The 1,153,433-nt window shown below is 50.0% G+C and overlaps 1 protein-coding gene and 1 non-coding gene across 2 annotated transcripts; one reads left to right on the forward strand and one right to left on the reverse strand.

Moving 5' to 3' along the window:
* Window positions 1-17,105: 17,105 nt before the first annotated feature.
* On the reverse strand, window positions 17,106-781,059 carry LOC147729472 (unconventional myosin-X-like). Its single transcript, XM_086954339.1, has 41 exons — window positions 780,955-781,059; window positions 548,338-548,436; window positions 463,666-463,824; window positions 443,056-443,243; window positions 442,425-442,559; window positions 426,521-426,645; window positions 413,755-413,768; window positions 413,342-413,426; window positions 396,854-396,957; window positions 392,773-392,902; window positions 388,286-388,404; window positions 365,215-365,361; window positions 361,850-361,950; window positions 335,268-335,334; window positions 333,552-333,644; window positions 298,245-298,313; window positions 280,782-280,864; window positions 274,432-274,540; window positions 269,882-269,962; window positions 266,240-266,364; window positions 256,302-256,416; window positions 196,725-196,831; window positions 191,468-191,812; window positions 174,587-174,626; window positions 159,503-160,327; window positions 155,244-155,367; window positions 138,344-138,587; window positions 110,927-111,022; window positions 83,000-83,093; window positions 78,105-78,160; window positions 76,664-76,806; window positions 64,826-65,020; window positions 54,954-55,111; window positions 54,205-54,328; window positions 40,797-41,094; window positions 36,080-36,287; window positions 35,063-35,199; window positions 33,074-33,197; window positions 26,085-26,540; window positions 25,595-25,786; window positions 17,106-19,772 (listed from the first exon to the last, which is right to left on the reverse strand). The coding sequence occupies exons 1-41, from the start codon at window positions 780,970-780,972 to the stop codon at window positions 19,659-19,661; spliced, it is 6,246 nt and encodes a 2,081-aa protein (XP_086810465.1). The 5' UTR covers window positions 780,973-781,059; the 3' UTR covers window positions 17,106-19,658.
* On the forward strand, window positions 131,676-131,782 carry LOC147729473 (U6 spliceosomal RNA). Its single transcript, XR_015308856.1, has one exon. It is a non-coding gene; the product is annotated as a U6 spliceosomal RNA (small nuclear RNA).
* Window positions 781,060-1,153,433: the final 372,374 nt, after the last annotated feature.

A 1,153,433-nucleotide genomic window follows, 5' to 3' on the forward strand; every position in this document is an offset into this window, starting at 1 on the left:
ATATTTTATGCTAGAGGGGCGTGATATTTCAATCACCCTCTGAAGTCATAAAAGTTTCAAAGAAATTTGAAAAACATGGAATCTAAATTCAGATTGTTCCTCACGTAGAGAACACAAGGTTGAAATTCCACTTGCGAAATATATAGGACGTGAGCGAGCTGATAATATCTGACAATATAATTTCTCAACCTCTGTAAACAACAGTATACAGGTAGATCTAGAATGAGGCAGCAGAGAGGCCCGCGGCCAGGATGATTAATTATACACTCATGCTCAGCCGTTCCCTTGGTATCCGGTTTTCTGCTTACAGTAGATAACACAGGTGTCATTTCCATGAAATGTTCTCTTATTTACTTCAAGCACAAGAATAAAAAAAAAATCACAACGCGCCTCAAATGAGGCGTCACAGATATGCACACATTAAACAGGTTTGCATCATTCAAAAATCTAACTCTTGCATACAACCCTCTTCAAACCCTAGGGTGGTGAACGAGATCCCCTGCTAACCTAAACCAGTCAGAAATCTGGCTGCTTTTATTTTTGGAAAAATTCTCATTCACTAAAGTGCGAAGAAGGCAGTGGGAAGGGGAAAAGCATCATGGCGGTCGCAGGCTGTAAACATGGGCACGGTGGACACAAAACATTCCAGAGCCTGGCGGGCGCACTCGCTTTTGTAAAATGCTTACCGGATTAGGAGAAAGTTTGGGATAAGCGCTGCTGAGGAGGGGCATACCCAATTGCAGTTCACCCACCAAAAGGTGTTTAACTTCAGGCGAGTTCTTCTGAATTGGGTGGAGATGTTATTCCAAATTGTTGAATATAGGGAACACGTCAGAACGTGGCAAGATATTTCTGAATGTGCCTGTAGTGGAAGTTCTTTTTCCTCCAAGTCCCAGTCCATGGTGGAATGTGGTTGAAAAAAAGCGAAAGAGAAAGCAGGGTAACCTGACCCAGGAGGGGGGAGGAGGGAGGAGAAATGCGTCTCGGCCGGAGCAGGGGGCGGAGCAGGGAGAGCGGGCTTTAGCACGGCGTCAGTGTTGGCATTGATGGGGGATAGGGGGGAAGTGGGGATTTAAAAAAAAATAAACAAACAAGACGGAGGGAAGAGAGGGGAGGGGGGAGGAGAAATGCGACACGGCGGGAAGGGGAGGGGGCGGAGCGGGTGAAATAAACAACCAAACAAGACGGAGGGAAGAGTGGGGAGGGGGGAGGAGAAATGCGACACGGCGGGAAGGGGAGGGGGCGGAGCGGGTAAAACAAGATGGACGTGCACGCGCTTTTAAGCTCAATGCGCATGCGCATTGAGCTTAAAAGTCACGGGCACTGCAAGGAATCGCCACGATTCCTTGCAGTGGATAAAGAGTGGATAAGCCCCCATAGTATCGCTTGCTCGATGCGCATGCGCATCGACAGGCGAGACCTAAAAATGGAATGAAAATCACATTGGCTTCTTCCTCTTTGGTTCCTGGTTAACATTCTGACTATATTCTTGCTTTCTTCCTGTTCATAAGGCACCTGGGGAAATTTCACGCGTGCTATTTCGATCCATTTCTCTTTACTCTTTAAATGAATCCTGTGACTTAACTTGTACTTGGAAAATTCATCCTGTTTGTCCTTCTACACAATTGAAGGCTTTATGTCTCTGATCATGGTTTTCTTTCTGAACTATCTCCTGTATGGTTCAAGGTGACCTGAATATGAGGGTTAAAAAACATTTGTTAGTCCAGAATCTTCAAGATCAACTCTAATGTTTGGTGTATTGGAAATCTGATCAGTCTGGAGAAGACTTGTGGGAAAAGCTTCCGTAGTTCATGCCATCTTGTTGGTTCTTTGTTTTTTTAAGCGTATCCTGATAAACCTGGAGCATTTGAAGAAGGGTACACAGATGGAACTCACTGGCATGCTGTCTTGGTTTGGCAGAGGTGGGGCACTTGGCATGCGGGAAGGCTCCCACACCTGCATTACCCTGGAGCATGGGCCAGCGTTGGTGAGCCTGTGGCTTGAGCTTCCGTTGGCTGTGGGCTGCTTTGTGCCTAGCCCAGGATGTCAGGCTAAGAGTTTAGTGGAAAGAGCACAGTGGTATGGAGGGTCAGAGATGCCAGATGGGGCAAAGAATAGGTGTTAGGTGCACAATCTTGCTTATTACACTTGATATGCAAGAAGATTGCATTTTTTTTCTGTGCAGATGGAGGTGGTTAGAGTTAAATTACCAGTTTTGTTGTGCAACAGCTTCTGTGTCCAAGATTTTGTTAGACCATTTTCCTGAGAAGTCATTTCCTTTTCTACTCAAATAAGAGAGCCTGGATCACAATGCTTTCGATTCTCCTATTTTTCATAACATTCATCACCCACCTTACTTTTTGTCTGTGATTTTTTTTCTCACCTTTTTTTTCTTTTTAGATTTTTCAGCCTGAAAGTTTTGGTGTCTAGCTTCCCCACTCTGGTAAAATGTTTCACCTTCAATCAAAAACTATCTATATTGGCAGTGAGACTGTTTCTGCCTCCTTTAACTGTTTTCTATTAACTTGAACCCCCTTAAGGAGGTCCACACTTGTTAAGTGTAAGGTGGCACCATGGCTGATGGACGGCACCGTGGCTGATGGACGGCACCATGGCTGATGGACGGCACCGTGGCTGATGGACGGCACCGTGGCTGATGGAAGGCACCGTGGCTGATGGACGGCACCGTGGCTGATGGACGGCACCGTGGCTGATGGACGGCACCGTGGCTGATGGACGGCACCGTGGCTGATGGACGGCACCGTGGCTGATGGACGGCACCGTGGCTGATGGAAGGCACCGTGGCTGATGGAAGGCACCGTGGCTGATGGAAGGCACCGTGGCTGATGGAAGGCACCGTGGCTGATGGAAGGCACCGTGGCTGAGGGAAGGCACCGTGGCTGAGGGAAGGCACCGTGGCTGAGGGAAGGCGCCGTGGCTGAGGGAAGGCGCCGTGGCTGAGGGAAGGCACCGTGGCTGAGGGAAGGCACCGTGGCTGAGGGAAGGCGCCGTGGCTGATGGAAGGCACCGTGGCTGAGGGAAGGCGCCGTGGCTGAGGGAAGGCGCCGTGGCTGATGGAAGGCGCCATGGCTGATGGAAGGAGTCGCCCTTTCTTCAGAAAAGTACAAAGTAAAGGAGAGGTTCACGGTGTCCTTGACACACGGTCACCATCAAACGCCAAATGAAAATTATCCGAGGCAGCCAGGAGACTGGACTCCATGCTATGTCCAGGACGAAAAACAACACGCTTATTATCGAGCAAACACGCCTTTCCCAGACCAAGGTAGGCCAGCTCTATGGCTTTCTAAACATTTTTGCAGCTGCTGTGAACAGAGGCCTAGTGTTGTGTCCTTAGTACATAGAGCCATGCATAACAGCGATAGAACATGTAGCGTCCTAGAATCCTTTTCGTACACACCTTCATACTGGAAGATTCTAGGCTGGGTTCCCCAAGACTATCAGTCAAGCAGCCCCTCCTGTGTTCTGTATGAGGTGTAAGGCACTAGGGGATCCGAGGTCAGATCCTCATCAGCTGCCACCAAGAACATACTCGGGGACACATCTCATGCTGGTGTAATGGTCGCAAGAGGTCAACCTGCCCTGCATTTTGGAATGGACGACAAGCACCCGGGCAACTTACAGTGCGTTGTCAACTGCTTGAGATGAGGTCTTGTCTGTCTCATTTCTCTCATCGTCAACAGTGACATTGCATGGGCAATTGATGATACCACTTTCCGGTCAGCAGACTTGCAGAATGTGATGTGGATGGGCATCTTTCCTACCCCGGTGTCCCATGCTCGAAATCTGGGCTTTGTACTGGACAATGCCTTATCCATGGACAAGCAGGCCAGTAAAGTTACTGGCTTGTGTCTCACCATAGCTAAATGGTTGAGGAAAATCCTGTGGATGTTGCCTATGTCAACACAAAAGACCGTAGTCAATGCCCTCATCACATCAAGGCTTGACTACGGCAACATCCTATATTTGGGCGCAAATAAATCTGTCATTGGACGACTGCAAGTAGCGCAAAACGCTGCGGTCAGACTCCTATGTAAGATTCCTAAGAACGCTGGAGTCTCGAACCATCGTCGGGATCTTCATTGGCTCAGGATAGAGAGCAGAGTTCGCTTCAAGGCCTTGAACTACATGTTCAAAATAAAAACAGGAGTAGCACCAAAATACCTCCAATCCCTTGCCTGCCTCTACACGCCAAAGAGAAACCTCCGGTCTCAGACAGCAGCTTGCTTCTGCATACCAAGGTTTAAACGTGCAAAATCAGGGGGCAGATCTTTTGCCTATCTTGGACCCTCCCTGTGGAACACGCTTCCCCCAGGCATCCGGAAGGAAGAAAACTACTGTAGATTCAGAAAGCTTGTAAAGACCTGGCTGTACGAACAATAACCACCCCAACAGTTCCTCCTTTCTGTCCTTATTTCTAGCTGTGTCTAGGCGCCGGGAAACCCTTCTTGGGTAGCTGTTGCGCCCTATAAATTGATAAAATAAATAAAAATAAATAAATAAATAAATGGTGGCCAGCATCAGGCTCAGGTGGCACACTGCGGGTTTATTGAAGCGGGCATGCAGGAGCATGTTCAAGTGTCAGCCAGGTCAATTTACAACCAGGCGCTTTCCTGCAAAATAGATGCATGGTGTCATTAGGTGTACATTGAGATACTGCATATGGGATCACAACCGGTTAACTAAAACAAAAAGATGCTGTTCATTAGGTTATGATTCGACACGGGGAATGAAAGTACTTTTTAAGTTGTTCCATGCTATTCCATTTGTTGGTATACATTTACAAACCACAGTGGATGTTAATATATTGTATGAAAGGCGGACTTTTTTTTTGGCTGCAAGAAAACTGCCACACAGTTAAGGAGATGGCAGCAAGTCGTCCACCAGTATGCCGCCATGATCAGGAATTCTACATACACCATGGGAACAAAGGAACGATACTGCACAGCACCGCAAGTTGAAGAATATAGAGAGGATTGTACATTTTCATAGTTGTATAACTTTTTGGCAGCAGGAGGGTTAAGGTGGTGAAAAATTTAGCCAAATACCCACTTACAGAAAATGGTGCAGAACGCGGGCACAGGAGTCCGGGTGTATTAAGGCATTGCGACTACTCAGACGTTTGGAAAGAAAGAGATTGCAATATTTTGAAAGGTTTCGAAAGGTTTAAGGTTTTTTATCCCAGAAACGGAGAGCCAGTGAAGCAGTTAAGTATATAGCAGTATTAAGAGGTTCCTTATTGAAATGCATATTCACAGGATATTTTATAATTTATTTTTTTTGTAGATCGTGACTGTCACCATACTGGTATCCTGGCGTTAAGCTTATAAATGGGTATTGTACTGGTGAACACGATGCACATGAATGGGAACTGGCTACCTAGGAAAAAGTCTGGTCTTCAAGGCCTCCCTAAATTGCAACAGTTCAGTTGAGGCCCTCAATAAGGGTGCCAACTCATTCCACAGCCGGGGCGCTTTCACTGTGAAGGACCCACCAACTTGTCTTGACTTATGAAATTTGTTTATGCAACCAAAATTTGCCGAGTTGAGTGAAGATATCTCCCAAGAGTATATCCTTTCAGTCTGCGTGGTCGATGCACCAGGCCTTTTCCCAGCAGTGCCTTTGACACAAGGCTCATGGCTTTGAAGATGATCCTTTGCTTCAGAGGAAGCCAGTGAAGCTCCTTTAGGGCATCGGATGCAGAGGATCTACGGGCTCTGTCCAACACAGGTTTACCCGCTGCCACTGTGCTCGAGACAGACTCTTAATCTAGTAAATATGTAATTTAATGGGGATATATTATGAATAATTTATATGACTATATTAGGGATTAATGGAGTATGAAAATGCGCAATCCTTAAATTAGGTAAATTTAATGATTGTGAAGATCCTAAATCAAGAATGTTGATAATCATTGCTTAAAGCACTGATGGGGGCTGAATGTTTTAGACCATTGTATGCAAAAATATGGAATTGCATATGGTTACTAAAGGGGATGTAAACACAAAGGATAAAGCAAATGGTAAAACAATAGTGAAAAAGACGGTAGGAGCAAAGGCATTGGAGGATCGTCTAGTGGAAACTTTAAAGGAGGTTTTTACAAGTTTGGGAATTCGGCCATATGGCTAATGATAAAGATGGTCTGGAATGGAATAGTGAGTGTCGAAGTGTGGATGGAAGGCAGGTTAACCCAAAATATGTTGGAATAGACTGAAATAAGGTGTGTTAGTCAATATGATATCCAATAGAAGGAAGAGAAGAGTATGAGAGATCTAATATTCTGTGTTTATGTTGGAACAAGAGGAAACAAAAATAGGTTGAACACTTGCAGGTTACACTGTCATGATATAGTGCTGGTGAAGGCTAGAATAAAAGACAGTGCTCTATCCAGCAATGAGATTAATGTGACACAGGAAGGACTTTCTCTTAATCTTTCAGCAGGTGTGTTTGGTGTTGCCTTATCAGATGATGAGATAAAGGAGATACAGTGTTTAGACTTATGATGAGGTACAGATAGAGGCTGTGGTAAAAAATTGCAGCAGATGGGGATGATGAACGTCCTTATTGCTATGAGTAATAATAATAAATTCTTTATTGTGTAGTTAATAAAAACCATTACAATATAGCAATAAGTAAAAAAAAACTTTCATATGGGGACTGTTATTCAAAGGAGTGTAACATTTAAAAACAACCATTGATAAAAATACTAAAAACACAATTGTTTTTGAGATCCTAGTAGTTTCGCAAATTTATTCTAAATTAGCCAGTGCAATTTGGAGTTCAAAAGTTCAGGCTTGTATTGGCTTTTCGAGTTTTTTTTTCCAAAATTAATTACGTATTTAATTATTTGACAAATGAATTGTGGATCCGCTGATTCCAATGTGTGAAGTATCACAGAGCAACATGTGCAAATTCCTTTTTCGTTGAACTTTACCCTAAGTAGACTCCGGCGTTCACAATTCATTACTGGACAAATAAAAATCAAGTGGAATAGTGGATGATGTCTTGTACTGGAGCACCACAACGATTACAGTCCCTCGGGCCTGGTATCTTCCAGCCCGGTTGGTCAGCGCTTGTTAGCAGTTTACCCATGCGTAGCAGTAAATACTTTAGTTTTAAATGCGATGGAAATGCAATGCCTAAATAGGCGGCTGGTACCAGTCTTTTGTAAGATTGTATTATCATCCAGGTGTGTTCACGGCGTCTAAGGGTTATTTTGTCTTCGATCAATAGTGCATGTTGACTGCCTCTTTTACAGTCTGTTTAAAAGATGTCACTGGTAACTTCCTTGTCCACATTTAAGCCATCTCAGTCCTTTTCAGGGAGGAATTTAAGTACTTTGCATACTGGGATTTGGAGTTGCTTTGCAGAGCTTCCCAAATAGCAGCGTTGATTTTTATATCACGTTGATTTTTATATCGCTATTGAGCCAGATGTTATACCAACATTTAATTGTCTCGTATTTTTTGTGCAATATTTGGGACTGTAAACCAAATTTGAGGCGTACCTGTGCAGGTGAAGCATCACTTGGTAAGTTGAATACAAGTTTGTAAACTCTTGTTTGGATTTTGTCTAGTAGCGGTGCACTTCTTCCACCATGTACCACACTACCATAGGCTATAGTTGGGAGAAGTTTGGCTTTAATAACTGTAAGGAGGGGCGTGAACAGAGGGCCTTTTCGGTGCTTAGACAAGGTGCAAAATGGGTACAATAAGGCTTTTCCTTTCTTTTCAATAGCGTCAAAGTGAGTAGAGAAGGTGAACCTTCTGTCCAAATATATCCCCAGGTATTTGTAGCTATCCACTACTTCCAAGTTCTTATTGTAGATTGTGAAGTTCAGCTGTTTTATAAGACGGTGTGTTATTATCATGACCTTTGTTTTTTTGCAGTTTATTTCCATTAGATTCTGTTTAGTATATTCTGCCAATTCAGACATCAGACGTTGTAGTCCTATTTTGGTTTGGCTAAGAAGGACGAAATCGTCTGCGTATGATAGATGCGTGAGGGGCAAAGTTCCTAGCCGTGGAGGATGCGCTTTGATCCCATCTAACCTTGGTGTCAAATCGGCCATGAATAAATTAAACAAATAGGGAGCCAAGACGCAGCCTTGTTTTAGTCCATCACTGGTTGGGATCTTCCGTGTTAGCCTTCGGCCATTGTCGACCTCAACCTGCATCCAAGTGTTGGTATTAAGGTCAATGATTGGGTTCAGGATTGTATCCGGCAGACCCTGTTGCTTTAGGTTGGCCCATAATTTTTTCGACTGACACGATCAAAGGCCACCTTGAAGTCCACAAAACATAGGTGTAATGTATGGCGCTCTTGTAGGCTTTTTTCAGCTATAAGGCTTATTGCTATGGCGTTTGCCATGGTGCCTATTCCGCGGCGGAACCCTGATTGATTTATGGGGATTTTGTGGTTATCATTAGACCATTTTGCAAGGTCGTTTAGCACCAGTGACGCGAAATATTTAGCCTCCGCATCTATCAGCACAATCAGGCGATAATTGCTGGATTTTTACGGTCCCTGCTCTTATATATTGAGTTGATGATCGCTCCTCTCCAGCTTTCTGGAATCCGACTGGTGACATTGATCGTCCGGATCAAATTGTTAAAGTTACTAGCCCAATAATGGGGGTCTTGCTTATAAATTGCCTGCGGGACGCTGTTCGGTCCTGGTGCACTATCTTGCCTGCTTTTCTTTATTATTTGCAGTGTTTCTGCCTCTATGTAAACTCGAGATATTTGGTCTGAGCCTGCCTGCTTCTTGTACGGAATGTTTATCAAATCGGACGCAGTTTTAGGCTGAATCTCTGTATTTGAACATTTGTGTGTGTGGGATTACGGTTGTTGAAGACTGCGTCCTGGGATTTATTGAGAAAGTATTGATTATATACTGTACCCATGCCGATTCCGAGACACAGGTTGTACTTATGGGATTTGTGGTTCTGTTTAATGAGTTTACCTGCAACCAGAATGCTCTGGAGTCAGATTTTTTAGCATTCTACAACACTTTTGTCAAAAAATTGCTGTCAAAACGCCTTTTCAAAGCGCGTGATTTCTGACTGAGGTGGCTGTTGTTGTTGTCATTATACCTCTTTTTGGCATTGACTCCTACCTTCGGTAATTTATTCACGAAGGTGGTCCATATTTCAACGTTCGGTTGATTTTCTGGGGAAAGCGATTGCATTAGATTTTTTGCATCCAGGGCTATTTGTGGTAGTGCGACACTTGTCCACCTTAATCGTTTCAAATTTATTGTTGTCGTTTCCCCTGCTAATGTCACGGCCTCTGAATGTTTGGGAGGCGTTATTTTGATTTCAATGTCACTATCAGGAGAGCATATGATTTGGTACTTCTTGGTTAGCTCTAAGAGGGGAAGGGAGACTATTGTGTAGTCCAGAATTGAGCTTGAGCTAGGACCAATATAGGTGCAATATGCGGGTCAATCCTGTTTTATTCTCCCATTTAACACGCGCATACCTAGCTATTCGAGATCCCACATCAGTTGCCGACCCACTTTGTCCATTCTTTTCCCCAATGGGATCTCCTGCATTTCTACTACCCAAAGTTCATTGGCTGTGATGATATTGTCTTCGTCTTCATGAGGGTGCAATAGGTTGGCATTAAAGTCTCCTGTGAGAATTATCTCCCAAGTTGGTTGATCAAGACAACATTTTGCTATTATATCCCTGATTTTTTTGAAAAGCTCTTGTTTTGTTTTCGTTTTTGGATGAGCATATATGTTAATGAGTATAATGTTTCCTATACTGACGGATTGGCCCATTTCCAATTTCATTAATTGTAGGTCAGCGGAAGTTGCGGATAATTGAAAAGACTTGATTTTTAATGCCATAGAAATGTAAACAGACAGATCCCCCTTAGCTCGTCCATAATGCTGAGTACGAGTGGCGCTAACATGATGACCTATTCTACCTGCGACATCAACTGGGGCTGTTAGCCATGTTTTCTGTAATACAATTATTTCATAATTGTCCCAGGACTCCGTTTTTCCTTTGTCACTTAAAATGTCTTTTGCTCCAGCGATGTTCCATGACAGAATTTTTATCGGGGTTTGGTCGATGTTACCACCCTGATTATAGTTTCAATCTTCTTTTGTTCCAGTTTTAATTCATAAGCACAGGTGCACCATAAGTAAGAAATGTGAAAACCGGGAGGGTGTATCCACCACAGACCAAATATTTAGGTTACAACTGCTCTACTGGAGAACAGCGATAATCGAAGGCGGCAGTCTCTATACCATCTTTGTAGACCTACGTGCCGCCTTCGATTTGGTGCCTAGAGCTAGGCTGTGGAATGTTATGAAAGAGCTCAATGTCCCCGCCGATATCCTGGCAATTCTGATAAGACTTCATTCTAATAACTATGCCCGCGTTAGGTGTTGCAAAGGTGGAAAACTAACCGAGCGGTTCCCCGTTCGCAGAGGTGTAAGACAGGGTTGTGTACTTGCACCCACCCTGTTTTGCATCTTTGTGAACGGGGTAATTGCCCACCTTAGCAGGATTGCCAACTCGGACGCCCCCAAGTTGACTGGCAACAGGGTGCCTGCAATTATGTTTGCAGACGACACCCTGTTGCTGTCTAAATCCCCCATGGGGATTCAACGCATTTTGGATGGCTTCCTTGACTTCTGCTCTGACCGGGGACTGGAAGTCAATCCTCAAAAAACAAAATTCATGATTTTAAATCCCAACTCCCGAAATAGAACCCCTCCCAAGCTAGGCATGGTTCAATTAGAACGGGTGCATAATATCGAATACCTGGGGATCACCATAAACGAACACTTAACTTGGTCAACCCACCAGGCCAAAGTGACCATCAAACTGGCACAGTTGGCGGGTGGCACTTTGCGTCTGGCAAATAAATCTAGCTATCGACCACTCTCCCCAATTATTCATATATATAAAACACAAGCTAGGGCAGGGGTCACTTACGGGGGAGAGTTGTGGGGTTACACCCAGCATCCCAAGTTACAGTCCACGGAGAACAAGTTTTTGAGACAGGTAGCTGCCCTCCCCCAGAGCACCCCACTACTACCACTCAGGTTAGATTTGGGAATCAGACCCATTACAGAGGAGCTAGGACTAAAACCCCTAAAATTCTGGAGGCGTTTGTGGTCTAGCCCAGATCTCGCAAGCTATAGAGAGGAACTACATGAATTCCTGGAACTACGGAACACAAAGAGGATTCCTTGGTTGACTTACGTCAAGGGAAGGTTCGAGGAAATGGGATTCCCGGAACTATGGACAGATCCTCTTAATTCCTGTACCAAGATCCCAAAAAAGGCACTCGCGAATACCTACTACGCCATGATGCTCACCAGAGCCTCTAATGGCACTCGTGAGGGGTCTCTGACAAATTTATTCTTGAAAATAAAAGATACCTATTCCCTTGAAAAAACTCTAGACGAGATTTCCCCTGCATTAACCAGGAAACTGTTTCTACAATGGCGTTATGGATGCCTTCCTCTAGCTTCGTTTACAGCATCTTGGTCAGCCTGCTCCACTACATCAACTTGCCCAATGTGTGCACACCCGAAGGAGGACGACATGCATGCGGTCCTTTTCTGCAAGGGTTACGAGCGGAGCAGGAAATATTGGCTAGTTCCGATGCTCAGGAACTTGGGATTTAGATCTCACCAAACCGCTTACAGAGTCCTAAAATCTGATCTCTCACCTCCTATTGTTTTTGCACTGTCAAAATTCTTAACTTCACTGTGGTTCACCCGAAGCCGAATGATGAAAAGTCTGGTATAAATGGACATGACCAGCGGCTTTCCACAAATGTCTTATCTACATTTTAACTATTTCTTATCAATTTGGATCACACCATGTTTAATAAGTTTTTAATTGTATGTATTGTTTTGCATCTTTTATGATCTGTGATCGAAATAAAGATTAAGGAAATGAAATGAAAACTAAATCACAAGCTTGTTATAAAGACACTGGAAATGATGTCCAAGTTTTAAGAAAAATCATTTTTATTGTTCCAATTGCAAGAAAGAACAGCCGACGCGTTTCGTCCCAGATGGGACTTCTTCAGGGCGAGATGGAAATAGAACCTCATGGGAGGTTCGGCAGGTCATGTAGTGTTGAGCAAACGTCGTTATCACCGCTGCAGTAAGCACTTTTTTATACAAATATGAATAAATAAATAGTCAAAGTCTTCCCATTCACATCGTCTTCAAAAGAGAGAGAATCCCGGATCAGGATGTAATTGCACCTTATAAGTCCAAGCAAGTTTGAACTTTGTATGGTATCCAAAAGTGCACCATTAACAAGATGTGCACTTTAACCTATCTCCAAAATTCTGGCCAGATCTGCGTTTTAGGATATGTATAAAACCCTTCTTCATTCCACGGCCGACTCGCGGGATGATGGCTGAAAACGACCCGATCTGTCTCCTGTGAAGCCTATCTGCACTCCCCCAGTCCGAATAGCATCTGGTGGTCCACTTTTGGATACCATACAAAGTTCAACCTTGCTTGGACTTATAAGGTGCAATTGCATCCTGATCCGGGATTCTCTCTCTTTTGAAGACAATGTGAATGGGAAGACTTAGACTATTTATTTATTCATGTTTGTATACAAAGTGCTTACAGCAGCAGTGATAAGGACGTTTGCTCAACACTACATGACCTGCCGAACCTCCAAAGAGGTTCTATTTCCATCTCGCCCTGAAGAAGTCCCATCTGGGACGAAACGCGTTGGCTGTTCTTTCTTGCAATTGGAACAATAAAAAGTATTTTTCTTAAAACTTGGGCATCATTTCCAGTGTCTTTATAACAAGCTTGTGATTTAGTTTTCACATTTCTTACTTATGGTGCACCTGTGCTTATGAATTAAATCAATGTTGAGTTCTGTTAGGAACTATCACTGTGATGGTGGGTGGTTATCGGTGTGCACATAAACCCCAGTGTAGTATCTAAAGGGGAAATTACTGTTGGGGTCATTTTGGTTAGGTGCATTTGTAATGAAGGTTCCACCATCTGCCTTGTTCTAGCACTTCTTTTGCTCCAGTGTATAGCCTCATAGGAGCGTCGAACGTTCAGCGCCCAGTGCTGAACGTTCGAAGAACGAATGCTGGCCCGTCGGCCAATGGTCGTGCGCAGCACTGGCAAGGTAGTGCTCGCGACGACCGTTGGCCGACGGCAGCACTTAAGGAGTTAATCTGTGTTAATGTTCGGGTTTTGGGTTTTCCGCTCCCTTGGCACTTAGTAGTACTGAATATGTGATGCTTTTTTCTGTTGAAGTATTTTCTCTTGCAATTAGGAGAGGGATCGGATAACCTGGTGTTACCTCTTCTTTGAGAGTGATACCCCACTCCTCGAATTTAATGGCTTCATGTAGAATCTCTTTAACAATTTCTACATTCCTCCAGGTTGCTAAAGTACTTTCCTTTTCCAGGATGTTTCCAGAGTTTACAAATTCTATTGCTATTAAGTTAGCAGATATAATGTGTTGTAAGCTGGGGATTTCAGCCATCAGGCGAAGGATATATCCTCTATTCAGTTAGTCTTGTGGGCCTTGTGATTGATAATTAGGGATGAGTATTATTCTCCCTTTTGTATTCAGTGTTTTGTCGTGTATTTGTACGGAAGGAGCCAATACCTGAGCGTTCGTCCATCGTTTCCTCAAGGCATTTTTTTCTTTGGCGTTTGTATCATTGGATTGAGTTTTTGAGGAGTTATTATTATTATCCTTCCTTGTAGCCTCTCGAGACTCATTTACTTTTGTAAGTGCGATTGGATTATCTTTCTTGAGACTGCTCGATCCAATGGTTGTGGCATGTTCATCGACGATTATTGCTATGAGTAGGTGACTGATAGGGTTTCTGAGAATGATATGGCCGATTCAGGATTAACATATATAATTTTGTCACCAGAAGTATTTACTAATTTTATAAAAGCGTGCCTGAAAGACCGGAGTCCATCAGATTTGCATCTTGGGGTTTATGGGTATGTTCCCATATAAATGTGGGGTTAAAGATAGACAAAAATAAGATTAAAAAACAGGACATGCAACAGAGTATGTTGCTGGAGCGTCATCAAGCAAGATTAAGAATTGTATGAAGACCAAGCATCATGGCGCTGATACTGCAAATTGTTGATTGTACCATAGCAGAATCATTGGGAGAATTATATCTGGAAGCATTCAGTGAAATTCTTGGGAAACTGAAGGAGTTTCAAAGACAAGCTTGTTTTGTGTAGAGGATTGAGACTGAACAGAAAGAAGCATTTGAATGGTTGAGGCCAGTAGTAATAGCTCATAAAGCAGACAACTCATTGAGAATGCGTGTGGATTTCCGACAAGCAAATTCAGGGTTCTGGGTAGATAGGGATCCTTTGTCCAATATTGGAGTAAGGGTGATAATGATTGAAATGGTCCATACAACACGTGTGTCAGCATGTCAGCAAATAAAATTGAAGAGGAATTTTAATAAATAACATGTGGGATTTAAGGTTTTCTCATAATACATGCAGATTGGCAGCAGCTGCATCTGTTATTTCACAACTTAAGGATAATTTGCGTGGAAATGTTAAAGAGATATTAAGCTCCCAAAATAATATATTAGCATTTGCCACGACAAAGTGCATGTTGAGCTGCTTCATCATGTCAACGCCACGCAAAGAGAAAGATCATATGTGAAGAAATACAAATACAAAATCTAAGTAAACATAGTAATGTATTTGGTGCACAAAATTTCAAAGAAAGGAAAGTGACCAAAGGATGAGTTGGTCTTGGCCATAGTAAACTGTCCTGCTCCAAGAAAGAAAGACAATTTGCAATCTTTTTGGGGGATTCATTCAGTATTATACAAAGTTTGTACCACATGTTTCTTAAAGCCTAGAGTAATTGAGGGTTGGTGCATGGGAGTAGAATGAAGCAAGATGCATGTATGTCTCAAACGGGAGAGAAGCATGAGCCCTATCTTTTCAACTTTTAATATGAAGCATAAACCAATTCTAATGGTTAACTTTAATGCCTAAGGTTTGGAGTCATATTTATATCAGATGCAGGAGATCTTATTGTTTATTTAGGTCTGAAATCACTTTAGAAAAGTCTATAGAAACACAGACAGAGACCAGACCTAAGGGAGCTACTTCCAGCATTATTAAATGAAATATAGTGTTTCAGAGTAATACGTTTAAAGTGGAGTATGTGACTAGGTGGCACAATGTAATACCAGATTACTTATCTAGGAACGTTAATTCACAAATGAATGGCAAGTGGCAGATGGGTTTATGAAATGGCACTTAGCTGGTGGTATTGCAGTTACTAGACAGAAATGGTGCGCAGCAGAAGTGGATTAAAGAGTGTTGAGTAGTGTGGCTCACTGGTTAGAGGCGGCAGACCCGAGAGCAGAGGACGGCCCGGGACCAGGGTTCGATTCCCGGCGCGGCAGGTTTCTGGACCAGGGTCAGCGGACTCGATAATTCTCTCGCCTCGGTGCCCACTCTGATCAGCGATCACACTCGGCAACTCTGGGCATTAGCTTGCCTCATCTTCACTAACGGCCCCACCAGACCGCCGGGGATGCCTGGTCTCACCCTGGAGATACCCATTAAGGGACCATCTCTCAGGGAAGCCAGGAAGGGTTTCGCAGCGGTCGAAGCGCCTTGGGACCCTATGGGTAAGTAGTGCGCTATATAAATGCCTATACATTTACATTTACATTTGAGTAAAGTGAAGACGTTTACGAGAGAAGATTTGCTTATAGACCTTATGATGGTAAAAAAAAAAAAAGAACGTTTGTGCGTAAAGAATGACCTGTACATGGATGAAACTGGTGTGTGGAGAAATTATAGATTAGTACCTCGAGTGATTTTGAGAAGGACATTGCAAACATGGCTTATGAGGAGCTTGTAGGATGAGGATTAACAAAAGGATTAACAAAAATATGCCAAAGAGAAGACCTCTGATGGCCAGAACTGAACTAGATGGTGAAAGAGGTGGTGGAGAGGTGCATGGCACATCCTGTGAGTGTCAAGGTGTTGCGGATGGGGAGTTCCAGAGAAGGCACTGGTAGCTTTGGAGATAATGCTTGAATTTCTGAAGCTGTGACCAGTTTTGGATTTGCAGTGGTGAAGTTAATTTTTTGTCCAAAAGGGCTCAAGTAGATCTTTAGTTACTTGAAAACATTTTCTTGAGGGCAGGACTTCCCAAACGTATTGTCCCAGACAACGATGTACAAGTACGCTTGCAGGGGATGAAGGATGTTTTTGAAAAACATGGAGTTGAGTACCTTATTGTAAAATACACATACCAACAATATCGTTGAGGTGGTTCATCGCTAGTCATGGGTAATATCCAGTTGGCTCTGACAAGTGATGTGGCATGGAAGGAGTAGACAGGGGTGTACACAGTCTTCTGGAGTGTGCGTTGTTTACTTTGAGTACAGGAAGGGCAGCAGTATCGCAGTTATGTCCTGCTTGGATCGGTCACTGCAGTGACCAGGCAGAGGTGGATAAAGTACAAGTAGAGATAACAGGGAATGAAAAAAGGAACAAGAAACAAGGGAAGGTGGGAAAAGGAGATCTGAAGCTTACGGTAGGAAATTATGTTTACATGAGAAAGCCACTGTTGTTTTTAGAAGGGTGAGTAATGTATCAAACTACAACTGTCATCTTAAATATGTACAGCAAACTATAGCTGTAATCTTAAATGTGTACTATATATGCAATCGAATATATCAAACAAAAATCAGTATCTCAAGTGTATCAGAAATGACAGCTGTGATTATACATTCATCCCAAGCTAGAGCAGTTTCCTCATATAATAGGTTTCCTGTTATGTTGGTTCCTCAGAGTAGAACGTAATTCTATAGAAATTGAAAAATCAATTATAAGCGACACCCTTTGACCCTGGTATTTACAAATGACTAGACCTGCTGCATGATCTAGAAACAGGTAAGAGACTCATTTTCCATGAACAAAGGGAGAGCTCATGGCATCATCAGAGGCGGAGAGTTGACCTGGACAAACAGCCTTTTGATGTAGTCAGATGTTTGAAATATTCAACCATTACTGAGGAGATCCCTGTAGATAATCATTATTTGTAATAAATACAGAAGTCAGACAATAATTTATTAAAGCATCATGTAAAGCCAGTTACAAATTAAAAACAAAAGAAATCTGCGATACAAGAGAAATACATTCACAGCTGGGGTGGAGCTGCCTGCAGCAACCCAAGAGCAGGGAACGCATACCTGGAGCGAGGGGGGGATGGGTCGCGGGGGTTTATTCAATAAGGGACCAGTGTATAAGACCAAAGACAGGGAAAGGACCCCCCACCTCACTCCTCTTTCATTTGTGCACCTAACAAACTCCTCCTTCACCTCTCGTCCTTGGTGAAGGATACAAATAGAAGGCATCATATATATGACTTGGTACTAAGGCGTCGTAAGGCTACCAGAAGCTTGAAAGCTTTGAAAATATACCAACCGTAATGTAAGTGAGGTGCCTATGGATGCTGCTAAGATAAAGAGGGCATATACTGTCCTGGCGGTGAAGCAGATGTGCGCTACAGAGGTTCAGGCAGGGTCTGTGACACTATGTCTTGTGGATTCTAGAACAGGGGACTGTAAAAGCCTTAGTGGCTTATAGGGTTTTTTCACAACTGTCTGGTGGATGAGGACGAGGCTGATAATCTGCTGAGGGGCTAAACTACTTCTCTTGTAGAGAAAGGTTTCTACACCCTTTTCTGTTGCAAAGAGAGGAATGTACCTTTGTCTTTGTGGAGGCAAGAGAATTTCACACATCTTTGCACAGATGGAAGTATCAGTGCCTGGTGAAGCAGGGACCACATACCTTTCTAGCGGGCAGAATGATCCGACGAGCCTCATGGAGCTCTGCCCATGCACATCTGGGAACAGAAAGATGTACAATCCCCACACCTCTGGTGCCCAGAAGGAGTTATCCTTGCTGGGCAGCGAGGCAGACCTACCAGCTGGGTGGAATGATGCATCCTAGTAGAGTGTTGGCCAAGCTCCCCTCTGACAGTAGACGGATGGAGCCTTGCATGGGGGAGAGCCGACCACGCGCCTCTTGAGTAGATAAAAGGTGCAGACCACGCGCCTCTTTAGTAGATAAAAGGTGCGGTCCACACGCCTCTTCAGTAGTAAGAAGGGTGCGGACCACACGCCTCATAGGTTGTATTTCTTCCTGGAGATTTGAGGACTATGTGCAGGACATTTAAATCTTTCGGCCAAAACGTGTCAACGTCTGTGGGGATATTCATGAGTTTGGCTTTCTGTGGTGTCCAGAGAGCAGCATGCCTCTGTGATGGACATGGGTGTACAATTCTCTGAAACAGAAGGCGATGGATGGATGTGGTACTGTGAGCAAAGCGGTGGATAAAAGGGGACCCTACAAACCTTCACCGTTCCCATTAACACCTCCTCCTTCTGAGAAAATCTCACGCCAATGAGTAAACAATAAATAACATGATTATGTTCAACGAGAATGGGTCCATGAAGTATACCTGCAGTGCCACTACAATAAAATCTCTTTCTCTTGACATTTGGTAAAAAGCCCTGAGATGGTGTCTGAAGACTTGCACCTCCTGTGAGGCGTTGGAAGCATGAACATTGCATCAATGTCTACGGGAACAGCTGATATGGAGTCAAAGAGTAAAATGGTCTTTGAAGCAGCGAAAGCAATCACCCCTCTCAAGTGCACCTTTAATCCCTCGCTAAACACTGTACCAGAGCAGTAGATTCCGCTGTCGTCCCATGAAATGCGCTCGGTGTCAAAAACTGCAATGTTTAGGTGCAGCACGGCCCGATGTGGGGGTAGGGCTCAGAGACTGGGGCAAGTCCATCATCCCATGACCTCTATCACCCTTTTGAGCGAACAGTCAAAAATTGTTTTCTTCACTTTATCTGAAAAGTGATTCAGAAATTCAGAATGTAGTTATTTGTCTACCTTCTCAGAACATCTGTAAGACACTTGTTGAATGTCAAAGTCACCATGGTCAGGATGACGCCTCAGTGCTTCTTGAAGACCGATAACGCCGCCGAGTGACAGAGTTGGCTTCAAGATTGAATCAACTTCTACTCCAAGCACCAGCAAGGACAGGATCTCGCTGCTCCTCCTCTGTGGAGATAGGACTTCCATGACTCATGTCACATCAATGTCACATACGTGGCCAGTGGGGACCTTGGCCAAGTGGCAGTCATCATCTTTGGACATTGGATGTACCAGTAGTCTATAGTATGTACCGTCAGCAAAGACTGTTGTGACACGAATACCACACATGTACGCATTGAGGACATACGAGGCTCTGCCTCGTCCCATTCGTACAAATAGATGTGCCAAAAATCCACTGTTGGTAGGGTACCTCCTACCTATAACACCGACATAACAGCTTCTCTGGGGATGCTCTGCCGGTCATGCCTCACTGTCGTCTGAACCTTTGAGGTATGGATTCATTCAGACAAACCTACGTTGAGAGACCAAGGCAGCCCAGCAGGGCTCTTTCAAGCAGATGTGGCAACAGAGCCTTTTGCCATGTCGATGAAATGCAGTTTTTTGTTAATACTTAAACATATTTTCTGTTTGAAAACCTAAATGTCCAATCCCAAATCAATTGTTGGCATCTGATTTATCAAGGCCTCCGATCATCTGATCCAGGTTCCTGCACGGCTGTCGTGGCTGACCCCAGACTTAACACTGCAGCGTTTCTTCACGATCATGTTGATATAAGCTCTCATAATCTTTATGATTTCTCCCACCTAAAAAAAGAAGAAAACAAAAAGAATTAGTGTTGGAGAACATGATCTTTCTGTCCTGATTCACTGCAACATCTGTGAGGGGTAGCAAGGCTGGGAAGGTATGCATGCCAAGGTAGCAAGGCTGGGAAGGTATGCATGCCAAGGTAGCAAGGCTGGGAAGGTATGCATGCCAAGGTAGCAAGGCTGGGAAGGTATGCATGCCAAGGTAGCAAGGCTGGGAAGGTATGCATGCCAAGGTAGCAAGGCTGGGAAGGTATGCATGCCAAGGTAGCAAGGCTGGGAAGGTATGCATGCCAAGGTAGCAAGGCTGAGAGCATAGATTCTACCAGCCTCCACAGCACTGGGGACGAAGGACCAGACAACTGTCCTACAGTGACCCCTAGGGGACAGCAGGAGAGCCAGACTGTACGAGGTACTGCAGCAGCGCCACCTAAAGACAAGTGGGAGTATGGCACATGCAAACCATAGCAGCAGCGCCACCTAAAGACAAGTGGGAGTATGGCACATGCAAACCATAGCAGCAGCGACACCTAGGGGAATGTCAGAGTATAGCAATGGTTTAGGTGCTAAACTGAGAATGCAAATAGCTAACGATTACACAACAATTACATTATTAATGGACAATATGGTACTGACAAACATCACTTTATGGGTCACATAACCAATAAACAGTACTGTATGAATGACCACCAGCAGACCTGCAAACACAGAGGTTTGTGGTTTCCAGGTGCCCAACTCAAGCCTACAATGAACAATTCTCTCCCATTGCTCCTCAGAACCTGCACCCAATACCCCCTCTTCCGCAGAGACCTTAAGACCTTCCTTTTTACCCAAGCCTTCCAATCCTGAATCTTCTCCTCTCCCCTTTTCCGACCCGCCGAGTAGCTGTTGCCAGTGAGCGCCAAGAAACCGCCAGGTGTACGAGCGCTATACAAAACCCTTCAAATTCAAATTCAAAGACCTAATGGGGGAAAGTCAATTAGGCTTAACACAAACCCATAAAGGGCTGCCCACGCTCTGTAATGGAATCCCACATCAGAGAGTAAAGTAAACAGGGTCAAAATGCATGAAAGCCTAATTTATAATTAAAATGGAAAATAAAGCTAGTGGAGAATTGTAAGGGTTGATAAAAAATGCTGTTACGGCTTGGGAAGTGCATTGAAGGAAGGGAGCTAAGTAACTGCAGGGAAGATAGGGAGCGAAGGGAGTGTGGGTAGTAAGGGAGCGAAGGGAGTGTGGGTAGTAAGGGAGCGAAGGGAGTGTGGGTAGTAAGGGAGCAAAGGGAGTGTGGGTAGTAAGGGAGCAAAGGGAGTGTGGGTAGTAAGGGAGCAAAGGGAGTGTGGGTAGTTAGGGAGCAAAGGGAGTGTGGGTAGTTAGGGAGCAAAGGGAGTGTGGGTACTTAGGGAGCAAAGGGAGTGTGGGTAGTTAGGGAGCGAAGGGAGTGTGGATAGTAAGGGAGCGAAGGGAGTGCGGGTAATTAGGGGGCGAAGGGAGTGCGGGTAATTAGGGGGCGAAGGGAGTGGGGGTAGTAAGGGAGCGAAGGGAGTGTGGGTAGTAAGGGAGCGAAGGGAGTGTGGGTAGTAAGGGAGCGAAGGGAGTGTGGGTAGTAAGGGAGCAAAGGGAGTGTGGGTAGTAAGGGAGCAAAGGGAGTGTGGGTAGTTAGGGAGCAAAGGGAGTGTGGGTAGTTAGGGAGCAAAGGGAGTGTGGGTAGTTAGGGAGCAAAGGGAGTGTGGGTAGTTAGGGAGCAAAGGGAGTGTGGATAGTAAGGGAGCGAAGGGAGTGCGGGTAATTAGGGAGCGAAGGGAGTGTGGGTAGTTAGGGAGCAAAGGGAGTGTGGGTAGTTAGGGAGCAAAGGGAGTGTGGGTAGTTAGGGAGCAAAGGGAGTGTGGGTAGTTAGGGAGCAAAGGGAGTGTGGGTACTTAGGGAGCGAAGGGAGTGTGGATAGTAAGGGAGCGAAGGGAGTGCGGGTAGTAAGGGAGCGAAGGGAGTGGGGGTAGTAAGGGAGCGAAGGGAGTGTGGGTAGTAAGGGAGCGAAGGGAGTGTGGGTAGTAAGGGAGCGAAGGGAGTGTGGGTAGTAAGGGAGCGAAGGGAGTGTGGGTAGTAAGGGAGCGAAGGGAGTGTGGGTAGCAAGGGAGCAAAGGGAGTGTGGGTAGTTAGGGAGCAAAGGGAGTGTGGGTAGTTAGGGAGCAAAGGGAGTGTGGGTAGTTAGGGAGCAAAGGGAGTGCGGGTAGTTAGGGAGCAAAGGGAGTGTGGATAGTAAGGGAGCGAAGGGAGTGCGGGTAATTAGGGAGCGAAGGGAGTGGGGGTAGTAAGGGAGCGAAGGGAGTGTGGGTAGTAAGGGAGCGAAGGGAGTGTGGGTAGTAAGGGAGCGAAGGGAGTGTGGGTAGTAAGGGAGCGAAGGGAGTGTGGGTAGTAAGGGAGCGAAGGGAGTGTGGGTAGTAAGGGAGCGAAGGGAGTGTGGGTAGCAAGGGAGCGAAGGGAGTGTGGGTAGTAAGGGAGCGAAGGGAATGTGGGTAGTAAGGGAGCGAAGGGAGTGTGGGTAGTAAGGGAGCGAAGGGAGTGTGGGTAGCAAGGGAGCAAAGGGAGTGTGGGTAGCAAGGGAGCAAAGGGAGTGTGGGTAGTTAGGGAGCAAAGGGAGTGTGGGTAGTTAGGGAGCAAAGGGAGTGTGGGTAGTTAGGGAGCAAAGGGAGTGTGGATAGTAAGGGAGCGAAGGGAGTGCGGGTAATTAGGGAGTGAAGGGAGTGTGGGTAGTAAGGGACCGAAGGGAGTGTGGGTAGTAAGGGAGCGAAGGGAGTGTGGGTAGTAAGGGAGCGAAGGGAGTGTGGGTAGTAAGGGAGCGAAAGGAGTGTGGGTAGCAAGGGAGCAAAGGGAGTGTTGGTAGCAAGGGAGCAAAGGGAGTGTGGGTAGTAAGGGAGCAAAGGGAGTGTGGGTAGTAAGGGAGCGAAGGGAGTGTGGGTAGTAAGAGAGTGAAGGAGGTGTAGGGAAGGGATGGATCTAAGAAAGGGAAGGAACTAAGGGAGCTAAGTAACTGCAGAGAAAGAAGCGAGCTAAAGAAGTGGGGGAAGGGAGGGAGCTAAGAAAGGGAAAGAACTAAGGGGTACAGTACAGAAAGGGAAGGATATAAAGGGGGGGGCGTAATAGTATGCTGCACCGACTATACCAGACACATATGTCATGGACATTGATGGCATGCCGCACATGCTGTACCGCACACATTTGTCACGGACCGTGATGGTATGCCGCACATGATGTACCGCACACATATGTCATGGACATTGATGGCATGCCGCACATGCTGTACCGCACACATATGTCACGGACCGTGATGGTATGCCGCACATGCTGTACCGCACACATGTCACGGACCGTGATGGTATGCCGCACATGCTGTACCGCACACATATGTCACGGACCGTGATGGTATGCCACACATGCTGTACCGCAAACATATGTCACTGGTCGTGATGGTATGCCACACATGCTGTACCGCACACGTCACGGACCGTGATGGTGTGCTGCACATGCTGTACCGCACACATGTCACGGACCGTGATGGTATGCCGCACATGCTGTACCGCACACATGTAACTGGCCCTGATGGTATGCCGCACATGCTGTACCGCACACATGTAACTGGTCGTGATGGTATGCCGCACATGCTGTACTGCCCACGTGTCACTGACAGTGACGGTACACTGCACCGGCTATACAAGGGGTTTCAGAGGTGGTGATGGGACTCTTTATTGTACGTCGGACCTACAGAGCTGGAGGGAGTCCTGGCCTCTTCTAAAATGGAAGGTTGAAGCCTAATTTAGACGCCAGTCAGTGGGATTGTTTGGTTATTCATCCAACCGAGAGTACATTTCCTTATTCCTCAATTTGTGGAGTTCTTATAAGCACACGTGTTCCCTTAGACTGTCTCGGACCCTTTAGCCTCCTACAATCAATCAAGACCCAATTATCATACAGTCCTTAAGAGAACTCCGCATTCCCAACGCGTACGAAACGTTGTCAACATCACAGCACACTAATGGTTATAAACTAGGAGGAATTGCCATTATATCACGTGAGTGCATTAGATGGTTGTTGAATGTGTTCTCTCTGCTCTGGGGCACGGAGCTCCCTATTTTATATGTTCTGCTTCTTCATTATATATGTGTATAGTGGCTGATTATATATATATATTTACTTTGGGCAGTGCCATTTTTTAGGGATTGCCCATACCATTGAGAAATTACAAATTCAGAAAAAACAAATCACAGTGCGATGTGGTTAGTTTCTACTTTGATGTTGTTTTCTTTCTTCTTTATTTTGAATGAGCCTCTGAATATAACTTTGTCAACTTACGAAAGTATGTGCTTAAAAACACAGGTGAACAACTGGTTTTGTTTAGACTTGGGAACCACAGGCCACGCGCGTCATGCTCCGTCAAGTTCTCTTTATCAATGAAGAGAGTGCGAACCATGTTCAGGAAGATCCCTCACAGTCATACCATGTTTGGTAGTTCATCCTCCACTCATGGTACACAGACCATCTACTCACGCAGGGGTCCTGCACGGCCTGACCTGGGACACCTCAGGGGAGGGGGTCATGGAAAGAAGAGAGAACTTGGGGTGCATGAAAACATGGAGTTGGTCTAGCATCACAGGGTAAACAAGCTCAAAGTAAGTTTTTACAGAGACATTAAACACTATCTTCATCTTTGGAAGATGAAAATGCATTTTTGAGATTTGTGTTTCATGGAAGGTTTCTATAGAAGACTTTCACTATGTGTAATGGGAAAATAAACAAAAGTGGGACCTTTGCTCAATTTATTTATTAATATTAAAGTTTGTTTAGCCCAGAATTCGATATAAAAATACAAAAAGAAAATGAGGCCAAGTGAGTCTCTCCACAAAGAAATGCCTTGTCTCACGTCCTACAGGTTTGATGCATAGTTTATTTATATTCTGAAATCTCTTCTACAACCGCTTTATATAAGATTAAGATTCTGTTCTATATGCAAGGCTTGTGCCACGTGTTGCCTGTGTACTCGCCCCAGGCGTATGTAAAGCTCCATACTGGCATTGACCTCGTATGGTCTCAGCAACAAAGTCACATTTAAAATCAAAACATAACCCAGCGAATGAAATAAAAGGAAACGTATCCATTGAGGACCAACGTTCATACAGAGAGTCCTACATCGACCAAACCTGTGAGCGCTGGAATGAAGCAGGAGCACAGAAGGGAATAAAGAAGTTCTTTGAGACAATGTATTGCCTGTAGGATGAACATCATGGCTTTAAACAAAAATGAACAGGCCTCTTCACAGGTGACCAGAAGCGCACTACAAATCTACTAGTTGATTGATCAAGTGTGCCTTGCATCGATGAGGCTTTTTATGTAGACAACAGTTTGGCAAAAGATGGGTCTTTTTCTTCTTCTGAGAGGTGCTGATAATCTTTAATCAATAAAATTGATAAAAGAAAGCTGAAAATATTCCGCCACCATCTTGAAGCCGTCTCTACCCCCACACATGAAACCTGCCTAGGGCGTCTCGGAGTATCTGCCAAATGTATATTCTTGCGCCAGGTCTCTAGTCTAGCTCCTATCTTGTGATCAAACCAAACATTATTGTTTCCTACTGCAAAGGTAAGGTGTCTTGAACTGAGCATCTCTAGAGCCAACTCAAGAGCATCCGACCGTCCCATGCACAAGGTGGAATGAAACCAACCCCTGTCCTGAGGCCTTCCTCTGGGGTCTTGGTATGCGCCTACTGGGGACATCAATGGAGCCAAGCCCATCCTGTGCGCGTAAGGAAACCACCATGCCCGGACACGTACCTGGGGAGTCTCAAAGTACATCTCCCTTTCCTCCACCGTGATCTTGAAGGTGTTGGGTTGAGGTGCCCCGAAGAAGACAATGTGCTCATACTGGAAGGTTTCCAACGGCTTTGGGTCTCCTCGTTTGTAGACAGACACGTGTTCTGCACTGACCACCAGCCACAGGTCATTGGGAAATCCACCCTCTTTATACTGAAAAACATTTAAAAAAACAGGCATGACGAGAGAAGGAAGGCAAGCGGTCCACATCGCCTGGTAGGGTTGGACCACAGATGGACCAGGCGTTATTTACCAGTTGTGTAAAGTGTGAACATTTAGAGAACAAAACAATGTATTCCAAAAGAAGCACAAATGGGGACCAACAATGCAATCTATCCACACACATTGTTGCACACTTTACACCTCACTCACTCAATAAAACCTTCAATAAGAACAGACATAAGGCAGTGGCGTAGTTGTACAGATGTCTCCGCATGTATTGAATCCTTACCTCAACATCAAAGAGCGTGGATCCGTACCCCGGCCATTCCTTCACTATGGTCATGTATTTGACCATGGCCTGGTGCTGGGACATGCCTTGGAGCCGCTTCCATTTCTCCGCCACGCTGACGCGTGCAGCCGCCAGCTCCTCCTTCACCCACATCTCCAGCATCTGCTCTTCTTCCACCCGCTGCTTCTTCATGGAGCCCCCCTTGAAGCCGCGCTTCAGCGTCCCCTCCAGGAAGCTGGTCCTTCTCCTCTCCAGGGTGTGGCCGGAGGACAGTGTGCTGCTGCTCTTGGTGGACTGCAGTATCTTGGCCTTCAGACGTGTGACGGGGTAGACGTTCTCGAGGCTCCAGGAGACCTTGTTGTAGTCGCAGTGCAGGTACTGGAGCCGCAGGGCCGCCAGGTGCTGCAACGTCTCCTCCGGAGCGGGGAAGTGTCCACTGACGAGACTTTCATGTGCCTAAAAGGAGTCAGGAAGGACATTCAGTAATGTACATTGTTCACTAGGAGTCAGAGGATAGATTTAGACTAAACCTTGGCGTAAGCAAGATCTGGGATAATATGTAAAATTATATTTGGAGAACATACTGAATCTAAAGTACTCTCTACTTGGAAAACATGAATAGGCAAGGCTGGTCATAAAAACATGAAATTAACCTAATCGTTCAAGCAGCAAGAAGTCGGTTTTAGCAGAATGTAGGAGTTTACATTTTTGTTATCTTACGTATTGTTAATATGTGCAGTCTATATTCCTGTGTGTGTATTTTTGTAGTATACATATGTTTGTTCTGTGCTTTCACATGCACCTGTAATGGCCTGCAATAGCATTGCATCATAAGTTACTATTGGCTGGTAGCCAGGAGGTGGAAAGTGGGGGGCGACAGGACAAGGGCCGTCTTAAGGAAATCCTCTGGGATTTCCACTACCTCCTTTCACAGTTTTGCGAGACATTCGTGCTGGGCGCATGAAAAAGGTCTAAAGATTCAATAGCCCCAGTGAGGTGAGGGTTATTAAATGTGATATGGGGATAGGTAAATCAAATTAAATCAAATCAGGGGTTTGTTAAGCGCAACTACTCACCCGTAAAGGTCTCAAGGTGCTGGGGGGTGGGGAGGGGTGGGGTGTTCGCAGGTTCCAGTCTATCAAGGAGGAGGCCTGTCGAAGAGCCAGGTTTTGAGGTTTCTTGCGAAGATGGGGAGCGATGTTATCTGTCTGAGTGGAGCGGATTGTCATTCCAGGCTCTGGCCACGCGGAAGGAGAAGGAGTGGCCTTTCGATCTGGTCTTTCTGGTGCAGGGGACCACGGCGTAGGGGAGCTGGGCTGATCGTAGGGTCCTTTGGGTTGCGTTGAATTAATAATAATAATACTGAAGTTTGTAAAGCGCGAACAGCTACCTCACAAGGAGGTGTCCCGGCGCTATTGTAAGCATCAAGATGGACAGAGTAGAAAAAGCAACAAAAAAACGAATTACTTATTAAAAAGCCATGTCTTTAGCTGTTTCCTGAAGACGGGCTCTGAATTTGCATTGCGAATAGAAAGTGGTAGGGCATTCCACAGTTTTGCAGTTCTTGCCGAAAAAGCTCTACCCCGAGGCGAGACTTTTCAGGAATGCTGGTCCGGTGTCGTGGAGGGCCTTGTGAGCATGGGTTAGCATCTTGAAGGTGACTCTGGCCTCAATGGGGAGCCAGTGGAGTGTGCGCAGGTGCTGGGAGATGTGGCAGTGTCTTGGCAGGTCGAGGACTAGTCTTGCGGCAGCGTTTTAGATGTTCTGTAGCTTGCGGGTGAGGTTTTTGTTTATTCCGGCATAAAGTGCGTTGCCGTATTCGAGTCTGCTGGTGACCAGGGCATGTGTGATGGTCTTTCTGTGTTCGAGGGGGATCCATTTGAAGATCTTATGTAGGAGGTGGAGGATGTGGAAGCAGGAAGACGAGACGGAGTTGATCTGGCGGTCCATTTTGAGCTCTGAGTCCAGGATGATTCCCAGGTTGCGTGCGTGGTCCGTGGGGGTGGGCGGGCTTCTGAGGGCGGGGGTCCACCAGGTGTCGTTCCAGGCATCTGGGGTTGGGCCCATGAGGAGTACTTCCATTATGTTGGTGTTTAGTTGTAGGCAGCTGTTTTTCATCCATTTGGCGACGGCTTCCATGCCTTCTAGAAAGTTGTGTCTGGCAGTGTTGGGTTCGTTGGATAGGGAGAGGATGAGTTGGGTTTCATCTGCGTATGACACAATGTTGTGTCCGTAGGTTCTGACAATGGGGGTGAGCAGAGCCATGGAGATGTTGAAGACTGTACGGCTGAGGGAGGACCCCTGGGGGACTCCGCAGGTGGTAGGTGTAGGGTCCAAGAGGAAAGGGGGGAGTCTGACCCGCTGCGTTCTGCCGGAGAGGAAGGAGCGGATCCAGTCGAGGGCCTTATCTTGGATCCCTGTGTCGTGGAGTCTGTGTATTAGGGTGCGGTGAGAGACTGTGTCGAACGCTGCTGAGAGGTCGAAGAGGATGAGGGCTGCTGTTTCTTTTTTGTCCAGTAAGGTGCGGATGTCATCTGTTGCGGCGAGGAGGGCGGTTTCCGTACTGTATTTTTTTCTGAATCCGTATTGGGAGGAGTCGAGGATGTTGTGCTTTTCGATGAATGTGGCGAGTTGGCTGTTGATGGCTTTCTCGATGACTTTCACTGGAAACGGGAGCAGAGAGATGGGTCTGTAGTTTTTTAGGTCGGTGGCGTCCGCCGAGGGTTTCTTCAGGAGGGGGTTCATCTCAGCGTTTTTCCAGTCATCAGAGAATGAGGGGGTTGCCAGGGAGAGGTTGATGATGTGACAGAGCATGGGTGCGATGCCCCACGGGGCAGGGATCTGTGGGGGCCCTGTAGTTCATTGACTTCATCGTCTTCATTGTTTCTTCGGTGGTGAGGGATGTCCAGTTGTCGATCGCTGGCTTTAGGGTGTCGGGGGTGGTTGGTGGGGGTTCAGTGTGTTGGTTGTCTTCGTCGAAGTTGTCGTCGATGCTCTTGTTTTTGAGGTGGAAAAAAGTGCTGAGTTTGTCGCAGAGGTCTTGTGAGGGAGGGATGTTTGTGGACTCGCTGGTGGGTTGGGCGAACTCCTTGATGTTGAAGAGTTCTTTGGTGTTGTGTGCATGAGTGGAGATTCTGTCTTCAATTGGATTTTTCCTAGTTTTTCTGATGAGTTGGTGGTGGGCGTTGGTGGAGGCTCTAAAGTTGTTGTGGGCTTCTAAGGATTTGGTGTTCCTCCAGGCCTTTCAGAGGCGGCGGCAAGTGCGTCTGGACTCTCGAAGTTCGGTGGTGACTCATCTATAAGTATAAGTAATATGCTTAGGATTTGCGAGACATTGCTATGAACTAAAGAACAGCCGTGCTCTTCTGAAACTGATGCATTTCTTCTCTGTGAAGTAAATATTTCTATTCGCCTCTTTTGTTGTGTGAAGGAAGGTGACAAAGCCTCTTCTGGCCAGAGTGGAGGCTCAGGGCATGTGATGACGAGCAGAGGTGCAGACACGTCTTGGTCTGTTTTGAGTTTGCATTGTGGATGAGAAATCGGGCTCAGGGTTGTATTTGAATGGCACGGTCTCGACTACATGCTCTATGGTTCTTTACTTGGGCACCACAGCTCTGGTTCTAATTTCTACTATCTGGTATTCTGTGTACACTCTGATGTGCTGTCTCATCTGCACACTGTAGTACTTGGAGCGGTGTACGTACCACTCTCTTGTGCTATGTTTAGTTTATTACCTATTGACGTCTGTGATACACACCGACGTCCCTGGGGTCCGTCCACGGCACAGAAACAAAGATAAATGAATGCGAAGATTTCTAGGTGTCGTCTTTATCGTGCATTTACCAACAGCGCCTAGAGACCTGCTCACTCAATCAAGGGAGGAAGAGGTGCAGGGGTTCAGTCTGGGGGCTGGGGGGGGGACTCTCCCACCAGGTAAGAGTCAGAAGGATGAGTGGATTATTTAACAGTAATGTTAAAACTCCTGTTCCTTTCCTCGTTTCATTACTTACTAAAATGACTACAGGAGCCAAAGGCTTCCTGTTCCAATGGGGGGGGGGGGGTAGTTGGGGGGCTTTTATTTAAAAATGTAAGCCTGGTTGCAGTCTGGGATCTTGGATTAGAGAACTAAAGCTCCAAGTCTCCCCAACGTTTAATACCTTAGTCCTCCCCCGCCCCCACACACATCACGAATGCTAATATCTCAAGCTCTAATGAATAAATTACACCAAACCAAGCAAAGGCTCTTCCATGAGTGAAGTTCTAGTTTCACGCAAACTTTGTAAGTCCTTTCAAGGTTCATTCAGCAGCAGGCAGCTCAGATCCCTGTGGGTTTAAAACGGGAAATGCTGCTGTTTCAATCATCCCATTAAGTAAGTGTTCGCCCTCTTGACGGATTTGTAGCAAACTCAAACTTTAAGAGTAGGGTGAGCATCAGAAGGGCCTGCCAGGCTTCTGCATATCTGTGGATCGCCACCAACTTTAGGTCAAAATAAATTATTTTCTGACCTTCCACTTGGTGTTTCCATTGTCAGGAAAACATGAACCCTGAGACTCCTGCACTGCGCTTGCTGTGCAGACGGACGGACAACCTTCAGGCAGATTCATGAAGGGGCGCCAACGCTATTAGAGAATGAACATGTTTTCGCCCGCACAAGATGGATGCGCACAAAAGTTGTTGCTCCCACGTAAGACTTAACATGCTAAATGTCTGTCAGATCTCATGTCCATCTGTCCAATGGCGAGTTACAGGCAAATCAAAAATACATCCTTTCAAATGCCATGCAATCTATGAAACGTAAGCACTTAATTCCCAAACTGGAACACTTTAAAATGCGAAATTCTCTAAGTCTATTGAACGGATTTGCACCAAACAAATCACAGGCATTTGTTCGAGTGAGGTACTGTCTACAGCCCAAGTTTGTAGAACCATTGCTTTCTGCATTGAGGAGCAAAGAGTCCTATCAAAGTTCAAATCTGATACTTCCCTTTTGGGACCCCACTCTTTTGTTGCACCCTTTTAGCAGGTCTGCATGAAACTTGCTATGAGGAACCCAAAAGGGATGTACTTATTTTTAGGGATATATGCTGATTTGTTAAACGGTGCAGAAGTCAATAAAAAAACAAAAAATTGCTTTTCACATAAAATCCTGATCTAACTATAGCTACACATAATCCATTCCCAAAATGTCCCGCACAGCCATCCGTCTTATGTGCAGTCCCTCTTGTTCAAGATGCTTCTGCTACAATAAATAAAGTTGTTTCTCAAGTGCTCGACTACAAGGCAGCAAGCCCTTCGGAGAATCGCACTTCTCCTCAGAGCAACTAATCCCAGACTAATACGCCCTGAAGCTTGGAACGGGACTGCGGAATGTACAGCCCCGGCAACCTAGGGCCGGATTATGATCTTGAACGACAGGGTTACTCCACCACAAACGTGACAGATTTGCCGCCTGACAAATTACAATTCCATTATATCCTATGATACTTGTAGTACGGCGGACGGGACACCGATGCGTTTGTGAAATCGTAACACAACCGCCAAGATCGTAATCAAGCCCTCCGTGTTCCGAGCAGGGTCAGATGAGGAGGGCTTTGGAGGTAAAGTTTTACAACCATGTGGCCAGTTAGGCCAGCAGACGTGGGTTTTTACGGTGGAGGGGACAGACGTTCAGTATGTACTTCACCAGACAGAGAGGGCTATGTCTGGAGAAGGAGAGCAAGAAGAGCGGTAAAATGCAACGGCCGAGCCCTAGAAACAGGTGGGTGGGATGTCTTGCGGGCAGAGTTTGAGGGGGCAACACAGAGGTTTTAAGGAAGGTGCCATGAGTCCTGGTTGGGACCCTGGAGAAGGGATCACAGAACATGACGTGAAGCTCAGTTGATCAGCGGCAGATCCGAGGTCTGCTGGAAAACTGGGCTGTGAGGTCTGGTTAATGCAATGGAGTCACAATGTCCCGTTAAGAAGTGGGTCTGTGGGGTTTAGAAGATAAGCGGTCTTTGTGAGAGTCATTTCATACCCTGGGCCATGAGGTCTGATTCGAAGGTTGAGTTGAGAGACTACGTTGTTGGTGCTGTGAAGTCTGGTTAACCCCTTGTATGCGTGGCGCATTTTCGCGCTGTGCGGGTCATTTACATAATGGGCAGGATTCTGACGGCCCCCAGCAGTCGTGAGCACATGCCCACTGTGACCCAACATGAGCATGCAACGGGTTACCCCCCTCCCCTAGTGCCTTGAGACCCTCTGGGTGAGTAGTGCGCTATACAAATACTGTGATTGATTCATTGATTGAATAAGACTGGCTATAGGGTGCAGGTAATGCGCTGTACTGCGCAGATCACTGGATAAATTGCCACTCTAACATCGGATTAGTAAATTAACCTGTGATTCTGGTCAATGCTTTGGGCTGTGGGGTGCAGCTAATAGGAGATGTTATAAATGGGAGGCTGGAAAAGGCTTTGGTTGCACCAGGTTCTGCTGATTTGTCAGGGGTGAAAGAAGGGAGCAGAATGTCAGGGGAGAGGATGTAGCATTATGCCTAGAGGGGTTGACCTTGAAGCTGGGGAAGCGGGTTCGAGTCTCGGCAGGGACACTCAACATCCTGTGATTCTGGGCAAATCACTTAATCTCTCCGTGCCAAACAAAGAAATGAATGTGTCCATCTGCAACGCAACTGATGTTCATGTAAAGCACTCTGATACACAATATCTTCGGGTCAAGTTCACGCTATATGAAACTATTTAAAAAGAATTTTGTCCAATGAATTTACGCATGTCTTAGTTTACATAGTTTTTCAATGTGAAACATAGACAGAGACTATCTTGGAGTTCTGGTCACTCTCAATAAACTCATGATCTCTTATTGGAAGTGTTCCCTGCACCTTCCACCCCAAGGGTCCATATTTAAATGGCCCAGGAGCCTTGGCACTCCCATCAAGAACAGCAAGAGCAGCCGGACACTACAGGACAAGCATCAGCATGAGTGCACCCACCTGCTCAAACATGAAGGCGAACTCCACCCCTTCCTTGGGAACATTCTCGATGTCCAGGAAGCAATAGAGCTTGAAGTAAAGCTTCCACTGACCCTCCTCCTCTCCCTCCTCAGTGCCGGCGAACCTGTAGAGCAGGAGAAGAGAATCAGTGTTAGTAAACAACAGGAAGGGGAGAATGATTGATGACAGCCCCACAGTCATAGCAACCAGTGTGAGTGAAGAAGAGCCGGGGACAGCAGCCCCACAGGGCACGGCCAGGGTTCTACTCCGGTAACTCACTATTTTAAACCCTTCACCCCCTGATGAGCGCTCCGGTCTGCCGCCAGCAGAAACCTCGCTGTCACCAAAGAAAAAAAAATAGATGGGGCGGGATGATTTTTTTCACAACCACAGTTAGGCTCTGGTACTCACTTCCCCTAACTCTCAAGAAAGAATCAAACTTGCTTGGAATTCAGGAAAGGTCTGGAAACTTGGCTATTGAATCAGTAGCCCACAACCCATTTTTCTACACTGTCTCACACTGACCGCAGAAGTTAGTGCCTAGACATCTCAGGGTATTAGTAGAGCTTTCAAGGGGAAGGAGGGGGAGATAACAGCCCCACAGTCATAGTAGCCAATGTGAGCAGAAAAAGGGTTAACAGGTACAAAGGTACACAGCCTTATTAACCAGTGTGAGAAGAAGAAGAGGTGGCAATAAACTAAAGGCATGTAGAGGTGGCAAAGGTAGAGGTATGAAAAGTTAAGAGGAGATGAGAGGTGACGAGAAATAGTGTGTGGATATGAGGAGCAGGTAAGGTAAAGGAAATGTGAGAGGCAAAGAGATGAAAGAGAGGGGAATAGAGATAAGAATGGAGAGAGTGACATGGAGGAGACACTGAGAAAGAGAGGAGTAGGGGAGAGGTTTCATGAAGAGCAGATGATGTAATGAGGAGAGACAGGGAAAGCATAGGATGGGAGGGTAGAGCGAATGTGAGGAAAGAAGGGGACTAGAGGCTGGAAACAGGAGAGGGGAGAAGATATTGGAAAAGGTGAGGAGAGTAGTGAGGGAAGAGGGAGGAGCTAAGAAGGTGGATTGAGGATGTGAGGGAGAGAGAAGTGAGCATTTGAGAAGTATTTGGGGTGGTGTCAGTAGATTAGAGGTAAGTAGATTGAGAGAGAGAGAGAGAAGGAGAGAGAGAGAGAAGGAGAGAGAGAGAAGGAGAGAGAGAGAGAGAGAAGGAGAGAGAGAGAGAGAGAAGGAGGGAGAGAGAGAGAGAGAGAGAGAAGGAGGGAGAGAGAGCAGGAGAGAGAGAGAGAGAGAGAGAGAGAGAGAGAGAGAGAGAAGGAGAGAGAGAGAGAGAGTGAGAGAGGGAGAGAGAGAGAGAGAGAGAGAGGGAGAGAGAGAGAGAGAGAGACAGAGACAGAGACAGAGACAGAGACAGAGACAGAGACAGAGACAGAGAGAGAGAGAGAGAGAGAGAGAGAGAGAGAGACGGAGAGAGAGTGAGAAGGAGAGAGAGAGAGAGAGAGAGTGGAGCGAGAGAGACAGAGAGAGAGAGATAGAGAGAAGAAGAGAGAGAGAGAGAGAGAGAAGAAGAGAGAGAGATAATAAAAGGAGAGGTCTGATCGTGTCGGAGAGCAATAACGCGAGGAAGAGGAACCATTAAAAGGGACCAGGACCGGTGGAAGATCCCTCTCCTACCCCCCTGCCTCTCCACCTCAGGCGATCCCCATCTCTAGCCTAATTCAGGAAGGACCTCAAGACCGGGCTCTTCGACTGAACCTCAGTGCCCAGTAGGATCTGCAGCCTCCAACAGCACCGTGAGACCCTAGCGGGGGAGTAGTCGCACTTAACAAATACTAATTGATTGAGTAAAGAACATCTGTGATGAGGACGAGAGATTGGAGTCCAACGAGGAGAAAGAGAGGCATGGTGAAGACGATAGCTGCAAGATAGAACAGCTCTAGGGCCCGCGATGCAAGGAGGGTGCACCCAACTGCTTCACGCACCTTTCAAACTTTGCCAGAACATCGGCAACGATCACCCGACTCTCGATGGCCTTGTCCACAAGCTTGTTTCGCTCAAATAGTGCAAACATGTTTCGACTGTCCTCCATAGCGAGTCCGCGGATCAACTTCTCCACCACCTGTGGAATAACAAAGATCATCATCACAGCGTCATCATCAATAAAATTACCATCATCCTCAACTAAAACAAAGCAGAAAAGGAGCCCCAGAGAAATACAATAAAGGAGGAATAGAAAAGATAATCATTTAGTCTGGATGAAGCCACGGCTGGACGGAGAGGCACATTCAGCACTCACAAAATGATTCAGGGGCAACTCTTACTGGTCACAACCCAGATAGTGTCAGTTCACCTTATACCTGGAAATGATTCTACAAAACAAAACAAAATACCACATGGTATTAAATGCAGCACTGTAAAAACACCAGCACAATAAATGAAGAGTTCGCTCCACCATCCTTCATGGAGGGGATGATATCCCAGAATTTACCGCGATCTGTGGCCTCTGATATGCGTTTCTTGTACAAATGGAATATTTCTAGGAGACGTTCGAGGTTTGGGAATGGATGAAGTATTGTGGGATTTTAAAACAACTGAATATAGCAATACTCAGATAACCTGTGTGTGGTTTATACTCACTGTGGGAGTAAGGCCTTGATGCAGTGCATCCAACAGTGCGAGTGCCTTGGCTCGAGTGATCACCCCCATGGAAAGTGATCAACAGACCACAGGGCAAGGTTGTTCTTCGTACTAGTATATTAAGTATAATCAACCATGGGAGGTAACGAAGGAGAGAACAGAGGAGATCGGGGGCACTTTATGGGTCTGCCACAAGCAATTCAGTTTCAAAACAATAAGATAAACTACAGGTTATTTGTGATAAACCTCTATTTAGCACAAAACTCCTCTAAACACGATTACCCCTGAGGACCCCTGTGGACTGCTTTGCTGGCCTCATTACAACCTTTGATTGATTGATGCACAAGGCAGGCCCATCTTACCTCCCCGGCTGTGGTATGGGAGTTGATGCTGATCTTACAGGAGCCGCCACCATGACAATAAACAGTTGTCGTCATTTCCTGCCGCGTGATGAGAGCCGAGATCTCCTCCTGCGATGGGACGAACTCGCGAGCTTTGGTCTTCTTCAAGGAATCCGTTATGAACTGGGCGAACTTGTCTACTGGGGAACCAGGGAAGTGTTCCTTCACTCTTTACAAAAGAAAGACAATAGGTTACATAAATAAAAGGAAAAAGAGAATTCCTCGTTTTTATAAGTGCAAAATGGATGCCCACCCACAAAATCCGCCCCCCTCCCCTGAGTACAAGAAACTCCCTACCTCCCTCTCCACATTCCTGAGCACTGGACTCCCCTGCCCCACACTGACCACTGGTTTATGCTCTCACCTCCATTGCCACCCTGTAGCCCCACGCCGCCCACCCCTCTGGAGCCCAGGGTCAGCACCATCGATCGAGGCTGTGTGCGTTGATTCATTGGTGCACGAACACCCTTCTGATAAAGAGGGGCTCACTCTCTGGAAACCCTGGGAGCACCAAAAAACTGATTTCACAAACATTAGGCACACAATAGATGTCCTTCCTGGTGGCAGTGCAGCTTTCATAGTTGGGCTTCTCCGTCTCCACCTGTCTCCATCCCCACTGTCCCATCTAGAAGTCTTTCATTGTAATATTCCACCAAGCCATCTCCTCACCACCTCATTCACACATTCATCCAGCATGGCGTCTTGATCCATTTATACATAGTCGTTCCTGGCCCTCGTCTTTGAGCTCTTTCTTTTTTATTATTATGTTTGCACTTGTAAAGCGCGCTGCTACCCGGAGGTTTCCGGGCGCTGTGCAACGCTGGGGAACCCGTCTGGGATGGTCCCTGCTGGGAGTCCCCAGGGTGGAGCCAGGCATCCCCAGCGTTGGGGGGGGGGGGGCCGTTGTGGAGATTAGGCAAGCTAATGCCCAGAGTTGCCGAGTGTGACCCCAGATTAGAGTAGGCACTGAAGCGAGAATTATCGAGTCCGCTGACCCAAGTCCACGACCCTGCCGCGTCGGGAATTGAACCCTGGTCCCGGCCGACTTCTGCTCCCGGGTCTGCCACCTCTAACTGGTGAGCCACACCACTCCAGATTTTCACTGACAGCGCTCATCTTCATTACTGTTCCACCCAGGGCTTTATCTCCTTCCTATTCTATTGCCCCATTAACATTTTTCTTGACTTTTCTCAAACACTGTCAATCAAAGCCATCTTCTCCCATATCCTCCCTTTGTCCCATCTCGGTCACAGGTCTCGGCAACTCTACAACTAAACTACCTCCATAACCCTTCTGAAGCCCTCCTGCAGTTGTAGCCTTCAACATTCCTCCCCCAATCCCATTCTCCAGTCCTGCCTCCACCGTCCTTCCTAAGATCTTCTTCAGGTTTGCTTTCTTAGCCCCTAGCCTCATCTCTTTGATTGTCCGGCCTCCATCACTAATCTCAAACTCCTGCACCGGCCTGTCTCCCTCACTTGACCACAAACCCTTCAATTGTTCTAATCTGCCTCGTCTCCATCACCCGTCCATAACCTCCCTTTGACCTGTCTCCCATCACACTCCCAACAACTCTCTTTAACGGCATATTCATCGCAACACATCATCAGGTTTGATTTCCTCGCCTTCCCCTTGAATCTCGTCTAATGTGTTTTCCAATCCTCGGGTACACACTAGAGCGTAGCCAAATGATTGGTTGAAAATACCACAGCTCACCAAACAAAAGCGGTCTCTTGCTGGGTGACATTTAAGAATTTGGACAAGATGTACAACCCTATTTTGCATACTCAAACAGATTTGCAACCATTTGTCCTTGCAAAATCTAATCGGGCCATGTACAATCCCTATTTAGTTAGTCGCAATTTTTTTGCAACTCGCTAAATAGGAATTGCAAGTCGCTATTAGGAAAGGGCGTTCCAAAGGCACCCCTTCCTATAGCGATTCTCCACCCTATGTAAGAATGTTTTGCGACCGCAATTGCGGTCGCAAAACACTCGCAATTTACGGTCCTCTTCAACAGGGTGGTAAAGCACTCGCAAACGGGAATGGGTTCCTAGCGGACCCCTTTACGTTCATGAAATCCGGGGGAAATATTTTTTGGGGCAGGCAGTGGTCCCAGGGACAGTAATACTGCCTGCCCTTAAAAAATTAAATGAAAACGTTTCATTTTTCTTTTTTTAAATGCATCTTGTTATCCTTTAAGGAAACAGTGCCGCATTAAAAAAACACTGCTTTATTTAAAAGCAGTCCCAGACATGGAGGTCGGCTGAGCCCAGCAGGCCACCATACCTGGTAGGGCTGGCATTCCCAATGGGGTCGCAAATTGCGAGTGCTTCATTAGTATGCATCAGGCATGCAATTTGCGAGCCTATTAGGAATCGCTAACAGTTTCTCAGACACTGTTGTACATGACATTTAGCTACTCGCAATTGAGTGCAATTTGCGAGTCGCTACATGACATGGTCGTACATCTGGCCCCTGGTGCTCCTGCAAAGGGGACCCTCTAGTTGTGTTTTCAAAGCTGGAACAAGGGAGCTCCCTTGTATGGCTGTGGAGGCCTAGAAAAGGATCTCATTCAGGGTTCAATGTTCACTGAAGCCAGTCAAGCAATGCAATGGAACGTGCAGACACAAAATGCACAGTTTCACTCGATGTGCATACAACGGAAATCATTAGGCACAATTCAAGTCATGTATTCAATAATCAACAAACAACATCTGACAGAACAATGCACAAACTTCGAACACCACTCTGACATGCCTTAAACCTGGGTTTAGCCGTGCTCGCAAAAGCCCCTTCCTGCCTGACAAGACACCCACAAATCCAGAAAAGCACACGTTATACTAAAGCCCTAATACCAACACATCTGACGTAAGGCAATATAATGTTAACACACAGAGGCAACGACCAACAAAATGAACACTAACTCACAGGAACAACTATGAATAACCACACCCACCAAACACTAACCTACAGACACCTATAACAATTTTCCTACATACTAAAAACTGTACAGGGACATCAATTACAACACAACTAACCATTATAATCAGACTCAACTCTGCAGTGGAATCTTCTAAACTGAGCATTGTAAGCGCCCAAACTCGAAAGCACTGCAAGGACATACTCATGACAGGATGCGTACTATGTTAATGACATCATTCACTTGTGACGTGCGCAAGCTTCTGGTCTCTGTGAGCATCACTTTTGCACGACACTTCAGCACAATACTTCTAACCATGCTGGCAAAGAATGTTCTTGTTCTCCCAGTAAACTTATTCACTTGTGTCATCCTGAAATAAGCTAGTGCAGCACGTCTCACCCGCTGTCTCTCTTCCAGTAACATCTATCGGTGGGAACATGGACATCTCTGATCTGGTAATACAGTCATCTGTAAGTAAAGGCGGTGGCCAGTGCCACAACTCCCTAATCTTTCCAATCCTACCACTGCCCCTTCTGCCACAGCACTGTGTGCTGCAAGCGGTGGGATTGTGTAGATGTGGCCGCAGGAACCCATGGTGCCACGGACACTGTCCAACCACATTAGCTTCCAGTTGAGAGAAGGTGGGAATGCAGAGGACTGAGAAGTGGAGTTTAGGTCTGGAGATCGATGGCACAACAGGATCCGCAAGCCACCATCCCTCAACCAGGGACCCGCCCAGCTCCCACTGCTCCTCAACATCTGTTTATACCCTTTGATTGCAGCATTGGCACAGCTGGATTGCCAACTCTTTAACTATGCAGATGACACTCAGCTGGTCTTACGGAGTACGAGTTCCACCTGGCGCAGCTGATCGTGCAGAACACTCTGTGGTTCACTGAGAACTGGATGACAGCGAACTCTCTGAAAGTGAATCCAGACTCGAGGCTCTGCTATCACCATAAAGGGGGATCCATGGATGGATGGTGTGTGGCCCTGGGAGGTGGGTCCTGCCCGAACTCCGTGGCAGGAGTGAAAAGTCTTGGTATGAAGCTGGATAGGAACCAGTCGATGGCGGGGCAGGCGGCGGCAAAGTGGGAGCCCCACAGGTCTCCTGAGGCAGCTCTGGATATTGGCTCCAATTCTCTCTTTCCCAACTATGTGAAGAGTGGAGGCAGCATTGATCTCGTCACGGTTGGATTATGGCAGTGCCTTGCAAACCGGCCACCCCAATCAGTTGTTAATTAAGCTCCAGGTGGTTATGAATGATGCAGCGAGACTACTGTTCATGCTACCAAGACTAGCGCAGGCGAAGCTACTGTCGCAGCAATTGCATTGGCTGTCTGTCAAACAGAGGGCCGTGTTCATAGGTCCGTGCATTGCGCACAAGACGTTACATGCACGGTACCAGACACTACATGCCTGGATGCCATCTACGCTCGTCTGAGGCGATCTTGCTGACTTGTCCATGCTTTAAGAACACAACTTTGGGCAGTCGGGCATTTTCAGTTCTGATACTTCAGATCTAGGATGGACTACCGGAAAGTGAGGAGAGAAACTGCTCTCCAGCCTTTCCGAAGAGATTGAAAACTTTATTTGAACAAGCTTTCTGAAGAGATGGACTTTCTCATTTTTATAATATCAGCTTCAACATGTTACCTTAACCTTTAAGTAAGTGTCAAAAGACCTGTGGTATTTGTGTGCTACACAAGTGTTATTAACATAACATAACCAAGACGGAAGCAACGGAAGGCGCCTTACCTCTTGAGGTGGAAGCGAAGGTAGCGGAGGATCCCGCGGCTGGGCAGGAAGGTGCAGCTCATGCACGACAAGAGCTGCCAGTGATGGAGGTTCCCGCGACTGTTCGGCTGTGGCACGTGGTTCGTCTGCTTGATCAGCTGGCAGTAGATCTCGTCCCGGAGGGGCTTCAAGTCCTGGCAGGTCTGAAGGATTCCCTGAATGATGGGCACCGGATCTGCCACCGTCTCGAGCTCCTGCAGAGAGTTAAAGACCTTCACGGCCTCGTCCTGCAGGGTGGTGTAGCCCTTCTCCCGTTGCACTGCAAAAAAGTCGATCAATCCATCAACAGGCATCGAAAGGCCACTCATCCTGTAGCGCACGTATGTGCATAATATAATGCAGTTGGTAAAAGGGTTGAATCATTTCCTTGGTAATATTTTACCTACCATAATAAGTTCTGGAATCAGTTTCATATCTCATCGAGGATCAGTAATTGCAAAGGAACAAGTGACGACGCTGTATGATACAGACGTATGTGGGCATCTGAAGTCCAACAGAGGATCTAGACAGAGCATCCCAAACTCTCCAGGAGTACCAGGGGAACAAACTAACAAAAGGTGGCATCATCACGGTGCACTGCACACTGGTAGTACCATGGGCACCACCTCCTTTCACACTTTGGCATCCAGAGGAAATAAATTAAACCCTGGAATACTGTAGCTCACCCCATGCCTTTCCTGCAGCTCACACCTTTCGCATCTCAACCGTTAGCTTTGAATTAGCAACGTGAAAAAATGTAATTACGGAATTCCTTGAGGCTCCCCTACATTGCGGTGTGCCTCAGTAGTCTTCTCTTAGCTCCCCCCCCCTTTTTACCTTTATTTGGGCCATTTGGCTGGGATTGTCCATTCTTTTGGGTTGTCATTGGTTTCATACGCCGACGACACCCAGCTGGTGATCGCAATCTCCCGGACGCCAGCTCCAGCCACCTCAGCCTGGTCCCTTGTCTTCAAGAGGTGGCCCAATGCATGGCCAACTCAAAGTTGAGGCTCAATGGAGATAAGACTGAGGTGATGATATCGGGAAGCAATCTTAATAATAAGTCCCCACTCATTGCGCCAGACTGACATTTGAGTCTCCTCAGTCCAAAGACGATGCTAAAGAGCCTTGGAATGTGGCTAGACTCCAATCTCACCATGGACTGCCAGGCAAGGAAACTTGCAACCACTTGCTTTTGCATCCTGAGAATGCTTAGAAAGGTGTTAAGTTTGCTCCCTTTCCTAGCTTGAAGTTTAATTGTCCAGAATCTTATCTCCCGCATAGATTATGGCAATGCCCTCCTTCTGGGGTTGCCTAGCTACATCACAAAGATTGCTGACTATGCAGAATGCCGCTTGTGAGAAGTTGGCCTGGCATATGATGCCCACTAGTTCTAGTGGGCACCTTGCACCAGTCTAATCGACTCTTATTGATGGTGGTTGTAAAGTCAACCTTATAGAAAGCTATCCTAGGGGTAGCACGAACCAGCAGTCATAGGCTAAGACTTCAGAGAGCATGTGAAGCAAGCTGTTCTACCAATTATAATCCCTTGAATACCAAATAAAAGGACACCACACAAGGTATATATCAAATATATATGTATTTATTCTAAACACAACCCCTCTGCACTCTTTATGAGGTCAGAGGTAAAAGTACATCACAAGTTACTCAATTAGCATACGATCAGTTGCACAATATACGGTAATGCCCTAGGGGCCTCACGATCCATATACTAAGTAAGTGGTATAAGAAACACGACAGAAATAGTGATTCTGCCTAGGGCCTAAGGAATCACTGGAGCTACACTGAACAACCAAGGGTTAGGAAGTAGGAGGCCCACGGTAGACGCGTGCAGTGTCTAGAGACAGACGCGAGTTACCATTGACTAATAATGGGAAACGAAGAAGTTACAAAGTTACGGTTTAAGGGAACTTCCGGAGGGACTACAACAAAACCCCTTTAGACAAGGACACTTCGAGAGTCAAGACCCACGGAGCACCGGAGTCTCGTGTTACCTCACCCAGGGAAGCCGGGTGCATAGGTGCCTTTTGGTGTCGGGTTTCGTCGATGTTTTCTATGGAGATCTGCAAAGAAGTGCTGCAGGCGACCAGAGGAAAAGTGTCCGGTGGATCCAAGGGTGGATTGAAGATCTGAAGAACCTGAAAGCAGAGGGGACAGAGTCTGGGTCACTAGCCAGTGACCAGGAAGGAACCAGGAAGGAACCAGGCGATGTCGCAATGATCTCAGGTGCAGAGGTGAAGCTTGTCTCTGAAGCCACAAGGACCAGGAGGTGTCGAAGACTACCAGGAGCTGGATTCCAGCTGTCCCTTGACAGATCTAGTTGACTGCTGTGTCGGTATCCGGATTGGACCCAACAAGCCTTGGCAACCGCAACCCACGCAGGAAGTGAAGATTGGCTTCGGGGCAGACCAGCAAGGTATGAGGGGCCTCTCCTTCACAGGAAAGCTGGAGCAAGCCTGGAGCAACCAGGAAAGCAGTTTGGTTTCAAAGGAATATCTTCAGGGGGCTCACTAGCCAACGGGCTAGCAACCGGGAAGACGCGTTGAGCTGAAATGCAAGAGCGGGCCCCACCCGGCACTCGTGGAGTGTGGAGGGGTGAGCTTCGGTGCAAATGGTGCTCGGGTCTGGATCAATGCATAACTTTGAGTTACCTCAGGAGTCGATGCAGTTAGCAAAATGCAGGATATCCAGGGTGTCCGGTCCCATGTCTCTCGTGTCCGCCACGGGTCTCAGCTTTGCTGTGGATGTGGGTCGGTGTCAGCGAAGTCTGAGAGTCCAGTTCCTGTGTCGCTAAGTCTTCGGGTTCCGTCGACAAAGCAGACCGGCAAGTCACTAGTGGTGCCTGTTTGCACAGGGTGGTCACTCCTTGACCACAAGGGAGAGGTCTTCCGTCTTCTAGTCAGAATAGAATGTCGAAGGTCCAAGAGTTCTGTATCAAAGTTTCGTTCTAGGATAATCTAAAGTCCTGGGGACACAGCTCCTATACTTATACTAAGCTAAGGGGCTGGATTACCTGCTAGGTCCCTCCTATGGGTGGACCTGGGAAGGGGGTGGTTACACCCCTTTCCCTTTGTCCAGTTTCACGCCAGAGCTGGGGCTGGAGTGCCCCAGCAACTGGTTTGAACTGGGCTATGCATGGAGCACCTTGTGTGCCCCAGGCAGTGTCTCAAAAAGCATCTGCTGATGCAGCCCTCCCTGTCCCAATAGACATCAGCCTGTCTGGGGAGGTGCTGACACCTCACTGGACAGGAAACCTATTGTCCAGGCCTCCCCTGCCGGAGTTTCGTCCAGCAGCAGGAGGTCAGACTTGTGTCTGTGGCAGCAGCATCCATTTTGTGATGCTGGGGCTCTGTTTAACTTTAAGCGGGCAAAACAGTAACTACATGTCTTCCCCCTCTAGAAGGGTGGAATGCTACCCCCGCCGCCAGGACTGGTGTGGGGGGGTGGAGGGGGGGTGGTTAGTATTCCAAAGTGTTTGACACCTTACACAACATGTTTTGATAAAGCCAAACCAAAGTTAGCATTAACCGCGAGGATTATAATGCACTTAAGAGTATATGGCATGGCGATATCATAGAACAGCTATAAGGAGATGGTTCCGAAAGCTGCAGAGGGGCTCAGCTCATGCATGGGCACCCTCTCACATACAGGCACTCTGCCTCCAGGATTGTCAAAGCCTACCATAGGAGTGACTTTTTTTTTAAAACATATTTTTATTGGCATTTAAAAGATATCAGGACACTTTGCAATTCAAACACATTCAGACAAATAGTAGTTAGCACCAGTCATAGCTGGTCAGCTCAGTAATGTAAGGTAAAGCTGCTCAGATGCAAAGTGACAATAGTGGTAGTTGGGGCTGTGTGAATGCCATGAACAATTGAAAAGAACCTGGAGGCACAATAACCGGGGAGAGGTACAGGGAGGTACTGGGTATAGGGGCAGATGCGGTGTCGGAGTACTGTGAGTCTCACCAATTCATGCAGTAATACACTATATAATGATGGGGAGGATGGCGTGCAGGCCAGGTGCGGGGTCCGATTACCCATTGTGGTGTAACGCGTAGTGTGATTGGCGTCATCACTAATGTGCCATCGGGGAACGTCTAATGTTTGCGATTGTGGGTTACTCAGGCGGTTGGGGATCTGCAGGGACGAGCGCGCCCTGATAGTCACACCCAGATAGTCACTGGGTGTGGATTGCTTGAAGTGGTGTAACAGGAGAGCCCACTCCATGGAGATGGGGTGTTTACGGATCCCCTTTACTTCTTCCTCACTTAATGTCTCCTCCTCTGTGGTTGCCCATTTATGTATTGCTCCCACCCATGCCGCAAGCAGGGGGGCCTGTGGGGGATCGCCAGTGCTCCTCTTAGCTAGAAGAACGGTCCCTGAATAGCAGGATCCCAGGCCAACTAAGTCGAAAACCAGCAAAACACTAGGCAAAAAGTTGGGGTAACCATATAGTCAGATATCCACCTGCCTACACCGCTGATGCCGCTGCTCAGCTTCTTCTGAATATTCTGAGGTGCTAATCTGTAAAACGAGACTTAAAGGACCTCCGCTGGCTCTCAGTGGAACAGAGGGTCCATTTTAAGACTCTCTGCACACTGCACAGAACGCTTCACAAGAAAGGCCCTGTCTTATTAAGACCATTAGCCATTCCCTACACCCCTGATCATTCTTAGCACATCGACTGCAAGTTTCCAAGTTCAGCAAATCCCATTGGGGTAGCGGTTCTTTCTTCTATGGGGCCCCCAAACGTTGGAACACTCCTCCTATGGAATGTCTGCTTCCCAACGAACTTGCATTCCGTAAGGCCCTGAAATCGTGGCTATATAGCAATCAGCCCTGATGAGTGTTGGCTAACAGGACCTCTTGTCTCTTATATTCTGTCTGTTCTAGCTCTGGGAGGCCTCCGGGTAGCTATGTGCTATATGAGACCTAAAGAATAGAACAGCATCAAGGAGGTAGCAAAAGAAAGGTCCACAAAGAGGACCTGTAGAAGGAAAATACTACTTACCCAGTAAGCATCTGTTCTTGGTATGTAGAGCTGTAGATTCACATGCTTTGCATAGCCTGCTATCTAGTGTTGTGTCCGTATGTTTGCTCTTTATTTTTCTTCAAAGAAGTCTTTTGCAGTCATGAGGTGGGCGACTCCTCTTTTCGGTGACAGTGCGCATGGGCATCGACTCCATTGTTAGATTGTTTTCCCGCAGAGGGTGATAATGGAGTTACTAAGAGTAGTAAAAGGAGATGTCCTTGTACATATGTATCGAAGTAAGATGTTACTGCAACAGGTAGAGGTACCCGGGGAGGCGGGTGGGCGCAGATGACTCTAGTATAGCTCTATATATGCCAAGAACAGATGCATACTGTCTAAATAGAATTTTCCGTTCGAGGCATGTGAGCTGTAGATCACATGCTTTGCATAGACTATACAACAGTAATCTCCCAAACTGGTGGTTAACCTGTAGCTGTTGCAGAGTTTTGACAGAGTGTACATAGAACTGCCTGGTCCACGCTCGCTTGCTGTCTTGTTAACACATCTGCACAATAGTTGTTTTGTGAATGTGTGTGGTGTAGACCATGTTGCAGCTTTGCAGATGTCATTTATGAGGATGTTTCCTAAGACAGCCACAGAAGCCCCTGGTTTGCGAGTGGCGTATGCTCTAGGGGGAATGGTCAGTGTTCATTTTGCTTTTGCACAGCATGTCTGAATGCATTTGACTATCCACGGTGCAATACCTGATTTTGAGATGGGATTGCCTTTATGAGGCGAAGCAAAAGCAACAAAGAGTTGTTTTGTCCTATGGAAAGGTTTTGTCCTTTCTATGTAATAGAGTAATGCTCTTTTAATCCCTAAGGTGTGTAGAGCACGTTCTGCCACAGAATCTGGTTGAGGGAAGAACACACAAAACTCAACAGATTGGTTGATATGGAAGGTAGAAATCACCTTGGGTAAAAATTTAGGATTAGTGCGAAGAACCACTTTGTTTTTGTGTACTTGTAAACATGCTTCTTCTACGGTTAGTGCCTGAAGCTCACCTGCTCTCCTTAGAGATGTAATAGCTATGAGGAAAGCGACTTTCCAAGTTAGAAATTGCAGCTCACATTTGTGTAATGGCTCAAAGGGTGGACCCATCAGTCTGTTGAGGACAATATTGAGATTCCACACAGGGGCAGGTGAAAGTCTTGGTGGAATGACTCTTTTGAGTCCTTCCATAAATGCCTTAATAACAGGCCCTTTGAAGAGAGACGGGTGTTGTCCATTTTGAAGGTATGCAGCTATTGCAGCAAGATGTAAGCGTATGGATGTGTACGTTAAATTTGAATGCTGTAGATGCAGTAAATAGCAGATGATGTTCTGAACTGAAGCATCAAGCGGGTTGATTTCATTGTTATTACAATAAAGAACATACAGTTTCCACTTTGCTGCATAGCAAGCCCTTGCAGTTGGACGTCTCTTTGTGCAGACTGGCGGAAGGTTAAGGTAGCAAACTCTATGACTTCAGGTGCCAGATCGCAAGGTTGAGATGACCGGGATCTGGATGTCTTATCTCTTCATGTCTCTGTGTGAGGAGATTGGGTGTAAGATGTCGTTTTCGGTGAGGGACTACTGAGTGCTCCAACAGGGTGGTGAACCAAGGTTGACGGGCCCATGTGGGAGCAACTAGGATTAGTGTTAGGGACTGCTGTCTGAGCTTCTGAACTACTAGCGGAATGAGTGGGAGAGGCAGAAAAGCATAGGCAAATATCCCTCATCAATTCGTTCATAGTGATTTGCCTCTGGACAATGGGTGTGGATACCTGGAGGCCTTTTGCGCTTAGGTTTGTGGCGAACAGATCTATGTCTGGGAAGCCCCACATCTGAAAGAACAGGAGGAGAACTCGAGGGTGGAGTTCCCACTTGTGGATCTGTTGGCTCTGTCTGCTGAGCAGATCTACAAATTAATTATCGACTCCTTGACGTTGTTCTGCGAGGAGATACATTTTGCGACGTATGGCTCACCTCCAGATAGTCTGTGCTAGTTGTTACAGCTCGAGAGAGTGTTCCCCCCTCCCCCGTTTCTGTACGTAATACATTGATGTCATGTCGTCTGTGCGTATCAGGGCAGCTTTGTCTTCTAGATGAACTTGAAAGGCTTTGAGCGCTAGAAAGAGCGCTAAAAGCTCTCGATGATTGATGTGGAGCTGCTTTTGCTGCAGGCTCCACGTGCCCTGAATTGTGTGAGTTTGGAGATGAGCTCTCCAACTAGTGAGCGATGCGTCTGCTGTTCGCATGGTCTGTGGAACTGGGTCGATGAAGGGCCGTACTTTGGGAAGGTTTTGTGGATTCCACCACTGCAGAGAGTGATGAGTGCCGTCCACCAACACTAGATCTGATCACTGACCCCGAGACTGATTCCACTGACGTGCGAAGCATTCCTGAAGGCGACGCATTTGAAGTCTTGCGTAGGGGACTAGCAGGCTGCAAGACGCCATCATTCACAGTAACTGCATGAACACTCGAGCTGGCAATGAGTGTTGAGGCTGAAACCCGCAAACTAGAGTTTGAATGCTGCCGATTCTGGCTGGATTGGGATAGGCCAGAGCCGCTTGTGTATCTAGAGCGGCTCCCAAGTACGCTTGCGTGTTGGAGGGTTGGAGATGGGACTTGGACAGATTTACTCTGAATCCCAGATCAGGGAGCAGCCCTGTTGTGTGAGTGTGTCGTAGACAGTCTGCTTGCGAGCTGGCTTTTATGAGCCAGTCATCTAAGTATGGGAAGACGTGAATGCGTGGTCTTCTTAGATGTGCTGTGACTACTGCCAGGCATTTGGTGAAACCCCTCGAAGCAGTAGCGACTCCGAATGGGAGTACTTTGAATTGGCAATGTTGCCCCGCTACCACAAACCTAAGTTATTTGCGTTGAGTGGGGTGTATCGGGATGTGGAAGTAGGCGTCCTTTAAATCGAAAGTAGACAGAAAGTCGCCTTGCTGAACTAGCGGGAGTACGTTTTAGAGTGTCACCATATGAAAGTGATCCGTTTGGTTGTATAGATTGAGGTATCGGAGGTCTAGTATAGGCCTGAGAGAGCCGTCTTTTTGGGGAATTAAGAAGTTTAAAGAGTGTACACCGTCCCCTCGATAGTGTAATGGGACTGGTTCTATAGCTCCTTTTTGTAACAGAGAGAGAACATCTTGCTTGAGAAGGTTAAGATGTTATTGTGACATTGTGTGTGATCTTGGAGGAATGTTCGGGGGAGTGTCTAAGTTCCAGGCAATAACCATATTGGATAATTTGTAGAACCCATCTGTCTGAGGTGATTGTTTTCCTGATGGGTGGAAATTGGAAGAGACGTCCCCTGCCAAGAGTAGAATGATCGGGGTAGGGGAAGGAAGTCGCGGTTTGGTGTTTGCAGTGGTGTATAGTTGCCTCTGCCTCTTCCCTTGCCGGTGTTCCCTCTAAATACTCCCCTACAGTAACCTCTAGAGGGGGGCGATTGATTACTGCTCTTGTAAGAGGAGGGGAGATTCTCTGATGAAGTGTTTTTGGAGCTACCGAGTAAAAGGGGCGGCAAAAGGACCCCCGATTGGAAGGGAGTTGTAAAGCCCCCATCGATTTTGCGGCCTCTGTGTCTTTTTTCATCTTCTCCAGAGTAGTGTCCCTGTAGGACCGCAGAGGTGCTCTTTATCAAAGGGTTGGCTCAAAATAGAGGCTTGGACCTCGGGTTTAAACCCTGAAATTCTGAGCGAAGCAGGACTGTGTAGCAACACACTGGAGTTGATTGCGCGGGCTGCTGTGTTAGCTGCGTCTAAGGTGCACCTAATAGAAGTATTGGTAATTCATTTCCCCTCCTGAATTAGGTCAATGGATTTGGTTTTGTGCTCATCGGGTAAAAACTGCATTAACTTTTCTAGCTCATCGTAATGAGCTCTGTCGTCGCGAGCTAAGAGCTTGCGCATTCGCACTTCGCCAGTGATTGGCTAGTTGCGATGCTATTATTTTGCCCGAGGTATCAATTCATTTCAACTCCTTATCAGGAGGAGGGGCATCTTTTGTGAGTTTGCGAGGGTTGGAGACTACAAGGGAGTCTAATGGAAGTTGACCCTTGATGTAAGTGGGATCAGTAGGTGCTGGCTTATACTTTTTCTCAATTCTGGGCGTGATAATTCTTGCCCGTACAGGGTCTATGCAAATCGCGTCAGCACTTTTAAGCATTCCCTTAAGCGTAGGTAGTGTCTGTGTTGATCTTTGAGCGGAACTTAAGGACACAAATAGAAAATCCTCTTCAAGAGCCTCTTAGCGTATTCCACCCGGTGGTAGTAAGCAGCCTTATTGAGTAGCTCTAGATACCCTATGTAATCATCAGGTGGGGAGGGTCTGGAGGGGTATAGATCCGGATCGTTATCGGTGTTGGGGTCTGTATCATAATATTTCCAGGGCAATTAATGTCATGTGGCCTATCTTCATCCCCATCCCCTTCATCTTGCATATTAGGTGATTGAGGTTGTGGGGAATTTGTGGGTGCGATGAGCAAATTTGGGTCAATTGGTGAAGGAGGTGTAATGGGAGGAGGTGAAGGGTTAGTACCCACATTATTGCATTTCAAAGGAATGTGGTAGTCCTCTTGTAAGCCCATTTTCCTTTTCTTTAGCATTTTCACATGAATATATCCAGTATCTGGGTGGATGACCAGTTCTTTTTGTTTTGGATCCGTGTTTCCTGGTTGAACGTTGACACAAGGCTCTCTGGATGGAACAGTAGTTTTCCCTTTGGGTGCTGTACTTTTTGGCGTCAAAGGTTTCAGCCCTGAAGCTTTCGGGTTAGAAGATTTACTCTTCAGTAGCGTGGGAATGGCTGCAATGATGTGCTTCGATGCTGAAGGTTTCGTTTCGGCATTGGCATGGGGCAGACTCAAGCCTGAGTCAGAAGGCTTTCATTTGTGTTTCAGTGCCTGGCCGGAGGGTGGCCTCAAACTTTTTCTCGGCGCCGACCTTGGCCCGAGGGTAGAGGAAGGCCTGGAGCCTTTTTCCTTCAACAAGTGTTGGGGCAGTGGAGTGTCTGTACTCACAGTACGCTGACCCGGTGTCACTTGGTCTTGTTCTTCCATGTCGGAGTCGGCTTCGGACACAGAGATGTGTTCCAGTTCTTCTTCAGCTCCTTGTGCGTGGAATTCATCCTGGTCGGAATCTTCACCGAAGATGTCGGGTGCAGAGCCACTTTGATGGTGCATTTCGTGATGTTGAGGCTGACGGTCACGGAGTGTCTTCTTGGATTGAAACTATTGGCGTGACACCTGGGACAGAATTTGAATGGTCTCCGTTTCATCGACTTCTAGTGAACCCGATGTGGGTAGGCCCAACGGGCCTCCACAAACCTTCAGATCTAAGACTTTGACTCGAAACGATATGCAGAGAAGGGGAAATGCGATCAAGAAACAATACCATTGAGGGTAGTGGATTGCGCATTGAGGGGAACCGGAGCGCCGCAATTCACATCCGAACCTGATGGTGGAAAAAAACAATCAATGGAGTCGATGTCCATGCGCACTATCACCAAAAAGAGGAGTCACCTACCTTGTGACTGGAAAAGACTTCTTCGAAGAAAAACAAAGTGTAAACATCCGGACCCAACACTAGATGGCAGGGTATGCAAAGCATGTGATCTACAACTCACATGCCTCGAACATTATACAACAGGACTTAGAGGAAGTGACATAGAAAGGCTTGTAGAAATGAATGCAAGAGGACTTTGCAGGAAGTATTGAAACGCAGCATGTAGCATTTAATGCAAATGAGAAAATAGGAAATTACATAAGAGGCTCCTAATAATTAATGTAAGGGAGACAGCGTCAGTTAACTTGTGAGTCTTTCTTGGAAACAGCGTGAGAAGCCTCTGGAATTGAGGTCAGAAGAGGGAGGATGAACTTGAAGACAAGTACAATGAAGGAGGTTTCTGGATGACCCTGGGGGGACATGCAGCCGATGAGCCCATACTTGCTACAACTCTCGTCTCTGGGAATCTATCAAAAGGAAAGTTTTACGATGGCCATCGATTTCATGACCAGACCCGATCTCTTCAAATTTGTTTTCAGGACTTACCGGCCAACCTGGGCATGTACTTCTCTGGTTGATCAGAGCAGTGTTTAATGAACACAGGGGGGAGGGGGAGCATGCCGGTCCCTCATTTTGAAAATAGGGGACAGGTTTCAAAAGCGCCTGCACTCGTCTGGAGTTGGGAATGAATCGCTTCAGAGATTGTAGATTCCTGTATCGCAGCATTAGTGCAGGAGACTAGGCGAGAGGTGGGGTGGCCCCGTGTTAGTAATGGTGTCTCTAGTTGGCAGACGTATGCACCCTGTCCAAGTAGGGACCACCACGCTAGTCAGGGTAAGTCAGATGCACAGCCGGTGCTCTCCTCTGGTAGCTTGGCACAGAGGACAGGCTTAACTCAAAGAGGCAATGGTGGCTGCTGTGTTCTGTTTTGTTTGCAGTCTCTTGAGGAGGTATGAGGTGATTCCTGCATAGAGTACGTTGCCGCAGTCCAGTTGGCTGGTGATCAGAGCCTGTGTGACAGTGTGTCTGATGTCTGTGGGAGCCATTCTAAAATCTTGCAGAGCTTGTGGAGGATGAGGAAGCAGGTGGATGAGACTGTGTTGATTTGTTTTTTCATGGTGAGCTTGCTCTCCAGAATGAAGCTGAATTTGCGGGTGTGTTTGGTCGGCGTTGGTGTGGGTCCTAGTTCGGTGGGCCACCAGGCGTCATTCCATAGGGAGGTGTTTACTAAGATCAGCACTTCCGTCTTGTCTGTGTTGAGTTGCAGGCAGTTGTCCTCACCCCTTCGCCGATGTTCTTAATGCATCTACGGATGTTTTTCAGTGTTACCGAGGGTCTTCTAATAAGGAGATGATGAGCTGGGTATCGTTGGCATAGGCTATCATGTTCAGTCCATGCGATCTTACAACGTCGGTCACGGAAGTCATGTCGGTGTTGAACAGGGTTGGGCTGAGCCTTGAGGGACGCCACAGATGTTCTTAGGATCGGAGGTGAAGGGCGGGAGGCGGATTCTCTGGGTTCTGCCGGTGAAGAAAGAGGCGATACACGTGCAGTGGTCTCCTTGGATTCCAGGCTTGTAAAGCTGTTGGATCAGGGTGTGGTGTGATCAGATGAAGACAGTACAGGAGAAGGGCACACGACTGATGGAGGCACAGTGAAGGGGTGGAGGGCATTCTTAGGAGGTGAAATCACATTATCAACACATTAACAGATAGAGCACACTAAGTTCACTTACTTGGAGAAGACTCACTCAGGGGACATGCTGTAGTGAGTAGATGAACCAATGACGAATTAATTTGATTTATTTATTTATTTAAACTTGTAAGGCGCACAGCTACCCGCAATGGGTTTCCCGGCGCCAAGGGAAAGATTGAAGAAGAAAAGCTACAAGACTTGGAGGAGGTACGGCTGTTCAAAGAAAACAGTGCTTACTTGAAAAGAAAACCTATTGCTGAAAAAGCCAAGTTTTTAGTCCCTTACGGAACTTAACAAAGTTAGTTTCCAACTTCAGACTCACAGGCAAGGTGTTCCACGTTTTTGTGGCCAGATGTGAAAAGGAACGGCCGCCCATCTTCACCAGCCTAAATCTAGGAACGACAAAGTCTCCCTTACCTGCAGATCTAAGGGTACGGCTAGGAGTATAGGCATGAATAAGATTTTGTAGGTATTTGGGGGCAGAGCCTTGTTTAATCTTGAAAATGTAACACAAGGCCTTAAACTTAATTCTATTTTTAATTTCTAGCCAGTGCAGATCGCGAAGGGCGGGGAGTGCTGATGCTCTCCTGGGGACATTGCGTAGCAGCCTTGCGGCCGCATTTTGAGCTACCCGAGGTTTTCTCAGCGTAGTCAGATCAGCGCCAAGGTACAGGACATTCCCGTAGTCCAGGCGTGATGTTATCAAAGCCTGGACCACTGTCCTTTGGGTGTTGGTCGGAAGCATCCACAGGATTTTTTGGAGCCATTTGAGAGTGGCAAAGCAGATGGCAGCCACTTTAACAGCCTGTTGATGCATCGTAAGCTTGTCATCAATTAAGAAACCGAGGTTGCGCACCTGAGCCACAGGCCTGGGAGTAAGACCCATGCTTTCGGGCCAATGTTGTGGGCCCCAAAGATCTTTATCTTTGCCCAGGATTACGAATTGGTGAGTGTGCATTATGCGTGTGAGGGTATATTGAGGAGGTAAAGACACACTGAGGGAATACATGTACACTAGTAAGGGACAATCAAATGTAGACCTCTAAAAGTAAATAGCATTTTTTTTGTTATGAAGATTTGAAAAGAAGTAGTTTCTACTCATACAGCCAACTTGCACCTTCAATATTAAAAGGACTTACGGTTTAGGCGGACGTCTCCGTAGGGCAGTGGCAGTAGCGGGGAGTGCAGCGGGTGCTGGGTATACCGTAGAATCGGGTTCCTCTTGTACGTCTGCTCAACCAACTCGCAGTTAGAACTGGTTTCCTAAAAAAAAGCAGTCAGTTTCAGACCACTGTTGTTATCAGATCAATGTAAACATAATCACAGAGAGGCTGATGTGCAGGTAAGACCACATACATGGGCCTGTACTGCTACGAAGGGCAGTTCTGCAGGGCCCCTGGGGGGTGATGCTGGTAGATATGTGGGATTATATATGCTGTATCAGGGCAACTATGCAGCCCCCCTGTAAGTGTATGACTGGGGGATATTCAGGTAAATCTGGGCAGCTTTGGAGGACACATACGGGTATCTGGGTTGGAGTACAACTGATACATCTGTGCAGCACTGGCGGAGGGGCCCTGTGGATGTCTGGTTTGTGGATATATCTGTGCAGCACTGGCGGAGGGGCCCACAGGATGTCTGGTTTGTGGATATATCTGTACAGCACTGGCGGAGGGGCGCACAGGATGTCTGGTTTGTAAATATATCTGTGCAGCACTGGCGGAGGGGCCCCGTGGATGTCTGTCTTGGGGTTACATGGATACATCTGTGCAGCACTGGTGGAGGGACCCTGTGGGTTCTGGTTTGTGGATACATCTATGCAGCACGGGCGGAGGGGCCCTGTGGATGTCTGAACTCAAGAGTCTCCCTAGTATATGCCACAACCTACCTTGATGTCTCGTATCAGCTGCTGCGTGGGTGTTTCTATGGGCACTTTGCTGTCAATAACACCCTGGATGGCCGACGCCCACCTCATCGCCTCATTTAGAAGTTTGGTGTACAGCCGATAGGAATGTTTACGTCCATGAATGATGATATTCCAATACCCTAGGAATATGAGAAAACAATCTGTTAATAATGTTCATTCTATAAAACACGGACTATCTCCTCCACATTACAAGGATGTGTATTTACAGCGTAAGTGAAGCCATCCTCTGTCTCATGGCCCAAAGGGTCATTGTCGTCTTCTCTAAGTTAGCAGGGGCACGCCGCAGACTGTCTACTGCTTTGCGCACGTTACTACACTAGTTTATTTTGCAAATGCCTCTTTTGCTGTTCGCACATGAGAATCTACTGCTGTGCTCACACTCTGCAGTTTCTTGGGTCTTAGCCTGAACATTGTGAGCAAGGTTGATCAACAACACCCTAGTTATTCTGTTCTGGTCAGGTTGAGCGCCTAGACAAAACATTCCAATGCAGCTTTTGTTTGGCAATACGTACTTTAGTCTTATTGGAATACAGGAATAGGTAACACACACTTGGAGAGGGACCTTTCCAGGGAAAACAGTGAGACAGCACCTATGACGTAAATATACCATCTATAGACTGGTACGGGGTCTGCAGGTAACGCCCAGAGATCTTCTAATATATAATCACTTACTCCTTTACAGGGGGAGGGAGATTAAGGTTCACTGTCTTTTCAGGAAGACCCCTCTTTCAAGATTTATGGACTACTTGCTATCCTGACCGCATTTGTGTTATGCATTTTCCTGCTTATTGTGGCACGCATACTGCATACCAGAGCACGTTAGGTAAAATAAATATTTTAAACTTGTCCATATCTATATCAGATCTTTTTCTGGACTCGTAGGAGTGTGAGAGCGAAAGGGTGTGTCCTGCAACCGCGATTCCTGAGAGAGTTGGTAGTGTTTTGTTCTGCAGTGTCTAACCACTTGTTTCTCTGTGAGTGAGTAGGAGAGCAACTGAGACACTATAGCTAGTCGGTACGGGGCTCTTGGGTACTAAGGTGGTAGGATGACTCAGTCCCTATGCAGTAAGGTCCCATAATCCTATGCATAGTTATGTGTTTGTGCAGAATCCCTGCAACAATCCTTGGACAAAAGCACTGTGGTGCGTACACTGGGCTGTGGCACGTGCACTGGGTTGTGGCACCCGCATTGGGCTGTGGTATGTACCCAGGGCTGTGGCACGTACCCATGGCTGTGGTGCGTACCCTGGGGTGTGGTGCCTGCCCTGTGCCGGGAGAGCATACCCTGGGCTAAGTAGTGCGCCCTAGGCTCGGGCGAGAGTCCTAGGCTGTGGCGAGTGCCCTTTGCTGGGACACGTGCCGTGTGCTGGGACACATGCCGTGTGCTGGGACGCGTGCCCTGGGACGTTATTTAAAGAGCAGTGGTGGTAGGAACCAAGCACACACAGCAGTAGGTGTTGAGGGATCCTCACAACTGAAGAATCTAAACATTTCCTTGCTGCAGATTAAGGGCCTCATTTACCTCCTCGTGGTCAGTTTGCCCTCCGGCAGAGAAACAGAACATAGCACTTGGTCGCCCTGATGCATTGAGCACTCTTCAATGCCCCTTAATCGCCAGGTTTTTCCTGGCGGTGACAAGCACTGAAAAATGGCTATACGGCCACCCATCTATATTAGGTGGGCAGACTTATAGCCAAAGCTCCAGAGGCCCTAACTTCATCGGGCTGTTGGAGACGCTTGACCACGGCAGAGACGGAGTGGTCTCCACCGTCAAGAAATCACTGTTGCAATGGAGTTCTCTCTCTGCCAACATATAAATCAGACCCTTAGTTATGACATGTTCAGAATACTTTTAAAGCGTCCATCCTACCCCGAAGGGATTTCTGGCACTGGAAATAAGGGGTAGACGCTGTCCTAGCTGATGCCTATGTGCAGAACCACATTTCATTCCTGAATTCAAGGACTGAGCTGTCGGCCTTACCGTGAGGGGGGGAGTTCGTTCCAGGCTTTAGAAGTCAGGTACCTGAAGGCGTGGCCACCGGTTCTGGCTTTTTGGATCTGGGGGGCAACAGCAATCAGGAGGTTGGTGCAGAGGCTGATGCAGCTGTTCAGGCCAGCGGGGCCTAGGTTGTGCAATGCTTTGTGTAATCAGTGCAAGCTTCTGAATCGGGAACCATTGGAGGTAGAAATGATGGTATGTGGTGGGAGATTGAATGACATTGGCTGCTGCATTCTGAATGATATGGAGACCCTTGGTGAGTTGGGTGGAGATGGTCACGTAGAGTGTGTTTCAGCCGTCTTGCTTGAGGGCATTGAGAGGAGGGCAGGTGAAAAATTTCCTGAGGTTCTTGAGGGTGTTGAAGCAGGGAGAGGGAATCAAGTTCACTTGGCTGGACATCAATAGTATGTGGTCAGCCATAATTCACAAGATCCTAGCTTGGCTGTACGAGGTGTGGGATACATGGGGCGCGGGCTAGAGTTCAGACGGCCACCAGGCCGAAGACCAGAGTGATGATTATTTCCAACCCGGATACTATCTCCGTCTTACCAGAGATTAAAAAGTTGGATTTCCCCCAGAGGTCAACTTCGGACTCCAACTTTGCTTGGGGGTGGTGGTGTTGGTGGAGGAGAGAGAATGAGTTGTGTCTCGTCTGCATCAGAGATTTTGGTTACATAGCTTTGTATGATGTTGGCGAGTGGGGCCATGTAGATATTGAAGAGTTTAAGGCAGAGTGAAGACCCCTGGGAGACTCCACAGAGCAGCTCGGTGGGTTCAGGGGTGGCTGCCTCTCTGTCTGTGTCCTGTGAGGAAGGAGCTGACCAACTGAAGAGCTCTTCCTCAAATACCAAATTTGTGGAGGCACTAGATGAGGATCAGGTGGGAGCCCGTATCAAAAGCTGCGGAGAAGTCAAGTAGGATGGTTGGCTGTGGTGTCGCTTAGGTCCATGAGGGGCCCGATGTCGTCAGTGGCAGCAATGAGAGTGGCATCTGTGCTGTGGTTCAGTCTGAACCCTGATTAGGACGGGTCCAGGAGGCAGTTGTTGTTCAGGTGGTTTGTTAGTCTCTTGTTCGTGAGGTTCTTCAAGGCTTGTGCTGGGTAGGGTAGCAGAGAGATGGGTCTGTAGTTTGCTGGTTAAGTTGGATCTGCTGTCTGTTTTATCAGTAGAGGCAGGATTGCGGTGGGTTTCCTGTGGTCCAAGAAGGTAGCAGTGGTAAGGCCGTCATTGATGATTGGGGTGAGTGTGGAGCAGATGGACTTGAGACCTGTTGTGAAGGCGAAGTGTGGGCAGGGGTCCAATGGGGTTCCTGAATGGATGGAGCAAATGGCTGTGGTGGTTTCCATGTAGGTGATGGTCGGCTAGTAGGTTAGTGTGGTTTCTCAGGTGCTGTCATGGACTTGAAGGAGGTCTAGCTGAGTGTAGAGGTTTGGTTGGTGTTCAAAGTTGTTGTAGGTTGTGCTTATCTTGCACAGAAGAGGAGCATGAGAGAGGGTGATGGTAGAGGAACTGGCAGTGGGCGAGGTGAATTCCTTCACTATGGAGAAGATTTCCTTAGAGCTATTAGTGTTTTGTCTATTTTCTCGGTCAGTGCTGTGTGCTTGGGGGTTTCAGTTGCTGGAGAGTGGATTTGTAGGTTGCTTGTTGGCGTGTTGGTGGCGAGCAGCTTGCAGTGTCGCTTGGTGCATCGAAGATAATAATTGTACCATTTTCTTAGCAGTCTCGTCTTTGTGGTGGTTGTGGTTTTGATAGGGACCACGGCGCCTACACTGGAGGTGATCTAGTGGTTTGTGTGGTTGAATGAACAGGTGTGTTTGAGTTGGTGTGGCGTTGTTGCAGTTCTGAGGTCCAGATTTCTTCTGAGTTGATGTTCCAGTTGTGAAAGGAGGCTTTGGGCGGGGTGGTTAATCATTGGTGGTTGAAATGTAGATTGAAGCAGATGAGGGAATTGTCGGTCCAGGTGAAGGGATGGGCTTGTCCACCCAGATATTGGCAAAGTTGGTGAAGATAGGGTCTAGCATTTGGGGAGCCGTTGGAGGGTCTGTAGTGAGTATTTGTTTTGCCCTTCTAATAATGGGGTCTTTAGGAGCTGGTCCCTCTAGTAATGGGGGTCTTTAGGTGTCGGGCCCTCAAGCAATGGGGGTCTTTAGGAGTCGGGCCCTCTAGTAATGGGGGTCTTTAGGAGTCGGGCCCTCTAGTAATGTGTTTTTTTGGAGCTGGCCCCTCTTTCCCTCCCACATTAGGTCCAGCAGCTCTTCGAGGCACGTGCCTCACCCTCATCAGCTGCTCAGAGGGAGGCCGGGTTGGTTGGTTGTCATACCCTGGGGGTCTCAGAATGGTAGGGGGGTGAGGGTGCTATATTGTTGGTTTAGTGGACTAATGCATCCACTGCAGGGGCCTGTGTTCGACCTCATGGTCATAGGTTCAAATCCCAGTGGGTCCACTCAGCCTTTCATCCATCTGAGATCGATAAAATGAGTACCATTGAGTTGGGTAACAATAAACATCTGTTATTTAGCACCAAGATGCCCCGTCAGGGGTGAACGTGCGCTTTACAAATACACATGCTATGTTATGTTATGTTTTAGGAGTGTTCTTTTCTTTAATATCGGCTATGATGGACTCTTCGGGTCAGCTGGTTATTGCTGCTCATGGACAACTGCTCGAGGGTCCTTCCTTTCGAGTAAGATTGCTTGATCGTGCCCTCTCTGGGAGTTACAGCGCACCTTCCTCTTTTTTACAGCAGAAGTTTGATCACCCAAGACGTCTGCAGATTATTTAAGGCTTCTGGTGGGTGTAATATTTAAGGGTCAGTAAGTATTGCATATATTATCACTTGTTTATTGAGGACTGTTTCTCCAATAGGGTGTCCGGGCTTTGCCCCTCTCCCATTTTGCACCCTCCAATGTTAACAGTTTTCATCTGTGTAGCAGTGCGGACGTGTATTTGAAAACGCGCTTTGTGTCCAATCCGAGAGAGTGTTCCGAGGTGCAGCTGAGGCAAACAATCCATCGAGCTCCGGGGGCTTCAATGTGCAGCCTGCTCGGAGGCTGCATGGCAGCCATTGGAGTCGGAGCCATCCTTCACCCTCGGTCCGGGTCGGATTCGTAAGGCGGGCACCTGGGCAATGGCCGAGGGGACGGTATAGAAGTTCCAGCTGTGGGCTGCATTTTTGGCAGCCTGGGGTCGAGTTGGGCTGTGTCTGGTGTGTTTGGATGCCGGCAGCGCCCCCCAGTGGGGCTCTGAGTGGCCTTTCGGGAGCCAGATGGGTGTTCATTCCCCCACTTTTATCAAATGGCAGAGGTGTCACCCCTTTCTTTCGCTGGGCCGGCCCATTAATGCATAGAGACTGAGCAGGGGAGGGGCCTGAGCAGAAGTGGCCTCACTTACTTTCAGGTGTTTATAAAACTTCGCCAAATTAGTGTTTTGAAGAAAAACAATACACAGATGTGGGCCACTTTCTTTTAGCGTGCCAGTGCGGATTTTGAATCTCAATCTAACCTGATGCACACAAGTCTGTGTGAAGCAGAGACGCAACTAGAGCTGAATTTCTGGGGGGAAGGGGTAATTCATCCAGCAATAGGCAGAGTGGAGATGCAGGGGCTCTAAGAAAAGGTGAAAGAACAAAGCCTCATTAACAAGTAAATGGCTTAAAGACCTGTGAAGTACTCGGTTGCGGCTGCGATAAGACGGACACCAGACCAGTCAGCCCACAGCTGCTCAAGACCTGTCTGTGTGTGTGCCTGGGAAGCTGTCTCACCGGGCTGACACACACGACGGGGTGGGCTGAAGGCCTTTGAGCCCTATGGGCGTTGCAGGCCTGGTGTGAAGTGACGCTGCACACCGAGCCATCCAAAGGTGGGGCTGTGCGACCTGTTCTAGTGTCTGGTTCACACAAGCGTGGTCAGGCCCTGAGAGCCTGCTGGCTGCCAGACTTCTCTGGAGAGAGAGGACCCAGAACTGCACCTCAGAGAACACGACAAAGACATAGGGCTGCTGAACAAGTGTGAAAAGTAAAGTACTCTGCAGCGGCCTTCTGGGTTCGCGTGTTCTAACACCCCAGGGGGTCATGCCGAGCATGATGGATTCTCTTCTTCAGCACAAACCGCATAACAGAAAGGAGGAAGAGCGCACTCGTCTTCAGCTTAGGAATACCACTCATGATTTACGGATGTAGTTCCTTTTTTATTTATTACTAGGTCTCCTAACTATAGTCATCATAGTCCTGCTCTGATGTTTAGAAAATAACCAAAGAACGAAAAACAAACGTGCTGCTGCAGAAGCGATACTCCGTTTATTCGATATCGGGCGTGTAGGAAGATAGGATCTGCTTTCATGGTCACCCCCACTTTTTGCTGGTGTCATTATGGTTTTCTGGCTAGTCTGACTGGGACGCTGCTAATCAGGACCACAGTCACTGTGCTTTCTCCCTAAAGTGGCTATGGTGAGTAACTTGGTACATTCCTGATTGGCTACTGGTGCACCCTTGTCAGTTCCTAGTATATGGTACTGAGGGCATAGGTACACCAGGGGTCACCCATGGGCTGAAGCATGCATTATGCCTGCCATTGCCGCCTGTGTGAGTTGCTGCTTGCACCTCTCATGAAAGATATCATTTGCCATACATCCAACATTACTGCACTAAAAACCTCTAAGTCACCCCTCTAGTATGCCGTTCTGTCCCAAATGCAGGGTGCTCGGTTTTAAGTATGAGGGTGCCTCTGCATGAGCAGGACACCCCTGCAACCTTCGGAGTCCATTTTCCTTGGTTGTCAGTGCATCAGCAATTACGATATATCGAGTGGCCATGCGTTATTACGCGATGACCATCGCCAAACTGTCTGTAACGAACCCTGTCATGCTTGGTATCAAACATGTTGAAATCACACCCCCACACTGTAACGGGTGAGAGAGTATGATCCTATGCACTTTAAATCTCCAACGGGAGGCCCTCACTGCTCCCAGTACCAGTCTTCCAGAACCAAACAGTAAGCCAGGGCTGCTACCGACCTGAGACACAATTCTGCCCTCCTGCTGCTGAGCCAAGCTCGAGCAAGGGAAGGCAGACCAATAGTTATCCTGTCACCGGGAGGTGTGACCACCTCCCAGACAGGATTAGTGTATTGGGACAGGGTAGGGGTGCTTGCCAGCGCCACTGAGACTGCTAGAGGGGCACATTTGGTGCCCTCCTTGCATACTACAGCTCAAACCAGTTCTGGGAGCCTTGGCTCCCTCTCTGGCACGAAACTGGACAAAGGACATGGGAGTAACCTTCCCACTGTCCATCCCCTCCGCTTGGGGGGACCCTGAATCATCCCAACCCTTTCCTTAGGGTACTTAAGTGCTTACCAGAGGGTGGGTTCCTAGATTCGTCGTGAGATTAGATTCAGATCAAACTCTGCGTTCTCTTCAACGATCTGGACATTCTGACCGGGTTCTGCAGACCACGTCGGACTGACTGCATCAGACTTCACCTTTGGAACCGAGACTGCAACCGGGAAGACACTCTCTGCTCTTGAGCTCTTCGTTCTGCAAGCCTGCTGCACCGCCAGTGTCTGTGCTCCATACAGGCCCCTTCATTGTCCTGTGGACATCCAAAGACACCCAAAGGAATCTCCCTTGGAGTAAAGGAGTCCCTCTCCACAACACAAGATGATCAATACTGATCCTGGTCACCAACCGGACTGGTAACACAGGTCACGGTTCTACAAGTTCCTCGAGGCCTGAACTGTCTTCAGACAGAGTCTGATGAAAGGATCCCTTGTTGACACTGCAGCAACTGAGTCCCTGTGCACCTCGTCGGCTGACCGTTGCTAAAGCTGCGTGATCCTTGTAGCCAGAGATCTTTGGCCCCTGTCGAGGGTCTTCTTTGATCCCAGTCAGCTCCCCTGCTTGCTCAGGGCCTACTCTGACTTACTTGAACATGTTAAGTCTCTTGGACCTCGTTGGTCCCGGCATTGTACCCTTTTGTCTTCTTCCACATGTGGCTGTTCTCAAGGCCTGTTGGTGCTCCCGCCGGACACCGCCCCCTTGGATATCGACATACGGCATAAACAGCTCGTACACCGGTCCTGGTCTTCCTCAGCGTCACATGGTCCATGTAGCTGCAGAGACAAGGGCACAATCAACTTTCCTGCAACAGCCGACATTGGTGGGCAATCGACTCTTGTGTCTCCTGGTCACACCTGAGTGACATAGACTCTGTCCCCTCTTCTTGCAGGTTCTACTCTTCTTGAATCCAGGCTTGGATTCAACCAGACTCTTCCAGCTTCTTCGCCAGCAGCATCTTGCTTGGAGTCCTCCATTGAGGTCTACGGAAGTTCCTTACGTCACTTAGTACCCAAGTACCCGGCTTCCCTGGTGCAGGTAACCTGGTCTCCTGGGCATTGATGGGTGGAGTGACTCTTGAACAATCCCTCTTTCATGGGGTGTCTTCCAAGTCCTCTGTGAAGGGTCCTTTTTCATAAGAATTGCAACACAACTTGCCTGTTGACTTACCTTGAGCACATGGTCGTGTACCCCCATAGCACATGGCCACCGTGGGGTTCCAGGGTCCTTATCTCGGGTGGTTCCTCAACAATTCAGAGGCTTCTGTGTCCACTCTTGACTTCGGTCGTTCGTCGCATTCTACTATCTTTGTACATGGTTTGGTCGCCCCCTGGAGCCCACTGTGTTCTCGTGCTACTTATCGGTCGTATTGCTAAAGTGTTGTGTGTATTGTAATTATATCTACGGGTAGGAGATGTTGCATTGGTTAGTGAGTTTCTGTAATAAATAGATATTTTTATAAATACACTGTGTGGTTCTTTTTCACTTAATCTATATCAATAAGATTATGCTCTGGTGAAACAAGCTGCTTTACTCTCCTTCAAGACTAAGCCTGAAGGCTGCTCTCCACAGCTACCACTTGGAGAGCTTTCTAAGGGTGTCTAAACCACTAAAACAGCATAAGGGTTATCTGGATTGGTGCAGGGTGCTACACTTGAATAAGTGTGCACGATATGCCAAGGTAGCCTCCTACAGGGCCGCATGGCATGATTGGATGGTCTGGAGAGGGGGCGAGTCTCTTTCCTTCCTCTGTCACTCCCCATGCTCCATTCCACACCTCCTCCTGGATACCTGACCTCATCACTCCCTCCTCTTTTCTTTCTGTGTCACTCTGTCCTCTCTTACATGTTTTGCCTCTCTTATCTCCATCATTGTTTGTGGTCACCCCTGTATCGTCCTTTACTATTTCTTTCACGGTTTGTGATTGGCTGGCTATTGTTTTTCTTCACTGTGATGCTTTCAGCTCTGCGTATAGTGTGTACTCTCTTAACTCAGCCTTTCTTCACACCTCACACCTCTCCTTTAATTCTATCACTCTCGACCTTGATTCACCTCGCACACGCCCCCTTATTACTATGGCGTGCTGCCCTCTTCTTTATCCATGCGCCATTCTGACCTTTTTCCTGCCACCATCCGTGTATTCCTCCCTATCTCCCTTCCCTGTTGCCATGTGTCGTGTTCAGCCACCTCTTTCATTCTTCTCTGAGGGAAGCCCTCCTCCATACTGCTGGAACCCTCCTGGGAAGAGGCAGTGCTTATCCACATCCTGCAAGCTGATGTATACATATGTCCCCCACCAGTTTAAAGGTTCACCAGCTGCCACTGTGCCCCACTACCCTATCAATACTGAACTTTCTTTTCATTCTCTTCACTTCTAGAATTATTCAGCAGACATGATGCTGGACTTTCTTTTGTACTTCTTTTCTGCTGACACAGTAGCCTTGAACACCTGCAGCTCCAGATGTGTCAATGTTGACCCAGCAAACCCCCAGATGTGCACCACTTACCTGCTTCCTTGAAGACCTTCTCGTCCGGCTGCACCACCGAGCACAGGCTGTTGAGCACCAGGGTCCCGAGCTTGGACGCGGCGCGCTCGGAGGACTTGTAGTAGTCTAGGGCGTTGTGGGTGAGGACGAACCAGCGCTTCTTCAACTTCAGGGAGGACATTTTGCTGCCACCATGAACTTCTTTATGAAGCCAGCCTGGGAGAGCAGAACAAATACAAGGTTTTAGAAAGGATGATAGAGATGGGGCGGGGAACAGAGCTAAGAACACGATCTATAGCCGATGAGCCAGATATACAGAAACAGTGTTCAGTCGAGCTGACACGCTCCCCAAGGCTGCACCTGTGTGCCTGTGGCGTGGTCCTGTGACCTGGGGACACAGGGGCAGCATCTCAGCAACCCCGATGGCACTACTCTGTTCTCTACGGATGAAGGGCTAAACCCAGAAACACCTGTCTAGAGATATACAGCAATGTGTGCACCAACTTTGGCGAAAAACGACATTAACTTCGAAGTAAGCCTGGTGCATTTATCGGGTGCAATGGGGTGAACTGTGTTGGGATGAGAGGCAGGGTGCTCCCTCCCCCCTGGGGAACTAAGACCATGCTCCAGAGATACAGAAACAGAGACAGACAGTACGGAAGTACCCCAGACACCCTCACAGTACCGCTCATTTCACTTTTATAGCAGCTCGTGGTCTCTGGTACTTTTCTTACCTGCCATCACTATTGGTGCATTGTCTTCAGCGGCTTTAAAAACCAGTCCCTTCCCCACGTCTTTGAAAAGATCCATGAATCAATGACACTGTTTGTAAATAGTTACTTTCCTGCGAGCAGACAGGTGCTACCCCAGTCCAGCCTCATACTGGGCACGTAAGGACGTTCCTGGGGTCCTGGGACAACCAGTGGTTAGTAGGCAGTATCTGGGGGGTCCTGAGGTTTATCACTGGAGTCCAGGACCAAAGGGACTGGTGCAATTGTGTAACCAAGGAACTCCGTTGGGCGCTTGATTGCCTGGAGTAGCGATGAGGAGCACTGAAGCGTTAGACTAAGGGGCGGGAGAGAGCCACAAGCTCAGACACTGCAAGACCAGGAAACAACCGATAACCAGGAAGCACTGTTAGAGCTGCGTCTCTCTCTGGTGCGGGTGTTAGTTCTTGAGCTTGCTTTGAATAGACTGGAAGTTGCCTGAGCTTTTTTGTCTGTACCTGAGACTTATCTGACGCTTTCTTTCCATTCTGTTATTGTCAAAGTCATTGTCACTGTGTCGTTGTGTGCGGTACTTCCTTGTCGAATATCTCTTCTTGTGTTTGTCTTCCGATCATCCAGTCCCCTGTAGCTGAGCCTCCCTACAACCTGCTTTTCTGGTTCTACTGGGCTAGATGTCTCTAAGGTGGTCTGTCGCAGTCTCCATTTTTTTCCTTACGCTCTGTCCCTTGAGTTTTCCTCTCCTCAAGTCTCCCTGTGCTGAATAGATGGATGGACAGAAAGATGGACGGAAGGACAGATGGATGGGTGGATCAGCAGTGCTAAATGACTTGGTCTGAGGAGACACTGACAATCTATTGTGAAGGTTTCAACAGAATGGGATCCTCTGCAGTGCATTGTGCACACATGTGACAGAAGGCTCTGTAGCAGATGAATTGCACACAGGTACCACGAGGCTCTGTAGCTGATGAATCGCACACAGGTACCACGAGGCTCTGTAGCTGATGAATCGCACACAGGTACCACGAGGCTCTGTAGCAGATGAATCGCACACAGGTACCACGAGGCTCTGTAGCAGATGAATTGCACACAGGTACCACGAGGCTCTGTAGCCGATGAATCGCACACAGGTACCACCAGGCTCTGTAGCTGATGAATCGCACACAGGTACCATGAGGCTCTGTAGCTGATGAATCGCACACAGGTACCACGAGGCTCTGTAGCTGATGAATCGCACACAGGTACCACGAGGCTCTGTAGCAGATAAAGCTCCTGCAACAAAGCAAACACAAGGAGATGCTGGATGGAGCGCTGAAACTTTTCAGACACTCAACCCCAGTCACAGATCTGGGTTGAATCCATCATTGTTCTTTGGTTCACTTCGCCACCTCAGTTCAGACCCAGCTATATGCAAATCAGTCTTGACCCTGTGCCTCATGGGAACAGTCCAGACCGAACTGCCAAGCCAGGTCCTCCCTGGACTGGAAACAAGCATCCAAGGACCGGTTTTGGGGCAACACCCCTCTTCAGCCAGGATAGATTGAATCCAGTGGCAAAGTGAGCAAGGGACCCACGTCTGGGCATAGCCTGCCAACTTAGGGGGAACAAAGAAAGAACAAGGAGATGATGGACGGAGCGCTAAAACTTTTCAGACACTCACCCCCAGTCATAGATCTGGGTTGAATCTATCATCATTCTTTAGCTCACTTTGCCACCTCAGTTCAGACACAGCTAGTGAGCTAAAGAATGATGATGGATTCAACCCAGATCTGTGACTGGGAGTGAGTGTCTGAAAAGGTTCAGCGCTCCGTCCATCATGTCCTTGTGTTTGCTCCTGCAACAAAACCAATGCTGGCAATGCTGTCCTGCTAGTTGTCCATAGGGGAGGCGCTGTTGTGTGGCGTCGCCCACCACTTCATCCCTTCCTTGAAACCATATCTTCCTCCAAAGCTGTGCCTCGGTCTTCGCTCCGTCTTGGTGCCACAGTTGCGCAAGGTCAATCATCCGTTTCCACTGGGTTTTTGGGATGCCTATGTGTTGGCCCGTCAGAAGCAGTCCTGTGGTGTGGCTGAGGTTGTGGCGGACATGCTATAACACCAGGACAAATGTGTCGGACAGGTTTCATCCGCTGGCACCATTGAAGAAGGCTCCATCTGCGTGCGCATAAAGGCTGTGTTGATCTCTGCAGGCACGTTGGAGTTGGTGACTCAATATCTCTTCCACTGTTTTCGCTAAGTGGCAGGCACTTTGCACTACCATGTTGACAAAGTCCTCGGCCCACTCATCCTCCTCCTTGGTCGCGGCTCTACCAGTGTGAAGGTGTGCAGGTGTTGCAACAAGAAGTTGAAACGGATGTGAGCTCCGGGCTTGGAGGTCTACATCTGCACAGCTTACATCCCGATCCTCAGAGGTGGATTCTGGTATGTGCCCGCAAAGAGCAGGACTAGCGGCTTATGGCCCGTAACAACCCTACATCGCCTTGCACATAAGTAATGGTGAAACCGGTGGCAGGGCCTCCCTTTCAATTCTATTTTGCTCATATCTTTCCTTGGTCCCCATGAGGGCCCTGCTGGCATATGAAACAGGGACCCACGTCTTGTAGCTCTTCTCCTAGAGTAAAACAACTCCCAGTCCCATCGGGCTGGAGTCTACCGCCATTTCGGTGTAGCAGTGGGGTCATAGAACGCCATTGCGGCTTTGCCTCTTTTACCTTCCAGAATGCATCTTCTGCCTGGCTTGTCATTCATCTCTCACACAGCATCTAACTTTGTGAGTTCTCACGGGGGTTCTGACAGGATGGCAAGGTTGGGGACAAATTGCCCACAAATAGTGGCATGGCCAGCCAGCTTTGCACCTCTGCTGCCGTCCGGATGGCATCTGCATTTTTCAACTCAACTTGAAGGCCATCTTTGGAGAAGATGTATCCAAAGAACTCAATGGACCGTTCGAAAGAAGGGGCACCTCTCCCGGAGTAGTGTGAGGCTCTGGTCTGCACTGTGGGGTAGGGTTGGTCTGAAGCATCTGTGGTGATCTAATTTTTGGAAAAAGGGGACCCCTACCCACTGTTCGGTTTGCTATTCGTAGGGAGTACGTAAACAAGTAGGAAAGGAGACTGTATAGCAAACCAATTATTGTTGTACCGCCCTAATAATACATATACTCACAATATTGTGCGACCTTAAATGATTATTGGCTCAAAACATTTGGATGTGAAGACAAGCAGATGCCAGACTAGAACCCCCTGTGTTATGTAAAGCCACATAAAAGAAAAGACAATCCGACCGACAGATTATAGACAAAGATCATTCTATTATCAGACCCATACCAGAGTGAGAAACAATTAGACGGATGTCTTTGGCTTAGAATTCGAAATAAGAATGTGGACATAAACGAGCGAGTCCTCTACAGCTAAATCAAGGCACTGTGAAAGGTCGACACACAGCACTTAAATTAGGAAACATCCTTAGTATTTCTTCTCGAAGGATAAAAAATCCTGTCCAGAACGCAGATGTCCACTAACTACAGGGACTTGTAAAAGATCCCCACAAGTACAAATGAAACGTTGTCACCAGGAACAATAACCATTGGGAATACTAAAGTGAAGCACCACTAGATACCACGTCTATCTTTGTTGCACATTGTCATGTCTTTAACGTGCGAATGACGGTCACCTGACGAAGGCCACTGGCCGAAACGCGCGTAGTTCTATTCCACCGCATTGCCTTCTTCAAATTCTCCACCGACCGAATATATCGTATAGCACCTTCCATCTCCCTTTCTTGTGTTATGTGAATATATGTAATGTATGTATTTGAATGTAATTTGTGTAAATAACTGAAAAAAACATTAAAAAATGATAAATAATATGTATAACAAATAGAAGGAGAAAATAATTATAAATAAAATGGTCTCTGAATTTTGATATATCATTCTGTCTCAGCCAATAATCATTTAAGGTCGCACAATATTGTGAGTATATGTATTATTAGGGCGGTACAACAATAATTGGTTTGCTATACAGTCTCCTTTCCTACTTGCATCTGTGGTAATCTTCCAGAGATTTGGAGTATATAAATATATTGTTACTCAAGTTGACGGCTCCAGCCAGGCCAGCCAATAGAACCCACATTGTCTTCTGGAAGACCTCAGTGCTGATGAAATGCCAAAATTGAGGCGCTTGTATCAATGCAAGGTGAGTGGAAAATTTCATTATCTAGCAGAACGTGGGGTCCAGCTCGGGCTGGTGGTACCCCACTTTGAGGTCCAGGTTAAAAAAAACACTGTGCGCCATTCAGATCCACTAAGAGGTCTTCCATAATGGGCGTTAGACTACATTTTTGGAGGATGGCAGCATTCGGAAGGCACATATCCACACCGAGGCAGGTGGCTCCTGGCTGCCTTGGCTTGGGTGCTACTACCAATGGAGATACCCAGGGGTCGGCCCAGATACCTTCTCTATCACTTCCAATTGTTCCAACTTTCAAAATTCCCCTCCACCAGGGGCCTTAGGTGAGAGGGAACTCTTCAGTGGTGCAGGGCCTCTGTGCAGACGGTATTTTCTGTGTGAAGCCTGACTTGTGTGCCCTGGGAAGTCCTTTAAAATGACGTCTTCTTGGGTATAGTGGACATTTCATGTGAAGAATTCCAAACCCAGGTCTTCAGCAGTGTGTGCCCATCTTGTCCTAGATGATGTGTGAGCAGGATTTCCCACTCTGTGACCTTTCGCCACCACTTGTTCGATGACCCCGGCCAGTGGCAGCCTGCACCGGCTGCCGGGGACAAATAACTTGGCCTTTGTGCTTTCTAGCCGGGGTTGGGGGGGCAGTTTTTGAAGTGGTGAAAGACCTGAAGCCCCCGTGTCTATCAACACCTCCCCTCTTATCACAGTGCACATTTGGAACAGTTTCTTCGTGCCCTCGGGCAGGGCCGCAAAAATAGTGAATACGTGGTTGTCCTCACTTTCTGAGCTGTTCTGTCTGGATCACAGATTTGCACCCATTCATCAGAGATGGTATCTTCCACAGTAAGGGCCTTCAGTGAAGCATTTATTTTGGGCTTGCCTTGGACTCTTCAGCCTTTTTTTCTGCAGCAGACTCAGGCGAAGTAACTCCCCTTTCCACCCCGGGAACGTGATTTGCATCTTGCTGGGCAGGTCTCTCCATGAGCGGCTCTAAGCCACAATTTGCACACTTTGCGGTCATCGGTGTGGCCTTACGGGGGTCTGCGGGCGCCCTGGTCGGTGTAGACAGCATCTACCCTCTCCTCCTTCATCCGAGTGACCTCTCTCCGCTCAGTTCTGCCAGTTCCGAGGCCCTGGTAAGTGCCAATTCCATTTCCTCTGCTCAGCTGAGAGTTTGTGCGAGCGAGTACAAGGATTGCATGCAGGGTCATGCCGGGTTGGCGAAGGATTAGGCATCGCAGGGGGGAGGATACGCAGCCTTGAATGATCAGTGCACGGACGTCCTTGGCCTGATCACAATCCATTCTTGTGCTGAATGGATGCCGCAGCCAGGTGGGAAAAGCATTCATATTTTTGTCTCAAGTTGGCCCTGTTGCAGTTTGCGCCTCTCAGAGTCAGGGTTGAGTTGGGGGTCAATGTACGCTTTCAGGGCCTGTTCTGTGGCATCGCAGTGATGCGGCCACAATATAGGAAGCCACTCAGTTTGCTGCAAAATAACCCTCCGCAAGGTGAAGAAAATGGTATGAATAAAAACGGGTAAAGGAAGAGATGGATAACTATGTACCGATCTTCCTAAGGGTCGACCTGTTTCAAGCCATCCCTCTGGCTTTTCATCAGGAAGAAAGATCTTCCTCCTGGATCCATTCCTGTAGTGCTGTTGGCACTAACCGCTCTCAAATATGCGGCATCCTACACATGAGAAGTTGATTACTTGTTGGTAGGAGGACGAGACCCTCTGTCCCTCTCGCTCCCTCTCAGTTTTGATAGCGTCAGAGTGATGGTCAGCCCCTCACCCCGGCAATATTTCCATCAGCTGATAAATCTGCCCACCTCCCAAGTGCAGGAGGTGTGACCTCTTCATGGCACCATCGATTTCCTGCTTCGCGCCTGAAGGATTATGTTACTTCCCTTGTTAGCATCTTTCTGTCACAAGTCATGTTGTAGATTCACTTGTTGTGCACACTCCTGCCATCTAGTGTTGGGCTTAGATGTTTACAACTTGTTTTTCTTCATTGGAGTCAAAGGATCCAGTGGTGACTCCTTTTCGAGTCAATGCTCCTGGTCATCGACTCCATCTTCAGATTGTTTTTTCCGCCATCGGCCTTGGGTGTGCGTGCCGTTGGCCTTGGGTGTGCATGCCGTTGGCCTTGGGTGTGCATGCCGTTGGCCTTGGGTGTGCATGCCGTTGGCCTTGGGTGTGCATGCCGTTGGCCTTGGGTGTGCATGCCGTTGGCCTTGGGTGTGCATGCCGTTGGCCTTGGGTGTGCATGCCGTTGGCCTTGGGTGTGCGTGCCGTTGGCCTTGGGTGTGCGTGCCGTTGGCCTTGGGTGTGCGTGCCGTTGGCCTTGGGTGTGCGTGCCGTTGGCCTTGGGTGTGCGTGCCGTTGGCCTTGGGTGTGCGTGCCGTTGGCCTTGGGTGTGCATGCCTTTGGCCTTGGGTGTGCATGCCTTTGGCCTTGGGTGTGCATGCCTTTGGCCTTGGGTGTGCATGCCGTTGGCCTTGGGTGTGCATGCCTTTGGCCTTGGGTGTGCATGCCTTTGGCCTTGGGTGTGCATGCCGTTGGCCCTGGGTGTGCATGCCTTTGGCCTTGGGTGTGCATGCCTTTGGCCTTGGGTGTGCATGCCTTTGGCCTTGGGTGTGCATGCCGTTGGCCTTGGGTGTGCATGCCGTTGGCCCTGGGTGTGCATGCCGTTGGCCCTGGGTGTGCATGCCGTTGGCCTTGGGTGTGCATGCCGTTGGCCTTGGGTTTGCATGCCGTTGGCCTTGGGTGTGCATGCCGTTGGCCTTTGGTGTGCATGCCGTTGGCCTTGGGTGTGCATGCCGTTGGCCTTGGGTGTGCATGCCGTTGGCCTTGGGTGTGCATGCCGTTGGCCTTGGGTGTGCATGCCGTTGGCCTTGGGTGTGCATGCCGTTGGGGTGTGCATGCCGTTGGCCTTGGGTTTGCATGCCGTTGGCCTTGGGTGTGCATGCCGTTGGCCTTGGGTGTGCATGCCGTTGGCCCTGGGTGTGCATGCCGTTGGCCCTGGGTGTGCATGCCGTTGGCCCTGGGTGTGCATGCCGTTGGCCTTGGGTTTGCATGCCGTTGGCCTTGGGTGTGCATGCCGTTGGCCTTGGGTGTGCATGCCGTTGGCCTTGGGTGTGCATGCCGTTGGCCCTGGGTGTGCATGCCGTTGGCCTTGGGTGTGCATGCCGTTGGCCTTGGGTGTGCATGCCGTTGGCCTTGGGTTTGCATGCCGTTGGCCTTGGGTGTGCATGCCGTTGGCCTTGGGTGTGCATGCCGTTGGCCTTGGGTGTGCATGCCGTTGGCCTTGGGTTTGCATGCCGTTGGCCTTGGGTTTGCATGCCGTTGGCCTTGGGTGTGCATGCCGTTGGCCTTGGGTGTGCATGCAGTTGGCCTTGGGTTTGCATGCCGTTGGCCTTGGGTTTGCATGCCGTTGGCCTTGGGTGTGCATGCCGTTGGCCTTGGGTGTGCATGCCGTTGGCCTTGGGTGTGCATGCCGTTGGCCCTGGGTGTGCATGCCGTTGGCCTTGGGTGTGCATGCCGTTGGCCTTGGGTGTGCATGCCGTTGGCCCTGGGTGTGCATGCCGTTGGCCTTGGGTGTGCATGCCGTTGGCCTTGGGTGTGCATGCCGTTGGCCTTGGGTGTGCATGCCGTTGGCCCTGGGTGTGCATGCCGTTGGCCCTGGGTGTGCATGCCGTTGGCCTTGGGTGTGCATGCCGTTGGCCTTGGGTGTGCATGCCGTTGGCCTTGGGTGTGCATGCCGTTGGCCTTGGGTGTGCATGCCGTTGGCCTTGGGTTTGCATGCCGTTGGCCTTGGGTGTGCATGCCGTTGGCCTTGGGTGTGCGTGCCGTTGGCCTTGGGTGTGCGTGCCGTTGGCCTTGGGTGTGCATGCCGTTGGCCTTGGGTGTGCATGCCGTTGGCCTTGGGTGTGCATGCCGTTGGCCTTGGGTGTGCATGCCGTTGGCCCTGGGTGTGCATGCCGTTGGCCCTGGGTGTGCATGCCGTTGGCCCTGGGTGTGCATGCCGTTGGCCCTGGGTGTGCATGCCGTTGGCCTTGGGTTTGCATGCCGTTGGCCTTGGGTTTGCATGCCGTTGGCCTTGGGTGTGCATGCCGTTGGCCTTGGGTGTGCATGCCGTTGGCCTTGGGTGTGCATGCCGTTGGCCTTGGGTTTGCATGCCGTTGGCCTTGGGTTTGCATGCCGTTGGCCTTGGGTTTGCATGCCGTTGGCCTTGGGTGTGCATGCCGTTGGCCTTGGGTGTGCATGCCGTTGGCCTTGGGTGTGCATGCCGTTGGCCTTGGGTGTGCATGCCGTTGGCCTTGGGTGTGCATGCCGTTGGCCTTGGGTGTGCATGCCGTTAGCCCTGGGTGTGCATGCCGTTGGCCTTGGGTGTGCATGCCGTTAGCCCTGGGTGTGCATGCCGTTGGCCTTGGGTGTGCATGCCGTTGGCCTTGGGTGTGCATGCCGTTGGCCCTGGGTGTGCATGCCGTTGGCCCTGGGTGTGCATGCCGTTGGCCTTGGGTGTGCATGCCGTTGGCCTTGGGTGTGCGTGCCGTTGGCCTTGGGTGTGCGTGCCGTTGGCCTTGGGTGTGCATGCCGTTGGCCTTGGGTTTGCATGCCGTTGGCCTTGGGTTTGCATGCCGTTGGCCTTGGGTGTGCATGCCGTTGGCCTTGGGTGTGCATGCCGTTGGCCTTGGGTGTGCATGCCGTTGGCCCTGGGTGTGCATGCCGTTGGCCCTGGGTGTGCATGCCGTTGGCCTTGGGTTTGCATGCCGTTGGCCTTGGGTTTGCATGCCGTTGGCCTTGGGTGTGCATGCCGTTGGCCTTGGGTGTGCATGCCGTTGGCCTTGGGTGTGCATGCCGTTGGCCTTGGGTGTGCATGCCGTTGGCCTTGGGTGTGCATGCCGTTGGCCTTGGGTGTGCATGCCGTTGGCCTTGGGTTTGCATGCCGTTGGCCTTGGGTGTGCATGCCGTTGGCCTTGGGTGTGCATGCCGTTGGCCTTGGGTGTGCATGCCGTTGGCCTTGGGTGTGCATGCCGTTGGCCTTGGGTGTGCATGCCGTTGGCCCTGGGTGTGCATGCCGTTGGCCCTGGGTGTGCATGCCGTTGGCCTTGGGTGTGCATGCCGTTGGCCTTGGGTGTGCATGCCGTTGGCCTTGGGTTTGCATGCCGTTGGCCTTGGGTTTGCATGCCGTTGGCCTTGGGTGTGCATGCCGTTGGCCTTGGGTGTGCATGCCGTTGGCCTTGGGTGTGCATGCCGTTGGCCTTGGGTGTGCGTGCCGTTGTTCACTATTGACGCCCTTTCTCAAGGCCTACTTGACATGGAGAAGTCGAAGCCATCGTCAATCATCCAGAGTACAACATGACCAAGAGTTCAGAGACCAGTCAACGACAAAATGACTCTATGATCCCTCGGTACCTTCCATTGGACCTGGAGAATGTTCCGGGAGGGATGATGGAATGGAACCCATTCAGAAGGCGCCTGCAGTGCTACTTACAGCACCCACACCAACCTGGTCTGCAATGTGTGCCTCTCGCCCGAACACAACGACCAGGACTGCACGGCATGTCAACAGTTCAAATCTAAAAAAAACTTAATATACCATCCGCCACGTCGCCTTGCTCACAGCATGGAGACCACCACCAAACAGGAGGTGGCAGAGGGGGAGGAAATCCGGCAGCATTGGGTGTCTTGTTTCTCATGTTTTGCTGCATCACTGGAGACGTAGGCATCGGCATTCAGAATGAATTCTGACCCCGCACATTCGGCTCAGAGTGCTGCATATCAGGAACCATCCCCTTATTCCTCTGTATTTGGTTTGCATTTCCCTGAATCCTGTTAGGAATCTGACAACACTCCCTCTTCCAGTGCCTGATCTTCTCACAGAGGTGACAAGATGTGGATGAGGTTACTTAAGTCTATATTTGTTGTATGCAGTGCTGTAGATTCACAAGCTGTGCACACTGGTGGAGTGGTGTGGCTCACTGGTTAGAGGCAGCAGACCTGGAAGCAGAGGAGGGCCCGGGACCAGGGCTCAATTCCCGACTTGGCAGGGTCGTGAACCAGGGTCAGCGGACTTGATAATTCTTGCCTCGGTGCCTACTCTAACCAGGGATCACACTCGGCAACTCTGGGAATTAGCTTGCCTCATCTCCACAACGGCCCCCCACATACGCCGGGGATGCCTGGTTTCACCTTGGAGATACCCAGGAGGGAACATCTCACAGGGAAAGCCAGGACGGGTTCCCCAGCGGTCTATAGCGCCAGGACGCCTCCGGGTAGCAGTGCGCTTTACAAGACACACACATTTACATTATATTACATTACACTCCAAACAATGAAACCGATGACCCTGCGCATTGAATCGAAGAGGAGTTGCCGCTGGATCCCTTGACTCGAAAGAATTGTTCGAAGATAAACAAGTTATAAAGATAGGAGGTCAACACTAGATGGAAGGAGTGTGCGCAGCATGTGTATCCACAGCCACACATGATACAAATTAGTTCTTCAGCTGACCAATCCATCAGTGCTATCGTGTCACTGCCGTCACAGGGTCTGCAGCTGTTGGTCATCAGCCTTCTGTGCCGGGAGGTCTGGATGTAGTTAGAGCAGGTTAGTGCAGTTGGTGTTCACAGGCTGTAGACTGACCTGATTGGATGTTCCAGGCTGGGACCAACTGCAGTAGAACTTTCCCGCCAGTCGGAGCCCAGGGAAGCCACTGGATCCATTATAGCCGAGCCTTGGGAGGCGAGAGCACCAGTTGAGGCTTACCGTTCAGCTGCAGTTCACTTGGCGCCCACCAGGTGGATGTTGCTCTTCAGGCTAGATGGTACTCTATGATCTATAAACCCATCACACCTCTCCTACACTCACAGAGTCTGTCGCGCGCTCTGCAGTGTCGGCCATGACACCGCAGTGCTACCCACGCCATTGCAGGTTACCCGCCACTTTACCTCTCACCAGGAACTCCTGGCCGTCCACCTTGGACTCCCCCTTGGGCTTCTGCAGCAGGCAGATCCAGTGGTGCATCTCCTCCGCTACGTCCGAGTTGCAGTGGATCACACGGTTTGCAGTAATGATCACAAAGGAGTTCGGCCTGCATAGGGAGGAGCAGAGGTAAGGGTTAGAGATGCTTCCTCATGCACACCCCCCTCCATCTGCAGCCCTAAGCAAGTAAGACAACACTGACATGAAGTGCCGGGGAGGGCTCGCTGTACAGGGAGCTATGACCAAAACATCTCTGCCCTTGAGACACATTGAACCTGGAGACTCTGCTGCCTCTCCAGACCTAACATGCAACATTCCTCTGACACCATGACCGACATGAGGGCACAGGTGAGAGTGTAAGGCATGCGAGGGCTGGGGAGCTCTTGATCTCTGGGGGCAATGAGCTTGGATGATCCCATGCTGGAAAGGATTTGCCACCACCCCCCTCTCTTACAGGGTCTGTTTGCTATCCCAATCTCTAGGGGTCCCACCTGCTCCTATCTCTTCCTCTAGGAGGACATAAACCCTTCCTCTAGGTGGACATAAACCCTTCCTCTAGGTGGATCTAAAAAACCCTTCCTCTAGGAGGACATAAACCCTTCCTCTAGGTGGACATAAACCCTTCCTCTAGGTGGATATAAACCCTTTCTCTAGGAGGACATAGACCCTTCCTCTAGGTGGACATAAACCCTTCCTCTAGGTGGACATAAACCCTTCCTCTAGGTGGATCTACACCCTTCCTCTAGGTGGATCTAAACCCTTCCTCTAGGAGGACATAAACCCTTCCTCTAGGTGGACATAAACCCTTCCTCTAGGTGGATCTAAACCCTTTCTCTAGGAGGACATAAACCCTTCCTCTAGGTGGACATAAACCCTTCCTCTAGGTGGACATAAACCCTTCCTCTAGGTGGATCTAAACCCTTCCTCTAGGTGGATCTAAACCCTTCCTCTAGGAGGACATAAACCATTCCTCTAGGTGGATCTAAACCCATCCTCTAGGTGGATCTAAACCCTTCCTCTAGGTAGACATAAACCCTTCCTCTAGGTGGACATAAACCCTTCCTCTAGGTGGACATAAACCCTTCCTCTAGGTGGATCTAAACCCTTCCTCTAGGTGGATCTAAACCCTTCCTCTAGGTGGATCTAAACCCTTCCTCTAGGTGGATCTAAACCCTTCCTCTAGGTGGATCTAAACCCTTCCTCTAGGAGGACATAAACCCTTCCTCTAGGTAGACATAAACCCTTCCTCTAGGTGGACATAAACCCTTCCTCTAGGTGGGCCACCAGCTCACAGTAGTTCCTCAAGGTAGACCACCCCCCAGTCCCTTTCTCTAGACAGGCACCTTCCAACATCTCCTTTCACCAAAGCCTGCCACAGGTGCCCCATTTGCCCCCTGGAGCTCTTACCTGTCTGGACAGTCCGAGGCGCAGACAGAGTCAATGAGTCCCACATCCAGAGTGCCCTGCATGGGAGGGAGAGGGGAGACCATCACCGGGAGCCAATGAAGTGACCAGGAGTGACATCATAGAACAGAGATTTAAAAAGGGGACCTTGGGGGAGAGGGGGAGGTGACACGACAGCTGCAGACGAGAGGATTAATAAAGAGAGCAGAACAGCGATGTGTGAGGGCAGAGTGCACAGCATCAAGGAATGTGATAGAGTCCATAAGAGAGAGGATGCGAGAGGGTAGAGCCCTTAGGAGAGAGGAGTGTGAGAGTGCAGAGCACTGAAAGATCAATATGCAGCCTCCAAGTGGAGAGGATTATGAGAGGGGAGAATCCCCAGGACAGAGGAATACCAGAGGGTAAAAAAGTGTGCATTAGAAGAACAGTTAAAGAAAAGAAAAATAAGAGACTAGAGCTCTACAAGAGAGAAAAGTGAAAGAGTAGAGCCCCTGAAAGAGAAGAGTGAGAGGCTCGAACATCTAGGATAGAGGACGATACAAAGGTAGAAGAAAGGAGTTTCTAAGGGAAGAACTATCAATAGAGAAGATAGATCCCAGGAAAGGGACCATGAAAGCGGGTCGAAGAAGAGAGTATGGTGGTAGAGCCACGAGAAAGGGGGACTGTGAGAGGGCATAAGAAAAGAGCGGATGAGGGTAGAGGCACTAGAAACAAGGAATCTGAATGGGTAGGACACAAAGGTGTATGAGAGTCACCCCCCTAGAACCAAGGAATATGAGAGGATAGAGGAAAAGAGTGCACGAGGGTCGAGACACTAGAAACATGGAATGGGAGAGGGTAGTCGAAAAGAGTGTATGAGGGTAGAGCTGCTAGAAACCAGGAATGTGAGAGGGTAAAAGAGAGTGTATGAGGGTAGATCCACTAGAAAAAGGAATGTGAGTGTAGAAGAGAGAGCATGAGGGTAGAGGTGCTAAAAACTAGGAATGTGAGAGGGTAGCGCTCTAAGAGAGGGGGTAGTGAGGGGTTAGAGCCCCTGAAAGAGAGGAGTAGGAAGCAAGAACATCTATTAGAGAGGACCCTACAAAGGTAGAAGAAATGAGTGTCTGAGGGAAGAGCTCCTATCATAGGAGACAGGGCCCAAGACAAATATAAGGTAAGAGGGTTGAAGTATGTATGAGGGTACAGCTGCTAGAAACGAGGAATGTGAGGTTAGAAGAGAGGAATGCAAGAGGGTGGAGCTGCATAAAAAACAAGAAATGGGAGAGGGTAAAAGAGTATATGAGGGTTGAGCTGCTTGAAACAAAGAATGAGAGTGGGTAGAAGAAAAAATGTATGAGGGTAGAACTTCTAGAAACAAGGAATGTGAGACAGTAAACCCCATATACTATGTGAGTCAGAGATGATAGAAACCCTAGGTAACAGGAGTTGGATACAGGAATGTGAGAGGGTAGAGACCATACAAGACATAATTGAAAGTGGGTAGAGGAAAGACAGGGGAAAGGTAGACCCTCAAGATATAAAGCATGTGAGAGGGCTGAACCCACAGAAAAAATTAAAAATAAAAATAAAAAATGCAGCCACAAAGGCAGGAATGAAGGATAGTGCAAAGGGACAGGGAAATAATGAAAGTGAGAAGGTAAAGGTTCTAAAGGAGGGATTTGACAGAATCTCTTGGAGAGAACAATGTGAGGGCAGAGCCCAGAAGAGATGAATGTAAGAGGGCAGAAGAAAGGAGCATAGAGGTCAGAGGTCCTAGGATCCTAGAACAGCACAATATCACTGCATCTGAATGAAATGTCAAGTAAAATCAGATTCTGGACAGAAATAACAGCCAGCTTGTTTTAATTTCATTCATACTCCATTTAAATGTACCAAACTGTGAGACCAATGATTGCACAGATAGGGAACTCCACATCCTCTCACGATGACACCAATAGCTGCACGCCTCAGACACTGCCAACAGTTCCTTTCATAACGGGCGTTATAAATTGCAAACATCCTCTCAAACAATGCATGTACCAAAGTCATAGAAAAACCAAAGGGGATGATGGACGGAGCCTTGACAAATCAAACACTCACCCCCAGTCAACTGATTTGGGTTTAATCCATCACAGTTCTTTAGCTCACTCCGCCACCCCAGTTCAGACATGGCCATATGCAAATCAGTCTTACCCTGTGCCTCATGGGAACAGTCCAGCCCGAACTGCCAAGCCATGTCTTCCCAGGACCGGATTCTGGCATTACAGCCGTCATCAGCCAGGCTATCTTGAATCCAGTGGCAAAGTGAGCAAGGGACTCACGTCTGAGCATAGCCTGCCAACTTAGGGCGAACAAAGAAAAACCAAAGGGGATGATGGGCGGAGCGTTGACAATACAAACACTCACCCCCAGTCAACTGATCTGGGTTTAATCCATCACCGTTCTTTAGCCCACTCTGCCACCCCAGTTCAAACATGGCCATATGCAAATCAGTCTGACCCTGTGCCTCATGGGAACAGTCCAGCCAAGGAAGACATGGCTTGGCAGTTCGGGCTGGACTGTTCCCATGAGGCACAGGGTCAGACTGATTTACATATGGCCATGTCTGAACTGGAGTGGCAGAGTGGGCTAAAGAACGGTGATGGGATAAACCCAAATCAGTTGACTGGGGGTGAGTGTTTGTATTGTCAACGCTCCGTCCATCATCCCCTTTGGTTTTTCTTTGTACCAAAGCCATCCCAGGCTGTGCTGAAAGCACAGACACAGCTGCAGGACTGGACTGAGGTGCAGGGATATTGGTATTTTCATCAGAGGTAATAACACTACTGGACTTACTTCACATGTTGCACATATTTCTGAACACAGTTAACAAATGGAGAAAGACCAAATAAGACATTGGTGGAATATGGCAAAAGGTACAATGGACTAAACACTGGAGCACTGTAGTGGTGTTACGAACTGAAGCCTGGTAGCGTTACAACATCCAGGAAGGAGCCAAATCAATCACAAATTAATTTCCAAGGAGATTCTTAATAAAAACAGAGGTCCACTAGCAGAACAATGGCTTTGTAAAAATGTTTTTTAAATACGTATTCTTCCTACTTAGGGTGAGCGTAGATCTTTCCGGCTAGTTTCCTTTCCTAATAGTATTCCACTTTTCCATTCATAGGGTCGATTGGGTGGAAAGGTTGTTGGTTTCACTTTGAGTTTACTCAAATCCAGTCTTGAGATTCTCCGGTGGGGATGGTCATTTGAGGGTTTTGTAAAATGAGGTTACAACACCTGCTTAACCTAGGACCATGTCTCTAACACTCTTCCAGTCAAAGTAAATGCAGTTTTATACAGACTCAGGATTTCGACAGCGAAAGGGTTCCTTCTAGCGATCTTCCTCTTCAGATCGGTGGGTTCAAACGCAAACTGGGGACCTACACCCCCTTTTTGAACACCTAGCCGCTTACCACCTCCCTCTATGGTGGCTAGCAGCTGGTTAGGGGGTGACCAATCAGGTGCGCCTCCCCTTTCGCTGGCTTTCTGGAGGGGGGTTCCCAACTCTGGGAGGTATTCAACACGGGCCCCTATCGGGTCTGGCTACTCCTCCCACGGCTCATGCTTCATCCTCCGGGTGCAAAATGCAATTCCTTATCTGATTCCATCTGGCAGTGCTCTCCTGGTGCACACTGTGTATTTACAAAACAAACAAGTCAGAGGGTCTCTGAAAGCCACCTAAAATTATGATGACCTATGTGCTCATAAGTGCACCAAAGAACTAAACCTACACAGTAAGGCCTACCTTAAAGGACGGAATCCATTCACTCACCAAGGTGACATGCTTCACTATCTGGGATCTCCTCCCGGCTGTAAATCCTAGTACAACTGTTGGCTACAACCCCCTTACTGTGAGGGAGGAGCACAGGGATGTTTTCATTAGTGATATCCCTCTCTTAGGGCTCCTAAAACCCTGAATGAAGAGCTATTGTTGTAGAATGTGAGTGATGAGCGCAGTGCAAACTAAAGCAATAATGTGCTGATGTGAACTAAAACGAACTATCAGGAGGCTTAAAATTATTTAATGGTTGTCTCCTGATGTCAGGATTAAAAACAGTGCAAATAGAGCAGTTTTAACTTAATAAATGCAACCGTGGTCTACATGTTTCGGTTCTCATGACCCTACAGGTGTCTAGCCTTCTTCAGGACCTAGATGTAAGTTGCTACTGCGTTTTATGTGCTAAAAAAAAGAGGTGTAACCAAAAAAGAATTTTTGAATGGATACAATACAACCTATACCACACTAGATCTCAATAATTGGTAAAACAGCTTGCTTCACATGCTCTCTGAAGTCTTAGCCTAAAACTGCTGGTCCATTCTACCACTAGATAGCTTGTCTATAAGGTTGACTTTACAACCACCATCAATAAGGGTTGTTTGGACTGGTGCAAGGTGCCCACTAGAATAGTGGACATCATATGCCATGCTAACTTCTCACATTGTACATTTAAGGCCCCATCATTTTACCACGAATTTGCACTATGAATAGTTTCCAAGCGTGCCCTGCACTATGCTGAACCCCCTTTACAAGCTACCTGCTCTGTATTATGTATTTTCTCTGAACTGATACTCCATTGTGCTGATCTGCTTAACAGGCACCGCACTATGAATCTTTTACAGACAGACTTTGCTCTGCACTAAACGCCATCACAAGTTACCACACTGTATTACAAAGTTGCCCCTGGTAAGCACCACTTCCCACTCCTGAGTCTGGCCACGGGTTGCTCTACAAAAGCTGCGATGCTGCGCTCAGACCATCACAAATCACACCCACTCCACCAATACTCTTCTGCACAAAGGGGACACTGACCCCACATTCTACGAGCACCTTGGGGTCCCATAAGTAGTAATAGTCCAAGAGATATCTCACTCACCACTGCGTTCTTAGGGTTCGCCTGCTCATCTCGCATTTCCCGCAGCTGCTGAGCTGTAGCGCTATGAACACGACTCAGCACATTGAACCAACCACTGCAGAAAGAAAAAAAACCAAACATTATGCATTGCGGTGTAAGGATTCCTCAACACAGAAGGGTCAATTCAACATTACCACTGGCCCCCAAATACTGGTGAATCTTTAGAAGACCCCTCTAGTTGGGGTGGGGACTGCCACTTTCCTGGACATGGCATACGGATCGAGCCCAAGGCATGAAGCTAGAGACCTCAGGGGCTTCTAATGTCTCATGCTTCCCCCTGAGGCTGAAATCTCAATCACTGGTATGACTGGGCACAGAGCAGTGACCCACAGCCATGGTGCACAGTGCCCAAGCGTGATAATGCTTTGTAGGGTAAGAGACGAGTGCTCCAACCCTGCATATACTGGAGCTCTGCCACCAGGGTGTAGGGAGGTGCCCTGTGTGGGGGTGCATCTTGGAAAAGATGCCCAGTGCCCTTGGGTGGCTGTACACACGCTCAGAGGAGACCAAAGTCGCACTACAGGGGCCACACAATAGGAAACAAGTGTCTGAGACACGAGTCTAATGTACACCACCTCAACACACAAGGAGGGTAGATACTCAGTCACATGGGGATGGCAGGGTCCTACCGTGGCTTACATGGAGGGTGGAAGTCAGTTACCCAGGGCACACACGTATGAGCGGATGCAACCACTGAAGTAAGGAAGGACATATGTTCCGGGGGAGGGCCCCTGTGAAGGGATGCGCCTACACAGCTTGCGGTGTGCACACGTAGAAGCATGAACAGTGCCAGATTGTGGCGCTACACCTATATGAGGGTAAGCGGTACGCCAAATAAAGTTGAAGCCATTGCCCCACATATACTACATACCCAGGGAGTTACTTGCTCCAAAGATGGGACACACATCCAAATGGAGGCAAGTGAAGAATTTTGTGGGGTACAAAAGTAGAAGCGCACACATGCAGTGCATGGGGTGCACATGTATGATAGAGGCTAGACCCCAAGGGGTGGTGCATACATGCATGAAAGGAAGGCTAGTGCCTAATGTTGGGGTACCCCTATATTATCAGTGGAGGAAAGTGTCAAGGGTGGACATGCAAACGTCCCAAGGCCACTGCCCCAGAGCTTGGAAACGTGTCATTAGAGGACTCTACTGTCTAAATGTGAAGTTTGTGTTGCCCAAGGGAAGACGGATGTGCCGGTGTGAGGTGACACATGAGGGTGCAGAAGCCAGTCTTCTAGTATGGGGGTCACAGTGCCCTAGCAGAGGCGTCAGTGTAAAGGTAAGGGTGGTGCCCCTGTTTGGACTGGGCATCTGTAAGGCGGTCCAGTACCCACTGCACTGCCTTACAGATCCTAGCCCAGACTGGGACACCTCTCTTACCTTTTACACAGATGGCTCCTCCCCGGGGCCCCGTCTTGGACACATGCCCAGAGGGGACAGTCGTACCAGGTGAGACTCCTCTGTGGCAGTGAACATGTATGAAGGAGGAGAGCGCGTCTGATGCCCCAGAGTCCAGAGCTCCTGTGTGAGATGACATATGTCCCATTGCAGGCCAGTGCCTTTTTGTGACAGTATATCTGTATGAGTAGGAAGTGCCACAGCATGGGGTTCACATGTACGGAGGCTGGTGCTGCATTACAGAGATATTTATGTCTCTGGAGTACTCCTAGCGACTAGCATGGGGTTCACATGTCCAAAGGTACATCAGTGTCTCAGCGTTGAGTTCACATGTATAAGGGGAGGCCGGTGCTGCATTACAGAGGTATATACGTCTCAGGAGTACCTTGTACACCAGTGTGGGGTTCGCATGTCTAAGGGTACAGTAGAGTCCAATCAATCAATCAGGAGTTTGTTAAAGCGCAACTACTCACCCGTAAAGATCTCAAGGCGGTGGGGGTGGGGGTGGGGGGGCAGGTTCCATTCCTTCAAGGAGGGGGTCTGTCAAAGAGCCAGGTTTTGAGGTTTCTTGCGAAGATGCGGAGCAATGTTGTCTGTCTGAGGTGGAGCGGAAGGGCGTTCCATGCTTTGGCCGTGAGGAAGGAGAAGGAGCGGCCTCCCGATCTGGTCTTTCTGGTGCGGGGGGCCTCGGCGTAGGAGAGCTGGGCTGATCGTAGGGTCCTTTGGGGTGCGTGGAATTTGAGCCGGCTGTTCAGGTATGCTGGTCCTGTGCCGTGGAGGGCCTTGTGTGCGTGGGTGAGCATCTTTAAGGTGATTCTCGCCTCGACGGAGAGCCAGTGGAGTGTGCGCAGGTGCTGGGAGAAGTGGCAGTGTTTTGGCAGGTTGAGGACCAGTCTTGCGGCGGCGTTCTAGATGTTCTGTAGCTTGCGGGTGAGGTTTTTGTTTATTCCGGCGTAGAGTGCGTTGCCGTAGTCGAGTCTGCTGGTGACCAGGGCGTGAGTGACTGTCTTTCGGTGTTCGAGGGGGATCCATTTGAAGGTCTTAAGAAGGAGGCGGAGGGTGTGGAAGCAGAAGATGAGACAGAGTTGATCTGGCGGTCCATTTTGAGCTCGGAGTCCAGGATGATTCCCAGGTTGCGTGCGTGGTCTGTGAGTGTTGGCGGGTTTCTGAGGGCGGTGGGCCACCAGGTGTCGCTCCAGGCGTCGGGGTTTGGGCCCATGATGAGTACTTCTGTTTTGTTGGTGTTTAGTTGTAGGCAGCTGTTTTTCATCCATTTGGCGACGGCTTCCATGCCTTCTCGAAAGTTGCGTCTGGCGGTGTTGGGCTCGTTGGATAGGGAGAGGATGAGCTGGGTGTCGTCTGCGTATGACACGATGTTGAGTCCGTAGGTTCTGACGATGGGGGCAAGTGGAGCCATGTAGACGTTGAAGAGCGTCGGGCTGAGGGAGGAGCCCTGGGGGACTCCGCAGGTGGTAGGTGTGGGGTCTGAGAGGAAAGGGGGGGGGGAGTCTGATCTCTTGCGTCCTGCCGGAGAGGAAGAAGCAGATCCAGTCGAGGGCCTTGTCCTGGATTCCTGCGTCGTAGAGTCTGCGTATTAGGGTGCGGTGGGAGACTGTGTCGAACGCCGCAGATAGGTCTAGGAGGATGAGGGCTACTGTTTCTCCTTTGTCCAGTAGGGTGCGGATTTCTGCGGCGAGGAGGGCGGTTTCCGTACTGTGGTTTTTTCTGAAGCCGGATTGGGAGGAGTCGAGGATGTTGTGTTCTTCAATGAATGTGGCGAGTTGGCTGTTGATGGCTTTCTCAATGACTTTCGCTGGGAAAGGGAGCAGGGAGATGGGTCTGTAGTTTTTGAGGTCGATGGGGTCCGCTGAGGGTTTCTTCAGGAGGGGGTTGGCCATGGCGTGTTTCCAGTCATCGGGGAATGAGGTGTTCGCCAGGGAGCGGTTGATGGTGTGGCAGAGCATGGGTGCGATGGTGTCAGCGGCTCTGTTGAAGATGTGGTGGGGGCAGGGGTCCGTGGGGGCCCCTGAGTGGATTGACTTCATTGTCTTCAGTGTGTCTTTGGTGGTGAGGGCTGTCCAGTCATCAATCGCTGGTTTCCGGGTGTCTGAAGTGGTTGGTGAGGGTTCAGTGTGTTGGTTGTCTTCGTCGAAGTTGTCGTAGATGCTCTTGATTTTGTGGTGGAAAAAGGTGCTGAGTTTGTCGCAGAGGTCTTGTGAGGGAGGGATGTTGGTAGGCTCGCTGGTGGGTTGCGCGAAATCCTTGATGATGCTCAAGAGTTCCTTGCTGTTGTGTTTGAGTGGGTGGAGATTCTGTCTTCAATCGCTTTTTTGCTTGTTTCTCTGATGAGTTGATGGTGAGCGTTGGTGGCGGCTCTGAAGTTGTTGTGGGCTTCTGTGGATTTGATGTTTCTCCAGGCCTTTTCGAGGCGGCGGGATGTGCGCCTGGACTCTCGAAGTTCGGTGGTAAACCATCTGGCTTTCTTGGCACGGGTATTGTTGTTTTTCTTGAGGGGGGCTATGGTGTTGGTGCTGTCCAAGATCCATCTATGCAGGGTTCGGGCTGCGATGTTGGGGTCGTCGTTTTCCGCGATGGTTGGGGTTGAGTTGTTGAGTGAGGAGATGAGCTGGTCGGTGATTTTGGTCCAGTTTCTTTGTGGAAGCAGGTGCTGGTGTCTGTGGATTGTGGGTGTTCTGAAGGTGAAGTGGACGCAACGATGGTCGGTCCGTGGGAGTTCGGTGGTGTGGCTGAAGGTGATGGAGTTTCCTGTAGTAAAGAGGGGGTCGAGGGTGTGTCCTGCTGAGTGCGTGGGCTCGGTCACGATCTGGCAGAGTCCAATGTTGTGGAGGTTCTCCAGGAGGCATGTGATGTTGGGGTCCAGTTGATTGTCGAGATGGAAGTTGAGGTCTCCCAGCAGGGTGTAGTTGGTGGATGCGATGGCCTGCGGGGAGATAATGTTTGTGATGGAGTTGGCGAAGGGTCCGCTGGGTCCAGGGGGGTCGGTAGATGAGGGTTCCTCGGAGGGCGGCAGTGGGGCTGGCCAGTTTCCTGAAGTGAAGGTGTTCCATCAGTTCTGTGGACTCGTCAGGGAGTGTGCTGGATTTGTGGACGATGGAGATTCCTCCTCCTGGGTGGGTGGGGCGGTTCTTCCTGTAGATCTTGTATCCTTGGGGGATGGCGATGGCGATGGCGGTGTCCGGTCCTGAGGTGGCGTTGGTCCAGGTTTCGGTGAAGAATGCTACGTCCGGGGTGGTGCTGTCGAGGAGGTCCCAGATTTCTGTGGTGTGCTTGTGGAGGGATCGGACGTTGAGGAGGATGCATTGCAGGGTCTTCGGTTCGGTTGTGTTCTTGTGGGCGGGTTGTGCTGGATCCTTGTTCTTGGCGGTGCTACAGGTGTGCCGGCAGCGGTAACAGCTGAAGGGTCCATGGGTGTCGGCTGGCGATGCTAGCTTGCAGTTGTTGTTGCAGCCTGGTTTGAGTGTGTGGAGTGCTGCAGAGTCCCAGCGTGGAGTTCACATGTATAAGGAGATGCCAGTGCTGCATTACAGAGGTATATATGTCTCAGGAGAACCTAGCGCCTCAGAGTGGGAGTGCACATGTCCAAAGGTACATCAGTGTCCTAGCTTGGAGTTCACATGTATAAGGAGATGCCAGTGCTGCATTACAGAGGTATATATGTCTCAGGAGAACCTAGCGCCTCAGTGTGGGAGTGCACATGTCCAAAGGTACAGCATTGTCCTAGCCTGGTGTTCACATGTATAAGATGAGGTCAGTGGTGCATTACAAAGGTATGGTATATATATATATATATATATGTGTCTCTGGTGCACTCCTAGCGCCCCAGTGTGGGGTTCACATGTCCAAAGGTACAACAGAGTCCCAGCTAGAGTTTACAAGTATAAGGAGAGGCCAGTGGTGCATTACTCTGGTATATAAGTCTCTGGTGTACTCCTAGCCCCCCAGTGTGGGGCGCACATGTCCAAAGGTACATCAGTGTCCTAGCTTGGAGTTCACATGTATAAGGGGAGGCCGGTGCTGCATTACAGAGGTATAATGTCTCAGGAGAACCTAGCGCCTCAGTGTGGGGTGCACATGTCCAAAGGTACAACAGAGTCCCAGCGTAGAGTTCACGTGTATAAGGGGCGGCCAGTGCTGCATTACAGAGGTGTACATGTCTCTGGAGTACTCAGATTGCGGGAGTACACATTTCCAAAGGTTCAGCAGAGTCCCAGCGTGGGGAATGCCGTGCCCCCTGGCATGAGTGCAGTGGTACATATAGCTGGGCACCGAGAGGGCACTATGCATTGTACCAGGGCACAGGGAGTGAATGCTTCTGATGGGCACATAAAGGAAGGTGAGGTGTGGGCGGGGCCTCCAGAGGGCACTGTGAGCAGCACGATTGGGTGACGTGTTTAATAGAGAGGTGCAGGCTCTCCAGGAGCCCCCCCGCACCCCCCCCGAGGCCTCTGGTCTTTGCCCCGGAGCCCCCAGTGACAGGCTCTGTAAGGATGTCCAGGGAAGCCTGACTCTCTGTGCCCCCCTGAGGGCCTATGCACTCGGTGCAGGCGCCAGAGGGGCAGGGTATGCTGTAACCAGAGGGAGAGGCGCTACAGGAGAGCGCCTAGAGGGCAGCGTGATCTGCATAAAGCGCTCAGTGATTCAGTAAAGCCACACAGAAGAGATTTAGATTGGCGTCTAGATGAATAGATTCCAACACTGGGCAGTAAAGTGGGTGAGGAGCTCATAAGAGACAGGCTGTGGAGGAGGGAAGGACAGAAGAGGAAGGGGAACTTGAAGGCGGGGAGCAGGGAAGCAAGGACTGAAAGGAAGGAGGGTGAGGAAGGAATGAAAGGAAGGACTGAAAGGAAGGAGGGAAAGAAAGAACTGAAGCAAGGACTGAAAGGAAGGAGGGTGAGGAAGGAATGAAAGGAAGGACTGAAAGGAAGGAGGGAAAGAAAGAACTGAAGCAAGGACTGAAAGGAAGGAGGGTGAGGAAGGAATGAAAGGAAGGAGGGTGAGGAAGAATGAAAAGAAGGAATGAAAGGAAGGAGGGTGAGGAAGAATGAAAGGAAGGACTAAAAGGAAGGAGGGGAAGGAAGAACTGAAGCAAGGACTGAAAGGAAGGAGGGGAAGGAAGAATGAAAGGAAGGAATGAAAGGAAGGAGGGGAAGGAAGAACTGAAGCAAGGACTGAAAGGAAGGAGGGGAAGGAAGAATGAAAGGAAGGACTAAAAGGAAGGAGGGGAAGGAAGAACTGAGGCAAGGAATGAAAGGAAGGAGGGGAAGGAAGAACTGAAGCAAGGAATGAAAGGAAGGACAGAAAGAAGTAAGGAGGGTTAGGAAGAACTGAAGCAAGGAATGAAAGGAAGGAGGGGAGGGAAGAATGAAAGGAAGGAATGAAAGGAAGGAGGGGAGGGAGAGGAAGAACTGAAGAAAGGACTGAAAGGAAAGAGAGGAAGGAAGAACTGAAGCAAGGAATGAAAGGAACGAGGGTAAGGAAGAACTGACGGAAGGAATGAAAGGAAGGAGGGGAAGGAAGAACTGAAGCAAGGAATGAAAGGAAGGAGGGGAAGGAAGAACTGAAGCAAGGACTGAAAGGAAGGAGGGGAAGGAAGAACTGAAGCAAGGAATGAAAGGAAGGAGGGGAAGGAAGAATGAAAGGAAGGAATGAAAGGAAGGAAAGAATGAAAGGAAGGAGGGGAAGGAAGGACTGAAGCAAGGAATGAAAGGAAGGAGGGGAAGGAAGAATGAAAGGAAGGAATGAAAGGAAGGAGGGAGAGGAAGAACTGAAGCAATGAATGAAAGGAAGGATGGGAAGGAATAACAAGCAAGGGATGAAAGGAAGGAGGGAGAAGAAGAACTGAAGCAAGGAATGAAAGGAACGAGGGTAAGGAAGAACTGCAGCAAGGAATGAAAGGAAGGAGGGAGAGGAAGAATGAAAGGAAGGACTGAAAGGAAGGAGGGTGAGGAAGGAATGAAACGAAGGAGGGTGAGGAAGAATGAAAAGAAGGAATGAAAGGAAGGAGGGTGAGGAAGAACTGCAGCAAGGACTGAAAGGACGGAGGGGAAGGAAGAATGAAAGGACGGACTGAAAGGAAAGAAGAATGAAAGGAAGGAATGAAAGGAAGGAGGGGAGGGAGAGGAAGAACTGAAGAAAGGACTGAAAGGAAAGAGAGGAAGGAAGAACTGAAGGAAGGAATGAAAGGAAGAGGGTGAGGAAGAATGAAAGGAAGGAATTAAAGGAAGGAGGGTGAGGAAGAACTGAAGCAAGGAATGAAAGGAAGGAGGGGAAGGAAGAACTGAAGGAAGGAATGAAAGGAAGGAGGGAGAGGAAGAACTGAAGCAATGAATGAAAGGAAGGATGGGAAGGAATAACAAGCAAGGGATGAAAGGAAGGAGGGAGAAGAAGAACTGAAGCAAGGAATGAAAGGAACGAGGGTAAGGAACAACTGAAGATAAGGAATGAAAGGAACGAGGGTAAGGAACAACTGAAGCAAGGAATGAAAGGAAGGAGGGGAAGGAAGAATGAAAGGAAGGAATGAAAGGAAAGAAGAACTGAAGCAAGGAATGAAAGGAACGAGGGTAAGGAACAACTGAAGCAAGGAATGAAAGGAAAGAGGGGAAGGAAAAACTGAAGCAAGGGCAGAAAGGAAGGAAGGGAGGGAGAGGAAGAACTAAAGCAAGGACTGGAAGGAAGGAGGGGAAGGAAGAACTGAAGCAAGGAATGAAAGGACGGAGGGGAAGGAAGAATGAAAGGAAGGACTGAAAGGAAGGAGGGTGAGGAAGAACTGAAGCAAGGAATGAAAGGAAGGAGGGGAAGGAAGAATGAAAGGAAGGAATGAAAGGAAGGAGGGTGAGGAAGAACTGAAGCAAGGACTGAAAGGAAGGAGGGGAAGGAAGAATGAAAGGAAGGAATGAAAGGAAGGAGGGGAAGGAAGAACTGAAGCAAGGAATGAAAGGAAGGAGGGGAAGGAAGGAATGAAAGGAAGGAGGGGACGGAAGAACTGAAGCAAGGACTGAAAGGAAGGAGGGGAAGGAAGAATGAAAGGAAGGAATGAAAGGAAGGAGGGGAAGGAAGAACTGAAGCAAGGAATGAAAGGAAGGAGGGGAAGGAAGGAATGAAAGGAAGGAGGGGACGGAAGAACTGAAGCAAGGAATGAAAGGAAGGAGGGGAAGGAAGGAATGAAAGGAAGGAGGGGACGGAAGAACTGAAGGAAGGAATGAAAGGAAGGAGGGGAAGGAGAGGAAGAACTGAAGCAAGGAATGAAAGGAAGGAGGGGAAGGAAGAATGAAAGGAAGGACTGAAAGGAAGGAGGGTGAGGAAGAACTGAAGGAAGGAATGAAAGGAAGGAGAGGAAGGAAGAACTGAAGCAAGGACTGAAAGGAAGGAGGGGAAGGAAGAACTGAAGGAAGGAATGAAAGGAAGGAGGGGAAGGAAGAACTGAAGGAAGGAATGAAAGGAAGGAGGGGAAGGAAGAACTGAAGCAAGGACTGAAAGGAAGGAGGGGAAGGAAGAACTGAAGGAAGGAATGAAAGGAAGGAGGGGAAGGAAGGAATGAAAGGAAGGAGGGACGGAGAGGAAGAACTGAAGCAATGAATGAAAGGAAGGATGGGAAGGAATAACAAGCAAGGGATGAAAGGAAGGAGGGGAAGGAAGAATGAAAGGAAGGAATGAAAGGAAAGAAGAATGAAAGGAAGGAATGAAAGGAAGGAGGGGAAGGAAAAACTGAAGGAAGGAGGGTAAGGAACAACTGAAGCGATGAATGAAAGGAAGGAGGGTGAGGAAGAATGAGAGGAAGGAATGAAAGGAAAGAGGGGAAGGAAGAACTGAAGGAAGGAATGAAAACAGAAATGCTGGAGAAAGCAAAAGCGTAAAGGATGAATGAAGGCAACCGAAGACACACTGGCAAACCGGACCGGTCTGTGAGTGGGTGTCAGCTTTTGGCTTTATCAATGTTTGTTTTGTTTAGTCTGAGGTTTTTGCAAAGCTTTATTGTGTTTTTGGGGATGCTACCAGTCCTTAATCAATCTATAAAACGATTGGCTAAAAGGAAAACTACTGTTCTCTCTCAGAAAACACACATTACCATAGTAGTCCCTGGCACTTAAGAAAACAAGTGTCTGTGAGGGTGCGCTCCCTGTGAGAGGGCAGAAGCCATCACTCAGAGTGGAGTCGGCCAATGGCTGAAGGGGGCTGATCCGCTGTCACTGCGGGGGGGGGGGGGGAGGGGGGGGGGAATGAGAATAGGAAAATAAAAGACCAACAGTTGAAGAGGGCTGGCTGAAAGCCCCTTTAATTAAGTATATTATGGACATTATTTTTGTGATATCAAAAGGCACGGCCTACCATCCGACCTATGAATAAAGTATAAAATAGCGCGAAAGAGCGAGGCGTCATGGGGCACACAGTTCAACCTTGTAGGCGTTCACAGAACAAGACCACAGAGGCTGACCCCATCGGGCCCCTGGCACACCGTGGGTCCTATCCAAGGGCCACAAACAGGCAAGGAAACCCCTGAAGCTGCCAGGGCAGCAGGTGCCAGCTCGGTGGACTGCCCAGGCTGGCACAGGGCACTGGACGCATGCCCGGAGAGGATGTGAGTAATCCCCCTGTTTACAGCGCGAGGGTTTATCAAGTGGCAGAGAGCCCAGGGGGGGCTGTTCCACTCTGTCTGCTGGACTGTGCCCAGGACACGCCCCCCCTCAAGCACTGACTCAGCCCATGAATGAACCGCTTTGTTCAGCTCCACATGCTAGAAATAAATCAAGAGCCAAACTCCAGATCGCACATTTCAAGAACAATGTGTTCTCGGCGTCCCTGCAGCCGCAAGACAGAGGGATACAAGATGGATATCCTGCAAGCCTGGGACGTGCAAGAGGGATACAAGATGGATACCCTGCAAGCCTGGGAATGTAAATGTAAATATAAATGTAAATGTAAATGTAAATGTACAGGAATTTATATAGCGCAAATCACCGAGCGGTTTCTAAGCGCTTGCTTAGGGAACCCGTCCTGGTATTCCCCTGTGAGATAACCCCGGCAGGGTATCCGCAAGGTGAAAGCCAGGCATCCCGAATTGAACCCTGGTCCCGGGATGACCTCTGCTTCCAGGTCTGCCTCCTCTAACCAGTGAGCCACACTTCTCCACCAATGCAAGAGGTAGACAAGATGGACACCCTGCAAGCCTGGGACGTGTAAGAGGGATACAAGATGGACACCCTGCAAGCCTGGGAATGCAAGAGGGATACAAGATGGACACCCTGCAAGCCTGGGAATGCACGAGGGATACAAGATGGACACCCTGCAAGCCTGGGAATGCAAGAGGGATACAAGATGGATACCCTGCAGGCCTGGGACAAGCAAGAGGGATACAAGATGGATACCCTGCAGGCCTGGGACAAGCAAGAGGGATACAAGATGGATACCCTGCAAGCCTGGGAAAAGCAAGAGGGATACAAGATGGATACCCTGCAGGCCTGGGACAAGCAAGAGGGATACAAGATGGATACCCCGCAGGCCTGGGACAAGCAAGAGGGATACAAGATGGACACCCTGCAAGCCTGGGAATGCAAGAGGGATACAAGATGGACACCCTGCAAGCCTGGGAATGCAAGAGGGATACAAGATGGACACCCTGCAAGCCTGGGAATGCAAGAGGGATACAAGATGGACACCCTGCAAGCCTGGGACGTGCAAGAGGGATACAAGATGGACACCCTGCAAGCCTGGGACGTGCAAGAGGGATACTAGATGGATACCCTGCAAGCCTGGGAATGCACGAGGGATACAAGATGGACACCCTGCAAGCCTGGGACGTGCAAGAGGGATACTAGATGGATACCCTGCAAGCCTGGGAATGCACGAGGCATACAAGATGGACACCCTGCAAGCCTGGGACGTGCAAGAGGGATACTAGATGGATACCCTGCAAGCCTGGGAATGCACGAGGGATACAAGATGGACACCCTGCAAGCCTGGGAATGCAAGAGGGATACAAGATGGACACCCTGCAAGCCTGGGACGTGCAAGAGGGATACAAGATGGACACCCTGCAAGCCTGGGAATGCAAGAGGGATACAAGATGGACACCCTGCAAGCCTGGGACGTGCAAGAGGGATACAAGATGGACACCCTGCAAGCCTGGGAATGCACGAGGGATACATGATGGACACCCTGCAAGCCTGGGGATGCAAGAGGGATACAAGATGGACACCCTGCAAGCCTGGGAATGCAAGAGGGATACAAGATGGACACCCTGCAAGCCTGGGAATGCAAGAGGGATACAAGATGGACACCCTGCAAGCCTGGGACGTGCAAGAGGGATACAAGATGGATACCCTGCAAGCCTGGGACGTGCAAGAGGGATACAAGATGGACACCCGTGCAAGCCTGGGAATGCAAGAGGGATACAAGATGGACACCCTGCAAGCCTGGGAATGCAAGAGGGATACAAGATGGACACCCTGCAAGCCTGGGAATGCATGAGGGATACAAGATGGACACCCTGCAGGCCTGGGACAAGCAAGAGGGATACAAGATGGACACCCTGCAAGCCTGGGAATGCAAGAGGGATACAAGATGGACACCCTGCAAGCCTGGGAATGCAAGAGGGATACAAGATGGACACCCTGCAAGCCTGGGACGTGCAAGAGGGATACAAGATGGACACCCTGCAAGCCTGGGAATGCAAGAGGGATACAAGATGGACACCCTGCAAGCCTGGGACGTGCAAGAGGGATACAAGATGGACACCCTGCAAGCCTGGGAATGCAAGAGGGATACAAGATGGACACCCTGCAAGCCTGGGACGTGCAAGAGGGATACAAGATGGACACCCTGCAAGCCTGGGAATGCAAGAGGGATACAAGATGGACACCCTGCAAGCCTGGGACGTGCAAGAGGGATACAAGATGGACACCCTGCAAGCCTGGGAATGCACGAGAAATACATGATGGACACCCTGTAAGCCTGGGAATGCAAGAGGGATACAAGATGGACACCCTGCAGGCCTGGGAATGCAAGAGGGATACAAGATGGACACCCTGCAGGCCTGGGACAAGCAAGAGGGATACAAGATGGACACCCTGCAAGCCTGGGACGTGCAAGAGGGATACAAGATGGACACCCTGCAAGCCTGGGACGTGCAAGAGGGATACAAGATGGACACCCTGCAAGCCTGGGAATGCAAGAGGGATACAAGATGGACACCCTGCAAGCCTGGGAATGCAAGAGGGATACAAGATGGACACCCTGCAAGCCTGGGAATGCAAGAGGGATACAAGATGGACACCCTGCAAGCCTGGGACATGCAAGAGGGATACAAGATGGATACCCTGCAGGCCTGGGACAAGCAAGAGGGATACAAGATGGATACCCTGCAGGCCTGGGACAAGCAAGAGGGATACAAGATGGATACCCTGCAGGCCTGGGACAAGCAAGAGGGATACAAGATGGACACCCTGCAAGCCTGGGACGTGCAAGAGGGATACAAGATGGACACCCGTGCAAGCCTGGGAATGAAAGAGGGATACAAGATGGACACCCTGCAAGCCTGGGACGTGCAAGAGGGATACAAGATGGATACCCTGCAGGCCTGGGAATGAAAGAGGGATACAAGATGGATACCCGTGCAAGCCTGGGAATGAAAGAGGGATACAAGATGGATACCCTGCAAGCCTGGGACATGCACGAGGGATACAAGGTGGACACCCTGCAAGCCTGGGAATGCAAGAGGGATACAAGATGGACACCCGTGCAAGCCTGGGAATGAAAGAGGGATACAAGATGGATACCCGTGCAAGCCTGGGAATGAAAGAGGGATACAAGATGGATACCCTGCAAGCCTGGGACATGCACGAGGGATACAAGGTGGACACCCTGCAAGCCTGGGAATGCAAGAGGGATACAAGATGGACACCCTGCAAGCCTGGGACGTGCAAGAGGGATACAAGATGGACACCCTGCAAGCCTGGGACATGCAAGAGGGATACAAGATGGACACCCTGCAAGCCTGGGACGTGCAAGAGGGATACAAGGTGGACATCCTGCAAGCCTGGGAATGCACGAGGGATACAAGATGGACACCCTGCAAGCCAGGGAAGGCAAGAGGGATACAAGATGGACACCCTGCAAGCCTGAGAATGCACGAGGGATACAAGATGGACACCCTGCAAGCCTGGGGCGTGCAAGAGGGATACAAGATGGACACCCGTGCAAGCCTGGGAATGAAAGAGGGATACAAGATGGATACCCGTGCAAGCCTGGGAATGAAAGAGGGATACAAGATGGATACCCTGCAAGCCTGGGACATGCACGAGGGATACAAGGTGGACACCCTGCAAGCATGGGAATGCAAGAGGGATACAAGATGGACACCCTGCAAGCCTGGGACGTGCAAGAGGGATACAAGATGGACACCCTGCAAGCCTGGGACATGCAAGAGGGATACAAGATGGACACCCTGCAAGCCTGGGACGTGCAAGAGGGATACAAGGTGGACACCCTGCAAGCCTGGGAATGCATGAGGGATACAAGATGGACACCCTGCAAGCCAGGGAAGGCAAGAGGGATACAAGATGGACACCCTGCAAGCCTGAGAATGCACGAGGGATACAAGATGGACACCCTGCAAGCCTGGGACATGCAAGAGGGATACAAGATGGATACCCTGCAAGCCTGGGACGTGCAAGGGGATACAAGATGGACACCCGTGCAAGCCTGGGAATGCAAGAGGAAGGGGGGCTAAGGAGAGATATGGAGGGAAAGGTACAAGAATGAGATCTGGTCACATGCCCACAAAAGGGGGTCTGTCCTAAAGAGGAGGTCTAGTCAGATGTTCACAAAAGGGTGCCTGTCCTCAAGAGGAGATCTGGTCACGTGCCCACAAGAGGGGATCTGGTCAGGTGCCCACAAGAGGGGATCTGGTCATGTGCCCACAAAGAGAGGATCTGGGCACTGGTCATAAAGAGGAGATCTGGTCACATGCCCACAAGAGGGGATCTGGTCACATGCCTACAAGAGGGGATCTGGTCACATGCTCACAAAGAGGGGATCTGGTCACATGCCCACAAAGAGGGGATCTGGTCACATGCCCACAAAGAGGGGATCTGGTCCCATGCCCACAAAGAGGGGATCTGGTCACATGCCCACAAAGAGGAGATCTGGTCACATGCCCACAAGAGGGGATTTTGCCTCCTGTTGTAAAGAGGAGAACTGGTCATATGCACGCAAGAGGGAATCTGGCACCGGTCATAAAGAGGAGATCTGGTCACATGCCCACAAGAGGGGATCTGGTCACATGCCCACAAGAGGGGATCTGGTCACATGCTCACAAAGAGGGGATCTGGTCACATGCCCACAAAGAGGAGATCTGGTCACATGCCCACAAGAGGGTATTTAGCCTCCTGTCGTAAAGAGGAGAACTGGTCATATGCACGCAAGAGGGAATCTGGCACCGGTCATAAAGAGGAGATCTGGTCACATGCCCACAAGAGGGGATCTGGTCATGTGCCCACAAGAGGAGACCTGGTCACGTGCCCACAAAGAGGGGATTTGTGCAGCAGTCCTAAAGAAAAGATCTGGTCACATGCCCACAAGAGGGGATCTGGTCACATGCCCACAAAGAGGGGATCTGGTCACTGGTCATAAAGAGGAGATCTGGTCACATGACACAAGAGGGGATCTGGTCACTGGTCATAAAGAGGAGATCTGGTCACATGCCCACAAGAGGGGGATCTAGCCTCCTGTCCTAAAGAGGAGAACTCGTCATATGCCCACAAGAGGGGATCTGGCACCGGTCATAAAGAGGAGATATGGTCACATACCCACAAGAGGGGATCTGGTCACATGCCCACAAAGAGGGGATCTGGGCACCGGTCATAAAGAGGAGATCTGGTTACATGCCCACAAGAGGGGATCTGGTCACATGCCCACAAAGAGGGGATCTGGGCACCGGTCATAAAGAGGAGATCTGGTCACATGCCCACAAGAAGGGATCTGGTCACATGGTGGGTAAAGACCTACAAGGGGATCAGGCCGGAAATAAGCAAGAATGTCATCTGGTCACGTGCTGACAACAGGGACCTGGACACCTGTCCTCAAGAGGAGATCTAGTCAGATGTCCTCAAGAGATCTAGTCAGATGTTAAGAGAGGGTCTGGATACCTGCTTCGCTCACAGGAGGAGCAAGTCACATTTCCAAAGGGAAGCTGCTGGCAGTTGCCCTCAAGATGGGGCAGATGCCACAGATGGCATCATTATTCCATCACTGATGCCGCAAACGACTGGAGTGCACGGCCTGGACCCTACATGCCGCCTTCATAAGGGCATAGATATATGGAACGGCCCTAGCCAGGGCTCGTGGCCAGCAGGGTGTGGCGCAGGTGTACTGAGCACAAAAGTACAAAGGTCAGGCCCTCTGCCTAGTATACACTGGGAGGGGCTGGGGGAGGTGCACAGCAGGCTGTGGGGAATGTAGTATCAATGTGGGGCATGAATCCTTCTCCAATATGGTGTGCAGGGCCAGTGGTTGATCGCTCTCTATATATATGGGGGTTGTACTAAGTGCAGCGACTGAGTTCTAAGAAAGGGGCACTGAGTGCAAGAACCATTCGCAGGCGAGGTTGCAGATGTGTGTAGAGCGAGGCGAGACTGTGGATCTGTGCAGAGCGAGGCGAGGCTGCGGATCACTGCAGAGCGAAGCTAGGCTGTGGATCTATGTAGGGAGGGCAAGGCTGCGGATCCGTGTAGAGGGAGGCGAGGCCATGGATCTATGTAGGGAGGGCAAGGCTGCAGATCCGTGTAGAGAGGGCAAGGCTGCGGATCCGTGTAGAGCGAGGCGAGGCTGTGGATCTATGTAGAGAGGGCAAGGCTGCTGCTCCGTGTAGAGCAAGGCAAGGCTGCGGATCTGTGTAGAGTGATGCGAGGCTGTGGATCTGTGCAGAGCGAGGCGAGGCTGCGGATCACTGCAGAGTGTGCAAGGCTGCGGATTGGTGTAGAGCGGGCAAGGCTGCGGATCTGTGTAGAGAGGGCAAGGCTGCAGATCTGTGTAGACCGAGGCGAGGCTGCAGATCTGTGTAGAGCGAAGCGAAGCTGCGGATCTGTGTAGAGCGAAGCAAGGCTGCGGACCTGTGTAGAGCGAGGCGAGGCTGCGGATCACTGCAGAGCGAAGCTAGGCTGTGGATCTATGTAGGGAGGGCAAGGCTGCGGATCCGTGTAGAGGGAGGCGAGGCCATGGATCTATGTAGGGAGGGCAAGGCTGCAGATCCGTGTAGAGAGGGCAAGGCTGCGGATCCGTGTAGAGCGAGGCGAGGCTGTGGATCTATGTAGAGAGGGCAAGGCTGCTGCTCCGTGTAGAGAGGGCAAGGCTGCGGATCTGTGTAGAGCGAGGCAAGGCTGCGGATCTGTGTAGAGCGAGGCGAGGCTGCGGATCTGTGTAGAGCGAGGCGAGGCTGCGGATCTGTGTAGAGCGAGGCGAGGCTGCGGATCTGTGTAGAGCAAAGCGAGGCTGCGGATCTGTGTAGAGCGAAGCGAGGCTGCGGATCTGTGTAGAGCGAAGCGAGGCTGCGGATCTGTGTAGAGCGAAGCGAGGCTGCAGATCTGTGTAGAGCGAAGCGAGGCTGCGGATCTGTGTAGAGCGGGCATGGCTGCGGATCTGTGTAGAGAGGGCAAGGCTGCAGATCTGTGTAGAGCGGGAGAGACTGCGGATCTGTGTAGAGCGAAGCTAGGCTGTGGATCTATGTAGAGAGAGCAAGGCTGTGGATCTGTGCAGAGCGAGGCGAGGCTGCGGATCTGTGCAGAGCGTGCAAGGCTGCGGATCGGTGTAGAGCGATGCGAGGCTGTGGATCTGTGCAGAGCGTGCAAGGCTGCAGATCTGTGTAGAGCAAGGCAAGGCTGTGCATCTATGTAGAGTGTGCAATGCTGCAGATCTGTGTAGAGCGGGCAAGGCTGCGGATCTGTGTAGAGAGGGCAAGGCTGCGGATCTGTGTAGAGAGGGCAAGGCTGCGGATCTGTGTAGAGAGGGCAAGGCTGCAGATCTGTGTAGAGCAAGGCAAGGCTGTGCATCTATGTAGAGTGTGCAATGCTGCAGATCTGTGTAGAGCGGGCAAGGCTGCGGATCTGTGTAGAGAGGGCAAGGCTGTGGATCTTTGCAGAGCGAGGCGAGGCTGCGGATCTGTGTAGAGCGAGCCGAGGCTGCAGATCTGTGCAGAGCGAGCCGAGGCTGCGGATCTGTGCAGAGCGAGGCGAGGCTGCGGATCTGTGCAGAGCGTGCAAGGCTGCGGATCAGTGTAAAGCGGGCAAGGCTGCGAATCTGTGTAGAGAGGGCAAGGCTGTGGATCTTTGTAGAGCAAGGTGAGGCTGCGGATCTGTGTAGAGCGAGCATGGCTGCGGATCTGTGTAGAGCAAGGCAAGGCTGTGCATCAATGTAGAGTGGGCAACGCTGCAGATCTGTGTAGAGCGGGAGAGGCTGCGGATCTGTGTAGAGCGAAGCTAGGCTGTGGATCTATGTAGACAGAGCAAGGCTGCGGATCCGTGTAGAGCAAGGCGAGGCTGTGGATCTATGTAGAGAGGGCAAGGCTGCGGATCCGTGTAGAGCGATGCGAGGCTGTGGATCTGTGCAGAGCGAGGCGAGGCTGCGGATCTGTGCAGAGCTAGGCAAGGCTGCGGATCTGTGTAGAGCGAGGCAAGGCTGCGGATCTGTGTAGAGCGAGGCAAGGCTGCGGATCGGTGTAGAGCGGGCAAGGCTGCGGATCTGTGTATAGCAAAGCTAGGCTGTGGATCTATGTAGAGAGGGCAAGGCTACGGATCCGTGTAGAGCAACGCAAGGCTGTGGATCTATGTAGAGAGGGCAAGGCTGCGTGTAGAACGAGGCTGTGGATCTATGTAGGGAGGGCAAGGCTGCGGATCCGTGTAGGGAGGGCAAGGCTGCGGATCCGTGTGAGAGGGCAAGGCTGCGGATCCGTGTGAGAGGGCAAGGCTGCGGATCCGTGTGAGAGGGCAAGGCTGCGGATCCGTGTAGAGCGAGGCAAGGCTGTGGATCTATGTAGTGAGGGCAAGGGTGTGGATCTGTGTATAGCGATGCAAGGCTGTGGATCTGTGTAGAGTGAGGCGAGGCTGCGGATCTGTGTCGAGCGGGCAAGGCTGTGGATCTGTGTATAGCGATGCAAGGCTGTGGATCTGTGTAGAGTGAGGTGAGGCTGCGGATCTGTGTCGAGCGGGCAAGGCTGCGGATCTCTGTAGAGCGAAGCAAAGCTGCGGATCTCTGTAGAGGGGGCAAGGCTGCGGATCTGTGTAGAGCGAAGCATGGCTGCAGATCTGTGTAGAGCGAGCAAGGCTGCGGATCTTTGTAGAGCGAGGCGAGGCTGCGGATCTGTGTTGAGCGGGCAAAGCTGCGGATCTGTGTAGAGCGAGCAAGGCTGCGGATCTGTGTAGAGAGGGCAAGGCTGCGGATCTGTGTAGGGCGAGGCGAGGCTGCAGATCTCTGTAGAGCGAGCAAGGCTGCGGATCTGTGTAGAGAGGGCAATGCTGCAGATCCGTGTAGGGCGAGGCGAGGCTGCAGATCTCTGTAGAGCAAGTAAGGCTGCGGATCTGTGTAGAGAGGGCAAGGCGGCGGATCTGTGTAGAGCAAGGCAAGGCTGTGCATCTATGTAAAGTGGGCAACACTGCAGATCTGTGTAGAGCAAGGCGAGGCTGCGGATCTGTGTAGAGCGAGCATGGCTACGGATCTGTGTAGAGCAAGGCAAGGCTGTGCATCTATGTAAAGTGGGCAACACTGCAGATCTGTGTAGAGCGAAGCATGGCTGCAGATCTGTGTAGAGCGAGCAAGGCTGCGGATCTTTGTAGAGCGAGGCGAGGCTGCGGATCTGTGTTGAGCGGGCAAAGCTGCGGATCTGTGTAGAGCGAGCAAGGCTGCGGATCTGTGTAGAGAGGGCAAGGCTGCGGATCTGTGTAGGGCGAGGCGAGGCTGCAGATCTCTGTAGAGCGAGCAAGGCTGCGGATCTGTGTAGAGAGGGCAATGCTGCAGATCCGTGTAGGGCGAGGCGAGGCTGCAGATCTCTGTAGAGCAAGTAAGGCTGCGGATCTGTGTAGAGAGGGCAAGGCGGCGGATCTGTGTAGAGTGAGGCAAGACTGCAGATCTGTGTAGAGCGAAGCGAGGCTGCGGATCTGTGTAGAGCGAAGTGAGGCTGCGGATCTGTGTAGAGCCAAGCGAGGCTGCGGATCTGTGTAGAGCCAAGCGAGGCTGTGGATCTGTGTAGAGCGGGCATGGCTGCAGATCTGTGTAGAGAGGACAAGGCTGCGGATCTGTGTAGAGGGCAAGGCTGCAGATCAGTGTAGAGAGGGCAAGGCTGCAGATAAGTGTAGAGAGGGCAAGGCTGCAGATCTGTGTAGAGAAAGGCAAGGCTGTGCATCTATGTAGAGTGGGCAACGCTGCAGATCTGTGTAGAGCAAGGCGAGGCTGCGGATCTGTGTAGAGCGAGCATGGCTACGGATCTGTGTAGAGCAAGGCAAGGCTGTGCATCTATGTAAAGTGGGCAACACTGCAGATCTGTGTAGAGCGGGCAAGGCTGCGGATCTGTGTAGAGAGGGCAAGGCTGTGGATCTGTGTAGAGAGGGCAAGGCTGTGGATCTGTGTAGAGAAAGGCAAGGCTGTGCATCTATGTAGAGTGGGCAACGCTGCAGATCTGTGTAGAGCAAGGCGAGGCTGCGGATCTGTGTAGAGCGAGCATGGCTACGGATCTGTGTAGAGCAAGGCAAGGCTGTGCATCTATGTAAAGTGGGCAACACTGCAGATCTGTGTAGAGCGGGCAAGGCTGCGGATCTGTGTAGAGAGGGCAAGGCTGTGGATCTGTGTAGAGCGAGGCAAGGCTGCGGATCTGTGTAGAGCGAGGCAAGGCTGCGGATCTGTGTAGAGCAGGCAAGGCTGCGGATCTGTGTAGAGCGAGGTGACGCTGCAGATCCGTATAGAGTGAGGCAAGGCTGCGGATCTGTGTAGAGTGAGGCTACGGATCTCTGTAGAGCGAAGCGAGGTTGTGGATCTCTGTAGTGAGGTGAGGCTGCAGATCCATGTAGAGTGAGGCAAGGCTGCGGATCCGTGTAGAGCGAGGAGATGCTGCAGATTTATGTAGAGCAAGGCATGGCTGCGCATCCATGTAAAGCGGGCAAGGCTGCGAATTTGTGTAGAGCGAAGCTAGGCTGCGGATCTCTAAAGAGCGGGCAAGGCTGCAGTTCTGTGTAGAGCGAGGCGAGGGTGCGGATCAGTGTTGAGTGGGGAGAGGCTGTGGATCTGTGTAGAGCGAGGAGAGGCTGCGGATCTGTGCAGAGCGTGCAAGGCTGCGGATCAGTGTAGAGCGGGCAAGGCTGCGGATCTGTGTAGAGAGGGCAAGGCTGTGGATCTTTGTAGAGCAAGGTGAGGCTGCGGATCTGTGTAGAGCAAGGCAAGGCTGTGCATCAATGTAGAGTGGGCAACGCTGCAGATCTGTGTAGAGCGGGAGAGGCTGCGGATCTGTGTAGAGGGAAGCTAGGCTGTGGATCTATGTAGAGAGAGCAAGGCTGCGGATCCGTGTAGAGCAAGGCGAGGCTGTGGATCTATGTAGAGAGGGCAAGGCTGCGGATCCGTGTAGAGCGATGCGAGGCTGTGGATCTGTGCAGAGCGAGGCGAGGCTGCGGATCTGTGCAGAGCGAGGCGAGGCTGCGGATCTGTGTAGAGTGAGGCAAGGCTGCGGATCGGTGTAGAGCGGGCAAGGCTGCGGATCTGTGTATAGCAAAGCTAGGCTGTGGATCTATGTAGAGAGGGCAAGGCTGCGTATCCGTGTAGAGCAACGCGAGGCTGTGGATCTATGTAGAGAGGGCAAGGCTGCGTGTAGAACGAGGCTGTGGATCTATGTAGGGAGGGCAAGGCTGCGGATCCGTGTAGGGAGGGCAAGGCTGCGGATCCGTGTGAGAGGGCAAGGCTGCGGATCCGTGTGAGAGGGCAAGGCTGCGGATCCGTGTGAGAGGGCAAGGCTGCGGATCCGTGTAGAGCGAGGCAAGGCTGTGGATCTATGTAGTGAGGGCAAGGGTGGGGATCTGTGTATAGCGATGCAAGGCTGCGGATCTGTGTATAGCGATGCAAGGCTGTGGTTCTGTGTAGAGTGAGGCGAGGCTGCGGATCTGTGTAGAGCGGGCAAGGCTGCGGATCCGTGTAGAGCGAGGCGAGGCTGTGGATCTATGTAGAGCAGGCAAGGCTGTGGATCTGTGTATAGCGATGCAAGGCTGTGGATCTGTGTAGAGTGAGGCGAGGCTGCGGATCTGTGTCGAGCGGGCAAGGCTGTGGATCTGTGTATAGCGATGCAAGGCTGTGGATCTGTGTAGAGTGAGGCGAGGCTGCGGATCTGTGTCGAGCGGGCAAGGCTGCGGATCTCTGTAGAGCGAAGCAAAGCTGCGGATCTCTGTAGAGGGGGCAAGGCTGCGGATCTGTGTAGAGCGAAGCATGGCTGCAGATCTGTGTAGAGCGAGCAAGTCTGCGGATCTTTGTAGAGCGAGGCCAGGCTGCGGATCTGTGTTGAGCGGGCAAAGCTGCGGATATGTGTAGAGCGAGCAAGGCTGCGGATCTGTGTAGAGAGGGCAAGGCTGCGGATCTGTGTAGGGCGAGGTGAGGCTGCAGATCTCTGTAGAGCGAGCAAGGCTGCGGATCTGTGTAGAGAGGGCAATGCTGCAGATCCGTGTAGGGCGAGGCGAGGCTGCAGATCTCTGTAGAGCAAGTAAGGCTGCGGATCTGTGTAGAGAGGGCAAGGCGGCGGATCTATGTAGAGTGAGGCGAGACTGCAGATCTGTGTAGAGCGAAGCGAGGCTGCGGATCTGTGTAGAGCGAAGTGAGGCTGCAGATCTGTGTAGAGCCAAGCGAGGCTGCGGATCTGTGTAGAGCCAAGCGAGGCTGCGGATCTGTGTAGAGCCAAGCGAGGCTGTGGATCTGTGTAGAGCAGGCATGGCTGCAGATCTGTGTAGAGAGGGCAAGGCTGCAGATCAGTGTAGAGAGGGCAAGGCTGCAGATCAGTGTAGAGAGGGCAAGGCTGCAGATCAGTGTAGAGAGGGCAAGGCTGCAGATCTGTGTAGAGAAAGGCAAGGCTGCAGATCTGTGTAGAGCGAGCATGGCTGCGGATCTGTGTAGAGCAAGGCAAGGCTGTGCATCTATGTAAAGTGGGCAACACTGCAGATCTGTGTAGAGCGGGCAAGGCTGCGGATCTGTGTAGAGAGGGCAAGGCTGCGGATCTGTGTAGAGCGAGGCAAGGCTGCGGATCTGTGTAGAGCGAGGCGAGGCTGCGGATCTGTGTAGAGCAGGCAAGGCTGCGGATCTGTGTAGAGCGAGGTGACGCTGCAGATCCGTATAGAGTGAGGCAAGGCTGCGGATCTGTGTAGAGTGAGGCTACGGATCTCTGTAGAGCGAAGCGAGGCTGTGGATCTCTGTAGTGAGGTGAGGCTGCAGATCCATGTAGAGTGAGGCAAGGCTGCGGATCTGTGTAGAGCGAGGAGATGCTGCAGATTTATGTAGAGCAAGGCATGGCTGCGCATCCATGTAAAGCGGGCAAGGCTGCAGTTCTGTGTAGAGCGAGGCGAGGGTGCGGATCAGTGTTGAGTGGGGAGAGGCTGTGGATCTGTGTCGAGCGAGGAGAGGCTGCGGATCTGTGCAGAGCGTGCAAGGCTGCGGATCAGTGTAGAGCGGGCAAGGCTGCGGATCTGTGTAGAGAGGGCAAGGCTGTGGATCTTTGTAGAGCAAGGTGAGGCTGCGGATCTGTGTAGAGCGAGCATGGCTGCGGATCTGTGTAGAGCAAGGCAAGGCTGTGCATCAATGTAGAGTGGGCAACGCTGCAGATCTGTGTAGAGCGGGAGAGGCTGCGGATCTGTGTAGAGCGAAGCTAGGCTGTGGATCTATGTAGAGAGAGCAAGGCTGCGGATCCGTGTAGAGCAAGGCGAGGCTGTGGATCTATGTAGAGAGGGCAAGGCTGCGGATCCGTGTAGAGCGATGCGAGGCTGTGGATCTGTGCAGAGCGAGGAGAGGCTGCGGATCTGTGCAGAGCGTGCAAGGCTGCGGATCTGTGCAGAGCGTGCAAGGCTGCGGTTCGGTGTAGAGCGGGCAAGGCTGCGGATCTGTGTAGAGCAAAGCTAGGCTGTGGATCTATGTAGAGAGGGCAAGGCTGCGGATCCGTGTAGAGCAACGCGAGGCTGTGGATCTATGTAGAGAGGGCAAGGCTGCGTGTAGAACGAGGCTGTGGATCTATGTAGGGAGGGCAAGGCTGCGGATCCGTGTAGGGAGGGCAAGGCTGCGGATCCGTGTGAGAGGGCAAGGCTGCGGATCCATGTGAGAGGGCAAGGCTGCGGATCCGTGTAGAGCGAGGCAAGGCTGTGGATCTATGTAGAGAGGGTAAGGGTGGGGATATGTGTAGAGTGAGGCGAGGCTGCGGATCTGTGTAGAGCGGGCAAGGGTGCGGGTCTGTGTATAGCGATGCAAGGCTGTGGATCTGTGTAGAGTGATGCAAGGCTGTGGTTCTGTGTAGAGTGAGGCGAGGCTGCGGATCTGTGTAGAGCGGGCAAGGCTGCGGATCCGTGTAGAGCGAGGCTGTGGATCTATGTAGAGAGGGCAAGGGTGGGGATATGTGTAGAGTGAGGCGAGGCTGCGGATCTGTGTAGAGCGGGCAAGGGTGCGGATCTGTGTATAGCGATGCAAGGCTGTGGATCTGTGTAGAGTGAGGCGAGGCTGCGGATCTGTGTCGAGCGGGCAAGGCTGCAGATCTGTGTAGAGCGAGGCGAGGCTGCAGATCTCTGTAGAGCGAGCAAGGCTGCGGATCTGTGTAGAGAGGGCAAGGCTGCGGATCTGTGTAGGGCGAGGCGAGGCTGCAGATCTCTGTAGAGCAAGCAAGGCTGCGGATCTGTGTAGAGAGGGCAATGCTGCAGATCCGTGTATGGCGAGGCGAGGCTGCAGATCTCTGTAGAGCAAGTAAGGCTGCGGATCTGTGTAGAGAGGGCAAGGCGGCGGATCTGTGTAGAGTGAGGCGAGACTGCAGATCTGTGTAGAGCGAAGCGAGGCTGCGGATCTGTGTAGAGCGAAGTGAGGCTGCGGATCTGTGTAGAGCCAAGCAAGGCTGCGGATCTGTGTAGAGCCAAGCGAGGCTGCGGATCTGTGTAGAGCCAAGCGAGGCTGCGGATCTGTGTAGAGCGGGCATGGCTGCGGATCTGTGTAGAGAGGACAAGGATGAGGATCTGTGTAGAGGGCAAGGCTGCAGATCAGTGTAGAGAGGGCAAGGCTGCCGGTCTGTGTAGAGAAAAGCAAGGATGTGCATCTATGTAGAGTGGGCAACGCTGCAGATCTGTGTAGAGCGGGCAAGGCTGCAGATCTGTGTAGAGCAAGGCGAGGCTGCGGATCTGTGTAGAGCGAGCATGGCTGCGGATCTGTGTAGAGCAAGGCGAGGCTGTGCATCTATGTAAAGTGGGCAACACTGCAGATCTGTGTAGAGCGGGCAAGGCTGCGGATCTGTGTAGAGAGGGCAAGGCTGCGGATCTGTGTAGAGCGAGGCAAGGCTGCGGATCTGTGTAGAGCGAGGCGAGGCTGCGGATCTGTGTAGAGCAGGCAAGGCTGCGGATCTGTGTAGAGCGAGGTGACGCTGCAGATCCGTATAGAGTGAGGCAAGGCTGCGGATCTGTGTAGAGTGAGGCTACGGATCTCTGTAGAGCGAAGCGAGGCAGTGGATCTCTGTAGTGAGGTGAGGCTGCAGATCCGTGTAGATTTATGTAGAGCAAGGCATGGCTGCGCATCCATGTAAAGCGGGCAAGGCTGCAAATTTGTGTAGAGCGAAGCTAGGCTGCGGATCTCTGAAGAGCGGGCAAGGCTGCAGTTCTGTGTAGAGCGAGGCGAGGGTGCGGATCAGTGTTGAGTGGGGAGAGGCTGTGGATCTGTGTAGAGCGAGGAGAGGCTGCGGATCTGTGCATAGCGTGCAAGGCTGCAGATCTGTGTAGAGCGAAGCGAGGCAGCGGATCTGTGTAGGGCGAGGTGAGACTGGGGATCTGTGTAGAGCAAGGCTGCAGATCTGTGTAGAGCGAGCAAGGCTGCGGACCTGTGTAGAGCGAGGCGAGACTGGGGATCTGTGTAGAGCGAGGCGAGGCTGGGGATCTATGTAGAGTGGGCAAGGCTGCGGATCTGTGTAGAGCAAAGCGAGGCTGCGGATCCGTGTAGAGCGAGGTGAGGCTGCGGATCGGTGTAGAGCAAAGCGAGGCTGCGGATCTGTGTAGAGTGATGCGAGGCTGCAGATCTGTGTAGAGTGAGGCCAGGCTGCGGATGTGTAGAGCGAGGCCAGGCTGCGGATGTGTAGAGCGAGGCCAGGCTGCGGATCTGTGTAGATCGAGGTGAGGCTGCGGATCTGTGTAGAGCGAGGTGAGGCTGCGGATCCGTGTAGAGTGAGGCGAGGCTGCAAATCTGTGTAGAGCGAGGCGAGGCGAGGCTGTGGATAGTGTGTGGAACCAATCTTTGGATCTGGGAAGAGTGGGGCGAGGCTGAGGATCTGTGTAGAGCGAGACGAGGATACGGATCTGTGTAGAGCGGAGCGAGGCTGCGGATCTGTGCAGAGTGGGGCGAGGCTGGGATCTGTGTAGCGCCAGGCAAGGCTGAGGATCTGTGTAGAGCGGGGTGAAGCTGCGGATCTGTGTAGAGCGAGGCGAGCCTGCGGATGTGTGTAGGGCGAGGCAAGGTTGCGGATCAGTGTAGGGCGAGGCAAGGCTGCGGATCAGTGTAGGGCGAGGCAAGGCTGCGGATCAGTGTAGGGCGATGCAAGGCTGCGGATCAGTGTAGGGCGAGGCAAGGCAGCGGATCAGTGTAGGGCGAGGGAAGGCTGCGGATCAGTGTAGAGCGAGGCGAGGCTGCGGATCTGTGTAGAGCGAGGCGAGGCTGCGGATCTGTGTAGAGCGAGGCGAGGCTGCGGATCTGTGTAGAGCGAGGCGAGGCTGCGGATCTGTGTAGAGCGAGGCGAGGCTGCGGATCTGTGTAGAGCGAGGCGAGGCTGCGGATCTGTGTAGAGCGAGGTGAGGCTGCGTATCTGTGTAGAGCGAGGCGAGGCTGCGGATCTGTGTAAAGAGAGGCGAGGCTGCGGATCGGTGTAGAGCGAGGCGAGTAAGTAAGTAAGTAAGTAAAAATTTTATTGCACAAATATTTAAAATCATTGCAATATGCACATCCAGAAAATTACATTTTAAGTAAAAAGAAGTATTCAAGTCTGTTAAAAAAAGACAATAAAATTGATGGATTGGGTAAAGGGAAGGGAAAGCACAAAAGCCAAGGGAATGTCGCTTAGGGGGGGTTAAAATTCAAGCTTGCTCAGGTGATTGAATCGAGGCAAAGCTGCGGATGTGTAGAGCGAGGCGAGGCTGCGGATCTGTGAAGGGTGAGGCTGCGGATCTGTGTAGAGCGAGCTTGGCATGGCCAAAAGTTAAGCCTAGTGAACTTCAGAGTTAATGGTCATTAATCCAGTGAAGTCAATGGTGAAGGGATATGTGATGCCACCAGTCGTGCCAACAAGGAAATCATTTGTGATGTTGTGAGAGTTTAAGTGCAGTGCATATGGGGTAATATGACTATGTATCAAACAAGAACTGCCCAATTTCAGGAGCGTTCAGCCATAATATCTGCTGTTTTTATAATGCATGTTATTTTCCAACACTAGTCCCTTAGCAAATACAGGAAAAACATAACAGACACAAAGTCAAATACACAAACAGTGGGAATCTATCATGGGCTACGATTTTAGAACCAAGGTGTGTAAAGTGAATGTAGAAACCTTGCTCCCTTCGTCTGATCATTCATCTAAGTTGATGGAGTGATGTTTCCTATTAGATAAGTTGTTCCCACCATCCATGCCTCTACAAGAGATGGACTTTTTATTGGCGAGTGCTAAAGAGCTGGAGGTAAGATGGGTCTGGGAGTGGTGTGAGCTAGCTGTGAGCGTTAAAGGCCTTGGCTAATGAATACCTGGCAGGTGTGAAGGCCCTTGACTAAAAGATGCGTTTGTAGGACTGGGCGGTGTAGGGGCTCTTAGTAGTGATGTACACTGAATGTCAGTCTTTCGATTGGTTCCTTGAATCTACATTTTCTACGAATGACTTTTACGTTTCATGTGTCCTGCTTGAATTTCTGTTTTTCTATAGGACTTCTCATTTTCACACTAAGTATGTCAGGTAGTTCTGGTGTAAGGCGTTTATAAGTGATAGAGCAGTTCTGAGAATCCATCGTCTATCGGAAGCCAGTGTAGTGATTTTAGGAAGGGTTAGATGTGGTCTGTCTTATATGTGTTAGAGATAAGCCGGCTGCTGGGTCCAGAGCTGCATTCAGGAGGGAAAGCCTGGATTTGGGGAGTCAAGTGAGTGTCTGCAAGGGATGCCCCGCTGTGGGATGCTCAGCCCTGGCAGACACAGGTGGTCAGAGGTGTGAATGTGGCTGACATACGCTGAGAGTAAGTGCATTCTGGTACCTGGCGTCTTCCGGTGACTCCGCCACAATGTGGTAAACTCGGTCGTTGGTGACGATGTCCAAAGCATTCTCCTTCTCATGAATGTCAATGATTTCTCTGAAAGACATATAAGTTCTGCTGGTTATTAATTACAAACGGACAAGGAGTCACCAAATAAAAAGAAAAAACTTCAGTCACCAGAACCAAAGGCAAAGGAGCCCTCTGGAAACAATCACAGCAACGGAAGAGTCCAACAAACCTGCAAAAAACCTCCCCAGGCCTAGTGTGCACAGGGCAGCAAGCCACACAAGGCACTCTGTGTGCAAACTTACAGGGTCCCTGCACTAGCAGTTCCACAGGGTAACCCATGTGGTACATACCACTCTGCTACGAGAGGCGCACAGGGCTGCTCTACACACGAGTGCATAGGAACCGCCTACATGCTGCCATACAGGGCTCTCCCACGAGAGGCGCACAGGGCTGTCCAACGCAGACCTGCACATGGGGCTGTCCTCGGCTTCAGACATCCAATTCCTCAAACACTCCCTGCACATCCTGCAGACCTGGATGTTCAGCGCCTACTGAAGCTCAACCCAACCAAGGCAGAATCCTATTTACCAGGAACAAACAGGAAACAGTACAAACTGGACTCCATGACATGAACCTTGGCGGCTTCAAACCCAACTCTCATCGAATAGCAAGTCACTTGGATTCACCCTGGACACTAACCCCTCCCTCAAGGAGCACATCACAAAATACAAGATGGCCAGGTAGTAGCTCCCTTCTGAAAAAAGTGAAACATCTCTTACCTAAAGTGGCTTCAGCACTGCTGGTGAAGCCCTCGTACTCGAACCCCAGAATGGTGGGCGCGCCCTGCCTCACAACCTCCCAGACGCCTGACCGGCACCTCTTAAGAGCATCCTAAATTCTGCAGTAATCTCACCCAGAGCCTGACTAAATATGATCGCATCACCTCCACTCTAACGGAACTCCATTGCCTCGTCCTGCCGCCCGCACCGTCAAAGCCAGCTGCATTATTTACAAACCTATCACAACCAGCACCATCTTCAAAACCAGCTGCATCATTGACAGAGCCATCACGACCAGCACTATCTTCAAAACCAGCTGCATCATTTACAGAGTCATCACCACCAGCATCATCTTCAAAACCATCTGCATCATTTACAGAGCCATCACGACCAGCGCCATCTTCAAAACCATCTCCATCATTGACAGAGCCATCACCACCAGCACCATCTTCAAAACCATCTGCATCATTTACAGAACTATCACCACCAGCACCATCTTCAAAACCATCTGCATCATTGACAGAGCCATCACCACCAGCATCATCTTCAAAACCATCTGCATCATTTACAGAACTATCACCACGAGCACCATCTTCAAAACCATCTGCATCATTTACAGAGCCATCACCACCAGCACCATCTTCAAAACCATCTGCATCATTGACAGAGCCATCACCATCAGCATCATCTTCAAAACCATCTGCATCATTTACAGAGCCATCACCACCAGCACCATCTTCAAAACCATCTGCATCATTTACAGAGCCATCACCACCAGCACCATCTTCAAAACCATCTGCATCATTGACAGAGCCATCACCATCACCTTCAAAACCAGCTGCATCATTTACAGAGCCATCTCGACGGCACCATCTTCAAAACCATCTGCATCATTGACATAGCCATCACGACCAGCACCATCTTCAAAACCATCTGCATCATTGACAGAGCCATCACCACCAGCACCATCTTCAAAACCAGCTACATCATTGATAGAGCCATCACAACCAGCACCATCTTCAAAACCAGCTGCATCATTGACAGAGCCATCACCACCAGCACCATCTTCAAAACCATCTGCATCATTCACAGAGCCATCACGACCAGCACTATCTTCAAAACCATCTGCATCATTCACAGAGCCATCACGACCAGCACTATCTTCAAAACCATCTGCATCATTTACAGAGCCATCACCACCAGCACCATCTTCAAAACCATCTGCATCATTTACAGAGCCATCACCACCAGCACCATCTTCAAAACCATCTGCATCATTGACAGAGCCATCACGACCATCACCTTCAAAACCAGCTGCATCATTTACAGAGCCATCTCGACCAGCACTATCTTCAAAACCATCTGCATCATTGACAGAGCCATCACCACCAGCATCATCTTCAAAACCATCTGCATCATTTACAGAGCCATCACCACCAGCACCATCTTCAAAACCATCTGCATCATTGACAGAGCCATCACCACCAGCACCATCTTTAAAACCATCTGCATCATTTACAGAGCCATCACCACCAGCATCATCTTCAAACCATCTGCATCATTTATAGAGCCATCACGACCAGCACCATCTTCAAAACCATCTGCATCATTTACAGAGCCATCACCACCAGCACCATCTCCAAAACCAGCTGCTTCATTTACAGAGCCATCACGACCAGCACCATCTTCAAACCATCTGCATCATTTACAGAGCCATCACGACCAGCACCATCTTCAAACCATCTGCATCATTTACAGAGCCATCACGACGGCACCATCTTCAAAACCATCTGCATCATTGACAGAGCCATCACCACCAGCACCATCTTCAAAACCAGCTACATCATTGATAGAGCCATCACAACCAGCACCATCTTCAAAACCATCTGCATCATTGACAGAGCCATCACCACCAGCACCATCTTCAAAACCAGCTACATCATTGATAGAGCCATCACAACCAGCACCATCTTCAAAACCAGCTGCATCATTGACAGAGCCATCACCACCAGCACCATCTTCAAAACCATCTCCATCATTAACAGAGCCATCACGACTAGCACCATCTTTAAAACCATCTGCATCATTCACAGAGCCATCACGACCAGCACCATCTTCAAAACCATCTGCATCATTTACAGAGCCATCACCATCACCTTCAAAACCAGCTGCATCATTTACAGAGCCATCACCACCAGCACCATCTTCAAAACCATCTGCATCATTGACAGAGCCATCGCCACCAGCACCATCTTCAAAACCATCTGCATCATTTACAGAGCCATCACCACCAGCACCATCTTCAAAACCATCTGCATCATTTACAGAGCCATCACCACCAGCACCATCTTCAAAACCATCTGCATCATTTACAGAGCCATCACCATCACCTTCAAAACCAGCTGCATCATTTACAGAGCCATCACCACCAGCACCATCTTCAAAACCATCTGCATCATTGACAGAGCCATCGCCACCAGCACCATCTTCAAAACCATCTGCATCATTTACAGAGCCATCACCACCAGCACCATCTTCAAAACCATCTGCATCATTGACAGAGCCATCACCACCAGCACCATCTTCAAAACCACCTGCATCATTTACAGAGCCATCACCACCAGCACCATCTTCAAAACCATCTGCATCATTGACAGAGCCATCTCGACCAGCACTATCTTCAAAACCATCTGCATCATTGACAGAGCCATCACCACCAGCACCATCTTCAAAACCATCTGCATCATTTACAGAGCCATCACCACCAGCACCATCTTCAAAACCATCTGCATCATTTACAGAGCCATCACGACCAGCACCATCTTCAAACCATCTGCATCATTTACAGAGCCATCACGACGGCACCATCTTCAAAACCATCTGCATCATTGACAGAGCCATCACCACCAGCACCATCTTCAAAACCAGCTACATCATTGATAGAGCCATCACAACCAGCACCATCTTCAAAACCATCTGCATCATTGACAGAGCCATCACCACCAGCACCATCTTCAAAACCAGCTACATCATTGATAGAGCCATCACAACCAGCACCATCTTCAAAACCAGCTGCATCATTGACAGAGCCATCACCACCAGCACCATCTTCAAAACCATCTCCATCATTAACAGAGCCATCACGACTAGCACCATCTTTAAAACCATCTGCATCATTCACAGAGCCATCACCACCAGCACCATCTTCAAAACCATCTGCATCATTTACAGAGCCATCACCACCAGCACCATCTTCAAAACCATCTGCATCATTGACAGAGCCATCTCGACCAGCACTATCTTCAAAACCATCTGCATCATTTACAGAGCCATCACCACCAGCACCATCTTCAAAACCATCTGCATCATTGACAGAGCCATCACCACCAGCACCATCTTCAAAACCAGCTACATCATTGATAGAGCCATCACGACCAGCACCATCTTCAAAACCATCTGCATCATTGACAGAGCCATCGCCACCAGCACCATCTTCAAAACCATCTGCATCATTTACAGAGCCATCACCACCAGCACCATCTTCAAAACCATCTGCATCATTTACAGAGCCATCACCATCACCTTCAAAACCATCTGCATCATTTACAGAGCCATCACCACCAGCACCATCTTCAAAACCATCTGCATCATTGACAGAGCCATCGCCACCAGCACCATCTTCAAAACCATCTGCATCATTTACAGAGCCATCACCACCAGCACCATCTTCAAAACCATCTGCATCATTGACAGAGCCATCACCACCAGCACCATCTTCAAAACCATCTGCATCATTGACAGAGCCATCGCCACCAGCACCATCTTCAAAACCATCTGCATCATTTACAGAGCCATCACCACCAGCACCATCTTCAAAACCATCTGCATCATTGACAGAGCCATCTCGACCAGCACTATCTTCAAAACCATCTGCATCATTGACAGAGCCATCACCACCAGCACCATCTTCAAAACCATCTGCATCATTGACATAGCCATCACGACCAGCACCATCTTCAAAACCATCTGCATCATTGACATAGCCATCACGACCAGCACCATCTTCAAAACCATCTGCATCATTGACAGAGCCATCACCACCAGCACCATCTTCAAAACCAGCTACATCATTGATAGAGCCATCACAACCAGCACCATCTTCAAAACCAGCTGCATCATTGACAGAGCCATCACCACCAGCACCATCTTTAAAACCAGATGCACCATTTACTGAACCATCACCACCAGCACCATCTTCAAAACCATCTGCATCATTTACAGAGCCATCACCACCAGCACCATCTTCAAAACCAGCTGCATCATTTACAGAGCCATCACCACCAGCACCATCTTCAAAACCATCTGCATCATTTACAGAGCCATCACGGCCAGCACCATCTTCAAAACTAGATGCATCATTTACAGAGCCATCACGGCCAGCACCATCTTCAAAACTAGATGCATCATTTACAGAGCCATCACGGCCAGCGCCATCTTCAAAACCAGATGCATCATTTACAGAGCCATCACCATCAGCACCATCTTCAAACCATCTGCATCATTTACAGAGCCATCACGACCAGCACCATCTTCAAAACCATCTGCATCATTTACAGAGCCATCACCATCACCTTCAAAACCAGCTGCATCATTTACAGAGCCATCACCACCAGCACCATCTTCAAAACCATCTGCATCATTTACAGAGCCATCACGACCAGCACTATCTTCAAAACTAGATGCATCATTTACAGAGTCATCACCACCAGCATCATCTTCAAAACCACCTACATCATTTACAGAGCCATCACGGCCAGCACCATCTTCAAAACTAGATGCATCATTTACAGAGCCATCACGGCCAGCACCATCTTCAAAACTAGATGCATCATTTACAGAGCCATCACGGCCAGCACCATCTTCAAAACTAGATGCATCATTTACAGAGCCATCACGGCCAGCGCCATCTTCAAAACCAGATGCATCATTTACAGAGCCATCACCATCAGCACCATCTTCAAACCATCTGCATCATTTACAGAGCCATCACGACCAGCACCATCTTCAAAACCATCTGCATCATTTACAGAGCCATCACCATCACCTTCAAAACCAGCTGCATCATTTACAGAGCCATCACCACCAGCACCATCTTCAAAACCATCTGCATCATTGACAGAGCCATCACGACCATCATCTTCAAAACTAGATGCATCATTTACAGAGCCATCACGGCCAGCGCCATCTTCAAAACCAGATGCATCATTTACAGAGCCATCACCATCAGCACCATCTTCAAACCATCTGCATCATTTACAGAGCCATCACGACCAGCACCCCGCTTATCTTGAAGACAACCTCAGCATCTGTGGTGTTCTCAGCACACACACGCCCAGGACACCATCAGAGCGCAGACAAAGAAGTGCAAAAAAGAAAGCAGCAGGCCTTTTCCATCCATGCACCCAGGAAACAGAACAACGTCCAGGTATCCATCAGGACCATTGCATCGCTGCTCCAGTTTAGAAGTGCTGAAGACGCTGCATCACCGCGCGCGAGCCATCCTCAGCTCCGCGTCCTCTCCATCTACTCACGGACGTTAAGCTCGACTCTGACCATGTACAGCGCTCCGATGCCTTTTGGCCAGATTTACACTCCACAAATACGGCCTACATACATACATACATGCATGCGTACTTACATACATACATACGTACTTACATACATGCATACGTACTTACATACATGCAAGCATACGTACTTATATACAGCAATAGATCCAAACTCTCATGTAATTTGAAATGCATTTACAAGGTTCTCGTGTTTGGTATTACCATTGAGAAACCACCATATATTTTTAATGCTTGTCATGCCTTCACCTTGCAATCATAAGACCAGGCACTTTACTTGATATGTCACTCCAGAATACTGCCATGGTTCCTAATCACCGTAGTTCACCTTGTGACTCTACCCTCCTTCCCCATCGTGGCACGTCTTCCACATCTCACATACCCCCATCCTGCAGGCTACACATGTCCATCTCTCTTCACAACACGTAAATAGCTTTGGTATATTTCCTCCCCTTCCCAACCACACTACTGAATCAAGAAATAGGATTAAATTACAAATAAATATGGTAAGACTAGTACTAGTCACCCAGTGTTCTGTCTATTTAGTTCCTAACTACATTTTCGAACACAAACCCACCCCAGCTACAACTGTAAATTGTCCTGTGGAGTCCTGTGTGATTACGTAAAGTTTAACCAGCTGTAGGAACAGGACCTTGGATCCAGTCTTCCATCCTGTCTCTCTTCACTGGGATGGTTACTCTCTGTCGCTGTGTTCTTTGTCGTGTCCATACTCACCTCCTGCCATGCACAACGTTTACTATAACAATAGGGTGTTGTTCCTGTTGCGCCTTGCTCTTTGTTGGCCATTTTCTTACACTGTGAGTGTTCTCTAATAAATCCATCATACCTGAACATGAAATGTTTCATGTTCACCTACATGTGGCATTAGCACATGTGCGCTGCATACCTCTGTCTCTGGTGTTGGGCTTGGACATTACAAATTGTTTTTCTTCAAAGAAGCTTTGAGTCACAAGATGTGAGGTTACTCCTCCTTTCGTTCATCAGGTGCACAGGCTCGGCCATGTTTAGCGACTCCTCCTTGCGTTCATCAGGTGCACAGGCGTGGCCATGTTCAGCGACTCCTCCTTTCGTTCATCAGGTGCACACGCTTGGCCAAGTTCAGCGACTCCTCCTTTAGTTCGTCAGGAGCACAGGCTCGGCCATGTTTAGCGACTCCTCCTTGCGTTCATCAGGTGCACAGGCTCGGCCATGTTTAGCGACTCCTCCTTTCGTTCATCAGGTGCACAGGCTCGGCCATGTTTAGCGACTCCTCCTTGCGTTCATCAGGTGCACAGGCTCGGCCATGTTTAGCGACTCCTCCTTTCGTTCATCAGGTGCACAGGCTCGGCCATGTTTAGCGACTCCTCCTTGCGTTCATCAGGTGCACAGGCTCGGCCATGTTTAGCGACTCCTCCTTTTGTTCATCAGGTGCACAGGCTCGGCCATGTTTAGCGACTCCTCCTTGCGTTCATCAGGTGCACAGGCTCGGCCATGTTTAGCGACTCCTCCTTTCGTTCATCAGGTGCACAGGCTCGGCCATGTTTAGCGACTCCTCCTTGCGTTCATCAGGTGCACAGGCTCGGCCATGTTTAGCGACTCCTCCTTTTGTTCATCAGGTGCACAGGCTCGGCCATGTTTAGCGACTCCTCCTTGCGTTCATCAGGTGCACAGGCTCGGCCATGTTTAGCGACTCCTCCTTTCGTTCATCAGGTGCACAGGCTCGGCCATGTTTAGCGACTCCTCCTTGCGTTCATCAGGTGCACAGGCTCGGCCATGTTTAGCGACTCCTCCTTTCGTTCATCAGGTGCACAGGCTCGGCCATGTTCAGCAATGGCCCTGAGATTCATGCAATCCTGGTGTTGAAGGCCAAACTGCTCCACTTTTCAAGGATCTGTGCTGTCAGCTCCTATTCAACAAGACCCCTCGATGGGACCACTCTACTCCTGCTGACTGCAACCGATTGGATTCTGCACCCTGGAGTCCTGGATCCGGTCTTCGACTCTGCTTCAGCCCCGGCGGAGCTCACCTGACGAAGGCAGGAGGGATGGGGGTGATCGAAAGCACCTCTTACCAGTTCTGTTCAAGGTGCAATTTGAAGTACTCCTGGCCAGACCAGCCTGTGGTTGCAACCTCTGCCTCTCCTCCCACAACAGGACTTCCTGTGAGCTCTGCCTCACATTTTGGTGTATGAAGGCCTTAAGGAACCGAAGGGAACGGCATGTGGCACACACATGAATACAGCAGCAGTCATCCTCCAAGACATCCAACATTTCAACATTTTCAGCAAACAGGACCCTCCTAAATCCTCCGGGTCCACCCGACGACCCGCTCAGAGACATGGCCCTCAGGCTCCTCCACTTAAGAAGATCAAGACGGAGCATCCGCGGCATCTACATAAACAGGGCCTTGCACCAAGAAGACGGCGAGGGGAGTGAGCATTACTTGGGCACACAGCAGGGGCTGAAGGTCTGCTCACATAAAGGTCCCACATGAGTCCGGCATCAAGCTCGGGGCAGGGCAGAAGGAAAACTGAAGCCTCGAGCGTACTGCTGCTCTCCGGCTCCTGTCACCACGGAGACAAGGCCTTAGAGACGAGCAAGCTCCCACCGAAGAGCGTCGAGCCGAGACATTCTGAGACCACCCCAAGTCAGAAGGGGGCAGACCCACCACACTTCAGAGCCAAAATCGCCACCCAGACCATGTGCTGAGATGACAGAGAGGGCCCTTCCCATGGGGAGATCAGAGGAATCCAAGGCCCCCATCCTGGAGAGGCTGGTAGATGAGCGTGATGCAGGGCAGAAGCGTCTCGTCATGCACCCAGAAACTGGCAAGATTTCCGACAAGCTGTTCCCAGGAAAACTATCAACCATGCCTCTGATGCTCCCTGGCATCTGGTATCCAAGAAGGATAAGGACAAGACTACAAGCCCCACAATCTCCTCCTGCATCTCCACCACCAGTACCTCCTCCTGCACCACCACTACCACCATCTCCTTCTTCACCATTACCACCACCTCCTCCTGCACACCCACTACCACCATCTCCCTCTGCACCATTACCACCACCCCCTCCTGAACACCCACCACCAACATCATCTCCTGCACCACAACCATCATCATCTCTTCCGGCACCACCACCACCCTCTCCCCTGGGGCAGGGGACAGTGATGACTACAATGTTAACCAAGTGGATAATGCAGATTCGGAAACGTAGCCAGCCAAGTTATCCTCGCCAGATGATACCAGAACGTACCATGCCGTCATTCAGACACCGACCCGCTGTCAAATTAGACATACACGTCTTAATGGATGAGGGACACGTTTAAGTGGAGACCCTCTAGAAGATAGAAAATACTGTCCACTTCCTCCATGATAGAACTAGAGCTACATGTTGCATAGTTACACTACATAACCCAGAATGCACTGCAAGGGAGGCGGGTTGTGTGTTGTCCCATACTGCTTTGGGACCGATCAGGTGATGGGGAGGTTCTTCAGCCTCCAGGTGCAAGGTTGGAGTGCTTGGCTTTCCTTGTTGGTTTTCCTTGTTTGGTCCCAAGATTTGGAGTATCTGGAAATCACCCTGTCCGAGCTTTCCTGGATATTGAGTGCTGCCCGAAGTGTGCCATACCTTTCAGGATTCTAATATTGTATACCGAGCGCGTGTAGCGCCAATACATTCCCGGCAAGCGGCCTCTGCTGTTTTGTTGAAATGCGCTGTTCCCTTTTTCCCTCAGCGCGAGCCCGCGATACTTACGAACGCGTATGCGTGAACATTTTGTTGTTGTTATTGAAGAACTTTATTCAGCGCACAGTCGCGCTGCACCGTCTGATTGCCTTGCCTTGGATTACTTAGCTTCCCACGTTACAGGTTAACATGAGGACGCGTTAAACATATTTCTGTTGCCGGAATTGTGCCAGTTTCCCTTTCTTAAATTTCTACTAGACACTGCAGGGCAACAGGACCCCCCACCCCACACTTGGCATGCATCCCACAAATAACACACTAGACACCAGTGTTAGATTGGGAAGAAATTATTTTATTACATACAACGTTATGTAATCATAGTGGGTTATCTTACGGGCAATCCAAGGGCAGGCCGCATTCTCGCCACCTGCCCGCCTGATGAGCCATATTATGAATAGAGGGGTTCGACCCATGTGGTCAGTGGGACCTGGGTAATAGGTTGAGATATATGAAGGGGTCCCTGACCAAACACACAACAAATACTTGAAATTTCACTTAATTATTTGAATAGAAACAACACAAAAATGATGGTGGACAGTGTTTTTATTATCACTGCACCAAAAACCATATATTGATGGTTATTATTATCAATCTTGGGTTAAGGAGTTCGTGTAAGTAGATGGTGGTCTACGTTTCGACCCAAAGGTGTAGGATAATGGATCCTTACTCGCGGGTCTTCATCAGGACGTTGGGGGGGTGAAGGAAGGAGTGGGGCTGTGTCCTGGTCTTGATGCCAAGGCAGGATATGTGGATTATGTCCGTATTTCTCAAACACAGGCGTTCATCCGAGGTGGATTGTACAACAATCACACAGAAGGAGCAGTCACAGCACGTCTCCTTTACAGTAGTTGAAAGCTTCGTAACTAGTGCGTCCCAAAAGTGGATCGAGCACAACCGGCCGCCGTCCGTGGTCGGTCAGAAACGGAGCCAGCGTCAGCGCGTGTCAGCCTGGAACCGGGTGTGACTGCTCCTTCTGTGTGATTGTTGTACAATCCACCTCGGATATCCTACACCTTTGGGTCGAAACGTAGACCACCATTGTTAGACGGACCGGGAGGGTCGGCCGAGGATAAGGGGAGAGGTCTCCGGGGAGAGCCGTCTCCAGCGATCGTACAGACAAGTAACTTCCCCCCCACAGACGGACACCACACAAGGTTAAAGTTCAACGAGACTTTATAGGCAATTCTTTAAGTTTACGATGGAATGGTACAAGGAGGTCTGGACTCAGGGGTCCCCTCGATTCTAGTCTCTGGTTTGGGAAAAGGGTAGCGGGACAGTCTTGTTACCACAAAGAGGAAAATAGCTCTCAATCCTCGAGCTCGGCGTTCTAGATGATCGGGCCGCGGCGGAGCCAGCAGGTCCCGAGATGGACGAAGGAAACGACGGTCCGCGGCGGAGCCTGCAGGTCCCGATGAAGATGATGGTTACAACGGTCCGCGGCCACGCCAGCAGGTCCCGACGACGATGAAGGATATGAAGGTTACGAAGGTTGCGGCAGCACCAGCAGGCCAGACGATGGTGCACAAGACAGAGCTACGGCAGCGCCAGTAGTCCGTCAAGGATGAGTTCTTCTTTGCGTCTCTCGACTCCAAGATACAACTGCCTTCCTGCTCTGGAGCTGCCCCAGTTATAGGGCTGGTGTGCTTTGATGTCCGGACCCTCGCACTTGGAGGTCGGGAGGTCCGGGATGAGGGAGTCCAGACACCCAGCAGGGGGGTGGAGCCGGCGCCCGGGGAGGCGATGGGCGAGCGGCACTTGGCGGGGGAGAGCCATCGACACCTCTTTCTCCCATTGACTTGCCAAGTAGCCCGCTCACCTCCTGGGTGGATGGTGGTGCCGGGATGTCTGAGGCCGGGCCAGGCCCAGGGTTGAGGTCGATCGGGGGCCAGGCGGCCTCGTGGTGGAAGGTCCAAGATGGCGCCCCAGGATGGGCGCGAGGGCCGGCAGTGGATCGGACCCACGAGGTTGACATGCTCGAGGGCAGGGGTCTCTGAGGGGACAGAGGACGTGCAATGGTGGTGTGTGGTACTTGTGGGCCTGGACTCGGGCCTGGTTGGGCCGGGGGAGGCGGCCCTTCATGTGGCCTGTCCAACATGCGTCCCCCCCAGCTGAAGGCGGGGAGAGTTACCCATCTTCTTGGGGACTCTCCTCGTCGAGGCGGAAGAATCGGGACAGGCCATCCGCGTTGGCGTGATCTGGCCCAGGCCGGTGTTCAACTGTGAAGTCCATACCCTGCAGGGAGATGGACCAGCGTAGTAACTTCGGGTTTTCCCCCCGCATCTGCATCAGCCACTGCAGGGGTCGGTGGTCGGTCTGCACCCGGAAGTGGGTACCAAAAAGGTAGGGCCGGAGTTTCTTGAGGGCCCAGACTACAGCGAAGGCCTCCCTCTCTATGGTGCTCCAGCGTTGTTCCCGTGGTAGGAGTCGCCGGCTGATGAAGGCCACCGGTTGATCAAGGCCTTCGGCGTTCACTTGAGACAGGACTGCCCCAATGCCATGGTCGGAGGCATCCGTCTGGACGACGAACTCCCGGCTGTAGTCGGGGGCCTGGAGCACAGGGGCGGAACACATGGCGGCTTTCAATTGTTCAAATGCAGCTTGACACTCGGGGGTCCAGTCGACTTTCTTGGGCTGATTCTTTGACGTGAGTTCTGTGAGGGGCCCCACCATCGTACCATAGTCTTTCACGAACCTTCGGTAATAGCCCGTGAGGCCCAGGAAGGCTCGTACTTCGGTCGGGGTGATGGGGGGCTGCCAGGATTGGATGGCGGCAATTTTTAGCTGCAGAGGGTCCACCAGGCCGCTTCCCACCTGGTGTCCGAGGTAGGTTACAGACCCTTGCCCAATTTGACACTTGCTGGCCTTGATCGTGAGGCCAGCTCGCTGAAGGGCTTGCAGCACTGTTCGGAGGTGGTGGAGGTGTTCGGACCAATGGTGGCTGTATACAGCGATGTCGTCTAGGTAGGCGGCGCTGAATTCTTCGAGCCCCGCCAGGACCTGATTGACGAGCCGTTGGAATGTTGCTGGGGCATTCTTCATGCCGAAGGGCATGACTGTGAAATGGTAATGGCCATCGGGGGTGGAAAAGGCAGAGCGTTCTTGCGCCCGGGGTGTGAGGCCGATTTGCCAGTAGCCCGCCGTCAGGTCGAAGATACTGAGGTAGCGGGCAGCTCCCATGCGGTCGATTAGTTCATCTGCCCGGGGGATGGGATGTGCGTCTGTTCTGGTGACCGCATTCAAGCCCCGGTAGTCAACGCAGAACCGGAGTTCTGGGGTGGTGCCGGGGGCAGCTGCTTTGGGGACCAGTACTACAGGGCTGGCCCAGGGGCTGTCTGAGGGCTCGATGACCCCGAGCGCGAGCATCTTGGCTACTTCTTCCTGGATGCAGGCCCGTACCCGATCTGGCACGCGGTAGGCCCGGTGGCGGATAGGGGGGCTGTCCCCCGTGTCCACATCGTGCACACACCAGGAAGTGACACCTGGGGTGAGGGAGAACAGGCTGGCGAACTGTGACAGGAGGACTCGACACTCCTGGTGTTGCTCTCTGGTGAGGGCTTCCGAGAGTCGGACCCCATCCACGGAGCCGTCTTGCTCCCGAGTCCGTAGGAGGTCAGGGAGGGGCTCGGAGTCTTCTTCAGCCCCATTGTCTGTGGCCATCAGGAGGCTGAGTTCTGTACGCACAAAGTGGGGCTTCAGTCTGTTAGCGTGGAGGACCCGGAGGGGGTTCCGGGGCGATTCCATGTCGATGAGATAGGTGGCAGGGCCCTTGCGCTCGACTACTTTGAAGGGCCCCGTCCATTTGTCTTGCAGGGCGCATGGCTCGGTGGGGGACATCACCCATACCTGTTGGCCAGGTTCAAATTCAATGGAAGAGGCATTCCGGTCATACCACTTTTTCATGTCCTCTTGGCTGGCCTCTAGGTTAGCTTTCGCCAGCTCCCTGAACCGCCGGGTCTGGTTGCGGAGGGTTAGGAGGTACCGGAAGACATCTGGAGGGTTCTTTAGCGGGGGCATCTCCCAGCCTTCTTTGACTAGGCTGAGTGGTCCCCGCACTGGGTGTCCATATAGCAGTTCAAACGGGCTGAAGCCCAGGGATTTCTGAGGGACCTCCCGATAAGCGAAGAGGAGGCACGGTAGCAGCACATCCCACTGGCGACGGAGGGGTTCTTCCAACCCCCCTATCATCCCTTTTAGCGTGCGGTTGAACCGCTCAACGAGTCCGTTCCCTTGAGGGTGATAGGGGGTCGTGAATCGGTAGGTAACCCCGCACTGTTGCCAGAGGGATTTCATATATTTAGAAATAAAGTTCGTGCCTCTGTCGCTGACGACTTCGCGGGGGAAGCCCACCCGGGAGAAGATCCCCATCAGAGCCCGGCCGACTACCGGGGCTGTCACGGTCCGCAGGGGAACAGCCTCAGGGTAGCGGGTGGCGTGGTCCACTAGCACCAAGATGAATCGATGGCCTTGTTTGGTACGCGGGTCCAGGGGTCCCACGATGTCTATCCCGACCCTCTCGAACGGGGTGGTGACCACGGGAAAAGGTTGCAGGGGGGCCTTCAGTTTGCGGCCGCTCTTTCCACTGGCTTGGCACGTGGGGCAAGATCGGCAGTGCTGGTGTACATCGTTTCTCATTTTGGGCCAGAAGAAGTGGGTCACTAGGCGACTGTAGGTTTTATCTTGTCCCAGGTGTCCTGCTAGGGGGACATCGTGGGCCAGGTTTAGCAGAAAGTCTCTAAAACGGAGCGGCACCACTAGTACTCGGCTGGCCCCCAGCTCTGCGATTCTTTGCTCACTGTACAGCAGATCATTGTCCCAGTAGACCCAGTGAGTTCCGGAGGTATCCCCTGCGCTTTGGGCGAGCGCTTGCTGGCGGAGTCCCTCGAGGGAGGGACAGGTCTTCTGTTCCTGGCGAAATTGCTCTTGCGTGGGCCCCCCCTCTTGAGGCCACTGGTCGAGGTTAGCGAGGTCGGAAGGTTGAGCTGGTTCGGGGGGGACGTCATGGTCGGTGGTTTCGGCTGGGGCGACCGGAGGCGGTGGCGCCGGCCATTCGGGTTCTTCTGGGCGGTGGTTGGCACGGGCGGCCATGGACCGGGTGGTGACACACGCCCCGTCTGGGACGCCTAACATCCCCAGGTGTTCTCTTCGTTCTACGGCTGCCCACGGAGAGCTTTCAAGGTCATTCCCCAGGAGGCAGTCTACGGGGGCATCGTCTCGGACCGTTACCTTCAACATGCCGGAGACCCCTCCCCATTCGAAAGGGACGCAGGCCATCCGACACAGACTTTCTGAGTTATCGGCTGAACGTACCGGGCAGAGAATGTTCGGTAGATATTGTTCTGGGGTCACCAGGTGACAGCGGACGGCTGTTACACTGGCCCCGGTGTCACGAAGGGCTTCGGCCCGGCGTCCATTGATGCTCACCCATTGGCTGTACTTCTGGGTGTTAGCGGGTAGGGGGACCCACGGGACCATGTCTCTCCCCCCTAAGCAGGCTAGGGCCATGGCGGCTGGCTCCCATTCTTGATGCTCTTGTTCATATTCCTCTTGTTCCTCTGTGATCTGTTCCTCCCCTAGGGCAGCAGCAGCCACCTGGCGGGGTCTTGGGCTCTGGTACTGGGGGCAGTTTGGGTCGTTCGCATAGTGGCCGACTCGTTGGCATCGATGGCACGTAACATTGGCTCGGTAACCCGGTCGCGCCGGGGTGCTGCCCCGGTTGGCCGGGGGGGTGGTGCTGGTAGCGGGGGCGACCGGGGCGTTGTCTCTTCCTCGTCCTTGGCCCCCTCCTCCCCCTCGGGGACGGTGCTGACCATTGTTGTTCCGGTTCTGTTCGTAGGACCCATTCCGGCCCACTCTGGTGATCTCCCACCGGTCAGCTTCGGCTGCGAGCTGCCGGGGATCCGTTAACTTGCTGTCGAGGAGGTGCTGGCGGAGTTCAATGAAGCAATTGTTCGACAGATGCTCCCATACCATAAGATTAAACAGTTGTTCGTAGGTTGTGACGTTGCTTCCTTTGATCCAGCCCTCGAAGGCTCGGCTAAAGTAGTTTACATAGTCCACCCAAGTTGTACCCGGGATGCGGGTGCAGTCTCGGAACCTCTGACGGTACATTTCGGGTGTGAGGCCATAGCGGGTGAGGAGTGCAGCTTTCATATGGTCATAGGAGGTCATCTGGTGGTCCGGGAGCTGTAGCAGGGCATCGCGGCCCTCATTGAGGAATCTCCCCCATAGACCGGCTCCCCAATCGCTTCTATCGATCCGGTGTGCAGTCATAGCGATTTCATAGGCCTTAAACCATTGCTGGATGTCGTCCTCTCGGAAGTATTCTCGAACGACATCCTTGGGGATGTGTACCTTTTTCTCTGTTGCCCCTGGGGAGTGGGGTTGCTCGGGCACCCCTACTCCTTTATTCTGCTTGCGTAGGTTGATCTCAGCTAGGTTCCGCTCGTGTTCGTACGCTAGTTTCTTTTCCTCGAGCTCCCTTTGTCTCTGTTTCTCCTCGCTTTCTTCTCGGAGACGCAGGTGCTCTAAGTTTATTTTTTGTTCGGCCAACTTAAGCTCAACGTCCATTTTGAGTCGGGCCATTTCCAGCTCGTGTAGTCGGGTTTTTTCTCTTTCCTGGATCTCGTCTTGCGAGAGACCCGTTCTTTGCTCTTCAGGGGCCGTGGTGGTTTTTGCTGCGGTGCTCTGATCGGGGGTTCCGGCGGCCCCGGTTTCTGCCCAAGACTCTAGGGCATGCTTAAAATCGTCTTTGGTACTTAGTCCGGTGGTAGCGATACCTAGTTCGATGCAGAATTGTTTTAGTTCACGATGGCTGTACTCATCCAATTTCTCCATCTGGAACTTCTCGGTTGATCCGCTTTCTTTAGTTGTCATTGTGATTTCGTCGTGGGGTGAGCTACTCTCTGTACGTTTATGCGGTGATTCGGATCGCGCCGCTGGCCACCAATGTTAGACGGACCGGGAGGGTCGGCCGAGGATAAGGGGAGAGGTCTCCGGGGAGAGCCGTCTCCAGCGATCGTACAGACAAGTAACTTCCCCCCCCACAGACGGACACCACACAAGGTTAAAGTTCAACGAGACTTTATAGGCAATTCTTTAAGTTTACGATGGAATGGTACAAGGAGGTCTGGACTCAGGGGTCCCCTCGATTCTAGTCTCTGGTTTGGGAAAAGGGTAGCGGGACAGTCTTGTTACCACAAAGAGGAAAATAGCTCTCAATCCTCGAGCTCGGCGTTCTAGATGATCGGGCCGCGGCGGAGCCAGCAGGTCCCGAGATGGACGAAGGAAACGACGGTCCGCGGCGGAGCCTGCAGGTCCCGATGAAGATGATGGTTACAACGGTCCGCGGCCACGCCAGCAGGTCCCGACGACGATGAAGGATATGAAGGTTACGAAGGTTGCGGCAGCACCAGCAGGCCAGACGATGGTGCACAAGACAGAGCTACGGCAGCGCCAGTAGTCCGTCAAGGATGAGTTCTTCTTTGCGTCTCTCGACTCCAAGATACAACTGCCTTCCTGCTCTGGAGCTGCCCCAGTTATAGGGCTGGTGTGCTTTGATGTCCGGACCCTCGCACTTGGAGGTCGGGAGGTCCGGGATGAGGGAGTCCAGACACCCAGCAGGGGGGTGGAGCCGGCGCCCGGGGAGGCGATGGGCGAGCGGCACTTGGCGGGGGAGAGCCATCGACACCTCTTTCTCCCATTGACTTGCCAAGTAGCCCGCTCACCTCCTGGGTGGATGGTGGTGCCGGGATGTCTGAGGCCGGGCCAGGCCCAGGGTTGAGGTCGATCGGGGGCCAGGCGGCCTCGTGGTGGAAGGTCCAAGATGGCGCCCCAGGATGGGCGCGAGGGCCGGCAGTGGATCGGACCCACGAGGTTGACATGCTCGAGGGCAGGGGTCTCTGAGGGGACAGAGGACGTGCAATGGTGGTGTGTGGTACTTGTGGGCCTGTACTCGGGCCTGGTTGGGCCGGGGGAGGCGGCCCTTCATGTGGCCTGTCCAACAACCATCTACTTACACGAACTCCGTAACCCAAGATTGATAATAATAATCATCACGGGAGTTTCTGTTTCATGTGATATGTTCTACTTAACATGTGTTTTTTCTTGATCTTCAACATATGGATCAATGATAATGATGTTTTCAGTTGTGGATTGGTGCTTAATGATTTTTTTGATTAGTGATGTTAACTAATTGAAACACACCCCTTCCCTTGCACTCCTCCCCCTTCCTTTGTGGGCGCACTTGAATTTTATATACTATACTAGCAATTGCAAAATCAATATATGGTTTTTGGTGCAGTGATAATAAAAACACTGTCCACCATCATTTTTGTGTTGTTTCTATTCAAATAATTAAGTGAAATTTCAAGTATTTGTTGTGTGCTCGCCTGATGAGCCAGGCAGCACCGTGGCGAACCACCATGTGCTGTGCTGCCCCTTATGGTAAACATAATACTAACGCCCCTTGCGGGGCGTAGCTAGGCAATCCCCCAGTTGCACAGGCCCACAACTGCCCGAAGGACTACTGGGGCGCCGACACATGTTCCTGGAACCTCCCATGAGGCCCCAGGTCCTAGGCTCTGGCACCCTATGTGCCCGCTGAGGTACAGTGCTGCATCTCTCTGCTTCCGGATCGCCCTGTAACTCCGCCACAGTCCGGCCAGAGGCAACCGTCGCTGGCCGGGCCCCCCACTACCTAGCTTCCTTCCTACCTGCAACCTCTGACCATTTTGTATTGCAATTAACTTTCTCGGTTAACCGTGTCCCTACTAAGGTATCTAGCAATTTAATACTATTGTTGCATTACTTGCTACTCGCAGCCTTCAATCCTTAGCGTCCACAATTGGCACAGCCATATGACCAGACGCGTCCCGAAATCTAATAGATTATTAGTGCATGGAGAGCGTCATAATAAAAAAGGGGGGGATGCTGTTGGAGGTTCTTTTTACAGAAACAGCACTTTAGAGAATTCTGAAATGACAATTAGGGAAAGCTACAGGGCACGCTGTCACAGCTACTCCCAGAACTCCCACATCAGTAACGAGCCTCCACCCTGACATTTCCATCTCTCTGAAAACTAAATAAGTTATGGAGAGAAAACGAAGTAAATTACCAAGACTATCAGAAAGAAAAAAAAATCTTTTTCTCCAGCACATTGTGAGAATGGCAGTTGTCAGACTGATGCCGGTCTCGATCATTAGGCTGACATTGCTTTCTTTCGCCTTAGTCTATAGGAAAATTAAGCTCACAATTGCACTCTGTTAACCTTGCAATTCTAGCCTTTTGCCTTACCACTGCTTGAGAACCGAATAGTGCCCATCACTATCAGCATAAGAATGAACACAACTACTAATATCTATGGAGCCTATCCGCCCTGAGTTGCATTTACACGAGATTTATCCCAGAAAGCCTGCCAGATCCCCTGGAGGACCCGGCAGTGAGGGCCCGCGCTAGGCACGTTGGCTGCCGTTTGCCGGCCTCTCCAACTATCAACGATGAGAAGGGCCTGTTAAACAATGCAGTGCGTGTGTCCTGGAGTACTGGGATGCCGCTTTTCTCGTTAGTCACATTGTATCCTAACTGCATTGTGTGATCAAGAGCTCCTACGCTGTGCTGACCACACAGTTCTTCTCCTTAAAAGGCACCTCCCAAACTACGCGCCTTCTCTTTTCTGATCGAAGACCGAATAAAATAAATTCTCCTATACTAAGGAAGGGGCCTCCCAATGTTGCCAAGAGAATTGAGTCTGCTCACCGGTGTGCAAAGCCATTACCTCCTCGTTAGTCTTCCTCGCAACATGACTTACATAGTGAGCTTCAGCTCCACACCAGAACCCTCCAAAGCAAAAAGTTAACCTCCCATGCCTCCCATCCCTTCCCAAGATGGCCGACCCATTACCACCTGACCTCTATAAGAGGCGGGCCGGCCCAACCCATCAGCCTGTTTTTTTTGTTCTGCGCGTCATTACTCTCCAGATACGTCTTCAGGTAAGTGGTTCCTGCTGTTGCGGGAGCATGGGTCCTTGGCTGGTGGTCCTGCGCTAGCGGACTCTGGGGCTTTTGGACCTCTCCCCTTCCTTCCCCCGGTCTCTTTGGGGCTGGTTAGGCTCTGCCTTAGCGGGCCAAGGGTCAATAGGGGGGGCGGGCGGTGTGGTCTGGGGCTCTGTTATTTTGCTCCCATTTTCCCCGCGCCTCGCATTATCTTCGTTTGTGGCCGTGTTCTGGCTCACTATTATGGTGCTGCAGGGAGCCAGTAGCACATGCTGTGCATGCAGCCATGGATCCAGTTGGACAGCGTTTCCCTGGGTTCGAGACTACATCTAACTGTTTGGTACTTCGTTTTATGGGGAGTCACTATATTGTGCTATTTATATTGGTGACCTGTTTATTCCGTGTTCTCAGTCTTACGCCTGTGCTCTCTTGCGTTTTTTTTTTATGCCTGGATCCCCTTACGCCCTCTTTCTCGTGTGTGGTTCGCATACTCGGCGGGTGCTCTTGGGGCGTGTTCGCTTCGGCTACCTCCTGGGGGCTCTGGGGTTGCCAGTTTGCCAGTGGTTGACGCACATATTCGTTGTACGTTCCGTGTTTCCTCAGTGCTTGCTTCAGCGGCACATTTCCTGATATTGGAACTATACTGTGAGGATTTGCATGGTCCCTGCGCTAGGATGACACGCATATTCGTGTGGCGTTCCATGTTTAGCGTCTCCCATTGGGTTGCTCTCTCTGCCTTTTCGCAGGGTTCCTTGGTTTGGCTTGGGTCAGTGGTGCTTTGGCTCGGTGGTATGTCTCGTGCCTTGAGTGGTACACGCCAGTCTCAGGCCGGGGTTCTGTCCCTGCCGTTGTTCTAAGTGTGTCCTTGTGCGGTGCATTTATGGATTGCTTGTTATTCAGCGCCTGTGGCGTTGGGTTGTGGGGCCTCTGCTTCATGATTTGCTGTATTGCCTTCCGGGCTTTGGGCCTGTGGTCCTTTTGTCCTGTGGACTCCTGTCCCCGCTGTTTTTGTGTGGGGTCGGTCCCGGTTGCTTCCTTGTTATCCGTTTTCCGGGGGCTGTGGGCTACGGCTTTTCTGTTGTGGGCTTCCTGCTGTTGGGGTCTGTCCGTCCGTCTCTGGGCTGCGTCAGTTTTTTCTTGCTGACTGTTTCTGCTCCTGGAGGGCTCTCCTTGTCTTGTCGGGGTCCGCAGCTTTGCCGCTCCCCCCTGTCTCAGCGGGCGGCTCTTGCACCCTTTTCCTGTCGGCTTCCTGGTGTCGCCGTGCTTCTCCTTGCCCCCTGGGGGTCAGGTCTTTGTTGCGATCCTTCTTTTCCGGGCCTACGCTGCCCTTGGGGCTTTGGCCCTTTGGTGGCTCTGCTTCCTTTGGGTGGTACCTGCCTGGTCAGACATGGAATTTTTCGCCTGCCTCTGGTGGGGCGTGCGTTCTTCCTTTTTTGGTGTGGGGTCGCTTTTGACGGTTTCGCTGGTCCTTTCTCTCCGGGTCCTGTTCATGGGTTTTCCGGTTGGGGTTGTCTGCCTTGGTGGGGCCTTCCTCTGGTCGTGGTTTGGGTCTTGTGGGCTGGCGGTGTTTTCTCGCCCCGGTCTGTCCTTTGCGGATCCTCCCCTTCCTGTTGGTTTCGGTACCTCTGGCGTTTCCTTGGTTCTTGTCCCCCGACTCTTCCCGCTCTGTCTCCTGGGTGAGCTGGGTTCCTCCTGCCCGTATGTTGGTGGTGCCTTCCTCTGGCCATGCTTGGGTTCCCGGTCTGTGCTGGGTCGGTGGATTTCCCTGTGGTCGTTTTTCCCGTCTGGCTTCTATTTTGCCATTCCTTGGCTTCTCTGGGGTTTTCCCCTGCCTTGCTGGGGCTTGTTGGTCCCTGTGGTGGGTTTGTCCCCTGCCTCGTGCTCCGGGGTGTGTGCATGGTTCGCCCCTTTTTTGTCTTTGGCGCATTGGTACTGTCCTTGCCTGGGACATTTTTGGCTGCAGCTTTTCTGGCCCTGGGTGCTCATGTTCTCATCGCCTCTCCTTCGGTGGTTTGTGGGTCGGGCCTCTTTTGTGCCTGGTTCGGGTGTCTCCTGGGTCCGTCTGGCCCTGTCTGCTTCCTTTGGATCTCCGTTTCTTTGGCTCTTCGGCCTTCTAGTTTGGGCTCCCGGCTTTGCGCTTCCTGGGGTCCCTTTGCCTGCTGGCTGTTTTTTTGTTTCCAGCGGTGCTATAGGATTTCCTTGCGGGGCCCTGCGCTCCCGGTGTGGGTGTGTCCTCGTTTCTTTCCCCTGGTTTTGGGGTCCAGAGTCCTGTTGGCTCTGATGGCTCCCTGGGTATTTTGTTGTGGCTCGGGCTCGTCTTCACCCTGCCCTTCTGTTCTTCAAGCCTTTGGTGTGTTGCTGCCGCTCTCCTATGCCTGTTGGTTCTTCTTTGTCTCGCTGGGCTGGGCCTGGTTGTGGGCTGGCTGTCTGTTTGCCCGCCTGGGTGCTTTCTTCCTGGGCCGGTTGCTTGGTCCCTGTGCAGGGTGTTCCCGTACCTGGCCGATTGGCTTCTTTCTGCCTCTTCTCTCCCTTCTGGCCGTGGGCGGGCCTGTGGGTTTTCAGTTTTTTCACCTTTGCCTGGTTGGTTGTCCTCCGGGTCTCTTCGGTGTCGTTTCCGGCTCCTTTCCTGGGTTCGTTTTCCCTGGTGCCTGCCTGGGTTCTCTCCTTGGAGTCGCGGTCCCTTCCGGGGGTCCTTTGTTTGACGGGGTTTGTCCCCCTTCTGTTTCTTTTCGGCTCCCTTTTCCATTCTTCCGGCTCTTGCCTGTCTGTTGGATGGCTCTGGTGCCGCTTCCCAGTTTTTCTGGTTCGGCTCCCTCTTGGGTTGTGGTCGCCCTTGCGGTGTTGCTGTGTTGAGCGGACTGGTTGTCTCTTTCCACTGGTGATTTTATTTTTTTGTTGTTTGGTCGCTGTGGTAGGGATGTCCTCTGTTCGTTTTTTTGCTCCCCTCTTGCTTTGTGCTGCCTGTTGGGCTGCCCTGGTGTGTTGTTCGGGCCTGCTCTTTTCTGTTCTGGCCTTGGTTGCTGCTGCCTTTTTTGGCTCCGTGCGGTGCGATCCCGTGCCTTTCTCTGCCTTCCTTCGGTTGGGGCGGTTTTCCTGGCGACTCTTGGTGTCTCTGGGGTCCGGTTTGTTTTTCGGCCTTCCCGGTGTCTTCGGTCCCGGGTTGGTTCTACTACTCGTGGTTGCCTCTCTCCTGGGTGGTCCTTCCACTCGTACTGGTCTGTTGGGTTTGGCCTCCTTCGTGGTCTTCCCCTGGTCTGTTGGTTTCTTGTGTGTTTCCATGAAGCCGCTTGGCTTTGGTATGTGCTCACTATGTAAGTCATGTGGCGAGGAAGACTAACGAGGAGGTAATGCCCCGGTTACTTACCGGTAATCTTCATTACTCTGAGTATACTCTTCCTCGCCACATGAGTTCCCATCTCTCCCTCCCTGTCTGGCTATCGGCTTCATGTTTGTGCTTGGTGGTTTCAGGCTGATGGGTTGGGCCAGTTCGCCTCTTGTAGAGGTCAGGTGGTAATGGGTCGGCCATCTTAGGAAGGGATGGGAGGCATGGGAGGCTAACTTTTTGCTTTGGAGAGTTCTGGTGTGGAGCTGAAGCTCACTATGCAAGTCATGTGGCGAGGAAGACTATACTCGGAGTAATGAAGATTACCGGTAAGTAACCGGGGCATTCCACTTGAATCCTCACCAGGCCTCGCCAGGGCATAGTAAACATGCATCTTTCGTCATAACAGCTTGATAATTCAACTATGAGTGAAGCATGCGACCTACTTCTGATAATAGCCTGTGGATTGGATTACTCATTTTCACAATGCAACACATGGGATGAACATTATCTGGGTCTCTTACAGGGACGTGGCATAATAATTAAGGGTGTGGCTTAGAAACCGGCAAGCCAAAACCAATGTTTAGCATAATGTGTTGCCCAACTGGCCTTATGCTCTTACTGTCATGTAAACCAGATATATAATACCTCAAGTAACCATACCCTACACGGAGGCCTGGCTGGTGAGGGCAGTTAGCCCAAAAAACGGTCCCAGGAGGCTTGTTTCCGGTCCAGGAAAGCCAGGTTTGGCTATTCCCATGAGCAACAGGGTCAATACTGATTAGCATAAAGCTGTGTCTGGACTGGGGTGGCGAAGAGAGCTAAAGGACGATGAAGGGTTCCACCCAGATCCGTGACTGGGGTGAGTGTCTGAAAAGTATCACTGCTCCACCCATCATTCCCTTGTGTCTATTTTACTAAATGGGAATTTGCATCCAACGATACACACGTGTGTCACGATCAGCCCCAGAAACGCTTTAGTAAGACAAATTAGCGCTCTCCCTCCATCATGTATGGTTAAGAATCAAGTCGAGTGTCCTGTTTCAAGGTGACCTCATCTTCCACGAATTTCCTTTGTTTTTTAGAAGAGGTAAAGAAGCAATCACCACAGCACGACTGATCTCTAACTCTGGCAGACGCTGGCAGTTGTGCCTGCTTCTGGAGTAATCCTCAGGAATACCCCGTTATTGTTTTGATTTGCTGAACTACAGGAAGTTCTCGTCAGCATTTTTACTTTTGGTTACAAGAGCCCAAGGAGTCTTTTCCTGAGACACCCGTTCAGACCCTCATCAGCCGATGCACAAGTAAGTGTGGGATGGCACACAGTTCAAGGGAATAGTGTTCTAGTTTGGGGATTCTTTACTTGTAGAACTAAGAACCAGAAGTAATTGTTGCCTGTTTACTTTCTGTCCTTTATTTATACAGAGAGTTTGCCTCTGCCTGACTTGGACCCGCCTCATTTTGGCTGATTGACGAATCTGGTCTGACGTCCTTCTTGGCCTCTTCATTTTCTGAAGCTACCTACCTTTCTCTTGTGTGTTCTTTGGTGACACAGAGAGGGTGGTACCTTTGGGAGAGGTAGAGACATTAGCTTTGCTCCTGGGTAACGGTTACTTCTGCCTGGGACATCTGTGGCACCCTGTCACTCCACATGCTCACAGTCAGTCTCAAAACAGCCCCAGACCATTTTAAAGAAACAGTATCATGCGATTGACTGCCATGCAGGACTTCCCGTCTCCGAGATCAAACTGGAGGTCCAACACCACCTCCCGAGCATTCCATTAGAGTGGAACTTCACTTTGTACCCAGCGTAGCTGATTTGCTGTAAAAAATTAAGCACACCCAGATCACAAATTCCATGCAATGCTCCTCCACCTCGAACGCCGTCTCCCTCCATCTCTATCCACTCCTTCTCTGTCTCCCGCACACCTCCTGAACTGCTCCGCTCCTTCTCCTTCTCCAACAGGATAATTGCTCTGCCTTGCAAAAGATTGCCCAGCCTGCCCTCCCCTGTGGATTCCAAAGTTCGGCAGCACTAATAACGCCTCTCTGATGGACAGTGGCAGGTCTGCTGGAGCGGTCATGTAACGTTCAGACAGCATAGGGACTAGAATTAACCAGTGTTTCACTGCCCAAGCGATGGGAGAAGTAGGGAGGACCGATGGATGAGTGGGTCCAGTCCACAGTTAAAGTGTCTCCCAGTGAACCATGGCAGGTGGGACCATAACGACATCAGTGCCAAATACATGCCAGGAACTGTTATTGGGCCACATTAGGCGCGTACACTCTGCTTAATAACATCTCCTGTCCATCCAGCTTCCCGATCAGGTGGAGTCGTTATACGCCGATCAGGTGGAGCCGTTATACGCCGATCAGGTGGAGTCGTTATACGCCGATCAGGTGGAGCCGTTATACGCCGATCAGGTGGAGCCGTTATACGCCGATCAGGTGGAGCCGTTATACGCCGATCAGGTGGAGCCGTTATACGCCGATCAGGTGGAGCCGTTATACGCCGATCAGGAGGAGCCGTTATACGCCGATCAGGTGGAGTCGTTATACGCCGATCAGGTGGAGTCGTTATACGCCGATCAGGTGGAGTCGTTATACGCCGATCAGGTGGAGCAGTTATACGCCGATCAGGTGGAGCAGTTATACGCCGATCAGGTGGAGTCGTTATACGCCGATCAGGTGGAGTAGTTATACGCCGATCAGGTGGAGCAGTTATACGCCGATCAGGTGGAGCAGTTATACGCCGATCAGGTGGAGTCGTTATACGCCGATCAGGTGGAGTCGTTATACGCCGATCAGGTGGAGTCGTTATACGCCGATCAGGTGGAGTCGTTATACGCCGATCAGGTGGAGCCGTTATACGCCGATCAGGTGGAGCCGTTATACGCCGATCAGGTGGAGCCGTTATACGCCGATCAGGTGGAGTCGTTATACGCCGATCAGGTGGAGCCGTTATACGCCGATCAGGTGGAGCAGTTATACGTCGATCAGGTGGAGTCGTTATACGCCGATCAGGTGGAGCCGTTATACGCCGATCAGGTGGAGTCGTTATACGCCGATCAGGTGGAGTCGTTATACATCGATCAGGTGGAGCAGTTATACGCCGATCAGGTGGAGCAGTTATACGCCGATCAGGTGGAGCAGTTATACACCGATCAGGTGGAGCAGTTATACGCCGATCAGGTGGAGCAGTTATACGCCGATCAGGTGGATACCTTGAGTGTATCCCTCACAATCTGAAAATAATGGTTCCAGCCTCGATCTTGTTTAGCTCATCTACCCCCTTACATGCCAGCACACTCCATCACTATTCCCTCAGCTTTCGCGTCTAACACTTCTATCCACGCAGCCTTCATTACATCCTTGTTTTCTTATTTCCTTTTGCTTTTCATCCTCTCAGGTGCATTAACTTCTCCATTCCTTAACTTCCATTACTTGCCACATCGTCTCAGCTGACACCACATATTCATTCTTCATCCTCTCGCGTCCTCACCTCCTCTATGCACTCGTTGGTATTACCTTCTGCCATATTTCACTTAGAATACCTCTCAATGCTCTCACTTCCATTACCATAGTGGTTAGCATCTCTTTAGTCCTGTCTCTCCCATGTATACATCCTTTCACATTACTTTTCATTTCTACCTCTATCTCTCTTCACCTCTCCACTCCTCGCTCTTCAGCAGCAGTTGAACAGTTTGTTCTCTACTATCCTTTGAGCTACCATTAACTCCCCACTTATGTCCGCTTATCTTACCTCCTTCCTCTCAAAGCTTTCAACAGGTCACTGATGGACTTTGCTTCCTCATACTCTCTGCATGTTTTACCTTACTAACTTTATATAGTCTCTCTTCTCTTGGTCTCACCCATTAATGTGCTTCCCGTATGGTTTGCTGCACAACCCTCCAATCTCTTCCCACGTAAGATCAAAGTTTGTCTTACTTGGCCTTACGGAGATCAATGGTCCCTTTCAGCTTCTCCTCGGCATCATTTTCAAAGTACATCAGCTTGGATTCTCGTAGCACGAACCAGCGGCGCTTCCAATTCCTCCTTGACAGAGTGGACATGCCTCCCCCCTTCTTGTAGAGCCAGCCGGACTTGAGCGCTTCTTGCTTTGTCCGAAACCACATGAAGGTCTCATCCTTCAACACACACCAGCGGCGCCTCCAGGGGTTCATTCGGCCACCTAAGGGAAGTTGATGGAAAATGGTTATTATAACATATAATGATGACAATAGCAGTATTGGCAGGCAGCGCAAACTTTTAGGAACCACAGAGTCGAGCGGTCTACCAAATGAGCCATCCCCTACAGAATTGCTAGACTAATTTCACCTATGACCTTGAGCCGGTCTCTACTGTCAAACAGTTGTAGCCTTTACCACAAGAGAGTCACCAACACACAATGAGCAGGCGACTGTCCTTCAGTGTAATTTTCACCTTTTGCTCAATTACCCACCTCCAGTCGCCTTGAGTGGGCTCTCAGCCAATCCTAATGTTGTTGAAGTTTCTTTACTGTAAACTCCTCCTTGATTCTGCTTTAGTCTTTTTTTTTTAAATGGGTGAAGCACTGAATGCCTCCCACCTCTTCTCCATATTCATTTTTAATTTTCCGGTCTGCCCTTGCAAGCGTGCACTACCCTGGACTTTCTAAAATTGGCGCAAAACTTGGCCGATGCAAGCCAGAAAGCCTTGTCACACTACTTCCTGGTTATTCCGACCAAAATGTGTGCTTGTATGATGTTTAAATAAATGGGCTCTATTACTCATCCCTAATTCAATTTAGGGCGTGTCCAACAAATGAGGCCCTATGCAAGCTGTACACCCTGTATTAGACTTGCAAGAAGCCAAGAATCTAGACAGAAGACACTGACATAACACAATCTCTTCCAGTAATATCAGTCTTCGCCAGTGATTTGTGGGTTACAGGATGTGATCCAAAATCCACGATCAGTCACCGAGCTGAGGCAAAAAGACCAATATTTGCTAAAGTTGCCTTGGGGGAGCATTCCATGACACCTTAAAGCTCATTACGAATACTAAACAGCTGATATAACATTCTACTAATCTACTGATCAACTTCTGTGCAGACCTAACCACTATCTTTGCTATTCTAGCTCAACTCAACAACCGGAAAGTTGTGACTAAATCTAAAGCAGCAAACAAGCAGTACAACTAAATGCGTGTCGACCACAAAAGGAGATAGATCAAAGTAGACAATGACAGCAACGGTTATCAGGAGGCAGTACAGCACCAAACGAAAGCCTCTTACAGAAAACGATTAGCAGACGTCAACAACAAACAACAATCTTTATATAAATGTTCTGAAACAAAGTTGAAGAGATCAAGCATAAAGGTGCCACTCAATCCAATCTCCCACATAAGTCGCAGAATCACTATCACTAACTGCTTCTCTGCCGAAGTCTACAACCTTCACTCAAACACCAACGATTGTCTCATGTTAGACCTGGCACTGTTGGCCTGGGTCTCCCTTCCATTTTTTTGCTGTTGCCTCGTGTGTGTTTTTGCTGATTATAGATGCTATGGGCACTGTGCCACTGCTGTCCAGTGCCACAGTGCAAGTGCTCCCTATGGTAAATTGATGTGTGGATTAGTGACTCCATGATTGGTTTGTTTGGTTTACTTGTCAGACCCTAGTACAGTACACTAAGTGTGCCCAGGGCTTGTAAATCTAATGCTGCTAGTGGGCTTGCAGCTCTGGTTGTGCCACCCACAGTGTGTCATAGATTTGCCATTGCAGAGCCTGTGTGAAGTCTGGTACTGCTATGCTGACTGGGAAAGTGCACCCACTTGCCAGTCCCTATACATTCCCTTTTCTGCATATTAGTCACCCCTATGGTAGGGTCAAGGGCAGGGTGCATTGTAAGTATAAGGTAGGACAAGCCCTGATGTGTGTGGCATGTCCTAATAGTGAATTACAGCCATTTTCGTTTTTTTCGCTATTGCAAGGATACCTTTTTCCCATTGGCCAGAATGGGCAGTTTGATTATTACATCTTATAATCTTAACTGACTCAGGGAACTAGGTAGAATTTCGATTTTAGTATGCCTGAACTCAGAATGATAAAATACATCTTTTAGTGAAGTTCTTTTTAACATTCTGTGTTTCAAAATACCACTTTCAGAAAGTAGGTATGTTCTTTCCTAACTATCCAAGCCTACCTCTGCTAGGTTATGTATTCCTTTTCTGGAGTTTGAGTGACAGGGGCTGGGGGATTCCAGGAGACAGGGTGAGTCAGCCCAGGGCTGAATAGAGAGATATGCATGTAGATGGTTGGGAGGAGTTGCATCTGGGACCTGAATAGGGCTGGGCCTGCCTTTCACAAAGCTGGCTCCAGCTCCTGTGGTCTCAGGGACAACAACCTTCACCAACCAGCTACCCAAGAGTTCTTTTGAAGTGCCTGTTGGTGTGATGGGCCTTCTGAGGGACTGCCTGTCCCAAGGACCTGGAAGCGCGACTCACGAAGAAGAAGCATGTCGCTGCCGCAGCCACTGTCGTCGCATCACTGAAGGAGGATGTCGCCGCTGTCGTATCGCATAGCAGAAGCACCTCGCATCACCGGAGAAGAGTGTCGCCGTCGCATCAGATGCCATCGCATCACAGGAGAAGCTTGTCGCAGGGCCTGTTGCGGCTCAGAAGAATCGTTGAGTCACCGCGCGGCCATCTGGCGTGCCCGCATCGTGCAGCATCAAGAAGAAGACTCCATTTTGTTTCTTTGCACCGGTTCTTCATCGCATCACGGTATTGCGGGTAGCATCGCCACGGAAGCGCAGTAAGAAACCGACGCATCACCTCCCCATGCAGAGAAGAACCGACGCATCACCATCCCCTAAGCAACAGTAGGTAACAGATGCATCACCATTCTTGAGTGTAAGTGTTGGACAGGCCACACGAAGGGCCGCTCTCCCCCGGCTCAACCAGGCCCGAGCCCAGTCACGCAAGTACCACACACCACCATTGCACGTCCTCCGTCCCCTCAGGGACCCCTGCCCCCGAGCACGTTAACCTCGTGGATCCGATCCACTGCCGGCCCACGCGCCCAGCCCGGGCCGCCATCTTGGACACTTCACCACGAGGCCGCCTGGCCCCCGATCGACCTCAACCCGGGGCCTAGCCCGGCCTCAGACATTCCGGCACCACCCTCCACCCAGGAGGTGAGCGGGCTACTTGGCAAGTCAATGGGAGGAAGAGGTGCCGATGGCTCTCCCCCGCCCAGTGCCGCTCGCCCATCGCCTCCCCGGGCGCTGGCTCCACCCCCCTGCTGGGTGTCTGGACTCCCTCATCCCGGACCTCCCGACCTCCAAGTGCGAGGGTCCGGACATCAAAGCACACCAGCCCTATAACTGGGGCAGCTCCAGAGCAGGAAGGCAGTTGTATCTTGGAGTCGAGAGATGTAAAGAGGAACTCATCCTGGACGGACTACTGGCGCTGCCGTAGCTCTGTCCTGTGCACCATCATCCTGCCTGTTGGCGCTGCCACAGCCGTCGTAACCTTCATCCTTCATCGCCGTCGGGATCTGCTGGCGTGGCCGCGGACCGTTGTAACCGTCATCTTCCACCGGGACCTGCAGGCTCCGCCGCGGACCGTCGTCCTTTCTTCATCCATCTCGGGACCTGCTTGGCTCCTCCACGGCCCGATCATCTAGAACGCCGAGCTCGAGGATTGAGAGCTATTTTGTACTCATTGGTAACTAAGACTGTCCCGCTACCCCTTTCCTCAACCAAAGACTAGAATCGAGGGGACCCCTGAGTCCAGACCTCCTTGTATCATACCAACGTAACCTAAGAATTGCATATAAAGTCTCGTTAACCTTCAATCTTGTGTGGTGTCCGTCTGTGGGGGGGAAGTTACTTGTCTGTACAGTCGTTGGAGACGGCTCTCCCTGGAGACCTCTCCCCGTAATCTCGGCCGACCCTCCCGGTCCGTCCAACATTGGTGGCCAGCGGCGCGATCCGAATCACCGCATAACGTACAGAGAGTAGCTCACCCCACAACGAACCACAATGACAACTAAAGAGAGCGGATCAACTGAGAAGTTCCAAATGGAAAAACTAGAGGAGTACAGCCATCGTGAACTAAAGCAGTTCTGCATCGAACTAGGTATCGCTACCACCGGACTAAGCACCAAGGACGATTTTAAGCATGCCCTGGAATCTTGGGCAGAGACCGGGGATACCGAAGCCCCTGAGCAAAGCACCGCGAAAAAAACCAACACGGCCCCTGAAGAGCAAAGAACCGGCCTCTCGCAAGACGAAATCCAAGAAAGAGAAAAAACCCGACTACACGAGCTAGAAATGGCCCGACTCAAGATGGACGTAGAACTCAAGTTGGCCGAACAAAAAATAAACTTAGAGCACCTACGTATCCGAGAAGAAAGAGAGGAGAAACAGAGACAAAGGGAGCTCGAGGAAAAGAAACTAGCGTACGAGCACGAACGGAACCTAGCCGAGATCAACCTGCGCAAGCAGAATAAAGAATTAGGGGTGCCCGAGAGACCACACACCCCAGGGACCACGGAGAAAAAAGTACACATCCCCAAGGATGTTGTCCAAGAATATTTCCGAGAGGACGACATCCAGCAATGGTTTAAGGCCTATGAAATCGCTATGACTGCGCACCGGATCGATAGAAATGATTGGGGAGCCGGCCTATGGGGCAGATTCCTCAATGAGGGCCGCGATACCCTGTTACAGCTCCCAGACCACCAGATGACCTCCTACGACCATATGAAAGCGGCCCTCCTCACCCGCTATGGCCTCACGCCCGAGATGTACCGTCAGAGGTTCCGAGACTGCACACGCATCCCGGGTACAACTTGGGTGGACTATGTAACGTACTTTAGCCGAGCTTTCGAAGGCTGGATCAGAGGGAACAACGTCACGACCTACGAGCAGCTGTTCAATCTGATGGTATGGGAGCATCTGTCCAACAATTGCTTCATTGAACTACGCCAACACCTCCTCGACAGCAAGTTAACCGATCCCCGGCAGCTCGCAGCCGAAGCTGACCGGTGGGAGATCACCAGAGTGGGCCGGAATGGGTCCTACGAGCAGAACAGGAACAACAATGGTCACCACCGACCCAGAGGAGGAGGAGGGGGCCAAGGACGAGGAAGAGACAACACTCCGGCCGCCCCCGCTACCAGCACCACCCCCCCGGCCAACCGGGGCAGCACCCCGGCGCGACCGGGGTACAGAGCCAATGTCACGTGTCACCGATGCCAACGAATCGGCCACTATGCAAACGACCCAAGCTGCCCGCAGTATCAGAGTCCAAAACCCCGCCATGTGGCCGCCGCAGCCCTAGGGGAAGAACAGATCTCCGAAGAACAAGAAACAGACGAGCAAGAGTATCAAGAGTGGGAGCCAGCCGCCATGACTCTCGCGTGCTTAGGGGGAAGAGACATGGTCCCGCGGGTCCCCCTACCCGCTAACACCCAGAAGTACAGCCAATGGGTGAGCATCAATGGACAACGGGCCGAAGCCCTTCGGGACACCGGGGCCAGTGTGACAGCCGTCCGCTGTCACCTGGTGACCCCGGAACAATATCTACCGAACATTCTCTGCCCTGTGCGATCAGCCGACAACTCGGAAAGTCTGTGTCGGATGGCCTGCGTCCCCTTTGAGTGGGGAGGGGTCTCCGGCATGTTGAAGGTGACGGTCCGAGACGACGCCCCCGTGGACTGCCTCCTCGGAAATGACCTGGAGAGCTCCCCGTGGGCAGCCGTGGAGCGAAAAGAACACTTGGGGATGTTGGGCGTCCCGGACTGGGCGTGCGTCACCACCCGGTCCATGGCCGCCCGTGCCAACCATCACCCAGAAGAACCAGAATGGCCGGCGCCACCGCCTCCGGTCGCCCCAGCCGAGACCCCCGACCATGACACCCCCCTCGAACCTGCTCAACCTTCCGACCTCGCTAACCTTGACCAGTGGGCCCAAGAGGGGGGACCCACACAAGAACAATTTCGCCAGGAACAGAAGACCTGTCCCTCCCTCGAGGGACTCCGCCAACAAGCGCTCGCCCAAAGCGCAGGGGATACCTCCGGAACTCATTGGGTCTACTGGGACAATGATCTGTTGTACAGCGAGCAACGAATCGCCGAGCTGGGGGCCAACCGAGTACTAGTAGTGCCCCTCCGCTTTAGAGACTTCCTGCTAAACCTGGCCCACGATGTCCCCCTGGCAGGGCACCTGGGACAAGATAAAACCTACAGTCGCCTAGTGACCCACTTCTTCTGGCCCAAGATGAGAAACGATGTGCACCAGCATTGCCGATCTTGCCCCACGTGCCAAGCCAGTGGGAAGAGCGGCCGCAAACTAAAGGCCCCCTTGCAACCTTTTCCAGTAGTCACGACCCCATTTGAGAGGGTCGGAATAGACATTGTGGGACCCCTGGACCCGCGTACAAAACAAGGCCATCGCTTCATTCTGGTGCTAGTGGACCACGCCACCCGCTACCCTGAGGCTGTTCCTCTCCGGACCGTGACAGCCCCAGTGGTCGGCCGGGCCCTGATGGGGATCTTCTCCCGTGTGGGGTTTCCCCGAGAAGTCGTCAGCGACAGAGGCACGAACTTTATCTCTAAATACATGAAATCCCTCTGGCAACAGTGTGGGGTCACCTACCGATTCACGACCCCCTATCACCCCCAAGGGAACGGACTTGTTGAGCGGTTCAACCGCACGCTAAAAGGGATGATCGGGGGATTGGAAGAGCCCCTCCGTCGCCAGTGGGATGTGCTGCTGCCGTGCCTCCTCTTCGCCTACCGAGAGGTCCCACAGAAATCCCTAGGCTTCAGCCCATTCGAACTGCTATATGGGCACCCAGTGCGGGGGCCGCTCAGCCTGATCAAAGAAGGCTGGGAGATGCCTCCGGCCAAGAGCCCTCCAGATGTCTTCCGGTACCTCCTCACCCTCCGCAACCAGTCCCGGCGGTTCAGAGACCTAGCAAAAGCCAACCTAGAGGCCAGTCAAGAGGACATGAAAAAATGGTATGACCAGAACGCCTCATCCCTTGAATTCGAGCCGGGGCAACAGGTATGGGTAATGTCCCCCACGGAGCCATGCGCTCTCCAAGACAAATGGACGGGACCCTTCAAGGTAATCGAGCGCAAGGGTCCTGCCACCTATCTGATCGATATGGAGTCCTCCCGGAACCCACTCCGAGTCCTCCACACCAACAGACTGAAACCCCACTTTGCACGAACAGAACTCAGCCTACTGATGGCCACAGACAATGGGGTTGAAGACGACTCCGAGCCTCTCCCCGACCTCCTGCGGACCCAAGAGCAAGACGGCTCCGTGGATGGGGTCCGACTCTCGGAGACCCTCACCGGAGAACAACGCCAAGAGTGCCAAGCCCTCCTGTCACGGTTCGCCAGTCTGTTCTCCCTCACCCCAGGTGTCACTTCCTGGTGTGTGCACGATGTGGACACCGGAGACAGCCCTCCTATCCGCCACCGGGCCTACCGCGTACCTGATCGGGTACGGGCCTGCATCCAGGCGGAAGTGGCTAAGATGCTCACGCTCGGGGTCATCGAGCCCTCGGACAGTCCATGGGCCAGCCCGGTCGTACTGGTCCCCAAAGCAGCCGCCCCCGGAACCACCCCAGAACTCCGGTTCTGCGTCGACTACCGGGGCCTGAATGAAGTCACCAGAACGGACGCACATCCCATCCCCCGGGCAGATGAACTGGTCGACCGAATGGGAGCTGCCCGCTACCTCAGCATCTTCGACCTGACAGCAGGTTATTGGCAGATCGGCCTCACACCCCGAGCACAAGAACGTTCTGCCTTCTCCACCCCCGATGGCCACTACCATTTTACGGTCATGCCCTTCGGCATGAAGAATGCCCCAGCGACTTTCCAGCGGCTCGTCAATCAGGTCCTGGCGGGACTCGAAGGGTTCAGCGCCGCCTACCTAGACGACATCGCTGTGTACAGCCACCATTGGACCGAGCACCTCCACCACCTCCGAGCAGTGCTGCAAGCCCTTCAGCGAGCTGGCCTCACGATCAAGGCCAGCAAGTGTCAAATTGGACAAGGATCTGTGACCTACCTCGGACACCAGGTGGGAAGCGGCCTAGTGGCCCCTCTACAGCTGAAAATTGCCGCCATCCAGGACTGGCAGCCCCCTATCACCCAAACCGAGGTACGAGCCTTCCTGGGCCTCACGGGCTATTACCGAAGGTTCGTGAAAGACTATGGTACCATAGTGGGGCCTCTCACCGAACTCACGTCAAAGAATCAGCCCAAGAAGGTGAACTGGACCCCAGAGTGTCAAGCGGCATTCGAACAGTTGAAGGCCGCCATGTGTTCCGCTCCTGTGCTCCAGGCCCCAGACTACAGCCGGGAGTTCGTCGTCCAGACGGACGCCTCCGACCAGGGCATTGGGGCGGTCCTGTCTCAAGTAAACACCGAAGGCCTTGATCAACCGGTGGCCTTCATCAGCCGGAGACTCCTACCACGGGAGCAACGCTGGAGCACCATAGAGAGGGAAGCCTTCGCTGTGGTATGGGCCCTCAAGAAGCTCCGGCCCTACCTTTTTGGCACCCACTTTCGGGTGCAGACCGACCACCGACCCCTGCAGTGGCTGATGCATATGCGGGGGGAAAACCCAAAGTTGCTACGCTGGTCCATCTCCTTGCAAGGTATGGACTTCACAGTCGAACACCGGCCTGGGTCAGACCACGCCAACGCGGATGGCCTGTCCCGGTTTTTCCGCCTCGACGAGGAGAGTCCCCAAGAGGATGGGTAACTCTCCCCGCCTTCAGCTGGGGGGGGACGCATGTTGGACAGGCCACACGAAGGGCCGCTCTCCCCCGGCTCAACCAGGCCCGAGCCCAGTCACGCAAGTACCACACACCACCATTGCACGTCCTCCGTCCCCTCAGGGACCCCTGCCCCCGAGCACGTTAACCTCGTGGATCCGATCCACTGCCGGCCCACGCGCCCAGCCCGGGCCGCCATCTTGGACACTTCACCACGAGGCCGCCTGGCCCCCGATCGACCTCAACCCGGGGCCTAGCCCGGCCTCAGACATTCCGGCACCACCCTCCACCCAGGAGGTGAGCGGGCTACTTGGCAAGTCAATGGGAGGAAGAGGTGCCGATGGCTCTCCCCCGCCCAGTGCCGCTCGCCCATCGCCTCCCCGGGCGCTGGCTCCACCCCCCTGCTGGGTGTCTGGACTCCCTCATCCCGGACCTCCCGACCTCCAAGTGCGAGGGTCCGGACATCAAAGCACACCAGCCCTATAACTGGGGCAGCTCCAGAGCAGGAAGGCAGTTGTATCTTGGAGTCGAGAGACGTAAAGAGGAACTCATCCTGGACGGACTACTGGCGCTGCCGTAGCTCTGTCCTGTGCACCATCGTCCTGCCTGTTGGCGCTGCCACAGCCGTCGTAACCTTCATCCTTCATCGCCGTCGGGATCTGCTGGCGTGGCCGCGGACCGTTGTAACCGTCATCTTCCACCGGGACCTGCAGGCTCCGCCGCGGACCGTCGTCCTTTCTTCATCCATCTCGGGACCTGCTTGGCTCCTCCACGGCCCGATCATCTAGAACGCCGAGCTCGAGGATTGAGAGCTATTTTGTACTCATTGGTAACTAAGACTGTCCCGCTACCCCTTTCCTCAACCAAAGACTAGAATCGAGGGGACCCCTGAGTCCAGACCTCCTTGTATCATACCAACGTAACCTAAGAATTGCATATAAAGTCTCGTTAACCTTCAATCTTGTGTGGTGTCCATCTGTGGGGGGGAAGTTACTTGTCTGTACAGTCGTTGGAGACGGCTCTCCCTGGAGACCTCTCCCCGTAATCTCGGCCGACCCTCCCGGTCCGTCTAACAGTAAGGAATCGACGCATCACCTTCCCTGCGACACTTTCGTTGTATAGCATTACGCCTCCAAAGGTACATTGAACTCACAGTGTCGCATTTTACATCTAAAGAGAAGTAAGCCATTTCTACTATTTTTGAAGCACAGTATTGTGGATTTTTGTCATTTGTGGTCTTGTGTTAAGTCTATAAAAAAATATTTATTTTTATACTACAACTTGTGTGGTATCCATCTGTAGTGTTGTCACTGGGTTACTGTATGTGTTCACAAATGTGAACTCAGGTACTATTCAAGTAGCTGTGAGGCCCGTCATGCCTGTTGACTGTTTGTTAGGGAACGATTTGCAGAGCTCCCCTTGGGCTAAGGTGGAGCGAAGTGCTCATTTGGAGACGTCTGCTTGACTGGGCGTGTGTGACCACACAGTCCATGGCAGCCAGTAGGGGTGTTCAAGAGGACCTGGATCCTGAGAGGGGGGCCCAGGTGCCTGCCTTAAAAAGAAGAGGCAGGGGGTGTGGGAAACTGGCCCCTAAAGTTCCCACGGTCCACAGGGGAACATGTACCTGAACTGGGAGACCTGCCTGAGCTGACCCATTGGCAGCCGGAAGGAGGACCCTCCAGGGAAGAGTTCTGCGCGGAGCAGAAGAAGTGCCCATCTCTTGTGGGTTTGTGGCAGCAGGCTGCAGACCAGGCAGCAGGTGATCAGTCTGGATCACATTGGATCTGCTGGGAGAATGATCTGTATACTGAGCCTAAGGTTACTGAACCTGGGTCAGCCTGCGTGCTGGCTCATGATGTGCCGTTAGCAGGACATTTGGGGCAGGACAAGACCTTTGAGAGGCTTGTCGCCCACTTTTATTGGCCCCAAATGCGCAAGAGTTCAGACACTCATTGCAGGACCGGTCAGACTTGACAGACGAGAGGAAAGAGTGGGATGAAGCAGAAGGCTCAAGATGACTATGGAACCAGCTGATAAGGGTGGGGCGATCGTGCTGCAGGACTCTGGAGACTACAGACAGTAGTTTTTAAGATTCATTCCTCTGCGATGGCTGAACATAGGTCTAGGCACCCGTAAATGTAAATATTGAGAATCTTTTTTGTTATATATGTTTTTTTGTAGTGTATGTTTATTGTCTTAGTCACAATAAGTCGTGTGTCTTTTTTTATGTGTGATTTCACGCCACAAACACTCTGTGTGTATTATGTTCACTATGCACCGGACCCGAGAGCCTGCACGCACCGATGTGGGGCAATTTGCACCATAGATATAAACTCTAATCGTGCGGCATGAAGGATATACCTGTACCCGATGGGCCTGAGGAAGGGGTGAGGTGCCATTAACTCTGTCATTTCTTACAGGTTCATCAATGAGTAAAACATACGTCAATAAGCAACAACGTATGTATTCTGAACCACGCATGTTTCTATATTGAGCAGCGTTAACAATTGTGAAATCTTTTTACAATTAATTAATTTAAAACCCTTAATTTAGGTGTATAGGAGTGGCATATACAGGGCTGGTTCCTGTATGGTCCTGAAGAAACGCCAGGGGTAGCGTGAAACATGTTGACCATATACTGATCCTACCTCCATAGTTGGTCGGAACACAGTGTAAACCCCATTTTTAATTTAACCTAGGAGCAGAATAAATTATTGAGGCCCACTAGCACGGTATTTTTAATCCACTTACACCCACTCCACCCCACTACACTTTTGCACCACACATAGTCCTTCACAACTAAGTGCTCCTACGTAGTTCGCAAGTCGCAGCACGCCCCTTTTCGTAGAGGACTGGGATGGCCCCAATGATGAAGCATGTCACCGGGAGGAAACTCCGGTGAGTAAGGGGACTCAAGAAAGAAAGCTTTCTTTCTTTACTTTGGCTCCACTTATTAATTTGGTGAGCAGCCACAACACAAGACAGGTCTTGGAACCCAGGAGTGTGGGCTCCCACTTTTCATATGAAGTCTCAGGGACAACAGACTTCACCAACCAGCTCCCCAAGAGTTATTTTGAAGGGTCTGCTGTTGTGTTGCACCTTCTGAGGAACTGAGTGTCGCAAGGAGCTGGAAGCGCGACTCACGAAGAAGCCTATCGCCGCCGCAGCCGTGTCGCTGTAGAAAGGTGTCGCCGCTTCGCCTTGCTGAAGCACCTCACATCGCTGGAGAAGAGTGTCACAGTCGCAGCAGACTCCGTCGCATCATCGGAGATACGTGTCGCTGGGGCAGCCGCTGTCATCGCATCACTTAAGAAGGGTGACGCCTCTGTCACATTGCATCGCCGAAGGGCCTCGCATCACCGGAAAAGAGGGTCGCCGTTGCATCAGATGCCTTCGCATCACCGGAGAAGCTTGTCGCAAGGCCTTTCACGGCTCAGAAGAATCGTTGAGTCGCCGCACGGCCGTTGGGCGTGCACGCATCGTGTCGCATCAAGAAGACGCCATTTTGTTTCTTTGCACAGGATCTTCATCGCATCACGGTGTTGCGGGTCGCAGCGCCACGGAAGCACAGTAAGAACCTGACGCATCACCTCCCCAAGCAGAGAAGAACCGAAGCATCCCCTACACAGCAGTAGGGAACTGATGCATCACCATTCTTGCGTGTAAGAAACCGACGCATCACCTTCCCTGCAAAACTTTCGTTGTATAGCATTACGCATCCTAATGTACATTGAACTCAAAGTGTCGCATTTTACACCTAAGGAGAACTAAGCTTTTTCTACCATTTTCAAGAACAGTATTGTGGATTTTTGCCATTTGTGATCTTGTATTAATTCTATATAAAAATACTTATTTATATACTACAACCTATGTGGTGTCCATCTGTAGTGTTGCCATTGGGTTACTGTATGTGTTCACAAATGCTTTACACACTGCCACTGAGATAAGCCGGTCTGCTCGTGCCAAGCTACCAAGGGGGTTATTTTAGGAGTGTACCCCCTTACTCTGACTAGACGCAAGGGTCCCTATTTGGTCAAAGGTACCTACCTCTGCCAATTTGAGAGACCCCCAAATCTAACATTTCTGAATTACCATCACTGTTTTTATTCCATCGTGTACAGCCTTCACTCAAACACACACATTAGTTAGAATCACCATCAATACCTGCTTCTATTTGGCTGCGTATAACCTTCACTCAAACACACAATAGTCTCAGAATCATCATAATTAACTCCTTCTATGCTGTAGTCTACAGCAGTTGAACCAGTAATAAAGAAGTGTGTACCTCTGCTCATCACTAGCTCAACATATATCAGGTCCTGGAAGCCCAGTGAGGGGGCACAAACGCCCCTGCTGCTAATGTAACTGAACTCTTTGCTGTATGTGACGCCAACAAAGAACACAAATAAACAGCAGATCCTCGCTCCACTAAACATAAAATGCAGAGATGACGGGAGCATGGCCAGCTGCCACCCCATCGTCGTTGTTCCCATCAAGGTTTGCATGTTGGAAGGAGACCAGAAGCCAACTACAATAATGCAGTGAGCGCCAGGACATTTTATATGGCCAACAGTATGGATTTAGGCTGGTGGATGAAAAAAGACCCCCACATTCATGGCAGTATCTGAAGAGCTGCTAAGAACAGCAGAGGAGGATCAGCGTCTTACTCAACCCCTCTAGAGTGAACGACTTGCTCGACCACACCTAACCCTATGTGTCCAAGATCACATGGTTATGACGCAGTTGGCCCTGGAGTCGACATTGCATTCTGCAGGGTTGCATGCAGAAAGCAAAAATATGTCCATCAATCACAGATCTGCATAAGATACCAGGTTTAGTTCCCTGATTTCAGGCTCCCCTTCTCGCCAAAGCTCTTTACTACATGCGCCCCCTGGCCAACAGCCCTGACCTTGACGCCTGACCTTTTCACGAAATGTTCAGGTGGAGCTACACAGATTATTCACTGCCTGACTAAGGGCTGCAAGGTCATCCAGATGTTTCATCCTAACTCACATTTCCATGAATTGACAAAGGATGCCACATTTACCTTACCGTGATGAAAATTCTCTCTCTCTTTCACAGAGCATGTCTATGCCATCTACTGCTCCACTGGTCCTTCTCAAGAGCCATAAACAGACTTCAATCCCAGTTTTATTGGTAAATTGTATTTATTTCTCCAACAACAGCAGGTGACGGAACACGTCCATGTCCTCACCTCAGCTCCTCTTCTCTAGCCGCCCCCACCTCATGGACTGTTCTCGTTACCAGATTTCCCACAATGACACACACTGTGTTCCTCTACCGTAGACTCGAGCATATGTACTAATCCGGAAGGAGATTAGATCTCTGAGCATCATCGCCCCACGCTGCACCCCTGTGACAAGAGTAAGAAACCTAGGGCTACTCTTGATCCTTCGCTCTTCTTCACTACTTAAGTGTTTGCAGTGACTTTGAGCGTGCACGTGCAGTGTCACATCTGAAGCAAATGAACGCACCCCACTCCTCAACCGCCAATATTCCATCTGCAATACTGCAATGCGTTTACACTTTTTATCTAAACGTTTCAATGTAACAGCTTCAACTGGCTCTCACTAGTACGGCGAGGCTCTCCCTTGGCATGATGTGATCACACTATAATGGTACCACCATCTGTGCGCGGATATCGAATATAAGAAAGAGCCGCCACGAGATGCACAGAGATCTGGTGGATCCAGCAGGAGCTGGCTATACGAAGGCTCCTTGCTGCTGTATCGAGAAAGGTCCGTTCTTGATCTTCTGTCCTGGGCCCTGTAACCTTCACTCATGAAGCCCAGCGCCTGGAAATCAATCAAGTGATGCTTTCCGCGTGGCCTTCACATGATCCCATTTCCACAGATTCATGCATAATCTGCCAGCCTGTTTCTGATTTATCTGGAGTGTGTCGGTTAACTATTCTGGGAACATCAAATAGATTACATTAAAGACACGCAGCCATGCCATCACATGGCTCGAGTGAACTCCAGTCAAGTAGATAGACGATACGGAACGTATGCAGAAGCATAGACCGCTGACCACTGTTCAATCTTTTATTGAGTACTTAGACTCTTGAGCCTCTGCGAGCGCTGTACTGAGGAGACTTTATGAGATCCTGGTGTAGTCATTTATAAAACGGCCACAGAGAGTCAAGGTGGCAAACCCCACCGTAGGCTTCTTGCAGGAGATTCTGATAACTCAATCCTTCTAAAGCTAATTGGAGACGAAGAAGAGGACAGCATTTGAGCTGATGCTAGATACACCTGAGAAGCCCTCAGTTTAGGTCTTGCCTGTTGGATGTTGTGAGGAGGAGATGGAGAAAGATGACTGCAGCCTACCTCCCAGGACTGCCAGCGCGGAGCACCGCCATGTCTGACCAGAGTAGTGTCAGTACCAGACAAGGGTTGCACTCTTGTTGCTGGTTGTAGATGACCGTGTTCCCTTCCATTGACTCTTGCAGCTGTTGTCCCCTCTCCTTCCAGGATAAACCAAGGTGCTGAAGGATAGATATCAACAGCCATCTTTTTCAGCAGTAGAGTGATAATCCGATGAACTGTGAGGCCCCAGAACACTTCTGTTTGCAGCTCATGTATTACCAATTTGGTGATGTCCGCTACGACAAATGTAGCAGAAGGAATATGGACGAGGATCCTCTGTTTGATGCCATGACTTGTTGACTAGCTTTGTTACCTCCCTAATTTCTATAGGTTTGGAACAGAGAAGCTGTGCATAATGTAGAGGTTTTCAGCCAGAGGGGTAGTGGCAGGAGTGTGCACGGTGTGGTGGAGAGGCCTCGAGAGGCAGAATTGCTCTAGTACTGGCCACACCGGCCCTAATCGCTAAGGATGCCTGGCTTCACCTTGGGGTGCGCAGGAGTGGGTGCCTCATAGAAACAGGCCAGGATGGGTTCCTCAGCGGTACAGCGCGGGACACACTGGCTAGTGTAACCAGGCGCTTTATAAGCTCAGTTACTACTACTACTACTACTACTACTACTACTGAAGTACTTCTATTGAGCTGAAATCCATACATCCGTGGGGCCAGAGGGGCGCTCTGGATGGAGTACTTCATTTTGCCATTTAGAGGATGCCAGCTTACGCATAGAAAATCATGCCATGGAGTTAAGTTATGGGATAAACATACAATTTTCATAGTTAGTTCTCTGTCGGAGTTTCTGAGCTCCATTCGCTTCCAATAGGAGAACAGCGACCAATGGCCTTTGATCCTTCCGGGATGTCATTTTAGCAGATCTGCACTCTATCACAGTGGCGGAGTCTTCCCAACCAGCACCTCACGGTTCAGTGGAAGCTCAACACCTTTCATCTGGTTACTTTAGCTCGTTTTTGCCCACACCCCTATACGTGAATAAATAGGGACACTTCAAGATTAAACCACCGCGGAATATTCCAAATTGTGTGCTTCGTGCTGCTGCCTTATGCTCTTAATCTGGGCACCCTAGCATCTTAAAGTGAAGCCCCCAATAAGGCAGGACCCTCAGATGCTTCCCTGGACATCACCTCCTTCTGCTACAGTGTGTGCCCCCCCACCGCCGCTCTCGCTCCTTCATAATGCAGGGTATCAAAGATGTCAAAATATTCACTGTTTTGGCAATTCAACCTGCCTACCATAAAAAGTTTCAAAGGTATGGGAGAAGGCTCGGGGATGGAAGACAGGGTCAAAAAATAGGTTCAGTCACCAAAATGAAAGGGGACCCCCCATTAGCGAACTAGATATCTGAAAACATGGCCCACCCTTGGAAATCAGGCTTGTTTCGAATCTGTAAAGACATGCTGCATGGGTATTTTGCAAGGAATAGGAGAGTGCATGCCCTTGTGCCTGCTGCAGGCAACGTTTGTTGTAATAGCAGGGAAATGAACAGACAAAACCTTCTCAGCTGGCCATTAAACAGGCCCACAAACTGCAAAACTGGCCCACACCCTGATCTGCTGGAACAGCCCATCGGGCACTACCCGACTGCCCTGTGGGTCAGTTCAACCCTGCATGTGGCGGCCCAGTGTTGAGGCGAGACCACCTCTGCTGATCTTACCCTTCATGTAGAGGTAACTGTGGAAGTAGGGGGGTCCAGATCCGTTGAAGAGAGTGACTCGCCCATTGGACAATTCTTCATCTGTGTCGATGTGGGCGTCGACTTCCTCTTCACTGTCCAGGAACTAGAGGTGAAGGAAGGAAGAAAAGAAAAGGACCATCAACTTCTGAGACTCCTGTCAGACAAAAAGACGGGCTTGTGGTTGACTCCCACGCACAGGACATTGGATAAAGCTCTTGATCTCATGTCCAGGCTCACATCCATCCCACGTCAGCAGCTTCTCTGGAACGAGTTCTCACAGACAACATCATATCTCACCTAGGGACCTCGTAACTATAGAAACTTATAGATACTGTCTCACCACTGAGCTACTAACACAAAGTTCAACTCCTGTGTGATCAGAAGACATCTCTGCCCTGTCCGATGTAAAGAGCTTCGAGCTGGAGGTGAATATGTCTGCCTCTAAGAGGTTCTCGATGCAGCCTCACACCGTCTCACTGCATGCAATGGAATGAGACGGACTCGTTGCCGGGCTATCTGCTCTCACCTCGCATGCTCTAACAAGGGGAAGACATCACCACCTTACTCAGACTCACCGAAAGAGTTTATGAAATGAGGGACACATTTCCGGACCACAGTGTCGCTCTGAGTTTGCTTCTAACAAGAGGTCTCATTACTAAACTATATAAATTCTCCAACTGGGCTTCCAACAGGAGTGTCTCAGTGACACACTGTCCTGTTTCATCAGCTGAATGTCTGACAGTAGGGCGTTACTGTATATTATTGTCTCGTCAACTGTGCTTCTAACGAGATGGTCTCATAATCAAACTTACTGAAGACGATGCCACTAGGAGGGTATGGTGGGTGAACTAGAGATGGCTCTCCAGACACAGACTCTACTCAGACTGGGACTCTAAGTAGCCAAGTCTCTGATTCCTTTCCTGGGCTTTGGCTGGAATCCTGCGAGTAAATCGTAGGGATGAGATGATGGGAGTAAGGGTGGACTGGAAGTGCATCCCTTCCCACTGGAAACTGGTCCAGTCCTGAAGCAGGGTGGGAGTGTAACCAGGAATAAAGGCCCCTCACACCGACCAATGGGAAGAGAGATACCTGGATGTGGAAGTGTAACCAGGAATCATACACCGTCTCAGTGGGAACAACTTACAACAATTGTGTGTGTGGAACCTTAGCTAGTACGTACTCACAGTCTGAGCGGTAACAGTCCACTGCCCTATGTATGAATTGGAATTGCACACCTTCTCAGCGAGAACGCACAGCATGGTATGGGGTTGTAAAAATATGTCCTTCACAGTAGTAATACCATTATAATGCGATGTAGTCCAGGGGGGACAGTAGTTACAAACTGCATACCCTCCCACCGGAACGCTGTCCTGCTCCTGAGGTATGACCCTCTAGTCTCTAGAGGGAATGACTGCAGTCCCTGAAAGCTTGAGCCATGGTCTGTGCCTGGAGATGCTTCACCCACCCACAGGTTCCCCCCAGCCTGGGCCACTCACACCAAGGCTGCTCCTCCTCAAAGTCCATGTGATTCAAGTGTCTCCTAGAAGCAATCCTCTTCCAGCGCAGGGATCCGGGGGTGAGGAGCTACGCAGTCTAAACTCCCGCTCATGTCTACCACAGAACACAATGTTACTACAGAGAGGCTGCGAACACCAACCACAGTCATGAGGGGTCAGACAAGGTGGGTAAACTCTATGGCGGTAAGAGATGTATTTTGTATATAATGCCTTCCCGCACTCAAGGGACAGCTAAACGCCACACGTTGTCCAACTGCTGAGGATGTCTCCCAAGCTCTCCAGGGAGCATGAAGCATGGCATTAAAAACCACGCTACCGCCGCAACACGCCAACTCCGCAACACGCCAACTCCGCAACACGCCAACTCCGCAACACGCCAACTCCGCAACACGCCAACTCCGCAACACGCCAACTCCGCAACACGCCAAGCAATCTCAGCACCAAACCACACCATCTCAGCCCCACGCCATCTCGTCATGCCATCTAAGCATCACACCATGCCATCTCAGCGCCACGCCATCTCAGCGCCACACCACCTCAGCGCCACGCCACCTCAGCGCCACGCCACCTCAGCGCCACGCCACCTCAGCGCCACGCCACCTCAGCGCCACGCCACCTCAGATCCACGCCACCTCAGATCCACGCCACCTCAGATCCACGCCACCTCAGATCCACGCCACCTCAGCGCCACGCCACCTCAGCTCCACGCCACCTCAGATCCACGCCACCTCAGATCCACGCCACCTCAGATCCACGCCACCTCAGATCCACGCCACCTCAGCGCCACGCCACCTCAGCGCCACGCCACCTCAGCGCCACGCCACCTCAGCTCCACGCCACCTCAGCTCCACGCCACCTCAGCGCCACGCCACCTCAGCGCCACGCCACCTCAGCGCCACGCCACCTCAGCTCCACGCCACCTCAGCTCCACGCCACCTCAGCGCAGCGCCACGCCACTTCAGCTCCACGCCACCTCAGCGCCACGCCACCTCAGCTGGACTAATGTAATGGAACCTGTTTAGGGCTCGTGGCAAACCTTCTTCTAAACTCTGCCCTGAAGTGCCTCAGTTCGACTGATGCTGACTGTGGGCTCTGCACTGTCACACTCACCATCACTTTGAAAATGGAATTGAAATTGCTTACTTAGCACTAGGCCTGGGTGGAGTTCCCGGGGTTCTGCATGGTGGAACTCCGCGAAGTAACCAAAAATCTCCATTACGCTATGTGGAGTTCTGTAAGCGGCGGAGTGCGTTAGGTCGTGCCGTTCATGCTGATTTTTAGTGCTGGGTGTTTGTCCTGTGCTAGAAAATCAGTGTGAACTGCACCAAGTGCAGCGCAAAAGGGTGCTGCTTCTTTCTGCCGCTTGAGTAGATGTTCTACTCGAGCGGCAGCTTCCTCAACGCGAACGGAAGGTTTCCCAGCGTGAGCGGTAGCCGCCATCAGCGACCGCCCGTATTGAGAAATCTCTCTAGGAGGCGGTCTGGAGTAAGATTTTCCTCGCTTGTGCTCACCAACTTAACATGTGTGAGGGAGTGAGCGGGGAAAAATGTTGCATTTTTCGGAACTCCATGCACTATGCGGAGGATGGAGTGTGAAAAACGCTGCAAACTCCGCGCTCAGAGTTGAATTTTACTCCCCCCAGGCCTACTTTAGCATTGAAAGGCCTACACACTTAAGTGTTAAGCAAGTCCTAACAGTTGTCCTGGATGGCCCAGATGGAAGTATGTAGGATTCCAGTTTACTATCCATTCTTGTGTATGCCATTTCCACCACAAGCCTTGCCAGTAGAATGTTTCTGCATTATGATGTACTACGGAATGTTGAGTGACCCTCAAGAAAAGCCACTGTTCTGATTGGGCCGAGCAGCATGCTGGCTGCTCCTGGTGGGGTCAATAAACCATCTTGAACTCAACAATCTGTCTGGACTTCATAACTACATTGTCTGAAGCGGACTGGGCCATTGAGGCTCAAACAAAACCGCACTAGTGAGGATCAGCTCGCGTCGCCCTTCAGAGGGCCATGGCCTGACAGTTCAGGTGGGGTGTCCACTTTGAGGTGAGCTGAGGTGAAGTTCTTGCAGTTAATCTCCATCTGTGATGACTTGGGCAAGTAAAAAGACAGTGGAATGGAATGCTACGTAGGTCAATGCCCAGCAGTGAAGAATAATTCAAGCCTTTCCATCCACTTATTTTGTGCGGCACAAAATACCCGAGCTCTGCACCCGTGCCTTCCCTTTCCACTCGCTGTTTGAGATCAACTTTTCCAAACTGAAACTTATCAGCTGGTCCCACATCAGTGGGGGTTCCACCGGGAGACAGCTCCGTCGGAAACATTCTCTGAAAAAGAAGGGGCTTATTTACAAGACACTTGTGCTGCCGATGCGTCACTTTTAATATGGGAAAAAGTGATGCACCGGCGGCGCAGGGGTCTTGTAAATAAGCCCCTAAGAAGCACCGAATTGGTCAAAGTTTAGAGAAACCATGAAGAAGTTGGTGATTCGGACTTGACGGAAGGAAGCAGTTCCTTTGTTTGGTGTAGTACACAAGTATAATGAGTCCCAAAACACAATGTAACACAAAGTAACATAACATGATGTAACACTTTACAAATATGATCTGAACTAAATCTGACTTTAGAGTGATGCTATGAAATAAAACACAAACAGAATGACATGACGTATCCCAGCATGGTGTAAAAGGAGACGACGTGGTGGTCACCTACCGAGTCCAGGCTGTATCGATTGCTTTCAATGGCTGAGGTTTTGGGCCTCTCCAGAAGCTCTTCGTCCAACAGGTGACCGTCAAAAGAGCTGGCACCATCGCCCGAGCTGGCCAGGGCATCATCAAAGTCATCATGGTCGTAATCAGACTCAACGTCTGGAGGAAGGCTGTAGATGGGTTCCAGCATCTCCTCGCCACTGCTGAAGGTCTCCGACACGAGGTTGTAAATCCCTTCCGAGCCTTCAGAAGCAGCGCTGTAAACATCTTGTCCATCCAATAGGCTCTCTGCGTTTGAGAGTCCTGTCTGCCGATGGTCTGCTGGGCTGTCCTCGGCCACCGAATCAGGTGGTGGTGGGAACGCAATATTCATGTATATGTCCTCCTCCGAGTAGTTCTCACTGGTTCTAGTGCTGTACTGATCCGAAGGAACCAGGTTGGTGCCCTGCGTGCCCTCTTCATCGGCAGGGAACCCTTCATCCTCTTCTGACTCAGCCAGAGGTGCCCGCAGAGCAGGGTCCATGTTGAGTGTTCCCTCATTGGACAACGAGTGCTCCAGGCTATGGACACACTCATCCAGGTTGCCAAAGTCCAGGAGCTCCAGGAACTCCTGAGCGACGCGTGAAGCCTCCTTCTCCAGATGCTGAATCTGTTTCTCCCGCTGTCGCGACAGCTCGTTGCGCACGTCATTACCAGCAATGGATACGCCGTCCACCTCCTGCTGCCGATGCAGCTTCTCAATCTCAATCTCTAGCCGCAGGATCTCGTCCATCTGACGCTTCTCCTCCTCCTGCAGAGCGACGTCCTCCTCTTGACAGCTCAGCTCCTCCTGGAAACCAAAGACAGAGTAAGACAGTGAGAAGCTCTGCCTACAACAGGGGGCAATGCCACAGCCTGTCAGCGTGTGTGGCTCTGCCAACACAAACTCATCATTGCAAAATAAGCTGTGTCAGCCTGACCCAGTACGGCTTATTCGGGTCTTCGGTATCAATCCCCCCATGAACTTTACTAGCACTCGCTTCACCCATGGACAAGGAAGACCACCGAGCTGCCGTATCAAGCTAAGGACTAACCAGGCGTCCAAGGAGCTGACTTCTGTGTAGTGTATGTAATGAGGGGGTGTTCTACTAGACCTTAGCATTATATGGATATATTCAGACCCCCCTATATCAAGTCCTTGCTTCCCACACACTGTTCAGGTACTGTGTACTGACTGACTGATCACCCTTGTATTTTCTCACGGGACCTCATAAATGATGGTCTGGAGCGTGGTCTCCCTGTTGGAGTTTATGGTGGCCATGTCTTCTCCTTGGAGCACCATTACAATTTGTGTTTTTCCAAATAACTAGGCACACACAATTTTGCAACCGTACGACCTTGCCACCTAGTCTAGCTTATGATTACACTTGTAAAGCCCCCAATACTCGACCGGGTGGCTTGGCGCTGGTCTTCTAACTCCAGCGCACACAGGCCCCCTGGACTTAAATTTTCCAAACAAGAGGAAGGAAAACCCTGAGGTCCATCAGTAGAGAGTTCAAAGCTCGAGGGACCTGCTCTGAAGAGGGTCATCCTTGCTCTGTACCTTGGGTGGGAGAGCAGTACTCGGGGGCAAGATCTGTGTCTATCGAGAGCTGGTGGGGGCACCTCTGGGCTGACGATTGGGACCTTTAGTGACTCTCACATCTGCATTTTGCGTTCTCTGGGGCTCAGCAATAATCAATGTAGGGACCCGCGTGCCAATAACCTCGCTTAGAATTAAGAGCGGCTGCGACTCCCCCCGTTCAATGATGCTGACCGAGTTAGAATAAGTACAGTGTTAAAAATAGCAGCTACTCACAAAGGTGTGATCCGCGGCACATTTCACATGTGCTGCGAGACTTTACCTGGGGCAAATGGTGCCTCGAAGCGGATGAGGCCGCTGTTCCTACAGGTGGAGCCAGGATCTCCTCCAAGGACACAGCTCCCTCCCTGTTCCTGTCTGAGGGGCGCGCTCCTAGAGACTCCCCTACTGTGAGGGTGAAATGACAGACACCCCAGGCCATGAGTCCATGTTCAACGCTTGCAGCTCCCACCGAGAGTGCTGTGCTGGGCATTGTGCAGCATCCAAGCACCCTTGCATGAGAGACCCTGCCATAGGTCAGAGATAAATAACGATGGACGGGAAGGTGGCCAAGTATGTACCAGTGGCTGATATTAGTTCAAACATCCATCCATCACTTCTTTGGATACTTCAGTTTGGTCAGAGCTCATACACAATTTTTGACAAGTCGCTACCAGCCCCTCTTCTCTTCCAGAATTCTCTGAAACAAGATAAAAAGCCCACGAAGACAGGCTCTCGATGGAATGCAGCAGAGTTGACATTTTGAAAGGACGTTTTTGGTTTGGCTGCCCTGCTAGTGCTCTCAGATAAACACTAGACAAAGGACGCAAGCAGTGGGACTGCGTTTGGGCTGAAAATGAGACTTGTTGCCCCAGCTCGGATGGAGGCTTGCTCTGGACTGGACTCCGCTGGCTGCTCTGACCCATTATGGCCAGAACCAGGCCTGGGATCTAGCAGGAAGCTTCTCAGTCGTGACCCGGAACAGGAAACTGCCCTGCCTCCTGAGGAGAGGAGCAAGTCAGTGAAAGGAAGGCGTAGAGGCAAGTAGTGGATTGACATCCATACAAGGGTCCACTCTAAGGAGGAGATACCAGGAGCCGTAAGCTTCTTCTGTATCCCAGGAGTGCCTTCATCATCAGGAGGGTTGAAGGCCTGTGGGTGTGGCGAGCATGCGTCGGCTCATGGCGGGCATGCGGCAGCTCACGGCGGGCATGCGTCAGCTCACGGCGGGCATGAGTCTGATCACGGCGGGCATGCGTCGGCTCACGGCGGGCATGCGGCAGCTCACGGCATGCGGCGGCTCACGGCAGGCATGCGGCAGCTCACGGCAGGCATGCGGCAGCTCACGGCGGGCATGCGTCAGCTCACGGCGGGCATGCGTCAGCTCACGGCGGGCATGCGTCAGCTCACGGCGGGCATGCGTCACCTCACGGCGGGCATGCGTCACCTCACGGCGGGCATGCGTCAGCTCACGGCGGGCATGCGTCAGCTCACGGCGGGCATGCGTCAGCTCACGGCGGGCATGCGTCAGCTCACGGGGGCATGCGTCAGCTCACGGGGGCATGCGTCAGCTCACGGGGGCATGCGTCAGCTCACGGGGGCATGCGTCAGCTCACGGGGGCATGCGTCAGATCATGGCAAGCATGCGTCTGATCATGGCGGGTATGCGTCTGATCATGGCGGGCATGCGTCTGATCATGGCGGGCATGCGTCTGATCATGGCGGGCATGCGTCCGATCATGGCGGGCATGCGTCCGATCATGGCGGGCATGTGTCAGCTCACGGGGGGCATGCGTCAGCTCACAAGGGGGGCTTGCGTCAGCTCACAAGGGGGGCTTGCGTCAGCTCACAAGGGGGGCTTGCGTCAGCTCACAAGGGGGGCTTGCGTCAGCTCACAAGGGGGGCTTGCGTCAGCTCACAAGGGGGGCTTGCGTCAGCTCACAAGGGGGGCTTGCGTCAGCTCACAAGGGGGGCTTGCGTCAGCTCACAAGGGGGGCTTGCGTCAGCTCACAAGGGGGGCATGCGTCAGCTCACAAGGGGGGCATGCGTCAGCTCACAAGGGGGGCATGCGTCAGCTCATGGTGGGCATGTGTCAGCTCATGGTGGGCATGCGTCAGCATATGGTGGGCATGCGTCAGCATATGGGGGCATGCGTCAGCATATGGGGGCATGCGTCTGATCATGGCGGGTATGCGTCTGATCATGGTGGGCATGCGTCTGATCATGGCGGGCATGTGTCAGCTCACAGGGGCATGCGTCAGCATATGGTGGGCATGCGTCAGCATATGGTGGGCATGCGTCAGCTCATCGTGGGCATGCGTCAGCTCATGGCGGGCTCATGATCGATTACAATTCACTTGTGGCAACCTGAAGTTACTAGCTTTGACTTATGCAGAACTAATGTTCATTTCTAGAGGTAGGTCTTAGGTGACGCTCAGGGGCGGACTGGGAACAGAATCCGGCCCTGGCAAACTGCTCAGCTGGTTCCCCCAGGGGTGAGGGGAGTGCAGCCGAGCAGTTTGCGAGGGCCGGTTTCGGCCGATTTTGTTACAGGGGGCCGCTATTGCTGATCCCGGGTAACAAAAAACAGCCCCCCAGGGCCCAAAACTGGCCCCCACCCTAGCGGCCCACCGGGAAAACGCCCGGTGCCCGCTATGGCCAGTCCGGCCCTGGTGACGCTACTTCTGGGACTTCGTTTTATGGGTTTGCAGCCGTCTGGACTCAACCTCCTGGGTTGTCATGCCTTGCAGCTTGACCATCTGAGAGACTGGAGCAGAGATACTCATGCCGAAGCACCAATGCATCAGGTATACAAGAGCGATTCTTCCCTCTGAACTCGTCTGCAACATGTCTGGGCACCAGATGAGACAAATCACTGTGTTATAGCGGCTTGAAAATCAGCAAAATAGCCTCACATGCAGGCAACCAGAATGAGCAGGGATTCAGCCCAAGTCAAAGATGGCCCATTAACAGTGTCTGTGATTATTCTGAAAGTCTTGAGCTAGTGTAGCTTAGGCAGACAGATGTGGGACACAGACACGGTTCAGGGTAAGACCAGTTGGGGCTCTCACTGGCCTTCTAAAGTCAATGTAGGTTTAGTCTTTCAAGTAGCTTTTGCTGTCCGGCTGTGAAGGATCTGTTGAGGACTCTCCCAAAACTTAAGAGTGGAATTAGAGCCCGTCCATTGCTTCCATTGGTTGGTTTATTGTCACTCATTTCCTGCTTCTTTTCTCTTTTTCTGTTTGTTCCCACCCTGAAGGACAGCCTCTTAACCATGCTTTTGATTGGCTGACTAATACCCTTCAACAGTTAACTCTTAGTGAACTACTATTTATTTTTTTGTCTAGCTCTTCATGACAGTGCATGTGTTTTCCAGCTCGCTCCCTCATCAGGGACTCGCGATCCGCGCTGCTCGCCCTTGTGTGCTGCTTGCTCTTGTGTGCTTTTTCCTCTGGCAAACTTCTTGCATTCTGTGATGCTCTCTTCCTCGTGTAAGGTTTCCCCCTCATTCCTTATCACTTACATCACAACATGTTTTATTTTTCTGATTCCCACCCACCCACTTAACATTGCTTCCCTTTACCCCTCACTGTCATTTTATTACTTATTTGCAATTTCTTTGAGGGGCTCTTACATCTGTTTTGCCGCCAACTACCTGCACAAATGTATTTTAGCGCGATCAAAATAGTATTTTATATTTACCGCACCAAGGGCCATATGCACCATGCATTTTTTGCAATCAGGTGTTTACGAATGCAAAAAAATGCCTTTCTGATGCAGCAAACCCTATTTTGCGATTTGCTATTAGGAAGGGGCGTAATTAGGGCGTCCCTTCCTAATACCGAATCGCATTGGTATGCATGAATGTTTTGCGAATTGAATGCGGTCGCAAAACCTCCGCATTTTACCACTTACTTCAAGTAGGTGGTAACCCATTCGCAAAGGGAAATGGGGTCCGCTTTGTGAATGTCTGTAAATGCATTTTCTCTTTTGTAAAGCAAACCGCTTTAGAAAAAAAAAAGATTGCTTTATTTAAAAGCAATCACGGACAAAGAGGTCTGCTGACCCCAGCAGCCCACCATCCCCGTGATTTTTGCGATTCTTAGGGGGTCGCAAATTGCGACCTACCTCATTATTATTCATGAGTGACCCTTGACCTGGTCACTCCACTACCGCACGGCCCCCCGTGTGCCCGGATTCTAATGCCGCTGCTTGCCTAGCCCTCTTGCTGCCGCCATCTCCTTAGGGCCCCTGCTCTCCAGGCTTGCCCTCGCTCTTCAGGCTTGCCCCGATCTCTAGGCTTGCCCAGGCTTGCCCTCGCTCTCACCCGCTCCGCTTTCCTGCTCTTTTCCCCCATCTGCTCCCTGCCGCTGCTCTCCTGTGGCCCCGCCCCCCTCTCCTGTCTCCCGCTCCCCATTCGCCGCCCCGCTCCCGCCTCCCAGCTGCTCCTCCCTCCCACTTGGCCATAAATGGCGGGGACAACGTGTACGCGCAGCGGCCACGCGCAGCGGGCACGCTGATTGCGCGCCAAAGGCAAGACCGTCTACGCCCAGACCGCGCCCAGCTCCAGAAACCCTTGACCCCGCCAGAGCAAGCCAGAGCCAGCCAACCCGACTGAGCTATGACGCCGCCACCCTCCACGCACTCAACACCGGCCCACATCCTGCCTGCTACCAAGCCACCCCGAAACGCACCCAAGGAGCCTTCACTTGCCAAGCCTGCAACTTTACCTGCACTCGGTCCTGCACCGCGCCAGACAAAACAGCCGCCAACAACAACAATCCTCAAGTGCATCCTGCCCAACAGCCGCTCCATCCACAGGCACGCCGTGAAACTATCGGACCTCCTGGACAAAACGGCATCAGACGTCGCCTTCACGGAAACCTGGATGAACGCCTCCTCAGCCCCCGACATTGCCATTACCATCCCGGACGGCTACAAGATCATCCGGAGGGACCACGTCAACCAGACCGGAGGAGGCATCGCCATCGCCCACAGAAACACTATCCGCATCACGATCAACACCGACGACACCCTTGCCACCGCAGAGCACCTGCACTTCCAGATTCACACAGACCCCAAGACCACCCTCAGAGGAACCCTCATCTACAGACCCCCAGGACCACGCTCACACTTCAGCGAGGCCATCGCAGACTTCATCAGACCGCTCGCCCTCGCCTCCCCCGACTACATCCTCCTAGGAGACCTCCACTTCCACCTGGAGAACGACCAGGACAACAACACCACTGCCCTACTAGACAACCTCACCAACCTCGGATTCAAGCAACTGGTCAACACCCCCATCCATTATGCCGGCCACACGCTCGACCCGGTCTTCTCCTCCAGCTACCACATCTCCTTCAGCCACATCACCGAGCTCCACTGGACCGACCACAGCTGCGTACACTTCAACTTCAGGAAACAACGACCCACCACCGCCCTCAACAAACCCCCCGAAGATGCTGGAGCAAGATCACCACCGACCAACTCACCACCTCCGTGAGCCTAAACCCTCCCACCAACACCACGGACCCCAACGAAGGAGCCCGCAACCTCACACAGTTGATCACCGACTGCGCCGACACCCTTGCTCAACTGAAAAACCCTTCCAGCAACCTCAACAGCAAGAAAGCCGCGTGGTTCACCAACAATCTCAAAGACTCCAAGAAATCCTGCCATGACCTCGAGAAAGCCTGGCGCCTCAACCAGTCAATGGATAACATGGCAGCCCTCAAGAACGCCACCCGCAAAAACCACCAGCTGATCCTCACCCCCAAAAGGTCATCCTTCAGAGAACGACTGGACAACAACACCCACAACAGCAAGGAACTCTTCAACATCGTGAAAGAGGTCTCCAATCCCAACGCCAGCGACAACGACATCACGCCTTCTCAAGACCTCTGCTACTCTATGGCCACCTTTTTTCACCATAAGATCGCCGACATACATGACAGCTTCGGCGCTCAACACGTACCCCACCACCGAACCTACACCCTCCACCACCACCATGTGCGCCTGGACTCAGGTCAGCACGGAAGATACCACCCACACGATGAACACCATCCACTCGGGCTCCCCAGCCGATCCCTGCCCACACCACATCTTCAACAAAGCAGACTCCATCATCGCACCCATACTTCGGGACATCATCAACAACTCCTTCATATCCGCCACCTTCCCGGACAGCTGGAAGCACGCAGAGATCAGCGCCCTCCTGAAGAAACCCACCGCAGACCCCTCAGACCTCAAGAACTTCTGCCCCATCTCGCTCCTCCCCTTCCCTGCAAAAGTCATCGAGAAAATTGTCAACAAACAGCTGACAGCCTTCCTGGAGACGAATGGCTCCCTCGACCCATCGCAGTCCGGATTCCGAGCGAACCACAGCACCAAGACCACCCTCAAAGGCCCTGGAATGGATCACCACCTTCCTCTCCGACAGAACCCAAAGAGTCCGTCTCCCGCCCTTCCTCGCAGAAGCCACCAAGATCATCTACGGCGTACCTCAAAGCTCCTCGCTCAGCCCCACCCTCTTCAACATCTACATGAGCCCCCTCGCAGCCATCGCACGCAAGCACAACCTCAACATTATCTCCTACGCTGACGATACCCAACTGATCCTCTCCCTCACCAACAACCCCACCTCCGCCACAGCCAGCTTCCAGGACGGAATGAAAGACATTGCAGACTGGATGAAGCTCAGCCGCCTGAAACTGAACTCAGACAAGACGGAAGTCCTCATCCTCGTCCCATCCATCTCCGCCTGGGTCGACTCCTGGTGGCCCCCTGCTCTGGGCCCCCCGCCCAAGCCCACGGACCACGCACGCAACCTGGGCTTCATCCTAGACTCCTCTCTCATGATGGCCAGGCAAGTTAACGCCGTTACCTCCTCCTGCTTCAACTCCCTCCGCATGCTCCGTAAGATCTTCCGCAGGATCCTCACTGAAACCAGGAAATCGGACACCCAGGCCCTCGTCACCAGCCGTCTGGACTACGGGAACACCCTCTACGCTGGGACCACCGCCAAACTACAGAAACCACTCCAGCGCATCCAGAACACCTCAGCACGACTCGTCTTGGACATCCCCCGACACAACCACATCTCCGCCCACCTGAGGGACCTGCACTGGCTCCCCGTCAGCAAAAGGATCACGTTCAGACTCCTCACCCATGCACACAAGGCTCTGCGCAACTTGGGCCCCGAATACCTCAACAACCGCCTCACGTTCTACACGCCAACCCGCCAGCTCTGCTCTGCCAGCCTCGCCACCTTCCCATGGATCCCCAAAACCACCACCGGAGGAAGATCCTTCACCTACCTGGCGGCCAAGACCTGGATCACCCTCCCCACTCACCTACGACTCACCCAGGACCATCTCTCCTTCAGGAAGAAACTCAAGACCTGGCTTTTCTAGCAGTAGCAGCCTCCCCCCCTAGTGCCTTGAGACCCTAGCGGGTGAGTAGCGCGCTTTACAAATACTCTTGATTGTTTGATTGATGAGTTAGGTCATTTGAGATCCCTTAGGAATCGCAGAAAGTATTAAAAACACTTTCATGCATTCCATTTTGCGATTTTCTAATTGCAAATCGCAAGAATTCACAATTAGGAAATCGCAAAATGGATTGTTGATGCATCTGGCCCCAAGTGTTGTCCACCATGTTAAATCAGCAATTAAAAAGAAACCCCCGTTTCATTCGGTAGGCGTGCACATGCATGGTGACTCCTATGGCTGGGCATGCAGACCAAGGACACAGAGACTCTCAGAAGTTTTGTGATCTAGGCGGCCGACTTAGGCTTGAGAGTGAGCTGAATATCCCGGTCAGAGGTACGACGTTGGACCCCCACAAACAAGGAGATTATGGGCAACTGTTTGTATCAGTTGGCTTACCACCTTTAGGCCAACTTTATGGTTTATAATTTTAGTTTTTTATTACCGAGAGACTATAATAACTAGTCCTGAAGAATGCCCCTGCACCCTTGGTTGGGTTATCTATAGGGCAGAAACATGTCGCCTATATAAGGTTGAATGGGAAACATCTGGAACAACGAGGCTAGAGCTACGAGTTCTGGAAGGCTGCAAGAGTAACCCCCGCTTGCCCGAATGATGACTTTGCTATAACCACGCACATGCATGTTCTAAGCGAATGCATTCTAGTGTTCGGAATGGGCGGGAGAAAAGGAGCGTGGGGAAGCGGACATGGACAGGTAAGTGGGGCTGGGGCCGGGTCTGAAGGGGGGGGGGGCGTTTGTGGTAGTTTTCAGGAGTGGTGTGGGTTTGGGGTAGTTTTATGGGGTGGTGGGGGTTCGGGGTAGTTTTATAGGGTGGTGGGGGTTTGGGGAAGTTTGAAGTAGTGGTGGTGGTACGGGGACATTTTCAGGGGTGGTGGGGATTCAGGGTAGTTTTAAAGGGTGTTGGGGGTCACTGTAGTTTTTAGGGGTAGGGGGATTTGAGGTCGTTTTCAGGAGTGGAGGTAGTTTTTAGGGGTGGTGGGGGTTTGGGGTATTTTTCAGGGGTGGTGGGGGCTCTGGTAGTGTTCAGGGGGGTGGGGGTTCAGGGTTGTTTTCAGGGGTGGATGGGTGTTCTGGATAATTTTCAGGGGGTTCAAGGTAGTTTTTAGGGGTTGTTTTTAGGGCTCAGGGAGAGGGTAGTTTTTAGGGATTAGGGGAGGGTGGGTAGTTTTTAGGGATTAGGGGAGGGTGGGTTGTTTTTAAGGGGTGGGGGTATGAAGAGAGAGAGGGGCTTAATAACTTTAGCCAGGCATACCCCATTACCATTCATATCTTCACTAAAAAAATCATAATAAAAGGCATGAGTGATAAAGCAATGCGTGGTTAAGACGCAGTAGTTGTACAGACTGCGTTGTATAGCTATGTTGGGTTAAAGAACTCGTTGTTCCGACACACAACCAAGGGCAATATTATTTCCTGCCCCCCCCTTCACTGTTTTAATCTCTATCCACTGGGGGAACCAGAATAAAACTGATACCTAGCCTACTAGGAGATGGTTTTAATTCATCACAATTGTGTTAATAGCATTCTGCCTCTCACTATACCAGAGCCTCATCCAGAAATAAAAATCTCAGCTCCTCCCCTTTGTAGAGCTGCAGCCCACCCAGCCGCCTGGGGCTGCACTCTGCCCGGCCCAGCCGCCTGGGGCTGCACTCTGCCCGGCCCAGCCGCCTGGGGCTGCACTCTGCCCGGCCCAGGTGCCTGGGGCTGAACTCGGACACGTGCAGGCGCCTGGGGATGAACTCGGACACGCGCAGGCGCCTGGGGATGAACTCTGACACAAGCAGGTGCTTGGGGATGAACTCGGACACGTGCAGGCGCCTGGGGATGAACTCGGACACGCGCAGGCGCCTGGTGATGAACTCGGACACGCGCAGGCGCCTGGTGATGAACTCGGACACGCGCAGGTGCTTGGGGATGAACTCGGACACGCGCAGGCGCCTGGTGATGAACTCGGACACGCGCAGGCGCCTGGTGATGAACTCGGACACGCGCAGGTGCTTGGGGATGAACTCGGACACGCGCAGGCGCCTGGGGGTGAACTCTGACACGAGCAGGTGCTTGGGGATGAACTCGGACACGCTCAGGCGCCTGGGGATGAACTCTGACACGAGCAGGTGCTTGGGGATGAACTCGGACACGCTCAGGCGCCTGGTGATGAACTCTGACACGAGCAGGTGCCTGGGGATGAACTCTGACACGAGCAGGTGCTTGGGGATGAACTCTGACACGAGCAGGTGCTTGGGGATGAACTCTGACACGCTCAGGCGCCTGGGGATGAACTCTGACACGAGCAGGTGCCTGGGGATGAACTCTGACACGAGCAGGTGCTTGGGGATGAACTCTGACACGAGCAGGTGCTTGGGGATGAACTCGGACACGCTCAGGCGCCTGGGGATGAACTCTGACACGAGCAGGTGCTTGGGGATGAACTCGGACACGCTCAGGCGCCTGGGGATGAACTCTGACACGAGCAGGTGCCTGGGGATGAACTCTGACACGAGCAGGTGCCTGGGGATGAACTCTGACACGAGCAGGTGCCTGGGGATGAACTCTGACACGAGCAGGTGCTTGGGGATGAACTCGGACACGCTCAGGCGCCTGGGGATGAACTCTGACACGAGCAGGTGCCTGGTGATGAACTCGGACACGCGCAGGCGCCTGGTGATGAACTCGGACACGCGCAGGTGCTTGGGGATGAACTCGGACACGCGCAGGCGCCTGGTGATGAACTCGGACACGCGCAGGCGCCTGGTGATGAACTCGGACACGAGCAGGTGCTTGGGGATGAACTCTGACACGAGCAGGTGCCTGGGGATGAACTCTGACACGAGCAGGTGCTTGGGGATGAACTCGGACACGCGCAGGCGCCTGGGGATGAACTCTGACACGAGCAGGTGCCTGGGGATGAACTCTGACACGAGCAGGTGCTTGGGGATGAACTCTGACACGAGCAGGTGCTTGGGGATGAACTCGGACACGAGCAGGTGCTTGGGGATGAACTCTGACACGAGCAGGTGCCTGGGGATGAACTCTGACACGAGCAGGTGCTTGGGGATGAACTCGGACACGCGCAGGCGCCTGGGGATGAACTCGGACACGAGCAGGTGCTTGGGGATGAACTCTGACACGAGCAGGTGCCTGGGGATGAACTCTGACACGAGCAGGTGCTTGGGGATGAACTCGGACACGCGCAGGCGCCTGGGGATGAACTCTGACACGAGCAGGTGCCTGGGGATGAACTCTGACACGAGCAGGTGCCTGGGGATGAACTCTGACACGAGCAGGTGCTTGGGGATGAACTCGGACACGCGCAGGCGCCTGGGGATGAACTCTGACACGAGCAGGTGCCTGGGGATGAACTCTGACACGAGCAGGTGCCTGGGGATGAACTCTGACACGAGCAGGTGCTTGGGGATGAACTCGGACACGCTCAGGCGCCTGGGGATGAACTCTGACACGCGCAGGCGCCTGGGGATGAACTCTGACACAAGCAGGTGCTTGGGGATGAACTCGGACACGTGCAGGCGCCTGGGGATGAACTCGGACACGCGCAGGCGCCTGGTGATGAACTCGGACACGCGCAGGCGCCTGGTGATGAACTCGGACACGCGCAGGTGCTTGGGGATGAACTCGGACACGCGCAGGCGCCTGGTGATGAACTCGGACACGCGCAGGCGCCTGGTGATGAACTCGGACACGCGCAGGTGCTTGGGGATGAACTCGGACACGCGCAGGCGCCTGGGGGTGAACTCTGACACGAGCAGGTGCTTGGGGATGAACTCGGACACGCTCAGGCGCCTGGGGATGAACTCTGACACGAGCAGGTGCTTGGGGATGAACTCGGACACGCTCAGGCGCCTGGTGATGAACTCTGACACGAGCAGGTGCCTGGGGATGAACTCTGACACGAGCAGGTGCTTGGGGATGAACTCTGACACGAGCAGGTGCTTGGGGATGAACTCTGACACGCTCAGGCGCCTGGGGATGAACTCTGACACGAGCAGGTGCCTGGGGATGAACTCTGACACGAGCAGGTGCTTGGGGATGAACTCTGACACAAGCAGGTGCTTGGGGATGAACTCGGACACGCTCAGGCGCCTGGGGATGAACTCTGACACGAGCAGGTGCTTGGGGATGAACTCGGACACGCTCAGGCGCCTGGGGATGAACTCTGACACGAGCAGGTGCCTGGGGATGAACTCTGACACGAGCAGGTGCCTGGGGATGAACTCTGACACGAGCAGGTGCCTGGGGATGAACTCTGACACGAGCAGGTGCTTGGGGATGAACTCGGACACGCTCAGGCGCCTGGGGATGAACTCTGACACGAGCAGGTGCCTGGTGATGAACTCGGACACGCGCAGGCGCCTGGTGATGAACTCGGACACGCGCAGGTGCTTGGGGATGAACTCGGACACGCGCAGGCGCCTGGTGATGAACTCGGACACGCGCAGGCGCCTGGTGATGAACTCGGACACGAGCAGGTGCTTGGGGATGAACTCTGACACGAGCAGGTGCCTGGGGATGAACTCTGACACGAGCAGGTGCTTGGGGATGAACTCGGACACGCGCAGGCGCCTGGGGATGAACTCTGACACGAGCAGGTGCCTGGGGATGAACTCTGACACGAGCAGGTGCTTGGGGATGAACTCTGACACGAGCAGGTGCCTGGGGATGAACTCTGACACGAGCAGGTGCTTGGGGATGAACTCGGACACGCGCAGGCGCCTGGGGATGAACTCTGACACGAGCAGGTGCCTGGGGATGAACTCTGACACGAGCAGGTGCCTGGGGATGAACTCTGACACGAGCAGGTGCCTGGGGATGAACTCTGACACGAGCAGGTGCTTGGGGATGAACTCGGACACGCTCAGGCGCCTGGGGATGAACTCTGACACGAGCAGGTGCCTGGGGATGAACTCTGACACGAGCAGGTGCTTGGGGATGAACTCGGACACGCTCAGGCGCCTGGGGATGAACTCTGACACGAGCAGGTGCCTGGGGATGAACTCTGACACGAGCAGGTGCTTGGGGATGAACTCTGACACGAGCAGGTGCCTGGGGATGAACTCTGACACGAGCAGGTGCTTGGGGATGAACTCGGACACGCGCAGGCGCCTGGGGATGAACTCTGACACGAGCAGGTGCTTGGGGATGAACTCTGACACGAGCAGGTGCCTGGGGATGAACTCGGACACGCGCAGGCGCCTGGGGATGAACTCTGACACGAGCAGGTGCCTGGGGATGAACTCTGACACGAGCAGGTGCTTGGGGATGAACTCGGACACGCGCAGGCGCCTGGTGATGAACTCGGACACGCGCAGGCGCCTGGTGATGAACTCGGACACGCGCAGGTGCTTGGGGATGAACTCGGACACGCGCAGGTGCCTGGGGATGAACTCTGACACGAGCAGGTGCTTGGGGATGAACTCGGACACGAGCAGGCGCCTGGGGATGAACTCTGATACGAGCAGGTGCTTGGGGATGAACTCGGACACGCGCAGGCGCCTGGGGATGAACTCTGACACGAGCAGGTGCTTGGGGATGAACTCTGACACGAGCAGGTGCCTGGGGATGAACTCTGGCAGGTGCTTGGGGATGAACTCTGACACGAGCAGGTGCCTGGGGCTGAACTCGGACACGCGCAGGCGCCTGGGGATGAACTCGGACACGAGCAGGTGCTTGGGGATGAACTCTGACACGAGCAGGTGCCTGGGGATGAACTCTGACCCGCGCAGGCGCCCAGGGTTTAGTCCCCTCTTCCTCCCCATCCGCCCCTGATAACCTCAACAGGAACCCACAGGAGGTGGCTATCCTCCCTGGTACACCTCGCTGGTTGGGCCCCACAGGTGTCTCTCGGCCCCTTTGAGTGGTTTCTGGCTGCATTTCAGAGGGAAATACACCAGTGCTGCTGCCAGACTCATCAACACACACCCCAGAAGCATGCAAGGGAGGAAATAAGAGAGGCCTTAACTCACCGAAGCTGCTCGAAGAACGGCCTCCAGGCGCTCGTGCTCCCTGTGGAGAAAGGTGCACACTCATGAGTGAATCAGAAATAAAGACAGGGGAAACTGTGAGAGGAAAGTGACAAGGCGCACCACAGACTGAACTGTGACAGGAAAGACAGAGAGCACCACAGACTGAACTGTGACAGGACAAACAGAGTGCACCACAGACTGAACTGTGACAGGAAAGTGACAGAGCGCACCACAGACTGAACTGCAACAAGAAAGTGACAGAGCGCACCACAGACTGAACTGTGATGGGAAAGTGACAGAGCGCACCACAGACTGAACTGTGATGGGAAAGTGACAGAGTGCACCACAGACTGAACTGCGATAGGAAAGTGACGGAGCACACCACAGACTGAACTGTGACAGGAAAGTGACAGAGTGCACCGCACTTCTTTAGACGTTCTTTATTCCCTGATTCAGGAACTGTTGTCAGGGGTACCCTTGTTTTTACACACACAGTAAAGTGACAGAGCGCACCACAGACTGACCTGAGACAGGAAAGTGACAGAGCGCACCACACACTGACCTGTGACAGGAAAGTGACAGAGCGCACCACAGACTGAACTAAAACAGGAAAGTGACAGAGCGCACCACAGACTGAACTGTGACAGGACAGACAGAGCGCACCACAGACTGAACTGTGACAGGAAAGACCGAGCGCACCACAGACTGAACTGTGACAGGAAGACAGAGCCCACCACAGACTGAACTGTGACAGGAAAGTGACAGAGCGCAACGCACTTCTTTAGACTTTCTTTATTCCCTGATTCAGGAACTGTTGTCATGGGTACCCTTGTTTTTACACACACAGTCAAGTGACAGAGCGCACCACAGACTGACCTGAGACAGGAAAGTGACAGAGCGCACCACACACTGACCTGTGACAGGAAATGACAGAGCGCACCACACACTGAACGGAAACAGGAAAGTGACAGAGCGCACCACAGACTGAACTGAAACAGGAAAGTGACAGAGTGCACCACAGACTGAACTGTGACAGTAAAGTGACAGAGCGCACCACAGACTGAACTGTGACAGGACAGTGACAGAGCGCACCACAGACTGAACTGCAACAAGAAAGTGACAGAGCGCACCACAGACTGAACTGTGATGGGAAAGTGACAGAGCGCACCACAGACTGAACTGTGATGGGAAAGTGACAGAGTGCCCCACAGACTGAACTGCGATAGGAAAGTGACGGAGCACACCACAGACTGAACTGTGACAGGAAAGTGACAGAGCGCACCACAGACTGAACTAAAACAGGAAAGTGACAGAGCACACCACAGACTGAACTGAAACAGGAAAGTGACAGAGCGCACCACAAACTGAACTGTGATAGGAAAGTGACAGAGTGCACCACAGACTGACCTGTGACAGGAAAGTGACAGAGCGCACCACAGACTGAACTGTGACAGGACAGACAGAGCGCACCACAGACTGAACTGTGACAGGAAAGACCGAGCGCACCACAGACTGAACTGTGACAGGAAAGACAGAGCCCACCACAGACTGAACTGTGACAGGAAAGTGACAGAGCGCACCGCACTTCTTTAGACTTTCTTTATTCCCTGATTCAGGAACTGTTGTCATGGGTACCCTTGTTTTTACACACACAGTCAAGTGACAGAGCGCACCACAGACTGACCTGAGACAGGAAAGTGACAGAGCGCACCACACACTGACCTGTGACAGGAAATGACAGAGCGCACCACACACTGAACGGAAACAGGAAAGTGACAGAGCGTACCACAGAGTGACCTGTGACAAGAAAGTGACAGAGCGCACCACAGACTGAACTGAGACAGGAAAGTGACAGAGCGCACCACAGACTGAACTGTGACAGGAAAGTGACAGAGGGCACCACAAACTGAACTGTAACAGGAAAGCGACGGAGCGCACCACAGACTGAACTGTGACAGGACAGACAGAGCGCACCACAGACTGAACTGTGACAGGACAGACAGAGAGCACCACAGACTGAACTGAGAAAGGAAAGTTACAGAGCACACCACAGACTGACCTGTGACAGGAAAGTGACAGAGTGCACCGCACTTCTTTAGACTTTCTTTATTCCCTGATTCAGGAACTGTTGTCAGGGGCACCCTTGTTTTTACACACACAGGAAAGTGACAGAGCGCACCACAGACTGAACTGTGACAGGAAAGTGACAGAGCGCACCACAGACTGAACTGTGACAGGAAGGTGACAGAGCGCACCACAGACTGACCTGTGACAGGAAAGTAAGTGACAGAGCGCACCACAGACTGAACTGTGACAGGAAAGTGACTGAGCGCACCACATACTGAACTGTGACAGGAAGTTGACAGAGCGCACCACAGACTGAACTGAGACAGGAAAGTGACAGAGCGCACCATAGTAACATGTTCTAGCGCTCAGCTATCAGAGAGAACTCATTTATCCACCTTATAAGGATGGAAGGCTGATCAAGGCTCAAATGAACTCAATACCTCTTGCGAGCAGGTCTCTGGGCATAGCAGGTATTTTTCCAATTAAAGGGTTTCTTGGCGCTCTTGAGACAATCACAGAGGATCCAGATCACTTTAGACCCTAGTGTCAAATCATTAGCATTAAAAAGAAAAATGCTAAAAGTGAGGTTCTCAATTGGACAACAGCAAGGATGGAGCGGGCCAGTTGGTTGTTTTATTAGGAGATCTGTGTGCAGCTCTCAGGGCTGGGACCAGGGGCTCGTGCAGGTCACATAGGAGGAGCAGTGGCAGAGCTGTGTGCAGGCCTGAGTGCTGGGACCAGGGCCTCTTCGGGGTTAGATATGAGCTGTGTGCAGAGCTGTGTGGAGAGCTGTGTGCAGGTCTCAGGGCTGGGACCAGGGCCTCTTGCAGGTCAGATACGAGGAGCAGTGGCAGAGCTGTGTGCAGAGCTGTGTGCTGGGACCAGGGCCTCTTTGGGGTTAGATATGAGCAGTGGCAGAGCTGTGTGCTGGGACCAGGGCCTCTTTGGGGTTAGATATGAGCAGTGGCAGAGCTGTGTTCAGAGCTGTGTGCTGGGACCAGGGCCTGTTTGGGGTTAGATATGAGCAGTGGCAGAGCTGTGTGCAGAGCTGTGTGCTGGGACCAGGGCCTGTTTGGGGTTAGATATGAGCAGTGGCAGAGCTGTGTGCTGGGACCAGGGCCTCTTTGGGGTTAGAGATGAGCAGTGGCAGAGCTGTGTTCAGAGCTGTGTGCTGGGACCAGGGCCTCTTTGGGGTTAGATATGAGCAGTGGCAGAGCTGTGTGCTGGGACCAGGGCCTCTTTGAGGTTAGATATGAGCAGTGGCAGAGCTGTGTTCAGAGCTGTGTGCTGGGACCAGGGCCTGTTTGGGGTTAGATATGAGCAGTGGCAGAGCTGTGTTCAGAGCTGTGTGCTGGGACCAGGGCCTCTTTGGGGTTAGAGATGAGCAGTGGCAGAGCTGTGTTCAGAGCTGTGTGCTGGGACCAGGGCCTGTTTGGGGTTAGATATGAGCAGTGGCAGAGCTGTGTGCAGAGCTGTGTGCAGAGCTGTGTGCTGGGACCAGGGCCTCTTTGGGGTTAGAGATGAGCAGTGGCAGAGCTGTGTGCTGGGACCAGGGCCTGTTTGGGGTTAGAGATGAGCAGTGGCAGAGCTGTGTGCTGGGACCAGGGCCTCTTTGGGGTTAGATATGAGCAGTGGCAGAGCTGTGTGCAGAGCTGTGTGCTGGGACCAGGGCCTGTTTGGGGTTAGATATAAGCAGTGGCAGAGCTGTGTGCTGGGACCAGGGCCTGTTTGGGGTTAGATATAAGCAGTGGCAGAGCTGTGCGCAGAGCTGTGTGCAGAGCTGTGTGCTGTGACCAGGGCCTCTTTGGGGTTAGATATGAGCAGTGGCAGAGCTGTGTGCAGAGCTGTGTGCTGGGACCAGGGCCTGTTTGGGGTTAGATATAAGCAGTGGCAGAGCTGTGCGCAGAGCTGTGTGCAGAGCTGTGTGCTGGGACCAGGGCCTCTTTGGGGTTAGATATGAGCAGTGGCAGAGCTGTGCGCAGAGCTGTGTGCAGAGCTGTGTGCTGGGACCAGGGCCTCTTTGGGGTTAGATATGAGCAGTGGCAGAGCTGTGTGCAGAGCTGTGTGCTGGGACCAGGGCCTGTTTGGGGTTAGATATAAGCAGTGGCAGAGCTGTGCGCAGAGCTGTGTGCAGAGCTGTGTGCTGGGACCAGGGCCTCTTTGGGGTTAGATATGAGCAGTGGCAGAGCTGTGTGCAGAGCTGTGTGCAGAGCTGTGTGCTGGGACCAGGGCCTCTTTGGGGTTAGATATAAGCAGTGGCAGAGCTGTGTGCAGAGCTGTGTGCTGGGACCAGGGCCTGTTTGGGGTTAGATAAGAGCAATGGCAGAGCTGTGTGCTTGGACCAGGACCTGTTTGGGGTTAGATAAGAGCAGTGGCAGAGCTGTTTGCAGAGCTGTGTGCTTGGACCAGGGCCTCTTTGGGGTTAGATAAGAGCAGTGGCAGAGCTGTGTGCTGGGACCAGGGCCTCTTTGGGGTTAGATATGAGCAGTGGCAGAGCTGTGCGCAGAGCTGTGTGCTGGGACCAGGGCCTGTTTGGGGTTAGATATGAGCAGTGACAGAGTTGTGTGCTTGGACCAGGGCCTCTTTGGGGTTAGATAGGAGCAGTGACAGAGTTGTGTGCTTGGACCAGGGCCTCTTTGGGGTTAGATAGGAGCAGTGACAGAGCTGTGTGATGGGACCAGGGCCTGTTTGGGGTTAGATAAGAGCAATGGCAGAGCTGTGTGCTTGGACCAGGGCCTCTTTGGGGTTAGATAAGAGCAATGGCAGAGCTGTGTGCTGGGACCAGGGCCTCTTTGGGGTTAGATATGAGCAGTGGCAGAGCTGTGTGCTGGGACCAGGGCCTGTTTGGGGTTAGATATGAGCAGTGGCAGAGCTGTGTGCAGAGCTGTGTGCTGGGACCAGGGCATCTTTGGGGTTAGATAAGAGCAATGGCAGAGCTGTGTGCAGAGATGTGTGCTGGGACCAGGGCCTCTTTGGGGTTAGATATGAGCAGTGGCAGAGCTGTTTGCAGAGCTGTGTGCTTGGACCAGGGCCTGTTTGGGGTTAGATAAGAGCAATGGCAGAGCTGTGTGCTTGGACCAGGGCCTCTTTGGGGTTAGATAAGAGCAGTGGCAGAGCTGTGTGCTGGGACCAGGGCCTCTTTGGGGTTAGAGATGAGCAGTGGCAGAGCTGTGTTCAGAGCTGTGTGCTGGGACCAGGGCCTGTTTGGGGTTAGATATGAGCAGTGGTAGAGCTGTGTGCAGAGCTGTGTGCAGAGCTGTGTGCTGGGACCAGGGCCTCTTTGGGGTTAGATATGAGCAGTGGCAGAGCTGTGTGCAGAGCTGTGTGCAGAGCTGTGTGCTGGGACCAGGGCCTCTTTGGGGTTAGATATGAGCAGTGGCAGAGCTGTGTGCAGAGCTGTGTGCAGAGCTGTGTGCTGGGACCAGGGCCTGTTTGGGGTTAGATATGAGCAGTGGCAGAGCTGTGTGCAGAGCTGTGTGCAGAGCTGTGTGCTGGGACCAGGGCCTCTTTGGGGTTAGATATGAGCAGTGGCAGAGCTGTGTGCTGGGACCGGGGCCTCTTTGGGGTTAGATATGAGCAGTGGCAGAGCTGTGCGCAGAGCTGTGTGCTGGGACCAGGGCCTCTTTGGGGTTAGATATGAGCAGTGGCAGAGCTGTGTGCTGGGACCGGGGCCTCTTTGGGGTTAGATATGAGCAGTGGCAGAGCTGTGTGCTGGGACCGGGGCCTCTTTGGGGTTAGATATGAGCAGTGGCAGAGCTGTGTGCTGGGACCGGGGCCTCTTTGGGGTTAGATATGAGCAGTGGCAGAGCTGTGTTCAGAGCTGTGTGCTGGGACCAGGGCCTGTTTGGGGTTAGATATGAGCAGTGGCAGAGCTGTGTGCAGAGCTGTGTGCAGAGCTGTGTGCTGGGACCAGGGCCTCTTTGGGGTTAGAGATGAGCAGTGGCAGAGCTGTGTGCTGGGACCAGGGCCTGTTTGGGGTTAGAGATGAGCAGTGGCAGAGCTGTGTGCTGGGACCAGGGCCTCTTTGGGGTTAGATATGAGCAGTGGCAGAGCTGTGTGCTGGGACCAGGGCCTCTTTGGGGTTAGATATGAGCAGTGGCAGAGCTGTGTGCAGAGCTGTGTGCTGGGACCAGGGCCTGTTTGGGGTTAGATATAAGCAGTGGCAGAGCTGTGTGCAGAGCTGTGTGCTGGGACCAGGGCCTGTTTGGGGTTAGATATAAGCAGTGGCAGAGCTGTGTGCAGAGCTGTGTGCTGGGACCAGGGCCTCTTTGGGGTTAGATATAAGCAGTGGCAGAGCTGTGTGCAGAGCTGTGTGCTGGGACCAGGGCCTGTTTGGGGTTAGATAAGAGCAATGGCAGAGCTGTGTGCTTGGACCAGGACCTGTTTGGGGTTAGATAAGAGCAGTGGCAGAGCTGTTTGCAGAGCTGTGTGCTTGGACCAGGGCCTCTTTGGGGTTAGATAAGAGCAGTGGCAGAGCTGTGTGCTGGGACCAGGGCCTGTTTGGGGTTAGATATGAGCAGTGACAGAGTTGTGTGCTTGGACCAGGGCCTCTTTGGGGTTAGATAGGAGCAGTGACAGAGTTGTGTGCTTGGACCAGGGCCTCTTTGGGGTTAGATATGAGCAGTGACAGAGTTGTGTGCTTGGACCAGGGCCTCTTTGGGGTTAGATATGAGCAGTGGCAGAGCTGTGTGATGGGACCAGGGCCTGTTTGGGGTTAGATAAGAGCAATGGCAGAGCTGTGTGCTTGGACCAGGGCCTCTTTGGGGTTAGATAGGAGCAGTGACAGAGCTGTGTGCTGGGACCAGGGCCTGTTTGGGGTTAGATATAAGCAGTGGCAGAGCTGTGTGCTGGGACCAGGGCCTGTTTGGGGTTAGATATAAGCAGTGGCAGAGCTGTGCGCAGAGCTGTGTGCAGAGCTGTGTGCTGTGACCAGGGCCTCTTTGGGGTTAGATATGAGCAGTGGCAGAGCTGTGTGCAGAGCTGTGTGCTGGGACCAGGGCCTGTTTGGGGTTAGATATAAGCAGTGGCAGAGCTGTGCGCAGAGCTGTGTGCAGAGCTGTGTGCTGGGACCAGGGCCTCTTTGGGGTTAGATATGAGCAGTGGCAGAGCTGTGCGCAGAGCTGTGTGCAGAGCTGTGTGCTGGGACCAGGGCCTCTTTGGGGTTAGATATGAGCAGTGGCAGAGCTGTGTGCAGAGCTGTGTGCTGGGACCAGGGCCTGTTTGGGGTTAGATATAAGCAGTGGCAGAGCTGTGCGCAGAGCTGTGTGCAGAGCTGTGTGCTGGGACCAGGGCCTCTTTGGGGTTAGATATGAGCAGTGGCAGAGCTGTGTGCAGAGCTGTGTGCAGAGCTGTGTGCTGGGACCAGGGCCTCTTTGGGGTTAGATATAAGCAGTGGCAGAGCTGTGTGCAGAGCTGTGTGCTGGGACCAGGGCCTGTTTGGGGTTAGATAAGAGCAATGGCAGAGCTGTGTGCTTGGACCAGGACCTGTTTGGGGTTAGATAAGAGCAGTGGCAGAGCTGTTTGCAGAGCTGTGTGCTTGGACCAGGGCCTCTTTGGGGTTAGATAAGAGCAGTGGCAGAGCTGTGTGCTGGGACCAGGGCCTCTTTGGGGTTAGATATGAGCAGTGGCAGAGCTGTGCGCAGAGCTGTGTGCTGGGACCAGGGCCTGTTTGGGGTTAGATATGAGCAGTGACAGAGTTGTGTGCTTGGACCAGGGCCTCTTTGGGGTTAGATAGGAGCAGTGACAGAGTTGTGTGCTTGGACCAGGGCCTCTTTGGGGTTAGATAGGAGCAGTGACAGAGCTGTGTGATGGGACCAGGGCCTGTTTGGGGTTAGATAAGAGCAATGGCAGAGCTGTGTGCTTGGACCAGGGCCTCTTTGGGGTTAGATAAGAGCAATGGCAGAGCTGTGTGCTGGGACCAGGGCCTCTTTGGGGTTAGATATGAGCAGTGGCAGAGCTGTGTGCTGGGACCAGGGCCTGTTTGGGGTTAGATATGAGCAGTGGCAGAGCTGTGTGCAGAGCTGTGTGCTGGGACCAGGGCATCTTTGGGGTTAGATAAGAGCAATGGCAGAGCTGTGTGCAGAGCTGTGTGCTGGGACCAGGGCCTCTTTGGGGTTAGATATGAGCAGTGGCAGAGCTGTTTGCAGAGCTGTGTGCTTGGACCAGGGCCTGTTTGGGGTTAGATAAGAGCAATGGCAGAGCTGTGTGCTTGGACCAGGGCCTCTTTGGGGTTAGATAAGAGCAGTGGCAGAGCTGTGTGCTGGGACCAGGGCCTCTTTGGGGTTAGAGATGAGCAGTGGCAGAGCTGTGTTCAGAGCTGTGTGCTGGGACCAGGGCCTGTTTGGGGTTAGATATGAGCAGTGGTAGAGCTGTGTGCAGAGCTGTGTGCAGAGCTGTGTGCTGGGACCAGGGCCTCTTTGGGGTTAGATATGAGCAGTGGCAGAGCTGTGTGCAGAGCTGTGTGCAGAGCTGTGTGCTGGGACCAGGGCCTCTTTGGGGTTAGATATGAGCAGTGGCAGAGCTGTGTGCAGAGCTGTGTGCAGAGCTGTGTGCTGGGACCAGGGCCTGTTTGGGGTTAGATATGAGCAGTGGCAGAGCTGTGTGCAGAGCTGTGTGCAGAGCTGTGTGCTGGGACCAGGGCCTCTTTGGGGTTAGATATGAGCAGTGGCAGAGCTGTGTGCTGGGACCGGGGCCTCTTTGGGGTTAGATATGAGCAGTGGCAGAGCTGTGCGCAGAGCTGTGTGCTGGGACCAGGGCCTCTTTGGGGTTAGATATGAGCAGTGGCAGAGCTGTGTGCTGGGACCGGGGCCTCTTTGGGGTTAGATATGAGCAGTGGCAGAGCTGTGTGCTGGGACCGGGGCCTCTTTGGGGTTAGATATGAGCAGTGGCAGAGCTGTGTGCTGGGACCGGGGCCTCTTTGGGGTTAGATATGAGCAGTGGCAGAGCTGTGTTCAGAGCTGTGTGCTGGGACCAGGGCCTGTTTGGGGTTAGATATGAGCAGTGGCAGAGCTGTGTGCAGAGCTGTGTGCAGAGCTGTGTGCTGGGACCAGGGCCTCTTTGGGGTTAGAGATGAGCAGTGGCAGAGCTGTGTGCTGGGACCAGGGCCTGTTTGGGGTTAGAGATGAGCAGTGGCAGAGCTGTGTGCTGGGACTAGGGCCTCTTTGGGGTTAGATATGAGCAGTGGCAGAGCTGTGTGCTGGGACCAGGGCCTCTTTGGGGTTAGATATGAGCAGTGGCAGAGCTGTGTGCAGAGCTGTGTGCTGGGACCAGGGCCTGTTTGGGGTTAGATATAAGCAGTGGCAGAGCTGTGTGCAGAGCTGTGTGCTGGGACCAGGGCCTGTTTGGGGTTAGATATAAGCAGTGGCAGAGCTGTGTGCAGAGCTGTGTGCTGGGACCAGGGCCTCTTTGGGGTTAGATATAAGCAGTGGCAGAGCTGTGTGCAGAGCTGTGTGCTGGGACCAGGGCCTGTTTGGGGTTAGATAAGAGCAATGGCAGAGCTGTGTGCTTGGACCAGGACCTGTTTGGGGTTAGATAAGAGCAGTGGCAGAGCTGTTTGCAGAGCTGTGTGCTTGGACCAGGGCCTCTTTGGGGTTAGATAAGAGCAGTGGCAGAGCTGTGTGCTGGGACCAGGGCCTGTTTGGGGTTAGATTTGAGCAGTGACAGAGTTGTGTGCTTGGACCAGGGCCTCTTTGGGGTTAGATAGGAGCAGTGACAGAGTTGTGTGCTTGGACCAGGGCCTCTTTGGGGTTAGATATGAGCAGTGACAGAGTTGTGTGCTTGGACCAGGGCCTCTTTGGGGTTAGATATGAGCAGTGGCAGAGCTGTGTGATGGGACCAGGGCCTGTTTGGGGTTAGATAAGAGCAATGGCAGAGCTGTGTGCTTGGACCAGGGCCTCTTTGGGGTTAGATAAGAGCAATGGCAGAGCTGTGTGCTGGGACCAGGGCCTCTTTTGGGTTAGATATGAGCAGTGACAGAGCTGTGTGCTGGGACCAGGGCCTCTTTGGGGTTAGATATGAGCAGTGGCAGAGCTGTGTGCTGGGACCAGGGCCTCTTTGGGGTTAGATAAGAGCAATGGCAGAGCTGTGTGCAGAGCTGTGTGCTGGGACCAGGGCCTCTTTGGGGTTAGATATGAGCAGTGGCAGAGCTGTTTGCAGAGCTGTGTGCTTGGACCAGGGCCTGTTTGGGGTTAGATAAGAGCAATGGCAGAGCTGTGTGCTTGGACCAGGGCCTCTTTGGGGTTAGATAAGAGCAGTGGCAGAGCTGTGTGCTGGGACCAGGGCCTCTTTGGGGTTAGAGATGAGCAGTGGCAGAGCTGTGTTCAGAGCTGTGTGCTGGGACCAGGGCCTGTTTGGGGTTAGATATGAGCAGTGGCAGAGCTGTGTGCAGAGCTGTGTGCAGAGCTGTGTGCTGGGACCAGGGCCTCTTTGGGGTTAGATATGAGCAGTGGCAGAGCTGTGTGCAGAGCTGTGTGCAGAGCTGTGTGCTGGGACCAGGGCCTGTTTGGGGTTAGATATGAGCAGTGGCAGAGCTGTGTGCAGAGCTGTGTGCAGAGCTGTGTGCTGGGACCAGGGCCTCTTTGGGGTTAGATATGAGCAGTGGCAGAGCTGTGCGCAGAGCTGTGTGCTGGGACCAGGGCCTCTTTGGGGTTAGATATGAGCAGTGGCAGAGCTGTGTGCTGGGACCGGGGCCTCTTTGGGGTTAGATATGAGCAGTGGCAGAGCTGTGTGCTGGGACCAGGGCCTGTTTGGGGTTAGATATGAGCAGTGGCAGAGCTGTGTGCAGAGCTGTGTGCAGAGCTGTGTGCTGGGACCGGGGCCTCTTTGGGGTTAGATATGAGCAGTGGCAGAGCTGTGCGCAGAGCTGTGTGCTGGGACCAGGGCCTCTTTGGGGTTAGATATGAGCAGTGGCAGAGCTGTGTGCAGAGCTGTGTGCAGAGCTGTGTGCTGGGACCAGGGCCTCTTTGGGGTTAGATATGAGCAGTGGCAGAGCTGTGCGCAGAGCTGTGTGCTGGGACCAGGGCCTCTTTGGGGTTAGATATGAGCAGTGGCAGAGCTGTGTGCTGGGACCGGGGCCTCTTTGGGGTTAGATATGAGCAGTGGCAGAGCTGTGTGCTGGGACCAGGGCCTGTTTGGGGTTAGATATGAGCAGTGGCAGAGCTGTGTGCAGAGCTGTGTGCAGAGCTGTGTGCTGGGACCGGGGCCTCTTTGGGGTTAGATATGAGCAGTGGCAGAGCTGTGCGCAGAGCTGTGTGCTGGGACCAGGGCCTCTTTGGGGTTAGATATGAGCAGTGGCAGAGCTGTGCGCAGAGCTGTGTGCTGGGACCAGGGCCTCTTTGGGGTTAGATATGAGCAGTGGCAGAGCTGTGTGCTGGGACCAGTGCCTCTTTGGGGTTAGATATGAGCAGTGACAGAGCTGTGTGCTGGGACCAGGGCCTCTTCGGGGTTAGATATGAGCTGTGTGCAGAGCTGTGTGGAGAGCTGTGTGCAGGTCTCAGGGCTGGGACCAGGGCCTCTTGCAAGTCAGATACGAGGAGCAGTGGCAGAGCTGTGCGCAGAGCTGTGTGCTTGGATCAGGGCCTCTTTGGGGTTAGATATGAGCAGTGGCAGAGCTGTGTGCTGGGACCAGGGCCTCTTTGGGGTTAGATATGAGCAGTGGCAGAGCTGTGTGCTGGGACCATTTGGGGTTAGATATGAGCAGTGGCAGAGCTGTGTGCTGGGACCAGGGCCTCTTTGGGGTTAGATATGAGCAGTGGCAGAGCTGTGCGCAGAGCTGTGTGCAGAGCTGTGTGCTGGGACCAGGGCCTCTTTGGGGTTAGATATGAGCAGTGGCAGAGCTGTGTGCAGAGCTGTGTGCAGAGCTGTGTGCTGGGACCAGGGCCTGTTTGGGGTTAGATATGAGCAGTGGCAGAGCTGTGTGCAGAGCTGTGTGCAGAGCTGTGTGCTGGGACCAGGGCCTGTTTGGGGTTAGATATGAGCAGTGGCAGAGCTGTGTGCAGAGCTGTGTGCAGAGCTGTGTGCTGGGACCAGGGCCTGTTTGGGGTTAGATAAGAGCAGTGGCAGAGCTGTGCGCAGAGCTGTGTGCTGGGACCAGGGCCTGTTTGGGGTTAGATAAGAGCAGTGACAGAGCTGTGTGCTGGGACCAGGGCCTGTTTGGGGTTAGATAAGAGCAGTGACAGAGCTGTGTGCTGGGACCAGGGCCTCTTTGGGGTTAGATATGAGCAGTGGCAGAGCTGTGTGCTTGGACCAGGGCCTCTTTGGGGTTAGATATGAGCAGTGGCAGAGCTGTGTGCTTGGACCAGGGCCTCTTTGGGGTTAGATAAGAGCAATGGCAGAGCTGTGTGATGGGACCAGGGCCTGTTTGGGGTTAGATAAGAGCAATGGCAGAGCTGTGTGCTTGGACCAGGGCCTCTTTGGGGTTAGATAAGAGCAATGGCAGAGCTGTGTGCTGGGACCAGGGCCTCTTTGGGGTTAGATATGAGCAGTGGCAGAGCTGTGTGCTGGGACCAGGGCCTGTTTGGGGTTAGATATGAGCAGTGGCAGAGCTGTGTGCAGAGCTGTGTGCTGGGACCAGGGCCTCTTTGGGGTTAGATAAGAGCAATGGCAGAGCTGTGTGCAGAGCTGTGTGCTGGGACCAGGGCCTCTTTGGGGTTAGATATGAGCAGTGGCAGAGCTGTTTGCAGAGCTGTGTGCTTGGACCAGGGCCTGTTTGGGGTTAGATAAGAGCAATGGCAGAGCTGTGTGCTTGGACCAGGGCCTCTTTGGGGTTAGATAAGAGCAGTGGCAGAGCTGTGTGCTGGGACCAGGGCCTCTTTGGGGTTAGAGATGAGCAGTGGCAGAGCTGTGTTCAGAGCTGTGTGCTCGGACCAGGGCCTGTTTGGGGTTAGATATGACCAGTGGCAGAGCTGTGTGCAGAGCTGTGTGCTGGGACCAGGGCCTCTTTGGGGTTAGATATGAGCAGTGGCAGAGCTGTGTGCAGAGCTGTGTGCAGAGCTGTGTGCTGGGACCAGGGCCTCTTTGGGGTTAGATATGAGCAGTGGCAGAGCTGTGTGCAGAGCTGTGTGCAGAGCTGTGTGCTGGGACCAGGGCCTGTTTGGGGTTAGATATGAGCAGTGGCAGAGCTGTGTGCAGAGCTGTGTGCAGAGCTGTGTGCTGGGACCAGGGCCTCTTTGGGGTTAGATATGAGCAGTGGCAGAGCTGTGTGCTGGGACCGGGGCCTCTTTGGGGTTAGATATGAGCAGTGGCAGAGCTGTGCGCAGAGCTGTGTGCTGGGACCAGGGCCTCTTTGGGGTTAGATATGAGCAGTGGCAGAGCTGTGTACTGGGACCGGGGCCTCTTTGGGGTTAGATATGAGCAGTGGCAGAGCTGTGTGCTGGGACCGGGGCCTCTTTGGGGTTAGATATGAGCAGTGGCAGAGCTGTGTGCTGGGACCAGGGCCTCTTTGGGGTTAGATATGAGCAGTGGCAGAGCTGTGTTCAGAGCTGTGTGCTGGGACCAGGGCCTGTTTGGGGTTAGATATGAGCAGTGGCAGAGCTGTGTTCAGAGCTGTGTGCTGGGACCAGGGCCTCTTTGGGGTTAGAGATGAGCAGTGGCAGAGCTGTGTTCAGAGCTGTGTGCTGGGACCAGGGCCTGTTTGGGGTTAGATATGAGCAGTGGCAGAGCTGTGTGCAGAGCTGTGTGCAGAGCTGTGTGCTGGGACCAGGGCCTCTTTGGGGTTAGAGATGAGCAGTGGCAGAGCTGTGTGCTGGGACCAGGGCCTGTTTGGGGTTAGAGATGAGCAGTGGCAGAGCTGTGTGCTGGGACCAGGGCCTCTTTGGGGTTAGAGATGAGCAGTGGCAGAGCTGTGTGCAGGGACCAGGGCCTGTTTGGGGTTAGAGATGAGCAGTGGCAGAGCTGTGTGCTGGGACCAGGGCCTCTTTGGGGTTAGATATGAGCAGTGGCAGAGCTGTGTGCTGGGACCGGGGCCTCTTTGGGGTTAGATATGAGCAGTGGCAGAGCTGTGTGCTGGGACCAGGGCCTCTTTGGGGTTAGATATGAGCAGTGGCAGAGCTGTGTTCAGAGCTGTGTGCTGGGACCAGGGCCTGTTTGGGGTTAGATATGAGCAGTGGCAGAGCTGTGTTCAGAGCTGTGTGCTGGGACCAGGGCCTCTTTGGGGTTAGAGATGAGCAGTGGCAGAGCTGTGTTCAGAGCTGTGTGCTGGGACCAGGGCCTGTTTGGGGTTAGATATGAGCAGTGGCAGAGCTGTGTGCAGAGCTGTGTGCAGAGCTGTGTGCTGGGACCAGGGCCTCTTTGGGGTTAGAGATGAGCAGTGGCAGAGCTGTGTGCTGGGACCAGGGCCTGTTTGGGGTTAGAGATGAGCAGTGGCAGAGCTGTGTGCTGGGACCAGGGCCTCTTTGGGGTTAGAGATGAGCAGTGGCAGAGCTGTGTTCAGAGCTGTGTGCTGGGACCAGGGCCTCTTTGGGGTTAGATATGAGCAGTGGCAGAGCTGTGTGCAGAGCTGTGTGCTGGGACCAGGGCCTGTTTGGGGTTAGATATAAGCAGTGGCAGAGCTGTGTGCAGAGCTGTGTGCTGGGACCAGGGCCTGTTTGGGGTTAGATATAAGCAGTGGCAGAGCTGTGTGCAGAGCTGTGTGCTTGGACCAGGGCCTCTTTGGGGTTAGATATGAGCAGTGGCAGAGCTGTGTGCAGAGCTGTGTGCTGGGACCAGGGCCTCTTTGGGGTTAGATATGAGCAGTGGCAGAGCTGTGTGCAGAGCTGTGTGCTGGGACCAGGGCCTCTTTGGGGTTAGATATGAGCAGTGGCAGAGCTGTGTGCTTGGACCAGGACCTGTTTGGGGTTAGATAAGAGCAGTGGCAGAGCTGTGTGCTGGGACCAGGGCCTCTTTGGGGTTAGATATGAGCAGTGGCAGAGCTGTGCGCAGAGCTGTGTGCTTGGACCAGGGCCTCTTTGGGGTTAGATAAGAGCAGTGGCAGAGCTGTGTGCTGGGACCAGGGCCTCTTTGGGGTTAGATATGAGCAGTGGCAGAGCTGTGTGCAGAGCTGTGTGCTTGGACCAGGGCCTCTTTGGGGTTAGATAAGAGCAATGGCAGAGCTGTGTGCTGGGACCAGGGCCTCTTTGGGGTTAGATAAGAGCAATGGCAGAGCTGTGTGCAGAGCTGTGTGCTGGGACCAGGGCCTCTTTGGGGTTAGAGATGAGCAGTGGCAGAGCTGTGTTCAGAGCTGTGTGCTGGGACCAGGGCCTGTTTGGGGTTAGATATGAGCAGTGGCAGAGCTGTGTGCAGAGCTGTGTGCAGAGCTGTGTGCTGGGACCAGGGCCTCTTTGGGGTTAGATATGAGCAGTGGCAGAGCTGTGTGCTGGGACCGGGGCCTCTTTGGGGTTAGATATGAGCAGTGGCAGAGCTGTGCGCAGAGCTGTGTGCTGGGACCAGGGCCTCTTTGGGGTTAGATATGAGCAGTGGCAGAGCTGTGCGCAGAGCTGTGTGCTGGGACCAGGGCCTCTTTGGGGTTAGATATGAGCAGTGGCAGAGCTGTGCGCAGAGCTGTGTGCTGGGACCAGGGCCTCTTTGGGGTTAGATATGAGCAGTGGCAGAGCTGTGTGCTGGGACCAGGGCCTCTTTGGGGTTAGATATGAGCAGTGACAGAGCTGTGTGCAGAGCTGTGTGCAGAGCTGTGTGCTGGGACCAGGGCCTCTTTGGGGTTAGATATGAGCAGTGGCAGAGCTGTGTGCTGGGACCGGGGCCTCTTCGGGGTTAGATATGAGCTGTGTGCAGAGCTGTGTGGAGAGCTGTGTGCAGGTCTCAGGGCTGGGACCAGGGCCTCTTGCAAGTCAGATACGAGGAGCAGTGGCAGAGCTGTGCGCAGAGCTGTGTGCTTGGATCAGGGCCTCTTTGGGGTTAGATATGAGCAGTGGCAGAGCTGTGTGCTGGGACCAGGGCCTCTTTGGGGTTAGATATGAGCTGTGCGCAGAGCTGTGTGCTGGGACCAGGGCCTCTTTGGGGTTAGATAGGAGCAGTGGCAGAGCTGTGTGCTGGGACCAGGGCCTCTTTGGGGTTAGATAGGAGCAGTGGCAGAGCTGTGTGCTGGGACCAGGGCCTCTTTGGGGTTAGATAGGAGCAGTGGCAGAGCTGTGTGCTGGGACCAGGGCCTCTTTGGGGTTAGATATGAGCTGTGCGCAGAGCTGTGTGCTTGGACCAGGGCCTCTTTGGGGTTAGATAAGAGCAGTGGCAGAGCTGTGTGCTGGGACCATTTGGGGTTAGATATGAGCAGTGGCAGAGCTGTGTGCTGGGACCAGGGCCTGTTTGGGGTTAGATATGAGCAGTGGCAGAGCTGTGCGCAGAGCTGTGTGCAGAGCTGTGTGCTGGGACCAGGGCCTCTTTGGGGTTAGATATGAGCAGTGGCAGAGCTGTGTGCAGAGCTGTTTGCAGAGCTGTGTGCAGAGCTGTGTGCTGGGACCAGGGCCTCTTTGGGGTTAGATATGAGCTGTGTGCAGAGCTGTGTGCTGGGACTAGGGCCTCTTTGGGGTTAGATATGAGCAGTGGCTCATATCTGTGTGCAGAGCTGGCAGTGGCAGAGCTGTGCAGCAGTGCTGGGCAGGGAGGGTCTGCTGCCAGGCCAGGCCTGAGGAGCAGTGCAGGGTGTGGGGGAGGGGTTCATCCAAGGAAGGGTGCTTCGGGTCAGGCCTGGGGGGGCCTGGTAAAGCTGTGTCTGCTGCTGAAATGTCAACTCACGTCGCGAATGTACCCCGGTACCTCATTGCCCCTCTCCCTCGCCCTGGAAGATGCCCTCATGGCCGGCAGAGCCACAGTCCGGAGCTGACAAACCTGTTCTCCTCGTCCTCCCGTGCTTCCTCCTCCCGCCTCCTCCGCTCTTCCTCCTGCAGCCTCCGCTCTTCCTCCACCCTCCTCATCCTCTGCTCCTCCTCCAGCCTTCTTTGCTGCTCTTCTTGGCGCCTCTGCTCCTCTTCTAGGCGCCTGCGCTCCTCTTCGAGGCGCCTGCGCTCCTCTTGCTGCAGCAGCAGGTACCTCCGCCGGCCCAGCTGCCCTCTCCAGACCCTCTGGAGCAGGAGGGCCGCGGCCTGCAGGCTCCGGAAGTAGCGCCTGCACAAGAAGGCCCGGTGGTGCTTCTGAAGGGTGAGCACGCTGAGCTGCAGCGCCCGGAAGCGCTTCCTGGAGGGGGGTCAGAAAAGAAAGCTTTAGGAAGCGGGCTGGCAGGGGGCCAGTGGACTCACCCTGGCCCAGGGGCGGCTGGGCGAGCGGGAGGGAAAACCAGGCGGTGCTGGACACTCGTCAGAGTCAGACCCCATGATTGATGCATAGGCAAGAATCATAACACATGGCTACCGCATGGGCCAGGATCACCCTGCATGGCTTCCTGACTCACTAGAATCAGACACCAGGGCTGACACATATAACAACGACAGCAACTCGACAACCTTGATCGATAACCTCGACAACCTCGGACCGACACAACTCGTCACAACGCCCACCCACTCTGCAGGCCACACGCTTGACCCCATCTTCTCCCCAAGCCCCCACGTCGCTTTCAGCCACACCATCGAACTCCTCTGGACCGACCACCACTGCATCCACTTCTCCTTCCAGAAACCCACCACACACCACCGCACCCAACAGATCCCTCGCCGCTACTGGAGAAAAATCACCGAAGACCAACTTCATGCAAATCTCGCTCTCAGCCCACCCACCGAACCCTCCAACACCAACGACGCTGCCCGCAAACTCAGACGCTTGATCGATGACTGCGCCAAACCCTTGCCCCGCTGAAGAAACCACCCCACAGAGACCCCAGCAAGAGGGCCAGCTGGTTCAACCCAGAAATCCTAACCTCTATGCGAGCCTGCCGGAAACTAGAGAAGAAATTGCACAGTGAACAAATTCCGGACAGCCATGCAGCACACAAGGACACCATCCGCAACCACCACCACCTCATCAGGATGGCCAAGAGGGCCTCCTTCAAAGACCGCCTCGACAACAACGCACACAACAGCAAGGAGCTCTTTAACATCCCTCCGTACACCATCGATCACAACCCCCTGCTAGCCTGGACCATCATGAGCATCGATGACACCATCAAGACCATGAGCACAATCCACTCCGGTTCCCCATCAGACCCATTTCTGCACCACGACTTCAACAGAGCAAACCGCTCCATCGCACCCCACATGCGCAACGTCATCAATCTCTCCCTCGAGGCCGCGACCTTGACAGAGATCTGAAAACAAGCCGAGATCAACCCCCTACTCAAAAAACCAAGGGCTGACCCTAAAGCCCTCAAGAACTTCCAGCCCATCACTTTGCTCCTTTTCTCGGCCAAGGTCATCAAGAAAATAGTCAACAGACAGCTAACCCGATACCTCGAAGAAAACAGAATCCTGGACCCTTCCCAGTCAGGATTCCGAAGCAACCACAGCACTGAGACTGCCCTCATTGCTGCCACTGACGACATCAGAAAACTGCTGGACAATGGTGAAACCGCAGCTCTCATCCTCCTGGACCTCTCCACCGCCTTCGACACTGTCTGCCATCGCACACTACGCACATGCCTCCACGCCATAGGGATCCATGACAGAGCCCTAGAATGGACCACCTCCTTCCTCTCCGGCAGAACCCAGAGCGTCCGCCTCCCTAAATTCCGATCCAAAGCCTCTAAGATCATCTGCGGCATACCCCAGGGCTCCTCCCTAAGCCCGACACTGTTCAACATTTACATGGCCCTGCTCGCACATGTCGCACGACAGCACGACCTCAACATAATCTCCTATGCCGACAAAACTCAAATGATTCTCTCCCTCATCAAGGACCCCATCACCACCAAAGCCTACCTCCACGAAGGAATAAAGGCTGTCGCCAACTGGATGATGACCAGCCGACTAAAGCTGAACACGGACAAAATGGAAGTCCTCATCCTCGGCTCCAACCCCTCAGCCTGGGATGACTCCTGGTGGCCAACGGCACTTGGGATAGCCCCGACACCCACCGACCACGCACGCAACCTAGGCACATCACCCCCCACCTGAGAAACCTGCACTGGCTCCCCGTCAACAAGAGGATATCCTTCAAGTTCCTCCTCCACGCACACAAGGCACTCCACAATACCAGCCCAGCCTACCTCAACAAACGACTTTCCTTCTACACCCCCAACCGCCAGCTCCGCTCCGCTGACCTCGCTCTCGCCACCATACCGCGCTTCCGAAGGAAAACCACAAGCGGGAGGTCCTTCTCCCACCTTGTCGCCAGAACCTGGAAAGACCCTCCCACTGAACCTATGACAGACCCAAGACCTGCTGACCTTCAGGAGGCTACTCAAGACCTGGCTGTTCGATCAGTAGCACCCCCCCGCCCCTTCTCCCAGCACCTTGAAACCCTCACAGGTTTGTAGTGCGCTCTACAAATGTTGTTGATTGATTGATTGATTGACACATACACAAGAATCACAACACATGGCTACCACATTCAGCAGATTCCGAAAACATGGCTACAAGATGTGCAAGAATCAGACACCATGGCTAAAACATGGGCCAGGATCACCCATCATGGCTTCCTGACACACTAGAACCAGAAAACAAGGCTTCCTGATACACAAGAATCAGACACCATGGCTGATGCATAGACAAGAATCAAACAACATGGCTACCAAACACACAGGAATCAAAGAACATGACTTTCACATACACCAGAGTCTGAAAACATGGCTACAACATGTGCCAGAATCCGACACAATGGCTAACACATGGGCCAGAATCACCTAACATGGCTTCCAGATAGACTAGAACTCATTCTGGTGTGTTTGTAGCAGTGTTGTCAGCTTGTGGTGCAGGGGGCAGCTGTGATGTCTGAACCCACAGCACACGCTGCCCCCATGTTGTCCGGTGCCAGACCCACATAACATGGCAGCGTGTGCTGTGGGTTCAGACATCACAGCTGCCTCCTGCACCACAAGCGGACAACACTGCCACAAACACACCAGAATGAGACATCTCCCCTGCTGGGGTCCAGAACAGGCAGCATGGCTGAGCGCCTTCCAGAACTAGCCAGCATGGTTCGTCCAGGAAAGCTTCCGTGAGGACTCACGAGCTCTACAATTACCCAGACCAAGACCAACAGAACCAGAGGAAGAGAGTCAACAACCACCCATTAAAAGAAAAGATGCCACAACCACACACTGTCAAAGATCTGAGTGGCACCATAAACATCTGGGGTCCCAGAGACGCACCTCAGAATGCCTCCAGCCAAGGCTCACACAATCAGTAGTACCGACTGGCCACCGCCAACAGCCAAAGGACACACACTGCCAAAGGGACACACCAGCTCACAGACCTACCCTAGGCCCCAGCCATGGTCCAACCCAGACCAAAACGAACATGAACAGTTTAATACCAGTTCTTTCCCTACACCAGGCATGTACTGCTGAAGCTTCCTCTACAGTCTCGATGCCACAAACAACCCTGATCCCAGGAGCACAACCATGAACCTCTTTGTCCGAGGGCCACAGACCAAAGCAACCAGATTCAACCAGGCACAGAACCCACAGCAATCTTTGTTCTATTCATAAAGCTTTAAAATACCATACGCCCACCAAACACAACCTGCAACCAGTCCACAAACATGAGATACCTCGACCAGATGGCACACCATGACAGAGTGCAGGCGAAGCCGCTGCTGAACGCGTACACATGCTTTAACCGGCTTGTATCACAACCAGTTACTACACAAGTGCACCTCAAAACAGCTTCTCTCTAAGACCCAAACACTATCAGGGCCACCTCTGACCCATAACATTAAAACCAACCCCTGTCCAAGGTTATCATCAAAGGATAGGGCGTGAGCTAAAGTCACTGACTCCCTGCGCCATGTACCCCTGGGCGTGCACTCACAGTCAATCACTCACTGTGCGTGTTCTCATGCCCACCGGTCTCTATGCCTGTCTCTGTGGTCTCGCACCCACCCGTCTCTGTGGTCTCGCACCCACCCGTCTCTGTGGTCTCGCACCCACCCGTCTCTGTGGTCTCGCACCCACCCGTCTCTGTGGTCTCACACCCACCCGTCTCTGTGGTCTCACACCCACCCGTCTCTGTGGTCTCACACCCACCCGTCTCTGTGGTCTCACACCCACCCGTCTCTGTGGTCTCACACCCACCCGTCTCTGTGGTCTCACACCCACCCGTCTCTGTGGTCTCGCACCCACCCGTCTCTGTGGTCTCGCACCCTCCCGTCTCTGTGGTCTCGCACCCTCCCGTCTCTGTGGTCTCGCACCCACCCGTCTGTGGTCTCACACCCACCCGTCTCTGTGGTCTCGCACCCACCCGTCTCTGTGGTCTCTCACCCACCCGTCTCTGTGGTCTCGCACCCACCCGTCTCTGTGGTCTCGCACCCACCCGTCTCTGTGGTCTCTCACCCACCCGTCTCTGTGGTCTCTCACCCACCCGTCTCTGTGGTCTCACACCCACCCGTCTCTGTGGTCTCACACCCACCCGTCTCTGTGGTCTCACACCCACCCGTCTCTGTGGTCTCACACCCACCCGTCTCTGTGGTCTCACACCCACCCGTCTCTGTGGTCTCACACCCACCCGTCTCTGTGGTCTCACACCCACCCGTCTCTGTGGTCTCACACCCACGCGTCTCTGTGGTCTCACACCCACGCGTCTCTGTGGTCTCACACCCACCCGTCTCTGTGGTCTCACACCCACCCGGTCTCACACCCACCCGTCTGTGGTCTCACACCCACCCGTCTCTGTGGTCTCACACCCACCTGTCACTGTGGTCTCACACCCACCTGTCTCTGTGGTCTCACACCCACCCGTCTCTGTGGTCTCACACCCACCTGTCTCTGTGGTCTCACACCCACCTGTCTCTGTGGTCTCACACCCACCTGTCTCTGTGGTCTCACACCCACCCGTCTCTGTGGTCTCACACCCACCCGTCTCTGTGGTCTCACACCCACCCGTCTCTGTGGTCTCACACCCACCTGTCTCTGTGGTCTCACACCCACCTGTCTCTGTGGTCTCACACCCACCCGTCTCTGTGGTCTCACACCCACCCGTCTCTGTGGTCTCACACCCACCTGTCTCTATAGCCCAGCAGGTGGGCTCGAATAACCATAGCTGCTTTTCGCAGTTTTTCTTCCCGGTTCTTCTCCAGCTTCTGCTCGAGCTCCTCCTTCAGGAAGACCTGAGGGAGACAAGGGTGGGAGAAACGTTATGTCAGAACCTGGACACTTCCAACGGTGGGACCCGTTCCAATAGAGTCAATACTTTTACATATGCATCAGTGGGACCACCCAGGAACCCTTTCCAGTAGAGTATCAATACGTTCACATTTAACAGCGGGACCACCCATGCATCCTTCCCAGTAGAGTGTCTATGCTTCCACTGTAGGAAGGAAGGTGCCTCTTTTTGTGAGGTTAGCCCCCACTTTTTGCCTAATGTAATTTCGAACTGTACGTTCACTGAGTTGCTGCTAACCAGGTCCCCAGTGCCAGATTTCCTTCCCAAAACACTGTACCATGATTGGCAATACTTCACATACCCCTGTAAGTCCCTAGTAAATGGTACCCATGGCACAAACGGCATGGGTAATGAAAAGGGTCTGGTTGTGCCATCCCAGGGACCCCTCACCAAGGCTACTGGAGGGGCAAGGTAAACCCCTCTACTGAAATTCCACCATCTTGAGATGGTGTGAAAACCTCCAATCAGAGCTACGGTAGTGTCTCTTCTCACAGGAAGTAGTCACCAGAGGGTGTAGACACCCCGAAGGTAATTAGCCCATTGGCTACTACCTTTCTTCCCTTGTAACACCTCTAAATGCAGTACTTAGGTGACTCTCCAAGACCTTGACTTTAGATTCCAGGGACCAAAAGAAGACAAAGGAAGAAGATGTACTGCTGGGCCATGCTGCAGATGAAACCGGCGCCAAACCCTGCCTGCCATCCCTACCTGAAACCTGTGCAGCCTACAAGAATCCCAGAGCCCTGCCAGCCTTCACCAATTGCCTGGGACCTCCCTTTGGACTAGTGGTACTAGTACCCGGCACACCGTCAATAAAGACCAGCACGGACCGTGTAAACACAATTCACACCACCAACCAAAAGTTGCCGCAGCCAAGGCTTGTTGGCCACCAGACCCGTAACCAACCCCTACAAGGCATCCACCAGTCTGAGGGATACTCACAGTACCTGTGACGGTGTTGGAAACAGCCCTGCTCCTGTGAGCCCGTACAAGCTTTGACGTGGCGTAGACTGTGCATAAGCAGCAACTTGGGCACGACCGCTCCGACCACGACAGACTGCCCTCACCACACCTGTGGCTGAAAGCCACCAGTAAAGAACCAATTCTGCATCCCCAGAACCCCGGCACCTTCGATCAAAGTAACCCAGAAATGCCTGCTGTGCCGGAGCCCTGAGACTTCCAAAACTCAAACTCCCCTAGAGTAAAATTTCTTCTGAACTCTGGGTGATCGTGGTCCCCCAAAACTCCATGGAGGGGTGTTTCCATCGACCTTGATTGTAAATGTGTTGGCGGTACTCTGTTATCTAACCTTCTACTTTTCTTCCCCTTGTCCGCAACGGTCTCTGCCAGATGGTATTGAGCACTGTTGCTTAAAACCAGTAAGCATTTGTGTCTTGAAATGCATTTGGTTAAAAATCTACATTCAAAGCATGTTTTAACTGTAGAACAAAGATCTTGGTTTCTAAAATGATCTATCAAGATGCAACTTTATTTTTCCTAATTGGTTTCGAGAATTTATACTTGGAGTGTGTCTAACTTATTTCCTTTGTGTGACAACAAATGCTTATCACTACCCTCCGATAATCCTAACTGCTCGCAAACACTACCACAAAAAGAGCGTTCAAATTATTTGCTTTTACCTCTGCACACCTTTTGGGGATCCGCTGGACTCAGCACTGTGTACTTCATTTTAGTTAACCATATAGAGAGCCAACGTCCTACAATCACACATCCAACAGTGAGATCACCCATGCACTTTTTCCAGTATAGTGTTAAGACTTCCACACCATACAAACGTGTGCCCACATATGAACCCTTTCCAGAAGAGTATTAATGCTCCCAAACTTCCAATAGTAGGACCACACAAACCCTTTCCATGAGAGACAGTATCCCCACACTGCCAACAGTGGGACCACCCAAGTACCCTTTCCTGTACAATCTCAATACTTTCACACATTCAATAACAGAACCACTCATGAACCCCTTGTAAGAGAATCAATACTTCCAAACAAAAAGTAGGACCACCCAGGAACCATTTCTAAGAGACATAATACTTCCACACATCCAACAGCGGGACCACCCAGGAACCGTTTCTAAGAGAGTCAATACGTTCACACTTCCAACAGTGGGTCCACCCAGGAACCATTTCTCGCAGAGTCAATACTTCCACACAAACAATGGGACCACCCAGGATCCATTTCTAAGAGAGTTAAATCTTCCATACTTTCCACAGTGGGCCCACCCAGGAACCATTTCTAGGAGAGTCAATACTTCCACACGTCCAACAGTGGGACCACCCAGGAACCACTACTAAGAGAGTTAATACTTCCACACATCCAACAGTGGGACCACCCAGGAACCATTTTTAAGAGTAAATATTTCCACACAAGCAGTGGGACCACCCAGCAACCATTTCTAAGAGAGTTAATACTTCCCCACATCCAATGGTGGGACCACCCAGGAACCATTTCTTTTATTCGTAATCTGTATGGGTTGAATACTGCAAATGGACCAAATTCATTTAACGACACATGTAACCTGTTGTTGATAATTAACATATATAATGGGAATAGAATGCAAGAAAATTGTGATGATCAATTATTAATATTTGAGACACCGCAGGTGGACATGGTAAAGACATTGATAAGTAGGATGAAAACAAATGGTGCACCTGGTCCAAACGGGATCCCAAATGCTGTTTTTAAAGCAAGAACAGACATATGGACAAAATGTCTTACTCAAATGTTTGAAGAGATTGTAAAAACCAAGCATGTCCCAGAATCTTGGCAAGGCAGAATAATACACCCGATTTATAAAAGTGGCCCCCCTGAAAACCCAGCAAATTATAGGCTAATTGCCCTAACAGATGTAGAGGCAAAAATGTTTGCAATATTATTACTCAAAGACCTAGAGGAGTGGGCAATTGCAAGGAAATTTATCCCAATTTTTCAAACTGGATTTCGTAGGGGACAATCGACAACAACGAATTTGCTGTTACTTACCTTGCTGGCAGAGAAAACCAAATACAAAAAGCAAAAACTTTTTATTTGTTATGTAGATCTAAAGGCAGCTTTTGATTCTGTTCCACGTAACCTTCTTTGGGCAAAGTTGTCAGCATGGGGCGTACCAAAAACCTTTAAGATACGATTGTGCTATTCTATACAAATACGTGGGTACAGATCAAAGTGGGGGATGGAAGTAGTACCACACGTCGCCTTGAAACATATAGTGGCCTTAAACAGGGCTGCGTACTTGCCCCCTGTCTTTTTAACCTTTTTATGGCAGATTTGTCGCATCATTTACATAGTGTAAATGCACACACACCAATTCTTGCAGGCCAAAGTGTAAAATATTTGCAATATGCAGACAATACTATTCTGCTAAGTCACACGCAAATAGGGCTGCAAAGATTGATAGAGTCATTTGAACAATATATATTGGCAAATGGTTTACATATAAATGCCAAAAAACAAAAATTATGATAATAGGAGCGACAAAATCAAGTAAGACATTATGGAAGATGAAGGATTTATCTATTGAAACTGTAAAGTAGTATAAATACTTAGGAGTTACGCTGGACGACAGAATGACTTTTAAATCACTCTGTGATAATTTAAAGGTCAAGGCAACTTCATTGTCTTTTGCCTTTAGATCATTGCGTGACAAACTTTCATGCCCTAGTTACAATCCTTTACTAAAAGTAATGAAGGCGAAACTTATCCCTGCGCTTACATATGGGTCAATAATTTTTAGAGAAAAAGATAGCCAACTGCTGGATAAATTACAAAGAAAAGTTTTTATGTCAATTTTTAGGATTTCCCAAAATGTTGGACATGATACAGTTAGACTGGAATTTGGTTTGCAAAATCAAACATTACTAAGACAAGCAGCATTTTTAAAATGTCTATTCTCACTTTACTTATCGGAACCGGAGTCCCTTGCATATATGTGTTGGCAAGAAATTAATAAGAAGGAGTATACAAGACCATGGAGGTCATACTTAACGGAAAGTTTGAATACTTTCAAGCTCCAACCTTTTGATAATAGGATTAGAAATAAAACCATTTTAAAACAGATTTTAAATCAATCAACTAAATTAGTATCATTAATAATAGATCAGGAGCAGATTATTAAAAAAAAGCATGCCTGGTCGGTTACTAATTCATACAATAAAATTGAACCCCAATTCTATCTAACTTCTTGCTTGAAACCGGCTGTAAGGGATATATTGCTCAAGCTTAGGTTTGGACATTACCCAACAAAAGATGGTACACCGAGATGGGTACAAGTTTGGAAATCACAAAAGTGTAGATTATGTGGTTATATTAATGAAACGCTATTGCACATTGTATGCATTTGCCCCAAATTGTGTCAAGAAAGATTAACACTTTTAAAACCAATATTCAACAAACATGGGGTGAGGACATGTCGCCAAGCGATAATACTGTGCCTTCAAGGGCGTATCATCAATATAACAGTTAACTTTGTCAAATTTATTCTTATAGCTGAGAAAAAACTGGCTCAGGACGCGTTGTGGTCATTTATAAGAATTGAAAGCGGCTATCATTCCAATTATATTGATTTTTAATATACTGGCAATGTAACTTGATAAAATATATAACGTATCTGAAGTTTGGGGAAATTTTAAGATGCATGGATGCACTTTATATTTTAAGTATTAGGAACACAACTGGACCAAACATTTGTTACTGTATGTTCTGCTTCTTTTTAGGGGTTAATGAAAAAACAAAAAACAAAAACAAAAAAAAAACAGACAGGGGACTCAAAGATTATTTGTACGAATTGGTTTATTAATATGTAAGGTGAATAATAATGAAATGTATTGTTTTACATGGTTTTGAACAAAATACCTTTTTATGATATTTTATGTACTTCCAACAGTTATAAAGATTTGTTAATACTTTCTTATTATCTTTAAGGAATGTAAGAAATTGCTCTGGCTCATGAACTGTTATATTGTAATGATTTTAATTAATCGGACAATAAAGTGTATATATATATATATATATATATATATATATATATATATATATATATATATATATATATATATATATATATATATATATATAGTAGAGTTAATACTTCCACACAAACAGTGGGAGCACACACGAACCACTTCTAAGAGAGTCAATACTTCCACACATCCAACAGTGGAACCACCGAGGAAACATTTCTAGGAGAGTAAATACTGCCACACAAACAGTGGAACCACCCAGGAACCATTTCTAGGAGAGACAATACTTCCACACATCCAACAGTGGGACCACCCAGGGAGCATTTCTAAGAGAGTCAATACTTCCACACATCCAAAAGTGGGACCACCCAGGAACCATTTGTACAAGAGTCAATAGTTACACATTACACAGTGAGACCACCCAGGATCCATTTCTAAGAGAGTCAATACATCCACACATCCAACAGTGGGACCAACAGGACCCATTTCTAAGAGAGTCAGTACTTCCACACAAACAGTGGGACCACCCAGGAACCATTTCTGAGAGAGTCAATAAGTCCACACATCCATAAGAGGGACCACCTAGGAACGATTTCTAAGGGAGTCAATACTTCCATACAAACAGTGGGACCACCCAGGAACCATTTCTCGCAGAGTCAATACTTCTACACAAACAGTGGGACCACCCAGGAACCATTTCTAAGAGAGTCAATACTTCCACACTTTCAACAGTGGGTCCACCCAGGAACCATTTCTAGGAGAGTCAATACTTCCACACAAATAGTGGGACCACCCAGGAACCATTTCTTGCAGAGTCAATACTTCTACACAAACAGTGGGACCACCCAGGAACCATTTCTCGCAGAGTCAATACTTCCACACTTTCAACAGTGGGACCACCCAGGAACAATTTATAAGAGAGTTAATTCTTCCACACATCCAACAGTGGGACCACCCGGGAACCATTTTAAGGAGAGTCAATACTTCCACACAAACAGTGGGACCGCCCAGGAACCATTTCTAGCAGAATCAATACTTCAACACAAACACTGGGAACAGCCAGGAACCATTTCTGAAACAGTTAATACTTCAACACATCCAACAGTGGGACCACACACGAACCACTTCCAAGAGAGTCAATACTTTCACACCTCCAACAGTGGGACCAACCAGGAACCATTTCTAGGAGAGTCAATACTTTCACGCAAACAGTGGGGCCACCAAGGAACTATTTCTAAGAGTTAATACTTCCACACGTCCAAAAGTGGAACTACTGAGGAAACATTTCTAGGAGAGTAATTACTGCCACACATCCAACAGTGGAACCACCCAGGAACCATTTCTAGGAGAGTCAGTACTTCCACACAAACAGTGGGACCACCCAGGAACCATTTCTGAGAGAGTCAATACTTCCACACAAACAGTGGGGCCACTGAAGAACCATTTCTAAGAATATCAATACTTCCACACATCCAACAGTGGAACCACTGAGGAACCATTTCTAAGAGAGTCAATACTTCCACACATACAGCAGTGGGACCACCCAGGAACAATTTCTAGGAGATTCAATACTTCCACATAAACAGTGGGAGCACCCAGGAACCATTTCTAGCAGAGTCAATACTTCCACACAAAAAGTGGGACCACCAAGGAACCATTTATAAGAGAATTAATGCTTCCAAACGTCCAACAGAGGGACCACCCAGGAACCACTACTAACAGAGGTAATACTCAAGTCAAGTCAAAAAATTTATATAGCGCTCTACATACCCAGAGGGTCTCAAGGCGCTTGAGGAAGGGTGGGGAATTACTTGTCAAATATCCACGTTTTAAGTTGCTTTCTGAATGCTAGGTGGTTCTGAGTAAGGCGGAGGTGAGTGGGAAGTGAGTTCCAGGTTTTAGCTGCCAGGTAGGAGAAGGATCTACCTCCCATGGTGGTTTTGTTGATGCGAGGTACAGTGGCAAGGGCCAGGTTGGAGGATCGTAGTTGGCGGGAGGGGGTGTAGAAGGACAGTCGTGTGTTGAGGCATTCGGGTCCGATTTCGTAGAGTGCTTTGTGTGCGTGGGTAAGGAGTCGGAAAGTAATCCTCTTATTGACGGGGAGCCAGTGGAGGTTTTTCAGGTGACCAGTGATGTGTTCTTTACGCGGGATGTCTAATATGAGCCTGGCTGAAGCGTTCTGGATGCGTTGGAGTTTTTTCTGGAGTTTTGCGGTGATACCGGCGTAGAGGGTGTTTCCGTAGTCCAGTCGGCTCGTGACCAGAGCGTGGGTGACTGTTTTTCTAGTTTCGGTGGGGATCCAGCGAAATGTTTTTTTGAGCATGCGAAGAATGTTGAAGCAAGATGAAGAAACGGCGTTGACTTGTCTGTTCATCGAGAGTGAGGAATCCAGGATGACGCCCAGGTTCCGTGCGTGGTCCGTCGGGGTGGGTGCTTTTCCAAGGGCCTCTGGCCACCAAGAGTCATCCCAGGCGGAGGGGGAGGTGCCTAGGATGAGGACTTCTGTTTTGTCTGAGTTCAGTTTCAGACGGCTGTGCTTCATCCATTCGGCTACTTCTTTCATTCCTTCATGCAGGTTGGTTTTGGCAGTGTTAGGGTCTCTGGTGAGTGATAGGATCAGCTGGGTGTCGTCGGCGTAGGAGATGATGTTGAGGTTGTGTTGGCGTGCGATGACCGCGAGGGGGCTCATACATACGTTGAAGAAGGTGGGGCTGAGTGAAGATCCTTGTGGTACGCCGCAGATGACTTCAGTGGCCTCTGACTTGAATGGTGGAAGGCGGACTCTCTGGGTTCTTCCGGTGAGGAACGAGGTGATCCATTCCAGTGCTTTTCCTTGGATTCCGACGTTTCTGAGGCGTTGTAAAAGGGTGCTATGACAGACCGTGTCGAAGGCTGCGGAGAGGTCGAGGAGGATGAGGGCGACTGTGTCTCCATTGTCCAGTAGAGTTCGAATGTCGTCTGTTGCTGCGATGAGGGCGGTTTCAGTGCTGTGCTTGGCTCGGAAGCCGGATTGTGAGGAGTCGAGGGATTTGTTGGTTTCGAGGAATGCGGCGAGCTGGTTGTTGACCGCTTTCTCGATGACTTTGGCCGGGAATGGAAGGAATGAGATAGGGCGGTAGTTTTTGAGTTTGTTGGGGTCAGCTGTGGGTTTCTTCAGGAGGGCGCTGAGTTCGGCATGTTTCCAGCTTTCCGGGAAGGTTGCGGAGTTGAGGGAGCAGTTGATGACGTCTCGGAGGTGCGGTGCTATAATGGAGTATGCTTTGTTAAAGATGTGATGAGGGCATGGGTCTGTGGGGGATCCTGAGTGGATAGAGTTCATCAGACGGATGGTGTCCTCAGTGGAGATTGGCTTCCAGTCACTGAGGATGTTCAGGGGGGGTGGGGGTCCTGCAGGGGGTTGGGTGGGTTGGTCTTTGGGTTGGTTGTCGAAGCTGTTGTGGATGTCTGCGATTTTGTTGTGGAAGAATGAAGCTAGGGAGTCGCAGAGGGCTTGAGAGGGGGTGATGTCGTTGGAGTTGGCTGAAGGGTTGGTAAATTCCTTGACGATGTTGAATAATTCCTTGCTGTTGTGGGCGTTGTTATCTAGTCGGTCCTTGAAAGCGGCTTTCTTGGCATTCCGGATCAGTTGGTGGTGCATGCGGGTGGCGTTTTTGAAGGCGTCCTTGGTGCTGGTGGTTGGGTCTTTTTTCCAGGCCTTCTCAAGGGAGCGACAGAGTTTCTTGGATTTCTTAAGATCATCGTTGAACCAGGAGGCCTTCTTGCTGCCTAGTTTGATTTGTCGTTTTTTCAGTGGTGCTAGGATGTTGGCGCTGTTGGATAACCATTGGGTGAGGTTGGTGGCTGCTTGGTTTGGGTTTGAGGAGTGGGCTGGGGGGTTTTGAAGAAGCGATGAGGAGATCTGGTCGATGGTGATTTTGTTCCAGTTTCTTTGCAGCGTGGGTTGGGGGTGGTTGTTGGATGTGGGCTTGTTGTAGGTAAAGTGAACGCAGCTGTGGTCAGTCCAAAGGAGAGCTGTGGTGTGGCTGAAGGAGACATGTTTGCTGGAGGTGAAGATAGGGTCGAGTGTGTGACCTGCGATGTGGGTGAGGGTAGTGACAAGTTGTTTAAGTCCGAGGTTGGCGAGGTTGTCCAAAAGGGTGGTGGTGTTGCGGTCGTTGTTCTTTTCAAGGTGAAAGTTGAGGTCTCCCAAAAGGATGTAATCCTCGGAGGGGAGCGCGTGTGGAGTGATGAAGTCCGTGATGTCTTCACTAAATTGTGCGCGGGGTCCTGGTGGCCTGTAAAGGAGGGTGCCTCTGAGTGTGGTCTTGGGGTCGGTGTGGATCTGGAAATGAAGGTATTCAGAGTTCGCGAGATTGACGTCTGAGGTGGTTGAGATGCGGATGGATTTCTTTTGGATGATAGCGATGCCTCCTCCTGTGTGGCCGGTACGGTCCTTGCGAATGATCTTATAGCCTTCCGGGATGGCAATGGTGATGTCTGGGGCTGATGTGGCGTTCATCCAGGTTTCTGTTAGGAAGGCGACGTCTGGCGAGATGGTGTCTTGTAGATTCCAGAGGTCAATGGCGTGCCTGTGGACCGAGCGGGTGTTGAGCAGGATGCATTGTAGGTGGTTGGGGGTCGGATATCTGTTGTGTGTTCGTAGATGAGGAGTTGTTCTTGGTGCCGTCGAACTTGCAGGAGTTGCAGGAAAAGGGTCCATGGGTGTGTCCAGGGGCGGCTTGGACGCAGTTGGGGAGTCGACCGGGGTTAAGGGCTAGGAGGGTGGAGGCATCGTAAGTAATGCGGGAGGGGTGGACATTACGAGGACCAGGGGCTCTGGCGCTGGGCGCGGTCCAGGCGCGGACGGGCGTAGACGGGCTTACCTTTGGCGCAGCTTCGGCGCGGCCGTAGCGCGTGGACGCTGCGCGTGGGTGCATCTGTCATTAAAGCACTTTGCGGGGGGAGGGGCGTGGGAGGGGCAGCAGGGAGGCGGGAGCGGTGCGAGGAGGAAGGGCTCAGGGAGACAACAACAATCAAACTGGAGGTAGTGAAAACTCGAGTGAGGCTGGGGCACAGATAAAGTTCACAAGCGCTTCTAAACAGGCGGATTAATGTTACCAGATAGAGCGCAGCTCTGTTTCCGTCGCGCTGATTGATTTGCATAAAGTATGCTGTGCTGCACAATCCCTGAAACGCTGTAGCGTTATAAAGTGCCACAACCTGAGCAGATAGAAACAAATACGCCACAAGCGCTAAGACAAATGCACAACCAGAAGCACAAATGCACAATTGAATTGCAGGCACACAGATGGTCGGAGGTCAAGCAATATTAACGATACCACCAGGAGCCAGGGAGGGAGCGTGGGAGCGACCGTGTCTGACATGTGTGACCGTGTCTGACATGTGTGTCCAACAGTGGGACCACCCAGGAACCATTTCAAGGCAAGTCAATACTTCCACACAAACAGTGGGACCACCAAGGAACCATTTCTATGAGAGTTAATACTTCGACACGTCCAACAGAGGGACCACCCAGGAACAAATAATAAGAGAGTTAATACTTCCACACATCCAACAGTGGGACCAACAGGAACCATTTCAAAGAGAGACAATAATTCCACAAATCCATCAAAGGGACCACCCAGGAACCATTTCTAAGAGAGTCAATACTTCCATACAAACAGTGGGACTACTGAAGAAACATTTCTAAGAATGTCAATACTTCCACGCATCCAACAGTGGGACCACCCAGGAACCATTTCTAGGAGTGTTAATACTTCCACACAAACAGTGGGACCACCCAGGAACCACTACTAACAGAGTTAATACTTCCACACATCCAACAGTGGGACAACTGAGGAACCATTTCTAAGAATATCAATACTTCCACACATCCAACAATGGGACCACTGAGGAGCCATTTCTAAGAGAGTCAATACTTCCACACATCCAACAGTGGGACCACCCAGGAACCATTTCTATGAGTGTTAATACTTCCACACAAACAGTGGGACTACCCAGGAACCACTGCTAACAGAGTTAATACTTCCCCACAAACAGTGGGACCACCCAGGAACCATTTATAAGAAAGTCAATACTTCCACACAAACAGTAGGACCACCCAGGAACCATATCTAAGAGAGTCGATAGTTCCACACATCCAACAGAGGGACCATTGAGGAACCATTTCTAAGAGAGTTAATACTTCCATATATCCAACAGAGGGATCATTGAGGAACCATTTCTAAGAGAGTTAATACTTCCATATATCCAACAGAGGGATCACCCAGGAACCATTTCTAGGAGAGTAAATACTTCCACACAAAAGGTGGCACCACCCAGGAACCATTTCTAGGAGAGTCAATACTTCCAAACATCCAACAGAGGGACCACCCAGGAACCATTTTTAAGAGTCAATACTTCCACACATCTAACAGTGTGACCACTCAGGAACCATTTCTTGGAGAGTCAATACTCCTACACAAACAGTGGGACCACTGAGGAACCATTTCTAGGAGAGGCAATACTTCTACACAAACAGTGGGACCACCCAGGAACCATTTCTAGGAGAGTCAATACTTCAACACATCCAGCAGTGGGACCACCCAGGACCCACTTCTAAGAGAGTCAATACTGCCACACATTCAACAATGGAATACTTTCTAAGATTCAATACTTCCACACATCCAACAGTGGGACCACCCAGGAACCGTTTCTAGGAGAGTCAATATTTCCACACAAACAGTGGGACCACCCAGGAACCATTTATAAGAGAGTCAATACTTCCATACAAACAGTGGGACTACTGAAGAAACATTTCTAAGAATGTCAATACTTCCACGCATCCAACAGTGGGACCACCCAGGAACCATTTCTAGGAGTGTTAATACTTCCACACAAACAGTGAGACCACCCAGGAACCACTACTAACAGAGTTAATACTTCCACACATCCAACAGTGGGACAACTGAGGAACCATTTCTAAGAATATCAATACTTCCACACATCCAACAATGGGACCACTGAGGAGCCATTTCTAAGAGAGTCAATACTTCCACACATCCAACAGTGGGAACACCCAAAAACAATTTCTAAGAGAGTCAATACTTTCACAGATCCAACAGTGGGACCATCCAGGAACCATTTCTAAGAGAGTCAATACTTCCACACATCCAACAGTGGGACCACCCAGGAACGATTTCTAGGAGAGTCAATACTACCACAGAAACAGTGGGACCACCCAGGAACCATTTCTAAGAGAGTCAATACTTTCATACAAACAGTGGGACCACTGAAGAACCATTTCTAAGAATGTCAATACTTCCACACATCCAACAGTGGGACACCTGAAGAACCATTTCTAAGAATGTCAATACTTCCACACATCCAACAGTGGGACCACCCAAGAACCATTTCTAGGAGCGTTAATACTTCCACACAAACAGTGGTACCACCCAGGAACCATTTTATAAGAGAGTTAATACTTCCACACATCCAACAGTGGTACCACCCAAGAACCATTTCTAGGAGTGTTAATACTTCTACACAAACAGTGGTACCACCCAGGAACCATTTTATAAGAGAGTTAATACTTCGACACATCCAACAGTCGGTCCACCCAGGAACCATTTCTAGGAGAGTAAATACTTCCACACATCCAACAGTGGAATAATTTCTAAGATTCAATACTTCCACACATCCAGCAGTGGGACCACCCAGGAACCATTTTTAAGAGGCAATACTTCCACACATCCAACAGTGGGACCACCGAGGAACCATTTCTAGGAGAGTCAATACTTCTACACAAACAGTGGGGACCACCCAGGAACCATTTCCAGGAGAGTCAATACTTCCACACATCCAGCAGTGGGACCACCTAGGACCCACTTCTAAGAGAGTCAATACTGCCACACATCTAAAAATGGAATACTTTCTAAGATTCAATACTTCCACACATCCAACAGTGGGACCACTCAGGACCCACTTCTAAGAGAGTCAATACTTCCACACATCCAACAGTGGGACCACCCAGGAATCGTTTCTAGGCGAGTCAATCTTTCCACACAAACAGTGGGGCCACACAGGAACCATTTAGAAGAGAGTCAATACTTCTAAACATTGAACAGTGGAACAATTTCTAAGAGTCAATACTTCCACACATCCAACTGTGGGACCACCCAGGAACCAATTCTAGGAGAGTCAATTCTTCCACACAAACAGTGGGACCACCCAGGAACCATTTCTAAGAGAGTCAATACTTCCATACAAACAGTGGGACCACTGAAGAACCATTTCTAAGAATGTCAATACTTCCACACATACAACAGTGGGACCGCTGAGAAACCACTACTAACAGAGTTAATACTTCCACACATCCAACAGTGGGACCACCCAGGAACCATTTCTTGGAGTGTTAATACTTCAACACAAACAGTAGGACCACCCAGGAAGCACTACTAACAGAGTTAATACTTCCACACATACAACAGTGGGACCACTGAAGAACCATTTCTAAGAGAGTCAATACTTCCACACATACAACAGTGGGACCGCTGAGGAACCACTACTAACAGAGTTAATACTTCCACACATCCAACAATGGGACCACCCAGAAACAATTTCTAGGAGAGTCAATACTTTCACATATCCAACAGTGGGACCACCCAGGAACCATTTACAAGAGTTAATACTTCAACACATCCAACAGTGGAATAATTTCTAAGATTCAATACTTCCACACATCCAGCAGGTGGACCACCCAGGAACCATTTCTAAGAGAGTCAATACTTCCACACATCCAAAAGTGGGACCACCCAGAAACCATTTGTACAAGAGTCAATAGTTACACATTACACAGTGAGACCACCCAGGAACCATTTCTAAGAGAGTCAATACTTCCACAGATCCAACAGTGGGACCAACAGGAACCATTTCTAAGAGAGTCGGTACTTCCACACTAACAGTGGGACCACGCAGGAACCCTTTCCAGTAGAGTGAAAAGTTCACACAAACAATGGGACAACCATTGAACAATTTCTAGGAGAGTGAATACTTCCACACATCCAACAGTGAGACCACCCAGGAACCATTTCTAGGAGAGTCAATACTTCCACATATCCAACAGTGGGACCTCCCAGGAACCATTTCTAGGAGAGTAAATACTTCCAAACAAACTGTGGGACTGCTGAGAAACCACTACTAACAGAGTTAATACTTCCACACATCCAACAGTGGGCCCACCCAGGAACCATTTCTAGGAGAGTAAATACTTCCACACATCCAATAGTGGAATATTTTCTAAGATTCAATACTTCCACACATCCAGCAGTGGAACCACCCAGGAACCAATTCTAAGAGAGTCAATACTTCCACACAGCCAACAGTGGAATAATTTCTAAGATTCAATACTTCCACACATCCAACAGTGGGACCACCCAGGAACCAATTCTAAGAGAGTTAATACTTCCACACGTCCAACAGAGGGACCACCCAGGAACCATTTCTAAGAGAGTTAATACTTACACACGTCCAACAGAGGGACCACCCCGGAACCACTACTAACAGAGTTAATACTTCCACACATCCAACAGTGATACCACCCAGGAACCATTTCTAGGCGAGTCAATACTTCCACACAAACAGTGGGTCCACACAGGAACCATTTATAAGAGAGTTAATACTTCGACACACCCAACAGTGGGACCACCCAGGAACCATTTCTAAGAGAGTTAATACTTCCACACGTCCAACAGAGGGACCACCCAGGAGCAACTAATAAGAGAGTCAATACTTCCATACATCCAATAGTGGGACCAACAGGAACCATTTCTAAGAGAGTCAATACTTCCTTACAAACAGTGGGACCACTGAGGAACCATTTCTAAGAATGTCAATATTTCCACTCATTTAACAGTCGGACCACTGAGGAACCATTTCTAAGAGAGTCAATACTTCCACACATCCAACCGTGAGACCAACCAGGAACCATTTTTAAGAGAGTCAATACTTCCATACAAATAGTGGGACCACTGAGGAACCATTAATAAGAGAGTCAATACTTCCACACATCCAACAGTGGGACCACTCAGGAAACATTTCTAGGAGATTCAATACTTCCACACAAACAGTGGGACCCCCCAGGAACCATCTCTAAGAGATGCAATACTTCTACACATCCAACAGTGGAACAATTTCTAAGAGACAATACTTCCACACATCCAACAGTGAGACAACCCAGGAACCATTTCTAGGAAAGTAAAAACTTCCACACAAAAAGTGGGACCACCCAGGAACCATTTCTAGGAGAGTCAATACTTCCACACGTCCAACAGAGGGTCCAACCAGAAACAATTTCTAAGAGAGTCAATACTTCCACATATCCAACAGTGGAACGATTTCTAAGAGTCAATACTTCCACACAAACAGGGGGACCACTTTAGAACCATTTCTAAGAATGTCAATACTTCCACACATCCAACAGTGGGACCATCCAGGAACCATTTCTAGGAGTGTTAATACTTCCACACAATCTGTGGGACCACCCAGGAACCATTTCTAGGAGTGTTAATACCTCCACACAAACAATGGGACCACCCAGGAACCATTTCTAGCACAGTCAATGCTTACACACAAAAAGTGGGTTCACCCAGGAACCATCTGTAAGAGAGTTAATACTTCCACACGTCCAACAGAGGGACCACTGCGGAACCATTTCTCAGAATCTCAATACTTCCACACATCCAACAGTGGGACCACGGAGGAACCATTTCTAAGAGAGTCAATACTTCCACACATCCAACAGTGGGACCACCCAAGAACCATTTCTAGGAGTGTTAATACTTCCACACATCCAACAGTGGAATAATTTCTAAGATTCAATACTTCCACACATCCAACAGTGGGACCACCCAGGAACCAATTCTAAGAGAGTCAATACTTCCACACATCCAACAGTGGAATAATTTCTAAGATTCAATACTTCCACACATCCAACAGTGGGACCACCCAGGAACCAATTCTAAGAGAGTCAATACTTCCACACATCCAACAGTAGAATAATTTCTAAGATTCAATACTTCCACACATCCAACAGTGGGACCACTGAGGAACCATTTCTAGGAGTGTTAATACTTCCACACAAACAGTGGGACCACCCAGGAACCACTACTAACAGAGTCAATACTTCCACACATCCAACAGTGGGACCACCCAGGAACAATTTCTAGGGGAGTCAATATTTCCACACAAACAGTGAAACCACCCAGGAACCATTTATAAGAGAGTCAATACTTCCACACGTCCAACAGAGGGTCCACCCTGAAATAATTTCTAAGCGAGTCAATACTTTCACAGATCCAACAGTGGGACCAACCAGGAACCATTTCTAAGAGAGTCGATACTTCCACACACCCAACAGTGGAACGATTTCTAAGAGTCAATACTTCCACACAAACAGTGGGACCACTGAAGAGCCATTTCTAAGAATGTCAATACTTCCACACATCCAACAGTGGGACCACCCAGGAACCATTTCTAGGAGTGTTAATACTTCCACACAAACTGTGGGACCACCCAGGAACCATTTCTAGGAGTGTTAATACCTCCACACAAACAGTGGGACCACCCAGGAACCATTTCTAGCAGAGTCAATACTTCCACACAAAAAGTGGGACCACCCAGGAACCATTTCTAAGAGAGTCAATACTTCCACACATCCAACAGTGGGACCACCCAAGAACCATTTCTAAGAATGTCAATACTTCCACACATCCAACAGTGGGACCACCCAGGAACCATCTCAAAGAGAGTTAATACTTCCACACGTCCAACAGAGGGACCACTGCGGAACCATTTCTAAGAATGTCAATACTTCCACACATCCAACAGAGGGACCACTGCGGAACCATTTCTAAGAATGTCAATACTTCCACACATCCAACAGTGGGACCACCCAAGAACCATTTCTAAGAGAGTCAATACCTCAACACAAACAGTGGGACCACCCAGGAACCATTTCTAGCAGAGTCAATGCTTCAACACAAAAAGTGGGACCACCCAGGAACCATCTCTAAGAGAGTTAATACTTCCACATGTCCAACAAAGGGACCAATGCGGAACCATTTCTAAGAATCTCAATACTTCCACACATCCAACAGTGGGACCACGGAGGAACCATTTCTAAGAGAGTCAATACTTCCACATATCCAACAGTGGGACCACCCAAGAACCATTTCTAGGAGTGTTAATACTTCCACACAAACAGTGGGACCACCCAGGAACCACTGCTAACAGAGTTAATACTTCCACACATCCAACAGTGGGACCACCCAGGAACCAATTCTAAGAGAGTCAATACTTCCACACATCCAACAGTGGAATAATTTCTAAGATTCAGTACTTCCACACTTCCAACAGTGGGACCACTGAGGAACCATTTCTAGGAGTGTTAATACTTCCACACAAACAATGGGACCACCCAGGAACCACTACTAACAGAGTCCATACTTCCACACATCCAACAGTGGGACCACCCAGGAACAATTTCTAGGAGAGTCAATATTTCCACACAAACAGTGGAACCACCCAGGAACCATTTATAAGAGAGTCAATACTTCCACACGTCCAACAGAGGGTCCACCCAGAAATAATTTCTAAGCGAGTCAATACTTTCACAGATCCAACAGTGGGACCAACCAGGAACCATTTATAAGAGAGTCAATACTTCCACACGTCCAACAGAGGGTCCACCCAGAAATAATTTCTAAGCGAGTCAATACTTCCACACGTCCAACAGTGGAACGATTTCTAAGAGTCAATACTTCCACACAAACAGTGGGACCACTGAAGAGCCATTTCTAAGAATGTCAATACTTCCACACATCCAACAGTGGGACCACCCAAGAACCATTTCTAAGAGAGTCAATACTTCCACACATCCAACAGTGGGACCACCCAGGAACCATTTCTAGGAGTGTTAATACTTCCACACAAACTGTGGGACCACCCAGGGACCATTTCTAGGAGTGTTAATACTTCCACACAAAAAGTGGGACCACCCAGGAACCATCTCTAAGGGAGTTAATACTTCCACACGTCCAACAGAGGGACCAGTGCGGAACCATTTCTAAGAATCTCAATACTTCCACACATCCAACAGTGGGACCACGGAGGAACCATTTCTGAGAGAGTCAATACTTCCACACATCCAACAGTGGGACCACGGAGGAACCATTTCTAAGAGAGTCAATACTTCCACACATCCAACAGTGGGACCACCCAGGAACCAATTCTAAGAGAGTCAATACTTCCACACATCCAACAGTGGGACCACTGAGGAACCATTTCTAGGAGTGTTAATCCTTCCACACAAACATTGGGACCACCCAGGAACCACTACTAACAGAGGCAATACTTCCACACATCCAACAGTGGGACCACCCAGGAACAATTTCTAGGAGAGTCAATATTTCCACACAAACAGTGGAACCACCAAGGAACCATTTATAAGAGAGTTAATACTTCCACACGTCCAACAGAGGGTCCACCCAGAAATAATTTCTAAGCGAGTCAATACTTTCACAGATCCAACAGTGGGACCACCCAGGAACCATTTCTAAGAGAGTTAATACTTCCACACATCCAACACTGGAACGATTTCTAAGAGTCAATACTTCCACACAAACAGTGGGACTACTGAAGAACCATTTCTAAGAATGTCAATACTTCCACACATCCAACAGTGGGACCACCCAAGAACCATTTCTAAGTGAGTCAATACTTCCACACATCCAACAGTGGGACCACCCAGGAACCATTTCTAAGAGAGTCAATACTTCCACACAAACAGTGGGACCACCCAGGAACCATTTCTAGGAGTGTTAATACTTCCACACAAACTGTGGGACCACCCAGGAACCATTTCTAGGAGTGTTAATACCTCCACACAAACGGTGGGACCACCCAGGAACCATGTCTAAGAGAGTTAATACTTCCACACGTCCAACAGAGGGACCACTGCGGAACCATTTCTAAGAGTCAATACTTCCACAGATCCAGCAGTTGAACAATTTCTAATATTTAATACTTCCACGCGTCCTAAAGTGGGACCACCCAGAAACTATTTGTACAAGAGTCAATAGTTACACATTACACAGTGAGACCACCCAGGATCCATTTCTAGGAGAGTTAATACTTCCACACATCCAACAGTGGGACCACCCAGGAACCCTGTCCTGTAGCGAGTCAGCACTTCCACACATTCAATATTGGGGCAATCCCTGTAAACTTCCCGCAGTGCAGCAATCCTCAAATAAACCCCAAAGCCGGTGGACCTCTGGCCATGTTCACGGGGTCACTGCCGGGGCATATACAGCAGTTCAGTCTCTGTACTATCCCTGCAGGGGGCACTCCCACACAGCCACCAGTGGGCACTCCCACACAGCCAGCAGTGGGCACTCCCGCACAGCCAGCAGTGGGCACTCCCACACAGCCACCAGTGGGCACTCCCACACAGCCACCAGTGGGCACTCCCACACAGCCACCAGTGGGCACTCCCGCACAGCCAGCAGGGGGCACTCCCGCACAGCCAGCAGGGGGCACTCCCGCACAGCCAGCAGGGGGCACTCCCGCACAGCCAGCAGTGGGCACTCCCACACAGCCAGCAGTGGGTCAACCCATGCTCGGTTCAAGTGGGGGGTAGACTTTGAACGCAGCCTCCCTCCACGTCGTAGATGGTCAGTGTGAACACATCCATGAGCGAGTCCATCTCTGGACACATCCAAAGGGGGTCACTCCACTCACCCTGGGTCAACCCACATACCCTTTCCATACGCTCAACTGTGGAGCGGTCCAGTACATTACGCAGCGGACCTTTCAACTGGGGGTCTGGTCTATCCACGGACCACGCACCTTTTCGAGTAAAGAGTCAATGCTTCACGCATCTAAGAGCGGCTCCATCCCTTGAGGTGGTCTGCCCTGGCCACTTCACTGAACCCACCCTCTGGAGGCTTCATTCCTGGACACGTCCAAAAGTCCATCTGTGCACGTGTAGTGCAGAGCCAATCCCTGGGCACGTGCAGTGCAGAGCCAATCCCTGGGCACGTGCAGTGCGGAGCCAATCCCTGGGCACGTGCAGTGCAGAGCCAATCCCTGGGCACGTGCAGTGCAGAGCCAATCCCTGGGCACGTGCAGTGCGGAGCCAATCCCTGCCCTGGGCACGTGCAGTGCGGAGCCAATCCCTGGGCACGTGCAGTGCAGAGCCAATCCCTGGGCACGTGCAGTGCGGAGTCAATCCCAGGACACGTGCAGTGCGGAGTCAATCCCAGGACACGTGCATCCTTCTCAGCGCGCGCACGTTCGTGCAAGGACGTCTGTGTGTTTGAATGTGTCAGTGTCAGTTTGTGAGACCGGATGTTGGGATGCGTTTGCCGGCGTGAGTGTCGCGTGTGTGTGTGTGCGCGCGCGTGCACTCCCTGCTGGACGTGTGCTCACCTGCACGTGAGTGTGTGCAGCGCGTGAGAGCCCTTCTCTGTGCCAAGCTGTAGGTGTGTCTGTGTGTGTGTAACCATGAGTCAGTGTGTGTGCATACTGTGGGCGAGTCAGTGTGTGTGAAGTTGTGGGTGCGTGCATGAGCGTCGGTGTGTCTGTGTGCGAGGATAAGTCAGCTTGTGTGCCAGTATGGGTGTGTGCATGAGTGTGTCAGCGTGTGATTAAGGGGTGGATGTGTGTCCGCCTGTTTGCAAGTTGTGTGTGCGCGTCAGAGTGCGTGTAAGCACGAGTCAGTGTGTGCGCCCCAGTGTGTGGTGTGTGGGAGAGTGTCAGCGTGTGTTCAGTTTGTGGTGTGTGTGCGAGTGTCAGCGTGTGTGCAGGTTGTGGTGTGTGTGCAGCCTGCTGCGTTGTGTCCCTCGGCCCCGGCTCTCCCGGTCTAGGAGGAATGCGCCCTCCTCCCCCCACATCCGCAGCCAGCCTCCTCCTGCAGCCGCTCCCTCCCCAGGGACAGCGGCCCTCCCCTGGCCCACCCCAGCCTCCCCACTCCAGCCGCTCCCTCCCCAGGGACAGCGGCCCTCCCCAGCACGCCCCAATCCGTCCATCACTGCTCTGCAGTGCCTACCCTGGCCCCCGAGGCGCTGGAGGCGGGGGTGCTGCGGCCCAGGGCGCTGGAGGTGGGGTGCTGCGCCCCAAGGCGCTGGAGGAGGGGTGCTGCGCCCCAAGGCGCTGGAGGTGGGGGTGCTGAGGCTGGGGGTCAGAATGAGAATGGACACTAAAGATGCCTTTGTATTTTGTTGACCTGTCCGTCCGCCGCGCCCTCGGACACTGCAGCTTCTTTTAACACGGGCATTGGAGCCCCCCTCCCTTCCCCGGACCGCAGCTCAGGGGGCGTTTGTCCCCCCCCCCCCCCCCCCCCACACACACACCCCTGCTGGGGTCTGGTTCCAGGGAGGGTGGACGAAGGATGGCACAACAGATGAAGCGCAATTTGTTTGTAATTCTGAAGTGGGGGGTTGGGGGGTGGGGGGGGGGGAAGACATATCTTCACAGGATGAAAAGAAATCACGACACTCCTTTGGGATTGTTTTATGTAGCGCGAACTTGAACCTGCACACCTGTCACTCTTTCCTCCTGTAATGCACGGTTTGCTCCTCTTGTATTTTGTTTGCTCACAGTTGACATTTTTATCTCATGTAACTTGTCGTTTTCTTTTGTAATTTGTACACTTGTAATTTTCTGTTCCTTTTGTGAAGCGCTCTGACGCCTTCGGGTAAAGTCGGCGCTATAGAAAAAAAAGCATAAATAAATAAATTAATAAATACCCGCATCGGGTATCCGAGCGCTTTACATAGCACCAGTTACTGTACACAAGGACACATCCATTTTTGCGGGCCCCGGGGAGATGAAGTGATTTGGCCGGAATCACAAGGTGTTTGACGTCACTGGAAACCAGGTCCCCAGGTCCGAGGTCGAGCGCCCTCGCCCGCCCCAGTGATCAGTGTTCACTGAGCCCCATCTCCCCGCATCGCCTTCTGCGCCCTCGGCGGGTTAATCAGTACAGCTCAATTTTTTTGGGCAAATGTAGTGGCCATTTCAATGGAAGACGCGCCGCCTCTGAATGCCACAGCACCGGGCTACACCAGCGCCACTGGAATTATGCGGCAGGAGAGGGTCAAATGACGCAGCAGGGATGAGTAAAGTACGCGGCAGGGATGAGTAAATTACGCGGCGGGAATGAGTAAATTACGTAGCTGTGATGAGTAGATTACGCGGCAGGAATGAGTAAATTACGTAGCTGTGATGAGTAAATGACGCAGCAGGGTTGAGTAAATTACGCGGCAAAATGTCAATTATTATGTGGCATAATGCTGCACGTTTTTTGACAGTAATACTTCGTGATTTCCTCATTTTTAAACGTGGTGACATTGTCCGGACATTGGTTGCGCCCCATAAGCACCCGTGTGACACCCAAGTGTAGCAATATCCAATAGTAAGGTGAGCGGTGGGGCCTAGGGTGATATAGGCCGCTGCACTATGGACAAAGTTTGTTATAAACAAGGGAACCCCATACAATAGAACCTGGGGTAGAGAGATGCTTTAAAAGAACAATGGTTCGAGGTAGGCCTTATGAGGTCCTTAGGAGAGAACAAAAGTGAGTGTTTAATAAGTCGCTAGGGAGCAGTGGTAGTAGGTACAGGTAGGAGTTTTTTATTTTACTCTTCTTGCTTAACGATATACATAAATATTTATACTGTATTGCAGGTGCTCAAGTGAATAGTACGGTGCAGGACGTGACATAAGTGATCAAAGTGAACGGACTGTCACACAACAACAAGGATAAAAACACACAACAATTATGTACAATAGAACGAGTGAAATTCCTTGGGTAGGTCGACGGCGTTTCGATCTATATAACTTTAGATCATCATCAGGACAGATGAGCCTCCTGAAACTTGCCGACGAATTGGGGCAAGGATGGTTATTTGTGCAGTACAGCTGATTGGATGGCGCTGTTTTCCAGAGAATATTGTAGTTAATGAGTAGGGTCTTCCAATGAGGAGATTCAAGTAGCGCTCACTTCTAATTAGGCAAGGGTCCTATTTGAATCAGAAGGGTTTTACCAAGTTTAAAACACAATTACTGTGGGAAGGGGTTCCAAGAGCGCATTCGTCGCTATGGCAGTTGCAACTGCAAAAGAGGTACTCGGACCCCCTTTCCTGCCACGCCGAACTGCCACGATTCATTTCAGGCGGCAATATCTTCATAGTGCCATAGCGACGAATGCGCTCTTGGAACCCCTTCCCACAGTAATTGTGTTTTAAACTTGGTAAAACCCTTCTGATTCAAATAGGACCCTTGCCTAATTAGAAGTGAGCGCTACTTGAATCTCCTCATTGGAAGACCCTACTCATTAACTACAATATTCTCTGGAAAACAGCGCCATCCAATCAGCTGTACTGCACAAATAACCATCCTTGCCCCAATTCATCGGCAAGTTTCAGGAGGCTCATCTGTCCTGATGATGATCTAAAGTTATATAGATCGAAACGCCGTCGACCTACCCAAGGAATTTCACTCGTTCTATTGTACATAATTGTTGTGTGTTTTTATCCTTGTTGTTGTGTGACAGTCCGTTCACTTTGATCACTTATGTCACGTCCTGCACCGTACTATTCACTTGAGCACCTGCAATACAGTATAAATATTTATGTATATCGTTAAGCAAGAAGAGTAAAATAAAAAACTCCTACCTGTACCTACTACCACTGCTCCCTAGCGACTTATTAAACACTCACTTTTGTTCTCTCCTAAGGACCTCATAAGGCCTACCTCGAACCATTGTTCTTTTAAAGCACTATGGACAAAGACACACTGACACAGTATACTCTTCCGTCCGTTTATTTATACCCTCGGAGCGAGCCCACCCAAGGGGTGCATGTGTGCGTGTCTAGTTCGCAACATTGCTGGGGCGAGCCCGAGAGGCTCTCTACATCCCTCCTTTTAGTCCTGTGTCATCATTTTCGCCCAGCTCAGGGGGAGGCACACGCAAAGTCCCGGAGCCGTTGACTCGGGCCAGGGTTTGGCCGGAGGCCGTATCGCTGGCTTCGACCACAGGGAGATGTTGCGACCCCAGCCCGGGTTTCCTCAGCCAACTCACAGTCCTTGTTCTGTTCGGTCACTCGGGCACTGCTCCCGGCCCTTTGGCCCGACGGCCAGGACGATTCAAGTGGTCGATTCAAGTGACGGGCTCCTCCCAGTGGGTAACCCAGAGAGGGGCGTGTTCGGTGCCGGGTCCTGATCCGCGGAGACTTTGGGGTCCTCTTCCGCCTCCGTTGTTTTCTTGAAGCTGGACACGTTGCGGGTGACCAATTGTTGTCCCTTCCTGGCAGTCACCATTGTTCCTTGAACCTGCACGACAACCCACACCTCCGGCTCATACGGTGTCCAAACTTCCATCCGGGGTGTCAGTCTTTGATTACCACTAGGTCTCACACCTTGAGCTTCGGCTCCTGCGCTCGACGGGCCACCCTTGCCTTCTGGTTCGTGGCCTCTCTCATCGCCTGGACGGCCTCATCCTGTGCCACGGGCACCCACGTCGGATCCGATGGGATGCTATTCCGGGGGGCCCGCTTGAACAGGAGATGAGCTGGAGCACACTTAGTGGTGCTGTGCGGAGTCTGACGATATGCGCCAAGGAACTGATCCAGGGCTGCCTCAGGATCCTCTCCGTTGTCCACTGCTATGCGGAGCGCACAATTTATTTTCCTCATCAACTTTTCCACCTCCCCGTTCGCCTGGGGCCACAATGGGGTGATCTTCCGGTGGCGCATCGTCAGATTTGCCAGATAGTCCTGGTACTCTCGTCCCTGGAAGGGGGGTCCGTTATCGGACTTGATTTCTTCTGGCAACCCCATCACGGCAAAGACGCGGTCCAGGACCTTCTTCACTTGTGGGAAGGCTGTCGACGAGATGACTTCCATGATGGGAAACTTCGAGAATGAGTCGACAATGACCAGCATGTGACGACCATCAGGGAAGCTTCCAAAGTCCACGCTCAGATGTGTCCATGGGGTACTTGTTATGTTATGTTAAAATTATTTCTACCGCGCACGGTCACCAGTTGGTTTCATGGTGCTCATATACAAAAGCAGGGAAGGTAGGCAGAGAGGATTATTCGTAAGCTAGCTGGAAGAGATGCGTTTTAAGTAGTTTACGGAAACAGGTGTAACTGGGACAGAGTCGGTTAGTAATCGGGAGGGAGTTCCAAGTTGTGGGGGCGAGAAAGGAGAAGCAGGAGCCTCCATGCTTTTTGCGTTTGAACCTGGGGACGGTTAGGAGGTTATGTGTGGAAGACCGAAGATTCCTTAAGGGAATGTGACGCTTGTGGCTGAGGGAGGTGAAAGCTGGGGCGAGGGCAAGGAGTGACTTAAAAACAGTGCAGCCCAGTTTGAAAATGCATCGAGAGGCTACTGGAAGCCAGTGCAGTCTCCTCAGCAGGGGCGAGACGTGTTGGTGCTTAGGCTGTTGAAAGACCAGTCTGGCCGCCTGGTTTTGCACCAGCTGAAGCTGATGAAGGTGGTAAGCAGGGATCCCCACGTACAGTGAGTTGGCGTAGTCAATACGGGAGTTGACAAGGGCCATGATGACAAGTGTTAGAGCCTCTGTAGTGAGGAACCTGCGAATTTTGCAGATCCTGCGCAGATGGTAAAAGCAGGAAGAAGTAACAGCATTGATTTGAGGCCTCATAGATAAGTCACTAGAGATGATAACACCGAGGCTCTTCACCGTATCGACAGGACAGGGTGGGGGGCCAAGGTAAGGAGGCCAGAAGCTGGAGCTCCAGGGGTTGGAGGACCCTCCTGTCAGCACCAACTCCGTCTTACTGGGATTGAGCTTCAGCTGGCTGAAATGCATCCACTCAGAGATGGCGAGCATAGTGGATTGGAAATTGGCACGGGAAGAAGGGGAGGAGTCGATAGGGAAAATTAACTGTAAATCATCCGCATAATTGAAAATAGTGACAGGGGTGTGACGGAGAGAAGCTATAAGGGGTTGCATATAGAGATTAAATAAGAGGGGCGAAAGAGCAGAACCTTGAGGGACATGACAGGAAAGTGAGGAGTAAGGGGCAGAAAAAGTGGATAAGTGAACCGACTGGGAGCGCTGGTGCAGGAAGGAACTGATCCATGTTAAGGCCAAGCCCTGAATGCCCGCGTTTCTGACACGGTCGATCAAGATAGCGTGATCGACCCTGTCAAAAGCAGTCGACAGATCTAATAGGACGAGAGCTTGGGCCAGGTTCTTATCGGCGCCTTGTCTCAGCACATCCATTACGGCCACGATGACAGCTTCCGTGGAGTGGGCCGGTCTAAACCCGGCTTGCTGGTCATCTAAAAAAGAAGACTCTTCAATGAAAGTGCTGAGGCAATGGGGCTTCTGTGATCACCGGCGTTGGCGCTGGGTCTCCCCCAGTGATTGTGCATGCGTGGCACGAACGCACCATCTCCTCCACCATGGAGTCCATTGCCGGGAACCAGACCTTGTTTCTCAATCTTGCCTTAGTCTTGGCCATCCCCTGATATCTAACATGGGCCAGTGCGAGGATCCTCTTCTGTAAGCTCTCGGGGACCACGATGAGATGTCCCCTCAAGATGACTCCCTCTTCTCCCACGTTTAGTTCATTCTGAACCAGCCACAATTGCTGGCGAGCATGGCTGACCTCCAGCCGGAGAGTTCGAGCTGAGCTCGAACTCTCCGGCTGGACTAGCTAGACTAGCTCCATCCATGAAATGAGCCCAGCTGCCGTTCTCCAGGGCCTCCCGGACCAGAGACAGAGTTGTGTCTTCCTGGGTGGCTCAGCCTATCTCCTCCAGAGTCATGGCCTTGAGGCAGGCCACTTGCTACACCATGTGGATGAACGCTTCCGCATTGCAGTCGTCAGCAGGAGGGCCGGCCAGCACGGACGATTCTGGATGTCGGGACAAGTAGTCCGCCGGGTTGTGCGCCCCGGGGCAGAAGGTGACTTTAAAACTATATCCTTGCAGCTGCACCGCCCACTGCTCAATTCTTGGGGGCACCAGACGGGACGAACTTGCAAGTAGCGGAAGCAATGGTTTGTGGTCGGTCACGACGCTGAACTCTTGGCCACATAGGAACAAATGAAAATGCTGGCAGGCCCACTTAATGGCCAATGCCTCACACTCGATCTGGGCGTACCGTGTCTCAGTGTCAGTCAGGGCTTTGCTGGCATATGCGACAGGCCTCCACACTTCAGGGCCATGTTCTTGTAGGAGCACCGCCCCTAGGCCCACTGGGCTAGCGTCAACAACCAGTTCGGTCTTGCGCTGTGGATGGAAGTAGGTCATCACGGTCTTGTCAAGCAGGCTTGCCTTGATGTCCTGGAAGGCCTTGATGGCAGCGAGAGACCATTCCAAATTGTTGTCCTGGCGTGTGAGCGCCCGCAGAGGTTCTGACGTGGCTGCCAAGTTGGGGATGAAGCGTCCACAGTATGTGGCCATGCCAAGGAAACTTTACACCTCCGTAGGGTTTCGTGGGGTGCTAGCTGTACAGATGGCCTCGGCTTTCTTTGGATCCACTCGGAGTCCCTCACGAGTGAAGTTGTAACCAAAGAAATCAATGCTTTCCTGGTAGAAGGAGCATTTTGACTTGTGCAAGGTCAGTCCGCAGTCTACCAGCTGTTGCAGCGTGGCCCTCAGGAGCGAGTGGTGCTCCTCAAGCGTGTCCGAGTACACCAGGATGTTGTCGCTAAGGATAATCACTCCCCGCAGCCCTGACAGCACTTCCCAGATAGCGTTTTGGAATACTTCCGCCGCTGAGGATACGCCAAAGCTGAGCCTCCGGTACCTGCGCAGACCCACGTGTGTTGAGAAGGTGGTGATGTACCGGCTTTCCGGCTCCAGCTCCGACTAATGATACCCTGCATTGAGGTCTAGCTTAGAGAACCATTTTGTGCCATTCAGGTTGGCTATGATGTCGTCCATCGTGGGGGTGATGTGCCGCTCTCGTTTCACCGCCGTGTTTGGCAGCCTCAAGTCGACACAGAGTCTAATCGCTCCTGGTTGCTTGGGCTTGGGCCCCACAAACAGCGGGGACATCCATGGTGTGGGCCCACACACTTTCTCAATTACTCCCAGTCCTTCTAGCTTCCGGAGCTCCTCTTCAACTTGTGGCCGTAAGTTGAAGGGCACACGCCGGTGCCGTAGGGCCACTGGCTGCACGGAGGTGTCGATATGGAGTCGGAACTTTTTGCCTTTAATCTTTCCTAGGCCTTGGAAGAGCGCTGGGAATTCCTTCAACAGGGCCTCTGCATGGGACTCGTGCACCTGGTTTGTGAAGAAAACGAGTCCAAGGTCCTCCACGGTATGACAGCTGAGCAGAGTCCCCTTCTTCCCCCTCGGTCACATGGAATTTCGCCTCCTTGGAGTAGGCCCCACTCACAATGGTGGTCTGAATGAAGCTCTGCAGCGGTAGTGGGTCTGTCTCTCCATATATGTTGATTCTTGCACTGGACGGTGTGAGGGGAGGCTTCGGCAACAGTCTCTCATATTGATCAGAATCCACTACATTGACCGATGCCCCGGTGTTGATGAGGGCTTGTACGTCAGTGCCTTCGATGGAGATGGAGCACATAGGAGGTGGTCTTCGCTTGGTCCCCGACTGACATATGACACGACAAACACCTCGTCATCATCTTAGTCTTCGTACGTGGGGCGCCTCTCCTGGGGCTGATCGTCAGACGGTGGTGACGGATTATCCATGGAGATCTGTCAAATGCGCTGTGACACACTCCTGGGTCTGGACATTGCAGATCCGAATCTTCCCCCGCGGCACACCTTGGCATAGTGGTTTAACCTTCCGCAGCGGGAGAATGTCTTCCTTTCGCCCCACACGTGGCAGGAGTGTCCTCTCTGCAATACCCACACAGGCTCCCTGGCGTCGACTTGGGTGGTTGGCGAGCCATCGGAGGTCTTCTCTGGACAGCGTCCACCTTTTCTTCCTTGACTGGCGGGAGCTTCAGCGCTGGCGATGCCGCAACTGGGGTGAGCAGGGCCATCTCCATCTTCTCCGCTCTGGAGTCCGATATCTCATGGGACCGCGTTAGGATCAGGATCTCGTCCAGCGAGATCCCTGCTTGCTGGAGGATGAGCTTCCTTAAGAGTTTCGGCGGGCATCCCAGGATGATCTGTTCTCTGATCTCGTCCCTTGGCTCTGCGAAGGGGCACGAGCTGGCCAGTCGGCGCAGCCGCGCGTAGAACATGTCGACTGATTCCGACTCGGTTTGCCAGGCCCTCTTGAATTTGAACTTCTCAAAGTCGTGATTGAGTTGCGGATCAAAGTGTTTGTTGAGCGCGGCGACCGCCGCCTCGTAGTCGTCGTCTGTTCCAGTATTCGGGAGTGTCTCGAACAAGTCATAGATCTCTGCTCTGCCGTAGTAGGTGAGGAGTGACCTCTTGACTGTCCCGTCGGTCTCCCTGGTCCCCTTAAAGTAGTGGTTGAACCGTCCTACCCAGGCCTTCCATCTGGGCGCGGCCGTCGCAGGGTCCGCGGCTTCGCTGAACGGGGGTAACGGTGCTACCGCCGTGTGCGTGTGTACCGATGTCAGAGGATTCACAGCGCCTGCTCGGTTGAGTCCTCCATCTTGCTGAGGGGCTGCCACTGCCCCTGGTGCGGTGTTGCTCATGGTGCCTGGGCGCGAGTGCGTGAGACGCATGGGTGCGGCCTGCATCTCGGCGCGCAACGCAGGGGTGCGTTTCAGGCACGTGGACTTGGTACACGTGCCGCTTGGCAGTGTCTCTTGTACCCTCTCCGCGAGCTGCAGCGGGGGGGAAAGGGGGTTGCGCGCCAACCCACTGCCGGTTTCTACAGGGTGTCCCTCTTGTCTTCTGCTGCCACACTCCCCTATTGATTCCAGGTGTTTGCTCTTGGGCCTCCAGCAGCACTCCCTCCAGTCACTGGGCCCTTGAATTTGCCAATGCTTTGCCACTGGGTGCTTGAATTTGCCAAGGCTTTTCCACTGGGTGCTTGAACTTGCCAATGCTTTATGAGCTCCTCCAGCCAGGCACCCTGTGACCTCCCCCGGGGCCTTTTTCTCAGACGATGATCCAGAGCGCAGGCAGTGGAAGGGGCAGCCCGACCCCGGGGCCTCACTGCCATAGAGGAAGCACACGCTGGGGGCCAGGCCTCACATGGGCCGGTGCAAGGATGATAGGCAGGCACGAACGCCACCGCGTGGGCAGAACATCTCGCGGGCGGGGAAGGCAGCCACTCGCCAAGTGGGCGGACTCGAGCTGGGCGCGCCGGGCAGCCGTGGTATACAGCAGTCTTCAGATGAGGAGCGATGCGGGTTGGCACCGCAGCTTCCGCGACCAAGGCACGCCAGGCAGGCATGCGCGTGGTGCGACCGGCCTCGTCGCCAATGTAGTGCAGCGGGGCCTAGGGTGATATAGGCCGCAGCACTATGGACAAAGACACACTGACACAGTATACTCTGTTGGCTGGAAGACCACGAGCGGTCTTCCGCCCGTTTATTTATACCCTCGGAGCAAGCCCACCCAAGGGGTGCATGTGTGCGTGTATAGTTCGCAACATTGTTGGGGAGAGCCAGAGTGGCTCTCTACAGAACCGACTGCCCCTTCCCTGTGCCCCTCCACCCCTCCCCCTCAGCAGCACAGCTCAGCCAGGGCCCTGCACAGCAGGTGTATCCATGGCTTTAAGTGGGATGAAACAAATGTGGGGTCTCTCAAAGGGGCGTGGCCAGTGTAATTAAGGGCGTGGCTTAAAAATACGCACGCTTAAAATCTGTGCTAAGCATAGTGTGCCGCCAACTGCTTTTGTCCTTGCATCCAGACATATAATACAACATCGTCCCGTGTGTCAGCCCGGGCGGAGACGGCTTCGCGGGCTGGCGAGCATCTGATTGCAGCCGCACCCGAGTACTTACCAGGCCTTTAAAAGACCATTTACTTGTAAATGAGGCGTTTGTTGTGTTTTCACTCCTTCTTTCAGTCACTCGGTCTGTGGTTGGAAGAATTAGCCCCCACCCCTCCTCCCGAAATTGGGCTCTAGTTGCCCCCTGCTTCACAGGCACTGAAGGGTGGCACCGCTGCAGAGCTAAGATTTATTTTTTCATCCTTAGGGTGAGGGCAAAAAGGGAGTGCCCGAGAGGGACCCGTCTCGCACCTGCTTTTTGTAAGAAAAGCCGGTCCTGAGCAGTGGCAGGACCCGGCCCACCTAAAGCCCTGGGTGTATCAGCCCCTTCCATACTGAGCTGTGCCAGCCTCAGGCCCTGGCACTGCCTCTGCTGTATCACCCCCACCCTCACAGCTGTGCCAGCCTCATGCCCTGGCACTTCCCGAGGTTCCATGCCCCCCACGGAATCAAGTGAGGTGGTCGGAATACCCTCATACAGAGAAACACTGGTGCAGCCGCGCACCCTCCGCGACGTAAAGAAGCCCCCCCCCCCCCCAATGCTACGCCCCTTCCTCCCCCCCACCCCCCCCCGGGAGCCGCGGGTCCTTCCTTCCGCCTCCAAACAATCACTTATGGAAGCCACTGAATGCACAGGAAAGAGCCCGCCCCCCCCCCACCCCGCCCCGTGTCAGAGCAACACACACACACACACACACACACACACTCACACATGCACAGGAACCATGGCCAGGGAGGGACTCACCGTCCCTCTCACACCAGGCACAGGGCAGGTGATAACTCCTACCAGAGGGGGGTCAAGGACTGCACCTCCACATAGGGCAGGAAGGAAGGGCACCCTGCCCTCCAACAACCCCCCACACAGGGCAGAGAAGGGCACCCTGCCCTCTAACAACCCCCTCACAGGACAGAGCAGGGCACCCTGCCCTCTCACAACCCCCCTCACAGGACAGAGAAGGCACCCTGCCCTCTAACAACTCCCGACACAGGACAGAGAAGGGCACCCTGCCCTCCAACAACCCCCAACACAGGACAGAGAAGGGTACCCTGCCCTCTCACAACCCCACACAGGGCAGAGAAGGTCACCTTGCCCTCTAACAACCCCCCTCACAGGACAGAGAAGGGCCCCCTGCCCTCCAACAACCCACCCCGCACAGGGCAGAGAAGGGCACCCTGCCCTCCAACAACCCCCCTCACAGGACAGAGAAGGGCACCCTGCCCTCTAACAACTCCCGACACAGGACAGAGAAGGCACCCTGTCCTCTCACAAACCCCCACACAGGACAGAGAAGGCACCCTGCCCTCTAACAACTCCCGACACAGGACAGAGAAGGCACCCTGTCCTCTCACAAACCCCCACACAGGACAATCAATCAATCAATCAATCAATGACACTTATAGAGAGCGCTACATACCCGTAGGGTCTCAAGGCGCTGGGGGGGGTGCCGCTACTGCTCGAACAGCCAGGTCTTCAGCTTCTTCCTGAAGGAGAGGTGGTCTTGGGTCAGGCGCAGGTCGGGATGGGAGGGAGTTCCAGGTCTTGGCGGCCAGGTAGGAGAAGGACCTTCCTCCTGTAGTCGCTCTTCGGATGCGGGGGACGGCGGCGAGGGCGTGGTTGGCTGATCGGAGGTGGCGTTTGGGAGCGTAGAAGTTGATCCGGCTGTTGAGGTAGCTCGGGCCTTGGTCGTGTAGGGCTTTGTGTGCGTGGGTGAGGAGGCGGAAGGTGATTCTTTTGTTGACGGGGAGCCAGTGAAGGTCTCTCAGGTGTCTGGTGATGTGGCTGGTTCGTGGGATGTCGAGGATGAGTCTGGCTGAGGCATTCTGGATCCGCTGGAGTCTCTTCTGGATCTTGGCGGTGGTACCGGCGTAGAGGGCGTTGCCGTAGTCCAGTCGGCTGGTGACGAGGGCCTGGGTGACGGTCTTCCTGGTCTCGGTGGAGATCCACCAGAAGATCTTCCGTAGCATGCGTAGGATGTTGAAGCACGCCGAGGAGACGTTGTTGACTTGCCTGGTCATGGAGAGGGAGGAGTCCAGGATGAAGCCCAGGTTGCGTGCATGGTCTGTCGGTTTGGGTGCGGCGCCCAGGGCGGGAGGCCACCAGCAGTCGTCCCAGGCGGAGGGTGAAGAGCCCAGGATGAGGACCTCCGTCTTGTCAGAGTTCAGTTTCAGGCGGCTGGTCGCCATCCACTCGGCTACCTCTTTCATCCCTTCGTGCAGGTTGGCTCTGGCGGAGGTGGGGTCGTTGGTCAGGGAGAGGATCAGCTGGGTGTCGTCGGCGTAGGAGATTATGCTGAGGTTGTGTTTGCGTACGATGGCCGCGAGGGGACTCATGTAGACGTTGAAGAGGGTGGGGCTCAGAGATGATCCTTGAGGGACGCCGCAGATGACTTCGGAGGCCTCTGACTTGTACGGTGGTAGGCGGACTCTCTGTGTTCTTCCGTCGAGGAAGGAGATGATCCATTCCAGCGCCTTGTCCTGGATTCCGATGTTGCTGAGGCGCTGTACTAGGGTGCGGTGGCAGACCGTGTCGAATGCCGCGGAGAGGTCTAGGAGGATGAGGGCCGCTGTTTCTCCATTGTCCATCAGGGCTCGGATGTCATCGGTGGCGGCGATGAGGGCGGTCTCGGTGCTGTGATTGGCTCGGAAGCCGGACTGTGAGGGGGTCGAGGGATCCGTTCGTCTCGAGGAAGGCGGCCATCTGCTTGTTGACGGTCTTCTCGATGACTTTCGCAGGAAACGGGAGGAGCGAGATGGGGCGGTAGTTCTTGAGTTCGGTGGGGTCCGCTGTTGGTTTCTTGACCAGAGCGCTGAGTTCGGCGTGTTTCCAGCTCTCAGGGAAGGTGGCGGTGTCGAAGGATGTGTTGATGATGTCTCGCAGGTGGGGTGCGATGACAGCGTCGGCCTTGTTGAAGACGTGGTGAGGGCAGGGGTCGGTCGGTGATCCGGAGTGGATGGAGTTCATCGTGCGGATGGTGTCTTCGGTGCTGATCGGGGTCCAGGCGTGGAGGGTGGTGGTGGGGGGTGGTTGTTCGGTCATGGTGTGCGTTGGTTGGGTGTTGAAGCTGTTGTGTATGTCCGCGATCTTGTTGTGGAAGTATGAAGCGAGGGAGTTACAGAGGTCTTGCGATGGGGTGATGTCGTTGTTTCCTGTGCTGGGGTTGGAAAGCTCTTTCACGATGTTGAAGAGTTCCTTGCAGTTGTGTGCGTTGTTGTCCAACCGGTCCTTGAATGCTGTTTTCTTGGCGGCGCGGATCAGCTGGTGGTGCTTCCGGGTGGCAAGCTTGAAGGAGGTCCTGTTGTCCGGTGTAGGTTCCCTTCTCCAGACTTTCTCGAGGGCTCGGCAGTTCTTCTTGGAGCTCTTGAGTTAGTCGGTGAACCACGGGGCTTTCTTGCTGCCGGGTCTGCTGGGCGGGGTCCTCAGAGGGGCGAGTTCGTCCGTGCAGTTGCTGATCCACTTCGTGAGGTTGTCGGCGGCCTGGCTGGGGTTCGCTGAGCTGGCAGGAGGGTGCTGGCTCAGGGAGGTGGCGAGCTGGTCTGCTGTGATCTTGTTCCAGCTTCTGCGGGCGGCCTGTTGCTGGTGGTGGTGGTCGTCGTTCTCTTCAAGGTGAAGTGGACGCAGCTGTGGTCCGTCCATTGAAGCTCTGTGGCGTGGCTGAAGGCGATGTCTGTGCTGGAAGAGAAGACTGCGTCGAGTGTGTGTCCGGCGAGGTGGGTGGGGGTGGACACCAGTTGCTTGAGTCCAAGATTGGCGAGGTTGTCGAGCAGGGTGCTGGTGTTGCGGTCGTTGTTGTTCTCCAGGTGGAAATTGAGGTCCCCCAGGAGGATGTAGTCAGCGGAGGGGAGGGCATGCGGGCTGACGAAGTCGGCGATGTCCTCGCTGAATTGTGTGCGTGGTCCAGGGGGTCGGTAGATCAGGGTGCCTCTGAGGGTGGTGTTCGGGTTGGTGTGGATCTGGAAATGCAGGTGTTCGGCGCTGGTCAGGGTGTTGTCGGTGTTGGTCGTGAGACGGATGGTGTTCCTGTGGATGATGGCGATGCCTCCTCCCATCTGGTTGGCGTTGCGATCCCTCCGGATGATCTTGTAGCCCTCTGGGATAGCGATGGCGATGTCGGGAGCTGAAGAGGCGTTCATCCAGGTCTCCGTGAGGAAGGCCACGTCAGGGGCTGTGGCGTCTAGAAGGTTCCAGAGTTCGATGGCGTGTCTGTGGACGGAGCGGGTGTTGAGCAGGATGCACTTGAGGTGGGTGCTGCTGGTGTTCGACTTGGCGGGTGCTGGAGCGAGGCAGGTCCGGATGCAGGTGAACTTGCAGGCGTGGCAGCTGAAGGGTCCGTGGGTGCGTCGTGGTGTGGCTTGATGGCATTCTGGGAGTCGGCCGGTGTTGAGTGCGATGAGGGTGGCGGCGGAGTACGTCAGGCGGGTCGGTCGGGGTCTTCGGGGGCCAGGGGTCCTGGCGCTGGTCGCGATCCGGTCGCGGACGGGCGCAGACGGGCTTACCTTTGGCACGCCTTCGGCGCACAATCGGCGCGCCCGCTGCGCGTGACCGCTGCACGTTCGCACGGTCGCCATTTAAGGCGAAGTGCGCGGGTGGGCGGAGCAGCTGGGAGGCGGGAGCGGGGAGGGTTACAGAAGAGAAAAAAGGGGCGGGGACAAGCGGCGGTGGCGGGAAGGGAGAGCGGAGGGCGGCGAGGTAGGCGGACAACCAGGAAGGAAAACATAAACACAGGAACAGCAAAATATTTAAAAACAGGCACAAATGGGGGCAAAAAACAGGGAAAAAACAACACTTGGCAGCAGTAGCAGGAGAGCCGGCAGCCGATCACGGAGCATGCCGGGGGGGCATGGTCAGCGGCAGCGAGGCAGCAGGGCAAGGGGCACACGCAGCAGCTGGTGGCCGTGCGGCGCGGGGGTGTCCCAGAGAAGGCACCCTGCCCTCTAACAACCCCCCTTCACAGGACAGAGAAGGGCACCCTGCCCTCCAACAACCCCCCACACAGGGCAGAGAAGGGCACCCTGCCCTCTAACAACTCCCGACACAGGACAGAGAAGGCACCCTGTCCTCTCACAAACCCCCACACAGGACAGAGAAGGCACCCTGCCCTCTAACAACCCCCCTCACAGGACAGAGAAGGGCACCCTGCCCTCCAACAACCCCCCACACAGGACAGAGAAGGGCACCCTGCCCTCTCACAACCCATCACATAGGACAGAGAAGGGCACCCTGCCCTCTCAACCCCTACACAGGACAGAGAAGGCACCCTGCCCTCTCACAACCCCCCACACAGGACAGAGAAGGGCACCCTGCCCTCTCACAACCCCCCACACAGGACAGAGAAGGGCACCCTGCCCTCTCACAACCCCCCACACAGGACAGAGAAGGCACCCTGCCCTCTCAACCCCTACACAGGACAGAGAAAGGCACCCTGCCCTTTCACAACCCCCCACACAGGACAGAGAAGGCACCCTGCCCTCTCAACCCCTACACAGGACAGAGAAGGCACCCTGCCCTCTCACAACCCCCCACACAGGACAGAGAAGGGCACCCTGCCCTCTCACAACCCCCCACACAGGACAGAGAAGGGCACCCTGCCCTCTCACAACCCCCCACACAGGACAGAGAAGGGCACCCTGCCCTCTCACAACCCCCCACACAGGACAGAGAAGTGCACCCTGCCCTCTCACAACCCCCCACACAGGACAGAGAAGGGCACCCTGCCCTCACAACCCCCCACACAGGAGTAGTGCACCCATTCACCTGCCCTGTGTAAGTATGAGGGCAGGATGCAGTCATTCACACACACACACCGTCTTGTAGGGAAGGGAAGGGTAAACAGTTCTGAATCATTAATACCTTTTAAAAGGCGAAAGAAGTCCGTGTGGGGAGGGGCAGGGCTGCTCTCTGACCCGGAGAACAATGCGCGTCTCTTCGGGGCCTGGCACACCTCCAGGGCAGCTGCAGACGGCTCACGGGCAGAGGAGGGGCAGATACGAAGGGCTGGGCACCCCCGAGAGCATGGCACACTCGGCAAGGCGTCCTCGAGCAGCATGGCATACTTACAGCAGCATGGCATTCTCACAGCAGCACAGCACACTCACAGCAGCACAGCACACTCACAGCATGGCATACTCAGAATGGCATACTTACAGCATGGCATACTCAGAATGGCATAGTTACAGCATGGCATACACACAGCAGCACAGCACACTCACAGCATGGCATACTCAGAATGGCATACTTACAGCATGGCATACACACAGCAGCACAGCACACTCACAGCATGGCATACTCACAGCAGCATGGCATAGTCACAGCAGCATGGCATAGTCACAGCAGCATGGCATACTCACAGCAGCATGGCATGCACACAGCATGGCATGCACACAGCATGGCATCCTCACAGCATGGTATACTCACAGCCTGGCACAACAGCACAGCACACTCACAGCATGGCATACTCACAGCAGCATGGCATGCACACAGCATGGCATGCACACAGCATGGCATACTCACAGCAGTATGGCACACTCGTAGTAGCTTGGCCTCTTCAGGTATCCTAGAATACTTACAGTAGCATGGCATACTCGGAGCAGGACAGCACACTCACAGCATGGCATACTCACTGTGAGAAGTTGGCCTGGCATATGCTGTCCACTATTCTAGTGGGCACCTTGCACCAGTCCAAACGGCCCTTATTGATGGTAGGTTAAAGACAACTGTTGGACTTGGCTCTTTTTGCAGGGTCATCCCTGAACTTTTTACCTTCCTCCTCTATTTTGTCCGGCCTTTTTTTGTTGGTTTTATGACTCTGGGCACTTTGCCACTGCTGATCAGTGCTAAAGTGCATATGCTCTCCCTATTGTAAATAAATGTATGGATTAGTGTTTCCATGATTGGCTGGTTTAGTTTACTTGTCAGACCCTAGTACAGTGCACTGTGTGTGCCCCAGGCTTGTAAACAATTGCTGCTGGTGGACTTGCAGCACTGGTTGTGCCACCCACAGAAGCAGCTTGTAGAAGTGTGTCTAAGGCCTGCCATTGCAGAGCCTGTGTGCAGTCTGGCACTGCCATGCTGACTGGGCAAGTGCACCCACTTGCCAGTCCCCAAACCTTCCCTTTTCTTCATATCAGACACCCCTATGTTAGGCCCAAGGGCAGGGTGCATTGTAAGTATAAGGTAGGGCATGCCCTGGTGTGTGTGGCATGTCCTAATAGTGAATTACAGCCATTTTCGTTTTTCACTATCTGTTCTCTATAGGCCAGATGGGTAGTTACATTATTACATGTTTATAATCCTAACTGACTCAGGGAACACAGAAGAAATTCGAGTTTAGTATGCCTGGACTCCGAATGATAAAATACATCTTTTAGTGAAGTTGATTTTAACATTCTGTGGTTGAAAATACCACTTTTAGAAAGTTCGTATTTTCTTGCCTAACTATCCAGGCCTGTCTCTGCTAGGTTGTGTATTCCTTGTCTGGAGTTTGAGGGACAGGGCTGGGGGATCCCAGGAGACAGGGTGAGTCCGTCTAGTGGTGAATAGAGAGATCTGCATCTAGATGGGAGGGAAGAGTTGCACCTGGGACCTGAAAAGGAGTGTGCCTGCCCCCCAACCCCTGTGGTGTGAAAGAAGAGAAGGAATCATGTCAACAAAGTGCTCCAGGACTGTACTTGCCTTCCACAATGCTGGCTCCACCACCTGTGGGGCGTCTGACGTTTCTGCCCTGCACTGTGAAAGGAAAGAAGGAGTCATGTAAACAGAGTGCTCCAGAACCGCTTTGGACTGGGCAAAGGCCCCTCTGCCCTCAGAGGACAAAGGATTTTGGGTTATAAATATTGGGACCCTGATCCCAAGAAATTAGATCACTTTTGGACTACGAGAAGAAACCTCTGCTGAGGAGAGGAACCTGAAGAAACGGAGGAGAGACTATCCCTAAGCTGAAGTGCTGCTTAGGGGATTGGCCTGCAGTGGTTGCCTGACTGCCAAAGAAAGGAGAAAGAACTTTGTGTCCCTTTATTTTCAACTCGTGAAGGATCTCCAAGGGCTTGGAAATGAGCTTGCCTCCTGCTGAAGTCTCAGGGACAACAGACTTCAAAACCCCAGCTCCCCAAAGTTCTCTGGAAGTGCCTGCTGCTGTTTTGGGCCTTCTGAGGGACTGTGTGTCGCAAGGAGCTGGAAGCGCGATTCAACTAGGGAGAAGCGTGTCACCGTCGCTGCTGCTGCCGTCGCATCGTGAATGTCAGCGCTGTAGCTGTCGTATTGCACCGCATCAAGAAAAGCGTCTCGCAACGAAGAGGAAGCGTGTCTCTGTCGCGTCGCAACTCCAAGGGAGGGTGTTGCCGTTGTAGCTGTCGTATTGCACCGCATCAGGAGAAGAGTCTCGCAACGAAGGAGAAGCGTGTCGCTGTTGCTGCCGTCGCATCGTGGATGTCGGCGCTGTAGCTGTCAATTGCACCTCATCAAGAAAAGCGCCTCGCATTCCCGGAGAAGCGCGCCACTGTCGGAGCTGCTGCCGTCGCATCTTGGATGTCGCCGCTGTAGTTGTTGCATTGTGCGGAGGCTTCTCGCAACGCCGGAGAAGAGTGCAGCGGCTGTTGCCGTTGCATCACTGAACAAGGGTGTCGCCGCTGCAGTTGACGCATCGAGCCGAGACTTCTCGCATCATCGGAGAAGCGTGCCGCATCTGGAAGATCTTCACGTCTTTATTTCTTTGCACCGGAACTTTGCCGCATTTCCATCGCTGTAACCTTACTTGTTATGGAAGCGCAACGCATCGTAAGGTACATTGGCGCAAAGTGTCGCATCTTAAGAACTGAACTGAACTAAGCTAAAACTACCATTTTTAAGTATAGTATTGTGGATTTCTGTCGTTTAATGGTCTTGTGTTAAGTTTATGTAAAGAATACTTATTTTTGATATAAACCTTGTGTGGTGTCCATTTGTAGTGTTGCAACTGGGTTACTGTATGTGGTCACACATGCTTTACACACTGCCTCTGAGATAAGCCTGTCTACTTGTGCCAAGCTACCAAGGGGGTGAGCAGGGGTTATTTTATGAGTGTACCCCCTAACCAGACTAGAGGCAAGGGTCCCTATTTGTCACAAGTACCTACCTGTGCCAACTACAGACCCCCAAATCTAACAACAACCTTATAGAAAGCTATCCTAGTGGTATCTGTGGAGAGCAGCCTTCAGGCTAAGTCTTGAAGGAATGTAAAGCAGCTTGTTTTACCAGTCTATAATCTCATGAATGACCAAATGAAAGGAGAACCACACCAGGTATATATATAAAATATATGTATTTATTCTAAACACATCCCTCTAGTCTCTTTATGAGTCTAGAGGCAAAAGTACATCAGTAAACTTATTTAGCACACAGTAAATTAGCACTATATCTGATTAGCCCTAGGGGCGTACCAAACCATATGCTTAGAAAGTGGTTTAAGAACCACGACTGACATAGATACAAGGCCTAGAGCCTTTAGAATCGCTGGGGCCACAGGAACCACCCAAGGTAGTGATACAGGGGGCCCGCGGGGGACACGTGCAGTGTCTACACACAGCAGCAAATCACCATTAATTTCTATGTGGAAAGTCGCAGTTGGAAAATTACAGATTCAGAACACTTAGAAGAGGACTAGGAACAAACCCCTTTAGAACTAGTCAACACCCACGGGAGCACCGGAGTACTCGTGCTACCTCACCCAGGGAAGCCGGGTGCATAGGTGTCTTTTCGTGTCGTGTTTCGTCATCTATTTCAATGGAGAGCTGCTGCAAAGTGCTGCTGGCGTCCAGGTGAATAGTGACCGGGTGGATCCAAGAGTGGATCTGAGATCTGAAGAACCTGAAAGCATAGGGGACAGAGTCTGGGTCACTTGCGAGTGACCAGGAAGACGAGAAGAAGATGACAACCAATGTCGGTGATTTCAGGTGAAGGTGAAGCTTGACTCTACAGCCACGAGAACTAGGAGGCGTCGATGATGACCAGGTGCTGGATTTCAGCTGTCCCATGAAGGATGTCGAGTGCTGCGGTGTCGGTATCCGGATTGGACCCAACAAGCTTTGGCAACAGCAACCCACGCTGAAATCAAAGATTGGCTTCGGTGCAGACCAGCAAGGTCTGAGGAACTCACCATTTGGTGGGGAGTCGGGGCATATCTGGAGCAACCAGGAAAGCCCAATAAACGTAAGAGTTACCTTTGTGGGGACCCTCCAGTCCCCACAAAGGTAAACCAGGTATCGTGAAGGAGCCTCGAGCGGAAATGCTAGAAGCGGGCCCACGGAAAACTCATGGAGCGCAGGCCCACAATCTTTGGTGCAAATGGTGCTCGTGGCTTGGACTACAAGTAGCCCAATGCACAACTTCGAAAAAAGCTTTGGAAGTCGATGCACTAGCAAATGTGCATGGTGTCCAGGGGTTCCGGTTCCACGTCACTCGTGAGGGCTGAAGGTCTCACCTTTGCTGGTACTTAGGGCATAGGCACCCCAGAGGCCTACCAGGGGCTGAAGCATGGATTATGCCACCCCTGGGAAGCCTTCCAAAATGGCACCACAGGTCTGCTACTGCAGCCTGGGTAAGATTGTACATGCACCCCTTACTAAGATATAGGTTACCTATATCTACCTTATATCACTGACGCATATAAACCTATAAATCACCCCTATGGCAGGCCTTATCAATCCTGAATTCAGAGTGCTTGGTTTTGTGTGAGAGGGTGCCCATGCATGAGCAGGACCCCTCTACAGCTTTCAGAATCTATTCTCTGAGGGTGTTCTGTGATGCAGAGCCTCGCGGTAAATGCTAACTTTGGAATGGCTGCATGGAAACGGTGTGCACTTGTTACAACGCATTTTTTACAACGCACTACTGTTACAACGCATCCATTACAACGCGGATACTGTTACAACTCATGTTTTTACAACGCATTTTTTTACAACGCAGGTACCTTTACAACGCATACCATTACAACGTAAGTATTGGTAAGTATATAGTTTTTTTTTAAATGTTGTATGTTTGGGGTAAAGGGGTATTTTTAGGGGTTAGGGTCAGTTTAGGGTTTTTGGGTAAAGGGGTATTTTTAGGGTTCAGGGTCAGTTTTCAGTTTTTGGGTAAAGGGGTATTTTTAGGGTTCAGGGTCAGTTTTTAGTTTTTGGGTAAAGGGGTATTTTTAGGGTTCAGGGTCAGTTTTCAGTTTTTGGGTAAAGGGGTATTTTTAGGGTTCAGGGTCAGTTTTCAGTTTTTGGGTAAAGGGGTATTTTTAGGGTTCAGGGTCAGTTTTCAGTTTTTGGGTAAAGGGGTATTTTTAGGGTTCAGGGTCAGTTTTCAGTTTTTGGGTAAAGGGGTATTTTTAGGGTTCAGGGTCAGTTTTCAGTTTTTGGGTAAAGGGGTATTTTTAGGGTTCAGGGTCAGTTTTCAGTTTTTGGGTAAAGGGGTATTTTTAGGGTTCAGGGTCAGTTTTCAGTTTTTGGGTAAAGGGGTATTTTTAGGGTTCAGGGTCAGTTTTTAGTTTTTGGGTAAAGGGGTATTTTTAGGGTTCAGGGTCAGTTTTCAGTTTTTGGGTAAAGGGGTATTTTTAGGGTTCAGGGTCAGTTTTCAGTTTTTGGGTAAAGGGGTATTTTTAGGGTTCAGGGTCAGTTTTCAGTTTTTGGGTAAAGGGGTATTTTTAGGGTTCAGGGTCAGTTTTCAGTTTTTGGGGTACAGGGTAAAAATACATTAAATTTAATTTTAAATTAAATTATTTAATAGTAAATAAATTAAATTAAATTACATTGCATTCTTTTTGGGGTTGAGGGTCAGTTTTGAGTTTTTGGGGTACAGGGGTACAGGGTAAAAATAAAGTTATATTGTTTTTAATTTTCAATAATTAATTTAAATTATATTTCATAAAATTATTTTAATTTATTTTTGGGGTTTAGGGTCAGTTTTCAGTTTCTGGGGTACAGGGGTACATGGTAAAAATAAAGTAATATTAATTTAAATTTAAAATAATTAACGCAAATTAAATTATTTAAAATTACATTAAATTATATTTTTAAAATTAAGTTACTATTATATTATTAATATTAACATATACTTACCAATACTTACGTTGTAATGGTATGCGTTGTAAAGGTACCTGCGTTGTAAAAAAATGCGTTGTAAATACATGCGTTGTTACAGTATCCGCGTTGTAAAAACCGCGTTGTAACGGTATGCGGAGTAAAAGTCCGCGTTGTAACATCATATATCCCATGGAAACATGTCGTGTTTGGTGTCAAACACTTTGGAATCCTACCCCCCCTCCACAGCCAGTCCTGGCGGCGGGGTTAGAATTCCACCCTTCTAGAGGGAGAAAACATGTACACACTTACTTAAACTGTAATAGTTTAAAAGAGCCCTGGCATCAGAAAATGGATGCCACAGCCATAAACAGACACGGGTCTGACCTCCAGCTGCTGGACGAAACTCCGGCAGGGGAGGCCTTAGCAATAGGTTTCCTGTCACAGGGAGGTGTAACCACCTCCCAGACAGGCTTTAGTGTACTGGGGCTGGGTGGGTGCACTCAGAGAATGCTTTCCAGACAGTGGTGGGGGCACACTTGGTGTCCCTGTGCATACCCCACTTCAAACCGTTTGCAGGGGCACTCAGCCCCTGCTCTGGCGTGAAACTGGACAAAGGGAAAGGTGTGTAGCCACACCCTCCCTGGATTCTCCCATAGGTGGGTCCCCAGAGTATGCCCAACCCCCTTTCTTAGTATAAGTATGGGACCCCAGTCCTTAGGACTTCAGATTACACCTGCACGAAACTCTGCAACATATATCCTGGAACTTCGACATTCTACACGACTAGAAGACGGAAGAATCTCCCTTGGGGTCAAGGAGTGACTCCCCTGTTCAAACAGGCACCAATAATCATCTTGCCGGTCCGCATTTCCGAGGGTCCCACCGGACCCCGAAGTATTTGCGACGCAGAACATGGACTTCCAGACTTCTCAGAGGCCGACACAATATCCCAGCAAAGATGAGACCTGCAGCCCTCATGAGTGATTTAATTGGGACCGGAACTCCTGGACACCGTGCACATTTGCTAGTACATTGACTTCCTGAGATTTCCTGAAGTCGTGCGTTGAGCTACTTATAGTCCAAGCCTAGAGCACCGTCTGCAGCAAAGATCGTGGGCCTACACTCCACGAGTGTTCCGTGAGCCTGCTTCTAGCATTTCTGCTCGAGGCCCCTTTGCAATCCCTGGTTCGTCGACTGGTGGGTCCCCACGAAGGTAACTTCTTTCCTTTTGGATTCCCTGGTTGCTCCAGACGTCCCCTGCGAAGCCAATCTTTGCTTTCTTCGTGGGTTGCTGTTGCCAAGGCTAGTTGGGTCCAATCCGGAAACCGACACCACCTCATCCTTCATGGGACAGCTCAAATCCAGCTCCTGGTCATCGTCGACGCCTCCTGGTCCTCGTGGCTGAAGAGGCAAGCTTCGAAGCGAAGATGATGGGACCCCCTCAAAAAGGTAAGTAAAGGCCAGGGAACAGAGGGGAAAAAGCAAATAATAAGAGAAAAAGTTCCCTCCTAGGCCTCAGTTATTTCAGATCTGTATTTATCAAATTCTTCATATAAAAGTGACAAAATTGCACCAACCACATTTTTTTCTCATTTTTTTCAAAAATATATATCATTTATTATCTTTATACTTTAGAGTATTAGCATTGCTTTCACAGATACAATACAAAATTCATTATATGAAAACACCAGATGAAGCTAAATCACAAAATCCATATAGCAAAAGTAAATTATTAACACAATATATACAACAAGAAAAAAGGAATCACTATTTACAACAACATTATACAAAAGACAAGAAGAATTATTTTCATTAAAAAAGGGAGAAAGAACAATTATTCATTGGTATTCACCCGCACTCTGGTCTCAAATATCCCAGAGTGCGGGTCTCAAATATCTGGTTGAGACTGCTCTAGTGACAGGGGGCTCCTTGTCTACTAGTACCCAGCTACATTTTCACAATTGGAGCTTTTGTGAATGTGTATACATGAGTGTGTTAGTTGTTTGTGTGGGTGATAACCTTTTGGGACACATGAATAATTGTTCTTTCTCCCTTTTTTAATGAAAATAATTCTTCTTGTCTTTTGTATAATGTTGTTGTAAATAGTGATTCCTTTTTTCTTGTTGTATATATTGTGTTAATAATTTACTTTTGCTATATGGATTTTGTGATTTAGCTTCATCTGGTGTTTTCATATAATGAATTTTGTATTGTATCTGTGAAAGCAATGCTAATACTCTAAAGTATAAAGATAATAAATGATATATATTTTTGAAAAAAATGAGAAAAAAATGTGGTTGGTGCAATTTTGTCACTTTTATATGAAGAATTTGATAAATACAGATCTGAAATAACTGAGGCCTAGGAGGGAACTTTTTCTCTTATTATTTGAAGAGGCAAGCTTCACCTTCTTCACCTGAAATCACCCGACATCGGTGGGCATCCCCTCATCGCCTTCCTGGTCACTGGCAAGTGACCCAGACTCGGTCCCCTCTGCTTTTAGGTTCTTCAGATCTCCGATCCACCCTTGGATCTACCCGGATACTTTCAGCACTTTTCAGCAGCTCTCCATTGACAGACGACGAAACCCGGCACCAAAAGACACCTATGCACCTGGCTTCCCTGGGAGAGGTAACGCGAGTACTCCGGTGCTCCCATGGGTGTTGACTCTGGAACCTCCCAGTTCTAAAGGGGTTTGCTCCTAGTCCTCTTCTAAGAGTCCTTAATCTTTAAGATTCCAACTGCGACTTTCCCCTCAGAAGTTCATGGCGATTCGCTGCTGTGTTTAGACACTGCACGTGTCCCCTGTGGGTCGCCTGTGTCACTACCTTGGGTGGTTCCTGGTGGCGCCAGCGATTCTAAAGGCTCTAGGCCTTGTATCTATGTCAGTCGTGGTACTTATACCACTTTCTTAGTATATAGTTTGGTACACCCCTAGGGCTCAACGTATATTGTGCTAATTTACAGTGTGCTAAATAAGTTTACTGAATGTATTTTTGCCTCTAGCCTTGTAAAGAGACTAGTGGGATGGGTTTAGAATAAATACATCTATTTTTAATATACCTAGTGTGGTTCTCCTTTCATTTGGTCATTCACTGGATTATAGACTGGTAAAACAAGCTGCTTTACACTCCTTCAAGACTTAGCCTGAAGGCTGCTCTCCACAGCTACACACAATGTGTGTGACATGCTTCATCATCGGGTCTGCTACAACGCCCGGGTGTAGCCACACTCCGGGCGGATCATAGGGAGGGGGAACGAAAATATACAAAGACAACGTGTAACACAAGACTGAAAGTGACAACAATGTTCACGGACAGAAACCAACAGCTCAAGGCAGCGCACAGTAATAGACAAAAAAAATCGCAGTAGGGAATAGTTAAAACTGGCTCCTGGATACCAAATATAAACTTTATTAGTAGGTTCCAAGGTCAGGGTTAAAAATGAATGGATGGTAGTGCTAGGGTAGGGTATTAGGACCCCCTATCGCCCTTAAATACTGGGTCACATAGGTCTTCTTCAGGACGTCTTCCTGTCCCAGTCTAATATAATGATACCCTTACCTTAGATAGGTGTTAGCAGGGGTATAAGTCACTTTTCCCATCAGTAAAAGGCTATGTGGAGGGAATTCCGCCAACACGGTGACATAACTAGTTTATTGAAACAAATCACCTGACCTGGCGCATGGAGGGCAGAGTCCCAAAGAACACAACTGTTCTAACGGGACGCTCCTTCACCAGTCGTGCCCCTCTCTGATGCGCTGCGGTGCATCAGAGAGGGGCACGAGTGTGGCTACACCCGGGCGTTGTAGCAGACCCGATGATGAAGCATGTCACACACATGGTGTGTGAGGGCAGTTTTTAATCACTCATGAGTGTGCCATTGCTTGCACACTTTTGTTTAAATTGTGTTTTTGTTTTCTCCACCCCTCTTTTGTGTATACTATAGGTTATTTAGGGGGTTTGGGGTGGTTGAACCGACTATATATATAGACCCTCTCCCCTCTTGTGTGTGATAATGCTCTCCACAGCTACCACTCGGATAGCTTTCTATAAGGGTTGTCTAAACCTACCATCAACAAAGGTCGTTTGGACTGGTGAATAGTGGACAGCAGATGCCAGGCCGACTTGTCACAATGATGTCCTGTCGTTGGCGTGTGTGCATCGGTGTCTCCATCTCCCTGGAGGGTGGGCTGGCTTCTTCTCTTTATTTTACTTCATTTTTTGTTTGTTTTGAAAACGGTGCTTTTGCAAAGAGTTCATCATCTGCACAAGGGCCGAGGAAAACACCAGGAGCGGGGGAGAGCCGGGAGCGGGGGAGAGCCGGGAGTGAGGGAGAGCCGGGAGTGAGGGCCCTGAAGGGAGGAGATGCCCCATGTCTCCCCTGCTCCCTGTGTTTCTGAAGTGGGGTGCGGGAGACGGCGGACCCTGCCTCGCCCCCCTTTGCCCCCCCTCCCTTCCTCTCCCCCGCTCCTTGTCTTGTCCAGGATCACAAGGCTGGCTCCGGCAGAAACAAGGGACAGGGTGTCCCCGAGGAGAGAGCGCTCATTGTACACCCAGCACATGCGGGGGGTGCCCGGGGCTAGCACATGCCCCCTGTCAGGCTGGTACCCGCCTCCCCCTGAACACAATAGGCCCTCAGTCCTGTCCACCCAGCATGCTGGGCAGAGGGTCAAAGGGCAAACATGTGATGTCACAGATCACAGGGAGGCCTGCGCTTGGCGCGGGGCACGGGGTGCCCAGGCTGCCAGGGGTCTTAAGGGGGGCAAAGACAAAGCAGCCTTGTCTCCAGGGCACAGGGCCTGTGTCCGCAGAAGGCCGGCATTGAGCACAAGGAGCAGCAGCCCTCCCCCGCAGAGGGGCCAAGACAGTGGATGTGCAGATGACGCGTCACCGCCATCAACGCACCACTGGAAACCCAACGAGGTCTAACACACCCCTCGCTCACCCCAGAAACCCAACGGGGTCACTTGGCAAAATATCACCCTCGCCCCTCCCCCACCACCCCCCCCCCACCCAACTCACACTATTATTTTTTATTTTATTAAGTTTGATATAGCGCGAAAATGACCCCGAAGGATATCAGAGCGCTTTACAACTTTAGGGAAGGAGGTAACAGGGAAAGGAGGTAACAGTTGCGGTACAGGCATCAAAAGGAACCCCAACCCGAAGAAATCACATATGCACACCAAACAAAAGGGTAACAACAAGGGCAAGATATGAACTGGTACAGAGTGAACTATTGGAGCCGACGCACACTTACCAACACACCCCAAACTCACAACCACACCCCAAAACCAGAAGACAACTCGAGGGACGGGAGAGAAACTTCCAAACACACACCACAGGGGCCAACAGACACACTCTCCAGCACACCCAAACCTCACAACCGAAAACTCTGATGCACACCCCAAAACTCAACACAAGGGCTGACACATGCGCTCTCCAACACAACCCTGAGACCCTAAGACACACCCCAAAACACAACACTACAGCTGACAGACGCACTCTCCAACACAACCCCGAGACCCTAAGCCACACACCAAAACACAACCCAACACTACAGCTGATAGATGCACTCTCCAACACCACCCTGAGACCCCAAGACACACCCCAAAACACAACTCAGCACTACAGCTGACAGACGCACTCTCCAACACAACCCCGAGACCCTAAACCACACCCCAAAACACAACTCAACACAAGGGCCGATAGATGCACTCTCCAACACAACCCTGAGACCCCAAGACACACCCCAAAACACAACTCAACACTAGGGCTGACAGACGCACTCTCCAACACAACCCCGAGACCCTAAACCACACCCCAAAACACAACTCAACACTAGGGCTGACAGATGCACTCTCCAACACAACCCTGAGACCCTAAGACACACCCCAAAACACAACCCAACACTACAGCTGATAGATGCACTCTCCAACACAACCCTGAGACCCCAAGACACACCCCAAAACACAACTCAGCACTACAGCTGACAGACGCACTCTCCAACACAACCCTGAGACCCTAAGACACACCCCAAAACACAACTCAACACTACAGCTGACAGATGCACTCTCCAACACAACCCCGAGACCCTAAGACACAACCCAAAACACAACTCAACACTACAGCTGACAGATGCACTCTCCAACACAACCCCGAGACCCTAAGACACACCCCAAAACACAACTCAACACTAGGGCTGACAGACGCACTCTCCAACACAACCCTAAGACACTAAGACACACCCCAACACACAACTCAACACTAGGGCTGACAGACGCACTCTCCAACACAACCCTGAGACACTAAGACACACCCTAAAACACAACTCAACACAAGGGCCGATAGATGCACTCTGCAACACAACCCTGAGACCCTAAGACACACCACAAAACACAACTCAACACTAGGGCTGACAGACACACTCTCCAACACAACCCCGAGACTCTAAACCACACCCCAAAACACAACTCAGCACTACAGCTGACAGATGCACTCTCCAACACAACCCCGAGACCCTAAACCACACCCCAAAACACAACTCAACACTAGGGCTGACAGACGCACTCTCCAACACAACCCCGAGACCCTAAACCACACCCCAAAACACAACTCAGCACTACAGCTGATAGATGCACTCTCCAACACAACCCTGAGACCCTGAGACACACCCCAAAACACAACCCAACACTACAGCTGATAGATGCACTCTCCAACACAACCCTGAGACCCCAAGACACACCCCAAAACACAACTCAGCACTACAGCTGACAGACACACTCTCCAACACAACCCTGAGACCCTAAGACACACCCCAAAACACAACTCAACACTACAGCTGATAGATGCACTCTCCAACACAACCCTGGACCCTAAGACACACCCCAAAACACAACTCAACACTACAGCTGATGGATGCACTCTCCAACACAACCCTAAGACACACCCCAACACACAACTCAACACTAGGGCTGACAGACGCACTCTCCAACACAACCCTGAGACCCTAAGACACACCCCGAAACACAACAGCTACAGCTGACAGATGCACTCTCCAACACAACCCCAAGACACTAAGACACACCCCAAAACACAACTCAACACTAGGGCTGACAGACGCACTCTACAACACAACCCCAAGACCCTAAGACACACCCCAAAACACAACTCAACACTACAGCTGACAGATGCACTCTCCAACACAACCCTGAGACCCTAAGACACACCCCGAAACACAACAACTACAGCTGACAGATGCACTCTCCAACACAACCCTGAGACACTAAGACACACACCAAAACACAACCCAACACTACAGCTGATAGATGCACTCTCCAACACAACCCCGAGACCCTACGCCACACACCAAAACACAACTCAACACTACAGCTGACAGATGCACTCTCCAACACAACCCTGAGACCCTAAGCCACACCCCAAAACACAACTCAACACTACAGCTGATGGATGCACTCTCCAACACAACCCTAAGACACTAAGACACCCCCCAAAACACAACTCAACACTAGGGCTGACAGAGGCACTCTCCAACACAACCCTGAGACCCTAAGACACACCCCGAAACACAACAACTACAGCTGACAGATGCACTCTCCAACACAACCCCAAGACACTAAGACACACCCCAAAACACAACTCAACACTAGGGCTGACAGACGCACTCTCCAACACAACCCCGAGACCCTAAGACACACCCCAAAGCACAACTCAACACTACAGCTGACAGATGCACTCTCCAACACAACCCTGAGACCCTAAGACACACCCCGAAACACAACAACGACAGCTGACAGATGCACTCTCCAACACAACCCTGAGACCCTAAGACACACCCCAAAACACAACTCAGCACTACAGCTGACAGATGCACTCTCCAACACCACCCGAGACCCTAAGCCACACCCCAAAACACAACTCAACAGCTGACAGATGCACACCGCAACACAACCCTGAGACACTAAGCCACACCCCAAAACACAGCTCAACACTACAGCTGACAGATGCACACCCCAACACAACACTGAGACACTTAGACACACCCCAAAGCACAACTCAACACTAGGGCTGACAGACGCACTCTCCAACACAACCCTGAGACCCTAAGACACACCCCAAAACACAACTCAACACTGGGGCTGATAGATGCACTCTCCAACACAACCCTGAAACCCTAAGCCACACCCCAAAGCACAACTCAACACTAGGGCTGATAGACGCACTCTCCAACACAACCCTGAGACCCTAAGACACACCCCAAAACACAACTCAACACTACAGCTGACAGATGCACTCTCCAACACAACCCCGAGACCCTAAGACACACCCCAAAACACAACTCAACACTACAGCTGACAGATGCACTCTCCAACACAACCCCGAGACCCTAAGACACACCCCAAAACACAACTCAACACTACAGCTGACAGACGCACTCTCCAACACAACCCTAAGACACTAAGACACACCCCAACACACAACTCAACACTAGGGCTGACAGACGCACTCTCCAACACAACCCTGAGACACTAAGACAGACACCAAAACACAACTCAACACTACAGCTGACAGAGGCACTCTCCAACACAACCCCGAGACCCTAAGACACACCCCAAAACACAACTCAGCACTACAGCTGACAGATGCACTCTGCAACACAACCCTGAGACCCTAAGCCACACCCCAAAACACAACCCAACACTCGGGCTGACAGATGCACTCTCCAACACAACCCAGAGACACTAAGACACACCCCAAAACACAACTCAACACTACTGCTGATGGATGCACTCTCCAACACAACCCTAAGACACTAAGACACACCCCAAAGCACAACCCAACACTACAGCTGACAGATGCACTCTCCAACAGAACCCTGAGACCCTAAGACACACCCCAAAACACAACTCAACACTACAGCTGACAGAGGCACTCTCCAACACAACCCTGAGACCCTAAGCCACACCCCAAAACACAACTCAACACTACAGCTGACAGATGCACTCTCCAACACAACCCTAAGACACCAAGACACACCCCAAAACACAACTCCGCACTACAGCTGACAGATGGACTCTCCAACAGAACCCCCAGACCCTAGGACACACCCCAAAACACCACTCAACACTAGGGCTGACAGATGCACTCTCCAACACAACCCTGAGACCCTAAGCCACACCCCAAAACACAACTCAACACTACAGCTGATCGACGCACTCTCCAACACAACCCTGAGACCCTAAGCCACACCCCAAAGCACAACTCAACACTAGGGCTGACAGACGCACTCTCCAACACAACCCAGAGACCCTAAGCCACACCCCAAAACACAACTCAACACTAGGGCTGACAGATGCACTCTCCAACACAACCCCAAGACACTAAGACACACCCCGAAACACAACAACTACAGCTGACAGATGCACTATCCAACACAACCCTGGACCCTAAGACACACCCCAAAACACAACACTAGGGCTGACAGACGCACTCTCCAACACAACCCTGAGACCCTTAGGCACACCCCAAAACACAACTCAACACTACAGTTGACAGAGGCACTCTCCAATACAACCCTGGACCCTAAGCCACACCCCAAAACACAACTCAACACTACAGCTGACAGATGCACTCTCCAACACAACCCTAAGACCCCAAGACACACCCCAAAACACAACCCAACACTAGGGCTGACAGATGCACTCTCCAACACAACCCTGAGACCCTAAGACACACCCCAAAACACAGCCCAACACTAGGGCTGATAGATGCACTCACCAACACAACCCCAATACACTAAGACACACCCCAAAACACAACTCAACACTAGGGCTGACAGATGCACTCTCCAACACAACCCTGAGACCCTAAGACTCACCCCAAAACACAACTCAACACTAGGGCTGACACATGCACTCTCCAACACAACCCTGAGACCCTTAGGCACACCCCAAAACACAACTCAACACTACAGCTGACAGAGGCACTCTCCAACACAACCCTGAGACCCTAAGACACACCCCAAAACACAACCCAACACTAGGGCTGATAGATGCACTCTCCAACACAACCCTGAGACCCTAAGACACACCCCGAAACACAACAACTACAGCTGACAGATGCACTATCCAACACAACCCTGGACCCTAAGACACACCCCAAAACACAATCCAACACTACAGCTGACAGACGCACTCTCCAACACAACCCTGAGACCCTTAGGCACACCCCAAAACACAACTCAACACTACAGCCGACAGAGGCACTCTTCAACACAACCCCGAGACCCTAAGACACACCCCAAAACACAACTCAGCACTACAGCTGACAGATGCACTCTCCAACACAACCCTGAGACCCTAAGACACACCCCAAAACACAACTCAACACTAGGGCTGACAGATGCACTCTCCAACACAACCCTAAGACACTAAGACACACCCCAAAACACAACTCAACACTGGGGCTGATAGATACACTCTCCAACACAACCCTGGACCCTAAGACACACCCCAAAACACAACTCAACACTGGGGCTGACAGAGGCACTCCCCAACACAACCCTGAGACCCTAAACCACACCCCAAAACACAACCCAACACTAGGGCTGACAGATGCACTCTCCAACAGAACCCTAAGACACTAAGACACACCCCAAAACACAACTCAACACTGGGGCTGACAGGTGCACTCTGCAACACAACCCTGGACCCTAAGACACACGCCAAAACACAACTCAACACTACAGCTGACAGAGGCACTCTCCAACACAACCCTGGACCCTAAGCCACACCCCAAAACACAACTCAACACTACAGCTGACAGATGCACTCTCCAACACAACCCTAAGACCCCAAGACACACCCCAAAACACAACCCAACACTAGGGCTGACAGATGCACTCTCCAACACAACCCTGAGACCCTAAGCCACACCCCAAAACACAACTCAACACTACAGCTGATAGACGCACTCTCCAACACAACCCTGAGACCCTAAGCCACACCCCAAAGCACAACTCAACACTAGGGCTGACAGACGCACTCTCCAACACAACCCAGAGACCCTAAGCCACACCCCAAAGCACAACTCAACACTAGGGCTGACAGATGCACTCTCCAACACAACCCTGAGACCCTAAGCCACACCCCAAAACACAACTCAACACTACAGCTGACAGAGGCACTCTCCAACACAACCCTAAGACACTAAGACACACCCCAAAACACCACTCAACACTACAGTTGACAGAGGCACTCTCCAATACAACCCTGGACCCTAAGCCACACCCCAAAACACAACTCAACACTACAGCTGACAGATGCACTCTCCAACACAACCTAAGACCCCAAGACACACCCCAAAACACAACCCAACACTAGGGCTGACAGATGCACTCTCCAACACAACCCTGAGACCCTAAGACACACCCCAAAACACAGCCCAACACTAGGGCTGATAGATGCACTCTCCAACACAACCCCAATACACTAAGACACACCCCAAAACACAACTCAACACTACAGCTGACAGATGCACTGTCCAACACAACCCTAAGACCCCAAGACACACCCCAAAACACAACTCAACACTAGGGCTGACAGATGCACTCTCCAACACAACCCTGAGACCCTAAGACTCACCCCAAAACACAACTCAACACTAGGGCTGACACATGCACTCTCCAACACAACCCTGAGACCCTTAGGCACACCCCAAAACACAACTCAACACTACAGCTGACAGAGGCACTCTCCAACACAACCCTGAGACCCTAAGACACACCCCAAAACACAACCCAACACTAGGGCTGATAGATGCACTCTCCAACACAACCCCAAGACACTAAGACACACCCCGAAACACAACAACTACAGCTGACAGATGCACTATCCAACACAACCCTGGACCCTAAGACACACCCCAAAACACAACACTAGGGCTGACAGACGCACTCTCCAACACAACCCTGAGACCCTTAGGCACACCCCAAAACACAACTCAACACTACAGCTGACAGAGGCACTCTCCAACACAACCCTGGACCCCAAGACACACCCCAAAACTGAGCCTACCTTGTGATAGCATATGTTCTGAGCTTACCCTGTGATATCACAGAGTAGGCGCTACACGGGTGCTATCACATGTGTGAGCCCACCCTGTGATACACCGGTGTGTGACGGTCCATGTGATAGAGCCTGTGTGGTGCCCACCCTGTGAAGTCTGGTACCAGCGTCAGTTTTGTACAGAATACTTTCAAATCTTCCCAGAATTGTTTGACTTTCTTCATAATCCTCTGAATTTTCACCAAAATGCTTCGACTTTTCCTCAGAATTGCTAAGATATCCCCAGATGTCACTTGGAGTTCCCCCAGAATCCTTCGGATTTCCCTATGACGTCCTTGAACAACCTTAAACTCGCCATGGATATCTTCATACTTCCTTGGACATCCGCCCGACACCCCTGGTCAATCACAGGATCCGCTGAATTTCAGAGCTCGCCCTCAGATATCACCACGGCCCATTGGATTGAGTCTCCCTCGGGCATTCCCACACTCCGTCGGCCTACGTCAGTCCTCCCCAGGCTCACCCAGACACTCTCCAGGCCCACCCAGACACTCCCCAGGCCCACCCAGACACTCCCCAGGCCCACCCAGACACTCCCCAGGCCCACCCAGACACTCCCTAGGCTCACCCAGACACTGCCCAGGCTCACCCAGACACTCCCCAGACACTCTCCAGGCTCACCCAGACACTCCCCAGACTCACCCAGACACGCACCAGGCTCACCCAGACACGCACCAGGCTCACCCAGACACGCACCAGGCTCACCCAGACACGCTCCAGGCTGACACAGACACTCTCCAGACTCACCCAGACACTCCCCAGGCTCACCCAGACACTCTCCAGGCTCACCCAGGCACTCACCAGGCTCACCCAGACACTCCCCAGGCTCACCCAGACACTTTCCAGACTCACCCAGACACTCCCCAGGCTCACCCAGACACTCTCCAGGCTCACACAGACACGCACCAGGCTGACACAGACACTCTCCAGGCTCACCCAGACACTCTCCAGGCTGACACAGACCTCCTGAGGTTCACCCAGACACTCGCCAGGCTCACCCAGACACTCGCCAGGCTCACCCAGACACTCCCCAGGCTCACGCAGACACTCTGCAGGCTCATCCAGACACGCTCCACGCTCCAGGCTTACCCAGACACGCTCCAGGCTCACCCAGACACGCTCCAGGCTCACCCAGACACGCTCCAGGCTCACCCAGACACTCCCCAGGCTGACCCAGACATCCCCAGACTCACTCAGACACTCTCCAGGCTGACCCAGACCTCCCGAGGTTCACCTAGGCACTCCCCAGGCCCACCCAGACCTCCGAGGTTCACCCAGACATCCGCAGACTCACTCAGGCCTTCCCGGACAGCTCCAGACTCTCCCAGACATCTCCAGAATCCCTCTTGGACTCCAGACTATTCCTAAAATGCTTTGGCTTTCCTAGACGCCTTTGACATTTCTTTGGAGAAGTGTGGCTCACTGGTTAGAAGCGGCAGACCCTGAAGCAGAGGTCGGTCGGGGACCAGGGTTCAATTCCCGAAGCGGCAGGGTCTTGGGTCAATGTCCGCGGACTCGATAATTCTCGCTATCACATGTGTGAGCCCACCCTGTGATACACCGGTGTGTGACGGTCCATGCGATACAGCCTGTGTGGTGCCCACCCTGTGAAGTCTGGTACCAGCGTCAGTTTTGTACAGAATACTTTCAAATCTTCCCAGAATTGTTTGACTTTCTTCATAATCTTCTGAATTTTCACCAAAATGCTTCGACTTTTCCTCAGAATTGCTAAGATATCCCCAGATGTCACTTGGAGTTCCCCCAGAATCCTTCGGATTTCCCTATGACGTCCTTGAACAACCTTAAACTCGCCATGGATATCTTCATACTTCCTTGGACATCCGCCGACCCCCCTGGACATTCACAGGATCCGCTGAATTTCAGAGCTCGCCCTCAGATATCACCACGGCCCATTGGATTGAGTCTCCTTCGGGCATTCCCACACTCCGTCGGCCTACGTCAGTCCTCCCCAGGCTCACCCAGACACTCTCCAGGCCCACCCAGACACTCCCCAGGCCCACCCAGACACTCCCTAGGCTCACCCAGACACTCCCCAGACACTCCCTAGGCTCACCCAGACACTCCCCAGGCTCACCCAGACACTCCCCAGACACTCTCCAGGCTCACCCAGACACTCTCCAGGCTCACCCAGACACTCCCCAGGCTCACCCAGACACTCCCCAGGCTCACCCAGACACTCCCCAGGCTCACCCAGACACTCCCCAGGCTCACCCAGACACTCCCCAGGCTCACCCAGACACTCCCCAGGCTCCCCCAGACACTCCCAAGGCCCACCCAGACACTCCCCAGGCCCACCCAGACACTCCCCAGGCCCACCCAGACACTCCCCAGGCCCACCCAGACACTCCCCAGGCCCACCCAGACACTCCCTAGGCTCACCCAAACACTGCCCAGGCTCACCCAGACACTCTCCAGGCTCACCCAGACACTCCCCAGACTCACCCAGACACGCACCAGGCTCACCCAGACACGCACCAGGCTCACCCAGACACGCTCCAGGCTGACACAGACACTCTCCAGACTCACCCAGACACTCCCCAGACTCACCCAGACACTCTCCAGGCCCACCCAGACACTCCCCAGGCTCACTCAGACACTCTCCAGGCCCACCCAGACACTCTCCAGGCCCACCCAGACACTCCCCAGGCTCACCCAGACACTCTCCAGGCCCACCCAGACACTCCCCAGGCTCACCCAGACACTCCCCAGGCTCACCCAGACACTCCCCATGCTCACCCAGACACTCCCCAGGCCCACCCAGACACTCTCCAGGCTCACCCAGGCACTCTCCAGGCTCACCCAGGCACTCTCCAGGCTCACCCAGACACTCCCCAGGCCCACCCAGGCACTCTCCAGGCTCACCCAGGCACTCTCCAGGCTCACCCAGGCACTCTCCAGGCTCACCCAGAAACTCTCCAGGCTCACCCAGGCACTCTCCAGGCTCACCCAGGCACTCTCCAGGCTCACCCAGGCACTCTCCAGGCTCACCCAGGCACTCTCCAGGCTCACCCAGGCACTCACCAGGCTCACCCAGACACTCCCCAGGCTCACCCAGACACTCTCCAGACTCACCCAGACACTCCCCAGGCTCACCCAGACACTCTCCAGGCTCACACAGACACGCACCAGGCTGACACAGACACTCTCCAGGCTCACCCAGACACTCTCCAGGCTGACACAGACCTCCTGAGGTTCACCCAGACACTCGCCAGGCTCACCCAGACACTCGCCAGGCTCACCCAGACACTCCCCAGGCTCACCCAGACACTCTGCAGGCTCATCCAGACACGCTCCACGCTCCAGGCTTACCCAGACACGCTCCAGGCTCACCCAGACACGCTCCAGGCTCACCCAGACACGCTCCAGGCTCACCCAGACACTCCCCAGGCTGACCCAGACATCCCCAGACTCACTCAGACACTCTCCAGGCTGACCCAGACCTCCCGAGGTTCACCTAGACACTCCCCAGGCCCACCCAGACCTCCGAGGTTCACCCAGACATCCGCAGACTCACTCAGGCCTCCCCGGACAGCTCCAGACTCTCCCAGACATCTCCAGAATCCCTCTTGGACTCCAGACTATTCCTAAAATGCTTTGGCTTTCCTAGACGCCTTTGACATTTCTTTGGAGAAGTGTGGCTCACTGGTTAGAAGCGGCAGACCCTGAAGCAGAGGTCGGTCCGGGACCAGGGTTCAATTCCCGACGCGGCAGGGTCTTGGGTCAATGTCCGCGGACTCGATAATTCTCGCCTAGGTGCCTACGCTGACCATGGGTCCCACTCTGCAACTCTGGGCAATAGCTTGCTTAATCTCCACAACGGCCCCGGCAGCGCCAGGGATGCCTGGCTTCACCTTGGGGGTGCCCTCTCACAGGGAAAGCCAGGATGGGTTTCCCAGCGGTATACAGCGCCAGGACGCCACGTAACGAGGTAACAGTGCGCTTTACAAGTATACATTACATTACATTACATTGGACTCCTTCAGGTCCTGTGTATCCCTCTGATATCCCCAGACTCATCTGGATTTCTCCAGAAACCTCGGATTTGCCCCAGACTGCTCTGGGCTTTGCCCAGCTTACCTTGGTTTTTCCCAGCTTACCTTGGTTTTGCCCAGCTTACCTTGGTTTTGCCCAGCTTACCTTGGCTGTGCCCCGCTTACCTTGGTTTTGCCCAGCTTACCTTGGTTTTGCCCAGCTTACCTTGGTTTTGCCCAGCTTACCTTGGTTTTGCCCAGCTTACCTTGGTTTTGCCCAGCTTACCTTGGTTTTGCCCAGCTTACCTTGGTTTTGCCCAGCTTACCTTGGTTTTGCCCAGCTTACCTTGGTTTTGCCCAGCTGCCACTGCTTCTTGGTGCCCTCGTAGGACTGCAGGAAGGCCCCGCACTGAGCCCGGGCGTCTTTGGAGTGGTTCTTCGAGTCCAAGAGCATCTTGTACCTGCAAAGGGACCCATATTCAGTCAGCAGGTGAGTGCGTGTTGTGTGTGGGCATGAGTGGAGCACAGGCGTGGAGTGTCTGATGAGTGGAGCACAGGTGTGGAGTGTGATGAGTGGAGCACAGGTGTGGAGTGTCTGATGAGTGGAGCACAGGTGTGGAGTCTGATGAGTGGAGCACAGGTGTGGAGTGTGATGAGTGGAGCACAGGTGTGGAGTGTCTGATGAGTGGAGCACAGGTGTGGAGTGTCTGATGAGTGGAGCACAGGCGTGGAGTGTCTGATGAGTGGAGCACAGGCGTGGAGTGTCTGATGAGTGGGGCACAGGTGTGGAGTGTCTGATGAGTGGAGCACAGGTGTGGAGTGTCTGATGAGTGGAGCACAGGTGAGGTGTGTCTGATGAGTGGAGCACAGGTGGGGAGTGTCAGATGAGTGGAGCACAGGCGAGGAGTGTCTGATGAGTGGAGCACAGGTGTGGAGCGTCTGATGAGTGGAGCACAGGTGTGGAGTGTCTGATGAGTGGAGCACAGGTGTGGAGTGTCTGATGAGTGGAGCACAGGCGTGGAGTGTCTGATGAGTGGAGCACAGGCGTGGAGTGTCTGATGAGTGGGGCACAGGTGTGGAGTGTCTGATGAGTGGAGCACAGGCGTGGAGTGTCTGATGAGTGGAGCACAGGCGTGGAGTGTCTGATGAGTGGAGCACAGGCGTGGAGTGTCTGATGAGTGGAGCACAGGCGTGGAGTGTCTGATGAGTGGGGCACAGGCGAGGAGTGTCTGATGAGTGGAGCACAGGCGAGGAGTGTCTGATGAGTGGAGCACAGGCGAGGAGTGTCTGATGAGTGGAGCACAGGTGTGGAGTGTCTGATGAGTGGAGCACAGGCGTGGAGTGTCTGATGAGTGGAGCACAGGCGTGGAGTGTCTGATGAGTGGAGCACAGGCGTGGAGTGTCTGATGAGTGGGGCACAGGCGAGGAGTGTCTGATGAGTGGAGCACAGGCGAGGAGTGTCTGATGAGTGGAGCACAGGCGAGGAGTGTCTGATGAGTGAAGCACAGGTGAGGAGTGTCTGATGAGTGGGGCACAGGCGAGGAGTGTCTGATGAGTGGGGCACAGGCGAGGAGTGTCTGATGAGTGGGGCACAGGCGAGGAGTGTCTGATGAGTGGAGCACAGGCGAGGAGTGTCTGATGAGTGGGGCACAGGCGAGGAGTGTCTGATGAGTGGGGCACAGGCGAGGAGTGTCTGATGAGTGGAGCGCAGGCGGGGAGTGTCTGATGAGTGGAGCGCAGGCGAGGAGTGTCTGATGAGTGGAGCGCAGGCGAGGAGTGTCTGATGAGTGGAGCGCAGGCGAGGAGTGTCTGATGAGTGGAGCGCCGGAGAGGAGTGTCTGATGAGTGGAGCACAGGTGAGGCGTGTCTGATGAGTGGAGCACGGGCGATGAGTGTCTGATGAGTGGAGCACAGGCAAGGAGTGTCTGATGAGTGGAGCACAGGCAAGGAGTGTCTGATGAGTGGAGCGCCGGAGAGGAGTGTCTGATGAGTGGAGCACAGGCGAAGAGTGTCTGATGAGTGGAGCACAGGCGAAGAGTGTCTGATGAGTGGAGCACAGGCGAGGAGTGTCTGATGAGTGGAGCGCCGGAGAGGAGTGTCTGATGAGTGGAGCACAGGTGAGGCGTGTCTGATGAGTGGAGCACAGGCGAGGAGTGTCTGATGAGTGGGGTACAGGCGAGGAGTGTCTGATGAGTGGGGCACAGGCGATGAGTGTCTGATGAGTGGAGCACAGGCGAGGAGTGTCTGATGAGTGGAGCACAGGCGAGGAGTGTCTGATGAGTGGAGCACAGGCGAGATGAGTGGAGCACAGGCGAGGAGTGTCTGATGAGTGGAGCACAGGCGAGGAGTGTCTGATGAGTGGAGCACAGGCGAGGAGTGTCTGATGAGTGGAGCACAGGCGAGGAGTGTCTGATGAGTGGAGCACAGGCGAGGAGTGTCTGATAAGTGGAGCACAGGTGAGGAGTGTGATGAGTGGAGCACAGGCGAGGAGTGTCTGATAAGTGGAGCACAGGCGAGGAGTGTCTGATGAGTGGAGCACCAGCGAGGAGTGTCTGATGAGTGGAGCACCGGCGAGGAGTGTCTGATGAGTGGAGCACAGGCGAGGAGTGTCTGATGAGTGGAGCACAGGCGAGGAGTGTCTGATGAGTGGAGCACAGGCGAGGAGTGTCTGATGAGTGGAGCACAGGCGAGGAGTGTTTGATGAGTGGGGCACAGGCGAGGAGTGTCTGATGAGTGGGGCACAGGCGAGGAGTGTCTGATGAGTGGAGCACAGGCGAGGAGTGTCTGATAGATCCGCACACAAGAGGCAGCGACATGGCAAGCAAGTCTTGTCTTCCACAACATGGCAACTCTCTATAGGAGTATCACTGCAGAGCCACTGCCATCTGTCTGCAACCCTCCCTCCCTGCAAACATCCCTTTACCCTTGTCCTCGAGGCTCTATCTCCCCTCGATACCTGCGACATGGTACATCCTTTTACCCCTCTCTTGGAGGTTCTATCTCCCCTCCCTCCCTCCCTGTGTCATGGTACATCCCTGTACCCCTTTTCTCAAGGCCCTATCTCCTTTCCCTCCCAGCTACATGGCACATCCCTTTAGCCCTCTCCTGAGGCTCTATCACCCCTCCCTGCGACATGGTACATCCCTTAACCCCTCTTTATGAAGCTCTATACACCTCTCCTCGAGGCAGTATTTGGTGATTTAAATCAGGGAAGTTGGAAGATGGGTCTGGCTCTTTACAACCGTGTGCCCCTGACCTCATGGTGGTCTATGGTTCATCTTTCAGAGGCTGGGGTCTTCAAAGGTGTGAGCTGCATGTCAGATGATATGAAGCCCTGGCCGTGTGTCCTGTGTTCCTTCGCTTGTCTGAAGGAAGCAGTGGGCCTCATTCAAATGCACAAAAAACACTAGAACTATAAAGTCACTCTCATGATCACCCATGCCACTCAATCCTAGACCCATACCAGCTCCAAAGCAATGGCAGTCTGCCACCTACTGGTGAAAAGAGAAACTGCTGAAGCTGCTCCTCAAAGCCATTAACAGTACACCCACATCTCCTGTGTGAGGCGCACGACTCTTCGCCGTATACCATGCGCTCACATAGGGTTCAGGGGTCAGGATGTAGGATGAAGGTAAACTTACCTCTGTGGACTAGTGAAGCCACAATCCAGAAAGCTCCACCTTCCTCCTCGACATCCAGATCTTTACTACAAATAACCAAGCAAAAAAAATAGGGCCGCGATTCAGAAACCTACTATTTTAAGCTGGTAAATGTTTCAAGACTTCTTACTCAGATGATGCAACCCTGGTAGTGGATGGATCTTTCAAGAGCGTGGTCCCTGCAGGGGGGTCTGCACGACAGGGGGGGGGTCTGCACGACAGGGGGGGGTCTGCACGACAGGGGGGGGTCTGCACGACAGGGGGGGGTCTGCATGACAGGGGGGGGGTCTGCACGACAGGGGGGGGGGTCTGCACGACAGTGGAGGTCTGCGTGGCAGTGGAGGTCTGCGTGGCAGTGGAGGTCTGCGTGGCAGTGGAGGTCTGTGTGGCAGTGGAGGTCTGTGTGGCAGTGGAGGTCTGCGTGGCAGTGGAGGTCTGCGTGGCAGTGGAGGTCTGTGTGGCAGTGGAGGTCTGTGTGGCAGGGGAGGTCTGTGTGGCAGGGGAGGTCTGTGTGGCAGGGGAGGTCTGTGTGGCAGGGGAGGTCTATGTGGCAGGGGAGGTCTATGTGGCAGGGGAGGTCAGCGGGGCAGGGGAGGTCAGCGGGGCAGGGGAGGTCAGCGGGGCAGGGGAGGTCTGCGGGGCAGGGGAGGTCTGCGGGGCAGGGGAGGTCTGCGGGGCAGGGGAGGTCCGCGGGGCAGGGGGGGTCTGTCCGGCAGGGGGGTCTGTCCGGCAGGGGGGTCTGCGTGGCAGGGGAGGTCTGCGTGGCAGGGGAGCTCTCCGTGGCAGGGGAGCTCTCCGTGGCAGGGGAGCTCTCCGTGGCAGGGGAGCTCTCCTTGGCAGGGGAGCTCTCCATGGCAGGGGAGCTCTCCATGGCAGGGGAGTCTGTCCGGCAGGGGGGTCTGTCCGGCAGGGGGGTCTGTCCGGCAAGGGGGTCTGCGAGGAAAGGGGATCTGTGTTAGGAGGAGGGTGAGATGGCCCAAAGAATTTTTCGATGGGAGCTTTAGATGTTGCCGTAACTTTGACCTTGCCACCTTTAGTGCTAAAAAGGTTTGTCAGACTCTGGGGTGCAATAAACAATTTGAGATTGGTTCAGAGGCTTTTTATTAAGTTGTCCGAGTGGATTAAAAGAAATTCTATTCATATCACAGCAGCCTTTAAAGAACTGCATTTGCTCCAGTTGTGTAGAAAATTAAGTTTAAAATCCTATGCCTTGTTTCAAAGCTGAGATAGGATTAGTCTCCTAAATACATCCAGCTGCGACCCACAAATGAGGGTCTAAAGTGAAAGCTGAGGTTCAACAAAGTAATTCTGCTTGTTCAGGTTCCTCTGAACCAAAAGACGGGCAGAAAGTCAAGCCATGTCCAGCGAGCTCAGTTCTGGAGCACCCTGAACCCACCCCTGAAAAACAACCCACCTTAGCTGGTGACCTGACCTTACCTGGTCAGAGCCGGTCGCTCCTCCCACCGCGTGGCCCACCCAGAGTGTGCCCGGGACCCGCGTGCCACCGCCAAGTTTGTATCTGCCCCCTGAATTGTGCCTGTAATTGTTCATTTACATCGTCAACTGTTGTACCCCTGTTCCCCTGTTCCCCTGTTCTCGCTCCCAGTGTTGCACCAGCTCCCTCCAGCATCACCGCTCCCCTCCCCACTCGCCACCCCGTTCCCACCTCCCAGCTGCTCCTCCCTCGCTCCGCCCCCCCACTCTCCATTTATGGCAGAGTCTGCACGTACGCGCAGCGGGCGCGCCAAAGGCAAGCCTGTCTACGCCTGGACCGCGCTCAGCGCCAGACCCCCGACCCCCGCAGATGGCGTCCCACCCGCCGGACATACGACGCCGCCGCCCTCAGCGCACTCAACACTGGCCGACTCCCCGGCTGCCACCGAGCCGCCCCAGGACGCACCCACGGATCCATCACCTGCCGATCCTGCAAGTTCTCCTGCATCCGGACCTGCACTGCTCCCGCCCCCGCCAAGCCTAGCACCAACAACAACCACCTGAAGTGCATCCTGATCAACACCCGCTCCGTCCACAGACACGCCGTAGAACTATGGAACCTGCTCAACACCACATCTCAGGACGTCGACTTCCTCACGGAAACCTGGATGAACGCCTCCTCAGCGCCCGACATCGCCATAGCCATCCCCGACGGATACAAGATCACCCAAACGGACCGCGTCAACCAGACAGGAGGAGGCATCGCCATCGTCCACAAGAACACCATCCGCATCACGACCAGCACCAACGACACCCTCAGAGCCACCGAACACCTTCACTTCCAGATACACACCGACCCCAAGACCACACTCAGAGGCACACTCATTTACCGACCCCCCAGGACCGCGCACACAATTCAGCGAAGACATCGCAGACTTCATCAGCCCACACGCCCTCCCCTCCGCTGACTACATTCTCCTAGGGGACCTCAACTTCCATCTGGGGAACAACAACGACAACACCACCACCACCCTGCTGGACAACCTAGCCAACCTCGGACTCAAGCAACTGGTGAACACCCCCACCCACTACGCCGGACACATGCTCAACCCAATCTTCTCCTCCAGCAAGTACATCTCCTTCAGCCACTCCACGGGACTACACTGGACAGACCACAGCTGCATCCACTTCAGCTTCAGAAAGACCACGAGTCACCACCACCCTCAACAGGTTTCCCGCAGGAGCTGGAACAAGATCACCACCGACCAGCTCACCACTTCACTGAACCAGAACCCTCCCGCCAGATCAACAGACCCCAACCAAGCAGCCAACAACCTCACACAGTGGATCACCAACTGCGCTGATGACCTCGCACCCCTGAAAAGCCATCCCAACAGGCCCGGAAGCAAGAAAGCCTCCTGGTTCAACGATAACCTCAAGAACTCCAAGAAGAACTGCCGTACCCTCGAGAAAGCCTGGCGAAAAAATCCGACCACAGACAACATGACCGCCCTCAAGCACGCCACCCGCAAACACCACCAGCTGATCCACACCACCAAGAAGTCAGCATTCAAGGATTGACTAGACAACAACGCACACAACAGTAAGGAACTCTTCAGCATCGTCAAAGAGCTCTCCAACCCCAGCGCCGGTATCAACGACATCACTCCCTCACATGACCTCTGCGACTCACTCGCCTCGTTCTTCCACAGCAAGATCACCGACATACACAACAGCTTCGGCGAACAGACCACGCACCCAACCACAGAACCAACGCCCCACACCACCACCCTCTGCACCTGGACCCCTGTCAACACCGAAGACACCATCCACACGATGAACACCATCCACTCCGGATCACCAACCGACCCATGCCCCCACTACGTCTTCAACAAGGCCGACTCCGTCATCGCACCCCAACTCCGGGACATCATCAACTGCTCCTTAAACACCGCCACCTTCCCAGAAAGCTGGAAGCATGCCGAACTCAGCGCCCTCTTGAAGAAACCTTCAGCAGACCCCACCGACCTCAAGAACTACTGCCCCATCTCGCTCCTCCCGTTCCCCGCCAAAGTCATCGAGAAGACCGTCAACAGTCAGCTTGCCGCCTTCCTCGAGACAAACGGATCCCTCGACCACTCACAGTCCGGCTTCCGAGCCAACCACAGCACCGAGACCGCCCTCATCGCAGCCACCGACGACATCCGAACCCTGCTCGACAACGGGGAAACAGCGGCCCTAATCCTCCTGGACCTCTCCCAGCGTTCGATACTGTCTGCCACCGCACCCTAGTACAACGCCTCAGCAACGTCGGTATCCAAGAGAAGGCACTGAAGTGGATCATCTCGTTCCTCGCCGGAAGAACCCAGAGAGTCCGTCTCCCCCCGTTCAGATCCGAGGCCACCGAAGTCATCTGCGGCGTACCACAAGGATCATCACTCAGCCCGACCCCCTTCAACGTCTACATGAGCCCCCTCGCAGCCATCCCACGCCAACACAACCTCAACATCATCTCCTACACCGACAACACCCAGCTGATCCTCTCCCTCACCAACGACCCTGCCACCGCCAGAACCAACCAACACGAAGGGATGAAAGAAGTAGCTGAGTGGATGAAGAACAGCCGCCTGAAACTGAACTCAGACAAGACTGAAGTCCTCATCCTTGGATCATCACCCTCTGCCTGGGACGACTCCTGGTGGCCCCTGGCCCTAGGCAGCGCACCCAAACCAACAGACCATGCACGCAACCTGGGCTTCATCCTGGACTCCTCTCTCTCAATGACCAGACAAGTCAACGCCGTCTCATCATAGTGTTTCAACATCCTACGCATGCTCCGAAAGATTTTCCGATGGATCCCCACCAAAACCAGGAAGACGGTCACCCAAGCACTCGTCACCAGCCGACTGGACTACAGAAACACCCTCTACACCGGAACCACAACCAAACTGCAGAAAAGACTCCAACGCATCCAGGACGCCTCCGCACGACTCATCCTGGACATCCCCGACACAGCCACATCTCCGGACACCTGAGAGACCTGCACTGGCTCCCCGTCAGCAAGAGAATCACGTTCCGTCTCCTCACCCACGCACACAAGGCCCTCCACGACCTGGGCCCCAGGTACCTCAACAACCGCCTGACCTTCTACACTCCCACCTGCCAACTGCGATCAACCAACCACGCCCTCGCCGCAGTTCCAAGCATTCGAAGAGCCACCATGGGAGGAAGATCCTTCTCCTACCTGGCAGCCAAGACTTGGAACTCCCTCCCCATCCACCTCCGTCATACCCAAGACCACCTCTCCTTCAGGAAGCAACTCAAGACCTGGCTCTTCAAGCAGTAGCGGAACCCCCTCCCCCAAGCGCCTTGAGACCCTCTGGGTGAGTAGCGCGCTATACACATTTCTTGATTGATGGATTAGTTTAAAAACAATACAAAAAAAGTAGAAAACTGAGAACCCTTTTCAAACACCCATGAAATCATCAGCTCTACAACCCAGTTCACAAGAAGGGACCGGGCTCGTCCGTGAGCGGACGGACCCCAATGAAGCATGGATTGGGACTACATGCCTGAAGAACCTCCCTGACCAATAGAAGTTCACGAAAGGGGGCATCTGATACCAAAAATGGGATTGAGTGCTATGGAGAGGCTTCCGTCACATGCCCACCCTTAATAAAACAAATGCATGATGTTAATAAAGAACAGAAACATTTCTTCATTTATTAAGAAGAGCAATAAATGATCCAACCCCAGGGAGGGGAAGGGCCACTGGAGGTCCCCCCTGCACGAGTGATGAGAGCTCGCACCCCACCATGGCCAACGGCCTCGTGTTACTCTAGAATCGCGGTTGCTCTTGGTTAGCATCGGTGGCTCGATACTGGCCGTACAAATGACGCCATGGACAAACCAAGCATCTGCAGGCAGAGAGGTCCCACCTTTAGAGGCCATAGTGTGAGTAGAGCATCTCAAACAGGCTTACAACGCTGATGCTCCTGGTCTCAAAGGACAATCACAGGCTCCGGAGAGCGGGACACGTCAGTGTATTCAATCAAAATGAGTTCTCTCCAATCAAAGCACAAGTTGTTGAGTCCGACAAAGCTCCTGGCAGCATTTGGCAAAATGGCTGCATGTGCCAATTCTGAAGTCAATGTCTCCGATTTGTTGCCGGGTCCAGAATTCTCAATCCAGGATTCTCCAATGTGGCCGCAGTGCAGTTATGAAAGTACACTCCAAAGTAGTAGCCCAGGAACAGGCTTTTTACAGTTCAGAAAGGGTTCACCCAGAACCTAACCAGGCCTGACCTCGCTCTCATCCTCTCTCAGCTTCTATCCGAAGGGTTTGCCACAGGGTGGTCCTTCTGGTCACCAGACTTGGGAGATTTACCTGCCACCTCAGGTAGAGGACAGCAAGGAGGCTGTGGCTCACCTGTGGAGGTGCTTGAAGGTCTCAGAGTGCCTGAGGTCCAAGAGGATAGTTCTTCTGGTGCTCTTCCTAAAGACGACAATGAGACCAGGCATCGCGCGCAAGCCGCAAGTGGATACTCAGTCTTTAGCTGTATATTCCAGGTCTGTGGCCACTCAGAGGTTCAGCTCTAGTGACCCACATGGAAAGCCAATGGGAGAACGTGGGCCCTCAATGGGCAGAAGACCCAACTATCTGGGGAAGACCTTTCACTCATGGAAGTCCTCAGACTTAAGTTCTGGCCCGTGTGAGCTGATCATTCCGGTAGCTTTAATAGGTTTATATCAGTACTGTTTCTTTAAGACCTGCACCTACAGAAAGGAACGCAGCACACCAGAGCTCCTGGTCAGCACTTACTTACTGACAGGTAATTGGAAAAGTGGCAAAGCGGTGCCCACACAACACAAGGGTCAAGCCCAGCCTTTGTGTAGTATCTCTCTGGTGTCTCATTTTATTTTTAATTTTTAATGGCTTGCTGACTTGAACCTTCAGCAAATGCTGATGGACACCTACTGCACAACCTCGTGCACGACACACTCTTTTTCAGTCAATAAAGCACCACCCCATAGCCTTGCATTATCGCCCTGGGGTGTTGATGTGAGCACGCCTTGTAGTTAGTTGTAGCACATGTGCATTTCTCAAAAGTGCCACAGAATGCACGCGTGTAACATTGAAGCAGAGTACTGGTAGCATCTCCCTGGCACACCTCAATGTCCTGGACATTTACCTGCAGAGGAAGTCTTGAAACTGTCTTCGTACAGGAAATCCCGCCCTGCGAATCTTCACCGTTTCCAGCATCCCGGAGTACCGCAGCTGGTTCAGAACTACCTCCGGATCGAAGGTGTTGGGAGCCTAAATGGAAAAGGGGACACAAGAGAGCAAGTTAACACAACACAGGTCTCCTGCCATCACAAGGAAGGCTATTAGAGAAACATTCAGCTACCTTTGTCACTTTTAAATATACAGAGTGTAATTACAACACAGAAGGAGAGACATGGATTTCAAGACGAGAAGCCAGGAGGCCTCGGCTCCTCTGAGGAGTAGAAGTGAAGATGACCCCTCTGTGGTGCTTGAATCTTCTGCCACAGAGGCGGTCAGCGGGGGTGCAGAGTGCGGCCACCCCTTGTTGTGAGGCTTTGAGTCTTCAACAGTTCCACTTGAGAAAGGATGCCGGTGGATCGAAGCAAACCCCGCTTCCCGGAGCACCACCTCGAGCAGGACCTGCAGGAGTGGTGGCCATCTCGCGTCCACAGAGTGCACCCCTGTCTTTCGGAGCATTCCTCGCTGGGCAATCGTCAGACTTAGAATCTGCGACTGCAACCTTCGTGCAAAGAGTTTGGGATTTACTCTACTTTCAACTGGAGTCATCAAGGATCCGGAGATCAGAAAAGGATTCTGGAAACAAAGGATTTGGATTTAAATTTGCGCTTGGTACTGTAGCGATGGGGAAGGGAATGCTCGTCCTCAGGAGTAAAAGCTATTACTAGGGAGTATTTGTTGTTTCACAGATGGTCGACTAGGTCTAATAATAGATTTATACCTTGCTGATGGCAGTGCAAGATATAAGAATGTGCTTTATGGATCAGGTTAAGCTGTGCATTTAATATAAATCTGGATTATCTCTTCCAGAGGTAGGAAGTCATAAAGCTTAATTTTTTTCTCTTGTCACAGGCCGGCAAGCTGCCCTTGGCTGCTCATTGGTCCCCAAGCTGCAACACAACCCAGTGATTGTGAACATCCCCAGCAGCTGTGTCCAGGCCTGCGACTACTGGCCGGACCACCTCGCCTCTGGGCTCAGCACTCTCAGCCCACCCGGGAAGAATAGAACAACCCGCCTTTTTAACTGTTCCTGCAGTAATGCCTTCCCCAGTCCATCCCCCTCAAAAAACCAATAATGTGTGCCAAATGATTTCTATCGATTGACATCTGCCTCCTTTAAATGTCATTTTATAATGTTCATGACCCATGAGGAGTTCACTGTGCTTGGCTATTTGTTACTCAAAGCGCCCTAGCACCTTCCTGATGCTACAAGAGCCGTAGGTGACTGTTGGATGAAATAAAGTATCCAAGCGAAGCTGCAGCTGTTGCTAGTCCAGAGAATGGGCTTTGAGAAGTTAGCGCTGTGGTGAGGGGTCTATAGGTCTGAGCCTTGCATAGGGACTGATTACTTCCAAAGCCTGGCTGCTCCTCTGGGAAACGGACAGCACAGTATTATTGGCTGCACGAAGATGTGCAGGCGGATGATACAGCTGGTTCATCTAGTTCAGGCTTCTCCAACGAGTCGCTCTCTCGCTACCAGGAAGTATCTCTCTCGTCTCCAGCCCAGTCTTCTAAATTAGAATCTTTTATCTGGCTGAATATAGGTATGCCGAAATTGCGTATTCAAGACAAACATTTCTGTCTTTTCAGAACTCATAAGCAGATATTTGGGGGAAAATGGTTGATTTCCCAAAATATATGGAAAGCTAAGTGATAATATATCTGGGTGCCAGGAGCATTCAAACTGTAGGCATTATGCATCCCCCAAGGAAAGACTTTCCAAACTGACAAAGCCATGTTCCCATTGCTGCTTGCACCGCTGCGTGATGCACCGAGGTGATTACCACTAGTAATCTCGAACGGAGTGGCTACCAATGTAATCTTGTCTGATGCGGTCACTATTACAACACGAATACTTGTAGGAGCTTGAGGTGGTTTTCATTGCCCAGGGTAGTAACTCTAATTACAGACCCATGACCAAGCTGATGTGAAATCTCCTCAACTCTACAGTGCACACAAGGAGGCTTGTAACTTGTGGACTGCTTGGCGAGGTCCAAGGCAGACCCTTCAGTGATGGTGTAATGCGGCGAGGAGTTCCATGCTAAGGTGGTCTTTTCCCTCCGGAGTAGATGAAGCGTCTAGGCTCATAGGCGACGTTCCACCCTTTTCTGGCCACTATAAACAGGGTGCTCTGGGCTCAAGGTCTGGCTAACGCTGAAGCCTCCCCATTAGATCACAGGATACATTAAGAGGTTGAAGAAGATGGAAACCATAACACCCAGAGTGGTCCTAGGAAGGGACACTGTGGGCATATCTCCCCTCTCCCCTGCTCTGCTCTTTGAACAGACACCATCAAGGAGACATCCTACTTCTAAGCCTGGTGCTTATCCCCCCTAGTCTTACATCCCAAGAGCTCCATTCATTGGACGTCCGCCATTGGGAAGCAATGGTCTGCAAAGAACGAAGATCGGTGCAATTCAACTGTCCTCTTAACGAGAGGTGGACATGCGAAGAAAGAGTGGGTGTGGTCATGGGAGTCAGTATGTGGGATAAGCTTCATGAAGACAAAGTCGTGATAAAAAAATAGTTCTGGAAAATATTCCAAACTAGCTTGCTCTTGGCTTTGCCCAGGTGATTTACCTCCTGCTGACCAGTGATTGACACACGCAACCACACACAAATGGGACTGTTCATTTTGCACATCAGTACTGGGCGAGAAGAGCTCTTTGGCCAGTAACTTAAGGATGGACAATTTGATCAGAGAAACTCTCTCCAGATTAAAAGGGTGCACCTCCTTCTTCCTAGCAGCCAAAGCCTTTCTGGCCAGTACTTTGAGCCGAACCCCAGCTGTGGTTTTCCCACCATCCAGCTGTAAGATTAGAGACACATCTCCCCACCCACAGAAGATGGAACCTTGCAAGATGGTTCCTAAATAAGAAAACTTTGTTTGATGTTTCTCATACAGAATAACTTGGCAAAGAGACGTGACCGCTAAATTGACTTCTAGGAGAAATCACAATGGACAACAAGATTAACCTTTCGGGATTCCTCTTGCTAAAAGCAGCATGAGGGACCTAGCGCTCAGAAGACCTCCTCCATCTGCATGGCCTCGTACGAGAAGACTCCAGAATCAGCACCGACAGTGGCGTGACAGCATCGATCGTCGCAAGCACAACTGACCAATGTGTCTGTCCTTCAGAAATGCAGTTTTCTGGCTGCCTGCGAGTTCTGTTCCCACACCCTTTGAGTGATCTGTGACACCCCCACACTCCCAGAAGGGGCCACCAATGGAGAGGCCATGCAACTCAGCATCGCCTGTGGGAATCAAGTTTGACCGCTGTGTGTCATCTGACCCCACAAAGGGATAGTGAGAACCCCCACATGTGGAGCTGTGTACTTGAACCTGGTGGTGAATGAGAGCTCCTTGCAGTGGACATAAGACTTTCTCCATTGCCGAGCATCCACTGACAGTCGCTCATCTGCCTTAGGACAACTAAAGGAAATTCCCCGTCAGTCTTCGCAGCCGATCCCTTTCCTGTTGATCTCTCATTACATTCATTTACTTCACGGGTGCTACACGGATGTCTGACATCAGCAGGGCATGACTTACCTTCTCCATGTTTGGTTTAATGCATCTGATGAAGAAGGGGTTGGAGGTGCTCAGCGTGGCCATCAAAGAATGCAGAGAATCCTGAGGATGAAACGAAAGAGAATCAGCCACAACTACGCACATCAACCAGACCGAGCTGAGACAACAAACCACTCACAGCTCTGATCATCTCACAAACAGGATGAATACTCAACTACATCAACACTTGCCTTGACAATCCACAGGCTGTGGCACTGACCCAAACCTAGAACAAGCATGAGCTCGGCTGTGGCCAGGAGTTCACCCAAATACAAGAAAGCTGCAACATTCACACAAACACCAACAAACAGCAGCACCGTTCAGCCAAACATCAGTAAACTGCAACATCTCCCCAAATGTTAAGAACATGCCTGCAGCATTTTTCAAAAGAACAAGCCACCCACTGCACAAACACCAACACATCAGAGCATTTCAAAATACCAAAAACATCCAGCATTCACCTGAATAAGAACAAGTAGCATCTGCCATCGGCCAATGTCCATGTTTAACTATTAACAGAGGAGACATTCCAGTCTTTTGCAGACTCTTCCTGCCTGGCCCAAAGCCTTCGGCTTGTTGTTTATTTGCATTTTCTGCCTCAATCAATCAATCGGAACATTTGTAAAGCACTCTACTTACCCGGGAGGGTCTCAAGGCACTGGGGGTGGGTGGGATGCTGCTACTGCCAGGTCTTGAGGAGTCTTCTGAAGGCCGGTAGGCCTTGGGTCTGCCGTAGGAGGATGGGGAGGGTGTTCCAGGTCTTGGCGGCGAGGTGGGAGAATGATCTGCCGCCTGAGGCTGCTCTTCGGATGTGGGGGACTGAGGCGAGGGGGTGGTCAGCGGAGCGGAGCTGGGGGTTGGGGGTTGGGGACGTAGAAGCTGAGTCGTCTGTTGGGGTATATTGGTCCGGTGTTGTGGAGTGCCTTGTGTGTGTCGGTGAGGAGTTCGAAGGTGTTCCTCTTGTTGACGGGAAGCCAGTGCAGGTCTCTCAGGTGGGGTGTGATGTGGCTGCGGCTAGGGATGTCGAGGATCAGGCGTGCAGAGGCGTTCTGGATGCGTTGAAGTTGTTTCAGGAGTTTGGCCAAGGATCCAGCGTAGAGGGCGTTTCCGTAGTCCAGCCTGCTGCTGACAAGGGCCTGAGTGACCGTTCTTCTTGTTTCTGTGGGGATCCACCTGCAGATCTTGCAGAGCATGCAGAGGGTGTTGAAGCAGGAGGACAAGACGGCGTTGACCTGCTTTGTCATGGAGAGAGTAGAGTCGAGGATGAATCCCAGGTTTGTGTGTGGTCGGTGGGTGTTGGTGCTGTTCCCAGTGCGTTGGCCACCAGGAGTCGTCCCATGCCGTGGGGGTGGAGCCGAGGATGAGGGCTTCTGTCTTGTCCGAGTTCAGCTTCAGATGGCTGTTCTTCTTCTACTCAGTGACGGCTTTCATTTCTTCGTGGAGGTTGGTTCTGGTGGTGAGGGGGTCCTTGGTGAGGGAGAGGATCAGCTGGGTGTCGTCGGCGTAGGAGATGATGTTGAGGTCATGCAGCTGGGCGACGTGGGCGAGCGGATCCATGTAGATGTTAAACACCGTTGGGCTGAGGGATACTATACGTAGACAGTGGCAGAAACTCACGCTAGAGGCGCTAGAAAAGGTGTGGGAAAAACCTGAGATTAGAGATACTGGGGATGTAGAACATAAGCTAACTATGCTTCAGCACTCTCTAACTGTGGCCATTGATAAAATTGCCCCCCTGAAAACTTTTAGACAACTACCTGTGGCCAAACAAGAAAAATGGTATACTGAGGCTCTCAGAAAAGAGAAACAGGAGTGTAGGAGGATAGAAAAGAGATGGCGGGGATCACACACGGAGGAGAACAACAAGGCACATCGAGCAGCTCAAACCAATTACTACAAACACATTAAAGCTGCCCGTAAAAATAATATTGCCCAACAGCTCATTGAAGCCGGAAATTCTCCTAAAGAACTGTATAAGATTTTGGAAACATTCGTAAAACCTATGGCTTGTATAAGTCCAGATGACTTCTCACAAAGCCTATGTGATGAAGTATCATTATACTTTGAAAACAAAATAGAGACCATCCATGAAAAATTTTTAGTATCCCAATTAAATAGCGATACTTTGAATGTTTCCTCCCCCAGCAGAAATACCAACCTTACATTAACCACATTTCCTCCTATTAACACTGATGAGCTCCACACCATAATGACCCAAATAAAATCTGGATCGCCGGATGACCTTATCCCTGTTAAAATCCTAACCTCCCTCCCTACCCTGTTAGCTCCCTACATTCAGGATGTAATCAATCAGTCTCTTAAAGAGGGAAAAGTACCAACTGAATGGAAAACTGCAGTGGTGAACCCTATTCGCAAGAATGCGGCTCTCCCGTGGACGGAACTTTCCAACCTCCGTCCCATCTCCCTTCTGCCGTATTACAGCAAGATGGTCGAGAAGCATGTAAATGCACACCTGTCGAATTACATCGAGGCAGCGGGCGGCCTAGACCACTCGCAATCTGGTTTTAGGCCCAACCATAGCACCGAATCAGCCCTCCTGTCAGTGACAGATAACATCAGAATGTCACTGGACAGGGTGAAGGGAGCGGGAGTAAGGGGGACCGCTCTTGCATGGCTTGAAAGCTTTCTTAAAGGCAGACAACAAGGTGTTAAATTAGGCTCCCATAAATCTGTCTGCAGGAAGCTTACCAAAGGTGTGCCACAGAGCTCATGTTTGAGCCCCACGTTATTTAACGTATATGTGGCCCCTCTGGCTGAGATTATTAGATCTTATGGGTTCTCACCAATTTCCTACGCTGACGATACCCAGCTGTTGTTTCCCTTTCAAACCATCACACCTGCAGTCATGCAATCTTTTCAAAACGGCATGAGAGCGGTGGCTGGTTGGATGGCCCAGAACTTCCTCCAGTGCAATGTGACCAAAACGGAGGTCATGTTGTTTGGAGGGGCCACCCTGCTATGGTCGCCGGATTGGTGGCCATCTGAGCTAGGACCTGTCCCATCACCCAAACAGACCATCAAAAATTTGGGGATACGCCTGGACCAAAATCTGATTATGAAAGATCATGTCAGCCAGGTCGCGGGAACGTGTTTCCGCACAATTGGTCTCCTACGGCGTATCTTCCCTTTCCTACCGAACATCCATAGGAAAACGCTGGTTCAGGCCCTAATCCTTGGACGGGTAGACTACTGCAATAGTCTACTTAGTTCCGCCAACCAAGAACAACTACGCAGACTGCAGGTGGTGCAGAACACCGCGGCAAGACTCATCCTGAATGTTCCTCCCCGTACCCCTTCTCGTCCCCTCCTTTGCCACCTTCACTGGCTCCCAGTGCAACAGAGGGTGAGTTTTAAACTCTGCTGCATTATGCATAAGTGCATATATGGGTCTGGTCCCAAATATCTAAAAGATATTTTTTTCCTCTACTCTCCCGGACGTGCTCTGCGATCTAGCAACACTATGCTGCTACACATACCGAAAGTTACCAGAGCAAGGCAGGGTGGCCGAGCACCCTCCCTAAAAGGCCCCTTGCTGTGGAACTCTCTACCACCGCAGCTGAGACAAATCTCCAATCTTTTTTCCTTTAGGAAGAAACTAAAAACTTTCCTATTCACATCTGATTAACCTGCCCTTTTTCTCTGTCATCCCCTTAATACGATTTATCCCTCTTATTCAGGAGCCACGCGCGGAGATAACCCATCGGGGCTGATTCAGGCGCGTTATAAGAATACAAATAAATAAATAAATAAATAAATAAATAAATGAGCCCTGGGGTACGCCGCAGATTATCTCGGTTGCTCCGGAGCGGAAAAGGGGGTGGGGGAGGCGGACGCTCTGGGTTCTGCCGGAGAGGAAGGAGGTGGTCCAGTCCAGGGCCTTCTCTTGGATCCCAGCGTCGTGGAGGCGTGTGCCCAGTGTGCTGTGGCAGACTGTGCCAAAGGCGGCTGATCGGTCTAGGAGGATGAGGGCCGCAGTTTCTCCGTTGTCTAGCAGGTCCCTAATGTCATCGGTGGAGGCGATGAGGGCAGTTTCGGTGCTGTGGTTACTGCGGAACCCGGACTGGGACGGGTCCAGGATTCTGTTCTCCTCGACAGGCGACTGCCTGTTATTTAGTCATTCAACAATTTAGTGGGTCCTCCAAACTACGTGTGAATTTTGTCCCTTACTTACTCCTTCACTTTATTTTGTGCCTACAGCCCCTTTTCCAAGTCTCCTCTCAGCCCTTTCCCCATAGATTCCAGAAATGCACGAGTAGTATTTCCATATACAAAATCTATGTACTGATTCCTTTTTTTTTTACATAGGCAGGGATTATCCTGAAAATCGGGCATGGGACTAGTCGCCCTGGACCAAGGCTGAAGATCCCAATTGGAGAAGCAACAATTCTTCACCGACTGTACTCCTACAGGGCTCCCTGGACCCCCGCCCCATCTCACTTGCCCCAGTATGTGCCATACTGGCAAATGCCTCTCCTCTCCAACACGGCACTTGGGTACCTTGGCCGCCTTACCCTGAACTGGGAGCTGACTGTTGGTTTCCGCCGCTGGGTTCCCATCTTCAGAGTTTCTTCATTGTTTCTGCTCGAGACGTTTTCAAAAAGATCATAGATGAAATCCAACCTGCAAAACATATAGTCAGAATGAAACATATCATGTATAAGATGGAGAAGTAGCGACACGTCTTACTCCTCTGTGTACATCTTCTGTAGAAACACCTTCTACTGGACGAGCTTCATCTATACCGCGAGCAGAGATAGCCAGGAGGTGTTTAAGAACCCTCTCGATGGCGATGATATGGGTTTGCGCCACATTACAACACCACTAGGCAGATCCTAGTGTGCCACCAGTAGAGGGTGCCAGGCTGTACCCTAGCCCAGGCTGGCAGAACATAACTTTCAGGGAATCAATGATACCTGCACCCACCATGGACCTGGAGAGCGGATATACTTTTTTGATAACCTTTCAGGCGCCTTCTTCGGAAGTAACAAGTGACTGCAGAAAAAGTGTGCTCAAATAAAATCAGTGCCAACAAAACAGTCAAGCACATTCATATCCATAAATCGACTATACACAAACGATTGATGTCAGGGCGCAAAAAAAGGCGGCGAGTTATTTTAAATATTTAACAAAAAAATAGTACTTTCTCCATAGGGATGTTATGAGTGTGGGCCCAAACCCCAACTAAGCACAATATCTTATCTGACAGTCAGATACACACAATTGGTAAAGATACAGATCTAAACCAAATTAGGAATAACGATTACACATAAAACCTTTACACTATAAAATGAAAGAAATAATGTGATGTTAGCAACATAACAAAAGAAGCTTTAACTCAAGGAGGAAACAATGGTATTTTGAAAACAACAACCCTCATTAAACAAGACAGATCAATCAAAACAATGTGTTTAACCATAGATTTGACTCACAGGAACACTCTATTCAATGGTATAGTCTCTTGGTTCTATGTTGATGTTTCGGCATGCCAGATAGTAATGGGTGCCTTCTTCATGCTAGACTGTTTTTTTGTAATGTAGCAATGTCCACTTTAAAAACAACAAAATCCCTCACACTGAAATCACTCAGTTTTCCAGAACAATTGCAACACATGTGCAATTCACATGGAATACTAAACCAAAGAGTCACAAGTATAAGGTATGAGCAGATGGGGAACTGTAAACATGTTAACACTGTGGATGAAAGGAAGCATGACTGAACCTTACGAAGTGGAAGAACGCATTCGGGGAGGTTCATAGAGGAGATTAATAAACACTGTAGAACTTCATGAACAGCAACCCAGACTGACACTTGGGTCCATCTGATTAAATGAAACATTCATTCACTCATGTACGCAGCCACTCTCCTTCATCAACAATGGTGATCAATAGAGCGCGTCCTTCTCAGTGACCCATCACGACCTTTCAGCCCGTATCCATCACTGCCACCAAAGGTGCATACCCGCTATCCAGTGTGACATTAAAACCTTTATGCATCACCAACAGTAGAAGGAAATGGAGGATTACCCCTGTCCGTCTCCTCCGGCCATCTGCAGCAGAAAATGGAGATCTATCCCCAGTGACCCTGCAGTACATTCCTGTTATAAGCCAGCACGCGATGGACATAGAGCCACGCCGCCCGGCGCATGGGAAACCTCCCTCATTCATTTGTTCCCAACGTGTGTAGTGAACCATGAATCCCAACATATGCTGAACTACTAATCCCACAGTGTGCAATGAACCGTGAATCCCACAGTGTGCAATGAACCGTGAATCCCACAGTGTGCAATGAACCGTGAACCCCACAGTGTGCAATGAACCATGAATCCCACAGTGTGCAATCAACCGTGAATCTCAAAGTGTGCCATGAACCACGAATCCCACAGTGTGCAATGAACCATGAATCTCACAGTGTGCAATGAACCATGAATCCCACCGTGTGCAATGAACCGTGAATCCCACACTGTGCAATGAACCATGAATCCCACAGTGTGCAATGAACCGTGAATCCCACAGTGTGCAATGAACCGTGAATCCCACAGTGTGCAATGAACCACGAATCCCAGTGTGCAATGAAACACAGTGTGCAATGAACCATGAATCTCACAGTGTGCAATGAACCATGAATCTCACCGTGTGCAATGAACCGTGAATCTCACCGTGTGCAATGAACCGTGAATCCCACAGTGTGCAATGAACCGTGAATCTCACAGTGTGCAATGAACCGTGAATCCCACGGTGTGCAATGACCCGTGAATCCCACAGTGTGCAATGAACCGTGAATCCCACAGTGTGCAATGAACCGTGAATCCCACAGTGTGCAATGAACCGCGAAACCCACCGTGTGCAATAAACCATGAATCCCACAGTGTGCAATGAATCACCACCGACCAACTCTTCACATCGCTTAACCAAAACCCCCCGCCATATCATCGGACCCAAACCAAGCTGCCACCAAACTCACACAATGGATCACCCACAGGGCTGACAAATTAGCACCCTTGAAAAACCACCAGATCAAACAAGATAGCAAAAAGGCCCCTTGGTTCAACGATGACCTTAAGAAATCCAAGAAGCTATGTCGTACCCTCGAGAAAACCTGGAGAAAAAACCCAACCACTAACAACCTGACCACCTTCAAGGACGCCACCCGCAAACACCACCGACTGATCCGATCCACCAAGAAATCAGCATTCAAGGATCGACTCGACAACAACACCCACAACAGCAAAGAATTATTCAACATTGTCAGAGAATTTACCAACCCCACAGCCGGCACCAACGACATCACTCCCTCCCAAGACGTCTGCGACTCCCTATCCTCTTTCTTCCACAACAAAATCGCCGACATTCATAACAGCTTTGGAAACCTGTCCGAAGAACAACCCACTCCACCCACCTCCGAACCAAAACAGCACTCTCACAACCTTTGCGCCTGGAACCCAATCACGACTGAAGTCACCATCCGCCTGATGAACTCCATCCACTCAGGATCGCCAACCGACCCATGTCCCCACCACATTTTCAACAAAGCAGACTCCATCGTCGCACCCCATCTTTGCGATGTCATCAACTGCTCCTTCAACTCCGCTACCTTCCCAGAAAGCTGGAAACATGCCAAACTCAGCGCCCTTCTGAAGAAACCCACAGCGGACCCCTCTGAACTTAAGAATTACCGCCCCATCTCACTCCTCCCCTTCCCGGCCAAAGTCATTGAGAAAGCCGTCAATAGTCAGCTTGCCGCCTTCCTTGAATCCAACAATTCACTTGACCCCTCACAGTCCGGCTTCCGAGCCAAACACAGCACCGAAACCGCCCTCATCGCTGCTACAGATGACATCCGAACGCTACTGGACAACGGAGAAACAGTTGCCCTAATCCTACTTGACCTCTCCGCAGCCTTCGACACAGTCTGTCATAACACCCTCATACAACGCCTCAGCAACATCGGTGTACAAGGAAAGGCATTGGACTGGATCATCTCGTTCCTCGCCGGAAGAACCCAGAAAGTCCGCCTCCCCCTATTCAAATCAGAGGCAACCGAAGTCATCTGCGGAGTACCACAAGGATCATCACTCAGTCCCACCCTCTCCAATGTGTACATGAGTCCTCTCGCATCCATCACGCGACAACACAACCTCAACATCATCTCTTACGCTGACGACACCCAGCTGATCCTCTCCCTCACCAAAGATCCTAACACCGCCAAAACCAATCTACACGAAGGAATGAAAGAAGTAGCCGAATGGATGAAGAACAGTCGTTTAAAACTAAACTCGGACAAAACGGAAGTCCTCATCTTAGGATCATCCCCCTCTGCATCGGACGACTTATGGTGGCCACCGGCTCTGGGCACAGCACCCATACCTACAGATCACGCACGTAACCTGGGCTTCATCCTAGACTCCTCCCTATCGATGATCAGACAAGTCAACGCCGTCTCATCATCATGCTTCAACATCCTACGCATGCTCAAAAAAATCTTCCGCAGGATCCCCACCGAAACAAGAAAGACAGTCACCCACGCACTAGTCACTAGCCGACTAGATTATGGAAACACCCTCTACGCCGGAACCACAGCCAAACTACAGAAAAAACTCCAACGCATCCAAAACGCCTCAGCCAGACTCATACTGGACATCCCCCGTCAAGCTCACATTTCCGGTCATCTGAAAAATCTCCACTGGCTTCCAGTCAACAAAAGAATAATGTTTCGTCTCCTCACCCACGCACACAAGGCCCTCTACGACCTAGGACCCGAATGCCTCAACAAACGACTATCCTTCTACACACCCACCCGCCAACTACGTTCATCCAATCAAGCCCTCGCCACAATCCCGCGCATCAATAGATCCACCATGGGAGGAAGATCTTTCTCCTACTTAGCGGCCAAAACCTGGAATTCTCTCCCCACTCACCTCCGCCTCACACAGAACCACCTCTCCTTCAGAAAGCAGCTAAAAACCTGGCTATTGAATAAATGATGCACCCACCCTCACTCAAGCGCCTTGAGACCCTCTGGGTGAGTAGTGCGCTATACAAATTACTGAACTTGAACTTGAACTTGAATCCCACAGTGTGCAATGAACCATCAATCCCACAGTGTGCAATGAACTGTGAATCCCCCAGTGTGCAATGAACCGTGAATCCCACAGTGTGCAATGAACCGTGAATCTCACCGTGTGCAATGAACCGTGAATCTCACCGTGTGCAATGAACCGTGAATCTCACCGTGTGCAATGAACCGTGAATCCCACAGTGTGCAATGAACTGTGAATCCTACAGTGTGCAATGAACCATCAATCCCACAGTGTGCAATGAACTGTGAATCCCACAGTGTGCAATGAACCATGAATCCCAGTGTGCAATGAACCATGAATCCCACAGTGTGCAATGAACTGTGAATCCTAGTGTGAAATGAACCGTGAATCCCACCATGTGCAAAGAACCGTGAATCCCACCGTGTGCAATGAACCGTGAATCCCACCGTGTGCAATGAACCATGAATCCCACTGTGTGCAATGAACCATGAATCCCACCGTGTGCAATGAACCATGAATCCCACCGTGTGCAATGAACCGTGAATCCCACAGTGTGCAATGAACTGGGAATCCCACAGTGTGCAATGAACTGTGAATCCCACAGTGTACAATGAACCATGAATCTCACAGTGTGCAATGAACCATGAATCTCACCGTGTGCAATGAACCGTAAATCTCACAGTGTGCAATGAACCACGAATCCCACAGTGTGCAATGAACCGTGAATCCCACAGTGTGCAAGGAACCGTGAATCCCACAGTGTGCAAGGAACCGTGAATCCCACAGTGTGCAATGAACCGTGAATCCCACAGTGTGCAATGACCCGTGAATCCCACAGTGTGCAATGAACTGTGAATCCCACAGTGTGAAATGAACCGTGAAACCCACCGTGTGCAATAAACCATGAATCCCACAGTGTGCAATGAACTGTGAATCTCACAGTGTGCAATGAACCATCAATTCCACAGTGTGCAATGAACTGTGAATCCCACAGTGTGCAATGAACCGTGAATCCCACAGTGTGCAATGAACCGTGAATCCCACAGTGTGCAATGAACCGTGAAACCCACTGTGTGCAATAAACCATGAATCCCACAGTGTGCAATGAACTGTGAATCCCACAGTGTGCAATGAACCATCAATTCCACAGTGTGCAATGAACTGTGAATCCCACAGTGTGCAATGAACTGTGAATCCCACAGTGTGCAATGAACCATCAATTCAACAGTGTGCAATGAACTGTGAATCCCACAGTGTGCAATGAACCATGAATCCCACAGTGTGCAATGAACTGTGAATCCCACAGTGTGCAATGAACCGTGAAACCCACTGTGTGCAATAAACCATGAATCCCACAGTGTGCAATGAACTGTGATCCCACAGTGTGCAATGAACCATCAATTCCACAGTGTGCAATGAACTGTGAATCCCACAGTGTGCAATGAACCGTGAATCCCACAGTGTGCAATAAACCATGAATCCCACAGTGTGCAATGAACTGTGAATCCCACCGTGTGCAATGAACCGTGAATCCCAACGTGTGCAATGAACCATGAATCCCACCGTGTGCAATGAACCGTGAATCCCACCGTGTGCAATGAACCGTGAATCCCACCGTGTGCAATGAACCGTGAATCCCACCGTGTGCAATGAACCATGAATCCCACAGTGTGCAATGAACCATGAATCCCACAGTGTACAATGAACTGTGAATCCTAGTGTGAAATGAACCGTGAATCTCAATGCGTGCGAGGCTGCATGAATCTTGTTGCACCTACATGGTTTATAATATGCGCCCACCTTGGGTGCCTACCACCTGCCTACCTGCTGTCACGGAGCATGTTCAGGATGTCATCCCTGAAGGTGTCCCTGTTCTTCTCCAGAAACCCCCTCACATTGTAAAGCACCTGCAAGGAATGGGAAATTTGTATCATTAGGATCATGGGTCTGAATTCAACAGCTGAAAACCTGGTTCACAACAGTGCTTCTAGCAGAACACGGCTATGAATCATGGAACCAAACATGTTCCAAAACAACCTTAAAGTCCTGTTCAAGCAGTAAACTCACCCACTCTAGCTCAACAATAAGAGGGCAAAGTCTGCCCCAGCCTTTGCTGTATCCCCTAAATAGCAGAACACAAAGAACAGCTGTGCAGAGGTAACTGTCTGCATACAACATCTCACTCTGGGGAGCACCAGCAGTGCCAGGGACCCATCCCAAGTGGACTCACTACAGTCTCCTACTTGGTAGAAGGTCCTTTTGCTCCGAACTGGTAATTTTGTTGTTCTGGCTTTACCCATGGAGATTGGCACCTGTAGCTTCAAGAGCTGTTCCTTTGTCTGTGCTCTTGTGGATGGTGGTCTACAGACGAACAACACCAGCATGTCTTCACAAAGACACCATCGAAAGAGGGTCATCGAGCACACCTCACGGGCGGCCTTTACGTGCTGCTTCTCTCTTACTTCTAACACCTGTAGATCTACCCAGCTGAAGGCAGATAACAAAGGCCCTCCTTCATTCTGTCCTAAGTCACCTTTCCAGCAAATACCTGTAACCCACCTGCCATCCTAACACCAGAAGCCTACGCTTGTGACATCAGCCGTGACTCTGGAACACCTCCTGCAATGTATTCTTTACTATGTCACCTCTCCGTCATATACCAGTGTCACGCGTCATTCCATCATTAAATACCTTACAAGTCACGAGGCATTACCTCACATGTCTGCATTATACCTGCCATTACATCACCAGATGCCTTACTCGACATGAGACAGAAGCTGTACACCAGTCTAAGCTCACCTCTCCGGTACATACTTGTGTAACACCTGCCATTACATCACCAGGTAATTTACCAGTAAGGATACAGATGCTGTACACCAGTCTAAGCTCACCTCTCCTGAACGAACAAGTTACTTACCTTCAGTAACGCATTATCTGGTAGAGACTATCTAGCTGCAGATTCCTTGCCTTCGAATTTCCCAGGCGTAGGGCTGCATCCAGAAACTTTTTCTGGGCAATAGCCCTTGCTCTCGCCTTTGGGTGGCTCCATTCGGTTCCACGTGACTGTGTCGGTAGCGTAAGTTATGATGTTGCAGTCCCTATATATGCACCACCCAGGCCCACTGGCATCAGTACTTTTCATTTTTCCACGCCAGAAGTGCAGAGCCACCGACGCAGTCGTGTGCAACATTAGAGCCCAGAAAGGGGAATAACCCGAGCCCTACAATATTAGTCCACAAAGAGGGAAGGCATGGATGGGGCTGTAAGAAATCTGCAGATAGATGGAGTATCTACCAGATAATGCATTACCCAAGGTTAGTGACCTGTTAATTTGATAGAGACTTCTAGCTGCAGATTCCTTACCTTTGAATTAGAAACCCAAGCCACACCATCCTGGCAATGAGCTGTGGACCAACACCTCAAACTAGGCAGTCCTGCAGCACTAAACAGGCAAAATGTCTGTCTCTGCGGACCTGACCATCCAGGCAGCAGTGTTTTGCAAACGTGTATAATGATGCCCAGATGAAGCAAAGAAGGGGGGAAACATGTTGGATTGACAGAGATGGAATGAGGTCACAACTTTCAGCAAAAACAAAGCCCTTGTGCAAAGCATCACTTTGTCCGGAACATAAATTAGATAGGGAGGCAAGGAAGATAATACCTGGAGCTCACCCTCCTAATCGCCACTAAGAAGACTGTTTGATGGTCGACAGCCGGAGGGGACAATTGTGTAGAGGCTCAAAGGGTGTTCACATCAGGTAGGTGAGAACCAAATTAAGGTCCCATGGTGGCATAACAAAGGGCATTGGTGGAAACAGGTGAGCCGCCCTTTTAGAAATGTATGTACAATATGAGACTTGGAGAGAGGTCTGGTTTGGCAGCCACAAAAAAGCAGACAGAGCAGAGATATGACCCTTGAGAGTTCCCAAAGCAGCGCCCTGTTGTGCAGGGGTTAGAATGAATAATAAGACAGCGGAAAGAGAAGCAGAAAGACGGTCAATAGACCTTTCTGTACAGTACAATACAAATGTATGCCAATGGCAGGCCTTCTGTCTAAGTGGAGGGCCATCTGGCTGCCAGAAGAACATTAGAAACCTCGGGACTAAGGTCAAATGCCATCAACTGCAGCCGCTCGATCTCCATGCATGGAGGCGCAGGGTTAACAGGTTCGGGTGGAGGACTGTCCCCTGCTGCTGCGACAGAAGATCCACCCGAAGGGACAGCCTGATCCGAGGATCGATACTCCTCCTCGGAAGCGCTGGATACCAGACTCTCCTCTCCCAGTCCAGAGCCACAAGAATGACTTCGGCCCGGTCGCTCCTGATCTTCTTCAGAACCCTGGGCAGGAATGTTATAGGAAGAATGGTGTACAGCAGACCTGACCTCCACTCGGGACGAAAGGCGTCGCCAAGCGATAGCCGCCTTAGGAACTCCAGCACACAGTACTGCTGACACTGCACGTTCTCTTTGGAGGCTAACAGGTCTAACCAAGGATCTCCCCAGTGCTGAAAGAAACCTTGTGCCACCTCCGACTGGAAACTTCATTGTGATCCGCAAGACATCGACAGCTGAGTTCATCCACCCTGGTAATCAGAGAACTTGCCAGGTGTTGAACCACCAGGGTGTGCCTGCTGTTCCAGCCATGTCCAGAGATGCAGGGCCTCTCGACAATGGGTCCACGACCCCACCCTGCCATGCTTGTTGTAGTACCACATGGTGGTGGCTTTGTCCATGAACACCTGCACTAGCTTCTCCTTGACAGAGGAAAAATGCCTTCAATGCCAACCGAATCGTTTGGAGCTCCAACAGATTAATGTTGAGCCCGTATCTGTCGGAGACCAGTGTCCCCTGATCATCTCTCCCACATGGCCACCCTATCCCAGAAGTGATGCCTCTGTCACAACCATGAGAGCTGGTTGGGGAAAGGAGAGTGGTCTGACACTGACCCAGTCGCTGTTCGTAAACACCACTGCAGATCCTTCGCAGTTCCTTCCGAGATCTGGAACATGCCGGTGAGATTGTCCTGATGTTGTGCCCACTGGTCCCACTGCAGAGCCCGCTTAGGTCACCTGGCATGCTTTACTAACAGGACGCAGGAGGACATGAGGCCCAACAGCCTCCGAGTCAGTCTCACCGAAATCCAGGATAGAGGATGAAACATCAGTATCATAGCCTGAATATCCTGGACTTGCTGCTCAGGAGGATATGCCCGAAACTGCAGTGTGTCCAGAACTGCTCCGATGAAAGGGAGCATTTCAGAAGGAGTCAGGTGTGACTTTGGCAAGTCTATGGAGAACCCCAGCAAACGTAGGAAGTCCTCGTAGTCTGCAGATGGGAGAGGACAGTCTGAGACGAGGATACCTTCAACAGCCAGTCGTTGAGGTAGGGGAAGACTGACACCACTAACCGGGGCAGATGAGCTGCGACCACCGCAATCACCAAGATGAACACCCGAGGGGCGCTGGAAAAGCTGAAGGCGAGCAGAGTGAACTGAAAGTGCTTGTAGCCTACCTTGAACCGCAGGGAACGCCTGTGGCCCTGCAGGATGGGAACGTGTAAACACACGTCCTGCAGGTCCAACTCTACCATCCAGTCTTCTAGGTCGAGGACAAAGAAACCTGAGCTAAAGTAAACATCTTTAACTTTTCTTCATGAGGAAGAGATTGACGGTCCAAAAATCTAAAATGGGCCGTAGACCCTTGTTCTTCTTTGGAATCAGAAAGTAGTGGGAATAACGACCACTGTCTACTTCTGAAAGCGGTACCCTCTCTACAGCTCCTTTGGCTAAGAGAGCTGTAACTTCCTCCTGGAACAATCTCAGATGATCCTTCGCCAGACGTTCCTGATTTGGCAGAATGGGAGGAGGAAAAGAAAGGAAAAGAAGAGAGGAGAATAGCCCTCCTGCATGATCCACTTGTCCGATGTTATGGAACTCCAGTGGGGGAGATGACTAATTCTCCGGCCAACTGGGGTAGTGTGGTCTTGCAGACTAGAAGTGCTTCGAGGCTGAGCCTGCCGAGGGCAGAGTGGCCGACAACTTCAGACCTCCATTCCTGGATCGTAATGCACCAGATCCGCGCAAAGCTTGGGAAGCCTGTGCAGGACGGTGGCTGGGCTAGGCTTGACGCGGCTGGTAATGCCTTCCATTGCCATGAAAGCAGCAAAAGGTAGACTGGCCATGAGGAGTAGAAGAGAGACCCAAAGATCTGGCCATAGCTCGAGAGTCCATGAACCTCTCTAGGGCTGAATCTGCCTTTTTCCCAAAAAGACAGATTCCATGAAAGGGCACGCCCATCAAGTCTGCCTGGACATTGCTCGAGAAGCCAGTTGTCCTAAGCCAAGTGTGGTGTCTTAAGGCCACGGTTGATGGAATTGCTCTGCCCTGCGAATCAGTTGTGTCAGGCTACACCGAATGGTGAATTTTGCTGCATCTCTCCCATCCTGGAATGTTTCAGAGAGCACAGGCCGGGCCCCTCCTGAACCTGTGGCAGCACTCCGCAACAGTCTCCCAAAGGGAGTAAGAGGAACGGCCAAATAAGCATGCAGTATTCACAGACGGCAATGCTGGGCTGGAGGAAGAAAACAATTTCTTCCCAAATGCATCCAATTTATTTATTTAAAGGTTTATATAAAGCCAGAATCGACTCCAAGGAGTATCTCTGAGCTTTTGTGGAAGCGTATCAGCTGTTCATGTGAAGACTATAGATTTTTAAAGACAGAACAGAGGTTTTAAATAATTTCCTAAAGACAAGATGATTCGAACATTCTCTTAGTTGAAGGGGGAGGTCGTTCCAGTGTTTCAGTTCAAGGTATGAGAGAGATTTGCCCCCCAATCTCACTCTCCTAATTCTGGGAACTGTCAGCAGATGTTTAGTACTGGAGTGAAGAGCTGGGAAGATAGGATATAAACTTTTCTGACAGATAGCTGGGGCCAGGTTACGCAGTGCTTTGTGAATGGTACAACAGACCTTAAACTTTATTCGTTGGCGTATTGGGAGCCAGTGGAGTTTTAGAAGGGGAGGACAGGAAGCTGATCTAGGTGGCATGTTCAAGACAAGTCGTGCCGCCGTGTTCTGGACCACTTGTAGTTTGTTTATTGAAGTTTCGTTAGCAGAAAGCAGCAAACCATTACAATACTCTAAGCGGCTCAGTAGAAGTGCCTGAGTTAGAGTTTTTTTAACAGAGTCTGGAAGTAAAGGAAAGACTCGTCGGAGTAGGCCCAGAGAACGAAAACACGCACCAACTGTCTGTCCAACATGCTCTTTGGAAGATTAGAGCCTGGCTAAATGAACTCCCAAGTTTTTAACAGACGTTTTTGGAGCAGGAGGCGTTCCGAGATTGACGGGCCACCAATTAGGGGACCATAATATAGGAGCCCACCTGAAAAATTTGAGTTCGGTTTTACCGACATTACATTGAAGAAAATTGTTCCTCGTCCATTGTGAGATGGCATTCATGCTCAGAGAGAAAGTCTCCTTGATGGTGGGAGTAAGTTCATCGAAGGGGAAGAGCAGCTGTGTATCGTAGGCATATGATATTCGGAAAAACCCACACTTTCTTAGAACATTAGCCAAGGGAGCCACATAGATGTTAAATAGAGTCGGGCTCAAAAAAGAGCCCTGTGGAACTCCCTTGGTAAGTTCTATGGGTGCCGAACGATATGAACCTAGATTAACCGTGTGAATCCGACTCGATAGAAAACTTGTCATCCAACCAAGGGCTGAGTCCCTAAGTCCCATTTCTTTCAGCCTTCTGAGTAGTATTTGATGGGAGACTCTGTCGAACGCCGCGGAGAGGTCCAATAGCACCAGAATCATAGAATGGCCCTTGTCTAGGGTCATTCTGATGTGGTCTGTGACCACTAGCAGGGCTGATTTGGTGCTATTTTTGGGCCTAAAACCTGACTGAGAGGAGTCTAGGCTGCCTGAAGATTCGACAAAGCTCGAGAGGTGTTTGTTGACAAGTCTCTCTAACACTTTACTCAGAAATGGCAAGAGTGAAATGGGGCGGAGATTGGTCAGGTCGGTCAGAGGAGCCTTCGTATTCCTTCGATGGAACATGACTGTTAGAAATGGGGTTACCAATTCTACGGGTGGGGGGGGTAGCATGGAGCAGAGCATGCAGGCCAAACTCCTGAGGAGATATGTGAAGCATCCACGCAGTACCCACAGATGACACCAGGCACACCACAAAAGAGACAACGCCAGTTCTGGTTGGAAAAAAAGAATAACTCTTGTATTAGGTCCAACCTGCAAAGGTAGAGCACAGTAATCACAGTTGAGCGCCAACTGGCGCCAAGGCAATGGATACCAGGGGGATTATTTACAGGGAAAATCAGAAAAAGAATAAAAGGTAAGTAAGTCCATTCATGTCCAGGGCAGAAAATAAAAGCAAAGCGTTATCAATGGCATGAAACATCAGGGTCAATACTGCAGGGTAAATGTAGGCACTAATCCTCGGCAGGCGGCATTAGCATAAAATACACATTAGGTATGAAGACACAGCATAACTTGCATCAGCATCTCTTGCGAAAAGAACCTTACGCACCTAGCATCAACATCTGGCATCTGGCATAGGCCTAAATCATGAGGCCGGAATCCATTCTAGAAAAACAGTAGGCCTCAGGGGCATTCCCCTTGGGCAGGAACCATGGTGCGCATACGAATGGTATATCGGTGTAGGCAGAACTCCGGGCCTAAAACCCTTCTCTAGCGCCAACAACATTAGCAATAGGCCTTCACATATGCCCGCGGCTTCAAAGTAGGCATGAATCATATAATCATCAGGCATCAACCTGGGAGCCTAGAGGCATCATCCGGGGCAGAGGCACAACCTGACTCCCCAAATAGATGTGTCCACTGTAGAGGCAATTAGTCCAGGTCGGCTACTGTCAGCCGGGAGTCCTTTCGGGTCTTCTGTGGGCCTCTTCCGAGTCCAGGAAGCCTTGTGGGTACAATGGGGGCCAACGAGGCCCAACAGTCTCCCCGGGGGGGGGGGGGGGGGGGGGGGGTACGTCTTGGCAGGTTGAAGGAGGGGCTCGCGCTTGCTCAAGGGCCCCTCTCGGCGGTATCTTCGACCTGCAGCCGATCAGGGACCGGCACGCTCCAAGATGCTCCTTCCCTTCTAGGTGCTTCTTTGCGCAGCGCTTGCGTGGCGCAAGGTCCCGAGAGCTCCAGGGACCTAGGGGCCCTCCTTCAGGGGGCCGGGGGACAGAGCAGTAGGCACTACTGGGCCAGGTCAACAGTCAGTGGGGGCTTCATCAAAACAGGGTGGTAGGCTTTCACCATCCCCACTGCAGCGTGGCCTTCCTCCTGAACTCCTGAAGTGGGACTTCCACTAGCCCTGGAGCCCTGGGGACTGTAGAGGGGTGATGGATGGGTGCAGGGTCCAGCACACAGGCCCAAGTGGCGGTCTCCCCTGGCAGCAGGTCACCTCACATTCCTGTCCCAGCTCTGTCTCTGCACATGGTGGCACATCCCCCTTATTTATAAACCCCTCACCCCACCCTCCAGACAGTGCCAGAAGCTTCTGGAATTCTCTGGTGAACTGGTTCAAACTGGCTCAGGGGGAGGAGTAGAGCATCCTGGGTGCCAGGCTTTCCCTCCAAATGCTGGGGTGGCTGGGTACCTAACGTGTAGACTGCTAACCTACCGCAGTCAGGTGGCACAACGCACAGCCATGGCAGACATTTCAGATACAGCATTTCATCGGGGTGCATGTTTACAATGGGGGTTAAATCAGTGCACACGCTATTGCATGACATTACACATTACAAAAGGCATCTCATACCACACATTGCCTATACAACTTCCTTTACCATGGGTGGGGACATCCTGAAATTAGGGGGGCGAAAACCGATTTTTTGGGGGGAAAAGGGCCAAGTCCAACAATGTCCTTCTTCCAATGATAGGCGCGCCAGAGGCAAGCCCATCTGCGCCCGTCCTCGCCCTCTCGGGCCCAGGGCCAGAATCCCTGCGCGTGTCATCTAACCACCTCATCAGCTACTCGCGTAAGGTTCTTCAACTTAAATCAATGAAAAACCCTGAATGTCATTCCCTGCAGAGGCCAGATGATACATACACTCACTGTAGTTTTTGTAGCCTGGGCCGACAGGGAAAGAAACATGACCTACCAATCAGGACCCACTTGGCATGGCCCTACTGAATTGTAGGTCTTTGCCTAAACATTGCTTGGAGATTAATCTCATGATCCAGGACCACAAACTGACGGAAACTTGGTTATTCCTGAATTCGGAAGCAGACATTGTAAGTGCGCTTCCCCCAGGGTTCCTTATCCAATCTCGGAACAAGCCCATTGGCAGAGGGGGTGGGTTAGCATTACTGTACAGAGATCATCTCACCTGTAGGATGGTGGAGAGTGGCATCACTAACTGTGAGAGCTCCCGCTTTGCCTTGCAAATTTCCCCCACCATTTCCATATCCGGCTTGCTGGTGTATCGCCCCCGAGGTCGCCCTGGGCGCTTTGTCAGCTTGTTAATGGAAACAGTGACTGTCTCTGCCTCCACTGCGACAACTTTATCGTATTGGGAGACCTAAACCTACATCTTAACGAACCCCATGACAAAGCAGCGGCTGATCTCCAGCTCGATCTTAAATTATACGATCTGGGACTCATTAATACAGATGCCACCCATAGTAAAGGGCATCTCTTGGACCCCATCTTTTCCAACATTCTGTCACTTAAGTCTAGCTCCCCACTACCCCTTCCCTGGTCCGACCACTTTTTGGTCCCTTTCTCCTGGCAAGTTGGGACTAACAAGCCTCGAACCCCTGTCTCGCGCACTCTGGAAAGGGCTTGGTTTATGCTCTCTCTTGAAAACTGGACCAATAAACTTGAACAATCTATTCCTTTACACAACCCTGACCCCGTGGTAGCCGACAAAAATTTTAAGAACTGGCTTGACAGCTCACTAGACCTAGTTCTGCCGAAAAAAAGAATTGAAAAAAAGGGCAGAGCCTGCAAATCTCCTTGGTACACCCCTGAACTTAGAGTCCTAAGGAAAGGATGCAAGAAACTCGTGTGCATGGAGGAAAGATTTGGCCAATGATAATAAAGAAGCCTATCGCGTAGCGATTAGGGCCTATAAAGTTTCTCTCAAGAAAGCTAAGGCCGCATTCTTTGAAGAAAGAATCAGAATCTCTTCCAACTCCTCTAGAGAAACATTTCAGATTGTAAAAGAACTACTGAAGGTTCCAGACCCTCCCTTAGCCCCAGACACTTCAGGGGCCAAATGTAATGAGTTTGCGAACTATTTTGCCTCTAAAATTCAAAATATTCTAAAAACCTTGCCACAGTCTGACTGCACATTAGATCTCTGCAGCAGGCCTCGTGCGCACGGCCCTCAGCTAGATTCCTTTGACCCAGTCTCGGTGGAAGAATTTCAAAAGGTCCTGGCAGCCATGAAAAGTGGCTCTCCCAGTGACTCAGCACCTATGCATATCCTCAAATGTATTGCTTCCACCATTTCCCCCCTTGCTACCGACTTAATTAATGCTTCTTTCTGTCAAGGCATTGTTCCTCCAAGTTGGAAGGGGGACATTGTTAAAGCCCTATTGAAAAAGCCACAGCTGGACCCCTCGGAGTTGGCCAATTTTAGGCCTATCTCATTGTTACCGGAATCAGCAAGATCAACAACTGTCCCTCTTTCTGGAATCCAATGAGCTACTACGTAGCTCTCAAACAGGCTTCCGCCCGGGCCAGGGAACAGACACTGCCCTTAGATCAGTCATGGAAGAGGCGAGGTGCATCTTGGATTCGGGAGGATCAGCGGTGGCGATCCTCCTGGATCTAAGTGCAGCCTTTGATACGGTTAATCACTGTATCCTAATTCAGCGCCTATTTAACACGGGAGTCTCAGGTACTGCCCTGGCCTGGCTAACGCCCTTCCTAGGTAGTAGTAACAATATGAGAGTGAGGGAAAGGGACACCCTCAATCCCCCGGGTAATCTCAGTCAAACAACAAGAGAGTGTCAAAAAGGTAAATAAGCATAAAAACAGAGAAGAAATTCTTCCAATAGGATTCAGATTAGAAATCACTAGGAATTTTCTTAGAAGCCCTCACTCACCACCCTGGGTGATGATATGCTTCATCATCGGGCCCACCAGGAGAAGCCGAGTGCCTCCCTGGTGTGCTACAACGCCAGAATACTGCGGAGCTGGATTTTTTGTGACAGTGATGTGAAAAGTACGTGATGTTAAAATTGTCAAAGGGCTGTACCAGAAAGAAAAACATTTTTATTCAATGGTCAGCCTGACAAGGTTAAAATATGTGTAGGGAAATGTGCCAATTAATGTATTGTTTATTTCCACTTAAAGTGGGGTCGACATGTTTCAGCCCTTTATGTGTAGAGTTACTGGGCTTTCTTCAGGACCATAGGTAGTGTACCTCGGGGGTGTGGGCGCGCTATGGTCCACCCTACCAGAGGACGTGAAAGTTAAAAATGCAGTGTAAAAATGAGTACAAGCAACAAACCATCATAAACGTAGCATGTATGGCACAACGGTCACGTCTTTTTTGACTAGCCAAAGCACTCATAATCAGAAAGTGGTCTTCCAGACAACATCGTTGATAGATCTCTAACTCCATGTTTGTCTTCATTATTTGTTTGTCTCTTTTTATCTCCAGACTATAGAGGTTCCTCTAAAGGAGAGGTAAATCCCACAACTTGATGGTTTGTTACTTGCACTCATTTTTACACTGCATTTTTAATGTTCACGTCCTCTGGTAGGGTGGACCTTAGCGCGCCCACACCCCCGAGGTACACTACCTTTGGTCCTGAAGAAAGCCCAGTAACTCTACACATAAAGGGCTGAAACATGTCGACCCCACTTTAAGTGGAAATAAACAATACATTAATTGGCACATTTCCCTAGACATATTTTAACCTTGTCAGGCTGACCATTGAATAAAACATTTTTTTCTTTATGGTACAGCCCTTTGACAATTTTAACATCACGTACTTTTCACATCACTGTCACAAAAAATCCAGCTCCGTAGTATTCTGGCGTTGTAGCACACCAGGGAGGCACTCGGCTGCTCCTGGTGGGCCCGATGATGAAGCATGTCACCACCCAGGGTGGTGAGTGAGGGCTTCTAAGAAAATTCCTAATGATTTCTAATCTGAATCCTATAGGAAGAATTTCTTCTCTGTTTTTGTGCTTATTTACCTTTTTGACACTCTTGTTGTTTGACTAACGTCCTTCCTAAACAATCGGACTTTCCAAGTTTGGGACGGCAATGCACGGTCCAATTTAAAACCTCTCCAGTGTGGCGTACCGCAGGGCTCCTCATTGAGCCCTACGTTGTTCAATGTGTACATGTCCCCCTGGAAGATGTGGTTGCCCCATTTGGGATTAAAATAGTTAGCTACGCGGACGACACTCAACTTGTCGTATCGCTTATCCAATTGGACCAGTGCTCTGAAAACCTTCACTCCTGTCTGTCCAAAATACATGCCTGGATGAGCGAGTCCTCACTTAAATTAAATGGCTCCAAAACCGAGCTCATGCTGCTGGGGCATAAGTTGACATCGCTATCCGATGCCATCTGGCCTACCTGTATGGGAGCTCTCCCCTCCCCAAAAAATGAAATCAAAAGCTTAGGGGAATGGCTTGAACAGGATCTTTCTTTTAGAACTCAAGCCAAATAAACGGCCGGCATCTCTTTTGGCTCACTTCGTTCAGCTCGGAAGGTTCTCCCCCTTCTCCCTCCTCTCTCAAGGAAGCTGCTAATTCAAGGGTTGATCCTGTCAAGGCTGGACTACAGCAACGCCCTTTATTTGGGCGCCCCAGAAGCTACAATCAATAAATTACAACAGATCCAAAACTCCGCAGCCAGGCTGCTTACAGGTACTTTGGCAAGGTCCTCAGCGAAACCGGCCCTTAGATTGCTTCATTGGCTGCCTATTCGTGAGAGGATAAAGTTTATATCTTTGTGCATTGCTCACAAATCCCTACAAGGCAAAGGACCTTCTATTTTGAAGAGCTTAGGCTCTCCTTATAAGGCCAACAGGTCCCTTCGCTCTGATCATAAATGTCTGGCCAGAATTCCGAGAGTGAAGAGGGTACGAACAGGAGGTCGTCGATTCTCCGTTAATGCAGCGAGTCTGTGGAACTCACTCCCGCTGCAGCTGCGAGCGGAAGCGGGTCATTTGCGGTTCCGGAAGCTTCCCCAAGCCTTCCTCTTCCCCCAGGGCCCTTAACTTAGTATTTCCCCTTCAGAAACCTTGGCTCTTTCAGCGCTGGGACGCCTCCGGGTAACCACGCGCTCTACAAATCCGCTTACATTACATTACATTACATTACAAAAGATGTTCAAACAGTGGTGCAAGTTGAGGAATAAGAGTGCTAACTATTCTAGCCGGGATCAAGTCGCAAGGAGATCCAGACTTCACTAGGTGCATTAGAGCCTGTACATCTGCGATAGTAAGTGGAGGAAAATTCTCAAGTAGCGTGGAAGGAGTCAATCCTGGTGCATCTAGTGCCGTAGGCAATTGACGTGAGCTACCCAAGGAGACGATACTGTCAAATTGATTCGAGTTTTTGAGAAAAGTATGATGCAAGTTTATTGCAGAGTGATTGTGTAGGAGCTTCTGCATTTCCACAGGCCTTCGGGTTTATAAATTGCTGAAGAATGTTATGTAAAACCTTCGGCGCATTACCAGCCTAGGTAAGTTGGGTGGAAATGTGATTCCTTCGTGCAAGCTTGATACTATTATGGTAACTCGACAAAGAGGCTAAAAACTGAGTTTGATCACTTTCCTTGTGGGAGATATTCAATTTTCTTTCATGTTTCCTACATCGTTTTTTTGTGTACGTAGAGGAGGTGTATACCAGATAGCTTGCTGGCGCTTTGGATGAGTGGGGGAGCGTTTTGCTGGTGCAAGATGGTCAAGGGTTTGAATTAGTGCTAGGTTATAATTTGTAAGCGCTTCTTCTAGACTATCTGAGGGTTTATTTCGAGGAGCTTTCAGAGAAGCTTGAAAGTTTTCTGGCGAAACCTTCTGCCATTGATGTTGACCCCTATATTCTACTTTATGGCTTTTAATCGCAAACTCGGTTAAGGCATAGTCAGTCCATGTAAGTTGCAATGGTGGCTCACACTGTATATTGGGAGAATTAGATACAATTTTGGATTCCCTGTCCATAGAGGCGGGAGGGAACGCACCACCCCACTTTCTGGGGTAGGGTGTTGGCTGAGGAACTCCGGATCACCCAGTGCTGAGAGGTCGCAGTGTGCAACTGTCCTATTCACAGGAGCCCCTGTGCTAGGCTTGGACCACGTGCCTAGAAGAATGTCTGTAAGTGCCTTATTTAAGGGCAAAAGGGGTTCGCAAGTGAAAGCCCCAGGTTGAAGCACTTTGTAGGAGAGTAGGGTCTGCAATCCTATGATCACCCAGATTTTTTGCTTTTGTTTCACTGGTTTACGACTTTCTCTGGCTGTGGGCCTGCTAATCAGACCCACAGCCTGGCTGTTCTCTTTCTAAATTACAATATGTACCCTAGGTGCATTTACCAATTGGTACTGGGCCACCTTATCAGACCCTGTAACTCAGGGCATAGGTGTACCCAGGGCCGTCAGGGGCTGCAGCATGTATTATGCCACCCCTGGCTGGCCTCCTAAATTTGACACAACTGGCTGCATGACAGCTGGGGCGAAGTCGTGTAATCACACTTTGCTTTAGATATAGTAGCCCTATATCTAACCATACAATGGACACTCGAGTTGCTATCAGTCACTCCTATGGCAGGCCTTGACAATCCTGAAGGCAGAGTGCATGGGCTCGTGTGAACTAGGTTCTGGCCCGAGCCGAGCCCGGTTGCAGCTTGCGGAATCAAGACCCAATGGCTGTTCCATGATAACGCGTACCACATCGGTAACTTCGGTGTCGCGTTATCAAGACATGTCGAGTAAGGTGTCATACGAATCGGGATGCTGCCCTCTCACCAACTCTGGCGACGAGGTTAGCATTCCGCCCTTCTAGAGGGACACGACATGTACGTAACTGTGAACCCCGGTTAAAGTTAACTAAAGCCTCAGCTCCACAAAATGGATGCTGCCACCACAGACACGAGTCTGACCTCCTGCTGCTGGGAGTCCTTCCAGCGAGGAGAGCTTGGACAAAGGGTTTCCTGTCGAGGGCGGTGTTCGCACCGTCCCAGACAGGGTTTGTGTATTCTGGGTAGGTAGGGCTTTTGCGAGAAGGTGACTGCGGAGTGGCACCCCGGTGCTCACTACGCATCTGCCGGTCAGAACCAGTTCCAGGGGCACCAGCCCTGGCCTGGGGAAAGTCCGGCAGGGGAGAGGGGTGTAACTACCTCCCTTCCTGGTCCCACCCTTAGGGCAGGACCTAGTCATGTACCCACCCCTTTCTTTAGAATAAAGGCCGGAGCGGGGACCCTTCCAAATTAGATCATCTTTGAATCAAGAACTACTTTCTACGAAAGGACACTCAAGACTCTTCTCAAGATTTCTCCCTTGTGACTAAGGAGTAGTCACCCTGCATCAGCGGGCACCATCTAAGAACTCTGCGGTTTGCTGCAAGTCCTTCCTCAAGGATCCGACGGCCCAGCTCGACGAGAACCGGCTTCCCTGGCACCTCTGACCTCTACCCACGTCATCAGCTCAGCTGTGATCTGTGGGTGCGACGAGACCTCGAGGGACCGGCCATCATCAGAACCTGCACGCTCTTAACCAGCACGACCATCGAAGCGATTCCCTGGTGAGTGCTCTGGGGTCCGAGAAGCCCCGACCCTGAGCCGCTCCAGCACCGAAGTGCAGTCTCCCAGCATCTCCACGATCTGCGTGGGGCCCTTCTGCTCGCTGCTCAGCACGTTGTCTGGTCACTAGCCGCTGGCTTGTGCCCTTCTGTGACGACATCCGACAATCAACACTGCTGGTCTGGTTGCTCCAGACTGGCCCTTGCTTCCATCTTTGCGAGAAGCACCCCGGACCCTCCTGGTCCACTCAAGACGCCATCTTAGGCCCACCACGTGGCCCTGAGATCTGCCAAGGCTTGTTGCCCCATCCTGGGCCCAGCGACGCCGACAGCATCATCCTTCGTGGGACAGCTCGCACCTCCGCCGTGGTCGCCGACAACGCCTCCTGGTCCGTGAGACTGCAGAGCCTAGCGTCGCCCACTCACCTGGTCGAGGTGACGGCCAACCGGTGCCATCCTGGTACCCTCTGACTACTGGCTAGTAGTACGAACTTGGTCCCCTCTGCTTTCAGGTATCAACAATCTCTGATCCAGGCTTGGATCTCTACGAACTATTCATCACTGGTCGCCGGCCAGCAACTCCTTTTCTTCCGGCTCCTGGCTCGTCAGCGAAGACCCCGACGCCTGTAAGACTTGTGCAGCCGCAGCCCTCGTGGCTAGGTAACTCGGCATTTCGGTGCCTGCATAGCCTCTTTACTCTAGGGTCCCGAGTCCCTCGCTTCCGACTTGCCTTATCGGGTCCGCCCGAGACCTTAAACTTTCCGTGTCCTCGGACACTTGTTTTAATTGTGCACTTGAAGTATTTTCCTAAGAGATTTGGTTTGTGCTTAGTACCCTGTCCTCATAAAGAGTCCAGGGCTGTTGTGAATCTTAATAAATATCCTGTTTATTTTCATAACACTTGTGTGGTGTCCTTTCACTGGGTGTTCAAGGGGTACATGTGTGGTAAACAGCTGGCTTAACGCGCCCTCTCGAGTCTTTAGCCTTAGACTGCTCGTATCCACGCTACTAGGATAGCTGGTCTATAGGTTGACTTACAACCAAACACCATAAGGGTCGTTGGAACGATACATAGCGGTCGCTAGAATAGCGAACGTTGCATATCGGGCCAACTTCTCACACACTTCAGTCAGGAGATTAGTCCTGACCTGCCTGAGGACAGCTCTAGTCCAAGGACTTGAGCTGCCCTCTTTACTACCATGGCATAGGATGCCCCCTCCTCCGTAGCAACTGTGGGCAGAGAGAGCATGCCAGTATCTGGAGCTTGTCCAGTCCAGTTGCTTCCACAAGTTCCCCATATCAGTTCAACTTCTTTGCAGAGTCATCCTGGTGTTCCAGAGGGTCCATAGACCCCTCCCATTCCTCTCCTGAGCCATCCTCAAGGTGCTCAGGCAACAACATAGAACTCTTGTGGTCAATCAATGTCAGAATCGGCATCGAGTGATGACGTTATGACTCCAAGTCGTCGGGGATGTGGCTGGGACTGGTACTGCCAATGGGCACCGGCAGCACTGCAGCCACCGACTTTGGTTCTGATGCCTGAGGAGGTCGCGTTGGCATGCCTGGCGTTAACCCGGATCTGGGATGAGATCCATGAGGCCCAACTGGTGCTGCAGCCGGAGCCGATAGTGTCACACCCAATGGGAACTCTTCCACCCCGTGGGGCCCAAGGATGCACCAGCGAGCCCACTCAAATACATGCTGCATGGCCTCAAAATTCTTTCATCTGAGCAAGGGGTCACTCCATCTCCCGGAAATGAAGGGAGGCGCAAGTCAACCCAAGCTCCCGCTCCGCAGAACTGTGCCTAGAGCATCGGTGCTCCTTACCTCTCTTGTTGAAGGACGACAGCCGGGGTGAAGATGACGTTCGCTTGGACTTCTTATGCCTCATACCAGAGTGTCCCGAGGACCTCGAGTGGGACGAAGAGAACTTAGGGCTCCAGAAGTGATCCTCTTCTTCGGTCGACACCAGGACCTCTGCAGCGTCTCGCTCGACGGTGTTGACTGCCGGGCCACAAGGATCTTCATCGCCTACTCCCTCATGGCCTTTGACCATGACCCGGCAGTCCGAGCATGACTTAGAGTTGTGTTTGGACTTGAGACACCAGAGACAGACAAGGTGGTGGTGGCAGGCCTTGAAACCGGTCTTCCTCAAAGACATCCCTTGCACACAAAGATGGAAAAAATTCCAATTCGACAAAAGACGAGAAAAACCCTGTCAAAAGGCAACAAAGGCGTAGCTCTTCATGGATCGGCGCTTTACTGATGTAGAAAGAAAAGAACTGATGTCCGGGCATCTGGGTGGCGACATCATAACCGACGCTACTGACATCACGTGGAGCCGAATGGAACCACCCGACGGTGCATGCAAGGGGTATTGCTCAGCAAAAGTTTCCAGATCCAGCCTGATGCCTGGGAAAATTCAGGGCTAAGGAATGGAATCTGCAGCTAAAAGTCTCTATCAGATGTACGTGTGTCACACCTGCCATTACATCACAAAATACCATACCAGTCAAGAGACAGAATCTGTATACCATTCTAAGCTCACCTCTCCGGCATAGTGCTTGATGCCAAACTGGTGGTCCGTCACCCTGGGCTTCACATAGTAGTGGTTCCCCTTAAAAAAGGAAAAACAAATTCAGAATCATATTTCGACAGACTTCCAAAATAAGACAAACATCTTTCTTCCCACTGTACAAGTTGGTGAAAAGCCTAAATTCCATACACCGCAGTCATCTCTTCGGTACATACAACACAGACACCATTTCTGACACACACACCTCGCCTTGGTCTTATCCCGCCTTGATTTTTCGAACAGTCTTTATCTGGGTCTTCCAGTTGGTCAGCTTAAAAGACTGCAGTATCTGCAGAATCAGGCAGCCAGGCTTATTCATAAGCAACCTAAGTGGCCGTCCATCAGGCCAGGCTTAGAAGAACTACACTGGCTGCCTGTGGCGCAGAGAGCCGCATTCAAGGTCGGATGTATTATTTTTAAAGCTTTGCAAAATAAGGGTCCGAAATTTATAAGGCAGCTGATATGTAAATATATCCCTTCACGCAGCCTTCGTTCAGCCCATAAAGATTTACTTTTGGTACCCCAGTATAAGAAAAAACGTCAGGGAGGCAGCAGCTTTCACTACCTTGCAGCCTCCCTTTGGAACTCCTTGCCACAATCCTTGCGACAAACTGAAAACCTTCTTTCTTTTAGACATGCTTTCAAGACCTGGCTTTTTAAACAGGCATACTCTAAATAGATGACTGCTGAAAATGCCTTGCTGTGTTATGTCTTCAAACCCACTGTTCAATACCGCCATGAAGCCCATGGGCGTACGTGCGCTAAATGGATAAACAATTAACATAATATAACATAACACACCAAAACACCACTTCTGACACTTACACTGCAAGAATCACTTTTGATGCATCCATCACTTCTGACACGTACATCGCAGACAGCACAACCGACACAGGCACCGCAGACAATACCACTGACACATGCACCACAGACACCACAACTGACGCATGCACCGCAGACACCACAACTGACGCATGCACCGCAGACAATACAACTGACACATGCACCACAGACACCACAACTGACGCATGCACCGCAGACACCACAACTGACGCATGCACCGCAGACAATACCACTGACACATGCACCACAGACACCACAACTGACGCATGCACCGCAGACACCACAACTGACACATACACCGCAGAAACCACAACTGACGCATACACCGCAGAAACCACAACTGACACATACAACGCAGACACCACAACTGACGAATGCACCACAGACAATACCACTGACCCATGCACCATAGACACCACACCTGACGCATGCACCGCAGACACCACACCTGACGCATGCACCGCAGACACCACAACTGACGCATGCACCGCAGTCACCACAACTGACGCATGCAACGCAGTCACCACTACTGACGCATGCACCGCAGTCACCACAATGGACGCATGCACCGCAGTCACCACAACTGATGCATGCACCGCAGACAATAGCACTGACCCATGCACCATAGACACCAAAACTGACACATACACCGCAGACACCACAACTGGCGCATACACCGCAGACACCATAACTGGCGCATACACCGCAGACATCACAACTGACGCATACACCGCAGACATCACAACGGACACATGCACCGCAGACACCACACCTGACGCATGTACCGCAGACACCACACCTGACGCATGCACCGCAGACACCACACCTGACGCATGCACCGCAGACACCACAACTGACACTTGGACCGCAGACACCACAACTGACACATTGAATTGAATTGAATTGAAAAGGTTCTTCTATAGCGCATGGCTACTCGGAAGCATCCCATCGCTTGATATTGAACAGAAGGAGTTGACAAGGAAACTAAAGTATAGGAGCCAGCTTATCTATGTCTTGGGGAACAGTGCTGTTTTTAGTTTTTTTCGAAATGCGGGCAGGCTGGGTTCTTGGCGAAGTGGGAGAGGGAGAGCATTCCACAGCCTGGCTGCATTTCGCGAGAAGAGACGGTCCCCTGATCGCACTCTGTTGGTCCTGGGAATTATGAGAAGGTTCTGCTGTTTTGAGCGAAGATCCCTAGATGGTTTATATGGTCTGACCATATCATTTAAGATGGGAGGGCCATTCCCATAAAGAGTTTTATGGACCAAACAGAGGGTCTTGAAATGGACCCGCTCCTTTATTGGGAGCCAGTGCAGGGTCCTTAGCGAAGGTGCCACTGAAGTACGATGGCTGGTACCAGTGAGTAGCCTTGCTGCGGAATTTTGGGCAATCTGAAGTTGTCGGGTGACTGAAGTGGGGGCTCCTAGGTAGAGTGCATTCCCATAGTCCAGCCTTGACAGAATGAGGGACTGGACTATGGTTTTCCTAGCAGTTTCGGGTAACTGGGGGAGAATATTACGGATTGTTTTCATTAAACCAAAGCAAGTAGCCACTGTCTTTCTTGCCTGGATTTTGAAAGACAGTTCCGTGTCGAGCCAGAACCTGAGGCTTTTTATCTCGGATTTTGGGATGGGCCCGGGCCCCATGCAAGGAGGCCACATTGAGGAGGTGTTAAAAGTGGCCTTCCTTCCAAGCAACATCAGCTCAGTTTTCCCCCCATTCAGTTTCAGGTGGGACGCATCCATCCACTCTGCAACCGCTCCCAGGCAGCTGCAAAGATTAATCGGAGGGGATTCCACCTGGTTTAGGGAGACTACTAGCTGGGTATCATCAGCGTAGCTTACCAGCTGGATTCCAAAGGGAGCTACTACCTCTGCTAAAGGTGCCATGTACACATTAAACAGTGTGGGGCTGAGGGAGGAACCCTGTGGTACCCCACATTGTAATGGCACTGGGAGGGAGCAGTTGGTTTCCGAGAAGACCTTAAAGACACTGTTGCTAAGGAAGGACCCGAGCCACTCAAGGGCCCTGCCTGTGACTCCGATTCTCTCAAGGCGGGCTAAGAGGACACGGTGGTTAACCGTGTCAAAGGCGGCGCTGAGGTCCAGGAGGATAATGGCCGCGCTGCCACCTGCGTCCAGAATCCTCCTGGAAGCCTCGACCACCCTCAACAGATCTGTTTCGGTTCCCTGTCCCTCCGGAATCCTGTTTGGGTGGGGTGTAGCAAGTCATAGGTCTCCAAGTAAGATGCTAGTTGTTTATTCACCCATTTTTAGGTAAGCTTACTGATGCCAGGAAGGAGGGAGATGGGGCGGTAGTTGGAGAAATCATCAGGGTTGAGATTTGGTTTCTTCAGCAGGGCCTTTACCATGACTAGTTTCCAGTCTTGTGGTACTATGCCAGAGTCCAGGGAGGTGTTGACAAGGTCAATGATGTGTTTGCTAACATGGGGTAGGGCCAGTTTCAAAATGGACATGGGAGCGGGATCAAGTGGAGAACCGCTTTTTATGGAGTTGAAAAGGGGGGGGGGGGGGAAGTTCGTCACTAAGCGGATGGAAGGATGCGAGGTGAGGTAATATAGAATTAGTGTCATCCATCGGGGGAGGGTTGGATTCAACTACGGGAAGAGGAGGAAGAGAAAGGAGAATCTTTTCGATTTTTGTGGCAAAGAAGCTTGCTAGTTCATTGCAACGAGGGGGGATCGGCTGGCTTTTACCAAAGTTTTTACTATTCTGAACATTTCTCTGGGAGCGTTAGTGGATTTTTCGATTTTTTCAGCATAAAAGGTGGATTTGGCTGTATTGAGGGCAGCTTTATATTTCTTTATTATAAGTTTGTATTTGATTTTCTTCTCCTCGTCGAAGTGTTTCCGCCGTTGTCTTTCCTCTCGTTTACATTCCTGTTTAAGGGACCTTAGTTCTGAGTTGAACCAAGGCCGTTTATTCGGACCTTTTTTATTTACAATACGTTTTTTTGGGAGCACACTATCCAATGATTGCTCAATCCATCGGTTGAAGTCTGTGTTGGCCCTCTAGATATTCTGATTGGCCAGAGGTTCGTTCTGCTTCAATGATTCTATCCAGTCGCTGGGTTCTAGTTTTGTCCAGCGCCTACCTAAGGTTTTATGGGAAGGTTGTTTGGTGCTTGGTCTATTTATTTTCCATGAAAAGGGGATTACCATATGGTCTGACCAAGGGATAGGATATGGTTCAGCTGTGGACAATTCTGCAACGTTGGAGAATATGGGGTCTAAGAGATTCCCTTTAGAGTGAGTAGGGTGCCGAACAATCAAATTAAGTTGGCAGGCAGCTAAATCTTTGGTTAATTCCGTGGCAATGGTGTCCAAAGGATTGTTGAAATGGAGGTTCAAGTCACCTAACACTATAAAATTAGAGACCATACTGGCTGATTCCAGAATAGTTTCAATTAACCCTTCTACAAATTGACCTATCAGGCCAGGTAGACGGTAAATTAAGAGACCGGAGATTGACAGTTCTGAGGATTGGGTGATGGAAAATTGTGTACTCTCACAGTCTGGGATGGTGCTGTCGATCAAGCGACAAACTAAATGTTCCCTGTATAAAATGGCGATCCCTCCACCAACTTTAGGTTCGCGATCCCTATGTTGGATCAAGTCTCCAGCAGGTAGGGCTCGGACAATGTCGGGGCCGGAGGACGATCCGAGCCACGTTTCTGTTAGACAGAGAATGTCCACGTTCAAATCTTCGATTAGAAGGGCGATTTCCGTGGCATGCTTTGGTAAGGAACGGCAATTAACCAATGCCATCTTTAAAGCGGTCTCAGCTGTACTATTTTTAGGACTTTGTGTAGTGTTAGCCTCAGTAGCCCTAAAGGAACAGTGTTTACAAGATAAGCCACCGAGTCCAAGGTCCACCGAATGGCTGCAGGAAAATGGGAGTACCCCTTTAAGCGAGAGAAGTGTCAGGCGAGAGTATGTTAGGGGGCATGTGGCTGATGTATCAGAGATCCTGGGCCATGGGCCCGACTGGGCGCGAACGGGCGCAAACGGGCAGGACTCTGGCACGACTCCGGCGCAGGTCCGGCGCAGGTCCGGCACGTCCGCTGCGCGGAGTCATGACCGTTCTTTATATAGCTCTGCTAGAGCTCGCGATTCGCCTGGCCCACACCCAATATGGCCGCCAAGATCGAATCCCAGCCCTTGGCGTCGATGCTCAGCCGAGGGCGGTCCGGGGTAGGGGAGGGGCACAGAGCGCTTAGGAGCGCTGAGGGGTCTCTAATCTAAAGCGTTTTTTAGTCAAGCGCTAAAGAGCACACTAGAGAAATTCAAGTTTTAAAAGTGCTTTTTAATCAAGCACAGGTAAAAACAAAGTAAAAACAACAATTCCTAGGGTGTCAGGCAAAGTGAAAGAGAGAGACCTCCCGGCTTCCGCCTCTGGAGGGAAAGGGGTCCTTCTGTTGGTTATCGCTGGACCAATAGTCCCTAATTCCTTTTTATAGCGCTGCTAGAGCGCGCGATTCGCCTGGCCCACACCCAATATGGCCGCCAAGATCGAATCCCAGCCCTCGGCGTCGATGCTCAGCCGAGGGCGGTCCGGGGTAGGGGAGGGGCACAGAGCGCTTAGGAGCGCTGAGGGGTCTCTAATCTTAAGCGCTTTTTAGTCAAGCGCTAAAGAGCGCACTAGAGAAATGCAAGTTTTAAAAGTGCTTTTTAATCAAGCACAGGCAAAAACAAAGTAAAAACATACAATCCTATCACACCAACAAGAACTATTGAACAGACAAGTTATCAAATATTTCAATACACAGAATTAATACAAATTGAGTTGAAAATGTGATTCATTTAATTTTTTAGGCTTTCTCCAAGTCCAGCCAACACGTGTTTCGTCGAATGGGCAGGAACCCACGACTTCGTCAGGGCTGGGAAAAAAAACATACAATATAGAAAATATAACCGTAATTACTTCATGCCAAAATAATGATTTTGAGATAATGTATCTCGCAATTCCAATATTTTCTATATTGTATGTTTTTTTTCCCAGCCCTGACGAAGTCGTGGGTTCCTGTCCATTCGACGAAACACGTGTTGGCTGGACTTGGAGAAAGCCTAAAAAATTAAATGAATCACATTTTCAACTCAATTTGTATTAATTCTGTGTATTGAAATATTTGATAACTTGTCTGTTCAATAGTTCTTGTTGGTGTGATAGGATTGTATGTATATACTTAAATCTGCGGATTATTGGTGGGTAAGGAGGACAACCCATACCTAGGCACCCAACGACACAAATTAGCACAGTGCATCCGACAAATTTTGCCTATAGAGTGTAAAGCGCCATAACCACCTAGAACTGTCATCGCTCCAATCCTTATAACAAAGTAGAAACAACAATTCCTAGGGTGTCAGGCAAAGTGAAAGAGAGAGACCTCCCGGCTTCCGCCTCAGGAGGGAAAGGGGTCCTTCTGTTGGTTATCCACACATGCACATGCACCACAGACACCACACCTGACGCATGCACCGCAGACACCACACCTGACGCATGCACCGCAGACACCACACCTGACGCATGCACCGCAGACACCACACCTGACGCATGCACCGCAGACACCACACCTGACGCATGCACCGCAGACACCACAACTGATACTTGGACCGCAGACACCACAACTGACACATCCACCGCAGACACCACAACTGACACATGCACCACAGTCACCACAACTGACGAATGCACCGCAGACAATACCACTGACCCCTGCACCATAGACACCAAAACTGACACATGCACCACAGACACCACAACTGACACATGCACCACAGACACAACAACTGACGGATGCACCACAGACACCGCAACTGACGCATGCACCGCAGACACCACAACTAACGCATGCACCGCAGACACCACAACTGACGCATGCACCACAGAGACCACAACTGACGCATGCACCGCAGACACCACAACTGACGCATGCACCGCAGACACCACAACTGACGCATGCACCGCAGACACCACAACTGATGCATGCACCGCAGACACAACTGATGCATGCACCGCAGACACCACAACTGATTTATGCACCGCAAAAACGACAACTGACACATACACCGCAAACACCACAACTGACCCATACACCACAGACACCACTTCTGACACACTGCAGGCACCGCTTCTGATGAATAGAAAGTAGAGCCCACTTAACGCATACATAACTTCTGAAGTATAGACAGCACACACCTCTTCCGATGCATATCTCACACAGACCACTTCTGACGCATACAACTCAGATACAACTTTTGACGCGTACAATTCAGACATAACTTCTGACACACATCATATTTGATACATACATCACACACACCACACCTGATGTCTACATCGCACACACCACTTCTGACGTATACACCTCAGATACAACTTTTGACCCATACACCTCAGACATAACCTCTGGCACACACACCACATACATCATATTTGATATGTACATTGCACACACCACTCCTTATGCCTACTTCGCACACACCACTTCTGAAGCATACACCTCAGATACAACTTTTGAGGCATGCACCTCAGACATAACTTCGGACACACCGCAGACATCAAGTTTAATACGTACAGTGCAGACACCACTTCTGATACGTACACTGCCAGCACCACTCCTGATGCATACACCACAGACAACAATTCTGAAGCATTTACCACAGACACCACTCCTGATACATGCACCGCACACACCATCTGATGCATACACTTCAGACACAACTTCTGACGCATACAATGCAGGCACCACTTCTCACGCAAACACCATTTTCAACTCCGAAACCACTTATGACCTACACACTGCAGACACCACTACTGACGCACACACTGCAGACACGACTACTGACGCACACACTGCAGACACGACTACAGACGCACACACTGCAGACACGACTACTGACGCACACACTGCAGACACCACTACTGACGCACACACCGCGGACACCACTACTGACGCACACACCGCGGACACCACTTCTGGTGCACACACTGCAGACACGACTACTGACGCACACACTGCAGACACGACTACTGACGCACACACCGCGGACACCACTTCTGATGCACATACTGAAGCCAAAGCTTTTAACAAATACACAGAATACACCACTTCTGATGTGAGGTGGGTGAATATAGAGTGTTAGCGCAGTCGTTGAATATAGACCGCTGGAGGGGTGGGTGAATACAGACCGCTGGAGGGGTGGGTGAATACAGACCGCTGGAGGGGTGGGTGAATACAGACCGCTGGAGAGGTGTGTGAATACAGACCGCTGGAGAGGTGTGTGAATACAGACCGCTGGAGAGGGTGAATACAGACCGCTGGAGAGGTGGGTGAATACAGACCGCTGGAGAGGTGGGTGAATACAGACCGCTGGAGGGGTGGGTGAATACAGACCGCTGGAGAGGGGTGTGAATACAGACCGCTGGAGAGGGGTGTGAATACAGACCGCTGGAGAGGTGTGTGAATACAGACCGCTGGAGAGGGTGAATACAGACCGCTGGAGAGGTGTGTGAATACAGACCGCTGGAGAGGGTGAATACAGACCGCTGGAGAGGTGGGTGAATACAGACCGCTGGAGAGGTGGGTGAATACAGACCGCTGGAGAGGGATGTGAATACAGACCGCTGGAGAGGGATGTGAATACAGACCGCTGGAGAGGGATGTGAATACAGACCGCTGGAGAGGGGTGTGAATACAGACCGCTGGAGAGGTGTGTGAATACAGACCGCTGGAGAGGTGGGTGAATACAGACCGCTGGAGAGGGTGAATACAGACCGCTGGAGAGGTGGGTGAATACAGACCGCTGGAGAGGTGGGTGAATACAGACCGCTGGAGAGGTGGGTGAATACAGACCGCTGGAGAGGGGTGTGAATACAGACCGCTGGAGAGGTGTGTGAATACAGACCGCTGGAGAGGTGGGTGAATACAGACCACTGGAGGGGTGGGTGAATACAGACCGCTGGAGAGGTGGGTGAATACAGACCGCTGGAGGGGTGGGTGAATACAGACCGCTGGAGGGGTGGGTGAATACAGACCGCTGGAGAGGTGGGTGAATACAGACCGCTGGAGAGGTGGATGAATACAGACCGCTGGAGAGGTGGGTGAATACAGACCGCTGGAGAGGTGTGTGAATACAGACCGCTGGAGAGGTGTGTGAATACAGACCGCTGAAGGGGTGTGTGAATATAGACCGCTGGAGAGGTGGGTGAATACAGACCACTGGAGAGGTGTGTGAATACAGACCGCTGGACAGGTGTGTGAATACAGACTGCTGGAGAGGTGCGTGAATACAGATCGCTGGTGGGGTGTGTGAATACAGACCGCTGGAGAGGTGCGTGAATACAGATCGCTGGTGGGGTGTGTGAATACAGACTGCTGGAGAGGTGCGTGAATACAGATCGCTGGTGGGGTGTGTGAATACAGACCGCTGGAGAGGTGTGTGAATGCAGATCGCTGGAGAGGTGTGTGAATACAGACCGCTGGAGGGGTGTGTGAATACAGACCGCTGGAGGGGTGGGTGAATACAGACCGCTGGAGGGGTGGGTGAATACAGACCGCTGGAGAGGTGTGTGAATACAGACCGCTGGAGAGGTGTGTGAATACAGACCGCTGGAGAGGTGTGTGAATACAGACCGCTGGAGAGGGTGAATACAGACCGCTGGAGAGGTGGGTGAATACAGACCGCTGGAGAGGTGGGTGAATACAGACCGCTGGAGAGGCGTGTGAATACAGACCGCTGGAGAGGTGTGTGAATACAGACCGCTGGAGGGGTGGGTGAATACAGACCGCTGGAGAGGTGGGTGAATACAGACCGCTGGAGGGGTGGGTGAATACAGACCGCTGGAGGGGTGGGTGAATACAGACCGCTGGAGGGGTGGGTGAATACAGACCGCTGGAGAGGTGGGTGAATACAGACCGCTGGAGAGGTGGGTGAATACAGACCGCTGGAGAGGTGGGTGAATACAGACCGCTGGAGAGGTGGGTGAATACAGACCGCTGGAGAGGTGGGTGAATACAGACCGCTGGAGAGGTGTGTGAATACAGACCGCTGGAGAGGTGTGTGAATACAGACCGCTGAAGGGGTGTGTGAATATAGACCGCTGGAGAGGTGGGTGAATACAGACCGCTGGAGGGGTGGGTGAATACAGACCGCTGGAGAGGTGTGTGAATACAGACCGCTGGAGAGGTGTGTGAATTCATCTTACGGTCATATCAGAGGTTTCAATGGTAAATACACAATCTAAGGACAGCATAGAGAAGGGGGCGGGGCTGTTACCACGGTCTAGGCCACTGGAGGGGTCTCACCCGGTGCCCCGTGTGCTGGTCGGGGGGGGGGGCACATGTCATGAAGGAGAAGTCCTGAGAGGAGGGGCCCCACGGGCCCCACAGGCAGGCCACCGGCTCTCAGCTGGTGCTAGAAGCAAGACTCTGACTTGACATGGTGTGCACGCACGCACACACACACGTACCTGCACGTGTACACAGAGGTATATGCACGCACACAAACGTACATGGAGGCGTGCACGTGCGCACACACACTTACATGCACGCTCGCATTCACACGTACATGCATGCATGCACACGTACATACACACGTGTACAGGCAGGCGTGCAGATATGCAGGCAAGCACGCACACATATGTACATGGAGGCGTACACGCACACACTTACATACAGGTGTGCGTTCGCACACGTAAATGCAGGTGTGCACGCAAGCACACGTACATGCAGGGGTGCATACACACAAGTGTATGCAGGGGTGCACGCACACACGCTCAGACAAGGAAACGAGGGGTTGGGGGCAGGGCCTGGGACCCTGAGCGGACACGCACAGCCCAAGAGGACGCTAAGAAACACCAACAATGAAAGATTTAAAAATAGTTTGAGCGGAAAAGGAAGGGGAAGCGGCCTCCGTAGGGGGGTGGGGGTGGACAGGGCAGCGGATGCGTCGAAGCGCACTGAAGACCAGGCCGGAGCTGTAGCCTGGAGGGAAGGGGCCCAGGGGGGGGGGGGAGGGGGCAGGGCAGCGGATGCGTCAAAGCGCACTGAAGACCAGGCCGGAGCTGTAGCCTGGAAAGGGGGGCGGGAAGGCAGCCAGGGCACTGAAGACCAGCCGGAGCTGTAGCCTGGAGGGAGGGGGGGGGGGGGCAGCCAGGGCAGCGGATGCGTCAAAGCGCACTGAAGACCAGCCGGAGCTGTAGCCTGGAGGGAGGGGGCGCAGATGAAGACTCCACAGTCACATCCGGGTACTGGGACACGTGCTGCATCCAGCCCCCCTCCCTGCCCCCAGAGCCAGGCCCTAATGCACCGTCGGTGACCTCCCGCCGAGGTCAAACCAAGGGGGGCAACGATGGAGCCCCCCACCCCGGACTTCCAACAGAGTGAGCGCTGGTAAAGATGGAGACCCTTCTGGAGGGCGCAGAGTGGGCAGAGATGGATGCCACTCCGGAGGGGGGGGGGGGGGGGGGTACATGTGACACGAGGCGGACGCTGTTGTGGTGGGTGTAAAGCAGGCACGAGGGTGGTCACGGGACAGGCCTCCCGGCTCTGGGTGGTATCACCCGGACCCCATATCTGCCAAGCTTTGGGTTGGCTTATGCGTGACATTCCCATGTATGCCGCGTGTTTATATGTCACATTCCCATGTGTGCAGTGTGCTAACACATGACATTCCCATGTGCGCAGTGTGTTTATGTGTGACATTTCCATGTGTGCAGTGAGCTAACACATGACAGTCCCATGTGCGCAGTGTGTTTATGTGTGACATTCCCATGTGTGCAGTGTGCTAACACATGACATTCCCATGTGTGCAGTGCGTTTATGTGTGACATTCAATTGTGTGGTGTTTATGTGACATTCCCATGTGTGCAGCATGTTGATGTGTGACGTTCCCATGTCTGCAGTGTGTTTTTGTGAGACATTCCCATGTGTGCAGGTCTGCCAGGGGCTGTGGTTTCCGCAGTTTGATCCTGAGGCAACCCGACATCGGTCTAGGTGATATCCTGATCTTAGCGAGGGCGCACGACTGGTCTGCAGCCCGAACCAACGAGATGGATCTACCACAAACACCTGAGAAAGCCACAACTAACACAGTCAAACAGGCCGATGCCATCCGTACAAAGGGCAGAAGTGAGACTACCAAGGGACGAGGATACCCGCCCATGAGGCCTAAGTGCGGGTACTGCAGCCAGTGGGTACATCCTGTCAGCAAGTGCCCGGCCCAAGGCCGCACGTGCTCCAATTGTGGAATCAACAACCACAGTCTCTCTCTGTCAAAGCAGCTACTGCGTGGAATTCCCTTCCTGCGGATCTTCAGCATATCCATAATTTCCGTATTTTTAAAAAAACAACTCAAATCTTTTCAATCAGTCGTCCTTAACATCATTGCTCCCCCCTGCCACAGTCCATCTGCCACAGTCCATCTGCCACAGTCCATCTGCCACAGTCCATCTGCGCGCCAGGACACTCTAGAGTATTTGTGCACGATATAAATTCCTTTATAACATAACATACCTTAGCATCCATCTACAGGAGGAAGATAAGGAAAAGACCTCCAGAGGAGGCAGGCTGCCATGAAAGCAGTGGGTCAGCTGTCCCTGAAGAACTTCACACACCCGGACGACACAAAGCCTCCATCAAGACAGAGTCACCGCCCGGAAGATTCCTTACCCGAGGAAGAAACGATGTTCCTCATCTCATTCATGACAGAACTAAAACGCTACCGGAGGCCACAACCCACGAGTGTCATCCATGTCGCTGGGTCCGAAGTGAAATCCATCATCGATAACTGAGCATTTGTCCACAGGATGGGAGTGCAGTAATACAACCATCTTTGACCAAATCCTCAGCTAGTGCCATCAAGATTTTCACATATGAAAGTCAATCGCCCTTACTCCTCTGCGGACGCATGTCCATGCCAGTGCAATCCAGTAGCCAAGAAGTCATGACAAAGTTCCACGTTATTGACAAGGAAGCCTGCATGATGATCAGAAGACACACTGCGGAAGATCATGGTCTAGTGTCCTTTGCGAAGAGTGTGAGGTCACATCAAGTCAATTACCTGGTGGATCAATTCTCTGAACTGCTTAGTAGGCTCACGGCCTCAAGTACTGTCCTGTCAAGCTGCTTATCGACCCTGCGGTCACACTAGTAGCACTAAGTCACCGGAGCATTCCCCTCCATCTCCAACTTGTGGTGGAGCAAGATAACGAGAAGCTCGAGGAGCAAGTAGTGATAGAGAAGGTTTCTGTTGCCTCACCATGGGTCTCCCCAATGATAATTGGGGAAAAACCAAACCAACCAGGGAATGTAAGCTTGTGCATCAACATGCGACTGCTGAACAGTGCCATCAAACGGGAATGACGCATAATGCCCACCATGGATGATATTATAGCGGAAGTAAATGGCTCCTGATGGTTTGCTAAGTTGGACTTAAACGCTCGCTATCGTCAGCTGCTGCTAGCCAAAGAAAGCAGATACATTACCACCTTCAGCACGCACATAGGGATTATACCAGTACACGTGTCTAAACTTTGGTATATCAGCCGCCAAAGTATTCCAGAATTCAATACGTGAAACATTACTACCCGGTGTCCTGAATGTCAGTGATGATATTCTCGTCCACTCCGCCACAGCGGCTGAACATCAGAAGCACGTCTGAGCAACCTTGTGGCGCCTATGGGAGCACAGAGTCTCGTTGCATAAGGAAATGTGTTCATTCATTCAGTCATCCACATTGAATTCTTTAGATATGTATTCAATTAGAATGCAATACAAGTCGATCCCCACAAATCACAAGCCATCAAACATGCACCAGCACCAACTACGGTGTCGGAAGTGCGCCCGGCTTCTTAGGGACAGCCATATACTGCTGGAGGTTAATTCCTGATCTCACCACTTTCGCAGAACCTTTAATGGCCCTCACAAAGGCAGAAGCAAAGTGGATATGGGGCTGCCAGGAAGAAGACTCATTCCAGAAGATCAAAGAAGCGCTCCTCGACAACACCATATTGGAGTATTTTGACCCAGCCAAATACACTGAACTATTAGTGGATTCCACTCCTGTAGTTCTGGGAGCCGTGCTGGCTCAAGAGCAGTAGCCTGATCAATGGTCGGCGTTAGCATTTGCCTGCAAGCCACTAATGCAGACTGAAGCACGCTACACTGAAATTGAGCGGTAACCTCTGCCAAGTAAGTGGGCACGGGGTCTTAGCCACCTTTATTTAAGCGGGCAACCGTTTAAAGTCATCACAAACCACCATCTCTCTTCCAGCTGTTTCATGGGTCCACTCCACACCTGCCCCTGAGGATTGAGAGATGGGCCATCCAGCTACAGCATTACCAAATGGAGGTGGTATACCGACCTGAAGCTAAACACACCGCCGATTTCCTCTCTCGCCACCACATGTCTTCAGTCAACCAAAATGTCAACAGTACTGAAGCAGTGGAAGAATATATCAATATGGTCTCAAGTGCTGCCTGTCCCAAAGCTCTGAACCTGGAGGACATCAAAGAGGCAGCCGGAACAGACCCTGGTATCACTCATGTGAAGGCCACCATCCAGAACGGAACGTGGAAGAACTTCCTTCAAGATGCCAACGAGTGGCCCGGGCAAGACAAGGAAGGGCTGAGGATGTGGAGAGTACGAGACAAATTCAGAAAAGCCAAGATTGAATCCTCCTGCAAGGGTCTCCCATTGTAATACCACCTGCCCTACAACGCCACATGACACAGTTGGAGCACGGCAGGCACAAAGGCACCATGAAGATGAAGTCCTGTATGAGAGACAAAGTGTGATTCCCTGGGCTTGAGAACATGGTGGAAGAAATCCTTCGGAAATGTTCAGTGCGCCAACTGATAAGCGTGCCGTGTAACCTGCAGCTAAAATTACTGAAGAGCCATGTGTGATACCGTTATCCAAGTGGAGTCCAGACTTCGGAAGCTTCCCAGATGCGAGAGCCACGATGCTCCCGATGGACAGTTACTCCAAATATCCTGTGTGGAAGTAATCGATGCTTCGGCATTCACCCATGTTGCTTCCATCCTGGAGAAAACGTTTAACATATTCAGCTTCACCACCAAAATTAAGAGCGAGAATCGACCACCCTTTCACGGTGCAGAATTCGGAGACTTACTCAAACACCTAGTAATATGCTGCATTACACTTCAATGGCCACATGTCAACGGTGAAACCAAAAGATGAATGCGCACCTTGAACAAGTCGCTCCATATCGCTTTGGCCGAACGAGCTATTCTTGACCGTCACCTCCAGTCATTTCTCAGAGTATCGGAGAATGCAACAGTGCACTACTCAACAAGCCCCAGGGACCCTGATGTTTAATGGACCCCGCCGGGGCACCATTCCCACATACCAGGGATGGATGCCGCCAGCTCATGACAACCTGGAGAGCCAGGCACAACGCTTGCAACGTAATGACCGGAGCAGCAAAAAACGAGGAGCAAAGCCATCATCTCTCCTGCCTGGGGACCAGGCTGTCATCAGAGATGGATAGACAGGGTGGAGGTTTAGGACTCTGAGCCAGGGGTCTGAAGAGTCCTAAGAAGCGACTGAACCATGGTGACCGCTGGGAAAGGTCAAGAGACTGTAGCCAGGATTATCTCTTGGTTTAAAAGCATTGAAGTCTCACCCCAACGCCGGGGTCAGTCCGACAATGAAGGAGAAGCTTACTGGCCGGAGAGGGAAGAAAACAATAGACTATAGAAGGCAGTGCGAATCGATGCCCGTGAGGTGCCAACAGTGCTCCAGCTGATACCACCCAATCCAACTCCCCAACAAGGATCCACATCATCCAACTCAGCATCCGCGATACCGCCCCCGGCCTTCCCTCAACCCGAATCTTCAACCCGGACCCTCAGGCCAAACCCAAGGGCCAAACCCAAGGGCCAAACCCAAGGGCCAAACCCAACGGCCAAACCCAACGGCCAAACCCAACGGCCAAACCCAATGGCCAAACTCTCAACCCGAAACGTCCGGCCGAACCCTCCAGCCGAACCCTCCAGCCGAACCCTCAACCAAAACCCCAAGCCAAACCCTCAAGCCGAACCCAACGGCCGAACCCAACGGCCGAACCCAACGGCCGAACCCTCAACCAAAACCCTCAAGCCAAACCCTCAAGCCAAACCCTCAAGCCAAACCCTCAAGCCAAACCCTCAAGCCAAACCCAACGGCCGAACCCAACGGCCGAACCCAACGGCCGAACCCAATGGCCGAACCCAACGGATAAACCCAACGGCCGAACCCAACGGCCGAACCCAACGGCCGAACCCAACGGCCGAACCCTCAACCCGAACCCTCCGGCCGAACCCAACGGCCGAACCCTCAACCCGAACCCTACGGCCGAACCCAATGGCCAAACCCTCAACCCGAATCCTCTGGCCAAACACTCAACCCGAACCCTCCGGCTGAAACCTCAACCAGAACCCTCCAGACCAAACCCAACGGCCAAACCCTCAACCCGAACCCTCCGGCCGAACCCTCTGGCTGAGCCCTCAACCCGAACCCAACGGCCGAACCCAATGGCCAAACCCTTCGGCCGTACACCCTCTGGCCGAACCCTCAACCCGAACCCAACTGCCGAACCCTCCGACCGAACCCTACCGGCTGAAGCCTCCGGCCAAACCCAATCCAACTCCCCAACAAGGATCCACATCATCCAACTCAGCATCCGCGATACCGCCCCCGGCCTTCCCTCAACCCGAATCTTCAACCCGAACCCTCAGGCCAAACCCTCAGGCCAAACCCTCAGGCCAAACCCTCAGGCCAAACCCTCAGGCCAAACCCAAGGGCCAAACCCAAGGGCCAAACCCAAGGGCCAAACCCAATGGCCAAACCCAATGGCCAAACCCAATGGCCAAACCCAATGGCCAAACTCTCAACCCAAAACCTCCAGCCGAACCCTCCAGCCGAACCCTCAACCAAAAACCCCAAGCCAAACCCTCAAGCCAAACCCTCAAGCCGAACCCAACGGCCGAACCCTCAACCAAAACCCTCAAGCCAAACCCTCAAGCCAAACCCTCAAGCCGAACCCTCAAGCCGAACCCTCAAGCCGAACCCAACGGCCGAACCCAACGGCCAAACCCAACGGCCAAACCCAATGGCCGAACCCAACGGATAAACCCAACGGCCAAACCCAACGGCCGAACCCAACGGCCAAACCCTCAACCCGAACCCTCCGGCCAAACCCAACGGCCGAACCCTCAACCCAAACCCTCTGACCGAACCCTCAAGCCAAACCCTCAAGCCGAACCCAACGGCCGAACCCAACGGCCAAACCCAATGGCCAAACCCAACGGCCAAACCCAACGGCCGAACCCAACGGCCTAACCCAACGGCCGAACCCTCCGGCCGAACCCTCCGGCCGAACCCTCCGGCCGAACCCTCAACCCGAACCCTACGGCCGAACCCAATGGCCAAACCCTCAACCCGAATCCTCTGGCCAAACACTCAACCCGAACCCTCCGGCCGAAACCTCAACCAGAACCCTCCAGACCAAACCCAACGGCCAAACCCTCAACCCGAACCCTCCGGCCGAACCCTCTGGCTGAACCCTCAACCCGAAGCCAACGGCCGAACCCTCAACCCGAACCCTTCGGCCGTACACCCTCTGGCCGAACCCTCAACCCGAACCCAACTGCCGAACCCTCCGACCGAACCCTACCGGCTGAAGCCTCCGGCCAAACCCAATCCAACTCCCCAACAAGGATCCACATCATCCAACTCAGCATCCGCGATACCGCCCCCGGCCTTCCCTCAACCCGAATCTTCAACCCGAACCCTCAGGCCAAACCCTCAGGCCAAACCCTCAGGCCAAACCCAACGGCCAAACCCAACGGCCAAACCCAACGGCCAAACTCTCAACCCGAAACCCTCCAGCCGAACCCTCCAGCCGAACCCTCCAGCCGAACCCTCCAGCCGAACCCTCCAGCCGAACCCTCAACCAAAAACCTCAAGCCAAACCCTCAAGCCGAACCCAACGGCCGAACCCAACGGCCGAACCCTCAACCAAAACCCTCAAGCCAAACCCTCAAGCCAAACCCTCAAGCCAAACCCTCAAGCCAAACCCTCAAGCCAAACCCAACGGCTAAACCCAACGGACAAACCCAACGGCCAAACCCAACGGCCAAACCCAACGGCCAAACCCAACGGCCGAACCCAACGGCCGAACCCTCAACCCGAACCCTCCGGCCGAACCCAACGGCCGAACCCTCAACCCGAACCCTACGGCCGAACCCAACGGCCAAACCCTCAACCCGAATCCTCTGGCCAAACACTCAACCCGAACCCTCCGGCCGAAACCTCAACCAGAACCCTCCAGACCAAACCCAACGGCCAAACCCTCAACCCGAACCCTCCGGCCGAACCCTCTGGCTGAACCCTCAACCCGAACCCAACGGCCGAACCCTCAACCCGAACCCTTCGGCCGTACACCCTCTGGCCGAACCCTCAACCCGAACCCAACTGCCGAACCCTCCGACCGAACCCTACCGGCTGAACCCTCCGGCCAAACCCTCAACCCGAACCCTCCGGCCGAACACAACAGCCGAACCCTCAACCGAACTCAACAGCTGAACCCTCAACCCGAACCCAATGGCCGAACCCTCAACCCGAACCCTTCGGCCAAACCAAATGGCCAAACCCTCAACCCGAACCTGGAGCCTCCGGCCGAACCCAACGGCCGAACCCTCAACAAGAACCCTCCGGCCAAACCCTCAACCCGAACCCTCCGGCCGAACCCTCAACCTGAACCTTATGGCCAAACCCTCAACCCAGCCAGCGACTCCAGAACTTTACATGGCACATGAAATGACATTGATTTCAAGTCTGGCTTGGGAAGGGATGCAGCAGGTGAGCGGTCCTGCTGAACACAAGTCACCCGGAAGTGCACCCTCTGCATCCTCTGGTGAGGCGTGGCCAGATGGGTGATGACTGCTCGTGGTCTCACACCCATACTAAATCCCCGTGTGTGCATTATTGAGGTGATGGTCGAGGGGCCTAGACACCGGGTACCACAGTGAAGCAGACACCCCGCCATTCGCGTCACACCTTCTCCAGGGGCGGATTGGCAATGCGGGCATTCGGGCATCGGCCGAAGGGCCGGTACCTCCGTGCCCTCTGTGGGCCGGTTTTTTTTCTCCCCTTTCCCAGCCGCACAGTGAAGCTGCATTCATTTCTCTGTCTCTGTCTCCGTGCCCTCTGTGGACTAGGAAAGGGGAGAAAAAAAACGGCCACAGAGGGCACGGAGACACAGACAGAGCAATGAATGCAGCTTCACTGTGCAGTGATTATCCGCTGTGGCCTCTCCTTCACCCCCTGCCCAGCAAAACAATCAGGCTGGGGAGTGGGTGATTGTTTGTAAAAATCGGCCTCCCTGGGGGCCCGGCGCTGCTCAGGCCTTTGAGACATTTTCACCTCGGCCCCCCTGGGGCCCACGCAGCACATAAACAGTGTTAGTTTTTTTGTTTGTTTGTTTTTAATTTAATGCGATTTTATATAGCGCAAACTTTACCAGAACTGTCAGAGCGCTTTACATAAGAATAAGTTGCGAAACATAAGGATTTAGGATTACATGCGTTACATAAAAGATAAAAGCAGAAAAAATTGCAAATGTACAAGATGTAAAGTCACACAAGGAAGAGATACAAACAGAAAGACAAATTGCAAATGTACAAGTAGTAAAGTCACTCAAGGAAGAGAAACAAATGGCTATACTCTAAGAGTCACATAGAAATGGTAGAGAGTACAAAGGTCTACGCATATACTAGTGATTAGAGTTATCTCTATATACATAAGGAAGGGATACGAGTGGATATACTCTAAGAGTCACATAGGAATGGTAGAGAGGACAAAGGTCTCATATACTAGTGATTAGAGGTATCTCTATATACATAGGGAAGGGATACGAACGGATATACTCTAAGAGTCACATAGGAGTGGTAGAGAGTACAAAGGTCTACTGCATATACTAGTGATTAGAGGTATCTCTATATACATAGGGAAGGGATACGAACGGATATACTCTAAAGAGTCACATAGGAATGGGAGAGAGTACAAAGGTCTACTGCATATACCAGTGATTAGAGTTATCTCTAAATACCTAAGGAAGGGATACGAATGGATATACTCTAAGAGTCACATCGGAATGGTAGAGAGTACAAAGGTCTACCCCATATACCAGTGATTCGAGTTATCTCTAAATACCTAAGGAAGGGATACGAATGGATATACTCTAAGAGTCACATCGGAATGGCAGAGAGTACAAAGGTCTACTTCATATACTAGTGATTAGAGTTATCTCTATATAAATATATATACACACATAGTAGATTTTCTCAGGCAGAGTTCCATTAAGTGGGGTTGGAGGGGGAACGCAGTCACAGCACCAAGGGAGGGTGGGAGGGTATGGAGAAAAGGCAAACCAGAAAAGGGAAGAAACATTTGAGGATTGTCAAGGGGGAAACGAGGGAGAAGGGTACAAGACGAGGGAATGAACAAGATGGCGGGTCGGGGTCCAGAGAAAAACGGCCGAAGGCATAATGGGCGAGGAAGAATGGGTCTCGTTGTGGGGGCCAGGTGATCTTTGCAACTTGCACCATCTTCACCTCAGCCTCCTCCTGGCTACCATGGATGACTCAGCAGCTGTGTTTTGTGCTCCCCTGCCAGGACATTGCTCTGAGGCCTGGAGGGCTGGGTAGGGCTGATTAATTTACTAATTGCAGGGGCCTCACTGCTGTTCATGTGCTCCTGAGCTGAAGGTCTGGGGAGGGCTGAGTAGGTTAGTAATAGCAGGGGCTTTGCTTCTTATTAGGTGCTCCTTCCCTGAAGGGCTCGAATAATTTTGTGACAGAAAGGGGCCTTGCTGTTTTTTAGTTGCTCAGCATGGCGCCATTGTCACCTTTCCCCGTGTCTCCTGTGCAAGAACAGTATCCTCTCACTTTAATTCATTTCTGTGCCAAACATCTTAAGGATTTTGGGGGCCCTGGGCCAAACATATTTGTGGGGCCCCTGTTCAGAACAGATTTGAATTTATAATCCAATTTCTGATCTTTGATGCCCTCTTTTAGCTGGTCACTGGACAGTGCACTACCATACTTGTCCAAATTCCTAATGTATTTACATCTAATATTTAAGGACATTGACGTGTGTAACCAAATGGCGTTCCATGAAAGGGCACGCCCCTTGAATGTGGGCCACGCCCCTTAATTGTGGGTCCTGCCCCTTGAATGTGGGCCACTTTTTTCGTCAGTGCCCGGGCCAAATTGTGATCCCAATCCGACCCTGCCCTTCTCTCATACAGATACAGCAAAAAAAGCCAGACATGTTTTTGATTTATATCCAGTATGAGATGGCGCTGGCAGATCCTGCCACAGTGGACATGGTCCCGTGGGCTCACCCTGCCACGTGGGGCCCACCCTGCCCCGTGGGGCTCACCCTGGCCCGTGGGCCCACTCTGTTCAGAATGGTGCCTGAACCCCGCTGACGCTCCTCGATACTACACAGAATGTTATGCCATCGCCGGGTGAGGCCTGTATATTCCAACAAGTTCTCATTGTGAAAATCTCCAAATTCAGTTTCTTTGCTCCCAGGCATGCAATTAATCTTCTGAAGAAGGACATTTAATTCAATCTTTCTCTTTTACCAGATAATGTGGCGGGTGACCGCAGCTTGGTGCAGACACAGCACCGGGTCCAGGTCTTTATTGTAACGAATAGCGCGGCCATCCCGCTGCGGAGCGCCTAGACTCCAGAGGGTGAGAGTGAGAGCAGGTCCAGAGCCGGGTGAGTCCGGCACGCTCGGGTCACTGATGACGCACAGGGTGGCCATCCCGCTGCGCAGCGCCTAGACTCCAGAGGGTGAGAGCAGGTCCAGAGCCGGGTGAGTCTGGCCCGCTCGGGTCACTGATGGCCCGCAGGGCGGCCATTCCGCTGCGCAGCGCCTAGACCCCAGAGGGTGAGAGCAGGTCCGGAGCCGGGTGAGTCTGGCTCGCTCGGGTCACTGATGACGCACAGGGCGGCCATCCCGCTGCGCAGCGCCTAGACTCCAGTGGGTGAGAGCAGGTCCGGAGCCAGGTGAGGCTGGCCCGCTCGGGTCACTGATGATGCACAGGGCGGTCATCCCGGTGAGCACTGCAGGGGTAGCAAACACCCCCTTCCGTCCTCATCACTCGACCCACGGTGCGCTTCCATGCTTTAGATTCCATGATTATGTACAACTCCTCAAACCAGGGGTGCGGATTTGCTATCCCAAAGTGCAGGACAGTTTCGGGGTGGATTTCTCAGATGGACATTTGTGTAAAGTGATGCTTCTCTCAGCAGGTGGCACTGGGGCTGTCTCCACCCTGCGGCCCCCAGAGCAGAGACCCATGGAGGGCGAGGTCTCTGCCGCCGGCGGGCTTTACACAGACGCAGGAGTCTCCAGTCAAGAGCAGGAACATGGGATGGGTCCATCAGGGGCAATGCTAAGCTGGTTCACCTCACTTCTCCAAAACCGGACACAACAAATCAAAGTCAACAACTCCCCGTCCAAGCCCGTCCCAGTAACTTTGGAGCCCCGCAAGGGTCCTCACTATCCCCGACATTGTTTAATCTTTTCATGGAACCACTCAACAAAATTCTAGACACTTCTAACGTGCAATATCACAAGTACACCGACAACACACAACTATACCTCAAGATCCACACCGTAGAAGGCATCAAACAACTTAATACAACGCTTAGGAATACCCAGACATGGCTGGCAGGAAATCATCTCAAACTCAATGCCCTAAAAACCGAATTCCTTCTAATAGCTCCACCCGCCCAAATCCCCAAAATGCAAGAATGGATCAAACATATTACGGCACTCAACGTTCAACCTACCATCGTGGACTCAGCCAAGTCACTAGGAAGAACTCTTGACAGTAACCTCAACATGCAAAAACATGTCAGCAGTGCCACAAAGGGAGCAAACCTCCAGATAAACACACTGAGGGACCCTTCCTACCTCGCAATGACTTCAAGCAGGCAGCACAAGCCCTAATGATTCCTAGAGTAGAGTACGGATGTGTCTCTCTTTGTGGCCTGCCCAAAGCATCAACGGCAACGTTAAGAGCCTCAATCAACGCCGCAGTAAGACTCATAACTGGATCTAAACGTAGTACCCACATTGGCCCGGTCCTACAATCCCTGAACTGGCTACCCCTGGAGGCGAGAATTCATCTGAAAAGAGCATGCGTGACGCACGGAGCCGTGCATCACAAGGCACCCACCGACCTGCTACAGAAACGGACGATCTCGGGTGGGATCTGATCCTCAAGAAATGAGATTAAATACTACTGAAACCATAAAAACTCAATAAGAAAAAAACTTATCCTTCTCGGGGATGGCGCCTAGAATTTGGAATGCGTTAACCCCCAGAAACCAGACTTAACCCCTCCACTGCCTCATTCAAAATACACATGAGTATGGTCTATGGAAATCTCGAGACGAACCGCACATGCGCTCGCAACCGGACTTTCATAAAGGACCTTCTAAGAACCTAGATATTATATCGTCCTTCTGTCTCTCTCTACGAGATAGATTTTACGGTGCATTTTGCTATGTTGCTTTTTACAGTAGGTTTTGAATATGTGCTTTGATTCGCTTTTATTTGTTGTATACGTAACTTTACTGACTGTATAGGGCTCTGATATCCGCCAGGATCTTGTTCACGCTCTATAAAACTTTCAAAATAAATGCAATAAATAAGGCCTCAGGAGGGACCGCCTCTTTCATACCGGAGCTCGCAGTCCCACCCTTCCCCCTGCCATGCACCAGTGATGCAATAAAACATTTAGACGCGCTATCCCGATTGATTTGTCCCTATTGATCCCTAGTGTGTTCCCTTCACTGCTCTGCGCGTTATACCATAGACAGTAGCACTCGCCTGCCAGCAGTGGGGGTCCAGGCAGTGCACCCCCCAGGTCACAGTACACCCGGCCAGGACCTCCCATAGGGTGGGCCTGTGCCCACACGTTTAGATTAGCATGATGCCAGGGCCAAAATTAAAGCCAGGATACCAGATATACACGCAGTTTGCACTCAGGGCCAAAGGGGACATCCCATCGTTAAGAAAAAGCAACACAACTGACAAGATTCCCACAGCACCAGAGAGCCAATGACGCAGGCCCTGGGGTGCGTCCAGCACAGCTGTGGGGAGCCCCTGGGGTGCGTCCAGCACAGCTGAGGGGAGCCCCTGGGGGGCATCCAGCACAGCTGTGGGGAGCCCCTGGGGGGCATCCAGCACAGCTGAGGGGAGCCCCTGGGGGGCATCCAGCACAGCTGAGGGGAGCCCCTGGGGGGCATCCAGCACAGCTGAGGGGAGCCCCTGGTTCAGGAAAAGACGCCAAACAGCTGTCGTGTGGATTGGAGCACTCCGGCCAGAGAGGGTCCCATGAGTGCAAGACACAAAGAGAAGCCAACACTCCCCAGACAACAATCCAACAATCCCGCCTTTGTTACCCAAAGAAGACGGGGCGCCACAAACACCCAGCCGGGGTTTGAGATGCATCAGACGAAACAGAGGGAACAGAGGGAACAGACTCCGTCCAATGGGAAACAAAGCCCTCTGGGAAGAGGGACTGCGCAGCAGGAGGCACAGAGCCGGCACAGCAGGGAGTGCAGAGGCTGCACAGCAGGATGCGCAGAGCCTGCACAGCGGGAGGCACAGAGCGTGCACAGCAGGAAGCGCAGAGCGTGCACAGTGGGAGGCGCAGAGCCTGCACAGCAGGAAGTGCAGGGGCTGCACAGCAGGAGGCGCAGAGCCTGCACAGCGGGAGGCGCAGAGCCTGCACAGCGGGAGGCGCAGAGCCTGCACAGCGGGAGGCGCAGAGCCTGCACAGCAGGAAGCGCAGAGCATGCACAGAAGTAGGCGCAGAGCCTGCACAGCGGGAAGCGCAGAGCCTGCACAGCGGGAGGCGCAGAGCCTGCACAGCAGGAGGCGCAGAGCCTGCACAGCAGGAGGCGCAGAGCCTGCACAGCGGGAGGCGCAGAGGCTGCACAGCAGGAGGCGCAGAGGCTGCACAGCGGGAGGCGCAGAGGCTGCACAGCAGGAGGCACAGAACCTGCGCAGCAGGGAGTCCAGAGCCTGCACAGCGGGAGGCGCAGAGCCTGCACAGCGGGAAGAGCAGAGCCTGCACAGCGGGAAGAGCAGAGCCTGCACAGCGGGAGGCGCAGAGCCTGCACAGTGGGAGGCGTAGAGCCTGCACAGCAGGAAGCGCAGAGCCTGCACAGCAGGAGGCGCAGAGCCTGCACAGCGGGAGGCGCAGAGCCTGCACAGCGGGAGGCGCAGAGGCTGCACAGCAGGAGGCACAGAGCGAGCGCAGAGCCTGCACAGCAGGAGGCGCAGAGCCTGCACAGCAGGAGGCGCAGAGCCTGCACAGCGGGAGGCGCAGAGCCTGCACAGGGGGAGGCGCAGAGCCTGCACAGGGGGAGGCGCAGAGCCTGCACAGGGGGAGGCGCAGAGCCTGCACAGGGGGAGGCGCAGAGCCTGCACAGCAGGAAGCGCAGAGCATGCACAGAAGTAGGCGCAGAGCCTGCACAGCGGGAGGCGCAGAGCCTGCACAGTGGGAGGCGCAGAGCCTGCACAGCGGAAAGCGCAGAGCCTGCACAGCAGGAGGCGCAGAGCCTGCACAGCAGGAAGCGCAGAGCGTGCACAGCAGGAGGCGCAGAGCCTGCACAGCAGGAGGCGCAGAGCCTGCACAGCAGGAAGCGCAGAGCGTGCACAGCAGGAGGCGCAGAGCCTGCACAGCAGGAAACGCAGAGCCTGCACAGCAGGAAACGCAGAGCCTGCACAGCGGGAGGCGCAGAGCCTGCACAGCAGGAAGCGCAGAGCATGCACAGAAGTAGGCGCAGAGCCTGCACAGCGGGAAGGGCAGAGCCTGCACAGCGGGAAGCGCAGAGCCTGCACAGCGGGAGGCGCAGAGCCTGCACAGCAGGAAGCGCAGAGCATGCACAGAAGTAGGCGCAGAGCCTGCACAGCGGGAAGCGCAGAGCCTGCACAGCGGGAGGCGCAGAGCCTGCACAGCAGGAAGCGCAGAGCATGCACAGAAGTAGGCGCAGAGCCTGCACAGCGGGAAGCGCAGAGCCTGCACAGCGGGAGGCGCAGAGCCTGCACAGCAGGAAGCGCAGAGCATGCACAGAAGTAGGCGCAGAGCCTGCACAGCAGGAAGAGCAGAGCATGCACAGAAGTAGGCGCAGAGCCTGCACAGCAGGAAGAGCAGAGCCTGCACAGCAGGAGGCACAGAGCCTGCGCAGAGACACGGATGCTTCTCCGTATGTACAGATGCCGACACACCTCTTACAAGGAGCCACACTCAATATATATGTCACCGGCTCCGCTGCTGAGCTCTGCATGAAAGGGCCCCTCCCCTTCAGGGGCCCCACTGCTGGGCTCTGCATGAAAGGGCCCCTCCCCTTCAGGGGCACCACTGCTGGGCTCTGCATGAAAGAACCCCTCCCCCCCCTCAGGGGCCCCACTGCTGGGAAGGGCCAGAAAGGACTCGTCTCCGCAGTCTGCTCCAGAAAGTGTTGGAGACGCGGTCATCGAGACAGAGAACTTGGGACAAGAGACCTCGAGCACAAGGGACACTAGACTCGGAAACTCCAGGCAGGGGTACGAGTGACGAAGGCACAAACCCCAAAGACCTGGAGCAGGAAGAGCACAGATGTGTCTAAAGGCAGCAGAGCACAGAGCGTGTCATAACAGAAGCTGTGCCATCCATGCCACCCATGCCAGGCGGTGTGATCCCTTCTCTTGCTGAGGTCCTTGGAGCTGCCAAGGTGCTGTGCCAGTGTGGGGGCCCCTGTCGCTGGAGCAGGACTCACCGAAGAGACAACGAGCAGCATTTCAAGTACTCCCAAACAAGTTCATACCACCTGTCCAGAGATACAAGCACAGGCTGCGGCAACACATGGAGATCAGACACCACTTGGGAGGACATTAGAGTGACTGTACATGCGCTGCATCGTACAAGTGGACTGTGTGTCCTGTACATGGAAGCCTCACACTCATGGCTGATGAGACTTTGACGTGCACACGTAGCAGCCCGTGTGCAGAACGCGGCAGCCCGTGCGCAGAACGCGACAGCCCGTGCGCAGAACGCGACAGTCCGTGCGCAGAACGCGACAGTCCGTGCGCAGAACGCGACAGTCCGTGCGCAGAACGCGCCAGTCCGTGCGCAGAACGCGCCAGTCCGTGCGCAGAACGCGCCAGTCCGTGTGCAGAACGCGCCAGTCCGTGTGCAGAAAGCACCAGCCTGTGTGCAGAACGCGCCAGCCCGTGTGCAGAACGCGCCAGCCCGCGTGCTTCTGAATCTTCCTAGACGGGCTTTCCATGGACTCTGCACTCTTAGAATTGCATTATTTTCCTCTGAAGAAAAGGCTCTCCTGCAAGGCCCTGAGTTACTGCTACAAGGTCTTTACGAAGAAGGGCCCTCGCTACCGGCACCCTTTTCAAGCCCTATCCTCCTGCAAGGAACCTTCGATTTGCAGGGGCGGTGTTGGCTTGCATCGCCGCTGCAAAGAGAGCGCGCCTTGGGGTCGCTCTTTTAGCTTTTTAGCAGCCAAGCTGTGGAACTCTCTTCCTCTTCAAATTTGGCAAGAGTAAACAATTATCATTCACCAAAAACCGAACAATTGATCTGTTCAGAGCGGCTCGACCGTGCTCTCTCATCAGCTTCCTGCATCGGTTATGACTCTTGGCAGTGGGACACTTGGCTTGAAGTACCTAGGCGCTCTACAAATTACTTGTTTTAATTATCATACGAGTTCTGGGAGAATCAGTGTTAAGCGAAGCAAAGTGCCCCCCCACCCCCCACCCTTTTGCAAAGCCCAATCTGCCAGCGAGACGGGAAACGGATATTTAGAAGAAACCAGCTCGAGCCAGAGATGGCTCAGGAGCAAACATCTAGACCAGAATTAGAAAAATCACAAGCACCAGACTGCACATTCTGGGGTGCGCACTCACGAGCGGTTGGAATCTTACGCTTCGCAGCGCAGCGGCCAAAAATGCACGGGAAGGAGGAGGCAGGAGAGGGCCCTATTTACAGAAATCAGGCCCTTTCCTTCCCTCTCCCCAGCGTCGGTGTCAAACTTTGCAGCAGTGCGCCTCGCACACCCAGTCTGTGCCAGTCCGGCATACGTGGAGTATCCTTCCAGTACAAAATACCATGCGAAGACTAACTTTAAAACCGGTTTTACTTTGTAGGTGTGCAGCACACATGCAACGCTGGAAAAAAAAAGAGAAAAAATCATTTCTCGGTGAAAGCGCATATTTGGAAGGGACACAGTTTTTGCCACAAAACTCGGTCTACCTTTTTTAGTAAATAGGTTTTGCATCAAAAACCTTGGGTGGTTGCATAAGAACTTCCCTCAGGTGTGACTTTCAAGTGATTTTCTTGCGCTGAATAGTAAATTGATCAAAAAAGTTTTTGTGTCATTTTCATCAATTTAGTGATGCTAACACGGCACAACATCTTAGTGAATAAAGAGTATTACAAGTGGGGTGTAAGGCCAAGTGAACAAAACCTACTTTAGAGCAACCTGCAGCGTTAACCCAGACCGCAGACACAGGCAACAATCACACAGGTCAATGAAGGAGCCCTGACGCAGGCAACAAGCACACAGGCCAACTCCGCCGGAGCCCTGACACAGGCAACAATCACACAGGTCTACTCTGACGGAGCCCTGACACAGACAGCAATCACACAGGTCAACTCCACCGGAGCCCTGACACAGGCAACAATCACACAGGTCTACTCTGACGGAGCCCTGACACAGGCAACAAACACACAGGTCTACTCTGACGGAGCCCTGACACAGGCAACAATCACACAGGTCAACTCCGACTGAGCCCTGACACAGGCAACAATCACACAGGTCAAGTCCACCGGAGCCCTGACACAGGCAACAATCACACAAGTCAACTCCACCGGAGCCCTGACACAGGCAACAATCACACAGGTCAACTCTGATGGAGCCCTGACACAGGCAACAATCACACAGGTCAACTCCGACAGAGCCTGACACAGGCAACAATCACACAGGTCAACTCCGACTGAGCCCTGACACAGGCAACAATCACACAGGTCTACTCTGACGGAGCCCTGACACAGACAGCAATCACACAGGTCAACTCCACCGGAGCCCTGACACAGGCAACAATCACACAGGTCTACTCGGACGGAGCCCTGACACAGGCAACAAACACACAGGTCTACTCTGACGGAGCCCTGACACAGGCAACAATCACACAGGTCAACTCCGACTGAGCCCTGACACAGGCAACAATCACACAAGTCAAGTCCACCGGAGCCCTGACACAGGCAACAATCACACAAGTCAACTCCACCGGAGCCCTGACACAGGCAACAATCACACAGGTCAACTCTGATGGAGCCCTGACACAGGCAACAATCACACAGGTCAACTCCGACAGAGCCTGACACAGGCAACAATCACACAGGTCAACTCCGACTGAGCCCTGACACAGGCAACAATCACACAGGTCAAGTCCACCGGAGCCCTGACACAGGCAACAATCACACAGGTCTACTCTGACGGAGCCCTGACACAGGCAACAATCACACAGGTCAACTCCGACAGAGCCTGACACAGGCAACAATCACACAGGTCAACTCCGACGGGCAATGACACAGACAGCAATCACACAGGTCAACTCCACCGGAGCCCTGACACAGGCCACAATCAAACAGGTCTACTCTGATGGAGCCCTGACACAGGCAACAATCACACAGGTCAACTCCGACGGAGCCCTGACACAGGCAACAATCACACAGGTCTACTCTGACGGAGCCCTGACACAGACAGCAATCACACAGGTCAACTCCACCGGAGCCCTGACACAGGCAACAATCACACAGGTCTACTCTGACGGAGCCCTGACACAGACAGCAATCACACAGGTCAACTCCACCGGAGCCCTGACACAGGCAACAATCACACAGGTCTACTCTGACGGAGCCCTGACACAGACAGCAATCACACAGGTCAACTCCACCGGAGCCCTGACACAGGCCACAATCAAACAGGTCAACTCTGACGGAGCCCTGACACAGGCAACAAACACACAGGTCTACTCTGACGGAGCCCTGACACAGGCAACAATCACACAGGTCAACTCCGACTGAGCCCTGACACAGGCAACAATCACACAGGTCTACTCTGACGGAGCCCTGACACAGGCAACAATCACACAGGTCTACTCTGACGGAACCCTGACACTGGCAACAATCACACAGGTCAACTCCGACGGAGCCCTGACACAGGCAACAATCACACAAGTCAACTCCACCGGAGCCCTGACACAGGCAACAATCACACAGGTCAACTCTGATGGAGCCCTGACACAGGCAACAATCACACAGGTCAACTCCGACGGAGCCTGACACAGGCAACAATCACACAGGTCAACTGAGGGAGCCCTGACACAGACAACAATCACACAGGTCAACTCCGACGGGCAATGACACAGACAACAATCACACAGGTCAACTCCGACGGAGCCCTGACACAGGCAACAATCACACAGGTCAACTCCACCGGAGCCCTGACACAGGCAACAATCACACAGGTCAAGTCCACCGGAGCCCTGACACAGGCAACAATCACACAGGTCAACTCCGACGGAGCCCTGACACAGGCAACAATCACACAGGTCAACTGAGGGAGCCCTGACACAGGCAACAATCACACAGGTCAACTCCGACGGGCAATGACACAGACAAAAATCACACAGGTCAAGTCCGACGGAGCCCTGACACAGGCAACAATCACACAGGTCAAGTCCACCGGAGCCCTGACACAGGCAACAATCACACAGGTCTACTCTGACGGAGCCCTGACACAGGCAACAATCACACAGGTCAACTCCGACGGAGCCCTGACACAGGCAACAATCACACAGGCCAACTCCACCGGAGCCCTGACACAGGCAACAATCACACAGGTCAAGTCCACCAGAGCCCTGACAGAGGCAACAATCACACAGGTCAAGTCCACCGGAGCCCTGACACAGGCAACAATCACACAAGTCAACTCTGATGGAGCCCTGACACAGGCCACAATCAAACAGGTCTACTCTGATGGAGCCCTGACACAGGCAACAATCACACAGGTCAACTCCGACGGAGCCCTGACACAGGCAACAATCACACAGGTCTACTCTGACGGAGCCCTGACACAGACAGCAATCACACAGGTCAACTCCACCGGAGCCCTGACACAGGCAACAATCACACAGGTCAACTCTGCCAGAGCCCTGACACAGGCAACAATCACACAGGTCTACTCTGACGGAGCCCTGACACAGGCAACAATCACACAGGTCAACTCTGCCAGAGCCCTGACACAGGCAACAATGACACAGGTCAACTCCGACGGAGCCCTGACACAGGCAACAATCACACAGGTCTACTCTGACGGAGCCCTGACACAGTCAACAATCGCACAGGTCAACTCTGACGGAGCCCTGACACAGGCAACAATCATACAGGTCAACTCTACCAGAGCCCTGACACAGGCAACAATCTCACAGGTCAACGAAGGAGCCCTGACACAGGCAACAATCACACAGGTGAACTCTGACGGAGTCCTGACACAGGCAACAATCACACAGGTCAACTCCACCGGAGCTCTGACACAGGTAACAATCACACAGGTCAACGAAGGAGCCCTGACACAGGCAACAATCACACAGGTTCACTCCGACGGAGCCCTGACACAGGCAACAATCACACAGGTCAACGAAGGAGCCCTGACCCAGGCAACAATCACACAGGTCAACTCTGATGGAGCCCTGACACAGGCAACAATCACACAGGTCAAGTCCACCGGAGCCCTGACAGAGGCAACAATCACACAGGTCAAGTCCACCGGAGCCCTGACACAGGCAACAATCACACAGGTCAACTCCGACGGAGCCCTGACACAGGCAACAATCACACAGGTCAACTGAGGGAGCCCTGACACAGGCAACAATCACACAGGTCAACTCCGACGGGCAATGACACAGACAACAATCACACAGGTCAACTCCGACGGAGCCCTGACACAGGCAACAATCACACAGGTCAACTCCACCGGAGCCCTGACACAGGCAACAATCACACAGGTCAAGTACACCGGAGCCCTGACAGAGGCAACAATCACACAGGTCAAGTCCACCGGAGCCCTGACACAGGCAACAATCACACAGGTCAACTCCGACGGAGCCCTGACACAGGCAACAATCACACAGGTCAACTGAGGGAGCCCTGACACAGGCAACAATCACACAGGTCAACTCCGACGAGCAATGACACAGACAACAATCACACAGGTCAACTCCGACGGAGCCCTGACACAGGCAACAATCACACAGGTCAAGTCCACCGGAGCCCTGACACAGGCAACAATCACACAGGTCAAGTCCACCGGAGCCTTGACACAGGCAACAATCACACAGGTCAAGTCCACCGGAGCCCTGACACAGGCAACAATCACACAGGTCTACTCTGACGGAGCCCTGACACAGGCAACAATCACACAGGTCTACTCTGACGGAGCCCTGACACAGGCAACAATCACACAGGTCTACTCTGATGGAGCCCTGACACAGGCAACAATCACACAGGTCAACTCCGACGGAGCCCTGACACAGGCAACAATCACACAGGTCAACTCCGACGGAGCCCTGACACAGGCAACAATCACACAGGTCAACTCCACCGGAGCCCTGACACAGGCAGCAATCACACAGGTCAAGTCCACCAGAGCCCTGACAGAGGCAACAATCACACAGGTCAAGTCCACCGGAGCCCTGACACAGGCAACAATCACACAGGTCTACTCTGACGGAGCCCTGACACAGGCAACAATCACACAGGTCAACTCCGACTGAGCCCTGACACAGGCAACAATCACACAGGTCTACTCTGACGGAGCCCTGACACTGGCAACAATCACACAGGTCAACTCCGACGGAGCCCTGACACAGGCAACAATCACACAAGTCAACTCCACCGGAGCCCTGACACAGGCAACAATCACACAGGTCAACTCTGATGGAGCCCTGACACAGGCAACAATCACACACGTCAACTCTGCCAGAGCCCTGACACAGGCAACAATCATACAGGTCTACTCTGACGGAGCCCTGACACAGACAGCAATCACACAGGTCAACTCCACCGGAGCCCTGACACAGGCCACAATCAAATAGGTCAACTCTGACGGAGCCCTGACACAGGCAACAAACACACAGGTCTACTCTGACGGAGCCCTGACACAGGCAACAATCACACAGGTCAACTCTGCCAGAGCCCTGACACAGGCAACCATCACACAGGTCTACTCTGACGGAGCCCTGACACAGGCAACAATCACACAGGTCAACTCTGCCAGAGCCCTGACACAGGCAACAATGACACAGGTCAACTCCGACGGAGCCCTGACACAGGCAACAATCATACAGGTCTACTCTGACGGAGCCCTGACACAGACAGCAATCACACAGGTCAACTCCACCGGAGCCCTGACACAGGCCACAATCAAATAGGTCAACTCTGACGGAGCCCTGACACAGGCAACAAACACACAGGTCTACTCTGACGGAGCCCTGACACAGGCAACAATCACACAGGTCAACTCTGCCAGAGCCCTGACACAGGCAACCATCACACAGGTCTACTCTGACGGAGCCCTGACACAGGCAACAATCACACAGGTCAACTCTGCCAGAGCCCTGACACAGGCAACAATGACACAGGTCAACTCCGACGGAGCCCTGACACAGGCAACAATCACACAGGTCAACTCTGACGGAGCCTGACACAGGCAACAATCACACAGGTGAACTCTGACGGAGCCCTGACACAGGCAACAATCGCACAGGTCAACTCTGACGGAGCCCTGACACAGGCAACAATCGCACAGGTCAACTCCGACGGAGCCCTGACACAGGCAACAATCGCACAGGTCAACTCCGACAGAGCCCAGACACAGGCAACAATCTCACAGGTCAACACTGAGGGAGCCCTGACACAGGCAACAATCACACAGGTCAACTCCACCGGAGCCCTAACACAGACAGCAATCACACAGGTCAACTCCACCGGAGCCCTGACACAAACAGCAATCACACAGGTCAACTCCACCGGAGCCCTGACACAGGCAACAAACACAGGTCAACTCTGACGGAGCCCTGACACAGGCAACAATCGCTCAGGTCAACTCTGATGGAGCCCTGACACAGGCAACAATCGCACAGGTCAACTCAGACGGAGGCCTGACACAGGCAACAATCACACAGGTCAACTCTGACGGAGCCCTGACACAGGCAACAATCGCACAGGTCAACTCTGATGGAGCCCTGACACAGGCAACAATCGCACAGGTCAACTCAGACGGAGCCCTGACACAGGCAACAATCACATAGGTCAACTCTGACGGAGCCCTGACACAGGCAACAATCGCACAGGTCAACTCTGACGGAGCCCTGACACAGGCAACAATCGCACAGGTCAACTCTGACGGAGCCCTGACACAGGCAACAATCGCACAGGTCAACTCCGACGGAGCCCTGACACAGGCAACAATCGCACAGGTCAACTCCGACAGAGCCCAGACACAGGCAACAATCTCACAGGTCAACTCCGACAGAGCCCTGACACAGGCAACAATCTCACAGGTCAACTCCACCGGAGCCCTGACACAGTCACACACACATGAACTTTGAAGGGTGCAGATGATTCCTTTGCCCATCCAGCACCCAAAGCAGCCCGCTGTCCTCTGGCATCCCAGAGAAACCCCCCTCATTCATAGGGTGTGCGGTGGGATGGTGAAGAGGGACGGTGTGTGAGTTTACAATGTGTGCTATGGGCTAGAAAAAGATGTGTGTGGGATTACAATGTGTGCTGTGGGTTAGAAAAAGATGTGTGTGGGATTACAATGTGTGCTGTGGGTAGGCGAGGAGGGCTGGTCGTTGCTTGTATCACTCCGAGATATGGTCACTTTGTATTACAGGGGTGTTTGTGGTATTTTCCATTTGTTGCTGTTGTAGGGTGCTTAATAAGATGGCTTTATGGAACGCTATCTGCTCAAGGCATGGTCTCTGAGAGGTGGTGAATGCTTACAGAAAACAGAGCTAGGCCAGGGCTTATACAGTATGTAGGAGGGGCGGATGCTCACACAGAACAGGGTTGGGCCGTGGTGTGTGGTGGCATGGGCACCTTGAATGTGGTTGGCTTATGGTGTATGGGAGGTGGTGGAGGCCTTCAGAGGTTGGGGGAACAGTGTGTGCCAGCGGTATGGGCACTAGGAATCTGGCTGCCTCGCAGACTGCCAGGGTAAGGGGGATTATTCAAGTTATTAAAGTGTACTCACTGCATGCTGGCTGTGCAGCTTCTCCAGGAGGGTGCCGTCCGTGCCTTTAGGGAATCTGCTCTCTTCATTTATCAAAGACAACAAGCCCAGTTTCTTCAGGAGAGAGAGGAAGGGAAAAGAGATGAGCATTAGGAGAGGTCTTCAGTGCATCTTCTCGCACTCATCACAAACATGGCTGAATCTCATGATCATCCCAGCGTGTCCCTGCTCCAGTCCTCAGGCCCCAAGAACCACTCACCGATAGCAGGAGGACTTGAAAAAACAAAACATCTGGGCTACCTGAAAGAATTCTCTCTCTGGCTGATTAGGACATCAATGCTGGACAAGAAGACAACATTGGCTGTGTCACCTCACAGGGGGTGGACCCCCCAAGCCATGAGTGAAGTGACATCCGGCACTCCAAGAAGGGACAGGGGGGACCATTCTAACAATACTGATATTCTGGACGTCCTCTGTGACCAGGTGGGCATGACGTTGGTAACCGGAGGGACCACCTTGGATAGGACGTTCCTCCACCTGCCGTTCCATGTGAGAATGGTTTTCACTAGTCTATTGACGCACTGTTGATGAAACTGGCTAATTCACCTAGGCTGGTCCAAGTTTTACCCCTTGCTGTGGCCACCACACACTTATTTACTAATAACAGCATAGGACACCCACTTTTTGATGGCCACGTATCGGTATGTTGTGACACACAACATATCTGACAAACACAGGGTTCATTGTAGTCAGCAGCGTGGGTGGGAGGAGGTGGAACAGGGTGTGAGAAAGGGTAGATGATGGGTAGATGTCAGGTCTCCATGTGGAAGGCATAAAGGGTAGAGCTGGAGAGCGAGGCGAGGAGTGAGAATAGGTGAACAGGCTGGGAAGGTGGAAAGAGTTGTGGGGGTGCTGAGGGAGTGGGAAGGAGAAGAGATGGTCAGAAGGAAGGTTGGGGCAAGAAGAATGGGAGAGTGGAGGAGGGAGAGGAAACAGACAGACTAATACCTATCGAATGGCAGGCGGGAAAGGGAAGTAGTGCGCAGCAGGCGGAAGTAAGAGGCAAACGGTAATAGAGTGTGCAAACAGGAAGAGGGAGAAATCCAAGGATGCTGTAAGCGAGCAGCTGGACACACCAAGACAGGAAGTGGGAAGGAAACCACAGCTGGATACAGTAGTGGGCTGGAAAAGGAGATTGGATAAGGGTTCGAGTGAAATCCCCAATTTAACAAGACATTGTGTAAGGAGGGGGGAGAAGAGGGGAGTGGGCGACAGGCGTTGCTATGGGTCTTCCCAATGCAAATTGCTCAGTTCTAGGCAGGAGACTTGCACAAGATGCTGAACCGGAACGCTCATTACAACCTGAATTGGACCCGAACCTTGCACCAGAAGTATGATAACAAGGTGCGTGTTGGTCTCTCCACTTGGCCTGACCCACGGTTACTGCTGTCTAGGATCATCTGCGGGATCTTGGCCGCATAGAGTGCATTTGTTACAGCTGGAGAGACATTTACAATGAAGTATGTTCTATAAAGGAGGTGTCACCATTGATTGCTCACTGCTCCTTGTCTGAGAGGAAGGTTCAGGACTTGCTTCATCCTCAGGGGACAGTCGTTACCATGTGAGTAAGTGGCCTTGCCTCTCCTGGCTAGTTTGCTGAGCTCTGGAGTGAACTAAAGCCAGACTCAAAGAAGGGAAAACAACCCCCCGCCCTGAAACACTAAAGAGGGAGGTCACCTTCTCCACTAGGTCCAGGCACTCCGCGTTGTCCATCCAGTCAATGGCTTCCCAGTTTATGCCTTCCCTGGGGAGAGGAGGAGAGAACAAGTGTTAGAAAACCATCAACAGGACCCGCGCAGTACAACACACAAACAACTGATCCTGGAACGGGGCCCAATAGAAGGTTGGAGAAGTCTACACCGCATGCGGACCTCCAGTGTCCAAGTAGGCTCCTAATGTAACAAAGAATTTAACAGAAACATCAATTTTACCCAGAGGTCGTCTGCTCACTCACCTCCACCCAGCAAATGTAGCACCTGGGCACCAATTTAACAAGCAGCACCAACAAATGAATTGAAATGTCTCCATCTGGGAGACAATTCAACAAGCAGCACAAACAAATGAACATCCATCTGGGCGACAAATCAACAAGCAGCACAAACAAATGAACATCCATCTGGGCGACAAATCAACAAGCAGGACAAACAAATGAACCGCCACCTGGGCAACAATTCTACAAGCCGCACCAACAAATGAACCTCCAATTGGCTGGAACATCACAAGGACTTGAGGGTGTATCCTTAACTATACACCTACATATTTTAAAATCATTTTCCTCACAAAATGAAGATTGGTTTACCTTTGAGTAAAGCCTAACAATACATTGGTAATGAAGAAGCTATGTCATTTGTGCTGTGTTCTCATGAGACACAAATTAAAAATATTCTGCACATACAACACTTGAACTTGGCTTATCGTAACCAAACTCTCACCCACCTCAGATCACCGACATCAAGCAGGCACAGCACAAAACACTCATCCTAATGTTCGAAGCCTTATACTAAGATGCCCTTCCAAACCTTCCCAGCCTAATCACACACCACATCCTATCATGCCCCATACCTTCTGCCAACTTTAAGCTCCTTGCTCTTTGTGGACCCCAAGTGTCTTGTTCTGACCACTTGAAATACGGGGTCCTTTTCTGAACGCTCTCCCTTATTAACTCAGAACCAGGCCCATAGCCACCTCAAATCTTCTCTCCGTGACCAGGAATGACCACACCCCCATCTTCCACCACCCCTCAAAGTAGGAATTTGTAAGTACCTAAATCAGTTCCATAACACAGGCCCCCCATACCCCGCGGTGCAGGGGAGCCCATGCTTCAGGAGGCCCCTTCTGCACTTTAGTCAGTACTAAGAGCTCTGGATTCAAACCGGAGTGAGGGCCCCTCCATGTACCTTGCAGGGGGCCCCCCTCATCTTTCGTCATGCCAGTGGACAAAATGTGTGTGTCTCTTACAATGAACACCAGGGATATTTTGTCAGATCGTCGGCATTATTCCTACTGCCATAGATCTATGTGTACGTACTGTGCTACTGCCCACTTCTCATTGTGATCGACAAGTTTCTTAGCTGCAAACCAAACTGTCCTGTAAACTCATGTCCGAGTCTAGTCTTACTTCTCTATTCATTACACATCACTAACAAAACAACTGTGCTGGGCCCGGCCCTTGCTGCAGGGTCATCCACGGACTGTTTTCCTTCCTCCCCCTATTTGTTGCTGAATTTGATCTTTGCTGGCCTTAGGACTCTGTGCACTTTACCACTGCTAACCAATGTCAAAGTGTTGTGCTCTCACCCTAAAACATGTTGCCATTGGTGTATACCCAATTTGCATATGTGAGTTACTTGTAAGATACTTGTAGAATGGTATACAATATACCCAGTGCCTCTAAATTAAATGCTACTACTGAGCCTGCAGCACTGAGTGTACCACCCACTTAAGTAACTCTTTAAACAAGTCTCAGACATGCCATTGCAGAGCATGTATGTGCAATTTTAAGCTGCCATTTTGACCTGGCAAAATTAGCATTTTGCCAGGCCCAACCCTTCCTTTTTAATACATGTAGGTTAACCATAGGGTAGGCCCTGGATAGCCAGAGGGCAGGCTGCAATGTATTTAAAAAGTTGGACCAGTACTTTTAAGTTTTGCATTTTCTGGTAGTGAAAAACTGTTTAATTCTTTTTCCACCACTACAAGGCCGGACTCTCCCATAGGATAACATCAGAGTTACTTTCTTAAATTTCAAAAGTGTCATTTTCAAATGGGAAGAGATAACTGATCCACGGTTGGTGTCTCTGTAATCCTAATTTAAAATCCTGATTTATGGTGGTCAGATTTTAAATTACAATTCCGAAAATGCCACTTTTAGAAAGTTAGCATTTTCTTACCATAGCCATTTGTTGCCTGCAGCATGCCTGGGTGTAGCTGACAGTTGAGCTTTGTGTATTCCTCCTAGACAGCCACACACAGTGAGAGCTAAGATGTGACCGGATGTGCAATCACTGGCATAATGGGAGGGAGGAGCCCACCAACAATCCTGTATTGTCACTTCAACCAGCTTGGACCCAGGACAGGGTAGGTTGGGAATTCCATGCACTTCAAAGATAATGTCTAGATGCTTCTGCCACTTTACAGAACCAGGTCACCAGGGCACAAAAGAAGGACCTCAGACATACCCAGAGTACCCTTTTGGACCTGTAAATACTCTGCCAGGAAGGGGGACTGCTGTGCTGCTACAAGGACTGCCACTGTGCTGGATTGCTATGCTGAAGGAGCTGCCGCTCTGTTGTGCTGAAGAAGAACTGGACCTGCAGCCTCCATACTGGACCCAGGACCCTAGAGTGACTCAAAGGGATAGTCTGCTGGCCTCCTGATCTGAACCTCCGAGTCATAAAGGCTCCCCATTCCTAGACCCTCAGCGGGCATCTGACCCCAAGTGGTGCCTCTCAAGTCCTGCGCCTTTGGTGTGACCCAACAGGCTCTTAATAGAAGCTTTTCAACTCTTTGTTACCGGAAATGGGCCCGTTAATGTTATTCAAACTTAAAAACTGCACTATCACCCCACGGGTATCCTGTTGCCGACTTACACTAACCCTACTATTCACATATGTTACTGTGAGGACAGCACTCACTACATGAAGAAGGTCTAGACTACACATTTGGGAAAAGCCAGGTTTGTAGCCTTTTCCTGAACTACAAAAAGTCTTCTATATGTGCAAGACTGGGTGGAAGTTAATTCCAGGGTCAAGAGGCTGCAGAGCCAAAATCTCTTCCTCCCAGCTTTGTTCTTTTAAACCTAGGCACTTTTACCAACTTAGCTGATGATGATATAAGGCTTCTACTTGGAAGCATATCATTCAAATTTGTTGTGCAGAGGTTTGGGGCAGAGTCCACGCAGAGCCCTGAATACAATGCAGAGCGCTTTAAACGGTGTCCTCTGTAACATCGGAGCCAGTGAAGCTCTTTAAGAGCCAAAGAGGCTGATGATCGGATGATCTCATTAGGGCTCGCTTAGCAGCTAGTATCGGAAGTCTCCCAATCAGAACATTCGGGGCCTCCAACAGCAGGGCATTACAGTGATCCAACCGGCTCAGAATGACACTTCTCACTACCAGCGCTCTAATTGGAGTTGGTAGCATTGGAAGTATCTACTGTAGCGCTCTGATAAGGGAGAAACTGGTCCCGACTGTTTTATTCACTTGAGTTTCGAGACTCAACTAATCGTCAAATACTAGCCCCAGATTGCGCACCGTCTCCGAGGGTATCAGTAGCATATCTGTAGGGATAGGCCAGAAGTCACACTGGAACCGTACTGCTTGCACTGTTGTTTAGCACGAACTGCTGCCAGCCCGTCTCCTCGCACAGTCAGCATCAATGCTGTAGAGGACTGCCGCTGCGAAGATCCAGCACGCATGTACACGACGCCTGGCCTGCACTTTGCACCACACAGGCCACTTCCTGCGATGCTCATGAATGTGAATGGGACTCTACTGATTGGATTTTCGTTGTTTTGGTCTGGTTTTATTTATTAAATTAAGCTCTATTTTTCTACCCTGGTTTGGGATCTTTGTGTGGTGTTATCACTGCTTTATTGTTTTAAGTGTTGCACGTTGCCTCTGAGTTCAGCCTGACTGCTCGGTGCAAAGCTACCAGGGGATGAGCACAGTTTCATTTAGAGGTTGATTGTGCCTTAACCGGACGAGGACTGTGGGTGCTGCTTGACCAGGGGTCACACCCAGTACTGTCTGTTGCTCTGCAGAACAGAGACTCAGGAGACTTCCCATTCATCAATAAATGTGGTTGAATAAAGTACTGATGCAAAAGCTCCATTCGATTGCAACCACCTTACCGAGCCCACCACCAAGACCGCTACAAGCCCCAGGCATTGAACCCAACGTCTCACAGGATGCGCGTACCGTGATGATCCTTCTCAGCAGGATACCCATCGGGGTGATTGTGTGGAGGCTGGCACTGGTGAAAAGCGCCAGAACATACACCACCTGCAGCTGCCACAGTCAGTTTGCATGGAAACCATAGGCGAGATGACCCCAAAAGCCCAACTCTGCATTGGTTGCATAACTGTCCAGAGATGTGACCATGGACCACAGTACACGCTAGAACAATAGTATCCTCCCATCAGAGCACTGGAAGACAGATGTAAATTTAATTGTTGGAACAGACCTGTGGGGCCAGTTCCACTCCACCTGCCGCATCAATGCTGCAGCCTTGTAACACCCATCCATAGTAACGGCATCCAACAAGGATCCTCTATGTTAACATGTAAAACCCCAGAAGCCCAGAATCGTAAATTCAAGCCACTGTTCCAGGCGCATTGTAGGATGATCCGGGTGTAGGGCACCACACCGATAACCTCAATACAAGAGGCACTTGTTCCCACAGCACCTCTCCACAAACCTCACAATACAAAGGCTTTTTAGGTGTAGGGCACCACACCACTAACCTCACATTAGAAGACCTGCTTACTGATCCACTGCACCACACCACTAACCTCACATTACAAGAGACACTTGCTGGTCCACAGCACCACACCGCTAACCTCACAATACATGAGACGCTTGATGGTGTACGGCACCACACCGCTAACCTCACAATACATGAGACGCTTGATGGTGTACGGCACCACACCGCTAACCGCACAATACATGAGACGCTTGATGGTGCACGGCACCACACCGCTAACCTCACAATACTTGAGACGCTTGAGGGTGCACGGCACCACACCGCTAACCTCACAATACATGAGACGCTTGCTAGTGCACGGCACCACACCGCTAACCGCACAATACATGAGACGCTTGATGGCGCACGGCACTACATCGCTAACCTCACAATACATGAGATGCTTGAGGGTGCACGGCACCACACCGCTAACCTCACAATACATGAGACGCTTGATGGTGCACGGCACCACACCGCTAACCTCACAATACATGAGACGCTTGCTGGTGCAGACACCACACCGCTTACCTCACAATACATGAGACACTTGCTAGTGCACGGCACCACACCGCTAATCGCAAAATACATGAGACGCTTGCTGGTGCACGGCACCACACCGCTAATGGCAAAATACATGAGACGCTTGCTGGTGCAGGCACCACACCGCTAACTACACAATACATGAGACGCTTGCTGGTGCACGGCACCACACTACTAACCTCACAATACATGAGACACTTGCTGGTGCAGGCACCACACCGCTAACTACACAATACATGAGACGCTTGCTGGTGCACGGCACCACACTACTAACCTCACAATACATGAGACACTTGCTGGTGCAGGCACCACACCGCTAACTACACAATACATGAGACACTTGCTAGTGCACGGCACCACACCGCTAATCGTAAAATACATGAGACGCCTGCTAGTGCACGGCACCACACCGCTAATCGCAAAATACATGAGACGCTTGCTGGGGCACGGCACCACACCGCTAATCGCAAAATACATGAGACGCTTGCTGGTGCAGGCACCACACCGCTAACTACACAATACATGAGACGCTTGCTGGTGCACGACACCACACCGCTAATCGCAAAATACATGAGACGCCTGCTAGTGCACGGCACCACACCGCTAATCGCAAAATACATGAGACGCTTGCTGGTGCAGGCACCACACCGCTAACTACACAATACATGAGACGCTTGCTGGTGCACGGCACCACACCGCTTACCTCACAATACATGAGACGCCTGCTAGTGCACGGCACCACACCGCTAATCGCAAAATACATGAGACGCTTGCTGGTGCACGGCACCACACCGCTAACTACACAATACATGAGACGCTTGCTGGTGCAGACACCACACCGCTTACCTCACAATACATGAGACGCTTGCTGGTGCAGACACCACACCGCTTACCTCACAATACATGAGACGCTTGCTGGTGCAGACACCACACCGCTTACCTCACAATACATGAGACGCTTGCTGGTGCACGGCACCAAACCGCTAAACTCACAATACATGAGACGCATGCTGGTGCATGGCACCACACCGCTAACCTCAAAATACATGAGACGCTTACTGGTGCACGGCACCACACCGCTAAACTCACAATACATGAGACGCTTGCTGGTTCAAGCACCACACTGCTAACCTCACAATACATGAGACGCTAGATGGTGCACGGCACCACACCGCTAACCGCACAATACAGCGGCCCTCATCCTCCTAGACCTCTCCGCGGCATTCGACACGGTCTGCCACCGCACCCTAGTACGGCGCCTCAGCAACATCGGAATCCAGGACAAGGCGTTGGAATGGATCATCTCCTTCCTCGACGGAAGAACACAGAGAGTCCGCCTACCACCGTACAAGTCAGAGGCCTCCGAAGTCATCTGCGGCGTCCCCCAAGGATCATCTCTGAGCCCCACCCTCTTCAACGTCTACATGAACCCCCTCGCGGCCATCGTACGCAAACACAACCTCAGCATAATCTCCTACGCCGACGACACCCAGCTGATCCTCTCCCTGACCAACAACCCCGCCGCCGCCAGAGCCAACCTGCACGAAGGGATGAAAGAGGTAGCCGAGTGGATGACGACCAGCCGCCTGAAACTGAACTCGGACAAGACGGAGGTCCTCATCCTGGGCTCCTCACCCTCCGCCTGGGACGACTCCTGGTGGCCTCCCGCCCTGGGCACTGCACCCAAACCCACAGACCATGCACGCAACCTGGGCTTCATCCTGGACTCCTCCCTCTCCATGACCAGGCAAGTCAACAACGTCTCCTCGGCGTGCTTCAACATCCTACGCATGCTACGGAAGATCTTCTGGTGGATCCCCACCGAGACCAGGAAGACCGTCACCCAGGCCCTCGTCACCAGCCGACTGGACTACGGCAACGCCCTCTACGCCGGTACCACCGCCAAGCTCCAGAAGAGACTCCAGCGGATCCAGAACGCCTCAGCCAGACTCATCCTCGACATCCCACGAACCAGCCACATCTCCGGACATCTGAGAGACCTTCACTGGCTCCCCGTCAACAAAAGAATCACCTTCCGCCTCCTCACCCACGCACACAAAGCCCTACACGACCAAGGCCCGAGCTACCTCAACAGCCGAGTCAACTTCTACGCTCCCAAACGCCACCTCCGATCAGCCAACCACGCCCTCGCCGCCGTCCCCCGCATCCGAAGAGTGACTACAGGAGGAAGGTCCTTCTCCTACCTGGCCGCCAAGACCTGGAACTCCCTCCCTCCCGACCTGCGCCTGACCCAAGACCACCTCTCCTTCAGGAAGAAGCTGAAGACCTGGCTGTTCGAGCAGTAGTGGCACCCCCCCCCCCCAGCGCCTTGAGACCCTACGGGTATGTAGCGCGCTTTATAAGTGTCACTGATTGATTGATTGATTGATTGATACAGGAGACGCTTGCTGGTTCAGGCACCACACCGCTAACCTAATAATACATGAGCCGCTTGCTGGTGCACGGCACCACACCGCTAACCTCAAAATATATGAGAAGCTTGCAGGTACAGGCACCACACCGCTAACCTCATAATACAGGAACCGCTTGCTGATTAACAGCACCACACCGCTAACCGCACAATACATGAGAAACTTGCAGGTGCATGGCACCACACCGTTAACCTGGTGCGCTGTTCCGTCATGTTTGAATACCTCAATGGACAGAAGGGTAGAGGAGGACAGCACTGTTAGAAGGTGGTTCTCACACTAGGGGCCTCCTGGATTTTTCGCTTTTTGAGCACCTAATTGTTGAGCTTTTACTGTGGGGGAGCCTCATAATCTGGGACTCGCCCACAGTGAACTCATGATGAAACAGACTGCATGGGGATTTTACTGGTGTCCCCCTGGCCTGACTAGGCCACTGCGCAGCAGCTGGAGTATGGAGCACCTCGCTGGTTACATGCAGACACATGTGTACATGCGTGTGCACAAGTGTAGGGGCTGCACAGGGGAGATTCCTAGTGTGCGCAGTCCAGGAGCAGCTACAGAGTGGATGGTGGGGCAGGACTTCTGCACTATTGGGTGGTGACATGGAATAGGCTTTATAAACTGGAAGGGAACATGCCAGGGAAAGTCGGTGTGTTTTTCTGTGTTTTTCACTTCATTATTCCCTTATGGGGAGGTGGAACCCATGTCTAGAGTAACTTCCACAAGGCCTACAGATTCCAGACACACACTAAAGTCCCTTGAAGGGGATGTGTAAAGAAGTATTCTGCAGAGTCCAAAGTCCTATTTGTACTGCTTTTGGGTCGTCCAGAAATGTAATATTTCTCCGAGTCCCTGGCTGGGGTCTGGCCCTAGCAGGTTAGATTAATGACCTTTCTTCCCAGAGCAAAGATCTTCCCTCCAAGGAGAAAAGATAGGTGGAGCTACAAGCCAATCCATCAACTGCTGCCGCTGGGGGCCAGGCACAAACCTGAACCAAGGTGAAGGCAGCATTGGGGGTACGGGGGGGGCATGTGGCCAGAGACAATGGACGACTCCATTTTTACAACCCAGAGGCTGGACAAGAAGGAGGGAGCAGGGGCAGGGACGTGATGTGTCGCTGTTTGATAGGACACACCGAGACTTCCTGCCAGCCCCCTACTCAACTTTTAAAAAGTACTTGCACAGGAAGAGAAGCTCTCTCTGGCGGAAGGTGCTGGAGCCTGGCAATGGGCAGTTGGAAGGAGAGAACCCCTGACTGTCACCCAGGCCCCTAACAGCACCAGAAGAGGCGCCCAGGACCAGTGCGCAGAAGCAGGGGACTCAGCGCAGGGAGAAGAGAGGCGCAGGGAGCCAGTGATGACCGCTCCCTGCAGAGTGCACCCTCTTGGAGACCAGGAGGGTGAATGAGAGTGCTCCCAGTGTCTGGGGACACCACTAGGACATGCAAATGGGGCAGATCTGACCCCCAGGGGCTGAGATATGGTCCCTGGAAGGTAGGCGACCTCTAACCACTAAGAAGACCGACCACGAAGAGCGTGGGGCTCCACCGCTGGTCTCAGAGATACCCCCGTGTGGGTTAGGTCTGGGGGCTGCCCCCAAGGAGAAGTAAAGCCGGGGAGCACCGACGCGCTCCCCGTGAAGGTGCCCTGCATGGGTGCTAGGAGCCCACCATGGCTCCCACCGAGGATGGAGGCAGGGGAGCACTGTCGCGCTCCCCGTGAAAATTCCCCCACGGGGTGCCAGGAGCCCACACTGGCCCCCAACGAAAATGGTGATGGGGCGCGCCAACGCACACCACCATCTCTGGGCCCTAGGTGGCGGAGTGAGGGGGAGCGCCGTCGCGCCCCCGCCAAAGATGTTCGGGGGCCCAGGACCCCACCCTCGGGCCCCAAAGTGAGGAGGAGGTGGGGGAGTGCCGTAGCACTCCCCCAAAGGCCCGCTGGAGCAGGAAGCGGCCTCGCGTCTGCTCGCAGACCAGAAATGGACTGCCAGCTCACCAGGCAGCACTCGTAGGTGCTGGCGAGGGGAGGGCTCCCTGGGCTGCCCTCCAGCACAGGCGACGTGCAGGGGTCCCAGGTGGGACCGTGACCCCCGGAACAACAGAGTAGGCACCAGGGGCCCAGGCCCCTCAACAACTAGCAGATCGGCTGGGGTTGGGCTCCCCGAGCCGCATCCTCTTACCTGGGGGTCCGGGTGGGACCGGGCCCCCCACTGAGGCCCAGGTGGCGGCGCGGAGCACCATAAAGCTGATCGCGGCTCTCCCCGGCACAGCGGGAGAGCCGCTGCTTCCATATGAGAGTCTACCCATAATGCCTTGCAGGCCAGGACCGGCCTGCAGGGTCAAAATAGCGTGTTCTTTGCCTGGGGTGGCCCCCGGAGGACGGGGTCTCCACCTTATGAAAGTCTCACCCTAAGTGTCTTGGGGATTGGAAAGAGTAACCCCTCAGGGGCTCAGCCTGCATTTTACACCTTCTGGGCCGGAAGGTTTGTTCTTCAGCGGAGGGTGAATTGAAAAGTGTTTCTGGAGTGAAAGGCTGAGTTGGGGATGTCTGGAGAATGGCATCCCCTGGAGGTGAAGAGGTGTAATTGCACCAGAACTGCATTTATTAATGGTTATTTCTTGTAGGGGGAGTAAAGATCATCTTTTTAATGTTAAGTACATGATAAAGGTGATGTCATAAGCAAAGAGTGGTTATGTTGTAGCACACTCCATCTAGGGTGTCTGGCTGTATATGGGTGTCTGGCTGTATATGGGTGTCTGGCTGTATTTGGGTGTCTGGCTGTATTTGGGTGTCTGGCTGTATTTGGGTGTCTGGCTGTATTTGGGTGTCTGGCTGTATTTGGGTGTCTGGCTGTATTTGGGTGTCTGGCTGTATTTGGGTGTCTGGCTGTGTATGGATTTCATCGGTGATGCCTTTAGGGGCTGTGATTGCAATGCCTTCTAATGAGCCACAAATGTGCTGAGTGCTGTCATTCTAAAGTGTGCGTAAACATGTATTCTTGCTGCTGCATTTAGGTGAAGACCCCAGACTGCTAGCCCCTAAGATACAGAGGTGCATACTTTATGGTCAACAGGACATGCACAGTCAGGGTCATGTGTCACCAAGGCAGGTGTACCCATTTTTAATGCTTGTTGAGGTAATGGGGGGGGTCGCCACAGTGATGGTGCCAGTGTGCAGGGCCAACGCTCCAAGTTAAGTTCAACTACCTGCATTTGGGGGCCAGATGATGTGCATACATGGGACTGGTGGTACTAGACCCCCCCCCCCCCCCTCCTTCGGGAGAGGTGGAGATGTTATGCAATGTCACAAAGTAATTCCATCAGTTTATGTATATTTGTAAATTGGTGCATAGTATTGAGTAATGTGTGTGTTTAATAAATCAACTCTTAATTTTATAAAGCAAAGTACAGACTGGACAATCCATTATTGAGTGTTATTTCTGCGCCCTTGCAAATGGCGATTACTAGCCCACGCCACCTCCCTTGAGTAAGCCTCAGGTTGCTCTGCAACGCTATCCTCTGGGAGTCAGGCGCTACAATTGGGTGTTTGGTTCCCAGTGAAGGACAAATGCAGTCCTGTTATTAGTGCAGGCCTCACAGAAGCTGCCTCGTTTTCCAACAAGCACTTACCCACAATGCTCCTGGTGAAGCATGGACAGCGGGTTGGACCTGCAAAGGCCCACCTCTCCCATAGGGTCAGAAACAGGCATGGGAATCACAACAGGGCACCCACACTGGGTGCAATCATTGACAAGGAGCTACACGCATCAAGCTCTCAAGGTTCAGGGACTGGAAGGGTTGGGACTTGCAGAAACCCACACGGGCTGCTACACCCAGGCTTGCGGAATGTACTCTTAGCTTCCTAGAGTCTTAGATGCTTGGACTAGGAAATGAAGACACCACAGAAAGAAGCCATTCTGAAATGGCCGTCTGCATGGCCAATCGCAGCTGTCAAAAGATGTAACATTTATTCTGCCTACAAATGTGGTGTGATTTCGAAAGAATGTTCCGCAGTCAGCTCTCCAGGGGAGGAAATGAGAGCCTCTGGAATCCTCTGGCAGCCTGCCTGGCTATTTGTGGTTCATCCGCCACAGGGTTATTAGCTACTGTCTGACAGCATGTGAACCGAGCTCAAGGAACAAGGGAAGCAAAGCAGAAGAAATCACTTTACTGGATGAAGAAACGCTAAGTAGCACACATGGTGCCCAGCCCGTTCTGTATTTTGTATTTGGTATTTTGTGTTTTGAATGTGAAGAGATGCTTCAAACCAGACGCCATGCTCTCCCAACACCATTCCTGCCAGTGCTACCCTTGTCGCAAGACTCCTCTTCCTCCATCCTCCTCCGTCCCTCGCGCCCCAAGTTACATCCACTCTTGCGTCTCCCAAAGAGGTCTCTTTTCTCTCAGACATTCCATTTCCAAGCTTATTTCGGTCATTATAGACCATAAAAGCAGAGAATAAAATACATCACTGGATTTGGGCAACAAAAACATCAGTAAACAATACAGAATATGATCAGAATACAAAAGAGTTAATACATTTCCATAACTGTTAAAAAGAAGATAAAATTAAAACAATGATTTTATGAATTGATAGTGATAAAACAGTAGATAATACAAAGAGAACATTTAACATATGCGAGGGGACTTAAAAACCTTACGGCGCCTAAGCCACATAGAATTAGGAAACGGGACACAGCAAACGCAATTGGAGGATGAATGTCGGTTCTCAAAACTCTAAAAGCCTCCAGGCACTGCCTATACCCCACATTCCTGCATAATGGGAAAGAGCCAAACCTCCTGGGTGCATTATAGTCAGGACAGAAGAAGAAAACATGAATGGCCGACTCTTGACTGTCACAAGCAGGACATCCCACATGAGAAGCTTTGACCATTTACTTGTAAATGCATGGACCGGCAGCAACCCAATCTGAACGGAGTATAAAGTTTCCTGCCATGAAAGGATCAACATCAAGGAAGGTCTTAAATAAATATTGGTCTTTAAAATAAAGGAAGTCAGAGGTTAGGCGGCCTAGTTTTGTGCTCGCTTGGATTTCAGCCAATCTAAACAGTCTGTGAGCTTTAACTAGTTCAAGCCGCGATATTGTCGGGGACACTTCCTCAGGGTGGGTCCATAGGTTTTGCCAACCTAATCTAAAGCACAGATCTTTTATGTGTACAAACCAGGACAGTTTTCCCACCCCTGGGAGTCCCGGAATCGCCTCGAGTTCAGACCGATAGGCTGTTAATTCAGGGGTCGCCCAGAGCGTACACCAGAAAGTCAAGGGTCGTAGTCAAATCTCCTCCTTTATGGGTCTAATCCCAAGATCCATACGTATGGGGATGAGAGGGGTACTTAGCGGTAGACCCAAGCGCTGCCTCAAACTTGTTCTCAGATTTCGCCAGTCCACCTGCAAGAAGATGACCCCAGAGTTCTGCTGCATACATTATAGCACTACTGATTTGGACTTTAAAAATCTCGGCCAGGGGTCCCGGCTGTCTACATGATGCGTTCCTGAATGATTTTACTATTCCCCCAGCCATCTGTCCTAGCCTTAATCCTGCCTTTTCTTGCTGTGGGCCCCATCCAAATGTTTGACAGTGTAACACCAAGGTAATCAAAGACAGCTACTCTCTCTCGAGCTGAGTGCCATTAAGGGAGGGATTTGGGCGAGATGTTTTGCTTGGGTTAAAAAAAGTGTACTTGGTTTTTGACGTGTTGATCTCCAACCCCCTGTCCTTGCAAAATTGACGGAAGCTGTCAAGGGTCCTCTGGGTGCCCATGGGAGACTTGGATAGTAACAAGGTATCATCAGCAAACATCATTGCTGGCACCTTGTCACGGACCAGCTTTGGGGTATCATTGTTAGTTACCTCATTTAATTGGTCCACCAAACCGTTAATAAAAAGACAGAACATTGTGGGGGCCAGAACAGACCCCTGTCTTACACCTCTATTCACTGGGTAGCGTGGGGTTAATTCCCCATATTTCCTGTATCCAAAATTTCCAGTATGCAGGCCCTTGATCAAAGACAACAAGTCGGGCGGAATGCCCATTTGTTCTAAAACCACCTACAGTTTGTCACGCGGCACCAAATCAAAGGCTGATTTAAGATCAATGAAGATCAAACAGCGGTTCCCACCCTCTATTGGCACCGTCTTCCAGTATAATAATTGGAGCCTGAAGATGTGGTCAATAGTTAAAATGTGTTTACGAAAACCAGCCTGGTACTCACTCAGAATCTGGCGCTCGTCCACCTAGGACTGAAGACGCTCCAGCGCAATCCTGGCAAACAACTTCTGAGTTGTGTCAATCAGGCTGATCGGCCTGTAATTGGTGGGCAGAAGGGATGAGCCCTTCTTATAGACTGGAAACATTTCCGCCCCTAGCCAAGTATCCAGGAATTTCACGCCATTTAAAATGGCGTTAAATATTACCCATAAATAGGGGCCTCAGATATTGGGTTGTTTCCAAAATAAATTCCCAGGGATCTTGTCTAATCCAGGGGCCTTTACAAAGGGAAGCTTCCCAATTGCGCTCAGCACTTCGGTCAGACTGAACCCTACATCATCTTCAAAGGGATTCCCTACAGTAGTTGGCAGAGTTCCCTCAAGGAGCTGTAAGGTGTCCTGAGTAGAATACAGCGTATGGAAATGAAGTTTCCAAGCGTCTGCAGCGTTGTTCGGCTCAATAGGTGAGTTGTCTGTGGAGCGATGTTCGGCTCAATAGGCGAGTTGTCTGTGGAGCTAACTGTTCGAACCAGGATCCAGAACGCCTTCATATCCCTGTTGATAAGTGCCTGCTTGATCGTATCCCATCTTTCAGACTCCCAGTTCTTTTTGGCGAGCTTTAAACTATCACTATATAGAGCCCTATTTGTTTTTATCAGGGATCTATCTTTGAATTTTATAGCGTCGATGAGGGCACCCTTTGCCATTCGGCAGGATTTATTAAACCAAGCAGATTTAGGGCTCCTCTTACCCTCGGAGTGCATCAGAGGATCGAAGATGTTGGTCAGGCTAGTGGTCAGATCCACATGAGTTGAGCGATGGTGTCAGGAGAAGTGAGAGTCTAGGCAGCCTCCTCCATTACCAATATAGGTGAAACATTTAAAGAATAAAGGGCAGCAGCCTTGCCTGGCAACTGCTTCAGGGTTTCCCATCTAACGCTCCTTCTATTATTGGCTAATGTTAGATTGCTGCCAGAGGAGGAACTAATATTTGAGGGACTGCAAAGGTCTGGGAGCTTGAGGTTGAGTACCAAAGCATTATGGTCACTGTTGTGTCTCAGCAAGACAGCAAAGTCGATCACCCAGGGCCATATGCCTGCTTCCACTAGGATGTAATCCAATAAGTATGATTGCCCCGGTCTATTAAAAGTAGGCTTCCCTGTTTGGTCTGACTTAGTACGACCATTACATGCCCTCAGAGCGGGAGTTAGTGTTACTGCACTGATCTGGAGAACCAAGGGAGTCCACGCCTTTACCGGAGGAATTTGCGGTTCGGGGATTACCCAAAGGGAATCCTCATCAGTAAGGCAGGTGTCAGTCGGAAGGGCTAGAGGCTCAAATTGACAATTAAAATCTCCCAGACATTCCATACAGTCCTACGTGCTACAGTGATTCGTGTGCATGCCTCGTCTGTCCTTACATCAGCTTGTGCAACGCATGGGTCACTTCATCCTGTGATATTCACTGTACTTGGCCAGTGCTTGGGTGTCTCCAGCCAATGATATTACGTCTACTTGGACAATGTTAGGGTAATTTCATCCAATCATATTCTGTGTACCAGTCCAATTGTTGGGTCACTCCATCCAATGATATCCTGTGTACTTGTACAATACTTGGGTCACTCCGTCCAATGATACTGTGTGTATCAATCCAATGCCTGGGAGGCTCCATCCAATGATATTCTGTGAACTAGTCCAATGCTAAGGCCACTCTATCCAGTCACATTCTGTGTACTTGTACAATATTTGTGTCATTCCATCCAATGATGCTTTGGGTATGGTGGGGATTCCGATCTCTGCTATCCCCTTTCTTCATCTTGTTTCACCCCACACTGTCCTCCATAGCATACAATTCCATCCTCTGTCCTTGGGTCGCGCGATCACATTCTGTCCGTTGGCCTTTGCATTGTACTTGATCATGTATAGAGCGCTTCATAACCATCACAAGGCCACAAAGGGCTCAGTATCGTAAAGCTGACAAAAAATGTTGTTTTACTCTATCCAAAGGTATTCTATCCTCAGCTGTTCCCTCAACTGTTATTTGAGCTTCATGTGAGCCAGTGAGGGTCCAGAGGCACAAACATTTCCCATTGGATATTTCCCAAGAGCAAGCGAGGGAAATCTATACAAGTTGGAAATACCGAGAAAGACAGAAAACCCGCCACAAATGGGGAAAGCAAGAACATGCAAGAGTGAAGTAAAGGGGCTATGAGTGTGCAGTAGTGGATTAAAGAGGCATCAGGGTCTTTTAAGACGTCACAGCTTTGGCATTCCACTCGACAACATTTAATTGCACCGGCTGCGGGCTTCTGAGCAGAGCTTCAGGCACCTGCATAGTTTCTTAGAAATGAAGCACTAACTGCTATCCTCTTCCAAAGTTTTTTCGGTCCTCTGACCTTTCCATAGAATGGCCGTCCTCTGTCGCAGGTCATTCCATTGGTACTTTTCTCTCTCAATTAACTCATTTCATGTTGTTCCATGCATACCAAGTGTCCATGCTTGGATGGGTCCGTCCAGTGCGGTCCTCTGCTAGGAGTTTCCATTCAACGCTTTCCAGTCCCAGAGACTCCTCGTCCCTCAGAAGGTCTGTGAGCGTGGATCATTCTTTTATTTGCCCTCGGGTATGGCCCTCCCAGTTCTGTCTTCTGCCCTTGATGGTTCCATCAAATGTTATCCTCTTCCCAAGACTCTGCTTTTCAGGAGTCATTTAATACATGGTGTGCTAATGTCCTTCAGCAGTTTCATCCAGTGCTCTTGTTGGCCTTATGTCATTCTTTCCTGTCTTCTGCCCATAGTGGTGTCACTCAATGTCAAACCAAGGACTCTTCTGTCCTTGGATTGTAAAGTCTCCATACCTTGGTGTTTGAAATGGGGGGGTCTCTAGTTGACAATGGTTGGTGCCACTGTCCAAATAGGGACCCATCTTCCTATGTCTGGGCAAGAAGGCCACCCCCCTTGATAGCCCCTGCTCAACCCTGTGGTAACATAGCACAAGCAGTTAGGCCTATCTCAAGGGCAGTGTGAGAAGCGTTTACGACCACGTACAATAAGGCAGTAACGACACCACAAAAGGACACAACTCAGGTAGGTATAGAAAACAAATATCTTTATCTAACAGTTTAACTCAAAACTCTCAAAGCGTTTCAACAACTACAATTCACGTCACCCCAACGTATTCACCAAAGCGGGACACTGACTGAGTTCAGGTCTGGGGCCTATGCATCCCATTGCGCACCAGATACCGGTCGTTGAAAGGGGACACAGCACGCAGCTTCTCGAAGAAGCAGAGACGGTGACTGGCGGACTCCCAGCGACCACAAGTCTTGGGGGCTGAGGTCCGCAGCATGCACCGACAATGATTCGGGCACTTGGGGACAGGCGGGCACTCAGCGGCCTGGGCTGGTGGTGGCGATGACTCTGGTTGTGCAGCTCCTTGGGGCGCACAGCAGCAGCAGCTCTCCCTCAGCTGTGGCGGCCCACAGGAAAAATCCCAAGGATGCAAAGTTGCCAAAGGTGTGGGCGCTCTGCGGCCACAGCTCTCTCTTAGCTGTGGCGGCCCACGGGGCAAATCATGATGATGCAAAGTAGCAAAGGGTGTGGGCACTAAGCAGCTACAGCTCTCTTGGCTGCGGCGGCCAACGGGGCAAATCACGATGATGCAGAGTAGGCAAGGGTGCGTGCACTCAGCGGCAGCAGCGTTCTCTCAGCTGCAGTGGCCAACACGACAGAGGATGTCTCTGCCAGGCTAGCACAATGGTGGATGCTCAGCGGCTGCAGCTCTCTTAGTTGCAGTGGTCCACGCAGGTTCAGCGGAGGGCTCGAAGGTGCAAATTCCGGCAGGCTCTCAGCGGTGGCAGCTCTCTCTCAGCGGCAGTGGCCCACACAGATCCAGCGGAAGAGTTGGAAGGTGCAGATTTAGGAGGGCTCTGAGCGGCAGCAGCTCTTAGCTGCAGCGGCCCACACAGGTTTAGAAAAAGGTGCAAAGGTTCAGAGTTAGGCGGGCTCTCAGCGGCGGCAGCTCTCTTAACTGCAGCGGCCCACACAGGTTTAGCAAAAGCTTCAAAGGTTCAGAGTTAGGTGGGCGCTCAGCGGCAGCAGCCCTCTCTTAGCTACAGCGGCCCACACAGGTTTAGCAAAAGGTGCAAAGGTTCAGAGTTAGGTGGGCGCTCAGCGGCAGCAGCCCTCTCTTAGCTACAGCGGCCCACACAGGTTTAGCAAAAGGTGCAAAGGTTCAGAGTTAGGTGGGCGCTCAGCGGCAGCAGCCCTCTCTTAGCTACAGTGGCCCACACAGGTTTAGTAAAAGGTGCAAAGGTTCAGAGTTAGGTGGGCGCTCAGCGGCAGCAGCCCTCTCTTAGCTGCAGCGGCCCACATAGGTTTGGCAAAAGCTTCAAAGGTTCAGAGTTAGGCGGGCTCTCAGCGGCAGCAGCCCTCTCTTAGCTGCAGTGGCCCACACAGGTTTAGCAAAAGATTCAAAGGTTCCCAGTCCGCGGTCCTCACAGTAGAACTAGAGGCTCCGGATTACTCGATGGAGGCCTCACCTGCAAGTAGGATTCCCCATGCCGAAATACCGACGGCTGACTGGGTAAAGTCTAATGTCCCTGAGACTTCTGCAGGAGGCACTCTCGATTTAGGCCCTCGGGTAGCTTCTTCGGCAAGCTTGGTGAAGGTTTCAAAGTCCTTTTCTTGGTTCGCTCCAACAGAGTTTCGTCTTGACATCCAGAAGGAACACACATGGACAAAGTTCCAGCGCAGAATTTTATACCTAAAAGTCTTTGTTCTCTAAGGTCACAAATCACTGACTCCAGTCAGAACAGGTTTGGTGGGGTCGGGGAGCACTTGGTTTATGAGGCAACGCCCTGCCCTTTCAGAATGAGGGGATCTGCTATCAGACACCTAGTGGGAGGTGGAGCAGTCATTCACCTTGCCAGGCACGGCCCTGCTCGGATCAAAGAGTCACCCCTCCCCATGCTCGGAATACTGATCTCTCTCTCCAGCCGGATCTGACCCAGCTGGCCCAGCTGCTCCTAAACCAGACGGTCAATGCACCTACTCGCAACAGCCTCCAGTAAAGCTTGGCAAGAAACTATCGCGTTTTCAGGAAAGGCATTTCAAAACATGTGATCTATAGACGGTCCTCACTAAAAGGTGTCCCTCAATGTCCTGAGCATAAACATATCAAACTCGAAGTTTCTATCAGGTACCTAGGGCCAGATAGAAAGATAGAAAGTGATCCTTAACCGTCCCATCCTGGCCTGTGAAAATGGATTGTTTCGCAGTGGCGACAGAGCAATGGAGGGTGACTCTCTATTGAAACAGGCTACACAGATCTAGGCATTATGGTTATCCTTATTCATACAGTCATGTCTATACAGGGAGCATTCGCGCTGTGGCACTGAGTAGCAGTGGCACAGTGCCGAGAACATTTAATCCAGCCAATATAAACGATAGGAGGAGTAGAGGGGAAGGGAGACCCACGCCAATGATGCCAGGTCTAACACTTGGTCATTCTAACCTCTGTCACAGGGTTAGTCCCCCCTATGGTCCTCTGTCTGCAGTGGTTCCATCAAACGCTGCCCTCTTCCATGGACGCCTCTGTCCTGGAGTGCTTACATCTGATTCTGTCTTCTATCCTTGGGTCATTCAAACCAATGACACCCTCTATCCTTTGATCGTCCAATCAAATGTGGACCTCTGCTCTTGGATCATTCTATCTAATCCTCTACGCATCTTTCCCTCCGCGGCTTGTAACATCACATGCTCTCCTGTTCCTAAGACTCTGGTGTTCTTGAGTTATTTCATACGATGCGGTCCCTTATTCCTTCAATAGTTGTATCAATCTCTTCTGTTTGATCCTATGTCAGTGCATCCGTGCTATACTCTTGCTTGGTTGGTCCCTCAACTGCATCCTCCTCCAGTCTTCTCTGTTGTTCGGTCATTACATCCTATGCTATTGTTCAGTGATCGCATTCCTTTCTATTCTATCCACTATCTTGACACCGTTCCATCCATTCCTATTGTTTTTCAAAGATTTCTCGTATTAGAGGCTCTTCCACGAGGGAGGTCCTACTCCTCGGTCGATCCCCACATGCCACCTTCCTCCTAAGACTGGATGTGCTTGGGTCACTCCACTCAATGTTTTCCTCTTTTAAGTTTTTAGATCTCTCCATGGTCTGGTGTCTTCCATCGATGGATCCTTGGCCATTCTGTGCAGTGACGACATCCGTTCTCGGTGAATGCATCGAATGCTGTGTGCCTCCTATCCTAACGCCATGCCATCCAATTCTATCCTCAGGACATTCCATTGATGTCGGTCTTTGTGCATCCCATCCGCTAGCGACATATTTCGACTTGCCGTTATTGCGTGGATCGGATTTCGACAGTGATATGTGGTGCATTCATTACCATCATTTATGTATTTGTTTTACTAAGCACTTGCTTGCCAATTGATATTTGGTTGCTATGGAGGAACCAAAGAACTGCAAAGAAGCTCAGTCTTGGAAATGTAGGTCAAGCTGTTTACTGGATTGCGGAGGCGGAGCGTCCACCCCATGACGTCTGCTTGGACTAAAATCACAAATCCTTTTTGAATCTTTGCACTGAGAAGGACTTTACATGTACCAACGGTTTCAACTGCCTGGTGCAGCTAGAACAGTCTGTGCCCAACAGTGACTTGTATACAATCCACAAGAGTGTGGATTTTATACCCGGGTGCAGGGCAGTGGGGTGAGACAGGTAAGGTGCTGTTGTGCCCCCGTGCATCACGTGGAGGCCACGTTCAGCTGTGAACACCGACACATTAACAATCCATGGGAAAGACTATGGAAGACACCGTTGCAAATGGCAGCTCGACGTGAGCTCGTGGGGCGCTCAACCAGGCGTTATTTTGTTTCCAGAAGTGATGATGTAGGAAATCCACCTTGCCTGCCAGGATACCCAAATTGTTTGCCTTCTGCTGCACTCTATATTTTTGCTGGGTTTAGAACTCTGTGCACTTCACCCCTGCTTACTAGTATTAAAGTGCCAGCACTCCCCTTAAAATATGGTTGAACGGATATATTGCTGATTGACAATTTACTGCCTAGAAGTCCCTACTGTATGGTACAAAATGAACCCAGAGCTTGTGATGAAAGTGTCACCTGTGGACTGCAGCCATCCATTGTAGCCAGCCTATGGCTCACCTGTGGACTGCAGCCATCCATTGTTGCCAGCCTATGGCAGTGTAAACACTGCAATGCTTTTTTTCATAACAAATGAAGCAATGCAATTCTAGCTGTCAAAATAAACCCTTGGCAGGTAAAAACCTTCCTTTTAAGTATTTGAAAGTCACCCGTATGTTGGAATTGCAGTCCACAATGCAGGGTGCATTGTACCTAAAAGTAGCACATGGGGACCAACAGAATGCCTAGAAGAAGCCCAAAATGGTGACAGAAGAAAAAACGATTAAAATGACAAAGAAAAAAAGATAGAATCCCATAGAGTGAGAAAGCGCAGAGTAAAGCAAGTGAAATGAAGATAATGAGGGAAGGAAAAAGGAAGCATGAAGGAAAGAGGGTACAGAAGGACAAAGGAAACAAGGAAACTAGGTGTAAAGGAAGGAAGAAAAAGAATGAAGGGTGGAAGGAAGAAGAGAAAATACAAAAGAACTAATAAAGAAAAATTAAAGTAAAAAAGAAAAAAGAATGGAAGCAGAAAAATAATGAAATAACAAAGAAGAGATGTGAGAAGACAGAATGGGTGATTGACGGAAAAAAGATAAAGAAAGAATGAAAGGAAAAAAAAGAAAAGATGCAAAGAAGTTGCTAAAGAATGCTGGAAGAAACATACAAATAAACGAATAGAAAGAAGGATAGAAAGCTCTGATGGAATGAGAAAAGAGTAGACACAAGGAAAGAAAGATGGAAAGAAAGAATGGAATACAGATAAAAAAACAAAAAAGAAACTAAAGAACCACAAAAAGAAAGAAGATGAGAAGGATGAATGAGAGAAATAGGTCAATGCAGGCAAATGTGTTGTTTTGTCCAAGTTCCTTTACTATCATCCTAATCTGCAAATGTTCCCCATGGGTTCAATTCCCACGACACGTCATTGGAAGTGTTGGGATTATTATTGTTATTATTATTAAAAAAATTTATAAAGCGCGTAGTCACCCGTAAGTATCCTAACGCTAGGATCTGTACAACTGCGGGCCAGTGGGGGCAGGGAGGGGGACAGGATTTAAGGAAAGAGATGGGTTTTCAATCGCTTTCTGAACCGTAGATAGTTGGGTTCAGTTCTCAGGTCGCGGGGTAAGGCGTTCCAAAGGCGTGCAGTGTGGACCGAAAAGCGCCTCCCACCTGTTCGTGCCTTCTTGACTCTGGGAATGATGATGAGATGTTCCTGATCGGAACGGAGGGATCTTGGGGCTTTATATGGTTTGATGAATTTTCTTAAAATTGGGGGGCCTTTGTTTTGAAGCAGTCTGTGGGCCAAGCAAAGGGCCTTGAACTTCACTTGTTCTCTTACCGGGAGCCAGTGGAGAAGCTTCAAGGCTGGTTTGGCCAAGGCTCTGGCAGGAGTGTTGGTGAGGATCCGGGCAGCTGCAATTTGGATCCTTTGCAGTTTGTTCAAGGTTGCCTCAGGAGCGCCTAAATAGATGGAATTACTGTAATCGAGCCTTGATGGTATCAGGCCTTGGATCAACAGTTTTTGAGAGTTGGGGGGGGGGAGGGGGGAGTAGGGGGCAGGATCTTTCGAATCGACCTCAGGAGCCCAAAGCACGTCCCGGCTACTTTTTTGCTTGTGTTGTGAATGATAGATCCTTTTCTAGCCATACACCCAGTCTTTTCACCTCTGGTTTCGGGTCTGGAGGCGAACCCAGACAGGGTGGCCAGATGTTCTGTGACAGAGAGAGCCCTTTCTGACCTAGGAGGAGAATGTCAGTCTTTGAACCGTTGAGTTTCAAAGATGAGCTGTTCATCCATCCTTGTACCTGCGTCAGGCAGTTGTAAAGGTCCACAGGTTGTTGGCTGGGGTGAGAAAGGGACACCACTAATTGTGTATCGTCAGCATAGCTGACGATGCTCACTCCGAACGGAATGACAACCTCCTCCAATGGGGACATGTAGATATTAAATAATGTGGGGCTCAGGGAAGAGCCCTGAGGCACGCCACATTGGAGGGGTGTTTCGGAGGAGCAGGTGTTATTCTCCCAGATCTGGAAGGAGGGTTGACCCAGAAAGGACGATAGCCAGGATAGTGCGGTCCCTTCAACACCGACCCTCCTGAGTCGATGGATAAGGAGCTGGTGGTTGACGGTGTCGAAGGCCGCACTGAGGTCGAGGAGGATCACTGCCACTGATCCTCCCTCGTCTAGAAGTGCTCTGGCCTCCTCCACCGCCGCAAGGAGGGCGATGTCGGTGCCCTGCCCGGGGCGGAATCCCGTCTGCGAGCTTTTAAGCCGATTATTGCTCTCCACAAATTGTGAAAGGGATTCCTCACTTTACTTGCACATTTATTGCTATATATGGGTCAAATGGGACACACACACCCCTCAGAGCCAACATTTATTGTGGTTGAAGAATATCTTCATCATGAACATTTCCACAGTGGGTAGGGTTGGTTTTGAAAACGTTTACCCCCATTGGTTAGGACGTGCCCGGGAGTCATTCCCACCCACTAGTTTGTGCCAGGCATAAATGTGGCATCTCCAAGCGCCCGCTTCAGAACACTCCTGAACCCGGGGAAAAAGAGGAGAGGATTGAACCTGCTGTCTGGGACCAGAGAAAACGCCGAAGGACGGGACCTACTCACTCTTGTATCCAGAACATAAAGTGGACTCCAAGGGTCAGAAGCGGACCTCCTGTTCAGCTCCAGGGATACAACAAGCTAAAAGAGGCCTTTCCTGCAGCTGCCCCGCTGACCAGTGGTAACTGGACTCTCCTGTTGGTCTCGGACACCCTGCGAGTCCCCACGGGCCTCCCTTGGGAGAAGCGCCCCTCATTGCTTCTGGGGTGCCATTAGTACCGCTCTGTGAGCAGACATGCCTGAGCCTGGTTTAGTGGAACCTCCTGGGAAGCATGATCTTCAGCGAGGTGAGATGGATAACAGCTCGCTTGCTAGATGGCCAACAAACAAGGGGGACGTGTAACTCATTTCAATCAGGCTGGTCCCCACAGCTGTGCCTTCTCTGCGAGATCTGGCAGTCCATATTAGTGAGGACAGACATTTAATATACGCGCAGGGCTCTCTGCGGGTGGCGGGTTCTGCATTGCCGCGAGCTGAGGCATCTGTGAAGCAGTCAGATGAGGTCACTGCAGCATGCGGTGGAAGGACAGTAGTCAAGTATCAGAGCTCCTGGGGTGGGCTTTCACCCCTGAACCCCAGAATTCTTCCGCCATTTACTCAATGCACCACATAGATCTGGTCATTTGCGCACTCGTGAGTACTAGCCTCAGCAGAGATGGATGGACTCTTCTAGGAGACAGCAACAACCGTGTTAGACACACAACGAATGTGTTATGTTACAATGAAGATGCTTACGGCGCATTGTTCTTCGGAATGTGTACTCTTTGTATTGCAGCAGCTTTATGTCATATAGCGCTAAATTTACCTGGGAAATTGAAAGGACTTCCATAGTCTCCTAAATATGTTCAAGACACAAGTGGGGTGAAGAGACAAATGTAATTGGTTTCATAACCTTGAGTCCAAAGCAAACAAGTGGAGTCCTCACAGGATTTCATGCTCCACCGGGCAAAAAAAAGCAAAAAATTGAAAGAATGTGGGGGTCTTGCAGGAATTTACGGGAAATGTTTTTTTCAGGAAATGAGGTCACTGAGATGAAAGCCCTTCAAATCCATCCTAAGGCGAACTGGTAGCCCGTGTAGGATTTGGAGGCCAGCATGGTCACGTTGTTGAGTGCTCACTAGCAGACAGGCTGCTAAGGTTTGTATCTATGAAGCCCCTCCAGGAGGCACTAAAGGGCCAAGAAATCCCTTTAGAAATCCCAGAAGCAACTTTAGGGGAAAATGGAGGCCCTTCTAGACATTACTTGTATGTGTAAGGGAAGATAGGACTTAATGTATGACTTGCCAGAGCAGGAGGAGAGGAGCTAAGACCGGTGTATTGGGAGTTCGTCCCATAATCCAGAGGACGAGGAGGGCTGCTCCTGAGACAGAGCGCCTAGACGCCCACTCAATGTCACACATGAAGGACAGACGCAGGTTATGGTCATCAGGATCAGCTCAACGGGGGGGGAGGGGGTTTCGCTCTCTGGCCCATATATAACCTTCTTAATATGCTAATAATCCTCACTGTCGGATCCACCCAACACCGTCCTTGCACAAAGGCGCGCCTCCTTCCCATCATGAACACCGCACTCTGTTTTTCATCAACTTGCATTCTTTAAATTTTTTTTACTCTGTTCTATGATCTTTGAAATGTGTGTCCTCCCGTTATTCTCCCCTAACACGATCATAGTCTGAAAGTAGATTATATCGAGGGATGGGCCAAATGTTTTGTTCCGCCCGCGTAACTGGAGAAAGTTTGGTCACTCCGCATTACTCTTGAATGAAAAGTTCTGGCCAATTCTCCCCAACATCGTGTGTTAGAATTTTTCTCCCACGAGGCTCTAGAAAATGCAAGCTGGCGAGCTTGTGCAAGAATCCGTGTCCTCTAGGGACATTTTCTAACGCAGGCAGTCGCGGTCAGAGGGCTGCTGTTCAAGCAGATTTTATACTCGAGTGGCAGCAAAATCTACTCGAATGGCGGCAAGTGCTTGCGCAATGCTGATTATCAGCGCTGCTCATCGTACCAGTGCTAAACTGCAGCGGAATCTCGCAGAGTTTTTATGCAACTCTGGGGAATTATCCTGAGCCAAATTCTGCGAGTTCCATACACCCCTAATTATATATCAATCGTTTCCACAAAACACTTTTCCAACAAAGATTTTGTCTCTCATTCATTTACATGCAGCATAATGATCTTCCAAAAACTTATCTTGAATCAAGAATCCTCAGTCAATATCTTCCTAAGACTTCCTTTCTCTCAATCTCACCAACTATCTTGCCTTGGCTCAATATTACTGCTGGGAAAAAGGACGCTCCATCCATCCTTCTCATCCAAAGCTACCCTCCCATGGATACAGTATTCTTTCCATCAAAGACAACTAACACTTTCATCTTCCAATGCCATGGTGTCCTGATGATTTCCCCAAGGTCTTTCTTTTCCTAAACATACGTTCATCCAACCTTCCCATATTTAAAGAGACTCCTTACAGTCACTTCCACTCTGCGCTCATCTTCAAAACCGGTCTTCTTTCAAAAATACTTACCTAGCAATATAACCTGTGGATGTGACTTACATCATCCATCCTCACCCAGTAATGTCTTCCAAAGAAGGGGTTTCTCTTAACCATTTAGGCTCCACAACACTCCCTTCCAGTGACGCTCCAATACCTTGATGTGTCCAAACCTGAGCTTCTCTCAGTGGCAAAAGCTAAGCTCGTCCTTTGATGATACTTTTCTGAGTTTGGGTACCACGTGACGTTACTTCTGCCTCATCGTCTTGATACCACTATAGAAGTCATAACAAGCAATACTAGTGAACATATGAGGGCTCCCACCTGTTGTACTCCAGCTGCTCCAGGGAGAAGATGTGCTTGTTGAAGTACTCCTGCAGCTTCTCATTCGCATAGTTAATGTTAAACTGTTCAAAGTGATTCACCTAGAAGGGGATAGAGAAAGAGGAATGTGTGTTAAATGAGGAGCAGCTCCATTCTTGTAAACAGAAAGGATCCGTATTTTAAAGAAGGGTGATGACATTCCTGTAAACAAAAAGGACCCATATGTCAGTGGGGGGCCAGCATTATTCCAGCACACAGAAAGGATCAGTATGTTAACAGAGGAGAGGCGCCATTCTCGTAAACAAAGGATCAGTATGTTAACTGAGGAGTGACGCTTTTCTTGTAAACAGAAAGTATCAGTATGTTATCAGGGGAGTGGCGCCATTCTTGTAAACAAAGCATCAGTATATTAACAGAGGAGAGGCGCCATTCTTGTAAACAAAGGATCAGTATGCTAACAGAGGAGAGGCGCCATTCTTGTAAACAAAGGATCAGTATGTTAACAGAGGAGAGGCGCCATTCTTGTAAACAAAGCATCAGTATGTTAACAGAGGAGAGGCGCCATTCTTGTAAACAAAGGATCAGTATGTTAACAGAGGAGAGGCGCCATTCTTGTAAACAAAGGATCAGTATGTTAACAGAGGAGAGGCGCCATTCTTGTAAACAAAGGATCAGTATGTTAACAGAGGAGAGGCGCCATTCTTGTAAACAAAGGATCAGTATGTTAACAGAGGAGAGGCGCCATTCTTGTAAACATAAAGGATCACTATGTTAACAGAGGAGAGGCACCATTCTTGTAAACAAAGGATCAGTATGTTAACAGAGGAGAGGCGCCATTCTTGTAAACAAAGGATCAGTATGTTAACAGGGGAGAGGCGCCATTCTTGTAAATTTATTTATTTTATTTATTTAGCAATTTGTATAGCGCCTGGTGACCCGAGGGCATCCCCGCGCTGTTAATACTGAGTCCTGCTGAGGGGGAGAGAGGTGGAGGGTCTATTTAGGGAACAGAAGGGTTTTAAGTTTTTTCCTGAATGTCAGGTAAACAAAGGATCAGTATGTTAACAGAGGAGAGGCGCCATTCTTGTAAACATAAAGGATCACTATGTTAACAGAGGAGAGGCACCATTCTTGTAAACAAAGGATCAGTATGTTAACAGAGGAGAGGCGCCATTCTTGTAAACAAAGGATCAGTATGTTAACAGGGGAGAGGCGCCATTCTTGTAAACAGAAAGGATCAGTATGTAATCAGAGAGGCAAGGAGAAACACCTGTGTCAGCCAAAACATGAGGCTGGCGTGGTCAACTTACAGAGTATACAAAAATATAAATAAAAGGATAGGGACTTAGACAGGAGTATTTACTCACAAGGGTCAGTCTATTGAATGAATGAATGAACGAATGAAAGAACATTTTATATTGTGGCTGAGTGCCCATAGGGTCTTGGCGCTGGTGAGACGGAGAAAACATTAGACTGCAATACACGGAAAGACGACGGAGGCATACTAGGATAGCCCTTGAAACAATGGATTTATAAACAGCCATATATTGAGGGATCTCCGAAAAATGGGTAAGCTATTTTAGGTTTTCAGGTGCCTAAGTAGCATATTCCACTGTTTTACAGTGGAGAAGATAAAGCTGCTCCCCTCCACCCCTAGCCCCCGACCACCCTGGATGCTTTTTTTTTTCACACACTGGGGTTGGAGATTCACAGCCCTGCTCCAAGAGTCCTGGTCATAGGGTGCATCGTGCGCCAGCTTCTACTGAATACACTAAATCCGAGGCTTGACTGCACTGGGTCCATACATGCACATCACATGCCTGTGTACTTACAGACCTGTATCATCTTGGCTAAACATGCGTGCACTACACCTGTAGATAAGCGTATGGCTGTACTCGAGCCCCACGTGAACACAAGAGGTGGCATTCAGAGATCGATCAATCAGTCACTCTAGGAAAGAGTTAAGCACAGACTGAATGCCCGCTACCTGAGCGAGTCACGTGTGCCCCTGAAGCCTTGCAACCCTGAGCAGACAGAGCAGCACGTTTCATTGTGAAGGACACTTTAGGACAGGTGGGCAGCGTTTTTGGTGACCTACTCTGGAGGTGAAGGGCTTTCAGCTATTACCACCTCAGATCCGGGAGCGGGTTCAGATTCTGGAACACAGTCCATTTGATGTTTTCTCAGTTTTGAGATTTCTACCAGGTATATTAAAGTAAAAACTTGCGCAAGTGTCCCCGGTGCCATTGCCTTCAGGGTGGGATCACAACACGCAAGTTGAGCTTTTGAGCGTCCATCGCAGAGCTGGGCAACCACAACCACGTGACATCAAAAACATGTTTTCTTCTTATTCTCCTCAAGTGTTTTCAAAACTCTATAACTTCAATAGTAAGATAGCTGGTTGTCAATGCCTCGTGGTCTTCTCTCAGACGTCTAGTGAAACATTGATTTCGTTCTCCTTGACGTTTGGCATGACGTTGGTTTGGTTCTCCATGATGTCTCGAGGGATGTTGGTGTCACCCTTGAGGACGTCTGGTGGGCCATTGGTCCGGTCCTCCCTGATGTGTGCAGGGACGCCGGACAAGTCATCCTCGATGTCTGATGGTCTCGTCCTCCTCTACGTCTAGTGGGATGTTGGTCTCGTCCTCCTCGACATCTGGTGGGATGTTGGTCTCGTCCTCCTCGACATCTGGTGGGATGTTGGTCTCGTCCTCCTCGACATCTGGTGGGATGTTGGTTTCGTCCTCCTCGACATCTGGTGGGATGTTGGTTTCGTCCTCCTTGATGTTTAGTGGGATGTTGGTTTGGTTCCCCATGATGTCTCAAGGGGAGGTTGGTGTGGTTCTCCACAACGTCTGGTGGGATGTTTGTTTCGACCTCCTTGAAGTTTGGTGGGATGTTGGTCTGGTTCCCCATGATGTCTCAAGGGGAGGTTGGTGTGGTCCTCCTAGTCATCTGGTGGGATGTTGGTTTGGTTCCCCATGATGTCTCAAGGGGAGGTTGGTGTGGTCCTCCAGGATGTCTGGTGAGACGTTGGTCTGGTTCTCCATGATGTCTGGTGGGATGTTGGTTTCATCCTCGATAACGTCTGGTGAGCCATTGGTCTGGTCCTCCCTAATTTGTGCAGGGACGTTGGTCTAGTCCTCCACGTCTAGTGGGATTTTGGTCTAGTCTTCCATGACGTCTAGTAGGACCTAACCACCCTGGAGCAGATGAGTATGTAATCAGTCCAAGTACACACAGATGAGGCAGAAGGTACACACGTCTCTGCATCAGATGCCTCCCCCTCCAACCTAAAGGCCAGTCCAGATACAAACCTTCTGCTCTGGCGCACACAGCTTGTTGATCCAAGAGCCGGCGCTCACCTGAAAGTTCTCGAATCCGAAGATGTCCAGAATCCCCACGCTCTTGAAGTTTTCCTTCCCTTTGATCTTGGCATTAATCCTGCCCAGGAGCCAGGAGAAGCCCTGGGAGTAGAGTGCCATCGCCAGCGAGTCCCTGGAGTCTGCGGCCTAGGGGAGAACAGAAGCACATTACTCACAGGGCAGCAAGGGAGAGATGCAGTCTAGGAGAGAACAGTGCAGAGGGTGAGAGGACCAGGTGATCACTGAAGCACATCACACACAGGACAGTAAGTGGGGGTTGTCCCTAGTGCAGTACAGAGGGTGAGAGGGGGAGGGCCAGGTGATCACTGAAGCACATCACACACAGGACAGTAAGTGGGGGTTGTCCCTAGTGCAGTACAGAGGGTGAGAGGGGGAGGGCCAGGTGATCACTGAAGCACATCACACACAGGACAGTAAGTGGGGGTTGTCCCTAGTGCAGTACAGAGGGTGAGAGGGGGAGCACCAGGTGATCACTGAAGCGCATCACACAGTCGGAGGGGGTGGCTGACATTTGTGCAGCAGGTGCAGGGCACCAAGTTTGTACAGGCCCGCCTCATGCCAGGTATGGTTATATTTCTATAACCTGCGAGGGGCCTGAAGGGGCTATTCTGGTTTCTTACCCTTTCTACATCACTGGGAGTAGGAAGACCCCAAGAACTGCATACAAGGATGACAGACAAAACCATGAGTGGAAGAGTGAGGAAGATCCTGGGGGCTGGAGAAGAAAAGAACATCTGGAAACACAAGGAGGGTGAAAGTACTGCAAGATGGAACCACGACTATCTAGTGATGGGGGGAGAGAAAAGGAACTTCAAGTGGGGGGAGCTGGGAACCAAAGATCTACAGGCAGTAGGGAGGGAAAGAGAAACACGAGAAACACACTCAGATGGAACTGGGGGAAGCGAGAAGCACAAGTTACTTATCTTCGGTAACAATATATCTGTAAGAAACATAGGTTAGTTATTGATTCCTTACCTTAGAATATCCCCCAGGTGCCAGACTGGATCCGTAAAGAACATTGATAGGTGGTGTTGGTCGACTCTGCGTCAGTCGTCGGTGTAGTGGTCAAAGGAATGACGTTGCGGAAGTTACTTCGATGCCGCCCTCACGCGCGGATGTCAGTTCTGCACATGACTTTCTGCGCCAGGAACACAAAGCCATGCAAGACACTGACCACTGGTGCCCAAAACTAGGGTCCTGAAAGGATGTCCTTAACCCTATGCCCCAAATGTAAATGTAAATGTATTTGAGCTTATATAGCGCACAGCTACCCGCAGTGGGTTTCCCGGCGCTTGCTTAGGGAACCCGTCCTGGTATTCCCCTGTGAGATATCCCGGCAGGGTATCCACAAGGTGAAAGCCTGGCATCCCGCCGCGAGGGGCCGTTGTGGAGATTAAGCAAGCTCTTGCCCAGAGTCGCAGAGTGTGAACCCGTGAGTCGAGAAGACACCGCAGCAAGAATTATCGATTGAGGTTGATGTGGAGCTCGGACTCCGCCAGAGACGAGAGACCTCTGATCTCCGCCTCTCCCTTGTGGCCACCCCATCCCAGAAGGGAGGCCTCCGTCACCACTGTGTGATCTGGATGGGGAAGGGAGAGGGATCTGCCATTGACCCAATCCTGGTTCAGGAGCCACCACTGCAATTGTCGTGCGGTGCCCTCAGAGATCTGGACGCAATCGGACAGATTCCCCTGATGCTGCGCCCACTGGAACTTCAGGTCCCACTGTGGAGTCCGCATATGCCACCTGACATGATCAACCAGCAGGATGCAGGATGCAGGAGGCCATGAGGCCCAGCAGCCTCAGGGTCATTCTGACCAAAACCCAGGATAGAGGCGGAAAGATCGGAATCATACCCCGCATATCTCGGGCTCGCTGTTCGGGATGATAAACCAGAAACTTCGTCGTGTCCAGAATCGCTCCAATGAAAAGGAGCTTCTGAGAGGGAATCAGGTGCGACTTTGGCATGTTGATGGAGAGCCCAAGAAATGCAGGAGGTCGGCCGTAGTCTGGAGGTGGGAGACGACTGCCTGGGACGAGCTGCCTTCAACAACCAGTCATAGAGATAGGGGAAGACTGGAATCCCTGATCTGCACAGATGAGCTGCGCCCACCGCCGTCACGGTCGTGCATACCGAGGGGCACTGGTAAGGCCAAAGGGGAGCAAGGTAAACTGAAAGTGCTCATGGCCTACCGTGAATCGTAGGTAACGCTGGTGGACCGGCAGGACGGGATGTGATAATAAGCGTCATGCAAGTCCAACGCTACCAACCAGTCTCCAGGGGCGAGGGCAGACAAAACCTGAGCGAGAGTCAACATTTTGAACTTCATTCCGGAGGAAGCGGTTGATGTTCCTGAGATCCAAGATAGGACACAGGCCTTTGTCCTTCTTAGGCACAAGAAAGTAGTGGGAATAGCAACCACAACCTACTTCTGGGGCAGAAACGCTCTCAATGGCACCCTTGGCAAAGAGGGCCAAAACTTCCTGTTAAAGAAGGGCCTGGTGATCCTCCGACATGTGATGGTACTGAGGTGGCATGGAGGGAGGGGTAGTCGCGAAGGGGAGGGAGTAGCCCCTTCGGACTATCTGCAGAAACCACGCAGAACATGATGCTGCGCCAGTGAGGGAGGTGATGGCGGATCCTGACGCCCACTGGGGTTTGGTGGGCACGGAAGGTCAGACTAGGAGGGTTTGGAGGCTGATGCAGAGGGGGCTGTGGTGGACTGGCCCACTCGCTGGCCCCCAAAGCCACACCAGTTGTTTCTACGTCTCCGGCCATGCTGGGGCTGAACAGCCTGCACCGGCCTGTGGCTCTGGGAGGGACATAGTGGGGCACCCCTTCTGTAGCCACAAAAGGCAGACTGTGCAGGGCGGGTGTTGGAGAGGCCCAAGGACCTGGCCATAGCCAGAGACTCCTTAAAGTGCTCTAGCAAGTTGTCTGTCTTGGCGCCAAAAAAGCAACAGCCATCAAAGGGCATAACCATAGATGTGGATTGGACACCCCCAGAAAAACCAGTTGAACGCAACCAGGCGCAGCGCCGAAGGGCTAATGACGTGGCAATCATCCTGCCAAGTGCGTTGGCGGTATCCAGCCTACAGCGGATGGTAAACTTTGCTGCATCTCTCCTCTCTGCGACTGCACGGGAGAGCATGACACCGGCCTCCTCTGGGAACTGATGCAGCACTTGCGCCACCATATACCACATAGAGTGGGATTAAAGGCCCAACAGACATGTAGTGTTTAGCGACCGCAGTCCCAAGCTAGAGGAAGAAAACATCTTCGAAAGTTGGTCCAGCTTCTTGGATTCCCTATCAGGTGGAGCTGTAGGGAAGGAGCCTTTGGACGTAGAGGCTTGGACCACCAAGCTCTCAGGGGTAGGGTATTGGGAGAGGAAAGTGGGGTTTCCCGGGCCCGGGCGGTGGCATCGGACGACTATCCTATCTGCAGGAGCCCCCTGGACCAGGTGCCCAAAAAGATGTCTGTTAGAGCTTCATTGAACAGCAGCAGGGACTCCGAAGATCTCACTGCCGGCTGAAGCACCTCTGTGAGGAGGTTAGTCCTTACTGGCACCGTAGGAAGCTCGAGGTGGAGAGCCTCGGCCACCCTATGCAACACCATTGTGTATGAGGTAGGAGGCTCCCTCCTCCGTAGCCGCGGTAGGAGGAGACAACATGCCTAAGGCTGAGGAGACATCCAGAGCACTGGCATCCCTCACATCCTCTAGCCAGTCTGGCTTGTACTCCAGCTAGTCTCTCTAAGGGTCACCAGCCCCTCCCGGTCTTCCTCACCCTCCTATGGCTGCCAATCTGTTTGAAAATGGCAAGGGTGGAACACAGGGACAAAAGTACCCATCATCTCCAGAATCAGTCAACGCCGATCCTGCTCTGTGTCCACATCGGGGTAGAAGTTGGGTCAACGCCGGCTGGAGGTCCAACTGGTATAGGCACCGGACGTGGTGCTGGTGAAATTAGAGTTGGTGGAGGTGTTACGAGGTCGACCGGCGCCGATCCGGATCAAGGCCTTTATCCAAAGCGGCCCTGCGGAGCCGAGGCCGGAGCCGCAAGCATCGGAAGGCCTAGGGCCCCCTGCCGAGTCCGTGGGGCCCGAAGGCGAGCTGGCGGAGTCGGGCTGCCCAAAGATGGCATGCATCGGTTCATAAAATGTACGAAGCTTGCAAGGGGTCGCTCCCGGTACCGGGAAGGCCAGAGTCGACCCTGAAGGCTCCAAACGCGGATCCACGGGAGGGGCATCAATCAATCAATCAATCAATCAATCAAAGAGAGTTTATAAAGCGCCTGGTTACACTAACTAGTGTGTTCCAGCGCTGCGGTCAGAAAGAAAGGTGCAGAGAGGATGCGAAGAATGGTCCAGTGAAGCCAACGGGATAAAGTGTTTTACTCCTGGAAAAGCCAAGTTTTCAGCCTTTTTCTGATGTTGTTCTCGGACTGTTCCATACGGAGGTCAAAGGGGAGAGCGCTCCATTGCTTGGCGGCCAAATAGCGAACAGAACGGCCTCCCCTTCTCATTCTTTTTATCACTGGAACTTTTACCAGTTAGTGCCCCGGGAGCGCAGGGCTCTAGTAGGCGTATGGGGAACCAGTAGGTTGTGCAAGTACCCTGGGCCTTTCCTCAACAGAATACGTTGGCTAATACACAGTTTTAAATATGATTCTTTCACTTCACCCTGCGTCGCGTTGGCCAACGGATGAAGGGAAGTCGAAGAGCGATGATGATTCTTCAACTTCTTGTGCATCAACTTACTTAACCCAGAGTTCAAAGACTTAGACGACCAGTGGTGGTGATGGCTCCGCAATCGGTCTTGCGACCTCCCTTGCGACTGGGGCACATAGCCGACTGCCGGGCCTCGATGAGCTTTCAGGACCGCTCCCGCAAAGACTTCGGGCCTTGGTTTGGCAGTCAGAGCACGTATTGGGGTCATAGTCGAGCTCCAGGCACGTCAGCACGCGAGGGCTGCGTCTAAGTAACTTCTGCAATGTCATCCCGGTGACCAGGACACAGACGACGGATGTGGAGTCGACCAACGCCACCTACCGACGTGCAGAGGTACTGCTGACAAAAAACTTTCCGGATCCAGTCTGATGCCTGGGGGATATTCTAAGGTAAGGAATCTATAACTAACTATTTCTTTCAGATTCTACAAACAGGAGAGAAAGAAACAGAACTACGAGCACGCTTCAGTGGAGGGCAAACCATCTAACGACAGGAGGGAAAGGGAGAACTCAAACAGAGGGAGGTGGAAGTCAAGAGATGGGTCCACCACAGAAGAGAGAGAAACAGAACTTCAAGAGGTGGGGTGGAGAGGGAACCAATGATCTCTAGAGACAAGGATCTACAAACAGGAGGAAGATGAACATAACTACAATTCTGGGTGGAGGGAAGCCAATGACCTACAGACAGATAGGAGAGACAGACAACTACAAGCAGGGGAGACATGTAGACAAGATCCCTGAAAAAGGGCCTGCTACCTCAGGCTAGATTTTAGTGTTAGAGGAGGGAGGACACTTGGATTACCATAGTGTTGTCCACACTCACACCCCCAGCCCTCAGAGCCCAAGACGAGTGTGCCCGAAGACTTTCACCACCTTGGATTAGCAGTAAGACATGCAGGAACACTGCAAAAGTAGGGATGTCAGGGCCTGGGAACCTTTATCCTATTGGTTGGGGAGTTTGCAGGAATCAGCACCACACACTAGCTGGTGCCAGACATAAATGTGGGGTCCCAAGGTACTATCTTCAGAAGACTTCGGACCTGTGGAAGGAAGGAAAAGGACCGGACCTGCTGCCTGTGACTTCAGGAGCAAAGAAGGCCTGGACATCCTCTCTCTTGCACCTAGGACGAAGAAGTGGACTCCAAGGGTCCGTTGGCTGACCTCAAGTGTGGCTCCACGGAGACAACACGCTGAACGAAGACTTTTCCTGGAAGTGAAGAACTGACCAATGGCAGGTGGAGTTGGAGTAGACTTTCCTGTTGGCCTCTATCTGGTACCAGGAGAGTCTAATGTCCCTCCCCTAAGGTCCCGGGGCATTAAAAGTGCATCCTGCTGTTGATTGTGACGTAAAGACGAACTCAAATGGTCAAACCTTCGTTCCGAGTGAACCTAGTTGGCGTATCTGACCCACGTTCATCGCGCTCGGCCTCAAATTGTTTCCAAGTCTATCGTGACTATTGACAATCATTGGCCCTTTGGGCACTTTGGTGCCATTTTTACTTCAAATGGAAAAAATCATCTCTCAAGTGCCCCTTGTTGGATTTTGTTCTTTTCATGTCATTTTGTTTATTAAGTTGAAGACAATTTATCCAATTCAGTTTGGACTGTTTATTGTTTTACATTTTGTCGTTATTAATGTTTTGGTAGTGCATATTCTGACACATTGTATCTCTGTTTAGCCTGTCTGCTCTGTCCCACAGCTGCCAGTGAGTTGGGCTCAGGGTCATTAAGGGACTTTGAGGGTTCATTCCGGTGGATAGTAGTAATTATCCAATCTTAGAGGAGGTGAGAGGGGCCCATCAGGAAACAAGGAGACATGGACAACAGGTCGGGCTCCATCGAGCACAGGCTACAGGACATGATGGAGAGACAGATCTAAGAAGAGCACGGGTGGAGGACACACAGGAGAAGTGTCAGGCTCCATGGAGCACAGCACCCTAGAGGGGCTGGACTGACACTGTGCGTGGGATGGTCTGTAACCATGCACCGTATGGGGGCTAGTCTGTCACTGTGCATCGTATTGGGGCTGGTATGAAACTATGAACCAAGAGGGGGCTGGACTGACATTATGCACTGTAAGGGATGGACTGACACTGTGCACAGTAGGGGGGCTGGTCTGAAACTATGCACCGTGCGGGGGATGGACTGACTATGCACCGTGCAAGGAATGGACTGACACTATGCACTGTGCGGGGGATGGACTGACACTATGCACCGTGCAGGGAATGGACTGACACTATGCACCGTGCGGGGGATGGACTGACACTATGCACCGTGCGAGGAATGGACTGACACTATGAACCATGAGGGGGCTGGACTGACACTATGCACCGTATGGGGGATGGTCTGACACTATGCACCATAGGGGGATGGACTGACACTGTGCACAGTAGGGGGGCTGGTCTGAAACTATGCACCGTGCGGGGGATGGACTGACTATGCACCGTGCGGGGGATGGACTGACACTATGCACCGTGCGGGGGATGGACTGACACTATGCACCGTGCGGGGAATGGACTGACACTATGCACCGTGCGGGGAATGGACTGACACTATGCACCGTGCGGGGGATGGACTGACACTATGCACCGTGCGAGGGATGGACTGACACTATGAACCATGAGGGGGCTGGACTGACATTATGCACCGTATGGGGGATGGTCTGACACTATGCACCATAGGGGGATGGACTGACACTGTGCACAGTAGGGGGGCTGGTCTGAAACTATGCACCGTGCGGGGGATGGACTGACTATGCACCGTGCTGGGAATGGACTGACACTATGCACTGTGCGGGGGATGGACTGACACTATGCACCGTGCGGGGAATGGACTGACACTATGCACCGTGCGGGGAATGGACTGACACTATGCACCGTGCGAGGAATGGACTGACACTATGAACCATGAGGGGGCTGGACTGACATTATGCACCGTATGGGGGATGGTCTGACACTATGCACCATAGGGGGATGGACTGACACTGTGCACAGTAGGGGGGCTGGTCTGAAACTATGCACCGTGCGGGGGATGGACTGACTATGCACCGTGCGGGGGATGGACTGACACTATGCACCGTGCGGGGGATGGACTGACACTATGCACCGTGCGGGAAATGGACTGACACTATGCACCGTGCGGGGAATGGACTGACACTATGCACCGTGCGGGGAATGGACTGACACTATGCACCGTGCGGGGGATGGACTGACACTATGCACCGTGCGAGGGATGGACTGACACTATGAACCATGAGGGGGCTGGACTGACATTATGCACCGTATGGGGGATGGTCTGACACTATGCACCATAGGGGGATGGACTGACACTGTGCACAGTAGGGGGGCTGGTCTGAAACTATGCACCGTGCGGGGGATGGACTGACACTATGCACCGTGCAGGGGATGGACTGACACTATGCACCGTGCGGGGGATGAACTGACATTATGCACCGTGCGGGGGATGGACTGACATTATGCACCGTGCGGTGGATGGACTGACACTATGAACCATGAGGGGGCTGGACTGATATTATGCACCGTACGGGGGATGGTCTGACACTATGCACCGTAGAGGGATGGTCTGACACTATGCACCGTAGGGGGATGGACTGACACTGTGCACAGTAGGGGGGCTGGTCTGAAACTATGCATCGTGCGGGGGATGGACTGACACTATGCACCGTGCGGGGGATGGACTGACACTATACACCGTGTGGGGGATGGACTGACACTATACACCGTGTGGGGGATGGACTGACATTATGCACCGTGAGGGGGATGGACTGACACTATGAACCGTGAGGGGGCTGGACTGACATTATGCACCGTACGGGGGATGGTCTGACACTATGCACCGTAGGGGGATGGACTGACACTGTGCACAGTAGGGGGGCTGGTCTGAAACTATGCATTGTGCGGGGGATGGACTGACACTATGCACCGTGCGGGGGATGGACTGACACTATACACCGTGTGGGGGATGGACTGACACTATGCACCGTGGGGGGGATGGACTGACATTATGCACCGTGCGGGGGATGGACTGACACTATGAACCGTGAGGGGGCTGGACTGACACTATGCACCGTGGGGGGGATGGACTGACATTATGCACCGTACGGGGGATGGTCTGACACTATGCACCGCAGGGGGATGGACTGACACTATGCACCGTGCGGGGGATGGACTGACACTATGCACCGTGCGGGGGATGGACTGACACTATGCACCATGCGGGGGATGGACTGACACTATGCACCGTGCGGGGGATGGTCTGACACTATGTACCGTGCGGGGATGGACTGACACTATGCACCGTGCGGGGGATTGGCTGACACTATGCACCGTGCGGGGGATGGACTGACACTATGCACCGTGCGGGGGATTGGCTGACACTATGCACCGTGCGGGGGATGGACTGACACTATGCACCGTGCGGGGGATGGGCTGACACTATGCACTGTGCGGGGGATGGGCTGACACTATGCACCGTGCGGGGGATGGTTTGGCACTATGCGCTGCCTTCAATTTACGCCCGAATCTGACTGACTGAGGTGGTTTATGGTGTGATTGTTTTGTTCCGATTGTAAAGCGCTGTGAAGTACTCGGGCTAATTCAACGCTATAAATACAATAAAGCTGCGGGTGATGAGCTGCTGAATGCTGCCCCCGCGTGGTGGGTAAACCAAAGGCAGGGGAGGGAGGGGGTGGGGGTTATATTGTCATCGACTGGTGTGGATTACACGACTGGTGACTCGAAGCAAAGAGGAAGACCTGGGGGGGGGGGGTGGGGGTACCAGTGACGTCCGACGCGGGAGAAGAGACAGGAGAGGGCCTGGGGGAGAGAGGGTGGAAACTAGGGTGAGACGAGAAAGAAGAGCTGGGAAAATAGAGAACCCGGGGGGGGGGGCTCAGACAACAGACTCCACCAAGAGTAGGAAGGCTTAAGGTCACGGACAGGGGATAAGAGGGATGGATAATAGACCGACAGAGGCGGAGACAGACAGGGTATACGAGGGGTGGATAATACACCGACAGAGGCGGAGAAAGACAGGGTATACGAGGGGTGGATAATACACCGACAGAGGCGGAGACGGGCAGGGGATAAGAGGGATGGATAATACACCGACAGAGGCGGAGACAGACAGGGGATAAGAGGGATGGATAATAGACCGACAGAGGCGGAGACAGACAGGGGATAAGAGGGATGGATAATAGACCGACAGAGGCGGAGACAGACAGGGTATACGAGGGGTGGATAATAGACCGACAGAGGCGGAGACAGACAGGGGATAAGAGGGATGGATAATAGACCGACAGAGGCGGAGACAGACAGGGGATAAGAGGGATGGATAATAGACCGACAGAGGCGGAGACAGACAGGGGATACGAGGGGTGGGTAATAGACTGACAGAAGCGGAGACAGACAGGGGATAAGAGGGATGGATAATAGACCGACAGAGGCGGAGACAGACAGGGGATAAGAGGGATGGATAATAGACCGACAGAGGCGGAGACAGACAGGGGATAAGAGGGATGGATAATAGACCGACAGAGGCGGGGAAAGACAGGGTATACGAGGGGTGGATAATACACCGACAGAGGCGGAGACGGGCAGGGGATAAGAGGGATGGATAATAGACCGACAGAGGCGGAGACAGACGGGGGATAAGAGGGATGGTGAGAGAGCGCAATTTGAATAAAAAGTATGTATGTACCATACTCACAAGCATATCGCATAAACGTAGAATCTATAACGTGAAGTTAACACTTATAGTGTAAAATTAGCCGATGTAACCAATGTAATAGGAAATGTATCTGCATCTATTCTATAAAGTGTATTAGAATTAGAAAGGCCCGTATACATAGTGGGCTAATATAGAAATGTGTAGAAATGCTTACGAACAGTAGAACGTGCAAAACTGAATATACTTGTGTAATTATTAAACGGAGAAAGAAGGCGAAATGTAAAAGCGAAGAAATGTGCAGATGTATAACTATGTATGCACGAGAATATAAATGTTGTATTCTATGTAGAATGCATTCGCGTATAATCACTGAGTTGCTAAAATCGATTATATATAAATGTGTGTTAAAGGTTATACTGTGTAGAAGGGTTTGTAGGAATGTTAGAAAGGTTTGGTCATGTGTGATTTTAACCTAACTGACCAAGAGTTCGCAGGAGTGTAGTCCGCTGTATGTAATTTAGTGGGCTCACAGGAACAGGGGATAGCCTTGATCTGAATGTGCGAGACAAGAGTCAAAGGTCTTGTTAGATTTAAGGTGACAATGCTGGACGAAGTTTATGGCCTAAGTGAGATAAGAGACGCTTGGAATTTGAGTCTTGTTTAGAAATGACCGTTCACAGGACCAAATGAGGTTACGAATACAGTCGTAAAGAATGAAGGTCTGTTGAGGTGATAGACTTTGCTCTGAAAGTGTCAATTGGAATGTCAATGAAGTCACCAGCAAGAAGACGAAGATGGTGCCTACGAAGCAAGGTCAACTTAACGGACGACGCGAAGAGATGAAACTATGGAAAGAGCTAGAAATGACCTCATGTGAATGTGTACGTGGTGGGCGTCAAGGGGCGTTCCACCCATACTGTGATTGTGTATTTAGGGACAGTACCCCGGGGAGAAGTTATGCGCAGATGGCCTGAGGAGTCAGAGAGAAAGAGCAGAGCGCAAGAGAGCAGTAGGCCGAGGACCCTTAGAGAGCGGATGGGTAGGCAGAGAGGGTACTGTTTCTCGACATAAGTTACCATTAGAGGCTAAGAGAGTTTGAACTTCTTTGGAAGTCAAACTGCTGACACCTTTTTTAGGTAAGGAACTTGCGAAGTAGGGATGTCACCTAGTACAGAGTAGGGACAGAATTAACTTGTTTATTCTCTTTTTATAGATGACGCAACGGAACCACTTTGTGTCTATGCTTTTTAATCTGCTGATATTGGAATTGACTCTAATTGTATTCTTTTGTAGACTGAGGTTCTTTAGGGAATTTATGTTCCTTTTAGTTCCTGTATACTTGTTGAATCTTATCCTGAGAGGATTGTATATGCAACTTATTCTGATTTTATATTAAACTTTTAAAACTTCATCAGTCGTAAGTGGTTCTTCAGAATTGCGTCAGTTTATGGGGATTATTTAACCTATGCGGGGTTTGTCTTTTACTCAATGACAGAAAATAATCGATCCAAATAGATGAATGAGATAAGTATCTAAGTGATCAGAAAAGGTATCAGAATCTCATTCCCCGCAATGGATAATAGACCGACAGAGGCGGAGACAGACAGGGTATACGAGGGGTGGATTATAGACCGACAGAGGCGGAGACAGACAGGGTATACGAGGGGTGGATAATAGACCGACAGAGGCGGAGACGGGCAGGGGATAAGAGGGATGGATAATAGACCAACAGAGGCGGAGACAGACAGGGGATGAAAGGGGTCAGATAATAGACTAACAGAGGCGGAGACAGACAGGGGATGAAAGGGGTCGGATAATAGACCAACAGATGCGGAGACAGACAGGCGCGGTGCGGGGGTGACCTGTTCTCAGGACACCCCGCGCCGAACGGCCACCAGCTGTAGCGTGTGCGTTCCTCCCCGCTTCTGACCTCAGCCTCGCTGAGCCCGCTCTGACGACCCCTCCCCCCGCCGTAATAACGTGCTTGTACTTGTGATTGACTGCTTTTCTTTCGTTTTTTGGCATTATACTGTACTTTCCCCCTTATTGTTTGTTTTGATTGCCTGTTTCTCATACGGTCTCCCATATTGTAAGATCAGTGCCGTTTCCCTCTCTGCCCCTGTGCCCCCCGCCTGCTCCCCACTTCCCGCCGCCGTGCGTGTGGCCACGCCCCCTTTTCCTTCTGTGCCCTCCCCGCTCCCGCCTCCCAGCTGCTCCTCCCTCCCTCCCACTTCGCCATAAATGGCGACCGTGCGTACGCGCAGAGTTGACGCGCAGCAGGCGCGCCGATTGTGCGCCGAAGGCGCACCAAAGGTAAGCCCGTCTGCGCCCGTCCGCGCCTGGACCGCGCCCACTGCCAGGACCGCTGGCCCCCACCGACCCAAGACGACCCGACTGACCTACGACGCAACCGAACTCATCGCACTCAACACAGGCGGGATCCCTGGATGCTACCGAGCCACCCCGAGGCGCACCCACGAACCCTTCAGGTGCCACTCCTGCAAGTTCTCCTGCATCCGGACCTGCACCGCACCCACACCCACCAAGCCGAGAACCAGCAGCAACCACCTGAAGTGCATCCTGCTCAACACCCGCTCCGTCCAGAGACACGCCGTGGAGCTCTGGAACCTCCTCGACACAACATCACCAGACGTCGCCTTCCTCACGGAAACCTGGATGAACGCCTCCTCAGCGCCCGACATCGCCATCGCCATCCCAGACGGTTACAAGATCATCCGGAGGGACCGCGGCAACCAGACCGGAGGAGGCATCGCCATCATCCACAGGAACACCATCCGCATCACGAGCAACTCCGACGACACCCTCACAACCGCCGAACACCTGCACTTCCAGATCCACACCGACCCCAAGACCACCCTCAGAGGCACCCTCATCTACAGACCCCCGGGACCACGCACACAATTCAGCGAAGACATCGCCCACTTCATCAGCCCGCACGCTCTCCCCTCGGCTGACTACATCCTCCTCGGGGACCTCAACTTCCACCAGGAGAACAACAACGACCGCAACACCGCCACCCTGCTGGACAACCTCGCCACCCTCGGTCTCAAGCAGCTGGTGACCACCCCCACCCACTACGCCGGACACACACTCGACCCAGTCTTCTCCTCCAGCAAGGACATCACCTTCAGCCACGCCACCGGACTCCACTGGACGGACCACAGCTGCGTCTACTTCAGCTACAGGAAGAACACGATCCACCACCACCAGCAATATGTTGCACGCAGAAGATGGAACAAGATCACAGCCGACCAGCTCGCCGCCTCCCTGAGCCAGGACCCCCCGCCAGCTCAGCGAACCCCAGCCAGGCTGCCAACAACCTCACGAAGTGGATCAGCAACTGCGCAGACGACCTCGCCCCACTGAGCACCCCGCCCAGCAGACCCGGCAGTAAGAAAGCACCATGGTTCACCGACGAACTCAAGAGCTCCAAGAGGAACTGCCGAGCCCTCAAGAGAGCCTGGCACAGAGACCCAACACCAGACAACATGACCACCCTCAAGCTCGCCACTCGAAAACACCACCAACTGTTCCACACCACCAAGAAAACAGCATTCAAGAAACGACTGGACAACAATGCCCACAACAGCAAGGAACTCTTCAACATCGTCAAAGAGCTCTCCAACCCCAGCGCCGGAAACAACGACATCACCCCATCACAAGACCTCTGCAACTCCCTCGCCTCCTACTTCCACAACAAGATCGCGGACATACACAACAGCTTCAGCACAGAGCCAACGCACCCCACGGCAGCACCTGCACCCCCCACCACCACCCTCCGCGCCTGGACCCCGATCAACACCGAGGAAACCCTACGCACGATGAACTCCATCCACTCTGGGTCTCCAACCGACCCCTGCCCTCACCACGTCTTCAACAAGGCCGACTCCATCATCGCGCCCCACCTGCGTGACATCATCAACACCTCCTTCGACAGAGCAACCTTCCCGGAGAGCTGGAAGCATGCCGAACTCAGCGCTCTACTGAAGAAACCTTCAGCGGACCCCACCGAACTCAAAAACTACCGCCCCATCTCGCTCCTCCCGTTTCCGGCCAAAGTCATCGAGAAGACCGTCAACAACAGCTGGCCGCCTTCCTCGAGACGAATGGATCCCTCGACCACTCGCAGTCCGGTTTCCGGGCCAACCACAGCACCGAGACCGCCCTCATCGCTGCCACTGATGACATCCGAACCCTGCTCGACAACGGGGAAACAGCGGCCCTCATCCTCCTGGACCTTTCCGCGGCTTTCGACCCTGTCTGCCACCACACCCTAGAGCAGCGCCTCAGCAACGTCGGAATCCAAGAGAAGGCACTAGAATGGATCATCTCCTTCCTCCCTGGAAGGACTCAGAGAGTCCGCCTCCCCCCGTTCAGATCAGAAGCCACCAAAGTCATCTGTGGCGTTCCTCAAGGCTCTTCGCTCAGCCCCACCCTCTTCAATGTCTACATGAGCCCCCTTGCAGCAATCGCACGCCAACACAACCTCAACATCATTTCTTACGCCGATGACACCCAGCTGATCCTCTCCCTCACCAACGACCCCGCCACCACCAGAGCCAGCCTACACGAGGGGATGAAAGAGGTAGCCGAGTGGATGAAGAACAGCCGCCTGAAACTGAACTCCGACAAGACGGAAGTCCTCATCCTGGGATCCTCGCCCTCCTCCTGGGATGAATCCTGGTGGCCCCCCGCCCTGGGCAGCGCACCCAAACCAACAGACCACGCACGCAATCTGGGCTTCATCTTGGACTCCTCCCTCTCCATGACCAGACAAGTCAACGCCGTCTCCTCGTCATGCTTCAACATCCTGCGCATTCTACGTAAGATCTTCCGGTGGATCCCCACCGAGACCAGGAAGACGGTCACCCAGGCCCTCGTCACCAGCCGACTGGACTACGGCAACTCCCTCTACGCCGGAACCACTGCCAGACTCCAGAAGAGACTCCAGCGAATCCAGAACGCCTCAGCAAGAGTCATCCTGGACATCCCCCGATACAGCCACATCTCCGGACACCTGAGACCCCTGCACTGGCTCCCGGTCAACAAGAGAATCACGTTCCGACTCCTCACCCACGCACACAAAGCCCTACACAACCAAGGCCCAGGATACCTCAACAGCCGCCTCAACTTCTACACTCCCACACGCCAGCTTTGATCAACCAACCACGTCCTCGCCGCTGTCCCCCGCATCGGAAGAGCCACCACAGGAGGAAGATCCTTCTCCTACCTCGCCGCCAAAACGTGGAACTCCCTCCCGACCCACCTCCGCCTGACCCAAGACCACCTCGCCTTCAGGAACCAGCTCAAGACTTGGCTGTTCGAGTAGCGGACCCCCCTCCCCAAGTGCCTTGAGACCCTCCGGGTGAGTAGCGCGCTATATAAATGCTGTGATTGATTGATTGACAGGGAATGAGAGGGGTGGATAATAGACCGACACAGACGGAGACAGACAGGGGATAAGAGGGGTGGATAATAGATCGACACAGGCGGAGACAGACAGGGGATAAGAGGGGTGGATAATAGACCGACACAGGCGGAGACAGACAGGGGATACGAGGGGTGGATAATAGACCGACAGAGGCGGAGACAGACAGGGGATACGAGGGGTAGATAATAGACCGACAGAGGCGGAGACAGACAGGGGATACGAGGGGTGGATAATAGACTAACAGAGGCGGAGACAGACCGGGGATGAAAGGGGTGGATAATAGACCGACGGAGGCGGAGACAGACAGGGAATGAGAGGGTAGGATAATAGACCGACAGAATCTGAGATAGACAGGATATGAAAGGGGTGGATAATAGACAGACAGAGGCAGAGACAGACAGGGAATGAGAGGGGTGGATAATAGACCGACAGAGGCGGAGACAGACAGGGGATACGAGGGGTGGATAATACACGGACAGATGCGGAGACAGACAGGGGATACAAGGGGTGGATAATAGACCCACAGAAGCGGAGACAGACAGGGGATTCGAGGGGTGGATAATACACCAACAGAGGCGGAGACAGACAGGGGGTACGATGGGTGGATAATAGACCGACAGAGGCGGAGACAGACATGGGATACGAGGGGTGGATAATAGACCGACAGAGGCGGAGACAGACAGGGGATGAAAGGGGGTGGATAATAGACCGACAGAGGCAGAGACAGACAGGGGATGAAAGGGCTGGATAATAGACCGACAGAAGCGGAGACAGACAGGGGATACGAGGGGTGGATAATAGACTGACAGAGGCGGAGACAGACAGGGGATGAAAGGGGTGGATAAAACACAGACAGAGGCAGAGACAGACAGGTGATACGAGGGATGGATAGTAGACCAACAGAGGCAGAGACAGACGGGGGATACGAGGGGTGGATAATAGACTGACAGAGCCGGAGACAGACAGGGGATGAGAGGGGTGGAGATTAAACCAACAGAGGCGGAGATGGACAGGGGATGAGAGGGGTGGATAATAGACCGACAGAGGCCGAGACAGACAGGGGATACGAGGGGTGGATAATAGACCAACAGAGGCCGAGACAGACAGGGGATACGTGGGGTGGATAATACACAGACAGAGGCGGAGACAGACAGGGGATGAAAGGGGTGGATAATAGACCGACAGAGGCGGAGACAGACAGGCGATACGAGGGGTGGATAATACACCGACAGAAGCGGAAACAGACAGGGGATACGAGGGGTGGATGATAGACCGACAGAGGCGGAGACAGACAGGGGATGAGAGGGGTGGATAATACACCGACAGAGGCGGAGACAGATATTGGATGAGAGGGGTGGATAATGGACCGACAGAGGCAGAAAGGAACAGGAGAGCACGGTGAGGAGTTGCTGGGGTGAAAGACTGTTGCTGTAAAGTCTGAGAAGAGGCAGGGTGGCATTAACTCATCCTCCTTAGGAAGGAGAAAAACATCCGGAAATTATTCCCAAACATACAAAATGTTTTCCATGGACGGTAGAGAGCCACCCGGCTCTTTGAAATATTGTTGCCATTCACACGCATTACTACACCCCTCAGGGCGGGCTCGTTCAGAGGGTATAAATAAAGGGGCCAGAGACAGCTCGTGGTCTTCCGGCCAAGAGTGTAATTGCAGTCTCACTAGGTCTTATTTAAAGCGTATCTGAGGCCTATATGACCTGAGCCCCGCTGCGCAACATTGGCGACGAGGCCGGTCGCACCCCATGTGTGCCCGCCTACCTTCGGTGCCGTCCATCGGAGAGCATGCGGTGCCCACCCGCGTTTGCTCGGCTCTCGGAGGTGCCAAGTGAAGAGTGGGATGGAGACCGCGGAGCCCACCCGCATCGCTCTGTGCGGCCTGGTGTGCGGGACCACTGTGGTGTCTGCCGTCGACTGCAGCCGCTGTGCTCCACCAGCTTGAGGCCGCCCACACGCCTCCCTGTCCATCGGGAGCGTGTTCGGCCGACGGGCTCGCTGGTGTGAGGATCGGCAAGGGGGGTGAGTGCTTGCTGCCCCACCCGCACGCCTCTCCTCACAGTCTCTGCCCCTGCCTCCCCACTGCGCTGTCACCGCAGGAGGACTACCGACCTGGATTCCTGCACAGCGGCTTAGGAGCAGCGAGGCCCCGAATCTGGGGCTGTCCCTTCCGCTGTCTGCGTGGACTGCTGCACCGGCTGCCTCAACAAGCCTTTACTGCTCCAGCCCCTCAGGGCAGTGGCCCTATGTGTCTTCCAACTAAGGAAGAGTGCCCCTGGTCCCACAGGAAGAAAGAGAGAAGTCAGCCAAAGAAAACAAGCATTGCCCAGCAAGATGGAGGGCGCAATCCGGCGGTTGCTGCCAATCCTCCACCTCCAGTGCACACCCACACGGCAGTCGCACCACTAACCCCTTTCTGTGAGGCCATGGACCCTGCAACGGCTGCGCCAAGATGGAAGGCCTGGGTCGGACGGCTCAACCACTACTTCAAGGGGACCCGTGAAACTGATGGGACAGTCAAGAGGTCATTCCTCATCTACTACGGCTGCGCAGAGATCTATGATCTGTTTGAGACACTCCCCAACACCAGAACTGATGACGACTACGAGGCGGTGGTCGCTGCGCTCAACAGGCACTTCGACCCACAGCTCAATCATGACCGAGAAGTTCAACTTGGAGTGGCAGACTGAAACCGAATCCGTCGACATGTTCTACGCGAGACTACGCCGGCTGGCTAGCACGTGCCCTTTCACAGACCGGAGGGACGAAATGCGGGACCAGATTATCTTAGGATGCCGCTCAAATCTTCTACGGAAGTTAATCCTCTGGAAACCTGGGATATCACTGGACGAGATTCTGATCCTAGCCCACTCACACGAACTCGAACTATCGGACGCCAGGGCAGAAGAGATGGAAGCCGCCCTGCACACACTGGTCGCCGCATCACCGACGCCCAGGCACCCGCCAATCAAGGAGGAGAAGGTGGATGCCATCCAGAGACTCCCCCCGATGCTTCGCCAGGTGCCTAGACCACCACCAGGTGGACCGTGCAGATGCTGTGGCAAAGATCACACTACGACAGCTGTCTGCGGGGCGAAGGTAAAAACATGCTCTTGGTGCGGAAGGCTAAACCATTATGCTAGTGTGCCGAGGTGGGAAAGTTTCGGTCCACCATGTCAAGGCCCAGAAGCGTGTGCCAGCACGTTCGCCATATTTCCCTTGATGACCCACTGCAGGTGCCAGATAACCAGCCCCAGGAGCGATGACCCATGTATGAGGATGAATACGACGACAAAGTATTCGTGGTGTCCTACATCAGCCGGACGGGGACTCGTCGAAGGCTGCCTCCCATGTGCTCCATCTCCATCGAAGGCACTGACGTACGAGCCCTCAGACACACAGGGGCTCCGTCAATGTGATGGACTCCGACCAGTATGATCGCCTATCACTGCGACCTCCTTTTCTCTCGCCGTCTACCGCCAAGATCTGCACTTACGGGGGTACGGACCACCTCCCTCTCCGGGGCGTCATTCAGACCACTGTCTCAAGCGGGAACTACTCCACCGAAGCGAAGTTCGACATCACGGAGGGCAAGAAGGGTACTTTGCTCAGCTGCCACACAGCTGAAGACCTAGGGCTTGTCTTCTTCGCCAATCAAGTTCATGAGTCCCATGCGCAGGCGATGCTAGAGGAGTTTCCGGCTCTCTTCAAAGGACTGGGGAAAGTCAAAGGCAAAAGGTTCAAGCTCCACATTGACCCTTCCGTGCGAGCAGTGGCACTCAGGCACCGTCGGGTGCCCTCAACCTACGTCCAGAAGTGGAGGAGGAGCTCTGGAAGCTCAAAGAGCTAGGGGTGATCGAAATGGTATCTGGGCCTACCCTGTGGGTGTCCCGCTGGTCGTGGCACCCAAGCCCAAGCAACCAGGAGCCATTCGACTGTGTCGATATGCGACTACCAAATACAGCGGTGAAGAGGGAACGCCACATCACCCCCACTATGGATGACATTGTGGCCGATTTAAATGGAGCAAAGTGGTTCTCCAAGCTAGACCTGAACGCCGGCTACCACCAACTAGAACTGGAGCCGGAAAGCCGGTACATTACCACTTTTTTGATGCATGTGGGCCTATGCAGATACAAGAGGCTCAGATTCGGAGGGTCCTCAGCCGCTGAAGTCTTCCAAAATGTCATCCGGGAAGCACTGTCGGGTCTGCAAGGTGTGATCAACCTCAGCGATGATATCCTCGTATACTCCACCACGCTCGAGGAAGATCACTCGCACCTCAGGGCTGTGCTGAAAAGGCTAGTGGACTGAGGGCTAACGTTTCACAAGTCGAACTGTTTGTTCTACCAGGAGAGCATGGACTTCTTCGGCTATACGTTCACCCGTGAAGGACTCCTGGTGGATCCGAAGAAGGCAGAAGCCATCTGACCGGCCAGCACCCCTCACAACCCCACAGAGGTGAGGAGCTTCCTCGGCATGGCCACATACTGTGAACGGTTTATTCCCAATCTGGCAGCCATATCCGAGCCGCTGCGTGCGCTCACGCGTCAGGAGCACAAGTGGGAATGGAAGCTGGCGGCCAACAAGGCCTTCCAAGACATCAAGGCGGGACTGTTGGACAAGACCGCAATGGCCTACTTCCATCAATGGCGCAGAACAGAACTAGTCGTCGACAGCCCTGTGGGCCTTGGGGTGGTCCTTCTCCAGGAACATGGTCCAGAAGTGTTGAAGCCAGTTGCCTACGCCAGCAAAGCCCTCACTGACACTGAGACTGAGACCAGATATGCCCAGATCGAGCAGGAGGCGCTGGCGATCAAGTGGGCGTGCCAGCATTTTCTCTTATATCTGTGCGGCCAAGAGTTCATCGTCGTGAACGACCACAAGCCTTTGCTCCCGCACTTTGCCGGCTCCTCCCAACTAGCGCCCGAGGATTGAACAATGGGCCATGCAGCTGCAAGGAAACAACTTCAAGGTGGTTTTCCGCCCAGGGGCACACAACCCGGCTGATTACCTGTCTCGACACCCGGAGTCGCGGACACCAGTTGACCAGTCAGCGGATGTCTGCAGCAAGGAAGCGTTTGTCCACATGGTATCGCAAGGGGCATGTCCGAAGGCCATGACGCTCAAAGAGATCGGCCAGGCCACCTTAGAAGATCACACACTCTCCAGAGTTCGAGGAGCCTTGGAGAACAACGGTTGGGCCCACTTGATGGATGGTGCTCGCGTCCTCCAGCCGGAGGTCAGCCATGCTCGTAAACAGCTGTGGCATGCTCGGAGAAAACTCAGTATGGGGGAGGGAGGAGTCATCCTGAGGGGACATCTCATTGTGGTCCCAGAAAGCCTATAAAGTAGGATCCTCGCGCTGGCCCACGTTGGTCACCAAGGAATGGCCAAGACCTAAGAAAGGTTGAGGGACAAAGTTTGGCTCCCGGCCATGGACTCCATGGTAGAAGAGATGGTGCGGCAGTGCCATGCCTGCACGATCACAGGGGGAGACCCAGCACCAGCGATCACCGAAGAACAGTGCACAACTCCGTGGACACATGTAGTGTAGACTTCAGGAGCTTCCCGGACGGACGTCACATGCTGGTCATGGTTGACTCGTTCTCGAAGTTTCCCTGGTCGAAGTCGTCACATCAACAGCCTTCACACACGTGAAGAGAGTCCTGGATCGAGCCTTCACAATGATGGGGCTGCCAGAAGAGGTTAAGTCTGACAACGGACCCCCTTTAGGGACAGGAGTTCCAGGAGTACCTTGAGAACCTAGCAGTGCGCCACAGGAAGATCACCCCGCTATGGCCCCAAGCGAACGGGGAAGTAGAAAGACTGATGAGGACAATCAACCGCGCTCTGCGCATCGCCGTAGATAACGGGAAAGATACTGAATCAGCCCTGGACCAATTTCTTGGTGCGTACCGTCAGACTCCTCATATCACCACTAAGTGTGCTCTGGCTCATCTCCTGTTCAAGCGAGCCCCTCGAGACAGTATTCTAGTAGATCCGACGTAAGTGCCCATGGAGCAGATGATGCCGCCGTCCAGGAGAGGAGAGCAACCACCAACCAGAAGGCCAGTGAGGCCCGAAGAGCCCAGGAACCTCAGCTAAAGGTGGAGACCGGGTGGTGATCAAAGACCGACACCCCGGGTGGAAATTCCAGATGCCCTTTGAGTCAGAGCCGTGGGTCATTGTGCACATGCAAGGGACTATGGTCACGGCTCGGAAAGGACAACACTCAGTTACTAGGAACATTTCCAGCTTCAAAAAGACCACCGAGGCGGAGGTGAGCTCTGAGGAGTCGGGGCGTCAAGACGAGTCCCCGACTCCTCAAGGGAGAAGCACTATACCCGAGTCGCTCAGGCAAGTCCGCCCAGGAGTTGCTGATAGCCCCAGGTTGGTTAGCCAGCCCATCGTTGCTGAAGCGACCGAGGGAACCCCGGATGGGGTCGTAACATCCCCTCACACCCGGAACCAGAGGTATGGTCTCCGACCAAATCCTGTGCCGAGTCAGCAGCTGAGAGACTTTGTGTATACCTCTCCCTGAACTGAGAGAAGCTGAGAACTAGGAACTGAAAGATAGGAGGGATGTAGAGAGCCACCCGGGCTCTCTCATATATTGTTGCCATTCACACGCATTCCTACACCGCTCGGGGCGGGCTCGTCCCGAGGGTATAAATAAAGGGGCCGGAGACCGCTCGTGGTCCTCCGGCCGTGAGTGTAATTGCAGTCTCACTGTCTTAATTAAAGCGTACCTGAGGCATATATGACCTGCGCCCCGCCGCGCAACAATGGACTGTGTGAAATCCTCCCCCCCCCCCTGCGGTGGCCTTGTCTGGAACATTTCTCCCGCCCCAAAACAGTTCACCTATATGGACTTCAGTGGGGCACTCGCGATCAAGACCCCGGCTTCACCCTCCCAAGAGGCTCGACATGCGAGAGGCATGAGAAGGGATGGGCAAAAGCCGTTCTGAGTGCCTAAGATAGAACACCTGTCAGGGAGACGGGGGGGGGGCAGTAGAGAAAGGAGGGGGGCGAAAAGTCCAGGGGTACAGACAGAAGGAAGGGGTGGGGGCAGCGAGGTAGAGAGAGAAGTAGACCTCACTAATGGGCACAAAGGAGCCCCCCCAAACAAGACGGGGGGCCTGCAGGCCCAGTGAGCCCTCTTACCTGTTCCACGGTCAGGGGGGAGCTGATCTCTTCTCCTCGCAGGATCATGGAGCGCTGGGTCAGCGCCTCGGACAGCAGGAAGGAGTCCAGGCCCAGTAGGTCACTGGCCGTGCCCACCACTGGGGAGAAGAAAGAAGGGGTCACTGGGGGGCCTGCTGGGGCAGCTGCAGAGGACTCAAGGGGAGTGAGAGGGAGACAGGCTGTACCCCAATCCGGCCAGCGCCCGCCCTCAAGACATCTCAGCAAGCAACAGAAGAACATACTGCAACCCCTGACAATCACTCCACCCCTTCAAAGCATCCCAGCAAGCAACAGAAGAACATACTGCAACCCCTGTCAATCACCCCCTCCCACACACAAGGCATCTCAGCAAGCAACAGAAGAATAATAATAATAATACGGCGTCTTATAAAGCGCGATCAGCTACCTCACGAGGAGGTGTCCCGGCGCTGTAGGAACAATGTTGTGACCGTGGGGAGAATGCAGGAGAGAGACATCTAGCGTGGCTGGGCAAACAGCCAGGTTTTCAGCAAACGCTTGAAACAGGCTTCGGATGGGGCCTGTTGGATAGCAGGGGGCAGCGTGTTCCATAATGTCGCCACATTGGCCGAGAAAGTTCGTCCACCTAACCTGGCTCTTTTCGCTCTGGGGGCTGCAATACGGACGCAGTTGTTGGATCTAAGGGAGCGGGCTTGAGCGTACCTTGGTAGTCGGGCTTTCAGGTAATTTGGGCAGTTACCGAATAGAGATCTAAAGGCCAAGGTGAGTGCTTTAAATTTTATTCTGCTTGCAACTGGTAACCAGTGAAGGGAGAGGAGGTGCGGAGAGACTGAGTGCTTGAAGGGAATCCTCATTAAGAGTCTCGCAGCCGCATTTTGGACCAGTTGCAGTTGTTGTATAAGATACTTCAGTAAGCCCAAATACAAAACGTTAGCGTAATCCAGCCTAGATGTAACTGTGGCGTGGATTACAGTTTTACGGCAGCTAGCTGGTAAGAGTCGAAGAATCTTACGAAGATTCCTCAACTTACTCATACAGCAGCCAGCAACTTGCTGGATGTGTGATTCAAAGGACAGCTTGTCGTCCCACCGTACCCCTAGATTTCTTGATGAATGGCTGGGCGAGGGGGCTTGTCCCATCTCTGCCGGCCACCACAGATCAGATGGTGGAGGGGGGGCCTTTGCCGAAAAAGATCACCTCTGTCTTACTAGCATTAAGTTTTAGTTTATTGGTGTTTATCCAGCAGGCCACATCTTGTAGGCACCCCTTAAAGCTCAGAAAGGATGCCTCTGACACTTCTGAATATGGGAACACCAACTGGGTGTCATCGGCGTATGAGATTGCCTTGATCCCCCAGTTGGCAATCAACGTGAAGAGTGGAGCAAGGTAAACATTAAATAAGAGTGGGCTCAGGGCTGAGCCCTGGGGGACACCACAGCTAAGGGCTTTAGGTGAAGAAGAGACATCCCTTAGCGCCACCTTCTGAGTCCTTTGGGTCAGGTACGATTGCAGCCACTCCAAGGCCTGGCCCTGGATGCCTATCTCCGCCAATCGTAACAGCAGTATATCGTGGTCGACCGTATCCGTCGAACATACTGCAACCCCTGTCAATCACCCCCTCCCACACACAAGGCATCTCAGCAAGCAACAGAAGAACATACTGCAACCCCTGTCAATCATTCCACCCCCTTCAAAGCATCTCAGCAAGGAACAGAAGAAGCAACTGCAACCCCCTCCCAGTGACAAGGCATCTCAGCAAACAAGAGAAGGAGAGCAAACTAAACCCCCTGTCAATCACCCCCTCCCACACTCAAGGCATCTCAGCAAGCAACAGAAGAAGAAACTGCAACACCTGTCAATCACCCCACCCTCTTTCAAGGCATCTCAGCAAGCAACAGAAGAAGAAACTGCAACCCCCTCCCAGTGTCAAGGCATCTCAGCAAACAAGAGAAGAAGAAACTGCAACCCCTGTCAATCACCCCCTCCCACACTCAAGGCATCTCAGCCAACAAGATAAGAAGAAACTGCAATACCCGTCAATCACCCCACCCTCCTTCAAGGCATTTCAGTAAGCAACAGAAGAACATACTGCAAACCCTGCCAATCACCCCACCAGAGGCATCGCAGCAAGCAACAGCAGGAGAGCAAACTACAACCTCTGTCAATCACCCCCTCCCACACTCGAGGCATCTCAGCAAACAAGAGAAGAAGAAACTGCAACACCTGTCAATCACCCCTCCCACCTTCAAGGCATCTCAGCAAGCAACAGAAGAAGAAACTGCAACACCTGTCAATCACCCCCTCCCACACACAAGGCATCTCAGCAAACAAGAGAAGAAGAAACTGCAACACCTGTCAATCACCCACCCTCCTTCAAGGCATTTCAGTATGCAACAGAAGAACATACTGCAACCCCTGCCAATCACCCCACCAGAGGCATCTCAGCAAGCAACAGCAGGAGAGCAAACTACAACCTCTGTCAATAACCCCCTCCCACACTCGAGGCATCTCAGCAAACAAGAGAAGAAGAAACTGCAACACCTGTCAATCACCCACCCTCCTTCAAGGCATTTCAGTATGCAACAGAAGAACATACTGCAACCCCTGCCAATCACCCCACCAGAGGCATCGCAGCAAGCAACAGCAGGAGAGCAAACTACAACCTCTGTCAATCACCCCCTCCCACACTCGAGGCATCTCAGCAAACAAGAGAAGAAGAAACTGCAACACCTGTCAATCACCCCTCCCACCTTCAAGGCATCTCAGCAAGCAACAGAAGAAGAAACTGCAACACCTGTCAATCACCCCCTCCCACACACAAGGCATCTCAGCAAACAAGAGAAGAAGAAACTGCAACACCTGTCAATCACCCACCCTCCTTCAAGGCATTTCAGTATGCAACAGAAGAACATACTGCAACCCCTGCCAATCACCAAACCCCCGAGGCATCTCAGCAAGCAACAGCAGGAAAGCAAACTACAACCCCTGTCAATCACCCCCTCCCACACTCAAGGCACCTCAGCAAGCATAAGAAAAACAAACTACACCCCCTGCCAATCCTCCCACCAACACTCAATGCATCTCAGCAAACAGAAGAACAAACTGCAATCCCTGTCAATCATCCCCCACAAACCCTCAATGCATCTCAGCAAGCAACAGAAGAACAAACTGCAACCACTGTCAATCACCCCCTCCCACACTCAACGCATCTCAACAAGCCACTAAAGGAGAGCAAACTACAACCCCGGTCTAGCAGCTCCCAGCCACCCTCAATGCATCTCAGCAAGCAACAGCAGGAGAGCAAACTACAACCCCTATCAATCACCCACCCCCTTCAAGGCATCCTAGCAAGCAACAGAAGAACACACTGCAACCCCTGTCAATCAGCCCCACCCACAATGCATCCCAGAGGAGAGCAAACTACAACCCTTGTCAATCAGCCCCACCCTCAGTGCATCTCAGCAGGCAACAGAAGAAAATACTACAACCCCTGTCAATCAGCCCCACCCTCAATGCATCTCAGCAGGCAACAGAAGAACATACTGCAACCCCTGTCAATCAGCCCACCCCCCTTAAAGGCGTCTCAGCAAACAGCAATTCAAGAAACAAACTACAACCCCTGCCCTTAGAACTGCCCGAGGGTTCACCTGCCCCCAGCACTGCCCCAGGGCTCACCTGCCCCCAGCACTGCCCCAGGGCTCACCTGCCCCCCAGTACTGCCGTAGTCCTCTCCTGCCCCAAACACTGCCCCAGTGCTCTCCTGTCCAAACACTGCCCCAGGGCTCTCCTGTCCAAACACTGCCCCAGTGCTCTCCTGTCCAAACACTGCCCCAGTGCTCTCCTGTCCAAACACTGCCCCAGTGCTCTCCTGTCCAAACACTGCCCCAGTGCTCTCCTGTCCAAACACTGCCCCAGTGCTCTCCTGTCCAAACACTGCCCCAGTGCTCTCCTGTCCAAACACTCCCCAGTGCTCTCCTGTCCAAACACTCCCCAGTGCTCTCCTGTCCAAACTCTGCCCCAGGGCTCTCCTGTCCAAACACTGCCCCAGGGCTCTCCTGTCCAAACACTGCCCCAGTGCTCTCCTGTCCAAACACTGCCCCAGTGCTCTCCTGTCCAAACACTGCCCCAGTGCTCTCCTGTCCAAACACTGCCCCAGTGCTCTCCTGTCCAAACACTGCCCCAGTGCTCTCCTGTCCAAACACTGCCCCAGTGCTCTCCTGTCCAAACACTGCCCCAGTGCTCTCCTGTCCAAACACTGCCCCAGTGGTCACCTTCCAAAGTTCTCACCGGCCCCAAACACTGCCCCAGGGCTCAACTGCCCCAAACACTGCCCCAGGTCTCACCTGCCCCAGGTCTCACATGCCCCAGGTCTCGCATGCCCCAGGTCTCGCCTGCCCCAGGTCTCGCCTGCCCCAGGTCTCGCCTGCCCCAGGTCTCGCCTGCCCCAGGTCTAACCTGCCCCAGGTCTAACCTGCCTCAGTACTCACCTGCTTTGGTGGTGATCTGGGCGCCCCCTGCTGTCATGAACTGGATGTTGCCCAGCTGCAGGATGCCCGAGAGAAGTTTGAAGATATCTCGAATCTCCTCCTCACTGAAGCCCATCACCTTCAGCGCCGTCTGCACAGAAAGAGGTAAAGGGTTAAACACAAGAGCTGGAACCGACTGCACCAGGACAAGTGAGAGAGGCGGAGTCCGCTGTGAGTCTGGGTTCAAGAAACAGATCCTGCTGGGATCAGATCACAGCACCCCGTGAGCTGGGACCTGGTATCTGAGTGCACAAGAGCTCCTGGCATCATGTGCCCACACCCAGTGAGCCTGGACCTGGTGCCCCAGTGCTCAAGAGCTCCTGGCATCAGATGCATCCACCCTGTGAGCTTGGACCTGGTGCCCCAGGGAACAAGAGCTCCTGGCATCAGATGCACCCACCCTGTGAGCTGGGACCTGGTGCCCCAGTGCACAAGAGATCCTGGCATCATGTGACATCCCCCCGTGAGCTTAGACCTGGTGCCCCAGTGCACAGGAGCTCCTGGTATAGTGAGCGTGAGCTGTGACTAGATGAAGGGCTACAGAAGAGCTCCTGGAACCAGATCACTGTCCCCCAGGGCTTTAGCCAAGGAGGGTTAACCAGGTCTGGGGTGTATCCTATCTATGAGAACCAAGGAGGGGGAACCAGGTCTGGGGGTAAACCTCACTAGTGAGACCCCAAGGAGGGGGAACCAGGTCTGGGGGTAAACCTCACTAGTGAGACCCCAAGGAGGGGGAACCAGGTCTGGGGGTAAACCTCACTAGTGAGACCCCAAGGAGGGGGAACCAGGTCTGGGGGTGAACCTCACTAGTGAGACCCCAAGGAGGGGGAACCAGGTCTGGGGGTGAACCTCACTAGTGAGACCCCCAAGGAGGGGGAACCAAGTCTGGGGGTGAACCTCACTAGTGAGACCCCAAGGAGGGGGAACCAGGTCTGGGGGTGAACCTCACTAGTGACACCCAAGGAGGGGGAACCAGGTCTGGGGGTGAACCTCACTAGTGACACCCAAGGAGGGGGAACCAGGTCTGGGGGTGAACCTCACTAGTGACACCCAAGGAGGGGGAACCAGGTCTGGGGGTGAACCTCACTAGCGACACCCAAGGAGGGGGAACCAGGTCTGGGGGTGAACCTCACTAGCGACACCCAAGGAGGGGGAACCAGGTCTGGGGGTGAACCTCACTAGCGACACCCAAGGAGGGGGAACCAGGTCTGGGGGTGAACCTCACTAGCGACACCCAAGGAGGGGGAACCAGGTCTGGGGTTGAACCTCACTTGTGAGACCCAAGAAGGCTGAACCAGGTCTGGGGGTGAACCTCACTTGTGAGACCCAAGAAGGGTGAACCTCACTTGTGAGACCCAAGAAGGCTGAACCAGGTCTGGGGGTGAACCTCACTTGTGAGACCCAAGAAGGCTGAACCAGGTCTGGAGGTGAACCTCACTTGTGAGACCCAAGAAGGCTGAACCAGGTCTGGGGGTGTAAATCACCAGTGAGACCCAAGGAGGATGGACCAGGTCTGGGGGTGTACCTCACTAGTGAGAGCCCAAGGAGGGGGAACCAGGTCTGTGAGTGTACCTCACGAGTGAGACCCAAGGAGGGGGAACCAGGTCTGTGAGTGTAACTCACTAGTGAGACCCAAGGAGGGGGAACCAGGTCTGGGGGTGTACCTCACTAGTTAGACCCAAGGAGGGGGAACCAGGTCTGTGAGTGTACCTCACTAGTGAGCCCCAAGGAGGGGGAACCAGGTCTGTGAGTGTACCTCACTAGTGAGACCCAAGGAGGGGGAACCAGGTCTGGGGGTGTACCTCACTAGTGAGACCCAAGGAGGGGGAACCAGGTCTGGGGGTGAACCTCACTAGTGAGACCCAAGGAGGGGGAACCAGGTATGGGGTTGAACCTCACTAGTGACACCCAAGGAGGGGGAACCAGGTCTGGGGGTGAGCCTCATTAGTGACACCCAAGGAGGGGGAACCAGGTCTGTGAGTGTGCCTCACTAGTGAGACCCAAGGAGGGGGAACCAGGCCTGGGGTTGAACCTCACTAGTGAGACCCAAGGAGGGGGAACCAGGTCTGGGGTTGAACCTCACTAGTGAGACCCAAGGAGGGGGAACCAGGTCTGGGGTTGAACCTCACTAGTGAGACCCAAGGAGGGGGAACCAGGTCTGGGGTTGAACCTCACTAGTGAGACCCAAGGAGGGGGAACCAGGTCTGGGGGTGAACCTCACTAGTGAGACCCAAGGAGGGGGAACCAGGTCTGGGGGTGAACCTCACTAGTGAGACCCAAGGAGGGGGAACCAGGTCTGGGGGTGAACCTCACTAGTGAGACCCAAGGAGGGGGAACCAGGTCTGGGGGTGAACCTCACTAGTGAGACCCAAGGAGGGGGAACCAGGTCTGGGGGTGAACCTCACTAGTGAGACCCAAGGAGGGGGAACCAGGTCTGGGGGTGAACCTCACTAGTGAGACCCAAGGAGGGGGAACCAGGCCTGGGGGTGAACCTCACTAGTGAGACCCAAGGAGGGGGAACCAGGTCTGGGGGTGAACCTCACTTGTGAGACCCATGGAGGATGAACCAGGTCTGGGGGTGTAACTCACCAGTGAGACCCAAGGAGGATGAACCAGGTCTGGGGGTGTAACTCACCAGTGAGACCCAAGGAGGATGAACCAGGTCTGGGGGTGTAACTCACCAGTGAGACCCAAGGAGGATGAACCAGGTCTGGGGGTGCAACTCACCAGTGAGACCCAAGGAGGATGAACCAGGTCTGGGGGTGCACCTCACCAGTGAGACCCAAGGAGGATGAACCAGGTCTGGGGGTGTACCTCACCAGTGAGACCCAAGGAGGATGAACCAGGTCTGGGGGTGTACCTCACCAGTGAGACCCAAGGAGGATGAACCAGGTCTGGGGTGTATCCCCATCGGTGAGACCGATGAGGGAAAACCAGGTCTGGGGCCGTACCTCATGATGAGACCCCAGGAGGGTGAACCAGGTCTGGGGGTGTACCTCACAACCAAGACCCCAGGAGGGTGAACCAGGTCTGGGGGTGCACCTCACAACTGAGACCCCAGGAGGGTGAACCAAGTCTGGGGGTGCACCTCACAACTGAGACCCCCCACGAGGGTGAACCAGGTCTGGGGGTGTACCTCACGACTGAGACCCCACGAGGGTGAACCAGGTCTGTGAGTGTACCTCACTAATGAGACCCAAGGAGGGGGAACCAGGTCTGTGAGTCTACCTCACTAGTGAGACCCAAGGAGGGGGAACCAGGTCTGTGCGTGTACCTCACTAGTGAGACCATAAGGAGGGTGAACCAGGTCTGGGGGTGTACCTCACTAGTGAGACCCAAGGAGGGGGAACCAGGTCTGTGCGTGTACCTCACTAGTGAGACCATAAGGAGGGTGAACCAGGTCTGGGGGTGTACCTCATGAGTGAGACCCAAGGAGGGTGAACCAGGTCTGGGCTGTAACTCACTAGTGAGACCCGGGAGGGTGAAACAGGTCTGGGGTGTAACTCACTAGTGAGACCCGGGAGGGTGAAACAGGTCTGGGGTGTAACTCACTAGTGAGACCCAGGGAGGGTGAACCAGGTCTGGGTGTGTACTTCACTAGTGAGACCCAAGAAGGGTGAAACAGGTCTGGGGTGTACCCAAAGGAGGGTGAACCAGTCTGGGGGTGTACTTCACTAGTGTGACCCCAGGAGGGTGAAACAGGTCTGGGGGTGAACCTCACTAGGGGAAACCAATGCAGACCCCTGGTGCGAGGAGCCTGTTCACTGTGAGGGGCCCGCTGCATCTAATGCAGACCCCTGGTGGGAGGAGCCTGTTCACTATGAGGCGCCCGCATCTAATGCAGACCCCTGGTGGGAGGAGCCTGTTCACTGTGAGGGGCCCGCATCTAATGCAGAACCCTGGTGGGAGGAGCCTGTTCGCTATGAAGAGCCCAGCCCCCTTTCAGGGACAGGAATCCCTGTTGGGAGGAGTCTGGCTGCATTGCAGGGTCTGACTCCTCGGGGGGGCAGGGATGGGGCAGCAGCACCAGATCCGGACTCACCATAACCTTATTGTACATGTCCAGGTCGTCGAGGTTCTCGTCGGACACGCACCCAGACTGCGTGAGGTAGTGGTAGGCCTCGGGCTCCGACAGGGACAAGGCTTCTGCAGGGGGAAGAGACAGAGTTACACACTCGCCTTACAGGACACTGGTTGTTTTTTAAAATATTTGTACTGTTTTACGCATTACGACAAGTACATTAACACACAAATCACAACATCTCTGAACACCCCAGAGTCCGGGCTCTGCAAGCCCCCGAATCAAAGTTCACCAGGCTCACCCCCTCCCGTCTACGCTCCCCCCCCCCCCCCCCATGCATACCCCCCGCACTGTATCTGTATGTGTAGGGGCTGCTGAATTACGTGACCCCCGCCCTCCCAGCCTATGTCTGGGCTTGGTCACCCCTCTCCGCTCTCACTCCACATTGTGTCCCCTCCTCCCCACGTTTGATCAAACCTCCCCTGCCCGCCTCTTCCTGTGCAGACTTCGTTTTCCTGGAGTATAGAATATTCCACTCTGAGCACCCGGTCCTGCGCCTAGGGGGGTGCCAGACCCCATTTCTGGGTAGTGTCCCATTTTGCCACCAACCCGGATTTACCAATAGTTTCTGATAGCGGAAAGGATCTGTCGGGCCCTTATGCCCAGTAGGCCTGGGCGGTAAATTCTGTTCCGCTTGCGGAATTTGGGTAATTTCGCATTCCACGGAGAACGCAGAAGTGCCCAAGAATCCACGATCTGCGGCTTCGCAGAATTTTTTGCTTGTTCGCACTTTGAAAATGCGCGTTTGCGAGCTATTTCTCCCCGAGCACGCAAACAGGAAAAAAGCATCACGAACGGCGGAACAAGCAATACTGCATGTTCGTGGAACTTTTGCGTGCTCGCAGAGATTTTTTACTGTTTTGCGGAGCTTTGCGTAGTGCAACTACGCAAATTCTGCCTACCCCTAACCAGCATATACCCAGCAGTGCCAGTCCTGTCAGCAACCCTAAGGGGTCGTCCCGATGCCTCCTCCAGAGGACTCCCAGCCGCCTCTCAGAAGACGCGTACATGGGGACAGTTCCAGAGTGTGTATAAAAAAGTGGACCCCCACCAGGCTATCTGCCCCTCCCGTCCTGCCGGTCCTACATAGCAAGGTGCCGGTATAGTAGGCCCGGTGTGTGGACTTAAGTTGGATCAGGGGGACACTCACCTATTGCCCCTGCTGCTGGAAACTTTAGAGCTTCCCGCCAGCCAGGGGCTGAACACGGCCACCCTCGGTGCGGGGGACCCTCTAACGCTCATGGAACAAACTCAGCACCGCACTTTGGCTGGAGAGCTCCAGATTGAGTCCGGAGGGGGCCCCTCAACGTACCCTGCAGAGGAGCCCCCTCAAGTTTCGTTATGCCACTGCCGCCAGCCACCCTCATCCATCCCCCCTTGGTCATGCTCCCATGCAGCCTGCAATTTCACAGAGGGGGTGTGCGACTCATTACCGTTCCATATACAAGACCTGGCTTTTAGGCTGACTCAGAGCCCCCCTTCGCCCCCTCCCCCTCCACCACCAGCACTTTGAGACCCTCTTGGGTGAATAGCGCGCCTAAAAATTCCCTGATTGATTGATATATAATTGATGATCAATTTCCTTCCAAATCACCATCTAGGAGTCTACCTTCCAGCGGGGAGACTTCTGACGTCTCCTCTTCTAGAGACATGCGTTCCCTGAGGACATGTCTCGACTGACCATAGCACAGCCATCGCGTCTCTGACAGTCGATACTCCTTTCTCAGAGGGGCAAAGAGAACCACCCTCTGTGCATCCCACACATCTGCCAGCGTGGAAGGAACGATGTGGATCCATCCCTGAAACCATCGCAGGGCCATGACAGGTCGCAGACTGGACCCTTCCGCAATGGTGTCCTCGGGTTCAGCCTGCGCCCCCACCCAATCCTTCTGGTCACTCCTCCAGATATCCACCACTGTCTCCAACACGGGGCTTGCTTCAGACATCAGCCTGTCCCAGTACAGGGAGTGCAGGTACCTCCTCTCTCCCATTCCTATCCTATACTGTGGAAATGCTGGGCCAGCCCTATTTGCAAATGCCCAGTTGTTCACTACACTCACTTATGATGCTTTACAAGATTCCCGAACATTTTGTAAGGCTATGCCTCTGAAGTGTAGAGAGCCACTCGGGTTCTCTCCTACATTGTATCCCTTTGCCTGCACGCACGCACACCCCGGGGCGGGCTCGCGCAGGGGGTATAAATAAACATGCGGAAGACCGCTCGGGGTCTTTCCGGCTAACCCTATGACCAGTGTGTGTGTAGTTATTTCCTGTGTCACTCACCCACGTGCGAGACCTTGTTGCAGTGCCACATTGGCGACGAGGCCGGTCTGCCGCCACGCGTGCCCTGCAGTGTCCCGTGGCACCGTGTCGCCTGCCTCCAGCTGCGGTGTCCACCCGCGTTGCTGTGCCGAGCCCCTACTCCCGAGGCCCGCCCACGCGTCTCCTGCGAGGGAGCGCCTTCAGCTGGCGGGGCTTGAAAGGGTGTCGGCGTGCTGCCTGGAGATCCTGCGGGTGAGTCAACCATCTGCCCCGCTTGCGCGACACCCGTGTGTGTCTCTCCCCTGGCCTGCGCGGAGGCGTGCACCCTGGGACGGGTCCTCCCACCGCCACGAGGCAAGATCCCCGCACGCGGCAGCACCACGTGGCCCGGCGAGGCCTATCCCGGCCCCCGCCCCCCCCTTCTGCAGCGAGCGTGTGCACTGCTCGCAGAAGACTGCGATCGAGCCCAAGCCTCGCCTCTAACCACGCCAGCCCTGACCTCAACGACATCGCGCAGAGCTACTGCGTGCACCGTTCACCACTGCAGGCTCCCAGCGGAAACAAGCACTGGCAAAGGCAAATCGCCTCCTACCCTCACCTGACTTCCCAAGCACCCGGCCTGCAACACACTTAGTCGAGAGGGACACAGGCCACATAGCTCGCATAGTGATTCATACCGCAACAATCATTGGCAAAACCAAGTGACTGTACACGAGCCATAACGAACGCATCATACTACGGTGACAGAGCACAGTCACCACAATAACACCACGACACCGGAAAGTTCCAGGACCAAACACATAAGGCCACACCATATTCATAGTCGCGACGGGAGCGGCCCAGGACGGGATGGGTCAGAACCCACCTCCAGCAGTCCAGCCGCCGCCAGTGGTACCAGCACCACAACCACAGGCCCAAGCCCAGGCAGGAGCCCACATGCCAGCGGAGCCTGCCCACCTCCACTCCAGCGCGGCTGCCAATTTCACCCTTCAGCGAGACAGCGGATCCGGCGACAGCGGCGCTTAGGTGGAAAGCGTGGGTCGGGAGGCTCAACCTCTACTTTAAGGGCACCAGGGAAACGGATGGTACAGTGAAGAGGTCTCTCCTCATTATACGGGGGACCTGAAATCTACGATCTGTTTGACTCACTCCCCAACACAGGGCCTGAGCACGACTATGATGCTGCGGTCGCGGCTTTAAACGCGCACTTTGACCCCCAGCTCAATAATGACTTTGAAAAATTTAAATTTAAACGCGCCTGGCAGACTGACTCCGAGTCGGTTGATATGTACTATGCCCGGCTCCGCCGGCTCGCAAGCACGTGCCCGTTCACCAACCCACGGGAAGAAATAAGGGACCAGATCATAGTGGGGTGCAAGTCAAAGCTGCTGAGAAAGCTAATCCTCAGACAACCGGGCATATTGCTCGACGAGATACTAATCCTAGCCAAGTCGCATGAATTGTCTGACGTCAGGGCGGAGGAAATGGAAGCAGCGTTACGCACGCCGGTGATTGCCCCGCCTACTGTGAGAACAACGCCAATCAAGGAAGAAAGAATCAACGCGATACAGAGGAGATTCCCACCAGCGCGGCAACGAAACACCCCGCCGAGAGGGAACCAGTGCGGATATTGCGGAGAAGATCACCCGGCCACGGCCACATGTGGCGCGAAAGGAAAAACGTGCCTCAAGTGTGGGCGTATGAACCACTTTGCTGCCGTCTGTCGGAGAGGGAAATTCAGGTCAGCTGGTCCACGAGCCAGGGCAGTGACGCAGCGCATCCGACAGCTGTCCCTCGACCACGGACCACCTCCTCCGGACACTCAGGCCCAGGAAAGACGACCAAGGTATGAGGACGATGAGGATGACGAAGTATACGTCATCTCTTATGTAAGCAGAGTGTCCACAAGAAGGAGGCCGCCGCCCATGTGCTCTATAGCAGTAGATGGCACCAAAGTCAATGCCCTAATAGATACGGGGGCGTCCGTGAATGTCATGGACTCGGACCAATACGAGAAGATGTCTCCGAAGCCCATACTGACACCCTCCGTAGCGAGGATCTACACCTACGGGGGCACAGAACCGCTACCACTAAGAGGAGTAATTCAAACGACGGTAGTCAACGGCGAGTATTCCACTGAAACCAAATTTCACATCACTGAAGGAAAGAAAGGTACGCTTCTGAGCTGCCACACGGCAGAGGACCTCTGCCTTGTATTCTTTGCCAATCAAGTGCATCAGGCGCATGCGGATTTCATGCTGAAGGACTTTCCGGAGCTGTTCAAGGGCCTAGGAAAACTAAAGGGGCGAAAATTCAAGCTGCACATAGACACGTCAGTCAGGCCTGTAGCACTCCGACACCGGAGGGTGCCCTTCAATCTAAGGCCACAGGTCGAAGATGAGCTCCGGAAGCTCGAAGACCTAGGAGTAATCAAGAAAGTGTTGGGCCCGACACCCTGGGTTTCCCCGCTGGTAGTCGCACCAAAACCGAAGCAGCCAGGGGCAATCCGACTATGTGTGGACATGAGGCTACCCAATACGGCCGTCAAACGCGAAAGGCATATCACCCCCACCATGGATGATATAGTAGCAGACCTAAACGGGGCGAAATGGTTTTCAAAGTTAGACCTTAACTCAGGTTACCATCAGCTCGAGTTGGAACCAGCCAGCAGGTACATCACCACCTTTTCGACCCACGTGGGGTTGCGACGCTACACCCGGCTCAGCTTTGGTGTCTCCTCCGCAGCGGAGGTCTTCCAAAATGCCATTCGAGAAGTACTATCGGGACTAAGGGGGGTGATCAACCTCAGCGATGATATCTTGGTGTACTCCGCGACCCTAGAAGAACATCACATCAACCTGAGCGCAGCCCTTCAAAGACTTGCGGACAGTGGCCTGACCCTACACCGAGCAAAATGCTCCTTCTACCAGGAGTCAATAGACTTTTTTGGATACATCTTCACGAGGGAGGGCCTGAAAGTAGACCCCAAGAAAGCGGAGGCGATCAAGGCAGCAAAGCACTCCCAGAAACCCAACTGAAGTACGCAGCTTCTTGGGCATGGCCACTTATTGTGGTCGGTTCATACCCAACTTAGCCGCGATCGCAGAACCTCTCAGGGCCCTCACCAGAGCCGACCAGAAGTGAGACTGGACTGGAACCGCAAACAAAGCGTTTCAAGCAATCAAGGCCAGCCTTCTTGATGACACCACCATGGCCTACTTCCAGCCACGTCGCCGGACCGAGTTAATCGTCGACGCCAGTCCCGTGGGCCTGGGAGTGGTACTCCTGCAAGAATACGGACCCGAAGAGTGGAAGCCAGTTGCATATGCCAGCAAAGCACTGTCGGACACCGAAACCAGATATGCACAAATAGAAAGAGAAGCCCTGGCCATCAAGTGGGCATGCCAGCACTTTCACCTCTACCTCAGCGGGCAGGAATTCACGGTGGTAACTGACCACAAGCCACTGCTACCCCTCTTTGCGGGGTCATCCCGGCTAGCACCCCCATGCATTGAACGCTGGGCAGTCCAGCTGCAGGGATACCACTTCAAAATCGTGTTCCGCCCGGGGGCCCACAACCCGGCCGACTACCTGTCCCGGCACCCGGACGTCATCAACCAGTATCCGCCCAAAGAAGAAGACGGGGAAGTCGAAGAATTTGTCCACATGATCACGCAGGCTGCGTGTCCGGAGAATATGTCACTCAAAGAAATTGGAGAAGCAACCACCGTGGACGAGACACTGGTGAAAGTTCGCCGAGCTCTGGATGAAAACCAATGGGCCCGCTTCCTCGATGGTGCCTCGAGCCTCCGGCCGGAGGTGAGCCACGCACGACAGCAACTGTGGCAGATACGCAGCGAACTGAGCATGGGGGATGAAGGAATCATCTTACGAGGACACCTCATCGTCATACCGGAAAGTCTCCAACAGAGAGCCTTAAGTTTAGCGCACGTGGGACATCAAAGCATGGCCAAGACAAAAGCACGTCTAAGGAGCAAAGTGTGGCTTCCCGCCATGGACAACCAAGTAGACGCCATGATACTGTCCTGCCATGCTTGCACGATCACGGGCGGAGATACAGCCCCAGCACCTGTTATCACGGAGGAAGCACCTCAGACACCCTGGACACACCTCAGCATAGATTTTGGCAGCTTTACGGACGGAAGACACATGCTAGTCTTAGTCGACTCGATCTCAAAATTCCCAATAGTTGAAGTCATATCATCAACTGCGTTCCCGCAAGTCAAAGGGTGCTGAGCCGCGTCTTCGCAACGATGGGGCTACCGGAGGAAATCAAGTCCGACAACGGACCCCCTTTTCAAGGGAGAGAATTTCAGTCATACCTGGAGACCCTTCGGATCAAGCACAGAAAAATCCCCCGGCTGCGGCCCCAGGCAAACGGGGAAGTTGAAAGACTAATGCGAACACTGAACAGAGCACTCCGGATTGCGGTGGACAACGGGGAGGACCCGGAAATAGCCCTTGACCAATTCTTAGAAGCATACCGACAAACGCCCCATTCAACGACAAAGTGTGCTCCTGCCCATGTGCTGTTCAAGCGGGCACCCCTGGACAGCATCCCGACCGATAGCACTTGGGTGCCAGCGGAGAGAAATGCTGAGACCATTCAAGCCAGGAGACAGAACACCAACACAAAGGCATGCGAACATCGTCATGCCAAATAACCCAACCTAAAAGAAGGAGACTTGGTGGTCGTCAAAGACCGCCATCCAGGATGGAAATTCCGAACTCCGTTCGAGTCGGAAGTGTGGAGAGTGGACAAGATCCAAGGGACAATGGTAACGGCGAAGCGGAATGGACAAGTAGTGACGCGGAAAGTGTCATGCTTCAAGAAAGTAACCGAGACAACTGGAGGACAAGGAATCGAAGAAGGAACGGAAGCTGGGGAATATGAAGATCTGGACCTCGGCAGGAGCACCCCAATGTCAACAGTGATACAGCAATAAAGAGGGGTCCACCCAGGCCGACACCACCGAACCCTGTCGCAGAGCAAGGTCGACCAAGGGCGACTGGTGTGGGTGAAAGCACTGGGGCAACCCCGGCCGGGGTTGTCGAGCCACCATGTGCCCGAAACCCAAGATACAGTCTGAGGCCCAACCCGAGACCTAACCTGCGTCTGAGAGACTTTGCATGGACATCGCCATGAAACAAGATCCGGCGTCTGCAGCGTGAACAGAACTAAATTGAAGGAGGGATGTAGAGAGCCACTCGGGCTCTCTCCTACATTGTATCCCTTTGCCTGCACGCACGCACGCACACCCCGGGGCGGGCTCGCGCCGGGGGTATAAATAAACATGCGGAAGACTGCTCGGGGTCTTTCCGGCTAACCCTATGACCAGTGTGTGTGTAGTTATTTCCTGTGTCACTCACCCACGTGCGAGGACTTGTTGCAGCGCCACATGAAGCACGCTCCAGTTTTACCATATAGTGCCCCAGGACCATTCTGTCTACACCTGAAGCATGAGACCCTGATATGGCCCCACCAGCCAGCATACAGAGTGGTGTTAAGTTGACAAAACTGTCTTAGTTGTTCTTTTAATGTAGTTGACCCTAATGCCTCTCTGCTGAAATACAAATTATTTCTTCTGCGACACACACGAAGCTACAGCTCTGTCCCACAGCCCCCATTCTTTCCTTGCACAGGTCACTTCTCTCACCTATTGAGAGATAGCTAACCACAAGAACACGGAACTCCTCACATTAAGAGGAACATCACAATGTACTTGATGGTGGGGGCTCCTTCCTCGCTTTCAATTTATTATATTTTTGCTAGCTTAAAGTAACTAAAGACGTGTACATGGCGTGAGATGATGACCTATGACCTTTTCAAAGTTCTGTTTTTCTTATAAAGATTCAGCGAAGTGACGCATATTGGTGCTGAGAAATGTCCGAATTGTGGTATGATTGACAGTCAAAACCTGTGACATGCTGGACTTGTGTCCAGCCTGTTCCTCCTTAAATCATTATAAAGGAGCTGCCACAGTCCATTCGACTGACTACCTCGCAGAAGGGACCCCTTGGGTCACAACGCACATGTAGTCTCCCTCAGCCATCATCTTTGGCTGAAGCTATAATACTTATTGTATTTTGAAATGGTCTCTTTCTCTCTCCTCTGCATTGCTGTTATTCTAAACAGTATTGCAATCGCGTTTACCTGCTCTCCAAGGTTGCATATTTTCTAGTGTATTCTGAATGGCATTTCTCTCTGCAACGGTTTCATTGATCATGAAATGCATTATTTTAACATATATCCTTCTCAGTGCTATTACTTAGAAATATATTTCTCCCATCGCACCTATCACGAAAGGTATTTTTCTTCTTGCGTTCTTTCATGTATTGTGACAGTTCTCTCTCTTCATACATTATCATGAAAAGTATTTCTCTATGATTTTAAGTCTCATCGCAATTGCGCGTCTTCTGCTCTCCAAGACAATCAATCAATCAAAACATTTGTAAAGTGTGCTACTCACCCGTGAGGGTCTCAAGGCGCTGAGGGAGGAGCAGCTACTGATCCAACAGCCAGGTCTTGAGGAGTCTCCTGAAGATCAAATGAGCTGTTGAAGATCTTACGGAGTTGGGGTGCGATGATGGAGCTCGCATTGTTGTAGATGTGGTGGGGCAGGGGTCTGATGGTGAGCTCGAGTGGAAGGTGTTCATGGTCTTGAGGGGTCTTCGTCATTGACATGGTTCCAGTAGGTCAGGCAGCCGGTGTGGCTGGGGGCGGTGAGACTGGGGTGTTGGAGGTTGTCAGAGAGGTCTGGTTGTTGAAGCGGTCGTGGATGTCTGCGATCTTGCCATGGATGAAGGTAGCTAGAGAGTCAGAGGTCTTGTGATGGCGGGATGTCGTTGAAGCTGGAGCTGGGGTTGGCGAGTTCCTTCACGATGTTGAAGAGCTCTCTGCTATTGTGTGCGCTGTTGTTGATGCGTTCCTTGAAGGAGGTACTTTTGGCCGTTCGAATGAGTTGGTGGTGTCTGGGGCTGGCAATCTTGAGGGCTGCATGCTTGTCCAGTGTTTGCTCGTGGCGCCATTCCTTTTCTAGTCTTCGGCAGGTCTGCTTGTATGTCTGGAGGTCAGCGATGAACCAGATGGCTCTCCTGTCGGTGCGTCTGTTTGAGGGTTTATTCATTGGGGAGAGATTGTTGGTGCAGTCGTCGATCCATTGCCTGAGGATGTGGGCGGCTGTGTCGGTGTGGTCAGTCGGTGGGTCTCGGGTGAGGGTGGTGATTAGCTGATCTTTGGTGACATTGTTCAAGCTGTAGTGGAGGATTTTTTGCTGGTGGTTTTCTTCAAGGCGCAGTGGATGCAGCGGTGCCAGTCCAATGGAGTTCGGTAGTGTGGCTGATGGAGACGTGGCTGCTGGTGGAGAAAATGGGGCCGACCGAGCTGATGGCGTCTGTGATGGAGTCGATGAACCGAGGCCAGGGTCCGGGGGGGTCTGTACACGAGGGTTCCTCTGAGGGTGGTGTTGGGATCGATGTGGATTTGAAGTGCAGGTGTTAGGCGGTGTTGAGGGTGTTTTCGGTGTTGGTTGAGATTCTGAGGGTATTTCTGTGGACGATGGCGATTCCTCCTCCCGGCCTGTTGGTGCGGTCCCTGTGGGTGATCTTGTAGCCATCCAGGATGGTTATGGCAACTTTGGGTGCCTATGAGGTGTTCATCCAGGTCTCCGCCAGGAAGGCGATGTTGGGGGAGTATGAGTCGAGCAGGTCCTAGAGTTCGACGGCATGCCTGTGGAGGGAGCAGGTGTTGAGCAGTATGCATCGGAGGTGGCTGTGGCCTGCATTGGTTAGGGGGGTGGGGTGGGGTGGGGTGGGGAGCAGGACATGCTGGTGTACACTGGCTGGTGAAGCTGCAGATTAGGCAGGTGAAGGGACTGTGGGTGTGTTTCGGGGTAGACTTGAAGCAGGCAGTAGATCGGCCGGCGTGGAGGTTGGCGTTGTAGCGCGTCTGGCATTGTGGTGCTTGCGGGGGCCATGGTGTCTGGCGCTGGGCACGGTCCAGGCGCAGATGGGCACAGACGGGCTTGCCTTAGGCATGCCAGCGGTGTGACCGGGCATCGGTTGGCATTAAGTAGGGGGGAGGGACGGGACCAGAGGTAGGGTGGCAGGAGCGGGACTGTGTCGGGGGTGGGGCCGCACGGGGCAGCAGCGGGAAGAATGCACAAGAAGAAACCAGTAAATTACAGTGATTACAGTACAGAATACAGTTTAGAAAAGGAACACAGAGGCCAATTAAAAGTAAATAAAAATGAGTGAAGGGGTTTAGAATGCAGGTGGGGATGGTGGGTAGGCAAAGAGGAGAAGACCACCTGAGGCGCTCTGCTGGCGCGAACCCTGCTCGACGAGGAAGCCCTGGACCGGAGCAGAGTGAGCTGCAAGATGGAGCTGCTGGGGAGTGCTGGCCTGGACCAGAGGTCAAGGCTGTTGCAATCTTGACACTGTTACCTATGTTTAATATATTCACAAATGTGTATCCTCTTGTTCCTGTATTCCTGTTGTTCTAAAAGCATTCCATTATATGCCTTTGTTCTATTTCTAACACGAGTCCTCTGCCATTTAGTCTTTTCTAAGACACAGCATCTTATTACATTATAAAGTGTTTTCTTTACGCTTCTTGATAAAGTAGTTTCAGTGTAATAAAGCATAACATTCCCTGATTCAATTCCAGTCACTCACACGTGTGTTTTCTCATATTATGAAGAGGCACTCCCGCAAATTAAGCCGCCCTGGTCCAGTGCCCGAGACCATAAAATGTCACCATCCAACACCTCCCTCAGATTTAGCTCTCTGAAGGACTCTCAGATCACCATGAGGCTGTCCCCTTGTCCAGAGTAGTGTCAGCTCAAATGCGTCCACCTTAGTAAAGAACCGTCCGAAGTCTTATATGGGCTTGTCTGGAGTACGTACAAAATCCTGAGCAGTGCTGCCATTTTCAATATGGCCACCTCCCCCGCAGCAAAAGCGGCAGCGACTGCCAATGTTTCATGTCTTGCTCCAGTCTTTTGAGTAGGCCTGGGCGGAGAACTCTGTGAAGAGACCTAAAAACTTTGCAAGAGCCGGAGTGCATTTGGTCATGCCGTTCGCATTGATTTTCAGCGCCAGGTGTTTGTTCCGTGTTGTAAAATGCACAAACTGCACCATGTGCAGCGCAAGAGGATGTTGCTTCTTTCTGCTGCTTGAGTAGATTTTCTACCCGAGTGGCAGCTTTCTCAATGCGAACAGATTTTTCAAAGCGAGCGATTGTGACCGCTCACATTGAGAAACCCGACCGCCTGCGTTGAGAAATCTAGCCGGGAGATGGATTTTCCTTGCTTGCCAACTTGGCCTTGGCTAGCACAGGCAAGGGGAAAGTCTTCTCTGCTCAGCAGAGCGGAGTTTTTCGTAACTCTGCATGCTCCGCAGAGCGCAGAAATCTCTGGCGAATGAACCTGAGTTCACCGCCCAGGCCAACTTTTGAGCAAGTGTCCCAGAATTGGGAGCCTGGATATTTAGTAATCCAGATCCCCAGATATTTACACTGCTCTGCCTCTACCCGTAGCAGCCGTGCGAGTGTCTCCCCTTAAGGAACAATAAAGAAACAATAAATATGGTGTCAAGGATAATTGCTAGCGCAACCTCGAGGATTCCCAACTTAATCTGAAAAATCACGGTGCTCCAAGGGAAAAGAAGCGCCACCACCACACTCGATATGTTGAGGAAAACCTCAATCACCTTCAATAAATGCAAACCCGAGCAACCAATATTCAAAAACTGATGTACGAGTACAAAATAGTCTTTGTTCTTCGTAATGCCGGTACACACACGGTGGAGTACCCTCCTTTGGAAGTGACCGCTAGATACAGGCATTCACCTTCGGACTTATGGAATAAACCGTACAATAAAAAGAGGAGTCGATTATTAACTTATCATAGAATTACTGAAGAACTGGTGTTGACCCGTCACGTTTACTTATCATGAAATAGATGGATGATGACGGCAGCCCTGATGAAGTCAGAGGTGTATGTACCGAACTGACGAAACACGTGTTGGCTACAGACGTTACCAGAGTGATTATCAAGTGTAGTGAGAACACCAAGTGAAATGTGAAGGAGAAACAAAGAACGAAGAACCAAGACTATTTTGTACTCGTCCATCACAGTTTTTTAATCTTGGTTGCTCAGGGTTTGCATTTATTTAAGGGAACAAGAAAGATTTGTCCCAAGTTATGGTAAAGCCTAAATGGTCCTCAACTATGCAGAAAATATCCAGTGTCCAGTGTTGGGACCAAGTTTGCCAGATATAATAACATTTCGTAAGCATAGATAGATAAGCACTCATCTCTTCCATCACCCCCAGCCAGCCAAGACCTGCGTGTCCAGATGCACACATTCCGCCAAGACTTCTCTTGCCAGAGCAGACAACATCGGTGAGCGTGGACACTCTTGACGCATGTCTCTTCTCACTCTAAATGCCTGCATGATTTGGCCATTAATCTGCCTTCTGACCGTAGACCGATCATAGAGCAGTTTGACCCACCTGATATATTTGGGGCCAAACCCCATCTTAGCCAGCATCCGAAAGAGGTATGCCCATTCCACCAAGTCGAAGGCCTTATTTGCGTCTACGAGGCAATCACCCGTCCAGCGGGAAAGGACCCCGCCAAGTTGTTCTGTGGTCTTCTCAGGTTCAGTCTGGTTGCGCGAGCTGGCAAAAATCCATTCTGATCCGGGTTTACCAACTCTGTCACCACCACCATGTGTCTGGTCGCAGGGAGTTTAGCCAGGATCTGGACATCTGCGTTAAGCAGTGATATGGGCCAATATGAGTCCCATCTATCTCTGAGCTTCCCAGACTTGGCTCCCACTCTCACTTATGCCGTGTGCACCCGCTGTCCCCCAGGGCTAGCTCACACTCTCACTTATGCCGTGTGCACCTGCTGCCCTCCAGGGTTGGCTCCCACTCTCACTTATGCCATGTGCACCCGCTGTCCCCAAGGGCCAGCTCCCACTATCACTTATGGCGTGTGCACCCGCTGTCCCCCAGGGCTGGCTCACACTCACTTATGCCATGTTCATCCGCTGTCCCCCAGGGCTAGCTCCCACTCTCACTTAAGCCCTGTGCACCCGCTGTCCCCCAGGGCGAGCTATCACTCTCACTTATGCAGTGTGCACCTGTTGCCCCCCAGGGTTGGCTCCCACTCTCACTTACGCTGTGTGCACCCGCTGTCCCCAAGGGCCAGATCCCACTCTCACTTATGCTGTGTGCACCTGCTGCCCTCCAGGGTTGGCTCCCACTCTCACTTATGCCATGTGCACCCGCTGTCCCCAAGGGCCAGCTCCCACTATCACTTATGCCGTGTGCACCCGCTGTCCCCCAGGGCTGGCTCACACTCACTTATGCCATGTTCATCCGCTGTCCCCCAGGGCTAGCTCCCACTCTCACTTAAGCCCTGTGCACCCGCTGTCCCCCAGGGCCAGATCCCACTCTCACTTATTCCGTGTGTACCTGCTGCCCTCCAGGGTTGGCTCCCACCCTCACTTATGCCATGTACACCCGCTGTCCCCAAGGGCCAGCTCCCACTATCACTTATGCCGTGTGCACCCGCTGTCCACCAGGGCTGGCTCACACTCTCACTTATGCCATGTTCATCCGCTGTCCCCCAGGGCTAGCTCCCACTCTCACTTATGCCCTGTGCACCCGCTGTCCCCCAGGGCCAGCTATCACTCTCACTTATGCAGTGTGCACCTGCTGCCCCCCAGGGTTGGCTCCCACTCTCACTTACGCTGTGTGCACCCGCTGTCCCCAAGGGCCAGATCCCACTCTCACTTATGCCGGGTGCATCTGCTGCCCTCCAGGGTTGGCTCCCACTCTCTTTTATGCCATGTGCACCCGCTGTCCCCAAGGGCCAGCTCCCACTATCACTTATGCCGTGTGCACCCGCTGTCCCCCAGGGCTGGCTCACACTCTCACTTATGCCATGTTCATCCGCTGTCCCCCAGGGCCAGCTATCACTCTCACTTATGCAGTGTGCACCTGCTGCCCCCCAGGGTTGGCTCCCACTCTCACTTACGCTGTGTGCACCCGCTGTCCCCAGGGCCAACTCCCACTCTCACTTATGTCATGGCTCGGGTATGCATGGAGCTTGCGTGTTACGAATGCAGCCCAACCCGCCCGCTGCCTCTGCTCTTCATCCTAATTGTGAAGGTCTTCCAGCTGCAGGGTCTGGCGGACCACACCTTGGCCTCCCGACTCCTCACAGCAGTTTGGATGGGCCCGACGAGCCTCACGCCAGTCAGGGTTGCACTACAGTACCTGCTGGCCAGTTTCCTCCGTTCAGGGAGCCTGGGATAAGGCTTCCGCTCACCCGCTCTATGCCCGAGGGTCACAATTTCCTCCCAGTGATTCTCAGGCACTTGCTGGCTCCAATCAGGCGCAGCCAGGTTCCATCTTGCCTGCTCAATCTCGGTGGCTGGCACCGCAGCAATCATTGACTCTGCACCTCTCTTGTGGGTAGCTGGGCCGCAGGTATCCCCCTTAGTGTCACCGGGTTCTGCTGCCCCCTTGGCTTGGTCAGGTGATTACATTCAGGATTTTAAGATCCAGAGTCTACGATGTCTGCAGGAGCTCTGTGTTTTACGTCCTACAGGACGGACGGTTAGGCCATGCCTGAACACCACTGTTGAGACGTTAGATCCCAACGTACAGCGCAACTTACGGCGCACCCTCAACTTTGGTTCCCAAACAAAAACATTCTTCTCCTTCTATTGATGACGAACCACTGTTTCTGTACATATTGTCTTCCACTTTGTCACCTTGCGTCCTTCGCTGTTTTTTTTACACCTGTCACTCGCGCTGTCCCTCTTTGTCTCACGATCACCAAGTGCACAAAGCCCCCTCGGGTTGCCACAGCATTTTATGCCAACAGTGCTTCCACAACTGTCCTGTATAAAATGTTTTTAAATATATGATGCTACATGCACTTTCTAAAAAACTTGCTATTGAGAGTCTCTCGTTCTTTGGCGATCTTGTAATGTCTTGTACATACACATATATTTGTCTTTCCCATTAAATCCGATTGAGATATTGTTGCTCTTACTACAGATACACCCAGATCTCAATTCGGTCTATGGGTTATACTCCTGTTTTTTACTACTACGAGACATTATATCAAGCATGTGCCTCATGTGTACTCAAACCACATATACATAAAAAAATGGTATAATAAACATTATTTTTCTTATATTTTCCCATAGGGAGATCTCTGCCACTGTGGTGCAAAAATTTCTTCGTAGAAACTTTACAGTTGTAAGGAAAATGCTACTTACCCAGTATGCATCTGTTCTTGGCATGTAGAGCTGTAGAACCACATACTATGCATAGATTGCCATCTGGTGTTGGGCCTGGACGCTTGCACTTTGTTTTTGATCTACAGCTCATATGCCTCGAACGGTAAATGTTACTTACCCAGTAAGCATCTGTTCTTGGTATGTAGATCTAAAGAGTCACATGTGCCCTCCCTCCTCCCCGGTTACCGGTATCTGTTCCAGTACTATCTTACTTAGATACATACATATGGGCATCTCTATTCCACTCTTACTTACACCATTCTCACCTTCTGTGGGAAAACAGTGTAACAATGGAGTCGGTGCCCATGTGCGCTATCACCGAAAGGAGGCGTCACCTACCTCGCGACTGGAAAGACTTCTCTGAAGGAAAACAAAGCGCTAATGTCCGGGCCAAACACCAGATGGCGATATATGCACGGCATGTGATTTACAGCTCACATGCCTCAAACATTCCGTTTTAGATGTCCCCAACCCGCGAACTGTGTACACTTTTGAATAAATCTACACTCAGAAATGGTGAATGGCGAAAAAGTGTAGGCTTACACATGGCCCCAAGTCTCCTCCATCTACAGAGATGCAATCCTACCTCGTGTACCTGTGTCCTTCGCTCTCTCTGTTTGGCTGATGCTGCTGACAACACGCGCTTCGTTTCTGTGCTGCCACCCATGTTTACCAACACGTGGTACCGTTTCCTTATCTTCGGCTCTTGTAAAATCCCCTTATCCCACCTCCTGGGCCACATTCATGCTTATACAAAACTTTCCAAATAAATACATAATCTTGATGCAGGGACTGGACCCAGTGAGCTCTTGAAGTCCTAGAGACCCCGGGAGCGCCTCACCTCTCTCCTCCCCCTGGACTCCGGTCAGCAGTGCATAGAAGATATGGTAATTCCTCTCAGCAGGGTTCTGACGAACCACCCGGTTCTGAAACACACAAAATGTCAGAGGCAGAGGAGTGAGGCAGAAGCATGGAGACAGATCACAGAAATATTACAGGAATATGACGGGGGAGGGGGGAGATTAGGGTACATGGTATGAAATGGAAGGGGTGAGACTCGTCGTATCCCCTTAGGACCAGGTATGAAGAACCAAGGACACCAGACCAGAGAAGCCTGTGGAGGGGTGGAAGAGGAAAGAAATCAGCCAGGACCGAGGGGGTTCACCAGTGCACGCGGAGTGAGGTGGTCCAAGAATGGGCATGGACTGAGACGACATCAAGGCGCCTGCAGATGCTGACAGCATCAGTACTCACCTTTTCCAGTAAATCTGTACAGGTAGGTTAAGGACATAGTGGTGCTTTTGAAGTATACACCATCCTTACTGCTAGGTTTGAACCTTTGACCTCTACATGAGCCGAATATACAAACCAATTAACAGGGGAAATCTTGATATCCTGATGTATATGCAAGGGCAGGAATGACCCAATGTCTTGATGTATGAGGGAGGGCAGTATCTGCTCCCGATGCCGCAGTGTATGAGTGAGGGCAGTATCTGCTCCCGATGCCGCAGTGTATGAGTGAGGGCAGTATCTGCTCCTGATGCCGCAGTGTATGAGTGAGGGCAGTATCTGCTCCCGATGCCACAGTGTATGAGTGAGGGCAGTATCTGCTCCCGATGCCACAGTGTATGAGTGAGGGCAGTATCTGCTCCCGATGCCACAGTGTATGAGTGAGGGCAGTATCTGCTCCCGATGCCGCAGTGTATGAGTGAGAGCAGTATCTGCTCCCGATGCCGCAGTGTATGAGTGAGGGCAGTATCTGCTCCCGATGCCGCAGTGAATGAGTGAGGGCAGTATCTGCTCCCGATGCCGCAGTGTATGAGTGAGGGCAGTATCTGCTGCGAATGCCACAGTGTATGAGTGAGGACAGTATCTGCTCCCGATGCCGCAGTGTATGAGTGAGGGCAGTATCTGCTCCCGATGCCGCAGTGTATGAGTGAGGACAGGATCTGCTCCTGATGCCGCAGTGTATGAGTGAGGGCAGTATCTGCTCCCAATGCTGCAGTGTATGAGTGAGGGCAGTATCTGTTCCCGATGCCGCAGTGTATGAGTGAGGGCAGTATCTGCTCCCAAGGCCACAGTGTATAAGTGAGGGCAGTGACTCGCTCTTCGCTCTCAAGCCGAGTGGTCACTCCCCAGTGTGTGTGACGACACCTGGTATCGTTGTGCAGCGCTTCCTATCACTGCCTCGTTATTATTGCCTGCAATCTGCCTCGCTAGCCGATTTTTGCTCTGCTTTCATTTGAAATCGCCGCTTTAGCTCTGTTTTCATTATAAATTTGCCAATGTAACTGTGCAGCGCTTCCTACCACTGCCTCGTTATTATTGCCTGCAATCTGCCTCGCTAGCCGATTTTTGCTCTGCTTTCATTTAAAATCGCCGCTTTAGCTCTGTTTTCATTATAATTTGCCAGTGTAACTGTGTCTGTGTTTGCGCGTTATCCCCCAGCGCTCCGCTGCCATTTTGTTTGTTGTTGTGGTCATAGTAAACCCGCCCCGCCTCCCAGCTGAGATGCCCTCGCCCCTCCCCCTCCACTATCCATATATGACAGCTGTTCCCGCGCGCAGCGTTTACGCGCAGCGACCGCGCCCCAGCCGCACCGAAGGTGCGCCAAAGGTAAGCCCGTCTACGCCCGTCCGCGCCTGGACCGCGCCCAGCGCCGGACCCCCTGGCCCCCGCACCACCCACCCCTCCCGCATCACTTACAATGCCACCACCCTCCTAGCCCTTAACCCCGGCCGCTCCCCCAACTGCATCCAAGCTGCTCCTGGACAAACCCACGGTCCTTTCTCATGCAACTCCTGCAAATTCTACGGCAACGTCCACAACTCAGCTACGATCACACCACAGAGACCCGACCCCAACCACCTACAATGCATCTTGCTCAACACCCGATCGGTCCACAGGCACGCCATTGACCTATGGAATCTACTAGACACCATCTCTCCGGACGTCGCCTTCCTAACAGAAACATGGATGAACGCCTCTTCTGCCCCAGACATCACCATTGCCATCCCTGAAGATTATAAGATCATACGCAAGGACTGCACCGGCCACACAGGAGGAGGAATCGCTATCGTCCATAAGAAATCAATCCGCATCTCAACCAGCTCAGACGCCAATCTCGCCAACTCCGAACACCTCCACTTCCAGATCCACATCGACCCCAAGACCACACTCAGGGGCACCCTCCTTTACAGACCTCCAGGACCCCGCGCTCAATTTAGTGAGGACATCACGGACTTCATCACTCCACACGCGCACCCCTCCAAAGATTACATCCTTCTGGGAGACCTCAACTTTCACCTTGAAAAGCACAACGACCGCAACTCCACCACCCTTTTGGACAACCTCGCCAACCTCGGACTTAAACAACTCGTCACTTCCCCCACCCACATCGCAGGTCATACACTCGACCCTATCTTCACCTCCAGCAATCATGTCTCCTTCAGTCACACCACGAATCTCCTTTGGACTGACCACAGCTGCGTCCACTTTACCTACAACAAACCCAAACCGAACAACCACCCCCAAACAACTCTGCAAAGAAACTGGAACAAAATCACCATCGACCAGATCTCCTCATCGCTTCTTCTTAACCCCCCTGCCCACTCCTCAAATCCCGATCAAGCCGCCTCCAACCTCACCCTATGGTTATCCAACAGCGCCAACATCCTAGCACCATTGAAAAAACGACAAAACAAACTCGGCAGCAAGAAGGCCTCTTGGTTCAACGATGATCTTAAGAAATCCAAGAAACTCTGCCGCTCCCTTGAGAAGGCCTGGAAAAAAGATCCAACCACCAGCACCAAGGTAGCCTTCAAAAACGCCACCCGCTCACACCACCAACTGATCCGAAAAGCCAAGAAAGCCGCTTTCAAGGACCGACTAGATAACAACGCCCACAACAGCAAAGAACTATTCAATATCGTCAAGGAATTTACCAATCCCACGGCCAACTCCAACGACATCACCCCCTCCCAAGCCCTCTGCGACTCCCTAGCCTCATTCTTCCACAACAAAATCGCAGACATCCACAACAGCTTCGACAACCAACCCGTAGACCAACCCACCCAACCCCCTGCAGGACCCCCACCTCCCTTGAACACCCTCAACGACTGGAACCCAATCTCCACTGAGGACACCATCCGCCTGATGAACTCCATCCACTCAGGATCCCCAACTGACCCATGCCCTTACCACATCTTCAACAAAGCAGACTCCATCATAGCACCACACCTCCGAGATGTCATCAACTGCTCGTTCAACTCCGCCACCTTCCCGGAAAGCTGGAAACATGCCGAACTCAGCGCCCTCCTGAAGAAACCCACAGCTGACCCCACCGAACTCAAAAACTACCGCCCCATCTCGCTCCTTCCATTCCCGGCCAAAGTCATCGAGAAAGCGGTCAACAACCAGCTCGCCGCCTTCCTTGAAACAAACAAATCCCTCGACTCCTCACAATCCGGCTTCCGAACCAAACACAGCACTGAAACCGCCCTCATCGCAGCAACAGACGACATTCGAACCCTCCTGGACAATGGAGACACAGTCGCCCTCATCCTCCTTGACCTCTCCGCAGCCTTCGACACAGTCTGCCACAGCACCCTTCTACAGCGCCTCAAAAACATCGGAATACAAGGAAAAGCATTGGAATGGATCACCTCGTTCCTCACCGGAAGAACCCAGAGAGTCCGCCTTCCACCATTCATATCAGAGGCCACTGAAGTCATCTGCGGCGTACCCCATGGATCCTCACTCAGTCCCACCCTCTTCAACGTATACATGAGCCCCCTCGCGGCCATCGCACGCCAACACAACCTCAACACGCGGATGACACTCAACTGATCCTTTCACTCACCAACGACCCTAGCACCGCCAAAACTAACCTTCACGAAGGAATGAAAGAAGTTGCCGAATGGATGAAACACAGCCGTCTGAAACTGAACTCAGACAAAACAGAAGTCCTTATCTTAGGCACCTCCCCCTCTGCCTGGGACGACTCTTGGTGGCCAGAAGCCCTTGGAAAAGCACCCATCCCGACGGACCACGCACGGAACTTAGGCGTCATCCTGGATTCCTCACTTTCAATGAATAGACAAGTCAACGCCGTCTCTTCATCCTGCTTCAACATTCTTCGCATGCTCAAAAAAACATTTTGTTGGATCCCCACCGAAACTAGGAAAACGGTCACCCACGCTCTGGTCACGAGCCGACTGGACTACGGAAACACCCTCTACGCCGGTACTTCCGCCAAACTCCAGAAAAAACTCCAACGAATCCAGAACGCTTCAGCCAGGCTCATATTAGACATCCCGCGCAAAGAACACATCTCTGGTCACCTGAAAAATCTCCACTGGCTCCCCGTCAATAAGAGGATCACTTTCCGGCTCCTAACCCACGCACACAAAGCACTCTACGAAATCGGACCAGAATGCCTCAACACACGACTGTCCTTCTACACCCCCTCACGCCAACTACGATCATCCAACCAAGCCCTGGCCACTGTACCTCGCATCAACAAAACCAACATGGGAGGCAGATCCTTTTCCTACCTGGCAGCAAAAACCTGGAACTCACTTCCCACTCACCTTCGCCTTACTCAGAACCACCTAGCATTCAGAAAGCAACTTAAAACGTGGATATTTGACTAATAATTCCCCACCCCTCTTCAAGCGCCTTGAGACCCTCCGGGTATATAGCGCGCTATATAAATTTTCTGACTTGACTTGACTTGACTATCTGCTCCCGATGCCGCAGTGTATGAGTGAGGGCAGTATCTGCTCCCGATGCCACAGTGTATGAGTGAGGGCAGTATCTGCTCCCGATGCCGCAGTGTATGAGTGAGGGCAGTATCTGCTCCCGATGCCGCAGTGTATGAGTGAGGGCAGTATCTGCTCCCAATGCCGCAGTGTATGAGTGAGGGCAGTATCTTCTCTTGTTGCCACAGTGTATGAGTGAGGGCAGTATCTGCTTCCGATGCCACAGTGTATGAGGGAGGGCAGTATCTGCTCCCGATGCCGCAGTGTATGAGTGAGGGCAGTATCTGCTCCCGATGCCACAGTGTATGAGTGAGGGCAGTATCTGCTCCTGATGCCGCAGTGTATGAGTGAGGGCAGTATCTGCTCCCGATGCCGCAGTGTATGAGTGAGGGCAGTATCTGCTCCCAATGCCGCAGTGTATGAGTGAGGGCAGTATCTTCTCTTGTTGCCACAGTGTATGAGTGAGGGCAGTATCTGCTTCCGATGCCACAGTGTATGAGGGAGGGCAGTATCTGCTCCCGATGCCGCAGTGTATGAGTGAGGGCAGTATCTGCTCCCGATGCCACAGTGTATGAGTGAGGGCAGTATCTGCTCCCGATGCCGCAGTGTATGAGTGAGGGCAGTATCTGCTCCTGATGCCGCAGTGTATGAGTGAGGGCAGTATCTACTCCCGATGCCACAGTGTATGAGTGAGGGCAGTATCTGCTCCCGATGCTGCAGTGTATGAGTGAGGGCAGTATCTGCTCTCGATGCCGCAGTGTATGAGGGAGGGCAGTATCTGCTCTCGATGCCGCAGTGTATGAGTGAGGGCAGTATCTGCTCTCAATGCCGCAGTGTATGAGTGAGGGCAGTATCTGGTCTCGATGTCGCAGGGCATGAGTGAGGGCAGTATCTGCTCTCGATGCCGCAGTGTATGAGTGAGGGCAGTATCTGCTCCCGATGCCACAGTGTATGAGTGAGGGCAGTATCTGCTCCCATGCCACAGTGTATGAGTGAGGGCAGTATCTGCTCCCGATGCCGCAGTGTATGAGTGAGGGCAGTATCTGCTCCCGATGCTGCAGTGTATGAGGGAGGGCAGTATCTGGTCTCGATGCTGCAGTGTATGAGTGAGGGCAGTATCTGCTCCCGATGCCACAGTGTATGAGTGAGGGCAGTATCTGCTCCCGATGCCGCAGTGTATGAGTGAGGGCAGTATCTGCTCCCGATGCCGCAGTGTATGAGGGAGGGCAGTATCTGCTCCCGATGCCGCAGTGTATGAGTCAGGGCAGTATCTGCTCCCAAGGCCACAGTGTATAAGTGAGGGCAGTATCTGCTCCTGATGCCACAGTGTATGAGGGAGGGCAGTATCTGCTCCCGATGCCACAGTGTATAAGTGAGGGCAGTATCTGCTCCCGATGCCACAGTGTATGAGTCAGGGCAGTATCTGCTCCCAAGGCCACAGTGTATAAGTGAGGGCAGTATCTGCTCCCGATGCCACAGTGTATGAGGGAGGGCAGTATCTGCTCCCGATGCCACAGTGTATGAGTGAGGGCAGTATCTGCTCCTGATGCCACAGTGAAGGAGTGGGGGCAGTATCTGCTCCCGATGCCACAGTGTATGAGTGAGGGCAGTATCTGCTCCCGATGCCGCAGTGTATGAGTGAAGGCAGTATCTGCTCCCAATGCCGCAGTGTATGAGTGAGGGCAGTATCTTCTCTTGATGCCACAGTGTATGAGTGAGGGCAGTATCTGCTTCCGATGCCACAGTGTATGAGGGAGGGCAGTATCTGCTCCCGATGCCGCAGTGTATGAGTGAGGGCAGTATCTGCTCCCGATGCTGCAGTGTATGAGTGAGGGCAGTATCTGCTCTCAATGCCGCAGTGTATGAGAGAGGGCAGTATCTGCTCCCGATGCCAGAGTGTATGAGTGAGGGCAGTATCTGCTCCCGATGCTGCAGTGTATGAGTGAGGGCAGTATCTGCTCCCGATGCCGCAGTGTATGACTGAGGGCAGCATCTGCTCCCGATGCCACAGTGTATGAGTGAGGGCAGTATCTGCTCCTGATGCCACAGTGAAGGAGTGGGGGCAGTATCTGCTCCCGATGCCACAGTGTATGAGTGAGGGCAGTATCTGCTCCCGATGCCGCAGTGTATGAGTGAAGGCAGTATCTGCTCCCAATGCCGCAGTGTATGAGTGAGGGCAGTATCTTCTCTTGATGCCACAGTGTATGAGTGAGGGCAGTATCTGCTTCCGATGCCACAGTGTATGAGGGAGGGCAGTATCTGCTCCCGATGCCGCAGTGTATGAGTGAGGGCAGTATCTGCTCCCGATGCTGCAGTGTATGAGTGAGGGCAGTATCTGCTCCCGATGCCACAGTGTATGAGTGAGGGCAGTATCTGCTCCCGATGCCGCAGTGTATGAGTGAGGGCAGTATCTGCTCCCGATGCCACAGTGTATGAGTGAGGGCAGTCTCTGCTCCCGATGCCGCAGTGTATGAGTGAGGGCAGTATCTGCTCCCGATGCTGCAGTGTATGAGGGAGGGCAGTATCTGCTCTGGATGCCGCAGTGTATGAGTGAGGGCAGTATCTGCTCCCGATGCCACAGTGTATGAGTGAGGGCAGTATCTGCTCCCGATGCCGCAGTGTATGAGTGAGGGCAGTATCTGCTCCCGATGCTGCAGTGTATGAGTCAGGGCAGTATCTGCTCCCGATGCCACAGTGTATGAGTGAGGGCAGTATCTGCTCCCGATGCCACAGTGAATGAGTGAGGGCAGTATCTGCTCCCGATGCCACAGTGAATGAGTGAGGGCAGTATCTGCTCCTGATGCCACAGTGAATGAGTAAGGGCAGTATCTGCTCCCGATGCTGCAGTGTATGAGTGAGGGCAGTATCTGCTCCTGATGCCACAGTGCATGGTTGAGGGCAGTATCTGCTCCCGATGCCACAGTGTATGAGTGAGGGCAGTATCTGCTCCCGATGCCACAGTGTATGAGTGAGGGCAGTATCTGCTCCCGATGCCACAGTGAATGAGTGAGGGCAGTATCTGCTCCCGATGCCACAGTGTATGGCTGAGGGCAGTATCTGCTCCCGATGCCACAGTGTATGAGTGAGGGCAGTATCTGCTCCCGATGCCACAGTGTATGAGTGAGGGCAGTATCTGCTCCCGATGCCACAGTGTATGAGTGAGGGCAGTATCTGCTCCCGATGCCACAGTGAATGAGTCAGGGCAGTATCTGCTCCCGATGCCGCAGTGTATGAGTGAGGGCAGTATCTGCTCCCGATGCTGCAGAGTATGAGTGAGGGCAGTATCTGCTCCCGATGCCACAGTGAATGAGTGAGGGCAGTATCTGCTCCCGATGCCACAGTGAATGAGTGAGGGCAGTATCTGCTCCTGATGCCACAGTGTATGGTTGAGGGCAGTATCTGCTCCCGATGCCACAGTGTATGGTTGAGGGCAGTATCTGCTCCCGATGCCACAGTGTATGAGTGAGGGCAGTATCTGCTCCCGATGCCACAGTGTATGGTTGAGGGCAGTATCTGCTCCCGATGCCACAGTGTATGAGTGAGGGCAGTATCTGCTCCCGATGCCACAGTGTATGGTTGAGGGCAGTATCTGCTCCCGATGCCACAGTGTATGAGTGAGGGCAGTATCTGCTCCCGATGCCACAGTGTATGGTTGAGGGCAGTATCTGCTCCCGATGCCACAGTGTATGAGTGAGGGCAGTATCTGCTCCCGATGCCACAGTGTATGAGTGAGGGCAGTATCTGCTCCCGATGCCACAGTGTATGGTTGAGGGCAGTATCTGCTCCCGATGCCACAGTGTATGAGTGAGGGCAGTATCTGCTCCCGATGCCACAGTGTATGGTTGAGGGCAGTATCTGCTCCCGATGCCACAGTGTATGAGTGAGGGCAGTATCTGCTCCCGATGCCACAGTGTATGAGTGAGGGCAGTATCTGCTCCCAATGTCCTAGTGTAGGAGTGCAAATATTTCCTTTTGAAGGCCAAAACATATGTTTTAAATATGAGTAAATGACCCCTATGTAGGCCTCATACCCCACAGATCGGTAAAAATAAAAAAATACTGATCTTGCACTCGGCCGTCCTGCCCCACTGCTCTTACCTGTGCAGGCCACACCTGATGGTATTTAAAAGTAGGATATGTAGAAACGTAATGTTAACACGTCCTTGCAATAAGTAACGCCTGAAAGCTGTATTTTTCACTAGGCCAGGCCTAGCTGCCCTGTGTAGAAATCCAGGGTACAGATTAAAGTTTAAATACTGTATTTTAGGAATGGGACTAGCTAGAAAATAATAAATAAATACATTTTTAAATATTTTTCTTATAGTCTATTCCGGGTGCCCATGTTGCCCTTGCCGGGGGCTTTGCAATGTCTCTTTTCGCTACTAAGTACCTCAGCATCCCATACATAGGGCCAGTTTGGCTTCACAGCTGTCCATGTGGGCTAGTTCTCCTAGGTCTTTGGCCCACCTCTCCTGGAGTCTGATCCAGGAGTGAGGCGCTTTGATCACTAGTGAGCTGTAGAGCTTTGATGGACCTCTACATCCCAGAAGGCGCGGCACCAGCTGTGCCTCCAGGGGAGTCAAACCTGTGACCTGTGACCGGCACGGGGTCTACTGCGGGCAATCCCGTGACCGGCACGGTGTCTGCTGCGGGCTCTCCCGCGGTGTCTGCTGCGGGCTCTACCGTGACCGGCACGGTGTCTGCTGCGGGCTCTCCCGTGACCGGCACGGTGTCTGCTGCGGGCAATCCCGTGACCGGCACAGTGTCTGCTGCGGTCAATCTCGTGACCAGCACGTGTCTGCTGCGGGCTCTCCCGTGACCAGCATGGTGTCTGCTGCGGGCTCTCCCGTGACCGGCACGGTGTCTGCTGCGGACAATCCCGTGACCGGCACGGTGTCTGCTGCGGTCAATCTCGTGACCAGCACTTGTCTGCTGCGGGCTCTCCCGTGACCGGCACGGTGTCTGCTGCAGGCTCTCCCATTCCTACAGAGGGATACAGGTGGGTCCGAGTCCTTGGTTCCTGGGTGGGCGCACGGTCTGCATAGCTCGGCCTGGATCCCAGCAGCCCTGGGGAGACCCCCGGCCCGCCATGCTGTGCCGGTATCCCCGGAGGTACTGAAAGATGCAAGGGCGAGAGGCTGGGAGGTGCGCTGGGTACACCATTGTTTGGGGAGCGGGCCCTCCGCAGCCTTTTGGGGGCTCGTAGGCCGGTCCCCGCCTCTATGCTGCAGTTTTTCCAGCATAGATGGACATAGGACGAGCAGTGCAGTGAACTCCTGTACCCACTCTCACATCGACCACCGCATCGTACCGCACCTGGCAGCCATGATAGGGCGTGCCCTTCCTTCTACGCAGAGAAACAGAGGAAGGACCCCATTACTAATCTACTCCAGAGTCTAAACTACAAACATTTGATGAAATCCAATTGAAGCCTAGGGCCATCACCCCCATTTTGAATGTGTTGCCACTGCTTCGTTTCTCCTCCTTGGCAGCCATCCTCCCTCGCTCCCTACCCTACCCCAGCCAGATCTATTCACACAAGGAAACTAAAAGAGAACTTTCAGGCACAAGCATCAAAGCCATTTGCGATCGCAAAGGGTGCGAATCGCAAAAATCGGCCATTTGCGATCGCAAAATTAGCTTTTGCAATGCATGAAACAACTTGCCAATTGCACTTTAATAATCACAATTATTTGCGAGTTTTCAAATTGCGATTGCATTTAAGGAATCAAAATTTGCGATTCCTTAAATGCAATGCAAAAACCACTTGAGAATAGCGATTTCGCTAATAGGGGGCGTAAATTACCATGAAGCTGAACTGCATGGTAATTCTCAAAAACTTTGAAAAATACACTTCTGTGCATTTTTCAAAGTTTCATGTTGCGTGATGTGTGTGTGCAACATATGTGCACAGATCGATTACGGGGGTGCAACAGGGTGTCCTTTTGACACCTTGGCACCCTGAAATTGCATGCACAATTTGCAAGGACCTACTGGTACTCGCAAATTGCGCATGCAATGTCCCATTCATTCCTATGGGCCAGGAGTCCCAAAGGAATGGGAAGCCATTCCTTATTTGCGACTCGCAATTTACGAGTCGCAAATAAGGAATGTGTAGGAATCGCTATTTTTATAGCGATTCCTATATGCATAGGCTTTTGCTTAATTGAGATTCCTTAATTATCGCAATTAAGGACTCGCAAAATCCTACCTTGATGCATGTGTCAGTTTAATCCTTCCCCAGCCTGGAGCTCCACCTAGTGGCCGAATTATGAACAACGACTTCATTAATATTAGGGCTCACGGTTTTATGGTAGCTCTTTCCTTTACATTTCAGTCTGTATTTACCCATGTTTATTCTTGTCCATCTTATTGGTATTTATCTATATGTATCTTGTGTGTGGATAATAATTAGAATTGCAAAGTGGTAAATTCAAGATCCATTTAGCTCTTAGTTGACAGGCACGCAAACTAGAAGCCCCTGTGCCTCGAATGATGGAAACCTATGGCTCCCTGTGAAGCGACACTCCGTCGCAGCGCTATTACCAGCCTTCAGCTCTCAGCACATCCTTAGACCTCCTGAATCTGCTGGGCGGCCAGAGTTTGAATGTTCATTCCCAGCCCCCTCAACACTGCACTCGAGAGATCTGACCCCAGCTCATGGAGCATCAGCTGTCCTTAAAAATAGCTCTAAGAATGCAAAAAAGAATTTCAAACACAGCCTACTTAAACAACTTCTGGAAACACGAACAGCCGACACCTACCACAGTGTGAGCCATGACCACAGGAACACAGACCTTGTCTTCTACTCCAACCGCTCTGCAAAGTCGCGAAACATCTTCCTTCTCCATCTACAAGTTACTAAATCAATCACAATCCCCTCTGGAACTGAACTCACCACTTCCCCCTTCTTAACCTTTAGAGGGGAAATCTCCATTTCTATTTTCATGGCAGAGAACGCACTTATACAAGCTACAGACCATCACCTGACCGTCATTGACGGACACTTCCCGTCACTTCTCAGTTCATTAACACGACATGGCCATGTGCCCTAAAAGCCCCTCTCCCCTTTACCCCCGACAGTCACCCCAGACCCTTCTCGCTTCCTGGACTCCACCCACTCACTCTACACCTTGACACACGCTTCCCCAAGTATTCACAAGAATGACTTCCGTTGCAACCACCCTAACCAACGAACACACGGTGACAACAATCACAGACGCGCCCTCTGAGCCAGAGGGCGCCAGCCCTAACCCAAGACCGCGTGCCACTGACTTCGACCTATTTGTTTGTTTTCGTCAACAAAAATGCAAAGCTATACACACAGTTCCACACCACACAATTCAACTCCACTACGTACCACCCCACAACACAAAACACCATGCCACACATTTAAACTCCATTACACGCAATCCCACTCCACATAATTCCAGTACATACAATAACACCCAATTAGTATCCACATACTTCCAATGCACACCATGCCACATAATAACACTACACAAATCCACTACACACCAAACATTTATAAAACGTACAATTCCAGTACAACCCACACAATCCCACTACACACCACATACAAACACTCAATAGCACATGAGTAAAAGACATTGTCATTTATAACACCAATAGCTCTAACTGAAGCAAATGTGGGAACTATTACATTTCCAGTGCTTGTTTTAATGGTTATTAAACACGCACACTCCTAGTATGTATTTGTGGGAAGGTGGCTGCCCCCCCCCCCTCTTCATATGTATTGATGGGAAGATATCTGTTAACTCCTCCTTGTATGTGAAGAAAACTGACCCCCTGTTCTCATATGTATATGTGGGATAGTATCTGTCCCTTCCTTATATGTACTTGGATGGATGGATGGATGGATGGAACAATGGATGGAAGGATGGATGGAACAATGGATGGAAGGATGGATGGAAGGATGGATGGATGGATGGATGGATGGATGGATGGATGTCCATGGCCCTGATCTCTCTGTAGAGGGACATTCACCCCAATGTTATTGGTTTGCCCCATTGGAGGTGGGTGGGGGTCCTTCGAAGGGATGGCCCATTTATTTGGAGGAAAGAATTGATGTGTTGATCGGTTCCTGCAGAGGTGACAGATTCTGAAACGTGTCTTGCTACTGGGGTGGGTGTGTTTAATAAGAGACTGACAGGTAAACCCTGGAATGAATGGAGCAGCCACTGCCCCCCCCCCCCCCCCATGCCCCTTCCCTCCTCTCCACCAACGCGGAAGGATACAGTCCACGATGCGTCCGCCCTGGATGTGTCCGTGCTGGGAGAAGTGCAGGCGGATGAACTTTCCGAAGCGGCTCGAGTTGTTGTTGTACACGGTCTTGGCGTTCCCGAAGGCTTCCATGATGGGGCTGTGGGGAGGAAGAGGACAGGGGCAGGCGGTCAGTGCAAGAGAGCCATGGTGGCGCTGTACGAGGGTACAACACGCAGCTGGTCACCTTACCCACAGCGTACAGAACCATCTGCTGTGCGGGCGGTGCACTAAGTACAACACACACACACACAAATACACACACACACAGCAGAGGTTTCACATGAACCTTGTCACAGCGCACAGAACCTTCTGCTCTGCTGGCAGTGTACTACAACAACACACACACACACACACAACACTGAACTAACCACAGAGCAGTGTGCTGCCCAGCCTAAAGCACAACCGCATCAGAGACAGTACGCGCTGTATACATTCAAATACAATTGCATACAGAAGAGAGACAGGTAGCAGTGGTGTCACACTTACATTAACCACAGTGGTCAGAACCATCTGCTCTGCAGGGGTGGATTACACCTACGACACCCACATAGCCTTTGCCGAGTGTAGCCTTCGTTTTGCAAATCCTGATTAGGGCTGCTACGAGCAGGGCCCTCCTGCACATGTATGTGTGGAAAGCGTTGCTGTCCCCAGTACTCCTTACCCCTCTCCGGTACATTAAATGGGAACAAATAAGTGCATGTACCTTTGGGCAGGGCTGGGGTACAAGAACCAATGAGATCACATTCTTACCAAGATGTCTCTTCTCAGGCCTTACTATCAAGAAACTAATCCATACAACAATACTTCTTCTCTCTAGCGAATGTTCTTTTCCTTTGCATGTGCGTTTTCAAGATTTCAAACTGACAGATCAACATATGTTGCAAACGCTAGGCCTTCAGTCAGGCTAACTTTAACTAAACATTCTATGTTCAACTTGTTTATAAATATCTAAGTTCTGCAGTGAATACATTTCAATAATGCGTGTAAATGTGTTACACACGATTAATCAATCAATCAATCAATCATAGCATTTGTATAGCGCGCTCATCACCCTGGCGGGTCTCAAGGCGCTGGGGAGAGGGGTCCATTTACGGCTTGAAAAGTCAGGTCTTGAGTTGTCTCCTGAAGGCGAGGTGGTCCTGGGTCAGCCGAAGGTGGGTGGGGAGGGAGTTCCATGACTTGGCTGCCAGGTAGGAGAAGGATCTCCCTCTGGCGGTGGCTCTGCGGATGCGTGGAACGGTGGCGAGGGCGAGGTTGGTCGATCGTAGCAGGCGGGTGGGCGTGTAGAAGGTCAGTCGGTTGTTGAGGTACTTTGGGCCCAGGTCGTGGAGAGCTTTGTGTGCGTGGGTGAGGAGTCTTGTTCATATTAACGTTCATATTGTTAAGACACAGTGAATATAATTGCACTTCTGTGACATATGGCTGGAGCCTAAATATTGCTGCTCCGCGTGCTGCGTTATTCTCACAGCTTAGCAGGTAGTGAAGCGTTGCGCAGCAGCGAGCACCAGCCAGAGACCCCTCTCACTCACCATGGTCAGGCCGTTAATGGCAGAGCTCATTCACTTGGGCAGAGGATGGAGGCAAGGCTTGCCTGGAAGAAGGAGGCATCCTAGATTGCACTGTCTAGGGTGTAGCGGATACAAACGCATACATTAAAGCTGATACAGTCCTGTTTTTTTCATTCGATTTCTGCTGCTTGTAAACTTTTCTTACCATTAGATAATAGACCACAAGTCCCAGAATGCAAAGAAACCAGACTGAATGTGAGCTAGTCTTACATTTTTTTAATGGAACATGGTGTGCAAACTTCAGAACTCTTTTCCTGTTTTTTTAAAAATAAATAGTCTTTTTAGTAGATTTGTAGGTTATGCCTGTGTAGTCCAACATTTCGGTCTTGCCGTTGTGCTACTGCGACGTGTATGGTAGATGACAATGTTTGATCCTACGTTTATGTCTAGCACTATGCAGGTTATTACATCCCTTCCCAACTTGACGTTAAACCGCACCAGAAAAAGTTCACCAAACAAAGTCTTTCAGTCTCTGACTCGGCGGTGGGTTCAGTCTCAGGTTGTAGCGCTGAGGATTGGAACAACTGCTTTCACCCCGATTGCTGGACTCTGGCTAGGATTTGGTGCCTATGTCCTCACTTCTCTCAGGTGACTTAACTTGAGGGCTAGCCAGGTAGGATCTCTCTGCCTCAGGCTGCGGGTTCATGCTGATCCAGTCAGTTTCCATTCCTTCCGAAGGGGTGATTTCTTGGTCCGGGTGGTCCACCCTCCAGAATCACAACACATTCCTGGTGACACCTTCTCCTCCACGTTTGGTGTGATGGTGGTCCTGTGTACCTGTGACACTGTCCATGTTCCTGGTTCGATGGGTGTCCGGAATTTCCATCCATTTTGGTGGTTTCAGATTAGCACCAGATTCCCTGGTATAAGCTGTCGGGGCTTGGTATGTTGTCTCAGGTTTAGGCCCACATGCTAGCTAGTCTCTCCGTCACTCCGTCCATCATCCCCTTTGGTTTTGCTTTGTCTGCCCTAAGTTGGCAGGATATGCCCAGACGTGGGTCCCTTACTCACTTTGCCAGAAACCGGTCCCAGGATGCTGGTTTCGGTCCAGGGAAGACATGGCTTGGCAGCTCGGGCTGGACTGTTCCCATGAGGCACAGGGTCAGATTGATTTGCATATGGCCATGTCTGATCTGGGGTGGAGGAGTGAGCTAAAGAATGATGATGGATTAAACCCAGATCAGTTGACTGGGGGTGAGTGCTTGCAATGTTAAACACTCCGTCCATCATCCCCTTTGGTTTGGCTAGTTCTCTCAGGAATGCATAGAAAGTGCCCATAGACTCCCTTTCCTGTTGGCGGGCTTGGTGGAGTTTGAAGTGCTTGTAGTCCGGGTTGAGCTGTGGGTCAAGGTGTGCGTTGAGGGCTCCGACAGCAGCGATATAGTCGTGGGCTGCTCCTGTGTTGGAAAGATGCGTGGCAGGTTGCAGACACTAGCGCCTCAGGATCCACGGGGAGGAGACGGTCTACCATGCACGTTGTGACGCAACAGCGTAGCCGTGGGGGAGGAGCTGCGGCAGCCGGCAGATGCTCGAACGGCTGCAGTCCGCATGCCCAGCCTTCCTTTGATCTGCACAGAGCAGCAGGAGGTGCGAGGTGGAACTCTTGGCCGGCGGAGGCTTAAGGTGCACAGTGAATACTGTGTAGATGGGGCCCCAAGACCCTCCGGCGATTCCAATACAAGAACTTCACGAAGTGTAAACACAGCACACATTACTTCTGCAGTAGTTATTTTTTAAAACATTATGGCAGGATTAAAGTAATGGATCTGGTGGCAGAGTAGATAACTTCAAAATGTTTCTGACGTGTTCCTTTCAGTCACCACAAATGTGTAGAGAGTCGCGGCCGGCATGAATCCGGGTGGTACGCGCGAGGGGGGGGGGGGTATTTAGTTACGTTTTTACAAACAAATAAACTTACCAGGGTGAGGAATCTCCTCTGCCGGTCCCGCCGCGCATCCCGTCTCCGAGTCCTCTCATGGCAAGTGGCAAATCATGAGACTGGATGTGACTCAAGGGCAGCTACTCAACTGTATCCTGCCTGTTGACAGGGCATGGGGCGGCCATACGTCACCGCCCGTGCAGGATGCTATCTTCAGGCTCCTGTACCACATTAGGCATGCGCAGCATGCCTAATGTAATGTCAATGGAGCGGGGGGGGGGGGGGGGGGGCTGAAATTAAGAGCGCCCCTTGCAGTTGCGCAGTCGGAGTCTGCTGGACTCCTGCTGCTCTCGCCTGGTGCACGTTTGTAGTGAAATAACGACTGACTGTGCTCATGCGCAGTTGAATCTGTGAAGCAGCTGCCAGCACAGGCAGGAAATGTAAACAGACGAATTTCGTCTGCCGTCTGTTTACATTTCCTGCTGTCCGTGGGCAGTTTTGCTTGTTGAATCTGCCTAGTGGGGCGCTGCCCCGACGCCCCTATGGACCAGCCGCCCCTGGCCCCAAGTCTAGTGAACCTACCATGCTGTGGCCCCTGCATTGAGGGGAGTCCTGCGGGGTCTTGTCCTGTTGCTGTGGGGAGAGGGGGTCACCACCCTCGTCGCCAGTGTTGCGCTGCTCTGTGTAGGGTGTCACAGGCCCTGAGCACCAGGAGTGATAGAGAATGCACACACCAGTGTAATGCTCTGGGGAGGAGGGGAGACCCCGAGCAGTCTTTGCCTCTTATTTTCCTCCTCTGATCACACCCGGCCACAGGGTGTTACATGGTGTAGGGAGCTTCCGGGTCACCTCGGCACCACTCTTGCTGTGCTAAGGTTATTACAGATGCCATTGTGAACCTGGGTCAGGGGCGGCTGGTGACATTTGAAAGTGGTGGGGCGTAAACTAATTTGCATATTGCACCGCAGCGATTGAGCGCAGCGAGCAAGCCCAAACCACCTTGCATCCATCCATACATCATTCATGCATCCACCCATCCATCCACCCACCCACCCTGCATACATCATTCATTCATGCATCCACCCATCCATCCATCATGCATCCGCCCATCATGTATGCATGCATCCATACATCATTCATGCATCCACCCATCCATCCACCCAACCATCCTGCATCCATACATCATTCATTCATGCACCCACCCATCCATCCACCCATCCATCCATCCATCATGCATCCACCCATCATGCATGCATCCATCCATACATCATTCATGCATCCACCCATCCATCCACCCACCCATCCTGCATCCATACATCATTCATTCATGCATCCATCCATCCATCCATCATGCATCATGCATCCACCCATCATGCATGCATCCATGCATCCACCCATCCATCCACCCACCCACCCTCCCTGCATACATCATTCATTCATGCATCCACCCATCCATCCATCATGCATCCACCCATCATGCATGCATGCATCCATACATCATTCATACATCCACCCATACATCCACCCACCCATCCTGCATCCATACATCATTCATGCACCCACCCATCCACCCATCCATCCATCATACATCATGCATCCACCCATCATGCATGCATCCATGCATCCACCCATCCATCCACCCACCCTGCATACATCATTCATTCATGCATCCACCCATCCATCCATCATGCATCCGCCCATCATGTATGCATGCATCCATACATCATTCATGCATCTACCCATCCATCCACCCAACCATCCTGCATCCATCATTCATTCATGCACCCACCCATCCATCCACCCATCCATCATGCATCCACCCATCATGCATGCATCCATCCATACATCATTCATGCATCCACCCATCCATCCACCCACCCATCCTGCATCCATACATCATTCATTCATGCATCCATCCATCCATCCATCATGCATCCACCCATCACGCAAGCATCCATCCATACATCATTCAGGCATCCATCCATCCATCCACCCATCCATCCAACAAGTCCCCCAAAACAACTGACTTAGGGGGACTTGATTTAGTTTTCAGGCACGTAAATAACATTCCTGTAAACATTGTAAAAACATCTAGACGTTTGTTCAACTGAACACACTCTAGGACGCTGAATCCATCACACTGAGATTCTGTCACGATAAGGAAGACCCTCCGGCGATTCCAATACAAGAACTTCACGAAGTGTAAACACAGCACACATTACTTCTGCAGTAGTTATTTTTTAAAACATTATGGCAGGATTAAAGTAATGGATCTGGTGGCAGAGTAGATAACTTCAAAATGTTTCTGACGTGTTCCTTTCAGTCACCACAAATGTGTAGAGAGTCGCGGCCGGCATGAATCCGGGTGGTACGCGCGAGGGGGGGAGGAGGGGGGGGGGGGTATTTAGTTACGTTTTTACAAACAAATAAACTTACCAGGGTGAGGAATCTCCTCTGCCGGTCCCGCCGCGCATCCCGTCTCCGAGTCCTCTCATGGCAAGTGGCAAATCATGAGACTGGATGTGACTCAAGGGCAGCTACTCAACTGTATCCAGGGCATGGGGCGGCCATACGTCACCGCCCGTGCAGGATGCTATCTTCAGGCTCCTGTACCACATTAGGCATGCGCAGCATGCCTAATGTAATGTCAATGGAGCGGGGGGGCTGAAATTAAGAGCGCCCCTTGCAGTTGCGCAGTTGGAGTCTGCTGGACTCCTGCTGCTCTCGCCTGGTGCACGTTTGTAGTGGAATAACGACTGACTGTGCTCATGCGCAGTTGAATCTGTGAAGCAGCTGCCAGCACAGGCAGGAAATGTAAACAGAAGAATTTCGTCTGCCGTCTGTTTACATTTCCTGCTGTCCGTGGGCAGTTTTGCTTGTTGAATCTGCCTAGTGGGGCGCTGCCCCGACGCCCCTATGGACCAGCCGCCAGGTCCTGGGTTTGTTTTAATAAAAGGCTGCATAATTCTTTTGTCGTTCCAGGGGAGGGGGGGGGGGGGCTGCGGTGGAGTCTTGCAGGGAAGGGAGCACCAGTCTCTGCTGGTAATGCACTTTTATGGGGACAGGCATCTCTTGTCTGGGTGTAGAGTAGCGGGACACCCAGGTGGTGGGTCCAGACGAAGGTGTGGGGGGTTCAGTGACACCAGGAGTGTTCAAGGAAACATCATGAAGTGTCCTGCCCGGTGGGGGTGATGTAAGGTCGAGAGCTTTTGGTCCCTTCACCAAAGTGAAGGTGGTGCCTTCAGTTGGTAGCCGGGTCTCCCAGAGATCAAGTGGTCATTGTTGAGAGCACAGAGGGGGTGGGGGGGCACCAGGGGGCCTGGGTGTGGCGCAGGACAGGGGGAGGCTGGAGCCGGTGACATTTACATTGGCAAAGCTACAGGTACGAGTGAAGCTTTGCATTCACCTGAGCTTCACACCTCAGGTCAGTGGCGTAGCTAGGGGGGGAGGTGGTGTGGCGGTCCGCCCAGGCGGCACAATTTTGGGAGCGTCCGCGCAGCACTGATGGCCAGTTGCGGCGGCCTTTAACATTTATTTGGGGACACTGTGTCCACAAATAAATTTTAAAGGCAGCCGCGGCCGCAATGGGCCACCAGTGCCGTGCGCTGCCCAGTTGGAAAGTGCGTGCTGCGCGCTGCACGCACCTGACCTGGTGACTGTTGTTTACTGCTAGTGCGCCAGCGGCAGTCACACAATGCTTTCAAAATTGCGGTCACGACGTCCCGCGTTTGTATTTGCTGAGCTCAGCTCTTAACTGTTGGCCCGCAGGTCCGTCCCAGCCTCCAGGGCCGTCAATCAATCTTGTAGCGCGCAAGTGCTACCAATGACAGCCCTGGGCGACATTAAATGATTTAAATATTTTGGCCAGCCCTGCCCTCGCGATGAGAACAACGTAGCAGTGACGCGTCACGCGCTTCATCGCTACGCGTTCTCGCGCTCATTCTGGCCTGGAGCAGTCGGTGCAGTGCTGCTCTCTGGGCGATTTCCTGGCTCTGGAGACTGGTGACTGGTGTGGCTGTTGATTTAAGTTCGAACCAACCCCCCCTGCCTGGCATAGAGACCCTGGAGCGCGTCACGAGTGAGGTGGGGATATTTAGAGAGTGGCAGAGTGGCAGCATAGCTGCCAACAGGGCTTTAAGTGGGATGAAAAAACTGGGCGGTCTCTCAAAGGGGGGTACCGATTTAGTTAAGGGCGTGGATTTAAAACACTAAGGCTAAAAATCTGTGTTTAGCACAGTGTGCCGTCTGACTTGTATTTTGCTGTGTCTGTCATTGCATCCAGATATGCGATAGAACAAGTAACATCATACCTACAACCAGGCTTGGTTCTAGGGTAGGAGGGGGGCAGGCCCACCCAAGGATTGCCCTGGCCCACCCTAGGCCACTGAACTGGAAAATGAGCGTTTTTCATCCTAACGCCTCACAGTCCCATTGTGCCAGGCTGCGCTGGTTTATTGAAATATTACCCATTGGCATGCTCTAGTCTCAGGCCTGGGGACCGGTGTGAAATCAGCAGGGATATCAGCCGCTGCTATGATGTGCAATTGAACCGCACAGGCATCCTGGACACTTTCACTCAACTAAAGAGGCGCCGGCTCCAATCACAAGGTGCCTAGGAGTAGCAAAAAGTGATGTGGCAGAAACGCTTTGCAAAGGATTTCCTTTTCCCCCCAAAAGTTATTGAAAATGTGTTTATAATTAGCATGTAGATTAACTCAGGTTTTTATTTCAATGTCTTCCTACTCTGAGGCCTTTACTAACTTGCAGTGTGACATAAACAATAAACTAATGGAAAAAGTAAAACAAAGTATGTTGTATCTTTCCATTGGCTGAATGAAAAGACATTGTACTCATCATTAATTCACACCACAATAATGTGTACGTCGATTGTTACAAGTGATAGAATGATTACTTGAGCAGGGACCTATGGGCGGGGCCACTGGAAATGTGTGGTTGTGCAGGCGCGGCATTCTTCGCATAGCTATGGATTTGACACGTGACATAATCCGTGATCTTCTGCATAATCTGAAGATTTTTAAAGAGGTTGTGCCGAATTGTGCTGCATCGTTTGCTTTTTCTTGTTGCACAATTTAGTCAACACTTTTGCATAATTTGACCCATGCTTCGGCCTGAATTTTCCACACGTACATTTTTAAGTCCGTCCCCTTGCCCAAAGCTGGATCTCGACCTTCATCCCGCAGAGGTTGGTGGAGAGCAGTTCAGCAGCTCCAGGCGAGTCTGGGAGTACCGGGGGTTGAGGGGGGGCTCCTCGGCGGGGGGAGGGGGGTGTGGGGGGGTTCCAATAGTTTACAAGAGCGACGTCACGGGGCCCAGGTGGGCCAGAAGAAACAATACTTCCTGTGAGTGTAAATACAAGCTGAGGGGCGATCCCGCCACCGGCCGGCAGAGGGCGCCGCGGGACCGCGCATCCCAGACTCTGGGGGACACAGACACTTTCAGGGGTCATTCAACCCATCCCATGACCGCGAGTATTGAAGCCCATGAAGCAGTTTAGTTCAAATCTGCCAGGAATCACCAAGTCTTTTTCTCTGGGATTCTTCTTTATAGACCCCCAGGAAGCAATAAAAGTGCGTTCTACAATAAATGTAAAGTTTTATCAGAGCAATTTATACCCAAAATATTTCCCCATCCTAGGAGACTTTAACTTCTATTTGGAAGCTCTAAATGACAACTATATCAATCAATCAAGGAATTTGTATAGCGCACTACTCACCCGGAGGGTCTCAAGGCGCTTGGGGAGTGGGGGGGGGTCCGCTTCTGCTCGAACAGCCAGGTCTTGAGTTGCTTCCTGGCATTGGAACTTGCCTGTGTATCGGGAATCGCCGGATACTGCAGCAGGGGAGCCCGGGTGGAGGGCTGCTGCCTTACAGCGACCATAGAACTGCTGGGGTTGCCGCCTGCCTCCCGCTGCCTCCCACTGCCCGCTCCCACTTCCATCAGGGAAAGCGCTGGCCGTCACGTGGAGGGCAAGCCAGGGGACTGCAATCCCCAGCAGCCCAGGGAACCACGTGCCCTGATCGAAGCGCCAGGGGGCGCATTAAAACAGCGATAGCCCTGCTGAGCGGGACGCGAGCGGGACACCATGCTAAGCCCGGGCAAATGGCGGGCCCTCTGTGACCCTCCGTGGTCTGAAGGGGTCGGGACGGGTCCACTCCCTTGATCGTTCTGTGAGAAGAGGTAGAGTGACTCCACTTACTAATTGACTATTTTTGCGGTTTGAATTGACCCACTTTAATAATGTCCCGCAAGGAAGGCACAAACATTGCTTCTGAGAGGGGCCCATGCCAAGGGTTACAAGAGCATCACATGAACAGCACCAGCACATTGGCTACCGTTCACGAGATAGACTACAACTCTCCCTGTCACTCTCTACTCAGTATGCAATCTCCCACAAACTCCCGTAAGAGTGCAAAATCTGTCGCTGTGGGACGTATTAAACAACATATGCAACACCAAGTACGCCGTGGTGGAAGCACCTTCTCCTATTCAAGGCACCAGCTCTTTACATACTAACGGTATTTTACGGGTTCCTTCCTCTTCACCTATGAAAGATAATATCCAAGACCTAGCCCTTTCTCGGCCTTTACCCACTAAAAGGAAGCACTACGAGGACCATCCCGAAGGGAATTATTCCAAACTACAAAAACTATCTGTAAGTCCTACTTTTCCTGCCAACAACCTACCCACTACCATGGAGTCTGCAGATAAATCAGACGATACAATACCCCAACCCCAGTTGTCTCTGTTGACCCAGATCGAGCATCTTGTTAAAGCCATCATTTCTCCACTAGTGGAAAAAATCAATTCCTTAGGGGAAAGGCTCTCAGGACTAGAGAATACAATCACGACCATTTTGACACCTATCAATAATGTTGACCGTTCCCAGCCACTTACAACCTTGGTAACAACTAAGTCAACCCCTAAACGCATAAACGATCCACCTACATCACAACCACCCAAAAACCCAGCTCCAATTGCACCCAAAGCCCCCTTGAAATCTGCTCCATCAAGGTTTATTGGGGTTAGACCAGAATTAAATAAACCACCTCGTATACACCTTCCTCCAGAAGCCGCGCCATATGTGTCCGTTCTTTCAGGACTACCAGCACTTGCTCTGGGGAAAGCCGAAAGTCAGCAGGACCTATTAAATAAGGTCATATTCTGGTTAGGGAAAAATAGACCCCTACCACCGGACCAAGATGGCGGAATCCTGAGCGTTAGAAGGGTGAGCTGGTTAGGCTCATCACCTAAAAACATTCCCGGGGACTTGGTACTGGTTAAATTCAGAAATAGGAACATCGTCCCGTACCTAAGATCTTGCCCGCCCCAAGAAGGAGATGGCCCTTTATGCACTTGGGACATACTTGACTTTTACCCTTGCACGCCAAACATCCCCTTGCTTAGACCAACAGCAGAGCATTACCATCCGCTGGGAAGGGAGGTTTGTGTATCCAGTGGCATTAGTTTCTTCGCTCCCAATAGATTCGAACCATTACACAACTGTCGCAACTTTTGAATGCACTATGTATTACCACAGTCGATAATGATAAACTGTACCATTAACATGTCTTATTTTGGAACGCGGAGGTTGGGCATAAGTCCTTTTAACTTGTAGTCAGATTGTCATTGTATGTATGTATTCATTTTAAGATTTGTTTTAAAATCATAACGTACATATAAAACAAATCGAATAAAGCATTTTCGAATCGAATCGCTTCCTGAAGGCGAGGTGGTCTTGGGTAAGACGGAGGTGGATGGGGAGGGAATTCCAGGTCTTTGCTGCCAGGTAGGAGAAGGATCTTCCTCCCATGGTGGTGGTACGAATGCGTGGAACGGCGAGGGCGTGGCTGGTTGATCGTAGTTGGCGGGTCGGAGTGTAGAAGGTCAGGCGGTTGTTGCGGTACCTTGGGCCTAGGTCATGGAGGGCTTTGTGAGCGTGGGTGAGGAGGCGGAACGTGATTCTTTTGCTGACGGGGAGCCAGTGCAGGTCTTTCAGGTGTCCGGAGATGTGGCCATGACAGGGGATGTCCAGGATGAGTTGTACGGAGGCGTTCTGGATGCGTTGGAGTCTTTTCTGCAGTTTGGCTGTGGTTCCGGAGTAGAGGGTGTTTTCGTAATCCAGTCGGCTGGTGACGAGTGTCTGGGTGACCGTCTTCCTGGTTTCGGTGGGGATCCATCGGAAGATCTTACGGAGCATGCATAGGATGTTGAAACAAGATGACGAGACGGCGTTGACTTGTCTGGTCATCGATAAGGAGGAGTCCAGGATGAAGCCCAGGTTGCATGCGTGGTCCGTTGGTTTGGGTGCGCTGCCTAGGGCCGGGGGCCACCAGGAGTCGTCCCAGGCAGATGGTGATGATCCCAGGATGAGGACTTCCGTCTTGTCTGAGTTCAGTTTCAAGCGGCTGTTCTTCATCCATTCAGCTACTTCTTTCATCCCTTCGTGTAGGTTGGTTCTGGCGGTGGCGGGGTCATTGGTGAGGGAGAGGAACAGCTGGGTGTCGTCGGCGTAGGAGATGAGGTTGAGGCTGTGTTGGCGTGCGATGGCTGCGAGGGGGCTGATGTACACGTTGAAGAGGGTGGGGCTGAGTGAAGATCCTTGTGGTACGCCGCAGATGACTTCGGTAGCCTCGAATCTGAACGGGGGGAGGCGGACTCTCTGGGTTCTTCCGGCGAGGAACGAGATGATCCAATCCAGCGCCTTCTCTTGGATTCCTACATTGTTGAGGCGTTGTACTAGGGTGCGGTGGCAGACAGTATCAAGAGGAGAGGAGAGGTCCAAGAGGATGAGGGCCGCTGTTTCCCCTTTGTCGAGCAGGGTTCGGATGTCGTCAGTGGCTGCGATGAGGGCGGTCTCGGTGCTGTGGTTGGCTCGGAAGCCGGACTGTGAGTGGTCGAGGGATTCGTTTGTCTCGAGGAAGGCGGAAAGCTGTTTGTTGACGGTCTTCTCGATGACTTTGGCAGGAAACGGGAGGAGCGAGATGGGGCGGTAGTTCTTGAGGTCGGTAGGGTCTGCTGATGGTTTCTTCAGGAGGGCGCTGAGTTCGGCATGCTTCCAGCTCTCCGGGAAGGTGGGGGTGTTGAAGGAGCAGTTGATGTCCCGGAGTTGGGGTGCGATGACTGAGTCGACCTTGTTGAAGACGTGGTGGGGGCATGGGTCGGTTGGCGATCCGGAGTGGATGTTGTTCATCGTGTGGATGGTGTCCTCGGTGTTGACTGGGGTCCAGGCGTGGAGGGTGGTGGTGGGGGGCGTTGGTTCTGCGGTTGGGTGCGTGGCTTGTTCGCCGAAGCTGTTGTGTATGTCTGATTTTGTTGTGGAAGAACGTTGCGAGTGAGTCGCAGAGGTCTTGCGAGGGGGTGATGTCGTTGTTTCCGGCACAGGGGTTGAAGAGCTCTTTGACGATGCTGAAGAGCTCCTTGCTGTTGTGTGCGTTGTTGTCTATTCGTTCCTTGAATGCTGACTTCTTGGTGGTGTGGATCAGCTGGTGGTGTTTGCGGGTGGCGAGCTTGAGGGCCGTCATGTTGTCTGTGGTCGGGTTCTTCTTGGAGTTCTTGAGGTCGTTGTTGAACCATGGGGCTTTCTTGCTTCCGGGCCTGTTGGGATGGGGTTTCAGGGGTGCGAGGTCGTCAACGCAGCTGGTGATCCACTGTGTGAGGTTGAGGGCTGCCTGGTTGGGGTCCGTGATCCGGCTGGAGGGTTTTGGCTAAGTGATGAGGTGAGCTGGTCGGTGGTGATCTTGTTCCAGCTCCTGCGGGGAACTCGTTGCGGGAGGTGGTGAGTCGTGGTCTTTCTGAAGCTGAAGTGGATGCAGCTGTGGTCCACCATACAAACAATCTCCTTGATATTGCAGAGTCCATTGGACTAGAACAGTTCGTAAAGGAGCCCAAGCACATAGCTGGGCATACATTTGACGGTCTCTTCTCAAATGATCCGTCCTGAACAATCATAAGCATCCTACCTGTCATCTGGTCCGATCACTCGGTCATCAGGTTCTCCAATGAAAGCCTTAGTTCTCGGCCACCCCAGCAGGATGGACCAGTCATTATCAGCAACAAAGTCTGGGGCAAATTGGACACGGTTACATTGAACAGTCCTTAGCCAAGCACTTCCCATCTCTACTGGCCGAGGCCGCGTCGGCAGCATCATGCTACACTAACTGGCTGTCGGCCACTTTTAGGGAACTGGTTCCTACTGGAAATCAGCGTTCTTTTAGGAATAAACCTTCTGCTCCTTGGTTTTCAGAGACCTTGAGGCTTGAAAAACAGGCCTGCCAAAGGCAAGAAAGAATTTGAAGAAATAATTACGATGACCGATGAGACTGGCCTATAAGAAGACTCTTACCTCATATATGGAGCTCATCAAGAAGGAAAGGAGCAGCTTCTTTGCCCAGGCAATCGGTAATGCCTCCAACTTGTCCAAAGAACTTTTCCAGGTTGATCAGAGACTTACAACTATCCCAAATAAAGTTAATCCCTCAGACAGTCAATCCTTTTGTGATGCCCTCGCCACCGCCTTCAAAGAGACCGTAAATGATACATTTCTGGACTTCAGCAAGTGTGGCCCTTGGCCTCTAGAAACTCTTTAAAAAATCTAATCTAAATAACAACACAGCCAATCATCATCCTATCGCTCGCCTACCCATGCCGGCTAACATCTGTGAAAAGATAATGAACCTGGAGCTATACAAATAGATTTTCAATAATCTGCTCCTTGAAACCTCCCAGCACGGCTTCCGGCCAGGGCCTAGTACAGACACGTCCTGGCCAAGGCAATGGAGGAAGTGAGGACAGCAGTGGATGGTAGAGGTTCAGCAGTTATGATCTTATTGGACCTATCTGCAGTCCTCGATACCGTTCATCACACCACACTCATTGGCGGTCTAAAAGGGATAGAAGCCAAGGGGCTTGAGCTAGATCTACTTGCCCCCTTCCTCAGGGACAGAACGCAAACAGTTGCATTGGGGAAATTCAACTCCCTACCCTGCTCTTTGCCTTGTGGAGTTCACCAGGGGTCCTCCCTTAACCTCACTCTTTTTATGTATGTAGCGAATCTGGCCTCTCTTATAAGAAGTTGTCACTTGGGGGTAACTTCCTATGCTGACGACACTCAGTTAATAATTGCAGCAGCGCACAATGACTCGTCAGGCCCCCATATTTTTATTATTTTTATTTTTTTATTTTACAGAGTTTTTTATATAGCGCAAACTTGACCCGAGTCGAGTATCAGAGCGCTTTACATTGCTCCAGTTGCGTTACATGAGGAATATCATTTGTGTTAGGCACGGGGAGATTAACTGATTTGCCCAGAATCACAGGATGTTCAGCGTCTTTGCCGAGACTCGAACCCAGTTCCCCAGATTCGAGGTCGACTGCCCTAGCTGTTAGGCCAGCTCCTCTCCCACATCAACGCAATCAGGGGCTGGATGAGTGGACATTGCCTGAAGCTAAACACCGGGAACCCCGAGATTAGGATGTTTGAGAACCCCAACCCAGTTGGTCCACCATAGGGCGGCTTGACAATCTGCCCCCAACCTCCCCACCTCGTCACTAAGGCGAAGAATCTGGGTATCATCATTGAAGACAACCTTAATATGAGCACGCAAAGATCATCCGTCACATCCACAGCTCACTATATCATAAAACTGATAAGACAAATTCTTCCTTTTTCCCCGGACAGCCACAGAAAAGCATTAATACCTCTCCTTGGTCTTCCCAGGTTGGACTGTTGCAACAGTCTGTATCTTACCGTCTTAGAAACACATACGAGTCGACTACAACGAGTCCAGAATGCTGCAGCAAGACTCATTTTTAATCTTCTTAAATGCCATTCCATTAAGCAGGCAAGTTGAATTGGCCCCGTGCGCAGGTGGGGTAAATGTAAAGCCCTCTGCTTGGCCCATAAAGGACGGCACAACTCCGGACCAGACTCTCAGGTCAGCTTTCGAGAGATACAAGCTCAAGAGAGAACTCGGATCAGCCAGTGCCAATCTTATAGTGGTTCCGACATTCAAGAAGATACAATGGGGGGGCAGAGCTAAGAGCTATAGTCCTCAATACAATCAAACTCTGGAATCGCCTCCGAACCCACCTCAGAGCTATTCCTTCATCAACAGCATTCAGGAAGGAGATAAAAACGTGTCTCTTTAACATCGAGTCACCAACCACCTGCCTCATCACATAGCGCCAAGACACCATTGGTATGGACTTCTCAAGACCTGGCTCTTCGAACAGTAGCAGCACCCCCCCCCCCCAGCGCCTTGAGACCCTCACAGGTATGTAGTGAACTTTACAAATGCTATGATTGATTGATTGTATCCATGCACTTTAAAAGTTTCATAACATAACTTAACATTAAACAGAAGTCAACATAATAGCTGAGTCAGAGACCAGTTTGAGTCACTCCCATACCTGCTTTCCAAGATGGCCTCCTCCACGTGGGTGCCCTTCTCGGACGCGGGCGCCCCTGTCGAGTTCTGGCTCATGGAGGACAGGAACCGGAGTAAGAGCTTCGTGCTCTCCGTCTTCCCAGCTCCGCTCTCCCCGCTGCAGAGGAAGGAAAGAGAAGCAACTGAAGAAAGACCACGCAAGAGCCACCCGCTGGGAGACAGCTGTGCGGAGCATGCGCAAAGATGCCCTGGCACACACTACAGTGAGTGAGCTGCACATACAATGGCATCTGATTAGGAACAAGTGGCTGGCAGGGTCTGGCCCAGGTGGCTCTCACCTGATCAGGACGCACTGGCTGGCAGGGCCTGGCCCAGGTGGCTCTCACCTGATCAGGACGCACTGGCTGGCAGGGCCTGGCCCAGGTGGCTCTCACCTGATCAGGACGCACTGGCTGGCAGGGCCTGGCCACGGTGGCTCTCACCTGATCAGGACGCACTGTCTGGCAGGGCCTGGCCACGGTGGCACTCACCTGATCAGGATACTCTGGGTGGCCCTCACCTGATCAGGACGCACTGGCTGTGGGGCCTGGCCCGGGTGGCACTCACCTGATCAGGACGCACTGGCTGTGGGGCCTGGCCCGGGTGGCACTCACCTGATCAAGACGCACTGGCTGTCATGCCTCTTCCACAGGCAGCGATAACATTCATTGGCGATGGCGAAGATGTGGGGGGGCAGCTCCCCCAGGTGGTGGCGGCTGTAGAGCTCCACCGTCGACTCCTCGTACAGCCCGGAGATGGCTTTGTAGGGGTTCACGGAGGCCAGGATGGAGCCAATGTTTGTCTGAAGGGAAGAGACAGAGAGAACCATGTGAGGCACAGGTGGTGAGGGGAGGGAGAGAAGAGAAAGAGAGGAAGGGAAGAGAAGAGAAAGAGAGGAAGGGAAGGGAAGGGAGAAGAGAGGAAGGGAAGGTAGAGAGTGAAGAGGAGAGAAAGAGAGAAAGAGGAAGAGTGAAAGAAGAGGAACAGATTACAGGAAGACAGGAGGGTGAGGAGAGAAAGGAAAAGAAGAAAGAAGAGGGTGGGAGAGAAGAGAAAAAGAGAGTAGGAGAGAGAAGTGGAAGAGAGGGGGAAGGGAGAGAAGTAGAAGGGAGAAAAAGAAGGGAAAGAAGAGACGCAACGAAAGGATGGGGGAAGATAGAGAAGAGGAGAGAAGAGAGGATAAAAAGGAGGGTTGGAGGGAGAGAAGAAGAAGTCTTAGCCTGAAGACTGCTTTGTCCATGCTACCCCTAGGATAGCTTGTCTATAAGGTTGACTTTACAACCATCACCATAAGGGTCGATTAGACTGGTGCAAGGTGCCCACTAGAATAGTGAACATCATATACCAGGCCAACTTCTCACAGCAGAAACCCTCGGGGAGCCGGTAGAGCCCCACAGGAAGCCGGCAGAGAGCCACTGGGAAACTGGCAGAGAACCACGGGAAACCGGCAAAGAACCACGGGAAACCGGCAAAGAACCACGGGAAACCGGCAGAGACCCACGGGGAGCCGGCAGAGACCCACAGGGAATCGACAGAGAACCCCAGGGAACCGGCAGAGACCCACGGGGAGCCGGCAGAGACCCACGGGGAGCCGGCAGAGACCCACGGGGAGCCGGCAGAGACCCACGGGGAGCCGGCAGACACCCACAGCGAACTGGCAGAGACCAGCGAGGACCGGCACAGGCACACAAGGACCGGCACAGACGCACAAGGACCAGGAGGGACCGGCACAGGCACACAAGGACCGGCACAGGCGCACATGGACTGGGAGACTCCCATAAAAACAAGCACAGGCGAACAAGGACTGGCACAGGCGCACAAGCACCGGCACAGGTGCACAAGGACCGGCACAGGTGCACAAGGACAAGCAGGGACCCGAGAGGACCGACACAGGTGCACAAGGAAGGGCAGAGACCTAGCGAGGACTGGAAGAGACCCAGGAGGACCGGCACAGGCGCTCGAGGAAAGGCGCATAAGGATCGGTACAGGTGCACAAGAACAGGCAGAGACCCACAAGGCAGACGAGTGAACGAGGCAGAAGCACGACCTACGAATCCGAAACGAACATATCCAGTTTACGGAGAAAATCGTGCTGATATATGCCCGTTCAGGATTTGTTTTTAACTTTTTAAGAGATAAATACCTACATAGATAAAGAAAAGTGGAAGCTGCCGCATGTATCAAACATAGACCGAAGAAGCCTCCTAACCACACCCATGACAGTTATTTAGAGACTTCTATATAGCGGGTTCAAGGAAACCCGAGGAGCCATTACCTACAAACTAGAAAAAGAAGAGGCCTTCAACTAATTCCTGTCCTTTTGAAAGGAACAAGTGTAACTCAATACAGAATTCAGGCCCAACAACAAGAAACCATATCTGAGGTTGAGTCCAGCCTTAAATCTAGAAGACAGGGTGTCAAGCAATATGTACGGAAGCCGGTGACCCCAAAAGAAACGGCATGTCCTGAGGAAGGTGCTACAGTATCCTGTGTTCCTTGCACCGAAACGCGTCAACGCACTTCTCTAAGTAGAATCCAAACAGGGTCTAGTGAGCAACTGATACGCACGCATATGTGGTACTGTGGGCTGTCACTCTTTGATTAATTCATGACCTTTGGATCCAGCAATTAGGAGTGGCAAAGATATCAGTTAGCCACACAACAGGGGGTTGTTTATGTCTTTTCTATTGTGATCTAATGTTATTCTTGTTTATAAAAACTGTTTTTACTTTACATGAATGTGATGGTTAATATTTGGTCCTTTTTTTTTTATCGGTGTATATATGCAATGAACTGTAGTTAACTGATATGATCACTTGTATGTTTTTAAAAAACCCTTTCAAAGTTTGTTCTTTGAAATTTTAATTTGCAAACTGGTGTTTAAAAAATGTTTTTTATGTTTCAAATAAATAGACTGTGAACGTTCGAATTTTAGTGTGGAAATTTAAATTCTTCTTGTGTAGTTCCCTAATTTAGATGATTGTATGTCCAGATAGACAGATATGGTAATAGAGTAAGTTCATACCTAAGTGTGCACCCAGGGATTTCCCTTTGACTGTTAGAGACCCACAAGAACCAGCAGAGACCAGCGAGAACTGGGAGAGACCCGCGAGAACCGGCACAGGCACGTGAAGACAGGAGCACAAGGACTGGCTGATACAGGGGTTGGTGAACTCGAGACTGGACTATGGCAACGTCCTGTACCTGGGGGCACCGGCATCAGTTATCTAAATACTGCAATGCGCTCAGAACGCTGCTGCCAGACTCCTAACTGGAACCAAACCGAGATGCTCGGCTAAACCAGCACTTAAGAGCCTACACTGACGCCCAGTCAAAGAAAGGATTACCTTTAAGACCTTATGCATCTCGCACAAAATAATGCAAGGCAGAGGCCCCCCGATTCTGAGACCCTTCGTTAAACCCCACCATTCTAACAAACAGCTCAGATCAGACGCCCTCTCCCTGGCCAGCGTTCCCAGAATAAAAAAGTCCCGATCCGGGGGGCGCTTGTTCTCTTACAATGCCCCAAAACTGTGAAACGCCCTTCCACTTGCCATGCGGAGAGAACAGAACCTCCTGGCCTTTCGGAGGCAATTAAAAACATGGCTCTTTCCATAAACCTGTCAATTCTTCTACTCTCCCCTCTGGAACTTAGGTCATGCCAGCGCTGGGACGCCCTAGGGTAGCTACGCGCTTTACAAATCTCAACTCAAACTCAAACTCAAACTCAAGGACCGGCACAGACGCACAAAGACCGTCAGAGATCGGCGAGGATTGGGAGAGACCCGAGAGGACCGGGAGAGACCCGCGAGGACCGGGAGAGACCCTCGAGGACCGGGAGAGACCCTCGAGGACCGGGAGAGGCGTGCGAGGACCGGCACAGGTGCACAAGGACCAGGAGAGACCCGCGAGGACCGGCACAGGCGCACAAGGACCGGCACAAGCCCACGAAAACCGGCACAGGCCCACCAAAACCGGAACAGGCGCACAGGGACTGGAACAGGCGCACAAGGACTGGAACAGGCGCACAAGGACTGGAACAGGCGCACAAGGACTGGAACAGGCGCACAAGGACTGGAACAGGCGCACAAGGACCGGCACAGGTGCCCATGGACCAGGAAAGACCTGCGGGGACCGGCACAGGCGCACAAGGACCGACATAAGTGCACAAGGAGCGACACAGGTGCACAGGACCGGAAGAGACCCAGGAGGACTGGGAGAGACCCGCAAGGACCGGCACAGGCGCACAAGGACCGACAGATACCTGCAAGGATTGGGAGAGACCCGCAAGGAGTGGCACAGGCGCGCGAGGACAGGCGCACAAGGACCAGCACAGGCACACAAGGACCGGCAGAGACCGACTAGGATCAGGAGAGACCCGCGAGGACCAGGAGAGGCGTGCGAGGATCGGCACAGGCACACAAGGACTGGCAGACACACACGGGGACCGTGAGAGACCCACGAGGACTGGCACAGGCGCACAAGGACCGGCACAGGCGCACAAGGACCGGCACAGGCGCACAAGGACCGGCACAGGCGCACAAGGACCGGCACAGGCGCACAAGGACCGGCACAGGCGCACAAGGACTGGCACAGGCGCACAAGGACCGGTACAGGCGCACAAGGACCGGCAGAGACCCGCGAGGATCAGGAGAGACCAGCGAAGACCAGGAGAGACCCGTGAGGAAGGGCACAGGCGCACAAGGACCGGCAGAGACAGACGAGGACCAGGAGAGACCCACGAGGATTGTCACAGGTGCGTGAGAACCGGCACAGGCGCACAAGGACCGGCACAGGCACACAAGGACTGTCAGAGACCCGCGAGGACAGGCAGCGACCCACAAGGAACAGCCAGAGACCCACGTGGAACCGGCAGAGGCCCACGTGGAACCGGCAGAGGCCCACGTGGAACCGGCAGAGGCCCACGTGGAACCGGCAGAGGCCCACGTGGAACCGGCAGAGGCCCACGTGGAACCGGCAGAGGCCCACGTGGAACCGGCAGAGGCCCACGTGGAACCGGCAGAGGCCCATGTGGAACCGGCAGAGGCCCATGTGGAAGAAAGAAAGAAAAAGAAAGAAAATAGATTTGTAGAGCGCAACTAAACCCGAAGGCATCAAGGCGCTTAAGAAGGTAAACTGTTTGTTCAGAAGAGGAGTCGGAGCAGGTTATTGGTAAGCTTCCTGAAAGAGCCAGGTCTTAAGTGCTTTGCGAAAAAGGGCATGGGAAGCAAGCCCCTTGAGGTCATCAGGGAGGGTAGGGTGTTCCAGAGTCTGGGGGCGAGAGCTCGGAAGGCCCTTTCGCCCCATCTGGCCTTGGAGACTCGAGGAACAGCGAGCAGATTTTTGTTAGAGGAGCGAAGTGCTCTGCCCGGGACATAAGGGGACACAAGTGACCGAATGTCTTCGGGCCCAGTGCCATTCAAGGTACAGTGCGTAAGGCAGAGGGCCTTAAAGTTTATCCTAGCCTGCATGGGGAGCTAATGCAGGTTCTTCCTGATGGCCAAACCCGAAGAGTGTTTCGGGGCATCCATGACAAACCGGGCCGCTGCATTTTGCACAATCTGAAGGCGTTGGACCAGGCCGATGTTAATGCCTAGATAAAGTGCATTGCAGTAGTCCAGCCTGGAGGCTATAAGAGCCACTGCGACCTGTTTGTGGGCTTCAAAGGAGAGGTAGTGGGAGATTTTTCTTAAAATCCTCAGAGCACCACAGCAGGTGGAGACTGTCCTGCTAACCTGTTTCTCGAGGGAGAGAGTGGTGTCCAGGATAACACCCAAATTACGGGCGGAGGAAGAGGGCGTGGGGCTGATGCCAAGGGCAGGGGGCCACCAGTCCATTGACCCGGTCTCATGTTTGGCTCAAAAGATGAGGACCTCGGTTTTTTCCCCATTCTACTTTAAGGAAGTTCTTGACCATCCAGTCAGTGACCGCCTCCATACAATTTTTAAAGTTAAGGGCTGTAATATCCACAGATTGTGTTATGGAGACCATGATCTGTGTGTTGTCAGCATAGGAAAGACCTTCTAGGCCAAAGGACCTTAAAGCCTGGTGAGTGGGGCCACATAAATGTTAAAAAGCGTAGGGCTCAGAGAGGAGCCCTGGGGGACTCCACAGGCTTGATTGGGGAGATGAAGTCGCCAAGCTTTACCCTTTGCTGCCGTTGGTCAAGGAAGGATGTGAGGAGGCTGAGTGCGGGGCCATCTACACCCATCCTGCTAAGGCGGCTGGCAAGGATAGATGCAGAAAGGGTATCAAAAGCCGCTGTTAAGTCAAGCAGCACCAGTAGAGTCGTTTGGCCACTATCAACCTTGGCCCGAATGCTGTCGACAACAACAGCGAGTGCCGACTCTGTGCTGTGTGCCCTTCGGAAGCCATGCTGAGAGGGGTCTAAAGAACTGGAACTGTTGAGGAAGGCACTCAAGAGCTTAGCGGGGGCAGGGAGAAGGGAGAAGGGCCGAAAGTTTTTTAAAGTCCCCGGGTCCAGTGTGGGCTTTTGCAGAAGGGGTTTGACAATGGCCGTTTTCCACGTCGAGGGATAAACCCCTTCAGAAATAGCTAGATTCATAACCTCCACCAGAGGGGGCATAAGTGCCTGCCTGCATTCTTTCAAGATTTTTACAGGACAGGGATCAAGCGGGGACCCAGACTTAAGCCTGTCCAAGAGCACACTTAGGTGGCTTGATTTTCCAAAGTTACGGCAGATGAGGGAGGGATCACGGGTTGAGGTTGAGGGTTTCCAAATCAGTGTAAATATCCAAGATTTTTGTGTGGAAATAGGTGGAAATCCGATCGCATAGATCTTGGGAGGCTATTATGGGGTCGGGAGCCTGAAGAAGGGATAAAGTGTTGACTATGTTGAACAGGTCTCTGGGGGAAGTAAGTGAGCCAGTTAGTTTAGTAAAGTGCGCCTTCTTTTCAGCCAGCACTGCCGCTTTATAGCTCTTAAGGAGGGTTTTATGTTTATCCTTCTCTATGGGGTCCAAGTGTGATCTCCATAGTCTTTCTTGCCTCCTACAGCCCTGTCTAAGGGTCCTAAGGGAGTCCGAGAACCAGGGGGCCGAAGGTCGCTTCCTGGCTGAATAGTGTTGGCGAGCCGGGGCGAGAGATTCGATGGCCTCCAGCAGAGACCCACAAGGACAGGCAGAGAACCACAAGGACAGGGGGAGACCCACAAGGACCGGGGGAGACGCACAAGGAACAGGCAGATACCCACATTGAACCAGGAGAGACCTGCGAGGACAGGCACAGGTGCACAAGGACCGGCAGAGACCCACGAGGACTGGCAGAGACCCACGAGGTCCGGCAGAGACCCACGAGCAACAGACCGAGACCCACGAGCAACAGACAGCGACCCACGAGCAACAGACAGCGACCCACGAGCAACAGGCAGAGACCCACGAGCAACAGGCAGAGACCCACGAGCAACAGGCAGAGACCCACGAGCAACAGGCAGAGACCCACGAGCAACAGGCAGAGACCCACGAGCAACAGGCAGAGACCCACGAGCAACAGGCAGAGACCCACAAGCAACAGGCAGAGACCCACGAGCAACAGGCAGAGACCCACGAGCAACAGGCAGAGACCCACGAGGAACAGGCAGAGACCCACGAGGAACAGGCAGAGACCCACGAGGAACAGGCAGAGACCCACGAGGAACAGGCAGAGACCCACGAGGACCGGCAAAGACCCACGAGGACCGGCAAAGACCCATGAGGAATAGGCAGAGACCCACGAGGAACAGGCAGAGAACCATGAGGAATAGGCAAAGACCCATGAGGAATAGGCAGAGACCCACAAGGAACAGGCAGAGATCCACGAGGACCTGGAGAGACCTACGAGGACTGGCAGAGGTGCACAAGGACAGGCACAGATGCAAAAGGACAGGCAGAGACCCACGACGACTGGCAGAGAACCACGAGGACTGGCAGAGAACCACGAGGACTGGCAGAGAACCACGAGGACTGGCAGAGAACCACGAGGACTGGCAGAGAACCACGAGGACTGGCAGAGAACCACGAGGACTGGCAGAGAACCACGAGGACTGGCAGAGACCCACGCGGAACAGGCAGAGACCCATGAGGAATAGGCAGAGACCCATGAGGAATAGGCAGAGACCCACGAGGAACAGGCAGAGACCCACGAGGAACAGGCAGAGACCCACGAGGAACAGGCAGAGACCCACAAGGAACAGGCAGAGACCCACAAGGAACAGGCAGAGACCCACAAGGACCAGAGAGAGCCGCGAGGACTGGCAGAGGTGAACAAGGACAGGCACAGATGCAAAAGGACAGGCAGAGACCCACGAGGACTGGCAGAGAACCAAGGGGACTGGCAGAGAACCAAGGGGACTGGCACTGATGCACGAGGACTAGTAGAGACCCACAAGGACCCGCACAGGTGCACAAGTACCGGCACATGCCCACCAGGACGGCACACGCCTTCGAGGACCAGCACACACCAACGATGACCGGCACACACCCACGTGGGCGGACACAGACCCACTGTCCCCAGCGCAAACCCACCGTGACCACCAAAGATCCACCGTGACCACCGCAGACCCACCGGGACCAGCGCAGACCCACCGGGACCAGCGCATTCCCACAGGGGTTGGCTGAGACCCCAGGGACCAACGTAAACCCACAGGGACCAGAGCAGACCCACCGGGACCACAGCAGACCCACGAGGATCGGCAGAGACCCACAGGAACCGGCACAGACACCCAGCGAACAGTGCAGACACACTGGGACTAGCACAGAACCATGATGACTGGTGCAGATTCTCCCCTCCCCCTAGGGGACACCACACCTGTGGCAGCTGGTGAGCTTAGAAGGGAATCACACAAAAATATCTGGCAAAATGTATCCGAGTGGGCTAGACCGCCTCCATGAGGTCAAAGATGGGCACAGGCAGTCCCGCAGCCAGAAGTATATTTTTAGGAGGACCTGTCCCTAAGCTACGATCACACATCAAAGCTGTGCTCTGCATGTCAGGAATCCTCTTACCGCACCTACCTGGTGTTAAGACTACAACTCCCATGTGCCCTTGCGGCAATGGGGTATTTCCTGACTGCTCGCGCTTCTGAGCATGCGCGTTATTCTGCGTTTATTCCGGTTGGCTGGTTGTCTTCTCAGCGAGCGGACGCTCCTCTTCGATGTCTTGGTGCTGCTTGGAGATCCCGCGTCCTCTCCTTTCAGGTATCGCTTCTGTTGTCTGGTGTATTGTAGGGGCGGCTGCCCCTGCTGCTTGAAGCGGAGCACTGTGTGTTGGCCGACCACGCGCTACTGTTTCCGCAAGTTGGAGACCGGCTGGTTTCGTCATTTGGTTGGTGTCCCTCCGGCGCGGCTGCGCTAAAGAACACTAAGCGGAACGTAGTGAGTCGACAGACCACACGTTACCGATTTAGCTACTAGCGAACACTTGGATTTTATCACAGAGCATTGTAGTGGCTGCTACATGTTACTGGATGAGGACTACTGGTTTCTGATGACAAACGGAGCGCAGTGTGTATCCCGCCAGGCGTTACCGTTAATGGATGTTTATATGTGACTCCAGTGTGTTAGGTTGGAATTGCCCTCACTACTTTTCGTTCTGGAACATTTCCACACGTTACTGTCTGGATTGAAGTGTGGTACAAAAGTATTACTCACGATATATTAAAACCATAATATATTGTGACAGCAAGGAAGACAAATGGCCAGGCGTTGTACTAGCAACTAACTTCTCCAGGTCATATTATAGGAGAGTTATCCAAGACCATTCTTTTATTTACAAGACAAGATCCTTCTTCTTGTGTGTCATGTATTTGGGTTTATGCTTTGTTTTGTTTTCTGCTCTGCTGAGGATTGACACTTGGTTCCCCATTGGAGGTGTGTTTCCATTCGTCCTTTGCATCTTCCTCATAGCGAGAATTGATGAGAGTAGAGTTTTATGACTTATGCTTTGATTCATGTTATTTGTATGTTTATGTCTTTCAGAGCCTAACATCCCAGCAGTCCCTTCTCCTTCCCTGTTTTTTCCCTCGCCTAATGGTTCAAATTCCCTGTATATACTTATCAGGGAGTTGGCAACATTAGGAGGTGACCCCTTTGAGCTACAGCCAGATCCTGTGGAGCGTACTCCTGACACCGCAGGTGCGTTCTTCCTGAATACTGAATAATGGCCCCCTATACCACGGTACAAGAATTGCGAGGACAGAATATTGAAAGATAAGTGCCTATATAGGAAGTGTAAATTTACTCTTCCTACCTCCACATCCACATACCTTAAAATATACATACCGTGCTGGTAAATATATGTGGAGTAAGGTATAGAAAATCTATACTTACTTAGCCATCGATATTTTGGATACCATATTCGATCTTCAATATTCGGTGCCATCTATATTCTTGTTTTGATATTCTGATGCACACCATGAGATTCTGTTTGAAGGAATATGTCGATTTTCAAAGCTACACAGTCCTAGACCATTGGAAGTGGGCCCGACAGTGCTCTAACAGCCCAGCTGTGGTCCTGTAAGCAGAACCGATGCAGTGCAATACATTTCCTTGCAGCCGCATTGGCACCACCGCAGAGTGAAGCATCTCCAACGCTAGACTCCACTTCGCAGCTCACAGTATCCTTGGAACCGCCTCTGCGCGACGCACTCTTGATGCAGGCCTTCGACCTGCAAGCACCTCATCGACAGCAATCTCGACCACGATGCAGAACTCTGTATCGCAACTCAGCGGCTCACTCAGAACCGCTGCTGCATCTTCGACGCGGGATCTTGCATCCTCTGCAAACCAGGATTTAAGGTACTTTGCTCAGTGGGTCTAACTGGGTCCCTATGTCTAGCACGCACCCTGATCACGATTGACCTGAACTTGTGACTTTGTCCTGGTCCAGCACGACCAGATAACCACAGTTTCACTTTGTACTTCTAGTCACAGTTTTTACCTAAATGTTCAAAATTCCATACCTCTGATACTACTAAATGGATTTCAGTTGTTTTGATGTCAAATAATTTATTACACTTTGCTCTACTTTTCTAACGTATTGTGGGATTTTTCATGTGTTGTGTTTTTACTTAATTACTCTTTGAAGTACTGCATATTACACACTTTACACATTGCCTCTAAGTTAAGCCTAACTGCTTTGCGCAAAGCTACCAGAGGATTGAGCAGAGGTTAAATTGGGCTTTGCTGCTTGATTAGGGTCTCACCCCCCTCAGCCAGTAGCCACATGGTCAATAAAAGGCTTGAAGGGAGTTCAGCTAACGCCCCCTGAATAATTGGCCTTTCAGCTGCGGCAGTGAACTAGGGTCCATCAAATCCCCTCTATTATTCAACATCTGCCTAGCTCCCTTACGAAACCTGCTGACATCATTGAACCCCACTCTTTACAGGTGTGCAGATGTTATCCAAATCATTTTAAAAATATAGATGGTCTGGAAGACCTCTGCTATTCAGAACTTGACTGACATCGGGGCATGAATAACCATCTAAAGTTAAATACCCCAAAGAAAGAGATTATGACCTGAGGAAAATGACAGAAATACTAGCCTACCCCCATATGGGCTCAGGAACATGAGGACCCTCCAACAATATCAGAAACCTGGGGGTAACCATGGATTCAGACCTATATCTAATACCACATGTTAACATAAAACAGTGCCTTCTGCAAAATGAAAACACTATGTTGCATCCTCCCATACTTTAAAAAATATATATTTATTTAGTGGTTTATGAATCGCACAGCTACCCCCAATGGGGGTGTCCCGGAACTGTTGCAGGCGGTAGATGACAGACGAGAAGGGGGAAAAAGGTAGGTGCTGGTGAAACAACAGGGTTTCAGGGCATGCCGCAAAGTTAGTTCTGACTTTGAGAAGTGGATGGCGAGTGGCAGGGCATTCCAGAGCTTAAAGGTTCTAAGCGTGAAGGCTCGGACACCCGTCCTGCCCTTATGAAAGCAGGGGGTAGCAAGGAGAAACTGATGGTTAGATCTCAGGGTCCGGTCGTGATGGTAATGCCGGAGTCTAGCTCTCAAAACCGCTAGGCCTAGTCCCCGGAATGCTCGGAATGCCAGGATAAGGCCTTGAGTTCAATGCGCTTGACCACAGATAGCCAGTGAAGGTTCCTCAGGTGGGGGGTAATCGAGTGTTGAAAAAGGTATTTTACAGATCAATCTGGCAACAGCATTACATATAATCTGCAGATGCCGAGTCGAAAAGGCGGAGGCACCTGAGAGAGACGGTTAGTGTAGTCCAGGTGGGATGCGATTAGAGCACGGACCTCTGTTCAACGGCACTCCAGGGGAAGGAAGTGGAGGAATTTCCGCAGCGTGTGAAGCTTTCCAAAGCATGAGGAGGAGACTTGCCTGATTTGGGATGTATGTCACTACCACGCACACTTTTACAATGCGTACCATTACAATGCGGTTGTAACAACGCAAGTCGTTACAACGACTTGCGTTGGGGGGGCGCAAATTTAAAAAATATAATTTACTATTCCAACACCAGTCCCCGTGGATAGTAGGGAAGGTGTTGGGATAGTAAATTAAATGATTTATTATACTTGAGCGCCACCCAGCGCAATTCGTTGTAACAACTTTCGTTGTTATAACCGCGTGGTAATGGTACTTCGTTGTAACGCTCGCGTTGTAAACGTTGTATACCCCTGATTTGTGTTTTACAAGAAAGTTTGTTGTCGAATCTGGAACTGAGATTTCTCTCCGAGTCAGCAGGCTGGGGCGGAGGATTCATCTCCCGAGGCTGCCAAGGCACTGGGGCTGGGGGGGTGGGAGGTGATTTTGGATTAAAAAAAAAAAAAAGGAGTACCACGGTTTTGTCCGAATTAAGCTTGAGACAGTTCTGTGACATCCAGGCCGAGATATTACTCAGACAATTTTTAAACTTGGAAAAAGCAGCTTCCAAGTGCTCCTCAAAAGAGTACACTAGTTGGGTGTCGTCCGGGTAGGAGACCACCCTCACCCCGCAAGACTCTACCAACACCACAAGAGGTGAAAGGTAGGCGTTAAACAGTAGAGGACTCAAGGCAGAGAACTGTGGAACCCGCAGAGCAAGGACTTCTCGTCAGATGAAGGGACGAAGAAATACTTGTTGAGATCAGTTTCCCAGAACTGACCGGATCCAGGACAGAGCCGTGCCCTGAATACCCAAACCTCTTACCCTATCCATGAGAATAGGGTGGGCCACCGTTCGAAGGCCGCAGACAGATCGAGTAGCACAAGCATAGCTGCCCTGCCCAAGTCAATACTCTCCCGGATACTCTCAGAAACCTCTAGGAGGGCAGTCTCTGTGCTGAAGCCAGCTCTGAAGCCAGATTGAGAGCCATGAAAATGATTTCTGGATTCCAGATAGTTGGAGAGTTGCTCTCGAACTATTTGTTTGAGGATTTTAGCAGGTGCTGGTAGAAGGGAAAAGGATTCTAAAAAAAATTAAAACAGGGGGGTCAACATCGGGTTTTTTGAGGATCGGCCAAAGATAAGCCTGTTTCCACCATACTTTGGATACCAACAGAAACTGCAAGCCATCCTCACACTCGTAATGGAGTATGCCAACAGCCTATACCTTGGTGACCCACATTCATAATACATGAACCACAACTCATCCAAAATATTAATGCAAGACGTCTTTGCTGCCTTCACCCAAGAGAACGCATGACTCCAGTCCTGGAACCACTCCACGAGCGACCTATAGTGAAGAGGGCCTTCTTCAAGGCACTGTGTGTAGTGCGGTTAGCACTCTAGTGGACGCACGCACGCATCCATGCATCCGCAGGCCAGGCGTGGCCTGCGGGGGTCAATAAAAGGAAGGCGCGCGCTCGGGCACGTCACTTCCGACTGGGACGAGTGTGTGGCTTACTGGCTGGCGCTGCGCGTTGCCACCCCTGCGCAAGCGACCATCCAGGCCTGGCTAGGCCCACACACCCCCACATAACATTGGCGACGAGCGGAGGGGGCCCAACCCTCGCCCGTACACCGTGCTGTGAGCGGAGCGGTCCGCTCGCCCCCGCGGTGCATACCGCGTGTGGTCCGACGCACCCGTCGGCGTCCCACGAGCCGGCGTGCTCCTTCCTGCCTGCCTGCCCTGCCTGCTGAAGGGCGCTGATCGTCCGCCCTCACTGCCCTGCCCTGGGGAAGATCCTCAGTGCGTGTGCCTGTGCCTGCACCGGCAACCGCCGAGGGAGCGGAACGGAGTGGTCCGCGAGGCGCACGTGGTGCCAAGTCTCACGCATCTCGCGTGGTACGCGAGGACGCTGCCCTGTGCCATATCTCACGCATTTGGAGTGAGAAAACGACGGACTTTGCGAGAGGAAGGCCATCCCCTGCCCTGCCTCATCTCTACTACATGAGCGGACCGGCTGCTGCCTGGTGCTGTCCCTGCTGGTGGTGCCTGTCTGATAGAAGCTCCCTAAGGCCTTAGTGACCACCCCTCATCCAGGAACCAGGTGGCACGCGGATCTGGACAACGTGGTGGGCGACGCCACTGTCAAGGTACTTTTTGCTACAAGCCTGTGCGGGAGCTGGGGTGATTCAGAACATTACTTTGACAATCCCTGTACACCACCACTATGGGGGACGGTGACGCGGTGGCTCCCATCATCAACATCCCGTTTCAGCATGCTGCCGCTGGGGTATTGCCACCCTTCAGTGAAGCGAGCGACCCATCTACTGCCTCGCCTCGCTGAAAAATTTGGTTGGAAAGGCTCGAGAACTACTTTGTAGTCACAAGGGAAACGGACGACGCAGTGAAAAGATCACTGCTTCTCCACTACGCACGGGACGAGGTCTTCAGGCTCTTCAAACACCTACCCAACCCGACCGGGGTGGCCACGTATGCTGCTGCAGTTACCGCCCTGAACAACCACTTTGACCCTCAATTAAATGTGGACTTTGAGGTCTTCAAGCTAGGGCAAGCCCGTCAACGCGAGGGTGAGTCCATGGACCAATTTCACACCCGAGTCCGGGAGGTGGCCAGCTCCACGGATGAAGACCAGCCAAAGGCCAACTTCGGTGCCGAGATAAAACTCTGAGGGGCCACATCCTGAGAAAACCAGGAATCTCACTGGAGGACATCCTCATTCTGGCCAGAGCACATGAACTTTCAGATGCCAGGGCAACGGCCATGGAGCAGGCCTTACACAAAACTCCCGCCAAACCGGAAACCGTCAAGGTTGAGCGTGCTGACGCGGTACGCCCACGACCACGTGGCCAAGGGAAAAAGGGATTCCGAAGAGACGCACCGCAAAACCGCTGTGGATACTGTGGACATGAACCGCATGCAGCCAAGGACTGCCCAGCTCAAGGTCAAACCTGCGGGAACTGCGGAATCCCCAACCACTTCGCGTCAGTCTGCCGCAGAAAAAGCCAACCCCGGAATGCCAAGAAGTCATGGACACCCACCAAAGCTGTCCGCCAATTATCTCTCACGGACCCACCCCCGGAGAGAACAGACAAGTTCCTGCCAACGACCTATGATGAGTCGGATTCGGAGGACGAGGAGGCGTACGTGATCTCTTTCGCCAGGGAGCTAAAGCTCAGACGCCGACCACAGCCAACGTGTGTAGTTCAGGTGGGGGAGAACGAGGTGAAAGCCGTCATTGACACTGGTGCCACCATCAACGTCATGGGATTGCAAGAATTCAACAAGCTACGCCCTCGTCCGGAGGTCCTGCGCTCCAAGACTAGAATCTTCGCATATGGAGCAGACACTCCCCTCCCTCTGAAGGGAAAAATCGTAGTACCCATACGAGCCGACGAGGCCAAAGTGACCGCAACGATACATATCATTGACCGAGAAGCCGACACGCTGTTGAGCAGCCACACGGCGGAGGATTTGAAGTTGATCGCCTATGCCAACCGCAGCCGGAACCACCAGGTAGAGGAGCTACTGGAGCGCTTCCCCGAACTGTTCAAGGGTCTGGGGTGCATCAAATGTGATCCGATAAAACTTCACATCGACAAATCTGTCACTCCTACAGCCTTACGCCATCGGCGGATACCATTCCACCTGCGGCTGCTGGTGGAAAAGGATCTCGAAAAGCTAGAAAACATGGGGGTCATCGAAAAAGTAACGGGACCCACCCCGTGGGTTTCCCCTATGGTCATAGTCGAAAAACCCAAGCAACCGGGCGAGACTCGACTATGCATCGATATGAGGCTGCCGAACACCGCAATCAGAAGGGAGAGACACTTAACACCCACGATGGACGACATAATAGCGGACGTGAATGGATCGAGATGGTTCTCGAAAATCGACCTCAATGCGGGCTATCACCAACTGCCTCTTGCTGAAGAAAGCCGCTTCATTACCACATTCAGCACCCACCTCGGCCTCCGGCGGTACAAACGCCTCAACTTCGGAATATCCTCGGCAGCGGAGGTATTCCAGAATACCATCAGGGAGCTACTGTCAGGACTGCCGGGGGTCATCAACGTAAGCGACGATATCCTCATTCATTCCGCCACTGCATCTGAACATTACAAACAGCTACGGGATGTATTAAAAAGACTAAGCACCTATGGAGCAACCCTCCACAAAGAAAAATGCCAGTTTTTCCAATCGTCGATCGAATTCTTTGGTTATGTGTTCAACCAGGAAGGGGTCCAAATTGATCCACAGAAGTCAAAATCCATCAAAGACGCCCCAGCGCCGAAGTCTCCAACGGAGGTGAGGAGCTTCCTCGGAATGGCCACGTACTGTGGCCGCTTCATTCCGGGACTGGCCACCCGCAGTGAGCCCCTCCGAGCACTAACGAAGACAGATGCCAGTTGGACATGGGGCCCAAAGGAGCACGACGCATTTCAGAGCATAAAAGACGCACTCCTGGAAAACGCAACGCTCTCGTACTTTGAACCAACCAAGCGGACCGAGGTCATCGTGGACGCAAGCCCAGTAGGCCTAGGGGCAGTTCTGACACAAGAACACGAACCAGGAAAATGGACGGCCCTGGCGTTCGCCAGCAAGGCGCTAACCCCGACCGAGACCAGAAATGCACAAATAGAACGAGAGGCCTTAGCCATCAAGTGGGCCTGCAGCCATTTTCATCTTTATCTACAAGGACAATCGTTCATGATGGTCACCGATCATCAACCCTTAGTGCCGCTCTTCAAGGGCACTGCTCCCCATCCGCCGCCACGCATTGAGAGGTGGGTGATCCAGCTGCAAACATACGACATGGAAGTGGTCTACAGACCGGGAGCCAAAAAATCCGCCGACTACCTATCGCGCCACCCACTACCCCAAGAACCACCAGCGGCCGATGAGGGTTGCGAAGAATATGTCCAGTGGGTAGCGCTCACATCCTGCCCCCAATGCATGACCATCGAGGAGATCAAGGAGGCGACAGTGGACGACAACCCGTACATGCGGTCACTGCAAGCGGTACAAGAGGGATCCTGGACCGATTACCTACATCCCCCCAACACCTGGACAGCATTGGATAAAGAGACACTCACAAAATTCTGGCACATTCGTCACGAGCTCAGCGCCACGGAAGAGGGCATACTGCTGAGAGGGACACGTCTAGTGATACCAAAACGCCTCAGACACCGAGCCACCCAGCTCGCACACGGGGGCCACCAGGGTGCCACGAAAATGAAGGCGCGCATGCGCGAGAAGGTGTGGTTCCCTGAACTCGAGAACACCGTGGACGAGTATGTCAAGAACTGCATGTCCTGCCAACTGACCAGCGATCCTGAAAGGCCGGTCCCCATAATCACTGAAGAAGCATGCACAATCCCGTGGTCAAAAGTCAGCGTGGACTTCGGAAGCTTTCCCGGAGATGGCCACACCCTGGTAGTCATTGACTCATACTCCAAATACCCCATTGTGGAAAGAGTGCCATCCACGGCGTTCACACACGTGGGGCCAGCGTTAGAAAAAATATTCTCCCTGTTTGGACTGCCCGGCGAAATCAAAATGACAACGGACCACCATTCCAGGGAACGGAGTTTGCCACATTCTTGAAAACCAGAGGCATCATCCACCGACGCATCACTCCCCAGTGGCCACAAGCCAACGGGGAGGCAGAAAGATTCATGCGGACTCTCAACAAAATGTTCAGGATTGCGGTGGTAGAGGAGGCAGACCCGGAGCAGAGACTGCATGAATTTCTGAGAGAGTATCGCGGAACACCCCACTGCACCACTCAGAAAAGCCCGTGGTCCCTAATGTTTCAAGGGCAACGCAGAGACCTCCTCCCCATGTCCATAAGACCGACACCGGAGAGGGACGACATGAGGGAGGTTCAGGAACGCCGGCGCAGGAACAACATGCGAGCGAGCCACCGACGTAGAGCGACACCAAAACAACTACACCGGGGAGATCGGGTCGTCATCAGGAACAGACGCCCAGGGGGGAAATTTCAAACATTCTATGAACCAGGACCATGGACTGTCACCAACACGAAGGGAACTATGGTGACTGCCAGCAAGGAGGGAGAAGAAGTTTCGAGAAACACATCATGGTTCAAGATTGTCCCTCCCAGCTCAAGCGCGAACACCGAAGCCACAGATGAAACCATCGAGCCACCCCGAGCAGCGACACAAGAAGAAGGGGGCAGCTCGACACACGACATCCGGGGGCCGGTGCCGGAACAGGGAGCGGGAACGTCGATCACATCCACTCCCATCCGGAACCCATCGCGCAGCGGGGAACGAGGGCCAGGTCGCACCTCCCGATACAGTCTGAGGCCCAATCCCCGCCCAAGTCAAAGTCTCAACGACTACGCCTGTCAGCTGAGACCCTGAAGCCGTCATCTAAGGGACACGCAAGTACAGAGCGTCTGAAATGATTCATTGTGAACAGTTTGTTTGAACATTTCTCGAACTTGTGTATAGTTGGATAGAGATGTAGTGCGGTTAGCACTCTAGTGGGAGCACGCACGCATCCATGCATCCGCAAGCCAGGCGTGGCCTGCGGGGGTCAATAAAAGGAAGGCGCGCGCTCGGGCACGTCACTTCCGACTGGGACGAGTGTGTGGCTTACTGGCTGGCGCTGCGCGTTGCCACCCCTGCGCAAGCGACCATCCAGGCCTGGCTAGGCCCACACACCCCCACATAACATTAACAGAACCTCCAAGGAGTAGAGAGGCTGTATTTACAGGTGGACCCCACCCACGGGCAGAGATGATGGAGCCCCCTCCCACAGGCAGAAAACAGGGAGCCCCTCCCACAGGCAGAGATGATGGAGCCCCCTGCTACGGGCAGAAACAATAGAGACCCCTATCACAGGCAGAGATGATGGAGCCCCCTCCCACACGCAGAGACGATAGAGACCCCTCCCACAGGCAGAGAAGAGGGAGCCCCCACCCACAGGCAGAGATGATAGAGACCCCTACCACACGCAGAGACGATGGAGACCCCTCCCACAGGCAGAGATGATGGACCCCCCTCCCAGGGGCAGAGATGATGGACCACCCCCAACGGGCAGAGACGATGGAGCCCCCTCCCACGGGCAGAGACGATGGAGCCCCCTCCCACACGCAGAGACAATGGAACCCCCTCCCACGGGCAGAGATGATGGACCCCCCTCCCACGGGCAGAGATGATGGACCCCCTCCCACGTGCAGAGACAATAGAGCCCCCTCCCACAGGCAGAGAAGAGGGAGCCCCTTCCACGGGCAGAGACAATAGAGCCCCCTCCCACAGGCAGAGAAGAGGGAGCCCCTTCCACGGGCAGAGATGATGGACCCCCTCCCACGGGCAGAGATGATGGAGCCCCCTCCCAAGGGCAGAGATGATGGACCCCCTCCCACGTGCAGAGACAATAGAGCCCCCTCCCACAGGCAGAGAAGAGGGAGCCCCTCCCACGGGCAGAGATGATGGACCCCCTCCCACGGGCAGAGATGATGGAGCCCCCTCCCAAGGGCAGAGATGATGGAGCCCCCTCCCAAGGGCAGAGATGATGGAGCCCCCTCCCACAGGCAGAGATGATGGAGCCCCCTCCCAAGGACAGAGATGAGGGAGCCCCCTCCCACAGGCTGAGAGGATGGACCCCCCTCCCAAGGGCAGAGACGATGGACCCCCCTCCCACGGGCAGAGATGATAGAGCCCCCTCCCACAGGCAGAGACGATGGACCCCCCTCCCACACGCAGAGACGATAGAGCCCCCTCCCACAGGCAGAGATGATGGAGCCCCCTCCCACAGGCAGAGATGATGGAGCCCCCTCCCACACGCAGAGACGATAGAGCCCCCTCCCACACGCAGAGACGATAGAGCCCCCTCCCACACGCAGAGACGATAGAGCCCCCTCCCACAGGCAGAGAACAGGGAGCCCCTCCCACAAGCAGAGATGAAGGACCCCCCTCCCACACGCAGAGAAGATAGAGCCCCCTCCCACAGGCAGAGAAAAGGGAGCCCCCTCCCACAGGCAGAGATGATGGAGCCCCCTCCCAAGGGCAGAGATGTTAGAGCCCCTCCCACAGGCAGAGATGATGGAGCCCCCTCCCACGGGCAGAGATGTTAGAGCCCCTCCCACAGGCAGAGATGATGGGCCCCCCTCCCACAGGCAGAGAACAGGGAGCCCCCTCCCACACGCAGAGATGAAGGACCCCCCTCCCACACACAGAGAAGATAGAGCCCCCTCCCACGTGCAGAGAAGATAGAGCCCCCTCCCACAGGCAGAGAAGAGGGAGCCCCCTCACACACGCAGAGAAAAGAGAGCCCCCTCCCACAGGCAGAGAAGAGGGAGCCCCCTCCCACACGCAGAGAAGATAGAGCCCCCTCCCACGGGCAGAGAAGATAAAGCCCCCTCCCACAGGCAGAGAAGAGGGAGCCCCCTCACACACGCAGAGAAGATAGAGCCCCCTCCCACAGGCAGAGAAGATAGAGCCCCCTCCCACAGGCAGAGATGATGGCCCCCCCCCTCCCACAGGCAGAGATGATGGGCCCCCCTGCCACAGGCAGAGATGATGGACCCCCCTCCCACGGGCAGAGATGAAGGACCCCCCTGCCACGGGCAGAGATGATGGACCCCCCCTCCCACGGGCAGAGATGATGGACCCCCCCTCCCACGGGCAGAGATGATGGAGCCCCTCCCACGGGCAGACATGATGGACCCCCTCCCACGGGCAGAGATGATGGACCACGGCCTCACACAGAGCACAGCTTCGCTTGCTCAGCATTGCATGGCTTACATGACGTATCACAGAGCACAGCATTCCTTACATTGCATAGCGTAGCATGGCTTCCACGACGTATCACAGAGCATAACATCACTTACATAGATCCGGTTCTGCTGGTAGCGCAGATGTAGATTCAGCATGATGGCCGCCTCGTTCAGGTCCCCCAGGGTGGACATGTCCTCCACCCCGTCCACACTGGTCTGGTGCATCGGAAGGACATTCTTGCACGAAATAGAGGACTGCGGGTGGCAGAGGACCTGGGGGGAGAGGGGAGTTAAAACACATCAGTATCACTAAAATAGCCGTAGAAAAACTATCTGAGCTCTGACATTGAACACAGCGGCTGGGCCAAGATCACACCCTGCCAGTGAAAACAGAGCACCGCCAAGAGCACACCCTGCCAGTGAACACAGAGCCATGCCAAGATCACACCCTGCCAGTGAAAACAGAGCCATGCCAAGATCACACCCTGCCAGTGAAACCAGAGCACCGCCAAGATCACACCCTGCCGGTGAAAACATACCAACGCCAAGATCACACCCTGCCAGTGAAAACATACCAACGCCAAGATCACACCCTGCCAGTGAAACCAGAACACCGCCACGATCACACCCTGCCAGTGAAAACAGAGCACCTCCGAGATCACACCCTGCCGGTGAAAACATACCAACGCCAAGATCACACCCTGCCAGTGAAAACATACCAACGCCAAGATCACACCCTGCCAGTGAAAACAGAACACCGCCACGATCACACCCTGCCAGTGAAACCAGAGCACCGCCAAGATCACACCCTGCCAGTGAAAACAGAGCACCTCCGAGATCACACCCTGCCGGTGAAAACATACCAACGCCAAGATCGCACCCTGCCAGTGAAAACATACCAACGCCAAGATCACACCCTGCCAGTGAAAACAGAGCACCGCCAAGATCTAACCCTGCCAGTGAACCAGAGCACCGCCAAGATCACACCCTGCCAGTGAAACCAGAGCACCGCCAAGATCACACCCTGGCAGTGAAAACAGAGCCATGCCAAGATCACACCCTGCCAGTGAAAACAGAGCACCGCCTAGATCACACCCGCCAGTGAAAACAGAGCCATGCCAAGATCACACCTGCCAGTGAAAACAGAGCCACGCCAAGATCACACCCTGCCAGTGAAAACATACCAACGCCAAGATCACACCCTGCCAGTGAAAACAGAACACCGCCACGATCACACCCTGCCAGTGAAAACAGAGCACCTCCGAGATCCCACCCTGCCGGTGAAAACAGAGCAACGCCAAGATCACACCCACCAGTGAAAACACAGCACCGCCAAGAGCACACCCTGCCAGTGAAAACAGACCACCGCCAAGATCACACCTGCCAGTGAAAACAGAGCACCTCCGAGATCACACCCTGGCAGTGAAAACAGAGCCATGCCAAGATCACACCCTGCCAGTGAAAACAGAGCACCGCCAAGATCACACCCGCCAGTGAAAACAGAGCCATGCCAAGATCACACCTGCCAGTGAAAACAGAGCCACGCCAAGATCACACCCTGCCAGTGAAAACAGAGCACCGCCACGATCACACCCCGCCAGTGAAAACAGAGCACCGCCAAGAGCACACCCTGCCAGTGAAAACAGAGCACCGCCACTATCACACCCCGCCAGTGAAAACAGAGCCATGCCAAGATCACACCTGCCAGTGAAAACAGAGCCACGCCAAGATCACACCCTGCCAGTGAAAACAGAGCACCGCCACGATCACACCCTGCCAGTGAAAACAGACCACCTCCAAGATATCACCCTGCCAGTGAAAACAGAGCTTCGCCAAGATCACAACTGCCAGTGAAAACAGAGCACCGCCAAGATCACACCCGCCAGTGAAAACAGACCACCTCCAAGATATCACCCTGCCAGTGAAAACAGAGCTTCGCCAAGATCACACCTTGCCAGTGAAAACAGAGCACCTCCGAGATTACACCCTGCCAGTGAAAACAGAGCACCGCCAAGATCACACCCTGCCAGTGAATACAGAGCCACGCCAAGATCACACCCTGCCAGTGAAAACAGAGCACCACCAAGATCACACCCTGCCAGTGAAAACAGAGCACCGCCACGATCACACCCTGGCAGTGAAAACAGAGCACCGCCAATGAAAACAGAGCACAGCCAAGATCACACCCGCCAGGGAAAACAGAGCACCGCCAAGATCACACCCTGCCAGTGAAAACAGAGCACCGCCAAGATCTAACCCTGCCAGTGAAAACAGAGCACCTCCCAGATCACACCCTGCCAGTAAAAACAGAGCACCGCCAATGAAAACAGAGCACAGCCAAGATCACACCCGCCAGTGAAAACAGAGCACCGCCAAGATCACACCTGCCAGTGAAAACAGAGCCACGCCAAGATCACACCCTGCCAGTGAAAACAGAGCACCGCCACGATCACACCCTGCCAGTGAAAACAGAGCACCGCCAATGAAAACAGAGCACAGCCAAGATCACACCCGCCAGTGAAAACAGAGCACCGCCAAGATCACACCCTGCCAGTGAAAACAGAGCACCGCCAAGATCTAACCCTGCCAGTGAAAACAGAGCACCTCCGAGATCACACCCTGCCAGTAAAAACAGAGCACCGCCAAGATCACACCCTGTCAGTGAAAACAGAGCACCTCCAATATCACACCCTGCCAGTGAAACCAGAGCACCTCCAATATCACACCCTGTCAGTGAAACCAGAGCACCGCCAAGATCACACCCGCCAGTGAAAACAGAGCACCTCCAATATCACACCCTGTCAGTGAAACCAGAGCACCTCCAATATCACACCCTGCCAGTGAAAACAGAGCCATGCCAAGATCACACCCTGCCAGTGAAACCAGAGCACCGCCAAGATCACACCCTGTCAGTGAAACCAGAGCACCTCCAAGATCACACCCTGTCAGTGAAACCAGAGCACCGCCAAGATCACACCCTGGCAGTGAAAACAGAGCACCTCCAATATCACACCCTGTCAGTGAAACCAGAGCACCGCCAAGATCACACCCTGGCAGTGAAAACAGAGCACCTCCAATATCACACCCTGTCAGTGAAACCAGAGCACCTCCAATATCACACCCTGCCAGTGAAAACAGAGCCATGCCAAGATCACACCCTGCCAGTGAAACCAGAGCACCGCCAAGATCACACCCTGTCAGTGAAACCAGAGCACCGCCAAGATCACACCCTGTCAGTGAAACCAGAGCACCGCCAAGATCACACCCTGGCAGTGAAAACAGAGCACCGCCAAGATCACACCCTGCCAGTGAAAACAGAGCACCGCCAAGATCTAACCCTGCCAGTGAAAACAGAGCACCTCCAATATCACACCCTGCCAGTGAAAACAGAGCACCTCCGAGATCACACCCTGCCAGTGAAAACAGAGCACCTCAGAGATCACACCCTGCCAGTGAAAACAGAGCACCGCCAAGAGCACAACCTGCCAGTGAAAACAGAGCACCTCCGAGATCACACCCCGCCAGTGAAAACAGAGCACCGCCAAGATCACACCCGCCAGTGAAAACAGAGCACCTCCAATATCACACCCTTCCAGTGAAAACAGAGCACCTCCAATATCACACCCTGCCAGTGAAAACAGAGCACCTCCAAGATCACACCCTGCCAGTGAAAACAGAGCACCTCCGAGATCACACCCCGCCAGTGAAAACAGAGCACCTCCGAGATCACACCCGCCAGTGAAAACAGAGCACCTTCGAGATCACACCCCGCCAGTGAAAACAGAGCACCTCTGAGATCACACCCTGCCAGTGAAAACAGAGCACCGCCAAGAGCACAACCTGCCAGTGAAAACAGAGCACCTCCGAGATCACACCCCGCCAGTGAAAACAGAGCACCTCCGAGATCACACCCGCCAGTGAAAACAGAGCACCTTCGAGATCACACCCCGCCAGTGAAAACAGAGCCACGCCAAGATCACACCCTGCCAGTGAAAACAGAGCACCGCCAAGAGCACACCCTGCCAGTGAAAACAGAGCACCGCCAAGAGCACACCCAGAGCACACCCTGCCAGTGAAAACAGAGCACCGCCAAGAGCACACCCTGCCAGTGAAAACAGAGCAACGCCAAGATCACACCCTGCCAGTGAAAACAGAGCACCTCCGAGATCACACCCCGCCAGTGAAAACAGAGCCACGCCAAGATCACACCCTGCCAGTGAAAACAGAGCACCGCCAAGAGCACACCCTGCGGTGAAAACAGAGCACCGCCAAGATTCAACACCGCCAGTGAAAACAGAGCCATGCCAAGATCACACCCTGCCAGTGAAAACAGACCACCGCCAAGATCACACCCTGCCAGTGAAAACAGAGCACCTCCGAGATCACACCCCGCCAGTGAAAACAGAGCCACGCCAAGATCACACCCTGCCAGTGAAAACAGAGCACCTCCGAGATCACACCCTGCCAGTGAAAACAGAGCACCTCCGAGATTACACCCTGCCAGTGAAAACAGAGCACCTCCAAGATCACACCCTGCCAGTGAAAACAGAGCACCGCCAAGATCACACCCTGCCAGTGAAAACAGAGCACCTCCGAGATCACACCCCGCCAGTGAAAACAGAGCCACGCCAAGATCACACCCTGCCAGTGAAAACAGAGCACCTCCGAGATCACACCCTGCCAGTGAAAACAGAGCACCTCCGAGATCACACCCTGCCAGTGAAAACAGAGCACCGCCAAGATCACACCCTGCCAGTGAAAACAGAGCACCTCCGAGATCACACCCTGCCAGTGAAAACAGAGCACCTCCGAGATCACACCCTGCCAGTGAAAACAGAGCACCTCCGAGATCACACCCTGCCAGTGAAAACAGAGCACCGCCAAGATCACACCCTGCCAGTGAAAACAGACCACCGCCAAGATCACACCCTGCCAGTGAAAACAGAGCACCGCCAAGATCACACCCTGCCAGTGAAAACAGAGCACCTCCAAGATCACACCCTGCCAGTGAAAACAGACCACCGCCAAGAGCACACCCTGCCAGTGAAACCAGAGCACCTCCAAGATCACACCCTGCCAGTGAAAACAGAGCACCGCCAAGATTCAACACCGCCAGTGAAAACAGAGCCATGCCAAGATCACACCCTGCCAGTGAAAACAGACCACCGCCAAGAGCACACCCCGCCAGTGAAACCAGAGCACCGCCAAGATCACACCCTGCCAGTGAAACCAGAGCACCGCCAAGAGCACACCCTGCCAGTGAAACCAGAGCACCGCCAAGATCACACCCTGCCAGTGAAAACAGAGCACCTCCAAGATCACACCCTGCCAGTGAAAACAGAGCACCGCCAAGATCACACCCTGCCAGTGAAAACAGAGCACCGCCAATGAAAACAGAGCACAGCCAAGATCACACCCTGCCAGTGAAAACAGAGCCATGCCAAGATCACACCATGCCCGTGAAAACAGAGCAACACCAAGATCACACCCTGCCAGTGAGAACAGAGCACCTCCGAGATCACACCCTGCCAGTGAAAACAGAGCCATGCCAAGATCACACCCTGCCAGTAAAAACAGAGCGCCGCCAAGATCACACCGTGCCGGTGAAAAGAGAGCCACGCCAAGATCACACCCTGCCAGTGAAAACAAAGCCATGCCAAGATCACACCCTGCCAGTGAACACAGAGCCATGCCAAAATCACACTCTGCCAGTGAAAACAAGATCACACCCTGCCAGTAAAAACAGAGCGCCGCCAAGATCACACCCTGCCGATGAAAAGAGAGCCACGCCAAGATCACACCCTGCCAGTGAAAACAGAGCACCGCCAAGATCACACTCTGCCAGTGAAAACAGCGCCATGCCAAGATCACACTCTGCCAGTGAAAACAGAGCCATGCCAAGATCACACCCTGCCTGTAAAAACAGAGCCAGCGCTAAGATCCCACCCTGCCAGTGAAAACAGAGCACCGCCAAGATCACACCCTGCCAGTGAAAACAGAGCACCGGCAAGATCACACCCTGCCAGTGAAAACAGGGCAGCTCAAATATCACACGCTGCCAGTGAAAACAGAGCACCGCCAAGAGCACACCCTGCCAGTGAAAACAAGATCACACCACCCTGCCAGTGACAACAGAGCCATGCCAAGATCACACCCTGCCAGTGAAAACAGAGCACCGCCAAGATCACACTCTGCCAGTGAAAACAGCGCCATGCCAAGATCACACTCTGCCAGTGAAAACAGAGCCATGCCAAGATCACACCCTGCCTGTAAAAACAGAGCAGCGCTAAGATCCCACCCTGCCAGTGAAAACAGAGCAGCGCCAAGATCCCACCCTGCCAGTGAAAACAGAGCACCGCCAAGATCACACCCTGGCAGTGAAAACAGAGCAACGCCAAGATCACACCCTGGCAGTGAAAACAGAGCACCGCCAAGATCACACCCTGCCAGTGAAAACAGAGCACCGCCAAGATCACACCCTGCCAGTGAAAACAAGATCACACCCAGCCGGTGACAACAGAGCACCGCCAAGATCACACCCTGCCAGTGAAAACAGACACCGCCAAGATCACACCCTGCCAGTGAGAACAGAGCACCTCCGAGATCACACCCTGCCAGTGAAAACAGAGCACCGCCAAGATCACACCCTACCAGTGAAAACAGAGCACGGCCAAGATCACACCCTGCCAGTGAGAATAGAACACCGCCAAGATCACACCCTGCCAGTGAGAACAGAGCACCTCCGAGATCACACCCTGCCAGTGAAAACAGAGCACCGCCAAGATCACACCCTGCCAGTGAAAACAGAGCAACGCCAAGATCACACCCTGCCAGTGAAAACAGAGCACCGCCAAGATCACACCCTGCTGGTGAAAAGAGAGCCACGCCAAGATCACACCCTGCCAGTGAAAACAGAGCCACGCCAAGATCACACCCTGCCAGTGAAAACAGAGCACCGCCAAGATCACACTCTGCCAGTGAAAACAGCGCCATGCCAAGATCACACTCTGCATGTAAAAACAGAGCAGCGCTAAGATCCCACCCTGCCAGTGAAAACAGAGCAGCGCCAAGATCCCACCCTGCCAGTGAAAACAGAGCACCGCCAAGATCACACCCTGGCAGTGAAAACAGAGCACCGCCAAGATCACACCCTGGCAGTGAAAACAGCGCCACGCCAAGATCACACCCTGCCAGTGAAAACAGAGCACCGCCAAGATCACACCCTGGCAGTGAAAACAGCGCCATGCCAAGATCACACCCGCCAGTGAAAACAGAGCACCGCCAAGATCACACCCCGCCAGTGACTGCCCTTCAATCAGCGCCAGAACGGGAGGGGGACCGGCAGAGTCCGAAAAGCACTTTCCCTTTCCTTTGCCTGGAACACAGCCCACACCGAGCGCCGTGAGGGAAACGGCTAATAGACCCAGACCACAATCCCCAGGTGCCCCGGTGGCAGAGGTGCACCTGGGACGTCACTGACCGCGCCAGGAGGCGCCTACAAACAGCGGAACACCTCCTGTCCCAGCGGGACGCGCGCGGGACCGCCGGGCTAAGCCCGGGCAAAGGGCGGGCCCTCTGTGGCCCTCAGAGGCGCAAGGAGGCCGGGACGGGCCACCACTCTTGGTTCCACCACAGGAGGAGGTACAGTCAGACGCTAACCATTCCCTTTTTATCGTATTGATCTGTACACTGTTGTCTTCGGTATCCAGTCCCCTACCCACGATGTCCATTTGGGAAGAATTGAATGCCATGTGTGGTACTAACTATGTCCAGGATGCATTAACTCCCCCTATAATGAATAGAGACATTGAACAACCAAATGGCTCACCCCCCGCATCCCCCGAACCAACTTTCTGCAGCCCCCATTTATCCGCCCCAAACCCAGTCTCACTAACATTGGATAAAACGGAGACTCGATCAGATGACCCCGTATCCCCCCTTCACTTGACCCTACTGGCCCAAATTGATCAAATGTTAAACAGTGCTCTATCACCATTGGTCGCAAAAATTAATGATCTGGGGGAGAGGCTGACCAGGATTGAAATCACTGTAACAAGGTCCCTTCCACTAAATGCCAAAACCATGACACCCACATGCTCTACCCTTACTAACACCCATGAAAGGCCTATGAACAATGCTTCCAGTATACTTCCAACTTGTGACCCCCCTCCTACACCACCCACTTTAAGTGGTCGCAACGCTCCTCTTACTCGAAAACATACCCCTCACAGACTTCTAGAAAGAAGGCATCGAATCGACCTACCCCCCGAAGCTGCGCCATACGTTACCGTTCTTTCTGGGGTCCCTGAACTCACCCCGGGCAAACGTGAACTACAGCAGGACCTAATGAATAAAGCCATTTTTTGGCTTAAAAACCATAGACATTTACCATCTGTTTTAGACGGCGGGATATTGAGCGTCAGGAGGGTGGGGTGGCTTGGTTCTTTGCCCAAAAATGTTCCGGGAGATCTGATTTTAATTAAGTTTAAACACAGGAACATCGCCCCCTTTTTACGTTCTACCCACCACAAAGTTGGAGATGGCTCCATCCGTATCTGGGATTTGCATGACTTTTATCCTGGCCCCGATGTACCAAATTACTACAACACCTGATGATAATGGAGGATTCTGTGTACTTTGGATTATGATCTTGAGTAGTTGATTCGCCAAACTGTTTTAGCTTGCCCTAAACAGTCTGTTTTCTCTTTTTACTATGCATTGACTTGCTGAATTAATTTTTTGTATGTTTGTTTCTTTTTTCTGCTGCTTTTATGGTTTTAAATTCAAAAGCCGAATAAAGCTTAATTGTAATTAATTGTAATTAATTAATTAATTGACTGCCCTCTAGGCCAGTCTTACTGAGAGACAGAGACACAGAAAGATACTCACACAGACCACCCTACCATTTACAAGCCTTTTGACAGGTCTATTAGATGTGGGGGTGGGGGGCAACGGGGGATGGTATAGTGTGTTGTTTGAAGACAGACGCATGGATTGCATTACAGCTTGCACCAAGGGGCGTAGCTTCGGGTTGGGGGGGGCGGGGAGGAGGGGAGATCACCACACCCCCAATCTTACTGACCAAGCTCCGCCCCTTCTTGCACCATCATGCCTTCTACAAGACAACACTGTAGTCTGCATTTTGAGACTACACAAGTATGGCCAGGTATTGCAGAGTCCTCTCCCCAGTATTGACAACTCTTCCCAACCATGACCCTTGATTACCCCAACCCCACCCCCTCCCTTTCCTCCCTCGGTATAGATGAACATTAACACAAACCCTTGGGTTAGGGGTCGTAAAACCCCGACCGTATTTTATTCAAAACATACAAATTAAATATTTCATATTTCCATATTTACAATACGCAGAAAACCCCATTGGTCAATCCGTCATATTATTACACCAAAAATTCATATACAAAATGTATTTACATTATTTTCAGATGGGTCACCTTAACATGTTATCTAATACGTAGCCTTTCCTGCCATCAAAGTAAATTGTATACATTTTTGCTTTTCTGCGTATCCTGAGTTGAGACTACTGGCAAGGTCATGACTGGTCCAACCCCTCCCCCCGGAATGACATTGCGCAAGAAGCCCAGTTTTCCCAGAAGGTTATATCCCCCAGGGACCCCCTACGCCCTCAATAATATCCCCCAGGGGCTGTGCTGTTATGTCAACTTTTTCACCTTGTGCCTGTGCGGTGCATGGCTCAAAAGCCTACCTGAAGCAGAACTTCCCCACCCCGCACCCTCCAGCCTAGAGGCTTTAACCCTCCCCTGGAGGTCTATGAGAGATCACTCCCCCCTCCCCCCCCCCCCGCCCCCAGGTGTCCCCATGGACCATGGTGATGCCTACTAAGGACAGTAAAAATGCCCACCAATCATGACCTTACCGCCACAGGCCAGCATAGCTAACCAACTATCTGGCCCCGCTCACATTCCAAAGGTCACGCCCTGCTTCTTGCCCTCTCCAACAGGGCTAGCAAGTTTTCAAGAAAGGACTGCACTGACGATCTTGAGAAATGAACACCATCTTGTGGGAACAACCTTTCCCCGTGATGCTCCCCTGTGAAATGTCCGGAATTTGGAGGATCTAAGCAACTTGTCCATTTGTTTATTAAATCTCTTCACCAAGTGGTTGAGTGCCCACACCTACTCCCTCCCAAGCCATTAAACCTGGGGATGATGTGGTACCATGCCAACCCTGCCTGTGGGCAACTCCTTGCCAACCATCCCATCTCAGTCATCAGAGCCTCAAACACGCCCTTCCTACTAAGGTGTACTAGGTTGTTGCCTCTCAGATGCAGCATCACAGCTGCGGGGGCGTGTGAATCTTACCCACCACAGCCCCTTTTAACGCCCCCAATTTGTAACCGGCAATATCCGGTTTTAAATCCTCCATCTATGCCCCAGAAGCACTTGAGTGCTTCCGGGGCAAGCCTACCCCCAGCCAATCAGTATGACAGTCGGGGCTGGTGTCGGCAACGTCACCACGTGCACGTCGCCCGCCCCGCCCGTGGCGCCAGGGACCAGCACAGCCGCCATAAGTGCAGCGTGCCCAAGTCCTGGTTGGCGCCTTAGCAAAATCCTGAAGATATCCTGCTGTGCACAGCTTGTGTCACGGCCAGAGGACCAGGTGTTGGGTGACATCAGAGGCGGTTAGCGCTGCGAGGCAGGAGTCCAAGCGCTTCTAGGATCTAATCGGAGGAGTGACGTGCGTCTATGAACCCGGATACAAGGTTCTTTAATCTGACGCAAGGCGAGGAGGCTTGTAAAATGTAAGCTGTGCTTTCTTTAATCTTGGGGTCAGTAGGAAGCGGTGACCTTGGCTTCCAACCACATCTGAACCCTAGAGACGCCTCTGCACAGGAGAGGTGCGGTTTTAAGGTCTGGCCTAAACACATGCGCATTGCAAGACCTAATGTTAGCTTCCAGGGGACGTAGACCCGCCCACTGCTTGCCATTGGTTGGCCTCCTTGTCACTCATCTGCTGGCAATATGCAAACCTCCCCAGAGCAAGCCTGCGTATTTATTGAAAGATCTCGGCCTGAAACGCCCCATTCCCAGCCCTGTGACACTTATTGAATAAGGACACGATCACCCCATAAATGGATTATCTGCTGCTCGTCGAGATACGAAAGATTTCAAGAAACTGGGAAGGAAAACGAGCATTTACAATGCAATGGTCTCGTCTTTGTTAAAGTTAGAGCTATTGGCATTGCTCAAGACATTATTTTTGTTTATGTTTTTGTTTTTAAAACCTATAAATAAATGTCATTGTCATTTACAATGCCAATAGCTTAAATTCCCGCAAATGCGAGACCTATTGCATTTGCACCCACTCACACACAGAGCCACCCACCCACACACACACACAGGCCCACACACACACAGCGGCACACACACAGAGCCACACACACACACACACACACACAGAGTCACCCACACACACACACAGAGCCACCCACACACTGCCACCCACACACAGAGCCACCCACACACAGAGCCACCCACACACAGAGCCCCCCCAACACACACACACACACACACAGAGCCCCCCCCACACACACACAGAGCCCCCCCACACACACACACAGAGAGCCCCCCCACACACACACACAGAGAGCCCCCCCCACACACACACACAGCCCCCCCCACACACACACAGAGCCCCCCCCCACACACACACACAGAGCCCCCCCCCACACAGAGTCCCGCACACACACACAGAGTCCCGCACACACACACACACACACACAGAGCCCCGCACACACACACACAGACAGTCCTGATAATGGCTCTGGAAGTGATGCTTAAAGCCCATAGATTCGTACCTTGGCAGACGCTGGCTGTCCAGAGCAAAAAAAAGACCAGTCATCCCAGTATGAAGCACTGGGTGAATCTGGGTGTCCCCTGATATAGTCCAATCTACTCCCAGGTGGTGTGGGGCTAGAGAAAATGCTGGGTGCACTTGGATAACGGCCCGGAGAGGCGAGGCTGTCCCTCCACTGGTAACGGCGTGTGAGTCCTGTTACACGTAGAATTCATCCCCTCGCTCCTTTCCATGCTGGTGCCTGGGTCCCGGGAGGAGCAGAGGACGCGGCCGGCAGGCGACCAGGGTCCGCTCTCCAGAGCAGGGGGAGGCTGTTACAGCCTGCCTGGGAAGCTTCGCCAGCTCCTAAGCAGCCATTTTTAAAACTCTGCAAGAGGTGGCGAGGGAGGCGGGAGGATGCGGCGGGAGGTCCCTCTCTCAGCGGCCAGTGTCCGAGCTGCTCTCCCGGCAACTGGCCTCTGCAAGTAAACTGCTTGTGCTGCCTGCTGCCTCCCTGGGCTGTCCACCCTCAACCGCAGCACAAAGAGCGGAGGAGGTGCAGGGAGCAGCCCCTTTAAAGTCCCGTTACATGTAGAATTCATCCCCTCGCTCCTTTCCATGCAGACTCGCTCCCGGCGCCTGGGTCCCAGGAGGAGCAGAGGACGCAGGCAGGGGACCGGGGTTCGCTCTCCAGAGCAGGGGGAGGCTGTTACTGCCTGCACGGGAAGCTCCGCCAGCTCCTAAGCAGCCATTTTTAAAACTCTGCGAGAGGCGGCGAGGGAGGCGGGAGGATGTCCCTCTCTCGGCGGCCAGTGTCCGAGCTGCTCTCCCGGCACGAGGCACGGGGCTCCCGTAAACTGCTCGCGCGGTCTGCTGCCTCCCGGGGCCGGTGGGGCTGTCCTCCCCCAGCCGCAGCACAAAGAGCGGAGGAGGTGCAGGGAGCAGCCCCTTAAAGGGGCAGGAGGAGCAGAGGCAGCAACAACAACACACACACAGGCTGCGGACTGACAATACCATGCCCTTGTAGCAGTTTTACCGTAGCGCTAACCCTGCGCTGTGCCTGTTAGCACTGGTCCTATAGAACTGATGTCAGTGATGTCACTGCCCTTATACAACTGGCTATATATCACAGGCCCTAAGACAAGCAAGCCCCCTGTGGGGACTGCTCCTATTAACATATAGGGGCAGTACCAGCTAATCATCTTTATAATACACGTTCTTGAACATGACCACGCCATGAACACGACCATGTTTCTCCGAGGTCAAACAGAAATGCCTGACAGAAACACCCTGTCATTTTCGGACTCGAGCGTGTTTTTTTTCTCTCCTCTCCCATTGGCTGTAATGTAAAATTCCAGCCAATGGGAAGAGGCGAGAAAGAAACGAAAAAACACACCCCCCAATCCCAAAAAGACAGGGCTTAAATGGAAAGACACCCGTCTTCTCCAATGACTGGCCAGCACTTAGGAGGCTAGCCAATGGAGAAGAGGGGCGGGTTCAAGCCCCACTCTGAAAAACATAAGATCTCGCCGGCGAGACTGCGCAAGTGCAGCCTACGCAGGCAGAGACCTAAAAAGAGGTCAAATCAAAGCGAGAGAAGTGCATAAAAATGTAGCATATAAATCCTTCCAGAGACAACAAGGAGAGACGGCCCTTCATGGAAACATCAATGCGGCGCCTCATAAAGTCCAGTTTTACTGCCCCCATTATTAATGGCCCCACTGGAGGTGTCCACAGCTCGGCCTGATCCTTGAACCAACTCTGGGCTTTTCACAAACATGGCGAGCCTGAGCTCCGCAGAGCCTCGAAGCCAGGATTTCATTGTAATATAATAAATATAACAGGAGTGAAATACAGACTTGGGGAGCCCCCACCCCTCTGCGCACCAGAGGAAGCAACCTTCTCTTTTAATGAAAAGTGAGATAGGACTCTCCCGCCTAAGGCTCGATGCTGCTAAAACTATAAAAAGCCTAAATACCTAAAGATCTGCAGGACAACAACATGGAATGACATACAAAGACTCTTGCCCGAACTCACCGGAAAAAGCCCCAAAGCTTGTCCGTGCACCTGCCAGATGCACCACAATTGCGACCACAAACTATTTCCAGGTTCTTCAAAAAGCCCAGGGCTGTGATGCCCACACTCAGGACCACGAGACAGCTGAAGCCGGGACCTCTTCAGGTCCTACAAAGCGACTATGGAGCCCTCCCATTATCCTGAAGAACTTATTCACTTACAAAGACCTCATGGAGCTATTGCAGGAACACTGCACCTCCACGTTGACAATCGAGCCCTGGCAGGACCACGCCAAGATCACGCTCACCACACCAGAGGACTACAGAAGTGTGGCCAGCATGCTTACAGACCAGAAAATGGAATACCTATTGAACTAGCGAAAGAAATGTGGTCTGGTTCAAACTTCTGCATCTATGCCCAACTCAAGGAGCAATTCCAAAGAGCTGAAGAGGTGGACACGTGTCCCCCCTTCTTAAAATGAAATCTGCTGCAGGATGACCTAAGCAACAACTGTCCAATCACAGGTCTACGTTTCCTGGCTTCATTTGTCAGTCGGTTCATCCATGAGAACACTTGTCTGGATGACTCGTAGCCCCTCCGTAGAGCCGGTGCAGCACGGGACCAGCCATCCTGCAGATCACCGACCACGCTCGCCATGACGCAGACCATGGGGACTCCAGCCTACCGGCTCTACGTTATCCCTCGGCGGTGCTGGGCACCGCAAGTCACGTGATCATGGTCCTCATGCTACAAGAAGGTACAGGCACCCAAGGCAAAGGTCTGGAGTGGGTCATATCCTATTTATCAAATCAATTTCAATGGATATAAATCGCCAGCTGACTGCTCAGCCTCCTGTCCGTTGCTCTACAGGGCTCTGTTGTCGCTTCTCTCTTCAGTCGCTATCTTGAACCCTTGTGTGAGAGAACAGAGTCTGGCATTCCTTGCCATCATCATCATACCTGCTGTGTTTAACGAGCTCTTCCTGCTGATATGGACTCCATGCAGAACACAGGGTTGCGTGTCCGCTCATCACTTTATTTTACATGAAAAGGAGGCGACTCCATGGGTGAATTTATCATGAGAGTTTGCGCCCTGGTTCACCAAGTTCACCAAGTTCTCCAACGGAGCCACGAACACCTGAGAATGATAGAAGGTGTCACCTGGAGCCCCTTGGAGGGGCCACTAGGAGAAGCGACCCAGCTCCATGGCCAGGCAGTAGCCTGAGCAAAGACAACTGAACTGGGGCAGTTGAGAAGTGGGAAACCTTTGGTTACAAAACTTGCCTCTGAAGCAGTCACACAACCAGGACACTCGACAACCGATGTCGAAGGAGTGATAAGCAACCAGGTAAACGAGCAGCAGTGGACACACCAAGAAGAGACGAGAGAAAGCCTTCGATGCAGGCAAAGCTAGCCCCGCGAGGGCATCTGTCCCGCCACAGGACACTCGACAACCGATGTCGAAGGAGTGATAAGCAACCAGGTAAACGAGCAGCAGTGGACACACCAAGAAGAGACGAGAGAAAGCCTTCGATTCAGGCAAAGCTAGCCCCGCGAGGGCATCTGTCCCGCCACAGGACACTCGACAACCGATGTCGAAGGAGTGATAAGCAACCAGGTAAACGAGCAGCAGTGGACACACCAAGAAGAGACGAGAGAAAGCCTTCGATGCAGGCAAAGCTAGCCCCGCGAGGGCATCTGTCCCGCCACAGGACACTCGACAACCGATGTCGAAGGAGTGATAAGCAACCAGGTAAACGAGCAGCAGTGGACACACCAAGAAGAGACGAGAGAAAGCCTTCGATGCAGGCAAAGCTAGCCCCGCGAGGGCATCTGTCCCGCCACAGGACACTCGACAACCGATGTCGAAGGAGTGATAAGCAACCAGGTAAACGAGCAGCAGTGGACACACCAAGAAGAGACGAGAGAAAGCCTTCGATGCAGGCAAAGCTAGCCCCGCGAGGGCATCTGTCCCGCCACAGGACACTTGACAACCGATGTCGAAGGAGTGATAAGCAACCAGGTAAACGAGCAGCAGTGGACACACCAAGAAGAGACGAGAGAAAGCCTTCGATGCAGGCAAAGCTAGCCCCGCGAGGGCATCTGTCCCGCCACAGGACATTCGACAACCTATGTCGAAGGAGTGATAAGCAACCAGGTAAACGAGCAGCAGTGGACACACCAAGAAGAGACGAGAGAAAGCCTTCGATGCAGGCAAAGCTAGCCCCGCGAGGGCATCTGTCCGCCACAGGACACTCGACAACCGATGTCGAAGGAGTGATAAGCAACCAGGTAAACGAGCAGCAGTGGACACACCAAGAAGAGACGAGAGAAAGCCTTTGATGCAGGCAAAGCTAGCCCCGCGAGGGCATCTGTCCCGCCACAGGACACTCGACAACCGATGTCGAAGGAGTGATAAGCAACCAGGTAAACGAGCAGCAGTGGACACACCAAGAAGAGACTAGAGAAAGCCTTCGATGCAGGCAAAGCTAGCCCCGCGAGGGCATCTGTCCCGCCACAGGACACTCGACAACCGATGTCGAAGGAGTGATAAGCAACCAGGTAAACGAGCAGCAGTGGACACACCAAGAAGAGACGAGAGAAAGCCTTCGATGCAGGCAAAGCTAGCCCCGCGAGGGCATCTGTCCCGCCACAGGACACTCGACAACCGATGTCGAAGGAGTGATAAGCAACCAGGTAAACGAGCAGCAGTGGACACACCAAGAAGAGACGAGAGAAAGCCTTCGATGCAGGCAAAGCTAGCCCCGCGAGGGCATCTGTCCCGCCACAGGACACTCGACAACCGATGTCGAAGGAGTGATAAGCAACCAGGGAAACGAGCAGCAGTGGACACACCAAGAAGAGACGAGAGAAAGCCTTCGATGCAGGCAAAGCTAGCCCCGCGAGGGCATCTGTCCCGCCACAGGACACTCGACAACCGATGTCGAAGGAGTGATAAGCAACCAGGTAAACGAGCAGCAGTGGACACACCAAGAAAAGACGAGAGAATGGCTTCGATGCAGGCAAAGCTAGCCCCGCGAGGGCATCTGTCCCGCCACAGGACACTCGACAACCGATGTCGAAGGAGTGATAAGCAACCAGGAAACGAGCAGCAGTGGACACACCAAGAAAAGACGAGAGAAAGCCTTCGATGCAGGCAAAGCTAGCCCCGCGAGGGCATCTGTCCCGCCACAGGACAAGAAGATCACCGATGTGGTAAAGAAAACCATCACCACAAAACATGCAAAGGACTCGCAAACAAGAATCCTGCAAACCATGAAGCAGCCAGAGTCACCACCATGCATGAGCAGGACAAGACCAGAGTCCACGCGTGGGGCAGCCTCCGGACCACAGGGGTCACCTGGACAGGGGGCCCAGAAAGGCTCATGGTCATGAATGGATACCTCATCATGGTGTCAGGTGAGCAGAACACAAACAAAACACATATCCACAGCTGGTCGTCGGAGGATGGGAGGCCACGTTGCACATTTGTTTTGGATTGTGGAGCATTACTGAACTACAACTGTGTCATTTAGGACAAAAACATAAAAACCCAGACTGAAGCTGGAACCGCCTGATGTAAGAGATTTAAACGCGTTTGGCCAAAGATCCTATACAGCGCCTAAGGGAACTGAGCCGAATTCTCATTTACGAAGAACTCTATGTACAGCCCGACATATATGTGACGAACGGCCCCAGAACTAACGGTCTCCTCTGTTGTCATACAGCTCACCACCTCCAAAGAATCCTCGCCTTATACATGCTGGAGGAATCACCTGTGGAACATCAGACAGGGCTATTCTACACACTGGGAAAGATTGAGGACTTTGAGTAGGCCTAGGTGGTGAACTCCGCTCCGTTCATGGAGTTTACAGAGTTTTCCGCACTCTGCAAAGCACATGGAGTTCTGAAAAACTCATCTCCTCGAAGCGGATTGGAGTTTTTGTCTTCGCTTGCACTCACCAACGCTAAGTTGGTGAGTGAAGCAAAGAAAATCCAATGCTACACCAACTTCCAGTGAAATTTCTCAACGCAGGCAGTCACAGATGGTCACGACCGCTCGTGTTGAGAAACCATTCGTTTGTGCTGAGGAAACTTCTTCTCGAGTAGAAAATCTACTCAAGCACCAGAAAGAAGCAGCGCCCTCTTGGACTGCGCATGGTGCCGTCTGCGCTGAGGAAGCTGCCGCTCGAGTAGAACATCTACTCAAGCGGCAGAAAGAAGCAGCGCCCTCTTGCACTGCGCATGGTGCAGTCTGCGCTGAGGAAGCTGCCGCTCGAGTAGAACATCTACTCAAGCACCAGAAAGAAGCAGCGCCCTCTTGCACTGCGCATGGTGCTGTCTGCGCTGAGGAATCTGCCGCTCGAGTAGAACCTCTACTCAAGCGGCAGAAAGAAGCAGCGCCCTCTTGGACTGTGCATGGTGCCGTCTGCACGGAGGAAGCTGCCGCTCGAGTAGAACATCTACTCAAGTGGCAGAAAGAAGCAGCGCCCTCTTGCACTGCGCATGGTGCCGTCTGCGCTGAGGAAGCTGCCGCTCGAGTAGAACATCTACTCAAGCGGCAGAAAGAAGCAGCGCCCTCTTGCACTGGGCATGGTGCCGTCTGCGCTGAGGAAGCTGCCGCTCAAGTAGAAGATCTACTCAAGCGGCAGAAAGAAGCAGCGCCCTCTTGCACTGCGCATGGTGCCGTCTGCGCTGAGGAAGCTGCCGCTCGACTAGAACATCTACTCAAGCGGCAGAAAGAAGCAGCGCCCTCTTGGACTGCGCATGGTGCCGTCTGCACTGAGGAAGCTGCCGCTCGAGTAGAACATCTACTCAAGTGGCAGAAAGAAGCAGCGCCCTCTTGGACTGCGCATGGTGCTGTCTGCACTGAGGAAGCTGCCGCTCGAGTAGAACATCTACTCAAGCGGCAGAAAGAAGCAGCGCCCTCTTGGACTGCGCATGGTGCCGTCTGCACTGAGGAAGCTGCCGCTCGAGTAGAACATCTACTCAAGCGGCAGAAAGAAGCAGCGCCCTCTTGCACTGCGCATGGTGCCATTTGCGCTGATTTTCCAGCGCAGGAAAAACACAACGGTGCTAAAAATCAGCCTGAACGGCGTGACCTAATGCACTCTGCTGGTAGCGGAACTTCGAATAGGGCAGTAATGTTTTTGGGCCACTTCGCTTAGTGTCGCATAGCGGAACCCGGCAATGTCTGGCCAGGTGCATTGATGAAGCAGTGAAACTTGTTGCACTATTGGATGATTCCCTTCCAAAGAAAAAATGGAGAGAACTAGAGCACGTACCGACAGCTGAGCGGAATCTCAAGGCCCATCCTGTGGCTTTCACCACTTATGGTGGTGTCCAAACGAAACACAGGAGGAAAGGTTTGCATTTGTGTTGACATGTAGGCACCAAACCCAGCCATCAAGAGAGGCACCCACAACCCCACAGAAGTGACATGATCACACTGTTGAATGGAATCAAAATATTCTCCAAACTTTAGTTCAACAAGAGCTCTTATTAGCTTGAGTTCAAAAAAGACTTGTGATAAACCACAAGGGTTACCGCACACAGAGAACTGTTTATGTACAAGAGGTTGAGCTTTGGAGTGTCATCAGTGGACAAGATATCCCAAGAGGCCGTCAGGTGGGTGACCAGACCCATTGTCTTTGTGCTGGACGATAGCAGGAATGGCCATACCCTTGCATTTGCCACTTTTTGTGGGAGAGCACAAGGGCCTTCACAATGCGCTTCAGATGTTATGAAATTAAAACTGATGCTGAATGCCACAAAGTGCAAACTCCACACAAACTGTCTGAAGCTTTTTGGACACATTATCTCTGAAAAAAGTCACGTGCTTCATGCAAAAAAGATCAAAGCTCTATATGAATCCCAGCGCCCACAGAGGGTAGCTGTTCTTCCCTGGAGATGGCAAGTGTTAGGTTGTTGGCCGCAGGCCGCATGCGGAGATAAAAGACGACACTCTAGTCACATGGTGCATTACTGGCCCTACACATGCACCAGGCCCCTTTATTAGATGGGTCACTGGACTGCTGAGGCCTGTGTTTGAGGGGTGTGGGTGTTGAAAGAACCTTTAGGGAGGAACTGCTATATAACGTGTCCAGCAAGACATCACAGGCAAGCTACTCTGTGAGATACAAAAGAGACAAGCCACAATCAGCAGTCACTTCCGAGCATTCACCAAGCAAGGCTGGGAGTCCGGACGCCACTCACTGAGAAATCATGAAGGTGGCTGGCAACACCCCAGGCGTCACTTCCTTGGAGTCCTGTGCACTAAGAGAACTGTGTGTTAGATTTGCCTGCGCCACCGTCCCCCGCATCTGAAGAGCGACCACCGGCAGCCGATTGTTCTCCCACCTCGCTGCCAAGACCTGGAACCCCCTCCCCATCCTCCTACGACTGACCCAGGACCTGCTGACCTTCAGAAGGCTTCTCATGACCTGGCTATTGGAGCACTAGCAGCACCTCCCCCGCCGTCCACCGCCTTGAGACCCTCAGGGGTGAGTATCGCGCTTTACAAATGGTTTGGTTGATTGATTGATTGAAGCGCAGCACAGAGGCCAAGAAACGGAGAGTCACAAGTAAAAGGCCCATTAGATGGTTTGAAGAAATGCTAATGCGTTTGTCACCGAAGACATTAGTCCTTTGTGACGGGCAGAGAGGAGATTCGACATGAACGTCCCATCATCGAAGCGGACATTACTGGTCACCCGCAGCTGGCCCTCAGACGCCACTTCCAGGGGGCCAGTGGGGACACAGGAAATGACCACCGGAGGGGCACTGTAGGGGAAGCGAGGAGGCTCCGGCATGAGTCGGCATGCTGTAGTAGTGCCTAGTCATAGATGTAGAGCCAGACAAAGAAAGAATCTCAGCGGTACCCGCAGCACGCGTCATCTTTCCGCAGGGACATGGCCGGGTGAAAACTGATGACTAAAGGATGAGCGAGGCATAGATGTCTGGAGCAGCCCCCCCACACCTCCGTGAAAGACACCGGTTCTGTGACAGGGTGGGCCTCCGAGGCGACAGGGACGGAGGTCGCATTCATCCCCATCTAATGCAGAAGGAAGGGGAAGGGGGGCATTATAGGAAGGTCTCAAAAACAAGTGTCCATCTCTCCGTCCTGAACAGGAGCCCTGCCCCGGGACCCTGAGTGATGGGAGGATGGAACACGGCATCGTAATCTACCAACACTGCATTGGAACACAACATCGTAATCTACCAACACTGCAATGGAACACGGCATCGTAATCTACCAACACTGCATTGGAACACGACATCGTAATCTGCCAATACTGCAATGGAACACGGCATCGCAATCTACCAACACTGCAATGGAACACGACATCGTAATCTACCAACACTGCAATGGAACACGGCATCGCAATCTACTAACACTGCAATGGAACACGACATCGTAATCTACCAACACTGCAATGGAACACGGCATCGCAATCTACCAACACTGCAATGGAACACGACATCGTAATCTACCAACACTGCAATGGAACACGGCATCGCAATCTACCAAAACTGCAATGGAACACAACATCGTAATCTACCAACACTGCAATGGAACACGGCATCGTAATCTACCAACACTGCAATGGAACACTGCAATGTAATCTGCCAACACTGCAATGGAACACAACATCGTAATCTACCAACACTGCAATGGAACACGGCATCGTAATCTACCAACGCTGTAATGGGTCACGGCATCGTAATCTACCAACACTGCAATGGGTCACGGCATCGTAATCTACCAACACTGCAATGGATCACGGCATCCTAATCTACAAGGGAGAGATACTGAAGATAATGAGGAGTGAGGGAGTCTGGGAAGAGAGTCAGGAGTGAGGGATTCTGGGAAGAGAGTCAGGAGTGAAGGAGTCTGAGAAGAGAGTCAGGAGTGAGGGAGTCTGGGAAGAGAGTCAGGAGTGAGGGAGTCTGGGAAGAGAGTCAGGGAGTCTGGGAAGAGAGCCAGGAGTGAGGGATTCTGGGAAGAGAGTGAGGGATTCTGGGAAGAGAGTGAGGGATTCTGGGAAGAGAGTCAGGAGTGAGGGAGTCTGGGAAGAGAGTCAGGAGTGAGGGAGTCTGGGAAGAGAGTCGGGGAGACAGGGAAGAGAGTCAGGAGTGAGGGAGTCTGGGAAGAGAGTCGGGGAGACAGGGAAGAGAGTCAGGAGTGAGGGATTCTGGGAAGAGAGTCAGGAGTGAGGGATTCTGGGAAGAGAGTCAGGAGTGAGGGAGTCTGGGAAGAGAGTCAGGAGTGAGGGAGTCTGGGAAGAGAGAGGGATTCTGGGAAGAGAGAGGGATTCTGGGAAGAGAGTGAGGGATTCTGGGAAGAGAGTGAGGGATTCTGGGAAGAGAGTGAGGGATTCTGGGAAGAGAGTGAGGGATTCTGGGAAGAGAGTCAGGAGTGAGGGAGTCTGGGAAGAGAGTCAGGAGTGAGGGAGTCTGGGAAGAGAGTCAGGAGTGAGGGAGTCTGGGAAGAGAGTCAGGAGTGAGGGAGTCTGGGAAGAGAGTCAGGAGTGAGGGAGTCTGAAAAGAGAGTCAGGGAGTCTGGGAAGAGAGTCAGGAGTGAGGGAGTCTGGGAAGAGAGTCAGGAGTGAGGGAGTCTGGGAAGAGAGTCAGGAGTGAGGGATTCTGGGAAGAGAGTCAGGAGTGAGGGATTCTGGGAAGAGAGTCAGGAGTGAGGGATTCTGGGAAGAGAGTGAGGGAGTGAGGGATTCTGGGAAGAGAGTCAGGAGTGAGGGAGTCTGGGAAGAGAGTCAGGAGTGAGGGAGTCTGGGAAGAGAGTCAGGAGTGGGGGAGTCTGGGAAGAGAGTCAGGAGTGAGGGAGTCTGGGAAGAGAGAGGGATTCTGGGAAGAGAGAGGGATTCTGGGAAGAGAGTGAGGGATTCTGGGAAGAGAGTGAGGGATTCTGGGAAGAGAGTGAGGGATTCTGGGAAGAGAGTCAGGAGTGAGGGAGTCTGGGAAGAGAGTCAGGAGTGAGGGAGTCTGGGAAGAGAGTCAGGAGTGGGGGAGTCTGGGAAGAGAGTCAGGAGTGGGGGAGTCTGGGAAGAGAGTCAGGAGTGAGGGAGTCTGGGAAGAGAGAGGGATTCTGGGAAGAGAGAGAGGGATTCTGGGAAGAGAGTGAGGGATTCTGGGAAGAGAGTGAGGGATTCTGGGAAGAGAGTCAGGAGTGAGGGAGTCTGGGAAGAGAGTCAGGAGTGAGGGAGTCTGGGAAGAGAGTCAGGAGTGAGGGAGTCTGGGAAGAGAATCAGGAGTGAGGGAGTCTGGGAAGAGAGTCAGGAATGAGGGAGTCTGGGAAGAGAGTCAGGAGTGAGGGAGTCTGGGAAGAGAGTCAGGAGTGAGGGAGTCTGAAAAGAGAGTCAGGGAGTCTGGGAAGAGAGTCAGGAGTGAGGGAGTCTGGGAAGAGAGTCAGGAGTGAGGGAGTCTGGGAAGAGAGTTAGGAGTGAGGGAGTCTGGGAAGAGAGTCAGGAGTGAGGGAGTCTGGGAAGAGAGTGAGGGAGTCTGGGAAGAGAGTCAGGAATGAGGGAGTCTGGGAAGAGAGTCAGGAGTGAGGGAGTCTGGGAAGAGAGTCAGGAGTGAGGGAGTCTGGGAAGAGAGTGAGGGAGTCTGGGAAGAGAGTCAGGAGTGAGGGAGTCTGGGAAGAGAGTCAGGAGTGAGAGAGTCTGGGAAGAGAGTGAGGGAGTCTGGGAAGAGAGTCAGGAGTGAGGGAGTCTGGGAAGAGAGTCAGGAGTGAGGGAGTCTGGGAAGAGAGTCAGGAGTGAGGGAGTCTTGGAAGAGAGTGAGGGAGTCTGGGAAGAGAGTCAGGAGTGAGGGACACCAGTAAGCCAATCACAGGGCTGCATCAGAAGGCCGGGCTTTGCCCATCACCCCAGACCTTTGCTGCCGGCCGCTGCTGCAGTGCTCAGCTCACAGAATCGGATTCAAATAAACACCACCAGTTTGTTATTAATGCCACGTCCTCGTGCACCCGCCGGTGAAAGAAGGAGTAGCCGGACCGATAATGGAATAAAAGCCTGGGAGCAGCTCCGCAGCTGGACGCACAATGCATCACAACATCACAGCAGGGCACGCCTGTCTCACATCAGCAACCCCAGGAGTGTGGGGCGCAGCACGAAGCGCCTTGAAGCTTTGTCTCCCAGAGAAGCACCCTTCAATGCTGCAGGCTCAGGGCATTCACACACACACCGTCCCACTCATACATGCGGGAGGAGGATGTCAAATGTGTACCACTGACCCCACACAGCAAGCCAGAACACGCTGCCCCCAAACCTGCATGCAACACCAGCACCGAGGGTCTGATCAAACACGAAATACAATCCGGAAATGAACACGTGGGCATGAAAGGGAAAGGAGCACAATATATTCATGTTCTGTATGCTGTGGGAACAGTCATGAAAAGAATTAAAAAACAACTGCGCAGCAAGCAATCAGGATCGGGGTGGCCTCTGTCCGGGAGGACCAGGGGTGGCCTCTGTCCGGGACGACCGGGGGGTGGCCTCTGTCCGGGACGACCGGGGGGTGGCCTCTGTCCGGGAGGACCGGGGGGTGGCCTCTGTCCCCTCTGTCCGGGAGGACCAGGAGGTGGCCTCTGTCCGGGACGACCGGGGGGTGGCCTCTGTCCGGGACGACCGGGGGGTGGCCTCTGTCCGGGAGGACCGGGGGGTGGCCTCTGTCCCCTCTGTCCGGGAGGACCAAGGGTGGCCTCTGTCCGGGAGGACCGGGGGTGGCCTCTGTCCCCTCTGTCCGGGAGGACCAAGGGTGGCCTCTGTCCCCTCTGTCCGGGAGGACCAAGGGCGGCCTCGGTCCGGGAGGACCGGGGGCGGCCTCTGTCCGGGAGGACCGGGGGCGGCCTCTGTCCGGGAGGACCGGGGGCGGCCTCTGTCCGGGAGGACCGGGGGCGGCCTCTGTCCGGGAGGACCGGGGGCGGCCTCTGTCCGGGAGGACCAAGGGCGGCCTCGGTCCGGGAGGACCAAGGGCGGCCTCGGTCCGGGAGGACCAAGGGCGGCCTCGGTCCGGGATGACCAAGGGCGGCCTCGGTCCGGGAGGACCGGGGGCGGCCTCTGTCCGGGAGGACCGGGGCGGCCTCTGTCCGGGAGGACCGGGGGCGGCCTCTGTCCGGGAGGACCGGGGGCGGCCTCTGTCCGGGAGGACCGGGGGCGGCCTCTGTCCATGAGGACCGGGGGCGGCCTCTGTCCATGAGGACCGGGGGCGGCCTCTGTCCGGGAGGACCGGGGGCGGCCTCGGTCCGGGAGGGCCGGGGGCGGCCTCGGTCATGGAGGGCCAGGGGCGGCCTCGGTCATGGAGGGCCAGGGGCGGCCTCGGTCATGGAGGGCCAGGGGCGGCCTCGGTCATGGAGGGCCAGGGGCGGCCTCGGTCCGGGAGGGCCAGGGGCGGCCTCGGTCCGGGAGGGCCAGGGGCGGCCTCGGTCCGGGAGGGCCAGGGGCGGCCTCGGTCCGGGAGGACCAGGGGCGGCCTCGGTCCGGGAGGACCAGGGGCGGCCTCGGTCCGGGAGGACCAGGGGCGGCCTCGGTCCGGGAGGACCAGGGGCGGCCTCGGTCCGGGAGGACCAGGGGCGGCCTCGGTCCGGGAGGACCAGGGGCGGCCTCGGTCCGGGAGGACCAGGGGCGGCCTCGGTCCGGGAGGACCAGGGGCGGCCTCGGTCCGGGAGGACCAGGGGCGGCCTCGGTCCGGGAGGACCAGGGGCGGCCTCGGTCCGGGAGGACCAGGGGCGGCCTCGGTCCGGGAGGACCAGGGGCGGCCTCGGTCCGGGAGGACCAGGGGTGGCCTCGGTCCGGGAGGACCAGGGGTGGCCTCGGTCCGGGAGGACCAGGGGTGGCCTCTGTCCGGGAGGCTCCATCCCCTCTGTCCATGAGGACCAGGGTGGCCTGTGTCCGTGAGGATCAGGGTCAATGCGGACTTGCATTAAGTGGCCTGCGAGGCTGATCTAGAAGTCGGGAGGAAGGTACTCAATTGCAAAAGTGATGGAGTGCCCTGTCTGCCGAACTCAAGGCCCATCAGCCCTCCTGATCTTGAGTCGGGCAGAATGCACGTTTTACGCCGACAGAGTAAAATTTTCTCCCTTAACTCAAACTTGCTCTGACAGCCTGAGGGAGTAAACTCCATTGGAGGTGACCCCTCCGACCTTACACCCTATTTAGAGTGGACAATCAGATGGCCGGCATCAGCAGGTATATCCTGGCTTTGAGGGACAGTGAAAAAAGGAAAAAATGACCCACACCCCATGGGAGGACATTCCTGTGGTATGGGGGCATTCGTTTTTTTAGGTCGAGCCTAGCGCATCACGCATGCGCTACTCTAGGAAAACAACATCTTGGAATCACTCTGGACTTTTCACCCGCTCGGGCGTGTGTTTTTTTTTTAAGCTTTTTTTCTATTGGGCTTTGCGTGCGTCTTTGTAAAAAGACAGCATGCAATTGGGCAAAGGCGGGTGCATGTCCCACCTTTCCCAGTAAATGTATCCACGCCATGGCCTACAGCTTGCGGTTACGAGCAGGGGCGCCATCTGCTCGGGGGCAGATTTCAAAGGTCGCTTTTACTTTTGCAGCTACGCGGGCGCGTGCTTGTTTACATTACTTTCAGCCCAGCCCGTGTTTTGGAAATGTTCGCTTTGTGCCATTACAGAATAATACAATGCTTCCCTGGCATGCACCTGTATGCCCTTCTTCCAGGGCGCTGTGTTCAAATAGTTACGTAGTTACTTAGGATGGAAAACTGTACAAAAAAATGTGCATACTTTCATATTAAATTTTATGGAGTTTATAAATCAAATGCTCTGAACCACCATTTTGAGAGCCTGGTGTCTGAAGCTAGAGGGAGTCTCAGGATCAGTGCGTGCAGGAGGTGAATTCACCCTGAGCTAAGCTTTGCGGGCCTGGCAGAGAGTGACGGAGCCGGCTACGGTGCCAGACATGCGCCAGGGCTCTCCCGCACTGCGGCTGCAAGCCCTGGACCACTGACGGTTAGCGGTGCCCCTCACTGCCAGCCCCTCACCTCCTACAGGTGAGTGTTGCGCACCATGTAGCCGCACAGGAAAAGCAGCGGAGCGCCTCGCCGGCCCACACCCTCAGCGCTGAATTTGGGTGAATAGCAAGCATATATATGCGTGTGTCCCTGCTGCTGGTTGCCACAACACCCGCATTGCCCCGCACCCTGACCAGCCAGCAGCCAAGCCAAAGGCTTTGCTTCAGGCCAAGCAGCCCAGGCCGCTGTCTAGCCCTCTCGGTCAGCCCGGTTGCCTCGAGAAGCGCAGGTAGGGGAGGCCGGAGACATGAACCACCACCAACCTCAGCCGAAGCAGCACCCGGGAACGGCAGCTCAACAAACCAGAGGACATGGAGATGGAAGGTGGGTGTCCTACGAGTACACAGTACAATTTTACCATGCAAGGACTCGCAAAGAACTCCATGCCTCCTCAATAATACAGTCTTCTACTCCCCATACAAACATTGATATATTTAATACAACAGGCCGTCCTCACGAGGTTGTTTTGCTGGTGTTAGCTGCTCAGAGCACTGTGCCACTGCCAATCAGTGCCACAGTGCACAGGGCTCCCTTTATAAAAATGTATACATTGATTGGATTCCATGATTGGCTATTTGGTTTACTGTCAGACCCCAGTAAAGTGCACCAGGAGTGCCAGGGCGTGTAAATTTAAATGCTGCTGGTGGGCCTGCAGCACCGGTTGTGCCACCCACAGAAGCAGCCTTGTAAAATGTGCCTAAGGTCTGCCATTGCAGAACCTGCGTGCAGTCTGGTACTGTCATGCTTACTAGGCAAGTGCACCCACTTCCCAGTCCCTAAACCTTCCCTTAACTTCATATTAGTCACCCCTAAGGTAGGCCCAAGGGCAGGGTGCATTGTAAGCATAAGGTAGGACAAGCCCTGATGTGTGTGGCATGTTCGAATAGTGAATTACAGACATTTTCGTTGTTCACTATTACAAAGCTACCTGTTTTCCCTGGGCCAGAATGGGCTGCTGGAATTATTACACCCTATAATCCTAACAGACTCAGAGAACATGGTAGAAATTCAAGTTCAGTATGCCTGAACTCAGAATAATAAAATACATCTTTTAGTAAAGTTTATTTTAATATCCTGTGTTTGCAAACGCTACTTTTAGAAAGTTAGTATTTGCTTGCCTAACCATTTCAGCCCGCCTCTGCTCTTATGTGTATCTGCTGTCTTGTTTGTGTGAGTGACAGGGCTGGGGAATTCCAGGAGACAGGCTGGGCAGCCAGATGGTGAATAGAGAGATTACACCAGGATGGGTGGGAGGAGTGCCCCTTGACTCTGAATAGGGCTGGGCCTTACCTCTGCAATGCCTGCTCCACCTCCTGTGGAGCGTCTGATGTCTCTGCCCTTCTCACTGAAAGAAGTGTGGTAAATATTTGATTTACCGTCCTAATTTCTATGCAGGTAAGTACTTAACAAAAATAACTCAATCGGAAAGAAAGACGCAGAGTCCGTGGTGTTAGAGTTCTTAGGGGTTTTATTCCTTAAAAAGGAATGGTCATGGTACCAGATCGGATATCGGGTTCCTGCCACCACTGGGGTGCAGGAAGGGATAGAGCAAACTTTATTGACAAGACATAACTTTTATACTTAAACCATAGAATGAATACCAATACAGTAGGCGTAACAGCTGAGAGAAACAAGATAACAGCATACACGTGTTAGCAATACGTAATCAAAAGGCGTGAACTAGGCGTGGACATAGAGGTGTGTGCTAGAAACGTCACATGTAAGTGTCACGAGTAGGTGGGTACTTAGCAGAATTTGGCAATGTCAGCAGAAATCTGAGGCCTGGATGCGCGCGCAGCTGCATGACGCGTGATTGACGTGGAACTGGAGGGTGCAGGGGACTTGACATTTACACTAGCGGAAAGAGACAGAAGTCTGGCATGTCTGATCAACTCGTACCTATATCATATCTGATATCTAATGTTTGGGAACCATATTATCTAGAGGAAAAGGTCTCTTGGGCAGAGGCTATTCTATACTGACTGTGAGTGCGTGTATAAGCGTCTAAGTGTCTGCATGAGATGCGAGGGGGCATGGGCCTACCATGGTAACAGAGGCTATGAATTACTTGCACGGAGACAGTGAGGCCGGGCCCTTTGCTCTGCAGCTGGAAGATGTTTACTTGAACTAGTAGGCAGGAATGTATGTTTGAGGAGCGGAACAGATAATTCGAAGGTTGAATACAGTGTTGGCAAGCAGCAGGCTGAGCCAAGCGCCGTTAGCCGCACAGAGAGTAAGGCAGAGGTCACGGGTACAGAGGCAGCCCAGGCTGAGGCGTTCAGAATCAGAAGGCAGGAAAAAGGCTCGATGGCAGAATTCAGGGCCTACTTCGCCAGAGCTGAAAAACGTGTAAAGTACACCACAAAAAGACGTTGGCATGGCATACTTAGGAACAGAATATTCAACCCATTCAGGGTGGATCTGAAAGAGGACATGTTAACGTTGGACGCAAATGTATTTGCGTCTTCATAGCTGGCACAGGAGGGAAGTTACATGCACTTTAAGCTGGTACATGGAGACGGTGGGGTACACGTTAGGGAACATTCCTTGACCATAAAATTTATATTTCCTCATTCCCTCCTTGTTCCCTACGGACCCTTCATGATATATCGATTCTCATAAACCGATCAGTCTGTTCTTGTAACATTATTTGCTCTTCTTTCTTCTTTTCGCGTTTTAAGTGAAAACTGGAATGTGTAATACATGAAGTGGCGCACAGACCACAAATCGCTGGCCCACACTGTAGGCACAGGCAGCAACTGAATACTATGACAAGGGCAATGCCTAGGAAGGATAGGATCTTCCATCCCCAAGCGGTCAACGTTGTCCAGAACCAACCGGACCAAGTCCAGGTGCCTGGATTCTGATGTATCAAACTTGCAATCTTATGAAGACGTGTAATAGCTTTATATACTGTAGGCGCGTTTTCTGGAATGAAAACACAGCAACTTGACCCGATGACCTTACAAGCTCCGCCCATATCTGCTAGGATGACGTCAATAACAAGACGATTCTGGAGAACAACAACCCGCATGGCAGATTGCTCCTCTGTTAAGTTGCCTAGGGCGGAGGTAGTTTCATTCACTACTGCTTCGAGTGTTCTAGTTAATCTTCGTATCAGTTTACTATTTTGGACGGGACCTGTGAAGAAAAAGAATCCTTTATTGAAATCTGTGTATTGCTCCCATGCCGTTTCAGTATAGTCGACAATCGGGAGATCTCTTCGGAGTCTATTCTTTACTATATTTGTATTTCTGTGATAATCAGGAGGGGCTAGAAAAACAGGTGGCAGAAGGAATGCAATGTAACAGGTACCATCCCAATCTAGAGGTAAGCGTATGTATGCGGTATGGCCACAAACAAAATAGGAATGACGAGTAGCTCTAAAGGAAGATTTGCCTTGATCACTGAATTCGACCACAGTAGTACATTTGCTATGACCTAAGTGTACTGAACCCTTCTTTCTGACACATAAATCACCTTTGACTAGTAATACTGACATAGCAGGGAGAACTGGTGCAGCTTCGGATTCGACAGTAAGAATCATAAGGTTAATTGTATAATTACCTAATCCATATACTTCATTTTCTAGATCAGTTCCTATTCTAGTGGGAAGACCCTTTTTGTCAGGATAACAGGCGTTAAGCAGAACAAAGTTCAAGTTTCCCCAAACCCAGTTTCCTTCGAAAACAGCAATATCGGGATCTAAGGAATTAGTTTATCTAAACCATGCTCCACAAGAGCCATTGTGTGTGAACGGGTACGGAAAGAGGGGCAGAACTCCCTTGTATTTCTGATAGGGAGGGAGTCGGCCACATATCCAACAATTTGTAGCATTATTAGTCTGATGGGAGGGATGTAACATACTAATGAAGGTGTTGTTGCGCAGCGCAAGTCTATAAGATAATTCATGGGGGGGTAACTCGCTAAAAGAATGTTCGGCAGTGACATTGTAAGCAGATTGTTCACGCTTGAAAATAGGGTAGTATATAGACAGCAATATACTAGCAACGATAATCAGAAGACTTAGAAAAAACATAATCAATAATGTCACTATACAGTGACTACGGAGTGATTTACAATATGCATGTTTCTTGAATTTTCTCTCTCTCTCTATCTCGGTCTAGGGGATACATGTCAGAAACTATTTAACCGATTCACCTAGGGGAGGACTTAAACAATTAAACTGTCTGACTTGTTAGACCGTAATTTTGCTCTGTACTCCTCTTGGGGAGTATTCTCTCTTTTGGGAACTTTAAAGTCACTAGTATCCAGGCAGTCCTTTGAGGGGGTGGACGAGTCGGTCTCCGGCAACAGTTCATTACATTTTTTAATATGACTCGTGTGGATCCACCCCTTTCTTCCTTCGACTTTTATCGCTGTCCTCGTGGTCAGAAGGACGATCTTCGGCTCCTTCCAGCGGGGCTCCAGCGGGCTTTTCCTGTCGAAGTTGCGAATTAAGACTGTATCCCCGGGACGGACATCGTGTGGCTTTACATCAGTGTTGTCGGGGAAGGCTGCAGCAACCTGTGAACGACATGATTGGAGTGCAGACATCAAGGAGGCAAGGTAATCTGTCAGCATATTACAATCAACATCGGTTATTTTCTTAGGCATGGGCGTCCCCCACATATTCGGTGGTCTGCCAAAGACCACCTCATACGGTGATAGTCCTGATCTCGAATGGGGGACCATTCTCATATAGAACAGTGCAACTGGCAGGGCGACTATCCAGTCGACCCCTTTCTCTTTACAGATTTTAGCAAGGCGTGTTTTCAGTGTCTGGTTATGCCTCTCTACAAGGCCAGCGGCCTCGGGATGTCGGACGCAGTGGAATTTCCACTGATATCCTAGCAGAAGGGAAACCTGTTTCATGAGCTCGGATGAGAATGGCTGTCCGTTATCTGAATACACGACACGAGGCAAGCCGTACCGTGGGAAGAATTCTCGAACCAGCTGCCTGGCAGTGGTCGGGGCAGTGTAATCTGGGACTGGATATGCTTCGGTCCAACGGGAAAGTGCACAAACAACTACGAGGACATACTTGAATCCTCGACAACGGTTCATCTGGATATAATCCATCTGGAGGACTTCAAAAGGGTGATCAGGAGGATGGAATCCACCTTGTTCTACAGGAACGCTTTTACCTGGATTGAACTGATAACAGATCATGCAAGTACGCACTTTCTGTTTCGCTGCTGCTCGTAAATGTTTGTTGTACCAGAGATTCTGTAAGCTGTCTAACATAGCTTTTTCTCCTAGGTGTGCTGGACTATGTGCTGTATTTATTATGACTTGAACCATAGAGTCGGGGAGAAACCATGTAGATTTTCCCTTCGTCATCCAACCTTGATCTGTCTGGATCCCTCCTAGTTCAGTCCATTTCTTGATTTCATCTGGAGTAGCATGTGTCTGAATATCGATTACATCTAGTGTGGGATCCCTAACTGTCATACAATGTGTCGGTACTATTGTCATTGTCATATCAGTTGTCTGGGTGTGAGTCAATGCTGTATGTTTTGCTGTTTGGTCTGCCAGGTCGTTACCCTGGGAAATGGAATCTGTAACTTTAGTATGTGCTTTGCACTTCATGATAGATATGCCTGAAGGCAGATGTATTGCCTCTAATAGTGCTTGAATGAGGGGACCGTGTTGGATCTTGGCACCGTGAGAGGTCAAGAAACCTCGTTCTTGCCATAACACTCCGAAGTCGTGTACAACTCCGAAAGCATAACGTGAATCTGTGTATATGTTAACATTTCTGTTCTTGGCTAGTATACAGGCTCGGGTCAGAGCGATGAGCTCTGCTGCTTGAGCGGACAGTGTATCAATACGATATGTTTCTTTAACTTCAGTTTCAGTGGTCACTGCATAGGCGGCCACTAATTCTCCTGTGTTTGTTCTCATACATGAACCATCCACATAAAGTGTCAGGTCTGGATTTGTCAGTGGAACATCTGTTAAGTCTCGTCGGGGCTTTGTTACTGCATTAATGATCTCTATACAATCATGCGGGGCTGAATTAGTCATAATCGAAGGTAACAATGTTGCGGGATTCAGGATGTTACAGCGTCTGATTTCTATGTGTGGCTGGAATAGTGTCAGTTCATAACCTGTCAGTCGTGCTATAGTCAAGTGTTGAGTCGGAGTTCGGTTTAGAAGAACCTCTACAGAATGTGGAACTTGTACTGTTAATTGATGTCCTAAGACAATTGAATCGCTCTGTCTGATTGCTAGGGCTGTCGCTGCAACTGACTTTAAGCACGCAGGGAGCGCCTGGGCTACTGAATCCAATGTACTTGAAAAATAAGCGCAAGGCTTATGTGAACCTGCTTGATCTTGAGTGAGGACAGACAATGCTGTACCATCACGTTCTGTAACAAAAAGTGTAAAGGGTTTGCTGTAACATGGTGTTGCTAAAACTGGTGCTTGACATAAAGCTTTCTTTAATTCCTCAAAGGCCCGTGTATGTTCCTGAGTCCAAGGAAGGGCAGTCGAAGTCGCTGCCTCCTGTGTTGTCAACTGAATGAGTGGTTTAGCTAGAAATGCATACTGGGGAATCCATTGTCTGCAGTACGAGGTGAGGCCTATAAAGGCCCGCACTTCCTTTTGTGTCTGGGGTTGTGGCATGTTTACAATTAACTGAATGCGGTCGGGAGTGAGCTGTCTCCCCACTTTGGACAGCAAGTGACCCAAGTACACAACTTGCTGAACACAGAATTGTAGCTTCGAAGGAGACACCTTTTGTCCCTTGTCGGCCAGAAAATGTAGAACTGTCAGTGATGCTTGTTCACATTCTGGTTCACTTTGTGCGGTGATCAGCAGATCATCGACGTATTGTAGTAAGGCGGTGTTAACTGGCATTTGGATACAATCAAGTTGTCTTTTCAGTGCTTGACTATAGATGCTGGGGCTTTCTGTGAATCCTTGAGGTGCGCGTGCAAATTTGAAACTTCGTCCATTTAAACTGAATCCGAAGAGGTATTGGCTCTCTGGATCAATGGGCACACTGAAGAAGGCGTTCTTGAGGTCAATTACAGTAAAGAACGTTGCTTCTGAATCAATAGCAGTCAATAGGGAAGAGATGTCGGGAACCACAGGGTACTGTGGAACAATGCATTTATTTAGTTCTCGTAAATCAATCACCAACCGATATACTGGCGGTGCATTGGGATCAGTACGTTTAAGAATCGGAATGATAGGGGAATTACAGATATTGGAGTCGGTCTCTACGACCACTCCTTGGGCAATGAGCTCTTCAATGATTTCCAGTAAAGCCACTACAGCATCGGGTGGTAACTTGTATTGTCTGATTCTTGGTAAAACAACTCCTTGTTTGAGTGTAACACGGTATGGTGTGATGTGCATGCAACCTACATCGGTCGGGCCTTGTGCCCACAGGTGCTTCGGTACATTTTTCAATCTGACATCAAACTCTCGTAATACATAGTGACCCTTAAAGTCACACAGAAAAAGTCTAACTCCTTCCGGAGAACAACATATCACAGCTCCTAGAGCCTTCAATGTTTTGATACCTAACAAGTTTTCTGGACATGATTTCGTTAGTAACAAGTCTGTAACACGTGATAATGGACCCACAGCCAGGGGGACTGGTTTCGATACCTCATTTACAATAGGCTGTCCTGAAAAACCAAGGGAAATATTCTGTGAGCCTGAGAGGGGTGCTCCTGGGACTTCATTATGGCTGATTGTTGTGCGGCTTGCCCCTGTGTCAATTAAAAACTTTCTGTCTTTTCCCAATACTTGACTGTGTACATAAGGACCCTCTTGATCTACAGGAATCTCAATAAGAGGCAAGCCAACCTCCCTCTCTAGGCTGTTTCATGTGTATCGCTGATAATCGGGATAATCAGATTGGGCATACTGGTTCATCTGTCGTGAAACTTGCTGTGTCGCGGCAATGGGCTGTGGCTGTGGCTGTGATACCGCTGCTGTCTGTGCTGTATGTGGTGGAGCATGCATAGGTTGTGAATTCTGTGAAGTCTGTTGCTGGGCCTGGTCTTGTCTAGACGGATGCGGTCTTTCTTTAGTTTTACCTGTTGCTATATTGTGTTTCAGGACTGGACATTCATGTACGTAGTGACCTGGCTGCTTGCAATAATTGCATGTCCCTTTAACGGGAGCTGCGGCATTACCTGTCTGGGTCGTACCCTTTCTCTGGCCGTCGGCTGGAACCGACTGGGCCACTAACATTTTCATTTTCGTGTCTTTCATACGTCTCTGTTCGTGATCCTGTTCTTCTCTAATTCTGTTCTGATGGTATTGTAACATTTGTAACATCTGGGATGGCGTGTTTGCTTGCCATGTACTTTCAACTTTATATACACGGTTTTTGACTGCTGTCAGGGAATTCTCGACTAACTTTGATACAAAAAGATGTGGGTACGACTCGCTACCTGGTTTTAGGCCACTATTAATAATGAAACATTTCTCGAATCTTGAATAGAAGTCACTGGTATCTTCATCGTGTTTCTGTTTACAGGCTGAGATTGCATCCCAGTCTTCCTTTTTAGTTGACAATAATCTTGGCAAGACCTGTACTATTAAACCTGGTAATGCTTTTGCTTTATCCCCAAGGCCTAGCCCTGGGGTACGAATTTTTTCCTCGTCTTCTATTTCTGTCCATATAATCTTTTTATCTCCCACCTCCCATTCCTTTTCCTTGAGTTTCTCGTAGATGCCGGTGGGCAGCAGTACCTTTAACAATTTCATGATATCTGTATATGTGTAATCTCCCATGAGTAACATGTCTTTAAGTTCTCGGTGAAAACCTGCAGGGTCTTTATCATGACAGGGTACTAGTTTCTTCATTTCTAATAGTTCTAACTTGGTCAGAGGTGTGTATACATACACACGTTTCAGGGTATTATCGGTGCCCATGACTGGGTGTACTTCTCGTAACGGATTCTGCCTGTCAAAATGCTCAAAGTGACACATTTTTCTTTCGGGTGGCTGAGCTGGAACATATTGTGGGCCTAAGAAAGCGTTATATTTACGTCGTTGTTCTAGAATTATTTGAATTAATCTGGTACTTAGGCCTCTCCATCTATTCATGAGTAGTGCTTCTAATGTATCGGGTAAGGGACCTGGATCAGAATGTTGTTGCCTGTATAACGTGATGAGATGCTGAATCATGTATATACCAGCTAATTTCTGCTCGTCTGGGGAAAGGTTCAGAAATGTCTGTGCTACTGTATCATCATTGTACGTGTTAGAATTGTCAGCCCATAGTACTGCTGACCGGGCTAGTTCTTGTTCATCCATAGAATTGAGTACATGGTACCCCATTTGTTCTTGAAGCATTTTATCGGTAACTTGAAAAACAGATGTTCAGGCGATTTTGGTTTTAATATGCCAGAGAGAAAAACTCTCTTGCTTTCTGGGTGAATGCCTTTCCTAAGGTAATTTCCCTTACCTACATATGCTATCGTATCTGTAGTCGTTTCTTGTTCTTCAGGTCCTTCCTCCTCCTCCTCGGAGGCATTCTTGTCACTTTCTTTTTCTTTTTCATGTATTTCTATTACTGCCTTTCTGATTTTCTTGTACATGCTTGATATACAATTCATTTTATCATGCTTTCCTTCGGCTATATTTTGACCCCACTTGTTTAGTGTTTCTATTTCATCCTGATCTACCCCAGGCCTGTCCCGGTCTCTTATTAAGCAATTTATGAAAAAACGTAATATATATGCTTGAGTGTCAACTTTCTGGTGTGCCAGGGCCTCCTTAATACTATCGGGATTTTCTCCAGTCTGGACAAAATGATATATTCTATCTAGGTGATCAGTCATCCCTGGGAATAACATTAGGTAATCTGTAGCTTGTCGCAAGCGTAGTGACGCTATCCACATCCTATCTTCTTTACCGGATACTGGATCGTATCTGCAAACTGGAAGTGTTTCTTTGAGTCTGTCGAGACGGGGTGATTGGGGGGTATGTTGCTTCAGCAGGTCTCTAAGGTGTAATCTGTGTGTTGTTGGCGGGGTCTGGAGACCCCCTGTCGCACCTCCTGAGCCAGAGGCTTGAGCATTATTTCTCTGTGGAGTCTGTATGTGTATCTGAACTTGTTTCTTACTGGGATCGGGCACAATCGGATTTGATATATCAATCTTAGGAGCGGGAAGTGGTGGAGGTGGAGGAACAAGTGGAGCAGGCTGTCGAACGGGGGAACCTTGTTGCGGTAATGGCGGGATATGGTCTGGAGGCGGGTTGCCACCTCCGTCCCCGTCACCGTCAGTAGGCGGGACGCGGGTACGTGGATTGGTGTAAGCGGGTGCTACATCGTCTAGATAGGAAGCAAGGAATATGTCTTTGGTGGTACTGTGATTTACTTTAGTCGGAACCAATGGTGACGGCAGATTTTTCGGTATTTCTGAAGTGGTTTCAGGCGAACCCTCGGCCACAAGATACATGCCATTTACAAGATTGTTTCGTGCGCGGTCTACTTGTTCTGCTTTTACTCGGATCCCTTCATTAAATAATTCGTTTTCCCGGGCTCTATCTGATTCTTCTCTATGTCTGTCTTCTCTACGGAGCGCTCTTTCAGCACGTTTATGTGATTCTTTACGCCAAAATTCTATGGTGTCTTTCTGAGATTGCCTGGCTTTCTTTTTCCATAGCGCTTCTTCTACCTTCACGATGCACTCGGCATCCCATGTTCCTGTAACGGGCCATCTGTGTCTCTCGTCTAGATGCTTAGTATAATCAGCCCATAAATCTAGATACAATATGGCATCTAAGCCATGCTTATGGTACATAAAGTTTCCAGGAGTGTCCCTAGGGGGAATAGGAATTTCTTCCTCTAGTATCCCTTTCCTAGTTCCTATCTGTCTTAGTTTATTGAAGAACGGCATCTTGTTACTTAGTACTGGATACTTGGTACTGGTTACTTATTCTGAACACAGCTAGTTACACAAAAACACAATAATGTACATCAAACAGTCACTTATACCACGACATTAATTACATGAAAAACATATGGAACATATATCACTACCCTTGATACTAGATATACTGCTAAACAGTACAGATACACTGTCTAAAACAGTGCAGACCGCGTTTGTGTACCCAAACACGTCTTTACCGGATACATAATAATGCACCCGTCTAGATACGTCCCAGCAATGGTACTCACCGGGAAGCACGGAACAGAAGGCCTCGGAAAACTCGACTGGACTGGACCGGACTGGACCGGACTGGACTCGACACGTGGATACTTCGGAAACTGGTGGGCCTCTTGACACCTCGGACCTTGCTTCTTTCGGCTAGGCTCTGGTCGGGATCCTCCGCACTCCTCACCGCCTCGTCTGGGTGCTGATCGCAGTCTCCGTCACCTCTGTGGGCCAGAGGGAGATACAGGAAATCCTGCGGGTACGCGTAGTGGTCCGTCTTGACTTATGGCAGGGGGCAAAGGTTGCAACGCACCAACCGGCGCGTGAGGTGGGGGAGGGGTCCCTGTTCGGGCGCCAAAATAATGTGGTAAATATTTGATTTACCGTCCTAATTTCTATGCAGGTAAGTACTTAACAAAAATAACTCAATCGGAAAGAAAGACGCAGAGTCCGTGGTGTTAGAGTTCTTAGGGGTTTTATTCCTTAAAAAGGAATGGTCATGGTACCAGATCGGATATCGGGTTCCTGCCACCACTGGGGTGCAGGAAGGGATAGAGCAAACTTTATTGACAAGACATAACTTTTATACTTAAACCATAGAATGAATACCAATACAGTAGGCGTAACAGCTGAGAGAAACAAGATAACAGCATACACGTGTTAGCAATACGTAATCAAAAGGCGTGAACTAGGCGTGGACATAGAGGTGTGTGCTAGAAACGTCACATGTAAGTGTCACGAGTAGGTGGGTACTTAGCAGAATTTGGCAATGTCAGCAGAAATCTGAGGCCTGGATGCGCGCGCAGCTGCATGACGCGTGATTGACGTGGAACTGGAGGGTGCAGGGGACTTGACATTTACACTAGCGGAAAGAGACAGAAGTCTGGCATATCAGATCAACTCGTACCTATATCATATCTGATATCTAATGTTTGGGAACCATATTATCTAGAGGAAAAGGTCTCTTGGGCAGAGGCTATTCTATACTGACTGTGAGTGCGTGTATAAGCGTCTAAGTGTCTGCATGAGATGCGAGGGGGCATGGGCCTACCATGGTAACAGAGGCTATGAATTACTTGCACGGAGACAGTGAGGCCGGGCCCTTTGCTCTGCAGCTGGAAGATGTTTACTTGAACTAGTAGGCAGGAATGTATGTTTGAGGAGCGGAACAGATAATTCGAAGGTTGAATACAGTGTTGGCAGGCAGCAGGCTGAGCCAAGCGCCGTTAGCCGCACAGAGAGTAAGGCAGAGGTCACGGGTACAGAGGCAGCCCAGGCTGAGGCGTTCAGAATCAGAAGGCAGGAAAAAGGCTCGATGGCAGAATTCAGGGCCTACTTCGCCAGAGCTAAAAAACGTGTAAAGTACTCCACAAAAAGACGTTGGCATGGCATACTTAGGAACAGAATATTCAACCCATTCAGGGTGGATCTGAAAGAGGACATGTTAACGTTGGACGCAAATGTATTTGCGTCTTCATAGCTGGCACAGGAGGGAAGTTAAATGCACTTTAAGCTGGTACATGGAGACGGTGGGGTACACGTTAGGGAACATTCCTTGACCATAAAATGTATATTTCCTCAGAAGAAACAAGAGTCTCCTAAACAAAGTGCTCCAAAACCAGGTTGAACTAGGCACAGGCCACAAAATAGACAGTCCCCCTCAGTGACGTGTCTGCTTCCTCGTGGTGCAAGTCTTCATGCTGTCAATTAAAACAGTACTTCTGCGGGGCGTGGCTTTGATGGCAAGGAGGCAGGATACCCAAGTCCGGAGCTCCCGACCCCCAAGTCGAACGAGCGGCGCGCAAGGAAGGTTGGCGCGGAAGAAACGCAACCAAAAACGACGAGAGCGTGTAGGAACCTAAGCGGCACCACACGAGAGGCTCAAAGAACCAAAAGGGAGCAGAACGAGGCAACGGCGGGGAAGAAGGCGAAACAGACGGGAGAGGAAGCAACGATCACAAGATGGCGACGTGACTCTGGAAGGAGAAAGGACAACACGGAAGGCGAAAGACAGAACGAAAGCAACACCGCCGCCAGGAGGCAAACAACCAAGTAAGCGCGCGCCCCCGGTGAAAGGAAGCCCAACGCTCAACACGGGCCGCAGAGCAGCGACCGAAAACCCGCAACCCCACCGAATGCAAACATAGCCATCTTGGCAAAGGAATAGAAGCGAGGGGCGGCCATCTTAATACAGTGGTAAATGCAGCGGTGAGTGGAAACGGCGGCATAGATGAGAGAGGAAGCAGGAGGCAAACAACCAAGTAAGCGCGCGCCCCCGGCGAAAGGAAGCCCAACGCCCAACGCTCGACACGGGCCACAGAGCAGCGACCGAAACCCGCAGGCCCACCGAATGCAAACATAGCCATCTTGGCAAAGGAATAGGAGCGAGGGGCGGCCATCTTGCTACAATAGGGAGGTGAGCCAAAAACACAATGGCCATTTTGGTAAAGGGAGAGAAGGAAAGGGGCAGCCGTCTATATGCAGCGGTGAGCGAGAACGGCGGCATAGACGAGAGAGGAAGCAAGAGCAAACGGAGACCTAATGCTGCAGCACTCAGGCGCACCGCAGAGCAGGGAGCGAAAAAAACCCACAGTGCTAGCCGAGACAACGTCAGCCATCTTGGATGAGGGAAAGAAGCTAGCGGCGGCCATCTTAATACATTGTGGTAAATGCAGCGGTGAGTGGAAACGGCGGCATAGATGAGAGAGGAAGCAGGAGGCAATCAACCAAGTAAGCGCGTGCCACCGGCGAAAGGAAGCCCAACGCTCGACACGGGCCGCAGAGCAGTGACCGAAACCCGCAGGCCCACCGAATGCAAACATAGCCATCTTGGCAAAGGAATAGTAGCGAGGGGCGGACATCTTGCTACAATAGGGAGGCGAGCCGAAAACACAACGGCCATTTTGGTAAAGGGGGAGAAGGAAATGGGCAGCCGTCTATATGCAGCGGTGAGCGAGAACGGTGGTGAGCGAGAACGGCGGCAAGAGAGGAAGCAAGAGCATACGGAGACCTAACGCTGCAGCACTCAGGCGCACCGCAGAGCAGGAGGCGAAAACAGTCCGCAGTGCTAGCTGAGACAACGTCCGCCATCTTGGATGAAGAAAAGAAGCTGGCGGCGGCCATCTTAACACAGTGGTAAAAAGCGATATAACGAGGGACACCACAAACTAGCATAACGACACACCCGAGTGGGTGGAGCTCGGTGGGCTGACGCGGGCCCCCAAGAGACAGAGCTGCACGGGGGGGGGGGGAGCACACGGATAACAATTTGGGCCCAGACAAAACACTCAGAGCACCAGAGCTCACACGACAGCGCATACCCCCTCAGTGCTGGGCGGACAGACACAGAAGAGAGCCTACATAATCGGGCTGCAGAGTGGGCAGGAGACACGAGGCTCAGCAGGGGCTCGCAGGGGCACGCAAACGCAAAGAGGCTGGCGGGGGCCAAGACCAGGACCCGTATCATTAAGTGGCTGTGCAGGTTTAGAGAAGGCGCCCTGCCCCCACTTAGCAGCCAAGCCACCAGAGCAGCAAAGGACCCCAAAGCAGAACCGACCAAACAGCAACAGAAAGAAGGGAGACTTCTGACACATCAAGTCAGAAGAGGTTTCGACACCATGGCAAGGAAGGATGATAAGAAGATCACAAACGACCCTAAAAAGAGCAAAAATGACATTCCAGACTCACCAGCAAAGAAACAAAACCGCCAAGGCAACGATACGATATAACGCTGGACACGCTACTGAAGAAAATCACGGAAGGCAATGACCTAACAAAGGCCACAAAAAAGACCGTTGATAACATCCAAATGGAACTAATAGCAATAAGGGCCGAGCAAAGCAGAGCCAACGGAAGGTTGGATGAAGTGGAGAAAAGGGTGAGCCATCTTGAGGATTGCACAGGCTCAATGCACAAAGACCAGGGCTTAGTTATAAGGAGAACGTCGACACTGCAAAGAGCAATGGTGGAACAAGAGGATAGAAGCCGCAAAGGGAACATCAGACTGCTGGGAATCCCTGAAGAAGAGGAAGAAACTCCCGGTGCATGCGCCCTGATGCTAGAGACCATAATCCCGAAGCTCACAGGCCTTAGCTTTGATAGGCCCTTTGAGATCGAAAGACCCTTCCGCATACCAGCTAAGAAACAGGCAAACTGCAACATCCCGAGACCAATAATCTGCAAGCCTCTACGAGCCAGTCATACAGACGCGAATTTCACTGTTGCCAGGAAAGGCAAGCAAATGTTGATCAATGGGAAGAAGGTGATAATCAGTCAAGACTTTTCAAAAATCACTGTTGAAATAAGAAAAGGGTTCTGTTAGACGGACCGGGAGGGTCGGCCGAGATTACGGGGAGAGGTCTCCAGGGAGAGCCGTCTCCAACGACTGTACAGATAAGTAACTTCCCCCCCACAGACGGACACCACACAAGGTTGAAGGTTAACGAGACTTTATATGCAATTCTTAGGTTACGATAGTATGATACAAGGAGGTCTGGACTCCGGGGTCCCCTCGGTTCTGATCTCTTTGAGGAAAAGGGTAGCGGGACAGTCTTAATTACCAATGAGGTCGAAATAGCTCACAATCCTCGAGCTCGGCGTTCTTAGATGGTCGGGCCGTGGAGGAGCCAAGCAGGTCCCGAGATGGATGAAGGGCGACGGTCCGCGGCGGAGCCTGCAGGTCCCGGTGAAAGATGACGGTTACAACGGTCCGCGGCCACGCCAGCAGATCCCGACGACGATGAAGGATGAAGGTTACGACGGCTGTGGCAGCGCCAACAGGCAGGACGATGGTGCACAGGACAGAGCTACGGCAGCGCCAGAAGTCCGTCCAGGATGAGTTCCTCTTTACGTCTCTCGACTCCAAGATACAACTGCCTTCCTGCTCTGGAGCGGCCCCAGTTATAGGGCTGACGTGCTTTGATGTCCGGACCCTCGCACTTGGAGGTCGGGGGGTCCGGGATGAGGGAGTCCAGACACCCAGCAGGGGGGTGGAGCCAGCGCCCGGGGAGGCGATGGGCGAGCGGCACTTGGCGGGGGAGAGCCATCGGCACCTCTTTCTCCCATTGACTTGCCAAGTAGCCCGCTCACCTCCTGGGTGGAGGGTGGTGCCGGAATGTCTGAGGCCGGGCTAGGCCCAGGGTTGAGGTCGATCAGGGGCCAGGCGGCCTCGTGGCGGAGTGTCCAAGATGGCGGCCCGGGCTGGGCGCATGGGCCGGCAGTGGATCGGACCCACGAGGTTACCATGTTCGAGGGCAGGGGTCCCTGAGGGGGACGTAGGACGTGCAATGGTGGTGTGTGGTGCTTGTGTGACTGGGCTCGGGCCTGGTCGAGCTGGGGGAGAGCGGCCCGTCATGTGGCCTGTCCAACAGGTTCCTAGCCCTGCAAGATCAACTTCGCAAAAACAACATCACCTTCACCTTTGCCAGCCCGTCCAGAATGAGGATAACGGACAAACACGGAAGCAGAATTTTTGAAGACCCCAGCGACCTAAGGAGATACTTACACGGCCCGGAGCCAGAGGAGATGGAGCTACAAAGCCCAGGAGCCAAGCGAAGAGCGTCGTCGGACGGAGCCGAGGGAGAAGGAGAATGACACAAGGGAAAAGAACAACACACATAAACCACCCACAGAACCCGCAATTATACGCACTGACAATCAAGAGAACTTTTAAGCAAGCAGAAATCTCGAGCCGCGCAAGGCATGGTACAAAGCAACTACCTCAGATAACGCATTTTGTTGCACGCACATAGACAAACCACATCTACCTCAAGAGGGGAAAGGGAACGGCAGTGACCTACCTGGCGGAAGACAACAAGCTACAACCAGCTGTATCCTTTTCGCACCCTGCATTTTATACGGATTGCTAATAACATCTAACAATCCTCTACTGAACTAAGTGTGCTAACCCTATGCAAAGACATAAAGACAAGAGTGCTACTCCTTCCCAGCGGACATAGACTTGGGGGGGGGAGAGCGGGAGGACACTTGCTGTCACACACCCACAATTCTACAGGCGGAAGGTGGGGGGGACATGCAGACCAGAAGGCGAATGGTACAGTACGTAAATGTGTAACTATATTATCTTTTTCTTCTAATATCTTTCTCCCATCTATCACCCCATACCCCACACGCCAGTCCTCGGGGGAGGCTCTTAGGAAGATCCAAGGAAGACGGACAAAACACTCAGCCATGCACCTAATGAGGAAAAAAGAAGACAGCGACAACACCAAACCACCATGAATGATGTACCCAGAACCAAACTAACCACAAACCTCAAGGTGGTGTCCATGAACGTAAAAGGCCTCAACCAGCCAGTCAAATAAAGGAAAATACTGGACCACCTTGCCAAACTGAAAGGCGATATCTACGCACTCCAAGAAACCAAGCTCACAGAAGAAGAAGTGAAACTTTTGAAAGTGAGATGGATAGGGGAAGTCCTCTGCTCACCAGCAAACGGAAAGAAACGAGGTGTAATCACCATACTGAGCAAGAAGGCAAACCTAACCGTAAAAAACTCATGCACAGACGAGGAAGGGCGAATACTTATGACAAGCCTACTGAGAGGTGAAGAACAGATACACATAGCCAACATTTACGGACCAAACTCCGAAGAGAAGAAATTCTGGCAGAAGGTGAATACGATGCTATCCGACATCCCTCAAGATGACCTCATGCTGGTAGCAGGTGACATGAACAGGGTAATGGACCAGGCCACAGACAGACACCCGCAAAGAATAAGCCACGAATCACAAAACACCAACATCCTGAGAGACCTGTGCACCGAACTACACCTTGCCGACCCGTGGAGGCTACAAAACCCAAACGCACTTTAATACACCTTTTACTCGCACCCACACAACTCCTACAGCAGGATAGACTACATTCTGATGTCTAACACACACACACACACCTAATCGACCACACAGAAATCGCGCCCATAACAATCTCTGACCATGCGCACATCAGTCTATCACTAAAGATAGACACAATGAGAAGGCAACGAGAAGATGGCGGCTAAACGACGACATCCTGCAAAACAAAGACAATATCAAGGAAATTGAAGACACAATAATGGAGAACCTAGAACACAATGACAACGATGAGGTAGGGAAAGGCATCATCTGGGACGCCCTAAAAGCTACGCTAAGAGGGAAGCTGATCAACATCAAAGCAAGAATGAACCATGGCAGGAACAAAAAGATCAGCGAACTGGAAGAGGAAATAACACAGCTGGAAAGAGGGCACTGCGCTAACATAACGGACAAGAATACCCTCACCACACTAACGAAAAAGAAATATGAGCTGAACAAGATCCTAAGTGAAAGAGCCGGCACGTGGCTGAATAAATTCAAATCCATAAATCTCTGCGCCGCCAACAAGGCAGGGAAACAACTGGCGTCATACATAAAAGCAAAACAGAGGCAACACCCAATCGCAGCCATAACAGACAACAAGAATAAGTCCCAAACGACAAACAAAGGCATACTCGAGGTTTTCAGGCAGTTCTACCAGGAACTTTATACCGAGGACAGGAATCTAAAAGAAGACGGCGGCGCAGCAATGCTCAACAACACCACCCTGCCAGAACTCACAGCGGACGAAAGAACAGCCCTGGAAGTGGACATAACAGACACAGAAATCGAAGCAGCCATCAACCAGCTCAAGCCGAACAAGGCACCAGGCCCAGACGGGTACACTGCAAAGTTCTACAAGACCTTCAGCCAACAACTAAGACCGCTAATGGCGGGAACTTACTCTCACTGCATACAGAGAGGCAAGATGACCGAATCCATGGGCGAGGCCAACATCACAATAATCCCAAAAGAGGGGAAAGACCCACAATACCCGCAGAACTACAGACCGATCTCGCTCATAAATGTGGACTGCAAAATCTGCGCAAAGATACTGGCCAACAGACTGAACAAGGTCCTGCCAAACCTCATCCATAACTCGCAAGTAGGGTACATCAAAAACAGACTATCGCAAGACAACACACGCCTACTCTGCCATCTCATTAACCACACAACACACAGCAGTGAACAAGCTGTGATGATAGCACTAGACGCAGAGAAGGCGTTCAACAGAGTCTCCTGGCCTTTCCTAAACAACTGTATGAGCAAGTTCAGGCTTGGGACCAAATACAGATCTATGGTGATGGCCCTCTACAACAAACCGAAAGCGAAAGTGGTAGTTAATGGCAGCACATCAGAAGCACTCACAATGGGTAGAGGCACCAGGCAAGCTGCCCCCTCGCACCCGGACTCTTCCTTCTAGCGCTACAACCTCTACTAGCCAGAATAAGGGACAACAACGAAATAACAGGCGTTAAAATCAAAGAAAAAAACGTCAAACTGGCGGCCTACGCGGATGACAACCTCATCACAAGCACCAATCCGTCTACGTCGATTAAAGCACTCATGGACACGATAGGAGAATACGCTGAAGCCTCGGGATACAAGCTCAATAAGGACAAATCGGAATGTAAACCAATGAACATCCACACTACCAGAGAGGTGCTAGGTGACTCAGGACTGACATGGCAGACGAAACCGCTCAAGTACCTAGGCCTGCTCTTTGGGAAAGACCTGGCATCCACACTGGAACACAACAAAGAGTCAACCCTGAAGAAGATAAAGGAAAGACTAGATCTATGGTCACCCAAATACATAAGCTGGTGGGGGAAGGATCGAAATAATAACAATGATGGTAACACCAGCCATCAACTGCACGCTCAGCATGCTACCGCTCCCGATGTCGGACCCATTCCACAAAAAACTGGACAAGCTCATAAACAACTTCATTTGGAGAAACAAAAAACCTAGAATCAATCTACAGAAGCTGAGACTAACGAAAGACCTTGGAGGACTCAACCTAGCGAACTTCAAAAACTTTTAAACAGCCTGCCTAGCAAGGCATCTTCTGGCTAGACGGCACCCAAAGCTACGAACCTGTTTGGTTGGAGGTGGAACATCCTAGGGGGGCTAAACCCCGCAGCGCTCCTCACCGCGAACAGACACCCCCAAAGAACGAACCCGATACTGCGACACACCAAGGAGGCTCTGATGAAAATAGACAAACGTATGTCACAGAAACTGAGGGGCACAACATTGGAGTCGATCTGGTTCAACACAAAGATAACGTACCAAGGAGCATTTATGCACAATGATACATGGATAAAGAAAGGAATAAGCGTTCCAAACCAGCTGGAAACCAAACAGTCACCACTAACATTCCTAAACCTGCAACAACTACACGAACTCCCGAACCGGGAACTTTACACCTTTCTAGAAATCAAAACAGCCATAACGAAAGCAAACCTAAGAAAGCAAGAACCGACTATCATCAAATACATGCAAACCTTAAACTCGGCAGGCCACCAAATGGCGAAGATATACAAGCTCCTCAACCCATCCACATCGTCACTGAACAAGAAAACAACGAACACATGGGAACAACTCCTGGGAAGGCAGTTAAGCGACAACGAGCGATGCAAACTTTGTCGCTCGGCATCGACAAACAAGATAACCCCACAACTAGCCCAGACAAAATTCTGGCTCCTCCACAGAGCTTACTGGACACCATCAAGACTCCACAAAATTGGCATCACAGAATCAAACACCTGCTGGAACTGCGGAAGAGGAGAAGGAAATCTAGAACACCTCATCTTCAACTGCACGAAGGTCAGGAAGTTTTGGACTTACCAAACGAAATGTTCAACAAAGACTTAACAATCAGCTTTGTAAGCCTGGCCACAGAACACATGACAGCAGACCTGAACAGCAAAGAGGAAAGAGACCTACTAGACTTAATGCTCACAGCGGCCCTAAAAATAATCCTAACAAACTGGAAGAACACGGCCAAAGCCAACTTTAAAACGTGGATAAATTGGGTCATTTTTCTCAGAGGAGCAGACAACATAATGAGAAAATACTCAAAGGAACATAACTCAAAAGAAGAGATGTGGGAGCCCCTAGATACACAGCGGACAAAAACCCAACCAAGGACACACAACTAACCCCCCCTTCTTTTTCTTCCTTTCCCCTCTCTCTTCGGGAGGGAGCACATAAAAGCGAAGCGTACCACATTTGTACTGTATATAAGAATGCCAAATGTATATTCGACTTTTATCTTTTTATATTTTAATTAAAAAGTTAAAAAAAAAAAAAACCAGTACTTCTGCGCCTCTTGTCTAAACCTGCACTCCCCCGGCCCCGCCCTCATTCAGTATATGCCCCATATTCTATCAAAGACGGGCAGTTTCGGCCACTCCACGCCTACGTTTCTCTCACCGGAAGTTTCAATCTCCAGCCGTCGTTAGATCCTTCTTTATGAGCCGGCATCTCATACCCAAAGTCAGACCTGGCCTATCAGGCCTGCACCTCCCTGCCTGCACCTCCCGGCCTGCACCTCCCGGCCTGCACCTCCCGGCCTGCACCTCCCTGCCTGCACCTCCCTCCCTGCACCTCCCTGCCTGCACCTCCCGGCCTGCACCTCCCGGCCTGCACCTCGGTCGAGGCAGGGTGATGAACAGACGCGTGGGTGTCTGATGCCGGGGGTCTGATGCCAGGGGTCCGCCTGGCCCGAGACTGGCACCGCCTTCCATGATGAAAGATACAGGAATGCCAGCCCTGATCTCGCTGCTCCGACTCCGGACCCCAGACCCAACTGCCAGGCATGCGTTCATTTGGGGGGGTCGAATCCCAAACACCAGCTCGGGGTGGTGAAAGCTGTAGTGTGCACCACCAAGAGGGGGTACGGGAGAGGACCCCCGAGGGAGCAGGGTACAGGCACCAGGCTGCAATGACGTCATGGGGGTGCTTTAGGACAGCTGTACCAGGGCGGCGCCGGGGAGGGGCTGCGGGGGGGGGGGGGGGGGGGTGGAAGAGGAGGTGAAAAGGAGGCGCCGCTTGGGTACTAACAAGAGGGGGTACGGGAGAGGACCCCCGAGGGAACAGGGTACAGGCACCTGGCTGCAATGACGTCATGAGGGTGCTTTAGGACAGCTGTACCGGGGCGGCGCCTGGGCGGTGAAAAGGAGGCGCGCTTGGGTACTACCAGGAGGGGAGGGCGGGGTGGCACACGGGTGTGAAAAGCAGAGCGTCAGTCCGTCTATTCCCTCTGAGGCGCTTCCAAGATCACACGTGGCGCCGGCGGGTCCCGGCGCTTGAAGGCGGCAGGCCTCGGGGCCCCATGAGGGGGCAGGCTGGAGCTCCCAAGGGCCCCCGCGGGGGTGTGAGGGAGGGGGGGGGGCAGGAGGCCAGGCCTCGGGGCCCCTGAGGGAGCTGGCTGGAGCTCTCAAGGGCCCCCGCGGGGGTGCGAGGTGCAGCCGGAGGGTTTGTATCAAAAGGGGATGTCCTTTACTTCACTCATTATGGTAAAGGAACCGCTGGGCTGAAGGGGGAGTGGGGGGGCTCGCACTGAGGTCCGAGCACTGAGAGCCCCGCCGCAATATTCAAAGAGCAGTGGGTGGGTCTGAGGTCTGGGAGGCAGAGTGCGGGGCACTGCACAGCCAGGGCGTAACATGATGATGGTGGGGGCACAGAATATGATGGCCGACCCCCTCCCTTGCCCCCACAATACTCTTACGTCCCCCCAATCCCACATGGGACCCGTCGTCTCTTCTCACATTCAAACACCAGAAGGACGGGCGGACGGACGGACACTGAGCGCAGCTTCAGGACCGTGGACAGCGATGAAGGACACCATGAAAGGAGTGAACCAGAGTCCACCCGAGAGGAAAACTGAGGCTGCTTCACACTGCCTCCGGGGTCATGTTCACTAGTGCCTGGGGTAATGTTCACTAGTATTTCACACTGCCTCCGGGGTCATGTTCACTAGTGCTTTACACTGCCTCCGGGGTCATGTTCACTAGTGCTTGGGGTCATGTTCACTAGTGCTTCACACTGCCACTGGGGTCATGTTCACTAGTCCTTCACACTGCCTCTGGGGGGGCATGTTCACTAGTGCTTCACACTGCCTCTAAGGGTCATGTTCACTAGTGCTTCACACTTCCACCGGGGTCGTGTTCACTAGTGCTTCACACGGCCTCAGGGGTCATGCTCACTAGTGCTTCACACTGCCTCCAGGGTCATGTTCACTAGTGTTTTACACTGCCTCCGGGGTCATGTTCACTAGTGCCTGGGGTCATGTTCACTAGTATTTCACACTGCCTCAGGGGTCATGCTCACTAGTGCTTCACACTGCCTCCGGGGTCATGTTCACTAGTGCTTCACACTTCCACCGGGGTCGTGTTCACTAGTGCTTCACACGGCCTCAGGGGTCATGCTCACTAGTGTTTCACACTGCCTCCAGGGTGATGTTCACTAGTGCCTGGGGTCATGTTCACTACTACTTCACAATGCCTCTCACACAGCCTCAGATGTCATGTTCACTACTGCTTCAGATGTCACTGTGTGCTTCACATTGCCTCAGACATCACTATGTGGTTCACACAAGTTCAGATGTCGCTAAGTGCGTCACATGGCCTCAGATGACATGTTCACTACTGCTTAACTACCTCAGACATCACTACGTGTTTACACGGACTCAGACGTCACTACATGCTCCATATTGCCTCAGACTCATTATTAACCCTGGGTGGAGTTCATGGAGTTGCACTACTCAGAACTCTGCGAAGTGGAAGAAAACCAAAAAACGCTGCACTATGCGGAGATCCTCAAGCAGCGGAGTACGATAGAAAAATGCTGTTCTCAGTGATTGCACAGTGTTGGATATCGCGAACGGCACCACGCACAGCGCAAGGGCTCCCTGCTTTCCTTTTCTGCCGCTCGAGTAAATTTTTACTCGAGCGGCAGCTTTCTTAACACGAACAGGCTGTTTCTCAACGTGAGCGGTCGTGAGCATATGCAACCACTCACAATGAAAAACCTGACCCGGGCGTTGAGAAATCTTGCAGGTAGGTTGATTTTCCAAGCTTTAGTGTTTGGCGATCGCAAACAAGGAAAAATTTCACCGGGAGATTGAGTTTCCTCGCTTGCTGTCACCAACTTGACGTTAACTAACGCGAGCGAGGTAAAAAACTCCACTCTACATAGAGGAGCAGAGTTTTTAGGAACTCAGCAAGCTCCGCGGAGTGCGGAAAAGTCTGCAAACTCTACGTAATGCGTAGTGCAAAAAAAGTCTGCAAACTCTGCGAGCGGAGCAGAGTTCACTGCTCAGGGTTAGTCACTATGTGCTTCACACTAGCTCAGACATCACTGTGTGCTTCAAATGGCCTCAGATGTCATGTTCACTAGTGCTTCACACTGCCTCCGGGGTCATGTTTACTAGTGCTTTACACTGCCTTCGGGGTCATGTTCACTAGTGCTTCACACTGCCTCCGGGGTCATGTTCACTAGTGCTTCACACTGCCACCGGGGTCGTGTTCACTAGTGCTTCACACGGCCTCAGGGGTCATGCTCACTAGTGCTTCACACTGCCTCCGGGGTCATGTTCACTAGTGCCTGGGGTCATGTTCACTAGTATTTCACACTGCCTCAGGGGTCATGCTCACTAGTGCTTCACACTGCCTCCGGGGTCATGTTCACTAGTGCTTGGGGTCATGTTCACTAGTGCTTCACACTGCCACTGGGGTCATGTTCACTAGTGCTTCACACTGCCTCTGGGGGGCATGTTCACTAGTGCTTCACACTGCCTCTAAGGGTCATGTTCACTAGTGCTTCACACTTCCACCGGGGTCGTGTTCACTAGTGCTTCACACGGCCTCAGGGGTCATGCTCACTAGTGCTTCACACTGCCTCCAGGGTCATGTTCACTAGTGTTTCACACTGCCTCCGGGGTCATGTTCACTAGTGCCTGGGGTCATGTTCACTAGTGCCTGGGGTCATGTTCACTAGTATTTCACACTGCCTCAGGGGTCATGCTCACTAGTGCTTCACACTGCCTCCGGGGTCATGTTCACTAGTGCTTCACACTGCCTCCGGGGTCATGTTCACTAGTGCCTGGGGTCATGTTCACTAGTATTTCACACTGCCTCAGGGGTCATGCTCACTAGTGCTTCACACTGCCTCCGGAGTCATGTTCACTAGTGCTTCACACTGCCTCCGGTGGCATGTTCACTAGTGCTTCACACTTCCACCGGGGTCGTGTTCACTAGTGCTTCACACAGCCTCAGGGATCATGCTCACTAGTACTTCACACTGCCTCCAGGGTCATGTTCACTAGTGTTTCACACTGCCTCCAGGGTGATGTTCACTAGTGCCTGGGGTCATGTTCACTAGTATTTCACACTGCCTCAGGGGTCATGCTCACTAGTGCTTCACACTGCCTCCGGGGTCATGTTCACTAGTGCTTCACACTGCCTCCGGGGTCATGTTCACTAGTGCCTGGGGTCATGTTCACTAGTACTTCACACTGCCTCAGGGGTCATGCTCACTAGTGCTTCATTGTTCACTAGTGCTTCACACGGCCTCAGGGGTCATGCTCACTAGTGCTTCACATGGCCTCATGGGTCATGCTCACTAGTGCTTCACACTGCCTCCGGGGTCACGTTCACTAGTGCTTCACACTGCCTCCGGGGTCATGTTCATTAGTGCCTGGGCTCATATTCACTAGTGCTTCACACTGCCACTGGGGTCATGTTCACTAGGGCTTCACACTGCCTCCGGGGGCATGTTCACTAGTGCTTCACACTGCCTCCGTGGGCATGTTCACTAGTGCTTCACACTGCCTCCGGGGTCATGTTCACTAGTGCCTGGGGTCAGGTTCACTAGTGTTTCACACTGCCTCCGGGGTCATGTTCACTAGTGCCTGGGGTCACCTTCACTAGTGCTTCACACTGGGGTCATGTTCACTAGTGCCTGGGGTCATGTTCACTAGTGCTTCACACTGCCTCCGGGGTCATGTTCACTAGTGCTTCACACTGCCACCGGGGTCATGTTCACTAGTGCTTCACACTGCCTCCGGGGTCATGTTCAATAGTGCTTCACGCGGCCTCAGGGGTCATGCTCACTAGTGCTTCACACTGCCTCCGGGGTCATGTTCACTAGTGCTTCACACTGCCACCGAGGTCATGTTCTCTAGTGCTTCACACTGCCTCTGGGGTCATATTCACTAGTGCTTCACACTGCCTCCGGGGTCATGTTCACTAGTGCTTCACTAGTGCTTCACTAGTGCTTCACACTGCCTCTGGGGCATGTTCACTAGTGCCTGGGGTCATGTTCATTAGTGCTTCACACTGCCTCCGGGGTCATGTTCACTAGTGCCTGGGGTCATGTTCACTAGTGCTTCACACTGCCACTGGGGTCATGTCCACTAGTGCCTGGGGTCATGTTCACTAGTGCTTCACACTACCACTTGGGTCATGTTCACTAGTGTTTCACACAGCCTCCGGGTCATGTTCCCTAGTGCCTGGGGTCATGTTCACTAGTGCTTCACACTGCCTCCAGGATCATGTTCACTAGTGCCTGGGGTCATGTTCACTAGTGCTTCACACACTGCCTCCAGGATCATGTTCACTAGTGCCTGGGGTCATGTTCACTAGTGCCTGGGGTCATGTTCACTAGTGCTTCACACTGCCTCCGGGATCATGTTCACTAGTGCCAGGGGTCATGTTCACTAGTGCTTCCCACTGCCACTGGGGTCATGTTCACTAGTGCTTCACACTGCCACTGGGGTCATGTTCACTAGTGCTTCACACTGCCTCCGGGGTCATGTTCACGAGTACTTCACAATGCCTCTCACACAGCCTCAGATGTCATGTTCACTACTGCTTCAGATGTCACTGTGTGCTTCACATTGCCTCAGACATCACTATGTGGTTCACACAAGTTCAGATGTCGCTAAGTGCGTCACATGGCCTCAGATGACATGTTCACTACTGCTTAACTACCTCAGACATCACTACGTGTTTACACGGACTCAGACGTCACTACATGCTCCATATTGCCTCAGACGTCATTATTAACCCTGGGTGGAGTTCATGGAGTTGCACTACTCAGAACTCTGCGAAGTGGAAGAAAACCAAAAAACGCTGCACTATGCAGAGATCCTCAAGCAGCGGAGTACGATAGAAAAATGCTGTTCTCAGTGATTGCACAGTTCTGGATATCGCGAACGGCACCACGCACAGCGCAAGGGCTCCCTGCTTTCCTTTTCTGCCGCTCGAGTAAAATTTTACTCGAGCGGCAGCTTTCTCAACACGAACAGGCTGTTTCTCAACGTGAGCGGTCGTGAGCATATGCAACCACTCACAATGAAAAACCTGACCCGCGATTTTCCAAGCATTAGTGTTTGGTGATCGCAAACAAGGAAAAATTTCACCGGGAGATTGAGTTTCCTCGCTTGCCGTCACCAACTTGACGTTGACTAACGCGAGCGAGGTAAAAAACTCCACTCTACATAGAGGAGCAGAGTTTTTAGGAACTCAGCAAGCTCCGCGTAATGCGGAGTGCGGAAAAGTCTGCAAACTCTACGTAATGCGTAGTGCAAAAAAGTCTGCAAACTCTGCGAGCGGAGCAGAGTTCACTGCTCAGGGTTAGTCACTATGTGCTTCACACTAGCTCAGACGCCACTGTGTGCTTCAAATGGCCTCAGATGTCATGTTCACTAGTGCTTCACACTGCCTCCGGGGTCATGTTTACTAGTGCTTCACACTGCCTTCGGGGTCATGTTCACTAGTGCTTCACACTGCTTTCGGGGTCATGTTCACTAGTGTTTCATACTGCCTTGGAGGTCATGTTCACTAGTGCCTGGGGTCATGTTCACTAGTGCTTCACACTGCCACTGGCGTCATGTTCACTAGTGCTTCACACTGCCACCGGGGTCATGTTCACTAGTGCTTCACACTGCTTTCGGGGTCATGTTCACTAGTGTTTCATACTGCCTTGGGGGTCATGTTCACTAGTGCCTGGGGTCATGTTCACTAGTGCTTCACACTGCCACTGGGGTCATGTTCACTAGTGCTTCACACTGCCACTGGCGTCATGTTCACTAGTGCTTCACACTGCCTCCGGGGTCATGTTTACTAGTGCTTCACACTGCCTTCGGGGTCATGTTCACTAGTGCTTCACACTGCTTTCGGGGTCATGTTCACTAGTGTTTCATACTGCCTTGGGGGTCATGTTCACTAGTGCCTGGGGTCATGTTCACTAGTGCTTCACACTGCCACTGGGGTCATGTTCACTAGTGCTTCACACTGCCACTGGCGTCATGTTCACTAGTGCTTCACACTGCCACCAGGGTCATGTTCACACTGCCTCCAGGGTCATGTTTACAAGTGCTTCACACTGCCTCCGGGGTCATGTTCACTAGTGCTTCACACTGCCTCCGGGGTCATGTTCATTAGTGCCTGGGCTCATATTCACTAGTGCTTCACACTGCCACTGGGGTCATGTTCACTAGGGCTTCACACTGCCTCCGGGGGCATGCTCACTAGTGCTTCACACTGCCTCCGGGGTCATGTTCACTAGTGCTTCACACTGCCTCCGGGGTCATGTTCATTAGTGCCTGGGCTCATATTCACTAGTGCTTCACACTGCCACTGGCGTCATGTTCACTAGTGCTTCACACTGCCACCGGGGTCATGTTCACTAGTGCTTCACACTGCAACCAGGGTCATGTTCACTAGTGTTTCATACTGCCTTGGGGGTCATGTTCACTAGTGCCTTGGGTCATGTTCACTAGTGCTTCACACTGCCACTGGGGTCATGTTCTTTAGTGCTTCACACTGCCACTGGCGTCATGTTCACTAGTGCTTCACACTGCAACCAGGGTCATGTTCACACTGCCTCCAGGGTCATGTTTACAAGTGCTTCACACTGCCTCCGGGGTCATGTTCACTAGTGTTTCACACTGCCTCCGGGGTCATGTTCACTAATGCTTCACACTGCCATTGGGGTCATGTTCACTGGTACTGCCACTGGGGTCATGTTCACTAGTGCTTCACACTGCCACTGGGGTCATGTTCACTAGTGCTTCACACTGCCTCCGGGGTCATGTTCACTAGTGCTTCACATGGCCTCAGGGGTCATGCTCACTAGTGCTTGACACTGCCTCTGGGGTCATGTTCACTAGTGCTTCACACTACCACTAGGGTCATGTTCACTAGTGCTTCACACTGCCACCGGGGTCATGACCCCAGTGGCAGTGTGAAGCACTAGTGAACATGATCCTGGTGGCAGTGTGAAGCACTAGTGAACATGACCCCAGTGGCAGTGTGAAGCACTAGTGAACATGTTCACTAGTGCTTCACACTGCCTCCGGGGTCATGTTCACTAGTGCTTCACACTGCCTCTGGGGTCATGTTTACTAGTGCTTCACACTGCCTCCGGGGTCATGTTCACTAGTGTTTCACACTGCCTCCTGGGTCATGTTCACTAGTGCTTCACACTGCCACCAAGGTCATGTTCACACTGCCTTCGGGGTCATGTTCAGTAGTGCTTCACACTGCCTCCGGGGTCATGTTCACTAGTGCTTCACACTGCCACTGGGGTCATTTTCACTAGTGCTTCACCCTGCCTCCGGGGTCATGTTCACTATTGCTTCACACTGCCTCCGGGGTCATGTTCACTATTGCTTCACACTGCCTCTGGGGTCATGTTCACTAGTGCTTCACACGGCCTCAGGGGTCATGCTCACTAGTGCTTCACACTGCCTCCCGGGTCATGTTCACTAGTGCTTCACACTGCCACCGGGTTCATGTTCACTAGTACTTCACAATGCCTCTCACACAGCCTCAGATGTCATGTTAACTACTGCTTCACACTGCCTCCGGGGTCATGTTCACTATTGCTTCACACTGCCTCCGGGGTCATGTTCACTAGTGCTTCACACGGCCTCAGGGGTCATACTCACTAGTGCTTCACACTGCCTCCCGGGTCATGTTCACTAGTGCTTCACACTGCCACCGGGTTCATGTTCACTAGTACTTCACCCTGCCTCCGGGGTCATGTTCACTATTGCTTCACACTGCCTCCGGGGTCATGTTCACTATTGCTTCACACTGCCTCTGGGGTCATGTTCACTAGTGCTTCACATGGCCTCAGGGGTCATGTTCACTATTGCTTCACACTGCCTCCGGGGTCATGTTCACTATTGCTTCACACGGCCTCAGGGGTCATGCTCACTAGTGCTTCACACTGCCTCCCGGGTCATGTTCACTAGTGCTTCACACTGCCACCGGGGTCATGTTCACTAGTACTTCACAATGCCTCTCACACAGCCTCAGATGTCATGTTAACTACTGCTTCAGATGTCACTGCGTGCTTCACATTGCCTCAGACATCACTATGTGGATAATGTGGTTCACACAAGCTCAGATGTCGCTAAGTGCGTCACATGGCCTCAGATGTCATGTTCACTACTGCTTCACTCTACCTCAGACACCACTACGTGTTTACACAGACTCAGACGTCACTACATGCTCCATATTGCCCCAGGCGTCATTATTAATCCTGGGTGGAGTTCACGGAGTTGCACTACTCAGAACTCTGCGAAGTGGAAAAAAAACAAAAAACGCTGCGCTATGCGGAGCTCCTCAAGCGGCGGAGTACGATAGAAAAATGCTGTTCGCAGTGATTGCACAGTGCTGGATATCGCGAACGGCACCACGCACAGCGCAAGGGGTCCCTGCTTTCCTTTTCTGCCGCTGGAGTAGATTTTTCTCAACACGAAAGGGCTGTTTCTCAACGTGAGCGGTCGTGAGTATATGCAACCGCTCACAATGAAAAACCTGACCCCGTGTTGAGAAATCTTGCAGGTAGGTTGATTTTTCAAGCTTTAGTGTTTGGCGATCGCAAACAAGGAAAAATTTCACCGGGAGATTTAGTTTCCTCGCTTGCCGTCACCAACTTGACGTTAACTAACGCGAGCGAGGTAAAAAACTCCACTCTACATAGAGGAGCAGAGTTTTTAGGAACTCAGCAAGCTCCGCGGAGTGCGGAAAAGTCTGCAAACTCTACGTAATGCGTAGTGCAAAAAAAGTCTGCAAACTCTGCGAGCGGAGCAGAGTTCACTGCTCAGGGTTAGTCACTATGTGCTTCACACTAACTCAGACGTCACTGCCTGCTTCACAAGGCCTCAGAGGTCATGTTCACTAGTGCTTCACACTGCCTCGGATGTCACTACGTGTTTACACGGCTTCTGACGTCACCTCCTGCGTCACTATGTGCTTCACGCTAGCTCAGACGTCACTGCCTGCTTCACAAGGCCTCAGAGGTCATGTTCACTAGTGCTTCACACTGCCTCGGATGTCACTACGTGTTTACACGGCTTCTGACGTCACCTCCTGCGTCACTATGTGCTTCACGCTAGCTCAAACGCCACTGCCTGCTTCACAAGGCCTCAGAGGTCATGTTCACCACTGCTTCACACTGCCTCAGGGGCAGGCTTCTTAGCAGAAACCAGGCTCTGGTCACATAGGCCATGGGGTCAATGACGTCTGTAGTGCCCACGTGGCAAGGAAGCAACCGAACCGATGCCCTGAATAGCAGCTGCGCCAACCACCCACCTCCGGGCAGATGGACAGGGCAGCCCTGTGCAGTCACTGGTCTGCAAGCATGGGGGTCCGAGGGGGTGCAGGGCTGCTGTCTCAGCTCTACTGCACCCTGGCCACTGACGTCACACGAAGAGACACCCCACAACCAAGGTGCATAAAGCATCCCTTGGCCAATCATGTAGAGCGCTCTGTAGCCCCACAGCTATGTTTGAGCGCTATATTCGCTCACATGTTCGATCCTCTCTGCGGCTGGTGCAGATGGGCCTCGCCTGTGATTGGCTAAGCGAGGAACGAGCGCAGCCTACCAAAGAGACAGCACTAAAGGCAAGTTTAGAGCCACAACCCCCCCCCCCCCCTCTGCAGGTTCACAGACCCTTCAGAGCTAGAACCACAGACCTCCCCCTCTCTGTAGGTTCACAGACCCTTCAGAGCTAGAGCCACAGACCTACCCCCTCTCTGCAGGTTCACAGACCCTTCAGAGCCAGAGCCACAGACTCCCCCCCCCCCCTCTCTGCAGGTTCACAGACCCTTCAGAGCTAGAACCACAGACCTCCCCCCTCTCTGCAGGTTCACAGACCCTTCAGAGCTAGAGCCACAGACCTCCCCCCTCTCTGCAGGTTCACAGACCCGTCAGAGCTAGAGCCACAGACCCCCCCCTCTCTGCAGGTTCACAGACCCTTCAGAGCTAGAACCACAGACCCCCCCCCCTGTCTGCAGGTTCACAGACCCTTCAGAGCTAGAGCCACAGACCCCCCCTCTCTCTCTGCAGGTTCACAGACCCTTCAGAGCCACAGACCTCCCCCCCCTCTCTGCAGGTTCACAGACCCTTCCGAGCTAGAACCACAGACCTCCCCCTCTCTGCAGGTTCACAGACCCTTCAGAGCTAGAGCCACAGACCCCCCCCCCCTTCTCTGCAGGTTCACGGACCCTTCAGAGCTAGAACCACAGACCTCCCCCTCTCTGCAGGTTCACAGACCCTTCAGAGCTAGAGCCACAGACCCCCCCCCCTCTCTCTGCAGGTTCACAGACCCTTCAGAGCTAGAGCCACAGACCCCCCCACCTCTCTGCAGGTTCACAGACCCTTCAGAGCTAGAACCACAGACCCCCCCCTCTCTGCAGGTTCACAGACCCTTCAGAGCTAGAGCCACAGACCTCCCCCTCTCTGCAGGTTCACAGACCCTTCAGAGCTAGAACCACAGACCCCCCCCCCCCCTCTCTGTAGGTTCACAGACCCTTCAGAGCTAGAGCCACAGACCTCCCCCTCTCTGCAGGTTCACAGACCCTTCAGAGCTAGAACCACGGACCCCCCCCCCTCTCTGTAGGTTCACAGACCCTTCAGAGCTAGAGCCACAGACCTCCCCCTCTCTGCAGGTTCACAGACCCTTCAGAGCTAGAGCCACAGACCCCCCCCCTCCTCTGCAGGTTCACAGACCCTTCAGAGCTAGAGCCACAGACCCCCCCTCTCTGCAGGTTCACAGACCCTTCAGAGCCAGAACCAAAGACCCCCCCCCCCCCTCTCTGCAGGTTCACAGACCCTTCAGAGCTAGAACCACAGACCTCTCCCCTCTCTGCAGGTTCACAGACCCTTCAGAGCTGATGAAGCCACAGACCTCCCCCCTCTCTGCAGGTTCACAGACCCTTCAGAGCTAGAGCCACAGACCTCCCCCTCTCTGCAGGTTCACAGACCCTTCAGAGCTAGAGCCACAGACCCCCCCCCCCTCTGCAGGTTCACAGACCCTTCAGAGCTAGAGCCACAGACCCCCCCCCTCTGCAGGTTCACAGACCCTTCAGGGCTACAACCACAGACCTCCCCTCCTCTCTCTGCAGGTTCACAGACCCTTCAGAGCTAGAGCCACAGACCCCCCCTCTCTGCAGGTCCACAGACCCTTCAGAGCTAGAACCACAGACCCCCCCCCCCCTCTCTGCAGGTTCACTGACCCTTCAGAGCTAGAGCCACAGACCTCCCCCCCTCTCTGCAGGTTCACAGACCCTTCAGAGCTAGAACCACAGACCTCCCCCTCTCTGCAGGTTCACAGACCCTTCAGAGCTAGAGCCACAGACCCCCCCCCCTCTGCAGGTTCACAGACCCTTCAGGGCTACAACCACAGACCTCCCCCCCTCTCTCTGCAGGTTCACAGACCCTTCAGAGCTAGAGCCACAGACCCCCCCCCCTCTCTGCAGGTTCACAGACCCTTCAGAGCTAGAACCACAGACCCCCCCCCCTCTCTGCAGGTTCACAGACCCTTCAGAGCTAGAGCCACATACCTCCCCCCTCTCTGCAGGTTCACAGACCCTTCAGAGCTAGAACCACAGACCTCCCCCTCTCTGCAGGTTCACAGACCCTTCAGGGCTAGAGCCACAGACCCCCCCCCTCTGCTGGTTCACAGACCCTTCAGAGCTAGAGCCACAGACCTCCCCCTCTCTGCAGGTTCACAGACCCTTCAGAGCTAGAACCACAGACCTCCCCCTCTCTGCAGGTTCACAGACCCTTCAGAGCTAGAACCACAGACCCACCCTCTCTGCAGGTTCACAGACCCTTCAGAGCTAGAGCCACAGACCTCCCCCTCTCTGCAGGTTCACAGACCCTTCAGAGCTAGAGCCACAGACCCCCCCCCCTCTGCAGGTTCACAGACCCTTCAGGGCTACAACCACAGACCTCCCCCCCTCTCTCTGCAGGTTCACAGACCCTTCAGAGCTAGAGCCACAGACCCCCCCCCTCTCTGCAGGTCCACAGACCCTTCAGAGCTAGAACCACAGACCCCCCCCCCTCTCTGCAGGTTCACAGACCCTTCAGAGCTAGAGCCACAGACCTCCCCCCCTCTCTGCAGGTTCACAGACCCTTCAGAGCTAGAACCACAGACCTCCCCCTCTCTGCAGGTTCACAGACCCTTCAGAGCTAGAGCCACAGACCCCCCCCCCCCTCTGCAGGTTCACAGACCCTTCAGGGCTACAACCACAGACCTCCCCCCCCTCTCTCTGCAGGTTCACAGACCCTTCAGAGCTAGAGCCACAGACCCCCCCCCCCTCTCTGCAGGTTCACAGACCCTTCAGAGCTAGAACCACAGACCCCCCCCCTCTCTGCAGGTTCACAGACCCTTCAGAGCTAGAGCCACAGACCTCCCCCCTCTCTGCAGGTTCACAGACCCTTCAGAGCTAGAACCACAGACCCCCCCCTCTCTGCAGGTTCACAGACCCTTCAGGGCTAGAGCCACAGACCCCCCCCCCCCTCTGCTGGTTCACAGACCCTTCAGAGCTAGAGCCACAGACCTCCCCCTCTCTGCAGGTTCACAGACCCTTCAGAGCTAGAACCACAGACCTCCCCCTCTCTGCAGGTTCACAGACCCTTCAGAGCTAGAACCACAGACCTCTCCCCTCTCTGCAGGTTCACAGACCCTTCAGAGCTGATGAAGCCACAGACCTCCCCCCTCTCTGCAGGTTCACAGACCCTTCAGAGCTAGAGCCACAGACCTCCCCCTCTCTGCAGGTTCACAGACCCTTCAGAGCTAGAGCCACAGACCCCCCCCCCCCTCTCTGCTGGTTCACAGACCCTTCAGAGCTAGAGCCACAGACCTCCCCCTCTCTGCAGGTTCACAGACCCTTCAGAGCTAGAACCACAGACCCCCCCCCCTCTCTGCAGGTTCACAGACCCTTCAGAGCTAGAGCCACAGACCTCCCCCTCTCTGCAGTTTCACAGACCCTTTAGAGCTAGAGCCACAGACCCCCCCCCCCTCTGCAGGTTCACAGACCCTTCAGAGCTAGAGCCACAGACCCCCCCTCTCTGCAGGTTCACAGACCCTTCAGAGCTAGAACCAAAGACCCCCCCCCCCCCCCTCTCTGCAGGTTCACAGACCCTTCAGAGCTAGAACCACAGACCTCTCCCCTCTCTGCAGATTCACAGACCCTTCAGAGCCAGAGCCACAGACCTCCCCCCCCTCTCTGCAGGTTCACAGACCCTTCAGAGCTAGAACCACAGACCTCCCCCTCTCTGCAGGTTCACAGACCCTTCAGAGCTAAAGCCACAGACCCCCCCTCCCCCTCTCTGCAGGTTCACAGACCCTTCAGAGCTAGAACCACAGACCCTTCAGAGCTAGAGCCACAGACCTCCCCCGAACACAGACCTCACTGCTAGCACTCCCGGCGTCTAAAAACCTCATTGTATTGCATAACCCCCCCCCCCTCCCTTCGCTTCACAATGACCTGCCCTTCAACTGAAAATAGACAGAGGGCCCGAGGGGTGGAGACTCCTGGTCTGACCTGGTGCAGATCACACGTGGCTGCAGGGGGCGCCGGAGGAGAGATGACTGCACCCCTCCCTGGTACACAATAAATACATGTCTCGGTCACTTACGGTCGTCGTCATTACCCCCAGGCCAGCGAGTCACGGTCACTACATCTCTGATATCTGGGGGGCGAGGGGGGGGGGGGGGTAAGTAAATAAATAATTAAGAAATCGGATCTTTCTCTCTCGCTCCGTCTTCAGATTTCCAAGCTCGCTCTGCCCTGTGCCCTCCCCGGGCCTGGGGGTGACCCTGGCAGCGTCGCCCGCGGGGGGCTCGAGGAGTGTTGGGGGGGGGGGGGGGGCTTAACACCGCTCCTCGGCAGACTTGAAAGACCCCCATCATGTGTTCAGCATCCGGTTCCAGATGGCCTGGTATTGGGAAACTTCCAGAACAGCAGACAGAATTTACTGACAGTGACGCCCCCCCCCCGCTCCCCCCTTCCCGAAAAGCACCATCTGCCACAGGGCTGGGGGGCGAGGGGCAGAGAGGGTGGAGGCCAGGGGCAGAGGGGCTGGGAGATGACAAGGGGAGACGGTGGGGCTGGGGTCGAGCCTGTACAGGGGGTGTGCCCAAGACAGCGCACAGACCAGGGGTGCCCACACGGTACAGGACTGGCTTTAGCGCTGGTGGTGCCCAGTGGACAATGTTTGTTTGCCCCCCCCCCATGACTAACTCACGCAGACTCCCCCACCACCACCCCCACGCCCCTCAAGTCTCCAGAACCTCTCTCTCTCTCTCTCAGACGAGTTTATAGCGCCACTCGTACCAGTGTAGTGTCAGAGCACTTTGCATCACACACACACGACAGTGAGACAATCAATCCTACATTTATAAATATGCATAGGACATGTTACATAAGACAGAGGACTTCAGGGTGTCGGAGTCACATGTCACCCACACTGGTAGGCAGGACAGTTTAGGACTGCTTGGCCTAGAGAAGCACAAACTCAGAATTAATATAGAAACACCATAGTTGGGGTTCTCTTTAATAATCAGAATAGATTTCTGCCCAAATTAGTCCCTTTTGCAACATTAATCTTTGCTCAAATCCATACTTTGCAGCCTGCATGCAGTTCTTTGATAAAAGTTAATAGTTCAGTATAACTACAAAGTGCCTAGAATGTCAATAGGTCAGTGGTTTACGGTTTTAAAAGAGACATTTTGTTTCCTGCAATTTATAAATTCAAATCCTAGATTAGGATTTTAACCTAAACATTGCAAGTAACAAAATAATGTCTGTTTTAAACGAGTGACCCACGGACCTGTTTACATTCTAAGCGCTTTTCATCTGCTGGGCACTTGTTCTCTGCAACAGGCGTCTTAACCCTCTGCACTACTTTACCGTGGGTCAAAACGCCAATTAAACAAAACTCTGACCTATTTTCAGGAAAAACATTAATCACAGGATTTATCCTGACATTTTTGTTGCCCAGAAATTAATGGAGGAAATGAGCACAGCAGCAGCAGGTGCTTTAAAATAACAAACTTACAAACGCAGCGCCCCCTGGAAGCCAGCACCCGGTGCAGTGGCACCTGTTGCACCGCTCTTGAGCCAGCCCTGCACACGTACGTATGCGCCCTACAGTGGGGTCCGAGGAGTACGCCCCAAGGAGGTCTCAGGGGTGTGCTGGTCAGGCCCCCCCTGGGAGCAGCCCATAGCTGTGAGAGTGTGTGCACCACAAGTGGGGCCTACAGAGGGGTCTGAAGTGTGTGCCACCCAGGAGGTCTCAGGGGAGTGCTGGTCAGGGCCCCCTGGGAGCAGCCCACAGCTGTGTGTGTGTGTGTGTGTGTGTGTGTGCACCACAAGTGGGGCCTACAGAGGGGTCCGAAGTGTGTGCCACCTTGGAGGTCTCAGGGGTGTGCTGGTCAGGCCCAGGCCCCCCTGTGGGCCCCCCATGAGTTGAGCTTTCAGACGGATCTGAAGTGTGCGCCTCAGAAGATCTCAGGTGAGGGTGGTCTCAGGTGTGAGCAGGCCTAGGGCCTGAGCCCCCCTGTTAGAACCCCACACCTGTGTGTGCACCACAAGTGGGGCCTACAGAAGGGTCTGAAGTGTGTGCCACCCAGGAGGTCTCAGGGGTGTTGTGGTTCCGTAGTTTGAGGGTCCGTGGTTCCGAACCCGTTCAATGAAGGTCGTCGGATATAGACGATTTTGGTGTCAGCGGACCGTAAATGACGAGTGTGGTGTGTACAGGTGTTCGTCTTAATTGATCAATGAGAACACTACCTATTCAGGGATTTCGTTTGAACCCTCGGGTTCCATTTTGTGTGCGGCAGCCATTTTGTGTGGTTGCCCTCACATAGGCCGATGACTGCGGCCGAACGAGTCCCTAGGACACGTACACCTTAGCCGACTCTTGTGTGACCTGGCCGAACTGACTCCCTTGCCCGAGGCTGACCTCGCTGAGCCAGTTCCTTGTTAAACAGCTGGTCAGATAAAGATCAAAGAGCAGGACATTGCTTAGTTTATGGTACACTGCACCCACCCTTCTATCTTGCTTCCAATCTGTTTCTGCTCCTTCCTTTATGGCATAATCACTGACTTGGGTTGAGGTCTTTATGATGGGTTTGTCCGGCCTAATCGAACAGGATATTGGAATGTGCTTGGTCATTTCTGGTGGGCAGGACAACGGAAAGTGGGATTGTCTTCATGCGCTATTTTTGAAATGTCATGTCCCCATTGGTCAGTTTGTACATAATTGATATTAGCCCGGAATGTGATTTTTGGCATAAAAGACGATGCTCCGCTCTATGAATTTGTGCAGTCTCTAGCGAACCAGCCGTGCTGTGCTTCGTAGACCTCTGTTCCTGGTTGCAGCCAATAAACTTTGGTCTTTGACGCCATCAAGAAGTGTCCAGTGTCTCTGTTTGCCGAGGCAGGGGAACTCGAAGACATCGGGCGTCATTCTTGGCGCCGCTGGGTTCTAAAACCCGGTTCTTCAGTTGGCGCCCAACATGGGGCGCCTTCAGAGGTACCGGTCCAAGCCCGAAGATCGTGAGGAGCTTCGTGTGGAAATTCTGGAGGAAGGCCTGCCACTTCATCGACCCCTGTATGTCGTCGTGGTCCGAAAGTCTTTGCTGCGAGGTTCCCCGCTTTCCGACGGCTACGAAGGACTGCTGCCCTGACTGTCGCCCTGTCTTGGAGCCATTAGACGATTTGTAGAGTGAGACAATAGACGGGTCTTCTGGTGACGCCATCGACATTTCAGTTAAGTATGAGTGGAGCGTCTCCCAGCCCTTAGTTTGTTTGGGTATCCTTCGGGATCGCTTTGATTTGGTACCTGCAGGTCCCAAAGCCGAGGGACTCGTGTTTTCACGAGGCTATCGGTTTTGAGATTTCCCTTGAAGTTTGAAGCTAGACTAGTGAGCGAAGATGCCTGGTCTTAGCGGACTTGGAAAGATATTTGGTTTTGGTTGTTCTAGGGATTCCAGATTGGAGGATTTATGTCTGGTTCCTCTGATTGGAACTCCGACCTATGAGCGCTATGTAAAATATGGTGTGGGCCCCTTCGGATATAATGACATCTGGGTAAAATATACGGGAAAAGACGGTGTCCTACAGTGGCCCCGTTATGGGATCTTTGAAACTGAGATTTTAGACAATCTCGAAGTTAAACTGTTCAAGAAGAAAGCCCGGCCGGCAAGGTTTGACTCTTTCCGCATGTGGCGCAAAGAAGCCAAAAAGAAAGAAATTAAGTTAGCGAAGAAACATAGACGTGAACGAGGTAGGTCAATGGTGCAAGCTGCAATACAGTTTAGGGATAATGAAAAAGAACAAGAGAGCGAACAGATGCTTAGGCAGCGGAAACTAGCGGTAGATAAATGCTACCCAGCTTTGCCACCTAAAGAGCAACAAGAGAAGAAAGATCTTGCGAAAGATCCTTTAATGTCGCATCTATTGAGTTCGCCACCCCCTTATGCACAGGATGCTACGGCACCTCCGCCACCAGTTGTAGTTGCGCAATCTCCGGTTGCTTTGCCGCCTGCGATTCCTCAACAGCAAGCTCCTCTTCCGTTGGCTACTGTTCCTCTGGTGCAGCCTTCTCAAGGGCCGCCACCGTTGCTACCTCCTTCGTCTGCTACTCCTATGCCTCTCCTGTATACTTCTCCTGTTCCGACTTTCGCTTCCTCTCATACTGTTCCGTCTCCTCTTCTTTTGTCACCTTCTCCTTCTGCTCGACAGAGAATGACTGATGCGGTTGCTAGTATCTTTTCTCCTCTGTTGGGTTCATTGGGTAGGTCTCCTGTTGTCGAGCGTAGACAATCGCGTAGCCAATTGCCAAATATTGATGAAAGGAACTGTGTTGGATCTCATGGCGCGTAAATGGATTACGTATCCTACCCAATATGATCTTGAGGGTGTTATGGATGTTTTCCATCAATGGGAAGCACCGAAACAACGGTACGTTTTCGATAGGATGTGTTCGTTCCTTCGTGAACAATGGGAAGACAGTGAGGTAGGTCAAACTCCACCTGAGTTGTACTGTATACGTTCCGAGTTTGCGAAAGGGACCGTTGTGGGTCTCGAGATTGAGAAAGCAGTTGGGACGTTGTTGTCATTACGGAATGCATCTCCTTCAGACCGATTGTTTGAGCCCGATTCATCAGTACGGAGAAAGGCGCGTCAATATCCGATGCATGAGGTTCCTCCAGTTTGGGGACCTGGTGATGCAGCTGCTAATCCAGCTATTCCGCCACACTTTCAGCGTGTCTGGGTACATGTTCCTTGGAAGCGTGTTGAAGTTTTAGCTACTAAGCAGTCTTTGCCTGATCCGCGCAAAAATCCAGCAGGGTACTATAAGGAGCTAACTCAGACTGTGAGTTCATGTATCATGAATCTGGCAGATATAGATATGTTGTTTGGGAATGTTGCTCCACAGCCTATTTGGGGTAAGATTTGTCACACGGATCATGCGCAGGAGTTAGGTGATACATGGAATAATCTTAGTGCTGCGAATGATAGACAAGTAGGTGGCGCTAAGCCTGAAGATATAATTGCTGAACTTCCTGGTAGGATTATTACTTGTATGAAGACTTTAATGCCTGAAGTGCGTGTTAATTGGGACAAGCTGTCTTCGTGCAAGCAGAAGAAAGACGAAACTGTGTCCGACTTTTTCACGCGGTTTGAAGAGACCTTTGTCGACCACAGTGGTCAGGACATGGCTACCGAAGGTGGTCAGAGATTGGTTCGTTGACAAATTCGTTCATAATTTGCTTACGGAATTGTGCAATAGGTTGAAGGATTCTGAGAGTGCTTGGGCTGTTTCTACGTCAGCACAGATTTTAGCTACTGCCCAGTACTATGAAAATAGGAACAAGGATGAGATAGAGAAAGCGATAGGAAGACTAAGGAATTGAAGACTAAAGTTCTTCTACAGCAAGCTTATCCGCTCCGTAATAATCAGCACGATTATCAGCAGAATCAGCAATATTCAAGAAACTCGCAAAGGTACAAGTCTTCTCAACCACGTTTTCCCGTAGGTCCTAATCAGTGTGCGTATTGCAAAGAAGAGGGCCATTTCAAGAGTAGTTGTCCGGTTCTGTTACAGCGCACGAATGGTGCTTCTGGTGTGAGGTCGAGGTGCTCAACAAGCGCCTAGAGGTAGAGGTCGTGGTCAGAATACGCGTTCTTTGCCTTCACAGAACTCTATGAATAGCTTTGATCAGCAGAATGGTGCATCTGGTAGGACGCCACAGTACTATGCGGATGATTATTACGTTGAAGGTGAGGAAGTGAATGGTAATGATTGCTAGGACAGCCATAGACAAAGAGAGGGAATTGTTTCAGTTCCAGTAGATCAGAGTGAACCTTATGTTGAAGTGATTACATCAGGTGTGTCAGAGCCTTTTCTGTTGGATGCTGGTGCTGCGGAGAGTTCTATTATGCACTCTAAACTCCCTGGCGCACCTTTGTCTGGCTTAAAGAAGGTTTCAGTAGGTTTTTCTGGCGCCCCAGTTACGAATCCGATTTCTACTCCGTTGCCTCTTTCTGTTAGACCTCGTAGATTCGAAGCACCCCTCATTTTGACGACCAGTTGTGGTGAGAACTTGTTGGGATTGGACTTGTTAAAGAGATTGTATGCAACGTTATATTGTTCTCCGTCAGGAGTACATCTTACATTGGGTAAGAGAGTGATCTCTCCGATGTATATATCTAAAGATCGACTTCCACCGGAATTGTCTTCTCTCCCTGATTCCCTTTGGGCTACTGGTCCGAACGATGTAGGCCTTTTAGAGATTCCACCATATGGTGTGACGTTGAAGGCGAATGCTAGATTACCACGCATTCCACAGTATCGTATCTCTAGTGATGGCGAGAGAGCACTTTTGGCGATCATCTATGATCTGATTGAAAAAGATGTGATTGAGGAAACGAGAGGTAATGTGTGCAATAGTCCGGTTTTGCCTGTTCTCAAGAGGACTGATTCTTTACAGCCTCCTGTATATAGGTTTGTGATCGATCTTCGCGAGGTGAATAAGATCGTTGTCCCGCAATCTCCTGTTGTGCCTGATAACACCGCTTTGTTGACTTTAATTCCGGCTACAGCCACGTGGTTTTCGGTGATTGACTTGAAGAATGCTTTCTTCAGCATCCCGATTGCAGTGGAAAGTAGAGATATCTTTGGATTCTCTTTAGGAGGACGAAGTTTCCGGTTTAAGCGCACTCCTCAAGGCTATTGCGAGAGTCCATCGATTTATAGTCAAGCTTTGAAGACGCAACTTGATTTGTTGGTTTTACCTGATGGTGCTGCTCTTATACAGTATGTTGACGATTTGTTAGTTGCTGCCGACACTGAGGAGATTTGTAGAGAGGCTACTTTGTCATTGTTACGCCATTTGTCTGATTTCCATCACAAGGATTCTCTTTCGAAGTTGCAATATTGTCGACAAGAAGTTACCTACTTAGGTCACCTCTTATCAAAGGAGGGAAGGAAACTGACCCCAGAAAGAATTCAAGCCATTGCGCAAATGAGTGTGCCTACGACACAGAGAGAAGTACGTGCGTTTTTGGGTATTACATCGTACTGTAGACAGTGGATCCTTAATTTCTCGTTGTTAGCGAAGCCTTTGATAGCTCTTACTGTTAAGGATACTCCAAATCCTATTCCTTGGACTGACGAATGTCAAAAGATCTTTTCAGAATTACGCAATGCGTTGTGTTCGGCTCCTGTGTTGGGTACTGCCGACTACAGTAAGCCTTTCACATTGTATGTCCACGAGAGAGAGGGATGTGCATTGTCAGTCTTGACTCAACAGTTTGGCGATAAGCAGCGTCCATGTGCTTATTTTTCGTCGACTTTGGATCCGGTAGCTAGAGCATTGCAGAGTTGTCTGAGAGCTACAGCAGCAGCGGCGGCTGTTTCGATTCGACAGTCTGCTGGTTTGGTTATGGACAATACTCTGATTGTGATGGTTCCACATGCAGTGGATACATTGTTGAATCCTACCAAGACACAGCACTTAACTAGTGCTCGATTGTCGTGTTACGAATTGACCTTGTTAGCGAGTCATGTGCCTATTAAGAGATGCAACACGTTGAATCCAGCCACGTTGTTGCTGATTTCAATTGAGTCAGATGACACAGAACAGCATGATTGTTTCCTTAGAACTGAGGAAGAAACGAAAGGGAGGATAGACTTTAGGGATACTCCTCTTCCAGAGTGTGATGGTACTTTATGGGTTGATGGTTCGTGCTTCAAGCTTCCGAATGGTGATACGACTGCGGCATATGCTGTTACGACTTTGCATACGATTGTTGAAGCTGCACGTATCCCACATAATTCAGCGCAAGCAGCAGAGTTGATTGCATTAACGAGAGCATGTGTGTTGGCGAAAGGAAAACGAGTGAATGTGTACACTGACAGCCAGTATACGTTTGGTGTGGTTCTTAGTTTTGGACGTTTGTGGAGAGAGCGTGGGTTCCTGACTTCGCATGGGACAAAAATCCAGCATGGCCAGGTTGGTGAATGAACTTCTTGAATCACTTACTTTGCCATTGTAAGTAGCGATTGTGAAATGCAGTGCGCATAAGAAAGTTACGGATGATGTTGGTCGCGGTAATGCGTTTGCAGATGAAGTCGCGAAAGAAACTGAGAGAAATGTGATGAGCCGAATGTATGTTGCAGGTCCGGCGAGATGGGTTCCAGATAGAAGCATGTGTGAAGATACGATAGAGAGTGTGAAATCCATCCAAGCTGAAGCTACAGAGAGAGTTGAATGAATGGAGAGAGAGTAAGGGTAGACTGGATTCGAATGGTTGTTGGATTGATTTGTCAAGGCATCAGAGATGGTTGTTGCCTAACGCGTATGTGCTTCCAGTTGTTACAATGGCTCATGGAATGGCACATATCAGCGTGCAAGGGATTTGCAAGTTGTTGGCTCCGGTTTGGCAGAATGCTGGAATTCCCAAATGTGCAGAGAATTTGGTTAAGAACTGTATGGTGTGTTTGATGTACAATCCTGGTAAGGGAATTCCAACTCCAGCTGGTCATCTTGCTCTTCCAACGTATCCGTTTGAGGCTTTGCAGCTAGATTTCATCCACATGGAGAGGTGCAACAACCTGAAGTATGTGTTAGTGGTTGTTTGCTCTTTTTCTAGATGGGTGGAAGCTTACCCTTTGAAGGACAATACTACCTTGTCCACAGCGAAAGCCCTTATCAAAGAGTTGTTCCCTAGGTATGGTTTGCCGAGAAAGATCTGGAGTGACAATGGGAGTGAATTTGTGGGTCAAGTGATGAAGAGAGTATGTGATGGGTTAGGTATTCGGAAGAAGTTCCACGATGCAAATCACCCCCAATCAGCTGGTTTAATCGAGTGCTATAACGGCACTCTAAAATTAAAATTGGCCAAAATTCAAGCGAGCTCTGGTTCACAATGGCCAGATGCTGTGCCCCTAGCTCTTTTGTCCACTAGAATGACTGTGCATTCGCAAATGGGTTTGAGTCCGTATGAAGTTGTCTTTGGCCGCCCGGCGAACATTTGGGGTGTGCCAAGGCCGACAAAATTTAGTGGGATTGAACATCCTGTGTTGCTCGATTATCTGTATGAATTGATGGCTAAATTGCGTATTTTGCATCAACAGGTTCATGACTCCCTGTCACAGGCTTCTGAAGATGCAGGACACGCCATTGAACCTGGTGCATGGGTATTCGTGAAGAATTTTCAGCAGAGCAAGAACGAGCAGCCCTGCTGGACAGGTCCCTTCCTTGTGTTGTTGTCGACACGTTCCGCAGTACGAGTGCACGGTAAAAAGAATTGGATCCACGGCGTACACTGCAAACTGGCTCCGTTGCCCTTACCGTATGACCGGTGGGTCCAAAAGGGACTTCCAGACTCTGAAACTGAAACTGTGCCACGTTTTTTGCCATTCAGCGATGCCCGCTTGATTGGAACAAACACTGAGAAAGAAAGTGACGATATTCTTCAAGAAGCTGTGCCTCCTTTGAACCGTTTGAACACTACTGAACCTGAACTTTTGTTCCGCGAACAAACATTGCCTGGCAAAGACAGTTATAATTTGCGACCGAGAGTTGTGGGACAAATAAATAAATGAAGTTTTTATGATTTTTCTGTTTGCAGGTTAACCTCTCCTCCGAGGAACTACTGATTTTTGTTTTTCGAACCGCCATCCGGGTTCAGCTGTAGGGTCGCGGTTGCCGAAGTCTTTGGAGTGCAAGCCTGAGACACTAGGTCGACTGTTCTGGTTGGCCTAAGGGAGTTGCCCTGGGCTGACAGAGGCATTCCTTAGCATAGAACACCCTACCACCGCGAGCAGCATATTAGTGAGGATGGAGTTTTTTGAGATGGAGAAACCTGTTGAGACAATAAGCTTTAAGAGCAAAATTTGCAAACTAATGACTCGTAAACAATTTTTAATATTGTGTTTATTCATGTTGCTGAGCTTAATGATATTTTTAATTGGTTATGTGACATTCTCTTTTAAAGTGACGTTCATGCCCACTACGCAACCTATACCTCCTCCTATTTCTTCTCATTCTTTTCACCCTCTGCCCGAACATGAAATAGTTAGAAGATTGGAATTTGCTAACAATTCCTTTATTCAACTTTTGCACCAACACCAGCTAGTTATGAACATGACAAATTGTTGGATTTGTGGCCTAATGCCCCATACGACCGATAAAGGTATTCCGTTCTTGGTTTTGCCTTTCAGCCTTAATGGTTCTATTTGGGCATATAGAACAATGTTCATTTATGCTCAGTGTCTATCCCCAACGTTCAGCGAAAGATAATCCGAAGAATAGTGCTCTGGCCAAGGGTATAGTCGACATGGTCAAAGGAACTAGTTTGTATGAGACTATTCCGAAAGATGAGAGACTACCATATATTGGTTGGAACGTTACTGGATACAGAGTTAGTCTGAGTGTTAACCAGCGAGCAAAAAGTTCTCCACCGATTTGGATAGTGCCCCATCAGGGTCGCTATTGTCTGCAGGGTAATGGCAAGAATCCGAGAGCTCAGTTAGGGAAGAGTGTTTGCACTGAGACTTATGTATTTGCGTCGCAGACTTCCCCAGCATTCCTAGCAGCTAAGGGTACCTATTTCATCTGTTACAACAAAGCGTACACATGGTTGCCCCCTGACGTTTCGGGCACATGTTTTGTTTCTTTCCTGTTGCCTCCCACTTTTTCAGCTGCGGCAGATTACCATAAAACGAGAGTTGCTAGAGGTGTCTTCAGCAAGGAAGATACCACAGGGCAAGAGTTGGAAGATTTCTTTAGGGGTTTTCTGCCGTTCTGGGGACCTATGGCTAACAGCAGGAACATTCGCCAGTTGACGAGACTGGTTGAGTCCACCGTAGTCAAAACTGCCGGTGCCCTTAGTAACTTGACTGCTGAGCTCCAGTCGGATCGACTTATGACACTTCAGAATAGAGTTGCTCTTGATGTCATACTAGCAGATAGAGGTGGAGTGTGTAAACTGATTCAATCTAGCTGCTGGGTTTTCATTCCAGACAACGCTCCGACAGTCTTCCAGCCATTTCCAAGCTACATAAGATCTCTGGGGATTGATATCCACATGGGGATGGAAGATTCAGATGGTCATTGGGATGATCTTAGCTATCCTTTTCCTGTTCTGTCTCTGTGTACAGTGTGCTCCTGCTATTTGTGGCCTCTGTGCTACTTCGTGTGCGAGGAGACCTGTCCAGAGAGAGGTACTAAGTACTAGGATGATGCTACAGCAACATATCAATGATCTGATGAATATAGACCTAGATTCAGACTAATATGGGTTTGAGTTTATTGCCTATGTAAGGGCAAAAGGAGGGTCTGTGGTTCCGTAGTTTGAGGGTCTGTGGTTAGGTGGTTCCGAACCCGTTCAATGAAGGTCGTCGGATATAGACTATTTTGGTGTCAGCGGACCGCAAATGACGAGTGCGGTGTGTACGAGTGTTTTCGTCTTAATTGATCAATGAGAACACTACGTATTCAGGGATTTCGTTTGAACCCTCGGGTTCCATTTTGTGTGCGGCAGCCATTTTGTGTGGTTGCCCTCACATAGGCCGATGACTGCGGCCGAACGAGTCCCTGGGACACGTACACCTTAGCTGACTCTTGTGTGACCTGAACGAACTGACTCCCTTGCCCAAGGCTGACCTCGCTGAGCCAGTTCCTTGTTAAACAGCTGGTCAGATAAAGATCAAAGAGCAGGACATTGCTTAGTTTATGGTACACTGCACCCACCCTTCTATCTTGCTTCCAATCTGTTTCTGTTCCTTCCTTTATGGCATAATCACTGACTTGGGTTGAGGTCTTTATTATGGGTTTGTCCGGCCTAATCGAACAGGATATTGGAATGTGCTTGGTCATTTCTGGTGGGCTGGACAACGGAAAGTGGGATTGTCTTCATGCGCTATTTTTGAAATGTCATGTCCCCATTGGTCAGTTTGTACGTAATTGATGCTAGCCTGGAATGTGATTTTTGGCATAAAAGACCATGCTCCGCTCATTGAATTTGTGCAGTCTCTAGCAAACCACCCGTGTGTGCTTCGTAGACCTCTGTTCCTGGTTGCAGCCAATAAACTTTGGTCTTTGACGTCATCAAGAAGTGTCCCGTGTCTCTGTTTGCCGAGGCAGGGGAACTCAAAGACATCGGGCGTTATCCCTGGCGCCGCTGGGTTCTAAAACCCGGTTCTTCAGTGTGCTGGTCAGGGCCCCTCTGGGAGCAGCCCACAGCTGTGTGTGTGTGTGTGTGTGTGCACAACGAGTGGAGCCTACAGAGGGGTCTGAAGTGTGTGCCACCCAGGAGGTCTCAGGAGTGTGCTGGTCAGGGCCCCCCTGGGAGCAGCCCACAGGTGTGTGTGTGTGTGTGTGTGTGTGTGTGTGCGTGTGTGTGTGTGTGTGTGTGCACAATGAGTGGAGCCTACAGAGGGGTCTGAAGTGTGTGCCACCCAGGAGGTCTCAGGGGTGTGCTGGTCAGGGCCCCCCCTGTGAGTGCCCCACACCTGCGTATGCTCCATGAGTTGAGCTTTCAGACGGATCTGAAGTGTGCGCCCCCAGGAGCTCTCAGGTGAGGGTGGTCTCAGGTGTGAGCGGGCCTAGGGCCCGAGCCCCCCTGTTAGAACCCCACACATGTGTGTCCACCACAAGTGGGGCCTACAGAGATGACATCTCTAAGTGCATCTTGCTGACCTCCGTGACCAGCAGCATCTGAACCTTCTCAGCACAGACCACAGTGAATTGTGCACTGTCGGAAGGGCCTCTGTTGGACGTGGTTAGCCCCCACTTTTTGCCTGGCAATGATCCAACCTCGCCTGGAAGTGCATAGGGGCCCTGCCAACCAGGTCCCCATGCCAGAGCTCTTCCCATAAACTGTACCTCTAATTTCTCAATTGGCACAAGTTCAGTGGCCCCTGTACGTCCTTAGTAAGAGGTAACCCTGGTACCTAGGGCATTGGCACTGAAGACGGACCCCAAGGGTAGCAGCGTGAATTGTGCCACCCTCGGGTCCCCTCACCAAGGCCATGCATGCTGCATGCCTTGGTGCAGACAAAACTGAGGAGTCGACATGGCACACATGTGTGCCATGTCCACAGACACTGCAAGGGACATAGGACTATAAGGCCTGCTATAGGAATGTCTTACCTAAGGCAGGGTGCACTATATGTCCTGTGAGGACGTCTGCAAGAGCAGACATGCCCCTCCCGTACCCATGTTGATTCTTGGATATTGTAAGTGCACAGGGAAGCCATAGAGAGTACACAGGCTCGACAGCCGTCATTACGAGTTCCCCAGCACCATAATCGCTTCACTGTGTTATGGGATGTTTGGTACCAAACATCTCGTCTTCGTAAACCTGCACTGATTCCAGTGTAAGATTTAATAATAATTGCACACAGAGAACCCTTAGAGGGGTCCCCTGAAACCTACGAACCGTTAGTGTGGCCACCGACTGGCCTACGCCAGGCTGTCACCATCAGACAGTGTTCTGACCTATGGGGTGAGCGCTTCAATGGTCAGAGGTCGAGGACAATGCCTGGCCCGGGCGGAGGTGCTCACAGCTACCCCCAGTCAGGATGAGCCACCTGTGGCGGGAAGCTTCAAAGGCCCTGTACCATTGAAACGCGGCCCCTGCCTCTGCTGATAGAAGGAGCAGCCCCCACCCTCCTGTCCTCACCCCTTTCAGTGGGAAGACAGCCAAGAAAAAGAAGAAAGAATAGGGGTGTGACCCCCTTTAACAACTCCACCCTCAGGTGCTGGCGACGAGGGGAAGCACACTTCAGAGCCCACCATCTTGAAGATGGTGAGACTTATACAATCAGGGCTAGGGCTATGCCCCCCTCCCACAGGGAGTGGGTATAATAAAGGGTGTAGACGCCCCAGGTAAGGAGCCCATTGGACACAACCTGTCACTCCCTCATAAACACCCCTAAATGTAGTAATTCGGTGGCATCCCCGGACCCTGAACCGTAGGAGCCACAAACACAAGAAGACAGACGAACAAACACTGTTGGACCAATCACTGAAGATCTTGTGGATGACAATGGCGTCCTCCTGCCGGCCTGACGTCACAGACCTCGACAATCGACATCCTCCAACTCGTCTCATCGACGTGTGGCCTCCATAAACTCCGGAGGGTCACCAGCACTTCACTAATCGCTATTGAACTCCCTTGAGATAGGGGAGCCATCTCCCCGGAGGTACAGGCGCCAAGGAAAGCGAAGTCCGGCTCAGCGTCGCCCCGCTACCGAGAACTTTGCTCTTTCCTTCCATAGGAAACGTATTGTACGTAATTGCGCACAACTGTGAATATTTTATTTACTGTGATTTTACTATAATGAGAAAAGTATTTACCTTGTACTCAAAGTTCTTGGCCTAAATATTTATATTAAAAAGTGATTTTTTTACTAATTTTGTTCCAACTTCGTTCCTTGAGTGCATCATTTATTACCTTGGTTTGTGTAACAGATGCTTAGCACTGGCCTCCTGCCCTAACCGCCCGCCCACACGACCACAAAATAAAGCGTAAGGATTATCTACATTTGCCTCTGTCAACCAATAAGGGTCTCCCCGACCTCTCTGCACAGTGAACCCCACTGTGGTGCACAATACAGAAAGGTGGGTTTCCTACAATCACCATATTGACTACAATAAGCAGAGAGATCCGAATGTGCACCATACCGACCCCAGTGAGAGGCCACATCTGAATGTGCACCATACAGACCCCAGTCAGAGGCCACATCTGAATGTGCACCATACAGACCCCAGTCAGAGGCCACATCTGAATGTGCACCGTACAGACCCCAGTGAGAGGCCACATCTAAATGTGCACCATACAGACCCCAGTGAGAGGCCACAACTGAATGTGCACCATACAGAGGGGCAAGATGGCCGCTGTGCTGTTGTGCTGAGAGGTCGCATCTAATTCCCTCTCCCACAATGAGCTGATACATCGTGGAAAAACGCTGTGCTACACGGAGAAATACCTCTAATGGAGTTTGGGCGCTGGTGGCTTGCAGAAGCAACTTTAAAGAAGAAAACATTGCGAGTTGGACAGGCTTGGGTCCGAGTGAAAGAAGCGTTATTGAAGCTTTTTTCTGGACACTATATGGCTCCTAAAATACCTGTTCGTGCTCCCAACCAGGAGAAGGTGAGCGAGAGGAGTAAAAAGCTGCCAGATATTTCGGCAACAATGAAGACAGTAACAGCCATTAGCGCAAAATCGGATACCCCAGCAGGAAAGAACACCGGCGCGATTAAAAAAGTATTTCCTCCCTCCCCCCCCCCCGGAGAAAGCTAAGAAAGCAGAGCTACGAAAACAGAGTTTGATCTCCAAACTCAACAATCAAGGAGAGGCGCGCTACGCTAGTAAAAGCAATCCAGCAAAGGGAGACGAGCAGAAGTCACGAGAGCCGGGTATGCGGCAGCCTACCATGACGGAGATCTTGACAGTGACAGTGAAACTCCCTGATGCGGTAGCAGCAGTAATGCCAAAATGCGGAGATGCTGTGATGCCAGTCTCCGCTCGCATAGCAGACGCTGACACTCCGGTTGCAGGAAACGTCCTCGAGGACGCAGCAGACGGCGGAGACTCTGTGAGGGCGGTTGCTAGGCAACCGAGAGAGCCGACGCCGAGAGTAAGCCAGATCGTGGAAGCAACGCAGGCAGGCGGCGGTGTACTTGCCGAAGCGGCGCTGGAAAGCAGTGAAGGTGAAGGTAAAGGGGAGCGCGGAGGGGAGGAGAATAATGGCACAAGGAACACGGGAGGCACAACAGGAGGTACCACAGCCGATATGCTCGGAGCCCTAATGTTGGTGGAGGAAGAAATAAACGCCTAAAAGAAAAAGCCTGGCTCATGGGGAAGCCATGAGAGTTTAGTGAATGAGAACCCTATAGGAGAGTTAAACAGTAACAAACACCTTCAGGGGGGCGGTGATTGCACTTCTCCAGAAGGGGAAGGCGAATTCTATTCAGTTAATGAAGATTCAGGTTCAACATTATCGTCAGAAACTAGCGCAGAAGAGGACGAACAGGAAGACACTGAATCAGGTATAAGCGCGTCAGAGAAAGAGTCCACAAGGAAAAAAAAAAGACATTCTAAACTGGAGAAACAACTTCTCTGGGACTACTCAGCAACCTCACAAGTATATCAGGAGGAGGATGTACATGAAAGCACGGCGGAGGGAGCAGCAGCTGCTGGCGGTATCCCCGCACAACAGGACCCTTTTCATACCCTGTTCTTGACTCTTAAACAAATGCAAAGCGAAGCAAGGGCAGAGAGCCGCAGGGCGAAGCAGGCATCAAAGAAAATCCAAAACAGTTTAAGGAAGGTTAATAAACTGTATGATGAACTGGTGGACCGAGTCACAGAGGTCGAGGAACGCACTGGCAAGCTGGAAGATGATGTTGGGAGATGGCAGTCATTCAAGACAGAGCAGGAAAAAATGGCAGAGGATATGCGTTGGAAGATGGAGGACTTTGAAAATAGGCAGAGGAGGAACAACGTTCGCTTGCTGGGTGTGGAAGAAGGGGCAGAAGGGCAGGACGTCAGGCAATACGTGATAAAGTTGCTGAAGGGTGCCTTTCCAGAATCCCAGTGGCAGTGGGAAACAGAAATACAGAGGGCACATAGGTTCCCATTTACAGTAAAAAAAGCCGGGGGGGCAGGAGGAGGAGGGAGGGATGGCCAGAAAAACCATCCCAGGGCAATATTAGTGTATATTGGGAACTTCCTGCTCAGAGAAGAGATTCTGAGTAAGGCAAAGCCAGAGAGTAGGAGGACTTTTGAAGATATCACCTTTTTTGCTAGGCCTGACTTCTGCCATTTCACTGTAGAGAGGAGGTGGAAGTTAAGGCAGTTGATCGCTCCATTCCAAGCTCTCGGTATGGAAGCATATTTACTTTACCCAGCCAGACTCAAAGTAATTGTGAGAGGGAAAACTTGGATGTTTAACTCTGAGATTAAAGCTGAGCTCTTCTTAGAAGAAATGAGGAGGCAGAAGGGAGGTTAAAAGGTATAGATATTTATATATGGCTATACATGTTTCTGGATAAGAGTGAGGGTGATTTAAGGGGAGCACAGCAAAATTAACTGAAGTGAGTGGGGGAGGGAAGCGACTTGCACAACAACAAAGGCGGGCACACATAGGTCAGTTGACCTATTTGCCTGTAAAAGGGAGGGGGGGGGCAGAGCAGGGGTGGAGAGGGAGGGAAGGGGAGGGTGAGGGGGGGTGGAACGACAACATTTTTTCTTTAAGATATGGCACAATGTTATGTATTCAAGAACTAGTGAAAGTATGCAGTCTGGTTTGATGATGATAAATAATGTTTATCTTGTGTGGTACCTGTCAAAGTTAGCACAATGGCATGTAGGATAGTATCACTCAATGTATGTGGTTTAAATGAGCCTAATAAGAGAATGAGAGTTGCAGCGTATTTAAAATCCTTGCGATTAGATTTGATATGTCTGCAAGAAACCCATATAGAGTCAAGTAGGCCATACCTTTTAGAGCAATTAGGATTTGATTTGTTGGCAAGATCTAGACAAGAGACTAGGACTAGAGGAGTAGCAATCCTGGGTAGACAAAGGGATGTCGTGGTAGGGAAGAAGAAGGAAGACAAATGGGGTAGATGGGTTATCTTAGAAATCTGTTTTAAAGGGCAGAAATTAACGCTAGTCACTATCTATGGATCAACAGAAGATGACCCTGACGTATTCCAGTTTCTTGATGCGGAGTTAGCCCAGTGGAATGAACCCATAGTATGTTGTGGAGATTTTAATATACACGATTTAGAGAGCTCATTTACACAAGAAAATGCGACTTATAGAGGTAGGAAAAGGAAAGTATTTAGGGCTCTGGTAGATATGGTCACACATAATGCTCTGGTAGATCCTTGGGTAAAGCTACATCCTCACCTTGATGGTTGTACTTTCTTTTCTGCCCCTCATAAAGTAATGGTTAGGCTTGACTACTTTCTGATAACGAATTGTTTACTAACCGAGTCGCAGGTGGAGAAGTTACCTAGGGTAATCTCAGACCATAGCCCGGTGATCCTTACTATTAAAATCAACCAAATACCAAGAATTCCTGCACAATGGACTTTTGAGAGAGGCCTCTTAAAGGATCCTGCATATAGGGAGCATATGGTAGTTTGGATCAAATGGTTTTGGGATATAAATAGGGGGACAGCAGCCCCAGGGGTGGTCTGGGATACATTCAAGGCAGGAGTAAGGGGTGAAACAATTAGTTTTGCAACGGGGAGACAAAAAAGAGAAAGGGAAAAGAGAGAAGAGATAGGACAGAGGTTGTTAAGAGAGGAAGGGAACTTAAGCAGGGCTATAAGACACAACCTACCCTTAGAGGATTGTCTGCTTAAGATCATAGCGCTAAAAGCTGAAGCAGTGGAAGGTTTTGCGAGGCAGGCGGCAGATAACTTCTTAACAAAAAAGGAAAAAATATACGAACTTAGTGAGAAGGTGGGGCGGGTGTTGGCAATTAGAACTAGGCAGAGAGCAGCTGAAGCGGGAGTAAAGGAAGTAAGAGACGCGCAGGGGAACATGGTCATGGAGACTAACCTAGTAAGAGAAGTCTTTAGAAAATTCTATGCGGATTTATATACTCCAGAAGATCCAACGAATCTAGAAGAGATTGATAAATATTTGAGGAATATTCCCCCACCAACAATGTCAGAAGAAGACAGGGAGATATTAGATGGACCATTGCAGCTTGAAGAGCTAGAGGAAGCTCTTGGAAGTTTACCGGCAGGGAAAGCAGCAGGACCAGATCAGATTCCACTTGAATTTTATCAAATATTTAAAAAAGAGCTTTTGGTAGACATGTTCATGATAATGCAGCAAGCACAGGTAGGGGAACCCAGCCCGGAGACGTGGGGAGGGGCTAACATAATAGTTATTTTGAAAAAGGGGAAGCCACCAGAAACACCAGAGTCATATAGGCCAATCACATTAATGAACTCGGATGTTAAAATTTACTCTAAAATCTTAGCAAAAAGGCTGGCTGGGATAATCGAGCAGCTTGTAACCCCTATCCAGCATGGATTCATTCCTGGGAAAGGGACCACGCAACATGTAAGGACTGTGATCACGATGTTGGACTCTGCGGATATCCTAGGAGACCCTGTCGCAGCACTATTTCTGGATGCCGAGAAGGCATTCGATAGGGTCTCCTGGGATTATCTGTGGCAGGTTATGAGGTGGTGTGGATTGGGGGAACCTTTTATAAAAGCCATACGGGTACTGTATAATGCACCAACAGCAAGTATAAGAGTGAATGGAGGGCTTTCTGATAAAGTAAAAATTGCTAGGGGGACTAGGCAGGGATGTCCCTCCTCTCCCCTGCTGTTTGCGCTATATTTGGAACCACTATTGCGAAGGCTTGAAGCTAATCAAAAGATACCACCAATGAGGATTAATAACTGTGTGGTGAAGACCTTAGCCTACGCAGACGATGTTGCAATTTTAACGCCTAATCCGACCTTAGCTATAAAAGAGGTGGAGATAGAGGCTCAGAGGTTTGGAAAGATGTCAGGGTATAGCCTAAATAGACTAAAAACGCAGATAATCAAAAATAGATATACTGTATGTACTGATGATAGGGTGGTCAACTCAGCAGTGTACTTAGGGGTGCTGTTAACGACAAGTTTGGATAACATAGTATAGCAGAATTTGGCACCTCTAATTGATAAAGTCAAAAAAGACTTAGAAAGGATGAATAATTTGCACCTTTCCCTTATGGGCTGTACGAATATAATTAAAATGTTAATTTTACCTAAATTTTTATATTTCTTTCGGTCTATTCCTTTAGTATTTGAGGCTAGATGGTTCAATTTGTTAGAGAAGGTACTTAATAGATTTATTTGGGAACACAGGAAAACTAGACGGGCCTATAGATATATGACCCTCCCAAGAGAAAGAGGTGGCTGGGGGGCACCTGATTTTAGGTTATATCAAATGGCGGCAGCACTTCAGTATATGCAGGGGTTAATTGGGGGCGGAGGAAGTGATAGCAGTGTTACGACTATGTCAACAGAAGTTTACTCTATAGTATTAGGGGCAGAGGCAGAAAATAATTTTTTAAATAGAATTGAGTTTGGTTACCACAAAAGGACTAGATTTAAGACTGTAGTGGCAGCAGGTAGGGTATGGATTGCATTCCTAAAAAAAATGGGGCTGGGAAGATATAACAGATACATCAGGCTTTATAAAAACAGATCTTTCCCGGCGGAAGTATTTGCAGATTCAATAATGCTGAGTTGGTACCAAAAAGGGATAGGGCAGATTGGGGACTTAATGGATGGGGAGGCGTTAGTTCAGTTTACAGATCTTATCCTCAAGTATGGGATTGAGAGGAAGGACTTTTTTAAATACTTACAGGTAAGGAGCTTCCTCTGTCGTAAGCAAGGTGGTAGTGCGGGATTTAGTAGTAATGAAGTATTGGAGAAAATAAAAATGGGGAGGGACTGCACAATTAGATCTATTTATGCATGTCTAGCAAAAAGTAAAATTGATGATCTAGAGAAAGTTAGCAACAAATGGATTGAAAAATTGGGTGGGGAGATTGGAAATTTTCAAGAATCCCTGGACATGGGATGTAATGTTCTGTGCTCAGGTCCCATGCAATCGCAGCATTATAAGACTCTATTCTCGCTGTACCATACTCCCGCCAGGATAGCTAAATGGGGAGGCACCACTGGCACCACCTGTCCACAATGTAATGCAGGGGATGCAGATATTATCCATATGTTTGCTACCTGCCCTCAGCTCTATTCCCTGATTAAAAATATGGAAGATTTTCTTAGTAATACTCTTGACATACGAACTAAATTGACACCTATGATGATACTGTTTGGGAGAGATAATCAAGTTGGTTCTGATCAGAAGGAATTCATGTTTATGGCTACTGCAGTTATGAGATTAACAATAGCAAGAGTTTGGCTAGACAAGGTACCCCCAGGAATGCATGTATGGCTGGCAAATTTACTAGCTAGTTATAACCTTGAGAAAGCTATTTATGCACGCAAGGGGAAAAGGGGAAGGAGACTTGGGCTCAAAATTTGGGAACCAATAGCCAAATGGAAAGAAAGGATGGCAATATAAGATATTGTAACAGAATATGAAATTTTGAATTTTAAATTATATGGCAGGATATCTCTATATTGTTTATATTGTTTATACGGTTTAAAACTTTAAACCAGCGAAATTTGAAATTATTGATGTATAAAATATACAAATGTATGATGTGAAATACAATGTGCATATTAAGAAAAAGGAAAAATAAAAATTATATTAAAAAAAAAAAATGAATGTGCACCATACAGACCCCAGTGAGAGGCCACAACTGAATGTGCACCATACAGACCCCAGTGAGAGGCAACATCTGAATGTGCACCATACAGACCCCAGTGAGAGGCCACAACTGAATGTGCACCATACAGACCCCAGTGAGAGGCCACATCTGAATGTGCACCATACAGACCCCAGTCAGAGGCCACATCTGAATGTGCACCGTACAGACCCCAGTGAGAGGCCACATCTGAATGTGCACCATACAGACCCCAGTCAGAGGCCACATCTGAATGTGCACCGTACAGACCCCAGTGAGAGGCCACATCTAAATGTGCACCATACAGACCCCAGTGAGAGGCCACAACTGAATGTGCACCATACAGACCCCAGTGAGAGGCCACAACTGAATGTGCACCATACAGACCCCAGTGAGAGGCCACAACTGAATGTGCACCATACAGACCCCAGTGAGAGGCAACATCTGAATGTGCACCATACAGACCCCAGTGAGAGGCAACATCTGAATGTGCACCGTACAGACCCCAGTAGGCCACATCTGAATGTGCACCATACAAACCCCAGTGAGAGGCCACATCTGTATGTGCACCACACAGACCCCAGTGAGAGGCCACATCTGAATGTGCACCACACAAACCCCAGTGAGAGGCCACATCAAAGGACTACTGCCACATCCTAATAGTCCACTGCCTAGCACAGATGCCAGCAACATGTGAATGCACACCATGACCATGACGTAATAGCCACTGCTCACCTCTCCATAGTCCGTATTGAAGATAACGGACCGGTCCGCACAGCAGGCGATGGTGCAGGGCAGCAGCTGGTCCTTCTCACGTAGCCAGACACGGCTTCCCTAGAAGAGAAAATAACAATGCCTTTTATTTTATATGTTAAAAACATAAAGGGCTTTGTCATTTACAAAACCAATATCTCCAACTTTCCTACTGCGAGACCTATTGTGCACTGCACAGTGTGTGTGAAAGTGGCACTGCGTGGGTGTGAGTGGCTTTGAGTGAGTGGCGTTGCATGGGTGAGTGGCGTTGCGTGTGTGAGTGGCGTTGCGTGTGTGAGTGGCGTTGCGTGTGTGAGTGGCGTTGCGTGTGTGAGTGTTGTTGCATGGGTGAGTGGCGTTGCGTGTGTGAGTGGCGTTGCGTGTGTGATTGGCGTTGCATGGGTGAGTGTGGCGTTGCGTGTGTGAGAGTGGGCTTGCATGGGTGTGAGTGGCGTTGTGTGTCTGAAAGTGGCGTTGTGTGTCTGAAAGTGGCGCTGCGTGGGTAAAAGTGGCGCTGCGTGGGTAAAAGTGGCGCTGCGTGGGTAAAAGTGGCGCTGCGTAGGTGTGAGTGGCGTTGCGTGGGTGTGAGTGGCGTTGCGTGGGTGTGAGTGGCGTTGCGTGGGTGTGAGTGGCGTTGCGTGGGTGTGAGTGGCGTTGCGTGGGTGTGAGTGGCGTTGCGTGGGTGTGAGTGGCGTTGCGTGTGTGAGTGGCGTTGCGTGTGTGAGTGGCGTTGCGTGTGTGAGTGGCGTTGCGTGTGTGAGTGGCGTTGCGTGTGTGAGTGGCGTTGCGTGTGTGAGTGGCGTTGCGTGTGTGAGTGGCGTTGCATGTGTGAGTGGCGTTGCATGTGTGAGTGGCGTTGCATGTGTGAGTGTTGTTGCGTGTGTGAGTGGCGTTGCGTGTGTGAGTGGCGTTGCGTGTGTGAGTGGCGTTGCGTGTGTGATTGGCATTGCATGGGTGAGTGTGGCGTTGCGTGTGTGAGAGTGGGCTTGCATGGGTGTGAGTGGCGTTGTGTGTCTGAAAGTGGCGCTGCTTGGGTAAAAGTGGCGCTGCGTGGGTAAAAGTGGCGCTGCGTGGGTAAAAGTGGCGCTGCGTGGGTAAAAGTGGCGCTGCGTGGGTGTGAGTGGCGTTGCGTGGGTGTGAGTGGCGTTGCGTGGGTGTGAGTGGGGTTGCGTGGGTGTGAGTGGCGTTGCGTGGGTGTGAGTGGCGTTGCGTGGGTGTGAGTGGCGTTGCGTGGGTGTGAGTGGCGTTGCGTGGGTGTGAGTGGCGTTGCATGGGTGTGAGTGGTGTTGCATGGGTGTGAGTGGCGTTGCGTGGGTGAGTGGCGTTGCGTGTCTGAGTGGCGTTGCGTGTCTGAGTGGCGTTGCGTGTCTGAGTGGCGTTGCGTGTGTGAGTGTGGCATTGCGTGTGTGAGTGTGGCATTGCGTGTGTGAGTGGCGTTGCGTGGTTGAGTGGCGTTGCGTGTATGAGTGGCGTTGGGTTGTTGAGTGGCGCTGGGTTGTTGAGTGGCGTTGGGTTGTTGAGTGGTGTTGGGTTGTTGAGTGGCATTGCATGTGAGTGGCGTTGCATATGTGAGTGGCGTTGCATGTGTGAGTGGCGTTGCATGTGTGAGTGGCGTTGCATGTGTGAGTGGTGTTGCATGTGTGAGTGGCGTTGCATGTGTGAGTGGCGTTGCGTGGTTGAGTGGCGTTGCATGTGTGAGTGGCGTTGCATGTGTGAGTGGCGTTGCATGTGTGAGTGGCGTTGCATGTGTGAGTGGCGTTGCATGTGTGAGTGGCGTTGCATGTGTGAGTGGCGTTGCATTTTTGAGTGGCGTTGCGTTGTTGAGTGGCGTTGCGTTGTTGCGTGGCATTGCGTTGTTGCGTGCCGTTGCGTGGTTGAGTGGCGTTGCATGTGTCAGAGGCTAAATGTACACCTCAGCTAAAAATCATGATAAATAACAACACACATTAGAAGTGAAACTGCAAGTACAGAAGGACCAGCTTTGCTTGTTTAAAACTCCCACTTCAGGCAGATGAGTGTAATGTGTAAAGCGTCTTGTGCACATGAGCAGATCGTGGAGTCTGAGAATGGCAGCCGAAGCAAATACAAACAAGAGGAATGACTGTGAGGCGCATTGGTGTGAAGCACATCAAGGGCTTCTCCTCCCCTAATTAGGTGAGGAGAAGCCGTTTCGGGAAACTGAAAGTACGGCCGGCCTGCGGCCGGCCATGAATAATTAGGGGAGGAGAAGCCCTTTGATGTGCTGGGCTGGCTGGCCCTGAATGCGCGTGCATGTTATCACGTGGTTCAGGTGAACAGCATGAAAACCGCGGGGCTGAAAGCCCTTTGGTTTGAAGATGTTTTCGCCACTTGAATTCTCGCTCCGCTCGATGCGCTTGCGCACATCGATAGGTCGCGAGACCTAAAAAATCCCTGTCAATGTCTGCTCCAGAAGGGTGGCAGCAGTAAACAAAATCCTTACATAATGCTCAGGTGCAGTGATGCACGCTCGTGCACTATACTCAGGCGCAGTGATGCACGTTCGTGCACTATACTCAGGCGCAGTGACTCACGCCCGCTTAAAAAATGTTACAAATATTTTATCATTAAATAAATAGGTTTTATTATTAGATTTTCATTAAAAAATGTAATTATATTTATCAGAATTTTAAGTATTTTAAATAATTTAATTTATCATGATTTCCGATGGGGTTTTATTTTACGTCCCTACCTCCATTGCTTTCTATAGAAGGGTTTTGCAGTACCAGTGGTATGCCATTATAGTGGTGGACTTACTCAAACTATGAGCTGGAGTAATGTACTGTTGTAGGCCCCTTTTCGGCTGTAGTAACTGGACACGTGCAGTTTTGGTACAGCACTGGGCTGACATTTTGTGGGTGGGTGCACGCCCCTTCCTAAACCCCTCTCTAAACCTCCCTGTAGCCCTTCCAAGGCCCAAATTGCTGCCCCAGCGCCTCCCATTTAGTAAGGTCTGCCCCTTTTCCAGCCATTCCCTGGCCCCTTCCACATTTTGAGACTGGCAACATTCATCCATCAAACCAGGAAAGCTTTAAAAGCGGCCTACAAAAGCAGCACAACCCAGGGGAAACCATGGCCAACCTGCGGACGAATGCTGATGGGACCACTCAACGATGCACTAAGGACTGCGCCCCTCTCGCATGCCCCCAAGAGAGCATTTCAACCAGAGAGACACTTAGATCGCCACAGAGGGCAGTGCAAGCGCTCTGTAATGTAGATCAACTTCAGGGTACAAAACGGCTTCAAGATCATGTCCACAAATGCTGGGGAAAGGCTGACTGCGCTGAACTCGGGGAGGGCTGTTAAATTTTACCCAGAACAGAAGTTTGAAAGCACTGTTTTTGGAGGTAAGAGGCGCGGCGATCCAAGATGGCCGCTACTTGAGGAGCTCTGTGAACAAAGGGCTGATTCCGCGGCGGCGTTTCCTGATAAAAACGGGTGTTTTTCGCCGTCGGAAGCTCCCCACCACTTATGGGCAAGTTTTTGATTCACACTGCATTTTTTTTTAGCGAGATATGTCCTAAATGGTCTCCCCCTCAATAGCAGCCGCCATTTTTGGTTTTTTTTTTCCTCACAGCGTTTTTCTTCCTTTTTCCTTGCTGCTACCTCTGTGCTACCTTTGTGCTCCATCTTCATGGCTCCTTTCTGCTACAACTTGGACAAGATCTCCTGTTATTCCCTTGGACATATTATTTTGGGTTGCAAACTACCAAATGTACCTCTGTTGCGACGCTTGTAAATTACTTCAGGTACACATCTGCTAGAAGGGTTCAAATTAAATCGGTGCTGTTTTTTGAAGTATTTTTGCTTACTCATTTCACAGTTTGACGCCTGGTGTTGAATATATACTGTTTGGCATCTCATTCCATTAAACGTCTATCGTTATTTCAACTTGTTTATTTTGGCTCCTCATTTTAACGCCTTTAACTTCCGTCTTAATGGACTTCCTCATTTTTTGCCAGAATATGGTCTGACCCAAGCATGGGCGGAAAATCCGTTACGCTCGCGGATTTTGCGGATTTTCGGGAAATCTGCAATTCGCGAGATTTGCGAATTTCCCGCAAAATCCGCAAATTCGCACGCAGCGGATTTTTTTGGCGGCGCGCGGCGTTGGTGATACAATTTTTGCGGCGCGCGGCGTTTATCATCGTTTGCCGAGTTGTTTTTTTCGATAGTTTGCGAGTGCTGCGCCATTTTGGATCTTGCTGTGTGATCCCGCGGGAATTGGCGAGCGCGATTACGTCATCGCGGCTTGCCAGCGATAGTTTGTCAACGCGAATACGGCGAGATCACGTCTCGCGGTACTTCGCAATTGCGAGATTTGAGATGCGGCGAGCGAAAATATAAATTTGCAATTCTGCACAAGAAATCCACCAGCAAGCAGCATAAACCTTCTAGAAATGATGATTTTTATCTGAATAACTCCTTAGTTTGACATTTGCCTGCACTTTTTTAGCGAGGAGTCCATTTTGGGGAGGGGGGCAGGGGGGTGGGAGGAAGGAAGTGCCCCACAGTCTTCAACTTCCTGTTCCTGTTCAGCAGGCTCCTCCCAGTGCTTTGTCCATCTCCTGGTCACTTTTCATTTGGGTCTGGAGCTGGAAGGATTACTTTTTGTGGATGCTGCTGGATATTTGGATTTGAGGCCTTTTTGACTTTCTTTGGATCTCTGTTGGATTAGAAATTTTACAAGTAAGTTTGTTTGGGGCAATACAGTTGCTGCAATTAAAATATTGGAATTTTCGATTTTTGGGCTGTTTTGGGGCCTTTTGCCCAGGGGTACTCAGTGGTGGGTGGACTGAGTCTTTCTGTGGGGTGTCTTGAATTTAAACATCATGGAGGGGCTGGATGGCTTGGGATTGTGCTTATTTTTCAGTGATTTTCGTTTTTTTGGGCTGTACTTGTGGCCTTTTCACCAGGGGTAGTGAGTGTTGCATGGGCCTAGTCTTTCTGTGGGGTGTCTTGAATTTAAACATCATGGAGGGCATGGATGGAATGGGATTGTGCTGATTTTTCTGTGTTTTTCGATTTTTGACCTGTTGTTGGGGCCTTGACCAGGGGTAGTGAGTGATGCATGGGCCTAGTCTTTCTGTGGGCTGTCTTGAACTTTAACATCATGGAGGGCATGGATGGAATGGGATTGTGCTCATTTTGCAGTGTTTTTCGATTTTTGGGGGTGTTCATGGGGAGGGACATGCCATGTGGCTGGTGGCCATTTTGAGTGCAGCTACAGGCACTGGCCATGTGCTGGCAGGCAAGTGGCCATTTTGAATGCAGGCTTTGTTGTTAGGCCTCCAACCATTTTGCCTACTTTTCAACCTTTATTTATGCCCAGGGGTAGTGAGTCTTGCATGGGCCTAGTCTTTCTGTGGGTTGTCTTGAATTTAAACATCATGGAGGCCATGGATGGAATGGGATTGTGCTGATTTTGCAGTGTTTTTCGATTTTTGGGGGTGTTCATGGGGAGGGACATGCCATGTGGCTGGTGGCCATTTTGAGTGCAGCTACAGGCACTGGCCATGTGCTGGCAGGCAAGTGGCCATTTTGAATGCAGGCTTTGTTGTTAGGCCTCCAACCATTTTGCCTACTTTTCAACCTTTATTTATGCCCAGGGGTAGTGAGTCTTGCATGGGCCTAGTGTTTCTGTGGGTTGTCTTGAATTTAAACATCATGGAGGCCATGGATGGAATGGGATTGTGCAGATTTTTCAGTGATTTTCGTTTTTTGGGCCTGTACTTGTGGCCTTTTCACCAGGGGTATTTGAGTCTAGCATGGGCCTAGTCTTTCTGTGGGCTGTCTTGAACTTAAACATCATGGAGGGCATGGATTGAATGGGATTGTGCTGATTTTTCTGTGTTTTTCGATTTTTGACCTGTTGTTGGGGCCTTGACCAGGGGTAGTGAGTGGTGCATGGGCCTAGTCTTTCTGTGGGGTGTCTTGAATTTAAACATCATGGAGGGCATGGATGGAATGGGATTGTGCTGATTTTGCAGTGTTTTTCGATTTTTGGGGGTGTTCATGGGGACAGGCCATGTGGGTGGGGGCCATTTTGAGTGCTGGTACAGGCAGGCCCTGGCCATGTGCTAGGAGGCAAGTGGCCATTTTGAATGCAGGCTTTGTTGTTAGGCCTCCAACCATTTTGCCTACTTTTCAACCTTTATTTATGCCCAGGGGTAGTGAGTCTTGCATGGGCCTAGTCTTTCTGTGGGTTGTCTTGAATTTAAACATTATGGAGGGCATGGATGGATTGGGATTGTGCTGATTTTGCAGTGTTTTTCGATTTTTTTGTGCTCTATAACTGAACTGATGTTCCTCTGTCTTCCATTTTTTTTAGGTGCACAAGACTCAAGAGAACCACCAGTGCCAGGAAGAAGTCCTGCAGCGGTGTGTGTGTGCAGCATAACGTCACGCGACGTCACGTCTGGCCTCAGACAACTCTACAATTCGTGCAACTGCGGCCTGCTGTCTGACCTGCTCTGAAGAAGATGGCCCCGCCCCCAAAGAAAGTTCTCCGTAGCTCCTCTAGCAAGAAAGTTGCTAGTAAGGAGCAGAAGAAGCAAGTTACCAAGGAGGCTGGTGTGCCACCCGCCACGTTTTTTGGGAGCAAAAAAAAAAGTACGCCTGCAGCAGCAGGATCTGCTGGGGACCAAGCTGGGAGCAGCACCCCTGCTCCATTGGGTTCAGTGCCTCCACCACCACGCCAACTTAAGTCAAAGCCCTTGAGTGCTTCAGAGGCAGTCAGTGTACTTCTCCAATCACCATCGACCAGTGATGTTGGCTCATCGCAAGAAAGTAGCAGCAATGTCCCTGAATCAACACAGGTTGTTGTAACTCATCTGACAAGTGTTGAACAACCACAGCCGCAACAACAACACCATGTGCAAGTACACGCCCAAGTACATGTGGAAGGAGAGGCAGCAAAAGGAGATGCGCAAGCAAAGGTGCATGGAGGTTCACAAGTGCCCACAATAGTTGTTCCTCCCGAAGTAGGGGCACATCAGGAAATCGACAATGAAGCCGAGGTATCATTGGAAGCCACTCCTCCTGATGATCATTCATTGTCTTCCACATCCCTAGCAAGGAAAAGATCAAGGGGGGTGTCTACATCTTCTTCAAGCCCACCTCGTTCTGATGCAAGTGATCTGTCTTGGGAACCACAACTGCGGTCTGACAGTGAGGCACACCATGATCTGACACCGGTACCTAAGCGTAAAAGGAAGGTCGTCCAAAAACTCAAACCTATGGAGTGTGATGAGGCTCAACAAGAAGTGACAGATACTGCTGGTGATGAAGCCTCTCACGATGACGACGAGCCAGTCATCACAAAGGTCACTGCAGCCCCACCGGGCATGCAGCAAAGAGACATTTTGACCCTATCCCGAGAAGCTGCTGAGCGTGATGATGATGTCGGCGAGGAGGCAATGGAAATGGAATCATTAGATTTGGAGTTAAGTAGTACACCAAAACCTACCGCTTCCATATTTCTTCGCAAGAAGGTACCCACCTCGTCCTCGACCTCAATTCGTGGTGGTGAAAGTGCAAAACGTACTGAAGTTCGGCAATCCACATCCTCCACTTCATCTGGCATTAGCAGCAGGACCACCACCACCAGTATCGCCGCCTCCTCCGGCCCCCGAAGACATTTCAAGTCTCCAGTTTGGGACTTCTTTAGTGTTTGCCCAAAAAAGGAAAACGTAGCCATTTGTAGCCTTTGTAAGCTTCGATTTAGTCGTGGTAAGCTTGGTTCTAACTATGGTACCGGAGGCCAGAGAGGTCATCTTGAGAGAGCGCACCCTGTCCAATGGTTTCCGCACCTAGAGGCGGTCAAGAAAGCCGGAATTGCACGTAATGAAAACGTTGATTTTTCATCTGCTGATGACGAGGAGGTAGAAGACGATTCAAACACTTCACTTACACCCAGTTCCCATGTCAGCAGCACACCCCATGGGAGCCACACTAAGAGTGTGGGAGAGAGTGAGACATCAATGCGGAAAAGTTCATCAGCGAGCGTAACTGGGTCGAAGAGATCATCATCATCCCGTAAATCCTTGGTCCAGAGCAACATTAAAAAGATGTTGTTTACAGAAGCGCAATATGAACGCAACCACCCACTGACGCGTCTGTACAACACTAAGCTGGCTAAAATGCTAGCTCTGGACCTTCTCCCTTTTTCTTTTGTAGAAGGGGTTGGTTTTCTAGAATTAGTGACAGCGCTCTGCCCTAAATGGAAGGTTCCTAGCCGGTTCTATTTTGCCCGAGTTGCGGTTCCAGCACTACATGAAGATGTTCTGAAGGTGATTGGGGCAGCTTTGCAGAAGAGTGCTGTTCACACTATACATCTGACAACAGACATGTGGACCAGTGGCGCAGGCGCTGATTACATGTGCATCACTGCACACTGGGTCTCTTTTTCAGGGGCTAAAGCAAAGCTAAACGCAGGTGTTGACACGAACATTGTTTTTAAAGGTGCTCGGAAACATGCAACACTAGCCATGTTTGGTTTGGAGAAACGTCACACAGCAGAAAACATTTTGGATGTCTTTAACACAAAGGTCCTTAACTGGCTGTCCCCACTAAAACGCAAGGTTGGTTATGTTTCCACGGACAATGGCGCCAATATAGTTAAGGCCATGAGGGACGGTTACTATTTCAGAGTGCCGTGTTTGGCGCACTGTATAAACCTGGTTGTCCAAAAATTCTTGGGTAATAAAGGCAGTGCAGCGTACAGTGTATTGGACACCTGCCGAAAAATGTGCAAGCATTTCAGCCATTCTTTTAAGGCCCGGAAGCAGCTGAGGAGCCTGCTATATCAACATCAAATGCCGGTGAAAGCACTCATCCAGGAGGTGGTAACACGTTGGAACTCAACCTTTTACATGCTTGAGCGTCTGTATGAGCAGTATACGGAACTCGATCAATATTTCCTTAAAGAGGGTGCAGAGGAGCTGAGGATGGGTGGGCCGCAATGGAACATAGTTGAAAGCCTGACACGCATGCTTCGTCCTTTTGAGTTCTTCACGCGTGCAGTCAGCAAGGAGGACTCTAATTTGGGAAAAGCTATCCCATTGTTGTACATGCTGGAGGACCAACTGAAGGAGGTGTGTTCTGTGTTTGGAAAAGATAAAAACCAAGACTCTTTGCTTCTGGCTGAGCAATTATTAGAGCTCCTACAAGGTGATGAACGTCTTAAAAAGATCCACTCAGAACAGCATTACATTTGTGCTACTATTCTGGATCCACGCTACAAAAAGGCGCTGGCAGGCCAAGCATTCTTTCCTTTTGATGATGAACATGTCCCAAAGTACAAACGTTGGCTAGCCTTGTCAGCCAAGAAGTTTGAAACAGAACGGCTGGAAATTGAAGGAAATGGCAGTACATCAGCAGGCCATCCCCAGTCAAAACAATCCACTTCTGCACCTGTGGCTGTGGCACAAGTGACCTCTCAGCCGTTAAAGACACCGGCAACCGGATCATCTGCACGAAAGACAACAGAAACATTGGAGGCTGAAGAGGATTGGCTAGCTCTGCGTGGGTTTGGTTCTCAAAAGGTCAGAGGCACAGCAAGAGCTAAGCAAAGTGGAGGAACCTTGGATGAGGACCTTGAGTGGATGGTGAAGGACTATCTGAATGACTCAACAGAGGTCTATGTTAATTCTGACCCATTGGCGTATTGGCATGGGAAAAAAGAATTGTGGCCACAGCTCACCAACCTGGCTTTAAACTACTTGTCTTGCCCACTCGCAAGCGTGTCTTCTGAACGGGTTTTCAGTGCGGCTGGTGGGATTGTAACTCCCAAATGGAGCCGCCTCTCGCCCAAAAATGTGGAGAGTTTAACAATGATCAAGATGAATCAGCACCTCATACCACCAGATTTCAGAGTACGAGAGAGCGTGCCGGATGAAGAGGAGGTGGGCAGCAACATAGATGAGGGAATTTCTACTCTGTCAGGTGACACTGAGCTCACCCTGCCTGAATTCGCAGAGTATGATGACGAAGCCTTATTCTTATTCCTGGACCGTGATACCGAGCCCTGAAAATGAGACAACGAATCAATAACTTTCTTTTTCGTCCTTATTCACTTTTAATCCTGTGAGTCTGTCTTTCTTTGTTGTGCACAGTTAATATAATTCAAACTTTAATCAGATAATCACAAAAACAAGCCCATCAGCAGAACTGTCTTCACTTGTTTGCTAATTGATTTGAAGGTGCCGCAGTCTGCATTCCTCAGGTTCACAAGTTCAGAAGAACATGCTCCTCTATCCTCCTCCTCCAGACTCCTATTTCCATCAAAGCAGAGGGCTGGTTTACGCCCAATGAAGAAAGACTCAGCACTTGTGGGGGTGTTGTTCTACCTCTTTGCAGGTGAGTTGACGGGTCTGGGGCCATTGCTGGGAAGCACTAAAAGTGGTTTGGACCAAATCCGAGGTGGAAAATTTTTTGTGTTTTTGATGACTTGCTTGCCTTTGAGGTGCTCTTAGGGGGGGTTCCGTCTGTTTGTGGGTGAGTTTCGTGGTCTGGGAGCATTGCTGGGACACTCTAATCTGGATTGCATTTGCTTTTCAGGAAATCCGTCGTGCCAACCCCGACTTATGGCCTAGCTACGCAGCGCGTTTGGACCGAAGGCCCAGAAATATTGCAAGTATGAGATTTTGCTTTTGGCCTGTTTGGGGGTGTTATGCTTCTTGGCGGGTGGGTTGCCGGGTCTTGGGGCATTCCTGGGAAGGTCTAATACCGGGTAAAAGTGGTTGGGACAAAATCCAGGCCGATTTTTTTTTTGGCTATTTCTGACATTTTGCTCTATGTAGCGTTTTTGGGGGCCTGTTTGGGGGGCTTCCTGGTGTTTGTGGGTGAGTTTCGTGGTCTGGGAGCACTGCTGGGACACTCTAATCTTGATTGCATTTGCTTTTCAGGAAATCCGTCGTGGCAACCCCGACTTATGGCCTAGCTACGCAGCGCGTTTGGACCGAAGGCCCAGAAATATTGCAAGTATGAGATTTTGCTTTTGGCCTGTTTGGGGGTGTTATGCTTCTTGGCGGGTGGGTTGCCGGGTCTTGGGGCATTCCTGGGAAGGTCTAATACCGGGTAGAAGTGGTTGGGACAAAATCCAGGCCGATTTTTTTTTTGGCTATTTCTGACATTTTGCTCTATGTAGCGTTTTCGTGGGCCTGTTTGGGGGGCTTCCTGGTGTTTATGGGTGAGTTTCGTGGTCTGGGAGCACTGCTGGCTATATATACTTTACTTTGCAAGAGGTTTGAAGCAAATCCATGGTGGCAGAGGGGACTTAGGGCCTAGCTGCAGAGCGCGCGCGGAGTGATTTGGGAAATTTGTGAAAAATTGACTAAGTCCCCATTTTTGTACTTTTGCTCTTTGGCTGTTTGGGGGTCTTCTACTCGTTTTCTCCTGGGTTGACGGCTCTGGGGCCATTGCTGGGAAGCTCTAATACCGGATAAAAGTGTTTTGGACCAAATCCCAGGCGGAATTTTTTTTGTGTTTTTGATGACTTGCTTGCCTTTGAGGTGCTCTTAGGGGGGGTTCCGTCTGTTTGTGGGTGAGTTTCGTGGTCTGGGAGCATTGCTGGGACACTCTAATCTTGATTGCATTTGCTTTTCAGGAAATCCGTCGTGCCAACCCCGACTTCTGGCCTAGCTACGCAGCGCGTTTGGACCGAAGGCCCAGAAATATTGCAAGTATGAGATTTTGCTTTTGGCCTGTTTGGGGGTGTTATGCTTCTTGGCGGGTGGGTTGCCGGGTCTTGGGGCATTCCTGGGAAGATCTAATACCGGGTAGAAGTGGTTGGGACAAAATCCGCGCGGAAAAGCCTTTAGTTTTGGCACTTTTTGTAACTTAGGGTTCGTTAGGGTTAGCCCTAGCAGCAGGATTGCATGTGTTTCGGGGTGTTCTAGATTTTTCCAACTGAGTTCTGGGGTCTTAGAGCACTCGTGAGAGTGTGTAATTTTGGTTGCAAGTCATTTGAAGAAAATCCATGGTGGGAAAGGGGGGATTTGGCATAGTTAAAGAAAGCCTTTGCCACTATTCTTAACTTAGGGTTCGTTAGGGTTAGCAGTATTTCTATTGCATGTGTTTGAGTGGGGGGGATTTCGAGTCTTGGAGCGATGCTGGCTATGGCTACTTTTGCTTGGTTGCTTGCAAGTAGTTTGAACGCAATCCACGGTGGGTAATGGGTAATTAGGAAGGGGGTACTTCGGCCTACTTTTACTTTCAAAGTAAGTTTTGTCACCAGTTTTCTGCTAGGCCTCGTTTTTTGAGATTTGATTGGGGGTCTTCTACATTTTTGCGACTGGCTTTAGTAAGGGTCTGGGTGGGAGCACTGCTAGGAAGATCTAATTTTGTTCTAAAACACAGTTTACAGTACACCTAGCTTGAGGGGCAAGATCCGCTACATTAATTTGCCCATACTTATTTATCCTTCAAAAGGTGACTCAGAGTACGCACTTTCAAAAATATTGTACTGTCTACTAGGAAAATCAAATTGTGACTTTTTGCACTCCACAGCCTACATACCTTATATTTATTTATCAGTGGTGTTGTAATATTATATCACTTCCTGTTTTTCGTTGAATAATTACAGGCCGGGTTTCAGTCTCTGCAATGGGGAAAAAAGGATGGAGTCAGGCTTCACAGTAGCGAGCCACAATTCAGCATCAGGCAGGCAGTGGACAGGGTGTCTTCTGGTGACCAACATCGATGGACGAAGCGTCGGCTGCAATGGAGGAGTGCCGCTAATAGGAGGATTTTTTTTCTGCAGGCAACTTACTTACCACTTCCAACAGGACCACTACAACCACATAGATACAGTATCCCTTGCCTTTTTCTCTGACTGTGACTGCATTTCTTGGCTCTCTCTCGGCTTCTAAATTGATCCCTTAACACATCACTTAGTCCACTCCACTATCACATCTGCACCACACATAGTCATTTGTAAGTGCTCCTACGTAATTCGCAAGTCGCAGCACGCCCCAGGCCGTAGAGGACTGGGATGGCCCCAATGATGAAGCATGTCACCAAGGGGCAACCCTGGTGAGTGAGGGGACACCTAGAAAAAAATCAATTTCTCCTTTTCTATCTACTATACCTTCTGTCAGGTTACGCAGCCCCTAAGCGCCTACCGTACTATGAAACTACATTTCCCATGAGTAGGCGGGAGACTTGCAGGAAGTTTATCTGGGGAACAGACGCGCTTCCTGTTGCGCGTTATTCTGGTTTCTGTTCTGCACCGGCATGAGAGCGGACGCTCTGCATGCTTTTCTATCGCGTCTCCTGTGGACTATCACCTCCCCCCCCCCCTGAGGCTCAGTGGGGAGCGCTTCCGTGTTCTGTCCTTGGCGGTAGACGGACTTCACGCGTCTTCAGGTAAAGCCGCTCTAAACTCTTCGGCCGCCCGTGCGGTCAGCTGATTACTGCCTGAACGGATTGTTAAGGGAGGTTCTGTGACTGTTTTCTAACAGAATTCTACCTCTGCTGAATTCCTGTTTGGTTGAATTGTGTGTGGCGGAGCACAGTGGCGGTCTATACCACGTGTTACCGTTCACATCGGGGATCGTTTTTGTACTATTAAAACGGAGCGCGGTAGTAAGGACAGCTACGCGTCTCCGTTGTATAACTGTGTATTTCAAAGGACCTCCATAACTGGGATAACTGGGCATGTAGTGAGGTAACTACAGGCTACCCCAGTTCTCTTTGTGTAGTGCACCGTGGGGTGTGTTGTTGGCAGAATTCAGTGGTGGTCGCAACTACGTTTTTCTGTTTGACCTTCACCAAAGATTCTCTACTGGGTCATTACTTAGAGAGCGCAGTGTTGTAGTTCTTGCTTCCTACACACTACCGTTTCCCTCTTCCTTTTTGTTGGACCATACATCTTTGCTTTGACTATTTGGAACCCCCTTTGTACATTGAGTCCTCTACCATGTTTGTGGTATGTTGTGAGTAGTGGGTTTGATGTCTTAGTATAACGCGAGTGTGTTTGGTGCGACAGGAGTGTGTTCGTTAACTATATGTTTATGTGTTTCTTAGGCCTTCCTCACAGATTGTGGCAGAAGGGCTATAGTATTTCCTATCCAAGGTCATGTTTTCTTGGTGCTCAGGTACTTGTCTACTTCCTTGGTTATTTAGTGAGACTATATGAGAGTAGCCTTGTATGTTAGGACATGTGGCGATTTTGAGATCACGAGGACTGTATTCCAGGTATGCAGAGAAATCAGGAAAACTCATGGAAACTACAAGTCCCAGACTGCCCTGGGATTTCCTAGTGGGATATAAGCACTTCCTTTCCAAGGGGAAAGTGCTTGTCAGTTAACCTGGAGGAGAATCGGAAGGGCGGATGGTGTTCCCCGCCGGATCCCAGCGTGAAGATTACAGCCTTTTTGTGAAGCCTGTTTATCCTGGAACCGAGTGCTTGCATGCCGGCTGGTATTGTAACCACTTACTAAATGTTTGTGAGAAAGCGCGGGCTCGCCTTTTCTCTCCGTGTATAGAAATCTTGGAACTTCTGATACTTTGTTGCAGATCTTTAGTAATTGTAGCCACGGTACACTGAGAGGCGCGAGACGCTTCTAACTCAACTTCGAGTTTGTAGAAAGATACATTGTGTGTATTTAGCAGGTACTGAACCCAGAAGCCTATCGCCTGCTCTTTTTTCACCGAGACTTTTGTAGTACAATTGAGGATACAGTATCTTATCTTTGTGCCGGAGCCAATTAATCCGGTTGTGGATCTTTCAGCCCCTGCATTGTGAAGGAAACAATCTTAGGGAGCACGAGGGACAGGAAAGTGCCTTTCTTGAAGGGGACTAGTGCTGAGGAGAGGCACGTGTTATTGATATTTAGCCTCCGGACCTGGTATTGTTTGGAGTTCCTGATTTTGGCATAAGTGATAAAAGACTGGGATTACACTGGATAATAAAGGAAGGGAAAAGAGGAATTCTGGTGAGTGAAGGAAAGGCACTGTCATATATAAGAGAAGGAGGGGTCATTGAGTATATTAGTAATTGTGTGTTTTGTCATCCCACCTACAGCGTTGAAGGTATCCTAGACCCAGCCCAGAGAGTAAAGCAAGTCCCTGTGAGAAAAGGAGGGAACACACCTTCATCCTCTTTCCCTTTTTTCCTCTGTGGCGCGGAGTCTGACAGAGTTGTTTATATTCTCTGTTGGGTTTTTGTGTTGTGAGGAAATAAGGGGCTTAGCATCAGATATCGTCTCTGCTTGGCTACAGGACAAGGTTAGTGGTGTTCATGGTTCTTACACTACTGCCAATCACGACAGATTGACAAGCCCAAGTGTATGAGCCCGGCCCAGACGATGAATATAGAAAGTGTGATGAACTCTGTAGTAGAGAGCCTTGCTGCTCTGCAACAGGAGGTCGCTACTTCTAGAACGGAGAATCAGGTGTTATATAAGGAAGTGGGGGTGCTTCGGACAGAAGTGGCAGGGTTAGCACGTAAACAAACAGGAGGGGCGTCTTACATCAAGCCAGCCACATTCCAAACCCCTGCATCTACGGTCTCTCAGGGAGCTGAAGGGGGGGGGGTTTTCTCTGTCCTCCTCAGACACTTCCTCACCTCCTGACACTGTACCCACCGTGCATGTGATACAAAGCACGGGTATTCCTCTTGCGCCCCCTGAAAGGTTCTATGGGGATCCCCGTAAGTTCGAGACCTTCCTGAACCAGTGTAGGTTACACTTTTTGTGTAAACCAGGGGTGTTCCAGGAAGATGGAGCAAAAACGGCGTTCATGATGTCGTATATGGGAGGCAATGCATCTAGTTGGTCGATTCCCTTGGTGGAGAGAAACGATCCTGTGCTGCACAATTTCGAGGACTTTTGTTTAGAACTCCGAAGACTTTTTGATAGGAAGCTACACATGCTGTCCTTGGATAGAGAGCTATTAACATTGCGCCAAGGGTCTCAAGACTTGCTTTCTTACATCACTTTGTTTAATCGACTAGTGGTTGAAACAGAGTGGCCCACGGCGAAAAGAATATCTATCTTCTATCAAGGACTAAGAGGGGAGCTTAAAGACATGTTGGCACAAGTAGTGCAGCTCCCTTCTACCTGTGAAGAGTTGATCGACCTGACAGTCCAATTGGACCACCGACTTCTGGAAAGAAGGGGTGATAGGAACAGAGGAGAAGGACGTTTCTTCTATCCCCGGTTCAAGAATACCACAGAGGAGCATCCGAAATCGCCTGATGGGGTAGAGCCTATGCAGATCGGAGGTATAAGGGGACCCCTCTCAAAGGAAGAGAAGGAGAAGAGAAGAAGACTGAAGCAATGCCTGTATTGTGGCAAGGGAGGCCATTTCATTAAGGACTGTAGGGCGAGGAATGCCTTGCCGGGAAGATTCCAAGGGCCAAATACCCAAGCGATGATTCAATCAGGACGACCGGCGGAAAACTAGAACGCCCAAATCAGGAAGAGGTCTCTGCCTTGGGTTGTAAATTACAAACGATCTCACCAATACTTGCAAACACCTTGCATCCCGCAGTAGCTCATATGAACCTGAAGGTCACCCTTTGGGTTAATTCTCGTGAAGCTATGGAAATCGATGCATTACTGGATTCAGGTGCTACAGGCAACTACATCGATCAAGAATATGCGATGAAGATCGGAATCGTCTGCGAGAAGAAGGACAAACCGGAGTTAGTGAAAGCAGTCGATGGGACTGTCTTGTCATCGGGCCCTGTGTCCTATCATACACGTGCGTTATTGATGCAGACGAACCAGAATCATCAGGAACATATACAATTCGATCTGATTGACGCGCCACAGTTCCGGCTCATCCTTGGAATGCCGTGGTTGACCCTTCACGATCCTAAGGTTAGTTGGGCGGCGCGAACCATCAGTCTATCATCGGATTTTTGTAAAGAGAATTGTAGGCAAGCTTTGCCTGACCTGGAAAAGAATAACATCACGCCCTCTGTGTGTTTGGCAACAGAGTGTACCCGAGGACACTATTGTTGCGCCACGGTTCTTCCTGAAGAATACAAGGCTTACCGATCATTGTTCGACAAACAGAAGGCAACGGAGTTACCTCCACATCGAGTGTATGATTGCCGTATTGATCTCGTTCCGGGAGCAGACATACCGTGTAGTCGAGTATATGCCTTGACTGAAAAAGAGACGCGGTATCTGAGGAATTACCTCGATGAGAATTTGGCTACGGGATTCATTCGGCATTCTACATCGCCTGCCTCATCCCCCATGTTTTTCATCCCGAAGAAGGACTGCGACGAGTTACGACCATGCATCGATTACAGATCCATCAATAGAATGACCATCAAGAATCGATATCCGCTCCCTCTTATACAGGTGCTGTTGGATCAATTGAAGGGTGCCCGTTTCTTTACCAAGCTCAATCTTAGAGGGGCGTATCATCTGGTCAGAGTCCAGAAGGGAGATGAGTGGAAGACGGCGTTTCGAACAAAGTTCGGGTTGTTCGAATATAGAGTGATGCCATTCGGGCTCTGTAACGCCCCTGCCGCCTTCCAATATTTCATGGATGAAGTATTGAGAGGTTGTCTAGAAACCTTTTGTATTGTGTATATCGATGACATTTTGATCTATTCGTCGACCCTTCATGAACATGTGGAGCATGTGAAGATCGTTCTCAGGAAGTTGCAACATCATTCCTTGTATGCCAAGCTTGAAAAATGCTTGTTTCATGTCACGGAGGTCGCATTTCTTGGATATGTCATCAACGCCAATGGATTCCAAATGGATACTAGTAAGATCGAGGCGATCATCGGATGGAGTACGCCTACAAATGTGAAATCCGTTCAAAGTTTCCTTGGCTTTGCCAATTACTATAGACGGTTCATCAAGGATTTTTCAAAGATAATCCATCCCATCTCCAGCTTGTTGAGAAAAAACACACCGTTTGTATGGAACCAAGAAGCGGCTATCTCCTTCCAGTATCTGAAAGATCAGTTTACCCAAGCTCCCATCCTTCGCCATCCGGATCCTCAAATACCCTTCGTGTTGGAAACGGATGCTTCGCAATATGCAATAGGGGGTATACTATCACAACGCCATCCTGACACTGGTCAACTGCATCCTGTTGCCTTTTTCTCCAAGAAATTGACGCCTTGCGAGATCAACTATTCCATCTCGGATAAAGAACTCCTGGCTATTAAAAGGGCATGTGAAGAATGGCGTCACTACCTATTGGGAGCTGTTCACACAGTTGAAATTTACACAGACCATCGAAATCTTCTGTTCTTGAAAACCGTGAAGGCGCTTACGCCTCGGCAGTTGAGATGGACATTGTTCTTCTCGGATTATGATTTTATTATCAAGTACAGACCTGGATCCCAGAATGGTAAAGCGGATGCCCTGTCTCGCATAGGTGAAACTGAAGACCAACATGCGGGAACCACGGAAGAACCCCCACTAATCCTGAAAGAAGCAAGTGGTTGTCTACCCGCTATAGCCTTGTTAGCTACACAGGACTTTCTGGACGACGTGAAGATAGCCCTGGCAGAGTCAGATGTACAAGCATGGATACAAGAAGATCCGGCACATCGAATGGAAAAAGATGATCTTGCTTACCATGGGTCCGCTATCTATGTACCCACTGAGATCTTACAGCTGCAAGTCCTGAAATGGGTACATGACTCCCCCCTAGGAGGCCATTTGGGAATCTACAAGACCATAGTAGGTGTGGAACGTGAGTTCTGGTGGTCCAACCTTAGAGTTGATGTGAGACAGTATGTCAAAAACTGTACTGTCTGCATGCAAGGGAAATCCGTCCATGTCAAACCCATGGGACTTCTGAGGCCTCTGCCTATTCCTCCAAAACCCTGGCACACATTGTCTATGGAATTCATCGTTGAAATGCCACCCTATAATGAAAAGACCGTGATCCTGGTGGTCGTCGACCATTTGACAAAAATGGGTCATTTCATTCCGTTGACGAGTCTTCCTACTTCAGCTGAACTGGCGTAGGTGTTTCTGCAACATATCGTTAGAGCACATGGCATTCCTTGCGTGCTCATTACGGATCGAGGAACCCAATTTACTTCCCGATTCTGGAAGGCTCTTTGTAAGACCATGGACGTCGATGCTCGTCTCTCTTCCTCCTATCACCCCCAGACTGATGGCAAAACTGAACGTCTGAACCAGACGTTGGAACAGTATCTACGCTGCTTTGCTCTGCAAAATGATATGGACTGGACGATGTTAATTTGGATGGCTGAGTTTGCATATAATAATGCCATACACTCCACCTTGGGTTGTTCTCCTTTCTTTTGTTTGTATGGTTATCATCCCAATGCCCTTCCCTTTGAGGTACCCGTGCATTCCCCTGTGCCCAGCATTCATGAACATCATGCCCATCTCAAGGCGGTGTTGGTGGCAGCCCGTAACAGCTTGGCGAGTGCTCAGTCTTCCCAGAAACGCTTTGCTGATAGGAAGAGATCACCAGCACCTGAATATGGGGTGGGTGACAGGGTGTGGCTTTCCACTAGGCACATACATTTGAAAGGGGAAAACAAGCTGAAACCTAAGTATGTGGGGCCTTACAGCATAGTGGAGGTTATTAACCCTATGGCTATGAGATTGTCCCTCCCTGATTCCTGGAAGATACATCCCGTATTTCATGTTTCCCTACTCCTTCCTTGTCCTGATGGTGCAAGAATACTGGATAGGCCACTTCCTATTGACATTGATGGGCAGGAGGAATATGAGGTGCAGGCTATCCTTGACTCCCGTATGGTTAGGGGTAGGATCCAATACTTGGTTGGGTGGAAGGGTTACGGACCTGAGGAAAGAACGTGGGAGCCTTTGGCCAATCTGAATTGTCCTGAGTTGGTCGCGCAATTCCATGAGAAGTATCCTGGGAAGCCGGGACGACCGCCGGGACGGCAGTCCTCGAGAGGGGGTTCTGTGGCGATTTTGAGATCACGAGGACTGTATTCCAGGTATGCAGAGAAATCAGGAAAACTCATGGAAACTACAAGTCCCAGACTGCCCAGGGATTTCCTAGTGGGATATAAGCACTTCCTTTCCAAGGGGAAAGTGCTTGTCAGTTAACCTGGAGGAGAATCGGAAGGGCGGATGGTGTTCCCCGCCGGATCCCAGCGTGAAGATTACAGCCTTTTTGTGAAGCCTGTTTATCCTGGAACCGAGTGCTTGCATGCCGGCTGGTATTGTAACCACTTACTAAATGTTTGTGAGAAAAGCGCGGGCTCGCCTTTTCTCTCCGTGTATAGAAATCTTAGAACTTCTGATACTTTGTTGCAGATCTTTAGAAATTGTACCCACGGTACACTGAGAGGCGCGAGACGCTTCTAACTCAACTTCGAGTTTGTAGAAAGATACATTGTGTGTATTTAGCAGGTACTGAACCCAGAAGCCTATCGCCTGCTCTTTTTTCACCGAGACTTTTGTAGTACAATTGAGGATACAGTATCTTATCTTTGTGCCGGAGCCAATTAATCCGGTTGTGGATCTTTCAGCCCCTGCATTGTGAAGGAAACAATCTTAGGGAGCACGAGGGACAGGAAAGTGCTTTTCTTGAAGGGGACTAGTGCTGAGGAGAGGCACGTTTTATTGATATTTAGCCTCCGGACCTGGCATTGTTTGGAGTTCCTGATTTTGGCATAAGTGATAAAAGACTGGGATTACACTGGATAATAAAGGAAGGGAAAAGAGGAATTCTGGTGAGTGAAGGAAAGGCACTGTCATATATAAGAGAAGGAGGGGTCATTGAGTATATTAGTAATTGTGTGTTTTGTCATCCCACCTACAGCGTTGAAGGTATCCTAGACCCAGCCCAGAGAGTAAAGCAAGTCCCTGTGAGAAAAGGAGGGAACACACCTTCATCCTCTTTCCCTTTTTTCCTCTGTGGCGCGGAGTCTGACAGAGTTGTTTATATTCTCTGTTGGGTTTTTGTGTTGTGAGGAAATAAGGGGCTTAACATCAGATATCGTCTCTGCTTGGCTACAGGACAAGGTTAGTGGTGTTCATGGTTCTTACACTACTGCCAATCACGACAGGACAGCACTTCACTGATGCCTGTCTTGTCTTCTGTTACAGGTATCCTTTCCCTGCTGACCCTACCTTTACCCATCCCACATTTTTTATTTTAGTTTGTTATTTTTCTCCCCCGCCTAATGGCTCGAACACCCTGTGTTTACACTTCTGGGTGTTGGTGACATTTGGAGGTGGAACCATATTTGCATCGACTGGATCACGGGGAGTAAACCTGACACCTTCCAGACCAACCCCATTGAGTGTTGTTGTGAATGGATTTATAGTGACCAGCAAGGCTCTCGGGTATCTGGCTACAGAGACCTTATGTTGAATACCGTTATCAATAATTCCACACAGGCCCTGTACTGTCGCATTCTTTCTTTCCACAGTTGTCGAATGTACTACTTACTTTTAACTGACATGCATGCAGTAGTGCGTGCACTTTCAAAGATTGATGGATAGGTTTGTACCCAAAGATTTGTTTATGTTCACAATTGTTTGTCTATGCTGTGCTATTTTTTCTTGTCTCCCAAAACCTTTCCCAAAAACCCCCGTACCCATCCATTTTTCAAACCCTAACCCTCTTCCCCCGGGCTGTGTGGTTTTGATTGATGTGTGACTAAATTATTATTACAGCAATAAATCCACACACTTGCTGGGGAGGATAAGGTGATAGCAACAGGCTGGTGAAGAAATCCGAGGATATATTCTTACTCTGCTTGACAAAGAACCATTGCTAATGTGAAAGAACTTCAACCGAATTAGTAGTTATACTTTACCATTTGTTAGGCTACAATGTGGCACTGTTCTACTGTACTTCTGTCACCTGCTATATTCTCAGTTGTACCGTTGAATTGCTCAGGAGGACAAACCAGATTTCATTTTCTTTTTTTTCATAGGCATGCAACTGCCACTGTGTCACACCACTAGTACCACCGCTATGAGGAAATTTTATCCGACCAAGATTGCCAACCTTATTCGGTGTTTCCCGTGGACCCAGCCCTGGGTCTAGCCCTACTTTCAAACACAAATTACAGGTAAGATAAGCGTTTGGTGGTTTGGGGGTATAATGGAGTATTAGTACGAGAGACGAGAGACTGAAGGTAGTACTACTAAAGTCCTAGGACTCTTGGATTCACTTCACTTAGTCTGTGAGAGGCACTTAGTGTTGAAAACATTTGGGCATTTACACTTAAAGGAAGAAAATGGAACTAAACTTTCAGGAAAACAGTCAACGTTAAACCCCCACCCACCAGGCAAGCAGTAAAAAACAGGTATGCTCAGATAAAGTTTGAAAAAGTATATTTATATCCCTAACAAAATAATCTCCCGCAAGACCCTCCCTAACCCCAACGATTGTCCTTCAAAAGTCCCCAAAAACCCAACTCCCAATTCCCACCCCCCAAAAGTCTCTAAAAAAGGGGCAAGGGACACTATGGGTGGATGCTGTTAACTTTTTGGGCCAGGGCATCATGCTCCTCGCGGAGCAAGGCGAGCTCCTGCTGAAGGCGGGACACCATCAGGGTAGTGCGGCGCAGGCGTGCCTTCACTGCCTTGCAGGTGCAATGCCTGTGAGAGGCAGCTGTTGGCCTTGCTGCTCGGTGGTGGCGTTTGCCTTTGGCAGCCCGGCTCAGTCTGGGTGGACCACTGTGCTGGGTGGCAGCCCGTGGGGCCACGGAGGCCGATGCAGACGACGTTGTTGTTGTTGTCGACTGCACACTTTCCTCGTCCTCCAGGGCCACCAGCCGCCGATATTCCGCAACAGTGGCCTCGATCCTCCGTTGCCGGGCCGCTCTAGCCAGCTCCTTCCTCCTTGTTCGTTTGGAAGGAGCATCTATATGAAGAAAGAAAGAAAGACATAGTCTGTAACCAATGCTCTTTAAGATTAACTCAATCATTCAGCAGAAATTTGTGTTGCAGTACAACTAGCAACTTGCAAGCGCATTACATAACTATTGAGGCCAGTATCTATCTAACCTCACACTTCTTCATCCTTGCTCTAACATTAGTGGGAGTTTAAGGAACAAATTCTACGAGCACTGTGGACTTCCATTGGAGTCGACTATGAAAGTACACCAGTCTTATTCTTCTTCTTATCTCTTGTTTTGGAAAATCGGTACGTTATTTTCTGCAAGCCGGCATAATGCCAGCGCAGTAAACTTGCACCCGAGAAAAAGAGACGCACGCCATGAGGAGTGACCTAGACTTGCGTTGCGTTACTGTACCCGTCCAGTACATGCAGGTGGTGAAGCTCTTACTTTTCTATTACGGGTGGCACTGAGAATACTCTGTTACAACTCAAGGGCTACTGCTTAATTAATTTAACTTTCACCCTACAGTGGAAATGAGTACTAGAAATGGAAAATTGAAGAAGATAAATAATCTGATTATCTATCACTTCACATGGGATGTTTTTGCTTATATATGGGATGACTTTAGGTGCTTTGCTTTTTATTGAGTGACCAGTGATACATCCACACATGAATGACTGAGTACTACTAAACTTATTAAGAGAGGTAGGGAGTGGCCACCGTAATAACCGGATCTATGCAGTGCTTGCAATACAAACTACTGCTACTATTTATGGTAGTATTTGGACAAAATTAAAAGTTCTTTTCCTTGCCTTTCCTACACTGGAATGGACGTGCGGGTGCAGTGTTACATGCTCTTCAAAGTTACACTTAGTTCATCCACTGACCGTCTACTCTCTCTAGATCATGGGTACTCACAAACTTTCTCTCAGTGGCTACATTTACAGTGTAGTTTGGGGCCGAGGGCCGCACTGGTGGGGGCGGAGTCAGAGGGGGCGGGGCTAAAGCAAAACGATAACTTGTGACCATGAGGTTGCACACAGGTCCCTGCAGCAGATGCCATCATCCACTGAGCCACCAGACCCAGCATTTACATACATCTCTCTCCCTCCTGCTCTCCCTCCTGCCCTCCCTCCATCTCTCTCTCCCTCCTGCCCTCCCTCTCCCTCCCCCTCTGTCATCTCACTGTGTGTGTGTCTATCTGTGTCAGCCTTCAGCCCGGGTTGAGACCGCTTTCTCAACGCGCACACACAGACAACAACACCAAAGTACTTAACAGGTCTTTAAAAGACCATTAACATATTATTGAGGCTTTGTTTGTTGTAGCGCCCCTGCTTCTCCACCCTGACAATCACTGCTTGCCCGGCCCCACAGAGCAGAGGCTTTGTTCTATTTCACCTCTTTGTGGCCTTGCATCTCCACTCTGCTCTGTGGGGGCCGGGGGAGCAGTGATTGTCAGAGTGGAGATGCAGGGGCGCTAACAGGTGAAATACAAAAAACCTCTGCTCTGTGGGGGCCGGGGGAGCAGTGATTGTCTGCAAGGTCTGCGCACCGCCAAGGAAGGCTTGCCGGGCCACCAACGGCCCGCGGGCCGTACTATGAGTACCCCTGCTCTAGATACACATATGCTATCTAAGAGTCAGATAGTAGCATGATCCAGGTATATGGACACATACAGTTTCTGTGTCACCCACCCAGGCTGTTGTCCTTCCACCCATCATTGCTTCATCATTCACCCAGCCATGCATCTCATATTCTTGCCTTCCCAGCTAGTCTTCAATCTCAATAAGTAAGGAATATATAAGAGCTTACCTCTGGCCGCCACCACCACCGTCTCAACTCTCACAGCCGCCGCCTCCTCCCCTGAAGAATCGCCCTCCGCCTCCGTGTCGAGCACCACCACCTCCACACTGGCCCCGCCACCAGATGTTCCACCTACAAAGTACATTTAAGAATGTTAGAATAAAGCACTCACTAGTCTTTGGTCTAGGAATGAAGACATGTGAAAACAATGTAATTTGTGACTGTCTACGTTAAAGTTAAAAAAAATGTCCCTTTTTCCAGGGAAGGTTGTCTTGCTGCACTTTTTGGCACAACTGATGAAGGCTGTTTTTTTAACACGCACCATTTTTCTCCACACAGACAGAAGATGGACTTCTAACAACAAGATCAAGTTGAAACCAGGTGAGAGCTCGGCTCGACCACAAGAAATGTCTTCAATTAATCGTCAGCACTAACCACTTTTCCATTATCAGTTAAACGTTTAGTTTTATTATGACTTCATTTTAATAAATGTGTTTACTTTTAATAAAGCTTTTAAACTTAAATACAATCTGTGTTTTTTGGTCCAGACTAGAGTGACTGAGCGAAAGGTTTTGCAATTTTTGCAAGCATGAGTCCAGATAGAACACTTCAAAAGACATTATGGACAATCCCAGAGGACTGCACTAAGTTGATAGAGATATTGCTGACTAGAATCATGGGAGTTTCGCCAACCGTGCAATCTTAGTTAGCTACACAGACAGACTAATAAGAATAATCTAGTAATACCACAGGGAGTCATAGTAGAGGCAGGATAAGAATTTAGATACAGTCTACAAGAAGAGCAAAGACAATTTTGAAAAAAGTCAAATGAGGAACGCTAGGAAAAATAGGTACTAGTCTAAAATGAAAACTTACTGGGGCCAGCATAGGAGCCCTCGCCTGCCCGATCCTGGCCCTGTTGAACAGCATCCGCCGCCTGCTGCTCCTGTGTCCTCCTCTCGCCCCTGGGGGGAGCTGACGTACAACATGAAAGAAAGAACAGAAAACATGGATGATTGTTGCTTGTCAATGTCAACCAAATCAAACATTTCAAAAGAACAATAACAAAATATTTCCGCAAAATTATATTGATTATGGTTAGTTTTCATTTATTTGCGGACCTGTGACTTCGAAAGTCACGTAACTCACTAAACAAAGTACTGAAACGTTCACCTAGGACTGGCAGGCAGCAGTCCGCAGGCAAGACGCAAAGTGACAGACAAACTCCATTGTGATTTCAGTCAGATCAGTGACAACACTAACAGTTGCCTGCTACATTACCAGTCATTTAAATAGTCAAACTATCAATCAAACGCCACTATTTTTCTTATTGTCAGGGGTACAAAGGAAGGGGCAGATTTAAGCCCTTGCGGCTCTTTTGCGCCGTTCTTGCGTGACTTTTGTGACGCAGCAGCTAAACAAAAAGGGCGCCATGGTGCGGCGTATAATATTATAACAACGTGACGCATTTGGGAGATGCATCCCGTTATAAAGCCCTGCGCCATCAGGGGGCGTTCCGGCGCAAGGGAGGGCATTCCTGCGCTGGAACACATCCTAATAGTGGCTGAGGGAAATCTACAAAATTTCAATCAGTCACCTTTAGGACAATGATGCGTCACACAAACCCTGCACCTGCTTGAAGCAGACGTACGGCTTGACCCAGCATTGGGGAGATAGGGTACCCCAGAGCATTGATGGAGCTGCGCCATCGTTGCGACGCAACTCCAGCAGTAAAGCTTCGGTGACGTTTTGGGCCCATGGTGCGCCGCATTGCAAATACGGCGCACCATGTTTGGTGGTGGTAGCGGGCCGCACAATTAATGGCGCATCCCTGCTACTTTGCAGGGATGCGACGGTAATTGCAATTCTGCCCCTTAGGGGCATACTTACTTACGCGTTCTGGCGCATCTCCAGAGATGCGCCAGATCAAATGCGTCACGCAAAACTACCCTTGCGACACGGCAGATGTGCCTCATTTACAATGCGGCGCGCCCTGGCGCAAGGGTAGGCACTTGCGTGACGCATCTCGTCACGTAAGAGCGGCGCATCGCTGGAGTCACGTCTCCAACGCAATGCAACTCCAGTAATGCTCAGGGCCACCCAATACTTAACATGCTGTGTCAGTCCTTTCGCCTGCTTCGAGCAGACATAAGGAATTGAATTGACGTAGCAGCGTCGCAGAAGTGCGGCAATTTTGCGAGGCGCACAGCCGCTGGACCGCCCACCCTGCGTACTAGGAACGCACCCATTGTGGTGCAGGCCCATGGCTTTATAACGTGACGCATCTCCCTAGATGCGTCATGCTGTAAATGACTCGCAGGGATGCGGCACGTTTACGCCGCTGTTGCGTCACGCAAGGCAACGTAAACGTGGCGCAAGGGGCTTGTAAATGTAATCTGCCCCCTAGTGTCTAGCATTACGCAGTTCTGTAAAGTACACTCATACATAATAGTTACTCAGGCCAATGAGACCACGAAATAGAAAACAAATAAGCATAGTAGCAACGCCACTGAGAAGGAGAGCAGTGCACCTGAAATGCACAGAAGATTTTGAAATATAATTTAACTACAATGTAATCGTCATCAGCGGCATTATTGGCTTGCTCCATGTAAAAAACAAATATTTGCAATACAACAACACAGAGCAGGAGAAAACATCATAGTAGTGAGTGATTAAATGGCTACTACTACTCACCAAGCCCGGGGATCTCCAAGCCGAGCTGGTCCAGCAGGTCGCGCTCGCGGTCCAGGAGGTCCGTCCAGCGATGGGTGACCTGGCTGTAGGTGCGCTGGACCCCGTAGAGGTGGGATATGGCCCAGCACACCTTCTCCCACCGCTTCCGGCGCTCCCGCATGTTGTAGCCGCCGGCCGCGATCCTGCCGCCTCCCGCGATGGTCCTGGGCAGGCGGCGCTGGACGAAGTAGACCAGCGCGCCCACTTCCTCCGGGCTGAATATCTCCCGTCGCGTCACCTGCTCCCCCCTCAATCTCCCGCATGCTGTCCTGGCACTGGGTCCAGCACTACTCCCCGCCGCCGCTGCGGCCCTCAAGTGCCTGGGCAGCTTCACGGCGCCTGGCTTGACCATGGTCTGGGCAGGTAAGGTAGGAAGAAGTAGAAAATTAAGAAAGAATAGGATAGGGAAGAAGAAAAGAAAAGAGTTTAAAAAAGTAGTTTAAAAGTAAAGAAAAATAGCAGAAAAGACAAAAATATACAGCTAGGAAAAGAGAGGGATAGATAAGAAGCAAAATCGTAAAAAAAAAACTGAAAACAAGCAAAGGATGGCAAAGATACCAAGAGGATTAAACACCATGCCCAGACACAGGAAATGAATGAAAAACAAGATGGCCGGCGCCCGTTCACGAGCGCGAAAGTAAGTTCGCGCCAGATTTTCCTCGCGATCTCGTGCGAACCTCTAGATTTCCCGCGCGATCTCGTGCGAACCTCTACTCGCAATGCGCTTACTGCGCGAGATTATACATAGAGGGCGGAAACGGAAATACGTCACGCAAACAAAATGGCCGCGCCCGTACTCGACCTTGGGGTAAATTCGCGTGTTGCGCTGCAAGCGGCTCGCGAATACTGCAAAAAAACTCGCGAAACAACAAGCCGCAAAAAAATAAAATGCTCATTTGCACGAATTGGCGGCTTCCGCGGTCGGTTTCGCACGACGCCGCGCCACGCGAATAGCGCAAAAAAAACCGAAAAACGATTTCAGCAAAAGCAAAAGCAATGAGCAGGTGCAAAAGGTCAACCTCATGATTTGTAACGATTCTTTGTAGTGCTTCCTGAGGGGGCCCTCCAGAATTCGGTTGCCTGCTTGCAACTATTGTGTGACCCTGCTCTGACCTTAACTGTATGCCACAAAGGTCCTGATTTACAGCTAAAGGAGCAGACAAGCAGGTGCCAGGCTGGAACTTGAAATTCTTTCAGTGACACATTAATTAGCCCCTAATTCATTATTGTCAGTTGGGGCAGGGCAGGTGTTGTTAATAAACTAACCCCAAATTAATTCATGTCAGTTCAAGCAGGGCAGGTGGGCTTGCTTTTCCCCCCCCATCTTCTACAGTGATGATGAACCAGAGGGTGGCATTGATGTAACAGAGGGTGGCATGGGTCAAAGAGAGGGTGCCAGTGGTAAAACAGAGGGTGCTGGGAGGCTGTGATGATGAACCAGACGTAGAAACAACATAGTCGCGACCGTTGCGAGCCGACAAGTAAGTTCGCAATTGCGAACTAGTACCAAATCCTCGCGAACTGGCAGAAACAATTGCGAACACACAAAAAAAAAAATCCGCAAATTCGCGGGAATTCGCGGATTGCGAGTTCGCAAATCCGCAAAATTCCCGAACGCGAGATCCGCAAAATTCGCCCATGGTTAGTCTGACCGATTGCTGCTCTGCAATAACTCTTTCTCTGTCAATAGTATTTGGTGTTGCTGGCAATTGGTTCCAATTTTGATTTTTTTTTGCTCCTTGCTTCACCCCGTCTGGGTTCACACCATCAAAATGGATTCCTCACACCCATCTAAGGCTCACGGCACCGCCTCTGGTACTCGTAAAAATCCTGCAGCACCTGGTAAACGCCTTAAAAAAATCCCCCATCTCCGTCAAAATCTCCGCTTCCTGTGACGCTAGAGGATATTATGGAGAAACTGCGTCTCATTCGTCCATTCATGACAGATACAGCCACAACTCTTCAGAGAATGGATGACAAATGGTCTAGTCTGGATATGAGACTTGGAGAAGTAGAGTAAAAGGTTAGTGATACTCAGGATGTTGTAGTCAAATTTGCTAGCCTTACTAAAGAGGTTAATCTACTCAAGAAAACTTCAGAGGATTTGGAAAACCGCAATTGGCGCAATAACCTGCGTATTTATGGTATTCCGGAGGGCTCTGAAGGGTCTGACATTTTCCAATTTCTGAAGTCTCAAGTCCTTCCAATTACTGGCCTCCCTAAACGCATGGATGTTAATATTCAAAGAGCTCCTCGCCTTGGACCAAAGAACTCCTCTTCTACTTCTAAACCCAGAGGCATTATTGCTTACTTTCTCCTCTATTCAGACCTTATGACAGTTCTCCATTCTGCCAAACAACATAAGCAGATGCTCTAGTCTGGTCATAAAGTATTTCTTACTCGAGATGTTTCCAAACCAACTGCTGCTTGACGGAAATAATTCCTGGACCCGAGACCTGCGCTTAGATCGATGAATGCTCGATATGGCCTAATTCACCCTTGTTTTTACAAAGTAACTTATAAAGAAAGAACTTTTAGCTTCGATGATCCTGCTGACCTTCGGAAGTTCATCCATACCCACAAGAAAGAACTCCTGGAACTGAGCAAGCCTTCGTTGCTTTGTTTATTGTTCGATGTATTGTATCGATAACATTTTTCCTGCATATTTTGTCTTTTGATGTAATAATTTCTCTGTTCTTCTCTTTTTGTTTCACATGCTTCCTCCTCAGTTTTGTTGCATATACCTCTTGTTCGTGCTGCCCTGAGGTTTGTACTGTGCTACCCAATTCGCTGCCACCCCCTCCTAATTGTTTGGTAAGTCCCCTTCACTTGTCTCATTTGGTTACCGTTAGTCTTCGGACTTCTTTCTCCTTTATTTCGTTTGTCATACCTATTGTATGGGTGACCTGATTTCTGTCTTTGTCTCCTGCTCGTGCGGTTGTCTGGGTTCTTCGCTGCCCCCCCTCCCACTTTAATGTCTTTTGGTCAAGTGTCTTCTATGACTAAAGCCACTTGGCTTTTTGTCATCTTTCTTTTGATTTCACCTCTTGGGGGATTTTGTCTCCCTAATTTCTCCTCTTTTCTACATTTCACCTCTTCTTTTTTCCCTCTTTCTCCTTTTCTTTCTTCCCCCTGGACGTCTGAAGTATTCAAGAAGGAGGGAAACTGACAGTTCTCTATTTTGTGGTAAATAAGGATTTATTGAAGAAGCGAGATCCATAGATGAAGAGCCCACGCCAACCGCTGCACTGGAATCACCGGAATGCCTAGGCACAGGATTCCACATTCCAGAGCATGCGGCGAGGCGAGCTCAGCAGACAGCACGAGGATACAACACATCCTCCTCACCAGAAAAGAAAAAGCATTGATCATAACAGTTAATACATACAAGCAGAGCAATTAATACAGTCACATCACATTGAGAACAAATTGGAAAGAAAAGGATTATTCATTGAGAACAAATTGGGAAGAAAAGGTTATTCACCAACAATGTAATCTTTATGCCACACAGGAGGTTTCCTCAGACGGGAGAAACTTGAATGAGGAGATTGGACGGGAATGGATCGAAAAGAACGAAGGAATACAGGAGAGTGGCGAGAATTGGAACTAGAGGGAGAGGTCCCAGTATGGTTGGGGGCAAAAGAACTGCTAAGAAAGGGTGGGATTTTGACAACTTTAGAGAGACTCCAAACATTCCCGTCTGACAGCTCTACAACCTGCCTGCCCACTCTTACGACTAACAATGGGTCAGAAAAGCGAGAAACACCAGATCTAAGAAAACCAGACTTTCTCACACGCACCCAGTCACCAACCTTACATGGATTACTGGAATTGGAAGACACCGCAGGGGAACGACAAGTAGAACGTTTACCATCTACAAGGTCTCGCATCCAGGGTTGGCTTAAATTACATACACCTTTCCTCCCCCGCATTATTTCAAAGGGAGACAGTTCACCATTAGCCTTAGGAGTATTCCGATAACTCCATAAAAGTTTTTTAACAGCCTCGAGACAATTCTCACCGTTGCACACAGCAAGCTGTAGACCCTCCTTGAGCACTCTAATCCATCTTTCGACCATTCCGTTCCCTTGAGGATAGTAAACAGAAGAGTGCTTGTGTAGGATGCCATGATTGCAACAAAAGGATTTCATCTCGGAGGAGGTGAACTGTGTGCCGTTATCAGAAAGGATGGAAGAAGGAAAACCTTCTTTTTCAAAAATTGAATTGAGAAAGTCGATAACCACTCTGGAAGATACATGTGGGACAAATTCCACCTCAGGCCAACTAGAGAACTGATCTATCAAAACAATGGCGTACATGGGACCCTGACCAAAGGACATGGGTCCGGCAATATCTACAGAAACACACTCCCATGGTTTAGATGGTCTTGAGATAGAATCGTGGTGATATTTAACAGGCTTTTGGGATTTATCACTCACACAACATTCAACACAGAACCTTACTTTTTTCTCGATTAATTTATCGACACCAGGCCACCAAAATTCACTTCTTATTCTTTTCTTCATGCTGGACATGCCTGGGTGGCCCTCATGAGCCATGTTTAACACGGTGTTCCTTAAACTATCCGGAACCACCAACAGTAAACCTCTCAAGAGAGTTTCTCCCTGGACGGAGAGCTCTTGAGCTACTTGAAAATAAGGCAAAACACTAGAAGATAGACTGTTCTTGGGAGGCCAACCATTTTTGACATAAGATACAACATCCAAATAATCACGGTCACTATTACAAGCCAAAACCCAATCGTCTTCACGAATGCAACCATTGGACACTTCGCAAATTGACACAACTTTGTCAGGGTCATTATCGGGAGCAACATGATTGTCGTCTTCCACGGGAAGCCTGGAAAGGAAGTCAGCAAGGACATTCTTTGCACCGGGGATGTACTCAACGGAAAAGTGAAAATCTTGCAGCTTGTACTGCCATCTTGCAATTCTAGAGGTGGCTTTACCACACCCTTTGGTCGTAAACAGGTCAACAAGGGGACGATGGTCCGATCGTACAACAAAATCTGTACCATATACATACCTGCGAAAGTATTCAATTACCCACCAACAAGCCAATGTCTCTTTTTCAAGAGTAGAATATTTTGTTTCAGCACCACGAAGTGGTCTTGATGCAAAAGCAATAGTGACAAAGCCGCTGTGTTGCTTTTGCATCAGAACAGCACCAATGCCGACATTGCTTGCATCAGTGACGATGAATGATTTGCAATTAGTGTCAAATGGGGACAAAGCAGGAGCAGAAATTATGCATTGTTTGATGAAATTGAATTGACATTTGCAGTTATCATCCCAAATAAACTCTTGATGATTTTTCATTAAATTACGTAAGTGAGAGGTTTTATCAGAAAAGGAGGGGATAAACTTGGCATAGTATTCGGCTAAACCGAGAAAGGATCTAAGTTGATCCTTGTTGCCCGGTTCAGGTGCGTTTTCAATAGCCCTAACTAAGCTTAATTTGGGAGAGATGCCTTGTTTACTGATGGAATGGCCTAAATAATCTACTGAACTTTTCCCAAATTTGCATTTCTCTTTGGTAAGAGTGAGACCATTGTCTTGTAGAATAGACAAGACTTTAAACAAAATTTCAGAATGTTCACATTCATCCTTGCCGAAAACCAAGATGTCGTCCTGAAAATATAACACGTTGGACACATTCTTAAACATATTGTGCATTACACGTTGAAACACTGAGGACGCGGACACTAACCCAAAAGGCATCCTTTTATATCTGTATGCACCTTCAGTGGTTATAAACGAGGTCAGATGCTTGCTATCATCGTGAAGTGCTATCTGGTGATATGCGTTAGATAAATCCAATGTGGTGAAGATAGATGCATCTTTGAGCTTAGCGAACATTTCACCAATATTGGGTAAAGGATGTCTATCCACCCATACATTTGAATTTAAATCGCGCATATCCACACATAAACGAATTTTCCCGTTGGGTTTATGGGCTACGACCACTGGCGAGAGCCATTCGGAGGATTCAATTTCCTCGATTACATCTAAGTCGCATAACCTCTGAAGTTCTTTTTTTACAGATTCACGTAAAGCTAAGGGTATGTTGCGTACTTTATGTACTTTGGGAACAGCGTTATGTTTGAGAATAATTTTGTGCTTGAAATTTTTGAGTAGACCCAAAGTAGGGGAGAAAACCTGTGGAAAAATAGTTTCCCATTTGTTGTCACGGGCTACCTCAACAGAATTGATGAAGTCAGAGTAACCTAAAACCTGATCGGGGTGATTGGGATCAAGTTTCATCATCAATTCTCTCTGTTGTGGCCAACCTAGTAAGCATGATCCATCCTTAGCAACATAAACTTTAGCATGAATTGACTTGCCCTTAAATGACAAAGTGGAAGGAAAGTATCCAAATACATCAATGGGTTTTTTCCCATACCCCCTTAATTTTATGTCAGAGGGAAATAACGATATGACATCTGGGAATTCCTTTAGCAATACGTCATCACCAATTAGAGTGTATTTAGCACCAGAGTCTGCCATGACTTTTATAGATTTGGACCCAATTTGAAGCATGCAAAAGGGTGAGTCTTTTTTATCTTCCCCAACTTCATAGACGTTGCAGATGTCGTCGTACTCATCGTCGTCATCAATGTCTACAGGTTGAACTTCAGAGAATCTGGGGCGTCTCGGGTCAGAATTAGAATACTTCGACCTGTTGCGACTCTTACACATCCTGGAGAAATGACCCCTAGACTTGCAATAGTTGCAAAATTGTCCTATAGCGGGACACCTTTTATCTGTTGCTACATGGCCAGGAAAGCCACATTTGAAACAAACGACATCCTTTCTAAAGCTTTGATGAGAAGTAGAGGCCATCAAAGGTTTGTTGGAAGTAAAAGTGGATGGGTTCTTCTTGACGTTTTGGACCACCGATATACTAGGATTTTCGGAAGAGGATTCTTTCGGTTTTTTGTCGGACAATTCTTTGATGCCTAGCTTCATATCTTCAAATCGGTGTGCGATGTCGAGTGCTTTTGAAAGAGATAAGTCTTTTGCGTCAAGTAATTTTTCTTGAAGTTTCACATCAGAGACATTATGCACAAGTTGGTCCCTAAGCATTTGATCTTGGAATTGTTGATAGTTGCACTTTGCAGCCAGGACCCTTAAATCTTTGATAAAGGAATCAATTGGTTCAACAGGAAGTTGTTTTCTGCTAAGAAACTTGTGACGTGCCACCACTTCATTGACTTTTTTTATGAACTGTTTGTCGAGTTGCATAATTGCATTTTCATAGACATCAACTTCTTCTTCAGATGAATTGTCTAATGTCATTGGAGGTAAATGTGACAGAATTTGTCTTCCTTCTGCGCCAAGCGAATGTTTTAGTATTGCAAGTTTGCGTTTGTCCGTGTAGTTCTCACCACCAATGGCTTCGAGATAGGCTTCAAACCCTTCACGCCATTGTTTCCACTCCAAAGATGGTTCTCCGGGACTGGCCAAAAATGGCGGAGGCGCATTAAAACTTTCCATTGAGATGCAGAATAATGAATGGAAAAGTTGATGAATGTAACTTTACTAGACTACAGAAAATGTCTTACTTAGGTATTGTGATGTCATACACAGTGGTAAAAATTCTTTAGAGGAATTATTCCAAGAAGAAGAATGCAAGAATTTCCTTGAAGAAAGCTTTGTGATGTCACAAAAACAGATCGAACAGATGCTGCACGTACTTGTTTGTGCTGACGCTGCCTGCCTTGGTGAAAAGCTTTGTGATGTCACAATAGCAAATAGAATAGGCGATGCTTGCACTTGCTTGTGCTGACGCTGCCAGGCTGGAATGCAGAGAATGTTGAGCGTTGGCTCGCGCTGAGGTTTTCACGCGCGTGGTGGAGCGCACGCGTCAACTCGCGCAGATGAAAGTACAGAGAAAAGTATTAAAATGAAAATAATCTCACCGCTTGATGTGAAGAAAGCGGGATTTTCACCAGCGTGGCATCAGTTCGATAATGAAGGCTCGGCAGGCACAGAGGAGAGAATTCAGCATTTGATGTTCACAACGGTAATCATGGTCCGGGGATACCGGGGCTGCAGGCTCAGGAATCGCGTAGGTTCGGTTCACACCAAGTCGCCAGTGAAGTATTCAAGAAGGAGGGAAACTGACAGTTCTCTATTTTGTGGTAAATAAGGATTTATTGAAGAAGCGAGATCCATAGATGAAGAGCCCACGCCAACCGCTGCACTGGAATCACCGGAATGCCTAGGCACAGGATTCCACATTCCAGAGCATGCGGCGAGGCGAGCTCAGCAGACAGCACGAGGATACAACAACGTCTTTATTATTATCTCTTTCTACCCTTTCTTTCAGGCAATCTTCTTCCTATTCAGTCTACTCTGCGTTTCTTTCCTTTTTTAATTCAGCTTCTGATTCTCTATCGTTTTCTCAATTCACATTGATCCCTTTTCTTGTGGTGGTCATGGTGTTTAACGTCTTCCTAGTTAGCCTCTTTAACTTTTTTACCTCTCCTACCTTTATTTAATATTGTTATAGCTCTACTATTCTTCAATCCCTCTCTTATATCTGTTCACCTATTTTTCTTTGATTTCCAAAGATGAGCGGTCGTCACATCATTTCTTGGAATATTAAAGGTATTTGCATCCCTGTTAAGAAACAACAGGTTTTATCTCACTTAGCAAGATTAAAATGTCAAGTTGCTTTGTTGCAAGAAACTCAACTTATGCTTGAAGATTTGCCTTCACTGCGCAAACAATGGGTGGGTGAAGCCTTTTGCTCCCCGTCAGTAAACAACAAGAATGGTATTATTTTGTTTCATAAATCGTTATCTATTCAGTTAAAAAACGAGTTTCATGATACCCATGGTAGAAGGTTGTTTTTGGATGTTATGGTTAATAATACAAATGTATCCTTCTGCAATATTTATGGTTCCACTGTTGTAGATGTAACTTTTTGGAACAATTTCTCTATGCTTCTTTCCTCACATGCAACTGATGAATTATTTTTTGGTGACAACTGTAAATCAACTCATGGATCCATTTTTAGATCGGAAATCTCAAGCCAGATATGTACCCAATAAGATGCAATAATCCTTTTACAAAGCTATATCCTCCAGAGGCCTTGTAGGTTCCTTGAGTATCTCCCATCCTGATACATTGGAATTCTCCTTTTTTTCTCCTGTACATGCATCACACTCTCGCCTAGACTATATTTTTCTCTTTCAACACACTTTCCAATTCATGACTAACTCATCCTCATCTCAGATCATGCCCCTGTTATCCTGGATATTGATTACCCCTCATCGATTCCTACCACTCGGCGATGGCGCTTCAACAATTCCCTTCTTCTAGATCCTCAGTTTACCCAACAATTTACTCTTTTCATAGATGAATTTTTTCATAATAATCTTCACTCCACATCCCAATTTCACTTCATATGGGATGCCTTCAAAGCAGCCGACTTTGTTTCTCGTAAGAAGAAAAAAGCTCTCTCTCACTCTTTACCTATTCTCAAACAAATAAAAGAGCTTGAACATCTTTTTTTCACTACTAACTCTGCTGATGCACTTTCTCTCATTCAAGCAAAAATAGAATACAATAAACATTCATGGGATGCCGCATGCAATACTCTCCTTAAATTTAATGCAAAAATGTATGGTGGGCGCAACAAAGCTGGTAAATCCCTTGCAAATTATCTCAAAATCAAAAAACAACAGTCTAAAATCACTGTTATCACTGATGTCCATGGGAATCGTCATTCTACTGATAAGATTCTTGATTGTTTCTTCCAATATTATTCCTCCTTATATACACCAGAATCAACACCTTCCTCTACTCAAATTGATTCTTTTATTCAAACTATTCCCAAATCCCCGGATACTTGTATAGACCTCTCCTCCCTTGATGCACCTATTTCCGAAAAAGAGATACTCCATGCCATTACTCTTTTACCTAAAGATAAATCACCTGGTCCAGACGGCTTCACTGTTCGCTTCTATTTTCATCTTAAAACGGTTTTATTACCACACTTATTTTCATTGATTATTCATTTTCTTACCCTGGGGGAATCCAAGGGCTCTTTTACACAAGCGATGTTATGTCTACTCCCTAAGTAAGATAAGGATCCATCTCTTTGCAAAAATTATCGGCCCATTTCATTAATTAACACAGATTGTAAAATATATGCAAAAATCTTAGCTATTCAATTAAACATTGTTATTCCTGACCTCATTAATATCTATCAATCTGGGTTTGTCAAAGGCAGATCTATCACAGATAATTCGATGACTCTCCTTAATATTATTCATCTTGCTTCATAGATGGATTCCCCAGTTGCTGCGATCACCCTCGATGCTGAAAAAGCTTTTGATAGGATTAGCTGGGATTTTATGTTTGGTGCGCTTAGGTGGCAAGGCTTCAGTTCCCACATTATTAAACATATTCACTTGTTATACTTTGCCCCCTGTACCTCGATTTGGGTCAATGGGTTTCAATCTTCTTATTTTCCTTTACATAGAGGTACCAGACAAGGGTGTCCCCTATCTCCCCTTCTTTTTATTTTAGCCTTAGAACCTTTTTTAGAAACAATTTAACGCTCAACGTCTTATACTGGTATTTTATATAAGAAAAATGATATCAAATTCACTGCATACGCCGACAATATCTTACTCTATATTTCTAATCCAGTCACTTCCTTACTTGCTCTCTTCTCTCTAAGGGAATATTCCTTGGTTTGTGGTAAATAAATTTACCTAGACATTTTTCCGTATAATTATCATTACAAGACAGCTCATTCAAATGAGAGGCAGAGTCCGTGGTATCTGAGTCATACAGGCTTTAATGGCATTATCCTTAAGGATGGAGAATCATGTTGAAACTTGTTGAAACAACAATGAAACTTCCACTGGTAACCTAGCAGGAGTGACACCTGCTTCATAAGCTCGGACAAGAATGGCTGTCCATTATCAGAGTACACAACACGGGGCAAACCGTACCGTGGGAAAAACTCACGTACCAGTTGTCTGGCAGTGGTTACAGCAGTATAATCGGGAACTGGATAGGCTTCTGTCCATCGGGAAAGAGCACATACGACTACGAGGACGTACTTGAATCCTCGGCATCTGTCCATCTGGATATAATCCATCTGGAGGACTTCAAAAGGAGGATGAAATCCACCCTGTTCCACGGGGACACCTTTTCCTGGATTGAACTGACAACAGATCATGCAAGTACGCACTTTCTGTTTTGCGGCTGCTCGTAAATGTTTGTTGTACCAAAGATTCTGTAAACTGTCTAACATGGCTTTTTCTCCTAAGTGTGCTGGACTATGTGCGGTGTTAATTATAACTTGAACCATAGAGTCGGGGAGGAACCATGTGGCCCTTCCCTTCGTCATCCATCCCTGATCTGTTTGGATCCCTCCTTGTTCAGTCCATTTCTTGATTTCGTCTGGAGTGGCATGTGTCTGTATGTCGAGTACATCTAGAATGGGATCCTTAACTGTCAGGCAACGTGTCAATGTAGTCGGGTTAGTCTTTGTCATGTCAGTCGGAATATCTGTCTGAGCTGTGAGTTTGGCTGTACGATCTGCCAGGTCGTTACCCTGGGAAATAGTGTCGGTGACTTTAGTATGTGCTTTGCATTTCATAATGGCTATAGCTGTCGGCAAGTGTATTGCTTCTAACAGAGCTTGAATGAGGGGACCACGCTGGATCTTGGTACCGTGAGAAGTTAAGAAACCTCTCTCTTCCCAAAGAACCCCGAAGTCGTGAACGACTCCGAATGCATACTGTGAGTCTGTGTATATGTTAACTTTCCTGTTCTTGGCTATTATACATGCTTTGGTCAGAGCAATGAGCTCTGCAGCTTGAGCAGACAGTGTGTCAATACGGTGTGTTTCTATGACTTCAGATTCAGTGGTCACTGCATATGCGGCCACTAATTCTCCTGTACTTGTTCTCATACATGAACCATCCACATAAAGTGTCAGGTCTAGATCAGTCAATGCAATATCTGTCAAGTCTTGTCGGGGCTTTGTCACTGTATTAATGACTTCTACACAGTCATGTGGTGCTGGATCGGTTGTACTCGAGGGTAACAATGTGGCAGGATTGAGTATGTTGCAACGTCTGATTTCTATGTGTGGCTGGAACAGTGTCAATTCATAACCTGTCAGTCGTGCTATGGTCAAGTGTTGGGTCTGTGTACGGTTCAGAAGTACTTCCACGGAATGTGGAACCTGTACTGTCAAAGGATGACCTAACACTATTGAATCGCTTTGTCTGATAGCTAGAGCTGTGGCTGCAACTGATTTCAAGCACGCAGGCAAAGCCTGGGCTACTGGATCCAATGTACTAGAAAAATAAGCACAAGGCTTGTGGTGTCCTGCTTGATCTTGTGTGAGAACAGATAACGCTGTGCCATCGCGTTCTGTGACAAAAAGCGTAAAGGGTTTGCTGTAACATGGTGTCGCTAAAACTGGTGCTTGACATAAGGCTTTCTTCAAGTCATTAAAAGCCTGTGTATGTTCTTGAGTCCAAGGGAGGACAGTCGAAATCGCTGCCTCCTTTGTTGTCAACTGTATGAGTGGCTTGGCTAGAAATGCATACTGGGGAATCCATTGTCTGCAGTATGAAGTGAGGCCAATAAAAGCCCTTACTTCCTTTTGTGTCTTGGGTTGTGGCAGATGTGCAATTAACTGAATACGGTCTGGTGTCAACTGTCTACCCCTCTTGGACAGCAAGTGCCCAAGGTATACCACTTGCTGGGCACAGAATTGGAGCTTCGAAGGGGATACTTTGTGCCCCTTTTCGGCCAGAAAATACAAGACTGTCAGTGACGCGCGCTCGCAGTCACGTTCGGTCCGTGCTGTGATCAGTAGATCATCAACATACTGTAGTAGAGCAGTGTCAGTAGGCATGTGATTACTGTCTAGTTGTCTTTTCAATGCTTGGCTGTAAATACTCGGACTTTCCGTGAACCCTTGAGGTGCACGTGCAAATTTAAAGCTTCGGCCACTTAAACAGAATCCGAATAGGTATTGGCTATCAGGATGAATGGGGACGCTGAAGAAGGCGTTCTTAAGATCAATTACAGTAAAGAACGCAGCTTCGGAATCAATGGCAGTCAATAGTGATGAAATATCTGGAACCACTGGATACTGTGGTACTATACATTTATTGAGTTCTCGAAGATCGATCACCAGTCGATAGACCGGAGGTGCAATTGGGTCAGTCCGTTTAAGAATCGGAATGATAGGAGAATTACATACATTGGAGTCAGTTTCTACAACTACTCCATGGGCAATGAGTTCGTCAATAATTTTCAGTAAGGCTGCTACAGCCTCAGGGGGCAATTTGTATTGTCGGATTCGGGGCAGTACAACACCTTGCTTGAGTGTAACACGATAAGGAGTAATGTGCATACAACCTACATCAGTTGGACCTTGCGCCCATAAATGCTGTGGAACATCTTTCAATCTGACATCAAAATCTCTCAAGACATAATGGCCCTTGAAATCACGAAGGAATAATCTCACTCCTTCTGGGGAACAACATATAACTGCTCCTAGAGCTTTCAGTGTTTTGATACCAAGTAGGTTTTCAGGACATGATTTCGTGAGCAATAAATCTGTAGTACGGGACAATGAACCAACTGCAAGGGGAACTGGCTGTGATACTTCGTTAACAATAGGCTTTCCTGAAAATCCAAGGGAAACATTCTGTGAGCCTGAGAGGGGTGCCCCTGGGACCTCGTCATGACTGATGGTAGTTCTGCTCGCCCCCGTGTCAATCAAAAATTTTCTGTCTTTCCCTAATACCTGACTATGTACATAGGGACCATCTTGATCTACAGGAACCTCGATAAGGGGCAAGCCAACCTCCCTCTCTAGGCTGTTTCATGTGTACTGCTGATAATCTGGATAATCGGATTGTGCATACTGGTACATTAGCTGTGTGACGTGTTGTGTTGTGGCAATGGGTTGGGGTTGCGGTACAGCTACTGTCTGTTGCTGTACATTCTGTGGAGGTTGCGGATTCTGTGGAATATTCTGTTGAACGTGTTCTGGTCTAGGCGGACGTGGTCTTTCTTTCGTTTTGCCTGTAGCAATATTGTGTCTGAGAATGGCACATTCACTTATAAAGTGACCTGGCTGTTTGCAATAATTACAATTCCCTTTAACAGGAGCTGCGGAATGACTAGTCTGTGCGTTCTGCCTCTTCTGACCATCAGCTGGAACAGACTGGGCAACTAGTACTTTCATTTTCGTGTCTTTCATACGTCTCTGCTCATGATCGTGTTCTTCCCTGATTCTGTTCTGGTGGTACTGTAACATCTGTAACATTTGGGAAGGCGTATTAGCTTGCCATGTACTTTCAACTTTCAAAACCCTGTTTTTAACCTGTGGTAAGGAATTCTCGACTAGTTTGGTCACAAAAAGATGTGGGAATGACTCGCTACTTGTCTTCAGGCCACTATTAATAATGAAACATTTCTCGAATCTTGAATAAAAATCACTAGTGTCTTCGTCTTGTTTCTGTTTGCAGGCTGAGATCGCATCCCAGTCTTCCTTTTTGATTGTCAATAATCTAGGCAAGACCTGTACTAATAATCCTGGCAGTGCTTTAGTTTTGTCCGCAAGACCCAAACCTGGGGTACGTGTCTTTTCCTCGTCTTCTAATTCAGTCCAAACGATCTTTTTATCTCCCACCTCCCATTCCTTTTCTTTCAGTTTTTCGTATATCCCTGCTGGCAATAAGACTTAACATTTTAAGAATGTCAGAATACGTGTAATCGCCCATAAGCAACATGTCTTTTAATTCTCGGTGAAAACCTGCAGGGTCTTTATCGTGACAAGGTACGATTTTCTTCATTTCCAATAATTCCATTTTAGTCAAAGGAGTGTACACGAATACGCGTTCAAGCGTATCATCTGGCTTTCGGATTGGATGTACTTCTCGTAAGGGGTTCTGTCTATCTAGATGATATGGCTGTTTTACTGGGGGTGGAACGGAAACAAGATGTGGAGTTAGGAAAGTTCTGTATTTGTGACGTTGTTCTGGAATGACATCAATTAAATCGGTACCTAGGCCTCTCCATCTTCTCAGGAGTAAGTCTTGCAATAAATTATACAATGGACCTGGATCAGATTGCTGATTTTCATACAGTGTAATGAGATGTTTGGTCATGTATATACCAGCTAGTCGCTGTTCTTCTGGAGTAAGACTCAAAAATGTTTGCACTACTAGATCATCTTTATATATACTGTCATCCCCGGCCCATTGGACTGCTGACCGGGCTAATTCCTGATCACGTAAGGTAGTGAGTTCATGATAACCTATTCTTTCTTTCAGTATTTTATCAGTAACTTGGAATATATGCTCAAGAGAACATTGCTCTGGTATCTGGGAAAGGAAACGTTTCTTGTTTTCTAAACGAATGGGTCTGTCAAAAGATCTACCAAAAGAATATTGTTTAGGGAGTTTCACTCTACCTACGTATGCTATTTTATCCTCAATCTCTACTGGAGGCTCTACTTCCTCCTCCTCCTCCGAGGAGTCATTCTTGTCTGACTCTGCTTCCTTTTCAGCCGTCCGTCTGTTATGTATTGCTACTATTTCTTTACGGATCTTTCTGGACATGGCATCTATACAATTCTGTTTATCATGTTTACAATCTGCAATATTCTGACCCCATTTTATCAGGACATCCATCTCTTCTTGAATAACACCTGGCTGATCTTGTTCCCTTATCAAACAATTTATTAAGAATCGTAACAATAAACCTTGTGTCTCTACTTTCTGATATGCCATGGCCTCACAAATACATTCAGGTTTTTCTCCTGTTCTAATAAAATGATATATTTGGTCTAGATGTTCTGGCATTTCTGGTAACAATATCAAATAATCTGTAACACGTCGTAGACGTAACGAGGCTAACATCATGTCTCCGCTCTTGCCAGGTACTGGATCATATCTACAATCTGTAAGATACTGTTTAAGCTTTTCATATGTCATTGCTTTCGGAGTACGCTGTGTAGCTAATTCTCTCATTGTCACTCGTTGTAACTGTGGCGGGGTGTGAAAGTGACCTCCTGCGGCACCTCCTGAAGTGGAACCATGGGCATGACCTGACGTCATGGCGTGTGGGACAGGTACATGTAACGGGGACTGACTCTGGGTTGTATCTGTCGCAAAAGGATTGTGAGGACCAATAATAGGGGGACCAGTAGCAGCAGCAACAGAAGGGGAAGTGACAGCAGGTGCGGGAAGTGAATCTTGGCGTGGAGGGGTCGTGGCTTGATCAACCGGAACAGGCTGCTGTACATTATTAGCGGGTGGTACGGGTGCATTTGTATATGCGGGAGCTACATCATCTAAATAGGAAGAAAGGAAAATGTCTGCTGCGGTCTTTTTGTGACGTACTTTAGTCGGAACCAATGGAGGTGGCAGGTTACGGGGTATTTCCGGGGTCGCCTTGGGCAGGCCCTCGGCCAGAACTGGATACATGCCTGAAATGAGTGCATTTCTTTGGCGGTCTAATTGTTCTGATCTGACCTGTTCTCCTTCTTCTAATAACTCTTTTTCTCTGGCTTTTTCGGATTCACCCCTACTTTTCTCTGATTTTCTGATTGCTTTTTCTGTTCTTCTATGCGATTCTTTACGCCACAATTCTATGGCATCTTTCTGAGTCTGTCTCGCTTTCTTTTTCCATAACGCTTCTTCTACTCTCATGATGCATTCGGCATCCCATGTCCCTGAGACAGGCCATCTTCCAGATGTTTGGTGTAGTCCACCCATAAGTCTAAATACAACACAGCATCTAAGCCATGTTTGTGGTACATAAAATATCCTGGAGTGTCCCAGGTGGGACAGGAACTGCTTCTTCAAGTATCCCTTTCCTAGTACCTATCTGACGTAATCTTTAAAACAACGGCATGGCTGGAGTGATTCGGACGCGAACACAATAAACACAGTAATAAACAGTACACTATCATTCATACCACAACATCAAAACACATGAAAACATGTCGGGCTGAAATAACCTGGAACACAGAAAACACAGAAAAACTCTCGAGACAAAACTGAATAACTAGATGCACTGCTGAACAGTACAGACCGGTCTCATAACGAGACACGTCGGACCGTATCCACCTAAGTGAACACGTCAGGACCAGAATTGTGTACCCAACTCTGTCTTTACCGGGCACAAATTAATGAACCCGTCTAGATGCGTTCCCAACAACGGTACTCACAGGGAAGCAAGAAACTGAAGGCCTCGGAAACTGGACTGGACTCTGGACTGGACTGGACTGTTACGACATCGAACTGGCACGCATCACGCTACCACGCATGCGCTTCGGAACAGGTGGGCCTCCGGACACCTCGGACCTTGCTCTCTCGACTAGGGCTCTGGTCGGGATCCTCCGCATTCCTCACCGCCTCGTCTGGACGCCGGACCGCAGTCTCCGTCTCTCTCGTGGACCCGAGGGAAGATAGCGGGAAACCCCGCAAACGTGCACGGTTTCCGTCGGGGTTGTAGAAGGGGTCGAAAGCCGCGTGACTTCACCGGCGAGTGGGGAAGGGGGGTTTCCTGTTCGGGCGCCAAATTATGTGGTAAATAAATTTACCTAGACATTTTTCCGTATAATTATCATTACAAGACAGCTCATTCAAATGAGAGGCAGAGTCCGTGGTATCTGAGTCATACGGGCTTTAATGGCATTATCCTTAAGGATGGAGCATCATGTTCCGTCACCTCTAAGGTTCAGGAAGGGACAGTCAACGTTTTATTAACATTACACATTATATATAGTAAAACCTTACAATTGAATCCAATACAGTAGGCGTAACAGGTGAAAAGAGGGAGATAAGAACACATGTGCGTAAGAGGAGGCGTGAAAAAGGCGTACACATGGGCGTGCGCTGTTCATGTCAGAGAAACGTCACAAGAATCGTCACATGTGGGTGGGTACATAGGGAAATGTTGCAGAATCAGCAGAAACCCTTAACCTAGATGCGCGCGCAACTAGCATGACGTGTAACTGGGGGCTTTGACTTTAGCACTAGTGGAGGAGACTGGTGTCTGGAGTGTCAGGGCAACCTGTACCTATAACATATCTAGTATCTTATGTTTGGAGGATGTAGTGTCTGAAGTAAAAGGTCTCTCGGGCAAGGGCCATCCAATACTGAAAACTGGTGCGTGCATACATGTCTGGGTGCAACGTGCGGAGCCATGGGCCTACCATGGTAACGGGGCCAGTAAATCACTTGCAAGGAGGACAGAAAAGGCCGGGCCCTTTACTCTGCAGCCGGGAATATGTTTACCTATTTCACTAGACTGGAATGTGTTTTCGAGGAGGCTGAGCAGATAACTGTAGGCAAAACATGAATTTGGCAGGTAGTCCAGGCCGAGCCGGGCACCGCTGCGCTGGCAGGAAGTAAGGCAGAGGTCAGGGATGCATCTCCATGCTGCAGCTTTCAGAAGCAGAGACAGAAATGGTTCAAAGTCAGAAATCAGGGCCTAGCTCGGCAGAGCCAGGAAAACCAAAAAGTGTACCATGTAAAGACGTTGGCATGGCATGTTTAGAAACTGAATTATCGATCCATTCAAGGTGGATCTGGTAGAGGACATGTTAACGTAGGACGCAAATGTATTTGCGTCTTCATATTCGGTCATGGAGGGAAATTACATGTACTTTAAGCACGTACATGGAAACGTTGGGGTACACGTTAGGGGACATACTCGACCATAAAATTTCAATTACCTCAGGTTTCAGGATATACATTGAATATAGATAAATCTGAAGTATTACCCCTCAATACATTTTGCCTCCCTCACATGGTTCCGATTTTGAATGGAACCCTAAAAGTATCAAATGTTTAGGTATCCTCTACACTAACCATATCAAAGACTATTAAAATTAACCACAAAGATATTCTTACAAAACTCTCCTCACTCATTGATCGATGGTCTCCCTTATTCTCATCTTGGTGGGGAAGATTGGCAACTATTAAAATGATGCTTCTCCAGATTGTTCATTTTTATCTTTCAATGCTTCCCATTTCTCTTCCTCTTTACTTTTTCACACTTATAACCCGCACTTTTATTAAATTCTAATGGAATAATCGCAAATCCAGGATTTCTCTTTCTTGCCTCCAGCAACCAAAGGATATGGGTGGGGTCAACTTTTCCAATCTGACTCGCTTCCACTCTGCCTTTACATTAAAACAAATATGGCCTTTCTTAGCAGACTCTTCCTCTCTTCCTGTGACAGCATGGAGTGCAATAGAACAGGTGTAACTTTCTCCTTTCTCTTTTCTCACAGCCACTTGCTTATCTCAACCCCCCAAGCATTTTCTTACACCCACCTTCAAACATTCAAAAGCACTTGCCCTATTAATATTTCACTTTTTTTTCTCAAAAGCGTTTTCTCATTCTCTTACTTCGATTTTGTATAATCAATCCCTAAAGATTAATAATAAAGCACTCTTTTGGAAAGAATGGATTGATAAAGGCATTATCCTTCATGATAGTCTTCTCAAAGACAATTCTCTGAGGGACTTTTCTGACATTCGTACGTCCTTTAACTTGTCTAACACATACTCTTCTCAATTTCCCTGTCTTAAACTTGCCCTAACCACCTTCATATCCCAACGCAGTTCCCTATCCTCTACTGACCCGTCAGATTTCTCTCCACCAGATTTCATTATCCCTCTCAAAGCTGCCATTTATAAAATGTTTTCCCGTTCCACTCTAGACCAGCTCAAATCTAAATTTGAGCTTACCTGGGAAAGGGATTTATCGCAAGAATTCTCCTTTCTAATTTGGGACTCCATTTGGTCTAAAACACACACTGTTTCTCGCTCAGCTAGTACCACACAGACTATATATATATATATATATATATATATTTTTTTTTTATAAATCGGCTCTCTCACCCCCTCTGATTTATTTAAATTTAAAGCCTCTGAATCGAAGAATTGTTGGTCCTGTTCTTGTGTTAGTGATTTTTTTCATATGTTTTTTCAATGTCCATTGGTTAATTCCCTTTGGTCTCATATATGGTTTAAGCTAAATTATATTTTTAGCTCGAACCACCCCTTCGATATTGTTCATATTTTTCTGGGTGGCTCTTTCCCCCATTTGGAATGTTCCATGTAATGTGCGTTAATTTATAGATTTGATCATAGTTATTTTTTTGTAGGTAATCACAACATACTGGAAAGATACCTCAAAAATTTCGTACAGTGCTTGGTGGAATCTGTTGTGTCATTATCACAGACTGGATCGTGATTTTGCTACTACTACTCCCCTTTTGATCAAAAATGATCTGTTATGGCTACCTTTAAGTAAATTTCCTCTCTAGACATGTTCGCTAATTTTCACTTAAATCTATGAATTGTTTGCCTTTTAATTTTCTGCTCCCTCCACTTCTCTCCATTTTTCCTTTTCTTTCCTTCCCCCTCTCCTTTTCCCATCACAAAATACTTTTAAAAAGCATCTTCCCTTGGTATAATTCCTAATACTCCCTCTTTTGGGATTTTTGGTTCTACCATTATATTGTGTAATCCTTTGATCTAATGTCATTGCTTTTTGTATTGCAATGATGCTTTACTTGGTTTATCTGATTCAATAAAGCTTTCTAACCTCAAAAAAGCACTGTTTTTAGCTTTTATATATTGTTTTTACTGTATTGATCTGAATTAATTACACAGTCAATAAAGGTTACAAAGTTAGTAAACTTCCACGTGTGAGGATCTCCCAATCGAAAAGACAGGAGAGGTCGAAGTGGAGAGTTACACTCGTAGGTTTGTGAATAGCACTTTGTCTTATGTTTTGAACACTATTGTTGTACCATACTACGGCTATTTAATGTACTATAAAATGCAGTTTGTGAATAGGCTACAAAGATGCCCAGCACATCCCCGACATACGGGAGTCTTCATGACTTCTTAAAAGTGAGACATCAAACCTCTATCCAAAAAAAGTCAAACATCGAAACTGCTTCAAAAACTGTCTCTGGAAAGAGCAGCAGTTGTCATGGAAGTCTTGAAGCCATGCGGCCTCTCCACCGAGGGAGCTTTTGGAAGCAGACAACACCCCTGGCAACGTTCAATCAGAATCACGTTACAATATTATCATTGCATTATTCCTTGATAGCAGTGGGGCGATGCTCCTCTGCCTTAGCAGAAGAGCCGCCACTGCACCCGACTACACTTAAAGGTCTCCTCTCCCAAAGACATCGCACATCTTGTTAACGCTTTAACTACTGGTGAAGACGAGATGACTTCACATCACTTAAAGCTCAACCTTTCTAGAACTTGAGTCTTCCACATTCTTCATCACAACACCCCCCCCGCAGCCCACTCAACATCCTGGACTGTGAACCCACCAGTGTTGGAAGTGCAGAATCCCTCGGAGTCATCCTGGATAAAAGATTAAATATGCAAAGCCGTCCCTGGGGCGGCCGCTGCTTCCCTCCAGAGCAAGATTGGAGACCCTGCCCTTCCTTAGTGCTCTCAAGACTGGACTACTGCAACTCTCTCCTGACCGGTCTCCCCAAGACCCGTCTCTAGCCCTTGAATCTAGTCTACATTCAGCAGCAGCTTTGTCAATGGGGCCAAAAGAAATCACCACATCTCACCCATGTTTCTTACTCGTCGCTGGCCACCATTGAAGCCAGGGCCTCACCCAAGCCTGCTTGTATCACACACAAGACCCTACGGACACCCACTCCACGCTACCTGGCGAACAAAGTCAAGATCTCTGGGGGTACCAGACCATCGCGAAATGCCAAAGCACTGCTACTTGAACCCCTAACTTTTGAAAAGGAACAACTCCTGGCATAATCTTTCTCAGGAAACGCAACCAGAATCTGGAACGCCTTACCTCCAAGCCTGCACACCCCACTTACGTGCTCACACCACCACTTCCGAGCCTACACACCACCATGCACCGCCACTTCCAAGCCTACACACCACCACTTCTGCGCCTACACACCACCACTTCTGCGCCTACACACCACCACTTCCGAGCCTACGCACCACCATGCACCACCACTTCTGAGCTTACACACTACCATTTCCAAGCTTACGCACCACCACTTCTGAGCCTACACACTACCACTTCTGAGCCTACACACCACCACTTCTGAGCCTACGCACCACCACTTCTGAGCCTACGCACCACCACTTCTGAGCCTACGCACCACCACTTCTGAGGATACGCACCACCACTTCTGAGCCTACGCACCACCACTTCTGAGCCTACGCATCACCACTTCTGAGCCTACGCACCACCACTTCTGAGCCTACGCACCACCACTTCTGAGCCTACGCACCACCACTTCTGAGCCTACGCACCACCACTTCTGAGCCTACGCACCACCACTTCTGAGCCTACGCACCACCACTTCTGAGCCTACGCACCACCACTTCTGAGCCTACACACTACCACTCCTGAACCACCACCACCCCATTTGAGACTACGGACCACCCCATTTGAGACTACACACCACCACTTCTGAGCCTACGCACCACCACTTCCGAGCCTACGCACCACCACTTCCGAGCCTACGCACCACCACTTCCGAGCCTACGCACCACCACTTCCGAGCCTACGCACCACCACTTCCGAGCCTACGCACCACCACTTCCAAGCCCACGCACCACCACTTCCAAGCCCACGCACCACCACTTCCGAGCCTACGCACCACCATTTCTGAGCCTACGCACCACCACTTCTGAGCCTACGCACCACCATGCACCGCCACTTCCAAGCCTACACACCACCACTTCTGCGCCTACACACCACCACTTCCGAGCCTACGCACCACCATGCACCACCACTTCTGAGCTTACACACTACCATTTCCAAGCTTACGCACCACCACTTCTGAGCCTACACACTACCACTTCTGAGCCTACACACCACCACTTCTGAGCCTACGCACCACCACTTCTGAGCCTACGCACCACCACTTCTGAGCCTACGCACCACCACTTCTGAGCCTACGCACCACCACTTCTGAGCCTACGCACCACCACTTCTGAGCCTACGCACCACTACTTCTGAGCCTACGCATCACCACTTCTGAGCCTACGCACCACCACTTCTGAGCCTACGCACCACCACTTCTGAGCCTACGCACCACCACTTCTGAGCCTACGCACCACCACTTCTGAGCCTACACACTACCACTCCTGAACCACCACCACCCCATTTGAGACTACGGACCACCCCATTTGAGACTACACACCACCACTTCTGAGCCTACGCACCACCACTTCTGAGCCTACGCACCACCACTTCTGAGCCTACGTACCACCACTTCTGAGCCTACGCACTACCACTTCTGAGCCTACACACCACCACTTCTGAGCCTACGCACCACCACTTCTGAGCCTACGCACCACCACTTCTGAGCCTACGCACCACCACTTCTGAGCCTACGCACCACCACTTCTGAGCCTACGCACCACCACTTCTGAGCCTACGCATCACCACTTCTGAGCCTACGCACCACCACTTCTGAGCCTACGCACCACCACTTCTGAGCCTACGCACCACCACTTCTGAGCCTACGCACCACCACTTCTGAGCCTACGCACCACCACTTCTGAGCCTATGCACCACCACTTCTGAGCCTACACACTACCACTCCTGAACCACCACCACCCCATTTGAGACTACGGACCACCCCATTTGAGACTACGGACCACCCCATTTGAGACTACACACCACCACTTCTGAGCCTACGCACCACCACTTCTGAGCCTACGCACCACCACTTCCGAGCCTACGCACCACCACTTCCGAGCCTATGCACCACCACTTCCGAGCCTACGCACCACCACTTCCAAGCCCACACACCACCACTTCCAAGCCCACACACCACCACTTCCGAGCCTACACACTACCACTCCCAAGCCTACACACTACCACTCCCAAGCCTACACACTACCACTCCTGAACCACCACCACCCCATTTGAGACTACGGACCACCCCATTTGAGACTACGGACCACCCCATTTGAGACTACGGACCACCCCATTTGAGACTACGGACCACCCCATTTGAGACTACGGACCACCCCATTTGAGACTACGGACCACCCCATTTGAGACTACGGACCACCCCATCTGAGCACACGCACTACCACTTCTGTGCCTTTGTGCACCACCATTTTCGAGCCAATGCACCACCACTCTTGAGCCAAAGCACCACCACTCTTGAGCCAAGGAACCACCACTCTTGAGCCAAGGAACCACCACTCTTGAGCCAAGGAACCACCACTCTTGAGCCAAGGAACCACCACTCTTGAGCCAAGGAACCACCACTCTTGAGCCAAGGAACCACCACTCTTGAGCCAAGGAACCACCACTCTTGAGCCAAGGAACCACCACTCTTGAGCCAAGGAACCACCACTCTTGAGCCAAGGAACCACCACTCTTGAGCCAAGGAACCACCACTCTTGAGCCAAGGAACCACCACTCTTGAGCCAAGGAACCACCACTCTTGAGCCAAGGAACCACCACTCTTGAGCCAAGGAACCACCACTCTTGAGCCAAGGCACCACCACTCCCGAGCCAAGGCACCACCACTCCCGAGCCAAGGCACCACCACTCCCGAGCCAAGGCACCACCACTCCCGAGCCAAGGCACCACCACGTTGATGGCTGTGTTTAGACCAGAGCTGAAAGCCCTCCTCCTTGAAAGACAGACATTCTGTGCAGTCTCAACCACGACCCTTCTCATGGTTTATCTTCTCTTCCCCACCTGGGCATCTTTAGGAAGCGCCTCCCTCCCGTGATGCCCAGACATCCCTGGATGTCTCACCTGCGCCTCTTGTAAGACTTGTGATCTCATGTCCGTGTGATCTTGTGTCTGTGACACGAACCTCATTCACTGTAAAGCAATCTAGCGCCTTAGGGCAATGTGTGCGCTATATCAAATTACATACATCCATAATATGTACTCTCCATCTCTCCTCTGTGCTGTCCCTCCAAATCTATTGGTGGGTTATCACATCTGCCACCTCGTCTCCAAAACTGACCTCAAAGTTCTCCTCCTTCAAAGACACTTCCAAATTAAATTCACGCCCTCTTTATTCCCTGAAGGAAGTTCTTCGACTATAGGAAATTGTGTACTCCATGCCTATAGAAGTGCCTTCCCAGTGTGTTCTTGTGTTTGGAGTGTCTGCCATTTTTTGCAGTATTATACCTCTACTCAGTGCTTTAAATAGGCCGGTACTCACTGGTACTGAGTACCGGCACTTGTCATGTTTACAGCTCTGAGTACCGGAACTTCTCCGCTGCCAAGGAGAGTACTGGCATGTCTAAGCCCGTATTTAATAATGCAAAGCCTATTAATAACTCAGGACAATCATCTAATAACAACACGAACGTAACAAATACTCCAACTGTGAGGTCAGTAGACCCTGTGAAAAATTCAAATAATCCACCTGCTACATCAAAAACCAAGACCCCCCAAGAACCCCCTAAGAAAGTCCCAGACCCACAAAATCCGCCGCCAGCAAATGTTCCCCCCAGACCACTCGCAACAACCAGCCCCCACCATGAACAACCCCAGAGGCACAACACTAAGTCAGAACGTGCAAAGAAGAGATGGCCCAAATTAGTAAACCTCCCACCGGAGGCAGCCCCTTTCGTAGCTATTCTAACAGGGGTTCCAGAATTAAGCAACGACACAGACGAACCAACTTGGTCCTTACTAAATAAAACTCGTCACTGGCTGAATATTAACAGACCAAATCAGCATAATCATGTTACTAGAATTACCACAGTAAGAAGGGCCTCATGGATAGGACATCAACCAAAAACTATCCCGGGCGACTGCATAATAGTCAATTTTGAGAACCCCCGTGCAGTGGATTATATCTGCTCCTGGGACTCACTAGGTAGCAGCGGAGGAATAAACGTAAAACGACTATCATTTTTCTATCCCCGACAAGGTCATTACTCTGAGGGCCCTAATTGGTCCTCAAACTGGTCTTGGAACCAGCCTGAGCACGGACAAAGAGGCTGGAACCAGGGAGACTGGGGCTACGGAAACAATCAAAGGGGCTGGACCCAGGGAGACTGGGGCTACGGAAACAATCAAAGGGGCTGGACCCAGGGAGAATGGGGGCACGAAAACAAAGATCGGGGTGACTGGAACATCTATGGTAGGAGGGCCCAACAACTACCATACAGGGAACCATGGGGCGGAATACCAACTTTCAACAGCTATAGCTGCTTAGAGATGGTCGACTGACCACCACCACAGAAGCACGTCACTACTCCTTCGCCTAACAACAGAGTCTCACCCAATAAATCAGTCAAGTATCCCGAAAATATTACATCTAATAAGGTTCCTTTTACATTAATCAACTGGCCACACGAATTAACTGTGACGACAAAAACTCAAAAAATGGCAGATCGGATACAAAAGCAGCAATGCCCTTTTAAGGTCCTTACCAGACCTCCCTCCCCACCACAAACTGGTTCAGAGGCGCAGGGAAGCGTCTTAAATCCGGCACCTGAGTCACAATCAAGCCAACCTGAAGAAATTAGCGCTCAGAGCAAGACACCTATCGTAATTGGCGCCAACTCTGATAAAAGGCTGCTATTCTGGAACGTGGCGGGGCTAGTCACAAAATACTTTGAAAAAAGCTTTCTTAGCTTGGCAAACTCGAACGACGTAATTTGTCTCCAGGAGACATGGCTCAATGACCCAATCCATCTTTTGGGCTACAAAACATACTTCTCTCAAACCACAAGATCTAATTCAGGCAGAAGTAAGGGAGGCCTAATAATATACATTTCCAACCTCTGGCCTTGCCGCGAAATAACCTCTGTAATGTTAGATCAGAACTTCCAGATTATTAATATACGTGGAACCAGACAAGAGGTCTACACTATCATTAATTTCTATAACAACATGAGCTCAATAGAGTTGACTAAGGCCTTAAATGAAATTTTCCACCTAACAAACGATCTTAAAACAAAACACGCAAAGGATTTCCACACAGTAATTTGGGGAGGAGACTTTAATCTCCATTTATGCAACAGAAGCGATACCCCCATTTGCGGGATCACCGATGAAGAAGGAAACTGTTTAACCCACTTTACTCACACCACAGAGGGCAGCTATATACAGGCCATCATGACTGGTTTAGACATAGGGTTCGCTAACATGATAAAAACGCCCACAACTGAATTCACTCCAACTTTTCACGGCAGAGGTTTCGAAACCCTAATAGATTATATTTTAGTATCCATAAATAAAGCAGAAAATATCAAGACTTTGAAGTGCTCGACAATGCACTCAGCGATCACTCCCCCATTAGAATGACGTTCCAGGAACCTAAACACCAGAACAAGCTAGACAGGGCGCATTCTAGTCTGCTACACCAGCAAGTACTAACACTGGACAGATTAAACGGCTACACCTTAAAAAGGGGCAAAATAGACCAGGAAACCATGAACACAAGAATAATTAAAACATGTAGAAATGAAATAGATAGGTGCTTAGATCCTTCCATAACTCCAACTGAAATCCTGACCAACTATACTGACATCATGGAAAACATAAGAAAAGAATTAACTAAGCCCCACACACAAAACAGGACTACAAGAAAGGGATGGTTCACGACGGAATGTACAAAAGCTTACTCTAACCTAAAGAAGGCCCTAGCCAAAAAAGAAAGAGACAGAAGAGGTGATCAAATTAAGGAAGGTCTATACGCTTGCAATTCGAAAAAGAAAAAAGGACCTGCAAGCAAATTTATGGACCGAACTACAGAAAAGCAGCACTCAAAAAGAAAGTGCTGCTTTCTGGCAGATAGTGAAAACTCCCTTCCTAACAGAAAAGAACGAGGTCCCATCACTAGATGTTGTTATAAATGCAGGGGACTGGGTGCAACATTTCTCAGGGGTTTTCAGTGAGGACAAACTTATAGATTCAGATCATCCGGACCCCCTTCCGCCGGTGAAATTCCCACTAGCTATCTATTTCACAATTAATGAAACGATGAAGGCCATAAAAATTGCGAAATCAGGCAAAGCACCAGGTCCAGACTCGGTTCCTATGGACCTTTACAAATACACACCTGACCTTTGGTGCCCACTGCTCACTAAAGTATTAAACGCGGCGAAGGAGATTGGTCTCCCTGATTCCTGGTCAACCTCGATACTCGTCCCCATCTTTAAGAAGGGTAACAGAGACAGCCCCTCCTGTTACCGTCCCATTTCCCTCCTGGATTCGATCGGAAAAATGGCAGGGCGCATACTTCTTGATCGTCTCCAGGAGTGGTCGTTAGAACAAGGGGCAATTTCGGACCTACAATATGGGTTCAGGACGGGACTGAGCACGGTGGACCAGGTTTTAAACTTAACACTTCTGGCCGGAAAGTACGTAGACGCAAAAAGATCTTCTCTACACATGGTTTACGTCGACCTTACAGCAGCGTTCGACTGCGTTGAACACTCGAAACTATGGTCAATAATGTTGCAAATGGGGATTGACCCACCAATAGTTGATTTCCTCCGTGAACTATATACCGGAGCCACGGGAAAGGTGAGATTTGGGACTGGTGGCCAGTTAACTGATAGTTTTTTAATACAGAAGGGGGTCAGACAAGGGTGCGTGCTGGCCCCTTTCTTATTCACGCTCTACACCAACGGGCTAGAGGCCACAATGTTAAAGGGTGTAAAAGATCTTCCAGCAGTCGGTCGTCGGCAGATTCCAGCATTACTATACGCCGACGACGCGGTTATCCTCGCCCGAACCCCAGTCCAGCTCCAACAGGTACTGAACAACTATTGCTCCTTTATGACCAGCTTGAGCCTAAAAGTCAACATAAAGAAAACATACGTGATGCACGCTGGCACAAAGGGGAAAAAAACAAAAAAAATGTACGTGGATAACTCACCCCTCGAAAGAACATACACGTATCCTTATCTAGGTATCATCGTTGATGAGGCATTTAAATGGAAAGAAGCTATCAACTCCCGCAAACTGGCCTTCATAAGAACTGTCGGTGCACTAAAGTCTTTCTCCCTTCGGCTCGGTAAAAGACCTCCGACCGAGATGATAAAAATATACAATGCTAAATGCCTCAGCACAGCAACTTTTGGAGCAGGGGTCTGGGGAGCGGCAAATGTAGACCAGCTACAAAAAGTTGAAAACTCTTTTCTAAGATTTTTACTGGCTGTATTGAAAAGTACAACTACATATGGGTGCCACCTCGAACTCGGTATGGATTACATTTCTGACATTATTAAAATCCAACCGATCATGTTGTGGCGCAGAATCTGGGCAACGGATCAATGCCACCTTACAAGAACAAGAGTCCTGGATTGTATGAAACTTGAGAACATGAGAAAGATAAGATGGCTGGTCTATGTGAAAACATTCCTCACAGACATTGGATATGTAAGATTTTTTGACGATCCCTTATCGGTAACAGACATATCAAAAAAAGAACTAAAAACACTTTGTCTGTCGCACTTATCTCAACTGCGGTTGTTGAGCGAAATAGGGAAGCCATCAGTCCAGCAATGTCTATTAATCCAGCTTGTCCCCACTATCCTACCATATTTACAGTATAATTTAACCCAATATGAAAGATATCTCCTTACCCGGTTTAGGTTTAATATATATCACCATATGGTTTCATTTCCTAACCAAAATGATTGGTCACACAATGTTCCTGTTTGTCCTTGCGACTCAATGTCTTCACAGTCCACTATACATGTTCTCTTTTTTTGTAAATTCTATATACCATTACGCAGGCGGTGGATAATAGCACTATTAAAGGTCCTAAAGATCTGTAAATGCCGCCCGGCCTATCTGGCCTTACAGTTTTTGGAAAACAACCTGATGGCAAAATCCATTGCACAGTTCCTCAAATTGTGTGTTAGGCACCGAACGAACCTCTGAACAGTGACTGAATAGCCTTTCCGAAATAAGACGGACTGACAAAAATATGTTTTTATAACATCTTTCGAAACTAGAAAGAATGTGAATTTTAAAATAATCTTTTTATTGTGTTTTTATGTACTTTTATGGCTTTCAAAAATAACGGAAACCGAATAAAGATGATTTGATTTGAGTCCCGGCACTCATCAAAGACCGGCTCATTGTTGCTTTGGCTCACGCGGACGAACGAGGCTGTCTGACAGCCAAAGCGCGGCTCTGGAGCCCAAGCGGAGACGCCTTCAAACTATTCAGCAGGGCTCATCTGCATAATGTCCGGTGCTCACAGCCACGCTGTGTTTGACCGAGCAGGGTCAGGCCCTACGCTGTCAATCACATTCACACCATGGTGTGCATTTGTGTACACAGTGAATCCAGGCATCCCGCTGACAGCAGCAATAGCAGTGCGTGAGTGTGTGTGCGTGAGTGTGTGTGTGTGTGTGTGAGAGAAAAGCGAGTGAAAGAGGGGGAGAATCCAGACAGTAGGGGGGGTTTTTAAAGGACATTCGGGAATGCTTTTTGTGAGCCTTGCTGCTTGTTGCTGTGAATGCGAATCAAGAATATACAAGTATTCGGCCACATAGTACAAGTGTCTTATATATTGTGTTCGCTTATGTAATTGCACATGTCACCTTTTCCTCTTGTTAGGTATCGTTGGCTACCTCTTGTATTTTGTTTGCTCCTGATACACGCACAATTGTCACTATTGCCTCATGTAACTTAACGTTTGCTTTTGTAATTTGTTCGCTTGTAATTTTCTGTTCCTTTTTGTAAAGCGCTCTGACGCCTTCGGGTAAAGTCCGCGCTATATAAAAACGCTTAAACAAATAAATAAATAAAAACAAAATAGTTATCGCCCCTGTGGCACTCCTCCTCTCCCATATCTAGTTGCCACCCCCTCACATCTGCCCCCTGTGCCCACGCCCATCCACTCCCACATTCGGGTTATCGCCCCTCCCATCTCTGCCCCGCCCCCTCGAGTGAGGTCATCCCCAGGCTCCCCCCCCCCCCCCCGCCCCATTGTCCTGCATTCATTCATTGCTTGTCCTTCTCGCGCCCCCCTCCCCAGGGACCCCCAGATGATTCCAGACACAGATGGCGGCGCCTGAAGGATCCATTTCTAGGTGTGAGAGGTGAACCCCCCTCCCCCTCCCCCCCATCACTTCCTCTGATTAGAACCCCCTCCCCCCTCCATCAGCATCCGAGACGGTGACTTCATCCTGCCCGTCACTGGGGCTCGTCATCCGAAGACAGAACCCCCCCCCCCCCCCCCCCCCCGCCCCTCGGGGCTGGGGGGGGGGGCACTGGAGGGGGAGCCACTGTCTGGGAACTCACACCTGTTAAAGGATGAATGGAGGAATGAGGGGTCGTGAGCCACGCGGACAGCGTCAGTGTCTGTGTGGGGGGGGGTGCGGTGGGGTGGGGTGGGGGGGGGGGGGGGGGGAGGTTCACACATCTGGTGCACACGGCGCCAGAGGGGCGGCCTGTCAAGCAGGGTGGAGGGCTCGAGAGTACAGCCCCCCTCTGTCCCCGGGCACCCCAGGTCTCCCCGAGGGGAGCCACACACAGGGCAGTCCGTGCGCAGCGCCTGCGCAGACAGCGCCTCTACATAGCGCCAAGTGAGGCGGTAACACATGTTCAGTCTCTCAGGGCTCCTGTAAGAAGAGCCTGACGTACAGGAGAAGAAGAGGGTCACTTAAGACCCTCACCCACACCTACAAAAGCCTCCACAACAACGGACCCCAATACCTCAACGAGAGACTCTCCTTCCACGCCACCAAAAAAACACCCCCCCCCCACCCCCAGCGCATTGAGACCCTCACGGTGAGTAGGGCCCTTACAATTCCCTAATTGATTGAGTGACCAGACTGGCACTGTCCCTTCAGGCATTGGGATAGGAATCAGGCACTGCCCCTCCGCACTGCCCCACCCAGGACAGGAGATGTGAGCAGGCACTGCCGCTCCCAGGACAGGAGATATGAGCAGGCACTGCCCCTCCCTGGACAGGAGATAAGAGCAGGCACTGCCCCTTCCCTGGACAGGAGATATGAGCAGGCACTGCCCCTCCCTGGACAAGAGATATGAGCAGGCACTGCCCCTCCTCACTGACCCTCCCTGGACAAGAGATATGAGCAGGCACTGCCCCTCCCTGGACAAGAGATATGAGCAGGCACTGCCCCTCCTCACTGCCCCTCCCTGGACAAGAGATATGAGCAGGCACTGCCCCTCCTCACTGCCCCTCCCTGGACAGGAGATATGAGCAGGCACTGCCCCACCCAGGACAGGAGATATGAGCCGGCACTGCCCCTCCCAGGACAGGAGATATGAGCAGGCACTGCCACTCCCTGGACAAGAGATATGAGCAGGCACTGCCACTCCCTGGACAAGAGATATGAGCAGGCACTGCCACTCCCTGGACAAGAGATAAGAGCAGGCACTGCCCCTCCCTGGACAAGAGATATGAGCAGGCACTGCCCCTCCCTGGACAAGAGATATGAGCAGGCACTGCCCCTCCTTACTGCCCCTCCCTGGACAAGAGATATGAGCAGGCACTGCCCCTCCCTGGACAAGAGATATGAGCAGGCACTGCCCCTCCCAGGACAGGAGATTTGAGCAGGCACTGCCACTCCCTGGACAAGAGATAAGAGCAGGCACTGCCCCTCCCAGGACAGGAGATATGAACAGGCACTGCCACTCCCTGGACAAGAGATATGAGCAGGCACTGCCCCTCCCTGGACAAGAGATATGAGCAGGCACTGCCCCTCCCAGGACAGGAGATATGAGCAGGCACTGCCCCTCCCAGGACAGGAGATATGAGCAGGCACTGCCACTCCCTGGACAAGAGATAAGAGCAGGCACTGCCCCTCCCTGGACAAGAGATATGAGCAGGCACTGCCCCTCCCAGGACAGGAGATATGAGCAGGCACTGCCCCTCTACTCTGCCCCTCCATGGAGCAGAGACATGAGCCAGCACTGCCCCTCCCAGGACAGGAGATATGAGCAGGCACTGCCACTCCCTGGACAAGAGATAAGAGCAGGCACTGCCCCTCCCTGGACAAGAGATATGAGCAGGCACTGCCCCTCCCAGGACAGGAGATATGAGCAGGCACTGCCCCTCTACTCTGCCCCTCCATGGAGCAGAGACATGAGCCAGCACTGCCCCTCCCAGGACAGGAGATATGAGCAGGCACTGCCCCTCCCTGGACAGGAGATATGAGCAGTCACTGCCCCTCCCTGGACAGGAGATATCAGCAGGCACTGCCCCTCTACTCTGCCCCTCCATGGAGCAGAGACATGAGCCAGCACTGCCCCTCCCTGGACAAGAGATATGAGCCGGCACTGCCCCTCCCTGGACAGGAGACATGAGCCAGCACTGCCCCTCCCTGGTCAAGAGATACGAGCAGGCACTGCCCCTCCTCACTGCCCCTCCCTGGACAGGAGATATGAGCAGGCACTGCCCCTCCCTGGACAGGAGATATGAGCAGGCACTGCCCCTCCCTGGAGAAGAGATATGAGCCAGCACTGCCCCTCCCTGGACAAGAGATATGAGCCAGCACTGCCCTTCCCTGGACAAGAGATATGAGCCGGCACTGCCCCACCCAGGACAGAAGATATGAGCCGGCACTGCCCCACCCAGGACCGAAGATATGAGCAGGCACTGCCCCTCCCTGGACAGGAGATATGAGCCGGCACTGCCCCTCCCTGGACAGGAGATATGAGCCGACACTGCCCCTCCCTGGACAGGAGATATGAGCCGACACTGCCCCTCCCTGGACAGGAGATATGAGCCGGCACTGCCCCTCCCTGGACAGGAGATATGAGCCGACACTGCCCCTCCCTGGACAGGCCCTGCACCTCTATACTCCAGAATGGAGACCAGCGCTACCCTCTCCTTCTTATTAGACACTAGCAGGGGCGTGGATTGGTTAGTTAGGTGTGGGGGGAGGAGGGGGGAGGGGCTTCAGGTCTGCCTACAATAAGATGCTACAGTCCATTCTACCACAAACAGGGCCATGGGAGGGGCTTAAGGGGCAGCCAGAAGGGAGAGGGGAGCGGATTGGTGGAGGATCAAAGTGAGAGCATCACAACATTTTGTTAAATAACCAACATTTTTAAACACTTTCAAAACAAAGAGAGGGTGCGCGAGAGGTTTTGTGTGTGTGGTTCTATGTGTGTGTAAATTTGGTGGTGAAATCTGACAGACACCTCACCATACCCGACTAAAAATTCCACCCCCAAACAGTACACAGAGTTTAACACTGCCCACGAAGTGCAACCCCCTCTCCTGACGGTAACACAAAGTGCACAGCACTGCCCAAACAGAGCAATGCAGGACGCACTCCGTGCCCCCCTTACTGTACACACAGTGTAACACACAAAATGACCCCCCACAGTGTCACACACAACATGACCCCCCACAGTACACACAGTGTCACACACAACATGGCCCCCCACAGTACACACAGTGTCACACACAACATGACCCCCCACAGTACACACAGTGTCACACACAACATGACCCCCACAGTACACACAGTGTTACACACATGAACCCCACAGTACACACAGTGTTACACACAACATGACCCCCCACAGTACACACAGTGTCACACACAACATGACCCCCCACAGTACACACAGTGTAACACACAACATGACCCTCCACAGTATACACAGTGTGTTAGACGGGGACCTGGAGGGTCGGCCGAGGACAAGGGGAGAGGCCTCCGGTGAGGGCCGTCTCCAGCGATCGTACAGACAAGTAACTTCCCCCCCACAGATGGACACCACACAGGGATAAGGTTAAGGCTTTTTATATGCAGTTCTCGAAGCAAAATATCACGGTACAGGGAGATCGGGGACACGAGGGTCCTCTCAATTCTAGTCTCTGGAAGGGAAAGGGGGGTAGCGGGACAGTCTTCATACCTTTCCGGTATTGAGGTGGTCTGCTGGATAGCTCACAATCCTCGAGCTCAGAGTTCTGGAAGGTCGGGCCGCGGCAGCGCCAGCAGGCTCGGATGGCAAGTCTCACTTGAGGAAGGCCGCGGCAGCGCCAGCAGGTCCCGACGATGATGAAGGTTGCAGAGGGCCGCGGCAGCGCCAGCAGGTCCCGAGGACGATGTAGGTTGCAGAGGGCCGCGGCAGCGCCAGCAGGTCCCGAAGACGATGTAGGTTGCAGAGGGCCGCGGCAGCGCCAGCAGGTCCCGACGAGGAGGAAGGTTGCAGAATGCCGTGGCAGCACCAGCAGGCAGGACAATGGTTCACAAGGCAGGGCTGCGGCAGCGCCAGCAGTCCGTCAAGGATGAGTTCTTCTAGGTGTCTCTCGACTCCAGGATACAACTGCCCTCCTGCTCTGGAGCTGCCCCAGTTATAAGTCTGGCCTCCTTTGATGTCCGGACCCTCGCTCTTGGAGGTCGGGAGGTCCGGGATGAGGGAGTCCAGACACCCAGCAGGGGGGTGGAGCCAGCGCCCGGGGAGGCTGGGGGCGAGCGGCACCTGGCGGGGGAGAACCATCGACACTCCTTTCTCCCATTGACCTGCCAAGTGGTCCGTTCACCTCCTGGGTGGATGGTGGTGCCGGGATGTCGGGATGTCGGGGCCTGGCCAGGCCCAGGGTTGGGGTCGAGCTGAGGCCACGCGGCCTCGTGGTGCAGTGTCCAAGATGGCTGCTGGGCCGGGCAATGGTGCTGGCGGTGGCCCGGGCCAGTGATACAGAGATGTCCCGGAGCAGGCGTCCCATAGGGGACGGGTTGCGGGTTGCTTCTGTGGGTCGTCTGGGTTGTTCTTCTGGTGGCACCGGGAGAGCCGGTGTCCGGGCTCTGTCATGCGGGGAGGGAGCGAGCCCTTCACGAGGCCTGTCCAACACAGTGTCACACACAAAATGACCCCCCACAGTACACACAGTGTCACACACAACATGACCCCCCCACAGTACACACAGTGTCACACACATCATGACCCCCCACAGTACACACAAAGTCACACACATCATGACCCCCCACAGTACACTCAGTGTCACACACAACATGACCCCCCACAGTACACACAGTGTCACACACATGACCCCCCCACAGTACACACAGTGTCACACACATTATGACCCCCCACAGTACACACAGTGTCACACACAACATGACCCCCCACAGTACACTCAGTGTCACACACAACATGACCCCCCACAGTACACTCAGTGTCACACACAACATGACCCCCCACAGTACACACAGTGTCACACACATGACCCCCCACAGTACTGTGGTAAATAAAAACTAATTATTTACGCCGTTCGGAATGTCTATAATTACCCAAGAAAATGGTAATGCATAAAATGAGGAGCAGAGTCCGTGGTCTTCGAGTTGAAAGGGGTTTTATTCCAGAACTCGAGTGAAGGGAGAGCTCCTTCACCAAGCGGGTTCAGGAGTAGTCTACTTTGCTTGAAACATAACAGCACTTATATACAATACGAGTACAATCAAAAAGAAGGAGTTTCCCTTAGACTCGATTCAATCATTTCATGATGTAGTCATACAGAAGACATAGCATACTTGTTCTCGTTTAAAGAACAACCTGAATAGCATTTACACATGGACAATCAGATTGCATCGGGGTGATTGTGGTGACAAGTTACAGAGTTGCTAGTATCTGAGGACATAGAATCGAGACATTGTTACAGGGTCATTTCTGTCGGAAAGGTAAAGAGGACTAGGCATTGTGCGTTCTTTACTTCTTACACAAGGGCGGTGATGTCTCACAATGGTATGTGTGTGCAGCTGGGAAGAAGGAGAATGGGCTGTAGTAAACTATTCTTCTTCGTGGCTGTCTCGTGTGCTTGATTAGGTTTTCCCTTAGTTGTTAACCCAACCCATGGCTGTCCTCGCAAACTGGGAGATAATTGACGGGCGAGAGCTGCTCGTTTTTGGTGACAGAGTTTAGGGAGGGGGGTTTTCGAGTCAACCATCTGACTGACTCCGCTCTGGTCTAAAGGAAAATATCGAACGGGACGGAAACCCGTAGGATACATGGTAGCTGATCATTATTCTTTGCATGTGCTAGTATTATAAGAAAAAGAGCAGGCAAGAGGGGGGTATAACAGGATTTGCGCTTGAAGTAGGAGAATCAGCTTGCCTGGTCGATGTTAGGATGGATAGGGTGCATGATGGGACACCAGGCGGAAAAGGGAGTTTTTTTAGTCAAATTCCACAGTACACACAGTGTCACACACATGACCCCCCACAGTACACACAGTGTTACACACAACATGACCCCCCACAGTACACACAGTGTCACACACATGACCCCCCACAGTACACGCAGTGTCACACACAACATGACCCCCCACAGTACACACAGTGTCACACACAACATGACCCCCCACAGTACACACAGTGTCACACACAACATGACCCCCACAGTACACACAGTGTCACACACAACATACACAGTGCCCCCTTAAAGTACACAGGGTAAATCACGGCACACTTGGTGTCCCTGTGCATCTCCCAGTTCAAACCGGTTCCAGGGACACTCAGCCCCTGCACTGGCGCGAAACTGGACAAAGGGGAAGGGGTGTAACGACCCCACATGGGTCCTCCCATAGGTGGGATCCTGGCAATGTGTTTAATTTAATACTGTTCCTGTTTAGGTCTCGCCTGTCGATGCGCATGCGCATCGAGCAAGGCGAGAGTATTGCGAGTTATCCACTCTTTATCCACACTGCAAGGAATCGTGGCGATTCCTTGCAGTGCCCGTGACTTTTAAGGTCAATGCGCATGCGCATTAAGCTTATGCGCATGCGCATTGACCTTAAAAGTCACGGGCGCGTGCATGTCCGTCTTTGTTTACCCGCTCCGCCCCCTCCCGCCGTGTCGCCTTGCCTACTCTCTTCCACAGCCTCCCCCAGCTCCGCCCCCTCACTACTTGATTGCACGGCCGCTAGGCCGTGCCTCCCCTACTCTCCTCCCCCTCCTCCTCTCCTCCCCTGCCTGCCTGCCGCTAGGCCGTGCCTCACCTACTCTCCTCCCCCCTCCTCCTCCTACTCTCCTCCCCTGCCTGCCTGCCGTGTCGCACCTCTCCCCTCTCCGCCCCCTCCCCTGCCCGCCCCCTCCCCTGCCCGCCGTGTTACGGTGAAAGGCTTGTTTCCGTTTGTCTCTCTCCTTTCAGGTATTCCCTTCCTGTATTCTTTTTCCTCGTTTTTTAGGCGATGCACGGTGCTAGGAGTAGATTGTCACATCCTGTGGATCGCCTCGCCCCCGGACATCATGGGCCAGCCTTGCTCTGCACAAATGTTTCCCAGCACCAGTCCCAGCATCTCTCAGCAGCTCCGCTCTTCCTGCACTGCTAGAACGCAGAGTCTCCCACCACTGAGGGTAAGACAAGGAAGCGATCCCTGAAGACTGCGTCCAAGGGCCTCCAAGGCAGCCTGCCCCCAGCCATTTGGTTTCCGCACTGGTCTCTGCTCACAGAGGGGGTGCAGCTTCCAGGGCAGAAGGATCTGTGGCTTCCGCGTTGTCCTAACATGAGTGGCATCCAACACGACGAGGCCCCGGTCGCCGTACCCACCTCAGAGCCTACGTGCAGCCTCACGGAAGTGAAATCACCACCGCTGGTCGGTTCCGCCTCACCTCAGACCCTGGTCTTTGCAGACTGATCCAATCTGCTCCAGGGGACAGCAGGGCCAGGCTTGAATATGCCACTTTTTCGTTTGAGTTTTGAGTTTCACTATATATTTAAAATAATCATACTTTTAAAGATATAACCGTAATTTTGACTGAAGTCTAAATTGATTATAAGGCTACGAATCCAGGTCATCCTTCAGTCTCACAGATTGCTTGGTATGTTATTAATCACAGTGATAAACCTTCTACTGCATGCCCTTTTCAACGTTGTTTGAGAGCAGGTTTGAAATGTTCGCTATAGCCCACTAATGAGCTATTGCTTGTGGCCTAGGTTTCTTGGAAGCAGATTATATAATTATATATGATATGTGGTTCAGTGCTTCTGAAGTTAAGGTGATTCTTGTAATACCCCTGATGTTTCATGAAAAGATTATCATTGAGTGGTCTTGAAATGCTCTTTTGCTACGAGTAGTGATTTGATTACACTAATTCCTAGCTCTGTTCTTTATCTGGGTTTACACTTTTCTTTCGTGTTTTGGCCTTTTATATTTTATTCATTGTTTCAAAATTGCCATCACATTCCAGAGCTCAATTTAAAAGGGAGACTATATTATTATTGGTTCGCAACTGCAGTAATTGTGGGGCCAGATTACATTCAGATAAATGAATATATCTGACCGGTTCCCGGAACAGGATCCTCCTTCACCAATTAAGGGGATGTTGTTTGATTTAAAGTTTCGTTCCTCGCAAGCGTAACGGTGGTGAGTTTGCTTTGCACTCCAAACTTTAATGGTTTAAAAGTTATTGCCATGGTGTCTTTAAATTCCTTACCTTAAAGTGCTAGCAAAACCGCTAGGCGCCCTATAATATTGCCATGATTCCGAATTTCGCTACCGAGATTTGTATTCTGGTTGAGAGAGCTGCTTAATGTTTTCACTCATTATTTCTTCTCTATAGTGGCAAAGGAGGGAATTTCATGCTTAATATGTCAAGGAGCCAGCAGTCTCTGCCTCGTTTTCAAACGCCTCTCGTCTGTTTTTTTTTCCAAGGTAAATTCATGTTCGAGCAACATTTTGGTGAGCCAGATAGGAGGGATTAGTACCTCAGACCCGACTGCAGCCAAAAAAGAGGGACTCAGCCTGGATGGATTCACATTTGTGCAGCACGGAAGGCAAGTGGGCTCCGTAACGGATTGGAAGCTCTGCTGAATCCACGGGCGGAGGTCCGTCCTGAAGCCACCGTCAGAGGGTAAGCAAAACTTCTGATGCTTAGTCCCAGCATTTGGCATATGGCAAACTAGGAAGAAGCACAAAAAGTGCCCTGCCGCTGACAGAAAACTGATCTATTGCCTATTTTATGTGTCTGAACTGAGTAGTCGCAAGGCAACCTCGGAGGTATTCACGCGGAGGTCACCTTTTATGGATAGCATGCTAAGAAAGGTGAATGTCGGTTGTTGCTTCGACTGCTGGGCGTGACACAGATGGTACATTTGTCCCCTGGGTGTGATACAACATTGAGGGCTCACTGCTTGGACCGCTGGGCGTGACACAATGGTACGCATGAGCCGGGGTGCGATATAGAGCTGGTGCCTCAATCTTATTTTTTAGTCTACACAGGTTTTCCCAGTGCTATTGGTTTCTTAACACTGTTGGCATCTGAAAGAATTGAGAGGTGTTCGCTTGGACCACTGGGTGTGAAACAGATTGTACACCCTACATCTCAACATCTACATGGCCCCCCTCAACCCCATTGTGAGACAGTGTGGGCTCAGCATTGTATCCTACGCCAACGACACCCAGCTCATCCTCGCACTCATGAAGAACACCGAAGACACCAGACTCTGCTTCCAGGAAGGAACGAAGAACGTGGCAGCTTGGATGAGAAACACCTGCTTGAAGATCAACTGAGAGAAGACAGAGGTCCTCATCCTCGGACCCTGCACCTCTGCCCGGGACAACACCTGGTGGCCCCTCGCCCTCAGGAGCCCACCCGCCCTGACAGACCACGCTCGGAACCTCTGCATCATCCTCGACTCCTCCCTCTCCATGAACCACCAGATCAATGCCATCGCCTCCACCAGCTCCAACTGCATGCGCATCCTCTGCCAGACCTTCAAGTGGATCCTCCCCCGACTGCAGAAACACCATCACCCATGCGCTCATAACCAGCAGACTAGACTATGGCAACGCCCTATACGCCGGAATCAACAGAGCACTGCTACGCAAACTCCAGACCATCTAAAAAGCAGCCGCCATTCTAGTCCTCGGAACGCCTGGTCATGAACACATGAACCAGCCGCTACGAAACCTCCACAGGCTCCCCATCGAGAAGAGGTTCACCTTCAAACTCCTAACCCATGCCTACAAATCCCTCAACATTGGACCCAAAATCCTCAACAAGAGAATATCCTTCCACGTACCCAAGAGGAACCTCCATTTTGCCGACCTTGCCCTGGCAGAGGTACCCCGCATCCGCAGAATCAAAACAGGTGGAAGTGGAAGGGCCTTCTCTTACATCGCAGCCAAAACCTGGACCGAGCTCCCCGTGAACATCAGATGCTGCCCAAAGCTGCACACATTCAGGAAGGACCTCAAGGCCTGGCTCTTTGACTGACCCGGTGCTGCCCCCTCACCCTAGATCCTTGAGAGCCTCGTGGGTGAGTAGTGCGCTTTATAAACCCCGGATTGATTGTATGGTTGGCCCCAGGGTGTGATAACGGGTACAATTCGGACGTTAGGGAAAAAGATTTAGACTTGGGAGATCAGGTGTATCTTGTGTTTGGCCAAGAGGCGCCTGTGGTTCTTTGATTGAATTCTTTTTTCTACCAAGCATTACAATTTACTTTGTCCTGAAGCCGATATTGACAGTTAGTCCGGTGTACCGCGCAGGGCTTCCCCTGGTCGCAGAGTAGCATGAGTTAGGAGTGGGCTAAGGTATTTTCGACAAAGTCATCATTTTTTCTCTGTCAGCTTTTTCTTTTCCAGTATTGAAATTGATGCAAGGTGTATTTCAATTTGTGGCGATTTGATGCTGGTAAATTAACGCAACTGTATCTTATCGTGGCTATTGTGTTTTGTCAATGTCTCTATGTGCTATATGAAGGTGTTGCTATTTCTCAGAATCGTTATTTTATATCAAAGTAAAGTCTGCCATTTGCTGCCAAATTTCATGACATTTCAACGATTGCACTTCCTTCTAGGTTGTGACCCTTCATATGCTTTGATATTTTGGGTTTGTGAAATGTTTATATTGATGCATCTGTAAATTGCACTGAGCTCATAGGAAGTAGTTAGGACCAACAATCTCTGTGTATATATTTCCCCATGACTAGAGTAGAAGTTAAGGTTCCCTAATTCAGAAAAACGAGGATGCATCGGTCCCTTAAAAAAAGTACCCAACTTATCATGGAGTCGCCACTAAAACACATGCAAACCAGATTCCCCTCACACGGGCTAACAAACATTGAACGTTTTGCCATGAATGGCACGCACATTCTAAGACACGTGTGTTTCCCTGGCCAAAGAAGGGAACTATCGACACTAACACAATTGAACACATGAGAACGCACATACAGATCAAATACGCAGGACAGCAGGGCAGAGGCACTGCTACATCCGTGGGCCATCTTCGGGGAGACCCAGACCGATAATCCTACCCCATAGTCCGCAAGCAAGGCATTTACACCGCCCGTACCATATGAAGGTCTGGAGCTCCCCTCCCCAATGCCTGCTCTCCCGAATTAGGATTCACCAACACTCCAGTTAAGGGAGCCGAAAGATCCCCTAACGAACAACAAACTATTCAATCCAGGCATGAGACCAAAGGGTCAGCAGGCCAAGACAATCCCAGACATGGAGTTCCAGTTAAGGGCCGTCCACCTCGAGGATACAAAAAGAATTGGGTCTCATAGGGGAGGGTTAAACAACAGCATAGACACCCCATATAAGGAAATCTGGGACACTGAGGTGAATAGATATACGTGGTTGGGACGGCAGGGGCACTTGCCAACTGTACAGAAACTGACACTGTATTCCCTGTGTTTCAGAGGTAAAGGAACCAATCCACAGGAAACCAATGAAAAACTATGGCACAATACTGCAGATTCCAGATATGCAATGGGGCACCTCTACGCTGATGGACATTTACTAGAAATGCGGCGAGTTCGCCTACACTCAGCTTGTGACCATATACACCCAACCCTGGTCATTCCCGGAGAAGGTCTATCAGAGTTGCATCAACATCCACTAAAGAAGATGAAGACTCTTGCGTCAGACTCAAGAGAAAAGAACTGCTCAGCATTTTGGCTGGGCTCAGTAGAAGGACATTTTAGGAGAGTTCAGATTGTTTTCTAACACACAAGTAAACATGGGAGAGTCCATGCCCTTCTTCACAGTGCAGAAAAAAGCAAACACCCGCTGTTTTCTAACACACAAGTAAACATGGGAGAGTCCATGCCCTTCTTCACAGTGCAGACAAAAGCAAACACCCGCTGGTTAAAGATAACCAGGTGGGAAATGCTCAAGATTGAAAAGCACTGAGCTTGGCCTTAACGCAATCAAGGAAGATCTAAGAGCCATCTGCCTCATGGTGATGCAACATAGACATGGGTTGGAATTAGGACCACAATAGAGGAAGGGGTGCGAGTCAAGATCGGTCATCCTGCTGCACGTTTATCCCAGGCAACAACATGAACAACAGGACTCTGACTCTTGTCATTCAAGCATTGCACCGTTTAGAAAGAGACATGTGTGAGGAGGGAGGTGCCCCTGAGCGCGAGTGGTACATGGATTGGTTTTCCTGGCTCTCCCGGTGGTTGACTGGTCTATGTACGTCATTGCTGCCTGTTCTCACCTTCATATTATTTTTGGGTGGTTTCCTGCAATTGGGTGCTTCCAGTTTTAAAAAAGCAGTCCTCAAATTGGGTAGAATGCAAGTAAATACGAAAGTAGTAATAGTAACAAGAATTTGCAATGCAATAGGTCTTTCATTTACGCAAGACCTATTGCATTGCAAATGGTAGGCATCACGGACAGGGAGGGAGGGCGGGGAGGCAGGAGAAGGCACGGACACCGGGGGGAGGGCGGGCAGGGTCGAGAAGGCACAGACAACGGGATAGAGGGTGGGCGGGGGTGAGAAGGCACGGACAACAGGAAGGAGAGCAGAGGTGAGAAAGACACAACAACAGGAGAGGGGGGAGGCGTAAAAAAGGCACCAAAGCATGTTGTGCCTGCAGTTGGAGAACCTCATTAAAGAAAATAGTGCTCACAGTCTAAATAACACGCAACATGTAACAACCGAAGTTGGGGGCCAGTCGCTAGGGGAGGTGACAAATGATGAGGAGGCGGTACTAAGGCGGGACTAACAAGCCTATTGACAAATCAGAAGCCAGCATTCAGGATGGATAATGACAAGCCAAAGGCAAATATGGGGGAGAGTGGGCGGGGCTTCTATTTCCTACTCCTCTAAAATAAGTCTCAGCGCATGCGCGCTGGCTCTAGGCGCAACCTAAAAACTGAAGAACAAGCAGCCCCCAATAAAAGGACTGTCATGAAATATGGGTTCGATAATGTCGCTGAAAATTCAACGGGGGGGGGGGGGGGAGAATGTTAATATTGATCAAACAATGCTGATGTAAAAATTATACATTCACACATGAACGAAAACACTCCACTATTATCAAATTCGCCTGTCATGAACAGCCGTCAACCCGACTCAGAAATGCATGGTCAGGCAGGCTCTGTGACCTAGGCCTGAGGTTACTGATTGACAGACAGGGCCGGACTGGGAACCAAAACCGGCCCTGGCAAAGTGCTCACCCGCCCCCCCCCCCCCCCTCCTCCCCACTCGAGGGGGGGGTTGGAGGTGCCACCGAGCTGTTTGCCGGGGCCGGTTTTCGGCCGATTTTGTTAGAGGGACGATTTTGCAGCTATGCTGCAAAAAGGGCTCTGTAACAAATTCGGCCCCCACCCGCCCAAAACCGGCCCCCACCCGTGCGGCGCCCCAGGGGATTGCCCAGTGCCCGCTACGGCCAGTCCGGGCTTGTTGACAGGATGGGGGGCACACAGAAGACTGTTATTCACCCAGATAAGAGAAGTGAGACCCCAATGGTCCAGGGAGATTGGCCCCAATAAATCATACATGACCAGAGGGGTGCGCTCATTCCTAAAACACCATGAAATCAGATGCCACATGGAGCTAGGGCACACAGCACACGCAGTGGTCATGCGCCCGTCATGCCAGACCTCTGGACACTTGACCCACTGGTCCCATTGTGTCCATGTGAAGTCTTCGTACTTTGAGACAGCTCAGACCCGCCTCTGTGACTGCGCTCCCGGCTGAAGCATTGAATAAGGTAAATGTACATTAGAGCAGCGCCCCCTGCAGCACACACAGTATAACACAGGCAGGAAGGGTCTCCCGCCGAATCAAGGGCACTGCGTCTCTAGGGGCCCCCTTTGGGGTACAGTCAGGGCTTTAAGTGGGCCGGGTCTGTCCGGGTCTGAGCACCGGCAGTTATTTTTAGGGGCCCTCGAAACGGGTCTCTATCGGGCTCTATTTTCGGGCCATGCAGAGGTAGTCCGTTTTCTTTTTCTTTTTTTTCCACGACTATTGTTACAGTACACACATATCAAGGTGCTTGCGGATCGGCAGGCCTGAGCACTTCAAGGTTAACCACTTAATATGCTTTAAGTTACTCCTTAAATTGATTTACAACTAATAGGAGGAATTATACTTCATTATTTTGCACCTAAAGCTAGCAAAGACTCGCATTCTTTTCTTTGGCACAGCAACATCTTTTAAAGTTGCTCCCGAGTGGGAGAAAAATGATCTGTGACCTGTGTATGAATCCTGAACCCTAGCCTAAATACGATAGTGGGGGAGGCTGTAACCTCATTGCAGCAGCAACGTGTATCTAATCAGGGACTTTGCAACAACTGTTAGTGATCGTTTGTGTATTTTTATTTTAAGCTATTACATTTTTGGGGGCTAATTATGACTCGGGAGAGTGATTATTTCATTTTTTCCTATTTCATTTTCTCCGTCCTCACTCTTTCACTTGCAGGTTTCATGGCCCCAGAAAATGACTAAACTTGGAATTTCCTCTCGACCCTCCTACCTGACATAGTCTCTCTGTCCCTCCCGCAACCACCTTCTTTTGACGGTGCTTCAAAGCGGGAGAGAAATGACCTCGGATTGATTATTGAACCACAGGCTGACCCCTTGATTGTGTGAGGCTCCACCCATTTACTGGCAGTCCCTTTCATGGGTGTAGATACTTTGCAACAAATATATATTGGCGCTCAGTGGTGCATAATTATTTTTAGGGATTGAATTTGTAGTCTTTGATTTCTGGCACAGAAGCTCATGTGGTTTTACACTGCTCTTTTTTTTCCATTAGCAGTCTTTTGCCCCTTCCGATCTCTAAATGTATATTCTTTGCTGACCTGTGCAATTGATGTAAGAAGAGGTGAAACAACGACAAAGAATTATTAACATGCACAGGGTCTTTTAAAGAACTGTGAAGTACCCGGGGGCGGCTGTGTGTGTGCCCCGGCTGCGACAAACGACAGGGGGTGGGGGGGTGGGGGGGGTAATTTAAACCAGCCCCTACTTAGATGGCCATGCCCCTTTGAGGTTTGCCCCGCCCCTTTTAGAGCACCCCCAGTTTTTATTTCCCACTTAAAGCCCTGGGTACAGTCTCTTCAGATCCGCCCTTCTCTCTCTTCCTTTTCCCAGAAACCCTTCCTTGGCACCCCTCTGCATCTCACTGCCCCTGCCTGCTTCGACCCAGGGGCGTAGCTATCACCAATGCAGCTGGTGCAGTGGCACCGGCTCCCAGGGGCTTACAAGGCCTGGTGCCCCCCGGTTATGGCCCGCCCGGGGCTGGTGAGTGCAGTGTTCGTGCTGGCACCCGGTACCCTCGCCTCAGTCCTGGCTCTGCCCTCCTCACAGCACCCCTGCCCAAGAATACCAGCTTCCCTCTCCCCCAGCCTGGCTGACGCAGGGAGGGAGGGAGGAGGCAGGCAACCCCCCCCTCCCCCCCCAGACACGTGGGCACAGAGGCTTCTTTGAGGGGCCGCGTGCCCCCCTCCCTGCCCGTCACAGTCCGGTCACACGACAGCCTGGCATCAGCCCCGCTTGTGCCCACGAGAGAAGGTGCCCGCGGGCCTCAGACTCTGAGGATCTGATGACCATGTGGGTGGGGGCGGGGGAGGGGGGGGGGATCCCAGAGCTCAGACTCCCTTCATGCAACAGCCCCGGGTCTGGCACCTTCATGCTGGAGAGACATGTGCCCCCTGCGAACCCCGCCCTGGGGGGCCTGTGCCAGCCTAGCAGAGCCAGGGGTGTGTGTGCAGTGGGTGAGGGCACAGAAGGCATTCAGGTCCATGCCAGTGCCTGCGCTCAGCGTGAGAGCACCAGCAGTGCCTGCGCTCGGCATGAGAGCACCAGCAGTGCCTGCGCTCAGCATGAGAGCACCAGCAGTGCCTGCGCTCAGAGCGAGGGCACCAGCAGTGCCTGCGCTCAGCATGAGTGCACCGGCAGTGCCTGCGTTCAGCGTGAGAGCACCGGCAGTGCCTGCGCTCTGTGTGAGAGCACCAGCAGTGCCTGCGCTCAGCGTGAGAGCACCAGCAGTGCCTGCGCTCAGCATGAGAGCACCAGCAGTGCCTGCGCTCAGCATGAGAGCACCAGCAGTGCCTGCGCTCCGAGCGAGAGCAGCTGCAGTGCCTGCGCTCCGAGCGAGAGCAGCTGCAGTGCCTGCGCTCCGAGCGAGAGCAGCTGCAGTGCCTGCGCTCAGCGTGAGAGCACCAGCAGTGCCTGCGCTCAGCGTGAGAGCACCAGCAGTGCCTGCGCTCGGCATGAGAGCACCAGCAGTGCCTGCGCTCAGCATGAGAGCACCAGCAGTGCCTGCGCTCGGCATGAGAGCACCAGCAGTGCCTGCGCTCGGCATGAGAGCACCAGCAGTGCCTGCGCTCGGCATGAGAGCACCAGCAGTGCCTGCGCTCAGCATGAGAGCACCAGCAGTGCCTGCGCTCAGAGAGAGGGCACCAGCAGTACCTGCGCTCAGCATGAGCGCACCGGCAGTGCCTGCGTTCAGCGTGAGAGCACCGGCAGTGCCTGCGTTCAGCGTGAGAGCACCAGCAGTGCCTGCGCTCAGCATGAGAGCACCAGCAGTGCCTGCGCTCCGAGCGAGAGCACCAGCAGTGCCTGCGCTCCGAGCGAGAGCAGCTGCAGTGCCTGCGCTCCGAGCGAGAGCAGCTGCAGTGCCTGCGCTCCGAGCGAGAGCAGCTGCAGTGCCTGCGCTCCGAGCGAGAGCAGCTGCAGTGCCTGCGCTCCGAGCGAGAGCAGCTGCAGTGCCTGCGCTCAGCGTGAAAGCACCAGCAGTGCCTGCGCTCAGCGTGAGAGCACCAGCAGTGCCTGCGCTCGGCATGAGAGCACCAGCAGTGCCTGCGCTCGGCATGAGAGCACCAGCAGTGCCTGCGCTCAGCATGAGAGCACCAGCAGTGCCTGCGCTCAGAGCGAGAGCACCAGCAGTGCCTGCGCTCAGCGTGAGTGCACCGGCAGTGCCTGCGCTCAGCGTGAGAGCACCGGCAGTGCCTGCGCTCTGTGTGAGAGCACCAGCAGTGCCTGCGCTCAGCGTGAGAGCACCAGCAGTGCCTGCGCTCAGCATGAGAGCACCAGCAGTGCCTGCGCTCAGCATGAGAGCACCAGCAGTGCCTGCGCTCAGCATGAGAGCAGCTGCAGTGCCTGCGGTCCGAGCGAGAGCAGCTGCAGTGCCTGCGCTCCGAGCGAGAGCAGCTGCAGTGCCTGCGCTCCGAGCGAGAGCAGCTGCAGTGCCTGCGCTCCGAGCGAGAGCAGCTGCAGTGCCTGCGCTCAGCGTGAAAGCACCAGCAGTGCCTGCGCTCAGCGTGAAAGCACCAGCAGTGCCTGCGCTCAGCGTGAAAGCACCAGCAGTGCCTGCGCTCAGCGTGAAAGCACCAGCAGTGCCTGCGCTCAGCGTGAAAGCACCAGCAGTGCCTGCGCTCAGCGTGAAAGCACCAGCAGTGCCTGCGCTCAGCGTGAAAGCACCAGCAGTGCCTGCGCACCGAGCGAGAGCACCAGCAGTGCTTGCGCTCCGAGCGAGAGCACCAGCAGTGCCTGCGCACTGAGCGAGAGCACCAGCAGTGCCTGCGCACTGAGCGAGAGCACCAGCAGTGCCTGCGCACTGAGCGAGAGCACCAGCAGTGCCTGCGCACTGAGCAAGAGCACAGACAGTGCCTGCGCTCAGTGTGAGAGCACCAGCAGTGCCTGCGCTCAGCACGAGAGCACCAGCAGTGCCTGCGCTCAGCACGAGAGCACCAGCAGTGCCTGCGCTCAGCACGAGAGCACCAGCAGTGCCTGCGCTCAGCATGAGAGCACCAGCAGTGCCTGCGCTCAGCATGAGAGCACCAGCAGTGCCTGCGCTCCGAGCGAGAGCACCAGCAGTGCCTGCGCTCCGAGCGAGAGCAGCTGCAGTGCCTGCGCTCCGAGCGAGAGCAGCTGCAGTGCCTGCGCTCCGAGCGAGAGCAGCTGCAGTGCCTGCGCTCCGAGCGAGAGCAGCTGCAGTGCCTGCGCTCAGCGTGAAAGCACCAGCAGTGCCTGCGCTCAGCGTGAGAGCACCAGCAGTGCCTGCGCTCGGCATGAGAGCACCAGCAGTGCCTGCGCTCAGCATGAGAGCACCAGCAGTGCCTGCGCTCAGCATGAGAGCACCGGCAGTGTCTGCGCTCAGCGTGAGTGCACCGGCAGTGCCTGCGCTCAGCGTGAGAGCACCGGCAGTGCCTGCGCTCTGTGTGAGAGCACCAGCAGTGCCTGCGCTCAGCGTGAGAGCACGAGCAGTGCCTGCGCTCAGCATGAGAGCACCAGCAGTGCCTGCGCTCAGCATGAGAGCACCAGCAGTGCCTGCGCTCAGCATGAGAGCACCAGCAGTGTCTGCGCTCCGAGCGAGAGCAGCTGCAGTGCCTGCGGTCCGAGCGAGAGCAGCTGCAGTGCCTGCGCTCCGAGCGAGAGCAGCTGCAGTGCCTGCGCTCCGAGCGAGAGCAGCTGCAGTGCCTGCGCTCAGCGTGAAAACACCAGCAGTGCCTGCGCTCAGCGTGAAAGCACCAGCAGTGCCTGCGCTCAGCGTGAAAGCACCAGCAGTGCCTGCGCTCAGCGTGAAAGCACCAGCAGTGCCTGCGCTCAGCGTGAAAGCACCAGCAGTGCCTGCGCTCAGCGTGAAAGCACCAGCAGTGCCTGCGCACCGAGCGAGAGCACCAGCAGTGCTTGCGCTCCGAGCGAGAGCACCAGCAGTGCCTGCGCACTGAGCAAGAGCACCAGCAGTGCCTGCGCACTGAGCGAGAGCACCAGCAGTGCCTGCGCACTGAGCGAGAGCACCAGCAGTGCCTGCGCTCAGTGTGAGAGCACCAGCAGTGCCTGCGCTCAGCACGAGAGCACCAGCAGTGCCTGCGCTCAGCACGAGAGCACCAGCAGTGCCTGCGCTCAGCACGAGAGCACCAGCAGTGCCTGCGCTCAGCACGAGAGCACCAGCAGTGCCTGCGCTCAGCATGAGAGAACTGGCAGTGCCTGCGCTCAGCATGAGAGCCCTGGCAGTGCCTGCGCTCAGCATGAGAGCACCAGCAGTGCCTGCGCTCAGCATGAGAGCACCGGCAGTGCCTGCGCTCAGCATGAGAGCACCGGCAGTGCCTGCGCTCAGCATGAGAGCCCCGGCAGTGCCTGCGCTCAGCATGAGAGCCCCGGCAGTGCCTGCGCTCAGCATGAGAGCACCGGCAGTGCCTGCGCACCGAGTGAGCACCAGCATTGCCTGCGCTCGAAGCGAGAGAAAAGCTTGCCTTTCACACTTTTCTGCTGTGAAAAGCCGATAATTATCTGTAGAGTGGTCGAATGACACTGTACGAGCGCAAAGTGTTTTTTTTAATTAATGCATTAAATCTGTATATTTAGGAATTTGATTTGTATACCAATGCACAAATGTCTGTATATCCAACTGCAATATTAAAATTATAAAAAACGCTCCAGATTTAATGTTTTTTAAAAAAACTTTTGTCATGGTTACTCATATTTATTTTAGGTTTTGTTAAACAATTAAACAGAAACGATTATATTTCTACATTTGTTTAAAAGCATACTTGAATGCGTGGAAGTTTCAATGCTGTGAACACTCCTAGATGAAAAATGAAGAGACTCATAAGAAAAGAAGCACATTTTAGTATGAACCGTGTGCACATCCCTAGAGGTTGAAGCAGCATTAGGAACCTCTGTTTAACTCCCTCACCTGCAATCCGCACGGGTATTCGCCTGGCAGTCATGAGACAGCATTTACAATCACTCAAAATACAACTTCATTTCAGCTCTCATCCAGATTTAAAAATATATACAGACAGGATAATGGATGGATTTGTGTCTAAATTTATCTCCCAAAAAAGAAGAAAAAAATACAATACCAAAATGTGGGAACTGGGAGGCTTAATTACAGAGAAGTGAGGGATATCACGAGATAGACACCCACAGAAGGGACCTACATCCGTCTGTAAGCCCGGAGAAGGGGGAGCGGCGCGTTGACGCAATATTCCGCACTGATTTTATACCTAGGGGATTAAATGAGGATGGCTTGGGCTGAATATCTCGTTGTAGTGCAACTCTACCCCACAGCTGGATTAATGGACGTCTTCTCATATTCCTTCCAGAAGAAGCCTTCGGTCTATAGCCCGCAAGAGGTCCTCTCCTTACTGGATACGGGATGCCTTCTCAACACCCAGAATTTACCACTAAATTTCATCCTGTGGCTCTATTACTTCAGGGAATGACCCAAGCGCATCACTGAGCGAACCCAACTCTACTTAGCGTTTCCATTATTAATCATCAGCGGATAATTGCAATATATGTATAACAAGACGGCGCCAATCCGATCTGAAGGCTGGTTTTTGCTGTGTGAGCCGATAATGGGCATTACTATTTTCATCAGAGAGGTCTTAGAGAATCCTAGACCCAGTACCATCCGCGATAGACTTGGCCATTTTATGTGAGCGGTCTAATCTGTGCATCTCAAGTCGTAGGATAGACTCTACATATAAGTACATTCTCGAAATTAGTTAACTTTCAGGTTTTTACCTTTCACTGGAGGTTATTCCATCTAATTTGTTCCCACTACAGCATCTGTCTGCTCTAAATATTAACAGAAGATTCTTCAACAACCTTTTCAAGGTCATTTAGTTTCAAATATCAGAGCAAGTTAGAATGACTTCTAATATTATCGCACAAGATTATTTGTAATGTAGAATCAACCGGTTCCATTGTTGCAGTACCCGCCTCATTCCTTTCATCCCCTTCAGAATGATCTAAAATTGCTCTCTGATTATATTTATATATTAATCTTCACCCGCAAACCCACTCTTGGGGGTCCATTTCAGAGATTGTGTTTTTAGAGACCTCTGCTGATTTTCGAGATTGGTGCAAACTCTCTCCCCCGTTCTTAGTCTTACCAGTTCCTTGATATTTCAGAGGCATTTCCAGATTTTTGTTCTGTGGCCCCCCCGACTCCAATACCGCCGACGTCGGCGAGTCGACTACCACTGCGGCTCGCGAGAAGGATTCCACCTAGATTCAGGACCAAGACATCCAGTAATCTCGCATCATTCTGGATCACCTGAGCTGGCTATCCTGGCCAGAGGACACTGCCCTCTTTCAATCTATTGAATTTATTAAGCTATCTATTATTAAGAAATCTAGGTGTAGAGACACCAACATGTGAGCAGTTTAGGATATAAACCTATTTTACCAAAACATTCATTTTTCATCACATTTATTGCTCTCCTGATCCAAAGCTAGCATAGGTTCATACCTTCCTTGGGCTCACTCATTCCATTTTTCCAAGGGTTCTTTCTTCTAGTTTTTTGGTGATGAATATTTCCAAAGTGCGCTTGCTCCGTATGCCAAAAATCAACGACCGCCTTTTCCAATTCAATGTTTATACTCATTAATTTAGATACATTCCAGTAACTTGCTTACCTAAGAACTCTTTAACTGCCACGAATCACTGTAAATGCAATTTTGGGAAAAGCTACAAGAAGGAAGTTATCCCTAGAACACAAAATTACCTTATACATCACTCAAAAAACCAGTGAATTTCCGCTCTTTTTATTAAAAAGAAATGGTGACCCAGGCCACTCCTGCTCTTTTGCTCTCAACTCGCTGAGGGGGGCTCTTAGAGTAGAGTTCGCTCCATCACCCAGTTTAATTCTTTTTATTACCAAGAACCACAAGTATTCCCTCAAAGTGTGGGTGGGCACCAGCACTGAGGGTGGGTGGATCACGACCCTCGAAGGTCGGGGTCGGCACCAGCCCTGAGATTGGGTGGATCGCTACCCTCGAAGGTTGGGCTGGGCACCAGCCCTGAGGGTGGATGGATCGCTACCCTCGAAGGTCAGGGTGGGCACCAGCCCTGAGGATGGGTGGATTGCTACCCTCGAAGTTCGGGGTGGGCACCAGCCCTGAGGGTGGGTGGATCGCTACCCTCGAAGGTCGGAGTGGGCGCCAGCCCTGAGGATGGGTGGATTGCTACCCTCGAAGGTCGGGGTGGGCACCAGCCCTCAGGGTGGGTGGATCGCTACCCTCGTAGGTCGGGGTGGGCACCAGCCCTGAGGGTGGGTGGATCGCTACCCTCGTAGGTCGGGGTGGGCACCAGCCCTGAGGATGGGTGGATCGCTACCCTCGTAGGTCGGGGTGGGCACCAGCCCTGAGGGTGGGTGGATCGCTACCCTCGTAGGTCGGGTGGATCGCTACCCTCGTAGGTCGGGTGGGCACCAGCCCTGAGGATGGGTGGATCGCTACCCTCGAAGGCCGAGGTGCTCTTGGGCCGGATGTAGGCTCTTGGAGAATTAGTTACTGTTGTTGGGATGCGGTCCCCGCGTGTCCTTGTGGCTAGAGTGGGGGTGGTTTCCCTGAAGGAGGGACCCCCATATCAAGACCACTCAAGATCCTGACAGGGGGTGCCGAGTGCCCCTGCTTGGAGACCTGTCCCGGTGCAGGTCGGGCACTGGTCTTGGGAGACATAGGTCTGCCAGCTGCAGCTCCTTGAAGCCTGGCCTTCTCCAGCCCTCACCCTCTCTCCAGAGTTAAAACACATAACCATGGGGGGGCTCCCTCCGACAGATCAGCCCCGGCGGAGCTGGCTTCCAACTCCCTGCATCGGGTCACCTCGGAGGGTTGGGGACACCCAGCCGACTGACCCCCAAAGTCACCTGTCGTCTCCCTCTCTGCACCCCTCTCCTCAGCACCACCTGTCGGGGTCTCCCTGGGGTTCTTGAAGAATCTATGAGCAAACTGTAGAGGGAACACCACCGCCAGCTCCGACCTCCCCTGCATCGATGGAATTCGGATTTTTCTTTGATTTCTTAGTTGTTTTGGATTCGTCTAAAAATGTAAGTGCACAGCCTCACAGCCCCAGAAGCCCTGGACAGCCAGGTCCCATGGGGAGGCCATGCTGCTAACACCCCATCCCAGCGGGACCCCTTGCACCCACCTCTAGATTCTGGAGAAAACTACTTCCGGTGTGTGGTTCAAGGGCCGATATTTAAAAACAGGCCTGAGCTGCCGGGGGTACGGAGTGTAGCGTCCGGCTGGACAAGTTCTAGTGTTTCTCTTGGTATTACACCCACACTTTACACCCACACATAACCGGCGTCACCAGTCAGGCGACCCCGCAAATAAAAAGGGCCGGGCGGACTTGCCCAACTACGCCGTGTCTGTGTGGTCCTTTGCCCAACATGTGGCCTGGGGTCCAAGACACTACAACCAGCGGTGGCATACCGGCCCGGCCTTTCCTGCAGCACTGGTGGCTGAGTGGGGTGTGGGCAGTGGGCACCATGAGTCAACCCCGGCAGGGCGTCCAGCGTGCGACAAGCCACACAGCCACAGTCAGTGCATTGCATCTGTGAGGTACAAACAGCTCCACTCTGCTAGAATGGTCATAAAAGTGATGTAAATAATTAATTTACTCTCTTAATTTCTATGCAGGTAAGTACTTAATAACTCAATCGGAAAGAAGGAAAACAGAGTCCGTGGTGTAAGAGTTTCTAAGGGTTTTATTCCTCATAAAGGAATCAGGATATCATGTTCTGACCACCACACAGGGTGTCAGAAGGGATAGATGAGCGCGCCGTCGTTTATTGACAATACATAGCTTATATACTTGATTTACATCATAATGTTCAATGTAAGAGGCGTAACAGCTGAGAGAAGACAAGATAACAGTATACACGTGGTGCTAGTACATCATCAAGAGGCGTAAACTAGGCGTGTGTGCTAGAAACGTCACTGATAGGTGACGCAAGTGGGTGGCACCAAGGGGTGGTGCTAACAGAATGTTGCAATGTCAGCAGAAATCGGAAGCTTGGATGCGCGCGCAGCTGCATGACGTGTGATAGACGGGGTGCAGGGGACTTGACATTTACACTGACGGAAAGAGACAGAAGTCTGGCATGTCAGATCAACTTGTGCTTCTATCATATCTGATATCTGATGTTTAGGAACTAAGCTATCTGGGCAGGAAGGTCTCTAGAGCAGAAGCTATTCTATACTTGCTGTGAGTGCGTGTATAAGCGCCTGAGTGTCTGTATGAGAAGCGTGGGGGCATGGGGCCTTTCATGGAAGCATGGCAACAGAGGCTATGAATTACTTGCATAAAGACAGGTCGGCCCTTTAGCCCTGTAGCTGAGGAAGGATGTTTACTGAAGCTAGCAGGCCGGAATGTATCTTCGGGGAGGAAAACAGATAACTCGAAGGTTATAGTCAATCTTGGCAGGCAGCAGGCTGAGCTGAGCACGGAGGGCCGCGCTAGAAGTAAGTCAGAGTTCACGGGTACGGGGGCTGCTTGGGCAGAGGCCCTCGCAGTCAGAAGCCAGAAAAGAGGCTCGGTGGCAGAGATTCAGGGCCTACTTTCAGCCAGGCTGAAAAACGTAGGAGTACACTTCAAAAAGACGTTGGCATAGCATACTTAGGAACGGACCATCAAACCCATTCATGGTGGGTCTGAAAGAGGACAAGTTAACGTTGGACGCAAATGTATTTGCGTCTTCATAGCTGGTACAGGAGGGAAGTTACATGCACTTTTAACTCGTACATGGAGTCGGTGGGGTACTCGCTAGGGAACACAACATGACCATAAAATTTATATTACCTCATTCCCTCCTTGTTCCCTACGGACCCTTCATGATATATCGATCCTCATAAATCGATCAGTTTGTTCTTGTAACATTATATGTTCGTCTTTCTTTCTTTGACTGTTTGAGAGGCAACTGGAATGCTCAATGCAGGATGTGGCACACAGTCCACATATCGCTGGCCCACACTGCAGGCACAGGCAACAACTGAATACTATAACAAGGCCAATGCCTAGGAACGATAAGATCTTCCATCCCCAAGCCGTTAACGTAGTCCAGAACCAACCGGACCAAGTCCAGGTGCCTGGATTCTGATGTATCTGATTTGCAATTTTATGTAAACGGGTGATAGCTTGATAGACAGATGGTGCGTTTTGTGGAATGAAAACACAGCAACTTGACCCGATGACCTTACAAGCTCCACCTCTATCTGCCAAGATGACGTCAATCACAAGACGATTTTGAAGGACAACAGTCCGTATAGCAGACTGCTCCTCTGTTAAGTTACCTAGAGCGGAGGCAGTTTCGTTCACTACTGCTTCGAGTGTTCTCGTTAATCTGCGTATTAATTTACTGTTTTGGACAGGTCCTAGGAAGAAAAAGAATCCTTTATTGAAATCAGTGTACTGTTCCCATGCCGTTTCTGTGTAGTCGACAAGGGGAATATCTCTTTTGGGTCTATTCGGTGCTAGATTCGTATTTCTATGGTAATCAGGAGGAGCTAGGAAAACAGGTGGCAGAAGGAAGGCAATGTAACAGGTACCATCCCAATCTGGAGGCAAACGTATGTATGCGGTATGACCACAAACAAAATAGGAATGACTGGTAGCTTTAAAGGACGATTTACCATGGTCACTGAACTCGACCACAGTAGTGCATTTACTATGACCTACGTGTACTGAACCTTTCTTGCTAACACATAATTCACCTGTGACTGGTAGTACTAACATATGGGGCAGAACTGGAGCAGTTTCAGATTCAACAGTGAGGATCATAAGGCTAATTGTGTAATTACCTAATCCATATACTTCATTTTCTAGATCAGTTCCTATTCGAGTGGGAAGTCCTTCTTGATCAGGATAACAGACGTTGAGCAGGACTAAGTTCAAGTTTCCCCAAACCCAGCCCCCATCGAAAACAGCAATATCAGGATCTAAAGAATTAATTATTTTAAACCATGCTCCACAGGAGCCATTGTGAGTGAATGGGTACGGAAAGAGAGGCAGAGCTCCCTTGTAATTCTGGTAGGGAGGGAGTCGGCCACATATCCAACAGTCTGTAGCATTATTTGTCTGATGGGAATGGTGTAACATACTAATAAATGTATTGTTGCGCAGCGCAAGTCTGTAAGAGAGTTCATGTGCAGGAAGTTCACTAAAAGTGTGTTCAGCAGAGACATTGTAAGCAGATTGTTCACGCCTGAAAATAGGCCAGTACATAGGAAGCAGAATGCTGGCAATAATAATTAGAATACTCAGAATAAACATGATTATTAGTGTCACTATGCAGTGACTACGAAGTGATTTGCAATATGTTCTTCTCTTTTCCTCTCTCTCTCTAACTCGATCTAGGGGATACATGTCAGAAACTATTTAACCGATTCACCTAGGGGAGGACTTAAACAATTAAACTGTCTGACTTGCTAGATCGAAGCTTCATTCGGTAAAGTTCTTGAGGAGTCTTTTCTCTTTTAGGCACAGTAACGTCTTGTGCTTCAACACAGTCTTTGGTGGGGGTGGACGAGTCAGAGTCCTGTTTCAGTCCGTTTTTTAGTTCATTGCATAGTTTGATGTGACTCGTGTGGACCCACCCCTTTCTCCCCTCGATTTTCACGGCGGTCCTAGTGGTAAGCAGAACGGTCTTTGGAGACTTCCAGCGGGGCTCCAGCGGACTTTTCCGGTCGAAATTCCGGACGACTACCAGGTCACCTGGGCGGACCTCATGCGCCTTTACATCGGTGTTGTCAGGGAAGGCTGCGGCAACCTGTGAACGACATGATTGGAGTGCAGACATCAAGGAGGCAAGGTAATCTGTCAACATGTTACAATCAATATCAGTGATCTTTTTCGGAACGGGCGTCCCCCACATATTCGGCGGTCTGCCAAAGACCACTTCGTACGGGGATAGCCCTGATCTCGAGTGGGCGACCATCCTCATGTAGAATAGTGCCACGGGCAGGGCGACTATCCAGTCGACCCCTTTTTCCTGACAGATCTTGGCAAGACGGATTTTTAGTGTCTGATTATGCCTTTCTACAAGGCCAGCTGCTTCGGGATGTCGGACACAGTGGAACCTCCACTGATATCCTAGCAAGAGGGAAACTTGTCTCATCAGCTCGGACGAGAACGGCTGTCCGTTATCTGAATACACGACACGGGGCAAACCGTACCGTGGGAAGAATTCACGAACCAACTGTCTGGCAGTGGTCGGAGCAGTGTAGTCTGGGACTGGGTATGCTTCGGTCCAGCGGGACAGAGCACAAACAATTACAAGGACATACTTAAATCCTCTACAGCTATTCATCTGGATATAATCCATCTGGAGGACTTCAAAAGGGTGATCGGGAGGATGAAATCCACCTTGCTCAACAGGGACACTTTTACCTGGATTGAACTGACAACAGATCATGCAAGTACGCACTTTCTGTTTTGCTGCTGCTCGTAAGTGTTTGTTGTACCAGAGATTCTGTAAACTGTCTAACATGGCTTTCTCTCCAAGATGGGCAGGACTATGTGCTGTATTTATCATGACTTGAACCATTGAGTCGGGGAGAAACCATATAGATTTTCCCTTCGTCACCCAACCTTGATCTGTCTGAATCCCTCCTAGTTCAGTCCATTTCTTTATCTCCTCTGGAGTAGCATGTGTCTGGATATCAATTACATCTAGGGCGGGATCTCTAACTGCCATACACTGGGTCTGGACTATTGTCTTTGTCACATCAGTAGTCTGGGTGTAAGTCAATGCTGTATGTTTTGCTGTCTGGTCTGCCAGGTCGTTACCCTGGGAAACAGAATCTGTGACTTTAGTATGTGCCTTACACTTCATGACTGATATGCCCGAGGGCAAATGTATTGCTTCTAACAGTGCTTGAATGAGGGGGCCATGTTGTATCTTGGCCCCATGGGAAGTCAGAAAACCTCGTTCTTGCCAGAGGACTCCGAAGTCGTGTACAACTCCGAAGGCATAGCGGGAATCTGTGTATATGTTAACATTTCTGTTCTTGGCTAGAATACAGGCTCGAGTCAGAGCGATGAGCTCTGCTGCTTGAGCAGACAGGGTGTCAATACGATGTGTTTCTTTAATTTCAGTTTCAGTGGTCACGGCGTACGCGGCCACTAATTCTCCTGTACTTGTTCTCATGCATGAACCGTCCACATAAAGTGTCAGGTCTGGATTTGTCAATGGGACATCTGTTAAGTCTCGTCTAGGCTTAGTTACTGCATTAATTATTTCTATACAATCGTGCGGAGCTGGATCTGTCATAACTGTAGGTAACAGTGTTGCTGGGTTCAGGATGCTGCAACGTCTGATTTCTATGTGTGGCTGGAATAGTGTTAATTCATAACCTGTCAGTCGTGCTATAGTTAAGTGTTGAGTCTGGGTTCTGTTTAACAAAACCTCTACAGAATGTGGTACTTGAACTGTTAACTGATGACCTAAAACAATTGAATCACTTTGTCTTATTGCTAACGCTGTTGCTGCTACTGACTTTAAGCACGCAGGGAGTGCTTGAGCTACTGAATCCAATGTACTAGAAAAATAAGCACAAGGCTTATGTGAACCTGCTTGGTCTTGAGTGAGGACAGACAACGCTGTGCCATCACGTTCTGTAACAAAAAGTGTAAACGGTTTGCTGTAACATGGTGTCGCTAAAACTGGTGCTTGGCATAAAACTTTCTTTAATTCTTCAAAAGCTTGTGTGTGTTCCTGAGTCCAAGGGAGGACAGTCGAAGTCGCTGCCTCCTGTGTCGTTAACTGGATGAGTGGTTTAGCTAGAAATGCATACTGGGGAATCCATTGTCTGCAGTACGAGGTGAGGCCTATGAAGGCCCGCACTTCCTTTTGTGTCTTGGGTTGCGGCATGTTCACAATTAACTGAATGCGATCGGGAGTGAGCTGTCTCCCCACTTTGGACAGCAAGTGACCCAAGTACACAACTTGCTGAACACAGAATTGTAGCTTCGAAGGAGACACCTTGTGTCCCTTGTCGGCCAGGAAATGTAAAACTGTCAGTGATGCTTTTTCACATTCGGGCTCACTTCGTGCGGTGATCAGCAGATCATCGACGTATTGTAGTAAAGTGGTGTTAACTGGCATTTGAATACAATCTAGTTGTCTTTTCAGTGCTTGACTATAGATGCTGGGGCTTTCTGTGAATCCTTGAGGTGCGCGCGAAAATTTGAAACTGCGTCCATTTAAACAGAATCCGAAGAGATATTGGCTCTCTGGATCAATAGGCACGCTGAAGAAGGCGTTCTTGAGATCAATTACAGTAAAGAACGTTGCTTCTGAATCAATAGCAGTCAAGAGAGATGATATATCGGGGACCACAGGATACTGTGGGATAATGCATTTATTCAATTCTCGAAGATCAATCACCAGCCGATATACTGGCGGTGCATTGGGATCAGTACGTTTAAGAATCGGAATGATGGGTGAGTTACAGATATTGGAGTCGGTCTCGACGACCACTCCTTGGGCAATGAGCTCTTCAATGATTTTCAGTAAAGCCGCTACAGCATCGGGTGGTAACTTGTATTGTCTGATTCTGGGTAATACAACACCTGCCTTGAGGGTAACGCGGTATGGTGTAATGTGCATACATCCTACATCAGTTGGGCCTTTTGCCCACAAGTAATCAGGTACATTTTTCAATCTGACGTCAAACTCACGAAGGACGTAATGACCCTTGAAATCCCGCAGAAAGAGTCTAACCCCCTCCGGGGAGCAGCATATTATAGCCCCTAGAGCCTTCAGTGTTTTAATTCCTAACAGATTTTCCGGACATGATTTTGTTAGTAACAGGTCTGTAACGCGTGATAATGGACCCACAGCCAGGGGAACTGGTTCTGAGACTTCATTTACAATAGGTTGTCCTGAAAAACCAAGGGAAACATTTTGTGAGCCTGAGAGGGGTGCCCCTGGAACTTCGTCATGACTTATTGTAGTGCGACTTGCCCCTGTGTCAATTAAAAACTTTCTATCTTTCCCCAATACTTGACTGTGTACATAAGGACCTTCTTGATCTACAGGAATCTCGATAAGAGGCAAGCCACCTTCCCTCTCTAGGCTGTTTCATGTATATCGGGAATATTCGGGGTAAGCAGACTGGGCATACTGGTACATCTGTTGTGAGACTTGCTGGGTTGCAGCAATGGGCTGTGGCTGTGGTACTGCTACGGTCTGTGCTGTCTGTGCAGATGCATGCATGGGCTGTGTATTCTGTGTAGACTGATGCTGGTTATGGTCTTGTCTAGGCGGATGCGGTCTCTCTTTAGTTTTACCTGTCGCTATGTTATGTTTCAGAACTGCACATTCGTGTACGTAGTGACCTGGCTGCTTGCAATAATTGCATGTCCCTTTAACAGGAGCTGCGGCGTGACTTGTCTGGGTCGTACCTTTCCTGTGACTGTCGGATGGAACCGTCTGGGCTACTAACATTTTCATTTTCGTGTCTTTCATACGTTTCTGTTCCTGATCTTGTTCTTCCCTAATTCTATTCTGGTGATATTGTAACATTTGTAACATCTGGGATGGCGTATTTGCTTGCCATGTACTCTCGACTTTATACACTCTATTTTTAACTAACGGTAGGGAATTCTCGACTAACTTTGATACAAAAAGATGTGGGTACGACTCGCTACTTGGCTGGAGGCCACTATTGATAATAAAACATTTCTCGAATCTTGAATAAAAGTCGCTAGTATCTTCATCATGTTTCTGTTTACAGGACGAGATTGCATCCCAATCCTCCTTTCTAGTCGTCAATAATCTGGGCAGGACCTGTACTATTAAACCTGGTAATGCTTTAGTTTTGTCCCCAAGGCCTAACCCTGGAACCCGTTTCTTTTCTTCATCCTCTATTTCTGCCCAGGCAATCTTTGCGTCTCCCACCTCCCAGTCCTTTTCCTTTAATTTCTCGAATATACCCGTAGGCAATAATACTTTCAACATTTTCATGATATCATCATATGTGTAGTCCCCCATCAGTAACATGTCTTTGAGCTCTCTATGAAAACCTGCAGGGTCTTTATCATGGCACGGTACTAATTTCTTCATTTCTAACAGTTCTAATTTAGTTAGAGGCGTGTGTACATACACGCGTTTCAAAATTTTATCCTCACCCATAACAGGGTGCACTTCTCGCAAGGGGTTCTGACTTTCAATACCACCCCCGCACTGCATATGGTACATTTTCCTTTCTGGAGGTGGGGCGGGAACATATTCAGGACTTACAAAGGTGTCATATCTGCGTCGTTGTTCTAGAATTATTTGAACTAATTTAGTGCTTAGGCCTCTCCATCTGTCCATCAGTAGTGCTTCTAGTGTCTCATGTAAGGGACCTGGATCGGAATAATGTTTTCTGTACTTAATGAGAAGGTGCTGAATCATATATATACCTGCTAATTTCTGTTCGTCGGGGGAGAGGTTCAGAAATGTCTGTGCTACGGTGTCATCATTATATATGTCTGCATTTTCGGCCCATGATACCGCTGATCGGGCTAATTCTTGTTCATCCATAGAATTGAGTACATGGTACCCAACTCGATCTCGAAGCCGTTTATCAGTTTCCTGGAACTGATGTTCAGCAGAATTCGGATTCGTTAAGGCAGAGAAGAAAACTCTCTTGCTTTCTGGACGGATACCCTTCCTAAGATAAGTTCCCTTACCTACATATGCTATAGTGCTTGTAGTCGGTTCTGGTTCTTCAGATTCTTCTTCCTCCTCGGAGGGAGCCTTTTCTTTCTCTTTCTCGTGTACTGCTATCACTGCTTTCTTAATCTTTTTATACATGGCCTCTATGCAATTTTGTCTGTCATGTTTTCCATCGGCTATATTTTGACCCCACTTGTTCAATGCATCCAATTCACTCTGCTCTGTTCCGGGCCTGTCTCGTTCTCTTATTAGACAATTTATGAAAAATCGTAGTATCAGTGCTTGCATGGTAACTTTCTGTTTCTCCAGGGCATCCTTAATACTGTCGGGGTCCTTTCCCGTTTGAACGAACTCATATATTCTATCTAGGTGCTCCTTCATTCCTGCATAACATAACAAACTATCAGTAGCAGATCTTAACCGTAAAGACGCTAATACCATTAAGTCGTCCTGTCCAGGTTCTGGATCGTATCTACAAACTGACATATTTTCTTTTAGTGCATCAAGACGGGATGAATTAGAAGAACGGGGGGATCTGTACGTAAGAGGACTCTGCAGACCTCTGAGATTTAATCTGTGAGTCGGTGGCGGGGTCTGGAGACCCGCGGTCGCACCTTCTGAAGCGGAAGCTTGGGCATTATCTCTGTGTGTAGTCAGTATCTGAATTTGTCTTTTAGTAGGATCTGATTGAAGTGGTTTCGGCAGATCAGTTTTAGGTGAGGGAAGTGGCGGAGCTGGCGGAACGGGACTAGTCTTTTTCGGTGTCGGCTGAGAGTGATCTTGGGGGGCAGTACCACCTCCGGCCCTGTCAGTAGGCAGGGCACGAACAGGCAGATTGGTGTAAGCTGGCGCTACATCTTCGAGATATGAATTTAGGAATATGTCTTTAGTAGTCTTATGCATTACTTTAGTTGGAACTAATGGTGACGGCAAATTTTTCGGTATTTCTGAAATGGCGTCAGGGGTACCATCGGCCAAAAGATACATGTTGTTCACTTTGCCATTTAGGATACGATCTATTTGTTCTACTTTTACTCGAATTCCCTCAGTAACTAATTCGTTTTCTTGGGCCTTTTCTGATTCTTTAAGCCTGTCTTCTCTACGGAGTGCTCTATCAGCACGCTTACGTGATTCCTTACGCCAAAATTCTATGGCGTCTTTCTGAGATTGTCTAGCTTTCTTTTTCCGTAATATTTCTTCTACCTTTATGATGCACTCGGCATCCCATGTTCCGTTAACTGGCCATCGGTATCTTTCCTCTAGGTGCTTGGTATAATCTGTCCATAACTCTAGATACAAGATGGCGTCTATGCCATGCTTATTATACATGAAATTACCTGGAGTGTCCCTAGGGGGGATTGGAATCTCTTCCTCTAACATCCCTTTCCTAGTTCCTATCTGCTTTAATTTGTTGAAAAACGGCATTGTGCCTACTTGATACTGGAATGCTTGATCCTTGATACTTAATGTCAACTGTAACTATTTATACAAAAAAAACACAATAATACACAAGAACAATCACATTCATACCACGACATTAATCACATGAAACATTTAAAGACATAGCTAACTTCCCCCTACTCTGAATGTACCGCTCAACGATACAGATACACTGCTGTAACAGTGCAGAAATTCGGAATACTTTATATACTGCTAAACAGTACAGATACACTGCCTAAAAACAGTGCAGACCGGACTTGCGTACCCAAACCCGTCTAGATACGACCCAGCAATGGTACTCACCGGGAAGCACGGAAAACAGAAGGCCTCGGAAACTCGACTGGACTCGACTCGGAACTTCGGAAAACTTCGGAAAACTTCGGAAAACTTCGGAAAACTTCGGAAAACTGGTGGGCCTCTTCACACCTCGGACCTTGCTTCCTTCGGCTGGGCTCTGGTCGGGATCCTCCGCACTCCTCACCGCCTCGTCTGGGCACTGATCGCAGTCTTCGTCACCTCCGTGTGTCAGAGGGGGATGCAGGAAATCCTGCCAGTACACGTGTTGTCCGTCTAACTGATGGCAGGGGACACGGATTGCAACGCACCTTCCGGCGCGTGAGGTGGGGGAGGGGTCCCTATTCGGGCGCCAAAATGATGTAAATAATTAATTTACTCTCTTAATTTCTATGCAGGTAAGTACTTAATAACTCAATCGGAAAGAAGGAAAACAGAGTCCGTGGTGTAAGAGTTTCTAAGGGTTTTATTCCTCATAAAGGAATCAGGATATCATGTTCTGACCACCACACAGGGTGTCAGAAGGGATAGATGAGCGCGCCGTCGTTTATTGACAATACATAGCTTATATACTTGATTTACATCATAATGTTCAATGTAAGAGGCGTAACAGCTGAGAGAAGACAAGATAACAGTATACACGTGGTGCTAGTACATCATCAAGAGGCGTAAACTAGGCGTGTGTGCTAGAAACGTCACTGATAGGTGACGCAAGTGGGTGGCACCAAGGGGTGGTGCTAACAGAATGTTGCAATGTCAGCAGAAATCGGAAGCTTGGATGCGCGCGCAGCTGCATGACGTGTGATAGACGGGGTGCAGGGGACTTGACATTTACACTGACGGAAAGAGACAGAAGTCTGGCATGTCAGATCAACTTGTGCTTCTATCATATCTGATATCTGATGTTTAGGAACTAAGCTATCTGGGCAGGAAGGTCTCTAGAGCAGAAGCTATTCTATACTTGCTGTGAGTGCGTGTATAAGCGCCTGAGTGTCTGTATGAGAAGCGTGGGGGCATGGGGCCTTTCATGGAAGCATGGCAACAGAGGCTATGAATTACTTGCATAAAGACAGGTCGGCCCTTTAGCCCTGTAGCTGAGGAAGGATGTTTACTGAAGCTAGCAGGCCGGAATGTATCTTCGGGGAGGAAAACAGATAACTCGAAGGTTATAGTCAATCTTGGCAGGCAGCAGGCTGAGCTGAGCACGGAGGGCCGCGCTAGAAGTAAGTCAGAGTTCACGGGTACGGGGGCTGCTTGGGCAGAGGCCCTCGCAGTCAGAAGCCAGAAAAGAGGCTCGGTGGCAGAGATTCAGGGCCTACTTTCAGCCAGGCTGAAAAACGTAGGAGTACACTTCAAAAAGACGTTGGCATAGCATACTTAGGAACGGACCATCAAACCCATTCATGGTGGGTCTGAAAGAGGACAAGTTAACGTTGGACGCAAATGTATTTGCGTCTTCATAGCTGGTACAGGAGGGAAGTTACATGCACTTTTAACTCGTACATGGAGTCGGTGGGGTACTCGCTAGGGAACACAACATGACCATAAAATTTATATTACCTCAAAAGAACGAAATACATTTGGGACGATGCACGCACAGATTGTAAATGCGTATTCTTATCCGCCTAAGTAGATCGTATAAATTAAGTGCTCAATGGCGGGTCAAGTCCTACTTTTTTCACAACATTTCACACAATTTTGTAAAATTATGCACATTTTTGCAAAGCGTACTTGCCAATACCTTGCCTAAACAAGCATTTGCAATGAAATAGGCCTTGCATTTACACGAGTTAAAGCTATACACATTGTAAATCAATGCCTATTATTTTTGTTTTTAAAACATGAATAAAAGGCACTGTCATTTACAATGCCAATAGCTTAAACTCGCGTAAAAGGGAGACTTATTGCATTGCAAAGGGTTGTTTAAGTTTAAAACAGAGCGCAGCGCCACTTCTAGGACACCACGTTTGATTTCTTTTTTTACTTTAACACTGAGCACGGTGTCCTTGACGTGGGCTCCGCCCTCAGTGAAAAAATTAAGAAACCAAGCGCGGTGCCCTTGAAACTGCTCAGCACTCAGTTTTACAGTTAAAAAAATAAATAAACAAAGAGCACGGTGTCCGGGAAGTAAAGTAAAAAAAAGCACACTGTCCCTGAACCGGGCGCCGCGCTAAACATTCTATTTAAAAAAAATTGCAAAAATGAAACTGAGCGCGGTGTCCCTAAAGCGGGTGTCGCGCTCAGCAAACATTTATCCCAAGAGTAATAAAGCACAAAAAAAAGGGGCCACCATTGTCCTGTGAGGGCACACTGCAAATGCAGGAAGCAGCAGCTACTGTCCCCATTAGTTAATTTCAAAACAAAATAGTGCTCACGGACTTAAAACAGAGACCGTGTAACAAGCAAAGTGAAAGGTCTCGTCGTCATGGGCGGTAACAAATGGCGACAAGGCGGTAACAAGGAGGGACTAACATGCCTCATAATGAATCGGAACCAGCGTTTACCAAGGACAATGACACCAGCCAATGACAAATCTGGGCAGAGAGGGGGCGAGGCTTCCACAGCATACTCTACTACAGCATGCCTCGCAGAGCGAGCAGCGCCTGCGTGCTGCCGCTAGGCTCGACCAAAAAATGAACACGAGGGCGCACCTCACGTGCAACTAGTCACACAAGACACTGGCAGGAAACTGGTTTCAGGAAAACAATGTCTCATCTGTGACTTTGTTGTTCCACTGAAACATGTGGTGCTCGAACCGGTCTCCTGTGGGTGATAATCACATGAAATTTCAGGCACACGAAATGTCATGAGACACCACAAAGTTTACATAACTTGTCTTTACAAAATTTCAGCAGAGTTAAAAAAAAATCATCAAAAAATCACTGGGTTCGGTGACAAATAGAAGTTGGTGACATCATTCACTTAATGCTTTTAACTCACATACACCGGCGGATTTAAAACACTGTACATATGTAATGGCTGCCACAGGCTCCCCTGCATTCCAAGACACTATCACTCAAAGATGCATCTATGAAGTTATCCTAGCGCTGCACCTTGAGCCCGCCCCTGGTAATCTACCCTACGTGTACTGGACAGTACCTGGGGCTGGCACGTGCTCCCCTCTGCTGTCTCCTACTGCTCAAAAGATGCAGCTAAAAATGTTTTCTTATGCCCTGGGGGAAATTAGAAACCGTAAGTGAGGAATGGGAGAAAATACGTCAAACCTAAAACTCAAATTTAAATCTGAAAAATAGTCAAGGTGTTGCAAAGTTCCTTTTTTACCAGATGAATAAAAATTGTGCAGTAAGTAAATTCCTAAATGTGTTTACAGGTTAATTGTAATGTGCTCTTTTTCACTAACACAAGGAGATGATGGAAGGAGCGCTGACACTTTTAAACACTCATCCACAGTCACAGCGTTGAGTTGGATCTATCACCGTTCTTTAGCCCACTCTGCCACCTCAGTTCATACCCAGCGATATGCAAATCAGTCTGACCCTGTGCCTCATGGGAACAGTCCAGCCCGAACTGCCAAGCTAGGTCCTCCCTGGACTGGAAACAAGCTTCCGTTTACCGGTTTCTGGCTATCAGCCGTCTTCAGCCAGGATAGCTTGCTCCAGTGGCAAAGTGAGCAAGGGACCCACGTCTGGGCATACCCTGCCACACTTAGGGTGAACAAAGAAAGGAGATGATGGACGGAGCGCTGAAACTTTTCAAACACTCACCCCCAGTCACAGATCGTGTTGGATCCATCATCGTTCTTTAGCTCACTTCACCACCCCAGGTCAGTCCCAGCTATATGCAAATTAGCCTTGACCCTGTGCCTCATGGGAACAGTCCAGCCCGAACTGCCAAGCCACGTCCTCCCTGGACCGGACCAAGAATCCTAGGAAAAGTTTCGAGGTGTGCGTGTAGACGCTCTAAGCGTTGTCAGGTTGACACGCACACAGGAAGGAAGAACGAATGGTTGCTGGACAACCGAATGCTATTACGCTCGTGCTCCGCCTCTCATGCAGACCTCCCCTTACCCTCCGGTGAGGCAATTGGGTTGTCCTAAATCCCCGTGGAGCTTAATATGGGGACCCAACATTAAAACACCGCTAGCTGCCGGGGAAACGCTGCGGACGCAGCCTCATGCAGGCCCGGCCTCATACATTAAGACCCAGCCCTACAGGGCCCGGTAGAGTCGTAGGCGCTGCTACACCCAACTTATTCAGTTGGGGAATGCCGGAGACGACAGACAGCTCGTCGCCACTGAAAGGAAGCGAGTCACACCAAGGTACTGCACCGCACATTTATTACGTCCATGGTCTCTCAGCCCCTGGCAGCAACTGCCGAACCAATCACCACAAAAGATCCACGCAGGGAACCCAACAAGACCATTCTGAATGCATTCTAGATCCCAATCGCCTGCAATGCTTTGCACAGCAGGGTTGACTCTAGGGCGGTGCAACTGGTGCCACCGCACCGGGCGATGACTTGGGGAGAGGGTGCCATGTTTGCAGGTAGATTATCCTTTTTGAGGCAGCTGCTGCCAGGTACCTGGCCTCCAGTAATTGTCGGGCATCAATACAGAAGTCAAGATAGCTCTAGTGATTAATGTTCTCCCTGCAGAGAGAAAGTTTTGTCTTGCGGAAGTTTTGACTCGCAATAAGGTAGATAAGAAGGTTAATATGCCTACTGCAAAGAACGTGTACCATGCAGATCACCAAGTGCATATCATGTTAAGAGTTCAGTGGGTTACTGTTTGTGTCTGAGAGATCCTTTTGTTACTTGCAGTTTATAAGTTAAAATCCAAACATACAACAGTGAGAAATTAGCCGTCACAGAGCTGCATGCAAACTGCAAGGTACAGATTAAATCCTAAGCCTGCAAAAAGGGTTCATTTGGGTATAAATCAAATCCCATCACTTGAGAGAACCCAGGACAATGATGTTACCTTTTAGGATTTGTTCTTTTCCAGAATAAGCCCCCTTAGACTATCCTGCCTGCCAGCGTGGATGACGTGACTCCAATACCCTGTAGTCCTCGGTTTTATGTAATATTTCCGATACACTGATCTAAGTCCTCGGTCTTATGTAATATTTCCGATACACTGATCTAAGTCCTCGGTCTTATGTAATATTTCCGATACACGGATTTACACAGGTACGATTGCCTCTTTGCAATGAATGTGTGATGGAAAGTGCTCCGATGCCCTACACTGGTATCAGTGGCGCTAGAAAACTAAATGAATCTGAGAGAGAGCGGTTATTGAGACTTGAGGGGCGCTGTTAAAGGGCGGTAGTGAGGGTATCCGTGGCAGAGATGGTCATTGTCCCACTGGGCGCCAACAATGATAAAGCCGGCCCTGTCGCACAGCCACACACAATACATTTGTGTTTATGTCACAATATTATTTTACAGATACGCTGCATGTTCTTTGTTACTCAGCGACTCTTCTCGGGACGCAGTATGAACAGTTCGTACAAGGTCAAACAACAAGCTGTACTGTTTTCTTGTGCCCGGTCAGCAATGTCTCAGAGCATTTTTAGACATCACACGGCAGCAGAGCTTCAGCTTTCGAACTCAGTAGCACGTATCATATAAACTGCGTCTCATTCCCTCGCGGGGCAGAGAGGAGAATTCCAGCAGAGAGACCGGTCCAGGAACTGTGGCAGCAGCCTTGCGTAAACTGAGTTTACACCTATGATGCGGACCACCAAACTACTCACACCAGGTGTATGAGGTCCTGTGCTAATTCCAGATCACTAACATGTCCTTGTGCTCCCATAGTGAGGGTAGGCCGAGACAGATCTATTAGTTGCCATAGTTGGATTGTTCCTTGTTTACAGCCTGCTAGTAATGTGGATTATGCTGCTTAGTTGTATTTGTTTACTTATCGCCGCACATTTGCATCATAATAGACTCGGATAGCTTCAGTAAATCTTGTAAACTTTCCCTGTGACCTTCTATTTACGATGGACATTAATGAGTGAGAAACAAAAAGGTGATGATCTGTTTCCACAGTTCCCTTGGGGACTAGAGGATCATGTTCTAGGTTTGCCAACGTCACCTGCTACTCTGGGAAGGTTAGGAGTTCAGCTGAGGCTCTGTGAGCTGGTCAGATTAGGGCCGACAGGTCCCGATGGGGTAGAGAGACCAGGTCCCTACATTCTGAAGTCCTGCTCTCCCAAGGGACAGTTCTGCTTCCCACCAGAATCCCTGCAACATGGCACCGCCAACGATGGTCTGGTACTTATTCAGTGGGTCCCCCGAGTAGCACTTGTGCGTGCCCACGGTAGCCTTACACGTCCTACCGGAGATGTCCTAGTGTTGAGATTCATCCTCAACAGTATTTTGGGAAGCACTTCATTTTTTTGTCTGGTTGTTTATGATTGTACCTTTAAAAGGATTTCCCTTTTTTGTGTTTCCATTACCGTTTTTATAATGGTGCAGCTGCAGCCAATACCAATTGCTGGGAATTGCAGACCTGAGGTTCACGCACCTGGACTTGGCATTGCAGGCGGTGACTTTTTCTTCGTGGTTGAAGCCCACGACACCTGCCGTTTGTAAGTTTTCTATTCCAGCTGTGAATGGTAAGACACAAACATTTCATGAACACACTAATGCTGCACCACCGCGACAATACAGAGCACATCCGCTCTTAGAAATTCCACTTTCACATTCACATTCTGAACATCAAAATTGTTTCGGAGGCGCCTAATAATGAAGTGGCCACATGGCCAGCGTTAGCTGGTCATACACCATTCCCTGATTTACAGGCTCTCAATGTTAATGAGCTTTGGCAATTATACACTGGTCAAGTTCGACCACACAGACACTTTAACTCAGTATGTTTCGAGCACCTTGATGGCAGTCCCAATAAGGGCCGGTCTAGCAGGGCTGGCTCAGTTGCCTGCTGAACTTACAATAAGTCCTGTAATTGTACATTCAATTCCGGGTAGGAGACCCGTATATAATGAGGAAACACCTCTTTGGATCACCCAAAAAAAGAAAAGTGACATTGAAGACAAGGACAGAATATTGACTCTGTGCTTACCCCCTGGGATGGCTCCCGTAACAGGCGACTGCGCCACTTGGGATACAGTCTTTGCGGCAGTCTATCCCATCACACATGGCACTCAGTCTATGACACTCTTGCCAGAGGTGTTAAAACAAATACAGAAAGACCACGGGGGCTGCTGCCCTGGGCTTGGGGGTGAAATTAATGGGAAACGTTGCCTTAGTCGCCTCTATGATCCTACCTAACATTGAAGGGGAAGCAGCATCTTTGGTCTATGCCAGCGGCTCGCGCAGGCTCGTGCTGGCTTGGCTCGTGCACGCTGCACCGCTCAACCAGGAACGTGAGCTCCCTAGAATTATTGCTGAAGTGTATACCTCTGTAGGTCGCAATACCTTGGGAGCCAGACCCAGCAAACCACAACTTGACAAACCTGCTTCCGTCAAGGACACTGCCGAGCAGACCCTGGAGTCTCAGGAGAGGGCGACGGGGATTACGAACTGCGGGCAGCAGAGGAGTGGGTGAGTGGAGGTTTGGGTTTTGTAATTACAAAACCTACACCTTGGTGTTATTACTGGACCGAGACACCACTGCGGTTGTAGGTCTCGCGTCGGAGGGCTAGTAGTCTTGCGATCAAGATGCTTCTCCTACATTCCCGACGTCATGGGACTTTCAGGTAGGGTTGCGGTCTTTTGAGGTCATGAAGGGAGGTTGAGGTAATCCTACAGTTCAAGGCTCTGTTTATCAAGTTCTCTGGATTTTACAATGACAGCTTTTTTTAGTAGTTATGCGAGTGCTTGTTTGACAGAGTAAAGGTCTGCACATGAAATTTTGAGTTCAATTTTCAAAGTGCAAATATTAGAATTTGTGCTTTGGCTTCCATTGGTCTCAGTGTGAGCTCTTTACCCGAGTCATATAACCAGACGCTTCGCTATTCGCAATGGGCCAAGTTTCCAGACTTTTTTTTGTTTTTCCTTTGTTTTCCCAAAAACATAATTTTTGTATTATTTGTGTTTGCCACCAAATTGTTTGTCTGATTATCTTGATCCAGTTGGTCCGGCTCCCACTGGATCCCTGTTGGATTACGGTCCAGTATAACTAGGACGTTGGCGAATATATTTGAATTTTGTGCAAACCGGGACTTGGAGGAAAGTATTTGACTTTAGCTATTCCAAGCCCCAGGCCTGCTGTGTAAAGGTTAAACAGTAGTGGAGCTAGTACACAGCCTTGTTTAATGTCTTTCTTTGTGTATATTTCTTGGGGTACCCAGTCCCCCTGGTCAGGTTTGATCTGTATCCATGCATTCAAGTAGGATGAAATTATGGCTTTTAAGAGAGGCGAGGAATAGAGGAATACCCCATTCTGCTAGTTTCTTCCATAATATTTGTTGGTCTACACCATCAAATGCTGTTGAATAATCCACAAAGCATGCCATTATGGGGGCTTGGCAGGGCTGTTCGATTGGTGAGTGAGATATGAAAGTGCGACTACGTTGTCTATAGTCGAAGCACGTTGCCTGAATCCCATCTGATGGTTGGGATGAGGTTGGCCGATTCTGCCCTTCTTGCAAGCTCCTCCAGTAGAATTCTTGCGGAAGCCTTGGCCTCAACATCGAAAAGTGCTCTCAAGCGGTAATTGGTGGGGTAGAGTTGTTGTATCTGCTTTTTTTATGTATGGGTTGCAAGATGCACCCACGCCATGAGCCTGGAATGTCCGCTGACAAATATGCTGCGTAAAATAATGGCGTAGATACTCAGAATAGAACTCGATGTTGGATTTGAATAAAGAGCAGGGCAGGCCCTTAGGGCCTGGTGCAGCCTTTTCACAAATAGCCTTGGCCAATTTTTTAGGTTGAGCATTTAAGACCTCTTGTATATACTTTAGAATATACTTATATGTGTGTGTACTTTGTGGGCTCTGGAGATCAGCCCTAGGACTTCACTGCTTCCACTTAGGGACTTTTTTCTGTTCAACTGCCTCTATTTAACGGTCTTGATAGAAAACGACCAGCAGAGGTCAGTAAAATACTACAATCACTTTAGCATTCTCTAGATTCCAGTCCATAAAAATTGTCTTCCACAAGCACACATCTTGTATTTTCAGTGATATGACCAACAAAGGATCTGATTTTATATTAAAAACAGAGCATTGGACTATATCATTTTCCGCTGAAAGGCAATATTTCTCTCCATGTGTTCCCATACCTGGCGAGTTCCACAGTTTGGTGCTTACTTTCCCTCCATGTTAGAGAACAGTAGATGTTTCAGCACCCAGGCTAATGTGCTGCATAGCTAAATACTTATAAGATCTCAAAGGCAAGACCGATTGCATTGCAAATGCTTGTTCACTTCTAGTTCGGTTGCAGTGGAAGGTTGCGTACGGTTCGAGTTATGTAAGCCACACTTGTAACTGCTGAATTATGTTGCTCCCCATAAGTGGGCTAACTATATTTCCTGAGGTATGCAGTTACTTTGCGCGGTTTTTGCAGGCTGTTGACGTGGTGCCGAAATGGTGCTTGGGATCTACTCCCAGTTAGCGGGTGTAGTTTTAGCCGTTTCTCATTGTAGAGTCTTTTCTTTGCCTCCCAAACGCTGTAATTTGTGTAATCTCACACAGTTAAAAGCACTCGATGGGTATCACATTTCCAATACTCTTCCTTCTTATTCCTTCTGGAAAAACAATAAGAGAGAGGAGGGTGTTCTGACAGGCAGGAAAAGTAGATGAAACCGAAGAGGGACTAACAACGCCCGTCTGCCATGAAGATTAAGAAAATAGGGAAACCTTCTCAATTTAAACCCCAATTTAAAAAAGAAGGTTGCGGCTATAACCGCAAAAAATATCACAAACAATGAGAACTCTCCTGCAGAAGAGTAGTTGGGTGGTGACTCTCCTCGACAGCGCGGCAGTAGTCATTACAGTGCGCCGGAATCTCCAGGCGTTCCTGGCAGCGACCGCAACTGATAAATATATCCCCGTTGAAACCCCAGACAGGCACATAGCCCCTACAGACAGAATATATGATTTGAGTATAGAAATTGAGGGGGACACACAGTGCACCAGTCGGGTAATATTCCAGGAAAATGTAACATTCTCATACGACATCTCTTACCAGAGGTCGATTGGCCCCTGGGGTTTGTTCAGGCATCCCCACAAGGCAAGATGTAATACTACCATCATGTTTTGTGCTTGCCCCGGATGAGGGCAAGCAAGCAGATGGAGCAGAATGGGCTCTTGCACAAGCCCTAGCTTTGGTTCGCAAGAATGTCGGCTGGGATAAGGTCTCTCCTTATCATGTACTACTCATACGGTCCAGCCCACGAGTGCAACCACAATACCCAATACAATGGGATGCTACAGCAGCTGCTAGAGCAAGACTGTTCCAATTGGAGCACCAGGGAGTTTGAACCCTCCATCGCTCAAATAAATAACCACCTTTGTTCCGGTCTTAAAACTGGATCCTTCATATCATATCGTCTTATACTACAGACATATAAACAGACACATGCAAATTTGCTATTCAAAATACACACAGTACGGCACTCATGAATAATATAATCCGTGAAAAATATAAACCAGTGGAAATTTCCAAGGTTGCCTTGGGAACTAAGGGGTCACGTTCTAGGTTTGCCAAAATCACCTGCTACTCTGGAAAGGTTAAGAGGTCAGATGAGGCTCTGTGAGCTGGTCGGATTTGGGCCTCAGGTACTGATTGGGTAGAGAGACCAGGCCCCTATATTCTGATGTCTTGTGACAACAAGAGGTTTTCGGTTTCGCAGTTGGTAGATTCATCATTCGCCCTGCTCTGAACACAGCATCAAAGACACCTGTGCGCACATTTCATTGCCACCTAGTAGTCAACACAAAACTGCAGCAGAAGTGTGGGAGATACAACATCAGCCTCGACAGACATTTAAAACTACTATAAACAAGCAATAACAAGGCAAGTTGGTTTCACTTGTAGGTAAAAGTAAATTAGACGACTTAGCTTTGCCAATGCTTGTTGATTTTAAGCTTCTGGCCTTTTTAGTGCGTTTCGTAAAGCTTCAATCTTTTGATTTAGTTAGATCTTGAGGGAACCCAGGCCTTGCCAAATGTCCTTATCAAGTAAAAAAATATGAGAGGAAACATATTTCAAAGTTAATATATATTATATAATATATATATATATATATATATATATATATATATATATACACACCCAAAAAAGCAAATGTTAAAGTGATGTTATCATTGTGCTAAAATGTCAGTTAAATTTTTTTTCCCCCCGAGTTTTATATAGTGCGAACTTGACCCGAAGGTATTGGGTATCAGCGCGCTTTACACAAGCACCAGTTGCGTTACATGAGGAAACACTCATGTTTGTTAGGCACGGGGAGATTGAGTGATTTGCCCAGAATCACAGGATGTTTCACGTCCTTGGCAAGACTTCTACTGGGTTCCCCAGATATGAGGTCGACCACCCTATCTGTTAGTCCAACTCCTCTCCCCATTACATTAAATTTGAAGCTAAAATAAAAAAAATTAAACACAGAGTCTGCAGGTATAGTAATCTGGTTGTATAGTCAGTGATGTGGAACGGTTGTTCCTTCAAAACATGTTCCACACGGAAAATCTTCAAATCTGATAGCAAATGGTCCACAAGGTGAAATTGCCTGGCTCCAGGCTGGTCAAGTGTCTTATTATTTATTGCTGATTTGTGGTTCCTGAATCGTGTACAGAGGTCATTCACTTCTTGCCCTATATATTGTTGTTTACAGTTTTGACATTCGCAGTGTATCACAGAAACAATGCATGTTAACCTCATAGATGCTATTAAACATCTCTCCCCAGTGCTGTGCTGTCCATTGGAACTAGTGCTGAATGGACGTCCAATGGTTGTGCGCAGCACTGGGGAGGTAGTGCTGCCGTCGGCCAATGCACCGAGGCAGCACTTAAGGGGTTAATCATCGCGTAAAATACGGTCTTCTGCTGTAGGTCTCTTTTTGGAACAGAACTAGTTACTGATGATGTCTGTAAGATGTATTGACACGCGATGCAGCTTCTAGAATCACAGCAGTGAACCCTGTATTTGTTCTGCTCTCAGAATAAGAGATCGTAAATTGGGAGCTCTGCGATAAGCTATGACTGGCGGTTTTGGAAAAACCTTTTTGTGGTTTCTCACAGGTGGATAATAAAAGGAAATGCTTTTCACATTATCCTTTTCTACTTAAGCGCTGATGGACGATAGTCGACCACAAATGGGGTTCTGTCACTTTCGTTTCTGCTGTTGGTATTCCAAGTAAGTGCTTGCCTGGGCGGCTGCAAAGACCTGCCCGTTTGTTGCTGTATGAAATGCAGAGGATCGCCTGGTACTTGCAATACTCTCGCAAGTTCCCGTAAATGTCTTTTACAAGCGTCCTCATCGCTGCAGATGCGTCCTATTCGGAGTGCCTGGCGGTAGATGGTGCTGCGTTTAGCGTGATGGGGTGACATGAAGCCCAGTGTAGATACAAATGAGCATCCGAAGGCTTATGGTACAGACCAGTTGCAATGATCAGCAGCACATCCAGAAAAGAGACGCAATGCCTCGGTTTCGTATCGCTGCTGGCGTGTTTATTGGTAGGATGGATACTGGTGATAGAAGCTGTACATTCTTCCAATTATTACTTCCTGCATTTCATAGTATAAATAAGTCATCAACGTATCTTACCTGTACCAGCGGTTTGATCCTAAAAGTAGCAGGTATATGGTGTTCTAGTTGCCCATGAAGACATTGGCAGAGGTCGGAGCCACTCGAATGGCCATGGCGGTCCCTTGTATCGGCAGATCGTCGTTGGATTTAAGATTCACTCTTGTTATTGCAAAGTTATAAAGTTGGTAAGCACTTTGGTTGATGGCGTTTACATAGTTCTTTTATTAAGAACTTCAGACGATGCCATAAGACCAACCTCATGATGTTACATCATTTTTTACCAACATACCACACATGTAACCAGGAGAGTGTCCTCATCAAAGGTGTGGGTTTGGTTTAAGAACTGGACTCAAGAAAAAACTTCTGGATGTACAAATCCAAACAACTGTATCGAGATGGACTGAACATTACTGACGATAGCACCGGATTACCGCGGATCTCAAGATCTCCGGACTGCATGGATTACACGTTCCAAATGGAATCTTCCCTCATGATGCTTTTTGATAATCCAGGCGTGTTAGCTGTGCGGCCACTGGGCAAACATTCCTGTACTAATCAGGAGGGAAATGAAGCCGAAACATTTTTTATTTTTGTACTTTGGTGATATAAGTAACTATAACTATATATACACATAACAAAAGTAACTATAACTCACGCCCCGCAATGCTCTGTATGTGCAACAATGATGATATTTCAGATCTGGTCAGGGATGTTATGAATGTAGTTAGTGAATATGTTATAGGCGATTTAATATGCAATAATAAAAGCGGTGCATGGTGAGGACACAAGTTATTGTTTCTTGAGGGTACGAGTTCTAGTTCATTGAGGTAAATAGGTGGAGAATTTCACTGGATTATTTGCTTTAAAACGGTATATTTTAAGTGACATTTTCAACGAAGTATAACATCCCTTTAATCTTTGTTTTTTTAGTGAATTTCTAAATTTTTTTAAATGTAAAATTTGATATTCTTACAATTTCTAACTATAACGTCACTTAATCCTTGTTTTTTTCCTACTGAATTTCTAGTTTATTTTTACGTAAACTAAGATGTCAAGCATAATGCATGGCGGAGGGGCTAGACGCAAGGTCTAGCCTGGCATTGTGCTGCCCTGGTCCAAGCTTGATGCACCTGCCCCCCTTCTCCTTGTCATCCTTTGTCCGAGTGAATACCCCTCGCCCCTCAATCTAGCCCGGTGTGGCCATTGTTCTGTCACTGCCCTTTCAGCCTGCCCTGCAGTTATCCATCTCCTCCCTTCCCTCTGCTGTCGGAGTCTATGCACCTGTCCCCTCCTTCCTGCCTTGCAAGGTCTGATGTGCTGCCACTGCCCTCCGGTTAGCTTGATGTCCCGGCCCACTCCACCTGCCCTCGGTTGCCAGAGTCTGTGCCCCTATCACTACCCTCCTGCTGAGCGTTCGTGCTTAACTTGCTTTCCCTGCACCCCTTCCTTCCACTGTCTGTGCACATGCCCCTGCTGCCTCCCTTTTGTCCACCATGTTCCATTAACATGCCACTGCCACTCCTGCCCGCCCATCATGGTCAGGTGGCTGCCACCAGTCCCTGCCCTCTCCACCCGCCTTCCACCATCTGAGTTCAATGCCCCTAGCCCCTCCCTCTTGTCCTCCATGGACCATTTTGATGCCAATCCCTTCTGGCCTCCCCGCTCTGCTGTGCGGCAGCCGTTCCTTCTGTGGTGAGTCGTGAAGCACCTGACCCCTTCCTCTGCCCTGTGTGGTCTGTGTCCAGCCCCTCCCCCTCCCTCCTGTCCTTCACGGTCCTTTGTGGCTGCCCTTGCCCCCTCCGTCCCACATGCCCTCCATGGCTGTTGTGCTGCCACAGCCCCTCCCATCTGCCCTCCGTTGCCAATATAGTCCTACTGCTGCCCTCCATGGGGAGTTGTGCTTCCATTGCCCATCCTGTCTGCCCTCCCTGGTCAGAGTGATGCTCCTGCCATTCCCACTTGCCCACTACCCTCGTTTACCATGTGAAGACCCCTAGCCCCCCCTTCTTGCCTTGTTTGGTCCGTTTTGCTGCAACTGTCCCTCCCGTCTGTCCGGTATGGTCAGCTTGCTGCCCATGCTTCCCCCCCCCCCCGTGCCCTCTGTTGTCCATGTGCATGGCCCCGTCCCCTTCCCGTTGCTTTCCAGGGTCTGTTGTGTTGCACCAACGTCCCACTTGCCCTGTGTGGTGCATGGTGCAGCTACAACCCCGGATGCCAACTCTGCACGGTCAGCTTGGTGCCCCGACCACCTCCCTCCTGTTCTCTTTTGTCCGAGTCCATGTCCCTACCCCATTCCTCCTGCCTTGTATGGTCCAATATACTCGACATGCCAACAGTTTTTACTTAAAATCTGAGCAATTGATTTTGGTCTTTTTGTGATTTACAGTTAAGAGGAGGACATTTTAAGGAGGGAGACAGCTAAAATGAAGCCCTTCGGGGCTTAAAAACATCGGGAGTCTTCTGCCTGAATGGTGTCTGTTGGCAGTTATGGTTGTATTGCCACTGCCTTTTCCTTCTGCCCTCAATGGTCTGTTATCTTTCTACAGCCTCCCTGGCCGGTCTGCATGGTTGGGTTGTTGCCACTGCCCCCGTTTTCCCTGCCCTTCATGGTTTTTTGTGCTGCCATGCCGGCCCAGCGTGGTCAACTTGCTGCCTCTGCCCCCTCCTCCCTGCCCTCAATTGACCGAGTCCATGGCCCCGCCCTCTGCCTCCCCACAGTATTCTAATGAACAAGTAGATAGATCACACTGCGTGCAATATCGCAGTGTGATCTTGAGTGGCGTGTGCGGTCTGAAGACACGCTGTCCACTGTGCGGTTTGCCACGTCTGTCCCTTTTGCTCACCGTGTTGGACGTGTGCTCTCGCTATAAACCATTGAGGAATCTGTCAGACATATCTGCACCCCGCGTAAAGGCCATGAGTGCGCACATTATGAGTGAAATAAATCCTTAAGACATCGCTCAGCCTGGTTTGCCTGTGGCCAGTGTGTCTGTGTTCTTATACATGCCACAGTGCACCTGAGATGGGAAGGGGAGACCACACCACTTACAAGACAAGCTGTAATACACCGAAGACTGTCGGTGTGGGAAAAACACCCAAAGGAGACAGTGTGGATAGAGCACAAAAGTGATACAGCAGAAGATGCGGAAGCACTGCTCACCTACACCAAGATGGCCACAATGGTGACAAGATGGTTCACCTATACCTGCTCACCTACACCAAGATGGATACAATGGTGACAAGATGGTTCACCTACACCTGCTCACCTACACCAAGATGGTCACATGATTGTTCACCTACACCTGCTTTAAGATGGCCACAACGACGGCCACAAGATGGTTCACCTATACCTGCTCACCTACACCAAGATGGCCACAATGATGACAAGATGGTTCATTTACACCTGCTCACCTACACCAAGATGGCCACAATGATAAGATGGTTCATTTACACCTGCTCACCTACACCAAGATGGCCACAAGATGGGCCACCTACACCTGCTCACCTACACCAAGGTGGGTGACGAAACTAATGAAAATCTACCGTAAATAAAATTAAGAACGTTCTTTTCCGTAAATTGTTAATTTCATAATACCTTTTTTTTGTATTATGTTAAGAAGTAGTTTAAATGAGATGCAGAGGTAATAGGAAAGTTTTTGTTTTTCACTGCAAGCCACATGTCAAACGCGCCAAAGCGGAGCAGTGTTTATAGCCAACTACACTGTACGCAAACCAGAAGAGTGTATTGAGGCACATGTGAACGACATGCTGTGAGAACTGAGGAGAGCAAGCAATGACCAGTGACGAGAAGCACCACAAAGACTCGCGTAGGGCACGGCCACTCGGCCTGCGGCAACTGCAAAGCATATTCAAATGAGAGCTAATGGATCCATAGGGTTCAATAAATACAATCCAGCCATGCTACTGCTGCCTCCAAGGAACCTTTCACGGCAGCAATGACTAGTTTCACCATTGTACTAATACTACGGTCATTTTATTTACCTTATTCAAAAATCATCGAGCGTTCTAACCTTTGTGCCAAGCAGCAGCAAATTCCTTTAAGCGGGTAGAAGCCATAAACGACTCCAGTTTTAAAAAAAAAACGCAAAAGCAAAACCTTTCTAATTGGCAAATAGCGAGAATGAAATACACATTCCACTGCGGAATTTTGGCAGCAGTCACAAAATAAGGATTACGAGCTACTTCGAGTGATTCAATCAAAAAGGGTTCACAGTTTTTGATCTCATGGGGTGCTATTCACAGCACGTGCGCAGGAGGCGGAGTTACACAGGTTTGTAGAAAAGGCAGATGAAGCATCAATGTAAAGAGAGCATGTTGCACCGTGTCCATAGTGAGGGCACATTCAGAAACGCCCACCCGGCGAGTAAATGAAGTAAACATCTTTGTGAAACAGGCACAGTGTGATTTTACAATACAGTTTATAGTTGAAGTCTCCATAGAACCATTATATAAATGTTCCTCTACAACCAGCATGTGAGATAACCCGGAACAAACCAGCATTTCATAAGGACGCTAAGCAATATTACCTATTGTACGATACAACCCGCCGCCCGTTAACGTACCTCTGTAAACAATAGCTACACCGTAGATTGTTAGGTAAATACAAGTTACCTCAAAAACTTGTGTACTTCGAAGCTGCACAGTGCTGCGAATGCGCGTCTTACTAGATTTACATATTTGGATTAAAGCAAAATTAATTTCATAAAGCCTCGTCATACGTCTCAAAACACAAAAGGCAAGACTTCTAGGACGCCACCCACTGACTAAAGTACAAAGCTGGCGGTAGGTATATCGATGTTAAGCAATGACACGGTACCTACCTGGACATGACACACACTGGCAGCATTGTTGGCGGAAGAGCATAATCTCAGTTAGATTCGACTTGCGGTCACTCGGCCCGTCACGGGTACTACACAAGCGAGGCAGCGTGTAAGCTGATGACTATTCACTCGACAAAGCCACCAAAGATTCTCTTTAAAGTAGTCTCTTGGGTGAACAGATGTGAGCCGCGAAAGTGAAAGTCCATTGTGCATGTATTGCCTTTACCTTCTTTTCAAGCTCGTACTTGTGCTCAGCTGTTTTGAAGCACACTTGTGCCCGTGGCGGCATCCGACTTGCGGGAGCGAGCAGTGGCCAATAACCACGAGCGCCGCTGCTCGCTCCTGCAAGGTGGATGCGACGCAAGCTAAAGGCCCTCCTAGGGCGGCACATGCACGCTGCCTAGGCGAGACCTAAAAACCATAACCCAGGCACTGCCCGAAACCGGGACATTTTGTACAATTTGGAGAAAAGTGTTCAGGACACTTCTCCAAAAACCAGGACCATCCGGGGAAATCTAGGACGTCTGGTCACGCTATTGGAGCGGAACCTTGGCTCGGCTCTCCCTGCTCATCTAACTGCTGGTAGCCACGAGCCGGAAGTTACGTGTGACTTTGATAAAAGCAGGAAAAGATGAGAGATGATAATTCCTGAACACTGATGTCAGCAGCTGCTCAGAGCAATTACGGGAAGGGGGGGGGAGTGCAGGGGAAAGGAGGGAGTGAAGGAGAGAGGAGGGAGTGAAAGTGAAGGGGAGAGGAGAGGAGGAGGGAGAGGGAGTGAAGGGGAGAGGAGGAGGGAGAGGGAGTGAAGGGGAGAGGAGGGAGTGAATGAGAGAGGAGGGAGTGCAGGGGAGGGAGGTGAAAGGAAGGAGTAAAGGTGAGGTAAGAAAGGAAGGAGAGAGGAGCTAGGAGGGAGTAAAGAGGAGAGGAGAGGAGAGGAGGGGGTGAAGGGGAGGGTAGAAGAGAGACAAGGAGGTGAGGGAGTGCAGGGGAGGTGAGAGGAAGGAGTGCAATGGGAGGTGAGAGGAGGGAGTGCATGGGAGGTGAGAGGAGGGAGTGCATGGGAGGTGAGAGGAGGGAGTGCAGGGAAGGTGAGAGGAGAGAGTGCAGAGGAGGTGAGAGGAGGGTGTGCAGGGGAGGAGAGAGGGCAGGGGAGGCAAGAGGAAGGAGGGGAGGGGGTGAAGAGGAGGTGAGAGGAGGGAGTGCAGGGAAGGTTAGAGGAGGGAGTGCAGGGGGAGGGGAGGGAGAAGATGGAGAGGAGGGAGGGGAGGGGGATGGAGTTAAGGGGAGTGGAGGGAGTGAAGGTGAGAGGAGGGAGTGAAGGTGAGAGGAGGGAGTGAAGGTGAGAGGAGGGAGTGCAGGGGAGAGGAGGGAGTGCAGGGGAGAGGAGGGAGTGCAGGGGAGGTGAGAGGAGGGGGTGAAGGGGAGAGGAGGGACAGAAGGGGAGAGGGGGAGTGCAGGGGAGAGGGGGGAGTCAAGGGGAGGTGAGAGGGAGTGAAGGGGAGGTGAGAGGAAAGTGCAGGGGAGGGGAGTGGTGGGGGTCAAGGGGATGTGAAAGGGGGTTGTGCAGGGGAGGTGAAAGGAGGGAGGGGAAGGGGTGAAAGGGAGTGAAGGTGAGAAGACAGGAGAGGAGGAGGGAACATAGGGGAGAAGAGGAGAGTCCAGGGGGAGAGGAGAGTGCAGGGTAGAGGAGCAGGGCAGTCGCTACGCATGGGCAGAGAGGGCAGCTGCCCATGGCCCCGTAGTCAGCCCTCCAACTCAGCGCCCTGCACCATTGGGACAGTCAGAGCACGGCATGAAAGATGCCACCTTGCAAGTGCGCCACCTCAGGAGGCCCCTCTCCTCGAAGGGGGGGTGCTGACACTGACAGGTATAGGAGGGCAGGGGGGTGCCCCCTGGCACTATGATGGGTATAGGAGGGCGGGGCGCTCTGGCACTATGACGGGTACAGAGGTAGCTCCTGGCCGATGCTGACCACCATGACTCAGTTCCCAGATAATCTCACTAATGCACTCAGGGGGGTGGGGGGGGGGGGGGCAGATTTATACGGCAGACTGTGGCGGGAAGCGGCCCTTGGCGGCTGCTGATGTCCCGGGAGCAGCTCTAGAGCACCTCAGTCACTGCTGCTTTCATCATTCAGCGAGACTCACTCATGGAAGGTTCTAGACCCCAAGCACAGCTGGGGTCTTACCGCTTGCATGGACCACGCGCGAGGGGCACAGGCCCCGTCTCCTTAGGCCGCACTTCAAAGTACATTGTGTCAGGAGGCTTTAGGCCCCGCCCCATTGTAAGAGCCGAGTACTATACAAGACTCAACAAGCATTTGCAATGCAATAGGTCTCGTATTAAGAACGTTTGAGCTATTGGTCTTGTAAATGACAAATATTTTATTTATGTGTTGGTTTTGAAAATAGCGAAATAAATAGCTTTGTCATTTACAATGCCAATAGTTTCAACTTTCGCAAAAGTGACACCTATAGCATTTGTAATGCAATATGTGTTGTATTTACGTGACTTACATGTATTGATATAACAAATAACAATGGCTTTTAATTTTTTTTAATAAGTAATACTTAAATAAAAGTTATTGTAATTTATAATGGCAACAGCTTAAACTTTTGTAAATAACTTTTGTGAAGATTATGTTCAGTGTATTTTATTGTGACGAAAACCCAAGAACAGAAGTGAAATATTAACATCTTTTTGTGACATTTGTAATAAAGCTTGAAACATTGAGAGAACATATTTGAACCAGTTGTTTAATGGTTGCGCAGATTGATGCTGGGGTGGCGCTGAGTGATGTTGTGGTGGCGACGAGTGATGCTGTGGCGTTCAGTGATGCTGTGGTAGCGCATGGTGATGTTGCGGTGCCCCTGAGTGATGCTGTGGTGGTGCTGAGTGATGTGTGGTGGTGCGATCGATAGAGTGAGCGCGATAGATAGCTAGAGGGAGGAAGGGCAATAGCTAGAGTGAGGGCAATAGATAGATAGAATGAGGGTGATCGATAGACAGATAGAGTGAGGGCGATAGATAGACAGAGTGCTATTGAAGGTCATAATTAGTGCATCAAAGTGCTCTGCATGTCATTAGGCCCCATAAGTGTGTCACGCATTTGTGCTGCATTATATGCAGAACCCGTATGGTGACTAACTTTTAGATAACCACTTGGGTCAAGCTTGGACATTTTTCTTTGTGTATAAACGAGTGAGAAGGAAGTTTACAATGGTGTTCACATAAGTTGTTTCCGTATTCCTGTAATTAGTATAATTTGTGTGCAACTCAAGCGCAGAAGTTTCCTTCACTTCTAATACTGCGTGCAAAAGCACCACTTTGAACAGTTAAATTATAGTGGGCTAACTGCTTGCAGTCAATACGTGCAATACATGGGCAAGTTTTATTTAGAAAATGCAGACGGGGAGAGAAGGAAAGCCTTGTGTGTCAAATGTGGCATGCAAGGTAGTACACACATGATTACATTTCTGAAATCACCAATGTGTGCTGATAAAAAGAAATATTAATCTTTATTTGTAAGCCAACTTGCTCTTACCGGAACATGCTAAACTTGCTTTTTTGAATAAAATGTCATCATCTCCGATAAATTACACAACATTGTAAGACACGCGACAATATGCTTTGGCGGTAGTGTGCAGCAACAAACAAAAGGCAGGGGGCAAGATCCCTGGGTCCCTAATGTGCCAATGCAATTTTATTCCTAACACAATAGAATGCGTTTGATTTTGAAAAGGCTATTGGGGAGATAGCTGAATGTGTTTTATTTATTTATAAATAACTTTGCACAGAGCAGTAAGGTTTAATTACGAGGTAATATGTGAAGTACATCGCTCTCAACCTGTCAGAGTTGCGTCAGTTCCCCGGACAGTGAAATGCTTAGCCAACTCAAATGTAAAATTAAGATGTGACGGCCGGCGCCATCAACATTCAGGAAGTTGTTTATTTAGTGAAGCCAGGACCTCAAGCGAGGGTCGCCCGAGTGCTGTGAGAGTGAAGTGTCTGTCTATCCCACCTTTCCCCCTGATATGGCCCTTATAGAGTACGGAGTAAAATACCAGACATATAAGTTGTGCAGCAAACACCGCACTCCCTGTATTTTCTTCAGGTGCGTTTAAGCAGCTCAAACCTGACGACATTCACAGAATAAGAAAGCTTGGTATATTCTGACATGTGTGGGATTTGAAGAGGATCGCATACATTCAGCATGTGATGTACCTAGTATAAGAGTTGTTTACTGCACCTGGTAAAAATAAACTCCACATAGCCTAATAATGGGTTTCACAGCGTGGGGCAACTAACCAACTCTCTCATGGTCCACAAGTTATTGGGACCTAATTCAGTTTGTTGCTAGACAGAACGTCAGGACTGGCTGAAGATATTACCCGTGACGTCATTTACTTGTCGTAATACAACCCACTCACCTCATTGATCAGGTGATCAGATGACACTACGTCACCAAGGGTGCAGGGTTAACATCTAGTACTTTCTAGGTATTGGGCCCAGTCTGGTCCGTTTAGTTAGATAAACTGAAGCGAACTAAGACTACTACTCCCAGAATGCATCACAAGGAGAGTACAGTTCCCTTGGCAACATGCTCTCCCTGACTGCTGCTCTAAGCGGAAACCAGAGGCCCAGGTGGGCACGTGGCAGGTTAGCAGTGGGCAGAGGATAAATATAGAAATCGAAGTTAGGAAGTAAAAAGATAAATAAATAAGAGCGAAAAATAACAGAAAGCAGGAGAGATGAAAGAGTGAGCAAAGGGGAGAAAAAGAGGATAGGAATTACAATTAGGGCAAAAAGGATCGATTGCGAGGAAGAGAAAGAGGAAGGCATTGAAAAGGAAGATGGAGCAAATTGCTTAGCAGGGAAGTATAATGAAGAGGAGCAGCAATATATATAGGAGAATGAAAACCAAAGGGGGAGGGAGGGGATGTAGGAGTGGGGAGAGAATCAGCAATTACAGTCCCACTGACTGATAGTTTGGTAGTCTGGACAGACTGACATGATGCATGTGCGTCAGTGACAAATGTAAGCATGGTGGCTGTGAGGTAATCTTACACAAAAAGTAACAAGCGGGCAAGTGCATACACATTTTTTTAAACCACGCATAGAACAGAGTGGAGTAGATTAAAAAAAGGGTTTCCAGCTTCCTTGTTACGATTTCGCCAGGAGGAGAGATCGGGAGTTTAGTGTGGTGACACTGAACATGCAGCAAAGACACAAGCAGTAAACGATTAATAATAAAAAAAATCATACACATTCGAACGCTAGCAAAGAAAACTGCAAAAAAACACGCTGCGAGGGGCATGAAGTGGTGTTGGGGGTATGGCTCGGGGAGATTAAGTGACGTGGGGGCAGCGTCTGCATCAGCGGCAGTCATACGCACCTATGGATCTTTAAAATACGTGACCCGTCATTCTTTACCTGCCAGAATTACTTGTTCAAGATAGATATATAATTTCGGAAATCAGAAAAGGGAAATACCTTAAGAATTGGTGCGGCCACATGAGAGAATATAGGGCAGATGATACAAGAAAAGAGAGAGTGAGAGATGGATTGGGAGAGTAAATTCATGAGCTGCTAGGTGTTGCTGCCCTCTGCAGTTTGTCTTTATTCTGAAAACATTTGGGTCGTGAAAGTCAGTTTCCCAAAGTGAGCAAAACAGTTGCATTTTAATTTGAATTTCAACCTGTTTTCTTCTGAGAGAAAACGGGCTCAGGGAAACACTAAAGAAAGAAGCTCTCGGCATTGCGGGGAGCGGCTCCCTTTGAAGTCTGATGGGGGGTGGGGCGGGGGAGTGGGGGGTAGGGGGAGCGACTTCCTTTGAAGTCTGATGCGGAGGCTGATGGTGTTTGATGTGCATGCGCCTGGCTCACATGAACTGTACGCGATCCACAGCAAGGTAGACTTTTCGGACCGCTTACTATAATCTTGACAAACAAGCATTGCTAAAGCAATGCTGTAGGTCGAGACCTAAAAAGGCAGGCACCGACACTCAGCGAGACATGGACACGGAGGTATATACAGACCCGCTGGGATTATGCGGCGAGGAGGACCAAATTATGTGCAAGGTTAACTAAATTATGCAGCAAGAAAAGGCAAACTATGCGGCTTAATGCAGCACATTTTCTGATACCATAACTTTATTGATCTGCCATTTTTACGTATGTTAATGCAGTCTGGCCAATGTATCACCTCACTACCAGTCTCACTACCAAAAACTACAATGAACACCTTCAAAGTGACCAGTCTGCTTGGCAAGGGCCTTACACAGTTAGACAGAGGGCCTGGTTTAGGGTTTGGCAGACGGAGTAGAGGCAGACAGTACAACAGAAAGGGGATGGTTGGGTATCAATTGCACAGAGGTGTGATGTAATCAGTTCAATATATCTGATTGCTCTAAGGATAAGGTAATGGCCACCCACCAATTACCAGAAGTGTAGACCAAATCTACACCAATATACACAAGACCGGGGATATGACCTGAACATGTTCCACAAGGATTAAATACAGTTCTTAATGAGTGTCGACACCATTAATCTTCTTTGTCTTCTTTAGAATTCTTCCAAAAACTGTCCAAGCCGTCAACACGTGTTTCGTCTCTTTGTGGTGTAAGCCACAGGCTTCCTCAGGGCCAAAATCGCACAGCAATCCAAATTAAATGGCAATTATCCAATATTAAAAGAATATTCATTATCGCATTCCAAAGTACCAAAGTACCTAAAACCATAAAAAACTATGCCAACTCTTTGCCATCTAGCCTCCCCGTATCCCTGGAGGGATTGACCGCCCTGCCGCCAGTCAACAGCTTGCAGCACCCGCTTCGCGGGTGCCGCTGCGCGGCGTGAGGCGTGGGGTCGAGGCTGCGGGAGGGCTTGCCAGTTGCAGGAAGGAGGAAGGAGCTCGGTGAGGCTTTTGAGGGCGCGCGCCACAGGGACTCTGAAGACCAGGAGTCCCTGCGCTGCACAGGTGTGCACGGCCGCGCCCCCAGCAAGACACGCCCCCCGGCTGCAACGCCCCTTTATAATCAACGGTCTGTCGGTCAGCGGGACGCCGAGCGAAGCCCGAGCAAAGGGCGGGCAGTCAGGGGCAGACAGAGGCTGGGCTGGGCCATCCCTCTTTCATCATTCGCTTCTGGCCCAAGGGCTCGGTTACCAACTGCGGGCCTTGAGGCCACTATGTCAACCCGCTCTGGTAAAGCTCTGAGGGGTGGGGGAGAAAGTGCCACAGGGAGTACAATAATTGGCACAATGGACAAATTCATTACTAGGGTAGCTGCGGTTATCGAAAAGGAGATTGTGATGACGGAACGTCGCCTCTCACAAGACTCCTTTCCTTCCCAACGCTCCTCCTTGGGAGCAGTTGCACATGCCCTGTCCCCAATCTCCAACTACCCTATTTCCCCTTTGCCAGAGATTCTGTCCGTAGAGCCACGGATTGTAGCTATAGAGGCAGGCATTGACAGGATAGAGAGCCTAATTACTAATCCACCCCATCCCAGTTGCAGCCCAGCTGCCGCGGGTCCTAGACCTACACTACCCACGGCTACCTCTCCTGGTTACAACTCCCTACCTCCCAACGAGGCTCCTACCCCAAGCCTTAAACCGTCGCCCTTGGCACGAGTTTGTCGGGCCCACAAGAAAAGGAAAAGGGTTATCAGCACTAGGAAAGGAAGCTATTCATCGTTCTACAAGCGCCCAAGGATACAGCCCCATAAAGGTCTTACGCACCTTGAAGCTGGAGGGCAAGTACCATCAGGGAACACTACCCCCCCACCGGGGCGGGAACAGAAATGCCATTGCCCCAGCATCTGGCTACGGCATTACCTACATCCTTAAATGAGGGGTCCTCCCTAGAGCACTTTGAGAAACTGGTTAAGGCTTTGTTGGTACCGCTTATTGACCAAGTTAAGAGTCTGGGGGATAGGCTAGATAGATTTGAACAGACCACCCGAGACAATTTCTTCTCCTTGAAATCCCTCATCAAATTGCAGTCAAGGCTCAGGGAAGATACTGCAATTGGGAACGAGGGGAAAGTAAATTCAGCAGGCCCAACACAGGGACACTTACCGGCATCACCCGCTCTTGTACAAGCCAGTGGGACGGCTCCAACACCAGCACCACTGGCAGTTGCAAAACCGGCCAAGCCGACCACTACTACCCATGTTGTTCAGGTCCATGCTAGTACCCCCCCAGCAGCGAGAACAGCTAAACCCATCCCTGCTCAAAAGAAGCAGCAAGATAGAGGGGCAGGTCCCAATCCTAAACCATCTCCCGCTCCAACCACTGTTGCCAGGGGAGCAGCTTCGGCTCCAAAGGCAAAAATAATTACAAGCCCACCTAAAAACCCAAATCCAGTGGCTATACCTCAAAAGGTGGTACGCAAGTGTCCCCCAGTTAATCTCCCCCCCGAGTGCCAACCATATGTTGTTGTCCTTATCAGGGTTCCTGCCCTGAAGGACAACCAGCAGGAAACCCACCAGGCTCTAAAGAACAAGGTCATCCATTGGTTGCAAGCCAACAGACCCCTTCCCGTGGGTGTGGATGGCCTGATTCTTGGTGTGCGCAGGGTGGGATGGATTGGCCAGAGGAAGAAAGTGTTTGAGGGGGATTGCGTGGTTGTCAATTTCCAAGACATAAGAGCTGCTCACTCAATATGTAGCCTTGGACAGGCCACGACCGTTCCTGGAGTTGAAGCAGTAGACTTAACATTCTTCTACCCGCGGCCGGTCTTGAACCCTATAAACAGCTTCCCTGTGATACCAGACCCCAAACTATCCTTACGGACAATGGCACCCAGCAACAACCACTGTGCAATCGCATGCAGCTTTGCCATTGCCAAGCTGGGGTGCCAGGGGTTACTGACTTCTAGACTCCCCAGAGGTGGCTCGGATGACTTGGTCTTCAGACGCCCACTCCTCGATAATTGCTAAACCCAAAGATCCCTTGACTACCTTAGATGAGCAGGCTGCACTAGCATATCCAGGGGAATCTAGGGTGGGGAGGACTCCACTAGAGCCTGCCACCATTTGCCCTACTGTGGGAGAGACAGATCCATCTGGCCTCGTCGAGCCCTGCAGCATTTCGGCTGTGGCGGACCCATCCATTAGGGTTCTCAGCTGGAATGTGGCTGGTCTGGACAGGAACCTGGCCCTGCCTGACTGGAACGCACTGGTGGAGCAATACTCCATTTGTCTGTTCCAGGAAACCTGGAGTAAAGAGCCCCTACATAAGGCAGGATATTCTACTCACCACCTACCAGCTGTCCATTCTGAGACAGGCAGGGGTCGCCCTTCGGGTGGCCTCCTTGTCTGGGTAGCCTCCGCACTTAATTGCAGGGTGGAGGAGCATGATACTCATTGCCCGGATCTTCTTAACATCACCCTGAAAAACACCAAGGGGCATGTTGTCACTAATATCTTCAACATCTATGCCCGAGGTATGAAGGGGGGTAGAGAATCCCCCACCATAGCCTGTCTGGAGGCCTCGCTCCGATCCTCTCCATATAAGCACCGCACCTTGGTTGCGGGTGACTTTAATTGCACCTTCGACCCTCTTGGCCCTGAAGTCTCACAGGACCAAGAGGAAGACGACAATAGGTGGGGGATCCCAGCTCTAGAACTCAGACCAATTAAAAAATGGACAGAAGTAGTGCTCCAGGTCAATTCCCTAACAATGGAATTTGACCTGAGGGCTCTTAATGGCAGGACTAGTTCCGACAAAGAGAGAGCCCATACTTACAATAGGCCCGAGCATACGTCAAGAATCGATTATTTCCTCCTTGACGTCCATCTATGGAGCTTGGTAAAGGATATGGTGATCATACCCTCTGTCGAGAGTGACCACAATCTCCTCTCGCTTACCCTGACCGATAGATGGTTAGACGGTTTAGGGAGCAGAACCGCTTGTCCTCCCGCCCCGGATATGTCAGTGGTCTCTAGCTGTGGTCGACGGCTAAAGTGGACTAAGCTATCGCTCTCAGTGGAGAAGATATCTTCCATAACGCAGCTCTTAGCTACAGCCCTGGAAAATCTTGTCTCTCCAGAGGGTGGGTTGGTGGATGTGCCTGCCAGGTTTGGTAACCTAACCCAGGCCCTTAGTGATCTTTTTATTATCCGAGGAAGCGCTAATAGGAAGAAACCATGTTCCCGGGCCAGACAAGGGTGGTTTAATTGCAAGTGTAGGGAAGCGAAGAAACTGCTAGTTGAAGCAGTCAAATCCAAATCTCAAACTAGGACCAGGGAGGCCAGAAGGTTATACTCTCACTGCCAAAAGAACGCCAAGAAGGAGTGGGAGGACAATTTTTGGCAGGACCTCTTGGCTGCTAGTCGAGGGAGAGATGCGAAAGGGTTTTGGGACCTGGTGGGCAGTAGGAACCGTCCTGACGACACCTTGAGGACTTGCACAATTACTGCCCAGTCGTGGTTCAATCACTTTATGGCTCTTTATTCTGCCGTAGAAGGAACGCTAAATGACCCCTTTACTCTTCCCCCCTATACCTTGGACAGAGACATGGACCTCTTCTCCGCACGGGAGGTCACGAACCTGATAAAGACTCTCATACCACTAAAAGCAGCTGGCCCGGATGGGTTACCTGGGGACCTCCTTCGAGCTTATCCAGGCGAATGGGGGGTGCTGATCTCTGCGCTTTTGAATGCTATTATTGAGGGAGGAACAGTACCTGAGTCCTGGAAAGGGGCAGAGGTAGTCCCGATTTTTAAAAAGGGCAGTCGGGACCTACCAGGGAATTACAGGCCAATAAGCCTCATAGACTCCACACAGAAGCTGGCGGGGAAAGCTATTCTGGGGAGGATTCTCCAATGGGTGGATGATAACCATATATTGTCTGAGATGCAAGCTGGGTTCCGCTCAGGCACAGGAACCATCGAACAAGTCTTTAGACTTTTGTTACTATACTGGAAGGTGGTGCAGCTGGGCAAGGGCAGTCTTTATTTGGCCTTCATAGACCTGAAGACTGCCTTTGACCTGGTTCCTAGGGAGGAACTCTGGAGGGTGTTGTATGGTCTTGGGATGCCTCCTTGCATTCTAAATCTCCTCATCAAACTCCACAACGCCAACTATGCTCAGGTTAGATGGGGTTTGAACGGGGAAAAGACCGATAAGATCTCAGTTGTGAGGGGTGTTCGGCAGGGCTGCGTTCTAGCCCCCACCCTATTCTCCCTCTTTGTGAATGGGGTGGTAGAGCACCTGCTTGAAGAACCAGCAGACGCCCCCACACTGGGTGGCGTAAAGATCCCAACTCTGTTGTTTGCCGACGACACCCTCCTCATTTCGAAAACCCCTCAAGGCCTACAAAAACTCCTAAACCGCTTCCAGGATTTCTGCGTAAACAGAGGACTTGTCATCAATGTGGACAAAACGAAGTATTTAGTCATGCAGCCTCCCCGCAAACTTGGCCGCCCGCCTATCTTGAACTCAATCGCCCTTGAAAGAGTGTCAGAATTTGACTATCTGGGAATCCGTTTGAGCAATGCAATGAGCTGGACCCCCCACATCAACAAAATGACTGTGGGCCACAAAAGGGTGGGGGGAGCTCTGTTAAAGGAGTACAACAACTCATCAAAACATTGTGTAGCTCCGATAATAGACATCTACAAAGCTCGTGCAGTATCCGCATCACTCTACGGAGCTGAGTTATGGGGCCTAGGCAATATGGAGTCTCTGTCTAAGGCAGAGAACAAATTCATCAAGGACCTCTTGGCTATCCCGATAAGCACCCCGACAGTTCCGGTGCTCCTGGATGCAGGCTGCAAGCCAATCAAGGACCAGGCCCGCCTCCGACCACTCCTGCTTTGGGCTCGCTTGTGGAGGGTCCCCGAACTAAAATCTTACGCAGACGGGCTGGCAGAGGTGATGCATTCAGATGGCTGGCAAAAGATTAAATGGCTTAGGGACATTAAACACCTACTTGGGGACCTGGGATTGGGCTCTTGTTGGTCTACACACTCATCACCCCCAAAGGAGACCCTGAAAAAACTCTATTGAGAATGGGTTTCAGCCAAGCTCATCAGCAACCAGCGTCACTGCAACTCTACCGCAGCCTTTTTGGAAATTAAAGACGTTGTTGCCTTTGAGACATATTTAGACATTATTACCATCCCCATGGATCGGGCTCTCTACAATAAATTTAGACTAGGGACCCTACCCCTTGCCGATCTCCTCTCCAGATGGAACACGTCTAAGCAGGCATCACGCCACTGCGCCTTATGCACTGATAGACCCGAAACTGTGGCACACTTTCTCTTCGAATGCCCGGATTACGTGCGACCTAGATCCCACTGGCTCAAACCACTTTGTAGAGAATTGGGCACTCGAGACTGTTTGGTGGCTCTACGGATCTTATTAACGGATACAGCCCCTCCTATTGTTTGTGCAGTATCTAAATTTTTAAAATGGGCTTGGTTGATCCGCTTAAAAAGACTGTCTATTTCAATTTAATCTCTTTTTAACTAATTTATTCTGATCAATTGCCATTTTTACCTGTTGATTTTAATGCTCAGTCTTTTTCTTTATCGATGTGCTGTTTTAAATTTGTTTTGTAAATGCTTTTATGATATATGCATATCGAAATAAAGCTATCAACCAACCAACCTATAAAAAACTACGTGTCCCAATCCCCGAGACAATAGTGAAGTCTCTCCAACGTCCCTTGTATATCGAATATCCATCTGGTAACCGATGATGAAAAGCAGCGTGCTCAAAGTGTATTCCTGTAGGACGGCGTCAGGAAGCTTTAGGCCCCGCCCTTGCTGTAAGAGCGAAGTACTCTACAAGACTCCAAAAGGCACGCACTGACACTCGGCGAGGCGCGGACGCCGTGGTATATTCAGACCCGCTGGGATAACGGGGCGGGGAGGACCAAATTATGTGCAAGGTTAACTAAATTATGCGGCAAGAAAAGGCAAATTAGGCTGCTTAATGCAGCACATTTTCTGATACCATGACTTTATTGATCTGCCATTTTTACGTATGTTAATGCAGTCTGGCCAATGTGTCACCTCACTACCAGTCTCACTACCAAAAACTACAATGAATACCTTCAAAGCGACCAGTCCGCCTGGCAAGGGCCTTCCAGTGCCAGACAGAGGGCCTGGTTTAGGCTTTGGCAGATGGAGTAAAGGCAGACAGGGTGGTGCAGGACTTTACATCCACCATCCTGCCTTTACACCGCCCACCAAACAGATGTTTGACACCTCTGTAGACTGACAGGAACCACAGTCACGTGTCAATGTAGGAAACGTTAGAAGAAGGGCTCTGTCAAACAGGACAGCTGGCAGGTGAACTTGTCCACAGGGATTTAAAATATTTTTATTTTAATAAACTCCCAAAGCTGGAATTTGTTTTTGGAAAACACTATTGTTCCCCACACTGTAGAAGTTCCCTCCCATGCTGTGGGGAGATTTTTCTTTTTTCACCGTCCCTCCCCCCAGGATATACCTGCCGATCACAACCAGGAAAAAAAATTAAGGCCATCTGATGCTCCACTCTCAAAGGAGTGTCAGGTGGGAGGGGTCACCTCCAATGGAGTTAACTCCCTCAGGCTGTCAGCAGGGCCGGACTGGGAACCAAAACCGGCCCTGGCAAAGTGCTCGGCCAGCCCCCGGGGGGAGGTTGGGGGTGCAACCGAGCTCTTTGCCGGGGACGTTTTTTTGCCGATTTTGTTACATGGCCGATTTTGCAGCTGTAACAAAAACGGCCACTGGGGGCCCACCGGCCCCCATCCTTGCGGCGCACCGGAGGATTGCCCGGTGCCCACAACGGCCAGTCGGGCCTTGCTGTCAGAGCAAGTTTGACACTAATGGAGAAAACTTTACTCCGTTAGCCTAAAATTTCTCTTCTGCCGGACTCCAGATCGGGTGGGATGATGGGCCTTGAGTTTGGCGGACAAGGTGTCACTGTTTCAATTGATTACCTTCTCTCTTACATTTAGATCACCCCCACAGGCCCACTTAATGCAAATCCATACTGACCCTGCTCCCCGTGGAACAGGCCCCCTGAACCCTGGTCATCTCACCCTCCACCCTGCAGCTAACGTTTTTTTTTAGTTGGGAAATTTCAGATTTACATCCACCCCACCCCACCCCCAATCTCACTGACTAAGCTCCGCCCCTGGAAATATTATTTTCAGTCTGATGCAAACCTGTTTGTATACGGCCACTGGACCAGCTGTTCGCTGATTAGGGTGACCAACTGGCATGGGTGCAAATTCAGGACGCGGAGTGTAAAAAACTCAGGACAAAGGGTCAAAAATTAAGACAAAAATTCAGGACAGGAGGTCAAAACTTCTGGACAAAAGGTAGATTTTACAGACACATCAAAGGAGGTTGCGCATTATTATGTAAGTAAGTAAATAGACAATCATTTAAGCACTAGTTAAAATAGGTTTATATTAGGTTGAAACAATCGTGTACTTCATGGTTTTTCAGCATGCACGCAGCTTTGATCAACTGTGCAGGTCTTTTTGTGATATTTCTTATGATAATAATCTATATATATGGTTACAGCACTTGATTGTCCAGTCTGATATTTTGTATACAATTCATATTGTTGAGCAGGCGTGTTTGGTGTGAGAAACGGTCGGGAAGATCTGCTCGGATAGACATTGTGAGTTGTAAAGTGGCAAGCACAAGATGCAGCTAATTTTGATTCAAACACTTTCATCCATTTACAAACATATCCAGCATGCATCCTTCCATCCATCATTCACTCAATCATTCCTCCATCCGCCCTTTTACTCATCCATCCATCCACCCTTTCACCCTATCTATCCGCACACTCATCCATCCACTCTTCTACCCATCTATCCATTCACTCACCCATCTAGTCATTTACCCTTTCACTCATCCATCCATACAGTAACTCACCCTTCCACACATTCACCCTTTCGGTCATCCACACATCCATCCTCCCTTTCTCTCTCCATCGACCGTTTCACTTAGCCATCCATCCTTCCTTTCATCCACCCAACCGTCCATCTACTCATCCAATCATGAATCCATCCATTGACCCTATCACTCATCCATCCTTTAAATCATCCATCCATCTTTTCTCTGATCCATCCACCCTTTCACTCTCACTCATTTACCCAACCTTTTGCCCATGCACCCTCCCCTTCACACTCATTCATCCATCCATCCACCCTTTCACACATCTGTTCATCCATTTACCCTTTCACTTATTAATTCATCAATCCATCCATCCATCATTTCACTCATCCATCCACCATTCTTTTTCTCATCATCCGTCCATTCACCATTTCATTCATCCATTCACCCTTTCACTAATCCATCCAGACATCCACCCATCCCTTCACTTACTCTCTCACCCACCTTTTCACATTAATTGTGAGCCGAGCCTTCGGCTGCAGAACAGAAACTCACCCCTCGCTGTGGTTCACAAAGCAAAGGGTGGGGTTCAAGATGTCTCTGCACATAGTCCATCTAAAACCTTGGAAGTCATGCTTGATGCAGTGCTAGGAGGTGAGGGGGCTGTGGCATGGTGTTGTTGTCAGGGCTTTAAGTGGGATCACAAAACTGTGGGGTCTCTCCAAAGGGCGTGTTCGATGTAATTAAGGGCGTGGGCTAAACACACAAGGTAAAAATCTGTGCTGAGCATAGTGTGCCGGCAGACTGGTTTTCTGCTACGTCTGTTATTGCACCCAGATATATAATAAATAACACCTACAACAAGCCAGGACTATTGGCTTTGTCAATTATTAAAAAAAAGCAGAAACAATGCCTTCCTTGAATATAATATTTAAAATGCAGCGGTTCTAAAATGATGGGACTGTGAAAGAACTATAACACTTTTTTAAAGTTCTTTCACCACCTTATTTCAAGGAACTGGATTCTCTCGTCGCAGTCAGTGTGGGCATTTTCCTACATTGCTTCCAGGATGCCCGAGGCTGGAGGAGGCCACCACATGCTTTTCAAGCCAGACTGGCCGATTGTCATTCTGTATGTGGCACTCAGCCTCATTCAGAATGACAATGGGCGGGTGGGGCTGCTCTTGCGCGCAGAAGAGTGCGAAGTGGCCCCATCAGGGAGTAGAGCAGTGGTTCCCAACCTTTTTTGACCTGTGCTCCCCTGACCTAATCGGCAGTTGGCCGTGGCTCCCCGCCATTTTTTTACCGGTGGGTGGGTGGGTGGTGTGTACCTCCTGTTATCTTCCTTAAAGTATTTGGGACGCAATGAAGGTATTATATTGGTTGGAATGCTTGAATTATTAATCTCATCCACTGGCAATCACTTTGGCTGCATCCCAATCCATCGTTTTTTCCCCCAACAGAGTGCCTGGTCCCAAACCCTTATTTATGCCAGCTGCTGCTTTCAGTACCTTTTGGTACGGAGACCCGCTCTGAGAAAGTGGAACATTGAGTTTGGTCTGTCGTAATCAGTATCCCCAGCCTTATTTTTACACTAAAAAGGTCTGTCCTTCCATCTGTGTGCCCATCTATATCAAAACATATTCAACCATTTGCACACCTATCCACCATATATCCTTCCGTTCATCATTTCACTCATCCATCCCTCCATCCACCCTTTCACTCATCCATCCATTATTCATCTACCCACCCTTTCACCCCATCCATCTCTACAATCATCCATGCATCCACTCTTCCACCCAGCCATCCATTCACTTACTCATCCATCCACCCATTCACCCTTTCAGTCATTCATCCTCCCTTTCTCTCTCCATCCCCCTTTCACTTATCCATCCATCTACCCACCCATTTACTCATCCATTCATGAATCCATCCATTGATCCTATTACTCATCCATTCATTCACTCATCCAACCATCCGTTCACTCATCCAGCCATCCGTTCTCTCATCCATCCACCCTTTCACTTCACTCATCTATCCATCCTTTTGTCCATCTACCCTCTTTCACTAACTCATCAATCCTTACATCCACCCTTTCACTCGTCCATCCATTCACCATTTCACTTATCAATTCATCCATCCACCCAATCACTTGCCCATCATCTACCCTTTCATTCATCCACCCATCCATCCTTTCACACATCCATCCACCAATTCACTCGCTAATCAGCTGCCCTTTCACTCATCCATCCATCCTTTCACACACCCATCCACACTTTTACCCATCCATCTACCCTTCCACCCATACATCTACCCTTCCACCCATACATCCATCTATTTACCTTTTCTCTCATCCATACTTCCATTCATTCACTCATCCATCCATCCTTTCTTTTTTTATCTATCCATTCCCCTTTTCATTCATGCATTCATCCTTTCAGTAATCCATCCAGCCATTCAGACATTCCTTCACTTATTTACTCACCCACCTTTTCAGATTATGAGCAGAGCCTTTGTTTGCAGAGTGGCAGACAGAAGAGTCCCATCAAGAATGAACTACAGCAAGGGGTGGGCTGGTGGAGAGTTCCCTATGCCCCTGCACATAGGCAGACTGAAAACGTAGAAGTCATGCATGATGCACAGTGCCAGGATGTGAGGTTACTGTAACATGGTGTTGTTTCCAGGGCTTTAAGCGGTGTAAAAAGCTGGGGGGTCTCTTCAAAGGAAGTGTTTGATGTAATTAAGAGCGCAGCTTAAAACACCTAGGCTAAAAATATGCGCTTAGCATAGTGTTCTGCCTCACTGGTATTATGTTGTCTCTGTCATTGCATCCAGATATATAATACAGCAAGTATCATTACACCCAACAAGCCAGGACTATTGGCTTTGTCAATGGTTGCTAGTTCCTTAAAAAAAAAAAAGGAGCAACCATGGCTTTGTTGAATACAATATTGAAAATACTTCAGTTCTAAAATGACAGGACAGTGTTCTTTTAAACTTATTTTACAGGCTTCTTTGAATGAAGTGATTTCTAACGTTGCAGCGTGGGCGTTTTCCTTTTTATCGTACAGAATGCCCTTCTGTACTCTGAGGCAGGAGGAGGCCGCCACATGGTGTCACACCCCCAGACTGCCCCATTGTCATTCAGTAAGTGGCAATCAGCGCCATACTGAATGACAATGGGCGGGAGGGGCTGCTCTCGTGCTCCTGGAGGAGTGCGAGGCGCCTCCAGCAGCAGGGGTGAGGCTTCTCACAGGGGAGCAGCGCTGCTCCCTGTGATGGCCGAAATTACAGATAAAAGGCCCGTCACCCTAGTGTGCGCGGCGCCCCTGGCATCTCATTACGGCGCACAGGGGCGCCGGGGCGCACAGTTTGGGAACCACAGGAGTAGAGGATTCTCACAGGGGTTCCCCAAAGGCCCAAATTACGGACAAAAGGCGTCCGTAAAAGGGATCCTCACGGACAACGGACGTGAGGTCCCAATTACGGACAGTTCATGAAATTTACGGACGCTTGGTTAATGTTAATGTTAATGTTAACTGTCATTTATTGAGCGCTCGTACGCCCGGAGGCTTCATGGCGCTGTAGAAAGGAAAAGGGCACATCAGTCGATTAGTAGAAGGAAGCAGCTCAGTGATGTGCCTGAGAAAAAAAGCCAGGTCTTCAGAAGATGTCTGAAACTAAGGAGATTATCACTTAGTTTTAGATGAGGGGGAAGAGAGTTCCAGAAGGCAGCTGCAAGATGGTCAAAGCAGCTGCCTCCGAGACGTTTCCTTTTGTACGGAGGAACAATCAAGAGGGATTTATGGGTGGACCGGAGGTTGCGGGAAGGGCTGTATCTTTGAAATAGATCTCTAATGAATTGGGGGCCAATGTCATGCAGGGATTTGAATAGAATGCAGCCCACTTTGAAGGCCACGCGTTGCTCCACCGGCAACCAGTGTAACTGTTTCAGACCAAGTCTAACTGATTGCCTTCTAGGGATGTTCAAAAGAAGTCTGGCTGCTTGGTTCTGAACCAACTGGAGGCGTCTAAGCTCTCCCTTTTGGAGCCCAAGATAGAGACTGTTAGAAAAGTCCAATCTGGACAGGACCAAGGAGATAACAATCTGTGTGAGGGCGGCGGAAGAAAAAAAACAGGCGATTTTTTTGATTTTTTTCAACTGGAAAAAACTAGGGGATACAACTGCTCCCACCTGTTTTTTCAAGGAAAGGTCTTCACTGATGTGGATGCCCAGACTTTTGACCGAAGATGACTTAGATGGAGGGGCACCCATGCAGGAGGGCCAGAAGCTGGGATTCCAACTAAGTATACTCTGTCCAGGCAAGACCAGTTCGGTCTTGCCTGAGTTAAGTTTCAAATGATTGCAGCTCATCCAACTTAGAATGTGGGACATGGTGTTTTGAAATTCTACCACTGAGTCCGTGGTGTTAAGAGGAAAGATGAGCTGCAAATCATCTGCATAGTTGAAGATGGTTACCTTAGCGCTTCTGAGGGAAAACAAAAGAGGACGCAGGTACAAATTAAAAAGCAGGGGAGATAACGAAGAGCCTTGAGGTACTCCGCAGATGGTAGATATGGTAGGAGCTGTGAAAGTGCCCAGTCTAACCGATTGAGTTCGGCCAGTGATGAATGAGCGGATCCAGCTCAGTGCCAGGCCCCTGAGGCCTGCCTGCTCGACAAGGTCAACCAAGATGGTGTAGTCGACCGTGTCGAGCGCAGCAGAGAGGTCTAACAGCACCAGAGCCTGGTGGATCCCTTCGTCCGCGTTCCGCCTCAAGGTATTCTGCACTGAAAGAATGACTGCTTCAGTCGAATGGCAAGGGCGGAAGCCGGCCTGGTTAGGTGCAAGGTACTCTGATTTTTCCAGGAATGTGGAAATACTGTCACAAACATGGGACTCCAGAAGTTTGGCACAGTATGGCAGCAAAGAAATGGGCCTGTAGTTAAGTGGGTCTAACGGATTACCTCCTGTCTTTTTTATGAGAGGAATAAGGAGGGCTTTTTTAAAGTTACTTGGGACTTTCCCTTGTGTGAGTGATCCATTTAGCAAGGGAAGTAAGCCCTCGGGAATGTGGGTACCCACTTCTTTCAGGATGTGAGGGGGGCAGATGTCATCGGGGGAGCCGGATTTTATCTTTGTAAGAAGTCTGGATAGGATGACATTGTCAATAAGGGGGTAAGAATCCAGGGTGACAGGGTTATGAAAAATGTCTGAAAACAAAAGAGAAGCCTGAGTAGTAGGGATGCTTTGTTTGATGGTGCAGATTTTATCAAAAAAGAAGGAGTTAAGTGAATTACAGAGTTCCTGAGTGGGGGTTATCGGAAGGGAGGTTCTGTCGCTGGTACTGAGGTTTTCCACTATATTGAACAGTTCTCTGAATTTGTTGTGGGCTTTGAGAATTTTTTCAGAGAAGTATTCAGTTTTATGTTTCAGGATCAGCTTTTGATAGTCCCTGCGGGCTTTGCGATAGTTATCCCTGTCTAGTTCTAAATAGGCTGAACGCCATTTTCGCTCCAGTTGACGGACTTCAAGCTTAAGGGTTTTCAAAAGAGGTGTGAACCACCTATGAGCGTCATTGGGGCGAGAGCGGGGAAAGTAGGTGCAGGGAGCGTAAATATCGGCTGCCTGAAGTAGCCAACCTGAGAAGGCTTCTTCCATCTCATCAATGCCCTGGTCAAGTGAGGGAGGGGAGGAAATTAAGGATCCGATGAATGTGGGGATATCAACGTTCTTCCACAGTCTAGTTTTTCCTCCTGGCTGGGGTAGGGACCTTCTACTACTTTCAATGGTAATGGTGAAATTGATCAGATAATGATCCGACCAAATGCAGGGCGTGATGGAGTTAATAGCAAGAAGGATGTTTTGAGACCAGACTTGGTCTAAGCTATGCCCTTTATCATGGGTAGGAAGATTTATATGTTGAGTGAGGTTCATGTCCACAAGGGTTTCTTTTAAAATGGCAGCCTGAGGATCAGACTCAGTAGAGTCCAGCCAGAGGTTGAAGTCTCCCAGTAGTACGATTTTATCGTGGGAGATTGTCAAGGAAGCAAGTTGTTCTGCAAAGGATGTGATGAATGTGGACATAGTTTGAGGGGGGCGGTATAAAAGGATCAGGAGTAATGATCCTAAGTTAGTATCCAATTTAAAAATCAGATTATCTGATCCTATTAAGTCTAAAGATGGTAAAGAAGAGACTTTATGGCAGCTGCGAATGATCGCAGCGACCCCTCCACCTCTTTTGCCGGCAGGCCTATCGGCATGCAGAATATAATAGTTCGAAGGAACAGCGGCCAAAATGTCAGGCAGGGATCCTTCACTAAGCCAGGTCTCTGAGAGGAATAGAAAGTCTGGTTGGTCAGCCTGGAGCAGGAGAAAAATATCCAGGTGGTGTTTTACCATGGACCTGGTATTTAAGCATAAGCATTTAAGAGTGGTCACTGGGTTACAAAGGGTAGCGGAAGGCAAGGAGGGCTTGAGCTTAGGCCTTTTGCCATGATTGTATTCGGGCTTCAGAATACCATACGTGGCAGCACGTTTTAAGGTGTGGGCAGGTGGGGCGAGTCCAGCGCTTTGGTCACCCTATCGCTGATGCCTGTGGTGCGTGCACTACAGTAAAATCCTGCTTTTAAACTTTAAAAAGTGAACTTTTTTATAAAAACACATAATTCAATTAATGGACCAACAGATTACAGAACCTTCATAGGAACAAGATAACAAGCATTTGCAATGCCTTTGAGGTATTGGCATAGTAAAGGACGATGATTTATATTTATGTGTTTTGAAAATCGCATAAATAAAGGGCATTGTCATTTGCTATGCCAGTACCTCAAACTTTCACAAATGAGAGACTTTTGTGACACAGGTGCTTTAGCTGTAAACATCGTAAGCTAAAGCGCGGGTATCGCAATTGCTTAAAAAGTAAAGAAATTGAAAAAAAGCTATTTTTTTTCTATTTGTTTCTTTTTGAAGTAATCCGCGTTTTTGCCTAAACTGTTTAAAACTAAAGTGATGGTGCTGGTAAATAAAAATAGGCGTACGTTTTTATTTTATTAAAAACATTGGTGGTGGACTCTCCCTCAGCCGGGGTCCTGGAGAGCCATGTGTGAGGATTTATGAAAAAAATAAAAAAATATCTAATGGCCGCCATGCTACAACAGCATGCGAAGCCCTGGTATATTAAATTAAGTGGGCGCAGTGATCAATCGTGGTGCCCATGCATATTAAACTAAATTAATCAAGTGGGTAACCTTGTGGGAAAGCACGTCGTGCCTGCAATGGGGGAAAATCATTAAAGAAAACAGTAGTCACAGGCTGTAGTAAAACAGACCGTGAACAACACAAGTAAAAGGCCAGCTCTCATGGGAGGTTACAAATGCAGACAAGTCGGCACTAAGGAGGGATTACTAAGCCTCTTCATGAATCAAAAGCAACCATTTAGAAGGGACAGTCACAGGAGCCAATAGAAAAGACGGGCAGAAAATGGGCGGCGCTCCAAGTCCCTACCTGAATACAGCAAGCCTCGCAGAGCAGCGCATGCGCGGACCAGGCTCGACCTACAAACGTGAGCCTGGAAGACGCCACAGGACCAGCGGAACACCCACCACTAAACACTTGAACGGGTGGTTGCCCTCAACCAATGAGAGGAGGTTTAGATCAAACCTCCTCACCCCCGTTTCCGGTGTTGGAGACAAAGTGAATGTAGCAGCTAAAACAGCTAACTCAGTACAGCAGGGCCCTAAGCGCGATGAAATGTGTAACTCACTGTAGCCTACCCTTGAGTGGGATGAAGGGCTTGATTCACAGAACTAACTTATGACAAAATCCTAAACTTACTACCATTTTGGTATTCACAGAAGGCACTTACTCATTTTGGTATTCACAGAAGTTAGAACTCCTAACTTTAGGACTCCTAAATGCCTTCTTTGAATACCGAAAGCCTTAAAGTTAGGATATTTCTCCATTTCGGAGTCCTAAAGTTAGGAGTCCTAACTTCTGTGAATACCAAAAGGAGTAAGTGCCGTCTGTGCATTACAAGACTGAAGAAAAATAAAAAATGTTATGCTGATTACGCCAGAGTAGTGCACATTTCGAGATAGCCAATCTACGAACTCCTAAAACAAGCCAGACCTACTAGCTTTGCCAGTGCTTATTGGCAGTACCAGATAAACGAGTAACAACAATTATTTTGAAAATGTTTCAAATGTGAAAACATGAGGCTGTGAATTAAACATGGCTGAGGTCTGGGGAAGAGAGGCGTTGACGTCTTCTGAGTGCCTCCATCACTCCCTGCGATCAGACACTTACTCCCTTCCATCTCCTGACACACTTGTGAAATCAGCAAAGGTCATCCCTTTCCTCTTTATCACCGTCACTCTGGCCTCCTCCTCCTCCTCCTCCTCCTCCTCCTGAAAAGTTTGAGTTATTGGCATTGAAAAATGACAATACCTTTTATTTATGGGTTTTGAAAACCCACAAGTGGTGTGTAAACACACAAGTTGTACTTGGAGTCACTGTTTAGAAGAAGCAAGGCTGGCAGTAAAAGAGGCGCAGTTACCGTCAGACTTGCTTCTTGTGCTCGATGTACTGCCAGTGCAGCGACAGCTCTGCCAGGGTATCCCCTCTGGTATCCCCTCTGTAGTGTCAGACTACCTGTAGTAGATTGTAAAGCGATCTATCGTGGTAGTAAACCCTGGATACCGCAGTATAGTAAGATTAAACCCTCAGTACCTCTTCTACGACAGTAGTGGTGTCCCGCAGTATTCTACGGATAGTCTACCGACACTACAACCTATAGTAGTAGTAAACCCTGGATACCCCCTGTATGGTATTTTTAATCTCTCAGTCCCTCTTCTATAAAAATAGATGCTCAGAATCCACTCTGTAGTGTCAGACTATAAGTAGTACTCTGTAATAATACCATCAATAGTAGTAGTATACCCTACATACCCTGATATGGTAGTATTCATCTCTAAGTACCTCTTTTATGATAGCAGTAGACTCAGTATCCCCCCTCTGTAGTGTCAGTCATCGGTAGTAGACTGTAATAATACTATCTATGGTAGTAGTAGTAGTAACCCCTTGAATGGTAGTATCAAACCCTGGGTACCTCTTCCATGTAGTAATGCAGCCTCTGGCCCCGCTGCGGTGGTAGTCACCCAGCTCTACTGCTGCTGTAGTAGTTGCAGCCTCTTGCACCACCCCCACCCCCCGCCCACACGGTAGTCACTTTCACTATTAACAGTTCCCACAGTCGCTCAGCGCCACCTCTGCAGATGTTGCATCAGGGCACTTCCTGTCCTCAGCAGCGGTTTGTGTGAGCGTGCCATGCTGCACAGCGGTTTCTTTTATTTTGTAAATCAATCAGGTCTGGTGTTAGCTATGATCTTTTTATCTATTTACATGCATAATACACTTACAGGGCCCTCTTTGTTTTCTGGTGTTGGGCTTTGTCATTCACGCTTCTTCAGCGCCCTGAAGCCAGGGCCAGGCACTTCAGCCACTGAGCGATGTGCTCCACATGAAATCGTAGAAGGTCATCACTCACAGAGAAGTTGCTTCAGTGTCAAGGGTTACTGTGGCATTGTGTGCCTGGAGACCAAAGAGATAGATTGGCTTCCAGTCAGCCGTTGTTAGGTCTCGCCTCGCGTTGCAGCGCATGCGCTGTCCGCTCTGTGAGATCTAGTGTCGTCGAGTTGCTTTCGGAAGTGGGGTGGAAGCTCCACCCATGCTTTTCATTGGTGCGAGTTATAATTTATACTGAACGCTCGCTTTTCACTGCAGGTGAGTCTAGTTTATTCCCTCCCGGTCTCCTTTTTGGCTTGCCCATCCAGACTGGATATTTTGCTCGCACACAGCGTCTTTTGCTCGGTCGGCGTCTCTTCCGCCTTGTTTTTACCACCCGGACTGGATATTTTGCTTGCCCACGGCGTCTCTTTTGCTCATGCTCTGCGTCTCTTCCGCCTTGTTTTTACCACCCGGACTGGATATTTTGCTCGCACACAGCATCTCTTTTACTCGTGCACGGCATCTCTTCTGCCAGGTCACAGCGACGGGTGGTTTCACCGTTCAGAGGGGCCTCCTTAGGGGCTTCAGAGGGCTAGGGTGTAAAGGGGAGGGGCTGCATGACTTTCTTATTTTTGACATGAGCCTGCTTTCATGTCGCTCCCCCCACCAGTCACCGTGATTTCTTTCCCAGTAAGCTCCTCTTTAGATGTTGACAGTGCTGGGGGGTTGGTAACTGTACACCCGTAAACACTGGTATAATGCCATAATACTTCACAAGTAAATCCAGTTACAAATCAATTCCCGCAGAATGGGAACAAATCGATGGTCCGTTTTTTAACGAGCAGAATTCTGCACTGTATTTTATTTTTCGTGGGGTTTAATGGTAGGAGTAAAATGTAACTGATGTCATGGGGGTGAGTCGGGACTGGCAGGACTAGATAAGAAATTAAAGAAAGCTGGTTGGTGGGTAAGCATCACATTCTCCCCCTGTGCCGATATGGGGTGGGGCAGGGCTGCATTGAATAAAACACATAACCAACACTAACACGCAGTGAGGACACATGACGGCCACGGCTGGGGGAGCTACAGGAAAAAGTGCAGCAGGTCTGGAGTGAGGTCAGCGGGAGTGCTGCATGTCAGGAGTGAGGTACCACAAGAGCGCTGCGAGTTATGAGTGAGGTACCACAAGAGCGCTGCGGATCAGGAGTGAGGTACCACAAGAGCGCTGCGTGTCAGGAGTGAGTTACCACAAGAGCGCTGCGGGTCAGGAGTGAGGTACCACAAGAGCGCTGCGGGTCAGGAATGAGGTACCACAAGAGTGCTGCAGGTCAGGAGTGAGGTACCACAAGAGCGCTGCGGGTCAGGAGTGCGGTACCACAAGAGCGCTGCGGGTCAGGAGTGAGGTACCACAAGAGCGCTGCGGATCAGGAGTGAGGTACCACAAGAGCGCTGCGGGTCAGGAGTGAGGTAGCACTAGAGCGCTGCGGGTCAGGAGTGAGGCAGCACTAGAGCGCTGCGGGTCAGGAGTGAGGTAGCACTAGAGTGCTGCGGGTCAGGAGTGAGGTACCACAAGAGCGCTGCGGGTCAGGAGTGAGGTACCACAAGAGCGCTGCGGGTCAGAGAAAGGATCATATTGTAACTCCGTGTCCAACACTGCAGCGACCCAATGCTGCAAGTCTGATGTGAGCAGGGCGGGCCCTCGGATGGAGCTGATGACGCCCCCAGCCCCTCCAGCTTTAGAAACGCGAGAATGAACAACAGATAAGGGATGTCAGTTATCAGCTAATGGAGTGGAGAGCCAGAGGGGTTTATTTAGTGCATTTTTATAAAGGGCGAACATTACCCGAAGGTGTCAGAGTGCTGCACAATAGAGCTAGTTACGTTACGAGAGAAAAGTGGTACAAAATAGAACATTACAAAGTCTAAAAATAAGGGATACACAAACACAAAATCCAACACAGTACGCAGGGGTGAGGAATGTACAGGAAAAAATACAAATTTACAATGAAGAGCGAACTTCCAAGAGGGGCCTGAGGATGAAGGTATTAGTTCTGAAAGTGTCTTTGAAAGAGGAGAGATTTGAGATCAGCTTTGAAGATCCGGGTAAAGGAGGTGGCGGGGAGCAATGGGGGAAGAGAGTTCCAGATTCTCACCACATTGCCTGAGAAGGATTGCGCCATCGATCTTCCCCTTTTCAAGACGGGGGCTCAAGCGGAAGCTTTTCCGCATTGCAAGAGGGTCGAAAACCTCCAGACAATTTCAATGTATTTGCCAGGTAACGACGTGTGCAAGGTTTTATGCGTGATGCAGGCAGTTTTGTAGACAGATCTTGCCTCAATCGGAAGCCATCAAAGAGAAGACAGGATAGGAGTGACGTGGTCGCTACGTTTAGACCCTGCAATGAAGTGAGCTGCTGAATGGAGGGTGGATTTGAGAGGGGAGAGGTGGGATTTGGTTAGGCCCCTCAGAAGAGAATTGCAATAATCCAGTCTTGAGAGAACCAGATATTGTACCAAGGTTTTCAAGTCTTTCTCGGGGAAGAACCGATGGATCCCCCACAGAAGGCGCAGCTGATAACATGCGTTCTTGGCAATAGAGTTGATGTGGGAGATTAGGTTGAGTCTTTGGTCAAGAATGACACCTAGGGATTTAGCGCGGTCGACAATGATGGGTTTGTTGTTGAGTAAGTTCAGCTGAACCAACCATGATTGAAAAGGAAGAGGGGAGAGAGAGGTAAAAAAGAGGAGGAATTCAGTTTTGACAGGATTTAGAATGAGTTGGTGTACTAACATCCAGTTGTGAATGGAGTGGAGAGTAGAGTCGAGTAATGAGAGATCGTGTGCGGAAGACACCTTGAGGTAGATTTGGGTGTCATCCGCATAAAGATGGTAGTGGATCCCAGATTTGCTTAGGAGGTTCCCTATTGGTTCCAGATCGAGATTAAACAGAGCGGGTGCCAAATAGAACCTTGAGGGACGCCTTGACCTACAGCCAATGGAGATGAAAGACTGTTCGCTATCTTAATCATTTGGGATCTGTCCGAGAGGAAAGAGGCAAACCATTTAAGCACTGTGCCATCCAATCCCATTCTCTGTTGAAGAGACGAGGGGGTTGGGGTATGGGAGGGGCGTTAAACCACTAATCACTAGACCAGGGTGAGGACTTACAGCTGGACCAGGGAGGCAGGTGGGACGCAGGCCTCAGGCAGAATGAATGCACTGAGCTCTGCAGACCCCCACAACCCCCTGCAGGGGTGTTTGCAATTCTGATTCACCTGTTGATGCCGTGATCAACCAGGGTAGCTCTGGGGAGGGGGGGGGGGGGCGGTCATGGCGAGGTGAAGATCTGAGTCCCCCAGGACTTCCTTTGCCCCCGGTGGGCTTAGGTGGACATAACAGGCCCCTAACCCTGGTCCACACCAGACCCACTCATGCACAGACAGTGGTGCCCACACCAGGAGCATCATTTGTTTTCAGAGTCCAGATGTGTATATTGTCACACTTCCTGATTCAGTGTCATGCGTCGTCGGCACCCAGAGTGTCGCGAGAACCAGGTACAAACTCAGTAAACATAAAAAGAGAGATTGAGGGGGGCGTGAAAGTAAAGATACAGGAGGCGGGGCTTCCAGGAATAGTAGAACGAGTCAGCCAATCAGAGCAGCAGAAAGACTGCACCCAGGACAAAATAAGCAGCCAGGTAGAGGGAAAAATTGCAGTGCAAGTAGGGGTGGAAGTCATTTAATTACACTAATCACACAAAATGACTTACGATTTCTACGACAATAGTAATTCTGCATTTAGCACTATTTCTTAGCACAAAATCTCCCCATGTGTTCAAAATGGATCGTGGATTCATTTTCTGATCAGAAATAGTGCTAAATGCAACGGAACATGAATAGCGAGCGCAAGCACCCACTCAGGCTCGCTAAATGTGCACTTGGGATAGGCATGCCCTCCCCCCCCCCCCCCTCTCCCCCCAATTTACTACTGGCATTGAGTAATATTTCTCCTCTCAACTAATAGCCCAACTTGTTAGCACAACTGAGTTTTTGGCTTTAGGTTGGATGGCCCCTTTAACAAGCAGTTCTTCACCCTATCTATGAACGTTGGAATATTCTAAATACAGGGACTGGCCTCTACACTCATCCTCGAGAGGCAAATACAGGGGCTGGCCTCTCCACTCATCCTCGAGAGGAAGATACAGGGACTGGCCTCTCCACTCATCCTCGAGAGGAAGATACAGGCACTGGCCTCTCCACTCATCCTCAAGAGGCAGATACAGGGACTGGCCTCTCCAGCCTCATCCCTGTGAGGCAGACACAGGGGCTGGACTCTCCAGTCTCATCCTCGAGAGGTCGATACAGGGACTGGCCTCTCCAGTCTCATCATCGAGAGGCAGATACAGGGACTGGCCTCTCCACTCATCCTCGAGAGGCAGATACAGGTACTGGCCTCTCCAGTCTCATCCTCGAGAGGCAGATACAGGGACTGGCCTCTCCAGTCTCATCATCGAGAGGCAGATACAGGGACTGGCCTCTCCACTCATCCTCGAGAGGCAGATACAGGTACTGGCCTCTCCAGTCTCATCCTCGAGAGGGAGATACAGGGACTGGCCTCTCCAGCCTCATCCCTGTGAGGCAGACACAGGGGCTGGAGTCTCCAGTCTCATCCTCGAGAGGTCGATACAGGGACTGGCCTCTCCACTCATCCTTGAGAGGCAGATACAGGGACTGGCCTCTCCAGCCTCATCCCTGTGAGGCAGATACAGCGACTGGGCTCTCCAGTCTCATCCTTGAGAGGTCGATACAGGGGCTGGGCCTGCCACTCATTCTCGAGAGGCAGATATAGGGGATGGCCTCTCCAGTCTCATCCTCGAGAGGCAGATACAGGGACTGGCCTCTCCACTCATCCTCGAGAGGCAGATACAGGGACTGGCCTCTCCACTCATCCTCAAGAGGCAGATACAGGGACTGGCCTCTCCAGCCTCATCCCTGTGAGGCAGACACAGGGGCTGGACTCTCCAGTCTCATCCTCGAGAGGTCGATACAGGGACTGCCTTCTCCACTCATCCTCGAGAGGCAGATACAGGGACTGGCCTCTCCAGTCTCATCCTCGAGAGGCAGATACATGGACTGGCCTCTCCACTCATCCTCGAGAGGCAGATACAGGGACTGGCCTCTCCAGTCTCATCCTCGAGAGGCAGATACAGGGACTGGCCTCTCCAGTCTCATCCTCGAGAGGCAGATACAGGGACTGGCCTCTCCAGTCTCATCCTTGAGAGGCAGATACAGGGACTGGGCTCTCCAGTCTCATCCTCAAGAGGCAGATACAGGGACTGGCCTCTCCAGCCTCATCCCTGTGAGGCAGACACAGGGGCTGGACTCTCCAGTCTCATCCTCGAGAGGTCGATACAGGGACTGCCTTCTCCACTCACCCTCGAGAGGCAGATACAGGGACTGGCCTCTCCAGTCTCATCCTCGAGAGGCAGATACATGGACTGGCCTCTCCACTCATCCTCGAGAGGCAGATACAGGGACTGGCCTCTCCAGTCTCATCCTCGAGAGGCAGATACAGGGACTGGGCTCTCCAGTCTCATCCTCGAGAGGCAGATACAGGGACTGGCCTCTCCACTCATCTTCGAGAGGCAGATACAGGGACTGGCCTCTCCAGTCTCATCCTCGAGAGGCAGATACATGGACTGGCCTCTCCACTCATCCTCGAGAGGAAGATACAGGGACTGGCCTCTCCAGTCTCATCCTCGAGAGGCAGATACAGGGACTGGCCTCTCCAGTCTCATCCTCGAGAGGCAGATACAGGGACTGGGCTCTCCAGTCTCATCATCGAGAGGCAGATACAGGTACTGGCCTCTCCACTCATCCTCGAGAGGCAGATATAGGGACTGGCCTCTCCAGTCTCATCCTCGAGAGGCAGATACAGGGACTGGCCTCTCCAGTCTCATCCCTGAGAGGCAGATACAGGGACTGGCCTCTCCAGCCTCATCCCTGTGAGGCAGATACAGCGACTGGGCTCTCCAGTCTCATCCTTGAGAGGTCGATACAGGGGCTGGGCCCGCCGCTCATCCTCGAGAGGCAGATACAGGGACTGGCCTCTCCACTCATCCTCGAGAGGCAGATATAGGGACTGGCCTCTCCAGTCTCATCCTCGAGAGGCAGATACAGGGACTGGCCTCTCCAGTCTCATCCCCGAGACGCTGATGGGTCTCTTTTTCATACCAGCTTTAGAGTCCAAGTCCTCAGATCTCATGCTCCCGATGAATGGCTCGTACCAGCATTGACATAAAAGACGGCCACAACCTGAGAATGCCCCATTCAGTAAACCCCATTGATAAGGGTGCGTGCACCAGAGCGGACACTTCTCTCGCCCTACTAGGGATTTAATCACCATCGGAAAACAGACCTTTAAAGTAAGAAGCTTTAGGGAGACGTTGGAAGGGAGTTCGTGAGGCAGGTCCAGTAAACAACACTAGTAGGAGAGGCCAAGCCAGAGTCTCTCGGGCCGCCCAAACCAGTCATGCGCACTTTCCCCGTTCTCCTTGTGGACTGCATTACAGCCTGCATGGAGAGCATGCCCACCCCTCCAGCCCCTGGCGGCGCTCAGACCAATCACAACGCTGCATTGCATTCCAGCCTTGTGATTGGCTTAGGGGAGGCCTGGCTGCCTGCTTTCCGTTCCTGAAGTCGGAGGCAGAAGAGCTGGAGCAGAGATGCGGGACCCGGAGTCACAGTACTTTTATTTTACTCACTTGCGACCCCCCTGTGACCACCTGGGCTCAGCCCCAACCCGCAAGCCATGTTGGCCGCCACTATAAACAAGGTCAACAAACCACCGTGATTGAGGCTTGTTAGACCCCTAGCGTGGCGACTGAGAGGACCCCAGTGGAACCCGCCTGCAAACATTCAAGAAAGTTGCATCACAATCTGAAAGATTGGACTTTCCTTCATTTTCTGGACACAAGTAGCAACATATATTTGGGACGCAATCAAAATGAAAGGTTGCTGTTGGTTGGTGCGCTCCCCGCCCACCAAGAGAAAGATGGCGCCCCTAATGGTGGCACCCGAGGGATGCTGCTTCACCTCACCCTCTGGAAGGGATTACTGTGGACACACGCCTTGACCAAAGAGTGGTGATGGTAACAAGCTCAGCTGGTTAAGGCCACAGTGAATGCTTGAATCTAGTTATCAGACCTCTGTCCAGAACTAGTCCCTGGGATCCAGTCTTCTTCACTCTTCATCTCCATGGTCGATGAAAGCAGAGAGAGAGGCTGCACAAGTGGAAAGACGAGCACCTCCCACCCTCCCGCACTGCTGACAGTAAGGGCGGAAGGAGACATCAAGCCGTCCTGCGAGGAGGCCCACCCCTGGACCACAGGCCTGGAGAGTCTGGAAGGAGGAGCCGAGAGGAGATGGAAAGGGTTCTTGATGCACAGTGCCCGACTTCTAGCAGGGAGAAGACTTCTTGACGGGTTCTGGAGTCCACCCCTGGACCCAGGGAGCTCCTACACAGTCCTACAAAGAGTCTGGAAGTAGGAGCCAAGAGGAGATAGGAAGGGTTCTGGAGGTGCCTCCTCCCTGCCGGAGCCAAGACTGTGGCCTCCAGAACCCTTGCACCAGCCTCCTCCCTACCGGAGGTTAGGTTGTGGTCTCTAGAAACCTTCAAGAAAGCTTCTACCTGCTAGAATGGAGGACTTGTGCTTCCAGAACCCTTGTAGCAGCCTCCATCCTGCCAGAGCTCAGACCGCGCGCCTCTTGTACCCTACAAGAAGGCTTCTACCTGCTAGAGCTCAGGCTATGCTCCTCTAGAACCCCCAGAGAAGGCTTTTAACTGCTACAGCTCAGGCCGTGCGCCTCTAGAACCCTTCAAGAAGGCTTCTACCAGCCAGAGCTCAGGCCGTGTGCCTCTAGAACCCTTCAAGAAGTCTTCTACCTGCTAGAGCTCAGGCTATGCTCCTCTAGAACCCCCAGAGAAGGCTTTTAACTGCTACAGCTCAGGCCGTGCGCCTCTAGAACCCCCAGAGAAGGCTTTTAACTGCTACAGCTCAGGCCGTGCACCTCTAGAACCCGTCAAGAAGGCTTCTACCTGCTAGAGCTCAGGCCGTGCGCCTCTAGAACCTGTCAAGAAGGCTTCTACCTGCTACAGCTCAGGCCGTGCGCCTCTAGAACCCGTCAAGAAGGCTTCTACCTGCTACAGCTCAGGCCGTGCGCCTCTAGAACCCGTCAAGAAGGCTTCTACCTGCTACAGCTCAGGCCGTGCGCCTCTAGAACCCGTCAAGAAGGCTTCTACCTGCTACAGCTCAGGCACAAATGAACTTTATTGTACGAATACTTAAAATCCTTTACAAGAGCAGAGCAGACAGGTACAAGTTAAAAAGAAGATAAAGATAAAATGAATAAAATCTGATGAGGGTTTACGATGCAAAGATGCAATCAGCCACCAGAGAACAAATAACTGTGCGAGAAAAGGTACTTTTAGAACTAAAACAGAGGTTTGATATTACATGCAAAGAGTGTGCAGAGCTCATCACCAAGGTCTATTCAATATCCTGGAACTAGTACAAGTTAATACAGACAGTAGAAGTATAGGAGGTGGACACTGAACAAGGGCGAGTGCAGGGGTTCCGTGACTCACACGTTCGTTTAGTGTCAGTTCTCGGGCTGATCGTAAAGACATTCCAGCAGCCGCATACAACTTCCCAATTCGTGTGAGCTCCACTGGGACTATGGTGGTGTATATAGGCCTTATGGGCTCCTTGCGTGTTCTTACACGGTGTTGAATAAACAAGGTTCTTAAATACAAACGCCTTATAGACAAAAGCTGAGCAACAGCAAATGACATGTTCCGCAGAGTGTGTGTGGTATTGGCACAAACAACATCCAATCCCACTTGACAACCAATTTTTCCAGTGAGCTCTATAGTCTTGAATTGTCAAAGTTTGAAGCCTCTAGAACCCTCCAAGAAGTCTTCTACCTGCTAGAATGGAGGACGTGTGCTCCCAGAACCCTTGTAGCAGCCTCCTCCCAGCTAGAGCTCAGGCCGTGCGCCTCTAGAACCCTCCAAGAAGTCTCCTCCCTGCTAGAGCTCAGGCCGTGCGCCTCTAGAACCCTCCAAGAAGTCTCCTCCCTGCTAGAGCTCAGGCCGTGCGCCTCTAGAACCCTTCAAGATGTCTCCTCCCTGCTAGAGCTCAGGCCGTGCGCCTCTAGAACCCTCCAAGAAGTCTCCTCCCTGCTAGAGCTCAGGCCGTGCGCCTCTAGAACCCTTCAAGAAGTCTCCTCCCTGCTAGAGCTCAGGCCGTGTGCCTCTAGAACCCTCCAAGAAGTCTCCTCCCTGCTAGAGCTCAGGCCGTGCGCCTCTAGAACCCTCCAAGAAGTCTCCTCCCTGCTAGAGCTCAGGCCATGCGCCTCTAGAACCCTCCAAGAAGTCTCCTCCCTGCTAGAGCTCAGGCCGTGCGCCTCTAGAACCATTCAAGAAGTCTCCTCCCTGATAGAGCTCAGGCCGTGCGCCTCTAGAACCCTTCAAGAAGTCTCCTCCCTGCTAGAGCTCAGGCCGTGCGCCTCTAGAACCCTTCAAGAAGTCTCCTCCCTGCTAGAGCTCAGGCCGTGCGCCTCTAGAACCCTTCAAGAAGTCTCCTCCCTGCTAGAGCTCAGGCCGGGCACCTCCAGAGCCCTTCAAGAAGTCTTCTACCAGCTAGAGCTCAGGCTGTGCACCTCTAGAACCCTTCAAGAAGTCTTCTACCAGCTAGAGCTCAGGCCGGGCGCCTCTAGAATCCTTCAAGAAGTCTCCTCCCTGCTAGAGCTCAGGCCCTGCGCCTCTAGAACCCTTCAAGAAGTCTTCTACCTGCTAGAGCTCAGGCCCTGCGCCTCTAGAACCCTTCAAGAAGGCTTCTACCTGCTACAGCTCAGGCCGTGCGCCTCTAGAACCCTTCAAGAAGGCTTCTACCAGCTAGAGCTCAGGCCGTGCGCCTCTAGAACCCTTCAAGAAGGCTTCTACCTGCTACAGCTTAGGCTGTGCGCCTCTAGAACCCTTCAAGAAGGCTTCTACCAGCTAGAGCTCAGGCCGTGCACCTCAAGAACCCTTCAAGAAGTCTCCTCCCTGCTAGAGCTCAGGCCGTGCGCCTCTAAAACCCTTCAAGAAGGCTTCTACCTGCTATAGCTCAGGCCGTGCGCCTCTAGAACCCTTCAAGAAGGCTTCTACCAGCTAGAGCTCAGGCCGTGCACCTCTAGAACCCTTCAAGAAGGCTTCTACCAGCTAGAGCTCAGGCCGTGCACCTCTAGAACCCTTCAAGAAGGCTTCTACCAGCTAGAGCTCAGGCCGTGCACCTCTAGAACCCTTCAAGAAGGCTTCTACCAGCTAGAGCTCAGGCCGTGCGCCTCTAGAACCCTTCAAGAAGGCTTCTACCTGCTATAGCTCAGGCCGTGCGCCTCTAGAACCCTTCAAGCAGGCTTCTACCAGCTAGAGCTCAGGCCGTGCGCCTCTAGAACCCTTCAAGAAGGCTTCTACCTGCAACAGCTCAGGCCGTGCGCCTCTAGAACCCTTCAAGAAGGCTTCTACCCGCTAAAGCTCAGGCCGTGCACCTCTAGAACCCTTCAAGAAGGCTTCTACCTGCTACAGCTCAGGCCGTGCGCCTCCATGACCCTCCAAGACTGCTTTTAACCGCTAGAGCTCATGCTGCGCGCCAAGGACCCTCGGAACAGTCCCCCCAAACGCGCATCCCGTCCTCCAAGACGGTGGTCGCGGAGCGTTCGCCTCACAAGAGTCATTGGAAAGGCCAAAAGTGTGGAACATAAGGCCACATAAACCCCTCCCCGCCCCCCCAACCTGAACCCCCTTTCTTGGCTCCTCCCACTCCCAGCACTCGGTCCAGAGTGAAGGGTCTCAATGATGCAGGGGGGGTGGGAAGTCTGTACCTGGGGCTCAGGGAAGCCATGTTCCTCAAGGTTTGTGAAATCATAAAAAGTACCTAAAATAAAACCAATCAGGCCCCACAAAGGTGCGTTGGGGTTGGAGGGGGCAGAGACACTGGGGGCGGGTCTAGAGTCTGAACACGGGGCCCTGCTCATCAGGGGCCACAGGGACAATCGGTTGGTTCTCCCAGAACTGCCCTTGCGACCCTTGGGCCTGTGGGGGGAGGGGGAAGGGAGATAAAAAGGCTCTAGCGCCCCCTCCCCGCCTTCCTCGACGCAATTAAGTTGCAAATGGAGTCTGTTGAGGGGTTTATGACATTGGGAGAGGGCAAAGGGTGTGCGTGATGTCACGTCCGTAACTCCACGCACTACACCCGAGGGTGAATGGAAGTGGTGGGGGTGAGAGGGTGGGTGTTAAGAAGTGGGGTGCAGAGACCAGGAGGGTGGGAGCAGTGCCTTGTTGAGGTGACAGCGCCCGCCTCCGGTGCCCCCCCCCTCCCCCTTCATATCCGGGGGCAGGAGGTCCTGGCGGCCCCGATAAGTAACCGACTTCCTGCTTCAATCTACCCCCCCCCCCCCCCCCACCCCTCGCCCCCACAAATTGTGCAGGGCTAGGAGTGCATGAAGCGTCTGAGGCGGCCTCTGAACCCCCACGCCGACTCCCCAGGATGTGGTGAGTGCAGAGCAGCTGAGGTGCAGAAAAGAGCAGGCAAGCTTAAGACTTTCATCTGAGCCAATGGTGGAGGGGTGGGAGCACCAGTGTGTGAGTGCACCAGAGAGAGCCAATGAGTGCACAGATGAGGGAGGTGAAGGTGAATGAGTGAGGGTGTGTGAGTGCACCTAACAGAGTGAGTGCATGATGGAGGTAGTGATGTATCACTGAGGGTGTGTGAGGGTGTGCGAGTGCACCTGAGAGCCAGTGAGTGCATGATGGAGGGAGGTGGTGGTGCATCAGTGAGGGTGTGTGAGTGCACCTAACAGAGCAAGTGAGTGCACAAATGAGGGTGGTGGTGGTGAATCAGTAAGGGTGTGTCAGTGCACCTAACAGCGAGCGAGTGAGTGCATGATGGAGGGAGGTGGTGGTGCATCAGTGAGGGTGTGTGAGTGCACCTAACAGAGGGAGCAAGTGAGTGCATGATGGAGGGAAGTGGTGGTGGTGCGTCAGTGAGGGTGTGTGACTACACCTAACAGAGCAAGTGAGTACACAAATGAGGGTGGTGGTGGTGAATCAGTAAGGGTGTGTGAGTGCACCTGAGAGCCAGTGAGTCCATGATGGAGGGAGGTGGCAGTGCATCAGTGAGGGTGTGTGTGAGTGCACCTAACAGCGAGCGAGTCCATGATGGAGGGAGGTGGCAGTGCATCAGTGAGGGTGTGTGTGAGTGCACCTAACAGCGAGTGAGTGAGTCCATGATGGAGGGAGGTGGTGGTGCATCAGTGAGCGTGTGTGTGAGGTGTGAGTGCACCTAACAGCGAGTGAGTGAGTCCATGATGGAGGGAGGTGGCAGTGCATCAGTGAGGGTGTGAGAGTGCACCTAACAGAGTGAGTGAGTGCATGATGGAGGGAGGTGGTGGTGCATCCGTGAGGGTGTGTGAGTGCACCTAACAGAGTGAGCGAGTGAGTGCATGCTTGATGGAGGGAAGTGGTGGTGCATCAGTGAGTGTGTGTGTGAGTGCATCTGAGTGAGCGAGCGCATGATGGAGGGAGGTGGTGGTGCATCAGTGAGGGTGTGTGAGTGCACCTCACAGAGTGAGTGAGTGCGTGCATGATGGAGGGAGGTGGTGGTGCATCAGTGAGGGTGTGTGAGTGCACTTAACAGCAAGTGAGTGAGTCCATGATGGAGGGAGGTGGCAGTGCATCAGTGAGGGTGTGTGAGTGCACCTAACAGAGCGAGTGAGTGTATGATGGAGGGAGGTGGTGGTGCATCAGTGAGCGTGTGTGTGAGTGCACCTAACACCGAGTGAGTGAGTCCGTGATGGAGGGAGGTGGCAGTGCATCAGTGAGGGTGTGAGAGTGCACCTAACTAAGTGAGTGAGTGCATGATGGAGGGAGGTGGTGGTGCATCAGAGAGGGTGTGTTAGTGCACCTAACAGAGTGAGTGAGTGCATGATGGAGGGAGGTGGTGGTGCATCCGTGAGGGTGTGTGAGTGCACCTAACAGAGTGAGCGAGTGAGTGCATGCTTGATGGAGGGAAGTGGTGGTGCATCAGTGAGTGTGTGTGTGAGTGCATCTGAGTGATCGAGCGCATGATGGAGGGAGGTGGTGGTGCATCAGTGAGGGTGTGTGAGTGCACCTAATAGAGAGAGCGAGTGAGTGCATGTTGGACAGGCCCCAGGAAGGGCTCGCTCCCTCCCCGCATGACAAGGCCCGGACACCGGCTCGCCAGGTGCTACCCGAAGAACAACCCCGACGACCCACAGAAGCAACCCGCAACCCGTCCCCTACGGGACGCCTGCTCCCGGATATCTCTGCATCACTGGCCCGGGCCACCGTCAGCACCATTGCCCGGCCCAGCCGCCATCTTGGACACTGCACCACGAGGCCGCGTGGCCTCAGCTCGAACCCAACCCTGGGCCTGGCCAGGCCCCGACATCCCGGCACCACCATCCACCCAGGAGGTGAACAGACCACTTGGCAGGTCAATGGGAGAAAGGAGTGTCGATGGCTCTCCCCCGCCAGGTGCCGATCGCCCCCAGCCTCCCCGGGCGCTGGCTCCACCCCCCTGCTGGGTGTCTGGACTCCCTCATCCCGGACCTCCCGACCTCCAAGCGCGAGGGTCCGGACATCAAAGGGCGCCAGACCTATAACTGAGGCAGCTCCAGAGCAGGAAGGCAGTTGTATCCTGGAGTCGAGAGACACCGTGAAGAACTCATCCTTGACGGACTGCTGGCGCTGCCGCAGCCCTGCCTTGTGAACCATCGTCCTGCCAGCTGGCGCTGCCGCGGCCTTCTGCAACCTTCATCCTCGTGGGACCTGCTGGCGCTGCCGCGGCCCTTTGCAACCTTCATCCTCGTGGGGACCTGCTGGCGCTGCCGCGGCCTCTTGCAACCACCATCTTCGTCAGGACCTGCTGGCGCTGCCGCGGCCCGTTGCTACCTACGACCTCCTCGGGACCTGCTGGCGCTGCCGCGGCCCGATCTTCCCGAACGCCGAGCTCGAGGATTGTGAGCTAACCATCATTCCATCTCAATACCAGATTGGTAACAAGACTGTCCCGCTACCCCCTTTCCCTTCCAGAGACTAGAATTGAGAGGATCCTCGTGTCCTGATCTCATTGTACCGTACTACCTTACTTCAAGAACTGCATATAAAGAGCGTTAACCTTATCTTTGTGTGGTGTCCATCTGTGGGGGGGAAGTTACTTGTCTGCACGATCGCTGGAGACGGCCCTCCCCGGAGGCCTCTCCCCTTGTCCTCGGCCGACCCTCCCGGTCCCCGTCTAACAGTGCATGATGGAGGGAGGTGGCGGTGCATCAGTGACGGTGTGTGAGTGCACCTAACAGAGCGGGCAAGTGCATGATGGAGGAGGTAGTGGTGCATCAGTGAGGGTGTGTGAGTGCACCTGAGAGCCAGTGAGTGCATGATGGAGGGTGGTGGTGGTGGATCAGTGAAGGTGCGTTAGTGCACCTAACAGAGCGAGTGAGTGCATGATGGAGGAGGTAGTGGTGTATCAGTGAGGGTGTGTGAGTGCACTTAACAGCAAGTGAGTGAGTGCATGATGGAGGGAGGTGGTGGTGCATCTGTGAGGGTGTGTGAGTGCACCTAACAGAGTGAGTGAGTGCATGATGGAGGGAAGTGGTGGTGGTGCGTCAGTGAGGGTGTGTGACTACACCTAACAGAGCAAGTGAGTGCACAAATGAGGGTGGTGGTGGTGAATCAGTAAGGGTGTGTCAGTGCACCTATCAGCGAGCGAGTGAGTGCATGATGGAGGGAGGTGGTGGTGCATCAGTGAGGGTGTGTGAGTGCACCTAACAGAGGGAGCAAGTGAGTGCATGATGGAGGGAAGTGGTGGTGGTGCGTCAGTGAGGGTGTGTGACTACACCTAACAGAGCAAGTGAGTGCACAAATGAGGGTGGTGGTGGTGAATCAGTAAGGGTGTGTCAGTGCACCTAACAGCGAGCGAGTGAGTGCATGATGGAGGGAGGTGGTGGTGCATCAGTGAGGGTGTGTGTGTGCACCTAACAGCGAGTGAGTGAGTCCATGATGGAGGGAGGTGGTGGTGCATCAGTGAGCGTGTGTGTGAGTGCACCTAACAGCGAGTGAGTGAGTCCATGATGGAGGGAGGTGGTGGTGCATCAGTGAGCATGTGTGTGAGTGCACCTAACAGCGAGTGAGTGAGTCCATGATGGAGGGAGGTGGCAGTGCATCAGTGAGGGTGTGAGAGTGCACCTAACAGAGTGAGTGAGTGCATGATGGAGGGAGGTGGTGGTGCATCAGAGAGGGTGTGTTAGTGCACCTAACAGAGTGAGTGAGTGCATGATGGAGGGAGGTGGTGGTGCATCCGTGAGGGTGTGTGAGTGCACCTAACAGAGTGAGTGAGTGCATGATGGAGGGAAGTGGTGGTGGTGCGTCAGTGAAGGTGTGTGACTACACCTAACAGAGCAAGTGAGTGCACAAATGAGGGTGGTGGTGGTGAATCAGTAAGGGTGTGTCAGTGCACCTAACAGCGAGTGAGTGAGTCCATGATGGAGGGAGGTGGTGGTGCATCAGTGAGCGTGTGTGTGAGGTGTGAGTGCACCTAACAGCGAGTGAGTGAGTCCATGATGGAGGGAGGTGGCAGTGCATCAGTGAGTGTGTGAAAGTGCATCTAACAGAGTGAGTGAGTGAGTGCATGATGGAGGGAGGTGGTGGTGCATCAGAGGGTGTGTTAGTGCACCTAACAGAGTGAGTGAGTGCATGATGGAGGGAGGTGGTGGTGCATCCGTGAGGGTGTGTGAGTGCACCTAACAGAGTGAGCGAGTGAGTGCATGCTTGATGGAGGGAAGTGGTGGTGCATCAGTGAGTGTGTGTGTGTGAGTGCATCTGAGTGAGCGAGCGCATGATGGAGGGAGGTGGTGGTGCATCAGTGAGGGTGTGTGAGTGCACCTAATAGAGAGAGCGAGTGAGTGCATGATGGAGGGAGGTGGCGGTGCATCAGTGACGGTGTGTGAGTGCACCTAACAGAGCGGGCAAGTGCATGGTGGAGGAGGTAGTGGTGCATCAGTGAGGGTGTGTGAGTGCACCTGAGAGCCAGTGAGTGCATGATGGAGGGTGGTGGTGGTGGATCAGTGAAGGTGTGTTAGTGCACCTAACAGAGCGAGTGAGTGCATGATGGAGGAGGTAGTGCTGTATCAGTGAGGATGTGTGAGTTCACCTAGGTGGTGTGAGTGCACTTAACAGAGCGAGCAAGTGTAAGCTTGCACTACTGTGGCCCCAGGGATTCCAGACAGGACCTCTGCGCAGTAAGTGTGAACCGCCCTTGTAAGTGTGAGCTTGCACTACTGTGGGCCTCAGGCCTGTGCCCAGTGAGGGTGAACCTGCCTTGTAAGTGTGAGCTTGCACGTTTGTGGCCTCAGGGATTCCAGACAGGACCTGTGCCCAGTGAGGGTGAACCCTCCTTGTAAATGTGAGTTTGCACTACTGTGGGCCTCATAACTGTGCCCAGTGAGGGTGAACCTCCCTTGCAAGTGTGAGCTTGCACTTCTGTGATTCCAGACAGGACCTGCACCCGGTGTGAGTGCCAGGCGCGGGCACAGGGCAGTGCCTGTGACTGCAGCGGGCAGTGTGCATGCCTCCTGTCCCACCACGCATTGCCTGGCATGGGCCATGTGGCGATAGGCGGGAAGGGGGGGCTTTGAAGTCAGTCTGCCACTGCCCAGACCGTGACGTCAGAGCCACAGGTGTCATTACTTCAGGCTGTGTCAGATGCCACAGACAGGTGGGTGGGGTCGTTGTGGGGGCAGGTAATGACAGGTGGGCCCCGGGCAGGGCGATCAGGTGTAATTAAGGCAGGAGTCGCTAATGCAGGGTAATCGTTTTTTAAGTGACCCTTTCACCGCGGCGGCCTCTGACGTCATCAGGGGCGCGGCCGTGTGGTTAGAAAGTCCCATTACAAGTGGGTCACTGGGGCCAGGGAGCAGGTGAGCAATTAGGAAGGGATCGACTCCCCTTCCAGGTGTGGGCAGGGGCTGGACGGGGTAAGTGCTACCCTGACACCCCCACCCCCCTTCCACCTGTGCCAGGAGCAGGCAGGCACTCCTCGGGGACGAGCCGGAGGCCCCGGCTGCACCGTCCTGCAGGCGTGACCCGGCCTCACCCTCTGCAGGCGTGGCCCGGCCTGCGTGTGCCACAGCAGGCAGCAGAGGAGAGGCCAGGACAGGCAGGGACGGAGTCACTGCAGCGGCCTCCTGTCTGGGATCCTCCTGCACACAGTGTACAGTACACTACACCGACCCCCCATAGGACACAGGACTAAAGAGACAGGGGGGGGCAGCGCTGAGGGACTTCACAAGAGCACCGGCGAGAACTGCTCCCAGGGGCGAGTGAACACACACAGACACGACACCCACAGACACGACACCCACACCCACAGACACGACACGACACCCACACCCACAGACACGACACCCACACGACACGACACCCACAGACACGACACCCACAGACACGGCACCCACAGACACGGCACCCACAGACACGGCACCCACAGACATTCACAGACACCCACAGACACTCACAGACACGACACCCACAGACACGACACCCACAGACACGACACCCACAGACACGACACCCACAGACAGACACGACACCCACAGACACGACACCCACAGACACGACACCCACAGACACGACACCCACAGACACGACACCCACAGACACGACACCCACAGACAGACACGACACCCACAGACAGACACGACACCCACAGACAGGACACCCACAGACACGACACCCACAGACACGACACCCACAGACACGACACCCACAGACACCCACAGACACGACACCCACAGACACGACACCCACAGACACGACACCCACAGACACGACACCCACAGACCCCCACAGACACGGCACCCACAGACACGAAACTCCCAGACACGACACTCCCAGACACGACACTCCCAGACACGACACTCCCAGACACGACACTCCCAGACACGACACTCCCAGACACGACACTCCCAGACACGACACTCCCAGACACGACACTCCCAGACACGACACTCCCAGACACGACACTCCCAGACACGACACTCCCAGACACGACACCCACAGACACGACACCCACAGACACGACACCCACAGACACGACACCCACAGACAGACATTCACAGACCCCCACAGACACGGCACCCACAGACACGAAACTCACAGACATTCAGACATGACACCCACAGACACGGCACCCACAGACAAGGCACCCACAGACAAGGCACCCACAGACAAGGCACCCATAGACAAGGCACCCACAGACACGGCACCCACAGACACGGCACCCACAGACACGGCACCCACAGACACGGCACCCACAGACAGACATTCACAGACCCCCACAGACACGGCACCCAGACACCCACAGACACGAAACTCACAGACATTCAGACATGACACCCACAGACACGACACCCACAGACACGGCACCCACAGACACGGCACCCACAGACACGGCACCCACAGACACGGCACCCACAGACATTCACAGACACGAAACTCACAGACATTCACAGACACCCACAGACACTCACAGACACGAAACTCACAGACACCCACAGACACGACACCCACAGACACGATACCCACAGACACGATACCCACAGACACGACACCCACCCCCACAGACACGACACCCACAGACACGATACCCACACCAACAGACACGATACCCGCACCCACAGACATGATACTGAAAGAGAGGACACCCACAGACACGACACCCACAGCCTGGACACCCACAGCCGCCTGGACACTCACCACAGCCTGGACACTCACCACAGCCTGGACACTCACCACAGCCTGGACACTCATAGGCAAACAGTCACCAGTGAACACCTGCAGGCAGGACACTCACAGACAGGACACCCACAGAGAGGACACTCACAGGCAAACATTCACCCGTGAACACCCACAGACAGGACACTCACACTCTGACACTAACAAGTGAACCCTCCCCCTCCCCAAGGAAACACTCACAAGTGAACAATGAACACCCACAGACACGACACTCACATGCTGACACTCAAAAGTGAACCCCCTCACAGACTAACACTCACAAGTGAACACCCGCAGGCAAACACCCAGGACAGGACACTCACAAGCTGAAACTCTCAAGTGACCCCCCCTCCACACACATACACAGGCAGGATACTCACAGGCTAGCACTCACAAGTGAACCCCCCACAGACAGGACAATCTGAGGTTGACACTCACGAGTGAACTCTCACAGACCGGATTCTCACAGGCGGACACTCACAAGTGAACCCCCCCCCCGCCCCCCAGGAAGGATACTCACAAGTGAACTTTCACAGACAGGATACTCACCGGTTGATACTCACAAGTGACCCCCCCCCCCCCCCACACACACAGACAGGATACTCACAGGTGACACTCACAAGTGAACCTTCCACACACAGGACACTCATAGGCTGACACTCACAAGTGAACTCTCATAGACCGGACACTCACAGGCTGACACTCACAAGTGAACCCCCGCAGACAGGATACTCACAGGTGGACACTCACAGGCAGGATATTCACAGGCAAACACTCACAAGTGAACACCCCACATGCAGGATTCTCAGACGCAGACACTCACAAGTTAACAGTGAACACCCACAGACGGGATACTCAGACTGACACTCACAACTGAACACAGACAGAGAGGATACTCACAGCAGACACTCACAATTGAACCCCCCTCCCCCCACAGGCAAACACAAATTAACACCCACAGATAGGACACTTACAAGTAAACATATACAGGCAGGACACGCACAAGTGAACACTCACTGACATGACAATCACAGGCAAACACGCACAAGTGAACCTCCACAAGCTGACACTCACAAGTGAACACCCGCAGCCAGGCAGGACACAGGCTAGCGCTCACAAGTGAACACCCACAGGCAGACAGTAACAAGTGAACACCGATAGGCAGGCACTCGCAATTTACGAAAGTTTTCAAATGATCGTCAAACATTAAAAAAATCATGCTGTCTGCTTGTACCAAACAACAGAGATGATGCTAGCCTTACCAGACGCGGTGTGTAAGCCGCAAACACTCCCCTGGAATGTGCAGCGTCCCCCCTTCCCAACGGGTGAGGGAGGACGGCGTCCCCCGTCCCAAGGGAAGAGGGAGGACGGCGTCCCCGTCCCAAGGGAAGAGGGAGGACGGCGTCCCCCGTCCCAAGGGAAGAGGGAGGACGGCGTCCCCCGTCCCAAGGGAAGAGGGAGGACGGCGTCCCCCGTCCCAAGGGAAGAGGGAGGACGGCGTCCCCCGTCCCAAGGGAAGAGGGAGGACGGCGTCCCCCGTCCCAAGGGAAGAGGGAGGACGGCGTCCCCCGTCCCAAGGGAAGAGGGAGGACGGCGTCCCCCGTCCCAAGGGAAGAGGGAGGACGGCGTCCCCCGTCCCAAGGGAAGAGGGAGGATCACGTCACTCATTCCAATGGAAGAGGAAGGACAGCGTCGCTCGTCCCAATTGAAGAGGGAAGACAGCTTCCCAATTGAAGAGGGGGGACAGCGTCCCCGTCCCAATGGGCGAAGGAGGACAGCGTACGCTGTACTAATGGAGGCGGGTGGACAGGGTACGCTGTACTAATGGAGGCGGGTGGACAGGGCACGCTGTACTAATGGAGGAGGGTGGACAGGGTACGCTGTACTAATGGAGGTGGATGGACAGGGTACGCTGTACTAATGGAGGAGGGTGGACAGGGTACGCTGTACTAATGGAGGGGGGACAGGGTACGCTGTAGTAATGGAGGGGATGGACAGGGTACGCTGTACTAATGGAGGAGGGTGGACAGGGTACCCTGTACTAATGGAGGAGGATGGACAGGGTACCCTGTACTAATGGAGGAGGATGGACAGGGTACCCTGTACTAATGGAGATGGGTGGACAGGGCACGCTGTACTAATGGAGGAGGGTGGACAGGGCACGCTGTACTAATGGAGGAGGGTGGACAGGGTACGCTGTACTAATGGAGGAGGGTGGACAGGGTACGCTGTAGTAATGGAGGAGGGTGGACAGGGTACGCTGTACTAATGGAGGCAGGTGGACAGGGTACGCTGTACTAATGGAGGCAGGTGGACAGGGTACGCTGTACTAATGGAGGCAGGTGGACAGGGTACGCTGTACTAATGGAGGCAGGTGGACAGGGTACGCTGTACTAATGGAGGAGGGTGGACAGGGTACGCTGTACTAATGGAGGAGGGTAGACAGGGTACGCTGTACTAATGGAGGAGGGTAGACAGGGTACGCTGTACTAATGGAGGCGGGTGGACAGGGTACGCTGTACTAATGGAGGCGGGTGGACAGGGTACGCTGTACTAATGGAGGCAGGTGGACAGGGTACGCTGTACTAATGGAGGAGGGTGGAGAGGGTACGCTGTACTAATGGAGGAGGGTGGACAGGGTACGCTGTACTAATGGAGGCGGGTGGACAGGGTACGCTGTACTAATGGAGGCGGGTGGACAGGGTACGCTGTACTAATGGAGGCGGGTGGACAGGGTACGCTGTACTAATGGAGGAGGGTGGACAGGGTACGCTGTACTAATGGAGGAGGGTGGACAGGGTACGCTGTACTAATGGAGGAGGGTGGACAGGGTACCCTGTACTAATGGAGGTGGGTGGACAGGGTACGCTGTACTAATGGAGGAGGGTGGACAGGGTACGCTGTACTAATGGAGGAGGGTGGACAGGGTACGCTGTACTAATGGAGGAGGGTAGACAGGGTACCCTGTACTAATGGAGGAGGATGGACAGGGTACCCTGTACTAATGGAGGTGGGTGGACAGGGCACGCTGTACTAATGGAGGAGGGTGGACAGGGTACGCTGTACTAATGGAGGAGGGTAGACAGGGTACGCTGTACTAATGGAGGAGGGTAGACAGGGTACGCTGTACTAATGGAGGAGGGTGGACAGGGTACGCTGTACTAATGGAAGAGGGTAGACAGGGTATGCTGTACTAATGGAGGAGGGTGGACAGGGTACGCTGTACTAATGGAGGAGGGTAGACAGGGTACGCTGTACTAATGGAGGAGGGTGGACAGGGTACGCTGTACTAATGGAGGAGGGTAGACAGGGTACGCTGTACTAATGGAGGAGGGCGGATTGGGTACGCTGTACTAATGGAGGTGGATGGACAGGGTACGCTGTACTAATGGAGGAGGGTGGACAGGGTACGCTGTACTAATGGAGGAGGGTGGACAGGTTACGCTGTACTAATGGAGGAGGGTGGACAGGGTACGCTGTACTAATGGAGGAGGGTGGACAGGGTACGCTGTACTAATGGAGGAGGGTGGACAGGGTACGCTTTACTAATGGAGGAGGGTGGACTGGGTACGCTGTACTAATGGAGGTGGATGGACAGGGTACGCTGTACTAATGGAGGGGGGACAGGGTACGCTGTACTAAAGGAGGAGGGTGGACAGGGTCCGCTGTACTAATGGAGGCAGGTGGACAGGGTACCCTGTACTAATGGAGGTGGGTGGACAGGGCACGCTGTACTAATGGAGGAGGGTGGACAGGGCACGCTGTACTAATGGAGGAGGGTGGACAGGGTACGCTGTACTAATGGAGGAGGGTGGACAGGGTACGCTGTACTAATGGAGGAGGGTGGACAGGGCACGCTGTACTAATGGAGGAGGGTGGACAGGGTACGCTGTACTAATGGAGGAGGGTAGACAGGGTACGCTGTACTAATGGACGTGGATGGACAGGGTACGCTGTACTAATGGAGGGGGGACAGGGTACGCTGTACTAATGGAGGAGGGTGGACAGGGTCCGCTGTACTAATGGAGGCAGGTGGACAGGGTACCCTGTACTAATGGAGGTGGGTGGAGAGGGCACGCTGTACTAATGGAGGAGGGTGGACAAGGTACGCTGTACTAATGGAGGTGGGTGGACAGGGTACGCTGTACTAATGGAGGCGGGTAGACAGGGTACACTGTACTAATGGAGGCGGATGGACAGGGTACGCTGTACTAATGGAGGGGGGTGGACAGGGTACCCTGTACTAATGGAGGAGGATGGACAGGGTACCCTGTACTAATGGAGGAGGGTGGACAGGGTACGCTGTACTAATGGAGGCGGGTGGACAGGGTACGCTGTACTAATGGAGGTGGATGGACAGGGTACGCTGTACTAATGGAGGGGGGACAGGGTACGCTGTACTAATGGTGGCGGGTGGACAGGGTACGCTGTACTAATGGAGGAGGGTGGACAGGGTACGCTGTACTAATGGAGGTGGGTGGACAGGGTACGCTGTACTAATGGAGGTGGGTAGACAGGGTACCCTGTACTAATGGGAGGTGGATGGACAGGGTATGCTGTACTAATGGAGGTGGGTAGACAGGGTACGCTGTACTAATGGAGGAGGTGGACAGGGTACGCTGTACTAATGGAGGAGGTGGACAGGGTACGCTGTACTAATGGAGGCGGGTGGACAGGGTACGCTGTACTAATGGAGGCGGGTGGACAAGGTACGCTGTACTAATGGAGGAGGGTGGACAGGGTACCCTGTACTAATGGAGGAGGGTGGACAGGGTCCCCTTTTCTAATGGAGGAGGGTGGACAGGGTCCCCTTTTCTAATGGAGGAGGGTGGACAGGGTACCCTTTTCTAATGGAGGAGGGTGGACAGGGTACCCTGTACTAATGGAGGTGGATGGACAAGGTACGCTGTACTAATGGAGGTGGATGGACAGGGTACGCTGTACTAATGGAGGTGGATGGACAGGGTACGCTGTACTAATGGAGGCGGGTGGACAGGGTAGAGGAGGGTGGACAGGGTACGCTGTACTAATGGAGGAGGGTGGACAGGGTACGCTTTACTAATGGAGGAGGGTGGACTGGGTACGCTGTACTAATGGAGGTGGATGGACAGGGTACGCTGTACTAATGGAGGGGGGGACAGGGTACGCTGTACTAAAGGAGGAGGGTGGACAGGGTCCGCTGTACTAATGGAGGAGGGTGGACAGGGTACGCTGTACTAATGGAGGAGGATGGACAGGGTACCCTGTACTAATGGAGGAGGGTGGACAGGGTACGCTGTACTAATGGAGGTGGGTGGACAGGGTACGCTGTACTAATGGAGGTGGGTGGACAGGTTACGCTGTACTAATGGAGGTGGGTGGACAGGGTACGCTGTACTAATGGAGGTGGATGGACAGGGTACGCTGTACTAATGGAGGTGGGTAGACAGGGTACCCTGTACTAATGGAGGTGGGTAGACAGGGTATGCTGTACTAATGGAGGTGGGTAGACAGGGTACGCTGTACTAATGGAGGAGGTGGACAGGGTACGCTGTACTAATGGAGGAGGTGGACAGGGTACGCTGTACTAATGGAGGCGGGTGGACAGGGTACGCTGTACTAATGGAGGCGGGTGGACAAGGTACGCTGTACTAATGGAGGAGGGTGGACAGGGTACCCTGTACTAATGGAGGAGGGTGGACAGGGTCCCCTTTTCTAATGGAGGAGGGTGGACAGGGTCCCCTTTTCTAATGGAGGAGGGTGGACAGGGTACCCTTTTCTAATGGAGGAGGGTGGACAGGGTACCCTGTACTAATGGAGGTGGATGGACAAGGTACGCTGTACTAATGGAGGTGGATGGACAGGGTACGCTGTACTAATGGAGGCGGGTGGACAGGGTAGAGGAGGGTGGACAGGGTACGCTGTACTAATGGAGGAGGGTGGACAGGGTACGCTTTACTAATGGAGGAGGGTGGACTGGGTACGCTGTACTAATGGAGGTGGATGGACAGGGTACGCTGTACTAATGGAGGTGGATGGACAGGGTACGCTGTACTAATGGAGGGGGGACAGGGTACGCTGTACTAAAGGAGGAGGGTGGACAGGGTCCGCTGTACTAATGGAGGAGGGTGGACAGCGTACGCTGTACTAATGGAGGAGGATGGACAGGGTACCCTGTACTAATGGAGGAGGGTGGACAGGGTACGCTGTACTAATGGAGGTGGGTGGACAGGGTACGCTGTACTAATGGAGGTGGGTGGACAGGTTACGCTGTACTAATGGAGGTGGGTGGACAGGGTACGCTGTACTAATGGAGGTGGATGGACAGGGTACGCTGTACTAATGGAGGTGGGTAGACAGGGTACCCTGTACTAATGGAGGTGGGTAGACAGGGTATGCTGTACTAATGGAGGTGGGTAGACAGGGTACGCTGTACTAATGGAGGAGGTGGACAGGGTACGCTGTACTAATGGAGGAGGTGGACAGGGTACGCTGTACTAATGGAGGCGGGTGGACAGGGTACGCTGTACTAATGGAGGCGGGTGGACAAGGTACGCTGTACTAATGGAGGAGGGTGGACAGGGTACCCTGTACTAATGGAGGAGGGTGGACAGGGTCCCCTTTTCTAATGGAGGAGGGTGGACAGGGTCCCCTTTTCTAATGGAGGAGGGTGGACAGGGTACCCTTTTCTAATGGAGGAGGGTGGACAGGGTACCCTGTACTAATGGAGGTGGATGGACAAGGTACGCTGTACTAATGGAGGTGGATGGACAGGGTACGCTGTACTAATGGAGGCGGGTGGACAGGGTAGAGGAGGGTGGACAGGGTACGCTGTACTAATGGAGGAGGGTGGACAGGGTACGCTTTACTAATGGAGGAGGGTGGACTGGGTACGCTGTACTAATGGAGGTGGATGGACAGGGTACGCTGTACTAATGGAGGGGGGACAGGGTACGCTGTACTAAAGGAGGAGGGTGGACAGGGTCCGCTGTACTAATGGAGGAGGGTGGACAGGGTACGCTGTACTAATGGAGGAGGATGGACAGGGTACCCTGTACTAATGGAGGAGGGTGGACAGGGTACGCTGTACTAATGGAGGAGGGTGGACAGGGTACGCTGTACTAATGGAGGAGGGTGGACAGGGTACCCTGTTCTAATGGAGGAGGGTGGACAGGGTACGCTGTACTAATGGAGGCGGGTGGACAGGGTACGCTGTACTGATGGAGGCGGGTGGACAGGGTACGCTGTACTAATGGAGGAGGGTGGACAGGGTACGCTGTACTAATGGAGGAGGGTGGACAGGGTACGCTGTACTAATGGAGGAGGGTGGACAGGGTACGCTGTACTAATGGAGGTGGATGGACAGGGTACGCTGTACTAATGGAGGTGGATGGACAGGGTACGCTGTACTAATGGAGGCGGGTGGACCGCACCTTGGGATCTTTGGCACCGCTCTTTGGGAGTAAAGGCGTGAAGTACACTTGTGATTCGTGCTGTTAACCTACCAAGGTTTCTTGGCGCTAGGAAGGACCATCGCTGGGGGAAACCTGCTGAAGTCAGGAGCAGAAGAAGACTTGTTGAGAGGATTACTGTGCACTACTTGTCGGAAGGATACCCTCACTGAGACCTAAGGATCCCCCAGAGTCGGGCGCGGAGAAGCGCTCTGAAGATGCACTCCGACCCCAGCAGCCTTGTTGCGCATCTTCTTCTCCTGCTAAAAGTCGGAGCCGGGAACCTTAGCCCCATTCTGGGCCTTACACCGGTGATGAGTCCGGCTGGAATCGTTCCCTCTGGCCCCCGTGTGTCCCCTTTAATGACAGGGCGTCTGGGGCGCGTCCCATGATCCTCTAGCATGGGGCTTGCACTTCCGCAGCCCTGGGCTTCTTGCGCAAGGTCAGAGGGCTCCGTGTCTGACGTCACAGGGCTCCCAAGAGGCGCCCGAGGCATCCGCCGAGGCTTCAAGGCGCCAGCCCAGGCAAGGTTGTGAAAGCACATTTCACAACTCGTGCCTCTCACATTTAATGCCATCCGGCCCCTCCCCAGCCAAGGAAGGGGCTCGCACTTCAGGGTTGAACCGAGCGCGCAGCAGGCCCAAGCGTGCCCCGCCCCCCCCCCCCCCCCCCCTGTCTGACTTTACATCGCCACACCTCCAAGAAGTATCTAATGTTTAATAATCGGGGTCAATTAATTCATTTGCCTGCCTCCTTTTCCAGCAGGAGGCTTGAAAGCGCATGTTTCAAACATTTGAGAAGAGAAACCCATTAAAACCATTCCAAGTTCAGAGCCGGCTGCAGCGCACAGACGCGTTGCTTCTCTGCTCTGTGTGCAGGGCGGTTGTGCGCAGCCCACCACTTTCTTTTCCTGGAGGGGGCGGTCTGGCCCCTATCCTCCCGGGGTTTGCCCCGTCCCGAGAGGCCCTTCCGGCCCCCTCATCACTCTGTGGGCTGACCGACGTCCCCAAAATCTACTGCTTGAACCTCCCACTTTCAAGAAGGAAAGAAGATGGCCCAATCCTTTTCAGGCAACGCAGTGAGAATCTGGAACTCATTCCCGTCTCAGCTCCGGACCACCACCTCCTCCGAGGCCTTCAAAACTGACCTCAAAGCTCTCCTCCTCCAGAGACACCTCCAAAAGTAACTCTCTTTTATCTGAAGGAAGATCTCCCACTACTGAAAATTTCTACTTCTCATGTCCATGGAAGTGCCTTCCCAGTGTGTTCTTGCGGTTAGAGTGTTTGCCTTTTATTGCAGTATTATCCATGTACTTGTGTTTGGTACCCTCTTGCAACTTGCACTCACCACTTTGTCCCTGTAACACACGGTTTGCTTCCTCTCACATGTTTTTTACCTTTGATACTTGCACAAGTGCCACTTTTGCCTACGTAATCGTTTGTTCTTGTGCTTGAGTGTCTAACATATATTGCAATATTATACCACAAATTATACTCTATTTTCTCTTGTAGCCTGCACACTTGTCACTTTTTCCTCCTGTGCACTTTTTACTACCTCATGTATTTTTGGTAGCTCACATTTTTACTACCTCATGTATTTTGTTTGCTCACAAGTGTCACAATTACCTTGTCTACCTCATGTATTTTTGGTTTCTCACAATTTTTACTACCTCATGTATTCTTGTTTGCTCACAATTATCACTTTACCGTATGTAACGTAACATATGCCTCTGCAATCTGTTGCTCGTGTAATGTTCTCAGTTTGTATCATTTCTGTTCCTATTGTGAAGCGCTCTGACACCTTCGGGTAAAGTCCGCGCTATATAAAATTGCATAAATAAATAAAAAGGGCACCCTCAAAAGAGGGTGGCCCCTTTAGTGCCACAGGATGGCACACAGGACAGCCTAGTGTCTGGAGACCCCGTCGGGGTCCCGCTCGTCACTTCCGGCCGAGGCGGGGGAAGGGGAGAGGTACAAGTTCCTCCCCGCCCACCTGGCGGCCTCTTTGTCCCTCACCACTGACGCTGCAGCAGCCCGGCGCGGAGGCAGGCCCCTCTAGGCCCAAGCGGGCCCCCAGGCCCACCATCAGGGACTTCCCGGCAGATCCGCTGCCGCCAACCAGACGCAGAACACTTCAGACCCAAGGAAGTGCTGGCCGCGCCCCCGGGGCCGTCCACCCTGATGGACAGTACTGCGGCCTCAGGTAACTACGCCACTAGGGACAAGCTTGCCAAGCTCAGACACTGTGAACAGTTTTATGTCACAGCTTAAAACGGGTCCTGTTGGCCCCAGCCCTGCGCATCTGAGTCACAGTATTAGCCCAGGGTAAGAGGCACGCTAGCGGCTGCGACTGTATTGTTAGCATGTGTTTGTGAGCCGTTAGGGCAACGGGGGCTACAGCTGTCGCAACCCGTGAGGTGTCCAAGGATGGGGCCAGCACTCCCGCAGGTAATTCTACAACCCAGACCTCAGGGAGAGATATCAGCGTGCCACCACCAGGCTTGCTCCCCCCAAACATCCAACCCGGTGCCACCTCTGGGCACCACCAGTGCAGCGGCCACAAGCGTAGTGTCTCCTCTTGCCATCACGTTGAATATGCCGGCCCCACTTAGCTGCCCCACGGTTTAACAAGTCACCTCCACCCGCTGCTGTCAGGCCGTTGCTCGCTGGCCTGGCTAGTGCCTCAAGCAGCCACAGAAGGTATTTGGAGGCGTGATTTCATAGACCTCTTTACACTGCTCATGTTGGGTCAGGAGGGCTTAGACGCCAGGAAAATTGGGGCAAAAGAAGACGACAAAAAAGTGAAGTACCAGCCTTGGCCAGAGAAGAACATAGAAAAGTGGCTCAAGGCTTTCTCTATCTTGGCCACCGTGACGATGGAGACATTCCCAGAGTTGGGCCCCGGGTGGGTACAGTACTCCAGGACGATACACAATGAGGCTATGAAGTGGGGTTGGGTGGCGGGGGGCTGGTTGAATTATGACCGGGAGTTCAGGAGGAAGATGTCCCAGTGCCCGGAGATGGGTTGGGACCAAAAGGAGGTTCAACTTTGGATGGAACACATGGGCTCCCGCGCTCATCAGAACAAAGGCGCGTAGGTTAAAACACAGGGGGGGAGGCTTCTTCGAAAGGGTCTTTTTAGGCAGGCACACGGGGGTTCAAGCAGACTTTTCAGGGAGCACACAGGGGGGGAGACAGAGGCGAGGTTTCAGGGGGTCTCCCCGGGGACATGCAGACTTTAACAGTGTATCCTGCTCCTGGGGGAAGACGTGCAAGTTTTTTCACGCATGCAACATATTTGGCGGCCCCCACCCGAGTGATCTTGCCAAACGAAGCAGGATTGACAGCCAGCCAGCAAAGGTGGGCAACTAAGTTAAGGCCATAAGATCTCCCACCCACCGCTTGGCCCGGCGCCCCTCTCTGTACCCGCAATCAACTCAGAGCTACTTGGGAGCTTTACTACCATAGCCAGCGCCTCTGCGTCCTTTCACACAGTCAAAGGCCGATCCCCTGTCAGCCTGGCCAACATCACACCCCTCCTCAGACGGTACCCCAACAAACCAGACAGCCGCTTGTTGCTGGTTGGTTTTAGCGAAGGGTTCCCTGGGCAGCAGGAAGGCCGACAACCTTAAATCAGCAAGGGAGCGACCAGAGGTAGTTCGAGCCAAGGTAGAGAAGGAGAGGGCCTTGGGCAGGGTAGCGGGTCCATTCCTGCAATCCCCGTTGGACAACTTCGTGGTCTCTCCCTTGGAAGTGGTGCCTAAGAAAGAACCAGGGGCTTTTCGGCTAATTCACCACCTTTCATACCCGGAAGGGGCATCAGTTAACCATGAGCTAGAGGAGGGCACCTGCTCCGTGTCATATTGTACTCTGGACGTGGCACTGGACTTAGTCAGGAGAGCGGGCAAAGGGGCCTGTTTAGCCAAGGCACACATCGAATCCGCCTTTCGCTTGCTAACAATTCACCCGAGCAGCCATCACCTGTTAAGTTTCAAGCTGGAGGCAGGTACTTTTATGACAAATGCATTCCCATGGGTTGCGCTGTGCCCTGTGCATATTTTGAGGCGTTCAGCTGCTTCCTGCAGTGGGCTCTCCAGGAGACCTATGGGGTAGAAGGGGTGACCCATTATCTAGATGATTTCCTGTTCATAGGGAGTGATAGTACGCAGGACTGTAATCAGGCCCTCTCGGACTTCAAGAAGTTTGCCAGTCACCTGGGGGTCCCCCTCGCGCCAGGTAAAACAGTGGGCCCAGCGCAGGTCCTTACTTTTCTGGGTATTGAGCTTGATACCATCGCAGGGGAGTCCAGACTGCCGACTGACAAGGTCGGTGATCTAAGGCAACTTATCCAGGCAGTGTTAGAGCAGAACAGGGCCACCTTGGAATCCATCCAATGCCTCCTGAGGAAATTGAACTTTGCGGACAGGGTCATCCCAGCGGTTAGGGTATTTGCCAGAAGGATAGCCAGGGTTACTGCCAAGGTCAAAAAGAAGCACCACATGGTGAAACTAAGCAAAGGAATGAGATAGGACCAGGTCATGTGGGCGGTGTTCCTGGCCAATTTTAATGCCTCAGTAATTTGGAGGGCTCCCTGGGCGGGCAGCCTGGACTAGCTCGGTTTACAGATGCATCAGGCAGAGAAGGTTTCGGGGAAATCCTAGCTAGAGAATGGTGTGCGGAGAAATGGCCCAACTCTTGGCACAAAAAGAAGATCACGGCTAACATCACAGTTTTAGAGTTGTTCCCGATAGTGGTAGATTTCCACCTGTGGTCTGCAGTACTGCTGGCTAAGAGGGTCCTCTTTTGGTCTGACAACCTAGCAATGGTGAAGGCCATCAACTCTCAGTCAGCGAGTTGCCCTCTGGTCTTGTGCCTCTTGAAGGAGTTGGTGCGCGTCAGTCTGTACAATAACGTCGAATGCAAAGCATGACACATTCAGGGTGTACAGAACACAGTGGCTGATGGGGTCTTTCGTTTTCGGTGGCGCTGGTTCCGGAAGGTGTGGCCGTTAGCGAGAGGAGATGACCCCTTTCCCACCACACCTCTAGTTCCTGCTGAAGTGGAAAACAGACTGAGGGGGCTGGGTGATCTGTCCCCATCACCCAGGACCAGCAAGAGATACAGGTCTTTCGTTACCAAATTCTGCTCAGTGGTGGGACCCTGGGAGGAGGGCGGAGCATCTCTGGAAAACAAGGTACAGTCTTTCATAATGTGGGCCAAGGACCATGGGAAGAGTCACTCATGCATTTCCGGTCATCTGGGGGCGATCAGTCACTGCACTAAACTGAGGGGCCAGTCAGGCCCCACCAGATCCTTCTTGATCAGAGCAGCACTAAAAGGGTGGGCCAGGAGTGAACCGAGGGCACCGGACATAGGTCCCCCATAGACTTCAAGACCTTGCAGGGGATGCTGGACTGGATGCACAAGGCTACCCACTCTGCTTTTCAGGCCACGTTATTTTCGGCCACCTTTAGCCTGGCCTTTTTTTGGGGCCCTCAGAATTAGTGAGATAGTGGCTAGATCTAAGCACGACAGGTCTGGGGTGGCTCTGAAGGTTCAGGATGAGGTGCTCTCGGGGGCTTCCCCCAAAATAACTCTAAGAAGATATAAGACAGACCAATCTGGGGAAGGGAGGATGTTCTGGCCACACAGTTTGGTCGATGGCAGGTATTGCCCTGTGGGCCTGTTTGCCGCCTATCTGGCCCTGCGCCTGGCAGCTGAGGGGTATCTGCTTTTGCACGCAGATGGCATGCCCCTTACAAAGTTCCAGGTGGAACACATTATGCACGCATGCTTGGCGTTGTCAGGCAACACTGATCTGGGCAAGCGTTTCTGCACTCACTCTTTCTGCACAGGGGCAGCAACAACAGCATTCAGGGAAGGCCTGCCAGCCGAGGGTGTCAAACAAGTGGGGTGGAGGGAATCCCTAGGTTTCAAGAGATGCATACGGCCATGAGCCCTCAAACTTTAATATGATCAGTCACCGAAGTCACGGGGACTGGCAGCAGTGTGTTGTGGAGTGTAATTTACTGTTTACAATTTGGTGTGCTGTGGTGTCAATAAACGTTTTTGCAACATCACATTTCTTTATTTGCCAGGAACAAATGTCTGGGTGATTGGCCATTCTGGGGTCTTGAGACTGCCACAGTGGGCTGAACGCAGGAAGTGGAGGCATGGCTTTTCAAACACCGAAATAATTTGGCCGGGGCACCCAGGCATGCAATGGAATGGGTTGTTGGGCAAGCTGCAACAGAGACTAGGTGAAGACACTCTTCCTCCCAATGTCCTAGTTATACATCTGGGTGGGAACGACCTGACTGCCTTGGGGAAAAGGACATTGCTTCAAAACATGAAATCCACAATGTCAAATTGAGCAACCAGTTGGGGACTTGTGAACTTTGGTGGTCCGAGATCACCCCTCGGCTCCTGTGGCATGGAGCTCGGTCAGGGGAGGCAACGGAGCCTGCGCGCAGGAGGGTGAAGGGCGCTGTGCCTAAATTCACAGAGCAGCGGGGATTTGGCTTCATTACACAGAGTGGATATCTTCCAGATTCTGGGAACATTTTGTACCTTTTACTAGAGACCTACAACCTGGTTAAATATTCCAATTTCGAGTATGTCGATTCAACCAGGCTAAAACGGGGAGCACTTGCACTTTACTACTGGTTAACAGGGGTGAAGTGCATGGATTTATAAAGCCAGCAAAAATATAGGGCCCAGCAAAAGGTGAAAAATCGGGGGTGACCGGGCTAAAAAGGCGGATTTCCTACACCAAGCATCAGGCTGCATATGTTCAGCTACTGGAATCCAAGCAGCAAACCATCTATACGCAGATACTGGAGGCGGAGTGTGGAGGCCAGATATGACCAGATACTGTAGGTGGAGGGTGGAGGCTGCATACGTTCAGATACTGGAGGCTGAGGGTGGAGGCCGCATATGACCAGATACTGTAGGCGAGGGTGGAGGCCGCATATGTTCAGATACTGGAGGCTGAGGGTGGAGGCCACATATGACCAGATACTGGAGGCGGAGGGTGGAGGCTGCATATGACCAGATACTGGAGGCGGAGGGTGGAGGCTGCATACGTTCAGATACTGGACGCTGAGGGTGGAGGCCGCAGGTGGAGGCCACATATGACCAGATACTGGAGGCGGAGGGTGGAGGCTGCATATGACCAGATACTGGAGGCGGAGGGTGGAGGCTGCATACGTTCAGATACTGGACGCTGAGGGTGGAGGCCGCATATGACCAGATACTGGAGGCTGAGGGTGGAGGCCGCATATGACCAGATACTGGAGGCTGAGGGTGGAGGCTGCATATGTTCAGATACTGGAATCCAAGCAGCAAACCATGTATGCGCAGATACTGGACGCTGAGGGTGGAGGCCGCATATGAGCAGATACTGTAGGCGGAGGGTGGAGGCTGCATACGTTCAGATACTGGAGGCTGAGGGTGGAGGCCGCATATGACCAGATACTGTAGGCGGAGGGTGGAGGCCGCATATGACCCGATACTGTAGGCAGAGGGTGGAGGCTGCATATGTTCAGATACTGGAGGCTGAGGGTGGAGGCCGCATATGTTCAGATACTGGAGGCGGAGGGTGGAGGCAGAATATGTTCAGATAATGGAGGCCGCATATGTTCAGACACCGGAGGCCGAGCAGCGGGCTCATGTGGTCAGACACCAGAGGCCTAGCAGCGGGCTCATGTGGTCAGACACCAGAGGCCTAGCAGCGGGCTCAGTGCGGTCAGACACCAGAGGCCAAGCAGAGGGCTCATGTGGTCAGACTCTGGAGGTTGAAGCTACCCCCCCCCCCCCCCCCCCCACTGTAGTCATGATGGGTTCTCTGGATATCCACATCCCAGACTTGGACAAAGGAGGTTACTTTCCTCACCCAGCACTTCCCTGCCTTCACGCTCCCATCTCCTGTGACCACCCATTAGCAGGACAACACTCTCTTCAGCTCCCACAGTTGTGGTTTTTAAACACTCCCCCCTTCCCCCCCCTCCATCCACCCCTCCTGGCGTCCCGTCTGGCACATCACTTTTCAGAGAATTTCCCATCAGGCAGAGCAGCTCATTGAATTTAAAGTCATGTTTCTACGCTCCCTTCCCAGACAGCCCCCACCCCCTCCACTAAGAGACTGCTGCCACAGGACGGGCGAGCCAGACCCGGGTGGGGGGGGGGGGGGGGGAGGGGGGGCGCTAAGCCTCTTCCCACTAACCAGATACAGCACCCTCGCTGCAGGCAGGTGAGTACACACTAGTCGTCAGGCAGTCCTCAGGCAGGTGAGAACATCCTAGCCATCAAGCAGCCCTCAGGCAAACCTCAGTCAGGTGAGTACATTCTAGTCATCAGGCAGCCCTCAGGCAGGTGAGTGACCCTAGCTGTCAGTCAGCCATCAGGCAGGTGAGTACATCCTAGGCATCAGGCAGGTGAGTACACCTATAAGTACCTCCCTGTAGTTGGACTACAATGAGTGCAGGGTTATGAACGGCTCATATTCCAGAATGTTCCCTCATCTCCCAGGGAGGAGCGCCTCGAAGGCCCAGTTTAAATTCACTTTCATTTATTAGGATACGGAGCTCCTACGAGGGGTACAGGACATAAAATACGTCATAAAACGGCGGTACATGATACACACTAAAAGCAACACGTGTAAAATCTTCAAGCACGTCACCTCCTCCTCCTCCTCCTCCTCCTCCTCCTCCTCTTCCTCCTCCTCCTCTATCCCTCATGGGAAACAGCAAAAAAGTGCCCTCTCTGCGTGTTTCAGCGGCTCCCTCACTATCTCACTCTATAACAACGGTATTGTCATGATCCAAGCCAAAGTCTCTTTCTCTTTAACCACCTCGTCCCCTCTCTACTCCCCTCCCCAGGGACCTGGTTATCCCTGACTCTTCATCTAGCTCCACTCATTACTCCCCTTCTCCTCCCCTGACCCCCCTACACTCCAATAGGCTGCACCCTCGGGAGGCTCAGGTCGACCCTCTTCCCTCCCCCTCTTGTCCCCTCCTCTCCCATTCTTCCCCCCTCACTGTATGCCCCCCTCATCACTTCAGGCTTACCTCTAGCTAATACGCTCCTCGTCCAATCTGCACCATCCCGGTACTCCAATCTCTTCTCCTCCCCCCATCCCTACCTGACACCTCCTTTTTTAGCCCACCTCTCCTCCAAACTTCTCCCCCAGTTAACTTTCCTCACGTTCCCCTTATTCCCTTCTCTTCTACTCCTCTGTACCCCCTTCTCCCCTCGCTATGTACCCCGATTTCTCCACAAACCCATTGCATCCCTCTCCTTCCCCCACTCCTCCAGCTGTGCTGTGCTACTCCCTTTTCCCCCCTTGGTAGCCCTTTCCCTCCCTCGGGCCCAGCAGATCCACCTCCTTTCTTCAACTTCCCTATCTCCCAACCCCCCTCACTCTACCAGATGCCCGTTCCCTCACAGCCACCTCTCCTAGCCAACAGGACCTCTCCAACCCCTTCCCCTCTTTTCCTCCCAAACCTCCTTCATTCATTCATATGACTCCACACATTCCTCCCCTGTCTTTCCACCGCACCGCCACGCTCCTCACCTTCCTCCCCCTAATTAGGTCCTTAATTCCTATCCTTCTTGCAACGCCAACAAAGTAAACACTCCTTTCACCTCTAAAGCACCAATGCCAGGTCTCATCCACCTCCTTTCCCCACCTCTGAACCCTATACCCCAACTCTCCTCCCGTCCCCGACTTCCCCCTGCCTTCCACTGCCAATTGCACTCCCCCCTGTTTCCATCGAGCCACCCAACCTTCCGTGCTCTCTCTGTCTGGAAAATAAGCCAGGCTCTCTTATCACCTCCATCTCCCAACTTGAAGCTACCATTTCACTTTTAAGCTCCAAGATTTCCACTTTTGCATACACCTCAATTCCTTTGGAAAACACTCACCCTCCCACGAGATGCACCTCGCCCCCTCACCCTATCATAGCCAAGCATAACCTGTCGTCTGCAAACATCGCAAACTCAGGCAAGCCCTCGAACGCCACCCTTCTTCCACTTTCATCGCCAAGTAACCGTACTATCTACACTATTCCGACCATCTCCTCCATCAGAACCTCTCATCCACCTAAAACCTCTCGAGCACCCTCATATAAGTATAATATCCCTATCACCCCTCATATCCCAAGTGCCCCCGTCACCAAAACAGTCTCAAAAGAGCTGCGCGGTCTGCTCCAAAACTGCAGATCTGCAATAAAACACAAACCTGAAATCTCCGATACCATTACCCTTCACAATATTGACATGCTTTTCCTCACAGAGACCTGGTTCAACGATACCTCTCACTCTATGTTTGATCTCCTATTACCCACAGGCTATTCTATATTTAGAAATGACAGAATTGTTGGGGGGAGGTGTTGCAGTCATCTTTAGAAACTCACTTCAACTTTAGGCTTTTCCTAACAGCTCCTTCCGCACTTTTGAATGCCTTTCTCTTGAGCTTCAATTGCACTCACCGCTCAACCTTCAGATTCCATGTCATTTACCGCCCGCCTGGCAGCGGCCCTTCGTTTATGGAGGAACTCACTGACTTCATCAGAGACCAATACTCGCAAAGTGACAATCAGATCTTCATGCGCGACTTCAATCTCCACTGGGGCTCACCGCTTGACTCTTCTGCGAATTTGCTGAATTTTCTGGCCACCTTCCTCTCTGCAAACGATCTTATCCAACACTGCACAGAATCAACACACTCTAAGGGCTCAATCCTGGACCTTGTTATTTCTAAAGCAGGCATGCTTTCTATCGCTACCCCTATTCATGTAGACTGGTCTGACCACCTCCTCATCCCATTCTCTCTTCACCTATCACACTCTATAACTCTTGGCCAACCTAAGAGGGCTACCTCCTGGTTCCGTGACGCTAAAAACATTGACGTTGGTTCCCTTTGTGAATCAGCTTTGCTATCACTTCCAAGGCTAGACCCGAACATAGCTGTTGACAAACTCACCTCCCAATGCCTCACAGTCCTTGCAGTCGAAATCAATAACGTCGCTCCTCTTCAAAGCAAAAAGAAAAGGCCTACTCCCTCAGCACCTTGGTTCAACAAATCCCTTTATGAAGAAAGGAAGTACCTAAGAGTCCTGGAGAAACGATGGAGACAAGCGGCCTCCACCGATAATTTGGCCACGCTTCGTTCAGAAAGATCCAAGTACTACAAGCACATCTACCTTGGGAAAGTGTTACACTTCAGACTCCTCCTCGACCAAAAATAGACCCAAAAAACTATTCGATCTCATCAAGAATCCAAACTGCTCTCCCCCAACCTCGAAGTTGGAGGATTCTACAAAGAAAGCAGCGGATTTCGCTATATTCTTTGTCGAAAAAGTGAAATCACTTGTGGATCAGGTCGTTCATCCTACCCCTCCAGAGGAGCGCAAATCCTAGCCATTTGGCAGAACTTTGACCCCTTCTCTGAAGATGTCCTCCTCAAATGCATCCTCGAAACAAAGCCCTCCAACCATTTTCTTGACCCCATTCCCAGTGCCATTGCCATTGACTTCTACACCCATTCCCTCTCCTATTGGACCACTCTGGTCGACCTCTCCCTTTGTCAAGGCTCCCTTCCTGTCTCCTTCAAAACTGGGCAGGTCACCCCTCTGCTTAAAAACCCACTGCTGATGCGAAGGACCTCAACAACTTCCGCCCCATCACTAACCTTCCCTTTCTTGCGAAGATCACAGAAAGATGTGTAGCAAAACAACTCTCTCGTCATATCAAGGACAATTATCTTCTTGGCAATTTTCAGTCCAGCTTCATCCAAAACTGCAGCACTGAAACAGCCCTGCTGCAATGATTGGTAACGCCCTGCGGATACTCGATTCGGGGGGTCTGATCTTCTAATTCTCCTTGACCTTTCTGCAGCCTTTGACACTGTCAATCACAACACCCTCCTCAACACTCTGCAGCAGAGAATGGGCTTGGAGGTCACTGTGCTTAAATGGTTTGCTTCCTCCCTCTCCGATAGATCCCAAATGATCAAAATAGTGAACAGTCTTTCCTCTCCTTTGGCAGTAGGTCAAGGCGTCCCTCAAGGGCAAGGCTCTATACTTGCACCCACATTGTTCAACCTCTATTTAGAACCATTGGGAAGCCTCCTAAGTAAATCCGGGATCCACTATCATCTCTATGCGGACGACACTCAACTCTACCTCAAGGTTGCCTCCACTCACGATCTCCATCCTAAGCTCTACTCTGGACTCCATTCAAAACTGGATGTCAACACATCAACTGATTCTGAATCCCTCCAAAACTGAATTCCTCCTCTTCTCCTCCTCACTCTCTCCTCCCCCGGTTCAAACATGGATGGATCAGATGAATCTACTTAACAATAAACCCATCGTTGTCGACAGCGCAAAATTCCTGGGTGTCATACTCGACAAAAAACTCAATCTACTCTCCCACATCAATTCTGTTGCAAAGTCTGCTCGATACCAACTGCATCTTCTTTGGGGAATTCATCGCTTTTTCCCAGAGCAAGACCTCAAAACCCTGGTGCAATCGCTGGTTCTCTCCAGACTGGACTACTGCAATTCTCTTCTTACTGGCCTCCCCAAATCCCACCTGTCCCCTCGTAAATCTGTTCTCCATTCAGCAGTTCATTAAATATATTGTATTTATTTATTTATAAAGTTTTATATAGCCCGAACAAGATCCCGAAGGCTATCAGAGCACTTTAAAATATGATGGGAGGAAGAACATAAATGCAATATCAACATCCTATAGGGAGAGAGAGAAAAAACATTGACTGGAATGGTCGCAGATTGTGGGACAATTGCGCCCAGGAGGGTAATACGATAAGCAGGTGTACACAGGCAACGAGGGGGGGGGGGGGGGGGGGGTCACATTGTGCATTAAAGAAGAGCGGTTACAAATGGAGGTATCATGATAGTGGAAACAATGTCAACAAGCAAGTGAGTCTATCCCTCTTAGGGTAAGAATTTGTTCATTAGGAATCGTAGAGCTTCCAATTTAAAAGCCTTCGTTGAAGAGATTCTGCGTACTTCCAGTGAAAGAGAGTTCCATATCTTTGGGGCAGCGCCAGAGAAAGCTTGGTGACAAGTTCTTTTTTTGCGAAGGATGAGTGGTTCCAAGAGAAAGGTAATGGCACTTCTTGAGGCTCTTAAACCACAGGATACTTCCAGTTTTTGCGAAAGATACCTGGGAGTATTGTGGTGAATGGCTTTGTGTGCCAGAACAGCAATCTTTAACTGAATGTGTGCTTCGTAGGGCAGCCATTGGAGAGATTTCAGGACTGGGGATATAGGTTCGTATCGTTTGGTGCCTGTGACCAGTCAAGCCGCTGCATTCAGAGTTGACCTTAGTGGAGCCAGGGCGTATTTGGGAAGGCCACAGAAGGTAGCACTGCCGTAGTCAAGCCTCGGCAAGACAAGCACTTGGACCACCTGCTTGAAATCATTTAGTGGAAGGAAAGGTTTGATACTTCTGAGTGAACTCAGCAAGTGGTTTGCTCCCTTACATGCATTGCTGATATGATTTGTCATAGTTAGGTGCTTGTCCAGGGTGACTCCGAGAGATTTGGCTGAGTCTATGGTGAGAGAGTGCAATTGAATGCAGTGAGGTGAGTCAGCCATAGGTTTATCTTGGGGATCGGTTCAGAGGGGAGATGAGAAGGAATTCTGTTTTGGAAATGTGAAGCAGGAGATGGTTCTTCGTTAACCAGTTTTGAGTAGACGTTAGGGTAGGGTTGAGGGAGAGGATGGTTTCTAGGAATGAGATTTTCAAATAGAGTTGTGTGTTGTCCGCATACATGTGGAAGAGTTTAATGAGTTAGCGGGAGGATCCAGGAAAAGGTTGTAGAGGGTCGGAGATGGAGAGGACCCTTGTGGGACCCCCATGAGTACAGGAGAGGGCTGGGAGAGAGAGTGGTTTGCCTGGACTCTTTGTGATCTGTGATGTAGAAAAGACGAGAACCATTGTAACACCTGATCAGCAAAACCCACTCTGTTTTGTAGGATGGATAGGAGTTTGTCATATATGGGGTCAAAAGAAGCGACCACATCACTCCCATGCTATCCACCCTCCACTGGCTTCCAATCGAGGCAAGATCTTTCTACAAGACTGCCTGCATCACCCACAAAGCCGTGCACTCCTCTCCTCGCTACCTGGTGAATAAACTGAAACTCTCTGGAGGCTCCAGACCATCACGAAATGCGGAAAATCTACTGCTTGAACCTCCCACTTTCAAGAAGGAAAGATCGATGGCCCAATCCTTTTCAGACAACGCAGTGAGAATCTGGAACTCACTTCCACCTCAGCTCCGGACCACCGCCTCCTCCGAGGCCTTCAAAACTGACCTCAAAGTTCTCCTCCTCCAAAGATACTTCCAAAGTTAATTCACGCCCTCTCTATTATCGGAAGGAAGTCCTTCCATTATAGGAAATACTGTTCTCCACGACTATGGAAGTGCCTTCCCAGTTTGTTCTTGTGGTTTGAGTGTCTGCCATTTATTGCGGTTTTATACCTTTACTTGTATTGTGTGCTCTTTGTAACCTGCACACGTCACTTTCCCTCTTGTAATGCGCCGTTTGCTCCTCTTGTATTTTGTTTGCTCACAATTGTCACTATCGCCTCATGCAACGTTTGCTTTCGTACTTATTTTCTCCTTCGGGTAAAGTCCGCGCTATATAAAAACGCATACAATAAAATAAATAAATAAATTACATAAACCAGTTGAGGGGGGGGTTCACATTGTGTCCTTTATAGAGTGGTGGCGTGAATACCACTCACTAGAGCCCCATACATACAACCTTTGGCAAAGACGTCACGCATAGCGCTGTGGGACATGTAGGCACGTTAGACACTGGGCCGAGCAGCTGGAGCAGATGCCTTCTTCCCACCCTCCGCGCCATGAGGTGCAGGGACAGCCAACCCCGCAGAATCTAGAAATACCATAAATGCATGCATGTCTACCCTCGGCACTGGGACACAGAGGCCTCCCCCGCTGAGGTAACTGTGTGGGGGGGTGGGGGGGGGGGGGATCTCACACAGCTTTGAAGCACTAGGGGGTACTCCTGCCTCCCCCGCTCATATAACTGTGTGTGTGTGTGTGTGTGTGTGTGTGTGTGTGGAGGTGGGGGGGGGGGGGGGGCTGCAACTCGCACAGCTTCGAAGCACTACCCCGCTGATGGAACTGTGCCAGGGGCGCCCCTGCTGGTGCACTCATGAGCCGCCAGTGCCACGCCCCTTCTGACCCTGCGCCTCGAGGCCTCTCAGCCGGGGTGCACGCTGCCCCTCCTGACCCTGCGCCTCGAGGCCTCTCAGCCGCGGTGCAGCGCTGCACCAAGGGCTCCACAGACGCACCTCATTATGCAACATCATTAAACAGCTCATACATATTTAAACAAAAAATCGGGGAGTCGTTCCCCTTCCCTTTGGGTGCTGGTTGGGCGGGGCTGTCCCCCCACCACTGGCCATAAAGCCCATCTGCCCCGCTTCCGAGGGAGGGGTGGTGTAAGACTGTTCGAGCATCATCTGCTCAATCGAACCAGGAACAACAGATGTCCGGAGGCCAAAGAGAGCAGAGGAGGAAGGGAGGGAGGGGAGCAGTGTGATAGAGAACAGAGGTTGCAGGGGGTAAGTCAGGGTCAGGGCAGAGAGAGGGGTGAGAGGCGCAGAAAGAGGGGTGAGTGAGCGCTGGGGCAGAGAGAGGGGTGAGGGACAGTGCTTAATTTGAGCAGGTGCTCAGCACCTGCACTTCTTTCACAGGGCGGGCTACAATTTTTGAACCTGCAGGTGTGGTCTCAATATTAATTGTTCAATTCAAAATAAAAAGAACAACATACATTGCATGGTGACTGGCTGGTAAATGTTCATAGGCAGGCCGGCATCCGCCTGTCCAGGCAGGCATGATTGTGTATCAGCACTATTGCTGCACCCTGCCACTGCCTGAGCCCAAATCTCCCATTGGATAATTGTAGCAGGGCGCTGCCTCATGACGGAGTTGAGGCAAGGAAGCTGCGAGAGCACATTTAAAACTTGGGAGTGAGGGCTCTTGAGGAAGAATAAATGAAAGTAAGTGTGGACTTTCCACTTGTGGCGTAGCCAGAGTCATGTATCCTGCAGCCCTGCATTGCGGCTATCCTCAATGTGCTTGATGCGGCTGTGGACCAACACAACTTTTGTGCGCCATGGCGTCACCAGTAGAATCTGTGCGCTGCACCCCAGCATGGTAATTGCTGTGAGTGAGTCCAGTAGGCACCACAGCCATACTTACCGGCATTGGCAGCATTACTCCTGGGGACAATGCCTGTGCTGTGGTCACAGCATGCTGATCAGTGGATGCCGATGCCGTCGCCATACCTGGACCTACTAATTACAGGCAGCACTAGCAGTGACATCACCGGCTGTGCTCAAGCAGCCGCCTGTTCCGCAATAAACCCAGTCATACCGCACTGATTAATATATGCAAAAAAGCATTATCATTTGGTGTACATTTTGTTTTTGGTGTAAGTAAGAAAGTAAAACATCTTCCGCTTCTTTAGGAATGACAACAGGAAAACGCAGAGTTGAAAATAGCAGGGACATGTACAGGCCGACAACAGGGGTCACAGGCAGCAGGAGTGTTAGAGATGAGAGAGAGAGCAGGAGCAAAGAGGAGAAGAAACAGAGAGGAGAGAGATGAAACGGAGCAAAGTAGAAGAAAAGGAGGAGAGCAAATCAGATACAAAGAGAAAGAAGCCATGATGTGAATAAGAGAGCATTAAGAAGAGAGAAGATAGAAGGACTGCTAGAGAGTGATAGTAAAGAGCCAAGATCGAGGGGAGAGAGAGCAGAGATTGGATACAACTGAAGAGAAAAAGGGGTAGAATGAATAGAGGGCAAATCAGAAATACAGGGTGTGACAAAGGTGACAGAAAATAATTAGAGAGGTGAGAGGATAGACTCTTAGAGCAAAGACTTGGGGGACAGACCACAGATCAAGGTTAGAAGATAGAGACTGAGGCACTGAGAGTGTTGAAAGTGGGGCTCACCGGAGGAAGAAGTGAGCTGTGCCAACCTTGGAAAAAATTTCAGCACCTGCAATTCTTTTTTTTTTTTACAAATTAAGCACTGGTGAGGGGAGACCGGGGCAGAGAGGGGCGAGGGAGGGACAGGGCAGAGAGAGGGGTGAGGGAGGGACAGGGCAGAGAGAGGGGTTACGGAGGGACTGGGCAGAGAGAGGGGTTACGGAGGGACTGGGCAGAGAGAGGGGTGAGGGAGGGCAGGGGCAGAGAGAGGAGAGAGGGGGGCAGGAGAGAGGGGTGAGGGAGAGCCGGGGCAGAGAGAGGGGTGAGGGAGGGACAGGGCAGAGAGAGGGGTGAGGGGTGCAGAGAGAGGGGGGAGGGAAGACCGGGGCAGAGAGAGGGGTGAGGGAGGGCCGGGGCAGAGAGAGGGGTGAGGGAAGACCGGGGCAGAGAGAGGGGTGAGGGAGGGCCGGGGCAGAGAGAGGGGTGAGGGAGGGCCGGGGCAGAGAGAGGGGTGAGGGAGGGCCGGGGCAGAGAGAGGGGTGAGGGAGGGCCCGGGCAGAGAGAGGGGTGAGGGAGGGCCCGGGCAGAGAGAGGGGTGAGGGAGGGCCGGGGCAGAGAGAGGGGTGAGGGAAGACCGGGGCAGAGAGAAGGGTGAGGGAAGACCGGGGCAGAGAGAGGGGTGAGGGAAGACCGGGGCAGAGAGAGGGGTGAGGGAAGACCGGGGCAGAGAGAGGGGTGAGGGAAGACCGGGGCAGAGAGTGGGGTGAGGGAAGGACAGGGCAGAGAGAGGGGTGAGGGAGGGACAGAGAGAGGGGTGAGGGAGGGGCAGAGAGAGGGGTGAGGGAGGAGCAGAGAGAGGGGTGAGAGAGGGCCAGGGCAGAGAGGGGGGATGGAGAGCAGAGGCTGCCGGAGAGAAGGGAGGGCCGGGGCAGAGTGAGGGATGAGGGAGGGGCAGAGTGAGGGGTGAGGGAGAGGCAGAGTGAGGGGTGAGGGAGGGCCAGGGCAGAGAGAGGGGTGAGGGAGGGCCAGGGCAGAGAGAGGGGTGAGGGAGGCCCAGGGCAGAGAGAGGGGTGAGGGAAGACCGGGGCAGAGAGAGGGGCGAGGGAGGGCCGGGGCAGAGAGAGGGGCGAGGGAGGGCCGGGGCAGAGAGAGGGGCGAGGGAGGGCCGGGGCAGAGAGAGGGGTGAGGGAGGGACAGATAGAGGGGTGAGGGAGGGACAGATAGAGGGGTGATGGAGGGACAGGGCAGAGAGAGGGGTTACGGAGGAACTGGGCAGAGAGAGGGGTGAGGGAGAGCCGGGGTAGAGAGAGGGGTGAGGGAGAGCCCGGGCAGACAGAGGGTGAGGGAAGGACTGGGCAGAGAGAGGGGTGAGGGAGGGACAGGGCAGAGAGAGGGGTGAGGGAGGGACAGGGCAGAGAGAGGGTGAGGGAGGGACAGGGCAGAGAGAGGGTGAGGGAGGGACAGGGCAGAGAGAGGGTGAGGGAGGGCTGGGGCAGAGAGAGGGTGAGGACGGGACAGGACAGAGAGAGGGGTTACGGAGGGACTGGGCAGAGAGAGGGGTGAGGGAGGAACAGGGCAGAGAGAGGGGTGAGAGAGGGGGGCAGAGAGAGGGGTGAGGGAGGACTGGGGCAGAGAGAGGGGTGAGGGAGGGACAGATAGAGGGGTGAGGGAGGGACAGGGCAGAGAGAGGGGTTACGGAGGAACTGGGCAGAGAGAGGGGTGAGGGAGGCCCAGGGCAGAGAGAGGGGTGAGGGAGGCCCAGGGCAGAGAGAGGGGTGAGGGAGGCCCAGGGCAGAGAGAGGGGTGAGGGAAGACCGGGGCAGAGAGAGGGGCGAGGGAGGGCCGGGGCAGAGAGAGGGGCGAGGGAGGGCCGGGGCAGAGAGAGGGGCGAGGGAGGGCCGGGGCAGAGAGAGGGGTGAGGGAGGGACAGATAGAGGGGTGAGGGAGGGACAGATAGAGGGGTGAGGGAGGGACAGGGCAGAGAGAGGGGTTACGGAGGAACTGGGCAGAGAGAGGGGTGAGGGAGAGCCGGGGTAGAGAGAGGGGTGAGGGAGAGCCCGGGCAGACAGAGGGTGAGGGAAGGACTGGGCAGAGAGAGGGGTGAGGGAGGGACAGGGCAGAGAGAGGGTGAGGGAGGGACAGGGCAGAGAGAGGGTGAGGGAGGGCTGGGGCAGAGAGAGGGTGAGGGAGGGCTGGGGCAGAGAGAGGGTGAGGGAGGAACAGGGCAGAGAGAGGAGTGAGGGAGGGACAGGGCAGAGTGAGGGAGGGACAGGGCAGAGAGAGGGGTGAGGGAGGAACAGGGCAGAGAGAGGAGTGAGGGAGGGACAGGGCATAGAGAGGGGTGAGGGAGGGACAGGGCATAGAGAGGGGTGAGGAAGGGCAGGGCCAGAGAGGAGAGAGGGGGGCAGGAGAGAGGGGTGAGGGAGGGCCGGGGCAGAGAGAGGGGGGAGGGAGGGCCGGGGCAGAGAGAGGGGGGAGGGAGGGCAGGGGCAGAGAGAGGGGTGAGGGAGGGCCGGGCAGAGAGATGGTTCAGTCTAGCTAGCCCGGCTGATGAGTGGTGATGCCCCGAGACCGGTCCCAGGATGCTTGTTTCCGGTCCAGGGAGGATCTGCCTTATGAGGCACAGGGTCAAGACTGATTTGCATATGGCTGAGTCTAAACAGGGGAGGTGAAGTGAACCAAAGAATGATGGATTTAACCCAGATCTATTGACTGGGGGAGAATGTCTGATTTGCTCTGCATTTCATCCATCATCTGTGTGTCTTTTGCTAAACACTGCTCCTTGTCAAGAAATCATCTGAAGTGCACACAGAACATCCCCAAAGCAGCATCACCAAGCACAGAACATGCAAACACGCCACAAACCATCACCCGTTGGGCAAGAACGTAAAGATCACCCCCACAAAGTGACGATACAATCCTAGAAGATATATACAAGTAAACTACAAGTGGCAAGAAATTCTAAAAGAATACACTAAAATGGTCAAGGTTCAGAATTTAGCCTTGCCCCATATACAATACGAACAAGCATTTGCAATACAATAGGTCTCACATTTGTTAAAGTTAGAGCTGTTGGTGTTGAAAACGTTTTTTATTTTTTAATTTTTTAAATTTACAGTGGAGTTACTATATTTGCATAGCACTATTGCCAATGGTATAAAAAAGTAAAAACAATTGTCATTTTCAATGCCAACAGCTCTAACTTTAACAAATGTGAGACCTATTGCATTGGAAATGTAATCAGTCTTGCATTTGTTGGAGTTGGAGTGTATTAGCATTATAAATAACTATGTTTTTTTCTCTAACCATGCTGCAAGGTGCAGTACCATCTGTGTCCAAAAGAAATACTGTAGGACCTCTTTTGGCCACATATGGTACTGCACCCTGCTGAAGATATGGTAAAGTTGCGTTGCATGCAAACCTGTTCCGAGAGTACATTAAAATAGATCTGTCCATATTTACAATTAGAAGCTTTGAAATGTGACAAAAGAATTATCATATTAAATCAGGATTAGGTTGTACTCTGTGTGGAACTGATGAAGGGAAATTTATAGAAGGTCTCATAAATGTGAGACGTTCTAGTGAGCGAAGTAACCACTACCAGCAGTGCTTAGGACCAAGTGGATGTCCTGCCTGAAGCCTTTAAAGAAAATAGTGCTCTGAGGAAACTAGGAGTAACAACACATGTAATAGGAGGTGTCCTCATGGGAGTTTACAAGAAGAGACTAGGAGGGACTACTAAATCCATTGACCAGTGAAAAGCCACCATTTACAAAGGACAGGGCCAGGAGCCAATTAAAAAGATGGGTGGAAAGTGGGCGGAGCTTTATGCCCATAGCCTGAATACAGCAGGTCTCGAAGAGACAGCGCAAGCGCTGCCTAGGCGAGACCTAAAAATGTAAATCTGACCAAGACGCATCTGGGCAACCTAACATCTGCAATACCAACACCACACAGGTCAACGACACATGTCAACCACTCAGTAGGTAAGCAGTTGCCAAGAATGTCACTTACATTAATTCCCAAACATGGCCAAGTTAGGGAGACTAGAAAATACTCCCACAGGCAATTATTACAAACAGGCAGGGCTCGACGACTGTGCAGCCCTGCACTTGAAAATACTCCCACAGGCAATTATTACAAACAGGCAGGGCTCGACGACTGTGCAGCCCTGCACTTGAAAATACTCCCACAGGCAATTATTACAAACAGGCAGGGCTCGACGACTGTGCAGCCCTGCACTTGAAAATACTCCCACAGGCAATTATTACAAACAGGCAGGGCTCGACGACTGTGCAGCCCTGCACTTGAAAATACTCCCACAGGCAATTATTACAAACAGGCAGGGCTCGACGACTGTGCAGCCCTGCACTTGAAAATACTCCCACAGGCAATTATTACAAACAGGCAGGGCTCGACGACTGTGCAGCCCTGCACTTGAAAATACTCCCACAGGCAATTATTACAAACAGGCAGGGCTCGACGACTGTGCAGCCCTGCACTTGAAAATACTCCCACAGGCAATTATTACAAACAGGCAGGGCTCGACGACTGTGCAGCCCTGCACTTGAAAATACTCCCACAGGCAATTATTACAAACAGGCAGGGCTCGACGACTGTGCAGCCCTGCACTTGAAAATACTCCCACAGGCAATTATTACAAACAGGCAGGGCTCGACGACTGTGCAGCCCTGCACTTGAAAATACTCCCACAGGCAATTATTACAAACAGGCAGGGCTCGACGACTGTGCAGCCCTGCACACTAGAACAGGTCAGGGGTCCAACACCATGAAACCCCCCAGAAGAGCACTCAAATGTAAATACAGGAAAAGGTCAGGGGTCCACCACCAACCAACCAGCCATGGCAGACCCCAGGGATCCAACAATGCCAGGAGCAGCAGGAGTTGTAAAAACTATTCAGAAGCTGCTCGAGGCGCTTACTTCAGTGTCAACAAGAACCGAGGGCCGTAACACCTTGTTTAAGCCCTGGAGGTGATCAGACAGTCCAATATTAGCTGCAGACTTTACTGACTGCCTGTGCAAGATAGAAGCCTTGATCCAGGCTATAACAGCACACATAGTTACAAACTTTACAATGAACTTTTAAACATGCCCACATGTATCACCCATGGCACACATGCATTGGCATTCAGTGGGATCTACCGATGGCACACAATGGCCCACATGCATTGGCATTCAGTGGGATCTACCGATGGCACACAATGGCCCACATGTATTGGCATTCAGTGGAATCTACCGATGGCACACATGCATTGCAATTCAGTGGAATCTACCGATGGCACACATGTATTGGCATTCAGTGGAATCTACCGATGGCACACATGTATTGGCATTCAGTGGAATCTAAATATGGCACACATGTATTGGCATTCAGTGGAATCTACCGATGGCACACATGCATTGGCATTCAGTGGAATCTACCGATGGCACACATGTATTGGCATTCAGTGGAATCTACCGATGGCACACATGTATTGGCATTCAGTGGAATCTACCGATGGCACACATGTATTGGCATTCAGTGGAATCTACCGATGGCACACATGTATTGGCATTCAGTGGAATCTACTCATGGCACACAGGTATTGGCATTCAGTAGAATCTCCTGATGGCACACACGTATTGGCATTCAGTGGAATCTAATGATGGCACACATGCATTGGCATTCAGTGGGATCTACCGATGGCACACAATGGCCCACATGCATTGGCATTCAGTGGGATCTACCGATGGCACACAATGGCCCACATGTATTGGCATTCAGTGGAATCTACCGATGGCACACATGCATTGCAATTCAGTGGAATCTACCGATGGCACACATGTATTGGCATTCAGTGGAATCTACCGATGGCACACATGTATTGGCATTCAGTGGAATCTAAATATGGCACACATGTATTGGCATTCAGTGGAATCTACCGATGGCACACATGTATTGGCATTCAGTGGAATCTACCGATGGCACACATGTATTGGCATTCAGTGGAATCTACCGATGGCACACATGTATTGGCATTCAGTGGAATCTACCGATGGCACACATGTATTGGCATTCAGTGGAATCTACTCATGGCACACAGGTATTGGCATTCAGTAGAATCTCCTGATGGCACACACATATTGGCATTCAGTGGAATCTAATGATGGCACACATGCATTGGCATTCAGTGGGATCTACCGATGGCACACAATGGCCCACATGCATTGGCATTCAGTGGGATCTACCGATGGCACACAATGGCCCACATGTATTGGCATTCAGTGGAATCTACAGATGGCACACATGTATTGGCATTCAGTGGAATCTACCGATGGCACACATGTATTGGCATTCAGTGGAATCTACTCATGGCACACACGTATTGGCATTCAGTGGAATCTACTCATGGCACACACGTATTGGCATTCAGTGGAATCTACTAATGGTACACATGTATTGGCATTCAGTGGAATCTAATGATGGCACACGTATTGGCATTCAGTGGAATCTACTGATGACACAAATGTATTGGCATTCAGTGGAATCTACTGATGGCACACACGTATTGGCATTCAGTGGAATCTAATGATGGCACACACGTATTGGCATTCAGTGGAATCTACTGATGGCACACATGTATTGGCATTCAGTGGAATCTACTGATGGCACACATGTATTGGCATTCTGTGGAATCTACTAATGGTACACATGTATTGGCATTCAGTGGAATCTACCGATGGCACACATGCATTGGCATTCAGTGGAATCTACCGATGGCACACATGTATTGGCATTCAGTGGAATCTACCGATGGCACACATGTATTGGCATTCAGTGGAATCTACCGATGGCACACATGTATTGGCATTCAGTGGAATCTACTCATGGCACACAGGTATTGGCATTCAGTAGAATCTCCTGATGGCACACACGTATTGGCATTCAGTGGAATCTAATGATGGCACACATGCATTGGCATTTAGTGGAATCTACCGATGGCACACATGTATTGGCATTCTGTGGAATTCTTCATGCATTTTCAATCAAATCTCAACATATTGGATACGTCAATCTTATGTTTCAACCAAAGTTCATATAAAGTTTTCGCAGTCTTACGAGTCAGACTGCTGATGTAACCATCATACAAAACATACACAACAAAAGGTGAAAAAATTCTCATCAAAGCTCTGGTCACATTTCTTTTCTTCAAGATTGCTTTTATTCTTCTTATTTGTCAGAAGATATATTACTTGAGATTCTTCAAACAACTCTTCATCATTAAACACGTGAAGTCATATCCCAATGCATTTCGGTATGCACCTTCATCAGGGGAATACACTACAAGTAACAAAACATTCCATCATGTAAAGACCAAAACCTTTTTTACAGTCTACAGTCACATCTCAACTGTTTTATTTTAAATAATACACAGAAACCAGTCGATCTTCTACTGTACAAAATACATCCTGTGTGTAATTACCCATCATGCTCGCAAAAGTTCACCAAAAAATTGTCCTATAACCTTATAATCCAAACCGGAAAAACCAGAAAAAAAGTGAAAAAAATGTGAACACACCCATGTGAACTACCCCTATTCCTGCCCGCATGCGTGCACAAAAACCAAAGCATGCCAGTCATACATCTTTTCTTAGTGTGCAAGAAACTGCGTCTGTGCTCTCTTACCTTCATAAGCTACAATAAAGTCAACAATAGTCAATGTCCGTGGTCTCCTTATTCTGAAACAACATATACACCGAACACTTAACTACCTGCTGTCAAAGTAAAATCACTGGCTTATGCACAATTCTTCAAATCACAACTTACTATTTCTTACTGATCCCACTTCTCTTCACATGTAAACCGCTGTTGCAGTGTCTGTACGTCTGTGAATTAACCAACAGGAAACCTCCTTAGTATTGCCGTTTATTTAAATATATTTTCCAGAGTTGCCCAGAGATGCTCTCCTAAATTCAAATTATGTCCTACCTTGTCTCCACTTTCCAAACACTCCGTGTGATTCCAACCGCGTCCTAACTCTGCCGCTCTATCTGTAGACCTGCTTCCTTGCCGAATGCCGGTATATGGCGTGTGACGTCAAGGTGTGAGAAACATAAAAAATGGACTTCTAACTAATGTAACCCTATCCAAAATAGCGGGCGTATGTTTATAAATCATCAAACCCACGAACGAACACTAAACCTAAACTAAGGAGGCAGATGCCAAAATAATCCAGAAAATGTGATTAATAAAATGGGAGATGTTGTAAAGTAGTGTTCAAAAAATGTAATACTCGAAGAGTGGTGACCAAAAATAATTTGTGAGATTTTGGGAGCATGAGTGTAAATAACAAGGTCAGCAATATAAACATTAAAATACAATACAAATGGTAATCATAAATATATGAGCAATTGCGAAAAGTCATTATAAGAAACACATCATTTCAATCTTATCATTGAGCCCATAGGGGGTCAGCGTCCTAAGGGACTTTATCCAATAAGTTTCCCTTTGTGCCAACAGTCTACCTGTGTCAACATGTGGTCTTTCCACCAATCTTTCTAACACTGTGAATTTCAGTTGAGGTATTGTGTGCCCTCTTTCATGCCAGTGTACAGCCAAACATGACTTCATGTTCTTTGTTCGAATCATACTCTTATGTTCGGTCATTCGAACTTTCACCTTTCTTGTGGTGCGTCCAACGTATACAAGTCCACATGGACATTTTATCGCATAGACTAGAAAACTTGAATTACAATCCGAAGTGTGTCTCAGAGTTATGTGTTTGCCTGTTTGAGGATGGGCAAATGAATTTCCTACTAATACATTGCCACAATGGCCACAGTTGTAACACTTCATCATCCCTTTCTGGCCCAAGGCTGTACTCTCAAGTCTACGACCTTTCAATACCTCCTTGATATTTCTTGATCTAGAATGGGCAAATAGAGGTTTGTCTAGGAATATCTGTTGGAAATCTGGCTCTTGCTCAATTATTTCCCATCGTTTCCTTATGCATTTTTTTATCGCCGCTGCGGCTGTCGAGAATTTAAGTACAAAAACCTCCCTCCTATTTTTGCTCCTTGCTTTTTTTTCCAACAGGGATAGTCTGGGCATAGCTTTTACTCTGTTCTCAGCTTGATCTAGAACTGTATCTGGGTACCCCCTTGCTTTGTACTCTCCCCGCATTCTCTTGATAGTCTCAAGTCCTTGTGTCTCATTTGAACAAATCCTCCTTGCTCTGATAAATTGTGACAATGGTAAGTGTCTTTTTAGTGAATCTGCGTGAAAGCTGTCAAAATGTAAAGCATTGTTTCTGTCTGTTGCCTTTTTGAATACGCTTGTCACAAGTGTGTTCCTCTCTTTAACAATCAAAATGTCAAGATAATTTATTTGCTCTGCACTGACAGTGTATGTGAATTTAATGGAGGCATGACAATTATTTAACTCCTGAAGTTGTGTTCGTAACATGTCCTCTGACCCTCTCCACACCATCAGTATGTCGTCGATATACCTTAGGTATAGTGCCAAATGAGTTTGCCATATCTCTTTCTGTAGTATGTGTTGATCTTCAAATCTGGACATGAACATATTGGCATAAGTAGGTGCCCCAGTAAACCCCATAGAGGTACCCGTCTTCTGTAGGAAAAAACAGTCTTGCCATTGAAAATAGCCATGATATAAACAAAATTGGAGAAGTTCAAGGAGAAAAATGTTATGGCTCTCCTCATAATCATGCTTCAATAGCATCCACTCTGCTGCCTCAAGACCTTCCATATGTGGGATTGAGGTGTACAGGGCTGAAACATCAACCGTGCACAACCATAATTCCTCATTCTCATGAATTGGCACATTTTGTAGTTTCCGTAGACAGTCCACTACTTTGATACAGTATCATAGGGTTAAGCGCATCCCTAGGGGACTGCGAATATCATTAAGACCAATGCTATTTAAATTTAATAAACCATTTTTAGCAAGATGGTTTGCGATACTGACCAAATGTTCACTTGATTTAGTACTTCTCATAGTTGAAGAATTGTCCAACGTTTTGAAGGAGTTAGAGATAGAAATAATCGACATGAAAACTGAACTATCCACACGGATGTCTGCTGATGAAATGGATAAGACTTTGAAAGAGATTAATGATAAACTAGATGAACACACTAAAGAAGTCCATGAAAGGAAGTTGCGAAAATTTAAGCGTGATACCTTAGATTATAAGCTGGATGAGGTATACAGCTGGGCTGACAAATATGCACAGAGAAGGGTTTTTAGAAAACCAACTGAAAATACCTCTGAAGAAAGCTTGGCCACAGACCAAGATACCTTGCCCACACGTCCTTCTGTAGAGACAACAACACAGGGTGCATGTGCAGAGAGTGTAACAAGCGATCAGAGCAGACAGCCTTTTTTAGAAGGGGGCCACAGTTCCAACCATCCTCCGGACGCACAGGCACAACACACAACAGACAAAACAAGCGAACAAGGAGGGGACAAGGTAAAAAAACAGGATTTAAGACGAAACCCGAAGAGGAATTGATTATGAACATCTCAGACACTGCATTAACATCTACACAGACAGCAGTTTTGTGCAAAGGTATGACGTTTGTACCAACATATCATAGCAACGATCTTGAGACTGAAGTTTCTTTTTTTAAGTTTATGAGGAAGTTGAGACTGAGATGGTTTTTTCATCAGATTAATACAGAGAATTCTGAATCCACGGCAGACACCACAATGACTAAAGTGTTTAAACCAAAAAGCACATTCATGTCACCTATGACGCATAAAGCTGTAGACCTTTTTGAAACACTGGTAAAAAAAGATTTTTCAGAGATTAAACATCATGGAAAAATGAGTAGAAATCTGACTAGACAAGAGACTTTGGCACTTAATGAATTGGCTTCTAATGAGACCATAACCATAGTATCAGCTGACAAAGGCGGAGCACTGGTGGTGCTCAATTCCGCCTATTATTATCAAAAGGTAGAGCAACATGTGAAGGACACCAACACCTACTTACAGCTAGAGACGGACCCCACTTTGGAGTTCCAGAGGATTCTATCAGACATTTTGAGAAAAGCCATTGAGTTAGGCAGGATTGACGAGCAAACAAGTAGGTATTTGACTACAGAATATCCCAATAGGCCACATATATATATGTTGCCTAAGATGCATAAAGACCCGAAAGACCCACCGTTCCGACCCATTGTGGCGGGATGTGGGTCATTACATGAACCACTAGGGAGATACTTAGATCATTATATGCAACCATTGGTGCAACAATGGTCGACTTTTGTACAAGACACTACGGACTGTCTACGGAAACTACAAAATGTGCCAATTCATGAGAATGAGGAATTATGGTTGTGCACGGTTGATGTTTCAGCCCTGTACACCTCAATCCCACATATGGAAGGTCTTGAGGCAGCAGAGTGGATGCTATTGAAGCATGATTATGAGGAGAGCCATAACATTTTTCTCCTTGAACTTCTCCAATTTTGTTTATATCATGGCTATTTTCAATGGCAAGACTGTTTTTTCCTACAGAAGACGGGTACCTCTATGGGGTTTACTGGGGCACCTACTTATGCCAATATGTTCATGTCCAGATTTGAAGATCAACACATACTACAGAAAGAGATATGGCAAACTCATTTGGCACTATACCTAAGGTATATCGACGACATACTGATGGTGTGGAGAGGGTCAGAGGACATGTTACGAACACAACTTCAGGAGTTAAATATTTGTCATGCCTCCATTAAATTCACATACACTGTCAGTGCAGAGCAAATAAATTATCTTGACATTTTGATTGTTAAAGAGAGGAACACACTTGTGACAAGCGTATTCAAAAAGGCAACAGACAGAAACAATGCTTTACATTTTGACAGCTTTCACGCAGATTCACTAAAAAGACACTTACCATTGTCACAATTTATCAGAGCAAGGAGGATTTGTTCAAATGAGACACAAGGACTTGAGACTATCAAGAGAATGCGGGGAGAGTACAAAGCAAGGGGGTACCCAGATACAGTTCTAGATCAAGCTGAGAACAGAGTAAAAGCTATGCCCAGACTATCCCTGTTGGAAAAAAAAGCAAGGAGCAAAAATAGGAGGGAGGTTTTTGTACTTAAATTCTCGACAGCCGCAGCGGCGATAAAAAAATGCATAAGGAAACGATGGGAAATAATTGAGCAAGAGCCAGATTTCCAACAGATATTCCTAGACAAACCTCTATTTGCCCATTCTAGATCAAGAAATATCAAGGAGGTATTGAAAGGTCGTAGACTTGAGAGTACAGCCTTGGGCCAGAAAGGGATGATGAAGTGTTACAACTGTGGCCATTGTGGCAATGTATTAGTAGGAAATTCATTTGCCCATCCTCAAACAGGCAAACACATAACTCTGAGACACACTTCGGATTGTAATTCAAGTTTTCTAGTCTATGCGATAAAATGTCCATGTGGACTTGTATACGTTGGACGCACCACAAGAAAGGTGAAAGTTCGAATGACCGAACATAAGAGTATGATTCGAACAAAGAACATGAAGTCATGTTTGGCTGTACACTGGCATGAAAGAGGGCACACAATACCTCAACTGAAATTCACAGTGTTAGAAAGATTGGTGGAAAGACCACATGTTGACACAGGTAGACTGTTGGCACAAAGGGAAACTTATTGGATAAAGTCCCTTAGGACGCTGACCCCCTATGGGCTCAATGATAAGATTGAAATGATGTGTTTCTTATAATGACTTTTCGCAATTGCTCATATATTTATGATTACCATTTGTATTGTATTTTAATGTTTATATTGCTGACCTTGTTATTTACACTCATGCTCCCAAAATCTCACAAATTATTTTTGGTCACCACTCTTCGAGTATTACATTTTTTGAACACTACTTTACAACATCTCCCATTTTATTAATCACATTTTCTGGATTATTTTGGCATCTGCCTCCTTAGTTTAGGTTTAGTGTTCGTTCGTGGGTTTGATGATTTATAAACATACGCCCGCTATTTTGGATAGGGTTACATTAGTTAGAAGTCCATTTTTTATGTTTCTCACACCTTGACGTCACACGCCATATACCGGCATTCGGCAAGGAAGCAGGTCTACAGATAGAGCGGCAGAGTTAGGACGCGGTTGGAATCACACGGAGTGTTTGGAAAGTGGAGACAAGGTAGGACATAATTTGAATTTAGGAGAGCATCTCTGGGCAACTCTGGAAAATATATTTAAATAAACGGCAATACTAAGGAGGTTTCCTGTTGGTTAATTCACAGACGTACAGACACTGCAACAGCGGTTTACATGTGAAGAGAAGTGGGATCAGTAAGAAATAGTAAGTTGTGATTTGAAGAATTGTGCATAAGCCAGTGATTTTACTTTGACAGCAGGTAGTTAAGTGTTCGGTGTATATGTTGTTTCAGAATAAGGAGACCACGGACATTGACTATTGTTGACTTTATTGTAGCTTATGAAGGTAAGAGAGCACAGACGCAGTTTCTTGCACACTAAGAAAAGATGTATGACTGGCATGCTTTGGTTTTTGTGCACGCATGCGGGCAGGAATAGGGGTAGTTCACATGGGTGTGTTCACATTTTTTTCACTTTTTTTCTGGTTTTTCCGGTTTGGATTATAAGGTTATAGGACAATTTTTTGGTGAACTTTTGCGAGCATGATGGGTAATTACACACAGGATGTATTTTGTACAGTAGAAGATCGACTGGTTTCTGTGTATTATTTAAAATAAAACAGTTGAGATGTGACTGTAGACTGTAAAAAAGGTTTTGGTCTTTACATGATGGAATGTTTTGTTACTTGTAGTGTATTCCCCTGATGAAGGTGCATACCGAAATGCATTGGGATATGACTTCACGTGTTTAATGATGAAGAGTTGTTTGAAGAATCTCAAGTAATATATCTTCTGACAAATAAGAAGAATAAAAGCAATCTTGAAGAAAAGAAATGTGACCAGAGCTTTGATGAGAATTTTTTCACCTTTTGTTGTGTATGTTTTGTATGATGGTTACATCAGCAGTCTGACTCGTAAGACTGCGAAAACTTTATATGAACTTTGGTTGAAACATAAGATTGACGTATCCAATATGTTGAGATTTGATTGAAAATGCATGAAGAATAAGAATGAAAAAGTTATCACGTTTAGTGAATAAGTGAATAGTGCTTCCCATAACACAGGTTCCTGTGATTTGTTTCTATTTTGTACTAACTTGACTAGGGGCTAGTCAAGATATGGGTCAGCACCAGGTCTAACTGAAACTAAAAGGTTAAAAAATCGTTTAAATAAGGAGTGCATATCACATAACATTGTTTGCATATTACACATGTATTGGCATTCAGTGGAATCTACCGATGGCACACATGCATTGGCATTCAGTGGAATCTACTGATGGCACACATGTATTGGCATTCAGTGGAATCTACTGATGGCACACATGTATTGGCATTCAGTGGAATCTACTGATGGCACACACGTATTGGCATTCAGTGGAATCTACTGAGGACACAAATGTATTGGCATTCAGTGGAATCTACTGATGGCACACACGTATTGGCATTCAGTGGAATCTAAGGATGGCACACACATATTGGCATTCAGTGGAATCTACTGATGGCACACATGTATTGCCATTCAGTGGAATCTACTAATGGTACACATGTATTGGCATTCAGTGGAATCTAATGATGGCACACATGTATTGGCATTCAGTGGAATCTAATGATGGCACACATGTATTGGCATTCAGTGGAATCTACTGATGGCACACACGTATTGGCATTCAGTGGAATCTAATGGAATCTAATGATGGCACACATGTATTGGCATTCAGTGGAATCTACAGATGGCACACATGTATTGGCATTCAGTGGAATCTAAATATGGCACACATGTATTGGCATTCAGTGGAATCTACCAATGGCACACATGTATTGGCATTCAGTGGAATCTACCGATGGCACACATGTATTGGCATTCAGTGGAATCTACAGATGGCACACATGTATTGGCATTCAGTGGAATCTAAATATGGCACACATGTATTGGCATTCAGTGGAATCTACCGATGGCACACATGTATTGACATTCAGTGGAATCTACAGATGGCACACATGTATTGGCATTCAGTGGAATCTAAATATGGCACACATGTATTGGCATTCAGAGGAATCTACCGATGGCACACATGTATTGGCATTCAGTGGAATCTACCGATTGCACACATGTATTGGCATTCAGTGGAATCTACAGATGGCACACATGTATTGGCATTCAGTGGAATCTAAATATGGCACACATGCATTGGCATTCAGTGGAATCTACCGATGGCACACATGCATTGGCATTCAGTGGAATCTACCGATGGCACACATGCATTGGCATTCAGTGGAATCTACCGATGGCACCCATGTATTGGCATTCAGTGGAATCTACCGATGGCAAACATGTATTGGCATTCAGTGGAATCTACTCATGGCACACATGTATTGGCATTCAGTGGAATCTACTGATGGCACACACGTATTGGCATTCAGTGGAATCTACTAATGGTACACATGTATTGGCATTCAAGTCAAGTCAAGTAATTTGTATAGCGCGCTACATACCCAGAGGGTCTCAAGGTGCTAGAGGAGGGAGGGGAATTACTTGTCGAATATCCAGGTTTTAAGTTGCTTTCTGAATGCTAGGTGGTTTTGAGTGAGGCGGAGGTGAATGGGGAGTGAATTCCAGGTTTTAGCCTCCATGTAGGAGAAGGATCTTCCTCCCATGGTGGTTTTGTTGATGCGTGGAACAGCAGCAAGGGCTTGGTTGGAAGAGCGTAGCTGGTGGGAGGGGGTGTAGAAGGAAACTCGCGTGTTGAGGCATTCGGGTCCAAGTTCGTAAAGTGCTTTGTGTGCGTGGGTGAGGAGGCGGAATGTTATCCTCTTATTGACAGGGAGCCAATGGAGGTCTTTCAGGTGATTAGAAATGTGATCTTTACGCGGGATGTCTAGTATGAGTCTGGCTGATGCGTTCTGGATGCGTTGGAGTTTAATCTGAAGTTTTGCGGTGGTACCGGCGTATAGGGTGTTTCCGTAGTCCAGGCGGCTTGTAACCAGTGCGTGGGTGACAGTTTTTCTAGTTTCGGTGGGGATCCAGCAAAATGTTTTTTTGAGCATGCGAAGAATGTTGAAGCAAGATGATGAAACGGCGTTGACTTGTCTGGTCATCGAGAGTGAGTAGTCCAGGATGACGCCCAGGTTCCGTGCGTGGTCCGTCGGGATGAGTGCTTTTCCAAGGGCCGCTGGCCACCAAGAGTCGTCCCATGCGGAGGGGGAGGTACCTAAGATAAGGACTTCTGTTTTGTCTGAATTCAGTTTGACGGCTGAGCTTCATCCACTCTGCTACTTCTTTCATTTCTTGATGTAGGTTGGTTTTGGCGGTGTTAGGGTCATTGGTGAGTGAGAGGATCAGTTGAGTGTCGTCAGCGTAGGAGATGATGTTGAGGTTGTGTTGGCGTGCGATGGTCGCGAGGGGGCTCATGTATACGTTGAAGAGGGTGGGGATGAGTGAGGATCCTTGTGGCACGCCACAGATGACTTCAGAGGCCTCTGACTTGAACGGTGAGAGGCGGACTCTCCGAGTTCTTCCGGCAAGGAACGAGGTGATCCATTCTAGTGCTTTTCCTTGGATTCCGATGTTTCTAAGGCGATGTAACAGGGTACTATGACAGACTGTGTCGAAGGCTGCGGAGAGGTCGAGGAGGATGAGGGCGACTGTGTCTCCATTGTCCAGTAGAGTTCGAATGTCATCTGTTGCTGCGATGAGTGCGGTCTCAGTGCTGTGTTTGGCTCGGAAGCCGGACTGTGAGGAGTCGAGGGAATTGTTGGTTTCGAGGAAGGCGGCGAGCTGGTTGTTGATTGCTTTCTCGATGACTTTGGCCAGGAATGGAAGGAGCGAGATGGGGCGGTAGTTTTTGAGTTCGGTGGGGTCAGCTGTGTTTTTTTTTTAGAAGGGCGCTGAGTTCGGCGTGTTTCCAACTTTCTGGGAAGGTGGCGGAGTTGAGGGAGCAGTTGATGACGTCTCGGAGGTGTGGTGCTATGATGGAGTCTGCTTTGTTGAAGATGTGGTGAGGGCATGGGTCTGTGGGGGATCCTGAGTGGATGGAGTTCGTCAGGCGGATGGTGTCCTCAGTGGAGATTGGGTTCCAGTCATTAAGGATGTTCAAGGGGGGTAAAGGTTCGGCAGAAGGTTGGGTGGGTTGGTTATTGAAGCTGTTGTGGATGTCTGCGATTTTGTCGTGGAAGAACGAAGCTAAGGAGTCGCAAAGGGTTTGAGAGGGAGTGATGTCGTTGGAGTTGGCAGTGGGGCTGGTAAACTCTTTGACGATGTTGAATAATTCCTTGCTGTTGTGGGCGTTGTTGTCTAGTCTGTCTTTGAATGCGGCTTTCTTGGCTGTCCGGATCAGTTGGTGTATGCGGGTGGCGTTTTTGAAGGCGTCCCTGGTGCTGGTGTTTGGGTCTTTTTTCCAGGCCTTCCCGAGGGAGCGACAGAGTTTCTTGGATTTCTTAAGCTCATCGTTGAACCAGGGGGCGTTTTTGCTGCCTAGTTTGATTTGACGTTTTTTCAAGGGTGCTAGGTTGTCGGCGCTGTGAGTTAGCCATTGTGTGAGGTTGATGGCTGCTTGGTTAGGGTTCGACGAATAGGCTGGGGGGTTTTGAAGAAGCGATGTGGTGATTTTGTTCCAGTTTCTTCGCAGAGTGGGTTGAGGGTGGTTGTGGATTGTGGTCTTTTTGTAGGTGAAGTGAACGCAGCTGTGGTCCGTCCAATGGAGAGCTGTGGTGAGACCGAAGGAGATGTGCTTGCTGGAGGTGAAGATAGGGTCGAGTGTGTGTCCTGCGCATAGGGTGGGGGTGTTAACTAGTTGTTTGAGTCCGAGGTTGGCGAGATTGTCCAGAAGAGTGGTGGTGTTGCTGTCGTTGTTCTTTTCTAGGTGGAAGTTGAGGTCTCCCAGTAGAATGTAGTCCTCGGAGGGGAGGGCGTGAGGGGTGATGAAGTCAGTGATGTCTTCACAGAATTGTGCACGGGGTCCTGGTGGTCTGTAGAGGAGTGTGCCTCTGAGTGTGGTCTTGGGGTCGGTGTGGATCTGGAAGTGAAGGTGTTCGGCGCTAGCGAGGTTGACGTCTGAGCTGGTTGAGATGCGGATGGAGTTCTTATGGACGATGGCGATGCCTCCTCCTGTTTGCTTGGTGCGGTCCTTTCGGATGATCTTGTAGTCTTCCGGGATGGCTATGGTGATGTCTGGAGCTGAGGAGGCGTTCATCCAAGTTTCTGTTAGGAAGGCGACGTCCGGAGAAATGGTGTCTAGTAAATTCCAAAGGTCGATGGCGTGTCTATGGACTGAGCGGGTGTTGAGCAGGATGCATTTTAGGTGGTTGGTGTCAGATCTCTGTTTGGTGTTTGTGGATGTGGAGTTGGTCTTGGTGCCGTCATACTTGCAGGAGTTGCAAGTGAAGGGTCCATGGGTGTGTCCAGGTGCGGCTTGGACGCAGTTGGGGAGTCAGCCGGGGTTTAGTGCTAAGAGGGTGGAGGCGTCGTATGTAATGCTGGAGGGGTGGGTGGTACGGGAACCAGGGGGTCTGGCGCTGGGCGCGGTCTAGATTCAGTGGAATCTAATGATGGCACACATGTATTGGCATTCAGTGGAATCTACCGATGGCACACATGCATTGGCATTCAGTGGAATCTACCGATGGCACACATGCATTGGCATTCAGTGGAATCTAATGATGGCACACATGTATTGGCATTCAGTGGAATCTAATGATGGCACACATGTATTGGCATTCAGTGGAATCTACTAATGGTACACATGTATTGGCATTCAGTGGAATCTACTGATGGAACACATGTATTGGCATTCAGTGGAATCTACTAATGGCACACATGTATTGGCATTCAGTGGAGTCTACTAATGGTACACATGTATTGGCATTCAGTGGAATCTACCGATGGCACACATGCATTGGCATTCAGTGGAATCTACTGATGGCACACATGTATTGGCATTCAGTGGAATCTACTGATGGCACACATGTATTGGCATTCAGTGGAATCTACTAATGGTACACATGTATTGGCATTCAGTGGAATCTAATGATGGCACACATGTATTGGCATTCAGTGGAATCTAATGATGGCACACATGTATTGGCATTCAGTGGAATCTACCGATGGCACACATGCATTGGCATTCAGTGGAATCTACCAATGGCACACATGTATTGGCATTCAGTGGAATCTACTGATGGCACACATGTATTGGCATTCAGTGGAATCTACTGATGGCACACATGTATTGGCATTCAGTGGAATCTAATGATGGCACACATGTATTGGCATTCAGTGGAATCTACTAATGGTACACATGTATTGGCATTTAGTGGAATCTACTAATGGTACACATGTATTGGCATTCAGTGGAATCTACCGATGGCATACGATTGCACACCACATGCATTGGCATTCAGTTATGTCTACCGATGGTATACAATGACACACATTTATTGGCATTCAGTGGAATCTACTGATGGCACTCATGTATTGGCATTCAGTGGAAACTACTGATGGCACACATGCATTGGCATTCAGTGGAATCTACCGATGGCACACGTGCATTGGCATTCAGTGGAATATACTGATGGCACACACGTATTGGCATTCAGTGGAATCTACTGATGGCACACACGTATTGGCATTCAGTGGAATCTACTGATGGCACACATGTATTGGCATTCAGTGGAATCTACTAATGGTACACATGTATTGGCATTCAGTGGAATCTAATGATGGCACACATGTATTGGCATTCAGTGGAATCTAATGATGGCACACATGTATTGGCATTCAGTGGAATCTACCGATGGCACACATGCATTGGCATTCAGTGGAATCTACTGATGGCACACATGCATTGGCATTCAGTGGAATCTACCAATGGCACACATGTATTGGCATTCAGTGGAATCTACTGATGGCACACATGTATTGGCATTCAGTGGAATCTACTGATGGCACACATGTATTGGCATTCAGTGGAATCTAATGATGGCACACATGTATTGGCATTCAGTGGAATCTACTAATGGTACACATGTATTGGCATTTAGTGGAATCTACTAATGGTACACATGTATTGGCATTCAGTGGAATCTACCGATGGCATACAATTGCACACCACATGCATTGGCATTCAGTTATGTCTACCGATGGTATACAATGACACACATTTATTGGCATTCAGTGGAATCTACTGATGGCACTCATGTATTGGCATTCAGTGGAAACTACTGATGGCACACATGCATTGGCATTCAGTGGAATCTACCGATGGCACACGTGCATTGGCATTCAGTGGAATATACTGATGGCACACACGTATTGGCATTCAGTGGAATCTACTGATGGCACACACGTATTGGCATTCAGTGGAATCTACTGATGACACACACGTATTGGCATTCAGTGGAATCTACTGATGACACTCATGTATTGGCATTCAGTGGAATCTACTGATGGCACACATGTATTGGCATTCAGTGGAATCTAATGATGGCACACATGTATTGGCATTCAGTGGAATCTACTAATGGTACACATGTATTGGCATTCAGTGGAATCTACTAATGGTACACATGTATTGGCATTCAGTGGAATCTACCGATGGCATACAATTGCACACCACATGCATTGGCATTCAGTTATGTCTACCGATGGTATACAATGACTCACATTTATTGGCATTCAGTGGAATCTACTGATGGCACACATGCATTGGCATTCAGTGGAATCTACCAATGGCACACATGTATTGGCATTCAGTGGAATCTACTGATGGCACACATCTATTGGCATTCAGTGGAATCTACTGATGGCACACATGTATTGGCATTCAGTGGAATCTAATGATGGCACACATGTATTGGCATTCAGTGGAATCTACTAATGGTACACATGTATTGGCATTCAGTGGAATCTACCGATGGCATACAATTGCACACCACATGCATTGGCATTCAGTTATGTCTACCGATGGTATACAATGACACACATGTATTGGCATTCAGTGGAATCTACTGATGGCACTCATGCATTGGCATTCAGTGGAATCTACCGATGGCACACATGCATTGGCATTCAGTGGAATATACTGATGGCACACACGTATTGGCATTCAGTGGAATCTACTGATGGCACACACGTATTGGCATTCAGTGGAATCTACTGATGACACTCATGTATTGGCATTCAGTGGAATCTACCGGTGGCACACATAATAATAATATTAATAATAATAATAATAATAATAATACAGCATTTTATATAGCGCGAACAGCTACCTCACGAGGAGGTGTCCCGGCGCTGGAAGAACACAGTTAACCAAGAGGACTGAAGTGATGATGCCTAGCGCGGTTGGGTAAAGAGCCAGGTCTTTAGCAACCGCTTGAAGCAGGTTTCAGAGGGGGCTTGCTGAATTGCGGGTGGCAGGGTGTTCCACAGTGTCGCAACATTTTCCGAAAAAGTTTGACCCCCCAGCCGAGCCCTTTTCACTCGTGGGACGGCAAGCTGAACGCGGCAGTTGGAGCGAAGCGCCCGGGCCTGGGAGTATCTCGGGAGCCGAGTTTTCAAGTATTTAGGGCAGGTGCCAAACAGAGATCTAAAGGCCAACGTGAGTGCCTTGAATTTGATTCTGCTGGCAACTGGTAGCCAATGGAGTGACCGAAGATACGGAGAGACTGAGTGCTTAAAAGGAATCCGCATTAACAGTCTCGCAGCCGCATTTTGGACCAGCTGAAGTTTTTGAATTAGGTATTTTGGTAAGCCCAGGTAGAGGCCGTTGGCGTAATCCAGCCTAGATGTCACTGTGGCATGGATTACTGTTTTTCCACAACTCTCTGGTAGAAGTCTCAGAATCTTGTGAAGATTCCTCAGCTTACTCAAGCAGCAGCCGACTACTTGTTGGATGTGCGAGGTAAAGGACAGACTGTCATCCCACCGCACTCCCAGATTTTTTGCCGTTAGGCTGGGTGAGAGGGCTTGTCCCATCTCCACTGGCCACCATAGCTCTGAGGGTGGAGGGGGGCCTTTACCAAAAAAGATCACTTCCGTTTTATTAGCGTTGAGTTTTAATTTATTCGTATTCATCCAACAGGCCACATCTTGGAGACAGCCCTTGAAACTCGAGAAGGACTCCTGCGACACCTCTGAATACGGAAATACCAATTGGGTGTCATCGGCGTATGAGATTGCCTTAACACCCCAATTGGCAATCAGCGTAAAGAGTGGAGCGAGGTAGATGTTGAACAAGAGGGGGCTGAGTGCCGACCCTTGAGGGACGCCACAACTGAGGACTTTGGGTGTTGAAGATACAGTCCCCAGTGCCACCTTCTTAGTTCTCTGGGACAGATACGAATGTATCCACCCCAGTGCCTGGTCACGGATGCCTATCTCAGCCAGTCGCATCAAGAGTCTAGCATGATCAACCGTGTCGAAGGCGGCCGACAGATCCAGGAGTACCAGCATCGCTGAGCTTCCTGAATCCATCGACCACCTTACTGACTCTGCCACCTCAATTAGTGCTGTCTCCGTGCTGAAGCCAGGTCGAAAGCCTGATTGCGTCTCATGCAGTATCTTGTTGTCTCCAATGAATTTGCTCAGGTGGCGCTGTATTATTTTCTCGAACATTTTTCCCGGTGCTGCTAGCAGAGAGATCGGGCGTAGATTGCCGAGGTCTTTAGGATCCCCATTAGGTTTTTTTTTTTTTTAAGCGGGAGGAGGGTTGCATGTTTCCAAATGTTCGGGAATACCCCAAAGACGATGGACGTATTCCAGATCTGTTGTAATGTGGGGGCCACAAAATCAGCTATGGTGTATTGGCATTCAGTGGAATCTACTGATGGCACACATGTATTGGCATTCAGTGGAATCTAATGATGGCACACATGTATTGGCATTCAGTGGAATCTAATGACGGCACATATGTATTGGCATTCAGTGGAATCTAATGATGGGACATGTATTGGCATTCAGTGGAATCTAATGATGGCACATGTATTGGCATTCAGTGGAATCTAATGATGGCACACATGTATTGGCATTCAGTGGAATCTAATGATGGCACACATGTATTGGCATTCAGTGGAATCTAATGATGGCACACATGTATTGGCATTCAGTGGAATCTACCGATGGCATACAATTGCACACCACATGCATTGGCATTCAGTTATGTCTACCGATGGTATACAATGGCACACATGCATTGGCATTCAGTGGAATCTACCGATGGCACACGTGCAGTGGGATTCAGTGGGTCCCAAGGTCTGTGGACTTGCATCCTCTGTAAAGAATTACAGCCTATTTCTCCCTCGAACAGAGGTGGGAATTATTCCTGCATTCTTGGAATTCTACTTCCAAGGCCCCTCATTCCATTCCAGCAGACAGCAGCACAGCAGCCACCCTTCCCAAGAAGGAAAGTATTTTAAAATACAGCAATTTACAAAAACACATTTTGGACACTAACTGCGGAAGCGCCCTTCGTGATACCCCGAGACCCCAGTAGTCAACAGGAGGGAGAAAGATCAGTCGATCAGACGGACACCAATTACCACCCAAAGAGAGGGAGGAAGGTCCAGTGTCAGCTTGTGCCCGTGTAGATTACACGTTCAACAAAGGAGGGTGCTGAACTGTTCCTAAAGAAGATTAAACAGACCGGCTTGACCGAAGGTGTGTGTGTTACACCTTTGGGCATCCATTATGTTGGACGTGTTTGCCTCACACACCCGAAAGGGTGTCATGCTTCATCATAGGCGTTGCTCCTCATCGGGGAGGCGGTGCAATCCCCGATGGGCTCACCTCAGAGAGGGGCTCTTTGGCGGAGATCATCGAAAAGAGGGATTTAAAATGTAGCAGGGGGTGCCGGAAACCACTTTATTCTGGGGGTCCCCCTACTGCAGTTAAAAAGTGGAATTAGCTCGCTGGGTGACGGCAGGTTAGGTAGCGTAACCCTAAACGAGACTAGAGTGAGGGTTGGTCAACATGTTTCTCGCATGGGGAGTTCCCGCGATTCGTCAGGACCTAGTGAAGGTGAAATTTAAAAAGGAAGAAAAGAAACCATGCTGGTGTCATGTGTCTCGTGTGATTTTCCTCAGGGGATAATCCTATGCCTAAACAATAGAGAAAAAGGAACATGGTTAAACATATATAACATTCTCTTGTAAAGGTATCAACGGTCACAGCCAAGACAACAACAAGGTGCAGTGAAATAGCGGTAGTGTGTGGTTATTCACACGACCAAAACATGCCAGTGTTGTCGTCGGGAGTAGTGTATAGTGAACACTCTTCCAAACTTTGTGCGTGACTAGTGTGGTGTGGATTAAAAACCAGTGTAATTAAAAACCGCAGCAGCAATCTCAAGGAGAGTATCATGGCTATAGAGTAGTGAGCGCCAACAGTGGTGGTGGTTTGATGTTGACTCACCTAAAGGTCTTGGACTAATTGCCACCTGAGTAGTCGGCGGGTCGGTACAACAGGGTTTTGCCTACAGTTCTGGCTGAGGGAGGGGAAGGAACTGTTAGCTTGGGATGGTACAAGTAAAAGAAACCCCTGGTAGAGGTTGAGGATATGTTGACTCTGGCATAAAGTGTTGCCAGGTGTAGGATAGGAAGGGATTGTCTTACCTCAAGTTTCCCGTGTACGTGCGAAGTCACCTACCCATCACCGCCGAGCTCGAATAGGTAAAGGCGCTCGGGGGCGTGTACTATGTATAGGTGACCTCGTCATAGGGTTGCGCCAGTCGACGCCCACTGTGTGGATCACGTGTTATCTGGTGAGGTAGAGACAGCCATAGTTAAGTGGTGGTAAATAGAGTTAAACTATGTAGCCCGACTATAATGGGTCAGTAATATTGAGGGTACGTGGTGCAGGCAGGGAAAACTCACAGGAATTGGTACAAGGAATGTAATGTACAGTCTGGACATGAAAAGGCTATAGCAAACCAGATGGTAGATGGGACAGACAGTGGCTAGTTTATAACGAGTGCCAGGGAATATCTTCATTGAGCCCTTGTTTATCTGTGGAGAGGCGGTGGACCCATCTTTGTTCTTTACGGAACAGGGCATTCTTGGGGCAGTTGGGACTGGATTCAAGAACCACCCACCGGATTGAGTCCGCGTTGTGGTTGTTTTCCACGTAATGTTTGCACATTTTGGTGTGTGTTTTCTTACACCGAAAATTGCTGCGGTGTTCAATGATTCGTGTTTTGATTGGGCGAGTTGTCATCCCAATGTATTGGAGACCGCATGGGCATATTAGCATGTATATGCAGTTGGTGGTATTGCAATTAGTGTGGCCCCGGATTTCCCACGTAAAGGTTTCAGAAAGTTGTATTGTTTTTTGGGGTGTGGTGTATTTACATACCCCGCAGGTGCCGCATGGGTAATGGCCGGTGACCGGGGGTAAATTCCATAGGGTCTGCTGGGAGCCCTTCTTGGTCGTTTTGGGTCTAGTGTTGATGAGAATGTCTTTCACGTTCTGTGACCTTTTAAATGCGAACCTTGGTTGTTCGAAGTTTAGATCACCTGTGTTAAGGATCCCCCAGTGGCGTTTGATTGTGCTCTTGATTCTGTTAGATATGGAGGTGAAAGTTGTGACGCAGGTGATAGGCTGGTTCTCAGTGGGTGTTTTTTCCCGTCTCTCCAGTAGGGCTTCTCTGTTATTGTTTCTGGCCCGTTTGTTAGCTTTAGCGACCTCTCTTTTTGGGTAACCTCTGTCGAGTAGATTCCTAGACAGGATGGTGGATTCTTTTTTGTAGTCTGCAATATCACTGCAGTTACGCCTGATTCGGAGGAATTGCCCGAAGGGTAAATTCGAACGTAAAGCTTTAGGGTGGTGACTTTCGTAATGTAGCAAGCTATTACGATCTGTGGGCTTCCTGAACATTGTGGTGTGGAGTTTGCCCTCCAGCAATTTGATCGTCAGGTCAAGGAAGGCAATCTCGTTTGCTGAGGAAGACATAGTAAAGTGCAGGTATGGGTTGAGTGTATTGACCCATTCAAAGAAGGCCTCGTGCGAGCTGGGTGGGCCCGTACATAGGATGAGGATATCGTCTATGAAACGTTTCCACATTTTGATATTGTCTGAGAAGGGATTAGATTGATGGTGAATGTGTTTCTCTTCGAAGTCGGCCATGTACAGACATGCCACTGACGGGGCAAAAGTACTGCCCATCGAGGTCCCTTGGGTCTGGTGAAAATATTTGCCCTTGAACTCAAAGAAATTTTCTGTGAGCGCTAGGGTGGCACATTCCATGATAAATGAAGGTGGGGTGTTTGAGTTCCATTCCTCCAGTCTCAGTCGTGACTCAATTACCTCTAGTGTGGCCCTCTGGGGGATGTTGGTATAGAGGGCCTCAACATCTAGAGTAATCAGGAGATCAATGTGCCCCATGTCTTGGAGTGAGTTCAGAAGCCGTAAGACATCGGTGGTGTCCTGGATGTAGGAGGGAATGCGTTTCACTAGCGGTTGCAAAAAGTGATCGCAAAACTGCGAGAGTGGTTCCAATACAGAATCAATACCTGAGACTATGGGTCTCCCAGGGACTGGCCTTGTTCCCGTATGAATTTTGGGCAGTATGTAAAAATATGGAACCCTTGGATCTTTTTTCGTCAGGAATTCTGCCTCCTTCTTGCTGATCCATTGTTCGCATTCTGCAGTCTCCACTAAGCCTGTGATAGTAATTTGTAGGCGTGGGGTAGGGTCACTGGGAATAGGAGTGTAGTACCGTTGGTCATTCAGTTGCCTTGAACATTCAAGTTCATAATCTGTAGTGTTCATCAAAACCGTGGCGCCTCCCTTGTCAGCTTGTTTTATGGTGATAAGTGGGTCGTCTGACAGTGAGACCCCAGACAGGATCTTCCTTCCTTGTTCTTGAGCACCCCTTATCCAGGGGTGTGAGTAGAAAGGAGGCCTCCTGCCATGTCTCATGCTTCCAAACACCCCCATGGGGTCAGGTCTCCCCGCTGCTGCCCGTCGGCTAGGTTTGCGCTATACAAATACCACATGCACAAGCCAGGCCTGGAGGTTAATCCCAGTTTTCACACAGAGGTAGAAATGTGAGAAATCAGTAGCCAACCCAAGCGTGGCCTTCAACCCCCTCCTTGGTCCGAGTCCATGCCCAGGGTCCATGCCCAGGGTCCATGCCCAGGGTCCATGCCCAGATCTGGGACTCGGCAGGGGCTTGTGGCTGTAGGTCGCGCTCACAGGCAATGCCAGGGGCTTCGGAGACGGTCCTCAGACCCATGGACCTTTTCAAGACCCTCCTTCGTGGCTGCTCCTTCCTCAGGGTCACTGAACACCAAACATGTCCATTAATTGTTTCCAAAACCGATCGCTCCAGATCCCACTGGCCAGGCTTGGGGGCCGCCAAGGACCAAGGTCTTGGCTTCATCCCTGGATATGGGCTCAGTTGGCATTGAAGCCCTTTGGAAATGCTTTTTAATTAGGATTTGGTTTTTGAAACATAAAACACATTGTCATTTACAATGCAAATAGCTAAAACTTGCGTAAATGTGAGACCTATTGCATTGCAAATGCTTGTTTACCCCGGCTATGCAGTTAGCAGAATGCAGTTTCCTGGAACTGGAAGAGAGCTCAGGCCTCTCCCTCGACCTCGCAGGGGCGTAAACACTTGGACACAGGATGGGTTTGTGCCTGGGATACACAAGGCAAAAGCCTGGAAAACAGTCATTTGAATTTAGCAACCGCTCAAATAATACTCCCTCTTTTAGTGCTAGTTAGGTTAGGTACGACGTGCACGAGGCACTACGGTAATGTCAGTGGTAAGCAAAAGCGAGCAGGAATCCATTTGAACGGAGAGCTCGCGTCGCCTCAGTAGGGAGGTGGACAGCAATGCAGGGGTATGCAGGGAATGAGACGACGCTGGGAGTCGGGTAATGTCCAAACACTCTAGGCCAGGACGGGGCAGTGCAGGCACCGAAGAGCTCAGTGTTTAAATCACCGACACCACCCGCCATGGAAGAGTTCACCTATGGAAAAGTGCAGCAGGAAAGTCAGCAATAAAGTTCGAGCGAACGATGTACCGAGTCTTAGTATTGCGCAAATGGGTGAGAGTAAAAAACGTGTCTCACCACGACGATGCTACTAATAGTGATATGCTGTAAGTCTGTTGTGTCTAGCTTGCGACCACATGAAGTGCCCGTCAGCAGACTCGTAATTTACTGCATCAGGCTGTATTGGACAATGTCACCTCAACTCAATGACAAGGTGTAAAGTTTAAAATAGGTTTATAAAATGGAATACTCAGTTTGTTTAAAATAATTTAGCTTGCACTTATTGTGGACATCTCCACATTGGGTTTCCCCATTTGCCGAGGTGAAACTTTGAACAACAGAAAGAAGCATCAACAGCTTCCGCCCCACATAGCAATCGCGTGGTTGGCCGGCAGCTATTGTTAAAGTGAAAGCGCGATGCAAAAATAAACAAGCTATCACCATTGTGCAAAGGCACGGCCGACATTGCTAAAGCCGAATGAACAAAAAAAAAAGTGCTTACCAACTAATGTCGGAGACAGTGTAACGCCGCAAGTGAAAGATGAAGTCCTGATGGGCGGTCACAAAAGGAGACAGGGCGGTAACAAGGAGGGACTAAGAAGATTCATTGTCAATCGGAAGCCAGCGTTTACGATGGAGGATGACGCCAGCCAATGAAAAATATAGGCGGGGCTTCCATTCCACTTCCAAAACATACCCTACTGCAGCATGCCTCGCTGAGCGAGCAGCGCATGCGCTGCACTCTAGGCTCGACCTAAAAAGGTGCCAACACATGCTCTTGTGATAACCGCACTCTCTCCACCATCTTGGTGGTTAGACCAGATCCTCCCAGATGCAGCGCAAACCTCTCAGCGGGTTGCAACAATGGCCCTGGTCCCAAGGTGGACGGAGGAAGCAACAATTACCGTAGCCGTCTAGAACATCACACCGCGGCACAGGATGGACGGCATTAGGAGGATGTAACCGCTAATTAATGCATCCCTTCCACCGACCAGAGCCCTCATCAACAACAAAAGCACTTGATCATCGATCGAACAGCTGGAACATGGACAATCGATGCGCCTGATCACCCTACCCCAGAAGCTGCTCATGAAATCCTTTGAAAATGCCCCCGTGACTCAAAGGAGGGATGTGCATAGATGGGGGGGGGGGGGTCACAGGTCACGGACCCATCACTCGTACTCCGTTGCACCTTCTGGGCGACTGCCCCACGCAGGATACCCCTTCTAAAGTGTGGTAAATAATACATCTCACCTACACACCACCAGACACCTGCTTTGGACCGTCACCCGCTATATTTCAGTCCCATATGAGCGCCCCTTACCACCATCATGGCCAACACGGAACAGCCCAAGGACCAGAAGTAGCTTAACCAATCAGAAAACAGTGGAATAAAATGTATTCACAGGATGAAGTAACTAGGGGTGGGCGGAAGGTCCTGCCAAGTTTTGGCCACTCCACATCACTCGTTAACGCAGAGTGTGCGGTGCGGCCAATTTCAACCAGTTGTCCCATGACACATTTTTTTTCTCCAATGAGGCTCCACAAACGCTCGTGCTGCCAGCGTTATTTTGCAGCGCAAGCTGCATATTTTCCGCCTGTTCATGGAATTCCGTGGAACCTTGCAGAGTTTTCCTGTAACTCAACAGAGTGAAACCGCGACTTCCATCCACCCAGAGGGTGGATTAGAAGGAACAACAAATGCCCTGGTGATGGCCAAACACGTCATTTCAGGGTATTACTCACTTTTGTTAGGGATGTGATGGGGTTGGTCCTCCAAAAAGAAACTGTAAATACCCAAGGAGGACTCGAAAGGGGCGATCCTGAGAGACCCTGAAGCGCCTAGAAGAGGCTGCAGATTGCAGCATCCAGCTTCCCCCACACATCAGCAGTGCCTCTTCCTCCCTTTCAATCTCGGTGGGGGGTGAGGGTGGGGGTGTTCTCCACAGAGAAGAAGTCCCAGGGATAACCATTTATGGAAGAAGCCTTCTTGGAGGGGAAGCATCCTTTACACCGCAACTTTTACAACGCAAACCATTACAACGCATTGCGCTGGGGGGCGCTCTAGGATAGGGAATAAGTTGAATTTACTATCCAACACCTTCCCTAGTGTCCACGGGGACTGGAGTTGGAATAGTAAATTAAACTATTCACTATCCAGCACCCCAAAGCGCTATGCGTTGTAAAGGTTTTCGTTGTAAAAACCGCGTTGTAAAGGCATGCGTCGTAAAAGCATGCATTGTAATGTCATACATCCTTCTTGGGGAGATGATCCGGGTAGGGTCAGATAGATTGAAGATTTGAAAAAAGGTAGCCTGGACTATGGTTGACCCAGGCTTAGCACAAGGCCCCCCACAATTGGATACTGCCCCCCCGCCCTCCTCTGAGCCACTATTGCTCTTTGAACATTGAAAGGGCTGCTGTGCGAGCACGTGGGACATTGGCCATCAACAGGCCTATGTATGTACATGTATTTATATAGCGCAAATCACCGACCCGGTATCTAAGCGCTTGCTTAGGGAACCCGTCCTGGTATTCCCCTGTGAGATAACCCCGGCAGGGTATCCACAAGGCGAAAGTCAGGCATCCCACCGCGAGGGGCCGTTGTGGAGATTAAGCAAGCTATTGCCCAGAGTCGCAGAGCGTGAACCCGTGAATTGAGTAGGCACCGGAGCGAGAATTGTCGCGTCTGTGGAATTTTGAGCATAAGACCCGCCGAGGCGGGGAATTGAACCCTGGTCGCGGGCTGACCTCTGCTTCCAGGTCTGCCTCCTCTAACCAGTGAGCCACACTTCTCCACCATGTATGGTGAGATGTCACCTCTACTGGAGCCCGCTGCGGTCGCCTGCGCTGGACCAGTCGCTGTGCATCGGGTGTGGGACAAGACGCAGGTCTGAAGGGAGACGCGGACCCAGGGGTTATAATGGGGGATATGGTTACCCCATTGCAATATCAATTAGAATCAAGGGCCAATTGGATAAAGGGACTTTGCATGAAACCACGTACTACAGGATTAGCAATTAAAAGCCCTGAGGAAGTTCAGTCTATTTGGCCGAAACACGTTGACTGTTTTAATGGCTCAACATTGCAATTGATAATAATAATAATAATAATAATAATAATAATATTTATTCGGCAGTAAATACAGCCATAAAAGAGACAGTTTAAAAAAAGAAACATGACACAAAGTTCATTTGCTGACTACGCAACGACCAAATGTGCAGATTTGCAAGGTGTGCATGAGGTCTTTGATCACAGCCGAGATCTTAAATTCACTAAACCACCTAAAAACATTTATAACAATTAAACAGAATTGGGGAATCCATGGTCCGGGGTTACTAAACAAAGAGGAACAGCACAGATGGTCAGCAAAGATCAACAGTTTATTACATTTGTTGCAGTGCAGCGGTGTGAAGCCCGCAACGAGTCCTGCGACCTTCAACCACCACTAGGGTTTCTTCACCTTAAAGCAGATCTTAAAAAGTGAGCGACACATTGGGTAAAAGCTGTAAAAACAATCATGCAGCACTGATGTGCCTGAATCTCAGATCTTTCAAAAGCCCTTTAAGACCCACTTGAATGGGGTATGAAAAATATTTACAGAGAAAGACAAAGTGAAGGGTATCCCATGGAGACGGATTGTCGCAGCCACAGGGGTACGTGCCCAAAAGATCACTTTGCTCCCTCGGAGCGAATCTCAAGCTAGTGACAGTACCACCTACAAGAAAAGCTAGGTGGGGAGACAGAAGTTTTGCTGCTGGTGCAGCAAAGGCTTGGAATGACCCCCATCCATCTGAGGAATGCTACATACAGATCGATTGGCTTTTAGGAAGGCCCTAAAAACGTGGCCGTTTGATTCATAAACTGGCTGCAAAGTATGTATCCCTCGGAGGACTGTAGCTAGTGCCAGGACACCCCAGGGTAACCGCTGCGCTTTACAAATGTCTCTAACATAACATAACAGTGACCTCCATCTTCTATATGTGGGCGAAACCAGTAAATGGAGAAGTTGGTTCGATCTAAAACGAGTGTTTAAAAATCTATTGTGCGCGCTGGTTAAAAAAGATAAATCCGTCTCCATGCCGCGCACAGACTTTAGTAGAATGTGCGCTCTAAACGTGGGTTTTCGAAGCTCTTTATCCTCTCAGTGGGCCACGGCATGTTTAAAGAGGATGCTATAACCACATATGGAATGGTGGCCTTTCCATGGTTTGGGTGCACCATTCCATGTTACGAATTCGCAATTGTCTGTGCTCAACTGGGGTATGGTATACCGGCTGGCATGGAGAAAGTAGTGCACCATTTTCTGATTGAAAGGAACTGTGTGGGAGGTGGGGTTCGAAGAGTGCAAAGTTGGGGCTCGATTATATATATATATATATACATATATATATATATATATATATATATATACACACACCACTTGACTGTATAATTTGAATGCGCAGCACTAATGGTATGGTTAAATAGACAGGGGGTCTACAAATACCAATTAGTAACTATGATGGGAATAACGTTTTCAAAGAAAAAGAAAACTACATTGTCCAGAATTCCCAGTAGGAACACAAACTGGAAGCATGAGAATCACATGCTTTCCGGGTAGTATGGGTAATTTAAATAATGTGTATTCTCAGAAGCAATTGACCGTGAGCAAGGTAGATGTAACTACCGAAATGCGTTGGTTTTCTGTGACCAAAAGAAAATAAAAAGCTTTGCAAAGAACAGTGGCTGTGAGTGGCGGCTCATTTCGTTGGTTCTTTGGAATTTACGTGGTTAGATATATATAGATTATATATATATATATATATATATATATATATATATATATATATATATATATATATATATATATATATATATATATATATATGAAGAAACAGCAGTCTCTTACCACGTCGCCACCCAACAGGTAGGAATAGGAAAGACCACGCAAGTCCCAACGTATTTTCAGCAGAGTTTATTGCAAAAGAGAGTTTACAAAATCTGACGCGTTTCGGGCATCCGCCCTTGGTTACAGATCGTCAGGCTAATGAACAAATACCCTTTATAAATGGTACAATGCACGATTTTTTTCACAGTTTCACATTGTGTTTTTTTCACTTTTGCGACACCATGTGATGAGAAATGAAAACAGAAGACACACTACACATAACTGACATACAGTCTGTTTTCCAAACAATGAATAACGTTCAAAGAATCTAAAAGGAAGTATAGTTAACGACATTATCTAATGAGTTAATAAATGAATCTGAATCATTTATAAACCAATATTAACAAAATGTAAGTAATTAGAGATGCGCTGTAATTGGCAAGTTGGAATATGTAGTTATACAAGCATAAATGCTCAAACCAGATAAACTGCTGTCGATCCAAAAAGAAATGTAAACAATAATCACTTTGTATTTGGAAGTGCAATTTACGCAAATAAAGTGCAAATGCAAATTGTGCAAAAAGCGGAAGACAATATGTGCAACAATGCATGAATACATATAAATATCTATAAATAATTTTATGGTAAAATATTATAAATCATATATTATGAATCTATTAAATAAAATTGAACCATAAAAAATCGTTGCCCATTTCATATCAGCAGTTTGTTACATTTCTGCATAAATGCAGTGGTGGTTTATCTACAATATTTACAGCACTAATAAGAAAAATTTCTATTATATATGTCGAAAACATCATGTTGTTCAAAACCCCAAAATAGAGATCCATCCAATAACTTCCAAAGTAAATTCATGTAAAATATATCGGGCAAAAACAAACCAAAATATTGTCATAGTGTCTGTGTCCCAAAAACAGTGGGGAAAGTAGTGTGAATCCTCTATCCAGTGAAAAAAAGGGAAAAAAAACAAATGTGCAAAAAGTACATGAGGTGTGAAATAATTAAAGTAAAATTCATAACATTTCATGGTATTTTGAGGCAGATCAAAGCGGGAAATTGCATATTTCAAAGATAAAGAGGAAATCATGGTTATAAGAAAACATGTAAGTCTTCCGTAGTGTTCAATCCATTGGGAAATCTGCTGTCTAGTTCTAAAACGAACTGAGATTCTAGTCTCCTAAGCTAGAGATAGATAGAGTTATATATAGTCCACCAATCCCGCTTCTGCTAAAAACGGGCTGACACATGCTCAGGTACGGTAGAGAAAAGCTTTATTTTCACCATCAGGGCACATCTTGCTTTGATGAAAAATCGCCACTGCTGTAACACCTGGCAGACGCGTTTCGGCTTGTTTGCCTTCCTCAATGCCAGCTCTGTGTGACAGAGAAACGCGGACAGGGATTTAAAAGTCCAGCCCTTTGTGGAGAGGAGAAATACTGACAGAAGAAAGAAAAGGGTCAGCAGGCTGAAGCCACAGGAAGGTCCTCCCTGGACTAACCCACCCACGAGCAGGATGACCCACCGGGCAGGTCTGACCTTCAGAGAACCTTGAGGGATGCAGGGATGAGAGCCTGCCTCATACCTGCCCACACATTCTCAGACTTTGTAGGAGTCTGTTTCACCCACTTCCCACCCAAGAGAGGCAAATGGGTTGTTTTTCACCGTACATCACAGATAAGTGTCCGTCGGGTCAAAGATGGTCCCTCTGGTGGCACCAGAACCATCAGAGGAGGAGATGTGGCCTAGCTACCAGAGCTGCAGATTTTGCAACAGATTCAACTTGGTTCCCGGGTTCCAGTCTCCACATCGTGCAATTTTGGGCACGGACCATCTGAGGACCGTCTAAGTCAGGGGTCTCCAAACTGGTCCTGGAGGGCTGGATCCATGCCAGATTTTTTGGATATCCCCATTGAGATACATGTAGTTATTTTAAAAATCTGGCATGGATCCGGCCCTCCAGGACCGGTTTGGGGACCCCTGGTCTAAGTTATTGAAGTCATAATTACCTGGGGACAGGGACGGCCCACATGCTGTTCTAACTCTCTCCCTTGTTTTTTCATGAGGTTTGTTGAAACACACATCCAAGACTCCCAGGGGTCTCATGGCTTATTCCCTCCTTCCGCCTTGGGTGGAAGCTCAAGCTCATTTTAAGCAACAGCAAGTGTTGATTTTTGGAACATTTCAGAAGATTCTTAACCCCTGGGCTTCAACCCACTGATCAATCTCTCATTGCATTTCAACATTGCACACTTGATACATTGTAATATACCATCTACTGTTTCTCAATGACCAGGGCTTCTAAACTAGGGGTGGACGGTAAACTCTGCTCCTCCGGCGGAGTTTGTGGAGATTTGCGCACTCCACGCTCCACTTGGAACGCGGAGTAGGAAAAACGCTGCCAACCACTGTGTGGCAGAGTTTTTCTAGCACGTGGCTTACCAAATTTACATAGGTGAGATCGGAAAAATGAGTGTCACAGCGGGTGCTCACAGCAGGTCACTACTGCTCATGTTAAGCTTCCACTCGAGTAAAAAATCTACTTGAGCGGCAGAAAGAAGCAGCGTCCTCTGGTGTGCCGCATGGTGCTGTTTCCGCTGGTTTTACAGTCCAAGACAATCTCTTGGTGCTAAAAATCAGCACGAGCAGCACAATGGACCGGAATTCTGCTGCTTGCTGAATTCCGCACAATCTCGCTGAGTTAAGGAATAGAGAGAGGACGTGACGTGATCGACTAACTTTAAAAACTCTCCAAATCTGAGGAGTAATAAAGGGTAGTCAAAACTCCATGGAATTCCAGAGAGTTAAACCCCGTGAATTCTGACTACCCTGAATTACTCCTCAGATTTGGAGAGTTTTTAAAGTTATGTGATCACATCACTCCTCTCTCTATTCCTTAACTTTGACACCCAAAGCAGATATTTCAACTAACACAGTGTCACTCTGCAACTTTTAAGATTCTATGTGGAGTTGCGTCCCCGCCTCGCAAGACCCAAGCAAGTTCTGGTTATGGAGGGTTCTAGATTTTAACTTCCCTACTTTACTGAAAGCAAATAAAAGACAGGTGCCTCTGGAAATAAATAGCTCTTTTTGGACAAGCTTTTCTTAAGACACTTCCTGCCAGGACTGCTGAATGGCAGGGCAGATGAATGCCAAGGCTGCGTCCTCTTCATTCCACCTCAACCCTCGTCTCTTTCACCTCACCACACTCCCTCTCTCTTTATCTCCTGGATACTGAGGCTGCCGAGCCTACATTCCACCTCCTACCTCTGGTCTTTCACCTCACCTCACTCCCTCTCTCTTGATTATGGATACCAAGGCCATGTAGTCTTCACTCTACTTCATGCATCGTCTTTACCATCACATCACTTCCCGTCTCTTTACCTCATGAATACGGAGGCTGCCGAGCCTACATTCCGCCTCATGCCTCGTCTTTATCCTCACTACACTCCCTCTCTTTATCTCATGAATACCAAGACTGGTAGTCTTCACTCCGCCTCATGCCTCGTCTTGAACATCACATCACTTCCTGTCTCTTTATCTCATGGATACCAAGGCCACGTAGTCTGCACTCTTCATCATGCATCATCTTTAACCTCACTTCACTTGCTCTCTGTTTATCTCATGAATACATTCCACCTCATACCTCTGGTCTGTCACCTCACTACCCTCCCTCTTTCTTTATCTCATGGATACTGAGGCCACGTAGTCTTCACTCCATCTCACGCTTCCACCTTCCACACTGAACACTGCCTCATTATTATTTCATGAATATAGAGGCTCTCTAGTCTGGATTCCACCTCCTGCCTCTTTCTTACACCCACCTTCTCTTTATCTCATGAATACGGAGGCCGCCAGATCTTCATTCCACCTCATGCCTCTTTCTTACACCCCCGTCTCTTTATCTCATGAATACTGAGGCCGCCAGATCTTCATTCCACCTCATGCCTCTTTCTTACACCCAGTCTCTTTATCTCATGAATACTGAGGCCGCCAAATCTAGATTTCACCTCATGCCTCTTTCTTACACCCCCGTCTCTTTATCTCATGAATACTGAGGCCTCCAGATCTTCATTCCACCTCATGCCTCTTTCTTACAGCCCCGTCTCTTTATATCTTGAATACTGAGGCCGCAGATCTTCATTCCATCTCATGCCTCTTTCTTACACCCCCCATTTCTTTATCTCATGAATACTCGGGCCTCCAGATCTTCATTCCACCTCATGCCTCTTTCTTACACCCCCGTCTCTTTATCTCTTGAATACTGAGGCCGCCAGATCTTCATTCCATCTCATGCCTCTTTCTTACACCCCCCCATTTCTTTATCTCATGAATACTCGGGCCGCCAGATCTTCATTCCACCTCATGCCTCTTTCTTACACCCAGTCTCTTTATCTCATGAATACTGAGGCCGCCAGATCTAGATTTGACCTCATGCCTCTTTCTTACACCCCGTCTCTTTATCTCATGAATACTGAGGCCGCCGGATCTTCATTCCACCTCATGCCTCTTTCTTACAGCCCCGTCTCTTTATATCTTGAATACTGAGGCCGCAGATCTTCATTCCATCTCATGCCTCTTTCTTACACCCCCCATTTCTTTATCTCATGAATACTCGGGCCTCCAGATCTTCATTCCACCTCATGCCTCTTTCTTACACCCCCGTCTCTTTATCTCTTGAATACTGAGGCCGCCAGATCTTCATTCCATCTCATGCCTCTTTCTTACACCCCCCCCATTTCTTTATCTCATGAATACTCGGGCCGCCAGATCTTCATTCCACCTCATGCCTCTTTCTTACACCCCGTCTCTTTATCTCATGAATAGGGAGGCCGCCAGATCTTCATTCCACCTCATGCCTCTTTCTTACACCCCCGTCTCTTTATCTCATGAATACGGAGGCTGCCAGATCTTCATTCCATCTCATGCCTCTTTCTTACACCCAGTCTCTTTATCTCATTAATACGGAGGCCGCCAGATCTTCATTCCACCTCATGCCTCTTTCTTACACCCCCCCATTTCTTTATCTCATGAATACTCGGGCCGCCAGATCTTCATTCCACCTCATGCCTCTTTCTTACACCCAGTCTCTTTATCTCATGAATACTGAGGCCGCCAGATCTAGATTCCACCTCATGCCTCTTTCTTACCCCCAGTCTCTTTATCTCATGAATACGGAGGCTGCCAGATCTTCATTCCATCTCATGCTTCTTTCTTACACCCGCCTCTTTATCTCATGAATACTGAGGCCGCCAGATCTTCATTCCACCTCATGCCTCTTTCTTACACCCCGTCTCTTTATCTCATGAATAGGGAGGCCGCCAGATCTTCATTCCACCTCCTGCCTCTTTCTTACACCCCCGTCTCTTAATCTCATGAATACTGAGGCCGCCAGATCTTCATTCCACCTCATGCCTCTTCCTTCCACCCTCGTCTCTTTATCTCATGAATACTGAGGCCGCCAGATCTAGATTCCACCTCATGCTTCTTTCTTACACCCCCTTCCACTCGCTGTCTCTTTGACTCACTCCCGAAAGCTCTTTCGTTGATTTGCCCGGTTTTTATATCTTCCTCCTTTATTCTATATTTCTATTTCTTGATCTGGGTCAAGTTACAATGGATTAAAATCGGTCTAACCCTAAAAGGGCTCTGTGGTGCTCCCCAACTGCGTAAATTAATCCCTGATGCATGTTTAGGAGGCTCTACCAGCAGGGAGTGCCCGCCCTTACTACCCTTGGAGAGTCGAGCGAACAGTGGGTCTCAAGGCCACGCGACAACAGTGGTAAGAGACAGCCCCCACCGCAGATAATCTACAGTGGCCCCCACTGTCCCAGGACCTATGTAAAGAACAATAAACTGTACGTGGGGGAGATTAAAAACCAGAGAGGGAATTTAGGAGTAATGTCAAGAAGGGAACGCGGGGCAGAGTCGAGGACAGCAGAAGTACCTTCACGACGCTTTGGCAGTACAGTAAACCAGAGCAGCCTTCTGCCACTGGGGCCCGGGGCCCGTGCCATGCAGGAACACAAAATGATGTGCTTTAATCTAGAACTCCGGTAGGCCTACAGTGATTAATAGATAGGTTCGCAGATTTTATTCAGGTGAAGGAAGTTGTTAATCAATAAGGCCAAAACTTATACTATGGTCTCTGGTATTAAACCCAGGAAATTGAAATACTTTTTTATAGATGGTGCGAAAGTGGAGAACGTTGACAATTTTTGATGTCCTCGGTTAACTTTTTCTGGCAATGGTAATTGGTCTTCCGAAATGTCTAATGCTCGTGCAAAGATGTCAAAAAGTGTGCATGGGGCCTTTCGGTTTGCTTCCAAAGTTGGGGAACCACGCATTAAAGACATGACAGACATCTACATAACTAGACGTGCCTCTATTGCACTATATAGTGCAGGGGTGTGGGGCTACAACACCAGCCAGCTATTGCAAGTGGAGGAAAATTCCTTTAAAAAAAAAAAATAAACTTTTATGCCTGCCTGCATCTGCATCCTCCGAGTTAATACTCTGTGAAGTTGGGCTAAGATACCTGTCAGATTTGATCGCTCTTAGACCTCTAATGCTATGGAGATCAATTTGGTCTAAAGAAGAGACAACATTTCTCAACCTATTGTCAAGGATTGCTTCTAATTGGACAATTGTTTACGATTTCTTGGCTTTAATATATAGCAGATGTCAACAAAGACTTATTTATGCTCCTGATTCAGGACAGTCCAACTGATGCGAGAGGCAGGTCTAAACAAGAGATTAAGAACACGTTCTTTGCCCATAAAAAGGATTGTAGGATGCGAACTGTGGGGGAAATAAACCACATACCTGTTTTATCAATTGATTATAGATACCGAAGGCTTCCAGAGGTATCAGTCACTAGTTACAAGACCCTCGCACCGTTATGTACTAACAAGGATGAGACTGGGTATGGTCCCCCATCTAGTTGCATTACCCGGAATGAAAATGCGGCCCGTCACTTTATGCCCATGTGATGAGCACTCCGAACAGAGCACTATGCACTTTCTACTTTTGTGTGATCTGTATCTGAATTATAGACTGGTCTATTTAAAACCTTTGTTCAAGAAACATAATGTAAAAACTTCAAAAGCAGCTAAGAGCCTCTTGTTTGCACGAGGAGACCCCGAGATCTGAGTTTCTGTTGAGATGTTTATCTAAAATCAATTCATGTTAGAAAAAAATACTGTATTTGTTTAGTACATTAAAATCATTTAAAAACAATAAATTAAGATGATATTTGTGTAATTGGATTTGATTGTTGTATATGTATATTTTCTGCTGGTCTGCTAGCTCCTCCAACCGAATAAAGCTGGATGAATCGAATCGACGGTCACTCACCAGAACTTTGTTGCGTCACATTAAGGTACAAAAACACAGGGACGCTCCAGCCGTGGGGTAATTTGAATATGCAAAACGTGGCTCAATATTAAAGTCAATTATCCAGAATGTCGCATGGATTGGGTACAACTTATCACTAACAAGTGACAACACAGAGTCGGGGTCGGACTGGGAACCCCAAACAGCCCTGGCAAATGTGATGAGTCCAGCCCCCCTGGGGTGCATAGTGAGCGCAGCGAGAGGGCCCGACCACTACAAGGAGGGTGTGGAGAAGTAATCATCACAAAAGGCAGTAGACAGAAGTACTTTACGTTGTGTATTCATTTGGCACAACCTCAGCAGTCCCAAAGTAACTGACACGCAAGGAGTCTCTCAACCGTAAACCAACATTGGACATTCTACATTCCAGCGACGTAATACTGGAATGTAGTTAACATGAGATCACCACAATATCTCCCTTGCTTACAATAAATAAATGCAAAACAAATAGTAAATCAAAACATTGCATAAATAAAATAGATACAAATACTAAACAGTATAAGTGAATATGAAAGAATTTCAATCACAAAAGAATTTAATCACGAAATCTCAAAGGTTTAACAATATTCCGTCCACTACTCCTTCGATGAGACAAAGGATGAACAGAAGGCTTCGACTCTGAAACATCAATGTCAGAAGAAGAAGAGGATGAAAAAGGAACAGCGCGAGGACGCAAAGATGAATGAAAAGGAACAGAAAGATCCCGAGGAGGAACATCACGAGGATGTACCTTCACAACCCTTCCTTTATCCCACCATTCGTTCCCGCCGGTTCTCACTGCATTCCTGGTCACAACGTCAATGCTGACAGGAGGTTTACATTTTGACATCCCCTTAAGGACATGATTGGGATCTTTGACCCGAACCCAATCTCCCTCACATAAGTCTCTTTCTATAGATTTTACTCTATGCAGAGTGTCATAGTGACTCTTCATTTTAGCTTGAAATGTTTCCACTTTAGGTCTAACAACTTTGTTCACATTTAACATATGTTCATTCTTGTTCTAACACTCTCTTAACCATGCAGGACACAACCTGGAAGCAGGAAGACGTCTCCGTGAAATCTCAAATGGTGAGAGACCAGAGACAGCATTAGGACAGGACCTATGTGACCACAGCATTTCTTTCAACAGCCTTGGACACATCTATCTTGTTTGGAACTGCCCACTGTGTACACTCTGTCAGGGTGCAGTTCATTTTTCTACTAAACCGTTTGCTTGGGGATGATATAAAGCAACACACTTGTGTTTAATGGCATTAGATTCGGGAAACTTTTCACTTCCTTTGAAATAAATTGGACACCATGTCGGAGACGATTTCTTTAGGAAAACCTGCTCTCAACAACACATTTTTAATAAAATTGATAACACTAGCCGCGTTTGCCTCTTCAACAAATGTTACTTCCCACCATTTACTATAGTAGTCAACAACCACAATAGCAAATTTGAACTTTCGTGAAAGAACACCAAATGGTCCACTGAAGTCTGAGGCAAGTTTGGACCACACAAATTCAGGTAGTTTTACAGGTTGAAGGGGAACGGCGTCAGTTTTGGGTCCTTTATCACTAGTGGCACAAATAACACATGCTTGAACACTAGCAATAATAGCAGCATCCATCCCAGGCCACCAATAACGGTCTCGGATGCTTCTTTTGGTTATGGTCTGGCCCAAGAGTCCCTCACGACCATACACCATGATCTCTTAAAGAGACAGGTGGTATAAACGTGTCTCCCCGCACCAACATTCCATCTTCTTCAACTGACAATTCATCAGAAACTTTAAAATAAGGTTGCAAATCCTGGGGTAAAACTTGTTCTTATGGCCAACCATTCATGGCATAATTCCTCACACTATCCAACGCAACATCTTTGGAAGATTCCGGCATCCAGTCTTGTTCTGTAAATGGAGTGTGGTGGCAAACATCAACACAAGCAATCAAACACTCATCATTTCATTATTATTTTCTGGGTTCTCAGTTAAACTTAAAGGTGAACGAAATAAGTAACCCGCCCTTACGTTCTCGCCACCTAGGATGTATTCAACAATGAAATTGTATTGTAAAAGTTTTGAACTTAACCTCGCTATTCTTGCTGTGTGATCTTTATTAGCACCACCACTCAAAATACTGACTAACGGTTTGTGGTCAGTCTTCAGAATGAATTTTCTTCCCCAAACAAAACATTTAAGTCTTTCAACTGCCCAACCACAGCCCAAAAGTTCTTTTTCAATAACAGAAAAAAAACGTTTTCATTGGATCTCAAAAACCTAGAAGCAAAACCGATTGTCACTTCAATTTGTCCCTTCATGTGTGAAATTGTTGCACCCAAACCGTCATTACCGGAATCTACTGTAATGATACATTGCTCTGTTGGATCAAACGGTACAAGAACACCTGCTGAAATAATTACATTTTTTAGACCCTCAAATTCTTCTGTACTGTTTTTCTCCCATGTAAAATGTTTCTCTTTCTTTAACAATTCTCTTAACCCAACAGTTTTAGCAGAAAAGTTTTGAATGAATTTCGAGTAAAATCCACAAAGTCCTAAAAATGAAGCCACATTCTCCTTACTCTTGGGGGGGGTCGGAGCTTATACGAGATCACCACAAAGGGTCCCCCCAAAATCCCCCCCTAAACGATCTCGGCACAAACGGCGCACCTTACAACACATGCTTCAATATATATTCAATTGTAACCGCTTTTAAAGCATAGTAAATGGTGAGCGGAGAACGCCGGTCTGTGTTCATTCTCTCAACGCTGTATTGGACTACAGAAATACAACAACAACGAGGATCTAAACTTCAAACCCTACAAAACGCAGCAGCTCCACTCATCTTTCACCTTCCTAACTTTCAACACCATGGGCGCCTGTGAAAAAAGGATTCCATTGAAGGCACTATGGACTGCCCTCAAGGCGCTACAGGATCTTGGACCAGCGGCACTCCGTCGGCGCTTCGGGTGGTGCGCGCCTCTCAGAGCCCTGCGCCCCATCAGAGCCCCGGCACCCTTGCGTCCACTCAGAGCCCCAGCGCCCCCCTCAGAACCCCAGCGCCCCCCTCAGAACCCCAGCGCCCCCCTCGGAGCCCCAGCGCCCCCCTCAGAGCCCCGGCGCCCCCCTCAGAGTCCCACCCCCCCCCCCCCCCCCTCAGAGCCCCACGCCCCCCGCAGGAAACAAAACACGGAGGTGCCCACTTTCAGATGGGCACGATGGGGTGGCAGGAGTTTAGGGACCTGCACCCCTTCCCTTTGAACTCAAGACTCCCAGAGTCTTCCACATTTTGGAAAGCTCTGACACCCTGGCTCCTCTGCATAAAGGACCTCACCTCCTCAACACTTCACATCACCTTTTTTCCAGGCAGCGCCAAGACCCCTTCAGGTGTACGAGCGCCTTGTGCTAGCGTAGGGTGTCAGAGCGCTTTACATCACACACACATACAGAGACAAGGTATCCCATGTGGAAATAGGTGCATACAAATGTTACAAAAGACAAAGGGGGCGACAAGGTGTCGTCACATGTCGTCCATGGTGGTGGGCACTTTTTTTTTTAAAGTGCTTGGTCTGCAGAAGCACAAACTCAGGATTCGGGCCGTAACACAGTAGGTGGAGTTCAATAATAAGAATGCATTTCAACCCAAACAAACCATCTTTAGCAACATTAGGAAGATGCAAATCTGAAGAAAAAGACATTACTTTCTACCCTGACCCATGCAGCTCTTTGATGACACGTCATAATCTAGCACTGTGAGCTAGGACTGCGACTCATGAACTGCACAGTAACAAAAGCAGTAACCCACTGAGCTATGCACAGAAAATACTGTTCCAGATCTGCATGGCACCTGTCCTTTGCAGCAGGCACATCAACACTCTGGGCTACCTTAGATGAGACAAAACTGCCACTTGACAAGTCTCTCTCTCAAACAGGTACATTAATCCCCAGAGTTATCCTGACACTTCTTGTAGAGTGAAAACTACTTGAAACACAAGGAACTCTGCGGCTCTTCAAAAGCAGCCTCTAAGAAGAACCCAACCCCCCCACCCCCCCCCAACCCTTCCTGCCTCGCACAGGGGTAATGTGTCCAGTGAACACACACGGCTGGTCTGGGCCGAGTCATCACCAGTGATAGGAATCCTGGTTGTGGGAAAGACTTGAAGACCCAGAAGGGCAACAAGTAGCACCCTGGTGCAGGAAAGAAATACAGAATAGTGATCTAAAATGGGCAAAGGCCAGCAGGGAAAGACTGGTGCAAATCTGTAAAAGGTTAAAGGTAGATGTGGCCCAGGAAACATTTCAAGTTCTTTGTACCAAGAGCGAGTTGAAGCTAAATGGGAAGGAAGTGTCCAGAATGAATGACATAGGTTATCTAGCGAAGAAGAAATCAGTAGCACACATGATAAACGCTTGGTCCAACGAAAATTGGTTCCCCTACATAGGCATCCTACCCAATCGCGGCTACAGGCAGGAGATTCTAAGGCTGCACATTGGGATCAACCCATGGTTAATAAACAGAGACCTCAAAGCAAAAATGCTAGATCAGCAAGGGCGCTGCAGGTGTACGCTGGGAACCAAAGGAGACCTGCTACATATCTTAGTTGATTGTTTGACACCATTAGATCAGCGGAAACAGTGGCTGTGCCCAGTGTTCCTAAAACACGATATGAGAACAAGGGCGCAGGCGGCCAACCTATTAACTGAAATCCCCACTATTGACATTGCAATTGCCCTTGGGAAATATGTAAAGGTGGCCCTGAGTGCACTAAGAAATCAGGAATAATCTGTAGTACTGTATGAATTTTTAAACTAATGAAACTACATTTTGTAGTAAATGAAAGGAATGTGTTTTAAATGTAATATTAAGTTTTAACGCAAATGTAATTTTATTGGCGTTTAGTAACCGTATAAGGGTGTGTAAAAAATTTTATAGGATCAATTTTTACAAGGTTTTACTGCTTTTTATGTGAATATTTTATTCTGTGATACTGTCTCTTGCATTTGTTTAAAGACTATAAACATATATTTTTACTTGACTTGTGTGTAATGAACTTCCTGTCTGCCAAAGAGTCTTAACATAATGAGTTCTAGGGAAGCACCGTTCGTGCTTCAAGAACTGAAAGAAGTGCAGAGTTTAGGACAGGGGAAGTCAAAAAACGCAGGGCAGAGTCCAGGACAGAGAGACATGAGAGCACTTAATAGGGAGGTGCATATGACCCGGAGCTATGGTTTGGGGGGGGAGGGGGGGGGGATCTGGAACTTTAAGGCTGGACCCCCCTGAAGCCTCCACTCCGGCTCTGAGGATTCCAAGACACTTTAGGTTTTCTAGGGGGGTCTGATGAGTTCATGGAAGGGCCGAGGTCCTGTTTCTAAGGCAGGGATAAGAAGTATTCTTGGGGTGCAAGCTCTGAAAAAGGGTGATGAGGGACTCGAGGCACTTTAAAGCTCTACCGTTGCAGCCACAGCAAGACGTCGCATAACCCAACTGTACTTTTATAGCGCACGTGCCCCAGGGCTTCTAGGCGCTGATTCCAACAGGTAACCAGGAGGTCAAGCGCAGCCTCCGCAGCAGGTTCATTAGTCCACTGAGCCATCATCTCATGCCGGGATGACGTAGAGATAGAACACTGTATCTAGTCGGTGGCGTAGCCGACGGAACACGTCACAGTCACGTGATATCAGCTCTAATAAATAGCGTCTACGCACGCACGCCAGTTGGCGACGGAGTGGAAGACGAAGAGCAAAGCACACAAGTGTCCGTGTCATCATTGCACTAGGCCTTAGTGTTAGTTCCACTGCCCCCAGCCTGGCACTACTCTGTGTTGTGTGTGCCTCACACGACACAACTGGCGACGAGGGTGGGATTGCCCTCGCTGTTGTAGTTCCGCGTCTGCTGTGCGGCGGCCGCGAGCTTGGCCACCGGCTCGCGGCACTCGTGCCTGGCGGACCCCTCCCCAAAGTGCGGCTGTCTCCGTGCATCGGAGGGAAGAAGGACACACCGCAACTGCAGTGGCAGTGCGCAAGGCCACCAGGTGAGGTGCGCTGGCCCTCAAGCTCGAGGATCGGGTCTTGGCCTACTCCAGGCCCAACGCCACGTGGCTCACGGCGAGTGGGGGAGGGGCGATCTCTTCCACTGCGCAGGACATCGCACCGAGGTGCTAGAATCGTCACATCAGGACACCGGGGTAATAAACACAGCATTCACCAGGACCACGGTTAACCGAGGTGTCGCCTAACAAGCATTTGGCCACACCAGCGGCTGCAAGCACCCCACGGAAGGGCAGGGGACACAAGGAGTAGCGCGTTAGATCAAGCTCAAGGAAACAAGTCAATTCACATCTAGAACACAACGTGCACAGAGTCCCACCATGGCCACGATACCCCCCATCGAGCCATTTGTGGTGGAGGGTTCCCCATCCTCATTAGCCCCCAGGTGGAAAGACTGGGTGGACCGATTAACGATTTTCTTCGAAGCCACCAAAGTCCACAAAGAGCAAAAAAGGGCCATGATCCTTCATCTAGGAGGCAAAGACGTTCACCACATCGCAAAGACCCTCGTGGAAGCCACTCCCAAGAATCATCACACGCTAATCAACGCCCTGAATGCACATTTCGAGCCCATGGCTAACCAGGACTACGAGAGGTTCATATTCCGGCAGGCACGACAACTGCCAGAAGAATCGTTAGATACCTATCATGCGCGCCTGAAGAGCCTGGCGTCCACGTGCGGATTTGCTGACGTCACCGAAGAGGTTCGAGGCTAGATCATCCAAGGGTGCTCCTATGCCAAACTGCGGGAACGAATTCTCGAAGAATCAGGCAAGCCACTGGCAGATATTCCAACGTTAGGGCGCACCAAGGAACTATCGAAGGCCCGGGCTGCGCACATGGAAGCGCCTGTGAAGGCCGAACCAGTCAACAAAGTCACGGTCAAATCCCCGATGAAATGGGCAAAGAAGGGTTTTGGAGCGCCCCCAGCGGGCCAACCCAAGTCGTGTGGTTACTGTGGGGGACTGCCACACACAGCGGCAGATTGCCCCGCAAAAGGAAAGCGGTGTTCGGGCTGTGGCCGTTTCAATCACTTTGAAAAAGTTTGCAGAGCGAAGAAATATCGGAAACCCCGCCAGGTCGTAAACGCGGTGCCAGAAGGAGAACAGACCCAAAGTGACATGGATGATGACGAGGAGGAAGAGCGCACGGTGCATAAAGTACACATGGTTGGCACTGCTGCCCGCAAGACCAGAAGCCTACCCCAGTGTGGCGTCAGGATTGGCACACAAGAGGTTCTGGCCGTCGTGGACACAGGGGCGACCATCAAACTGATGGCCTCAGCCATGTCCAAAACTCTGGATCCACCGCCGGCGCTACTTCCGTCAGCAATCACTGTGTTCGCATATGGACAAAACACCCCCCTAAAGATCAAGGAAAAGTTCAAGACCTCAATATCCCACGGAGATTGGTCTGTCACCGCCAATGTGTTCGTGTCAGAAGATGGACAGGGCATGCTGCTAGGATGCAAAGCGGCTGAAGACCTAGGAGTCGTATCGTTCGCGTTTGGAGTACATCAGGAATCCATTCAACAACTACTGATGGACTTTGCAGAGGTGTTCAAGGGGATTGGAAAATTCAGAGGAAAGGAAATCCACCTTCACATTGACAACACCGTGCAACCTGTAGCTCTAAGGCATCGCCGAATAGCGTTTCAGCAGAGACCGCCGAATAGCGTTTCACCAGAGACCGCCGGTCGAAGAAGAACTGAAGAAGCTCGAAAATGCGGGAATAATTGAGAAGGTAACAAGCCCAACTCCTGGGTCTCGCCGATCGTGGTCACGCTAAAACCCAAGCAGCCGGGGGCGGTCCGGATATGAGTCGACATGCGGCTTCCCAACGCCGCCATCAAGCGGGAACGCCACATCACCCCTACCATCGATTACCTCATAGGTGAAATGGCGGGAGCGTGCTGGTTCTCCAAACTGGATCTGCGATCAGGCTACCACCAGCTGGTACTGGATGAGTCCTCATGTAACATCACCACGTACTCAACACACCTAGGGCTTTGGAGGTATACCCGCCTGAGTTTTGGGATTTCGAGTGCGGCGGAGGTTTTCCAAAATGTGATACAGGAACTCATTGCTGATATCCTCGGGGTGATAAATGTCAGTGATGACATCATGATACACGCGAGAACCATACCGGAACACAACAATCGCCTTACACAAGTACTCCGTAAGCTACGGGTCGCAAGGCTCACCCTGCACCGGGAAAAGTGTGAATTTCTGAAGCAGAAAATACAATGCTTCGGATACACGTTCTCAATCGAAGGAGTAAACTCGGACCCAGAGAAAGTGAAAGATATCAAAGAGGCCACTCCCCCCACCTCCATCACCGAAGTTTTCTAGGAATGGTAAATTATTGCGGGAGATTCAGGAGAGACCTCACCAATCTGACCCTGCCTCTGAGAGAGCTAACCAAAGAGGCCACGCCGTGGAGATGGGGCCCGGAACAAGACAAAGCCTTTCGTGACATCAAAGAGGCCCTGTCAGAAGCCACCACATTGGCCTTTTTCGACCCACGGAAATTAACATTGGTAGCGGTAGATGCTGGTCCTGTTGGGTTAGGGGCAGGTTGATGCAGCGTCAGCGAGTGGATGAAGACTGGACCCCCATGGCGTTTGCAAGCCGGTCCCTTACAGAGACCGAGCAGAGGTTCTCTCAAATTGAAAAAGAGGCGATCGCAATACATTGGGGGTGCAGACACTTTCATCTGTATGTATATGGGAAACCTTTTGTCGTGGCCACAGATCACAAGCCACTGGTTGCGTTGTTTTCCGGGACCTCCACCAAACCGCCGCCCCGCATTGAAAAATGGATGCTACAGCTCCAAAACTATAACTGCCGGGTGGAGTACCAGCCCGGATCCCGCAACCCTGCCGATTACTTATCACAACACTCCCGAGCTGCCACTAGGGAGGAAATGGAGGATGCAGCCGACACGGAAGAATACGTAAGGTGCATCACTGCCCACTCATGCCCGCTGCCCATATCCATGGAACACATCGCAGAAGCCACGAGCAAAGATGAATGCCTTCAGCGAGCCATTGTGCCCGTACAGAAAGGAAACTGGCACAAGGCAAAAGAGGAGTGGAAGATCCGGACTCCTGGGGCCCAAAGCATAATGGACAGCCTGTACCACGTGCGAGAGGAGCTGAATGAGGATCACACGGGATGCCTACTACGAGGACACAGTCTGGTAATATCATCATCCTTAACGGATCAGGTGGTTGAACTAGCTCATGTAGGCCATCAAGGCATGGTGAAGACGAAATCGAGCCTTCGGACAAAGGTGTGGTTTCCATTGATGGATGATCTCATCGAGGCCACCGTCAGGTCCTGTGCCGCATGCCAAGTAACTGGAGAACTCCCCAGACCAGCCCCGATCATGGTGGAACCACGGCCCAAATCTCCCTGGACCTGTGTCAGTCTTGATTTTGGTAGTCTTCCTGATGGCCGCCACACGATGGTAGTAATAGATGATCACTCCAAGTATCCGGAGGTAGAAATCGTGTCCACCACCACTGCTGCAGAACTGATTCCGAAGCTAGAAAAGATCATGGCTGCACATGGAATCATACGAGAACTCCGAACTGACAACGGCCCTCCATTTCAAGGACAGGAACTAGTTAACTATGTAAACGCACTAGGTATCCGGCATCGGCGGATCACTCAAAGATGGCCACAAGCAAATGGTGAGGCCGAAAGGTTCATGCGGACTCTCAATAAGGTCATTTGGATTGCCAATGACAAGGGCCACTCCATCGAACTGGCCATCTTTACATTCCTGAGAAGCTATCGGCAGACCCCCCACCAGGGTCGGATTGGGATCACAATTCGGCCCGGGCACGGACGAAAAAAGTGGCCCACATTCAAGAGGCGTGGCTCATATTTAAGTGGCGTGGCCCACATTCAAGGGGCGTGCCCTTTCATGAAACACCATTTGCACAGACAAGGAATAAAAGTGGGAGGATACTGTTCTTGCACACGACACAGGGCCAAGGTGACAATGGCCTACATGCTGAGCAACTAAAAAAAATAGCAAGGCCCCTTTTTGTCACAAAAATATTCCAGCCCTCCAGCACAGGAGCACCTGAAAAGCAGCAAAGCCCCTGCTATTACTAACCTACTCAGCCCTCCCCAGACCTTCAGCTCAGGAGCACATGAACAGAGATAAGGCCCCTGCAATTAGTAAATTAATCAACCCTCCAGGCCTTGGGAAAATGTCCTAGCAGGGGAGCACAAAACACATCTTTCTGGGTCATCCAAGGTAGCCAGGTAGCCAGAGGGGAGGCTGAGGTGAAGCTGGTGCATGGGAAGTGCCTTCCCAGTGTGTTCTGGCAGTTTGAGTATTTACCATTTACTGTAGTATTACCCTTGTACCTGTGTATGGTACCCTTTTGTAACTTGCACACGTCACTTTTCTCTTGTAACACACGGTTTGCTCCTCTCACTTTTGTTTGCTTTAGATGCTTGCACAAGTGCCACCATTGCCTACGTAACGTTTGTTCTTGTGCTGGAGTGTCTGCCATTAATTGCAGTATTTTACCTCTACTTCTATTTTGTACGCTTTTGTAACCTGCACACATATCTCTTTTTCCTCCTGTAATGTATCGTTTGCTCCTCTTGTATTTTGGTTGCTCACTATTGTCACTTTTGATTCATGTAACTTAACGTTTGCTTTTGTAATTTGTCCACTTATAATTTTCTCCTCATGTATTATTGCTGTTCCTAGTGTGAAGCGCTGACACCGTCGGGTAAAGTCCGCGCTATATAAAATCGCATAAATAAATAAATGAAACAAAAAAATTCCAAACATCACCAGGCCCCCCATCACCAGGCAGCAAGACCCATTCTTCCTCGCCCACTATGCCCTGAATGTGAAGGGCTGTGGGCGAGGTGCTAAGACTAACACCGTTTCTGGGCTGCATGGGCGCCAGGGGGCCGAGGTGCAAATGGCTCAAAGGCCTGAGAAACACCTGGCCCCCAGGGAGGCCGATTATTGCAAACAATCACCCCATCCCAGCCCAGCCTCAGCTTGATTGCTTGGCAGGGTAGGGGTGAAGGAGAGCCCACCGGCTGCTTTCATTTTCTCAGTCTCTGTCTCCGTGCACTCTGTGGGCAGTTTTTTTTTTCTCCCCTTTCCTAGTCCACTCTCTGTGGACTGGGACAGGGGAGAAAAAAACGTCCCACAGAGGGCACTAAGGCACCGGCCCTTCGGCCCATTCCCGAATGCCCGCCTTGCCAATCCGACGCTGCCCCCACTCCACCACAGGTGTTGCTCCCGGACATTTGCTTAGGGGACGTGTGGTCCTGGATTCAATACCTCACCATCCGCAATGGCAGCCTGCATCTCCTGATGAATGTCAGGTGCAGTCCCGTCGCCGAAGATCACATGCGCAAACCAGTCTACGGAGAAGGGCCCAGTAATCCAAGATTGCCCGAGGGGACGTGGTGATAATGAAGAACAGGGTCACTAGTGGTAAATTCCGTCTCCCCTATAAGTCTGATCCATGGTCCCGAGGCCGGGAAAGAGTGACCCGCAATGTGTCGCATTTCAAAAAAATACCAGATCTCGGAAACCAGAGCGACACCCTTGGTGGTCCAGGGTTCCGCGCCATCACCGGTCAGATCCCCATCACCAATCAGAGACCCCAGTAGCCCTCAGGCTCCAATGGACCTGTTCAATCCCACTGAAGCTCCACCTGCTCCAAATGAAACTCCACGTCGAGGTGGTAACAAGGACAGCGAGGACGTTGATCGCAGTGGCCCGGGACCGGAGCCAGTGTCTGAAAGCAGTGGAGTCGAGGAAGAGTCCAGTGTTGGTGAGACCCAGAGCCGACGACTGTCCCAGTACCGGCTGCGACTGAACCCGGTGCCCTCCAGTCGCCTGAAAGACTATGTAATGTAAGACTGTTCTTATTTTATTATCCTGAATATTATTCCGTCATGCCGAAACTCTTGCAGCTGATAGACTATGATACACGCATATTGAAAGACTATGGCGTGGTTACTGAAGTTTGTTGGGAAGGAATGTAGTGTTCTAGTCGGTGGCGTAGCCGACGGAACACGTCACAGTCACGTGATATCAGTTCTAATAAATAGCGTCTACGCACGCACGTTTGCCAGTTGGCGACGGCGTGGAAGACGAAGAGCAAAGCACACAAGTGTCCGTGTCATCATTGCACTAGGCCTTAGTGTTAGTTCCACGGCCCCCAGCCTGGCACTACTCTGTGTTGTGTGTGCCTCACACGACACAACAAACACGTCATGCATCCGGGCCACCGCGGAAGAGTCAGACACGTCACTGCACGAGACCATTGACTGGACCCCGTAACACAACCAACCGTCTCATGGAGCGGCCAGCACGCTCGTCATCAGAGGGGGCGGGGCCAAAGTGCTATGCAGGGGGCGGGCTCCATCGGATGAGAGGGTGGCTGTGTGAGTCAGACGCTGATCCGTTCGGTGTAATAGTGAAGCCTGAGGCTTAATTTGACTCAACACAGGAAACCTCACACGGGCCAGACAGGAAAGAAAAAAGCAAGACAGATTTGGAGCTCTCTCGATTCTGTGGGTGGTGATGCATGGCGGGTCTTAGTTGGTGGAGCGAACTGATTGATAGTTAGCTCGGAGGAGTCGCGGAATTCACCAATCGACCCCGGGACGAGTGGCGTTCAAACACACCAGAAATCCAGCAGTAACTGGTCTGCGATGCCCTTAGATGTCCTTGGCTGCACTAGCTACCAACACAGGGACAAGTGGTGCTCGGTCATACAGGGATCGGGCAGTAACTGGTCTGTGATGCCCTTAGTTCTGGCAGTAACTGGTCTGTGAGGATATATGACGTTACAACGCATGCTTTTACCACGCATGCCTATACAACGCGGTTTTTACAACGCATGCCTTTACAACGCATAGTGCTTTGGGGCGCTGGATAGTGAATAGTTTAATTTACTATTCCAACTCCAGTCCCCGTGGATAGTAGGGAAGGTGTTGGATAGCAAATTAAACCTATTCCCTATCCTAGAGCGCCTCCCAGCGCAATGAGTTGTAATGGTTTTGTAAATGTTGCGTCGTAAAGGCACTGCGTGGTAAAAGTTGTGTTGTAAAGGATGTTTCCCGCTCTATGATGGCCTTAGGTCGGACAGTAATTGGTCTGCGATGCCCTTAGGTTGGGCAGTACCTGGTCTGTGATGCCCTTATATAGGGCAGTAACTGGTCTGTGATGCCCTTAGATCCGGCAGTAACTGGTCTGTGATGCCCTTAGGTCAGACAGTAACGGCTCTGTGATGGCCTTAGTTCGGACAGTAACTGTTTTGTAATGGCCTTAGTTCGGACAGTAACTGGTCTGGAATGGCCTTAGGCCAGGCAGTAACTGGTCTGGAATGGCCTTAGGCCGGGCAGTAACTGGTCTGGGATGCCCTTAGGTCGGGCAGTAACTGGCCTGGATGCCCTTAGGCCGGGCAGTAACTGGTCTGGAATGCCCTTAGGTCGGGCAGTAACTGGTCTGGAATGCCCTTAGGTCTGGCAGTAACTGGCCTGGATGTCCTTAGGTCGGGCAGTAACTGGTCTGTGAGGTCGGACAGTAACTGGCCTGGGATGCCCTTAGGTCGGGCAGTAACTGGTCTGTGATGCCCTTAGGTCGGGCAGTAACTGGTCTGTGCTGGCCTTAGGTCGAACAGTAACTGGTCTGCGAGGTCGGGCAGTAACTGGTCTGTGATGCCCTTAGGTCGGGCAGTAACTGGTCTGCGAGGTCGGGCAGTAACTGGTCTGTGATGCCCTTAGGTCGGGCAGTAACTGGTCTGGGATGCCCTTAGGTCGGGCAGTAACTGGTCTGGGATGCCCTTAGATTGGGCAGTAACTGGCCTGGGATGCCCTTAGGTCGGGCAGTAACTGGTCTGGGATGCCCTTACATGCCCAGGCCTACACGAGCGCTACACTGAACGGATCAGCGCGTGTCTCCAGACAATGGACTGCTCTGCTTTGTAATGTTGGTGCTCAAAGGGGATTCTGTATATTGTGGCCTGGTTTGGAGGGCCGTTAAGTGTGCGCTCCCCCTTCTGAGCACCAGTCACTTCACTAAGTGGTTATAAGCTTGTAGCATCATTGTTAATGTGCGCCAAATACACCCAGCCATCCCTTGCCCCATTTCATTACCTTACTCTGGTAACTTAGGGGGCACTGTCCCTTTTGGGTTATTTATTTTATTTATTTGTGCGTTTTCATAGAGCGCTGACTTTACCCGAAGGCGTCAGAGCGCTTTACAAAAAGAAACAGAAAATGACAAGTGAATAAATTACAAAAACAGACGTAAAGTTACATGAAGTAAAAGTGACAATTGTGAGCAAACAAAATACATGAGGAGCAAACAGTGCAATACAGGATGACAGAGTGACAAGTGTGCAGGTTACAAGACAAAACAAAGTACAATTAGACGTAACATACTGCAATATATGCTAGACACTCGGGCACAAAAACACACTGGTAGAGAGAGGAGCTCAAAATGATGGAATGGAGTACAGCCAAAGCACGGCCCTTTGCTCCATTTGTTTTCAGAATTTCCACCTCGAATTTGTTTTAGGTTTAAGAGAGTGGTCTCCAAGAGGTGGGAGTGACCTTCAGGGAGGTGGGCGTGGTCTGTCAGGGTTATGGGCGTAGTCTTTAGAGGTGGGCGTGGCTTTCGATGACGGGAGAGTAGAGTGGTCTTTGGGGAGGTGGGCGTGGTCTGTCAGGGTTATGGTCTTTAGAGGTGGGCGTGGCTTTCGATGACGGGAGAGTAGAGTGGTCTTCGGGGAGGTGGGCGTGGTCTGTCAGGGTTATGGGCGTAGTCTTTAGAGGTGGGCGTGGCTTTCGATGACGGGAGAGTAGAGTGGTCTTCGGGGAGGTGGGCGTGCTCTTTGGTGACGTATGAGTCCCAGACATGTGTCTGGCTCTTCATCAATAGGAGTCGAGTTGCCTTATCTGTGGGACTTCGCCACAGTTGTGTTACCTGTGGACCCTGGACATGGGGTGTCGGTGGAGGGGTTGGGGGCATCTGTCCCGTCTGAGCACGGACAATTCTAGTTTGCACCTGGTGGGCGCTGTAGGAAATGACACACGTGAGCAAAAAAACGGTGGAATGGAATGGTGCAACGCCTCGCTGGAAGGTTTGGACTGAATAAAACACACCACTTCACAATCCCCCCCTACCCCCCACAGTCTCATCACTCACCTCCTTCAAGGTCTCCATCCCAAGGGCTCCTTCCGGGTCAGCGCCCCTCTTCTGCCCCAGGGGTCAGTTCAGGGGCCCAACAGGGGGCACACAGGGGGCAGCGGTGTATCCCAGGGTTGAAGAGGGCACACACCAGCGAGGCTTTCCATCCCTGCGGGGCAGTCACTGGCACGTGTCAGCAGGAGCCTGAGGTGACATGGCCCCAGCCCTTCCGTGGGCCCCCCAGGCACTTCTTTACTGACCCCAAGTGGCGCCCCCCTCCTTCAGATGTTTGTGGCCGGCTCCAGCCCCTCTAGCTCTGCACGGACCGTGCCTCGTTCAGAGGTCACCCGCACTCACGCTCCGGGGGGGCTCGTCCGAGGCCGGACCCGGCTTTGAATCTTCTCCCTTTGGATCCAGGGACGGGAAAGCGCGCGATGGAGCAAGATCACAGGCGGGGCGCCGGCGCCGAGACTCCCGTTTACACGAATCCGGTGAGACAGTGGAGACGATGACTGGAGGTGAGACACGGGGTCAGAGGTGAGACACAGGGGGCGGTGGTGAGACACGGGGACAGAGGTGAGACACAGAGGGTGGTAGGGAGACACAGAGGGTGGTAGGGAGACACGGGGTCAGAGGGGAGACACAGGGGGCGGTGGTGAGACACGGGGTCAGAGGTGAGACAAAAAGGGTGAGACACAGGGTCAGAGGTGAGACACAGGGGGTGGGGATACACGGGGTCAGCGGTGAGACACAGGGGGGTCGGAGGTGAGACACAGGGTCAGAGGTGAGACACAGGGGTGGTGTTGAGACACAGGGGGCCGGAGGTGAGACACAGGCTCTGTGGGGAGACACGGGATGGCCCGGACAGGGCGGTGCCAAACAGGGTTTAAAGCCCCGACAGCCCGGAAATGCCAAAGCGCCTCGAATTCCTCAGTGTTTCCCAAAGCGCTCCGGGTGATGAGTCAGGGCCGGACCCCGGAAGTCTCTCGGGGTGGCCGGGTGAGGCTGGGGGGATCCCCACTACTCGCCTTTATTGCTGGGGTACCGCTGTATCCAGGTGGGCGCTGCCCTGACGTCACTCCCTGGGGTGCTCCTCTCCAGGTGGTCCACTCCTCTCCGGGCAGGGTCACCCCTCGAAGCCGGCACTCCTCCTTGAGTCAGGCCAGGGGGTGCAGGGGCCCCCCGGGTCCTGCCCGGTGCCTCACACTCGGTGCTCTGTCCCAGGGCAGGAGACTGCAGCGGTCTCTCCACAAGCCAAAGATGTCTCAGTCCCAGGGCAGGAGACTGCAGCGGTCTCTCCACAAGCCAGAGATGTCTGTCCCAGGGCAGTCGTCCAGGGCCTCTCTAGCAGCCGCTGTGCCTGGATGTCTCGCCCGTGGCTGTCTCTTGCATGCAGTCTTTCAGGCCGGTTCTCGAGTGCCTGCACTCGGCTAGTGGAGGACCAGGTCTCCGCTGTCTCTTCGTGTCTCCTGCGAGCCTCTCGCCTCCCTCCAGCCGGCGTCTGTCTCATTCACTCTAGGATGTCTCGGCTGGTTTATGTGGGCTGAGCTGCAGACATGCGGAGACCGCTCATCTCTGTAGCCGTCTCTTTCAGTCGTGGCTGCCTCTGTTAGCTCGGAGGGGGTCAGCTGCTGACCTGCGGTCTCTCCTCCCGGGGTCTCTCATTCATCCAGCCTCCGAGGCTCCTGCATGTCTAGGTGTCTCTCACACTGGTGTCTCTCATTCATTCAATCTCCCAGAATGCTGTGGATAGGCTCAGCTGTCTCTCCTCCGGTGCCTGTCTCGTTCATTCAATCTCCCAGGCTGAGCTGTCTCTCTGCGGTCTCTTCTGCCGGGGTCTGTCTCATTCATCCAGGCTGCTGCCGGTGTGACCGGGCTCAGCTGCCGCCCAGACTCCGCCCCTCCCTTTAAATGCAAGAGAGAGAGAGAGAGAGAGAGTGAGGGAGGGAGGGATGCACCCTTTACTGCCCGGACGGAGAGAGCGTCTCACCGAGGGGCAGAGACAAAGGAGAGAGGGGGGCGCGGGCAGCGCGAGACCCCCAGGGATGCTGTAGGAAAGGATGCTCGGTGAAACGCCCGGGGCAGACAAGTGACAGCTGTGAGAGGGGCCATACAAGAGACAGCTGCGCGGGAGCATAGGTAGAGACACACAAGAGACGGCTGTGCGAGAGCATAGGCAGAGACACACAAGAGACGGCTATGCGAGAGCATAGGCAGAGACACACAAGAGACAGCTGTGTGAGAGCAAAGGAAGAGACATACAAGAGACAGCTGTGCGAGACCACAGGCAGAGACACACCAAGAGACAGCTGTGCGAGAGCATAAGCAGAGGCACACAAGAGACGGCTATGCGAGAGCAAAGGAAGAGACATACAAGAGACAGCTGTGCGAGACCACAGACAGAGACATACAAGAGACAGCTGCGCGAGAGCATAGGCAGAGACACACAAGAGACGGCTGTGCGAGAGCAAAGGAAGAGACATACAAGAGACAGCTGTGCGAGACCACAGGCAGAGACACACCAAGAGACGGATGTGCGAGAGCATAGGTAGAGACATACAAGAGACAGCCATGCGAGAGCACAGGCAGAGACACACCAAGAGACAGCTGTGCGAGAGCATAGGTAGAGACACACCAAGAGACAGATGTGCGAGAGCATAGGTAGAGACATACAAGAGACAGCCATGCGAGAGCACAGGCAGAGACACACCAAGAGACAGCTGTGCGAGAGCATAGGTAGAGACATACAAGAGACAGCTATGCAAGAGCATAGGTAGAGACACACCAAGAGACAGCTGTGCGAGAGCATAGGTAGAGACATGCAAGAGACAGCTATGCAAGAGCATAGGTAGAGACACACCAAGAGACAGCTAAGCGAGAGCATAGGCAGAGACACACCAAGAGACAGCTGTGCGAGAGCATAGGTAGAGACATACAAGAGACAGCTATGCAAGAGCATAGGTAGAGACACACCAAGAGACAGATGTGCGAGAGCATAGGTAGACAGCTGTGCGAGAGCATAGGTAGAGACACACCAATAGACAGCTGTGCGAGAGCATAGGCAGAGACACACAAGAGACGGCTGTGCGAGAGCAAAGGAAGAGACATACAAGAGACAGCTGTGCGAGACCACAGGCAGAGACACACCAAGAGACAGCTGTGCGAGAGCATAGGTAGAGACACACAAAGAGACAGATGTGCGAGAGCATAGGTAGAGACATACAAGAGACAGCCATGCGAGAGCACAGGCAGAGACACACCAAGAGACAGCTGTGCGAGAGCATAGGCAGAGACATACAAGAGACAGCTATGCAAGAGCATAGGTAGAGACACACCAAGAGACAGCTGTGCGAGAGCATAGGTAGAGACACACCAAGAGACAGATGTGCGAGAGCATAGGTAGAGACAGCTGTGCGAGAGCATAGGTAGAGACATACAAGAGACAGCTGTGCGAGAGCTCAGGCAGAGACACACCAAGAGACAGCTGTGCGAGAGCATAGGCAGAGACATACAAGAGACAGCTATGCAAGAGCATAGGTAGAGACACACCAAGAGACAGCTGTGCGAGAGCATAGGTAGAGACACACCAAGAGACAGCTGTGCGAGAGCATAGGTAGAGACATACAAGAGACAGCTATGCAAGAGCATAGGTAGAGACACACCAAGAGACAGCTAAGCGAGAGCATAGGCAGAGACACACCAAGAGACAGCTGTGCGAGAGCATAGGTAGAGACATACAAGAGACAGCTATGCAAGAGCATAGGTAGAGACAAACCAAGAGACAGCTGTGCGAGAGCATAGGTAGAGACACACCAAGAGACAGATGTGCGAGAGCATAGGTAGACAGCTGTGCGAGAGCATAGGTAGAGACACACCAAGAGACAGCTGTGCGAGAGCATAGGTAGAGACACACCAAGAGACGGATGTGCGAGAGCATAGGTAGAGACATACAAGAGACAGCTGTGCGAGAGCATAGGTAGAGACACACAAGAGACAGCTGTGCGAGAGCATAGGTAGAGACATACAAGAGACAGGTATGCGAGAGCTCAGGCAGAGACACACCAAGAGACAGCTGTGCGAGAGCATAGGTAGAGACACACCAAGAGACAGATGTGCGAGAGCATAGGTAGACAGCTGTGCGAGAGCATAGGTAGAGACATACAAGAGACAGCTGTGCGAGAGCTCAGGCAGAGACACACCAAGAGACAGCTGTGCGAGAGCATAGGTAGAGACATACAAGAGACAGCCATGCGAGAGCATAGGTAGAGACATACAAGAGACAGCTGTGCGAGAGCATAGGTAGAGACATACAAGAGACAGCTGTGCGAGAGCATAGGTAGAGACATACAAGAGACAGCTATGCGAGAGCATTGGTAGAGACATACAAGAGAAAGCTGTGCGAGAGCACAGGCAGAGACACACCAAGAGACAGCTGTGCGAGAGCATAGGTAGAGACACACCAAGAGACAGCTGTGAGAGTTCATAGGTAGAGACATACAAGAGACAGCTATGCGAGAGCATAGGTAGAGACACACCAAGAGACAGCTGTGCGAGTTCATAGGTAGAGACATACAAGAGACAGCTATGCGAGAGCATAGGTAGAGACATACAAGAGACAGCTGTGCGAGAGCATAGGTAGAGACATACAAGAGACAGCTATGCGAGAGCATAGGTAGAGACATACAAGAGACAGCTGTGCGAGAGCATAGGTAGAGACATACAAGAGACAGCTATGCGAGAGCATAGGTAGAGACATACAAGAGAAAGCTGTGCGAGAGCACAGGCAGAGACACACCAAGAGACAGCTGTGCGAGAGCATAGGTAGAGATACACCAAGAGACAGATGTGCGAGAGCATAGGTAGAGACATACAAGAGACAGCCATGCAAGAGCATAGGTAGAGACATACAAGAGACAGCTATGCAAGAGCATAGGTAGAGACACACCAAGAGACAGCTAAGCGAGAGCATAGGCAGAGACACACCAAGAGACAGCTGTGCGAGAGCATAGGTAGAGACATACAAGAGACAGCTATGCAAGAGCATAGGTAGAGACACACCAAGAGACAGCTGTGCGAGAGCATAGGTAGAGACACACCAAGAGACAGATGTGCGAGAGCATAGGTAGACAGCTGTGCGAGAGCATAGGTAGAGACACACCAAGAGACAGCTGTGCGAGAGCATAGGTAGAGACACACCAAGAGACGGATGTGCGAGAGCATAGGTAGAGACATACAAGAGACAGCTGTGCAAGAGCATAGGTAGAGACACACAAGAGACAGCTGTGCGAGAGCATAGGTAGAGACATACAAGAGACAGGTATGCGAGAGCTCAGGCAGAGACACACCAAGAGACAGCTGTGCGAGAGCATAGGTAGAGACACACCAAGAGACAGATGTGCGAGAGCATAGGTAGACAGCTGTGCGAGAGCATAGGTAGAGACATACAAGAGACAGCTGTGCGAGAGCTCAGGCAGAGACACACCAAGAGACAGCTGTGCGAGAGCATAGGTAGAGACATACAAGAGACAGCCATGCGAGAGCATAGGTAGAGACATACAAGAGACAGCTGTGCGAGAGCATAGGTAGAGACATACAAGAGACAGCTATGCGAGAGCATTGGTAGAGACATACAAGAGACAGCTGTGCGAGAGCTCAGGCAGAGACACACCAAGAGACAGCTGTGCGAGAGCATAGGTAGAGACATACAAGAGACAGCCATGCGAGAGCATAGGTAGAGACATACAAGAGACAGCTGTGCGAGAGCATAGGTAGAGACATACAAGAGACAGCTATGCGAGAGCATTGGTAGAGACATACAAGAGAAAGCTGTGCGAGAGCACAGGCAGAGACACACCAAGAGACAGCTGTGCGAGAGCATAGGTAGAGACATACAAGAGACAGCTATGCGAGAGCATTGGTAGAGACATACAAGAGACAGCTGTGCGAGAGCTCAGGCAGAGACACACCAAGAGACAGCTGTGCGAGAGCATAGGTAGAGACATACAAGAGACAGCCATGCGAGAGCATAGGTAGAGACATACAAGAGACAGCTGTGCGAGAGCATAGGTAGAGACATACAAGAGACAGCTATGCGAGAGCATTGGTAGAGACATACAAGAGAAAGCTGTGCGAGAGCACAGGCAGAGACACACCAAGAGACAGCTGTGCGAGAGCATAGGTAGAGACACACCAAGAGACAGCTGTGAGAGTTCATAGGTAGAGACATACAAGAGACAGCTATGCGAGAGCATTGGTAGAGACATACAAGAGAAAGCTGTGCGAGAGCACAGGCAGAGACACACCAAGAGACAGCTGTGCGAGAGCATAGGTAGAGACACACCAAGAGACAGCTGTGAGAGTTCATAGGTAGAGACATACAAGAGACAGCTATGCGAGAGCATAGGTAGAGACACACCAAGAGACAGCTGTGCGAGTTCATAGGTAGAGACATACAAGAGACAGCTATGCGAGAGCATAGGTAGAGACATACAAGAGACAGCTGTGCGAGAGCATAGGTAGAGACATACAAGAGACAGCTATGCGAGAGCATAGGTAGAGACATACAAGAGAAAGCTGTGCGAGAGCACAGGCAGAGACACACCAAGAGACAGCTGTGCGAGAGCATAGGTAGAGACACACCAAGAGACAGATGTGCGAGAGCATAGGTAGAGACATACAAGAGACAGCCATGCAAGAGCATAGGTAGAGACATACAAGAGACAGCTGTGCGAGAGCTCAGGCAGAGACACACCAAGAGACAGCTGTGCGAGAGCATAGGTAGAGACACACCAAGAGACAGCTGTGCGAGAGCATAGGTAGAGACATACAAGAGACAGCTATGCGAGAGCATAGGTAGAGGCATACAAGAGAAAGCTGTGCGAGAGCACAGGCAGAGACACACCAAGAGACAGCTGTGCGAGAGCATAGGTAGAGACGCACCAAGAGACAGCTGCGCGAGTTCATAGGTAGAGACATACAAAAGAATGCTATTCGAGAGCATAGGTAGAGACATACAAGAGACAGCTATGCTAGAGCATAGGTAGAGACATACAAGAGACAGCTGTGCGAGAGCATAGGTAGAGACATACAAGAGACAGCTATGCGAGAGCATAGGTAGAGACATACAAGAGACAGCTACGCTAGAGCATAGGTAGAGACATACAAGAGACAGCTGTGTGAGAGCATAGGTAGAGACATACAAGAGACAGCTATGCTAGAGCATAGGTAGAGACACACCAAGAGACAGCTATGCGAGAGCATCGGTAGCAATATGCACAAGAGACAGTGGTGCGAGAGGGTTTAACAGAAACCCACACATAGGCCCTCCCTGTAGCATGGGGGGGGAGAAGGTGACGGGGGGGTGAGGGGATTGAACATGATCCTGATTGGTAAGGGGGGTAAAAGTCAACGGAGGAGATTATGAGGAATGTTGGTGCATAATGTAGAATAAGGTTATATATAGAGCTGATCCTTTTTCCATTTTTCATTTTTTATGTGTATAGATATAACAATGCTCAATTGAAAGAAGTAACCCCAATTACAATACTGTCCTGAAGAAGGTGGCCCCATACCTATTTGCTTAAACCACCGAAATGCGTCAACGCCTGTCTTTATAATAAAGGAATCCAAAAAAGCCCAGAGACTTTTGAGATATAAGGAAACTCCTGTACAACTTGGAGAAGCGGGCCTTATGGGCCTGGCGGCGCAGGGCACGCCTCAAATCCCCGAGTTCACCTGCCTTGTCGAACAGAGACACGAGACACTCAGTTGGGCGTAGAAAACCAGTTTTATTAGCTGCAGCTAAGCACAGTTGTCCCTGAAGTACGTACAGCCTATATTCTGGGGAGACTGCCACTTTAGTCCGTGGCCCACAATCTTTTATAGCATACATATTTACAACGTTTACTCCCAGTACATACAAAGCAAGCCAATAGAAAAAGTTGGAAAACAAGCTATCAGGTGTCCCAAATACACCCCTCTCTCAAACCCTGTGTGTCATCCCTGCCCACAAATTAATCAGTGCTAGTACCGACAATCCAATTTGCAGGTGGCAGGACGTATTTGTGTGCCTCAAAGGATGGTTGTGTAACAAGAGAATACAAGGAGAGAATAGCGAAGGCCAGTCGGATAAGATAATGTAAGGAAAGAATAGGAGAAGCCAAATAGTCAGTCGAGACGGGGATCAATCAACCCAGACATGGATTAGTGAACTCGGCCAGACCCTGACATCGGTTTCGTAAACAAGGGCAGGGGGTTACTTTTTAACAGACTAGACACGTAGCAGTGGGGAAAAAGCAAAAACACTCCTTTTGCCGTGCTGCCTGAGTGAGGGCAACACAAAATGGCAACGGAACACAAAATGGCGGCTAAATACGGGACGAAGTCGCAAACCAAAGAACCTCAGACCCTCCTTTTGCCATTACTCAGGCAAAAACACAAAGGACTCAAGTTAATCTGAGTCAATGTCAATGGCCATGAGGTCGTCGAGCTGTTGCTGCAATATCATTTTAATGTTCTCTGTTTTCTGTGACACAGGGCTTGGGACACAAATGGTGGCACAAAGACCGCACATGGCGGGCCACACTGTAAACAGAGATCACAAGAGAAAATGATGGCCAAAACCATTCCAAGGAAGGTTAGTATCTTCCATCCCCAAGTGGACAGTAGTCCCCAAATCCATCCTATTGCGGACCAATCTCCTGTGTCCTGGTGTATAGACTCGGAAATTACATGTAACTTAGAGATGGCTTGGTATGCTGTAGGGGCATTATCAGGAATATAAATGCAGCAACTAGACCCGATCAATTTACAGACTCCTCCACGATCTGCAAGAACAATGTCTAGAACCATCCGGTTCTGCAAAGTCATAAGGTGATCCGCCTGAAGTTCAGCTGTCAGATTACTCAAGGCTCCAGAAGTTACATTTATGGTAGCCTCAACAACACAAACTAGTTGTCTGATGTCTCTGCTGTTGGCCATTGGGCCCCAGAAAGGAAGCAACCCTTTGATAAAGTCACCTCCTTCTTGTCCTGCCGTGTCCTTAGAATCAATAACCCCTCTGCCATGTCTTTTTCTATGATGACCTGAAGGAGCGGTATATGTTGGAGGAAGATGAAAAGTAAGCATGGGCGGAAAATCCGTTACACTCGCGGATTTTGCGGATTTTTGGGAAATTCGCAATCCGCGAGATTTGCGAATTTCCCGCAAAATCCGCAAATTCGCACGCAGCGGATTTTTTTTGCGGCTCGCGTCGTTGGTGATACAATTTTTGCGGCGAGCGGCGTTTATCATCGTTTGCCGAGTTGTTTTTCTCGATATTTTGCGAGTGCTGCGCCATTTTGGATCTTGCTGTGTGATCCCGCGGGAATTTGGCGAGCGCGATTACGTCATCGCGGCTTGCCAACTTGCACAGCGAGAGTTTGTCAACGCGAGTACGGCGAGATCACGTCTCGCGGTACTTCGCAATTGCGAGATTTGAGATGCGGCGAGCAGCAACAATCTCGCACAAGCGAAAATATAAAATTTGCAATTCTGCACAAGAAATCCACCAGCAAGCAGCATAAACCTTCTTGAAATGATGATTTTTATCTGAATAAGTCCTTAGGTTGACATTTGCCTGCACTTTTTTAGCGAGGAGTCCATTTTGGGGAGGGGGGAGGGGGGTGGGAGGAAGGAAGTGCCCCACAGTCTTCAACTTCCTGTTCCTGTCCAGCAGGCTCCTCCCAGTGCTTTGTCCATCTCCTGGTCACTTTTCATTTGGTTCTGGAGCTCGAAGGATTACTTTTTGTGGATGCTGCTGGATATTTGGATTTGAGGCCTTTTTGACTTTTTTGGATCTCTGTTGGATTAGAAATTTTACAAGTAAGTTTGTTTGGGGCATTACAGTTGCTGCAACTAAAATTTAGGAATTTTCGATTTTTGGGCTGTTTTGGGGCCTTTTGCCCAGGGGTACTCAGTGGTGGGTGGACTGAGTCTTTCTGTGGGTTGTCTTGAACTTAAACATCATGGAGGGCATGGATGGATTGGGATTGTGCTGATTTTTCAGTGATTTTCGTTTTTTGGGGCTGTACTTGTGGCCTTTTCACCAGGGGTATTTGAGTCTAGCATGGGCCTAGTCTTTCTGTGGGCTGTCTTGAACTTAAACATCATGGAGGGCATGGATGGAATGGGATTGTGCTGATTTTTCAGTGATTTTTTTTTGGGGGCTGTACTTGTGGCCTTTTCACCAGGGGTATTTGAGTCTAGCATGGGCCTAGTCTTTCTGTGGGCTGTCTTGAACTTAAACATCATGGAGGGCATGGATGGAATGGGATTGTGCTGGTTTTTCAGTGATTTTCGTTTTTTGGGGCTGTACTTGTGGCCTTTTCACCAGGGGTATTTGAGTCTAGCATGGGCCGAGTCTTTCTGTGGGCTTTCTTGAACTTAAACATCATGGAGGGCATGGATGGAATGGGATTGTGCTGATTTAGCAGTGTTTTTCGATTTTTGGGGGTGTTCATGGGGAGGGACAGGCCATGTGGCTGGTGGCCATTTTGAGTGCTGCTACAGGCACTGGCCATGTGCTGGGAGGCAAGTGGCCATTTTGAATGCAGGCTTTGTTGTTAGGCCTGCAACAATTTTGTCTACTTTTCAACCTTTATGCCCAGGGGTAGTGAGTCTTGCATGGGCCTAGTCTTTCTGTGGGCTGTCTTGAACTTAAACATCATGGAGGGCATGGATGGAATGGGATTGTGCTGATTTTGCAGTGTTTTTCGATTTTTGGGGGTGTTCATGGGGAGGGACAGGCCATGTGGCTGGTGGCCATTTTGAGTGCTGCTACAGGCACTGGCCATGTGCTGGGAGGCAAGTGGCCATTTTGAATGCAGGCTTTGTTGTTAGGCCTGCAACCATTTTGCCTACTTTTCAACCTTTATGCCCAGGGGTAGTGAGTCTTGCATGGGCCTAGTCTTTCTGTGGGTTGTCTTGAATTTAAACATCATGGAGGGCATGGATGGATTGGGATTGTGCTGATTTTTCAGTGATTTTCGTTTTCTGGGGCTGTACTTGTGGCCTTTTCACCAGGGGTATTTGAGTCTAGCATGGGCCTAGTCTTTCTGTGGGCTGTCTTGAACTTAAACATCATGGAGGGCATGGATGGATTGGGATTGTGCTGATTTTTCAGTGATTTTCGTTTTTTGGGGCTGTACTTGTGGCCTTTTCACCAGGGGTATTTGAGTCTAGCATGGGCCTAGTCTTTCTGTAGGTTGTCTTGAATTTAAACATCATGGAGGGCATGGATGGATTGGGTTTGTGCTGATTTTTCAGTGATTTTCGTTTTTTGGGGCTGTACTTGTGGCCTTTTCACCAGGGGTATTTGAGTCTAGCATGGGCCTAGTCTTTCTGTGGGCTGTCTTGAACTTAAACATCATGGAGGCCATGGATGGAATGGGATTGTGCTGATTTTTCAGTGATTTTCGTTTTTTGGGGCTGTACTTGTGGCCTTTTCACCAGGGGTATTTGAGTCTAGCATGGACCTAGTCTTTCTGTGGGCTGTCTTGAACTTAAACATCATGGAGGGCATGGATGGAATGGGATTGTGCTGATTTTGCAGTGTTTTTCGATTTTTGGGGGTGTTCATGGGGAGGGACAGGCCATGTGGCTGGTGGCCATTTTGAGTGCTGCTACAGGCACTGGCCATGTGCTGGGAGGCAAGTGGCCATTTTGAATGCAGACTTTGTTGTTAGGCCTGCAACCATTTTGCCTACTTTTCAACCTTTATGCCCAGGGGTAGTGAGTCTTGCATGGGCCTAGTCTTTCTGTGGGTTGTCTTGAATTTAAACATCATGGAGGGCATGGATGGATTGGGATTGTGCTTATTTTTCAGTGATTTTCGTTTTTTGGGGCTGTACTTGTGGCCTTTTCACCAGGGGTATTTGAGTCCAGCATGGGCCTAGTCTTTCTGTGGGGTGTCTTGAACTTAAACATCATGGAGGGCATGGATGGAATGGGATTGTGCTGATTTTTCTGTTTTTTTCCGATTTTTTTGTGGTGTATAACTGAACTGATGTTCCTCTGTCTTCCATTGTTTTTAGGTGCACAAGACTCAAGAGAACCACCAGTGCCAGGAAGAAGTCCTGCAGCGGTGTGTGTGTGCAGCATAACGTCACGCGACGTCACATCTGGCCTCAGACAACTCTACAATTCGTGCAACTGCGGCCTGCTGTCTGACCTGCTCTGAAGAAGATGGCCCCAAAAAAAGTTCTCCGTAGCTCCTCTAGCAAGAAAGTTGCTAGTAAGGAGCAGAAGAAGCAAGTTACCAAGGAGGCTGGTATGCCAACCGCCACGTTTTTTGGGAGCAAAAAAAAAAGTACGCCTGCAGCAGCAGCAGGATCTGCTGGGGACCAAGCTGGGAGCAGCACCCCTGCTCCATTGTGTTCAGTGCCTCCACCACCACGCCAACTTAAGTCAAAGCCCTTGAGTGCTTCAGAGGCAGTCAGTGTACTTCTCCAATCACCATCGACCAGTGATGTTGGCTCATCGCAAGAAAGTAGCAGCAATGTCCCTGAATCAACACAGGTTGTTGTAACTCATCTGACACGTGTTGAACAACCACAGCCGCAACAACAACCACATGTGCAAGTACAAGCCCAAGTACAAGTGGAAGGAGAGGCAGCGCAAGGAGATGCGCAAGCAAAGGTGCATGGAGGTTCACAAGTGCCCACAATAGTTGTTCCTCCCGAAGTAGGGGCACATCAGGAAATCGACAATGAAGCCGAGGTATCATTGGAAGCCACTCCTCCTGATGATCATTCATTGTCTTCCAAATCCCTAGCAAGGAAAAGATCAAGGGGGGTGTCTACATCTTCTTCAAGCCCACCTCCTTCTGATGATACGGATCAAGCTTGGGAACCACCACTGCGGTCTGAGAGTGAGGCACACCATGATCTGACAAAGGTACCTAAGCGTAAAAGGAAGGTCGTCGAAAAAGTCATAGCTATGGAGTGAGATGAGGCTCAACAAGAAGTGACAGATACTGCTGGTGATGAAGCCTCTCACGATGACGACGAGCCAGTCATCACAAAGGTCACTGCAGCCCCAGCGGGCATGCAGGAAAGAGACATTTTGACCCTATCCCGAGAAGCTGCTGAGCGTGATAATGATGTCGACGAGGAGGCAATGGAAATGGAAACACAACAATCAATAGATTTGGAGTTAAGTAGTACACCAACACCTACCGCTTCCATATTTCTTCCTCGCAAGAAGGTACCCACCTCGACCTCAATTCGTGGTGGTGAAAGTGCAAAACGTACTGAAGTTCGGCAATCCACATCCTCCACTTCATCTGGCATTAGCAGCAGGACCACCACCACCAGTATCGCCGCCTCCTCCGGCCCCCAAAGACATTTCAAGTCTCCAGTTTGGGACTTCTTTAGTGTTTGCCCAAAAATGGAAAACTTAGCCATTTGTAGCATTTGTAAGCTTCGAGTTAGTTGTGGTAAGCTTGGTTCTAACTATGGTACCGGAGGCCAGAGAGGTCATCTTAGGAGAGCGCACCCTGTCCAATGGTTTCCGCACCTAGAGGCGGTCAAGGAAGCCGGAATTGCACGTAATGAAAACGTTGATTTTTCATCTGATGATGACGAGGAGGAAGAAGACGATTCAAACACTTCACTTACACCCAGTACCCCTGTCAGCAGCACACCCCATGTGAGGCACACTAAGAGTGTGGGAGAGAGTGAGACATCAATGCGGAAAAGTTAATCAGCGAGCGTAACTGGGTCGAAGATATCATCATCATCCCGTAAATCCTTGGTCCAGGGCAACATTAAAAAGATGTTGTTTACAGAAGCGCAATATGAACGCAACCACCCACTGACGCGTCTGTATAACACTAAGCTGGCTAAAATGCTAGCTCTGGACCTTCTCCCTTTTTCTTTTGTAGAAGGGATTGGTTTTCTAGAATTAGTGGCAGCGCTCTGCCCTAAATGGAAGGTTCCTAGCCGGTTCTATTTTGCCCGAGTTGCGGTTCCAGCACTACATGAAGATGTTCTGAAGGTGATTGGGGAAGCTTTGCAGAAGAGTGCTGTTCACACTATACATATGACAACAGACATGTGGACCAGTGGCGCAGGCGCTGATTACATGTGCATCACTGCACACTGGGTCTCTTTGTCAGGGGCTAAAGCAAAGCTAAACACAGGTGTTGACACAGACATTGTTTTTAAAGCTGCTCGGAAACATGCAACACTAGCCATGTTTGGTTTGGAGAAACGTCACACAGCAGAAAACATTTTGGATGTCTTTAACACAAAGGTCCTTAACTGGCTGTCCCCACTAAAACGCCAGGTTGGTTATGTTTCCACGGACAATGGCGCCAATATAGTTAAGGCCATGAGGGACGGTAACTATTTCAGAGTGCCGTGTTTGGCGCACTGTATAAACCTGGTTGTCCAAAAATTCTTGGGTAATAAAGGCAGTGCAGCGTACAGCAAATTGGACACCTGCCGAAAAATGTGCAAGCATTTCAGCCATTCTTTTAAGGCCCGGAAGCAGCTGAGGAGCCTGCTATATCAACGTCAAATGCCAGTGAAAGCACTCATCCAGGAGGTGGTAACACGTTGGAACTCAACCTTCTACATGCTTGAGCGTCTGTATGAGCAGTATACAGAACTCGATCAATATTTCCTTACAGAGGGTACAGAGGAGCTGAGGATGGGTGCGGCGCAATGGAACATAGTTCAAAGCCTGACACGCATGCATTGTCCTTTTGAGTTCTTCACGCGTGCAGTCAGCAAGGAGGACTGTAATTTGGGAAAAGCTATCCCATTGTTGTACATGCTGGAGGACCAACTGAAGGAGGTGTGTTCTGTGTTTGAAAAAGATGTAAAAAACCAAGACTCTTTTCTTCTGGCTGAGAAATTATTAGAGCTCCTACAAGGTGATGAACGTCTTAAAAAGATCCACTCAGAAGAGCATTACATTTGTGCTACTATTCTGGATCCACGCTACAAAAAGGCGCTGGCAGGCCAAGCATTCTTTCCTTTTGATGATGAACATGTTCCAAAGTACAAACATTGGCTAGCCTTGTCAGCCAAGAGGTTTGAAAGAGAACGGCTGGAAATTGAAGGAAATGGCAGTACATCAGCAGGCCATCCCCAGTCAAAACAATCCACTTCTGTGGCACAAGTGACCTCTCAGCCGTTAAAGACACCGGCAACCGGATCATCTGCACAAGACACAACAGAAACATTGGAGGCTGAAGAGGATTGGCTAGCTCTGCGTGGGTTTGGTTCTCAAAAGGTCAGAGGCACAGCAAGAGCTAAGCAAAGTGGAGGAACCTTGGATGAGGACCTTGAGTCGATGGTGAAGGACTATCTGAATGACTCAACAGAGGTCTATGTTAATTCTGACCCATTGGCGTATTGGCATGGGAAAAAAGAATTGTGGCCACAGCTCACCAACCTGGCTTTAAACTACTTGTCTTGCCCACTCGCAAGCGTGTCTTCTGAACGGGTTTTCAGTGCTGCTGGTGGCATTGTAACTCCCAAACGGAGCCGCCTCTCGCCCAAAAATGTGGAGAGGTTAACAATGATCAAGATGAATCAGCACCTCATACCACCAGATTTCAGAGTACGAGAAAGCGTGCCGGATGAAGAGGAGGTGGCCAGCAACATAGATGAGGGAATTTCTACTCTGTCAGGTGACACTGAGCTCACCCTGCCTGAATTCGCAGAGTATGATGACGAAGCCTTATTCTCATTCCTGGACCGTGATACCGAGCCCTGAAAATGAGACAACGAATCAATAACTTTCTTTTTCGTCCTTATTCACTTTTATTCCTGTGTGTCTGTCTTTCTTTGTTGTGCACAGTTAATATATTTCAAACTTTAATCAGATAATCACAAAAACAAGCCCATCAGCAGAACTGTCTTCACTGGTTTGCTAATTGATTTGAAGTTGCCGCAGTCTGCATTCCTCAGGTTCACAAGTTCAGAAGAACATGCTCCTCTATCCTCCTCCTCCAGACTCCTATTTCCATCAAACCAGAGGGCTGGTTTACGCCCAATGAAGAAAGACTCAGCACTTGTGGGGGTGTTGTTGTACCTCTTTGCAGGTGAGTTGACGGCTCTGGGACCATTGTTGGGAAGCTCTAATACCGGATAAAAGTGGTTTGGACCAAATCCCAGGCGGAATTCTTTTTGTGTTTTTGATGACTTGCTTGCCTTTGAGGTGCTCTTAGGGGGGGTTCCGTCTGTTTGTGGGTGAGTTTCGTGGTCTGGGAGCACTGCTGGGACACTCTAATCTTGATTGAATTTGCTTTTCAGGAAATCCGTGGTGGCAACCCCGACTTATGGCCTAGCCACGCAGCGCGTTTGGACCGAAGGCCGAGAAATATTGCAAGTATGAGATTTTGCTTTTGGCCTGTTTGGGGGTGTTATGCTTCTTGGCGGGTGGGTTGGCGGGTCTTGGGGCATTCTTGGGAAGGTCTAATACCGGGTAGAAGTGGTTGGGACAAAATCCAGGCCGATTTTTTTTGGGGCTATTTCTGACATTTTGCTCAATGTAGCGTTTTCGAGGGCCTGTTTGGGGGGCTTCCTGGTGTTTGTGGGTGGGTTTCAGGGTCTGGGCGCACTGCTGGCTATATATACTTTACTTTGCAAGAGGTTTGAAGCAAATCCATGGTGGCAGAGGGGAGTTAGGGCCTAGCTGCAGAGCGCGCGCGGAGTGATTTGGGAAATTTGGGAAAAACTGACAAAGTCCCCATTTTTGTACTTTTGCTCTTTGGCTGTTTGGGGGTCTTCTACTCGTTTTCTCCTGGGTTGACGGCTCTGGGGTCATTGCAGAGAAGCTGTAATACCGGATAAAAGTGGTTTGGACCAAATCCCAGGCGGAAATTGTTTTGTGTTTTTGATGACTTGCTTGCCTTTGAGGTGCTTTTAGGGGGGGTTCCGTCTGTTTGTGGGTGAGTTTCGTGGTCTGGGAGCACTGCTGGGGACACTCTAATCTTGATTGCATTTGCTTTTCAGGAAATCCGTGGTGGCAACCCCGACTTATGGCCTAGCTACGCAGCGCGTTTGGACTGAAGGCCGAGAAATATTGCAAGTATGAGATTTTGCTTTTGGCCTGTTTGGGGGTGTTATGCTTCTTGGCGGGTGGGTTGGCGGCGGGTCTTGGGGCATTCCTGGGAAGGTCTAATACCGGGTAGAAGTGGTTGGGACAAAATCCTCGCGGAAAAGCCTTTTGGCACTTTTTGTAACTTAGGGTTCGTTAGGGTTAGCCCTAGCAGCAGGATTGCATGTGTTTCGGGGTGTTCTAGATTTTTGCAACTGAGTTCTGGGGTCTTAGAGCACTCGTGAGAATGTGTAATTTTGGTTGCAAGTCATTTGAAGAAAATCCATGGTGGGAAAGGGGGGATTTGGCATAGTTAAAGAAAGCCTTTGCCACTATTCTTAACTTAGGGTTCGTTAGGGTTAGCAGTATTTCTATTGCATGTGTTTGGGTGGGGGGGTTTTCGAGTCCTGGAGCGATGCTGGCTATGGATACTTTTGCTTGGTTGCTTTCAAGTGGTTGGAATGCAATCCACGGTGGGTAAGGGGGTACTTGGGCCTACTTTTACTTTCAAAGTACGTTTTGTCACCAGTTTTCTGCTAGGCCTCGTTTTTTGAGATTTGATTGGGGGTCTTCTACATTTTTGCGACTGGCTTTAGTAAGGGTCTGGGACCGTGGGAGCACTGCTGGGAAGATCTAATTTTGTTCTAAAACACAGTTTACAGTACACCTAGCTTGAGGGGAAAGATCCGCTACATTAATTTGCCCCTACTTATTTATCCTTCAAAAGGTGACTCAGACAGAGTACGCACTTTCAAAAATATTGTACTGTCTACTAGAAAAATCAAAGTGTGACTTTTTGCACTCCACAGCCTACATACCTTATATTTATTTATCAGTGGTGTTGTAATATTATATCACTTCCTGTTTTTCGTTGAATAATTACAGGCCGGGTTTCAGTCTCTGCAATGGGGAAAAAAGGATGGAGTCAGGCTTCTCATTAGCGAGCCACAATTCAGCATCAGGCAGGCAGTGGACAGGGTGTCTTCTGGTCACCAACATTGATGGACGAAGCGTCAGCTGCAATGGAGGAGTGCTGCTAATGAGAGGAATTTTTTTTCTGCATGCAACTTACTTACCAAATTCAACAGGACAACTACAACAACATACAGGTACAGTATCCTTAGTGTTTTTCTCTGACTGTGACTGCATTTCTTGGATCTCTCTCTGCTTCTAAATTGATCCCTTAACACATCACTTAGTCCACTCCACTATCACATCTGCACCACACATAGTCATTTGTAAGTACTCCTACGTAATTCGCAAGTCGCAGCACGCCCCAGCCCGTAGAGGACTGGGATGGCCCCAATGATGAAGCATGTCACCAAGTGGCAACCCTGGTGAGTGAGGGGACACCTAAAAAAAAAACAATTTCTCCTTTTCTATCTACTATACCTTCCAGACCAACCCCATTGAGTGTTGTGAATGGATTTATAGTGACCAGCAAGGCTCTCAGGTATCTGGCTACAGAGACCTTATGTTGAATATAGTTATCAATATTTCCACACACGCCCTGTACTGTCGCATTCTTTCTTCCACAGTTGTCGAAAGTACTACTTAATTTTCACTGACATGCATGCAGTAGTGTATGCACTTTCAAAGATTGATGGATAGGTTTGTACCCAAAGATTTGTTTATGTTCAATTGTTTGTCCATGCTGTGCTTTTTTTACAGGGTGTCTTCTGGTGACCAACATCGATGGACGAAGCGTCGGCTGCAATGGAGGAGTGCCGCTAATAAGAGGATTTTTTTTCTGCAGGCAACTTACTTACCACTTCCAACAGGACAACTACAACAACATAGATACAGTATCCCTTGCCTTTTTCTCTGACTGTGACTGCATTTCTTGGATCTCTCTCTGCTTCTAAATTGATCCCTTAACACATCACTTAGTCCACTCCACTATCACATCTGCACCACACATAGTCATTTGTAAGTGCTCCTACGTAATTCGCAAGTCGCAGCACGCCCCAGCCCGTAGAGGACTGGGATGGCCCAATGATGAAGCATGTCACCAAGGGGCAACCCTGGTGAGTGAGGGGACACCTAGAAAAAGAGCAATTTCTCTATTTCTATCTACTATACCTTCCAGACCAACCCCATTGAGTGTTGTGAATGGATTTATAGTGACCAGCAAGGCTCTCAGGTATCTGGCAACAGAGACCTTATGTTGAATATAGTTATCAATAATTCCACACACGCCCTGTACTGTCGCATTCTTTCATCCACAGTTGTCGAAAGTACTACTTACTTTTCACTGGCATGCATGCAGTAGTGCATGCACTTTCAAAGATTGATGGATAGGTTTGTACCCAAAGATTTGTTTATGCTCACAATTGTTTGTCCATGCTGTGCTATTTTTTCTTGTCTCCCAAAACCTTTCCCAAAAACCCCCGTACCCATCCATTTTTCAAACCCTAACCCTCTGTGTGGTTTTGATTGATGTGTGACTAAATTACAGCAATAAATCCACACACTTGCTGGGGAGGATAAGGTGATAGCAACAGGCTGGTGAAGAAATCCGAGGATATATTCTTACTCTGCTTGACAAAGACCCATGGCTAATGTCAAAGAACTTCAACCGAATTAGTTATACTTTACCATTTGTTAGGCTACAATGTGGCACTGTTCTAGTGTACTTCTGTCACCTGCTATATTCTCTATTGTACCGTTGTATTGCTCAGGAGGACAAACCAGATTTCATTTTCTTTTTTTTCATAGGCATGCAACTGCCACTGTGTCACACCACTAGTACCACCGCTATGAGGAAATTTTATCCGCCCAGGATTGCCAACCTTATTTGCTGTTTCCCGTGGAGCCAGCCCTGGGCCTAGCCCTACTTGCAAACAGAAATTACAGGTAAGATAGGCGTTTGGTTGGAGGTAGTATAATGGAGTATTAGGAGAGACGAGAGATTGGATTGACGGTAGTACTACTAAAGTCCTAGGACTATTCAGGAAAACAAACTTACTGTTAAACCCCCACCCACCAGACTCAAAAGCAGTAAAAAACAGGTATGGTCAGATAAAGTTTCAAAAAGTATATTTTTATAGCCCTAACAAAAGAATCTCCCGCAAGACCCTCCCTAACCCCAACGATTGTCCTTCAAAAGTCCCCAAAAATCCCAACTCCCAATTCCCACCCCCCAAAAGTCTCTAAAAAAGGGGCAAGGGACACTATGGCAGGGTGCTGTTGGAATTAGCAGCCAGGGCATCATGCTCCTTGCGGAGGGTGGCAAGTTCGAAGCGGAGGCCCTCCACCACGTTCTTATAGTTATGGACCTCCTGCTCCAGGTAGGACAGTCTGAGGGATAAGCGGCGCTGGTGTGCCTTGCAAATCCTGTGAGGGGCAGCTGCTTTCTTTGCTGCTGGGTGGTGGCGTTTGGCTTTGGTAGCCCGGCTCCGTACCGCTGGAGCACTGCGCTGGCTGGCAGCCCGCACGGAGGAGGATGCAGCTGTCCCAGTGGACGTTGTTGTTGTACCAGACTGCGTCTCCTCCTCCTCCAGGGCCACCATCCGCCGATATTCAGCGACAGTGGCATCCAGCCTCCGTTGCCGGGCCATTCGAGCCAGCTCCTTCCTCCTTGATGGTGTCTTGGATTTGGAAGGAGCAACTACATGAAAAAAGAAAGACATAGTCTGTAACCAATGCTCCTTAAGATTAACACAAAATGATTGAGCAGAAAGTTGTCACAGTACAAGTAGCAAATTGAAAGCACAGTACATAACTATTGAGGACAGTATCTATGTAACCTCCGACTTCTTCATCCTTGCTCTAACATTAGTGGGAGTTTAAGGAACAAATTCTACGAGCACTATGGACTTTCATTACAGTCGACTATGACAGTACACCACTCTTATTCTTCTTCTTCTCTCTTGTTTAGGAAAATTGGTACGTTATCTTATGCAAGCCGGCATAATGCCAGCGCAGTGAACTTGCACCCGAGAAAAACAGACGCACACCATGGTGAGTGAGACAGACTTGCGTTACTGTACCGGTCCAGTACATGCAGGTGGTGAAGCTCTTACTTTTCTATTACGGGTGGCACTGAGAATACTCTGTTAAAAGGGCTACTGCTTAATTAATTTAGCTTTCACCCTATAGTGCAAATGAGTATTAGAAAAGGAAAATGAAGAAGCTAAATTATCTGATTATCTATCACTTCACATGGGATGTATTTGATGACATATGGGATGACTTTAGGTGCTTTGCTTATTATTGAGTGAACAGTGATACCCCCACACATGAATGACATACTACTACTAAACTAAAGTTATTAAGGGAGGTAGGGAGTGTCCACCGTAATAACCGGATATATGCTGTGCTTGCAGTTGCAATACAAACTACTGCTACTATTCATGGTAGTATTTGGACAAGGTTACAACTTCTTTTCCTTGCCTTTCCTACACTGGAACGGACGTGCGGGTGCGGTGTTACATGCTCTTCAAAGTAACACTTAGTTCATCCAGTGACCGTCTACTCTCTCAGATACACATATGCTATCTAAGAGTCAGATAGTACCATGAATGATCCAGGCATCCATCCATTCAAAGTATATTGCACACATACAGTTTCTGTCTCACCCACCCAGGCTGTTCTCCTTCCACCCATCCTTGCTTCATCATTCACCCAGCCATGCACCATACCATTTTCTTACCTTCCCAGCCACCTCGGGGACCAAGCAAACACATATCATTCTTCTTTGCCAGTCATCATTACATTTCTCGTGCTTCCACACTTACTTACACCCTTCTTTCGCTTTTCGTTCATCCCATCCATCAAGTTCACCTCAGATCTGATTGGGATTCTTCTCGCCAAAAACTTCACAGCTAAGTTGAAGTACATTTAGAGGAGGCTACTACCTGCTTTTTTTATAATACACCCGTGCAGAAAGCACACTCTGCAGTCTTCAATCTCAATGACTAAGGAATGTATAGCTTACCTCTGCCCGCCATCACCGTGTGAACCCTCACAGGCATGTCCTTGTCCGGCACTTGCACCGCCTCCTCCCCAGAGTTGTCCTCCTCGTCCAATGCCACCACCACCTCTGCGCTGGCCCCGTCTCCAGGTGTTCCACCTACAAAGTACATTTAATAATGTTAGAATACACCACTCACTACTATATAATATTTGGTCTAGGAGGAAGAAAGAAATGTGAAAAAAACAGTGTACAATTTAATAATTTATGACTGTGTACTCTAGAGTAAAAATGTCCCTTTTTCCAGGGAAGGCTGTTGTCTTGCTGCACTTTTTGGCACAACTGATGAATGCTTGCTTTTTACTTTTTAACATGCACCACTTTTTCTCCTAACAGACAGAACCTTGACTTCTAAGAACACGAGCAGGATCAAGTTCAAACCAGGTGAGAGCTCGGCTCGACCACAAGAAATGTGTCCAATTAATCGTCAGCACTAAGCACTTTTCCATTTCCAGTTAAACGTTTACTTTTATGACAAACTTGATTTCAATAAATGTGTTTACTTTTAATAAAGCTTTTAAACTTAAATAGACTCTGTGGTTTTTGGTCCTCCAGACTAGAGTGGATGAGCTAAAGGTTTTCGAATTTTTGCAAGCATGAGTCCGTGCCTCTGCCATCGGTGACTTTGGGAGCTAAATTACTCTGCCACACTATCTAGTCAGTAAGGAGATTGGGGGTTCAACTACAAAGTCTGTTATCACTGAGGTATGTGGAAAGTCTAACAGTTACAGCACCTATTATAATTTATAAGCTAAGCGATGAATTATTTAGTGTCCATAGTTCTGTTTGTGCAGATTTGTCCCTGCAACAGTAGTAGAATGGATTGTCCTCCTATCCAAACCAAAAGTAAAGTAGTATCTTATTCTTTCTTGGTGGTGGTCATTCACCTTTTTATTGTTGGCAATGGTCAAAGCATAAACATTTAGAATACTTGAAAAGACATTATGGACAATCCCAGTGGACTGCACTCAGTGCATAGAGCTATTGCTGACTAGAATGGGAGTCCAATGGAAATGCCAAATGTGCAATCTTAGTTAGCTACACAGACAGACTAATAAGAATAATCTAGTAATACCACACAGAGTCATAGTCGAGGCAGGATAAGAATTTAGATCCTGTCTACAAGAAGATCAAAGACGATTTAGAAAAAATCGAATGAGGAACGCTAGGAAAAAATAAGTACTCTATATTAAAATTAAAACTTACTGGGGCCAGCAAAGGAGCCCTCGACTGCCCGGTCCTGGCCTGCATCGTCAACAGCACCCTCCTCCTCCTCCTCCTGTGTCCTCCTCTTGCCCCTGGGGGAAGCTGATGTACAACATGAAAGAAAGAAAAACAGAAAACATGGATGATATTTCTCAACCAAATCAAACATTTCAAAAGAACTAAGAAAGTAACAAAATATTTTTGCGAAATAGCAAATAGGGAACGACTCCACGGGATATATTATTGACCAATCTCATGTGGTCGACTACGTCATTACTTTAGTATTGCTTGATTTGCGGACCGTCGAATTGGAAACTACCCTATGTAACTCACTAAACAAAGTACTAAAAAGGTTTGCCTAGGATTGGCAGGCAGCAGTCCGCAGCACGCAAAGTGACAGCCAAAGTCCATCGTGATTGAAGATCAGCGACAACACTAAAGTTTCCTACTACATTAACCAGTCATTAAAATACTCAAACTATTAATCCACCACCACTATTTCTTCTTATCGCCATGTGTACAAAGGAAGGACTGGACTTGAGTCTGTAGGGGCTGATTTAGAAGGCCCTTGCGGCTCTTTTGCTCCATTGTTGCGTGACTTTTGTGACGCAGCGACAGCACAAAAGAGGCGCAATGATGCGGCGTATATTAACAACGTGACGCATATGGGAGATGCATCACGTTGTAAAGCCCTGCGCTAATAGGGGGCGTTCCGGCGCAAGGGAGGGCGTTCCTGCGCAGGAACGCATCCTAAAAGTGGCTGAGGGAAATCTACAAGATTTCAATCAGTCACTTTGAGGACAATGATGCATGACTCAAACCCTGCGCCTGCTTGAAGCAGACGTACGGCTTGACGCAGCATTGGGGAGATAGGGCACCCCAGAGCATTGATGGAGCTGCACCATCGTTGCGACGCAACTCCAGCAATGCGCTGCCTTTACGGCACAGATGCGTAACGCTTTGGTGACGTTTTGGGCCCATGGCGCGCCGCATTGTAAATACGGCGCACCATGGGTGATGGTGGCGTGACGCACAATTACTGGCGCTGCCCTGCAACTTTGCAGGGATGCGCCGGTAATTAAAAATCTGAACCTTAGTGTGTAGGATTACGCAGTTCTTTCAACTACACTCATACATAATTTCACAGGCCAATGAAATGAACACAAAATCTAAAACAAATAAGCATAGTAGCAACACTACTGAGAAGAAGGAGAGCAGTGTACCTGAAATGCACAGAAGATTTTGAAATAAAATTTACCTACAATGTAATTGAGGTAATAGAAATTTTCAGGTAGCTAATGTGTCCCCCACTCGCACCCCGTCCATACACATGTGCTCCATGTATGTCATGTAATTCCTTTTCCGTGCATGCCAGGAAGACGCATATGCATTTGCGTCCAACGTTACCATGTCAGTTATATGGTTCCCCAAGAAAACCCCGTTAATTAGGCTTCTAGGCCTATGGTGCCAATGTCTTTACATGGTACACTTTTGAATAAAAGCACACGCTTTTCTCCATGTTTTTTGGCCCAGTCGAGCCAGACCCTTAATCGAGGCTCCGAGTTCTTTTTTCTCTGAAAACTGCAGTTTAGGTATACATCCCTGACCTCTACCTTACATCCTGCCCAGCGAAGCGGTGCCCGGCTCGGCCTGGCCTGCTTGCCAAGACGATATTTTGCCCACAGTTATCTGCTCAGCCTCCGCGAAAACACATTCCAGTCTAGTGAAATAGGTAAACATATTCCCGGCTGCAGAGCAAAGGGCCCTGCCTTCCTGTCTCCATGCAAGTAATTTACTGCACCCGTTACCATGGTAGGCCCATGGACCCCGCACTTTACATGAAGATCCGTATGCACGCATCCAGTATTGAACGGCCTCTGCCCGAGAGACCTTTTACTTCAGACACTACATCCTCCAAACACGAGATACCAGATATGCTATAGGTGCAGGTCGTTCTGACATCCCAGACATTAGTCTCCTCTACTAGTGCTAAAGTCAAAGCCCCCAGCTCTCCCCAGCTACACGTCATGCTCAGTTGCGCGCGCATCTATGCCAAAAGTTTCTGCTGATCCTGCAAACTTTCTCTAAGCATCCACCCACTTGTGACGTTTCTTGTGACGTTTCTCTGACATGTCAAGTGCACGCCCACGTGTACGCCTTCTTGTACGCCTTCTTACACGCCTCCTGTTACGCACATGTGTTCTTATCTCTCTCTTTTCACCTGTTACGCCTACTGTATTCATTTCAATTATACTGTTTTACTATATATAATGTGTGATGTTAATAAAATGTTGAATGTCCCTTCCTGAACCTTAGTGGTGATGGAACCCGATGTCCCATGCCTCGAGGCATTTCATTAAAGCCCGTATGACTCAGATATCACGGACTCTGCCTCTCATTTGATTGAGCTATCCTTATTGTTATTTAATGTATGGAAAAATAGTCCGGTAATTTTATTTACCACATAATCTGGTGCCCGAACAGGGACTCCCCCCCCCTTCCCCACTCGCCGGCGATGTAACGCAGGCCTTGACCCCTTCTACAGCCGTGACGGATCCAGTGCACACCTGCGGGTTTTCCTGCTATCTCCCTCAGGCCCACGGAGGAGACGGAGACTGCGGTCCGGCATCCAGACGAGGCGGTGAGGAATGCGTAGGATCCCGACCAGAGCCCCAAGTCGAGAGAGCAAGGTCCGAGGTATCCGGAGGCCCACCTGTTCCGAAGCGCATGCGTAGGAGAAATCGTAGCCCGACGCAGTCCAGTCCAGTCCAGTTTCCGAGGCCTTCAGTTTCTGCTTCCCGGTGAGTACCGTTGTTGGGAACGCATCTAGACGGGTTCATTAATTTGTGCCCGGTCAAGACAGGTCTGGGTACACAGACCTGGTCCAGACGTGTTCACTTAGGTGAATACGGTAATGACGTGTCTCTTAATGGGACCGGTATTGTCTGTACTGTTTTAGCAGTGCATCTAGTGATTCAGTATTCTAGTATTGTTTCTCGAGATTTTCGGATTTGCGTCTTCTATGTACCGGGTAATATCAGTCTGAAATGTTTTAATGTGTTTAATGTCGTGGTATGAATGATTGTTTGCTATTCATTACTGTGTTCATTGTGCTCACGTTCAAGTCAGCTCAAAAATGCCGCTGTTCTCGAAATTACGTCAGATAGGAACTAGGAAAGGGATACTCGAAGAAGCAGTACCCGTCCCGCCTAGGGACACTCCCGGACATTTTATGTACCATAAACATGGCTTAGATGCCATACTGTACCTAGATTTGTCGGTGGATTATACTAAAGATCTGGAAGAGAAATATAGATGGCCTGTCTCAGGGACATGGGATGCTGATTGCATCATGAGAGTAGAAGAAGCATTATGGAAAAAGAAAGCCAGACAATCCCAGAAAGATGCCATAGAATTATGGCGTAAAGAAGCGCATAGAAGAACAGAGAAAGAAATCAGGAAAGCAGAGAGAAGTAGAGAAGAATCTGAAAAAGCCAGAGAAAGAGAGTTACTAGAAGAAGGAGAACGAGTCAGAATAGAACAACAAGACAGACAAAGAAATGCCCTTATTACAGGTCTGTATCCTGTTCTCGCCGAGGGCCTGCCCAAGGCGACCCCGGAAGTACCCCGTAACTTGCCACCACCTTTGGTCCCAACTAAACTCCGTCACAAACAGACCGCAGCGGACATTTTCCTTTCTTCCTATTTAGATGATGTAGCTCCAGAATATACCAATGTACGCGTACCACCTGTTAATAATATACATCAGCCTGTTCAAGACACGTTACCCACACTACCTCAAGACTCGACTCCCCCACCCATTGTCACTTCCCATCCTGTCACTACTACTGCTACTGTCCCTCCTGCTATCGGTCCTACCAATCCTTTTTCTACAATTACAACCCAGAGTCTGCCTACATTACCTACACCCACTTTTCATGCTATGACACCAGTAGTAACAACACAGCTAGTTGATGGTTATGCTTCTGCTTCAGGAGGCGCCGTAGGAGGTCTCCCTGTCACCCCGCCTCAAGTAAAACGAATGACGCTTAGAGAAGCAGCATTACAACGTACACCCAAAGCTGCAACATTCGCAGCCCTTAGACAGTACCTTACTGATTGCAGATACGATCCAGTACCAGGTGAAGACGAGATGATACTATACTCGATACGTTTACGACAAGTCACAAACTATTTGTCCATTCTACCACATATGAGACAACATTTGGATAACATATTCCATTTCATTAGAACAGGGGAGAAACCAGAATGCATTCACGAGGCCATGGCACACAACAAGGTTGAGACACAAAGAATGATCTTACAGTTTTTGATAAATTGTTTGATAAGGGAACGAGATCGGCCAGGTACAAGCAAAGAAGAGATGAACATCCTGATAAATTGGAGTAACAATATAGCTGATGGTAAACATAATAAACAAAGTTGTATAGAATCCATGTACAGAAAGATCCGTAAAGAAATTGTAATAATACACGAAAAAGAAGAAGCAGCTAGAGAAGCCGAGAAAGAGGAGAATGAAACCACAGAGGATGAAGATATAGATGATACAGAAGGAGACCTAGATAGAATAGCGTACGTAGGTAGAGCAAGACCTTTTGACAGACCCATTCGCCTAGAAAACAAGAAACGTTTTCTTTCTCCAATACCAGAACAATGTTCTCTTGAACATTTATTCCAAGCCACTGATAAATTACTGAAAGAAAGAATAGGTTACAGTGAACTTAGTACCATGCATGATCAGGAACTAGCACAGTCAGCAGTACAATGGGCTGGAAATACTAGTATATATAAAGATGATTCAGTAGCGCAAACATTTTTGAATCTTTCCCCAGACGAACAGCGCTTAGCTGGTATGTACATGATCCAGCATCTCATTACACTATATGAAAGTCAGCATTCTGATCCAGGTCCCCTACATAGTATACTGGAAGAATTACTCCTAAAAAGATGGAGAGGCCTAGGTACCGATTTAATTAATACCATTCTAGAACAACGCCACAAATACAGAACTTTCCTGACTCCACATTTCGTTCCTGTTCCACCACCAGTAAGACAACCATTTTACATAGACAGACAGAATCCCTTACGAGAAGTTCATCCCGTCCAGACCGCAGGGGGTGAGCTTCACCGAGTATTCGTATACACACCCCTGACCAAAATGGAATTATTGGAAATGAAGAAATTAGTGCCCTGTCATGATAAAGATCCAGCAGGATTCCACCGTGAATTAAAAGACATGTTACTCATGGGGGATTATACGTATTCCGATATTCTTAAAATGTTAAAGGTATTGTTGCCGGCAGGCATTTACGAAAAACTTAAAGAAAAGGAATGGGAGGTGGGAGATACGAAGATTATTTGGTCTGAATTATAAACAGAAGAAAATGGGCGAGTCCCAGGTACTGGTCTCGGGGACAAAGCCAAAGCATTACCAGGATTATTAGTACAAGTCTTGCCTAGGTTATTGACAGTTAAAAAGGAAGACTGGGATGTAATCTCAGCCTGCAAACAGAAACAAGACGAAGACACTAGTGATTTTTATTCCAGATTCGAGAAATGTTTCATTATTAATAGCGGCCTGAAAACAAGTAGTGAATCATATCCACATCTTTTTGTGACCAAACTAGTCGAGAATTCCTTACCACAAGTTAAAAATAGGGTACTGAAAGTCGAGAGTACATGGCAAGCAAATACCCCTTCCCAAATGTTACAAATGTTACAGTACCACCAGAACCGAATCAGAGACGAACACGAACATGAACAGAGACGTATGAAAGATACGAAAATGAAAGTACTAGTTGCCCAGTCCGTTCCAGCAGATGGTCAGAAAAAGGGTACAGCACAGACTAGTCATTCTGCAGCTCCTGTTAAAGGGAATTGCAACTATTGTAAACAGCCAGGTCACTATATAAACAAATGTACCGTTCTAAAATATAATATTGCTACAGGTAGGACGAAAGAAAGACCGCGTCCTCCTAGACAAGAACACGTTCCACAGCATATTCCACAGAATACGCAACCTCCACAGAATACACAGCAAACAGTAGCTGTACCCCAACCCCAACCCATTGCTGCCACGCAACATGTCACACAGCAAATGTACCAGTATGCACAGCCAGATTACCCCGATTATCAGCAGTACTCATGAAACAGCCTAGAGAGGGAGGTTGGCTTGCCTCTTATTGAGGTTCCTGTTGATCAAGAGGGTCCCTATGTACATAGTCAGGTATTAGGGAAAGACATAAAATTTTTGATTGACACAGGGGCGAGCAGAACTACCATCAGTCATGACGAGGTTCCAGGGGCACCCCTCTCAGGCTCACAGAATGTTTCCCTGGGTTTTTCAGGAAAGCCTATTGTTAACGAAGTGTCAAAGCCAGTTTCCCTAGAAGTTGGTCCATTGTCCCGTACTACAGATTTGTTACTTACGAAATCATGTCCTGAAAATCTGCTTGGTATTAAAACGTTGAAAGCACTAGGAGCAGTAATATGTTGTTCTCCGGAAGGAGTGAGATTGTTTTTACGTGATTTCAAAGGTCATTATGTGTTGAGAGATTTTGATCCAAGATTGCAAAATATACCACAGCATTTATGGGCACAAGGTCCAACTGATGTAGGTTGTATGCACATTACACCTTATCGTGTTACACTCAAGCAAGGAGTTGTACTACCCCAAATCCGACAATACAAATTGCCCCCCGAGGCTGTAGCAGCCTTACTGAACATTATTGACGAACTGATTGCCCAAGGAGTAGTTGTAGAAACTGACTCCAATATATGTAATTCTCCAATCATTCCGATTCTTAAACGAACTGACCCAAATGCACCACCAGACCAGTCTACAGATTGGTGATCGACCTTCGTGAATTAAATAAATGCATCATTCCCCAGTACCCAGTAGTGCCAGACATTTCTTCCCTATTGACTGCTATTGATTCCGAAGCAGCGTTCTTTACTGTAATCGATCTTAAGAACGCCTTCTTTAGTGTCCCCATTCATCCGGAAAGCCAGTATCTTTTCGGATTCTCTTTAAATGGCCGAAGCTTCAAATTTGCAGGTGCACCTCAAGGGTTCACGGAAAGTCCTAGTATTTACAGTCAAGCCCTGAAACGTCAACTAGACAGTATTCACATGCCTACTGACACTGCACTGCTCCAATACGTTGATGACCTGTTAATAACAGCACGGACCGAACGTGACTGCGAACGCGCATCACTGACAGTCTTGTATTTTCTGGCCGAAAAGGGGCATAAGGTGTCCCCTTCGAAGCTACAATTCTGTGCCCAGCAAGTGGTATACCTTGGACACTTGCTGTCCAAGAGGGGTAGACAGTTGACACCAGACCGCATCCAGTTAATTGCACATCTTCCACAGCCCAAGACACAAAAGGAAGTACGGGCCTTCATTGGCCTCACTTCTTACTGCAGACAATGGATTCCTCAGTATGCATATCTAGCCAAGCCACTCATACAGTTGACAACACAGGAGGCAGCGACTTCGACTGTCCTCCCTTGGACTCAGGAACATACACAAGCTTTTGTTGAACTGAAGAAAGCTCTATGTCAAGCACCTGTTTTAGCGACACCATGTTACAGCAAACCTTTTACACTTTTTGTCACAGAACGCGATGGCACAGCATTATCTGTTCTCACACAAGATCAAGCAGGAAAACACAAGCCTTGTGCTTATTTTTCTAGTACATTGGATCCAGTAGCCCAGGCTTTGCCTGCGTGCCTAAAATCAGTTGCAGCAACAGCTCTAGCTATCAGACAAAGCGACTCAATAGTGTTAGGACATCGCCTGACAGTACAAGTTCCACACTCCGTGGAAGTTCTCCTAAACCGAACCCAGACTCAGCACTTGACCATAGCACGACTGACAGGTTATGAACTGACACTGTTCCAACCACACATAGAGATCAGACGTTGCAACATACTCAACCCTGCGACACTGTTACCCTCGAGTACAACTGATCCAGCACCACATGACTGTGTGGAAGTCATTAATACCGTGACAAAGCCCAGACAAGACTTGACAGACATTGCATTGCCTGACCCAGACCTGACACTTTACGTGGATGGTTCATGTATGAGAACAATCACAGGAGAGTTAGTAGCCGCATATGCAGTGACCACTGAAACTGAAGTCATAGAAACACATCGTATTGACACATTATCTGCCCAAGCAGCAGAGCTCATTGCTCTGACCCAAGCCTGTATACGAGCCAAGAACAAGAAAGTGAACATATACACAGATTCACAGTATGCATTCGGAGTCGTTCACGACTTCGGTGTTCTCTGGCAAGAAAGAGGTTTTTTAACTTCTCACGGTGCCAAGATACAACACGGTCCCCTCATTCAAGCCCTGTTAGAAGCAATACATTTGCCTACAGCCATAGCCATCATGAAGTGCAAAGCACATACTAAAGTCACCAACACTACCTGGCAGATCGAACAGCTAAACTCACAGCTCAGACTCAAACAGACATACCGACTGATCTGACAAAGACTGAAGTAACTTCACTGACACATTGCATGACAGTTAAGGATCCCACACTAGATGTACTCGACATACAGACACATGCAACCCCAGATGAAATCAAGAAATGGACTGAACAAGGAGGGATCCAGACAGATCAGGGATGGATGACGAAGGGAAGAGCCACATGGTTCCTCCCCGACTCTATGGTTCAAGTTATCATTAACACAGCACATAGTCCAGCACACTTAGGAGAGAAAGCCATGCTAGACAGCATTCAGAATCTTTGGTTCAACAAGCATTTACGTGCAGCAGCAAAACAGAAAGTGCGTACCTGCATGATCTGTTGTCAGTTCAATCCAGGCAAAGGCATTCCCGTAGAACAAGGTGGATTCCATCCTCCTGACCATCCTTTTGAAGTCCTCCAGATGGACTATATCCAGATGGACAGATGTAGAGGATTCAAGTATGTCCTCGTAGTTGTATGTGCCCTTTCCCGATGGACAGAAGCATATCCAGTCCCAGATTACACTGCTGTAACCACTGCCAAACAACTGGTCCGTGAATTTTTCCCGCGATACGGCTTGCCCCGTGTCGTGTACTCTGATAATGGACAGCCATTCTCGTCCGAACTTATGAAACAGGTATCACTCCTGTTAGGTTACCAGTGGAAATTCCACTGTGTACGACACCCCGAAGCAGCTGGTTTGGTCGAGCGACACAACCAGACTTTGAAAACACGATTAGCAAAGGTCTGTGCAGAAAAAGGTGTAGATTGGATAGTAGCCCTGCCAGTTGCCCTCTTTTACATGCGAATGGTAGCCCATTCCAGAACCGGATTGTCCCCGTATGAATAGTCTTTGGAGTCCCCCAAATATACGCCTATGCCCCGCAAAATTACTGATGTTGAAAGACAGATTACCTAGCTTCCTTGATGTCTGCACTACTATCTTGTCGTTCACAGGTCGCGGCTGCCTTCCCGGACAACACCCAAGTAAAACCGCATGAAATCGTTCCAGGGGATTATGTCTACGTCCGCAACTTTGACCGATCGAGGCCTCTGGAGCCAAGGTGGAAGCAGCCAAAGCTGGTGTTGATGACCACGAGGACCGCAGTGAAACTGGAAGGACGTAAAGGGTGGCTCCACTCAAGCCACATAAAACGCTTTCATGGACTGTGTCCAGAGACTGTAATCAAGGACTGCCCCCTTTCGGACACTGACTCTAAACTCCCCCTGCTAGAAAAAACTCCACAACAGGAGTACCGAGCCAAGTTGAGGTCTAGTAAGTCAGACAGCGTTTAATTGTTTAAGTCCCCCTCGGGTGAAGCGGTTAGACAGGTTTCTGACATGTCTAAGATAGACCCAAGTAGTCAGAGAGATAGGCGAATCGAAAAGAGAGAACAATATTGCAAAAACTTGCATAGCAGATGCATCATAACGTTAATTTTCATGTTTATTCTGAGCATTTCGATTATATGTATAAGCTTTATGTTACATGATTTCTTTCCTCCTTTTAATTCACATGTACATACTTTCTCTAATGACTCTGTAGAGCACACTTTCAGCAACCTGCCCCCTCATGAGCTGTCCTATCGATTAGCAATGCGCAACAATACATTCATTCGTATGTTACACCATACTCACCAGACCAGCAATGCCACCAATTGCTGGGTATGTGGCCGACTCCCACCTTATCAGAAATACAAGGGAGCTCTGCCCCTCTTTCCCTACCCGTTTACGCATAATGGTTCATGTGGAGCATGGTTTGCTTTAATGTCTTCCTTAGACAGTAAGTCCAAAGTTTCCCAAGGCAATTGGATATGGGGGAATCTGAATACAGTTATGAATAAAGCATGCTTCCCAGACGCAGACGGTCTTCCCCAAAGGAGAGGGACCGATCTAGAAAATGAAGTGTATGAATTAGGTAACTTTTCCCTCAATCTCATGATCCTGAACGTCCAGTCCGAGACTGATTCGGACTTGCCGTTTATAACAGTTTTACCAGTGAAAGGCGAATTATGCGTTAGAAAGAATGGTTCAGTACATCTAGGACACAGTGATTGTAATACTGTGGTCGAATTCAGTGATAAAGGAAAGTCTACTTTCAAAGCCTCCCGCCATTCTTATTTTATATGTGGTCAGACAGCTTATGTACATCTGCCCCTTGATTGGGATGGGACGTGTTATATCGCGTTCCTATTGCCACCTGTTTTTCTAGCCCCGCCTGATTATCATCGAAATTCACGCCTTGTACATGTAAGACATAGACGTGAGATAAAGACCCCGATTGTCGATCAGACTGAGACAACGTGGGAACAATATACAGATTTCAATAAAGGATTCTTTTTCTTTGTGGGTCCTGTCCAGAACAGTAAATTGATACGCAAATTAACTAGAACTTTGGAAGCAGTAGTGAACGAAACTACTTCTGCTTTAGGTAACCTGACTGAAGAGCAGTCTGCTATGAGACTTCTGGGAGGCGGCAAGATCAGTGCCGGGTACGGGGCCCGGGAGCGCCGGAAGCGGTGGGAGAAGGTGTGCCAGGCCATTTACCACCACTCTCGGGTCTGGCGCACCTACAACCAGGCCACCCACCGCTGGACGGATGTCCTGACCCGTGAGCGAGATCTGCTCGACCTCCTTGGCCTTGAGATCCCCGGGCTTGGTGAGTAGTAGTAGCTATGTCTTTACTACTATGTTTTCTCCTGCTGTGTTATTATATTGCAAATTTTTGTTTTTTACACCTTCTCCCACCGCTTCCGGCGCTCCCGGGCCCCGTACCCGGCACTGATCTTGCCGCCTCCCATGATGGTCCTGGGGAGGCGGCGCTGAACATAAAAAACGAGTTGGGCCACCTCCTCCGGGGTAAAGATCTCCCGTGGCATCACTAGCTCCCCCCTCAAACGCCCGCACGGGAGCCGGACACGGGGTGCAGGACCTTTCCCCTTCTCGGGATGCTTCCCGGCTCCCTTCACCATGGTCTGGGCAGAAAGGAATAAAGAAAATAGAATAGGGAAGAGAAGAAAAGAAAAGAGTTTACAAAAGTAGTTTAAAATTAACCAAAAGTAGCAGTAAACACAAAAATATAGGGCTAGAAAAATAGAGGGATAGATAATAAGTAAAATAGATCAAAAAAAACTTCAAACAAGCAAAGGATGGCAGAGATTGACAGAGGATACAAAGACCATGCCCAGAACCATAGCAATGAATGAGAAACAAGATAGCCGCGCCCGTTCACGACCGCGCGGGTAAGTTCGCGCGAGATTTTCCTTGCGAACACGCGCGAAACTGTACTGGCAAGCCGCGGACTTTGCGAGATTACACTTCGCGCCCGGAAACGGAAATACGTCAGGCAAACAAGATGGCTGCGCCCTTGAACGACCGCGAGGGTAACTTCGCGCCTTGCGCTACGAGCGGCTCGCAAAAACGCACAAAACCTTGCCAACTAACACGCCGCAAAAAAAAACAAATTGCATATTCGCACGAATTTGCGGCTTCCGCATCCGATCTCGCGCGTGTTCGCGCCCCGCGAACCCCGCGAAATTGCAGAAAAACAAGTTTTTCTAAACTGAAAGCACTCGGCAGGGGCAAGAGTTCAAACTCATCATTAGTAACAATTCCCGGTAGTGCTTCCTGACTGGGGCCCCTCCAGAATTCAGTTGCTAGTTGCAACAATTGTATGACCCTGCTCTGACCCTCACAGCAGGCTCATAGAATAGCTACAAGTAGGCCACAAAGGTCCTGGGGAAAAAAATGCACTACAACAGAAAGCAAAATTACAGATAAGGAAGCAGGTGCCAGACTGGAATTTTAAAACAGTGACACATTAATAAACTAACCCCAAATTAATTCATCTCAGTTGAAGCAGGGCTGGTGTGCTTGCTTTTCCCCCCCATAATCTACAGTAATGATGAACCAGAGGGTGGCATTGATGTAACAGAGGGTTGCAGTGGTGAAACAGAGGGTGCTGGGAACCTGTGATGATGAACCAGACGTAGAAACAACATAATTCGCGACCGTTGCGCGCCGAAATGTAAGTTCTCAATTGCGAACTGGTACGAAACCCTCGCGAACTGGCAGAAATCCTTGTGAACACACAATAAAAAAATCCACAAATTCGCAAGAATTCGCGGATTTTGCGGATTGCGAGTTCGCAAATCCGCAAAATTCGCGAACGCGAGATTCGCAAAATTCGCCCATACTTAATGAAAAGCCCCATAACAAGTTCCTGAAAAATAAGTAGGAAGCCATGTATAGGCTCTATCATGACAGATAAAATATGTGCCTTGTGATGGCACTAATGGTGAGGGAATCTGAGGTGTATAGACATAAGTATAGGAACAGACACTCTTTTCCTGTTGATTTTTAACATTCTGGCCATTAATCTGTAAGCAGAAATTACCTCGATGAGGTACAGTCCAAATTGGTGGGGATCTCCTTCGCCTAGCCTTATCCGTGAGGCTAGTAACATAACGGGTTATATTCCAGCCATCATATGCTCTTTTCTCATCTATGGGAATCTTACTAATCTCAGCAATTCTAGCCATAGCCACTATTCCCTTTATCAAAGAACTGTGACTGAAGTCTGCTCCACCACCATATGGACTACCAGGAGGATACCGTAGTTGGTTCTGATAGACATTAGAGAACATGGCTAAATAGGCCCAAGCCGAGCCTTCATAGGAAAATGGAAGAACTATATATGGCATCCCTCTCTCTGTATTATGGGGCATGAGCCCACAGACCCAACTATCAGTGGTGTTCATTACCAGTTGATGCTGATGCAATAACTGAATAAATGAATTATTAAAGTATTCTGTTCTCCTAATCTGCTCATGTTCTGGGAGTGTATGGAACTGATGTGGGGAGACAGTGGTAGGAAAAGACAAGGAAACAAGTTAGAACAGGTGCTTGCTGCATAGTGTGAACAACCCAACCCACACAAGCCAATAAAATACATGAACATATTAAAAGACATTACGTTATACCACATGGACTAACCAACAATTCTTTATATTTACTTTTCATTTCTCAATTCTTATCACTCTTTTCCACTTTAATATCCATTCTATAAACCGTTGCTCACTGCAATCTTCCTAGATCACTTAGCTGTGATTATTAGCCGTCCTATGACGCTGCAAGTCCCGCAGACCTACTGTCACTACTCAGGTCACAGCCTAAGACTCCTACCGTGACCCTGCAACTTGATGGATAGTGGAAAAGAAAAGTCTCTTCAAAAACGTAATCAGAAAAAGGAAAAAGGAAGTTCAATTGTCTTTCATTGATCTGGATCTTAAGTTGTACCGAGTCTTATTAGGTATCGTTTGCTCTTGAAACAAAGTCTCTTGATTTACTGTGTTCAGTCGTAGATGTGATGGTACAGCTTCTTGCAACACGTCATCGTCTTCTTTCTCAGAGTTTGTTCGATCCAGGCGTGCACTACTGAAAGGTACAAGTCGAGGAACTCTTTCACCTTCACCGTCACTTATACCCTTGCGGACCCACTGATCAAAAGGGAAAGGCAAAGGTACCCTCTTACAGTGCACGCCATGGACCCAATTCTTCTTCCCGACGACCTTTACTGCTGTACGTGTTGCTAGCAGAACTTGCCGAGGCGGACCCCAACGAGGTTCCAGGTTCTTTTTCCGCTGGAAATTCTTCAGGCCGACCCAGTCACCGGGTTGGATGGAGTGACCTGGATCTGCAGAGGCCTCTGGCAAAGCGTTTTGCACCTGTTGGTGAAGAACACACAATTTAGTGGTGAGGTCATGTAAATAGTAAATCAACATTGGATACGGGATGTCAGAATACTTTTTAGGTCGAGGGAGTCTGCAGACATTAGCTGGGCGCCCAAAAACGACCTCGTATGGGCTGAGTCCTAAACGAGAATGTACAGTAGTTCTCGTGGATAAAAGTGCCAAAGGTAGTGCACCAGGCCAAGCAAGACCCGTGCTGGCCTGAATCTTTGCCAGTTTGAGCTTGAGAGTGCCATTATAGCACTCTACCAAACCTGCTGACTGAGGGTGGTTTCCCGCATGGAATTTCTGCCTGATACCAAGACCTGCACACACCTTCTGCATAATTTGGCCTACGAATTCACTTCCATTGTCACTCCAGACAATTCGCGGCAGACCAAACCTCAGGAAAAATTCCTTCAAAAGGACTTTGGCAGTAGACAAAGCAGTATTGTCCTTTAGGGGGTAGTCCTCTATCCATCTGGAAAAGGCACACACCACCACAGAACATACTTGAAGTTATTACAACGTTCCATATGAATGTAATCAATTCATAATACCTCAAAAGGGTACTTAGGGGGAGCAAAATGACCTGCTGGAGTTGGGGTTCCCTTTCCTGGATTATGCATTAAACAAACGATACAATATTTCACCACATTCTCCGCACATTTGGGAATTCCTTCATTCTGCCATACTGGAGACAGAAGTTTGCATATTCCTTTTGCACTGATGTGGGCTGGACCATGCGCCATAGTAACTAGAGGTAGTACATAGGCGTTTGGTAACAGCCAACGCTGATTTTTTGACAATTCCATCCAACACCCTGTCGCGTCCAACATTCCTGTACTCTCTTTCCACTTACTCAATTCCCTCTCAGTAGCCTCTTCTTGAATCGTTCTCACACTTTCTATTGTGTCCTCACACATTCCTCCCTCTCTGACCCATCTTGCAGGGCCTGCAACACACATGCGACTCGTAGCATCTCTCGCAGTCTCTTTTGCTACCTCGTCTGCAAAAGCATCCCTGCGACCCACATCATCAGTAATCTTCTTATGAGCACTACACTTCACTATTGCTCTTTGGGTAGGCAAAGCAAGTGATTCGAGAAGGTCAGTTACCAACTGACCATGCTGGATTCAAGCAAGCCGGGCTGAAGACGGCTGGAATGCCAGAAACCGGTCCTCGGAAGCTTGTTTCCGGTCCAGGGAAGGCATGGCTTGGCAGTTCGGGCTGGGCTGTTCCCATGAGGCACAGGGTCAGACTGATTTGCATATGGCCATGTCTGAACTGGGGTGGTGTGGAGTGCAAAAAAACGATGGATTTAGACCCAGATCTCTGTACTGGGGTGAATGTATGACATTGTTCTGCATTCTGTCCATCAACTGTGGTTTTTGCATGCTGTATCTTAGTCCCATGGGAAGTAAAGCATCCTCTTTCCTTCCACAAATGACCGAAGCTATGAGCCACGCCAAAGGCGTATTGGCTATCAGTGTAAACATTCACTCTCTTCCCCTTGGCCAACACACACGCTCTCGTCAGGGCAATCAACTCAGCTGCTTGGGCTGAATTCTGTATAATGCGTGCTGTCTCCACTACCGTATACAAGGTAGTAACAGCATAGGCCGCAGTCGTTTCACCATTTGGAAGTTTGAAACAAGACCCATCCACCCATAGGATCCCATCCGGGTCCACAAATGGTGCGTCTTTTAAGTCTATTCTGCCTTTCGTTTCTTCCTCTGTTCGGAGAAAACAATCATGCTGTTCTTGAGTGTCTTTCTCTTCCGGAATGGGTAACAATGTTGCTGGATTCAAAGTATCACACCGCTTGATGTGTATATGGCTAGTCAAGAGCGTCAGCTCATATCCAGACAAGCGGTCACTCGTGAGGTGTTGTGTTTTCGTTCTGTTCAAAAGAGTATCTACTGCATGTGGTACCATAACAAGAAGAGTGTTATCTAGTACTAATCCAGTAGATTGACGAATGGAGATCGCTGCTGCTGCTGTAGCTCTGAGACAACTAGGCAATGCTTTGGCTACTGGATCCAATGTAGCCGAAAAATAGGCACATGGCCGTTGTTTGTCTCCAAATTGTTGTGTTAAAACTGACAACGCGCAACCTTCTCTTTCGTGAACGTAAAGTGTGAAAGGCTTACTGTAATCTGGAGTACCTAACACAGGAGCAGAACACAAGGCAGTACGTAAATCAGAAAAACTCTTCTAACATTTATCAGTCCAAGGAGAAGGTTGGGGTGTGTCTTTCAGAGTAAGTGCCAACAGAGGTTTAGCCAACAAAGAAAAATTTGGAATCCACTGTCTACAATAAGAGGTAATGCCCAGAAAGGCACGCACCTCTCTTTGTGTGCTTGGTGCAGACATTTGTGCGATCGCTTGAATTCGTTCTGGGGTCAATCGTCTTCCCTCCTTCAACAAGAGATGACCTAAATAGGTAACCTCTTGGCGGCAATATTGCAACTTAGAGGGTGACACCTTGTGATGCAGGTCAGACAAATGACGCAACAGTGAAACAGTCACATCCTTACAAATATCCTCTGAATCAGCAGCAACTAACAAATCATCCACATACTGAATAAGAGTGGCACCGCGGGGCAAAGTGAAAGCATCGAGCTGAGATTTTAAAGCCTGACTATAAATGGAGGGACTCTCACAATAGCCTTGAGGTGCGCGTTTAAATTGAAAACTTCGGCCTCCGAGAGAGAAGCCAAAAATATCCCTACTTTCCTCAGCAATAGGAATGCTGAAGAAAGCATTTTTGAGATCTATAACCGAGAACCATGCCGCTGAAACGGGTATCATAGAAAGCAAGGCAGTGATATCTGGTACAACAGGAAACTGGGGGACAACAATTTTGTTGACCTCCCGAAGATCGATCACAAAGCGATATACAGGAGGCTGAGAAGGATCAGTGCGTTTAAGGACAGGTAGAACAGGACTGTTACAAACATTACCTCTCGTTTCTTCGACCACACCCTTCTGAACCAGATCATAAATAATAGCCAACAAAGCTCGTTCACCATCATTGGAAATGTTATACTGCGGAATGCGTGGTAATTTAACATTAGGCTTAATAGTAACCACGTAAGGTGGAATCTGGAACAGACCAACATCATTCGGACCTGTAGCCCAAAGCGAGGCAGGAAGAGACTGCAATTCAGGTGGGAATTGGTCCTTAGATAAATACATAGGAGAAACCAATTTCTCACCTAAGGTAAGGTGTACACCAGAAGGGGAACAATACAATGTTGTATGAAGACGTTTCAACAAGTCCAAACCCAACAAATTCTCGCAGCAACCAGTCATCAAAATAAGCGGAGCTTCCAGATCGTAAGGACCAATCGAAAGAGGCAAAGGACAAGAAACCGGGTTACTAACTGGGCGCCAGAGAGTCCTACAGAAACGTTAGTTAAGCCAGACAAAGGTGCCCCAGGTAGTTTGGAGTAGGGGCGGTGGGTGACCTTTGAAGGTGGTGGGGCGCAAAGTGATTTGCATACAGCACCGTAGCAAGCAAGCGCAGCGAGCGAGCCTGAACCCCAAAAGGGGGAAATTTTTGAAAAAAAAAGAAGAAAAATCATGCATTTTCAAGCAAATTTGAGAAAGCAGGAAGGTTAATAAAGCAATTGTGAAAGTGCAGTTATTACATTAATAGATGTCATAACATAGGTAGCTGCTTATTCAGTATAACCACAGAGCTTCATTCATTCCGTCCTATTACGCTCAGGTGCTGAATTCAGACTATAAGACTTTCATGGTAATCTCAGCTCTAAGAGTAGAAGAAGTTGCACAGCAGTTGGGAAACAGCCTTCACAAAGCATTGGGAACCACACCTTACCTTTACCACGGTTCCATTAGAACGCATGTGACTTTATCACGCATGTCTTTCCACACAGATTATAGTGTTTAGGCGAAACACACTACCAAATGAAGAATCTAAGTTTGTCAGGAAGCCATATGCATCTCTGGAGCACCAAATATTTACACCTAGAAACCAATCACTGCAACAAGACCATTTGCTCCCGCTTTTTCTCAGGCTGCTCTCCCAGATTTGGAATAATATACCAACCAAGATAAGACCAGGCCTTATCTCACTGATCTTATCTCACTTCATTCAAACCTTGACTCAAAAAAAGCTGATATCTGACAATTACTATAAATATCCTCTCTAGTAATTCCACTTGATGATTTTTCAGAGGAACTCTCAGTCGGACCTGGCCAGCATCCAAGACTATCAATGCTGATGTTTCTTAAGGCGTAAGATGGTAAAACCTGCCCACTTTACTTCCCTTATCGAAGCGCTCTCCCTGTTGCTCAACACATTGACTTAAACACGCATGGGGTAGCAGGCACATGACAAACTCAAACCCGCATGGGGTAGATATCAAGCACATGAGTCATGACATCACAACAATGGTGTGTTAACTAAGCCAAGAGCGAACCATTGCTCAGTCAGTAGCGCAAAGCATATACTCGGGGCTCAAGCAGCTGCAATCTCTGTAAAAAAAAAATGTAACTAATAAAAGATCGCTGCTTTGGTTCTCTGGAAGACAAAATACCACTTTAGTTGGTGCGGTTTATTTTACCTAGGATTTTTTTATAATTTTTTTGTTGGAATGTACTGAAAACAAAGACTGGACGTACACCCCCGTTCTCCGGAATACTCCTGACTTCCCCATTTGTGCTTTATGCCCCTAGCCTAGACCCTGCACATTAAGGTAGGAGAAGGAGTGCGGCCTTCTCTTCAAGGCCTGCATCTTGCTGCTTGAAATAGAAAGCAGACACCATGCGGCCCTGCTGAATGTGTCCGGTGTCAGCAAATGGAACCAGGGCCGGCTCTAGGCATGTGCAAGCTGTGCACCTGCACAGGGCCCCCAAACCCCAGGGGCCACCAGGCTCATATATATCTTTAATATTTTAATCCTCTGAGGATGGATACATATTTGTGTGGTGGCCCCTGGCAGGGATTTGGCGGCCTCTGGCTCTGTTCCAGTTCTAAACTCCCTGACCCCCTCCCCTCTTTACTGGCCTGTGCGCTCCGTCCCGCCCGGACCCCTCATCCGGGCCCCCTACCTACGCTCCCTGCCCAGGGCCACCATGAGCCTAGAGCCGGCCCTGATGGAACTGAGACACATTCAGCATATTTCACTGGGTCGGACGTCTACTCGGAACCTGCTCCATAACGGCTGCCCGATCAGGGTTTCAAATGGATCCCCCTCGACTCCTGCAGTGGCGAGGAAGGTTATGTGCACAAGCGTGTCACGTTATCTTTCGAGGGTGCGCAAGAAGACCCGGCTGCAGCCGTGAAGGTGGGGATGCTTAATCTTTCCTGGACTGGTGGCCTCCCGTGTAGTGTTAAGCAAAGATAAGGGACACAGATAAAAACAAATAGGATACGTATTTGTTGGGCACAAAGAGTGAGCAAAGACCGACACCACAAAGCTCCGTTGTGGGTTAGTGCAAACAGAAGCGAACTTTGTTGCCGTGCGGCACAACAAGTGCATCCATCTGTCCACACCACCTCTCCCCACAAAAAGCACAAAGTGAGAGACGTTTGCTTTCAGAAGTGAGAGCAGCCTTAGATATATTAGAAATGGCCTCTTCTTAAAGAAACATGTGTAGCCAAGAGATAAGAGTGATGATGTACAGGGACTGAAACAGTAAATTAAGAACCGAGAGAGGAGGGGACAAAAAGGAAGACAGAGAAAGGGCAAGGAAGAGAAAGACAGAAAGGAAGTGTGAGTGCGACTCCACACGGACACTGGAACAAGGAGACATATACTCTGTGACAGCCGGCCATTCACAATGATACTCCAAAAAGACGGAACTAGCACATAAGGCAAACGGGACGGAGTGTGCGGGGCTTGCTACTAGTGTGCAGGATGGGCTGCCTCCTTTCTTCTGGGCTCTTGACACATCTTCCACGTTCTCGCCTGCTGTGGAGGCCTGGGCGTGCTTGATGACACAGACAGACACACCAGGTTTATTGTCCTCCGCTCCCAGACCCAGCCTGACTTTTCTGAACCTCCATGCCGCCTACCTCAGCTGGCAACCTTACATGTGTCATAGCCGACGGTCGACGGAGACGATCACCAATGAGATGTGGCATCATCGCAGCACGCTGTGCACCTACCTGTGTCTCACTCAGTGTAGTGATTCAACTGTGACGAGTCTGACCGTGACGACGTGACTCTGTTGTGCTGTGTGGTGACCGGGGTGTGGACCCTCGTCGGACTGGAGTCGGACGTCTGCTGCTGGGCTCAGGCGGCTGCTGGCTCTAGTCACACTGCACCTGGCGGCGAGTCGGCGACGACACTAAGTTCTATTCTGTTGTTAGAATAGAAACAGAAACAGTAACTTACACAACGTCATGGCGTGCGCGTGCTGAATGAATGGCCAATCACTGCTGGCTTCATGCTGAAGTCACACAGTGATTGGCCAGATCTATCCACAAGGCTGAGCAGTGTCTGCCACTCTGCCCCCACCCACGCGTGGCATCCAATAATGGCTGTTGCGTGGTGGACCAGCCAATCCTGGTGCTGCATGCAGCACCAGGATTGGCTAGGGGGGCACATTGTGTACTCGCCCTGGCGGCCTTTGAAAAACCCGGGGACGGCTGAAGTAGCACCTCGGCCCCTTCTGACCCTCTCGAATGCCTGAACTGTTTGTCAGCGCATCGGCGCATGCTCGGGCAAGTTACAGCCCAGTATTCCTCATGCGCACAGTGTGTGGCTGGCCTGAGACTGTCACTCACAGCAGCAGACCAGCAGCTCCACCCGCACCCCCTGCGCACTCCGGATTGCACCGTAAATTATCCCTCTGAGTCCTGTGTCCTGCGCTACGCTGTAGCGCTAATTGAAGAATGTTTATTATATAGCTTGCAACTTGCCACAGTGCGTCCAGGCTTAGTGGGGCTATGCCCCTACGCCCCAATGGACGCACCGCGGCTGGTTTGGAGTGAATAATAGAACTTCTCATTGCACCAGTATCCAAAAGAAATGGCTCTGAAACACCCAATGCAACAAATTCAACATAAGGCCCATTCTGATCCACTGGAACTGATACGACTCCCGTGCTTTGTCCGTGGCTGTCCTAACTAGTGTGAAAATCCTGAGCCTCCCCCTCAACAGAATAATCGTCATTGTAATATTGCGCAGACTGAGTATTCGGCTGATAAAAATAATTCAGAGAATTCTGAGGGGGAAAGGAACGCTGTCCTTGAGACAACGTACCTCGCCCTCTACCTCTAGGTGCTGATTGAAAACCACCACGGCCTCGCAGCCTTGGGAATCCACCATTACGCTGCAATAAAACCGGACAGCTATTCTTAAAATGACCTTCCTTTTTACAATAGGCACATTGATTAGGACCTAGCAGAGGTCGGGGAACAAAAGGTTCAAGTTTTTGTAACAACCTCTGAAGCTGGGGAAGCTGTTGAAATTGGCGCTGGGCAGAACGAGGAAGATAAGCCTGTTGCAAAAGAACCTTTGTTTTCAATTCTTTAGTCTTTTTCTTGATCTTATCTTTTTCCTCCTTATCCCTATTCTCGTAATATTGAGCAGTAGCTAATATCTGTGCAGCAGAATAAACAGCCCATGAAGTCTATGAGTCCTTAATCTTACGTGATAATTCTGGAAGTAAATTAAATACAAATTTATCCACAAATAATCGCTGTCCACCTTCAGTACTCATATGCTGACCACTATGGTCGATAAATGTCTCCTCGAAACGAGTAAAGAAATCGCAGACACTTTCATCTTTCTTCTGCTTACACGCAGCTAACTTATCCCAGTTAACACGTAAGGCAGGCATCATCGTTTTCATTAAAGTGATGATTCTACCAGGCAACTGTGCAATCAAGTCATCCGGCTTAGCACCACCCACCTGTGCTGCATCAGCTGCAATTATAGCAGCCAAATTACCACCTAAAGCTTGGTCGTGATCCTCCCTACGAATCCAAGCCCACAACGCTTGTGGAACTACATTCCCCATCAGCATATCAAAATCGGCCAAATTCATAATACACGCATCAACAGTCTAGGACAACTCTTATAATATCAGGCAGGATTTTTATGAGGGTCCGGTAAAGACTGAGCGCTAAAACTTCAGATCGTTTCCAGGGGACATGTACCACATACGCTGAAAATGAGCAGGGGCACGCGGAATATTGCCTGCCTGTGGAACCTCCTCTCTCCATACTGGAGGAACTTCCCTCATAGGATAATGTTTCATTTTCTGCCGAACTGCAGGATCAGGTTCAAGAATAGTCTGAGAAGAAAATAAAGACCGAAAAGTGACAAGTCTCCTTACAGCGTCCTCAACTTCGGAACCCACAAAAAATCCTTTATCAAACTTATCCTGCACATCCAACAGACCCTGAGGAGCTAAAATCAACTCCATATTCTCCCATCCTTTGATAAGAGTATCACACATGACATTAAAAACATATCTCTGCGTGGGCGCATTCCACTGGAGAAAGGTACTCAGGATATCGGGTACACTATACGGTCGACCACTCATGATCCATTTGCGAGCGAGAGAGTCCAACGCAACTCGCTCATCAGAACCTGGGAGTTGGCTACGAGATTGTTTTCAAGAAAAAGGAGGAGTCAAAGAAAAAGACCCAAAGAAAGGGGAGAGAAGGCCAGAGACAGTATCAACCAACCGTTTGCGAGGTGGGGGAGAATCAGACAGTAAAACTGTAGATAAGGTATTAAGCAAATGGTCGAGACAAGAGGAACCGAAGGTAAGGGAGACTGAGGTACAGAAGTTGGCGACAAAGGAGGCGGGGTTGCAATGCAGGAAGAGGCAATTGTGGAAGAACCGGTTCAACTGGCTGAACAACAGGTTGCTGAGCAGGTGGCAACAATAAGGGTGCATTGGCTCCTGGTACATAAGGCGGAGGCAATCTTAACAAATGGGACATTAAGGGATCTTCGTCAAGATCCTTACTCTGTGGAGAAGTAGGCAATACAGGGTAGCATCTATCTATTGCCATACGATGCTGTCTGTCTGAAACTTCAATCGCTTGATCAATCTCATTATCTTTGAACTGCTGGGCAGCCTGTAGGATCGTCATATCTTTCGCTTTTCTATCTCTTTTTGCCTACTTAATTTCTCTCTGGCTTCTTTATGCCAAAGGCGGAAAGAGTCAAACATTGCCGGCCGGGCTTTTCTTTTGAACAAAATTGTTTCTAGATGATCTAATATGTTAGGCTCAAAGCTACCATTTTGTGGCCACTGTAAAACACCATCTTTCTTCGTGTATCGGATCCATGCCTCGTTAAAGGCAATGGGGCCAACACCATGTTTAGAATAGAGCTCATAAGTGGGAGTTCCAACCGGAGGAATGGGACAAGAGTCCTCAAGCCGGGAATCCCTATCACAACCAAAACAACAGAACCTCCCAAATTTGCTAAAACCAGGCATCTTTAGTTCACTGGTCCGTTTACCAACATCAAGAGGTTAAAGCAAATAATACAGCACAAACTTACTCACCCCTTGGCTTCGGCTATTGCAATGATCGAATAACAAAACTCATAAACAAAGAAGTGGGCGCTACCCACGAATACTTAACTAAGGAGTCTCTCACGTCAACAGAGGTCCGTTTAACGTCTCGCGATACCAGTCATCACCAAAGGGACCAAGGCAGGGCGGCAGTCAGGGCAGCAGTCGTCAGCAGCTGTCGGAAAGGAGTAGCTGTGCTGCAAAAGACCTTCGGTCCACTTCGACATAGAGGGGTCGCTTGACGTGGTTCGCGAATCCTTCGGAATTTTCTTGCGAGGCTTCTCACGACCCTCGGGCTGAACCGCTACCATTGAAGCTGCCCCACGTTGGGCACCAGCCAGTTGGAGAACCGGGCCTTATGGGCCTGGCGGCGCAGGGCACGCCTTAAATCCCAGAGTTCACCTGATAGAGACACAAGACACTCTGTTGGGCGTAGAAAACCAGTTTTATTAGCTGCAGCTAAGCACAGTTGTCCTAGAAGTACGTACAGCGTATATTCTGAGGAGACTGTCACTTTAGTCCGTGGTGCACAATCTTTTATATCATACATATTTACAACGTTTACTCCCAGTACATACAAAGCAAGCCAATAGAAAAAGTGGGAAAACAAGCTATCAGGTGTCCTAAATATGCCCCTCTCTCAAACCCTGTGTGTCACCCCTCCCCACAAATTAATCAGTGCTAGTACCGACAATCCAATTTGCAGGTGGTAGGACGTATTTGTGTGCCTCAAAGGATGGTTGTGTAACAAGAGAATACAAGGAGAGAATAGCGAAGGCCAGTCGGATAAGATAATGTAAGGAAAGATTAGGAGAAGCCAAATAGTCAGTCGAGACGGGGATCAATCAACCCAGACATGGATTAGTGAACTCGGCCAGACCCTGACATCGGTTTCATAAACAAGGGCAGGGGGTTACTTTTTAACAGACTAGACACGTAGCAGCTGGGAAAAGGCAAACACTCCGTTCGCCGTGCTGCCTGAGTGAGGGCAACACAAAATGGCAGCTAAATACTGAACGAAGTCAGAAACCAAAGAACCTCAAACTGGTTCCTTCTAAATATATATGGCTATTGGATCAGATTAAGTTTCTACCAAATTATCATTTTTGTTTTCTATGTGGGGTGTTATGTCAATGTGTTTCACTTTTATGTATCATGCATTTTTAATATGTTTGTAAAAACAATTCTTGACCACGCTGAGAGGAACGTATGTATTGTGAATACGTTTTTTAATACATTAATTGTTTATATCACTAAGGAACACCTTTCCGAATTTTAAAATAAATTTTTTAAAGAAATTAGATTTTATATTGAATAAAATAATGCAAGCACTTCATTTTAGTGTGTGAACATATTTGGGAATTAGTTTGGCTCTGTATGGGTACTGAATGTATGCTGTGATAGTTGAAAGGCTGGTGTGAGGTTGATTACAGGTGTTTCCAGGGATTTCCCTAAGGCTCTGTCTAATGTACCCTGTTCCCTGGAACTAGTGGGGCCATCTCTCTCTGCTTTTACTTAAGTGTACGGTCTACGGGCCGGAGAGTAGGTTTCTGCAAGTTTTTCCTATAAAAAGTTCCTGCCCCACCATAGAATGGACGCACTGAAGACCTGTGCGTTTAGTGAAGAGCAATTGAATAAAATATTAAGTTCCAACAAAAATGGACATACTATAACGGTAGTCCCAAATGGGGGGAGAAAAATGGAATCAGCTCATAAATCTGAAAAAAGAAAATAATTAGAACTGAGCTGGCGCAATATGTAAGAGCAGGCACTATACCGATAGGTTTACAAGTGCGAAACGAACCCGGTCTTTTTATTAAAAATAAAAGATTCCTAGAGACTTGGACATTTATTTCCAATCGCTGTAGTAGAGATTGGATGCTCCTTATAATCGAGACAGCACAAGAAACAATCTTTATAGAAAAGAGGGAAATTGAAGATCTAGAGAAAACTCTCTTAGATAGTAATGCCTTAGAGAACGTCAAAAGGAAAATAGATGACATTAATCAAGACAAGAACGGGTATTGCGAATATATAACCAACAGAAAAACCCAGAAGCTCAGAAAGGATATTAACAGATTCAACCAGGAAGTGGTATATCCCTTTTTAAAAAAAGACTACTAAACAGAGAGGCAAGAACCATCGTGGGAAAGAGTACCAAGGGTCAGATTTCAACAGAGATGCCCTAAGTATATGAATTTCTCCGATACATCGGAGAGTAGCGGAGAAGAAGAAAATCAAGGAAGGGATGAAGGACCACGACAGATTCAGGATACAGAATACGAGGATTTTTTAGATCAGCGCCAACAAAGACCCCAAAGGGGATTCTCAAACAGGGGAAGAGGGTCCAATATGAGAAACCCAGGGGGAAGGGAACTGATGGTACAGGTGTACCAAAGGAACCCGGCACCTCAAGAATACATGAGGACAAGAAAAAAAAAATACTGGAGGTAAAAAAAAACCCGATTATAAATCTTTCAAATAGACAGCTCAGCACAATAGAAGAGGAAGTTTTGGGGAGGGGTTTTAATTTTGTTCCAACCACTGGAGTAAATAAATTCCAAATGGAAAAGGACTGTAGAGCCTTTTTTAGGAAAATACGGCTTCGCCGTTTTTAAAAAAAATAGACCAGAGAGGGAAGCACCTAGGGACTCGGGATTGAGAGCTAAGACTACTTTTACCCCTAGCATAGGGATGATTGGGAAAAATGTTGACACTTTTTAAACAGCAGTAAAACTAGAAATAGGGAATCTCTTGAATGAAAAACAGTTTCAAACACACTATATAACAAAAGCACAGAGAGATGCCATTGATTCTCTATCAAATGATTCCACTATTACAATTAAACCAGCAGATAAAGGGGGGGTTGTAGTATTTGACTCCGTCGATTATGAACGTAGAGCACTGATACTTTTAACCAATGAACAACACTATACAAAGGTACCGCAGACAAAACTAGTTGCTCTAAAAAGAGAAGTGGAAGCTATATTGTTGACAGCCAGAAACAATGAGGAGATTACTGAGGAAGAGTACAAATTCCTATACACATGCGATCCAAAGACGCCTGCGTTCTACGGATTACCGAAAGAACACAAAAACGTAGAAACCCCCCCCTTAAGACCTATTGTTGCATCGATCGACTCACTCCTAGAGCCTTTGAGCAAGTATGCAGACAGATTCTTGAAGCCCATAGTACAGAAGCAGAAATCATACCCTCCTGTCCTGGACACGAACGGTCGCTCCCCTCGCCTCCTCCTCTCCTGACATGGTGGTATCGTAGCGCTTGACTTTACTTTGCTTTTGATATTAAGAACGTAGCGCTTGTCTGCATACCCCCTTTTAATATCGTAGCGCCCAACTCTGATTGGCATTTTGTTTCACTAGCGCGCACTTGTGGACATTTCTTTGGCTCCTCTCCTAATAAACGTGGTATTGTAGCGCTTAACTCGGCATTGGATATTTACATAGTAGCGCTTTACTGCACATTCCTTATTATTATCTCAACGCTTGACCTCTGATTGTTTTCTTGTAGCGCTAGCGCGCACTACTGGGCATTTATTTGGCTGTGTGCATGTTATGTGATACTTGCATATTTTCACAGCGCTCTGACCCTGCGCTTCTAATCCGCTTCAATTGCTGCATTATCCTGACTAGACATAGCCCTCTTAGCGCCCCATTACTCCCACTGCCTGTTTCCCAAGCAGCGTTTGTTGTTGTTGCTGCCATTTTGTTTGTGGTCCCTGGCCCTTCCTCCACCTCGCTCCCGCCTCCCAGCTGCCCCTCCCACGCTCCGCCCCCTCCACCATCCATTTAAGACAGATGTCCCAAGCGCAGCGTCCACGCGCAGCGGCCGCGCGCTGCGGCCGCGCCGGAGGTGCGCCAAAGGTAAGCCCGTCTACGCCCGTCCGCGCCTGGACCGCGCTCAGCGCTATACCCCCTGGTCCCCGCATCACCCACCCCTCCCGCATTACTTACGACGTCTCCACCCTCCTATCACTGAAGCCCGGCCGACTCCCTAACTGCGCCCAAGCTGCACCAGGACACACCCATGGACCCTTCACCTGCCACTCCTGCAAATTCTCCTGCATCAAGACCCACACCAAACCCTCTAACACCAAACAGAGATCTAACACCAACCACCTAAACTGCATCCTTCTCAACACCCGCTCGGTTCACAAACACGCCATCGACCTTTGGAATCTTCTCGACACCACTTCTCCGGACATCGCCTTCCTAACAGAAACCTGGATGAACGCCTCCTCAGCTCCAGACATCACCATAGCCATCCCGGACGGCAACAAGATCATCCGTAAGGACCGCACCATCCAAACAGGAGGAGGCATCGCCATCGTCCACAAGAACACCATCCGCATCACAACCAGCTCAGAAGACAACCTCGCCTTTGCCGAACACCTTCACTTTCAGATCCACACCGACCCCAAGACCACACTCAGAGGCACCCTCCTCTACAGGCCACCAGGACCCCGTACAAAATTCAGCGAAGACATCACTGACTTCATCACCCCACACGCCCTCCCCTCGGAAGAATACATTTTAGTGGGAGACCTCAATTTCCATCTGGAAAAGAGCAACAACAGTAACACTACCACCCTTCTGGACAATCTCGCCAATCTCGGACTCAAACAACTTGTCAACACCCCCACACATTACGCAGGACACACTCTCGACCCTATCTTCACTTCCAGCAAGCATATCTCCTTCACTCACACCACAACCCTCCACTGGACGGACCACAGCTGCGTCCACTTCATCTACAACAAGACCACGACCCACAACCGCCCTCAACCAACTTTGCGAAGAAATTGGAACAAAATCACCATCGACCAGATCTCCTCATTGCTTCTTCAAAAACCCCCTGCCTATTCAACGAACCCTAACCAAGCCGCTATCAACCTCACACAATGGCTAACCCAAACAGCCGACAAACTAGCACCCCTGAAAAAACATCAAATCAAGCAAGGAAGCAAGAATGCCCCCTGGTTTAACAATGACCTTAAGAAATCCAAGAAGCTCTGTCGCTCTCTTGAAAATTTTTGGAAAAAAGACCCTAACACTACCACTCGAACCGCCTTCAAAAACGCCACCCGCAAACACCACCAACTAATCCGAACAGCCAAGAAATCTACACTCAAAGACCGACTAGACAACAACGCTCGCAACAGCAACGAACTTTTCAACATCATCAAAGAATTCACCAACTCTACCGCCAGCTCCAACGACATCACCCCCTCTCAAGTCCTCTGCGACTCCCTCGCCTCATTCTTCCATGACAACATCGCCGACTTTCATAACAGCTTTGACAACCAACCCGTAAACCAGTCCACCCCTCTCACCTCCGAACCTGTGCCTCTTCTGAAAAACCTTTTTGACTGGAACCCAATCACCACAGAAGACACCATTCACCTGATGAACTCCATCCACTCAGGATCCCCTACAGACCCATGCCCCCATCACATCTTCAACAAAGCAAACTCTGTTATCGCACCCCATCTCCGAGACGTCATCAACTGCTCCCTCAACTCCGCCACATTCCCAGAAAGCTGGAAACACGCCGAACTCAGCGCCCTTCTGAAGAAACCCACAGCTGACCCCACCGAACTCAAAAACTACCGCCCCATCCTGCTCCTCCCTTTCACTCTTAAAGTCATTGAGAAAGCCATCAACAACCAACTCGCCGCCTTCCTCGAAACCAACAAATCACTCGACGCCTCACAGTCTGGCTTCCGAGCCAAACACAGCACCGAGACCGCCCTCATCGCAGTAACAGACGACATCCGAACTCTACTGGACAACGGAGACACAGTCGCCCTCATCCTCCTTGACCTCTCTGCAGCCTTCGACACAGTCTGCCATAGCACCCTGATACAACGCCTCAGAAACATCGGAATTCAAGGAAAAGCATTGGACTGGATCATCTCGTTCCTCGCGGGAAGAACTCAGAGAGTCCACCTCCCCCCTTTTAAGTCAGAGGCCTCCGAAGTCATCTGCGGCGTCCCGCAAGGATCATCACTCAGCCCCACCCTCTTCAACGTTTACATGAGCCCGCTCGCAACCATCGCACGTCAACACAACCTCAACATCATCTCCTACGCTGATGACACCCAGCTGATCCTCTCACTCACCAAAGACTCAACCACCGCCAAAACCAACCTACATGAAGGGATGAAAGAAGTAGCCGAATGGATGAAGCACAGCCTTCTGAAACTGAACTCGGACAAAACGGAAGTCCTCATTTTAGGTGCATCCCCTTCAGCCTGGGACGACTCTTGGTGGCCAGAGGCCCTAGGAAAAGCCCCCATACCGACTGACCATGCACGGAACCTGGGCATCATCCTGGACTCCTCACTCTCGATGACCAGACAAGTAAATGCCGTCTCTTCATCCTGCTTCAACATCCTACGCATGCTCAAAAAAACATTTCGCTGGATCCCCACCGAAACAAGAAAAACCGTCACCCACGCACTGATTACTAGCCGTCTAGACTACGGAAACACCCTTTACGCCGGTACCACCGCAAAACTGCAGAAAAAACTCCAACGCATTCAAAACGCCTCAGCCAGACTCATACTAGACATCCCCCGCACAGACCACATCTCCGGTCACCTGAAAGACCTGCACTGGCTCCCCGTCAACAAAAGGATATCGTTCCGCCTCCTCACCCACGCACACAAAGCCCTCTACGAACTTGAACCGGATTGCCTCAACACATGCCTTTCCTTTTACACCCCCACCCGCCAGCTACGGTCGTCCAACCAAGCCCTCGCCGCCGTCCCGCGCATCCACAAAACCACCATGGGGGGAAGATCCTTCTCCTATTTAGCGGCCAAAACCTGGAATTCCCTTCCCATCCACCTCCGCCTCACTCAAAACCACCTAGCCTTCAGAAAACAGCTTAAAACCTGGATATTCGATAAGTAAACCTCCCCCCTTCCTCAAGCGCCTTGAGACCCTCTGGGTATGTAGTGCACTATATAAATTCTTACTTGACTTGACTTGACATAAAAGATACCTCGGACATAATATCTAAAACGGAAGGAACAGCATTCAATAAAGATTGGGAGTATTTGGTGACTCTAGATGTAGAGTCATTATATACAAATATACCCCAAAGAGACACCATAGAAGTAGATAGAACCCTTCTTGAAACAACAGAAATTAAAGGTGCAAGTAAGGATTTCATTCTGAAGTGCGTGTCCCTGGTACTCCTTAATAACACCTTTCTTTTCAAACAAGACCTCTACATTCAACGAAAGGGCTCCAGCATGGGCCCAACATGTGCGCCGAGTCTGCCTGTATATATGTCAGCATGTTCGAGGAAAAACATATATACAATGAAATTAATCGATTCTATGAAAACATGCGAAATTGGGTACGCTTCATAGACAATATTTTCTTTATATGGAGAGGTCCAGAGGAGGAAATATTACAATTCCTAAACTGGATTAACTTGGGAGATGTAAACCTAAAATTCACAGCACAATACAGCAATAGTATAGTTAATTTCTTGGATATTAGTATCAAATATGAAGGGAAACATCTAGAGGTGGAATTATTTAAAAAAGAAACCGACCGCAACACATTGTTGCACTACAATAGCTACCACCCCAATAGTCAGAAAGACAGCATACCCTTTGGGGGATTTCTTCGTCTGAGAAGAAATTGTACATCTATAGAAGACTTTTACAGACATGCAGAAGAAACGAAAATTAAATTTAGAGAGAGAGGCTACCCCAAAAAATTAATCAGTCATTCCCTCAAAAGGGCCAGGTGTTATGATGGAGACAGCCTGCTTGAAAACAAAAAAAGAAATACATCCATGGAGAAAATAGTCATGGTCAGCCAGCTTTCCAGTGTGGCCAATAAAGTAAAGAACATAATAAGCCACAACTGGAAAATTTTAAATGATGGTGCAGAAATTTGCCTCCAAAAACCCATATATACCGATCCACAGTACGTATCCTCGAATAAATACAGCATAAGACAAAAAGTAGTTAAGAGAATAGCCCCCTGAAATACTCCAAGAAGGAGGAGACGGTTACTGTTACTCTCATCATTGTCCACAGGTCGTGCACCTCCGCCTGCCAGGAGTTAAATAGATTAAGAGGCACACCCAGTTGGATTTAGAACGTGACATTTCCCGGTTCCCGACTGTTGGACTTGGCCCGTCTGGCAGGTTCACCCCTGAACTTTTTGCCTTTTAATGTTACATCATTATAGTGATTTCTGGTCTTTGTGCACTTTAGCACTGTGGCGCAGTGTAAAGTGCATGCGCTCTCTGAGTGTGTGTGTGAGATTTGCCTGCCCTCCCATAGGAATGCATGGGGAAGGTCTGTGTCCATGGTAGTTCCTGATGCGTGGGGAGTGCAGGGTCCAGTTTGGTATGTACGAACTTGTGTGATTAAATGCTGTACGGTGATGTGTGCGGCTTTAATGTGTCTGGTGTGGAAGTGTCACTTCTAGAAGTTGGCATGTCTGTGTAATAAAGGTGAAATGACTGTCTGGCTTGTGATTGGTTGGAGCTGGCTGGTGTGCCTGGTTCCAGGAGTCAGGATGGGTCTGCCCCGGTGGTGAGTGGAGAAATCTGCATATTGATTTGAGGGAGGAGTGCACCACCTGAATAGAGCTGGGCTTTCCCTACACAATGCTGGCTCCGCCCCCTGTGGTGCGTCTGATGTCCCTAGTCTGTCCTGTGAATGGGTAGAGGGGCTGAGCACAACAGAGTGCTCCAGAAACAGCTGCGTCTGGTTTTCCCCCACCCTGCACCCTAGAGACAAAGGAATTTGGTGATATAAAAAGAGGCTGTGACCTCATGTTATATGTTCTTGTTTCCCGACCTGAATCTACCAGGGGCGTGCTGCTGCTGGGGTCCAGGGGAAGGCTTGCCTCCCTGGCCCCTGCCCAGCCCTGGATGTTAGAGGACTTCTTTGGGACCCTTGTTGATTGCTCTTTGATGTTGCCAAGGATTGTTCAACCTGCCCAACAGCATGGGAGCGCTGTCCGGCCTTTATCCTTGTTGTGCTTCCCTTTTTGCTAGCCTTCTGGACTTAAGGCTGCCCTAGTGCCCTATGAGTGCTTTTCTTTGTTTCCTGGATTGTCCCCCAGCGAGGGAGAGCCGGGGGCTGAGCAGGGCGATGCTGTCTGCTCTTGAGGATGGAACCCGCCCCCCTCTGGGGATTCCCCTGTCATGCCGGGATTGCGGGTGCCACCCCGCTTATGTGAATTTAATTAAGGGTGCCACCCCTTTTTATAGGCGCCTTAACGGGTGCCCACCCCATTTCTGTTTTTAGTTTATACTTCGTGGGTGCCTACCCGTCATTATTGCCCCCGACAAGAGATGCCGCCGCTGCGGCAAAACCGGAAGCCAGGCCGCACCTGCCTGACTGTGGGCGGGGCCTGGAGTGCGTCCCTTTCTCTTCATCCTGCCTGGGGGAAGCCATTGCCGCCTTGCCGGTCTCCCGCGCCGAGAGGGAGACCGGAGATGCTGCCCGCCACCCAAAAAGGAGCAGGTGCTGTGTGGGGAGGCCGGGAGCCCACCCCGCCTCCCCGAGTGGCCGCGAGACGCCCCGGAGCCTGGCGGGCTCCATTTTAAAAGTCCCAGCCTCGAGATGGGGGACCAGGTGAAGACCGGCATATGCAGATGGCGGGGCTCCCATAAGGATGGAGAGCCCCGCCAGCGCCGTCGACGATGTCCTGCGGACGGGGCGTGGGGAAATGACCGATGCCTGCCCCCGCTGCGCCAAAAAGAGAGGAGCCTTTTTCCCTGCCAAGAGCCGGTAAGTGTAGACGGCTGGGGCGGAGGGAAGGCCACACATGCACCCCAGGCACCAGAGTGGTGCCCTCTTCTTCTGAGCATCCCCAGAAGGCAGCGGGCCGCTCCAGCAATGGTTCTCTTGTCGTCCCAAGGACCCCGTGGGGTCCTGAAGTCCCGGAGGCCTGTGTTCCCCCAGAGCCATGGCGCTCCAACCAGGGAGCATCTATTCCAAAAAAAGCTGGACGACGGGTCCAGAGGGGCCTCTGTTCTTGCCCGCCCCTTGTTTGGCCTCATTCAACCCTAGAGCCTGAGAGCTCCAGTGAAGCCCCAGTTGTTTTGGAGCCAGATGGCTCCCAGGAGGTACCTTATTTAGTTACTGAGCCCTGTGTGGCTCCAACGTTTTGGCACAGTCTTTGCTCTAAGGGCCAGTGAGGGCCCATGTCGCAGTTTGCCTCCCAGCGGCCCAGCAAGTAGTGGGCAGCTGCACCGTTTAGGCATGTACTTTGCATCTAGGAGTGAGACGCACTCCTTCGCCCTATCTTGGCCTTCCACAGCTGCGCAGCACTTAGTGCCAGCTGCAGCGTTTAGGCCCCTTGCTTTTGTCCTTTGCTGCCCAGCAAGTAGTGGGCAGCTGCTACGTTTAGGTTTTGGCGCAGTGGCGCAACCTGGACCCTACTGTGATGTATGTGCTGTTATGATTTATATGCTAATGCTTTTTGGGTGTTAGGAAAGGTACTGTGTGTAGTATGTTTGGCGCACCCTGTGTTTCATACCTCTAGACATGGCTTATGCATCGGAGGTTGTTTTACCTGTTTAGGTATGTTAGGGAGATTGTACTTCCCTGTGAGATTTACGCCCCTAGTGTAAGTTTTTACTTAGGTGGTTAGGGTCTAATGTAGTTAGACTGATGGGATACTGTGTATGATGGATTTCATGACTGTCCCCGCATCCGAAGAGCGACTACAGGAGGAAGGTCCTTCTCCTACCTGGCCGCCAAGACCTGGAACTCCCTCCCGACCGACCTGCGCCTGACCCAAGACCACCTCTCCTTCAGGAAGAAGCTGAAGACCTGGCTGTTCGAGCAGTAGCGGCACCCCCCCTCCCCCAAGCGCCTTGAGACCCTACGGGTATGTAGCGCGCTCTATAAATGTCTTTGATTGATTGATTGATTGATTGCAAGTGCAGTGATTATCAGTGTTTACTGACTGTACGTTCTATGACCTATTTTTACTTGTATGTTTTAGTTCACCTTTACCAAGTTCACTTTGTGATGATCCTGACAGTGGTCCATGTGGCCCTGTCAGGTGTACATAATCCCTTGTAAATATTGCCCAGTGACAGTAGGCAGAGTGTATATAATGTGATTACTATTCAAATGTGTTTGGTATAATGCAAAGGCTATTTTATATATAACCTTGTGTGGAGTTCCTTTAGTGGGGGGTCTTGGATGTTGTTGCTGGTGGGTGTGTGCGCAAATGCTTTACACATGGCCTCCGGGATAAGCCTGACTGCTCGTGCCAAGCTACCAAGGGGTGAGCAGGGGTTATATTTGGCATGTAACTCCCTTGCCCTGACTAGAGTGGTGGTTTCTGGCTTTGGCACAAGTCTTAGCCAACCAGAAATCCCCATTTCTAACATTGGTGATTAGCTGTGGGAATTTGACTTGTGTTTGCCTAGTACCACAGCAATAACTGGCCCCACTACAAAACTCTGCATTTTAGAAAGTCACATGGAAAAGGATTATTGTTTTTAAGTTTTTTCTGTTGTGAATGTATCTAGGACCCTAATTAAATATTCCTGATTCATGCCCTTATGCGGTTATGATAAATCATGTCCTAATGAAGGCATAAGAATCTTACCCATATTAAGTCATAGCCCACACAGCCCAAATACGGCAAGGCTACTTCCTTAGATTACTAGAGAGCACACTGAGTTCTTTCGATACAACAAACCTTCAGCAACCTGGGAATTCCCCATGTCTTTGTTTTGATTTGTCATTGAACTCCTGCGAGCACTAAAGGAACCGTCAGTTCTTAGTAACATCTTTTATTGACGTCTTATGTCCAACCTTACATCAAACACGGCACCTTCCAGGTATAAATATACCAACACTTGCCTTAAGCAACACACGGTGGTGAGGAGCAGAGCGGCTATCTACTTATCCAAAACCCAGCTGATGCGAGAGCCGAAGGAAGCCGCACCTCCCCTTTGACACACTAGAGAAGCAGCCTTTTCTCACGCCGAGAAAGCCAGCTCCGGTGTTTCCAGTCATCCTTGCGGGTTACTGGGAGATCGAGTCCTGAGAAACGAGATACAAGACCTCCTTCATTCTATAACCAAGGTACGAAGCTGTTTCAAACCTTAGAGAGAATTCTTGATTCAGATTCTTGGCAAAAACCCAACTTAATTTAAAACTGCAACTTACTTACTCCTTCCCACGTATTAGGCTTAGGTCAGGTACACCGGGGTAGGCGTATCTTAGAAGCACCAGTTGAGTTTGTTAGTCAATGTTTTATGTATGTAAATATTTTATCCGTTTTAAAGTATCATATGGCTAAGAAACCATATCAATGCTTTTACAGTATTATTTCATAATACTCCTTTTACTGTACGCACTTTACTTCATAATAAGTATTGCAATTGTGGCAACTCATTTTGCTTGCATGAGAAAGAAGACTGCTCAATAAAATAACACCTTTTATTGAAAACGCCCGTCCTTCTATTTCTCTGCACCCTGTTGAAATTAAGCATGCACGATTGACTGAGTGAAATAGCTGTCTATTGTTTTCACACGACTCTGGAGATACACTCTTATTCTGGGGAAGCAAAGTTGTCATGTTATATGGTTGTCAGAAGCTAATCCCTTCTTGTCTAAATCAGGGAAGTTAAACCCTCCCTGTTCATTCGAGAAAGTTTCTAGTGACCTCTGAGCTAGCTGGCAAAACTAATTAAGTCTAACATAGTCACTAGAGACCTAGATGACCTCAGTCCTACGTCTACACTGCTGTTTGGGAATATAGGAACTACACTACATGGCGCCCAACGTTTGGTAAGGCGATAATCTAACGCAAGATACTAGAGTAACTCAGTCGTGCTTTTCACAGAGACCCCTTTCTCTCGTAAAAACTTTAATAGACGTTTGGAGTGGGTGAAAGGTTAATATCCCCCGAAACTTAGTAGGATGAGAATCCTATGTATTAGTTTACGGTATAGTCAATGTTGAAGGATACAGTGTTCCAAAACATTGTGCACCTAAACTTTGTTTCCTTGAAACTTGATCTGCAACAAAAAACATTTCTGGTAGTAAAAATGTCAGATAGTGAGGACAAAAGGAAAGAGTTAGACTAGCAGCTCAACTCCTAGCGGAGGACACAGTCATCCAAAATGCAGACTCGGATGCAATACTCATCCCGGTCAATATAAGAAAAACCATAACTATAAAACTTATAGAAAATGGAGTAACATCAAGAGGTGGTACAGTCGTATTTGTGGTGGAGGCACATGAATTTCTGCAGACAGAGGTATTCTATTCCTGGATAACTTTTCCAGCAGCACATGCTGTGACACGTGAGTTCCACTACTATAAAATAGCGGAATCTCCAGATAAATACACTCCTTTCGAGGAAGTTGAAATTCCACTAACATACCAAGAGCACCTGCTCTTATTTAATGGTGCCCTAAAACATCAAAATCACATTACCAGGCTCGGTCCACTAGGTAGACCAGGAGCCACGTGGCCGGGTCTAGCCAGCTACACACCACACCCAGACATTGAAGGAATGTCAGACGGAGAACTTTTAGTTCAACTAAAACAATTAATTAAAATTCATAGACAATTGGTCCAATATGTTCATGCGGACTTCAACAGTCCAAACTACAATTAAAATTCCACAAAACACCCCTCATCAGGGGAATACAAATAGAATTACACCACAGAATATTCAATCATGTCTTGGAAAAACACCCACAAAACGGGAACAATTTTCTTTCTGGTTAGCTCAAAAAATCAGTCAGATAGAGGCAATGTTTCCTGATACTACCCCTCACGAAAAACACAGAATTCTGACTATCTGACTCCCAATGGGGATCGCACCACATGTGGAGGACTGTGACACTTGGGGTACGGTCTTTGCTTCTATCTACACAAAAACACATGGTGTTCCATCAATGGCGGTTATACCAGATGTACTAAGACAGATTCAAAACGAATACGGTCCAGAACCTGCTTTAACTCTGGGTATGAAATTACTGAAAGACTTCAAGCAGGTCTCGGCTATATTATTAGCCAACATAAAAGGAAAGCAGCATGTGTGGCAATCTGCCAAAAATTGAAGGAAACAGATATAACAGACCAACCTTTTGAGCTTGCTAAAATAATTGAAAAATGCTTTGAAGAATTAGGCAGAGATAGTTTGGGTGGTAAACCAATAAAACTCCAACTAATTGAAAATCCTGAAAAAACCTTTATTAAAAACAATCTCAATTCCCAAAAGAAGAAATGGGAGGGTAATAAACAAACTACTCCCAGAGAAAAACAATTTCAGTCCAGAGGAAGGTCTCCCCAACGGAGAAATAAGTCTCCAGGAGGAGGGGACAAGTCTCCCCAAAGGGAGCCCTCTGAAAAAAGATATAACCCTAGAGATAGGGTTAAATTAAGAATACCTGACAGATATCAAGATATTGATACACGTCCCTCTCGATCTTTTCAGACTTCCTCACAGAAATCGGAAAGAAGAGGACGGTCAGAACACAAGGAAGAGCACGTCAAGTCCAAAGACAAAGAACCTGCTCATCAAAGCAAAAAATCACAATTTCCCAGAAAGAAGGTAGCAAGTATTAAAATTAAACATGCCGAGAGTCCTGAGGACACAACTGAAAAACGGAGAGTGGGCCCAGACAATGCTAGAGAGCGCAGCAGAAGTGACCATAGCTCGCAAGATCCTGATGAATCTTCTGGAGACAGTGGACACGAATGAATCCATTCAGGTGGAAACTGCAGACACGTGAGTTAGCGTGCCCCATAAACTATATGAAATAACATTACATATTGAGGGAGATAAAACTAGGAAAATGAAAGACCTCTTTTGGGAGAATCTTTCTAAAGGCTATGATATCCTGTTAGCTGAAAAAGACTGGCCACCAGAGTTTGTCAGGGAGTGCCCTCATGGCGAAGAAATGATTATGCCTGCCTTCTCAAATCATATCCCAATTCATAAAAAATACACATTTGCAAGAAAATGGGCAGTGGCCCAAGCTCCTGCTTTATATAAAAATCATGTAGGATGGGATGAGGATTCTCCTCACCACAAAATCCAGTTAAAAAATCAACCTACTGCTCAAAGGCAGTACCCAGTTAAACAAGACGCTAAAAAGCAAGTCAGGGAGATCTTAGATCAACTTGAATATCAGGGGGTGATTGAAACATGCACCTCACAAATGAACAATCCTTTGTTTCCTGTCTCCAAACCAGACAATTCATATCGTCTAGTTTTGGACTACAGACATTTAAACTCCTGCTGTAAAACATTTGCAGTCCAAAACTCTCACAGTGCAGCACTAATGAATAACATTGTGCTTAAAAAATATAAAACGACATTAGATATCTCTAATAGATTCTTCTGTCAAAACATTGTACCTGAAAGCAGGTATTTGACCGCTTTCTCAATAAAGGGGTCGCAAAAACAATTTTGTCGACTCTCACAGGGATTCAAGAATAGCCCAGGATTATTCTCAGCAAGGGTAACAGAATTACTACAAATGTATGATGATGAGGCATTATCCTATGTCGATGACATCTATCTTACAGACGATGACCTGGAGACGCACTTGAAAAGAGTGAACACCATAATACTTGGGTTCGCATCGGAAGGTTACAAATTCATCTTTACAAAGTCAAGAATAGCCCATCTAACTGTCCTATTTTTAGGATATGAATTATCAAGTGAAGGCAAAAGCCTAGCAGACAATTTCTTAGAGAAATGTGCAGTACTCCAAGCACCTAAAACGCTGAAGAATTTACAATCAATACTAGGTTTCCTGAATTTCGGAAGAACATACATTCTAATTTATGCAGAGAGGGTTAAACCTCTCTACGAATTAATAAAACCTGATTTTAAACCAAATAATTGGACTCAAAAACATACAGAAATTTTGAGATCATTACAGACAGACATGTTAACTAAAACAAAACTGCAAACACGCGCATACGAACGCAATCTGGTAATCCGAGTCATCCCAGGAAGATGCGGATTCACATACCTGACCTCTAATGAGGGAGAAACGGTACCAATAGCTTACAAATCACATTTGTACACACAAACTGAAATGAAATTCAGTTCTACGGAAAAAATTCTGACAGCGGCTCAAACTGCTGTAGCAAAAGAAAGAGCCCTCGTACAAGGTAAACGTATAATAATAGTTACACCTTACCTGCTTTAGAAGCAGTAACAAGAGCAAGCATTCCAAATGCTAAGGCACTACATCCAAGATGGATACAGTGGGTTAATTCTCTTGCTGCACCAGACGTAGTATACGTATTTGATCCTAATTTAAAAACACAAGAATTTCTCCAATATGAATATGAATGTATGTCCTCTGCCGACCGAAATCCTGCCTCTGGAACATTAGGCTGTATAATATATACAGATGGATCAGCACAACCCGCAGTTGGGGGTAAACAAGCATATAGTGCTGCGTGCGCAATTGTCAAAGGTTGTTGGCACGAAGGGAAATTTAGACCACTGGTCACTAAAACTCAATCTCTAGGAGATTGTACAGCTCAGCGAGCTGAACTACTGGCTTTTAAGATGGCGCTTGAAAATACCGATCGCGAGTTCCCCACACTAATAGTGTGCGATTTGCATTACTGCGTTCAGTCTTACAATGAATACTTGCAGAACTGGGTTCAAAATGGTTTCAAAGATGCAAAAGGTGGCACAATCAAGCATAAAACTCTTTGGGAACAAGTAGTTCTTTTACAGAAAGAACTACAAAAGACTCACGTTATACATACACTGAGTCATCAACGTGATGGCATTCACGTTGCGGGGAATTCATTGGCTGATGAAGCAGCGAAGGCAGCTGTGCAAACGGCTTCGGTAGCTGCAATCACCCGGTCAAAAACAAAAATAGACAGCGATATAATGCTAGCTGTTAGTGCTTCAGTAAAAGATGATAAAAAGACACTCCTGAAAGGCTTTCCAGTAAAGTACTCGTACATAACTGATGCGAATAATGTTCCTTTTACTCGAATCCCTGGAGTGGGGGATAGGGCAATTCCAAACATGGAACACAGGTTAGGACTAATTTTAACGGCACACGAAGGGCTCGCTTCTGCACACGCTGGGGTTTCCGCCACAGTATCATTATTAAAACAGAGATACTGGTGGCCACGCATGAGAAAACAAACTAGGAATTACGTTCTAGAATGTGAAATATGCCAAAGAATGAAAGTATCAACAGTAAAACGACCAGCACAGACGCGCATTCTAATATAAGATAAACCATTAGCATGTGTTTACCTGTACCACTGTGGTCCATTGCAAAGGGATGGCTACTATAAATATATCATGGTCGCAGTGGATTCCTGCACGAGATTCATTTGGATGTGGCCCCAGCGCTCGGCTGATGCCAGAACTGTTATAAAAGATTTGCGAGTCTTTATCGGCACATAAGCAATTGGCATGCTACATTCTGACCAGGGTCCTGCGTTTAGCTCTCGAGCTTACAAAGAGGCCATGAGCAGCATGGGCATTGCATTGCGGTACTCTTCTCCCTTCCATCCTGAGGGAAATGCGGTTGTGGAAAGAAAAAACCGTGACATAAAGCAATCTATAACAGCGAGGGTATTAGGTTCGGGTGATGGGTGGGTCAAACATCTAACAACGTAGTCTTAACAATCTGCCAAGAAATTCTCTAAAGGGTTTCACTCCATACGAACTATTGTTTGGCACTAGAATGAAAATCCAGGATTTAGATTGTCAAACTTCAGTGGTGTAAGAAAAAACCTTTGATATGAAAGATCGTTTGGCTGTTTTACAGGACTTGAATGAAACAAGAAAAAGTCTAAGTAACATAAAGTCTAAGCCAACAATCACTGAAGAACCACCTGTCCCAGCAAGACCTGTCTGGATTCCAAAGATAGGGGATCTGGTCAGAGAAAAGATCGCGGTGAAGAAGGAATTTGGGCCTTCTTACAGAAAAGCAGTACCTGTCTTAGGTGTCAGCAGAACAAGATCAGTGGTACTACTGCCACTTACTGGTAAAAAGGAGAACAGAGTTGTATCCATCGACCTGGTGAAACCACAATCATATGGCCAATAATAAGTAGTAGGCGCAGTGGACTCCCAAGAAGTAGCAGAAGACCAAATCTTGCTACAATCCAAGAGGTTCAAACTGAAAGACTAATCACTCTTGATAAACCATCAGTAAATATAAAAGGACTATGCAACAAAACCATGGAACTTGTGCCTCTTGAAACCCAAATTGCAACAGTTCATGAAGAAACACCAGTCTACAGTGATGTAGCCTCGGACTATACAAATGTAACAAAAGAAATTGCAAAGATCAATGGAAATCCGGAAGCAATCCCACCAATTGACAGAACTGCATCTGGCTACTTTATCAACTTTGATGACTTTTCCGATGATCCGAGTGAACATGGAGACAAGCCAGCAACAAAAACTTTCAAAATGAAAATTAAAGAACTTTTTCATCAACTCAAAGAAACATATCTGATTTCCCCTTGGATTGAACTATGGATTGTGTTAGGTGTACTTATCCTTCTACTTTGGCTAATCTTAGTTCTTATTTTGGGAACATTTATTGATGGAAAATACAGTACAATGGACACAGCAAGTCAGACCATCAACCTGGTCCTGAAACCACACAGATCCTCTCACATAGAGAAAAGAGAACTATCATCAGTGAACATCACAGCAAAGCCTATACCTGGTGATATAGCATGGGATAGAACTGACTATGAAATCTATGGCCCGGTAGAGCTCTTGAAGTATCCACACCAATTCAAGATTTCATTAAGTGACTTTGTGACACCAAGTTCTTTTTCTGATGATTGGGACTTTGAAAATATTAATAATATGATGTCAGATTTAGAAATGTCAGCAAAATTTACAGAACATGATTATTTACAGGGCTCATCGAATTATGAAGAGATGAACTGTTATAAGCACTATGGTCATCATTATCTGCATAAGTCGGCGAATCCTAGAAATGTTTTTTCATATAATCAGTGGGAACATTGTCCAACTCCGCCAATAGGCAGTTCGAAAACGTTTTATGAAAAAATCCCATACTTCTCAGGGTTTAATCACACTGATCCAGAAATGTTTTATTTCAAGATGTTAAATAAGACCGGTATGAAAAACATGCTGACAAATACTAAATTGATTTATTCTGAAAAATGTTATGATAAAATATCAACTTTTGGTTTTGAGTTTTGGAAAAACAACATTGAAACAAAAACCATCTGTGGAACAAAAGAATGGCAGGTACAAGGTCTAGAAGAAAAATGGTTGATCTGGCCCATAGACACAAATAACTGTCAAAATAGATTCCTGAACAAAATACAGGGGTTCAAACAGAACAGGCCAGACCCTAGATATTCCCAGAGACAATATCCAGGGATAGTAACAACATATAGTGTAGGAAAACTATGCCTTGACTGGCTACAGAAATCCATACTTACCGAAATCAAGCAACACTCAACTTTACTTAAAGAAGGTACTGACTTGCGAGATTTCATAATGGGACCTCGCAAACAGCGTCAAAAACGTTTCATATACGCCGGTATATACGCAGTTTACAATGAAGCTTGGAAATTGAAACAAATTGAAACGGCAGAAAAAATACGGGAAATTGACCGTATCAATTTGGAGAAATCACTTTCTGTAGTGGACAATGGGTTAACGACTCTGTCCTCCAGAATCTATTCACTGGACAGCATCGTATCATCTGCTATTGATATAATAGAGCAGGACATGCTAATGTTACAACATGGCCGGTCCCAATTACGTTCTATTGTACAGCTAGGTTGGACGTTGCAAAACCTGCGTTCAGGCTATGTGCCTTGGCGTTTAATCAACACAACGTCATGGTTTTCTATCTTTAACCTTACTGATAAACAAATCAGTTTGGCACAAAAAGGAGCAGACTATACGATACTGAGCATTGAAAAACTTGAGAGATTACCATTGACAATGTTAGAAAGACCTGTCATTGAATGGATAATACATGGCACCATTACAATCCCGATTACGATTTTTCAGTTTCAATACTGCCAAAAATATATACCAGCAGGCCTGTATGAAAGGTTGGGTAAAGGATACATCAAATCATCCTGGAATTTACCTTATACACACAAATGTTACAGTGAAGGAAAAAAAAGAGGTATTTCTTAGTGGTAATGATTGTAAAAAATTACTAAGCAGTACACTCCTGTGTTAAGGAATTAACTCGCATGGGGCCTGTGAAGGTTCTTCGAACAACCTTTCATGTCATCTTCAGGGCACCCCTACTATACAGATAGAGCCATTTTTCAGACATCTTTCCAACGGTAGCTACGTTCTAATAACTGATCACAGCTGCTGTGGCATGGTGCCAGGAAAACCCTATCTCGTAACTGTGACGGCCAGGGTCATTTGCTGTATGCAAGTATTGTATCCAAATAGCAATCCAGACATGGAGGCGGCAATATGGCCTTATGTGAATATCTCTTCTATTCAAATTGATACTTTAAGCAGAATGAAGTCTATTCTTTTACAGACAACTGTGCCTTTAACCTCCTCCAAAGAGACGTATGACCTGCAAGTTGCAAGGACAGCAGCATACCCTATTATCGACAAATTGCCTGGTGCATTTCGTAGAAATGTTAAGTCAAATCTTAAGCATGTCAGATACCAGTGGCATCGCACATGTATTTAAGACAATTTCTTTGGGACTGCTAACATCCTTCGAAGCAGTTCTTGGCATCTTCCCGAATTTTGTGCATTCGCTCTTCGGTGGCCTGCCTCTTATTTTGGGACTCGTAACGGGAATTTTATTTTTGTTCCTTCTGCTCCGATATGGCAAGCCAAGTCACAGACAAAACTCTGGCTACGATGGAAGAAACGATCCTAGCAATACGATATCGGCCTCGGATTGGCCACGCTAAGAGATCTGAATACTACCTGGTTTCTTTCATTCAGACCAATTTGGCAAAATTGCATCTTACCTGTGCTTCGATGTCTGCTATGCGGAGAAGAATGTGTGTTGGACGTTTGTCTTACACTACCATCAGCAGTACCAATGGATATCGACGCTTTGCTTTGTTCGGTAATGACTCATGCAACGTGTTGTCCCCAGCGACTACCTATTCTGATGACGGCATTCGTTGAGACTTCACCATTACGATTAAGTGGCAGTGAAGTACGAGATGAAAGCGGCACCACACAGGTACAACCTTCTGTGAGCATGCTGATCCTGACATCGATGATGGCAATGCATCGCACATATGCACTATTTCCACCTTTGCGGAGTTGGCCCAACTTTCACCTACTGTTGTAGACAAATTTTTTACCGGCCTATCAGAAGTAATGTTCTCCCCTAACAACGAGAATAATATTTGAAAAAGCGAGCTCACAGCGTTCCCTGAACTCTGAATTCGGCCTTCAGTGTTGATAAACAGAACTCCAAAAAGACAGTGAAACAATTTTTTTTTCTCCCTTCCCGAGAACGAAATTATTTTCCCCTAATTTCGAAAATATTTACCGTTTTTTGGCACATGGTACTCTGGTTAAAGTAGAACTATTCTTAGAGAACAGAAGTTCTATTTTTAGAGACTCTAGAGACAATATTTTGAATCAGCCTCTAGCATATGTACGATCTTATATAACTTTGTGATGAAATGGTCTCGATTTTTTTTCTGTATTCAGAACTGTTAGAACTGGCTATTTCTGGTAGGCTAAGGCTGACGCCAAAGCCAGGCAGAAACCACCATTCTAGTCAGGGCAAGGAAGTCACACGCCAAGATAACCCCTGCTCACCCCCTTGGTAGCTTGGCACAAGCAGTAAGGCTAAACTCGGAGGCAATGTGTAAAGCATTTGCGCCAGCGCACAACAGCAACAACATACTAGGCACACCACAAAAGAGACTCCACACAAGGTTATTATAAAAATAACTTTTGTATTGGAAAAACACATATCAGATAAAAATCACACATGTACATTGTGCCAACTGGCACGGGCAACATTCATAAGGGATTATTTACAAGACAGGGCCACATGGGCCACTGTCAGAATCAGATATAGTTCTTCTAGAATAAGAAATAATAAACATAAAATGGTAATCACAAAGATCACAACCAGTATCCACTGGTAACAGGAACCAGGACCTTACTAGGACCACCTGTACTGAAAAGGACAACCACCTAAGAATAAAATACATTTAGGGGTATACCAGAACACATTACCCATGATGCATGAACCACATTCAGAGGAGTAATAAAGAGATGATGCCTAAAACATTCAGAGGTGTTAAGAATAAAGCACATGATGCAATAAAATACATTCAGGGGTGCAGTGCAAGAAGACACATGATGACTAAACATTCAGAGGTGCAGCGCATGGAAAGAAAGACACATGATGCATAAACCTACACATTCAGAGGTGCCAGAACCTAAGTCAATAGCGCAAAAACACACAGTAGGCAATTACTATTAAAAACATAGGAATCACATTGCGCATAACTTACATAAGCCACCACCTGTGGCAGTCCCTAGGCCAACTGGCCTTGTTGGGACTCAGACGCCCTGAGTCTCAATGTCAGGGTGCGCTGCCATTCAGCGCCAGTCTCAAAGTACAAAAAGCCTAAACGTGGCAGCTGCCCACAAAGTGCTGGGCAGCTGGGATCAAAAAGATGTGGCAGGGCTCTCAGTAGCCCCTAGAACAAATCTGCGCCACCTGAGCCACACAGGCTCTAAAACAAATATCTCTCTGGAGCCCTCTGGCTCCTCAGCAAAGATGTCCCCCCTGAGCCTAACAGGCTCTATTCAGCGTTGGGGCGACCCACTGCCATCCGTGGCCGCCCTGACTCGTGCCTTTCAACAAAAGGGCCCTTGAGCCTCGCTGGGCTCGTACATCACAAGAAATGGCCCCCCTAGAGCCTCTCTGGGCTCTCCCACGTTGGGGCGACCCACTGCCAACCGGGGCCGCCCTTGGCTCCACACGCACAAGGAGCGCGAACTCGCGCTACTGGGGGGGGCGGACACCGACAATGTGTCCCGGCGCCCCTCCCTTCCGTCTGCTCACCCACCGGTCGGCGGCTTCTCTCTCCAGTCGGGGAGCCTCGCGGTGGGGGCAGGCACCGGCAATGTGCCTCGCACCCCCTCCGCTTCTCCTCACCCGGGCAGGGCTCCCTCCCTCGGGGCTCCCTCTGCACACGGGAGCCCCAGCAACGGCTGCCATCTTCTCGTAGGCTCCTTCACTCACCGGGGCACGGTCAGATGCCTCGGAGCTCCAGCGACGGCTTCTCAGGAGCTGAGTCTTGCTTCGGGGGCTGGGCCAATCCCAGCGCGGCCCTGTGGCGAGCCTCCGCTGACGTCAGCGCTTCCTGGGCCAATCAGGACGCGACTTCCTTGTCGAGCCCTCTGCTAAGGCCCAATCCGTGCGCGGCTTTCCCGGATCAGCCGCCAATGAGCAGGCTAGTATGAACAAACAGTGGTCCGAGACCGATTATTTCAAATACGCCAAAAATCACAATTTAATCAATTAAGAGCCGTATGTTATTTTGACAGCCCTACTCAATCAATGAAGAGAAAGTAGAAAATAGGCAACAGCAACAAACTCAAAATGTATATACAATATTTTAATCTATTGTCAAGTTTTAGAAACGAAAGCACAATTCATAGTGTTATGTACTTTTCTTTATATGCATTGTCCCGTATTCAGAACGTGCAGTAGAGCAAAGGGGTGTCAAAAGAGAGTGAACGTGATAAGGTGAAAGGAAAGGAATCACACAGATTTGAAGAAAATATATTCCAAACAATTCAAAAGAAACACCAGCCAATGAAGGCCGGAACCATATATATCCTGGCCACTTCAATTAGTCAGCACAATTTCCCTAAATTTTTCTAGGTATACGATGTAAAAAATGTCTGCACTATATCTTGGAGGGTGATATAGTTAGTGGTCCAGGTTAAATAATGAAATGTCGACGTTTCGACTCGTCTTGCGGCCTTGCGGTCATTTATTCCTGGGCCATGCGAGTCTTCTTCAGGACCGGTGGGACGGGACAATATAAGGATCTCATAGATGACCCTGTGAGAAATATAAAAAACCCATTAGGGTTTGGGCTGTTGCCTAGTTGCTTAAAAAACAAGGGCAGTATTCCGAGGAAGCTTACCCTACTAAGGATATAATGGTCTTGATTCCCACTCCACAATGTCTCAGTCCTTATGTTTCCAGGAAGGTTATCCAAGTAATCTGGAAAAGCAATAAGGAGCCTATTTGTAACACCATATATTCACCTTGTTTTCATATTAGGCAAGCACGCAATTTTGATCCCCTCCCAAGGGCTGGTTTGACATAGATGAGACCTTGATCGAACGCGGTGATTTACTATGGGGTCTCTCTTTTCAGATGCCTGATTTTGCCTGCATCGATTACATAATCAACTTTAACCAAGACAATTCACCTATTCAGGTAATTGGCACCCTAGGCACCCATGTTTGTCTTCTTAGCGCCATCATTTGGGATGCTCCCTTTACTCATCGGTTCTTCATTTTTCAGGCCAATTGATTAATTTGTGAGGATTCGCCTGTTTTAGACTTTCCAATACCTACGATTGGGATCAGATTTTTTAGACATGAAATGACACATGAACATCCATCGGATAGGATACTAAACAAGACTATAGAGGTAATTATTTAAACAATCTCTTGCCTAATATGAAAACAAGGTGAATATATGGTGTTACAAATAGGCTCCTTATTGCTTTTCCAGATTACTTGGATAACCTTCCTGGAAACATAAGGACTGAGACATTGTGGAGTGGGAATCAAGACCATTATATCCTTAGTAGGGTAAGCTTCCTCGGAATACTGCCCTTGTTTTTTAAGCAACTAGCCAACAGCCCAAACCCTAATGGGTTTTTTATATTTCTCACAGGGTCATCTATGAGATCCTTATATTGTCCCGTCCCACCGGTCCTGAAGAAGACTCGCATGGCCCAGGAATAAATGACCGCAAGGCCGCAAGACGAGTCGAAACGTCGACATTTCATTATTTAACCTGGACCACTAACTATATCACCCTCCAAGATATAGTGCAGACATTTTTTACATCGTATACCTAGAAAAATTTAGGGAAATTGTGCTGACTAATTGAAGTGGCCAGGATATATATGGTTCCGGCCTTCATTGGCTGGTGTTTCTTTTGAATTGTTTGGAATATATTTTCTCAAATCTGTGTGATTCCTTTCCTTTCACCATATCACGTTCACTCTCTTTTGACACCCCTTTGCTCTACTGCACGTTCTGAATACGGGACAATGCATATAAAGAAAAGTACATAACACTATGAATTGTGCTTTCGTTTCTAAAACTTGACAATAGATTAAAATATTGTATATACATTTTGAGTTTGTTGCTGTTGCCTATTTTCTACTTTCTCTTCATTGATTGATTAGGGCTGTCAAAATAACATACGCCTCTTAATTGATTAAATTGTGATTTTTGACGTATTTGAAATAATAGGTCTCGGACCACTGTTTGTTCATACTAATACGTTACCCAGGTCCAGTACCTTTTGGGTCACCCCATTTCTTTAATGGAGGGCCAATGAGCAGGCAGTCCCTTCGGTGCAATCTTCGTGGCTTTGGAGCTGCGGCCGTGATTTCCCAGGCAGATGCAATCCCCGGGTCGCGGCGGTGAATCAAGGGGCATAACGAGGGGTGAGCACCCTCGCTACTAAAATGAAATATACCAGCGAGGCGGGCACTCGCATGCAAATATAATAAAACTACGAACAACATCACAGGGTAGGCACCTGCCAAGTCTCACGCATCGGGCGTGAGGCGCCAAAAATGCTCGTAATATCGCAACAAGCGCTCTCAAGGCGCTAGGGGCATAGACAAGCCCACAGGAACGACCCCTGCATCAAGAAGGGTCCCAGGGACACAGCAAGTCCAACAATAAAGTCCCCCCTGGAACAAAGAGGGCAGAGTCCAGTCAGCCCCAACAAGGACAGCACACAGCAGGTCCCAGCAATAAGTCCTTCAGGAGTTCAGTAAGCAGGGGGACAGTCAGGAAGAGTCCCCCATCAGTCCATCAGGTGTCCAGGAGCTGGGCAGGGCCCAGGGATTCCCCTGGGCCCCAGCAGCAGCATGCCCCTGGCAGATTCAAGTTAGAAACAAGAACATTTTGGAAGGGGACACAGCCCCTTCTTATACAGTGAAAAGTCTTTGAAGTCTTAGTGTGAGAACCAGCTGGACTGGTTTAGAGGGAAGTCCCTTCAGTATCAGGGACAGAGGTGACAGTCACCCAGCGGGAGGTGGAGCCAGCTTTGTAGTTAGGCAGGCACAGCCCTTCACTATCAGGTGCCATCTCCTCCCATTTCCCTGGCAGCAGATGCGGCCTTTCATCCATGGTCTGACTCAGACAACTTCCTGGGCTCTCCAGCCCCTGTCATCCTAAAACCAGACAGTCAATCCACAAGCAGGCCCAGGCACTCTGAGCCAGGCTCACCAGCCAATCACACGCCAGCACCAACTTACACAAATATGCCAACTTCCAAAAGTAGTACTTCTAGACTAGACACAGTCATGCCGCATATATCATTTTGCAGCATTCATTCTCACGAGTTCATACATACCAAACTCGCCCCTGCACTCCCCACACATCAGGAACTATCATGGGCATACATATTCCCCATTCATTCCTATGGGAGGGCAGGTCACTCATCATACATACACAGAGAGCTCCAGCACTTTACACTGTACCACAGTGAAAAAGTGCGCAGAGGCCTAAAATCGCCAACACCAGGTTCCAGAAACAGGCTAGGAAAAAGCAAAAAGTCTAGGGGTGAACCTGCCTAATGAGGTAATATGAATTTTATGGTCAATTGTGTCCCCTAACGTAGACCCCAACGGCTCCATGTACGTGCTTCAAGTACATGTATGTTCCCTCCACTTCCAGCTATGAAGACGCAAATACATTTGCGTCCAACGTTAACATGTCCTCTTTCAGATCCACCATGAATGGGTCGGATATTCGGTTCCTAAGTGTGCCTTGCCAACGTCTTTACATGGTGCGCTTTTCATGTTTTACTAGCTCTGGTGAGTTAGGCCCTGATTCCTGCCATCGAGCCCTTTCTGCCTTCTGTTTCTGAAAAGTACAGTCTGCTGCTTCCTGACCTCTGCCTTACTCCCTGTGCGGCGAGCGGTGCCTGGCTCGGCCTGCCTGCCTGCCAAGACTGTATTCAGCCTTCAAGTTATCTGCTCCGCTCCTCGAAAATACATTCCTGTCTAGTAGTTTAGGAAAACATCCTTCCCAGCTGCAGAGCAAAGGGCCCGGCTTTTCTGTCTCCATGCAAGTAATTCATAGCTCCTGTTACCATGGTAGGCCCATGCCCCCTTGCTTTACACGTAGACACGTAGTCGCATATGCACGCACTAGCAGTCAGTATAGAATAGCCTCTGCCCGAGAGACCTTTCCTTCTAGATAATACAGTTCCCCAAACACAAGATATAGATATGATTTGGGTTTAGGTTGTTCTGACACCCCAGACTTCTGTCTCCTCATGTAGGGCTAAATGTCAAGTCCCCTTCACCCTCCAGTTCCACGTCAATTACACGTCATGCTGCTGCGCGCGCATCTCTGCCATGTATTTCTGCTGACACTGCAGGATTCTTCTATGGATCCACCCACCTGTGATACGTTTCAAGTGACGTTGTCTAGCACACACCTCCGTGTACGCCCTCATGCACGCCTTCTGTTACGTACATGTGTTCTTATCTCGTTTCTCTCAGCTGTTACGCCTTCTGCATCTATCTCTACTGTAATGCATTGACTATATATATGATGTTCTGTTAATAAAACATTGTAAATGTCCATGTTCATTCCCTTCCTGAACCCTTGTGGTGATGGAACATGATACCTGGTTCGAACCAATTCCTTTTTAAGGAATAAAACCCTTACAAAACTCAGATGCCACGGACTCTGCCTCTTATTTTTGACTGAGTTATTCTTATTGAACTTTACCGCATAAAATTCCGCATAGGTAATTAAAATTTACCACATAATTGGCGCCCGAATAGGGACCCCTCCCCCACCTTACGCGCCGGCGGTGCGTTACAGGCCCGGTCCCCTGCCACAGCCGTGAAGGACAACTACGCGTACCCGCAGGATTTCCTGTATCTCCCTCAGGCCAACGGAGGTGACTGAGGCTGCGATCGACACCCAGACGAGGCGGTGAGGAGTGCGGAGGATCCCGACCAGAGCCTAGCTGAGAGAGCAAAGTCCGAGGTATTCAGAGGCCCACCAGTTCCGAAGTTCCGAAGTACCTACGTCACGAATCGAGTCGAGTCCAGTCCAGTCGAGTCCAGGGTCCAGTCCAGTGTCGAGTTTCCGAGGCCTTCTGTTCCGTGCTTCCCGGTGAGTACCGTTGCTGGGGACGCATCTAGACGGGTGCATTAATTTGTGTCCGGTCAAGACGGGTTTGGGTACACAGACCCGGTCTGCACTGTTTAGCGGTGTATCTGTACTGTTTAGCAGTATATCGAGTATGCAGGTAGCTAGTTTTATTCTAGTTATTGTTGTTCGTTTTCAAAATGTTTAATGTGTTTTAATGTCGTGGTATGAGTGATTGTTTGATCTACATTATCGTGTTTATTGTAGTAGTTGTGTCCAAGTCCGAGTAAGTATCAAGTACCAAGTATCACGGCTGAAAGATGCCGCTGTTTTCCAAACTAAGACAGATAGGAACTAGAAAAGGGATACTCGAGGAAGCTGTTCCCATTCCACCCAGAGACACTCCAGGTGATTTTATGTACCACAAACACGGCTTAGATGCTGTATTATATCTCGATTTGTGGGTGGATTACACCAAAGATTTAGCAGAGAATCAGAGATGGCCCGCTACTGGGACATGGGATGCCGATTGCATCATGAGAGTAGAAGAAGCATTATGGAAAAAGAAAGCCAGACAGTCACAGAAAGATGCCATTGAACTATGGCGTAAAGAATCACACAGACGTACAGAAAAAGCACTCAGAAAAGCAGAGAAAAGTAGAGAGGATTCAGACAAAGCCCGAGAAAATGTATTAGTTGAAGAGGGGATACGAGTAAAAACAGAACAAGTAGACCGACAACGAAACACTCTTATGAATGGTATGTATCCTCTCCTGGCCGAGGGTTTACCTAAGGCCACTCCGGAAATACCGAAGGATCTGCCCCCTCCATTGCTCCCGACTAAAGTACGTCACAAGACCACAAAAGATATATTCCTTTCTTCCTATTTAGACGACGTAGCTCCCGCATATACAAATCCACGTGTTCCTGCGCCACCCGATGATGGCACCCCACCCCGAGATAATCTTCACCCACTTCCGCAACAACAAACTCCTCCTCCCGTTCCGCATCCTGCGCCTATTCTCCCAGCCCTTCCGGCACCTATTCTCCCTACCATTAACCCACTAAATCCTTTTGGACCTGGCACTTCGGGAGGTGCAGCAGGAGGTTTTCAAACACCGCCACAAACACACCGATTGACTTATAGGGATTTAGCACAACAACGTACACCTCAAACAGCGAGTTACGACATACTTAAAGAGCCTCTTACAGATTGTAGATATGATCCCGTACCCGGTAAAGACGACAGAATGATGCTAGCATCAGTACGTCTACGACGAGTTGCAAACTATTTAATGTTACTACCTGGAATGATTGATCATCTAGACAGAATATATCATTTTGTCCAAACGGGGGAAGGTCCTGAAAGTATTGGCGAGGCCATGGCATACCAGAAAGTTGACACTCAAGGCATGATATTACGTTTCTTCATAAATTGCTTGATAAGAGACCAAGATAGGCCTGGTGTAGACAAGGAAGAAATGAAAGCACTTAACAAATGGGGTCAGAATATAGCAGACGGAAAACATGATAAACAGAGTTGTATAGAAAATATGTACCGAAGGATCCGAAAAGCAGTAGAACGAATACATGAAAGAAGACAGCCTGAAAGAGAAATAGATACAGACAAAAATGAATCCTCGGAGGAGGAGGAACAACCAGAAACGACAACAGGAACATTGCAATTACCAACTAGAGAAACGATAGCATATGTAGATAAGGGAAGAACTTTTAATAATTCAATACGTCCGGTACGTCCAGAAAGTAAGAGACTCTTTCAAGCTGCCATGTCAAATCCAAAGACTCCTGAACATTTGTTTCAGGCTACCGATAAAATACTCAAGAACGAATGGGGTACCATGTACTCAATTCCATGGATGAACAAGAATTGGCCAGGTCAGCAGTACAATGGGCTGACAATTCTGATAAATATAGTGATGACGCCTTAGCGCAGACCTTTTTGAACCTTTCCCCTGATGAACAGAAATTAGCTGGAATATACATGATTCAGCATCTCCTTACGTTGTTCAAAGGCCAACATTCTGATCCAGGTCCCCTACCTGATATCTTAATAGAGCTACTCTCGAATAGATGGAGAGGTCTAGGTACTGACTTAATAAAGGTAATTCTAGAGCATCGGCACAGATATAGTGCTTTCCTGAATCCACAGTTTGTTCCAGCTCCACCCGTAGAAAGGAAAGTGTATTACATAGACAGACAGAATCCCTTGCGAGAAGTGCATCCAGTCAGGAATGATGATAATACCTTTAGACGTGTGTTTGTGTACACGCCCATAACTAAAATGGAATTATTGGAAATGAAGAAATTAGTGCCCAGTCACGATAAAGACCCTGCAGGTTTCCACCGTGAAATAAAAGACATGTTACTCATGGGTGATTATACCTATCCCGACATCATGAAAATATTGAAAGTATTATTGCCTGCCGGTATTTACGAGAAACTCAAAGAAAAGGAATGGGAGGTGGGAGAGCAAAAGATTGATTGGGCTGCATTAGAGAACGAAGAAAATACTAGAACCCCAGGCCTAGGGCTTGGGGACAAAACTAAAGCATTACCAGGATTGTTAGTACAGGTTTTGCCACGGTTGTTAGCAACGAAAAAGGAGGACTGGGATGCAATCTCAGCCTGCAAACAGAAACCCGATGAAGACACTAGTGATTTTTATTCCCGATTTGAGAAATGTTTTGTTATTAATAGTGGCCTGAAACCAAGTAGTGAGTCATATCCACATCTTTTTGTATCCAAATTAGTCGAGAATTCTCTGCCCCAAGTTAAGAATCGTGTTCTGAAGGTCGAGAGCACATGGCAAGCAAACACGCCTTCACAAATGTTACAAATGTTACAATACCACCAGAATAGAATTAGAGAAGAACATGATCACGAACAAAGACGTATGAAAGACACAAAAATGAAAATGTTAGTTGCTCAGTCAGTTCCAGCTGACGGTCAGAAAAAGGGTATGACACAGTCCAATAATTCAGCAGCTCCTGTTAAAGGGATATGCAACTATTGTAAACAGCCAGGTCACTATATAAACGATTGTGCAGTTTTGAAACACAATATAGCTACAGGTAAAACTAAAGAAAGACCGCGTCCTCCTAGACAGGACCAGGTCCAACAACAAGTACCACAGAATGCACAGCCTATGCAGGCTTCGCAACAGACAGTACAGACCATAGCGGTACCACAGTCACAACCGATAGCCGCAACACAACATGCAACACAGCAGATGTACCAGTATGCACAAACAGATTATCCCGCTTATCAGCGGTACACATGAAACAGCCTAGAGAGGGAAGTTGGCTTGCCTCTTATTGAGGTTCCTGTAGATCAAGAGGGTCCTTACGTACATAGCCAAGTGTTAGGAAAAGATAGAAAGTTTTTGATTGATACAGGGGCAAGCAGAACAACGATAAGTCATGACGAGGTTCCAGGGGCACCCCTCTCAGGCTCACAGAATGTTTCCCTTGGATTTTCAGGCAAACCTATTGTTAATGAAGTATCGAAACCAGTACCTCTTTTAGTTGGTCCATTGTCTCGTACTACAGATTTGTTATTAACGAAATCATGTCCAGAAAACTTGTTAGGTATCAAGACACTGAAAGCTCTAGGAGCTGTGATATGTTGCTCTCCGGAAGGAGTAAGATTGTTCTTACGTGACTTTAAGGGTCACTATGTGTTGAGAGATATTGATCCCAGATTACAGAATGTTCCTGCACATTTATGGGCACAAGGCCCCACTGATGTAGGTTGTATGCACATTACACCATATCGAGTCACACTCAGGCCAGGAGTAGTATTACCACGAATCCGACAATACAAGTTACCTCCAGATGCTGTAGCAGCTTTGCTGAAAATCATTGACGAGCTCATTGCACAAGGAGTGGTTGTAGAAACCGACTCGAATTTATGTAACTCCCCCATCATTCCAATTCTTAAACGTACTGACCCAAATGCACCCCCAGTTTATCGATTAGTTATCGATCTGCGCGAATTAAATAAATGCATCGTACCACAGTACCCTGTGGTCCCAGATATCTCGTCTTTATTGACTGCCATTGATTCCGAAGCAACGTTCTTTACTGTAATTGATCTGAAGAACGCCTTCTTTAGTGTCCCAATTGATCCAGAAAGCCAATACCTTTTCGGATTCTGTTTCAATGGTCGAAGCTTCAAATTTGCACGCGCACCTCAAGGATTCACAGAAAGCCCCAGCATCTATAGCCAAGCACTGAAAAGACAACTAGACAGTATACACATGCCTGACAATACTGCCCTGTTACAGTATGTCGATGATCTACTGATCACCGCCCGCAGCGAACCTGAATGTGAGCAAGCGTCACTGACGGTTTTGCATTTCCTGGCTGACAAGGGACACAAGGTGTCCCCTTCGAAGCTGCAATTCTGTGTTCAGCAAGTGGTTTACCTTGGGCACTTGCTGTCCAAAGGGGGGAGACAGCTAACACCTGACCGTATTCAGTTAATTATAAACATGTCACAACCCAAGACACAAAAGGAGGTACGAGCCTTTATAGGCCTCACTTCTTACTGTAGACAATGGATCCCTCAGTATGCATTTCTAGCGAAACCACTCATACAGTTGACAACCCAGGAGGCAGCGACATCGACTGTCCTCCCTTGGACTCAGGAACATACACATGCTTTTGACGACTTAAAGAAAGCCTTATGTCGAGCACCAGTTTTAGCGACACCATGTTACAGCAAGCCTTTTACACTTTTTGTCACAGAACGAGAAGGTACTGCATTGTCAGTACTCACCCAAGATCAAGCAGGTTCATACAAACCGTGTGCTTATTTTTCTAGTACATTGGATCCAGTAGCCCAGGCTCTGCCTGCGTGCTTGAAATCAGTAGCAGCAACAGCTCTAGCAATCAGACAAAGTGATTCCATAGTGTTAGGACATCAATTGACAGTACAAGTTCCACACTCCGTGGAAGTTCTTTTAAACCGAACACAGACTCAACACTTGACTATAGCACGACTGACAGGTTATGAATTGACATTGTTTCAGCCACACATAGAAATCAGACGTTGCAACACATTGAACCCTGCTACACTTTTGCCATTAAGTGAGACAGACCCATTGGCACATGATTGTATTAAAGTCATTACCATTACGACGAAACCCAGACAAGACTTGACAGACACCGCATTACCAGATCCAGACCTGACACTTTATGTGGATGGTTCATGCATGAGAACAAGCACAGGAGACTTAGTGGCCGCCTACGCAGTCACAACAGAAACTGAAGTCATAGAAACAAATTGTATTGACACCTTGTCAGCTCAAGCAGCAGAGCTCATTGCTCTGACTCAAGCCTGCATTCGAGCCAAGAACAAGAGAGTTAACATATACACAGATTCACGTTATGCTTTCGGAGTCGTACACGACTTCGGTGTACTCTGGCGAGAGAGAGGTTTTTTGACCTCTCACGGAGCCAAAATTCAGCACGGTCCCCTCATTCAAGCTCTGTTAGACGCAATACATCTGCCTACAGCGATATCCATCATGAAGTGCAAGGCACATACGAAAGTCACAGATATCATTTCCCAGGGTAACGACCTGGCAGACCGAACAGCCAAGCATACAGCTCAGACTCAGACTCACGCAACTGACCTGACAAAGAAAATAGTCCAGACACTGACACATTGTATGACAGTTAAGGATCCCGCCCTAGATGTAATTGATATACAGACACATGCTACACCAGACGAAATCAAGAAATGGATTGAACTAGGAGGGATCCAGACAGAACAGGGATGGATGACGAAGGGAAAATCTACATGGTTTCTCCCTGACTCTATGGTCCAAGTAATCATTAACACAGTACACAGTCCTGCTCATTTAGGAGAAAAAGCCATGTTAGACAGTATTCAAAACCTTTGGTTCAATAAACATTTACGAGCAGCAGCCAAACAGAAAGTGCGTACTTGCATGATCTGTTGTCAGTTCAACCCAGGTAAAAGCATTCCCGTAGAGCAAGGTGGATTTCATCCTCCCGATCACCCTTTTGAAGTCCTCCAGATGGATTATATCCAGATGGAACGTTGCCGAGGATTCAAGTATGTCCTCGTAGTTGTATGTGCACTTTCCCGTTGGACAGAAGCATATCCAGTCCCAGATTACACTGCTCCGACCACTGCCAAGCAGCTGGTTCGTGAATTCTTCCCCAGATATGGTTTGCCCCGCATCGTATACTCCGATAACGGTCAGCCATTCTCGTCCGAGCTTATGAGGCAGGTATCTCTCCTGCTCGGCTATCAATGGAAGTTCCACTGTGTCCGACATCCCGAGGCAGCAGGTCTCGTAGAGAGACATAATCAGACTCTGAAAATTCGTCTTGCCAAGATCTGTAGAGAGAAAGGTGTCGACTGGATAGTAGCTTTACCAGTTGCACTCTTTTACATGAGAATGGTCGCACACTCTAGAACAGGGCTATCCCCGTACGAGGTGGTCTTTGGTAGGCCACCGAATATGTGGGGGACGCCTCTGCCTCGCAAAATCACTGATGTTGATTGTAACATGCTGACAGATTACCTTGCTTCCTTGATGTCTGCACTACAATCATGTCGTTCACAGGTTGCTGCAGCCTTTCCCGACAACACCGAGGTGAAACCGCATGAAGTTGTTCCGGGAGACCTCGTTTTCGTAAGGAACTTCGACAGGAGAAGTCCGCTGGAGCCCCGTTGGCAAGCACCGAAGCTAGTACTTTTAACCACAAGGACAGCGATTAAAGTCGAGGGCCGCAAGGGCTGGCTTCACTCGAGTCATATCAAGAAATACCATGGACTACCGCCAGATCTAAACTCCCAGCCCTGCCCTCCTCCACAGACTGACTCAAAACTCCCCTTGGTCGAGAAAACTTCTTCTCAAGAATATAAATTAAAATTGAGGTCTAGCAAGTCAGACAGTTTAATTGTTTAAGTCCTCCCCTAGGTGAATCGGTTAGACGAGTTTCTGACATGTATCCCCTAGACCCCAACAGAGAGAGAGATAGACAGAAACAGCTCAAGAAACGTGAATATTGTAAATCACTGCGCAGTCACTGTATTGTGACACTATTGATTATGTTTTTTCTGAGTCTTATGATTATTGCTGCAAGTGTACTGTTACACATATATCACCCTATTTTCAAACGTGCACATTCTTCTTCAAATGACAGTGTCGAGCACTCTTTCAGTGAACTGCCCCCGCATGAGTTATCTTATCGACTTGCGCTGCGCAACAACACATTCATTAGTATGTTACATCATTCCCATCAGACCAGCAATGCTACCAATTGTTGGATATGTGGCCGACTCCCTCCCTATCAGAAATACAAGGGAGTTCTGCCCCTCTTCCCGTACCCGTTCACACACAATGGTTCCTGTGGTGCATGGTTTAGTTTAATTAATTCCTTAGATTCTGATTCCGTAGTTTACCAGGGCAACTGGGTATGGGGAAATCTGAACACAGTTCTGCATAAAGTTTGTTTCCCTGACAAGGAGGGTCTTCCCAAGAGAACAGGGACTGATCTAGAAAATGAAGTATATGGATTAGGTAATTTTACACTTAACCTCATGATTCTGAATGTTGAATCCGAAACCGAACCAGTCTTGCCCGCTATGTCCGTACTACCAGTCAAAGGTGAATTATGTGTCAGAAAGAATGGTTCAGTACACCTGGGTCATAGTAAATGTACTACTGTGATCGAATTCAGTGATAAGGGCAAGTCTACATTTAAAGCCTCCCGTCATTCCTATTTTGTTTGTGGTCATACCGCATATATACGTTTACCTCTAGATTGGAATGGCACCTGTTACATTGCATTCCTTCTGCCACCCGTTTTCCTAGCCCCTCCTGATTATCATAGGGACACCCATCTAGTACACAATAGACCACAGAGAGATCTCCCGATTGTCGACTATACTGAAACGGCATGGGAGCAGTATACAGATTTCAATAAAGGTTTCTTTCCCTACTTAGGTGCTGTCTTTAATAGTAAACTGATACGTAAATTAACCAGAACCCTCGAAGCAGTAGTGAATGAAACTACTTCCGCCCTAGGCAACTTAACAGAGGAGCAGTCTGCTATGCGGATTGTTGTTCTTCAAAATCGTCTCGTCCTTGACGTCATTCTGGCCGATAGGGGCGGAGCTTGTAGAGTCATCGGATCGAGCTGCTGTGTTTTCATTCCAGAAAACGCGCCATCAGTATATAGAGCCATAACTCGTCTTCACAAGATTGCAAGTCAGATACACCAGAATCCAGGCACCTGGACTTGGTCCGGTTGGTTCTGGAGCGTGTTATCAGCCTGGGGATGGAAGGTCCTATCCTTCCTAGGTATTGCCCTTCTCATAGTATTCAGTTGTTGCCTATGTTTACAATGTGGGCCAGCGATTTGCGGCTTGTGCGCCACATCATGTATTCCTCATTCAAGTCCACGTTCAAAACACCGTAAGAAGAAAGAAGAGCAAATGATGTTACATGAACAGATTGATAGATTAATGAGGATTGATATATCATGAAGGGTCCGTAGGGGACAAGGAGGGAATGAGGTAATTTGAATTTTATGGTCAATTGTGTCCCCTAACGTAGACCCCAACGGCTCCATGTACGTGCTTCAAGTACATGTATGTTCCCTCCACTTCCAGCTATGAAGACGCAAATACATTTGCGTCCAACGTTAACATGTCCTCTTTCAGATCCACCATGAATGGGTCGGATATTCGGTTCCTAAGTGTGCCTTGCCAACGTCTTTACATGGTGCGCTTTTCATGTTTTACTAGCTCTGGTGAGTTAGGCCCTGATTCCTGCCATCGAGCCATTTCTGCCTTCTGTTTCTGAAAAGTACAGTCTGCTGCTTCCTGACCTCTGCCTTACTCCCTGTGCGGCGAGCGGTGCCTGGCTCGGCCTGCCTGCCTGCCAAGACTGTATTCAGCCTTCAAGTTATCTGCTCCGCTCCTCGAAAATACATTCCTGTCTAGTAGTTTAGGAAAACATCCTTCCCAGCTGCAGAGCAAAGGGCCCGGCTATTCTGTCTCCATGCAAGTAATTCATAGCTCCTGTTACCATGGAAGGCCCATGCCCCCTTGCTTTACACGTAGACACGTAGTCGCATATGCACGCACTAGCAGTCAGTATAGAATAGCCTCTGCCCGAGAGACCTTTCCTTCTAGATAATACAGTTCCCCAAACACAAGATATAGATATGATTTGGGTTTAGGTTGTTCTGACACCCCAGACTTCTGTCTCCTCATGTAGGGCTAAATGTCAAGTCCCCTTCACCCTCCAGTTCCACGTCAATTACTCGTCATGCTGCTGCGCGCGCATCTCTGCCATGTATTTCTGCTGACACTGTAGGATTCTTCTATGGATCCACCCACCTGTGATACGTTTCAAGTGACGTTGTCTAGCACACACCTCCGTGTACGCCCTCATGCACGCCTTCTGTTACGTACATGTGTTCTTATCTCGTTTCTCTCAGCTGTTACGCCTTCTGCATCTATCTCTACTGTAATGCATTGACTATATATATGATGTTCTGTTAATAAAACATTGTACATGTCCATGTCCATTCCCTTCCTGAACCCTTGTGGTGATGGAACATGATACCTGGTTCGAACCAATTCCTTTTTAAGGAATAAAACCCTTACAAAACTCAGATGCCACGGACTCAGCCTCTTATTTTTGACTGAGTTATTCTTATTGAACTTTACCGCATAAAATTCCGCATAGGCCGGGTCCAACAAGAACCATTTCATAAATGTAATTTTTGCAATTCATTCATTCTATATTCATATTTGCATTTCCTGAATGATAACTCTGCTTGAAAGCACACAGTATAATACTCATTTTGTGTATCTATACCATTTCAAGTGCATTTTCATTGTATTTTGGGGTGGGCTGGAAAACACATGCATACCTATATGTTTACATATTGCTTAGTGTTTAGTAATGATGGACATTATACGTGGAGTGGGTGTTGTGAATGTGTCTAGGTCCCTAATGAAATATTCCTGATTCATGCCCTTATGCGGTTATGATAAATCATGTCCTAATGAAGGCATAAGAATCTTACCCATATTCAGTCATAGCCCACGCTGCCCAAATACGGCAAGGCTACTTCCTTAGATTCCTAGAGAGCACAATGAGTTTTTTCGACACACCAAACCTTCAGCAACCTGGGAATTCCCCATGTCTTTGTTTTGATTTGTCATTGAACTCCTGCGAGCACTAAAGGAACAGTCAGTTCTTAGTGACATCTTTTATTGACGTCTTATGTCCAACCTTACGTCAAACACGGCACCTTCCAGGTATAAATATACCAACACTTGCCTTAAGCAACACACGGTGGTGTGGAGCAGAGCGGCTATCTACTTATCCGAAGCCCAGCTGATGCGAGAGCCGAAGGAAGCCGCCCCTCCCCTTTGACACACTGGAGAAGCTGCCTTTTCTCACGCCTAGAAATCCAGCTCTGGTGTTTCCAGTCATCCTTGCGGGTTACTGGGAGATCGAGTCCTGAGAAACGAGATACAAGACCTCCTTCATTCTATAACCAATGGACGGGGCTGATTCAAACCTTCGAGAGAATTCTTGATTCAGATTCTTGGCAAAAACCCAACTTAACTTAAAACTGCAACTTACTTACTCCTTCCCACGTATTAGGCTTAGGTCAGGTACACCGGGGTAGGCGTATGTTAGAAGCACCAGTTGATTCCGTTAGTCAATGTTTTATGTATGTAAATATTTTATCCGTTTAAAGTATCATATGGCTAAGAAACCATATCAATACTTTTACCGTATTATTTTATAATACTCCTTTTACTGTACACACTTTACTTCATAATAAGTATTGCAATTGTGGCAACTCATTTCTCTTGCATGAGAAAGAAGACTGCTCAATAAAATAACACCTTTTATTGAAAACGCCCGTCTTTCTATTTCTCTGCACTGTGGTGAAATTAAGCATGCACGATTGACTGAGTGAAATAGCTGTCTATTGTTTTCACACAACTCTGGAGATACACTCCTTATCTGGGGTAGCAAAGTTGTCATGTTATATGGTTGTCGGAAGCTAATCCCTTCTTGTCTAAATCAGGGATGTTAAACCCTCCCTATTCATTTGAGAAAGTTTCTAGTGACCTCTGAGCTAGCTGGCAAAACTAATTAAGTCTAACATAGTCAGTAGAGACCTAGATGACCTCAGTCCTATGTCTACACTGCTGTTTATGTTATTCCAATGTGCAGAGCCTATTAGGAATATAGGAACTACACTACAGTTCTAAATGTCATTTCTTTGGAAATGTGCTTCTTGTGCACTGTGGGTTAGGTGTCCCTAGCTCGGGAGGGTAGATCATCTCCTAAGTGCAGTGTGAGTTTTCTGGGTTCACCAGTAAGGGTGGGATCCAGTGGTGGCAGCGAAAGTGTGTCCAGTGCATGTGTTCCCCGTCCCGTTCCCCGTCCCGCTCCTCCTCGCTGCTCCTCGACCTGACTCCAACCTGGTATCGTAGCTCTACTCAGCTGATTGTAATCATTGCTATCTGTGTCTGAACGCGCATTACGGGACCGCTGCAATTGTAGACATCGATATTATTTAATTATTTTAGTGATATAGCTGGTGCGTTCTGCGATCAAATTGCTGTCGCCTAATAGCGCTGACCACCTCGCCTGCTTGGTTGCTGCTTGTACCACTGTGCCGTCCCTGTGTTGCCCTGACTGCCCTTTCGCTCAGTTTGTCCTGCACTTTGATCTTTACTGTGGCTGCCTGCTCCGCTTCGCGCTGCCGGCCATTTTAATGTTAAGGTTGTTGTTGTTTGTGTCGCCACGCCCGAGGCTCCACCCCGCTCCCGCCTTCCCAGCTGACCCTCCCTCGCCCCTCCCCTTCCACCACCCACATATGACAGCTGCTTTTGCGCGCAGCGTTCACGCGCAGCGACCGCGCCCCATTCGCGCCGAAGGTGCGCCAAAGGTAAGCCCGTCTACGCCCGTCCGCGCCTGGACCGCGCCCAGCGCCAGACCCCCTGGTTCCCGTAATGCCCAACCCACTCGCATCACTTACGATGCCACCACCCTCCTAGCCCTTAACCCCGGCCGTTCCCCCAACTGCGTCCAAGCCGCTCCTGGACACACCCATGGACCCTTCTCTTGCAACTCCTGCAAGTTCGACGGCACCAAAACCAACTCCTCATCCACTAACACCAAACAGAGACCTGACACCAACCACCTAAAATGCATCCTGCTCAACACCCGCTCGGTCCACAGACACGCCATCGACCTCTGGAATCTACTAGACTCCATCTCTCCGGACGTCGCCTTCCTAACAGAAACATGGATGAATGCCTCTTCAGCCCCAGACATCACCATTGCCATCCCGGAAGGATACAAGATCATCCGTAAGGACCGCATCGAGCAAACAGGTGGAGGCATCGCTATCGTCCATAAGAACTCCATCCGCATCTCTACCAGCTCAGACGTCAACCTTACCAGCGCCGAACACCTCCACTTCCAGATCCACACCGACCCCAAGACCACACTCAGAGGCACCCTCCTCTACCGGCCTCCAGGACCCCGTGCACAATTCAGTGACGACATCACTGACTTTATCACCCCACACGCCCTCCCTTCCGAGGACTACATTCTATTGGGAGACCTCAATTTTCACCTGGAAAAGAGCAATGACAGCAGCGCCACCACCCTTCTGGACAATCTTGCCAATCTCGGACTCAAACAACTTGTCACTACCCCCACCAACATTGCAGGTCACACACTCGACCCTATCTTCACCTCCAGCAAACATGTCTCATTCAGTCACACCACAGCTCTTCATTGGACGGACCACAGCTGTGTTCACTTTACCTACAATAAGACCACAATCCACAACCATCCTCAACCCACCCTACGAAGAAACTGGAACAAAATCACCATCGACCAGATCTCCTCATCGCTTCTTCTAAACCCCCCCGCTCACTCCTCAAACCCCGACCAAGCAGCCATTAACCTCACCCAATGGCTATCCAACAGCGCCAACTTCCTAGCACCGTTGAAAAAACGTCAAAGCAAACTAGGCAGCAAAAACGCCTCCTGGTTCAACGAGGATCTTAAGAAATCGAAGAAACTCTGTCGTTCCCTCGAGAAGGCCTGGAAAAAAGACCCAAACACCATCACCAAGGACGCCTTCAAAAACGCCACCCGCATACACCACCAACTAATCCGGTCTGCCAAGAAAGCCGCATTCAAAGACCGACTAGATAACAACGCCCACAACAGCAAGGAATTATTCAGCATCGTCAAAGAATTTACCAACCCATCAGCCAACTCCAAAGACATCACCCCCTCCCAAGCCCTCTGCGACTCCCTAGCTTCCTTCTTCCACAACAAAATCGCAGACATCCACAACAGCTTCGACAATCGTCCCGGAGACCAACCCACCCAACCTTCTGCAGGACCTTCACCCCCCCCTGAACATCCTTAACGACTGGAACCCAATCTCCACTGAGGACACCATCCGCCTGATGAACTCCATCCACTCAGGATCCCCAACTGACCCATGCCCTCACCACATCTTCAACAAAGCAGACTCCATCATAGCACCACACCTCCGAGATGTCATCAACTGCTCCCTCAACTCCGCCACCTTCCCGGAAAGCTGGAAACACGCAGAACTCAGCGCCCTTCTGAAAAAACCCACAGCTGACCCCACAGAACTCAAGAACTACCGCCCCATCTCGCTTCTTCCATTCCCGGCCAAAGTCATCCAGAAAGCTGTCAACAACCAGCTCGCCACCTTCCTCGAAATCAACAAATCCCTCGACCCCTCACAGTCCGGCTTCCGAGCCAAACACAGCACTGAGACCGCACTTATCGCAGCAACAGACGACATTCGAACTCTACTGGACAATGGAGACACAGTCGCCCTCATCCTCCTCGACCTCTCCGCTGCCTTCGACACAGTCTGTCATAGCACCCTTCTACAGCGCCTCAGAAACGTCGGAATCCAAGGAAAAGCACTGGAATGGATCACCTCGTTCCTCACCGGAAGAACCCAGAGAGTCCGCCTCCCACCATTCAAGTCAGAGGCCTCGGAAGTCATCTGCGGCGTGCCACAAGGATCGTCACTCAGCCCCACCCTCTTCAACGTATACATGAGCCCCCTTGCGACCATCGCTCGCCAACACAACCTCAACATCATCTCCTACGCTGACAACACTCAACTGATCCTCTCACTCACCAAAGACCCTAACACCGCCAAAACCAACTTACACGAAGGAATGAAAGAAGTAGCCGAGTGGATGAAGCACAGCCGTCTGAAACTGAACTCAGACAAAACAGAAGTCCTCATCTTAGGCACCTCCCCCTCCGCCTGGGATGACTCTTGGTGGCCAGAGGCCCTTGGAAAAGCACCCATCCCGACAGACCACGCACGGAACCTGGGCGTCATCCTGGACTCCTCACTCTCGATGACCAGACAAGTCAACGCCGTTTCATCATCTTGCTTCAACATTCTTCGCATGCTCAAAAAAACATTTCGCTGGATCCCCACCGAAACTAGAAAAACGGTCACCCACGCACTGGTCACGAGCCGCCTGGACTACGGAAACACCCTATACGCCGGTACCACCACAAAACTCCAGAAAAAACTCCAACGCATCCAGAACGCTTCAGCCAGGCTCATACTAGACATCCCGCGTAAAGAACACATCTCTGGTCACCTGAAAAACCTCCACTGGCTTCCCGTAAATAAGAGGATTACTTTCCGCCTCCTAACCCACGCACACAAAGCACTTTACGAACTTGGACCCGAATGCCTCAACACACGACTGTCCTTCTACACCCCCTCCCGTCAGCTACGATCCTCCAACCAAGCCCGTGCCACTGTACCTCGCATCAACAAAACCACCATGGGAGGTAGATCCTTCTCCTACCTGGCAGCTAAAACCTGGAACTCACTTCCCACTCACCTTCGCCTTACTCAGAACCACCTAGCATTCAGAAAGCTACTTAAAACTTGGATATTCGACAAGTAATTCCCCACCCTTCCTCAAGCGCCTTGAGACCCTATGGGTATGTAGCGCGCTATATAAATCTCTTGACTTGACTTGACTTGACTACCTGTATCACGTGGTGGTCAGGTTGAGAAATCAGGGGTGGTAGAAACTGTCTTACCAGTCTTGAGAGGGGTTTGGGGATGAATGTGTTTATGCGTTGGATGAATGTGAACGTCCCATTCCCCGTTCCCGGAGTAATAGTACCTGTGTCACGTGGTGGTCAGGTTGAGAAATCAGGGGCGGTAGAAACTGCCTTACCAGTCCGAGTGGGGGTGTGTGTGGATGAATGGTGTGTTGTGCTGAATAATTGATGTGAGTTCTCTGAGAAAGGGAGCTTGCTGAATGACTGGGAGTGATTCCAAAAGAAGTGGCTGTGGTGTCTTCCAGCCCAGCGTGGTGGAAGAGGTTCAGAGTAGCCCAGCTAGGTCCCGGTGTAGGGGCTCACGTCCTGTCTCTGAGGAGAAGGAGTGGGTGGGACTGCGTGTCTCCATGTGCCTGAAACCCAGTCTCAGGGCCTGGATTGTTTCTTATGGGAACATCAGGTCGGGGGCTTAGGCTGTACTAATAGGCCATTTGAGGAGGATCTCCCAGGGTGTAGAGAATGTGGAGCACCTGTAAGCAGGGCTCCAGTAGTTCTGGTGTCTGGCAGTTCCGCTCCAGTTGGGAGGGTGCAGAAGTCTAGATGGAGGGGTGCGAGGGGGATAGGCTAACCAGTGGAAGAACCAGTGGGTCAGGGGCCAGCCAGAAGAGCTGTGTCGCCGGGGAGTGGCCATGGTGATGCCATTTCTGTCCTGAGTCACAGGCGGACTTGTTACACGACACATTAGATATGTGTCACCCTCAAGGAAGTCCTGGTGCGCCAGGCATCTGACCAAAGGGTACGTCCCTCGGTTGGGGAGCAGTAGCCGGTGGTTCCGGATCTGGATGTAAGGGCAACTGTAAGTAGTGTCCTGAAGTTACAATAAGAAACTTCTGCTTGAAGAGAAGGAACTGGGTAAGCTGTAGGAGGAATACTGTCCCTGACCTGGGGGATTGACCTGCAGTGGTTGCCTTGCTGCTGGAGGAGAAGAGAAAGCCTTAGACTTTATTTTCAACTTGTGAATTCCTAGTGTGCCAGACACCTGACCAAAGGGTCCATCCCTAGGTTGGGGAGCCAGGTTCAGGTGTTTGCCTGTCCTGGACGGGAGGACAACTGTAGCCAGTGTCCTGGCCGGTTTGTCTTCTAGGGGTACCACTCCAGTTGGGAGGGTGCAAAACTCTAGAAGGGGGTACAGAGGGAGTCTGACCCCTGCGCATCCGGTGAATTTGGATCCCAGGCAGTAGACCGGTTGAGGGAGAGAGGTCCTAAACTGGTGGGAGAGTTGTGTTCTGGAGGGTGCTTCTCCTGGGAGAGTGAGCAACCCCAGAAGTAGAGGTAGGGTGGGGCATTCTTACCCGTGACCTCTGGTCAGGCTGAGGGTGCTGACCCTAGGTTGAAGAATCAGTGATACTTTGGAACTACCCTGAGGAAGGGAGTGGAGAATGGCTATTGTAGGCCAGGGGTAACCACCCCCACTCTGTGGATGGGCAAGGACCAGTGGTATCTGGGTGGCCTAGGGCCTTGTCCTAGCCGTGGACAACTAAGGAGTACCGGTGGGGTAGCCTAGTTGGGCCTTATTTTTTTTTAATGTGTGCTTGTTTTGTGGAACCACGTGGTGTAGAACCGGAGGGTGTCTGTAGCAAAGGGACCCCGTCCATAGAAAATGTCCCCTCAACAAAGGATTGGTGGGTCGCTGATTCTGCAACTCTCCCCTCTCTCCACTTATCGCAGAACGAATGGGCCTCGGACACAGAATCATTTTGGAAAACACAGAGCGATATCGAGGAGGACGGCTGCTTTAATTGTGCCTATTCCACGTTTAAAGCCCCGCCCATGGAGGGAGTAGGTACGGCTGGATTCGTCAAAAAGGGAAAGGCACCTGAATTGGTGTGTGACGTCACCAATGAGGAAGTAGAGCGGCTGGAGTTCGTGAATCGAGTGAGGTGCAGAATGGAACGAGCGTTGGATGAAGACGAGAGAACCAAAGAAGCTGAGGAGCCAGGAGGCCACCGTCACCACGCTTCACCCAGCCGCACTCCTGGAGGAGTGTGGCTAAGCCAGGTACGACAGTGAGTGTCAAACTGGGAGGGGAGGCGGGGAGACTCCGTGAAGTGAGAGTACCTGTAACTGAGCCGGTGCGTGGGACACTAATTGTATATACCTTGCCACACTTCCGCAGGTTTCTTCCTTCCCCTACCCTATTTCCCAAACCTCACTTCCTGCACCGACGCTCGCCACCGTTTCCTTTTGTATATAGCATTTGTATATACACTATCAGCGGTGGTCCCTCACCCCCTGGTGTTCCCTTGGACTTTGCCTAGCGAGGATCATTGCCTGACGGCCATCTATATTTTTGTTTCCCTCTGTATGTCGTATGGTGGAGAAGTGCAAACCAAGCCGAACCAAAGGCGTCACACTAAAGGAAGCCACCAGCAGAGGAAAGACCGCGGGACTAGCTGCAACAACGGACCCAGCCAGATTTACCCGCGAAAGACTATCTGTTACGAAAAAGAGGTCATTTATAAAAATAAAACCTTACATACCTAGAGCCAGTCTCCGGTCCCTATCTCCTACACTGCCACAACTGGTGTCAGAAGTGGGATTCCCCCCTACCATCCTGTCACCTGAGATGGATCAACTCATTCAACATTTAATCAAGGGACAGGAGAAGCTGGAATGGGCCATAAAGCACCAAATGACATCGACGCAGGGGGACCGAGAAGTATTTAAAAACGCCATGGCTGCCCAGATAGAAGGATTACAGAAAGCCATTCAAGAACTAGGGACACTATTAGTTACTGAGAGAAGACCTCCCCTGCCCCATCCATCAGGAGTGGCCCTCCAGAAGTATGTAATAGGAGACGACCCAGACGCATTCCTGACCAATTTTGAGAGGGCCGCCAGAGCCTGTGGATGGCCCTAAGATAAGTGGCCCTTTTACTTAGCCCCTCTGTTGTCAGGGCCAGCGCAGGAGGCATGTCAAGTAGCGAATCACACTGGGGATACTCCATATAAGGACACAAAAACCTTAATCCTGGATCACCTTGGGTTAGATGAGGAAGTGTATAGGGTCAGATTCAGGAAAGAGAAAGAGGTGCAGGGAGAAAACCCCAAGACTCTATTCTTTAGGTTAAAGGCCGCCGCTGACAAATGGCTACGCCCTGACCATAGAAGCAAAGAAGAAATTATGGATAGTATATATCTGGAACAATTCATTGAAGCCCTTCCCTATGGCACGCAACGGTGGCTAAGGCAACATTCTGGATTAACCACAGCCCAAGCTATAGAGATGGCCGCTAATTATTCTAGGGCACAACCCCAAAGTTTTCCCTGGGAGAGTGAAAAGATGTCATAAACAACATCGCCCTCAAAACAGGAAAAAAAATTAAACCAGGACTAGAGCGGTTAAAACCACGTCCTCTCCCTAAGATGGAAGTTTCTATGATGAAAGTGTTTTGATTGTGGGGAATGGGGACATATTGCAAGCCTCTGTCCCAGGAGAAAATCCCCCGAAGAACCCATGGAAGTCGGCTACATCCCAAGAGCCTTGATGTACACCGCGGAGATGGGGGCCTTCCTTTTATGTACGTTTCACCATTGACTGTAAAGAGATAAGGGCTCTGCTAGACTCAGGGTGCAGGCAGTTAGTAATCCAAAAAGCCTTAGTCCTCCCTGAACAGGTTCTCCCTGACCAAATAGTACACATCAGGTGCGTACATGGCGATGTAAAACCTTACCCAGTAGCCATAGTGTCGCTTTATCCCAGGGGAAGGTCTCCCTATAAGATAAAGGTAGGAGTAATAGAATCGTTACCAGAGGACCTTATCATAGGTGTTGATAATCCTGATTTTCTATCTATGTTTCAAACTGAGATAGGGGAGACAAGGAATGGGAGGGAAGGTCTCGCCCTGGCCCTGATTGCATCGGTACCCTGGTTATTAGACCGGAACTTTAGATTTGCGCAAGCTAATGATGTCACCCTATTCAATGCGTGGGAATTGGCCCATGCTGCCCAGACCAATACTAACTGCACCTATCCTAGGTTCATCATAGACAACGATTTGTTGTATAGAGAGGGAAAGGCTGGGGAGCCAAAACAGTTACTAGTCCCTAAAGCCTTTAGGGAGCACATTCTTTTCTATGCTCATACACACTTAACAGCTGGTCATTCAGGGGGGGAGAAAACCCTACAGAACATCTTAAAAAGCTTCTACTGGCCAGGCATTTATAAGGAAGCCTCTGAGTATTGTGAAACGTGCGAGGTGTGTCAAAAGAGAATTTTGTGTAAACCCCCTTCGGTACCCCTGCAACCACTTCCTATATTAGGGACTCCATTTGACAGAGTGGGCATGGATATCATTGGACCCCTTCCTAAGACAGCTAAGGGACACATGTACGCATTGGTCATTATTGACTACGCCACTCGTTTCCCGGAGGCCTTTGCCCTCCGAGCCCCTACCACAAAGAATATAGCTGAGAAGTTCTTGGAACTGTTTTCAAGGGTGGGGTTCCCCAAGGAAATACTAACGGACCAGGGAACTCCGTTTGTATCAAGGCTTATGAAAGAAGTATGTAAGTCTCTAAACCTTAAACAGATAAGAACCTCAGCATACCATCCCCAGACCGGTGGTCTGGTGGAAAGGTATAACCGCTCTTTAAAAACCACCTTGCGTAAAATGCTATCACCCGAAAACAAAGATTGGGATCTACTCTTGCCTTTGGCCCTTTATGTCCTCCGAGCGCAGACTCAAAGCAGCACAGGGTATTCCGCTTTTGAGTTGTTGTATGGGCGACAGCCCAGAACGTTATTGGAAATAACGAAAGAAGCCTGGGAGAAAGAAGAAAGAGAGGAACCAAGATCGATGTTAGAGTATACACAACACCTAAAAAGCAAGTTGGGAAAACTAAGAGACTTAGCCTATTCAAACCTCGAAAAGAGCCAACAGCGGCAAACCCTACATTACAACCGTGGAAAAAAATGGAGAACCCTGATAGCAGGTGACTGGGCTCTGGTCCTTTTGCCATCTTCCAATAAAAAGTTCCAGAGTGAATGGATGGGGCCGTATCCTGTCATAGAAACATTGGGTAAAACCACCTATAGATTGCAGATATCTCCTTCAAGAACCCAGTGTTTCCACATAAATCTCCTTAAAAATGGTTGGGTCGGAATGGAAAATCCTCCCAGTTCGGATTGCCCGTTCCCAGTACTAACACAACACTGGGACAATTACCTGTAAACGAGAACTTACCACGGGAAATGAGGGAAGACCTACATGTTACCCTCCAGCCATTTACCCAGATGTTCTCTGACACCCACATTGAGCATCGAATTGAGACGGAGGAAAGTAAACATGTCAAGATGAGACCATACAGAATCCCAGCATCCCGAAGACAGGACATCAGGTGAGAAGTGAAAGAAATGTTAAAACTCAGAGTCATACGGCCTTCTAGAAGTAGCTGGTCGTCGCCCATTGTTATGATTCCAAAACCGGATGGCTCCACCCGGTTCTGCATGGACTTTCGAGCCCTTAATGCAATCTCCTCATGTGACGCGTACCCAATACCTAGAGTTGATGAATTGATAGAGAAGATCGGAGAAGCTCATTTCATCACCACGCTGGACCTAATGAAAGGTTACTGGCAAGTACCCCTCAGGGAAGAAGACAAGTGTAAAACCGCATTTGCCACGGAAGAGGGACTCTTTGAGTTTAATGTATTGCCGTTCGGACTCCATGGGGCGCCAGCAACTTTCCAAAGATTGATGAATGATATACTGGAACCCTATAAGAAGTTTTGTTCGGTATATCTGGATGACATCGTCATCTTTAGCGCATCGAGGACCGAACATTTGCAACTTGTACAAACCATTCTATCAGCCCTGAACGTTGCCGGACTACATGTAAATGCAAAAAAATCCAGGGCAGCCTTCTCCAAAGAGAAATACCGTGGATACATGTTGGGAGATGGAGTCATTGCGCCACAAGAGGAAAAGATCAAGGCGATCGTAAATAACCCTTTCCCATCCTCAAAAAGAGTTAAGAGCCTTTTTAGGGTTAATTGAATACTATAGAAGGTTCCTCCCTAACTTCGCTGAAATAGCTAGTCCTCTCACTGATCTCCTAAAAAAGGACATACGAAATAAGGAGCTCCAACTGCCCAATGAAGCAGCTAGACAGGCCTTTGAAAACCTAAAACAGGCCATTACCACTAGTCCTGTACTCATTTCCCCCAATTTCGAGAAACCCTTCTTATTAGCTACCGATGCCTCCAATACTGGCCTAGGGGCCGTATTGTCTCAAATAGGTACCGACGGTATGGAACACCCTATTCTCTTTATTAGTAGGAAGTTGCATCCCCGCGAAACCAGGTATCCCACCATAGAAAGAGAATGCCTCGCTATACGATGGGCGGTAGACAAGCTAAAATATTATTTAGAAGGGAAACCTTTCGTACTTTACACTGACCACGCTCCACTACAGGTGATGTACCGGACCAAATCACAAAATCCCCGGATACTCAGGTGGTTCTTGTTTCTACAACCCTTCTCCTTTACAGTGAGGCACAAGAAGGGCCAAGAAAACTGTAATGCAGATTTTCTGACTAGGACGTCCTTCCGCCCCGATCGGAAGAAACCAAGGGGGGAGGTATGTAGCAAAGGGACCCCGTCCATAGAAAATGTCCCCTCAACAAAGTATTGGTGGGTCGCTGATTCTGCAACTCTCCCCTCTCTCCACTTATCGCAGAACGAGTGGGCCTCGGACACAGAACCCTTTTGGAAAACACAGAGTGATGTCGAGGAGGACGGCTCCTTTAATTGTGCCTATTCCACGTTTGAAGCCCTGCCAATGGAGGAAGTAGGTACGGCCGGATTCGTAAAAAAGAGAGAGGCATCTGACCTGACTTGGCGTGTGACGTCACCAATGAGGAAGTAGAGCGTCTGGAGTTCGTGAATCGAGGTGCAGAGCGGAGGAGTGTGGCTAAGCCAGGTATGACAGCGAGTGTCGAGCTGGGTGGGGAGGCGGGGAGACTCCGTGAAGTGAGTGTACCTCTAACTGAGTCAGTACGTGGGACACTAATTGTATATACCTCGCCACACTTTCGCTGGCTTCTTCCTTCCCCTACCCTATTTCCCAAACCTCACTTCCTGCACCGACGTTCACCAACGTTTCCTTTTGTATATAGCATTTGTATATACACTATCAGCGGTGGTCCCTCACCCCCTGGTGTTCCCTAGGGCTTTGCCTAGCGAGGATCATTGCCTGACGGGGGTCTATATTTTTGTTTCCCTCTGTATGTCGGATGGTGGAGAAGTGCAAACCAAGCCGAACCAAAGGCGTCACACGAAGGAAGCCACCAGCAGAGGAAAGACCCCGGGACTAGCTGCAACAACGGGCCAAGCCAGATTTACCCGCGAAAGACTATCTGTTACGAAAAAGAGGTCATTTATAAAAATAAAACCTTACATATCTAGAGCCAGTCTCCGGTCCCTGTCTCCTACCCCGCCACAGTGTCCTTGCAGTGTGGGGCAGCGTCCGTGTTCTATTGCCCAAAGCAGGGAAATCCATCACAGTGGTGATTGGTCTGCCCTGCGTTTTGGCTGGAAGGGTGTTGTGTTGGACTTGGCCCGTCTGGCAGGTTCACCCCTGAACTTTTTGCCTTTTAATGTTACATCATTATAGTGATTTCTGGTCTTTGCGCACTTTAGCACTGTGGCGCAGTGTAAAGTGTGTGCGCTCTCTGAGTGCGTGTGTAAGATTGACCTGCCCTCCCATAGGAATGCATGGGGAAGGTCTGTGTCCATGGTAGTTCCTGATACGTGGGGAGTGCAGGGTCGAGTTTGGTATGTACAAACTCGTGTGATTAAATTCTACGCAATGATGTGTGCGGCGTTAATGTGTCTGGTGTGGAAGTGCCACTTCTAGAAGTTGGCATGTCTCTGTAATAAAGGTGAAATGACTGTCTTGCTTGTGATTGTCTGGAGCTGGCTGGTGTGCCTGGCTCCAGGAGTCAGGATGGGTCTGCCCCGGTGGTGAGTGGAGAGATCTGCATATTGATGTGAGGGAGGAGTGCACCTGGGACCTGAATAGGGCTGGGCTTTCCCTACACAATGCTGGCTCCGCCCCCTGTGGTGCATATGATGTCCCTAGCCTGTCCTGTGAATGGGGAGAGGGGCTGGGCACAACAGAGTGCTCCAGAACCAGCTGCGTCTGGTTTTCCCCCACCCTGCACCCTAGAGACAAAGGCATTTGGTGATATAAAAAGAGGCTATGACCTCATGTTAAATGTTCTTGTTTCCTGACTTGAATCTACCAGGGGCGTGCTTCTGCTGCGGCCAAGAGGAAGGCTTGCCTCCCTGGGCCCTGCCCAGCCCCTTGATGCCCTGGATGCTAGAGGACTTCTTTGGGACCCTTGTTGATTGCTCTTTGATGTTGCCAAGGCTTGTTCAGCCTGCCCAGCAGCATGGGAGCGCTGTCCTGCCTTTATCCTTGTTGTGCTTCCCTTATTGCTAGCCTTCTGGACTTAAGGCTGCCCTTGCGCCCTGTGAGTGCTTTTCTTTGTTTCCTGGATTGTCCCCCAGCGAGGGAGAGCCGGGGGCTGAGCACCGCAATGCTATCTGCTCTTGAGTAGGGAACCCACCCCCTCGGGGGATTCCCCCGTCATGCCGGGATTGTGGGTGTCACACTGCTTATGCGAATTTAATTAAGGGTGCCACACCTTTTTATAGGCGCCTTAATGGGTGCCCACCCCGTTTCTATTTTTAGTTTATACTTCGAGGGTGCCTACCCCTCATTATTACCCCCGACAAGAGATGGCGCCGCCGCGGCAAAACCGGAAGCCAGGCCCGTGCCGCCTGACTCTGGGCGGGGCCTGGAGTGCGTCACTTCCGCTTCCCTCTGCCTGGGGGAAGTCATTGCCGCCTTGCCGGTCTCCCAGGTCGAGAGGGAGACTGGAGATGCTGCCCGCCGCCCAAAAAGGAGCTGGTGCTGCGTGGGGAGGTTGGGAGCCCAGCCCGCCTCCCCGAGTGGCTGCGAGACGTCCTGGAGCCTTGCGGGCTCCATTTTAAAAAGTTCCGGCCCGAGATGGGGGACCGGGTGAAGACTGGCGTACGCAGGGCTCCCATGAGGAGGGAGAGCCCCCCCCCAGCGCCGCCGACGATGTCCTGTGGGCGGGGCGTGGGGAAATGACCGGTGCCTGCCCCCGCCATGCCAACAAGAGAGGAGCCTTTCCCCCGCCGAGTGCCGATAAGTGTAGACGGCTGGGGCGGAGGGAAGGCCACACATGCACTCCAGGCACCAGAGTGGTCCCCTCTTCTTCTGAGCATCCCCAGAAGGCAGCGGGCCGCTCCAGCGATGGTTCTCTTGTCATCCGAAGGACCCCATGGGGGTCCTGAAGTCCCGGAGGCCTGTGTTCCCCCAGAGCCATGGCGCTCCAACCAGGGAGCATCTATTCCAAAAAAAGGTGGACGACGGGTCCAGAGGGGCCTCTGTTCTTGCCCGCCCCTTGTTTGGCCTCATTCAACCCTAGAGCCTGAGAGCTCCAGTGAAGCCCCAGTTGTTTTGGAGCTTGATGGCTCCCAGGAGGTACCTTATTTAGTTACTGAGCCCTGTGTGGCTCCAACGTTTTGGCACAGTCTTTGCTCTAAGGGCCAGTGAGGGCCCATGTCGCAGTTTGCCTCCCAGCGGCCCAGCAAGTAGTGGGCAGCTGCACCGTTTAGGCATGTACTTTGCATCTAGGAGTGAGACGCACTCCTTCGCCCTATCTTGGCCTTCCACAGCTGCGCAGCACTTAGTGCCAGCTGCAGCGTTTAGGCCCCTTGCTTTTGTCCTTTGCTGCCCAGCAAGCAGTGGGCAGCTGCTACGTTTAGGTTTTGGCGCAGTGGCGCAACCTGGACCCTACTGTGATGTATGTGCTGTTATGATTTATATGCTAATGCTTTTTGGGTGTTAGGAAAGGTACTGTGTGTAGCATGTTTGGCGCACCCTGTGTTTCATACCTCTAGGCATGGCTTATGCATCGGAGGTTGTTTTACCTGTTTAGGTATGTTAGAGAGATTGTACTTCCCTGTGTGATTTACGCCCCTAGTGTAAGTTTTTACTTAGGTGGTTAGGGTCTAATGTAGTTAGACTGATGGGATACTGATTATGATGGATTTCATGGCACAGACTGTTGCAAGTGCAGTGATTATCGGTGTTTACTGACTGTACGTTCTATGACCTATTTTTACTTATATGTTCTTGTTCACTTTTACCAAGGTCACTTTGTGATGATCCTGACAGTGGTCCATGTGGCCCTGTCAGGTGTACTTAATCCCTTATAAATATTGCCCAGTGTCAGTTGGCACAGTGTACATAATGTGATTACTATTCTAATGTGTTTGGTAAAATACAAAGGCTATTTTTATATATAACCGTGAAGTTCCTTTTGTAGTGTGCCTGGGATGTTGTGGCTGTTGTGCGCTGGCGTAAATGCTTTACACATCGCCTCCGGGATAAGCCTGACTGCTCGTGCCAAGCTACCAAGGGGGTGAGCAGGGGTTATCTTTGGCGGGTGACTTCCTTGCCCTGACGTAGGGTGGTGGTTTCTGCCAGGCTTTGGTGCAAGCCTTAGCCAACCAGAAATACCCATTTCTAACACCGACATAGGATATGGGGCCGCGCATTTAAACCACGGGTAAGCAATACTGAGTTGAGCTATAAATAAAGAAGATAGGGAAAGGAAAATGTTCCATGATAGCCCCCTTCTTTAATTGTGTTCTCCTTTTAGATACAGATATATACATATCAAGGTAGACATTAACAGAACATCCAGCTAACTTGTGGCAATCTGCTACTTTGAGTGAAAAACAAAGGGAAGTAATACACCTCCAGTGTCCTGTATAATAAGGTAAATAGTCAGGAGACACTGTAATGTAGAGAAGAGCAGGAGGGAAATACACATGCAATTTGTGATATATAATGTCTCCTTCTGACATTAGGAATTTTAATCCGGAGTATCAACCAACAAGACCATATCGGGGTCGCATCCAACAAATAGTGTAACGACCGAGGAATTTTCCAAGGTCAGTATAGCAGACTGTCCAGGACCTACTTAGTCTGCAGAGTGAATGTGAATGAATGGTATGAAGTCAAGAATGGTAAATTCAGGAAATTCCCAATATATTCCACAATAAAATGCAAGTACAATTAACCTTAATGTGGATATGAATGGGGGATGCGAATTGGACTCTATAAGAGAATTGTTACTACAGGAGACCCATGTCCCTCCCCTTTATCTCTCCAGAGACACATTTTTCTAAATACGCATCTAGGATTGAACATGATCCTGATTGGGAGGGGGGATGAAAGTCAACAGAGGAGATTATGACGAATGTTGAACCATAATGTAGTATAAGGTTATATATAGAGCTGATCCTTTTTCCATTTTTCATTTTTTATGTGTATAGATATAACAATGCTCAATTGAAAGAAGTAACCCAAATTACAATACTGTCCTGAAGAAGGTGGCCCCATACCTATTGGCTTAAACCACCGAAACGCGTCAACGCCTGTCTTTGTGATAAAGGAATCCAAAAAAGCCCAGGGACTTTTGAGATACAAGGAAACTCCTGTACAACTGGTTCCTTCTAAATATATATGGCTATTGGATCATGTTAGACGGACCGGGAGGGTCGGCCGAGGACAAGGGGAGAGGTCTCCGGGGAGAGCCGTCTCCAGCGATCGTACAGACGAGTAACTTCCCCCCCACAGATGTACACCACACAGAAATAAGGTTTAACGTTCTTTATAAGCAATTCGTTAAGTACGGTGGAATGGTACAAGGAGGTCTGGACTCAGGGGTCCCCTCGATTCTAGTCTCTTGGTTTGGGGAGAAGGGGTAGCGGGACAGTCTCGTTACCAATCTGGTAGATGCGATGATAAGATGGATAGCTCACAATCCTCGAGCTCGGCGTTCTAGATGATCGGGCCGCGGCGGAGCCAGCAGGTCCCGAGAAGGTGGTAGTTACAAACGGTCCGCGGCCACGCCAGCAGGTCCCGACGAGGATGAAGGCTTCAGAAGGTTGCGGCAGCGCCAGCAGGCAAGACGGTAGTTCGCAAGGCAGGGCTACGGCAGCGCCAGTAGTCCGTCAAGGATGAGTTCTTCACTGCGTCTCTCGACTCCAGGATACAACTGCCTTCCTGCTCTGGAGCTGCCCCAGTTATAGGTCTGGCGCCCTTTGATGTCCGGACCCTCGCACTTGGGGGTCGGGAGGTCCGGGATGAGGGAGTCCAGACACCCAGCAGGGGGGTGGAGCCAGCGCCTGGGGGAGCTGGGGGCGATCGGCACCTGGCGGGGGAGAGCCATCAACACTTCTTTCTCCCATTGACCTGCCAAGTGGTCCGTTCACCTCCTGGGTGGATGGTGGTGCCGGGATGTCGGGGCCTGGCCAGGCCCAGGGTTAGGGTCGATCGGAGGCCACACGGCCTCGTGGTGCAATGTCCAAGATGGCGCCCAGGCCGGGCGAGGGGGCCGGTAGTGATTCGGGCCCATGATGCAGGGATGTCCGAGGGCAGGGGTCCCGTATGAGACGGGGAGCGGGTGGTTACTGTGGGTTACACCTGGAGGGCCGGGCTCGGGCCTTGTTATGCGGGGAGGGAGCAAGCCCTTCACGTGGCCTGTCCAACATGCGTCCCCCCCAGCTGAAGGCGGGGAGAGTCACCCATCCTCTTGGGGACTCTCCTCGTCGAGGCGGAAAAAGCGTGACAGGCCATCTGCGTTGGCGTGGTCTTGCCCAGGTCGATGTTCCACAGTGAAGTCCATCCCCTGCAGGGAGATAGACCAACGCAATAGTTTTGGGTTTTCCCCCCGCATCTGCATTAGCCACTGCAGGGGCCGATGATCTGTCTGTACCCGGAAGTGGGTACCAAAGAGATAAGGCCGGAGCTTTTTGAGGGCCCACACCACTGCGAATGCCTCCCTCTCGATGGTGCTCCAGCGTTGCTCTCGGGCCACGAGACGTCTGCTGATGAAAGCCACTGGTTGGTCAAGTCCTTCGGGATTCAGCTGGGAAAGGACTGCCCCAATGCCATGGTCGGAGGCATCCGTTTGGACGATGAATTCCCTACTGTAGTCGGGGGCCTGGAGCACAGGGGCGGAGCACATGGCGGCCTTCAGCTTCTCGAAGGCCGCTTGACAGTCTGGGGTCCAGTTGACCTTCTTTGGGTGGTTTTTGGATGTGAGTTCCGTGAGGGGCCCCACAATGCTGCCATAGTCCCTCACGAACCGCCGGTAGTAGCCTGTGAGTCCCAAGAAGGCGCGGACCTCGGTCTGGGTGATGGGGGGCTGCCAGGACTGGATGGCAGCGATCTTGAGTTGCAGAGGGGCCACCAGACCGCTTCCTACCTGATGTCCGAGATAGGTCACGGACCCCTGGCCAATTTGGCATTTGCTGGCCTTGATCGTGAGGCCGGCTCGTTGGAGGGCCTGCAGAACCTCTCGGAGGTGGTTGAGGTGGTCGGACCAGTGGCGGCTGTACACAGCGATATCGTCCAGGTAGGCGGCGCTGAATTCCTCAAGTCCCGCCAGGACCTGGTTCACTAGCCGCTGAAAAGTTGCTGGGGCATTCTTCATGCCGAATGGCATGACCTTGAAGTGGTAGTGGCCATCAGGAGTGGAGAAGGCAGATCGTTCTTGGGCCCGGGGTGTGAGACCGATCTGCCAGTAGCCCGCTGTCAGGTCGAAGATGCTGAGGTAGCGGGCAGCTCCCATGCGGTCGATCAGTTCATCTGCTCGGGGGATGGGATGTGCGTCGGTTCTGGTGACAGCGTTCAAGCCCCGGTAGTCGACGCAGAACCGGAGCTCAGGAGTGGTGCCGGGGGCGGCCGCTTTGGGGACCAGTACCACTGGGCTGGCCCAGGGGCTGTCTGAGGGCTCGATGACCCCGAGCGGGAGCATTTTTGACACCTCCTCCTGGATGCAGGTCCGTACCCGATCTGGTACGCGGTAGGCCCGATGTCGGATAGGGGGACTGTCTCCAGTGTCCACGTCGTGCAAGCACCAGGGGGTGACCCCTGGGGTGAGGGAGAACAGGGTTGCGAACTGCAGTAGGAGGTCTCGGCAGCCTTGGCGCTGTTCCGGGGTGAGGGCCTCTGAGAGTCGGACCCCGTCCACGGAACCGTCCTTCTCCCGAGTCCGTAGGAGATCAGGGAGGGGCTCGGAATCCTCTTCGACTCCGCTGTCTGTCGCCATCAGGAGGCTGAGCTCCGAACGCACAAAGTGGGGTTTTAATCTTTTGGCGTGGAGGACCCGGAGGGGGTTCCGTGCAGATTCCATATCGATGAGATAGGTGACAGGGCTCTTGCGCTCGACCACTTTGAAGGGCCCTGTCCACTTGTCCTGCAAGGCGCATGGTTCGGTGGGGGACATCACCCACACTTGTTGGCCGGGTTTGAATTCGATGGAGGAGGCATTTTGATCGTACCACCTTTTCATGTCTTCCTGACTGGCCTCCAGGTTCGCTTTTGCCATTTCTCTGAATCGCCTGGTCTGATTGCGTAGGGTCAGGAGGTACTTGAAAACATCTGGAGGGTTCTTCAGGGGGGGCATCTCCCAACCTTCTTTGACTAGGCTGAGCGGCCCTCGCACAGGGTGTCCGTATAAGAGTTCGAACGGGCTGAAACCAAGGGACTTCTGGGGGACTTCTCGATAGGCAAAGAGGAGGCACGGCAGTAGCACATCCCACTGGCGACGGAGGGGCTCTTCCAACCCCCCAATCATCCCTTTGAGCGTGCGGTTGAACCGCTCGACTAGTCCGTTTCCTTGAGGGTGATAGGGGGTCGTGAATCGGTAGGTGACCCCGCACTGTTGCCAGAGGGACTTCATGTATTTGGAAATAAAGTTCGTGCCTCTGTCGCTGACGACTTCTCGGGGGAAGCCCCACCCGGGAGAAGATCCCCATCAAGGCCCGGCCGACTACCGGGGCTGTCACAGTTCGCAGGGGAACAGCCTCGGGGTAGCGGGTGGCGTGGTCCACCAGGACCAGGATGAACCGATGTCCTTGCGCTGTACGGGGGTCCAGGGGGCCCACAATGTCTATCCCCACCCTCTCGAACGGGGTGGTGACAACTGGGAACGGTTGCAGAGGTGCTTTGCGTTTGCGGCCGCTCTTCCCACCGGCCTGGCACGTGGGGCAGGACCGGCAGTGGTTGAGGACGTCGTTTCTCATCTTGGGCCAGAAGAAGTGGGTCACCAGGCGACTGTAGGTTTTGTCTTGACCCAGGTGGCCAGCCAGGGGGACATCGTGGGCCAGGTTCAGCAAGAAGTCTCTAAAGCGGAGGGGCACCACTAGCACTCGACTGGCCCCTAAATCCGCGATTCTCTGTTCGCTGTACAACAGGTCGTTGTCCCAATAGACCCAATGGGCCCCGGAGGTATCCCCTGCGCTCTGGGCGAGGGCTTGTTGGCGGAGTCCCTCGAGGGAGGGACAGGTCTTCTGCTCTTGACGAAACTGTTCCTGGGTGGGCCCACCTTCTTGACGCCACTGAGCCAGGTCGGGAAGGTCTTGGGGCTGAGCGAGCCCTTCGGGGGTTTGCTCTTGAGGGTCGGCCCGGTCGACGTTTTCTGCTGGAGCGACCGGGGGAGGAGGTGCTGGCCATTCTGGTTCTTCAGGTCGGGGGATGGCACGGGCGGCCATGGACCGGGTGGTTACGCACGCCCAGTCCGGGAGGCCCAACATCCACAGGTGTTCTCTTCTCTCTACGGCGGCCCACGGGGAACTCTCAAGATCATTCCCCAGGAGACAGTCCACGGGGGCATCATCTCGGACCGTTACCTTCAGCATGCCGGAGACTCCTCCCCACTCGAAGGGGACGCAGGCCATCCGGCATAGACTCTCCGAATTGTCGGCTGAACGGACAGGGCAGAGAATGTTCGTCAGGATCTGTTCTGGGGTCACCAGGTGACAGCGGACGGCTGTCACACTGGCCCCTGTGTCACGTAGGGCTTCGGCCCGGCGTCCATTAATGTTCACCCACTGACTGTACTTCCTGGTGTTGGCGGGTAGGGGGGCCCGCGGGACCATGTCTCTTCCCCCTAGGCATGCTAGAACCATGGCGGCTGGTTCCCACTCTTGGTGTTCTTGCTCGCACTCCTCTTGTTCTTCGGAGATTTGTTCTTCCCCCAGGGCGGCGGCCGCCATCTGGCGGGGTCTCGGAGTCTGGTTCTGTGGACAGTTCGGGTCATTTGTGTAGTGGCCGACTCGCTGGCATCGGTGACACGTGACATTGGCTCTGTACCCCGGGCGCGCCGGGGGGTTGCCCCGGTTGGCCGGGGGTGGGGTGTTGGCAGCGGGAGTGGCCGGGGCGTTGTCTCTTCCTCGTCCCTGGCCCCCTCCTCCTCCTCCGGGACGGTGCTGACCGTGGTGGTTCCGGTTCTGTTCATGTGGCCCATTCCGGCCCACTCGGGTGATTTCCCACCGGTCAGCCTCGGCTGCGAGCTGCCGTGGATCAGTCAATTTACTGTCGAGGAGGTGCTGCCTGAGCTCGACGAAGCAGTTGTTAGATAGGTGCTCCCACACCATGAGATTGAAGAGTTGCTCGTAGGTCGTTACATTGCTTCCCTTGATCCAACCCTCGAAGGCTCGACTGAAATAGTTCACATACTCCACCCAAGTTGTACCCGGGATCCGGGTGCAGTCTCGGAACCTCTGGCGGTACATTTCGGGTGTGAGCCCATAGCGGGTGAGGAGGGTAGCCTTCATGTGGTCATAGGAGGTCATCAGGTGGTCTGGGAGCTGTAACAGGGCGTCGCGGCCCTCATTGACGAACCTCCCCCTTAGCCCGGCTCCCCAGTCACTTCGATCGATCCGGTGGGAGGTCATAGCGATCTCGTAGGCCTTGAACCATTGTTGTATGTCGTCATCTCGGAAATATTCTCGAACGACATCCTTGGGGATGTGTACTTTCTTTTCTGTTGCTCCTGGGGTGCGCGGTTGCTCGGGCACCCCTAATTCTTTGTTCTGCTTACGTAAGTCTATTTCTGCTAGCTTGCGCTCGTGTTCATACGCTAGTCTCTTTTCTTCGAGTTCTCTTTGTCTCTGTTTTTCTTCCCGTTCTTCTCGGAGCCGCAGATGTTCTAGGTTCAGTTTTTGTTCGGCTAATTTGAGTTCGCCATCCATTTTGAGCCGGGCCATTTCTAACTCATGTAGTCTGTTTTTTTCTCTCTCTTGGATCTCTTCCTGCGAGAGACCCGTTCTTCGCTCCTCGGGAGCCGTGGTGTTCCTCTCTGATGCTGCAACATTCTGGTCCGGGGGTCTGACGGCCCCGGTTTCTGCCCATGACTCAATGGCGTGCTTGAAATCGTCTTTAGTACTCAGACCGGTGGTAGCGATACCTAGTTCAATGCAGAATTGTTTCAACTCACGATGGTTGTACTCTTCCAATTTCTCCATCTGGAATTTCTCGGTGGATCCGCTCTCTTTGGTTGTCATTGTGGTTTCGTCGTGGGGTGCTACTCTCTGTACGATTACGCGTTTATTCGGATCGCGCCGCTGGCCACCAATGTTAGACGGACCGGGAGGGTCGGCCGAGGACAAGGGGAGAGGTCTCCGGGGAGAGCCGTCTCCAGCGATCGTACAGACGAGTAACTTCCCCCCCACAGAGGTACACCACACAGAAATAAGGTTTAACGATCTTTATAAGCAATTTGTTAAGTACGGTGGAATGGTACAAGGAGGTCTGGACTCAGGGGTCCCCTCGATTCTAGTCTCTTGGTTTGGGGAGAAGGGGTAGCGGGACAGTCTCGTTACCAATCTGGTAGATGCGATGATAAGATGGATAGCTCACAATCCTCGAGCTCGGCGTTCTAGATGATCGGGCCGCGGCGGAGCCAGCAGGTCCCGAGAAGGTGGTAGTTACAAACGGTCCGCGGCCACGCCAGCAGGTCCCGACGAGGATGAAGGCTTCAGAAGGTTGCGGCAGCGCCAGCAGGCAAGACGGTAGTTCGCAAGGCAGGGCTACGGCAGCGCCAGTAGTCCGTCAAGGATGAGTTCTTCACTGCGTCTCTCGACTCCAGGATACAACTGCCTTCCTGCTCTGGAGCTGCCCCAGTTATAGGTCTGGCGCCCTTTGATGTCCGGACCCTCGCACTTGGGGGCCGGGAGGTCCGGGATGAGGGAGTCCAGACACCCAGCAGGGGGGTGGAGCCAGCGCCTGGGGGAGCTGGGGGCGATCGGCACCTGGCGGGGGAGAGCCATCGACACTTCTTTCTCCCATTGACCTGCCAAGTGGTCCGTTCACCTCCTGGGTGGATGGTGGTGCCGGGATGTCGGGCCTGGCCAGGCCCAGGGTTAGGGTCGATCGGAGGCCACGCGGCCTCGTGGTGCAATGTCCAAGATGGCGCCCAGGCCGGGCGAGGGGGCCGGTAGTGATTCGGGCCCATGATGCAGGGATGTCCGAGGGCAGGGGTCCCGTATGAGACGGGGAGCAGGTGGTTACTGTGGGTTACACCTGGAGGGCCGGGCTCGGGCCTTGTCATGCGGGGAGGGTGCAAGCCCTTCACGTGGCCTGTCCAACAGATCAGATTAGGTTTCTACCAAATTATCATTTTTGTTTTCTATGTGGGGTGTTATGTCCATGTTTTTCACTTTTATGTATCATGTATTTTTAATATGTTTGTAAAAAAAATCTTGACCACGCTGAGTGGAATGTATGTATTGTGATGACGTTTTTTAATACATTAATTGTTTATATCACTTCGGAACCCCTTTCTGAATTTTAAAATAATTTTTTTAAAGAAATGAGATTTTATATTGAATAAAATAACGAAAGCACTTCATTTTAGTGTGTAAACATATTTGGGAATTAGTCTGGCTCTGTATGGGCACTGAATGTATGCTGTGATAGTTGAAAGGCTGGTGTGAGGTTAATTACAGGTATTTCCAGGGATTTCCCTAAGGCTCTGTCTAATGTACCCTGTTCCCTGGAACTAGTGGGGTCATCTCTCTCTCTGCTTTTACTTACAGACTGAGCGAATGCAGTGAACTCTGCCAGGGGACCCCGAGGGGCCACACACGGGCTGAGAGACAGAGCCAGGGGCTTACAGTGAGGCACAGAAGTGCTTAGCTAGAGAAAGAGAGCGCTGATTCCTGAGGGGCGCTAGCTGTGCACTCCTTCCAGAGGCAGGGACACCCCATCAACAGAAGGGTAACCTTCAAGCTCCTCACCCAGCATACAAGGCCCCCCACGACATGGGACCATCGTCTCTCCTTCCACACACCCAAGAGACCCCTCCGATCAGCCCAGGGCATAACACAGGCCTGCAGCCCCTGCGGTGCGGGCCCCCAAGCTGGAAGGGCCCCCTCAGCAGTGTACTCATGCCTGACAGCTCCGGATTAACTCGCAAGCGGGGCCCCACTGTGTACCTTGCAGGGGGCCCCCATCAACTTTCTTTACACCGCTGGATCAGCGGACCTTTCCCTGGCCACCATCCCATGCACGCATCTACAAGACCAGACGGGATGGGCAGTCCCTCTTCACCTCACTGCCAAGTCCTGGAACGAACCCCCTCCACCTCCGGCAACCCCCCATGCCCCAGTTCAGTAAGGACCTCAAGACCTGGCTCTTCAGAAGTCCCCAGCATTTAGCGCCCCCCCCCCTAGCGCCTTGAGATCCTTGAGGCTGAGTGGCTGCACTTTACCAACCCTGATTGATTGATCCCGCCCAGGCAGCCTCAGACCTCAAGCTTCCCACAGCTCGGCCACTCCAGGCCGTTGATTCCCATTCTGGTTCTTGTAGTCCTGAAGATGTAGTCGCTAGGCCTGGGCTTGAAATTCCACTCTGCTCGCAGAGTTTGCTCAATTTGTCCTAGCTTGCGCTCACCACGGTCAAGTTGTTGAGCGCGAGCGAGAAAAATCCTACTCCAGACCACTTCCGGCGAGATTTCTCAACACAGGCAATCGAGAAGGGCCGCTACCGCTTGCGTTGAAAAACTTTCCTTTTGCGTTGCAGAGGCTGCAGCGCATGTAGAACATCTACTCAAGAGGTAAAAAGAAGCTGCGCCCTCTTGAGCTGCGAATGGTGCTGTCTGCGCGGTTTCTAAACGCGAGACAAACACCCATCGCTTTTGGTCGATCCTCAGACTTCGTGCAACTATGCAAACTACGCCCAGGCCTGGTACTCAAACACCAGCACTGCAAGTACCAGAATGCAAAGGGTGAAAGCTGAGACTGGATTAACTATTCATGCGCGAGCCCGGGATATTTGAAAGTTTGGAGGCCCTTTCTTGTGTCTACTGAACACTCCTGTGAAACTTCACAATTGGACAGTGCTTTGAAATGAGAATTAGACGTGCAAGCAGGTACTCGCGATTGAGAGAACCCGTGTGCCCCTGAGATTCACAAGTACTCCACCTTTCAAAAGAAAGAAGTGCAGGTACTCCGTACTGGGCAGACCCTGCACACTTAAAGCTCTGCTTTCTGTGAGAGAGAGAGAGAGAGAGAAAGAGAGAGAGAGAGAGAGAGAGAGAGAGATAGCGGCGTGAGAGTGAGAGCTGTTGTGAGAGAGAGAGCTGTTGTGAGAGAGAGAGAGAGAGAGAGAGAGAGAGAGAGAGAGAGAGAGCGGTGTGAGAGAGAGAGCGGTGTGAGAGAGAGAGCTGTTGTGAGAGAGAGAGCTGTTGTGAGAGAGAGAGTGTTGAGAGAGAGCGAGAGAGAGAGCTGGAAAGAGAGAGCTGTTGAGAGAGAGAGTTGTGTGAGCAAGAGCAGTTGAGAGAGGGAGGGTTGTGTGAGAGCTGTTGAGAGAGAGGGATAAAGCTGTGAGAGAGAAAGAGCTGTGAGAGAGGGAGAGCTGTGTGAGAAGGGGAGCTGTGTGTGAGAAAGCTTGAGCTGCATGAGAAAGCGAGAGTTGCATGGGAGAGAGAGCTGTGTTAGAGCTGTGTGTGTAAGAGAGAAAGAGATGTGTGAGAGAGCTGTGTGTAAGAGAGAAAGAGATGTGTGAGAGAGCTGTGTGTGAGAAAGAGATGCGTTAGAGAGCTGTGTGTGAGAGAGAAAGAGATGTGTGAGAGAGCTGTGTGTGAGAGAGAAAGAGATGTGTGAGAGAGCTGTGTGTAAGAGAGAAAGAGATGTGTGAGAGAGCTGTGTGAGAGAGAGAAAGAGATGTGTGAGAGAGCTGTGCGTGAGAGAGAAAGCCTAATTGAGAGGGAGCTGTGTGTGAGAGAGAGCTGTGAGAGATTTGCGTGAGAGAGAGAGAGAGAGAGAGAGAGAGAAAGCGCTTTGCACTGACAAAATGTCAGACACCCAAGTGGGCGCAGACACACATCTTCTGTGTCCCAGATCTAGGCCTCGTACTTTCGGAGTTGTCCTTCTTAGTCACTAACACCCTGTGTGGGAGAGAGAGAGAGAGAGCTGTGTGTGTGAGATAGCTGTGTGTGTGAGCTGTTTGTGAGAGATGTGTGTGTACATGAGAGAGCTTAGTGAGCGCTGTGTGTGAGAGAGAGCTGAGAGAGCTGTTGTGTGAGAGACGATGTGTGTGAGAGATAGGCGTGTTTGAGAGAGCTGTATGTGTGTGAGATAGAGCTGGGTGCAGAGGAAGCGCTCTGCACTGACAGGATGTCAGACCCCAGTGAGGAGGACAGACGCACAGACTCTGTGCTCCAACTCTAGGCCTTGTGCTTCCGGCGTTGGCCTGCTCAGTGTGTGTGTGAGGGTAGCAGCGCTGCCCTCACTGGCCTCAGTCACTGACACCCTGTGTGTGTGTGTGTGTGTGTGTGTGTGTGTGTGAGGGTAGCAGCGCTGCCCTCACTGGCCTCAGTCACTGACACCCTGTGTGTGTGTGTGTGTGTGAGGGTAGCAGCGCTGCCCTCACTGGGCCTCAGTCACTGACACCCTGTGTGTGTGTGTGTGTGTGAGGGTAGCAGCGCTGCCCTCACTGGGCCTCAGTCACTGACACCCTGTGTGTGTGTGTGTGTGAGGGTAGCAGCGCTGCCCTCACTGGCCTCAGTCACTGACACCCTGTGTGTGTGTGTGTGTGTGAGGGTAGCAGCGCTGCCCTCACTGGGCCTCAGTCACTGACACCCTGTGTGTGTGTGTGAGGGTAGCAGCGCTGCCCTCACTGGCCTCAGTCACTGACACCCTGTGTGTGTGTGTGTGTGTGAGGGTAGCAGCGCTGCCCTCACTGGGCCTCAGTCACTGACACCCTGTGTGTGTGTGAGGGTAGCAGCGCTGCACTCACTGGGCCTCAGTCACTGACACCCTGTGTGTGTGTGTGAGGGTAGCAGCGCTGCCCTCACTGGGCCTCAGTCACTGACACCCTGTGTGTGTGTGTGAGGGTAGCAGAGATGCCCTCACTGGGCCTCAGTCACTGACACCCTGTGTGTGTGTGTGTGAGGGTAACAGCGCTGCACTCACTGGGCCTCAGTCACTGACACCCTGTGTGTGTGTGAGGGTAGCAGCGCTGCACTCACTGGGCCTCAGTCACTGACACCCTGTGTGTGTGTGAGGGTAACAGCGTTGCCCTCCCTGGGCCTCAGTCACTGACACCCTGTGTGTGTGTGTGAGGGTAGCAGCGCTGCCCTCACTGGGCCTCAGTCACTGACACCCTGTGTGTGTGTGTGTGTGAGGGTAGCAGCGCTGCCCTCACTGGCCTCAGTCACTGACACCCTGTGTGTGTGTGTGTGTGTGAGGGTAGCAGCGCTGCCCTCACTGGGCCTCAGTCACTGACACCCTGTGTGTGTGTGTGAGGGTAGCAGCGCTGCCCTCACTGGGCCTCAGTCACTGACACCCTGTGTGTGTGTGTGTGTGTGTGTGTGAGGGTAGCAGCGCTGCCCTCACTGGGCCTCAGTCACTGACACCCTGTGTGTGTGTGAGGGTAGCAGCGCTGCACTCACTGGGCCTCAGTCACTGACACCCTGTGTGTGTGTGTGAGGGTAGCAGCGCTGCCCTCACTGGGCCTCAGTCACTGACACCCTGTGTGTGTGTGTGTGTGTGAGGGTAGCAGCGCTGCCCTCACTGGGCCTCAGTCACTGACACCCTGTGTGTGTGTGAGGGTAGCAGCGCTGCACTCACTGGGCCTCAGTCACTGACACCCTGTGTGTGTTTGAGGGTAGCAGCGCTGCCCTCACTAGGCCTCAGTCACTGACACCCTGTGTGTGTGTGTGTGTGTGTGTGTGTGTGTGTGTGTGTGTGTGTGTGTGTGTGAGGGTAGCAGCGCTGCCCTCACTAGGCCTCAGTCACTGAGCGTCAGAGTTGGAAACCCAGCATGTTACTGAACTTCTGAGGGGTTTTCACTCATGAGCAGAGACCCCCTGCATCGCTAACGTCTGAAGCGCGTCCACACACGCAGTCACATACAAGGACTTGAACTCTAGCGCTTCTACCCCTGATGAGGCGCTGAGGCGCTTTATGGAAGGGGGAGGCGGAGGCACGCCACAGTTTGTGGCCTTTAATATACCTTGGATGGTTAGTGGGCGAGGCTTGTGATGTGAGGGCTCTGTCAGAAGCGTCTTCTCCAATTTCAGGGGGGAGGTAAGGTACCAAGAGTACCAGTCAACAGGAAACTGACACATTCTTTGAAAAGAACACCGTCCTCAACCCTTCCCAATCTGGATTCCAAAGCAACCACAGATGACATCTGCACCCTTCTGGACCAAGGCCACTCTACAGCCCTCATACCACTCGACCTATCAGCGGCTTTCGACACTGCTCCCACCTACACGACACAGGCATACAAGGAACAGCCATGGACTGGATCCGATCATTCCTCACCGGAAGAAGCCAAAGGATCAGACTCCCACCCTTCCTTTTCGACCCAACAAAAATCACCTGAGGAGTCCCACAGGGTTTATCAATGTGCCCACCCTCTTCACAATCTACTTGGACCCCCTCGCGGCCCTCGTCAACAACATGGCCTCAACATTGTATCCTACACCAATGACTCCCAGCTCATCCTCTCCCTCACCAAAGACCCCACCTCCGCCAAACTCAACTTCCAGAAAGGATTGCAAGGCATCACAGTCTGGATGACCAACAGCTGCCTAAAGCTCAACGCTGAGAAGACAGAAGTCCTCGTCCTTGGAACCACCCCTTCAGCATGGGATAACACCAGGTGGCCGATTACCCTCACAAGCCCACCTACCCCCTTGAACCACACCAAATACCTCAGCATCGTACTCGACTCATCACTCACCATGAACCAACAGGTCAATACCGTCACCTCCAGCTGCTTCAACACTCTCTGCATCCTCTTCAAGACCTTCAAGCGGATCCCGCCTGAGTCAAGGAAGACAGTCACCCACACGCTCATCACCAGCAGACTGGAAACGCACTATACGCCGGCATCAACAAGTCCCTACGTTGCAATCTCCAGACAATACAGAACATCGCCACCACACTCGTCCTCGGCATCCCCCGACACGAACACATCAGCCAACACCTATGAAGTCCCCCCTGACTCCCTGTGAAGAAAAGAATCACTTTCAAAATCCTTATTCACGCCTACAAATGCCTACACCATAACTGACCCAAATACATACACAGCAGAATCAACTACCACGTACCCAAATAAACCTTTGATCTTCCAAGCTCGCACTGGCCGAAACCCCGCTCATCCACAGACCCAGAGCAGGTGGAAGACCCTTCGCTCACATTGCAGCCAAGACTTGAAATGAGCTACCGGCAGACTAGACTACTGCAATTCTCTTCTTACTGGCCTCCCCAAATCTCACCTGTCCCCACTTAAGTCTGTTCTCCATTTAGCAGCTCGGTTAATTTATAGGGCCAAAAGAAGGGATCACACCGATGTTATCCACCCTCCGCTGGCTTCCCTTCGAGGCTAGAGCTATCTACAAGACCGCCTGTATCACCCACAAAGCCTTGCACTCCTCCTCTCCTCGCTACCTGTCGAATAAACTGAAACTCTCTGGAGGCTCTAGACCCTCACGCAATGCGGAGAATCTACTGCTCGAACCTCCCACTTTCAAGAAGGAAAGAACGATGGCCCAATCCTTTTCAGGCAACGCAGTGAGAGTCTGGAACTCATTCCCGCCTCAGCTCCGGACCACCGCCTCCTCCCAGGCCTTCAAAAGGGACCTCAAAGTTCTCCTCCAGAGACACCTCCAAAAGTAATTCATGTCCTCTTGCTATTTGGAGGAAGACCTCCCACTACTGAAAACTCTACTCTCCATGACCATGGAAGTGCCTTCCCAGTGTGTTCCTGGGGTTGGAGTGTCTGCCTTTTTGCAGTATTCTCCATGTACTTGTGTTCGGTGCCCTTTTGTAACGTGCACATAACACTTTGCCCTTATAACACATGGTTGCTACCTCTCACATGTTTTTGCCTTTGATACTTGCACAAGTGCCACCTTGCCTACGTAACGCTTGTTCTTGTGCCAGCACTTATTGCAGTATTATACCTCAAATTATACTTTGTTTTCTCTTATAACTGCACACTTGTCACTTTTTCCTCCTGTGCACTTTTTACTACCTCATGTATTTTTGGTTGCTCACAATTTTTTCTACCTCATGTATTTTGTTTGCTCACAAATGTCACTATTACCTTATGTAACGTAACGTATGCCTTTGTAATCTGTTCTTTTGTAATGTTCTCATGTTTCATTTCTGTTCCTTTTGTGAAGCGCTCTGACGCCTTCGGGTAAAGTCCGCTCTATATAAAAATGCATAAATAAAATAAATAAATAAACATCAGACGCGCCCCCTCCCTGAACACCTTCGGGAAGAGCCTCAAGACCTAGCTCTTCAGCTAAATAGACCTGCGGACCTCCCCTCAGCGCCTTGAGACCCTCATGGGTGAGTAGCGCTCTTATAGTTCCCTGATTGACTGAGGAGTAAGTAAGTGTTGACTGCAGGAAAAGAGGAGTGAGTACACGGGCTGACGTAGGTCAGAGGTGGGATGTAACAAGACGAGGCTGCACAGAAGGAGGACGTGTGGTTCATGGGTGGTGTCGGGGTACATGGGCTAGAGAGGTTTGGTCTGGCAGGAATGGTCTCTCAGAAGAGGAGTTCATTGCACTAGTAAGGAGGAGTAGGGTCAGTCTACTGAAGTAGGGCAGAGGAGGCCCTCATCCCGCCAGTTACTTTTGTAACGTGGGATTGCTTTATTAATCCAATTCTTAAAGTATTCAGCGGTTGCTAAAGTTTATTTACCACTGCACGTTCCCTTGAGTTTTCTGCAGTAATTTAATTTTAATCCCTGCGGAGTATTGTAAGGACCGCCACCCGTCATACTCTGCAGTATTTATTTATTTAATGCATTTTTATAGAGCGCAGACTTTACCTAAAGGTGTCAGAGCGCTACACAATAGAACCAAGTATGTTACAAGAGGAGAGTGTTACAAAATGTACATGTGACAAAAACAAACGAGAAACAAGAAGAGGTAAAATAAAGCACTAGATGGCAGTCACTCAAAACAAACAAAAAAAACACTAGGATGACGATTGTACAGGCATAGATTACAAATTTACAATAAGAAAGAACTTCCTTGAGGGGCTTGAACAGGGGCGTATTAGCTCTGGAAGTCTGTTTGGAAGAGAAGAGATTTCAGGTCAGTTTTGAAGGTCGGAGTAGAGTATGTGGGGGCCGTACCCTTCACGCTCCGCAGGGTGTAAGGGGCAGTGCCCTTCATGTTCCGCAGGGTGTAAGGGGAGGCGCCCTTCGCGCTCTGCAGTGTGTAAGGGGAGGCGTCCTTCTCGCTCCGCAGTGTGTAAAGGGCGGGCCGCAGTGTGTAAGGGGCAGCGCCCTTCAAGCTCTGCAGTGTGTCAGGAGTGGCACCCTTCACGCTCCGCAATGTGTAAAGGGCGGGCCGCAGTGTGTAAGGGGCAGCGCCCTTCTCACTCCCCAGCGTGTAAGGGGTGGCGCCCTTCCCACTCTGCAGTGTGTAAGGGGTGGCGCCCTTCAAGCTCCGCAGTGTGTAAGGGGCGGCGCCCTTCAAGCTCCGCAGTGTGTAAGGGGGGTCACCCTTCCCGCTCCCCAGTGTGTAAGTGTTAGAAATGGGATCTCTGGTTGACTAAGGCTTGTGCCCAAGCCAGGCACAGACCACCACTCTAGTTAGGGCAAAGGAGTTACACTCCAAAGATAACCCCTGCTCACCCCCTTGGCAACCTGACACGAGCAGTAAGGCTTATCCCGGAGACATTGTAAGTTAAGCATTTGGGCACGCACCACCAGCCACAACATCCAAGGCCCCCACAAAAGGAACTCCACACAAGGGTATATGAACAATAGCCATTGTATTATCAAAACACATCAGATAGTAATCACACATATACATTGTGCCCCCTGGCACGGGCAATATTTACAAGGGATTATAGACATAGGACAGGGCCTCATGGACCACTATCCGGAATAAGCACTTGGTAGAACTAGCACTTGGTAGAACTAGCACTTGGTAGAACTAGCACTTTGAACATGGAATAATTGTAGCACCAAATACCAAATGTTGCACACAACCAGTAACCACTGGTAGATGGTAAGTACATCCTACGCAATCCTAACCACCTTAGGCATATATCACGCAGGTTACCATGAACTCACTAGCGTAACTATACTAGGTAAAACAACTTCCTAAGCATAAACACATTTAGAGGCATCAGAACACAGGGTGCGCAAAACATACTACACACAGTACATTTCCTAACACCCAAAATATTAGTACATAACTCACATTAGCACATTAATCACATGAGGGTCCAGGTTGCGCCACTGCGCCAAAACCTAAACATAGCAGCTGTCCACTACTTGCTGGGCAGCTGAGGACAGGGACAGAACAGGGCCTAAACGCTGCAGCTGGCACTAAGTGCTGTGCAGCTGTGGAAGGCCAAAGTAGGGGCGAAGGAGTGCGACTCACTCCTGAGTCCAAGGACATGTCCCTAGAAAGGAAAGAACCTAAACGGTGCAGCTGCCCACTATTTGCTGGTCAGCTGTGAACTCTAAACTGCGACAGGGGCTCTCACTAGCCCTTCTGAACATTGCGCCAAAACGTTTGCGCCACACGGGGTCCTGAAAATACAAATTGTGCAAACGGTGGAGCCCTCTAGGCTCTGAACACATATGTGCCCTCTGGAGCACTCTGGCTCCTCAAATACATAACGCCCTAAAGGTGGGAGCCCAGTGGCTCTTAAACAAGAATGCCCCCCAAGCACTGTGGGGCAACAATACGGGCCAAAATCACGGACCCTTCCGGCTGCTGAGCCCCACCTGGGGACTCCTCAACAAACTGTGACCCATCGCTGGAGCCATGCATGGCTCGGTAAAATGGTGGGCCGGCCCACTTCCATCCTGGGCCGCCCTAACAACACATATGCAGAACATTGGAGCCATCGAGGCTCGGTAAAAACGTTGGGGCGGCCCACTGCCTCCGTGCCCGCCCTACATGCCACCAACATACTGTGCCTCGCGCTGGCACCAACACCTGCCTGTAGCCCCCAGCCCGTTTCCACTCACTGGGCTTCTGTCCTCCGGCAGGGCTCCTCTGGGCAGGCGGCAGGACATCTTCTGGGCTCGCGGTGGGGGCAGGCACCGACAATGTGCCCCGCGCCCCCTCCGCGGTGTACTGCTGCTGGTGGGGCATCTTCGTTGCAGCGCTTCTCTCTCGCGGCTGGCGGCTCCGGGGCTCTCCATTGCTCACGGGAGCCCCGGCTGCGGGAGGACTTCTCTCCTTCTCCGGCTCGAGCAGGCGGGGTAGGCTCCTGACCTCCTCCACGCATCCGGCCTCACTTACTGGTGCCTGCGGGGCTCTCCCTCAGCATGTGAGCCCCGCACAGGCAGGCGCCATTACTCTACATTCTGCTTTCTCCTACACTGGCCTGAGGAGACGGGGCTAGGCTCCCGACCTCCTCTCTGGTCTCCCCACATCCGCCCGCACTCGGGACTTCCATCGTGCGGCCCTGCCCACAGTCAGGCGGGCTGCCGGGGCTATTTTCGGGGGCAGAATCTGAGGGGTAGGCTCCCTCGCAATGGCAAGTAAATAGCAGGGTAGCACTCGCGCTGCCTCAATCACGAGGGGGGGGGGGGGAATCTGCCAGAAGGGCCAAGTCCAACACAACCCCCTTCCAGCCAAAACGCGGGGCAGACCAATCACCACTGTGATTGAATTCCCTGCTTGGGCGTTAGAACACGGACCTGCACTGGACCCGCACTGTAAGGACACCCTCCGGTTCTACACCACATTGTTCCACAAAGCAAGCATACTTAAAAAAAAACAAAAAACAGTTCAGTCCCAACTAGGCTACCCTACCGGTCCTCCTTAGTTGTCCACGGCTAGGACCAGGCCCTAGGCCACCCAGATACCACTGGTCCTTGCCCATCCACAGAGTGGGGGGTGGTAACCCCTGGCCTCCAATAGCCATTCTCCACTCCCTTCCTCAGGGTAGTTCCAAACTATGACTGATTCTTCAACCTAGGGTGTGCACCCTCAGGCTGACCAGAGGTCACGGGCAAGAATGCCCCACCCTACCTCTACTTCTGGGGTTGCGCAACCTCCCAGGAGAAGCACCCTCCAGAACACAACTCTCCCACCAGTTCATGACCTCTCTCCATCAACCGGTCTACTACCTGGGATCCAAATTACTGGATACACTGGGGTCAGAGGCGAGGTCTCCCTCCCTCTGCACCCCCTTCCAGAGTTCCGCACCCTCCCAACTGGAGTGGTACCCCGAGAAGGCAAACTGGCCAGGACACTGGCTACAGTCGCCCTGCCATCCAGGACAGGCAAACACCTGAACCTGGCTCCCCAACCTAGGGACGGACCCTTTGGACAGATGCCTGAAGCACCAGGACTTCCTTGAGGGTGACACCTAACAAATGTGTTGTGTAACAAGTCTGCCTGTCACTCAGGACAGAAGGGGCATTGCCATGGTCACTCCCTGGTGACACAGTTCTTCTGGCTGGCCCCTGACCCACTGGTTCTTCCACTGGGGAGCCTATCCCCCTCTCACCCCTCCATCTGGACTGCTGCACCCTCCCAACTGGAGCGGTACTGCCAGACACCAGAACTACTGGAAACCTGCTTACAGGTGCTCGACGTTCTCTACACACTGGGAGATCCTTCTCAAACGGCCTATTAGTACAGCTTAGGCCCCCGACCTGATGTTCCCTGAAGAAACAATCCAGGCCCTGAGACTGGGTTTCGGGCACCTGGAGACACGCAGTCCCACCCACTCCTTCTCCTCTGAGACAGGATGTGAGCCCCTACACCGGGCATAGCTGGGCTACTCTGAACCTTTCCTCTCTATGTCTCTCTCTTCACAGAACCTTACCAACTCTATCATATTGGATCTAAACAGACCACAGAAATCCAAAGCAGGCTCCACTTTGGCGGAGGTTCTTGTGAAAAGTTTAACACAAGGGACCTAGGTGTCTGAGCTAGAACCGGAGTACACACCAAAGTATTCAGCAAGCTCCCTATCTCAGAGAACTCACACCAAGGTATTCAGCACAACACACCATTCATCCACACTCACTCCCCCTCGGACTGGTAAGGCAGTTTCTACCGCCCCTGATTTCTCAACCTGACCACACATGACACAGGTACCATTACTCCGGGAACGGGGAATGGAATGTTCACATTCATCCAGCGCAGCACACATTCATCCCCAACCCTCTCAAGACTGGTAAGACTGTTTCTACCGCCCCTGATTTCTCAACCTGACCACACGTGACACAGGTACCATTACTCCGGGAACGGGGAATGGAATGTTCACATTCATCCAGCGCAGCACACATTCATCCCCAACCCTCTCAAGACTGGTAAGACTGTTTCTACCGCCCCTGATTTCTCAACTTGACCACCACGTGACACAGGTACCATTACCCCGGGAATGGGGCGGGGAACACATGCACTGGACACATTTATCGCTGATTCAGCAATCTCCCTATCTCAGAGAACTTACACCAAGTATTCAGCAAGCTCCCCATCTCAGAGAACTTACACCAAGTATTCAGCAAGCTCCCCATCTCAGAGAACTTACACCAAGTATTCAGCAAGCTCCCCATCTCAGAGAACGTACACCAAGTATTCAGCAAGCTCCCCATCTCAGAGAACTCACACCTAAGTATTCAGCAAGCTCCCCATCTCAGAGAACTCACAATCAAGCATTCAGCAAGCTCCCCATCTCAGAGAACTCACACCCAAGTATTCAGCAAGCTCCCCATCTCAAAAAACTCACAATCAAGCATTCAGCAAGCTCCCCATCTCAGAGAACTCACACCTAATTATTCAGCAAGCTCCCCATCTCAGAGAACTCACACCCAAGTATTCAGCAAGCTCCCCATCTCAGAGAACTCACACCCAAGTATTCAGCAAGCTCCCCATCTCAGAGAACTTACACCCAAGTATTCAGCAAGCTCCCCATCTCAGAGAACTCACATTCAAGCATTCAGCAAGCTCCCCATCTCAGAGAACTTACACCCAAGTATTCAGCAAGATCCCCATCTCAGAGAACTCACACCCAAGTATTCAGCAAGCTCCCCATCTCAGAGAACTCACACCCAAGTATTCAGCAAGCTCCCCATCTCAGAGAACTTACACCCAATTATTCAGCAAGCTCCCCATCTCAGAGAACTTACACCCAAGTATTCAGCAAGCTCCCCATCTCAGAGAACTTACACCCAAGTATTCAGCAAGCTCCCCATCTCAGAGAACTTATACCCCATTATTCCTTGCAACACAGCATTCATCCACACACCTCGGACTGGTAAGACAGTTTCTGCCGCCCCTGATTTCTCAACCTGACCACACGTGACACAGGTATCATTACTCCGGGAACGGGACGGGGACACACAAACTGGACACACTTTAGCTGCCATCACTGGATCCCACCCTTACTGGTGAACCTAGAAAACTCACACTGCACTTAGGGGATGATTTACCTTCCCGAGCTAGGGACACCTAACTCACTGTGCACAAGAATTTTTTTTTCCAAAGAAATGACATTTAGAACAATCTTAAAAACAATAATCCGTTTCCATGTGACTATTTAACATGCAGAGGTTTGTAGTGAAGCCAGTTGTCGCTGTGGTACTGCGCAAACACAAATCCTTATCCTTCGGCTGTTGATCCTGGAGACATTGTAAGTTAAGCATTTGTGCACGCACCCACAACATCCAAGGCCCCCCACAAAAGGAACTCCACACAAGGGTATATCAACAATAGCCTTTGTATTATCAAAACACATCAGATAGCAATCACACCATATACATTGTGCCCCCTGGCACGGGCAATATTTACAAGGGATTATATACATAGGACAGGGCCACCTGGACCACTATCCGGAATAAGCACTTGGTAGAACTAGCACTTGGTAAAACTAGAACTCGGTAGAACTAGCACTTTGTAGAACTAGCACTTTGTAGAACTAGCACCTTGTAGAATTAGCACCTTGAACATGGAATAATTGTAGCACCGAATAGCAAATGTTGCACACAACCAGTAACCACTGGTAGAGAGTAAGTACATCCTACACAATCCTAACCATTTTAGGCATATATCACACAGGTTACCATGAACTCACTAGCGTAACTATACTAGGTAAAACAACTTCCTAAGCATAAACACATTTAGAGGCATCAGAACACAGGGTGCGCAAAACATACTACACAGTACATTTCCTAACACCCAAAACATTAGTACATAACTCACATTAGCACATTAATCACATGAGGGTCCAGGTTGCGCCACGGCGCCAAAACCTAAACATAGCAGCTGTCCACTACTTGCTGGGCAGCTGAGGACAGGGACAGAACAGGGCCTAAACGCTGCAGCTGGCACTAAGTGCTGTGCAGCTGTGGAAGGCCAAAGTAGGGGCGAAGGAGTGCGACTCACTCCTGAGTCCAAGGACATGTCCCTAGAAAAGAAAGAACCTAAACGGTGCAGCTGCCTACTACTTGCTGGGCAGCTGTGAAATCAAAACTGCGATAGGGGCTCTCACTAGCCCTTCAGAACATTGCGACAAAACGTTTGCGCCACACGGGGCCCTGAAAATACAAATTGTGCAAACGGTGGAGCCCTCTAGGCTCTGAACACATATGTGCCCTCTGGAGCACTCTGGCTCCTCAAATACATAATGCCCTAAAGGTGGGAGCCCAGTGGCTCTTAAACAAGAATGCCCCCCAAGCACTGTGGGGCAACAATACGGGCCAAAATCACGGACCCTTCCGGCTGGTGAGCCCCACCCGGGGACTCCTCAACAAACTGTGACCCTTCGCTGGAGCCATGCATGGCTCGGTAAAATGGTGGGGCGGCCCACTGCCATCCGTGCCCGCCCTATATGCCACCAACATACTGTGCCTCACGCTGGCACCAACACCCACCTGGAGCCCCCAGCCTGTTTGCACTCACCGGGCTACTGTCCTCCGGCAGGGCTCCTCTGGGCAGGCGGCAGGACATCTCCTGAGCTCGCGGTGGGGGCAGGCACTGGCAATGTGCCTCGCGCCCCCTCCGTGGTGTACTGCTGCTGGTGGGGCATCTTCGGGGCAGCGCTTCTTTCTCGCTGCTGGCGGCCCCGGGGCTCTCCACAGCTCACGGGAGCCCAGGCCACGGGAGGACTTCTCTCCTTCTCCGGCTCGAGGAGGCGGGGTAGGCTCCTGACCTCCTCCACGCATCCGGCCTCACTTGCTGGCACCTGTGGGGCTCTCCCTCAGCATGGGAGCCCCGCACAGGCAGGCGCCATTACTCTACAGGCTGATTCCTCCCTCTCTGGCCCGAGGAGGCGGGTCTAGGCTCCCGACCTCCTCTCTGGTCTCCCCACATCCGCCTGCACTCCGGACTTCCGTCTTGCGGCCCCGCCCACAGTCAGGCAGGCCGCGGGGGCTATTTTCGGGGGCAGAATCTGAGGGGTAGGCTCCCTCGCAATGGCAAGTAAATAGCGGGGTAGCACTTGTGCTGCCACAATCACGGGGGGAATCTGCCAGAAGGGCCAAGTCCAACAGTAAGGAACAGCGCCCCTCAGGCTCCGCAATGTGTAAGGGGCGTCACCCTTCACGCTCTCTGGTGTGTAAGGGGCGGTGACCTTCAAGCTCCGCAGTGTGTAAGGGGCGTCACCCTTCCCGCTCCCCCTGTGTGTAAGGAACGGCACCCTTCATGCTCCGCAGTGTGTAAGGGGCGCCACCCTTCACGCTCTCCCATGTGTAAGGGGCGGCGCACTTCACACTCCGGAGTGTGTATGGGGCGTTGCCTTTTACACTCCCCACTGTGTAAGGGGTGGTGCCCTTCACACTCCTCAGTGTGTTAGGGGCGGTGCCCTTCATGCTCCTCAGTGTGCTAGGGGCGGTGCCCTTCCGCAGTGTGTAAGGGGCGGTGCCCTTCACGCTCCGCAGTGTGTAAGGGGCGGCGCCCTTCAAGCTCCCCAGTATGTATCGGGCGGTGCCCTTCACGCTCCCCAGTATGTAAGGGGCGGGGCCTTCATGCTGCACATTCACGCTCCCCAGTGTGTAAGCAGCAGTGCCCTTCATGCTCCGCAGTGTGTAAGGGGCAGCGTCCTTCATGCTCCACAGTGTGTAAGTGGCAGCGTCCTTCATGCTCCGCAGTGTGTAAGGAGCAGCGTCCTTCACGCCCCCCAGTGTGTAAGGGGCGGGCCGCAGTGTGTAAGGGGCATCACCCTTCGCGTTCCACTGTGTGCAAGGGGGCCACCCTTCCCGCTCTGTAGTGTGTAAGGAACGGTGTCCTTCAAGCTCCGCAGTGTGTAAGGGGCGTCACCCTTCCCGCTCCCCAGTGTGTAAGGAATGGCACCCTTCAGGCTCCGCAGTCTGTAAGGGGCGTCACCCTTCCCGCTCCCCAGTGCGTAAGGAACGGCGCCCTTCAGGCTCCGCAGTGTGTAAGGGGTGTCACCCTTCACGCTCCCCGGTGTGTAAGGGGCGGCGCCCTTCACGCTCTGAAGTGTGTATGGGGCGGCACCCTTCACGCTCCGCAGTGTGTAAGGAGCGGCGCCCTTCACGCTCCCCATTGTGTCAGGAGAGGCGCCCTTCACGCTCCCCATTGTGTCAGGAGAGGCGCCCTTCATGCTCTGCAGTGTGTAAGGGGCGGCGCCCTTCACGCTCTCCAGTATGTAAAGGGCGGTGACCTTCACGCTCTCCAGTATGAAAGGGGCGGTGCCCTTCATGCTGCACATTCATGCTCTGCAGTGTGTAACGGGCGGTGCCCTTCACGCTCCATATTCACGCTCCGCAGTGTGTAAGGGGGGCACACTTCATGCTCCGCAGTATGTAAGGGGCAGCGCTCTTCAAGCTCCGCAGTGTATAAGGGGCATCACCCTTCACGCTCCACAGTGTGCAAGGGGTGGCGTCCTACAGGCTCTACAGTGTGCATGGGGCGGCGCCCTTCATGCTCTGCAGTGTGTAAGGGGCGGTGCCCTTCACGCTCCACAGTGTGCAAGGGGTGGCGTCCTACAGGCTCTACAGTGTGCATGGGGCGGCGCCCTTCATGCTCTGCAGTGTGTAAGGGGCGGTGCCCTTCACGCTCCACAGTGTGCAAGGGGTGGCGTCCTTCAGGCTCTACAGTGTGCATGGAGCGGCGCCCTTCAGGCTCTGCAGTGTGTAAGGGGTGGCACCATTGGGCGCCCTTTATTCTCCGCAATGAAAAGTTTACATATTCTTAGACAGGTGGCCAGTATGTTGCTGACTATGTCTTATTTTTTGAGTAAGTCCTGTGCATTTAGATCGATGCAACGTGCTGAACATAGGACTCTGAAATATCCACCATCAGCCATGGCTTTTACTATATTACTGCAATTGTCAGTGGCAACAAATCCATTGTGAGGCCTCTGGGTTTAAGCCATTTGTAGAGCTTTGAATCAAACGCTTCCAAGATGTTGGCAAATGGATGCGATTTCTCCATGGCAAACATCGCACCCATTGCATGCTGCTGAATGCCCTGAAAAGCATTGTTAGCGGAGAAAGCATAGTTAGCGGAGGGAAGCATTGTTAGCGGAGGGACACCTAGCCTTTCCTGACTCCAGTGTGTAATGATACTTGACTACTGTTCCACATGTCCGCCATGAGGTGGATGGACTGAACAGTGTATAAGGGGGTAATGGAAACACAACCACGCTCCTGTTTTTAATACTGCGATAATTTTTAGCACTGTGACCACTTATGAGATAGCAGCACGCACTATGGTGAACTCTCTTGAGGGTATAAAACAGTTGACTGCTAAACTGGCAATCTACACTCTTTGTAGAAGTAAACAATGACGCCCTGAGTGGGATACATTTCCAGAGTCAGGGTAAAGCAATGTGAAGCAAAGGTAAAAACCCAGGCAAATTAAAATAAATTATCTGGCAAAGTAAGATACAGTGGAAAAAATAACATAAGAAGAAAACATGAAGAACTATGATAGCATGAAACATTTAATTATAATTATAAAAATTGATATGAACATATTTAATGATACAGGTATTTTACAATTCTTAAAAAAACACAATTTCAGTTAAGTTGAGTTGATGTACAATATTCAGGGAAATGTTATAGTATTGATGTTTCCCAGAGTTAGTAGAGGAAGCTGATATCTGTCAACGCGTTTCGACACATACAGTGTGTCTTCATCAGGACAATTTCAGCAAGATTCTAAAATTAAACAAATAATATTTTAAAAAACTATTCTTATGTTTAGTGCAATACAGTCATTACAGTTCATCATAGTCGTGTTATAATCCATTGCCAGATAATTGATAATTCAACATGATACATCGCTAAAACAGGGACATATATTATGATTTAATGAAATATTTATACTAGACCAAATGATTATATACATTCTGAAAGCCAATACAAATATTCAGACGCTCATGAGGTGAAAAAAGAGCAGATTAAAATAGATTCTTGCCTCTATTTTAATCTGCTCTTTTTTCACCTTATGATCATCACTATTCCTGTCCTGACAAAGCACCACAGATACTCCTGACCACTAGGGGTGCGAAACATGTTGACTGACTAGAGTTGGACCCTAAAGAAGGAACTCACATCAGACTACCACGGTACTTAATGACCCCCCTTGGTAGCATTTACGTATTAAGGTTTTTAATGTGACAGGGCGGGACAGTTATTAAAAGTAGTTGTTGGCCTCCATGACCAGTTTTAACCCACATCATCACACATGAGATACCACCCCACCTAGATTCTACCTTGCATTCATCATACAACATACCAATAAAAGATCTACGCCAAAGTCACCATACGGAGCTCCCGTTGGGCACTGCAGCACCGGCCCACCAAGGAGCAATAGCGCTATGATGAAGCATGATATCCCTTTCAGATGTATGACAGCAACATGAAGCAGTCCTGCTGGCTAGCACTGTGCCTATGCCCGAGTCCTGTACAGCCTGTCGATATCTCCTCTTCTCTTTAGGAAAGAGGAGATAGCCCTAATTTTTGTTTGTAAAATATTTTTTCACCTGAAAACAACATTATGCAGAGGAGGTCGGTTTGTACCGTCCAGAACCGTGGTGGGAACTCTATTGGAGACAGGAGATGTGGGGAAAAAATACATGAAATAATTGCTTGTGGCCCACCAGGGCCTAGAAGGCATGGGAACTCCATGGGAGGCAGGGCAAGACAGGCAAACAGAAATTGAGAACATGATTAAAAAATACAACAAATCACTCTGCTTCAAATTGTGCCACAACCAAAAATACATTTATCTCGAAAAAAGAAAAAAAAATTCATAGGCTTTTTCTATCAATGGTCCTAGGAAATGGCTTTTATAAGTGGAATATAGGGATTGAAGCACCCACTGGCTGCACAAAATGGAGGAAATTAGCTCACCCACCACGAAGCCGCTGAAGAAGAAGGCATGGAGGACAAAGACAAAATGACACACACACACACTCACTCACTCACTCACTTGCCAAAATGGTGGTCGCCGCATGGCCAGCAAAGAAAGAGGCATGTAGCATTCCCTTTCAAGTATCACAACCAGAAGAAGAATTAAGTTGTAGATGTAATCCACAAAGAAAAGCACATCCAAGTACTTCAGTGACAGATGGCTGAATGAATACAGTGGAACATCACATAATTCTAACAGTGCTCTGTGGAACACAGAACACCAGTGTTGGACAGGCCTCGTGCACGGGCCGCTCCCTCCCCGCATAGGAAGACCCGAACACCGGCTCTCCCAGTGTCACCAGAAGAACCACCCCAACAACCCACAGAAGCAACCCGCAACCCGTCCCCAACGGGACGCCTGCTCCCGAACACCACGACATCGGCCGGCCCGGGCCACCTTCAGCCGCAATGCCCCGGCCCCGCCGCCATCTTGGACACTGCACCACGAGGCCGCGTGGCCTCAGCTCGACCCCAACCCAGAGCCTGGCCAGGCCCCGACATCAAGGCACCACCTTCCACCCAGGAGGTGAAGAGACCACTTGGCAGGTCAATGGGAGAAAGGAATGACGATGGCTCTCCCCCGCCAGGTGCCGATCGCCCCCAGCCTCCCCGGGCGCTGGCTCCACCCCCCTGCTGGGTGTCTGGACTCCCTCATCCCGGACCTCCCGACCTCCAAGCGCGAGGGTCCGGACATCAAAGGAGGCCAGACCTATAACTGGGGCAGCTCCAGAGCAGGAAGGCAGTTGTATCCTGGAGTCGAGAGACACCTTGAAGAACTCATCCTTGACGGACTGCTGGCGCTGCCGCAGCTCTGCCTTGTGAATCATCGATCCTGCCTGCTGGCGCTGCCGCGGCCCTCTGCAACCTACACCTTCGTCGGGACCTGCTGGCGCTGCCGCGGCCCATCCTTGTGAACCATCGTTCCTGCCTGCTGGCGCTGCCGCGGCCCTCTGCAACCTACACCTTCGTCGGGACCTGCTGGCGCTGCCGCGGCCCATCCTTGTGAACCATCGTCGGGACCTGCTGGCGCTTCCGCGGCCCACCCTTGTGAACCATCGCTCCTGCCTGCTGGCGCTGCCGCGGCCCTTCTCAAGTGAGACTTGTCATCCTAGCCGGCTGGCGCTGCCGCGGCCCGACCTTCCAGAACTCCGAGCTCGAGGATTGTGAGCTACCCATCTTGCCACCCCGTACCAGACCGGTACCAAGACTGTCCCGCTACCCTTTTCCCCCTCAGAGACTAGAATTGCGAGGACCCTTGTGTCCCGACCTCACTGTACCGTTGATACCTCTGCTTTAAGAATCGTATATAAAGAGTGTTGACCTCATCCTTGTGTGGTGTCCATCTGTGGGGGGGGAAGTTACTTGTCTGTACGATCGCTGGAGACGGCCCTCACCGGAGGCCTCTCCCCCTGTCCTCGGCCGACCCTCCAGGTCCCCGTCTAACATTGGTGGCCAGCGGCGCAATCCGAACCAACGCGTAATCGTACAGAGAGTAACTCACCCCACGACTCAACCACAATGACAACCAAAGAGAGCGAATCCACAGGAAAATTCCAGATGGAGAAATTAGAAGAATACAACCACAGAGAACTGAAACAATTTTGCATGGAACTAGGCATTGCTACCACAGGACTGAGCACGAAAGAGGACTTCAAACACGCCCTGGAATCTTGGGCGGAGACGGGTACGACCGTACCCCAAAACCAAAACACTGAGACGCCAGAAACAAGCACCACTCCGGCAGAAGGAAGGAGATCGGGTATCTCCCCGGAGGAGATCCGAGAACGAGAGAAAAGCAGACTCCATGAATTAGAGTTGGCACGACTTCGGTTGGACGGAGAACTGAAATTGGCCGAACAGAAGATAACATTGGAACACTTGCGGCTCCGAGAGAGCGGGAAGAGAAGCAAAAAAAGAGAGAGTTAGAAGAGAAAAAACTGGCCTACGAACATGAGCGCAACCTAGCCGAAATAGAGCTTCGGAAACAAAATAAAGACCTCGGGGTGCCCGAGCGCCCGAACACTCCGGGCCCTGCCCTGCAGACCCAAGGATGTCGTCCGAGAATATTATAAGAATGACGATATCCAGCAGTGGTTCAAGGCCTACGAAATAGCCATGACCTCCCACCGGATTTCTCGAAGTGACTGGGGAGCCGGGTTATGGGGGAGGTTCGTCAACGAAGGGCGCGATGCCCTGCTGCAACTGCCAGACCATCAGATGACGTCCTATGACCACATGAAGGCAGCCCTCCTCACTCGATACGGACTCACGCCCGAGATGTACCGCCAGCGGTTCCGCGACTGCAAACGGATCCCGGGTACAACTTGGGTAGAGTACGTGAACTTTTATAGCAGAGCATTCGAGGGGTGGATCAAGGGCAGCCAGGTAACCACCTACGAGCAACTCTTTAACCTCATTGTGTGGGAGCACCTCTCCAACAATTGCTTCGTCGAGCTCAGGCAGCACCTCCTCGACAGCAAACTGACTGAACCTCGGCAGCTCGCCGCCGAAGCTGACCGGTGGGAAAGCACTCGAGTTTCCCAAAGTGGGCCCAGCGAGCCGAACAGAACCAACCAAGGTCCCCATCACCCCCGAGGAGGAGGAGGCCAGGGACGGGGCCGAGACGCCGCCCCGGCGGCTCCCGCCGGCAACACCCCGCCCCCGGCCGGCAGGGGAAACCCCCCGATGCGGCCGGGGTTCTGAGCCAATGTTACTTGCCACCGGTGCCAGCGGACCGGCCACTATGCCAACGACCCTAATTGCCCGAAGAACCAGAATCCTATACCTCGCCAGGTCGCTGCCGCCACCCAGGGAGAAGAGCAAGCCCCAGAGGATTATGAAGAATACGAACAGGAACAGCCCGAGTGGGAACCAGCCGCCATGTCCCTGGTCTGCCTAGGGGAAAGAGACATGATTCCGCCGGCTCCCCTACCCGCCAATACGAGAAAATACAGCCAGTGGGTAAACATAAATGGGCGCAAGGCCGAAGCCCTACGCGACACCGGGGCCAGTGTGACGGCGGTCCGCTGTCATCTGGTAACCCCGGAGCAGATCCTGCCAAACGTCCTTTGCCCCGTCCGATCAGCCGACAACTCGAAAGCCTGTGTCAGATGGCCTGCGTCCCCTTCGAGTGGGGAGGAGTGTCCGGAATGCTGAAGGTGACTGTCCGCGATGATGCCCCAGTGGACTGCGTCCTGGGGAACGACCTCGAAAGTTCCCCCTGGGCAGCCGTCGAAAGAAGAGAGCACCTGGGGATGTTGGGCCTCCCTGAATGGGCCTGCATAACGACCCGGTCCATGGCCGTCTGCGCCATCTCCAGTCCCGAAGAACCCGAATGGCCAGAGCCTCCTCCCCTGATCGTCCCGGAGGGAGACGCCCTAAGTGCCAATCTCCCAGAACAAAACAGAGAAGAGCCCGTGCAACTCCAGGACCTTCCAGAACTGGCTCAGTGGCGACAGGAAGGTGGTCCCACCCAAGAACAATTCCGACAAGAACAGAAGGCCTGTCCCTCCCTCGAGGGACTCAGGCAGCAAGCCCTCGCCCAGAGCGCAGGAGACATCGCGAGGGCACACTGGATTTATTGGGACAATGACCTGCTCTACAGCGAGCAAAGAATTGCGGAGCTGGGGGCCAGTCGGGTGCTGGTGGTGCCCCTCCGCTTCCGAAACTTCCTTTTGAACTTAGCGCACGATGTCCCTCTTGCTGGGCACTTGGGACAAGACAAAACTTACAACCGCCTGGTAACACACTTTTACTGGCCCAAAATGCGAAATGATGTCTCCAACCACTGCCGGGCCTGCCCCACCTGCCAGGCCAGCGGGAAGGGCGGACGAAAGATTAAAGCACCCTTGCAGCCCTTTCCCGTCGTCACCACCCCGTTCGAACGGGTGGGAATAGACATTGTGGGGCCCCTAGACCCCCGAACGGCCCAGGGGCACCGGTTTATCCTAGTCCTGGTGGACCACGCCACCCGGTACCCCGAGGCCATTCCTCTTCGAACTGTGACAGCACCCGTGGTAGGCCGAGCCCTGATGGGGATCTTCTCTCGAGTGGGCTTCCCCCGGGAGGTCGTCAGCGACAGGGGCACGAACTTTATCTCAAAATACATGAGGTCTCTCTGGCAACAGTGTGGAGTCACCTACCGCTTCACGACCCCTTATCACCCACAAGGAAACGGACTGGTCCAGCGGTTTAACCGTACCCTCAAGGGAATGATCATGGGCCTGGAAGAACCCCTACGTCGCCAATGGGACGTGCTGCTCCCGTGCCTCCTCTTCGCCTATCGAGAAGTCCCCCAGAAATCCCTCGGCTTCAGCCCATTCGAGCTCCTGTACGGACACCCCGTCCGGGGCCCCCTCAGCCTGGTCAAGGAAGGATGGGAGATGGCCCCTCAGAAGACCCCTCCGGATGTGTACAAGTATCTCCTGACCCTCCGCAACCAGACCCGGCGATTCAGGGAACTCGCCAAAGCCAACCTTGAGGCCAGTCAGGAGGACATGAAGAAGTGGTACGATCAACATGCCTCCTCCATCGAGTTCGAACCAGGCCAGCAAGTATGGGTGATGTCTCCAGTCGAACCTTGTGCCCTGCAAGACAAGTGGACAGGACCCTTCAAAGTGATAGAGCGCAAGGGTCCTGTCACCTACCTAATAGACATGGAGTCCCCCCGGAACCCGCTCCGAGTCCTCCACGCAAACAGACTCAAACCCCACTTCGTACGCTCGGAGCTCAGCCTACTAATGGCAACAGATAGTGGGACAGAAGAAGACTCCGAGCCCCTCCCGGACCTACTGAGGACCCGTGAGAAAGATGGCTCCGTGGACGGGGTCAGACTCTCCGAGGTCTTGTCCCCGGAACAACACCAAGACTGTCGGGCTCTTCTGCTGCAATTTACGGATCTGTTCTCCCTCACCCCAGGGGTCACCCCCTGGTGCCTTCATGACGTGGACCCTGGGGATAGTCCGCCTATTCGACACAGGGCGTACCGAGTGCCAGATAGGGTGCGCACCTGCATCCAGGACGAAGTCTCCAAAATGCTGGCGCTAGGAGTGATCGAGCCCTCCGACAGCCCCTGGGCCAGCCCAGTCGTACTGGTCCCCAAGGCTGCCGCCCCGGGCGTCGCCCCCGAGCTCCGGTTCTGTGTAGACTATCGGGGCCTGAACGCTGTTACCAGAACCGACGCTCTCCCCATCCCCCGGGCGGATGAGCTGATTGACCGCATGGGGGCCGCCCGCTACCTGAGCATCTTCGACCTAACAGCGGGCTACTGGCAGATCGGCCTCACCCCCAGAGCCCAAGAGCGATCCGCCTTCTCCACCCCGGATGGCCACTACCACTTCAACGTGACGCCATTCAGCATGAAAAACGCCCCAGCTACTTTCCAACGACTCGTGAACCAGGTATTGGCGGGCCTCGAAGAATTCAGCGCCGCCTACCTGGACGATATCGCTGTGTACAGTCGTCACTGGGCCGACCACCTTCACCACCTCAGAGAAGTCCTGCACGCCCTCCAGCGGGCCGGCCTCACATCAAAGCCAGCAAATGTCAGATCGGCCAGGGGTCCGTGACCTATCTCGGACACCAAGTGGGGAGCGGTCTGGTGGCCCCCCTTCAGCTCAAGATCGTGGCCATCCAGTACTGGCAACCTCCTGTCACCCAAACCGAGGTCCGAGCCTTCCTAGGGCTCACCGGATACTACCGGCGGTTTGTAAAGGACTATGGCAGCATTGTGGGGCCCCTCACAGAACTCACATCCAAGAAAAACCCCAAAACCGTCAACTGGACTCCGGACTGTCAAGCGGCCTTCGAGAAGCTGAAGGCCGCCTTGTGCACCGCCCCCGTGCTCCAGGCCCCCGACTACAGCCGGGAATTCATCGTCCAGACGGACGCCTCCGATCATGGCGTTGGGGCAGTACTCTCGCAACTCAACGCCGAGGGAGTCGACCAGCCAGTGGCCTTCATCAGCCGACACCTGCTGGCCCGAGAGCAGCGCTGGAGCACCCTCGAGCGGGAGGCCTTCGCAGTAGTATGGGCTGTAGGAGAGTAGGGTCTGCAATCCTATGATCACCCAGATTTTTTGCTTTTGTTTCACTGGTTTACGACTTTCTCTGGCTGTGGGCCTGCCAATCAGACCCACAGCCTGGCTGTTCTCTTTCTAAATTACCACATGTACCCTAGGTGCATTTACCAATTGGTACTGGGCCACCTTATCAGACCCTGTAACTCAGGGCATAGGTGTACCCAGGGCTGCCAGGGGCTGAAGCATGTATTATGCCACCCCTGGCTGGCCTCTTAAATTTGACACAACTGGCTGCATGACAGCTGGGGCAAAGTCGTGTAATCACCCTTTGCTGTAGGTGTAGTATACCTATACCTAACCCTAAAATGGACACACAGATTCCTATCAGTCACTCCTATGGCAGGCCTTGACAATCCTGAAGGCAGAGTGCTTGGAATCGTGTGAGATGGTGCTCTGGCATGAGCTGAGCCTGTCTGCAGCTTGCGGAACCAAGTCCTAATAGCTGTTCCATGATATCGCATACCATATACTCTTAAGTGCATTATAATCCTCGCGGTTAAATGCTAACTTTGGTATTGCTTTATCAAAACATGTCGAGTAAGGTGTCATACGAATTGGAATACTAACCCCTCGCCAATTCTGGCGACGGGGTTAGCATTCCACCCTTCTAGAGGGACACGACATGTATGTAACTGTGAACCCCGGTTAAAGTTAACTAAAGCCTCAGCTCCACAAAATGGATGCTGCCACCACAGACACGAGTCTGACCTCCTGCTGCTGGGAGTCCTTCCAGCGAGGGAGGCTTGGACAAAGGGTTTCCTGTCCGGGGCGGTGCTAGCACCGTCCCAGACATGGTTTTGTGTATCCTGGGTAGGCAGGGCTTTACAGGAAGGTGACTGCTGAGTGGCACCCCGGTGCTCACTACGCATAGGCCGGTCAGAACCAGTTCCAGGGGCACACCAGCCCCTGGCCTGGGGGAAGTCCGGCATGGCAGAGGGGTGTAACCACCCCCCACCTAGTCCCACCCATAGGCAGGACCTAGTCACCGGGTCAGCCCCCTTTTTTTAGTATAAAGATGGGAGCGGGCCCCCTGTTCAAATTAGATCATCTTTGGAATCAAGACACGACTTTCTTCGAAAGGACATCAAGATTTCTTCTTCAAGATTCTCCCTTGTGGCTAAGGAGTAGTCACCCTGCATCAAGCGGGCACCATCCTAAGAACACTGCGGTCTGCTGCAAGTCCTTCATCACGAATCCGACGACCCAGCTCGACGAGACCCGGCTTCCCTGGCACCTCTGACCTCTACTCACCTCTACAGCAAAGCTGAGAACCGTGAGTGCGACGAGACCTCGAGGGACCGACGATCGCCAAGACTGCACGACTTCTTTGTACCAAGCCCACCGAGTCTTCCACTGGTGAGTGCTTTGGGGTCCGAGAAGCCCCAACCCTGAGCAGCTCCAGCACCGAAGATCAGCCCTCCAGCATCTCCACGATCTGCGTGGGGCCCTTCTGCTTTTGCGTGCTCACCACGCTGTGTGGCTACTAGCCGGCTGGCTTGTGGCCTTCTTCACGACGCCCGACGACATCACTGCTGCTGGTCTGGTTGCTCCAGACTGGCCCTTGCTTCCTTCTTCAAGAGAGGCACCCCGGACCCTCCTGGTCCACTCCAGACGCCATTTTAGGTCCACCGCGTGGGCTTGAATTTGCCAAGGCTTTGTTGCCCAATCCTGGGTCCAGCGACGCCGACAGCTTCATCCATCGTGGGACAGATCGCTCCTCCATCCTGGTCGCCGACAACGCCTCCTGGTCCGTGAGATCTGCGGTCACAGCGTCACCCACTCACCTTGTCGAGGTGGCTACCATCCGGTGCCCTCCTGGTGCCCACTGACTACTGGCTAGTAGTCTCGAACTTGGTCCCCTCTGCTTTCAGGTGTCATCTTCCATCGATCCAGGCTTGGATCCACCGAACTTTCTTCACTGGTCGCCTGCCAGCAACTTCTTTCTTCCAGGCTCCTGGTCCGTCTACGAGGATTCCCGACGTCTTTTGAGTCCTATGCAGCTGCAGCCCCTGGGCTAGGTAACTTCGGCATTTCGGTGCCCCAGCATAGCCTCACTATCCAAGGGTCAGAATCCACTTTCGTTTTCCTCCTACCAGGTCGGGTTCGCCCGAGAACACTAACTTTGCAATTTCTAGCTACCATAGACTTTGTCCCGCATCTCGCGTGAGAGTGCACACACTGCACCCGAGTCCCCTGGGTCTCCTAGAAGTAATCTAACGATTCTATAGTCAAGTCCTAGCGATTCCAAAGCCTATTAGTACTGTACTTACCTGCTAGTAATTTCGCATTCCACTTTCTGAGTATATGGTTTTCCGTGCCCCTCGGGCATTTGTATATACTGTGCTAACTTAAGTATTTTTGTAAGAGTTTTGGTTTGTGCTTAGTACCCTGTCCTCATAAAGAGTACAGGGCTGTTGTGATTCTTAATAAATAACTGTTTATTTTCATAACACTTGTGTGTTGTCCTTTCACTTGGTGTTCAAGGGGTATATATGTGGTATAACAGCTGGCTTAACACGCCCTCTCGAGTCTTTAGCCTTAGACTGCTCGTATCCATGCTACTAGGATAGCTGGTCTATAAGGTTGACTTACAACCAATCATCAATAAGGGTTGCTGGACTGATACATAGTGTTCACTAGAATAGTGAGCACTGCATATCAGGCCACCTTCTCACATGGGCCCTCAAGAAGCTCCGGCCCTACCTCTTCGGTACCCATTTCAGGGTACAAACAGACCATAGACCTCTGCAATGGCTGATGCAGATGCGGGGGGAGAACCCAAAACTGTTGCGATGGTCCATCTCCCTGCAGGGGATGGACTTCACTGTGGAGCATCCCCCTGGCCAAGACCACGCCAACGCAGACGGCCTGTCACGCTTTTTCCGCCTCGGCGAGGAGAGTACCCAAGAAGATGGGTGACTCTCCCTGCCTTCAGCTGGGGGGGGACGCATGTTGGACAGGCCTCTTGCACGGGCTGCTCCCTCCCCGCATAGGAAGACCTGAACACTGGCTCTCCCAGTGTCACCAGAAGAACCACCCCGACAACCCACAGAAGCAACCTGCAACCCGTCCCCAACGGGACGCCTGCTCCCGAACACCACGACATCGGCCGGCCGGCCACCTTCAGCCGCAATGCCCCGGCCCCGCCGCCATCTTGGACACTGCACCACGAGGCCGCGTGGCCTCAGCTCGACCCCAACCCAGAGCCTGGCCAGGCCCCGACATCGAGGCACCACCATCCACCCAGGAGGTGAAGAGACCACTTGGCAGGTCAATGGGAGAAAGGAGTGTCGATGGCTCTCCCCCGCCAGGTGCCGATCGCCCCCAGCCTCCCCGGGCGCTGGCTCCACCCCCCTGCTGGGTGTCTGGACTCCCTCATCCCGGACCTCCCGACCTCCAAGCACGAGGGTCCGGACATCAAAGGAGGCCAGACCTATAACTGGGGCAGCTCCAGAGCAGGAAGGCAGTTGTATCCTGGAGTCGAGAGACACCTTGAAGAACTCATCCTTGACGGACTGCTGGCGCTGCCGCAGCCCTGCCTTGTGAATCATCGATCCTGCCTGCTGGCGCTGCCGCGGCCCTCTGCAACCTACACCTTCGTCGGGACCTGCTGGCGCTGCCGCAGCCCATCCTTGTGAACCATCGTTCCTGCCTGCTGGCGCTGCCGTGGCCCTCTGCAACCTACGCCTTCGTCGGGACCTGCTGGCGCTGCCGCGGCCCATCCTTGTGAACCATCTTCGGGACCTGCTGGCGCTGCCGCGGCCCACCCTTGTGAACCATCGCTCCTGCCTGCTGGCGCTGCCGCGGCCCTTTCCCAAGTGAGACTTGTCATCCTAGCCGGCTGGCGCTGCCGCGGCCCGACCTTCCAGAACTCCGAGCTCGAGGATTGTGAGCTACCCATCTTGCCACCCCGTACCAGACCGGTACCAAGACTGTCCCGCTACCCTTTTCCCCCTCAGAGACTAGAATTGCGAGGACCCTCGTGTCCCGACCTCACTGTACCGTTGATACCTCTGCTTTAAGAATCGTATATAAAGAGTGTTGACCTCATCCTTGTGTGGTGTCCATCTGTGGGGGGGGGAGTTACTTGTCTGTGCGATCGCTGGAGACGGCCCTCACCGGAGGCCTCTCCCCCTGTCCTCGGCCGACCCTCCAGGTCCCCGTCTTACAACCAGTATTCAAAAGGATACACAAGAGATGCAAGCATGTAAGAACGAGACATTTAAAGGGAAACACAGGATACTACATATCATCTCTTTTTCTAAAATAACAAATACCTACTATCCTCCTTTTTCTAAAACAATAAAAACAAAAAACAAAAACTTGTATAACCAGTATAAATACATATAAATAACAAATTCCTAAATTATGTTTCATAAAAACACATAACAATTTTTTTTTTTTATCCATGCAGGATTCGTTTTAAAAAACAGCATTCCACAATCTATAAGAGAAAATGGAGTCTTTCCTACAAATGGATGTATCACTCAATAAGCCCATAACAATTTCATCATTCACTCTTCCACGAAAATTTGATATTATTTTAACAGTAGGAGAGTAATGTTCAGTCAAATCAGAAATTGCATTTTTGAAGATGTCAGCATCGCCTGCTCTTTCTGGTTTCTGCATCTGATTATAAACTCTCAAGCCTTCCGGACCCAAGCTATGTAAAAGCATACGCATTTTGCGTTCAGGAGACAAGAATCCAACATTACCCTCCAAAGTAGCAATGTAATTGAGAAAGTATTCTTTCCACTCAGACCATTTTATGATTGGTTCACCAAGTGATGTCAAAAACTCTCTAGGTGTACTAATGTTTATATTGATACATGAAGCAGATGTAGGCGTAGAACTGTTAGAAGCATTACTAGTAGAAGCAGGAGTAGTGTTGCTCATATTGCCAGTGAAGAAAATAAATAAAATTGAAATATGCGAATGAAGAAAAAAACTGAAAAATATAAATAAAATAGAATAACTTACAAAGCTGCTTCACTTTCTTAAGAAAGCTGCAAAAACCATGAAGTTGAAGAGTGAAACTTGAAGAAGAACGAAGTACTGATGTGCTCGTATGTAGGTACGTGGGGTCGCGCAGCGTGACCTTTCTTTGATTATACAATAAGAAGCGTTTCCTTCAATGCGTCTGCATCACGCGTTGAGACGCCGATGCTTGCTGAATGTAATGGGCGTTGTTGAGAAAAATTAAACATGCGAAATAGTCCGGAGAAGAAATGAAGCCAGAAGTGCTTGGTTGAAGAAATTCAATATGGCGGCACGTACACATTGCGTAGGGTCACGTTGATTGACCTCTGACGTGACAAATGCGTATGGAGAAGGTATTCCTGAAGCGTTGCTATGCGCTAGCATAATGGAGTGCTGAAGCGCGAGCAAGTATGTACGGACAGCAACGAAGGAAACGTTTGAAGGTAAACACCTTAAACGCACAATGTCAAAGTGCGAGAAAAAAAATAAATCAGTAAATGACTAGGTACTTACAGTTCTCGAGAAATCTTGCACAGATCCGCCACTTGTTTTTCTTTTTTTTTTTTTTATATTCGTCGTATATTCCAAAAACACTTCGATGGTTTGCTGAAGTAGAAGTACAATGATAATAAAAAATGTTGGCAGCAATGTAGTTTAACCCAAAAACATTTTCATGAAGAAGAAAACAGGTATAATGAATGAAGAAATCCACAGTGAGTTGGTATCATGAATCCAAAAATATAAGTTTCAAGGGTTGGTTCTTTTTATCCCGATCGTCGCCAATTTATTGTAGCATTCCCTTTCAAGTATGACAACCAGAAGAAGAATTAAGTTGTAGATTTAATCCATAAAGAAAAGCACATCCAAGTACTTCAGTGACAGATGGCTGAATGAATACAGTGGAACATCACAGAATTCTAACAGTGCTCTGTGGAACACAGAACACCAGTATTCAAAAGGACACACAAGAGATGCAAGCATGTAAGAACGAGACACTTAAAGGGAAACACAGGATACTACAAGGCACAGAGAACAAAGACAAAAAGGTCACCGTGACTACACACACTGCCTTCACAAAATGGCCACTGCTGTATGGCCAACGAAGAAAAGGCATGGACAACAAACAACATATGGCAGTCTATGGCATTAGCAAACAAACTCACTGGCTTTAAAAATACATTAAATAATGGGTGGTGTCCCATTAAAGCCAATGGGGACTTTATGGGAGACAGGCAAAATTGAAAAAAATAACATTAAATAATTGTTGGTCCCGCACCAGTCCCTGGGGCCCATGGAGACTCTATTGGAGGTAGGCAAATAAAATTGGAAAAAATAGTTAAAATCCAAGAACACATTGTACTATAACCGAGAAGAAACACAAATAAATATATCAGAAAAAAACAATAAATGTCATGGGCCTATTCTATTAAAGGTCTTAGAAAATTACTTTTAGTGGAATAAAAGGACTGGAGCATACACTGGCTGCACAAATGGGGAATTTACCTCACCTACAGCATGGTCACTAAAAAAGGTGGCATGGAGGACAAAGACAAATTACCATCAAACACGCACATACACACTAACTGGCTACACAAAATGGTGGTTTCCACATGGCCAGGTAAACAAGGAGGCATAGAGAACAAAGATAAAATGCCCACCACGCCCACACATACACGCAGACAAGCGCACTAGCTAAACAAAATGGCCAGCGCTGCATGGCCGGCAAGGAGAACAAAGAACACTTGGCAGCCTATGGCAAATACACACACTGGCTACACAAAATGACCCGCGCAGCATGGCCAGCAAATAAAGGAGCATAGAAAAAACAAGAAGATAGTTTCCCTGTCGTGCCTGTTGCACCTTCCAACTCTCAGAAAAAAACATCTTGTAGCACTGAAAGGAAAGAATTTCACAGATATTATTGGCAACATGCGCGTGCAGACAAAAAAAAAAAAATAACCTCGTTTTTTGCATGTACTCCGCACACATCCCAAACCCTCTAAATGTTTTTCAAAAACATAACACAGCAGCAGTGAGATTGTAAAACAGAACATACATCAAAAATATACCCAAGAACTAGTGCAGGGCAGGCTAGGCCCCAAACGGCAAAACAACAGCATGGTAAAATAATAGACAACCCAGAATACATTTTTTAAAAAGCCACGCAAAATAATGGATACAAATTACATTCAATTTAACCCTATACCTCCACCATCAAAAAATTGCAATCATTTCTATTTCCCCTTTAAAAGGGTAATCACGCATGGGTCCCCATTACCCTAGCCCAAAGTCCAGGTCACTACCAGCATAGAAGACAAAAAGGAACAAAATGTCCTACTGCACGCCCGCCCTCAAGCGACACCTTTGTTTCAAGGCTTTGGACTTATTTGATTTCTCTCAAAACGTGGAGATTCCAGTAGTGTCGCTGCAGCGGGGTTGCAGACAATAAGAGAGCGAGGCTTTCCCTCCAAACCCCAAATCAAAAGTGACCAAGGGCTGGACGTAGCGGAGGGAGGAGTCTCCAGGACATGAATAGGCATTGCTAATGAATGTTTCGTCGCCTCCCAGTGTCTATAGCACTTCCTTCCTCTTTAAAAAATAAAAGTGCACATTGTGCTGAAAAAATACCCAAATGACCCATTTGGGTAAAATTTCAACTCAAAAATGCATTTCGAGTAGATTTTCTGGCCGCTCAAGTAGAAAATCGAATCAAAATGCTGCCCTGTGACCGCTCGCGAACTCCAAATGACCGCTGAACGTTCTGCGGTCACGCTCTCGCGTTACTTCAGTGCATCCTGCAGTCCCAGCGCTCCCATCTTCTCCGAATGAAAAAATCGATTTCGCGACATGGCGTCACAATCGGTAATTCTGCGTCACAAGACCTTCTCCCTGATCCCCGATGATGTCACAATTAGTGATGTCATTGAGGCCTAGTGTAAAACTCAAAGAGAAGATGTTTTGATAAATTAATGGAGACGCACAAAGAAAAAGCTTTAAAAAAAGACAACATTGGCAAAGCCTCCTGGTTTAATCCATACGGACCACATAGTGAGTATGAACGTTCATATTGGTTTGGTTACCGACTTAACATTGGTAACAAGTTAGATTCATCATCACTTCTAAGGCACTATCATGCTTGTGAAGCGAAGAGGTGACTGGTTTGTTCAAACACATCTCTAGGTCTGGCCTGAAGACAGGTTGAGCTTTTCCAGGACCCTCATGTAATGAGCAAAAATCATAAAGAAAAAAAAAAATATATACAGGACCGGCTTTAGCTCTGGCGGTGCCCGGTGCAACAATCCCCCCCCCCCATGTTCTCCTCCTCTGATTCCTTCACTACCACCCGGCAAAAGGGCCCCTCCTTTCTCGATAGCCCTTCCCTCACATACATTTCATTTGTTTAAAAGCGCTGATAAAGGCACGCTTTACTAATCCACTCAGCTATCCACATAAAATACACATCTGTTCTGTGCAGCAGGCACATTAAGACTTTATGGGGAGTCAAAACTGCCACAAGACAAATCACTGATCTCTCTCTCTAGCAGGAACATTAATCACAAGGGTTATCTTGACATTTTTATTGCTGTTTGGGAGCTGGCCACACAAGGAACTCAGCAGCAGGTGTTTTTAAATGGTAAGTTATTGCTAAACACAGCGCCCCCCCGAGGTCAGTGCCACCCTCCAGGGCAGTGCCCAGCGCAGCTGCAATGGTCGCACCACCCTATAGCTGGCCTTGAATAAGTACAGAGAGGGGCTTTGGGTCAGCCCTCTTCATCCACAGAATCCACAGAGACTTCTTGAGCGTTTAAACTATGGCAACCAGGGGGATTTTTTCACCAAGTATCGGAATTAATATCCCAAATGACGGAATACTACACACCGGCCCACCACCTTCAGTGTCTGTGCCCCCGCCACCTCCGCGAGTGTGATGCGGATTGTGCACTCGTGGGAGCTGGCAAAAGGGCCTTCCAACGTCAGGCACCAGATTTAGGTTGCCCCACTCTTTCCTTGTCCTGAGGAAGACCCTAAAGTTCTAAAGTATCCTCACGCCTTAGACGGGTCGAAACGTCTACTTTTGCCCCCTACAAAGCCCTGTACCATACATTGCCACCACCCTGTACCTCAAACAGATGATACATTTCACTGCTACGCCGCACAATCTTTTTTGAATAATAGAAATATGTTTGCATGGACAGGCCTCAACCAACTGGTGCTAATGTTATAACCAGTTCTATATGTTAAATCATTGAAAAAAACTCCCCTCTTTTGAATTGCCTTCATTCTTTGTTCATTACAATTTCTATTGAGCTCTAGAGCACACTTTTCACTTCCCTCTTCTCTGGAACAAACTTCCTATAACTATTTGTATATCTATGTCCTAACTTGTGTTTTCGATACTTTGAATAAAATAGACAGCTGTGTTTCAAACAGTGGGTATCGATATGTTTCTTTTTGCAAGATGCTTTATGTATTGACTATTCTATTCCGAAGATGCTTCTGCAAGCGAACGGAATCAAAAACCGTGTTTAGATTTATTGAGAAAAAGGAGTCCAAGGACCGGTTTTCGTTCTATATCGCACGATACCCAGGGCCACACACAGTGATTGGGTTACCCCATTAGCTTATAATGGCATAGTGTTTGGTGCTCCTCCTTGCACTAATCCAGGCACCTCTTATGATGATGTTAGAGGTCTTTGATAACCATAGCGAGCTCTTAAAGCGGTAGCTGTGGAGAGCAGCCTTTAGGCCGATCTTGAAGGAATGTAAAGAAGCTTCTTTTACCCCGTTTCGTCAACAGTGTAGACTACATTAAAAAGAACCGTATAGTGTTTATAAAAAATAAGTCTATTTATTACAAAACACAGTCACTAGCTCATTAGTATATCTCCTACTCGGAGGTATCATAATACACATGTAAATACTTGCAAAGAAATCCGGTAGGTAGCACAAATATACAGTGGTCTCCAGGGGGAGACCAAACAATATACTAAAGAAGTGGAATGCGAACTGCGAGCAAAGCCGAGACTCGGACCAGAAGACTCAGAAGAGCTGGGGAAACAAGGAACCCCCCAAGGTAAGTACCCAGGAACCCCACAGAGGCTGTGTGCAGAGTGGAAACATAGCCGCTTATCCAATGGAAGTCTTTGGAGAAGTTCCGATTGCATTTTTAAAGAAAAAGGACCCTTCCCAGATGACCCAGAAGAAACCCTTTGTAGGATGAAGGTTGGAGAGACACCCCACCCGTGGATGCCCTAGGAACCAGGTTACCTACACCCGGGAAGCTGGGTGCATAGGGTTAAAGTGACGTCGCAAACTGCCATAGATGACTATGAAAGACTTTGGAAAAAAGGCATCTGGAGCAGTTTGTGAAGGTGTCCAGTGTGATGTAAGGATGGATTCTTGAAGAGAAGAACCTTGCAAGCAGAGAGGACAGAGTCTATGCCACTCGGAGGTGACCAGGAGGCACGGAAGCACAATGCCCACCCTTAGCAGGGAGCTCAGGAGTGTTGACAAAGGCCTTGCCGCTGCAGCTGAGGGGACCAGGCGATGCTGAGGCAGATGAGGTACACGAGCTGTCCCATGTTGGATGTTAGTGTCTAGGTGGTTGGTGTCCAGCGGGTGCACCAACAAACCTTGGTAGCCACAACTTGCATGGAAGAGGAAAAGATGCAATCGTTGGGACCAGCAAGGTTCAAGGGACTCATCCAGTGCAGCAGAGTCACAGCAGGTCCAGAGAAAGCGGGGAACCCCACCAAAGTAGGGGAAGACCCTCGAGAGGACCCATTGGCCGAAGGCACTGGAGTTGCAAGAGGACCTCAGGAAGGGCACCAAAGATGGAGGCCTACAGGGCAAGGGGTGCAGTGAGGATGTGGATCTTTGAGGAATGAGGTTCTGGAGCTTCTTGTAGCCCGTAGATCTCTGGACTGCAGAGCCAACAAGCCTTGGCAATGGCAAGTGGACGAGGTGCACAGGGGTTTGGTTCCAGTGACTCCAAAGAGGGATACTGTCATCCAAATTGCAAGGAAGACCGGTCAGGCCTATGGAGAGCTTCAGAACCACCACCTGTGTTGCTGGGCCTTGGGAAGTCTATAGGATGACGGGAGCAGCAGGCTGGTCAGCTTCATTGTGGTGCCTGCAGATGCAGGGGAGTGGCTCCTTCACTCCAGCAGAAATTTCTTTGGATGTCCTTGATCCCCATAGGCCTTCTGGAGAACCTGAGCAAAGCACAGACACAGACGACGGAGAAGACTTGAAGAATAGTGAGGCCAGGAGCAGCAGGAGTCTTCCTTGGTGCAATCTTGGTTCCAGTCGAAGTCCAAGTGTCCCGACGGCCGAAGAGCGTCCTCGTTTCAGAGGTGAGTCTTGTTCCACGATGAATCTGAGGACCCACCCACAGTGGAGCCCCTAAATACCCAAGGAAAGGGTTGGAATGTAACGGGGTCCCTTGCAGAGGAGGGGCTGGGCAGAGGGGAGGACACTCCCCATGTCTTTTGGCCAGGTTTGAGCCAGAGTGGGAACCAAGGGTTCCTGAACTGACTCAAACAGGAGTATGCAGGAGGGCACCAAATGTGCCCTTCAAAGCAGTCTGGTAGTGCTGAAAAGTGCCACCACCCCAGCCAAATACACTAAGACCTGTCTGGGAGGTGGTCACACCTCCCTGTGACAGGATACCTGTTGTCCTGCCGTCCCCTGCTGAAGCTTGGCTCAGCAGCAGGAGTGCAGAATCGTGTCTGTCATCAGCAGAGGCACTAGCTCTCTGTCAGACCCTAAAAGGCTGGTATCGGGAGTACAGGGGGCTCCCTTCAGGAGCCCCCCGTACATGGGCTCATACCTCCAACATCGGAATCGTGTTGGGGTATGATTCCCACATGTTTGATATGAAACTTGACTGGTTGTGGTGCAGCCACTATATAGTTTGACATCTTGTAATGACTGATATCTACTATATATCTTAAAATAGCTGACCGCACTTACAAAGCCTGGAGAATCGACTCTGGGGTTTATAGGGGTGTCCTGCTCATGCAGGGTCTCCCTCACACGTGTAACCGAGCACCCAGTCCTCAGAACTGAAGGGCCTACCATGGGGCAACTTATAGGTTTTAAGTGTAGTGACCTCAGATATAAGAAAATTCATATCTGTTGTGAGAGGTTCAGGCGCATCTCAAACAGGCTGCCATGGCCGGCCTGCAGTCACAGTTTAGGTGGACTATACATGCTGTAGCCCATGGGAGACCCCTGGTGCACCTATGCCCTGAGTACCTTTATACCATATACTAGGGACATATAAGGGTACACCAGTAGCATGCAGCGCTGTGATTGGTCTGAGCACCGTGGTTTGGCGCTCAGCCCGGCAAGGGGGCCTGGGCATGTTCTCCACCCAAACTGTAATGCACCTTGCATGGAGAACATGCAAAGTGCATATGGAGAAGTGTGGCTCACCGATTAGAGCGGTAGACCCTGAGGCAGAGGTCTGGCCTGGGACCAGGGTTCAATTCCCCGCCTCGGCGGGCCTTGGGCTCAATATCCTCGGACCTGATAATTCTCGCCTTGGTGCCTACTCTAATCATGGGTTCCACTCTGCAACTCTGGGCAATAGCTTGCTTAATCTTCACACCGGCCCTAACAACGCTAGGATGCCTGGTCTCCACCTTGGGGGTGCCCAGGAGTCGACACCTCACAGGAACAGGCCAGGAAGGGTTCCACAGCGGTATTCGTACAGCGCTTAGAGACCCCTGGGTGATAGGCGCTATACAAGTGCAAATTACATTTACATATGATGCTTTGGCCAGTCTCAGGGGGCCGACCAAACAATCAAACGCACTTTATTGAGTGCCAACCACCCCCCCCCCACTCCCCTGCTCTGTCAGTAGGGCAGCCCTGCCCCGTCTCACCGCAAAGCCGCAGCAACAAGGAAAAACGAAAATGTGAATATCTTCGAGCTATTATGATTTTATTTTTCCTTCTGCTTTAAAGCAGTGGGGTGACGCTCTGCCGCCACTACCAAAGTACTTCCCAAAGCCATTTTGGGAGAGAGAGCACAATGCAGGGGTGCTGATAGCAGGATCCCCACAAACTGCAGTCAAAACACACTGAGTCCAGGCAAAAAGCAGGGGTAACCGTGAGAGCAGATCTTTCTTTCCTACCCTAAGAAGATGAAATAGTGGTCGACATGTTTCTGAATTTGTTTCCAAGGGAATCCCTTGGAAACAAATTCTGGTAGACCCGGCGCAGTGAGTACATTGCGTATTGGTCTATAGCCAGAATAATCACTGGGTAACATTCACAATGCAATAATTGTGGTACCTATTTTTCACATTTTGGTTAATATTCACAAATATTTGTGACACCTATTCTTTGCAGTAGTGTATAACTAAGACTTGGTCCTGATGAAAGCTGAGCAGGGGAGCTGCCCCTGATATAGCAGAAACATGTCGACCACTATTTCATCTTCTTAGGGCAGTTATTATTTCGCCCTGTCTTACACTTCAGTTTTAATCTTGACCCCATGATTTATTTCCCAATAAAAATGTCCCCTATATCATGGTAGTCAATTTTAAACCTACACTATCTTGTGACTTTTTGTTTTCACATTTATTGTTCCACTGCAAACCTTTTTGAATTCTCACACCATTGAACCCACTCTTTGTACTTGAGATTGGATCCGCCTGGACGGTCCTGGAGAATTGAAGTAAACGCACAATTCATCAGGCGTGTCTCCTTATCTGGACCAGGACCCTTCATCAAATCCCAGATGACGAGGCTCCGCCGTATGGGTGGGCTGATGGGATTCATTTCCACCTATTTGCACACACATATCTAACTCTTAATCATTCTTGCTACTCGATGAGCTTAGTTTAGACCCTACCTTGCCGTTCTTTTTGATAACTGTTTATGTTGGGGGTTCAGGCTGATAGTGATCTATAAATATTTTTACCCCTTGGACCCTTCCTCACCCTATTGTGTTATATACTGCACCCAGACACCCCTGTGTGGGCCCTGCCTGCCAGGAGGCCCACAGGCGGGCGCTGTGCACAGACGCCCCTGTGCGGCGCCTGCCTGCCAGGAAGCCCTGGAGGCAGGTGCTGCGCACGGCGCTGCACACAGACACCCCTGTGAGGGCCCTGCCTGCCAGGAGGCCCAGAGGCGGGCGCTGCGCACAGACGCCCCTGCCGGGGAAGTTGCTGTGATCCCTGTGAGGGGCTGAACTTAGCATTAGGGTACATACACTGCCCTTCAGCCCCTCACAGTGCTTCAAAAAGCAAGTCTGCTTTTAGTTTTTTACCCGTCTATGGAGCAGCGGATCAGGTCCAGTTTTTTCTTCATGGGCAGAAATAGGTAGAAATTCTCGCATTTTGACCATAATCAATCAATCAATCAGGTTGTATTTGTAGAGCGCTGCTTCTCACCGGAGGGTCTCCAGGCGCTTGCTCAGCAGGGCGCTGTTTACCTTCTGTTCTTGACGCTGGGGTCGCACTGGCAGGGGAGTGGCAGGTCTCTAGCTCCCCCCACCGGAGGGACATGGGTTGATAACTAATAACTGAACTCCATAGAGTGTTCATGGACACCGCCAGTAACTAATGACCCTCGCATACTTGCACTGCCTTCGGAATTTGTGGACATTGCTATACGTTCTCAGCGGACACCTATAGATTGTCACGCGTCAGGCCTGACGAGAAGGGCGGGTCTTATGCGCGGTGCTGAGGGGTCTTTCCTTTCTTTGTGAAAAATAGGAGAACACCAAGCAAATGTTTTAATTTTTAATTTTTTTATTTTTTATTTTTTTAGTCCACATTCTACACAAACATGCTATTGATTTGAGGATATGACCCTGGTCAGACCCTGGTCAGACCGATTATTGCAGTCTCCTATGCAAGGAAAGTGAAAACCCGGTCTCTCCTCACCGAAGGGTGGGTGGATTGGACCCCTGGGTGTTACTTCCCACAAAACTGATCATGAGTAACCAGGGCTCTTCCTCTTTCTTAGGCCTATCACTCTTGACCCTTATTTGTTTCCTGCTGTTTCGGCCGTATGAGCAAATTTGTAATCATTTGACCAGTGAGTATATATACACATTGTGTTATTCTTAAAAAGGAGGGACAGTGAAGAGTGAAAAAAAAAGAAAAAAGGAGAAAAAACAAAAACAAAAGAATTGATCCGATGACTAGGTAAATGATTGGCTCTAGATGAATTTATCCCCGAAATCAGAAAAAGGATTTATATACATATTAAATGGTCCCTGAACGAGAAAGAATGAAAGCAGCAAACCAACTATCCATAAATCCCAGAAATTTGTTTTTTAGCCCTTTTACTTTTCTGATCAAAAGTTGAGATGCATTGAACTGAGCTAATCCATTCGTGTTTGGTGGGTGGAGTGGGAAGAATCCATTTTACACAGATCTCCCTTCATGCTAAAAGGATCAAAACAAACAGTAGTGCCCTCTGATTTCTTGAAAAGGGAACATTTTCTGTTTCTTTCGCCACCCCAAAAATGACTGTGGACGCTGTTAGCCCGACCTCTCTGCCCATAATTACAGAAATGATATTACTCATGTGGTCCCAAAAGAGCTTGATAGAAGGACACTGCCAAAACATATGTACCTCGTCTGCACTAATTTCCTCTCACTTCGGGCACTTCTTGGTCGTTCTGGTCCCCAATTTGGAAAGTTTCAGTGGCATCCAGAAAACCTTATGCATAGTGAAAAGATGATTTCTTTTTAATGGGGCTGCTTTCACATACGACCAAAGAGTAGACATAGATACTTGCCCGAGAGAGTCAAGGTCATCATTCGGCATGTATTTCTTCCAACTCTCTGTAAACGGCTTCAATTTCTTATCCCCACTCTCGATCATCTGCTAATACTATGCTGCCACTTCCTTTTGGGTCATTCCCGGTTATTTCCTGTCTTGTTGCCTTGGTCTAGCTAAGAATTTGTAAATACTTAAATTGTGATACCGAGGTATTAGTGAGAGTACAGAAGCACTGCCATGGAATCAGCTCTGCTTCGACTAATAATTCTCCCCATCTCTGTATTCCGGCTCTTTGTAGAGGAAGAGCCAAGGCGTCTTGTAGACAAGCCGGAGTGCCCGGGGAGTCCCAGATGGGTGATTCTTCATTATAGTAGGGTATACCTAACAATGACCTTACTTGGACCCAGACTTTGATAGCAGCTTTAAGAGTCTTCAGTCTAACCATTTTGAAGAACTTGGGATGACCAAATTTTAAAAGGAAGAAGTCAGCTTGTGTATTAGGTGTCTGAGTTAAAGCTTTGCTTAAAGACGAGTAAGTCTGGCTGCTGTTTAGGATTTGGCGCGAGTTTTTAAAGTGGAAAGCACAATAATATAGATACTAATCAGGGGTGGTTATACCCTCATTAGCTTTTTCCTCTGGAGTTTTTTCTGGCAAATTCTGGGATTTTTCCTGCCCCACATAAATGAAGAGAGTAACCCCTGTGCTTTCCTAAACCAGGTTTTTGGGAACTCTAAAGGGATAGTGTCAAACAGAAAGGTGAATTTTGGTAAAATTGACATTTTCAGCAAGTTGGATCTGCAAAAAATCGAAAGTGGAAGAGGCTCCCATGTCTGCAACTGCTGTCGCACACCTACCAAAGTTCTATCAAAGTTCATTTGGGCTATCTTGTCTATGTTTTTTATAAGTTGCACCCCAAGGTATCTTATTTGTCTTTTTTCCAGTGTACTCTTATAAGGAGAATTCCATATCATTAACTCCGTCTTTTCTTGATTTACAGCATATCCGGATACTTTCCCAAAAATCCTCCAACTGGGACTGAATTTCCGGAAGTGCCTGCTCTACGTCATTTGTCAGAATAATAAGATCATCGGCATATAAGCCTATTTTCTTCTCCCAACCTAAACAGCTAAAGGGGGGAATATTACGACACGATCTTAATTTAAGTTCCAGAGGCTCAATATATAAATTGAAAAGTAAGGGGGAAAGGGGGCAGCCCTGCCAGGTCCTTCTTGAAATTTTAAGTTGTTTTGTTAAATTTCCATTTACAAGGACCCTGGCAGTTGTATTTTTATAAAGATTCAGAAAGGGGGTGGTGATGAACAGAGTGTCTGAATTAAGCAGCCCACTCTTACCCAGTCCAAAGATCAGGGCTTGATCCATCACCGTTATTTAACTCACTGCCCCATCCCAGCTCAGAACCTGGCTATATGCAAATCAGACTGTCCCTGGCCCAGTGCATCATGGGAACAGGGCAGACCAAACTACCAAGCCAATTCTACACCAGAAAGGAGACAAGCTTCCGGGGACCGGTTTCTGGCATTTCAGCCGTCGTCGGCCCGGCTTGCTTGAATCCTGATGGAGCAGTGAGTAAGGGACTCATGTCTGAGTACACCCTGCCACACCTATAGTGGCCAAAACGATTCAGAAAGGGGGGGTATTTTGTCCACCATAAGCGTGGAAGGGTATACTCAGATGTGAGTCCCTTGCTCATTGCACCATCAGGATTCAAGCAAGCCGGACCGACGACGGCTGAAATGCCAGAAACCGGTCCCCGGAAGCTTGTTTCCCTCCCAGTGTAAGAATTGGCTTGGTAGTTTGGTTTGCCCTGTTCCCATCATGCACTGGGACAGGAACAGACTAATTTGCATATAGCCAGGTTCTGAACTGGGATGGTGCAGTGAGCTAAAAAACGGTGTTGGATCTAGCCCTGATCTCTTGACTGGGTGAGAGCATTCTGCTTAATTCAGAAACTCTGTCCATCACCACCCCTTGTTGTTAAATATTTTGTCCACCTTAAGCGTGGAAGGGTATACTCAGATGTGAGTCCCTTGCTCATTGCACCATCAGGATTCAAGCAAGCCGGGCCGACGACGGCTGAAATGCCAGAAACCGGTCCCCGGAAGCTTGTTTCCTCCCCAGTGTAAGAATTGGCTTGGTAGTTTGGTTTGCCCTGTTCCCATCATGCACTGGGACAGGAACAGACTAATTTGCATATAGCCAGGTTCTGAACTGGGATGGTGCAGTGAGCTAAAAAACGGTGTTGGATCTAGCCCTGATCTCTTGACTGGGTGAGAGTATTCTGCTTAATTCAGAAACTCTGTCCATCATCACCCCTTGTTGTTAAATATTTTGTCTACCATAAGCGTGGAAGGGTATACTCAGATGTGAGTCCCTTGCTCATTGCACCATCAGGATTCAAGCAAGCTGGGCTTACGACGGCTGAAATGCCAGAAACCGGTCCCCGGAAGCTTGTTTCCTTCCAAGTGTAAGAATTGGCTTGGTAGTCTGGTTTGCCCTGTTCCCATCATGCACTGGGACAGGAACAGACTAATTTGCATATAGCCAGGTTCTGAAATGGGATGGTGCAGTGAGCTAAAAAACGGTGTTGGATCTAGCCCTGATCTCTTGACTGGGTAAGAGTATTCTGCTTAATTCAGAAACTCTGTCCATCACCACCCCTTGTTGTTAAATATTTTGTCCACCATAAGCGTGGAAGGGTATACTCAGATGTAAGTCCCTTGCTCATTGCACCATCAGGATTCAAGCAAGCCGGGCCGACGACGGCTGAAATGCCAGAAACCGGTCCCCGGAAGCTTGTTTCCTTCCCAGTGTAAGAATTGGCTTGGTAGTTTGGTTTGCCCTGTTCCCATCATGCACTGGGACAGGAACAGACTAATTTGCATATAGCCAGGTTCTGAACTGGGATGGTGCAGTGAGCTAAAAAATGGTGTTGGATCTAGCCCTGATCTCTTGACTGGGTGAGAGTATTCTGCTTAATTCAGAAACTCTGTCCATCACCACCCCTTGTTGTTAAATATTTTGTCCACCATAAGCGTGGAAGGGTATACTCAGATGTGAGTCCCTTGCTCATTGCACCATCAGGATTCAAGCAAGCCGGGCCGACGACGGCTGAAATGCCAGAAACCGGTCCCCGGAAGCTTGTTTCCTTCCCAGTGTAAGAATTGGCTTGGTAGTTTGGTTTGCCCTGTTCCCATCATGCACTGGGACAGGGACAGACTAATTTGCATATAGCCAGGTTCTGAACTGAGATGGTGCAGTGAGCTAAAAAACGGTGTTGGATCTAGCCCTGATCTCTTGACTGGGTGAGAGTATTCTGCTTAATTCAGAAACTCTGTCCATCACCACCCCTTGTTGTTAAATATTTTGTCCACCATAAGCGTGGAAGGGTATACTCAGATGTGAGTTCCTTGCTCATTGCACCATCAGGATTCAAGCAAGCCGGGCCGACGACGGCTGAAATGCCAGTAACCGGTCCCCGGAAGCTTGTTTCCTTCCCAGTGTAAGAATTGGCTTGGTAGTTTGGTTTTCCCTGTTCCCATCATGCACTGGGACAGTAACAGACTAATTTGCATATAGCCAGGTTCTGAACTGGGATGGTGCAGTGAGCTAAAAAAACGGTGTTGGATCTAGCCCTGATCTCTTGACTGGGTGAGAGTATTCTGCTTAATTCAGAAACTCTGTCCATCACCACCCCCTTTTCTGAATCATTTTTGTCCACCATAAGCGTGGAAGGGTATACTCAGACATGAGACCCTTGCTCATTGCACCATCAGGATTCAAGCAAGCCGGGCCGAAGACGGCTGAAATGCCAGAAACCGGTCCCCGGTAGCTTGTTTCCTTCCCAGTGAAAGAATTGGCTTGGTAGTTTGGTTTGCCCTGTTCCCATGATACACTGGGCCAGGAACAGACTAATTTGCATATAACCAGGTTCTGAACTGGGATGGTGCAGTGAGCTAAAAACGGTGTTGGATCTAGCCCTGATCTCTTGACTGGGTGAGAGTATTCTGCTTAATTCAGAAACTCTGTCCATCACCACCCCTTGTTGTTAAATATTTTGTCCACCATAAGCGTGGAAGGGTATACTCAGATGTGAGTCCCTTGCTCATTGCACCATCAGCATTCAAGCAAGCCGGGCCGAAGACGGCTGAAATGCCAGAAACCGGTCCCCGGTAGCTTGTTTCCTTCCCAGTGAAAGAATTGGCTTGGTAGTTTGGTTTGCCCTGTTCCCATTATGCACTGGGACAGGAACAGACTAATTTGCATGTAGCCAGGTTCTGAACTGGGATGGTGCAGTGAGCTAAAAAACGGTGCTGGATCTAGCCCTGATCTGTTGACTGGGTGAGAGTATTCTGCTTAATTCAGAAACTCTGTCCATCACCACCCCTTGTTGTTAAGTATTTTTATAAAGGGCCTTTACTGCTGTAACAAACGCTTCTCCCAACTTAAAGCGTTGGACTGCTTCTAGTAAGAAGGGCCAGCTGACCCTATCGAAGGCCTTGGCAGCGTCGAATGTTAGAACGGCCAACGGGATCTCATATAGATTTGACAAATCTATTGCTCGGATAAAGTCTTGGGTTAGTTCTTTCAGATGTCTCCCTCTCATGAAACCCTTCTAGTCAGAATGAACTATAGAGCCTTCCACTTTGTCCAGTCTTTCGGTGAGGATTTGAGTGGAGTTTGTGGTCGCTGTTTAAAAGTGAGATGGGTCTATAGGACTCACACAACTGCGGGTGTTTATCGGGTTTCGGTATTATCGTAATTGTGGCATCATTCCAGGACGCTGGTAACTCCTGAGCCCGAATGTAAATGGAGTTAAAAAGTTGGTGCAGAAACTGTGCCAGCTCCTCCTTTAATATAACGTATACTTCATTTGGGATGGCGTCAGGACCTGCTGCTTTCCCTTTTTTTAGTGTTTTAATAACTTGCAATACTTCCTCTAACATAATTAGATTATTCAAATAGTTTTTATCTATATCTGAAAGAGTGGGAAGTTGAAGATCTTGAAAGAAGGGTTCGAGTTGTTCTTTAGGTATGCTTAGATCTTCCGCATATAGGTCTGAAAAAAAGTGAACAGAAGCGTCCTCCATCTCAGGGTCTCCCTCTATTAACGTCCCCGTAGTTGCACAGTTTAGGCTCCTCGCAGTGTTTCTGACATATTCAGATTTGGGTTTCCAGCTAAAAATGTCCGCACCCTTCTCCGTACTCATGATGTTGCCTCCCATTTCTTGTTATTTCTGGCCTCTAGCTAGTCGTTCAATTCATTCTTGGCTGGAGTTAGCTGTTGGATATTACATGGATCAGTTGCAGTTTGTTCTAAATTTAGAGATTTTTGGGCTACCTTTGCTTCCATTCTTTTAATGTCTTAACACCAAACAAATTGTGTAAAAAAGTTGAGAAAAGAAAGTTCCATCTTTGCGGCTCGGGCCATATGTTGCACTCACAGACCTTCGAAGACCATAAAAGAAACGCGGAGTTCTCTTTTCAAACTCTGGGGGCAGAGTCAGTCATCGACATGTTTCTCAACCCGGGAAGGGATGAGATGTTTCCTCCCGGAGGTTCAGGCCGGTGTCAGATGCATTGATGGTGAAGCAGCGGCTCGTGCTCACAGGGGGCACACTGCGTGATGACAGCCAAGGGGGCACTCCCAGCTGCCCTTTGTTAGCCCTAGAGCCAAGCCTGGAGGAGCAAACCGGAAGCACCCCGGTCATGACCGGAAGCGACAGTGGAGCCCGCGCTTCTGCACCCACCAGCACGCACGTGTCCTCCTTCAGGGCAGCTGCAGGCCTGGCTTCCCGGCTTCATGAGAAACCATTGCAGGGTTTGGCTCCTAAAGCAAGGCCACGCCTACTATAATCAAATAACAAAGAAATCACCGGTGCTGCTACGAGAAAGAAATTAGCAAAAAACAATAAGGCCATCAACAAAAGAGATTTCTCTAAATCTAAAACATGTAGAAATGTGGTCTTTGATTGGCCTTAAGACCGTGGTCTACGCGTTTCGAACCCCTCGAAATGTGGGGATTCTCATCAGGACCAGAATCGCTTCTCCAATGCTCAATGATCCGCCTTTCATACAGAGTTTCAATTTCCGCAGAACTGTCACTCCTGTTCCAAGGCTGTTGGTGGCGCGGAGCCGATTGCGGATGGAAACCATGTTTTACGTCTGGTTCAATGTCCGTCGTCCTCTAGAAACAATTGCAGGAGGGCACAAGCTGTGAGGGAATGCTTGGCGACCATCTCGAGTGGCGACTTGAATGGATCAACGGGAGGGTCTCTCTGTTTCCAATCGAATCTTCCCAGAAGAAACAGAGAGACGCTCCCGTTGAACCCACATGGGAGGGGTTCGAAACGCGTAGACCACAGTGTTAAGGCCAATCAAAGACCACATTTGTAAATGTTTTCGATTTAGAGAAATCTATTTTGTTGATGGCCTTATTGGTTTTCTGCTAATTTCTTTCTTGTGATTTTTTAGCTAATATTCTAAAAATGAGTTGGGGGTCTGTGTATGATGGTATTGAAGAGTGTGTAGTGATGGAGTGATTGAGGTGGTGAATCCGATAGAGTGAATGGAGTGTTGAGAGTGTGCACAGGGGAAGTCTGTCTGTGAGGAATAAAAGGGCGGTTAAAGATACATGTTCAAAAAACTGTAAAGATGTTTGCACTGTTTAGTTGGTAAATCTTGAATGTAAATTGTGTAAATTTGGGATTAAATCCAATGGGAAAAGTGGTTGATGTGACAGTGTTTCTTTTCAATGAACTGAAAAAAGATTTTGAAGGTAGTAGCAGCACTGGCGTTTTCTTTGTTATTTGATTCCCGGCTTGATGGGCATCAGTCCAGCGTGTGGGTGGCAGGGCTATGCCGCGTGGTAACCGTGGGCAGGCCCCAGTCATGACACAGGAAGTAGAGCCTGTGCTGCCACCCAGCGGCAGCTGCCCTTCAGGGCACGCTGTAGGCATGCCCTCCTGGTTTCCTGGACATCACCCGAGCGTTTGGGTGGCAGGGCTATGCCATGCGGTAACCAGGGGCCCACCCCGGTCATGATACAGGAAGTGAAAGTAGAGCCTGCACATCGGTCTTCACACAGGCAGTGGAGCCCGCACTTCTGCACCACACGTGTCCTTCAGGGCAAGCTGCAGACATGCCTTCCTGGCTCTATGGACTTCACTCGAGTGAGTGGGTGCCAAGCCTAGGTCGTGTGGTAACCTCCTGGGACCTCCCTCCGTCATGACACAGCAAGTGAAAGTTGAGGTCGCACTACAGCACCACATGTGTCCTTTTTCAGGGCACGCTGTGAGCATGCCTTCCTGGTTCTATGGATATCACTCCAGCGTGAGGGTGCCAAGGCTATGCCATGTTGTAACCATGGGCAGACCCCGGTCATGACACAGGAAGTAGAGCCTGTGCTGCCACCCAGCAGCACGTGTCCTTCAGGGCACCCTGCAGGCATGCCGTCCTGGCTCTATGGACATCTCTCCAGCCTGTTTGTGGCAAGCCTATGCCGCGTGGTAACCTCCTGGGACCTCCCTCGGTCATGACACAGGAAGTGAAAGTTGAGGTCGCACTTCTGTACCACACGCCGTGTCCTTCTTCAAGGCACGCTGCAGGCCTGCCTTCCTGGCTCTGTGGACATCAGTCCACTGTGTGGGTAGCATGACTCTGCCGTGTGGTAACCTGGGGTCCATCTCGGTCTTCACACAGGAAGTGGTGCCTGTGCTGCCGCCGACCTGCGCGTGTCCTTCTTCAGTGAGCCCTCCAGACATGCCTTTCCGCCTCCTAGGATACCTCTCAAGGTGGGCAGTTACCGGGCTCCATCATGCGGTCATCTGTGCCCACTCTGGTCATCGCGCGTGAAGTGGAGCCTGCGGTTCTGCCAGCACGCCTTTCTCCCGCATAAATTATAATGGGGTTTATTGAGGACCCGGTTTACATGTCACAGCACCCCCGAGGGAAGCTCAAATGACAAATCCCAAACTTCTGCAGCAGGAGCGCCCCCCAACAGTCCACAGATCCCTCCCCCACATTCAACCCTACGAATCACGAATTCACAAACCCAAATGAGAATACTGCACTGCCACTTCCAAATAAAAGGCAACAACATGTGTGTTGCATGTAAAATATGACTCACAGAAAATTTTCATGGTTTCTGTGTTTCTTCCTGTCTGCAACCCACAGTGCTCAGCTTCCCACCACCCCCTCTTGTGGACCCCTTGAAGGCAGCACACTCACCTTCACACCACAGTTGGTCACCCCCATGTTGAACACATCATCTCCATCCACCAGCACCATATCCCAGGCACCTCCATGATCCACTTAAGTTCAGAGAACTTCGGCCATGCCTTCCAGTGATATTGCCACACTTCGATTTTACACAAACCCCCGTCAAGTGACCGACCCGCTGGGGACCTTCTCAGTCCACGCTGTAGGAAGGTGGATATCTGACTATATGGTTACCCCAACTTTTTGTCTGGTGTTTTGCTGGTTTTCCACTTAGTTGGCCTGGGATCCTGCGATTCAGGACCCCCAGTCTATCTGCTCTCCCTATAAAATGGACTCCATGTACTTTAGGTACATACCAGATTGGTTACTGGATCACCCTTGTGAGCCCCTGTATAGTGTACCATAGGTACCCAGGGCATAGGTGCATCCAAGGCCTACCAGAGGCTGCAGCATGTGTTATGCCACCTCTGGCTGGCCATCCACATTGACACAACTGGCTGATCACTCAGCTTGGGTAAGGTGGTGTAATCACTCCTTTCTTAGATATAGTATACCTATATCTACCTTATATATAGACACATATGCACCTATAAGCCACTCCTAGGGTAGGCCTCGACAATCCTATAGGCAGAGTGTTTGGTTTTATGTGAGAGGGTTCCCTAGCATGAGCTGAGCCCCTCTGTAGCTTTTGGAACCATCTCCTTATAGCTGTTCTATGATATAGCCATACCACATACTCTTAAGTGCATTATAATCCTCGCGGTTAATGCTAACTTTGGTTTGGCTTTATCAAAACATGTCGTGTAAGGTGTCAAACACTTTGGAATACTACCCCCGCCAATTCTGGCATTGGGGGTAGCATTCCACCCTTCTAGAGGGAAAAGACATGTATGTTACTGCTTTACCCGGTTAAAGTTAAACAGAGCCTCAGCATCACAAAATGGATGTGCCACAGACACGAGTCTGACCTCCTTTTGCTGGGGGAAACTCCAGCAAGGGTGGCCTGTACAATACGTTTCCAGTCCAGGGAGGTGCCAGCACCTCCCCAGACAGGGTTTTTGTGTATTGGGGCAGGGAGGTCTGCATTCAGTGAATTCATCTAGACACTGCCTGGGGCACACAAGGTGCTCCCTGCATACTGCATAGCCCAGTTCAAACCAGTTGCTGGGGCACTCCAGCCCCAGCCCTGGCGGGAAACTGGACAAAAGGGAAAGGGGTGTAACCACATCCTTCATAGGTTCCACCCATAGGAGGGACCTGGGCAGGTAATCCAGCCCCTTAGCTTAGTATACGTATAGGAGCTGTGTCCCCAGGACTTTAGATTACCCTGGAAAGAAACTTTGATACAGAACTCTTGGGCCTTCGACATTCTATTCTGACTAGAAGATGGAAGACATCTCCCTTGTGGTCAAGGAGTGACCACCCTGTGCAAACAGGCATCAGCAGTAACTTGCCAGTCTGGTTTGTTGATGGTACCGCCAGAACCCGAAGACTCAGTGACAAAGGAACTGGACTCTCAGACTTCTCTAACTCCAACCTATATCCACAGCAAAGATTAGACCCGTGGCAGACATGAGAGACGTGGGATGGGACACCCTGGACATCCTGCATTTTGCTAACTGCTCAACTACCGAGGTGCCCTTGCAGTTGTGCATTGGGGTATGAAAAGCCTAAGACCCGAGTGCCATTTGCACCGAAGCTCAACTGTCCACACTCCACGAGTGCCGCGAGGGGCCCGCTCTTGCATTTCAGCTCGATGCGTCTTCCCGGTTCCTTGCCCATTGGCTAGTGAGCCCACTGAAGACTTTTCTTTTGAACTGAACTGCTTTTCTAATTGCTCTAGGCTTGCTCCAGCTTCCCTTCAAAGGAGAAGCACCACAGACCTTGCTGGTCTGCAACAGAGCCAATCTTGACATCCTGCATTGGTTGCGTTTGCCAAGGCTTGTTGGGTCCAATCTGGATACAGACACCGCAGTCAACTAGATACTTTGTGGTTTAGCTCGAACCCAGTGCCTGGTCATGGTCAATGCCTTCTGGACCTCGTGGCTGAAGAGCCAAACTCACCTTCTTCACCTTCAAGTACGCAACATCGCCTGGTTCCTTACGGTTACTTCCTGGTCACTGGCTAGTGATCCAGACTCTGTCCCCTCTGCTTTCAGGTTCTTCACATCGTCAATCCACCTTTGGATCCAGCCGGACACTTTTCCTCTGGTCTCCTGCAGCACTTCTTTGCAGATCTCTATAGAAAACAACGACGAAACCCGACACAAAAAGACACCTATGCACCGACTTCCCTGGGTGAGGTAACTCAAGTACTCCAGTGCTCCCATGGGTCTTGACTCTCAAAGTGTCTTAGTTTAAAAGGGTTCCATCCTAGTCCATCTGGAAGTGTGCTTTAACAGTAACTTTGTAACTTCTTCGTTCCCCTTTATAAGTCAATGGTAACCCGTGTGACTGTGTTTAGACACTGTACGTGTCTTTCGTGGGCCTCCTACTTCCTAACCTTTGGTTTTTTAGTGTAGTCCCAGCGATTTTACAGGCCCTAGGTCTACTCTCTGTTTCTGTCGTGGTTCTTATACCACTTCCTTAGTATATGGTTTGTGAGGCCCGTAGGGCATAACTGTATATGTGCAACTTATTGTGTGCTAATTGAGTAACTTGTGATGTACTTTTACCTCTGACCTCATAAAGAGTGCAGTGGGGTTGTGTTAGAAATACATATATATATATATTTGATAGATACCTTTTGTGGTGTCCTTTCATTTGGTATTCAAGGGATTATAATTTGTAGAACAGGTGGCTTCACATGCTCTCTGAAGTCTTAGCCTATGACTGCTGGTCTATGCTACCACTAGGATAGTTTGTCTATAAGGTTGACTTTACAACCACCATCAATAAGGGTCGATTAGACTGGTGCAAGGTGCCCACTAGAATAGTGGACATCATATGCCATGCTAACGTCTCACACATGCCTTCTCCAGGACTTGTATTGATTCAGCTTTACTTCCAACCCCCTCCCAATCTCACATCTGCACACTGCTCCTTCCCTTCCAAAACGGACACACTTAAGAACAAGGCGCTCACCTGGTCAAGATTCCTCCATTGTGGAGGGTGGTGCAGTCCTGTAACTCTGCAACATCCTTCTCACCACTCTGATTCAACATCCTTCTCACCACTCTGATTCAACATCCTTCTCACCACTCTGATTCAACATCCTTCTCAGCACTTCTGATCCAGCCCCCTCTGCACCACCCACTGTAGACTCTGACTCCTTTACAAGGTTCCACTAACTCCTCTTCCTTAGTGTGATATAAAGCGGCGCAGGGGGAAAGGGGTCCTCAACCCTCCGGGAAGCCTCCATTCCTACATTGGCCTCAGCCCAAGGCTAGGGAATATCTTTGAGATACCGAAGCCTCTTGGGCCCCACATCACATTTTGCAGATGGAGGGGGAGGGGGCATTTCATTTTGTGTTACTCCACTGACCAGAGCAGACATTTGATGCCACCAGAGGTCTTGCACTTCTCCCCGGATAGAATGCACGGTATAACCCCATTCATCAGCCTTCCTTTCTATTCCTTCCCATTCTCCTTTTTGTACCAACATTCATGGTACCACCTCTTTCTTTCCCTTCACCTTTGTGTCTTCCATTCATGGGATTTAATTCCTTGAGACATCAGGATGTATTTTACATCCTTTTTGTGAGACTAACAGCCTTGTCCAGCACAGTTTCCTTTATACTCAGCGGTATCTCTGAGATTACAAATATGATCAATAAGCAGACTTATCTCCTCTGGCAGCTCCTGGAACCTCCAAACATCCTCAGAACTCCTCACTGCTCCATGCTCTCACCTTGAGTTTGCTCTCTAAGAGATGAGAAGGCATCAAGACCAGTGCCCCTTGGTATGCAGGGATTATAGGTGCCAGGGGCTCTGCCAGCAGGAAAGCTGCGTTACTTCACAATCTTGATGGAGTAGACACACTCCGTCACTCCTGGTAGAGACACCACTGCGCTGTCTCAACATCTTTGATCAGCGCTGACCTCAATCGGGGATTTATAAAGTGCAGCAAATCACACATGACGGTCTCAGGCCACCTAACATCATAGCGTCAACCAGTGCAAAAATACACCTGCAGCAGGACAGCCCTATTCATCCATCAAGCAATCCATCCACCAATCAAGCAGGGTTGGTAAAGCGCAGCCACTCACCTGCAAGCGTCTCAAGGTGATGGGGGGACGGCTCCGTTGAGGGCTGGGTGCATCCGAAAAGCCAGGTCTTGAGGTCCTTCCTGAACAGGATCAGTGTAGGGCTTTCCTGGAGGTGGAGGAGGAAGTCGTTCCAGGTATTGGCTGCGAGGGAGGAGAAGTACTTTCCACCCGCTCTGGTCTTGTAGATGTGTGGGACGGTGGCCAAAGAGAGGTCAGCAGATCGGAGATGTCTCTTGGGTGCGTGGAAGGAGAGGTGGTTGTTTCGGTATGCTGGTCCGATGTTGTAGAGGGCCTAGTATGCGTGAGTGAGGAGCATGAAGTTTGTTCTTCTTTAGATGGGGAGATCTCAGGGGTGCTGGGTGATATGGTTGTGACGGGGGATGTCTAGGATCAGTCTGGCTGCGTCTTTCTGGATGGTCTGGAGTTTGCATAGTAGTTTCTTGTTGATTCCGGCATAGAGAGCATTACCGTAGTCCAGTCTGCTAGTGATGAGGGCGTGTGTGACAGTTTTTCTGGATTTGGAGGGCATTCAATGGAACAATTTTTGGAGTATGCAGAGGGTGTGGAAGCATGCCAAGGAAACGGCTTAGATCTGGCGGTTCATTGTGAGCGATGAGTCTAGTATTATGCCGATGTTTTGTGCTTGGTCTGTCGGAGTGGGGGGTATCCGAGGGAGGAGGGCCACGAGGAGTCATCCCATGTAGAGGGGGTGGAGCCAAGAATGAGGGCTTCTCTTTTCTCAGAGTTCAGTGTCAGGAAGTTCTTCTTTATCCAGTTGTTGACAACTTTCATCCTTTCTTGGAAGTTGTGCCTGGTGATGTTAAGTTGTTTGGTGAGGGTCGAGGATGAGCTGGGTGTCGTCGGTGTAGGAGACAATGTTGAGCCCATGGTTTGAGGTGATGGTTGCGAGGGGGGCCATGCAGATGTTGAAGAGGGTGGGGCTGAGAGAGGATCCCTGGGGTACTCCACATCTGGTCTCTGTTGGTTCCGAGAGGTAGGGCGGGAGGCTGACTCACTGGGTTCTGTTTGTGAGAAATGAGCATATCCAGTCAAGAAAGTTTCCACGGATGCCGGCGTCGTGGAGTCTGGTGGCTCGTGTGTGGTGGAAGACAGAGTTGAAGGTCGCTGAGTGGTCCAGGAGGATAAGGGCTGCTGTTTGTCCCTGGTAGAGGAGGGAGCTGATGTCGTTGGTGATGGCGAGTAGGGCGGTCTCTGTGCTGTACTTGCTGTAGTATCAGGCTTGGGAGATGTCCAGAACATTGTTGGCTTTGATGAAGTTTGCTAGCTGCGTGTTGGCAGCCTTTTCAATGACTTTGGCTGTGAAAGCAAGCAAGGAGATGGACCTGAAGTTCTTTAGGTCCGTCGGGTCTGTGAAGCGTTTTTCAGGAGACGTTTTACTTCAACATTTTCGCAGTCATCGGGGGAATATGGCGGTTTTGAGGGAGCCGTTCACCATCCAGCATAGTTCGGGTGTGATGGCCGTGGTGGCTCTGTGGAAGATGTGTGCTGGGCAGGGTTCTGATGGCCCTCTGGAGTCGAAGCTTACCTGATTCCATCAATAGCTAGACAGCTCTAGTTTTGGATACCTGTGAGAAGGTGCCATCTTTCTTGCATGGTATGCCCCCACTTTTTGCTGAACTGCTGATGTACTTTGACTGAGTGTGCCCTAGGCTCCTGCCAACTAGGTACCCATTGCCTGTGTTCCTTCCCTAAAACTGTGTTGAAACTAAAATCCCAATTGGCATCTATGGCCACCTGTCAGCCCCTAGTAAATGGTACCCGAGGTACCCAGGGCATGGTGACCAGAGAAGACCCCTGAGGGCAGCAGCACTTATTGTGCCAGCCTCAGGGGCCCTGTACTCTTACGCCCACATACTGCATTTGTAGGCTGAGTGTCTAAGTATAGAACTAAACAAAGAATCGACATGCACACATCCCTGTGTGCCATGCCCACAAGACCCCCTGCCCTGGCATACCTCAGTCACCCCTCTAGCTGGGTGCCCTATGCCAGTGGTGTGGGCACAGGTGCATGAGCCCTGTGCCCCTACAGTACCCAGGGCCATTCCTGGGCACTGTAAGTGCAGTGATGCCATTAAGAGTATATGGTGCTGGGAGATTATCATTAAGAAATCCACAGCACCATGATGGCTACACTGAAGACTGACACGTTTGATATCAAACTTCTCAGCACATTAAACCTGCACTGATTCCAGTGTGGGATTTAATGTAAAATGCACCACAGAGGGTATCTTAGAGATGCCCCCTGAAACCTAAACTACAATCCACGTCTGGAATGAGTGGCTGGACCTGTGGGTGGAGAGCCCCTTGCTCTCCTGAGCCTGCAACAATGCACATCCTGGGCGAGTTGCTAGGTCTCCTCGCCCAGGATGGGCATGCCGCCTTTGTGAGCTTCTTCAGGCCACTTGCTGGACTCAGCAACTGGCGCCCACCTGTTCTCTCCCCGATTCTGGCAGGAAAACTGGCGGGAAACACTACGTCAGGAAGGGGGGGGGGGGGGGGTGTGTCAGCCCGTGCCAACCCCACCCCTCAGGTGGGAGAGGCGAGGTGAAGCACAACCCCGGGCACCGGCCATCTTGAAGATAGGGAGCCTTGCCCAATCACAGCTAGGCTCCTGCCACCCTTCCACAGGAGAGGAGCAGGCTATGGGGTGTACCCACCCCAGGACAGGGACCCATTGGTCCCTGCCCTTGCCCAACCTGTAACACCCCTAAACTTAGTATTTAGGGGACCCCTGAACCTTCCTTCCTCAGATCCCGATAAGAAAAGAAGAAAGAAGAAAGAAGATCAAGAAGACCCGCTGTGCAGCTGCTCACAACAGGACGACAACAACTGACTTGGCCCCAGCCCTACCAGCCTGTCGATCCTGGAACCTGCTCCTGCTACATCCCGGTGACTCCAGCGGACAGCAACCTTGGGACACCCGGAGGACCTGCCTGCCTTGACCCTCCTAAAGACTGGGACTCCCATAAGCAGAGGCTCTGCTTCAATAACCCCCCTGGTGCCAGCCAGGAAGCTCAAGGCCAACCCACTCTGCACCCGCCGAACCCGACCCCTGCCCAAGTGAACCAAGACCACAAAGATGTCCCCCCCGCGACTGGGACCCAAAGTCCAGTGCCCAAAGACCCTCCTCGACGAACCAGATGACACCTGAAGCCTCAGAACCAGGGACCCCTTCAACCGCGACCAGCTGAGGGTAAGATTTCCTGACACCCAAAGACACCCGTGCACCCGGCGACCTGCGGCCCCCTGTGCCCTCCTTTGGGATACCAACCTCTTCTCCAAGATACCAACTTACCTCTCTAAGTGGTGGTCGTACCAGAAGAAGAATCACCGTCCCCGAGTCTGCAGCCTTTGATCCCTTTTTACCTTTCCCATTGAATAACATTGAGCGCCCAACAGCTCAAAAGCACCCTGCACCCAGTGGCCCGAGTGCCTCTGGCAGTGCAACCTTTGTCCTATCCTACTTCCCCGTTTTCCCTGAGCAAGTGACCAGAAGCCCAGCTCCCACAGCCGCGTGGCCTGCTAGCCAGCAGCCACCAACCGAAGACCCCTGCCTCTCATTGGATAACATTGTGCCTACCTACCTCTGCACCCGGCTGCCCCTGTGCCGCTGAATGTGAACCAACTGTACCTACCTGACCCTGGGGGACTTCTGAGTCTATGCCCAGAACCTTAATTTCACCAGTCGAGTCCTCACCTGGAAACCGGTAACTCACTTACCTGCCTTTGGATAACATTGACTGGTTTGACTCGAAAAATCTTCTAAATGTGAAGTTTTGAAAACTTAAAATATTCCTAAAAAATCAGCCGAATCCCGAATTCCGAAGTACTCACCTGTGATCAGGAGAGAAGCCAGCATGGTACCTTGTAGCCCCGTCCTGAACCACAAAAGTAATCCTAACAGGGTTTACTAGTAACCTGAATTTTCTCCTTAGGAATCCATTGTCAGCTGTCTACTTTTGAAAACTTGATATATTCCTCAAAAATCGTACCAACGACTGAAACGTAATTACTTACCTGTCTTAAGTAGGGATCCCTGTGCTGGACCTAGGAGCCCAGTACTGGATTACAAAAGTAACGAGAACATACTTTCCCTGTAACCTGAATTTTCTCCCATTGGATAACATTGCCAGATTTTCACTGAAAAGTTTCTAAGTGTGAACTTTTAAAATACCTTTATATTCCTTAAAAAGCATTGCAATAACCAAAACGTTTTTACTAAACTGTGTTCAGCTTAGACCCCAGGACTGAATCTAGGATCCAGTCCTGGAATTACAAAAGTAATTTACAAAGTAATCAACTGTATTTATGTAGAAAAACCCATTGAGCTCAATGCTAAGTTATGTTTAGAATTGTGTTGCCTATTGCAACCACTGTACCTATTGTGTTTACAAAGTTTATTGCCTTTCTGCAAAATGCTCATCTGAGATCACTCATATTGAGAAAAGTATATTTTGATAACAGTTGATTCTAAATTAAAACAACTATATCTTTTTATATAAAAACAATTGGCCTGGAGTTCAGTCTTTGAGTGTGTGAAATCTTTTGCTGACTGAGTGTGTACAACAAATGCTTTACACTTCCTCTGGTACTGCCTTACTGCTCGACCAGGCTACCACTTTAGAGAGTAAGGTCACGCCTGGCTTTAACCTTTGTTATACCTCTGCGGTTGTGGACTCTATATACACTGTACCTTACATTGGTCCAGTATATATAGAGTCACTTTCTCACACTACCACTGAACCAATAACTACAAGTGCCAATTCCATTTCACTATGTCTGGATTGTCCGGGCACCCGCCCCCACCTTACCCTCTGATAGTCCAAGGAAGCCAACCTTTAAGCGGGGAAGTTGCAATAGCTATATAGACTATGTAATGGTCTCAAACCCATTTTGGCCTATGGTAAGCGATCTTATAGTCGAAGATCGTATAGAGAGTGATAATTACCCCTTGTCCTTGACGCTTAGTGCTTCTTTCTTTCAGTTAATCGCTCTAGAAACAAATAGCTCTATCTACACTCAAATCGGGCCTGTGGTGTCAAACAATCGTAGAGCATATATTAACCTGCCAGTAAAGGAGATCCCGATCATGCGGATGCATGATACTATGGTAGAGGGGCTTGAACACATTTTAACTAAAACTTCAAAACCTTCTAAAAAGGGGTCACAAGACTTACTGTCCAAGGGCCATTCAAGGTATAATAAAGAGTGCGGGGTATACACCTGTTACAACGCATTTGTTACAGCGCGACTTTTACAACGCATACCATTACAACGCATTGCGCTGGGGGGCGCTCTAGGATAGGGAATAAGTATAATTTACTATCCAACACCTTCCCTAGGGTCCACGGGGACTGGAGTTAGAATAGTAAATTATACTTACCACTATCCAGCACCCCAAAGCGCTATGCGTTGTAATGGTATGCGTTGTAATGGTCGCGTTGTAACGGTAGGTAGTTGTAATGGTATGCGTTGTAACATGGTACATCCAGAGTGCGGTAATGCTAAAAAAGTATTGATAGAGGCAGTAAAAAGCAATGATATCCTAGCCTTAAGGGAGAAAGGAGGTGCTACAAGGATGTAGTGCTTAAGACAAAGAAACGTTGGGATGAGAACATCTGGTCTGAGTTGTTAGACGTGCGTAAAGCAAATGACCAAGCTATGTTTTGGCGCTTGGTTTCCAAGGGCAATGGAAGTGGGACTTGCCGTAGGGATTTATTCCTTGATCCCAATACTTGGGTTTCGCATTTCTCCCACTTGTACTCAGCTCCTAACAATGAGGCTACTTTTGCCAGTGATGATTTAACTTTCAATCCAAGTGAGATACCTCTGTCCTTAGCATGTTAGAAACCATGGAAGCAATACATTCAATAAAACAAGGGAAGGCACCTGGGCCGGATAGGATCCCTGGGGATTTATGGAAACATGAGAAAGAGATATGGGCCCCGTATATTAACCCCTTCACTGCGGGGGTTATTCCCCCACTGTGCTGGTGGGCGGAGGGGCGCGCACAGCACCCCGGTGCTGATGACGAGCTCAGCTCGTCATCAGCCATGGTGTTCGTGTGCTGATGACGAGCTGAGCTCGTCACGGTCACGCCCGTTCCTTGTAACGCTCAGCACAGCAGGGGAATTATCCCCGCGTGTGAGCGTTCTAACGGCCATGGCGAGCTCAGCTCGTTATCAGCACACGAGCACGGTGGCTGATGAAAGCTGAGCTCGTCCTCAGCATGGGAGGGGTTAACCTCCTATGCAATGCTATTGCAATGGGTGCTCCAATCCCTGAAAGATGGCGGGGCAGAGAGATTGTAGCTATTTTTAAGAAGTGGGACCGTATGAACCCAGCGCACTATAGACCGATTAGTCTAATTGCCGTCCTACAAAAGGTCTTCGCAAGAAAATTTTTAAATAAACTGAGTTCTTGGATTGTGGTAAATAGTATCCTAACCAAGTGTAGTGTAGTTCCTATATTCCCAATAGGCTCTGCGCATTGGAATAACAAACAGCAGTGTAGACGTAGGACTGAGGTCATCTAGGTCTCTACTGACTATGTTAGACTTAATTAGTTTTGCGCCAGTTAGCTCAGAGGTCATTATAAACTTTCTCGAATGAATAGGGAGGGGTTAACTTCCCTGATTTAGACAGGAAGGGATTAGCTTCTGACAACCATATGACATGACAATTTTGCTACCCCAGAATAAGGAGTATATCTCCAGAGTTGTGTGAAAACAATAGATAGCTATTTCACTCAGTCAACCGTGCATGCTTAGTTTCACCAGGGTGCAGAGGAATAGAGAGACGGGCGTTTTCAATAAAAGGTGTTGTTTTATTGAGCAGTCTTCTTTCTCATGCAAGAGAAATGAATTGCCACAATTGCAATACTTGTTATAGAGTAAAGTGCGTACAGTAAAAAGAGTATTATGAAATAATACTGTAAAACCATTGATATGGTTTCTTAGCCATATGATACTTTAAAACGGATAAAATATTTACATACATAATAACATTGACTCATACCGAAGTCAACTGGTGCTTCTAAGATACGCCTACCCCGGTGTACCTGACCTAAGCCTAATACGTGGGAAGGAGTACGTAAGTTGCAGTTTTAAGTTCAGTTGGGTTTTTGCCAAGAATCTGAATCAAGAATTCTCTTTAAGGTGTGCCCGCCGTGCTGGGGTGTGGTAGGAGGCCTTTGTTTTGATCCTGTGTGGGAAGTGTTTCCATGTCATGCGTGATGCCCGCTGCGCTTGGGTGTGGTAGGAGGCCTTTGTTTTGATCCTGTGTGGGAAGTGTTTCCATGTCATACGTGATGCGTGCCGCCCTGTGGTGTGTTAGGAGACCCTTGTTTTGATCCTGTGTGGGAAGTGTTTCCATGTCATACGTGATGCGTGCCGCCCTGGGGTGTGTTAGGAGACCCTTGTTTTGATCCTGTGTAGGAAGTGTTTCCATGTCATGCGTGATGCCCACCGCGCTGGGGTGTGTTAGGAGGCCTTTGTTTTGATCCTGTGGGGGAAGTGTTTCCATGTCATGCGTGATGCCCGCCGCGCTGGGGTGAGTTAGGAGGCCTTTGTTTTGATCCTGTGTGGGAAGTGTTTCCATGTCATGCGTGATGCCTGCTGCGCTGGGGTGTGGTAGGAGGCCTTTGTTTTGATCCTGTGTGGGAAGTGTTTCCATGTCATGCGTGATGCCCGCTGCGCTGGGGTGTGGTAGGAGGCCTTTGTTTTGATCCTGTGTGGGAAGTGTTTCCATGTCATGCGTGATGCCCTCCATTGGTGGTGTGTTAGGAGGCCTTTGTTTTGATCCTGTGTGGGAAGTGTTTCCATGTCATGCGTGATGCCCTCCGCGCGGTGGTGTGTTAGGAGGCCTTTGTTTTGATCCTGTGTAGGAAGTGTTTCCATGTCATGCGTGATGCCCACCGCGCTGGGGTGTGTTAGGAGGCCTTTGTTTTGATCCTGTGTTGGAAGTGTTTCCATGTCATGCGTGATGCCCACCGCGCTGAGGTGTGTTAGGAGACCCTTGTTTTGATCCTGTGTGGGAAGTGTTTCCATGTCATGCGTGATGCCCACTGCGCTGGGGTGTGTTAGGAGGCCTTTGTTTTGATCCTGTGTTGGAAGTGTTTCCATGTCATGCGTGATGCCCACCGCGCTGGGGTGTGTTAGGAGACCCTTGTTTTGATCCTGTGTGGGAAGTGTTTCCATGTCATGCGTGATGCCCACCGCGCTGGGGTGTGTTAGGAGGCCTTTGTTTTGATCCTGTGTGGGAAGTGTTTCCATGTCATGCGTGATGCCCGCTGCAGGGGGTGTTAGGAGGCCTTTGTTCCGATCCTGTGTGGGAATTGTTTCCATGTCATGCGTGATGCCCGCCGCACGGTGGTGTGTTAGGAGACCCTTGTTTTGATCCTGTGTGGGAAGTGTTTCCATGTCATGCGTGATGCCCGCCGCGCTGGGGTGTGTTAGGAGGCCTTTGTTTTGATCCTGTGTGGGAAGTGTTTCCATGTCATGCGTGATGCCCGCTGCGGGGGGTGTTAGGAGGCCTTTGTTCCGATCCTGTGTGGGAATTGTTTCCATGTCATGCGTGATGCCTGCTGCGCTGGGGTGTGTTAGGAGACCCTTGTTCCGATCCTGTGTGGGAATTGTTTCCATGTCATGCGTGATGCCCGCCACGCTGGGGTGTGTTAGGAGACCCTTGTTTTGATCCTGTGTGGGAAGTGTTTCCATGTCATGCGTGATGCCCGCTGCGGGGGGTGTTAGGAGGCCTTTGTTTTCCGATCCTGTGTGGGAAGTGTTTCCATGTCATGTGCGATGCCCGCCACGCTGGGGTGTGGTTGGAAACTTTTCTTTTGATCCTGTGTGGGAAGTGTTTCCATGTCATGCGTGATGCCCGCCGCGCTGGGGTGTGGTAGGAGGCCTTTGTTTTGATCCTGTGTGGGAAGTGTTTCCATGTCATGCGTGATGCCCGCTGCGGGGGGTGTTAGGAGGCCTTTGTTCTGGTCCTGTGTGGGAAGTGTTTCCATGTCATGCGTGATGCCCGCCGTGCGGTGGTGTGTTAGGAGACCCTTGTTTTGATCCTGTGTGGGAAGTGTTTCCATGTCATGCGTGATGCCCGCTGCGCGGTGGTGTGGTAGGAGGCCTTTGCTTTGGTCCTGTGTGGGAAGTGTTTCCATGTCATGCGTGTTGCCCCCGCGCGGTGGTGTGTTAGGAGACCCTTGTTTTGATCCTGTGTGGGAAGTGTTTCTATGCCATGCATGATGCCCGCCGCGCTGGGGTGTGGTTGGAGGCCTTTGTTCTGGTCCTGTGTGGGAAGTGTTTCCATGTCATGCGTGATGCCCGCTGCGGGGGGTGTTAGGAGGCCTTTGTTCTGGTCCTGTGTGGGAAGTGTTTCCATGTCATGCGTGATGCCCGCCGTGCGGTGGTGTGTTAGGAGACCCTTGTTTTGATCCTGTGTGGGAAGTGTTTCCATGTCATGCGTGATGCCCGCTGCGCGGTGGTGTGGTAGGAGGCCTTTGCTTTGGTCCTGTGTGGGAAGTGTTTCCATGTCATGCGTGTTGCCCCCGCGCGGTGGTGTGTTAGGAGACCCTTGTTTTGATCCTGTGTGGGAAGTGCTTCTATGCCATGCGTGATGCCCGCCGCGCGGGGGTGTGGTTGGAGGCCTTTGTTCTGGTCCTGTGTGGGAAGTGTTTCCATGTCATGCGTGATGCCCACCGTGCTGGGGTGTGGTTGGTGGCCTTTGCTCTGGTCCTGTGTGGGAAGTGTTTCCATGTCATGCGTGATGCCCACCGTGCTGGGGTGTGGTTGGTGGCCTTTGCTCTGGTCCTGTGTGGGAAGTGTTTCCATGTCATGTGTGATGCGTGCCGCCCTGGGGTTTGGTTGGAGGCCTTTGTTCTGGTCCTGTGAGGGAAGTGTTTCCATGTCATGCGTGATGCCCACCGTGCTGGGGTGTGGTTGGTGGCCTTTGCTCTGGTCCTGTGTGGGAAGTGTTTCCATGTCATGTGTGATGCGTGCCGCCCTGGGGTGTGTTAGGAGGCCTTTGTTTTGATCCTGTGTGGGAAGTGTTTCCATGTCATGCGTGATGCCCGCTGCGGGGGGGGGGGGGTGTTAGGAGGCCTTTGTTTCGATCCTGTGTGGGAAGTGTTTCCATGTCATGCGTGATGCCCGCCGCGCGGTGGTGTGGTCGGAGGTGCAGCGCTGAGCAGTGATCTCTGAAGCCGTGTGAGAGACGGGCTTGCAGTGCATGGTTTTCTGTTCGCCGGCTGCTTTGAGCAGCTCCACGGGCCCCTTCATGGGATTTGTCTGCCCATCATCCAGTAAACTGGTTACTGGACCGGTTGACCAGGAGTATGTGGTCGATCTCTTCAGTTGTGTTGTACTTCTCAGTTAGTGATGGGTGGTTTATTGCTAAGGGCTGGGACAGTCCTGGGTGATGGACCTCACTCTTAGCATACATCTTTTGTGTGAGTGCGGATGCCTCCGCGCTGGTTGGCTGATGGCTGGGTGTGGCGGGTCTAGTATTAGTGTGGGCCAGTAGGGTTGTGCATAAACTGACAGTACCAAACATTACCCAGGTGACGCCCAGGTCCGCTCCCCTGATCTGACCTGGATATAGACAGTAGTGTACGGTTGGGGTTCTCTCATATCTGGGGGTGTCAGCTGCAGGTTGAACTTGACGGGCGGCTGCTTTCGGTTCGGGTTTTGCTTTCTCATGCTGGTATCTTGGAAATAACCGTGTTTTCAAGAGTCCCTCTGAAGTGAGTATGGGCAAGATGTATGTAGCACGCATCTTGATATTAAGTAATTATGAATCACAAGGATTAGCAATTAAAGAAATATCAAAATGCAAAGTATGAAGGTGTATAGCACACTTTTTGCGATTCCTAAGGGGTCGCAAATGACCTACCTCATGAATATTAATGACGTAGGTCGCAATTTGCGACCCTCTAGGAATCACAAAAATCACGGGATGGTGGCCTGCTGAGTTCAGCAGACCACCATGTCCATAATTGGGTTTCAATAAAGCAATATTTTTTGTAGTAAAGCAGCCTGTTTTCCTTAGAGGAAAACAAGACGCTTTACAAAACGAAAAATGAAAAGTTTTCCTTTCATTTTTTAAGAGCAGGCAGTGGTCCGTGGTACAACTGCCTGCTCTTAAAAATGCTTTTACAACCATACACAAATGGGAAGGGGTCCCTCGGGGACCCCTTCCCATTTGCGAAGTTCAGTTCAGTTGAGTTCAAAGCTTTATTTCGATATGCAAGATATCATAAAAGCACTTACAAAATATAAAAACCACAATTCATAAGTTACATTTTACAAGATGGGTTGCAATAAAAACATTTGTATTACAATAAATAATTTAAAAGGCATATTAAACATTAGCAGCTTTGTGAGTATTAAAAGGTCATCTAAAAATAAGGTCATCTCATAGCCTTTGATCTAATCAGCCACGCCCAGCTCAGGAATTTGCGAAGGTAAAATAGGAGTGTTTTGTGACTGCAATTGCGATCACAAATCATTCATACATACCGATGCGATTCGGTATTAGGAAGGGACGCCCTAAACACGCCCCTTCCTAATACCGAATCGCAAATCCATTTTGAAATCCGGGTAACAGGTTGCCATATTGCAAAATTGGGTTTGGTGCATCGGAAACGCAATTTTTGCGTTCGCAAAGGGGCAGATTCGCCCTTTTGCGAACGCAAACACGCCTGCTCGATCTGCCCCTGTGTTCCTGGATGCTTTGAACCTTGGCTGGAGCCCTCCGTGCTCCTCTACTTCCATGGTTTCTTCAGTGGCCCCCACTCGTCCTTCTCTGGCACCCCTCATTTGCGCAGCATGTTTCTCTATGTTGGTTTTTTGTCCACATTTATGTCGAATGTTAATTCTCAGTGTGAATAGTGTAATACTTTATAAGTACCTTGTCATGGTTCCCAACCTTAGGATGCAATGTTACCAGTGTGTCCCCCACCAAGATGGGGGGCCTCACCCCTCTCCTGGTCAATGACGTCACCTGTGTCATCATCAGTGACTTCCCCCAGTGGATCCCATTTGTTGTCATGTTTCACACGTGTGATCGTGTACCCATGGCTGTCCTGATCTGAGGATTGCTGCAGTCAGCACCAAAGGCCTCGGTCATGGCTGGCTCCTGGTCCTTGCATTCACGCAGCGCTCTGCGGCTCACATAGCCGCCTCACGGCGCTGTGACCTTGTCTGGAAGGGGGTGGAGGTGCACGTGGCACGGACGGGGAGCGTGTTGGCGGTATGACCCACATACAGTGAATCGGATGATGAGTTTGAGTCGAGAGATGTCCTCATGGATGTCGTGACAGAGCGATATCTTGGCAGGAGAAGAGAGGGATGTCCGGAGGGACACTGAGTGGACATGAGTGACCATCCCTCGGAGTGGACACAGAGCCACATACATGGTGCGCAGTGAAACACGAGCCTGAGGTCAGATTGAGACAGATGCAGTCATCACAAAGTCGTCGTGTGGCCAGCGGGGAGCTGGTGGCCGGACCCAGCTGGAGGATTGGAATCGACAGGAATGAGGAGCCGTGAAATCCGGATTTATTTAATACAATGTTTGTATTAATGTTTGAGGAGACGGCCTTGAGCTGGGCCTCCCTGACCCCCTCGCACGCAAGGACTTTGTCAACTTACCACCCTGAGATAGAAGGCCAGTTGGACTGCAACCACCCCGCAACCCACCGAGCTGCATCTGAGCAAGATGTGTTCAGGCAACGATCGATGACTTGCAACATCACAGGGATAATCAGTGGAGTTCAAACCCTACGGAGGGACGCACAGGAACACTCGGAAACCAAGGGGACCTTTCAGGGATTTATTTCTAAAATCAAACCTCTGTCCTAGTGTGCGGCATGTACATAGTAACCCGTGCGAGTATAAACAATACAGTAGCGACCAGATTCAGAAGTGTGAGAAGCAAATCATAATGTATTGGTGAAATCGTAATACTTTCATATTTTATATTTACAATTCCATCCTTTCCTCGTTGCCTCTCTAACGGATCTTGGCGCCACAGAAAGGGCCTAGTTCGACACCCACCTACCCTGTCCGAACAACGCCCCGTGTGCAGTGCTGTCGCAGGGTCTGTTGTCCTCTTCGATGCGGGCAGGAGGTCGACAACCTCGCCGAAAGATGATGATCTGTTCCTCCTGGCACCTGCAGCAAAGGAGGGGGCTGCAGCTCTGTGGGGGCTCGGCCCCCCCCCCCTCCCCATCACACCCTGTTCTTAGTCTTTATAACACGTCTGATCACTGTTGTGTCTTTTGAGAATAAACAATTAGCAGAAATGGCGGCCCTCCCACTTAGTTATTGTCTGTGAAACCAGCTCTTTGTTTAATAATAACACACAACAAGAAGTGAAGTTATTAGCTTCCATCAAACCTGCGTCATCATCATCCCAAAACAATTATTGGAGCAGAGATCTTCTGTCAGACATAACAACATGAATATATTCAAGCAGACGCGGTGATCATGGTGTACAGGAAAAGGGTCTTTTACATGGATTTGTGTAGACATGAGGCATTTCCAAAGTGCAAACCTGGCCACGAGAGCAGGGCGCGGTGCATTTATTTATTTATAAAGTTTTATATAGCGCGAACAAGATCCCGAGGGATATCAAAGCGCTTTACTATATGAGGGGAGGAGAAAGGACAAAAGCAATATCTATAACATTATCCATAAGAGGAAGAGAGGGAAAGAAAATACAACCAGGAGGGTAAACCAGGAGGGTAAACTAGGGGGGTAATGCAATAAAAGAGGTGTAGGCGGGGAGCAAGGGTGAACCACAGTCTATAAAGGGGAGCTGATCACAGGCACCTCGAGGCCGAGGAGTGCGAGGCGAGGACGCTGAATCGTGGTCGCGAGCGCATGGTGAGGGGGTGTTCTTTTCATTGGTGACGTCAGCTCCTTCCTAAACTAGAGCCGTGTGGGGGGGGGGGAGGGGAGGGGTCCAGGTGAACACGGGGATGCTGCTCCTGGTCCTTGGCTCATAGATGGGAAAGGCCTGCTGCCGTGGTTTGTTTTTTGTTTTCACACTTCTTCGTCTGCACTCTCATGATCTCCTGGGGGTGTGTGCAGAGATGGGGTGCGTGTCTTCACGATAAGCGGGTGCTGGTTGTGGGTTTGTGAATGATGCGGCTGGTGTTGAGGGTGGTGCTGGCAGCAGGACGAGGCAATGGAGTTCCGTCAGGACTGCAGTGATGGGATCATTTTTATTTTAGGCCATGGATGGGGCGAGCAGGATGACCGTAAGGGGGGCCCAAGTGGAGTCTGGGAGGCCATGGAGTGGGGCATAATCAGCATCATCAGCATCCAGATGCGAGGGTCTGAGGGCTTGAACAGCAGTTCTGAAGACTCTGAAAGAAATCATTTGCCTTTCTTTAGAAGAGAGAGCTGGTCCTCGGGCACCTTTGTATTTTTTGTCGGTGCATCTCCGGACGGTGAGGTCGGTGTCCGCAGGGAGTCGAAGCGGCCTGGCATTTGGTGACTAGTGTGCTTCGAAGCCCCCAAGAGTCATGTCATTGAGCCAGGGCCTGTCCTGCATCTTGTTTACTGTCTCGGTTGGGTTGAGCGTCAGGTGGGCGCTGGGCACACAGGTCTGGCTGAGGTGCAGCCCGTGTTTGAGGCACTGGATGGCTGAAGCAAAGGCGGCCTTCAACTAGAGCTGCGCGCCATCAGCACATGGGTGAATCCTGATGCTGTGTCCGTGAGTGCGCAGAAGACACACAATTGATGGACGGAATGCAGAACAAATCAAAACATTCACCCCCAGTCATAGATCTGGGTTTAATCCATTGTTCTTTTGCCCACTCTGCCACCCCAGTTCAGACCCAGCCATATGCAAATCAGTCTGACCCTGTGCCTCATGGGAACAGTTCATCCCGAACTACCAAGCCAGGTCTTCCCAGGACCGGTTTCGTGGTTTCATCACTCAATTCAATTCAAAAGCTTTTATTCGATTTGTAAAACAAACCATACAAGCAGAACAAATACATGTATTACATAAGTTCCTAAAATTTCATATAGACATAGTATATAATATTTATAAAAACTCAAATTGACCAATAAAAATTAGGATTTGGATGATGCCCGGTCTGTTTCCTAATATAGACAAAGTTCATTTATGATACATACAGATATACGGACAAATCTACAGACAGGAGGCCATGATTAATAACAAAACACAATCAAATGTATCAGATAACAATGGCTTTCCTGGCAGCTGTACATTTTTGTATATATGATGCTACGAAAAAACAGATATCCAGATCCTTTAGGGAGCATAAAAGTTGTAAAGCGTTCTTCGTAGAGCGAACGTTGTTTTTTAAAAAGATGGGTTTTAAATATAATACCCTATAAGCATGATAAAATTTGCAAAACAAAAGAAAATGGCATGAAATATTATCGCAAGGGCATGAGGTATCAGATCTGGCTTTCATTACAGGGAATGCAAGAAGATGGTGTACGATTCCCAACCTTAGCCGCGTTAGAACAAACCGATGGGAATTGGCTGAAACACCAGAAAGGTAAGGTTGGAAACCGGAGTTTAGATTACAGTCCCGATAGAACATCACAGATTGTAACGTTCCAGACCCCCTATCGTGACACTCCTTCTTATAGCTTAAAAACCTGTTTTTTATGTCTTTTTTGGGAATAGAAACAACAGATTTAGGATCGAGGAGTATATCAACCTGAAATAAAAGATGGAACCAATAGTGTATGTACTTAAGCCACTTGATACGAGGGGAATGGTCCAGCCTGAGGCAATCAAGGATTATCTCCTGGGTAAATTGTGTTTCAGTTTTGGCCCAGATTGAGCGCCATAACAGCAGGGGAGGCAATGCAGCTAGATCCGAGATGCGATTGATTCCGACTTCTTCGTGGATCAGTTCTACAGATGACGAAGTCGGTACACATAGCAATTTTCTCAAAAACTTGTTTTCATCTCTCTGTATGGAAGAACCAACGCAATGTCCCCACACCCCCGCACCGTACAGCGCTGATGTGACATACTTTACATTGTAAATGTTCATCATGTCCTTGATACTCCTCACCCCAAGTTTGGAAGAAAATTTTAAATGATGTTGGTGGATCTCGCCGTTTTTAGACTGATATTATCAAACTCGGATTGCCACAACCCGTTACTTGCATAGGTGATGCCCAGATAGCAAAAGGTTTTAACTTCAGTCATTTTAACTTTATCAATGAGAAACTGGATTTAGCTTTCTTGGCTTTCATCCCGCAAGACGTTACGAAGGTTTTGGATTTGTTTACTAACAGTCTCCTACTTTCGATAAACAACATAAAACTGTCAATAGGACGCTGTAAACCAATCTGTGTGCGAGACAAAAGCACAGCGTCGTCCGCATACAATAAAATTGGGACCGGATTACCTCCTATCAATGGTGCATCTGCGGGAATCTGGCACAGAATGGAATCAATTTGGTTGATGAAAAGAGAAAATAAAAGGGGGGCCAGTACGCAACCCTGGCGAATGCCTCTTGAAACTTTGAAGAAAGGGGTGCATTTGCCTAGGGGGCCATAATGCACCTTGCATGACAGCCTCTCATAAAGCCTGGCTAGAAAGTGTACAACCTCCCATGTCTATCAGGACCTGCCATAGTATAGAGTGATCAACCAGATCAAACGCGCTGCTCAGGTCCGCAAAGCAAAGAAACAGGGTGCCAGTCTTGACTTCCGTATATTTGTTAATTAGGAGCTCTAGGTGTACACATTGTTCTAGTGTCCCCAAGCCTTTCCTGAATACGTATTGGACCTTGGTTAAAATAGTCTTGTTGTTTACCCAGGTTTCCAGTCTCTTCAGCAAAATACGGCTCATTACCTTGACTGATGCATCCAGCAGAGAAATAGGACGATAATTGCACGCTTCCGATTTACTGCCTTTCTTGAATAACGGTATAATAACCGACTGTCCCCAAGATGGTGGAAGGAGGCCCTCTGCTGCTGCATTGAAGACCCTCACTAAGATAGGTACCCACAGGTTCATTTCGGTTTTCAATAAGTCTATAGGTACTCCGTCCGGACCCGGAGCCTTTCCTCCTTTACTGTTAAGCAGGCCTTCATAAACCTCATCCAAACTTATACCTAATGGTAAAGACAGCCAAGCAGAAACCTTAAGGACCTGGGATTCTAGGGCCTTCCCCTCAGGATTAAAAATGTTGGAAAAGTGTTCTATCCAGGCGTTGCATGCAACGTAAGAAGTTAATTCCGGAATGCCATCTGTATTTAGAAAAGGGCTATTGATGGTTTCCCAGTAAAGTTTACTGTTTAGTGTTTCAGCTGCTGCGTTTAGATTGTGCCATGCTTCTTCTTGCAGAACCTTTTTCCTATTGGAAAGAGCCACCTTGTAATTAGCACGCAATATTTTGATGTTGATGGTATTGCGAGGTTTATTACTTAGTGCTTTTTTTAGTTCGCGAAGGGACTAGGTGCAGGGTTTGTCAAACCAACCCATCCTAACAACTTTGGTTTTGGGCTGTTTCTTTGTGAAGATCCCTTCGATGTTTACATTCATCCTAATGAAACTCGAAAGTAGGGTTGTAGGATTGATGACATCTCCCAGGCAATAAGAAATTTCATTACTACACCTATCCACTGCCTCCTTGTGTTTTTTCGCTGGATCAATTCCGGCCCATTTAATCCTTGGGCCGTTCGGTCTCGTGGGGGCTATGTCCGTGGAGCAGGATTCCTTAGCGGGAGACTTTGTACCCCATCCCAGTAGAATCAAGTAGATACTATTATGGTCGCTAAGGGGTTCTTCCTTAACCCATAGGTTGGTATATTCACTATCGTTAGACAGCAGAATGTGGTCTATGTTGGTGTTGGCATTCCTACCAGTGAATGTGGGACAGGTGAGATTGGACTTATTTTTATTGCAGCTAAGCAGATCTAGGTCTAATTTGACTAACAGTTTGTTTATTATCGTGCCATAGTTACAGTGTGGAAAATGCAAACAATCCGAACTGTCTACCACACCACCGTTACCCATCTCTTTTCTAAAACCGCAGGGGTTACCCAGTACTAGAGGACATGGCTGAATGTTAAAGTCACCAGCCCATAGAATGGATGCCAGTCTACATGATGATGCCAGTACCCTTTTGATTTCACTTTCCAGTGGGAATAGGATATTTCCCCTGGAAGCGTCAAAATTGTTATTGTAAAAATTTACAAGGATTAGATCTCTACCCTTGTTGGATTCCAACCGTAGCACCAGACTGTGTGTTCCTACAGTAGAGTATTTTATAATTTTAAAGTTAGTCAACTCGTTGGAAATTAGTAGCAGTAGGCCCCCCATAGCTCTGCCTGATGGGGAATTAGAAGCATTTAGACTAAAAGATGAGTAGCCTTCTACGTAAATAGGTTCTTGACACCATGTTTCTTGGAGACAGATTATGTCATGACCGGCCCCAATAAACTCGTTCCAAAATGGGGTATTCAATTTACCTGCGATGCCAGCTATATTCCAGGTAAAAATTGTGTACCCCACAGCTACAGCTGAGGTTAAGATATCGCTCTCTCGTTGGGGGGCAATCATTACATCAGGGGCTCCCAACTTAGCACCTGTAAACACTACCAAAGACTCCTGTTGGTCCACTGATAGAACTTCTTCTATATCAGATGTACTACCTTGATTTGGAGTGCCCACTGTCTGTATAAAAATGTTTGGGTTGAAGGCTACATTTGATTCAGTGGGGGTTTCAGAATAAGTACCCAAGGTATACCTAGGTTTCGCATCTCGCCCTGGTGCCCCCTGGGTAGAATTATTACCTTAGGGGATAACTGACGGTCAATCGACCATATCCAGGCAATTGTATCTATTGCTAACCGGAAGGCCTCTCCACCCCCCGTTAAATGATAGGCACTACTGGGGTACCGTGGACGATGTTCTCAGTCACTCCTCCTATTCCCCTGGGAGTGCCAGGAACCCGCATAGTTCCAAGGGCGCTCAGATGGTTGCACCCAATTTGGAGCTGGCGGGTATTGGCGCTCAAGAGGTTGTACCCAATTTGGAGCTATCGGATGTTGGCGCTCAGGTGGATGCACCCAGTTTGGAGCTATCGGGTGCTGGCGCGCTGGTGGTTGCGCCCAATTTGGGGCTATCAGCTGCTGACGCTCCGAAGGATGCACCCATTTTTGGACTATCAGGTATTGGTGGCTACGCTTGTGTGGATAAAAGAAGGGAAGGTGATAGGCATCTATCCCCCCTTTCTTGTCCAAGGTAGGCCACGAGCAAATATGGCCCACAATAACAGGGTCATCACAGGTTACAATGATGCAGTCACCCTGAATACTTGTGGGTTCAGCCCCGATCCACGAGGCTCTACGCGCCGCTGAAATACGGCTTGTATGGGGGGGGGTTGTAAGGGCCTATTTATGCTAAGCCACTGTGAGACTTTATTCCTAAGGGACCAGGACGGCGCGTTTTTACCTGAAGTGAAGTGAAAAAGGCTTTATTTCGATACGTAAATATCTTAAAAGCAATACATTACAAACATGCAATTTCAAGCATTAAAAAAAAGGGGCTTACAGTTATAATTTCATAAACCATTCAGATAAAAAATGCAATAAATAATTAAAAATAGTATTAAATTGAAATGGAAAGCCTTTTTGTTCTAATTATCCAAGCCCATTTTAGGAATTTGGAGACAGCACAAACTGTAGAAGGGGAAGTGTCAGTTAGAAAAATGCGGAGGGCCACCAAATGTTGTCTGGTGCCAAGGAGCCTGCACAGAGGTGCCAACCATCGCTTCCTTGGGGCACGGTACTCAGGGCATTCGAACAGAAAGTGTGCCACTGACTCAACCCTAGTTGGGCACGCCGCACAAAGAGCGGAGGGCTGAGCCGTTGTTGATCTCCACCTGGACACCAGGTCGGCAAGGGGTAAAGTGCCCACTCGTAATTTAAAATAGAGGGCCCTGTCCATGGAGATGGAGATTAAATCCAGGTAGGGCTCGAATGCTACAGCGTCTTTAATTTGCAAAAATGCAGTGGTTGAGTTGCAGTGGCGGGGGTAGCAAATGAGTTTGTTGGTTACCCAGTCCCAGTATATCTTCTTCAGGGTGGCTTTTGGTGGGGCAGAGCGGGTAACCCAACAATTTTCCAAACCCAACTCCACCAGGAGGCTCTTGATGTCTCTTAACCATTTTATGCGATGCCAACCGTCCATTGCAAGTACTTCGGACAGACCAGCTGCATAGGAGGCTAGTTCCAGTACCCTCCATAAACGGCCCCAGAGGAGCAGTGGCCGCAATCGTGCCTGGTCCGTGATTGAATTGCAGCCCGTGTCGAGGAGCACTGGGATCGTGGGTGTGCTGGTTGGGAGTAGCAAAAGGTCCTTCAGGAATTTGTTTTCTGCTTTCCCCAGTGCTTCTAAATTATTAGAGCCCCACAACTCCGCCCCATACAAAGCCGCTGGAACCCCTCTGGCTTTGTAAATGTCTATTGCTGGGGAGATGCAATGTTTGGGCGAAGAACCGTGTTCCCTGAGTATAGCACCCGCCACCCTTTTATGATTAAGTAACATCTTGTTGATGTGTGGGGTCCAGCTCATGGTGTTGCTAAGACGAATCCCCAAGTAATCAAACTCGAGGACCCTTTCGAGTGCAACAGAATTTAAGACCGGTGGAGGACCAGTGTTCTTTGGGGGATTCATGGATAGAAATTTGGTCTTATCCACATTAATTATGAGGCCCCTGAGGGAGCAGAACTCCTGGAAACGAGTGAGGAGCTTTTGGAGACCCTGCAGTGTTTTGGCGATGAGCAAGGTGTCATCGGCAAAGAGCAATTAACTGAATGGGCCCTCATATCCTAAATAGCTTCTTGAAGGTGTAAATTTGGGATGGTTCACGCCTGGATGTCACCAGGGACAAAGACGTCAGACGTCAGAGAAGAAGACCCTTTTGTCTGCACCAATGAGCCTCCGGCAGCCTCCCAGCACGCTCACCCCTATATTATGGGTGTCACAGTGTCACGGTGCTTTTGTGCTACTGTCGGCCATTATCTGTAATTTTACTTCAACGCAAGCACAATGCAAAGGATCATGGGATTCATGAATTGATTTGCATAAACTGTTCCCGCGCAGAGGTTTACAATGATAGCGACACCTGTGACCCTTCAGTGTCACATGGCAGGTAAGAGGCACCAGGGCGCCTCCCCAGACCCCCTCGGACGCACGCCCAGATGGAGAGGGTGTTGTCACACCTGTGAATGGGCAGAGAGCACTGGGGTCACATATAACCAGGAAACCCATGGTGTCAGCGCGCTGTATAACTCCCACTTAACATAACATAAAGAGTTCTCGTATTCATCCAACGTCGCACGTCTCATTTTATTGCAGTTATGAAAAATGAAATTATTATATTCAAATTCATGAGCAATCTGGCCAGTATTGAGAACATAACATGCATTTGTAAAGCGCACGTTCACCCAGAAGGGCATATTTGCGCTGAAAAACAGATGTTTATTTTTTCACTATGGTACTCATTTTATCGACCTCCGAAGGATGAGAGGCTGAGTTGCAGCGCCAGGATTTCAACCTGTAACCATGAGGTCTAACACAGATCCCTGCAGTGAATGCATTAGTGCACTGAGCCACCAGACCCCGCTATGTTATAAGTGATGTAATAAATATGTGCAGAGCTTTAAGTGGGCTCCCAAAAATGGGGGTTTCTCACATGGGCGTGGCCACTAAATTAAGGGTGAGCTAAAAAGAAGCAAGCTAAAAATCTGTGCTTAGCATAGTGTGCCGCCCGACTGGCATGTTCCTGTCTCCGTCACTGCATCCAGATATATTGTTCAACAAGTAACATTACAGCTACAACAAGCCAGGACAATTGGCGTTGTCAATGGCTGTTAGTTGCATAAAATAAAGAAGCAACAACCATGGCTTTGCTGTATACAATATTGAAAGTGGTTCAGTTCTGAAGTGATGAGACTGTGAAAGAACTGAAACGAGTCTCTTTGAAGTTACATGAAAATCTGCGGCAGAGTTAAGATTTGTTTCTCACCCCGAGGGTGAGGGCAGAAAAGAAGAGCCCGAGAGGGACCCGTCGCTGCGCCTGCATTAAAGAACTGTCGGTGAGCACCGGCAGGACCCGGCCCACTTAAAGCCATGAACACGTGCTTGCTGACATCACACGTGATCAATGGACCGTGGGTGATTCCAGAGGTAATGGAAGCGGAGTGACGTGTTGGGTCTGATCAGTATCTTGATCAAGGGAGTCAGTACTGACGTAAGTGATGACGTTATATCTAATGTTATAATTGATGTGATCGGTGATGGTGACATGATCAATGGTGTTCACCCACTTACACTCCCACAAGCAAGGTCACAGAGCAGAGGTCACGAAGGGCGTCAACTCCCAACACCCTCCCCGGTGAAAGATGCTGTCGTCATGGGACGTCTGATGGAACCCATGACGGATGAGCCCCTTCGCCACACCCCCTCGTCACGGATCACTCTCATTACAGTGGAATAAAGGACCCCACATGAGCGTTGCTGCAAGTAAAGCCTTCCTAAGGGAAACGCGTCTGGTCTCACTCTTACTGACGTCAAAGGTCTCCCGCTGACGTCATCCTCACCTGACCACCCCAGACCCTCTCCCGTTGATTGGCCAGATCACCTGCTTCCCCGGTGCTTCTGCACCGCACTCCTCATGCACCCCCTCCACCCCCCACCTTTGTGAATCGGGCCCCTTCAGTATGGGGCCCCTGAATTTACAAGATCATGGACCCGACCCCCACTAAGACTCCCAGCAGAGCGACCACCCACAGCCCGACACACCCGGGACACTATCACCCCCCTGAGAAGAGCGAGACCCCCCCCCCAAACGGGCTCTCCTGCCAGGAAAGAACACGTGCAAGGCACCTGGGGAGTCCCTGCACACAGGCAAGACCCCAAGACACCCTATAGACCTGGGGCCTCATTTATCAGAAATGTCGAATCGCTGCGTGAAAGCAGCGATGCGTCACTTCTCAGTGCGCACTCCTTGCGACATACCTGATGCGTCATATTTACAATATGACGCATCATGTCGCAAGGAGTTACAGATACGTCAGTATTTCTGACGTATCTGTATGGCGCAAAAGAGACGCTTTGCTGGAGTGTGTCATAAAAGTGACGCAACTCCAGCAATGCGTCCTTTCACAAGGGCAAGCCCCATGTGAAAGGGCCTGCTTCAGTCTTACGCCTGCTGTGAGACAGGCGCAAGATTATGACGCAACAGCGTCCTAGAAGTGGCGCAGTGAAATCTCATAGATTTCACTGCATCACTTCTACGACCCTTTCTTGCACCGGAACGCCCCCCTTGCATACATTATACCTGGCGCAGGTATAATGTGGCGCAGGGCTTTACAAAGTGACGCATCTACCTAGATGCGTCACTTGTAAACATGGCGCAACAAGGCGCATTTTTTACGCCACTGGTGCATCACAAAAAGTGACGCACCGGCGGTGTAAAAGTGACGCATGGCCTCATAAATGAGGCCCATGGTGCTTGTAGCCTGAACCAACCCACAGGGCTATTCAAGGTCATACAAGAGCCACCTTCCACCCCCTCCCACCAGCTCGAGGAATCCAGGGGCAAAGAGTTTGCCAGAGATTTTCCAACAAAATCCGAGATCTCGGGAGGGAGACTCACACTGAACCCATCACCAATAAAAGCCTGAGACCTTCAGTCTCAAAAGCAGCTCAGCCAATGGAGCCCTTGACCTGGCATTGAAGAGGCCATCCTGAGCACTGGAACATCTCAGTGCAAAACTCTCATTACATCATCCATGGTCAAGGAGGACTGATCTAGAGTCTCACATCTCCGGCTCCCTCGCATCAACGACCCTCCCGAACTTGGACATGGAGAGTCCAAGAGATGGCGTCAAAGTACAAGTCCAAGAGATGGCGTCACGCATCTCTGGCTCGCTTGTATCAACGACCCTCCCGAACTTGGACATGGAGAGTCCAAGAGATGGCGTCAAAGTACAAGTCCAAGAGATGGCGTCACGCATCTCCGGCTCCCTCGCATCAACGACCCTCCCGAACTTGGACATGGAGAGTCCAAGAGATGGCGTCAAAGTACAAGTCCAAGAGATGGCGTCACGCATCTCTGGCTCGCTTGTATCAACGACCCTCCCGAACTTGGACATGGAGAGTCCAAGAGATGGCGTCAAAGTACAAGTCCAAGAGATGGCGTCACGCATCTCCGGCTCCCTCGCATCAACGACCCTCCCGAACTTGGACATGGAGAGTCCAAGAGATGGCGTCAAAGTACAAGTCCAAGAGATGGCGTCACGCATCTCCGGCTCGCTTGCATCAACGACCCTCCCGAACTTGGACATGGAGAGTCCAAGAGATGGCGTCAAAGTACAAGTCCAAGAGATGGCGTCACGTATCTCCGGCTCCCTCGCATCAATGACCCTCCCGAACTTGGACATGGAGAGTCCAAGAGATGGCGTCAAAGTACAAGTCCAAGAGATGGCGTCATGCATCTCCGGCTCCCTCGCTTCAACGACCCTCTCGAACTTGGACATGGAGAGTCCAAGAGATGGCGTCACGCATCTCCGGCTCCCTCGCATCAACGACCCTCTCGAACTTGGACAAGAACAGTCTAAGAGATGACAGGTAGATAGAAGCAAAGACTGTGCCCCAAGTGTCACAGTCCTCCACATGTGGTGCGATCCCCATTGGGAGACAGATAGTCAGAATTCTGTGTTTTTCGTGCGGGGTAGTATCAGGAAATACTGCCTCTATCTGAGTGATTTTTTGAGCTAACCAGAATGGAATTAGTTCCTTTTTTGCGGGTGTTTTACCAAGACATGATTGTATATTCTGTGGTGTAATCTTGTTTATGTTCCCCTGTTGAGGGGTGTTTTGTGGAATTTTAATTGCAGGTTGGACTGTTGAAGTCCGCATGACATATTGAACCAATTGTCTATGAATTTTAATTAGTTGTTTTAGCTGAACTAAAAGTTTTCTATCTGACATTTTTTCAATGTCGGGGTGTGGTGCGTAGCTGGCTAGAACCGGCCATGTGGCTCCTGGCCTACCTAGTGGAACGAGCCTGGTAATGTGATTTTGATGTTTTAGGGCGCCATTAAACCAGAGCAGGTGCTCTTGGTATGTTAGTGGAATTTCAACTTCCTCGAAAGGAGAGTATTCCGCTGGAGCTTCCGCTATTTTGTAGTAGTGGAACTCGCGTGTCACAGCATGTGCTGCTGGAAAATTTATCAAGGAATAGAATACCTCTGTCTGCCGAAATTCATGTGCCTCTACCACAAATACGACTGTACCTCCTCTTGATGTTACTCCATTTTCTATAAGTTTTATACTTATGGTTTTTCTTATATTGACCGGGGTGATTATTGCATCATGGTCGTCATCTCTGACAAGTGTGTCGTCCGCTACGAGTTGAGCTGCTAGTCTAGCTCTGTCTCTTTCGTCCTCATTGTCTGACATTTTTACTGACAGAAAGTTTGCAGAGCAATTTTTGAGGAAACAAAGATTAGGTGCACAATATTTTGGAACACTGTATCCTTCAACGTTAACTAAACCAAAAACTAATACATAGGATTCTCATCTTACTAAGTTCCGGCGGATATTAACCTTTTTTCCCACTCCAGACGTCTATTGGCTTTTTTTACAGGAAAAAGGGGTCTGTGTGAAAAAGCACAACTGAGTTACTCTAGTATCGTGCGTTAGATTATGGCCTTACCAAACATTGGGCGCCATGTAGTGTAGTTCCTATATTCCCAATAGGCTCTGCGCATTGGAATAACATAAACAATAGTTTAGACGTAGGACTGAGGTCATCTAGGTCTCTACTGACTATGTTAGACTTAATTTAGGTTTGCGCCAGCTAGCTCAGAGGTCACTGGAAACTTTCTTGAATGAAGAGGGATGGATAACCTTCCCTGGCTCAGACAAGAAGGGATTCAGTTTCCGACAACCGCATAAACATGACAACTTTGCTCCCCCAGAATAAGGAGTATATCTCCAGAGTCGCGGAAACAATAGAGAGCTATTTCACTCAGTTAATCGTGCGTACTTAGTTTCACCAGGAGTGCAGAGAAATAGAGAGACGGGCGTTTTCAATAAAAGGTGTTATTTATTGAGCAGTCTTCTTTCTCATGCAAGAGAAATGAATTGCTACAATTGCAATACTTGTCATAAAGTAAAGTGTGTACAGTAAAAGGAGTATTATGAAATAATACTGTAAAAGCATTGATATGGTTTCTGAGCCATATGATACTTTAAATGTATAAAATATATACAATTACATACAATGATGAAAGTTGACTAAACATACTCAACTGGTGCTTTTAAGATACGCCTACCCCAGTGTACCTAACCTAAGCCTAGTACTTGGAAGGAGTAAAGGAGTTTTTAAGTTAAGTTAGTTTTGCCAAGAATCTGACTCAAGAATTCTCTAAGGATCTAATCAGCTCCGTACCTTCGTTTTAGAATGAAGGAGGTCTTGTATCTCGCTGTCAGGACTCGATCTCTCAGTGACCCGCAAGGGTGACTGGAAACACTGGAGCTGGATTTTCTCGGCAGGAGAAAAAGACAGCGTCTTTCTCAGTGTGTCAAATGGGAGGGTCGGCTTCCTTCGGCACTCTCATCAGCTGGGCTTCGGATAAGTAGATAGCCGCTCTGCTCCAAACCACCGTGTGTTGTTTAAGGCAAACGTTGGTATATTTATACCTGGAAGGTGCCGTGTTTGACGTAAGGTTGGACATAAGACGTCAATAAAAGATGTCACTAAGAACTGGCCGTTCTTTCGGACTCGCAGGAGTTCTAGGACAAATTAAAACAAAAGCATGGGGAATTCCCAGGTTGCTGGAGGTCTGGTTTGTTGAAAGAACACGTTGTACTTTCTAGGAGTCTAAGGACGTAGCCTTGCCGTATTTGGACTGCATTGGCTATGACTAAATATGGATATGATTCTTATGTCTTTATAAGGATATGATTTGTTATTACCACATAAGGGCATACATCGGGAATATTTAATTAGGGTCCTAGATACGTTCACAACACTGTTGACAGCATCTTTGACTATTTGTACTTAAAGCAGTGTTTTCACGTAAATCTTTTAAATAAAGTATCTCCAGTTTTACAGATTTGAAGTTTGTTGTTTTGGTGTCAAATAATGTATTACATTTTATTCTATTTTTAAAATTGATGTGGGAGTTTTCTTGTGTTGTCTTTTCACTTTATTGCTTTCTTAAGTGCTGCATAAATACTTTACACATTGAGCACAATCTGGGGTTGTCTAGTGTTTCACCCTAATTAGACCTGCGGTTGCTGCTTGTGTCGGGTTTCACCCCCTCAGCCAGAAACCCAATGTCTACAAGTTAGAATTCAAATGGCTCCACTTCTGCACTTCAAAAGATCCATTCCCATGGCGAAACATTCTCTTACAAGCACCGGGTATTTTCACTTTGATTCTGATCAAATGTGAGAGAAATGAGAAACGGGCTGTGCTTGTCTATCGTCTACTTGCCTCTGTAACAAAAGGCTACAACTCCTGTCTCTGAAGCCTCTGGTTCCACATCACACTGTCCTGAAGTTTCAGGATAACAGAACATTGGAGCTGAGCCAACATCTCTTTGAGTGTACAAAAAGCTCCACTGCTTGATCTTTCAGTTGTAAAGCTTTCTTTGTGTTTTTCTTCTTTAACACAAGTGATGTCAGGTGTATTGCTGCAAAGTTCTTAATAAATTGACAATAAAAATGTGCAAACGGCAGGAATCTATGAAACTATTTTACCTTACAAGGTGAAGGGCAATCCACATTTGCTGAAACCGCCATGGAAACCCCAGAAGTGCTCAAACTAAATCTAAGACATTCACCTTCTTCCTTCTGAGCTCCTCCTTTCCAGGGTTAGGATCTGAAGGGTGTGGCTGAAGTCTTGACAGGACCAGCCTTCCGTGTTCTTGATGGCCCTCCTCCCCTCCTTGTTCATGTTTGCCCCCCTCCCCTCCGTGTTCATGTTGGCCCCTCTCCCCTCCGTGTTCTTGATGGCCCCCCTCCCCACCGTGTTCATGTTGGCTCCTCTCCCCTCCGTGTTCATGTTGGCCCCTCTCCCCTCCGTGTTCATGTTGGCTCCTCTCCCCTCCGTGTTCATGTTGGCCCCTCTCCCCTCCGTGTTCATGTTGGCTCCTCTCCCCTCCGTGTTCATGTTGGCCCCTCTCCCCTCCGTGTTCATGTTGGCCCCTCTCCCCTCCGTGTTCATGTTGGCTCCTCTCCCCTCCGTGTTCATGTTGGCGCCTCTCCCCTCCGTGTTCATGTTGGCCCCTCTCCCCTCCGTGTTCATGTTGGCTCCTCTCCCCTCCGTGTTCGTATTGGCCCCTCTCCCCTCCGTGTTCGTGTTGGCCCCTCTCCCCTCCGTGTTCGTGTTGGCCCCTCTCCCCTCCGTGTTCGTGATGGCCCCTCTCCCCTCCTTGTTCATGTTGGCCCCTCTCCCCTCCGTTTTCATGTTGGCCCCTCTCCCCTCCGTGTTCGTGATGACCCCTCTCCCCTCCGTGTTCATGTTGGCTCCTCTCCCCTCCGTGTTCATGTTGGCCCCTCTCCCCTCCGTCTTCATGTTGGCTCCTCTCCCCTCCGTGTTCATGTTGGCCCCTCTCCCCTCCGTGTTCATGTTGGCCCCTCTCCGCTCCGTGTTCATGTTGGCCCTTCTTCCCTCCGTGTTCATGTTGCCTCCTCTCCCCTCGGTGTTCGTGTTGGCCCCTCTCCCCTCCGTGTTCATGTTGACTCCTCTCCCCTCCGTGTTCATGTTGGCCCCTCTCCCCTCCGTGTTTGTTTTGGCCCCTCTCCCTTCCGTGTTCGTGATGGCCCCTCTCCCCTCCGTGTTCATGTTGGCCCCTCTCCCCTCCGTGTTCATGTTGGCCCCTCTCCCCTCCGTGTTCATGTTGGCTCCTCTCCCCTCCGTGTTCATGTTGGCCCCTCTCCCCTCCGTGTTCATGTTGGCTCCTCTCCCCTCCGTGTTCATGTTGGCTCCTCTCCCCTCCGTGTTCATGTTGGCCCCTCTCCCCTTCGTGTTCATGTTGGCTCCTCTCCCCTCCGTGTTCATGTTGGCTCCTCTCCCCTCCGTGTTCATGTTGGCCCCTCTCCCCTCCGTGTTCATGTTGGCTCCTCTCCCCTCTGTGTTCATGTTGGCTCCTCTCCCCTCCGTGTTCTTGTTGGCCCCTCTCCCCTCCGTGTTCGTGATGGCCCCTCTCCCCTCTGTGTTCATGTTGGCCCCTCTCTCCTCCGTGTTCATGTTGGCCCCTCTCCCCTCCGTGTTCATGTTGGCTCCTCTCCCCCTCCGTCTTCATGTTGGCCCCTCTCCCTTTTGTGTTCATGTTGGCCCCTCTCTCCTCTGTGTTCATGTTGGCCCCTCTCCCCTTTGTGTTCATGTGGCCCCTCTCCCCTCCGGGTTCATGTTTGTTATGTCTGCAGGAAGTAATCACCGAGACACGCAGGTAAGACTGTTCATCGTCCTGGCCGAACCAAGACTCTTTTATTAGGCAAACAAATCCCACCCCCAATTAACCAAGTAGCCCAACACCCTTTATTAACAACAGCTGTGACGGCGCAATCCCTTTTGCTGCCATTCACAGTCAGGTAAGCGCCATGACCACATCACATTCCTCCCCAATTTACAATAAAAGCAAAAATGAATATATTATCTTTAAGCATGGGCGAATTTACGATCCGCGAATTTGCATATTTGCGAGTTCGCGATCCGCAAAATTCGCGAATTTGTGCGAATTTGCGGATTTTTGTTTTTTGCGTGTTCGCGTGGTTTTTTGCGTGTTCGTGGGGTTTTTGCGTGTTCGCGGGGCTTTTTGCGTCTTCGCGAGCCGCTTGCATAGCGAAGTTACCCATGCAGTCGTTTATGGGAGAGGGAGAGAGAGATAGATAGATAGATAGATAGATAGATAGATAGATAGATAGATAGATAGATAGATAGAAAGATAGATAGAAAGAGAGAGAAAGAAAGAGAGGGAAAGAGAGAGGGAGAGAGAGAACGAGAGAAAGAAAGAGAGGCCGGATCTCTGAAGGGCCAGATTCCTGAGTTGCCCCTACAGAACATACAGCTTTTTATTTTTAGCAAAATGCATATGAAAATTGTGCTGTAAAGGTCTCTTTTAGTTTAACCCCTCCTGACAACTCAAAATGGGTGTATTTGCCATCCTCTCCCTTCTTCCTGTTTTTTATATCTGTAAGCGCTTCCTCATGAGGTTTAGGGCCCGATGTAGGTAAATCTACATTTACCACTTCATAAATACCGAATCATACCGAATCGGTATTTATGAAGTGGTAAATTAGAGGGGGGGAGATGTAGGTATTTCAGATTCGGTAATCTTGAAGCCCATAGGAATCAATGGGCATTACCGAATCGGTAATTACCGATTCGGTAATTACCGATTTGTGCAAGGGTGCAGGGGGTGTCACTTTGACACCCTCCAGCACCCCAAAAAAAGGCATGTGAGCCATGTGGCACACAGACATGCCCTAAGGGCATGTCTGTCTGTCACATGGCATAGGTGTGTATGCACACATGTGCATGCACACCTGGATTCGGTATTTTAACACCCAATTGGATTGGGTGTTAAAATACCGAATCTGAAGGGCCTGTGGGACTGAAAGTAGTCCCACCTACATCCCAAATTTAAAAAATCGGTAAAATTACTGATTCGGTATTTTTGCGATTCGGTAATTTTACCGAATCGGTAAAATACCGAATCGGACAAAAAAAGGTCCCCTACATCTCAGTAGGCCAAATACCGGTCGGAAACGGCCGAAATCGGCCGTTTCCGACCGGTATTTGGTACCTACATCGGGCCCTTAATTCATTGGACAGGTGCCTCGTTGCCTACTTGTAACTATTCTCTGACCCTGCTTCAAGGGTCAGAGCAGGGTCAGAGAATAGTTGCAAGTAGGCAATGAGGCGCCAGGAAGCAATTAGCAGCAGGTGTCCAAGTTGAAGTTAATTTGTTTGTAACCCTTTTGTAAAAGGTTACAAAGAAATTAGGTTCAACTTTTGCACCTGCTGCTGTAACCCTTGCTTGGCTGAAAATTCGTCCCCGCTGATTCGCGGATTTTACCGCGATTTCGCGAGATTTGCGGATTGCGAAATCGCAGAAAATCCACAAATTCGCCCGCGAAACGGATTTTACGCCCACCCTTAATATTCTTACATAAGTGACATAATCTCTTAGACGTGTGGAACGAGCAGGACAATTCCTCAATTGATAGCGACCCGTGCCCCTCGGTTGATGTTCAGGGCCTAACGGCAAGTCACAAACGGAAGACACAGGGGTTATATCATTCTGTCCAAATCCTACATCCACCCCCACCGGGACCAGAGGAGGAAGAGGAGGAAGAGGAGGAAGAGGAGGTGCAGGAAGAGGAGGAGGAGAGAGACATGCTGGTACATCATCCCCAAAATCTGATGATACGGAACTCTCATCTGAAGACAAAATATGACTCCTGTCCTGAACATCATTACCACTGTCATAAAACTTTTTAAAGAAGAAACATTCGTGGATATGGTTACCCCACCCCTCAATACAGTATTCTTAGTTCCATGAACAGACTTCACGACCCAAGGCTCGGGCTCAAATGGCAAACTAAACTTCCATTTTCGATGCCTATTCCTCATCATTACTACATTACCAACATCAAATGTCCGGGCCTTAGCCCCTCGGTTCAATGCCACTTTGTCATTCTTCATCTGCCGGTTTCTCAGTTCTTCTGCCACGACAGCATAACTGGCTGGATGAGACTCAAACACTGGCACAAAGTCACCCATAGGACGGTTCATACACAATGACATAGGACTGACTTTAGTAGTGGAATGAGGTGTCAGCCGGTACTCCTTCAGAAACAAAAAGATAGCACAATCCAAGTCCTGGCGGTCTGTAACAGCAATCCTAAGGGTCTTATTCAAAGTCCACATAAAACGTTCAACCTCCCCATTGGCTTGAGGCCATAAACGGAGTCACCCTACGATGTACAACACCCCTGGACTGAAGATAAGAAGAAAACTCATGACTAGAAAAAGGGGGTCCATTGTCAGTCCGCAGTTCAGAAATCAAGCCATGGGTTGCCATAATTTTATCGAACAAAAGAATTGTGCGACTTGCAGTGGTAATGTCCATAATCTCCACTTCGGGATATTTGGAAAAGTCATCGACCACCACCAACATGTGACGACTGTCAGGAAAACACCCGAAGTCAGCACTAGCTCTCTGCCAAGGAAAAAAAGGAACCTCCTCAGTGATGATTGGAGCGGGAGCATCTCCTCCCCCAGCAGCCTGACACAGTGCACAGCCCAAAACAGTGTTCTCCACCAGAGAGTCCAGACCAGGAAACCACAACTTAGATCTCAAACGGGATTTCGTCTTCACTATCCCCTGATGGACCACATGAGCCAGATCTACCACTCGCTGTTGCAAACTGGCCAGAATCACCAGCCTTGATCCCCTCAGTAAACATCACTCCGGGGAACAAGTCAATTCACTCCGGACCTGAAATAACGCCACCAAAGTAGATCGAGCGTCATCCGTACGGCACTTGGCGGCACTTAGGACTCCATTCCACTTTCCAGTCCCAACAGCAGCCAGGCATAACTGAAGACACCCGTCATGGACAGTGGCATCCACAACTTCCTCCAAAGAGATTGGGAGAGGCCGAGACCGCTCAACCACCATCCGTACATATTCCTCGGTCTCCTCGGCATCATTTGCCTCCAACACTGAGGCAGGTCGAAAGTGCCGGGACAAATAATCAGCTGGATTCAACGCCCCAGGATGAAAAACCACAGTCAAACAGTAATCCTGCAACTGCAGAATCCATTTCTCAATCCGTGGTGATGGCTTTGATGAAGAACCCATAAATAGAGGAATGAGTGGCTTGTGGTCCGTGTAGACTACGAAAGGCTGACCATATAAGTACAAATGGAAATGACGACATCCCCACAGCACCGCAATGGCCTCCTTTTCTATGTGAGAGTACCTCTGCTCAGTAGCAGTCAAAGCACGACTGGCATATGCCACAGGAGCCAATTCCCCATTAGTTTGACGCTGAGATAGTACTGCCCCCAATCCACCAGGACTGGCATCCACAGCAAGTTCTGAGTCTAATGCCGGATTGAAATAAGCCAAGGTAGTGTCTGGAGATAATGTCCGTTTTGTAGCTTGAAATGCAGATTCCTGTTCAGGACCCCAATCCCATGGAACATTGGATTTTGTAAGTTCACACAAAGGGGTTGTCAAAGTAGACAATCCCGGGATAAAGCGTCCACAATAGTTCACCATTCCCATGAAACTTCTCACCCCAGACACATTGACAGGAGCCGCTGCAGTCTGTATATCACACACTTTCAAAGGATCAGGAGATACACCATCCTGTGTAAATCGGTAACCAAAAAATGAAATGTCAGTTCTCAAAAATTCACATTTCTCTCTATGTAAAGTTAAACCATGATCCAGCAAACGTTGGAATACACCCTTCAGACGTCTGTGATGCCCATCCAAAGTGGGAGAATGAACCAAAATGTCATCGCTGACATTAATTACTCCTTCCAGTCCTGACAGCACTCCTCGAATAGTGTCCTGAAACACTTCAGCAGCACTCAAGATGCCAAAACTCAATCGTTTATAACGCCTGAGCCCAACGTGGGTGGAAAAAGTGGTAATTCCTCGGGAAGCAGGGTCAAGCATCAACTGATGATATCCAGCGCGGAGATCCTTTTTAGAAAACCACCTGGACCCGCTGACTTCCAACACGATATCATCAACTGTAGGAGTAAGATGACGCTCACGTTTAATTGCCAGATTGGGTAATCACATGTCCACACAAATTCTGACCTCTCCAGGCTGTTTAGGTTTGCGGGCAACTACAATTGGGGATACCCACGGAGTCGGACCCACTGCTTTCTCAGTAATACCAACTTCTTCCAACTTTATTAACTCCGCCTCCACCTTCGGCCGAAGATGGAAAGCCACCCGCCTATGGCGTAGTGCCACTGGTTGAACAGACTCATCAATGTGCAACTTGATCATCCGGTCCTTCAGACAACCTATGCCTTCAAACAGTTGCGAGTACTGACTTAACAAGTCCTCCATAGTCCATTGATGAATAGCCAGTGCAAAGACGACCAGATGTAAGTTCTCAGCGGTCTGACAGCTTAACAGCATCCCATGACCCTCCTTGGTGACATATATATCTGTTTCCACATATTGGGTGCCATGAGAAACCACCGCTGAAAATACCCCGGCTAACACAAGGGGCTCACTGGCTCCAAAAGCAAACACTTTAACGGACGTACCACTCAACACTGGTAAGCTTGGCAGTTCCTTCATCATGGATTCAGCCATTAGATTAATGGATACGCCAGTGTCAATCAGAGCCGGCACCAAATGACCATCCACCTTGACATCACATTTGGGCAAACCCCTCCGTACTGCACCCCCAGGATGTAGAGCATGCAGCACATGGACGACCTCTCCATCATCATCCATATCTTCCAACTCAGGAAGGGCAGCATATACTTGGGCGGAAGCCGCAGGAATAGACCCCCGGACAGAAGACGAGCAACATACTTTCGCAAAATGGTTCACTTTATTGCAATTGGAACACCACTTCCCAATCGCCGGGCAGGTCCCAGAATGAGGAAATGAGCCCCCACATCCATAGCATATCCGCCGTCTGTCCATCTTACGAGGCATCATCTTCTGTTTCTCTGACCCTTGAACCCTCATAGCATTTACTGGTTCCGTCTTCACCACTTGTTGGAGAGCGGCATCCATGTGGGCCGCCCTAACCTTTGAAAGTTCTTTTGACCGACCACTGGTCAACATATCCTCCATCGGCATATTAGGCACCTGTAGTATTGCCTCTCGCAGCTTGCTGGAATAACAGCCCTGTATGAATTCGGCCCGTATCTCATCTGCCGCATTGGGCAACCTACATGTGCTGGCCAACAGCCGCAATCGGGCAAAGAAGACCTCCACAGATTCGGTGGGCAACTGCCTTGCCTGGCGTAGCAGAAACCTTTCATAATCAGGATTCGCCAGAGGCTCAAAGTGCGCAGTCAGGGCCTGCTTCAAAGTGTCATAAGTATGAGGCGTCTCCTCCACCACCGACCGCCCCAGCCGATGAATGGCTGCCCCACCAAGATGCAATAGCATTGGACGCCTCCTCTCCACATCCAGGTCAATGGCCTCAAAGTAGGTTTCCAAGCGATCTACCCACTCCTTCCACCGTGCAGCCTGCGCAGACGGGGGGCCATCCAGCAAGAAGTGTTCCACGGGGGGAACCGTGGACATGACTGCACTCTCCTGAACGAATCACCAAGCGTGCCCAAAGTGCAGGAAGAATGCCCGCACCAGCCGGGCACTCCAGCCACAATAGACCCAGCAAAACTGCACAATTATGCACAACACTGTCCCAGGTCCAGTGAAACCCCACCAGGGAACTTCGCCAGGTCAGCCGGCATCAAAGATGAAAGAAGCAGCCTGTCAGACCTCCAAGATTGGCACAAGCAAAGACAGCCAATGTAACTTCAAGTCGCATTCAGCAGGGAGCAGGAGACATTGTTCAGCAAGAAGCAGGACAGTGCTGACTTTGACTGCAAAAGCTCCGTCGAAGGCCGTGAACCAGCTGGCCCACCAGCATACACCCAGAGACGGCTCCGACCACGCCCCCACACACCTCCAGGCCAGGCGAGGGAGGGAAACTACCTCTCACCGGTCACGGAGCAAGGAAAACGCCGGACCAGGTGCCCACAACGCTGAACAGATAGCAAATCGTCATGTAGAAACACCGCCAATCCACTGCTGCACCAGAAGAAAAGCGGGAGAACAGCTTCGCAACACTCCAAATGTTCGTCGCCATGATGTTATGTCTGCAGGAAGTAATCACCGAGACACGCAAGTAAGACTGTTCATTGTCCTGGCCGAACCAAGACTCTTTTATTAGGCAAACAAATCCCACAAAAAAGGGATTGCGCCATGACCACATCACAATGTTGGCCCCTCTCCCCTCCGTGTTCATGTTGGCCCCTCTCCCCTCCATGTTCATGTTGGCCCCTCTCCCCTCCGTGTTCGTGTTGGCCCCTCTCCCCTCCGTGTTCATGTTGGCCCCTCTCCCCTCCGTGTTCATGTTCGCTCCTCTCCAATCCGTTTTCATGTTGGCCCCTCTCCCCTCCGTGTTCATGTTGGCTCCTCTCCCCTCCGTGTTCTTGTTGGTCCCTCTCCCCTCTGTGTTCCTGATGGCCCCTCTCCCCTCCGTGTTCGTGATGGCCCCTCTCCCCTCCGTGTTCGTGTTGGCTCCTCTCCCCTACGTGTTCGTGTTGGCCCCTCTCCCCTCCGTGTTCGTGTTGGCCCCTCTCCCCTCCGTGTTCATGTTGGCCCCTCTCCCCTCCGTGTTCATGTTGGCCCCTCTCCCCTCCGTGTTCTTGTTGGTCCCTCTCCCCTCCGTGTTCGTGATGGCCCCTCTCCCCTCCGTGTTCGTGTTGGCTCCTCTCCCCTCCGTGTTTGTGTTGGCCCCTCTCCCCTCCGTGTTTGTGTTGGCCCCTCTCCCCTCCGTGTTCATGTTGGCCCCTCTCCCCTCCGTGTTCATGTAGGCCCCTCTCCCCTCCGTGTTCATGTTGGCCCCTCTCCCCTCCGTGTTCATGTTGGTCCCTCTCCCCTCCGTGTTCATGTAGGCCCCTCTCCCCTCTGTGTTCGTGTTGGCTCCTCTCCCCTCCGTGTTCGTGTTGGACCCTCTCCCCTCCGTGTTCATGTTGGCCCCTCTCCCCTCCGTGTTCGTGTTGGCTCCTCTCCCCTCCGTGTTCATGTTGGCCTCTCTCCCCTCCGTGTTCATGTTGGCCCCTCTTCCCTCCGTATTCATGTTGGCCCCTCTTCCCTCTGTGTTCGTGATGGACCCTCTCCCCTCCGTGTTCGTGATGGCCCCCCTCCCCTCCGTGTTCATGATGGCCCTTCCGTGTTCATGTTGGCCCCTCTCCCCTCCATGTCATGATGGCCCCTCTCCCCTCCATGTCATGTTGGCCCCTCTCCCCTCCATGTTCATGTTGGCCCCTCTCCCCTCCATGTCATGTTGGCCCCTCTCCCCTCGGTGTTCATGTTGGCCCCTCTCCCCTCCGTGTTCATGTTGGCACCTCTCCCCTCCGTGTTCATGTTGGATCCTCTCCCCTCCGTGTTCATGTTGGCTCCTCTCCCCTCCGTGTTCATGTTGGCCCCTCTCCCCTCCGTGTTCGTGTTGGCCCCTCTCCCCTCCGTGTTCATGTTGGCCCCCCTCCCCTCCGTGTTCGTGATGGCCCCTCTCCCCACCGTGTTCGTGTTGGCCCCTTTCCCCTCGGTGTTCGTGTTGGCCCCTCTCCCCTCCGTGTTCGTGTTGGCCCCTCTCCCCTCCGTGTTCATGTTGGCCCCTCTCCCCTCCGTGTTCATGTCGGCCCCTCTCCCCTCCGTGTTCGTGATGGCCCCTCTCCCCTCCGTATTCGTGTTGGGCCCTCTCCCCTCCGTGTTCATGTTGGCCCCTCTCCCCTCCGTGTTCGTGATGGCCCCTCTCCCCACCGTGTTTGTGTTGGCCCCTCTCCCCTCCGTGTTCGTGATGGCCCCTCTCCCCTCCGTGTTCATGTTGGCCCCTCTCCCCTCCGTGTTCGTGATGCCCCTCTCCCCTCCGTGTTCATGTTGGCCCCTCTCCCCTCCGTGTTCCTGATGGCCCCTCTCCCCACCGTGTCCGTGTTGGCCCCTCTCCCCTCCGTGTTCGTGTTGGCCCCTCTCCCCTCCGTGTTCATGTTGGCCCCTCTCCCCTCCGTGTTCATGTTGGCGCCTCTCCCCTCCGTGTTCATGTTGGCCCCTCTCCCCTCCGTGTTCGTGATGCCCCTCTCCCCTCCGTGTTCATGTTGGCCCCTCTTCCCTCCGTGTTCATGTTGGCCCCTCTCCCCTCCGTGTTCGTGATGGCCCCTCTCCCCTCTGTGTTCGTGTTGGCCCCTCTCCCCTCCGTGTTCATGCTGGCCCCTCTCCCCTTCGTGTTCGTGATGGCCCTCTCCCCACCGTGTTCATGTTCGTGTTGGCCCCTCTCCCCTCCGTGTTCATGTTGGCCCCTCTCCCCTCCGTGTTCATGTTGGCTCCTCTCCCCTCCGTGTTCATGTTGGCCCCTCTCCCCTCCGTGTTCATGTTGGCTCCTCTCCCCTCCGTGTTCATGTTGGCCCCTCTCCCCTCCGTGTTCATGTTGGCCCCTCTTGTTGTGAAGTCAGCACACTAGTAGTTGGGAGTGGGTGGAGCTAGGGGGCCAGAGGAAGAGGAGGAGCGGACACAGGAAAGAGGCAGTTAGAGTAGGGACAGGGCAGGAGTAAGAAGTACTGAATAAAGCTCCAGTTTAGATAATTACATATGTCTGTGTTTATTGTAGCAGGATGCTACAACTGGCGACGAGGGTGGGATAGAGCAAGCCCCACTGTGTGCAGAGCCCCACAAGGACGCCCTGTCCCGAGCAGCTTCGAAAACGCTGCTGAATGGAACCACGCTGCCGCCTGGAGGTCGAGGCCAGCAGCTGTCAAGAGTGACCCCCAAAGTCTGTGAGGGAGCAGAGGGGCCGAAGAAACGAGCGCTGAACCGCTCGAAAGCAAAGCAGTCCGTCGCGCTGAAAAGCGCCTCGTGTGCCCTGCGTGAAGAGCCCGTGTACAGGAATCGGGAGCCCACTCCGACCCTGTGGAGTGCCCAGAGAGGTAGAAGAAGTGCCCCAGAGTTGTGGACGGCGTCCACAACGTGCCGCCAGCAAGCGCTGCTGAGAGCGCTGCAATCCGAGCTGGGCGCCATCGGACATCGGAAAACCTCACGCCTGATGCGTGAGGTTTGGCAGGTCATCGGCGCGAGAGAGAGCGGGAACTGCAAAAGTGAGTCGGGAGCCCACCCCAATCTCACCTGATGTCCACGGTGGCTGAGGAAGAGTAAATCCTGGCGTGGACTGCCTCAGAAACCGACCGCCGGTGAGTCCTGAGTGGCCGTGAATGAATGAGTCTCGAGAGCCAGCCTCGTGTGTGCCTGCAGTGACGGCGGCCATTTTGAAGTCAGGCGCCTGGGAAGGACAACCCTGTGCAGAGTAAAGGCGGCCATCTTGAAGTCAGGCATTGGAGAAGAAAACAAGCATTGGCAACAAAACAAACAAGCATTGGCAACTGAAATAAAACAAGCACTGGCAAATAAACAAGCATTGGCGACTGAAATAAAACAAGCATTGGCAAACAAACAAGCATTGGCGACAGAAATAAAACAAGCACTGGCAAATAAACAAGCATTGGCGACAGAAACAAAACAAGCATTGGCAAGGAAACAAGCGTTGGTGAAACCAAGTGAGATTGCTGCAAAATGACGGACGAAGATAACGCTCAGCCTCCACCAAGTGGGTCGCTCCTGCGGGCACCCGCACCTATCAAGGTGACAACTGGAGGGAGCATGGGTCCCAAATGGCAAGAATGGCTGGAAGAGTTTGAAGATTACACTGAAGGTTCGGACATCGTAGAAGACAAAAAGAAGTTGATTGCTCTGCGCAACCTGGCGGGGCGAGAGATAGTTAAAATACTCAAAGACCTTCCTGCTACCGACGTGGATACTTACGTTAAAGCACGTGAGGTTTTGAATAAAAAGTTTCTTCACAAATGAAATGTAGATTACGAGCGCCACACATTCCACTCCGCTCGGCAAGGGAAGGATGAGCCCATGAGTGCCTTCATGATGCGTCTGCGGAGACTAGCCAAGCACTGTGAATTTGATAATTTCTCTACAGATGACGCCATCAAATCACAAATAATAGACGGATGTTATTCGGATCAACTCAGGAGGCGCCTGCTGAGAAAAGCACACGGACTGGATGAAATAGAGGAAATGACACGAGTTTATGATCAGGCGGAGAAGTACGCAGCCGATATTGAAACGGAACACCAAGGGAGTCATGAACAGGTGCGACGTGTGCACGCCAAAAGCGACAGTCGAAGAAGCTCAAGAGACAAACAATGGAGGTCGCACACGTCTTCCCGTCAAGAACAATCAAGATATCAACGACGAGAACCATGGAAGAAGGAGAAAAGATCGGAAAGAGTGAGAAAATGTTACCGATGTGGGTATGATTACCCTCATGTGGACAGCTGCCCTGCCATGGGCCAGAGATGTCGGAAGTGTGGTCGAACTAACCACTTCGAAGTGATGTGTGGGGACTACAATAAAGAGAAACAAAGTGGTACCACAGGGACAACACGGTCTGACACACGAAGCAGAGCCCCAAGAATGTCTCGGTCCGACACTCGAAGACACCACGCGCGAGCTGTCTAAGATCAGATGGAACAGTCCTCTGGATCGTCACATTCTAGCAGAGAGTCACGTCGGTCCAGGTGGGAGCGGAGGTCACCTTCCAGAGAATCCAGACCGTCGTCTCGAGACTCAGCATACACCATTGAATATCTGAACTTGGCAGCAGATCCGGACCAGCTTAAGAGATACCCTCGGCTGGATATCAAAGTTGGAAATCACGACACAAAGTTTGTACTAGACTCTGGTGCATCCTTAAACTACATTCCAGTCACCGAATACGAAAGAATGAGCCCACGACCTCCTCTGACATTCGCACCTGTGAGGGTTTTCACGTGGATGGCCAAGAAGCCACTTCCCTGCCTGGGGAAGTTCTCGACGACCCTTACACACGACAACACAACTATATCATCGGTCATCCATGTCATCAAGGGCCCTGAAGCAGACTGTCTTTTGGGCTTACCAACCGCTGAACGGCTTCACCTGGTAGAAATTCTTTTCAAGGTCAGCGACAACCAAGATGTGACTCGCCAGTTTCCCGGATTGTTTCAGGGATTGGGCAAATTGAAAGACTGTCAGGTGCGATTGCATATTAATGAACAAGTCAGGCCCGTCGCCCAACACCCTCGACGGGTACCATTTCATCTACAGACTGCTGTTGAGGAAGAACTCCAGGATTTGTTAGCTGCGGACATCATCGAGCGCACTGATGGCCCGACCCCATTGGTATCACCAGTAATTATTGTCCCAAAGAAGGGCACGGCCAACAAAGTCAGTCTCTGTGTGGACATGCGCCTGCCCAACACTGCAATCGAAAGAGAGCGACACCCGGGACCACATTTGAGCGACATGATCGCAGCGCTCAATGGGGCCACTGTGTTTTCCAAGTTGGATTTGAATAAAGGTTACCATCAACTGGAACTGGATGTGGGGTCCAGATATATCACCACCTTTGCAACCCATCTGGGGTTGTTTAGATATAAAAGACTGAGCTTCGGAGTTTCCTCAGCGGCCGAAATATTTCAGGAAACAATTCGGCAAGTCATTCAAAACATTCCTAACACGCTCAACTACAGCGATGACATCCTTGTCTATGGCTCTGATGTCCGAGAACACGACATCGCGCTCAATCGGGTCGGTCATGCCCTATTGGCGGCAAACCTGACCCTTAACAAAGAGAAGTGCGAGTTTCACCAGGCCACACTAAAGTTCTTTGGGCACATCTTTTCTGGTGCTGGCATGAAGCCTGACCCCGACAAAATTGGGACTTTAAACAACACCAAGAGTCCCCAAGATGTCAGCGAACTCAGGTCGTTCCTTGGAATGGCCAGCTATTGTGCTCGTTACATTAGGGACTACGCAACGATCAGTCATCCCCTCCGCATGCTAACCAAACAGGGTCAACCATTTGAATGGACTCCCCAATGTGAGCAGTCATTCAAGGAAATTAAGAAAGCGGTGGAATCAGCGGATCACTTGTCATACTTCAACCCAAAGCGAAAGACTGAGATAACTGTGGATGCCAGCCCCGTGGGGCTTGGAGCGATCCTGGCACAATATGAGAATGATTCAGATCAACGCCGCATCATTGCCTACGCGAGTCGTAGTCTGACTGACCCAGAACGGGCCTACTCCCAGCCCGAAAAGGAGAGCCTAGCCGTAGTGTGGGCATGTGAACATTTTCATGTTTTCATTTATGGCAAACATTTCACTTTAATTACAGACCATCAAGCTCTCATCACCATTTATGGAAACCCAAGATCCAAGATGCCCCCGAGGATTGAAAGGTGGGGCCTACGGTTACAGGAATATACTTTCACCATAATCCACAAACCGGGGAAGTCTGAAAATCCAGCGGACTACATGTCCCGGCACCCACTTCCATCGTCAGCTTCCAAGTCATCCATCGCAGAAGAGTACATTCATTTTGTAACGGACCAAGCTCTACCTCCAGCTATCCCTATGGAGACCATTCGAGAGAGTACAGCACAGGATGTCATCCTGCAGAAAGTCCTTCACAGAGTCCGCAACAATCGATGGAGACACGACCCTCAGGACGATAATGCCGACTCCTCGATCCAACGTGAAATGCAGGCCTTCCGACATGTGAGTGGCGAGCTGTCGGTCACCACTGATGGCATACTGTTGCGAGACCAGAGGATTGTAATCCCCACTCAACTGAGACAAGGAGTGGTTGCTCTTGCACATGAAGGGCATCGGGGAATTGTGTCAACCAAACGAGCACTAAGGGAACGAGTGTGGTTTCCATACCTCGATCAACTGGTGGAAGCCACCTTGAAGGATTGTCATCTCTATCAACTCACCAGCAAGAGCGATCCCCCGGCACCATTACACATGACCACCCTACCCAGTGGTGTGTGGCAAGAGATCGCTATTGATTTCTATGGACCCCAATCATCGGGCAAATATGTACTGGCCATCATCGATGAATATTCTAGATATCCCATTTCATGCTTTGTGCCGTCCACAAACGCTTCCAGTACTCTTAAAATACTTGACGAAGTCTTTGCAACGTGGGGGGTTCCCAAGACAGTTAAATCAGACAATGGGCCCCCTTTCAATGGAAATGACTTTGCAGCCTTTGCGAAACACCTAGACTTCCATCACCGTAGGATTACACCCCTCTGGCCACAGGCAAATGGGACAATTGAGCGATTCATGGCCACGGTCAAAAAGACCTTCCAACATGCTACCGCGGAAGGGAGGGATCTGTTTTCTGGCCACCCTTAAATGTGGAAGTAAAAGGGTCTAATGTCCATGGTTGTGTTTTTATCCGTCAGGAGGCTCTATCGTGGTGACAGGGTTTGCTAGAGGCTGCAGGCTTCCTCTTGAATTATGATAAACTGCTGACAAAACCTGTAGGCCTAACTTTATCTGCAAAAAACGAACACCATTTTCTTAAAAAAGGGCTACTGGAAATGTTGAATTTTAGGGAAACAAGCAAGTCACTTAGTACCCCACAAATAACACATCAGGGTTAGGGAGTGAGTTCCCCTCCGTGATGAATCCTTACAGAGAGTGTGTGCCCCCCCCCCTCCCTCAGGAGCGGCTTCACATTGTCATTCCTATCAAGAACGTGTTCGGTGCTGGGTTTACTCTTCGGCCTCAAGCCCACTCTGTCATTTTGTGTAGTGTCTAGAAGCCCGTGCATTGCAACACTTTGAATTTTCGAGCACTGACTGGATAAAGATGTATTGAGTGTAATAGTTGCTTTACCGAGTTCTGAGTTTCCAAACCGCCTCACCTTCCCAGGGAGCCTCCTGCTCCGCTGCAGCTTCCCTGAGAGTCAAGGGCCCAAAGGCGGAGATTGGAGCTCAAAGTGAGGTATCAGGAGTCTGGAACACCACTGCCAAGGACCTCAGATGACACAGCTGAGGACCATGGGGGATGGAGGACTCGAGCCCCCTCATTAGGTCCTCACAAGGAGTGAACACAAAGATGGCCTAAGGAGGGGGTGCAGAGGCCGGCGCCCAACTCCACGCTGCGCATGACTGGAGACTGTGCACCATGGGGGGAGTCTGTCCTTGGAGGTGGGGGGGGGGTTTCAAGCCTGGTGCCCAACTCCACACTGCGCATGACTGGAGACTGTGCACAATGGGGGTGTCTGTCCTGGGGGGGTGTAGGAGGGGGGCAGAGTCTGGCTGCGGGCCAGGCCCGGCGCTCAACTCCAGCGTTGAGCCAACCATGGGGGGAATGGCTGGGGTAATTAGATTTTAATTGAAGTTAAAGTCCACAGGAACACTCTCAGAGTCTCGACCAACAACAACGACACCATCAGCACCTAAACTTCAAGATCCACACCAATTCCAACACCAGTCTCAGAGGAACTCTGATCTACAGACCCCCCAGACCCCTGCCTCATTTCAGCAACTCCATCGCCAACTTCGTCAGAACACATTCCCTCGATTCTACGGACTACATCCTCCTCGGTGACCTGAACTTCCACCTCGAGAACAACAACGTCACCAACTCCACCACCCTGATCGCCAACCTCGCCAACCTCGGACAACTCGTCACAACACCCACCCACTCAGCCGGCCACACGCTCAACCCCATCTTCTCCGCAAGCCCCCACGTCTCCTTCAACCACATCACCGAACTCCACTGGAATGACCATTGCTGCATCCACTTCACCTTCAAGAAGCCCACCACGCACCACATCACCCAACAGATGCCTCACTGCTGCTGGAGCAAAGTCACTGAAGACCAGCTAACCACCTTCATCGCCCAGAGCCCACCCACTGTCCCCACCGACCCCGACACTGCTGCCCGCAACTTCAGACAGTGGATCAATGATTGCGCCAACTCCCTCGCCCCACTCAAAAGACCCTCCAACAGCCACACCAGCAAGAAAGCCAGCTGGTTCACTGAAGACCTCCAGGCCTCCAAGCAAACATGCCGAAAACTGAAGAAGAACTGGCACCGTGAACGAACACCGGACAGCCCACAGACATCATCACCTCATCAGATCAGCCAAAAGGGCCTCCTTCAAAAACCGCCTCAACAACAACGCGCACAACAGCAAAGAGCACTTCAACATCACAAAGGAACTCTCCAATCCCACTCCAACACCAAGGACGCCCCACCTTCACAAGACCTGTGAGACTCGCTGGCCACCTTCTTCCACCGCAAGATCACAGACATTCACAACAGCTTCAATGCCACGAACCCCCAGACAACCACCGAGACCTCCACCCTCATGACCGCCACCCACACCAGCCACATGCTCGCCTGGACCGGCATCACTGACGACGACACCACCAAGATCATGAACTCCATCCACTCCGGATCTCCGTCAGACACATGCCCACACCACGTCTTCAACAAAGCCAGCACAGCCATCGGACCATACCTCCAGAAAATCATCAACATCTCCGAGACAGCAACCATCCCGGAGAGCTGGAAACACGCCGAGATCAACGCCCTACTCAAAAAACCCAAGGCGGACCTCAAGAACTTCTGGCCCATCTCCCTGCTCCCGTTCCCAGCGAAGGTCATCGAGAATACAGTGAACAAACAACTGACCCACTACTTTGAGGAGAACAGTATCCTGGACCCTTCCCAATCTGGGTTCCGCAGCAACCACAACACCGAAACTGCCCTAATCGCCGTCACCGATGACATCAGGACCCTGCTAGACAATGGAGAAACAGCAGCCCTCATCCTTCTGGACCTGTCAGCCGCCTTTGACACAGTCTGCCACAGCACACTACGAACACGCCCCCACAACGCCGGGATCCAAGAGAAGGGCCTGGACTGGACCACTACCTTCCTCTCCAGCAGAACACAGAGGGTCCGCCTCCCCCCCTTCCGCTCGGAAGCCACCGAGATCATCTGCTGCATACCCCAGGGCTAATTCCTTAGCCCAACGATGGTCAACATTTACATGTCACCACTCGCCCACGTCGCCCGACTGCACGACCTCGACATCAACTCTTACGCTGACGACCCCCAGCTGATCCCCTCCCTCACCAAAGACCCCCACACCGCCAAAACCAATCTCCACGAAGGAATGAAGCCATCGCCGAATAGATGAGAAGACGCCGACTGAAGCTGAACTCGGACAAAACGGAGGTCCTCATCCTCGGATCCACTCCCTTGGCCTGGGACGACTCCTGGTGGCCGACCGCACTGGGAACAGCCCCAACTCCCACCGACCACGCACACAACCTAGGGATCATCCTCGACTCCACCCTGTCCATGACTAAACAGGTCAATGCCATCTCTTCTTCATGCTTCAACACCCTCTGCATGCTTCGCAGGATCTAGAAGTGGATCACCACCGAAACAAGAAGAATGGTCACCCAGGCCCTGGTCAGCACCAGATTGGGCTACAGAAACGCCCTCTACACAGGAACCTCAGCCAAACTCCTGAGACGACTGCAACGCATCTAGAACACCTTTGTACGCCTGATCCTCAACATCCCTCACCACAGCCATGTCACACCCCACCTGAGAGACCTGCTCTGGCTCCCTGTCAGCAAGAGGAAAACCTTCAAGCTCCTCACCCACATACACAAGGCACTCAACAACACCGGACCAATGTACCTCAACAGAGGGCTCAGCTTCTATACCCCCACCCGCCAGCTCCGCTCCGCCGACCTCGCCCTCGTCACAGTCCCCCGTATCCAAAGAGCGACCTCCGGCGGCAGATCGTTCTCCCACATCGCCGCCAAGTCCTGGAACACCCTCCCCATCCATCTACGGCAGACCCACAAACTACTGACCTTCAGAAGACTCATTAAAACCTGGCTCTTCGAGCAGTAGCAGCATCCCCCCTATTGTCTTGAGACCCTCACAGGTATATAGTGCGCTTTACAAATGATAAGATTGATTGATTGATTGGAGTGTTGACCAACCATGGGGGGGGAATGGCTGGGGTAATTATATTTTACTTTAAGTTAAAATATCCCTTGAAATTTCCTGAAAAAAACACAAAGGTTAAAGTGGCATTATAGTTTGGTGAACATGTCAGTTGAAATGCAACATTTAAACTAAAAAAACAATGACATTCATCAGTTATAGTTTACAGAGCTACTTAGAGGAAGTAAGCCCCTACCGTGCTCTGTTTATAACCTCACAGATTGTATTACTCATGATATCATTGATGACCACACGGGGTACGGTGGGGGCACATGGTCTAGTGAGCTCAGTAACGTCTGATTGGTGAATTTTAGTGCTCACTTGAGTTCAAAATGTTAAATTTTAACTCACATTTTCACCTAAATATAATGAGGGCTCCCGGTTTTATGGTATTTATTTTTTTAACATTTCCGTCTGTATTTATCCATATTTATTTTGCGTATAAAATAAGTTGTAAAACTGTACATTTCCATATTTATTTAACTGATAGACGGGCCCTCAAACTTTGATGTCTGTCGTGTTTGAGCTATCTAAGCTGTCAAATATTACTTAATACATCCATTGGTAAGTACTAGCATTGTACCACCCATGTATGTTGACACAAGCCTTTTTTTAAAGAAATTGCATCCTGTGTTTTAATTTCCCATGATGTCCATCCGCTCAGCTGTTGGGCTATAATTCATGTAAGATAGCACGTAGAGTCACTTAAAATCAACACAATTTTCTGTATTTATCCACTTTTAAAATAAACGCAGACAGAAAACACACTGTTTTTTGTCTCTATTTATCTGTAAAAATCTGTAACAACAGAAAACAGGGAACTTTAAATATAATGTCACTGTATCATTTGTTTTTTTCAGCCAATCTAAGCCTTTAGTGAATATAAGACCTGAGCTATATTACCGCCCCTTCCATGCACTTCATAAAACCCTACGCCTTAATGCCATGAAAAAGGACAAAGGTTACTGTGACTCTGTGCTTATGTAAGGTAATAAGATTTTAGCATTGGTTAAAAAATCCGTAGAAATTCACTGAAAAACACAAAGGTTGAATTGACATTTTATTTAGGTTGTGTAGTAGTATAAAAACTAATATTAAAAAACAAAAAAACACTGAAACTCACTAGTTCTGGTTTATCGAGCTAACTATAACTTTAGTGTCAACCATGCTCTACTAATGACCGCACAGATTACATCACTCATGACATGTTAAATGACATCATTGGTTGATTCTCTCTTAAGTACTGTGTCCCTCTGCTCTTGACTCTTTCTTGTATGTGCTTTTTTTGTTCCCCATATCCTCCTTAAGGTATTGTATCCCTTAACCTTGCTGCATTCCCTCTGAAGCATTTGTCACCCTTCCCTTTAAGACACTCTATTTTGTCTGCCACTCCTTCCCTCTAAATGACTGTCTTCTCTCTGTCACTCCTTCTTTCTCGTGTATCGTGTCTTATCTCTGTCCCTCCTTCTTTCTCGTGTATCGTGTCTTCTTCATGCACCTCCTTCTTTCCTGTATATTGTGTTTTCTCTGTGCACTTCCTTCTTTCCTGTGTATTGTGTCTTCTCTATGTAATTCCTTCTTTTCCAGAGAATTGTGTCTTCTCTCTCCCCCTCTTTCTGTCCTGTGTATCGTGTCTTCTCTCTGCACCTCATTCTTTCTTGTGTATTGTCTTCTCTCTGTCCCTCCTTCTTTCTCGTGTATCGTGTCTTCTCTCTGTCCCACCTTTTTTCTCGTGTATTGTGTCTTCTCCGTGTCCCTCCTTCTTTCTCGTTTATTGTGTCTTCTCTCTGCACCTCCTTCTTTCCTCTGTATTGTGTTTTCTCTGTGCACGTGACTTCCTTCTTTCCTGTGTATTGTGTCTTTTCTTTGCACCTCATACTTTCTCATTTATTGCGTCTTCCCCCTGCTTCTTCTTTTTCGTGTATCGTGTCTTCTTTCTGCCCTCCTTATTTCTCGTGTATTGTGTCTTCTCTCTCCCTTTCCGTCTTTCTCGTGTATTGTGTCTTCTCTCTCCCTTTCCGTCTTTCTCGTGTATCGTGTCTTCTCTCTCCCTCTCCGTCTTCCTAATTTATTGTGTCTTCTGTCCGCACCTCATTCTTTCTCGTGTATCGTGTCTTCTCTCTGTCCATCCTTATTTCTTGTGTATCGTGTCTTCTCTCTGTCCCTCCTTCTTTCTCGTGTATCGTGTCTTCTCTCTGCCGACTTCCTTCTTTCTCGTGTATCATGTCTTCTCTCTGTCCCTCCTTCTTTCTCATGTATCGTGTCTTCTCTCTCCCTTTCCGTCTTTCTCGTGTATCGTGTCTTCCCTCTCCCTCTCCGTCTTTCTCATTTATCGTGTCTTCTGTCCGCACCTCATTCTTTCTCGTGTATCGTGTCTTCTCTCTGTCCCTCCTTCTTTCTTGTGTATCATGTCTTCTCTCTGTCCCTCCTTCTTTCTCGTGTATCGTGTCTTCTCTCTGCCCTTCCTTCTTTCTCGTGTATCGTGTCTTCTCTCTGTCCCTCCTTCTTTCTCGTGTATCGTGTCTTCTCTCTGCCCTTCCTTCTTTCTCGTGTATCGTGTCTTCTCTCTGTCCCTCCTTCTTTCTCATGTATCGTGTCTTCTCTCTGCCCTTCCTTCTTTCTCGTGTATCGTGTCTTCTCTCTGTCCCTCCTTCTTTCTCGTGTATCGTGTCTTCTCTCTGTCCCTCCTTCTTTCTCGTGTATCGTGTATTCTCTCTCCCTCTCCGTCTCTCTCATATATCGTGTCATCTGTCCGCACCTCATTCTTTCTCGTGTATCGTGTCTTCTCTCTGTCCCTCCTTCTTTCTCGTGTATCGTATCTTCTCTCTGTCCCTCCTTCTTTCTCGTGTATCGTGTCTTCTCTGTGTCCCTCCTTCTCTCTCGTGTATCGTGTCTTCTCTCTGTACCTCCTTCTTTCTCGTGTATCGTGTCTTCTCTCTGTCCCCCCTTCTTTCTCGTGCATCGTGTCTTCTCCCTGTCCGTCCTTTTTTCTTGTGTATTGTGTCTTCTTCCTGCACCTCCTTCTTTCCTGTGTATTGTGTCTTCTCCCTGCACCTCCTTCTTTCCTGTGTATTGTGTCTTCTCCCTGTTCCTCCTTCTTTCCTGTGTATCGTGTCTTCTCTCTGCACCTCCTTCTTTCCTGTGTATTGTGTCTTCTCTCTGCACTTCCTTCTTTCCTGTGTATCGTGTCTTTTCTCTGCACCTCATTCTTTCTCATTTATTATGTCTTCCCCCTGCTTCTTCTTTCTAGTATATTGTGTCTTCTTTCTGCCCTCCTTATTTCTCGTGTATCGTGTCTTCTCTCTCCCTTTCCGTCTTTCTCGTTTATCATGTGTTCTGTCCGCACCTCATTCTTTCTCGTGTATCGTGTCTTCTCTGTGTCCCTCCTTCTTTCCTGTGTATCGTGTCTTCTCTCTGTCCCTCCTTCTTACTCGTGTATATGTGTCTTCTCTCTGCACCTCCTTCTTTCCTGTGTATCGTGTCTTCTCTGTGTCCCTCCTTCTTTCCTGTGTATCGTGTCTTCTCTCTGCACCTCCTTCTTTCCTGTGTATTGTGTCTTCTCTCTGCACTTCCTTCTTTCCTGTGTATCGTGTCTTTTCTCTGCACCTCATTCTTTCTCATTTATTTTGTCTTCCCCCTGCTTCTTCTTTCTAGTATATCGTGCCTTCTTTCTGCCCTCCTTATTTCTCATGTATCGTGTCTTCTTTCTGCCCTCCTTATTTCTCATGTATCGTGTCTTCTTTCTGCCCTCCTTATTTCTCATGTATCGTGTCTTCTTTCTGCCCTCCTTATTTCTCGTGTATCGTGTCTTCTCTCTGTCCCTCCTTCTTTCTCGTGTATCGTGTATTCTCTCTCCCTCTCCGTCTCTCTCATATATCGTGTCATCTGTCCGCACCTCATTCTTTCTCGTGTATCGTGTCTTCTCTCTGTCCCTCCTTCTTTCTCGTGTATCGTATCTTCTCTCTGTCCCTCCTTCTTTCTCGTGTATCGCGTCTTCTCTGTGTCCCTCCTTCTCTCTCGTGTATCGTGTCTTCTCTCTGTACCTCCTTCTTTCTCGTGTATCGTGTCTTCTCTCTGTCCCCCCTTCTTTCTCGTGCATCGTGTCTTCTCCCTGTCCGTCCTTTTTTCTTGTGTATTGTGTCTTCTTCCTGCACCTCCTTCTTTCCTGTGTATTGTGTCTTCTCCCTGCACCTCCTTCTTTCCTGTGTATTGTGTCTTCTCCCTGTTCCTCCTTCTTTCCTGTGTATCGTGTCTTCTCTCTGCACCTCCTTCTTTCCTGTGTATTGTGTCTTCTCTCTGCACTTCCTTCTTTCCTGTGTATCGTGTCTTTTCTCTGCACCTCATTCTTTCTCATTTATTATGTCTTCCCCCTGCTTCTTCTTTCTAGTATATTGTGTCTTCTTTCTGCCCTCCTTATTTCTCGTGTATCGTGTCTTCTCTCTCCCTTTCCGTCTTTCTCGTTTATCATGTGTTCTGTCCGCACCTCATTCTTTCTCGTGTATCGTGTCTTCTCTGTGTCCCTCCTTCTTTCCTGTGTATCGTGTCTTCTCTCTGTCCCTCCTTCTTACTCGTGTATATGTGTCTTCTCTCTGCACCTCCTTCTTTCCTGTGTATCGTGTCTTCTCTGTGTCCCTCCTTCTTTCCTGTGTATCGTGTCTTCTCTCTGCACCTCCTTCTTTCCTGTGTATTGTGTCTTCTCTCTGCACTTCCTTCTTTCCTGTGTATCGTGTCTTTTCTCTGCACCTCATTCTTTCTCATTTATTTTGTCTTCCCCCTGCTTCTTCTTTCTAGTATATCGTGCCTTCTTTCTGCCCTCCTTATTTCTCATGTATCGTGTCTTCTTTCTGCCCTCCTTATTTCTCGTGTATCGTGTCTTCTTTCTGCCCTCCTTATTTCTCATGTATCGTGTCTTCTTTCTGCCCTCCTTATTTCTCGTGTATCGTGTCTTCTTTCTGCCCTCCTTATTTCTCGTGTATCGTGTCTTCTCTCTCTCTTTCCGTCGTTCTCGTTTATCTTGTCTTCTCTCTGTCCCTCATTCTCTCCTAGTATTAATTTTCCTTGATGTCCTTCTCTCCCTCTAAGATATTGTGTCTCCGTTCCCACACTTTCTCTCTAGGTATAATATCTCCTCTGTCCTCTTGTCTTCTCTAGTTCTGTGTGTTGTCTCTGGTCAGCATCTCCTGTAAGGTGTTCTGTTCTCTCTGCCTCTCCTGTCAGAAGCCTCCTCTCTCTCTCCAGGTCTGCTTTGATGTTTCAATTTCGCATTAATCATGATGGCAGGGTTTCTGTTTTCTACCTGGACAGCTTGTCTGCAAAGCAAGAGTCAACAGTTCCCATAAATAAAACATTACATCCCGGGCACCTATCGATCGAAGTTCTATCTTGACTTAAATATTTAAGTGGCTTCAGAAAAAATACCTTTGGAGGTAAAGGGGCAGGTTAGTGATACCGAGAGGGTGAGACCAAGAGAAGGAGTGAAGAGGAGCACAGGGGTCTTCAGAGGACCAGGGATGGTGGATAAAACACCTCACAAAAGGAGCGTGTGTGAACAACAGGAGACAAGGAGTCACACTTATATACAACAGGAGTGTGGGAGTCACACTTATACAGCAGGAGTGTGGGAGTCACACTTATATGCAACTGGAGTGTACAAGTCACACTTCGATGCAACAGGAGTGTGGGTATCACTCTTATACACGGAAGGAGTGTGGGAGTCACACTTATACATAGCAGGAGTGTGGGAGTCAGACTTATATACTGCATGAGTCAAACTTATATATAGCAGGAGTGTAGGAGTCACACTTATACACGGAAGGAGCGTGGGAGTCACACTTATGTACATAAGGAGTGTGGGAGTCACACTTACATACAGCAGAAGTATGGGAGTCACACGTATATATACAAAAGGAGTGTACGAGTCAAACTTAGATACAACAGGAGTGTGGGAGTCACACTTAGATACAACAGGAGTGTGGGAGTCACACTTATACACAGCAGGAGTGTGGGAGTCACACTTATACACTGAAGGAGTGTGGGAGTCACACTTATACACTGAAGGAGTGTGGGAGTCACTCTTATACACTGAAGGAGTGTGGGAGTCACACTTATATACAACAGGAGTGTGGGAGTCACACTTAGATACAACAGGAGTGTGTAAGTCACACATGTATATAACACAGGAATGTATGAGTCAAACTTAGATACAACAGGAGTGTGGGTATCACACTTATACATAGCAGGAGTGTGGGAGTCAAACTTAGATACAACAGGAGTGTGTGAGTCAAACTTATATACTGCAGGAGTCAACATTATGTAGAGCAGGAGTCAAACTTATATACAGCAGGAGCGTGGGTGTCACACTTATATAGAGCAGGAGTGTGGGAGTCACACTTATATACAGCAGGAGTGTAGGAGTCACACTTATATACAGCAGGAGTGAGGGAGTCACACTTATATACAGCAGGAGTGAGGGAGTCACACTTTTATATGAACAGCAGGAGTGTAGGAGTCACACTTATATAGAGCAGGAGTGTAGGAGTCACACTTTTATATAAACAGGAGGAGTGTAGGAGTCACACCTATATACAGCAGGAGTGAGGGAGTCACACTTATATACAGCAGGAGTGTGGGAGTCACACATATACAGCAGGAGTGAGGGAGTCACACTTTTATATGAACAGCAGGAGTGTAGGAGTCACACTTATACACAGCAGGAGTGTGGGAGTCACACTTATATACAGCAGGAGTGTGGGAGTCACACTTATACACAGCAGGAGTGTGGGAGTCACACTTATATACAGCAGGAGTGTGGGAGTCACACTTATATACAGCAGGAGTGTGGGAGTCACACTTATACACAGCAGGAGTGTGGGAGTCACACTTATACACAGCAGGAGTGTGGGAGTCACACTTATATACAGCAGGAGTGTGGGAGTCACACTTATATACAGCAGGAGTGTGGGAGTCACACTTATACACAGCAGGAGTGTGGGAGTCACACTTATATACAGCAGGAGTGTGGGAGTCACACTTATATACAGCAGGAGTGAGGGAGTCACACTTTTATATGAACAGCAGGAGTGAGGGAGTCACACTTTTATATGAACAGCAGGAGTGTAGGAGTCACACTTATACACAGCAGGAGTGTGGGAGTCACACTTATATACAGCAGGAGTGTGGGAGTCACACTTATACACAGCAGGAGTGTGGGAGTCACACTTATATACAGCAGGAGTGTGGGAGTCACACTTATATGGAGCAGGAGTGTAGGAGTCACACTTATATACAGCAGGAGTGTGGGAGTCACACTTTTATATGAACAGCAGGAGTGTAGGAGTCACACCTATATACAGCAGGAGTGAGGGAGTCACACTTTTATATAAACAGCAGGAGTGTAGGAGTCACACCTATATACAGCAGGAGTGAGGGAGCCAAACTTATATAGAGCAGGAGTGTAGCAGTCACACTTATATACAGCAGGAGTGAGGGAGTCACACTTTTATATGAACAGCAGGGGTGTAGGAGTCACACCTCTATACAGCAGGAGTGAGGGAGTCACACTTATATACAGCAGGAGTGTAGGAGTCAAGCTTATATACAGCAGGAGTGAGGAAGTCACACTTTTATATGAACAGCAGGAGTGTAGGAGTCACACTTATATACAGCAGGAGTGTGGCAGTCACACTTATACACAGCAGGAGTGTGGGAGTCACACTTATACACAGCAGGAGTGTGGGAGTCACAAGTATATACAGCAGGAGTGTGGGAGTCACACATATATATAACAGGAGTGTACGAATCACACTTAGATACAACAGGAGTATACAAGTCACACTTGGATACAACAGGAGTGTGGCTATCACACTTATACATAGCAGGAGTGTGGGAGTCAAACTTAGATACAACAGGAGTGTGTGAGTCAAACTTATATACTGCAGGAGTCAACATTATGTAGAGCAGGAGTCAAACTTATATACAGCAGGAGCGTGGGTGTCACACTTATATAGAGCAGGAGTGTGGGAGTCACACTTATATACAGCAGGAGTGTAGGAGTCACACTTATATACAGCAGGAGTGAGGGAGTCACACTTATATACAGCAGGAGTGTGGGAGTCACACTTATATACAGCAGGAGTGAGGGAGTCACACTTTTATATGAACAGCAGGAGTGTAGGAGTCACACTTATATAGAGCAGGAGTGTAGGAGTCACACTTTTATATAAACAGGAGGAGTGTAGGAGTCACACCTATATACAGCAGGAGTGAGGGAGTCACACTTATATACAGCAGGAGTGTGGGAGTCACACATATACAGCAGGAGTGAGGGAGTCACACTTTTATATGAACAGCAGGAGTGTAGGAGTCACACTTATACACAGCAGGAGTGTGGGAGTCACACTTATATACAGCAGGAGTGTGGGAGTCACACTTATACACAGCAGGAGTGTGGGAGTCACACTTATATACAGCAGGAGTGTGGGAGTCACACTTATATACAGCAGGAGTGTGGGAGTCACACTTATACACAGCAGGAGTGTGGGAGTCACACTTATACACAGCAGGAGTGTGGGAGTCACACTTATATACAGCAGGAGTGTGGGAGTCACACTTATATACAGCAGGAGTGTGGGAGTCACACTTATACACAGCAGGAGTGTGGGAGTCACACTTATATACAGCAGGAGTGTGGGAGTCACACTTATATACAGCAGGAGTGAGGGAGTCACACTTTTATATGAACAGCAGGAGTGAGGGAGTCACACTTTTATATGAACAGCAGGAGTGTAGGAGTCACACTTATACACAGCAGGAGTGTGGGAGTCACACTTATATACAGCAGGAGTGTGGGAGTCACACTTATACACAGCAGGAGTGTGGGAGTCACACTTATATACAGCAGGAGTGTGGGAGTCACACTTATATGGAGCAGGAGTGTAGGAGTCACACTTATATACAGCAGGAGTGTGGGAGTCACACTTTTATATGAACAGCAGGAGTGTAGGAGTCACACCTATATACAGCAGGAGTGAGGGAGTCACACTTTTATATAAACAGCAGGAGTGTAGGAGTCACACCTATATACAGCAGGAGTGAGGGAGCCAAACTTATATAGAACAGGAGTGTAGCAGTCACACTTATATACAGCAGGAGTGAGGGAGTCACACTTTTATATGAACAGCAGGGGTGTAGGAGTCACACCTCTATACAGCAGGAGTGAGGGAGTCACACTTATATACAGCAGGAGTGTAGGAGTCAAGCTTATATACAGCAGGAGTGAGGAAGTCACACTTTTATATGAACAGCAGGAGTGTAGGAGTCACACTTATATACAGCAGGAGTGTGGCAGTCACACTTATACACAGCAGGAGTGTGGGAGTCACACTTATACACAGCAGGAGTGTGGGAGTCACAAGTATATACAGCAGGAGTGTGGGAGTCACACATATATATAACAGGAGTGTACGAATCACACTTAGATACAACAGGAGTATACAAGTCACACTTGGATACAACAGGAGTGTGGCTATCACACTTATACATAGCAGGAGTGTGGGAGTCAAACTTAGATACAACAGGAGTGTGTGAGTCAAACTTATATACTGCAGGAGTCAACATTATGTAGAGCAGGAGTCAAACTTATATACAGCAGGAGCGTGGGTGTCACACTTATATAGAGCAGGAGTGTGGGAGTCACACTTATATACAGCAGGAGTGTAGGAGTCACACTTATATACAGCAGGAGTGAGGGAGTCACACTTATATACAGCAGGAGTGTGGGAGTCACACTTATATACAGCAGGAGTGAGGGAGTCACACTTTTATATGAACAGCAGGAGTGTAGGAGTCACACTTATATAGAGCAGGAGTGTAGGAGTCACACTTTTATATAAACAGGAGGAGTGTAGGAGTCACACCTATATACAGCAGGAGTGAGGGAGTCACACTTATATACAGCAGGAGTGTGGGAGTCACACATATACAGCAGGAGTGAGGGAGTCACACTTTTATATGAACAGCAGGAGTGTATGAGTCACACTTATACACAGCAGGAGTGTGGGAGTCACACTTATATACAGCAGGAGTGTGGGAGTCACACTTATACACAGCAGGAGTGTGGGAGTCACACTTATATACAGCAGGAGTGTGGGAGTCACACTTATATACAGCAGGAGTGTGGGAGTCACACTTATACACAGCAGGAGTGTGGGAGTCACACTTATACACAGCAGGAGTGTGGGAGTCACACTTATATACAGCAGGAGTGTGGGAGTCACACTTATATACAGCAGGAGTGTGGGAGTCACACTTATACACAGCAGGAGTGTGGGAGTCACACTTATATACAGCAGGAGTGTGGGAGTCACACTTATATACAGCAGGAGTGAGGGAGTCACACTTTTATATGAACAGCAGGAGTGAGGGAGTCACACTTTTATATGAACAGCAGGAGTGTAGGAGTCACACTTATACACAGCAGGAGTGTGGGAGTCACACTTATATACAGCAGGAGTGTGGGAGTCACACTTATACACAGCAGGAGTGTGGGAGTCACACTTATATACAGCAGGAGTGTGGGAGTCACACTTATATGGAGCAGGAGTGTAGGAGTCACACTTATATACAGCAGGAGTGTGGGAGTCACACTTTTATATGAACAGCAGGAGTGTAGGAGTCACACCTATATACAGCAGGAGTGAGGGAGTCACACTTTTATATAAACAGCAGGAGTGTAGGAGTCACACCTATATACAGCAGGAGTGAGGGAGCCAAACTTATATAGAGCAGGAGTGTAGCAGTCACACTTATATACAGCAGGAGTGAGGGAGTCACACTTTTATATGAACAGCAGGGGTGTAGGAGTCACACCTCTATACAGCAGGAGTGAGGGAGTCACACTTATATACAGCAGGAGTGTAGGAGTCAAGCTTATATACAGCAGGAGTGAGGAAGTCACACTTTTATATGAACAGCAGGAGTGTAGGAGTCACACTTATATACAGCAGGAGTGTGGCTATCACACTTATACATAGCAAGAGTGTGGGAGTCACACTTATACACTGAAGGAGTGTGGGAGTCACTCTTATACACTGAAGGAGTGTGGGAGTCACTCTTATACACTGAAGGAGTTTGGGAGTCACACTTATATACAGCAGGAGTGTACAAGTCACACTTAGATACAACAGGAGTGTGTGAGTCACACATGTATATAACACAGGAATGTATGAGTCAAACCTAGATACAACAGGAAAGTAGTAGTCAAACGTATATACTGCAGGAGTCAACATTATATACAGCAGGAGTCAAACTTATATACAGCAGGAGCGTGGGTGTCACACTTATATACAGCAGGAGTGTGGGAGTCACACTTATACACAGCAGGAGCGAGGGAGTTAAATGTTAAATGTTGTATACTTGTAAAGCGCACAGCTGCCCCAGCAAAGGGGCGTCCCGGCGCTGTATACCGCTGTGGAACCCGTCCTGGCTTTCCCTGTGGGAGGGTCCCTACTGGGAATCCCCAAGGTGGAGCCAGGCATCCCCGGCGTTGATGGGGCCATTGTGGAGATTAGGCAAGCTAATGCCCAGAGTTACCGAGTGGGACCCCAGGTTAGAGTAGGCACCGAGGCGAGAATTGTCGAGTCCGCTGACCCTGGTCCACGACCCTACCGCGCCGGGAATTGAACCCTGGTCCCAGGCCGACTTCTGCTCTCGGGTCTGCCGCCTCTAACCAGTGAGCCACACCACTCCACACCACACCACTCCACACTTTTATATAAACAGCAGGAGTGTAGGAGTCACACCTATATACAGCAGGAGTGTGGGAGTCACACTTATATACAGCAGGAGTGAGGGAGTCACACTTATATACAGCAGGAGTGAGGGAGTCACACTTATATACAGCAGGAGTGAGGGAGTCACACTTTTATATGAACAGCAGGAGTGTAGGAGTCACACTTATATACAGCAGGAGTGTAGGAGTCACACTTATATACAGCAGGAGTGAGGGAGTCACACTTATATACAGCAGGAGTGAGGGAGTCACACTTTTATATGAACAGCAGGAGTGTAGGAGTCACACTTATATACAGCAGGAGTGTAGGAGTCACACTTATATACAGCAGGAGTGTGGGAGTCACACTTATACACAGCAGGAGTGTGGGAGTCACACTTATATACAGCTGGAGTGTGGGAGTCACAATTATATAGAGCCGGAGTGTAGGAGTCACACTTATATACAGCAGGAGTGAGGGAGTCACACTTTTATATGAACAGCAGGAGTGTAGGAGTCACACCTATATACAGCAGGAGTGAGGGAGTCACACTTATATAGCGCAGGAGTGTAGGAGTCACACTTATATACAGCAGGAGTGAGGGAGTCACACTTATATAGCGCAGGAGTGTAGGAGTCACACTTATATACAGCAGGAGTGAGGGAGTCACACTTATATAGCGCAGGAGTGTAGGAGTCACACTTATATACAGCAGGAGTGAGGGAGTCACACTTTTATATGAACAGCAGGAGTGTAGGAGTCACACCTATATACAGCAGGAGTGAGGGAGTCACACTTATATAGTGCAGGAGTGTAGGAGTCACACTTATATACAGCAGGAGTGAGGGAGTCACACTTTTATATGAACAGCAGGAGTGTGGGAGTCACACTTACATACAGCAGGAGTGAGGGAGTCACACTTTTATATAAACAGCAGGAGTGTAGGAGTCACACCTATATACAGCAGGAGTATGGAATCACACTTATACACAGCAAGAGTGTGGGAGTCACGCTTATACACAGCAGGAGTGTAGGAGTCACACTTATATGTAACAGGAGTGTACGAGTCATACTTAGATACAACAGGAGTGTGGGTATCACACTTATACATAGCATGAGTGTGGGAGTCACACTTATACACTGAAGGAGTTTGGGAGTCACACTTATATACAGCAGGAGTGTACACGTCACACTTAGATACAACAGGAGTGTGGGAGTCACACTTATATATACAACAGGAGTGTACGAGTCAAACTTAGATACAACAGGAGTGTGGGAGTCACACTTAGATACAACAGGATTGTGGGTATCACACTTATACATAGCAGAAGTGTGGGAATCACACTTTTACACTGAAGGAGTGTGGGAGTATAACAGGAGTGTACGAGTCACACTTAGATACAAAAGGACTGTACAAGACACACTTAGATACAACAGGAGTGTGGGAGTCACACTTATACACTAAAGGAGTTTGGAAGTCACACTTATATATAACAGGAGTGTACGAGTCAGACTCACATACAATAGGAGTGTATGCACTGATGGAGTGTGGGAGTCACACTTATATAAAACAGGAGTGTACGAGTCACACTTAGATACAACAGGAGTGTGGGAGTCACACTTATACAATGAAGGAGTGTGGGAGTCACACTTATATATACCAGGAGTGTACAAGTCACACTTAGATACAACAGGAGTGTGGGAGTCACACTAATACACAGAAGGAGTGTGGGAGTCACACTTACATGCAGCAGGAGTGCGGGACTCACACTTATATACAGCAGGAGTGTGGGAGTCACACTTATGTACATCAGGAGTGTGGGAGTCACACTTATATACAGCAGGAGTGTGGGAGTCACACTTTTTTATAAACAGCAGGAGTGTAGGGCTCACACTTATGTACAGCAGGCGTCAAACTTACATACAGCAGGAGTGAAGAAGTAACACTTATATACAGCGGGACTGTAGGAGTCAAACTTATATACAGCAGCAAGGTAGGAGTCAAACCTATATACAGCAGGAGTCAAACATATATACAGCAGGAGTGTAGGAGTCAAACTTATATACAGCAGGAGTGTAGGAGTCAAACTTATATACAGCATGAGTCAAACTTATATACATCGGGAGCGTGGGAGTCAAACTTATATACATGCAGGAGTCAAACTTATATCCACCAGGAGTGTAGGAGTCAAACTTATATAAATCTCAAGTGTAGGAGTCAAACTTATATACAGCAGGAGTGTGGGAGTCAAATTTAAATACAGCAGGAGTGTAGGTGTCACACTTATGTAGATCAGGAATGTGGGAGTCACAATTATATACAGCAGGAGTGAGGGAGTCACACTTTTATATGAACAGCAGGAGTGTTGGAGTCAAACTTATATACAGCAGAAGTGAGGGAGTCTCACTTTTATATGAACAGCAGGAGTGTAGGAGTCACACCTATATACAGCAAGAGTGTGGGAGTAACGCTTATACACAGCAGGAGTGTAGGAGTCACACTTATATACAGCAGAACTGTAGGAGTCACACCTATATACAGCAGGCGTGTGGGAGTCACACTTATATTCAGAAGAAGTGTGGGAGTCACACCTATATACAGCAGTAGTGTAGGAGTCAAACTTATATACAGAAGGAGTGTGGGAGTAACACTTATATAGAGCAGGAGTGTGGGAGTCACACATATATACAGCAGGAGTGTGTGAGTCACACTTACATATGAACAGCAGGAGTGTAGGATTCAACTTATATATAGCAGGAGGGTAGGAGAAAACTTATATACAGCAGGAGTGTGGGAGTCACACTTATACACAGCAGGAATGTGGAAGTCACACTTATAAACAGCGGGAGTGTGGGAGTCACACTTATATACAGCAGGAGTGTGGGAGTCACACTTATACACAGCAGGAGTGTGGGAGTCACACTTATACACAGCAGGAGTGTGGGAGTCACACTTATATACAGCAGGAGTGTGGGAGTCACACTTATATACAGCAGGAGTGTGGGAGTCACACTTATACACAGCAGGAGTGTGGGAGTCACACTTATATACAGCAGGAGTGTGGGAGTCACACTTATATACAGCAGGAGTGTGGGAGTCACACTTATACACAGCAGGAGTGTGGGAGTCACACTTATATACAGCAGGAGTGTGGGAGTCACACTTATATACAGCAGGAGTGAGGGAGTCACACTTTTATATGAACAGCAGGAGTGAGGGAGTCACACTTTTATATGAACAGCAGGAGTGTAGGAGTCACACTTATACACAGCAGGAGTGTGGGAGTCACACTTATATACAGCAGGAGTGTGGGAGTCACACTTATACACAGCAGGAGTGTGGGAGTCACACTTATATACAGCAGGAGTGTGGGAGTCACACTTATATAGAGCAGGAGTGTAGGAGTCAAACTTATATACAGCAGGAGTGTGGGAGTCACACTTTTATATGAACAGCAGGAGTGTAGGAGTCACACCTATATACAGCAGCAGTGAGGGAGTCACACTTTTATATAAACAGCAGGAGTGTAGGAGTCACACCTATATACAGCAGGAGTGAGGGAGTCAAACTTATATAGAGCAGGAGTGTAGGAGTCACACTTATATACAGCAGGAGTGAGGGAGTCACACTTTTATATGAACAGCAGGGGTGTAGGAGTCACACCTATATACACCAGGAGTGAGGGAGTCACACTTATATACAGCAGGAGTGTAGGAGTCAAACTTATATACAGCAGGAGTGAGGAAGTCACACTTTTATATGAACAGCAGGAGTGTAGGAGTCACACTTATATACAGCAGGAGTGTGGGAGTCACACTTATACACAGCAGGAGTGTGGGAGTCACACTTATACACAGCAGGAGTGTGGGAGTCACAAGTATATACAGCAGGAGTGTGGGAGTCACACATATATATAACAGGAGTGTACGAATCACACTTAGATACAACAGGAGTATACAAGTCACACTTGGATACAACAGGAGTGTGGCTATCACACTTATACATAGCAAGAGTGTGGGAGTCACACTTATACACTGAAGGAGTGTGGGAGTCACTCTTATACACTGAAGGAGTGTGGGAGTCACTCTTATACACTGAAGGAGTGTGGGAGTCACACTTATATACAGCAGGAGTGTACAAGTCACACTTAGATACAACAGGAGTGTGTGAGTCACACATGTATATAACACAGGAATGTATGAGTCAAACTTAGATACAACAGGAAAGTAGTAGTCAAACTTATATACTGCAGGAGTCAACATTATATACAGCAGGAGTCAAACTTATATACAGCAGGAGCGTGGGTGTCACACTTATATAGAGCAGGAGTGTGGGAGTCACACTTATATACAGCAGGAGTGTGGGAGTCACACTTATACACAGCAGGAGCGAGGGAGTTAAATGTTAAATGTTGTATACTTGTAAAGCGCACAGCTGCCCCAGCAAAGGGGCGTCCCGGCGCTGTATACCGCTGGGGAACCCGTCCTGGCTTTCCCTGTGGGAGGGTCCCTACTGGGAATCCCCAAGGTGGAGCCAGGCATCCCCGGCGTTGATGGGGCCGTTGTGGAGATTAGGCAAGCTAATGCCCAGAGTTACCGAGTGGGACCCCAGGTTAGAGTAGGCACCGAGGCGAGAATTGTCGAGTCCGCTGACCCTGATCCACGGCCCTACCGCGCCGGGAATTGAACCCTGGTCCCAGGCCGACTTCTGCTCTCGGGTCTGCCGCCTCTAACCAGTGAGCCACACCACTCCACACCACACCACTCCACACTTTTATATAAACAGCAGGAGTGTAGGAGTCACACCTATATACAGCAGGAGTGTGGGAGTCACACTTATATACAGCAGGAGTGAGGGAGTCACACTTATATACAGCCGGAGTGAGGGAGTCACACTTATATACAGCAGGAGGGAGGGAGTCACACTTTTATATGAACAGCAGGAGTGTAGGAGTCACACTTATATACAGCAGGAGTGTAGGAGTCACACTTATATACAGCAGGAGTGAGGGAGTCACACTTATATACAGCAGGAGTGTGGGAGTCACACCTATACACAGCAGGAGTGTGGGAGTCACACTTATATACAGCTGGAGTGTGGGAGTCACAATTATATAGAGCCGGAGTGTAGGAGTCACACTTATATACAGCAGGAGTGAGGGAGTCACACTTTTATATGAACAGCAGGAGTGTAGGAGTCACACCTATATACAGCAGGAGTGAGGGAGTCACACTTATATAGCGCAGGAGTGTAGGAGTCACACTTATATACAGCAGGAGTGAGGGAGTCACACTTATATAGCGCAGGAGTGTAGGAGTCACACTTATATACAGCAGGAGTGAGTGAGTCACACTTATATAGCGCAGGAGTGTAGGAGTCACACTTATATACAGCAGGAGTGAGGGAGTTACACTTTTATATGAACAGCAGGAGTGTAGGAGTCACACCTATATACAGCAGGAGTGAGAGAGTCACACTTTTATATAAACAGCAGGAGTGTAGGAGTCACACCTATATACAGCAGGAGTGAGGGAGTCACACTTATATAGCGCAGGAGTGTAGGAGTCACACTTATATACAGCAGGAGTGAGGGAGTCACACTTATATAGCGCAGGAGTGTAGGAGTCACACTTATATACAGCAGGAGTGAGGGAGTCACACTTTTATATGAACAGCAGGACTGTGGGAGTCACACTTACATACAGCAGGAGTGAGGGAGTCACACTTATATAGCGCAGGAGTGTAGGAGTCACACTTATATACAGCAGGAGTGAGGGAGTCACACTTTTATATGAACAGCAGGAGTGTGGGAGTCACACTTACATACAGCAGGAGTGAGGGAGTCACACTTTTATATAAACAGCAGGAGTGTAGGAGTCACACCTATACACAGCAGGAGTGTAGGAGTCACACTTATATGTAACAGGAGTGTACGAGTCATACTTAGATACAACAGGAGTGTGGGTATCACACTTATACATAGCATGAGTGTGGGAGTCACACTTATACACTGAAGGAGTTTGGGAGTCACACTTATATACAGCAGGAGTGTACACGTCACACTTAGATACAACAGGAGTGTGGGAGTCACACTTATATATACAACAGGAGTGTACGAGTCAAACTTAGATACAACAGGAGTGTGGGAGTCACACTTAGATACAACAGGATTGTGGGTATCACACTTATACATAGCAGAAGTGTGGGAATCACACTTTTACACTGAAGGAGTGTGGGAGTATAACAGGAGTGTACGAGTCACACTTAGATACAAAAGGACTGTACAAGACACACTTAGATACAACAGGAGTGTGGGAGTCACACTTATACACTAAAGGAGTTTGGAAGTCACACTTATATATAACAGGAGTGTACGAGTCAGACTCACATACAACAGGAGTGTATGCACTGATGGAGTGTGGGAGTCACATTTATATAAAACAGGAGTGTACGAGTCACACTTAGATACAACAGGAGTGTGGGAGTCACACTTATACAATGAAGGAGTGTGGGAGTCACACTTATATATACCAGGAGTGTACAAGTCACACTTAGATACAACAGGAGTGTGGGAGTCACACTAATACACAGAAGGAGTGTGGGAGTCACACTTACATGCAGCAGGAGTGCGGGACTCACACTTATATACAGCAGGAGTGTGGGAGTCACACTTATGTACATCAGGAGTGTGGGAGTCACACTTATATACAGCAGGAGTGTGGGAGTCACACTTTTTTATAAACAGCAGGAGTGTAGGGCTCACACTTATGTACAGCAGGCGTCAAACTTACATACAGCAGGAGTGAAGAAGTAACACTTATATACAGCGGGACTGTAGGAGTCAAACTTATATACAGCAGCAAGGTAGGAGTCAAACCTATATACAGCAGGAGTCAAACATATATACAGCAGGAGTGTAGGAGTCAAACTTATATACAGCAGGAGTGTAGGAGTCAAACTTATATACAGCATGAGTCAAACTTATATACATCGGGAGCGTGGGAGTCAAACTTATATACATGCAGGAGTCAAACTTATATCCACCAGGAGTGTAGGAGTCAAACTTATATACAGCTCAAGTGTAGGAGTCAAACTTATATACAGCAGGAGTGTGGGAGTCGAATTTAAATACAGCAGGAGTGTAGGTGTCACACTTATGTAGATCAGGAATGTGGGAGTCACAATTATATACAGCAGGAGTGAGGGAGTCACACTTTTATATGAACAGCAGGAGTGTTGGAGTCAAACTTATATACAGCAGAAGTGAGGGAGTCTCACTTTTATATGAACAGCAGGAGTGTAGGAGTCACACCTATATACAGCAAGAGTGTGGGAGTAACGCTTATACACAGCAGGACTGTAGGAGTCACACTTATATACAGCAGAACTGTAGGAGTCACACCTATATACAGCAGGCGTGTGGGAGTCACACTTATATTCAGTAGAAGTGTGGGAGTCACACCTATATACAGCAGTAGTGTAGGAGTCAAACTTATATACAGAAGGAGTGTGGGAGTAACACTTATATAGAGCAGGAGTGTGGGAGTCACACATATATACAGCAGGAGTGTGTGAGTCACACTTACATATGAACAGCAGGAGTGTAGGATTCAACTTATATATAGCAGGAGGGTAGGAGAAAACTTATATACAGCAGGAGTGTGGGAGTCACACTTATACACAGCAGGAATGTGGAAGTCACACTTATAAACAGCGGGAGTGTGTGAGTCACACTTATGTACAGCAGAAGAGTGGGAGTCACACTTATATACAGCAAGAGTGTGGAAGTCACATTTATATACAGCGGGAGTGTGTGAGTCACACTTATGTACAGCAGGAGTGTGGGAGTCACACTTATACACAGCAGGAGTGTGGGAGTCATATTTATATATGAACAGCAGGAGTGTAGGACTCAAACTTATATACAGCAGAAGTGTAGGAGTCACACCTATATACAGCAGGCGTGTGGGTGTCACACCTATATACAGCTGGAATGTAGGAGTCCCACTTATATACAGCAGGAGTGTGGGAGTCACACATCTACACAGCAGGAGTGTGGGAGTCACACGTCTGCACATCAGGAGTGTGGGATTCACACTTAAACACAGCAGGAGTCAAACCTATATAGAGCAGGAGTGTGGGAGTCACACTTATATACAGAAGGAGTGTGGGAGTCACACTTATATACAGCAGGAGTGTAGGAGTCAAACTTATATACAGAAGGAGTGTATGAGTCACACTTATACAGAGCAGGAGTGTGGGAGTCACACTTATATACAGCAGGAGTGTGGGAGTCACACATATATGAACAGCAGGAGTGTGTGAGTCACACTTACATATGAACAGCAGGAGTGTGGGAGTCACACTTACATATGAACAGCAGGAGTGTAGGATTCAACTTATATATAGCAGGAGGGTAGGAGCAAAACTTATATACAGCATGAGTGTGGGAGTCACACTTATACACAGCAGGAATGTGGAAGTCACACTTATAAACAGCGGGAGTGTGTGAGTCACACTTATGTACAGCAGAAGAGTGGGAGTCACACTTATATACAGCAAGAGTGTGGAACTCACATTTATATACAGTGGGAGTGTGTGAGTCACACTTATGTACAGCAGGAGTGTGGGAGTCACACTTATACACAGCAGGAGTGTGGGAGTCATATTTATATATGAACAGCAGGAGTGTAGGACTCAAACTTATATACAGCAGAAGTGTAGGAGTCACACCTATATACAGCAGGCGTGTGGGAGTCACACATCTACACAGCAGGAGTGTGGGAGTCCCACTTATATACAGCAGGAGTGTGGGAGTCACACATTTACACAGCAGGAGTGTGGGAGTCACACGTCTGCACATCAGGAGTGTGGGATTCACACTTAAACACAGCAGGAGTCAAACCTATATAGAGCAGGAGTGTGGGAGTCACACATATACAAAAGGAGTGTGGGAGTCACACTTATATACAGCAGGAGTGTAGGAGTCAAACTTATATACAGAAGGAGTGTATGAGTCACACTTATACAGAGCAGGAGTGTGGGAGTCACACTTATATACAGCAGGAGTGTGGGAGTCACACTTATATACAGCAGGAGTGTGGGAGTCACACATATATGAACAGCAGGAGTGTAGGAGTCAAACTTATATACAGCAGCAGTGTAGGAGTCAAATGTATATACAGCGGGAGTGTGGGACTCTCACTTAAATACAGCAGGAGTGTGGCAGTTACACTTATACACAGCAGGAGTGTGGGAGTCAAACTTATACATAGTAGGAGTGTGGGAGTCACTCTTATACACAGCAGAAGTGGGGGAGTCACACTTATATACAGCAGGAGTGTGGGAGTCACATTTATATACAGCAGGAGTTTTAGAGTCACACTTATACACAACAGGAGTGTGGAAGTCACACTTATATACAGCAGGAGTGTGGGAGTCACACTCATATACAGCAGGAGTGTAGGAGTCAAACTTATATAAATCAGGAGTGTAGGAGTCAAACGTATATACAGCGGGAGTTTGGGACTCCCACTTATATGCAGCAGGAGTTTGGGAGTCACACTTATACACAGCAGGAGTGTGGGAGTCACACAGTTATACATAGCAGGAGTGTGGGAGTCACACTTATATACAGCATAAGTGTGGGAGTCACACTTATATACAGCAGGAGTGTGGGAGTCACACTTATATGCAGTAGGAGTGTGGGAGTCACACTTATATACAGCAAGAGTGTGGAAGTCACACTTATATACAGTGGGAGTGTGTGAGTCAGACTTATTTACAGCAGGAGTGTGGGAGTCAAACTTATACACAGCAGGATTGTGGGAGTCATATTTATATATGAACAGCAGGAGTGTAGGACTCAAACTTATATACAGCAGAACTGTAGGAGTCACACCTATATACAGCAGGAGTGTGGGTGTCACACCTATATACAGCTGGAATGTAGGAGTCCCACTTATATACAGCAGGAGTGTGGGAGTCACACATCTACATAGCAGGAGTGTGGGAGTCGCCCGTCTGCACAGCAGGAGTGTGGGATTCACACTTAAACACAGCTGGAGTCAAACCCATATACAGCAGAAGTGTGGGAGTCACACTTATATACAGAAGGAGTGTGGGAGTCAAACTTATTTCCACCAGGAGTGTAGGAGTCAAACTTATATACAGCAGGAATGTAGGAGCCAAACTTATATACAGCAGGAGTCAAACGTATATACAGCAAGACTGTAGGAGTCAAACGTATTTACAGCATGAGTCAAACTTATATACAGCAGGATTGTAGGAGTCAAACGTACATACAGCAGGAGCGTGGGAGTCACAATTATATACAGCAGGAGTGTAGGTGTCACACTTATGTATATCAGGAATGTGGGAGTCACAATTATATACAGCAGGAGTGAGGGAGTCACACTTTTATATGAACAGCAGGGGTGTAGGAGTCAAACTTATATACAGAAGGGGTGTATGAGTCACACTTATACAGAGCAGGAGTGTGGGAGTCACTTATATAGAGCAGGAGTGTGTGTGGGAGTCACACTTTTATAGGAACTGCAGGGGTGTAGGAGTCAAACTTATATACAGAAGGAGTGTATGAGTCACACTTATACAGAGCAGGAGTGTGGGAGTCACACTTATATAGAGCAGGAGTGTGTGTGGGAGTCACACTTATATACAGCAGGAGTGTGGGAGTCACACTTATATACAGCAGCAGTGTAGGAGTCAAATGTATATACAGCGGGAGTGTGGGACTCTCATCTAAATACAGCAGGAGTGTGGGAGTTACACTTATACACAGCAGGAGTGTGGGGGTCACACTTATACATAGTAGGAGTGTGGGAGTCACTCTTATACACAGCAGAAGTGGGTGTGTCACACTTATATACAGCAGGAGTGTGGGAGTCACACTTATATACAGTAGGAGTGTGGGTGTCACACTTATATACAGCAGGAGTTTGGGAGTCACACTTATACACAGCAGGAGTGTGGAAGTCACACTTATATACAGCAGGAGTGTGGGAGTCACACTCATATCCAGCAGGAGTGTAGGAGTCAAACTCATATACATCAGGAGTGTAGGAGTCAAACGTATATACAGCGGGAGTTTGGGACTCCCACTTATATGCAGCAGGAGTGTGGGAGTTACACTTATACACAGCAGGAGTGTGGGAGTCTCACTTATACGTAGCAGGAGTGTGGGAGTCATATTTATATACAGCAGAAGTGTGGGAGTCACACTTCAATACAGCAGGAGTGTGTGGAGTCACACTTATATGCAGCAGGAGTGTGGGAGTCACACTTATATACAGCAAGAGTGTGGAAGTCACACTTATATACAGTGGGAGTGTGTGATTCAAACTTATTTACCGCAGGAGTGTGGGAGTCACAATTATACACAGCACAAGTGTGGGAGTCATATTTAAATATGAACAGCAGGAGTGTAGGACTCAAACCTATATACAGCAGAACTGTAGGAGTCACACCTATATACAGCAGGCGTGTGGGAGTCACACATCTACACAGCAGGAGTGTGGGAGTCACCCGTCTGCACAGCAGGAGTGTGGGATTCACACTTAAACACAGCAGGAGTCACACCTATATACAGCAGAGTGTGGGAGTCACACTTATATACAGAAGGAGTGTGGGAGTCAAACTTATATACAGCAGGAGTGTAGGAGTCAAACTTATATACATGCAGGAGTCAAACTTATATCCACCGGGAGTGTAGGGGTCACACTTATATAAAGCAGGAATGTAGGAGTCAAACTTATATACAACATGAGTCAAGCTTATATACAGCAGGAGTGTAGGAGTCAAACTTACATACAGCAGGAGCATGGGAGTCACAATTATATACAGCAGGAGTGTCTGTGTCACACTTATATACAGAAGGAGTGTGGGAGTCACACTTATGTAGATCAGGAATGTGGGAGTCACAATTATATACAGTAGGAGTGTAGGTGTCACACTTATATACAAAACAAGTGTGGGAGTCACACTTATGTAGATCAGGAATGTGGGAGTCACAATTATATACAGCAGGAGTGAGGGAGTCACACTTTTATATGAACAGCAGGGGTGTAGGAGTTAAACTTATATACAGCAGGAGTGAGGGAGTCACACTTTTATATGAACAGCAGGAGTGTAGGAGTCACAACTATATACAGCAGGAGTATGGGAGCCACACTTATATACAGCAGAAGTGCGGGAGTCACACTTATGTACAGCAGAAGTGTGGGAGTCACACTTATATACAGAAGAAGTGTGGGAGTCACACTTATATACAGAAGAAGTGTGGGAGTCACACCTATATACAGCAGGAGTGTAGGAGTCAAACTTATATACAGAAGGAGTGTGGGAGTAACACTTATATAGAGCAGGAGTGTGGGAGTCACACATATATACAGCAGGAGTGTGTGAGTCACACTTACATATGAACAGCAGGAGTGTAGGATTCAACTTATATACAGCATGAGTGTAGGACCAAAACTTATATACAGCAGGAGTGTGGGAGTCACACTTATAAACAGGAGGAATGTGAAAGTCACACTTATATACAGCGGGAGTGTGTGAGTCACACTTATGTACAGCAGAAGTGTGGGAGTCACACTTATATACAGCCAAAGTGTGGAAGTCACACTTATATACAGCGGGAGTGTGTGAGTCACACTTATGTACAGCAGGAGTTTGGGAGTCACACTTATACACAGCAGGAGTGTGAGAGTTATATTTATATATGAACAACAGGAGTGTAGGACTAAAACTTATATACAGCAGAAGTGTAGGAGTTACACCTATATACAGCAGGCGTGTGGGTGTTCCACCTATATACAGCTGGAATGTAGGAGTCCCACTTATATACAGCAGGAGTGTGGGAGTCACACATCTACACAGCAGGAGTTTGGGAGTCACACGTCTGCACAGAAGGAGTGTGGGATTCACACTTCAACACAGCAGGAGTCAAACCTATATACAGCAGAAGTGTGGGAGTCACACTTATACACAGAAGGAGTGCGGGAGTCACACTTATATACAGCAGGAGTGTAGGAGTCAAACTTATATACAGAAGGAGTGTGGGAGTCACACTTATACAGAGCAGGAGTGTGGGAGTCACACTTATATAGAGCAGGAGTGTGGGAGTCACACTTATATACAGCAGGAGTGTGGGAGTCACACTTATATACTGCAGGAGTGAGGGAGTTACACTTAAATATGAACAGCAGGAGTGTAGGAGTCAAACTTATATACAGCAGCAGTGTAGGAGTCAAATGTATATACAGCGGGAGTGTGGGAGTCACACTTATACACAGCACGAGTGTGGGAGTCACACTCATATACAGCAGGAGTGTAGGAGTCAAACTTATATACATCAGGGGTGTAGGAGTCAAACGTATATACAGGGGAAGTTTGGGACTCCCACTTATATGCAGCAGGAGTGTGGGAGTTACACTTATATACAGCAGGAGTGTGGGAGTCACACTTATACATAGCAGGAGTGTGGGAGTCACACTTATATACAGCAGAAGTGTGGGAGTCACACTTATATACAGCAGGAGTGTGGCAGTAACACTTATATGCAGCAGGAGTGTGGGAGTCACACTTATATATGAACAGCAGGAGTGTAGGAGTCAAACCTATCTACAGCAGGAGTGTAGGAGTCAAACGTATATACAGGGGGGGGTTTGGGACTCCCACTTATATGCAGCAGGAGTGTGGGAGTTACACTTATAAACAGCAGGAGTGTGGGAGTCATACTTATATACAGCAGGAGTGTGGGAGTCACACTTATACACAACAGGAGTGTGGGGGGTACACTTATACACAGCAGGAGTGTGGGAGTCACACTTATACACAGCAGAAGTATGGGAGTCACACTAATACACAGCAGGAGTGTGGGAGTCACACTTTTATACAGCAGGAGTGTGGGAGTCACACTTATATGCAGCAGGAGTGTGGGAGCACACTTATACACAGCAGGAGTGTGGGAGTCACACTTATACACAGCAGGAGTGTGGAAGTCACACATATACACAGCAGGAGTGTGGGAGTCACACTTATATACAGCAGGAGTGTGGGAGTCATACTTATATACAGCAGGAGTGTGGGAGTCACACTTATACACAGCAGGAGTGTGGGAGTCACACTTTTATACAGCAGGAGTGTTGGAGTCACACGTATATGCAGCAGGAGTGTGGGAGTCACACTTACACACAGCAGCAGTGTGGGAGTCAGACTTATATGCAGCAGGAGTGTGGGAGTCACACTTCTGCACAGCAGGAGTGTGGGATTCACACTTATATACAGCAGGAGTGTGAGAGTCACACTTCTGCACAGCAGGAGTGTGGGATTCACACTTATATACAGCAGGAGTGTAGGAGTCACACCTATATACAGCAGGAGTGTGGGAGTCACACTCATACACAGCAGGAGTATGGGAGTCACACTTATACACAGCAGGAGTGTAGAAGTCACACTTATATACAGCAGAAGGGTGGGAGTTACACTTATATAGAGAAGGCATGTGGAAGTCACACTTATATACAGCAGGAGTGTAGGAGTCAAACTTATATACAGAAGGAGTGTGGAAGTCACACATATACAGAGCAGGAGTGTGTGAGTCACACTTATATAGAGCAGGAGTGTGGAAGTCACACTTATATACAGCAGGAATGTGGGTGTCACACTTATATACAGCAGGAGTGTAGGAGACAAACCTATATACAGCAGTAGAGTCAAACTTATATGCAGTGGGAGTGTGGGAGTCACACTTATATACAGCGGGAGTGTGGTAGTCACACTTATATACAGCGGGAGTGTGGGAGTCACACTTATATGCAGCAGGAGTGTGGGAGTCACACTTAGTTACACTTATATACAGCAGGACTGTGGGAGTCACACTTATATGCAGCAGGAGTGTGGGAGTCCCATTTATATACAGCGGGAGTGTGGGAGTCAAACTTATATGCAGCAGGAGTGTGGGAGTCACACTTATACACAGCATGAGTGTGGGAGTCACGCTTTTATACAGCAGGAGTGTGGGAGTCACACTTCTGCACAGCAGGAGTGTGGGATTCACACTTATACACAGCAGGAGTGTAGGAGTCACACCTATATACAGCAGGAGTGTGGGAGTCACACTTATATACAGAAGGCATGTGGGAGTCACACTTATATACAGAAGGAGTGTGGAAGTCACACATATACGGAGAAGGAGTGTGGAAGTCACACTTATATACAGCAGGAGTGTGCGAGTCACACATATATACAGCAGGAGTGTAGGAGTCAAACTTATATACAGCAGGAGTGTAGGAGTCAAACGTATATACAGCTGGAGTTTGAGACTCCCACTTCTATGCAGCAGGAGTGTGGGAGTTACACTTATACACAGCAGGAGTGTGGGAGTCACACTTATACATAGCAGGAGTGTGGGAATCACACTTATATACAGCAGAAGTGTGGGAGTCACACTTATATACAGCAGGAGTGTGGGAGTCACACTTATATGCAGCAGGAGTGTGGGAATCACACTTATATATGAACAGCAGGAGTGTAGGAGTCAAACTTACATACAGCAGGAGTGTGGGAGTCACACTTATATGCAGCAGGAGTGTGGGAGTCACACTTAGTTACACTTATATACAGCAGGATTGTGGGAGTCACACTTATATGCTGCAGGAGTGTGGGAGTCACACTTATATAGAGAGGGAGTGTGGGAGTCACACTTATATGCAGCAGGAGTGTGGGAGTCACACTTATACACAACAGGAGTGTGGGAGTCCTCCTTTTATACAGCAGAAGTGTGGGAGTCACACTTATACACAGCAGGAGTGTGGGAGTCACATTTATACAGAGCAGGGTGTGAGAGTCACACTTCTGCACAGTAGGAGTGTGGGAGTCACACATACACAGAAGGAGTGTGGGAGTCAAACTTATACACAGCAGGAGTATGGGAGTCATTATTATATACAGCAGGAGTGTGGGAGTATCACTTATATAGAGCAGGAGTGTGGGAGTCACACGTATGTATGAACAGTAGGAGTGTAGGTATCACACTTAAGTATGAACAACAGAAGAGTAGGAGTCACACTTATATGAACAGCAGGAGTTTAGGAGTCACACTTATATATACATAAGGAGTGTAGGTGTCACACTTAAGTATGAACAACAGAAGAGTAGGAGTCACACTTATATGAACAGCAGGAGTTTAGGAGTCACACTTATATATACATAAGGAGTGTAGGTGTCACACTTAAGTATGAACAACAGAAGAGTAGGAGTCACACTTATGTATGAACAGAAGGAGTGTAGGAGTCACACTTATATGAACGGCAGGAGTTTAGGAGTCACACTTATATATACAGAAGGAGTGTAGGTGTCACACTTAAGTACGAACAACAGAAGAGTAGGAGTCATACTTATGTATGAACAACAGGAGTTTAGGAGTCACACTTATGTATGAACAACAGGAGTGTAGGAGTCAAACCTATGTACCTTTCTGGCCTTGGTGTTGGGGGATGCTGGAACATGTTAGACCCATCCTGAAATGGCCTTTCATCACCCAGGGATCACATCATAAAATCACCAGTACCTGGACGACCAGGACTGGAGACAGGCATCAAAGGTCGGGTGGAGAAGTGGACACAGCCTTTGGAATGATAGAGTATCACTATCTGTAGATCATCAACATGGTCCACAAGATGCTAGAATATCACTATCTGTGAAAGGTCAACAAAGCCTTTGGGATGATAGAATATCACTATCTGTGGAAGGTCGACACGGCCATCGAGATAACAGAATATCACTATCTGGAGAAGGTAGACACAGCCTTTGGGATCATAGAATATCACTATCCATGGAAGGTTGACACAAACCTCGAGATGATAGAATATAACTATCTGTGGAAGGTCGACATGGCCCTTATGATGATAGAACATCACTACCTGTGGAAGGTCAACACGGCCCTTGAGATGATAGAATATCACTGTCTGTGGAAGGTCGACACAGTCCTCAAGAAAATTAAATAGTACTATCTGTGGAAGGTGGACACAGCTTTTGGGATGATAGGAAATCACTTTGTGTGAAGGTTGACAAAGCCTTTGGGATGATAGAATATCACTATCTGTGGACGGTCGACATGGCCCTTGAGATGATTGAGCAGCGCTGTCTGTGGAACATTGGCATGACCCTTGAGATGATAGAATATCACTATCTGTGGAAGGTTGGTGCGGCCCTTAAAGTGATAGAATATCACTATCTGTGGAAGGTCGACACAGCCCGTGTGATAATAGAATGTCACTATTTGTGAAAGGTCGATTTATTCTTTGAGATGATAGAAAATCACTATCTGTGGAAGGTCAACACATCCCTTGAGATGATAGAACATCACTATCTGTAGAGGTCGACACAGCCTAAGAGATGATAGAATCACTATCTGCGGAAGGTTGATGCGAACCTCGTAATGATAGAATATCACTATCAGTGGAAGGTCGACACAGCCCTTGAGATGATAGAATATCACTATCTGTAGAGGTCGACACAGCCTTAGAGATGATAGAATATCACTATCTGCGGAAGGTTGATGCGAACCTCGTAATGATAGAATATCACTATCAGTGGAGGTCGACACAGCCCTTGAGATGATAGAATATCTCTATCTGTGGAAGGTTGACATAAACCTCACGATGATAGAATATCACTATCTGTAGAAAGGTCGACATGGCCCTTTAGATGATAGAACATAACTATCTGTGGAAGGTCAACACATCCCTTGAGATGATAGAACATCACTATCTGTAGAGGTCGACACAGCCTAAGAGATGATAGAATCACTATCTGCGGAAGGTTGATGCGAACCTCGTAATGATAGAATATCACTATCAGTGGAAGGTCGACACAGCCCTTGAGATGATAGAATATCACTATCTGTAGAGGTCGACACAGCCTAAGAGATGATAGAATCACTATCTGCGGAAGGTTGATGCGAACCTCGTAATGATAGAATATCACTATCAGTGGAAGGTCGACACAGCCCTTGAGATGATAGAATATCACTATCTGTAGAGGTTGACACAGCCTTAGAGATGATAGAATATCACTATCTGCGGAAGGTTGATGCGAACCTCGTAAGGATAGAATATCACTATCAGTGGAGGTCGACACAGCCCTTGAGATGATAGAATATCTCTATCTGTGGAAGGTTGACACAAACCTCACGATGATAGAATATCACTATCTGTAGAAAGGTCGACATGGCCCTTTAGATGATAGAACATAACTATCTGTGGAGGTCGACACAGCCCTTGAGATGACAGAGTATCACTATCTATGGTACTCTGTGCAACCGTGGCCCTCATCCTCCTGGACCTCTCCGCCGCCTTTGACACTGTCTGCCACTGCACACTACGCACACGCCTCCACGACTCAGGGAACCGAGACAAGGCCATGGAATGGACCACCTCCTTCCTCTCCGGCAGAACCGAGAGCATCCGTCTCCCCCATTCCGATCCGAAGCCTCCAAGATCATCTGCGGCGTACCCCAGGGATCATCCCTCAGCCCGACACTGTTCAACATCTACATGGCCCCGCTCGCACAAGTCGCCTGACAGCACAACCTCAACATAATCTCCTACACCGACGACACTCAACTGATCCTCTCCCTCACTAAGGACCCCCTCACCGCCAAATCCAACCTCCACGAAGGAATGAAGGCCGTCGCCGACTGGATGAAAATCAGCCGACAGAAGCTGAACTCGACCAAGATGGAGGTCCTCATCCTCGGCTCCAACCCTTCAGCCTGGGATGACTCCTGGGGGCCTACGGCACTGGGAGCAGCCCCTACACCCACCGACCACGCACGCAACCTGGGAGTCTCCCTCGACTCAACACTCTCCATGACCAAGCAAGTCAACGCAGTCTCCTACTCCTGCTTCAACACCCTCCGCATGCTCTGCAAGATCTACAGGTGGATCCCGACGATACAAGAAGAACAGTCACCCAGGCCATCGTCAGTAGCAGACTCGACTATGGAAACGCCCTCTACGCGGGAGCCCCGGCCAAACTCATCAAAGGACTGCAACGCATTCAAAACGCCTCTGCACACCTGATCCTCGACGTACCATGCCACAGCCACATCACCCCCCACCTGAGAAACCTGCACTGGCTCCCCGTCAATAAGAGAATTTCCTTCAAGCTCCTCATCCACGCACACAAGGCACTCCCAAAGACCGGCCCAGACCAACCTCAACAGACGACTCTTCTTCTACATCCCCAACCACCAGCTCCGTTCCGCCGACCTCGTCCTCTCCACCGTCCCTCACATCCGAAGAACAACCACCAGAGGCAGATCCTTCTTCCACCTCACCACCAAGACCTGGAACACCCTCCCACTGAGCCTACGACAGACCCACGACCTGCTGACCTTCAGGAGGCTACTCAAGACCTGGTTGTTCGACCAGTAGCACCCCCCCCCCCCTTTTCCCCCCAGCGCCTTGAGACCCTCACGGGTAAGTAGTACGCTTTACAAATTCTTGATTGATTGATTGATTGAAGGTTGAGGCAGCCCTTGAGATGACAGAATATCACTATCTGTTGAAGATTGGCACAAACCTCAAGATAATAGAATGTCACTATCTGTGGATGATCGATGCTGCCCTTGAGATGATAGAATATCACTATCTGTGAAAGGTCGACACAGCCCGTGAGATGATTGTATATCACTGTCTCTGGAAGTTCGACATGACCCTCAAGATGATAGAACAGCCCTCTCTGTGGAAGGTGGGCACAGCCTTCGAGTTGATAGGAAAGCATTATCTGTGGAAGGTTAGCACTGCCTTTGAGATGATAGAATATCACAATCTGTGGAAGATGTACATGGCCCTTGAGATGATAGAATATCACTATCTGTGGAAGATTGACACGACCCTCCAGATGATTGAATATCACTATCTGTGAAACGTCAACATGACCCTTGAGAGGTTAGAATATCACCATCTGTGGAAGGTTGACACGAACCTCGAGTTGATAAAATATAACTTTTTGTGGAAGGTCGACATGTCCCTTGTGATGATAGAGCATCACTATCTGTGGAGATCGACACAACACTTGAGATGATAGAATATCACTATCTGTGGAAGGTTGAAATAGCTTTTGAGATTATAAAATATCAATATCTGTGGAAGGTTGACACGAACCTCGAGATAATGGAATGTCACTATCTGTGGACGTTTGACATGAACCTCGAGATAATATAGGGGCATATTATCAAGGGGGTTTATCTCCGCTTTGTTGGCTTTAAAAGCCAAGAAAGCGGAGATAAAATGATCTCCCTATTACCTAGCTGTCGCTAACACCAGTTAGCGACAGCTAGTAGGAGATAGCGACCATCTTGGGCCCCACTTTGCATGTCAGTGATATTTATCACTAATGACATGCAAAGTGGGCGTGCCAAGATGTTAGCGACTCGCTATCTCCTATTACCAACTTTTGTAGATATTCGCGCTAAGCGCGAATATCTCCAAAAGCTAACACCTGCCCTGAGCAGTTCTTAGCCATGTTATCCAATGGGAGGTGGATAACATGGCTAAGAGCATTAGCTCGGTAATGCATGACTATCGCTGACTTTTCAGCGATATTCATGCATTGCGGCCGATTTTTATCGCATTTGCGATAAACCTTGGTAATACCAAGATTTATTTGCGATAAAAATCGCCGCAGCTCAGCGGTAAATTTTTGTCTCTAACCAAGCAATAGCGATAATTATCGCTATTGCTAGGTAATATGCCCCATAATGTCACTATCTGAGGAAGGTCGACACACCCTTTGGGTTGATGGAATATTGCTATCTGTGTTAGGTCAACCCAGCCCTCAAGGTGATAGAATATCAGTATCTTCGGAAGGTTGACACAAACATTGAGGTGATAGACTATCACTGTCTGTGGAAGGTCGACATGGCCCTCGATCTGATAAAACAGCCCTCTCTATGGAAGGTCGACACAGCCTTGGAGGTGATAAAAAATCACTATCTGTGGAAGGTTAGCACTGCCTTTGAGATGATAGAATATCACTATCTGTGTTAGGTCAACACAGCCCTCAACATGATATCATATCACTATCTTTGGAAGGTTGACACAAACCTTGAGATGATAGAATATCACTGTATGTGGAAGGTCGAAACAGCCCTCGAGATTATAGAATGTATCTAACTGTGGGAGATCAATCAATCAATGAATCAGTCAGGGAATTTTAAGCACGCTACTCACCCGTGAGGGTCTCAAGGCACTGGGGTGGGGGGGGGGGGGGGCGGGTGAGCAACTCTGTTCAGTCGAAGAGGCAGGTCTTGAACATCTTCCTGAAGATGTTCTGGGAGGGGGTGTGTCTGATGTACATCGGGAGCTCGTTTCAGGTCATGGACACGATGTAGGAGAAGGTTCTCCCACCTGTTCTGGCTCTGCGGATGCGCAGGATTTCGGCGAGGGCGAGGTCGGCAGATCGGAGGTTTTTCTTGTGTACATGGAAGGGGATTCTCTAGTTGAGGTATTTGGGTCCGGTGTTGTGGAGGCATTTGTAGGTGTGGGTGAGTATTTCAAAGGTCACTCTCTTCTCACCGGGGAGCCAGTGGAGGTTTCGCAGGAGTTGGTAGATGCGTACGTGTCAAGGAATGCCGAGGATGAGTCTGGCTGCGGTGTTCTGTATGGTCTGGAGCTTGCAGAGCAGAGACTTGTTGATACCGGCGTAGAGGGCGTTTCCATAGTCTAGTCTGCTGGTTATGAGTGCGTGTGTGATGGCCTTCCTTAATTTGGGTGGCATCCACTTGATCTTCTTTTTGAGGATGCAGAGGGTGTTAAAGCAGCTGGAGAAGACGGTGTTGACCTGCCAGGTCATGGAGATGGAAGAGTCGAGTATGATGCTGAGGTTCCGGGAATGGTCCGTGGGGGTAGGTGGCTGCCGAGGTCAGTGGGCCACCAGGTGTTGTCCCATGCCGAGGGGAAGGGTCAGAGGATGAGGACCTCTGTCTTCTCCGAGTTGAGCTTGAGGCAGCTGCTGCTCATCTAGGATATGACATCCTTTATTCCTTCCTGGAACTTGAGTCTGGTGGTGATGGGTCCTTGGTGAGGGAGACGATGAGCTGGGTGTTGTTGGCGTAGGATACAATGTTGAGTTTGTGCTGTCTGACGATGGAGGCGAGGGGTGCCATGTAAATGTTGAAGAGCGTGGGGCTGAGCGATGATCCTTGGGGCACTCCGCAGTTAATTATTTTGGGTCCGGAGAGGAATGGTGGCAGTCTGTTTCTTTGGGTTCTGCCGCTGAGGAACGAGCGGATCCAGTCGAGCGTGGTTCCTGTATGCCGGCGTCGTGGAGTCTGGCGATGAGTGTGCGGTGGGAGACGGTGTCAAACGCTGCAGAGAGGTCAAGTTAGATCAAGGGCGTAGTGTTTCCTTGGTCTAGGAGGGTGCGGTTGTCATCTGTGGTGGCGAGTAGAGCGGTCTCGGTGCTGTGGTTGCTGCAGAATCCGGATTGGGAGGGGTCGAGGATGGAGTTATCTTCGATGAATTCAGTTAGTTGTGCAATGGCAGTCTTCTCGGTGAATTTGACTGCGGAGGGTAGGAGGGAGATGGGTCGGTAGTGCTTGAGGTCCTTGGGATCTGCTGAGGGTTTCTTTAGCAGAAGTCTGCCTTCTGCGCATTTACAGCCATTGGGAAAGATGCTGGTCTTGATGGTGGCAATGATGGTGCATCGTAGCTTGGGAGCGATGGCGGCAGTGACTCTGTGGAAAATGTGCTGAGGGCAGGGGTCCGTGGGTGCTCCTTAGTGGATGCCTTTCATGGTCTAAGTGGTGTCTTTGGTGGTGACTGGTGTACAGCAGAGATGGTGGGCTAGATGGCATTGCTAGAGCAGGAAGTGGATTCGGAGTTGGGTATCCGGTCGTTGAAGTTGTCGTAGAGTGCCTTGATTTTCAGATGGAAGTAGTAGACAAGCTTGATGCAGAGGTCCTAAGAAGGGGGTGATGTCCGTGGCCTCGCTGGGGAGTTTGGTGAATTCCTAGATGATGCTGACAAGTTCTGTGGAGATGCTGGAGTTGACGAGAATCTTGTTCTGGATGAAGGTTCTTTTGGTTGATCTGATGCATTGGTGGTATTCCTTCATGACGTTCTTGTAGGTGGTGTGGTCGTCTGCCATTTTGCTCTTTCTCCAGTTCTTCTCAAGACTTCTGCAAGTGTGTTTGGATCCTTGGAGGTCAACGGTGAACCAGGTTTCCTTCCTGTGGCGCTGTCTGTTGGGGTTACGTAGGGGAGCAAGCTTGTGTGCGCAGTTGTAGATCCACCTGTGGAGATCTTTGGCTGCAAGGTTGGCATCGGTTGAGGAAGTGGGGGCATCGCGGTTGAGGGTGGAGTTGAGCTGCTCCTCAGTGACTTTGCTCCAGCCCGTGAGATGATAGAATATCACTGTCTGTGGAAGGTTGACACAGCCCTCAAGATTATAGAATATCACTGCCTGTGGAAGGTCGTGTCCTTCAACAATTAATCAACCTACATCATTGTGGGCAATAACATATTGCTGCCCAGACTGAAAGGCTTATTTTAAATATCTGAGTTATGGTTACTGTGTGCTTCATTAGACCCTTAAATCAAGTCAAGGGAGTCACTTTTCAGTTCTCCCTCTTCCGCACGCATTCCATGGTATTGAGCTAAGAAGGTGCCTTATTAATGCAGCCATTGGCACTTAAATGCTGTCTTTAAAGGACTTCCAAAGAATCATGGAGATACATTCTAAGATTCCAAAATCAGACTGACAGGAAATGGCTGAACCTGCAAAGGCATCACCACATCATACATCTTTGTAAGCACTTCTCTGGCTCCTGAAGCGGACCACGGTCCAAGCCAAGACAACAGATGATATGGAAAAGCCCTATTGGAAGAAAGGACGTGCAAAGGGTGCCCCTCCCTCATTAGTGACCCTTACAAAATGCAGTGGCACTCTCCAAGTGCTACAGAACGCAAACTACTGGTAAAGATGGATCAGAAAGAATGTCCTATAAACACACGTAAATATATCCACAAACTAGAACAAACAATTATCCCCAACATTTAATTATCAAAAATGACACTTGAAATTTGACACGAAAAGACCACTTTTTCTCATCATATCGAATTCGTTTGGGATAGTTTAAAGCAGTATCCCAAGGTGTCTGATGGCGGGAAAGATCCTCTGAACTCTCGTGTCCGAGGGATGACCCGTGAGCTCTGATCTCTTAGGACACCACGGACGACATTCAAGGTCCCCCAGCTCCCACTGGCCTCAGCTGACCTCCCAGAAGACAAACCCCGTGAGGTAGGGATCACCGTCACATTTAAGAGCAGCTCGCTGACTTCGAGGCCGCGGATGGTCACCGCTGGAGCAGAGGGCTGAGTGCAGCACACTGGGGTGAGGTGCAAGGGATCGCTCAAGAAGAGATACAGCCAATCCCTGAGCATCGGAGGGTGATTAGCATGCAAGAGCACCATGCCAGGGGTAAACAGAAGCTCCCTGGGGGATCTTCAATCCCAGGGCTGTAATCAAGTCCTCACTGTGTCTTCTTGCTCTGCCATCCTGGTCTGCTTATGATTCTTCTTCTCCAGTGATGCGGTTGGTGAGGTGTGTCAGCTGTTCTCAACACCACTGGAAAAAAGAAAGAGTTATAAAGAATTAGCAAGGACGCGCCGAAAGAGCCACAAATCCCCCTGTGGTGTCGACCATACTTGTTCAAGCTTTTTCGACTGCCTCTTGCTGCTTGCCCCTCACAACACTATCCGTACATCCCCAACTCCTACAAGACATCCCACCCCAAAAAGGAATCTTCCCTGGGTAGAGATGTGGGGTTGTCAGTAACCATCAACATCTGAGTGGGATAGAACTCCAGGATGAATACATTCTACATGACCATATGGCTTTACTGACGGATCGGATTACTGCCAATAACCTCGACCTACAGTCACTCATGGATCTCATTACTGCTGATAACCTCGATCTACAGTCACTCACAGATCTCATTACTGCTGATAACCTCGACCGACAGTCATTCACGGATCTCATTACTGATGATAACCTTGACCTACTTTTACTCACAGATCTCATTACTGATGATAACCTTGACCTACAGTCACTCACGGATCTCATTACAACTGATAACCTCAACCTACAGACACTCACAGATCTCATTACTGATGATAACCTCTACCTACAGTCACTCACAGATCTAATTAATGATAACCTCGACCTACTGTTACTCACGGATCTCATTTCTGATGATAACCTCAACCTACTGTTACTCACGGATCTCAATACTGCCAATAATCTTGACCTACAGTCACTCACAGATCTTATTACTGATTATAACCTCGACCTACAGTCACTCACGGATCTCATTACTACTGATAACCTCGACCCTTCTGTTACTCAAGCATTTCATTACTGATGATAACCTCGACCTACGGTTACTCCCAAATCTCATTACTGATGATAACCTCGACCCACTGTTATTCAGGGATCTCATTACTGGCAATAACCTTGACCTACAGTCACTCACGGATCTCATTATTGATGATAACCTCGATCTACTGTTACTCACAGATCTCATTATTGCCAATACCTTGACCTACTGTCACTGACGGATCTCATTACTGATGATAACCTCGATCTACAGTCACTCCCGGATCTCATTACTGACGATAACCTCAACCTACTGTTACTCACGGACCTCATGATTGATGATAACCTCGCCCTACGGTTACTCACAAATCTCATTACTGATGATAATCTCGACCCACTGTTATTCACGGATCTCATTACTGATGATAACCTCAACCTACAGTCACTCACGGATCTCATTACTGATGATAACCTTGACCTACTGTTACTCACGGATCTCATTACTGCCAATATCCTTGACCTTCTGTTACTGACAGATCTCATTACTGATGATAACCTCGACCTACTGTTACTCACGGATCTCATTACTGCTGATAACCTTGACATACTGTTACTCACGGATCTCATTACTGGCAATAACCTTGATCTACAGTCACTCACGGATCTCATTAATGATGATAACCGTTACCTCGACCTACTGTAACTCACAGATCTCATTACTGCAAATACCTCGAACTACTGTCACTGACGGATCTCATTACTGCTGATAACCTCAATATACTGTCACTCACAGATATCATTACAGATGATAACCTCGACCTACAGTCACTCACGGATCTCATTACTGATGATAACCTCAACCTTCGGTTACTCACAAATTTCATTACTGCTGATAACCTCGACCTACTGTTACTCACGGATCTCATTACTGCTGATAACCTCGACCTACAGTCACTCACGGATCTCATTACTGCTGATAACATCGACCTACAGTCACACAAGGATATCATTACTGCTGATAACCTCGACCGACAGTCACTCTCGGATCTCATTACTGATGATAACCTCGACCTACTTTTACTCACAGATCTCATTACTGATGATAACCTTGACCTACAGTCACTCACGGATCTCATTACAACTGATAACCTCAACCTACAGACACTCATGGATCTCATTACTGATGAAAACCTCGACCTACAGTCACTCACAGAACTAATTAATGATAACCTCGACCTACTGTTACTCACGGATCTCATTACTGATGATAACCTCGACCTAGTGTTACTCACGGATCTCATTACTGCCAATAACCTTGACCTACAGTCACTCACAGATCTTATTACTGATGATAACTCGACCTACAGTCACTCACGGATCTCATTACTGCTGATAACCTCGACCCTTCTGTTACTCAAGCATTTCATTACTGATGATAACCTCGACCTACTGTTGCTCAGGGATCTCATTACTGATGATAACCTCTGTGAGAAGTTGGCCTGATATGCAGTGCTCACTATTCTAGTGATCACTATGCATCAGTCCAAACGACCCTTATGGTGATTGGTTGTAAGTCAACTTTATAGACCAGCTATCCTAGTAGCGTGGATACGAGCAGTCTAAGGCTAAAGACTCGAGAGGGCGTGTTAAGCCAGCTGTTATACCACACATATACCCCTTGAATACCCAGTGAAAGGACACCACACAAGTGTTATGAAAATAAACAGTATATTTATTAAGAATCACAACAGCCCTGTACTCTTTATGAGGACAGGGTACTAAGCACAAAACAAAACTCTTACGAAAATACTTAAGTTAGCACAGTATATACAAATGCCAGAGGGGCACGGAAAACCATATACTACAAAAGTGGAATGCGAAATTACTAGCAGGTAAGTACTGTACTAATAGGCTTTGGAATCGCTAGGACTTGACTACTGAACCTTCAGATTACTAATAGGAGGCCTAGGGGACTCGGGTGCAGAGTGTGCACTCTCACGCGTGATGCGGGACAAAGTCTATGGTAGCTAGATTTCACAGAGTTAGTGTTCTCGGGCGAACCCGACCTGGTAGGAGGAAAACGAAAGTGGATTCTGACCCTTGGATAGTGAGGCTATGCTGGGGCACCGAAATGCCGAAGTTACCTAGCCCAGGGGCTGCAGCTGCATAGGTCCCAAAAGACGTCGGGAATCCTCGTAGACGGACCAGGAGCCTGGAAGAAAGATGCTGGCAGGCGACCAGTGAAGAGAGTTCGAAGTGATCCAAGCCTGGATCTTGAAGAGAGATGACACCTGAAAGCAGAGGGGACCAAGTTCGAGACTACTAGCCAGTAGTCAGGTGGCACCAGGAGGGCACCGGATGGTAGTCACCTCGACTAGGTGAGTGGGCGACGCTGTGCTCTGCAGATCTCACGGACCAGGAGGCGTTGTCGGCGACCGGGATGGAGGAGCGAGCTGTCCCACGATGGATGAAGCTGTCGGCGTCGCTGGACCCAGGATTGGGCAACAAAGCCTTGGCAAATTCAAGCCCACGCGGTGGACTCAAAATGGCGTCTGGAGTGGACCAGGAGGGTCCGGGGTGCTTCTCTTGAAGAAGGAAGCAAGGGCCAGTCTGGAGCAACCAGACCAGCAGCAGTGATGTCGTTGGGCGTCGTGAAGAAGGCCACAAGCCAGCCGGCTAGTAGCCACACAGCACGGTGAGCAGGCAAAAGCAGAAGGGCCCCACGCAGATCGTGGAGATGCTGGAGGGCTGATCTTCGGTGCTGGAGCTGCTCAGGGTTGGGGCTTCTCGGACCCCAAAGCACTCACCAGTGGAGCACACGGTGGGCTTGTTGCAAAGAAGTCGTGCAGTCTTGGCGATCGTCGGTCCCTCGAGGTCTCGTCGCACTCACGGTTCTCAGCTTGGCTGTAGAGGTGAGTAGAGGTCAGAGGTGCCAGGGAAGCCGGGTCTCGTCGAGCTGGGCAGTCGGATTCCGGAGGAAGGACTTGCAGCAGACCGCAGTGTTCTTAGGATGGTGCCTGCGGATGCAGGGTGACTACTCCTTAGCCACAAGGGAGAATCTTGAAGAAGAAATCTTGATGTCCTTTCGTAGAAAGTCGTGTCTTGATTCCAAAGATGATCTAATTTGAACAGGGGGCCCGCTCCTATCTTTATACTAAAAAAGGGGGCTGACCCGGTGACTAGGTCCTGCCTATGGGTGGGACTAGGAGGGGGGTGGTTACACCCCTCTCCCATGCCGGACTTCCCCCAGGACAGGGGCTGGTGTGCCCCTGGAACTGGTTCTGACTGGCCTATGCGTAGTGAGCACCGGGGTGCCACTCAGCAGTCACCTTCCTGTAAAGCCCTGCCTACCCAGGATACACAAAACCCTGTCTGGGATGGTGCTAGCACCGCCCCTGACAGGAAACCCTTTGTCCAAGCTCTCCTCTCTGGGAGGACTCCCAGCAGCAGGAGGTCAGACTCGTGTCTGTGGTGGCAGCATCCATTTTGTGGAGCTGAGGCTTCGCTTAACTTTAACCGGGGTTCACAGTTACATACATGTCGTGTCCCTCTAGAAGGGTGGAATGCTAACCCCGTCGCCAGAATTGGCGAGGGGTTAGTATTCCAATTCGTATGACACCTTACTCGACATGTTTTGATAAAGCAATACCAAAGATAGCATTTAACCGCGAGGATTATAATGCACTTAAGAGTATATGGTATGCGTTATCATGGAACAGCTATTAGGACTTGGTTCCGCAAGCTGCAGACAGGCTCAGCTCGTGCCAGAGCACCATCTCACACGATTCCAAGCACTCTGCCTTCAGGATTGTCAAGGCCTGCCATAGGAGTGACTGATAGGAATCTGTGTGCCCATTTTTAGGGTTAGATATAGGAATACTATATCTACAGCAAAGGGTGATTACACGACTTTGCCCCAGCTGTCATGCAGCCAGTTGTGTCAAATTTAGGAGGCCAGTCAGGGGTGGCATAATACATGCTTCAGCCCCTGGTAGGCCCTGGGTACACCTATGCCCTGAGTTACAGGGTCTGATAAGGTGGCCCAGTACCAATTGGTAAATGCACCTAGGGTACATGTGGTAATTTAGAGAGAGAACAGCCAGGCTGTGGGTCTGATTGGCAGGCCCACAGCCAGAGAAAGTCGTAAACCAGTGAAACAAAAGCAAAAAATCTGGGTGATCATAGGATTGCAGACCCTACTCTCCTACATGACCCCCCCCCCCCCAAACTTTGGGACAATAAGCTAACCTTGAGCAGGTGAGTCTTCTTGTTCTAAGTGGAAATATCTGGAGAGCCCATCGGCATTGCCATGATCAGTACCAGGTCTATGTTCCACTGTAAAGTCCATCCCCTGTAGGGAAATGGACCACCTAAGCAGTTTGGGGTTTTCACCCTTCATCTGATTTAGCCACAAGAGGGGCTTATGGTCGGTCTGAATCTTGAAGTGAGTGCCAAACAAGTATGGCCTCAACTTCTTCAGGGCCCAAACCACAGCAAAGGCCTCCCTCTCAATAGCTGACCAATTCTTCTCTCTGGGGGTCAGCCTTCTGCTTATAAAAGCAATGGGCTGGTCTTGACCATCAAAACTCAGTTGAGATAGAACAGCTCCCACACCCAACTCAGAAGCATCTGTTTGGACAATGAATGGTTTGGAGTAGTCTGGACTCTTGAGGATAGGTGCCGTGCACATGGCCTGCTTTAGGTCATCGAATGCTTTTTGACAGCCTGCTGTCCACTGAACCTTTTTTGGCATTTTCTTACTTGTCAGTTCATTTAATGGAGTCACAATTGATCCATAGTTCCTGACAAACTTTCTGTAGTAACCAGTCAGGCCCAAGAAAGCTCGAACCTGAGTCTGGGTGGTTGGAGAAGCCCAGTCCCTGATTGACTGTATTTTGCTCTCCAGTGGCTGAACCTGGCCTCCACCTACAAGGTGGCCCAGGTATACAACCTGTGTCTGTCCTATCTGGCACTTGGTGGCCTTGATAGTGAGGCCTGCTGCTTGCAGAGCCTCTAACACTTTCCTCAGGTGGACCAGGTGATCCTCCCAGGTGGAGCTAAATACAGCAATATCATCTAGATATGCTGCACAGAAGTCATCCAGCCCAGTGAGAACATGATTCACCAACCTTTGGAAGGTGGCAGGTGCATTTTTCAGACCAAAGGGCATTACCACAAATTGATAATGCCCACCAGGGCTTGAAAATGCTGTCTTGGGCTTGGCATCCTCAGCTAACCTGATTTGCCAATACCCAGCTGTCAGGTCAAATGTGCTTAAGTAGTTGGCAGAAGCCAATCTATCTATAAGCTCATCTGCCCTTGGTATTGGGTGGGCATCAGTCTTAGTGACTGCATTGAGACCCCTGTAGTCTACGCAGAACCTCATCTCTCTCTTACCATCCTGGGTGTGAGGTTTTGGCACTAGAACTACTGGACTAGCCCAAGGGCTATCTGAGGGTTCAATGACTCCCAACTCCAACATTTTCTGCACTTCAGTTTTGATGCAGTCTCTAACATGATCAGGCTGCCTGTAGATTTTACTCTTAACTGGCAGGCTGTCACCAGTGTCAACCTCATGGGTACACCAATTGGTCTGACTGGGTGTCAGAGAGAACATATGTCTGAAAGACTGAAGAACCTGTTTACAGTCTTTCTGTTGATGCTCAGAGAGGCTGCCACAAAAGACAACACCATCTACTGACCCATCATCAGGATTCTGAGTGAGCAGGTCTGGGAGAGGGTCACTCTCTTCCTCCTGTCCCTCATCTATGGCCATGAGCAAGCTCATGTCCTTCCTGTCGACATATGCTTTGAGCCTGTTGACATGGAGCACCCTGTGGGGGCTCCTGGGAGTTCCAAGGTCCACCAGGTAGGTGACCTCTCCCTTTTGCTCAAGAATTGTGTGGGGCCCAGACCATTTGTCTTTGAGTGCTGCTGGGGCCACTGGCTCCAACACCCACACCTTCTGTCCAGGCTGATAAACAGTCAGGACAGCCTTTTGGTCATGCCAAGCTTTTTGAAGTTCTTGACTGGCCTTAAGGTTTTCAGATGCCTTCTCCATATACTCAGCCATCCTGGAGCGGAGACCAAGTACATAGTCCACTATGTTGGTTGCAGGCTTTTTGAGAGGTCTCTCCCATCCTTCCTTCACCAAACACAGGGGGCCTCTCACAGGATGCCCATACAAAAGTTCAAAAGGGCTGTAGCCAACCCCCTTTTGTGGGACCTCTCTGTAAGCAAACAGAAGGCAGGGAATCAGGACATCCTGGAGTTCTGGACTTTTTGGTTCCGTCCAGAGGTGTCAGGGAACAACACCCGAAGACCCCGGAGTTCCACCTGTCTTGGTGCACAAATAAACAGAAACACGGGCTTCTCGATGGTGGCGTCAAAGACCAAAGGTTTATTACTGCAGGGACACAGAAGTCACAGAAACTACGCATGGGCAGTGTCTAGGAGCCTGTTCGATTTGTACAAAGAGGGTTGCTCCTTATATACTAAAAATTGGGCTTCAGGCAAATTCTTCACATGTTAGTACATTCCCAAACCTTTGTGTCCTAAACAATAAATATTTGGCGTTGCACAGGAATCGTCGACAATATCTGATGTCAAAACATTACGAACGAGGGGTTCCCACTTTTCCATCATAATCTCATGTCAACTTTTCATTCAAGACCCGGACCGCCTCATCGTAAATTTCGTTACCTCCCCCTAATAAAGGCCCAGAAGGAAAGGAGCAGAGCCAGGTGCAGAAGATAGAAAAGCAGGATAAGGGATGTTTGTGGGCCGTAAATGGGCAAGGCTACCAGCTTCGGCCACCTAATCATGATCAGGCCAACGACCACAAGAACCAGTATAGCAGGACTGGCCTCGGGCAGAGGAGGCAGCCTTTGTCGAGTCATGCAGCTACAGCGTGTTCTGTTCCAAGGTGCACGTGTCACTAAAGAGGTGAATCACCGGCTAAGGCTACGTGTCCTTAATCGAAATGAAGTGATCAAAGGTTATTGCGTATGTGAGGGCAAGAAACACAAAATGGCTGCCATGATCTAAGATGGATGCCATGGGTAGATCAGAAATGCGTTCCCTACAGGAGTACTCTTGCTCGTAGCGTAGCGAAAACACCAGGATATGCTAAATGGATCATTTGCGGTTCACTGATACCAATATTATGTATTTCCGACAATATTGAAAACACGGGTTCAAATCGTCACGGAACCTCAATCCCATCTACGCCTGAGCTTTTCAGGTAGTCCATGAATCATCCCTTTTAGGGTCCTGTTGAACCTTTCAACAAGCCCATTGCATTGTGGATGATAGGGTGTAGTGAACTTGTAGTTGACACCACATTCCTTCCACATAGCAGTTAAGTAGCTTGACATGAAGTTTGCACCTCTGTCAGAGACAACCTCCTTAGGGAAGCCCACTCTGGAGAACACTCCAACTAGGGCCCTTGCCACTAAAGGTGCTGTAGTGGTCCTAAGTGGAATAGCTTCAGGATATCTGGTGGCATGATCCACTACCACCAGTATAAACTTGTGCCCTGATGCTGTCTGGGGTTCCATTGGACCAACAATGTCAATCCCCACTCTTTCAAAGGGCACCCCCACCACAGGCATTGGTATAAGGGGGGCCTTTGTTGTGCCACCTGACTTACCACTGGCTTGGCAAGTGACACAGGAGCGACAAAACTCCTTGGTATCCTCATTCATGTGAGGCCAGTGAAAGTGTGAGACAAGCCTGTCCCAAGTCTTTGTCTGGCCTAAGTGACCTGCTAAGGGAATCTCACGGGCCAAGGTAAGGAGGAAACCTCTCTGAGTCAAGGGTACAACCAGCCTCCTGGTCATGCCAGGCTTGGGGTCTCTTGCCTCAGTGTACAGGAGTCCATCTTCCCAGTATACCTTGTGGGTACCTGTGGCGTTCCCAGCAGCCTCAGCAGCAGCCTGCTGTCTGAGGGGTTCTATTTTAATTTATTTTTGATAAATGATGGTACATAGATGGACAAATTTCAGCAATTATTACATACATGATAAGAATTTGATTAATATTTGATATATTTACATACATTTTTAATTACATCTTGTTAGCGGGAACGAGAAAAATAAATCGATAAATAGGGTTAGAAATCAGTTTCAATTAATTGGAGACGAACAAAATTTTTTATCCATTTCTATCTATTCTCCAATTAGTTACAGGAGCCCATAGGCGAATACCCTCCTTAAGCTGCCTCATGCCTTTATATTCATAGAGGCAGGATTCTATGTTATGAATTCCTAGAAATCTCGAGAGCCACATCTGAAAGGATGGAGGGTTCGTATCTTTCCACGCCGCAGAAATTAAAATTCTAAGTACTGCAACAGATAAAAACATTAGATCTCTTTCCGCCTCGCTTAAACACAACTTAGAGTCTGTACCCAGTAAAATTAAGGTAGGGGATAAGTCGATGGACTGACCTAGCAGCCCCTCCATAAATTTAATTATTTCTTTTTTAACATTTTCCAACTGATTGCAGGAAGAAAACATATGTATAATGTCAGCATGACTTTCATTACATCTGGGACAATTATCATTCTCGCTTAGACCCCAGGCGAATATCTTCGCGGGTGTATGGTAAAGATTAAAAATAGTCTTGTAGTGTTGTGCGCGAAGGTTTGATGCCCGGAATATTTTTTTATTCAATACAAGCGCAAGATCCAGATCGACATCAGAATCTCCTAATTTTGTCGCCCAGTTAGACTCAACCTTCTCAATATCATCCGGGATTTGGTCCAATAAGCAATTATATAAAATCTTAATCTTCCTACAGCCTCTATTTAATAACTCAATCAGTGGAAAATCCGCTGTATGTGAAGTCTGTGGCCTGACTGCCTTAATTGCCCTGGTAACTTGACCATACACCAGCCATTGACTGTCTGGAATACCAAATCTTTCCTGCAGCATTTCGAACCCCAGAATTTCACCTTCTTCCATTAAATCTCCCAAGGATCTAAGCCCCAGCCTTTTCCACATCAGCAAATTATTATCATTTTTTAGTTGAGGAAAGAGAGATGAATTATACAGTTGCAAAAAGGAGTTGATTTTCGGAATATTAAACATTTTCATAATTGCTTTCCAAACCTTCCATGCGCCAATCAGTGTCTTCAATCTTGTTTTTTTATAGAAGCTTCGTTCCAATTCACACTGAAATACATTTACAGTCTTTTCACCCAATAACATCCTATATATCTGGGGCGGACATTGTTGATCTACAAACCCAGGTGTTATATCAGGTACAGATGTAGATTGAAATAGAGTAGTCATTTGGGTTAGCAAGCAGGCCCAATGATATAACTTTAGATTCGGCAATCCCATCCCACCCCTTTCTCTGGGCAGTGCCATTAAGTTTGTAGATCGCCTTACCCTTCCATATTGCCATACAAATCTGATAAACATAGATTCAAGATGTTTCATGATCCTGTCCTCTATTGCTAAAGGGATAGCCCGAAATAAGTAGAGAACTCTAGGGAACATAGACATTTTAACTGCATTTACCCTTCCTATTAATGAGAGGTGTAGCACATCTATTCTTTTTAATTCCTTCTCAATATCCTTAATAAGTGGCAGATAATTCTCACTTACAATTTTCTCAACATTGGCATTAATTTTAACCCCTAAATATACGGCAGAGTCGACGAATCTATAGTCAGTTTTGGCTATATTTTTAGAGCAAATAACCTGCGTTTTTGTTTCATTTAGAAGATAGCCTGACTCTTCACCAAACAGTTTAGCCATCTGAATTAGAATAGGAAGAGTTTGTTGTGGATTATTTGCTAACACTGCAAGATCGTCAGCGTAGGCCAGTATTTTACTTGAATAACCATTGCATATCACTGGAGCTATCTCTGGGCAGTCAAGAATACACTGTATAAGGGGGTCAATATACAGCGCGAATAGAATAGGGGAACAGGGACAGCCTTGCCGAGTCCCTCTTTTTATATGTATAACCCCTGATTTCTCGCCCATTGCTGTTACCTTAGCTGTTGGTTCTACATACATGGCTTTAAGGGCCCCTATAATATTGGGACCAAATCCCCTCGCCTCTAAAATAGCCCAGAGAAAGCTCCAGTCCACACGATCAAACGCCTTCTCTGCGTCGAGCAGGATCATAGCGACATCCCCCCCCATGGCAGCCTGGGCATCAAACAAAGATATTGCCCTACAGGTATGATCCGTTGTACCCCGACCGGGGACAAACCCATGCTGCCATGGGGATACTAGACCGCCAATGACCCTGCCCAACCTCTTTGCCAAAATTTTAGAATAAAGCTTAGTATCGGAATTTATTAATGAAATGGGTCGGTAGGACCCCGCCTTTTCCGCTGGTTTCCCCTTTTTATGGAAGATTGCTATATTTGTTTCTTTCCAAGAGGAGGGTGTTGATCCTGTACACATAACCCCATTAAACAAATCTACCAGAAGCGGAGTGATTTCGGTTTCTATTGTTTTATAGACTTCTAAAGGTATCCCGTCGGGACCTGAAGCTTTACCTGAGGCCAATTCCCGCAACACAACTGTTACTTCTAATAATGTAATTTCTTCTTCCAATTTCTTTTTGACTGAGTCTTCTAAAAGTGGGCCCCGATCTCGTATTCCTTCCCCTGGTTTCTTAGTAGGTTCTTCCTGCTCATACAGCTGCTGATAAAATTTCTCAAATACTCTTAAAATGTCCTTACTTTCTGTATACCTGATCTCATCCTCTTCTATACATACAATAGTGTTTCTTGTTTTTTCCTGCCTTAACCTGAGGGCAAGTGCTTTCCCTGCCTGCTCACCGGTCTCATATCTTTTAACCCTATTTGATTGGTATTCTCCTGTGACTTTCATAGTTACTTCTTTCTGGAGTGCGGCTTTGATTGTCAGTAAAGCTTCCTGACTTGCAGTGGTATTAACCCCTTTGATTATATCAGTCGTGTGTTGCTCTTCTACTTTTACTAACTCTTTCATTAAACCCTCAATCTTATTTCTATCTTCCTTTCTTTTTTCTGAGGGGTTCAAGGGAAGGGCAGTCTAACTGTTCCTTCCCCAGGTCTTCCCTTGAGGGTCCCCCTGAGCCCAGGAATTCAACTTGATCAAGTTCAAATTCTTTAGGCTCAGTTTCCCTCAATTCCTGTAGGTCCGCCTCCTCTGAGACTTGATCCACAACCTGGGGCAAGGGGGAAGGCACAGCCTTAACCCTACTGCTCTTCTTCTTGGAAGGTGTCTGGTCCATTGTTCCAGGATCCAGCACCTGTTCAGTGGGGCATTTCCTGACCTGTGACCTGGTCACAGCAAACACATGTGCTGGCAAGCCTAACATTTCCATGTGAGTCCTCTGCTCCACTTCTGACCATTGTGATGACTCCAAATCATTGCCCAACAAACAATCCACTGGGAGGTCTGAACTAACTACAACCTTCTTTTGGCCAGTTACCCCTCCCCAGGAGAAAGCTACAATCGCCATACTATGACTGGTGGTGACGTTGCTGGCATTGGTCACCAGGAAATCTGTACCTGGCATGATCTGTCCAGGGTCCACAAAGTTAGGTGTCACCATTGTGACACTGGCACAAGTGTCCCTATAGGCCTGAGCCATTCTTCCATTTATCAAAGGTGTCTGTCTGTATTTGCCCAAAGTATTGGGACTTATATCAGGGGATATATCCACATCCCCTGTACAGACAAGGACAGCCTGAGTGAGTGTGCCAACTAAGTTGTCATACCCCTCAGAACCCAAGGTTAACCCAACTAAACCCTTGGGAGGTGCACTACCACTGCTGACTGTACTAGGGGGCACAGGTGCCTTAGGGGCTGCAGTGGCAGGAGTCTGCCCTCCTCCTTTCTTGGTGCACTCACTAAACCAGTGAGTTTTACTTTTGCAGTATTGGCACCACCTTTTAGATTGGCCTTCTTTATTCTTCTTTTTCTGGGGAGCCTGACCCCCACCCTCTTTGGGTTGTTGGGGACCTGTCGAAGACTTCTGGTCATTTTGTTCCCCCTTAGAATCTTTACCCTTCTGGTCTGCTTTCTTCTGACCACCTTGATTCTGGCCCTGGTTCTGCTTAACTCTTGTTCTGACCCATCTGTCTGCCTTCTTTCCCAATTCTTGGGGAGAGGTCAGATCTGAGTCAACAAGATGCTGATGCAACAACTGGTTCTGACAATTGTTTAAAATTTGTTCTCTCATGATCAAATTATACAATCCTGTGTAATCAGTAACCTTACTGCCCAGCAACCAGCCCTCCAAAGCCTTAGTGGCACAATCTACAAAGTCAGACCAATCTTGAGACTGAGTTTTCTGGGTATCCCTGAACAGCAACCTGTATTGCTCAGTGGTTAGGCCAAACCCATCAATCAGTGTATTTTTCAAGACTTGGTAATTGTTAGCATCCTCCACTCTAGTAGTGAGGAGCTTGTCTCTACCTTTACCTTCAAAGGAGAGCCACAAGATAGCTGCCCACTGACTTTGGTGAACACCTTGCACAGTGCAGGCCCTCTCCAAAGCAGTTATCCATTTGTGGATGTCATCCCCTTGCTTAAAGGGGGGCACTATCTTATTCAGGTGCTTTGTATCAAAACTCCTTTCCCTATTGCTAGGTACAATGCTGCCACCAGTGGGTTTTGACCCACTCAATTCTTGCTCTCTAGCAAAGGCAAGTCTTTCTTTGGCCAGGGCAAGTTCTTCCCTTTCAATCCTCAGATTGACTTCCCTTTCCTTAGCTTCATAGATTCTCCTCTGAGGGGAGGTCATTCTCCTCAGAGCAGAGTTCTGAGAGCCATTGGTCTGAATGGATCTGCCAGAGCCTCTTGATAGAGACCTAACTCGTCCATTCCCAATGTTAAGCTGGCCTGAGAGGGGTCCCAGGGATCTCCTAGTACCATTCTCATGCCTGCTTAAGTTGTCCCTAGTTAGCTGACTAACTACTTCTGGACCTTTGTCTGCCTCATCCCCAGATGTCTCCTGATCATCATCCTCCTCACCTGAGAGATGGATGAGATCTGGGTCACCCCTGGTTCCTTCTAGGGCTGGCATGTCCCCTTCTGGATGAGAAGAGCTAAGAAGTTTCTCAGCCTTTCTAGCATCATAAGTCTCTAAGAGACCAATCAGAAATGGGATTGTGGGGCTAGACCCCTGTTTTAGCTTCCTGGTGGTACACACTTGTCTCATCTCCTGGAAGCTAAGGACTGCATATCTAGAAGAGGCCTGTGGAGGGTCCTCAACCACCAGAGGGGTCTCAGTAGACTCTCCGAGGTTAGACATGCTTCTAGTGTGGTGTAAGTGATGCACCTACCTACACTATATTGCCTACTGATCCCTTGCTAAGAGTTGCAGCCAAGGTGTGCTAAGCCTTGAGGAGCTGCAACAGCTGGTTCAGTAGAACTCAGAGTATTCTAAGCTAAGTTATATGTACCTAAAAGTACTTATGTGATCTTTTAACAAGATATTCTTAGGATACGTGTGGTAAAACAACAGCAAGCTCAAATCCCAAACGCTGCTCACCAATGTGAGAAGGTGGCCTGATATGCAGTGCTCACTATTCTAGTGAACACTATGTATCAGTCCAGCAACCCTTATTGATGATTGGTTGTAAGTCAACCTTATAGACCAGCTATCCTAGTAGCGTGGATACGAGCAGTCTAAGGCTAAAGACTCGAGAGGGCGTGTTAAGCCAGCTGTTATACCACACATATACCCCTTGAATACCCAGTGAAAGGACACCACACAAGTGTTATGAAAATAAACAGTATATTTATTAAGAATCACAACAGCCCTGTACTCTTTATGAGGACAGGGTACTAAGCACAAAACAAAACTCTTACGAAAATACTTAAGTTAGCACAGTATATACAAATGCCCAAGGGGCACGGAAAACCATATACTACAAAAGTGGAATGCGAAATTACTAGCAGGTAAGTACTGTACTAATAGGCTTTGGAATCACTAGGACTTGACTACTGAACCTTCAGATTACTAATAGGAGGCCTAGGGGACTCGGGTGCAGAGTGTGCACTCTCACGCGTGATGCGGGACAAAGTCTATGGTAGCTAGATTTCACAGAGTTAGTGTTCTCGGGCGAACCCGACCTGGTAGGAGGAAAACGAAAGTGGATTCTGACCCTTGGATAGTGAGGCTATGCTGGGGCACCGAAATGCCGAAGTTACCTAGCCCAGGGGCTGCAGCTGCATAGGTCTCAAAAGACGTCGGGAATCCTCGTAGACGGACCAGGAGCCTGGAAGAAAGATGCTGGCAGGCGACCAGTGAAGAGAGTTCGAAGTGATCCAAGCCTGGATCTTGAAGAGAGATGACACCTGAAAGCAGAGGGGACCAAGTTCGAGACTACTAGCCAGTAGTCAGGTGGCACCAGGAGGGCACCGGATGGTAGTCACCTCGACTAGGTGAGTGGGCGACGCTGTGCTCTGCAGATCTCACGGACCAGGAGGCGTTGTCGGCGACCAGGATGGAGGAGCGAGCTGTCCCACGATGGATGAAGCTGTCGGCGTCGCTGGACCCAGGATTGGGCAACAAAGCCTTGGCAAATTCAAGCCCACGCGGTGGACTCAAAATGGCGTCTGGAGCGGACCAGGAGGGTCCGGGGTGCTTCTCTTGAAGAAGGAAGCAAGGGCCAGTCTGGAGCAACCAGACCAGCAGCAGTGATGTCGTCGGGCGTCGTGAAGAAGGCCACAAGCCAGCCGGCTAGTAGCCACACAGCGCGGTGAGCAGGCAAAAGCAGAAGGGCCCCACGCAGATCGTGGAGATGCTGGAGGGCTGATCTTCGGTGCTGGAGCTGCTCAGGGTTGGGGCTTCTCGGACCCCAAAGCACTCACCATTGGAGCACACGGTGGGCTTGTTGCAAAGAAGTCGTGCAGTCTTGGCGATCGTCGGTCCCTCGAGGTCTCGTCGCACTCACGGTTCTCAGCTTGGCTGTAGAGGTGAGTAGAGGTCAGAGGTGCCAGGGAAGCCGGGTCTCGTCGAGCTGGGCAGTCGGATTCCGGAGGAAGGACTTGCAGCAGACCGCAGTGTTCTTAGGATGGTGCCTGCGGATGCAGGGTGACTACTCCTTAGCCACAAGGGAGAATCTTGAAGAAGAAATCTTGATGTCCTTTCGTAGAAAGTCGTGTCTTGATTCCAAAGATGATCTAATTTGAACAGGGGGCCCGCTCCTATCTTTATACTAAAAAAGGGGGCTGACCCGGTGACTAGGTCCTGCCTATGGGTGGGACTAGGAGGGGGGTGGTTACACCCCTCTCCCATGCCGGACTTCCCCCAGGCCAGGGGCTGGTGTGCCCCTGGAACTGGTTCTGACCGGCCTATGCGTAGTGAGCACCGGGGTGCCACTCAGCAGTCACCTTCCTGTAAAGCCCTGCCTACCCAGGATACACAAAACCCTGTCTGGGATGGTGCTAGCACCGCCCCTGACAGGAAACCCTTTGTCCTAGCTCTCCTCTCTGGGAGGACTCCCAGCAGCAGGAGGTCAGACTCGTGTCTGTGGTGGCAGCATCCATTTTGTGGAGCTGAGGCTTCGCTTAACTTTAACCGGGGTTCACAGTTACATACATGTCGTGTCCCTCTAGAAGGGTGGAATGCTAACCCCGTCGCCAGAATTGGCGAGGGGTTAGTATTCCAATTCGTATGACACCTTACTCGACATGTTTTGATAAAGCAATACCAAAGATAGCATTTAACCGCGAGGATTATAATGCACTTAAGAGTATATGGTATGCGTTATCATGGAACAGCTATTAGGACTTGGTTCCGCAAGCTGCAGACAGGCTCAGCTCATGCCAGAGCACCATCTCACACGATTCCAAGCACTCTGCCTTCAGGATTGTCAAGGCCTGCCATAGGAGTGACTGATAGGAATCTGTGTGCCCATTTTTAGGGTTAGATATAGGAATACTATATCTACAGCAAAGGGTGATTACACGACTTTGCCCCAGCTGTCATGCAGCCAGTTGTGTCAAATTTAGGAGGCCAGTCAGGGGTGGCATAATACATGCTTCAGCCCCTGGTAGGCCCTGGGTACACCTATGCCCTGAGTTACAGGGTCTGATAAGGTGGCCCAGTACCAATTGGTAAATGCACCTAGGGTACATGTGGTGATTTAGAGAGAGAACAGCCAGGCTGTGGGTCTGATTGGAAGGCCCACAGCCAGAGAAAGTCGTAAACCAGTGAAACAAAAGCAAAAAATCTGGGTGATCATAGGATTGCAGACCCTACTCTCCTACACCATCACATATACCCCTTGAACACCAAGTGAAAGGACACCACACAAGTGTTATGAAAATAAACAGTGTATTTATTTAAGTCACAACAGCCCTGTACTCTTTATGAGGACAGGGTACTAAGCACACAACAAAACTCTTATGAAAATTCTTCAAGTTGCACAATTTACACAAATACCCGAGGGGCACGAAAAACCATATACTATGGAAGTGGAATGCGAAATTACTAGCAGGTAAGTACTGGACTAATAGGCTTTGGAATCGCTAGGACTACGTTACTGAACCTTCAGATTACTATTAGGAGGCCTAGGGGACTCGGGTGCAGAGTGTGCACTCTCACGCGGGATGCGGGACAAAGTCTATGGGAGCTAGTAAAGACAAAGTTAGTGTTCTCGGGCGAACCCGATAAGGTAGGTCGAAAACGACAGTGGATCCTGACCCTTGGATAGTGAGGCTATGCTGGGGCACCGAAATGCCGAAGTTACCTAGCCCAGGGGCTGCAGCTGCATAGGTCTCAAAAGACGTCGGGAATCCTCGTAGACGAACCAGGAGCCTGAAGAAAGAAGTTGCTGGCAGGCGACCAGTGAAGATTGTTCGAGTGATCCAAGCCTGGATCGAAGATGGATGACACCTGAAAGCAGAGGGGACCAAGTTCGTGACTACTAGCCAGTAGTCAGGTGGCACCAGGAGGGCACCGGATGGTAGTCACCTCGACTAGGTGAGTGGGCGACGCTGGGCTCTGCAGTCTCACGGACCAGGAGGCGTTGTCGGTGACCAGGATGGAGGTGCGAGCTGTCCCACTATGGATGATGCTGTCGACGTCGCTGGACCCAGGATTGGGGCAACAAGTCTTGGCAAATTCAAGCCCACGCGGTGGACCTAAAATGGCGTCTGGTGTGGACCAGGAGGGGCCGGGGTGCTCCTCTTTTGGAAGGGAGCAAGGGCCAGTCTGGAGCAACCAGACCAGCAGCAGTGATGTCGTCGGGCGTCGTTAAGAAGGCCACAAGCCAGCGGGCTAGCAGCCAAACAACGCGGTGAGCAGCAAAAAGCAGAAGGGCCCCACGCAGATCGTGGAGATGCTGGGGGGCTGGACTTCGGGGCTGGAGCTGCTCAGGGTCGGGGCTTCTCGGACCCCAAAGCACTCACCAGAGGATCCCTCGGTGGTTGTGCTGGATCGAAGTCGTGCAGTTCTGATGATGGCCGGTCCCTCGAGGTCTCGTCGCACCTACGGTTCTCAGCTTGGCTGTAGAGGTAGGTAAAGGTCAGAGGTGCCAATAAAGCCGGGTCTCGTCGTGCTGGTCGGTCGGATTCCTGAGGAAGGACGTGCAGCAAACCGCAGAGTTCTTACATGGTGCCTGCGGGTGCAGGGTGACTACTCCTTAGCCACAAGGGAGAAATCTTGAGAAGAAGTCGAGAGTTCCTTTCGTAGAAAGTAGTTTCTTGATTCAAAGATGATCTCATTTGGAAGGGTCCCCGCTCCTGCCTTTATCCTAAAGAAAGGGGTGGGTACGCGACTAGGTCCTGCCCTAGGGGTGGGACCAGGAAGGGGGGTGGTTACACCCCTCTCCCATGCCGGACTTTCCCCAGGCCAGGGGCTGGTGTGCCCCTGGAACTGGTTCTAGCCGGCAGATGCGTAGTGAGCACCGGGGTGCCACTCTGCAGTCACCTTCCTGTAAAGCCCTGCCTACCCAGGATACACAAAACCCTGTCTGGGATGGTGCTAGCACCGCCCCTGACAGGAAACCCTTTGTCCAAGCTCCCCTCGCTGGAAGGACTCCCAGCTGCAGGGGGTCAGACTCGTGTCTGTGGTGGCAGCATCCATTTTGTGATGCTGAGGCTCGAGTTAACTTTAACCGGGGTTCACAGTTACATACATGTCGTGTCCCTCTAGAAGGGTGGAATGCTAACCCCATCGCCAGAATTGGCGAGGGGTTAGTATTCCAATTCGTATGACACCTTACTCGACATGTTTTGATAAAGCGATACCAAAGATAGCATTTAACCGCGAGGATTATAATGCACTTAAGAGTATATGGTATGCGTTATCATGGAACAGCTATTAGGACTTGGTTCCGCAAGCTGCAAATGGGCTCAGCTCATGCCAGAGCACCATTTCACACGATTCCAAGCACTCTGCCTTCAGGATTGTCAAGGCCTGCCATAGGAGTGACTGATAGGAATCTGTGTGTCCATTTTTAGGGTTAGATATAGGTATACTATATCTAAAGCAAAGGGTGATTACACCACCTTGCCCCAGCTGTCGTGCAGCCAGTTGTGTCAGATTTAGATGGCGATCCAGGGGTGGCATAATACATGCTTCAGCCCCTGGTAGGCCCTGGGTACACCTATGCCCTGAGTTACAGGATCTGATAAGGTGGCCCAGCACCAATTGGAAATGTACCTAAGGTACATGGAATCCATTTTAGAGAGAGAGCAGTAGGCCTGGGGTCCTGATTGGCAGGGTCCCAGGCCAACTATGTCAAAAACCAGCTAAAACACAGGGCAAAAAGTTGGGGGCAAACATAGTCAGGTATCCACCTTCCTACAACCTCGACCTACAGTCACTCATGGTTCTTATTACAACTGATAACCTCAACCTACAGACACTCACGGATCTCGTTACTGGCAATAACCTTGACCTACAGTCACTCACGGATCTCATTATTGATGATAACCTCGACCTACTGTTACTCACAGATCTCATTATTGCCAATACCTTGACTTACTGTCACTGACGGATCTCATTACTGATGATAACCTCGATCTACAGTCACTCACGGATCTCATTACTGACGATAACCTCAACCTACTGTTACTCACGGATCTCATTACTGATGATAACCTCGCCCTACGGTTACTCACAAATCTCATTACTGCTGATAACCTTGATATACTGTTACTCACGGATCTCATTACTGGCAATAACCTTGATCTACAGTCACTCACAGATCTCATTACTGATGATAACCTCGACCTACTGTAACTCAGAGATCTCATTACTGCAAATACCTCAACCTACTGTTACTGACAGATCTCATTACTGATGATAACCTCGACCTACTGTTACTCACGGATCTCATTACTTCTGATAATCTTGACATACTGTTACTCACAAATCTAATTACTGGCAATAACCTTGATCTACAGTCACTCACGGATCTCATTACTGTTGATAACCTCAATATACTGTCACTCACAGATGTCATTACTGATGATAACCTCGACCTACAGTCACTCAGGGATCTCATTACTAAGCATGGGCGAATTTTGCGAATCTCGCGTTCGCGAATTTTGCGGATTTGCGAACTCGCAATCCGCAAAATCCGCGAATTCTCGCGAATTTGCGGATTTTTTTTTGTGTGTTTGCGCGGGTTTCTGCCAGTTCGCGAGGGTTTTGTACACTTTCGCAAATTGCGAACTTACCTGTCGGGTCGCAAGTTTCGCGAACTTGTTGTTTCTACGTGTCCAGCCTGTTTGGGACACTCTTCTTCATTACTGCCACTCTCTGTCACCACTGCCACTCTCTGACTACTCATGCCACCCTCTGGCCCACCCATGCCACCCTCTGTTTCATCACAGCACCCTCTGGTTGTCCAGTCAGTGTACATTATTGTGGCAACGCAAGCACACCTTCCCTGCCTCAAGTGACCTGAATTAATTTGGGGCTGATTAATGTGTCACAGAATATTTTTTTAGCTGGCACCTGCTTCCTTAGTGCTTCCTGATTAGTGATCTTTTGTACTTGCTAAGTGCTTTCATTGTTGCAAAATTAGTTACAACACCTGCCCTGCCCCAACTGACAATAATGAATTAGGGGCTGATTAATGGATTTGAACTTCCAGCCTGGCTCCTGCTTGTCTCCCTTAGCTGTAATTCAGGACCTTTGTGGCATATGTGTAACTATTCTGAGGTTCAGAGCAGGGTCACATAATAGTTGCAACTGGCAACTGAACTCTGGAGGGGCCCCTCAGGAAGCACTACAGGAAATGGCTACTAATGATGAGCCTGAACTTTTGAACCTGGTAAGTAGTTTCAGTTTTGCTAAAATCGTATTTCTGCAATTTTGCACTTATTCGCGGGGCGCGAAGTTGTACTGGGAAGCCGCGAACTCACGCGAACAGTGCGAGCAGTGCGAGCAAAATCCGCTGCTCGCGGATTTGCGGATTTTGCGGGAGATTCGCGAATCTCGCGGATTGCGAATTTACCGAAAATCCGCAAAATCCGCGAGCGAAACGGATTTTCCGCCCATGCTTACTCATTACTGATGATAACCTTGACCTACGGTTACTCACAAATCTCATTACTGCTGATAACCTCGACCTACTGTTACTCACGGATCTCATTACTGCTGATAACCTCGATCTACAGTCACTCACGGATCTCATTACTGCTGATAACCTCAACCTACAGTCACACAAGGATCTCATTAATGCTGATAACCTCGACCGACAGTCACTCACGGATCTCATTACTGCTGATAACCTCGACCTACTTTTACTCACAGATCCCATTACTGATGATAACCTTGACCTACAGTCACTCACGGATCTCATTTCAACTGATAACCTCAACCTACAGACACTCACGGATCTCATTACTGATGATAACCTCAACCTACAGTCACTCACAGATCTAATTAAAGATAACCTCGACCTACTGTTACTCACGATACTCATTACTGATGATAAACTCAACCTACAGTTACTCACAAATCTCATTACTGCTGATAACCTCGACCTACTGTTACTCACGGATCTCATTACTGATGATAACCTCGACCTACAGTCACTAACGGATCTTATTACTGATGATAACCTTTGTGAGAAGTTGGCCCGATATGCAACGTTCGCTATTCTAGCGACCGCTATGTATCGTTCCAACGACCCTTATGGTGTTTGGTTGTAAGTCAACCTATAGACCAGCTATCCTAGTAGCGTGGATACGAGCAGTCTAAGGCTAAAGACTCGAGAGGGCGTGTTAAGCCAGCTGTTTACCACACGTGTACCCCTTGAACACCCAGTGAAAGGACACCACACAAGTGTCATGAAAATAAACAGTATATTTATTAAGAATCACAACAGCCCTGTACTCTTTATGAGGACAGGGTACTAAGCACAAACCAAATCTCTTTTAGCAAATACTTCAAGTGCACAGTTTAAAGACAAGTGTCCGAGGACACGGAAAGGTTAAGGCAAGTCGGAAGCGAGGGACTCGGGACCCTAGAGTAAGGAGGCTATGCAGGCACCGAAATGCCGAGTTACCTAGCCACGAGGGCTGCGGCTGCAAGTCTTACAGGCGTCGGGGTCTTCGCTGACGAGCCAGGAGCCGGAAGAAAAGGAGTTGCTGGCCGGCGACCAGTGAGGAATAGTTCGTTGGGATCCAAGCCTGGATCGGAGATTGATGAAAACCTGAAAGCAGAGGGGACCAAGTTCGTACTACTAGCCAGTAGTCAGAGGGTACCAGGAAGGCACCAGTTGGCCGTCACCTCGACCAGGTGAGTGGGCGACGCTAGGCTCTGCAGTCTCACGGACCAGGAGGCGTTGTCGGCGACCACGGTGGAGGTGCGAGCTGTCCCACGACGGATGTCGCTGTCGGCGTCTTGAGTGGACCAGGAGGGTCCGGGGTGCTTCTCGGAAAGGTGGAAGCAAGGGTCAGTCTGGAGCAACCAGACCGGCAGTGTTGATTCTTGGTCGTCATCACAGAAGGGCACAAGCCAGCGGCAAGTGACCAGACAACGTGCTGAGCAGCGAGCAGAAGGGCCCCACGCAGATCGTGGAGATGCTGGGAGACTGCACTTCGGGGCTGGAGCGGCTCAGGGTCGGGGCTTCTCGGACCCCAGAGCACTCACCAGAGAGTTACCTCGATGGTCGTGCTGGTTTTAAGAGCGTGCAGGTTCTGATGATGGCCGGTCCCTCGAGGTCTCGTCGCACCCACAGATCACAGCTGAGCTGATGACGTGGGTAGAGGTCAGAGGTGCCAGGGAAGCCGGTTCTCGTCGAGCTGGGCCGTCGGATTCCTTGAGGAAGGACTTACAGCAAACCGCAGAGTTCTTAGATGGTGCCCGCTGATGCAGGGTGACTACTCCTTAGCCACAAGGGAGAAATCTTAAGAAGAGTCTTGAAGTCCTTTCGTAGAAAGTATTCTTGATTCAAAGATGATCTAATTTGGAAGGGTCCCCGCTCCGGCCTTTATCCTAAAGAAAGGGGTGGGTACATGACTAGGTCCTGCCCTAAGGGTGGGACCAGGAAGGGGGGTAGTTACACCCCTCTCCCCTGCCGGACTTTCCCCAGGCCAGGGCTGTCGCCCCTGGAACTGGTTCTAACCGGCAGATGCGTAGTGAGCACCGGGGTGCCACTCCGCAGTCACCTTCTCGCAAAAGCCCTACCTACCCAGAATACACAAACCCTGTCTGGGGCGGTGCGAACACCGCCCTCGACAGGAAACCCTTTGTCCAAGTGCTCCTCGCTGGAAGGACTCCCAGCCGCAGGAGGTCAGACTTGTGTCTGTGGTGGCAGCATCCATTTTGTGGAGCTGAGGCTTTCGTTAACTTTAACCGGGGTTCACAGTTACGTACATGTCGTGTCCCTCTAGAAGGGCGGAATGCTAACCTCGTCGCCAGGGTTGGTGAGAGGGCAGCACCCCGATTCGTATGACACCTTACTCGACATGTCTTGATAACGCGACACCGAAGTTACCGATATGGTACGCGTTATCATGGAACAGCCATTGGGTCTTGATCCCGCAAGCTGCAACCGGGCTCGGCTCGGGCCAGAGCTTAGTTCACACGAGCCCATGCACTCTGCCTTCAGGATTGTCAAGGCCTGCCATAGGAGTGACTGATAGGGACTCGGGTGTCCATTGGAGGGTTAGATATAGGGCTACCATATCTAAAGCAAAGGGTGATTACACGACTTTGCCCCAGCTGTCATGCAGCCAGTTGTGTCAGATTTAGGAGGCCAGCCAGGGGTGGCATAATACATGCTGCAGCCCCTGGCGGCCCTGGGTACACCTACGCCCTGGGTTACAGGGTCTGATAAGGCGGCCCAGTACCAATTGGTAAATGCACCTAGGGTACATCTCGTAATTTAGAAAGAGAACAGCCAGGCTGTGGGTCTGATTGGCAGGCCCACAGCCAGAGTAAGTCGTAAACCAGTGAAACAAAAGCAAAAAATCTGGGTGATCATAGGATTGCAGACCCTACTCTCCTACATGACCCCCCCCCAAACGTCGGAACAACTAACTAACCTTGACCAGGTAAGTCTTCTTGTTCTAAGTGGAAATATCTGGAGAGCCCATCGGCATTGCCATGATCAGTACCAGGTCTATGTTCCACTGTGAAGTCCATCCCCTGTAGGGAAATGGACCACCTAAGCAGTTTGGGGTTTTCACCCTTCATCTGATTTAGCCACAAGAGGGGCTTATGGTCGGTCTGAATCTTGAAGTGAGTGCCAAACAAGTATGGCCTCAGCTTCTTCAGGGCCCAAACCACAGCAAAGGCCTCCCTCTCAATAGCTGACCAATTCTTCTCTCTAGGGGTCAGCCGTCTACTTATAAAAGCAATGGGCTGGTCTTGACCATCAAAATTCAGTTGAGAAAGAACAGCTCCCACACCCAACTCAGAAGCATCTGTTTGGACAATGAATGGTTTGGAGTAGTCCGGACTCTTGAGGATAGGCGCCGTGCACATGGCCTGCTTTAGGTCATCGAATGCTTTTTGACAGCTCGCTGTCCACTGAACCTTTTTTGGCATTTTCTTACTTGTCAGTTCATTTAATGGTGTCACGATGGACCCATAGTTCCTGACAAACTTCCGGTAGTATCCAGTCAGGCCCAAGAAAGCTCGAACCTGAGTCTGGGTGGTTGGAGGAGCCCAGTCCCTGATTGACTGTATCTTGCTCTCCAGTGGCTGAACCTGACCTCCACCGACTAGGTGGCCCAGGTATACAACCTGTGTCTGCCCTATCTGGCACTTGGTGGCCTTGATAGTGAGACCTGCTGCTTGCAGTGCCTCTAACGTCTTCCGCAGGTGGACCAGGTGATCCTCCCAGGTGGAGCTAAAGACAGCAATATCGTCAAGATATGCCGCACAGAAGTCATCCAGCCCAGTAAGGACATGATTCACCAACCGTTGGAAGGTGGCAGGTGCATTTTTCAGACCAAAGGGCATCACCACGAACTGATAATGCCCACCAGGGGTTGAAAATGCGGTTTTAGGCTTGGCGTCCTCAGCTAACCTGATTTGCCAATACCCAGCTGTCAGGTCAAACGTACTTAAGTAGTTGGCCGAAGCCAGCCTATCAATAAGTTCGTCTGCCCTTGGTATTGGGTGGGCGTCAGTCTTAGTGACTGCATTGAGACCCCTGTAGTCTACGCAAAACCTCATCTCTCTCTTACCGCCCTGGGTGTGAGGTTTCGGCACTAGAACTACGGGACTAGCCCAAGGGCTGTCCGAGGGTTCAATGACTCCCAGCTCCAACATTTTCTGCACTTCACTTTTGATGCAGTCTCTGACGTGATCAGGCTGCCTGTAGATTTTACTCTTTACGGGCAAGCTGTCACCAGTGTCGACCTCATGGGTGCACCAATCGGTCTGACTGGGTGTCAGAGAGAACAGATGTCGGAACGACTGAAGAACCTGTTTACAGTCGCTCTGTTGATGTTCGGAGAGGCTGCCGCAAAAGACAACACCATCTACCGAGCCATCGTCAGGATTCTGAGAGAGCAGGTCGGGGAGAGGGTCACTCTCCTCCTCCTGTCCCTCATCTATGGCCATGAGCAAACTCATGTCCTTCCTGTCGACATATGCTTTTAGCCTGTTGACATGAAGCACCCTGTGGGGGCTCCGGGGAGTTCCCAGGTCGACCAGGTAGGTGACCTCTCCCTTTTTCTCCAGGATGGTGTGGGGCCCGGACCATTTGTCCTTGAGTGCTGCTGGGGCCACTGGCTCCAACACCCACACCTTCTGTCCGGGCTGATAAACAGTCAAGACAGCCTTTTGGTCATGCCAAGCTTTTTGGAGTTCTTGGCTGGCCTTAAGGTTTTCGGATGCCTTTTCCATGTATTCAGCCATCCGCGAGCGGAGGCCGAGCACATAGTCCACTATGTTGGCTGCAGGCTTTTTGAGAGGTCTCTCCCATCCTTCCTTCACCAAACACAGGGGTCCTCTTACAGGATGCCCGTACAAAAGTTCAAAAGGGCTGTAGCCAACCCCCTTCTGTGGGACTTCTCTGTAGGCGAACAAGAGGCAGGGGATCAGGACGTCCCATCTACGCCAAAGCTTTTCCGGTAGTCCATGAATCATCCCTTTTAGGGTCCTGTTGAATCTCTCAACAAGCCCATTGCATTGTGGGTGATAGGGTGTAGTGAACTTGTAGTTGACACCACATTCCTTCCACATAGCAGTTAAGTAGCTCGACATGAAGTTTGCACCTCTGTCGGAGACGACCTCCTTAGGGAAGCCCACTCTGGAGAATACTCCAACTAGGGCTCTTGCCACAACAGGTGCTGTAGTGGTCCTAAGGGGAATAGCTTCAGGATACCTGGTGGCATGATCCACTACCACCAGTATAAACTTGTGCCCTGATGCTGTCGGTGGTTCCATGGGACCGACGATGTCGATCCCCACCCGTTCAAAGGGCACCCCCACCACAGGCATTGGTATAAGGGGGGCCTTTGTCGTGCCACCTGACTTACCACTGGCTTGGCAAGTGACACAGGAGCGGCAAAACTCCTTGGTATCTTCGTTCATGTGAGGCCAGTGAAAGTGCGAGACAAGCCTGTCCCACGTTTTCGTCTGGCCTAAGTGACCTGCTAAGGGAATCTCGTGGGCCAAGGTAAGTAGGAAACCACGCTGAGACAAGGGGACGACCAGCCTCCTGGTCATGCCAGGCTTGGGGTCTCTTGACTCAGTGTACAGGAGTCCATCTTCCCAGTATACCTTGTGGGTACCTGTGGCGTTCCCAGCAGCCTCAGCAGCAGCCTGCTGTCTGAGGGGTTCAAGAGAAGGGCAGTCTAACTGGTCCTTCCCCAGGTCTTCCCTTGAGGGTCCCCCTGAGCCCAAGAATTCAACTTGATCAAGTTCGAACTCTCTCGGCTCAGTTTCCCTCAATTCCTGTAGGTCAGCCTCCTCTGAGACTTGATCCTCGACCTGGGGCAAGGGGGAAGGCGCAGCCTTTACCCTACTGCTCTTTTTCTTGGGAGGTGTCTGGTCCGTTGTTCCAGGATCCAGCACCTGTTCAGTGGGGCATTTCCTGACCTGTGACCTAGTCACAGCGAACACATGTGCTGGCAAACCTAACATTTCCATGTGAGTCCGGTGCTCCACTTCTGACCATTGTGACGACTCCAAATCATTGCCCAACAAACAATCCACTGGGAGGTCTGGACTAACTACAACCTTCTTTTGGCCAGTTACCCCTCCCCAGGAGAAAGCTACAATTGCCATACTGTGATTGGTAGTGACATTGCTTGCATTGGTCACCAGGAATTCTGTACCTGGCATGATCTGTCCAGGGTCCACAAAGTTAGGCGTCACCATGGTGACGCTGGCACAAGTGTCCCTATAGGCCTGAGCCATCTTTCCATTGATAAAAGGCGTTTGTCTGTATTTGCCCAACGTATTGGGGCTTACGTCAGGGGACACGTCTACGTCCCCTGTACTGACAAGGACAGCCTGAGTGAGTGTGCCAACTAAGTTGTCACGCCCCTCAGAACCCAGGGTTAACCCTACTAAACCCTTGGGAGGCGCACTACCACTGCTGACTGTACTAGGGGGCACAGGTGCCTTAGGGGCTGCAGTGGCAGGAGTCTGCCCTCCTCCTTTCTTGGTGCACTCACTAAACCAATGAGACTTACTTTTACAGTACTGGCACCATCGTTTGGATTGGCCTTCTTTCTTCTTTTGGGGAGCCTGACCCCCACCCTCTTTGGGTTGTTGGGGACCTGTCGAAGACTTCTGGTCATTTTGTTCCCCCTTAGAATCTTTACCCTTTTGGTCTGCTTTCTTCTGACCACCTTGATTCTGGCCCTGGTTCTGTTTAACTCTTGTACGAACCCATTTGTCTGCCTTCTGCCCCAATTCTTGAGGAGAGGTCAGATCCGAGTCGACAAGATGCTGATGCAACAACTGGTTCTGACAATTGTTTAAAATTTGTTCTCTCATCATCAAATTATACAATCCTTTGTAATCAGTAACCTTACTGCCCAGCAACCAGCCCTCAAAAGCCTTAGTGGCACAATCGACAAAATCAGACCAATCTTGAGACTGCGTTTTCTGGGTATCCCTGAACAGCACCCTGTACTGCTCAGTGGTTAGGCCGAACCCTTCAACGAGTGTATTCTTCAAGACTTGGTAATTGTTAGCGTCCTCTACCCTTGTGGTGAGGAGCTTGTCTCTTCCTTTACCTTCAAAGGAGAGCCACAAGATAGCTGCCCACTGACTCTGGGGAACGCCTTGCACAGTGCAGGCCCTCTCCAAAGCAGTAATCCATTTGTGGATGTCGTCCCCTTGTTTAAAGGGGGGCACTATCTTCCCAAGGTGTTTCGTATCGAAACTCTTTTCCCTATTACTAGGTACATTGCTGCCACCAGTGGGGACTGCCCCACTTAACTGTTGCTCTCTAGCAAAAGCAAGCTTTTCCTTGGCCAGGGCAAGTTCTTCCCTTTCGATCCGCAGATTAGCTGCTCTTTCCTTCGCTTCGTACACTCTCCTCTGAGGGGACGTCATCCCTCTTTGAGAAGAGTTGTGAGAGCCGTTGGTATGAAGGGATCTGCCAGAGCCTCTTGATAGAGATCTGGCTCGTCCATTCCCCATGTTAAGCTGACCTGATAGTGGCCCCAGGGGTCCCCCAGTACCGCTATCATGTTTGCTTAAGTTGGACCTGCTTAGTCTGCCGACTTCTACCTGTCCCTTATCTGCCTCGTCCCCAGAGAGATCCTCATCCTCATCCTCCTCCACATCCTCGTTTTCGGTTGCGAGATGAATGAGGTCAGGATCGTCTCGGGTTCCCTCAAGGGGAGGCATGTCTCCTTCTGGATTAGAAGAGCTACGAAGTTTCTCAGCTCTCCTGGCATCATAAGTCTCCAAGAGACCAATCAGAAAGGACGTTGTGGGGTTAGACCCCTGCTGAATCTTCCGGGAGTGACACAATCGTCTTAACTCCTTGAAGCTCAGCACAGTATATCCTGAAGGGATGACCTGTGGAGGGTCAACTGACACAAGGGGAGACTCAGGGTTTCCTCCTTGGCCCGACATACTGTTTCTAGTGTGGTGTAAGTGATGCACCTACCTACACTATGTGTTTTCCTACTTTTCCCTTGCTAAGAGTTGTAGCCAAGGTGTGCTAAGCCTTGAGGAGCTACAACAGCTGGTTCAGTAGAACTCAGAGTATTCTAAGCTTTAGTTATATGTACTAACAGTACTTGTGCGATCTTTCAACAAGATATTCTTAGGATACGTGTGGTAAAACAACAGCAAGCTCAAATCCCAACCGCTGCTCACCAATGTGAGAAGTTGGCCCGATATGCAACGTTCGCTATTCTAGCGACCGCTATGTATCGTTCCAACGACCCTTATGGTGTTTGGTTGTAAGTCAACCTATAGACCAGCTATCCTAGTAGCGTGGATACGAGCAGTCTAAGGCTAAAGACTCGAGAGGGCGTGTTAAGCCAGCTGTTTACCACACGTGTACCCCTTGAACACCCAGTGAAAGGACACCACACAAGTGTCATGAAAATAAACAGTATATTTATTAAGAATCACAACAGCCCTGTACTCTTTATGAGGACAGGGTACTAAGCACAAACCAAATCTCTTTTAGCAAATACTTCAAGTGCACAGTTTAAAGACAAGTGTCCGAGGACACGGAAAGGTTAAGGCAAGTCGGAAGCGAGGGACTCGGGACCCTAGAGTAAGGAGGCTATGCAGGCACCGAAATGCCGAGTTACCTAGCCACGAGGGCTGCGGCTGCAAGTCTTACAGGCGTCGGGGTCTTCGCTGACGAGCCAGGAGCCGGAAGAAAAGGAGTTGCTGGCCGGCGACCAGTGAGGAATAGTTCGTTGGGATCCAAGCCTGGATCGGAGATTGATGAAAACCTGAAAGCAGAGGGGACCAAGTTCGTACTACTAGCCAGTAGTCAGAGGGTACCAGGAAGGCACCAGTTGGCCGTCACCTCGACCAGGTGAGTGGGCGACGCTAGGCTCTGCAGTCTCACGGACCAGGAGGCGTTGTCGGCGACCACGGTGGAGGTGCGAGCTGTCCCACGACGGATGTCGCTGTCGGCGTCTTGAGTGGACCAGGAGGGTCCGGGGTGCTTCTCGGAAAGGTGGAAGCAAGGGTCAGTCTGGAGCAACCAGACCGGCAGTGTTGATTCTTGGTCGTCGTCACAGAAGGGCACAAGCCAGCGGCAAGTGACCAGACAACGTGCTGAGCAGCGAGCAGAAGGGCCCCACGCAGATCGTGGAGATGCTGGGAGACTGCACTTCGGGGCTGGAGCGGCTCAGGGTCGGGGCTTCTCGGACCCCAGAGCACTCACCAGAGAGTTACCTCGATGGTCGTGCTGGTTTTAAGAGCGTGCAGGTTCTGATGATGGCCGGTCCCTCGAGGTCTCGTCGCACCCACAGATCACAGCTGAGCTGATGACGTGGGTAGAGGTCAGAGGTGCCAGGGAAGCCGGTTCTCGTCGAGCTGGGCCGTCGGATTCCTTGAGGAAGGACTTACAGCAAACCGCAGAGTTCTTAGATGGTGCCCGCTGATGCAGGGTGACTACTCCTTAGCCACAAGGGAGAAATCTTAAGAAGAGTCTTGAAGTCCTTTCGTAGAAAGTATTCTTGATTCAAAGATGATCTAATTTGGAAGGGTCCCCGCTCCGGCCTTTATCCTAAAGAAAGGGGTGGGTACATGACTAGGTCCTGCCCTAAGGGTGGGACCAGGAAGGGGGGTAGTTACACCCCTCTCCCCTGCCGGACTTTCCCCAGGCCAGGGCTGTCGCCCCTGGAACTGGTTCTAACCGGCAGATGCGTAGTGAGCACCGGGGTGCCACTCCGCAGTCACCTTCTCGCAAAAGCCCTACCTACCCAGAATACACAAACCCTGTCTGGGGCGGTGCGAACACCGCCCTCGACAGGAAACCCTTTGTCCAAGTGCTCCTCGCTGGAAGGACTCCCAGCCGCAGGAGGTCAGACTTGTGTCTGTGGTGGCAGCATCCATTTTGTGGAGCTGAGGCTTTCGTTAACTTTAACCGGGGTTCACAGTTACGTACATGTCGTGTCCCTCTAGAAGGGCGGAATGCTAACCTCGTCGCCAGGGTTGGTGAGAGGGCAGCACCCCGATTCGTATGACACCTTACTCGACATGTCTTGATAACGCGACACCGAAGTTACCGATATGGTACGCGTTATCATGGAACAGCCATTGGGTCTTGATCCCGCAAGCTGCAACCGGGCTCGGCTCGGGCCAGAGCTTAGTTCACACGAGCCCATGCACTCTGCCTTCAGGATTGTCAAGGCCTGCCATAGGAGTGACTGATAGGGACTCGGGTGTCCATTGGAGGGTTAGATATAGGGCTACTATATCTAAAGCAAAGGGTGATTACACGACTTTGCCCCAGCTGTCATGCAGCCAGTTGTGTCAGATTTAGGAGGCCAGCCAGGGGTGGCATAATACATGCTGCAGCCCCTGGCGGCCCTGGGTACACCTACGCCCTGGGTTACAGGGTCTGATAAGGCGGCCCAGTACCAATTGGTAAATGCACCTAGGGTACATCTCGTAATTTAGAAAGAGAACAGCCAGGCTGTGGGTCTGATTGGCAGGCCCACAGCCAGATTAAGTCGTAAACCAGTGAAACAAAAGCAAAAAATCTGGGTGATCATAGGATTGCAGACCCTACTCTCCTACAACCTTGACCTACTGTTAGTCAAGGATCTCAATACTGATGATAACTTCGACCTACAGTCACCCACGGATCTCATTACTAATGATAACCTCGACCTACAGTCACTCACCGATCTCATTGCTGACGATAACCTCGACCTACAGTCACTCACGGATCTCATTACCGATGGTAACCTCGACCTACTTTTACTCACGGATCTCATTACTGATGATAACCTTGACCTACAGTCATTCATGGATATTATTACTGCCAATACCCTTGACCTACAGGCACTCACAGATCTCATTACTGATGGTTACTTCAAACTACAGTTACTCACAGATCTTTACTGCTGATAATCTCGCCCTACTACTACTCATGGATCTCATTACTGATGATAACCTCGATGTACAGTTACTCACGGATCTCATTACTAATGATAACCTCGACCTACAGATACTCACGGATCTAATTACTGCTGATAACCTCGACCTACAGTCACTCACGAAACTCATTACTGATTATTACCTCGACCTACTGTTACTCACGGATCTCATTACTGATGATAACCTCGACCTACTGTTACTCACAGATCTCATTACTGCCAATATTGACCTACTGTCACTCACGGATCTCATTACTGATGATAACCTCAACCTACTTTTACTCACAGATGACATTACTGATGATCACTTTGACCTTCAGTCACTCACGGATCTCATTACTAATGATAACCTCGACCTACAGTCACTCAACGATCTCATTTCTGATGATAACTAGCCCTGGGCGTAGTGTGCGTAGTGGGGATTCGCGGAGCTACGCGAAGTGGGCGAGAAACTACGCCCACCTCCGCACTCCGCGTAGCCCCCCTACGCAAACACCACTGGCCGCCAGCCCCGCCACCCGCCTCCCTCCCGCCCTCCCGAAATACTTTCAATTAAAGGAGTAAAATAATTAAAACGCACTTACCTTGCCCGCCACTGCCCGCCGCGTCCCCGGGGCTCGCTATCTTCCGTCTTCCGTCTTGTTTACTAATGCGCATGCGCGGGAGGCCGCGCATGCGCATTTTTCACGAGAAAATGCGCATGCACGGCCGCCCGTGCATGCGCATTAGTAAACAAGACGGAAGACGGAAGATAGCGAGCCCCGGGGACGCGGCAGGCAGCGGCGGGCAAGGTAAGTGCGTTTTAATTATTTTACTCCTTTAATTGAAAGTATTTAGGGAGGGCGGGAGTGAGGCGGGTGGCGGCCAGCTACGCTCCGTCTGCGGAGCGTGCGTAGTGCCGCCTGGCTACGCCCGCTCTGCAAAATGCGGAGTAGGCGGCACTACGCACACTCCGTGCACGGAGCGTAGCTGGCCGCCCACCCCTAATGATAACCTCGACCTACAGTCACACACGGATCTCATTACTGATGATAACCTCAACCTACTTTTACTCACAGATCTCATTACTGATGATAACCTTGACCAACAGTCACTCATGGATCTTATTACTGCTGATAACCTCCACCTACAGTCACTCACGGATCTCATTACTGATGATAACCTTGACCTACAGTCACTCACGGATCTCATTACTGATGATAACCTCGACCTACAGTCACTCACCGATCTCATTGCTGATGATAACCTCGACCTACAGTCACTCACGGATCTCATTACTGATGGTAACCTCGACCTACTTTTACTCACGGTTCTCATTACTGATGATAACCTTGACCTACAGTCATTCATGGATTTCATTACTGCTGATAACCTCGACCTACAGTCACTCACGGATCTCATTACTGATGACAACCTCGACCTACAGTCACTCACGGATCTCATTACTGATGATAACCTTGACCTACTGTTACTCACGGATATTATTACTGCCAATAACCTTGACCTACAGTCACTCACAGATCTCATTACTGATGGTAACCTCAAACTACAGTTACTCACAGATCTCATTACTGCTGATAATCTCGACCTACTATTACTCATGGATTTCATTACTGATGATAACCTCGATGTACAGTTACTCCCGGATCTCATTACTGATGATAACCTCAACCTACAGTTACTCACAGATCTCATTACTGCTGATAATCTCGACCTACTATTACTCATTGATCTCATTACTGATGATAACCTCGATGTACAGTTACTCACGGATCTCATTACTGATGATAACCTCGACCTACAGATACTCATGGATCTAATTACTGCTGATAACCTCGACCTACAGTCACTCACGAAACTCATTACTGATGATTACCTCGACCTACTGTTACTCACGGATCTCATTACTGATGATAACCTCGACCTACTGTTACTCACAGATCGCATTACTGCCAATAACCTTGACCTACTGTCACTCACGGATCTCATCCCTGATGATAACCTCGACCTACTTTTACTCACAGATCTCATTACTGATGATCACTTTGACCTCCAGTCACTCACAGATCTCATTACTAATGATAACCTCGACCTACAGTCACTCACCCATCTCATTGCTGATGATAACCTTGACCTACAGTCACTCACGGATCTCATTACTGATGATAACCTCAACCTACTTTTACTCACGGATCTCATTACTGATGATAACCTTGACCAACAGTCACTCATGGATCTCATTACTGCTGATAACCTCCACCTACAGTCACTCACGGATCTCATTACTGATGATAACCTTGACCTACAGTCTCTCACGGATCTCATTACTGATGATAACCTCGACCTACTGTTACTCACGGATCTTATTACTCCCAATAACCTTAACCTACAGTAACTCACGGAACTCATTACTGCTGATAACCTTGACCTACTGTTACTCACAGATCTCATTACTGCTAATAACCTTCACCTACTGTTACTCACGGATCTCATTACTGCCAGTAACCTTGACCTACAGTCACTCACGGATCTCATTACCGATGATTACCTCGACCTACAGTTACTCACAGATCTCATTACTGCTGATAAGCTCGACCTACTGTTACTCATGGATCTCATTACTGATGATAACCTTGACAAACTGTTACTCACGGATCTCATTACTGATGATAATCTCGACCTACAGTTACTCACAGATCTCATTACTGCTGATAACCTCAACCTTCAGTCACTCACGAAACTCATTATTGATGATAACCTCGACCTACTGTTACTCATGGATCTCATTACGGATCATAACCTTGACCTACTGTTACTCACGGATCTTATTACTCCCAATAGCCTTGACCTACTGTTTCTCATGGATCTCATTACTGCCAATAACCTTGACCTACTGTCACTCACGGATCTTATTACTGATGATACCCTCAACCTACTTTTACTCATGGATCTCATTACTGCTGACAATCTCGACCTACTATTACTCATGGATCTCATTACTGATGATAACCTCGATGTACATTTACTCACGGATCTCATTACTAATGATAACCTCGACCTACAGATACTCACGGATCTAATTACTGCTGATAACCTCGACCTACAGTCACTCACGAAACTCATTACTGATGATTACCTCGACCTACTGTTACTCACGATTCTCATTACTGATGATAACCTCGACCTACAGTCATTCATGGATATTATTACTGCCAATACCCTTGACCTACAGTCACTCACAGATCTCATTACTGATGGTAACCTCAAACTACAGTTACTCACAGATCTCTTTACTGCTGATAATCTCGACCTACTATTACTCATGGATCTCATTACTGATGATAACCTCGACCTACAGATACTCACGGATCTAATTACTGCTGATAACCTCGACCTACAGTCACTCACAAAACTCATTACTGATGATTAGCTCGACCTACTGTTACTCACGGATCTCATTACTGATGATAACCTCGACCTACTGTTACTCACAGATCTCATTACTGCCAATATTGACCTACTGTCACTCATGGATCTCATTACTGATGATAACCCCAACCTACTTTTACTCACAGATGACATTACTGATGATCACTTTGACCTTCAGTCACTCACGGATCTCATTACTAATGATAACCTCGACCTACAGTCACTCAACGATCTCATTTCTGATGATAACCTTGACCTACATTCACTCACGGATCTCATTACTGATGATAACCTCAACCTACTTTTACTCACAGATCTCATTACTGATGATAACCTTGACCAACAGTCACTCATGGATCTTATTACTGCTGATAACCTCCACCTACAGTCACTCACGGATCTCATTACTGATGATAACCTCGACCTACAGTCACTCACGGATCTCATTACTGATGGTAACCTCGACCTACTTTTACTCACGGTTCTCATTACTGATGATAACCTTGACCTACAGTCATTCATGGATCTCATTACTGCTGATAACCTCGACCTACAGTCACTCACGGATCTCATTACTGATGATAACCTCGACCTACAGTCACTCAGGGATCTCATTACTGATGATAACCTCGACCTACTGTTACTCACGGATATTATTACTGCCAATAACCTTGACCTACAGTCACTCACAGATCTCATTACTGATGGTAACCTCAAACTACAGTTACTCACAGATCTCATTACTGCTGATAATCTCGACCTACTATTACTCATGGATTTCATTACTGATGATAACCTCGATGTACAGTTACTCCCGGATCTCATTACTGATGATAACCTCGACCTACAGTTACTCACAGATCTCATTACTGCTGATAATCTCGACCTACTATTACTCATTGATCTCATTACGGATGATAACCCCGATGTACAGTTACTCACGGATCTCATTACTGATGATAACCTCGTCCTACAGATACTCACGGATCTAATTACTGCTGATAACCTCGACCTACAGTCACTCACGAAACTCATTACTGATGATTACCTCGACCTACTGTTACTCACGGATCTCATTACTGATGATAACCTCGACCTACTGTTACTCACAGATCTCATTACTGCCAATAACCTTGACCTACTGTCACTCACGGATCTCATTACTGATGATAACCTCGACCTACTTTTACTCACAGATCTCATTACTGATGATCACTTTGACCTTCAGTCACTCACAGATCTCATTACTAATGATACCCTCGACCTACAGTCACTCACCGATCTCATTGCTGATGATAACCTCGACCTACAGTCACTCACGGATCTCATTACTGATGATAACCTCAACCTACTTTTACTCACGGATCTCATTACTGATGATAACCTTGACAAACAGTCACTCATGGATCTCATTACTGCTGATAACCTCCACCTACAGGCACTCACGGATCTCATTACTGATGATAACCTTGACCTACAGTCACTCACGGATCTCATTACTGATGATAACCTCGACCTACTGTTACTCACGGATCTTATTACTCCCAATAACCTTAACCTACAGTAACTCACGGAACTCATTACTGCTGATAACCTTGACCTACTGTTACTCACAGATCTCATTACTGCTAATAACCTTGACCTACTGTTACTCACGGATCTCATTACTGCCAGTAACCTTGACCTACATGCACTCACGGATCTCATTACCGATGATAACCTCGACCTACAGTTACTCACAGATCTCATTACTGCTGATAAGCTCGACCTACTGTTACTCATGGATCTCATTACTTATGATAACCTGGACAAACTGTTACTCACGGATCTCATTACTGATGATAATCTCGACCTACAGTTACTCACAGATCTCATTACTGCTGATAACCTCAACCTTCAGTCACTCACGAAACTCATTATTGATGATAACCTCGACCTACTGTTACTCATGGATCTCATTACGGATCATAACCTTGACCTACTGTTACTCACGGATGTTATTACTCCCAATAACCTTGACCTACTGTTTCTCACGGATCTCATTACTGCCAATAACCTTGACCTACTGTCACTCACGGATCTTATTACTGATGATAAACTCAACCTACTTTTACTCATGGATCTCATTACTGCTGATAACCTCGACCTACTGTTACTCACGGATCTCATTACTGTTGCTAACCTCGACCTACTGTCACTCACGGATCTCATTACTGATGATAACCTCAACCTACTTTTACTCACAGATGACATTACTGATGATCACTTTGACCTTCAGTCACTCACGGATCTCATTACTAATGATAACCTCGACCTACAGTCACTCAACGATCTCATTTCTGATGATAACTAGCCCTGGGCGTAGTGTGCGTAGTGGGGATTCGCGGAGCTACGCGAAGTGGGCGAGAAACTACGCCCACCTCCGCACTCCGCGTAGCCCCCCTACGCAAACACCACTGGCCGCCAGCCCCGCCACCCGCCTCCCTCCCGCCCTCCCGAAATACTTTCAATTAAAGGAGTAAAATAATTAAAACGCACTTACCTTGCCCGCCACTGCCCGCCGCGTCCCCGGGGCTCGCTATCTTCCGTCTTCCGTCTTGTTTACTAATGCGCATGCGCGGGAGGCCGCGCATGCGCATTTTTCACGAGAAAATGCGCATGCACGGCCGCCCGTGCATGCGCATTAGTAAACAAGACGGAAGACGGAAGATAGCGAGCCCCGGGGACGCGGCAGGCAGCGGCGGGCAAGGTAAGTGCGTTTTAATTATTTTACTCCTTTAATTGAAAGTATTTAGGGAGGGCGGGAGTGAGGCGGGTGGCGGCCAGCTACGCTCCGTCTGCGGAGCGTGCGTAGTGCCGCCTGGCTACGCCCGCTCTGCAAAATGCGGAGTAGGCGGCACTACGCACACTCCGTGCACGGAGCGTAGCTGGCCGCCCACCCCTAATGATAACCTCGACCTACAGTCACACACGGATCTCATTACTGATGATAACCTCAACCTACTTTTACTCACAGATCTCATTACTGATGATAACCTTGACCAACAGTCACTCATGGATCTTATTACTGCTGATAACCTCCACCTACAGTCACTCACGGATCTCATTACTGATGATAACCTTGACCTACAGTCACTCACGGATCTCATTACTGATGATAACCTCGACCTACAGTCACTCACCGATCTCATTGCTGATGATAACCTCGACCTACAGTCACTCACGGATCTCATTACTGATGGTAACCTCGACCTACTTTTACTCACGGTTCTCATTACTGATGATAACCTTGACCTACAGTCATTCATGGATTTCATTACTGCTGATAACCTCGACCTACAGTCACTCACGGATCTCATTACTGATGACAACCTCGACCTACAGTCACTCACGGATCTCATTACTGATGATAACCTTGACCTACTGTTACTCACGGATATTATTACTGCCAATAACCTTGACCTACAGTCACTCACAGATCTCATTACTGATGGTAACCTCAAACTACAGTTACTCACAGATCTCATTACTGCTGATAATCTCGACCTACTATTACTCATGGATTTCATTACTGATGATAACCTCGATGTACAGTTACTCCCGGATCTCATTACTGATGATAACCTCAACCTACAGTTACTCACAGATCTCATTACTGCTGATAATCTCGACCTACTATTACTCATTGATCTCATTACTGATGATAACCTCGATGTACAGTTACTCACGGATCTCATTACTGATGATAACCTCGACCTACAGATACTCATGGATCTAATTACTGCTGATAACCTCGACCTACAGTCACTCACGAAACTCATTACTGATGATTACCTCGACCTACTGTTACTCACGGATCTCATTACTGATGATAACCTCGACCTACTGTTACTCACAGATCGCATTACTGCCAATAACCTTGACCTACTGTCACTCACGGATCTCATCCCTGATGATAACCTCGACCTACTTTTACTCACAGATCTCATTACTGATGATCACTTTGACCTCCAGTCACTCACAGATCTCATTACTAATGATAACCTCGACCTACAGTCACTCACCCATCTCATTGCTGATGATAACCTTGACCTACAGTCACTCACGGATCTCATTACTGATGATAACCTCAACCTACTTTTACTCACGGATCTCATTACTGATGATAACCTTGACCAACAGTCACTCATGGATCTCATTACTGCTGATAACCTCCACCTACAGTCACTCACGGATCTCATTACTGATGATAACCTTGACCTACAGTCTCTCACGGATCTCATTACTGATGATAACCTCGACCTACTGTTACTCACGGATCTTATTACTCCCAATAACCTTAACCTACAGTAACTCACGGAACTCATTACTGCTGATAACCTTGACCTACTGTTACTCACAGATCTCATTACTGCTAATAACCTTCACCTACTGTTACTCACGGATCTCATTACTGCCAGTAACCTTGACCTACAGTCACTCACGGATCTCATTACCGATGATTACCTCGACCTACAGTTACTCACAGATCTCATTACTGCTGATAAGCTCGACCTACTGTTACTCATGGATCTCATTACTGATGATAACCTTGACAAACTGTTACTCACGGATCTCATTACTGATGATAATCTCGACCTACAGTTACTCACAGATCTCATTACTGCTGATAACCTCAACCTTCAGTCACTCACGAAACTCATTATTGATGATAACCTCGACCTACTGTTACTCATGGATCTCATTACGGATCATAACCTTGACCTACTGTTACTCACGGATCTTATTACTCCCAATAGCCTTGACCTACTGTTTCTCATGGATCTCATTACTGCCAATAACCTTGACCTACTGTCACTCACGGATCTTATTACTGATGATACCCTCAACCTACTTTTACTCATGGATCTCATTACTGCTGACAATCTCGACCTACTATTACTCATGGATCTCATTACTGATGATAACCTCGATGTACATTTACTCACGGATCTCATTACTAATGATAACCTCGACCTACAGATACTCACGGATCTAATTACTGCTGATAACCTCGACCTACAGTCACTCACGAAACTCATTACTGATGATTACCTCGACCTACTGTTACTCACGATTCTCATTACTGATGATAACCTCGACCTACAGTCATTCATGGATATTATTACTGCCAATACCCTTGACCTACAGTCACTCACAGATCTCATTACTGATGGTAACCTCAAACTACAGTTACTCACAGATCTCTTTACTGCTGATAATCTCGACCTACTATTACTCATGGATCTCATTACTGATGATAACCTCGACCTACAGATACTCACGGATCTAATTACTGCTGATAACCTCGACCTACAGTCACTCACAAAACTCATTACTGATGATTAGCTCGACCTACTGTTACTCACGGATCTCATTACTGATGATAACCTCGACCTACTGTTACTCACAGATCTCATTACTGCCAATATTGACCTACTGTCACTCATGGATCTCATTACTGATGATAACCCCAACCTACTTTTACTCACAGATGACATTACTGATGATCACTTTGACCTTCAGTCACTCACGGATCTCATTACTAATGATAACCTCGACCTACAGTCACTCAACGATCTCATTTCTGATGATAACCTTGACCTACATTCACTCACGGATCTCATTACTGATGATAACCTCAACCTACTTTTACTCACAGATCTCATTACTGATGATAACCTTGACCAACAGTCACTCATGGATCTTATTACTGCTGATAACCTCCACCTACAGTCACTCACGGATCTCATTACTGATGATAACCTCGACCTACAGTCACTCACGGATCTCATTACTGATGGTAACCTCGACCTACTTTTACTCACGGTTCTCATTACTGATGATAACCTTGACCTACAGTCATTCATGGATCTCATTACTGCTGATAACCTCGACCTACAGTCACTCACGGATCTCATTACTGATGATAACCTCGACCTACAGTCACTCAGGGATCTCATTACTGATGATAACCTCGACCTACTGTTACTCACGGATATTATTACTGCCAATAACCTTGACCTACAGTCACTCACAGATCTCATTACTGATGGTAACCTCAAACTACAGTTACTCACAGATCTCATTACTGCTGATAATCTCGACCTACTATTACTCATGGATTTCATTACTGATGATAACCTCGATGTACAGTTACTCCCGGATCTCATTACTGATGATAACCTCGACCTACAGTTACTCACAGATCTCATTACTGCTGATAATCTCGACCTACTATTACTCATTGATCTCATTACGGATGATAACCCCGATGTACAGTTACTCACGGATCTCATTACTGATGATAACCTCGTCCTACAGATACTCACGGATCTAATTACTGCTGATAACCTCGACCTACAGTCACTCACGAAACTCATTACTGATGATTACCTCGACCTACTGTTACTCACGGATCTCATTACTGATGATAACCTCGACCTACTGTTACTCACAGATCTCATTACTGCCAATAACCTTGACCTACTGTCACTCACGGATCTCATTACTGATGATAACCTCGACCTACTTTTACTCACAGATCTCATTACTGATGATCACTTTGACCTTCAGTCACTCACAGATCTCATTACTAATGATACCCTCGACCTACAGTCACTCACCGATCTCATTGCTGATGATAACCTCGACCTACAGTCACTCACGGATCTCATTACTGATGATAACCTCAACCTACTTTTACTCACGGATCTCATTACTGATGATAACCTTGACAAACAGTCACTCATGGATCTCATTACTGCTGATAACCTCCACCTACAGGCACTCACGGATCTCATTACTGATGATAACCTTGACCTACAGTCACTCACGGATCTCATTACTGATGATAACCTCGACCTACTGTTACTCACGGATCTTATTACTCCCAATAACCTTAACCTACAGTAACTCACGGAACTCATTACTGCTGATAACCTTGACCTACTGTTACTCACAGATCTCATTACTGCTAATAACCTTGACCTACTGTTACTCACGGATCTCATTACTGCCAGTAACCTTGACCTACATGCACTCACGGATCTCATTACCGATGATAACCTCGACCTACAGTTACTCACAGATCTCATTACTGCTGATAAGCTCGACCTACTGTTACTCATGGATCTCATTACTTATGATAACCTGGACAAACTGTTACTCACGGATCTCATTACTGATGATAATCTCGACCTACAGTTACTCACAGATCTCATTACTGCTGATAACCTCAACCTTCAGTCACTCACGAAACTCATTATTGATGATAACCTCGACCTACTGTTACTCATGGATCTCATTACGGATCATAACCTTGACCTACTGTTACTCACGGATGTTATTACTCCCAATAACCTTGACCTACTGTTTCTCACGGATCTCATTACTGCCAATAACCTTGACCTACTGTCACTCACGGATCTTATTACTGATGATAAACTCAACCTACTTTTACTCATGGATCTCATTACTGCTGATAACCTCGACCTACTGTTACTCACGGATCTCATTACTGTTGCTAACCTCGACCTACTGTTACTCACGTATCTCATTACTGTTGATAACCTCGACCTACAGTCACTCACGGATCTCATTACTGATGATAACCTCGACCTACTTTTACTCACAGATCTCATTACTGATGATAACCTTGACCTACAGTCACTCACGGATATCATTTCAACTGATAACCTCAACCTACAGACACTCACGGATCTCATTACTGATGATAACCTCAACCTACAGTCACTCACAGATCTAATTAAAGATAACCTCGACCTACTGTTACTCACGGATCTCATTACTGATGATAACCTCAACCTACTGTTACTCACGAATCTCATTACTGCTGCTAACCTCGACCTACTGTTACTCACGTATCTCATTACTGTTGATAACTTCGACCTACAGTCACTCACCGATCTCATTACTGATGATAACCTCGACCTACTTTTACTCACAGATCTCATTACTGATGATAACCTTGACCTACAGTCACTCACGGATATCATTTCAACTGATAACCTCAACCTGCAGACACTCACGGATCTCATTACTGATGATAACCTCAACCTACAGTCACTCACAGATCTAATTAAAGATAACCTCGACCTACTGTTACTCACGGATCTCATTACTGATGATAACCTCAACCTACAGTTACTCACAAATCTCATTACTGATGATAACCTCAACCTACAGTCACTCACAGATCTAATTAAAGATAACCTCGACCTACTGTTACTCACGGATCTCATTACTGATGATAACCTCAACCTTCAGTTACTCACGGTTCTCATTACTGATGATAACCTCAACCTACAGTCACTAACGGATCTCATTACTGATGATAACCTTGACCTACTGTTAGTCACGGATCTCAATACTGATGATAACTTCGACCTACAGTCACCCACGGATCTCATTACTAATGATAACCTCGACCTACAGTCACTCACCGATCTCATTGCTGACCATAACCTCGACCTACAGTCACTCACGGATCTCATTGCTGATGGTAACCTCGACCTACTTTTACTCACGGATCTCATTACTGATGATAACCTTGACCTACAGTCATTCATGGATATTATTACTGCCAATAACCTTGACCTACAGTCACTCACAGATCTCATTACTGATGGTAACCTCAAACTACAGTTACTCACAGATCTCTTTACTGCTGATAATCTCGACCTATTATTACTCATGGATCTCATTACTGATGATAACCTCGATGTACAGTTACTCACGGATCTCATTACTTATGATAACCTCGACCTACAGATACTCACGGATCTAATTACTGCTGATAACCTCGACCTATAGTCACTCACGAAACTCATTACTGATGATTACCTCGACCTACTGTTACTCACGGATCTCATTACTGATGATAACCTCGACCTACTGTTACTCACAGATCTCATTACTGCCAATAACCTTGACCTACTGTCACTCACGGATCTCATTACTGATGATAACCTCAACCTACTTTTACTCACAGATGACATTACTGATGATCACTTCGACCTTCAGTCACTCACGGATCTCATTACTAATGATAACCTCGACCTACAGTCACTCAACGATCTCATTTCTGATGATAACCTCGACCTACAGCCACTCACGGATCTCATTACTGATGATAACCTCAACCTACTTTTACTCACAGATCTCATTACTGATGATAACCTTGACCAACAGTCACTCATGGATCTTATTACTGCTGATAACCTCCACCTACAGTCACTCACGGATCTCAATATTGATGATAACCTTGACCTACAGTCACTCACGGATATCATTACTGATGATAACCTCGACCTACAGTCACTCACCGATCTCATTGCTGATGATAACCTCAACCTACAGTCACTCATGGATCTCATTACTGATGGTAACCTCGACCTACTTTTACTCACGGATCTCATTACTGATGATAACCTTGACCTACAGTCATTCATGGATCTCATTACTGCTGATAACCTCGACCTACAGTCACTCACGGATCTCATTACTGATGATAACCTCGACCTACAGTCACTCACAGATCTCATTACTGATGATAACCTCGACCTACTGTTACTCACGGATATTATTACTGCCAATAACCTTGACCTACAGTCACTCACAGATCTCATTACTGATGGTAACCTCAAACTACAGTTACTCACAGATCTCATTACTGCTGATAATCTCGACCTACTATTACTCATTGATCTCATTACTGATGATAACCTCGATGTACAGTTACTCACGGATCTCATTACTGATGATAACCTCGACCTACAGATACTCACGGATCTAATTACGGCTGATAACCTCGACCTACAGTCACTCACCAAACTCATTACTGATGATTACCTCAACCTACTGTTACTCACGGATCTCATTACTGATGATAACCTCGACCTACTGTTACTCACAGATCTCATTACTGCCAATAACCTTGACCTACTGTCACTCACGGATCTCATTACTGATGATAACCTCGACCTACAGTCACTCACCGATCTCATTGCTGATGATAACCTCGACCTACAGTCACTCACGGATCTCATTACTGATGGTAACCTCGACCTACTTTTACTCACGGATCTCATTACTGATGATAACCTTGACCTACAGTCATTCATGGATCTCATTACTGCTGATAACCTCGACCTACAGTCACTCACGGATCTCATTACTGATGATAACCTCGACCTACTGTTACTCACAGATATTATTACTGCCAATAACCTTGACCTACAGTCACTCACAGATCTTATTACTGATGGTAACCTCAAACTACAGTTACTCACAGATCTCATTACTGCTGATAATCTCGACCTACTATTACTCATGGATTTCATTACTGATGATAACCTCGATGTACAGTTACTCCCGGATCTCAATACTGATGATAACCTCGACCTACAGTTACTCACAGATCTCATTACTGCTGATAATCTCGACCTACTATTACTCATTGATCTCATTACTGATGATGTACAGTTACTCACGGATCTCATTACTGATGATAACCTCGACCTACAGATACTCACGGATCTAATTACTGCTGATAACCTCGACCTACAGTCACTCACGAAACTCATTACTGATGATTACCTCGACCTACTGTTACTCACGGATCTCATTACTGATGATAACCTCGACCTACTGTTACTCACAGATCTCATTACTGCCAATAACCTTGACCTACTGTCATTCACAGATCTCATTACTGATGATAACCTCGACCTACTTTTACTCACAGATCTCATTACTGATGATCACTTTGACCTTCAGTCACTCACGGATCTCATTACTAATGATAACCTCGACCTACAGTCACTCACCGATCTCATTGCTGATGATAACCTCGACCTACAGTCACTCACGGATCTCATTACTGATGATAACCTCGACCTACTTTTACTCACGGATCTCATTACTGATGATAACCTTGACCAACAGTCACTCATGGATCTCATTACTGCTGATAACCTCCACCTACAGTCACTCACGGATCTCATTACTGATGATAACCTTGACCTACAGTCACTCACGGATCTCATTACTGATGATAACCTCGACCTACTGTTACTCACGGATCTTATTACTCCCAATAACCTTAACCTACAGTAACTCACGGAACTCATTACTGCTGATAACCTTGACCTACTGTTACTCACAGATCTCATTACTGCTAATAACCTTGACCTACTGTTACTCACGTATCTCATTACTGCCAGTAACCTTGACCTACAGTCACTCACGGATCTCATTACTGATGATAACCTCGACCTACTTTTACTCACTGATCTCATTACTGATGATAACCTTGACCAACAGTCACTCATGGATCTCATTACTGCTGATAACCTCCACCTACAGTCACTCACGGATCTCATTACTGATGATTACCTTGACCTACAGTCACTCACGGATCTCATTACTGATGATAACCTCGACCTACTGTTACTCACGGATCTTATTACTCCCAATAACCTTAACCTCCAGTAACTCACGGAACTCATTACTGCTGATAAGCTCGACCTACTGTTACTCATGGATCTCATTACTGATGATAACCTTGACAAACTGTTACTCACGGATCTCATTACTGATGATAATCTCGACCTACAGTTACTCACGGATCTCATTACTGCTGCTAACCTCGACCTAGTGTTACTCACGTATCTCATTACTGTTGATAACCTCGACCTACAGTCACTCACGGATCTCATTACTGATGATAACCTCGACCTACTGTTACTCACAGATCTCATTACTCATGATAACCTCGACCTACTGTTACTCACGGATATCATTACTGATGATAACCTCACCCTACTGTTACTGACGCATCTCATTACTGCCTATAACCTTAACCCCTTCAGTGCTGATGACAAAGCCAGCTCGTCATGGGTGTTACCTGCCCTGTGCTTATGACGAGCTGGCTTTGTCATGAACAAATGTAATCTCAAAGAGTTCAGCACCCAGCGGGAAAACCCATAGCAGCCAAGGTGTTAAGCTACTGTTACTCACCGGTCTCATTACTGCCGATAACCTCAACCTACTGTTACTCACGGATCTTATTACTGCCGATAACCTCGATCTACTGTTACACACGGATCGAATACTGATGATAACAGTGACCTACTGTTTCTCACGGATCTCATTACTGATGATAACCTCGACCTACTCTTACTCACCTCACGGATCTCATTACTGATGATAACCTCGACCTACTGTTACTCATGGATCGAATACTGATGATAACGCTGACCCACTGTTACTAACTGATCTCATTACTGATGATAACCTCGACCTACTGTTACTCATGGATCTCATTACTGCCTATAACTTCGACCTACTGTTACTCACGGATCTCATTACTGCCAATACCCTTCACCTACTGTTACTGACAGATCTCATTACTGATGATAACCTCGACCTACTGTTACTCACGGATCTCATTACTGCTGATAACCTTGACATACTGTTACTCACGGATCTCAATACTGCCAATAACCTTGACCTACAGTCACTCACGGATCTCATTACCGATGATAACCTCGACCTACAGTTACTCACAGATCTCATTACTGCTGATAACCTTGACCTACTGTTACTCACAGATCTCAGTACTGGCAATAACCTCGAACTACTGTTACTCATGGATCTCAATCCTGCCGATAATCTCCATTTACTGTTACTCATGGATCTCATAACTAATGATGTATTTATTTATAGAGTGCATCAATCATCCCAAGGGATATCACGGTGCTGAATAGCGAGAGGTTGTAGTTAGGCTGCTGGTGGGATAGAAAATTAGGTAGGTGTTGGTCCTTAGGGAACACATACGTTTTAAATTTTTTCCTGAATGCAAGGTAGTTGGTCGTGAGGCGTAGGTCTAAGGGAAGTTCATTCCATTTCTTAGCCGCCAAATATGATAAAGAGCACCCTCCTGTCCTCACTTTCTTGATACGTTTTGTCCTGGCCTGTGTTTGATGGAGTGACCCTAGGCTCCTTGTGTGGATATAGAATTCAATATTTTCCTATAGTATTCTGGGGCCACTTTGGTGCAGCGCTTTATGTGCATGGCTGAGTAGTTTGAATACTGCTCTTTGTTGCATGGGAAGCCAGTGAAGATCTTTACCTCTTGCTGTGCTGTTAGGCCTGGAACACATTGACTATTCACTTTTATCTGCACCAAAACACGCAGGCTGCCGTGGCGTGTGCTCGTGTTTGGTGAAGGGTCTCTGAAGGTGGCATAATACATAGTGCAGCCGTTAGAGGCCTGTTCTCCTTACAAAGCTCTTGGTATCACTGGTACCTTTTGCAAGGGGCGTATATGTGAGCCAGAAGTGTGCCAATTGGGGACACAAAGGTACAGTTTGGGGGAAAAACACAACACTTGGGAATTTGATTGGCAGGGACCCATTGCACATTTAGTCAAAGAAAAAAAGTGGGGGGTAACCATGCCAAAAGGAGTACTTTTCTACAACCTTGACATATTGTTACGAAACAGATCTGATATTGATGATACCTCAACCTACTGTTACTCATGGAACTGGTTACTTAATAAACACTCTCATTATTCGCATTAAAGCTTCAGGGTGCCTGGCACTGTGTGACTTTGTAATACACAGAGGTAAAGCTGCAGGGTGCCTGGCGTTGGGGGCGGTACATGGGGTCCAAGCCTCCACCCCAAACGGTCGTAGGTAAGTCAGTGTCGCCCCCCCTACCCAGCCAAAGTGTACTGGTATGATGGGGGTCACCGCACATGGGGAGGATCTAGAGCCGTGAGCCAAAATGATGCCCCCTGTAGGAGAGTAGGGTCTGCAATCCTATGATCACCCAGATTTTTTGCTTTTGTTTCACTGGTTTACGACTTTCTCTGGCTATGGGCCTGCCAATCAGACCCACAGCCTAGCTGTTCTCTCACTAAATTGACATGTGTACCTTAGGTGCATTATCCAATTGGTACTGGGCCACCTTATCAGACCCTGTAACTCAGGGCATAGGTGCACCCAGGGCCTACCAGGGGCTGAAGCATGTATTATGCCACCCCTGGATGGCCATCTAAATCTGACACAACTGGCTGCACGACAGCTGGGGCAAGGTGGTGTAATCACCCTTTGCTTTAGATATAGTATACCTATATCTAACCCTAAAATGGACACACTGATTCCTATCAGTCACTCCTATGGCAGGCCTTGACAATCCTGAAGGCAGAGTGCTTGGAATCGTGTGAAATGGTGCTCTGGCATGAGCTGAGCCCGTTTGCAGCTTGCAGAACCAAGTCCTAATAGCTGTTCCATGATAACGCATACCATATACTCTTAAGTGCATTATAATCCTCGCGGTTAAATGCTATCTTTGGTATTGCTTTTCCAAAACATGTCGAGTAAGGTGTCATACGAATTGGAATACTAACCCCTCGCCAATTCTGGCGACGGGGTTAGCATTCCACCCTTCTAGAGGGACACGACATGTATGTAACTGTGAACCCAGGTTAAAGTTAAACGAAGCCTCAGCTCCACAAAATGGATGCTGCCACCACAGACACGAGTCTGACCTCCTGCTGCTGGGAGTCCTTCCAGCGAGGAGAGCTTGGACAAAGGGTTTCATGTCAGGGGCGGTGCTAGCACCATCCCAGACAGGGTTTTGTGTATCCTGGGTAGGCAGGGCTTTACAGGAAGGTGACTGCTGAGTGGCACCCCGGTGCTCACTACGCATCTGCCGGCTAGAACCAGTTCCAGGGGCATGACAGCCCCTGGCCTGGGGAAAGTCCGGCATGGGAGAGGGGTGTAACCACCCCCCTTCCTGGTCCCACCCCTAGGGCAGGACCTAGTCACGTACCCACCCCTTTCTTTAGGATAAAGGCAGGAGTGGGGACCCTTCCAAATTAGATCATCTTTGAATCAAGAAACGACTTTCTACGAAAGGACTTCAAGACTCTTCTCAAGATTCTCCCTTGTGACTAAGGAGTAGTCACCCTGCATCCGCAGGCACCATCTAAGAACTCTGCGGTTTGCTGCACGTCCTTCCTCAGGAATCCGACCGACCAGCACGACCAGACCCGGCTTCCCTGGCACCTCTGACCTCTACCTACCTCTACAGCTAAGCTGATAACCGTAGGTGCGACGAGACCTCGAGGGACCGGCCATCATCAGAACTGCACGAATCTTATCCAGCACAATCCGCCGAGGGATCCTCTGGTGAGTGCTTTGGGGTCCAAGAAGCCCCGACCCTGAGCAGCTCCAGCACCGAAGTCCAGCCTCCCAGCATCTCCACGATCTGCGTGGGGCCCTTCTGCTTTTTGCTGCTCACCGCGTTGTTTGGCTACTAGCCCGCTGGCTTGTGGCCTTCTTAACGACGCCCGACGACATCACTGCTGCTGGTCTGGTTGCTCCAGACTGGCCCTTGCTCCCTTCCAAAAGAGGAGCACCCCGGACCCTCCTGGTCCACTCCAGACGCCATTGTGAGTCCACCGCGTGGGCTTGAATTTGCCAAGACTTGTTGCCCCAATCCTGGGTTCAGCGACGTCGACAGCTTCATCCATCGTGGGACAGCTCGCTCCTCCATCCTGGTTGCCGACAACGCCTCCTGGTCCGTGATATCTGCAGAGCCCAGCGTCGCCCACTCACCTAGTCGAGGTGACTACCATCCGGTGCCCTCCTGGTGCCACCTGACTACTGGCTAGTAGTCACGAACTTGGTCCCCTCTGCTTTCAGGTGTCATCCATCTTCGATCCAGGCTTGGATCACTCGAACTATCTTCACTGGTTGCCTGCCAGCAACTTCTGTCTTCAGGCTCCTGGTTCGTCTACGAGGATTCCCGACGTCTTTTGAGACCTATGCAGCTGCAGCCCCTGGGCTAGGTAACTTCGGCATCTCGGTGCCCCAGCATAGCCTCACTATCCAAGGGTCAGGATCCACTGTCGTTTTCGATCTACCTAGTCGGGTTCGCCCGAGAACACTAACTTTGTGAAATCTAGCTACCATAGACTTTGTCCCGCATCCCGCGTGAGAGTGCACACTCTGCACCGAGTCCCCTAGGCCTCCTACTAGTAATCTGAAGGTTCAGTAACGTAGTCCTAGCGATTCCAAAGCCTATTAGTCCAGTACTTACCTGCTAGTAATTTCGCATTCCACTTTCATAGTATATGGTTTTTCGTGCCCCTCGGGCATTTGTGTAAATTGTGCAACTTGAAGTATTTTCCTAAGAGTTTTGTTGTGTGCTTAGTACCCTGTCCTCATAAAGAGTACAGGGCTGTTGTGATTCTAATAAATACACTGTTTATTTTCATAACACTTGTGTGGTGTCCTTTCACTTGGTGTTCAAGGGGTATATGTGATGGTATAACAGCTGGCTTAACACGCCCTCTAAATGTAAATGTAAATGTATTGGCATTTATATAGCGCACTACTTACCCGTAGGGTCCCAAGGCGCTTCGACCGCTGCGAAACCCTTCCTGGCTTCCCTGAGAGATGGTCCCTTAATGGGTATCTCCAGGGTGAGACCAGGCATCCCCGGCGGTCTGGTGGGGCCGTTAGTGAAGATGAGGCAAGCTAATGCCCAGAGTTGCCGAGTGTGATCGCTGATCAGAGTGGGCACCGAGGCGAGAGAATTATCGAGTCCGCTGACCCTGGTCCAGAAACCTGCCGCGCCGGGAATCGAACCCTGGTCCCGGGCCGTCCTCTGCTCTCGGGTCTGCCGCCTCTAACCAGTGAGCCACACTACTTCACTCTAGAGTTTAGCCCGAAGACTGCTCGTATCCACGCTACTAGGATAGCTGGTCTATAAGGTTGACTTACAACCAATCATCAATAAGGGTTGTTGGACTGATACATAGTGTTCACTAGAATAGTGAGCACTGCATACCAGGCCACCTTCTCACATTGGTGAGCAGCGGTTGGGATTTGAGCTTGCTGTTGTTTTACCACACGTATCCTAAGAATATCTTGTGAAAGATCACATAAGTACTCCAGGTACATATAACTTAGCTTAGAATACTCTGAGTTCTACTGAACCAGCTGTTGTAGCTCCTCAAGGCTTAGCACACCTTGGCTACAACTCTTAGCAAGGGATCAGTAGGCAAACATATAGTGTAGGTAGGTGCATCACTTACACCACACTAGAATCAGCATGTCAGACAAAGGAGGAAACACTGAGTCTCCCCTTGTGTCAGTGGACCTTCCACAGGTCACTTCCAGATATGCTGCTCTTAGCTTCCAGGAGATGAGACAAGTGTGTACCTCCAGGAAGCTAAAACAGGGGTCTAACCCCACAATTCCTTTTCTGATTGGTCTCTTAGAGACGTATGATGCTAGGAGGGCTGGTAACACAGATCCTTCTCATCCAGATGGGAACATGCCTCCCCTAGAGGGAACCACAGGTGACCCGGACCTTATCCATCTCTCTGCAGAAGGTGAAGAGGAGGATGAGGATCTAGAGCCATCTGAGGATGAGGCAGACAAAGGTCCAGAAATAGTTAGCCAGCTAACTAGGGACAACTTAAGCAGGCATGAGAATGGTACTAGGAGACCCCTGGGGCCCCTCTCAGGCCAGGAATTGGGAATGGACGAGTTAGGTCTCTATCCAGAGGCTCTAACAGATCCATTCGAACCAATGGCTCTCAGGGCTCATCTCACAGAGGGATGACATCCCCTCAGAGGAGAGTATATGAAGCCAAAGTAAGGGAAGTCAATCTGAGGATTGAAAGGGAAGAACTTGCCCTGGCCAAAGAGAGACTTGCCTTTGCTAGAGAGCAAGAATTGAGTGGGACAAATCCCACTGGTGGCAGCATTCCCCCAAGGGAAAACAGGAGTTTAGACACTAGACACCTGAGTAAGATAGTGCCCCCCTTTAAAAAAGGGGATGATATCCACAAATGGATTACTGCTTTGGAGAGGGCCTGCACTGTACAGTGTGTCCCCCAGAGTCAGTGGGCAGCTATCTTGTGGCTCTCCTTTGAAGGTAAAGGTAGAGATAAGCTCCTCACTACTAGAGCTGAGGATGCTAACAATTGCCAAGTCCTGAAGAGTACACTGATAGATGGGTTTGGCCTAACCACTGAGCAGTACAGGTTGCTGTTCAGGGATACCCAGAAAACTCAGTCTCAGGATTGGTCTGATTTTGTAGATTGTGCCACTAAGGCTTTGGAGGGCTGGTTGCTGGGCAGTAAGGTTACTGATTACACAGGATTGTATAATTTGATCATGAGAGAACAGATTTTAAACAATTGTCAGAACCAGTTGTTGCATCAGCATCTTGTTGACTCAGATCTGACCTCTCCCCAAGAATTGGGAAAGAAGGCAGACAGATGGGTCAGAACAAGAGTTAAGCAAAACCAGGGCCAGAACCAGGGTGGTCAGAAGAAAGCAGACCAGAAGGGTAAAGATTCTAAGGGTGAACAAAATGACCAGAAGTCTTCAACAGGGCCCCAACAACCCAAAGAGGGTGGGGGTCAGGCTTCCCAGAAAAAGAAGAATCAAGAAGGCCAGTCCAAAAGGTGGTGCCAATACTGTAAAAGTAAAACTCACTTGTTTAGTGAGTGCACCAAGAAAGGAGTAGGGCAGACTCCTGCCACTGCAGCCCATAAGGCACCTGTGCCCCCTAGTACAGTCAGCAGTGGTAGTGCACCTCCCAAGGGTTTAGTTGGGTTAACCTTGGGTTCTGAGGGGTATGACAACTTAAGTGGCACACTCACTCAGGCTGTCCTTGTCTGTACAGCGGATATGGATATATCCCCTGATATCAGTCCCAATACTTTCGGCAAATACAGGCAGACATCTTTAATCAATGGAAGAATGGCTCAGGCCTATAGGGACACTTGTGCCAGTGTCACAATGGTGACACCTAACTTTGTGGACCCTGGACAGATCATGCCAGGTACAGATTTCCTGGTGACCAATGCAAGCAATGTCACTACAAGTCATAGTATGGCAATTGTTGCTTTCTCCTGGGGAGGGGTAAATGGCCAAAAGAAGGTTGTAGTTAGTTCAGACCTCCCAGTGGATTGTTTGTTGGGCAATGATTTGGAGTCATCACAATGGTCAGAAGTGGAGCAGAGGACTCACATGGAGATGTTAGGCTTGCCAGCACATGTGCTTGCTGTGACTAGGTCACAGGCCAGAAAATGCCCCACTGAACAGGTGCTGGATCCTGGAACAATGGACCAGACACCTTCCAAGAAGAAGAGCAGTAGGGTTAAGGCATTGCCTTCCCCCTTGCCCCAGGTTGAGGATCAAGTCTCAGAGGAGGCGGACCTGCAGGAATTGAGGGAAACTGAGCCTAAAGAATTTGAACTTGATCAAGTTGAATTTCTGGGCTCAGGGGGACCCTCAAGAGAAGACCTGGGGAAGGAACAATTAGACTGCCCTTCCCTTGAACCCCTCAGACAGCAGGCTGCTGCTGAGGCTGCTGGGAAAGCCACAGGTACCCACAAGGTATACTGGGATGATGGACTCCTGTACACTGAGGCAAGAGACCCCAAGCCTGGCATGACCAGGAGGCTGGTTGTACCCTTGACTCAGAGAGGTTTCCTTCTTACCTTGGCCCATGAGATTCCATTAGCAGGACACTTAGGCCAGACAAAGACTTGGGACAGACTTGTCTCACACTTTCACTGTTATCAAAAATGGGGTATCCCAAACCGGTCTGGGACCTGGGTACAGTACGTTAACAAAAACAATGGTCCTTGACCCAATTCAATGCAATGATTATATCAAAAAAGTAGTCCTTAATTTACTAACTTGGAGCCCAAATAAATTTTGCTCTTTGAAAAAGATCCAGACTTATTCATACAGTCACAGAGCCCAACAACTGTGTCATATTTATAGAAAAATATAATATTTTTATTTTTACTAAACCATGCTTATAACCTCTTAGAATTCAAAGGTTTCAAGTTCCAATTTTATCAGGTTTTTACAATATTTACAATGTTTTTAAAGGTACGCATAACAAGGTGCTCATGGAGAACGTGCATAGAGTTAGTGCTCGAAAGATGGCGCGGGTGATTAAGAGAAGGAGAAAGAAGAGTTGGTGACAATTTATACAAGTGAATATACTGATTCAATACTAATAAAACAAAATGTCCTGTCCACTTTCAAAGTTCACAATCTAGTGTATTAGAATATCATTCTTTTTTTACACGTTTTAACACTAGATGTATAGTGGTCCAGGGAATCTTAATAGGGGTGTCGACGTTTCGACCCGACTTAATGCCTTGGGGTAACTGATAGCCTCTGCTTGCGGGTCTTCTTCAGGACTAGAGAGCACCCTCCGTACCTGACGTAAACCAGTTCCCTAATGGTAATTCAAGTGGTCGTCATCAGAAATCGACCTAGGATCTATATATCCATCTCGCAAAATAGAATCCGTAAGAGTTAATCCACTCTCAATGGTGGTGAGCTCACTCAGTCTATGTATCCAAGTTGCCAGAGTGCTTATGTAGCGACGTCAGAATAATTCCATTCGCAAGGATAGTAAGTTCCAAATGATGTTGGGGACTCCCTCACAGTTTGAGATATCCAATGTATCTTCCCACCTCAATGAGGGATATTATATGTTAGTGCCGGTGTGGTCACTCTTGTTAGATTCCATGTACGCCAAACGTGATGCAAAGGGGGGAGTCCGTTATACAGCGCCGGTCGTTTCTCACCCAGGGTATAACGGACTCCAGCCTGGGGAAAGTCCGGCATGGGAGAGGGGTGTAACTACCCGACCGACCAGCACGACGAGACCCGGTTTCCTTGGCACCTCTGACCTCTACCTACCTCTACAGCTAAGCTGAGAACCGTAGGTGCGACGAGACCTCGAGAGACCGGCCATCATCAGAACTGCACGAATCTTATCCAGCACGACCGCCGAGGGATCCTCTGGTGAGTGCTTTGGGGTCCAAGAAGCCCCGACCCTGAGCAGCTCCAGCACCGAAGTCCAGCCTCCCAGCATCTCCACGATCTGCGTGGGGCCCTTCTGCTTTTTGCTGCTCACCACGTTGTTTGGCTACTAGCCCGCTGGCTTGTGGCCTTCTTAACGACGCCCGATGACATCACTGCTGCTGGTCTGGTTGCTCCAGACTGGCCCTTGCTCCCTTCCAAAAGAGGAGCACCCCGGACCCTCCTGGTCCACTCCAGACGCCATTGTGAGTCCACCGCGTGGGCTTGAATTTGCCAAGACTTGTTGCCCCAATCCTGGGTCCAGCGACGTCGACAGCTTCATCCATCGTGGGACAGCTCGCTCCTCCATCCTGGTCGCCGACAACGCCTCCTGGTCCGTGAGATCTGCAGAGCCCAGCGTCGCCCACTCACCTAGTCGAGGTGACTACCATCCGGTGCCCTCCTGGTGCCACCTGACTACTGGCTAGTAGTCACGAACTTGGTCCCCTCTGCTTTCAGGTGTCATCCATCTTCGATCCAGGCTTGGATCACTCGAACTATCTTCACTGGTCGCCTGCCAGCAACTTCTGTCTTCAGGCTCCTGGTTCGTCTACGAGGATTCCCGACGTCTTTTGAGACCTATGCAGCTGCAGCCCCTGGGCTAGGTAACTTCGGCATTTCGGTGCCCCAGCATAGCCTCACTATCCAAGGGTCAGGATCCACTGTCGTTTTCGATCTACCTAGTCGGGTTCGCCCGAGAACACTAACTCTGTGAAATCTAGCTACCATAGACTTTGTCCCGCATCCCGCGTGAGAGTGCACACTCTGCACCGAGTCCCCTAGGCCTCCTACTAGTAATCTGAAGGTTCAGTAACGTAGTCTTAGCGATTCCAAAGCCTATTAGTCCAGTACTTACCTGCTAGTAATTTCGCATTCCACTTTCATAGTATATGGTTTTTCGTGCCCTTCGGGCATTTGTGTAAATTGTGCAACTTGAAGTATTTTCCTAAGAGTTTTGTTGTGTGCTTAGTACCCTGTCCTCATAAAGAGTACAGGGCTGTTGTGATTCTAATTAATATACTGTTTATTTTCATAACACTTGTGTGGTGTCCTTTCACTTGGTGTTCAAGGGGTATATGTGTGGTAAACAGCTGGCTTAACACGCCCTCTCGAGTCTTTAGCCTTACACTGCTCGTATCCATGCTACTAGGATAGCTGGTCTATAAGGTTGACTTACAACCAATCATCAATAAGGGTTGTTGGACTGATACATAGTGTTCACTAGAATAGTGAGCACTGCATATCAGGCCACCTTCTCACACCCCCCCCTACAGCTCAAAGATATGCATTGGTCCATGGCTCACTGGGGGCCACTGAAGGTATGGGGCCCAGCTTCACTGCAGGGGCCTGTTGTCGCCCCAGTGACAGTCTGTACCTCTGCAGCTGTGCCCTGTGAGGGTCTGTACCTCTGCAGCTGTGCCCTGTGAGGGTCTGTACCTCTGCAGCTGTGCCCCAGTGAGGTTCTGTACCTTTGCAGCTGTGCCCTGTGAGGATCTGTACCTCTGCAGCTGTGCCCTGTGAGGGTCTGTCCCTCTGCAGCTGTGCCCTGTGAGGGTCTGTACCTCTGCATATGTGCCCTGTGAGGGTCTGTACCTCTGCAGCTGTGCCCCTGTGAGGATCTGTACCTCTGCAGCTGTGCCCTGTGAGGGTCTGTACCTCTGCCGCTGTGCACTGTTAGGGCCTGTCCCTCTGCATATGTGCCCTGTGATGGTCTGTACCTCTGCAGCTGTGCCCTGTGATGGTCTGTACCTCTGCAGCTGTGCCCTGTGAGGGTCTGTACCTTTGCAGCAGTGCCCTGTGAGGGTCTGTACCTCTGCAGATGTGCCCCTGTGAGGGTCTGTACCTCTGCAGCTGTGCCCTGTGAGGGTCTGTACTTCTGCAGCTGGGCCCCTGTGAGGGTCTGTACCTCTGCATATGTGCCCTGTGAGGGTCTGTACTTCTGCAGCTGTGCCCTGTGAGGGTCTGTACCTTTGCAGCAGTGCCCTGTGAGGGTCTGTACCTCTGCAGATGTGCCCCTGTGAGGGTCTGTACCTCTGCAGCTGTGCCCCAGTGAGGGTCTGTACTTCTGCAGCTGGGCCCCTGTGAGGGTCTGTACCTCTGCATATGTGCCCTGTGAGGGTCTGTCCCTTTGCATCTGGGCCCCTGTGAGGGTCTGCCCCTCGGCAGCTGTGCCCTGTGAGGGTCTGCACCTCTGCAGATGTGCCCTGTAAGGGTCTGTACCTCTGCAGCTCTGCCCTGTGAGGGTCTGTACTTCTGCAGCTGGGCCCCTGTGAGGGTCTGTACCTCTGCAGCTGTGCCCATGTGAGGGTCTGTACCTCTGCAGCTGTGCCCCTGTGAGGGTCTGTACCTCTGCAGCTGTGCCCTGTGAGGGTCTGTACCTCTGCAGCTGTGCCCTGTGAGGGTCTGCGCCTCTGCAGCTGTACCCCTGTGAGGGTCTGTACCTCTGCAGCTGTGCCCCTGTGAGGGTCTGTACCTCTGCAGCTGTGCCCCTGTGAGGGTGTGTACCTCTGCAGCTGTGCCCCTGTGAGGGTCTGTACCTCTGCAGCTGTGCCCTGTGAGGGTCTGCCCCTCTGCAGCTGTGCCCTGTGAGGGTCTGTCCCTCTGCAGCTGTACCCCTGTGAGGGTCTGTACCTCTGCAGCTGTGCCCCTGTGAGGGTCTGTACCTCTGCAGCTGTGCCCCTGTGAGGGTGTGTACCTCTGCAGCTGTCTGTGCCCTGTGTACTGAGCACGAGAGCTGATGTCCACCAGCAGGGGGGAAGGGGGGGAACGAGGCCAGTGGCTCAGTCACTGATAGGAAGGCTCCTGGCTGTAGTGCTTCTAAGACGTGTCTAGCGCTTCAATTGCTCGTGCTGGAGGCAGTGCACGCTGATGTAGATCTACGGTGGCCGCAGGAGGCCACATCAAAGGCAACTGGACTCTGGTTACAGATGTGCACAGATCCGGTGTCTGAGTCATCGGTGGGGGTCAGGGGGGTCAAGGCTGGAGCCGAGGGGGGCGGCCTCCCTCTCTGGGATGAGTGTGACTCACAAGTGTATCCGTTACACTGCGCTTGTAATGCACTACCTTCCCCCCCCCCCCACCCCCGGAGGGGAAGCAGGTCACACTGTTCAATATTACCTCATGGGGGGGGGGGAGGGGGGGAGGGGGGGCAGAGGGCCTGCGTGGAGGTGTGTGGAGCAGCATGGGAGGCAGACGTGGTTACTCCCCCCTCCAATTCCGCGGATGTCTGGGTGTGTCCTGTTCTGACACTACTGTACTAATGGGCGGCCTCTTATTCAAGCAGGGGTCTGCCTGTCCCGAGACTGAACTACAGACCCCCCCCCCCCCCCGTCTCTGCCCTATGGCTCTTCTGCTAAAAACGCTACTACACACAGACACACGCACACACACACCCCTGCTTCTACACACAGACACACGCACACACACACCCCTGCTTCTACACACAGACACACGCACACACACACCCCTGCTTCTACACACAGACACACGCACACACACACCCCTGCTTCTGCACACAGACACACGCTCACACACCCCTGCTTCTACACACAGACACACGCACACACACCCCTGCTTCTGCACACGCACACACACACCCCTGCTTCTACACACACACACACGCACACACACACCCCTGCTTCTACACACAGAGACACGCACACACACCCCTGACTTCTACACACAGACACACGCACACACACCCCTGACTTCTACACACAGACACACGCACACACACACCCCTGCTTCTACACGCAGACACACGCACACACACACCCCTGCTTCTACATGCAGACACACGCACACACACCCCTGCTTCTACACACAGACACACGCACACACACACACCCCTGCTTCTACACGCAGACACACGCACACACACACCCCTGCTTCTACACGCAGACACACGCACACACACACCCCTGCTTCTACACACAGACACACGCACACACACACCCCTGCTTCTACACACAGACACACGCACACACACACACCCCTGCTTCTACACACAGACACACCCCTGCTTCTGCTACAAACACACTACTACTCAGAAGCATGCACCTGCATCTGCTATAAATACTACTACAATCAATCAAACCAATCAATCAGGGGTTTGTATAGTTTGTATTTGTTGTATGTGCAAATTACATGAATGAAATCTTCTTTGTAGAAATTGCACAGCCGGCATCATTTTGGGCCTGAATGCACTGACCACATTTCTCTGACTCAGGGTTTATGGGAAGGTCACCTTAGGTGAATCCGACAGCAATGATACGTGTTTGTTAGAAGTCCTAGGAATACTTTGGCAGCCACTGATATCATTTTTATCGACATCCCCAATTTTGTAGGTACAGTTGTCATAGCGTACATCGATACTGTCTTTACTGATATAGACATTGTTGTGCATGTCTTCATCATGGTGTACATTTAACATTGTTTCTACTGGTATCAACATTGCTATGCGTGCATGGATTATGACATACATTGACATTGCATTTAGGAGTATCGACACTATGGCTCGTTCAGAGTTCATGACATTCATTGACTTTGCATTCATGAGTATTGACACTGTTGCTCGTTCATAGTTCATGGCATTCATTGACTTTGCATTCATGAGTATCGACACTGATGTTCACTCATAGTTCATGGCATTCATTGACTTTGCATTCATGCGTATTGACACTGTTGCTCGTTCATAGTTCATGGCATTCATTGACTTTGCATTCATGAGTGTCAACACTGTTGCTCGTTCATAGTTCATGGCATTCATTGACTTTGCATTCATGAGTATCAACACTGTTGCTCGTTCATAGTTCATGGCATTCATTGACTTTGCATTCATGAGTATTGACACTGTTGCTCGTTCATAGTTCATGGCATTCATTGACTTTGCCTTCATGAGTATTGACACTGTTGCTCGTTCATAGTTCATGGCATTCATTGACTTTGCATTCATGAGTATCGACACTGATGCTCGTTCATAGTTCATGGCATTCATTGACTTTGCCTTCATGAGTATCGACACTGTTGTTCGTTCATAGTTCATGGCATTCATTGACTTTGCATTCATGAGTATTGACACTGTTGCTCGTTCAAAGTTCATGGCATTCATTGACTTTGCCTTCATGAGTATTGACACTGTTGCTCGTTCATAGTTCATGGCCTTCATTGACTTTGTATTCATGAGTATTGACACTGTTGCTCGTTCATAGTTCATGGCATTCATTGACTTTGCCTTCATGAGTATTGACACTGTTGCTCGTTCATAGTTCATGGCATTCATTGACTTTGCATTCATGAGTATTGACACTGTTGCTCGTTCATAGTTCATGGCATTCATTGACTTTGCATTCATGAGTATTGACACTGTTGTTCGTTCATATTTCATGGCATTCATTGACTTTGCATTCATGAGTATTGACACTGTTGCTCGTTCATAGTTCATGGCATTCATTGACTTTGCATTCATGAGTATCAACACTGTTGCTCGTTCATAGTTCATGGCATTCATTGACTTTGCATCCATGAGTATTGACACTGTTGCTCGTTCATAGTTCCTGGCATTCATTGACTTTGTATTCATGAGTATTGACACTGTTGCTCGTTCATAGTTCATGGCATTCATTGACTTTGCCTTCATGAGTATTGACACTGTTGCTCGTTCATAGTTCATGGCATTCATTGACTTTGCATTCATGAGTATTGACACTGTTGCTCATTCACAGTTCATGGCATTCATTGACTTTGCCTTCATGAGTATTGACACTGTTGCTCGTTCATAGTTCATGGCATTCATTGACTTTGCATTCATGAGTATTGACACTGTTGCTCGTTCATAGTTCATGGCATTCATTGACTTTGCCTTCATGAGTATTGACACTGTTGCTCGTTCATAGTTCATGGCATTCATTGACTTTGCATTCATGAGTATTGACACTGTTGCTCGTTCATAGTTCATGGCATTCATTGACTTTGCCTTCATGAGTATTGACACTGTTGCTCGTTCATAGTTCATGGCATTCATTGTCTTTGCATTCATGAGTATCGACACTGATGCTCGTTCATAGTTCATGGCATCCATTGAATTTGCATTTATGAGTATTGACACTGTTGCTCGTTTATAGTTCATGGCATTCATTGACTTTGCATTCATGAGTATTGACACTGTTGCTCGTTCATAGTTCATGGCATTCATTGACTTTGTATTCATGCGTATTGACACTGTTGCTCCTTCATAGTTCAAGGCATTCATTGACTTTGCATTCATGAGTATCAACACTGTTGCTCATTCATAGTTCATGGCATTCATTGACTTTGCATTCATGAGTATTGACACTGTTGCTCGTTCATAGTTCATGGCATTCATTGACTTTGCATTCATGAGTAGTGACACTGTTGCTCGTTCATAGTTCATGGCATTCATTGACTTTGCATTCATGTGTATTGACACTGTTGCTCGTTCATATTTCATGGCATTCATTGACTTTGCATTCATGAGTATTGACACTGTTGCTCGTTCATAGTTCATGGCATTCATTGACTTTGCATTCATGAGTATCAACACTGTTGCTCGTTCATAGTTCATGGCATTCATTGACTTTGCATTCATGAGCATTGACACTGTTGTTCGTTCATAGTTCATGGCATTCATTGACTTTGCATTCATGCGTATTGACACTGTTGCTCGTTCATAGTTCATGGCATTCATTGACTTTGCATTCATGAGTATCAACACTGATGCTCGTTCATAGTTCATGGCATCCATTGAATTTGCATATATGAGTATTGACACTGTTGCTCGTTCATAGTTCATGGCATTCATTGACTTTGCAATCATGAGTATTGACACTGTTGCTTGTTCATAGTTCATGGCCTTCATTGACTTTGCATTCATGCGTATATTGACACTGTTGCTCGTTCATAGTTCATGGCATTCATTGACTTTGCATTCATGAGCATTGACACTGTTGCTCGTTCATAGTTCATGGCATTCATTGACTTTGCATTCATGAGTATTGACACTGTTGCTCGTTCATAGTTCATGGCATTCATTGACTTTGCATTCATGAGTATTGACACTGTTGCTCGTTCATAGTTCATGGCGTTCATAGTTCATGGCATTCATTGACTTTGCATTCATGAGTATTGACACTGTTGCTCGTTCATAGTTCATGGCATTCATTGACTTTGCATTCATGCGTATTGACACTGATGCTCGTTCATAGTTCATGGCATTCATTGACTTTGCATTCATGAGTATCGACACTGTTCCTCGTTCATAGTTCATGGCATCTATTGAATTTGCATTCATGAGTATCGACACTGTTGCTCGTTCCTATTTTCCCAATAGGCTCTGCGCATTGGAATAACATAAACAGCAGTGTAGACGTAGGACTGAGGTCATCTAGGTCTCTACTGACTATGTTAAACTTAATTTAGGTTTGTGCCAGCTAGCTCAGAGGTCACTGGACACTTTCTCGAATGAAGAGGGATGGATATCATTCCCTGGCTCAGACAAGAAGGGATTCAGTTTCCGACAACCGCATAAACATGACAACTTTGCTCCCTTAGAATAAGAGTATATCTCTAGAGTCGTGTGAAAACAATAGACAATGGTTTTCACTCAGTCAACAGTGCATACTTATTTTCACCAGAATGCAGAGAAAGGGAGAGACGGGCGTTTTTATTAAAAAGGTGTTATTTATTCAGCAGTCTTCCTTCTCATGCAAGAGAAATGAATTGCCACAATTGGAATACTTAAAGTAAAGTAAAGTGCGTACAGTAAAAGTAGTATTATGAAATAATACTGTAAAAGCTTTAAAATGGATAAAATATATACATACATATATACATTGGCTAAAAGGCTCAACTTGTGCTTCTAACTAAGCCTACCCCGGTGTACCTGACCTAAGCCTAATACTCGGGAAGGAACAAGGAAGTAGCGATGTTAAGTTAAGTTGGTTAAGATAGTTTTGCCAAGAATCTGCATCAATAATTCTCTTATGGGTTTAGTCAGCTCCGTACCTTGGTAATAGAATGTGGGAGGTCTGGTATCTCTTTCCTCAGGACTCGATATCCCAGCAACCCGCAAGGGTAGGCTGGGAACACCGGAGCTGGATTTTCTCGGCTGGAGAAAAAGACAGCGTCTCTCTCAGTGCGTCAAACAGGAGGGGCCGCTTCCGTGAGCACTCGCATCAGCTGGGCTCAAAACAAGTAGATGGCCGCTCTGCTCCAAACCACTGTGTGTTTGCTTAAGGCAACTGTTGGTATTTTATACCTGAAAGGTGCCGGTTTTGACGTAAGGTTGGACATAAGACGTCACCAAGAACTAACAGTTCTTGCAGGACTTCAGGAGTTCTTGTTCAAATCAAAACAAAAGCAGGGGGGTTTTCCCGGGCTGCTGGAGGCTTGGTTTGTTTAAAGAACGCGGTGTGCTTTTCTAGGAGTCAAATGGAGTAGCTGTGCTGTGCTTTGTATTGCATGAGCTATTAGTGAATATGAATCTGATTCTTATGCCGTTGTCAGGACATTATTGATTATAACCTCACAAGGGCATAAATCGGGAATATCGAATTAAGGTCCTAGATAAGAACACGACAATAGTTCATGGCATTTATTGACTTTGCATCCATGAGTATCGACACTGTTGCTTGTTCATAGTTCATTGCAAAAAACACAGTTGATGGACAGAATGTAGAACAATGTCATACATTCATCCCAGTACAAAGATCTGGGCCTAAATCCATCGTTTTTTTGCACTCCACACCACCCTGGGTTAGACACTGGCTATATGCAAATCAGCTCTGACCCTGTGCCTCATGGGAACAGTCCAGTCCGAACTACCAAGCCATGTCTTTCCCTGACCGGAATCAAGCATCCAAGGACCGGTTTCTGGCTATCAGCCTTCTTCAGCCTGGATAGCTTGACTCCAGTGGTGTGGAGAGCCTGGGACTCACGTCTGAGTATACCCAGCACAGTCGGGGTGAAAATTGCAAAAAGCACAGTTGATGGACAGAATGACTGAGTGTGAGTGTTTGATTGATTCAGATGCTCCGTCCATCACCACCCCCTTTTGTATCGCTTTTGGCCGCCATAAGTTGGCAGGGTATGCTCAGACGTGAGTGCCTTTCTCACTTTGCCACTGGATTCAAGCAAGCCGGGCTGAAGACAGCTGGAATGCCAGAAACCGGTCCTCGGAAGCTAGGCAGTTCGGGCTGGACTGTTCCCATGAGGCACTGGGTCAGACTGATTTGCATATAGCCATGTCTGAACTGGGGTGGCAGAGTGGGCTAAAGAACGGTGATGGATTAAACCCAGATCTTTTGACTGGGTGTGAGTGTTTGATTGATTCAGATGCTCCGTCTATCACCACCCCCTTTTGTACCGTTCATAGTTCATGGCTGTCATTGAATTTGCATCCATGTGTATCGACACTGTTGCTCGTTCATTGTTCATGGCATTCATTGACTTTGCATTCTTGAGTATTGACACTGTTGTGCGGGCACAGGTTATGGCATACGCTAACATTGCGTTTATTGATATTGCCAGTGTCGGCCTACACACATCATGGTATACATCGACACCATAGAGTGGATGGTGTATCAAAGAGTAGAATGGCATATAGTAGAGTGGAGTGGAGTGTCATGGAGTAGAGTGTTGTAGACCACGGCTGGAGGAAGGTCCTTCTCCTTCCTTGCTGCAAAGACCTTTGAATCTGCATCTCAAGCAATCACCATCACTGTCACAATTCAGGGAGGACCTCAAGACTTTGCTCTTCCACTGAACAGCAGACCCCCCCACCCAGTGCCTTGAGACCCTCACGGCAGAGGAGTCGCTCTTTATAAGAACACTGATTGATTGATTGAGAGTGGGTTGCCGAACAGTGGAGTGGAGTAGAATAGAGTAAAGTGGCTTAGAGTGAAGTGTCAAAGAGTAGAGTGATGTGGAGTGTTGCTGACTGGAGTGACATAGAGTGCAGTCGCCTAGAGTGGAATAGAGTGGAGTAAAGTGGTGCAAAGTGGAGTGGCGTGGTGAAGAGTGGAATAGAGTGGAGTAGAGTGGTGCAAAGTGGAGTGGCGTGGCGAAGAGTGGAATAGAGCGGAGTAGAGTGGTGCAAAGTGGAGTGGCGTGGCAAAGAGTGGAATAGAGTGGAGTAGAGTGGTGCAAAGTGGAGTCGCGTGGCGAAGAGTGGAATAGAGTGGAGTAGAGTGGTGCAAAGTGGAGTGGCGTGGCGAAGAGTGAAGTGGTGTGGAGTGCAGTGGTGACCATCACAGGTAAGAGCGGTGGAGCATTGGGGCGCAATGGGGGGGAAATCGACAGACAACTCGGCAATGTGGCGAGCGCAAGGTAAGTGGTTTTACTTATTTAATTTTAACTAACCCATTGTCTGTCAACATTTCCCACCCCACCTCGCCCCGCCCTGCCCGCGCCCCTGCTTCATCCCACCCCTCTTACCTGAGCCAATCGCCACTGGTGGAGTGCATAGAATGTCATAGAATAAAGGGGTGTGGAGTGGCATGGAGTAGAGTAGAGAGGAGTAGAGTGGTGTAGAGGTGAGTAGAGTGGAGTAGAGTGGAGTACAGGTGAGTAGAGAGGAGTAGAGTGGTGTAGAGGTGAGTAGAGTGGAGTAGTGTATCATGGAGTGGAGTGACATCGAGTGGCGTGGATAAGAGTGTTGTAGAGTGGAGTTGTGTAGAGTGGAGTATGTATGGCTTGGTAGCGCACTGCCATTACAGGCAACTCATTTTCAATTGAAATGACCTCTATCCTTTTCACAGATGTACAGTGTTATTGAAAAAACGATGCAGCACACAAAGGATGTGTGGAAATCGGCATCACCTAGTGTTGTGAGCTGTTTTGATCACATTCAAATATCTGTTTCCACTTCAGAATTATAACAAATGTGCTTTTTTGTGGTGTCCTAATTTGATATACACTGAAATAAGTGCACAGTTCATTTACGGGTACTAAAATGTTGTTGTTTTTGCAGTCAGAGAAAGAAAAGTAAACACCAACCCCCTTGGAAGACAGGGGCCTAACATTTCACCTTTGTCTTTGAATGCACAGCAAGTGTCACAAGATAAAAACAAAATGTAAAGGCATGTTTATTGCCCAATCGCCTCTGAGCTCCAGCATGGTTATTATGGGGGTGCTTCATGTCAAGTCAAGTCAAGTCATAGAATTTATATAGCGCACTACATACCCAGAGGGTCTCAAGGCGCTTAGGGAGGGGAGGAGGATTACTTGTCAAATATCCACGTTTTAAGTTGCTTTCTGAATGCTAGGTGGTTCTGGGTAAGGCGAAGGTAAGTGGGAAGTGAGTTCCAAGTTTTAGCTGCCAGGTATGAGAAGGATCTACCTCCCATGGTGGTCTTGTTGATGCGAGGTACAGTGGCGAGGGCTTGGATGGAAGATCGTAGTTGGCGGGAGGGGGTGTAGAAGGACAGTCGTGAGTTGAGGCATTCTGGTCCGATTTCGTAGAGTGCTTTGTGTGCGTGGGTTAGGAGCCGGAAAGTGATCCTTTTATTGACGGGGAGCCAGTGGAGGTTTTTCAGGTGACCAGAGATGTGTTCATTGCGTGGGATATCTAATATGATCCTGGCTGAGGCGTTTTGTATTCGTTGGAGTTTTTTCTGGAGTTTAGCGGTAGTACCTGCGTAGAGGGTGTTTCCGTAGTCCAGTCGGCTCGTGACTAGAGCATGGGTGACTGTTTTTCTGGTTTCGGTGGGGATCCAGCAAAATGTTTTTTTGAGCATGCGAAGAATGTTGAAGCAAGATGAGGAGACGGCGCTGACTTGTCTGTTCATTGAAAGTGAAGAATCCAGGATAACGCCTAGGTTCCGTGCGTGGTCTGTCGGGATGGGTGCTTTTCCAAGGGCTTCAGGCCACCAAGAGTCGTCCCATGTAGAGGGGGATGTACCTAAGATGAGCACTTCTGTTTTATCTAAGTTCAGTTTCAGACGGCTGTGTTTCATCCATTCGGCAACTTCTTTCATTCCTTCGTGTAGGTTACTTTTGGCGGTGCTGGGGTCATTGGTGAGTGAAAGGATCAGTTGAGTGTCATCAGCGTAGGAGATGATGTTGAGGTTGTGTTGGCGGGCGATGGCCGCGAGGGGGCTCATGTATACGTTGAAGAGGGTCGGACTGAGTGAGGATCCTTGTGGTACGCCACAGATGACTTCAGTGGCCTCGGACTTGAATGGTGGAAGGCGGACTCTCTGGGTTCTTCCGGAGAGGAACGAGGTGATCCATTCAAGTGCTTTTCCTTGTATTCCGATGTTTCTGAGGCGTTGTAAAAGGGTGCTGTGGCAGACTGTGTCGAAGGCTGCAGAGAGGTCGAGGAGGATGAGGGCGACTGTGTCTCCATTGTCCAGTAGAGTTCGAATGTCGTCTGTTGCTGGATGAGGGCGGTTTCAGTGCGGTGTTTTGCTCGGAAGCCAGACTGTGAGGAGTCGAGGGATTTGTTGGCTTTGAGGAAAGCGGCGAGCTGGTTGTTGACAGCTTTCTCGATGACTTTGGCCGGGAAAGGAAGGAGCGAGATGGGGCGGTAATTTTTGAGTTCGGTGGGGTCCGCTGTGGGTTTTTTCAGAAGGGCGGTGAGTTCAGCGTGTTTCCAGCTTTCCGGGAAGGTGGCGGAGTTGAAGGAGCAGTTGATGACGTCTCGGAGGTGCGGTGCTATGACGGAGTCTGCTTTGTTGAGGATGTGGTGAGGACATGGGTCTGTGGGGGATCCTGAGTGGATGGAGTTGATCAGGCGGATGGTGTCCTCAGTGGAGATTGGGTTCCAGTCGTTGAGGGTGTTCAAGGGGGGTGAATGTTCAGCATATGGTTGGGTGGGTTGGTCTCCGTGTTGGTTGTCGAAGCTGTTGTGGATGTCTGCAATTTTGTTGTGGAAGAATAAAGCCAGGGAGTCGCAGAGGGCTTGAGAGGGGGTGATGTCGTTGGAGTTGGCCGAGAGATTGGTAAATTCCTTGACGATGTTGAAAAGTTCCTTGCTGTTGTGGGCGTTGTTGTCTAGTCGATCCTTGAATGCTGTTTTCTTGGCCTTTCGGATTAGTTGGTGGTGTATGCGGGTGGCGTTTTTGAAGGCGTCCTTGGTGCTAGTGGTTGGGTCTTTTTTCCAGGCCTTTTCAAGGGAGCGGCAGAGTTTCTTGGACTTCTTAAGATCATCGTTGAACCATGAGGTCTTCTTGCTGCCAAGTTTGCTTTGACGTTTTTTCAGTGGTGCTAGGATGTCGGCGCTGTTGGATAACCAAAGGGTGAAGTTGGTGGCGGCTTGGTCTGGGTTAGAAGAGTGGGCTGGGGTGTTTAGAAGGAGCGATGAGGAGATCTGGTCGATGGTGATTTTGTTCCAGTTTCTTTGCAGAGTTGGTTGGGGGTGGTTGATGGGTTTTGGCTTGTTGTAGGTAAAGTGAACGCAGCTGTGGTCAGTCCAAAGGAGAGCCGTGGTGTGGCTGAAGGAGACGTGATTGCTGGAAGTGAAGATAGGGTCGAGAGTATGACCTGCTATGTGGGTGGGGGAAGTGACCAGTTGTTTAAGTCCTACTTCCAGCACCTATGGCATGGGCGTGAAACTGAGGAAGAGGATTGTTTAAGGTATGCTATTAGTAAAGAACACTGATCAAAATAAACAGGTTCATAGAACATGATTTCTCACAGGCATGCAAGATTAGTGGTAAAGATAAGCAGAATCAGAATCCCACAAAGTGAGCACTTGTGGAGGAATGCAAGAAGCCAGTCATAGAGGTGGTAAACAAACTGTGCTCTACGTGAGGGACAAAGACATGCTGGACAGCCTAAAACAAATGAAGCCAGCAAATAGAAAGCAAGTAAATGTGAGTTACAAAACACAAAGTCAATGGTAAGCAATGGGTGGAATACATTTTTAGGGAAGCGTTCAGCTTGTCCCCAATATGTCTTTGCAACGAGACAGCTCTGCTGTCTGGTATTCGTGACCTAAAAAGTACACATGTGCTGAACATAAACATCTGCACTGAATACAACGCACATCTGTAATGAAGGGAAGTGCACATGTTTGCTGCATAGAATCAAATATCTGTGAGGAACAGGATGTGAAACCCTCAGTTTCCTGTTAAACAACTTGCTTGTTACTGAAATATTCAGTTGTGGTCATATTATTGCCCATCATTGTTTTCTAAGGCTAAGCCTTCTACACAAGTAGCAAAGATGAATAAGTTATGTAGACATGTTCTGGCCCTACACATCCTCTGAACCTATGAAGTGAAAGGTGTTCCAGTTTGTTAGAAATGGGATTTCTGGTTGGCTAAGGCTTGTGCCAAAGCCAGACAGAAACCACCCTTCCTAAGTCAGGGTAAGGAAGTCACCCCCCAAGACAACCCCTGCTCACCCTCTTGGTAGCTTGGCACGAGCAGTCAGGCTCATCTCAGAGGCCATGTGTAAAGCATTTGCTCACGCACCCACCAGCAACAACATCCAAGGCCCCCCCACAAAAGGAACTCCACACAAGGTATATGTAAAAATAGCCTTTGTATTGCAAAACACATTAGATAGAAACACACACTTTACAATGTGCCAACAGGCACGGGCAGAATTTACATGGGATTATGTACAGGACAGGGCCACAGGCACCACTGCCAGGAATATGCACTTAGTAGAACTAGCACTTAGAACGTATAACAATCTGAAGCTTCACACATGATGTATTGAACATTCAGAGGTGTAGGAAAGACACGTGATGTATAAACATACATTCAGCGGTGTAAGGAACAAGGCACATGACGCATCAAAACACATTCAGAGGTGCAGGAGAAACACATGATGCATAAACATACATTCAGCGATGTAAGGAACAAGGCACATGATGCTTCAAAACACATTCAGCGGTGCAGCACAGGAGAACACATGATGCATAAACAACACATTCAGAGGTGTAAGTACAAGGCACATGATGCATCAAAACACATTCAGAGGTGCAGCAAAGAGCACTTTGCAGAAATCACATTAGCACAGAACTTACATCAAAGTTCAGGTTGCGCCACTGAGCCAAAACCTAAACGTAACAGCTGCCCACTACTTGCTGGACAGCTGAGGACAGGGACAGGGCCTAAACGCTGCAGCTGGCACTAAGTGCTGTGCAGCTGGGGAAGGCCCGGGTAGGGATGAAGGAGTGCGTCTCACTCCTAGTCCAAAGAACAAGTCCCTAGAAAGCAAAACCTAAACGGTGCAGCTGCCCACTACTTGCTGGGCAGCTGAAAACTCAAAACTGAGACAGGGCTCTCATTAGCCCTCTGGAACCAAAACTGCGCAAACTGGGAGCCCTTTAGGCTCTAGAATTACACATGGTGCACATGGGAGGACTCCGGCTCCTTAGCTCCTTAAATATGCCCCCATAGGTTGGAGCGGCCCGCTGCCATCGGGGCCGCTGTGAAAACGGGCACTGCTGGTATGGGCACAGGTAGGGGGCGGGCACCGACAACATGCCCCGACACCACAACCCCTAAACAATAAAGTGTGGGCCCCTCTCTGAAGCACACAGGCTTCTAGACTTCTGTGCCAATATGGAGAGCGAACTTGCCCCCATCTCTAGAACGCTCTGGGGAAACACGGGCTCACGGGACCCCAGGACCCCCACGGGCCCTTGAAATTAATTTTGGCAGGCTGGGGCGGCCCGCTGCCATCTGGGGCCGCCCTGAGGGCTTCTCTACGCGGCAGAGCTCGTGGACTTTTCCCCACTCCGCTCCGGGCAGCCTTACTCACCAGCTGCTTCCCGGAGGTCACGGGGCAGCTCCTCTCTTGCCGGGGACCATTGGAGAGATCTCTGTCTCCAGGCGGAGGTACCACTCGGCGGGGCTCTCTCTCCTCATGGGAGCTCCACCTTCCTCATGCGCCCACTTCGCCAGGCCTTCACCCGGTCCCCCATCTTGGGACTGGGTCTTAGGGTGGAGCTGCAAGGCTCCGGGGCAAATCAGTATCTGGGGCTCCCTCCTGGTCACGGGAGCCCCGCAACGCTCGCGCCACTTCCTGCTTCCATCCCGCTCCGCGTCGGGGGCGGGACTTTGGGATCTCCTCGGTTCGGCAGCCAATCACAGCGCGGCCCAGGGAAATACGTCATAGGGGTATCCCGGGCCGGCAGCCAATCCCAGCGCGGCCCAAGAAGAAGGTCACAAGGGGTCCCGGGCCAGCGGCGGCGACCTCGGGGATATCACAAGGGGTAGGCTCTCTCGAAATAAGTAACAAAGCGAGGTGGGCACTCGCTGGGGGTAAAAAAATGGCAACAGGTCAAGTCGCAGGGTGGGCACCTGCGCAAGGGCGAAAGAAAGCACTTCCAAGCGCTAGGGGGATGATTGTAGCACTCCCAAGCACTACACGGACAAGGAGGACAAAAGAAAAGTGCTCTCAAGCGCTAGGGCAAAGTAAAGCGCTCTCCAGCGCTAGGGGCAACCAGAGAGCAACAAAGTCCTTCAGGAGTCCAGGACATCTGTAGTCCAGCAGCTGGGCCCCAGCAGCAGCAGGCCCCTGGTAGATTCGAGTTGGGAACAAGAACATTTTGTAAATGAACACAGGCCCTTTTTATACAGTCAAAACCTCTGTCTCAGGGTGCAGGGTGGGGGAAAAACCAGTCGCAGCTGGTTTTTGAGTACTTTATTTTCCTCAGCCACCCTTTCTATTCACCAGGCAGGCTAGGGTCATCAGTCACACCACAGTGGGCGGAGCCAGCATTGTGTGGGGAAAGCCCAGCCCTATTCAGGTCCCAGGTGTACTCCTCCCTCACATCACTAATGCTAATCTCAACACTCACCACCGGGGCAGACCCATCATGACTCATGGAGCCAGGCTCACCAGCCAGCTCCAGCCAATCACACGCCAGCACATGCACTGCACAGACAGGCACATTTCTAGAAGTGGCACTTCCATATTAGACACAACCACGCTGCACACACCATTGCGCAGCATTCAATCACACGAGTCCGCACATACCAGACTCGAGCCTGCACACCCCACGCATCAGGAACTACCAGGGACACAGACATTCCCCATGCATTCCTATAGGAGGGCAGGCCAACCTTACTCCACGCACTCAGAGTGCGCACGCACTTTCCACTGGAACACAGTAGAAGTGCGCAGAAACCAAAAATCACTATCACCAGGTCACCATTACAAGCAAAAAGTTTAGGGGTGAACCTGCCAGAAAGGCCAAGTCCAACACAGTTCATGCCGAAGGCATGCTGAAATGCAAACACACAGTTTGAAGTTTGAAATGCCTAATCCAGCAGAGAAATAGGTTTAGACCACAAATGCAGACAGTGGCTAAACACTTGTCTGCTGGGATCAGTGAAGTCAAAGAAAGGGTTTCTAAATTCAAGGACACAAGCACATAAAATTAAACAAATGAAAATTAGTCAAGCTCAGACGAGCTTCCATCAGAACAAAGCAGATGATCTGGAGAATCTGTGAAGGAGAAAGAACACAACACTCTATGGAGCCCCTGAAGGGAGTGACCTGAGAGCCTTCTCTTTGTATTTAATATCTAAACATTTCCACATTTCCCTCGGCTACCCAGATTGAACTTAAATGATGAGATATAGAGAATTCACTGGATCTATTTTCACCATGATCCGAAATTCAACAAACAGGACAAAGTGAGATTTGTGGGCGGGGGACTACCCTGCACAAGATCATATTTAAGTCATGCTGACATTAATAGGAGATGAGAAGTTAAGTAAGAGATCCTTACTTGTCAAGCAGAATATTTCCCTGTGTCTTTTTCCTTTACCACTGACTTTGGGATAGAATTGCATAGAATAATAAGTATATATATATATATATATATATATATATATATATATATATATATATATATATATATATATATATATATATATATATATATGTATATATATACACTCCACAAATCATCAAAGATTATGATGAAAACAGGACACCCAAAGCTGCAAATTCCAAGAGTTTTATTTGGCAGATGACAAAAGTTCCACGACGCGTTTCGCCATTACTGCTTGGTAATGGCGAAACGCGTTGTGGAACTTTTGTCATCTGCCAAATAAAACTCTTGGAATTTGCAGCTTTGGGTGTCCTGTTTTCATCATAATCTTTGATGATTTGTGGAGTGGATTTACACAGCCAGCTGGTGGCTGCAACAGGACCGCCCGCGTCAGCGTTACTCCATACCAGCGGTGGTGGGAACAATAAATATATATATATATATATATATATTAGAAGTTTTGCCACAATTAGGCAGGAGTCTGGTAGTTGGGTTATTTAATGTGAAATTGTTGGCATGAAGGATGGCTGATAGAGTCCTCCGAAGTTGGCCCAGTGAGTGGAAGAACTTCCCAGGAGTGCCCCTGTGGTAAGGGGCAGGCTGGCCCATATCACAACTATCTGTGCCAAAATACCTCTAGTGTAGTGGAAATATGCACGGAGCCCGACTAGGAAGCAGCCATTTCTTGCATGCTATGCTAAGCTATGCTATGATAAGGGGCTTGTAAAGCGCATGGCGACCCAGAGGCATTCCAGCATGGGCAGCCAAATGAGAACCACTCTACCAAGATCAGACGCAACACCTAAAAGACCAGTTCCTGAAGAATCAGGTTTGAAATTCATCTTGTTAGTCACAGATCCAATGGTCAGAGGGAATGCATTCCACAACTTGGCGGCACATGGTGTAGCTCCTCCAACCAACATATTCATTTAAAAAATATATTTAAACTTGAACAAGAAACTACCAAGAGAGGCAGCATTACCGTTTTATAAACAATCTCACTTTATATAAACTTGCACTGTCAGTTTAGTATTTGCAGTATTTGCTGACGCACTCCAAGACCTGGGTCATACTTCTAACTTTGCCATTTTCAAATGTGTGTCCTTTGGTAAACCACCTGATCTCCCAGTGTCGTGTCTGCCAAGGACTGCCTTCAGTATAAGGTACATGTGGAAATAAATTGCCACTGAGCCTTTGCCTGAAAAATCTCTTATTAACACTTTTAATGAGTAGACTTGTAAAGCTGCTATTAGAAATGTGGTTCTTTGTTGAGGGGTAAGGACCCACCTCAAGTAATAGTCACAGTCCTTGCCAGGGTCAACCACGAAAGTCACCCAGTAACCCTGAGCTCAACCATCGGCAGCTGAGGCACAGAGCAGACGGGCGGAACTTAGGGCAATCTGCGAACTAATTATACAGAACCAAAACAGTCATAAAGTTGAAAGGCAAAACAATAGAAGACTAGAGTAACAATTCATCACTCTAAACTTGAGTTCTGAGGGCTGGGAATGTGTGTGGGAAGTGTGCTATGGTGCACTATGGCCATCCAAGTGTCCTCTGATGTCTAACACTAACATTCAATTTAAAGCTGGTACTGTAGCCACCACAAACTAAGAGGTAAACGTTTGGTTGAACAAAGCTAAGTTTTCCTGAAAAACAGACATTGATACACAAAAGTGATTTGGCATATTGTCATTACCCTATGAAGTGTGCCCCATGTCTTATATACAAACCCCAGCAGACCTGTCATGTAGGTTTTTAACACTCCAGCCGAATTTGGGTAAGCCTTTTTGAAGTTAATCAAGTTCCTGGGCCCAGCCTCTCAGGCATCCTGTCAGGAGAGCATATCACCTCCCCATATTCAAGGCCTATTGTCCATGTCCTGGGAGCCACTTTACACCTCATTACATGGGGAGTTCAGCTGCCAGATTACACGGAGGCACATGCTAGGGAGCTTCCAGTGGTTTTAGGAAGAGAGAAAGTAACTTTCTAAAAGTACATGTTCCTGGATAGTTCAGCAAAATTAAATATTACCAATCAATTGAATTTTTCATAATTATTAAAAAGTCTTTGAAATATGGTTTATCAGGTCCAAACTGAGATTAGCATTAATAAATGTAAAAGATAATGTAGCCCAGTGTTTTCCTATTAAATAGTCAGCCATGTTACAATGAAACAAGACTTTTAGCGCATTTTATGTTTTTTAAGGACATGTTCAACATTACATTTCTACATTTCCTACTTTTAAATACCATGCACTCTGCCTTATGGGGAATAAAGCTTACTTACCGGTGACTTATAAATATATAAAATGATAGTTTTGACCTGTCAAAAGGAGTTATTTTGAAAGGCTGAAATTGCATTTTTAAAAATGCAACAGCTAGGCTGCACTTGACAGGCCTGCAGTCATGTTTGCAATGTCCCTGTAGTGGACGGCACAATGGGTATCGCAGTCCATAAGTCACATTTAACTTACAGGCCTTGGGTACAGCTTTTACCATATTCTATGGACTAATAGGTCAATCAGTTGGGGTACCCCAGTTTCATCATGTTGAAAAGGGTACCACAAAGCAAACACAAGGAGATGATGGACGGAGCGCTGAAACCATTCAGACACTCACCTGCAGTCTAAGACCTGGGTTGAATCCATCATCGTTCTTTAACTCACTTCGCCCCCCAGTTTAGACCCAGCTATATGCAAATCAGTGTTGACCAGGCTGGACCACAGGCACTTTAAGACTGGTTAGCAGGGGTTAAATGCACATACTTCAATAACCAGTAAAATTAGAATTCAGCAAAAAGGCAAAACATCCTTAGTGAACTTCCAGCAAAGGTACATTTCAAACAACTACCTTTTCCACCAGCACTCTCCAGCCTTCCTCCCAATCTAGGGGTGGATGGCAAGCACCTGGCAGTATTAGAATTTGATGGTGTCCTTTCTGCCGGTGTCTCAGATTCCTCTATTCCGACACCTGCAGTGGGGAGCCAAGGCTGCCTTATGCTTAGTGACTCTCCGGGGGTACCTGTGAGCGAGCAGGCAGGGTTTAGGGTGTTTTTGTGGGTGCGGGCACCGATAAAGGATACCACAATAATATCAAAGCCTGAGGATGATTGCTTAGTCAACAGATGTGTTTTCAAGTGAATGATCCTTTGATAAACATCTGGATAAACAACACTCCTTTGCTTTGTAGCACATCAGAAGGTTGAAAGCTAGGAATGCACAGAGATCTTTTTTGGCTGGCAAAGCTTTTGAAAGGTCTGAAATTTACCTCTTGGCAAACTGAAAACGTTCAAGGTTTACCTTGGCTTCGGCCTAAGACAACATTAGTTCTACGCAGTCAGTAAATTGCCACCACAAAATACATCTCCCTCTAAACGAGCCCTCTGCGGCATGTATAAAGAGGTGTTTAGCTGAGCCTTTGCAGCTCATCGCTATGCATCATGGCACGGTGCAGCAGAAGAAATGTTGTCTGTCGCAAACACATTAAAAAGAGCTATTTTACAAACATGTGGTGGTCCAAACTTGTGGTACCTGCCTCTCATTTAGATGTGCGCTTACCACGTGGTTTGCACTGGCGAATCAACACCGGGATCGGCTGGTGAGAACCATTAACCTAGAACTGCTGATGGTAACCCTTGACCTGGATTGGCTTGTGGTATCCCTTGACCTGGATTGGCTGGTGGTATCCCTTGACCTGGATCTGCTGATGGTAACCTTTGACCTGGATTGGCTTTTGGTATCCCTTGACCTGGATTGGCTGGTGGTATCCTTTGACCTGGATTGGCTGGTGGTATCCTTTAACCTGGATTGGCTGGTGGTATCCCTTGACCTGGATTGGCTGGTGGTATCCCTTGACCTGGATCAGCTGATGGTAACCTTTGACCTGGATTGGCTGGTGGTATCCCTTGACCTGGATTGGCTGGTGGTATCCCGTGACCTGGATTGGCTGGTGGTATCCCTTGACGTGGATTGGCTGGTGGTATCCCTTGACCTGATTGGCCGGTGGTATCCCTTGACCTGGATTGGCTGGTGGTATCCCTTGACCTGGATTGGCTGGTGGTATCCCTTGACCTGGATTGGCTGGTGGTATCCCTTGACCTGATTGGCTGGTGGAATCCCTTGACCTGGATTGGCTGGTGGTATCGCTTGACCTGGATTGGCATTTGGTATCCCTTGACCTGGATTGGCTGGTGGTATCCCTTGACCTGGATTGGCTGGTGGTATCCCTTGACCTGGATTGGCTGGTGGTATCCCATGACCTGGATCTGCTGAAGGTAACCTTTGACCTGGATTGGCTTGTGGTATCCCTTGACCTGGATTGGCTTGTGGTATCCCTTGACCTGGATTGGCTGGTGGTATCCCTTGGCCTGGATTGGCCGGTGGTATCCCTTGACCTGGATTGGCTGGTGGTAACCTTTGACCAATCCGTCACAGGGCTAAGGGGTTATAGTGATGTCACACTGACCTTTGAGGCAGTGCAGCGTCACTAGATTCCCTGCCTGTTCATGGCTACCCTGAGTGGGATGGAATCACCCCCAACGCACAGGCAGGAAACTCCCTCTGAACCCGGAGCATTTGTTTTTTATTTATCAAACACAAACTCCAGCTCTGAGAGTTTGCACCTGCTTAACACACCCTTTTGCCTTGATAGCAACCACCACGGTGGTGGTGGCTCACAGGGGAGGACCTCGCCAGCCATGTGGGGATCTCTCTGCAGGGCAGGCGGTCTTCTGCCAGAGAGGGGAGGCCCCAATCATATGGAGGGTCTGGGAACCTCCCTTCTTTCTTCAAATGACCCAGTAAGTCTCTTGACTTAAAGGTGGAGTAGTTAAGACCACTAGTTTTCTCTGAGGAGCCTTCAAGAATAGTTCAAGCAACTCCTTGGACCTGGTTCCTACTTCGCACTGTCGGAGCTTTAGAAAGAGCGCTTCAGTGAAACATCTGAGAGGAGGACACCTGACATCTGACTTGAAAAATAAAGTTTGCCTCGCTTTTTGCACGCACAGGACAGGTTCTGGCAGTCATGGGAGATTGACTGGTTTTCTTTGCGGTGATCCAGTGTTGTTGCAGGTTCAATTACATGAGTGAAGTTTTGAGTACCAACCTCCTTCCCTTTGTTTGCAGAGCTGGTAGCTTTCCTGCTCCTACTTCTGAGTGCTGTCACCTTCCCTTCTCCTACACCTGAGTGTAGTTTTACCACCCAGGGGAGCATCTCAAGCTGAGGACACCAGTGATTCACCTCCAGGGGGCATCAGCAGGCCTCATGTCAATTAATCAATCAATCAGGAATTTGTGAAGCACGCTACTCACCTGTGAGGGTCTCAAGACGCTGGGGGGAGGGCGTGCAGCCCGAATTAGCAAAAGAGCCAGGTCCTGAGACTCCTGCTGAAGATGTGCTGAGTGGGGGATTGTCAGGTGTTGAGGTCAAGGTCAAGGTCTTTCCGCAATGTAGGCTTAGGCTCTTCTGCCCGTTCTGGCTCAGCCGATACGCGGGGTTTCGGAAAGGGCAAGGTTGGCAGAGTGAAGGTTTCTCTTGGGTACGTGGAAGGAGACTCTTTCATTGAGATATTGGGTCCAATGTTGTGGAGGGATTTGTATGCGTGAGTGAGCAGCTTGAAAAGTTACTCTCTTCTCGATGGAGAGCCAGTGGAGGGCACGTAGGTGCTGGGTGATGTGTTCGTGTCATTGGATGCCGAGATTGAGTCTGGTGGCGGTGTCTGGATGGTCTGGAGATTTCGGAGCAAGGATTTGTTGGTTCTGGTGTAGAGGGTGGTTCTGTAGCCCAGGCTGCTTGCTATGAGTGCGTGGGTGAAAGTCTTTCAGGATTCAGGGGGATCCAATTGAAGGTCTTGCGAAGGATGGGGAGGGTGTTAAAACACGTGGAGGAGACAGCATTGATCTGGTGGGTCATGGTGAGGGACGAGTCGAGTATGATGCTGAGGTTTCGGGCGTGGTCCCTGGGAGAGCGGGGTTGCTGAGGGCGGTGAGCCACCAGGTGTTGCCCCAAGCTGAGGGGGTGGGGCTGAGGATGAGGACTTCTGTTTTCTACGAGTTGAGCTTCAGGCAGCTTCTGCTCATCCAGGATGTAAAGCCTTTCCTTCCTTCCTGGTAGCTGAGTCTGGTGGCATTGGGTTGTTTTGTCAGGGAAAGGATGAGCTGGGTGTCGTTGGCGTAGCATACAAGGCAGAGTCCATGCAGTCCAACCATGGTGGTGAGGGGCCATGTGGATGTTGAAGAGCGTGGGGCTGAGCGATGATCCTTGTGGTACTCCACAGTTGATCTCTGTGGGTTCGGAGAGGAAAGGCAGGAGTCTGATTCTTTCAGTTTGGCCAGTGAGGAAAGCGGATCCACTGGGTCAGTTCCCTGTGTGCCGGCATCGTGGAGTCTGGCGGTGAGAGTGCGGTGGGAGACGGTGTCAAAGGCAGCGGAGAGGTCTAGTAAGATGAGGGCCACCATGTGGCCTTGATTGAGGAGAGTGTGGATGTCATCGGTGGCAGCGAGTAGAGTAGAGTTAGAAGGCAGCACCCGTTTGTTATATTTGTTTGCCTTATATTATCCACATCTGTTTGCATTAAAACAGCTCAGGCCTTTAAGTGTTAATCCCGTAGGAGCAGGCCTTCTACCAGTCCACCATGGCCTATTACATGTTCAGGGGGTGTCGTGACTCCCCCCACAGGCTGAGAGGCTTTCGGCATTGATGATGCTACAAATCACTGTCTCCATGTTTCACGGGTCATCTCTGGACACTCGTCCCCAGAGGCCCTGGAAGGAGGGATCTTGTGGGTGCTGCTGCACCCCAAAATACCCATGTGGAGGTTAGAAGGAGCAATAAAGATTCCCTTTAATTTTGTCACATTTGCTGTGCAGACCCTGGAAGACTGTTACCGGGAGTACTGGGGGCTTCCGTGGAGCCCCCAGGGCGTGGAATCATACCCCCAGCACCGGTGACGGTGTGAGGTCACGGCTGTGTCCTCCGACGGATTGTTGGTCTTCTCCAAACAAGGAAACTGGTGTTTAGTTTTCTTTGTCTGAGAAGGGAGAGTGTTTTGTAAAGTGCTCTATGTGACAGTCTTGCTGGTACAGGGAGTGTGAAAGCAAAGGCTGTAGGAGGTCCTGAAACGCGACAACATTGAAATACCTGAAACTGCTCTGTACAGATATTTCAAACTATATCAGCAGCTCGGAAACATGAATGAAGTCCATTTTTTATAATTGTGACTTGTGATAGAAACAAAGATTTTAATAGGATCAAAACAAATGGTGATGAGACAATGATAAATATTTGTTGACAATCAATCCCCACACATGTGCACATTTAGAGGCCCTTGTAATGAAACGAGCTTTCTGTGAATGACACAGGGGCGGCTGCTCCGCTAAGGCGGAGGAGCGTTGCCCTACCGCTCCCAAAGCAGTCGTTATTATCATTTCATTTTTCATAGCTATGGGGCTGGGTTAGGGTGGGGTGGTGGGGCGGGTGGGGCGTGGGTCACAGGGGGAGGAGTGATAGTGCACAATAAGTGCGCATGGCGGTTTGGCCAACCATCAGGGGCCGACCACACAGTCATGCGCACTTAGGATATTCTCCAACGGGATGCAGTGCACAGCCTGGGTGGGGATCAGACACAGGGTCCCACTCCCGTCTGAGCGCCAAACCACGTCATTCAGACCAATCATGACACTGCTGACAGCCCGTTGTGATTGGCTTATAGGAGCCTGTGCGCTTTCTGCTTCCGGAACTTGTTAGGAATAGAAGCAACGATGGACGAGAGACGGCGGCCATGAAGACGTAAGTGTGTATTTTATATTTTGGTTAATTCATCCCCCATCCGCCCGCCACCCCGTTCCCTGCCAGCCGCCACTGGAATGAAGGTGGCTACCACAACATACTTTATTAATATATTTGCCACAGTGTGCTCCAAAGTGCCCCTTCCCCGCCACATACCACACAGGCACCACCCTCCTGGTGAGGGGGCGTGGCTTATCTCCTACACTTTTTCTTTGAGTGACACTTGGATTTGGCGGCACCCCTCCTCATCAGATTGCCCCAGCGCCCCTGCTCAGTCCCTAAAACACACAGGGTGCCCCACAGGCGAACAACTAAACTTGTACAAACTAAAGGTTGTCATAGAAGTCTCTGCTGGCTCCACCCACTCTAAGCTCCGCCCATTGCTGTGGCTGGCCCCGCCCCATCGTAAGATCCCATCCTCACACATAGACACTGCGCCAGCCCTCCTTACGTTTACAGCGCTGCTCTGATCTCAGCGCTATACAGCGACCAGTGCATGTGCAGAGGAGCGCCTTGTACACAGTAACCAGTCTGCACTCCCATGTACCAGGATCTGTATTTAGTATTCAGCAAACAAAGTTCAGTTACAAGAAGGTGTCTACAGGCTCCACCACCTGGAGCAAGGAACTCCCCCACTCAGCCTCTGGTTTCAACCGGTGGAGCTGTTAGACCACCAGTCCCAGCATGTCTCGATGCCATCCCTTGCTCCCTCCCTCCTCCCTCAATGCCATCCCTTGCTCCCCTCCCTCCTCCCTCAATGCCATCCCTTGCTCCCTCCCTCTCCCCCCTCAATGCCATCCCTTGCTCCCTCCCTCTCCCCCCTCAATGCCATCCCTTGCTCCCCTCCCTCCTCCCTCGATGCCATCCCTTCCTCCTTCTCCCTCCCTCAATGCCATCCCTTGCTCCCTCTCCCTCCTCCCTCAATGCCATCCCTGGCTCCCTCTCCCTCCCTCAATGCCATCCCTCCCTCCCTCTCCCTCCTCCCTCAATGCCATCCCTTCCTCCCTCCCCCTCCCTCAATGCCATCCCTTGCTCCCTCTCCCTCCTGTAATGTAATGTAATGGACATTTCTATAGCGCTACTTCCACTCCAAGGAGTATCTTGGCGCTTACACAACTCAGATGCCTCAAAGCCATCCTTTGCTCCCTCCCCCTCCCTCAATGCCATCCCTTGTTCCCTCTCCTCCTCCCTCAATGCCATCCCTTGCTCCCTCTCCCTCCTCCCTCAATGCAATCCCTTGCTCCCTCTCCCTCCTCCTTCAATGACATCCCTTGCCCCCTCCCCCTCCTCCCTCAATGCCATCCCTTGCTCCCTCCCTCCTCACTCAATGCCATCCCTTGCTCCCTCCCCCTCCTCCCTCAATGCCATCCCTTGCTCCCTCTCCACCTCCCTCAATGACTTCTCTTGCTCCCTCTCCTCCTCCCTCAATGCCATCCCTTGCTCCCTCTCCCTCAATGCCATCCCTTGCTCCCTCCCCCTCCCTCAATGATCCATCCCCCTCTTTCCCGTCTCTACTCTCTTCTCGCCTCACTCTCTCCTCCTCTTCCCTTTCTCCGCAGCCTCCAGCTCCCTCCCGTGGCCTCTCTCCATCCCTCGCTTCTTCCTCCTCCCCTGTCTCCCCCCACCGTTACCTCATCCTCCCTCCTCTTCCCAGTTCCATTCTTAGCTCCCCCCCCCCCCCCTCTGCTCCCCGGGGAGGCTGATAATGTATTTCCGGGGCTGAGGGGCTGTAATTCCAGCAGCTTCTCTCTGAGGCTCCCCCCCTTCCCTCTCCACCTGATCCCCCGCACTGGTCGGGGTCACCTCTAATGGATGTTGTGCTGACCTCGCAGAAGAGCACACGGTGCGGGGGCCCAGGAGAGATGCGCCGTCACTCTGAGCCCCGCCCTGTCCCCAGACCATGGATCTGCAGAAACACGAGGCTGTGCGCTGCGCTGAGCTCTGCTGAAAACCTCCCCACCCCCCAGCATCGGCCCCTCCCTGAGCGACGAGGAGTCTGACTCGAGGCTGGGGCCCCTGGGGTGGGGAGGGGAATGGGGGAGTATACTGGGGGCCTCTGTACCACCCGAGCTCGAGGCCCTGCCGGTGGCACCTGCAGACAAAAGACCCTGGGTTGGAGGCTGGGGCCCCTGGGGTGGGAGACAGTGCTGGGGCCACTGTACCATCCAAGCACCAGGCCCTGCCTGTGGCACAGGGAGACAGGGGACCATGGGCTGGAGGCTGGGGCCTCTGAGGTGGGGAGGGGCGTGGGGGACAGTGTTCGGGCCACAGTATCACCTGCCTGTGGCAGGTGGAGACAAGAGACCCTGGCTGGAGGCTGGAGGCTGGGAGTCCCGTGTCTTGAGCGGGTGGGTGAGGTACTGGGACCAGTAGTTGGTTAGCTAGACTGGTCTGGAAGATGGAGTGGGGTGGTACTGGGACCATGGGTGGGTTAGCTTGCCCCTTGGCTGGAGTCTAGGGCTGGGGCGGGTGGGTGGTGGCATTGGGGCCATGGGTGGGTTAGCTTGCCCCTTGGCTGGGGGCTGGTACCGGTTGGTAGTACCTGTTCAGTTGGTGATGGGTGGTTTATTTATTTATTTTGAAAGTTTTATATAGCGCGAACAAGATCTTTGCAGATATCAGAGCGCTTTACAATGCAGGGGATAACAGGAAGAGAATGAAAAACAGGTCATTAAGGAATAAAGTAGAAGCGATACAACAAAAAAAGTAAATATTACAGATAAGTAAATATTACAGATATGGCTGATCGTGTGGCTGGATAGGTTGTAAATATTAATTGCTGATGTATTTATGTGCACTATCTTCCCTTTTCACATCACTATCACCGACCCCTCCCACGCACTTGCCACCCCACCCTTTGTGCACCTGTTTTTTCAAAAAAATTGTTTAAACGTGAAATACGTTGTGCCTTATAATTTGATTACCTCTGGTTTTGTGATGAACTAAAATCACAACCATTTTGGGTGCAATTCAATGGTGATGTCTGATTTTAGAATAGATAACAAAGATCTTTCCCTTATTTATAAGTGGTTTGACTGTTCTCCATTGTGACACCAAACCCTTGTCCCTGAAGCCTACCGAGGCCTCGCTCTCACCCACTCAGACCCTGGAGCCGAGATCCTCAACCCTTTCCGTCCTGTACGACGCCCTTTCCGCATACATATGGCTTTTTCCAAGTTGAAAACCGCTAAAAACCTGGCCGACCACGTTCGGAATTAGTAGTGTGGCTCACTGGTTAGAGGCGGCAGACCCGAGAGCAGAGGACGGCCCGGGACCAGGGTTCGAATTCCGGCGCGGCAGGTTTCTGGACCAGGGTCAGCGGACTCGATAATTCTCTCGCCTCGGTGCCCACTCTGATCAGCGATCACACTCGGCAACTCTGGGCATTAGCTTGCCTCATCTTCACTAACGGCCCCACCAGACCGCCGGGGATGCCTGGTCTCACCCTGGAGATACCCAGTAAGGGACCAATACCTCCTCGTCAGCCCTCCCCGTCCCAGTCCTTACTAATGAGCATAGCTCCTCCCACCAGAAACTCCCAAGCCACTAAAAACCCATCCCTTCCCTCCAGGCCACACCCACACCCGAAGGCATATAACCATGTGACCCGCCCATCCACATCCTGTTTGTTTTTTCTGCGGAATTCATTTCCTGGCAACTTCGTTATGGGGAGGTGCTGGACCGGTGCCTCCTTTCGGGTGAGTGTGAAACGGCCTGCTGGGCGGCCGTTTGTTCCCCTGATGTACCTGTTTTTATTTTTTCATGTACTTTCGAGTCCCTGCTTTAGCGGGATCGTGGGGTTGGGGGGCCTTGACTACCTGGTGTGGGGTGGTGTCTCCCTGCTGCGGCCTCCTCTCTTCCGGGTATGTTCCCTGCCATAGCGGGTACACCCGGGGTGGGAGGGGAGGTGTGTTGGGCGCGGCTGGCCTCTCTGCTCGCCTGTGGCGTGGCGGTTTGGCTCCTACTTGGTGGTGTGTTTGGAGGCTGGGTGCTCGTATCGGGCCCGTGTTTCCCACTGTATGCTGCCATTTGGATTGTCCGGGTGTTGGGGGGTACGGATGTGGTGTGCCCTGCAATGCTTCCGGCTTTGAACTCGGTTACCTGGGTTCGGGTATTGGCGTTGCTTCAACCTCGTATGGTTCTGAGCGTTTCGCTTTTCCTCCCCCTCCTACCAAACGTAATCTGGAGTTTTTATGTGTTATGCTTGTGCTCGTGAAGAGCGCGCCAATACGTTTTTATGCTCTGGCCTCCTTTCGGTTCCCGTGTCTGTTTAGGGGCAGGTTCTTTTGATGGGTAGTATCTACTCTCTCTTTTGTGTCCTATTTTAGAGCTGCCTGTTCTTTCTATGTTCGTTTCATTTGTGTTTACGTTTTTAGGGGCGCCCTGGTGTTCTGATGGTGTTGGGCTGCGCCTCGTGACACATGCCTGGGGCCGGTGCTTTGGGGGGTCGGGACTCTGGGGCTGTGGTTGCATGTCCTTGGTTTCTCCCCTGGCCTCTTTTCCCTGCCGTGGGTCACTCTCTGCCCCTTAATTTGGGGCATTGCTTGTGTTTATGGCGGTGACCCGTGGTGGTGGCGCGTCTTATCTTCCTGTTGGGGCCTCCCCTCTTCCGGGTTGATTCTCTGCCCTAGCGGGTTCGCCCGGGGTGGGAGGGGTGGTTTGTTGTGCACGGCTGGCTTCTCTGCACCCCGGTGGCATGGCGGTCTGGCCTCCTTTCAGGTCGGTGTGTGACGGTCTGCTTGGCGGCCTTTTTTATTCCCCCTTGGATACCTGTTTCATGTACGTTTGTGTCCCTGCTTTGGTGGGGCCATGGGGTTTGGGGGAGTCCGGGACTCCCTCTTTCTGTCATGTTTGGTGTTGTATTCCATGTTTTCATGTCATTTGGAATTTGCCTATGTCATTTGGTATTGATACAGGTCACTTGGAATGTATATTCTTGATTTCTGTATCTGTTGCTGGGTGATCTTACTGGGTAGTAAGACATCTTTCATCTGTGGTTGTCCAGCTGTTCTTCTGGATATTATATCTACTTGGAACCCAACTTCTGTGTGGATATCCATTACTACATTTGGGCTGGCCTACTGTCCTGTTGGGGTGTGGCATTCCCTGATTTGCCCTTGTGGATCTTGCATTGCTTGATCTGGGCTCTAATTTCTCTGTTCTGTTCCCCTTATGGAGTTCTGTAGTTTGGGCTCCGCTGTAACGGGGAGGTGGTGGTCGCTGGGTCTTCCACTGCTCCTTCCATAGGGCATGGTCTGGATGCTTCTGCCGCGTGGGTCCGGTCTTGGTTTTGGGTGTGTCCGGGGGGCGTGCCTTCGTGGTGTTCTGCTCCATGCTCGGGACGCTTTTTGGGTTCCGTTGGCCCTTGGTGGACGGTTGGTCGGTAGACGTTTCTCCATTCGCCTGTTGTTGGGGCTTATGGGCCTCCCTTTTCCTGGATCTCTAGCCTGGAGCTGTGGCTCGGTGGTATGTCTTGTGCCTGTGGTGATGGTGGATCTCACTAGTCATGGGTTCCGATCCTGCTAAAGGGGTGTGGGGGGAGGTTGTCAGTCATGCCTTTCCCCGGTTTCTGGCAATGAGGTTTCCTTTGCGGTGGTTTCCTGGGGTTTCCTGGCTGTGGAGCGGGTGGTTCCCAGTGGCTGGTGTGGCGTCTCGGTGCCTGGTGGTGTCCGTGGTTGCGGTTCCTTTTTCTCCTGTGGTCTTGCGGGATGGGGGACCTTGAGGCTGGCTTGTACTTCCTCTGGTTTTGCGGTCCGGGCTGCGTCTTGCCCTGGCTTTTGGGTCGGTCACTTTGTGTGTCTGTCCGTTTTTTCTGTGCTGGTTTGCTGGTTGTGGGTCCCTCTGCCTCTTTTTCCGGGTTGGGACTGCAGTGGCATTTCTGGGCAGACTTTTTCCTTTGAAACCCTTGGGGCGTTGGCGGCGGTGGCTGGGTCCTCTGTGTCTGCTCGCTGGGTTTTGCCTTGGAGGACGGTACTGCTTGGGGGACTCCCTTGATGGTGCTTCCCTTCGCGGGCTCTTTACTATTTTGGGATCCGTGGGGTTGTGCGCCTGCTTTTGGGTGGCGTTTCATTCTGTTTTGGTGGCCCTGCCCTTTGGGGGTGTGGAATGGGGCCGGGGTGTCCCTTCCTTCCTCTTGTCCCAGGGTCTACGGGGTGCTTCCTCTTCTTCTTGTCCCTCCTTGTTGGGCTGGGCTTCTGGCTGTGTTCTGTGCTGCCCCTTTTTCCCATTTCTCAGGCACTGTGGCGGGCTCTTTGCGCAGGGTTCGGGTCTCCTTTCTGTGGGGGCGGTGTTGTGAGTGCTTGTGTTTCGGCAGGGTCGGGGTGTGTACTCGCTCCTGTTTCGGTTCCGGGGCCCTTCTGGGGTCTGCTGTCCGGTGCTGGTTCTGGCGGCTGCACGCTTGTGTCTCCCTCGTCGATCCTTCTGGTTCTCCGGGACACATTCTTCTTAGGCCGGTTCCCGCGGCTTCTTTGCCTACTGGGGGTTCCGGGTGTTCCCTGCCTTGTTCGGTGGGTTGATTCTTCCTCTTCTTTCCTTCCGGTTTGGGCCCTTTCAATGGGTGTTTGCTGCCTCCTGCGTCGGTTTGGAATGTGCTGCTGTTCGTGGGGTGGTTTCGGCACCTCGGTTGGTGGGGTTTTCCTGACGGTGCCCCGCAGTCTACGGTGGTGGTTGGGGGCTCGGTCTTCCTCTACTCCCCGACGGCTCCATGTTCGGCGGCTGTTTCCTGCTGCTGTGAGGTTTGTCCTTGGGCCCGGTGGCTCTTGTTCCCCCTGGTGTGTCTTGCACTGGGCCTCTTGCGGGGCTATCCATTTGGGTCCTGAGAGGGGTTGGTTCTCTGACCTGGGCTCTAGTGCTCTGTGGAGTGTTTTGTGCCTCTGCTGTCGCAGGCTCCCGCTGGACGGTGGGTTCATTTCCTGCCTCTGCTTTCTTAGTGTCCCATGGGGGTTTTGTGCCTTCGGCCTTGCTTGCCTGGGTGCACCTGATCTTGTTTGAAGGATCTAGGGTTCTGCAGTTTCTGGCCTGGTTGGTGCCTGGTTGGGAGGTCGCCTGGGTATGCCGGGTGCTGTTGAGTTCATGTGGTGCTTTCATTTGGACCGGGGTGCTGTTGCTGCTCTTGTGCCTCTGGTGGCGCTGGCTCGCTCTGGTCTGGGGTTGAATCCTGATTGCCTGTGCTTTCAGTCTGTCCCTTGGTCGGTTCGGTTGGCCTGGCCTCTTTCTGCTTTGGTTCCCCTGAGGTTCGGGGGGGTCGGGTCAGACTGTGTGCTGGTGGTGTGTTTGGTCGTCCGCCTTTGTTGTGCTGGGATGGCTTCACTTGACGGTTCGGCTGTTCGGCCGGGAGGGGGGGGGGCTTTTTCTTCCTTGTGGCCCCTTGGACTTTTCGTCTCCCGGGGGGTTTTTCTTCCCGGGGCGGCTCTCCTGCGTGGGGTGTTTCCCTCCCTGTCCGAGTTATGCCTCTTGCTGTCCAGGTTCAGTGTCTCGTGGTTGGGCCTGTTTTGCTTCTCCGGGGAGGGCCTTGGGTTGAGGTTGTTCTCTGGTTTGGTCAGGCTCTGTCTGTGGGGTGTTTGCCCTGTCCTTCTGTTGTACGGAGGTCTGCTGTGTGCTTTTCCCCCGTTTGCGCTGGTTCCGTGGGTCCTGCTGCGGGTTGGACTGGGTCGGGCCTCGCTTGTCCTGGTGGCTCCGGTTTGGTCTGGGTGGCCTTGGCTCCCTCTGTTTTGGCTGACGGTGGGGCCTTGATGGTGTTTGCCGGTGGTCCCTTGCTGTTTCCCCTATGTCTCGGGGTGTTTGGTCCACTTGCGGGTTGGCTGTGGTGTGTCTGGACCTCCTGGCTTTGGGGTGTTCTGGCTGAGTTTTTTCTCGGTTCGGGAGCCCTTCGCCTCTCCTGTCCTGTGCCTGTCATGGGGTTTTCTTTCCTGGATTGCTGTCCGACACAGGGTGTGTCTGCATTGGATTCCGGGGCTTGTCTTGGGTTTCTGGGTGATTGGCTTCGACTTGGGTCGGCCTGTATCCTCCCTGCGAGCTCTGTGGGCGGTTGGTTGGCCTTTCGGGGTTCGGGCGTTGGGCTGGTGCGCCCCTTGGCGTCCGGATGGTTGGGGGGTTGTTTCCTCCTGGCGCCGTTCTTTTGTTCCTTTGCTCCTTGTTGGAGTTTCTGGTTCTGCCTGTTTTCTGTCCTGTACCTCTTACTGGGGTTTGGGTGCTGCTGCTCTGTTTGGCAGTTGTGCGGGCTCTGGCGGTGTGCCTCCTTCCTGCTGTGCCTTTTTTTAGGGGGTGGTGTTCCCTTTTTGTTGCCTTTAGGCTGGCTGGTTGTGTTCTGGGGCCTTCTGTGGCTGCTCTCCGTCTGTGGCGGTGTTGGCTGTGCGGCCTGCTGTTGGGCTTGTGGTGTGTTGACGCCTGGGTCGGTTCGAGGTTCCTCGCCTCTGGGGTAGCTGCTCGTTGGGCTTGCTTCCGGGTTGGGGCTCCCTGGCCGTGTTCTGTGTGGATGCTGCTGGGTGTTCTCCTCGTGCTGTTATGTCCTGTAGTCGTTGAGTGATATGTGGGACTGTGTCTCCTGGGTTTGGGAACGCTGGCTTGCGTTTTGCTCGGGTTGTGTGACTTTCTGCTTGTGCGGCTTGAGTCTGTTTTTCTGCTATGTGAAGCCGATTCTTGCTTTAGTATCTGCTCATTAGTAAGGACTGGGACGGGGAGGGCTGACGAGGAGGTAATGACCGGTTACTCACCGGTAATATTCATTACTCCGAGTCGTAGCCCTCCCCGTCCCAGTCCTGGTTCCCATCCCTCCCTCCCTGTTCGGCTTCTTGTGCTTGGTAGTACAGGATGTGGATGGGCGGGTCACATGGTTATATGCCTTTGGGTGTGGGTGTGGCCTGGAGGGAAGGGATGGGTTTTTAGTTGCTTGGGAGTTTCTGGTGGGAGGAGCTATGCTCATTAGTAAGGACTGGGACGGGGAGGGCTACGACTCGGAGTAATGAATATTACCGGTGAGTAACCGGTCATCTTTCAGGGAAGCCAGGAAGGGTTTCGCAGCGGTCGAAGCGCCTTGGGACCCTCCGGGGAAGTAGTGCGCTATATAAATGCCTATACATTACATTACATTACATACAGTGCGAGCCCGGGTCCAGCACAGCGAGGAAACACAAAGACTTACAATTGCCAAAGCGAAAAGAACGGCACCTGCCGGTATTCCAGCAGATTCCCCCTATAAAATGACATCTGGTGCGAGGGTTACCTCTATTTTTAAAACCTCTGGCAAAACCCTTGATATTTATTTTTTCAGGTTTTCTAACTCAGCACGCGCTGCAAAGATATGAACAATAACTGCTCTGCGGCAGCAGCATCAGCATGTGCCTTGACCCTCTACCCATTGGCAATCTCATCGGGTGTGTAATATAAGAGAAAACAGGTCTTATAAAACTCTGCTGCCTGTCATTGCAACGACATTGAAAGGGATTGTGCTGGTCGAATGCTGGAAAGAACCTATGGTCTGATGTCCGCACCTTCTCCTGCCACCTTTGAGAGTGTGTGTCCAAACCACCAGGCACGACAGAGTTAAAACATCCACAGATGCCCCAGACTCAGATGGCTCTGACTCTCAAGATGTTTCCACAACCTCTACTTTATCGAATCCGACTGACCCACCCCTTTTGAAAGAGGAAATCCTTATGATTCTACGCACAGCACTTCAAACCTTAAATACATTATAAAGGGCCTTAAATCGTACTTTTTTAAATAATCGCTGTCATTTAATTGCCACAAACACCCCCCCCCCGGCCTCTTTTCCCCATCATGAGCTCGTATCAGCGGCGTCACTAGGGGGGTGCGGGGGGGGGGGGGGTGCGGACCGCACCGGGTGACACCTGCCTGACACCATTGTCATGGGGTGACACCAATCTGTCTACAAGCAACAAATACTGCAGTGCACGCAGCCACGCATGCACCACCTAGCTTAGTAGTGAAGATGGTGCGATGCGCGGCGGCGTAACAAGTTAATGGGTCCCAGGGCCGTCAGTCTTACAGCGCTACCAATGACGGCCCTGGGCCATCCCCTGCGCTGTGCGAGTCCTCTGACGTACGCCACTGCCGCCACCACCACGCACTTAGACAGTCTCGGCAGGGGAGTGCTGAGGGTTATTTCCAGAAACCCTAGGTAGGGGCCCAGCCACCAACACAGTGGAGTGATTATATTTAGCACGTTTGATTAAATAAGGGAAACAAATGCTGCTTCCAGTCTTTCACTTTCGTATTTGCTTAGTTGGCAAGATGGGCAGAAGGGAGATAGAAGGAACTCTCCTAAAAGTAGTTTCATGTCTGGTATGGCTTTATATGGAGGCCTCTTCGTTTTATTGGACAGATTAAATGTTATAACGTGTTGTGGGTGGGCAGACGTCCTGGGGAATGATACTTATGTGATTCGAAGCAGGAATTGGATGCGTTTTTTTTATTTCTTGTATTGTATAACTTACATAAACTTGAAGTGAGACCAATTTGTAATTTTAGCATACATCTTTTTAGATGTATAGTATTATTATATTATTAATTCCATTTACATTTTTTGTCATTTTTAACTGTATGTGTTGATTGTGATGTTTGTTTTGCCTAGTCGGCAACCTATCAAACAAATACATTTAAACTGAACTGAAACTGAAATATATGTTTGTGTGTGCGGTTTCACTAATAAGAAGCCTCATAATCGAATTGCTTTTTTCAAATGGAAAAGGTGTCAAATAATTTTCAACTCAGCAGGGCCCATTTTAGTGAATGAAAAATTGATTCAACATCTGCAAGGACCTAAACATTGTTTTGCCTAGAGGAATCCTAGGGGTGGCTAAAAGTGAGGGGGCTGGGGAGGCAGGACTCCCACCAACATTAAAAATGGCTAGTGCAATATTTTTCAAAAATCGAAAATTAAGATGCTGCTCTCTTTTCACGAACCAGGCAGCAGCTTAGCTCCTAGACTGTCTGGCGGTCTCACAGGGAAGCTCTGAAAGCCCCATTTACTTTCAGTCTCTGGGTGCTCAGAATGATGCCACTGGGTAGACTTGGCAGACAGTGTTCCACCAGTGTTTGCTCTCCCTAGCGCCTGCAAGGCTTTCACTTGCCTTGGAATCCCACTTGGGAGGTGATTGGAGGTGGGGGGGGGACGGGCATGGGGGGGGGAGGTGCTGTTGTGTCAGTGTTTCTCTGTGGACTGATAGTTCAGGTTTCTAGCTCACTCCAGGACGAATTGCGCCTTGGCTCTGGCCACCAAGGGATTATTGTAATACATTGGCATGTATACCTCATCGAAGCCTGGGGAGACACAGGGAGCTGTGTGGGGGTGCTCTGTGTTCTCTGTGTGCAGAACGTTACCTGGCACCGCCTTCTCAGCGTTATGCTTCATCAGTAAATTATCTTTGAAACAATATCTGCAGCCCCGAGCCATGCCCACTGTTCTTAAAAGAAGTCGGCCATATTGACTTTACTGTGTACATCCTGCCCTCTCTGGCTGGCCCTCCCGGTCCCACTCTGCCCTCTCTGGCTGGTCCTCCCTGTCCCACTCTGCCGGTTCTCCCTGTCCCACTCTGCCCTCTCTGACCCTCCCTGTCCCACCCTGCCATCACTGGCTGACCCTCCCTGTCCCATCTTCCCCTCTCTGGCTGGCCCTCACTGTCTTATCCAGTGCTCTGTGGCTGGCCCTCCCTGTCCCACTCTGCCCTCTCTGGCTGGCCCTCACCGTCCTATCCTGCCGTCTCTGGCTGGCCCTCCCTGTCCCATCCTGCCCTCTCTGGCTGGCCCTCCCTGTTCCATCCTGCCCTCTCTGGCAGGCCCTCCCTGTCCCACTCTGCCCTCTCTGGCTAGCCCTCCCTGTCCAACTCTGCCCTCTCTGGCTGACCCTCTCTGTCTCATCCTGCCCTCTCCGGCTGGACCTCCCTGTCGCACTCTGCCCTCTCTGACCCTCCCTGTCCCATGCTGCCCTCTCTGGCTGTCCCTCTCCATCCTCAGGGCTCTTAGAAGTCACTGCCGGCAGACACAGTGGTCTCCGCTCGGCTACTTCCCCTCTCATCTCTCTGCTATAGCTGGTACAGATATTTGGCACCACACTTTCATCATTAGAGCACCTGTGGCCCTCTGGTCCCTGTCACTTGTTAATGGATAGCTTGCTCTAATGCAACCTCAGGGCAGGGAGGTCGTTGAGCACTGAGATGATGCCCCCTCGTCCCATTCTATCCCCAGGGCACTCTACTGCTCTTAGATCACTAAGGATAGACAAAGACCGTTTTTTCCCTAGGCACTGTCACCAACATACTCTCATTTCTAGTATAACTCACTCCAAAACGATGCAGACTCGCACCTACTAAATTGTAGGCATCATAGATTCACACCTACAAGATGTGCAGTTGTGTGAAAAACCTGTTTCCTACTTATTTAGTTCCCAAAAAATAATTTGGAAATAAGGCATCCAATCCAGAAATCTGTTTGACCTCCTGATAACAGGATCGAGGTCTGTAAGGTCCAGCCAGCCTTTCATCCATCTGAGGTTGATAAAACGAGTACCAACAAACATTTGTTATTAAGTGGCAAGATGCCTCTAGGGCCAAACGTGCACTTTACAAATACAGATTACAGACTAATTTGGTCTCTTATCAAAGCCAGACCCTTACCCTAACAACAATTCCCACACAAATGTAAACCTTAATCCAATTAGTCAACATTCCTTCATAACATAGCAGTTAATCATAACCCTAATTTATTACACATATTTTGCATTTTTTTTTATTTTTTATAATTAAGCCTATTTTGTTTTCCATGCTAGAATTTTGCTGAAACCACCCACAGACAAAATCAAAATTGGCAAAGCCAAGAGGTCACACCTTTGAAAGTGGTAGCTGATCTTTTGACTTTGACAGTGCTTGTTGCCGATTCTGATCAACTGCGGCTAACGCAAAAAAAACAGCATTGGCAGTGCCTATAGGTCTCGCTTTTGGGACCTTATAAGTATTTAGTTATGCAGCACAATATCCTTGGTGCAACAATGTCAACCGTTGCATGGCTAAACACTTATAAGGTCCCAAAGGCGATTAAATTTACAAACGTTACTTACTAACTGTGTCCACTGGCGGACTCGGAGCGGAGGAGGTCCATGGGGTAAGTCGTGAGGGGGTGACACCATGAGTTACCCGCACCGGGTGACACCAACCCTAGTGACGCCACTGGCTCGTATGGCGGGTCACTGGCCCAGTTTCCCCACTGTTATCATTTTCAAGCATCAACCCTCGGCTATATCTCGGTTAGTGGTCCTAGTGTATCAGTTCAGGTTTGGCAGAGCCCCCGCCTCTCTCTCTGGGTAAAGACAGAGATCTGAAGCCTCGTCTAGGCCGGAATACGACCAGAGGAACTGGGAGAACACATGGTCCATTGTTTTAAACCACTGTGGTGAAAACCCAAAAGAGATAGCGCTGGGAAGCCTCAGGGTAGCCATGCGCTATATAAATTCTATTCCAACCAATAGCTCGAAAGAGGTATAACATTTTGGGAGAAAAAGTATCTTAATCGCGTTCCATCTGCCCCTGGTGATAATGGGCCCCCAGCTCCTCTTTACCTGTGATTGGGGAGCGGACTTCGAGGCTGAGAAGATTAGAATCCGCCTCTCGAAGGTGTTTGTGGCTAAGAACCAATCAACTGACATGTAATCCGGAGAAGTCAGAAATGATCTTTTTAGGCTCTCCACCCCCGGACGGCTGGAGGCTGGAGCCGCGGGTGGCCTGAAGATAGGCCACCTCCTCTCTCTGCACAACAGACGGTAATAAGTCCTGGCACCATGATGGACCCCCTCGATGAGAGCCAAGTCCAGGCGGTGGAGGCACTGGCTTTGGGCTCTTGCGTACGCTGAGGAAACTTCTTCCACTTTTACCACTTGACTGCAGGAAGACCGCGGTCCAGGCACTTGTCACTTCCAGACTGGACTGTGGTCAGTCCCTTACCTGGGCCTTTCTGAATGCCGGCTGCGTTGTTTGCAGGTGACCCCAAACGCAGCCGCCAGAGCGGTTCTTATGCTTAAGCCTAGGGCCCACCTCAAGGCTCTACACTGGCTTCCAGTTAAGAAGAGATCAGGTTTGAAGCTTTGGTGCTAGTCTTCAAGGCCCTTCATGGGACTGGCGCGGGCTGCCTGCGAAGGAGAGTATCCCAATGGGCGCCACCAAGAACCATGCGATCATCCTCTCTGTGCCGAGCTACTGTTCCCAGAATATACCGTGCCTGTGGTCCTTCAGGTTCCTGGGAGCACAGGCATGGAACTTGCTTCCTATGTCTCTGAGAAAAGTGACTGAGCCAGCCGCCACTTTTAGGAAACCGCTTAAAACTTGGTTATTCTGTCATTGACCTGCCATCCTCTAGAAGCAATTGTAAACATGATTCCCTGCTGCGAGGGGCATCAGTTGGGTTGATGGGGAGGCACGTCTAGCGCCGGGACACTTGTTGAGTAGCTGTGCGCTTTATAAATGTCTACATTCATTCATTCATTCATTCAATTGTAGATTATTTAGTCTGCCAAGATCTTTCTTAATTTAAAATAAACAGGGGTTCCATGAGATCCCTAACCACGTTATCCAATCTAACGGCCAAACAAACACCCACATATATTGCCTTTTCCTGCAGTAACTAAGTGTTAGATTGTTTCTGTCTTCTGGTGCTATATATACCCGAGGTAGGCCCATGTTGCAAAGCAGCTTCTTTCTTACATTGCCCTAGAACATAAGATTTCAGCCGTGAGCTGTTGCACACACTTGCATGCACAACAATGTTGGATTAGTTTCTCTGAAACTACTTTGTTTACACACCCAGCTTCGGACAACATTATCACGACGCCTTGAACATCATGTATGTATTTATTTACTCATTTATATCATTTATAAAGCGCACTGTTACCGACCGGTGTCCTGGCGCTGAAGTGATAGCTCCCCTAAGTATCCGATCGCCAGCCTAGAGCGTGAAGAGCCATGTTTTTAGACTTTTTCGCCGCCCCACTGACAAAACTTCTGCCCCCCCAGCGCACCTTCCTGAAGCGGGCTGTCTTAATCAGCCCCATACTGGCCGACCTAAGTTGTCTGCCTGGCTTGTTCCATTGGAAGAGCTCCTGGAGAATTAATGGACCAAATCCATGTGCCGCTTTATAGACTATGCACAAAGATTTAAACAAGATACGTTTACGCACTGGCAGCCAGTGCAACTTCTCCAGCTCCCGGGAGACTGATGCAAACGTGGGCAGTCCGGTAATGAGACGGGCAGCCGCATTTTGCAGAGCCTGCAGTTTATTAAGCAGCCCCTGCTGGGCCTCAAGAGGTAGACTATTGCAATAGTCAAGACGGGAGAGCACAAGTGCCGTCACCAGTGTCTTTTTGCACCCCTCCGGCAGGAGGGGGAGGATCTTCCTGATTTTCAGGGTCCAATGGAAAGAAGAAATCAGCCCAGTAACTTGAGGTTTGAAGGAAAGTTGATCATCAATAAGAACTCCCAAGTTCTTAACCTTCGTTACGGGAGAAGGAGGGGTTCCCATTTCTTCAGGCCACCATTTAGGACTCCAGAAGTTTACTTTTGAGCCAAAAAGTAGGACCTCAGTTTTGAGGAGTTCAATTTTAGGCAGTTTCTTGCCATCCAGGAGCTGACAGCTGTCATGCAATCCTGAAACCTGGCGGCTACGCCTTCTTCTCTCCCCAGGAGTACTAGGCCTCTCTAGACACTGGGTACGAAAGTCGTCCTATCTTCATCCATGAGGCAACAATACTATCTACAAATCCATAAAATCACTAATCGAGAGTGCACATCACGAGGCTGCCTTTTATTATAAATAATAAGTATCCCGAGAGGTTGGTAGAGTAGGTACTTCCGCTGATACTGAGGGTCTGTGCATGATGAGACTTCACCACACACCAGTCTGACATTCTGTGAGGGGTGTCCAACTCAAGACCAAGACAGGGCCCTTCACTCCATCCCATCAGGTAATGGGGTAGGATCGTCCCTTGGGGGGATTCTTAGCTTTTCAACTATACACACTCTATGTGCACTAAGAGTAGAGTTTGCATAGCTGGAGTCCGCCAGATTACTGCATTGTTTACATGCCTGCACATATATAATTGTTCAGCACCGTCGCAGAGCTATATCTACTATTTACGCTATTGGTGCTCGTAATCACGCTTATCTGCTTCCGTCTACTAATCACTTGTGCACATGTATTTTATGCAAGAATAACGTTGGTCCAATAAATATCACTAAAAACGTCCCACTGTGTATTCTCTGTACATTTGTCTGAGAATAAGTAAGCACGAGTGACCGAGTGAAAGGGTTGGTACTGTTTCTCCGATTCCTGAGGAATCAGGGTTGTGATGTTCAGTGGTTGCCAGAAACCATTCGCTCCTTGGTAGGTTAGGGGGGGTTACGGTGGCACTGTGAGCTGGATGCTCTATAGGCCAACATATCCTGCTGGGGTGTCTGGACTCAGTCTTGACACCAAGCCCTCAGTTTATGTTGTCCAAAGAATGCACAGGTCCAACGGATTGGTAGGAACTACATGACATGGCGTCGCCAATGTTGGTTATGCACTTATTTAATGGTCAAATCAGAGTAGTTCAGTCATGCCTTCTCAGAGACCCCTGCTCACATTTTAACCGGAGACGTCCGTAGTGGGAAGGGAAGCAAAATCCACCTCAGCTCAGTAGGTTTACCCTATGTATTGGCTGTAGGTTAATCAAGTTTAAAGGATTAAAAGTTCCAGCAATGAGCACACCATATCTCCATAGCAACTTGTGTAAATAATACTGCTGTAACAATGACAGAACAAGATGAGGAAATTGGAGAACAGTTAATAGGACTAAATATTTCAGAAAATTGCAGACAGGCAATCAGTATGAAACTATTACAACATGGCCTCCTGGCGACGGATGTTACCTTCGTGGTAGAGGGACATGAAGCAATCAGAACAGAGGTATTCTATTCTTGGAATAAATTCCCAACTGCAGATTAATACACACAGTTATTTCATGAATACATTGAAAATCAACCACCTGAAGAGTATTTTCCATATGTGGACTTAAAAGTCTTGCTAACTTACCAAGAGCACATTCATATGTTTAAAGGCGCCCTATCCCTTACAACAGAACATGTGAGACTCGGTCTGCACAATAGATGAGTGACCTGGCTGGATTTAGCATCATACATACCGCATCTAGATGTTGCTGCCCTAACACCAGCAGGGATGCACAAACTTTAGAATGATTTAGTAAAACAGTTACAGGAATCTAACACAATATGTAATGAGAACATTAACAGTCCAACCTGCGGTGGCTAATCAGACTACACAACCACAGGTAGCAACTTCTGGCATTAGCCCAGAAACAGTGAATGTAATTATGGGAAAGGTTTCCACCAGCCAGGAGCAAATCCCGTTCTGGATAGCAAAAAAACAACACAGCTTGAAGCAGTTTTCCCCATACTGGCCCGCAGGAAAAACACAGAATACTGACAATTTGCTTGCTGATGGAGATGGCTCCCCAATTAGAAGATTGCACTACTTGAGGTACAGTCTTCACTGCTGTATACACCAGAACACATGGTACCCCTTCAAAGCAGTCATACCAGAGGTACTGAAACAGATTCAGAATGAGTACAGGACGGAGCCTGCCTTAGATCTGGGAATTAAACTGATGGACAATGTTCCCAGGTATCTACCAATATGTTGAGTAACTTAAAATGAGAGACAGCTGTGGTGGCTATTTTCCAATGCCTGAGAGAATTCACTCCTGCACAGCAGGAACACAAGATACCTAAGATTATCGAAGAAACATATGCCTCTTTAGGCAGAGATAATCTGGGAAACCAATAGTTAAGAGTAGTTCTGAAAAGGATAACTCTAAGCAAGCACCTGATTCTTCAAAGAAGAAATGGGGTAATAAACAAAAAAATAACCACAACAAAAAACTGTCACGGGCGAGTCACACCTACCAGAGTTATAATTTGCACAACCGTGACAATATTAGAAAACCTGATAGGTATCAGCATACTGATACACTTTCCTCTCGTTCCTTTCAGGACCAATCCGAAAAATGGTCAGAGAGAGACGAACGTTCAGAACACAGATTGGAAGAGTGAGTCAAGCTAAAAAGGGAGACACATCACACTTCAGATTACATCATTAAACAGGAAGGCAAACAAAATACTTCAAAACCTCAATTTAAAAAGAAAAAAGTAGCAGGGATTAAAATCAAAAATGCCCAGGCTAATGAGGACTCTGCTTCTGAATGGGGAATGTCAAGTGACGATGCAAAGACAGCTAGCCAGAACCTGATGAACTTTCTGGGGGTAGTAGCGCTGAATGAGCATATCATGGTGGAAACGCCTGATGCAAGGGAAGATGTCCCACATTGTTTATACAAAATAACACTCCAAATGGAGGGGGACATACCCAGGAAAGTGAGGGGTCTCTTTTGGGATAACCTGATCTATGGTCATGACATTCTTTTGGCTGAAAAGGATTGGCCACCTGAGTTCGTAATGGATTGCCCAATGGGAGAAGAAGTCATTTTGCCTACTTTTTCTGACCTCGTACCAGAATCAGTCAAAAATTCATATGCTCAGGAGTGGGCTTTAGCGTTAGCTCCTGCACTCTACCACAATCATGTTGGGTGGGATGATGATCCCTTCATCAAGAAATCCCATTAAAATCAATTTCTCTACCACAGAGACAGTACCCGATTAAACATGAAGCAAAGAAACAAGGTAGGGAGATCTTAGATCAACTTGAATACCAGGGTGTAATAGAGAATTGAACCTCACCTATTAATAATCCTTTGTTTCCTGTAATGAAACCCGATAATTCATATCATCTACTATTGGATTATAGACATGTAAGTGCATCCACATGGACATTTGCAGTACAGAATGCACAGAGTGCTGAACTAATGAATAACTTTATTCGTTAGAAAAACAAAACAACACTAGACATCTTAAATGTATTTTTCTGCCAATATGTGGCTCCTGGAATCAGATATTTGACTGCATTTTCAGTACGAGGCTCTGAAAGGCAATTTTGACAATTACCTCAGGGGTATAAGAATAGCCCAGGGTTGTTAACAGCCAGGGTAGCAGAGTTACTTCAAGATTTTGATGAGGAAGCATTGTCCTATATAGGTGATATCTATCTGACGGACAATGAACCAATAGAAAACTTGGCCAGAGTGACCCACATAATCCTTGGGTTTGCTCACCTGGGTTACAAATTCAATTAAAAAAAATGAAAAATTGCCCACACCAGTGTCCTATTTCTTGACTACACATTGTCAATTAAAGGCATATGCCTGACAACACATTTTCTTAGAAAACTGTTCACTGCTCCAAACTCCAATGACTCTGAAAAGTCTACATCCATTTTAGGGTTCTTGAATTTTAGTAGGACATACATTTTGGATTACGCAGAAAGGGTAAAACCTTTCTAAAACTTAATTAGACCTGATTTTTCTGCGCAACATTAGACAAAGGAACATACTAATATTTTACATTCCGTACAATCTGGCATGCTAGCTTCAAGGTGTGAGAAGTTAGCCTGGTATATGATGTCCACTATTATAGTGGGCACCCTGCACCAGTCTAAACAACCCTTATGATGGTGGTTGTAAAGTCAACCTTACAGACCAGCTATCCTAGTGGTAGCATGGACCAGCAGTCTTAGGCTAAAACTTCATAGAGCATGTGGGGGGGGGGGGGTTGTGTAGGAGAGTAGGGTCCGCTTCCTATGGTCACCCCCACTTTTTGCTGTGATTCTCTGGTTTTTCGACTTTAGTGTGGCTGTGGGCCTGCTAATCAGACCCACAGCCCAGCTGTTCTATCTCTAAATTGATACCATGTACTTTAGGTACATACCAGATTGGGAATTGGGTCACCTTTGTGTGGCCCTATATAGTGTACCATAGGTACCCAGGGCATAGGTGCATCCAAGGCCTACCAGGGGCTGCAGCATGTATTATGCCACCCCTGGCTGGCCATCCAAACTGACATCACAGGCTGATCACTCAGCTTGGGCAAGGTGGTGTAATCACCCCTTGTTAAAAAATAGTATACCTATATCTAACCTTATATATAGACACATATATACCTATAAGTCACTTCTATAGCAGGCCTTTACAATCCTGAAGGCAGAGTGCTTGGCTTTATGTGAGAGGGCGCTCTACCATGAGCTGAGCCCTCCTGCAGCTTTCGGAAACATGTCCTTATAGCTGTTCTATGATATAGCCATGCCATATACTCTTAAGTGCATTATAATCCTAGCGGTTAATGCTAACTTTGGTTTAGCTTTATCAAAACATGTAGTGTAAGGTGTCAAACACTTTGGAATACTACCCCCCTGCCAGTTCTGGCGGCGGTGGTAGCATTCCACCCCTCTAGAGGGAGAAGGCATGTAGTTCCTGCTTTATCCGGTTAAAGTTAAACAGAGCCTCAGCATCACAAAATGGATGCTGCCACCACAGACACAAGTCTGACCTCCTGCTGTTGGGAGTCCTTCCAGCGAGGAGAGCTTGGACAAAGGGTTTCCTGTCAGGGGCGGTGCTAGCACCATCCCAGACAGGGTTTTGTGTATCCCAGGTAGGCAGGGCTGAGAGGAAGGTGACTGCAAGTGGTACCCCGGTGCTCACTGTGCATATGCCGGCTTGAACCAGTTCCAGGGGCACACCAGCCCCTGAGCTGGGGAAAGTCCGGACAAGGGAGAGGGGTGTAACCACCCCCCTCCTGGTCCCACCCATGGGCAGGACCTAGTCACGTGCCAGCCCCTTTTCTGAGAATAAAGGTAGGAGCAGGCCCCCTTCCCAAATTAGATAATTCTGAATCTTGACTACTTTCCACGAAAGGACTCTTGACTATTTCTGAAGACTCTCCCTTGTGGCTAAGGAGTAGCCACCCTGCACCCGCAGGCACCATCGAAGCATCCCGGTTTGCTGTAAGTCCATCCTCCGGATCAAGACTGCCCAGCTCGATGAGACCCAGATTCCCTGGCATCTCTGACCTCTACCTGCATCATCAGCCCAGCTGAGATTCGTAGGTGTGACGAGACCTCAAGGGACCGGCCATCTTCAAAACTGCATGACGCTTAACCAGCACGACTGCCGAGGGATCCTCGAGTGAGTGCTTTGGGGTTTGAGAAGCTCTAACCCTGAGCAGCTCCAGCAGCGAAGTCCAGCCCCCCAGCATCCACGAGATCTGCGTGGGGCCCTTCTGCTCTTTGCTGCTCACCGCGTTGTCCGGTCACTTGCCTGCTGGCTAGTGGCCCTCCTGACGATGAACCACGACGATTGCACCACTGGTCTGGTTGCTCCAGACTGGCCCTTGCTCCCTTCCAAGAGAGGAGCACCCGGACCCTCCTGGTCCACTCCAGACGCCATCTTGACTCCTTTTTTAAAAAAAAATATTTTTATTAAGCATTTCCAAGAAATTTTTCCACATATTCCTGTATATGTTTACAGCACATACCAGTTTCACAGGTGGTTATATATATTACAATATTATTCTGCTACAATATGACATAGAAGATTCACCAAACAAACATATGTGTAATATGTACTACCCATTCTAGTACAACAACCAAGAAAAACCAAAAAAAAAGCAAAGAAAAGCAACTGTAAAAATTATGACGGTCTTTCTTTCACTATCCTGGGTTTAACCTACTATTTTTCCACCTCATAATAGGTTGCCATATTCTATTGCCTAGTACCTTAGCTCTCCTACTTTTCCTCTCATAAATTGCTTTTTCTAGATTGTATATAGAGAGAAGGCTTGCAATCCAATCTTGAAATGGGGGGGGGGCGCCTTGTTCAACCAATTTCTTGCTATGCATAAACGATAAACTGCAAGTGAAACAAAAATAAACTCTACTGGCATAGCCTCTGCCGTATCAACCACCCCCAAAATAATTAATTCATCTGTTAATTTAATCTTAATCCTAAGTGATTTATCAAAAAACTCTTTGACTGCCATTTTCAGGGTAAACAATTGTGGGCACTGCGAAAACATATGTACAATATCTGCTTCATTTGAGTTGCAGCGGGGGCATGTTATTCCCGACGTGCCGCCCCACTGGGATATTCTGGCCGGGGTATGATAAAGTGAGAATACTGTCTTAAAGTGCTGTGATTGAAGGGTTGCGGAGCATAACACTGTTCTGCCCAGATCCAAAGATAACTGAAAGGTTTCTAACCCTGACCCCAGTTTTTCTAACCATTTTTTTGAGTATTTCGCCCTTTCATCTGTTTTATTGTCTTTCAGTTCCGCATATAGTTGTCTTATCGTACACTTATTGGCTATTTCTCTATATTCCATAACTTTACATTGTCCCAGCCCTGCCGGGCCGCCTTGTTTTTGCATTAAGAAACTTCTGGTTTGGAGATATTTATAAAAACTATTATGCTCTAACCCGAATTTCGTTTTTAACGCCCCAAACTGTAGCATGTTCCCCTGGCTGTCCAGCAAATTCCCTATTTTCACTATGCCCTTGTTATACCAGTCTCTCATAGTGGCATCCCTGAAAATCTCCCTCGGTAGTGAGCAATTTGTGTACAGCCGCGTATAGTTATTAAATCTGCCTAGTCCAAATTTTTTTGCCACTCCTTTCCACACCCTATAGGCTGCCTTCAGAGTCTTAAACCGTGTGTGTTTAAAATAAGTGAAGTCGGTTGTGTTTAAAAACCCATTCTCAGCCTCCTCACCCAGTAGTGTAGTATAGACATTAGTAAATCCTGCCTCGGTTTCCGTTGTATGTTCTGTACCTCCCCCACCTATTAGCCCCCGACAATACTGCATTGCAGCGGCCCAATAATAGAGCCTGAAATCCGGTGCCCCCCAGCCACCTTTATCTCTATCTACTGTTAGGTGTCTATAGGCTCTCCTTGTCTTCCCTTTGGCCCAAATGAATTTATTCAAGATCGCTTCCAGCTTATTAAACCATATATTGTCAAAAAGTAATGGAATAGACCTAAACAAATACAAAACTTTTGAGAATGTTACCATTTTAATTACATTGATTCGACCCATTAAGGTCAAGTGTAAATTATTCATTCTTTCCGTATTTGTTTTTATTTTTGCCAATAGCGGGCTCATATTAATTTCAACTAACCTATCTAAGTCAGCTGTGATCTTCACACCTAGATACGTAACTTCAGGAGCTACTCTTATGTCCTGAAAGTTCACCCAGTTGTTTTGTATGATTTGTGTTTTTCCTTTATTCAGTGAGTAGCCTGAGATTGTACCAAAAAGTACAGCCTCTTGTTCAATTTCTAGAATAGCCGACCCTGGTTCTGGGGTAACCACCGCCACGTCATCCGCGTAAGCAAGTGTTTTATACTCATGAGAATGCAATTTGATCGGGAGAATGTTGGGGTTCCTTTCCAATCTTCGCAAAAGAGGGTCAAGGTATAAGGCAAATAACAGTGGTGAAGCCGGGCAGCCCTGTCGTGTACCGCGCCTTATACGTATACCCTCAGTATACCCTCTGTTTATCCTCACCTTGGCTGTGGGTTCTAAATATAATGCCTGTATAGCCTTTATATAGCCTGCTCCTATCCCAAACCACTCCAAGGCCTTCCACAAATACCCCCAGGAGACCCTGTCAAAGGCCTTCTCTGCATCCAAGAAGATGGCCAAGGCAGGGTCTCCTGTGGCACCCGTAGCATCCAATATGGTAACCATCTGCCTTGTGTGCTGAGTAGTCCCTTTACCAGGTATGAATCCGTGCTGTGTTGTGTATACCAACCCCTCAATTACCCTACTTAGTCTTTGTGAGAGAGCTTTGGAGTAGATTTTTGCGTCAGCATTCATGAGCGTTATTGGCCTATATGAACCCGGATCCAAATGTGATTTGTTTTTTTTCAAAATAACAATAATATTTGCTCCGGCCCATGAGTGTGGTACATTTTCCCCCCTCTGTGCGTGACTTAAGATTTCCAGCATATCAATCCCCAGAGTGTCCCAAAAGGTTCTATAGAATTCCGCCGGAATTTGGTCGGGCCCCGCAGCCTTCCCTGTGGGGAGTTTAGTTACTGCCTTATGGATTTCTCCCAATGTTAATGGTAATTCCAGTGTCTCCTTGTCCTCCTCACTCAGTTCCTTATGAGAAATGCCTGTTAAGTAATCCTCTATCTCATCTTCAACAATTCCCAAATCTTGGTCATATAGATCAGAGTAGAACTCCCTAAACACCTCCCTCACGTCTTCTACCTTAGTCACAACATTTCCCCCTTTATCCTTAATTTCTTTAATTTCTCCTGCTGCCAAATCTTGTCTAATGCGGACTGCTAACATATGACCTACCCTCTCATTAAATTCATAGCATTTTTCCTTTTTTGATAAATTGTTACTTGCCGCTTTATTTGCCAATTTCTCGCTGGTCTCTGCCCTTTTCAGCTCTATCTCTAATAGGATCTCCTCAAGAGGTTCTTGATTAATGACCGCCTGAATAAGCTGTTGTTCTAGCTCCGTTAGATCCTGTAGCCTATTGGTTAATTCAAGTTTTTCTTTTTTTCCCCTATGAAGAGTATAAGCCAATGTTTCCCCTCTTATCCATGCTTTGAATGTATCCCAGACCACTCCTGTAGATGCCGTACCTCTATTTACCTCCCAGAATTGTCTGATCCACCCCTTCATTCTATTTACATAATCTTCTTCTTTAAGTAACCCTCTTTCAAATGTCCAATCATATTCTTTATAGATAGCATTACAATTCTGAGGGATAGTCAATACTAGTGGATTGTGGTCTGAGAAAACCCGAGGTAGCCTTTCTATTTTTAAGTCTGGTACTAAGGAGCTAGAGACTAAAAAGTAATCCACTCTAGCAATAACTTTGTGGGGCGCAGAGTAAAAGGTGCTGCCTGTTCCAGTGGGATTGTGTGCTGACCAAACATCAACCAGTGCATTATTACCCATTAAATTAGCAATAGCCCTTCGTGTTTTCTTCTTGCGCTCACCCTTCATCCCCCCTCCCAACATACCCAACCCTGATAACCCATTAATATTGAAGTCCCCGCAAAAGATTACTGGTTCTGACCATAATGCCAACTCGACATCTAAAAAGTCAAATAGTTCAGGTTCGTCTTCATTAGAGCCGTATACAGACACAATTGTGTATCGACCTCCAGCTGTCTCCCCTTCTACCATCACCCATCTCCCTCCATCGTCTTCCTTCTTTCTCTTTACCACCATAATACCTTTTTTTGCAAAAATAGCTACTCCTTTTGTTTTTGAATCTTGCTGTGTATGTGCTAAGACTTCATACCCTAGCTGATCCATAAGATATTTATCCTTTCCTCTCACATGTGTCTCCTGAAGGCATATAACATCCAATTTTAATAGTCTACACATAGCCGCGACTTTCTGTCTTTTCCCGTCGTCATTCAAACCGCAAATATTAATGGTAGAAACTCTTAACGCCATCTAATCTTTAAAGTTAAGCCCGCAGTCATCCTCCTCAAAATATTTACTGTCACCTGTTTATACCTACACATCTTCTTAACTTGTGCTGTACATAACCTTAATTCTTCACCGCCCCCTTCCCACCCGCCCCCCTCCCCCATCCCCCCGTCACCCCCCTTCCCTTACTGACCCCCCCCTGTTACAGGCAAATAGGTCAATCTTGACCTATGTGTGGCTGCTCACTGCTGTAGTGTCGTCTCCTTCTCCTACCCATCCTACCCGAATATTGCCATATTCAATACTTCCTTATTATTGTAATATGGAACTTATGCTGGTTCAGAATACCTACTGTTCTTGCCTTTTTGATTCTCTGTGATTTCTGCAAGGTACTCACCTGCCTTTATTTCTGAGAAAAACATTCTGATGCGACCCCCTGTAACAACTTTCAACTTCGATGGATACATCAGGTATGCTTCAGAACCCTGGCGCTGAAATGGAGTAATTAACTGCCTGAGTTTCCATCTCCTTTCTACAGTCGTGTGGCAGAAATCTGGCCTAGTAAAGAATGTGACCCCATCAAATTACTTTTTTTATCTGGTCTGGCAGTCTCCATAACTTCCTGTCTGGCCAAGAAGTTTCCAAAGAAAACTAACATTGCCCTAGGTAGGACATTCTGACTAGTGTCTCTTGTTTTCTTCTGCGTCAGTGGGAATCTGTGCGCTCTCTGGATTTCTAATTCCCATTGCCACTGTGCCTCTGGATATGCGCCTTTCAGTAATTTGATCATAAAGCCCCTTGGGTCCTTCCCTTCCACTCCTTCCTCCAGATCCAGAAATCTCAGGTTGTTCCGCCGCTGGCGATTCTCGAAATCCTCCAGCTTCCACTGTAGGTCCTCGATCACCTTTCCTTGCTCCATTCTAGAAGTCCGCCAGTCTGTGACTTCATCCTCCAATCTGCCAGTTCTCTCATCAACCTGTACCACTCTTTCTTCCACCTCTTCATATTTTTTATTCATTTTCCTAATACTTGCTTGTATTTTCTTAGTGTCTTGTCTAGCTCTCCTGCTCTCTAGTCGAGCCTCTATATGCATTTGTTTCAACATAGTAAACATTCCATCCAGAGTCGCTTGAGGTGGTGTTTCGGTTGTATCTTGAGAGGCATTTGTAGAGTGATTATCAGGTGCATCGCCTAAATCATATTCCTGGTACATTTTAGAAGTACTACCATAGTCCCAGAGCAATTTCCTATTTGTACTTGATGCTGCTCTATCTATATCTCTGTCTCGTCTTATCATAGTTCTTCTTTTCTTCCTCTGTGTTTCTTTACTTCTGTGCTCACTAAAGTGGGACCCTTCTGACTCTGACCCTAACGAAAGATCTGTGGTAGTGTCCTCCTCCTCTGAGCCCAGTAAAGAGGAATCAGAACCCTCAGTCACAGAATAGAATTTTTCCACCTCGGGGGAACGTACTCTCCTTCCTTTAACCCCCCTTGAAGTACGACTTTCTAGACTTTTCATGCTCCCCCAATTAGATTGAGCTAGGATATTACTGTCCCCAGGCGTGGGAGCGAGGTTTACCTCCATCAAAGCTTCAAGCATTTGGGCATTGTTAACGTTCACCGGCTCTTCTGTCTTCTTCAGCTGTCCATTGCTTAGCTTACCAGTTCTACTCTCCGTAGTTGTGTCTGCATCTGCATCTGTATCCTCGCCTGCCTTCTCGGCAATCTTCTCTCTCAGTGCGGCTCCCGCCTGAGGCGTGCACGCCTGAAACCCCAGTTGCCTAGCAACCGCCGTGCTTGCGTCCTCGCGGTCGGCGAAAGCAGCTTCCGTGTTTGCCTCCGTGTTTGTGACTGCAATGCTTTCGGAGACCAAGATCACCGGCTGGATTTTCCCCGCGAAAGCCTCTGTGACGGTAGATTGCTTTAAATCTTTACCAGGGGCAGGTATGGTGAACGCGTGCTTCGGCGCTCCGCTGTCAGATTGAAGGCGCCTCTGTTGTTGCTGCTGTCCTTTCGTTCCAGGGGTTCCCGCTTGTGCCATCACCTTGGGTTCAGCCTTTTCTTTTTCTTTAATGACTTTGTCTGGCTTCTCTCCTTTTTTAGGCTGAGTCTTTTGGGCAGCAGTATTCGCTGCAGTAGTTCGTTTGTTCATGGCTGTAGTTTTCGGGATTGCTCCAGCGCGCTGTGACATTCCTATGATTGTAGTAATGCCTTGAATGAGCGCTTTCCTTAAATGTTCTCCATAGTAAAGTCGCAGGGCTGTCAGCGCCTTCTGTAACACCCCAATACCTCCTTCATTGCTGAATGCTCCTTTGAAAATCAGCATATCTTACACGAACTTCCAGCCTCATATTCCATGGGTCAGGAGAAGGAGTAGGTGCGACTGCTCTCTACAGTAGCATAGCGGCCATCTTGCCTCTTCCAGCAACTTGACTCCACCGCGTGGTCTTGACTTTGCCAAGGTTTGTTGCCCCAATCCTGGGTCCAGCATCGCCGACAGCAGACACCTTCGTGGGACAGCTCGCACCTCCAGCCTGGTCGCCGACAACGCCTCCTGGTCCGAGGGACATTCCTTGGGGGCTTGGTGGTCTCTGTGCCCCCTAGCGAAAAGAAGCGCTTTATCTTAATTTGCCCCTTTTTCTGTGGGAGCCTTCCCCTCATTGCCGCTATTTTCGTTATTTAGTGCAGGTGCCCACCCTGCATTATGGCCGCCTGCCTTTTGTGTGATTTTGCCCCGTGCGCAGGTGCCCACCCTGCGTCTTCATTATTGCCTGATTATTACGGGTGCCCACCCCGCTCCTAAACTTTATTTCTGTAGCTAGAGGGAGCCTACCCCTCAGATCGCCGAGAGAATCACTGCAGCGGCCCCCAGGAAGTCAGGCATCTTTGCCAGGGATGTGGGCGGGCCTGCAGTGAAACCGGAAGTCCCGCACACACCCCGGCAGCCTGGAGAAGCGCCGCACCGAGCCTCGTGGACTACGCACTGAGTCCCTGTCCCGGGATGGGGTACCGGGTGAAGATGATGTGCGGGCCACCATGCGGTTGCTGAGAACCAGGAGTCTACCCCACCCCCGTGTGGAGTCTGGAAGAACCAGTGAGTAAAGCCAGCAGGGGGTAGTGAAGCTGAGGTACCCTGCTGGTGCCTCCGATGCCTTACCAATTGTTTACTCGGGCCCAGAGGGGCCCATGCTGCATTGTTTAAGGGAGGGTGTTGTCAGGGCATGTGCCGGTGCCCGACCCGCCACCCCCCTTGTGCCCATAACAGTACCGTGCCGTTTTCCAGAGCGGCCCGATGACAGCTGGCCGCTTCAACCGGGGGCATGTTTATTTTCAGAGCCAGATGGCTCCCAATGTTGCCCTGTATTTCCTGACCCGAGGGCTCCAATGATGGCCCCAGTTCTAGGGGGCATGTGTCTTTCCAGAGCCTAGAGGGCTCCAACGCTGTGCACTCTGGTTATCTTCAGAGCCAGATAGCTCCAACGTGTGGCAAGTTGCCCTAAGGGCCAGTGAGGGCCCATGTCGCAGTTTTGATTTAACAGCTGCCCAGCAAGTATTGGGCAGTTGCACCGTTTAGGACTTTTCCTTTCAGGGGACATGTGTTTTTGTTGGACTCGGGATTGAGGCACACTCCTTTGCCCTACCTTGGCCTTCCCCAGCTGCGCAGCACTTAGTACCAGCTGCAGCATTTAGGTCCCAGTTCTTGGTCTCAGCTGCCCAGCAAGTAGTGGGCAGATGCAAAGTTTAGGTTTTGGCGCAGTGGCGCAACCTTGACTTTCGCTGCTTAGGCAGCAGCCCTGACTCTGTGAACATAGGGCGTTCCAGCCCCCTTATTGAGAGGGCCAGTTGGCCAGTGGGCATTTATAGGGCGCAGGCCCTAATGTGATTTTGTGTGCTGATGTGATTTATGTGCTAATGCTTTGGGTGCTAGTAAATGTATGGTGTATAGTATGTTTTGTGCACCCTGTTTTGATACCTCTAGATATGGTTTATGCATAGGAGGTTGTTTTACCTGTTTAGGTTTGGTTTGGGGGACTATACTTCCCTGTGTGTGTTACGCCCCTAGTGTAATGTTTACTTAGGTGGTTAGGGTGTAAGGTATTTAGACTTGTGGGATATTGTGTCTGTTATGATTTATATTTCAGGTTGACACTGAGTATAGTGTCTGCCATTGATTACTGCCTGTGTTCTAAGTTCATATATATTCTTTTACTACGTCTTTACCAATTGCTGATTCTGACAGTGGCCCACGTGGCCCTGCCCTGTGTAAATAGTCCCTTGTGAATATTGCCCGTGCCATTTGGCACAATCTATATGTGTGATTACTATCTGATGTGTTTTGTGAATACAAAGGATATTTTTCATATAACCTTGTGTGGAGTTCCTTTTGTGGGGGGCCTGGGATGTTGTTGCTGGTGGGTGTTGACACGTGTGTAAATGCCTTGTGTGAGAAGTTAGCCTGGTATATGATGTCCACTATTCTAGTGGGCACCCTGCACCAGTCTAAACAACCCTTATGATGGTGGTTGTAAAGTCAACCTATAGACCAGCTATCCTAGTGGTAGCATGGACCAGCAGTCTTAGGCTAAACCTTTAGAGAGCATGTGAAGCAAGTTGTTTTACCAAATATAATCCCTTGAATATCAAATGAAAGGACACCACACAAGGTATATACAAAATATATATGTATTTATTACTACCACAACCCCTCTGCACTCTTTATGAGGTCAGAGATCGAATTACAGTACAAGTTACTCAATTAGCATACTTTAAGTTGCACAAATACAATTCTGCTCTAGGGGCCTCATGAACCATATACAAAGTAAGTGGTATAAGAACCACTTCAGGAATAGTGAATAGTCCAAGAGCCTAGGGAATAGCTGGGGCTACACTGAACAACCAAGGGATTGGAAGTAGGAGGCCCACGGGAGATGCGTGCAGTGTCTAAACACACACGCAAGTTACCATAGAGTTATAATGGGAACGTAAAAGTTGCAAAGTAGTAGATTAAGGACACTTCCAGATGGACTACGGGAAAAACCTGTTAAACTAGGACCCTTCGAGAGTCAACACCCACGGGAGCACCGGAGTACTCGAGTTACCTCAACCAGGGTAGCCGAGTGCATAGGTGTTCTTTCGTGTCGGGTTTCGTCACAGTTTCCTATGGAGAGCTGCAAGAAAGTGCTGCAGGCGACCAGGAGAAAAGTGTCCGGGTGGATCCAAGGGTGGATCTGAGTTGTGAAGAACCTGAAAGCAGAGGGGACAGAGTCTGGGTCACTAGCCAGTGACCAGGAAGGAAACAGGAAGGAAACAGGAAGGAACCAGGTGATGTTGAGATGCAATCAGGTGAAGAGGTGAAGCTTGTCTCTGCAGCCAAGAGGACCAGGAGGTGTCAACAATAACCAGGAGCTGGAGTCAAGCTGGACCACAAAGGATCTTGTTGACTGCGGTGTAGTTATCTGGATTGGACCCAACAAGCCTTGGCAAATGCAACCAGACAAGTGGTGTAGTTTTACAAAGAAGTATTCGGAAGGCTCACTAGCCAACGGGCTAGCAACCGGGAAGATGCCTCTAGCTAAGATGCAGGTGCAGGGCCCACGTGGCAATAATGCTGCTTGGGTCTGGGGCTTCTTGTAGGAAGGTGGATATCTGACTATGGTTACCCCCAACTTTTTGCCTGGTGTTTTGCTGGTTTTTCGACTTAGTTGACCTGAAGCCCTGCTATTCAGGGCCCCAGGCCTACTGCTCTCTCTGTAAAATGGATTCATGTACCTTAGGTACATATCTAATTGGATACTGAGTCACCTTATCAGTCCCTGTACAGTGTACCTTAGGTACCCAGGGCATAGGTGTTCCCAGGGCCTACCAGGGGCTACCAGGGGCTGCAGCATGTATTATGCCACCCCCGGCTGGCCATCCAAATCTGACACAACTGGCTGCACGACAGCTGGGGCAAGGTGGTGTAATCACCCTTTGCTTTAGATATAGTATTCCTATATCTAACCCTAAAATGGACACATGTATTCCTATCAGTCACTCCTATGGCAGGCCTTATCAATCCTGAAGGCAGAGTGCTTGGAATTATGTGAGATGGCGCTCTGGCATGAGCTGAGCCCGTTTGCAGCTTGCGGAACCAAGTCCTAATAGCTGATCCATGATAACGCGTACCATATACTCTTAAGTGCATTATAATCCTCGCGGTTATTTGCCAACTTTGGTATCGCTTTATCAAAACATGTCGAGTAAGGTGTCATACGAATTGGAATACTAACCCCTCGCCAATTCTGGCGACGGGGTTAGCATTCCACCCTTCTACAGGGACACGACATGTATGTAACTGTGAACCCCTGTTAAAGTTAACTCGAGCCTCAGCATCACAAAATGCTGCATTATAGCCTGCATGGAGAACAAGCCGAGGACCTCATTACCTGATTGAGTGTTGAACCTGGACGCTCAAAACCGATCACAGCACTGCACTGCAGTGTTGTGATTGGTCATGGGAGCCTGGGTGTTTACCAATCACAATGCTGCAATGCCACGTTGTGATTGATCAGTGGGACTTGCTTCCTATTCCTTGAGTACAATGAGGAGAGCAGAGAAGCTGGACCCGGCGGCAATGTAAGTTTATTTAATTTTTAAAAAAATGTGCAACCTCCCTACTCCCTGCGTGGCCCACCGGCCCCGCCACCCTTGAGCCATTTTGCCACAACTAATAGTGGCAGCTGAAACACCATTTGACCTCAATGATCGTTTGGATGTTTTACAGGACCTAAAAGAATATAGAGCTGTACAAAGCAATGTCCTAGTAAAATGCACCACCACTGGGGAAGTGTAAATGGTAACAGCAAGACCTGCCTCGATCCATAGATAAGGGATCTGCTCAGAGAGAAAATTGTGGACAAGAAAGAATTTGGGCTGTCTTACAGAGCGCCTGAACCTGTCCTAGCTGTCGAAGGAACCAGAACTGTCCTTCTTCTGACAAAAGGTTTGTCTCAATCAACCTGATCAAACCACATCATTCGGCCGATTCTAAACAGTAGGGCAGGCTCCTGTGTAGCCACACACACTCCTCTTGCTACCATACATAAAGTTCAAATGGAGCTTTAATAACGACTGAAGTCTCCACTTTCCAGAGAGTCTGTCAACGAAAATTAGATGATGCTTCTCCCCAATGAAACAACTACAACTGTACAGTCAAGTACAGGAATTTCAATTAGAAAACTTGATGATGCCTATGTCAACATGCCACAGATGAAGTCATCTCCCAGTTTGACAAAACCTGCTGAGCTGCCAGAATAGACTGGATGTCGTCTGGCTACTACGTGCATTATGATGATTTTTCATCAGATCCAAGAGAACCTGAACTGCCAACACCGCCTCTTCCTTTCAAGATTTGAGTTTATGCTTTCTGTCTTTGGCTGAAAATAGACTTACTTTGTTGTTCCCTGGATACATCTTTGGATTACTATTGGCTTACTTTTCCTGGTTCTTTGGATTGGCATAGTAACTGTCTTTTTTCTACTTATGAATGGACACTATCTTCCAGAACGCTCTACAGTCCAACACGTGAACTTGGTTCTTAAACCCCATGCATCATCGTACATTGAACTAAGGGACGTGTCCCTGGTGAACATTACAGTAGGTCCCGGTCCTGAAGGAATTGTATGAAACAGGCTATCATATAATTTTTACAGTCCTTCAGAGTTTTTGCAAATTCCATATTTGTGTAAAAATTATTTAAATGACATCATTACCTCAAGTACTTTCTCAGATGATTGGGACTTTGAAACTGCATAATTTGCTTTCTGATTTAGAGCAATCAAATGCATTTTCTAATGATAAATTGTATGGTGGTACACGTAATATTGGGGACATGTTTTGTTATCAGCATTATGGTCACCATGTTTTTACACATAGCCGTTATCCACGTGCTGTTTACAATTACACCCAATGGGAACACTGCCTAACACCACTGAAAAGTAGTTCAAAAACATTTGCAAGAAAGTTTGCATATTTTTAGGTCTCGCCTATCCCATTCCGCAAGGAATGGATAGGGGAGAATTATAGTAGGCAAAATAAGTTCTCAAACCATCGGCGGATTTCAAACAGTTCACATGAACACAAGCACGCTCTTTTCCCCCTCCATCCCTCCCACTCGCTGGCTCCCCCGCCCCCACTAGGCTCTTGAAGCGCGACGCTTCGCAAGCGCTTCCCTCCCTCCCACTCGCTCACTCCCCTTCTCTCCCGCCCCCTACCCGACTTGTAATTTCATTCGGTCGCGCTGCGTTACTTTTACGTCCACATGGCTTCTCGTTTGTGCTCTCCCTTGTTTCATACTGCAATGCAACCCACAATTGTTGTTGCCGCTAAACTGTCTAATTGAAAATAGGTACTATTTCCCTATTTATCAGTAATTCTCAGGCATTCACGTGCATTCCTCACATCGCTGTTCTTGAGCGCGCGCTTTAACGCTCCCGCCTCCCCCAACACAGAGCGTGTCTCACAGCCGTACCTTTTCACCTTGCCGAGCCCTCTCCCATGTGTTCTCTGGGGTAGGTATTTATTGTAGGGGGCTCGGGTCGCATCGCTATGCCCAGCTGTCCCCCCACCATCTCCTCTGCTTCCTTTGATACCCCTGTTTGACTTGCACTTTACATTGTATTGTATTGTATTGTAATTGCATTTATATAGCGCTTACTACCCCTGACGAGGCGTGGAAGCGCTTTTTCGGCGGGTAGCACGCTACTCCGGGACCCACAGAGGATTAGTGTTGAATTAGTATAGTGAAACATGCAAGTACATTTTAAGTGGTGGATAGGTTAATCAGTTATTTGGATATGGAATGATAGCAGAAGGATAGAGTAGGACAAAGGTTTGTATTTATTTATCGCTCGCTTGTTGACGCATGCTATTCAGGGAGCCTATAGAGGATTAGTGGTGAATTAATATGGTGAAATATGAGGTAATTTCAGTGGTGGATATTAGTCTGTTACTTAGAGTGAGAAGGATAGCGGAGGGATAAAAGGGGAAGAAAGATTTGCATTCATATAGCATTTGTTAACCTTGATGGGCGTTGAATCGCTTTTCTGGCGAGTAGCATGCCACTCCCGAACCCATAAAGGATTAGTGTTGAAAATTAATGTAGTATAAATAAGAAGTAATTTGAGTAGTAGATATGTTATTCAGTTATTTGGGCAGTATATTAGTACAGTTGAATATGGAATATGGAAGTTGAGAAGTGAAAAGTGAAACATGTTAGTCTGTTAATTTTTTATTGAAAAAGGATAGTGGAGGGATAAAAGAGTGAAGGATTTTTTTTAAAAGTCTTAGCAGTAGGAAGAGGCTTTTGGATGAGTAAAAAGGAGTTTTGGAGGGAAGGAGTCAGAGGGGAGAGTTTAGAAAGGTTTGTTTTAGGGGATCGGTGTAGTAAAAAAAGGTGTCAGATGATGCAAGGAGGGTAGAGCAGGAGAGAGTCTAGAAAGATCCAAGTACATGGAAGGTACAGGGAGGGTAGAGCAGGAGAGAGTCTAGAAAGATCCAAGTACATGGAAGGTACATAGATGTACAATGGAAGTATGTACATGTAGACCAAAAATGATTTTTATTTATTGATGATTATTATTATTATTATTATTATTATTTTTTTTTTATTGAATTCACCGGGACCAGAGTCCATCGACATTACCACCAAGCCGCTCCGGGATTGGCACCAGCTCTGAGGGTTAACCCGGCAACGAGGGGGCTTGTTTTTCATGATCACAGATACAGGAAGAGCCACGCACCCTGTGAGCAGCTGGTAAAAAGCTAAACTGAAACCAAAACCACCAGCTGGGGCTGTAAAATTACACAACAGCCAGTCATCGGCAAGCAGTCCGGAGCTTCCGTCTTCGCGGTGAGTCTGCCCATACTTTGCATGGCAGTGCGTCACAATAGATTACAGTGGGCTCACAGGAATACACCACACAGGCCGAGAAAGCAATATATTTCATATGTTGTACTCTGGGTAAACGTGAATAACTTTTCTGTTTGGGTTGCTTTGCACTTGAGAGGGTTAGTTATGAAATGTCGGTCAATAACGTATCGTTAAGTCCAGATCAGTCTGCTACACAGTCTTTTCACGCAGTTGTTTTTTGCAGTCAAGCTGGATCGATCTGCACAGTTTTGCTGCTGAAGGGTGTGTGCTACATTCTCTACTGTAGTTGGTAGCAGTTAGTATCTGAAGTTTTGATGGGAAACGCAGGAGGGCACTTTGTTATATCAAAGTCCTTTGCCACTCTCCCCCATGTTCCATCTGTTTATTTATGGCTTGTAATTGGTATCAATTCTGGAAACAATATTTACAGTTCCTGCAAAATGTGTAGCGCCTGACTATCCTGTGATTAGTTGCACAGCCCAATCTTGATTCACCAGCGGTTTCCGTAACACAGGGCTGACACTTAAAGTAAAGGCTTGCTTGGTGTTTAATTTAATAACTAATTTAAAAGTGTGTTGTCCATCACATACATTACAAGTGAGGGCATATCATCGTGGCCTTACTCCTTGTATCGAATTAGCGTGTGTGCCTGTACGCCATTGGAAGTAATTGGCATTACACGTACATGTGTTGCAAAATGTCGCTGGCTCCAAGTTAATGAGTTTGAGTTCTGAAACACCCTCACCCTCACACCCCTCACCCTCACACCCCCTCACCCTCACATCCCCTCACCCTCCCATCCCCATCCCCTCATCCTCCCCAACCCCGTCACACACCCTCTCAACCTCACCACCCTCACACCTTCAGACCCTCACACACCCCCTCACCCTCACCCCCACAGCCCCTCACCCTCACACACCCCCTCACCCTCACCCTTAGAACACCCTCACCCTCACTTACCCTCTCACCCTTACTTACCCTCTCACCCAAACACACCCTATCACCCTCACATCTCCTCACCCTCACATCCTCTCACCCTCCCATCCCCTCATCCTCCCTCACACCCCCTCACCCTCACACACCCTCACACACACCCTCACCCACCCTCTTACCCTTACCCACCCTCTCACCCTTATCCACCCTCTCACCCTCACACACCCTCTAACCCTCACCCTCACACACCCTCTCACCTTCACACCCTCACACACCCCCTCACCCTCACACTCCCTCACCCTCACACACCCCCTCACCCTCACACAGACCCTCACCCTCACACATGCCCTCACCCTCACATGCCCTCACCCGCCCTCTCACCATCACTTACCCTCTCACCCTCGCTTACCCTCTCACCCTCACTTACCCTCTCACCCACCCTCTCACCCTCATCCACCCTCTCACCCTCACACACCTTCACCCTCACACCCCCTCACCCTCACATCCCCTCACCCTCACATACCCTCACCCTCACATCCCCTCACCCTCCCATGCCCTCCCTCACACCCCCTCCCTCACACCACATCACCCTCACACCCCCTCACCTTTACATCCACTCACCATCCCTCACACCATCCCTCAAACCCTCACCCTCATACCCCCACCCTCACACCCCTTCACCCTCACATCCCCTCACCCTCACGCTCCCTCACCCTCACACCCCTCACCCCTCACCCACCCTCTCACCCTCACCCACCCTCTGACCCTCACCCACCCTTTCACCATCACACACCCTCACCCTCACACCCCCTCACCCTCCCTCACACCCTCACCCTCACACCCCTCACCTTCATACACCCCCTCACCCTCATACACCCCTCACCCTCATACACCCCCTCACCCTTACACACCCTCACCCTTACACACCCTCATTCTCACACACCCTCACAATCACACCCCCCTCACACACCCTCACCCTCACACACCATCATACACCCTCACCCTCACCCTCACACACCCTCACCCTCTCACACACCCTCACCCTCTCACACACCCTCACCACTCTACCACTCTACTGCCCTCACTCTACTGCCCTCACTCTACCACCCTCACTCTATCGCCCTCACTCTATCGCCCTCACTCTATCGCCCTCACTCTATCGCGCTCACTCTATCTATCTATCTATCTATCTATCTATCTATCTATCTATCTATCTATCTATCTATCTATCTATCTATCTATCTATCGCATCACCACAGCATCACTCAGGGGCACCACAGCATCACTCAGGGGCACCACAGCATCACTCAGGGGCACCACAGCATCACTCGGGGGCACCAAAGCATCACTACGAGCTACTACTGCATCACTATGCGCTACCACAGCATCACTATGCTCTACCACAGCATCACTGAACGCCACAGCATCACTTGTCGCCACCCCAGCATCACTCAGCACCACCCAAGCATCAATCTGTGTAACCATTCAACAACAACTGGTTTAAATATGTTCTCTCAATGTTTCAAGCTTTATTACAAATGTCATAAAAAGATGTTGATATTTCACTTCTGTTCTTGGATTTTCGTCACAATAAAATACACTGAAGATAATCTTCAGAAAAATTAATTACAAAACTTTAAGCTATTGCCATTATAAATTACAATAACTTTTATTTAAGTATTAATTATTACAAATTAAAAGCCATTGTTTGTAATATCAATACATCGAAGTCACATAAATACAACACATATTGCATTACAAATGCTATAGGTGTCACATTTGCGAAAGTTAAAACTATTGGCATTGTAAATGACAAAGCCAATAATTTCGCTATTTACAAAACCAACACACAAATAAAAAAATGTAATTTATAATACCAATAGCTCAAACTTTCCTAATGCGAGACCTATTGCATTGCAAATGCTTGTTCTGGTTTTGACATCAGACCCAGCCTCATATTACTATAGGCTCGCACCTATACCCGTACGGGAAGAACATGCTCATAAACCCCAAGCTGATTTTCTGTTTCCTTTATTTCCGAACTGTCTATACAGGGTTTCGACTTTCGGAAAGACGCAATAGACACAAAATCTATATGGGTAATAAGATTAGGCAGGTTCAGAGACAAGAGGCCCTATTCAGAGCATGCACCATACAACATCATATGATTTTCCTGAATAAAACAGTGCAACAGACTTCCTGTCTTGGTTTTGCTAAGGCAAAAGATTTGAACACACTTGGCATTCCCACATGTGCAATTGTTGATCATTGGCAACAATACACAAAACACAGTGAGGATAAGCTAGATACTATGCTCCGCAATGAATCATACAATGCACCAGACTCTGATCAGCAGAGTTCGTTGGTTTGGCCTCTAGGCACGGATAAATGTCATTCTAGATTCATGGGTAACATGGAAAGGTTTAAGATCAACAGGCCTGACCTACGCTATGTACAATCAGAACACACAGGGTTGGTGACATCATATAGTTTGGGGAAGTTATGCTAAGATTGGCTAAAAACCTACCACTTTCCCAGGTGAAACAACACTTGTCCCTTCTTTCTGATAACCTGGATCTTAGGGATTTTTTACTACGTCCCAGAACTCCACGTCAAAAGCGCTTCTTGTATGGGATATACAACGAGGTTTGGAAGATTTCTCAGCACGAAGCTGCAGCGAGATTTTGCAAGTTTGACAGAGTTTATATGGAAATGGCTTTGGCTGTGGTTGACAACGGTATGACCACATTATCCTGCAGAATTTATTCACTGGCCCGCATTGTGTCTTATGCAATCAACATAATTCAGCGGGACATGTCTATTTTACAACATGGACAGTTATAATTATTATGAATCGTAATACTGAGCTGGACATTACAGACATTAGGTTCTGGCAATGTGCTGTGGCATTACATCAACACTTTCAGCCTGTTTTCTGAATATGATCTTCCAGAAAGGCAAATAACTCTGGCATGCAGAGATGCAAAATTCACCATGCCGCATATTGAAAAATTACCTTTTACCGTGGCTGAGACACAATCCACAGACTGGATTATCCATGGTTATATCACCCTACCGGTCACGACCCTCCAGTTCCAAAATTGTTTCCAATACCAACAGGTAGGCAGATATGAAGCGCTAGGAGAAGGTTATGTGCACGAGTATTGGGAATTACCGTTCAGGTTTATAAGCAGGAATGTGGACACAGAGGTTTTCCTTAGTGGTTCAGAATGTGGGGACGCTTTGAATGGATCCTTGGTTTGCAAGGACATTTATCTTCATGGGGCATGTAAGGCTTCTGTTGCAAACTTGTCTTGTCATCTTAAGGGTTCTCTAGCTGCCGTGATATGTCCGGTTTTCAGACTGCTCTCGAATGGGAGCTATTTGATGCTTAATGATCAAGGTGGCTTTGGAATGGAACCGGGCATCGCTTATCTGGTAACAGTTAATTCCTTTGTCACTTGTTGTACACAAGTACTGTTTTCATCAACCTGCAAAATTTGGGAGGCAGCCCTGTGGCCTTCGATAAATGTTTCCAAGACAGGCTTTGATTCCCTTAACAGACAGAAATCCATGCTTTTTAAACAGGATGAGACCTTAACTGTGGCCAGAGATACTTTTGATGTCCAGGTTGCAAGGTCCTCGTCTGAGATACAGACACTATTACATGCTTATTTCCAGCTGCATTTTGGGGATCTAGTCCATCGTATCTTTAATGTTTCTGATATGAAGGGAATATTGCACTTTTTTCAATGTGTCCGCTATGGACTGGTTAGCACCTTTCAAACAATCTTCAGAGTTATTGCATCATTTATGCACTCCGTGCTGGGAAGCATTTTTGGAGAACTCCCGCTTGCCCTGCTACTTTTGTCGGGAATCCTGATTTTAATTTTTTTGCTCCACAATGGAAATTCCAGTTCAATTCAGAATGGAGACAGCACTGCTTGTGCTGCGATGCTGTGAGCACCTGGTTTGCATGCTTGGCAAATTTCAACTTCGAGAACTGGACAAGCACTGGTTCATGTCCTTCAGGCCTGTTTGGAATATCTGCATACAGCCTGTATTCTACTGCCTTTTATTATGAATAATAAGTATCCTGATAGATTGGTAGAGGGGGTAATTCCGCTGAAAACGAGAGTCTGTGCATGATGAGAATTCCAAAAGGTGTCCCAAAGCACTCGGGTTAAAAAAAAGCACAAAAGGTGTGTGAATCCGCCACATACCATTCTGACATTCCATGAGGTGTGTCCAACTCGAAACCAAGACAGGGTCCTTCACTCCATCCCATCAGGTAATGGGGTTGGATCGTCCCTTGGGGGGATTCTTAGCTAAGAGTGGGGTCTGCATAGTAGGAGTCCGCCAGATTACTGCATTATTTACATACATTGTTTTAGCACCATGGAAGAACTATATATACGCGCTTGGTGCTTGTAATCACTTTTATCTACTTCCTTCTACTAATCATTGCAGCACACATATTTTATGCAAGAATTACATTGGTTCAGTAAATGTTACTGAAAACGCCCCACTGTGTATTTTCTGTATATTTCTCTGAGAATAAGTGAGCCGATGAGAGATTCTGTACCTGTTTCCACGATTCCTGAGGAATCAGGGTTGTGATGTTCAGTGGTTGCCAGAAACCATTCGCTCCTTGGTAGGTTAGGGGGGCTTACGGTGGCACTGTGAGCTAGCAGGTCTACAGTCCAACATATCCTGCAGTGGTATTCGGAATCAGTCTTGACACCAAGCCCTTAGTTTATGTTGTCCAAACAATGTGCAGGTCCTACGGCTTGGTAGGAACTACACAACACTGGGCCATCCATTTATAGAATGATCTGAGCGTTATCTTCATAACAGGTGAGGTCGAATGATCTAATCCGGCCTGGTAAAGGGTGGTAGATAGATGTTGAACACTTAAGGCGATATGAGTATCTCCTAAGGGACACCGTAGTCAGGTGTGAATGGTGCAAGGTGTTAGGCATACCAAACTTTGCCTGATATTGAGCTACAAGGCAATCAGTTTTAGTGCATTTTCATGTATTCCATGATGATGGGGCATGTTTGTGCAAGTACGTGGCAGTGCACAGTGTCAAATGTTGCTGATAGGTCCAGAAACAATAGGATGGCCACTCTATTCTTGTCCTCTGTGAGTTCCAGGTCACCCCAAAATCTCAAATCGGTACGCGGGCTGACTCTGCTTTTATCTGGTATCAATTCTGATTATTGACGTAGCATCAAGTCATCTTATTCCATGAATTTGGAATAAGCCAAGAGATATTTGTCTGTAGCTGGCGAGGTCAGATGAGTTGGCATTTTTCCTTTTGAGGAGTGGTCTAAAGTTGGAGGACTTGTCAAGTTACCTTTTAGCTTTCTCCTTTGAACATGTTGTGCTAAAGATAGCTTTATCTTTTCTATTGAGGTCATGTGATGTTTATTAACCTTGGGCGAAGTATGCAGAGTGGTGCTCCGCGTAGTTCCACAGTTTTAAAAAAACACTATGGAACCCTGTGGAACTACTCTCCATGCCTTCCCAGAGTTATTAAAAATAATTAAAAAGGCACTTACCTGCCATGTCTGCATCGGCTGCCTCCTCCTTGCAATGGCTGCTCTCTCCTGCTGCCTCCTCGCACTGAATAATCCCTAAATTGTACGTCTTGCGGGTGCACTTGCTCAATTGCAAGACGTACAACTTAGGGGTTAGTCAATGCGAGGAGGAGGCAGGAGAGAGCAGCCATTGCGAGGAGGAGGCACCCGAGGCAGACACGGCAGGTAAGTGCCTTTTTATTATTTTTAATAACTTTGGGAGGGTGGAGGGGCGGGCTAACTATGCTCCGCCACGGAGCCGTAGTTTTGCCTGAACTCCGCGTTCGCAGCGGATCGCGGCATAGGCAAAACTCTGCAAACTCCGCTGGCAGAGCGTAGTTACCTGCCCGGGGTTAATGTTTATGCCCTCCGTCTCATTTCTGAAATGCAGACGTCTTATTAACCACAATCCCACAGAAAAGCCTTCTGGTGCTTATCCTTTTGATTGAAGCACCAGTTGGATTTTCTCTATACCTCGTATTTCGAATCATGGGGTATAATTTTCCCTCATGTCCTGAAATTAATATTTATTGTCACTGTGACATGCAGCATGCATAGCGTGCTGGTGTCTAAGTGACGAAAGTGAAACCAGACATGGCCAGTAGGTGATTACTGTTTTCACTGTGATCTGTACTCAGCAAGCATAACTCTGCCCCACGAGCACCATTCAAGATGGGAGAGGCAGCGCTGGAGACCACCGCAGGGCGATGATTCTCAAGCAAGGATTCACCCATTAGACACCCAGAAACTGTTTATTGAGTGAGCAGCCCCAGGCTGAGCAAATGTCCAGGGGACGCAACAGTCTTTTTGCCCCCTGGGGGAATAAAGGGAGTGTGTAGCCCAATACAACCTCCAATCCCCCGCATGAAATAAAGTCCACTAGACAACAGGTCTGGGAAAAAAGCAACGGTTGGGGTGTCATATGCAGGCATCAGGCTGGGCTGTATCCTCACCCTGGAACAAGCCCCGCAGTGTTTCTGTTCCCACTGGAGTAGATTCCAAGGTCATATCTCCAATTTTCTCTTCATTGAGGGGAAGACCGCCCACTAACCACCATGGGAAATGGTAAAAAAAGAAGGGCTGAGGGTGGCCTGATCAGGCATTGGCTGTGCCTCCACCTAGGAATGAGTCTAACAATCTTTCTGCCCCCCCCCCCCCCCCCCCAGGGGCAGATTCAGTGTCTTACCCCAATCTGCTCACCAGTTTGAGATTCAAGAAATGATGTTAATAATTACAGGATAGTCCTGTGGGCATCAGGCAGTGATGTTAGTACTGAACAGTGATGTGGGAGCCAGGCAGTGATGTGTGTCAAAGACAACGAAGTAAGTAATGGGAAGTGTTGTAAATACTGTGTTGTAAAGAGAGTATCTGGCATTAATGCAAGTACCACACACTGATGTAAGGTCTGGGATTTATTATGAATATTGGGAGTTATTATAAATACCAGAAAGTAATGTGAGTTTCAGGAAGTGATGTGATTAATGGACAGTAGTGTGAGCATCAATGCCCTGTTAGAAGGTGACATGCCACGTACTTAATTTTCTCTTCACCAGTGTGTTACTTTCATCTTGCCACAGACTAGCCTGCCATAGCTACAATTCCTCCCATCTACAGTGTTTATCTACACCACCTTCTTTCTCCTTTACCGCTCATCTTTACTTCCACATAGGCTGTGTTGTGCTTCTCTAGCCCTACCTCCTTCAGCCTTCCCTTAATTCTTATTTACATATGCTTCGCCCTTTACCATCCTCAATCTCTTCATCTCCTTCTCCCTTCTCATCTCTCTCTAAGGAAATCCATCTTTGTGTTGTGATTCTTTGGACATATGGTATTTGACTTATTCAACAGTTGAGATCTGCTGACCGGGCCACAACTACATATGATCTATCCTGTAAAAGAAAAACATTTTTAATTTTGGGTCCAGTGTTACATCAAAAAGACACAGTTGGCATGAAACTAGAACTTTATGCAGAGGTGTCTTTGCTTGTTTTGGTGTAGACTCATTGAGCATCACAAATGTACCTTGTATCATCCACAGTTTAACAGGATAGTTGAGTGGTTCAATAAGACCGGTAAGCAAGGGTTAATAAGCTAGCATGCACATTGGATGAGAGCATACAGATGGAAACCACATCAGGATGTAACAAAGTGTCCTTTTAAATTGTTGAAAGGAAGGAAGCCTAATTCTACACCACCACTTGGATAGATGAGATGTCAGAAGGGTTGGGTGAAAGTCGATATAGAGGATAGTTGGAGGAGGATTTCATTATTTTACAGAAGAAAATGAAAGAGGAGTGTGACGTGGGGAACAACAGCAAGAATTTGAGTGTCAAAGTTGTGGATTGCATAAAGGTGAAAGCACCTACAGGCACATGAGAAATAGACTAAACCCATGAAAGATATAAAGGGTTCCAAAAATGCAGTCAACACAAATGATGGAAGATTCTAGGACATGAGTAGATTATCTCTATGTAACAGTGGTGTGGTAAAGAAGACAACTGTGAATGAAGGGAGTGGTAGCAGATCATTCCCAGAGAAGATACAGTTCAGTACGAGTTCATCAGGATTGGGTAGATGTGGTCTGAGTGACAAGGAGAGGAGGACAAGTGGGCATTCCTCACATCTAACAGCATGCATATTTACGATACTTCCTTGATGACAAATGTTGTGTGAATTCTGGAGTTTGGATATTTTAT

This window comes from Lissotriton vulgaris, chromosome 2_1 (genome assembly GCF_964263255.1).
Source record: "Lissotriton vulgaris chromosome 2_1, aLisVul1.2, whole genome shotgun sequence".
Taxonomy (NCBI): Eukaryota; Metazoa; Chordata; class Amphibia; order Caudata; family Salamandridae; genus Lissotriton; species Lissotriton vulgaris.

What these genes read in the sequence shown, in the direction of transcription:
- LOC147729472 (XM_086954339.1), bottom strand. An exon ending in TTTCAAGACTTCCTCTGCAG is followed by an intron (nt 256,417 to 266,239) that starts GTAAATGTCCAG and finishes GTCCCTTTGCAG; the next exon opens with GTACAAGATGCTCTTGGACT. An exon ending in CCACGCTCTTTGATGTTGAG is followed by an intron (nt 25,787 to 26,084) that starts GTAAGGATTCAA and finishes AATGTTTTTCAG; the next exon opens with TATAAAGAGGGTGGATTTCC.